The sequence below is a fragment of the Tenrec ecaudatus genome, chromosome 2 (genome assembly GCF_050624435.1).
Source record: "Tenrec ecaudatus isolate mTenEca1 chromosome 2, mTenEca1.hap1, whole genome shotgun sequence".
Lineage (NCBI taxonomy): Eukaryota > Metazoa > Chordata > Mammalia > Afrosoricida > Tenrecidae > Tenrec > Tenrec ecaudatus.
Genome location: NC_134531.1, coordinates 102,579,308 through 103,732,740, shown reverse-complemented (window position 1 = coordinate 103,732,740; position 1,153,433 = coordinate 102,579,308). Strand labels below are relative to the sequence as shown.

General features: G+C 40.0%; 7 protein-coding genes, 2 non-coding genes and 5 pseudogenes across 48 annotated transcripts; 8 read left to right on the top strand and 6 right to left on the bottom strand.

The window, feature by feature from the left end:
• Positions 1 to 97,723: 97,723 nt before the first annotated feature.
• Positions 97,724 to 99,799, bottom strand: LOC142440055 (RING finger protein 214 pseudogene; annotated as a pseudogene).
• A 32,589-nt stretch (positions 99,800 to 132,388) lies between these two features.
• MACIR (macrophage immunometabolism regulator) lies at positions 132,389 to 163,902 on the bottom strand. 3 transcript variants are annotated; one of them, XM_075541358.1, is made up of 4 exons: positions 163,468 to 163,607; positions 162,712 to 162,785; positions 156,231 to 156,320; positions 132,389 to 134,822 (listed from the first exon to the last, which is right to left on the bottom strand). In XM_075541358.1, exon 4 carries the CDS (start codon positions 134,806 to 134,808, stop codon positions 134,176 to 134,178), a length of 633 nt encoding a protein of 210 aa, XP_075397473.1. In that variant the 5' UTR covers positions 134,809 to 134,822; positions 156,231 to 156,320; positions 162,712 to 162,785; positions 163,468 to 163,607; the 3' UTR covers positions 132,389 to 134,175. The 3 variants fall into 3 exon arrangements, with proteins under 3 accessions (XP_075397473.1, XP_075397472.1, XP_075397474.1); XM_075541357.1 differs by lacking the exons at positions 162,712 to 162,785; positions 163,468 to 163,607 and adding an exon at positions 163,750 to 163,902; XM_075541359.1 differs by lacking the exon at positions 162,712 to 162,785.
• On the top strand, positions 136,039 to 137,322 carry LOC142440054 (DNA-directed RNA polymerase I subunit RPA43 pseudogene; annotated as a pseudogene).
• A 76,029-nt stretch (positions 163,903 to 239,931) lies between the features above and the next one.
• Positions 239,932 to 341,635, bottom strand: PPIP5K2 (diphosphoinositol pentakisphosphate kinase 2). 18 transcript variants are annotated; one of them, XM_075541330.1, is made up of 33 exons: positions 341,370 to 341,635; positions 336,010 to 336,088; positions 334,057 to 334,209; positions 330,367 to 330,768; positions 328,879 to 329,074; positions 324,870 to 324,960; positions 322,678 to 322,763; positions 320,594 to 320,748; positions 319,710 to 319,811; positions 317,296 to 317,457; positions 302,029 to 302,150; positions 300,428 to 300,529; positions 297,971 to 298,057; positions 297,013 to 297,088; positions 296,826 to 296,935; positions 296,068 to 296,153; positions 291,719 to 291,844; positions 291,455 to 291,588; positions 291,008 to 291,190; positions 290,215 to 290,356; positions 287,584 to 287,807; positions 284,547 to 284,674; positions 283,761 to 283,875; positions 271,459 to 271,566; positions 271,197 to 271,313; positions 255,622 to 255,792; positions 253,341 to 253,514; positions 252,073 to 252,142; positions 250,355 to 250,474; positions 249,430 to 249,492; positions 245,586 to 245,726; positions 243,217 to 243,342; positions 239,932 to 241,642 (listed from the first exon to the last, which is right to left on the bottom strand). In XM_075541330.1, exons 4-33 carry the CDS (start codon positions 330,478 to 330,480, stop codon positions 241,530 to 241,532), a joined length of 3,744 nt encoding a protein of 1,247 aa, XP_075397445.1. In that variant the 5' UTR covers positions 330,481 to 330,768; positions 334,057 to 334,209; positions 336,010 to 336,088; positions 341,370 to 341,635; the 3' UTR covers positions 239,932 to 241,529. The 18 variants fall into 18 exon arrangements, with proteins under 18 accessions (XP_075397445.1, XP_075397449.1, XP_075397450.1 ...); XM_075541334.1 differs by having other exon boundaries at positions 291,455 to 291,573; XM_075541335.1 differs by having other exon boundaries at positions 291,740 to 291,844.
• Positions 266,280 to 266,705, top strand: LOC142439184 (transmembrane protein 88). Its single transcript, XM_075541356.1, has one exon. The coding sequence runs from the start codon at positions 266,280 to 266,282 to the stop codon at positions 266,703 to 266,705; it is 426 nt and encodes a 141-aa protein (XP_075397471.1).
• GIN1 (gypsy retrotransposon integrase 1) lies at positions 341,631 to 362,997 on the top strand. Of its 6 annotated transcripts, none has more exons than XM_075541348.1 (8): positions 341,679 to 341,781; positions 346,291 to 346,436; positions 349,971 to 350,179; positions 352,154 to 352,459; positions 354,506 to 354,697; positions 354,789 to 354,965; positions 355,417 to 355,702; positions 360,103 to 362,995. In XM_075541348.1, exons 2-8 carry the CDS (start codon positions 346,295 to 346,297, stop codon positions 360,369 to 360,371), a joined length of 1,581 nt encoding a protein of 526 aa, XP_075397463.1. In that variant the 5' UTR covers positions 341,679 to 341,781; positions 346,291 to 346,294; the 3' UTR covers positions 360,372 to 362,995. The 6 variants fall into 6 exon arrangements, with proteins under 6 accessions (XP_075397466.1, XP_075397463.1, XP_075397464.1 ...); XM_075541349.1 differs by having other exon boundaries at positions 349,971 to 350,164; positions 360,103 to 362,994; XM_075541354.1 differs by lacking the exon at positions 346,291 to 346,436 and having other exon boundaries at positions 341,693 to 341,781; positions 349,971 to 350,160; positions 360,103 to 362,997.
• A 4,295-nt stretch (positions 362,998 to 367,292) lies between these two features.
• LOC142440921 (haloacid dehalogenase-like hydrolase domain-containing protein 2 pseudogene) lies at positions 367,293 to 368,079 on the top strand (annotated as a pseudogene).
• Positions 368,080 to 390,632: 22,553 nt separating this feature from the next.
• Positions 390,633 to 593,348, bottom strand: PAM (peptidylglycine alpha-amidating monooxygenase). Of its 16 annotated transcripts, none has more exons than XM_075541314.1 (25): positions 593,113 to 593,348; positions 592,074 to 592,194; positions 539,865 to 539,922; positions 522,405 to 522,492; positions 510,922 to 511,007; positions 509,610 to 509,693; positions 475,899 to 475,947; positions 475,079 to 475,146; positions 474,022 to 474,102; positions 472,225 to 472,301; positions 470,653 to 470,756; positions 459,944 to 460,128; positions 458,603 to 458,671; positions 444,707 to 445,030; positions 430,341 to 430,470; positions 417,023 to 417,139; positions 415,089 to 415,161; positions 413,148 to 413,358; positions 412,542 to 412,742; positions 409,493 to 409,608; positions 403,408 to 403,507; positions 401,418 to 401,471; positions 395,314 to 395,517; positions 392,258 to 392,314; positions 390,633 to 391,471 (listed from the first exon to the last, which is right to left on the bottom strand). In XM_075541314.1, the coding sequence occupies exons 1-25, from the start codon at positions 593,205 to 593,207 to the stop codon at positions 391,287 to 391,289; spliced, it is 2,937 nt and encodes a 978-aa protein (XP_075397429.1). In that variant the 5' UTR covers positions 593,208 to 593,348; the 3' UTR covers positions 390,633 to 391,286. The 16 variants fall into 16 exon arrangements, with proteins under 16 accessions (XP_075397429.1, XP_075397430.1, XP_075397431.1 ...); XM_075541315.1 differs by having other exon boundaries at positions 392,258 to 392,311; XM_075541316.1 differs by having other exon boundaries at positions 395,314 to 395,514.
• On the top strand, positions 441,515 to 442,000 carry LOC142439179 (transmembrane protein 50A pseudogene; annotated as a pseudogene).
• Positions 593,349 to 593,410: 62 nt separating the features above from the next.
• Positions 593,411 to 769,599, bottom strand: LOC142440053 (uncharacterized). The gene is made up of 4 exons (XM_075542671.1): positions 769,416 to 769,599; positions 769,218 to 769,274; positions 743,815 to 744,370; positions 593,411 to 593,549 (listed from the first exon to the last, which is right to left on the bottom strand). The coding sequence occupies exons 1-4, from the start codon at positions 769,597 to 769,599 to the stop codon at positions 593,486 to 593,488; spliced, it is 861 nt and encodes a 286-aa protein (XP_075398786.1). The 3' UTR covers positions 593,411 to 593,485.
• Positions 625,895 to 625,997, top strand: LOC142441978 (U6 spliceosomal RNA). The gene has a single exon (XR_012783251.1). It is a non-coding gene; the product is annotated as a U6 spliceosomal RNA (small nuclear RNA).
• Positions 769,600 to 1,034,194: 264,595 nt separating the features above from the next.
• Positions 1,034,195 to 1,152,031, top strand: SLCO6A1 (solute carrier organic anion transporter family member 6A1). Its single transcript, XM_075542670.1, has 10 exons — positions 1,034,195 to 1,034,288; positions 1,078,660 to 1,078,845; positions 1,084,175 to 1,084,275; positions 1,102,119 to 1,102,228; positions 1,102,974 to 1,103,127; positions 1,110,288 to 1,110,432; positions 1,115,833 to 1,116,028; positions 1,126,780 to 1,126,933; positions 1,136,988 to 1,137,175; positions 1,151,935 to 1,152,031. Exons 1-10 carry the CDS (start codon positions 1,034,195 to 1,034,197, stop codon positions 1,152,029 to 1,152,031), a joined length of 1,425 nt encoding a protein of 474 aa, XP_075398785.1.
• LOC142441793 (U1 spliceosomal RNA) lies at positions 1,104,243 to 1,104,387 on the top strand (annotated as a pseudogene).
• On the bottom strand, positions 1,121,784 to 1,121,903 carry LOC142441570 (small nucleolar RNA SNORA61). The gene has a single exon (XR_012782939.1). It is a non-coding gene; the product is annotated as a small nucleolar RNA SNORA61 (small nucleolar RNA).
• Positions 1,152,032 to 1,153,433: the final 1,402 nt, after the last annotated feature.

The window sequence follows — 1,153,433 nt, the reverse complement described above, 5'->3', positions numbered from 1 at the left end:
AACCTCATTTCCTAGACTTAAATTCTTATAGTGGCAAATATTCAGGCCTTCCTCCCACACAGCTACTGGCGGGGTTCAACCTGCCAACCCTTTTGTTAGCAGTCATTATGCCGCCAGAGCTCCTGGCAGAGATTATCAGTGTGCACCTCGCCGCATACGCCTAGATGGTTCCCTTCCTACCTTCCAGTTACGCTGGATCATTTGAATAGTGCTGTCCAAAGAAATGGGGACTCCTGTGACATGTGATCTTATGCAGCAAGGCAATTACAGCCCGTGGAGCACCTTCCCTTCCCCACCCTGCCTGCTCCACTCTGCAGACACAGGCTCCCAGAGAAATAGTGTCGAGATGAAGGCAGCTTTCAGAATGACAGTCACACAGAAAAGTATCTGAATCACGCCAAAATCTGAATCTGATGTAAGTTTTGTGAGGATCCATCCACTGATATTTTCAGGTTATCTGTTACGAGAATCAGGCCTACATGTGATAAAATGGTGCAGGACAAGGCAGAGGTCCCTTCTGTAGTCCCCACAGTCGCTATGGGTGGGAATTGACTCAATGGCATCTAACAACAACAACAAACAACATGACATCATTCCACTTCTTAAATATCTTTGATGAATCATTATTGCCTCTAGAATAAAGTATTGTACAGTAGTGTAATTTATCGGCATGACCCAAACTTTTCCCAGTGAGCGTCCTTGCATGTAACAGGTGAAAGGTTATATAAAGAGCAATTCATTAGAAGCCATGTGTAAAATCTAATGCCTGTCCCTTTCCTTCTGGGAATCCTTAGTGAGAAATGTAATTTCTTTAGGTCTCAGTCGCCCCATCTGTACAAAAGGAGATATCTTCTTTTTATACCAAATAAGATTGCAGTGATAATCAGATAGCATAATATTTTTGAAAGTGTTAAGTTTGAGAAAAATAAATTCTCCTGGGAACATTAATAGCTAGTTATTCTCCCACGCACCTTCCTCGGAAATTTTGATTCAGTAAATCCAAGGTGGTCACAAACTGATTTTTCACTACGTTTTCTAAGTACTTGTGCTTCAGGTGGTCCATGAGACACAGTTTGTAAAATGCACGTACCAGAGAGGAAGAGTCTTAACCAATATAGATGTGCCGCTGAACCAGATATCAAACCCTCTCTAGGTGCATCTTAAAAACCACCTTAACAGAGGAGACCACACCACATTGAACCCTAAGCCGATGCTGTCTGGAAAAATGGCGGTTGACTATCCTCTCCCTAAGAGAATTGTTTCCCCAGGAAAAATATGTCTTGATCAATAGCCACTTTTCTACCATCATCGACATTCTAAAGATGGAAATCCTTGTCAGACTTTTAGCAAGCTGGAAAGATGAGGGTTCCTACCATTCACTGGAAGGCGCATTTGACTGTGAAGCACAAGGTTGGAGGCTACAACCCCAGCAGCTGCTGCCAAGGAGAGAGGTGAGACTACGTGCTACTAGAAAGTTTACGCATAGGACACTGTGGTCTGCATTGACCTGATGCAGAGTGGGGTGACGGCTGTTGAAAGACCAACAAATGTTCACAAGTTTACATCTCGGGGTTTTTTTTTTTGGTTTTGTTTTTAAGTTGCTGTCCAGAAAGCTCCCGGTCAGAGCAACCTCATGTGTGTCAAAGCAGAACGGTGCTGGAGAGGGTTTTTAATTGTTTTGAAGGGGATTGCCAGGCCTTTCTTCAAGCCATCTCTGAGCACACACAGACCTCTAAGCTTTCAGTAAGCAGTTGAGTGTGATGCTTAGGGATTATGTCAACTAGACACTTCTGAGTAAGGGAGGGGATGGAGCTCCCCTATCAATTGTTTCACATCCAGATGACACCCACTTAGTGTCATAAGCCTTTTTGTATAAGAGAGAGAGACCACCCGTTCCAGTACAGCAATAAGCTGGAAACAGTCCAGATGCCCACCAGGAGAAGAACAGATAAAGAAACATGGGTACATACACACAGTGGAATATGATTTATCGCTAAAAAAAGAAAGCTTGCTACTATCAAGTCATTGCTTACTCATAGGGACTCGCTGTGAGTTACAGAGACTGTAACTGTGTACAGGAATAGAAAGCCCAGTCTTTCTCCCACAGGGCTGCTGGTGGTTTTGAACTGCTGACCATGCAGGTCGCAGCCCAATGAGTAACCAGGGTGCCACATCCCTAAAAAACAGTGAGGAGACTATGAGCTATCTCATGACATGACCGACCTGGAAGTCATTATGCTGCGTGCAGTCAGTCAGTAACAAAGGATAAATATTGTATGAGTCCACTACTGTAAGGATAGGAAGCAAGCAGGCCCCTGCTCTCAGGTCATGTAATCGTCTAGTCCAGTTTCCCAAGGAACAAGGTAGAGAGCTTGTCTAGCACCCATGAACCATATATTACCCCCTCTCTATGTACATCTTAAAATTCACTTTGACAGAGGAGACCCCATGTCAGTTAGGGTCAGTTTCTCAAGATGTAGGGAGAGGGAGAAAGCCATTTAGTTGCCGCCAGACAACACTGTGCTAAGGTCACGCCAAAGCTACAGATACTCCTACCGAGAGGGAAGCAAACCTTGCTGGAAATTCAAGTCAAGATGGGGAGAAAGAGACATTTATGTCTTAGAGAAGGTGATTAACGTTTTTGTTATTAAGTAAACCAGGAGGAGCAACCTCCTATCAACGAAAAATGCTTAACAATACTTATCGTATGTACTCAAGTATAAGAAAACCCAAATATCAGCCGAGGCACCCAATTTTACCACAAAACTGCATTAAAAATGTGCTGAAAAACTCAGCTTATACATGAGTATATATATATATATATATATATATATATATATATATATATATATATATATATATATATATATATATATATAATCTAAGGGAAGAAGTGTCTGATACTATGTTGCTAAGTTAATACTTTTGACCTATTTTCTATCTAGCTCTTGGTGACCCAGGCCTTGTGTTATTTATTTATTTATTTATGGTCACAGTTTATTTGTGTTTTTTGTCTTTTTTTCCCCCAATCATTTTATTGGGGGCTCTTACAGCTTTTGCAATGATCCATACATCCATTGTGTCTAATGGGACTTAAGACGCTGTCCTTTTAAGGCACCCAACATTCTTCATAGACCACATCAGAGTTGAATCCTCGTTGGCCCTTTGCTTCTGCAGGAGCAGGATATTATATCTTGTTCCTTGATCTCCTGTTGCATCACGTGCCAATCCCAGAAACCGTCTTCAGATTCATTTGACTAGCTTTGAACCTCTTCATCCATCAGCCTGAGCCCCCGCTGTCTCTGCTTTGTCATCCTGCTTCCCCATCATCAGCTTCCACAAGTCGAGAGAAGCCTCACGTGAACTGCACTGAACTCACCTATTTCTACAACTATGTAAGCCATTTCTTGATATAATTTTCTTTCTATGTGAAAATACATGTCACTGGTTTTTTTATTCACTAGAGAACCCAACCTAACACACCCTGGGACTCCTAAAATCTCATTTTAGTCCTTGAAAGATAAAATGCACAATTTTCTCCCAAGTTAGCAAAGGAGACTGAGATTCGTGTGTTACAGAAAAAAAAATTAGATCTCTAGTGTCATCTAGAATGGATCTGAGAACCAAACATTTTCCATTTTTCATGGGTGCCTCCTAGACAGAGCCACATTTGGCCAGAAGCCAAAAACTTTGTAGAAGGCTTCGGAGTAGAAAGGTGGCTGTTATTGGTCCTGACGGGCTTCAACTTACAAATCAATATTTTCCCATTACTAGTTCTGCCTCCAGACATTTTTATATCTGAAACATTGAACATATCACCTCTATTGCAGTTGATTTTCCCTCTGTATTGACCACATATAACCCAAGGCTGATGATGTGGCAAAGTGGCTGCTGACGCTCTCCCTAAGAGCACCTGGAGATTAAGAGCAGTGATGATAATACTCCAAGTCACCTATTTAGTGGACATTCTAAATAAAGCTCAACTCTGTATAAGTACTGGAAAAATGTAAAGAAGCTGAACTTTAAAAGAAAAAGACCTAAAACCTAATGCGCAATCTCTTAAAAGTCCTTACCAAAAGTCCTTTGGCATGGAAAACATTAAACAATTTAAAGTCTGGTGACTCTGTCATGCAGTTAGCTTATTCATTTACATTGTGATCTTTTCAAAACTATCACCAACAACGAATGAAACAAGATTATGAAATTTGCTACCCCCAAAACACAGAGGTCTTAGTAAAAAGAGAGAACATATTTCTCAGAGCTAGTTTATCCTACTACAGCAATAATAGGCACATAAAGCAATATAAAATTCAGAGGTGGGGAGTGATACAGAAATTATATATTTACATATAACACAATAAGGTCAAGATATTTTTAAAATTCCAATAGATTTTAATTTTACTTGAAGAAATTACTAATATTTTTATCTACCCCATTGTGCCTGCTTGAAGTTAAGTGGTCACATGCATTAACAAAAAAGGAAAACCCTCAGGAAATGAGGTAATGAAAAATAAAATACAGAAAAATATTTTAATACAGAAAAAAATCCTGTAGAGCATGCTATATCCTACTATCCACAGATTAAAAAACCTGTAACAGATGTGCAGTAGAAACGGAGAGAAGCTTTACTTGCGCTAATCTGAGCTGACAGCTGTTGTTAGGGCTGACTCTGTGATGCTTCTGTCATCACTTCTTAAAGCCAGCTTTGAAATGTGAAAAGGGAAATTTGCAAAGATGAGAAGGAATATCAAGATGGCTGCCATCATTCCTGAAGCTCATCACCTTTAAACTCACAATCAATACTTTTCATTACAAGCTCTGCTTCCAGATATGTTTATATGGAAGCATTGAAATATCACTTCTGTGTGGTTATTCCTCTTCACTATATTCCAGTTTTTTTTTCAGAGAGCTCATTTGAAATTCTGAAGTTCTAGTGCTGCAGATAAACTTCAATGACTATGTCTTAATGCATAAATGCGCTGGTGACGCCCACCAGAGGAACTATAATGTAGTGGTAAACAGCACAGACGTAACAGTCAGATAATGCAGGTTTATATACTGCCTTCACCATTTCGTGACCCTGAGCAAGTTATTCAATCCCTTAGGTCTTTGATTTCTTATGCTGCACGTGGGTGATTAAGTAGTACCATCAAACATCAAGAATGCTATGAGTATTAAAAATTATATACAGTGTGCTTTTATTTATATGTATGCATATGTACATATATATCAAAGTGTCTGCATATAAGTGTACATTTTAAAGCACCTTTCATAACCCATCCAAAGGACGGCTATTGTTTATATCTCCACAGGGAAAAAGCAACCAGACTTCAATCCAGTGCTCCAAGATGTGAACGCAACATACTGAAATGAAGCAGGGAACCAAAAGAGAGGTCTGAGGGCCAGCCCCAGTCCCAACTACGTGTGTACATCCGCCTCTCTTCCCAGAAGAATTTACTTCAGAGGACAGCTCTGAAGCTGTAACTCAGGGAGAGGGACATGTCTGATCAGAGCACACGGGAGCAAATGAAGGGATAAGAGGAGAGAATGGAGCACATCCTGGCCCAACAAGCCTTGAGGACAATATCCCCTCTGAGAGCAGCCAATGCACAGAAAGGACCGTATGGCCAGTCCTACTACGAGACATGATATCCCCTCACTAACCCGTAACCCTCTAGGGAACAAAACTAGAGACACAGTATGAGAATTGCACCTGATCTGACCCCACCACATAGAGGTAAAACACTAAGGGTGTGCAACAGAACAGCAAGGGGAGCAGAGCAAGGAAGTCCCTAGGGAATACCAAAAATAGACTTTGGGACCATAGCATGGAACCCATCGGTCTTGACCAGAAAACACTCCTAAAGGTCAACAAACAGACCTTGTACTATTTACAGGCTTTTTTTTTTGTCACTGGGTTTTTTTTTCCTGTTGTTTTGTTCTCTTTTATTGCTTTCTTTTGCTCTGTCTTATTTTTTGTGTGCATATTATTATCTCTTCAGGTCTATCTAGATAAGATAGTCAGGATAAACAATCTGGAGGAGAAAACATCAGAACCTATGGTTCCCAGGGGGACATGGGAGAGGGGAAGGCAGGGGAAAGGAAGGCGGTATTAACAAACCCAGGGACAAGGGAACAAAAAGTGATTCAAAATCAATGGTGAGAAGGGTGTAGGAGGCCTGGTATGGCTTGATCAAGGGCAATGTAACTGAGAGGAATTAATGAAACCCAAATGAAGGCTGAGCATGATAGTGAGACAGGAGGAAAGTAAAAGAAAATAAATGTAGGAACTAGGAGGCAAAGGGAATTTATAGAGGTTTAAATATAGGAATGTATGTATATAAATATATATATGATGGGAAAATAGATCTATGTGCATATATTTATAGATTTAGTATTAAAGTAGCAGATGGACATTGAGCCTCCACTCAAGTACTCCCTCAATTCAAGAACACTTTGGTCTATTAAACTGGCATTCCATGATGTTCACCTTCTCGACATGATCGCTGAAGCCAAAACGGTTGCATAAGCAAATGTGGTGAAGAAAGCTGATGGTATCTGGCCAGCCAAATATATAGCATCTGGGGTCTTAAAGGCTTGAAGATAAACAAGCGGCCATCTAGCTCAGAGCAACAAAGCTCACATGGAAGAAGCAAACCAGTCTGTGTGATCACAAGGTGTCAGTGGGATCAGGTATCAGGCATCAAAGAACAAAAAGATCATATCATTGTGAAAGAGGGGGAGTGTGAAGTCGGGACTCAAAGCCCATCTGTAGGCAACTGGACATCCTCTTATAGAAGAGTCATGGAGAGGAGATGGGCCAGTCAAGGTGCAGTGTAGCAACAATGAAGCATACAACTCTCCTCTAGTACTTTAATGCTTCCTCTCTTCCCCCTCCCACCCCCTCCCACTATCATGATCCCAATTCTACCTGACAAGTCTGGCTAAACTAGAGGATGTGCACTGGTACAAATAGGAACTGGAAGCACAGGGAATCCAGGACAGATGAACCCTTCAAGCCCAGTGGTGAGAGTGGTGATACCAGGAGGGTGGAGGGAAGGCGGGCTAGAAGGGAGAACCAATCACAGTGATCTACATTTAACCCCCTCCTTGCAGGACGGACAACAGAAAAGTGGGTGAAGGGAGATGTCAGACAGTGTAAGACATGACAAAATAATAATAATTAATAAATTATCAAAGGTTCATGAGGGAGAGAGGGTAAAATGAGGAGCTGAAACCAAGGGCTCAAGTAGAAAGCAAATGTTTTGAGAATGATGATGGCAGCAAATGTACACATTTGCTGGACACAATCGATGGATAGATGGATTGTAACAAGAGTTGTATGCGCCCCCAATAAAATTATTCTTTAAAAATAAATTAATTAATAAAAGCACATTTCAGAGACTATCCTGATACCCAATTTGTTTTTTTCTTTATTTTTTGTCTTTTTAATGATGTTTTGCTTTCTTCTAGCATGATGTTCCTGCAGGCATCCTACAACTTACCTGATGGTCTATCATCAGTGCTCAGTGTATCAATGTGTTCTTAAGATGGTCTTAAGTTCAGATAGTATCTACTCACTATCTTACTTTGGCTCTTGTGAACGTGTGCTAATTTTCTTCACCCTCAGCTTGAATTTGCATGTGAAAAATGGATGACCTGCTCCACAGTCAACCCCTGGATATGCACTGGTCCAAGGTCACGAGCTTCTCTGACTTTGCTTTCCACAGATGTAGTTAGTTTAATACCTGTGTGCTACAGTAGGTGAAGTCTAAAAATATTTGCAGCAAATGAATTGATCATGCAAAACACAAAACAAGCTCTGGTGTTTTGTTTTGTTGTGGTTTCTATTCATCAAGAAAGCTACTAATCCTTCCACTTTGTTTTCAACTATTGTATTCCAATCAGCAATAATTTTCAGTGCATCTTAATTGCATATTTTATCAATTTTGTACTGCAGAAATTGGTAGAATTCCTTAATTTCTTCATCTTTATCTTTAATGGCTGTTGTACAAATTTAAGCAATAGTCACATTAACTGATCTTCCTTGTGGACATATGGATATTATTCTATCACTAAAAGCATTGTACTTCAGGTTAGAGCATGAGCTGTTCTTTTTGACAATGAATGTGACACCATTCATCTTGAATTTGTCATTCCCATCGTGGTAATAAAATCTTTTAGAGGAATCAATGCCAGACTCGTCCCAAGGACTTTGGAGATTAAAGGTGGTCCAAATGGTAAACTCTTCCAAGATGCTCTTCTGCTCCACCACCCCACCCCCCACTCCTGAATAAAGATATAAATAATACACAATCACTGTACCAGAGAGACCAAGTCAACATTCCACCATCTCAGAAGGTAGCATATGAGTAAGAACCAATGGTGCTGAAGAAAGGAGTTCAAACTTCACTAAATGCATTAGCTAAAAACAAGACTCCAAGAATTGATGGACTACCAACTGAAATGTTTCTACAAGCTGACAAAGCACTGGAGCACTGACTTGTCTATGCCAGGAAATCTGGAAGACAGCCAGTTGGCCGACTGACTGGAAGAGATCCATTTGTACCCATTCCAGAGAGGTAATCCAACAGAAAGTTCATATTGTAGAACAACATTGTTATCACATGCAAGTATAATTTTGCTGAAGATCATCTAACCATGATTGCAGTAGCACATTGATGAGGAGCTGCCAGAGGTCCAGGCTGCATTCATAAAAGGGGGTAGAACAAGGGCTATCATTGCAGATGTCCGGTGGACTTGGGCTCAATGCAGAGAAGGCCAGGTTAATATTGTATTAACTCTGTCGAGACATTCAGCTGTGTGGATCACAACAAATGATGGCTAACTTGAAAGTGATGGACATCCAGAGCACTTCATTTTAATATGGATCAAAAGGCAATATATGAACAGAACGAGCAAATACTTCCTGGTTTCAAATTAGGAAAGGTGTGTGTCAACGTTGTATCCTCTCACCATACCTATTCAATCTGCCCACTGAGCAAATAATGAGGAGCTAGATTATGAAAGAATGGGGCATCAGCATTGGGTGAAGGCTTAGGAACAAGCTTTGATATGCAGATACCACAACCTTGCTTGCTGCAAGTGAGGAGGACTTGACGCATTTGCTGGTGAAAATCAAGGATTACAGTCTTCTGTCTGGATTACAATTCAATGTAAAGAAGATAAAAATCTTCACAACTAGAATAAGAGGTAACATGATAAATGGAAAAAAAGTTGCGATTTTCAAGGATTGTTATCTTGCTTGGTCCCACAATCAATGCTTATGCAAGCAGCAGTCAAGATATGAAAATATGTGTTGTATTAGCTAAATCTGCTGCATTATGAATGTAGAGACATTGGGAAATGATAAGAAATTCTTACCATTTCCCAATGTCTCTACATTCATACTTTGGATATTCCACCTCTGATTATTAATGGATGTTTGCAACTGCTTCATTTCATGTTGAATACTGCTACAGCAGTAAACGATGAAGACATGAAATTAAAAATCTGAACTGAAAACTTCAAGGGGCAGCTCAAGAAAGTAAAATATGTATTATAATGCCATGTACAAAGACCTGTAGTTAGAATTAATTGAAAGAACAAAAGAAAAAAAATTCAAGCCTCAAATTTCAATGTTGAAGGATTCTATGAGCAAAATATTAATTATGTAGGAACTATCAAAAGATGATGGAAGGAACACACAGTTCCTCAACCACAAAGAATTAGTCAACAAAGACCCACTTCAAGAGGCAACGTATGAATTATGAAGAAGGAGTAGTTTTCACAATACACTATTTATTTTGCTCAAAGTCTTCATAAATCCAGACACACTTGCTTGTGCATGCTGGACTGGCCCCCACATAAAAAATACATCCATCCATCCATCCATCCATACATACATACATACACCCATACATACATACACACATACATATATACATACACACATATACATACACACATACATACACACCAAAAAAATACTGACAAAGATACAGCGTAACTGCAACTCATATTGTGCTAGTAAGAATACAAAACAATACAGTTATGTTGCAAAACTTTATGATAGCTTCTTATAAAAGTAAGCATACATTACTTTATGACTCAAAATTCTCCTTCCCAGGTATTTAATCAAGAAGTAAAACCTATGCATGAATATCTAAAGCAGCTTTGTGAGTAATCACGACAAACTAGAAACAATTTCAGGTCCCTTGAAAAGGGAATTGGTAAATGGTAGTACGTACGTACATACATACATACATATAATCAAGAGTCTCATAAACAAAAGGAATGCATTATATATACTAGTACAGACAAGAACATGGGTAAATCTTACATACTAAGCTAAAAAACAGAGAGGTACATACAGTAAAGAAGTCATGAGTGGCCCTAACAGAAAAAGTCCAAGTTTCAGTAAAGGTAATGCAGACAAACAGAGCCTCAGAAATTTACACACTGCCCATCAAAATGTTTTGAAAATCCAGTGCAGCGCTGAAGGAGTTCACTGCTCTGTACTATGGAATTTGGAGGACAGCTACCCAGCCAATTGAATGGGAAAGATCCATATCTGTGCCCATTCCAAAGAAAGGCAGCCAAACAGAATGTGGAAATTATTTAATAAAATCATGAATAACAGAGGCAAATGAAGATACTTCAAAAGTGGTTGCAGCAGTACCTTGACAGGCACCTGCTGGGAATTCAAGTTTGATTCCGGGAAGGAGAGTTATCACTGCTGATGTCAGATAGAGCTCCCTGCTGACTGAATGTGAATTTACTCTAACCTTTTAATATCCTCTGCTTTCTCTTACATGGAGGTCTCAGTTGGTTTTGAATGGCCATTTTTGATAGATTCTCGCTTGATGTATGCCCTAGTCTCTATAATTATCTGTGTAGGGAAACTGGTATTAATGGAAATACAAAGATAACAATGGAATTGATGATGGCCTGGAGACATGGAAGGACAGGGAGGAGGAAAGGGGAATCAACATCAATCTGTAGAAAAAGGAAAAGTTAAAACTACAAAATTGATTGTGACACTGAATGCACAGCTCTTCTTGATATGATTGAACCATTTAATTGTATGATACATTAATCATAGGTCAATAAAGCATTAATAAAATTAAAAATAACCTGGCTGAAGGCATAAAACACCACAAAGATATTCACTCGTGTTTGTGTATTTGTCTATGTGGATTATAGCATACTATGGATTGCACTGTAAAAATGGGAATTTCAGAACACTTAATTGTGCTTGTTCAAAACCTGTTCACAGACCAAGAGACCGTCATTTAAACAGAACAAGGGCACAGAAGTGGCTTAAATTCAGAAAGCTATGCATCAAGGCCGAATCCTTTCACCATATTGATTCAATCTGTATGCTGAGCAGAGTCCAGGACGCTGAAGAAAAATGTGGCCTTAGAAATAGAGGAAGGCTCATTAATAATATGCCTTATACAAATGACATAACCTCACTTACTGAAAGTGGACAGGGCTTGAAGCCCTTACAGGAGAAGATAAAAGACTGCAATCTTCAGTATAGATTACAACTCAAAGTTGTCAACGAAACTCCTCACAACTGGACCAATAGATAAAATCATGATAGGTGGGGGTGTGGGGTGGGAGACCAGATGGAAGTTTACAAGCATTTCATTTTATTTGGATCCACAATCAAATACCATGAAAAAAAATTGAGTGCAAAAGGCCTCTTGAAAGGGTTAAAGGGCAAAGATGAGTCTAGAAAAACTAAGACGCAGTTGACTCAAACGAGGGTGTTGCTCCCGGAAGCCTATGCATGCAAAAGCTGGACAACGAACACGGAACAGCGAAGAGGAACCGGTGCCTTTGAGTGATGTGCTAGGTGAAGAACGTTAAATATACCAAGAACTGGCGAGAGAACAGCCACCTTCGTGTTGGAAGAAGTACAACCAGGATGTGCCTTACAAGCATAGCTGAGACTTTGTCTGAAATGGTTTGGACATGTTCGTATAAAGGGCCAGTCTCTGGAGAGGGACATCATGTTTGCTAAGGTAGAGGATCAGGGGGAACAAAGGAAGACCCGTACAAGGATGAATTTAAACTGTGTCTCCAAACATGAACTCAAGGATAGCAAAGCTTGTGGACACAGTATAGAGTCGAGCAGTAAAGTTTTCTTCTCTCGTCCACAGGCCTCAATGGGTCTGAACTCTCTAGAGGGCATTTAATAATAACAACGAGTGTGGGTCACATATGTGCATATATATCCATGATTCACGCATGATACACATTTTAGAGTATTAGATGATGGGAGTGTAGCTTTTTCAGCAATGCCATTACAGAGCTAGCATATAATACAGCCAACAGATTAGACTGGAGCATTGCTGAACTCAAAATCAGTGTCTTGGTCAAAAACTTAGCTGATGGGCTTACCTGGAGAGCAAATGTTTTGAGAATGATGAGGGTAACAAATGTACAAATGTGCTCGACACAATGGATGGATGTATGGATTGTCATAAGAGTTGGATGAGCCCCCGATAAAATTATTTTTTTAAAGACACTGAGGACTCAATGAAAAATAAATGTCTAGAAAATAACGATGGCCACATATGCAGAAATGTGCTCGATACAATTGATGTGTGGGTTGCTACAAGAGCTCTAAGAGCCCTCAATAAAATGTTTTTTAAAAAGAAAAAAAAAACTTGCCGGAAGAATCCAACGAAACATATTTCATCTTTTCACCGAGAATTATGACATTTTTACTGAATGCACTGCCTGTTTCATATTGTACACACAGAAGAATATGATCATGATTCATCTCACAGTTGCCTTATCAAATTCAGTTCTCAGTCACAAATCAGTCAGAGGACACCAAAGACTTTTACAATTTCACATTCAATTTGGGGCAACCAGTGGGAATTGGTTGGGTTAATTTTAATGACACATTTTAATTTGTGTTTAACCAATATTAAGGCATAAAATAAGATTTTCTGAAATAGCTTTGGGAGCAGTTTCATAAGGCCAAGTTGCTAAAGTCTCTGGATTGAGTTTGGTAATTAGCATGGGGGAGTGAGGTAATCACTTTTTTCGAGTATGGTTTTAAATGAGATAATACAATATGCTTTAAACTATCTAGAGACTAAAGAGCCAAATTCTTGTAACATGAAATAATTTTATTCGCATTTTCATTAGTTAAAACAATTTTTTAGGGAATAAGCATAACTGCAGTATCAATATCCCTTGCCGCGGGTTTTCTTTAGAATATCTAACTCTTCTTCTTTGATGCATTCTCTCAAGTTGAGTCCTAGCTATGTTCTTTTTCCTGTGTCAACCATTGATTTTGTTCCCCCGAGCATTTAATGGAACAAAAATTATGAGGGCCAGATTGCACTTCTTTACATTTCAATCTGCAGCTCCTCATTCTGATAAAATGGTGAAGGCAACATAGCTCTAGCCTGGAAAAAAAGATGTTTTTCGTGACCTCTTTAAACAAAGTCCACAGAGGAAAGACGAAGTGTGAGCCTTTATTGATTTTACCAAATATGTGAATTCGTATATGTTTTTTCATTTTTCAAAAGCTCAGTTGTAATTTTTCCAACGAAGTGTTTGACGCAGGGAGGTCACCTCTTTCGTTTTAAACTGAGCCTGGTATCTGGGCTAAGATCCTAACAGTGGCCATTTCTTTGCCTTGTCATTTCAAATACCTCACTAATGTGTTCGCTGTAGTTGATTAACAAAAATCAACTGAAATGCACAGAACAACGGAATAGTGAGGGAACTGACGGCACCCTTCCTGCCAGATAAACATGCCTCGCAGAAGGCTTAACTGTCACATCCCTACAGCTTCAGCTGTTGGAGAGTTTTGATAACAGCCTCATGTCAAAATTCAGCTGCCAACACTGAGCTGCCAGCTTTTAAAATGCTCAATGGCGTGCTTGTCCCTTAGGGCATAAATCCCAAGGAGTCACCGAGCTGCCCTGCAACTTGCCAGCTTTTCCTCGTTCCGGGAGGGCCTTGCATCCGTGCAAATCCAGGGAAGGTACCTGCGGGAGATGGGATGGGGCACAGCTTCTCAGAAAATGGTGCAGGAGGCCATTGGAGTCCCAGCGATTCTAACAGCGTCGTGGGAGGTCTCTGGACACGGCGCTAACTTTGGCTGCACTTGCCGGAGCACAGCTGCAGGGAAAGCCACGACACCCTGGTTTGGCCGAGATTCTCGAGGTGGAAAATGATGCCCTGGGACCAGCATTTTCCTCTACGGGTGACCCTGCTGAGTCGAAGGAATTTCTGTGATTATATCTGCAATTTCTCATCAAGCATTACATAACCCATATCATTTCATCTTCTGAAAATAAATTATTCATGTCATTTGGGAATTCATTTGGAAATTGCAGGTCAAAAGAGCTCTTTGCTACTAATTCCTATTAACATGACCCTCCGCTCCCCCTTTTTTTCCTGATATAGTAACTGTTCACACAAAAGACTCTTGGATTATGTTTAAGGGTAAAAAAGAGGACCAGATCTCAATTATAATTTAAGGATAACCTTTATTAAGTCTTCGAAAGGACAAAGACAACGCCAACACATAGACATTGTCCAGATGAGGAAGGCCATTAGCACGAGGTGAAAATGACATCCAAAGCTTCCCAGGTAGGACACCAGCTAAATAGCCGTGGAACAAAGGAAGCCTCACAGATCCGTGATTGGTGGCCGATCAATACATGACAGAGGTGACAGAACAGGGTCACGAATGGGACACATATATTATGTTAGCTAGAAAAGCTTAAAAGATTGGTCCAAGACCTGCTGACCAAGACAGTAGGTGCAAGACTGGTAGACTTAAGACGATGCACCCCGTGTGCTATCCCCAGTATGGGGATTTCCATCAAAGACACACCTAGGAAAATCCCTAAAAGGGACTGCCCCTCCCTGGGTTTGCCAGAGATGGGTGGAAATAACCCACTTTCCAAGGCACTCTCCCTGAAGGCAATTATCTACATCCTTGGTTTACGATAAAAAAGAATGCAATGTAAACTTAAATCTATGCGAGGATTCTGCAAATGAAATTTGAGTTATCACTGCCATCCATAGCCCTTTGCAAGCTGGAGCGCTCAGAATATAAAGTCTAATACAGATCTAACACATTTTCCTTAATACAATTTTCCTATGGGGGAAAAACAACTGTTTTCTTTTGAATCTCCAAGGACACGTTTATTAGTGGACCTGAAAGAAGTAAAGTATCATCCTATAGTTACAGACAATACAAAAATAAAATCTTACCCTATACTTTCCCATCAGAGACTATACTATGAAGAGAATGTAATGTAATGGAAAGTAGAACTCAGTAGTCTAACTTGCTAGCCATGTGGAAAGAGGAGAAATATTTATTTCTCTGAGCCTGTCTTCTTCTCTAGCATGAGTATCATACTGGCATCAGTTATTTGGAACCATCATAAAATTAATTGAACTAATACATATATTTAGGTCAACACTGGACAGTGAGTACATGTTCAATGAAGAATAACTATTATTTACACATGTTTAAAATTATGTTCCCATTATCTGACTTGATCTTTCAAGAACTTAATATGCTTTAAGCAAAATCAATAAAGGAAGGGAATCAGCAAACACAGCAATTTTCACAAATTCTGGTGATGGCCTCTATGTCACCGTGGAGTGAAGGTCATCACGGCTAGTAAATTAGGATGCCCAAGCACAAGCCCAGGAAAGGGAAAAAATTGCCAACTTACTACAGAAAGACAAAATTTTGAAAAATATCAATATATGTTGCTGAGTTTGAATGCTAATCTCTTCCATTGCATCGCCTCTGAGGGTCACTCCCAGTCATCTGATCTCTAGTAGCTCCTGTTCTTCTGTTGTAACTGAGATGATCTCTTGACATTTTATTTGTTTGTTTATTTATTTGTTTATTTCCAGATTCCCCTTGATACCCCTTGTAGCATACAAGGGCAGAGGGTTTCATTTATTTTATCTACTGCTGTCCTGTGATACCCAGCGAAGTGCCTGGCTCCAAATGTGTATTCAATGAAAGCTGATTGAATGAATAAATGAAAACAACTAAATAAATGTATCAGGGGAGATCTAGTTGTTATTTGAGACTGAAGAAGTGCTATGTATTAATAACCTCAATGGCATTAATAAAAATCAATAGCACTACATTAAAGTGTTTATTATGATGATCATATCAATTACAGGTTTATAAAGTGCCATTATTTTTTTAAACAACTCCATTGTCTATACATTCATCTGGTTATCAGACTTGTGTGCAAGAAAGGAGAAAAACAGTGCTGTCTTCTTTTTACAGAGGAGTCAGCTGAGGCCCCTTGAGGCTGAGCGATGTGCCTAGCGTTGTATGATTGCGTGAGCTAGATATGGAATTAAAGTCATCAGCATATGAGGCAATGACTTTTCGGTATATTTTTCTTGCTCTGCCATTGGTTCCAACTCATAGTGACACCATAGGACAGGGTGGAACTTCCCCTGTGGGTTTCTGAGAGTGCAATTTCCTATGGGAGAAGAAAGCCTCTTCTTTCTCCTGAGGAGCAGCTGGCGGTTTCCAACTGGTGACCTTGAGGTTTGCAGTCCAATGTGTAATGCACTACGACACTGGGGTTCCTAACTTTCGTTATTGCTTAAAAATCTGTGGTACCAGCATTGTTGAAATCCTGATGGTGTTTGGCTAACTCAGGTATTTACTTGTGGTATCAAAATCCCTGAAACATCAATTAAGAGGAAACCTCAGAAGATTAGACTCCACACAATCCCACACAAATGTATAACCACTGATGCTATTTGATAATGAAGAACACTTTTTATACATCTTGATTTCTATTTCTCTTTCCCTGGCACAAAACTCATGGTGATGGTTCTTGTGCCAATCTGCTTCTGATCACCTGGCATGCAGGAAGTAAGGCAGGCAGAACACACTTGAGGTTCTGCTGCCCTTATAAGGCACCAAGAGAAAGTGCAGGCTCTAATGTTAAATGCAAGGGGCTCCAAGCCCAGGGATCTTTATTTAAGGCATTTACTAACTCCACGGGTACTTTATATATTTACTTCAATATCCTAAGTAAGCATTGGAGATAATCTTTGGTTTTGCATTCAGGTACACAATTCTTCCTTTGAAACTATGAAAATGAAAAACAAGTCTGCTTGTGTTCATAGATCATTCTCATCTTAAATATAGCTTCTGTGTTAGGGTGGGCTGATCAGAGAAACTAATTCATAGACACTCGTGTATTTGTGTACGAGGGAGCTTTATATCAAGGAGTAATATATCAAACAAACATCCCAGCCCAGTCCACATCAAGCCCATGAATAGGATACTAGTCCATTAGTCCGATACTAGCCCATAAATCTCTCTTCAGACTCACAAAGCCACGTGCAAGGATGCAGAACACAGGAACATCAGAGGTCGGTGGGTGCAAAATAGCTTGTAGATCCAATGGCGGTGGACACATCTCCAGGGCTCTGGCTGCCATCACTGTGGCTTGAAGTGACTTGTCAACATGGAGGTGAAGCAGAGAGGGGTGGGAGGGAGGTTCCCAGAACCCTCCTTATGAGAAGGCACGCCCACAATGAGGTACCATCAGGCTGTGACCTGATTGACAGGCTAGACTCCACCACTTCACTCAATTTATCCCGTGAGATTTTTTAACAACTTTATTCCCAAAAAAGTCAGTGTTGACTAAATTTAGAAACTATTGTTGGAAGAATACAGTTCCACATGCAATCAAACATGAGCCATGGGGGTATTCAAATGGTGGATTGGGGGTCCTGCTTGTCTTCCCCCACCTGGCTGCTGCCTGAGGGAGAGTGGCTCAAAGGAACCAGGGAGTGGGCCCCTAAATACACAGCAATCTAAAGGAGTAGACTTATCACTTAGCTGCTCGGAGGCCTTACAATAATTATTCCAAGATAGTGGAAATGGAAATTTCTAGTATGTAAAGACAAGGCCCAGAAATTGGTGTAGTATCACTTCTGGTGCTGGTCACAGCAGACAGACTCTGCTCAGATTTAAAAACCAAACTTCTCAACTGGAAGCATGTTAGGGAACCTAACTGTTCTTAATTTGCTATACCACCATTCCCTGGTTTAAAAAGAACTAAAACAACCATCCTGAATCCACTAGCGAAAGAGTGAAATGGTTTTTTTTCTTACACAACTTTGTCGATAATCAAAAAATGCCTATGATAAAATTTATACATTTTAAAGCTTAAAATTAAATGAAATTGAGACATTGAATAAATAGAACATAAGAAGTTATTTTTCTGCCTTTAAAAGAATTTTAAAATGTTTTTATTGACACATAATCCATATAACATACAATTCAGTAGTTTAATCATATCAAGAAGATTTGTACAATCAACTTTAGAATATTTTCTTCTTTCTTATATGCATTATTATTAGCTCCCCATTTACCCCCAGTCCCTTGTGCCATACCCTGAAGAAAACATTAATCCATTTACTGTGCCTGTAGATTCACCCATCTTGGATTTTGTAAACTGAAAAAGACAAAAAACCAAAAAATAAATAGAAAGATTAAAATCTAACAATAATAACCAAGAAAAAAGAAAAAACTCAATTAAAAATAGCAGAAAATATTAAAAACTAGACCCACTTTAAAATGGGTCGAGAGGGAGATAAAGTGATTGATTTGACCTAACTACATCCGCCATAATCCACTTTCGCACGTGCTCTGGATGCTAGCAAGGCTGTTCACGTCTCTGCTCTGTGGCTAGAAGGGACTTACCAGGCATTTAATCACATGTATGTCCCCTCTGCTTTTTTCTTTCTTAACAGAAACAAGTTTTAAATGTGTCAAAATGGAGATCAAATAAGATTTTCAGATTTTTAAGCAGAGTGGTTTTTGCAATGTGTGGCTTTGAATATTAGTAAGCTCCATAACTGCCCCTCTTGTTAGTCACTAAAGTAAGGATATCGTTGCTAAAGTCAGACAGATCTTGGCTGAAGACAGAGAATACTAGTAAGATATTTACCTGTATTTTATTGACCATGCCAATGCATTTGACTGTGTGGATCACAACAAATTATGGATAATCTTGAGAAGAAGGAGAATTCAAGAACACTTCAATGTGCTCTTGCAGAACCTGTACATAAATCAAGAGGCACTTGTGAGAACAGAGCAAGGAAATACTGCATAGCTTAAAGTCAACCAAGGTTTGCATGAAGGTTATATATTCTCTCCATACTTTTGAAACTGTACACAGAGCAAAGAATCAGAAGGGGTGTGTGACGTGCAGAAGGATGCAGCTTCGGGCTCGGAGGCAGGTTTCTTAATAACCCGGGTCATACACATTTCCGAATCTTGCTTGCTGAAAGTGAAGAGGACTCGAAGTCCTCAATACCGATTACAACTCACTGTAAAGAAAGCCGAAGTCCTCACAACTGGACCATGCTGCTGCTGTTAGGCGCCGTGGAGTCAGCTCCAGCCCAAAACAACCGTGTGCCCAAGAGAAGGGAACACTGCCTGGTCCTATACCCTCGTCACGGTTGCTCCTGTGCCCGAGCCTACTGACACAGCCACTGTGTCGACCCAGCTCATCTCATAGAGGGCCTGCCCCCTTGTCACTGCCTATTCGCTTTGCCAAAAGGATGTCCTTTTCCAGGGACTGGTGTCTGCTGGCAACGTGTCCAAAGTATCTAAGATGCACTCTTGCCTCCCTGGCCTTACTACTTCCAATACAATCAGTGGGTCCTTTAGCAGTCCACGTGCTTTCAGTATTCTTCTCACTCTTGTACACCACTTGTCTGTCAGTTTGTCGTGCCATAGTGAGCTGTGTGTGGCTGTGATGCTGGAAGCTATGTCACTGGTATTTCAAGTACCAGCAGAGTCATGTAAAATGAATAGATTCCAGCAGAGCTTCCCGTCTAAGAACAGACAAAAAGGAAGGCATGGCTCCCCCCTTCAGAGGAAGCAGCCTCTAAAAGCCTTATGCAGCTTCCAAGCATTTTCAAATACTGATGGCCTAAACAAAGAAAGCAAACTATTGTCGGTGATCCTGCCGGCAGTTGGGCCCCTCAGGTCTGATGACACTCGAAATGTGACTGAAGAGAAGCTAATTTCTTAGAGGGGTGTCGACCATGGTGAAGCCTGTCGGAGCGGAGCCTTGGGATCTTCATTTGCTGATGGGGCATGACTCAAGACAAAGAGAAACAGCTGCAAAAATCTTCTAATGATCAGAACTTGGAATATGAAGATACAAAGTATGAATTTAGGAAAATTGGAAATGGTCAAAAATGACATGGAACATATGTAGATCAATATTCTAGATATGTGTGAGCTGAAATGGACTGATATTGGCCATTTTGAATAAGAAAATCGAATGATTTTCTATACTGGGAGTAACACAATTAAGAGGAATGGTGTGGTATTCAGTGTCAGAAAGGATCTTGCTAAATCCATCATGAAGTATAAGGCTATCAGTGATCAGGTTTTATCTATCTTCCTTCAAGGAAATCTAATCAATATAACTATTGTTCAAATTTATGACCAACCACAAAACCTAGTGATGAAGAAATTGAACAATTCTACCAATTACTTCGGTTGGAAATTGATCAAACATGCAAGCAAGACACATTGATAGTTATCGGTGATTGGAATGCAAAAGCTGGAAACAAAACAAGGAAAAATAGTTGGAAAATATGGACTTGACAATAGAAATGAAGCTGAAGATTGCATGATAGAATTTTGTGAGGTAATAGGACATAGCAAATATGTTTTTTCAGCAACAAAAAAGGCAACTACACACCCTCCAGGTATCACCACTCTTACCACTGGTCCTGTGTCTTCCCACAGATGAAATACATGGAAATCAAATTGACTATATCTGTGGGAAGACACAACGGAAAAAATCAATATCGGCAGCTAAAACCTGACCAGACACCGACTATGGAGCAGACCATCAATTACTCATATGTAAGTTTAGGATAAAGGTGGGGAAAATTAAAACAAATCTACAAGAGCCAAAATACACACTTGAGTGTATCCCACCTGAATTGTGAGAACACCTCAAGAACGGGTTTGATGCCCTGAACACTGATGACAGGTGACTCGATGCGACATTAAGACCAGCATGAATGAAGAAAACCAACGTCATTAGAAAGGAAGGAAAGAGGATGTGCACTGGTAAAAATAAGAATTGGAAACACAGGGAACCCAGGACAGATGAACCCCTTAGGACCAGTGGTGAGGGTGGCGACACTGGGAAGGTGGGGTAGAAAGGGGGAAACGATGACAAGGATCTACTTATAACCTCCTCCCTGGGGAACGGACAACAGAAAAGTAGGTGAAGGGAGACATTGGACAGTGTAAGACATGAAAAAATAATAATAATTTATAAATTATCAAGGATGCATGAGGGAGGGGGGAGTGGGAGGGAGGAGAAAAATTAGGAGTTGATACCAAGGGCTCAAGTACAAAACAAACAAATGTTTTGAGAATGATGGGGGCAACAAATGTAAAAATGTGCTGGACACAATGGATGGATGTGTGGATTGTGATAAGAGTTGTGCGAGTCCCCAATAAAATGATTTTTTTAATAGAGCTAATTTTACAAATCTAAAAAAAAGACAGGGAAGAACTGGACCATAGGTAACATGATAAATGAAGATTCAAGTTGTCACGGATTTTTTTCTGGGATTTGACACTTGAAAGTTGGACCCATAATCTGTGCTTATGGATGCAGCAGCCAAGAGATCAAATGTAGCACTCACTGCATTAGGTAAATTTGCTGCAAAGATCTCTTTAGAGTGTTGGAAAGCAAAGATGTTACTTTGAGGATTAAGGTGGGCCTGACCCAAGCCATGGTATTTTCAATTGCCTCATATGCATGTGACAGTTGAACATTGAGTCAAGAGGACCAAAGAAAAATCGATGCACTTGAATTATGGTGGTGTAGGAGAATATAGAAAGTACCCTGGACTGCCAGAAGAACAAGCCAGTTTGTCTGGGAGTAAGTACAGCCAAACTTCTTCTTAGAGGCAAGGATGACTCAATTTTGTTTCTTATCCTTTCAGCGTGTTGTCAGGAGAGACCAGTCCTTGGAGAAACACATGGTGCTTGGTAAACAAGTGGATTGCACAGTGGCTGCAACAGTGACTCCAACACAAGAACACTGTGACAGTGACACAGGACTGGGCAGGCTTCTTTCTGTTGTGCGGAGGGTCCTTGAGTCAGGCCTAACTGGAAGGTGCCTAACAAAACCCACAAACGTAGAGGTGATGGTGAGTGCTAACAGTGCAAAGCTGACTCCCATGAAGGTGCCTAACAAAACCCACAAACGTAGAGGTGATGGGGAGTGCTGACAGTGCAAAGCTGACTCCCATGAAGGTGCCTAACAAAACGCACAAACGTAGAGGTGATGGGGAGTGCTAACAGTGCAAAGCTGACTCCCATGAAGGTGCCTAACAACACGCACAAACGTAGAGGTGATGGGGAGTGCTAACAGTGCAAAGCTGACTCCCATGAAGGTGCCTAACAACACGCACAAACGTAGAGGTGATGGGGAGTGCTAACAGTGCAAAGCTGACTCCCATGAAGGTGCCTAACAACACGCACAGACGTAGAGGTGATGGGGAGTGCTGACAGTGCAAAGCTGACTCGCATGTTGTTGGCAGGTGCCATTGAGTTAGTTCAGGCCCATCCACATAGGGCATACTGATGTCCATATATACTTTAAATGTTTTCATTAATTTTAATATCAGACGCTGATACAGAACTCACCAAAAACAAGATTTGTACGCAAATTACTTCTTAAACACTTAAATTCACATCCTAATATTCACACCCACAAAAAAATCACATATGCAATTTGCAGTTGTTTTACGTTTTCTTTCTCCCTTTTTAATCACTGACTATCTCCACTGTGATCACATTGGTAATCGTGTTAAAATTTCTCTGGCATCATTTATGCTTTTTCACAATGGACTTTTCAACTCTTTTATTTAATTGGGTGGGAATAAAACTATATGGACCAGGTATCACCTGTATTTGTCACCTGAAACTTAGATCTAGGTGGGCTTTTACCACAGCATGTTCCTTTCATGAAAACTTCGGAAATCACAGAAAATCCTAATGGCTCTCAGCAGTCAAATTAGATCAAACAAACAAACAAACAAAAATTTTAAAGATTATTTCATCTCAATGTAATTTTGGCCAAAGCAAATCTTGATCAGGATATGCAATTATTATAAAATACATGTTCACTTAACCTTTAAATCTAAATACGTTCATACGTTGTTGTTCGTTGCTCTGCTGGGTCTCGGATCCTGGAAACCCTACAAACAACAGAACGAAGCGCAGCCCAGCCCTGCAGCTTCACAATCATTGAGCGCTCCAGTCTGTGACGGCGACTATGGTATAGTATGAGGACCGCACAACCTACGGTGGTGGCTCATGTTCAAGTACTCCATAGAACAGTGGTAACTGTCTCTTAGTTATATAAAGCTATTTTATCTTGATTTTATATATTTTACAGGGATCTATTTTCATTGGCTAATTTTCAGAAGGAGATCCCAGGCTTTTCTTCCTAGTGTGCATTTGTCTGGAAAAGCCGCTGAAACATATCCGCCATGTATGGTCTTGCTGGGATTTGGAATAAAAGTGGCATCCTTCCCGCATCAGAGCTGCACACACACCACCACACTACAACAAGCGGACAGATGGACGTCATGTCCGCACATGATCCATTCAAAGACTTCCTCACCTTCGGGGGCTAGAGGCACACAGATGTCAAATAGCAGCTAACTACTAAAATAGCACTTTTCCTGAAGATCATGCCCAAGAGTAAGTGATGTTGCCAACATGCCTCGAAGCCCTGGGAGGGGTCCCTGGTGCTTCAAACCCCCCACATGTGCTCTACCATCTTCCAATGACTAACTGAGCAACAAACGTGCAAGAGAAGTTCTTTGATGAAGTAGATGAAGCCTGAATTAGACAAAATACATTTGATAAATACAGCAATCTATTGTGACAACTTTCACCTATTTATATTCTTCAGCATTCCTATTTTTAATATTTTCATATTTAATATATGAAGTGTCAAGATACTGGCAAAATTATCACATATTATAAATATGGTTATGGTTGAGTTTTCTTTGTTTGTTTTTCCTTTCTTAATAGTTTATAATAATGATACATTTTACAATAAATGACAGATTCTATAGAATATGGAATATATTTGCTTCATCAAGTAGGAGTTGGGAAAGTGGAATTTAAATGCTATTCCTCAATGCAAGGACTACCTATGACTCTACAGGTTTTTTGTGTAGAGGATAGATTCAAACAGTTATGGAATTTTCCCACTCTATTGTGGCTTGGTTTGTATGAGCACCCAGCTAAAATGGAATTTTGTTACATCGCAATCATTGATGCTTCTTATTTCTGAATGCGTGAATGCAATACGTGCATAAATGGTATGGGAAGCTGTGTCTGACCTCCTGCCTTCCCTATTGCATGAGACTAGGGTCAGACATGCTTTCAACTCTATTTTTCCTTACCGATCCTGACACCAACCGGCATTATTCTTTTGTGCTGGGTTTAAGAATTCACCACAAAGAGCTCACAGAGACTACTCATAATGTGGCCATTTATTAGGGAAACTAGTAGGTTACCAAAATTGAGGATCAATACGCAGTAATGATACAGGCTTTGGTCCACAGCACGTCTCTTCAGCCAGCAGCCAAGTTTCTCTCTGGTCCTCAGCCTCTCAGCCGGGGTTCCTTGACTTCTGCCTCTGGGGACAGAAAGTCTGTCTGCCTGTCACCCTGTCTTACAGTCCCATTGTCTCTGGTAGATGAGGGAAGGCACCCCACAGTCTAGCCATGCGCCCCTGAGTACCTGGGCCATAATCTCAGAGGTTCTGGTCTCACCCTCTACCACTTCAGACGGGTCCTCTGGAGAGTGCTCATTTCCAATGGCCCAGGGCTTTCTCGCTGCACAGGACATGGCTTTCAGACACAAAGGAAGAACAGTTGGGGTGTGGCTTTTACTGTTAGCAGACCACACCCACAAGAAAACAAAGCATGATGGCCTTAAGTCATGCCCTCTAGTAGAGTAATGTAAAAATACATCCCACCTGAGTATTCCTGTAAGAAATGCACACCCCAGGTGGGATTACGGCACAGAATCCAGAATCACAATGCGTCACATAAGGAATTAAGGCTAGAAGACCCCTATGCATTGACTGCATCTCAATCAACATATTTTTAAAGAACTATAAAAATATTTAAGCTTCAATCTCACATAACTTTTATATGAAAGAGAAGCTCTACAGCAGTGGTTCTCAACTTTCCTAATGCTGCGACCCTTTCATACAGTTCCTCATATTGGGGTGACCCCCAACCATAAAAGTATTTTTGTTGCTACTGCATAGCTGTAATTTTGCTACTGTTATGAATCATAATGTAAGTAACTGATATGCAAGATGTATTTTCATTGTTGCACATTGAACATAATTAAAGCAGTGATTAATCACAAAACAATATGCAATTATATATTGTGAAGTATTTATGTGTTTTCTTATGGTCTTAGGTGACCCTGGTGAAGGGTTGTGCGACCCCCAGGTTGAGAACCGCTGCTGTCCAAGTTTCATGTTCTCTGCCACACCTATTAAATTTCCTACAGAGTACTGTCTTCACCTTGCTCTAACGAAATCTGGGTCCGCCTCCAAGGTCACTATTTTTCTTGCAAAAAGAAAATATTCATTCTCGTGAATCTCACCTTCCACAGCATTTTAGGGTGGAATCATTAGCCCCTGTGTTCTCCTCCTCCTCCTCTGCTTCCAACAATTACTCATCCATTATCTGCAGCCTACCTCTTTGGCCACTGTGGTCTCTGCTTCTAGTTCAATTGTCACCTTCATAATGGCTTCGTGATTCAAATGTATCACCTTCCATAACTCCATCCTCTCACTTTCTTGATCTCTGCAAACAAAATCATCTTCCCTCTCTTCTATGTCAGCCACATATAGGTCCTCAATCAAGACCGCTCCGCCATTGACGCTTACTTTCTGATGCATTGCATACATTCCAGCATGTTCCATGAGCCTTCTCCTCCCCACTGTACCTGTGCTCCGGCCTTTTCAATCCCCCACCTCCTTTACCTCCCTTGCATCCAAAACTACCGGTGACCTCTGCCTTCCTTCTTTCTCTAGTAGAAATCAGGAGTCACTTTCACACCTTTTTCTTTTTTTTAAGCACAAAATTGTTTATGGATTTAAGACCTAGCGAGTGAAGGAGAGTAAAAGTCGGTATGTTTTCTTTCATTGATTGATTTCACCAGGATCTGTTTGTAAAAAAAATCAATACTTCTTGTTAATTGGAATATAATTCACATATCTTACAACTCAGTAGTTTGGTGATATTAAGAAGAGTTACTCATCACTACAATCAATTTTAGAGCATTTTTCTTTTTCTTGATAATGGCAAGATGGCCAAGGGGCACACGTGCCAGCCCTGCACATGCTCTACCGCTGTTCTTCTTCCGTAAGAAAGAAATTCAAATGTCTATCTGGTTAAGCAATTCTTTTTTCCCCACAGCATAATCTATTAATAATAAAGTAGTACAGCCCCACCTCTTTTCCCTCGCCTCTCTTCTGAGCCAAGGCAAATGCCTCCACCAGAAATTCTCTCTGATGTTCTCTCTGCCAGCTTCTTAGGAGCCTTGTTGCATTCCTTGCAACTCTTCTTCCACATATCTTCAATACCACCTCCTCTAATTGGACCATTCTCATATATTTGTGTATGTACGCATATTTATGAATATGTGTATACTTGCATATGTGTGTGTGTAGTTTTAAAACGCTGCCATCAAGTCAATTCTGACTTGTAGTAACCATGATGGGCTTTCTAAGGCTTTACGTCTTCATTAGCGCACACAGTTTCATCTTTCCCCCGTGGAGTGGCTGACTCGAACCATCAACCTTGCAGCTTGCAGTCTAAAGCTTACCCAATAGTGCGACAAGTGTGCTCTATGTGTATACTCAAGTCTTTCTCATGTTTAAACACAAATTCTAAAAAAGAAACCCTTTTCTCATCTCCCTTCTACAGTCTCCTCTTTCTCTAATGTTCACATCCAAAATTCTTGAAAGAGTTGACAATTGCTGTATCTATATTTTGTTATCTCCCATTCATACATACTTATTCTCAAACTGACTTCTCACCTCACTGAAATTTCTCAGCTTCTACCATCAATTATCTCCTTTTAAATCTAGCTCCAGGGTTTACCTTACAAATCAGCAACGTGGAACATTGGGGACTCTTCTTTTCAAAATACTTTTCTATTTGCTTCTTGCCAGAAAACTGATTTGCTGACCCCTCTTCAAGAGTCTGTCCTTTCAAAGTCAGAGCTCTCACAAAATCTAGAGTTAATCATCCTCTCCTCTCTTTGCAAACACTCCCTGCATGTTTTCATGCACACTCAAAGTTTTAGGAACCCTTGGTTGATACTAATCATTAACATTTCGGGGTGCTAATTGAGAGGGTGGAGGGCCGGGGCTACTCGGAGTCACCATGAAGAAAGGTCTGGTGACCTATTTCTTAAAACATGAGCTGCTGAGCACTTGCTAGGGCACAGTTCTGCTCTGCCACCCTTGGGGTTAGCAGGAGTCAGAATGGACTTTACACTAACTTGTTTTTTTTTTTACTGGTTTTCTATTAAGAAGATTCTTCAATATTTATTTCCACCCCAGTTGTTCCTCCTGTTCTCCAGACTCGTGTATCAAAATACTAACTGGGATCGCTATCAAGTTGCTCCACTGGCCCTTCAAAGTCCATAAATCCACACATCCATGTGTTAGCACTTCCCTAAATACGCCTTCCCCTTTGCTCTGCAGTATTGTGAGCGAGCTCTCTAGAGACACAGCTAGACACTCGCTCAAACAGGAGAAGTTGGATCATCTTTGGCTTCTTAATTTGCTTTTGCCCCCGTACACAACCAGCCCTCGAAGCATGAATCTTTTCTCCCTCTTTACGTCTTTGGAGTCCATTGCTGATGTGCTGTTATTGTTTTGGGTGTTGTTTTACTCTTTCTAATGCTTAAGTTATGATTTTTGTACCTTATTGCATAAATTACTTTAACTTCCTGGCAATGGATACTTTTTCTCCTGGCTTTCTCCTGCTCCTCATCCATTATCAATACCATCACCAATGTGATCTTTCTTAATGATAAAACCCTTTTAAAAATCCTTTTTTTAATGCCACATGGAACCATGTCGAGTTCTGGGAAACTTTAATTTACTAATATGACATGCAAGGAGCACCAATATCTAGACAGGTTTCCATGATTCTCTTGAGTGTTTTCTACTCCTTACCTCAAAACACAGATTAAACATTACTTCATCCATGATTTTTGCCTACCTCTACCACATCACAGTGGACATTGAATAAGCACATTGGACTATCACATTCAACATTGAATAAAAAGATCGAAGAAGATTCAGTGCATCGGAATTATGGTGCTGCAGAACAATATTTAAATTCTGATGGACTGCTCAACGGGCAAGCCTATGTGTCATAGAAGTTCAGTCCAAATGCTCCTTAGAGGCAAGGATGATGAGACATCGTCTCACCCAGTTTGGACATATTGTCAGGACAGACCAGTCCCTGGAGAAGAACATCATGCTTGTCAAAGCAGAGGAGCAGCGAACAAGATGAAGGCCTTCAAGCATATGGATTGACACAGCGGTTTTAACAATGGGCTCAGGCATAACAATTGTGAGAGTGGACCGGGACTGGTTAGGGTTTTGTTCTTTTAGGCCTGTGGTCGCTATGGGTTGCAACCAATGTGATGGCACCTAACAACAACAGCCATATCACATTCACTCTTTTATAATCATACATATAATATCAGTCACTCAGGCAGCTGTGAATTTCAGAGAACAGCTATTGAGTTTTATTCTGCGACCTGAGCTAATATAAAGGGATTTCAAAAAGATCATTGAAAAAATGAAATTGAAAGAGAATGGAATTTTCCCATAAGCTTTTGAAGCCCCTCCAACTTTTGATTCAACATTATTTTCTAAATGAATGAATCAGTGCAGCTTGCTGCTGCTATTGTAGTTCATTGTCATTGAGCCCATTCCCATGCAAGATGGCCTCATGTGCACGGCTCTGCCCTGCACTCTCCTCATGACCACCAGCACGCTTTACTCCACTGTTGCCTCCCGACCTAGGAGGCTTAGCTTCTAGAACAGTGGCAGTTCTCCACCTGTGGGTCACAAAAATGACATATTTCCGATGGTCTTAGGAACTAAGACACGCTCCTCTGTCTCCAGACGGGTCCGCCCACATGCAGATATGCCCACATAAGAGTACCCAGCGTGCTCCCCCCAGCTACCATGATCCGAATTCTACCTTGCAGGCCTGGATAGGACAGAGGCTGTACACTGGTACATATGAGGGCTGGAGTTACAGGGAATCCAGGGTGGATGATACCTTCAGGACCAAGGGTGTGAGGGACGATGCTGGGAGAGTGGAGGGTGAGTGGGTTGGAAAGGGGGAACTGATTACAAGGATCCACATGTTACCTCTTCCCTGGGAGAGGGACAGCAGAGAAGGGGGGAAGGGAGACTCCGGATAGGGCAAGATATGACAAAATAACGATGTATAAATTACCAAGGGCACATGAGGGAGGGGGCATAGGGGAGGGAGGGGAAAAAAAAAGAGGACCTGATGCAAGGGGCTTAAGTGGAGAGCAAATGCCTTGAGAATGATTGGGGCAGGGAATGTATGGATGTGCTTTATACAATTGATGTATGTATATGTATGAACTGTGATAAGAATTGTATGAGCCCCAATAAATTGTTAAAAAAATAAAAATTAAAAAGATTTAAAAAAATAAAAATTAAAAAAAAGAAAATCATTTTGAATAAAGTACTTGAGTGGAAAAAAAAAAAGAGTACCCAGCGTGAAGACTGTTACTCATGTTACACCATGCTTCAAGACAAAATTTCATTTATTTGTCATTAGAAATAAATATTTCAAAAAAAGAAAGAAATATTTCACAATATATAATTACATATTGTTTCTGTGATTAATCACTATGCTTTAATTATGCTCAATTTGTGACAATGAAAATATATGTGTGTATATGTATATATGTATATATACCATACTAAATGAAGGGGGAAGTGCAGAGTGGAGACCCAAGGCCCAAGTGTCGGCCAATGGAGATCCCCTCATAGAGGGGTTTAGGAGAGGAGATGGGTTAATTCGGGTGCGAGGTAGTACCGATGAATAACACAGCTTTCCCCGAGATCCTGGATGCTTCCTCCCCCCAACTACCATGATCCGAATCCTAGCTTGCAGGGCTGGATAGGACAGAGGCTGCACACTGGTACATAAGAGGACTGGAGGCACAGGGAATCCAGGGTGGATGATACCTTCAGGACCAAGGGTGTGAGGGACGATGCTGGGAGAGTGGAGGGTGAGTGGGTTGGAAAGGGGGAACTGATTACAAGGATCCACATGTGACCTCTTCCCTGGGAGAGGGACAGCAGAGAAGGGGGGAAGGGAGACTCCGGATAGGGCAAGATATGACAAAATAACGATGTATAAATTACCAAGGGCACATGAGGGAGGGGGGAAAGGGGAGGAAGGGGAAAAAAAAAAAGAGGACCTGATGCAAGGGGCTTAAGTGGAGAGCAAATGCCTTGAGAATGATTGGGGCAGGGAATGTATGGATGTGCTTTATACAATTGTTGTATGTATATGTATGGATTGTGATAAGAGTTGTATGAGTCCCTAATAAAGTGTAAAAAAAGAAAAGAGGAGAAAAAATGATTAGGGCAAAGACTGTACAGATGTGCTTTATACAATTGATGTATGTATATGTATGAACTGTGATAAGAATTGTATGAGCCCCAATAAATTGTTAAAAAAAGAAAATACATCCTGCATATCAGATATTTACATTAAGATTCATAAAAATGGCAAAATCCCCATTATGAAGTAGTAACGAAAATCATGTTCTGGTTGGGGGTCATCCCAACCTGAGGAACTGTATTGAAGGGTCTCAGCATGAGGAAGGTGGAGACCACGGCTCTAGAACTATGTCAGGCACTACTCCGTGGTGATCCGCAAGGTTTTACTTACTAGTTTTCAGTTATGGATCATGGGACTGTTCTTCCTAGTCTGGAAGTAGCAGTAAAATCTGCCCAGAAATGGTGACACTAATGACTTACGAAATATGGTGGCATAGTAGTATTCAGTATCATAGCAATGTGTAAGTCATCACGGTATGACAGATGAATGTCAGCAAAAATACCGTCTAGGGGCATTAGTACAACTTCTATTGAAACTTTCAGCTCATCATTAAGAATGAAAACACGTGACTCAATGCCCTGAAATTAAGACCTCTAATACCCCCAAAATATTTCCCAGTGGGAACTTTGTTCAATCGAAGTGAACCACAATACACTTGGTTGGCGAGTAGTCCTTCAAGGTCCCACAATTGTGCTGTTTTTGCTGACTTGTGAGGAAATCCAGCACAGAGATGGCTCCCTGGTGGTAATTGAAAGAACCGTTACCTGTCACAGAACCGGAACCATTTCTGGCTGGCCGCCAGGGGTGAAGACGAGCACCAGCAGGATGTTCTTAAAAGGAAGACACCAAGCCAGCAGTAAGGAGCAAACACATGTGAGGGCCATTATCTCTTAGCCTCACAACTCTACCTGTGCACCAAGCAAGTACAGAGTCACGTTTCATAAGCCGAGTAACAGAAGAGGGCCAAAATATGCAATGTTAGAAAACACCAACGGATTGTATTCATTGGAACACTTTACTTGCCTCTATTTGATAAATGCATTTATAATTTGACATTAACATAGACATGAACCGCTGTCATGGAGCCAATCTCAACTCGTAGTGATCCTACAGAGCAGAGTAGAACTGCCCCTGTGGGCTACTGAGGCTGCAAATCTTTCTGGAGGCACAGAAAACTTCATCTTTCTCTTGCAGAGCTGCTGGTGGGTTAGAAATGCTGACCTGCGGTTCACCGCCCACTGAGCCACCAGGATTCCTGAGTCCACGCTTCTCAAGAACAAAACAAAACAAAAAAACACTGCGATCCGGTCAATTCTGACTCATGACGACCTTAGCGGTCAGAGTAAAACTGCCCCCGTGCATTTCCAAAACGGCAACTCTTTGTGAAGGTAGAAAGTTCGTCTTTCTCCCTCAGAGTAGCTGGGGGTTTCAAACTGGTGATCTTGTGGTTAGCAGCCAATGAGTAACCACTATGCCACCAGGGCTTCTAGGTATGTATAAAAACTATTTTCTACAAGTACACAATTTCTGACAAAAACATAGTTCCTTTTTGTTTGTTTTTCTGAGTTTTTTATTGTTTTATTTTTAATCATTTCATTGTGGGCTCATACAATTCTTATCACATTCTATACATACATCAATTGTGTCAACCACAGTTGTACATTCGTTGCCCTCATCAGTCTCAAAACATTTGCTCTCCACTTAAGCCCCTGGCATCAGCTCCTCATTCAAAAGCATAATTTCATTGAACTTTTGAAAGCAATGCTAGTCTCCTGCGGGTTGCTTATCCCTCGAATAAGCATATGTGAAATTTCCAGGATTTTCTTTCAGAACAAGGTTTTGGGAGGGGAGGAGCTTGAAGCAGCCTGCCACGAGTCACTACACACACCCTTTCCTTTGAGGTACAGGGTGTCTCTCGGTGGGTTCCTGCAGGTCTGTAAGTCTTTGCCGCTGCGTGGGGACAGCAGAACAAAGAGGGTCTTTGACCCTATCTGCCCAGACTCATCGGGTAGCTTTTGTCCCCAGGAGACACAAAAGCAAAATACAGGCCCTCTTTTATGCTAAGCAACCATGAACTCTGACGGTATCCTTTTTCAGACACCAAGAGTTCATAAAATTTTTTTTCTTTGAAGTTACACAAACTGCTTAGGGGTCTATTTGCCCTTTATTTCACTGATATGTCATTTTAATACACTCAGTTTCTGACATGGAAAAGCAACTCCTTGCTAGTGGTTCCTCATTGGTTGAATGCAGAAGAGGAACTCTTCGAAACTCAACATGAAACCAAATCAGTACCTGCACAGTTAGTGACACTTCACTCAATTACATAATTGATGTAGCTGAGGAATAATAAAGCTTCCAGAGTTTAACTTTTTTTTAGTCGTGTGTTATGGAATAACCAACAACCCCAAAACTTAGTATCTTAAATAACACTGACTTAATATTTCTCATTATTCTGCAAATGAAGGGAAAAACAGCCCCACTCTCCCACCCCTAATTTTGCCTAGACTCCTTCATGTAACTGCTTTGAGCTGGAGAGGTGCCAAAAATATGTATGACACTTTGTCCTTGATCTGGGTTTTAATTTTTTTTTTTCCTGTGGTTGATTTTTTGTTTGGTTGGTTGGTTTTCCCATACTGCAGCTTTTCTCTGTTGTGTTTTGTCACTGTTGATTGACTTCTTGGCTCTCTGCTCGGTATTTTCTATGTTTTTCAGTATATGAAACCCAGGATGGGTGAATCTCTAGACAACAACTAGAATAAGGATTCTTTGGAAGTGGGGCAGGGGAGTTGGGTGGTGGGTTGAGAGGGAGCTCATATCAAGGAGTAGAAGAAGGAAGAAAATATTTAGAAACTGATTGTGGTAGTGATTGATATGATTGATCTATGGATTGATATGAAGTCTGGATTGGGTCCTAATAAAATAATTTGAAAGAGAAAACACTATGTATTATAAATACTAACCTCATCCTTATGCCTATGGATATGATTTCATATAGAAATATGGATTACTTTGTTATGTTAATGATGCCATGTCATTAGGTTATATGTTAAGCCAATGATTTTTTTCCCCCGACAGTTTTATTGGCAAATGGTTTACATCTAGAATTCAATAGTTCAATCATTCAATCACATCACAGAGATTTGCACAATCAGCCCCACATCAAGTTTAGAGCATGTCCCCCCATAGATAAATCACTTTTAAGATGATTAATGCAATCACAATCCATTGTAGTGCTCCCTCCCGCTCCTATCTTCACTAGTGACTCCCCAAACCCCCTTCCCTTCCTATTTCACCCGCCCCTGGACTCCCTACATCCCCTTGCATTTGTTATTATCATTATGCATCCACTCCTCCTGTGCTTCACAGCTGGGAGATGAAACAGAACACAATAAAGAACAAAACCATGCCAAGAAGGGAAGGGTAAAAACATAATGGTATATAGATGAAAACACAAATAATGCATAAGAAGGGACAGACCATCAACAATAATTTAAAAAGCCAGGGAAGACATTTGTGTCATGGAACCAGTAAGAAATATTTGCACCCAGAACAAATTCAAGGCATGTCCATAGGGGGGTCAACTGGCCAAGGGTCCAGTTTGATGCAGCATAATCAGGCTTACAATAGTCTCTGTCTGACAGTAAGGCTGATCGTGACTCTTGCCAGCGGCTCAGTCGGACCAGATTCTCCGCAGATGGGTTGGGGACTCTCACCATCCCCCTAGCCCTCCACAAATTAGGTGTTCATGATTTTTGCTCTGATACTTTTCTCCTCACCATATTCGAGTTTTGTAATTGTCATCTTTGGTCACACAAGCTGATGTGCTTCTTCCATGTGGACTTAGTTGACTCCTCACTTATATATCTGCTTGTTTGAATATTAGCCTTTAAGTTCCTAGACACTACTCTGATTAATAGGCACCAACATAAGCTAACTACTTTTGAGATATAAGAAGATTATATTAAACACAGAAGCAAGCAAACATGAATTGGAAAGCATGAATAGATGTCATGTGTAGATCTCTAAGAATTGTCTAAATGAATGCTAGAAAAGTGGAAATTAGAATTTTTCAAAAGTAGACAGAATCTCCTCCTAGAGCCAGCAGTCTCAACTTTGAACTTCTAGATTTCTACACTAGGTGTGTTTGGCCAGGTTGACTGGAGAAACACAATCCAATGGCATTCATATGTGTAAAAAGAGTTTTATATCAAGAAGTAGCTATATATCATGGAAATATTGCAGCCCAATCCAACTCAAGTCCTTAAGTCCAATACTAGTCCAAAAGTCCCTCTTCAGACTCACACAGTCACATGCAATGATGCAGGATGCAGGGAGATCACATGCCAGTGGGTGCTAAGTCATGTGGATCCAATGGTGGTGACTCTGGCAGCAATCAGGGTCAGTCAGCAGGATGATAAAGGGAGAGAAGTGGAGGGGGGGAGGCTCCTAGGGCCCTTCCTATGAGAAGGCCATGCTCACAAGGAGGCACCAACAGGCTGTGACCTGATTGACAGGCTAGATTTCATCCCTACACTTTTGTATATCTACGTGTTGATGTGAAATTATGCAACTATCACACTGGGTGAAAATAAATTTATATCCTTAAAGCCACTCACTTATGGTATTTCTGTCATAGGACTAATAGGAAAATAAGATGTGGCCCAACTTCCAGAATTTGAAAAATGTCACTTCCACCTAGTACTACTAATCAAAGTAATTACTAAGGTTGGTTCCTTGACATATCTCCTCTTGGTCTAGAGATCTATAAACTAAAAATAAAAAGTGTTCTGTAAGTCCAGATTCAAGAGGGTGGATAAACAGACTCCATTTATGAGGGAGTGGGAGAAGGATGCTCAAGGATGCAAAGAATATTTAGCCACATTTTTTAAAAACCCCACATGTAGACCTACTCATAAAACTTTTACAAATGTAGAGAAATATAAAAAGCCCCTATACAAACTATTTGGGGAAAGCACATAATGAAGGATAACAGTCACTTTCTTTGTTATTGGGGCTGTTGTTAGATCCCATCAAGTCAGCTCTGACCTATAGCAACCCTATGCACAATACAACCAAACGCTGCATGATCCTATGCCATCCTCATAATTACTCCTATGCCTGAACGCATTGAGGCAGCTACTGCATCAATTCATCCCATGGAGGGACTTCCTCTTTTCACCACCCCTCCACTTTATGAAACATGATGTCCTTCTCCAAAGACTAATATCTACTGATACTATACCCAAAGTATGTAAGACAAGTCTTGCCATTCAAGCCTATAAGGAGCACTCTGGCCTTACTTCTTCCAATACAATCAAATTGTCCTTTGAGCAGTCCATGATAATTTCAATATTCTGCTCCAGCACCACCATTCCAATGCATCTATTCTTTTATGATCATCCTTATTCAATGTCCAACTTTCACATGCATAGGATGCAATGAACAATACCATGGTTTGGGTGAAGGACATCTTAGTCCTCAGAGAAACATCCTTGCTCTTCAGTACTCTGAAGAGGTCTTATGCAGAAGATCTAGCTAATGCAATACACATTTTAATCTCTTGACTTCTGCTTCAATCACAGTTGATTGTGGATCAAAGCAAGACAAAACTTTGACAACTCAACATTTTCTCCATTTATCATGATCTTTTCTACTGATCCAGTTGTGAGGATTTTGGTCTTCCTTACATTGAGCTGTAATCTATGCTGAAGTCTACAATCGTTGATCTTCATAAGCAAGTGCTTCAATTCCTTTAGTGACCACTGCCCAGTCCTGTGTCATCACAATTGCTATTAATTTTGAGACCATTATTGCAGTCACTGTGTTAACCCATCTTGTTGAAGGCCTTCCTCCTTTTAGCCCCGCACCCCCTCTACTTTTTGAGCAGGATGTCCTCCAGGGACTGCTCTTTCTGGGTGACCTGTCTACAGTACATGAGTGTGATCATGACATCCTTGCCTCTAAGGAGTACTATGGCCATATTTCTTTCAAGACAGATAGTTTGTCCTTTTGGGAGTTGACGATGCTTTCAATATTCTTTGGCAGCACCGTAATTCAAATGCAGGAGTCATTCTTTGGTCTTTCTTATTTAAGGTTCAGCTTTAACATGCATGTGAGGCCATTAAAAATACAATGATTTAAAATCAGAAAAGTTGTGCATAAAGGTGTATCTTCTCTATAGCATCTGGGGTCTTAAAGGTTTGAAGATAAACAAGTGGCCATCTAGCTCAGAAGCAACAAAGCCCACATGGAAGAAGCACACCAGCCTGTGTGACCACGAGCTGCCGAAGGGATCAGGTATCAAGCATCAAAGAACAAAAAAATCATGTCACTGTAAATGTGGGTGAGTGCAGAGTAGAGACTCAAAACCCATCAGTAAGCATCTGGACACCCCTTTACTGAAGGGTTGTGGGGAGGAGATGAGCCAGTCAGGGTGCAGGGTAGCAATGATGAAACATATAACTTTCCTCCAGTTCTTCAATGCTTCCTCCCCCCACTATCATGATCCCAATTCTACCTTACAAATCTGGCTAGACCAGAGGATGTACATTGGTACAGATATTAACTGGAAACACAGGGAATCCAGGACAGATGACTCCTTCAGGACCAGTGGTGAGAGCGGTGATGCCTGGATGGTGGAGGGAATGTGAGGTGGAAAGGGGGAACTGATTACAAGAATCTACATATAGCCTCCTCCCTGGGGGGTGGACAGCAGAGAAGAGGGCGAGGGGGAGACATCAGACAGTGTAACATATGGAAAAATAATAATAATTTTTAAATTATGAAGGATTCATGAGGGAAGGGAAGTGGGGAGGGAGGGGGGAAATGAGCAGCCGATATTAAGGGCTCAAGTAGAAGGCAAATGTTTTGAGAATGACGATGGCAACAAATGTACAAAAGTGCTTGACACAGTGGATGTATGTGTGGATTGTGATAAGAATTGTATGAGCCCCCAATAAAATGATTATTTTTAAAAAGATTGCATCTTCTCACCACACTTAAATTGCAACTTGAGGCTTGATGTTTATTTGCACTGAGTTGTAAACCACACTAAAGGCTGAAATCCTTTCTCTTCATCAGCAAGTTGGCATAGCTGTCTTTCAAATTTCCAGCCATAGAGGAGTGAGTGCTTCCAGTGTTTCATGACGATTAAGATTTAGAATGGAATTGTTAAGGAAATGAAAATATTGCTCTCAGAATTGTATAGCCCTACATAGAAGATATGCTGAGAAACAATAATTTCACATTTTGATATTTTTGCTTCATAAAAGTTTCCATTACTTTTAGCAATACATTTTGCCTTGCTGTCATCTATCTCCCAGGGCCTTTCTCCCTACATGTTGAGGAAGATGGTGGTGAGTAATGAAACCGAGAAATAGTCAGCAGATTGTAAGGGTGCACCATGACATTCTATGATGCTATGCCTATGACCTAGCATCATGAGTTGTCTTATTTTAGAACTTGGATTTACAATTTTGGTGAAAGTGATGTGTCCAAATTTTATCTCCAAAAAAAAGAAGCATTTCCCTTGTTCCCTGGAATGCACATAACATAACGTATGGAATTGCTCCAAAAGGAAGAAGGTCTCATTGCCTTTTGCCAAGAAGAGGGAAATGAGGGGGAAATGTACCCTATTCTTGTTATGCAAGGTAGCTATGTTTTTTGTTGTTGTTTTGTTTGGATATATACTGAAAAAAGAATATTTTAACTTAGCTCTTGGCCTAAGATGAGTTATATTCAGGAGGCTGTGGTAGTTACAGAATTTGGTGTCAATTTGTGACTTGAGAGGATTAAGAGTGAAGGGGTGGAGTCTAGTCTGTCAATTGGATTATAGCCAATGAGGCCTCTTTGTGGACATGGCCTTCTTCTGGGGACTCTAGGTGGAACTCCTGTATTTTTCATCCTTGGAGGTAGGAGACATTTTCTCTCAATACTCACTCCCTGGAGCCTCTCTACTGAAAAGGCGGACTCCCTGAGAGATGCTCTACTGACCAGACACATGGCACTACGCTGATAGACCCTGTGCTTTGGGAACTGGAGGAGTCACGTGGAACCCCTGCCAGTGCTGAAATGTTTCTACTGCCACTGGATCCACAAAACTTTGCATCCACTGGCCTGTTTTCTTCCTGCATTCAGCGACACTGCATGTGTTTCATGAGTCTGAAGAGGACTTTATTGATTGATATCAGACAAAAGGGCTACTATCAGACTTATGGACTTGATCTGTACTGGGCTAGGATGTTTTCTCAAAATTCAATTGCTCTTGTATAAAGAGCTCTTTCCTGTACACATATGAATGTCTCTGAATTTGTTTCTCTAGTCAACCCAGACTAACACAGAGGCACAGCTCATACAAATAGAAGAAAGATAGAAGAAATAGCTACTACCAAAAGCACTAGACATTTTCCTTCAAAAGTCTGGCTTAGTTGTAAATCAGAGGTGGAGATTCTGAAATAAGAGAAAGGTAGAGAGAATGAAAGACGCTTCTGTTTATGTTTATGTTTTTCACATTACTTTCAACTTATTTCTGAGAGCTGCTTTCAGAACACGATGTGAAACGAGATATTGCTGATGTCAGATGGAACTTGGCTGAAAGCAAAGAATACAGAAGATGTTTATTTGTGTTTATTGACTGTGCTTCAGCATTGGACTGTGTGGCTAGCCTTGAGAAGAATGAGCATTCCAGAATATTTCATTGTGCTCACGCATAACCTGGCAAATCTATTCTGTCCATAATGTTTTAATATGCTAACTGTGAAGTGTGTGCACATTTGTGTATGTGCTCATGTGTGGATATGGTAGCAGCAGTGTTTGTGTTTGTGTGTGTGTGTGCTCACATGAAGTGGTTGTGGCTGGTGCATGTGAACCGTTGTTTTTGTTGTGTGTGTTGGTTGCTATTAGTGTGTGTTAGTTGTCTTAGTGTGTGGTGCATGCATATGTGTTGGTTGACAGTGGTATGCTTGTATGTGGTAGTGACGTGTTGTCAATTACTTAATATTGCCCTTACTAGATGGCTTGCTATCCTAAGGTCAGCAGTTCAAAACCACCGGTTTTTCTGGAAAAGAAAGATGAGACTTCCTACACCTGTAAAGAAACCCGCAAGGAAGTTCTGCTCTGTCCTGTAAGGTCACAAGGTGCTGGAATCAACTCCGTGGTTTTTGCTTGCTTCTTTTCCTCCTTTTTAGACATAATCCATTTGTGGTAATACTCTCCTGTCAAACTGAAGATACTCCATCAAAGCCGTACCACTATGTATATGTATGAGAACAAACTACCAAGCAAGAACACAGCAAGCAAAATCTCAGGACCACTGGAAATGGAGCATTATTCAAGATCTCTCTCTGCAACGCCAGAGGCAAAGACCAAGGCACCAGAAGCTGTGGCATGGAGACCATGAGACAGAGCAAAGAAGCCAGCAAGACCCAGGGCCATGGCAAGAAGACCTTGATAGCGACCATAAGATTACTGTGGGATCAGGAGGCAGAGGATCATCTGGTGCTTTGTTGATGATTTGAAGATTCTATAAATGAATAGAGAACTCATTAAGAAAAATGCAGCCTAACGTTTGGGGGAAAACTCAACCCGAGAACCACAGATGACACACCTTGCTTCCTGACATGAAGATGATTTGAAGCACTTACTGGCAAGGGTAAACGATGACAGCCTTCAGTATAGATTTTATTTAAACACAAAGAAAATGACAATTGTCACAACTGGACCTACAAACTATTGTTATTAGGTGCCTCAGAGTTGGTTCCAAACCTTCAGGCCCTGGTGCACAATAGAAGAAACCATTGCCGTGTCCTGCCCCATCCTCACAACTCTTCCTCTATGTGAGCCTGTTGTTGCAGCCACTGGGTCCGTCCATCTCCTTGAGGCCCTTCCTCTTTCTCACTGGCCCTCCACTGCACCAAGCACGATGTCCTTCTCTGGGGAATAATTTCCCCTGATGCAGGGTTGAAAATATGTAAGACAGTCGTACCATCCTCTCCTCTAAGGAGGACTCTGGCAGTATTTCTTCTGAGACAGATCCATTTGTCCTTTTATTTAATTTAAATAAATCATTTTATTGGGAGATTTTATAGCTCTTATAATAATCCATACATCAATTATATCAAGCACACTTGTACATATGCTGCCATCAACATTTCCAAAATATTTTCTTTCTCTTGAGTCCTTAGTATCAGCTTCTCTTTTTACCCCTCCCTCTCCCACCTTCCCACCTTCGTGAACTCTTGATAATTTATAAATCACTTGTCCTTTTAGCAGTCCATGGTACTTTCAAGGTTCTTCTCCAGCAGCATCACAATTCAATTGCACCAGTTCTTCTTTGGTTTTCCTTATTCATGGTCTAATGGACATGCATAAGAGGCCATTTGCTTGCCATTTGTCATATGATGATGGCATGTGTGTTGCTGTGATGCTAGAAGCTATATCACTGGGATTGTGAACGCCAGCAGGGTCAAACAAAGTGAACAGGGTTAAGTGTAGCTTCCAGACTAACAGCAGACAAAGAAGGCGGCATCAACTCCCCACTTCAGAGGAAGAAAACACGGAAAAACTTATGCTCAGCTTCAAAACATTGCCAGATACTGAAGGCCTAATGAATGGAAGCATAACATTGTCAGAGATGGTGCCAGAATATGGTCCCCTGGCCTGGAGTGAGAAGGCGCTTGAAATGGGACTCCAGAGGAGCTGCTTTCTCAAAGTAGAGTTTACCATGGTGATGGGAATGGAGTCAAGACTTAAGGATCTTCATTGGCTGATGGGGCACAGCACAAGGTGAGAAGAAAGAGCACTAGTAATCAGAACTCAGAACTCACAAAGTATAAAACTGGAAGCCGTCAAAAATGAAATGGAAAACATGAAGACTTATATCACAGGTATTTGTGAGCTGAAATGGACCGGTATTAGTCATTTTGAATCAGAAAATCAGACGGTTTACTATGCCTGGAATGAGACAATTGAGAGGAACGGGGTTTCATTCATTTCAAAATCAACCTTGAAGTACAAAACAGTCTGTGATGAGAAAATATCTATCCACCTCCACGGAAATCCAGTCGATACAACTGCTATTCAAATATATGCACCAATCTCTAAAGCTCTGCCGTGGTTACATGCCATCGACTCGTTTCTGACCCATAGAGTTCTTGTGCACAGCAGAAGGAAATATTGTGCGGTCCTGTGCCATCCTCTCAATTGTTCCTATCCTGAGAGCGCATTGCTGCAGCCACTGTGCCAGTCCATCTCATTGAGGCCTTCCTCTTTTTTCAGTGTCCTTCCACTTGACCAAGTATGATGTCCTTCTCCAGGGACTGGTTTCTCCTGTCAACATGTCCAAAATATATAAGACTAAGTCTTGCCATCCTTGCCTCAAAGGAGCACTCTGCTGGACTTCTTACAAGATAGATCAATTTCTCCTTTTAGCAGGCTACAAGGGAGTATCCCCACTCACCCCCAAAATAGAAAACTTTTTTCAAACCTATATATTTAAAATTTTTACAAAACAACCTTATCACCTTCAAATTACTTTATTACTATTTCACTTAGTACTTTCAAACTCATCTGTTTGCATGGCTGGCAGTACCTCCCCATTTTTTTCTTCATCTCCTCATTCTTCACCTCTTCTACATCCTCAAATTGCTGTTCTTTCCTATCCCTCTTCATTCATGGGGAGAGGTCAGGTGAATAAGGTGCATGGGGCAAGGGACGCATGTTGGTTTTTGCCAAAAACTGGCACACTGAGATGGCTGCCTGTGAAGGTACATTGTCGTGGTAACAAAAGCAGTGCCCTGTCTGCCAAAAATCAGGCCTTTTTTGATACATGCTGTTACACTGTTACACTGAACCTCTAAAGACAAAGCTTGATTAGCAGTCTGACCTGTGGAACAAACTCCAAATGCACTGTACCCCTCACAAAAACAAGTGAGCATTTTCTTGATCTTTGATTTCCTTTAAAGATCTTTTTTTGGGATGAAGTGATGATGGCGTCTTGCCCTGGCTTGGTTGATGTTTATTTTTGGGGTCAAAAGAATAGCACCATGTCTCCTCACCAGTAATGAACTTGGGAAAAAAGTCTGGGTCGCTTTGGAGCTGTTCTTTCAAAGCACAGCATGTTTCCACTTGAAGCTCTTTTTCCTGGTCAGTCAGAAGTCAAGGCACAAATTTCACAGCGACCCTTCTCATTCCAAAATCTGCCACTAAAATTCACTGAACTGAGTTCCAAGATAGTCCAGATAACTTCCCCATCTCTTCAATGGACCGTCAATGGTCTTCAAGCACCAATGCACAAATTTTGTCGACATTTTTTTTCATTCACAAAATTGGATGGACAAAAGAGATTTGTTGATGGATGTCCATAACAGATTTGTTATCAATCAACATTTCACCTTTTTGAAATGAGAAAACCACTTGGACATTCAAGTTTTTCCCATAGTCCTGTCCTTGTAAACTGTGTTAAACATTACAACAGTTTCTGCAGCATTTTTCCCGAGGAGACAAAGTTTCACAGTCACACACTGTTCTCTTAATTAGCCATCACAAAATAAGGTTTGAGCAAAGCTGCTTTTCAAAAAAAAAAAAAATCACTGTAACCAGAGAGAACCTTCCCAGCAGATGCCACTGAGTGCACCAAGTCAGAGTTTGATGATCGCCCAGCAAGAAAAAATGCATCTTATGAAAGCTCTCCCCAACAGAGCTTTTTTCCATTGGAGCGGTTGGGGAGCAAGTTACCCCTCATGTGATATGCTCAATATTCTTCTCCAGCATTATTATTCTTTAAGATTGTTCTTTATTTAGGTGCATCAGCCTTCCTACTCACTGACTTTCACATGCATACGAGGTAATTAAAAATGCCATGAGTTGGGTCAAGTGCACTTTAGTCCTCAAAGTAATATCCATGCTTTTCATACTTGCTTTATAAGACCTCTACTACATAAGCCTTATTTAGGGTGTCACAAAAGTTAGTGATGAAGAAATTGAGGAATTCTGCCAACAACTTCTGTCAGAAATTGACCAAAGATGCAATCAAGGTAATTATTGGTGATTGGAATGCAAACGTCAGAAACAAAGAGGAAGGAACAATAGTAGAAAATAGGGTATTGGTGATAGAAAAGAAGATGAAGATTGGGGGATTAAATTTTGCAAGGCCAATGATTTTTTCATAGCAGATACCTTTTTCAAAAACACAAAAGTTCACTATACACGTGAACCAATAAACTACCTTATTACAAATTATGAAGAATTTGAAGTTGTCAATGATTTCATGCTCCACTCAAAGAATGTAGGCAGTGTTAATCAGTTGAAACTGTTGTATTGGTTTATGCTTTGGTGTATATATTGCCAACAATGACATAAAGTAAATGTATTAAAAAATAAAACCCATAAAAAATCCCTGCCAATGGCTCAACAGTAAAGAAATCAAATAATGTACTGCACTATGTAAATCTGTTGCAAAAGGTATCTTTGAATTTTTGAATGTAAAATATCACTTTGATAACTGAAGGTATGCCTGACGCATTTGCAATTGTCACATCTTGCATGCAGAACTGAAAAGTAATAAAGGAAGGCCAATGAAGGTATGATACATTTAAGGTGCTATTGGTGAAGAATGTTGAATGAAAGATTGAATGCTCGATAACAAATAAATCTGCCATGGAAAAAGTGCAGCCAGAATGTGGTAGTTACATAGTCTGGTATCAATTTGGGATTTGAGAGGATTAAGAGTGAAGAGGTGGAGTCTAGTCTGTCAATCCGATCATAGCCAATGAGGCATCTGTGTGGGCACGGCCTTCTCCTGAGAATTCTGGAAACTCTGGCATTTTCCTACTTGGAGGTGGGAGACTCTCTCGCTCGGCTCTCTCCCTTCAAGGCATTTTTCGAGGAAAAGCCACATAAAGCCACCCTGAGGAAGCCAGAGTTTCAGAGCTGAAGGAACCACATGGAGACCCCTGTCAGCGCTGAGATGCTTACACCACCACTGGATCCACAAGTCTTCCAACCCACTGGCCTGTGATCCTTCTGCATTCGGTGGCAGTGTATGTGTTTCGTAAGTCAGAAGAGGATTTTATAGATTGGTATTGGACCTATGGGTTAATACAGAACTTATGGACTTGATCTGGATGGAGCTGGGATGTTTTCTCCATACTCAATTGCTCTTGTGTGTAAACCCCTTTTATATACATAGGAGTGTCTATGAATTTGTTTCCTTAGTGTACCCGGACTAATGCTCAGAATGTTACTTAGAAGTAAGGGTGATAAGAGTTTATCTCGCTTATTCTGAATGTCATAAGGAGGAACCAGTTCTTGGAGAGACACATCATGCTTGACAACAACTCGAACTCCTGATTCCTTGTTGCCAATCTTGCCCTTTGCATTTATAATAAATTTTTCCATTGGTAAACTTGATTTTTATATAAGCAAATGGGATAAAAGAGGATTTTTAATGTCTGGGTGTTAATCCAGTTGACTACAGAAGCAAATCCAGAGACACTCACATATAAGTAAGAGAGACCTTTATATCAAGCAGTAATTGTGCATCAATAAAACATCCCAGCCCAGTCCAAATCAAATCCATAGGTCTGATATTAGCCTATATGTCTGATACCATTCTATAAATTCCTCTTCAGACTCACACAACATATGCAATGATGCCAAATGAATGAAGAACCCAGGCCAGTGGGTGGGAAGTCTTGTGGGTCCAGTGGTGATGGAAGCATCTCAGCACTGGAATTGGTCTCCATGTGGCTCCTCCAGCTCCAGGGCTCAAACTACCATTACCATAGCTCCATGTGTCATATCAACAGGAATGTGTAGCAAAGAAACTGTGTGGAAGAGAGGGAAACTCCCAGAATCCTCATGAGAAGTCCATGCCCACCAGGAAACAGCAATCAAACTGTGATCTGATTGACAGGCTAGACTCCACCACTATACCCTATTTAACAAGTTAACGTGAAATTATGTAACTACCTCAGTTTGCCATCTGATAAGTGTACAAGGTGACTCTACTTCAATAATTGCAATGACCAGAGAAGAATTATTACTTCCTTGATTCTGTGACTGTTTTGTCCTCAGAAGGAGTATCAAAAAAAAAAAAATCAATGCTGACTGGCTTTAGAGGAAGTGCTCTTAATGGGCCTGCTGCTGCCAAGTGTCCCTGGGAGGTTTGATCGATATCTCCGCACCAGGGAGAGAAAAGCTGTGACGACAGCAGCGGGTCTGAGCAGACCATCTCCGGAGCTCTCAACAGACAGATACCCTAAGTGAGTGCAGTAATTAGGGACAAGACCACAGGGAATAATAGAGGACCGTGTGAAAGCGGAGAGGGCAGGTCTCAAATGAAGGAGGCAGCGGCTACTCACTCCAGCCAGGTATTGTCAGGAGGGACATTGGTCCTTGTGCTGGAGAGGTGTCTTATTTTTTAATAGAAAGATCCTCACATTGTTTCTTTTCAAACGTAGTCTAAAACACCAACAAAATTGGGGGTACATAAAGTTGGACTTGTGAATGAGTGATGTGGAAGAAAATGTAGGGCGTCTTCTGAAACCAAAACGTTGTGTGGAAGCGGAAAGCTCAAGCAGCGGCAGTACAGTCACTCTCTAATCGGTAAACAAGAATGTATTATAAACAAGGAGGAAGCAACTGTATTTGTGGCCTCATTGATGGTTTAAGCTTGTACATCCCTAGGTAAAAACCCCTCAAGAGACTTGCGCTTACGACAGAAGAGAAAGATTTGCTAGAGAATGTGGAAATCCTTGACTCCTACAACAGAATCAACGTTTTCATCCTCACGAGCCTTATTCCATTCTGGAGATGGCGTTGTCCTTGAGCAGTTTGTAATCGGTACCTCCGTGTCTCTCATCATTAGCCACCAAGCACAGCTCCTACTGTCTAAGGCAACTCCTCAGGGTGAGACATAGTCGATGCTTTCTGTTGCATAGCCTTACAGATATAGATTCCCATGCTCATCATCAGAACCACTCCACAGAATGGTGTTTCCATTCAGTGAAGACACATGTTTGTCCTGTCAGTGGGAAAGTATTGAAAAATAATTTTTAAAACTTGACTCTTGTAAGACTCTGCTTGAAACTTTTCACTTAAACGATAGTGCACGTTCTCTTTGTTTTGTGAAATGAAACCCGACGATATTTTCTTGATAACCGAAGAACTTGGCATTGTACATTCTAATTGCATATTTGTATAACAATGAATTAAAATGCTGTGGCAGAGCTGCAACTTATTGTTTGAAGTCCCACGGTTCCAAAATAAATTAAACTCACTGCCCTGGAGTCTGCCATGCTGACTGAAGATCAAACTATGGAAAATGAGCGTTTTTCCAAATTCAAGGTAACAACATCCGGTTATGAATATGAGACTCAAGCTATCCCAGTCAACTTCCACTTGAGAATGTTGAATCAAGTCCCAGAGGCTCCAGTCAATTGCTGTGGAGCGCGAGGGAGTAGAAAAGTGGGGCTTATTTTGGTCTTGTGCACCCCAGGGCAGAGAAGGCGAAGAACAAAGCAGATAAACGAAGAGAAGTGAAAAGGTGAGTAGTCCCTAATCCCAAATTCCTTGCTTCCTTCCAGTTCTAAGATGTCTCTTCTCTCGTTGGGTTTCATCTGTGAGTAACTGCTATTATGTGCGTAAAACAGGTTGAAAAGTCTTGCTTCTTGCAGTCAAATGTATTCCAGGCAAACACATCGATTAATCATGGAAACAACCCTCTGCGGAATAAGTGCTGGCAAGTCCATTCCAGCTCACAGTGGCCTTCTGTACGCAGCAGTGAGACACTGCGTGACGCAGCATTGTCATGGCGACTCTTGCCATCTTTGAGCACATTGTTGCAGTCATTGTGTGAACCCATCTGGTGCCAGGCCTCCTTCGTTTTCACTGCCCCTCTACCAGGTTGTTGTTGGACTTGCTGTTGTTAGGTGCTGTTAGTGGGTTCTGACCCAGAGCAACCTGATGCACGATGACGCAAAACTCTGCCTGGCCCTGGGCCACTCGCACAACTGTGCCTATGCTTGGGCCTCTCTGCTTTCACCTGAGCCAGGGCCTGCCTCCTCCCGGCACCATATCCAAAGTAAGTGAGACAAATTCTTGCCACCCCTGGCTCTAAAGAGCACACTGGCTGTGCTTCTTCCAATACAGGTTTGTTTGTGCTCCTGGCAACATCGGGCACTTTTGCTGTTCTTCATGAACACCGTGATTCAAACACGTCACTTCTTCTTCTAGCTGGCTTCCTTATCTATTACTCAGCTTTTGTAGGCAGCTGAAGCAATTGAAAATACCATTGCTTGGGTCAGACACACCTTCGTTCTCAAAGTGACGTTGGTGCTTTTGAACACTTCTAAGAGGTGTTGTGCAGCAGGATTTCTCAATACAAAACGTCCTTTGGTTTCTTTCATTTTTAAAATGATTTTTTATTGTGAATTAAGTGGTGGGGGGCTTACATTTCAGACCATCAACTCTTCATTCTGCATTCAATAGTTTAAACTACTCATAAACACCTCCCCTGTCTTATCCCAACCCTTTACCCTGATTCTTCTCCCTCTTTCAGACCACCACCCTCCCTTTCTCGCAAGTCAAAACCTGACAAGTTTAAAATCGATTGTTTAGCTTGCCTTCCTTGCTCTTCCTGCCTTGGGAATCTCCAAAGCCTATCCCCTGTGCTGTGCAAGTCTTTGATGTAGTGTTCTCTGTGTAGTAATGATCTCATATAATAATTGTACTTTCGTGATGACTGACTTCACTGGACACATGCTCTCCAGCTCCATCCAAAGTCACCTGACTTCTTGACTGCTGCTTCCATGAGCATTGACTGTGGAACCAAGGAAAATAAAATCATCGGAAACGTCAAAACTTTTCATTTATCATGATGTTGCTCATTGGTTCAGCTGTAAGCCTTCCAGTTCTGAATAAACATCTCAATCCTTTCCATTACTTTCTTCTTAGGTGATTCTACTTGTAGCTAACTGGAAGTTTTTCTGTTGGCTTAGATGCTCCCCAAGTTTTGAAGAGGTATATAGGATTATTTTTACTTATTGTTTTATGTCACTTCTGATCATATTTTCTATAATTTAAAACTTTGATTATTGTGAAATCTGGGAGTCAAGTAAGCTAATGTTAATGATATAGTACTTAACATACTCCCTACACATATTAGATTCTCAATAAATAGATGCTTATTGGTCTATTGGTTCATTTTCACTTCCTTTTCAACTCCTTCATGTACCACAAAGCTTATTAAGGTTGAGTAATGCAGTTTGACATGACTTCTAGGTTGATATCAACTTGGTTGATATGTTGAAATGAATGTTGAATTGGTGCTATAAATCTATTAACTGTCTGAATTCAAATACTGTCAATGTCTTTTACACTATTATCTGAAAGTTTGTATTGAATTTGTTTTATATTTTCTACCTCATCTGCTATGCATGAATGTAAGATATGGAATATGTTGTTTAATTAAAGAAATTGTTTCAGAATCAACTACTCCTCTAAATAAAGTTATATAAAATTATCAAGTGTATAAAATAGATCATCTTGGACAGGGCTTCAGTAAACTGACAAGCACTGTCAAGTATAAAGTTGGTGGGGTTTTGTTTCTTTTTTTAATGCCAAGAATCCAGGGTCATCCATTTGTCCTTGGGGGTGGTGATGAATAACGAGACAACCTCCCTTCACTATGATTTTATAGTTCACTTTCAGCTCTAGGAGATGCTGCCAAGCAATTAGTAGAGTGTCCTTGGGACACCCCTGTAAAACTATCACATGTGCTCTAGGCAAGAAAATAGCCCATCAGAATCAGACCTTTCTTAATGTCTACGGTTGTCCTTTTCACAAAAGAATGATATCACCTTCTCTTTATATAATTAAAAGTGGCTTCAGATTTTATTCTTGCCTACAATACACCTGGATCATGACAAACTATGAAAGCTATGGAGAAGAATTAAAATTCTAATATATTTTATTCTGATGATTCAGCACATGAAATATAGCTGTAAAGACAGTCATTTGAACGGAAAAGGGGAATACTCTGTGCTTTCAAATCAGGAACGGAGCCTGTCAGGCAGGGGTGTACCTCTTCATTGTGTTTATTCAATCTGTATGCTGAACAAGCAATACAAGAAGCTGCACTCTATGAAGAAGTTCATGGTGAGGCAGACTTGAGGGACTTGCTGATGAAAACAAGGACTTTACTTTCAGTGCGGATTCCATCTCAGTGTGAAGAAAACAAAAATCCTCACAACTGGGTCACTAGACACCATCGTGATAAAGGAGAAAAGATTGACGTTATCAAGAATGCCATTTTGCTTAGATCCACTTTCAACTCTCATGGAAACAGCAGTCAAGAAATGAAAAGAGCTATTATATTGGGAGAACATTCTGCACAAGCCCTCTTGAAAGAATGCCGAGCCAGAATGCCACTTGGAAGATTAAGATGTGCCTGACCTGAGCCCTAGCCTTTCCAATCTCCTCAAACGCATGAGAAAGTTGGACAATGAATAACAAAGACTGACGAGGCATTGATGCATTTGAATTATGGTGTTGGCAAAGATCTTCTTTAAGTACAACGGACTTCCAGAAGAACAAACACCTCTGTCCTGGAAGAAGGACAGCTCCTGAGACCTCACCTTAAAAGTTAAGAGAGCGAGACTTCATCTCATATGTTGGACATGTTCTCAGGAGACCATTCCCTGGAAAAGGACACCATGGTTGGGGACGAAAAAGGAGGAAGACCGTCAACCAGATGGATCGACAGTGGCTGCAGCAATGATTTCAAGCTTAATGATTTTGAAAAAGGCGCAGGACCAGCACTGTTATTTCTGCTGTACATTGAGCCGCCGTGAGTTGGAACTGCCTGGATGGCCCCGAACAATAACAGCCTGGGGCACCTGATGCCACAGGCAAGGTCCTCTCTAGACTTGCGCTTTTGGTTTTAAATTTGCATTAGATATATTCCTGAATTAATACCACTCTAACATTCATCTTGAATGTTAAATATTCTTAAAAGATCTTGTAACTACCCCTGCCTTCCTCCAGCCTATTTTCATTCCGTCAGCTTTTTAATGAACATTTATTTATCTACCACCAAATGAGGAAGGAAGGGATTTACTCAGGAGCTCAAGGAACGGCCTCCTGGTTGCGATGGCTAACACACAAGTGCAAAATAGTTGAGGACACATATCTGCAGACATCTTTAGGAACTTCTGCAAGTGGCCTCTGGCCGCGTCGAGCGCCAGGGAATAGGGGAACCATGCACTAACATCGGACTTAGGGACTTGAGCTGCACTGGGTTAGGATGCCTTCTTGATATAAAGTTCTTTTTCATGTATGAATGTCGCTGGATATGTTTCTCTAGACAACCTGGCCTAACACGTGATCAAAGTGATAGCAAGAGCCTGGCATCAGAGACTTGAGAAGATCAATGAAGCAATCACTATGGTATTATGAAGATTAAAATGGAGACAATAGAAAAACACCAGACCATCAACAGGTCAGCTGGGGTAGTTTTCTCTGTGAACTCATCGTCACTGAGATGTGGAAATTATTTTCCCAGCAAGGCTCCACTGTGACTTGCTGATTAGCACTCAGCTACCAATCTTCTGCTTTTAAACCTTGATAGACAGACTATGAAAGAGTATAGAAGCTCGAACACTCTCCACCAGTTACATTTACAGCAAATGAAGTTAGACATGTTTTCTCCAGACACCAAATTTGAAAGATAATTTACTCAGTGGTTTGATACCGATGTTCTTGTGTGATTTTATAGTTTAAAGATCAGGTGTAGATAGATTTGCGCACATATCAACATCATCACTAAAGCTGGACACTATTTAGTACTTATAATATACAGCTTATCTCCATGGACATGTCGCATGTTCTGCTTCAGTGTTCTCCCGTGGCAAGACAGACGTTCCCCAAGTCTAACTCTCCTTGCCAACTCCTAAATACTCAAGTGGAAGGCAAGATCCCATCGCTTCACATTAAACCTGATAACCAGGAACCTAAGCTTCACTACTCACCTTGAAGTCTGTCCCTTGACCAACTAGCATCCTAGTGTTTTGTTTTCTAGCAAAATCCCTTCACATCCTAACCTCTACTTTCTCAGATGTGACTGGGGAGTAGGTCTACATGATAGCTGGGTCAGCTTCTGTATGTGACATCTTGTGTGGGTCGCAAGCTCTTATTTTGATGGCTACCTTTTATTTCTGTTTTCATCCCCATTTTGATTTCAGCAGCAAAGCTCTATATGAATGCCCAGCTTCGGGAGAGCTCAGAGGTGAAAATCTTACAAACCTATCCAGTGAACAATTCCAACTGTGTCTTGCTGGCATCCAGAAGCACTGGGACTTTCCTAAGTCACTGCACTTCACTGAATGACCTCCCTCTTGGTCCCCAAAGAGGAAGGCATCAGTATTATTAGGAACAGTTTGTTAAATATCGAATCCATTCTTAATTAGAACCCCAAATAAATTCGTATTTAACCTCTGATTGGAAGATTTAATGCCATTGTTCAGATCAGTCATTCAGGGAGTCCCACGTCTCTGCCTCTGCATACAAGTGGGTTGTCACTGAGTTCATTTTCAACTCAAAAAACCTTCACATGACAGGGGAAATCTCCCCATAGAGTTTCAAGGCTGTAAAACTGGGGGTGGTTGGGTATGGGTTGTATATAACCGGAAGGTGCAAACCCACCAGACACTCTGCAGGGGCAAGATGAAGCTGCCGGCTCCTGTGATGGTTTGTTTACAAATCCTCAGAAACTCTACTTAGAATCACTCGAAAGAAGTGGGAGGGCTTTGACCTTTACAGTGCAGACTGTAAGGTTGCTCATCTGGGCAGCTGCTGGTTGGGCTCTGTCCACCTGTAAGTTAGCAGCTGAGGGTGTACCGGGGCGAGGCGCCCTTGAACGCGTATTTGGCAAAGATGGTAGTCAACATGTATTTTTGAAGGCTTGCTTGAACTTATTATTAGCAGTTACTATATAGTGGAGATTCTCAAGATGTACTGAATAATCAAATGCAGTGCTTGATGAAATATAATTTTGTTGTTGTTGTTTTAACCCAACAAGTTGGTTTTGATGCATAGTGAACCTACATGCAATAGAGCGAAGCACTGCCTGGTTCCAGGACATCCTCCCAAATTTTCATATTTTTGAGCCCATTGTTGCAGTTACTGTGTCAGTCCATCTTATCTAAGGTTCTGTTGCTGTTCATCAGTTTTCCAGTATCTGACACTGCTATCTGTAAGGGTTGCAGTGTCCAATTCCTCGCAAGCAGAGAGCCTATTCCTTCTTCATAATTGAGTCTGCGTCTGGAAGCACTGCTGAGACCTCCTCGCGTTTGGCTTGCCTGCTGTCATTTGAAATCCCAGTGCCATAGATTGCAGCACCTCCGCCATGCCCAAGCCACCGCAGCACAGCCAACTGACAGGCAAGTGGGAGGGGTTTATCCCTGGAGAGCTGTATGGCGAAGGTCTGTCTCATTGACAAAGAATCTGTATGTTTAACAGGCATGTGTGTACAGAGTGGAGGCTAGTTAAGGTGAGTCTAAGGCAGATGGTGGGAAATCCACACTTTGAAAACACTGCAAGACAATGTGTTATTGCTGACAGGCGGCTCTGACTCAGGCCGACTTTCTGTGTGGGAGAATGAGATGTTGTCCTGTCTGGTACCATCTTCATGATGCCTTATATATTTGAGCCCATTGTGTTCATTCATCTCACTGTGGATTTTCTTTCTTTTGGTTGGCTCTCCAGCAAACAGAATGTTCTTTTTTTGAGCAATACCATCTTCCCAATGACTAGTCCATAGGAAACAAGTTCCTTGTTTCTAAGGAATATTTTACAATGGCTATATGAGTGGGTAACCCCCTAAAATGGAATTATTTTTCAAAGATATATATATTTTTTATATAAACCAATCTAATTATCTTCAAAATACTCTCCATTACACCTAATAAATTTGTCAATTCTGTGATTCCATTCTTGGAAGCATTCTTCAAACTCATCTGTTTGGATGGCTGACAGCACCGTCCTCTTCTTGTCTTCACCTCTCCTATGTCACCAAATCTCTATCCTTTTATGTCCCTCTGCATCTGCAGAAACAAAAGGAAGTCACACAGAGTGAGGTCAGGTGAATATGGTGTGTAGGGCAAAGAGGCATGCTGTTTTAGGCCAAAAACTGGTACACTGAGATGGCTGTCTGAGCAGGTGCACTGTTGTGGTGGCAAAAGCAGTCTCCCAGCAGTCCCCCATCTGTCACAAATCAAGCCTTTTTGTGGCACTGCGTTATGCAATCTTTTAACAAACGTTAAATAGAAAGCTTGATTAACAGTCTGACCTGGTGGAACCAACTCCAAATGCACTACAAGTCGACATTTTCATTTGTTCAGGAAGTTGACAGACATCAAGAAGAGATGTTATCAGTGGACATTTCACTGTTTTTGAAATGAGAAAAATCACTCATACACTTGAGTTTTTCCCATAGCGCTGTCTTTGTAAGCTGTTTTCATGATCACAGCAGCTTCTGCAGCAATTTTCCTGAGCAGGAAACAAAATTTCACAGCCACACACTGTTCCCTTAAGTCAACCATCACAAAAAAATGTGGTTCCAATGAAACTGCTTTTACCAAAAAAATTCACTGTGACCAGAAAGAACCTTCCCAGGTGACGCCCCTGGGTGCACTAACTTAGAGCAAATTGATCGATGTTCTCCTAGCGGGGAAAAGGTTTCCTACAAAAGCTCCACTCTGCCTACACAATTCGTTTAGGTGGGGTGCCCCCTCGTACTATGGGAGTGTAGGAGAAGTTGGCGGACTGCGCAGAGGGAACTAGTTATAGAGTTGAGGCAAGATTCAGGAGAGATTGTATTGGGCCGCTTCACTATTTTCTCTCACAAGATCTGTGAAGACACAACCACGAAAACCTCCTTATCCTTAGGCCTTTGTCTCTAAAATCTTTAACATATTTTTTACCTAATCGGTAATGTATGACCTTCAGTCTTAACACATATTTGGTGATTTATTTTTAGTGAATAAATTACATTGTCTGTAAATTTATGGGCATTGAGCATCAATTCCCATTTCTCAACATGTAATTAAGTAATAGTTTCCTCCAAAACCAAATTTCCCATCCTCAGCCCCTAGTTTTTGAATTTCAGTTTCTTAATAAATTTTTTTGGCTTCATCAACAAAAACTTTTTTTTAAATTCTAAGCTGAAACTTCAACACTCATTTTGCCATGAATTTGAATTCTTTTTCTGCTTCTATTTGAAAGGGGAATGTTGGCTATTGTTTTGTGAAACTGTACTACAGAGTACTCAAGAAAAAAACATTTTCTTTCTAGAAAGTCATTAATTGTAATAGGTATGCGTATGTATATTTTTACTCTTAGGAATTTTGTCTGAGAAAGGGGACTACAAAAGCAGACTAGGTTATACCAACTGCTAATAAATGGGTATAGAGGGTTATCACAGGATAACTTATCACCTAACATTTGTGTCTCTGAATTTACACTTAACTGTGTGGAGAAAGTGTGAAATGTATCACATGCAAATCTTTATGCGGTTTGTCTCTTAAATAAGACTTCACTGAGAAATGAGAAAGATGTCAAGCTGTGAACTATTTTCTGTTATTCAAACAAAGCATTATTTCCTTCAAATGGAAATGACAACATGGAAAGAGATGGAAGTCTTTGTCCACAGGCAGGGAGGAGAGATGTGCATACGTCTTTTTGTCCATTTTACAAAAATAGATTTGGCAGTAGGGGCCAGGGGAGTGTTATAGATCTGGGTTCTAGACCTAATTTTACAACTGATTGCTCTTGGGCCTTTAGAAGTTTCACTAGAACTCACTTTTCTCTGTGTACAATGAGAGGAGTCCATGACTCCTAAGATATTTTCTGAACTTTAAGATCTTTGATTCTACCAGAAATAGTCCTTTGTTGAAGATTATATAACTGTGAGGCTGAAGTCACCTTTCAAGGCCTTTTTGTCTAACACTTTCTTTGAGTCACGAAAACTCAGTGGAAGAGGAAACTAAGTGCAATAGATAAAACGCTGTGTCTTCCCGAATGGCGCACACGTACTCCTGGCAACACCTGCAAGTGCAGCCCCTGTGTTTCTTTTCCTATTGCACAGCTAAAGAAGTTGCCAGCTGCTTAACAGTAATCATGGATTTTACCATAGACCTGTTTCTTGGGAGAAATATTAGTGTACTGGAAAATACTGAGCTTTTTAGAATAAAGATAATTTATTATTATTACACTTTTGTGATTTTTTTAATTTAAAAAATCTTGTAATATTTTTTCCTTTAAAGTGACCAACTCAGTGGGCTGACCATTGGAGCCCTGGTGGCATAGTGAGCTAACCAGTAGACAGCATGGAACACCAATGCTGACGTCCTCTGGCTTTCCCATTGCCAAGAGGCAAGGCCAGACATGCCTCCACGCTCCATTCTTCTTGACCTGCAGAACTCCCAGCAATACCAATACTCACGGTTGTGGGGGTTGTTTATTAAGGAAGCTAATAGTTTGTCACAAGTCAGGATCAGTAATCAGTACAGTAGCACCTCTCCTCGCCAGTAACTAAGTCTCTCTCTGGTCTTCAGCCTTTAGCCATGTGGTCCCTGACCTCTACTGTCCAGAACCAGGAAATCCACTTGTTCTGTCTCACAATCCCGTAGTTTCGGTGCTGCTCATCTTGCTCTGTCCTGTAGTCCCTGGGCCACAGTCTCTGGTCTTGGCCTCTGACACTACACACAGAAAAGTCTCTTCCAGTGTTCCTTAGCTTTCTCTCTCTGCTGCTGCTTCAAAGATGGCTCATCCATGTAGCCAGTGGAGTAGTAATGAAAATGGACTAGTCTCCTCTATTATTTTTACATACACCCTATTTGCAAAATCCCACCCATCCATATAGTGGGAGTCACAAAAATATTGGTGGAAAAGCCATATTAAGAAATTCCACTTCACCACAGATTATCAATTGGATTACTAACCACATGGTTATTAGTTCAAATCTGCCAGCCAGTCCCTGGGAGAGAGGTGAGACTTTCTGCTCCCATAAAGATTTACAACCTCGGACACACAGAGAGACAGATCTACGCTGTCCTATAGGCAACACTGAGCAAACCATGGGGAGGCCATATGTGATCTGCTCTGGTGTCACAAGAGAAGGAGAATCCATCTCTGCCTTCGCCCAAGGCCACTTTCCACACGGCAGAGGTCAGGTATGCCCTTTCTCTCCATCCTTCTTTCTGATTATTCTGATACCAACAGTTCTTCCCACAGCTCTCTATGTTTCTGTTGGGTTTAATAATCCCTTACAGCGGCCACACAGAACGTATAGATGACACTCACAATTAAGGGGCTGGGGTGGGACACTATTAGGGTAGGTAACCGGTTACCACCAGGCTACAGTCATTGCAGAGCAATGCCTCTTAGACGGTAACCAGTTCTCTGACTGGTACTCAGCCTCTCAGCCATGTGGTTGCTTGGCATCTCCCTTCCTGGGCCAGAACAGTCTGCTTGGGGTTGGGCCTCACAATCACATAGTTTGGACGCTGTTCCTCTGCTCTGTTTCATGATCTCCTTGCCTCTGCCTCTGCTACTTTCCTCTTTCCCATGGTCTCCGAACAGACGCTACTGCTGCCTCTGTCTCAGCTTCTACTGCTTTAATCACTATTCTCGAATGTGCTCCACAGACGGCTCTTCTTCCACGATGGTCTTAGGAGTCTCTCTCGGCTCCTACTTCTGAAGCCAGCCAGGGGAGTGGCAACTAAAACTGACCATTATCCTCTTTAGGGTTTCACCCAGCCTATTTCCATGTTCCCCCAGGTTCATTTGATGTAGAAACATGGATAGAAAAGCCATGTTACAAGATTGCACATCTCCACAGTCTCTATGATTTCACAGTGAAGAGATAACAAGTACTACGTTTAAGGGTTTCTCTGTGCGATAGTCTGGGTAGATGAGAGAATCAATCCATGGACACACATATGAGTATAAGAAAGAGGTTTATATACAACAGCAAGTGGACATTGAGAAAACATCCCAGCCCAGTCCAGATCAAGTCCGTAAGTCTGATATTAGCCAATATGTCTGATACCAATCTATAAAGTCCTCTTCAGAATCACGAAACACATGCAATGAAGCCAAATGCAGGATGATCACAAGCCAGTCTGTAGAAAGTCTTTGGGTCCAGTGGCATAAGCATCTCAGCGCTGACAGGGGTCTCTCTGTGGCTTCTCCAGCTTCAGAGGTCTGGTTGCATCCATGTGGCTTGTCCGGCTCAGGGCACTAGGACAGTTCCATGTGTCGGGTCAGCTACAATGTCTCCCAGGGAGACATTCAGAGAGAGACAGTGTCTCCTGCCTCCCAGAGGAAGTACCAGATTTCCCAGAATTTTCAGGAGAAGGTCATGCCAACACAGAGGCCTCATTGGCTATTACCTGATTGACAAGCTAGACTCCACCCCTATACTCTCAATCCTCCAATTGACAAATGATTATATATCTACCACACTCTGTGAATGTTTATAAATAGAAATTTGCCATAATAATGCTTTGTTTTAAAATTCAGTTCCTCAAAATAATACACAAATATGATAAATAATCACATAATTACCATTACCATCAAGTGGGCTCTGATTTATGATGACCAATGTGTTTCAAAGTAGAATAGAGCTCCCTAGTGTCTTCAAAACTCTGTCTCAGAGGCAGATTTCTTGGACTTCCTTCTGATGACTCTCTTGGTGGGTTTGAACTATCAACCTTTGGGTTAGTAGCTGAGTACTCAACCATTTGTGCTACCCAGAGATTCCTAAATTAAGCAATACAGATAGCCTTCTGATGGAAAATAATAGCTTCTCATTCACTCTTCTTTATTCCTTCTTCTATTTCCCAGCGGCAATATCTTTAATGTCACTTTTTTTTATTTCATTGGAAGTGTAGCTCAATAACTTCAGAGAGTCTATCTGTAGTCCTTGATTATTCAGTTGACTATATTTGTCGACTCCCTATTATGAAAGGTCAGGTTATAAGAGGGGCCCCCATTAAAAAACAGAAAATTTTTTTCAAAGCTATATATTTAACTGCTTTTAACAAAACAAGCTTATCACCTTCAAAGTATTCTCATCACAATTAATACATTTGTCAAGTCTGATTCCATTCTGGGAAACATTTTTCAAACTCATCTGTTTGGATAGCTGACAGCACCGCTCTCCTTTTTTTCTTCACCGCTTCTATGTCATCAAATCACTGTCCTTTCATGTCCCTCTGCATTCGCAGAAACAAAAAGAAGTAGCATGGAGTGAGGTCAGATAAGCCAGGTGTGTGAGGCAAGGGAGACATGCGGTTTTTTGCCCCAAACTGGCACACTGAGGTGGCTGGCTGAGCAGGTGCATTATCGTGGTGGCAAAACCAGTCCCCCATTTGCCATAAATCAGGACTTTATTTGTGGCAAACTGTCATACAATGTATTCAGAACCTCTAAATAGAAAGCTTGATTAACAGTCTGGCCTGATGGAACAAACTCCAAATGCACTATGTTTAACATTTTCAGCCATTTAGGAGGTTGAGGGATGTCCAGAACCATGTTTGTCATCAGTCAACATTGCACCTTTTTGGAACAGAGAAAACCATTCATACACTTGAGCTTTTCCCGTAGCAATGTCCATATAAGCTGTGTTCAACATCACAACAATTTCTGTCACATTTTTCTCCCGCAGGAAACAAAACTTCACAGCCACACACTGTTCTCTTAAATTGGCCATCACAAAAAAACAGGTTTGAGTAAAACTACTTTTATGAAAAAATTCACTGTGACCAGAGAGAACCTTCCCAGGTGATGCCACTGGGTGCACTAACTCAGAGTGAGTTGCTTGATGCTTTCCTAGTAGGAAAAATGTGCACTAGGAGAGCATCACTCTGCCCCATGAAATTCTGGGTTGTTTTGGGTGGCCCCTGTTAAGTCGTTTACACATTACTCCCTCATTCCCATATCACATATCAAGATTTAATATTTATAATATTTTAGTCTTTCTAAATAGTTGTAATTTTAAATACCATAAAATGCTATCTTTTCGACAGACGTTTTGTTTTGTAAGATGCAGCATTTTTTATAAGATCTGTACTCTTTCCTAATGATTTTCTTTCCTGCTTCCCTATCTCCGTACTAACAGCTACATTTTTACTTCACATTGTCATAGATAACACTTAAATTCTTTTTTGCATCTACAAATGTGTATCCTATGCTGTAACAGGCCTTGGCACTCACTAATTGTTGAAAAATAATAAATTAATAAAAATAGTTTACATTTAAAGGATGTTTAGGACCCCAGAAATTCTGTACAAGCGGATTGGTTACAGAAAAGAAAATGGGAAAATATCGATCTTGGTCATTAACTTTGGCTTAAGAATTAAATTTTATTTGAATTATTATGGGCATAATATATGCCAATATTGTTTACTTCGCTTTTTTAAAATAACAGTACAAATAAAATGCCAGAGATGGAGCTTAAGAAGGATGCTAGTGAAGAATCCTGAAAGTATCATGAACTTCCAGAAAAGAAAACATATCTCTGTTGAAAAAGTATAGCCAGGATGCCCCTTCGGGGCAAGGATGGTGAGACCTCATCTCATGTTATCAGAAGAGACCAGTCTCTGGAGAAGGGTGTTGTGCTTGGTACAGGAGGAAGACTTTCAGTGAGAGATATTGGCAGAGTGGCTGTAACAATGAACTCAAAAACAACAATAGCTATGAGGCCGGTGCAGGACAGGGTGGTGGTTCATTCTGTGTTACATAAATTCACTATGTATCAGAACCCACGTGATGCCACCCTGGTTACAAGTTGGGCTGCAATGCTCACGGTCAGCAGTTCAAAACCACCAGCAGTTTCACGGGGAAAACGATGGGGCTTTCTACTCCCGTAAACAGTGACAGTCTCAGAAACCCCACGGGTAGTTCCACCCTGTCCTATCGGGTTGCTATGAGTCACCATCGACTCAATGGCAACGAATTTGGTTTGGTTTTAACAACATTTAAATTGGTTAACTTTCAGGACATCAGAATTTCTAGTTTGGTTGAAATGGTCTGATTTGACACTTACATATTTGACACTGGATTCTAGAAGTAGTTTTTATTCACTCTTACTATAAGTGGTTTACTCCCAATGTCCAGTAAACTGTGTTTCCCTGTGTAATGGTTACACGTTTTCCATGTAACTAAATCAATACCTTCCTGTGTGTCTTCCTTAGTGCAGTGCACCGTCCCCCCCCCTTTAAATTTCTATTATTATTACAAGTGTGATTAGGGTATTTGACCTGACGTGAAGGAAAGATCTTCACCCAGCAACCTCCTTAGTGTTGAGGCTTGTGGGTGGGTTCATGTGCTTTGGGGCAAGGGTGTATGTATGTTAACTTACATGAACAATTCTGATAGGTTGCTTTAAAACATCCTTCTCAGTGCATAACAGCAAACAGAAATCTGCAGGGTTTTGGGATGAAAACATGTTCCAGACTTCTTGCCTATTTAGCATTTCACATTTGCAGACATAAACCTTGAGCTAAGCTTAACTCCCTGAGCTCTGCGTATTTTCCCTTCCCCCGGGGTACTTATATCATTTCTGAGGTAAGAGGATCAATACGAAATAGGGTTCTCTAAGTAAGGGCTAAACCAGCACCAAATATAGCTCTAGCAAGGAATAAAGTGGCTTCCTGTTTGTGATATTCATCAAAGCCATAAAACTGAGTAATAACAAGGCTTGAGTCTGCAGAGGACTGTATAATGCAAAAGGTCGGAGGCATCTCTGAAACTTGTTATGCCTAACGGTTTCTTTCTTTTTTGAAGTGGAATTTTCAAGTAAGGTCCTTGTGGTGTTATTAAGTTGAACACATAATTTAATTACATTTCTCGTTTTGAGAAAATGTATTATCAGCCAGTGCCACTATAATTTTTGTGAAATTATGAACTCCTGGAGAATATTAATTACACATTATCTGTTTTATATCTTCCAGATTACACCACAGGATGCTCCTTCTACACGAGCTCGTTGGCAAGTGCTTCCTTTCTGCCTGACACCATGCAAAGCGTTTTACACGCATTATTCTGTTTAACACTCAGAACAACCCATTAGGAAGACACTTATTTCATCCCATTTCAGGGGAGTACCTTAAGGTAGGGAGAAGTTGTCACTTCCCCCAAAGACTAACAGTTACATGAAAAAGCTAATATGGGTCTATGTGCCTGTCCTATGTTCTCCCAGTAACTATTGCTTGACACGAATTGTTTTAGTCTTGTTTCTCTATGAAGCACAGAGTTAATTAATGGCTTGTGTGATATAATTTTAGTAAGGAATTCAATCCCAGACGACAGGAGTAAGGGAAACGGGGAGTGAAACGGGAAAGTGAGAGGGATATGAAGACAATTTGTTGTGAAACTGATCCTTGCTTTGTACCAAGTCCAGATGCCTATTCGGTTTCCAGGTGACTTTGAAGAGACCATAAAAACCATTGATTTTAGAACAGGCTATGGCTTTGAGAAGAATTGGCATCCTAGAACACTTAATTGTGCTCACTCCGAACCTGTACATGGCTCAAGAGGCAGTTGTGCAGACAGAGTGAGGGAATACCATGTGACTTTAAATCAAGAGAGGTGTGTGTCAGGGTTGTGTCCCCTCACCACACTTACTCAATCAGTGAGCTGAACAGATCATCAGAGAAACTAGATTATCTGAAGAAAAGGGAAGCATCGCATCGGTAGTGGTGGTGTCAGGTGCTGTTGAGTCAGTCCCAACTCAAAGCAACCCTATGTGAACAGAAGGAAGCCCTGTCCAGTCCTGGGTCATCCTCACAATCTATCTTGTTAAAGGCCATCCTCTTTTTTGCTGGTCCTCTATTTTACCTGGCAAGATGTCCTCCTCCAAGTAATGGTCTCACCTGACAACATGTCCAAAGTACAGGAGATGAACTCTCACCCTCCTTGCCTCTAAGGGGCATTCTACTGTACTCCTTTCAGGCCAGAGTTGTTTGCTCTTTTGGCAGTCCGCAGCATTTCCAGTGTTCTTCACCAGCGCCACCAGTCAAGTGCACCAATCCTTCTTCAGTCTTCCTTACTCAACGTGCAACTTTCACATGCATGTGAGGCAATGGAAAATACCATGACTTGAGTCAGGCACACAGAAGTCTTTTATGTAACAACGCTGCTTTCCAACTCTTTAAAGAGGCTTTGTGCGGCAGATTTACCTAAGGCAAGGAGTCATTTGAAGTATCTTGACTTACGCTTCCATGAGCATTAATTCTGGATCCAAGCAAGACAAAATCTTGGACAACTTCAATATTTTTCCATTTTTCTTGGGATTGGAGGAAGACTTATTAGCAACCTTTGTTATGCAGATGACATAACCTCATTTACTGAAAATGAGAGGAACTTGAAGCACTTGCTGATGAGAATCAAGGACTTCAGCCTCCTGTGTGGATTACAACTCAATATAAAGACGACCAAAATCCTCACAAGTGAACCACTAGGTAGCATCATGATAGAGAAAAGATTAAAGTTGTCGAAAAAGCAGATGACTGCTAGACCAAGGTCATACAAATGCCAGATGTTGGGCTTTGGTTTGAATTTCTTGCTTTGAGGGTGTCCAACGAATGGTGCCCCAGTGCTATCATATGGGGGGTACCCCCAAAAAAACAGAATTGCACTGGGTAGAGCAGAGCTTTCCCAGGACACATTGTTCCTGCTAGGCAAGCATCGAACAACTCACTGAGTTAGTGTGCCCAGTGGCATCACCTGGGAAGGTTCTCTTAGGTCACAGTGAATTTTTTCATAAAAGCAGATTCGCTAAAACCCTGTTTTTTGTAATGGCCAATTTAAAGAGAACAGTGTGTGACTGTGACGCTTTGTTTGGAGAAATGCCGCAGAAGGGTTGTGATGTTGAACACAGCTTGCAAGGACAGTGCTATGGGGAAAACTCAAGTGTATGGATGGCTTTCTCACTTCAAAAAAGGTGAAATTGTCAATTGATGACAAACCTGATTCTGGACGTCCTTCAACTTCCTCAACAAACAAAAATGTCGACTAGTAGTACCAGGTCAGACTGTTAATCCAGTTGTCTATTTAGAGGTTCTGAAAAGATTGTGTAACAGTGTGCAACAAAAAAAGGTCTGCTTTGTGGCAGATGGGGGGCTGGTTTTGCTACCACAACAATTCACCTGCTCAGGCAGCCACCTCAGTGCACCAGATTTTGACCAAAAAACCCAGCATGTCTCTCTTGCCCCACACACCGGACTCACCTGACATCACTCCATGTGACTTCTTTTGATTTCTGTGAATGAAGAGAGACATGAAAGGAGAAGTGACTTGATGACATAGAAGAGGTGAAGAAGAAAAAACCTAAATGCATAGTTTTGGAAAAAAATCTGTTTTTTGGTGGGGGTACCCCCTGGTATGTTTCTCCTTGCTTCATTCTGACATATATTAATCCAGTAGGCATGGTTCTGCTGTCGTGAGTGACTATTATTGGAATATTTGTCCTACAACCAATTCCCATTGTTGTGTCAGTAGTGTCCTGTCACTAAAGATCTTAGTCTGTACAAGCCAACAATTCATGTATTGCAAAGTATTATAATGAAACCTGCAAAAATCTAGAGTTAGAAAATCAAAAAGGATAAAACACATAGCATATATCAAGCTGAAAGAATGGGATAAAATATCCAAGCCTTGAGTTGAAATATTAAAGGATTCTATGGACAAAATATTGACTGATGCAGAAAGCATCAAAAGAAGATAGAAGGAATACACAGTCACTGCACCAAAAAAAATCCTTGTCCACATTCAACCGTTTCAGAAGCAGCATGTGACAAAGAACTAGTAGCACTGAAGGGAGAAGTCCAAGCTTCACTACAGACATTAAGAGAAGCAAGGTTCCAGGAATTTACCGAGTATCAACTGAAAGGTTTCAGGAAGCTGATGAAGCACTGGCAGCCCTTGGTCTAAGCCAAGAAATTTGGAAGATAGCCAGGGGCCAACCTACTGAAAGAGGTCCATATTTGTGCCCATTTCATAGATAGTAAGGTGACCCAAAAGGAACATTCTGGAGTCTAAGGAGCTCTTGTTCAAAGACAGATATAACTGTTCTTCTGGAATTCATGGAAATATTCTTCTTCGGTATCACAATTCAAAAGCATCAATTCTTCGTTGTTTTTCTTTATTCATTATACAGCTTTCACATGCAAATGAGGAATATGAAAATACCATTATTTGTCGCACATGCACCTGAGTCCTTTTCTTTACCCCTTCTTGGTCAATTGGGTGTACTCCTCCCAGGTCTTCCCATGCTTCCAGTAATTGCTTCCCTTGCTGCCCTCTTACTGTGTATCACCTTCCTCACCCAAGTTACCGCTAGCTATGACTCCCCTCCTCTCCCTCCCCCAACCCTCAAACTTTTCTCCCTTTTTTTGTGAAAACCTTTTATTGACCTTTTAAAATAGTGACATCATAAAATGTTTATTGTCTTGAGACTGACTTATTTCACTCAGCATAATGTCCTTCGCGTGTATCCGTGTTCTGAGGTGTTGGACATTTAGGTTGTCTCTGTCTTTTTGTTATTGTGAATAGTGCTGCAATCAATATGCGCCCCACATATCTACTTATTCCATGGTTCTTATTTCTCTGGGATACACACCACATAAGATGACTGTTGGGTTGTCTGATATTTCTAGTTCTAGATTTTTAAGACCGTGTCATACTGTTTTCCACAACGGTTGCACCATTTCGTATTCTTCTCAACAGCATATAAATGGTTGCTTTCTCTCCACACCATCGCTTAGCATATCATGAAGGGCCCAGTCACCAAACGAAGGTTTCTGAGTCATTACACTCATGAAGATCCACCTCCTGCCAATGAAAGCGTCCTTCAGCACACAAGCATCGTGTGTTCTATGTGTCACACTTGGCTGGAGTCGGGTAAAGTCACCAGCGTTAGAGGACAGTGGACTCGAGGAGGGTACTGTTGGATGGTGAGGTAAAACAGAAGGCAAAAACAAATTGCAAGTGAAATCTAACTAATTCTGACAAAGTCAAGGGAGAGAAAAGAAAAACGGGATCAGTGAGTGATGATTCATGCAGACCCACCCTCGCCTCGGACATATCTGCGCATGTCATCATCGATACATCACCATCCCCCACCAGGCAAACTTTACTAAAGAGATATCCAGAAATCTAACGCAACTCCCCCTCTGAGTCAGGAATCCATTCTTTATCGCTAATGCCAATTTCCCAAAATATCATCTTTTTCCAAGCCACTATGAGTTGGAATTAACACAACAGCAGCGCACACACAGTCATACATTCAAATGACATCATTAAAAATCTGTAGTCTAGCTACCTTGAGTCTATCACAGTTCAGTCTCTAATCTTTCCACATCACTAATCTTACCCAAATAATATTCACATACACATAAACTATTTTCCAATCACTAATCTTACCCAAATAATATTCACATACACATAAACTATTTTCCAATCACTAATCTTACCCAAATAATATTCACATACACATAAACTATTTTAAAAAAATCACCTTTGCATCTACTCTGACTCCTGGTGACTCCATAAGGATCAGAATGGAATAACGCTCCCAGGGTTTTTGATGGCTAATTGAGGAAGTAAATCACTCGGCCGTTCCTAGGAGGTACCTCTGCGTGGACTCGAGCTTCCATTCTTTGTGTTAGCAACCAAGCTGTTTAACCATCGCTACCACCCAGAGCTTCCCCATCTCATATCCATTCCTCATGTTTGCTACAAATCTCTATCCATAATCTTTCCATCCATTTACATATAGTCCAACAACGTTCAAAAGTACCTCTCCATTCAATGACTACTAAACCACAGCAGTGTAATAAGTGCTGTCGGGGCAGGTTTGTCGATCTTACGTCATTCTAAAGAAACTCTCACAATAAAGTACTTGACACATTTGGTAAAGTACACAGACTAATTGATGAGATGAATTTTCCCTATATCTTAAAACACATCACATTATTTTCTGGAAAGTGGATAGCTATATCACACTATTGATTTTTCTTGCTAGTGTGAAAGCAGCCAACACACATTCCCACGTATCTTTTCTTAATATTAGAATGCTCAGTGTCCGTGTACATCAGTTTGCTTTGCACTGAGCAATACACTGAATGACAAGGTAATAGTCTTAATAATAACATCGCTAACGATTTCTTTGCTAATCAGCTAAATAATTCATTGTTACTAAATAGGTAAAATCAGATAGCCCTCAACACTTGTTGTTGCAGCATTGATTTTATTTGTTCTACCTCTTAATTAAATAGGCACCATATAAAATTATAATTTGGAAAATATCATCAATTCTTTGTAATGCAATAAATGTTTTTCTAACCAGTTGCCAGGCAATATAAAACCTTGAATTTATGCTTGTACAGTAAAAAACACAGAAAATGTGTGAAACACTATTAAGAGAAGATGATATATGAACAAGAGCAAAGGAGAGTCATGGGGTGAGCAACTAAAATAGCATAAGTGCAGACACGTTGCCAGCAGAGGAGAATGTCTCAACGCAGTGAGCAGCTACGGGAAAGCTGTCGACACGCCTGATGCAGAGACACAGTTTGGGTCAGACTCCAGAGAAGATTGTTTGTGACCTCCTGAAGACCATGTCAAGGGGTCCAGGAAGAAAAAGCATGTTTGGAAACTGCTGCAGAAATTGTACAGTTTTGCTTGATGTGATTGAACTTTTGCAGGATATGTATTTGTGCATTAACTCCCAATTAATAATAATTATCATAAAGAAACAATTGTTTAAAATACTAGCTGGATTCTCTGTAATGTATTCAGTTCCTGGATATTACCTACCTTCCCTAGGAAAATCCTTCATGAAAGCAAAACAAAAATGTCTAATTCTTTTTGGTCTCGAATTCCCGGAAAATGTTTAAAACTTATTCTGACTATACAAGATCATGTCACCCTTGAACCAGTCACTGTATCGGGGAGAATTGAGTTCTCTTAATGGGGAGACACAGCAACATCCAATAGGTATTCCCATAATTCGTTTCTCTTGGCTTTATCTCTTCTATGAGGAGCCCAGGTGGTGTAGTGGTTACACGTTGGGCTGTGACCCACCTGGTGGGCAGTTCATAACCACCAGCAGCACCTTGGTAAAAAGACTGGGTTTTCTATTTCCATAAACAGTTACTGTCTTGGAAACCTACAGGGGCTTACTATGAATCAGCATTGAATTGATGGCAGTGAGTTTTATCTCTTCTACATTACTGAAGATTTTTATTGTAAAATTAACCGTATTAAGCAAAATGTATTCCTTATCTTTCTGTTCCTATGTACATTGCAAACCCCAGCATGGTACACATCAAAGGAAGTCATTCAGAACTACAAAAATACCTAAATCTACTCATATGTATAAAAGCGGCTAGCTTTTGAAACCAAATAAAACTGGGCTTTTGATTATGGGACCACAGGAAGGTACAGCTTACTATATACCTTAATGTTTTCATGTGCAAATGGCTTTACCATGCCCTGCTTATCTCAGAGTATTGCTACAGAGATCTGTGCCAATGCCATGAAAATGTTAGTCTTGAAGAGGGTTTAAAAATGCTGTGGTCTTTCTCACGGCCCTACCCTGCAGCCTTACCTTCATAAAAGTTACTTGGATTAACTATCACCATCCACATCATCATCCTCCCAACCCTGAAGAAAATGATGAAACAGAGTCATAGATAATAGAATTAAAATGAGAAGACTGCTGGTTATGGTTAGGTGCATTAGATAAGCTCCCACATGGAACAATCCCATGTACAACAGAACGAAACACTGCCAAGTCCTGCACCATCTGCTCAACTGTTCTTACATCGAGCCCATTGTTGCAGACATGCGTCAATCCATCTTGTCAAAGGACTTCCACCTTTTTGCTGTCCCTCCATTTTACCAAGCATGCCAGCCTTCTCCGGGGACTGGTCTCTCCTGACATGTGCAAAGTACATGAGACAAAAGCCTCGCCCTCCTTGCCTCTAAGGAGCACTCAGGCTGTACTTCTTCCAAGACAGCATTGCTTCTTCTGGCAGTCCATGGTACTTTCAATATTCTTCTCTAGCACCACAATTCAACTACAATGATTACTCAGTCTTCCTTATTTATAAGTATTAGTAGTATAGATACCCATGTATCATAAAAAGATTTTTGAGAGTTTTTCAGACCCTGGAATTGACCATGTAAAACTTTATGTAGTGGTACTCAAAATATGCAAGATATATTATTTGGCAAAAACAGATTACAGAACCCACCTTCTTCCTATCATAAATAAAAACCAAAGGAGAACTAAAGTGGCAATGAGAATCCTAAAAGACAAAAAAGCAAGAATGGGAAATGATATTTGAGCACATTGATCCACAAATGACCCTTATCCCGAACCTATAAAGAATGTTTGCATATCTATAAAACAGAGGACACAACCGAAAATTTGAAAGCCAGCGAACAGACTCTGTGAGCTGGAATTGGGACATTACCTACACATACTCAAGGGTCAAATAATTAATAAAAATCACACTGAAGACCTAGTTCAGTGGTGGTGGATCTTTAGTTCATGCCATTAATCTTTCGTGTGTAAGTTTCTCCAGGTAAAGAGCTAGGCAGGAATCTGCATGAATTGTTCCTGAGAGTACACAACTAAATCAATCTGAGCAGCGCAAGGGCTGGATTGTAGTGTATCCTGTGGTGCACTGCCCAAATTACTTCCTTAGGACTAAGGCATTTATTCTTCCAGCTAAACAAGTGATTTGTGATGATGCCTCTTAGTTGAGTCCCTTTCAAGTCATGCACCCTCCAGAGGCAGGACCACCCGAGGCTGTAGGTGGATGGCTATCCTATCTCCATAGCTAACTGCTTCACTGTATAACTCCTCTCCTTGCCCAATTCTATTTCCTCAAATTCCTATCAAATGTTAATTCTGAGAAATGTTCCAATAACCGTACTTCAGGCAAATCTTGGAACCCTAGGTTTTTTCCAAGGGATCTCTCCCTAAGACACCCTTTTATAAAACAGTGAACATATGCACACAAAATGGAAATAATTACCTATGATTGAGCAGTTCAATTTCTAGAACTATACCCTAACAAAATTGTTACATATGTATGGGATACATATGTGAATTTTCTCACAAAAGCATTGTTTCTATTAGCCTCAAACTAGAAACAACCCAAATACTTATCAGTATAGAATAAATAGATAAACTGTGCTCTGGTCTTTTACAATAATACTGCCTTATAAAAATGAACAAGTTAGGGATGCACAATTACACAAAAGCTTACAAATCCAACAGTAATTCAATGAAGCAAGACAGAAAAGAATTTTCAATGACTCCAAAAATCAAAAATTGGCAAATAAGATTATATTACCCAGTGATGAATACATAAATGATAAAATGCTAGCTCAAGGCCAAGGAGTGTACTATACATGGCAGGGAGTGAGGCTGTTGGATGGTTCCTGGACAATGGTACTGCTCCCAGTGGTGCTGGTTACCCAAGTGTTCTCTCTGCAGCACTCACAGTGGGCTTATACATTTGATGCACTTGGAACAATTTTACCAAAAGCAAAAAATTTTAAACATCAAAAAAGCTATTTAAGTAAGACATTTCCCCTCACTGTTTGAAAAGCTGTCTTGAAACTGGAACTTCCAACAGAACAGAGTAAAGTAGACCAATTCACTTCAAAATGGAACACTATTCACTCCTATAATTTTCTGAGGACGCTTCCAGATTACCCTGATTCCCTGAAGGGCTGGAGGTGGACTTGTTGAGCCAGTCAACACCACCCTTTGATCTCTGCAGCCTTCCTTACTTCATGTCCAATTCTCACATGCATCTAAGGCAACTGAAAACACCATGGCTTGAGTCAGTTCCTCAAAGTAACACCCTGACTTTTCAATACTCTCAAATGCTTTTCATAATCAACATCATCAACACATCTTTCCATCTCTTGATTGCTGCTTCCACGAGCATTGATTATGGATCCCAGAAAGACAAAACCCTTGACAACTTGTTCTCCACTTACCATGATGCTCCACTGCTACAGGCTGAGGATTTTAGTCCTTTACTTGGAGTTGTAATCCACACTGAAGGTTGCAATCCTTATTCTTCATCATCCAGTGCTTCATGGCCTCTTCATGTTCAGCAAACAAGGTGGTGTCATCTGCATATCACAAGTGGTGAACAGGCCTTCCTTAAATGCTGACACCGCATTCTTCATGTTATCCAGATTTTCTCATTATTTGCTCATCATACAGATTGAAACATATGATGAGAAGATACTGCCCTGACAAAAACCTTTCCTAACTTTAAAGCAAGTTGTGTGCCCTTGTTCCGTTCCCACAACTGCCTCTTGTGCATGTGGGGTCTCTACATGAGCACAGTGAAACGTTGTGGGACTCGCGTTCTTCTGAAGGCTATCGCTAGCTTGCTGTGATCCACACAGCTGAAGGCATTGGCCCATCAAGAAAACTCAAATAGCTGTTCTGGTGTTCTCTCCTTTCAGCCAAGGTCCATGTGACTTCAGCAATCACATCTCTTGGTCCACATGCTCTTCTGAATACAGCCAGAAATTTTAAGCAGATTTTACTTGCATGTGATAGCAATAATATTGTTCTATAATTAGAGCATTCTGGTAAATCAATAACTTTAGAATTGTCACAAACATGGATCTCTTCTAGTCAGTTGGCCAAGGTGCTATCTTCCAAAATTACCTGACGTAGACCCGTGAATGCGTCCAGTGCTGCATCAGCTTGTTGAAAGATTTCAATAGGTGTTCCAGCAATGCCTGGAGCTGTGTTTTTGGCTAAAGCTTTCATGGTAGCTATATGCTACCTTTTTAAATAGTTGAATGTCCATTCGTTCTTTTTGAGTACAGTGACTCTGTGTATTCTTCCCATTTTCTTTTGATGCCTGGTAGCATAATGGTTACATATTGGGCTGCCAACTGCAGGATCAGCAGTTCAAAACTACCAGCCCCTCCTAAGGGGAATCATGGAGCTTCTGACTCCTTGAGATTTAGAGTCTTGGCATCTCACACGGGTAGTCCTCTCTTTTACAGGATCGCTATGAATTGGTGTCAACTTGATGGCAGCGGTTTTTTGTTATTATTTGTTTAGTTTTGAGCATCATTCAATATTTTGGCAACAGAATCTTTCAGTCTTACAACTTGAGGCTGTAAGTTTCTCTTGAGTTCATTCAGTTTAAGATACATTGACTATGTCTCCCCTTTTGGTTGTCTAACTTTAGGTCTTTGCATGTCTCATTATAAAATTTTATTTGTCTTCACATGCCCTTTGAAATTTTCTGTTCGGCTCTTTTACTTCATTTCTCCCTTTGGCCTGAGCCAAGCTATGCTAAAGGCTACTTTCATATTCTTTTCCGAAATCCACTTTGATCTTTCTTCCCCTTTTTAATGAAGTTTTGCTTTCTTCATGTATGATGTTCTTGATGTCATCCTGCAGCACCACAAATTTTTTGTCATTGGTGTTCAAGGAGTCAGCTCTGGTCTGGAGATGCTCTCAAAATTCAGATGGAAAATGCTGGTGGTAATATTTTGATTCTTGTGGACTTGTTTGAATTTTCTTCAGCTTCAACCTCACTTACATATAAGCTATCAACGATCTGTCCCATACTAAACCTATAAATATAGACTCATAGATCTATTTCCCCATCCTCATATATATATATTTGCATGTACATATCTTTGTCTAGACCTCTATAAATGCCCTTTGCCTCCTAGCTCTTTCCTCTATTTCCCTTGACTTTCCACCTGCCCCACTATCATGCTCCGTCCCCACCTGGGTTACAGCTATACCTCTTCTTTACGTAACCTTACCCTTGATCATTCCCTACCAGCCCTGCCACTCCCCCCTCACCACCAATTTGGATCCCATATTGTTCCCTTGTCCCTGCGAAATTTTTATACCAGATGACCCAGCAATCCCCCTACTGGGCATATTCCCAGAAAAGGCAAGAAACAAACCACGGCCAGACAGCTGTGCTCCAGTGTTCATCACAGCACAGTTCACAATTGCAAGGAGGTGGAAACAACCCAAATTTCCATCAACAGACAAATGGATTAAAAAATGGTGGTACATACATACAATGGAGTACTACATATCCCTAAACAGTGATGAACGCATGAAGCACATTGCTGCTTGGGAAGAACTGGACGAAATTATGCAAAGCAAAGTTAGCCAAGCAAAAAAGGACAAGTAACAACACGAGTCCTCTGAGGTAAGCTTTAAAAAACAAACAAAACAAAAAACCACTAAGGGGGCATAGGGAAAAAGCTACTGTATACAAACATCCCTGGGATGAGGTCCAGGTAGTATGGCAGGGGCCAGACCAAATCCAGGGATACATATGGTAGCCAATGAAAAAGGAGGGGCGAAAAAAGGAAAAAAAAGTAATAGGTAGCGTTTGGAACAGGGCACTAATCCACCCAAGGGAAGGGTATTGTTTTTATCTCCACAGGGGAAAAGGGACCAGACTTCAACCCAGTGCTCCAAGATGTGAATGCAACATACTGTCATGAAGCAGGGAATCAGTAAAGGGGTATGAGGGGCTGGCTCCAATCCCAACTACAGGGACAGCCGCCCCTCACCACAGAATAATTTATTTCAGAGGACAGCATTGAATCTGCAGCTCAGGGAGAGGGGCATGTCTGATCAGAGCACATGGGAGCAATGAAGGGGTAGGAAGAGAGAGTGGAGCACATCCTGGTCCACCAAGCCTTGAGGACGATATTCCTGCTCAGAGCAGCCAATGCACAGAGAGGACCATATGGCCAGCCCCACTATGAGATGAGACATCCTTCACTGACCCATAACCCTCCAGGGGCCAACACTGGGGACAGAGTGTAGGAATTGCACCACATCTGACCCCACCACACCGAGGCAAACACTAAGGGCATGCAACAGAGCAGCAACACTCACCAGTGGTGAGAGTGGCGATACTGGGAGGGTGGAGGGAAAGTGGGGTAGAAAGGGGGAACCGATCACAAGGATCTACATATAACCTTCTCTGGGAGCCAGACAACAGAAAAGTGGGTGAAGGGAGATGTTGGACAGTGTAAGACATGACAAAATAATAATAATTTATACATTATCAAGGGTTCATGAGGGAGGTGGGCGGGGAAGGAGGGGAAAATGAGGAGCTGATAACAAGGGCTCAAGTAGAAAGCAAGTGTTTTGAAAATGATGATGGCAACACAATGAATGGGTGGGTGTATGGATTGTGATAGGAGTTGGACAAGCCCCCAAAAAATGATTTTTTTAAAAAAAAGAAAGAAATACAGTCCAATATTTCTTAGAAGCAAGGATCATGATACTTCAACTTATATACTTTAGACATGTTACGAGGAGACACCTGCTTCTTGAGGTGGATACCATGCTTGGTAAAGTGCAGGCTCAGTAAAAGAGACTCCCATGGAGATGAACTGGCTCAGAAGTGATCGCAATGGGCTGCAACACAGCCATGGCTGGGATGGTTGTGCAAGGCCAGGCAGTGTTTCGTGTTTTGTTTCTTTCGATACAGTGTCACGATGGATCAAAACAAAGTTGCTCTGATCTAATAACAACAATATCTAAACCAAAGGACGTGGCTAAATCTCCCACCTGCTCTGTGGAACAGCATTGTTCCTTTATTTCCTTTTGTTTCATTTTGCTCTACTTCTCTGTGTCCTTCCCTCTTCTCCCAAGTCACTGCATGACAATTTTCTATGTCGCTTCTGCCAAACCCTTTTCTTAGGAAACGTAGCAACATGGGACTTCAGTTATCAGTGTGACATATACCGATGACCAGCCTATTCATTTATTTGTTTATTTGACAAATATATATTGAGTATTCACAATGTGTAAAGTATCAGAATAAGAGGGTGAATGAGAGCAAACTGCTTATTATCTGCACTTGGATGTCACAAAGGCATGTACTATGGACATGTCCTAATTCAAGCATGATATGCCCCATCATATGTGGCCGTCTTCCTCCATCCCCTTCCTCAGCTATTGGTCCTACCTTGGAATCTGTTGGGTAAGGTAGAAGCCAAGACTTTTCTTCAACTTGTTCTGCTCCTCAATCCATTATCAAGCCATTTTGTTATCTCATAAATGTCTTAAATCATCCACTTGACTCTCTATCTTCACCTTCAAACCCTAAAGATGATATATTGCTATCACTTACCTGAAGTACTGATAGAATTCCATAGCTGGGAATCCTAATTGAGCTTTTCCTCTTCAGAATCTCTTTTCCACACAGCAGAAGAGCATGGAAATTTTAAAACACAAATCTTATCTCCCTCTCTCCCCCAAACCTCTTCTTAGATCACCATATCAGGATTGCTTTCACTTGCGCCAAACAGTAGCTCCATCCTCTTATGGAAGCTGTGGAGTTCCTTCTCTTGGAAGTTTTCCCAAGCCTCCCCCAAAGACCTGTTTCAATCTCTCATCCAACTTCCAAGTTTCTTATTTCATTTGTCAGCGCCTCAGTAAACTAAACCCCAAATTATACGCGGGTCCCAACTGCCTGCACTTATGATTATCTCCCTTATTAACCATCTTAGGCTCTGCCTCACTGAATGGAAAGAAAAGGGCACTTTATTTTTTATTTTAGATTTTTCAAATTATTTGAGGGGGGAAGCTAATACAAATATCATATAATCTCATAGTTCATTCACAACAAGCAGTATTGCACCATCACAATCCGTGTGAAAACATTCTCTCCCTTCTTGAACCTGATACCAGTTCCCCCTTCACAGTACATCTCCCCCCCCCCAAAAGAAATATTATTCTACGTACTGTCCCTATAGGTTCATCAATCCTGGGCTTCATATACCAAAAAACAGAAATACATATAACAAAAATTCAAGAGGGCTACCCCTAATGGCAAAATACATCAGAGATAAACCCCAGTATGAAGAAGAAGAAGAAAGACACAGAAAATGTTAAAAAACCAGATTAGGTCCAAGATGAATCAGAGGGACTTCAAGTGACAAGGTTTTAGATTTTCCATGTCCAGTTTATCAATTTGATCTCCTATAGTCATCTCTCCAATACACTCTGTTCAGTTTGTTCCCATCCCTTCATTATGGATAGAGGGAAATCAGCATAATTTCCTGCGTAGATCTCACAAATGAGTCCTGGGCTTCCACGGTCATCCATAGCCTTTTGCAAACCAGAATCTTACAATTCAAGCTCTGATTCAGCTTTAGATTATATGATTTACACTCCTTGGGTCACAGATGTCCATGTGCTTCTTCCATGAGGATTTAGTTGACATCTCAATTAGATGGCTGCTTGTTTGGAAACAAGCCTTCAAGGTACCAGATGTGATCCTAGCTTATAGTTGGACACCATCTAATTTCTGCCCCACACTTTGCTGCACTGCCCATGTCTTCTGTGTTTCTTTCCTGAGGGCAAGTATCAAGCAGGACCATACTATAAAAAGTTTTTTTTTTTCTTAAATTGGAGCTAGGATTTAGTTCAAGGCCAAAATCCATTCCTGAATCTCTTTCTTTTTTAAAAAAAATCTGCCTTTAGCTCCCTTTAGAGGCCTCCTTGTGAAATTATGATACAGAGTCATATTGATCATCTCCCTGGAGCACAAAGATCTTCTGTTAATAGTGTCATTGATTAGTCCCTGGTGCTAATTTTAAAAATGCTGTTGAGAGTAAGCTAACTACATATCGCAATACCTGAATTATTCACTTGTACAGAATAAATCCTTCTGTGGCTGGACATAGTTTACACAAACAAAGGGAGTTAGCTGTCAGGTAAAACTTACAATATTCACTGACAATGTCAATCACAGGACTGCTGGGATAGTATATATCTTAATACAGAAAATGGGGAATTTTATTTTTGCTCACCATTGAATCCTCAGCTATAGTATAGTTCCTATTATATAGAAGCTTCTTGATAATGATTTCTGAATGAATGGATATATGACAAACAAGAACACTTGAAGAAGGATCACTTGAAATTTCATTGATCCAAAATAGGCAGTCATATTTTAGTGTATTTCCTTCTAATAACTTTAATGTGCACATATTTTGATATTTTTGTCATTTGGACAGATACCACATATAATTGTAATTCTAATTCTTATATCAAACCTTGAGAGTGTTTTCAAGTTGTTAAGTATTTTTCAAGAGCTCTTTTGTTAATGTCTACATTCCAACTTATGAGTTTAGTCTAATGTATTTAAGCATTAGCCTGTTACTAAGCCCTTAAGATATTTTCGTTACTGCTATAGGTACTGCGACTATTACTGTTTTTGTTTATTTTCTGCATCTAACTTTGGGTCAGAATATCCCTGATGGCATTTTAAGTTTTTTTTGATGTTGTTGTTGTTAATAAATCAGTCTATTGGGAGCTCTTACAGCTTTTATAACAATCCATACATCAATTGTATCCAGCACATTTGTACATACGCTGTCATCATCATTTTCAAAACATTTTCTTTCTACTTGAGCCCTTGGCATCAGCTCCTCCTTTTACTCCTCCCTCCCTGACCTTCCCACCTGCGTGAACCCTTGATAATTCATAATTTTCTTTTCATATTTTACACTATCCGCTGTCTCCTTTCACCCACGTTTCTGTTGTGCATCTCCTTTGGGGGAGGGGTGTCACACATGGATCATTGCAGTCTGTCCCCCCTTTCTCCCTTTTTTTCCCCCACTTCCCCCTCATGGTACCACTACCATCATTATTGGTCCAGTGGGGGTTATCTGCCCCGGATTCCTTGTGTCGAGAGCTCTCATCTGTACCAGTGCATATGCTCTGGTCTAGCCGGATTTGTAAAACAGAACTGGCCTCATGACAGTTTGGGGGAGGAAGCATTAAAGAACTAGAGGAATGTTGTGTGCTTCCTCGGTACTATACAGCACCCTGGCTGGCCTGTCCCTTCCTTTCTACCCTTCTGTGAGGGGATGTCCAATTGTCTACAGATGGGCTTTGGGACTCCATTCGGAACCCCCTCATTTGCATCAAAATGGTTGTTGGTTTGGGGCCTTGTGGTGCCTGTTACCTGATCTTGTCAACACCTGACCACACAGGCTGGTAAGCTTCTTCCACGGGAGCTTTTTTGCTTCCCTGATAGAAGGCTGTGTGTTTAACTTCAAACCTTTAAGACCCCACACACTGTATCTTGTAATAGTCAGGCACCATCAGCTTTCTTCACCACATTAACTTATGCCCCCATTTTGTTTTCAGCGACTGCGTCAGGAAGGTGAGCATCACAGAGTGCCAGGTCGTTAGAACAAAGTGTTTTTGCATTGAGGGAGGACTTAAGTAGAGGCCCAATATCCATCTGCTGCCTTAATATTCAACCTATAAATATCTGTACATAGACCTATATCCTTATAGCTATATAATATATTTACATATGTACATGCCAATATTTATACCTCTATAAATGTCTTTTGCCACCTAGTTCTTTTCTCTATTTCCTTTTACTTTCCTCCTGTCCCACGATCATGTGCAATCTTCATTCAGCTCTCTGTATTTCTTCTAGCCTACTTTGCACTTGGGTGAACTCCACCAGGCATTCTATGTCCTCCTCGCCACAGATTTTAGATCTCTTGTCATTCCCTTGTCCCTGGGTTTGTTGGCTACCCCTCCCTTTCCCCTACCTGCTCCTCTCCCCTGTCCCCCCAGAGCCATTAGTCCCATTGTTTTCTCCTTGGGATTGCTTATCAGGCAGGCATGGGGGGAACAAAGAAAAAGGACAACAACAACAACTAGCCCATGAATAGTTCCAGGCTTTTCTGCTGACGCTTATGAATGTCTTCTGATTGGGTTTGATCCAGTGCCAAGCCCTGCCCCTCCACTACTCCCTCCACCCCCACCCCCACTCCCACCCCTCTGTAGCACTGTGGGTCAGTAAGGGAATGTCTCATGGTGAGTCTGACCCTAGGGTCCTCTCGGAGCATTAGCTGGAATGTCATCCTCAAAGTTTAGTGGGCCAGGATGCTGTTCTTGTTTTCTCTCCTCTCTCTCTCTCTCTCTCTCTCTCTCTCTCTCTCTCTCTCTCTCTCTCTCTCTCTCTCCCTCTCCCTCTCCCTCTCCCTCTCCCTCTCCCTCTCCCTCTCCCTCTCCCTCTCCCTCTCCCTCTCCCTCTCCCTCTCCCTCTTAGCTTGCTCCTGTGTGGTCTGGCCAGACCTGCCCCTCTCCCCTGCTCTTTCCTTCAGTGCTGTCCTCTGTAGTGTAGTGGGGAAGGGAGTGGACAAAGCTGGGATGAGGGCTATACCTGCTGGGATAAGTCCAGACCTGATTCGTGCTCGTATGTTGCCCTTAAGGCCTGGCACACCAGGTGGAGGTCTGGTTCCTCTCTCCCTTTCCTGTGAAGACAATACCCTCCCCCGTGGTGGATTGGTGCCCCGTTCCCCCCAGGCAGCATTTTAAGTTAACGTCTTACTCCATGTCATCAAGTCAATGCCAATTTGTAGGGACCCTATAGAAACCGATAGAGCTGCCCCATCCATTTCCAAGACTGTAACTATTTATGGGAATAGAAAGTCCTGCCTTTTTCCCATGGAACTGCTGATGGTTTTAAGATACCGACCTTATGGATCACAGCCCAAAACCATAAAAAAACAACTCACTGCCATTGAGTACATTCCAACCCAATGTGACCATAAAGGACAGGATAGCCCTGTCCCTTGTAAGTTTCCACTCTTTACGGGAGTAGAAAGCCTTATCTTTCTTTCATCGAGCAGTTGGTTAGCAGCCCAGACTGCAATCACTGCATGGTCAGGGATAAATGCCAACAGTGTGAGATATTTCAGAATTACAGTGAATAGCATATTTTAAGACTCAAGAATACCTGACTACCAAGAAATAAGAGAAGGAAATGCTATTGTAGTACTTATTTAGATCTTTCTTAAAACAAATTATGCATATTTAGATTATAAGGTGGTGAAAAACAAGTCATTCATTATAAGTTCTTATTCAAATTTTTAAAACCATAAGTCACTCCAGGATAACTGACTACATATGTTTGCAGGATGAACTTGCAGTACTTTGTCCTAATGTCCTGGAATGAACCCGTGCAAATACAAAACAACAAAAACCCTCAGAGTTTTCGCTACTGTACAAATCTGGTTCAATAGGGATCTGTATATTTTAAGAACTGTTATTTGGTGTTTTACAAGTTAAACATACGTACTAAATATTATGCCCATTTTATGTGCTTTGAAGCTATTTTTAACTTCAAATTTTTTTTAAAAGTTAATTGAGGTTTGTTACACTGTGGGCTGCTAACCCACAAGGTCAGGAGTTTGAAACCACCATCCCCTCTACAGGAGAAAAACACGGTTTTCTATTGCCATAAAGAGTTACAGTCACAGAAATCCACAAGGATATTAGGTCACTGTGAATTGGAATCATGTCATGGAGGTGAATGAGGGCTTGGGGCTTTGTGGTAGTTACATAATCTCTTGTCAATTTGAGACTTAAGAGTGAAGGGGTGGAGTTTAGCCTGTCAATCAGGTGGCAGCTGGATGACCTCATTTGGAGGCGCTAAGGAGATGACTAGCTCACTAGAAGCAAGACACACGGATGGAGCTATGCTGCTGCAGCAAGAGCTCTGAGCTGAAGGAGCCATGTGGAGACCCTGCCAGCCCTGAGACGCTTCCACTGATACTCAACAAGACTTTCCACCCACTGGCCTGTGATCATCCTGCATTCAGCGTCATTGCATGTGTTGCGTGAGTCTGAAGAGCAACTTAAAGACTGGTATCAGACATATGGCCTAATATCAGACTTATGGATTTGACCTGGGCTGGGCTGGGATGTTTTCTCAATAATCAATTGCTCTGGTATATAAAGTTCTTTTTTATACACATGAGTGTCTCTGGATTTGTTTCTCTGGTCAACCCAGACTAACACAGGTCTCTTGTATTTTTGATCCAGGAGTGGAGTGTGAGATAAATTAAAGCGTTCTGGACTGGGGTTTCAGGAAAATAAAATTATCTGACATTTCATAAATCACCTCCCTGCTTTCATCAAGTATGGATTTCCCTCTGAGAGGTTTCAACTCAAGGATCTCTGAATTAAAAGAATATTATGACAAAAAATAAAATTTTCTTCTAAAAAATTGTCAATTATAGCAATACTTTTAACAATAAATATGTTTATAATATTTCTCACTGTAAACATCAGAATCTTCAAGCTTTCATTCTGACAAGATTTAATTCCCAATCTACTATGTAAACACATATAAAACTTAGGGGGGAGGGGACAGCAGGATGAGAAATCTAAGCATAGCATGACCTACTTTTGATGCACGACTTTTTTCTCAAAAAATATTAAAAAGTGTCTTTGGAAAAATCAGACAGATTATATTAATACTATGTATCTAAAGGCATGTTTCAACATAGTAAGAATGAGTTGTATATTGTGATATGTCCATAACTAATAACTTTCTAGCATAGTTTGCAAATGAGTTTCTGTTATATATCTTGTCCCCATTCTCAAAATATGGTTACATTCAAAGTCATATACTTTGTTGTCTTGTTTGATATATCGTTATTTTTGTAAAGGTAAAAACAACTTTCATTAAGATGGATTACATTTTGATACTGTGACTATTAAATTTTGGTATACTATTTTCCATTTAGCCATGCCCAGAAAGACAATTTCCTTCAATATAGAATTTTTGAAGGCAAACAAGCGGCCATCTAGCTCAGAAGCAACAAAGTCCACAGAGAAGAAGCACACAGCCTAAGTGAATATGAGGTGTTTAAAGGACCAGGTAGCAGACACCAAAGAACAAAAACCATCATTGCGTGATCAGCTTCCCCACATAAAAGCTGAAGACGAATGTGTGCATAAGCAAGTGTGATGATGAAGGCTGATGGTGGCCAGTTATCGAGAGATATAGCATCTGGGGTCTTAAAGGCTTGAAAGTAAACAAGCGGCCATCTAGCCCAGAAGCAACAAAGCCCACATGGAAGCAGCACACCAACATGTGTGATCAGAAAGGGCCGAGGGGCCCAGGTCTCAAACAACAAAGGTGGGTGGTAGGGGGGAAGCATGTCATCGTGAATGAGGAGAGTGTGTGATGGGGACCCAATGCCCATCTGTAGACACTGGACATCCCTTGCAGAGGGGTAGTGGGGAGGAGATGAGTCACTCAGGGTTCAGTGTAGCAACAATGAAACTCAAAACCTTCCTCTAGTTCCTGAACGCTTCCTCCCCTCCCAATTATCATGACCCCAATTCTACCTTGAGGACCTGGTTATACCAGAGGATGCACAGCGGTGCAGTAGGGATCTGGAAACACAGGGAATCTAGGGCGGACGAACCCCTCAGGACCAGCGGTGGGAGTGGCGACACCGGGAGGGAAGGGGGTGTAGAAAGGGAGAACCGATCTCAGGGATCTATGTGTAGTCTCCTCTGGGGGATGGGCAATGGAAAGATGGGTGAGGGGAGATGACGTGCAGTGTAAGATAAGATAAAATAATAATTTATAAACTATTAAGGGTTCATGGGGGAGGGGGGAGGGAAGGGAGGAGGAGGGAAAAAAAGGAAAACGAGCTGATTCCAGGAACCCAAGTGGAAGGAGAACTTTGAGAATGCTGAGGGCAACGAATGGATAAGGGTGCTGTACTCAGTTGATGTATGTATGGATTGTGGTAAGAGTTGTATGAGCCCCAATAAAATGATTTAATTTTTTAAGAATTTTATCTTAATTGCCTGTTTTCCTCCTTTTGTTTTTATAAAATGCACTTTAACTCCATTTTATCTATTATCATTAGCATACACAACACCTGTATTACTTCATATGTTTTCCCACTTCACAGAAGAGCACAAGAGGCTCATAAATGTTAAATAACTTGCTTACCGTTCAACAACTACGAAGAGGAGAGCTTGAGTTGTACCCCTTTTCTTTCGGGGTCTTCATCTATATTATCCTATATTATCTCCATTTACATCAAGGTTACAAATGACACAAATATGCTAATGTTGTTGTGAGCATTTGAAGTGATATAATAATGCCTAGCCTGTTTCTGGAGTTCAGTAAATTAAATTGTACCTGCTTAATGTCATCGTCATCATCTTTTTTTATAATGTCCTCTATCTACAAGCGTCCCTTTGCCAGTGAAGAACCCTGATTTAACAAGTCTTTTACAATCAACATCTATTCTTATAAGATGAGGCTTTCTACAGCTGTAAAGCACTACCGTCTCGGAGAGGGCAGTTCTATCTCATCACTATGCGTCTACTAGTCTACGGTGTCACTATGCGTCAGCCTCGACTGGATGGCAGCGAGACCTGTCGAGTCCATTCAGCTCAGAAGAACCCTGTAGGACAGACTAGAATTTTGCCAAAGAGTCTGCAAGACGGCACATCTTTACAAAAGCAGACTGCTCCCGCGTCTCCTTTTGGAGCTCCTGGTGGGTTCAAATCACTGACTTTTGGGTAAAGTATTAGGTCGAATTCTTTAACCTCAGGGCTCCTTTTATCCACAAGAGAAATGACAGTGCCTATCTTTTTTTAAAAAATCATTTTATTGGGGGCTGTTAGAACTCTTATCACAATTGATACATACATCCATGTATCAAGCACATTTGTACATTTGTTTCTATCATCATTCTCAAAACATTTGCTTTCTACTTGAGCCCTTGGAATCAGCTCCTCATTTTCCCCTCCTTCCCTGCCCCCTATGAAAGCTTGATAATTTGTAAATTATTATTTTGTCACGTCTTACACTGTCCAACTATCCTTTTTTATTAAATAGTTTTGTTGGAAGCTCTTACATCTCTTATCACGATAGTGCCTATCTTATAAGAATGTGTATATACAATACATATACATAGTAGTATCAGTAAATAATTTCTCTCCTTATGATTATCATCTGTGTACTCTATGCACCAGTAAATACAGAACACATGACTTCCAAATGCTGTCTTTATTTTACTAAACTATCACCTTAAAATCCTCTCCCTATGCCACTGTTAAAAGATTATGATTTTTCTTAGCTCAAATGTCATTTCCACCAAGTTTTTCTACATTCTACCAACCAAAAGGGTCTGGTCCTTATCTGAACATGCCGGCATTACTTTGTAAGGACCTTGTGGGCATGGACACCGTCTTATTCATCTTTGTTTTCCCTACGGCACCTTGTTTATCATCTAGCACTCAATCTATGGATGAATAAATTATAGAATATATCAGTCTGCTATGTAATCTGTTTTCCCTGTTTAAAACCCTGCTACAAAATCTCTTAGAAAGGTACAGGAGACCCTGCTTTAACAATGTTAGCAACGATCCACTTTCAATGAAAGGACTAAATGCAAAACTCAACTTCTTGGTCCTTACTCAGTAAACATCCCTACCAGGATGCATTTGAATGAACTGAAACACCCAGAGAAGGGTTAGGAATAGTGAGTGAACTGTAGAAAGACCCCCTGAAACAAAAAGAATACAAATATCAGCAATAGTGCGAGCTGAAAAATAAGCAATAAAGGGAAAAATCAAGTTAAAAAGAAAAGTTTCAGATCAGGATGAACATCTATTGATCAAGAAAAGTTCTATAGGGATGATTTCATCAAAAATGTAAAATTTCAGCAATGTTTTCCTGAGTACCTAATAACTCCTTAGCCCCCCTGCTGGAAACAGCCACAGGTTTACAGCCTAATAATGGGAGAAAGGTCTCTGGCCAAGAGAGAAAGTAGGGCCTAAAATCTAGTAGATTCTCTGCTCACTAAACGATCACTATCATTCACTCACCGGCATCGAGTCGAAGCTGACTCATAGCCACACTATAGGACACAGGGCAGACCTGTCAATTACACAAGGCTGTAAATGTTTAGCAGATTCGAAAGCCCCATCTTTCTCCCTAGGGGTAGTTGGTAGTTTCAAACTGCTGACATTGTGGTGAGCAGCCCAATGAGTCACCCATTAGGGACCTCGCTTAACCACCTGTAGCCCTGACCTTGAAGGGATTTAAATAGACAAGTGTATTTGGATATGAAGGCGCAGTGGTGACTCAGTGGTAGAGTTTTGCCTTCACAACAGGAAACCCTGGTTTAATTCTCAGACAAGGCGCTCTGCTGTCACCAGTCTCTAGTGTGCTGCTGGGAGGCTGAATGGGTTTCAGCAGAGATCAGAACGGCCAGCTCCCAGCTGATCACGACAATGGTGCGCAATCAGACAGCATTTGGCTTCCCAGTGGGCATGGGCTCCCCTGTGCAGATCCCACACAATCGCAACGGAAAGCAACAACATTTGTGGTTACCAAGGAAGGTGGAGGAAGGAGGATGAGAAGGGGTTATTGCTTAGGGGACACTAGGTTTCGGTTAAGTGATGTGGGCGAATTTGGAAGGAGGTGATGGCGATGAACACAATGTCATTGCATTGCACATGTGGAAAATGTGGGAAAGGTAAATACTTTCTTAATGTCCCGATTGTCCCTATGTCACATAGCCTAGTGATAAACCTTTTTGCTCTAATAGGTTTCTTCTTCTTTCTCTCATGCGTCCCTGCCTGCTTGACGCTGAGGCTGACAAAGCTAGAAGGGACAAAACTATTCAGAGTAGCAAGGCCTCATGTGCGCTCTCACAATGTAGTAATTCATTAACTGCCTGGCGGTATTAAATGTAGATAGTTCTTTGATGAATCTTTGAAAACAGACGTGCTTTCAATATATTTTTTAATTTAAGAATAAGTCTTAAGTCCGAATACCTATTACTGCAAAAGGTATCAGATAAAGACTTGTCACATGTGTTTCTGAGAGAAAAATTTTCTCTCCCACATCTCCTCCCACTTGTTAGGTTTGTCTTTAAAAGCTTTGGGAAGCAAAAGAAGTGGGGGGCGGGGATGACAACGTCTTTCTACGTGGCAGCTGCAGCATCCAGTGAAAGCTCCTCTATCGCCCAGCGAAGTGTAACAACTATACTCCCTTCACTCGGACAAATCCTGACTCTGCAATCCTGACCTCAAACCACTAAGAAAACCATCATAACGATGGACTTTCAGAATGGCCTGCTTATAGCTTCCCTCCCACACAAGTCATATAAACAGCAGCATCGAGAAGCAGGAGGGTAGAATCACATTGTGTGGGACAGTGGGAGGACAGAGGGTAAGAGTGCGGAACACGGGGGGTCTAAGTTCTGAGACTTCACTGAATTTCATGAGAAGAGATGATAGAATGAAATTCTGTTCCTTCGGAAACTGGAACAATGCAAAGACAATTCTACATGAGACAAAAATAAGCCAGAAAAGACACAAGGCACCATTCCGTTCCCTTTGCCTGGAGTGCCTTTCCCTACCAGGTTGCCTTATGGGAATTTGAGTCCACCTTGTTGTTAGCTGCTTATGTCAGCCTTGACGCATGGTAGTGAGTATAACGTACAATGGAACACAATGCTGCCTAGATAGCAGATAGAATCATTGAGATCTGTGGGGTCTTTGTTGGCTGATTTTCAGCCGTGGATCACCAGGCCTTTCTTCCTAGTCCATCTAAATCTAGAAGTCCCATTGAAAACTACTCAGCATCATAAGCAACATACACATCAGATAGGTGGAAGGTGTTCATGAGAATTCGTCATCAGTAGAGCTAAGATCATTACACAAAGTGAGACTTCTACTGTTAAACTATGGATACCTTATCAACCTCCACTTTAACTGAAAGCCCCAACCAGTTGTCCTGTGTAGGTTCCAACTCCGTGATGCCATATATTTCAGAAGAGAGCTGCGCTCCAACAGATTTCCTATGGCTCTGCTCTTTCGGAACTAGATTGTCAGGCCTTCCTTCCAAGACGCCTGTGAGTAAATTTCAAACACCAATCTTTCAGTTGGTCATCTAACACTTAACTAGTGCAACACCCAAGAACTCGTACTCACCCTTAAGAAACTCACCGCCATCTAGTTGATGCCAACTGACTGTGTAGGACAGGGTAGGATTGCCTCCTTTGGGTTTCTGCGACTGTAACTCTTTATGGGAGTAGAAAGTCTCGTCTTTCTCCCAAGTGGTTACAACTTTCTGAACTTACAAGCACAAGAAGCTCAACGCATAACCCCTATGCCACCAGGTTCCTTTATTCGGAACTACCTAAAAAGAACCTTCTCCAGAAATTTTATAATCCCTCCATGCCGTCTTCCTTCCCCTCTTTTCTCTCCTCTAAAATGCAAACTTATAATTCATCTTGACTTTCTCTATAATATCAACACGTAGTGCAGTTACTTCTCTTCAGTGTTTGTGTGCGTTCTTGTTGTTGGATTGGTGCTTGTCTGTATTTGTCTACATAAACTCTAGACACTTTAGGGGTGTCCCAAGCCCTCTTCATCCTTGCGTTCTCCCAGCACTTGACACGTTGCCTGCACGTGTGGTATCCGGGGCTTCACTGGAACCCGTCTCTGTCCTCTAGACACCGGCCCACCACCCCATCACCTACTGGCTACGAGGAACATTTATTCTCTACTCCTTGTGCTTCCCTTTCAGTAGAAATGACATACTGACATTTATGGCCCTTAATCTATCTCCTGTCTTTTGCCTACAGCCCATTTCCCCTTAGATAAAAATGTGAGTTATTTAATTGGTCTATTTTCGAGAAGGGATTCTGCAGAATCAATCTGTGGCAATAATGTCTTTGAGAAGAATTACTACCAGGCTTGTGTCAGGCCTTAGAAATTAAAGATGTCCTAAATATCCAACTCTTTCAAATGGTCACCTGTTCCGTGTTCCTTCCGCTCTGCCCTCGTGTGCCGGGGATCTGCAGCTCACTGCAACATCCCACAGAAATTCATAAAATGTTGAGGAAACGTCTCATGTGGCAGTGGGTCCTGTTCAGTCCCAGATCCAAAGGTCAGGCCAACCGCCAAACGCAGGGGCCACAGCCAGAAGCCAAAAATATCTGAAGGTGTTCTTTCCAGGTGAGGGGCGGCGTGTTATAACTGCACGGTGACACCGATATGGACCCACGGAGAACTCAAGATGCCGCCTCAGATCAAACCCTCTACTCAGGGGGAGTCAACATTCTCCCAGGGAAACGAAGGATGCAGCCTGAGTCACACCCTCTACTAAAGTCAGGTCTTCCTTGTTCAATGTCCAACTCGTACACATTTACAGGCGATTGGAAATACCATGGTTTGGATCAATCAAAAACACCAAACTCGCCGCCAGGGAGTCCATGCTGACTCATAGCCACCCCGTCCGCCCTGAGGGTTTCTGAGGCAAACCTCGAGTCTTTCTTCCGAGGAGCTGCTGACCATGTGCATCTCAGCCACTGCGTAGCCACTGCACCACCACATCTTCCTCCTCAAAATAGCATCCTTGCTTTGCCACTGCTGAATTTGAGCTGTGGTGCGGGTGAAGACCATTGAAAATACCCTGGACTGCTGAAAGAACAGACAGATCTGTTTGGGAAGTACAGCCGAGTGCCCCTTACAAGCACGGATGGCAAGCCTTTGTCGTACAGACTTAGGACATGCTGTCAGGAGAGGCCAGTCCCTGGAGAAGGACATCACACTTGGCAAAGTTGAGGGAGAGGAAGGTCCTTGAGATGGTTTATTGTGCTAGCCTGGCCGAAAAACACAAGTGAGGTTAATTGAAGGCGGAGAGATAAGTGGCTCGGTGAACCTCGCCCTTCTTGTCTCGCTCTTTGATCATCGGACCAGTGTGCGGCTGCCTTGCTTGTTCTGTGCCTCAATTTACAGGCTATACTAGCTGTGGGACGCCTAGCCTGTGGACTGTGTCGCTGTAAGTTGAGGTCCCTTTAAGACCACTCGAATGAAATTTACATTGCCAGAGCTGAGGACTGACAGTTGGTGACCTGGCTGACAGTTGGTGACCTGTCTTGCTGTTTGCTGCCTGTGTTGGGATAGCCTAGCTCTCTCTACAGAGGACTACCTGACGGCCCTCAAGACCTGAAGGACTGCCAGTGTCTCACAACTCTCTCACGGGAATGAGTTGCACTGAGCCATTTGTACTGCTTTATAATTTAACTCTTCATTTCTTGTATTGTATATCTATCTGTTTATAACTTAACTGTTCATTTCTTCTGTTATATATATATATATATAATTATCAGCAACCTAGTTTTATCTCTCTAGAGAACCCTGTCTAACACAGTCCTCAAGGAGATGGATGGACACAGTGGTTGCCCAATGGGCTCGGCATGAAAACAAATGTAAGGACCGCACGGGACCAGGCAGTGTTTTGTTCTGTTGTGCGGAGGGTTGCTGTGGGTTGGAATGGACTTGATGACACCTAACGACAACGCAAAGTCCAGGTCTGAACCCGACTCCAATCCTGACTATCGATTATACTACATTACATAGGAATTATGGCTAGAAGGGCCAAATGAACTGACTGTAGCTCACAAACCAGCTCTTCTTTTACATTCAATTCCAGCTTTAGTCGTGGTCTATTCTGGCCTGCAATTTTGCTTGCATGTTTCAAGCATAAATTTAATTCCGTTGAGTATGAGCAAGCTCATTTGACCAAATCCCAAATAAAGTTAACATTTAACCATCTGTCTCGCCCCTGTGCCTTTCTATCAATTGATGCTAAACTTAAGTGGGAAAGCGAGGACTGCTATGTCAATGTCGGTGCCATGCACCTTTCCCAGGATCCAGACACATATTCCCGTGGAAACTCCTCCCTAACCACTTAATCTCGCTGGGTCCGTGACATACATGGCAAATCATCTCTCCATGGTACAGTGGCATACCTGTTTGCAGGCTTACTTTCTTGACTGTTTTAGCAGAGGAAAATGTCAATGTAAAAAGGTAGAGAGGGTGGAATAACAGACTGGCTCCGAGTGCATACTCGTTAGCTAGATATGTATGTTTCAGTTGTCTATTGATAGCCATCTACATCCTCTCGTCTATCCTCCCCCAACCTCTCACTACTCTAAAAACATAATTCCAGATATCACATCATGTAATCTACAAGTGTTCTCATATGCACATCTAAAAGATAACCACTGGTTTTCGTTTTTTTTTCTTTCCTTTATCACTTTTCATTGCAGTTTGGGTGCAAGTTTACGGAGCAAATCTGTTTTCCAGTCGATAAACTTATATACATTTTGTTTTGTGACACGAGTTGCAATTCCCTAATGTAATAGCACCTTCCATGTGTCCTCCTTTGCTGGCCCTTCCTCCACTCCGTGCTGTGCTTTCCGTCAAATGCTACCATTTGGTCTCCCACAATTGACTGTACCGAGGAATACATTCCTTCATGGGTTTATGCGCTTTAGAAGACTGTCTATCATTTGCTGAAAATCAGGTTCTCAGACAGTGGTGGGATTCAAATAATTTAACAATCAGCTTGCTGCTCTAATGACTGCTTTAAGTATAAAACAAAGAAAACAAATCGGTAGTTGATTATTTCATACAGATACTACTTAAATAAGAACGACAAAAAGGCACACAAAACTAAATTATACATGTTTTAAAAGATTCATGAAAAAATATTAAGTAATGCCTGACCAAAAAAAAATCCAAGTGCTATTTAGGATATTTCTGCATTGCCTCCTGATTGGCATACTCACTTGCAACATTCTTCGCTTTTACTGGAGCATCACTTGCTGTGTGATTTATCCTTCACCGTCTTTTCACTAGTTGTTCAGCATTTTTTTCATTTACGTTATGTGTTTGTTTACTAAAGTAATAAATGCAAGGGGCTAAAAATGTAGGATTTGATCAGAAGTTTAATGAGTTTTGGGAAATGAACGCATAAATATTACAAGCATAGTTCCATCTACGTTTTAGCATTACTCGAGGTACTTAGGACACACTGTTGCACAGGTGAACACTAAAACCGAGCAGGAGGGTGCCGAGAAAAGGGAGAGTGAGAGTAGACCTCATTCCTGCATGCCACTTCGCAGCTGGCTCCCAGTGAAGGCTGCAGGGCCGGCCTCAGCTCAGCAGGTGAGGGCCTCTCCCTAGATGTCAGTGCTACAGAGGATAACCTTGAAGAAGCAATTTGGGGAGAGCAGCAGATCTGACCTGGAATTCACCAAGGAGTCTCTATGGTAGACATCTGAAGTGGGGACAGCACTGGCACCCCATCTCAACTAGTTGTGGATTACTTACAAGGGGACCACACTAAAAAACTAAATGCCTACCTGAAGCGGGTGTCACTAGACCACTCCATCCCAGACTGCTTGGGATAGCCTGCTGAGGACAGCAATGTGGACTTCTAGGATACTCCCCTTTCTGACACGATTGCTGAAGACTAACAGGGTGTATGTGTTGTTAACTAAGTGGGCCCAGGATATGGAACCCTGAAATAAATGGGGCCTGGACTGATGGTTTTAACATGCCCTTCTCTCTTTAACATTGAAGTACTCATCTGCTCTCTGTCGGGATGCCTGTTAGACTGTGGCTACCTATATGTGTATTTTGGTGTTTATCTACACAAGATATTCAGATTAGTCAACCTTACAGAGACTGACTGGACCAATGGTTCCTGGGGAATGAAGGGAAGGGGAGGAAGGGGAGAAAGGAGCCAATAATGATGAGTACAAGAGAATATAAAAGTTCTACAGTTGAAAATGAGGATGTGCGGTTTTACCTGCCATGTTTGGACAATTGAATTGTATCTGAGAGGAATTACTGAAAAGTGAATTATGAGTAAATATAACAGTGGGGTTGGAGGAGGGAAATATATATATATATATTATATGTATATATATCTTTGTGTGTATGTGTATATACATACATACATACATATATAAGGAAGCAGATGGACTTCAGGTCTCTACTTAAATTTTGTCTCAGCACAAGATCACTCTGTTCTAATATTGTGGCATTTTATGATACTCACTTTCCTGACACAATTGCTGAAGACAATAATGGGTGCATAAGCAAATGTGGTGAAGAAAGCTGATGGTGCCCGGCAATCAAAAGGCATAGCATCTGGGGTCTTAAAGGCTTGTGATTAAACAAGTGGCCATCTAGCAGGAAAGCAACAAAGCTCAAGTTGAAGAAGTACACCAGCCTGTGTGATCATGAGGTAACCACAGAAAGAGGTATCAAAAGTTCAAAAACAAGCAACCAACTTGATGTGCAGGGGTGTGGACGCAGTTGAAATGACAAGTCCACTTGCAAGATGCTTGGTAAGTCCCTCTCAGAAGGGCCACACTAAACGGATGATAGAGTCAGGATACGGCATGACACTGATGAGCCACATAACTATCTTCTGGTTCTTAACACTCCCTTCCCTAACTAGTATGGTTTTCATGTGTTTTACCTCCTTGATCATGTTAGATTTGCATACGTTTGTGTGTATATTTTGGATTGCTCAGTACGTGAAGGTCAAGATGGATGACCCCTCAGAGACAGTGACCGGAGTGGTGGTTTCCTGAGGGTACCGGGTGAGGGAACCACCAGTTCCTCTGAGGGAAAAGAGGAGCAGACAGCATTCATGATTGAATAGCCCTCTCCAATGGGATTGAACAACAGAATCGGATGCGAATAGACATATTGGAATGTGTAAGATAGGTCAATAAAACTTTTATTTTAAAAAAGATAAAAATCATACCAAATAGAAAGTACATAGTAAATCTGCCTTTATTCGTGTATATTTGAAATATATTTTAAATTTGTATATTACATAATTTGGCTGTGAATATTGAAAAAATTACAAGAGCTCTATCTGTATGGTAGTGGTGAAAAAACTAAATAATGAAATACAGCATACCATTTAAAATATATTTTTTAAAGGGTAAGAATTGTTCATATTGGGTGGCTATCCAGCTGCCCCCCTGATTACAAGTGCCATTTTAACAATGGGATCCCCGAACTTAACAAAATTAATTATGGATCTCTTCTGCCACACCAGTTCAAGGCATCTGAATCCCAAGGGGGTTGCCAGGGTAGGCTCAGTTCCGGTCCTAAAGGGTGTCTCAGGGTCACAATCTCACGGTTCCACCAATCTCTATCAGACCACGAAGTCTTATATTTTAACCACTGGCTTCTTTTAATATGTTCTTTACTTAACCCAATTATGGGATATTTATGTTGATGGTTGCTTCTATACACATGTACTCTAGCCCCCAGGTTATAAACTCCATGTTTGAAGGGCCTCATCTAAATCTACCCTAGCTATACTTTCTTTATCTCCATACCTGACCCTTAGAATGTGCTCAACAAATTATGTTTAAAAAAAGAAGAAGCAGGAATGGAAACATTCAGTTCTGGAAGAGCACTTGAGAACCCGAATCAAACCTTCCTGGTGTGAACCCTACTTGGGGATTTTTGCAGTTACTCTGATTTCAGTACATACCCTGTTGGATTACGTTTTCCAAAGTTTTTGACAAAAATATTCCTATGATTACATACGCAGGAAAGCACAAATACACTTGAATGATAAAGCACATTATTTGTTCATGTACTACTTGGTCCAACATGCAAGCACATAACCTGAATTCGCATGCCAGATCAAGTTTTTAGACCTCAGATTCCTCATTTATAAAGTGATAGGAACTAAGTTATCCTTAAATTCCCCTCTATTGATAAATTCATTGAATTTATTAGAGGGAGCCTGGGAAAGTGTACTAATAAAACTGGACTTCCCAAGCTGGAATTAACATTTGCTTGCTGGAAGTTCTCTTTTTATGGTTTACTGTATTTTTTAAATATTGTATATCTTCCAAGTGGGGAAAAATCTCCCCAAATGAGAACGACCCCAGGTCAGCATTTCTCTAGTGGGCAGTAGCTACTCCATTAAAAAAGAAAAAAAAAAGTCTTTCCTCATTTACGATGTCCAAGATTGTAATGTCAGCATTATAAAAACACATTTAGATATCAGACATGATCAACAGGGAGCCAGAGATAAGCATTTTAAAATGTTCCCCAGCAGAGATTTTGCCTTTTGCAAAGAATACACTCTCCCTAGCTGCTATGGAAATCACTTTGTGGAATGGCATGTCTCACCTCCTCTGGCTACACAAAGGGGGAAGAGGGCCTGTGGTAATTACATAATACCCATCAGCTTGAGGAGATTGAGGGTGAAAGGGTGGACCTAGCCTGTCAATAAGGTCACAGCCTAATGGTATATCCTTGTGAGTGTGGCCTTCTCATGAGGGTTCTGGGAAATCCCTCTCTTTCTCCCTTGAGGTGGGCCACACTCTCTCTCTCTCTCTCTCTCTCTCTCTGTGTGTCACTTTACTTACTGCTTTTGAGACACTTGGAGAGCTGGCGGAGTCATGTGAGACCTGCACCAGCACTGAGATGCTCCCGCCAGCATACAGCATAGGATCCACAAGGCTTTCCACCTACCGCCTGTGATCTTCCTACATGTGACCTCATTGCATTTGCTGTGTGAATTTGAGGAGGAATTTCTGCACAAGTATCGAATATATGGACTAATATCAGACGTATGGACTTGATCTGGACTGGGCTGGGAAATTTTCTCAGTATACGGTTGCTCTTTGACATAGAGCTCTCTTACACGCATATGAGTGTCTCTGGATTTGTTTCTGTAGTCAACACAGCCTAACACAGAGCCTAACTCCAAATTTGTTCAAAGATGATTCCTATGAATGTCAGAGGTTAGACCTATCTCCAACCTTCTTTACCCTATTCTGAACGTCTCTCCCATGAGAGCTCACTGCGATAATTCGTTGCAATGGACACACACAACTCACAGACAACACTCACAATTATGGGGTGTAATAGGGAAACTAACAAATAACAAAATGTTAAGGCTATAGCTCTTTGTCCACAACAGTGCCTCTTCTCAGTCACACCAGCAGCCATCTCTCTCTCTCTTTGGTCCCGAGCCTCTTATCCATAAGGCCCTTGACTTCTTTCCGAAGTTCAGTGTCACAAAGTTCCTCAGCTCCGTGTCTTGCCCTTTGTGCTATAGGCTGGTGCTTCTCTGCCACTTCAGGCAGGGGTATGACATACACTCCACTGATGACTTTCCTGATGGCTGAGGGATTCCTCTTTCTGCTTTTGAAATGACTCTCTTGAAAGACAACAGGGGGTTTTAACTGGCCAGTACCAATGATAGAGTCCTCTACAACTTATTTCCATACTTCCACCCAGTCATTTGGTGGGAATTACAAAGACTATGGATAAAAGAGTGATAGCAAGTAATTCCATTTCACCACCCACACTTATTCCCTTACCCACGAGTGTCTTTATTTCAAGTTCCTCCTTTTTAGAAAAGCATGAACATGTTCACTTGGTTGAGAGACAAAGATCAAAATAATAAAAGAAAATTTGATTATATTTAAATTTTTCATAGCTTTATTTTCTAACATAGTTCTTAAAATTCATTGAGTTACACTATGTTTATGGAATTGCAACTCCAAATTTATTTTTATGCCATCAGAATACACTGTGGTGGGAAAAAGAAATGGCTTCAAGAAGCGTAAGTCTGGGATGCAGACTTCCAGTTTTCTGCCTGCCTTCCTCATTATGTTAGAAAGAAAGATACCTGGAGCCAAGGTTCCCTTTATAGTCTCAACAAGATACACTATCTAGGCAGACTGCTTACTTGAAAGATACTTAAGATAGGTATTGTGTCAACTTGGCGGGGTCAGGATGCTCACTGGTTTGGCAGTTAAGGTTTGCTGTTCTCCATTCATGTGACCTAGCACAAAGTAATAAACTCCATAATGGGCTATGCGGTAAGCAGTCAGGTTATTGTAAGAAGGAAACCTCCTTATTCAGGTCACAGTCCTAATGTAATTGAAAGAAAGTTTCCTTGGGGGTGTGGTTTGCTTCCTATATAAGCAGATGCTATGGAAAAGCTTGTTTGTTTTTTGCTGGGTTTAAATTCCTCACACGTGCATTTGCCATGAATTTAAATTGACTTGATGCGAACTAAAATATTAACAACTCAAATATTACTTCTTAAGTAAAAACTTGTGGCATAGTAGGTTACACATTGGACTGCTAACCTTAACGTCAGTAGTTCAAAACCACTAGCCACACTATGAGAGAAAGATCAGGCGTTCTATTCTGTAAAGAGCTACATGCAGTCTTGGAAACCACAGGGACAGGTCTACCCTGAACTATAGGGTTAGTATGAGACAGAATCTATTCAATGGTAGTGAGGTGTTTTGGGGTTTTTTTTATGTAAACATTTACTCTTTTTATATTTTCTACTGACAGCACTAAGATTGGATCATGTCCCTCTGGGTGGGGGTGGGGAGAGGGAGGAAGCATTAAAGAACTAGAGGAATGTTGTGTGTTTTGTTGGTGCTATCCTGCACCCTGGCTGGCTCATTCCTTCCTTGTGACCCTTTGTGAGGGGATGTCCAACTGTCTACAGATGGGTTTTGCATCTCCACCCCAATCCACCTCATTTGCATTGATTTGATTATTTGTTTGTGGTTAAAAGAACAATTTTAATTAAATATCCATTCCAACTAAAGGATCATGAACTAAAAACTTCCAGAGTCTGTAACGTTCAGACATATATTCAGAGACATGTGTGCACTGGTTACAATAAAAGAACCAATTGCTGCAGGGGCAGCTCTGACTCACACTGACCACATGTCACGTGACTTTTGTGTTTTGTTTTGTTTGATATTCACTTAAACACCATTCTGACTACAGATTTGTTTCTTATTTTACTTTCCCTCAGTCCATATCATTTTATCCGATTTGGGCAGAGGGACTAGAACAATGCTGGGGCATCCTGAGGTTTCGGTCAGCAAGGCATGTGGCCGGACAGTGGGTGAGCACCAAGGTTCATGCCTGTGCACAAGAGCCTTAGGAAAACGGACTCGAGGCTGAGCCAAATCAAAGCAGGATGGCCTGAGAGCAAGAGCAGCTTCCTAGGTGGTTTCTATATTGTATTTGAGCAAAGCCCTGGGCAGGGGTGTCATCATTTTAACACCAAACTACACACTATCTTCCCTATATTCTGCAGCCCCAGTAAAAACTGCAAGATGAAGGGGGACAGACTGTTTATGCATTATATATATATATATATATACACACACACATATATATGTATATATGTATATATATACATATATATGTATATATATGTATATATGTATATATACGTATATATACATATACATACCTATATGTATGTATATATACATATATACCTATATGTATGTATATATACATATATACATACATACATATATGCATATATACATATATATGTGTGTGTGTATATATACACACACACACTTCCATTTGCAACCAACTGAATACAAACTTTCTATATACACATATGATAAAAATATACAAGGCACGATGAGATAGCTAGTTTATTGTGCCAGCCTGGCCGATAAACACATGTGGGATTAATTGAAGGGCAGAGAGATAAATGGCTCGGCGAGCCTCACCTTTCTTGTCTCTTGATCTTTGATCATTGGACCAGTATGTGGCTGCCTTGCTTGTTCTGTGCCTCAATTTGCAAGCTACACTACCTGTGGGACACCTAACCTGTGGACTGTGTCACTGTAATTTGAGGTTCCTTCAAGACCTGCTTCGCCACACCATTGGAATTTACATCTCTTGAGCTGGGGACTGATTGTTGGTAACCAGGCTGACTGTTGGTGACCTGCCTTGCTGTTTGCTGCCTGTGCCGGGATAGCCTGAATCTCTCTACAGAGGACTATCTGGCGGCACTCAAGACTTGAAGGACTGCCGGTGTCTCACGACTCTCTGACGGGAGTGAATTACACTGAGCCATTTGTAATGCTTTATAATTTAACTGTTCATGTGGTGTATTATATATCTACCTATCTGTATATAATTTAACTGTTCATTTTTTGTGTTATATATCTATCTTTATAAATATATATGTAATTATTAGCAATCTGGTTTTGTCTCTCTAGAGAACCCTAACACACATGAGGATATGGCACTGTAGAAATATAGTTTTAGAAATCTTGAACCTGCTACTTCCTGTTCATATCAATTTCTCCTTTTCAGTCTGGTCCATCATTTCAAACTTGGACACGATGGACAAAGTGACATTTGTGTTGGTCCGGGCCTAGAATTTCATACACTCTTTGTGGAACACATGGGCGAACGCCATTGGGCAAACAAGTTTCTGGAACATGAGGCACACTGTACAGGTGGTTGGAGTCTTCTGGTAAAGAAATTTGGGCGGAAGGCAGCAACAATGAGGTGCTGATTTGGGCCGGTGGAGCAGGAAACTAGGCTTTTAGCCAACCAAGTGGCTGCATATTGCTGCTTCCCATTCACGTTCTGCCAGTTATGCATCCACCAACTGGACCAGCTGACCTCCATAGTCAGGCCTGCCATGGTGATTCGGGCTCTCTTGATTTGCTGAAGAATGTTGGTCTTGACTTTTGGGGGCTTATTACACTTCCGGAACAGAGCCAGAAGCTTGTCCAGAATCTTCTCCAGTTAGTCTATTGTCCAGGGCCTTGGGAGTTTCAGTAGAATTCTTAACACCACCCAAGCCTGGGGGAAGCTAGATGGAGGCAACAGGGGTCATGGGTGAACCACAGGGCCAAAGAGAGACCCTAACACAGGGTTATTTCTCCCGGGGGAGCCAGGAAGGAGTGGGGAAGGCTGGAAGGGTTCAGGACTAAGAGAGACAAGGTTCAGGGATCTGCACTGGGCATTACCACAGGCATGGTAACCTGCCCAGTGGAGAAGGGACTGGGGAGGCAGAGCAGGCCTGTGGTGAAGCATCTGGAACATGAACTCAGTCTCGGATGGGGGTGAAGGCAAGGTGGCTGTAGGGATCCGAGGGAAGCTGCTTAGCTTGGCTCCGCTCCTCACTAACTGGATATGACTATTAAATTGGTTCCGAACATTCTTTTTCATTATCCAAACTCCACTCAGCCTGTCTCCCACTCCTGTTTGGAACAAACTGTCCCCCGTGATTTCAGCTTTCAGATCTTGCTACTTCTGCGAAATTTCCCTCTTTTCCTTCTCCATCTTCGTCTCTGTTTCTTCCCACTTTATTGTCACATTGTGGTGACCTTGAACATGGGATGATTCCTCAGGTCTTCTCTCCTTCGCTGATGTAACTTTGCTGAAGTTGGAGCTGATGCGCTGCCTGCCTCTGCCTGTGCAGGTCCTTGGATAGGATCCTCTGACATCATTCCATCCGGATGCCTTCGCCTGTGGGGACCTGTTTGTCAGTCTAATGCACCGCCTTGAGACTCGTCTGGAGGTTAGAGGCTTGTGGGGGCAAAGTGCTCTTTATGGCAGGCGCGGGTCCCGGCCTATCGGCTGTGCCGGCCAGACCTCCAAATCCGACTGAGGGAAGACAGGGGGCTGAGGCTACCAAGTTTTCTCCTAAAATCACCAAGGGAGCTGCTGCCTTGTCACCTGCTGATGAACCAGGACCCCGCCCCGGGGTTGCACATGGACCTTGCTGCTTTTCCCCTGGGTCGCTGCTTGCCTACTTACACTTGGCAGAGGCACGTTCCAGAGCTCTCTGCAAGGTTGTTTGGACTGGGAGGCCCTCGTCTGATCTGCAAACCCACTGACCAGGCAAGGACTCCGGTGGCTTGGCGGCACAGGCCACGCCACCAGCAACCTCAGATGCCGCCAACACTTTCTGATGGGCGGGCAGAGGGAGTGGGGGTGAGGAAGTGGGAAGGGGAGGGGAAGGGGGGGTTGGAAGCAGTTATGCAGGGAGGGGTCTAGCTCCCCACCAGGCTTTACTTCTAAGACACTTCTGGGTGAGTTCCAGCTGCCAACAGTCTCCCTGGGCGTGTGTCCCACAGCGGACGGCAATGTCCCACTGGGGAGGACTGGGGCTGCGAACGCAGACGCCTATACTGCGTCCTGGATTATGGGCTATGGTTCACAAGGTTTTAATTGCCAAGGGGGCACAAAGTTTTTTGTTTGCTTGCTTGTTTTTCCCTGAAAATGGGAAAAACAGTAGGCCAAATAAGTTTGAGATCCTATGGGACAGGCAAATATGTTAAACATGTGCACCACCCATAGACTCAAATTTTTAAAAAATAGAAACATTTTATATATGCTTCTGAAGGAAAGTATCTCACAATTACCTAGAAATAGGTCATTCATTTTTCCAAAACATAAAGAGGAATCAAAGCTACAGCAAAATCCCTTATTACCACCAATAGTGATGTTGAATTGAAAACTGAAATGTGGGTGCATTCTGTGTACATGAAAATCCTTCTGATAGCTGTTATGGCATATTAGAAATAGAATGCCTTCCTTCCCATTCTCTCTACACATGCCACACCAGCATGCCAATTCAGCTTGAACCTTTATTACAATTAGAAACTTTACTCACATTAATTTACATAAATGTATTAACATAAATAAATAAAATAAAGAAACTATATGGAGTTTAAATTTTAAAACAGCTTCAGGTTGAATTAACTGAATTTAAAACCATCTCATAGTGGACTGAGATATAAAACCATCTCATAGTGGACACGAGTACTGATTTAATTCCTTTAAGAGAGATTTCAAGAAGTACAAAACTTCTGAGGAAAAAAAATGAGATGATTTTTAAGTCGTGTAATCTTGCATAATCATATCAAGAGAGGCATTCTTATAAACTTAAACTAATAACTAGAATGATATCCTTTCATTTCACTGATGTTATAAAAGGCCGACGCTCTCAGGATGCTGTGCTGTTTTAGCTAAAGATGGATGCTTGAGAAAGAGAGAGGGAGACTATAAAATGTGGGGACTTTGTCTTGTGCTCAAATAATCCTTCATGTTATCCAAGCTGCTGTCCTCCTTTGCTGACTTTTCCTTCACCAATTCCTTAAATCTATACTTCTCTTCCTTCTGAAATCAGACAGCATAATTAGAAGGCATGAGCGCCACCTTTTATGGAAATAGCTACTTGCCTCATTTGCATGTGTTTGGACCTATTGCCAGCTGTCCATTAAAGCAGGAGGGTGACCATACCTCCTTTTTAGGGAGACAGATTTTGTTCAAAGCCAAAGATTAGAACAGTGAAAATGGTAGAAAATAGCTTTTCTCTCAGAAAAATACAGGAGGAGTTTAAAGTGAATAGAAATTAGTGGATCGGTGAACTGGAAGGAAACATTATTGCCTCTGAAATAGCCTTGTTCCCACCCACCTTTGCATAACAATATTCAGTTTGCCATTATGCAGCACGACTTCAGCCTGTTTCTCAGTCCAAATCAGGAAAGTTCCCTTCTTGAAGCTGAGATTTGTGGGAATGAAATGCACAATGCAACCAAACATAGTCAAGCCTTTTAAAGCGAACTTCCCCCACCCAGCCACTTCCCCGCCCCCTCCCCCCACTCCTTTAATCTAAGCAGTTATTTCTGCCATTAACAGGTGTAAAATGTCTTCTAACAAGAAAGTGCAAAACAGCAAATGTGCTTTTGAAATATGCAGCACAAGTTGTATATAAATAAGACATTCTAGGAGTCTATATGCTTCAGTTTTATAAAGCAGATAGATGACTGCTGGCCTAAGCAAATAGTCCAAGTTGTTTCCAAAATATGGAGGCAAAAGCAAAGAGGTACCATTTACACACTCATTAGTTAAAGAGGAAATGCATCTGCTTGAAACATTGCTGCTCACTAAACATCAAGTTTCCCTAGCAACGCCTATATCGCCACTCAGACCACCCCTAAGCTGTGAAAGAAATTATATATAAAAAGATTTTTATTTAATAGCTTTATCTATTTCAGGGAATATTCCCCCCCCCCCCCCAAACTCAACGAGGCCTAAAGAATTTGAAATTGACACCAAACATTTTTTTCCACTGCATTTCTAATTACCGGTCTGAGGGATGGAAACCACTATATTTCATCAGAGGATACAGAGAGAGAGAGATTAAAGAAAGGCAAGGAAAGACTGGGTAGGGCATTTCCTACCCCTGGCTCCATCTCAGAATGAGGTAGAGTTGGTTTCCTCATTCCTGACGTCATTGGTTTTGTTGTGGTTTATCATACCCCTTTCCTTAACAGAATTGTTACAAATAAAAGAAATTGTAATTGGATAACAGAGTTATTATTGATTAATGGAGACTCTATACCCTCTAATTCTGTTTCCAGTTACTTAATTTCACTCCCCACCACTCCTGGCTGTCAGAGATGACATTAAGAGAAGTTGGCATTTCTTTGGCCATCCCTCTGTCTAAAAACCTTCATTATTCAAAGAAGAAATTAGAATTTTCTCAAAGTTTGCTGAAAGTCAGAGAGTGAATGGAAACATTTTTCCAGGAATTAAAGAGAAACTAGAACATAAGTTTGGGGGAGGGAGGGGAAGGGGGTTGTTTCTGACAAGAATACTGTAGTGTATCTAAATATTAGTTGAAACAACTGAATGTCCCTGCATTTCTAGACTGTCTGATATGTACATACTGTTTGAACTACAGTGCTGCTTCAAAACACACGCATACTTTTCCTCAGTGAAGCATTACCTTTTTGATACCATGTTTGAATGAGTTCATCCTAGTTCCTATTTTGATGCAATAAATAATACATTTCTTAAATGTTTCTTGATTGTACCAAATGACATTTAATACATTTTATTTCTTCTTAAAAGAAGAACTTTCAGTCTTAGATTTGAGAGATGAAGCATGAAGGATCAAAGAAGTCTTCAGCACTACTGTCCAGGATGGTGCGAATGGTTAAGCACTTGACTTTTAGCCCAAAGGTCAGCTGTTTGAAACTCCCCTCACCCCAACCCCTACCCAGAGACACAAGTTCAGGGTGTTAAAAGCTCTGTGGGTCCACTTTATACTTACCCCCTGGGGTTTCCATGAGCTGGCATCCACTTGATGGTAACTAACAGCAACTGAGATGGTTTAAAGGCCAAGCTGATATCAGCAGAGGCAGAAGGGCGCTGCAGGTCTCCTTCATTCTCACAACGACCCTATAGGCATTATTGAAGTCCTTTTTCAAATGACCAGCATCCCCTACTAGCAGTGGGAGAATGAGAATTCAAACCCAAGTTTGTCTTAAACCAAAGCTTGTGGATCCACTCAGCAGCCAGATGATGGGTTGTGCACGGGTAAGTCAAAAGCATTACCATTAGGGTTCCGGTTCTCTCTCTCTCTCTCTCTCTCTCTCTCTCTCTCTCTCTCTCTCTCTCTCTCTCTCTCTCTCTCTCTCTCTCTCACACACACACACACACACACACACACACACACACACACGTTGTGCCGCTGCACTCAGTGGAGAGCTGCAGACCAGTTCTCTCCATCAACGCAAGTCTTCCGAGGAGACTTGTTGGACCCCTTGAAAGAGGGGCCCACTTCAAGGCAGAGAGTTCAACTCAAAAGGCCAGGACAACTGTAATCTTGATAGATTTTGATGATGATGACATTTTAAGAAAATTAAAATCTGCATCGGTGAGGAATAGACCTAGAGAGCTGAGCTCATTCTTCAGGATAGCAAAGACTGACGGATTTTTGATGAGTCTTACTTTATCCATCCCTCAGACTTCTCTTTGTTCTCAAAATGTTAACAGAAATGTGATTTTGATTCCCTGGAGACCGACAAAGCTGCTGGCACACATGAAAGAGTGCAGAATACTTTGAGGTATGGATACAAGGACGGGAACACTGCCTTCGGGAGTATACGTATAGACCTCCACGGAGGACATAGGGAAAACAATAGCTTCACATAGTGATACTTTTGTCTAATAAAGGTGACTTCGAGTTTTTTGCAATACTTTCTGACTTACCCTCGATTAGTCGGCTGTTCAGTTTTTCACCTAGACTGCTTTTTTGCAGGGCCACAACATGCTGAGTCTTTGTTTTCTTTAACCAAACACTTTTTATTTTAAGATGTGAATTAGTGGCTACACGAAAATGCCAGATTATTTTACATGAAATGCTGGTTTGAAGCTTCTCTTTCCAAATAAAAGCACAAAGGGATCTGAGAGCACCCCCTTTCCCTCGTGGCAATTGTCAGCTTCAGCTGAGAGATTACTGTGCCCTTTCTCGTCTCCAGGTAACCACAGCCTGTCACACACATTTCAATGTCTGCCTGGCTCCAAAGAGCATTTGATTTTGCCACTGGTGAATGAATAATATCAAATGAAGTCTCCTCATAGTCACTGAATCTTGTCAAGATCTAGACCTACTACAACTTAAGCACTGATGTAGGTGTAGTTGAGAGCTGTGAAACAGAATGCAAGTCATAGAACTGAATTAGAATTAAACTCATGAATGCATTTTCCTTTATTCACACTCTAACCAAGAAAGGGAATGGGTCAGGCTGTTTGACAATCAAATGATTGACTTTATTTTTCAATTAAAACTTGCTATCTGCTAAGGAGATAACAAGGACTATGGGTCTATGAGTCACCCTCACTTACCGAGTCAGTCAGTCACCTCTCACTACACTACACCTTCCCATAACTGTAATGGACGGAATGAGAGACTAAAACCCCCAACGTGTACAGAAGCAGTGCAGACTGTGAACTCAGGAAGGCCAGGACGGGGCCTGGATAGCTGCTCCTCCGACTCTGCTCAGCTCCATCCCAACCCCAGAGGACGCCATCGCTACCCCACCGTCACCTTGAGAAATTCTCCTAGCTTTCATGAGTGGCCATAAGTATATATGCATCTCTGTGTGTTTTAATCTGAAATTATCTGACTTTAAAAATATTAACCACTAATTCAAAAAATTTAAAACACCACATAAGCCAAGCCTGAGTCAGTGAAACCAAATGTCTATAAGGTCTGCGTTGGTCCTCAGTTGTCTGCCCTGAATTAAACTCCACTTAGCATTAGGCTTCTGTGATTTAACAATACTGCATAGATAGCATCATCCCCGAAGAAGAGCGGAGTGTAGGAGGGCATGTTTTCAAGGGGAAAGGCTTAAAAATATGAAAGTGTTGCATGCCCCATGTGGCCCATTGTTCCCTCCTCCGCTGACGCCTGCATTTTGTGAGCGTGAAGCAAGAGATGCGGCAGATGCAGCACTGTGTGAGCATCCCTTTCCGAGACTGCTGGACAGGAGAAAAGGGAACACAAGGTGGAAAGTCCTCTCCAGGGAAGTATCAGAATTGAAGCAATTCCCAGGAAATAGGTAAGAACGCTTTTTAAACAATTACTTTCTCCTAGGTGCTAATATCTCGTTTAGTTCTTAACTTTTCCAGGCAGATGTTGGGATCGCCATCATTATAACAACTCACTGCATGTTCACTATGTGTGGATAAAGCACAAAGTGTATCTGATCAGCACTGTGATGGAAATTCTTTTAGGGCTTATTAACTCACAGAGGGAAAAAAAAATGGAGACTTGTAGTAAGATTCAGCAATTTGGCCCAATACCCACAACTAAAGAGACAGCAGTGAGATTTGAACTGATGTCCCTGCTGCCAAGACTTGTTCTTTACTCTTTTCTGCTTCTTCGAGAAGTCTCAAAGACCATCCAAAACCCCAACAGTGCACTCGAGGTTGCTTGGAGCCCTCAGAGCCCCGGGTTGCTTTTCCTGCTCTCTGTTGCCCAAGAGCAGCACCTCGCCAGGCACAAGCCCCAGAACGAGCCCAGGAACCCTGTCCTCAAAGTCTCCCTTGGATCCACAGAGGGCTGTGCTTTAGTGCTCTTTCTGGAACACTGCACAGACAATACCCATATCCCTGACTTGCCTAAAATGAAAACAATGCTGGATTAAGATAATTAGATAATATTTAATAACAATTGTTTCTCTTTCTTCAAGGGGAAAAAACTATTAGCATGGAAATATTACAGTACTTAATGTAAAAAACTAGCTGCACGATGCTCAAACTATAGAATGATATCTTTAATATCCCACACAAGTAAAATTTTGCTTAAAAGATCATCCAACAGCAGTTGTAGCAACATATTGACAGGGAACTATCAGAATTTCAGGCCAGATTCAGAAGAGGATGTGGAACAAGGGATCTCATTGCTGATGTTAAATGGATCTTGACCGAAAGCAGAAAATATCAGAAAGATGTTTACTTGTGTTTGACTGGCTATGCGAAGGCAGATGACTGTGTGGACCATAATAAATTGTGGATATCTTGAGAGAATAGGAATTCTGGAACATTTGAATCATTCAGAGCATGTACATGGATCAAGAGGCAGTTGTGAGAACAGAACCAGGCAACACTGAATGGTTTAAAACCAGGAAAGGTGTGCATCCGGGTTGTACCCTTTCACCATAATTGTTTGATTTGTATACTGAGCAAATCATCAGAGAAGCTGGATTACAAAGGGGTACCCCCACCAACAAAAAATGAAGAGAAAAAACCTTTTAAATTATATATAATATATTATATAAATTATATAAATATTATATTATATAAATTAATAGAAATATTATATTATAATTTTATATAAATATTATATAATATGATATATTATATATCATATAATTTATATATCATATATATTTTAACAAAACAGCCTTATCACCTTCAAAGGACTCCATTACACTTAATAAATTTATCAGATTTGTGATTCTATTTTTGGAAACATTTTTCCAAACTCATCTGTTTGGGAGGCTGACAGCATCTCCCTCATTTTTTTCTTCATTGCTTCTATGTCATCACATCACTGTCCTTTCATGCTCCTCTTCATTCATGGAAACAAAAAGAAGTCACACAGAGCAAAGTCAGGTGAGTCAGGTGCTTGGGACAAGAGAGGCATGCTGGTTTTTTTTGCCAGAAACTGGCACAGAGATGGCTGATTGAGCAGGTCCATTGTTGTGGTGGTAAAACTAGCCCCCTGTCTGCCACAAGTCAGGCTTTTTTTTTGTCTGACACAATTGTGCAATCTTTTCAGAACCTCTAAATAGAAAGTTTGATTAACGGTCTGAACTTGTGGAATGAACTCCATCCAAATGCACTACACATTGACATTTTTGTGCATTCGGGATGATGAAGGATGTCTAGATGATGTTTGTCATCATGTTAGTCCAGGTAGACTAGAGAAAGAAATCCAGGGAGACTAATATGTGTATAAGAAAGAGCTTTGTACACAAGAGCAATTGACTATTGAGAAAACATCCAGCGCAATTCAGATCAAGTCTATAAGTATGATATCAGCCCATATGTTTGATACAAATCTATAAATTCCTCTTCAGCATTACAAAACACACGCAATAAGGCCAGGAGGTAGAAAGTTTGTGGATCCAGTGGTGGTAGAAGCATCTCAGTGCTGGCATGGGTCTCCACACTGCTTCTCTAGCTCCAGAGCTCTAGCTTCATGTATCTTGTCAGAAGGAAGCCAAAGCTGAGTGGGTGGGTGTGTGCATGTGTGTGTTTCCCACCTCCCACAAGCTATTTATCGCCTCAGCACCTCCAGACGAGGTCATCAAGATGCAACCTGATTGACAGGCTAGATTCCACCTCTTCACTCTTTAGTCTCAAATTGACAACAGATGATGTAACTATCACAATCATCAATCTACATTTCACCACTCATACACTTGCGTTTTTCCAATAATGCTGTCCTTGTAAGCCGTGTTCAACATCACAACCGTTTCTGTGGCATTTTCACCAAGTCAGAAACAAAACTTCACAGCCACACACTGTTCTCTTAAATTGACCATCACAAAAAATAAGATTTGAGTAAGAATGCTTTTACAAAAAAAATTCACTGTGATCAGAGAACCTTTCCAGGTGACGCCACAGGGTGAATTAACTCGGAGCAAATTGCTTGCACTCACCTAGCAGGAAAAAATAGGTACTATGAAAGCTCCACCCAGTGAAATTCCTGGGCTTTTTTTTTTGGGGGGGGGGCGGTACCCCTCATATATGAAGAATGGTGTGGCATCAAGATCAAGGAAGGCTTATTAACAACCTGCGGTGTGCAGATGGCACAACCGTGCTTGCTGAAAGTGAGGAGGACCTGGAGCACTTGCAGGTGAAGATTCTAGCCTTCATTGTGGACTACAATTCAGTGTAAGGAAGAACAAAATCCTCAAAACTGGCCCACTTGGTACCATCAGGATCAATAGAGAGCAGGTTGAAATTGTCAAGAATTTTGTCTTACTTGGATCCACAATCAATTTTCATGGAAACAGCAGTCAAGAGATCAAAAGACAGATTAAATTTGGTCTCAGGTGGCCCCTTCTCTGCTGGTGCACACCTGAGTAGCATGGGAAAGGGCCAGGGCTCATAGGAGCTTCTCCCCAGGGGTGGCTCCCCAAACTCTGTAGCCACTGGCCTCCCAAGTACCCACACGATGATCCTCAGGTAGCAGGGACCCCTTTCCCTTCCCTCCCCATCACTGTAGAAGACAATTTTTTTCCTGCTAAGCAGAATGCATCACCCCCTGCAAACTACCTCTTCCCACAATGTCTTTATCCCCTGGTACCAAAAAGCACTCTGTACCTCCTCCTCCTCCCTCCTGCCAGTGCCATGACCTTGGTCTTGGAAACTGAAGGGTGAAAGTCTTGCCTCCAGGGTGGGGCCTCTGCTTTCCTCGCCCAGCCCTGCCATCAGCCCTGGCCCTCTGTGAGAGTCTATACTTGAATGCCTGCCCCTGCCCTGTGCCTTGGACCTAGGCAGAGCTAAGAGAAGGCAACAGCACAACAATTTGCAAAGGGGTCTGGTGGGGTGGGAGGGGGATGTGTAGTCTTGGCAAGGCTCCTGTGCCTGCCCCTCCCCAACTTTTTCCAAAGTGGAGCGCTGCCTCTCAGGTGACTTGGGAGCCCCCTGGACAAATCCCACTCTAACTTATTTTGACGTGGATACAAATCAACTGTTTAGAAATTCCACTTGTGCAAAGCCCTACTGTGTACTTACGTTCCTGTTTAAAAGAGAAGTTTACTTAGCAATAAGTATAAATAAATGACTATTCCTTAGTGAGGGGATAAAAGGTGTATTACATGAGCTAAATCTGCTGCACAAGATCTCATTAGAGAATGTTACTCTGAGAACTAAACTGCGTTTGACTCAGCCATGGTATTTCCCGTTGCACAGATGCATATGGAAGCTGGACATTGAAGAAGGACGACCAAAGACTGTAGGCATTAGAATGGTGGTACTGAAGAAGAAGATTGGAAGCAGCGCGGACTGCTCAAAGGACACACCGATCTGTACTGGAAGCAGCGCGGACTGCTCAAAGGACACACCGATCTGTATTGGAAGAAGTAAGGCCAGAGTGCTCCTCAGGGGCAAGGATGGCAAGACTTCGTCGCACATATTTTGGACATACTATCCTAAGGGACCAGTCTCTGGAGAAGGATACCATCCTTGGCAAAATGGAGAGGCGGCGACAAAGAGGAAGGAAGATGGATTGGCATGGTGGCTGGTTGGCTCCGGCCTAGGGACAACTGCGAGGATGGAACAAGATCGGGCAGTGCTTTGTTCTGTTGTGCACTGTGGGTTGACACTGACTCCATGGCATCTGACAACAGCAATGTCGAGAGCAGGTGAGAGGGGTGAGTAGACTGAGAATATTTCTATCCAGTTTAACACCTGCTTCCCACAGTTACCTCTTCAAACTCATCAGCCATTCCACTGGAAGATGAGGCTTTCTGTTACCCTAGTCTTACAGCCTCAGAAACCAAAGGAGCAATTCTGCTCTGTCTTCCAGGATCTTTATGAGTCAGAATCAACTCATTGGTAATGAGTTTCCCACATGAGAAAAAGATATACAGGGTGGCTATGCGTTACAGCCACCTAGACACCACCCGAGAACAATGATAACAGACGTCATCGGCAAGCACAAAATCAAAGTGTCCTAACTAGGTAACGGTAATAATGACGGAGCCTGCACCAACATTGTGTGGATCCTAATAAATGACGAACAGCGATGAGAAGAGCAGGAGTTCCAGAACACTCCAGCGCGCTCCTGAGGACCTTGCGCATGGATCAAGAGGCAGCTGCGGATACAACAAAGGAACCCTGCACGTTGAAAATCAAGAAGGGTGTGCGTCGATGTTGCATGCTCTCACCACGCGCGTTCAATCTGGATGCAGAGTCATCAGGGAAGCTGGATTGTAGGAAGCGAAGTCGAATGTGGCATCAGCTTTGAAAGAAGGTCTATTAACTTCTTCCATATGCAGATGACACAACCTTGCTTCCTGAAAATTAGGAGTTGAGTCACCTCCTGATGAAGATTAAGGATTACAACCTTCATTATGAATTACAATTAATGTAATAAAAACAAGAATCCTCACAACTGGACCAATGGGTATCATCAGAGAAAACTTTGACATGGTCAGTAATTTTATCTCGACTGGCTACCCAATCAATGCCCATGAAGGCAGCAATCAAGAGAACAAATGATCCATTCATTGGAGAGATATGTTCCACAGGCCTCCTTAAAGTGTTGAATAACCCGAATGTTACTTTGAAGACTAAGGTGTACTTGACCGAAGCCATTGTATTTTCAAACGCCTCATATGCATATTAAAGTTAGACATTGGCTAAGTAGACTAAAGAACCGATGCACTTAAATATGGTACTGGTGAAGAATATTAACTGTACCATGGACTGCCAAAAGAACAAACAAATCTGTCTTAGAAATCCAACCAGAATACTTCTTAGAACTAAGGATGGCAAGAGAGTGTCTCGTGTATTTTGGACATGTTGTCAAGAGAGACCAGTCTTGAGAAGACATCATGCTTGGAAAGTAGAGGGGTAGTGAAAATGAGGCAGCCCCTCAGCAAGATGAATTGGCATCATGGCTGCAACAAACATAAGAGCAATTGTGAGGATGGCACAGGCCAGGCAGTGTTTTCTTCTGTGGTACACAGGGCTGCTGTCAGTCAGAACGGACTGCATGGCACCTAACAACAAAAACATGAGCTAAGCATTTGACTTGTGTTTTGTAACAACTCAACTTTCAGAGGCAGATTCTGAGGTACACAAAGGTTAAGGAATATGACCAAAGTGACACAGCTTGTATGCTAATTACATAATCTGGTGTCAAGTTGAGACTAGTAAGACTGAAGGGGTGGTTTAGCCTGTCAATCAGGTCGCAGGTTGATGACCTCATTTGGAGGTGCTACAGAGATAAATAGCTCACTAGCGGTCAGACACACTGTTTGCTTCGTATTCCTGATGACAAGCCACATGGAGGAACTTCACTGATAAAGCCAGAGCCCTGGGCTGGAGGAGTCACTTAGAGGCCCATGCCAGCTGCTGAGATGCTTCCACCACCACTGGATCCACAAGGCTTTCCACCCACTGGCTTGTGACCTTCCTGCATTCAGCATCATTGCATGGAAGCGTGAGTCTAAAGAGGAATTTATGGACTAGAATCAACAGATGGGGTAATGTTGGACTTATGTACTTGAGCTGGACTGAGTTGGATGCTTTCTTAATGTACAATTGCTCTTCGATATAAAGCTCTCTCTTATACACACGAGTGCCTCTGCATTTGTTTCTCCAGTCAGCCCAGACTAACACAGTTTGTAAGCAGCCTGCACAACCTCTGCAAGCAGCCAAGTGACAGAGAGCAAGGCCCTTTGTGACCAAGTCCATCGTAATTTGTAGGACTTGACAATTTATCTTCATGTCTTTCCCATTTTCTGAAAACAAATGAATCACTTAGAATGTTGCAGATACTCTGGATATTTAAATTATGCCTGTGAAAATCTTTTGAACATGTGTTAATTCTCATTGATTTGTAAGACTTTCTTAAATACAATGAGATGTGAAATAACATTAGAGACATACTGAAAATCATATCCTCCTTAGACTTAAGGGTACTTAGAATTGCCAATTTATGAATATGTTTATTAAAGTGCTAAAATCACAAACTTAGATAGGTGCTTAATTAAATAACAGGTATAACCCATTTAGGAAATCAATTCTGACTTATAGGAATCTATAGGACCAAGTAAAACTACTTCTGAAGTATAGTGTCTGCTTAATGAATGTCTATTGGATGAATGAATGATGTTAACTTTAAATTTCATTTATTCACTCATTTAACAAAGATAGATTTAGTCCTAACAAATGCCAGGCACTTTTCCAGGTAATAGAAACACAATAGTGATCAAAACAAAACAAATGAGAGAGAGAGCACCTTATGTGCACTGGAAATGTTGGCAGTGGTTTACAATTTTATATAGGGTGGCAGGTCCGTCGATGCTTTTAAAATATTGCTTCCAAGGAAGATTTTCAATATTGATTTTTTTAAATCTTTTTATTGGGGCTCATAAGGCTCTTATCACAATCTGTGCATACATCAAATGAGCAAAGCACCCTTATACATTCGTTGCACTCGTCACTCTCATAATTCACCTTCCACTTGGGTTCCTGGAATCAGCTTGGTTTCCCTTTTTTTCCCCCATCCCCCTCCCTCCCCGATCCCACCCCTGGTCCCTTGATAGTTTATAAATAATTATTATATCTTATCTTACACTCCCCGGTGTCTCCCCTCACCCGCCTCCCCCTTGACAATCTCCCAGAGAGGAGGTTACACATAGATCTCCGAGATCGGTTCTCCCTTTCTACATGCCCTTCCCTCCTGGTGTCGCCTCTCCCACCGCAGGTGTTGAAGGGTTCGTCTGTCCTAAAGATTCCCTGTGCCTCCAGATCCCCACTGCACCGCTGTACATCCTCTGGTACAACCAGGTCCGCAAGGCAAGGTAGGATTGGGGTCATGATGATTGGGAGGGGAGGAAGCGTTCAGGAACTAGAGGAAGGTTTTGAGTTTCATTGTTGTTACACTGAACCCTGTGTGGCCCATCTCCTCCTCCCTACCCCTCTGGAAGGGGTGTTCAGCTCTCTACAGGTGGGCATTGGGTCCCCATCATGCACTCCCCCTCTTTCACGGTGATGTGATTCTCACCACCACCCCACCTTTGATGTTGGAGACCTGGTCTCTGTCCTTCATGGTCACCTATGTTGGTGTGCTGCTTCCGTGTGGGCTCGGTTGCTTCTGGGCTAGATGGCCGCTTGTTTGCTTTCAAGCCTTTAAGTCCCCAGACGCTATATCTCTCAGTAGCCGGGCACCATCAGCCTTCTTCACCACACTTGCTTATGCACACTTTCGTCTTCAGCCATTATGTGAGGAAGGTGATCACACAATGATTGTTTTTGTTCCTTTGTATCTGCTACATGGTCCATTCAATACCTTGTGTTCGCTTAGGCCGTGTGCTTCTTCTCTGTGGGCTTTGTTGCTTCTGAGCTAGATGGCCGCTTATTTGCCTTCAAGCCTTTAAGACCCCAGATGCTATATCTTTTTTTGATAGCCGGGCACCATCAGCTTTCTTCACCACATTTGCTTACACACACGGCTGTCTTCAGTGATCATGTCGGGAAGATGGGTATCCTGGAATGGCTGCTTAGCAGGGCGAGGTGCTATTGTATTGGGGGATTATGCATGAGGAGACCCAATGTCCATCTGCTACCCTACTACTGAACCTATAAATATATGCATATAAATCTATTGCCCCCATAAACATAAATATATTTACATATGTACATGTCTGTATTTAGGCTTCTCTGTATGCACTTTGCCTCTTACTCCTTTCCTCTATTTCCTTTCGCTTTCCTCCCGACCCATGTTTGGCCTTCATTCTGGATTCAGTAGTTCAGTAAAAAAAGGTTCCCCAATATGTGCAGTAAGGTGCCCTGGTGGCTCAGTGGTTAAGCTCTTGGTTATCAAGTGAACGATCAGAAGTGTAACCGTACCAGCCACTCTGCTAGAGAAAGGGGAGGCAGTCTGCTGCCAGCGCCTACACAGCAGGGGCACCCCTAGGGAGGGGTCTACCCTGGCCTGCAGGGTAGCTATGAGTCTGAATTGACGCAGCAGTAATTAATGTTTGGTATTCAATTAAAGTTGTAGAAGTTTTGGGTTGTTGTTATATATGAGAGGTGTGCAGTTTCTAGATTCTTCCATGAGTCTAGAGAAAAATCACAAGGCATGGAAAATATTATGCATTTTTCAAACATAGGTATAGACCATTGATACTGTATCTATATTGCAGTCTGAGAAAGACCATCATTTCAGGCCTGGGTGTATCTCCAAATGAAATCTAAATAAATATAATCCCATATGGAGCCTTCTTGAAAACAATCCACTGTTTTCCTTGGGTGACCCCTGTGCAGCCTTGCGATGGAGACTATGTGACATGGTCTGTCACCCCACACAACCCTCCCTAGTACTGGCAAAGCAAATCATGACACAAAGCACTGTGGCAAGTAGATAAATGTTTATTTGTTTTGTTTTTCTTTCTTGCTCCAGAAATGTAAACTCACTAAAGATAACCACTAAAGCAAAATAATCTCATGATAATAATAACAATTTCACTTGAAAGTGTGTGTTATGAAACTTGGGTAAAAAATTCAGATGACCATTTATATGATACAAATCATAGGTGGCTAGTTCAAATAAAGGTTCAGAGGAAAAAAAGCTTTATTTGAGTTCTCAACGTTCGGCCTTATCATTGGTTAGTAGTGTGAAGTTGCACAAGGGGCTCTTAAAAAATAGTTGTAAGAGATTTCCAATTTCCATTTCTAATGATCATTTACTTGTCTACAGTCTGTGAATGTCATTATTTGTTCATAGTTTACTCTCATAGCTATCTAAAAGTATCTTGCTTTTTATACCCCCCTTGTCATGGTTCACATTTTTTATCTGATTTTGTATGCACTTTTACTTTCTGATCACTGAAGACAGACATTTAAACATAGAGCCCAAACTTACTTACATGATCACCAATTTTTCCAAATCCATTTGAATAAAAACCAAATAGCTAGTATTTAGGCAGCCTATCAAGCTCTTAATTATACTCAGGCAGACAGAGGAATAATCCTCAACTGCTTTAGAAATGAGACCTCTCAAGTATTCAAGTCCTCAGGCTTCAGCTCTATTCAAGATGCTTCCTTCCAGTCTAATTGCTAAATGTCACAGCTCCATGCCAAACGCAGCAAGGACTTTCCTGGCACCAAAGTGCCTGCTTCAGAAGGAGCAATATTTCAGCGTCACCAGAATTAATCATCCATTAAATTCAATTTAATAAGGCCGCACCATCCTCAGTGTTTCACCTTCATGCACAATTTATTATAGTTTCATGTGAAGAGCTAAAAGCTCAGAACGCACACACATTCTCACAGAATCCTGAAGAGAAAGTCCTTCAGTTGGACAGATTGAGACACAGGGTGGCAACTCCGACAGTAATTGGGTGTCTACTCAGATACTCTGACAGGGGCTCCCGTTGAAAAAGGAATTAACAACAAAATGGCAGAGTGCACCCCACTGTGAGACACCCCTTCATTCTCCTTCAGTCCAGGAGGAGAAGCCTCAGACAAGACTCCTGGGGTCTTTGTGAATGCAGACACACTCCCTGGCTCTCCTCACAAGTGGACCGTACAAACGGCCAGAGGGAAAGAAAAGAGGAACTTCTTTCCTTGTAATGTCTCTTATCTCCACATATATCTTTTTCTTATTTTCATTTTTAAATATTCTCTTCAGTTTTGCCAGGAAAAAAACAAAAAAACACCAGACCCTGTAGTGCCCATACAGCTGAGAAAGAAAATAAAGAAATTGGAATCAGGTGAAATCTAATAATAGAAACTTTAACTTGGATGTTATACATGCCCTTTACCTTGTGTCGCTGGTGTCTGGTTAAAAAGGTTTGTATCTCAGGTTATTGTAAACTCAAGATAAAAGGTAGGACTGTACAGGAAGACCCTACAAGATGTAGGTGACTGAGATCCAGATCTTTCACTTCTAAAATCCAGAATCTTCTGCATGCCTATCTGGTTCATTATATGGGTCCCCTGTAAATCACCAGCACATGCAGGCTGTGTGATCAGTTTATGTTTTGCACTAGAAAAGCAGAAACCAACCAGAGGATTCGTCTCTCAATGGGGCCAATGTGTACACAGAGATGTGTAGTGAAACTCCCGGGTGCTACACCAACAATCCCCTCAGCAGCTCCAGGACAGAAAAGGAGACCTGGCCTTTGCCGATCACAACCCTGAGAGCCCCGTGGGCCAGTTCTACTCTTCCTAAAGGACTGCTCCGAATGGGAGCCCCCTGCTCAGCACAACACAGTCGCCTCTGTCAGCACTCACAGGACATGTGGCTTGTCTTACACTTGGAACAAACTCAGATTCATCACAAGATCACTTGCCAGTCCTCCTCGGTCACATGGGTCTTTGTTTTTAGACAACAATGGGAATTAGAGGAAACTGGAGCCTTACATCAGAGACCTATAAATAGCTGGTGTTAAATGCAGCCCTGTGTTTTTGTTTTTCAGTGTGAACAGGAAGTTTATATCTGAGAGGGGTTATTCATCTGTTGGACAGCTTATGATGCCCTCGTGATGTCATCTTATCCAGGTGATTAAGAGCCTATTTAGTTTTCCAATCAGACAAATCACTCAGTCTCAACAGAATTTAATCCTAAGGATAGCTTGCTGGGCCGAGATTGTCCCCCGTGCACAGGCCACTACTGACCTTTCCTCCACAGGAAATACAAGTATGTATCATTTGCCTGGTTTTCTGCCATTTCCCTGTGGATCCAGATGAGAGATGAACTTTTAAGTTCAGTCTTACATTAAAAACACAAACACATAAGCTGTGAAAAGCCAGAAAGAAGCAGAATGCTGTCTTTCTCCTACTGAAAGGTCACTGCTGTTTCCCTCATTCACTCGAGCCAACACAGACCACAGGCTCCTGCACTTACTGCTCCCACTTAGGGAATTCAAATTGGAAAACAGTTATACTTCCAGGCTCTCAGCATGGTTACTGAATTAAGGTCATCTATTACATTTAACTTCTGTTCTTTAATTCTTTATTCAAGTAAATGTATTCATAATCCAAAGGATCTCCCATGTTAAAGACCTTTTAAAATATGTAGATTATAAATGGAATTACATTCAACTTACTAGGTCGGTTGGGTCTAGTAATTTCCAATCTATGTTGCTGGTAGAAAAAGAAAAGAAATGCCAGGTAAACATACCTTAAAGAAACCTGCTGCTCTCAGAATAAGCAAGCGCAGACTACCAACTCATAAAACTACTGTGCCAACAAGCATTAATTAAATAGGCCAGGGACTCACTGAGAAAACAGGTCCCCCAGCGCGATTTCACTACAGTGGATAGAAAAAATAACTTAGGAGAAGAACAGAAAAGTTCATTCCCTAAACTGCAGTCTTAAATCTGAATTTTTGAAGTTCCAAACTGTAGTCATAACTTGATCAAAATTATGAAACAACAAATTCAAGTATCCTACACATTACATTGGAAGCTTAGAATTTAGCCAAATTGTAGCAATATTTAGTGTTACTCCAGGTAGACTATAGAAACAAATCTAGAGAGACTCATGTGTGCAAGAGAGAACTTTATATCAAAGAGTAATTGTATATTAAGAAAACATCACAGCTTCGTCCAGATCAAGTCCTTAAGTCCAATATTAGCCCATAAGTCTGATGCCAGTCTATAAATTCCTCTTCAGACTCACGCAACACATGCAATGATGCCAAATGCAGGAAGATCACAGGCCAGTGGGTGGAGAGCCTTGTGGATCCAGTGGCAGTGGAAGCATCTCACTGCTGGTGTGGGCCTCCATGTGGATCCTCCAGGGATCTGGCTCCATTAGCGTAGCTCTGGATAGCTTGTCAACAGCAATGTGTGGCAGAGAGAGTGTGTCTGTAAATTCCTCTTCAGATTCATGCAACACATGCAATGACGCTGAGTACAGGACGATCACGGACCAGTGGGTGGAAAGTCTTGTGGATCCAGTGGGAGTGGAAGCATCTCAGTACTGGTGTGAGCTCCATCAGCTCCAGGGCTCTGGCTGCATCAGGGTATCTCCATCAGGCTGTCAGCAGGAAGAAGAAGCTGAGTCTCCAGCATCCAGAGAGGAATACAGGAGTTCCCAGAATCCTCAGAAGGCCATGCCCAGACGGAGGCCTCATCGTCTATGGCCTGATTGACAGGCTAGACTCCATCCCCTCGCAAGTTGACAGATTATGTAACTGTCACACACAGGAATAAATTTTGCAAATTTATTGTTTGCAAAATAATTATTTGTAAAAGACCAATGACTTCTTAATTTCAATACCTTTTTCAGCAACACAAAAAGCAACTATAGACATGGAAGTCTTCAGATAAAATATATAGATAGCAAATAGACTGTGGGAAGAGATGATGGAGAAGTTCAATATTAAAAGCTAAAACCAGCCAGAGGCTAACTGGAACACGTTATCAATTGCTCTTATGTAAATTCAGGCTGAAGCTCAAGAAAATTAAAACAAATCCAACCAAAAACAAAATTCACTGACATCGAGTCAATGCTGACTCAGAGCAATGGTACAGGGCAGGTTAGAACTGTCCCTGTGAATTTCTGAGATGATGCCATTACGTGAATAGAAAGCCTGTCTTCCTCCCACAACGCTGGCTGGTGATTTTGAACTGCTGACCTTGCAGTTAGCAGCCCAACAATAACTACTATACTACCAGAGCACCTAAACAAGTACACGAGAGCCAAAATACTACCTTGAGGCTATCGCACCAACAATTCAAGAACAGACTTGCTGCCCTGAACTCTGACAGAGAGCTGATAAACTGTGGGAGGTCATCAAGAACATTGTACATGAACAAAGCAAAAGTTCACTAAAAAGATCGGAAAGAAAGCAAAGGTCAGTGTAGATGTCAAAAGAGACTGAGGAACTTGCTCTTAATCCTAGAGAAGCTAAGGCGCATGGAAGAAATGATGAAGTCAAAGAGCTGAAGATTTCACAGACCGTTCCAGAAGACAAAGTAAAATATTATTATGACACATGCAAAGATCTTGAGTTAGAAAGCTCAAAACAAAGAACATACTCAGCATATCAGAAAGTACAAGAAATGAAGAAGAAACTCAAGTTTTGGACTTGCATTATTGAAACTCATGGGAGGGGGGTTATTGCTCTTGGGGCAGGAAGCCCCAAGAGAAGATGGAAAGAAGACTCACTGTGCCAAAGCGCTAGTCAACATTCCGCCAATCAGGGGGTAGCGTGTGAGCAAGGATCAATGGTACCGAGGGAAGAAATTCAAGACCCAAGCACGCATTAGCCAAACAGAAGGCTTCAGGAACTGACAGAATACCAGTCGAAATGTTTCAACAGGTTGATGACGCGCTGAAGGCACCAAACCATCTATATCAGATGGATTTGGAAGACCGCTACTTGGCCAATGGATTGGAAGAGATCCATATTGTACCCAGTCCAAAGGAAAGTGACCGAAAAGAATGCACAAATTATATTACAGTATTATTAATATCACATGCAAGTAAAATTTTGCTGAAGTTCATCCAAGAATGGTTGCAGCAGGAGCTCAGGCCAGATTCAGAAGAGGAAGTGGAACAAAGGTATCATTGCTGATGTCGGATGGATGTTGGCTGAAAGCAGAGAATACTAGAAAGATGTTTACTGTATTCCATTGACTATGCCTAGCATTCTACTGTGTGGACCAGAACAAACTATGGATAGACAGGAGGAAAATGGAAATCCCAGAACACCTAACTGTGTGCATGCAGAATCTGTACATGGATTAATCTGTACAAAGAAACAGAACAAGGGCATACTGCTGGGCTTAAAATCAGGAAAGGTGTGTGTCAGGATTTCAGCCTCCCAGCATACTTGTTCAATCTGTATGCCCAGCAAATCATCAGAAAAGCTGGGTTCTACGCAGAATGCAGCATCATGTTTGGAGGAAGGCTTATTTACAACCGCTGATGTGCAAGGGATACCGTCTTGCCTGCTCCAGCAAGGCGGACTCAAAGCACTTGCTGATGAAGATCAAGGACTGCAGCCTTCAGTATGGACGACAACTCAATGTAGAGAAACCCCCCAATGCTCACAACTGGACGAATCGATACATTTGAATTATGGTGCCAGGTGAAAATATTGACTGTACCATAGACTCCCAAAGAATACACAAATCTGTCTTGGAAGGAATACTGTCAGAATGCTTTCTAGAGGCAAGGATGGCAAATCAATCCCAGGAGAAGGACATCATCTCTGGTAGAGTAGAAGGGCAATCAAAAAGAGGAAGGTGGAAATAATGGATTGACACAGTGGCTGAGACGATGGGCGCAAGCATAAGAACTCTTGTGAAGGTGGCACAGGACCAGAGAGTGATTCATCCTGTCGCACAAACAGTTGCTACGGGCCAGGACCAACTGGAAGATGCCTAAATGATGAACAATAACAATCTAGAGGTTAGTTTAGGTTACTCATGGAATGTCACGGCATTTATTTGTTTTTAAAGAAATGTTCATCAACCGATGAGTTTGTTTTACCCTAACAGACAGCCTTGTATATGAATTGCGTTTATGAATTATCTTCACCATTAAAATGAGACACAACTATGAAGGAAAAGAATATCATTTCAGAGTACAGGTAAAGACAAACACAACCACTGACACACTTCTTGGACATTTGATTTATACTAGCATAAACTACATTAATCCTATTGCCCAATAGCAACTATTAAAAAAATCCTTTAAGAGAATAAATGCTTTATAGCAGTGAAAATGCCTAAAATGGTGGTTTTGAAATCAACACTGACACCCAAATTGTCTTGAAAAGACACACCTCTGACAGCTGAGTTATAGTCAATTAATATGGCCCTTCCGGGGATATATTGTCATTCTGGGCTTCATATGCCTGTGACACAGTGCCATTTCTGGAAGGCATTCCTTAGCTGCTAAAGAACTGGGATGGGGTGAGATTAAGACGCGGCCACGTTCTTTGTCTAATGGTGATTCTAGTTTCTGTTGATTTGTAATGGATGGACGGGGTGTTAACGCTACACCCAGGAGGAGAAAAGCTGCTTCTGGAGTGGCCTGGGGAAAGCTCGGCTGTTTAAGATTAGTGGGAGGTCAGTGCCTGCTGGAAGCTTCCTGCCAGAGGCCGCAGGTCATATGTCTGATAAAGGTATAGCCCAAGGGTGGAGAATAGATTCTTCTATTTGGGTCAAGGATTTTATGTTAATTTGATTACACCATTGATCCTCAATGTCACTCCCACCAAATGACATTTCTTTCTCTGCACGGGTCTGGTAAGACAGTGTGGGAATAAACTGGTAGGATTCACTTGGGAGTCACTGTGAACCGGATTCCCCACCATGCTGTCCTGCTGTGCATAAAATGAGCCCTCTGCGAAGCAGTGGGCGGCTGTCACCTCCAGCAAAATCCAGGCGTGGAGTGTGCAGCCTGCGGACCCAACATCCTGCTTACCCCTGCCTGACTTTCAGATGTTGGACTGAACAGCACCTACCACCGCTTGAGATGTTTCCTCAGACTTTCATGAGTTTCTGTACGGTGCTGCAGTGATTCTCAGAATCTAGAAACATGAGTATACTCAAAAGAAGAATGGCGGGGGGGACGCATGAAGCTGAAAAACATATCGGAAGAGTCGGACATTCGGGGCATCATCAATCCCAGCTCCTTGGGACGTGTTAGAAAGATGCTACGGAGTCAGTTCTGTCAGGCAGATAGACCAAGGAAACATGGCCAGGCCTGCGCAATCCTCACAATTGTCCTCCTGCTGGAGCCCAGTCTCAGCCATGGTTTCCATCCATCTTGTCACCCCTCTCCTTTACCGAGCGTGATGTCCTTCTCCCGGGACTGGTCTCTCCTGATGAAACGGCCAAGTACATGATATGAAGGGTCACTATCATCACCTCAGGGAGCCTTGGTGGCACAGTGGTTACACAGGGCTGCAATCCCCATGGTTGGCTGTTCAAAACCCCCAGTAGCTCTGTGGTTAAAAACTGGGCTTTTTCCTCCTGTAAACAGATAGAGTCTTGGAAACCCACAGGAGGTCACTGAGTTCGCATGGACTCGATGGTAGTGAGCTTGTTTGGGGGTGTAAGGAGCACTCTGGCTGTACTTCCTGAGGCAGATGTCTGTCTTTTGGTCATTTTATGTTACTTTCAATGCCATAATTCAAATGCATCCATTCTTTGGTCTTCCTTATTCTGTTAGGTTTCTGGAGTGGGTTATACCTCGGTTCTTCTTTGCACACGAAAAAGAATGAAGGAGAAGAAACCTCTGACAACTTCAATCTTTTCTCCTTTTGTCATGATGTTACCTATTGTTCTGATGGTGAGGATTTTTGTCTTCTTTACATTGAGTGGTACTCCTTAAAGAAGGCTGTCATCCACACTGAAGGCTGCAGTCCTTGATCTTCATCAGCAGGTGCTTCAAGACCTCTTCCCTTCAGCAAACTAGGTTACATCATCTGCATATCAAAGATTGTTTTTCTTTCAATCCTGATGACATTCTTTTCATACAACCCAGCTTCTCTATTTGTTCATACATGACTAGTCTGGTATTGATTTCCTAAACTAGATTACCACAAGAGTATGCCATAGGTAATTATAAATGATAAAATTTCCTTTATTTTGTCAAAAGAGAACAAATGCCTCTTTCTTTACCTTAAGTAAGGTTCGGGGGGGGGGTGTAAATAAATACATTTGTAACTACTGAACCAGACATTGTGCTATGTGATAAAGTAAGTTTAGTTCATGTCCCGCACAATGAAAAAAATTTTAAAAGTTCAGACAGTTGGAATCCACGAACCAGTCACGTGGAGTCTTTAGGTGGCAATCTGTTTCCATAAATAAAGATTAAAGCGTTGAAAACTCTGTGGGGCAATTCTGCACTATCAAGTTGCTATGAGCTGAAATCAACTCAAAGGCAATGGGATCTTTCAATTCTTTCCTTTGCCCGTTCTGGTGCTTGCTCTCTGATTGATCTGCCTCCTTGCAATCAGTAGCTTTTGGTGCTGACCCACCTTGGCAAGGCTGAATAGCAAACGCTGTATGCAAAGACAACTACTTTCCTAAATTCACATGACTCCTCCCTGGGTGCTTTCCTATCACTCCCTACTCTGGGAATTCTTACGAGGGCTGTCCCATCCCTCGCTAAGTGATTCCAAGCAGTGCCACGCTAAGCCACGCAGTCAATGTTGTTTTAAAGTTGTTCCAGAATAACTGCCGTAGTCAACAAAAACCAGCTTCAGCTCGATCAGACACTTGAGAAGAAAAGATTGCATGGGAGATAAATTAAATCAAAAGTTTGGGATTTAAGGTGCCCCCGATTCTGTCACCTTTTTCTCATTCTTACGTATTTCAGCAGTCATGTGCGTGTGTAAATTCACAGAAATAGCAAGTCGCTGTTTATTAACAGACACAGTGCATTCACATATAGCCCACAGCACTAAGAACGTGGAATAAACGGGGAAGTCTGCGATTGGAAAGATATTTTTAAATCTGAACCAGGTGATAATAAAAAAGGGAGGAGGTGAGTGTCGCTGAGCCTACTTAGATTTCTTTCCTCAGTTTCTGTATTGTTTGTATTGCTCCTTTCATTTCTAACACTCTCGGTGGCATAAGAATCGGATCAAAACTAGGGCAATTATCCCACAACGCCCACTCGTGGGCTCATTTGAGTGTGCTGAGACCTTTTACCCACATTTTTCTTCAAACATAAAGCAAAAGCATTCACTTATTTGTGAAGACCCTTTGGAACAGTGATGAAAACATTTCTCTTTTGAATAGTCCTTCGATTACAGCACGTGGCTGTTATCGAGTTGTCTACCCAATGATAAAACTTGTCGGGACAACCCAACTCCACAATCCTTTGAATTACATTTATTTTTTAAAAGAGCATTAAATATTTCACTCAAAAATAGCTACCAAAGTCACAGTACCAATTGAAGCATGCCTTCATTCATGCAATGATTGAGAGGAAAATACACCTATGAGATGCTTGCCTTCGGGTATCATTTGCTCATTCTGTTCATTCGGCTTTCTGACGATTATATGTCATTTTTAAAGGCCACATGCTACTCACCGGGCACAGGCATAACCACGGTGAAGATGGCTTGGCTTCTTTCTCTTGTACACAGGGGCGCGAGGAACCAGGGGTGACTCAATGGCACCCAAACACCGCCACCACCCAATTTGGTTTAAAGCCAAAAACAGTCTATGCACACACAGATTCTGAATATATCCTGTCTGAACACATCTTTTAATCTAGGCAACAGTCAGGTGGGAACACACTATGATAGTAACTGATTTGCAAACAAAACTCTGTTAAGTATCCGGCATGCCCCCTAAGACCACCAGCCCTTGAGAAGAGGCCACAAGACCTCCCAGGTACACTGGATACAAAGCCGTGAAGGTGGAGTTATTCTGTAGTCCACGCATAAAAAAACTCATTAGTACATTTTTGGAAGTAAGTTCATAAAGCAGAGGGCTGTAATACACTGATTGAATGTCTAGATTTGTATGAATGGAATACTGCTTTGAAAAGCTTTACGGTAAAAAATGTTTAATGAGAATTCCTATCATTCTAGGAAAAAGTGCTCCTTCACCCCAATTTTCCCTTCCTTTTGCTGCTTTTATGAAAATTAAGTAGAGAGTTGTGAATACAGATGAGAACTAACAATTTTGGGGGGTCAATTTGTCCATCTTGTGGACGTATCATGAAGCCTCAAGCGGGAGAATAGCTTTCAAGAGTTGTCACAGAAAGAGCACTGACCCACTCAAGGGGAAGGGACTGTCTGTGTCTCCACAGGGAAAAAGGGACCAGATTCAAAGCCAGTACCAGACGACTGCAGTGTGCCGGCACAGTGGAGGGGCCTGAGCTACGTAGACAACTGCCCCTCCCCTCAGAAGAATTTACTTGAGAGGACGGCACTGAAGCTGCAGCTGGGGGAGAGGGGCATGTCTGATCAGAGCAAATGGGAACAAACGAAGGGGGAGGAAGAGAGAGTGGAGCACATCCTGGCCCATCAGGCCTGGAAGACGATATCCCCGCCAATGGACAGAGTGGACAATATGGCTGATCCCACTACGAGACATGACGTCCCTTGATGGCCCAGGGCCCTAAGGGGGACAACACTGGAGACTCAGTGTTAGGACTGGCCCAGACTGACCCTGTGACACCGAGGCAAACCACTAAAAGTGTGCGGCAGAGCAACCGTGGAAGCAGAGCAGGGAGCCCCCGAGGGAGTACAAAGGATAGACTCTGGGGCCAAAGCATGGTACCCCATTGGACCTGACTGAAGGACACGCCTAGAGATCTAAAATCAGACCTTGATCTATTTACAGGTTTCCCTTTCTTTAAAAAATGTTTTTAATTACTTTATTCTTCTATGGGTAATTGGTTTCCTTTTTTGTTGTCATAGCTGTGTTCTTACTCATCGTCTATCTTGCTATGGCTTGATTTTTTGTTGCATATTATTATCTCTAGAGATCTATCTAGATAAGATAGACTGGATGAATAGTCTGGAGGAGAAAACAACGGGACCAATGGTTCCGGGGAAACACGGGAGATGGGGAGATGGGGGTAAGGAGGTGGTTCTGATCAATCCAGGGACAGGGGAGCAACAAGTGATCCAAAATCAGTGGCAAGGAGGTTGTGAGAGTCCTGGTAGGGATTCAGCAAGGGCAATGTAACCGAGAGAAATTACTGAAACCCAAATGAAGGCTGAGCACGATAGTGGGACAAGAGGAAAGTAAAAGGAAATAGAGGAAAGAACTAGGTGACAAAGGGTATTTTTAGATGTCTAAAGACTGGAATGTACATATGTAAATATATTTATATAAGAGTGTGGGGAAACAGATCTATGTGCATATATTTATAGGTTTAGTATTAGGCAGCAGATGGACATTGGGCCTCCACGCAAGCATTTACTCAATGCAAGAACATGTTCTATTAAATGGGCATTCCAAGATGCACACCTTCCTGACACGATCACTGAAGACAAACGTGTACATAAGCAAATGTGAAGAAAGCTGACGGTGCCCGGCTATCAAAAGATATAGCATCTGGGGTCTTAAAGGCTTGAAGATAAACAAGTGGCCATCTAACTGAGAAGCAACAAAGCCCACAAGGAAGAAGCACATCAGCCTGTGTGACCAGTAGCTGTCCAAGGAATCAGGTATCAAGCATCAAAGAACAAAAAATCATATCATTGTAAATGTGGGTGAGCACAGAGTGGAGACTCAAAGCCCATCGGTAGGCAACCAGACACTCCCTTACTGAAGGGTTGTGGGGAGGAGAGGAGCCAGTCAGGGTGCAGAGTTGCAACAAAGAAACATATAACTTTCCTCTAGTTCTTCAATGCTTCCTCCCACCCCCCACTATCATGATTCCAATTCTACCTCACAAACCTGGCTAGACCAGAGGATGTACATTGGTACAGATAGCAACTATAAACAGGGAATCCAGGACAGGTGACCCCTTCACAACCAGTGGTGAGAGTGGCAATGCCTAGAGGGTAGAGGGAATGTGGGGTAGAAAAGGGGAACCGATTACAAGAATCTACGTATAGCCTCCTCCCCGGGGGATGGACAGCAGAGAAGATGGAGGGGGGAGATGTCAGACAGTATATGACAAAATAATAATTATTTATGAATTATGAAGAGTTCATGAGGTAGGGAGGAGTGGGGAGGGAGGGGGAAATGAGCAGCCGATATTAAGGGCTCAAGTAGAAGGCAAATGTTTTGAGAATGATGATGGCAACAAATGTACAAATGTTCTTAGCACAATAGATGGATGTATGGATTGTGATAAGAATCGGACGAGCCCCCAACAAAATGATTTTTTTAAAGTCACAGAATGAAGAATTCTTTAGTTGTGCATAAAAAGTCTTTTTGTTTTTTCCCCAGAAGCTATGAAAAAGTAAGCTGCACCAGTCACTGGAGGTCTTAGGGAAAAAAAAACATCAAAAGGTGGTTAATATATTTCTATATGAAGAGCAAAGACAAGCTGAATTCCCAACAGACCTTGTCAAAGTCAGTTTATACAGTAGCTAGACAACAAATAGGGGCATTGTTAGCAGCTCAGAAAAACTCCAGCACAAATAATTGAAAATTTTCCCTCTGGGTTCTTAACTTACCCTCGACAAAAATAAGGCAAGTCTAAAAACAAAAACATGCTAGAAATGAGACCAGTGATTGAGATGACAGCAAAGTAAGTCTAGCAGAGATGTAGGCATGAAGGTCGTGGTGCATACACTAAAACCAAGAACCCTCAACATTTTTTTCTTTATAAGAGTAAGGAAATGATGGAAATGGGCTCTCTTTCCTAGTAAGCAAAAATAGCATGTATTCTTACAATCAGAGCTATAAACAATATGTGTTTCTGTGATCCATGTGGTTTGATGAACACTGGCTGGTTCTCACAATTGGGGACCACATATGTCCCACAATCATCTAGGGCTTTCTCCCTTCTGGCCTCCGCGCAGAGAAGGAAGCGAAGAGCACGCTCCTGAGAACTGGGGTAGCAGAGTCCTGCTGGTGTGACATCGGGCTGCAATTGAAAAAGCCAGCAGTTTGGGCCCACCAGCTGCTAGAACAACAGGGCTTTCTACTCCCCTCGCAGTTACAGTCTCAGGGGCGGTTCTGCCCTGCCCTGGAGGGTCACTTCGAGTAGGCCTGGACTTGATGGCAGTGAGTGAGTGAGTGATCAGGGCAGACAGGAAGCAGTAGATAAAAGAGAAAAGTGGGGCAGAGGACACACTTTCTAGAACACTTTTTTATGTCTTAGGTTTCCCGTTTGTTACTTCTTTCCATCGTAAAGCGACTATAAGAACAGCCTACGTGCTGGTGCAAGATAAATCAACCTCTGAAGAGACATATTCTGCATGTATGGATGCCATGCATCAAAGACTGAGACAAGGAGCTCTCTCTGCAAACCCTTTCTGAAAAGAAACAGCAGGCAGGCTGCCACATCTGGCTGCCTGAAAGAGCTGCAGGACGAGAAGTAGAAAGCTCTACAGGACCACTCTTAAAAGATACGGCTAAACACCACTAAGAACACAACCTCACTTGAAGCACAAATAACAGATTCTGCAAACGGGGTATTCGCTGCGCAGCTCAGAAATCCCTCGTGAGAAATATGAGCGCACAGAAGTGGCTGTTAGCAGGAGCAAACCTCAGCAATCTACCGAGACCAGCGCGTTATCCTTTTTTCTGGTATCTTTACATCCAAATTAACACCGAGTCCTTAAATTAAGAAATAGTGAAGCCAAGACATATTATTGCACTGGCCTGGAAATTACTAGTAAAGGTACATAGGATGAAAACTGGCCTTAGTTTTTAATATTGCTGAATTTCAAATCATGTTCAAACATTTAATAACATAAAACGTCAATAAGAGAAACTGGATTCAATGAGGACTGTTCTACCACAACAGATACACAAGATTCTATCAGTGGTGTCCAAATTCTTTTTGTCATGAGTTAAAAACCTAAAACAACTAGGTTGCTATCACCAATGAACTTACCTGTATCACATGCACTTACTGCACGCAGTCAAACATTGCCATTATTTTCCTGAAAGTTTAAAAATACATATTCTAGCCCCACAAGCCAACGGGTCATCTTCACTCCTTGGGAAGGTATGTTAGCAGCCCACTTCAGAAAACACGGACTTAATCTATTATTAATTGGAGGGGCAACGTATAGTCACACAAAACTTCCTCTCACTCACAAAATGACATCTTGTAGTATTTTATCCAAAACATGTTTTAAATGTAGTGCTTTTACTAACCGGGTCCTTCATAAAACACTGGTGAAGAAACAAAAACCTGCTGTTTCAAAGGTTCTGTTCTTATTACCAATGGCCTCTGTCCTTTAGTCGGCAACTACCCTGTGACATTTTATATGACATACATGATGTCTGAGTCTCACAAGTACTACGAAATAGGGGTGATTTTATCCATTTATGAAAATTAATTTAAAAACTTACGTTCATGCGGAGTACTCATATGAGTGCTTGTCAAGAGAAGTCAGTCCCTGAAGGACATCATGCTTGGTACAGTGGAGAGTCAGAGAAAGAGAAAGGTCCGTAACGAGAAGGATCGTTCCGGTGGCTGCAACAATGGCTCAAACAGGAGTAACTGTGGGGATGGTGCAGGATGGACAGTGTTTCATACTGTTGTGAAAAGGGTCACTATGGCTCAGAACCGACTCAATGGTACTTAACAACCACAAAGCAAAAGTGGCTGAGACTTTAAACCACAAATCAAAATGGACAAAATTAGGGTACCTTATATAAAGGGTCAAGCTTTCAGCTTTTTCAATCTTTAATTTGTACCTCATTCCTTTAAGCAAAGAGAAGGGGACGGAGAGAGGAGCTACTGAGATTTAAAAAGTACCTCAGATAAACAATAGCTATCCTCAAACATCCTTCCACCAAGCAGAGTTCTTCCATGTGCTTGACAGAAGTCCAAGAGAGATCATTGTGGATGTCACAGTTGTTGACAAGCTGGCCCATCAGATGTTCCTAATGGAGCAAGCATCGCAGAGCCTCACAAGCCAGGTGTTCCCCAAACCCCCACCTCGAAACTTGAAACTTGTTAAGAATGTGTCCCAGAGCAGGGCCTATTTGCTCTGCAGAGGGAAAGACACGGGTGGAGACAGGGTCGACAGACTCTCCTCCTCCCTCTTCTCATAAGGATTCTGTAGTGGGAGCACCTTCTACCTTTTTCTTCAGGGTCAGTGTCTAGTGGTGTTCACATGTAGAACCCCACGCTTGTTACCTGGTACCCCCTAACTTACTGACCTTGCAGACACAGATGCAACTGTTATCTGTGTAAGCGTTGAACCTTCAAAGACCCTCAAAAGATGGCAGGCCCTTAAGAGGCTAGGGAAGACACCTTCAAGTAAAAAGGCAATTGGATTAAAAGAAACCTGGATTGCAGAATTCTGTCTGGCTGTTTAAGTACTGTGGTTGGAAAACTCATTGCTAAATTCACCAGAAGATGTGGGTCAAATTTCAGTCATGTTCAGCTTGGTTTGTTTTCCTAGAAATTTGTAGGAAGTATGTGGCATATTTCTGTCCCGGTTGGTTTGAATAGAATGGATGAAATCCAAGGTCTTTTTGAGTTTTAGGTTTCATTATACCACTATGTATTTTCTTCTGCTAGGGAAGTCCTCGCCCTCCTACCTACCTAGCAAACTCCTCCTCATCCTTCATGCACAAGCATAGCTTCCCTGCAGACTTTCCCAGATTTAAAGACAGAATTGAAAACTTGCTCCTCTGTATACTCAAACACACACTGAAATCTGTTATTCAAACCACTCTATTTGAAAAGCTAATTGTTCTAAACTGGAGGATGTTGTGTGTTACTCATAGTCCCATGACTTATTACAGGACCTGACACACAATATACCAGGGTACGTAAAAGAAAACATCATTAAAAACTCTGAGACCGTTGTTAAACAAACAATCAAAATGTGCAGCTATTGTTTCTTGACACATCTTCCATGCAGGCCTACATGTCAAAGGGTAGTGTTTCCATCTCTGTAACCCTCCACCAAAGAATTCTGCGCTCTGGGAGTCACACCTTATCGAAACTGCAGTTTTGGCAACCTCATGTGACTCAAGTCCTGTTTCTTTCAATTGTCCTTCTGGAACAAAGAACTAAAAGAAGTTTCTATCTTAAACCCCCTGTCCCCATAGTGCCTGCCTGCAGGTGCTTGCTATATGCCTTGTTAGGAAAGGCGGGGAGGGCGGTTCTCTTGCTCTCTGTTCACTAGTACTCAGAAGGGTCTCCTACTTAAAGCTAAGGACACTTTTCAATTCGCACTGTGGCCCGTAGGAGGGTGAGGCGGATTCATTCAGGTGCTCGGTTAAGAAAACAGAGAGGCCACATCTGGAAGCTAAGAGCCTGTGCTCCCATGGATTGCGGATGTCTGCCTCATGCAAAGATGAGAAGCATGGTAGTACACACACTTGGGGTTTGCCATCTGTCTCTCACTACTTAACCTAGACCTGATTTTCAGAAAGTTGAAGAAATGCTCACCTACGTTTCTTTCTCTCACTCAACCACTGGCTAGGGTTCAGAGATTAAAAACATCTCCAAATATTTATTTCCATGTTTAACTTTCATATGAAAGTTTGATGAAGAATAAAGTTCCTACTTAAGTTCCCTCCTCTTCCCACAGACACGCAGCAAGAACTCTATCTCAGTACGAACTTGAAAAGGGCTGCCAACTATTCCATAAATCCAGTGATATCAAAAGTTCTTTCTGGAAGCAGTCCCAGAATCACTGAAGGCTTCCACTGAGTGTGTATCCCTTTCTTCTATTTCAGGAGCTGCTGTGATCCTGTTTAAAAAGTCCCCCTTTCTCATCCAGTGTTCTCCCATCGACCTGTACCATCAAACGCAGCCCCAAGATCAGGAGTGAGAAAGGTCGGGAAATCTGGTTTCAGACTTTTCTTCTATTCTTTAAAAATCATTTAACAAAGCCTTGGCCAAGGTCATTTCACCATGACAACACTGCGAATTCAACATCCTTCCCGGTTGGAATACAAAGATGTCCTACAGCCTCAGCAAACTCCAAATAGCAAATCAAACCCATTCTCCTTCTGACATGCTTCTAGTATTGTTCTATGCAGCCAGGGCAGGAGGGAGCAGGGAGAAACACGGCTTAACTTTTTTCCAATGTGAACTATTAAAGAGGTCTTTCATAATTCTTACCTGAAGCGGCACATCACCAAGCGGAGCACAGTATTGTAAGTGCTAACAGCCTCCACTTCTAGTTGTATAATTATCTTTCCAAGATAATCTTTCTCTTCAATTTGCTCCCCTAATCAAGTCACATTGTTTCAAAAACAATTTTACTTAATACTTGTCCTCTCCACATTAATGTACGTCCTCACTCCACCCCCAATATCCTAGAGCGTTTATACCATCAACAAACTGTCCAACATTTCGCTAATTTTCTCTGATAACAAACCACTCAGACCACAGTCATTCTCTTCATGGACTGCTGGCTGAAGCCTGGGAGCCAGGTGCTTATCACAGCCAGCTGGGAGTCAGCGGAAAAGAACTTACCGCAGAGGCTAATACAAGGCATTTTTGTGAAGAAGAAAAAAATTCCTTTCTTTAAAGCTACGAGCAATGCATAAAAGGGAAAGTACGAACATCAACAAGTATATTCTACCTGTAATGGTATCTTGTGGGCTGTTTATTATTAAAGAATATTAAATTGAATATAAGTGGAAACAAAAAAAATTGAAACTGCATTATAAGGCTGATGAAAGTAGGATTTCTTTCTCACCTGACAAAGACCCAGGTTCTCCCTCCATTGATAGGACACCACCTACCGTAGGAGCGTGGATCCGCAGAACACAGAGCGAGCAAGTCTGAAATAACGAAGGGGTCAGCACGCACATTTTGAAAACGGATGTATACTGCTGATCCGTGTCCTTGCAGGACCCCGATTTAAGATTATGTGTCTTTACTAAGCACGTCATAACAAATGGGCTGTGCCTATACTTCTAATCCCATTTATTGCCACAGAAGTCCCATCTTTCTATAAAACATGACAAAACTACTCTACTTTTTACAGGCAGTCTCATGGGCACACAGTTGTGTTTAACAGACTTGGTATATTCACGACCATGATTACATCCTTGGCCTTAAAAATGCCAATGAGCATACAACTGAAGATTTTAAAACTTGTGGCTCACAGTGACCCTGAAATAGAGCAGAATGGCCCATAGGGCTTCCCAAGTTGTAATCTTTTCAGGAACAACAGATCATCACATCTTTCCTTCCATGAAGCAGCTAAGTGGGTTTGAATGCTGACCTTCAGTTAGCACCTGTCTGAGCCACTAGGGTTGCGCTGGGTTAGTCAAATCAACAGCACAGAATCACCACCACCACCACCACCAGTCCTAAAATGGAAATCTTAAGAGCAGTATTTAGGCCATGGCTCCTATTTAAAGCACTACACAACAAAGTGAGTTTACATCACCCTTTTATTTCAGTTAGAAATAATACAATTCCACAGGGTAAATCATCAATAAATAATGGTGTTTAATCCTTAAACATAAAAATCCCAACTCTTTGGCATCTGACAGGATTCTATTTCTTGTCAAACTAATGTATAGATATAGTTAATCTTAGTGATCATTTGTCAATACACTATGTTACAAAGGTGCAATTTACGTTCAAATATACAACGGCCAAAAATTTCTAGCCCATCAAGAAATCTGATCAACTCTAAAACAAGGGGCCAATTTGTCTCAATGAAAATATAATAAATGTTGATTAAGAGAGTTCCTAGGATTTTCTAATACTTATTCTGCTCTAAATGGAGCTTGTCCTTCATTCTGGCTAAAGAAAAGTCACAATTACACCAAGAAATGACCCACTCTTTAATTAAAAGGTGTTCTTATTTCATAAGCAAGACTGTTAATACCTAAGAAACTCCCAGCTCCCAGCAGAAAAAATTTAGATGAACAATTTTATGCTGCCAGAAACAATTCAATAATAAATTGCACCTTCAAGAGTCAAAAAAGAAAAATAGAAACTTTTACAAAATGTAAGTTACATACATTTTCCCCCTCAAAATATATTCAAGAATAGTTAGCTGTATTTGTTACTAAAGCCAGGGCATTGTTCCTTTAGCAACAAATTAAACCAGTGCAATTGACATAAATGTTTAAGTAATCCAGGATTAACCCATTAAAACTGTAGAAGCACTTTAGGCTCATATACTAATCCTAGAAACTGGAATTTCAATGAGTGCTTGCACAGAAAAAAAATGGGAATGGCCTGATGTCATGCTGAATGGTAACATTTCATACTTTAAGCATTCGATAGTAGAAATCATGAGTTCATCTATTAAAATTCTTTTCATTTACAGAACATTCAGATGCAAACAGTATTATGCCTATAATCCAGTTAAGAGAATCCTTTCCATATTAAAGTTCCAGATGAATTTTAAATTAGAAAATAAGCACTAAGGAAACTTTTCCCAACTTATGAAAACTTCATGTTGGAAACTTTCTGGAAAAGCTTCCCCCGTCCCCCCAATCATTGTAAAATAAATACTTTGTATCCCAAATTTAATTTTATTAAGACACACTTTAATAATGCTTATAAAGAAATATTTTACAAACATAGAGAAGATCGATTAACTTTCCATGCGGAAATTAAAAAATTCATTGCTCAATAATATTGAGGCAGTGAAGAAAGATTATTATCTTGTCAATCTGAAATGTTAATTTTTCAGTGCAAAACCAGTTATAAAATATTTAAACTCAATATTTAAAAATAAAAAGTGGTCCAATTCAGCAATGTTCAAGTTCTCAATTTCATAAAACAAATCATTACATACATTTTATAGTAAAATACAGAGATTAAAGAAGTACTTGAGTACTTAAGATATAAATTTCTAATGAATCATACCAAGTCAGCAACAACCAAGCAGTTAACATTCCCAATCTGAGTGTCTGAACCATAAAGACATATCACTGCCACAGAGCCTTGGCGCCAGCTAAAAAGCTATACAAACTAATGGTCAACATTCTGTTTTCTTTGTAGTTCGTGCTCTAAAATGATTTCCCCCAAGTACCTGTGACTTCATTTCTGTATTCAAATTTGAGTCAAACAACTGTTACGTTCCAGGAACACTTAGCTGATGTAACCATCTGTAATGTGAAGAGTCATGTACAGAGAGCACTGCAGTGGATTTTCTAGCCAAGTGTAGGCTGACCTAAATTGATTTAAACTCTCTGCCAAGTCATTCATGTATTATTCCTAGCAAACACCCGGTCCCCTCTAAGGGTTAGGTGTTGAAGCTGGTACTGCAGCACTTCTGTGTCAGCTGGCTCCTTGATGTTCATTTTGTCTAGATTGAGGTAGTCCAGGGATTTGGAGTGAGCCCTCTTACCTTTAAGAAGACAAAGAGGCAGAGGCCCATGGAGGGCTTTATAAGGTTCATAAGGTAAAGATTTAGTGCACTTGTCTCCTGAGCTGGGCATGCGCCTTCGCCTCCTGCCATTGACCGCTGGAATTTCGTATGGCTGGTAGTACCTACTTCTGGTTTTACACAAGCGAGAGGAACGTGCTAGTCCTGCATCGAGCTGTTTGGACCGCAAGGAAGGCAGGGCTTCTCCCTTACTCTCGTCACCTCCCGTGCGCTTCTGCGCTAACTTCAGGAGTTCCTCTCCAGTTGTGAAGCCAACCAAATAGTTGGAGTCCATGTGGAGGATCTGGTAGCCTGAAACAGTCCGACGCATCGGTGAGCACGGTGTGCTGGAGCAGCGGGGTTTTTCAGCCTCTGCCTTTCCCGGTGAGTTCGCCTCAGCCACAGGTAAGGGCAGGGTAGCCAGTGTATTTCTGGACTCTCCATTAATATCTACTTCCATTTTAGGCATCAATCTACTCTCTCCTAAAAGTAAAAACAAACCAAAAAAAATACACAGATTAGAAAAGTGCAATGCCCAGAATCTTCGGCAAAGCTGTACCTTTGACAACTCAAAGGCAGGTTAGCAAAGATCTGAAGTACTACTTAAAAGTTCAGATGGTGAAACAAAGAGAAAATTCCAATGTGTTTGCAAATGCAGGGTTCTAATCAGTTATGAAAAGTTTATTCCTTGGTGCAATATTAAATGAATTACAATACAGACTTCAGCACTAAGTAAATTAAAATAACATGCTTAGTTTCATTGAAGTATTAAACTCCACAAAGAATTTCCAACTTGAAAACTAAAGTCATTATTGTTTTTCTTCATAATTTAAGCTCTTCACACTTCACACTTATATACCTTTGTAACTGTGTTTAAAGGTAAATAATAAAAGCTGATCTACTTCTGGGAGGAGGGTAGGGAATTCAATTTACACTTAAAAAATGTTTTTGAGGTAGGGCGGAATCTTAAGGTGGTTTCTCCCAGTGGAAATGTCCCATTTCCATATCAACAACCAATCACCGACACTAAACAATTGAGTGGTATAACAGTTCATCCTGAATCCAACAAATCATGTATCTTTTAATATTAAAGATATATGTAAAATATCTGATGTAATTTTATCCAGCTATTTACATAAAACATACCATTGATTTTTAAAAAAAACAACTTTTGCAATAACTAAGACATTCCACCTTGGGACAGTCTAATAGGCAGAAGGACATTTCAAAGTAATGATTGGTATTGTTCATTACAATTATCACATCACATAACTTGAAAACATCACTGAGCAGGAACACAATAACAGCCAAGTTAAGTTGTAGATAAATCAAATTTTGGAAAATACTTTTCTAAGTGAGTTGTAGTATCAATGTCATTTCTGAAAAAAAACAAACTTTATTTCAAAGTGATTTTTTTTTTATATAAAAGCAATCCCAGGGAGGCCACTTGTTGTGATTCAGTTAGGGGCAATGAAAGCAGTATGAACACATGTTTTAGGACTATAGTCACAACAATGAACACTTAAAAAGAGGGGTTGGGGGAGCTCTTGCCCTCGATCAGGTTTCTAGATGGACACACTTTGTGGCAGAGTAATGCTACCTCCTGTCAGCATGATCCGTCCTAGCTGTTTTCTTGACTTTGCTTTGGAATGAATCTTTTCTGCATCATCTAATGCAAGGTTCACACTCACCAAAGCCTATGAGACAGCTCTCTAGCCGCATATTCACTTGCTCATTAGCCACACCTGACTCTGGGATCTGTTCTGCAAGATCTGAATATGAGGTTGATGGGCTGCAGCACCGCCACCTTGTGCACTTTCTGGCCGTGGCCACGGTATGCCATTGTGGAAGCTCAGAGAGACCACCCTTCACAAAGTAATTTTCGACTGGAAGTAGATGATGTTTAATCTATCTCATATTGCTAACCAAAATGCTATCGGGTAATAACAGATTTTCTTATATGAAAACTATCCTGAAAAGACTTAACATATTAAGGAACTCTTATGAACCTTTCATAAAGACAACATTCATTTCCTAATTCAAGGATATTGTGAAGTCTTCCCATTAACTTAAAATAAAAATAAATAGAAAGCTACTGGGAAAGAACAGGACTTATCTCTTCACTTGTATGCTACACTTTCCATAAAAAAACAACAACAATTGAGACACAACGCAGGGACGGCGGTTGTGCGTGCGTCAGTGGCGCGCGCCGTGGGAAACCTGACAAGCCGCCCAGCCGCTTGCATGCTGTCTTTTAGGTGTCCCTATTGCATATGACAACATCAAAGTAGTGGGTGAGCTGGGAGATATTTATGATGATCAAGGACACATTCATCTTAACATTGAAGCAGATTTTGTTATTTTCTGCCCTGAACCAGGACAAAAACTTGTGGGCACAGTTAATAAAGTGTCTTCCAGCCACATCGGCTGCTTAGTACATGGTTGTTTCAATGTCTCTATCCCTAAACCGGAGCAGATGCCACCTGAGCAGTGGCAAACCCTGGAGATAAACGTGGGAGATGACCTTGAATTTGAAGTGTTTCGCTTAGACTCTGATGCTGCTGGAGTCTTTCGCATTCGAGGAAAACTACACATGGCCAGTTTGCAAGCCAAGTGTTCTCACGTTTCTGAAGAAGCAACAGAAACCACCACTGAAGAAACTATTGGAAATCCTCCAAAGAAAAAGCAGCAGCACCTAGAAACGTGCAGAGTGGACGAGGGTGCGACAGAGCTGGTGGCTGTCTTGGTACAGCGGGAAAGAGGGCTGCAGACTGATGGCAGTGCCAATGGCCTCGGTGGGGAGGAGCCCCAGGAGAAGAGGAAGCACTGTGAAGATCAGGACCCAGACCCTGTTTTCCCAGGCAGTGACTCCAGCGGCTACCAAAGCGACCACAAGGAGACAAAGAAGAAACGAAAACACCGCGAGGAGGCAGCGCTTCCCCCCACTTTGGAACCCTCGCCTAAAAAGAAACGGAAAACGTAATCTGCTTAACTGCATTTTAAACACAGTCCACTTTTTAATTTGATCATCTCACAGTAGATGAATAAATGTTTTGAATGATGTGAAATGCATATGTGTTTCACATAATTTTTGGAAACATTTGATTTCGAGGTGTGCGTATGCGTTAAAATTATGAAACCCATCCCTAAAGGATTTTAGGGATATTAAAGTGCCAATTTGTTATATAAGAATAAAAAATGAAGCTGTTCTTAAAAAAAAAACAATTGACACTGATCAAGATGTTATCAGACCCGATACTATACTCTGCAAATTTTTCTAATTTCTTATTTCAATTTAAGCTCAAATTATCAAATTCCTTTAACTGTCTACAGGGAATAGCATTATGACATACCACTCTGCATTTATCATCACAATTAAGTTCCAAAGCCCAGATCACTTTCAGAAATGCAATACTATGAGAAGAAAAACATGCAGCACGGCATCCCATCTTACAATGGAGGACCCTGACCGCCAAACTACTAAGAACCATGGCCCAGCCAAGCTGGCACATTGCATTAATCATGTGTTCAGCTTACCTCACACCTCAGGACTCATTACTGCTAGACATATGTCACTGATGCACAAAATAGTCCACCAGATTTTTTGTATATTTGTAAACGTGAAATGTCAGATAACAAGACAGTTGATACGTGCTGAGTGTGTCGTGCAGTGAATTATTTAACATGGCTCTTTATATTGATCACATTCCTTGTAACTACAAGTGATTGTTTCCTGGTGGGGCTGCAAAGGAGATGGTAGGGAAAGAAGTTGACAGCTTTGGAAGATTCAGCTGAGAATGATTTTTAACAGAGTTCCTTGTGACTGCCATCCTGCTAAGTATAAAACAGGCCATTTAAGAAGTAGGAAGGTAGGATCTCATTACTAGCAAGAAAGTAGAGCAAAGAATGGAGTGCATCCTTCGGACCCTGAATCACCTGTGCACTGAACTTCCTTGATCAAGGATATAGCCTTGACACCAGTGACCGAGGAGCAGCTGCAGAACCTAGAGTCAGAGCAAGAGACACGATGGACTTCTCAGTCCCACAGAATAAGCAAGCTGAGTTCCTAGCAGTTCCAGGAGGCTGGCTTCAGGACTGGACTGTGTGCCTCCGGGCACTTAATTATGAGTTAGCTATGCTTGCTGACTCATGGAGATAGAGCAGCTAGAATTGAGTACCTTCAGGCTGAGTCTCCTGACAGAGTGGCGTGCCCTTTGGGCATTTATTGACAGCTTTAAAGAGCTCTGTAACATTACTCCAGCAAGGCAGATTCCAAGGGCTTGTACAGCAGGGAGGCTGAAGACCAGAGAGAGGCCAGACTTCCGACATGGCTAAGTGGCTGTCCTATCTGAATAATTTCATCCTGAGCATGTGTAATGTGTTAGGTTTCTTAATAACCCCCATGATTTTGAGTGTAGTCTGTGAGTTCTGTGTGGGCATTGCAATGAATTATCAAACCTTGCCCACACACTAAAAAGGGGTGATGGGGTGGGGTCAGGGTGGGGGGAGGACAGGTGGTGTGAGCATTAGCAAGGAAGGTGAATGGTACAGGCGTGCCTGACCTCAACGTCATAGGAATCGGCCTTGTGCTGGTGCAGATGTGAAGTTCTCTGGCCCTCTCAGGAAGTTAGAGGTCAGACATCATCCCTGCATCATTCTTCTTAAAGGTGTATTATATTTACAAGGGTGTACATTAATGTCTGTACTTGATTGTATGCTTTGTTTCTCTACTGGCAGACTGAATACTGGGTGATTTAGAGCTCTTTTACGTATATGGAAAGCCGAAAAGCTTCTTAAGCTTCAGAAGGCCATAGGAAGCCTCACCAAATTCTTATGCCAACAAATGTTTACCCCAACCCAAAGGGAAAGCAATACTCGCTGACTACTTCTGTAGCCCAGGATGAGGGGACACAGTTAATGCTTCTACCCTACATAACCTTTACTCAGCTACAAGCAGGAACTGTTTTTCTGATACTTCATTCCGCAAGATGGGGAAGGAGGAAACAGCCAAGGTCATGGGGAAATGGCGTCTGTGGATGGTGCAAAAAGTGAATGCACTAAGTAACTTCTAAGCAAAACTTGGGAGGGCTGCCAAGTCTACCATGGTCCCAGAAGAAAGGCTTGACTACCTACTTCCAAAACATCAGCCATTGAAAACCTTACGGCGCACCCTTTTACGCTGACATGCCCACTGGAATCAGTTTGACAGCAACTGGTTAACTGTTATATAGAAGAAATGATACACAAAGAGACAGGGCATCACATTTAAGGAGTTACCAAGCCAAAGAGAGTCAAGTGAGACACTGAGTCTCTTCAAATTTGGCACACTTCATGAAAATCTATGGATTTCCATAAGCACCTACTGTATTCTCATTTGTCATATTAAAAACTTCTCAAAATTCATTCATTCAGAATCCACCAATTCTGAAACTGGAAAATGTTCAGAGTCTAAACTGAAATTCATTATTTTGCCTGAGTAAAAAAAACCCTGCTAAATGTGAATGCAAAAAATTTCAGTTAATATACATAAATATACATACATACACACACATTCATCATACACACTACCAGAGTAAATTCTGATTTATGTCCCCTCTCCCACCACCATGGGCAGGGCAGAATTCTGTGGGTTTCTGAAACTGTAACTCTTTACAGGAGTAGAAAGTTTCCTCTCCCTCCAGTGGAGCACCTGGTGGTTTGAAACTGCGTATCTTTTACGGTTAGAAGCCCAGTGTGTAACCCCTATGCCACCAGGGTGCATGAGTGTGCACACCACATGCGCACAAGAACTCATTTCTATGAACAGAAATTTGCAGCCACATCAGGTTCACCAAAAGTTTGTGGTTACACCAAGCCAATCTGGCTGGGATTTATGAATTATCAAACTTTCTAGTAAATGGAAGATAAAGGGTAACAAAGAGAAATATTTGAGAATAAGCAGAAACTGGATAAATTCTTTATGTTATCAATGCAATCTTGTTATATCCCAGGAAAATTATTAAAATGCTATCTTGTTGTTTGGTTTTCGTTGTTTTTTGAGTTTTGTTGCTGTTATTGTTCTTGTTGGTTTTGTTTTTTTGTATGACTACCAAAGTAAACCAGAGTTCATTACTCATGACCAACATATGGATTCTGGGTTCCCACTTTAATCTAGCACCAATTCAAGAACAGTGAATTCTGATAACATGGCCCTGCTCCATACTCCCCTTCATGAAGAGACTGCCGGAGGGAGATAAGGATGCTACAGCAAAGCATGGTGAGGAGAGCAGATAATGCACTGCTAACAACTGGAATAGTCTCTGGAGTCTTGAAGGCTTATATTCAAACAAGCAGCCATCTAAATGAGGCTTCAACTAAGTCCATATCGAACATGTACAAGCGCCTATGTGATCCAAAGATGACAATGACAAAATTCAAATGTGATGAAGGAAAGTATCAGAGCTTAAAATTGTGAACACCTAATAGAGGGACAGTTATGGAGGGACAATAGCAGGCCAAAATCCATCTGTAGAGTATCTAGTCAGATTAAGTCTCTGACAGATCCCCTCTGATAACAGGATAGGAACTCAAATAGCTCTACTATCGGAGATAATTGTAACCTTGATCACTATGGATTGAACCATGAAATGATACTTGGACAGTTCACCAACTTGACTCAACCTGTATTTGCTCTAGGCTTCAATATTTCTCACTTATTTCACAACAGAAATTTCTTCACTGGCTTTTTAATATTGTTGGTGGTCTTTTCTTCTTTATTCTTTATTTTCGTATTCTTATGATTTTCTTCTGTTTCATTTTGTTTTTGTTTCTGTTAGGTTTCAGTCTATGAAGCAAAGACGGAGTGGAGGCACAGAGACAACTGAAGCAATGGTTTATGGGAGGAGGAGATCTAAGGGGAATTGGGGAGCAAATAATGAATGCCGGAGAGGGAGGGAGCACTAGAACTGACTCTTCTTAAAGCGATATAACTATAGAAGTATATGTTTTGTGAAAGAAAACTACTTACAACAATAAACCCAAGTTGACCAATGGTCACCATGGGCGAAGGAGGAAGAGTTGTTGCTTAGGGGGCGTGGAGTTCATGTTGACGGTGGTGGAGAGATTTGGAAAAGGCTGGCAATAAAGGCTGCACAACACAGAGAGTATCATCAATGTCCCTGAATTACAGATGTAGAGGTTGGTGAACTGGACAATGTTTTGTTGAGCACATTTTGCCACAGTTAAAAAATTACACTAAAAGTATTGGCAGAAATTATACATCAGTAAGAAAATGATTACCTGGAAAATTAGAAGAGTTAGCAAAACTGGTAGAGAAAGTTACGAATGACAAAATTAGATGACGCATCAAATAGATCAGTACTGTCCAATGAGTATTTATGATCTATCTTTAGGTGGGTGGTGCCACAAACAGTTAAGCACTCAGCTGCTAACGTGCTTAGCCCAAAGTCTGGTGGTTTGAACTCACCCAGTCACTCTGCAGGGAAAGCACCTGGTGTCTGCTTCTATAATGATGAGAACCAAGAAAATTCTATGGTACAGGTCATGAGGGTCACTGTGAGTCAAAATGGATTTGACGGCACCTAATAAGTACATCTTCAGTTAAGTTTGCAGAGCCAACAGCACCATAACAATGACTCAGACAGGTCAGAAGCAGAACTCGCCTAGAGGATGGTTATGTACCTCTTCTAACTGGAGAAACAGGTATGAGTTAAGAGCTCAGGCACTTGAACCAAGCTGCCTGGAGTTCTGGACAGGTGGACAACGCATTGCTCAGGGTAAATATTAGCTAGCCAGAAAGGTATAGACACCATGTCTAATGTCCTCCAACAAAACTATTTAACGATCCCAGCGTGGAGTAGGGAACCAGTGGAGAGGTCTGGGAGGCTGGCCCCAGCACCATAAATTAAGTGGATTCCTGCCCCTCCCCCGAAAAGAATTTGTTCCAAAGGACGACATTGACTCTGCAGCTCCGGGAGATGAACATATCTGATCAGAGCACACGGGAGAAGATGAAGGGGCAGGAGGAGAGAGTGGTGCACAGCCTGGCCCACCAGGCCGTGATGATGATGTTCCTGAGTAGAGCAGCCAGTCCACAGAGAGAACATGGCTGGCCCCACTATGGGAAATGATGCCAATCAGTGACTAAGGGCAATACAGGAGACTGCACCGGAGACACAGTGTGGGAATTGCACCTGACCTGATCCCACCACACCGAGGCTAATCACTGGGGGAGTGCAGCAGAACAGCAAGGGAATGGAGTGGCAAGGTCCCCAGGGAATGCTGAAAGTAGACTTTGGGGCCAGGGCGTGGTGCCCCAACAAACTGGACTGGAAAACGCTCCTAAGGGTCAGCAAATGATCCCTGAACTAACTACAAGCTTTTCTCTTGTGAACTGTTTTGTTCTGTTCTTTGTCAGTGGTTTGTTTTTGTTGTTTTGTTGTCTGGTTGCATACTGTTGCTTTGTTTTCCTCTGTCTTGTTTTCGTGCATGTTAGTGTCTCCACAGGTCTGTCTGAATAGGACAGGCTGGATGAACTATCCGGAGGAAAAACAACGGGACCAACAGTTCCAGGGGGACTTGGGGTGGGGGGGTAGTGGGGGTAAGGAAGTGGTGTTAACAAACCCAGGGACAAGGGAAAAACATGGGACCCCAAATGGTAGAGAAGGGGGAGTGGCAGGCCTGGTGGGAAATGATCAAGGGTAAGGTTGCTTAGAGAAGAGGTATACTCTAGCCCAGGTGGCGACGAAGCATGGTAGTAGGGCAGGAGGAAAGTCAAGGGAGATGGAGGAAAGAACTAGGAGTCAAAGGGCATTCATGGAGGTCTAGACAAAGACATGTACATGCAAATATATATAGGAGGATGGGGAAATAGATCTATGTGTCTATATTTATAGGTCGAGTATTAAGGTGGCGGAAGGACCTTGGGCCTCTACTCAAACACTCCCTCAATGCATGAATACCTTCTTTTATTAAATTGGAACTCTATGATGCTCACTCTCCCGACACAACGGCTGGAGCCAAAGTGGGTGAACAAGTAAATGTGGTGAAGAAAGCTGATGGTGCCCGGCTATCAAAAGAGATAGTGACTGGGGTCTTAAAGGCTTGAAGATAAACAAGCGGCCATCTAGCTCAGAAGCAACAAAGTCCACATGGAAGAACACACCAGCCTGTGTGATCGAGTGGTCCCAAAGGGATCAGTTACCAGGCATCAAAGAACAAAAAATCATATCATTGACTGCACACCTCCATGATAGGATCACTGAAGACAAATGGGTGCACAAGCAAATGTGGTGAAGAAAGCTGATGGTGCCCGGCTATCAAAAGAGATAGTGTCTGGGGTCTTAAAGGCTTGAAGGTGAACAAGCGGCCATCTAGCTCAGAAGCAAAAAAGCCCACATGGAAGAAGCACACCGGCCAGTGCGATCACGAGGTGCCAAGGGACCAGGTATAAGGGATCATGCAAAAAAAAAAAAGATATAAGTGTGTGTGTGTATGTGTATATGTGTGTATATGTATACATGTATATGTATATATGTATATATATACCATATTAAATGAAGGGGGAAGTGCAGAGTGGAGACCCAAGGCCCAAGTGTCGGCCAATGGAGATCCCCTCATAGAGGGGTTTAGGAGAGGAGATGGGTTAATTAGGGTGCGAGGTAGTACCGATGAAGAACACAGCTTTCCCCCAGATCCTGGATGCTTCCTCCCCCCAACTACCATGATCCGAATCCTAGCTTGCAGGGCTGGATAGGACAGAGGCTGTACACTGGTACATATGAGGGCTGGAGGTACAGGGAATCCAGGGTGGATGATACCTTCAGGACCAAGGGTGTGAGGGACGATGCTGGGAGAGTGGAGGGTGAGTGGGTTGGAAAGGGGGAACTGATTACAAGGATCCACATGTGACCTCTTCCCTGGGAGAGGGACAGCAGAGAAGGGGGGAAGGGAGACTCCGGATAGGGCAAGATATGACAAAATAACGATGTATAAATTACCAAGGGCACATGAGGGAGGGGGCATAGGGGAGGGAGGGGAAAAAAAAAGAGGACCTGATGCAAGGGGCTTAAGTGGAGAGCAAATGCCTTGAGAATGATTGGGGCAGGGAATGTATGGATGTGCTTTATACAATTGATGTATGTATATGTATGAACTGTGATAAGAATTGTATGCGTCCCTAATAAAATGTAAAAAAAGAAAAAAAAAACAAAAACTATTTAACGGACTCCTGCAAAACAAGTCAACTCTCTCTGTAAAAATCCAATCCCACAGTATCTCTGAAATGAAACCGACAAAGGTTCATTTTAAATGTCACAGACAGCTGATATCTGCTTAACTTCTGATGAGCAATTCTAAAAACAGAAAATAGTTTGTACTTTCTATTTATAAAAGAATTTTTATAAAAGACCAGGACTTTTCCTCCAAACAATGTATAGTGTTAAGTTCAAAACAGAGTTTTTTTAAGGTATTTCTATCTGTCTCTGCTGTGTTTACAAGGATAGCTTCAGGTCCATACGCCCCTACAGTAACATGAATGGTGCTCCAGGAGACTCCACTGGCAAATGTTTCGGTTTCAGTGAGTGGAATGCTAAGTAGCACTCCTCCCATTCTTCAGTGTGATAGGACACAAAACTTTTTGTTATTAAATTCCTGAGAATTTCCTGACTAGGTAAGCATTGGTATAAGATCCTAAGAGAGGTAACAATCCATTTTCTCAGGGTAACTTTTAAGTAGGCAGAAGTGGTTTAGGTACTGTCCCGTCTGAAAGGGAGGAAGTCTATGTTCTAATTCTAGAATTCCATTTTTAAAAGATGATTCTAAAGACAGCAAATACCTCGCACCGTTTCAGAGTCAACAAACTATGTGTCATGTGGGTGTTGAATCTTTTCCACTGCACAATTTCTTATCAAGAAACGCAGCTGCTGTAACTATAACTGAGGACTGCTTCTTAAAAGGGTGCAATTTTCAAATTTCACCGGGAAAAAATTTGGCTCTGAGGCCTGTTATTTTAATGTCTCTTCAGGAATCAGCATACTGTCTCATGCTCTAAAAGAAACCATGTGTCTAAAGAGTGCACTGCCAAGATAAACCATGATACAGCACTCTTGTAAATATTATTGTAGCTTTGTGTAATAAGCACCCCCTATATCAATAAGAATAAAGTCTCAAATCAAGAAAGTAGGTCCAATGCTAATTTCTATATTCCAGAAGACTAAAAATCAGAGACCTATTTTAAGGGCATTGCTTCCATGAATGCCTTTCAAATGAGTTTAAAACAAAAATAAAAACTGGTAACATAGAAAATACTTTAATGCTATAATAACAAAAGCAAACCTTTCTGTGGATATTAGACTCTAAAACAGAAGAGGAAAGGGGAAAAAGAAAAAAGGAAAGTCAACTTCTAATTGAAGTTTACTTTTCAAAATGACGCCTGTGCTTGTCAAGCCTGGTCAGGCCCTTTACTCCCAGCTACCCCCCGTGACAGGGTAGATCTGCCTTATTTGGGTTTCTAGGGTTTAATCTTCACAAGATCAAACGACCAGCCTTGTTCTTCTCAAGCGTCTCAAGATGAGTTCAAACATCAACTTTTCATATAGGAGCTGAGTGCTTAACCATTGCACTACCAAGGTTCTTTAAATGATACCTAAAATCTCTACCATAGAGTCAGCTTCTGATTCATAGTGACCCTATAAAGACAAATTAGAACTGCCCCTTTGAGTTTCCAAGGCTATAATTCTATTGGAGCAGAAATCTCGGAGTGCCTGGTGGGTTCAAATTGTCCACCTTGCAAAGCACACCCCATGGATCTCTACAACTGCTACTGCTGCGGCTGCTTCTCCTCCTCCCCCTTCTCCTCCTCCCCCTTCTCCTCCTCCCCCTTCTCCTCCTCCCGGCTGTGAGTCGGTGCCGACTCATAAGGACACTACAGGACTACACCAAGGGTCTTTAATATCAAGTTTTCCTATCACTCAATCAGTAACAACAGGAGGGGAATAGAAAAACTTGGCAATGTATTCATAGATGATATCCTATCTCTTTGAAGTACATGGTTTCAAAACTTGACAACAGTAGACAGGTAAAAGTTACATATACCAGAAAAAGATAGAGAGAGCACGTTTTTAAAGTGTCAGTGTAGTAAGCAATTGTGAATTCCTACTCCAACCCAGTACTCTGGCTGAGACTAAAGCAAGATGGTCCAAGTCATTAACATGTGTGTAAGGGAGGTAGCCTGGTGCACCAGCAGGAGCCCCATTCCAAACCCTGCGAACCTTATGGAATTCGTGCAGCTATGAACACCCTCCCCAAGGTCAAACTTCCTACTTGGTAAAATATAACCTATATGCTCCTTCAATATGTTCTGATAATAGCTGATAAGGTTCCCAACTACTATACAAAGAATTCTTTCTGCAAAACACACACCTAACATCTGTATGTCACTGAAGGAATTCAAAGGATTAATTGCTTCACTAGATTTCATATATGTGGGTTCAGTTACGGATCATTGCCATGTCTATATCTTCTTTGAAAAGAATAAAAAGTTCCCCACAAAGTTGAATTAGCTCCAAGATACCTCACCATACTACTCACCATAGCCAGAGTCAGTGACACAATTCAGAAAATAAGATTTCTACAAGAAATTGCAGGTGACTCAAAGAAGCTGTGCTTTTTTGAATTTTGACAGCAATAACCATAACATTTTTAAATTTTTCATTTTTAAACAAATATGTTAACTTGTGTAAATAAAAATTAAATCCCAACTCACTGCCATTAAGTGGATTCCAACTCATGGTTCCCCCACAGGACAGGACAGAACTATCTCTGCAGGTTGCTGAGAATGGAACTCTCTACAAGTGTAGACAGCTTGTCTTTCTACCAAAAAATTAAATATATTTTTTAAAACATACACTCCAAATGTTGGTTTTCCTTCCAAGTAAAGGAAGATAAATTTATACCATATAAATTAAAACACTGCCTTCGAGTCAATTTTAGCTCACAGTAACTCTACAGGTCAGGGTAGAACTACCTCTGTGGGTTTCAGACTATGAATCATGACAAGAGTAGAGTGACTCACCTTTCGTTCATGGAGCTGCTGGTGGTTTTGAGTTGCTGACTCTATGTTTAGCAGCTGAGCACATAAACCACTATGCCACCAGGGTTCCAAGCTTATACAGCTTGGCTATGAAAAGTTTAAAATGCTGGAGCTTGCCGAGTACAGCAAGCAAACATGAATTCTCCAAAGGCACCATTTTGACTGACACTAAAGCAAATAGGCTCAACCCGTAACACATGTGTATGGGAACCTGGTGTACCAGGATGAGCTCATGTGAAAGACTGCAACCTGGATGGAATCTGATCAGCTTTGAACCCTCTCCAAGACGCTATGCTTCCTTTTGGAACAAACAGCAATATTTTGAAAATATAACTTGTATGCCTTCGCTCTTTCGACAAGCTCTGAAAATAGCTGGTAAGTTTCACAAATGCTATACAAAGCAGAATTCTTTTGGAGAAGCATTGCATTCTGGGGCTTCCCTCCCCTCTACTTCAGGCTTATCAAATAAATTCACTCCCAGTAATCAAAAAACTACTCCATATGTGCACTCAAACTGTTTTTAGCAACACAGACCAAATACCATGTTTTTTTTAAGAAGACAGCATAACTGTCTTATTATTAACTATATAGAACAAAATGTCATCATGTCAACAAAATCCATCTCAAGGGAATTTGAAACTAGTCATTCAGATAGAGCAAAAATCCATGGGAAATGTGGTCTCCCAAGTATAACTATTAGCAGGCGAATGACAGGTCGAGCCTCTAGTTTCACAAGACAAGATCACCTATCGAGGCGCTCTAATTATCCCAAGAGAATACACAGCCAAAGGCAGGGGCTTGCCCAAAGCAGGTAGTCAGTGGCCCTGAGCTCACCTGGCTCCAAGTTTCAAATATGTGGTTCCCAAGATTGTCTGAATAGAATCACCAGTATTAAAAAAACTTTTGTCTGTGTTCCATCCTTCTATTTGTGATTTTACTGGTGGCTTGGCTTTAGAATAATTAAAAGATCCTCACCTGATTCTAATATGCAGGCAATTTGGGGGGATTTATCAGAGGGAACTTACAGAAAAATTTCACTCCTGTAAACTCCCTATCCTTTTAAAAAATCCATAATATTCCCTATGGTATCCATCATTTTGGGCTGCTTCCAGTACTGCTCACAACTTACCCATGAGGCCTCCTAATTTTTTGTTTCTAATCCGTGGTGGGCTGGAACTATCTGCTAATCACACTTGTTAAAAGTGGATAGGAAACAGAAGAAAATCTGTGCTGATGAGGATGGGGCTCCCTCATCTACATACACTTTGATAAACACAAGCAGTCCCTGGTTACAAACAAGATCCATTACTAAGTATGTCTTTAAGTCTAATTACAGGTTAGTCAGATCCGTTTCTTAATTAGACTTACTTGTTAAAGGACCCCCAGTGGTGTTATGGGCTAGGCATTGATTGGCCTACTAACCTGAGGGTCCACTCCAAGGTGGGAAGATAAAGTCTGTTTCCTCCTGTGATGATTTACAGCTTCATACCCTATGCAGGGTCCCTATGACTCAGAATTGCATTAATGGCAATAGATTTGGTTTCGGTTCCTGCAAGAATAGGATGGAAGCCCTTTCAGTGATTTAATAGGTGCAAGAATGCGTAGTGAAGGTAACTGATGAATTTGTTGAGCAGGGGTTGGGTTAGTTGTTGCAAATCAAAGACAAATTTACATAAACACAAAGGGCAAGGAGTAGTGGTAGGCTAAGTCTGATACTGTAACCTGGAAACTAACTATACTACTACAATTAGCTTCTTAGACATCACTAACAGTTACAAGTACTTTGTAAAATATTTTGGACTTTTTTGAGAAATGTAAATATATTGAACAACCCAGTAAGCCCAATTTATAAAGCAAAGCAACACCCCAGACTAGTTAGGAGAAATGAAAATATATGACCAGGCAGCTCATCACAAGCTGGAAACAATTCAATCAACAGAGGAACAGATAAACCTTGGTTTAATGGACTACCGACTAAACCTCAAAGAAGCAACTGAGAGTATGCTGAATGGCAGAAGCCAGACACACAAAAAGCTACATATTGTATATTCTCTCCCTGTGACATTCTGCACAGACAAAACTGTTGGGACAGAATGAGAACAATGTTAAGGATGGTTTGATAGTTAGGTTATGTGTCACTGTGGCTAGCTCAGTATCCTCAGTGGTTTGGCAGCTAAGGCCCAGTAAAACCCAGTCAGGTACCACAACGTAATCACTACCATAATGGGATCTGCTGTGAGCAGCCAATCAGTTGTAAAAAAAAAAAAATTAGAATAAAGGTACAATCTCCTTATTGAAAGAAGATTCCTTAGGAGTGTGGCCTAACTCCTTTTAGTGAACACTGGGGAAGCTTGCTTGTTTCTTGCTGGTTCTTTGGACTCGAGCCAATGGGCTGCTATACTGCCTGTCGATCCTGGAATCCATGAGTAGTCCACGATCTGACCTGCCAACCTTGAATGCATCCACCTCTGCATCCACAGCCTTCTTGCTTCAACTTCTTGCTTTCTGGTTCATCTTTCTGCTCACTGGTTTGCCAGACCCCAGAGTTATATTTGAATATTTAAAAGTCTCCTGCTTAACATCTGACCCACAGACTTAATCTGGACTGGATTTACCTTCTACAATTATGGTAATACATGTTCTTGATATAAATGTGTGTGTGTGTGTACCAACATTACTGGTTTTGCTTCTCTTGAGAACCCAGCCTAACACAAACTCGTGGAACTTGTTGAAGGAGGTGACAAAGACATCCTATCCTAACTACTGTAGTAGTCATTACACAAAAGGATGCATTTGTCAAAGCTCATTAAAATTATACATCTTAAAAAGGTAAACTGTACTGAATATGAATTATACTTCTGAGCATGACTTTAAAAAAGAGTGGAAAGGACCTGAACAGACAATTCACAAAGGATGAGCCCAAATGGCTAATCATCACACTGTTCTTGTTCACTAGCCATCTGGGAAGTACAAGTCAAGACAACCATGAGATACCATCTAACACCCATAACTGTAGCTCAGTTTTTAAAATTCGAGAACAATAAATGCTGGCGAGGGTATGAAGGAGAGATTGGAACTCTTATCCACCGCTAGTGGGCGTATAAACATGTACAACCACTATGGAAAGTGATCTGGTGATTCCTAAAATAGATGGCAATTTAAATATTGTGTGACCCATACAGCAATACCATTACTGAGCATATACCCAAAGAAAGAAGAAACAGATCACAAACAAGTATGCTCCCCATGTTCACTGCAGCACAGCTCACAAGAGCAAGAAATTGTAAACAGCCTACATTCCTAACAGTAGATAATTGGATAAAAAAAAGAAACTGATAAATACACATAATGGAATACTATACATCCCTAAAAATAATAGTACTGAAACTATGAAACACCTCTAAAATGTGAAGGGATCTAGTAAATCATAAAAGGAAATAACTGTAGGGACAAGCAACAGGATGAGCACAAGCTCAGGACTGCAGGGCAGCCAGTCTGCCTGGTGCCAATGAACCATACGCCATCCTGTCTAGGTATGTCTCTTGAAGGTCACTTTGGCTGAGGTTTCCTCAAGTCAGCTGGGCTCAAACTGTCGAGAGAGGGAAGGGATGTTGACCAGTTTGTGGTTACCATGCAAAGGTAAGAAGGCATCCCTATCAGAGGGATGAGGGATATGATTTGGAAAGTCAAGTCAGGAGAGGGGATAGTGTGGTAGTTATATAATCGTTTGTCAGTTTGAGGATTAAGAGTGTGGGGTGGAGTGTAGCCTGTCAATCAGATCCTAGTCAATGAGGCCTCTGTATGGGCATGGCCTACTCCTAAGAATTCTGGGAAATCCTGTATTTCTTCCTTGGAGGTGGGAGACACTTCTCTCTCTTGGTTCACTCCCTGGGAGACACTGCAGCTGACAAGACATGGAAGTATGCTAGGGCCCTGAGCTGGAGAAGACACATGGACTTACCCTGATGCAACCAGACCTCTGAAGCCGGAGAAGCCACATAGAGATCCCTGCCAACGCTGAAATGCTTACACCACAACTGGATCCAAAGACTTTCTACCCACTGGCCTGTGAATGTCCTGCATTCAGCGTCACTGCATGTGTTTCCTGAGTCTGAAGAGGACTTTACAGATTGGTATTGGACATATGGGCTTGGACTGGACTAGGTTGGGATACTTTCTCAAGGTAGAATTTAACCTTTATATAAAACTCTCTCTTATATACACACATTTCTATAGATTTGTTTCTCTAGTCTACCCAAACTAACACAGATAGGGAGCCGAAATATCTAGGACAGCAGTTCTCAACCTGTGGGTCACGACCCCTTTGAGGGTCGAACGATCCTTTCACAGGGGTCGCCTGATTCTTAACAGTAACAAAATTACAGTGAAGTAGCAATAAAAATAATTTTATGGTTGGGGGTCACCACAACATGAGAAACTATTAAAGGGTCATGGCATTAGAAAAGTTGAGAACCACTGATCTAAGAGAGCACAAGTGCATGACTACTGGTAGAAAAGGGAGTAGGACTGACCTTCAAGTGGGGAAAAATGACAAAAAATACTTTTAAGGACCTAAGGGGGCAGGTATCCTGGTAATATGCTCTGAATAAGCCACATTGGCCCAAGTTTCTGGACACACTCTGGGGACCTAGGCCAAGTGCCATAGAACACTGGGACATTGAATCCTGGATCTTCAAGAACCACGATAGGCTCCCAAGGCTGCGCCAGAGATCCGATGAGAAACCTCAACTAGGTGACCTGGACTCTACCTAAAACTTACCTGTAACCTGAAGACTTACGACTGAAATTTCATGGTGTTTGAAGAAGCAGAAGACAGCCATACCAAGAGTACTGAACTGTCAGTAGGTGGACAATCACTGACTTACTACATAAGAATGCGCTATAAGCTTAAAACGTATCTTAGGATATACTCTATTCTGACAAATCTGTGACTGACATTCTCAGTAAATATTACACATTTTCCCTGATAACCAACTCCTATTGTTTGGGTAGCCGCAAAAGGATTGAATCTGTACAAGTGAATAATTCAGGTACTGCAATACGGAGGAGTTAGCCTACACTGGCCCAAAATTGTTCTCTCGACAGTGTTTTAAAAAATTAGTACCAGGGGCTAATCAATGACAGTATCAACAAAAGATCTTTATGCTCTATAAGACTCTATCACAAATCAGCAAGGAAGTATTGAAAAGGAGCCAAAGGCAAGTAAGAAAACAGAGAGCCGAGAAAGGGTTTCAGCTCCCACTAAGCCCTAGCTCCAATGAAAGAACAACTAGTTCTTACGTCATGACCCTGCTCGACGCTCGCCTTCAGGAAGGGGACACAGAAGATATGGGTCCTATAGCACAGCATGGCGAAGCAATTAGATGGTGCCCGGCCATCATAAATCTAAGATTTCTTGCCATCTGAGATCTAAAAGGCTTTTTTTCCAAACAAGCAGCCACCTAAGTGAAATGTCATCTTTTTTTAAGTCCTTATGGAAAGAAGCACACCAACATCCATGACCCAAGGATTTGAAAATTATATAATCTAAAACTGAAGGAAGGAATAGAGCCTAAATTTTGAGATTCTGGTTTGTAGATGGCTATGTATGACAGTGGAAGCCCAAGTATGTTAGGCAGGCTTCTCTTTATGATTTTATTTATATATTTATTTTATATTTATATATTTATTTATGTATATATATGGAATATAACAGCTAATTAGTCTACACAGCAGTACAGAGGGTTCAGTTCAACTCACTGCCATGGAACAGTTAAAATACTGAAAGTCCTTCAATTCATGTGGGCTGGTGGGTCCAAGGTCAAGGAAGTAGCAGCAGGGTGGGTCACCAACAGTCAGGAGCTTAGCAAAGCAGCCCCGTGGGATATCGAATGCAAGCAATGGAAGGCAACACAGTATCCACCAGCCTCAAGAGTAAATGATGTACTTACCAGCAGCATGGCAAAGCAGGTCTCGAAGGAGCTTCAAACTCTAGCAACAAGATCCAGTTGTTGGCCTGGTCCACAGGGAGTGTGGCTCACAGGTTGAGGCACAGAACTAGCTAAAGCAGCGGCACACTCTGATCACCAGAGAGCAAGGGGGGCGGGGGGGGGGGCGCACCTTTTAGAGCCATTCCTCTCCTTGCCCTCCAATCAAACTGTGACCTGATTAATCCCACTTGTTTCTAGTGGCCAGGTTGGCACAAGAAACCTACCTATCACACCCAAGAAACATTTGTGAGATGTACACAGGAAGTAAACCTCCGGAGAGTTGCCACTATTTTGCCAAGACCTGCTTTGCCATGATGGAGGAATAGGAAGAAACTGGTTATAATCAGAGAGACTGGAGAGAGGATGATGGGAGATCAAAGTGATAACCCGACTGGAACAGTTAAAATCTTCTACATTTGTTTGTTTTCCATAGTGGGGTTTATCTCAGATGTATTTTGTCATTGTTGAGTAATCCTCTTGAATTTTTGTATGTTTTTCAGTAGATGAAACACAGGACTGCAGAACCTTTAGGGATAGCAAGTAGAAAAAGAGTTCCTGGGGAATACAGTTGGGTAGGGGGAGGCAGAGGGGTACTGTTATCAAGGAGTTCAAGAAAGAAGAGAATGTTTGGAACTGTCTGTGACAGCAATTGCACGATATTGCTTGATGTTATTGAACTATGGAATGATACATGTATCTGCTCCCAATAAAATGGTTTTGAAAATAAAAAGCCTTTTCCAAGTTTTAAATGGTCTTCCAATTTTTAATATTTTTCAAATTATATAATATCAGTATCAGAAAAACTCTTGATGGCTATTTAGTCTATATTTCAAGACTTTCGATGACATGTAAGTCACTGCCTCCTAAACTTCTCCAGTTCATTGTTGGCACTTCTGCTAGAATAACAGCCTTAATGTCAAACACACCCAAAGGGAAAGCAAAACTAAAAACCAGTTGCCAGTGATTCAATACAACTCCTAGTGATGCCATGTGTAACAGAGTCGAGTTTTCATGGCTGTGACCTTTTGGAAGCAGTTCCCTATGCTTCTACACATACGTATATATACATAGGGCTTTAAAATTTTGTGGAAAATCAAATTAAAAGACAATGGATTTTTCTACAAAGTTTTTGAGGTCCCTTGTATATTCTTGTAGCTGTTCTTGTTGTGCTCTATTTGAATTGCATAAGTTATTGTTGTGGATTGAATTGTTTCCTCAAGAAATATTCATCAAATCGGCTACACCAAGATATTCAATTATGCATAATTATCTTCCATTTTGTGATCTTATATAATTATCCAAATGTAAATTCTAATCTCTTATGGTTAATAAAACAGGATTAAATCCTAACCTCTTTAAGTTAAGAAAACAGGATTAAAGGCAGTTATGCTAATTAGGCAGGATGCAAGCTATAGGATCAGGTTTTATTTTGAGTCCATCTCTTTTGAGATATAAGAGATGTGAAAATTGAGCAGGGATGGATGGATTTTAGTACCACCAAGAAAGATGAGCCTGCAGCGGAATATACCCTTTAGAGCCAGGGTCCCTGAACCAAGAATTTCCTAGACCTAGCGGAAGGCTGATGTCAAGACACACAGAGAACTGCAAAGAACACTGGGTCCATAGAGAGTGAAAAGAAACAGGGCCCTTCTCCCAAAGCCAACAGAGAGATAAAAGCTTTCCCTTGGGGCCTAAGAATTTAGATTTCTACCCTCCTTCACTGTGACAGAATAAATCTCTCTTTGTTGAAATCATCCATTTGTGGTAATTATGTTATAGCAACACAAGACAACTAAAACAGTTATTCATCTAAGCCATACTATGTCTTATGAAATAGTCTCTAAAGTTCTTTGAATGTATGGCTTTCAAACTCCTTGCTCTTTTCCCCCAAACTATAGATTTTAGGAAAGTTTCCATTTTCCCAACATCGGAAAATAAAATTTCACATTTGATGGGCTATTATCTATGTAACCCATCAAATTTGTGAAACTTTTTTTCCATGAAAAACTAAAGTATTTGCTTTCCCTCCAATCATTCTTTTGAATAATTCTGCTACTGACTGCTACTGTGGAAATCTGTTATGAAATTGTTTTTCCCAAGGATTATGACCTTGCTAAGTAATTCAAAGTAAAGATCTTCAAAGATATTGGCCAAGTGAAATGACATATAAAAGCATGAGCTCATACTAATGCATTTAAACACTCTAAAGTGCCAAAAGATCAGGACTCGTTTTTCCATGTTCAGTGACTGGGACAACTCTGTCAAACACAGTGACCATACCCTGAAGGACAAGCCAAGACAGACAACAAAATCACATCTCACAGTTTTAACAGTTGAAGTTCACAGTGTGCTAAATGGACTGTCACATTTGCAGTGATTCCCACAGGAATACGTGAAAAGGATGCTTTCAGCTACCTTTTTGCTGTGCTGTATGTATGGGAACATGAAAGAGAAAGTTTTGCAAATTATTTCTCCAGTCTTTGGAGATCATTCTATTTACTAAAATTCCACCAAAATTAAAGCAACTGCCTCTCGCCAGGAACTAGCAAAATAATATTCTATATTACCTTTGCCTTCCGGTCATTTTTTTAAAAGAGGTCAATCAAAATGTTAATCATTTCAAATAAAACAGACTTTCACAACAAGATAGTACAGTTCTCACCATTAAGTTTAGTAATTGTAGTATACATATGTGCAAATAATACACTGACATTCTATTTTATTTTTTTAATCTATGCAATTCTTAAAACATGCAATGGTACTATGTTCATACAACTTGTTAACAAACAGAAAAAGTAAAACATAACTCACCAGCCTAAGTCCCAGAAGATGTCAGTGTACAATTTCCAGTGACTCCCCAGGGAACACGGGCATAATAAATTTTCTGCTCTACTCCAGATACTAAACATGAAATACAAAAATAAACTTTTAACTTGATGAGTCACACAAGTCATCTAGCGATTGTATCAATTCTAACTGTAAAACTGGATGAATCTAGCAGTCGGTACTAAAACATATAGACTATGATAACTAAATAATTAAAGTAGTTCAATTAAAGGAAACCTCAATATTTTGACATGCTAGTTTGTCTATATTCTACTACATAAACTATAGACTACAGAGATGATTAAAATTCAGGGTTTAAATGTGTTCCATAGTTTCACAGTATCCTATGGAAAAAATAACGCTAATAATGAGTCAAAAGAATAGGTCTTAAAATTGGTCTTGCTTTAGATAAATAATCTTCAAAAGAGCATCATTACAACCTCCTCCCTCATATATATTCGCTGTGTGGATGAAATGAGTAGAGGAAAGTGGACATGCTTGATATGCTGCAAGGCCTAAAACACACGTGTCATGTCATTATGAGTAATTAATATTTTGGACTCTACTTATTTTGCCCACAAAACAGCAACAATAAGATCCTTCAGAAAAGGATGCTATGAAGTAAAGATAGGGAGGGGCTCAGAAAAACATAAAAAAGGAGGAAGGGAAGAGAATTTCAAGAGGAGGGGGAAAATCTAAAAAGCACTTTCTTCATTTAGCACACTGCTTAAGGTTTGCAGTATCTCACCAGTGCTTTCCCCCGCTTACCTGGGGAGTACTGTGTAAGAATCTATCTTTATCTTCCACCTCCCCAGTTAATTGAGTCAATTTGTTGAGACCAACAAAACTCCCCAATGTCCTTTTCCACCTGTAAATGACTTCTTTTAGTTGTTGAGTTTCTGCTGCTGTTCTGTTCAACTTTGTGAGAAGGGGCTCAACGGAGCTGGGTTGATTGGATTTACATAAACAGGGGCTTAGAGTCTGAAAAAAAATGGCAACAGTCTAACATGTCTCTAACCCAATACAAACAGCAAGGGAAAAAGAAGAGTTTGTCACCGGATTTACTTCCCCTGCCAGCATGGAAACCTTTCTCCAAAGGAAACGGACAATCACAGAATGACCGTTGTTTGTTTCCTCAGCAACTTGAGCACCTTGCAAGGGCTAACGCATTGACAGGTGCCATTCTGAGAACCCAGCAACGCAGTCAACCCCTGGAACACATCAGAGTTATCTGCACAACAAGATGTGCTCATTTCTTTTGCCACAAACTATTTTCAAACTGGGAAATCAAGAAACTCAAATTTTAATTAAGATGTGATTCATTTTCCACCCATGAAGCCTCTTATTTTAAAATAAATAATAACTTTTGTTTAGCATAACTACTCCACAGTGATTCAAGTGAATCATTTTATTTGTGAAATGGATGATTGAGTTTTAACTACTACCTCTAAGCTTATTTCCTACTTGGAAAAATGTCAGAATCCTGTAACTCAGAGAGAAACATTTATATAAAACCTTTCTAAATCATGGTGTTTTCTCCGTAAAGCTCATAACATTACAGAAAGCAGATTCTGCCGTCCAGTCTGTCTGACCCGGTGACCCTCTGAGGCAGAGTAGAACTGTCCCTTTGGGCTTCTGATGCTGTAGGTCTTGACTGGAGGTTGTCTCCTCTGTGTCCCGTGAGCTGATGGGTTTGAACTGCTGGACTTGCAGCTTGTAACCCAATGCTTAACTCACTATGTGGTCAGGGCTCCTGTTACATGAGAGTACTTTTTAAAATGTAAATTATTAAAAAGCAAAAAGACAAATCTCACTGCCAGAGTCTGTTCTGACGCCTGGCTATTCCATATGACAAGGAAGAACTGCCCCTAAGGGTTTCTGAAATTGTAACTCTATACAGGAGTAGGAAACCCTGGGGGGCTCCCAAGGAGCACCTGGTGGTTTTAAACGGTTGACCTTGTGGATGGCAGCCCAATGCATAACCACTACACCAGGGCTCCAATGATAAAATATAAGGCAATATGAAGTATATCAACTAATACTTGATTATATGAATGCCAAATACAGTTATCTACTTCCACTTAATGTTTCATGGCTACATCATAAAGATATACTGTGTATACTCATGTATAAGCCAAGTTTTTCAGCACATTTTTTATGCAGTTTTCTGTGGTGAAATTAGGTATCTCAGCTGATATCGGGTCGGCTTATATATGGTAATTCATTTGTACTTTTAAAATTTTCAGTAGAACACAGAGAATTTAAATTCTAGGAAAACCTGAATTGTTTCGATTCAAAGAGGTTAAAGTTTTCAAACAGTCTAAAATCTTTCAAATTTCCACATAATTTTGCATCGTATTATTTGGCTACCTATTTTTCTCTTTGAGCTTTTAAATGTACCGGGAAAGTATTTATGCTTTTAAGCATTTTCCACACCCAAAGTGGGAAACTGCTCTTAAATTTCTATCTAGATTTACAAGTGAGGGTGCTTTACCCAACCCATACACTGGAGCTAATGTAGAAGTCTAGGAAATGGCTGGTAATTTCATAGTAAACAAAGTACAGTAACTGATTATGCCGATTATGTCAGTGCCAAGTTAAAAATAGAACACAAACAGAATCCAAGAGGAAAGACTCACAAGGAGAAACCAAGGTGCAGTAGCTCCACCCCATTATGTCACTTTTTAATACATTTCTGACTCTCCTGACTGTTTTACGCATATGTGAGTGCTACCGGCGCATGGCTGCCACGAGGTTAATGAGAAAAGAAAAATGAGGCCAGACTATACTTTCTTTGCCTATAAAGCAATCAACTACAAAACTATAATAAAGGTCTTAGTCTCTGATTCCCCATTTATAACAATGAAAAGACAACAACATAAAAGTCCCCCAAATATCATGCAAATAATAGTGCACACTTTTAGAATACTTTAAAAATCTATAATCTTAAATACAATTGATCTGGTCAATGCTTTGAACATGAAGGCATGATGAATAGGTAAGTCATAAATAGATCTTTTCTCAAGAATAGTCATCAAGAAGGAAGAGAATGGCATGAAGTTCTTACAGGATGGAAGAGTCTACATAAAAATAAATCACTGTCACAAATATAGACTAAATCAGTCAATTCTGACAGACGTAAAAAATGGGAAAGATTATAGGTGTTTTTCTCTAATCACACAAATAGAAAGCCCTATGACATTGTCCTGTAAGCAATAAAATAGGAAAAATTAAGTCTGGCCAAGAGCTGCCAAGCAGGCCTGGGGGAAGGAAAGCTGTGCGTGACTAAGCCAAAGACACCCATTATTCGAGGACTACAAATAAAGCTTCTATTTGAAGCGCTTACAAAGGGTAGCTAGCAAGTGTGTCAAATTTCTCAGGTAAGGTGATAGCTCTCATCACAGGTAAATAAAGAATGCCCTCCAAAGTAGAGACCATAAGTCTCAGTTCATAACTAATTATTTACAGCATCCCCACTAACTCTCAAAATGTCCCCAAACTGACAATACTGTTATCCTACTGAAAAGTAATATTTAACAATGTAAAGGTAATAAATTAAGGGCCGGGGGGCCTACTTGCATAGTGGCTTCCCAAACAAACTGGAGTATTCTTAATGTACATTCAGTCATTCAACAATTTATTTCTTGAGTCCTTTCATCTCCCAATGAGCCTGCTAACCTCAAGGGTGCCAATTCTTAGGGAAAAGGTCAGGCCATCTGCTCCCCTAAGATCTACAACATCAGAAACCCTGTATTAGGTCACTGTGGGTCTGAATCGACCTGGGGACGCTATCGGGTCAGTGTCGGACTGCTAACCTTAAGGTTGGTGGTACAAACCCCCCAATCCCTGTGAGATGAACTAGATTCTGCACCCTTAAAGGTTTACGGCCCCAGAAACCCTATACAGGTTTGCTTTGAGTCCAAATCAACTGGAGGGCAGTGGGTTTACACTCTATGAGCACTGGGGTGAATGCTGAGCCAAGGTCGGAAGGGAAGGTAGACGGATGAGGACATTAATAAATCTTAACGCACAGAACAGAAAGGTAAGTCCAAAGGGCCCTGAGAACCCAGAGGAGAGAATGACGGCTGTAAAAGTGCACAAAGCTCCATACTGTTTATGGAAACGCCTAAATGTTCAGTTTCAACGCGGAAAGTCCTACATTCATGGAAAACAGAAATCTCAAACTTCAGAACAGACCCACTACCTAGGAGCTAGCATAAATCTAGCAATTATCTATCACAAATCAGAAGGTAGATTAGTAAATGTGTAAGTAAATCAATATGAAGGGAAGCAAAATTTCTTCCAAATCTTATTAAGTAGATCACACTAATCCTTAATTATTTAATTATAAAAAGACAAACTTTAAGCAAAAACAGCGTAAAATTCATGAGTTGTACGAAACAGGAGTTTGGTTTGTTTTTTTGGAAAGAGTCCTGGTGGCATACAGGGTTATGTATTGAACTAAAACCACCAAGCTCCAGCTCGGTGGTTAAAACCCACCAGCCACTTCCATAAGGATTCACAGCCTTGGAAACCCTAAACAGTGTGGGTCACTGTGAGTCAAAAGCAATTCAATGGCCATGCATTTGTTTTGTTCCTAAGTGTAGTATCCAAAATATGAAAGGGGGCAAGTGGATGGAATAAAGAGGAAATCTGTAGTGGTTAACTGAAGAGAAATCAATAATGAGAAAAACTTAGGGATAAAAAGTGCACTTTTTAAAAAATGCCACTCAGACTAGGGAGAACACTTTGCAAGCACGAATTTCAAAGATCATTCTAAAAATGAGACCTGGGAAAGGCCCAATACATCTCTGAAGTACTAGAACATTGAACAGAATAAAAACATTTAACTGCCTAAGTACAATACTTAAAAAACAAAGCACTAGAAGCTGTAACCCATGCTTATTTTCAAGGTTCTTACAAATAACCTTATTTAACCATTTGCAACACAAAAAAATAAAATTAGCCATAGTTTTTAAGAAAAGCTGTTGGGGTGTGACTTTTCTGAAACCACTCTTGACCTTTACAAACAAATCACCAACCTGATAAGATAACCTATATTAGGTTCAATAAGATTTTTTTAAAGTTTCTTGTAATATGTAGCAATTTCCTTGAAGTACAGCATACATTTTCTCCCCATAATTGCTGGTGAAAATTAAAACTATTAAGTCATACATTATCATTATGTGAAATTATCCTTTAACTTTTTTGAGGGAAAAAAAAGAAATTTTGTTTCACTGAGTATGACTGACAGTCCTGGGATTGCAAGTGGACAGTCTTTACAAGAAATATCCCTGTAAGTAAGCAGAACCAAAAAAAGAGAGGGGTGCACATGGAGAATTGGCCAACTTTGCAAATGAACACGTAAAACCAACTACTCATTTGGATTGGCTGACAGCAAAACCAGAGTTCCCTCTGGAGCTAAATGCCTAATTTTTTCCCTCCCCTAGAGGTTATAAATCAGAAAGAAAATTTCAAATCCTACAAAAGTTTGTTATTCCCAATACACTAAATAATTTTGTGTGTCAATGTGAACAATGGCTCTCCAAAATATGTAGAAATTCTCTAAGAAAACAAATTCACTTAAGGTCAGTAAATACATATCATATCCTCAAACATTTATCACTAAACATTATCATCTGAAAGTAAATACGTTATAATGTTGGAGATATCACGCACTACACGTAATATTAACACGGGGTCCCTGGGTTAATTCATTATTTCATCCTGTTCGCTTTCAAGTTTTTAATGCAGAGCAAACCCAACTGCCCTCAAGTGGATTCCGTCTCACAGTGATCCTGTAAGACAGAATGCAGCTGCCTCAGGAGGCTTCCACTTCAGTAAATCTCTTTACTAGCAGACTGCCACATCCTTCTCTGGCAAAGCAGCCGGTAGGTGTAACCTTCTATCTATAATGCACACCCTGTTGTATAATAAAAACATTGAGAACACTACAACTCGGTCACTAAACATAATTGTGTCTGCATAGAGTGGCCTTTTATTCATAAACTACAAATACTCTGTATAAACAGTGGCCTTGAATTCATAAAGTATACTTTATTCTTAAGTGCATAGAAAAACAAACTTGGGGGGGGGGTAATTTCTATCCCCCAACTGTCTATCCTGTTCTACAGGGTTGGAAATAACAAAGAAAGCAACTAACATCCCAAATTGCAGAATGGCTCATCTGAGAAACGTAATTAGACCACAGTAGCTCCGGGAATGGTGTGTAAGAACTGTTCTTTCAGCTAGACGAAGCAAGCACATTACAAAATCCTGCTGTCTCCACTCTTCCTCCTTAAATGATTAAAAAAAAACAAACTTCCCAGGCCGTTTTACCTGTGCACCGTAGTCATGCACATAAATCCTACACGCAGAATGCTTGCTCGACCCAAATCACCAACCCAGCCAGGTCCAACCGGCGTGGGTGGCGAAGGAGGGGTCCCCAAGGATGCGGAACACTTACAAGGGGCAAAGGATGTGGCCATCATTCCCTTCGCCTTCCCAGCTCCTTCTGGCAGAGATTTGCAGATTCCACCACTAGAGAGAGTTTGGCAGCTTCACAATGGGGCCGCCAGCTCAAGGTCTGACTCCCGCCCAGAAGCCCTTGGCCGCCCGCTTCCCGCTCCACCCAAAGTCCACCCGCGACAGGTGGGGCGATGCCCAAAGACATCTGCTGCTTTCGATTCTGGCCAGCCCGGGCGCCCGGTCCGAATCCACGCGCGCGCGCACCCGGGCCCGCCGGGCCCACCCGCCTCCGCCGCACGGGACCGCAGCGGGCGGCGGGCGCTAGGGGAGCCTCGCCCCCTAGAATGCGGGAGGGACGGCCGCGGCCCGCAAGATAAAGCTCCCAGGACGCGCCCAAGCGCGCTATCGGTGCCGGGCAGTCCTGCCGCCCGGGCGGCGCGGCCATCCGGCCCGCGAAGGCTGCTGCTCGGCGGCGCGGCCCCCAGCCCGCGGCCTCGCGGTGCGGGTACGGCGGCCGAGGCAGCCAGCGCGAGCGCCGACGCGCTCCGACTTCCGCAGCGCGGCGCGGCCAGGGGCGTCCGGGGGCGCCGGGGCCCCGCACCGCCTTCGCAGGCGGCGCGCACGCGGGGACACACGCCCCCGCACACTCACTCAACACGCGCCGCACACGGAAGGCGTCGCCGGCCCCACCCCTGGGCCCGGGAACCGCGGCTCCCCGCACCGCCCCCCCCCGCGTGGGCCCCACCCAGTTTACCAGACTCCAGCTCCCCGCGGGGGCGCCCGCAGGCGAAGCCCACCCCGCCGAGGCCCGGGTACACCGGGCCCCGAGCCGCCCATTCGCAGAGGCCGGGACTCCCTCAGCAAGCACCACCCGACACCGCGCCCGGGCCGTGACACGAGGCGGAGAGGAAGGGGCGGCGCCGCGCGCTGGGCTGGTACCGGGTGAACGGTGACTGGGGCACCCCCACTCCCATCACCACCCCCTTTTCTGCAGCACAAAAGGTGGTAGACCGAGCAGCCGCGCCATCCAACCTACCGGTGGCCCAGAGCTCCACCGCCTCCGCCGGGCCCCGGGCCGCGGAGCCTGAGACAAGGGCAGCGGAGGCGCAGGTTTGCGGCGCCGGGAGCCACGCAGAGGCCGCCCGCGGAGCCAGCCGTGTGCCCTCGCTTTTCCCACCGCGCTCAGCGCCGGCTGCCACCCGGCGTAGTCCCCGCCCACTCGGCCGCCTCCGCCCCGCCCCCCCGGCCGCCTCCGCCCCGCCTCCTTCCCGCCCCGCCCCCGCCCTCCGCCGTCCGGCGGCGTGGGCTCGGCCCTCCGCCGTGGGCCCGCCTCGGCTCCCAGCTCTCGGACTCGGGACGCGGGGCGGGCGGCGCGGGAAAGGCGCCAACGGGCTCGGAGAAGTTGGGGTGTGGGCCGTGACGGAAGAGAGGGGGGACCGCACCTCGCTCTCCAGCCCGAGCCCTGCGCGCCGGCGGGAGAGCTCTAACTGGCAGGCCGGGGGACAATCGTGTCCTTGCCCGCTCAGTGGTGCGCTGTTTGTTTACTTGGGAATGTCAGTTAAAGAACTCCACACTGCGCAGAATCAGTAGCCCGGGAGCCTGTGAAAGTACAAATTATAGGGTCAATCTTAGGAAACTTAAACATCCCCCGTGTGTGTCTTCAAGTTCAAATTGAGAAGCATTTGGATTTAGCTATTTTTGAATCTGCAAAGCTTGAACTTTTCTATTGTAAGACATTATTTTTTTTTTGTCATCAGAATAGTCATTTCCCGATTCTCGGTCACACCTGGGGCCAAACTAGTTGTTAGCTGTAAGACCACTGACTGGTATTTATTTGACTCGCACTGGGTCCAGCTGACCCTACAGGACAGAATTGTTCCCGAGGGTGTCTTTCTCTGCTTTAATCATTTTATTGGGGGCTCATACAATTCTTATCACAATCTATACATTCATCCATTGTATCAAGCACATATGTACATATATTGCCATCCTCAAAAATTTGCCTTCTACTTGAGCCCTTAATATTGGCTGTTCATTTCCCCCCTCCCTCACCATCATCCCTCTCTCGTGAACCTTTCATAATTCATAAATTATTATTTTGTCATATGTTACACTGTCCGATGTCTCCCCACCCTCCTCTGCTGTCCATTCCCCAGGGAGGAGGCCATACGTAGTTTCTTGTAATCGGTTCCCCCTTTCCACCCCACATTCCCTCCACCCTCGCTGCTCTCACCACTGGTCCTGAAGGGATCATCTGTCCTGGATTCCCTGTGTTTCCAGTTGCTATCTGTACATCCTCTGTTCTAGCCAGATTTGTCTGTTTATAGCAGAGGTGGCGGCGATGCAAATCCAAGGGCTATAAGGCCAGTGAAATCTTCAGTACCAGCCAACGCCAAAGAGAAGCCTCTCAGCCATTGCATTAGGGGTGAGGGAACTGTTTGGACCGGATAGCCCTTGAATGATATTCTAAATATACAAATCGCCCTTGACAAAGAAAAAGTTTCCCCACCCCTGCATTATGAGAACAGAATTCTATATCTTTGCTCCCACAACTGACTGGTGGGTTCTGAATCACCGACCTTTTGAGGTTGCAGGAAAATGCTGAAAACACTTTGCACGCAGGGTTCCTTCACCATTGGGAAGTAATCAGTTATGATCCACATTTCAAATAGTAATCAGTTATGATCCACATTTCAAAAACGTGGGAAGCTTAAGTAGTTTTCTCACCATTGCACACCTCTCCAGTGCCTGAGGAAGAATTTGAATATGGTAGGCTGTGTGTCAACTTGGCTTGGGCCATGAGTCTGTGGTTTGTCAGTCATGATGCAGTCATCCCTCATGATGAAATCAACTCTAATGTCATCACTATCATGATGAAATCTGCTATAAGCTGCTAATCAATTGATCAAGTGTTTTCTTTCTAGTGTGGCCTGCACACAATATTCAGTACATATGAAAATCCTACTGAAGCTTTGCTGCTTTTTGCTGCATATGGATCTGGTATGTGGCTCATCATCGTCTGACCTCCAGTTCATTGGACGTTAGCTAGCCGCCTACCATGTTGGCCTGGGTGTCTTTATCTTCGGCAACCAGCAACCTTCTGCCTGACCTGCTGATGTTGGGTTCATCAACCTCTGTAGACATTTGGTCAAGAAAAGGCTCCTGCCTGACTTCTAACCCACAGATTAAGAACATGCCAGCCCTACAACTATGTGAACCATCAAGATATTAATATATATACACACATACATGTGTAATCTTCTCTGATTTTGCTTCTCTGGAGAACTCAGCCTAAAGCAGAATCAAAACCTGATGATGCAGAATTGTGTATAAATATTGTTAATTTGAGTACAAATCTCTACCAATATTTGTGTTTCTGTTTTTTAACAAAATGATTTATCTGCGTACAAAAGGCATAAGCATCCCAAATTGGTAGGGATTAACACAAATTTAAGCAAGACTTGATTCAAACTTGTTCCAGAATTCATATCCCTGATATTATAAAGACAAATAACGCTTAAAAACCTTCAACTCAATGAAGGGTCCCTGGAGACACCTCTGTAGACACATTTTATACTGCCCTAAGATAAGTTAGGGGAAGAAAGAGGTGTATAGTTTTAACTAATACCCTCAAAAAGTTTTTAGAAACCAAGTTATTATATGGTCCCATCATGTTGGCTCCGATGCTACATACAACAGAATAAAACACTCCCCTGTTTTATGCCATCTTCCAGTCTATGTCAGAGCCCATTGTTGTGGTTACTATGTGAATCCATCTTGTGGAGCAGCGGTTTCAACCTGTGGGTCACAGCCCCATTGGGGGTGGAACAATCCTTTACAGGGGTCGCCCGATTCATAACAGTAGCAAAGTTACAGTTATGAAGTAGCAATGAAAATAATGTTATAGTTGGGGATTCACCACCACACGAGGACCTGTATTAAAGGGTCGCAGCATTAGGAAGGTTGAGAGCCACTGTTGTAGAGCCTTCTTTTTTATCGACTCTGTACTTGGTGGTGTAGTGGTTATGTGTTGGGCTACTAACTTCAAGGTCAATAGTTCAAAACCACCAGCTAATCCTCAGGAGAAGGATGGGGCTTTCTAGTTCCCATTTTTCTTTAAAGAGTTACAGGTGAGGAAACCGACAGAGGCAATTCTACCCTGTCCTATAGGGTCCCTATGAATCAGAATCAACTCAATGGCAGTGATCGGGAATTTTCCAAGCATAATGTCTTGTTCCAGGGACTAATCCCTCCTGATGGCCTAGCGAAAGTACATGTTTCTTTGGATCATTCTGGCTGTACTTTTTTTCAAGGCAGATTTGTTCGTCCTTATGGCAGTTCATAAAATATTCAGGATTCTTCCCCCAGATCCTGGATGCTTCCTCCCCCCAACTACCATGATCCGAATTCTACCTTGCAGGGCTGGATAGGACAGAGGCTGTACACTGGTACATATGAGGGCTGGAGGTACAGGGAATCCAGGGTGGATGATACCTTCAGGACCAAGGGTGTGAGGGACGATGCTGGGAGAGTGTAGGGTGAGTGGGTTGGAAAGGGGGAACTGATTACAAGGATCCACATGTGACCTCTTCCCTGGGAGAGGGACAGCAGAGAAGGGGGGAAGGGAGACTCCGGATAGGGCAAGATATGACAAAATAATGATGTATAAATTACCAAGGGCACATGAGGGAGGGGGGTAATGGGAGGGAGGGGAAAAAAAAGAGGACCTGATGCAAGGGGCTTAAGTGAGAGCAAATGCCTTGAGAATGATTGGGGCAGGGAATGTATGGATGTGCTTTATACGATTGATGTATGTATATGTATGGATTGTGATAAGAGTTGTATGAGTCCCTAATAAAATGTAAAAAAAGAAAAAAAATGCAAAAAAAATATTCAGGATTCATTGTCAAGACCCCAATGCAAGTGCATAAGTTCTTCAGTCTTCCTTATGTATTGTCCAACTTTTACATGCCTAGGAGACAACTGAAAATACTACCATGGTTGGATCAGGTCAGGTGCACCTGAGTCTCTAAGATGACATACTTGCTTTTAAAAATTGTTTGGTTAGCTATAATTAACATATCATACAGTTCGATCATTATTCATATTACGGAGAGTAGTGCCCTCATAACCACAATCAGCTTTGGAATCAATTTTCTTCCTTCATGTACTTTTATTGGTACTGACTCCCCATCTCCACCACCCCTCCCTTTCCATGCCCCCAGGTAATTCTTAATCTACTTGCTGTCTTCTTGTCATCTTCTCACTTTTTAAGAAGTCTTTTGTAGATTTTCTCAATACAACAGGTTATTTGATTTCTTTATGGCTGTTCCATGGGTGTTGATTTTGGATCCAACTAAAATTAAATCTTTGAGAACTTCGAAATTTTCTCCGTTAAGCATAATGTTGCATTTTGGTCCAGTTGTCAGGATTTTGTTTTCTTTATGTAGAGACAAAATTTATACTGAAGGTTGTCTTTGATTTTCATCAGTAAGTATTTCAAGACCCCTTTCCTGTCAACAAGAATGGTTGTGTCATCTGCATATCAAAGGTTGTTAATAAAACTGCCTCTACTCTCCATGCCAGGTGCATATAGTTCACCTTCTCAGGTTATTTGCTCAGCACACATATTGAAAATGTGTGATCAAAGGACACAACCTTGAAATACACCTATCAATACACCTATCCTGGTTTGAATCCATGTAATATCCCCTTGTTCTGTTTGTTGTGGCTTCTGCTTGATCTATGTACAGGTTTTACATGAATATGAACATGTGTTCTGGAATTCCCATTCTTTACAGAATTATCCATAAGAAAGTATGTTACTTTACTTTTAGTTTCGATGTGTACATAGCTTCTCAACCCAAATAGAATAGCATGATATGTATTGAATAAATGAATTTTTTGCAGTGATTCTTGAGAAGAGTTTGAAAATTAATTCAAGTTATAATCTGGTTGCCATAGTAGTATATTAGTCACTCTCATAAAACCACATCCATGAGGTCCATATTTTATAATCAGACTTACTTTCATTCTGCCCAGTAGAAACTGTATAACCTCAGAAGAATGCCTTGTAATTACCCTTTACTCCAAATGCTTGCCAATGTTCTTTGGCCCAAAGAAATAAAATTATAACCTGCCTTGAAGTTTATTAGGTTCAAGGCTAGCCCTCTGGAAAGGACATTATCTTCAAATTGTCTTCTTCTTTGGATAGTTCCTCTGGTTCCCATTTTGTCCCTAACTCCTCACCCAGGGAACACTTCGATCACTTACAAAGAACACCTAGTTGTTCAGGCATTCATAGTTGCTAGCAGTTTAATGTGTGGTCCCATTGGGGAGATGTCTTTATCACCTAAACCCTCTGACTGGTGCTTTCTTCATATGTCGATGGGTTTCAAAGGCTGTGTCTGAGGAAGATATGGGGCGGGGAGGAAGGTGACAGATCAAAGTTAAAACTTGGACACCCTTTTTCAGGTCTTTGCTGTGTTCTATGATGAGCCTTCTAAACCTTTGTTAAGTTGGGTTGTCTAGAGAAAGAAGTCAATGACACTCATCTATGTCCAAGGAAGAACTTCATATGAAGAAGCAACTTTACATCAAGAAGCTACCCAGTTCAATTCAAGACCATAGATCCAATGCTAGCAGGGACCTCTTCAGACTCACGTATTCACAGGCTGACACTGAAAGGTCAAGCAGGAAGCTGGGAAATCACAGACTGGAGAGGGCAGGGTCATGTGGATCCAAGGTCATTAGAAGCATGGCAAGGTCCCTACAGTTCTCAGGGTTGGCAGCCCCCAGGGAGCTGCCCCTAGAGGCAGATACGGAGTCCCAGTGAAGGCCCAGGGAAGAGAAACATGAAATGGCAGAGAGACATCATCTCAGTTCAATCTTGCTTTTATACAAAAGGTCACACCCCCAAGGAGGTGTCGTAGAGCTACCACTTGATTGATTGGTTGAACTCCACTCCTAGCCAGGAGTGTCTCCTTGATATAACATTTACCACAGGACCTGAAGGCCAAGACACTACATCTCAAGCACCCCTTCTTTTGTAAGTTTCATCTTTTGCTGAACAGATTCCTTTGAGAAAATCACTTTAAGAGGTAAATTATCTGGGAAGGATTATACACTTATGTATATATTACCACCAAGTGAACATTTGGACAGAACAGGATAGGAGAACTTTTGCCATAACATAAAAACAATTGCCCATGAGTCAAGTTCAACAGAGAGAGACCCTACAGGACAGAATGAATTTGCCCAGAGGTTTCCAAGGCTGAAGTCTTTATGGCAACAGACGGCTACATCTTTATCACCCAGAGTGAATGACGGACGGGTGCAAACCAGTAACTTCCCGATTGTAGCTGAGCACATCATCACCGCACTACCAGGGCTCTTTGATCGCAAGATATAACATTGGAACTACAAACTCAAGTGTGCAAGAGATACCCAGTGCCTACTTTTCTGAAATCAACTGATGTCAGGCAAAGCCTAATCGGGAAAACAGAGAGCCCGCCAGCAATCTATAAACAAGATTTAAGGCAATGAATTGCTAACATGGTGAGGGAAAACTCTGAAGCATTTTAAACAGGAGATGCTGAGGAACCTTAGAAAAGATCAACCTAAATTCTCAGCAGTGGAAATAAAACAACAAAGAAAAAACGCAGGCTTCCGAAAGGCAAGGACGCAGGAATCATGACAGCTTCTGGTGGCAGCTGCCACAGAGGACATAAAACTCACTGTCCTCAATTTGATTCTGATTCATCAAGTTGATTCCAACTCCTAGTGACCCTATGGAGCAGGGTAAAATGCACACACACCCCTATAAATCATCATGGGAAAAACCAGTCTCATCTTTCTCCCATGGAGTGGCTGGTGAGTGCAAACTGCTGATTTTGTGGTTAGCAGCCCAGCGTATAATTCCCCACACCACTAGCGGTGGCTTCCTAGGGGACGCATAGCCATGTCCAATGAAGCCATCTCTAGCAGAGAGGCAGGGAAATATAGTCTCCTGGTCCAAGGCCAGTGTCTTCCACTGACCAAACCTGGGTGTCGGATATCATGGGAGCCAGGAGCATAGCCTGCAGTGGTCAGCACCTCTGAGTGATGGAGATAAATAGGTCAGGGAATAACTGTGAAGGTAAACAGGCTCAAGGTCTGTATGAAATTTTATTTCACTTTCAGGGTCTTAGTATTTTCTTTTACTTTTTAAAAAATGTTCCCCTGTCTCCCTTAGACAGGATGAAAATTCTAAGAATGTGTACCATACAACACATGGTGGTTTATAATGATGAGTGAAGAAGGGACGTCCTTTGGTCTATAATTGTGGTAGGACAGATTGAGTAGAGAAACAAATTCAGAGACACTCATACATATGTAAGAAAGAGCCTTATATCAAGAAGTAATTGTATGTCAGGAAAATATCGCAGCCCGGTCCAGATCAAGTCCACAAGTCTGATACTAGTCCATAAGTCCCTCTTCAGCCTCATGCAGCCACAAGCAATGATGCAAAATGCAGGAAGATCACAGGCCAGTGGGTACAAAGTCTAGTGGATTCAATGGCAAGGAAGCATCTACAGGGCTCCCCAGATCTCCTAGTGACTTGCCAGCAGGAGGGTGAAGCAGAGGGAGAGTGTAGCCTACCTACAGAGAGCCATTTATCTCAGTGGCACCTCCAAATGAGGTCATCAAGCTGTGACCTGATTGATAAGCTAAATTCCACCGCTACTTTTTTTTGTTTGTTTTTAGCAATTTATTGGGGCTGATACAATTCTTTTCACAGTTCATACATATACATACATCAATTGTATAAAGCACATCTGTACAGTCTTTGCCCTAATCATTTTTTTCTCTTTTCTTCTTTTACATTTTATTAGGGACTCCAACACCTCTTACCACAATCCATACATATACATACATCAATTGTATAAAGCACACCCATACATTCCCTGTCCCAATCATTCTCAGGGCATTTGCTCTCCACTTAAGCCCCTTGCATCAGGTCCTCTTTTTTTTCCCCCCCTCCCTCCCTTTTCCCCCCTCCCTCATATGTCCTTGGTAATTTATACCTCGTTATTTTGTCATATCTTGCCCTATTCGGGGTCTCCCTTCCCCCCTTCTCTGCTGTCCCTCTCCCAGGGAAGAGGTCACATGTGGCTCCTTGTAATCAGTTCCCCCTTTCCAACCCACTCACCCTCCACTCTCCCAGCATCGTCCCTCACGCCCTTGGTCCTGGAGTTATCATCCACCCTGGATTCCCTGTATCTCCAACCCTCATATGTACCAGTGTACAGCCTCTGTCCTATCCAGCCTTGCAAGGTAGAATTCGGATCATGGTAGTTGGGGGGAGGAAGCATCCAGGATCTGGGGGAAAGCTGTGTTATTCATCGATACTACCTCACACCCTAATTAACCCATCTCCTCTCCTAAGCCCCTCTATGAGGGGATCTCCATTGGCCGACACTTGGGCCTTGGGTCTCCACTCTGCACTTCCCCCTTCATTTAATATAATATATATATACACATACATATATACATATACACATAAATACACATACATACACACACTTATATCTTTTTTTTTTTTGCATGATGCCTTATATCTGGTCCCTTGGGCACCTCGTGATCGCACTGGCCGGTGTGCTTCTTCCATGTGGGCTTATTTGTTTCTGAGCGAGATGGCCGCTTGTTCACCTTCAAGCCTTTAAGACCCCAGACACTATCTCTTTTGATAGCTGGGCACCATCAGCTTTCTTCACCACATTTGCTTGTGCACCCATTTGTCTTCAGCGATCCTATCATGGAGGTGTGCAGTCAATGATATGATTTTTTGTTCTTTGATGCCTGGTAACTGATCCCTTTGGGACCACTCGATCACACAGGCTGTCCACCGCTACTTTTTAAAGTGACTCGAAATTATGTAACTACTGCAATAATCTTCAGTAGATGCCGTGTTAGTTACAGAATCTGGTGTCAATTTGGGACTGGAGCAGATTAAGAGTGCAGGGGTGGAGTCTAGTCTGTCAATGGGGTCATAGCCAATGAGGCCTCTGTGTGGGCATGGCCTTTTCCTGAGGATTCTGGGAGCTCCTGTATTTCCTCTTTGGAGATGCATGACACTCTCTCTTGGCTCACTCCCTGCGAGACATTGCTGAGGAGAAGCCACATGAAGCTACCCTGAGAGGGTCAGAGTTTTGGAGCTGAAGGAACCACATGGAGACCTCTGCCAGCACTGAGATGCTTACAATGCCACTGAATCCATAAGACTTCCCATTCACTGGCCTGTGATCTTCCTGCATTCAGAGTCATTGCATGTGTCTCATGAGTCTGAAGAGGACTTTATATATTGGTATCAGACATATGAGCTAATATTGAATTTATGGACATGATCTGAACTGGGCTAGGATGTTTTCTCAATATTTAATTGCTCTTGAATATAAAGCTCTTTCCCATGCACATATGAGTGTCCATGAATTTGTTTCTCTAGTCTACCCGGACTAACACAGATGCCATTGCCCCAATCTGTGACTGTGTACAGTGGTGCACAACGCATCCATACCAGAGATGGCTGTGTTCCATACATTTCATCCCTGTGCTCGACTCTACTGCTCCAGCCCCACATCTAGGCCAGAACAGGACTTTCTAGGCCTAGGACCATCCTGTTAAGCCATCATATCCAGAGTCTTGTTACCTCTTTTATGGTACTCTCAAATTTTAGGATTTCTTCTGACTGTCCTGGCCCAGACGAAGTGATCTCCTCTTTTCTGATCCATGACAATGCCTTCTTTTAGAGAATGCTTTCCGCACCCTTGTGTTTTCCTCAGACATTTTTACTTTCTCAAGAGACTCTTTTCCCTCTCTGGGGCTTACCAGGACCGATTAACCTATAGAGTCAGCAAGTGGACTAAAGATCTTGGTGGGAGGAGGGGCACAGAGGTGGGGGCAGGGTAAAGGGGTGGGTGGAAACGTCAAGGGTTCCATATAGAAAAAGAATGTATTGAAACTGTGGTAGAAATTGTACAATTCTGCTGGATGTGATTGATCTATAGGGTGAGTTAATAAATGTATTAATCTCAGTCAAAAAATGAAGGGGGGGGGGGAATCTTTGGCCGTGAACCAAAAAGACCAGAAAAGAGAATGCTCTCTCTTTTCCTTAGCACACCACTCCTTTGAGGCAATGAATAAAAGGCTAAGTACAAGATGAAAAAATAAATTATAAATAATATCTCAAACTAGTACCCAGTTATACCAGAGAGATATGGTGAAAACAGCAGGCCAAGTCAAGCTGGGGCAGAGGGAAAGGTGCACTTACTTTGGGCTATGTTGAACTTGGTGGTTGAGGCACAGCCAAACACAGATGTCCATCAGAAAACGTTGACGCTAGCGTTCAGGAGGGTGACAAGGACTGCCCTCCAGGTTCAGTGAGCTATTTCCTGCTCTAACCTTGCCTCCTGTTATCTTTAACAATTGGGCCAGTTTCCTTTTCACTGAGCATTCTTCTCCATCCTTACTTCACAATTTTGGTGAAACTTTACTGATTCCCTATACTTGACTGTATCTGTCCCCACTTCTGGAAGGGGTTTCCTGCCTCCTGTAGATGCCTATCTATTATTGTGCCTACAGCAAAAGGGTCAAAAAGTTCTTGGGAAATGGGATTAAAAAGTAATGAAATTTTCCCAAGAAATATTTGAAGCCCCCTCATGTTTATCACACAGTGCTAACATAGATCATTTCTCCCAATAGACCCAAAATTCTCAGAGGGCATTTATTCCCAAAGTTAAGTCCAGGACGGACATATAATTGGTTCTGAGTCAATGTTTAACCTATTTTACTGAGCGTGGAGGAGAAGCGCATTTAGGCAGGGCCTGTCGGAGTCCGTTTTTATCTGGATCAGAAGAGCAGACTGAAACATTTTCAGGAATTTTAAAATACCGGTTATTAAATCATTGATAGCTTGAAATAAGCTATAATAAGAATATTTACACCATGGAAATCAGCAAAGTCTCAGGCATTCTTTCATCTGGAGAGGGAGTTTTCCAGCATACTACTGAATAAGGGTTCTAGGGAACCTGTAATGTACAGAGAAAGAAGATTTAAAAAAGAAAAAAGAAAACCACTCACTGCCCCTGAGCCAATGCTGGCTCACAGAGACTCACTGTAGGTTTCCAGACTGAAACGGCTGACAAGCAGAGAAAGCCCATTCTTTCTCCAGCAGAGCTGCTGCAGGTTCCAAACCAACCAATCAGATTGCAGCTGAACTGGAACCACTACATCTCTGGGGCTCCCAGATGGGGATAGACCAGAGAAATAAAATTGGTGCTTTCAGAACTGTCTTTTATGATTACAAAGAGCAATGCAGTTCCATGGTTATCATAAAGAAATCCAGCTATTAATTATGTAGGTTAAAAGAAGGAAAGAAAATAGAAAAAATGAAGGAAAAAATAGATAAACATCACTCGAGTAATTATTTCTTACTTGTATCTTTTTCAGTGGCTTGTGGGACTTGGGCAGGTCACTGAATTATAAGCTTGTTGAAAAACTTCCTGGGCTTGTGCGAATACTCATATGTGCCTTTCACAATATCTACACTTGCACAGAACCGAGCCAAATGCAGGGCTGTGAGTCTTGACGGAAGCAAGGCCACAGCTTTCTCCCACAGAGTTGCCTATCTATTCAAACTGCTGGCCTTGATATTAACAGCCACTCTTGTCACTGGGGGACCAAGACTTTGCATATTACAGGTACTCAAACTCTATCGTGTGGATTTGGTTCAATTAAGTTCTACTTCTTTTCGCCTCAGTTCCTTCAACTGTAAAATAAGAGATAATAGGGCCTTTCAAGAGGACCCAAGGAGGAGGATACCAAGCAAACTGTTAAGTAAGGTGAAGGAATCAAGATAAAGCAAAGTATTAGCTTAAAGTTGGAGTGTATTGTAGAGTGTAATTCAGGGGGGAAGGGGAAACTACTGAGAAAAGCTCAGAATTAAATGGCTGTATCCCCCCAATCATCCCAAGCTGGACGTGGGAAGGCCTCTGCACATCAGGAGTCTGTCCTTGTAAAACACAGGCTTTAAGGAGGGCATTAAAGAATACCAGGGATTTGGGGTGGTTTCTCCATTTTATAGCATAGTTCTAGAAATGAAAGAAGTATTCCCTAGTAATGAAAAGCATTATACGAGGTTCCCCCCCCACAAAAAAATGGAATTGTATTGAGCAGTGCTTTCAGAAAATGCCTTTTTCCCACTAGGAAAGCATCGAGCAACTCACTCTGAATTAGTGCATCCGGTGGTGTCGCTTGGGAAGGTTCTCTCTGGTCACAGTGAATTTTTTCATGGAAGCATTCTCGCTCATACCTCACTGTTTGTGATGGCCAATGTAAGAGAACAGCATGCACGTGTGATTTTGTGTTTCCTGCTTCAGAAGAATGCCACAAAAACTGCTGTGCTGTTGAAACCACCTTACACCTTACACCTTACAGGTCTATGGGGAAAACTCAAGTGTATGTACAAGTGATTTTCTCATTTCAAAAAAGGTGAAATGTCGACTGTTGGCAAACCTCATTCTAGACATCTGTCAACTTCCTGAATACACATAAATGTCGGCTCCTAGTGCATTTGGAGTCCATTCCATCAGGTCAGACTGTTAATCAAGCTTTCTATTTAGAGGTTTTGAAAAGATTACATAACAGTGTGCCACAAAAAAGTCTTGATTTGTGGCAGACCAGGGACTGGTTTTGCCACCATGGCTCATGTAGCCATCTCAGTGCACTGGTTTTTGGGCAAAAGACAGCATGCCTCTCTTGCCCCATACACCTGACTCACCTGATATCACTCTGTGAGACTTCTTGTTTCGACAAATGAAGAGGGAAATGAAAGGACAGCGATTTGATGACATAGAAAAGGTGAAGGGGAGGTGCTGGCAGCCATCCAAATAGATGAGTTTGAAAAATGTTTCCAAGAATGGAATCACAGATTTGACAAATGTATTAAGTGTAATGGAGAGTACTTTGAAGGTGATTTGGTTGATTTGTAAAAGCATTTAAATACATAGCTTTGAAAAAATTCTGGTTTGGGAGGGGTACCCCCTCGTAAAGTCTTCAAAATCCCTCTAGTTCTGATTTATTGAAAGCATACTATGTGCCAGACCCTAGGCTAGGTGCTTAGAACACAAAGAACAAGCGAAACCCTGTCCTCAGGGAACTTGATGTCAAATGAGTAAGACAGATGTGTAAGCATGCAATTATAATTTCGTGTGATAATATTTGTTGATCTTTTTAGGCTTCTCTGAAGAAGTGACTCTATAGGAAAATGTAGCTCCAAGCAAATGATGTACAGATTTACAAAACTTAGTCCCATGTTCAATTAAGTAGAAATAAGGGAGATTTCCCTCCATGGGAACTGAGAACCCCTTGGCACTACTAAGTTACAGAAATTCTCTATTACTGAAGAAGTGAGATCAACAAACTGTAATCACTACACCTTGTTCTTAATAGAAGTTTGCCAGGACCTCTAGCCTTTGTGCAGAAGTTTGCTAAATATCAGCCTGGAGAATATGTTTAGAAATTATACTCTTTTAAGTTTCGATTTTTCTAAGAAAGAGTTATTCATCTTTGTTTTTTTAAATCATTTTATTGGGGGCTCATACAACTCTTACCACAATCCATACATACATCAATTGTGTCAAGCACATTTGTACATTCATTGACCTCATCATTCTCAAAATATTTGCTCTCCTCCACCCCTAGAGATAAAAAAACAGACCTTTATCTATTTACAGGTTTTTCTTTCTTTTAAAATTTTTTTCTTTTAATTAATTTGTTCTTCTATGGGTAATTGATTTCCCTTTTTAGTGTTATAGTTGTGTTCTCACTCATTGCCTACTTGCAATGACTTGATTTTTGGTGCATATTATTATCTCTACAGATCTATCTAGATAAGATAGACTGGATGAATAGTCTGGAGGAAAAAACAACCAGACCAATGGATCCGGAGGACATGGGAGAGGGGGAGGAGGGGCAAGGAGGTGGTGCTGACCAACCCAGGGACAGGGGAGAAAGAAGTGATCCAAAATCAGTAGCAAGGAGGGTGTGAGTGGCCTGGTAGGAATTCAACTAGAGCAATGTAACCTAGAGAAATTACTGAAACTCAAATGAAGGCTGAGCATGATAGTGGGACAAGAGGAAAGTAAAAGAAAATAGAGGAAAGAACTAGGTGACAAACGGTATTTGTAGACGTCCAAAGACTGGAATGTACATATGTAAATATATTTATATGAGTGTGGGGAAACAGATCTATATGCATATATTTATAGCTTTAGTATTAAGGCAGCAGATGGACATTGGGCCTCCACTTAAGCACTTATTCAATGTAAGAACACTTTGTTCTATGAAATTGGCATTCTAGGATGCACACCTTCCCAACATGATTGGTGAAGAAAAATGTGTGCATAAGCAAATGTGGTGAAGAAAGCTGACGGTGCCCGGCTATCAAAAGATATAGCGTCTGGGGTCTTAAAGGCTTGAAGATATACAAGAGGCCATCTAGCTGAGAAGTTTCAAAGCCCACATGGAAGAAGCACACCAGCTTGGCTGACCACAAGGTATAAAATGGACCAGTTAGAGACATCAAAGAACTAAAAACCATATCAGTGGGTGCCCACCTTCCTGACACGACCACTGAAGACAAACGTGTGCATAAGCAAATGTGGTGAAGAAAGCTGATGGTGCCTGGCTATCACAAGATATAGCGTCTGGGGTCTTAAAGGCTTGAAGATAAACCAGTGGCCATCTAGTTCAGAACCAACAAAGCCCACATGGAAGAAATACACCAGCCTATGTGACCATAAGCTGTCGAAGGGATCAGGTATCAAGCATCAAGGAACAAAATATCATATCATTGAAAATGTGGGTGAATTCAGAGTGGAGACTCAAAGCCCAATGGTAGTCAACTGGACACCCCTTACTGAAGGGTTGTGGGGAGGAGATGAACCAGGCAGGGTGCAGGGTAGCAAAGATGAAACATATAACTTTCCTCTAGTTCTTAAACACTTCCTTCCCCCCACTATCATGATCCCAATTCTACCTTACAACTCTGGCTAGACCAGAGGATGTACATAGGCACAGATAGCAACAGGGAATCCAGGACAGATGACTCCTCCAGGACTAGTGTTGAGAGTGGCGATGCCTGGAGAGTGGAGAGAATGTGGGGTAGAAAGGGGGAACTGATTACAAGAATCTACGTATAGCCTCCTCCCTGGGGGAGGGACAGCAGAGAAGAAGGCGGGGGGAGATGTCGGACAGTGTAATATATGACAAAATAATAATATTTTATGAATTATGAAGAGTTCATGAGGTAGGGGGCAGTGGGGACGGAGGGGGAAAATGAGTAGCAGATATTAAGGGCTCAAGTAGAAGGAAAATGTTTTGAGAATGATGATGGCAACAAATGTACATATGTTCTTGACACAATGGATGGATGTATAGATTGTGATAAGAATTGTACGAGCCCCCAATAAAATGATTACAAAAATTTGCTCTCCTCTTCAGTCCTTGGTATCAGCTCCTCATTCCCCTCCCCCAATCTATGCTTTAAATGAGGAGGAAAAATATGGTTGGATACCAACATGGGCCTACAATCGCTGCCATGCAAAAGTTATGCACACATCACACGCACAAAAATCATCTTCTTCAAACTTTTTGTCCTACACACACGCACACACACACACACACAATCATATACAGATGTTAGCCCAGTCAGCTTCACAAAATTCAGCAAGCAGTAAACTGTACATGGGTTTGTCATGATGAGTCAGACTAGTTTAGGGCCCTAGACTCATTCAGAGACTCGAGCAATTTCTCCTGCGGGCAGAAACCTTGAACCATAAAGAAGCTATCAGAATATTCCTCAGCATTGCACAATATGGTGATAAAGAGAAACTGCTTCATCTGGCTTTGTTTTTAAGGTCCTGTAATGTATATTTCACAACCACAAGAAAAAAAGTATGATCATTTTTGTGGACCTGCAAAAGGGACACTTGGCAATGCTTACTTATTATATTGCAAGATAGAGTTACTGTGTGATATTCTGTAATTCTGTAGTATTCTGTAACTTTTTATTTAAAATATGACAACAAAATAATCTGCCCAAGGCCATTCTTTGCCGCATCATAAAAGAAGCAGCCTAACAGTTCAGTGAGTAAAGAATGATTAAGGACAGAGTGCTATTCTACGTAATGAAATGCTATGCAAAAACTGAGAGGATAATGAAAAAGCCCCTTTTTATGGAAATGATATGACATCCAGAATAAAATATTCCATGGAAATAAGATCAATATGTTTTGTACCCTATTAGGCGCAATGTGATGGTTGAAAATCTTTCGTTTTGTTAAAATTATATGGGAGGGGATTTGCCATTGCAGAACGATGGAATAGACATGTTTTTCCCTGTCCCTTCTGCAAAGTGGGACCCCAAACCTCGGACATGACAGTAAAACAAGCATAAGGAAAACTAAGGGTTTCCCCTTGTCCTTATTGTTTCGAACTGTTTGCACATTAACAGGGCCAGTTGAGCAGTCATGACACCCCACTTTGTTCTTGAATAACTTTGCATACTTTATATCGTATGGACTCTAAAGCATATCGTCCAGTATTTCTAGCAAGGTGGCCTTGACCAAATTAGCTAATTTACCTAGGCCTGTTTCCTCATCTATAAGAACACTATTATTCATTTTCCCTTGTGGCTTTGAATGGCATATATAATCTAATAAAGTAGCTGTAACGTAATTGAGACTCAAAGAAGCACTCACGTTGTTGAGTGCAAAAACTTTAGTTGCAACCAAGACCCATCAAGATAACAGCAGATGGGACTATTTTATGGCCACGTATCTCAGAAAGCAAGAGCAGGACGTAAAGTGTCGCCAAATCTTGTGGAAACATGAAAGTTATCAGGAACTTAGGTGTCTTTTCTCTGTATCGACCAGAGACCTCACCATCTGCTGTGTTTCCCTACCAAGAAGGGAAGAATGCGACAGGGGAAGAGAAGGATGCCGTGAGGACCTGCAGGAGCGTCACTGTCTTGCTTGTAGTGCTGCTGGCCAAGAGATATTATAAGGGGGTGTCATTAAAGAACACTGTATTTTCTCACAGTCCAGGGTGCTAAAATTCTGATTTCAGGATGTGGTTCTAAGGAGAACCATGCAGTGAAACTATGCTCTGTCCTCCCTTAATTTTTTTTTCAGTTTCTAGTAGCCAAATCCTTATCATTGTTCCTAGACTCTTGGATGCATGTCTGCCTGGCTTGTCTTCCCTAAACTCGTAGATGCAGCTGTCTTCATGGTTTGTCTTTCTCTACTCTCTTTCTGTCTCGCTGTCTGTGTATCTATTCTGATTTCTCTCTCTCTCTCTCTCTCTCTCTCTCTCTTGTTTTTATACTTTATGTGATTTGAGTATCTACCGAACAAATTGGGTTTCTACTGAACAATGCACATATATTTTGTCTCACAACAATGACCAAAATGCCCACGATGTACAGCACACTTGCTACTCCCTCTCTGTATTCACTGTCCCCGTTGGTCCTTCTGCGCCTTCTGTCCCTCCCGGCCTTCTGTGCCTTTTTCCTCAGCAAAGGTTGCCCTCTTCGTCTCCTGCGGCTGGTTGTGCTACGCAGCGCACACCTCTCTTGCGTTATTGGTCACCCTCTTGTCCTGTGTGCTGGTTGAGTCAATGGTGAACCATGGGGTCATTTTAGTTCAGGCTTGAAAGGTGCCTAAGGACGACAGTAGCATGGATTCCACCCATTTCTCTCAGGCCCAAAGCCTACTATTTTCTTTCTGAGTTTTGCTCCACATTTCTCTCCAACTCTCTCCAGGACTGTCTGTTGGGATCCCTTCCCAAGTAACTAGAGTGGTAGCAGGGTAACCATCTAGTTCTGTCTGAGACGAGGAGGCTGAAGTAAGCGTGCTTCGTTAGTTCTTTGGAGTACTTGTTTTCGTTCATTTTTAATGATCTTCGCTCTTCTGCTTCAGATAGAGAGAGACCAATAGTTGCGCCTTATATAGTCACCTGCTAACTTGAAGACCACAGCCACTACTTAGCACAGTAGCATGTAGAACATTATCTTTGCCAGCCATGCTATGCCATTTGAGTTAGCTGTCCCTTGAGATGGTAGTTCCAGACCCGCAAGCACAGTAACTTACTACTTTGAGGTGTCTGGTTATAAATGAGAATATTTCATACCTTTGCTCACTGATTGTTCTACTATACCTATGGGTATATTTACAGTAAAATCTTTTTTATAACGCAAATGGTTAGGTTTCAAACCTACCCTACACTAGTATGGACTCACTATGTCATGCTCACAGTACTAGTTAACCAGCTGCCCTCACATGGAAGCGGATGCATGGTGCTGCCGTGTGTTTCAGAGCAGAATCGAGCTTCGTGTGGTTTCCACCACTGTGACCTTTCCGAAGCAGATTGCCACGCCTTTTTAAATAAGATGCCTCTGGGAAGGGCCAAGCACTTCTTAGGTGGACACAATACAACCCATAACAGCTCCTTAACCTTACGGGAGCCATTTTCAAAGTCACATCACATGATACTGAGCATGATTAAGATATCAAATAAGATCACTTTCTATAACAATGTGGCATTATATGTATTATTTTTTGTAGAAACTCGTGTACTTATCTATAATCACTCCTGGCTCTGTATTAAGACTATTACTTTTTTTTAACTTTTATATAAATCAGAGACCTTCCTTGAGCACCACAGTAGTAAAATTGAATTGCTTCAAGTGGCTTTTTTTTTTACAGAATCTTTGAAACTCCCACCCAGGAAATGAATGGAGGCATGTAAATAAGTTGTAGAGAGCTCCATTTAAAGATTGATCAGTTTTGCCATTTGGGAGGTGGGTGGAGCATAAGAGTGAGCCATATCAGAAGCATGAAGAGGAATCTCATGTTGATCAAAAGAGGAGAGCCACTAGTGAAAGCACGTCGGAGAGCCCTGTCTGCAGTAGCCGAGGCAGCAAAGGCAGCAGGAACCAGGAGACAGCAGAGGAGCCATGCCGGGACTGTGAGACCAAACAATAGCCGGGCTTCCTGGTCCTTGGCAGTAGAGGTCAGGGGATCACATGGCTAGGAAGTAGAGGACCAGATGGACATACCTGCCAACAAGGCTGAGAAAAGGTGCTGGGTACAAAATAATTATACCAACATTTTGTAACCGTTTCACTTCCCTGATAGATCCCTATAATCTTGAGTATTGCCTGTCATTCCATGTAACAATTACGATGGATTCCAGGGAAGATTGATCCTCTCAGGACCAGTGGTATGAGGGGCGAAACTGCGAGGGTAGAGGGAGGGTTGGTTGGATAGGAGGAACCGATTACAAGGATCTGCATGTGACCTCCTCCCTGGGGGACAGACAACAGAAAAGTGGGTGAAGGGAGACATCAGACAGGGAAAAATATGGCAAAATAATAATTTATAAATCATCAAGGGTTCATGAGGGAGTGAAGAGCAGGGAGGGAGGGGAAAAAACAAGGACCTGATGCCAGGGGCTTAAGTGGAGAGCAAATGTTTTGAGAATGATGAGGGCAATGAATGTACAAATGTGCTTTACACTATTGATGTACGTATGGATTGTGATAAGAATTGCATGAGCCCCTAATAAAACGATTTAAAAAAGAAGAAGAATATCTTGGGAGGAATGGTTGGTATGAAAATAGGGTAAAGGAAGTTGAAGGGTGGCATTATGTTTGACCTCTGCCTGGTGGCATTTTACTTTGGGGTGATGTAGACTTGGATTCTCCTCCCTTGTGTAAGAAAAGATCAGACATGGCTTCCACTCCATTTTCTCAACCATACTTAGGATTCTAGTGCCATCAGCTCTAACTCCCACTTTCTTGCTTCGTCGTGCTAATATTTATGGTATCCAATCCAACCCAACGATTTTACTTACCTGGTTTCTGCCTTTCAAATGTAAGACCCATGAGGACAGAATTTGTAACTTCCCACCCCGCTCACCCCCCCCCCCACCAGACCGCATTGTATTTTCCTAACACTTTGAATGTCTCTGGCATATATTAAGCACTAGATAAATATTTGTTGAATAGATGAAGGAATTTCTGGATTTTATCTCCATTTTCTCATCCATCATGAATATAATTTCTTACTTAGTGTATCAATGCTTCAGAAACCTGATAATGAATTCTGTAAATCTAGAATTATTATATTTCTTTTTAAGGTGATCTACCTGTGGAATTCAACATTTTATTCAATGGATTTGTTTGTTAACTCAGAACTGCAAGTTATCACTTACTAAAAAATTCACAACTATACAGTTATTAGCCCATTTAATTTCAGTTCCAAACTAACTCTTTTACACTCCAGGATACTGAAGCTGGGACATGACAAAGATCACACCTTTGCTTTACCTGCCAAACTCCTGGAAAGCCCTGCCAGTTGGAGACTGGAAGACAAAGGAAGGAAGGAATCATTGTTACTGGTTAGCTGATCACCTAAAAGTTGTTGGTCCAAAGCCAATAGCCAGTCTGTGGGGAAAGATGTGGCTGCCTGATCTGTACAGATTACTGCTTTGGAAGCCTTGTGGTGGCAAGTCTACTCTAAACTAAGAGTTTGCTATGAGTTATGTCACCTGATATCTCAGGTTCTTAAATGAATTTTCCTTCCATTTTTATGCCTCTTTCGTCTTCATTTCGTGCAATTTCTCAGATTATTTGCTCAGCATACAGAATGAATAAGTATGGTGAGAAGATATAGGCCTGCGACACACCTTTTCTGATTTAAAACCACGTACAGCCCGTGGTTCTGTTTGAACCCCTGCCTCTTGTTCTACACACAGGGCTGCATGAGTACAAATACATGTTCTGGAAATTCCATTTTTTGAGTCAAGTCCACACAATGTGTTTCAATGCTGTTGGTTTTTTTTTTCTTTTCATGCTTATTAGCTTCACCTCAGTAGCAGTTCATCACATTAGCAAAGTTGCCACCAGTTTCCAAACATTTCTTACACTTTCCAAAACCAGGTGTGGTAGTTACATAATTTCAAGTCAACTTGAAGATATATAAAAATTTTCGGGGTGAAGTCTAGCCTATCAATCAGGTCACAACCTGATGATGCCTCCTTATGGGTGTGACCTTCTCATAAGGAGGGCCATGGGAAACCTAGCCTCCACTCCCGCCACCTTCTCTTTCCTGCTGGTGAGCCTCTCAGACTCGCCCGAGCCCTGGAGGTGTGTCCAATGCCATCGGACCCAGAAGACTGTGCACCCCCCCGGCTGTGATAGTCCTGCCTTCTGGGTCATTGCAGGTGACTTCATGAGCGTGAAGAAGGCCGTATGGACTCGGGTCACACTGTGGGCTCGAGTTGAACTGGTCTGGGATGAATTCCCAGATATGCAATTACTTCTTGATATAAAGCTCTTCCGTACACATATTTGAATGTTACTGGGTGTGTTTTTCTGACCAATTCTGTCAAACACAGCAGGACCACCCTCTTAAGAGGTCTGAGTCCAGATCCAAGGACCCCTTCTCTTAGCACCCATATCCTCAGAATCCCAACTAATCTCTTTCTTTGGTTATCCCAGTTCTGAAAGAACTATTGCTTCCTGCCCTTATTATTGACTTTGTTACCACAAGGTTTCTTTTGTACTTTTTGAGTCCATGTGTTAACCTACTTAGCCAATTCCCTTTTTAATGATCTCTGTCAAAATAATTGCTATGGTTTCTGCTTTCCTGGTTAAATTCTGAATGATAGGTACAATGACTTCATAATGAATTGTTTTGAATTATTACCATGTGCTGACCATTTTGAGACATATTTTGAAGAAAGCACACTGTTTTTAGTTGGTGAAATAGTTTGAATTAATGTAGAACCATTGTGCAATTATAAGATGAAACTTCCTTCCCCAAACTTATGCCAAATACTTTATCTGACTCCTTTTTTGGCAAAAATAAGTATACTTTCAAAATCTTTGATAACATCTTATAATAGCAAAGAAGCAACCTTGAAATGACAGAAGGATTCACTGTGTAACTTTTAGATAAACTAAGAACTGACTTGGGATTGCCAATCAGTATAAAATGTGCATCGTCTTTGCATAATTTATAAGATTTAGGAAAATGTTTCTGGTCTTTAAAAGGAATTTGCATGTCTGTTTGTGTATGTATATGTATTATATCCCTAAAAATATTGAAAAATCATAAATTTTCCTCAAGTGACCAAGCACATTTCACCTTCAGAGTATGAAAGCCCACTCCGGGCTGTTTGACTGTAATAAGTCTTTGAATGTTGTTGAAGATCAGAAATATCAGAAATTGAGAGATGTGTGGTTGATGGCCATGTTGGGTGGCCTCCAGAGACCCCGTGCACAACACAATGAAACAGCGCAGGGCGCTGGGCCACCCTCATAATCATTCCTAGGTGTCATCCCACTGCTGCCGCCACTGTGGAAATCCATCTCATCGAGGGCCTTTCTTTCTCTCTTTCTTTTTTTTTTTTACCTTCTACTTTAATAAGCTTGATGTCTTTCTCCAGGGACTGGTCCCTTCTAATAATATGTCCAAAGTATGTAAGATAAAGTCTTAGATTCTCCCTTCTAAGGAGCATTCTGGTTGTACTTCATCAAAGACAAACTGATTAGTTTACTAGCCCTCCATGATATACTCAGTATTCTTCACCAACAACTTAATTTGTGGGCACAGAGTCTTCAATCATCTTTGTTCATTGTTCTTCTCTTGTGGGCATATGACCTCAGGTACATGTTAGACCTCAAAATCACATCTTTGCATTTTGACCCTTTGAAGAGGTCTCGTGAAGCTGATTTGTCAAATGTAATCATTTGTTTGATATCCTGACTGCTACTCCCCTGAGCATTGGTCGCCTTGCCTGTGTCCCATAGTCTCTGCATGCCACAGCCTCTAGTGACTCCGGTCTTAGCCCCCACCACTTCAGATTGAGATCTGCTAGCTTCTTGTCCTTGATGGTGCTGGGGTTCTCACTGTTCCTGCCTCTCCTGATAACCACGGGAGGAGTAGCAACTGAAACCGACCAATCCTCTCTAGCAGTGCTGACACGTCCTATTTGCATAGCCCCATCCAATAATTGGGGAGGAGTGACACAGACATAAATAGAAGAGCCAAATTAAGTAATTTCACTTCACTACACTACCTCACCAAACAAGACAACAAATTGATTTGCATCTGTTTTATCAGTTTACTGCCTAGTGAATCAGGGTATCATTGATACCAGTAATACTATTTTTCTACCAATAATATACTATTTTTACATGCTTGCCCATGCTATGTTGAGGAAATCATCAAGAAACCCTTAAAAACAAACAAACAGAAAACCCTAGATTGACTGACATTGATCCCACTCAGACACACTGCAGCACGATAGGGCAGAGGAGAACAGCTCCGTAGGGTCGCCAAGGCTGCAAGCCCTTGAGAACAGAAAGCCTCATCTTTCTCCCACAGGGTCCCTTGTGAATTTGAACTGCTGATCGTGTGGTTGCTTAGCCTACTATACTACCAGGGCTCCTGGCAGAAATCTTAGTTGCATATATATGAAACGAGTTGTACATCAAAAATAACCTATCAATATATGTGACATTTCCTTGATATTTCTGTATTTCTGCCTTGCTTATAAAAGTGTATTTCTGAAATATTTTTACAAAGAATGTATTTTTTAAACTCATTTTTATCATTCACTTCCAATTGCTATTTAATTTTTTCATAATGTATAATATTTCTTAACATGAACTGCTTTCTGTTAGTGTAAAAATTTTTGTTTTGAGCTCTTAATTCAAATCACAAATTACTCAAAGGACACTCAAATAAAAATTTTCATGTCGTCATTGCAATATAGCAATATTAGGCAGAATTCATGACTGAAAGATTTACAACGACATAATGATATGGATTCAACATTTTGGAACCTCAATCTACCTATCTACTTTTATGTAAAAGATAGTTTTATTGTAAGCCTGGAATCTCCATTTTCTGTTGAACATGACATAGGCTTTGAAATGCTGTTAAGTGGTGTATGTTTATGAAGAATAAACTAGCATCCAAAATGTAGCTAACAGTTGCTTTTCTCCGTTATACTGTAATGCAATTTGTCATCAAGGTATATGTTCCTCGCAAAAACTCCTATTACCCAAGTCACAGAAGATGAATTTGGAGTAGAAAATCCCTTTCATTACCTGTCAAGGGAAATATTTCTTCTTGATTGTTGTGATTGTTCAAGGTCTGCTTATTTAGAATTCAGGTAAGAATTGCCATAGGTTTGGCCAGTTAGTTAAAGTCCCTTTATAGACATGAATGGAGCCAATCTTCATACTCATGGGAGAAAGATGTGGCTCTCTGCTCCCGTAAAGATGTACAGTCTTGGAAACCTTGTGTAAAGCCCCTGTGAATCAGCATCAGCTTGATAGCAGGAAGGTTTTTAATTTTTTCTTCCCCTTACATACTCCCGAACCACAAACCCAAACCAAGCTCATTGCCATCGAATCTCTAGCACAGGGCGGCACAGGGCGGCACTGACTCTTGTAGCTTTCGGAGGGAGCAGAAAGGCGCCTCCTTCTCCACGGAGAGCCGGGCAGCGCAGCATAGGACCTACTGTGCCAGCAGTTTCCCAGTATCGCTGAAGATGAACGTCCTGTTTCCAAAGCCCAGCATTTCCCGCTTCTAACTCTCTCTAAACACCGATTATGTGCTTGGGAAAGACAGTGGGCTGTTTTACAGGGACCAAGAAAGAAAGCACAGCACACTGCCATCCAGTTGATGCTTGTGGCTGGCGAGCCGATAGGGCGGGTAGAGCAGCCCCAGCGACTTTCGGAAGCTGTGCCTCGTTGCAGAAATAGAAAGCCCAGTGTTCCTCCCTCTTAGCAGCTGCAGACTTCAAACCGCCGGCCTTTCGGATTGCAGCCCACCATGTAACAACTAAGCCACGAGGACGCCTCTGGTATTAAACTCTCTTTAACATCTGACAACTTCTGACCCTTTAAGGAAGGTCCTGTTAACACACTGAGCATCACATCAATAGGATAGCAGTGGTTTCCATTACGGCTTTGCACTATTATTTTATTGGTTTTTTTTTAACTTAGGCCCAGCCATAATGACTCATCAGCCAGAAACCAGAAACTTGCTCTTCAGTTCCTGTGCTGCCCCAGAGACACCTTACACTTTAACTCTCTATAGTCATCAGTCATAAAGCAAACAAACTATCACTCTGTGATAGTTAATAATCCTAGAGTAAAACAGAAAATTGGTTTTTTAAATCACAGTGTTTGTGCTTAAGATTGGTCTCTATCTCAAGCCTGCTTTGAGTGTGAGTGTGTGTGTGTGTGTGTGTGTGTGAGAGAGAGAGAAAGAGAGAGAGAGAGAGAGAGAGAGAGAGAGAGAGAGAGAGAGAGAGAGAGAGAGACAGAGAGAGAGAGAGAAACAGAGACAGAGACAGAGAGAAAGCGTAGATCCGCATCTATTCATAATTCCTTTCTTTATACCTAAGATACTGTTATCCTATCTCTTTAGTCACAGTTTTTACTCCTCTCTTTCCATTGCTACGCACTCTGGACTAGCAACTTTCTTCCTGTCACCTTCTAATAACACACAATCATTGGTTTCACAACCCGATTCTCTGCTCCTCACACCCCCCAGCCCTCAGGATAAGCAGTACAGGACTGCTGAGCAGGAAGCAATTGCTCTCCACTCCTGGAGACCCTGTCGAGATCAGGTCAGGGACCTTAACTCATGTTGGTTGTTGTTGTTTCCTTTTAAACTTATTTGTGACTTCGATGAAAATTTTATACAGCACATTGCTTTTCCCCCAAACAATTCGTGCTCATTTTGTTTTGTGACACAGACTGAGATCCCTGCAATGGAGCAGTCCTCTCCTCGCTTCTTGCCTGGGTTTACTGTTTCTGTACCTCCCTCTTCACTGGTCCTTCCTGCTTCCCCGACAGCCTCTGAATGCACGGGGCTGTGTCCCTGGGCAGATCCTTCCCTTTTACCCTCGCATGCATGAGGTGCCCAGTGGTGAGTACCCTCCTGGCATCATGCTTTACTTTGTAGGCCTGTCTTTTGGTTGAAAGTTGACACCCAGGAAAACTCAGTTCCAGGATTGAAGGGTGTCTAAGCTTCCGAGTCTTGGGGGAGTTCCACCAGTCTTTATCAGCCCAGTAAGCCTTGTTTTTAAAGCAATATTTTAAGTTTTATTTCACATTTTCTCCCACTTCCTGTAAGACCTTCTGTTGGGATCCTTTTAAGAGTGATCAACAGTGGCCCTGAGGACCGTCCAGGTATGTTGATCTCTGGGAGGTGAAGCTGGGGCTCACCTGGTCCATTCAGACACACAGTGTCCTCCCGTGTCCGATTCCCTTCACTCTTCCTGGGTGGAGACGCACCACTAGTTTCCCCTTAATGGCCACTCAACCACAACTTCCTCTTTCTCTTTTATCTCCATCGTCCTTGTAGGGATGGGCAGGTGATATAGAAAGTATTCAATAAATGTTGAAGGAAGTGATTCAGCAAAAGTGAATCAGAAAACAAAAAGTTAGTTTATTTATGTTTCCAAAAAATTTTATAAGGAGCTTGATGGTAAGGAAACCTCAACAATCAGATCTAAGATTTTATCGTTGAGTGTGTGTGTGGTGAGAGAGAGAGAGAGAGAGAGAGAGAGAGAGAGAGAGAGAGAGAGAGAGAGAGAGAGAGAGAAAGGAAAAAGGAAGAGAAAAAAGAAAAGGAAGAGGAGGAGGGGGAGGGGAGGCAGGCAAGGTGATGAAGTAGAGCAAGGTGACTAATAGTCACATGGGTGGTGATAATATCAAAGATGCTGGTAATGAAGATAATGGTGATGATGTTGATAATTCTGACAATAAACGGATTTTAATGATAGAAGAATAAAATAAATAAAAATGAAAAGAGAACAAAAGCTTTGGTTCCGCTGTCATATACTACTTACAATCATGAACTGCTCATCAACTAAGGCAAGATTACTTTACAGTATGAAAACGATGAGGAATACTACTAAATGGAAATGACTGTTTGTGCTGCAACTTTAGCCTGTTAGAGCATCGATCTCCACGTATTCACAGTTGTTCGTGTAATATGATATGCTCATACAGAATGATGTGCTCGTAGGGCTTTAGAAGAAACAAAGGAAATATGAACTCTACTAGAGGAAAACCCCATTTTTATTAATCTTGTCAAATAGAGTTATCTTTTCTTTCTATTTGATTGCTCATGCCTTCACACTAGGTTGTATTATCTCTATAATAATCTGCTTTGGAAAACAAGTGCTGTTACATTTACTTAATGATAAGTTGGTAGCCTAGACCTGCAACAGTATATTCTGGGGAGTCAGAACCAACACATAGTAACAGATATCAGTGTATAGTGTTGTTTATTTAGTGTGTGTCTTTTGTAAAAGGTGTATATTTTGTTGTATTGTTTTAATAAATTGGATGTTTATTGACATTATTGGCATACTTGAACTTGTTTATCACATTGCAGATTAATTCTATTTATCCCACTTTCCTATTTTAGTCTTTCTACAATTAAAAATAGATATTATCTGTATGGTGTTCAAATAAGTGAACTTTAACACATTCTCATTTTCCTTAGTCAACCCCTACAACAGCCTCATCAGGCTGAAATTAGCAAAATTTTAAATTCCAAATTATTAGGTATGTTTTCTCTTTTTCTTTGATCTTAGTTTATTGTCTTCCCCATGTTCATTGCAACACTATTCACCATAGCAAAAGAGAGAAACAGCTGTAATGCCCGTCAGTTAAAAGAATGGTTAAATAAATTTGGTACATGTACACAATGGAATATTGAGCAACGTTAAAGAATAATGATGAATCTGTACAGCACCTGGAGAACATTATTTTGAATGAAGTTAGTCAATCATAAAATCAGAAATGTTGTATGAGATCATTAACACCTCCCAAAAAATAATTGAAAGGTTTCTACACTAAAAGAAACAAACGGTGATGGTGACCGGGGGTGGGGAGGGAAGAGGGGGAAGGGATGTCACAGGCTACAGGGCTGACAGGTGGTAACTTGCATGAAGTGGAAGACTATATACAAGAAGAAGGAAATGGGCAAAATATGATGGTAATAGGGCAAGGAAACTGGAGGTTTTCTGAGTGTTTAAATGCAAAATTAATGATCAGTTCTGCAAACCTTCAACACAGTAAATATTTTGAGAAAAAAGACCATTTATTTTTGCCTATTGTCGTTTTATAAGCAGGGTTAGTATGGCAAAAATCTAACTTGAATTCTAATTCTTTGGGATCTGCTCTTTCTGAAACGTTGAGAATATTTTGATCTTTGGTACTCTTACATTTAATTAAATATGGTTAAATACATTGTTATTGCTTTTCACCTCTCCTGATTGTCACGCTTTAGATTATTTCCAACTAAATTCTTTCATCATTAAATGTGGAAATTTTGTCACCATTATGCTTTAAAATCTTCCCGGTAACTTCTCTCTGTTTATATTTACTTTTTTCTAGGGTTCTAATATTCAGGTGTTAGTTAGCCTTCTTCTATTATCCACAATGCTTTTCTTTTATAATTTCTATGTTTTTATCTTTTCTGATTTCTTTGGGGAAAGTGGTGTAATTGAATTTTTGAATTTGTTTTAAAATTCCTTAAATATATAAAAATTCTGCTATTCATCTCATCAATCGTGCTTTGTAATTGAATCACTGTGTTGTTTACACATAATTTCTACCTAGCTCTTTTTATAGTTTATTTTATTTTATATTGCTAACATCTTGTACATATTGGGGATTTCTCATATTGCTCTTATTTAGTATTTTTGCTAAGCTTATTTTCAATCTTATTCCCATCAGTTGTGAAATGCATTCTTCCAGTGGACTCTGTAACCCAGTTCCTATTTCCTTTTGAAATAATTGTGCTCCTCAGATGGCTCCTTATTTTGACCTACAAACAAATAATCCTTTCACAACATTTATTAATATGTCCAGAGACATACGTAGTGAAAGTTGCCTAATAGGTCTGACTTGATGTCCTCACAGACTGTATGTGAGATAGAAGAGACGGAATATGACACAAGGGTAAGAGAGCTTTATTGTCTTTTTGTTCGGAGTCACCGAGTCAATGTTTGACTCATAGAGGCGCATGTGACTGTGTTAGGCTGAGAAATAAAAACAGTCATATTTTCATATGTAGAAGAACTTTATGTCAAGGGAATTTTATATCAAGAAAGCAGCCCAGCCCCGTCCAACTCAAGTCCATGGACCAAATGCTCACTGGAGGTCCTCCGACTCACACAGCTGCCAGTGGATGAACTAAGGAGAGGTGGGAAGCTGGGAGATTGCAGGCCAGGGGGGGCGGGGCAGAGCCATGTGGATCTAAGGTCTGCAGGAGAATGACAGGACACTGAGAGCTCCCAGGTCCAAGAGACCAAGTCAAGTAGAAAGGTGAAGGGCAAGAGAGGACTCGGGTCACCTCAGTGTCTCTCTTCCGTCAAGGCCACCCTCCCCAAAGAAGCTGTCATTAGGTTGTGACCTGATTGCTAGGTTGGACTCCACATCTACAGGTGAAGGGTGACAAAGTCTAACCATCACAGTGACAGAGCAGAACTCTTTGATAAAGTGTATTAGGTTGCAAACTGTACAATAGCAGATTTCCAGGTCTTTCCTCGTAGAACAGCCTTCTAAAACCCAAAATTCACTGCCATCAAGTACATTCCAACTCACAATGACCATGCAGCATTTCCTTTATGGATGTCCAAGGCTTTAATCTGCACGAGCGTGGAAAGCCTCATCTTTCCCCAATATAGCAACTGATAGTTTTGAAATGCTGACTCCGTATTTGGAGCCCAACTCATAACCAACTACACCACACCAACTCCTTTGGCATGAGCACTCGGCTTTAGAAACTCACCTGACCTTGAATCCAGAAGTCAGGATGTTTCGGTGAAGAGGTCTGAGTGAGCAAGGCCAATCAGTCCCACCTGGTTTTGAAGTTCCTAATCTGCACTGGACTTCCGTGCTGCAAAGATTTTCACATGTCTTCCTTGGACTCTGGCATGTGTGTAGACTCTGGAACCCCTGAGGCCATTGAAGCACAGAGAGAGGCATGCTAACCAGAGCAGCAAGTGTCCCTGCAGGCAACAGATGAAAACTGCCATGAGTCTTCCTAGGAAGTCCCATTTCTATCTTGATGTCTCCCTCCTGATTCTACTGGAATTAATCTTAGGAATGGCATCTAAAAAGGCTCATCAGTACAATGGCTTGGTAGGAATTGAAAGAGGTACTTTAAAACAATCTTACTCAAAACTAAAGAAAATAATTTGCAGTATTTCTGATATTTTGTGAAGTTTTTTTAAATATTTGAATAGGCCCACAGCATGGAGACGTCAACTTCCAATGTACTGAGAATTTCAGTGTGGGACCTTAGGCTATGTAAATGAGGTTAAATTATTAAATATATTAGGGATATAAGATAATGATATGAGATTGAGGTTGCAAAGTATTTTGTCTTGCTTGGATCCACAATCAATGTTCATAGAAGCATACTAGAGGATACACCCCTAAAGTGGATTTGTTTTCTTCTTTTTCAAAAGTATGTATTTACCTTTAACAAACAAACAAACCAAATAAAAACAGCCTTATCACCTTCAAAGTACTCTCCTTTACACTTAATCCTTTTGTCAAATGTGCGATTCCATCCATGGAAGCATTTTTCTAAGCCATCTGTTTGGATAGCTGACAGCATCTCCCTCGTTTGTTTTCTTAACCTCTTCTACATCCTCAAATCATGTCCTTTCATGCCTCTCTGCATTCGTGGAAGCAAAAAGAAGTCACACGGAGCAAGGTCAGGTGAGTAAGGTGTGTCAGGCAAGAGAGGCATGTTGTTTTTTGCCAGACACTGGCACACTGAGATGGCTGCTTGAGCAGGAGGAGCATTGTCGTGGTGGCAAACCCAGTCCTCCATCTCCCACAAATCAGGCATTTTTTGTCACACACTGTTACACAATCTTTTCAGAACCTCTAAATAGAAAGCTTGATTAACAGTTTGACCTGGTGGAACAAACTCCAAATACACTATCCCCCTCACATCAAAAAGACAAATGAGCATTGTCTTGAGCTTTGATTTCACTTCATGAGCTTTTGGGTGGTGAGGTGACGATCGTGTCTCCCACTGGCTTGAGTGATGTTTGCTTTCGGGGTCGTAAGGCCAGCACCACGTCTGGTCACCAGTAATGACCTTGGGAAAAAGTCTGGGTCTCTGTGGAGCTGATCTTTCAAAGCACGGCACGATTCCACTCAAAGCTTTTTTTCCTGGTCAGTCAGAACTCCAGGCACCATTTCAAAGTGACCCTACTCATTCCCAAATCGCTGAACTGAGCTCCAAGATAGTCCAGAGAACATCCCCATCTCCTCAGTGGTCCATTGCATCATTGTCATCGTTGGTGAGCCCATGTGCACTAATGTTGTGGACAGTTTCATCCACCCGAGAAGTTGACAGATGTCCAGAACGAGGTTTGCCATCAATCAACATGTCACATTTTTGAAAGGAGAAAAACCACTGGTACGTAACGTACACTTGCGTTTTTCCCATAGCACTGCCTTTGTCAGCTGGCCTCAACATCACAACAGTTTCCGTGGCATTTTTCTAGCAGGAAACAAAATTGCATAGCTTCCTGCTATTCTCTTAAGTTGGCCATCAAAAAAAAAAAAAAAGAGGTTTGAACTAAACTGCTTTTACAAAAACACTTCACTGTGACCAGGGAGAACCTTCCCAGGCAATGCCAATGGGTTCGCTAACTCAGAGCGAGTTGCTCAATGCTTGCCTAGCAGGAAAAATGCATGTGACAGAAGCTCCATCTAGCAGAGTTTTTTCACATAGTCGGGGCGGGAGGGGTACCCTCTGGTATGTATATGAAAGTGGGACGTTGAATAAGGAAGATCCAATAAGAATTGATTCATTTGAATTGTGGTGCTGGTGAAGAATATTAAAAGTGCCACGGGCCATGGACTGCCAGAAGGACAAACAAATCTGTTTCGGAAGATGTGTGGCAAGGGTGATTGTTAGCAGAAAGAACAATGAAACTCCATCTTACATGCATCAGACGTGTTGTCAGGAGAAACCAGTCCACGGAGAAGGGCATCATGTGGTTGGTAAAGTGGAGGGGCGGTGAACAAGAGGAAGGCCTCAAGGAGATGGACACAGTGGCTGCACCAGTGGTCTGAAGCATAGAAACAATTGAGAGGACAGCCCAGAGCAGGGCAGTGCTTTGTTCTTTTGCGCATCGGGTGGCTGTATGTCAGAACCGACTGGTCTCTCTCGACAATATGTCCAAAGGTAACCAGACGTCCCACTTTTGGCGGGACAGTCCCGATTTTTAGCAATTTGGCCCATGTCCCATGGCGTTTTAAAAAAGTCCCGATTTTTGGAAAGAATGCAGGACAAGCTAGGGTACACGGTTTGCAGCTGCCATGTGGCTATTTTGCCAGGATGTGAGTTTTGTCAATGGTGTTCCGCTTTACCAATGTTAAAATCTGGTCTGGTCCATGACTCTTAAAAGAGCATTCTGGTTGTATTTTTTTCCAAGACAGATTAGTTTATCCTTTTGGTAGTTCATGATCCATGCTACTTTCAATATTCTTTGCCAACACCATAATTCAAATGAATTACTTCTGGTTTCCATATTCCCTGCCCAAATTCCACACGTATCTGAGGCAATGGAGACTACCATGGCTCCGGGCAGGCACACCTCTTGTGCAGCAGTGCACATGATGCAACTCTTCCTTTGATCTCTTGACGGCTGCTTGCATGGGCATTGCTTGTGGACCCAAGAGAGAACAACGCCTTGACAAGTTCAGCATTTTCTCCATTTTTCATGATATTACCTGGTCTTCTTTACATTGAACTGTAAGCCATCCTCAAGGTGATAATTCTTGATCTTCACCAGCAAGTGGTTCAAGTTTGCCTCACTTCCAGGAAGTAGTTTGTCTTTCTGAATATCAAAAATTATTAACAAGCCTTCCTCCAATGTTGATGCCTCATGCTTCCTCCTCTAACCTAGCTTCTATGATTATTTGCTCATAGAGTTTTAACAAGTATGGTGATAGGATACATTCCTGACACACACTTTTCTTGATTTGGAACTATGCAGTGTTCCCTTGTTCTGTTCTCACGATTGTTTCTTGATACATATAAAGTTCCGCAAGAGCACAATGAAGTGTTTTGGAATTTTCATTCTTCTCAAGGCTATACAAAGTTTATCATGATACGCAGATAATGTTTTATGATAAAAGTTGAGTGGCTTGGCATAATCAATAATACACAAGTAAACATCTCTCGTGTATTCTCTGCTTTGAGACAATACCCATCTGATATCAGCACTTAAATCCCTTGTTCCACCTCCTCTTTTGAATCTGGCCTTGACCTCTGGCACTCACTGTCAATGTACTGCTACAATCATTGTTAGATGGTCTTCAGCAACATTTTACTTGCATGTGGTAGCAGTGATACTGTTCGCTAGTTTGAGCATTCTGTTGGGTCACCTTTCTTTGGAATGGGCACAAATATGGGTCTCTTCTAGTCATTTTGCCAAGTAGCCACCTTCCAAATTTCCTGGCAAAGATGGGTAGGTACTTCCAGTGCCTCATTAGCTTGTTGAAAGGTTTCAATGGGTTTTACATCAATTCCTAAAGCTTTGTTTTTGTCTAATGCTTTCAATGAAGCTTGAATGTCTTCCCTCAGTACAATTGGGGCTTGCTCTTATATTGCCTCCTGAAATGTGCCCTTCGGGTCATAAGTCCCAGCAAAGGAAAACTGCTCGCTTACAGTCCATCTGGTGATGAATGGAGTGAAGCCTGGGGGAGAGGAGCCTTTGAGATCTTCATTGGCTGATGGCGCACAACTCAAGGAAAGAAGAAAACATCTGAAAAACTACTAATCAGGTTTTGGAATTTACGATGTATGAATCTGGAAAAATTGGAAGCCATCAAAAAGGAAATGCAATGCATAAAGATCGATATCCTTAACCCTGTTCTGCATCCATTGATTAGGCTTTCAGTATCTTAGGACATCTCCTGGTTCTGCACAAGGTTTTCAGCAGCTCCTCCCTCTGAAGTGAGCAGTTGATTGACTCCTTCTTCTAGCCTTGTCTTAGTCTGGAAGCTCTGCTGAAACTTGTTTTACTTGGCATAATTCCACCAGCATCTGCACACCAGTGACCTAGCTTCCAGAATCACAGCAGCCCCCACAGGAAGACAAACTGACAGACAAGTGGTGGAGTTACTATCATATCTATTTGTAAATCACCATGGGCCCACCAAAGTTTAGCTAGACCAGCGTTCTTTGACTCCCCTAGGAATCTCAGTCCTTTGCTTTCTATGTTAGTAAAGATAGCTAAACTTATGCTTTGAAAACAGTTCAAATCTCAATGGTTCAACTCTACACAACTTAATTTCTCCTTCACTTTACATATCACAGAACAGGGTTCTGCTTCATCTAGCCAGTAAAGGGCCAAGGGAAGTGGACACTCCACTATGCAAACACATGACAATGGACAAAAGTGTAAAGATGGCTGTGTATGTCTTTCTCTGCCTTAGTCCAGGGTCTGAGCCTCGCTCGCCATTTCTGATCAAAGTGCGTTGGCCAGAATTAGTCATATTGCCCTATGCTATGAATTAATTGTCTTCCTAAAAGTTGTGTTGAAACACTAACCCCTGTGCCTATAATCCCAAGGGATAATACGTGTTACTTTGTTATGCTAATGAAACATGTCATAAAATGTGAGTATAAGAAGCAACATAAAATTGGGGAAGAAACAATAGGATCACAAGGAACCTTCGAAAAGACAGAACTGCATAGTTCAGACGAAAATCTTCTATTCCTGGTGTTCTGAGTAGAACTTCTGCTCTTCCGTGCTGAGAAATAAATTTCTGTTCTTTGAAGCAATCTCCATGTAGTTTTTTAATGGCAGCTTTAAAAAACCAAGACAGCCTGTCTATCTACGAAGAGCCTGGGTCGGTTTGGTTTTCTACTTTCTGAAAGCAGAGAGCAGGATGTTGCTGAGTGCTAGTCCTGTTGCTGATGGCGTGCTCCTCGGACACCACGTGTCCTTCCTATTCTTTCTCTTCATGTGCCTTCGCTCAACTTGGGTCTTCCACATCCCTTAGAAATGTGTTTTTCAGCCGGATACGATTTCTCTTAATACTACCTTTCTTGGAAATGTAAGATTAATCCATCATGATAGCTCTCATAGTTCCTGAGGTCTAATACCCAGTCACTGCGTCAAATGGGACTGCTAGACTGATCTTCCTACCACAGTCTGGCTGGGGCCCTTGAACCTCTAGTCTTGAGCTGAGCACCCCAACAGTATGTTGTGTCCTCACGTGCCACTGAGTCCCCTTCCAGCTCACAGGGACCCTGTGTGCAACAAAGGGAAACAGCCCCGGGCCTGTACCATCCTCCTAATCCCATGGTGGCAGCCCCGATGCCAAGCCATCCTGTCAGGGGGTTCCTTGTGTTTCGCTGCCCCTCTGCTTTACCAAGCACGACGGCCTTCTTCAGGGACTGGTCTCTCCTGATAGCAGGTGCAAGATGAGGTTTCATCACCGTTGCTTCTAAGGAGCATTCTTGACTGTACCTCTTCCAAGACATGTAGGTTTGTTCTTCACCAGCACCATCATTCAAATGCATTCCTTATGCATAGTTGTAGTGTAATTAATATCAAACACATGGTTGATTCGTGGAATATAAGTTCAATACTCATCAGTAATTTGAGAAATTGTGTACTTAATATGAATATTTAGTATTTTTCATACATAAATAATAGAAATTTTTCCAACCCACTCACCCTCCACTCTCCCAGCATCGCCCCTGGGTTGGAAAGGGGGAACTGATTACAAGGATCCACATGTGGCCTCCTCCCTGGGAGATGGACAACAGAGAAGGGGGGGAAGGGAGACTCCGGATAGGGCAAGATATGACAAAATAACAATGTATAAATTACCAAGGGCACATGAGGGATGGGGTAGCGGGGAGGGAGGGGAAAAAAAAGAGGACCTGATGCAAAGGGCTTAAGTGGAGAGCAAATGCTTTGAGAATGATTGGGGCAGGGAATGTATGGATGTGCTTTATACAATTGATGTATGTATATGTATGGATTGTGATAAGAGTTGTATGAGTCCCTAATAAAATGTAAAAAAAGAAAATGATTAGGGCAAAGAATGTACAGATGTGCTTTATACAATTGATGTATGTATATGTATGGACTGCGATAAGAGTTGTATGAGCCCCTAATAAAATGTTTAAAAAAAAGAACACAGAGACAAAATTTATGATGAAATAGTTTATTAAAGATGTTAACAAGTTGAAATGCCAACAACAAAAAATAATAGAAATCTTCAGCATTCTACCTCTTTACCTATAGTTTAAAACCTTCATATTGACTTTTATTTTTTAAAGCAGCATCATTAATTCTACAATGAGCTCTGTCTATGATAAAACAAAATTTTTAAGTAATGAAATCAGGTGATATTTAAGCTGAGAAAAATTAAACCAAAGGGGAAAGACACTTGTATCCTTATATAACAAAAACTGTTTTAGTTTTTAGTTTCTCTGTTTAGTGTCACACTAAATATAATTCTAACTTGAATGCCAACATAATTTTGAAAATAGCATTTATTTAATTAATAATATTAGGAACTATTTATACAAAGAAGTAGTGGATAATTTTCCATATACAATAGCAACTTTTAGGTTTTGAGACCATACAAATTTATTTTAAAGTACTGGAAGTTGTTTTTATTAAAGGGCTTTTATATAAATATGTGATTTAAGAAACAAGCTTACACATTCTTTAAAACAGCTTTATTGAGGTATAATTCCTATACCATACAATTGACCCATTTAAAGTACACAATTGAGCGATTTTTAGTATATTCAGAGAAATGTGCAATCATCAGCAACGTTAATTTTAGAGCAATTTTGTCACCTCACGAAGAAACTTGCCTCCTTTAGTTATCACCTGCCTGTCACCCCACTTTCTGCCCCACCCTCGGCAATCACTAATCTACCTTCGGTTCCTATAGATTTTCCCATTCTTGACATTCATAGGAATAGAATAAAACAAAACTGGACATTCGTGTTATAGAATAGCATACGGTCTTTTAAAATTGCTCCTTTCATTTTCGCATAATGCTTTCAAAGTGCGTGTTATTGTAGCAGGCATCAGGACTCCATTCCTTCTTGTGACCAAATGATGATCTGCGGTTAAAAAATAAAGAAGATTGTTTTATTTGTTCATTTGTTGATAGATATTTGATTTGTTTCTGCGCTTTAGCTACTATGGATAATATTGTTATAAACATTGCCCCGCAAGCTGGGATGTACATGTGTAAGGATGGACTGGAGGGGGCGTGGCATCTAGCCCTCTCCAGCCACGCAAAGGAGAGGAAAAATCACTATTAGCATCAGCTCCTGGCTGTTTCCTATGAGGTGACGGTCAGACATCCCCCATTCTCTCCTGCTTTGCCAAGTCTGACACCAGTTGTCCTTCCCAACGCACATTCTACTGGATTGATATTCATTGCAGTGTTCACACAGAACTCCTAGACCATGTTCACAATTATAGGGTTCATCAGGAGAGGTCACGGGTGACAACACAATATCCAAAATGCTCAGCTTCAAGAAAGGAGCTATAAGGATGAAACCACCGCCTTCAGAAACATGTAGATCTAGATGGAGGACATGGCAAAAAACAATCGCTTCCCAGTTTGACGGTTTTGTTTATTACAGGGTTCCATAGCAACACAGCAATTGTTTTGCTCATTTTAATTGGTTTGTTTGTTATTATTGAATTTGAACGTTTTTAATTTTACACATATTCCATATTTAATTGTTTATGTAATGTTATTTACAATCTTCCCACTACAAATTGTAACTTGTCTTCTCATTCTCATAATGGTATCTTTGAAGAGCAAGTGTTCTTAATTTTGATGAAGTCAAATTTCAATATTACAATCACTTTTATATAAAATAATCTGCTGTGATTATTTTAATGGAATTGGATTTAATCTGTAGAACATCTTGGGTAGCATTAGCCTTGTAATTATATTGAATCATTCACACCATGAGTCCTGTATCTTTAGTAATTTACTTGGATCGTCTCTGATTTCCCTGTGATATCAAATAGTGATCACAATATTGGGCTTTGACATATTTAGTCATCTCTACCCCAACTATATTTTTGATGACACTGTAAATTGTTTTTTAAATTATAGTTTATCCATTAGTTTATACAAATTATAAATTATAGCTCACCTGATAATTTATACAAATACATCTATATAAGGTGATATCATCCGACCACATTTACTTTTAATTTATTGAATTTTTGTGAGTTCCTTACAAATTTCCACCAAAAAATCATATTTCCTATGGATAAAAAGAGTTTCAATTGCCCTTGACAATATGGATGATTTTTACAAGCATTTCTGTTTCCTGCATTATGTCACTGTATTCACGTGCAAGGATCAATAGACGTGAGTGTGGACATCTTTGCTTTTAGGAGGATTTTAGGGGGGAAATATTCAACCTCTCGCCATTAAGTATGGTCTGAACTGCAGGATTTTGGTACAAATGATTTTCAATCCACTTAATGGTGAGAGCTGGCGCTTTGAGCCCACACAGTGGCACTACAGAGGAAAGGTCTGGCAATCTAGTGGTAAACACTGCAGCCAAGAAGCACTGGGAACACTCTATTCTGTGACAGGTGGGTTTGCCAGGATCCTGGGCTCCTAAAATTGAAGAAGTTCCTTCCAGTCCTACTTTTTTGAAAGTTAACATCATGAATAGATGTTGAATTTTGTCGAAAACTTCTGCATTTATTGAAATGGCCATATGCTTTTTCTCCTCAGATTGTAAATTTGGGGAATTACACTGTGGCATGATCACACTGTATTACAGTTTATTGATTTTTTTCAGGTGTTAAATCCACCTTATATTCTGGAATAAACTCTATCTGCTCATTATGCATTGCCCTTTTTACATATTGTTGCATTAATTTTGCTAAAAATTTGTTATGCCTTTTTGAATCTGTGATCATGAAATATGCTGATCTCTACTATTTTTTGTTGTATGGGGTAATTGGTTCCAAAGCACCCATTCAAATTATGCCATTTTCCTTTGGTAACCAAGTACTGGTTCGCTACCAGAGCCCAGAGGTGAGTCAATCACCCTCATCTTACCAGGAATTTTAAAATTCATTGTAAAAACAATTACTGAGGGTCACTGGGTGCTCGGAAGAGTCTCTGGATAGTGGAGTAAACAATGAACACGCTTGGCTGCTTACTGAAAGATTAGAAACCTAAGTGCGCGCAGAGGCACCGGGAAGAAAATGTTTAGTGATCCGATCCTGGAAATCGGCCACTGAAAACACGGAGCAGACCTCCGTGAGTCCCACGGATGGACGCGATGGCAGCCGGCTGTGGCAGGCACTATTCTGCATAGGCAAGTTTTGACGTCGTTTCCTTGGGAGAGGCAGGCGGTCATAGCCTGCCCGACAGCCCCTCCAGAGCACAAGCACTGCTCACCCAGAATCAGACAACCGAGCCGGCCGGCCAGGGAAGCTGAGAGCATGCCTTCTGCTCGGTCCCCTGGGCACAGCGCTGTTTGGCATTCCTGGCAACTCTCCCTCAACCTTAGTAGAAGAGCTGCTTGGCTCAGTCCAGCAGGGGACAGAAACGAGTAATAACAACAGTGAGGAAAATAGAAAATATGTAACATGTTAGGAACTTTCTTAAATCTACTTTCGATTTGCTTGAAGGGCTATTTTCTTAGTCTCAGATGAAATCTTAGAGAGATGCCATCATGATTTTTATAGTATAACTAGTAAAATCTCTAATCTCTGCTAGGCACAAAATGTTCCCATTTTAATAATTAAATTAAGGTTCATGCAGTGTATTAATTAATGTTCCAAAGGCCATTCAGAGTTAATGCTTCACTCTGCTACTCCTTGGGGCTGTTGCGGGCTTGACGTCTGCAGCGGACAGGGAAGATGTGGTGGGGCAGCTTGCTTTCTTCTTGCCTGTGGTGGGCATCTCCTCATATCCTCATTCCAGAGTTGGGATTGGGGTGGAGTTGGAGAAGTAAGTGTCTGGAACGTTCTACTTGGGTGGTAGGTTTCCCTAAGGTGGTGGACCCTTAGTGCCCATTCTTTTTCAGGTGGGTCCTTTCCCCTCCCACACACTGGTGTGAGTTCCTCAGGGCACTGTGCCCTCAGACAGACGCTTCCCTCGTGCCCATGGCATTTCTCTGCTGTCCACATGGTTTGGTCTTACACTGCCCTTTTAGACAGGGGATCCTGCCATCCTCAGTGTTCACATCTGGTCCGTGGAAAATGCTTCTGCTTTTTTTGCCAGCAATAAATAGAACTTTCTTCCAGGACAGCTATACCACCTGAGGCTTAAGCAGAGAAGCCACCAACACGCCCCCCCCACCCCAAAAAAAATGCTAACTCACTGCGATCGAGTTGGACTCATAGTGACTGTATCGGACAGGACAGGGCAGGATTGCCCGTGTGGGTTTCTGAGACTGTAACTCTTTGTGGGAGTAGAGAGCCCAGCCTGCCCTCCCTACCCCTAGGGAGTTTATAGCAGTTTTGAACTGCTAACCCTACACTTAGCAGCCCTATGCATGATCGCTATTTCCCTAGGGCTCCCTAGTAGAGCAGACAGAGCTTTTCATAAAGTCTCCGTGTATCTCAACCCCAGGTTCCATTCTTATTTTAATGAAAGGGGGCATTCCAACCCTTGATCGTGGTGTAGATGTACAAGCACTTCAACAACCTTCTCCAAATACCTTCTCCGTGTTTCCCTCTCTCTCTTTAGAAAACCCTTTCATTCTCCACTTCCAAACAAGTCCTGCCACATAGTAGGCATTAACAAAATGTGGCTGATCATATGGACTATTTGGAAAATTAGAAAAATGAGTATTAGAAAATGAAAAATAATTTGCCAAAGCCATTTAGTAATTAGCTATACAAAACAATCAAGTTTTCATTTCAGTTTTTCTTCATATGCACACACATATCTATTTCTCTGATGTTCTAGAAGTGAGAGAGATTTTCAAATGACCTCATTTGTTTTAGCAATCTGCTGGAATTTGAGTATCCTGTATTGCAGGTATTTGCTTTGGTTCATCAGCCGGATTACATGGCTGCCTGACTTTGGATGGTCACACTGCCATCTGGTGTTGGCTGCATGAACTGAATGTTAAGGTTCCTGAATCATGACCGAATCAATGACAGGTGAACTGTTGACTTTGTAAAATGGAGTCCTGGGGTGCGGTGGGTTGATTCTGGGGCTGCTAACAACAAGGTCTGTGGTTTGAACTTCCTGTCAAAAAACTACTAGGCTGTCTGCTGCTACAAAGATTTACAGTCTCAGAAATTCTAAAGAGCAGTTCTACTCTATCCCCAAGAGGTAGAGTTGACTTCATGGCAGAGGGCTTGGTTTGGTTTGGGGTGATGGCTGCAGTGATTAAAGTGCTCAACAACAAACCAGAAGGTTGACAGTTCAAATCTACCAGTTGTTACTTGAAAGAACGCATAGCAACTGCTCCTCTAGAGATATACAGCCTTGGAAACTGCGGGGCAGTTCTACTCTGCCCCACGGTGCACTAGAAGTAGGAATTAACTCGCTGGAAATAGGTTTAGGTTTTAGTTTTGATGCGGGGTTTAAGAGTGTGATGACAATTTGACATGGGGCTTCAGTAGGGAGAAAGATAATCCAACTCCATACGAACATAAGGCCAATTGCCACAGGCAGAGCTCAGACATGCCTCCACTCTCCATCCTTCCTTTCTTACTCAGACACAGACAGCCCCTCCCATGCTACTGTGTTCTTATCCACACAGCACACAGTGCAGTCATTTGTCCAACACAGCTCTTCTCATCCATGCTGATCGGCGTGTCTCTCTGGTCCTCAACCACTTGCTCCCTTGCCTGCTCTGGCAAGTGTTACAAAGTCCCTTTAGTGCCAATAACGGCAATTTTGCTTTACCACCAGCTGTAAGAGGAGCACCTGTAGTGCAACAGGTAAGCCCTCGGCTGTTAATGAAGAGTTTGGTGGTTCAAAGTCACTAGCTGCTTCACAAGAGAAAAGAAATTTCAATCGGATCCCACTAAGATGGCAGGCTAGGATGTCCTATGAGTCAGTTCTATATTCTCCTATGGCATCATTATGAGTCCAGATTTGTGTACTCCACAGCATGCAAAAATAGCAGCAATAAGACTGAAGGCAGGGAGTTCCTGGGGGGTGCAGACAGTTACTGAGAGGTCAAAGTGTGGGTCTGTTCAGTGGTTCCTTGGCGAAAGGCCTGGGGATCTAATGCTGAAAACAAGCAGCCCTTGAAAGCCATATAGCCCCTAACTCTACTCTGACACACACGAGGTCACACAAATTGGAAGTGACCCCACCGCGCCACGTAGGGCTGTACATGTGATTCCACCCTTATTCATCTGATCCTCTCAGCAGTCCAACAAAATAAATATTGCTAGCCTTAATCGATATGGAAAAGACATGTGACAACATTGAAAAACTTTAACTTAATTGTAGTATTAATGCATGATCCTTATACTGGCATCTATTGTTACAAATTTAAAGTAGGTATTAAAGTAAAGCCCTATAAGACAGGGCTTTCTATTCCCATAAAAAAGTTACAGTTTCAGAAACCCACAGGGGCAGGTCTAACCTGTCCCATAACGTTACTATGGGTCACTATCAACTCGATGGCTGTGAGTATTTCCAATTTTTTTTTAATCAACAAAATAGGAGTAGGAGGGGAATCTCTCTATATAATTAAGGGCATATGGCCAAAATTGAAGAGAGATTAAAAGCCTCCCCCTTGAAACTTGAAACCAGACAAAGATATCCTTTACTGCTAGCCAATAACATACGGGAAGTCTTAGCCAGAGCTTGAAAGTGAGAAAAATAAATAAAAGGCCAATCTAAATTGGCAAGGAGAAGTAAAATTGTTTTTATTTGCAGATAATATTATCCTATACAAAGAAAGTCCATAACTCAGAAAGAAAATTGCCGAAACTAATTGGAAGACTCAGTACGGTGGCCTACATAAATAGAAGAATATACTGTGCTTAGGAATAGGAAGAATTAATATTACTAAAATGTCAATAGTATTCAAATGACTCTCTAAATACAATGCAATTTAACCCAGTTACCAACCCCGCACTTTTTTTTAAGATGGAGAAACTAATTATCAGCTTTAGAGGGAAAGAAAAGGGACCTCGGATAAGCAAAGTACTACTACACCTCACGCTTACTTATCTCCAAACCTACTCCACAGTCACAGTAGTCAAAACCGCTTGGTGTTTATAAAATGGCAGTCATTATCAGAGACTATACCAACGTGACAGTCTAGATCCATGTAACAGAGTTGAGACCCTAAGAGGAACTTCACCCACCCGTGGCCAGCTGCTGTTTGACAATGGGCTACGAGAGAGTGGATATTTATTTGACTTCTGCCTCATAGTCATGCTTCTTCTTTGACGAGTCAGACATGTCCATGCAGTTTACTGGGTTGTTTTCTGGAAAGAATATGGCAGGTTAAAATTTTGATTATTTTGTTTGATTGTAGTCTTTGGTTGTTCCTGTATAAAATGGCAAAGATGAATGTTGTTAACATATATTTTGAGTTCAGGGGTAGAGATCGCCCCTTGTATTTCTCAGAGACCGTGCTGGTTAGAGAAAATGGCTGACAGAGGTCAAATTGGTTGACAGAAAGCCTGGATCTGGCTTGATGCTCTCAGAAGCCTAATCCCATATTTTTGTATCAATAGAATATTTTAGATAAGGATTAAGATAAGCTAAATAAGGATTGAACTTGATTGTTTTAGGAATTGAGTTTATGGAGTGTACTTCAGCAAAGGACAAAAATGGGGCCACACGGTGGGGAGACAGTGTGGCCTGAATCCCCTGCAGCAGGAAAAACCAAGAAGAGAGCATAAAAGATCATCAATTAGAGTAAAGCCAATCCACAAAGCCCCTAAAGAGTCCCCAAAATAGACTTTAGGCTAGGAGGGGCAGTCCCCAGAACTCCCCCAAGACCAGGGGGACAGGCCTGAAACTATGTATGGTTTTGTTTTTTCTTTGCTTTCTTCTTTTTTCCTTGTCTTTTTTCAATCTTCTGTTTTCTTATTATTTCACCTATGACATTGGTTTGCCTGCTTATATAAGATAGACATGAGAAGCAAATAGAAATTGAGTTACCTTACAACCCAGCAATTCTTCTACTGGGTATATACCCAGAAGAGGTAAGAAATAGACCAAGACCAGACTTCTGTTGGAGAGATAGTCAGTGGACAGGCCTGGAAGTATGTATGCTTTTTCATTTTCTTTTGATAGAGTTTTCCCCCTTTTTATTCAATCTTTTGCTCTTTGTGTTTTGTCTCTGTTATTGTTGGTTTGCCTACCTACATAAGATGGGCATGGGAAGTAAGCCTAGGGGAAAGCAGCAGGACTGACTGTTCCAGAGGGACTTGTGGGGAGGAGGAGGTTGAGGAAGCGGGCAGTAAGCAAACAATGTCATAGTCAGGGGAACAACTAGGAAATTAAAACCAGCAACAAGGAGGATGTAGAGATCCTGGGGGTGTTGGAGCAAAAGCAGTATAGCTGAGAGGAATTACCTAGAAAGGCAAGTGTAGGGCAGGAGGAATGTAAAAGGAAAGAGAAGAAAGATCTAGGTAGCAAAGCTATGGACAGAGGTATAAGCATAGGTGTGTACATATGTAAACATATTAATGAATAAAAATAGAGGTCTTGACCTATGTACATATATTTATACATATGACAATACATTGAGGTAGTTGACAAACTGAGCCTCTGCTCAAGCCCTTCCTCCACACAGAACACTTTGTTCTAACAACCTGGCATTCTGTGACGCTCACCCTCCTAGCACAATCACTGAAGACAAAATGGGTACACAAGCAAATTAGTGAAGAAAGCGGATGGTGCCCAGCTATCGAACAGTATAGTGTCTGGGGTCTTAAAGGCTTGGAGATAAACAGGTGGCCATCTAGCAGAGAAGCAACAAAGCCCACATGGTAGAAGCACACCAGCCTGTGTAATCACGAGGTGTCAACGAGATCAGGGAACGGACATCAAAAGACTCCAAACTAAGTAACAACAACAACAACAAAAAAACATATTGTTGAGAACAAGGGGGACAGAGCAGAGATTCAAAACCCATTAGTAGACAATGTGACATCCCCTCACAGGAGGGGTATAGGAAGGAATGAGTCAACCATGGTGCAGTAGAGCACCAATGAAATGCACAACATTCCTCTGGTTCCTTACCCACAGCTGTCATGATCCAAGTCCTGTCTTTCACTTGGGCTAGACTGGAGCCTTGGAAAAACAATTACAGCCTTGGAAACCATATGGGGCAGTTCGACCCTGTCCTGCACGGTTACTGGGGGTTGGAATAGGCAGGCTGATGGGTTGTTCTGTTTATTCATTTATGCCCTTGAGTTTAAAATGACCACTGTTGGTGCTGAGAAAGTTGAGGCTACCTGCTCCCGTAAAAATGTACAGCTTCAGAAAAACTGAATGAATCAGAATCAACTTGATGGCAGTAGTTTTGGTGCGGGGTTTGAGATTTTAAAAATATTTCCACTTAGTTATTATTTTCCAATGGTTTCATCAGTTCTGGTTCTTTAGATAAGAAGTCACCTAGTTACCTTCTCTGAGGTGGTAAGCGGTCTCATGCAATTTACAGGTTTTTCGTTTGTTTGTTTTTCATTGTGGCGTTCTCTTCGGAGTGGCTTTTATTGAGGGAGTCGTGTGTCGGCTTGATTGGAAAAGTGTCCCCATGAAGAGATCATGAGCAGGCACGGGCACTTTTCCAGTTCAGGCTCACGGACACTGCTTTGTTTGTGAATGACGCACGGTTCCAGCAACCTGCCATGCATGTAGTCTGCTGGGGCACTAATCTTTGCTCAATTCCCTCAGGAACGCTCAGGACTACAACACACATCAACAAACACAAAAACAGCCATCTCCAAAACACCATACAAAACAAAAAACAGGGGCCAAGGTGTCATTCATACCTCTGTGGACAGAAAAGACTTTGACCTTGATTTGACCAATTGATTCCTTTAACATTTCTGGTACCATCTGCTTTGGATTTCGTGCTTTTTGTTGTTATATACATTTTCAAAATAAATATTTTATTCAGAATATTTAATGTTTGGAACGAGAGTGCTCATTACACAGAGCTGATCGTTGCTCTAGTTCGCTCTGTACTTTGCAACTGTTCTAGAGAACTTGGCCTTCCCACTAGACAGTGAGCTCCCTGAAGACTGGAAGTAGGATTTTCATACTTGTATCACCAAGGTTAAGCGCATCACATGGTACAAATGGCCCTTGGCATATGTTTAGCACAAGAATGCCTATTCTCGGATGACTACGAGACAAGCTTCTAATTGACCATTGAGGTAATGCCTAACGTAATGGTGTCTGTCTTCTAAGGCTGGGCACATTTTAAAGGGTTGTCTACGCGTTCACTAAGTTTTCTCACTTGTTTCTCTTTCTTTTGAAGGATTTCCAGTGTTGATTTTTTTAGGTTCTAGCTGTAGCATGTAAATGAGATATCTTGAGTAGATAAAGAATGTTCCATTCAAATTCTCACATCTCTGGCAAACTATTTTTCTGCTTGTGCAGCAACCGGATCCAACTTAGTAATATGAGGCATTCTAGCTTTATTAGGGTTTTTTCGTTCCAAAAAGAGTTGTAAGCAAGTGTTAAGATAAAATGGATATCTGGTGTATTCTTGCTCATAGCATGGTACATATTTATTTATGGTTTCAGTCTTGGTGAGAAGAGAGAGGGAAAATGGTAACCACAAAAAATAGAGCATTCTTAGAATCACGGTTTCATAAAATGTAAGAGATTGAACAGAACCCAGATACTTATTTTACAGAATACTTATAGAGATGTCAGTTTAAACAACCAATCAGAGAAAGGTAATCTTATATACGCATGTATGCATAAAAGAATACATGATATACAATAGTAGGTCTAAAAGTATTGCTGCTAGAATTTCCATGCATTCTTGCATAGGTTTATTACACACATTTTGCAACCATGTCTCTGTGGCTAGTGGATGACTGTAGACAAGTTCTCTCAATAATAAACATCTTAGTTTCAAGTACCTTGGAAAAAATGTTCAATCCAAACAGTGGGTTCTGAAGGGATGTTCAGGGCCAGTTAAATTTCAGACAGAGAAGCCAGCTATGGTCATAGCTTTCAGGGGAACTTTGATAGACTTTTCTCAAAGGCCACAGGACAATAACTGGGACTTATTCCAGAGAAGTCTTTAAAAATTTAAAACTTCATTGGTGAGAAAAAAAGACTAGGAAGCTTGCTGCGAGGATATTTTGTCCCCTTCACGACAAGGTAGTTGCTTATTCTTCAAGGTAGTTCTGTCCTATGAGAACTTCATGGAAAATCCTTACCCCGTCCACCCAATACCTCCGATCTCGCCTTTTTAGTCTGTGCTCAAAGTTCAGAGAACACAGAATCCCTTCAGGATGCCCAAAACGCTTTTATCTAGTCCAAATCAAAGAGCGCAAGACTGTTCAGGGAAGGGTTAGAGAAGACACCGCCTTTGGAGATCTATAGACCTACATAGAGAATACGTTGAGAAATAATAGCTTCACAATTTTGTACAATAAAGCCTCCTATGATTTTGTAACGATCCTTTTGAGCTTGCTTTCCTATATTCAAACTTTGCTTATTATATTAAGGAGAAGGAGCCCTGGTGGCATAGTCGTTACATGGTGGGTTGTGAGCCCCAAGTTCAGCAGATCCAAACCTCCAGCCTTTCTTGTGAAGGAAAAGGCTGGGCTTTTCCGCAAACTATGAGACTCTTGAGAATTCGCAGGGGCAATTGCACCCTGTCCTGTAGGGTGGCTGTGTGTAGGCATTGCGTTTTTGACATTAAAGCGCCCAAGTGGTTAGTGCTAGCTGTTAAATGAAACGTTAGTGATTTGAACTCACCAGCTTCTCTGTGGACGAAACTCATACCAGAGTAACCAAAACTCACGGCCATGGCGTTGATTCCAACTCGTAGGGACCGTAAAGGACAAAGTGGAACTACCCTTGTGAGTTCCCAAGATTTAAATCTTTACAGGAGTAGAAAGCCTTATCTGTCTCTGGTGGAGTGGCTGGTGTCTTGAACTGCTGACCTTTTGGTTAGCAGCCCAACGCATCACCTATGGCACTGCCAGGTTTCCTTTCCATATCACAGCCTTGGAAATCCTACAGGGAAGCTCTGCTCTGTCCTATGGGGTTGCTATGAATCAGAATCAACTCGATGCACTGCATTGCCTTTAACTATGAATATTCTTTCTCTATATACGTATGGGAATGTGTGTGTATTTAACAGCAGTGCAGTTTCTATAACAGAATTTCACTTTATTTAGGCTAAGTTAAAAATAGCTTACTTTCACAAGACTATCCAGAACTAAATGCATTCGGGTAAATAAATCCAAATACGTTTTGAGATTAAGGGACTTTATTTCAATTGCATGGGTGTGCAGACAAGAAAATTGGTGCCAGTAAAGTTCTGGGACATCCCCAAACTTCCGCAAAGAACACACCCACTACCATTGACATATTCGACCTCACAGGGATCTCCTGTAGGGTTTCTGATTGTAAATCTTTACAGAAACAGACAGCCTTCACAGTACCAGCCTTGACATACCCATGGGCGGACCAAGGTTAAACCCTGTGTCCTTCCTCGTGGTCCTGTATTCTATCAAAAGGAGCAGGCTGTACTCTCCTTTCCTGAAGAGCTCTAGAATGAGTGTAGCAGAAACAATCATAACTAAGAAGTTCAATATAAACCAATTATCTACATGCCCTAATTTCATTACCCAAATGGAAGGAACTGCTCAGTGTTCTCTCGTTTTGTTTAACCTGTGGAGAGAGCACTTCGTGGGATTTCAGTCATATGATGCCAAGCGGGACATTCACCGTGTCTTACAGAATTCGTGAAATGCCCACATACTTTCCCTCGGCTGTGAACCTTCCCATTTTCACTTTTTAAAGCAATCACGTAGGCCAAACATGGGGAGAACGCTGTTCTTTTCTAAGATGGATACTGTTGACTCATTTTAGGTTTCTGAGTGACCAGTGAAAAAATCGATTTTACAAAATGGTGATAAATATTTCCCTTTGGAGTGAAAGACACAGTCTTTAATTTTCTGGCTTCTGATTTATATCTTCGCATGAGCAATGATACTGATGTTTCATAATAAGAGTGGACCCTGTGCTCACTTTTTTCTCTGCCCTCTCTCGCCTCCTCAGAGAAGGTCAGACAGAGGACAGAACCCAGAGACACATTTATATATGACTTTTACAGATGTCAGATTAAATAGCCAGGCTGAAAAGGTCCTACTGTCTATGTAGTTGGAAGAAGGAGTCCATCGTGTAGGCGGGTAAATAAGAAGGATTGCGACTAGGGTTACAGGTGATACATGCGTTATTCCAAACATCTCTGCTTAAACGTGTCTATGCCATCAGTGGACAGCAGCAAAGTCCCTCAGTAGCACTTGTCTCATTGGGGTGCCTTCATAAAAAGGGTACAACCAGACGAGTGGCTTCTGAAGATATGATGGGCCAGTTCATTTCAAGACAGATTGGTCAGCTCAAGGTGATGGCAATTGGTTCTTTTGTTTGCTTGTTTAAAGGGAATATTTATTAAGGTCTTAAATGGGACAAGAGAAAGACATTATCTAGATGAGGGAAACCATAGCACAGGATCATAATGGTGTCCAAGTGCAGTAAATACCGGCAGGGGGGTGGGGGGGCGGACCTTAACTGACCTCTGGCTTATCTGTTGCCAAGAGCAGGGGTCAAACATGCCTCCATGGGTCATCCTTCTTTACCTACTCTCAGGGTTGTTCCTCTTGCTCTGCCCCAGTCCCCAGTCACTGGTGCCTCTGGTCTTAGTTGCCACCACTTTCGACAGATCTGGATGTGTTCCAATGAATGTCCTGGGTATTCTAGTTCTGTTAATCCCTTAGATGAAGACTAACCGATACCCTTTATTAGAGTTACACACACCTATTTGCATAATCCTACCCAATCACTTGGGTCAACGATCATATTAAGAGATTTCACTCCGCTACACAAAGGGTTTGTTGATAAACAGTTTTAAAAAGAGCGTGGGCGGTCGAGGAAAACTCTCCCAAATGCGTGGTTGGCAACATATCAGTACATCATAGTGACAGGTGGGATTAACTGGGGCAGGAATGGAGGCCTGACTGAGCTACATCAATGTGGTAGACAGAGAAGCTTATAAGATTGGTCCAGGGGCCCACAGCAGTCAGGGCTTAATCATGGCTATGCAACTCCGTGTACAATAGTTTTATGGCAATAGTTTTAAAGGGGTGATCTTGATAGATTTCTCAAAGACACAGAGTTACCATGGGGGGGGGTTATTATGAATAAATTTTAATTAAATTAAAAATTATATTGGTATATTTAATTCTTTTCATCCATCTATCCATCGATACATCTTTTACATCTTTTTAAAAATCCATCCATACATCTTTAACACTGAGCTTTCTATTCAACATTGACTAACAAGGAAAATCCATCATTTTCCTAAGCATCAAAACCCTTTCAGAAGACACAATGCTGTTTTTAAACTTATTTTATTTTTGTTGTTAATTTGCACAGCAAACCCATCAGCAATTCCAGTTTCTACATGGACGTGTCAGGGACAATGCATTCAAATTGTGCAACAATCTACCACCTCCGTTTCTGTATTGCTCTTCCTTCATTAACACGAACTCATTGCCCCTAAAACTGCTGTCTAATCTTTTGAGTTGTTGATGCCATGCCACTTGGATCCCATATAGATATATCTCAAAAGAGCATAATGCTCAAGGCAGACGTATTTTTACTAGTTAAGTCAGACTATTATTGTGAAGGTTATTTATGGCAATAGTTTTGGGAGTCCATTGCTGTTGTTGTTTAAACCTCCCTTTTGTAGTTCAAGTGCTCCTGAAGAGCCTCCCAAGGGATGATAAAGAAATATCTGCTTCCCTCATGAAGTTACATCTTCGTAAGTGCTTTAAATGGATATTTAAACTTCTAAGCACTATCTCACCAAGGTCACTCAACTGTATCATACAACCCACACATTATATGAAATAGATGGATAGAGGTTAGGCCTGGTTTGGTTAAATAATGTGTTTTTGGTTTTTATAAACACCGTATTGTCTTTAAAGATTTTTTTTGAAAGGTAGATGCTAGAACAAACTTGCAGCCACCCCACAACCCCCCACCCCAACTTTGGGTCTGTCAGATTGTAACTAAGCAGGCTGTTCCCATGACAACAGATGCAGCTATATGAGTAGTGGGAGCTGTCTAGTACATCATTGACTGTAAAAATGCTGAAATGCCATTGGAAACAAAGTCCTAGTAGGCATTTGGCTTATTTACAGCTCAATAACAAAAGACTAAGAACAACACTGAATTTTGTATCTTGTTTTTCAGTTTAGAGCTTACCTAATCTTCATTATTTGAAGCATATAATATTGTGTTAATGAAAAAGTATGAACGATTTGAAGAAAGACTAATGTTTCATAAGAAAACCTCAAAATATGAAACAAACTGGAATACACTTGTATCTCAGTCATAATATGTCAGGAGGAAAAAGACAAATGCATTGAAGGTCGAGCAGGATGCTTAGAGCCCCTGTGCAGACAGAGGGAGTGAGCACGTCAAAGACTCCCAAGTCAATGCATCACCTTCCTTAGCTGTATCAGGGGGTGTGGGCGGCACCCCAGGAGCCCCGCTGATGTAGTGGAATATGAGTTGGGCTGCTAACCTTAAGGTCATCATCTTGAAACCACCAGCCACTTATTTAGGAGAAAGAAGATTCTCCAAATTCTTGGAGACCCACAGGGGCTGTTCTATAGAATCACCTAGGGTCACTATTGACTCAGTGACAGTAAGGGGGGGTGTTTTGTTGTTGTTTTTTTTAAACCAGGTACCACGGGGAGGAGGACAGACAGACACCAACACAAACAGGCAGAAGAAACACAAACATGCCTTTTTCAAAAGCAGCACCTTATTGATGAGCAGCTGAGAACCATGAAACTTGGGAGACCAAAAGCCTCAGAGAAGTCCCTCAGAGCCACAACTCTGCACCATAAGGAAATCAACTACAACCTAAAACTGGCCCACATGTTAGTCCTCAATGCTACCCTAGTCCGCCATGTCGATTTATTTCAAACAGATGAGCCAGAAAGAAACGACCGGTTACTTGCCTTAATTAATGATGAATTTGATAATCAAATTAAACAACTTTAATTTTAAAACACTCCAAGAAAAGCACACGAAAATCAGTCTGCAGAAATAGGTGAGAAACATGACCAAATGTACTGCCATTACTCAAAGAACTTACTGAGCTGAAAAGTTCACACAGAGGTCTAGGTGACTGGGAACACGTGGCAGATAACAAAAGGAAATGCAAGGTGCGTGAACAGGTGAGGAGATAAATGGAGAGGGAAAATGCAGCTAACCCAGAAGTACGGTCACCTAGGAAGGAATCAGAGATTAAATTAACAAGAGAGGAAGAGGAGAGAAAGTGGAATAACTTTCTCATCGTGACGAACAAGAGGTTCAAAAACTAGCATTTAAACATATAAGCATGTAAGCTTATTTATGAATGACAGAAGAATGTTCTATAGAGCTATGAATACAGAACTGAAAGACAAATCTTCGTGCATGTGGTGATGACACTAGCGAACAGTGGGCATGAAAATTGGAATTAGCGAAGATGGAGGGAAATTTGGAATTAGTTGGCCCAGAGACATTTACCTTGGATAATGGGTTTTACAACGCCTTTCTAGCTCAATGGGTTACAAGTTTCAAGGTTCTAACCCTCCTGCACCTCCCAGGGAGAAATCTGAAGCTGTTTGCTTCTGTAGAGATTTGCAGTCTCAGAAACCCAAAGGAGCAATTCGCCTCTGTCCTGTAGGGCTGCTATAAATTACAAGGGAGTCAACGGTAGTGGTTTGCTTTGGTTTGGAATAGGTTTCACTGTTGTATATTTTGAAAATGAACTGTAAATTTATGTCAAAATCCCCAGTGTCTATCCTTTATAGTCATTGTTGACAGGCATGATATCTTCGTTATTCAATGCTACCACAACAGAAATACAAATGGATCGCTACAGTATTCTAATTTTCTCATAGATTTGGGAGCTGGAAGTCTACATTTAAAGTTGTGAACTCCAGAAGCAAGTTTTCTCTCTGATGCCTCTAGGGAAGGGCCTTGCATCTCCTCAGCTTCTATTCCTTCGCTCCTCGCTCCTTTACCATCTGCATTGGGGCATGGCATTAATCTCCCCATTTCTGCTTGTTTCTCTGAGCCTAATACTGGCTTTCTATCTTAAATGTCAAAAAAAACAATACAAAATCAAACCCAAACTGACTGCCCACAAGTGGATTGTGACTCATTGTGACCTTTTAGAACAGAACTGCCCTTTTGGATTGCTGAGACTTTAATTAAAAAGGAATTTTATTAATAAATCATTTTATTGGGGGCTCTTGTAACAATCAATAGCTCAATTGTATCAAACTCATTTGTACATATGTTTCCATCATCATTTTCAAAACATTTTTTTTCCTGTTTGAGTCTTTGGTGTTAGCTCCTCTTTTTTTCCCTCCCTCCCCCACCTTTCCACCCTTATGGACCCCTGATTAATTATAAATTACTACTATCCTATGTTAAACAGGCCACTGTCTCCCTTCACCCACATTTCGGTTGTTCGTCTCCCTGGGGGTGGGTTCCCTGTCAGTCCATCTTTACAGGAAGGAGTACGCAGCCTCACCTCACTCTCTTGGAGCAGCTGGTTGGCTCAAACTGCTGACCTTCTGTTTACATAAAGGAACCCCTGTTAGCAAATGGATTAAATCTGCAATGTAGGGATTAGGATTTACAACACATATCTTGAGGAGGATACAATTCAGTCCATAAAAACTTGTATCACAGAAAAATAATCTTTTTGGGGAATGTGGATTCAGAAAATCCCAGCTATCATTTTAGTATTGATGTAAGGCCACTGGTTAACCACTGCCAGTCTTGTGACATTTCAACCCAATTCGGTTCTAGACACGGTGACTACAAAATTTGTTGAGCTGCAGACTTTGCAAAAGACGTCAACTTTGATGATTTTGCCAGATTAATTTGAAGAATGAAAACTGTTAGGTTTTATTTCTTGAATGTGAAAAGTTAGTAAGAATCGTGTCTTCAGGGAGAAAGTGGAGGCACAGAGAACAGAGACACAGGGTAAGTTTTCTCTAAAAATCTTTTTGAACTTTGTTATTATGCAAATAAATTACCTACTAAAATATAGTTAATTAAAAAACAAACCAAGTGTGATTAAATGGATCCTGACTCATGGCAACCGAGCACAGGACTGTGCCAAAGTTCTTTTGGCTATGGTATGTATGGAACCGGATTGCCAGCTCTTTTCCCATGAAGCCTACAGGAGGGGTCAGGCTGCCAACGCCTTGTCAGCAGCTATTGGCCAACCGCTTGCACTATTCAGGGACCTTACTGAAAAATAATATACTTTTTGCTTTTAAACTGCAATTTATATTAAAGTCTTAAAAAAAACAAGTCCAGGAGCCAACAGACGACCTTGAGTGTATCCTACCTGAATTTAGAAAACACCTCAACAGCAGATTTGACTCAATGACCACCAATAATGACAGACCACTAATAGTGACAGAAGACCCCATGTGTAGGATAAGATCAAAGACATTGTACATCAAGAAAGTAAACGATCATTAAAAAAGATGGAAAGAAAGATCAAAGTGGGTGTCAGAAGAGGCTCTGTGTCTTGTGATTGATCAGATTAGCTAAGGCAAATGGAAGAAATGATTAAATCAAACAGCTGAACAGAAAATTTCAAAGGGCAGCTTGAGATGAACTAAGGTAGATAATGAAATATGCAATGACCGAGTCAGAGAACCAAAAAGGGAGGATACGCGCTTAGAATAGATCAGGCCAAAAGAACTGAACAAAATATTAAAGCCTTGAGTTGAAATGTGAAGAATTCTGTGAGCAAAATAGTGAATGGTTCACGAAGCACCAAAAGAAGGTAAAAGAAAAATAGAGTCATTATTCCAAAAAGAACTGGTCAGCATTCAACCATTTTTAAGAGGCAGCATATGTACTGAAGGATGAAGCTCGGGCTGCACTGAGGACCTTAGGACCAATGTCTGAGGACCAGACATTGACAGACACCAATGGAAAGGTTTCACCATGCTGACGAAGCACTGCGAGCACTCACTCATGTACACCCGAGTGTTTGGAAGACACGGACTCAAAGAGACCAGTATTTGTATCCATCCCAGACAGGTCTCCCCCTCAAATTGTGGAAATTACTGAATAAAGCGCACTGCCATTGAGTCAATGCCGACTCCTATGGGAAAGAGTAGAATTGCCCCAGTAAGTTTCAAGACTGCATTTTTTCTCCTGTGGCTTGTGGTTTTGAATGGTTAACTTTGAGGACTGCAGCCCAACTCACCAAACAGGCTCCTTTCACATGCCAGCAAAATTGAGATGAAGAAGATCCAACAAGGGTGGCAGCCGTACCTCGACATGGAGCTCCCAGAAATCCACACCAGATTCTTTAGAGGACATGGAACAATGGATATCATTCCTGACACGAGATGGATCTTGGCTCAAGCAAGGAATACCAGAAAAAAATGTTGACATATCTAATTGACTATACAAAGGCATTCATTATGTGGATCATAAACAACTATGGATAATTTTAAGAATGGGAATTCCAGAACACTGCATTTTACTCCTAGGGAACTTGAACAAGAATCAAGAGGAAGTCTTTACAAAGAAAAAAACAAAGAAATATTGCAGGCTTGAAACTAAGGAACGATGTGAATCAGGTTTATATCCTTTCAGCCTTCTTATGCAGTCTGTATGCTGCGCAGACCATCCAAACTCTGCACTCTAAGAAGAGGCCATGATGGCATCTGGTTGGAAGAAGGCTTATTAGCAGCACTGTCGCTAAAACTGCTTGTGGAAAAGCTTGACGCACTCGCTGATGAAGATCAAGGATCGCAGTCTTCAATAAGGATTAAAACTCAGTGTAAATAAAACAAAAATCCTCATAATTGGACCAGTAGGTGACACCATAGCAAATGGAGAAGAGATTGAAGTTGTCAAGGATTCTTACAAGAATCCACAATGTTCATGGCAGCACCAACCAAGAGACAAAATGACACACTGCAGTGGGTAAATCTGCTGCACAAGACCTCTTTAAAGTGTTGAAAAGCAAGGTTACTTTGCGGACTGAGGTGGGCCTGATCGAAGCCATGGTATTTTCAGTTGTCTCATATGCTCATGAATGTTACACATTGAATAAGGAAGAATGAAGCATCGATGCATTTGAATTACAGTTCTGGAGAAGAATTCTGAAAGTACCATGGACTGCCAAAAGGAAAAACAAATCTGTCTTGGAAGAAGTATAATCAGAATGCATCTTAGGAGCGGGATGGTGAGATGTTGCCTCTCATCCTTTGGATATGTTGTCCGGATAGACCAGTCCCTGGGCAAGGACATCATGCTTGGTAGAGGGGCAGTGGCAAATCTGAAGAGCCTGGGAAAGATGGATGGACATGATGGCTGCAACGAGTGTGCGGACGGTGCAAGGTCAGGTGGTGTTTCATTCTGTTACATGTAGATGGTCACTATGGTATTTAGAACCACCTGTTCTATTACCCATTCCATATTTAATTCATCCTCAGTGAGTACATGGGGGGGGGGGTCATAGTTCTTGTTTGGTGGGGTGCTCCAAATGTTCATTCTTGTGGAGTCTGGGCTGTTAGTAGTCAGGTAAGAATTGGGGTGCTGTAATTTACCCTTGACTTTAATCACAGGATTTAAGGAATTTCCTGGATTCCAGACATATTTTTTTACCACCATTATGCAATGCTAATCCAATTTCTCGTTGACAATCAGGATCAATCACACCATTGAACTCAATAATACCCTTCTTTGCCTGTTGATCCAGAAGCACAAGGAGTCCAAAATGGCCAGGAGCTATTCTTAAACTTCCAGTTCAATGGATTTAAAGTTGTGTCTCCAGTTGGGTACAATCCCCACTTTGGAACTAAGACCTTCAGAACTGAGAATCAGAGGGCTGCAGGGACAAGAAGTTAAAACGTGGTGAGTGGGCCATTCGGAAAAATAGTGAGTGGTGCCACTTCCATCGCTACACCTTGGTTCCTGGACCAGTGACTCCTGGCTATTGGAGAAACAGCACCATATATTGCATACTAATTTAGAAAAGACACAGCCTCCTGCAGAACATTGCCCCAATCTTGCAAGGTGTAACCATCCAGTTGAAGCCATAATTGTGTCTTTAGAAGTCCATCCCATTGTTCTATCAAGCCAGCTGCTTCAGGATGATGGTAAGATCAGTGGCTTCCATGAGCACGGGGCCACTGCTACACTTTATTTGCTCTGAAGCAAGTCCCTTGATCTGAGATGAGGCCGTGTGGAATACCATTTCAGTGGGTGACACATTCTGTAAGTCAGTGCAGGGTAGTGTTGACAGAAGCATTGGGCACAGAGAAAAAAATCCATATACAGAGCCAACTGTGCATTTCAGTAAGAACCAAATGTTCGCCTTTCCTTGAAGGACGTGTTCCTATGTAATCAACCTACCACCAGGTTGCTGGTTGATCCTCGTGAAGAATAATCCCATATTTTGAACTCAGTGTTTGTCTCTGCAGCTGGTAGATTGGGCACTCGGCAGCAGCAGTCGCCAAGTCAGCCTTGGTGAGTGGAAGTGCCTGCTGCTGAACTCACACAATCGCCACCCCTGCCACTCTGGTCACTTTGTTAATACACCCATTGGGCAAGGACAGGTGGAGCTTGGGGAAGAGCTGATGGCTTCCACAATGTATGTCATTCTATCCACTTGTTAAGTTCTTCTCTGCAGAGGTAATCTTTTGGTGAGCAATCACAAGAAGAAAATATCTTGATTTTTCTGGCCTATTCAGAGAGGTCTATCCAAATACATCTTCCCCATTCCTCCTTGTCATTAATTTTCCAATCATGCCCCTTTCAAGTCCTTGACCATCCAACCAAACCAGTGACCACAGCCCATTAGTATACAGTTGCACATTTGGCCCTTTCTCCTTCTGAGAAAACGGAATGACCAAGTATATCACTTGAAGTTCTGCCCATTAGGAGTATTTCCCTTCACCACTGTCCTTTGGGGTGTCCCAGGAAGGTTCCAGCAGCTGTGGTTCTGCTGCTGAACTCTCATTTTAAGTTGGACATAGTTGGCGGCCATTTGTTGTGGCATCTCTACGAAATGAATACATGAACCCATTCTATTATTTTCCCCTCTTTTTTGTACAAACAACCCCCAAACCTAAAAACATACTGTTCCTTTCTAGTGCTGGGCCTTGCATACTATCATCTCCTATCTTCCCAAGAGCACTGCCAAATCACTCAAAAAAAAAACCCAATTTGCTACTATCAAGTTGATGCTGACTCACAGGGACCCTATAGAACAGGTTAGAACTGCCCATGGGCTTCTGAGACTATAACTCTTTCCAGGAGTAGAAAGCCTCAACTTTCTCTCGAGGAGCAGCTCGTGGTTTCAAACTGGTAATAGGTTACCAGCCCAAGAAATAACAAACTGTGCCAGGGCTCCTCCTTCGCGTCACTCGTTCCTTATATATTCAGCCTCTCCTGAATTTGAGCCTTAATATTGGCTTATACATATCCAACTATCTCTTCCTTTTAAAATAAACAGAAAACTAAAACAAAACTGACTTCTTCCTCTATGTGCTACTACACTCTTTATACTAAATGTAAATAGATTAACCAATCAAATAATAAAATTCAGATTAAAATTTCAAAAAGTACTATATGATGTTTAGAAGATAATCACTTAAGATTTAAGTACAAAAATAAATTAATAGTAAAACAGTGGTAAAATATATACCATGCTGTTACTGCTACAGTGATTATATTAATATCACACAGAACAGATTTTAAGATGGGAAATATTTTTAAATTATTTTATTGGCGCCTCATACAACTCTTATCACAATCCATATATCCATCCATTGTGGCAAGCACATTTGTTATCATCATTCTCAAAACATTTCCTTTCTACTTAAGCCCTTGGTATCAGTTCATTCCCCCCCCCCGCCCTTGATAATTTATAAATTATTTTGTCATGTGTTACACTGTCTGATGTCTCCCTTCACCCACTTTTCTGTTGTCTGTCCCCCAGGGAAGGGGTTACATGTAGATCCTTGTGATTGGTTCCCCCTTTCTGCCCCACCTTCCCTGGTATCACCACTCTCACCATTGGTCTTGAGGGGTTTATCTGTCCTGGATTCCCTGTTTCCAATTCCTGTCTGTACCAGTACATATCCTCTGGTCTAGCCAAATTTGTAAGGTAGAATTGGATCATGATAGTGGGGGTAGGGGGAAGTATTAAATAACTAGAGGAAAGTTGTATGTTTCATTGTTGCTACTCTGCACCTGACTGGCTCGTCCCCTCCTCATGACCCCTCTGTAAGGGAATGTCCAGTTGCCTACAGATGGGTTTTGGGTCCCCACTCCGCACTCTCCCTCATTCACAATGATATGATTTTTTGTTTTTCGATGCCTGATACCTGATTCTATAGTCACCTCGTGATCACACAGGCTGGTGTGCTTCTTCCATGTGGGCTTTGTTGCTTCTGAGCTAGATGGCGGCTTGTTTATCTCCAAGCCTTTAAGACCCCAGACACTATCTTTTGATAGCTGGACACCATCAGCTTTCTTCACCACATTTGCTTATGCACCTGCTTAAGATAGGAAAATTTTTTAAAGGAAAAGAGGGAAGGAGAGCATCTTAGAGTGCCAGATTTTTAGAACAAAGTGTTCTTGTGTTGAAGGAGTACTTGAGTAGGGGCCCAACGTCCATCTGCTTCCTTAATACTAAACCTATATGTACATAGATATATGTCCCCCTCGTCATATATAAATATATTTACATATGTATATGCCTATATTTAAATCTCTATAAATGCCATTTGTGTACTAGTTCTATCTACCTTCCTCCTGTCCCACCATCATGTTCAACCTTCATTGGGGTTTCAGGAATTCCTCTCCGTTACACGTCCTTGATCCAGCCCTGCCAAACCTCCTACATGCACCTAGCCACTGATTTTTGGTCACTTGTTGTGATCCCAATGCTACCTTACAAATCCGGCTAGACCAGAGCATGTACACTGGTACAGATAGGAAGTGGAAACACAGGGAATCCAGGACACACAATCCCTGCAGGACCACTGGTAAGAGTGGTAATGGCAGGAGGGTGGAGGGAAGGTGGGGAAGAAAGGGGGAACAGATTACAGGGATCTACATATGGTCTCCTCCCTGGGGGATGGACGTCAGACAGTGTAAGATATGACAAAATAATAATAATTTATAAATTATTGAGGGTTCAATGAAAAAAAATATTGAGGGTTCATGGGGGAGGGGCAAACTGGGAGGGAGGGAAAAAATGAGGAGTGAACACCAGGGGCTCAAGTAGAAAGCAACTGTTTTGAGAATAATGAGGGAAACAAATGTGCAAATGTGACTGACACAATGGATGCATGTGTGGATTGTGATGAGTTGTACGAGCCCCCAATAAAAGGATTTAATAAAAAAGAAAGAAAAATGAAAAACAGGGATTTTTTTAGGTTTTAATTTTTCCTTATATTCTTTTTTTTGCTTTAAAAATCATTTTATTGAGAGCTCTTACAATGTTTATTATAATCCATACATCAATTGCATCAGGCATATTTGTACACATGTTGCTGTCATTCTTTTCTAGAGTTACTTTCTATTGAGCCCTTGGTATCAGCTCCTCTCCCCCTCACTCCCATGATTGTGACCCCTTGATAGATTATAAATTATTATTTCCATGTCTCACACCGACCACTGTCTCCCTTCCCCTATGGTTTCCATTCTTCTTTCTCCTGGAGGTGTGTGTGTGGTTATGTGTCAATCAATCAGTTTCCCTTTCTTCCTCTTCTCCCCCACCTTCACCTTTTCCATCTGGTTTCTCTCTTCCCATTCCTGCTCCTGGGTTGCATGTGTCCTGAGCAATTTTTTTTCTTTCTTTCTTTTTTTTTTTTGTGTGTCCTGGGCTCTTATCTCTTATCTACGGCTGCGTACAGGCTCCAGTCTAGTCCGAAGTGAGAGGCATCACTGGGGTCATGGTAGTGGGTGTGAGGAAACCTCATGGGACCAGAGGAATATTGTGTTTTTCATCGGTGTTCTAATGCACACTTGTTGACTCATTCCTTCCCTGTGACCCCTCTGTGAGGGATGTTCCATTGTCTACAGATGGGCTTTGGGTTTCCGCTCCAATCCCCCTCATTCTTAACCATATGATTTTGTTTGATTGATTGTTAAGGATCTTCTGATGCCTGTTATCTGGTCCCCATGACACCTCATGCTTGCACAGGCTGGTGTGCTGCTTCCATGTGGGCTTGTTTCTCTGATGACTGGCTGCTTGTTTCACTTCAAGTCTTTAAGACCCCAGACACTGTATCTTTTAATAGCCAGGCACCACCTGCCTTCTTCACCACAAGTGCTTATGCACCCATTTTGTCTTTAGCAATTGGGGAAGGGGGGGAGGTGAGCATCTCAGATTGCCAATTTTTTAGAACAATGTGTTCTTGTATTGAGGGAGGGTATGAGCAGAGGCCCAAAACCATCTACTACCTCGGTGTACTGCCACATAAATATATGTACATAGACCAATACTTCTTTTGTTATGGATTAATGTGATTACATACGGACACCCCATGCTCATGCTCCTATCCAGTTTTGCGTCCTAGATCATTTGTTTCCTTTTACCCTCCTTCTGCCCCACCATCTTGCCCGCTCTACTTCTGCCTCATAGTGCTTCCTCGCAGCCATATTGCTGTTGTGCCAGCACTCCCAGGATCTTTATATCCACCTCGTACTGTTTGCCCATCACACCTTTCCCCCAGCCCCTTCTCCCCACAAGGCCCCCCGGGACCATTGATCCCACTGCTTTCTCTTCGAGCTTGCTTCCCATGCCTGTCTTGTGTAAGTAGGCATGCCAACAATGGCATAGTCCAAACAAATAGAAAACAAATGGTTGATAAAAGAAGGGAACACCCCCCCTCCCAAAAAAACAAGCATAAATTTTTTTTAAAAACCTAAACAGAAATTAGGGGGGAAAAACAACACAAAACCCAAATAGAAACCAAAACAACCCCAAAAAACACCACCACAGCAAAAAACCCCACAAACATGCATGCTTCCAAGTCTGTCCTCTGACCTTTATGACTATCTCCCCACTTGTCCTGGGGGAATTCCAGGAATGGCCCCTTCTAACCTGAAATCTATTTTTGGGGGGCTCTTGAGGGCCTTTGTGGCTTGGATTTGCTCCCTTTACTGAGCTCTTGTGTTACCTTCTTGGTTTGCCCCACTGCGGGGGTGGGGGCATGTGGGTGTTTAGACAGCACTTCCTCCCTGTTGTGTGTCCCCAGTATTGTCCTGTCGCAATATGCTCCAGCAAGGGGACAACATGTCATGATCTGTGGGAGGCCCTACAATCATCTCTGTGCCTTAGCAGTTCCAAGCTGGGACATCGACCTCTGGGCTTGGTGTGTCAATATGGGGTCTGGACTGACTGTTCCTTTCTCTTTTTTCCTTCTTGGTTTGCTTCCCAGTGGGTGTGATATGCTGACCCCTCACCCCAACCTGTACGTGTAGTGCTGTTCTCTGTTGCACATACTTCTAGGGAATGGGTCATTTTGGATCTGGTTGTGGCCGGCCTTGTACCCCACTCTTTTCATACATTCCTCCTCGTGGTTACATTCCCCTGGTGGTTTGGTGCTTCACGTTGGGGTCTGTATGTGCACTCCCGATTCTGTGGAGACATAACCAATACTCTCCCCCTGGGTGGGTTAGTGCCCAACTACCCCTGTGCCATCTTCTCACTCTCACACTGCCCCCTTTTCTCCCTCCCTAATTTATGTTGAATTAGCATGTACCTCCTTGGGTTTGGTCTGACCTCCACCTGACTGGCTGTACCTCAGTCCGTACATTGTGAGATAAGTGGATTTCCTTCTATACCTACTGTGCTGATTATACTTACCTCAGAGGACTCATGTGGTACTTGGCCTTTATTGGCTGGCTGCCTTTGCTTAGCCTAATTTCCTCGAACTCTTCCCATGAAACATGTTTCATGTGATCATTAGTGCCTTCCAGGGATGCATAGTACTCCATTGTGTGTATGTGCCAGAGTTTACTAATCCACTTGCCTATTGATGGAGATTTAGGTTGTTTCCAGCTTTGTGATTTTGAATTGTGCCACAATAAACGTTGGATTGCAAACAACTGGTTGTGGTCTATTTCGTACCTTTTCTGGGTATACGGCCAGTAGATGAATAGCTAGGTCATAAGGTAGATCAATTTCCATTTGTTTTAGATATCGCCAGATTGCTTTCCACAGAGGCTCTATAGGTCTACAGGACCACTAGCAGTGGAGGAGAGTTCCTGTCTCACCACATTCCCTCCAACACTTGTTGCTCTCTGATCATCTGATTTGGGCTAACCTCTGTTAGATGGTATCTCGTGGTTGTTTTAATTTGCATCTCTCTGATAGCTAATGATAGGGAACAATTTCTCTTATGTTTATTGGCCATATGGGTCTCCTCCCTAGTGAAGCTTCTTTTCAGTTTTTTGCCCACTTCCTCGGGTGGTTAACTGTTTTCCTATTTTTGCAGGCCATTTGGGTATTGCAGATTCTAGTCATAAGCTCTTTGTTGTGTCATTGCTAAAATCCTCTCCCAGTCTGTGGGTTGCCTTGTTACCCTCCTGATGAAATCTTTCTACGCACACAGGTGTTTTAACCTTAGTAGAGCCCACTTGTCAACTTCAGGTTCACCTGTGTGTACCTTTCCCTATTGCAGTTAGTCTATGTATTCCCTGGGTCAAGGCTCTTAAGTTGGTCCCAATTCCTTCATTGATGATCCTGTAGTTTGGGTTTTACTTCTAGGTCTGTGATCCACCTTGAGTTTGTTCTTGTGTATGGGGTGAGATGTACATCTTGCTTCATTTTTTCTACATGTGGGTATCTATTGTTTCCAGCACCATTGTTAAAGAGGGTGTCCATCTCCCACTTGATGCTTTTGGGACCCTTATCAAAGATCAGTTGTCTATATGGTTATGGTTTCACTTCTGGGCTTCTTGTTCTTTTACACAGGTCTGAGTATCTGTCATTCTTCCAGTACCACACTGTTTTGACCACTGTGCCTGTGTAGTAGGTATTAAAATCAGGTAAAGTGAGTCCTCTGACTTTGTCCTTCTTGAGCAGTTCTCTGTTAATTCTGGGCTTCTTCCCTTTCCATATGAAACTGGTGGTCAATTTTTCCAATTCTTTGAAGAAAGTTGTATTTGAATTGGAATAGTGTTAAACTTATAAAGTGCTGTGGGTAAGACTGTCATCTTTACTATATTGAGTCTTCCAATCCATGAACATGGGATGTTGTTCCATTTGTGGAGGTCGCTTTTGGTTTCCTGTAGTGGATCTTGTAGTTTAACTTGTATAGGTCTTTAATTGTTTAGTTAAATATATTCCTAGGTATTTCAATTTGTTCTGGGCTATTGTGAAGGGAATTGCCTTCTTGATCTCCTCTTCCATGCTCCTGTCCAACATATATAGCAACCCAATAGACTTCTGTTTGTTGATCTTGTATCCTGCCACTCTTCATATTCCTCTATTGCTGTCACTACCCCTGTTGGGGAGCTCTAGGGATTTTCAACGTACAGAATCATGTCAGCAAACAGTGATAGTTTCACCTCCTCCTCTTCCAGTTGGATACCTGTAATATTCTTCCGCTGTCTAATGTTAGCTAGAACCTGCAAATACTATATTGAAGAAAAGTGGAGGGCATCCTTGCCTGGTTCCTTTTCAGTTGGGCTGTTTTCATCTTATCTCCATTGTTGGCTGTTGACTTTTCATAGATAGCTTGTATTAACTTGAGGAACTTACCCTTCATTCCTATCTTCATGAGTGTCTTCATTAGGAATGGGTGTTGGATGTTGTCAAAAGCTTGTGTCTACTGATATTATCATATGGTTCTTATTCTTTTTCTTATCGATGTGGTGTATAATATTGATGGATTTTCAGATGTTAAACCATCTCTGCATCCTTAGATGAATCCTACCTGATTATGATGCATGATATGTATTATACTCTTTTGTATTCTATTGGCCAATATTTTGTTAAGGATTTTTTGCATCTATGTTCATTACAGATATCGGTCTGTAGTTCTCTATACCTGTGGGATCTTTGCCCTGTTTGGGTATCAAAGTTATACTGGCTTCATAGAATGAGTTTGGGAGTTTGTCATCCTTTTCAATACTGTGGAATACTTTGTGGAGGACTGGTGTCAACTCTTCCATGAATGCTTGGTAGAATTCCCCTGTGAAGCAGTCTGGTCCAGGGGCTTTTTTGTGTGTAGCTTCTTGATACCCATATGTATTTCTTCTTTTGATATGCAGTTGTTGAGGTTCTTGACCTCTGCCTGGCATAATCTAGGGGAGGGACTTTTGTCCAAGTATTTATCCATGTCTTTCATGTTTTTGAACTCATTAGAATACAGTCCATTGTATTTTGTGATTATCCTTTTAATCTCATTGGGGTCAGTTTTTATTTCCTCTGTTTCATCTCTCATCCTGGCTATTGATGTTTGCTCTTTCCTTTCTTTGGTTAAGCTTGCCAGCTCTCTGTCAATTCTGTTGATATTTTCATAGAACCAACTTTTTGCTGCATTAATCTTTTGCATCGTTCTTTTGTCTTTCCACTGGTTTAACGCTACCCTGACTTTTATTATTTTTGTTTTGCTATTGGAGGGGTTGTTCTATTGACTCTGTTCTAGTTGCAGGTTTTGGGATGACGTGTCAGTCATAAGCCTCTATTTTTTCATATATGCATTTATTGATATCAAGCTTCCTCTGATAACTCCTTTCACAGTATCTCATAAGTTTTGATATGTTGTATTCTTGTTCTCATTAGTTTTTAGAAACTTCCTTATCTCCTCTCTAATCTGGGCCAGTACTCATTCATCTAAGAGAAGATCATCATTCTTCCTCCAATTGTTTGCTCTTGCTTTTCTGGTCATACTGTTGTTAATCTCCAGCATTATGGCATGGCGATCTGAGAAAGATGTCTGAATAATCTCTGTGAGTCTGAATTTACTCAGGCTTGACTGTGTCCCAGCATGTGGTCTATTCTGAAAAATGAACCATGTGGGCTTGAGAAGAATGTGAATTTTTTGTTTGGATGGAAAGTTGTATAAATGTCTATCAAGTCCAGTTGCCTAATTGTATTGTTTAGCTCTATAGCCTCCTTGCTGAGTTTCTTTCCCAGTGATCTACTTTTTTCCGATAGCAGGTATTAAAGTTCCCTATTGTGATTGTTGATTCTGTGATATTTTGAATAGTTTGGTTTTTTTTGGACGAATTTCGCTGATTCATTGTTAGGGGTGTAAATATTCAATATGCTTACCTGGTTTACTGATCCTTTGAGCATTATATAGTGTCCCTCCTTGTCTCTTTTTATGGTTTGAACCTTGAGGTCAATTTTATCAGAGATTAGGATTGCCACACTTTTTAAAGTTACCATTTTCCTGGTATACGTTCTGCCAATCTTTTATTCTTAGTTTATATTTTTCTGTGCGCTTAAGACGTGTCTCTTGCAGGCAACAGATTGTTAGGTTATCTTTTCTGAGCCATTCCTCAAGCCTTTTTCTCTTAATGTAAGAATTGAGGCCATTAGATTTCAGATTTATTACAATCTGTGGATTCATTGTTGTCATATTGTGCCTTGTGTTTTGGGTGTTTTTCTCTCTCTTCATATCAGTGTGCTGTATTTGTTTGGGGGTCTTTATTCTTGTCTTCTTTCCCCCCTAAGGCCCTGTTATCTTAGTAACTGTTGTTGGCATATGGGCTTCTGAATGGAGTTGGGCTATGTGGTGGTCTCCTGCTTGTGCTAGGTGGATGTTAATCCTTTGGCCATAGTGAGTCGGCCAGTATCTTCCGCAGGGTCGGGTGTCTTACAGCATATTCTTTTAGTTTTTTCTTGTCCTGAAAGATCCTTATTTCCCCATCTATCTTAATGGATAATTTGGCAGGGTAAAGAATTATTGGACAGGCGTTTTTTTTTCCTTTCAGCTTTTGAAAGATGATGCTCCACTCTCTTCTATATGGTTTCTGCTGATAGGTCTGAGCATATTCTTACCTGAGCGCCCTTGTATGTGACCGTCTTCATTGCTCTTGCTGCTCTTAAAATTTTCTTTTTCCCAAAGTTGGAGATATTCACTATTATATGTTTTGGTGAGTTCTTTGGGAATAGTCTAGTTGGTGTCCTCTCTGCTTCTTGTATGAACGTTTGATTCTCATTCATTAAAGTGGGGAAGTTTGCTTCCAGAAATTGCTTTGCTATTTTTGCTGTAGACTTGATTGTAGTGTCCTGCTCAGGTAGACCAATTATTTGAATATTGTTCTTCATAACATTTTTCATTGATCTCAGGTTATCTTCTGCCTCTTTTATTTTCTTATTGTCTCTCTCATTTGCTGAGGTCTGAGTGTCTTAGAGATCGCTGATAGTTCTCTACCTCACATCTAATCATAAATTCTGTAATCTTGTGTGTAGCTTCTGCTACCCCATCCGTTAACACTTCATCCCCTCTATCACTGAGTTCATCCCCTCAGTTCTGGACTTCATCTCCTCTATCATTGCATCCTTATTCTGTGTTGCTTTCCTCAACTCCTTTTTACTCCAAGCAGTCCTTTGAATATTTTTTTTGTGGTTGATCCACGTCTGATTCTTCTGAAGGTCATTCACACTGTTATTGTGTTTTGTCTCCCTGGATTTTTATTGTTGAGAGTGATGTGGTTTGCTGATGCTTCCTTGACCCCTTTGTGGAGGTAGGCGCCATGTTTCTGGGAGACCAGAGGCACTAGGCTCTTTTTCTATGTTACTGAAAGGGTGCTTTCAGGGGGCTGCCTGTGGCATACTATAGAGGTGGGTCAGTCTGCTTTGAAGGCAGGGGTTCGATGGCAATTCAGTGGCCAACAGTTGTGAGCAGTTCCAGTGACTGGAGTGGGGCCTGGGTCACTGATCCCCTGGGTTCTGGGGCTACGCTAGAAGTGGGGAACAGGTGCTCTTTGAACCAAGAAGGAATGCTCAATGATTCCTTGGTGTCACGGAGGGGCTGAGGAAGTGCTGAGGGGCTATGCTGGGCACCTCTGGCTTGCAGAAAGGGCTGCCCATCTGTGCACGGCTTTGTGCAGCCCCACAGGGACTGAGGGAGGGCCGCCTGGGGTGCCACTGATTTGTGTGCCCCCCTGGGGTCTGAGGGAGGGTCACCAAGGCGCACTCTGCTTGGCATCACCCTTCTGGGTCCGCAGGAGGCGTCACGACATCAGTGACACTGTGGGGTCTGGAGGAGGGTCACTGGGGGCACGAGCTGCTTGGCACAGAACTGGCACAGGTCCAGGCGGGGTGCTGGTGTTTGACGCAGTCCTGCAGGGATGGGAGGTTGGTTGCTGGGTTGCGTGCCTCTTCACAGGAGGCTTCTGGGTCCAGGGGAGGACTTCCGGGGGGGAAGGGGGCACTGCATCATGAGGCTTTGCAGTGTCAGAAGTGCAATCAGGGCCTGTGCCACTAGGTATCACAGACGAGGTTATTACAGGGGTTGAGGAGCCCCAGGCAATGAAAGGGGGCGGGGCACAGACGACCCACTTACTGCAGGTGAACTGCGGTCAGCTATGGTCGCCCTGGGTGGACAATGCGAGGAACCCTAGCTTAGCAGCAGGATTGCCGCCTCGTTGAGATGGGGGGGGGGGGAGGGGCTGGGGGAGATGGGAGCCGCTCACTCAGGTGAGTTCGTGTCGGCAGCTGCTGTTTGGGGGTGTAGCCGCACATGTGAGGGTCTCAACAGGTTAGCCACTTAGATCCTGGCGTAATGACAAGGCAGCGGGCGGGTTGTGGTGGTGAGGGGGTTATTGGTGGGTGGTGGATACAGTGGGGGTGCTGAAGCATCACTGCCGGCTGGGTCGGGAAAACCCAGAAGCAGATCACAGTTCTCCTGGACCTTGGACGTCGAGGGCAGCCTCCCCGGCAGGGGAGGCGCTCTGGGTTGTTGTGCGTGTCCTTCACCAGAATCCTCCCAATCACCCTCCTAGCCACCTGATGGACTCACTACTGGCCTTGGAGCTCCCAGCACGACAGCTTATCTGGGCACCCTCTTGGATGGACTGCAGAGGGGTGTTTTTTAACCATGGAATAATCAAGTTAGCTTTAAAACACATGAAGCAAAATGTGATAGCAATGAGAGGAAAAGGACACTTCTATAATAATACTGTTCATTATCTTACTCTCACTAATTGTGAGAACGAGAGAGAAAAATTATAACACAGATAACTTGAAAAACAGCAAATTGACAAGTAACATTTGTAAAAAACCACCACCAACAACCAAAACCACTGGCAGGAAAATTCATATTCTTTTCATGCATACCAAGAGTGTTTTTCTAGTATAAATTAGAATCAAAACTATTAAACAAGCTTCAATAAAAATATAAAGTCTTAATGGACACACAATATTTTATCCAGCCACAATGGGATTAAGTTAGAAACTTAAAGCAAAAAGAAATCTCTGATTACTTTGATACCAGACGATTCTCATATAAGAAGTCAAAAAGAAGAAAAGTGCAAGGCATTTTTAGATGAATAAAAACAAAAACACAGTATTAAAATTTATTGGACTGAGCCCAAAGAGGAAGCTTTATAACTTTAAGCATAAATATTTTAAGACAGAAAAAACCTCAAATCAATAACCCACATCCACTTTAATAAATTAAACAAAGGAAAGGAAATTAGTGAAGAACTTAAGGAAATAGAAAACAAATCACCGACCTTTAGGCGGGACACATGCGTATTCCTTGCAAGGCATTACTGAAAATGTGCCTGATGGAACTAGAGGAACTACATGGAGACGCACGCCAGCACTGATTGCTTCTACCACCGCTGGATCCACAAGACTTTCCACCCACTAGCCTGTGATCCTCCTGCATTTGGCATCATTGCATGTGCTTCATGAGTCTGAAGAGTAATTAATAGATTGGTATCGGGCATATGGGCTATTATTGGACTAATGGACTTGATCTGGACTGGGCTGGGACGTTTTCTCAATCTTTAATTGCTCTTGTATATAAAGCTCTTTCTTATACATGAGTGTCTATGAATTTGTTTCTCTAGTGAATCCAGACTAACATAACACTATTACATAGTCTTTTCAGAACCTTTAATAGAAACCATGATTAACATTCTGATCTGGTAGAATGAACTCCAAATGCAGTATCCCCTTAATATTGGAAAAATAAAAAAAAGAAAAACAGAGCATTGTTTTTGGGTTGTTTTGTGGGGGAATTCCCTCATGTGTAATGCCTGTAAAAGGTAAATCTATAGATATAGGGGTAGGTTTTCTGGGATGGGAAATGGGAGTGGAGGGAGAGTCACTTCTAATGAGGTGACTCATTATTATTTTAGAATAATAAAAATATTCTAAACTTAAATTGTGGCAATGCTTGTATAGTTCTATACATTAAAAATATTGAATTATATGCATATGGTGGGTTAAGTTCATAGAACGAGTTGATTTTTTTAAGTTTTAACAATGTTAAGATATGCATGACCATGCTTTTTTCTATTTAATCAAATACAAATGTTTTGTTTTCTATCACGTGGCTAGAAACTCCTTAATCTACTTGTGTAGATTGGCCCCAATTTTAATCACACAATCATCCACTATAGTTGAGTTCCTTCAAAATCTGTAAATGACACCTTTGTCTCTCACAGTTGTATTATTACTATATATACTCGTGTACAAGCTGAGTTTTTCAGCACATTTTTAATGCAGTTTTCATGGTAAAATTAGGTGCCTCAGCTGATATTTGGGTCAGCTTATACTCGAGTATATACGGGATTTTTAACCAAACACCTCTCCTCTTTCTGCTTTCCCAATATAGATTTGATTTTCCTGCCCACTATGCTTCTGCTAATGTCACTGTTCATGGATTCATGGACAGCTCATACACATTTGTGGCACTTTGTAAATTTATTCTAAGACTTTCAGTTCACAGAAAAATTCATTGCTTTTGCCTCATACACAGAAGCAGCTAGTGTAATATGAAAGTAAATTATTTACATTAGTTCTACAGAAAGATTGAGATTGTATTAATACAGAACATATTTTGAAATTGTTAAAAAAAAGTTATTTCTCCCACATCCAGAATGCATGGGTACTCAAATAAAGGGGTAAAAGTGGCATTGGCTCCTTTCACTGTTATACCTCATGATAAACTACAAGAATTCTGCTTTTGTGTGAGCAGCCACCGAAGGTGCAACTGCTAGTCTCTTCCTTCGTAGAGGCAAAAGTATGATAAATATCGAAAGATAGATGGAAATAAACATTAGTCTCCACAACTCCAAGATTAGAATCCTCAAGACCATGACCCTTAGTCAGCCTTCCGGTCTGGAACTGAACTCATCCCAGTGTTGAAGAATAATGAACTAGACATGAAAAGAAGGGCAACATTTACTTAAGGGTGACGTTCAGAGGGTTAGGGAGTGAAAACAGGAACTACAGAGAGGAAATGTGATAGGCGACGGTTCTATGAAGGACTGCAGTGAATGAGCTGAACGTGTGTGAAGGGCTTAATGTAAAATGATGATCTGCTCATCGAACCTTCACCTAATACACAACAGATTACAAAGTTGACATGAATCATTTTGTTTCCCTTTCCCTCCATCTTTAAACTGTGCTGTTTGGAGGCCTTGAGTTCTAAAAGAATGCTCCAATGAGGGCCACACAATGGTTCCACCATTCACTTCAAGTTGGGATTGCTCCTTGGACATTCTAGACTGCTGGATGCATTGAATCAATCAGCACAGATCACTTTATTGGCACGGCTGACTGATCCTGATTACTAAGGGAAATTGGGTTATAGCTACATCATGGTGGAAAAGGAAGTCTATAACTGCAATGCAGAGGAATTCCTGGGTTATTTCCATGGCCAACAGTTAAATTTAAAACCATAGCAACCAAAAAACATCAAGTCTAGTGGGCAAACTTTCCAAGAATGAACGTCCCCCCCCCACCCCAGATAATGAAACTCAACCAGCTGAGAGGCAAAGTTAACATGAGTGGGAAAAGAAAGTTGCATGTATGTACTAAAGCTTTATGATCAATTATTAAAACATCACTTATACCTATGTATCTTTAAACATGCATCCATATATTGTATAACATTTAAATGTCTCTTATTTTATATAAGAACTGTTAGTGATAGTTAATTTTATAACTTTATCTTTGTTACAAAATGTTCAGGTGGGATTGTGCCTGGTTCTGAGAAGCGGACACCATTGTCCACAAATTAATACCATCACTATTGGCCAGATAGAGAAATGGTAAATTTATGTATTTTGTTACAGCCTGTATCTACTTTTTGGAAGAATGAAATTTATTTATGAAGGATTTCATGTTGCTAGGTGAAAGTTATTATTGTTTATGGATGTTTAATTATAATTAGTATAAATATACATTAGTATGCATGGATGCTGAGTAGATTTGGGTGTAGACTCTACTGGCCATTAGTTAAGCTAGTTCATTTCCAAACAGATTTATACTTTTCATATGATGATGGGTGAGAACTTTGCATTTTCTAGTTCCCAGATTCTTGGCACCTGGCTCATTGTTAAGTTCTGCTAACAGTAGAAACTAGAGGAGTATTTTTAAATGAACAAAAACCAAAACCTGGACCAGTTGATTCCAACTTAAGATGAACTCAATGTGTGCAGAGTAGAACTGCTCCTCACGTTTTCTAGACGATGAAGTCTTGAAATAGATCACCAGGCTTTTCTTCTGAGACACTATTGGGTAGATTGGAATTGCTATTCAGTCAGTCAAGCTTTTAACTGCTTGCACCACAATTTTGAAGACAGAAAGAAAAAGGGACTTGATCCTTCCCATTTGCTTTCTGGTTTTGCCAGTGTCACTTTAGTAATCTCAGTAGCATTAACTGGTTCTAGCCGTTTCACCCCCACACTTGGCACTTGTAGGACCAGTATTCACCAGGCATTATCAAAGATGACGTCTGCCCTCTCTTAAAAGTCTAGGTCCTCCACGAATTGAGTTGCCTCCTCAAACTTCTGATGCAAGTCTAAGAACACCCACTGGTCTATGCCAAAAAATTTGGAAGAGAACTTACCTGCCAACCCACTGAAAGTGAAACCATCTGTTTTTGTGACAATTTCAAAGAAAGAACACCCAACATGTGGAAATTATCATAATACTATTACTACTGCATGCAGATATAATTTTTAATAAAAATTTTTAAATGGTTAGAATAGTATGTCAACAGGAACACCCAGAAATTCAAGATGGATTCCTAAGAGATCATGGGAATGAGAGATGGTATCATTGCTTATGAATCTTGACTGGAAGCAGAGAATACCAGAAAGATGTTTACTTGTGTTGACTATGCAAAGGCTTCTGACTGTGTGGATAACAAACTAAGCGTGACATTGTGAAGAATGGGAATTCTAGAACACTTAATTGTGCTCATGTGGAACTTAAATGTAGTCCAAGAGGCACTGGTGTGAATAACACAAGTGGATATTGTATGGGTTAAGCATCAGGAAAGGTGTATGTCCTGGGTGCCGTTTCATCATATGTACTCAGTCTGTATACTGATCATATAATTTGAGAACATAGACTATATGAAGAACACACCATAATTGGAGAAATGCTCATCAATCAACTGTGATATGCAAATAGCCCAGCTTTGCTTGCTGCACGTGAATGACTTGAAGCACCAACTGATGAAAATCAATGATTACAGCCTTCAGGATGGGTCATAATTCAATGTGAAGGAAACTAAAATCCTCACATTTGGATTAAGTCACTTCATGGTAAAAAGAATGAGGTGAAAAATTTCATTTTAATTGGATCTGCAACCAATGCTCAAGAGAGCAGTAGTTTAGAACTCAAAGGACATACTGCATTAGAGGACCTGATGCCAAGGGCTTAAGTGGAGAGCAAATGCTTTGAAAATGATGAGGGCCCTATCAAAAGTGATAGTGTCTGGGGTCTTAAAGGCTTGAAGATAAACAAGCGGCCATCTAACTGAGAAGCAACCAAGCCCACATGGAAGAACACACCAGCCTGTGTGATCACCAGCCTGTGTGATCGAGTGGTCCCGAAGGGATCAGTTATCAGGCATCAAAGAACAAAGAATCATATCATTGGGTGCACACCTCCATGATACGATCGCCGAGGGCAAACGGGTGCATAAGCAAATGTGGCGAAGAAAGCTGATGGTGCCCGGCTATCAAAAGAGATAGTGTCTGGGGTCTTAAAGGCTGAAGGTGAACAAGCGGCCATCTAGCTCAGAGGCAACAAAGCCCACATGGAAGAAACACACCAGCCCGTGTGCCAAAGGGATCAGGTATAAGGCATCATCCAAAAAAAAAAAAAAAAGACCATAGTGAATGAAGTGGGAAGTGCAGAGTGGAGACCCAAAGCCCATTTGTCGGCCACTGGAGATCCACTCACAGAGGGGTCTGGGGGAGGAGATGAGTCAGTCAGGGTGCGATGTAGTATCGATGAAGAACGCAGCTTTCCCCCAGATCCTGGATGCTTCCTCCCCCCCAACTACCATGATCCGAATTCTACCTTGCGAGACTGGATGGAGCAGAGGTTGTACACTGGTGCATATGGGAGCTGGATGATGCCCTCAGGGCCAGGGGTGCGAGGGGCGATACTGGGAGAGTGGAGGGTGAGAGGGTTGGAAAGGGGGAACCGATTGCAAGGATCTACATGTGGCCTCTTCCCTGGGGGACGGACAACAGAGAAGGGGGTGAAGGGAGATGCCGGATAGGGCAAGATATGACAAAATAATAATCTTTCAATTATCAAGGGCTCATGAGGGAGAGGGGAGCGGGGAGGGAGGGGAAAAAGAGGACCTGATGCAAAGGGCTTAAGTGGAGAGCAAATGCTTTGAAAATGATTAGGGCAAAGGATGTACAGATGTGCTTTATACAACTGATGTATGTATATGTATGGATTGTGATAAGAGTTGTATGATCCTCTAATAAAATGTTAAAAAAAAAGAAAATGATGAGGGCAATGAATATACTGATGTGCTTTACACTATCAATGTATGTATGGATTATGATAAGAGTTGTATGAGCCCCTAATAAAACGTTTAAAAAAAAAAGGTTTAAAAGCAATTCTGCACTTCGGATTACAATACACCTCACTCAAGCCATGGTACATTTCCAACTGCTGTGGACAATCGACCAAGGAATAAGGGAGATGACAAAGATTTGCTGCATTTGAATTATAGTGTTGAAGAATATTGGTAATTCCATAGACTACCAGGAGAACAAGAAAATCTGTCCTTGAAAGCAAGGGTGGTGAGACTTTGAGATACTTTGGTCATGTAATCAGAAGGGACCTTGGAAAAGAACATCATGCAAAAAAGAGGAAGACTAACAAGAAGGACTGACACAGTGGCTGCAACAATAGGCTCAAACATAACAACACATGTGAGGATGGTGCAGGTCCACGCACTGTTTTGTTCTGTTGCACAAAGGAGTCGCTATGAGGCAGAACTGACTCTACACCCTTAAACTACCACCCTAAGATTTAAAAAAAACTGCCATCCAACCAATTCTAACACATAGCAACCCTATAAGGCAAAGATAATTTCCCCTCAGGTCTCTGAAACTTTAAATCTTTACAGGAATAGATGGCCTCCTCTCTACTGTGGTGGGGTCTGTGGTGGGGTCGAACCACTGTCTTTGTTACCTGCTCAGTTAGTAGCCCACGAGGGCTCCTCGTACTAAGACAAGAAATATTTAATGTCAAAATTGCTTCCCTTATTCTTTCTAAAAGGAAAGGGATAATCAAAGAATTAAATAATTTCACTTAAGTTACACCAATGTAGAAACAAACTGTTCTTTTAATTCAGCTCCACTTAAGAAATAAAAGTTGTTTCCTCACACAGTCAACATATTTGCCAGTTTTACATACAGAAAACTTTGGTATATCCAACTGTTTACAAGACATGTTGCCACATAATACATGATGAAGCCCACGAACTTACATAATGGATCTATATAATTACCCTTATGACTTTTGATCTGGTAGGTTTTAAATCATGTAACATGTGGTAAGTTTCTCTTTTAAAAAAACCAATTCACATATGACAATTTAAGGTTAGTAAAGTCTCTTTTGAAGAATTACAAGAGTTATATTCTTACTAAGAGAATTCAATACATTTCTGTTTCTAAATATAAGCTTTAAGCAAAAGCCTTAGCTATTTAAATAACTTAACTTTGAGAGCATGGCATTCTTATCAGGTTGCATTGTTTGATTTAATGTTTAAGTCATCTCAAGTAGCTCATAATTTTGTGAATCAGAGGAAAAGAAAGCACCAAGGACAGGTTTGTTTGTTTTTTTTTTCACATCACTGATGAATTCCCAACACATTGATTTCAATTTCTGTTCAAAATTCCAATCAGTAATAAAGATCATTTATTTCAAATGTTCAATCTTCAAATGTCAGATTCTCAGCAAGATCAACGGATAAAGAATGGAAATGGTAAAAATAGATAATACATAATTACTAACTATGGAATTCAGATATCCTTTTAACATTGATGTTCCCTCCTTTTGAACTGTGTTCCTTAGCTCTAAAAAGAACTCTAAAATAAGTGAAAATTTACCAAATTTGTCAACTGTATCTCTTAAAAATAAAGTCAATTATACAGTAAGGTATGATCCTTACTGATATATGAAGCAAAGTTTTCCTGATGAACAAAAGCACCTCCTATGATGAGAAAATATATCAAGAAAATATTTCCTACAAATTAATATATAAATTAATGTGCATAAATGTGTAATTATCCCAGATATAAAAGCAATAGTTTAAATAAAATAATAAAAAATTCAAGCACACATTGAAAAAATATTCTATACATCATATTCCAGTTCTTAAACACTGTAGATGTATGTCATTTTAACCTCTGGGAAAAAGTTCCTATTCTAAATGATCAATAAAATCTCTTTGGAAATATAAGTTTTTTGTTTTTGTTTTAACAACAACAACAAAAAAACAAGCCCTAGTATGAATTTCTGGTAAATTTCTACTTAAATCAAAGGTTTTTACAGCCACGATGAAACCTGAGGACAACAGAACTGTCTGCAGAGGCCACATGGATACAGGCCAGCTGGCATCTGCTTATTTTCTATACTGAAGGTACCTGGTGAACATATTAAGAACAGTAGAGCTTTATCACTCTAAGTTTGCTACCCACAAAAATGCTAATACATACATAGTTTAAAACATTTCTAGACCCTAAGTTATGTCCTTATCTGAATATATACAAGGAGTACTGCAGATTTAAAACCATTTTTAAATGACTACAGAGATGTAAAAAATGAATCATAATCTACTTGCTTTAACAGTTTTCACTCAAGACTTACTACCTATCTGTTTCTGATTTCATGTGTAATTGTCCTTGGTATAAGGGGCTCCAGCTTCTTCTAAGAAGTTTCATTTCTTCTTCCCAGTGTCTTTTTGGTGTTCATGCACTTCTGTTTTGCTTATTATGGTTTTTTTCCGAGATGAGGTACTAGGAGCAACTGCACTGGAAGGTCCACTGGTAGCTAAATGGCAATAAATAGAAAAAACACTGCTTAAATTTTCAAAAGCATCTTTGTTGAAATAGTACTGTTGAGGAACACAATTATTCCTGTTATAATTGTGGACAATTTAAGTACTTAAAAATTTTAATCTTTACTTTTTAGAATTCAACATCAATACCCAGAGACATTTTATTAAGTTTATCTGCTACACAAGACCTCTTTAGAGGATTGAAAAAGAAGGATGTTACTCTGAGGGCTAAATTGTGCCTGACTCTAGCCACAGTATTTTCAACCGCCTTATCTGCAGGGGAAAGATGGACATTGATTAAAGACGATAGGACAAGAATATTGAAAATACCATGGACTGCTGAAAGGACAAACAGCTCTGTCTCGTAAGAAGTGCCACCAGAGTGCTGCTTAGAGGCAAGGATGCTGAGACTTCATCTTACATACTTTGGACATGCTGTCAAGAGAGACCCGTCCCTGGAAAAGGATACCATGTTGGACAAGTGGCAGGGCAGTGACAAGGAGGATGGCCCCCAATGAGACGCACTGACACGTGACTGCAACAACGGGCTCCGGACCAGGCAGTGCTTTATCCCACAGTGCACAGGGTCCCTGTGGGTTGGAGCTAACTCAATGACACCTAACTGCAATAACCTAACAACAGAAAAGTACAACACATATTTCTCCTGGCTCTACTTTTCACTTTTCTTTATAGGAATCTAAGGTATTCCATTTTTTAAAACTGCCCCTCATTGCACTAACAGCCATCCAATCCATACTCTTAGTCCAGGCCTTTCCCCTTAGTTCAAACACCTACCGACCATTTCCGTGCAGGTGCCTGACAGGCCACAGAATCATAACATGCTTATAAGCAAATCCCTATTTTTTTCTGTGCGCACCAATTTCTTCCTATGTCTTTAAAGTGTGAGAATGAGGTGCATTTTATCCACAGATGATTGAGATAAAATATCCACACACTCATATAGAGTCTACAGTAGTAAGTTTTTAGTCTTTAAGAGCATTCCACAGAAGAAAGATGTAGGAGTCTGCTTCCTTAAAGATTCAGACTTGGAAACTATAGAGGCAGTTGTACCGTGTACTATGGGGTTACTTTGGATTGATATCAAAACAGCAACAGAAACTCAAAGCTTACTGCCACGGAGTCAGCTTGTTTTTGGTTTCACCGTGAGGAGTGTAATGATCCTACCCTTCCCTACCACCACTGACTAAACAGACAAATAACTACCAAGCCCATTGCTAGGGATTCATTCTGACTCACAGCCACCTGATGGGACAGAGTAGAACTGCTCGATAGGAATTTTCAGGCTATGAATCATTTGGAAAGCAGAGTGTCGCATCTTTCTCCCAGGGAGTGGCTGGAGGATGTGATTAATCAACTTTTTGATTATCAGCCAAACACTTGAACATTGTGTTTTCTACATTCTACCAGGAAAAATAAAAAAGGTTACAATTAGAAACATGCTTTCAATATAAAAAACTCTGGCTTAAAACAGCTTTTGCATTTAAAAATAAAGCTATTATTACGCCTTAACTGTTGCAGGAGCCACAAACCTGCACATACCACTCACCTGGTTTGCTGCTTGCTTTAGTATTCTTTAAGGTAGTTTGTGGAGTTGGCAGGATCCTTGCAGGTGTATATGTATTTAAAGATATTTTTCTTCTTACTACTGGGCTCGAACGTAAAGCTGTGGAAGCTGGGGGTAAAAAACAAAGGCAAATCAACACGTTTCATCTATCTTTACATTTCAGAAAAATTCTTATAGCATATTTAGTGACCCGACATAATGATAGTGTAAGAAAATAGGCATGGCCAAGGTTTATAGCAAAACCATCATTTCTATAAAGAAGAGAGTTCTCTCACTTCCTTAACCAAATTATTTTCCCTCTAAACAAGATAGAGGGCAGAGAGAGTCTGAAGAGATATACATTTTAAAAAGCTATTTAATTGATGTAACTTTTATGAATAGAGTTCTCTGGCAGAGAAGAGATCATATTTATCAATCATATTAGCTGCTTATTTTAATATCAAGAAGAAAAAGAGCTATAGGTTTTAGTAGGTCTAGGGTTTGGAGAGACTTTGATCACTATTTGATTTCCTGAACTGCGTCTTTCTCATTTTTTCTCTTTATACAGTAAACTGATTCAAATGAAATCTTAAGTAAACAGACCAAAGCAGAAATATTCTGCTTGAAGCAACAGAGAGGATGCAAGCCCTGACCATTCAGGATCCTTCTCTTCCTACCCAAACAAGCTTATCTCTAAAGTATGGGAATTCAATGACTTTCATGCACTATACTTACTTCCACATCTAGTGTCCTAAAAACTAAGAGCTTGACATTTCAAGAAAGTTAGAGGGACCGGAGCGTAATTTTTATTCACGATCTACAGAAAAGCTCATTAGAACAAGTGGAAAGGGAATCTAATACCCTCGGCCTCATTAATGCCGTCTGACGACCTAAACTAGCTAACCACAAAAGCGAAGTTCTAATAAAACAACAGCACCACAGACTGAGCCTTACAATTGCTATTTTTGTATGGTTTATAATTACTTTTTAAATAGTCCACTAAAATGCTCTTGTACAAAACAAGTGTCATTAATGCTCTAAACCTAAAAGGCATTCACTGTACATTTTCAAAATAGTACTGATAGCTACCTCAAGTTTAATGGTTAAAGTCTTACTTTGATCTCGATTTTAAGATTTCAGATCCCTTCCTCAGACACGCCCTGAAGCAGCAATGAAGAGGAGGAGTAAGCAGACTGTAATCAGGCTCTCGACTACTTTCTCAGAGAACATAAAAGGAGGTGAACACCCTTTAACTTATGTTGTTGACGTTGTAGCTAACAGGAGTTATATCATTTGGAGTACTATTGGCTATAAAGAGGAGTAAACCAAATTTATAATGAATTAGACATTCTAATATACAGTCTTGAAATTAAAACATACTTCCTGAAGCCATTCTAACAAGAAATACTTTTGAAAATTCAAAATAAAGAGCTCTCCATCATCGTTATCATTAATGAGTGAAAGCTGACATACGACCCCCGGCAACGGAAAAGAATAACTAAGGAAGCGTGAACGTGCCTTTCAGTTGAAGAACCTGAGGATCATTTCATTCTTAGTAGAAAACTAGAGTTTGTAGCTTTTCTAACACATGGCTGGAACTAGAGAGATTATTATTCTCAGTATGAAACTAAGATTTCCTACAGTAGAATCCCACCGTGATAAGGGATTTATAGAACTGAAAATGAACATTAGCAAATGATTTCTAATCACTTTAAAAACCCTTGGCATTTCCAAGAGTGATGTTCCTTGGAATAATGCTACGTTTAAATGTATTACCCCAAACAATTTATTTTGTGGATAAACTGGGCCAAACAGCATTTTCTTGGAGAACCTCAGCCTTTTGATAATATGCTAATCTAACTCTCCAAAGCAAGATGGGGTAAAATATAGTTTCCAAAAATTTAGAATGAATCTTCTTCACAAAACCAAACTTCTTCAGAATATTTAAAATATGCTGCACTCGTTGGCTATCTTCAACCAAGAATTCCTTCTAAGCAAAAGTACAGAGGGAATGGGTGTTTGCATATGAACATGGACTGATATTTTGTGACTTTTAAAGTTTATCGGAAAATGATATATAAAAAGGATGTGGAAGCTTTCACAAATATAGTCTATGTTATGTTGCTATAACTTCTGTGGTTGGATCCAATATTTTATTTCTTTTTTCTAAGAAAGCTAATTTTGGTGGAGTCAAGAGAAGTGGTACATTGTCCATTACACCAAAGAATTTCTAATAATGACCCTTTACACACTGTCCTTGGCCAAAGTCTACTCATTACCACTGCTTAAAGTTTAGACGCTAATAATTCATATCATGTGCAGATAACAACTGCCTAACAATTAAATAGTATAATAAAGACAATTTTTCCTACACATTTCAGGGCTCTTCTGTGGGACTTCACTTGATGGGGAAGCAATGGAAGCAAGAAATTCATCCACCTGCTTTAGAGACAGAGCATTGTGAAGCGTTTCTAGAGGGCAAATAGATGGCACCATGGAATACAATTCAAAGCCTAAGAAAGAAAAACAAAAATGACAAAAGAAGTTGGATATTTTTAAAAAGTCATTAATTAAAATGGAAGAAGACCATTGCTTACAAGTGGACAGTTTAGATCTTTTCAATCTGTCACATGCAAACACATGAGGATTTCTGAAGTCATGACACCAGATGCTATGCAATACGGAATCAGAACAAGATGGGACAAAGATTTCATTTTAATGCAATCACATAATACAACATGCACACAATCGCATTCCCTATGTTGGCACATTCTTAGAATAACACTTAAGGTAAAACCTGGGGAAAGAAAACAGAAAAAACATACAATTTTAAAGTGTTTCTCTTTTTAAAGTTAGGTCTGATATCATAAAGTGTCCCGCATGTCAGAATGTTAAAGGTAACTTCTTGTTGAAAAACAAGCGTGTAATTATTTATGAAGAGTGATTTTACATATGTTCCTAGGCATGACAAAGCCAAAAATACTCAATGGTGTCACACCCAAACAACATCCATTTACTGATGCTGGAATTAAAATTCCAAATCACATTCCATCTATGCAATAATTCTGTTACTGGAAATTACTGGCTGAGGAAAGTAAAAGCAATACAACAAATACATTCATACCCAATAATGACACAGAAATAACAAGCTTTATAAATAACCATTCAAATATATTAATAACATCAGTGAAACAAAAGCACCTAGAAAGACAGTTTAGTTAAAACATAGAATGTGTGTTATTTTATCTTCAAAAATCAAAAACACGAACGGCTTACTAAAGTTAGTTCAAACTGAATGGCTTTTAAAATTGCTTTCAGATATTTAAAAAAATAACAAGCTTTTAAAATATGAGTCTAATATACTAACTACAACATAAAAGTTAATTCAACACAAATAGCAAAGTTCTGTTTCAAAAGGTGTATATGTTCAATTTAGTGTTGACTGATAGTAGGAACTTACATGATGTACCCCCAAATTACAAGTTTTATTTCCCCAAAAAGTTTGTGGAAAAATTCCATTATCTTTTGATTTCATTTCCCATTGAACTTCTTAAAGTGTTGCAAATCCTAAATCTATGCTTGTGGTTATAATTACATTTTAGAAATACGTTTTCTTTGTTATGTTATTGTGGAATGAATAGTGTTGAGTGTATTTTGAGCCAATCTCTGTCGAGATATGAGATATGGTAAGGTAAATGCCATGCCATATGGAGATCACCAAGGAACCCAGAAGAAAAAGCTGACGATATAGGACCTTTCTACAGACCCGCCAGAGAGAAAATCTTCCCTTAGAGCTGATTCCCTGAAATTGGATTTTCTAGCCCCTTAATCTGGGGAGGGGGTGGAGTATAGGAAACGATCTGTTTGCTAAAGTCATCTATTTGTGGTATTTCTGATTTAGGAGTATTAGACAACTAAAATAATGCATAATTCAGCTATTTAATTTTTTTGGGAGGGGATACTGATTCAAGAACTGCCTAATTTTCAGCTGGAAAATGGAGTTTTTTTGGTTAGAAGAGAGTCTAGTTTTTCAATGGAAATTGACAAAAGACATAAAGCTAATATGCTAAAATTTTAAGAGCAAACAAAGTACGACAGAACATTATAAATGCTTAGGAAAACTCAACCATACAAACAAACAAACAAAAAGTCACTGTAATACCACCACAGCAGCTACAGGACCTAAAAGTTAAGCACTAAAGAAATTAGGCTTGGCACAGTATTACATTTTAAAAACATATGCGATTCATGCAAATAAACACAAACCCTTTCTTTGCATTATACTAAACAATGGATATATAGTTTTCTCTTTCTCTAGAATCTTTAAAAGTCTTTGGTAACAACAGGTTTTCTTTTACTTGCCTTTTAGATCTAAATAGGCAAATGACATTCATATCAAGTTCCTCTAGACTTCGGTTTTCCCCATGTAATTTTCAGTACACTGTTTTTAATGCACAATGAAAGGGTTAGCGTAGCATTTTAAAAAGCCACCCTGCTGTCAGGTTTAAAAGCTATAAAAACATACCACTGGAGCCTAGAAATCCCACAGAGGAAACGGACCAGCACCTATAGAGGTGTAGGTGTTCCGCACAGAGGCCCAGAAAATAAGGTAAAGACTGTCAGAAGATACTTGTTTCACCATGTTCTTTGAACTAAAGATGAAGGGAGGGGTGAGTCCATGATATATGTTAAAGATGGAAGTAACACGGAAAGGTAAGGGAAACAAAACGTAAAAGGAAGAATCAAATGACAATTCAAAGGACAGATAACATCGCATAATTCTTTAAAAAGAAGAAACAGTTTGAAATCTGGAAAACCCAGAAGTAATATTTCTAGTTGAAGTATTAAGTGACTCTAGGTATAGAAAAATAGTTAAGTTGCACAGGTATAGAAAAAAATAAAGCAAAAATAAAAGTAATACAAATAATGCTATCTTAAGTTAGATTTAATAGTCTTTCTTTTAAAAAAATTTCCTCCTAGATAAAACTCACAATGCTGGCTAAAAATACATAAGTAATTAGTATTAAAAAATGTGGTCTTAAGCCTGAAATTTCTTCTTATAACTTTGTGTTTTCTGTTCTTCTCATGACTTGAGGTTCTTATATATTCATTTTCTTTTAGAAGTTTCAGTTATATCAATATGAAATTTCTCTTCAAATTTAAATATCAAATAGCTAGAATGGAGGAAAAGCACATTAGCCTTTTAACACAAAATTTCCACTTGTTGAGGATGAGATCTTCTTATTCCCCCTTCAAGGATTATTTGTGAATTGTTATTTAAATCCGTAATTAACAGATGGATCCAGAAGGTGAAAAATGACCACAGATTTGTGTTTAATCCTTTAGCTTCATAAAAGTTCTTGAAAGACTTATTTGCAATAAAAGAAAATGGTTCCAGGAACAGAAGTACCTACATCCCAGCTACAAAGCAGAAGCCTTTATATTTTCTGTTTAATTCTTGGATCTTGTATTATTTAAAAAGAGATCAGTAAAATTGGCATCTTGCCTTACAGATTAAATTTTCTATAAGTAGCTATCATAACAATTCAGTTTATAAATAAAAGCTCAAAATTTTATTTAACCGAATTGGGCTTCTGGATTAAAAAAAAATTTTTTTTTTAAGGAACTGCGTTTCTCAACAAAAGCAAACTGCATTGCAGACCAGAACAGCGCGAATGCGGAATGGAGTCTTCAGAGCGCTCCAGACCAGTTCAGGTTTTGCTTTAGACAAAGGAGGAGGGGTAGATATTACAGACTTAAATTTGCACCCCTTGGTGTACACGAATTTTTCAGAGATACATCTCATCTGGCTATTTGACACGGGTGGCTCTTTATTTCCACTAAAAATCTCAATAAGAACAAACATGGTCAAAAAGTGAGTTAAAAAATTGAATTACTAAGAATCAAGAACTAATTATGGAGACTGATCACTTGGGAAATGGGAAGAAATTTTTATGAGTTACTTTTTTATTAAAGCTCATCATCATGACAATTTAAACATCTGATGAGTGTTGTTAAGCATTTGTGTAAATTAAAGCTCAAAAAAGGAGCTACACAGTATCAATAATGAGGTTAAATTGAAGTTGTATGCTAACTGAAATTAAGTGACAAGAAATGAATGATACTGTATTATCCAGATTTTTAAATAAGAGGAAAAATAAAAACAAAAACGGGATGAAGCAGAGGAGTATCTTTTAAAATAAAAGCAAAACGTACCATTGGTTGGGTGTCGAGCAAATGAGATAGAAAACCTTTTAACAGCAGAACCGCGTGTGGCGTCTGAGAAAGAGAAAAACAGGTACCTGAAATTTATAATAGCTACCAAAAGAGGGACATTAAAAAAAAAGAAGAGAAAACAAATATATGAGGAAGTTAGAATTAGGTGACATGCAGAGGGATGAGAAAGGCTAATAAGCCAAATGCTGGTTAAAAGAAGTAAACTGGCTTGAGGATGAAGGCAAGGTGTTCAATGAAATATACAGAAGAAAGAAAAGCGTGGTGAGTTGGCAGTTCTGAAAAATTCATGTTGTACTGACGAAAGCGTACTTGTGAGAAAAAAATTTAAGTGATTCTAAACCTTAAAAGGATAAAAACAAAACAACCCCCCCAAACTGCTATTAATAACAGCGACAAGCCTCTCCCATGAGCCTAAAAAGACATTTTGAATATTGTATTTAAGGAATATTAATAATAGTGAGAGAATCTCCTTCAGTAGGGAACATACAATACTCCTAGCCTGTGCTTGTTTATAAAATTATACTTAATATATTTTCTTCCACTTATAAACTTTCCATTCTGTTTTATTTAGATCAATGGCAATAAATAAAATGCTTACAATGAATAAAAATTTAAAAGGTCGAAGATTTAGGGTTTATAATATGTTTGTCAACTATCTAAAAGAGGAATACATGTAATTCCTTGCGGTTCTAAATTTTACATTCCACAGTACTTTAAGTTTAATTAAAATTGATGAAACATGAGTTGAAGCTGTAAAACCACAGAGCACCAACAGTGATTTAAACAAAGGGTGCTAGGACTCCACTGTGATCATTCAGAGGCTTTAGCGTTTCCTCTCATACTTGTGCTCATGAGGGTGTGCATGCGTGTCGGTAACACTCTGTGTGTGCATGTGTGCACATACCATCTATGCAGCCAGAAGAAGTCAGCTTTTTACGATGAGTACGAGCATAATCTTGTAGGTTAGGTGCACTTGAAGAACCCCCGAGCACCGAGGTGCTAAACAGGCCCGCACAGTGAGACCCTGATGGGAGTTAGAGAAAATACATACAACAACGGGTGTTCTTCCATTCACATTGGGAATTCATGCAGCATGCAATTAACATGGCTCTTACCATACATAAGGCAGCCTTTGGCAGCACCTTGAACAGGCTCACAATATGCTTCTAATGTCCTAATGATGTCAATTTTAGGATAATTCTTCTAATGATCTACCAATCATCACCACCATTATCATGTGTTTAAGGGGGGAATTTAACACTAGACAAAATATCATCTTTGAGGAAAAATAATATGCCCTCAAAATAAACATTTTGTCCTAACAGTATTTAGAAAACTACTATAAAAATTACTTTCGGATGGGATGAGATTCGGTCAATCCCATGCCAAAATTAGTATTTCTAAGACCATACCACATGGAGAAAATGAAAGAAAAATTCTAAATATACATTAAGTCATATTAAATCAATATTTCACAATGTATGTCTGTAAATAAAGATAGTTTTCTGATATTCTTGAATTAAGAATTATCAAGGCTTCACCACTTTTATTAAATGAAGCAAATCAAAGAGTGCTTATTTTGTTGGAGATCAGGTACAAACAATTCCTTTTAAGTCATTCATGATTAAATAACTTCTAATACTTAATATTCAAAATATCTTAATTAATAAAACCCTCAAGGAGGGAGAGAATTTGGAGGAACATTCCAAATGAAACCCATAATTAGTGAGTGAAACACAGGCATAAGAAGCCAATGCTTAATTTGCAGCAAGTACTTACATCCAAGAAAAACTTTCACAACTGGCTCGAGATTAAATAAATTTTATTAAGTATATTGTGATACAAATACAAAAGAAGGGGGGGATATATTAATTTCTCAAATGATACTCTAGGACTATTAAAACCTATCAACAGAGTTTATAAATAAATAAAGATCTTCAAGTATGTTGGCATCAACCGAAAGTTTGTAAAACTAATATAGAAATCATAATATATGCGTCATATAAATTTACAATGAAATATCTATACAATTTCTTTAAACAACTCTTTAAAAAATATATAGTACCCACATAGTTTAACAACCACAAGCTTAACACCAAATGAGTTTTGAAAGGTCTTTTCCAATGTAGCATTGAGTTGTTAGCAAGGAAGCAATTGTGTTCTTTAACTCACACTGCCACTGTTCATGAATTTGCTTTAGTTTTCCTTAAAAGTGGCTTAAAAAGAAAATTAATATATGCAGGCAGGACATGGAACACTCCCCACTTGAACATTTGTATTAGAAAGCAAAAAAAAAAACCCTTGGCAAAAAATAGCATCCCTTAATTTTTTATCAATTTGAAAAATCGTCTTTCTTAAATTAAAACACACTATATTTTCATTTATTCACTTAAAGGTTAAAAACCAGCATTGGTAACTGGGCTGTATCTTTGACTGGTTTGCACAGTGGGTATTATTTCTTGCTATTTTGTGATAACTTGCATGTTTTACGTTTTACAATGCAGGATTTCTGAATTAGTATACATTAAATGAACACTAGGGCATAGCGCTGGGTCATGCTTTCAACACATAAGTGTTTTACATTTGTGCACAATGGGATACAGTTTTCATAAGAGTACATACCTATAGAATTCTGCTTCTGTTCCACCAGATTTCTTGGTGTGCGTAAGTAATTAGTATTTTCAGAGACAACCTGGACAAGGAAAGCAAAGTGAATGAAGTAAAATGGTTTCATTAAGACAAAAGCCCATACTTCATATGCAGCCTGTTCAGACAGACAAAGGTTAATAAGCTGAATGATAAATATTAGTAGAAATACATAAAACGAAAAACCATGCAAGATCCCCTTCGGAAGGGAGTCCATTTCATATGAGTCCTTGCAATGAAGTGGTGCAAAGCAAGCATTCAGAATAAAACATCATGTATGAAACAAGACAGATGAAGAGAAATAATTAAATAGACTGATAGAATATTTCACTTTCTCTTAAGAGAAGCCAAATTCCCACTCATAAACAGCTCCTGTATTTGAGAGGAGAAAAACAACCACAAACAAAAGAAAAGACAGACAGAGACTGTTGAGGTCACCATACAACAACTGATCCATGCACAGGCCTTATCAGAGTAAACTTTAAATCTTCACAGCTAAATAGATACCTTAATCCCTTTTTCCTATAATCAAATGCATTATATTTCCAAAAGGAAATTGCTGAAATTCTCAGAAAAGTCATGTGTAACAGCAGACCATCCATTGTAACTCAAACTACAGTATTTTTATTTACTTAGGTATTTTTATTTACTACAATATTTTTATTTACTTAAATTGTTGATGGGCACATATGTTTTAAATGAAGCACACAATCTAACAGGGCTAAATTAGGTACTTCCAAATGTTCAAACAGCAAGGAAGAGAATGATCAAGACAAACTGTGCTATTACAAATGGGAAACAGAAATTCTAATAATTTTTTTAAATGTTATCAGCAAATTCCAAGTGGAATCTATATTTTTTCAATTAGACAAAAAAATATTAAATTTTCCTACTATCAAATTAAGCCATTTTGTTTCTGTAAGTCTTAAAGGACAACTAAGCCAAAGAGAACTTTCTTCCTTATTTAAAAATATTTATTAACCAAGCTAAAGTTCCAGAAGTGTAAAATGTATTATTTTTTAAATTCTGGATTTAAAACTCTCCCAGAAAAAATACTGAACACATGCAATGAAAGTGTTTCTTTGCCTCAAATATTGTCAGTCATCACAAGCGTTTTTTACATTAACCCCAAACAGAAGGATTTACTCTGATGTAAATACAAGGGATTAGATGTCCTCAAAGAGAGCTGTTTGTTGCTCTGAATGCAGGGCGGAAAAATGTTTAATGAAGTAAAGTTTAAAAACCTGTTGCCATGAGCCAAAAATACTGGATGTGAAAGCCAATGATTTGGGAGAGACAGGGGAAGAAGTGATTTGTTCCCCTGATCTGCGTCTTCGACGCCCAGTACCCACACCACTGGTATAATGCAGCCAGGTGCCAGCACCCTCTGGGCTAGACACACTCAGGGGGCTCTCTTCCTGGAAGTGAGAAAGGGGCAAAAAAAAAGAAAAAAAAAGCAGAGCATGCAAAGTTAGATACAACGAGGCAAATGATCCGAGAGAAAAAAAAATACAGTTTGTTTGCATTTGTTTATTAATTTTTCTAAAGCTATTAAACAATAACTTGGGAGCCAAATATTCTCATATTTGAGAAATTCATAGTAATAATTATACATCTAATTATATGTGATAACAAGGATAAGGAATACCTTATGTTAAATCTGTAAGTTATTTAGGCTGCTTAATAATAGTTGTTTGTTTAACGTAAAACTAAAAAATGTTTTAAAGAATTTTCTCTTTTAGTAAACTTTTAAATATAAATTATTCTGCTTAAGAGGTTTTGTGCTATATTGGATGCACACTCTTCAACCCGGAACATTAAAGAATTGTGCACAAAGAATTTAAGCGACTTCTATGCATAATTTCAACGGGAAAAAAAGTGTAGCAGACCAAAAAATTCATAGAGCATAAATAGATTCAAAGTACACTTGTTTACATTTTTAAGCTACTTATTTGTTTACCCCTCCCGAGATTATTTTTAGAGTTCAGTAGGCAAAACATGCAGCAAACATTCTCATATACATGTTTGCAGGATCACGTTTCAGACAGGGAGGACAGAGTAAAATCTACTTGCACAAAATGAAGAGAATTGTCTTTTTCTCTGTGTGTCTTTTGGAAGTACAAGCGTCTGATATCCATGAAGATGGTGGGCGCTGGAAAAAGTCTTCAAAGTTTTACTTGAATAATTTACCTTATGGAAGTAAAAGTTTAGCATGCCACAGAAATACTTTATTGAAAGCAACTATTTAAGAGAAAAAGATTTATAAATATGCTCTGCGTTTAAAGAGTTAATAAAGGCAGTGATTTTGTAGAAGAGTTTGCAAGTGTAGATGAGGTACAAAATATATTTGCTATATTGTATACATGTAAAATAGGTTTTTGGGGAGGGACGAGGAAAGTATTTAATAGTGAAATTATGAACTATGTAATTAGACATGGATAGTTTTGGTCAAAACACATCAAAATCACTGCCCTCATGTCAATGGAAGTTTAGACTATATTAATATATATATTTTATTCCTTGGTTTTCTAAAATTAAGAATACTTGAAAAGTATGTGAGATTTTTGATTTGTTAATTAAATTGCAACAAGTAATCCTACAATTGTTTACCACTCTCTTTTGTATTTAACTTAAATACCACATTTAAGAGAACCTGAACTAGATATAATTTATAATCTTACCCATTCACTGCTAGATAACATTATATTATCCTCAGCCTTAGCATATTTCAAAATTAACGCAAAATATTTTTCTAATGTAGAAGTTGATGGTTCTATGTTAAAGTTAACTTCTTGCTTTATACTTTTGCTGGAGTATTTAGAAAGAATTTATAAGCATTGACTTTAGTGAGTGCTAGGAAAATCATCCCAAAGAGCTACAGGTATTTAAGCCATAAAAATATACAGATGCTAAATAAAGACTTACTTAATAAGCTCCAATTCACCTAGCTGACTTTCCTTTAAAATATTATTTTAATAACTATTTAACCTTTATTCTATTAGTGAGAATAAGAATTAACCTAATATAATTAACTATATATCTTAATATAAAGACAAATGCTCAATTACATTGTCAAATTTCCTTATCACTGTATTGATTTTTACAGACAAGCTAACTATGTGGAATTCTGTATCTTACCCTATAGTTACTATTGAAAAGGGTTACTACTGGAGCATCTTTAACAATTCTTCTTTACTATTAATTATTCCGGGTCCATTAAACTAAACAGCAAGAGCAAAAAACTTATTAAATGACAAAGTAAAATAGTGGGTCATTTATCAAATTAGAAAGGTCTTTTAAATATTTCTATCCAGTGGTTACAAAAGTATATATAAAGAGCTCCAAGTTCTAAAGGTAATCTTCATATTTTCTAATTGTCTCTATGCTTTTGAAATTTGTTGAAACAGTTGACAATTAAAAATTCGGTCAAATTTCCAACTTCCATAATAAAAGCTGTATTTTCTTTTCTGTTTTATTAAAATATAGTTAGTTGACTTTATAAAAATAACATGTATGTGTACTTACATCATTTGTAGCTATCTTCTTAGATCTTGGAAGTGGAGATTTTCTATGTATATGAATTGGCTCTGAAACCATAGGCTTGAATAATACCACAGCTCGATCAACCTCATCTTTTTTAGACGTGTGTGGCTCATCATCATTATCAATTTTAAAGGAACATTTCTTGCCTTCATTCTGTGACCAAAGATATACAACATTTAAAATTCATATAAGAAATATGAGGGGTCAAAAGTTAATGGAAAAATCCCAGTATTTTTTGAACAGTTTTATTGGCATGGAATAGCCCTATCATACAATAGCTGAATCACATCAAGACGAGGTGTGCAGTCACCACGATCAGTTTCAGGACATTATCCTCATTCTTCCACTCCCCATCGGCCCCATACTCGCATACCTCCCCTCCCAGGAGCCACCAATCCAATTGCGCTCTATAGATTTACCTATTCTGGATTTCACATACAGAAAAACCTCCCACCCCACCTGAAAAACATTTAAAAACTAACACTAACAAAATAAAATAAAAACCTCATTAGAAAAAAAATTAAAATTATAACATGTAAATGGTTATAAAGGAGATCAAATGACAGGGAACTGGATTTTACCCTAACTGCATCTGCAATGCATTTTTCAATGCATTCTACATGACAGAAAAATCATTCATGTCCCTGGTACACGGTCAAAAGAATTTCACTAGGGACTAAAACGTTGTGTATCTCCCGCCCCCCACCCCCACCCCCTTTTAAACTGAAACAGCTTTAAAATGGGTCAAAAGGGAAATCAAATTATATTACATTTTAGCCTAACTACATCGACCATAATTGACTTCACAATGCTGTCTGTTCATAGGGCTATTCACATTCCTCAGGGAGTCACCTGAGACTTAATCCATGTGTGGACTCTGAAAATGGATTTTGGGCTTCTACTGTCACCCATAGTCTTCTGCAAACCAGGTGTTCAGAATTTAAGCTCTGATACCATTCCTTCCTTTAGATTTGAATATTATTTACAATCCTGTGATCCAAGGACTGTAAATGATATGATCCAAACCTAAAGGAGGGAATATTACCAGAGCTTAAATTGTGTATAAGACTTGGATCCCACAGGAAGAGCCCTGATTACTTAGTTATGAGTTGGGCTGTGAACTGTCAGGGCAGTTTGAAACCACCAGCCACTCCGTAAACAGTCAGACCATTCCCGTAAACTGTCTCAGAAACTTAACAGGGGCAGTTCTACCCTGTCATTATAGGTTGCTATGAGTAGGCATTGACTCGATAGCAGTGAATGAGTGATTGGATCACACAGGCTGGTGTGCTGTTTCCATGCAGACTTACCATATATACTCGTGTATAAGCTGAGTTTTTCAGCACAAAAAATGTACTGAAAAACTGGGGTTCAGCTTATACACTGGTCAGTGGTACCCCTCTCCCCTCCTCCCCCGAGGTAACAGGACTAGAGCCCGTTATCTCGCGGGTGATTGCCATCTCTCTGCTATTCATTCAAACAAAGCCCCACTGATTCACATCCTGGATCTCCCACCCGCACAGACTCCCCCTCTCCTCCCAAGACATCGTGGGGGACGGGAGGCGTGGCATTACCATGAAAGTTATTTTTTAAAGTCTTGTTTTTTATCCTATTAGAAATGGATACTCTTGAACCAAAAAAACCCCCCAAAAACACCTGTTATATGAGGCTGGTTTCAAAATGAAGGTTGTGTCAACAGCAGAAAAGAGCAAGAACAGTATTGCAACTATCTATGGTGATGAAAAGCAAGTGAGGGAGTGGTGGAAAATGAAAGCTGACTTGGAACAGATTCCAAAAGCTAAAAAAGCTTGTCATGGTTTGATGTCTTTTTAGAGAGTGAATTGCATAAATGGGTTATGGAGAGTCGTCAAAATGGTTACTGCTTAACACGCATGGATATCTGCATAAGTGCTCTACAAATGGCTAAAGAAGACAAATATAAAGCATCTGGCATTGAAAAATTTGCTGCGTCAGCAGGATGGTGTACCCGCTGCATGAATAGGTTTGGCCTACTATGTTTGAGACAAACAAAGATTTCCTAGAAATTGCCACAAGACCTGGAAGAAAAAATTACCGTATGTCATTCCAGTTATTTATTATAAAACAAAGAAGGATTTATCGTTATGACCTGGCAGATATTGGGAATATGGGTAAAACTGCCATGACTTTTGATCTTCCAAGCAACAGAACTGTGGCAAGTTTAGGAGAAAAAACCATTTCCTCAAAACCACAGGAAATGAAAACAACAAGAACCACTTTACAATTGTTCTATCATGTTTGGCTAATGGAACTAAGCTGCATCCTGTCATTTTAAAAAGAAAGACCTTGCATAAAAAGATCAATTTCCCACCAAGAATTACTGTACGTGCACATGTTAAAGGCTGGATGGATGAAGACGGAACAAAAAAATGGCTGGGAGAAATTTGGAACTGACAACCAGGAGCAGGCATCGTTACCTGTGTGGGATATGTTCAGAGGTCACCTATCGGATGACATAAAAAAACTGGCAAAATTAGTAAAGTTACTTTAGCTGTTATTCCAGGTGGGCTTACATCTGTACTGCAGCCTCTGGATCTATCTTTGAATAAACCTTTTAAAGACTGTGTGCGAAGGATGTGGCATGAATGGATGTCATCCGGTCAAGCCGACTAACAAAAGGAGGAAATCTCATGAAGCCTGACATAGAGTAAATAGCAAAGTGGGTTCGAGATGCATGGGAAGGCATTCCAGAAGACATGGTGTGACGTGCCTTCCAGAAATGTAGTATTAGTAATGCTATGGATGGCAGTGAAGACTGCGCTTTGTATGAAAATGACAGCAGTGATGGTGATGATGGTGATCTCAGTGAGGACAGCGTCTATGATGACCTCACACCAGCCGAAGCTCTGCATTGGGATAGGGATGATGATGAGGAATCCAGTTTTGAAGGATTTTAACTCTTTACATTTTAGCTTGGTTGCTGATTGAGCTCAGGGAATAGTACTCTTAAGGTATCACTGTTGATACCTTTTTTGTTGTTGTTGAACCTATTTTCCACTTACTGTGCTGGTTTACTAATGTTAAATGACTTGTCCTTTTATTTACGCTTTTATTTAAAGTAAATATTTAAATACATTACCCCACTGATGTCTCAAATTTTAGTAATTTTATTTTCATTTGTTTTGATTATTGAAACTCACCAACAGCTTCTGCATTTTCCACCCTAGGCTTATACTCGAGTCAATCAGTTTTTCTGGTTTCCCAGGTAATAATTAGGATTATACTCGGGTCGGCTTATATTTGAGTATATACAGTATCTGACACCTTACTTAGATGGCTGCTTGTTTGCAGTCTTCAAGATTCCAGGTGCAATTCTGTCTGGTAGCTGGTTGTGATCTAGTGTCTTCATCACATTTTACTACATCATCCATATCTTTAGCGATCTCTTCATGAGGATAAGCATCAAACAGAGTCATGTCCTAAGAACTAAATGTTCTTGAATTAGGGCTAGAATTAAGTTCAAGCCCCAAATCCATTCAGATATCCATGCTTTATACACGTCCCATTTCCCTCATGCTCCCTGGTGATTAGACCAATGTGCTGCTGCTTTAGCACCTGTTTGATACATGACCTGTGGGCCAAGCCAACCGATGGGCTGGTTGCTAGAGCTTGAGGCTCCTTTAAGACCTGCTTCGCCACATTGCTGGTGCGTACACTGCTTGAGCTTGAGGCTGGTGGATCCTATAGCCATGCTGGAGTGTGAGATCCCATTGGGGTCTGCTTCACTAAGCTCCTGAGCTATGGACTGTTGATGACCCACCCTACTGCTTGTGGGCAAGACTCTGCTCCCTTGACCTTTCACCCAGCAGCCTACCTGAGTTGAAGGACTTCCAGTATATTAACTGTTCTCCGAAAGTTGAGTTGAACTGAGCTCTTTGTATTGTTGTGTGGACTAATTAGCTGTTAAATAACTTCTTGTTGCATAAACCTATGCTCATATATACATAAAATAAGTGTCCTGGTTTTCTCTAGAGAACCCTGCCTAACACAAGAACGTTATCCATCAAGCCCCCTGGGGCATCACTTCCATGGCAATATGTCAATGTTGATTTATAGTGACTCTATAGGGCAGCATAGAATTGCCCTGTGAGTCTCCAAGCCTCCAATTTTCACAGAAGTAGAAAGCCTCATCCATCCCTAGTGGAGCTGACTGGTACTTTTGAATTTCTGACCTTGCAGTTAGGTGCCCAGTAACTACTACGATGCACTGATAGTTCCATTAGTTTAGCCAAATGGCATAGCATAAAAAAAAAATGTTGAGAAAAGTAAGTTATATTAATTAATTCCAATTTCCACAAACTTCCTAAAGGCCCCTTGTGACTTCCTCTGCTAAGTTGTTATTTACTGTATGTTTAGTCACCTCAATGTGAATCAACTACAACAGCCTCATATACCTCACAGTATAGCATAAATGAAAAGTTATAAAATGTCATACCAAATATATATCTACTGAATGAACAAACAGAAGCACAATAAGATACACTCACAATTTAAGAAGACTATACAAAATAAAATAGAATTATATGTAACATGATATATAAAAATGAACATAAAATGGATTAAAAACCCAACTGTTAAAGCTGAAACCTTAAAGTTCCTACATGATTTTATACAGAAAAAAAACACTGTGATCCCTTTTCCCTCCTGACCCCAATATATGTTTTTAAAATTTAACAATACTGAAAGAAAGGAACAAAAAGTAGGAGGTCTCATACTACCTAACCTCAAAAGCATACTATACAGCCACAATAATCAAAATGACCTGATACTGGTTTGGTAATACATATGAGGGGGTGCTCAAAAACAAAACAAAACAAAAATCCCTGATTTTTATCAAAGCTATCTATTTAAATTTTTTTTACAAAACAACCTTATCACCTTCAAAGTACTCTCCATTATCCTAAATACATTTGTCAAATCTGTGATTCCATTCTTGGAAACGTTTTTCAAAATCATCTGTTTGGGATGGCTGACAGCACCTCCCCCAGTTTTTTCTTCATTTCTTCTATGTCATCAAATTATTGTCCTTTCCTGTCCCTCTTCATTCAAAGAAACAAAAAGAAGTCTGCGGAATGAGGTCAGATGAGTCAGGTGCAAGAGAGGCATGCTGGGTTTTGTTTTGTTTTGTTTTTGCCAAAAACTGGTGCCCTGAGATGGCTGTGTGAGCAGGTGAAATGTCATGGCGGCAAAACCAGTCCCCCCAAATCAGGCCTTTTTGTCACACACTGTTATGTAATCTTTTCAGAACTTCTAAATAGAAAGCTTGATTAACAGTCTGACCTGGTGGAACAAACCCCAAATGTACTACAAGTTGACGCTTTCGTCTCTTCAGGAAGTTGATGGACATCCAGAACGAGGTTTGTCATCAATCAATATTTCACTTTTTTGGGATACACTCGTACACTTGAGTTTTTCCCATAGCCCTGTCCTTGTAAGCTGTGATCAATATCACAACAGTTTCTGTTGCATTTTTCACGAGCAGGAAACAACATTTTACAGGTGCATGCTGTTCTTTTATATTGATCTTCACAAAAAAAGAGGTTCGAGCAAAATTGCTTTCATGAAAAAATTCACTGTGACCAGATAAAAGTTTCCCAAGCAATGTCACTGGGAGTATTAACTCAGAGCAAGCTGCTTGATGTTTGCCTAGTGGGAAAAATGTGTACTATGAACCCTCTCAAATGTATATAAAAAAACAAAACCATACGCAATGGCAACTCACAGACCAGGGAAAGACTACCTTATGGCTTTCCAAGACTGTAACTGTTTATGAGAGTAGAAAGCAAAGACTTTCTCTCCCAGGTGCAGTTGGCAGTTTCGTACTTCTGACCTTTCTTCTGCTTCTAGCCTCACACCTAACTACTATAGCAGCGGAAAAGGAGTGTCAAAGGGGGTGCCATCAGGTTGAACTGTTAACTGCACAGTCAGTACTTTAAATGCACCAGCTGCTTCATGGGAGAATGATGAGGCTGTCAGCTCTAATAAGAGATGCAGCCTTGGAGAGCCTAGAATAAGGTCCGCATGAGTGGAAGAGACTCAATGACACTGGGTAAGAGCAGTGGAGTAGAATTGAGAATCCAGGATTAAAACTAGGGACAAACAATTTTCTTAAACAATGAAGAATAGTCTATTTAAAATGGTGCTGGCAAAACTGGATAAGCATATGCAAAAAAAGGAAGCAGGGCTTACACTTCACACCATGCACAAATACTAACTCAAAATGGATCAAAGACTTAACCATACTGTTCTTGGAGGAAAATATAGTACAAACCTATGTGATTTATTTTTAAATATATACTATAAAGCAGAACTATAAATGACAGAGCAGTGAAAAACAAAATAGATACCTGAAACTTTATAAAAATTAAACACCTGTACTCATCAAGTCTTTTATTGGAAGCTAAGAAGACAAGCTATACAAGGGTAAAAAATTGGCCAACACAAAGGGGCAAGTAACTAATCTTTAAAATATATACAAAACTGTAACATCTGGCCAGAAAAAAACCAAGACTGTAACATCTCAATAAGAAAAAGAGAAATCACCTAATTAAAAATTGGGCAAAGGACACAAACAGTTTACCAAAGATAATATCCAAATGGCCACCCGACATATGAAGAAATGCCCACTAGCCATTTGGGAGACGCAAATCAAAGCAACAATGACAAACCACCTTACACAAACAACGAGAGCTAATTAAAAACAAAGAAATAAACATCAAATCCTAAGAGGGTTCTGATTGACTGGAACTAACAGACACAGTACACACATCGTGGGAGCATTTACAGTGCATTTACAGTGCATCCTCAAACAACTGGAAGTAGAAATTCCATACAATTCCGTAATAGCACTGTGGGTCTATATCCTAAAGATGTAAGAGTACAGACACAAGCAGACATTTGTGCACCCATGTTCATCACAGCACTGCTCATCACAGCAAGAAGAAACAGCCTAAATGCTCACTGGTCGAAGAACGGATAAAGAAATGTTGGGACACACACAGTGAATACCATGCATGCACAAAAACAATGATGAAACCATGAAGCACTTCATGGCATGAATGGCCTCGGAGAACATTATTCTGAGAAAAGCCAGTCAATCCCCAATGGACAAATATGAGTCTATGGTTATGAAGGACAAAGAAAAGACAAAAAGACTTGCACACCCAAAGAAGCAGATGTTGGCGCTTACAAGGCAGAGAAGATAAGGGTGACGTGTGTGTGTGTGGGGGGGGGGGAGAAGGGTTGGTCAGGGTGCCTGTGTGCGAAGCACTAGGCTAAAGGGTACACAAGTATTACCTTGGGTGAAAGGAGAAGACAGTGATTCACCAGAGAGGGGAAAAAAAAATTAAAGGAGGGGGAACAGTGTAGGCTATTTGGTGGAGGGGTGGGGGGTTGTTGGTTGATAAGTAGGTTAAAATGAATACAAAAGTGTTGATGTGAAATGTAAGTACCCACCTAATTCACATCAAAAAATTGTTGTTTCTTTTTTTAAAAAAGACAACCAACAGATTAAGAATCTTTAAAAGATGACACATCTGTTAAGGACCTAACCTGGAAATATAATACTTCAACAACTAACTCTCAAAAAGAAAGGAAAAAAAATCCAATTAAAAAATGGGCAAAAAAATGAGGAGCTGATACCAAGGGTTCAAGTAGAAAGAAAATGTTTTAAAAATGATGATGACTACAAGTGTACAAATGTGCTTGACACAACGGATTGTGATACGAGCTGTATGAACCCCCAATAAAATGATTTTTTTAATGGGCAAAAGACATAGACTTCACCAAGGAAGATACGGAAGTGACCGATAAGCACATGAAAAGATGTGCACAATGTTGTCGTTGTTGTTAGGTGCCTCTATTAAGTTCTGATGTATACTGACCCTATGTTCAACAGAGAAAGAAGATAGCCCTATTTTGTGCCAGCCTCACAATTGTTGCTGTGTTTTAGCCTTTTATTACTGCCATTGTGCCAATTCACCTCTCCCTCATGACCCTCTACTTTATCACGCAGGATACTCTTCCCCAGACACTAGTAGTCTCTCCAGATAACATGCACAAAGCATGTGAGGTGAAATCTCCCTAACCTCGCCTTCAAGTAGAATTCTGGTTGTACTTCTTCCAAGATAGATTTGTTTTCTGGTAGTGCATGGACTTTCAATGTTCTTCATCATTACAATCATGCAAATGAATAAATTCTCTTGAGGTCTGCCTAATTCACTGTTCAGCTTTCACATGCACATGAGGCCAATTGAAAATACACCAGCAGCTCTGCAGGAAAAATAGTAGGCATCTGACTCCTCTAAACAGTTAACAGTCTCAGGTTGCTTTAAGTAGCTCACTGACTTGATGGCAGTGAGCTTGGTTTTTTTTTTTTGGGGGGGGGGTCAGGTACACCTTACTCTTCAAAGTGACATCTTATCTTTGTTCTTTCAACACCATAAAGAGGTCCTGCACAGATTTGGTCAATGTCATGATCTCTTGACTGCTGCTTACATGGATATTTCTTGTGGATCCAAGTAAAATGAAATTCTCAACAATTTCAGTCTTTCCTCCATTTATCCTGATATCTCTAAGTGGTTGTGAGGATTTTTATTTCCTTTACATTGAATTGCACACACATACTGATGGCTATATACAGTCTTTGGTTTTCATCAGCAAGTACTTCAAGTTTTCCCCAATTTCACCAAGCTGGGTTGCATCATTTACATATCACAGATTATTAATAAAGCCCTTCTCCAATTCTGATGCATTCTTGGTTCTTGTATATTTTCTCAGCATACAGAATGATCAATATGGTGAAAAGATACAACCTGATGCACAAATTTTCCTGATTTTACACCATGCAGTATTCCCTTGTTCTGTCTGAGCAGCCGCCTCTTGGTCTAAGCACAAGTTCTGCATGTGCACAATTAGACAGAGGAGAGATTTCATTCAAAAATCAATGAATGATTCATGCCTGCTAAAATGTCATTGATCTTAGATCTCAAAATAAAAAAAAATGATATAATAAATCAAATGCTGGCAAGGATATAGTAAGTTAGAACTGTTATCCATTCCTGGTGGGATTGTAAAATGATTTAACCATTATGAAAAATGGCATGGCACCTTCTCAATAAACTAGAAACAGAAATAGTCTGATTCAGCAACCCACTGCTACATATTACTTCTGCAGATCTAAATAGATATGTCTACAGGAATAACAGTCTTAAGTGACCTGTGGCTTCATCTACCTTAAAACTAGGATAAGTGAATTAGATGGTTCCGACTACCACTAATGACTTCTGATCAAGTCCCCCCAACTCTCAGAAACCTGACAAATACTACATATACTCAAGTACAACCCGAGGCACCTATTACCACAAAACTGTATTTAAAATGTGCCGAAAAACTCAGCTTATACACAGTATATACAGTATATAAAATAGAAGAAAAATTTATCTGAACTTAAATTTTTCAAAAGTGAGACGTGAGGGCTTCCCAAGACCACTAACCTTAAATATGATACAAACCTGAAACCGAAACCATCCCCTAGGGGGTACCTTTGAACTGAACAGCAAATAGGTTCACAAAATAAAGAAAATTATATCTACTGGAGACTAAAATCGAAACCTGCTGTTGTAGTAAAGTTTTCCTCTTACCACTTACAAAAGACAGGTTAAAAAGGGTCCCTATTTGTCAGTTATAAATCCTCTTGGAAGGAGATGGTCACATTTTTTTCCTCTGGAGGACTGGCAGGGTTGAGCCACTCAAGTTTTGGTTAGGACCTAAGCACTTAACCACTATGCCACTAGTGCGCCAGCGAAACCCAATGGTCAACAGTTCCCTAGAACAAAGATGAACAGGTAAGAGGACCAAAATACAGAAGAACTAATGAGAAGGTCAAAAACATTGCAGAGAAAAACCAAAACATTGCGGAAAATGTAGCCCTTGTCTCTGAACAATATTTCTACCACTTGCTAACAGGAACTCAACTTATAGCATACACGTTCCCTGAAAACAAATTAAAACTTTTTAAATAAAAAAAGCATTACAAGAGAAAAAGTGAGGTTTATCATTAAATGATGTAAACTGAAAAAACGTCATATTTATTTAATGCCATTCTATATGGTAATAGGAAATAAGAGAATGAATGGCTAGATCTTGCTGTTAGTTGCCATCAAGTGGATTCTGACCCCTAAACACCTTACGCACGATCAAACACACACCACCAAGTGCTGTGCCATCTGTATGCTGGAGCCTGAATTTCAGTTCACTGTTGCAGCCATTGTATCAATCCATCTTTTATTAGGGGTTTGTTTTTTTTTTACTGACTCTCTAACTTAATCACACATGATATCCTTATCGAGGACTAGTCCCTTCAGATAAGATGACCAGAATATGTGAGATGAAGTCTTGCTATTCTTGATTCTAGAAAGTGTTCTACTGAAAGCACACAACTCTGATGCACACTATTCTTGATTTTAAACCATCCAGTATCACCTTGCTCTATTTGAACACAAGCATAATTACAGTATATATTCATGTATAAGCTGAGTTTTTCAGCACATTTTTTAATGCAGTTTTTGTGGTTAAATTCGGTGCTTTGGGCCAGGAGGGCTATGGCGGATATCCCTGTGATGCAGCGTTCAGTGCCCGGTGGCCCAGAGCCCCGGGACCCCCTGGATTGCTGGGTCTGCGCTGTACTGGTAACAGCTCAGAATCTGTTGGTGGCTGCCTTCAACCTGCTTCTGCTGGCACTGGTGCTGGGGACCATCCTGCTACCCGCTGTCACCATGCTGGGCTTCGGCTTCCTCTGCCACTCCCAGTTCCTGCGCTCCCAGGCACCCCCTTGCACGTCGCACCTGAGGGATCCGGGCTTCACGGCCCTGCTGGTCACTGGGTTCCTCCTCCTCGTGCCGCTGTTCGTACTTGCCCTGGCCAGCTTCCGCCGCCTCTGCCTTCGCCTCCGCCTGGCCGACTGCCTAGTGCCCTACAGCCGAGCCCTCTACCGGCGCAGGCGTATCCCACAGCCGCGACAAAACTGAGCCTCATCGGGACCCCAGACCCTGTCCACGACCGGAAAGGTCTGGGTCTGAACACCTCACGAGTCGAGAACTATTCGACGACCATTCTTCCTCCCAGCCCGAAAACTTGAAGCAGGGGCTCCTGACCAAGCCCTGCCTGGGCCGGACGGCGCGGGGCTCCGCCCGACCAGAAAGAGCTGGCGACCGGACCCAATGCTGGTGAAACCCAGGCACAACTCAGAAAACCCGTTTTTTTCTCTCCCGAAATGTCCACACCTGAATCCTAACCATCTGGGCTGGACCCTGCACACCTTACCATGTGTTGTGACTAGGTCAACGAAACTCCTGTACTGAAGTGGCCCCTCTAGCATTTAAGAGGCTGGGGAGGGGGAAGGGCTAGAGCGATTACACTGTCAATAAAGAATTAGTCAACTGTTAAAAAAAAAAATTCGGTGCCTTGGCTGATATTCAGGTTGGCTTATACTCAAGTATATATGGTAAGTGTTATTGAATTCCCTTGTATTAGGCAGGGTTTTCTAGAGAAACAAATCAGGAAACTTATGATTATATATATGTAAAAGGATAGGCTTACACAGCTAGAAGAAATGTAACAGCAAATTAGTCGACAGCAGTACAGAGGGCTCAGTTCAACTCACTGTTGTGGAACAGTTAATATATTGAAAGTCCTTAACTCAAGGAGGGGGCTTTGGTCCAAGGTCAAGGAAGCAGACAGGGGAGTCTTCCCTCAGGCTACATAGGCAGAGTCTGCCTACAGACAGCAGACTAAGGCAGTAACAGTCAGCAACAGCAGCAAGAGAGCTGAGAGACGTAGGCTCCATGGGATATCGAACTCAAGCAATGCAAGGTGAAATGATCCATTGCCTCAAGCTCAAGCAATGTATGCACCATCAGCATGGCGAAGCTGGTATGGAAGGAGCCTCAAGCTCTAGTGACCAGCTCCATGGGTTGGCCTGGCCCACAGGTAGTGTAGCATACTGGTTGAGGCATAGAACTAGCTAAAGCAGCAGCACCACTGAGGCAGAGAACTAGCTAATCACCAGAGAGCAAGAGAGAGGTAGGCAGGCCTTACATAGCTATTTATCTCTTTGCCCTCCAATCAAACTATGACCTCATTAATCTCGACCCACATGTTCCTATTGGCCAAATTAGCACAATAAACCTAAATATCACATCTCTCTCCAAAATGTTATTGATAACTTACTAAGATCCACATATTTGAATACCACTGCATAGTCCATAATGCATGGCAAAACAACTCTCTGGTATTCTTTTTTTCTCCGCAAAAGTCTATCTGTATCAAGCAGTGGCATCCTATCTTCTTCCTCCCACCCTCCCATCCAGCTTGAATTTCTGGGATTTTTGAAATATCTCCAGTAACATTTTACTTGCATTTGATCTCAGTGATACTGCTTGATAATTTCCATATTCTGTTGGATAACCTTACTCTGGAATAAGTATAAATTATGATATCTTCCAGTTGACTAAGTGTGGGAAACAGAAAAGTTATTTCCCAGTTTGTCCCCCCATAATAATGCTAAATCTAAGGTGCTGTTTGCAAACACATGGTCACTTGGAGGTCAACTGTTTAAAGGTTATCTGCCTGAAGATTGTCAGCCATCTAAGGCAACCAGGCCCTATGCTCTGTCACACCCTAAGGAGGGTCCACTCCCTTCTGATAAGGATAATGGATTGTTCCCATGAAGGAGAGCCCAAAGGCACCTAAGTTCAAGCAAACTCAAGAGACCACCAAGGTTAGGCTGCCATCTTGACTCTAGAGCCCACCTATCTTATTGCATGTATGCCTTCCTGTCATGTGCATGCCCATTGTACAATCCCTTCCTGCTACGTATGTGGCTACCTGTAATTAGGGGCATGCCCTTAGAGAGTATATAAGCCTTGGTTGGAAATACATTCTCTTTCTCTGTGTGGACCTGGCGTCTGAAGTCATGATGGTGCCTGAGGTGAGGACTTGCATGCGTCACCTTGTCTGATGTCTCTTTAAATTTACCCAATTTCACAATCGCCCCTTCGACCCGTTCACTTGTGGAGATTGGTACCACACAACTAGATAACTACTCTCTAAATTCCTTGTCACAGGTTAGCACCTTCCATTGCTGCATCCATTTGTTGAAATACTGTTGTTGGTGATTTGTCAATTCTTTGGATCCTTAATTTTGGCTAACCTCTAGTGAAGCTTTGATCTGTTACTCTAATATCATTGGTTCTTGATGATATGCTACCTTTCAAAATGGTGCAACTTCGACCAATTATTTGTAATAGTGATTCTGTATTCTTTTTATGCTTATTGCATCATCAAGATTTTGCCAACAGAGCCTTTTAACTGCAATTCAAGGCTTACACCTTTTTTATTTTAGTCTTTCAGCTTGAGAAATGATAAGTGGGTTCTTTCTTTTGGTTTTCTAATTCTCTCCTTTTCAAATTCATTAGAATACTTTGAGTTCTCACATTGCCCTTTGAAATACTCTAATTTGTTCTTCTACATCAACACTTTAGTTTCTCCATGTTCTAGTGTAAATTTCAGTTTCTTTTTATGTCCATTTTGGTATTTTCTTCCTCTCCTTTACTCCTAAATGATTTTTCATGTGCTTCACATGTGAGGTTATCCCACAACTAATCTCGTCTGGAGTCACTGGTGTTCATTCTGTTAACATCAGAGTTAATCCATCGAATTCTTGAAATAGTCACGGAATTTAGGCAGGGTAGACACAAGGTCCTATTTTAGGTCTTGTTGTTTATTTTCCTTTAACTTGCATAGGGGCAATTGATGGTCTCTTCCAGTCCGGCCCTGGCTTTATCCTGTGCCTCTCTATTGTCTCTTTCCATATAGGTAGTCAATTTGATTCCTATGTATTCCATCTCAAAAGGTCTATGTGTAGATTAGTTGTTTATGTTGTTGAAAAGAGGTAATTGCAATAAATAAGTTATTGAGCTTCCAGCATCCTATCATGTACCTCTAGTGTTGTTTCCATTACCAAGGCCATATTTTCCAACTTCTACCCCTTCTTTGCTTCCAAGTTTCACATTCCAATCAATGCACCTTGGTTGCATGTTTGATCAATTTCAGACTGAAAAAGTTGGTAAAAATCTTCTATTTTTTTCAACTTCAGTATTAGTAGTTGGTGGGTAAATTTGAAGAGTCATGTGTAACTGCTCTTCCATTTGACATATGGATTTTTATTCTATCACTGGTAGTACTGTACTTCAAGAGATGTATTAAAATATTCTTTAGAACAACAAATGCAATGCCACTGCTGTACAATTTATCATTCCAAACATAGATTATAAGGCTATCTGATTTATAAACGCCAATACCAGTGCATTTCAGTTCACAGATGTATACGTTATTGATCTTTATGCATTCCAAATTTCATTTGACAACTTCTAATCTCCCTAGAGTCATACTTAGATTAATGGATGATTAATATTTTTTCTTCTTATTTTGAGCCATGTCTAATTAGCAAATGAAAATTATGTCTGCTTTGAGAAGGCAAGTCCTCCAAGTTATATTTTATGTACCTTCCAACAAGAGGGGCTTATCTTCCAGAACTGTATTAGATAATACTGTACTACTATTCACAAGTTTTCAGAAGTAGGTCACCAGGTCTTATTTCCTACTCTGTCATAGTCTGGAAGCTCCACTGAAACCTGTCATCCATGATGGACCTGTTGTTATTTAGAATACTAGTGGCATAGTTTACACATCATAGCAACATGCAAGCCATCACAGTAAAACAAACTGAGCGGGGATAGATATCATAAACATAATAAATGAAAGAAACAAACCCATTTCTCACACTTCTCTTAAAAAAAGAACATATATTTTATAATTTCATTTACGAAGATCACAAGCAAAATTCATTTTTAAAAGTTCTACAAGTAAGATTTGAGAAGAACATACAGAGGTGATAAATAAAATTTGGGCACAACTGAAGTTCTCAGGATGATAAGGAGCTCTGGTGGTGCAGTGGTTACATGTTAACCATCAGTAGCTCCACAGAAGAAAGACTGGGCGTTCTAATCTAGTAAACACTTATAGTCTCAGAAACCTACAAGGGGTCGCTTAGGGCCAGCAATGACTCGATAGTAGTGAGTTTGGTTTGGAGAGGATGATAATAATATTCTATATGTGATTTGGCCAATTGTTGCAAAATTATGTTCATTTGCTGCTATTTCATAACCTTAATATATGGATTAAAATGCAATAATTCATGCCAAGTGGTAAGTACAATGTTTACCACATAATACTCAAGTAAAACAACAAAAAAGCCTATAGTTACTTAGTGTCACTAAAATCCAAACATACTAAGTAAAATATTTCATAAGCCTCATATATGCAATATATCATTAAACCATATTGCTTTTCAGTAGTTGAGGTAAGAATTACAGTTCACATTCCAGAAAACTCCTTTTAAAACCTCATGAAACCATACAATTGTAATAACCAAGCAGCGAGAGGTACATCTTTATTACCTCTCTGGAAGCAGGTCTATATCCATAGCCAGATGGTAAATTTTTATCTTCTTCACATCCTTTGGCTCCTGGACTAAAGTGCAATTCAACATGAAAGCGTTCCTCTGAGGAAAGATCCTAAAAAAACATGACAGAATTTTTTTATATGAGGAATGTTGAGCTCATTATGAGAGAGCTTCAATAAGTTCATGGAAAATTCCATCACTTTTAAATTCTACTTTTCCATAAATTTTTGCAGCATAAGTAAATCAAGAACTGTTACCTTGTTAGGATCCTCATAAAGCATGATAACAATCTGAGTCATGTAGTTGAGTTCATTCACGACATTTAAATAATCCATAGCTCGTTTCCACTGTTCATCCTTTGATTCCTGAGCAAAAACTATATGGTAAGTATTTCCTTACACTGCTTTACTTGAAAATCATTCCATTCTCATGATGGCACTTTGTCTAATTCTGAGTAATTTGATGAAAAATAAGGTGAATACTTCTTATAGACATGAGTTTTCTAAAGAACTTTCCTATATTTAAGTCTCAAAAGTTTATATATGTATATTATTTTTAAATTCTCTTACCAGTAATCTCAGTGAACCTAGTAGTAACTTTAAAACAACTTTCAAATAAATCAAAATAATCTCTTGAAGTCTATATACGGCACACATTACTGAACTCTGAAGTTACAGAATAAATTTTAATCTTGTAATTCCCAAAGTACCTTGTACTCATCTCATATCATATGTATGAATGCATATAAAAAGGTGCTATTCCCCCCACCACCAATTTATGGTCTTTATATCTAGTATATATGTTATCAGTGAAAACCCCTTATTACACTTTAATGTCATTAAAAATTCACAGGAAGAATATGAGGGCTTCACTATCTCATTATCCATTTCCCACATCCATTTGGAGAATCACTGGCTTTCGAATATGTAAGCATACAGCCTAAGAACTAAAATGAGTGTCAAAGAATATACACTATAAGCATTCAAAGTACTTTGCAACAGGGTCTACTAATAACTTACATAAAAACTGCTTTCTTATGTATGGCATAATTATTACAGATATATGAAAAACATAGTTTTTGTATATAACATTTCAAACTTTAGTATAAGTCTTGTCAATATGAAATTTGATATGCAAAAGCAAGACATTATGTTGATAACTTGCTAAAAAAATCACTACAGATTTCCACTGTAAATTAAGGCATAATTTCCTGAAACTTTCCCTTCTTAAAGTTTTTGGAAGAATAAGGTTAAAATTAGCATCATGTAATTACACGCAGTCTTGGCTTTATTTAACAAATGGTCATTCATACTTGCTGTGTCCGAATCATCAGGGCTACTATTCTCAAGAAATATTAAAGAGTAAATATTTGTGTGGGTGTGCACATCTTTGTATATTCATGTGTGCAGTGATTTGTAATTTTCACCTACCAATTGAAAAAGTAAACAAAATATGTATAGAATTATTAAGCTTCCTTAGATGACAATTATTATAAGTGACTGAGACTATAAAATAAAAATTTCTTTTTGATAATCAAATCTATTAGACTTTATGATACTAAGTTATAAATAATGTATCCACCTAAAATATAACTTAGTGTTTCAATTATATATTATAATATGTATTTATATTATACATTAAAATAATTATATATGTGTATGTATGTGTGTGTGTGTGTGTGTGTGTGTTTTGGCTAGGCCTGCTCTAAGAAGCAGGCAAAGGTGTCAATTTGTTACTAACAGATTCGAAAATGAATAACACTAGTTACTTGTGTTAGTTCAGTAGACTAGAGAAACAAACATAGGGAGACTTATTTGTATAAGAAAGAGCTTTATATAGAGTAACTGTACAATAAGAAAACATCCCAGCCCAGTGCAGATCAAGTCTCCAAGCCCGTTATTAGTCCATATGTCCAATACCAATCTATAAAGTCCTCTTCAGACTCACGAAACACATACAATGATGCCGGATGCAGGAAGATCACATGCCAGTGGCTGGGAAGTCTTGTAGATCCAGTGGCATTGTAAGCATCTCAGAGCTGGCAGGGGCCTCCATGTGGATCCTCCAGCTCAGGGCACTAATGTAGCACCATGTGTCTTGTCAGCTGCAATGTGCCCCAGAGAGCGAGCATGTGTCCCACTTCTAATAAGCTATTTATCTCCTTAGTGCTTCCAAAATAGGTCATCAAGCTGTGGCCTGATTGACAGGCAAAACTCCACCCCTTCACTCATAGGTCTCAAACTAACAGATTACATAACTACCACATGACTGAAGAACAATGTAAAGATATTAATATTTGCTAATTAGTAAAAAGGAGCTTACTTTAGATTTTAATTTTCAAATTAATAATTAGTTTTTTTAACACTGGAATGACAGATTTTTAAAGAATTGTTACTCAGTTGTTTTAGAAATCCAGTCTAACTTCAATAAATGACTAACAATTTCTAGTTCTACCACATTTTAGCTCAAATTATATATCACCACTCCTTTACTCAATTGTAGTAGCTTCTTAATTGATCCTCAGATCCACTCATAACCATTTATACTCCATAAGGTCTTCTAAATACTTTCCAACAGTTCCCAAGCCCTTCAGCACAGACGGCCATAGAGTGCTGGTGTCACAGTGGGTCACGAGGGTGGCTGCTCAGTGTAAAGTGAGCAGGTGAAAACCATGGGCCATTATGCAGAAGGAACATGAGGCTTTCTACTCAAGTAAAAAATTGTAGACTTGGAAACCCACGGGGACAGTTCTATGCTGTCCTCTAGGGTCAATATTGACTTGAGTCAGAACTGGCCTGATGGCAGTCAGTTTGGTTGGTTAAAGCTCCCTAACATTGTCTGCTGCCACTGTATCTAACACTCACGACTATGCTGTAGCCCTAGGGCTTCCCATCTCTCATCTACTTTCCACCTCTTAAATAAGTGAATAAATAAACTGCCAAAGAGAAAATCATGTAAGAGAATGTATCCTTCTCTTCACCCAAATAATTTCATCATTACTACTGGTATATACACATCTGTGTTGTTATTTAAGGGTCACAGTTTTCACTCAGACTCCTTGATTGAAGTTTCTCTAATTCCCATAGGCATGCAAATAACGTTATTTTGCTATTCCTTAATAGAAAATTAGAATCCGAATCAAAAAGGAGAGGGAGGAGAGAAATAGTCTGAAGGTAACTATTTCTCAATGTCCAATATAAAGATTTAGGAATAAAGATATATTTATCAAATCACTGTGGCTTTTACTACCCTCACATAAGAAAACAAATAAAATTCTTTAAAAAATCTCTTTATATGTAAATGTAGATATCAACTCAATATACACAAAGGTATTTCTTATGTTTTTGCAAGTTTAGAGATGATTGAAAAGATATTTCAGATACATAGCAGAAATGATACTTTTATCTATGGACTCAATACTTTGAATAAGAAAGTGGGTATTAAAATTGTTTTTATATGCTGCCAATTCCTAAAATATCAGCTTCTTCATCTTTCAAGACAAATTCTCTAGAAATCTCAACTACCATTAATATAAAGTTTATTGTGCCAAACTGGCCAATAAACACATGTGAGGTTAATTGAAGTACAGAGATATAAATGGCTCGGTGATCCTTGCCTTTTTAGTTCTCGGGTCTCTTGCTTTGTGATGGTTGGACCAGGGTGCAGGTGCCTTAGCAAGTTCCCTGCTTCAGCTGGCAAGGCTCACTTCCTGTAAAACATCCCTGAGAAGCCATATGGACCTAACCCGATATAGCCCTGGGTGCTGGAGCAGCCGTGTGGAGACCCCTGCCAGAGCTGAGATGCTTACACATTCACTGACTTGGCTTTCCTCCTGCAGTCAGCAACATTGCGTGTGTTTTGTGAGATGGAGGAAGACTTGGTGGATTGGTGTCAGACATATGGGCTAATGTTGGACACGTGGGCTTAGGCAGCACTGGGCTAAGATGTTTTCCTGATGTGCACTTACCTCTTATTCATGAATTTCTGTGGATTTTTTCTATTGTCTTTTATACCCTGATTTACCAGTTACATCTCTAACCCAAATCTCTTATCCTCATAAATGAAATGACATATTTTTCACCTATACTTTACTAGCCTACAAGTTCCTTAGCATGTGTAAAACTAAAACTTGTTGCTTCCGTTCTTATGTGTTTTCTCCCGAGTTTTACTTATATCTCAGTGAAAGGTATGATGACTTGCTATATAAACCAAGACAGAAACATGGGAATTTTTATAATTAAATCATTTTTTTATTCCTCACATTTACCACCAGAAGCACTGGCACAGTCTGGAGGAAAGTGGTGTTAAATGTCTAAGCCTATGCATAAGCAAATGCGGTGAAGAAAGCTGATGCTGCCCGGCTATCAAAAGATATAGCGTCTGGGGTCTTAAAGGCTTGAAGATTAACAAGCAGCCATCCAGCTGAGAGGTAACAAAGCCCACATAGAAGAAGCACACTAGCCTGTGTGATCATGAGATGTCGATGGGATCAGGTATCAGGCATCAAAGAACAAAAAATCAAATCATTGTGAATGAGGGGGAGTGCAGATTAGGGACCCAAGACCCGTCTGTACGCAACTGGATCTCCCTTTACAAAAGGGTCGTGAGGAGATGAGCCAATTAGGGTACAGTGTAGAAATGATGAAACATACAACTTTCCTCCAGTTCTTTGATGTTTCCGACCCCCCACTATCATGATCCCAATTCTACCTTACAAACCTGGCTAGACCAGAGGATGTACACTGGTACCGATAGGAACTGGAAACACAGGGAATCCAGAATGGATGATCCCTTAAGGCTCAGTGGTGAGAGTGGCTATACGTGAGGTAGAGCCGGGGAACCAATGATAAGAATCTACATATAACCTCCTCCTTGGGGGACAGACAACAGAAAAGTGGGTAAAGGGAGATGTCGGACAGTGTAAGATATAACAAAACATCAATTTATAAATTATCAAGGGCTCATGAGGGAGGGGGGAGCGGATGAGGTGGGGGGATGAGGAGCTGATGCCAGGGGCTTACATAGAGAGCAAATGTTTTGAGAATAATGAGGGTAACAAATGTACAAATGTGCTCTATACAACTGATGTATATATGGATTGTGATAAGAGTTGTATGAGCCCCTAATAAAATGATTTTAAAAAAGGAAGTAGATGTTTAGAAAATAATCATGGCAATGTATGTACCAATATGCTTTACACAATTGGTGTATGGATTGTTTTAAGAGCTGTAAGAACCCCCAATAAAATAACCTTTTAATAATTTTTTTAAGCAAGAGAAGCAAATTATCAGATACAAAAAAGGTTAAGAAGTCAGTATCTTCTCAGAGATCTTGGAGACAAGAATGCAATAAAATGGCATATTTTAGTATTGAAAGAAAATATTTCCAGCAAAATTACTCTTCATGAATGAAGACAAGATAACGGTAAATATTTTCAAGTGTCCTCAGAAACACCGCAGGGCTAGCCATCTCAGGAATCCAGTCCAACCCCCCACCCCCGCAAAAAGAAAGTTTCTTTATAGAAGGGGAGAACAGCTCCTGAGCACATTTTATACAGTGGGCACCTGGTCTGGTTTTATGGACTCACTAGAGCCAAAAGACTAAGAAAAGAAAAGGTGCCAGGTCCAGCTAGAATATCTGCCCTCAAGTAAGCTTGATCATCAAGAGATGCCTTTAAGTTTTTAGCCAAGGTTCTCTTTTGTTTCCAAACGGGTCCACTTTGGATGCCTGTCTCAAGAGTGATGGTAGAGTCTCTACCTGGCTTCAGGGACCCTAGTGGTCTTGGGGAAGCTGTTTCAAACAGTAAGAATGTGCAGCTTGAACTTGCGTCTCAGAAACAGAAAAATAGAAGGCTGGCATCCTACAACCTGGTGTTGAACCTCAAAGGCTTACTTGGATTCACCCTGTGAATCCTTAGAAAAAGCCTGCAACCCTGGAGAGGTGTGGTGCTGCTAGCAGCCCAGGGAGTCAGCGGGCACTCAGTAAAGAACTCCAAGGTCCACTCTCCTGGGGCTCGGGGTGGAGAAAAGATGGGCAATCACTGAAGGACTGCCTAAGCTGGCTTTCCATGCTTTCAGTCTCTCTCGTTGCATCCTTATAAGGTCTCTAAGAGGAAAAGAGCTTAAGGCAGAAAGCCTGAGCCAAGAGCAACAGACCTAGTCCAGAAAACATAGGTGACACCCCTGGAATCCTTGAGATCAGCTTTGGGTCTGCATGTCCTGCTTTTGTGACCCCATACATTCCTTTTCCTGCTAGTTTATGTTGGTTTTCTGTCACTGCCATAAAAACAAACAAAACACTGAAAAAATACTTCAAATAACAAAAGGGAGCTTATTATCATTAAAGGTATTCTATAATAAACTATAAAGAAAGGCCCTCAGATGAAAAAGGACACTACAGAAAAACTCAGTCATGATAATACATTTAAAAAAAGTTTAAAAAAACATTTTATTAGGGGCTCATACAACTCTTATCACAATCTATACATATACATACATCAATTGTATAAAGCACATCTGTACATTATTTGCCCTAATCACTTTCTTTTTTTCCCTTTTTTTACATTTTATTAGGGGCTCATACAACTCTTATCACAATCCACACGTATACATACATCAATTTTATAAAGCACATCCGTCCATTCTTTGCCCTAATCACTCTCAAAGCATTTGCTCTCCACTTAAGGCCTCTGCCTCAGGTCCTCTTTTTTTACCCCCTCCCTCCCCACTCACCTCTCCCTCATGAGCCCTTGATAATCCACAGATTGTTATTTTGTCATATCTTGCCCTATCCGGAGTCTCCCTTCCCCCCCTTCTCTGCCGTCCATCTCCCAGGGAGGAGGTCACATGTGGATCCTTGTAATCAGTTCCCCCTTTTCAACCCACTCACCCTCCACTCTCCCAGCATCGCCCCTCACACCCCTGGTCCTGAAGGTATCGTCCCCCCTGGATTCCCTGTGCCTCCAGCTCCCATATGCACCAGTGTACAACCTCTGCCCTATCCAGTCCTGCACGGTAGAATTCGGATCATGGTAGTTGGGGGGAGGAAGCATCCAGAATCTGGGGGAAAGCTGTGTTCTTCATCGATACTACATTGCACCCTGACTGACCCATCTCCTCTCCTAAACCACTCTATGAGGGGATCTCCAGTGGTTGACACTTGGGCCTCGGGTCTCCACTCTGCACTTCCCCCTTCATTCACTATGGTATATACACACACACACGTATATATATACATATATACACACATACATACGTATATATATACATACACACACATATATATTTTTTTGCATGATGCCTTATACCTGGTCCCTTTGGCACCTCATGATCGCACCGGCTGGTGTGCTTCTTCCATGTGGGCTTTATTGCTTCTGAGCTAGATGGCTGCTTGTTCACCTTCAAGCCTTTAAGACCCCAGAAACTATCTCTTTTGATAGCCAGGCACCATCAGCTTTCTTCACCACATTTGATTATGCACCCATTTGTCTTCGGCGATTGTATCATGGATGTGTGTAGCCAATGATATGATTTTTTGTTCTTTGATGCCTGGTAACTGATCCTTTTGGGACTACGTGATCACACAGGCTGGTGTGTTCTTCCATGTGGGCTGTGTTGCTTCTGAGCTAGATGGCCGCTTGTTTATCTTCAAGCCTTTAAGTCCCCAGTCACTACTCTTGATGGCCGGGCACTATCAGCTTTCTTCACTACATTTATTTGTTCACCCGCTTTGGCTTCAGCAGTTTTTATGGGAAAGTATAATGTTGTTAGGTGTCATTGAGTTAGTGCCATTTCATAGTGACTTCATGTATACGGTCACTGCTATGATTGAAGGTTGCTGCAACCACTGTGTCAATCCATCACCTTGCAGGTCCTCTTATGCACTAACCTTCTATTTTACCAAGTATAATGTCCTTCTCCGGAAACTAGTCCCTACTGATATGTCCAAAGTACATGAGACCAAGTCTCACCATCTCACTGCTTTAAGAAGTACCCTGGTTGTACTACTTACAAGATAAGATTTGTTCATTCTTCTGGCATTTTAAGTATTATTCACCCAACACAAAAATTCAAGTACATCGATTCTTCTTTGGTCTTTTTTATTCAGCTTTTCCAAATAAATGAGAAGATGGTAAAAAGCATGACTAGGTCAGGTACATCTTCGTTCTTAAAATGGCATCTTTGATTTATAACACTTTAAGGAAGTCTTTTGAAGTAGATTTCCCAATCCAATATATCCCTTGTTATTTTTGTTTTTGGTGAACTGCTGTTTTTATAAGCATTATTTGTGGCTCCAAGTAAAGTGATATCCTTAACAACTTTAATCCTGTTTATCTGATATTGCTTATTGTGCAGTAGCGAGAATTCTGGGTAAATGTCAAGGCGTAGTCCATACTGAAGGCTGTAGTCTTTGAATGTCATCAGCAAAGTCCTTTTTACTTTCAAAAAGTAATACTTGTAACACGTTGTCTTTATCCAACTCTGATTCAGCATTTTTCTTCATATTATTTCCACAGCATATAGACACAGTTGTTATTAGATGCCATCAAATTGGTTCTGACACGTAGTGACCCTATATACAGCTGAATGAAACACTGCTTGACCCTGCACCATCTTTCCAATTTCATATGTGAGCCCTTTGCTGTAGTCACTATGTCAATCCATACCATCGAAGGTCTCCCTCTCTGACTGGTAAAGTGCTTCTCGAATTTACCAAGCACGGTGTCCTTTTCCAGGGATTAGTCTTTCCTGATACCATGTCCAAAGTATAGGACACAAAATCTCGCCAACCTTGCTTATAAGGAGCATTATGACTGTACTTTTTCCAAGACAGATTTGTTCTTTTGTCATTCCACGGTCCTTTCAATATTTTTCACCAGCATCATAATTCAAATGCATCAGTGAAAGGACACAACCCACATGCACACCTTTCCTTGTTGTAAACCAAGTAATACCCCCTTGTTCTATTCAACCAACTGCCTCTTGTTCTATATAGAGGTTTCATGTGAGCACAGAGTTCTGGAAGTCTCATTCGTTGCAGTTGTATTCAAAGTTGAGAAACTACAAAAGGGCCAGATTATAGAATTTTGGTTGATAATTCTAGTGTTGGTGAGGAATATTGGAAATTCTCTATCTTGGAGGAAACACAGTCAGAATGCTAGTAAAAGTGAGGTTGGGGAGACTTTCATTTCTTGTTCTTTGGATTTGTTCAGAGGAGACCTATCCTTGGAAAAAGACACTACGCTTGGTAACGAGGAAGACCCTAACAGGAGACTTGATACAACAGCTGCAAACTCTGGGTTCAAACATAATAATGGTGAGGAGAGTGCAGGCCTGGGCAGTGTTTTGTTCTAATGTACATGAAGTCCCTATGAGTTCAGAAACAACATGAATATCCATCAGCAGACATGAAGCAAAAACCTAAGATGTTTAGCATCCTAGTTGCTGAGTACAAGTTCATAAGAATCCTCAGTGAAAACTGCCTAATCACCAAGTCAGGCACCATCAGCTTTCTTCACCACATTTGATTATGCACCCATTTGTCTTCGGCGATTGTATCATGGATGTGTGTAGCCAATGATATGATTTTTTGTTCTTTGATGCCTGGTAACTGATCCTTTTGGGACTACGTGATCACACAGGCTGGTGTGTTCTTCCATGTGGGCTGTGTTGCTTCTGAGCTAGATGGCCGCTTGTTTATCTTCACAGTGCCTAGTCACTTGTGGTTTTAATCTGTACAAGTCAATAATCCATGGGTTTTAGTCTAAAATGCTGCCCTAGGCTTGTATACTTTAGTGTTCTAAGCACTATTTAATATTGTATACTACTAGCTAATTTTATGATACTATCAATAGAATTATCACAAGCCCCATGCAGATGATTTATAACTATGAACCAATAAAATGCGAAGATCTCTGAAGTTGACCAGGGCCATATATAAATTATAAATATATGCACGTAATCATAAACTCTAACCTAAGGACAAGTATGGCATGGCCTTCCTTATTCCCTACTTGTCCTCACAAAGAGATCACTGAAGTAAGTGGTATAGCAAAAGGTAGTGAAGAAATCAGATGGTACTGGCTATCCGAAAGAATAGCCTTTGGGGTCTTAAAACAAACAGCCATCTCAATGAAAGATGGCCCCAAACCACCATTATTTACTATTTTAATGCCTTCCTTGCTTTACTATGACATGTATTAATCAAAGAGGCAAGGCTCTACCCTTGTAAATTAATGTTACCGGAAACTCTCCCCTGTCACCAACCCATTGGTCAATTGAAACAGAACTCAGTCATTTAAGAGTTTAATCTGTAAAACGCAACAACTCATAGAATGCTATCAGGGGCTTGGTCTACACTTGAATAACTTCCTTTTTTCAATAGTATGTTCAATTCTATGCTACTGGATAAATTAATGACACTAGAACTAAACTACCTTATACCCCAGGGTGATGACTGACAATGTTTTTTTTTTTGGTCATAAAATCACGAGGCTTCTAAAGAAAACCAGAGATAAAATCTACAGACAAGTGAATGGATTTGGGGCTCCCACTTAATTCTAGCCCCAATTCAAGAACAGTTAGTTCTTATGACATGGCCCTGCTCACTGCTTGCCCTTGTGAAGAGATCACTGAAGATATGGGTGCTACAGTAAAGTGTGGTGAAGAAAACAGATGGTGCTCAGGTATCAAAAAGAATAGCATGTGTGGTCTTAATGGCCCATATTTAAATAAGCATCCATCTAAATAAGGTGTCCACTGAGTGCATATGTAAAGAAGCACACCCTGAGTCCATATGGAAAGGAGTATAAATAACTAAAATCCAAATCCAAAGGAGGAAAGGTATCAGAGCTTAAATTGTGAACACCAATTTACAGAAGGGGATAGATGACAGTGGGAGGCCAAAATCCATGTGCAGGGTTCCCAACTAGATTAGACCTCTGGTGGATCCCCAGTGACCACAAGCAGGGATGCGAATACCCTTGCGATCAGACAGACACCACTGCCAACTTCATTACGGCAAATGGAAATGGGCAGCAACGTGGTGCCTGGTCATCCCATCACCCTCCTGACCCATTCTTGATGTTTTTAATATTCCCTTTTTTATAATAGAGACTTTTTTCTTTGGTTTATTTTAATATTGTTGTTGGTCTTTACTTTCTCTTAAAAATATATTTGATGTTTTCATTTTCTGTACGTTTCTCAGTATATGAAGTACAGGATGAGTGGATGTACAGACAATAATTGATGTAATGGCTTATCAGGATGGCGCATGGGGTGAGCTGTATGTGTGTGGGGGAATTGGTAAGGAAGGAAATGGGGAGTAAATAATGAATAAAGGAGGGGGAAGATGTTCTAGACTGACTAGTGATGTATATACAAGTCTTAATATGATCGAATTATGGAAGTGTATGATACATACCTCAATAAAACTATTGGGGGAAAAATCAAATAAGCAGACACTTAAGTGAGGCCAGAGCTTAGAAACACAACCACCTATGTGATCCAGGGATTTTAAATAATAAAATCCAAGACTAGAAAAGGAACAGTAATAGTTTAAATTCTGAGCCACTGGTCTGCAGAAGGGTATGGATGACAGTGAAAGCCCATCATCTATGAACAGTGCCCCACATAGATATAACGTCCGAAGAATCCCATGACCATTTACCACGGCTATGAACAGCCTTGCGATCTACAGGTCCATTGGAAAATGATTTACGGTTGATGTATTTGAGCTAAAATTTAACACCTTATTTGTTGTCCCTTTTGACCCGACTTCAATTTGTTCTAGTTTTTATTACTTTCTGCTTTCTTTTGGACTGTGGTTTTTTTATTATGTAATTGTTGGGGGTGGGGTACGTTCATTAGTTGTATGTTTTTCTTTATGTGAAGACCAGGCTAGGTAAATTTATAGAGGCAGTAACTGGATTAATAGTTTTGGGGGGATATTGTTGGGGAGGTTGAGAGTAGGTAGAGAACTAATGATAATGAGTACAAGAATGAAGAAAGACTCTAAATTGATTGTAGTGATGATTGTACAGTTGTTTTAAAAATGTTTAAACCATTGAAATGTATGGTATGTAGATTATGTCAATAACACTGGGGGTAAAGAAACAAAAGAAGGAAAAACTGCCTAATGAATCAATCCTCTGAAATATGCAAAATAGCAAAACGATTGTGGTTATTTAAAACCAGTGTTGTTGTTGTTGTTTTTTAACAGTAGCTAATATCCACAATGTTCAGCATACACCAAGACCTGTCAATTGTATTATTTGATAACTCAAATGAACATCTCTTTATTCCACGCTACTACCATAAAATACCACCTAAAAATGCTTTACGATATTGTTTAAGTGAGTCTGCTTAGAAGGAAAGAGAACATATTGTTATCTCCAACATTTAGCACAGTGTTTGGGACAAAGCAAACACTTGAAGTGATGGTAAATTGTAAACATAATAAATTATTTTAAAAATTCAGCAGCAATAATAGCATAATTAATTATTTGATTATTAATTTAAGGCAAAGTATTTGTTATATTAGAATAATTTATTCTACTTACATTGCATAAGGCACCATAGCGAAGTATAGATAGTAAAGAATGTACGTGACTTTCACTGGTGAAATATAATCTAGTACGAACATGACGTTCAGGGGATAGGACACCTCTGGAATACCTGAAGTCAGAAGTAGAAAGTGTTAAAGGAAACAGTATGCTTAGGTGAGTATTCAAATGATTTTATAACATGAAATTTATTCCTACTGGAAGTAAAAGAACATAAGGAAATCTATAACCCCTGCAAATAAACAAAGGAATTTTCATAGATGCTATATCTCTATGAAGTTCATTGAAGCTAGCTGGGATCTGAAACCCAAAGAAAAATGGATTTAATATTAATCAAGTTCATTAAAATAGGTCCATTTAAAGTTCGCTGATGACAAATAACTCTGTCCCCTTTCTCCTCAGATGTTCTACAAATTTGAGGAAAACACGAAAACAACAAATAAATAAAGCTTGATTATACGTGAACTAAGTGGAATGCCTTTTGTTATTGTTAGTGGTCACTGGTTTGATTGTGACTAATGGGGACCCAGGTGTGCAGAACAGAACTGCTCCACAGGGCTAGCAAGGCTGTGCCCTTTTGGAAGCAGAATGCCAGGACTGCGCCTCTGGGCAGGACTGCACTAGCCTTTCAGCTAGAAGTCAAGCCCTTAACTGTTCACATCACTTTAGAGAATTCCTACTTCCGTAGCACTGTCAAAGTCCTAACTTCTTCACAGGAATATACAAAAGTAATCTAAAGGTGAGGAAGGCCAGAGCCCATGTGGAGAATCAGTAGTTTCTTACACAGGATGCAGCTTATTTACAGTGTCATCATCTTGCGTCCTTTGAAGGTCCGAGCGGATTTTTCTAACCAGAGGAGTACAGTAGCCTTTGGCAATCTCCAGTTTCTCACCTTTAGTTATACCATATTCCTGAACAGAAAAATATATTAGAAAGATGGTACAATGTCAAAAATCGAATGAACATCCTTTGGAATTAAAAATTATAGCAAGAAAGACACTATATCATACATCATCCTCAAATGTGTTTTGTACAACAAAGAATTTTCATGATAAATTACAAAGTAAGTAATTTCTACATAGGAGAAGATGAATATAATCTTTGTGGCTATTAATTAAATTCAATCAGAGATTTTAAATGGAAAAATAATTCAATCAGAGATTTCAAATGGAATATAGTCTTTGTGGGTATTAATTCAATTCAATCAGAGATTTTAAATGATGGACTAGGGTGACAAACACTACATCTACACATTTATAGTCAGGAAATATACAATGTACTTATATATTTAAAGAACTAATATATTTCAGTATAAGAATTAAAGTAATGATATTTTAATATATCCAATGTCCAAGAATGAATAGAATTTTCAAGTCTTTGGCCTATATTTTTAAAGTTTTAACTGCCAGCGGGCAAAATTATCAAAAATCAAGTTCAATAATGTCTATAAACCCTACAAGGCATTAAGGTTTATAATAAATCATTATAATCTGGAGTGTTCAAAAAAGCATAACAACTTCATAATGGCAGATTAGAAAAATGACGTGAGATAGGAGAAAAGGAAGCTGCTATGAGGGCAAGGGAGGAAGAGGGTACAATAGCAAGTAGGTAGCGATAGAAGAGAAATGGAGAAGGAAGCGGGAGAGAGCACCCTCTTGCTCTAAACTAATTGTATTGTTGTTAGGTGCACTGCATCAATGTAACCTCTCAGCAATGTTGTGAGATAGAACAAAACTGCCCCACAGGGTTTTCTAGGCTCTAATTTTTATAGAAATAGAACACCGAGCTTTTGTCTCCTTGACTTACTAGGTCCATCTAATGGTAAACCTTTGGGTTAGGGAGCGGCTACCCTCTGTCATTAGGGATCTCTCATGCTAAGATACCTGAAATAAAGTCTCCTTTCCAATACCATGAAATCTCCATAAAGATTCAGATGGCAAAACATCGATATGAATAATATGAGGGGCTTCAAAAGTTTCTGGAAAAAATTGTATTATCTTTTCATTTCACAAATTTCTTGAAGGCCAATCATATGTGTGAAACCAAAGAAAAATGCTGAGATTTTAAAAATTATCAGGGGATTATGCTAGAAGAAATAAGCCAGATGCAAAGGACAAAAATGATTATTCTTCTTGTATGAAATATCTAGATTATGCATATTCAGACAACAGAACGAAAACTACGGCTATCTGGGCTGGAAAGAAGGGGAGGGGATGAGCTATACAACAGTATAGGTATCGATTCTGTTTAGGGATCTGAAAAGTTTAGGTGCAACTTTCTTGGCTGTTGGCAAATCATTGGAGGTTTCAATTTTTTTGAAATGTCTTCTTAAAAAGCCCCTGTGATGGTTCTATGTTCTTCATGGACACTGATTAAGTTTCTCCCTTGGGATACCAAAAAGCAATTGTCCTAACTTCCTGAGCTGACTTCTCTCCCTTGAATTGTCCTAAAACAGATGATTCCCTTGGCGGCTACTGTTGTGATTGGATCATTTCTAAAAAGGCACTTTAAGAAAGAACCCTAGTTACGTGTTGGGTTGCTAACCACAAGGATAGAGGTTCAAATTCACCAAACCACTCCACAGGAAAAAGATGCAGTTGTTGATTCCCAGAAAGATTTATAATCTCAGAAACTCTATACAAGACTACTATGAGTCAGAATTGACTTGATGTCAGTGGGTTTCGTTTGACATGGTTTTTAATCAGATTAAGGCAAATATAACACTGAGAGACTAGGCAGCCATACCCTGACCACAGTGGAAAAAATCTGTACATATGTGAAAATGAAATTTTAAAATATTTGCATTTACTAAACTTTACTTTTTGATTTACCATTATCTATCTGATCAAACACCTACCGAGTGGCTCTTTCATGCTGATAGGATAAGCTTATCTTTCACAAATGCTTTTAAGTAGGTTGCTCACTATCTAAATTCTGAGTGTTTCAAAGTTACTAATCTTTCTTGGTCTATGAATATTAGGAAAGGAGACTTGTATTTTTAACTAAATATATGGGCATTTATAGGAGAACAAAAAGCTATACTCTTTATCATCCTCAGATATACCACTTTTTCCTTTATTTTGATTTACAATTAGAATATCTATTCCACTCTTGCTATCTCATTTACAAGAACCAAATCATTTTTCATAATAAGCTAAAAGTTATTGTAAAGCCTCAGTAATTTTTTCTAGTAACACAGCTCTGCTTTCATGTTGTTCTGTTACTTTCTTTTATTATTAATCTGATTCTCTGCATAAATGCATTTCTGTGCAATAAATAAACATTTACATTCCAGTAACTACTTATATCTTGATATTTAAAGATCATTTTCAAGTTTCAAAAAGTAGCAAGACATCAAAAAAATTTTACATAGGGGCTAAACTATCCTGTCCTCCCCATCTCCACATATTTCCATAGCATATACTTTGTAGATACCCAATTTGATGGTCAGAGGGTTTAGTTTTGATTTGGTTTTAAATTTATTACTGAATTTGTTGCCACCCACCATGACAGACAAAACAGGTGCTTAAGAAATACTTAAGTGATTTATTCTATATTGTTTTCATTGATTTGGTTAGTTAGTATATTATTTTTTGGAGATTTAAGAATTTTTTTTAAAGTCACTATAATCTCAAACCATATGTAAACCACATTGTAATGTAAGTTAATGTAACTAAGACAAAGATTAAAATATGTATTTATAATTATTTGTTTTCCTTTTAAAGTTATGAGCTTTAAATAGACACTAAAACTATTTTTTATGCAGTAACAGATATTTTTAAAGGATTTATTAAAACTGTAGTGAATAAGAACTACTTACCTGAGGAATAACGATATCTGCTAGCGCCTTTGAAAGTCTATATAATTCCATTGTGTTTTCTAATTTCAAAGAACCATTATGCTGGACATCATATTTTATACAATCATATATGTCTGGAATTTTACTAATGTCATATCTTCCATTCTTTGTTTTAAAGTCCTTTTCCAACTTGGACCATCGACGAAGCATGAGCTCTAATGTCTCACTATGGTAAAGCTGAATATCTAAAATAATATAATATTTTAAATATAATCAACTTAAAAATAATTCACATATGAGTTGTCGATAATTAGAACTCCTTAAAATGCCAAAGGTAAAATTGCAACATTAAGAAATATTACTATAGTGTGTCACGTATTTTATTGATGTACAACATTTGAGTTAATTTTCACTTTAGTGACTTTACATAACAAACCAAAGTGCCCAACATGTATTGGTTCAGAATGCCAGGTTTTCTCTCTTGCAGGGTGGCTGATGAGTTCTAACCACCAATCTTGCACTAAGAAGCTAAGTACTTAACCAACGTGCCATCACATCTCACCTTCTAATTCTCACTTGTTCTCCCTGCTGTCATAAAGCCATTGGGAATCTAAGCGTCCTGTCTAACCTCTCAAGTTGCTATTGTTAACTGGATCCCAATAGTTCTTTACAAGAGCGGAATACTTAAGATAGTCATTGCATACTAATTAAGCTAAACTGTTATTTGCTTTAGAGAACACTTCAAGAGATATTTTTGGTTTAAGAATTATGTCAGTGCTTGATTATGGGGGCAATAGATTTATATGCATATATTTATAGGTTCAGTAGTAGGGTAGCAGATGGACATTGGGCCTCCTCATGCATAATCCCCGAATACAATAGCACCTCGCCCTGCCAAACAGTCATTGCAGGATACCCACCTTCCCGACATGATCACTGAAGACAGACGTGTGTGTAAGCAAATGTGGTGAAGAAAGCTGATGGTGCCCGGCTATCAAAAAGATATAGCATCTGGGGTCTTAAAGGCTTGAAGGCAAATAAGCAGCCATCTAGCTCAGAAGCAACAAAGCCCACAGAGAAGAAGTACACGGCCTAAGCGAATACAAGGTGTTGAATGGACCATGTAGCAGATACAAAGGAACAAAAACAATCATTGTGTGATCACCTTCCTCACATAATCGCTGAAGACGAAAGTGTGCATAAGCAAGTGTGGTGAAGAAGGCTGATGGTGCCCGGCTACTGAGAGATATAGCGTCTGGGGACTTCTTGAAAGCAAACAAGCGGCCATCTAGCCCAGAAGCAACCGAGCCCACAGGGAAGCAGCACACCAACATAGGTGACCGTGAAGGACAGAGGAGACCATGTCTCCAACAACAAAGGTGGGGTGGTGGTGAGAATCACATCAACGTGAAAGAGGGGGAGTGTGTGATGGGGACCCAATGCCCATCTGTAGACAGCTGGACACCCCTTCTAGAGGGGGAGTGTGGAGGAGATGGGCCACTCAGGGTTCAGTGTAGCAACAATGAAACTCAAAACCTTCCTCTAGTTCCTGAACGCTTCCTCCCCTCCCAATCATCATGACCCCAATTCTACCTTGCCTTGCGGACCTGGTTATACCAGAGTATGTACAGCGGTGCAGTGGGGATCTGGAGACACAGGGAATCTAGGACAGACGAACCCCTAAACACCAGTGGTGGGAGTGGCGACACCAGGAGGGAAGGGCGTATAGAAAGGGAGAACCGATCTCGGAGATCTATGTGTAACCTCCTCTCTGGGAGATGGGCAATGGGGAGACGGGTGAGGGGAGACGCCGGGGAGTGTAAGATAAGATATAATAATTATCTATAAACTATCAAGGGACCAGGGGTGGGATCGGGGAGGGAGGGGGATGGGAGGAAAAAAAGGGAAACCGAGCTGATTCCAGGAACCCAAGTGGAAGGTGAATTATGAGAATGACGAGTGCAACGAGTACTCGTATAAGGGTGCTTTGCTCAATTGATGTATGTACAGACTTTGATAAGAGCCTTATGAGCCCCAATAAAAAGATTTTTAAAAAAAGAATTATGTCAGGGTAATAATTTTGGGAGTTAATCCAGCTTCAATGGATTCTGAAAATTGGGATCACACAAGAATTTGAAATTCTGCTCCACTTTTCCCAATTTCTGATAAAGATTCTTCTACAGATAGATCATAATTTTTAATGCTTTCATTTTGATAGCATTGTCACCAATAACAGAACAGGAAGAGTTTTTTAAGTGAAAGAAACCTTAGAAGTAAAACAAATGTTTTCACTCTTACAAGAAACACAAGGTGCAAAGTTAACTTAGTTATTAACCAAGCTAGTCTCAGGTGTCAGAGTCGGAATCACCTGTAATTACTTCTTATAACAACATCGATTCACTGGTTAACTACATGGCTATATAATTAAATGTTCGAATGAGAATATTTTATTGCCTCCTAAATGCTACCATTGTTAAAGGCAACTGTATCATAGCTAGTATTCTTTGGTTGGATACATATTTACCTATACCATGCTTAAGAGTTTTAGAAAAAGGTTATATTTCTTAAAATGAGTGGTAAATCTCATTTAAAAATACAGAAACCAGACAGTAGTTTTTATTTGTTTTATGCCTAAGAATCTACAATATTTACCTGATGACTTAGGATCTTCCATTCGATGTCTGATTTGAGAAGTCAAACTCTGAATCAAGGAATAAACTTTGTCACAGGTCTTCACAGGATTTTTAATGAAATGCATTGATTTGATGAGGGAATTGCTTCCTGATGGAGTAAGCTACAAGTAAGTAAAGCACGTAATTTATATCTGGTTAAGCCTTAAGCAATCAGAGAATAATACAGTTGACATAACATTTTCTAGTAGTTGGGGCTAATTCCGTACAATAAAGGTAGAGACTCTCTAAAACACAATACGATCAAGAAAGAAGTAACATATTAAAAAATTATCAAATGTTAACTATGATTAGATTTTATAAATAAATTTAGCAACACTCTACAATTAAATTTTATGATAGCTTTTTAATTTGTATTTAGCATTGAGTCAATGCTAACTCAGATACCCCTCTGGGTTTCTGAGATTGTAACTATATGTGAGAATAGAAAGCCCAGTCTTTCTCTCAAGGAATTGCTAGATGTTTCGAACTTCTAACCATGTGGATCATAGCCCAACACGTAGTCATCACTAAGCCATCAGGGTTTCTTTCATATATGTATAACTATGTGTCTAGCCACATGATCCATAACCTCATAAAAAGCCATAATATAGGGATCATCTCTCAGTTATTCCAATGTTCTATGTCTTTATCTGGGTGGTGGTTTATGAGTTTTAGTTTTATAATACAAATGAGCTTGAACTTTATGTTTTATACATATTATCTTCATGCATTGAGTATTTTAAAATGTAGGAAAAGAGCTAGCCAAGAGATACCTTCTCATAATCTTCGGCAGTAAAATCTCTGTCTTTCTGAAGTATTTCATGAAGTCTTGCTTTCACACGTTGCTGACAACTGCTCAGTGAGTCACTATCGCTATCCAAAAGACCATTCATATTTGCACTTTTTACCATCTGAACAAGAATGGGTGTAAGCTCTCCTTCTAAAGCTAATAGCCCCTAAACATGAAAAAATCCAATATTAAAAGGATAATATGCAAAATAATAGAAATGATCAATTATTTTTCTATCGGCAGAATTTCAAATAATTATCATAAACAACAATTACTATATAGTTGATCAATGACATTAGAATGGTTTAGTTGCAATTTCCAAATTCGCAATTTTTAAATTAAATCTTTGAATTTAAAAATATTGCCTTAATAAAAATCTTTCAAAGGCAAGTTTAACTAAAATTCTGGTACATCTAAAACACATTTATACCTTTGCAAAAGCAGCTGCAGTCATCTGGACTCGTCCCTCATCAGATGCATATATTTTGAGGTCATGTCGGTAGGTACTATGTAATCTAAGTAAACCACAACCAGGAAATCCTGCATAATCTCCTGAAAATAAACCTTCAAATCACTTAAGCTATATTTTTATCTCAATGTACTTTAATAAAAATTTAAGAACTTCTCAAAGTAAATGAGAATTTAAAAATACTATGTAAACATTTAATGAATGTGATAAAATAATAAAATTTACCTTGACCTCCAGGATACATACATCTAAAAGCTCTTCCGAGTTCTTCAGCCTGAACCCTGCCTGCAGGAGTCAGTTCTCCTCCCCATTTTAGAACCAAAAGCAAGGAGGGCTCCTCTCTTCTGCTATCTAGGACGCATATAAAGGGATACATCAAATGTCAAGGGTTGTTGTGTGTTTTATAAGACATGCGTGGTGATTTCTCTTCTGTAGTGCAATAAACAGACAATATCCAAAATATTTTCTTCCTTTAAAAGTTCCTATTTTTATAAGTTGTTTCTGATAGGAATTCTGCCTATACGCTCTCTTAAAGTCCTATTAAAATTTAAGAATCCCTTTCAATTTTGAGAGAAAGTACATTCTCAATTTTCCTACGAGAAGACTGCTTTTCCCTTTTCTGATCTCATACAGATTTGCCCAAGATATTTTTTAGTTGCGTCACATTATTATAGATGAAGAGCTCCTCAACAGTAGGAGCCAGACCTTCCTTTCTTTATAATAGGGCTTTTATGCTGCTACCACAAAGAAGACACTACATTAGCTGAAATGAAGATGATACATATATTTTTATAAATGAAATCACTAAGCTGTATAATTTTTTAAAAATTGCAACGAGAGGGTCAAATGTCTTTTCATTCTCTGGGTTCGAAGTACAGGAAAGCACAGGTTTTAAAAAGTAGTGTTGTAGAGTCACGATGCACTCTAGACCAGTGTGTCTCCAGTCATGGAGAAGGTATCGTAAGTGAGTTTTTGTACTTAACCTTGATCTGGCCTTTATCATGTTCTCAAGAACGGTGTAGGGTTACGGAAACACAAGGGATGCAAAATCAAGCATTGTAAACGCGAAAAGAACGTAATGAAAATGTATTCAAGAGGGAGCGGGGAGCGGGCAGGGAGGGGAAATAAAAAAAGAGGACCTGATGCAAAAGGCTTAAGTGGAGAGCAAATGCTTTGAGAATGATTGGGGCAGGGAATGTGCTTTATACAATTGATGTATGTATATGTATGGATTGTGATGAGTTGTATGAGCCCCTAATAAAATGTTAAAAAAAAAAAAGAAAATGTATTCAAAACCACAGAAGTCTATACTTTATAGTTGTACATGTTTTGCTATAATTATCAAAGAGCCCTAGTGGCAGAGTTATGCACTGGGCTGCTGTACACCAGTCTCTGCAGGCTTCAAAAAAGGCTTTCTGCTCCCATACAGATTTAGTTTCAGAAACTCACAGGGGCAGTTCTACAGGGTCATCATTGAAACAGTGGGTTTGTTTGCTAGTTTTTGGTGAGGGGGTTTATCATGTCTACCAATGTGAATTTATGAAAGGATCATTAATTTTAGTTGACTTTTAAATTTTAAATTATTAACAGACTAATAACCAAATATAACTAAGAAGTAGCATGACAATTAACATACTTAAATTGACATTTAAGAAATGTATTACTTCTATCAGAAATTATATTATCAATATCCCTACCAATCAATTCTTTCCAGAATTATCTGATTATTTCTTATAAGTAGAATTAAAGTAAAAGCATATAAATGTTTTTATAAAATTTTGCACAATTACTTTCCAAAAATCTGTACCAATCAGCAGACTATAGTACTGTTACACTGATTACTCATCAGCTTTTTAAAACAGAATGACTTTGCCGTGTGATAAGCAAACGCAAGGTAACTCATTATTAGTACTGGTCATCTGAATTTCTCAAAAAATAAAGGCTTCATGTGATTCTTTCCCATTTTTCTTTCAAATATTAATGAATTTATAAACTTTAGTGCTGTGCTGATTTTCGGAAGCAAATTCTATTTAAATATTTATTCTGCCTTATTGAATGGAGGAAAGTATCAGTTTATTGTAGGAATATGTTGATTCTGTATTTTTTAAAATCTTTTCATGCGTCTTGAGTTTTCTTCTGGTATACTTCACTCCTGTCTACACAAAAAAGGAAGAAAGGAGGACATTAAATAGCATTATGTTGGAAACAAATTTTCTAAAATATCCCCAGAGTAAAAAGAAAATCCCTAACCCCTGAGCCACTGGATGACATCAAGAGCATCATAAATGAAATCACAGGAGGGAAAGATCCAAGAGGATGTTATTGTGAATTTGTTCAGTGCCATTGAGTGGGTTCTGACCCATAGCACACTGCCCAGACCCGCACCAGCCTCACAATTGTTCCTATGCCTGAGCCCATTGTTGCAGCCACCGTGTCAATTGTGGAGTAGCTAAAGCAAAGGGAGGAGATGATGAAGTCAACGTGCTGAATAGAAAATTCCAAAGAGCAGCCCAAGGAGAAAAAAAAAATTATAGTGAAATGTGCATATATCTACAGTTAGAAAAACCAAAAGCACATGCTCAGCATATCTTAAACTGAAAGAACTCAAGAAAACAACCCCAGCCTCAAGTGCAATATTGAACAGAATTCTATGGGCAAACAAGAAGCATCAGAAGATGGAAAGAATAACAATGCCTCTGTACCAAAAAGAACTAGTCAATATGTGCCATTTCAAGAGAAAGCATAACAATCAATGGCTTTAAAAGGATCCCAAGCTTCTCTGAAAGCATCAGCCAAAAGCATGGGTACAGAAAGTGATGGAATGGCAAGTGAAGTGTCTCAGCAGCTGACGGAGGACTAGAAAAGCACTTATTCACGTAGACCAACTAACTTGAAAGAGAGCTACTTGGCCAACTAAATAGACGAGATCCCTGTTTGTACTCACCCTAAGGAAAATAATAATAATAATAATATCAATGATATCGCATGCAAGTACAATTTTGCTGAAGATCATCGAACACTTGCAACAGTACATTGACAAGAAGCTGCCAGACGTTTAGGCTAGACTCAGAGAAGGATGTGGAACAAGGCATATCATTGTTATTGATGTCAAATGGATCTGCGCTCAAACCAGAGCATACCAGAGTGATGCTTACTTGTGTTAATCATTTACTGTGCCCACACATTTGACTGATGGATTATAACGAACTACAGATAGCCTTGAGAAGATTGTGCTCATGCAGAACCTACACATGGATCAAAGGCAGTATGCAAAGAGAACAAGAGCAAATTCCATTGTTTAAAATCAGGGAAGGTAAATGTCTGAGCTGTATTCTCTCACCATACCCATTCAATCTATAAACAGCAAATAATCAGAGAAACTTAAAACTATACGAGGAAGAATGCAGCATCAGGATTGGAGCTTATTAATAAGCCGCACTATGCAGATGACACAGCTTATTTGCTGAAAGGGAGGAGGTCTTCAAGCACTTGCTGATGAAGATCCAAGATTAAAGCCTTCAGTGCTAATTACAACTCAATGTGAAGAAAACCAAAATCCTCACAAGTGGACCAACAGGTAAAATGATGATAAATGAAGAAAAGACTGAAGTTGTCAAGGATTTCATCTTGCTTGGATCCACAATCAATGCCATGGAAGCAACAGTCAAAAGATCAAACGATGCATGTATTGTGAAAATCTGCTGCACAAGACCCCTTTCAAGTGTTGAAAAGCAAGAATATTACTTTGAGGACTAAGGCATGCCTTATCCAAGCGATAGTATTTTCAATTACATAATAAGTAAAATTGGTCACTGACAAAAGAAGACTGAAGAAAAACCAATGCATTTGAACTATGGTGTTGGTACCAAAGGTACCATGGTCTGGAAAAGAACAAACAGCTATGTCTCAGAAGTACATCCAGAATTCTCCTTAGCAATAAGGATGCAGTACTTAGTATCATGTACCTCGGATATGTTCTTAGAAGAGGCTTGGTAAAATAGAAAGGCAGAGAAAAAATGGAAGGCCCATGACAAGATAGACTCAGACAGTGACAGCAAGAATAGCCTCAAACACAGGAAAACTGGGAGGATGGAGCAGAACTGGACAGTGTTTCTTTCTGTTGTACAAAGAGTCACTAGGAGTCTAAACCGACTGAAGGCATCTAACAACAATAAACAGTTCAAAAAAATAACAAAAAAACTACCCCTTACATGAAAGATAGAAACGCAGTTTATAAAACCAAACTATTTTTTTTCATGAGTTGGCATGCCAGTCTCTAAGCAATCAGGCAGCAAAGATCTAAAAGTAATCTACAGGGAATCAAAGTCATTATGTATAGTAGTGGTTCTCAACCTTCCTAATGCCGTGACGCTATGATACAGTCCTTCATGTTGTGGTACCACCGAGCCATAACATTATGTTTATTACTACTTCATCACTGCAATTTTGCTACTGTAGATTTGCTATTTGTATGCTACTGTGAAAGGGTTGTTCGACCCCCAAAGGGGTTGTGACCCACAGGTTGAGAACTGCTGATATATAGTTAAAATGCAATAGGCATGAATAACAAATACCTTCTTCTTCACTAGATGTTTTAGGACAACCGTGAGGAAGATAGGTCAATTGTACCTTACGATTTATTCCAGAGAAATGGCCATACCTGAAAAATAAAATGGTGAACAAAATGAGTAATATTCAATAAATGTTTATCTTTCCTTATGAAGAGAAACTAAATTCCATGTAGAGAAAAATAAATCTTACATATTCGTCTCCTTTTATTTATAAATGCCTTTCTCTAATCTCCAATACATCCGAGCAGAAAATATGTACTATAGGTACTCATTTTAACCACTTTAAAAACAAACAAAACACCAAAAAAGAGTTTCTACAAAAGTTGGGCAATTTTGAAAAGACAACAAAACATTTATGTATGTAAAAAATACAAATATGCCTCTAAAATATACAGGCTATAAGATCATAAATACTGAAACATGGAATATTGGTGTGCCAATTTTGTTGATTACAACAAAAGTCAAAAGATTTTTCACTAACACTGAATCTATGGTCAACTGAGCAATGTGGCTGGTTCTCAGTCGATACAGCTCTTTATGGAAAATGGCAAGTTGATGTTCTTTAAATCTTTAATGTAAAATAAAATTAAAGTAAAACAAAAACATGACCATCAGTGTTACAATCTATTTTCTCACTGGGGTAAGTACAAAAAGATAAAACTGTCAAAGGAATTGAAGAGAGAGGTAAGTATATGGAAAGAGCACATGAAAAGGGAGAATGCATCTCAGTGATCACAATGGAGTATTTCAGTGACACCCACATCTCTAAGACAGTCTTCAGTTGTTCAAGTTTTGGCTTGTTTTCCTCAATTTCAGAATCATTATTTTGCCCAAGTTCCATAAGAAGTTGTCGGGCAATATCCAGCACTTCCTACAAAGTAAAATTAATGAAGAATTACCATTTTATATAATTTCACTACTAAAAATTGAAAGACAAAACAAACTTACTTGTAATTGTTTTGGTTTTTTGAGTTTTAATTTCCCAGATTTATATCCATCGCACTTTTCAAAAAGATCAAAAAACCTTAAAAAGAGAGTACACACTCAGTAATGTATTACCACTCTATATTTACATAGATCAACAATAACAAAAGATCAAACCATGACCAGAAGTTGGGTCTACAGATTCCAAGTACCATGTATCCTCTTACATTATGTCATGCTGCTCTACTGGCTTTAATTAGCAAAACTTATACTGTCCTAGACGATGTCAAACTGTTAATCAAGACATTAATTTGTGAAGTTTTTTTATAATGAGCATGTGGTATTAATACAAAACTTTATATATTACTTTTTGTTACTATACACATTAAAAAATAAGCAGCTTGAACACATATTTAATAGCTCAGTTTTATATTTTAACATCTTCAAATAAAACAGGAAGGAGAAAACTTTCATTCCAAACATTTTCTTCCAGAAGATTGAGATATTAATGATACTCAGAAAATATTGGAAGATGATGAGCCAAGGCTAAATATACATAGAATATATTTGTAGCAATAAAGAAAAGGTTAGACTGAAGATTATTATAGACATATTTTTGTTCTGATATGCAAAATATTAATTTTGTATGCATTTAGTTGTTTAAACATTATTAGTTAAGTGTCAAGTCAATTCTACTTATGGCCATCCTAAGTGTGTAAAGCAGAACTGTCCAAAAGGGTTTCAGGGGTCTGAAGAAGAAAGCTGCTTTCTAAAACAGTTCTGAGTGGGTTCTAACCACCAACCTGTCAGTTAGTAATCGAGTACTTTACCATTTGGCCACTAGGGGACCTGTTTAAATATCAATGGCTAAGAAATAACAGGTAAACAGAGTTTTTCTAAATGCAGTACTAATAAAGTATATCATGTATCAAGAATTGCAAATTATCTCACTAAGTGTTAAATTGTTTTTCATAAAACATACTTTTGATGCCTCACTTCCATTTTCATTTTTTGTTTTGGTGTTCGATCCCCATGACGTATGACAGCTATAACACATCTGAGTTCCATCCTATGGTTGAAAAAAGCATTTATGTATAACAATATGCTTGATGTGATTGAATTATGGAATGACATATATGTTAACTCCTAATTAGTAATAAATTAAAATGTGTATGTTCCACAGAGAATAGTAACTTTAACAATTAGTCTAAATTTTATATTATGAATCATGAGATTAAAGATAATACTAAGCTATATAATATCTGCTTCCTCTTTGGAGATTATTCTCTTATTCTATCAAACAAAAATAGGTGTTACTTCTTAAACATTTTTCTAATTATCTGATCTATAGCATATTTGCCTTACAGTATACATATATCTTATAAAGTAAGATTTCATTAAATCAAAACAAACTAAAGTTGTAGAGGATGTGTGAAATATTTGTTTTATCTATTAAAAAAAAGATTATTCAAACTTGTATTACTGAATATAAGATTTTCTGAAAAGCATGCTCGATTCCAAACCCAGTCTCACTGCCATTGAATTGATGCTGACTCATAGTGACCCTACAGGACAGTGGTTCTCAACCTTCCTAATGCTGCGACCCTTAATACAGTTCATGTTGTGGTGAGCCCCCAACCATAAAATTATTTTTGTTGCTACTTCATAACTGTAATTTTGCTACGATTATGAATTAGGTGACCCCTGTGAAAGGGCTCTTCAACCCCCAAAGGGGTTGCGACCCACAGATTGAGAACCGCTGCTCTAGGACAAGCCCCTGTGGGTTTCTGAGATTGTAACTCTTCAGGGGAATAGAAAGCCCCATTTTTGTCCTGTGGAGTTGGTGGTTTTGGACGGCGGAGCTTGCGGATCACAGGCCAACACTAGAGTTAGCAAGTTTGCCAAAGTGTGAGTCATACCACAATACCCTGAAATAAATAATAAGTCATAAGAATAAATTGTGTTACATATTTGGAAAGTACCAATTAAACAAAACAGAATTAAGTAGTTTTCCCTCCAGCAGGGCTTCTCAGAATATTAAACAAGCCCCTAAGATATGAAGACGAAGCATTTCATTTGACTTTTACTGGAATATTTACAAGAACTTTTGTTTTCAATTTAAATCACTATATTTGGGGCTTGTACAACTCATCCATACATCCATTCATTGTGTCAAGCACATTTGTTGCCATCAGCATTCTCAAAACATTTGCTTCTTACTTGAGCCCTTGGTATCAGCTCATTTTTCCCCTCCCTCTAGGTCCCCTCCCTCATGAAACCTTGGTAATTTATAAATTATTATTACTTTGTCATGTCTTATACTGTCCGACATCTCCCTTCATCCTCTTTTATGTTGTCCTTCCCCTAGGGAGGGGGTTATATGTAGATCCTTGTAATCAGTTTCTACCCCACCTTTCCTCCACCCTCCTGGTAGCACCACTCTCAGCACTGGTTCTGAGGGGATCATCTGTCCTGGATTCCCTGTGTTTCCAGTTCCTGTCTGTAGCAATGTACATCCTCTGGTCTAGCCAGATTTGTAAGGTAGAATTGGGGTCATGATAGTGGAGAGGAGGAAGCATTTAATAACTAGAGAAAAATTGTATGTTTCATCATTGCTACACTGTACCCTAACTGGCAAGTCTCCCCATGACCCTTCTGTAAGGGGAGGTCCAGTTGCCTACAGATGGACTTTGGGTTCCCACGCCACACTCCCCCTTATTCACAATGATATGATTTTTTGTTCTTTGATGCCTGATACCTGATCCCATCGACACCTCGTGATGACACAGGCTAGTGTGCTTCTTCCATGTGGGCTTTGTTGCTTCTCAGCTAGATGGCTATTTATCTTCAAGCATTTAAGACTTCAGATGCTATATCTTTTGCTAGCCAGGCACCATCAGCTTTCTTCACATTTGCTTATGCACCTGCTTTGTCTTCAGTGATCTTGTTGGGAAGGTGAGCATCATGGAATGCCAGTTTAATAGAACAAAGTGTTCTCGCATTGAGAGAGTACTTGAGTGGAGGCCCAATGTCCATCTGCTACCTTAATACTAAACCTATAAATAAATGCACATAGATCTATTCCCCTATATATATTTACATATGTACATGCCTCTATTTAGACCTTTATGAAAGCCTTTGCCTCCTAATTAGTTCCTCCATTTTCTTTTACTTTCCTCTTGTCCCACTATCACAAGCCCATTTTTTTCATCATATTCTGAGATCCACAGTTATATGACCAATGACCATGAATCATATAACTTTATGTATCCCTTTTAATTTTATGGTTTAGGGCAACAATTTTAATATTATCTAAACATTTTTTAGGTTTTTACCTGTGGAACCTTGTAAAACACATAATCTATCTTAAAATTCAATTGTATTGTAACAGCACATGGATATATCCAAGAAATTTATAAATTAAACTATTCAAACTTACATAGTTCCAGATGTAGTTGGTACAATTGGGATATCTTCAGCTTCTAAGGGTATTGACCATGGGATATGAAACTGGGGAGCAAGCTCTCGCATTACAATATTACTTAAGAAGAAAGCAAGTAAACAAAGAAATTAAAAATCAGTTCATTTTAAGTAAAACTGGTCACAACAATAAATAATCACAAAGATTACGATTATATCATTAAAAAAAATGAATCCTGATTTAAAAAAAATTAAATCAGTTCTAAATTTGTGTATCAGAAAACACTACTGGAAAGATACAAATTAAGAATTATTTGTTTAAAAATTCTAAATGTAAATAATATTGAATTTAAGAAATCATAATAATTATATATTTAATTACATATATACTCAAATCTAAATGTGCTCCCCTGTGTAATCACTGTTCATTTTATTCACAGTTTAAACACCAATAAAGCTAACCAGACAGCCTGTTCGTTTTCTTTTAAGTGCTCTACATTGTATTTTTAAAAATAACTTTATTGGCACAATCTACATATCATATAATTTAATAGTGCAACCACAGCAAGAAGAGTGGTATCATCATTGCCACAATCAATTTTAGAATCATGCCCATTTTAAACATATTTGTATTATAAAATATTTTATTAACAGAACAATGGAAACATCTAAGAATGTTTTTTGTATTGTCAAATTTCGCATGTACTCCTGAACTCTTTACAATTTTACTTTAAGAACAAGTTCACTAGCTTTTAAGCATACTATAAAAGTTCATTCCAATTATGAAGTAACATCCTGAGACTCAAAGGTTCCCAAACTTATTTGGCCTCCCACTCCCTTTACAGAAACAATATTACTCAATTAAAAACTTGCACTCTACCCTCAATCCAGGATACAATGTGGGTATCTGCTTTTGCAACCCCCTTAGATCATTCCAGTACCTTCCAGAGACATTATCACCCATTGTGGGAAACACTGCACTATTAAACTTTTAAGTTTCTGGTAGTTTTGCCACATAGTCTTTGAAATCATTAAAAATATATTTATTGACTAGCTAGTTTTCTGGGCCAAGATATAGGAGGCTATGTCAAAGATTATAAAAATGTACCTCTACATGCAATAATTATTTTATATCTGATAATCTTAGAAGATAATCTTATGAGATTTCATAATCTTATGAGATTATCCAAAATTAAGACATACGAGTAGAAACAATGTTCTCAAGAATCTTCAATTCCAAAAAAAACACGTATTCTAGTCTACTTACTTCATCAATAGTTCATCTAGCTCCAGGAACAGCATTAAATCTTTTGGTATGGATATACAGCAAGGACTATAAGAACAAAGTTCTGTACTCAATGGGTGAGCCATTGTGATCCACATCACCGTGTTACAGCATTTCTCAATCTACAAAGTTAAAATGCCTTTAACCTTTCGTCTACATGCTGATCATAAATGAAACTGCCTTTGAAAATCCATAATACAATCCAGCACCTGGAATAGTCTTTGGAGATACTAGTTTATGAATACTGGTATTTACTCTAGATTTGGTTTCTGAATTACTAGCATGCATTAGTTGTAACAAACAGAGAAAGAAAAATGAAGGAAAGAAAATCTTACCCAAGTATTTTTGCACAATCATCATAATACTTCATGGAATTTTTCACAAAGCTGAAGCCATTGACATCACACACATAGGACTGTCCATTGGCCCGCAACAAATCAAAGCCACAAACTGTTTGCTTTGGAAAATAAATGATAAACTATATATAATATTGAATCATTAAGATGAACAATTTTCCAGTCTTCCTAGTATATATACAATGTTACCAATACTGTATTGTATTGGTGTATTTCAGAGTTAAGTATTAAATGATAGCAATTATTTATCTGTAACTTGACTGCTTTATGGATACATTATACATATCACATAATTACATAAGTTCTTAACCATCAATCATATATAGAATAGTGTTTATAAGACTAGAAAGGCAGAAAAGAATTACATCAAAGAGTACTGAAAATAAAATGGAATTTAACAAAGCATATGTTTTTAGGGTAATTAAGAACAAAAAATTTTCCCACATTAGCAGAATAGATATCATTTTACAAGAAAAAAACAGAAAGGAGGGAAGGAAAAAGGGAGCAAGAAAGAAAAGAGTGAGAAAATGTGAGGCAGTCTCAAGAAAATAAGCAATCAGCCCCATGAAACATTTAAGAACTAACAACCACATACTTGTGAGAACCTAAAAAATACATTTGGAGAGAACAAAGTAACTTAACTGTATCAATATCAGAAATTTTCTGGTCCTCTCTGCTTAATGCTCAAACCATCATATATCAATATATTGCAATTTTAAGTCACGTTTTTTAAAATTCTGCACTAAATAATTAAAATTATTTATCTAATGCTAATATTCTTTTCATAAAAGAAACTAAATATGATGGGGCTTAAAAATTCATGGAAAAACTTTATTACCTTAAAATTTGATTTTTCCAAAAACTTTTGAAGCCCCTTACATTCTTAAGACAGACTCTTAATAAAGTGCTAAAAGAGTGAAATTTATCCTTTATTAAATGCAGGTAGTGCTACTGCGATTTAAATCTTTACTATATAAAACTTCACAATAAAGACTAATTGAAATACAAAAATTAAAAAGGCTGTTTTATTTTAAATGGTTAAGTATGCCACTAAACACTGATTAGCCTGCTTTTAACTGTTACCCTTTGCAATTTTAGTTTTTTTCATAAATTCACATGGTTCTTTTGTCTATTAGAGAATATAGAGAAATAAAAATTCATTATATTTTTTATTATCAGCATGTCAAATATAACATTAAAAATGCATGAACTGTTTATATGTGTCAATTAGTTTCTCAGCTTATACAAGTACATCTGTTTTCATGTGTGGAACTCTACTCAACCGGGCTTTCAACAGCTGTGACCTTTGGAAGCAGACTATAAAGCACTTTGGTTAGTGCCAACCTTACAGTTAGCACCTGAGCGCTTGAGTCATCAACCCAAGCAGTTTGTCCACGACAGAAAACTAGAACTCCTCTGACGAGGGTCTGGGCAGCCTGTACAGGCGCTCGGGTGGCCGAGTGCACTGGGCTGCTAACTGCAGGCCAGCCATTTCAAAGGGTCATTATGAGTCCGAATGGACTCCACGACAGTGAGTTTAGTTTTGGTATAGCCAGGTGGGGTACAATGGCTACGGTAAAGACCTTGGCCACTAAGCAAACAGTTGGTGATCAAAACACACCAACTGCTTCATGGGAAAGATGTGTGAGATGAGTTCCAAAGAGATTACAGCCAGGGGACCCTTACAGTGCAGCACTTCTGCCATACGGAAAGCCGCCAGGAGTCGGAGTCTACCACTTCTACGTCAGTTTGTCATACTGCAAGTGGCTCATGTGCTGCTGTACTACGGAAGTTTATGGCACTGGTATTTCAAATGCAAGCAGGGTCCCCCAAAGTGAACCAGTTTCAGTGGAACTTGCAACCATGAAAAAGGAGTATGCTGACCACTTCAAAGGAAGCAGCCACTGAAAACTTGAAATACAGCATGAAAACAATGCCGGATACGTCAGCGGCAGTGCTGCAGGCACTCTACTCTCAACTGTGACTGAGGAGGAGCTGCCTTCTCAAAGCAGAGTTGTCCACAGTGAGGCGAATGGGATACAGCCTGTGGGAGTGGAGCCTTCAGCATGTTCACTTGCTGCAGGGCACAACTCAAAGTGACAAGAAACAGCTTCAAAAATCTAATTACTAGAATTTTGAAGTATGAATATAGGGAGATTGAAATTAGTCAAAAAAATGAAACGGAATGACAAAACAGATATCTGAATCAGAAAATCATATGGCTTACTATTCTAGGAATGGCATAGTCAAAAGGAATGGCTTTGCATTCATTGCAAAAAGGACACTGCAAAGTCTATCTTGATGTATAATGCTGTGATAGGATTACATCAGTTCGCTTTCAAAGAAATCCAATCAATACTACTATTACTCAAATTTACTCATCAACCACAAAAGTTACTAACGACTTTAGTCTGAAATTACAAACATGCAACCAAGATATACTGATAATGACGGGTGTTTGGAATGCAAAAGTTGGAACTAAGAAGAAGGAACAGTAGTTGGAAAATCTGGACCTGGTAACAGAAACAAAGCTAGAGATTGCATGATAGATTTTTGCAAGGCCAAAGACTTAGCTAATAACCCTTTTGAGCAACACTATACAGATGTGTTTCTCCAGATGGACTACATAGAAATCAAACTGACGACATTTGTGAGAAGAGAGAATGGCGAAGAGCTCAATGTTAACACGTAAGACCAGGCCAAGAGGTGACCAGGGAACGGACCATCAATTGCTCATGTGGCAGTTGACGTCAACGCTGAAGAAAATGAAAACAAGTACTTAAGAACCGAAATATGACCTTGAGTCTATTCCACCTGCATGTCAAGAAAACCTCAACAACAGATTTAATGCATTGAACACTAACAGAGGAAATGAAGAGCTGTGGGAGGACATCAAGATTACTCATGAAGAAAGCAAAAAGTCATTAAAAATATAAGAAAGAAGGAAAATATCCAAGCGATGTCAGAAGAGACACTGAAACTTGTGCTAATATATGGAAGAAAAGATAAAGGTCAAGAGCTGGACAGAAAATTTCAAAGAGCAACTCAAGAAGACAAAGCCAAATATTACAATGAAATGTGTAAAGATCTAAAGTCAGAAAACCAAAATGGAAGAAACACTCAATCTTTACTAAAAGAACTACAGATAAAATTCAAGCATTGAGGTGAAATATTAATATATTTTATGAGCAAAATATTGTATGATGCAGGAAGCATCAAAAGATGGAAAGAACAAAGTCTCTGTACCAAAAAGAAATAATTGGCATTCAACAATTTTAGGAGGTAGCATATGAGCAAGAACCAATAATACTAAAGGCAGAAGTCCAAGCTGCACTGCAAGTATAAGTCAAAAAGGAGGCTCCAGGAACTGAAGCAATGGCAACTGGAATGTTGTCAACAAGCTGCTGAAGCGCTGGAAGCACTTACTGGTCTACACTCGGATGTTTGCAAGAAAACTAGTTGGCCAATTGACTGCAAAAGATCCATATTTGTGCCATCCCAAGAAAGATGAACCAAGAAAATGCTCAAATTATAAAACAACATCATTGATACCACACGCAAGTAAAATTTTTCTGAAGATCATCCAACAATGGTTGCAGCAGAACATTGACAGGGAGCTGCCAGAGGTACAGGCCAGATCCTGAAGAGGACATCAAGCGAGGGCTATCACTGCTGATGTCAGAGGGATCTGGGCTCACAGCAGAGGATTTTTACTTGTTCTGTTGACTATGCCCATATTCAACTATGGATAATAACAAACGACTGATAGCCTTGAGAAAAATAGGAATTCCAAAACTTTTCATTGTTTGGAACCTGTGTACGGATCATGCAGAACTTGTGTGTGGATCAAGAGGCAGCCATGTTAACTGAACAAGGGAAAAGTACACGGTTTAAAATCAGCAATGGTGTGCTTCAGGGCTGTATCCTCTCACCATACTTCTTCCATCTGTATGCAGAGATAATCATCAGAGAAGCTAGACTGTATTAAGAACCCAGGATCGGTTACATTGTCCTTGCTGAATCCCTACCAGGCCTCTCACACCCTCCTTGCCACTGATTTTAGATCCCGAGAGAAATTACTGAAACCCAAATGAAGACTAAACATGACAGTGGGACAAGAGGAAAGTAAAAGAAAATAGAGGCAAGAACTAGGCAACAAAGGTTATTTATAGAGGTCTAAAGACTGGAATGTACATATGTAAATATTTTTATTTAAGAGTTTGGGGAAACAGATCTACGTGCATGTATTTATAGTTTTAGTATTAAGGCAGCAGCTGGACATTGGGCCTCCACTCAAGCACTTATTCAATCCAAGAACACGTTGTTCTATTAAACTGGTATTCCAGGACGCACAACTTTCGGACACGATTGCTGAAGAAAAATGTGTGCATAAGCAAATGTAGTGAAGAAAGCTCATGATGCTTGCCTGTCAAGAGATATAGCATCTGCGATCTTAAAGGCTTGAAGATAAACAAGCAGCCATCTAGCTGAGAAGCATCAAAGCCCACAAGGAAGAAGCACACCAGCCTGTCTGAACACGAGATGTAGAAGGGACCAGTTATCAGACATCAAAGAACCAAAAATCTTTATCAGGTGGGTGCCACCATCCTGATATGATCACTAAAAACAAACATATACATAGGCAAAGATGGTGAAAAAAAGCTAATGGTATCCGGCTATCAAAAGATATAGTGTCGGGACTTCGGGAAGATGGCGACAGAGTAACACATACCAGAGGGACTCCACAGAATCCAGCCCAGGAGAGTTGCTCAGAGGGAAATTCAACGCCACTGGATCGCAGGAGGCGCATCATAAAGATAAGTAGGCTCAGATCCCCGGGGTTTTGAGGGGCTGGGGGCTTTTGGCTTACCTCAGTGGAAGCCGGCTGGGGCTCGACCCTAGACTAGCTGCTGTGTCTGCCCAAGCCAGGACCATTTGGAGCCTGTAGCAGGGCTTGGCCTCGGCACAGCCACAGTTTTTCCCTGCCTGCCTCAGGGCAGGGACAGGGCCCTTGAGGCTCCACCGGCAGGATTGGTGTTCAGCTGCATTGTTGCTTCTGTTTGCTTCTCTGCTCTATATTCCCACGCAGCCTTGGAGGGCTGCGCAGGCGCTTTTTCGGTGCACAGCCACAGCTTGCCGCGCCGCGTGGGCTGAGCAGGGACTGAACCCAAACCCCCACAGCTCCATAGGCAGGGATCAAGCTTCAGCTACACTGCGGTGCCGGTTAACATCTCTGCTCTCTGTCCCCCCACTTCTCTGGGGGCTGCTCAGCAGCTTTCTATTGACTCTTCTTGGGGCTCAGCTGCGGATTGCCGCTGGGGCTTGGGGCAAGGAGTGGGACTCAGCTGCATATTTGCTTTTCCTTCCCTCGCTTCCCTGTACCCCGGTACAGTCCGGTCTCACTGTTTAATTTTGCTCCCCCTCTTGTTCCTGAATTGCTCTCTCACACTCCATTGCAGACTTATGGGACACTCCCATTGCCCTAGGGCATTTGCGCCTGGGCCACACCCAGGGAGGTGAGCTCCACCCTGCATAGATAGCCCAAGGCTAGGGAAAGGCCTGCTTCCTCTCCAGGGGATACTCCTCTGACTCCTCATCAGAGAGTTCCTGCCTGTGTACCTGGGGACATAAGGCAGCTCAGCCAACACTTATCAATATTCAAACCAATAGCAGGAACTTCAGCCCAGCCCCTGCAACACTGGGGCAGGCAGCCAACCTGCCATCTGGGGCACTCCCCTGATAGGGAAGCCACAGGAAGATAAAGTGATAGGTTAATCCCATAGCAAAATCAGCTGTAGGCAGTTCAAAGAAGCATTCCTATAAGTCTTCCAGAGAGAGACTAGAAAATGGCACCCTCAAAATGGCACCCTCAAAAACAACTCAAAGCAAACAGCCATCAGCCCCAACTACCTCAACAAAAAAACAGGAGAAATAAAAGGCAAAGGCAGAAGATGTCCTGAACATAACAACATACATAGAAGAAGCAGACATTGAGATGCCACACAAAGAAATTCTCAGAATGCTGCTTGGAGCCATATAGGATATGAGGGAAACAATACAGGAAAAGGATGAAACAGTAGAGGAGATAAAAGCCATACACCAAAGGGAAATACAGGAGATTAGTGAGGAGATAACGAAAAACAATAGCAAAATCATGTTCCCTGAGAATCGACTGGAGGAATCAGAGAACCGCATCAGTGTCTTGGAGGACAACCAAGCAGACTTTAATAAACGTGAACAAAAATCTAATAAGAGCATCAGAGAAGCTGAAGAAAACCTAAGAGCTATGTCTGATGCTATGAAGAGGAACAACATTAGAATTATTGGCCTACCGGAGGAAGACACAACAAAGAAGTCATCTGCAACAGTAGCGAGAGAATTCTTGGAGGAAAACTTCACCAGTTTAATGAATGAAAACCAAGCAACCATCCAGGAGGCTGAAAGAACACCAGCACGACGGGACCCCAAGAAGAAATCACCAAGGCACATAATAGTTAAACTATCCAACTTTGAGGAAAAGGAGAAAATCATGAGAGCAGCTAGGGCAAAAAAGCAATCACATATAAAGGTCACCACATAAGGATATGTTCAGACCTATCAGCAGAAACTATGAAAAAAAGGAGAGAGTGGAGTAACATATTCCAAAAGTTGAAGGAAAACAACGCAAATCCAAGAATACTCTACCCAGCCAAATTATCGATCAAGATCGATGGAGAAGTAAAAGTCTTCCCAGACAAGGAAAAACTCAAAAAATACGTTACAACAAATCCAGCCTTACAAAAGATCCTCGCCGACTCAGTATGGGCAGAAGAACAACACTCACCAAGCACAAATAAGAGACCAACACATAGAACAACTTCACCCAGACCACAACAAAGAGAAAACAGGCCCCAAGATAGCAATGGCTTAAGGATGGAAAGAAGTCAAGAACGAAACACACACAAAACACATACTAATGACAAAAGAAAGCAGGAAAACTCCCAACACAAAAGGTATAAAATGGCATCACAGAGTCCGCACATTGTGATAATAACCCTGAATATCAATGACCTGAACTCAGGCATTAAAAGACCGAGACTAGCAGAATGGCTTAGAAAACACAACCCATCAATTTGCTGCCTACAGGAGACACATCTCAAGGCTACAGACAAAAATAGGCTGAGAATCAAAGGCTGGAGAAGGACCTACCAAGCAAACAGCAATACAAAAAAAGCAGGGGTTGCAATCCTTATCTTGGATAAAATTGACCTCAAAGTGCAAACCATAAAAAGAGATAAGGAGGGACACTATATAATGCTCAAGGGAATCATAGACAATGAACCACTAAGCATTGTAAACATATATTCCCCGAATGAGAGACCAGCTCAATACGTCAACCAAACACTCCAAAAGATTAAGAAAGAAATCACAGACTCGACAATTATAGTGGGCGACTTCAACACACCACTCACTGAGAAAGATAGATCAGGGAAAGAAACTCAACAAGGAGACTAGGGAGCTAATCTGCACAATTAGACAATTTGACCTAATAGATATTTACAGAGCTTTTCATCCAAATAAAAAAAAATTTCACATTCTTTTCAAGTCCCCATGGCACATATTCGAAGATAGACCACATGCTGGGGCATAAGGCAAATCTACGTAAATTTAAGCACATTGAAATAATACAGACCTCTCTCTGACCACTGTGCCATAAGACTGGAAATCAACAAAAAGAAGACAAAGAAAATAAGAGCAAATAATTGGAGAATGAATAACTCTCTACTGCAAAAGGAGTGCATACTGGTGCAGATCAGAGATGAAATCAGGAAATTTCTAGAAACCAACGAAAATGAGCACACGACGTACCAAAACTTATGGGACACAGCAAAGGCAGTCATCAGAGGAAGGTTCATAGCAATACAAGCTCACCTAAGAAAGGAAGAGAGAATCATGATGGATACGCTGACACAAAATTTACAAAAACTAGAGCAGAGTCAGCAGGACAACCCTACTAATAGCAAAAGAAAAGAAATTATAAAAATCAGGGCTGAGATTCAGGAGAGGGAAAATAAAAAAACTATGGAAAAAATTAATAACACTAAAAGTTGGTTCTTTGAAAGGATAAACAGGATCGATAGACCATTGGCAAACCTAACCAAAGAAAGGAGGGAACAAATCTCAATAGCAAGAATAAGGGATGAAAGAGGGGTCATTACAACAGACCCTAATGAAATCAAAAGGATAGTTACACAGTACTATGAAGGATTGTACTCCAATGAATTCAACAATTTGGAAGACATGGACAAATTCCTGGAAAAACAATCCCTCCCTAGACTATCCACGGCGGACATCAAGAATCTCAACAGACCCATAGCAATAGAAGAAATAGAAAAGGTTATCAAGGGATTACCAACAAAAAAATCCCCTGGACCAGATGGCTACACTGGAGAATTCTACCAAGCATTCAGGGAAGAACTAATACCAATCATACGCAAACTCTTCCAGAACATAGAAAAAGATGGCAAACTCCCAAACTCCTTCTATGAAGCTAGTATAACTCTGATACCCAAACCGGGCAAGGATCCCACAAGAATCGAGAACTACAGACCAATATCCCTAATGAACATTGATGCAAAAATCCTTAACAAAATACTAGCCAACAGAACACAAAAGTATATAAAACAAATAATTCACCATGACCAAGTGGGATTCATACCAGGGATGCAGGGATGGTTCAACATACGAAAGACCATTAGTATTATTCGTCACATTGACATGAAAAAGTATAACAATCACATGATAATATCAATAGACGCAGAAAAAGCATTCGACAACATCCAACACCAATTCCTGTTTAAGACACTAGCGAAGATAGGAATGGAAGGAAAGTTCCTCAAGACAATACAAGCTATATATGAAAAACCAACAGCCAAAGTCATAGTCAATGGAGAAAAGACTAACACAATCCCACTGAAAAAGGGAACCAGACAAGGATGCCCCTTGTCTCCACTCCTATTTAATATCGTGCTGGAGGTTTTAGCTAACAGCATAAGGCAAAGAAGTGACATCAAAGGTATATGTCTGGGGAAGGAAGAGGTGAAACTATCGTTATTCGCAGATGATATGATTCTATATATGGAAAATCCCAAAAGTTCCACAAGGGGAGTACTGGAAGTAATAGAGGAGTTTGGCAGAGTGGCAGGATACAAGATCAACAAACAGAAGTCCATCGGACTGTTATACACATTAGATAAGACCACAGAAGAATAGATCAAAAAGGTGGTACCCTTCACAATAGCCAAACACAAACTGAAATATCTAGGGATATACCTGACTGAAAAAACAAAATATCTATATAAGGAAAACTATAGAACACTATTACAAGAAACCAAGAGCGACCTCAACAAATGGAAGAATATTCCATGCTCTTGGATTGGGAGACTTAATATAGTTAAAATGTCAGTTCTGCCAAAAGCACTATATAAGTTTAATACCATCCCGATACAATTACCATCATCTTTCTTCAAAGAAATGGAAAAACTGATTACCAAATTCATATGGAGCGGGAAGAAGCCCAGAATTAGCAGAGAACTCCTCAAGAAGAAGGACACTGTGGGAGGGCTTGCTTTACCTGACTTTAGCACATACTATGCAGCCACAGTTCTCAAAACTGCATGGTATTGGTACAATGACAGATACTCAGACCAATGGAAGAGAACTGAAAACCCAGAAATAAGAGCATCAGCATACACACAGCTGATCTTTGATAAGGGCCCCAAATATATCAAATGGGAAGCCAATGCCCTCTTTAACAAGTGGTGCTGGAAAAAATGGATATCCACATGCAGAAAAATCAAGCAAGACACTTATCTCACTCCATGCACAAGAATAAACTCAAGGTGGATCACAGACCTTGAAGTTAAACCCCAAACTATTAGGGCCATCAATGAGGGAATTGGGAACAACTTGAGAACTTTGGCGCAGGGAATACACAGGCTATCAGAAATAGGGAAGGACACAAACACAGAGGAGGCACAAATCGATAAATGGGATATACTGAAGATAAAACACATGTGTACATCTAAAGAATTCACCAAGAGAGTAATAAGAGATTCCACAGACTGGGAAAACATCTTTAGCAATGACAAATCAGACAAAGGTCTTATTACTAAAATCTACAATACTCTGATAGCTTCCAAAAAGAAAAAAACCAATAGCCCACTTGAAAGGTGGGCAAAGGACTTGAACAGAAATTTTACAGGGACAGAAATCCGAATGGCCAAGAAACATATGAGAAAATGTTCCCGATCTTTAGCCATAAGAGAAATGCAAATTAAAACAACAATGAGGTACCACCTGACACCCTCAAAGGTAGCCCAATTCAAAAAATCAGAAAGCAACAAGTGTTGGAGGGGCTGTGGGGAGACAGGAACTCTCATCCACTGCTGGTGGGACTGTAAGTATGTACAACCACTATGGAAATCAATCTGGCGATACCTAAAACAGATGGAAATAGAGTTACCATATGACCCAGCAATTCCCCTACTGGGCATATACCCAGAAGAGGCAAGGAACAAACCAAGACCAGACATCTGTGCTCCAATGTTCATTGCGGCACAGTTCACAATTGCGAGGAGTTGGAAGCAACCCAAATTTCCATCAACTGACGATTGGATTAAAAAACTGTGGTATATACATACAATGGAGTACTACACATCACTAAAACGCAGTGATGAACGTATGAGGCACATAGCGGCATGGGAAGAACTGGAGGAAATCAAGCTAAGCGAAGTAAATCAGGCACAAAAGGACAAGTACAACATGAGCCCGCTGAGGTAAGTATTAAAAAAATTTTTTAATTAAAAAAAATTAAAAAAAAATTTTTTTTAAATGAAAAAGTGGCATAGGGGAAAAAGCTACTGTATACAAACATCTCTGGGGTGAAGACTGTGTAGTATGGCAGAGACCAGATCAAAACCAGGGATGCACACGGTAGACAATGGTGGAGGAGGTGGGGAAAGGAAAACAAAAGGATGAATATAAGGAAGAAAAGGGTAGTGGGGTCATGGAGCACTAATCCACCCAAGGGGAGGGTACTGTTTATATCTCCACAGGGAAAGTGGGACCAGACTTCAACCCAGTGCCGCAAGGTGTAAATGCAATATCCCGGCGTGGAGTAGGGCCCAGCACCAAAAATTAAGTGGATTCCTGCCCCTCCCCCGAAAAGAATTTGTTTCAAAGGATGACATTGATTCTGCAGCTCCGGGAGATGGACATATCTGATCAGAGCACATGGGAGCAGATGAAGGGGCAGGAGGAGACAGTGGAACACAGCATTGCCCACGAGGCCGTGAAGATGATGTTCCTGAGTAGAGCAGCCAGTCCACAGAGAGAACAACATGGCTGGCCCTACTATGAGACATGATGCCCCTCAGTGACTAAGGGTGATACAGGGGACAGCACCGGAGACACAGTGTGGGAATTGCACCTGACCTGATCCCACCACACCGAGGCAAATCACTGGGGGAGTGCAGCAGAACAGCAAGGGAATGGAGTGGCAAGGTCCCCAGGGAATGCTGAAAGTGGACTTTGGGGCCAGGGCGTGGTGCCCCAACAGACTGGACTGGAAAACACTCCTAAGGGCCAGCAAACAATCCTTGAACGAAGTACAAACCTTTCTTTTGTGAAGTGTTTTGTTTTGTTCTTTGTCAGTGGTTTGTTTTGGTTGTTTTATTGTCTGGTTGTATACTGTTGCTTTGTTTTCCTCTGTCTTGTTTTTGTGCATGTTAGTGTCTCCACAGGTCTGTCTGAATAGGACAGGCTGGATGAACTACTGGAGGAAAAACAATAGGACAGACAGTTCCGGGGGGATAGACAGATCCGGGTGGGGGAGGGGGAGGAGGGTAAGGAAGTGGTGTTAATAAACACAGGGACAAGGGAACAACATGGGACCCAAAATGGTAGTGAGGGGGGAGTGACAGGCCTGATGGGGAACGATCTAGGGTAAGGTTGAGTAAAGAAGAGGTATAGCTGTAGCCCCGGTGGGGACGGAGTATGGTGGTGGAGCAGGAGGAAAGTCAAGGGAGAGGGAGGAAGGAGCTGGGAGTCAAGGGGCATTTATGGAGGTCTAGACAAAGACGTGTACATGCAAACATATATATGAGGATGGGGAAATAGATCTAATTGTCTACATTTATAGGTTTAATATTAAGGTGGCGGAAGGACCTTGGGCCTCTACTCAAGCACTCCCTCAATGCATGAATACTTTTGTTTATTAAATTAGTACTCTATGATGCTCACTCTGCCGACACAACTGCTAAAGCCAAAGTGGGTGAACAAGTAAATGTGGTGAAGAAAGCTGATGGTGCCCGGTTATCAAAAGAGATAGTGACTGGGGTCTTAAAGGCTTGAAGATAAACAAGCGGCCATCTAGCTCAAAAGCAACAAAGCCCACATGGAAGAACACACCAGCCTGAGTGAGCGAGTGATCCCAAAAGGATCAGTTATCAGGCATCAAAGAACAAAAAATCATCATATCATTGGCTGCACACCTCCATGATAGGATCGCTGAAGACAAATGGGTGCATAAGCAAATGTGGCGAAGAAAGCTGATGGTGCCCGGCTATCAAAAGAGATAGTGTCTGGGGTCTTAAAGGCTTGAAGGTGAACAAGCGGCCATCTAGCTCAGAAGCAAAAAAGCCCACATGGAAGAAGCACACCAGCCAGTGCGATCACGAGGTGCCAAAGGGATGAGGTATAAGGCATCATGCAAAAAAAAAAAAAAAATATGGGCGTGTGTGTGTGTGTGTGTGTGTGTGTGTGTGTGTGTATATATCACATTGAATGAAGGGGGAAGTGCAGAGTGGAGACCCAAGGCCCAAGTGTCGGCCACTGGAGATCCCCTCATAGAGGGGTTTAGGAGAGGAGATGGGTTAATTAGGGTGTGAGGTAGTACCGATGAAGAGCACAGCTTTCCCCCAGACCCTGGATGCTTCCTCCCCCCAACTACCATGATCCGAATTCTACCTTGCAGGGTTGGATAGGGCAGAGGTTGTACACTGGTACATATGAGGGCTGGAGGCACAGGGAATCCAGGGTGGATGATACCTTCAGAACCAAGGGTGAGAGGGGCAATGCTGGGAGAGTGTAGGGTGAGTGGGTTGGAAAGGGGGAATTGATTACAGGGATCCACATGTGACCTCCTCCCTGTGAGAGGGACGGCAGAGAAGGGGGGGAAGGGAGACTCCGGATAGAGCAAGATATGACAAAATAACGATGTATAAATTACAAAGGGCACAGGAGGGAGGGGGTAGCGGGGAGGGAGGGGAAAAAAAAGAGGACCTGATACAAAGGGCTTAAGTGGAGAGCAAATGCTTTGAGAATGACTGGGGCAGGGAATGTATGGATATGCTTTCTACAATTGATGTATGTATATGTATGGATTGTGATAAGAGTGGTATGAGTCCCTAATAAAATGTAAAAAAAGAAAAGGGAAAAAAGAAAGAAAAGAAAATGATTAGGGCAAAGAATGTACAGATGTGCTTTATACAATTGATGTATGTATATGTATGGACTGTGATAAGAGTTGTTTGAGCCCCTAATAAAACATTAAAAAAAAAAAGATATAGTTTCTGGGGTCTTAAAGGCTTGAAGATAAGTAAGCGGCCATCTAGCTCAGAAGCAACAAAGCCCACATGGAAGAAGCACACCAGCCTGTGTGACTACGAGCTGTCGAAGAGATCAGGTATCAAGAACGAAAAAAATCATATCATTGTTAATGTGGATGAGTGCAGAGTGGAGAATCAAAGCCCATCGGTAAGCAACTGGACAACCCCTTACTGAAGGCTTGTGGGGAGGAGATGAGCTAGTCAGGGTGCAGTGTAGCAACAATGGAACATATAACTTTTTTCTAGTTCCCAAATGCTTCCTCTCCCCACTATCATGATCCCAATCCTACCTTACAAATCTGGCTAGACCAGAGGATGTACATTGGTACAGATAGCAACTGGAAACACAGGGAATCCAGGACAGATGACTCCTTCAGGGCCAGTGGTGAGAGTGGCGATGCTTGGAGGGTAGAGGGAATAAGGGGTAGAAAGGGGGAGCCGACTACAAGAATCTACGTATAACCTCTTCCCTGAGGGATGGACAGCAAATAGGGTAGGGGGAGACGTCAGACACAGTAACATATGACAAAATAATAATAATTTATGAATGGTAAAGGGTACATGAGGTAGGGGGAGTGGGGAGGGAGGGGGAAATGAGCAGCAGATATTAAGGGCTCAAGTAGAAGGCAAATGTTTTGAAAATGGTGATGGTAACAAAGGTATATATGTGCTTGACACAATGGATGGATGTATGGATTGTGTTAAGAATTATATGAGCTCTCAATAAAATGATTTTTTTTAAAAAGCATTCCATTGTTTAAAAAAAAAAAAAGAAGAACCCAGTATCAGGATTGGAGAAAATAACAACTTGCGATATGCAGATGGCATAACCTTGCTTGCCAAAAGTGAGAATTTTAAGCACTAGCTTAGATTAGGATCAAAGATTGCAGCTTTCAGTATGGATTACAACTCGATGTAATAAAGATCAAAATCCTGGACAAATAGATACCAACATAACAGAGGAAAAGCTGAAGTTGTCAAAGATTTTGACTTGCTTGGAGCCAGTCAATGTTCATGGAAGCACCAGTCAAGAGATCAAAAGACATGTTGCATCAGGCAAATCTGCTGCACAAGATCACTTTAGAGTATTGAAAAGTAAGGCTGTTACTTTGAGGATGAAGGCAAACCTGAGCAAAGCCATATTATTTTCAACTGCCTCATATGCATGTGAAAGTCCGATACTGAAAAAGAAAGACGGAAGAAAGCACTGAAAGTACAATGGACTGCTAAGGTGACAGACAAATCTGCCTTGGCGAAAATGCGGCCAGAGTACAGCTTCAGGGCAAGGATGGTGAGACTTCATCTTACTTACTTTGGACAAGTTTTCAGAAGAGACCAGTCCCTAGATAAGACATCAATTCTTGGTAAAGCTGACGGGAAGCAAGAGAGGAAAGCCCTCAATGAGATGGATTGACACTGGCTATACCAATGAGCTCAAATGTAGGAAGAATTGTGAGGATGGCGCAAGACTGGGCAGTGTCTCACTCTTGTGCACAGGGTCACTATGGGCTGGACCGACTCCAGGGCACTAACAACATGAGTTAAAATTGACTTCAGGCCAAGAGGATTTTTATGTTGTCCATATAAATATCTTTACCTTAAACGCAAGGCAGACTTTCCAAGCAATTAATTTCTCTCTTGCATTGAGAATAACAGGGTATCTGACTTCTTTTCCTTCACTGTCTCGTTCCACTTTGCCATCAAGTGCTGGAGATTTTCGAGCTTCAGCATGGGCATAATCTGGACCCACTGTATAAACCTTTCATAAATAATTAAAACAGACAAATCAACACCATCAGTCAATTTTCTCTTAAATCAATAACAAATACTTCAGGATCCAGATTATTTAATAGACATATCTGTTTTATGTATCAGATATTTTAATGTACTGGAAAGTTACAAATAACTTGGTCACATTACAAAATGAGGTTTCATTGTCTATAAAAAACTATTTTACTGATTATTATAAAGGAATACTAGGATATAGATGTTGTAATTTCTCTCATTTGTTTCATTTTAACATAAAATATGATTATAAACCATTGTAGATGGTACTAACTGCTATCTTAATCATCGACAGCTGCTATAAAACAATACCACAAGTAGGTTGCTCTAACCATGTTTTCTCCTAGATTAAAAGGCTCGTCGCCATATTTAGGGACCAGCTCTAAAAGAAGACTATCAGCTCTGGGGACTGGTCCTTGACTCCTTGCAATAATTGTGGGCTTGGCATCCCTTGGAGGTCCCCAGCTATTTTATATGAGTCTTCTCCAAAGTCTAGGAGGGTCTCAACCCAAGGAACTAGTTCCAAAGGTTATGTTCCACTCCTGGACTTTCTTTCAGGATGGTGTTCAGGTCCTCCCTGCTTGCTTTGCTCCCCTTTTATTCCTTATAAAAGGTGATGCAAACTACAAACCCACGAAAAATCCCTTAACACCCAATCAGCACTAAGACTTGATGAAGGGTGCTGCACCGGACCCTAATCCATCCTTTTCCAGCTGACGGCTGATCACGAGATCACGTGAAGGCAGATTACAATATTAAACAATCACCAAATAAAAATGATCGCATAGAAATTTGACATATATTTGGGGAGACTCAATGACATTATACCAAAAAAAGTTAAGGAAAAAAATATATGTTCTTACTACATGGCAAAATATCTTCATCCTATTATATCATCCCAAAAGTCTTAAATCAATTTCAAGTCCAAATTCCATCTTGAGACAAAAATTCCTTTTGACCTGTGACTCTAGAATACAAGCTATCTGTTTCTAAAGTGGAACAGGCACAAGGGTAGACATTTCTGCTACAAATGGGTGCTAACCCTAGGAAAAAGCTGTCTTTTACTGTTGGTTCTGGGGGAATGGTCTTTGTCTCCTTTCATTATCTGTGAGCTTGATGTCCCTTGGCAATCTCCATATCTTGGCATTTATCTGTCAATAGGTCCAGAAGGTTCTCAGCTCAAAGATCCTGAGTCTAAATGACATATTCCATTCTAATCTCTTTCCTCTTGATGGTACGTAGGTTCCCCTCTTTACTCACTTCTCTCTTTTTAACTCTTATCCAAGATAAAAGAGGATGCAGGCCATGCTCCAAGGAAAGTCCCTTTATGTGGACCATGGCTGTGACTTGAGTAAGCGGGTAATATGCCACCTTAATCTCTTTATTGGTGCAATGGCCCCACCAACTTGACACCTATTTTTGAGAGATACAATTCAATGGGATAGCTGCCATAAAAATTTCTAAGCAGAAGAATAGAAATATGAACCCAAAGGCAGAGAGAAGGGAAATTTACTACATTAGAGCTAATACATACAAAGGCATGAGGTAGCATGATTTATTCAGATAATATCAACTGAATTTGATAGTTTATGCTGTACAAAATGATGTTTGTAATACAGACAGAAGATAGACTATGAAATATCTTGCATGCCAGGCTTACAAATTTGGGTATTATCTTGTTGATAAAAACCCATGGAGAATTTTTAAGAAGTTCATAATCAGATCTATAGTGTATAAAGAACATTCTGGTTAGACAGAAATGAATGAAAGGTAAAATATTAACACAATTTAATAAGGTATTTTTATATCACACTGCAGTTGTTTCCGATCCCAATACACAATTTGTACTAGTCACTGTTGGAGAACTGTGGTGGCTAATCGAGCTCTGTCAAATGAAGCGCACTACTTGATGCCCTTTGAAGGAGAGTACACTTTATTCATCCTATTGAGATAAATGTAGGGTTATGTATTTATAACAATATTTCAACAAAATGTGTTTCCCTTTTGGTCCTGTGCTTTATTTTAAGGATTTAAGGAATTGAAATGAGGGTCTGTAAGTCTCAGACTGCCAAGCGCACTCCTAGTATACAAAAGAAAACTCACTCCTGGTCAAAGAGAGACAGGACAAAAATACCATCAAACTCCGTGCAGTGCCACTTCTTTCTGAGATCACTGGCAAATTCAAAAGACAAAATTAAGATTTACTTTTAATCAATGTTACCTTACCTTAACATCAGTACCATCTGTAGGCATAAATTCTTCATAGATATATGAGCCTGTTTTTCGTACATTGCTTTCTGGAGAATAGACACTACTTCTACTGCCAATCTGAAAGGAAAAGATGTCCATTCAATATGTTTTCCTCATTTTTATAACATATCCCCTTTGCTGTCTTGCTCTCAAATCCAATTTGACTCATTGTCCTCTCTCCTGTAACAGAGCAGACTCTGCTGTTAAGAGTTTTCAATGGCCCTAATTTTTCAGAATTGTAGCAACAAGCCTTTCGTTGGAGGCACCTGCATCCACCCTTTCTCGCAGCAGCAGAGTACACAAGCATTGGTACCACTCAGCGTTTCCTGTTGCCATCTTAAGCACTGCCGAGGGAAACATTTGATTTTATCAATTTTTATCATCACTAACTCTGTACTCGGCACGATATTCTCTTCTTTGCTGTAATTGCTACATATAAGCTATAGAACTTAAGAATACAATAGAATCGTTTCTAAGATTCATTGATATTGCTATAAGGTTATTCATTTTTAGTACTACAGAATTTTAAATTTGGAAATATATTGCAGAAACAAATGATATTTCAGCAGTCTGAAAACAACATAAACAAATTTAAATACTTTATACACTCTTGTATAAGCCAAGTTTCTCAGCACATTTTTCATGCAGTTTTTGTGGTAAAATTAGGTGCCTTGGCTGATTTTAGGTCGGCTTATACACAAGTACATATGAAATATCTTCCTTTTACAATGCATACTAATTTTATAAATTATTTCTAAATGTTAATAAATTTAAGATTACAAGATTAATAAGTTTTCTTAAGTACTTGATGGCTTTGATGGGCCAACAACAGTATTTACTAGGACTATAAAAAAATGTACCTTTCGAAAGAGTCTTTGACTTCCACCACCTGCAGATGTTGGATAATAAATGTAAACATTGTGATCTTCTGCACTAACTGGCTTTTCTACAAATGGCTTTTGGAAAACTTCTCCATTTACTTCAACATGATCTTCCCCTTCAATCAAATTGCACTCTATAAATCAAACATATTAGCAAGAAAAATTATATACTGCATTATAACAGGAGTCCTCACGGTGTAATGGTTACATGTTGGGCTGTTTGAAACCACCAGCATTTCCTTAGGAGAAAGAATGGGCTTTCTACTCCTGTAAACAGCTACAGTCTTAGAAACCCATAGGGGGTCCACATGAGTCAGCACTGTCTCCATGGCAGGGAGTTTAGTTTTGTTTTTACTGCTGTCTACATAGACAAAAACTAGCTGGTATTGAATTGACTGCCTTTTAGAATACCCTGGCGTGTTAAAATAGAACTACAGCATTTCAGTGGCTCCTGTTTGGGGAATAATCACCAGGCCTTTCTTCCATGCCACCTTTGCAGACTTAAACCTCCAACATTTCAGTTAGTAGCTAAGCTTGTTAACCATTTGCCCAGACCACACTATTGTTTAGAACTTAAAAAAAAAATTAAACCAGAATAATTATAATGAAGGGATCTTAATGAAATGATTTGATATTAAGCAAAATCATTATTGCAAACAATACATATGGCATTAGGAACCATATTTGTTTTATGAAATCTTATCAATGTGCCATTTTGCTATACTGTGCTACAGAATTTGTTAGAAAAAATTAAAAAAAATATATGATGCAAGCAACACGCTGAGCAATAACTCTAGAGTGTTGCCATCTTCTGAAAATATATGGATCTGTATCATAGCTGGCACACATGATTTTATGTGTTAGAAAAACGACCTATAAATAGAATAAGCAAACAATCTAAGAAGGAATTATTATTATTTTAACTCTAGATCAAATAATAAATGTTCGACCTTTATGGGTCTTTTAAAAACTGAAAACCCTGCACATGTACCACCTGGATTCAAAAGACAGCCATGCTCTCAAAGGAAGAGCAGCAAAACTAGGGGCGGAGTATGAGACAGAATAGTGGACTTCCTGGCCCATGGAGCAAGTAAAGCTGAGCGCGCTGTGGAGGAGGCTTGCTTCTGCAATGGGGTGCCTCTGGCTGACCAGCACAACTTGAGCTGAATTGCTTCCCAAGGGGGAAAACTACAAGTAACAGGTTTATATAGTTGATGTAAATTTGTGTACCTTTAAATTCTTTATAATTCTCAGATCCAGTGTAGAGCAAAGAAAATAACTCCCAAATTATTATTATTTAAACAATCGTCTATTTACTGAACCTGGGGTATATTAGATATACAACCAATTGTAAATTTACAGATGTTAACTCAAATTTGAAGTGTTTTCACACACAAAAAAAATTGGCATGCAACAGTTGTCTTAAGGTGGAAACAGTCACCTTATCAATTAACTGTTGCAAGAATTTCACCCAAGGTTGAAAACATTGTTTATCTTAAAGATAAAAAAAATGTACAACTAATATACATCAGTCACCACATAATCCTGGCTCGCCCCTACACTACAACCAGATGCTCTTGTAATTTTAAACCTATCACCGGAGACCAAGAGAAACATATTTCATTTTATATCAAACAAAATTCACATGTGCCAAAATGAAAGACCCAGGAGATAAAACCAGAAACCCAAAAACTGACACTAATGCTCAGAACCCTAATTAAATAGTGGCCCCAAATGCCGCTGACCAAAATAAAATAGTGGTTGTATATCATCGCAATGAAATCCAAGAGGCTTTAACCCTTTGGCATTAGAAATCCAGATCTTTCCAATTATGTGAGCCTACAATTTCTAGGTGCCAAGAATGGAGAACATGGACATGCCAGTACAAGAAACAAAGAAGCGATTTCATCCAGTGTGACATTTCAATTAAATATATTTATTTAGATTGCAAGGGGAAAATACTGAATACTACAAATTCTTAAAATTCATTCCATTTACTTGGAAAGTATCTTAAAAGCAAGTCAAGTTGCAGAAGACAGCATATTTAAATAAAAGACTCTTACCTTTCGGATTATTTGGGTCTCGGTTTAAAATTGCATACCGAGGAAGTAAAATACCTTCAGCTTGAAGAATACTGTACACTTCTCTCCTAAAGGGGAAAAAATTCCCTATTACTCTGTTTTCAGTGAATCTATTATTTTACTGTTCTTATAGTAAGTATATTGTTACTGTAGGTCTTTCCATTTTCATAACTTGAAATGTAAATGTATTTAAATATATGCAAATCAATGTTTCCCAAAGTAGGCTGATATGCCCCCTGGAGTGAAATGCTGGAATACAGGGCACTATAAAAACAGGTAATAATACTTTATCCTGGATTATGGGCTAAAGTAAAAAAGTTTTTAATTGCCAAAGGGGGTGCTGAGGTTTTTTTTGTTTTTATTCTGGAAAAGGAGTGTAAATCCAAGTAAATTGGGGATCCTATGATATAATTAAATAGAGTTCAAATAGCTCTTCAAGAGATTATTATCTAACTACTAAAAACCTTATACTTATATAATATTTATGTGACTAAGATAATTACACTATTCTAAGACAGAGGTTCTCAACCTGTGGGTCGTGAGCCCTTTGGGGGTTGAATGATCCTTTCAGAGGGTTCACCCAATTCATAACAGTAGCAAAATTACAATTATGAAGTGGCAACAAATTTTATGGTGGGGGTTCACCACAACATGAGGAATTGTATTAAAGGGTAGTGGCATTAGGAAGGTTGAGAACCACTGTTCTAAGAGAAAGTGATCTCCATTTTACAGAAGGTGAGAGTATATTTATATATTGATGATCAAATATCTTTCATTTACACTGTTATTTTCCAAACTTCTTGAAATTCACAAACGCATGCTCATACATATATACTTGTGTATAAGCCGACCAAAGATCAGCCGAGGCACCTAATTTTACCACAAAAACTGCATTAAAAAAGTGCTGAGAAACTTGGCTTATACAAGAGTATATAAAGTATTTAAATTTGTTTATGTTGTTTTCAGACTGCTGAAATATCATTTGTTTCTACAGTATATTTCCAAATTTAAAATTCTGTAGTACTAAAAATGAGTTGTATGAGTCCCTAATAAATGTAAAAAAAGCAAAGAGGAGAAAAAAATGATTAGGGCAAAGACTGTACAGATGTGCTTTATACAATTGATGTATGTATATGTATGAACTGTGATAAGAATTGTATGAGCCCCTAAAAATTGTTAAAATTAAAAATAATAATAATAAATTTAAATGAGTAAAAAAAAACAGAAAAAAAATGAATAACCTTATAGCAATATCAATAAATCTTAGAAACGATTCTATTGTATTCTTAAGTTCTATAGCTTATAAGCTTAAAGGAAATACTTTTACAATTTTTGACATTAACAGTGTTACTAATTGTAGTCGGAAAAAATCAAAAAATAGAAAAGCCGGGCTTTGTATTTTACCAAGTGTAATCAGATAATTGAGGTTGTAATACTAACACAAAGCAAAGCAGAATGCCAGTGCAACTAAAAGGACAGCCATCAGAGTGAAGTGCGAATTACATGAAATGCATTAATAGACCCACACTTTATATTTTATCTTAAAAATGTGTGCTTTGGGCCTGCTAAGTGCACGGCAGGATATTTTTCAAAATGAACACATTGCACCATCTAAAAAAAGTAGTCGTAATGAGTAAAAATTGTTCAGATTTTTACATAATATAAAAGGTTTTGGAAATTCAACATCTGGTTTAAGTCTTCTTTTACAACTTGAAGTATTTGAGAATCTCCTGATTCTCAAACTTCTTCATCTGTAAAACTGAGTGCAAATACCTATTTACCTATTTCTGAGCATTATTTTGAGGACATGATGAATTAATCTATATGAACACTTGTGATGCCATGTCTAGCAACCATACATAGAGTTTGGGATGAAATCTTTGTAGAAATAGACAATCTCAGTATCCCCTATGGAGAGGCTAGTGGGTTGAACCACCTGCCTTGTGGTTAGCAGTCCACACCTAATCAATCGTGTTATCGCATACCAAACCCACTCGCATTGATGCCATGATGTTTCCGTGGTAATAACCCTTCACAGGCACAGATAGCTTCATCTTTTTCCCATACAGCTGCTGCTGATTTTGAACCACCAATCTGTGGTTAGCAGTGTCATCACAGAGTAGCTACTAAACACTAATGTTCTTTCCCTTAATTCAGCCAATTGGACCACTCACCTATCTTGTATGAGATACTGCATATTCAAGTCATTGATTACAAATGGATTCCTGAGTTTTGCATAGGCAACTGCTTTGTCCAATGGAAATCCTAAAAATACATATATTTAACAATCTGTACAATCTCAAAATAGTTAAATTTATAAATTTGAATGTATGCTTCCTCTCAAAAAATTTTTCATTATGCATATAACAACTTCCTAAAGGAATGACACATAAACCTTGATTTACTTTATACTATTATACATTATTTTACGTTCTACTAGCTACTTTCACTGAAAAAATATAAGCCAGTAGTGACAGAATCAAATTAGAGCACTGACATGTTAATACCTGCTTGTTAGTTACCTGATAAAAGATTACCTCACATCAAGGAAAAACCTAATTATAAAAAGCTTACATATCATAAAAAGCATCATAAGCATCAAAATCATCTGGGTTTAAAAATATATATATTCAATAGATATTCTCATTTAGAAATGTTGAACTCTACATTCGTAAAGTAGTTGATAATTCAAAGAACTCACCCACCTTTAATAACATCAGGAAGGAACTGGGGACAAATATAAAGCATGGACTTTTGAGTGGATTTGGAACTAACACTTAATTCTAGCACCAATCTAAGAACAATTAGTTTTTATGGCATGGCCCTGCTCAATGCTCAACCAGCCGTAAAGAGATCAGTAACGATACGGTTGCTATAGTACAGTGCAGTAAAGAACCAGATGGTGCCCATCTATCAGAACAAATAAGAATCTGATGTCTTGAAGGCTTGTCTTAAAACAAGCAAGCCACCCGAGTGAGGCATCAACTAAGTACACATGGAAGAACACCAGGCTGTATGACTGAAAGATTTTAAAAAATAAAACCCAAATCCTAAGGAGGGAAGAGTATCAGAGCTTAAATTGTTAACACCTGGATTGCAGAGGGCTATGTATGGAAGCCCAAAATCCATTTGCAGGGTCCCCATGGGCATTAAGCCTCTAGTGAGTCCCCGCTGAACATAGCTGAGAGATGTAAATAGCCTTACTATGAGGCAGAGGGCATTATAAAGTCAATTATGACAGATGCACTAAAGTTAAAATATAATGTGCCTTTATTTGCTCCCCTTTTGACTCATTTTACATTTGTTTCAGTTTTTAATATTTCCTTTTCTCTTTTGAGATTTTTGTGTGTTTCATCTAAAATTTTAAAAGCAAGAATGAGTTCACCTATAACAGATATGTTTATATAATACAAAAAAGCAGAATCACACTATTGTTAGATCAGTTATCAGAATTTAATGATCAAACAATAAAAATGCTAATTAAATGGAAATGAAATGAAAGATATAGCAAGAAGAGGTCTAAAATATGGTTTTAATTTGTGATTATTTCTATTTAACACTAAAGTCTCTAATTTTGTACATCAATGTACATTAAGAGAGGCAGTTAAGAACCCATACATGGTTCAAATCTTGGCTTTACGTTTCTCTACGATATATCATCTCTAAGGCCTAATAGTTGATGGTAAATAGACATTATACCCATACTAGCTAGAAGGGTTTTTGAAGGAATAAATGGACTAGTGAATGTAGAACTTCGCACAGTGCCTGGAATAGAAAGTAATCAGTGCCCACATGGAAGCAGCACACCAACATGTGTGATCATGAAGGGCCGAGGGGACCAGGTTTCAAGCACCAAAGGTGGGTGGGGAGGGGGGAATATATAATCATGAATGAGGGGAGCGCATGACGGGGACCCAATGCCCATTTGTAGACAACTGGACATCCCTTGCAGAGGAGCAGTGGGGAGATGAGTCACTCAGGGTTCAGTGTAGCAATAATGAAACTCACAACCTTCCACTAGTTTTTATAAACTTCCTCCCCCCAACTATCATGATCCCAATTCTACCTTGCAAACCTGGTTAGACCAGAGAATGCACAGTGGTACAGTTGGGATCTGGAAACACAAGGAATCTAGGATAGATAAACCCCTCAGGACCAACGGTGAGAGTGGTGATACCGGGAGGGAAGGGATATAGAAAGGGGGAACCGATCACGGGGATCTACACATAACCTCCTCTCTGGGGGATGGGCAACAGAAAAGAGGGTGAAGGGACATGCGGGGCAGTGTAAGATAAAATAATAATTTATAAATTATTAAGGGTTCCAGGGGGGGGTTGGAAAATGAGGAGCCGATTCCACGAACCCAAGTGGAAGGCGAATTTTGAGAATGAGGGCAACGAATGTATAAGTGTGCTTTACACAATTTATGTATGTATGGATTGTGATAAGAGTTGTATGAGCCCCAATAAAATGATTTAGATAAAAAATAAAACATTTGTTGTTGCTGTAAAAAAAGTGATCAGTAACTGTTACCTATTATTATTATTCTGTAAATGATAGTATTTCAATGAATATTATTATCTATAAAAAACTCACTGCCACTTGGGGGGGCGGGGAAGGGGGGAAAATCAACAAATACACAGAATTTCCAGATTTAACTTCATTATATTTGCAAATACCCTGTATTTTGTAGTGTTATGAGCAGTTTAAACAGAAAAGGACATAATGAAGTTTAGAAATGAAACAAAATTGAAGGTCTACTAAACAAGATTTGTTCTTCAAGAGGAATATTTTTCTTTGTCAGAAACAATTATCTGGGTCATGACCTTTTAAAGATTTCATTTTTATAGGTAAATAGCTTTTGAACCCTGTGTTGGTAAGGAAAGAAATTCCCCTCAGACTAAGCAATGAGGGGCCTTAGTACAGAAAGAGCTGAGCCTTGGATTCTTTATGAAATAATGACAATCAATTTAAACTATACTCTAACCAAACCGCCTCATTGGCATCGAGATGATTTTGACTCATAGTCACCAGAGAGAGCAGGCTAGAGCTGCCCTCATGGGTTCCTGAGACTGTGACTCTTCAAGCTAGTAGAAAGCCTCTGGAGGAGAGCCTGGTGGTTTCTAACCCAACACAGAACGAACCACTATGCTACCAGAACTTTCATCAACCATGCCCTCCCCTCTTCCTGCTGAAGGAGATCTTTTCGAACATCTAACTATTGTGAAACTTTCACACAGATCAGGACCTGCTACTCTGGTAACCAAACTAAAGCTCGTGGCAGGCAGTTGACAGGGTTTGGAAGACTTCAATCTCTAAGGGAGTAGGCAGCTTCCTTTACTCCCCTGGAGCGGCTGGCGGGTTTGAACCACCAATTTTGTGGCTAGCAGTCCAATGCCCAACCCAAAGCACCACCAGGACTCCTGCTGTAAGGGCTCAAAATTAAAGGATTTATAAATAAGAGCATATCTTTTAAATTTTAATTAAGTGTGAAATTCAAGTAATTTACAGAAGTTCTCAGGTTATAAATTTTCAGATATGTACTTCAAAATAATCTGGTTTCATGTTTAAATGCCTTGAAATGATTATGCTTAACTTAATTTTCAATACTTATTAAAAGATACCAAGATCTAAGTCTCAAATATTAAAATTCATAGGAAATAGAGAATATACATGTATAAGCATATGAGAAATGATAGGTCATTTTATATATAGCAAACCATATGTTTACAATTATAACTCAAAGAATTTATCCCAAGAAATTCATGATAATCTTATTTTAATTGTGAAAAACTTAAAACTATGTAGCATTAAGAAACTAACACGTTATATTTTGGTACGTTCATTCACAGGATGATATATTAGTCAGTCATTAAAAATAATGTTTTTAAATAATATGGGGGGGGGAAGAATTCTTGATATACCTAAAAGTGAAGAGGAAATGTAAAATTATATATAACACTGTATTTGACTGGAAACACACACACACAGACTTGACAAAACAGATCTACATATTGCAATGTTAATACTTATCTGTGAGAGACTAGCATACGTAATTTTAATATTATTTTGGGTTTTTTTTCACCAAATTTCAACCATTAATACTTAACAGTTTCATAATCAGGAAGGATTAAGTGTTCCCCCCTGCTTTTAATGCCTTTGGCAAAAAATTTTTTTAAATACCTTTAGAGTGGAATGAAATAAGACAATCACATAAAGGCCAGTTTTCTACTGGTTCATTCAAAATAACATCCTCTTCAAATACTACTACTGTGATATATTTAAATAAAGAGATCCGTTCAAGAATTTCCTTCATTGGTTTGGATTTGGATTTCTTAGCCATGGAACATATTCCAACCACAATTTGCCTTTCCGGTGGCTAAAACACAAAGGAAACAGAAAATCAGCATAATACAAAAAATTTCAAAATATAGCCATATTGATCTTTTTCAGAAATAAATGAAACAATGTACTGAAGCAATATAAGTGAGACATTAACAAGAAATACATTTATCAAAATTAAATGTCATCATAATACTTAAAGATTTGGAGAAAAATCTAAAATAAACACTTCCAGAATGTAGTTACTACTTTATATCAGATTTCAAACAAATAGTCTTCCTTCATTATCTCAAGCATTCACTTGTCTTCCCTGTACCAGAAAAAGGTAAAAAATCTTTGTAATTCAAGTAAAAAGGTGAGCTAGAGTGAGAGAAAAATTACCTTCCTTAAAGTAGAAGACTACACGGGACTACAAAGCTGTCCAGTATTACACTAACTTTAATGATTGAACGTGAATACTATTTGGTTGGCACTGGGAATTTGGAAGGACATTTTGGAATGTCAGGCTATTAAGAGGTGTCAGCAGACATTTGATAATCCACTCTACATGAAAGTTTCAAGAGCAACAGTAAAATTTGCCTTCTAGATGTGTAATTACAGTGTGAAAATGTTGTTAAATAACTTTAATAACCTCTGTTTATTAAAACAAAGGAATGGAAACAAAGATGAAAATTAAAAATAAAGTACTAAAGTAACTAAGGCTAAATGAACATAATAAATGCATGTTAGTACCTAAGATCCAGTATGGATATAGAGTCAGTCTGCCAGAGATTAAGACCACTTGGTTGGCTTAAAACACACACAAACACACACACACACACGTCCACCCAGTAGTCAAGGCAGCGTTGACTTTTAGCCAAACAGTTTGCAGATTTCTGAATTATTAATAAGCAGGGTTATCTTCAGTTCAATCAGCACTTACATTGATATGATTAACTTAATTAAACTGATTAAATAAGTGCCTTCTTCAGTCCCTTTAAAATTATTTCCTTCTAGGTCTATATCTTGATATACTTATTAGATATTCTTATATACAAGAAATTCTTTTGCTTTATGGTCCTGATCACTGTATCTTTCTTGTCATTTTTTTTACTAGTCACCACTAAACAACTTAAAGTCTGATCCCTAATTTTTATTTCTTGAAGTATGATACGTTCGGTAATCTCACCCATGAACCAAAATATACTCTTACGTTTTCAACATTTCCAGAAAATTCTTTGTGAAAAAATATGTTCAAAATTGAAAATAACCATATTAATGGGCATTAAAAATGAGTAAAGTAGTACAATAAGCTTATACTAGTTTTCTCTAACCAAACAAAGAACTTACAGACTCATCATCTTCTTCATCATCTTCATCTGCATGGTGGAAGAAACGTCGATAATTTCCAGGATTTACTTCAGTATCTTCAGGTCCAACAAAAAACCTTGGAATTTCACTCATTTTTATTTCATTTAATATATACAAAGTAAATGATCTATACTAAAACTCTCAAACAAGCAGGATCCGAAGCAAGCATTCTGTTTCTAGTTAGCTGACACATAGGTCTGTGACAGCTTGTTTCTGCTTATATAATCACTTGAAATTGTGATGACAGTAAGTTGGAGAATGTTCTTTTGTTCTCTGATATCATTGCTCCATTGTTGACATTTAAGTTGTTGCTGAAGTTTAATGAACAGAGACAGTAAGGCAACTGTTTTTCTGAGTTGATACAGTCAATTTCGGTTTAACCTAAAATGCAATAAAAATTAATTTTGGAGACTATACTTCAAAAGCATTCATTTCAAAATAACTGTAAATAGTATAAATTCACAATAACTTGCTATATACCTGTAAAATAAAACTTCTTTTCCTTCCATAAAATATCTTTGGCAGTATGCACTTCAGCAATATGAAAAACTGATCAAAAGAATGAGGAATTCTCCATCTAACAATATCTTGTCAATCAGGAGTAAATTTCTCGAATTATAAGTCAATTACTTTAAAAGCTAATTACCTTAACATATAGTTCTTTAATATTTGAATAAAAACGAAAAAGGATTAAAATGCAATGCAACTTTTAAAATACTTTACAGTACAATGTCAATCTGAAATAAAATGGAATAAACTTCTTAAGGACCACAATTTACACGAGTTCAGTTTGCAAAAGGGCTTTTCAGGGAGCACAGCCACCATTTAACAGCAACATAACCTCAAAATAGTTGTTACCAAACTTCATTGTACATCCTAATTGGTCCTATTAAAGCTATCTACCAAGAAGAAACTACAAATCAAATCTTTTCTTATTACTTGTAATATATGAAATTAATCAAATCTTTTTAAGATGTATTGATTGATTTGCTAGATAGAACTAGAAAATATAACTTCAAGTCGTATTCTTAAAGTTGTGAAGCCACTTTAATTAGAGACTTGTTGTCCGGGAAGTTTTGAGCGGTTAACTGTAAGGCCAGTGTTAGCCACCAGCCATAACTTAGGAGAAAGATTTACAGCCTCAGAAACCCTACACAGAGCCACTAGGTGTCAGAATTAACTTGACAGAAGCCGGCTTAGTTGGAGCTTACCCATCTATATAATTATCTTGCTCAGAGTGTTACGAAAATTTAAAACAATTTGTGCTTAAAAGGTGAAAATAAATGCAATTTACTTAATAAAGCAGCATCTTTCATTTCTATTTCTCTTTTACATGTAAAAAAAGTGTTTGCTAAAAAAGAACAGAAGAAAGTTTCCAATTACTACACAACTTGCTGTAAGCAAGTAAGTCAATCTGTCCTTTTGTTATCAAATGGCAAATATCTTTTGGTTCTTTTTTTACTATTCCTATTTCTCCTTCTATCTAATGCTAGCCCTTAATTCAGTAGAGGAAAGGGCATGTGTTTTGGAATCAGACATATTTGTTTAAACCTGACACTACATAACTAGCTACTTATGTTAGTTTCTCAGTAGCAGTTTCTTCACCTACAAAGACGATATATAGTACCCTATAACTGTGAATTACAATCAAATTCAGGGCAATGAGTTTAGGTTGTTCAACTCTGTTAAGACTAAGTAAGGTATTTGGTAAGTAACATATATACTAAGCACTCAGTTAACCTTAGCTCCTATAGGAACTACTGTAAACCAAGCCCATGACCAACATGACACACAACACAATGAGTAGTGTTCAGTATTTGTTGAAATGAATATATTTATTCAACAAATACTATTTACCTGTTTTGGTTGATGTAGTAGATAAAAGAGTTGAAACATGAACTTTTTCTTACACACCTTATAGTCTATCAACATCTTATTTAAGTGTGTGAAGCACACGAATTATATAGCATAATGAAATATGCTATAATAGTATAAATATTACATTATTTAAACAATGTTGCTGATCTCAGCAGATATTAAAAACCAAGTGAACAAGTAAACAAACTCTCGGCTCTCAAGTCAATTATGACTCATAGTGACCCTATTGGGCAAGGTAGAACTACCCTCATGGATTTGGGAGATTGTAAATCTTAACAGAAGTAGAAAGCCTCATCTTTCTTCCTGGAAGCAGCTGTTAAATTCGAACTTCTGACCTCATGGTTAGCATCCCAACACATAACCCACTACACCAGCAAGGGTCCCTGGGAAGATACTAGAGGCAGCAACTTAGCACATATAGCGGTTCATGAATGTAATGTGTATCTATGCACAAATACATACACAATCTAGCAAAACATGAAATTAACTCACCAGAGCACAAAGAATACGAAGACCACATGTATGTAGACTTCATAAATGCAGCCCAAATTACTTTCTACCACCTAACCACAGAGCAAATTGCAGATGGCCCTCGTGGTTTACAGTTGGAAGTATGATCAAAACCTCCTAACACCCCTCCCCCACCTTATTGGATATATCATTACTGAAATATAAGATTGGCCATACCTTGCTTGCCTCACACCTCAGCCAGCATACCTTGCCCGGAACCTCACAGCAAGCTGAGCTGATTGCTTTCATCATTGTTCTCACATTAGCTAGCAGCACAGTCCCCTCCATCTACACCAGTGGTTCACGACCTTCCTAATGCTGCGACCCTTTCATACAGTTCCTCATGTTGTGGGGACCCCCAACCATAAAATTATTTTCGTTGTTACTTCATAACTGTAATTTTGCTACTGTTATGAATCGTCATGTAAATATCTGATGTGTAGGATTTATTTTCATTGTTACAACTTGAACATAAAGCATAGTGATAAATCACAAAGACAGTATGTAATGATATTTATTTCTAATTACAAATCCATGAAGACATATGGTATTCGTATGTGGGCGGGCCCGCCTGGGGACAGATAGAGGAGTGGCATCTTGGATCCTAAGACCATCGGAAATATGGGTGTTCCGAATGGCCTTAGGCGACTCCCATGAAAGGGTCATTCAAACACCAAAGGAGTCGCGACCTACAGGCTGAGACCCACTGATCTATACCTACCCAAGTATACCTACAAAACTCTTCACTATAACATCCCAACTTGAATGGAAAGAGGGTTCCTTATTGCTCAGGGCATTCCGGTGATCAATGCTACTACCCTAACAGGAGCCTTACTAAAAAGCCAAGCAGCTACCTCAAAGAGTAACCCTAATCCATTGCAAGTGACATTCAAACCAAAAATTGCATCATAAGTGGTCATTACAAAGTAGCCAAATTAATGGCCACTGGTCAATTGGTCCCTTTAACCTTAGTGTCCTCGTAAAAGTACACAGAGGAGGAAACAAAAGAACTGGCCTTTCTGGAACCACATTCTCCAGTCCTTACTGGTAGCAACCAAGATGGGAAACGAATCCTCCCAAAATCTCAATGAGAGGCCTTTTTACAAGCAGTTCATAACAAGTTCCACAGCAGCTCATTCCCTCTTCTGCAAGTCTTAAAGTCACAGCTAAAAATTACCGCCAACATACATAATGAGCTATAAAAACATCTCCACTCATTGCCATAATTGTCAGGGTGCCTCTCTCCTCCCCAACTCCATTCCCTTTTGTTTTCCCACTTACCAATTTAGAGGAAGCCTCCTTGAAGAAGACTGGCAGATCAATTTCACTCAGATGCCACCAGGTAAAATAGAAATACGGTAACCTTTTGGATTTAATAGGTACTTGTTCAGGATAGGTAGACGCATTTCCAACCAAAATAAAAAAGAGCTGAGACTGCAGCCAAGAAATTAAAGAAATGAATAATCATTTAATGCTTTGTATACTGCCTGCTGTCTCTTCAATCAGATAATAGTAAATATACATTCAAAATCATGCAAACCCCAGGCAAAGAGCTATGATTTTCCTGGCATTTACACATTCCACACATGCACAATCCTCAGGAAAATTCCAGAGTCAATGGCATATTAATGAAACACTGTCACAAAACTATCTTCAAACACAGCAGACATGAATCACACTGTTGCCTTTTGCTTGCTGAAGCTCAGAGCCCTCCCCAGAAAACCTTAAATGAACAGCCTACTTGAATTATGTACAGAAGGAAGGGCCTTGTCACCATTTACAGTACCCACCCAGTACAACTCGTCCCTACGCATTACTTCAGCCAGTCACAAACAGTTCACAGCTTGCTGTGGAAGACAGCCAACCAAATCCTCAAACCACCTACACAAAATCCACCACACACACTAGAGCCTGGAGATTGAGTTCTATAAAGAACCCTTTTTTAAAAAACCTCTCAAATCCAGGTGGACAGCCTATGTCCTCCTTGGGCCACATGCACCAAAAACACCAACCAGACAAACTGTAAAAATATGCCAGAAATAACATTGAAACTGGCAGCCCAAGTAGATCTGAAGGAACTCTTTCTCCATACAGAAAACTCAAATGGCTCCAACTCACATCCCTCAACCTAAGCACCATTTCAATTAACAGTCTAGCTTTAGCTACCAGCCTTACAAAAGGTAGCCTCTGCTGGTGGTTCTTATTAGACATCGGGGTCTGCCTTGGCAAAGAAGGAATCAATCTTTTCTATGTGGTACCAATACCTATCTTTGTCTCCCAACCAAACCCTGATATAGCACTCCTTCCAATAGAATCCAGCATGCCTGTCCCACTTGAAACACCATCATCAGCTATAAGGCCCGAGTATGCCATTCACCTGACTAGCCTGCTGGTAGGCTTAAGCCTAACCTCAAGCATGTGGTTGAGGATAGGAGGAATGAAGCACCTCCCTGCACTTTCTGTAAACCTATCAAAAGAACTGGCGAAAACCCTAACCAAATTCTCAAAAGGAATCCAAACGCTAAAGACCAAGATGGACTCCCTAGCAGTAGTCCTACAAAACATGAGAGGACTAGATCTCTTAACAGCAGAAAAGAGGAAGCATTTGCCCATTCTTTACAAGAGGATTGGTGCTTTTATACCAATAAATCAGGAGTTGTTCAAGAAATAATCTCAAAATTGAAAAAGACCCATAAAAACAGCAGCAATAGGCTGATGGAATCTGAGATTTTCTCACAGGCCCTCTAAAATAGGCAACATACTCCCTAAGCCTTGTAGCAGCAGTAATTTTTTAAACTGCTTTTGCCCTTTGTATTTTATATCTAGACACAAAGCTTGTGGTCAAGACAATTACACCACAAATCCAGCTCTTACTTCAAAACCAAAGCACAACACTCTCCTACCTCAGTCCCAGTGAGGTGGGTAGTGAATAGCCCATCGGCACCCAAACTCTGCAGAAAGCAGCTAAATATGCATCCTTGCTCCTCTTCCTTTTATACTACATCTTTACTAGGAATGAAGATAATGTCTAGCCAGAAGCACCACCAGCCCCCTTTCTTGCACAGACAGCACCAACACCTGTCCACAGAAACATTTTGGTACAAATGTACCTGAAAAATTCTCCTAGATTAATCCAGTAAAACCCTGCCAGTCTACAGAGAAAGTCTTTGACTGGTCAGAGTCGCCTCTCAGGTTTCCTCCAATAAACCTCTCTCGTACTGTTGAGTTTCTCACCTTGTCACTCCTGAACCTCTGATTTTAACATTTAGTATTCTCAGTAACTTGCATCCAGTATATGAAGGGGCTTCAAAACCTGTGGGAAAACAGAATTCAAAAATCATGAAATTCCCCCATGAGTTTTGTGAAGTCCTGCAAGTACATATGGTTGCTTGCGCAAGGCTCTCCATACCACTGGTTTCCCTTCTCTGGAGAAGTTAATCTAGGATATATGGTAAAACCATTTCAGGCAAGGAACAAAAAAATACTAACTGCCTGAAACAAAGGCATGTTTGGCACATTTTCCATGTTCGAGGAATAGTAGAGATATCACTGTATGAAAACAAAGCAGGACAGCAAAAGTAAGAGGGTTAAAAATGAAGCTGAAGAAGTAGCTGAAACACCTAGACAAAATGAAGTCATATTCCACAAAAATTAAATCAAAATGTTTGGGAGTGGGGTCCAGGTGATCCGAATCTGTAGCCATATTTGATACCCACCATCCAAAGGAGCCATGGTAGTGGAGTGGATAAATCACTGGGCTGCTAGCTTGAAGTCCAGAATTCATATCCACCAGCCACTCAAAGGGAGAATGATGGAACCTGTCTGCTCTGTAGAGATTTACAGCCTTGGATATCATAAGGAGCAGTTCTACTTTGCAGTACGAGTCACTATAAGTGAGAATTGATCTGTTAACAGTGGGATTAGTGTACTATCCACCGCACCAAAAAAATAGATCTCCTATCGTTATAGAAGGCACTCTGGTAGCATAGTGTTACAGGCTGATTCAGGACAGTAGTCTGAAACCATGGAAGATGGGACTTTCTGATCCCATAAAAATTTAATCTTGGAAACTCACACTATTTCCAGAATTAGTAATATGATCAAAACCTGAAGAAAACAAAGGATATACAAGTTACTCTGAAGGCGTTGGTGAAAAACAAGGCTCCAGGAAACAACACACCAATTGAGATGTTTCAATAATTGAATGTGATGCTGGCAGCACACACTCATCTCTGCCAAGAAATTTGGGGTAGAGCACGACATGACCAACTAAATAGATGAGATCCATATGCCTGAAAAAGCAACCAAATAAAATGTGGACATGATCGAACACTATCATTAATACAACATGGAAGTAAATTTTGCTCAAGATAGATAACCATTTGCAGCAGTGTACCACAAGGAAAGAACACAAATGAAGTCAGGAGCAGGCAAATACACAGAATGAGGAGTATCACTCTGAGGAGATGGATCTAGGTTAAAATCAGAGACTAGAAAGATTTTTCACTTGTGTGTAAAGGCTATGCAAAGGCATTCAATTGTGTATATCATAACAAGTTATGCATAGCACTGCAAATAATGGGAATTTCTCAACACATCATTGTGCACATGTGTTAAATGTAAATATGAAACCTGTAAAAGACCTGTTGAAATATAATAAATGGATACTGTGTGATTTAAAATCAGGAAAGGTGTGTGTCATTGTCATATCCTTTCACCATATGATAAATCTATATCATAAGCAAATAATTCCAAAATATATAGAATGCAGATCAGGGTTATGGGAAGTCCCATTAACACCTTTCTGTATGTAGGTAACACAACTTTGCTTGCTGAAAAGACTTGGAAGTACTTAGTGATAAAGATCAAAGACTAGAGCCTTCAACACAAAGGAAAAATTCTCACCACTAGATAAAAAGTAACATCATAAACAATAATCAATATTAAGGATTGTATTTCACTTGGATCCCACTCAACACCCATGAGTGAAGTAGTGAAAAAAGAAAATGAAGTATTGTATTGGGCAAATCTTCTGCAAAAAACCTCTTTAAATTATTCAAAAGCAAAGATGTCACTTTATGGGTTAAGGTGCACCTGGCCCAAGCTATGGTATTTTCAATTGCTTTATATGCATTTGAAAGTTCAACAATTAATAAGGAAGGCCAAAGAATTGATGTCTTTGAATTATGTTGGTGGTGAAGAATATTGAGTATATCACGGGCTGCCAGATTTTCCAGAATCTTTCTTAGAATCGGGATTGACAAGACTCCATCTCACATACTTTGGACATGTTATCAGAAGGGACCAGGTCCTGAAAAAGACTTAGTAAAGCAAGAAGAAAGTTTTCAAGATGGACCGACACCGTGGCTACAACAATGGGCTCAAATATATATTATGATGGTACAAGATGAGCAGTGTTTCATTGTGTTGTGCACAGGGTCATTAGAGAATCAATCAATGGCACCTAATAACAAGTATTAGTACTTAAGTTATTAACTCAGATTTTCCCAAGGTGTTGATTCAACATGAATGAGTTATGGGTGCATCAATAATTTGATTCACAGAGCCTTTAAAACAAGAGTGGGGGAACATGCAGCCATATAAAGGCTGTGAAATAAAAAATACCAGCTCACATCACACACTTCCCCATAGAGAAGCAGTTCCCAAAACACCAAACTCAATGCCTTCCAGTCAATCTGACTCATAGTGACCCTATAGGACAGGGTAGAACTGCATCTTTAAGTTACAGGAGTAGAAAGCCTCATCCTTCTCCCATGGAGTGGCTGAGGGTTTCAAATTGCTGACCTTGCAGTTAGCAATCCAAATGTGTAACCACTATTCCCTCACATTAGGGGTGAGTTAATTAAATGTTTGATGATTATGGCCTGCAAATGTTATAAATATCTAAATGGCCCTTGAAAGAAAAAAAAAAAGGTTCCCACATCTACTTTAAAGCAACTAGAACCCCTACCCTCCAATACAAATCTCTTCTGTTTTCCAAGGACATTATAACACTAAATGCTCAAGGAATTAAACCCTCTCATCTTCGTCCCAGGGTAGCTGGTGAATTCAATCTGCTTTTGATGAAGCTGCTCAATGCTTAACCCACTGAGCCACTAGAACGCCTCAGGAAATTAATTTACTGAGCATTTAAGACAGCTCGAACCTCCTGGACTCCAGTAGCAAGTGCTTCAATATTTATAACATTCAATTTCCACAAGACATTATACAAATACAATTATTTTCTATGATGCCTTAGCATAAAAAGTATTTGAGAAGCACTTAGTTACCACGGTACTTAGTTATAAAATGAAATTCAAACCCAGGTCTGCTTTTTACCAAAGGCCACCACTCTCTGAGACTAGGTTCCCAAACTTATTTGTCCTACCACCCCCTTTTCAGAAAGAAAAATTACCCAGCAACCCCTGGCAATTAAAAGCTTTTGTATCCTAGCCCAGAATCCAGCACAAAGTGTTGGTATCTGCTTTGGCAGCCCTGGGAACTTTGCAGAAAACAACCCCACCACCAGACAGTAACACCCACTTTAGGAAACGCAAAACTAAGATTCTTTAAATTCTTATTACATTCGACCAGTTGTGGTTGAGTCAATTCTGGCTCGGGGTAAACACGTGTGTAAGAATATAACTGTGCTCCACATAATTTTCCATGGCTGTTTTTCATAGATTGCCAGGCCTTTCTTCTGAGATACAGCTGCGTGAGCGTGATTCATTCAGTTAGTCATCAGAGTTAAATATCTGCATCACCCAGATTCCTATCACAGCATTACAAATGTTTAGCAAATTCTTGGAAAACTAAAGATAAAGAATTTTTTTTAATGCACACCCTGTCCCTGCACCAAGGAATATATATACTGAGCTGTAAGATAAACGCTTTATAAGAGATCTCAAACATTCTAAATAGTTTGTCATTTCACTAGATCCTGACAATGAAAGCAAATGTAGTTTGTGCATACAGCCTTTCCGCAATATTCAGCATTTTAAATTAATATTCAGCATTTTTAATCAAACTGCATCCTTGGTCATGAATTCCAAAATACACAACCTACCACACATTTTCAGAATCAGCATTTTTAAACAAGGGGATCTATATTTTAACAGACATGGGACAAAGTTTTGTAATCTCTTTAAAAGGAACATATTTTTTAGATTATTTGACCTGGATTTATAAATTCAAAATGAGTACTATGCTACCAAAGTCCCCACACTCTTCAGCAGTGGTCCTCAAACTTTAGATGTACCAGAACCAATGGAAGTGACAGTGAAAATACTAAATGAGACACTGTGGGAATGGGTTAGCGCTTCTAAAGGTTCTAAGGCGATGGTGATATTGCTGGTCTGGGAATCACACTCTTGGAAACAAAACTGAGTCTGATTGTTGTTCAGGTCTGTAGCCTTTAGCAAATTATTGAAGCTCTTTCTCCTTCATGAATACAATTGCATCAAACTGTTGTGAAGGTTGCATAAATGACAAACCAGGCAGCAGGGCAAATCCGAACTTCTTGAGCACACAATAAACATTAGTTGTTAGCATATTGTGTTAGTTGTTACTATTAAGGCAAATTTCTGACATAAACTTAACCTACAAAGCGCCAGTATCTACTGCTCATCCCATGAAGACACGGAAACTTCTCTTTGCCGCAGATGCTGCTGAAAACCTCATCGCATCTTGTCCGTCCATCTCAAACTGCTCAAGGTACGAGGGGCACAAAAGCCTAGGATAATATCGTATAGTCTGTACCACGACCGGCCTTGAACAAAGCTACTTCGTTCTCAAAATGGCAGTTTGGGTGATCTCTCAGTTTCCCTTACTATTTAGAGCCCTCTTAAGGGAACTCAGGAGGCCTTGAGTGTTGAAAGCGTTAATATGACTGGCTGGTGACCAAAAGGTTGAAGTCCACCCAGAGATGTGTCACAAGAAAGCCTGGTCGTCTACTTCGAAAAAAATCTTCCAAGGGAAAAGCCGCATGTAAAGTCAGGCCACTGCTCCCCATAAGCGCCCAGACGGGCTTCAAGACCCTGGTGAAGGAAACCCAGGCGTCGCCATCCTTGGCCCTTTTCCATCAAAGTGCGCAAAGATGCAGTCTCCTTCCCTCGCAGCCCCGCGGATCTGCAGTCCCCACGAGTCTTACGGGAATGTGCGGGCTTTTTGCGAATGGACACGGCAACACTAAGGAAAACACAATTTTAAAAAAATCGCCATTCTTACCAACGGCAAGTTCCAAACTCGCGGCTGCCCACTTTCGGGAGCGAAAGAGCAGTTTGGAATGACAGTGAGAACCCACCAGTCCCCGCCCGCCGGGCCGAACTCTGGCGTCACAAGTCCGAGAAAAGAAAAACGAAAAAGGAACAATGGAGGAAGGACAGAGATCAAGAAGCGCAAGGGACCCTGGCTCGACTGTCACACTGTCACACCAACGCCCACGTTGCCATTCACTTCCGCACATGGCCCTCGGAAGAGCGCGCTCCCGGCCTCCACAGAGAGCAGCCAGCAACAAAGCAACCGCCCAGCCGCACCCGCAACCCGCCGGCCACGCGGTTCCGCACCCAGTCTCCCCTCCCGCGTCGGGGCCTCACCTGCCCCAACGGTGGTCGTCACGCGGGCTACTGGACATGCTCGCGCCCGCGCCAGTCGCGGCGTCCCAGTGGATCCGCGGAGCGAGTGCGAGGCAGGGATGACGGGCGAGAGCCAGGGCTAGTGGAGCGCGGTTCTCGCCCTTCTGCCTCCAGCAGCCGCTCAACCTCCACCTGTAAGTACCTCAGCTCGCCCGCCGCCCGACTCCCGGCCACGCCTCTCCTCCGCCAGCCGCGGGTCTCACTCAGAAACCGCCCCGGGCGGACCAACTTCCGGCCGGGACGGAGCCCGTGCCGAGCGAGCCGCCGCAGCCCCCACGAGCGCGCCGCCCTTAAAAGTCCGGGTGGTTCCGCTTCCTGTCGCCGCCGCGAAGTCGCGAAGGGAAGCTCCGCTCGTGCGGTCAGGACCCCCTTGGTGAGTGGTCGTTCCAAGGTGCTGTGTCAGACCTCCGGGTCGTTAACGTGAGGCGTGACTCGACAGCCACTTCAAAGCCGCTCCCTTCGACTGGCCCGGCGAGGGGCTGTGACTCCAGCGTGCGCAGGCGCTGTGGGAGCTGGCGGGCCTTGGGCTTTACGAAGTCCCCTGCGATCCGGGCACCGAAAGGGGCGAGTTCTGGTGTCGGCCCTGAGGGGAGACGCTGCGCAGCCCACTTTAAGTTGATGATTCTTTTCTGCTCATGTGACGTTCCGCTGGCCCTTGCCCCTGGGAGCCGGTGTCCCGGCCTCTGACGTGCCCCGGCAGCGCCGTCTGCCCTGGAAAGCAGCATCCGATTCCGGAGCGCTGGAGCAAGCGCCCACATCGAGGGGCTCCAGGACGAAGTTAAAGAATTGCCCTTTACCCATTTTGATAGCTGCCATCTCACGGTTGTTACTTGGTCTGCCAAAGTACCCTTTTGTCCAAAATGCAAACGCAAAGGGCATTTGGTCACGAGTTGTTTAAAAAGGGGGGGGGCGGGAGAATGGTCAGCGGTGAGGGTTTTCCTTAGATAATCCGTTTTGAACCAAAATAAAAAAGGAATTTTGAAGAATGGCTATTTATCCCATGTGGCATTTTGCGTACACCTAATGTTGCGTGTTGGGCCGCTCACCCCAAGGTCAGCACTTTGAAAATCCCACCCGCTCTGCCGGAGAAAGAAGAGGTTTTTTTACTTCTTTAAACAGTACCAGTCTCGGAAACCCACAGGGACAGTTCTGCTCTGGCCTGTAGAGGCGCTATGAGTTGGAATTAACTCCATGGCAGTGTGGGTTGGAATGAGAGCCAAGTAATTTTTTTTTGGCACGAATTTATATACCAAAAAGCAGATGATAGGAATGCGCTTGGTGTATATATTTCCCAGCCTTTGAGGACATTACAGAAAGTCATGCTTACTATTTTTCAAAGATGAAGCTAGGAAAGTTTAAGTTAAAATTTGGTCCCAAATTAACGTGTTGGTTAAAAGTGTTAAGTTGAAACACATGCATACTGTTAACCTTTGTGAGGATTAAATTGTTAAACTTACCTGTTTTTGGTGAAACATCCTAATTTTACTTAAAATGGTAGTGACCTGCCTTCTTGTATTTCACACATAAAATTATCAAAAGAATTAGACAATAGTATGTAGATATCTGTTGGTTTTATATGATGTGCAAGTGACATAGTGTAGACACAACCAAATATGACCTAGCATACCATTTGCAAGACCAGAAGTTTTTTAAAAATAATTTTATTGGAGGCTCATGCAATTCTTATCACAATCCATACATCCATCCATGTGTCAAGCGCATATGTACATTTGTTGCCATCATCATTCTCAAAACATTTGCCTTCCACTTGAGCCCTTAATATCAGCTGCTCGTTTGCCCTCTCCCTTGCCACATCCCCCTACCTCGTGAACCCTTCATCATTCATAAATTATTATTTTGCCATATGTTACACTGTCCGACATCTCCCCCTGCCCTCTTCTCTGCTGTCCATCCCCCAGGGAGGAGGCTATACATAGATCCTTGTAATCAATTCCCCCTTTCTATCCCACGTTCCCTCCATCCTCCAGGCATCGCCACTCTCACCACTGGCCCTGGAGGAGTCATCTATCCTGGAGTCTCTGTTTATAGTTGCTATCTGTACCAATGTACATCCTCTGGCCTAGCCAGATTTGTAAGGTAGAATTGGGATCATGATAGTGGGGTGGGGTGGGGGGGGACGTTTTTAAGAACTAGAGGAAAGTTTTATGTTTCTTCGTTGCTACCCTGCACCTTGACTGGCTCATTTCCTCCCCACAACCCTTCAGTAAAGGGGTGTCCAGTTGGCTGCCGATAGGCTTTGAGTCTCTACTCTGCACTCACACGTTTACAATGATATGATTTTTTTGTTCCTTGATGCTTGATACCTGGTCCCTTTGACAGCTCGTGGTCACACAGGCTGGTGTGCTTCTTCCATGTGGGCTTTGTTGCTTCTGAACTAGATGGCCACTTGTTTACCTTCGAGCCTCCAAGACCCTAGATGCTATATCTTTTGATAACTGGGAACCATCAGCTTTCTTCACCACATTTTCTTATGCATACGTTTGTCTTTATTGTTCGTATCAGGAAGGTGGGCACCCACTGATATGATTTTTAGTTCTTTGATGTCTGATAACTGGTCCTTTCTACACCTCGTGGTCAGACAGGCTGGAGTGCTTCTTCAATGTGGGCTTTTCTTCTCAGCTAGATGGCTGCTTGTTTATCTTCAAGGCTTGAAGACCCCAGACGCTATATCTTTTGATAGCTGTGCACCATCAGCTTTCTTCACCACATTTGCTTATGCACACATTTTTCTTCAGCAATTGTGTCGGAAAGGTATGCATCCTGGAATGCCAATTTAATAGAACAACGTGTTCTTGCTTTGAGTAAGTGGCAATACCAGAAGTTATAATCAGTTACTACCTTTACATTCTCTTAATCGTACCAGGTTTTAATGCACAGTTACTTTAACAAAAATTCTTGAACATATTAGAATTTCTTATCCATGGATTTTTTTAAGCTTCCCATATACTTTGAGAAGAAAAAAATGCTAGCTTTTTAAAGCCCTTTCCATGTGTTAATAGGACATATTAGCAGCAAATGTTTAACTCCCTACTTAAACACCCATGGCTGTGCTTTCTGTGTGATGGTTCTTCATTCTGGTGCATTCTCTTGTCTCTACCATCGTCTTTCTCCCTACTGCCAAGGCCAGCAGTTTGTGGATGGCACAACATGAACAGAACTCATTCTAACTCATACAGCTTGAATCTTCTGGACTTTGGTGTTAGCAGTAAAACATTATGAAAAAGTATTTCGATTAAATAGTAACCATAGTCAATGAAAGCCAGACAACTCAACATCTCTCTAAGGAAGACTTTATCTTTACAGACTTTGGGAAAAGAAAGGGTTCTTTGCAGGTGCTCGATAATATTGGTTCGATCAATGACCCCAAAGCTCTTTAGCTACTGCTGTGCACATCCTTGTCTTTACAGCTAAATTCAAATTTACTAAATCCACATTCTCATTGTGCTATCAGGCCAGATCCCATTGCAGGCTGACTTCCACTTGCCCTGCTCCACTGCTGTAAAAGCCACTAGAGGCATTTCAGTTCTTGTATTACGTAATCTCTGCTTACTTCTAAGAAGTCTTTTTTTTTTTACTTTGGCTTCTGTTGCCAGATCCTCTGTGACATTATTTCTTTTTTTTTCTCTTTATCTTGCTATTGGTGTTTCCTTAAGGAATTTACAGTATATTTGGAAGAGAGACATAAACTCATAAGTGCAATAAAGTGTTGAAGATTTTATGGTACAAATCAGTACATGTCACTGTGGGAGTAGTACTAAGGAATTAGGCAATAAGGACTTATGCCAGTTTCTCTTGATTTTATTTCATGTGTAAGTGACAGTGTAAACCAACCAAATATGACAAAACATTTCCCTTGCAAAGCCAGAAGTTATAATCAGCTGCTTACATTACCTTTTCTTAGTCTTAACATATTTTAATACACAAATGGTGACTTCTCGGGTCAGGAAGAAGATGTAGCTAGAAAAGGTTTTGCAGCTGAGTGGACTCGTGGATGTGACTGGCAGGCTAAGGCTGTGACCCCTCTTCATACTGTACACCTTACACCTGATCATCCCGCTGCTGAAATTTTTCCTACATCTACTTACCGAGTTCACCCATGAGCTTAATGCAACATATTTAGTACTGGAATCTTTTTTCCAGACTTGTCAAAATACATTTCCAATGACACTGCTTTGATTTAGATTTTATCATTTCTTCCCTTAATTATGTAATGGTGTCTAGAAGGCCTAGATTGCCCCTCTTCGCCCCATTTTATCTTCTACATTGTGGGATATAAAATAAAAATTGATAGCCAGATGAGAAAGTACACGCAGGACCAAAAGCTTTCCTGTTCAAGAAAGAACAGCTCACATGTAGTTAAGAGAATATGAGATCTCCTATAACCAAAGATCTGCACTTGTTATTTGAACATTTCTAGAGGATACATTTTTCAGATCCGATGTAAATAGTTAGGTATTTGTGTTTTATATTTTACAACGGCCAAGAGTATGTCTCATAGTAATATAAAATTGTATTGTATCCCCTTATAGCCTATTTAAATGTCACATAACAGGGTCATACTATGTAAATCGCATTGCGGTTGATTTAAAGTGTACTTGTTCATTTCCTTTTTCTCCTCAATATATGGAAAATTTTCAGCATTTCTTTTTATATGAAAGAGACAAGATAATTTGTTATGATGTATCACAAAAATAGCATTTGAATATTTTAGTTCATATGCATCACTCTGTTCCTTTTCTGTACTACAATTAACCGCCTCAAATAATATTCTGGGAAAGCTAATGTCAGATGTAAGCAGAAGCCTGAACGGAAATAGCAACTGAATTAGCTAATCAAAGCATTTTTAAATACCTTTGCCTAGGTTAATGATGGTTCGTAGCGGAAAAAATGGTGACCTTCATCTTAAGCAAATTGCATATTATAAACGAACTGGTGAATATCATCCAACTACACTGCCAAGTGAGAGAAGTGGCATAAGAAGAGCAGCAAAAAAATTTGCCTTTAAAGGTAAAATTAATGTGCAGAATTATAGATCCTCTTGTGTTCTTTGTGAAATCTTGAGGATATCAGTTGTTGGATTGGTCGTTACTTAACAATTGATAGTTAAATTAATGATATCACAAAATAAAAATTACATTGTAGTTAACTGAAGACCAGTAAGTATGTAAACAAAACAAAACCCATTGCCATCGAGTAAATTCCAAAGTATATCAACCCTAGTTAGGCTTTCTAGATTGTATGTCTTTACAGGGTCAGACAGCCCCATCGTTTTTCCATGGTTAACAATGCAATGCTGAAAACATGATGCCACCATGAATCTTTGGTAAGCTTGTAAAACCAACCAGACAAACTGCCTTCAAGTGATCATTCTGACTGCAAAACCGGCACAGAGGCCACACCTGACCTCCTTTGGCTACACAAGGGAGAAGAAGAATCCAACTCCTCACCAGCCCAAGGCGCATTTCTTTCACCAACCTTTCCTCCCATGACACTCAACTGCTGTCTTCAATAATCCCTTATAATGGCCACATAGAACTCACAGACAATACTCATAATTATGTGGCTTGCTTAGGGAAATTACCAGATTACAAGTCAGGATCACTAAACAGTAAGGATACAGTGTCTGGTCCACTGCAGTGCCTCTCCTCAGCCGGCAGCCAAGTCTAACTCTGGTTGTCAGGCTCTCAGCCACATAATCTCTTGGCCTCTGGTCACCGTGGGCCAGGAAGCCCACTTGCCGCTCTGGCTCTTTGTCTCATAGCTCCTCCTCTGTTCTGTCTCAGGGTCTCCCGGCTTCAGCCTCTGGTCTCACTGTGGCATGACATCTACTGCCACTGCCACTTCTTCCTGGATAGTCCTGCAAATTCTCTCCCTGTGCCTGCAATTGTTCACTCTGATAACCAGGGGAATGGCGACTGAAACTGATGAAATCTCCTCTATTAGTGTTTCACATACCTTATTTGTGTCTGTCTGCATGGTGTCACCCTTCTATTTGGTTGGAGTTACAGACACATGGATACAAGAGCCATATTAAGAGATTTCCCTTTATCGTATTGACTCATCTCAGCACTGTGTAGCACAGAGTAGAACTGCCCCTGTGCATTTCCGGGCTGGACATCCCTATGAGAGCTGCAAACTTCAGCTGATGGGTGTGAAGTGCAGCTCAGTGTGTAACCCACCATGCCACTAGGGCTCTGTAAAGCACAGTGTAAATCACAAACAATGGAAGGAAATGGAGCACTTAGCTAAATTAACTTCTACCTTTGCCACCTAAAGTGATTCCTACTCTCTGCACTTTCGTGCATTTTGATGCTATTAATGAGAAACTGATTTCTTTTATTTTTTATATGGTCTTCCCTCCCACTGCAATTGGATATTTTTAGGATTTACATTTTCTTTTGTGACTAAGTGCCCCTGAATGGAATATTTGAAATGTAGAATATATATATTTTTAAAGTTATATTAATAATCTGTCATTTTTATCCCACCTTTAATGGAGAAAATTGAGTTTGGGATGAACGAAGCAACAAGTACCATTACTGATAATTAATGAATGAATGTTTGTGCTATTTTGGGAAGTTTTGCCATAGGTTCAGAATGCGGGTTTTTTCAAAGCAGATCAAGAAAATTGTAAGGGGAAAAATGGCTGCTCATTTCCCTATGTACACTTGTCTGAGAAGCTCTAGTGACAGAGTAGTGACACATGGGACTGCTGAACACAAGGTAAAGAGTTAAACAGTCTTGGTTACTCACAGGGCCAGTTCTGCCTTGTCCTAAAGCAGTGGTTTGCAACCTTCCTAATGCTGCGACCCTTTAATAAAATTCCTCATGTTGTGGTGATCCCCCAACCTTAAAATTATTTTCATTGCTACTTCATAGCTGTAATTTTGCTACTGTTATGAATCGGGCAACCCCTGTGAAAGGGTTGTTCAACACCCAAAGGGGTCATGACCCACAGGTTGAGAACCTGGTGGGTAGCTATGAGTCAGAACTGACAATGAGTTTGGGTTTGGGGACAGTGCCCTAGTTTCCATATGTACTCGTGTATAAGCTGAGTTTTGCACATTTTTAATGCAGTTTTTGTGGTAAAATTAGGTGCCTTGGCTGACATATGGATCGGCTTATACTCAAGTATAAACAGTACTTGTTCTGCCGAAGAATAAGTAGACTCATCCTCAATCATTTATCTGTTCATTTCTGCAACACATGTTTACTTAGCCCCTACTCTGTGACAGTCATGTCCATTGGTAAGTGCAGTAGATAAGCTTGAGGCTGAACTGTCCCTCTAAGCCTGTGCTCAGGCACACTAGTAGCTTGAAGGTATGTTTGTGGAGTTTACAGAAGTGCCCCATCCACATTGGAATAGTGGTGATTCTTTGCAGTGATGAATCCAAGGTACAGCAGGTATGGCATGTACCCTGGATGCCACTTAAAGAGGGACACGATTTCTATTCACCATCACAATTTCAGTTACCATCTGGGAGAGATCATTTAACAAGTTACAACTAATATTTTCATATTTGAGAGCATGAATCAAAACCTACGCTGTGACCATGATCTGCTGTGTGTAGGAGAGAAGAAACTGAGGGGGAAATTAACTTGAGGCATATTATAAACCAATTTTCATCAGTAGAAGCAAATAAGGCTTACTTTTTATGGAGTGCCATCTGTGCTAAGTAAAAGATTAATGAACTTGACTTGTGCTTTGGGAACTGATACCATGGTTAAGTTATCTAGAAGACTGTTGTCAAATCTTTGGAGAAGGATGCAATTTTTTGTTTGCTAGAGGGGCCACTTGCTGTAGAAATGCCTCTGCATTTCCTGGTTGCTTCCTAGTTGCCATCCCAAGGAAAGAAAGGAATTATCTTGACGAAGGCACTCACTTTCCCTGTCTTTGTTCTACACCTCTTCCTAAGATTCAGGAAAAAAATCCAAAACACCCGAGAGGTTATTGCTTGCAAAAATGTAGCTATATTGAAGCTACTTTGGAAAATTCTGCTTCAGAATGTTGCTTATCTATACATAAATCATTTCCTATTTTTAAGAGGTACCTGCAAGTAATTTTCCAGTTTGAGTACTCAACAAAGATAATTTCATATTCCCATAGTTATTGTGTGCTTTGGTGAACAATCTAACTGTACTTGTATTGATAAATTTTAAAATTCTCATAGTTGGATCCTCCCAGTGGCCTAGTGGATTATGCATTGGTCTGCTAACCCAATGTCAGCAATTCAAAACCACCAGACGCTCCATGGAGAAAAGATGAATGAGGCTTTCTACTTCAGTCAAGAGTTACAGTTTGGGAAACCCAAATGGGTAGTTCTACCCTGTCCTGTAGAGTTGCTGAATGAAGGCAGTGAGCGAGAGCATGGTCCTCCTCAACATCTAGTTCTTGTAACAGCAGAATCATACACAAATACATTTAGAGGGAGAAAGGTTTTGTTAAAGCAAAAACCATGGCTTGATGATAAGGTTTTATAATTACCTTACACTTTTATAGATAACCAAGATTTCTAATTTTTTTGGTCTCATTTATTGCAGAAAAAAAGCTATTTTATGTTGGAAAAGACAGCAAACAAAATCGTTTGGTAATTGTTTCAGAAGAGGAAAAAAAGAAAGTCCTGAGAGAGTGCCATGAAAACGACGCCGGAGCCCATCATGGCATCTCCAGAACCCTGACCCTGGTGGAGTCCCGCTACTACTGGACGTCCGTGACCAGTGATGTCAGACAGTGGGTAGGGCTTATGGAGGTAGCATACCTTGGCATAGATCGACAAAAGTCATTTTTGCTACAGGTTTACTCAGGGTCGTATCTCTCATAAAGAATTTTTTGTGTGGCTAGTTTTATACAAGAATATTTAACAGTTTAATTTCACTTCATAATTTTTTAAAATTTATATCACATATTTATTAGTAGGAATAAGATGAAATATTAAAACATTTTAAAATGCTACACCAGACTTTGGTAAGATGTTAATTGTTGAACTCTCTGATGTAGGCAGAATTTAAATGGGGCTGAAATCATTATACTAAATCATTCCGTCTTTGAAGTTCACGTCAGGTCCAATGTGTAAGCTCAGGTAGAAAATATAGCAGAACTCCTTAAGTGGGTATACAGTTACAAAAAATCGGACGAATTTCGTTATCATTACAACTTGACTTTGCACTTAGTTTGATTGGGATTGCTGCTAACCAAAAGATCATGTGTGCAAACCCACTAGCACTTCTGCAGGAGGAAGTTGTGACAGTTGGCTTCACTACTTCTCTGCTACACTCAACAATTCATTGTAATGGCCACTACAGAAATCACAGACATTAAACAAGATTATGGGGCTTATTAGGGAAGGTAATAGGTTACAGTATGGTAAGGGTACAGTTCTTTTGTCTAAAATGCCTCTTAGCCATGCTGGCAGGCATGTATCTCTGGTTCCGAGCCCTTGCATGGGCCCTTGGCTTCTGCCTTTCTGTGAATCAAGAAGACTGTCACTCTGCCTCATGGTCCCTGTTACTCATGGTCCCTGTCTGTTCTGCCTCAAAGTTTTAGTGAGGCTCCTCTGCTCTCCCTCCTGGTTTCAGTAGAACTCCACTACTCCATCTCACAGTCTTTGTGCCCCAGCTTCTGGTGCCTTCACCACTTCAACCATGAATGTCCCTTATGCTCCTCTGGTGGCTCTCCTTTCTTGAGAGTCACAGACTTTTCTCCCACTTCTGAGGTGGGTCACTCTTTTCTACCCAGTCCCCTCTATTAGTATTCCACACACCCTATCTGTGTGGTCATTTGGTGGGAGTTACAAAAACATGGACAGAAGAACCCTTCCAAATAATTTGACTTCATCATAGGTACCATCAATAAGCTGGTTAACTGATCACTTCTCTCTCTCCTCAAAGGAAAGCTTTATGACAGCTTGGCTTTTGTGCTCTCCCTTTTCCCAGGATCTAGAACAATTTCTAATATGTACAAATATTGTTTGAATACAATTGTATTTTAGTAAATATTGTTATACTATATTAATGAATTTTTAGTGTGATGATTTAGAAGCATTTCCTGCATATAGTAATTATATTTTATATGCTATTCAATTTTATAGTAAACTTGTTTTAAGGATTATTTATTTACTAAATATTTATTGAATGCAAATCAGAATTATATTCATACTACTAGGATGGATTTAGTAGAACTTCCCCAAAGCAAACTTAGTGCCATCGTATCAGTGCTGACTCACAGCTACCTCCTGTGGGTTTCTGAGACTGTAAGTATGTACAGTAACAAGCCCAGTCTTTCTCCCACAGAGATGCTGGTGGTTTCAAACTGCTGACCATGTAATCGCAGCACATTGTGTAACCACTAGAGCTCTGCTTTTAGTAGTAGTAGCAACAATTAATTGCTTATCATCCTGAATAGACAGCATAACTGAGAGATCTAGTCTCAGTCTAAAAGCTCCTTTACAACAGAATTAACTGCCATCGAGTCAAAGCTGACTCATAGTGAAGCCCCCTGTGGGTTTCTGACACTTGCTGTTGATAGGAGTAGAAAGCCCATTTTTCTCCCATGGAGCTGCTGGGGGTTTTGAACTGCCAACCATGCAGATTACAGCTCAGCGCATAAGCACTAGACCACCAGTAGCTATTAATCATTTTGGAATTGAAATGTATAAACTTTCTTTTATTATTTTTACTATGTTAACATTTCTGTATTTTATTTGTATTATGTGCCCTTTTTTCAGGTATATGCCTGTCAGCATTGCCAAGTGGCAAAAAATGCAGTTTTTATAGCATCTAAGCAGCTCATTCTCAAGGTGGAAAATCCATGGAGTATAGTGACCGTTGATCTGATGGGACCTTTTCATATGAGCAACAGAAGTCATGTGTATGCTATAATCATGACTGATTTGCTCACAAAATGGGTTGTGATTTTGCCCCTCTCTGATGTTTCAGCATCTGAAATTTCTAAAGCTATTGTCAATATATTTCTTTTATATGGCCCTCCTCAGAAAATAATAATGGACCAAAGAGATGAATTTATCCATCAGGTAAGGCAAACTACTTAGCTCTTCCTTACCTTCCATTGCCCATCACTGAGTGCCGATGATGTGTTACAGGAGGCTTACTAAGTATAGTCATAAAATCAGTCATACTGTATTATACAAATCTACAAAAGACCTTGTTAATTCCATATTAATTTTTGAACAGATTAACACATAATGCACACATCATACAGATAAGAGTTCAGTCATATAGACCTCCTTGATAGGGACTGTCAAGTCCATTCCCACTCATAGTACAATAGAAGGGGGGACACTGCCTGGTCCTGCCATCTTCACAGCTGTCATGTGTGAGTCCATTGTTGCAGCCTCCCTGTCAGTTCATCTGGTGAGATGTCTTTCTTTTTTTCACTTCCCTTATACTTACCAAGCATGATGTCCTTCTCCAGGGACTGGTTGCTCTTGACCACATGTCCAGAGTGCATGAGATAGTCTGCTCATTCTTGCTTCAGAGAACATTCACATAAGGCATGACTTCCTTAGAGTACTAAAAAGCAAAATACTGCCTTGAGGACTGAGGCGCATCTGCCCTGGTAGTATCAGTTACCTCGTAAACAGGTGAAAGCTGAACAGTGAACAAGGAAGAATGCAGAAAATTGATTTATTTGAATTACAGTGTTGACAAATAATATCGAATATGCATATAATAGACTGCCAGAAGAACGAATAAATCTTTATTGGAAAAAGTACAGCTAGAATACTCCTTAAAAGCAAGGCTAGCACGACTTTATCTTATTTGCTTTGAGCATATTTTCAGGAGGGCCAGTCAGGAGGGACATCATGCTTGGCTAAGTCCACAGCACAAAAGAGGAACACCCTTAGCATAATGGCTACAGCAATTGACTCAAACATCAATGATTGTGAGGATGGATAGGTCCAGGCCATGGCTTGTTGTGTTGTCTGTGGGGTCACTATGAGCCAGAACCTATATGATAGGACCTAACAACAAAGAGTACAGTTTATTAGATACATATGAGATGGAGTATTAAATATGACAAAGGTGATTGGAGTAGAAATCGGAAACCAGAAATTAAGGTTTTATTGTGACACTAAATAATTATAAAGTTATCTTAAGTTATCCTGAAATTAAATTTAGAACAGGCCAAATGATTTTTTTTACTTCTAGTTTAAAGTGTTTACGATTGACAAAGAGGGACTACATTAAATGTAGACCTACATTGTGTTCTTAGATGTGAATAATAAACACTGAAAGATTGCTTTTACCAAATCAAATTTATTTAATTATTTTATTTGAATTCGGCATTAAAAATGAGAAAACTTTTTCTTTACCTTTGTGTCCCCCTCGCAAAGAACAGGTATGGATATAAAATACTCACAAATTCTAAGAAAGAAGTGTGTCTAGCCTTCTGTTCCATATTCTTTGGGGTGTGGTCCTAAATCTTTTGCTCATGGGATGAGCCAGTGCCTCTTCTACATTTTAGAAAGAAGAGGTCCGGGAGGCAAGGTTGAAGAAATCACCAGTTGGTTCTGCCCGAAAATTTTAAGAGCCCTACACCTACTTTTTTTTACCCAGAACTATGTTAATGACCACCCCTACCTATAAGTGAACTTTAGAAATACAATATTATTTATTGTTATCTCATATTTTATTTTTAACTTTTTATTTGCTCAATTTGCCTACTACTCCCAATTAAGCATCAGGAAATACTCAGTAAACTGAAAAAAAAAACAGTAAACTGATCCATTGCTTATCCAATTTTAAAAAGAAAGGGCAAGATAGAAAAATGTAAGTTATTTTAGATTTAACAGGCTTATTGAAAAATTTCTAAGCTCTTTGAATTCTTTCATGTTTGAACATAAAATTTTAACAATAATAACAGCAGTTAAGAGTTAAACAGTTTTTACTACTTTCCAAGAACTGCTTTACATGCTTTGGAAACATTAATTCATGTAATCTTCAAAGGTCTTTGAAAAGGTCATTAAAAAAGACAAGGTTCAAATTCTTTTGAAATTTTTTTTAACCAGTGAAATACTGAATTTTAAAAGCCAGCTTTGTCTTAATATCTTGTTTAGATCAATGGAGAGCTCTATGGATTGCTTGGCACAAAGCACATTGTAATATCTCACGCCTCTCAAACTGTCAGGCCCACTGACAGTGTACCCAGCACAATCAAAACTTTTCTCTCCAAACACTGTGCTGACCACCCAGAGAACTGGGATGATCATCTGTCAGCGGTTTCATTTGCATTCAATATAACTCACTTGGTACGTGCCTTTTTATCATTCTGTTCTTATAATATATGAGTGATTATTTCTTGGCTGGATAAATATTTGCTGTTTATTTTCCTCAAAATAGGAACCTGCTAAAAACACACCATATTTTCAAATGTTTAATCGAAATCCTAATATACCTGAGACTTCTGATAGTCTTCATGAAGTGGATGGTGATAATACAAGTATGTTTGCTGAAATTCTAGATGCACTTAAAGAAGTTGATAAAATAATGGTGAATAAGACAACTTCAGCAGGCCAGGTGACTCTATTTAATAGGAAAAAATCTATAATCAATAATGTGATCATTTATTTTCAAAGTTTCAGAATATATACATACATTATAAACTGTGAAGATTAAGTTTTCTATCAAACCTACTTATTGTGATTAAATAGTATGATGTTTATTAGCTATGAAATTCTGAGAAATAATCGTGGGAGAAAAATGAACTTTAAAATCAAACAGATAAGGGGCCAAATTCCTTATCTTGCTGTTGTCCATTTGTGTGAGTTAGGAAAACTATTAAACCTGTTTATACCTTATTTGCTTTATACAAAGTAAATGTACTAATAGCAACTATGAAATCATTATAGGAAATAAATAGGACTCATGCCTATCTTTTACTAGCATGTCAACCATTTTGTTATAATAACTGCCTGCTAGAAATTATTACTCTTTCATTCCGCTCTTTGTTTGTTTTTGGTGCTTGTAGATGGAGAATAACAATTTTGATGAGGTAAATAAATGCAAGATTGTTGCTAAAAAAAACCCAAAGATAATAAATCCATTTCATCTAAAAGTGGGTCATGAAGTCTTAAGACAAAGGAAAAATTGGTGGAAGGATGGCCGTTTCCAGTCTGAATGGGTTGGCCCTTGTGTCATAGACTATATTACAGAAAGCGGATGTGCTGTCCTGCGCGACAGCACTGGAGTTAGACTTAAAAGACCTATCAAAATCTCTCATCTTAGACCCTATGTAAGAGAATCCACTGAACAAGGTAAGTGTGAGTGACTTCACTCCATTTTTTATTTTTAAAAAATTTTTATTTCTTGCATGCAATTTAATTAAGGGAACCACATTTTCACTGTTTTCGAACAAAGAAGTTCTAACAAACACACGCTTTTTGGGGTTGTTGCTGTTAGGTGTTCTTTTCCGCGTGTTTATACAATTTCGTGTAGTTTGTCTGGTGTAAGTAGTCAGTTATTAGAATGGCTGGTCTGGAACGTTCAAGTTTGTGAGGGATTTTTTCACTTTGATATCTGCTGTCCATTCATACTTCCTGTAGGAAATACTGGCCCTCTGTCCCAGAAGAATTCCAGCCTCTGTTTGTGCTGTCATCATGTTCAATTTAATTCCTTTGTGCTTCCTTTTTGCCTAAGGGAAAAAAATTAGCAACTAAAATCAGCAAGTAAATATTTACTTGCAAAAGCATACTGATCAGAATTCAGTTGAAAGCACTAAAAGAATATGCTTAAAGCTTACTTTAGCATCAGAGGTCGTGGGCGGAGTCAGGTGACAATGTGGGTTAGAGTAAATGCTGAGAACTATAAGGAAATGATAGCTCCCTAAACTGCCTTTTGTTAGAGGCTGTCCGATTCATTTGTAACTCATAGTGGACCCAATGACAGAGTAGAACTTCCCATACTGAATTGTAGCTATGAATTTTTATGGAAGCAGATTTCCAGTCCTTTGTCCTACAGAGCCACTGAGTGTCTTTGAACTACTAACCTTTTGAGCACCTAGCCATTATCTACCAACCAAAAGCTAAATTCATTGCCAGCAGGTCGATTCCAACTCATAACGACTGCATATAGAACAGGCCCGTGTTGTTGTTTCCAAGACTGTAACTCTTTATGTGAGTATACAGCCCCATCTTTCTTCCAAGGCATGTTTTCAAACTGCTGACCCTGCGGTTAGCAGACCAACGCATAACTACAAGGCCATTAGGGCTCCCCTGTCTACATGTTCTTTAAATGATGTTAACGAGCTCCAGTCTATAAGACAGAGTGGAACTTCCCTTGTTCGTTTTCAGGGCTATAGATGTTAACACTAGCAGAAACTTGACTAGTTCTGAATAGCTGACATACCTTGATCTCTCACCCTTGCTTTCATAGACTAGAAATAACAGTTTTGCCCTACTTTCAGGTTAAAGCCTACTTTATTGGGAATGCTTTACTTTGTCTTGTTATTTTTTTAAAAGTATCCATACAAGTGTTGTTTGAACATGAGTAATATTTGATGTGAAAGGTTGGCAAACACAGATGAAATGGATTGGAACAGTGGTTTAAAAGCAGACTCAAGCATAACAAAGGTCACGGAGATGGCACAGGGCCAGGCAACCTTTTGTCCTTGTTACATCGTATAGTCACCACTTGTCAGCACTGACTTAACAGCAAATAATGATCATTTGAGGAAAAATACAGTCTAGTACATGTGTAAGCAAGGTAACCAAATTCTTGAACAGGCCGGGGTAGCAATAACTGCAACACCAAACACCCTCCGCTCACCCTGTGCTGTTGGTAGGTGTGCTGGCCTCCCAGGGGTCTCTGCGTGATGGTGGAGCTCTGCTTTTGATCTGGGTCACAGCGCTTTGTTAAAGCTCGCAGTACCTCTCCTCTGCTCGTGATGTGCTGGGCCCAATTGCTCCCTCAGAAAAGATAACTGTGTCCTACTTATGAAAATGAAAAGTACCTTTGTTTTCAGCTCTCTGGTCTCTCTCTCTTATGGCCACACTCTTCTGTGAGGAAAAATAAAAGTTTACAGGTGCATGTTTTTGTTTTTCAGCAAGATTTTCCTTTTAGTCTTTGGCAATGGTACTTCTTTTCAATATGCCTTCTGTAATGAACTGTAATGAATAATAAAATCATGTTTAAAATGGTACTGTGTCGTGAGGGCTTTCAACGTTCAGCAATTTGCCTTTGTCCAAAATGGTCTTAGAATAGAAGCTATCCATTTTGCTTCTCCTAAATATTTCAGTACTGATTGAATAAAACAGTTTCTAAATAGAGGCAGTACGACTTTTGACTTATACTTGAATTTGTTGTAGATGTTCCTCCAGTAATAAAAAGAAAATGGCCACATTGATAAGTGGTTTTCTAGTGTTTTGTTTTTTCTTGTTAATCAAAAGAAGTATTACTCAAGCAATCCTAGAATCTAAGTCTTGATGTGTATTGGATGAATTTCCTCTGTTGCTGTTATTTGTAGAAATTTAAAATAAATGCTATTTCTGCCCCCCCGCAAGTATCACATTTTTTCTAAAAATATTCACTAGTTGATTTTAAAAAGAATCATGAGTTGAATTATGCAAAAACACAAATGCTTTTGAATAATCATCTAGTTATTTATTTGGCTTAAGTTTGGATGAGCTCTATCCAAAACAAATATGAATTTATTTGTCTGCACTTGTCTCCTCTCCTACCAGCCTTGAAGTGTCATAGCTATATTTTAAAATGTCTGTCTAAAACTGATGTGCTTCTGTTGCTAGCTTCTTATTCATTCTCATCTAGAACACAATATAGAAGGAACACCTGCATTACAAGGTCTACCATTTTCTCCACTGCTATTTTAAGTAGACTTGCTTTTCATTTTGTCTTAATTCCTTGCCAAGCATCTTTTCAGGGTGATTTTTATTAAAATAAAGATTTAAAAAGATGACAAGAAGTCTTACCCTATTCCATAATGCCTTGTGATATTCCTATTTGTATAGGAAAATAATAATATTGATCCACTATTCCAGCGGACAAATTTTGAGTAGTGTTTCTTGCTTTCTTTCATTTTTGAATATTGTGGTAGATTTGTATCTGCCTCACCAAAAGGTTTTAGTTTTGTCGACCTTCACAGTTGAAAGCCCCAATTGTGGAATTATTTTTGTTATTTTATTAGTTTTCCATTGCTGGTGTAACAAATTACCACAAATTTGGTGGGTAACAACATAAATATATTACTTCATAATTCTGTATACTAGGAGGCCAAAACAGATCTCCACGGGCTGAAATACAGACAGTGACAGAGCTGTGTTCTGTTGTTCTTTTTAGGTGCCACCTAGTCTGCTCCCACCCCCAGCCACCCCATATACACCGGGACAAGACGCTGGCTGGGTCTGCCCCGTCCTCTCGGTTGTTCTAATGGCTGAGCCCGCCAGTGCAAGCGTTCTTGTCAGAGGCCTTCTGATGCTTTGAGTAGTCTTCACTAGCACCATAATTCAAATGCGTCAATTCTGCTTTGGTCTTCCTTCTTCACTAACTTGCACATGATATGGGACAGTTGTTAAAATCACCGCTTGGGTCTGGCACATCTTAGTCCTCCTTGCTTTTCAACACTTTAAGGAGGTCTTGAGAAGCAGGTTTTCTCCGTTCTTGACTGCTGCTTCCATGAGCATTGATTGATATCAAGATGAGATCCTTGAAAGCTTCAATCTTTTCTCCATTGATGGTGTTGTTACCTACTAGACTAGTTTTGAGGATTTGGGTTTTCTTTCCATTGAGTTACAATACATATCGAAGGATCCAATCCTTGATCTTCATCAGCAAACACTTCAAGTCCTCACTTACACCAACCAAAGTTGTTTCAGCTACATATCACAGGTTGTTAATAAGCCTCCAATCCTGATGCCAAGTTCTCTTTCTTATAGCCCAGCTTCTCTGATTATTCAGCATACAGATTGATTAAGGATACAACCCTGATGCACACCTTTCCTGATTTTAAGCAATAAAGGAATTCAGATCCACCAGCCACTCCCCAGGAGAAGGATGAGACTTTATGTTCCCATAAAGATGATCACCTTGGAAACCCAAAAGGGACAGTTCTTCCCTGTCCTTTAGTTATGTCTTTCAGACTCCATTCATTCAACCAGAAATGCTTTGTAGAGGATATTAAGAATATGAGCAATATTTTTAAGGACACACGTAGTTTTACAGCCTTTAAAGCTCTATCCCAGTGCTTCCCAAAGGAAGCACTACCGCCTCCTGTGGGGAGCTGATGAAGCAATCCACGGAGGTGGCCAATGCAGAAATACAACTTTATCTTGGATTAGGGGATAACGGTGCAAAAGGTTTCATTGCCAGGGGGGTGCTGGGTAATTTTTAGTTTGTTTTCTGAAAAGAAAGGAGTAGGCCAAATAAGTACCATGCTGCGTTCATTGTCCCCGCCTACCAAAGACAGAGCAAGGACAGGACAATGTAGCTGTTTCAAATGCTCAGTTCCTCTTGTAGTCAATGTTAGAACCGTTAAAATTCTATACTGTATTCAATTTTTCACATGTGTAGTTAATACACAAGAGGACCTCCCCAAAGTCGATCTTTTTATGACTTGGGATTTTGTTCCTCATTTAACACTGTTTAATTTTAAATTGTTTAATTGTCCTTCCCAAATCCAAACGTACGATGTTTCTTCTTGCAGACACTCTTTATTTTGTACAAGGTTCAGTAGTACCAGATCATGACTACATTGGGTTGCCTGAAATTCCAGTTGGAGCATACCAGGAAAATATTCTGGAAGAAGATGCAACTGTTACTGTAGAGGATAATGAACTACTGACATCGACCAAGGAGCATGAAGTATTAGAATATAGAAATGCCAAAATCTCTCCAGAAGATCATGGTACTCGTGAAAAGCAAACTTTCTGTCTGTTGGACTCTTGTAACCAAGTTCTTGGGTACTTAAGTTAGTAAACATCAATTTTTTTTCAAATACCTGTTTATAATGTATAAACCCTTGATATATCATTTATCAAAAAAGTTGTATAGAAGTGTCTTGACACATTCTTGATAACTAAATGTGTCTATTATAACTATCCAAAATTCTGACGAGGTTTGAATGGTACCGCACATATACAAAGGAAGAGGAAACACCTCATTTATAGAATCCACTTCTAAAAGGAGAGGAAGGCAAAGCACACTTACTTCTGAGGAAGTAAATTAAATTGTTGCTCAAAACTCCAAAATTGTCTGGTATCTGTACTGCCTTTTCAGCTTTAATTTTTCTAGAATATCCACCCCTCCTTTAAAAAGAAATTTTAAATCTCTGCCGGGATTAATACGTATCAAATCAAGTGTAGCAATGGGTTAAATTAAACTTCCCCCATCATTGGAGCTTATAAAAATAATATTATAGGAAAAAATCATGGCTTGTCTAATGGGCTCCTTTGGCAATTTCATCTTTTTAAATAGGCTCACAATTAAGGTCTGGAACTGTATTACTGGTTTAAAACATTTGAAAATGAGAAGGATTAACACAGTGATTGCAGCCCAAGAATTGGGAGGATGGCACAGGACAGACAGAGCAGTGCTTCCTTTGGTCCATAGTCACTATGGGTCAGACCTACCTGGTGACATAATAAATACCGAAGCCAAAACCATCAATTAGTAAGAATTTTCTCTGCAATCTTAAAAATACTTTACTCACTGCTCTTCAGGCATGGTTCAGTTCCAAAAACAAGGTTGCTGTGCAAAAACCGATGATGTATAAAAACGGAGGATGACCACGTCGCCTTGCCCCTCGTCTGTACTGTGATCATACTGCCAGGCTGCTGCTGAGGTCGCCTCTTACTGTTGCAAGGATCTTGCAAAACCTGGTGTGTTAGTCTGGGTTTGACTAGAGAAACAAATTCATGGACACTCATGTTTATATAAAAGAGCAATTGTATATTGAGAAACATCTCAATCCAAATCAAGTCCATAAGTCCTATATTAGCCCATATGTTCAATAGTCCTAGTCCATCAATTCCTCTTTAGACACTCAGAGCCATGCAATAATGCTGAATGCAGGAAGATGACAGGCCAGTAGGTAGAATCTTATAGATCCAGTATCAGTGGAAGCTTCTCAGCACTGGCGTGGGTCTCCACATGGCTCCTCCAGCTCCAGGACTCTGACTCCATCAGTGTGTCTCCATGTGGTTTATCAACAGGATTGTCTCACAGGGAGTGGTGTGTCATGCCTCCAACAAGCTATTTATCTCCTTAGCGCCTACAAATGAGGTCATAAAGCTGTGACCTGATTGACAGGTTAAACCCCACCCCTTCACAAATTGACACCAGATTATGTAACTGCCACACCTGGGCACCCAAGTGCCCAGGCAGCTCAAGGCTCCTGACCATGGCCAAGCCTGCTCCTAAAGCCTCTCTTGGTGGTTTTCTTCCCAGTCCCAGCATTGGTGCACCCTCTGGACATGCTGCTGCTGTCTCAGCCTCAGTTCCCTGTAGACCATCCCCACTGGCCCCACTCCAGCTCCTGCTCTGCTCTGCCAGGCAGCAGCACAGGGAAGTTATTTCTCCAGCAACCCCAACCTGGGTAGCGGTCCAAGCTCCCTTTCTGCATGCGTGGGGGGCCTGTTTGATGGCACGTGGTGTTTGTTATTCCTAGACATCTTCCATTAATGTGCAAAATAGATAGTAGTTTTTAGTATTGTAGGTGCGAAATGTCCGAGACAATCAACGGGTAAGAAATAGGTGTGATGATAACTGACATTGAAGATTGTAAGTGACTTATAACTGTTGAACAACAGTACTTCAAATCGGGCGGCCATTGAGCGTGTCGGACTTGTGCTGCATGGGACTGTTCAGGCACTTCGTCTTTTGGAAGCACATCACCAGCACCTCATCATCTCCAAGGGTTCCTTTGAGCCTCACTGCAGGCTGCTAGGTCTCGGGTTTCTTTCAGAAGTCCTAGCAACTTAGATAATAGTGACTGGTACATATTCTCTGAATGTGCGCTGAAATCTAAATTGTGCACTTACAAGTGTGAATTTTATGGTATGTGAATTATATCCCAATAAAGCTGTTATAAAAACAATTGTTTTAACAGTAACAAAAGTAGCTACACAACCACATCTAATTCCATAAGAGAGCAAAATATGAGATAACCTACTGCCTGTCCTTGAATTAATTAGAATTCATAGCAACTATATAGAACAGAATAAAACTCCCCCCTTTGGGCTGCTGAAGCTGTAAACCTACTGGAGCAGAAACTTCATCTTTCTCTCAAGAAGCAGGCGGTGGTTTTGAACTGCTAACCTTGCTGTTAGCAACGCACTCCATAACCCCTCTGCGGCAGACACTGTAGAGGTAAGTACAGCTTTGCGATGTGTCTGCAAGGAAAAGGATCAGAATACTGGCAGATAGCTCCAGTAGCTGGAGTTAACAAGTCCGAATAAAATGTCTGAATTCACTCCATGGAGGAAGCAGTGTAACAATTAGTGTGGAAACACTAAAGCTATATTATTGTCATGTATCACATTTAGAACCTTATGACCTGTTCTTTTCCCTGTCAGATTATTTTAGTCAATATCTCTGACCCCACTCCCATCCTCAACCCTAATAAATAAACAAATAAATAAATAAAGCCAAACTCACTGCCATCGTGTCCGTTCTGATTCATAGCCAAATTCTAGGGCAGAGTAAGGGGCTCCTTAGGGTTTCTGTGACTAGAAACCTTACGAGAGCAGTCAGCCTTGTCTTTCTCCCGCAGAGCCACTAGTGGGTTCAAACTGCTGACCTGTTGGTTAGCAGCTCAAAGCACAGCCCACCACACCTCTAGGGCTCATACCCCTGCATCCCCACCCACCTCCTACCCTGTACTTATTTTTTCCAGTTTGGATGTCTTTTGCATTGAGTTTCTCCGCGTCTCTGCCTAGAGCAGTGGTTCTCAACCTTCTTAATGCCGCGACCCTTTAGTACAGTTCCTCATGCTGTGGTGACCTCCCAACCATAACATTATTTTTGTTGCTACTTCATAACTGTAATTTTGCTACTGTTATGAATCAGGTGACCCCCTTCATCTGCTCCTGTGTGCTCTGATCAGATATGTCCCTCTCCTGGAGCTACAGATTCAGTCCCGTCCTTTGAAATAAATTCTTCTGGGGGGATGGGCAGGTGGCCATGTAGTAGTTGGCATTGGGCCCGGCCCCTCAGACCTCTCCACTGGTTCCCTACTCCGTACTGGCATGTTGCATTCACATCTTGGAGCACTGGGTTGAAGTCTGGTCCCTCTTTCCCTGTGGAGATATAAACAATACCTTCCCCTTGGGTGGGTTAGTGCCCTGTGTTCCCGCTACCCATTTCTTTTTTATTATTTTTCCCCCTTTCCCCGCCTCCTTTTTAGTTGTCTACCATGTGTATCCCTGTATTTGGTCTGGTCCCTGCCATATTACCTGCCCTCACCCAAGGAATGTTTGTATACAGTAGTTTTTCCCCTATGCGTTAGGGTCTACTTTATGTTTGCATGGGTTTATTCAGAACAAAACAATTCAGCCTGTATCTGTGGCCAGTGAGTGGCTACAGACATGTTCTTTGTACACTTATCTTTTGCATTATAGGGGAAATGATTTTGAGTTCAATGATAATATAAAAATTTTAACAAGACTTAAATTGACATCTTCCATCACTGAAACTTTGCAACAAGTTTATGGGAATGCTGCCAACAAACACACACACACACACACACCACCCACCCCCACACCACCCCCAAATCAGTTTTAGATGGATGAAGCATTGTAAAGAGAGTTGAAAAGATCTCAATGATGAATCTAGAGAAGGAAGATCATTAATCTGCAAAAACGAACAACCTGTATGTGAAGTCAAGAAACTGGTGAAAGATCATAGAAATTTCATTGACTCAAGTGATTTCACATGGTTTCACATTTTTAATTGTAAGCAAACATCTTGGCTTCAACAAGCTTCCATCAGGAAAGGTTCAAAAGCATTATGCAAACATTAGCTAACTCAAAGAGCTTATGTTTCCACCAGTTCTTTAATGAAGATCAATTTTCAATGTTCAACTTCGATATAATAGGCACCTGTGCATCCTTCATGAAAATATATTAAGATTACCCTTTTGAAAACTCCCAGAACCAGTCACCATAACTTTCCAAAATGACCTTTCTGCCTTGAATTTGACTAGCTCAACAGATCTCAGATATAACTGTTTTGATTGAACCTAGTTTTGATGGCGCCCTAAGGAGATTAAGGGTGTTTTGTTGTACTTAGAGTTGCGATGACTCAATGCACCTACCAACAGCAAGGACTGTGACAGGTCCATAACTTACGGCACTTGTTTGCAGCACTCTGTGGGTTGTCTTATAGACTGATCAAATGTGTTTGATGTGGAGGTCTATCGTTAGTTACTAGTACTCATAGAAGGAGCACTGATGGAGCAGTGCTTATGCATTGGGCTGCCACTAACAAGGTCAGCCGTTCAAAACCACCAAGCTTCCCTCAGGAGAGAAATAAGGCTTTCTACCGCTGCACAGAAGCACAGTCTGAGGATTCCATGGGAGGAATGCTGCCCTGTCTTACGGGGTGCTGTGAGTCACAGTCGATTCCATGGCAGTGAGTTAGTGTTCATAGAATTCAGTCTTGGTATTTGCGTTTGTGGTGCTTCACATATGTTTATTTCCCACCCAGTCCCCCAGTGTACATTTATAGATCTCAGAGATTGCTTTAGCAGGAAACAAATTCATTCAGAACATCTTACCAACTACTTTCCATTTTACATGTCAGTCTAGGAGTCAGAAGATCCTGTGCCGCGTCACAGTATTTTGACCTTTTTGGTGTTAGTTGCCAAACCCATGTTCCTAGTTCACTCACTCACTCACTCTTCTGTTATCATGTTCTGTAAATCAAATAGTTCACCTGATAATTATACCTAAATGCCTTTGTGTCACTTTCACTGCAACATATGCTGGACTTCCTTTGTCAGCTGTCTTGTCAATGACCTGGAATCATCTTGGACATGCTCTCTTCTACATCATGCAACATCAAGACAATCTCAACCTCCAGTCAGTATTTTCCCAGAAGTATCTCATAGTTGTTCTTTCGATTACGTTTCCATTGCCACGTCATTCCATTTCATAAGTGAACTCAGTGATCTTCTGGGTTCCAGTCACTCCCAGGCCACTTCCAGTTAAGACTTTGGCCAGGGCCACATTCACTTCCTTAATCACCCCTTTTATGGGTCATAACCCATTGGGAAAAAAACTCTAAGGCTCCCTATTTCTTACACCAAAGACAAGTTGCATAACAAGTCAGCAGTTGGAGATCATCAGCTGGGTCGAGTGAGAAAGGGCTTTCTACTCAAAGAATTATCGTCCCTCTCTCTGCACGGACCTGGCTGCCGTGATCATGGCCGTCTCGGTGTCACAGAGTGAGGTCAGCCCAAAGACAAAAATTATTCACATGGACCATCTAAATGCCAGAGGACTGGGAGGTCTCAAGCAAACAGACTATTAACCAACAGTCAACATGAGTTCCTACACAGGAAACAACTATTCTGGAAATCTGAAAGTAAACTGGAGGATCAAAACTTCAGTCTGCAGATTTTGCGTCCTGGTAGATTCACCTGCCAGATGCTCCTGCTGATAGATTAGAAAAGTAAGAGGAAAAGGAGAGATAGATCTCATTCCAGTGTGCCACACCTTGAGGGCGACGTTCCTGCTCTGAGCAACTCAATCCTGAGAGGACTGGGGAGCTGGCCTCTGTGCAAGACATGACTTCCTCTCCCTGGATGACAGTGCTACTCAGGACAGCACTGAAGACACAGCTCTGGGAGGGTGACAGGCCTGAGCCACCCACACGGGGGCAAACCAAGAGGGGAGTGCAATAGAACAGGGATGGGAGCAATATCACCTAGTCCCTGAGGAAGATGACTAGGGGGCAGCACTTGGCACCTCAACTGAACTGGTTGGAGGAGATTCTCGGGGCCACACAGAAAGTCTAGAGGTGTCATGGAGTGGGGGTTCATACTAGACTGCTCCATCCTTGACTGTAAGAGCTCAGGTGTCTTGTTGAAGGCATGCCCTTTGGATGTGAATACTGAAGACTGAAAGAGTGTAAGAAAGTTAGGTCCATGGTTCAACGCCCCCCGCCCAAAAGCACCTCAAATGAAAGCGCTGGAGATGTCCTTTTGTAAAGATTACAGCCAAGCAAATTCTGTGGAGCAACTTCACTCTGTGACCAACAAAACTAGGGAGACATACACTTCCCTCAGGAAAGTATTTAATTGGATTAATTGACTTACCAAAACAATGAAATTTAATATATCTGAAGTATTGTGTTGACAAAGAATCTTGAAAGTATCATGAACTGCCACAAAAATAAACAAACCGATCTTGAAAAAGGTATAGGCAGAGCGATCCTTAAAAAGGTTATCATGAGAAGCCAGTCCCTGGAAAAGAACAAAATGCTTGTTAAAGTGGAAGAGCAACGAACAAGAACCTTGAAGAGACGGACTGACACAATGGCAGCAACCATGGGCCCCAATTTAACACCCATTTGTAAGGATGGCTCAGGACCTGGCTGTGCTTCATTGTGATCCAGTCTCCTGAAATCTACTTGACTGCCCCTCACAGCAACCATAAATTATAAACCTAAAACTCACAAATCTTGATAAACCTAAGATGAGAAAAGAGAGTGTTATGTATGTCAAAGTTTAAGGGAAAATAAAAGCTCTATGTCCACAATCTGGATGAAAGTCACTTAAATTGTCCCTAGAGGCCAGGGCTCCCGACCCTGCCGCGAGGTGACCGCGGACGGAGCAGTGGCGCCCGTTTCCGGTTACCCTGGTCCTTTCGTGTGGGAGGCATGCGGAGTGGGGGATGAAGGATGGCAGCCCGCCGCACATTAAAGGCTGTTTTGGTGGATCTCAGTGGCACACTTCACATTGAAGATGCAGCTGTGCCGGGCGCACAGGAAGCTCTTAAAAGGTTACGAGGTGCCTCGGTCTCGATTAAGTTTGTGACCAACACAACCAGAGAGAGCAAGCAAGACCTCCTGGAGAGGTTGCGAACATTGGAGTTTGATATCTCTGAAGATGAAATATTCACTTCTCTGACTGCAGTCAGAAATTTAGTGGAGGAGAAACAAGTCCGGCCCATGCTGCTAGTTGATGATCGGGCACTACCCGATTTCAAAGGAATACAAACAAGTGACCCGAACGCTGTGCTCATAGGATTGGCCCGAGAGCAGCTTTGTTACCCGATTCTGAATCAAGCGTTTCGGTTACTCCTGGAGGGAGCACCGCTCATCGCGATCCACAAAGCCTGGTATTACAAGAGGAAGGATGGCTTATTCCTGGGGCCTGGCCCCTTCGTGACTGGCTTAGAGTACGCCACAGACACCAGAGCCACGGTTGTGGGGAAACCGGAGAAGACCTTCTTCCTGGAGGCCCTGCGAGGCACTGGCTGTGCCCCCGAGGAGGCCGTCATGATCGGTGATGACTGCAGGGATGACGTTGGCGGGGCTCGGAATGCCGGCATGCTGGGCATCTTGGTGAAAACCGGGAAGTACCGAGCAGCCGACGAAGACAAAATCAGCCCCCCCTCCTTACTTGACCTGCGAGAGCTTCCCTCATGCTGTGGACCACATCCTGCAGCATCTGCTGTGAGCCGCCCGGACCTGGAGCCGAGCCCCTCAACCTGAACCCCAGCATCAGGGGACGCCGACCGCGCCCCCAGTGCGCCCATCCCCATCCCCCACCACAGTGCATGGAAGGCACTGAATGGCAGCCAGCCTCTCAGCCTTGCTCAGCCCCTTTGTTTCATTCTGTGAAAGAAGATGGGACCCACAGAAAGGTTGCTCGGAGATTCCGTGCCACTGCTTGTAAAATATTCATCAGTGCAGGCAGGGCGGCTCCTTCCGGACAGCCACGCTGTTGCCACTCGGGAGCAGTGGGGTTCCGATGGTGAAGGAAGTTGAATGGTGGTCTGTAAATTCCAAAAGAATGCCGCGAAAGTACATCCAGCTAAGCTGTGGTCTTAATACCACGTTCACCAAGTCCGCCATTCCTGCCGAGTGGCGACACAGGCTGAGACTGCAGAGTGAAGGGTCTCTAGCCCCCACGCCCGCCCGAAACAGACAACGGAGTTGCACGCGTGCATGTAGGAAGCTAGATGCTCCACTGCCTGAGCCCTAGCACGGGCAACTTCTTTTTATCTCTTCATTAGCCAGAGATGACTAGTTTAAAATTAGACCCTGATTTTAATTTAAAATAATATTTCCATTAATAACCTATTCATTGTAGATACCTATTATACTGTGTAACAGTTGTTTGGGGAATTTTATGTAAAATTAAAACTATCAGTATTTTTAAAAAAAATTGTCCCTAGAATTCCCAGAAATGTTCAAAGGCTATGACTAGAATTTTTTTCTACTTTGGAGGAAAACAGAGAAGATTTGCTTATTAATTATTAACTTTAATTCTCTATTTAGATAAAAAACATTTTATTTTATTTTCATAATCAACAGTTTCTTCAAATTAAAATTTAAACTTAATTATTTTTAATAGTAGAAGAATGATAAGTACATTAAATGCCTTCCTTCCCTCTTTCCGCCCGACAGAAAGCATGGGAATTATTATCTGTGTAATATCTATTTTCCCTTTAATATAGTATCAAGTGGCCCCTGACATTTTTATGTTTCATAAGAGATACTATATTTTACTCTTATTTTGATGAAATTTATTTTAATGACATTATCCATTAGGTTCTTCAATGAAAAAGGCTCTGCCAATACTTACTTACATTGGGTCAGTTTTATTTTTGTTGTTGTCATTTATACAAGCAAAATTATAAAAGGTATGAATATCTATTTAGAGGAAAACATTGTCATATTTTTGTACATAATTCACGCCAGTAGAGATGATATTTTATGAAGAGTTAGAGATTCTCGAATTATAAAAACCAGTAGTCTCTTACCGGATTATGCTCTGGAAAAAATATAAAATGAATGTGAGCTGAATCACTTTTGTTTAATACATAAAATGAATGTTCAATAAAAATAAGTTATTGCCTTGGAAACTCATAGTGACCGTTCTACCTGGTCATCCAGGGTTGCGCTAAGTTGTCATTGACTACATGGCAGCGAGCTTGGGTTTGGAGAATTACCGACAGGCTCCTATACCAATCACTGCTCCATGGCTTTCCTGTAACCATTCAAGTTTATATTTGTCATTCATTTGATCACACCCATCTGGAATATCTTCCATTCTGTCTACTTTTTTTTATATCCCATCCCCCCTCTTCCTAGAAGATGAGGAAAGATCCTATGTCCTGCAGTAAATCCCACTGGACAATGTTAATCTTTCTTGCTTTATTTTCTGAGAAAACTAGATTGGTTCCGCTCTGTTATGCATAATGTGTTAGTTGTACTGAGCTCTCTTGTTCATTACTCATTTCTTTTCAACACTGCTGTACATCTTTAAAGAAAGAACCGTATGCTATTTTAGTTCTGTATGGTACAGTACACAGAGGTTAAGCTGTATATATGCTCAATGAAGATGTATTAGCTAATTGCTTGATTTACTAATTTAAACAAGAGACAATTTAACATGAATCCATATAAATTTATCCTTAAAAACACTTACACAGGAGACTATTCAATAATAGGTCATTGTTGCCCCTACTATCATGATCCCAATTCTACCTTACAAATCGGCTAGACCAGAGGATGTACACTGTACAGATAGGAACTGGAAACGCAGGGAACCCAAGACGGAGGATTCCTTCAGGACCAGTGATGAGAGTGCCGATACGGGGAGGGTGGATGGAGGTGGCGTGGAAAGGGGGAACTGATTATAAGGATCTACATATAACCTCCTCCCTGGGGGACAGACAACAAAAATGTGGGTGAAGGGAGACTTCAGACAGTGTAAGATATGACAAAATAATAATTTATAAATCATCAGGGTTCATGAGGGAGGGGGGGTGAGGGGGAAGAGGGGAAAAATGAGGAGCTGATACCAAGGGCTCAAATGGAAAACAAATGTTTTGAGAATGATGATGGCAACAAATGTACAAATGTGCTTGACACAATGGAGATATATATATATATATTGTGATAAGAGTTGTACGAGCCCCCAATAAAGTGATTTTTTTTAAAGAAAAGAAAATAGGCCATCGTTGAACCTCATTGACAGTGGCTGAGTATTAGAATGAGCCTCTTTTTTCATTACTCAACCCAAGCACACTTTAATAATTTTTCTCTTCAGTGTGTTAATCGTGGACCTAATAGGAGTCATGGTGCATTGATTTAAGGGCATGACTGCTAATTGAAAGTTCCTCTGTGGGAACACATAAGCAACTTGGAGGGAAAGTGTTGGGGTACAGGGTCACCCTCACTTGATTGGGTCCTCAGGAATGACTTTGCGATTGTCGAAATCAGACAGACAGGTGGTAGGGCACAGGGGCTCCTTGTCCCTGCATCAGGACCAAGAGAGTGAAAGTATTTTCCAATGGGCATATATCATGGGGCGTATAGATCTTCCAAAGAAATCTTACAGAGTCAATGGGTAATATTGTAAGTGTGTAGCATAAGAAAACATCGATGAGGTGAGTCATCATAGTGCTAGTTGACCTCAAAGCCCTTGAGCCCTCTCCCCAGGGGTCCTATGTTTTAAGATGGGTTATGCTATATAACCTGCTTGCTCATATCCACAGATAACTTCCAGACACAGGGAGTAGCCACACACACGAATGATTCATCTTATATGGTAGCTCCTTTATGGGGGGTGATTGGACTGTCGTCATGAGAATATGTATTTTTCCAGATATTTTCAAATACCCAAATGTTTGACATGATGTAGATTTAACATAACAACCGGATAACTGACAGCAATGTAATTTTCTTGAAGATGGAGTCCATTATTTGCCTGTTTCAAAAAATCCACATGAATTTTTACCAAGTTTGACCACCAGATGTCAGTCGTTTACCACTCTAAAATAACTTCTATACTTGACTCAGTTTGCTGTACTCTGGTTGCTCATGTTGATGCTGAAAGTAATGTCACCATTATTTACTATTATTTTAAATACCCGTAGGGTAACCCAAAGTGAACAAGTTTCAGCAAAGCCTCCAGACTTATAAAGGTCTGCAAAGAAAGAATAGGCTGTCCACTTCAGAGGAATTACCCACTGAAAACCCGATGGATGGCATCCAAACATTGTCAGTTACAGAAAACTTCATGAACAGAAGCAGAACATTGTGAGAGAAAGTGCCAGATGAACCCCTCAGGCCTGGAGGCACTTAAAATATGACTGAGAAAGAGCTGCCTTCTCAAAGTAGTCAACCCCACCATGATCACATGGATGGAGTAAAGCTTGTGGGAGTAATCTGTAAACATCATTTAAAATGGGAACTTGGAATTTGCAAAGAATGAATCTAGAAAAATAGAAAGTTGTTAAAAATGAAATGGAACTCATAAAGATCAATATTCTCGGTGTTAGTGAGCTGAAATGGGCTGTTAGTCATTTTGAAATCATGTGGTTTCATGCTGGGAAAGACACAACCAAGAGGATTTACATAGCATTCAATAGAAAGGACATTCAAGGTTCTATCTTGAAGTACAATGCTGTATGTGATAGGAGTTTATCTATCTACCCACCTTCAAGGAAATCCTAACAACTATTATTCATATTTATATATCAATCATTAAAGCTAATGATGAAGAAATAGAAGAATTGTACCAAAATCTTCATTCTGAAATTGATTAAACATGCAATCTAGATGAATTGATAATTACTGATGATTGGAATTTGAAAGTTGGAAATTGAGAGGAAGAAACAGTTATTGGAAAATAAGTTCTTGGGGATAAAAATGAAGTGATAGATCACAATAGAATTTGCAATACCAATGTCTTCTTCATTGAAAATACCACTTGTTTTCCTCAACAACATGTGAAATTCTCCAGATGGAATACAAAGAAATCAAATTGACTACAGGTGGAGAAACTCATCATTAGCAGCTAACACCAGACCAGTGGCTAACTGTGCAAAAGACCACCAAGTTGCTCGTGTCAAAGTGTTCATGCGCAGGTTAAAGTGGAGGAAAATGAAAGCAAGTCCATGTGAGTCAAAATACAACCGTGAGCACATCCCACTCAAATTTGGAGAACATCCCAAGAACAGGTGCTGTACACGGGGTCCTAAGTGTTGTAACAATAACTACTCTGAAGAAACCTTTATAATCAACAAACGTGAGTGTATCCCTCTTTTTTCTTTTCATGTTTTATCCATTTCTGCCATTATTTTCTATCTATAATGTAATAATTCAATAGTCTATGAATAATAAAATACAATTCATCAATATTTTATTAGACATAAAAGCTAGAATAAGTATAGTTTTTTAAAAAAGAAAAAGTAGACCAGGTAATGGCAATCAGAAAAGAGTAGGAATAGTGATATTAAATTTCGATAAAATATACTTTAAAGCAAACACCAACATAGGAGACTAAAAAGGGAATTATATAATGATTAAAATGTCAATTGATCAAGAGAGGCAAAGCATAATTTAATACCTGTAACACAAAAGAAAGGATCAAAACACAGAGACCAAGTTTCTAACGGAATGGAAGATAGAAATAAACACCTCTACAATAATAACAGGAGCCCAATTTAAGGTATGAAAGACCAACTAGAAAGAAACTCAGGAAAGACACAGAAGAACTAAATGATACTGTCAACCAACTTGATCTCATAGACATTTCAGGAATTGTTTGCAACGTGAAATTCCCTAATAAAGTTCTTCTAACCTTATCTCTGTAAATCCCACCAAGTGATTGAGTGCAATTATGCAAATAATGAGTGTGTATAACTACTGACCAGTTTTAGTTACCACTACTGCCCCATTACTCCAGGCTCTAAGTACGAGCCGTCGTTGATACAGAAGCAGAGAGAGGCATCGCAGGACCATTCTACGTGGAACACATTTGAGATCTCTGTCTGAAATGGCAGAGGCGACCATCACAGGCACCCAAAGTGCAGAGGAGACCATGCGGCAGAACAGAGGAGCAGCACTGACACTATGAGACTATGTGTGTGTGTGAGAGAGAGAGAGGGGGGGGGAGGGGAGGGGAGAGACCACAGGTGCCGCAGGTCCACTACTATAGGGAACCACAGAGGACCAACTTGAACAGAAGGGGAAGTCTTCCAGATCCAGCTGTTAGGCAGATAGGCAGGGATGGGATGCCCATTGACACATGCCCAAGAGAGCCAAGCATGAAAACAAAGGGCAGCGCACTGCACATGCTCAAAGGCCTAGGTTTTCCTGCAGTGGGCATGGGTGGGCGTTAAACCTGGATCATCCCACCTGGGCCAGGTGATTGCAATTCAGCCAATGGGGTCGACCTGGGGTCGTTCACCACGCCTCCCCCTGGAATCCTTGAAAAGGCAGGAACCCAGAGGGAGAGAAGTCTTTTTTGGAGGAAACTTGGGAGAGAGATGTTTGCATGACGCAGAGCAGTCTATGCCAGGTTGCATTGTCGGAAGGAATCCTATGGGTGCTGCGTAAAACCTGAAACTTCTTTTAACTCTCATTAAACTCACTTGGATCATGATCCAGGCTTCAGCGTGAATCCTTTCTCATGCAGAACCAAGGACCTAGGTGTAACTAGCCCAGAGAGAGATCTTACACAGCCTTTTTAGGGCCTTCCGCTGGGAGGCGTGGTCAACGGGCTGGTTGACCCTGTTGGCTGAATTAAGCCCACCTGGCCTAGATTGGGGCCCACCCAGGTGTACCGCCCCTTCCTGGCTGGGAGCCTGAATTTGGAGCATGACCTTTAGCCTTTAGTGGCTTCCAACTTCCTGTAGGGGACCCTTAGGCATGGAGAGGAAGGACTCCGTATCTGGCTACCTAACCGCACCAATAGCTGAGACTGCCACGAGCTGGAGAGACTTTGCCACTCCTTGAGGAGAGGTAGTGTTGTGGACAATGACTGCCTTCTTGCCATTTACCAATCCTGGCTGCTAACACCCGGCCAACTCCCCTAAAAGCCTGTGAGTATTGTCTCTGAGTTCTGTGTGGCCATTGCAACAAGCGATCACGCCCGGCATAGAAGCAGAGTGCTTTGTGAGGCACAGCGGGTGCCTGCTTCAGATGAAGAAAGATGGAGGATGTAGGCATGCCTGACTCCTCTTGTCTCCTGGCAATAGGGAAGCCAGAGAAGGTGAGATATGGCCACTCACCACTATGTTTTTTACTCCTTGGTCTCAGAAGAATGAAATGCCGTGCAATGGTTACAGATTCGTGGAAATATGGGGGTTTATAAGTGAAATGATAAAGGGGGTGGGAAGTTAAAATTTTAATTACTGGACAGTTTCTTTAGTTATTCTTATAGGAATATAGGGGAAATTAAACTGTAGCTAAGTGGGGAAAAGCTGCTTTTGGCCAGGGCTTGCTGTATACTAGTACCCCCTCAGGCAAGAGGCTTAAGACCACATCCATATGAATGGACTAGTCTAGAGAAGACAAGAGAGGATTGAACTTGGCTATTTGAAAATGATTGTGTTTAGAATTATTTGTTTAGCTGGATCTACTATGGTTATATTGTTTTTTTCTACCTGGTGTTATAGGTATAATGTGTGATAAAATTAATTTTGGAAGTTATGATTAGAGAGAACATTTAGGTTTGTCTGCAGTCTTTACAATTAGATTCGATAGAAGGGGTGTTAGAAATTGCCCATGAGAAACACGCTTTTATTCATTTTTTAAAGATTATTGGGGGCTCTTATAATAATCCATACATCAACTGTATCAAGCATATTTATACATATGTTACTATCATTATTTTCTAAACATTTACATTCTATGTGAGCCCTTGGTATCAGCTCCTTTTTTTACACTCCTTCCTCCCTCCTACCCTTGTGACTCCTTGATAAACTCTACATTATTATTATTTTCATATCTTAGCTTTTGTTTTAAGCCATTGAGCCATTTCATATCAGGCTTTTGCTTTAAGTCATTGGAGAATAAGAGGGTTTAGAAAAGATTAGCTCCACCCATAGCCTTGAAGATCAGGACATTTGCATTTGGAAAGACATGCAGCCTCACCTAAAACTGCTGAAGAGAAGACCAAGGGAAAAAAGGAAAGATATCACTAGTTTGAATTTTGAGCAAGGAGTTTGTCTAGACTGGAATAGTCTGTGCCCACCAAAGAAGACATCTTTCTAGGACTGAAAATTACAGGGTGTCAGTGAGCAAACTAATATGTTTACTGTGTGACCACCTGGCTCCACCTGTGGAAGGGAAGGGTGTAAGGGGAAAGCAGCAGTGAACCAATGGACTGACTTTGGCTATAGTCCATGTATTCCTGCTGATCTGCTCTACAGAGTATAGAGATGAGAGAGAGGCAAAAGACTCGCAGCTCTGAAGTTTAAAGAGTTGTGCAAACACTAAGGTGAAGCAGCTCAGGGCCTTGCTTCCCTGGAGGTCAGCAGCAGATGGCACCAGATAAGATAACCAGTGAGACCAGATACTCCGGGTTCAAAGAAAGCCACAAGGAGTTGACAATCAATTCTCAGTGTCTAGACCCCATATGCTAATTGCCACACATTCCACTGCCCCTTTAAAAACCTGAGCCCCCCCACCCCCCATTGCTGAGCACGACTTCCCTGACTTGTTGGCCTAGGTCAAGGAACCTTGTCCGGTAGCTCCCCCGAATAAAGCTATTTCTGTTTCTGCTCTTCTTTGTCCTGTCAGTTATGTCTCTGTCTCCCTGTGCCTCAGTTTTACATTACATTTGGTGACCAAAACCCAGGAAAGGTAGGGACAGTGACTCCATGCAGTCCCTTCCCTGCTTTAGCTGGGATGTAGTGCACCCCTCCTCTCCTCTATAACTCCTGGTACCTGCCTGGACGAGTGACTTCTGGTCAGTATCTCTGACCAGTATCTCTGACCAGTGTTTGTTCTGTCTTGTTTGTCTTTCCAGACACTAAGGACCAGCAAACTCATGGGACATAGGGTCCCCATTTTGGGGAACACTGCAGAAGGGGTTTATATTTTCACCCTAGTACTAAGAGGAGCTGGAAATAACTGCCTTTCCCCGAAAGGGGTGTGACAATAAGGACAGTTTCTTGTGTCTATCTTATCCCATGTAGCCCCCAGCCCTTTGTCTTGATGTCTACACTTTCTGGGATTTCTGCCGATAACAGGACTCCTGGCAGTCACTGCAGCTTCTGACTAGACTAAGGGACAAAGGGTGTGTCTGAAGTTTTTCTACCTGTTCGTGCATTTTGTGTTTGCTGCTCTGCTGTGCCTTTTCTAAAATTTTTACTTCCCCCTTTTCTCACCCTGAGCAAAGGCTTTTGACCAACCTCCATTTTATCAGCCACAAAGCCAGGCCCCATCCCCCTCCTCCTCTTCCCTTGTGTCTCTCTCTGATCTAAGGTCCCTATCTGCTGGACAAAGCTACAAGCATGCACCAGGGAACCTTCCTGTCTGGGAGTAGTCCAGTACTCTCCTGGGACATCCTCAGGGTTACTGGACCATTTCTGCCGGTTGTGTGCAGAGGGGACCAGGGGATGCCCTTCTCCTCTGCCTGTATCCCCTGCAGTTTGAGACACCATAATAAGGACTGTCCCAACCCCCTAAGGACAGTCCTTTGGGGTTCTTACTAGCCAACCTTACTGAATTGGGCTTGGCTCCTGATCTCTGCCCTAAGTGCCTGGTCTTTTTCTGTAACCAAGTTTGGCCTCAATACCAATTGGACAATGAGTCTCCCTGGCCAGAAAATTGTACTTTTTATTTTAACATTCTCCGCGAATTAGACAATTTTTGTTGGTGAGCCCACAAGTGCTCAATTTTTGTTGGTGAGCCCACAGAAGTTCCATATGTCCAAGTCTTTTTCTTTCTTTGCTCCCATCCCATCCCCTCAACTCCAAAAGTCAGAGGTGACTGTGCCTCCAACACTATCCTCTTCCTGGGGCTGGACCCGTGGGACTCCCTGGGAGTCTCAGTCTCTCTCAGCACTGGTCCTGAGGGGGTCATCTGTCCCTGGATTCCCTGTGTTTCCAGTTCCTATCTATATCACTGTACATCCTCTGGTCTAGCCAAATTTGTAAGGTAGACTTGGGATCATGATAGTGGGGGGAGGAAGCATGTAGGAACTAGAGGAAAGTTGTATGTTTCTACACTGCACACTCAGAGTATACTTTCAATGGTCACTCAAGATCTTGTTTGTTTGCTTTTTGGTGCTCCATATTTACATTCTTATTGTAGGACAATCAACAGCATACTGAGGTTATAATTCAACATTTAACTTCTAGAAAGTTTGTAGAGCGATTAATTCACAGCAGCTTATAGGACTGGGTAGAACTGCACCTTTGTGTTTCTGAGATTTTAAATCTTCGCAGGAGTAGAAAGCCTCATCTTTCTCCCTCAGAGCAGCTGGTAGTTCTGAACAGTTGACCACAACGGACTTCACCACCGTCGCTCAGAATCCCCTCGAGGGCTGTGAGTTTACTTTGAGGGTGAGATGAATGAATATGATTCTGAGTTAAATATGCATGAACTGGTGGGGACCTGTCCAAAGAGAATGTTCCCCTACAGTTACCCAAACTTTCATGTTCATTTCCTCCCCTTTGAACATCAGTGCACACCTTCTCTTATTGTGCATTTCACACAGAAATGTTTTCTGGATGATAGCTCATTTCTCTGGAGGTGTCTGGTGGACTCAACAGCTGAGATGCATTTATGCTCATTTCCCTCTAAGTTACTTGAGATTAGAATTTCCAACACACCAGCAGCCATTTCTCTTACTCACTGCTCTCTGAATCTGGATTTCGATTCCGTGTCTGTCACTCTCCCAGTTTTTGGCTGTAGGGGAAGCTGATCCCACCCGCCTTTCCTTCACGGACTGAGCACTCGGAAACATTTCCATTTGCTTTGCTCAGAATGAGCTCAGAAGTGGCTAGGTAGTGTCAGGGAGGGAAATTTTTCTTGGGATCTTCATGGAAGTTTCCTCATTCCTGAAAGGGTGAGCCAGAAGAAATGCTGCTTTGTTCTTTGTACATCCCTCATAATTTCTGAAAAAGCAAAATGGTTTTATGTTTCTGAATCCTGTTTGAGAAATTGATAAAGATAGGGGAGTCTCTCCTTAAAATTTCACAGACATTTTCCCAAGTAATGTTTGAAATCAGAAGTGTGTGTGAGTGTGAGTGAGTGTGTGTAAGAGAAAGAGAGAGAAACAGTAGAGCCTTGATCCATGATATTCATGATGTCATTCTTTGTCAGCCTGACCTATCAGCTCCAGCTGGACCCTGGGATTTTTATAAACCAGTAAGTCAATAAGTATCTCCCTCTCTCTTTTAAAAAATAATCATAATCCAGGGAAATAGGAGCCTTGATGAGAGACTTCTGACTAGGCCTCTGGCAACATGCCTAGAAGCTGGGAGGGTAACAAGGACCTTACCACTCTCTCTCTCTCCTCTTGCAGTGTGGGTTTGGGGCAGAGTGGGAGGGAATGAGGTTGGAGAAGTAAGGAGGCAATTGCCGCTGGGAATGGAAGTCTCGTTGGTGGTCACCTCTGTTTTCTGGTGATGAGATCCCTCCTCCTGCATCTCAGAGGGCTCACTTTCTACACAGCAGGCTGGTGCTCCAGGGGATCCTGTCCCCCGTGACTCACAGGTGAATCTTACCAGTGTCTCCCCCACCTTCTTAATGAGACCCATGAAAGAAAAGTCATTGCTGGGTGTTGAGACTTTGGCTAGAGGAGCCCCGTGGCATACCTCAGTGCCCGTGAAGCTCTCTGAAACGGATCTCCAGTTCTAAAGAATTTTGCCCTATTACCAATCCCTTCCAGAACTAGAAATCTCCCCATAATCCTCCCTCCTTATCCAACTATCACCATTTTTTCATATTTAAATCATTTTATTGGGAGCTGGTAAAGTTCTTATTACAATCTATATATACATCCATTGTGACAAGCCTATTTGTACATTTGTAGTCGTCATCATTCTCAAAACATTTGCATTCTACTTAAGCCATTGGTATCAGCTCATTTTTCCCCAACCTCCGGCTCCCCACTCCCTCATGAACCCTTGATAATTTATAAATTATTATTATTTTATCATATCTTACACTGCTCAATGTCCTCCCTTCACCCACTTTTCTGTTGTCCATCCCCCAGGGAGGAGGTATATGTAGATCCGTGTAATTAGTTACCACTTTCTACCTCACCTTCCCTTTACCTTCCCAGTATCTCCACTCTCACCACTGGTCCTGAGGGGTTCATCTGTCCTGGATTCCCCATGTTTCCAGTTCCTCTCTGTACCAGTGTACATCCTCTGGTCTAGCCAGATTTGTAAGGTAGAATTGGGATCATGATAGTGAGTGGGGTGTGTGTGGGGGGGGAAGAGACATTAAAGAACTAGAGGAAAGTTGTTTGTATCATTGTTGCTACACTGCACCCTGACTGGCTTGTCTCCTCCCGCGACCCTTCTGTAAGGGGATGTCCAGTTACCTACAGATAGGCTTTGGGTCCCCACTCCGCACTCCCCCTCATTCACAGTGATATGATTTTGTTCTTTGAGGCCTGATACCTGATCCTATTTACAACTTGTGATCACACAAGCTGGTGTGCTTCGTCCATGTAGGCTTTGTTATTCTCAACTAGATGGCTGCTTGTTTATCCTCAAACCTTATAGACCCCAGATGGTGATAGCCAGGCACCATCAGCTTTCTCTACCACATTTGCTTATGCATCCTATTTGTCTTTAGCAATCTTATCAGGAAGGTGAGCATCACGAAATCCCACGTTAGTAAAACAAAGTGTTCTTGCATTGAATATTTGAGTAGAGGCCCAATGTCCATCTGCTACCTCAATACTTAACCTATAAATATATGTACATAGATCTATTCCGCGATTATCATATATAAATATATTTACATATGTACATGCCTTTAGTTAGACCTCTATAAATGCCCTTTGACTCCTAGTTCTTTCCTCTATTTTCCTCTTGTCCTATTATCATGTTCAGCACTCAGTTACATTGCTCTTTATCAAGCCCTCCCTGGCCTCCTACACCCTCCTTGCCATCGATTTTAGATCAATTGTTATTCTCTTGTCCCTGGGTTTGTTAACACCTTTCTTTTCCCCCACCTCCCCTTCTCCCATGTCCCCCCTGCAACCATTGGTCCCATTGTTTTCCCCACCAGATTGTTTACCCACCTATCTTATCTAAATAGACCTGCAGAGATAATAATATGCACACAAAAAAAGACAGAGCAAAACAAAGCAACAAAACAAAACAACAACAACAAAACCAATGACTAAAACAAAGAGAAAAGCCTGTAAATAATTAAAGGTCTGTCTGTTGACTTTTAGGGGTGTTTTTTGGTCCAGTTTGATGGGGTGCCATGCCCTGGCCCCAAAGTCTATTTTTGGTATTCCCTCGGGACTTCATTGCTCTGTTCCCTTTGCTGTTCTGTTGCACACTCTTATTGTTTTGCCTCAGTGCGGTGGGGTCAGATTGGGTGCAATTCCCGCACCGTGTCTCCATTGTTGTCCCCCAGTGAGGGATGTTGTGTCAGTGAGGGAAGCTGTGTCTTCTAGTGGTGCTGGCCCTATGGTTCTCTCTGGGCTTTGGCTACTCTGAGCGGGAATATTGTCCTCAGGGCTTGGTGAGTCAAGATGTGTTCCACTCTCTCTTCCTCCCACTTCATTTGCTCCTGTGTTCTCTGATCAGACATGTCTCTCTCCCTGAGCTGTAGCTTACTGCCATTCTCTGAAGTGAATTCTTCTGCAGGGAGTGGGGGCTGTCCACATAGTTGGGATTGGGACTGGCCCCTCAGACTTCTCTCTTGGTTCCCTGCTTCATGCCGCTATGTTGCATTCGTGTCTTGGTGCACCAGCTTGCAGTCTGGTCCCTCTTTCCCTGTGGAGATATAAATGATACCCTTCCCTTAGGTGGGTTAGTGCCCCGTACACCTCCTCCCCATGTTTTTTCTTCTTTCTTTCTCCCCTTCCTTTTTAATTGGCTACCATATGTATCCCTGGATTTGGTCTGGCTCCTGCCAAACTACCTGGACCTAACCCCAGGAATGTATGTATATAGTAGCTTTTCCCCTATGCCCCTTTTGCATTTTTAAGCTTACCTCAGCAGACTAATGTTGTACTTGTCCTGTTGTGCTTGGCTTTCTTCGCTTAGCACAATTTCCTCCAGTTCTTCCCATGTGGCGATGTGCTTCATACATTCATCACTGCTTTTTAGGGAGGCACAGTACTGCATTGTATGTATGTACTACAGTTTTTAATCCATTCGTTTGTTGATGGAAATTTGGGTTATTTCTAACTCCTTGCAATTGTGAACTATGCTGTAATGAACTTTGGAGCACAGATGTCTGGCCATGGTTTGTTTCTTGCCTCTTGTGGGTATATGTCCAGTAGGGGGATTGCCGGGTCATATGGTAGCTCAATTTCCATCGATTTCCATAGTGGCTGTACATACCTACAGGTCCACCAGCAGTGGACGAGAGTTCCGGTTTCACTGCAGCCTCTCCGACACTTGTTACTTTCTGATTTTTTGCATTGGGCTATCTTTGAGTGTGTTCGGTGGTATCGCATAGTTGTTTTAATTCGCATTTCTCTTATGGCTGATTGGGCACATTTTCTCATATGTTTATTGGCTATTCGGATTTCTGCCCTTGTGAAACTTCTGTTCAGGTCCTTTGCCCACCTCCTTCCTCAGTGGGAAATTAGATTTTCTTTTGGGAAGCTAGTAGAGTATTATAGATTTTAGTAATAAGGCCTTTGTCTGACGTGTCATTGCCAAAGATGTTTTCCCAGTCCGTGGGCTCTCTTATTACTCTCTCAATGAATTCTTTCAATCTGCACAGATGGTTTATTTTCAGTATGTCCCACTTGTCAATTTGTGACTCATCTGTATTTGAGTCCTTCCCTGTTTCCAATAGCCTATGTATTCCCTGCGCCAAAGTCCAATTCCCTCATTGATGGCCTTAATAGTTTGGGGTCTTACCTTGAGGTCTGTGATCCACCTTAAGTTTATTATTGTGCATGGAGTGAGATCAGGGTCTTGCTTCATTTTTCTGCAAGTAGATATTAATTTTTCCAGCACCACTTGTTGAAGAGGACATCCATTTCCCATTTGATATTTTTGGGTCCCTTATCAAAGATCGTTGTCTATATGCTGATGATTTTATTTCTGGGTTTTTAGTTCTTTTCTATTGGTCTGAGTATCTGTCATTATACCAATACCATGTGGTTTTGACCACTGTCCTATATAATATGTGCTAACGTCAGGTAAAGCAAGCCCTCCCACTGTGTCCTCCTTCTTGAGGAGTTCTCTTCTAATTCTGTGCTTCTTCCCTTTCCATATAAAGTTGGTAATCAGTTTTTCTAATTATTTGAAGAAAGATGATGGTAACTGCATTAAATGTATATAATGCCTTGGGCAGAACTGATATCTTTACTATATTGAGTTTTCCAATCCACGAGCATGAGATATTCTTCCATTTGTTGAGGTTACTCTTGGTTCCCCTTATGTCTTACATTGCAATCATTTATGGGGCTACCCTAGCTTCCTTACTAGATTATAAACTCTTGAGGGCAAAATCTGTGCCTTTTCAACTCGATATTTTGTGCATAATGAAGTACAACCAACTCTTTTGAATGAATTATTTGCCTTCAATATTTAATATTGTATTAGATGACCTTGGGAGCATGGACATATATTCTGTGCAGATATGAGAATTATGGTGATAGGTTTGAGAGGATTTTTTTCATTTCAAATTAAGATAAAAGAAGACATAGAACAGGGTTTTAGAAACATGAAATGTGCAAAGATTTTTGTGAGTCTTTGACTTGTGCAAAATACTATAAATGTTAGAGAAAGCAAACTGTGAAATTGCAGTGTCAGAAACTAAGACAACCAAGGAGACATTGGTATTCATATAACTACACCAATCAGTTTCTCTCTTTGGGTCTTAATTACTTTATCTTTTAATAGTTTTCATAATTTTCTTTTTTCAGGTCAGCATTTTATGTTACATTCATGCTTGTTAGGCACTCAGAAATGTTTTCTGGATGGAAAATCATTTCTCTGGAGGACTGGCTGGTGGGCTCAACGGCTGACCTTTCCGTTAGCAGGAAAATCCGTAACCACTACGATGCCAAAAGGCTCTGGTGTCACGAAGGTAAAACACTCGGCTGCTTATCAAATGGCTGTTGACCTAAACCCGTCACCAGCAGCTCCTCACCAGAAAGGTGTGCCAGTGTGCTTCTGTAGAGATTTCAGCCTTGGAAACCCCATGGCACTTTTATTCTGTCCTATGGGGTTGCTATGGCATCTAAATGGACTTGATTGCTGTAGGCTTTATGTACATAGGGTAGTGGTATACATGCGTGCACGTTTGAAGACAGGTGGTGATTCTGTGTCCATGAGACAGATAAAGAATTCGCTTTGACCCAGACTTCCAGGCATATGAATGTGAGAGAAGGAGGCTCTGTATGTGAAGTAAAAAGTCGAACACGGGCTTCCATCAAAGGCAGATCATTCCTGACTGGTAGCACATTCTAGGCACTGTGAAGTATATTTAGATTCTTATGTACTCTTTTGCACACCTTATAATTAACCGTCGATTGTCAATTGAATGCCGTTTCTTTCATTACCGTCATCTGCTTCCGGGCAGTATGTCGAGCAGCAAATCAACACTGACTATCTGATGAGGCGCGTCAGTGGACCGTGTGCTGCGACACTGTGCACTCTGTCTGCTGATGCTTCCTCATCAGCTGTCCGACGCTACGTTACTCTACGGAATACTGCCGCAAAGCAGACTAGGGCAGGAATGAAACTAAAAACGCCTTCAACTTACAATTGACAGAGCCAATTTATAACGGGGATGTAGGAAGGGAAGTCCAACCTGAGTAGGAGACTTGTGTCCTAGAGCAAGTCGTAAAAATAAAAACGCCAAGATAGGACATTAAACAGTTTGAAGTTAGATTTCCAATGGCTAGGATTTCTGTTATGATATGTTACTGTATTAGGTAAATCTGCGCCACAAGATCTCTCTAAGGCTTTGAAAAGCTAAGGATGCTACTTTGAGGACTAAGGTATAAGTGGCTCAAGACATGATACTTTCAATTGTCTCACATGCATGTGAAAGTTGGGCAATGAATAAGGAAGACAGAAGAAAAATAGATCCATTTGAATGATTACATTGGTAGAGAATATTAAAGGCACCCTAGAGTGCCCAAAGAACAAACCGATACATCTTGGAAGAATAGCCAGAATGTTCTTTAAAGGCAAAGGTGGGGACACTTCATTGCACGTAATTGGAGAGACCAGTCCCTGGAGAAGCCCCTCGTGCTTGCTAAAATGCAGGGCCAGTTGAAAAGAGAAAGGCCCTTGACAAGAGAGACTGACGCAGTGGCTGCAACAAGGCGCTCCGGCTTCAGAACAACTGTGAGGCAGGTGCAGAACTGGGCAGAGATTTTTCTGTTGTACATAGGGGTTGCTGAGTCAAAACTGACTCCCTGGCACCTAATAACAACAAGATAGCTGTTCAGGTTCTGTGGTGGGAATTTAGTAATTAAATGGTCACAAAAGAATGGGGGTTCTGTGAAGGAGGACAATCCAAGCCTGAAAGTGTTGACCATCAGATACCAAGTACAGCACTCAGGAAGGAGCCGTGTTGGAGCAGCTTCCAGACAGCAGGGGAGAAACAGTTGCTTTCCGAGCGTCATTCTCAGTGACACAGTGATACAGCAGAAACAGACTGGCAGAGTCCTGTGGCAAGTGGCAATCTCCTGTTTGGAATTTGGGTTTTTCTCCATCTCAGAGGAATGGAACCAAAGGCACAAAGGGTTGAGAAATGAAGCAGAAAAAGTGAAAGATATTAGACCGTATCATGAGCAGTTCTTATTGCATACAAATATAGTGGGATTGTTTTGTCCTCTCTAGTAGAGGCTCTTCCAGGTGGAAGAGTCTCAGTCCCTAACTGATGAATGAATGCGAGCTAATGAAGATGAAATGATAAAATTAGATCGTCATTATTTAAAAACCCTCCCCACTTTGAAAATTATGGATTGAGGGGGAAAATGATCAAGGGACAAAAGTTAGTCAGGGAATAGAATTTTCACTTGACTTTAAAGTGTCTACATTCAGATCACGTTCTGAAGCCCACTAGGGAAGGATAGATTTATAATGGAGTTTTGTCAGACACCATCGTACCTAAGTGCTCAAGTTTAGCATCACCAATAATGGGGCCAAGTGACATTATGTTTCTCACAATGCAAGGCAGTGAACGTAGGCGATATCACAATCATGAATCTAATCACCAAGAAACAGATCAATCCCAACGGTGAGATATGGTCCTAAACAACTGGCCTGAGCACTTGACACATGTCAATGAAAGGAAACTGAAAAGTTATAAGCCAAAGCACTATGTGAATTTTAACTGGATCTAGGATCAAAAAAAGAAAACTGGCTAAGGCATTTGGGGGACACTGGAGGATTGGATATGGACTACATATGGGTTGATATAAAGTGATATTGTTAGACACCATTGCATTGGTTCCATTCTCATTGCATCCCTATGTATGACGGAACAACACTGCCTTGTCCTGCTCCGTCTTCACAATTGTTCCCTTGTTTGAGCCCATTTTTGTACCCACTGTGTCAATCCTTCTGGTCAAGGGCCTTCCGCTTGTTAAAAAAAATCATTTTATTGGGGGCTCGTACAATTCTTATCACAATCCATCCATTGTACCAAGCACACTTGTACATTTGTTGCCATCATCATTCTCAAAACAGTTTCTTTCTACTTGAGCCCTTGGTATCAGCTCATTTCCCCCCTCCCTCTCCTCCTCCACTCCCTCATGAACTTTAGATAATTTATAAGTTATTATTATTTTGTCATATCTTACACTGTCTGACATCTCCCGTCACCCACATTTTGGTTGTCCATTCCCAAGGCGGGAGATTATATGTAGATCCTTGTAATTGGTTCCCCTCTTCTACCCCACCTTTCCTCCACCCTCCAGGTATCACCACTCTCAGCACGGGTCCTGAGGAGTTCATCTGTCCTGGATTCCGTTTCCAGTTGCTATCTGTGCCAGTGTACATCCTCTGGTCTAGCCAGATTTGTAAGGCAGAATTCGGATCATGATAATTGGGGGGAGGAAGCATTTAGGAACTAGAGGAAAGTTGTGTTTCATTGTTGTTACATTTCACCCTGAATGGCTTGTCTCCTCCCTGCAACCCTTTGTAAGGGGATGTCCATTTTCCTAGAGATGGGCTTTGGATCTCCATTCCACACTCCTCCTCATTCACAATGATGTGATTTTTTGTTCTTTGCTGCCTGATACCTGATTCCTTCAACACCTTGTATTCACACAGGCTGGTGTGCTTCTTCCATATGGGCTTTGTTGCTTCTTAGCTAGATGACCGCTTGTTTATCTTCAAGCCTTTAATTAAGATCCCAGACTCTGTATCTTTTGATAGCGAGCTTCCTTCGCCACATTTGCTTATGCACATGCATTGTCTTCAGAGATCGTGTTGGGAAGGTGAGCATCATGGAATGCCAATTTAATACAGTAAAGTGTTCTTGCATTGAGGGAGCACTTGAGTGGAGGCCCCATGTCCATCTACCACCTCAACACTAAACCTGTAAATATATGCACATAGATTTGGTCTTCCGCTTTTTAATTGAGTGTCTCCTACTTAACTAAGCATGACGTCCTTCTCCAGGTCCAAAGTATGTGAGACAAAATCTAATCATCCAGGCTTCTAAGGGACATTCTGATTGTGCTTCTTCCAAGATAGATTTGCTTGATGCTAAGGAATCATTGTAAATTAGTTGGTTAGAATAATGGTTGTGGCTATGTAAGAAATGCTCTGGTTCTTGGTGATACATGTTGAAATACAGGATAGAATTTATGATTCAGAAAATTATTTCCAGATGTTTGGGCAGAAATAAGCAAGTTAGGGGTGTCTGTATGGGTAGGCAAGTTGGGAGGTAGGCATGTGAGTTGGAAAGAAGACACGTGGCAGGATGTGAATGGCTGGCATGGTGTCCATTGTGATGGTCTTCCACACTTTGCCACTTGGCAATCCTCAGAGGGCATTTTGGACAGAAGATCATCATCATTTACTCGTGCTTTTCAGTAAGTAGGATGGACTGAAGTCCTCATTGTGTTTATATCTTGTTTAGATGTGATGGACTCGTTTGCAGATGTAATTTGAGACACAGATTTAATCTTTGCTATGATCACCTTTTATTAAAGTTTTACTTTCTGATCGATATATAGGCAAGAATCTTCTCTAAATGTTTAAAGAAAGCCTGGTTTACACATAACTAAATCAGCTGTCTTTTAAAAAGTTATTTGTAAGCTAGAATTCCCATCCACCTTTGTTCGGCAAAGATGATAGAACACAAATTTGGCTTTTATGCCTCAAAGCTCTGCTCTTCACTGGATGTATGTATTTTTTGTCATCATCGCTGGAAGGGAAATTTAACCTTGTTTCTTGTATTCTGTATTGTTTATGGGCGTAAACATTGCACTAACATTTGAAGCTTACAGTCTTCATATATACATTAGTATATAATCACTCATTATTCCCTTTGTACTAACTTAAATGCTACACAAATGCCTAATTCAGCAAAGACATTTGTTTGAAGAATAGTATGATTAAAGTTCTTAAGGTCTTAACATAAGTGGATTTGTTATTTTTAAAAAAATTTCACACATGCTAAAAAAAAACCCACAGATGCTACGCTAAATAATTGGCAACAGTATTTTAAATTCTTTTGGAGATCCCACTGCTTTCCAGCTCATCCATATGGTTACTGTTGGGCTGGCCCGGCCCTGGTTCCACTGGTTCATGTATAACCAAGGTCTGACTAGTTAAGCATCACATTTACTATGACCATTGACTGTTTTAGAGGTTGGTACCTAAACTATGTCAGGACAATCAGTAAATGTATTGGAACTCTTGACAGAGCGATCTAATCTCAGAGTTAAAACGGGTAGGATTTTATGCCTATAATTCAGGGATAACTCATCAGATGACAAAGCTACTCCCTGAATTATGTTTTCTGGATAATTTAATATGAAAAATACTGTATATACTCATGTATAAGCTGAGTTTTGCAGCACATTTTAAAAGCAGTTTTTGTGGTAAAATTAGGTGCCTCAGCTGATATTTGGGGCAGCTTATACTTGAGTATATATGGTATATCAAAGCAAAACTCTTCCCCCTTTTTGGTAAAGTTTGCCTATTTTAATACTCACACCACCACCACCCCCCACTCTACTGAGGAGATGGGGCTTTCTACTCCCATAAAAGAGTGACAGTCTCAGAAATCCACAGGGGCAGTTCTACCTTGTCCTAGGGTCACTATGAGTTGGCATCAACTCAATGGCATTGAGTTTGATTTTGGTTAATAAACTGATTAAGGGATTCTGATCTCAGAATGAACTACCATATTTAAATTCTTCAAACTCCTCTACCCTCTCCGAATATTTATGAGCTATAATTTACATAAGAATATCGCTTGTTGTAATTAGTAAGGTAGAATGGCTATTCTCAAGGGTAGTGGTTTTCAGTGATGGCTGTACATTAGAATCACTTGAGGAAATTTAAATTTAAATACATGATAGCCTGTATTCCACTGTAAGCCAACTAAATAAAAATCTCTGGGGAGGAATGCTCCCCATTGTTTCCATCAATTCTTCAGGTGATTCTACTGCAACGCCAAGGCTGGGAATGAGTTCTCTAGTCACTTCCCAGTGCCTCAGTAAATCAATCTCAAACGGACTCAGTAAATGAAGTTCAGTGAAGTACAACCATCAGTGGAGAGACTGCCTGAAGGCGATACAGTCCATTCACTCCTCATCTATCATCTTCAATTAAGCCAGGTTAGACAAGGCAGGCAGGTCAGGATTGCAAAGCTCCTGGTAAACATTTTCTAAATTTTACTTTGTCGTATGCCATATGTTAATATTGAGACATATGTAAGAAACAGATCTATGTCTTTGTCTTCTTTATGGAATTGCTGGACTTCAGATTACTTTAGCTAGAAAGTTCTTAGATGTAAATTATATCTGGTCCCTCAGTATTATGAATTCTGATGTTTAATGGACTCATGGATTAGGAATTTAATCTAATTTTATTTAGCGAGCTGCTAGAAACTTTGGGGCCAAATTGTTCTCTATAACCAAGTGTGTAATAAGAACTGTTCCTGTATCGGTTTTCCATTTTTATGTTTTCCCTTCTCACATCCTTATAATTTGATCTGTATTTGCATCCATTAGGCCCTTGTACAGTTGTTTGGGAATAAGACTCACACTAAACTCACTGCTATGGGGTTGATGACAAGGCATGGCAATCCTATAGGACAGAGCAGAACTGCTCCGGAGGTTTCTGAGAAGGTGCTTCTTTACAGGAGCAGAAACCTCATCTTTCTCCCGAGGAGCACCTGGTGGGTTTGAACTGCTGACCTTGCAGTTAGCAGTCCAGTGTGTAACCAATATGCTTCCAGCGCTCCTTGGTAACAAGACCAGGTACTCATAACTTAAAACGAGGATGCTAATGGCCTTATTATTAAATATAGCACTAAAATGATATCTTTGTTTCTAGTTCCCACATCCTAATAAGAAAAATGCCTTCATTGCAAGCAGAGTTTTTGAAGAAAGGATTCTGATGATTACATGAAGGAAAATGATCAGGATCTTACGGAATTGTATGGATGGGTGGTGAAAGGATGTTTTTAATGTGACTTACGTTCAATGATAGATGAAGAGTCCCACAAGTGCATGGGAATTTAGGCTGGACTTTTCTTGGAGAAAAACACGATGGGGAGTGACCTACCCTGAGAGACTCGTCTGCAGATGTAATTTGAGACACCGGTTTCCTCTTTGCTGGGATCACCTTTTATTAAAGCTTCACTTTCTGACGGACATACAGGCAAGGATCTTCTTTAAATGTTTAAAGAAAGCCTGGTTTACATATGTATGTAAACTCTGAGTCTGGTTTTCAGTTTATTTTAGCTACATAACAAAATATCTTGTGTTTCTTATACAACGCTACACATTTCTTCTGGTTGAAGACACTGAGAGAATTTTACTCCATCTGTGGTTTGTGTAATTATTACAAAAGTTGTAGACAAAAGCCTGCAAAATACGCAAAAACGGCAAAATACACTCACAGCTAATGCTCTGAAAACACTTTATTACACAAATTACATTCAGATTCTGAAAATAGTGTTCTAACAGTGTAACCATCTAAAAATAAGACATCCCAGAAACACACCAACCGAAGAAAACTGAAAGGAAGGATTTAAATAGAGACTTTTTTTTCCTTTTTCTCGTTGCAATATAATGTTAGTGATTTTAAAAAAATAGGAGATTTAGCAGCTTTGTCACCGTGTAGCACAAAGTTTCTCTTTACTGCCACAGGCTGAGAATGCTGAACAGGAAAGGCACCAAAGAAACACATTGGCAACGGGAGTGCTTCTGGAGAAAGGCTGTGCTCAAGCGAGAGTGGGCTTATTTACATCCACAGCAAGGTCTGGACAATGTGCATGGGCAAACCCTCCATCATTTAAATCAGTACTGGGATGGAAGAAAAGGGTGGTCGCTACTCTCTGTTCATGAAAGACAATGGCACTGTATGAACCGATAGGAAACCGCTCAACTCCAAACAGAAACCAGCCAAACCAGAAGGAAGTGAATAAAATGTGTACAGTCCCACATAGACTAGTACGGTTACAATTAAATACACAAAAGTTTAAACGTGCTAAAGGGAAGGAAGGGTTCTGGCGTTCTTGGTAAAGTCTTGCTCCATGGCCATCACAGCCTGGTTTTCAGGAGGAGGGCGGTGCCGGTGCAGCAGGGAGAGGGGCCGAGTACTCCTCCTCCGATTCACTCCCTTCATCCTCATCTTTCTCCTGGTCACTCCCCTCGGTGCTGAGCCGGTCAAACCCTTTCCGGCTGTAGCCCTGGCGGCTTGCAAAGAAGTTTCCAAGGTTTAAGCCTCCGGTCCCTTTCCCTGAGGGAAGCAAAGAACAGGACTGAGGTGCAGTTGGTAGACACGATCGTTGGTTCCCTTGCCAGTTCTTAAATGGTAAATAATGTTAGAAGTTGGAGAAGGTGAGCAACAAAAAAAGCAAACAAACCGAACAAAACCAAAGCATTTTCCAGTTGATTCCGCCTCACAGTGATCCCACTAAGACAGATTAGAACTGCCTGCCTGGATGGGTTTCCGAGACTGTCAATCTTTCCAGGAGTAGATATACAAGGAACGAGTGGCACATAGAGACCTATCTTACAGAGCCAGGCAGCTGCTACTCCCAGGCTCGTTAAAATAAGAATGGTGGTGGTGGTGGTGGGGGGGGGGGGGACGAATCTCTCAGAGTAGGTGTTTCTGTGGGAGTATTTCAGATTTACTTTGCACTTCCTGCTTTTCCCTGGCTCTCCAGAATTGGCATCCCAGGAGGGAGCGGCTCTTCATTTCGGTGACCTTATGCAAAGGTCCTCTCCCGATGACAAATACTGACATGCTGACAGGGGTGACAGAAAACTGACTGAAGGCAGATGAAGTCAGATTCAAGGCAGGGGAATCAGATACTACAGAATGGCAAGGTGGACAAACAGAATTAGGGGTTTACTGCCAAGCGACACACTTGCATTCTACATTTAACACTCAGGGAGTCGCATGGCACACACAAGACGTTGGATTTTTCAGCGACAAAAGATGAAACATGTCTTTGCTGCTTAAAAGGCATGCACTTGTTGGCACTGGATGAATCTTGGGAGTTAAAGGTCACAGGCATACCTCTAAGTCTTCCCAGTACTCTTCCTGAACTTGCCTCGAGTTTGTGTTCTGAATCTGCTAGACAGAGATGGTACGTTTTAAAATGAGTCTCAATCACCCATCTCAATCCATAGGCTCAACTTTACAACATAAATTCAGGACTTCACACATGATTAACAAGGCCTGGCTCTTGTCTGCAGCTAATTTTGGAGCAGGGGAGACGATATAATGGGATAATAGTAAGAGCTAGATTTGGATTTGACACCTGACTGCATCTCTATAGAATGTAGAGTCTACATAAATTATATTCCTGTGTAGAGTCATATAATTATATTCCTGTGCCTCAATGTTACTCCTCTGAGAAAAGTCTGGTCAGAGACAATCCTTAAGTATTTGTGAGGTTTAGTGATGTGCTTAGAATAGTGCTCGGTACACGCACAGTAAATGCTCAATATATATTGTTTTAAAAATTTTTTATTAAGGTAGAGTGAGTGTCTAATAATTTACAGAACTTTGGAAATTCTGCTTATTATAATTTATGATTTGGTCTCAACATTAAGAACTATGCATGCCCTCCTTGAGAAAGCTTAAGATTCACACAGGCCATTTCTCCAGTCAGGTAGAGATGTAGTTGTTGGGTGCTGTGGAACCAGTTCTGATCCATTGTGACCCTGTGTGATATAATAGGCCTTTCCATATAATTTTCTAAGCTCCAGTTGAAATGGGGGTCAGTCATTAGATCTTTTTCCTGTGCTGGCTCAGGATGGGTTTGAACTGCCAACATTTCAGTTAACAAGCGTGGATATTGTACCACCTGAGCTTCTTAAGTAAGACATACATTGAGACAGAGGAAAGGAACCCCTGAGTATTTTCTAAGCGTACACAGACTCAAGTGCTCTCCTGTGAAAGACTGACTCTCATCCTTAGAGTATACGGGGCTCCTCAGGTCCTACGGGATTGGAATGCTTAGATTCTGTCTCTAACCAGGAATGGAAGCAGCATGATGGAGAAGGCTAACACGTGGGCAGATAATCGAGGGAAAGTAGAAGAGTGGACAGGGAGATAAAAAGCCAAGAAAGGAAGGAGAATCTGGTAAGATTCTGAAAAAACTCAGAGTAAACAGAAGGACAGGGACCTTACTTGAGTTTTGTTCACACTAAGGTTGGCACTGTGGCTGATGTGGAGCTGACACACAATAAATGTGTGCTGAACCAATGAAAGGTCACGTATGTGTCTTTTTTAGAAATCTTATGATGGACTGAGTAAAATATATTAAGAACAAATATTGGAAAATGGTGAGAGGCTGACTTACTTTTTAGAATTAAAACGAACCATCTAAAATTGCATTTTCCCCCCAAAACAAAAACTGGTTAAATCATGACAATTTCATATGAATTAACCTAGCTTGCTGCTTTCTCTGTACCCCTGTAAACTCAGGATTCTCTATCAGTTCTGGGTCACAAGTGCTTAATAGAAAATGGGAGAAACCGAACTTAGCTTTTTAACCTTCCACCTTCAAGTCTGAGGTCGTCACCACCATTGCTGCCACCAGTTCCTGTATCCCATGTGTTGCTTTCTGTGAAGTTGTCTATGACCACACTCACCACCCTTTATAATAATTGTTATGTGTCATCTATTTTGTGAGCTTCATTTACATAGTCAGTCATTTTCTCAGCAAATATTCATCAAATCCCTCGTGCCTAGAACTGTATGTGGGCTGAAACATATTAGGAAATAAGACAAACAAGACTCTGGGTCTTTTGAAGCTTATATTGACTGCCATAAAGACCCTGGCTGTGCTTATTTATCTTTGGCTCATTCTTATTACTTCCGGACACATAACAGGGGCTCAATTGAAGTCTTTTTTTAATGCAGTTAACTATATTTTTGCAGATTTGCCAACTTGCAGATCAAAAGTCCAAGAAAAAGTCTTATTTTATAACTTGTTAACTTGAATGCTCTGGTTTTTGTTTCCATGTCATTTTCTGTGTCAGCACTTTGCTGTGGCACTGAGTCCTTGACATTGCTGCTCTGGCATGAACTAGAATCAGTCTCATTCTTAATCAAAGGTTGCCTCTTACCCTTGGACCTTGAGCTCTTTCTAGGTATAGCTGTAGACCCTTGCCATTTCGCACCTGGGGATAGAGCGAGAGGGCTGCTGTGGAGCTGTGAGAATAGCTGCTCATTTGCTTATTTACATACTTATCTGGGAATCCTGGAAGAAATTCTACTTATGTGCACTATATTGTAATAGTGCCTCAGGAACGTGGTGATTTCACTATGGAACACTGTCTTTTTCTGTTATAGGAAGCTAATGATCTTCATTAGGAATACTTAAAATGACCAAATGGTTCACTACCGATTTAGTTGCTTTCTTGAGAAAATGAAAGTTTAGGAGAATATTGTGATTTTTTTGGTAATTATTATCATTAGTCCAATAAAATTATCTTAAAAATGATCATCATTAGTAATATTAATTAAGCACTTACTAGATGTCAGGTACTGTGATAAATACTTTATACATACTATTTCATTGGATTCTTACATATCCTGGAGAGGTAAGTATATTATCCCCATGTTAAATAGATGAAAAAATAGTGGTTTAGAGTGGTTAAGTAACTTGCCCAAGGTCATGGAGTTAGGAGGTAAAGTTAGAATTCTGTTTGGTGAAGAAAAAAAAGAGAACTCCAAATAATTCTCTGAAGTAAGACTTGGCTCATTCCTAACATCAGGACTCTCCCTCTCTTTCTGGACCCCTGAGTTAATTTACAGCAACATTACTTAACTCCACAATTTCACCATTGAGATACTATTTGGGCTTGAGCCAACTGCTAAAAGTCAATGCTAACGGTTACATTTTAATTGAACTCTCTCAGTTTTTAAGGCTCCGGATGTAATTTCAACTCTGTTGTAAACAGTAGGCAATACTTGGGACCATGAGTCAATAACCCCAAAAAAAGTAGAGAGACTGAAACAACAAAAAGGACCGAAAAAAATTCCAACCAGACTCCTGAATCTAATCAGGCCAAGCACTCTTTCAAAGGCAGGCTCCCAGTTCAAAGGACTCATTTACTTGCCTCCAAAGGCCCTCGATTTTTTCCACCGAATAAATATGGCAACGGCCAGCAGCACAGCCACGGGAATACCCAGAAGGGTTGTAATGAGAACAACGGACACTCGCGATCCGGGCTCTTGGAACCGTTTCTCTTTCTCTTGCATCTTCTGTAATTCTGAGGAGGTGGGTTTGTTCTCCATTTTGGTTTCAACAATTGCCTCGGCTTCTTCAGGGAAAGAAGAGTTCACAATATTCAACTGACTCAAAGATTCAAAATTCCTCCCTCCCACCCCTACCCAGCCAAATCAACAACTGCTCACAAATCACGTGCTGAGTCTAAAACAGGTGAAGCTCCTATCCCGATATCTCAATCAACCAAAGCAGCAAGCAGGTATTGTAACTGGTAATTTCTACTGAATGATTTCTCAACTTCAAAATGACTTTCCTTTGTTCTATCACTGACTCTTCTGTTGCTCGAGTCCCACAATATATGCACCCTTCTTTTTCAATCCCCCAAAGTTCAAGTTCATGCATCATGGAGTCAAATTTGGGCTCAAATCCCAACTCTCCTATATAGTAGCTTTGTAACTTTGGGCAAGTTACTTAAATTATCTGGGCTTTAGTTATCTCATCTGTAAAACTACGATGATACCCTTTTTATACATTGCTATAAATAAACACTGATCGCAAAGAAGATGTCTAATGAATATTTGATTCCTTGTAGCTTTAGTTTCTGACTCTTTTTCAGTGTCCACTGAATTATGGGTGTACATATGTAGTTAGTTGCATGCAGTCACTCAGAGATTGCAAGCTGGAAAAAGGAACTGTGTCACTGTCATCCTTTTCTGCAGTTCCCAGCAAAATGTAAAGTGCACTGTCTCTCTTTGGGTTATTTATGAAATTAACTTATACAACTTTCCCAGAATATTGGCAGGTGGCATGTACCTATCAACCCTAAAATATTGTTTTGAGAAAGACTTGCAATGAAATCAAGGTGCTGTAAGAACTTTGTCATGACTGCATTGGTGACGTCAAGCCTGGAGACACTCTAGCTCCCAAGAAGTACGTGTGTGTGGTGCAAAAGCGACTATAAATTTCCCCAGCTAAAGGCACGGCCATGTTTGTCAAAAGGCTCATAAAGTTTCCGGAGCTTCCATATCTTGGGTGCCCTTATGCCTTACGATACAGAGTTAAGTATATTATATGGCCTTAGGGGTATATTGATATAATGGGGGGAGGGGAACAAGTGCCTTACCATGATCAAGAAAATCTTCTGTTCATGTTTAATATGTGCAGACATGGTTGAAGAGTTTTCTGGAGACTTTGCCAAGAAAGCATGTCTCAGATTTCAGACACTGTTAACACCCATGATATATACAAATAGCAGATCCCCGCCTTTTGCTTCCATATTCTAAATCAGCCCCTTTCATGGTTTCAATCAATCCACTGAGCACTTATACGGTGTCCAGCACTGCTCTCTGGTGAACAACACATCAAGCCTCTCCAGTAGGCAATATTATTGTCACCATATTACCTACAGACTCAGATTTCACATTGTTTAAGTCTCTTAAAGTAGGATTTGCCGTCTTCCCTGTACTATTGTTCAGGGTGGCCGTACATTCTTTTCTCTGGGTTTCTAGAGCAGCTCTTGAAACTTGAGAAAGAGAAAAGAAAAGGCCCAGCCCGCAGGCCTAAGTGGTCCAAAGTTCATCTTTCCGAGTCTTAGTTTTCAAGAGAAAAGTATACTAATGTGTCCTTACCCTTTTGACCACATATTTTTACTCTTTTTATTTTTGTTCCTGTAGAAAAGATCTACCACTTACTTTACATTTAAACATTTTATATGTGAACAATAAATAGACTGTGGGGTCATAGGCTTTCAAGGAATTTGTTGCTTTTGGTGGACAGGATGGTTTCTTTGTGAGGTGGTTTTAACCTGATTAAATAGTTTGCATTTTCCTACCTGTCATTCATTGGGTTTACTTGTAATTAGATAATAGCTGCTCCAGCTGTATCTAGTTTCTTTCATAGACAGAGCCAGGGCTGGGCTCCAGTAAAGGGTAAGAATTAGCTTAGTATCCATAGAAACTATATTGTGAATGAGGCAACAGCTTGATAAGATAGACACAGCTGATACTTCAAATATTCTTTATCTCCACATTAACTTCAGTGGCTTGGAACATCATCTACTAGAAATCCTGGAGAATTCTAACATTTAGAACGAGCTGCATGTTTACTTAGATATTAAAAGATAATCTAGATTTAAAGGAAGGGTGAAATTGACATATATCAAATTTTAAAAAATGTTGCTTTTCTCAGGAACCGATGGATGGAGTAAATGTGCTAAAGTTATCACTTAAGAGTCTTAGAATGTGATGGAAAGCATAGGAGTAATCTAAATCCTGCCATGCTCCCTCTTTGTCCTAAAGTATTCTATTAAAAAACCTTAATAACTTGGAGCACTCCTGATGGAGAAGGAATTAAAAAGCTCTAACATTAGCTAGAACCAACACTTCTGGAAGATTGGGGCTCTCTCATGTGACATATTTATATCAACCAATATGCTACGGTCCAGATAAAACAAATGTTTTCAAGCCTTACAAGAACACAAGCTCTTGTAACATTACTAGAGACATTCGGAAACAAAGACAATTTTAAAGAGTTGGTTTATCAAAGTGATTTTTCTTTAAAGAATGCATTCTGTGCGGGAGCTAGGTGCCTTCCTGCATGTGGGTGCAACTGCGGTTCCCATATACAAATATAAGCCTGTTCTCCTGATAGAAGAGATGCTCAGCGACAACCTGGGCTTGCAATCATTGGGACAGGAAAGGAAGGGCATGGTTAACACAGTGACAGCTCAGCCATTACCCGGGTCATGAGACATACAACTTAAAGCTAGAGGTCATACATGGCAAGCTAGTATGCAACACTTCCGAAAACTTGGACCAAATTCAATCTTCAAAACTTCTTAAAAAAGGAAACCAAAAAACAAGTCAATTAGCTTCCTTTGGAATGTTTCTCTCAGTTATGCCTAAGAAGCTAACTGCATTAGGAAACTTCTTTCCATGTTCTTGAAATGGAATTAGCACCGTCTCTTACGGGAGGTTGGTGAGGAGGAGGAGGGCTATGCTCTTGGAGACCTTTTGCTGTTTCCTAACTTAATTTGAACGTTGGAATTCCCTTTTCTAAGTTTCTTATCATCCACATTCTCTTATCCCTGCAAATTCCTTACAACACTGGCTCTGCAACTCTGATCTCACTCATCAGTTAGATGATCATCGATGTGGGATTAGCTGTGTCGTCAAAGGTAATGGGTTTGGAGATTTAAAATTAACATGAATCTATAGGATTGGTTAGGATTGTTAAATCTAGGATGTTGGTTCCCTCTTTCCTTTTTCTTTTTGGAAACAGTTTTAATGAAGCATTATGATTCTGATAAAAGACAAGATATATATACATATTTCTTATTGTAAAATTTTTTAAGTAAAAGATTTAATGAGTATCATATTGATTCAAAAAGGAACAGAACAAGCACTGTTGGTGTGGGTTTCGCATTAGGCTGCTAACGGCAAGGTCAGCAGTTCAAAACCATTAGCTGTTCCTCTGGGGAAAGATGAGGCTTTCTCCTCCTGTGAAGATGTGGAGTCTCAAAAACCCACAGGGGCAGTTCTACTCTGCCCCGTTGTGTTGCTAGACGTCAGGATCGACTTGAAAGGCAGTACTCTGGGATTTGGAAATGTCACATTAAAACATTTCAATCACATTTACTATTTGAACTTCTGAGTTCTCCAAGGTCCAGTGGTTTTCCAAACAAATGAACTCAGCGCTGTGCACTGAGAGGGGAAATGGCCTAGAGGAGAGCACTGTTCACCCTCCAGTGGGCAGCCAAGATGCAGTCTGCTTCACTGGGCTGTTCTCAGTAGGTGAACCGATATAATCTGGAATTTTGAGGTCAGTTATATTTAAAAAGGAACAGTTTGAACCACTTGGAATTTCAGAGGCTTCAGGGTAAATTACAACCATTCCCATCTTTCGGGTCTCAGAAGAATTATGTTGAGTGAACTGGTGGCGGTCACCTCTTCTTTGTAATACAGTAATTGTGGTTAAAAGCCCAGGCTTCGGTGCAAACCCAGACTTTAGTATAAAACCAGACTCTCATCACTTACTGTCTCACGAGTAATTCTGAGCTGCAGTTTCCTCTCATGTATAATAGTCATGGTATGGTTGTCATAAGGATTAAACCCAATAGTGTTTGAGTGGGTTGGCATCTATTTGTACTCTATGAAGTGAAAGAAAAATACAGTTCTCTGGAGTCGGTTTGGACTTATTGTGATGCCTTTGTGTCAAAGCTGACCTGTGCTCCACAGGGGTTCTGGCAGCTGGCTTTTTCAGAAGTAGTTTTTCAGGGGCCTCTAACCTTTGGGTCAGCAGCTGAGCATGTTAACTATTTGTATCCCTCAGGGATGCTCCACAAATGATAGCTATTATTATCAATATCTTTCCCAAAACCTTTATTTCAAAGCAAGCAGAATATATCAATACTTTTTTATTTAGTAATGATTGAAATTCAGCGATTAAGAGCCTTCTTCAATATTGAGAGTAATATGTCTGTATCACTAAATATTGTTACTTGAGTAGAAATTCTATAAATGCTAAACAATGGCTATTTGTTTATTGCATAATATCATCTTACCCTTTTCAACCTTGTGCTGGCTATATTTTCTTATCTGCCTACATAAAATGTCTAAACTCCCTCTTGGTTCTTGCGTCTTTTCATTTCTTCCCACCTGCTTTCATGAGACAGGAAAACAAATGAGCCTTGGGTTAAATCTGAATCTCCAGGAGAACCATTCATAAAATGACTAATAATTTGTCCACTTAAACATTAGAAGAACTTCATAAGAAGCTCATGCTGAGTTCTGAACTATAAGTCACATCTCCAAACCTTGCAGATGGTAGAAAATGTACAAATATAAAATGATTATAAGAAAGGAACAAAATGATTTATCTAGTATTCCAAATGTACTCAGTGGCTGATTATCAGTAGCTAAATCCCATGTTCCCATTCTTGATATTATATATCAATTTATACTGATTTGTAGAGACACATAAATGCATGTGTGTGGTGTATGCATACACATCTTCTCTTTCCTTATAGACTATAAGCCTTTTGAGGCTAGTTTCATTTCAGTTGGACACTACATTATGGAAACCAAAGCAAGCCAAAAACCTCCAGTCACCATCAGTGTGACTCTCCATCATAGAGATTCCATGTGCTCAGAGCAGAAATGCACTTCATAGGGTTTCAATGGCTTTGGCCTTCCGGCAGTAGAACTCCAGGTTTCCCCTCCAAGGTGCTTCCCCCACTCGCCAAGATGCTTTTATGTGTATTCAAACCAATATCTTCTAGGTCAGTGGTTCTCAACCTTCCTAAGGTTGCAGCCTTTTAATACAGTTCCTCATGTTGTGGTGACCCCCCCCCACCCCAACCATAAAATTATTTTCATTACTACTTCATAATGGTAATTTTGCTACTGTGATGAATCAGGCGACACCTGGGAAAGGGTCGTTCCCAGAGGTGGCGAACCGCTGTTGTAGGTGAGAGCCATGTGCTTAACTGTGCGTCTCTTCTATTGAAAGGCTCCCAGGAAATACTGAGGGAATAAATGTAAGAGAGGAGCTTAGGGAACAACCGACTCTTATGATGCCCCTGTAGCATAACACAGCAAAGACATTTTTCACTCGCTTAGCGTCCATTAAGAAAAGACCTTTCCCAACACTCTAAAATGTATTTTTCTGATTGCTTGAGTTAACATATTTCCACAAGTGACTTACTTGTTTTCCCTCTCTGAATGTTTCTGGTGCACTCAATGGCCATAGATTTCTTACATCCTTAGTCACTTCCGTCATTAGAAGTCAGTGAGCCTGAACTCATTATTACTACTCCATTTATCAGCAAAGGCGGTGACAAGGGTCAGGTTTAAAGACTCAGTACATAACAGAAGTTATGGATAATTGACCATATTATATTTTTAGCCTGCTCATGTTTAAGTGCAATCAAAAACCATGACATAATTCAACACAAATAGTTTTGGGTTTCACAATCGTCAGAGGAAGCTGACCAACCTTTGTTTTCCTGGACCTCGATACCAGCCTTTTTAACTGATCGATGTTCCATTTCTGTAACACAGAGCAGCAAGCAGAGAGAAAATCAGAATCTCCAGAAAGGACTTTTTAAAATAAAATTTTGACATCAATTTTACTCAGCAGGAAATGCTTCTTCACTTGATTAAATACATTCATCATCTTTAGAAATAAGTCCAGGACCTATGACTAATTAAGTGACAGCTCTATGAATCCTGGATTTATATCTAAGATCTTCATATTTAGAATATTTTTATTTTCAAAATGTATAGTTCATAGTTTTCTATTATTTATGAAATATCAAATAGTTCTGTTTCCATATGGGCAGCGTCTAAGATGGACTAGCTGTTCTGCCATGTTGGATTCCCAGGCTTATAGCTGACAAAAGCAGATACGACTGAATAATAAGATGCAAATATATGAGCCACTTGTTCAGTTTCTGATAGTAATCTTAGTGTTCTATATGCAAGGTTTTCCAAATTAATGATTTGATTGGAGTCTGGACCACACAGAGGGTTTCTTTTATTTCAAAGCCACAAGCTTATTAAGCGCTTCTCACCACGGGCGTGCACAAAATCATTAGAGGTCCTTTCTAACACACGGTGGACCAAGTTTCTTCTTTCGAAAGGCTCTGGGTAGGGTCCAGCAATGTAAATCTTGAAACTTTTTTTACCAGCTGACTCATTTCATTTCCTTTCGGTGCTAACCCCTGAGCGGTATGAAGAACCCCTGAGGGAAATCTTCATGAGGTCGAGTACCATATTCCTTGACAAAGAGGATACAGGCGAGATTTCTCAAGTCTCATCCTTCTTTCAGGGTATCTATATATTTCTGAAAACCTGGGTTTATTTCAGTAATTGGGAGTTATCCATCTATCTTGGCTTCTCTGCCTATTCATACAGTTCTGGCCGCTCACCTTCTTGTCCGGGTGTGAAAATACTGTACTTTTTTTTAATTCCCTTTACATCTTTTTATTGTTTTGAGGCTGGCATATCTTAAAACCATCACTGGACCTTAAGGTTTATGGCCTAGTAAGAATGCAGTACTCTTCAAGTTAGACAACTTGCGTTGGTTGGTTGGGTGGGTGGGTGGTATGCTAAGAAGACAGTGTCATGGAATCGATTCTGACTTATAGTGACCCCGTTTGCCAAGGTAAATCTGTGCTCTGTAAGGGTTTCTAGGGCTGACTTTCCCCCCAATACATTGCTAGGCCTTTCTTCTGAGACATCTCTGGATGACTTACACCATACGACTTTAGGTTAGTATTCCAAAATGATCATAAACCCAACTCACTGCCATTGGCCAATACTTATGCATAGTAATACCAGGGGCTAAGTTGGTACATTTATTTAAGAATTAGAAATACTGTCCAAATTGCAATTAGAAAACCTCAAAATTAGCTAGCTCAATCCAAATAGAGCAAAGCTCTTGTCCCCAAACTTTTGAGTGACATAAAAAGACAGCAGTCCAGCACTTTAGGACAGCTGACACCTAACTGGAGAAGGAAAAGAGCTTCCTGTTTGGGACAGCATGTGTCTGAGAGATGCTAGCTTCCCTAAGTGCCCAGCAGCGACAGGGCGCTGAAGAGCCGTCTAGGCAGGGAGGCTGTGAGGAAACGAGTCAGTCCCTCTGCTCTGCCAAAGCCATCGCCTCCCTTGGAGCTAAGTTGGATTTAACATTGGCTTCTCTGTAACAGACATTACTTCAGGTCCCAAGAATTTCCTGTGGATATCTGTGGAATTAAGAGGATAACTGCCGGGGGGCGTGGGAGGGGTGTGTGTGGCGGAAATTATTCCCAAATTTAACAAAATGAATTTAATCATTAAACTGAATAATAAGAAGGTCTTTCAGTAACTGCCAATTTATATGTTGCTTGCCCATTCCCATCAATAAAAAGAGAAGAGATGCAAATGTTTTCGCTCCAGTTGTTTTTAGGCAATAAATATGGATGAAGATGAAGTAAACAACCTACTTTCAGTTGAAGTGAACTTCCACACGGTGTTAGTGTGAGCGTCTCCAACATACACGGTCCCGTCTTCAGATGCCACAATATCATGAGGCATGTCAAAGTGCTGCCAAAACAGCAAGTCACACATTAGGATGGCATGCCTACACGTGAGTCCTTTATAAAATGTCAGGAAAGCAGAGCACAAAACAAAGCAATATGCCACCACTGAACACAAAGCAACAATAATTGTAATTCTCTTCATAGCAACTCTATGCCGAAGTTGCCTATTCAATCACTAGACACCAAATCTGTTTTAGTCCTAATTCTGGGCACTTATTAAAACCAATCTCACTGCCACTGAGTCAATTCCAACTCATGGCAACCCCACAAGACAGAATACATGGCTTGTGGCAGTTACATAATTTCACATAAACTTTACATATAGAATGTAGGGGTGGAGTCTAGCCTGTCAGTCAGGTCACAGCCTGATGAGGCCTTGTTGTGGCCGTGGCCTCATAAAGGAAGGTCTTGGGAACCTCTCCTCTCTCTCTCTGTGTCCACCTTCCTCTGATGGGCCACGTGGAGAAATGCGCCAGTTCTGGAGATGCTTCCATTGCCATTGGATCCACACAACTCTGCACCCAGCAGTCAGTGATCTTCCTGCACCTGTATCATTGCTTATGGCTGCACGAGTCTGAAGAGGGATTTACGGACTAGTATCAAACTTATGGACAAGTATTGGAATTATGGACTTGATCTGGACTGGACTGGGATATTTTCCTGATACATAACTACTTCTTGAGCTAAAGCTCTCTCTTACACATATATGAGTGTCTAGTATCTAGCCTCACACTCTGGCCCTTCTGGTTTTCTGAGGCTGTGAATCTTTACAAGAGTCTCATCTTTCTTCTACAGAGCAACTGGTGATTTCCAACTGCCGACCTTGTGGTTAACAGAACAACTTATCACTTACTACACTACTAAACCCAAAGCCAAACTTATGGCCAATAAGTGATTTCAGACTCAGAGACCCTTATAGAACTCCCTACATCTAGGCACTACGGAATGCTCAATGACCTTTATCACTGGTCTTCAAATAGGTTCAAATGCAAACATTTACAAGTAACTTATCAGTTGTGTTTATTTGGTATTGTATCATATATCTAGTCATCTTTCTTGTGCCTCCAGTTTTCTTCTACTTCTTAATCTCTATCATATTTGCCTGTTTTGATCTGCACAAGTCAAACATACCAGGCATCGATTCATTACAATTCCCATCAAACTATCCTATCCTTTAAAAATTATTTGTACATTACTGATAAGAATAGTCAATGCAGGTTAAGGGCATTTGCTTAGTTCTGAGTACACACTAAAAGACAGTGGGTTTTATGCCCTCAAGTTCAATGTCTGAAGTACGTACAGTCAGCAACAAACAAAAACTAAACTGTTTCCCCAAAGTACTTCCTCACTTTTGCACCTACTCAGATACTCAGTGTGTTAATACGTCCTTCCTCATGACATCTCTCCATTTCAAACCATTGATTTCTTAATCACAGAGACATAGCAGGCTGGAGGTGATTCTATGTGAGTTTCTCAGGGTCACACACCCAATTCGTAGAACAGCAAGCTACAATGTGTTTCTAACACATCTTCCGGCCGTCTACTGAAGCCTACAGAGATGCCATGTGTCCTCCAATGGGCAGGATGTACATACTAAGTTTTTTTTTAACCTTTTAGGTTAACAGGCCTGCCTGAAGGCACAGTCTTCCAAAATCTGACTACTAAATAGTAAAAAGAGTACTATCCCAACTGTGGCTTAATAGCTAACCTCTACGAATGAGGGGTTGCTGAGTACCAAGGTCAGCAACCAGACAAACTGTCCTTTCCCCTCCTTTTAGGAGGAGCAGAAGAATACCTACTTTGAAGAGACCCCGATTCTTAAAAACCAGCCATTTGTCATGTGGAAAAGAAAAATGAGTGCTGGCCAAGGAAGTTCATTCCTCCAGACCATTGAGCGACTGGTGACAAATGTGCAGGGAAAGGGAGGGAGTCAGAAATCCAAACATCACTTTGTTGAAATCGCACACCTCAGGTTTATAAGGTGTAGGCAGTGCCTGCTGTATACCCAAATATGTTCTTAGAAACTGCCTTGTAAAACATATGGTTATGAAATGCTTCATGTTTCTGGAGAGGAAAAATACTATATAATAGGTGTAGGGAAATAGTTGAAGGGGGGAGGGAGTGTGAACTGTTTCTTGGCCCAGAAATTTACTTTACATAAACTTCAAAAATATGCTATAAATTCAGTGTTAAAATGGCAATGGTCCTCAAATTTATATAGAGTGCCAATTGTTCTTTAGAAAATAATTTTGAGGCTATCATAAAAGCTCAGATGAGTGAGACTTTTAGACCTCCATTCCTACTATAATCAAAAGCATTTAACTGTAGTATTTTAATGAACTATTCCATTGTTCTGAATTGGTTGAAATAGCAAACTTATGTTGTTGCTTTTAGGATTTCACATTTGAAGGGGCTTAGAGAGTTGAAATGACTCCAGACATTGCGAATTCTTCTCTTGCGGTCATCCTAACAAAATAAAATTCACATCAGAGCATCCAGGGATACAGCCCATGGCAACCTGACCTTAAAATCTCTCATTTTATCTTAAACATTAGTGAACATCTTCTGATCTTCTCCACATCATAACCATATTTGCTTTATTATAACAATAACACTCACGATTACTTACTATTAAGTATACTGGTTCTTCTAGGAAGTTGAGTCATATATACATTGTGACTTCAACTTCCCACACCCTTGGCACACAATGTGTGCCGCAGGATTAAGAGAGCTCAGTATATCTGACTTCATTTGTCAGTGAAGGCCCAAGCACCCTCAATCTGGAATGCTAACTAGTTAAACTCTCTCTGGAATCAGACAAATACGAGTTTGAAGTCAAGGTGAGCTATTTACAATGTAGCGCTGTACAAATGGTTTAATTTATACAAACCATTCATCTCAAATATTGCAATTATAATATCCATTGTGAAGTCTGGAGAAATTACACAAATCTTGGCTGGCTGTTTATCATGTGTGTACGGGTGTGTGTAATACAGAGATCATTTCCTTATTTTCCTACAGGAGTTGCCTTAAAGAAGAAATAAGACAAAAACATCAGCCTGAAGAATGTATTTGAAAGCATAAAATGAAATACCATTGATAGAGAGGGTCAAAGATTTAGTTTACTCTTCATCAAAATACTAGAAATATAACATAATTTAAGATTCAGTTTGTTAATCCAAGGGGAGGTTACGCCTCTGTCCCTTCCAATCTTAATTAATAGGAGTATCCTGGCTCAGGAAGGAGACTAGCTAGGCCATGAAGATAAGCAGCCCCAAAGGAAGCAATCCCACATTCAGAGGCCTCAGAGGTAGTGGCCTCTAAGGCAGGCATGGAAGCATCACCCCAATGTAGATAATAAAGGGCGCATTACACTTCAGCAGGTGGTGGTTTAATGGCCTGTGGAGAAATGTAGGTATAATTTCCTAATGATGATTGCAAAACCTGCCTTCTTAGAATATCAATTGTACCCGATGTTCATTGTCAAAACCTGCTAATGTATCCCTGTAATCACTGTAAAAAAAAAACAAAAACAAAAACCCGAACCAAAAAAAACCCTGCTTCTGCCACATGGTTTACAGTATGCAATTTGCTTAATTTTCACTGGATTTTTGAAGCTGTACAGAGGGATAAGCCTGGCTGTTTTCTGTAAGCTCTTGCAGGAATAAACTTAGAACTTCTTGAATCAACTTGATCTCTGTTTTTCTCGACCCTAACAGACTCTTATGGACGTCTTGTATTCTGACAACACGAATATTCTTCCCTTTGATGACCAGGGTAGAGGATGATCATGTGGTTTCTGTCCTCATGTTTTTGCCACTATTTAACAGTATCATGTCCTTTATTACCCTACAGTCCTCTATCTTACCTATACAAACAAAGAAAGAGATTGTACATTCGGACAATTCTAAAAAAAACAATAATAGAAGAGGGAGAACCGAAATAGCCAAGGAAATAAGTAGTAAACATGCACCGACAGAAGCACAGGAAAATGACATGAAACTTGACTTTTGACTTGAAAGACAAATGCCTTCTGAATTAGCTGTTACTATACCGCCTTATTTCCTATATTCCAACTTAATCTTTATGATGATAATCTAACTTATTGAAAAATCGGTAATATTTAGAAACTGACTGCAGGTTATTGAGTCAACATAGGATACAATTCTATGTTGGTGTAGCATCAAGTCTTGTACACTTAAAGGAAAAACAAATTTCACTTTTGAGTCTGGCTTTTAAATTCTCCCCAAGTTCGTGGCTTGAACTTATATGTGGTGACATGTCGGGGTGTCTGAGGCATACTGCTCTCTGGAAGCTTATTTATGGCTATGCACGTTTTCAAAAATGAAGGCGATTTAGATTTTAACTTCTAGCTGAGGACTTAGTTTCTATTTCTAGAGGTATATATGAGTTGAAAGGTAACATTAGTTTTTCACAGTGCACATGATAAAAAGTGCTGACCTTCCAGGACCTAATTTCTTTACCAACAGCGCCAAGGAGGCCAGCACCACGGGGAAACAATGAAGCTCCAATGATCAACATGAAGCTGAAACATGAGGGAAACAAACTATGTCTTTTCAACCTAATGGATTCCTTTTGGAAGGTACTGTGATTACATTGGTATGTTTTACTGTTTTCAGTAAAATCACTATAGAAAACAAATCTAATTTTAAGTGGAGAGAAACCTAAGGGAATCAAATTTTACTAGAAACTTTATATTTAGTTTGATTCAATTCACGCTCTCTGACGTCTATATTTGACTAAAAACCTATTGAGGAAATGTCGTCTCTTGTTCTGTTGACTCTCCTCAATACTGACATGATACCTGGCACATAGTGGGTACTAAACACCTCTGAGATGACATTTGATGACAATCCCAGGTCAAGTGTTTCTCACAAAATAATTTCGGAAAGATTAGGCATTGAAAAACTGTCTTCGTTTAGGGAACCTGTGTTAAAGCAGCTACAGAAATCCAGATATAATTTGTGCAGTCGTTGCACAGGTCTTTGGACAGTTGCATTCTGCTTCAAGTAAAGGAATTCAATCTCTATTTGTTCTGCAGAGCCACCAAAGTTCACAGCGTTGCTACAAGTTGAATTCTGAAAATTGACCTGCCAGCAGCAAGCAAATTCTGCCCACTGTGCCAATGATACTGCAGAGTGTAAGTAAACCTGGGAGATGGAAGGTCGCGGGTCAGGCCGCTTCTCAGTCACTGTGTTTATGAAAAGCATTATTAGAATAAACAGTGGCAAGCCATTGTGAATTGAATGTACTTTTTATTCTCTGACCTAATTCAAGTCTTTAAGGAAGTAGATTACTTCCACGAAATGCTACTTTTACAGTTTGTTGTTCAGTGTCATCACAACAGCAAAAATGCAACAAGATTTATGTTGAATCTCAGAGAACCCTATACTATTGAAGTTACTGTGGTCTTTCCAATTTCAATATAACCAGAAAATGGTTGTTCATTTTGTAACAATTTTAAAACCGTAAATTAGGTGGGGATTTACATTTCAGATTTAAAAACACCTCTATAGTTTACCCTTCATCAGCCCCAAGATATCTCTTCTCTCTCTTGTTAACTATTTTCCACCTCACCCAAGTTAATACCCCTCAACACACTAGACCTTTGCTTTTATCTTCCTGGGTGCTTCTGACCTTGGCCATCTCTAAAGTCTGATCCCCTTGGTATGAAAGTCTATCTTTTTTTAAAAGGTACTTTAATTACAGTTAACTTACATATGTAATGGTATGTAAACTGTACTTAGAGCCTTAGATTTGTACACAGTGTTAATTTACATCCGAAGAAATGGATTTAGGGATTGACAAAGACAAAAAACAGTATAACGGGATATTCACATCAGCCTAGCTATAAATTATCGTTGCTACGTCACTTTTTAAAAAGTACACAATTACAAATTGAATGCCAAGATACATAGTTTAATTTTTTTATCATAAAAACTGAAACCTAGGCAATGCTGATAAATACCTTGCGTACTGGCTTGAAGATGTCTATAATTTCCCCATTAGAAAAGTTCATCACAAATCCTTGTACAGGCTCTTGGTCCCCAAAGTAAGGCTTCCCATTCACCGCAAAAAGCAAACCTGGGATAAGATATCCAATTAAGTTTCTTTTTAAAATATGGATAAGACCGGCTTTCAAATATATACATGAACATTCACACACAATCACCAGATATAAGGTCAACCTGATCTCTGTAATTAGCAATAAAGGTAGAGAATCACACACTTAGCTTATGTCTCCTGAGTGACAAGATCAGGAACAAAAATGTTAGAGGGCTAATGTCCTTGTAATAGGAAAATTAGAAACTGGAAGGCCTTTACCACTTGAGAATTCAGTCGAATATAATAACAAAGATATAAATGTGGATTTCACAGGCTTCTTAAATAAGTATTTGGTTATTTAGGCTAATCGTTTTATGATACTGGATTATGTTTAATCATAAGTAATGCCTACATAGCTAAATACTACAGAGAAATTAGAAGAAATATGCAAATGAATTAAGTGAAATGACAGCATAAATTACAGTATAAATAGAAAGGTTAACTGATATTAAATGATTAGAGCTGAAAATGTACGATGATAATTTCACTTGATTTTAGCTAAAAGGCTGGAGAGCATTATATAATTATTTCAGATGATCAAAAACCTGTATTTCTTCAGACAAAAGAAATTAGATGACTTTTAACAATATTGCCATGAATATGCCTTAATAAAATAATATTTATTAGAAGAGTACAATTTATCCAAGATATGAAAATGGTGATGTTTAGGTAAAATATTGAAGATGATTGAACACTACCAGTTTTCAAGGAATTAAAACAGAATGAAACATAGATAGCATTACAACACCCTTCAACGTATTTTCACATTTCTTTAAGGATTATAGGATTCTGGATATATCACGCTAGGAAAAAATAAACACTATAGATACCAGTGATTATTGTGCAATACTATAGAACAAATTCCAATTTTAATTTACTTTGTCCTTTGTTTTGATTCTGGTTTTAATGAGACTCCTTTTAATCATAGAAAACACGGGACAGAGCAAAGGAGCTGGGCTGAGACCAGTGGCCAAGGCAAGGCAACTTTGAGGATGAGTAAGAGAGCAGTGTAGCGACCATAAGACTGAGAGGAAGAACAGTGGGCAGGTTTCCTAGACTAAGGAGACAGAGGCCAAGGGAGCATGCATGAGCTGAGGGGATGAGGCCCAGGGAGAGACTTGGCTGATGGCTGAGAAGAGGTGGCACTGCTGTGGACCAACGATGTAACCTTACTGCTTACTGATCTTGACCTGCAGTACTCTGTTGACTTATCGAGTAAATGTTTTTAATGATGAGTATTGTGTGTGAGCATTCTTTGTGGCCCTTCAATAGATGATCAAACCCAGCAGGAAAGTAGAATGTTGCGGTAGAAGTGGTTGGTGTCAGAATCGGTAACGAAGGATAGAGAGTGAAGTCATATCTGACTACTGCCCATGGCACCAGGGACACCAGAGGAGGCCAGATCTGGCTACCTCCACACCATTAACTGCACACAAAACACATTTTTCTTCTTTCTTTAGGATTCTTGATATATCATGTAACCGAAACATGCTATAAACATCAGTTATTATTGTATAAAATACAGAAATAATTCCGATTTTCATTCACTTTGTCCTTTCTTTTGATTCTGAATTTAATCAGATTCCTTCCAATCATCTTTCACTTCTAAGATTTGACTTTTGCTCACAATGAATGTGATTATCTTTTTTGTTGTGTGACTGATCCTGCCAAATTTGTTCTTTAAACATGATGTAAACAACCCAATTTAATTATTGTGCTTCCATTTCTATGAATGAGTAATAAACATATATATTCTTTAGGCAACCAAATTTGTTCCTTATCTGGTTACACAACTGCATTTATTCCACGTTCTAAATAAATTTGGGGCTGCTTGGAAAGATGGCAGCCATCAGCAGTCTATTACCGTTGGGTCACTTCCTACAAGCTGTGCAGCGAGACGGGATTTCCAGGCTGCCAGCCGTTCCTGGAGCAGACAGCTCCATGTTTTTATGCAGAGCAGTTGGCAGGTTTGAACTACTGACCTTGCGGCCAGCAGTGCAATATCTGACAGTACTCATTGGGGCTGCTTTAACAGAATAAGAAGCATAATTCTATTAATAGGATAATCTATATAATAGTAGTATAATATAGATGTATAATGCTTATTAATGTTTTATAGGAATTAAATATCTCCATGTGTTCAGTATTCAATGGAGAAAGCGTTTGTTAACCTGTTTTGTGATGCAAATTATGTGGGGGGTAGTTACTTTATATTTAGATTATTTTTTTCTGATTTTCTCAACGTCAATAAAATCAGCCTTGAACGTAAAAAAATTTGAGGTTGGATTGGGTATTGCTCCTGGCATTTAGACATAGATCTCTGCATTCTATTTATCTTTCTATTTTTAATTGCCTTTTAAAAAATGTGCAAAAGAAACATTTTGAACATGGGTTCTATCAGAAACATACCATCTGTTGCTGTCTGAAGGCATCACATTAATTATTTAATAACTAGAGTAAATTATCATAATTAGTAAAAAATAAAAATTAATGTTTGGAAACACTTTTTAAACTCTTTACATACAGCGAAAGCCTTTGGATACCTTCATAATGTATCTACAAAGAGTGATAGTAGCGCCCTGCATTGAAAAATAGCTTAATGGTGCAGTACTTACAGGGCTTGCTTGGTTACTAACTAAAAGTTTGGCTGTTTGAACCACCTGCTCTGTGAGAGAAAGGTTTCCCTCCATCAAGATTTACAGCCATGGGAGGTATTAGTCAGAACGCACTTGGTTGGGTTTGGTTGAAAATGATTTACAATCCATAATAAATCAGTTTGAAAAATGTTAAGTTCTGATACATAAGATATTTTCAACTTCTCTAATAAAAAAATTAAAGAGCATATGAAGAGAGATACATTTGAAGACTGGAATATGGTAGACAAAAATCATTCAAAAATTAAGATTAAGTACCTGGTATATATGAAATTGCAAAAACGTTTCTTCCAAATGCTGCATGCTTGATCTCTCTCACGAATTCTTTGGTTTCAGTTTCAAAACACTGGATCCGTCCATTCTCCCTGTCTGCAACACATAGCTGGCCCAAATGGGGTACAAGGGCCAAGCTATGAGGGACACGGAGCTGGCCTGGGTTAGGATTGTTTCCTGAAGACTCTATAAAAGAAAGAAAAACCTCAGGTGTTCAGTTTATGAAATTATCGTAAGCATGACTTTATAGTTTTGAACTTTCCCACATTCATGATATTAAACTCTTACATTTCTAGAAAGGAGGAAAAAGAAGGTATATCAGTTTTTAAGCTTATTCTATATTATCTCTTGTCCAGTAATAGATTTCTTCCTACTTGGACACATATTTCTGGTGGACTTTTCATTTTCCTTTGAGACTCAGGGGCATATGAGCATTTTTGTGTGCATGTAAGCCATCTGATGGTGCACAGAGACCCTGCTGTCTTCATTGAGAGGACAATGCCTCCGCAGAATGAGAAAAACGGCCCATCCACTGTTCCCACTGACAGTGGCTAATCACCACAACTAGAGTTCAGGAGTCGCCTCGGGTACCTTCTCCCCACTGTGTGAGGAACTTTCCGGTTGGTGAAAACTGAACAATCCTACTGTTGCAGTAACCGTCCGCGACGTAGATGGAGCCGGTTGCTGGGTCCACAGCAACATCAGTGGGTTGACAGAAGTGATAGCGGTCATTGCCTGGTTGCATGCTTCTTCCCAGGATTAACAGAGGGCCTTCTTTACTGCTTGGAGCCAGTTTGAACACCTTTTAAAAAGTGGGGGGGAAAAGTAATTACCCAATTTGTATGGTTATTATTAATACATCTCCACCACAACTAAGATCACTTTTTGGGAAAATTTGCATGTAAACGCTTGAGATGCTTTACTTAAAAGACAACAATTTTAATAATTGGTGCAGCCCTATAAATCATCCCGTTTAATCCCCGATTTCATACATGAGGTCTACAGAGATTAACTTGTTTTTCTCAAGGTCACCCGGATAATGATTGGTAACCAGTAAGAAATAGCTGGCGTCCCTCTTGCACCTCACCCCTATGCTTTCTGTCTTCCCTTAACTAGTGACAGATAACACGTGAGTGATAACCATTTGATGAAAGGTCTTCCGGGGGTTTTCTAGTTCTTTGCCTCCTATTCATTAAAAAAAAGTCATTGACCGCTATCAAAAGATAGAGCATCTGGGGTCTGAAAGGCTTAAAGATAAACAAGCAGCCTTCTAACTGAGAAGCAACCAAGCCCACATAGAAGAAGCACACCAGCCTGTGTGATCATGAGGTGTCCACGGGATCAGGTATCAGGGATCAAAGACCCAGTGAAAAAAAGCATAATGTGAATGAGGAATGGGAGGGTGGAGTAGAGGCCCAAAGCCAATCTGTAAGCAATTGGACATCCCCTTGTAGAAGGGTCATGGGGAGAAAACAGGCCAGCTAGGGGGCAGTATAGCACTGATGAAACATACAGCTTTCCTCTGGTTCTTCAATGCTTCCCCCCCCCCGCCCCAAATTATCATGACTCCAATTGTACCTTATAAATCTGGATAGACCAGAGTATGTACATGGGTACAGATAAGAGTCAGAAAGACAGGGAATACAGGACAGATAAACTCCTTGGGGCCAATATTGAGAGTAGCCATACCAGGAGGGGAAAGGGAAGGTGGGGGGAAGAAAGGGGGCTACTGATCACAATGATCTACCTAAAACTCCCTCCCAGGAGGATGGACAACAGACAAGGGGGAAAAGGGAGATATCGGACAGCGCAAGACATGAAAAAATAATTATAATTTATAAATTATCAAGGGTTCATGAGAGAGGGAGGGACAGGGAGGGGGAATTGAGGAGCTGATACCAAGGGCTCAAGTAGAAAGCAAATGTTTTGAGAATAATGATGGCAACATATGTAAAAATGTTCTTGACACGATGTATGTATGGATTGTGATAAGTTGTATAAGCCCCCAATAAAATGATTTAAAAACTGTTACTGAATTTAAGTTTACTAGAGAAGGGGATCACTTTATGAAAAATTCTATAAGTGAAATATAACTTCTTAGAAAAAGTATAAAATATTTGGCTTTTAACATGCTTAACACTTTTAGTATCTACACATGGATTCATACTTAATGAAGAACTTGTCTCCATTCATAGAACACAGTGGCTTAGAAAACATAAACCGTGAGACGTAAAATAGAAATGTGACATGGGGGCAAAGGAAGTGCAGAAAGCCAAGAAAGCAGTTTGCAGGATCCACGTCACTGTCGTGGCCGAGCTGCATGTCTGTCAACTAGGGAGCAAGGTGGCTTGGTCATTTGCACATTAGCTTTGTCTAAGCACTGAATTCTAAAAGCAAATGTTCTTCCGATTTCTGGTCATAAACTCACTGAGTCAAGGAAAAAGACCCACACAAGTCCAGACTGTTACAGCATTTTTGAAAGCATAACTCTTTTATTTTCTATTTGAATAACTGGCCAGGTCGGCAGATTACCTGATGAAGAGCCACATCTGTGACCCAGTAATTCCCATCCTTGTCTATACTCAAGCCATGTGGTAAATAAAACCTGCAAACAAACAAAACAATTTAGTTATGTATAGTTCCTCAAAGTATACATAAGGTGATTCTCTTTCTATATGACTGTTAAAGTCAACATAAATGTATGAATTGATAAATGTTCACTTAGAAAAGGCCAAAATAAATGACTGACAACACCTGTATAGGAAATATGATAAGCCTTAAGTAATGTTTAATCATTCTTAAAGTCTATAAAGGCTACATATAAGTTTTAGCATATACCAACCTAGAGTAAACAATAAAGTAGTATCAATTTAAACACTAGTTCTAGGATTATAAATCTCAACAACTTAGATATATATATAGAAAATCTAATTATCTATAGAAATATTTCTTAAACTAGTTTTAGAAATGATGGAATCGTAAAAGTTTAAATATATTGTAAGACAATGCCAAGCTAACATGAAGTATTAAACACATTACTCAAAATCCTTGAGAGTACCTATTAAATACAGTAAAACCCAAATAAAAACAAAAGTTTGGCAAAAATGGACCATGCTCATCTAGGCAAAGTGAAGTGTAAGCTGCCCAATCATTAGAGAGGGCAATTTACTTAAATCAATCTGAATGATTACAGTAAAAGAATTAATTGCAAGTTATATGTAGATGGGGCCCTTAGGCTTAAAGAACTGATAAGGTTAATCTCTTAATATGGTAGTGGCAATGGCATTTCACTCCACAAGCTATTGTTGTAGGCTTCTAGCCTGAGTATGGTATCAGCACAAAAGTTCTTATCATGAGTCAGGGTTGTATTACTTTGATCTTGATTCATCAACTGAACCCTCCCTTGATAAGAGAGTATGAAAGCTATGGTTTGCTTTCCACAGAGACACCTCATTGAGGGCCAAGTTGAATTAGTAGCCCTTCTGTCTTCCTCATTCAATCTTTTGGAATGAAGATATTCTTGATTGGTGGATAGAGAACAGAAAAGTTCAAGTGCATTGAGTGGTGGAGCTGGCAACAGAATTTGGTCTCTAACTCATCATCGTGGGAACTTAATGGAAAAGGAAAAAGCTCATTACTACCATCTCCATATGCAGCTGGATTGAACACAAATGGCTCTGGTTGAGGATGGTGCTTCTTTCTTGCACTGACCACCAATAGCAGTCAGTTTGGGTTTTTTTTTTCCTGCCAAACACTATCTAGGAATCAGACCAAATAACGAGCAACTTTCAAAGCCAAATTGCAAGCTTAAAAATGGCATTTGCTTAGCTTCTATTTTGAGATGGGGAGAGACTTTTATCAGCTGTGATTGCTTGATGAGTTTAGCTACGAAATATCTCTCATGAAGACTTATTTTTCAAACGTGGATCTGGCAAACTAGCAAATCATCTCATTAGCTGGTTGTTATCAATGGCTCTTTCAATCTTGATTACATATTACAATCAAGTGGGAAGCTTTAAAACTAAATCTGAATCTTGTTATTATTATTTTAAGCTTCTCATCTGATTGTAATACTCGGCCAGGATTTAGAACTATTTAGAAAATGGAAAATACAATCTCTTGGTGACACAAATAGTTTACATGATGAGCTTCTAAACAGAAGTTTGAGTTCTCTCAGGGTACATTGGAAGAGATGCCCTGCAATCTACCTCGGAAAAACCAGACCTTGAAAACCCTGTGGAATACAGGTCTACTCTGACACAATGGGGGTCAGTCAACTCACAACAAGTGGTTTGAATAAGGAGGGCTGAATAGCAGATGCAATGAGAGGATGGTTGAATTACTTCCCTCCTTTCTTGAGCCAGGCTTCTCTACAGTTGCTTTACAACCCTGTGTTTGCAAGACAGACCCATGATACCCAATGTAAGTAGTAGAAGTCTGAATACCCCATAAGTAAAGTAACTCACAGATTTTTGCCACCTGACTGGAGTACCGCAGCATTATTTGGATCTATGACAAGAATAGTGTCTTCTTCAATTGGTCCAAGTCCTCTTTGCTGGTAAACAAACATGCTGTCGAAAGAACTAAACAAAACGCATTAGAATTGAAAAACACTGATCAGAAACTCCAGTGAATTTGAGAAATATAGATCACTCCTTTGAGATTCTAATTATAGAACCGAAGAAGAGCTCAGCTGTATGTAACATCATTATTTGTCCGTCATGTTTCAGTATCTTGCATCGTGTGTACACCAATAGCTGCAGAACGGTGTGTGCTCTCCACCGGGCAGCCAGGATGCTCCTCAGTAGTCAGGCTGGTCACATTTTGTCCTATACTCTGGGCATTTTATCAGGAGGGACTAGTCCCTTAAGGAGAGCATGCGCAATACACCAGGGCAGTGGTTCTCGACCTTCCTAAGGCCGCCACTCTTTCATACAGTTCCTCATGTTGTGGTGACTCCCCAACCAGAAAATTATTTTCATTGCTACTTTATAATTGTAATTTTGCTATTGTTATGAATCGGGCAACCCCTGTGAAAGGGTTGTTCGAACCCCAAAGGGGTCATGACCCACAGGTTGAGAACCACTGCCCTAGAGGTCAGGAAAAAGAAGAAGACCCCCGGCTAGCAGGGTTGGACAGGGAGTACAGCCACAGGCTCAAGCAGAGGAAGAACTGAGGGCAGTGCTGACCAGGCAGGGGACACGGGTGCACTATGAGCAAGAAGTGGCTCAGGGCACTTGTTGGGGCACCTCACCACAATAGTTTTATCCTTAAGTTATCAGTTATCAGACACACCATTTATTTTGCTTTTGCTTTGGATAATTATACATTAACAGGGATAATTGACAACCTAAATCTTCTAATCTAACCTTATATGTATTTCAAACAACACATGGAATCAGCACATAATTGAGCTAAATATATTTTGGCCAAATGAAGTCAATGGTTAATCAATAGAATTTCATGTAATACATCAGACAAGATGATGAATAAAAACCTAGTATTTCAGAATTCAACTGTAAAAGCAAAAGAGCCCAAATAACATTAAATATTCATGAACATATATTTGCAATATGGGGAGGTGACAGACAGACTGCTCAAATCTGTCATATACCTATTGATTAGTTGGTTAATATATTTATGAAATATATGCAGAGTCCCAGTAGGGGAAGCATATCTTTAGAATTATATTCTCTCGTCATTAAAAATATCCATCACAGAAGTATTTGAGCTTCTTGACTGTTACAGTCTTTTGGGTATTTTTCCCCTGAAAGATAACAATATGTCCCTTAAGTAGTTCTTATTAATGATGCATTCAATTGAATACAAAATATTGATTTAGTTTTGTCAACCTAAATCTTAAGTAATACTATTTTTATATGCTATTATGTGCAGTTAAAACCATCTGGAAAAATACATATATTCATGTAATGGAAATTTGATCACCAACAAAACATTTTATAAGATATTCATGGGACCAATATTAAATTGAAATTCAAATATTTGTTAGCTATAACCTGTGCAAAAATATGCAAGTGGCTATTTCATCAGAGGACATAAAATCACCAGAGGATGTACATAGGTACACAGAGCAAATGGAAACACAGGGAATCCAGGACAGATGACTCCTCCAGAACCAGTGGTGAGAGTGGCTATGCCTGGAGGGTGGAGAGAATGTGGGGTAGAAAAGAGGAACTGATTACAAGAATCTACGTATGGCCTCCTCCCTGGGGGAGGGACAGCAGAGAAGAAGGCGGGGGGAGATATCAGACAGTGTAACAAATGACAAAATAATAATAATTCATGAATGATGAAGGGTTCATGAGGTAGGGAGAAGTGGGGAGGGAGGGAGAAAATTTGCAGCAGATATTAAGGGCTCAAGTAGAAAGCAAATATTTTGAGAATGATGATGGCAACAGTGTACGTATATTCTTGACACAATGGATGTAGGTATGGATTGTAATAAGAATTGTATGAGCCCCCAATAAAAAGATTATTAAAAAATCACTATTTCAAAAGCCAACACACACACAAAAAAAATCACTATTTCTTGCTATTAATGAAACACCTGAGAGTTTGTCCTTTATCTGAAACTATTTTCAATATGAATTTCTTAATCATGTTATGTTTCCTATAGAAAATAAAGATTACAGAATCAATCATGATTTATTTTTTCCTCTTTCAACCTTGCCTATATTTGAAAGAAGAACAATAAGACTCCACATGTTAGAAGTTTCACATTAGTGTTCATGTTAGAAGTTTCACATTAGTGTCTCATTATGATCTAATTTAAGGTTTAGGTTCTATATTCCTTATTGTTGAGAAATACTTCAATGTTTTGCAAAGGTCCTATGGCAATAGGAATAATGTAAAGATTATGTTTCCCTTATTTACTAGGAGTTAAAACCTAATTTCTTTCTGTTTTAATTGAATATTTTTGAGAGAATGGTAGACTCATGTACAGCTCTAATAAATAATAGAAAGGGCCTGTGTTCTCAGTGTCCTCCTGGCAGCAGGGTACTCATACACTCCACTGGCTTTATTCAGATTTCTCCTTTCCCTTTCCATGAATTCTTACAGGTTACTTGCTTGGGCATGGCCATGTACTTATAGATTACTTTTCATTCCACCCATGCCTACATTTTAGGAAAAAAAAATTTTGTAATATGGAAAGATAAGAACTTATACTACCCAATGCAACTCATTTTATACGTTGAATTCTGATCCACCATTGATAGCCAATAATGCTGGTTGTACGATCGCTTACTGTTGTTTACTGTATATTCTCCTAACACTGGACCGTGTCAGCCTTCAGGACACCCAAGTCCATATGTTCTAGTCTCAGAAACATGACAGACCATATAGGAAGCCTGATACATTCACTTGTTCATGCTTTCCAAGGATGAGTCGCTGGAGTGCTGACCGACACTTGCTCTCTTGTTGTGTCTTGTCGTTCATTTCATGTCCCCCATCGGTCCTAAGCCACTTCTGACAGCTGTTTCAGGCAGGAACATTCTTAAACAACTGACTGCTGTGGCAGTGAGAGCAGAAATAGATCCTCACCCTCCCTGAATCATAAATGCACCCCTCTAACAGACTATTTCTTATAGCAAGGGCTATTTCTCTAGCGCTCAAGAAAAATGTAAACGTAAACTTGGCTTGCTTACCGCACTCACTGCCAGCCATGTAAACTCAGAGGTACGGAACTAAAACATGGAACTAGGTTGTCAAGAAAACCCATTGGATTGAGGAAGAAATATATGTAATCTAGACCTGCAGCCCCTGTTCTAGTCAGGTCAAATGAAAATGTTATAGTTATTGAGTAAATAAATGAAAAATGTCTCCTTTGTCCATGGTCCTAGATGGAAATGTCCAGAAGTGCAAAGGAGTGTACCAAGTAAGTGAGGTCTGGCTGGCAGGAGCACTGTTTGTAAGGACACGCATGTCTCTCAAGCTTGTTGACTTCCAGTCCGTTCCAACTCATAACCACCTATGCCACGGGGCAGACTTGTCCCCGAGGTTTCTGAGACTTGAACTCTTCAAAGTAGTAGAAAGTCTCATTTTCCTTCTGTGGAGCAGCTGGTAGTTCACGACTTTCAACCTTGCGGTAGCAGCCCGACACACAGCCACTAGGCGACCAGGGATCGTTGCATGAATATTTATACCCGTGATTTAGAGATGTGGTGTTTCTAGCAGGGTTAGAGTTAACTAGTTGGAGTACCATCCATTTTTGTCTAAATATCTACATTTTGGGGTTATAATAATAAATTATGAAATCGTAAATAAAGGGGCCCAATGAAAGAAAAATAAATAAAATGCAGTAAGTCACACAGCAACTAAATCAGATTTTTATAATCAAAATTTAGATCAACAGAAAATATCATATAACTTATCAAGAGATCATTTTTCTTAATATTTTAAAAGTTAGAATTTTTAAGGCTTTATTTGCCGCTACAAATTATCCTCATGCCATAAGTATGTACCAAAGAATCTTGTGAGAAATCTACAGCTAGTCATTTTTCCTATGGCATGTAACTTTATGACTATTACTCATATTATTATTATTACACTTCTTTGATGTCCATTAAGCATGTTTACTGATTAGGTCAGTTTCTCAATTTATAGAAAATCTGTTCATTTAACCCACCATTCCTCAACACAAAGGAAATGCAAAATGCAGACAAACAAACATAATAGGACAAAAACCAAAAATATGGAAATCTACAATACTCACTGACATCAAGAAGATGCCAGCTCAGAGCGATCCGATAGGACAGAGAATAACTGGCCCTGTGATTTTTCCACGGAGTCTTGATGGGAGTAGAAAGCCAAGTTTTTCTCTTGAGGAGCAGGTGGTGGGTTTTGAACTGTTGTCTTTGCAGTTAGCAGCCCAATAAGTAACCAACATACTATGAGGGCTCCTTACTTACTTACATGAATACAATTTAAATGTGTCTAATTATTCTAGCAAAAAAGAGCAAATGATGTGATTTGAAAAACTTGAAGAATACAGTCTTATGGAATTAGCCTCAATACAATAGACTGAACTATTTCAATAAAATTTTTTGTGATACCTTTAATCAAAAGTTTGTATGCTTAAACTGGCAGCATCAGGGGACATGCCGTCATGAAACTGTCCAGTTGACTGGTCCTAATGCTTTCATTTAAGAGAGCTGGAGTTTCCTGCAACTGACACGAATTAAATGGGAGAGCATATATATATATATCTATATACACACATACACATACACACATATACATACATATATACGCATACTTTCTAACTTGCCAAATAAATTGTTTTATAATTCAAGGAAAGGTAGCCCTTGGCCAGTTGAGAAATGAATGTCAGATTATACAGCTAGACACACTGTTGCTATGGCAAACTGCTTCTTTCGTGTGCCCACATTATGTGCCGCAGCAGGGTCTTTCCTTCAGCCACATTTAGCGTTATGCAGCCTGTAAGAATACCCTGCTCATTTCCCACAGTGCCAGCAGCACTGATGATTTTTGTTTGCTTCTCTGAAAAAGCACTTAGCTGAAAGACTGAACTGCAGAGGCCTATGGGCCAGAACCCATCAGTTCTTTATTTTAGCTGTTTGAATTCCCCATTAATGATTCTGCACATTAGCAGCTAATCAAACAATTTAGATGAGGCTGAGAAGAAATGCTTTGCTACATTCACACACACAAAAGAGCCAGAGTAGGAAAAAATAAACTTTTGTGTCATCAATCAAAATTAAGAGAATACAAAATAAATAATAGCAACTGAACAGAGAAGTGGAATTTAATGTTGTAATTCTATTAGAAGCCAAGAAAGAATCATAGGTTTTCAAGTGAGAGAATAACTGTATCATACACAGTCAGAGTCTTTAAATGAAATAAAATTAAATTCTATACAAAAACAAGATCCCCTAAAACCCAATAACAGGAAGACCAAAAATCCAGCATGAGCGCACAGTGCTCTGATGAACTCAGAACGAGTGACACCATGAGGTCCAGTCTGACTCACGAAGGGAGATGGAACAAGGACACAACTAGGGATCCAGGCAGCCAAGTTCTGGGTTCTAGTTTGTCAGTAAGACCACTGAAGAAACAAGTCATTTAACAGAGCCCTTTTAGTTATTCAACAAAATGAAACTGAAATATAAATGAAATATTAAGAGCTTATATGTTAGACAAGGGAACCTAGAGGAAGTTTAAAGTTTTTTGTTTTTTACTTATTTTAAGTTTCCCGAGGAAGGTCTCAAAGCTAGGAAATGGTACCAAGGTTCAATTCATCTCTTCTTGAAACAACTGTTTTTCTGTCTCTTACTAGCACTGGTTTCCACAAGCATTATGTAGACGACATGAAAGAATTGGACAATGTAGCACAAAAGCTGAAGAAAACCGTTTAAGTCAGATGGAAATTGTATTAAGAAACCTTTCCGACTTCCCCTCCGATATGAAGGGAGCAGGGGACCCCTTGATAAAATGGACGGCACCCTGGGTGCAACAGGGCTGAAACCCACCACCGTGAGGATGGCCGGCCCAGGTGGGTTTCACGCTGGCGGACGCGGGATGCGGACGGGTGGGCGCTGACGGAGAGCGCCTAGCAGCAGCAGTGAGGGCATGTTCGGAACATCCTCCTGGGGGATGTCAGCGGTTGGAAAGACACCCGATGCATTGCCTCACTGCGTGCGCGTCCTCAGTTCCGGAGCGCACCCATCCTGGACCCCATTGCCTCCTTTACTCACAGCCACCCTGGCGCTGGGATCTTGGCCTTGTCTGCTTCTGTCACCATGTTCGCTTCCTGGTGGAAAGCATAAAGCTTTGCACTGGCCGCCATTCGGGGCCCAGATCCTCTAGAGGAGTCTAGATCCTCTGGGTCACCGGCACTGGACTTTTCCTCTTTCAAGGTCTCCAAGAGCGCCACCTGGTCACTTGGGGCCCCAATTTGGCTGTTACAGAGTCACCAGTCACGTCCTGGTATGTTCTCCTGGCCCAATGAAATCCTTCGTGATTAGAGAAACTGCAGGCGAAGCAGAACTCTAAGCAAACATTAACCCCAGGAAACCTGTGAGGCTAAGTTTTTATGAAGTTAGAAAGCATACGCGTTGGGAAACAATATACCAGTCATCGTGGTGAAATTCCATCATCGTTTGATGAAGAAATGTTTTGTGACCATTGCTGGGGGCAGGGAAGGGCCGAGGAGAAGACTCTAAAAACAAAGCTTGCCAAGCCAATATTCAACTCTCACGCTGCGTAAGGATTGGGAGGAGAGGAAGGCTCATGCCACAGACGCCCCTAGTGTGAACTGGAGGGCCCGCTCACGGCCAGTCCACCACGAAGACTGAAACTTTCTCTCTAAACTAAAGCCATGAAGTAAAATGTGATTGGAATCCATTTCTGAATTTAATATTTTTAAATACTGCGCAAGTATGAAACCGGTAAACATTTGAGTATAATTTTGTGAATTCTATGTAGAGATCTTAGTATTTAACATAGGCAGTAAAGTAAGATGGCTTCCACAAAGAGAATACTTTGAATATCGATATAGTTCTAGAATCCGGATGAAGAGAAGCAAATGCATTGCTCATCACATAGTTCATGAGGTGTTGTGACCAAGCTTTCTAAAGGGTTGAGAAAGCAGCGACTTCAGATGAAAAAGTGCATGCACGTCTTCCAGGTGCCCTAGAAAAGATATTTTTCTCAAGTGTGCAAATAATTAGCATGAAAAAAAAGAGACTATATGCATGCATTATTCTGTTTCTCCAGGGTGGAGTGATAGGACTCATATCTGGGCTAGTATAATGAAGACATTTATAAAATCTAGATTAGTCTCATAATTGGGTGGCATGTCTTATACCCGGGGGATTTCTTAGCATTGAAAAAGTTCAGGCATTGGGAGATGTTGTACAAGACAGTCTTTCTTGGGTGTAAGAATGAATGCACTCTCTGCAGGACATCTGCAGTCTTGGATACCCACTGTCTCTTATAAAAACAACAAGAAACTCACTTCCACTGAGTTGATTCCAATTCATAACAACTCTCTAGGACAAAGGAGAACTGACTGCCCTGTGGGTTTCCGGGATTGTAAATCTTCACAGGAGTTGAAACCCTCATCTTTTTCTCGACCCAATATTTACTACTCCATTTTGGGTCAATGGAACCTCAACCTTTCATCAGTGGATCTGACATTTGGAACCCCACTCTCACATGGAACAAAAGATCTAGGCTAATTCAAAGAGTGGTTCTCTTTCCTGTATTGATGATAATATTCAACAAGAGTCATGACAAAGTCACTCTAAACAACAGCAAGAGATTCCGTTGCAGGATTTTTTTTATAATACAAAGCTAGGCTAGTATTGTGGTGATGTGATGCAGAAGCTGCAGGGGCAGGGTGAAGGAGGGGTAGGGTGTGTATCTTTAATTAGAACTGTGAAGGATCCACTCAGGAAAAAAATAAAATGAGCTGGCGAATGGATATCAATAACGTGGTTTGGAGCCTCCATGTGACTCGGCATTTTTTCCTTTGAAATAAATTAGTAAAGCCCCTCCTTCCCTAAGCGAGTCTATGCTGGGTCTCCCGCTTACTGGTAACAGAAAGCATCTGACGTGATGTAGTTGTTGGTGCAACTGTGTCGGCTCCAACTTACAGTGACTCAACACGCAACGGAGTGCAGCATTGCCTGGGCACTTGCCACCCTCACAGTGTCCTCCTTCCTAATTTGTCTTGAGCTAGAAGCTCTATGGAAACCTGTGGACCAAAGGTGACCTTGCTGGTATTCAAAATCCTAGTGGCATGGCCTCCAGCATTATCACATACAACCCACTGAGCACAACAAACTGAAAGACAGAGGGTGGTCAGATCTATACAGTGTCTCCAAACCCTTCCAAAGCTTTGTGAAGAGATGATAAGCAATTTAAAGGAAACAACTTCTAACCCTGACAACTAGGGGCAAGACCTATTGTTTCCTTAAGTGGGTGAGATTGAATCCTAAATGGTAGAGCACTTCAACCAATGCTGAGATGAGTGAAGGAAGGGCAATGGCATTTGCCTTTGATAGTGATGGCTATTTTAAGACAAAATCCCAGCAACAGCTGTTCCAGAGGTGATAGCAGTAGTCCTCCCAATTCTTGCTGGGAGGCATTTAAACTTTAAATAGCTCAAGCTGCCACAGTGTCCTAACACCAGGACAGACAAGAAGGTCTTTACACTTTCATAACACCCTGCTGCTATTAGGCATTTCATTCTCAGCTAGAAGATACTTCTTAAAGTAGCCCTATGAAGGAAGAGGGGGAGGAAAACGGGAAAGGGAAATGGAGTGACATCTTTCAGCTGGTGAAGCAATTATTGTTTTCACTTTCTGTTGTAGTTGCCGTGCTGACTGTAATATGGTTCCAGGGAAGAGTGGAAACGGATGTGAGTTGTCAAGTAGGAATGAAGAGTAACAGTATTTGAAAACAGGGTTGATGCTATATCAAATGCGTTTTGTATACTAAGTATTAATTAGAGATCCTTACTAAACCAAGCTTTTTTTTAAGAGTCTTAACGAATACCTCCTAAGAACTACGGGGTTGAGTGCTCATATTTGATGCAGAAAAAGCCTGGGAGATATAGCTTTGTGAAGCTGGGAAATATCTGAACGGGAAAGATTGCAGGGAAGCTTTAAGACTATTTTATCAAAACGGTAGAAACAGCAGGAAAATGATTTCTACCCAATCTCTCTCCTTTCCACGGTCTCTCCACAGTACCTTGTGCCTTCTGCGTAGCTGTAAGGGGATGCCTTGTTGTGTGTACAATCCGTAACTCTTTTAATACAAAATGAAAATCTATGCCTTTGCCTAACTTACCTGACGCAGCACATATTTATATGTAGGAAGGGCGGTCATTCCTGGCAGTTTAATGAACAGAACCCACCCATGTGACTCTACTTTCCAGCAAGAATAACCAAAAGGGCAATCCACTTCTAAACCTCTCCATGAATAATAAAGCAGAGAGGGGCCCAACGCAGCGAACTGGGGGCTGGAAGGAAATTTTCGCACCACCACAGATCGCCAGTGCTGTGGAAGGCCAACAGGCAACAGCAGGCAGGGAGAAGGGAAGAGAGAGGACAACTATTCTTACATCTGAAAGATGAAGATGAAGGAGGAAGAACAAACAGATGTACAGAGTGAAATCAGCACATCTGCTCTGAAGAAGTCTTGCATTTTTAACACTTTTTTGTGGTCGCCATTGATCAGGGTAAACACAGTCGGGCTCTGGCAAGGAAACCGGGTTCTACTTGCGCACGTGATTGGCTCTGCGGATGCAGCTCGATGCCAGGAGAGGAGCAGACTTTCTCCAAGGGCTGCCACGCATGCGCCACAGACAGCACTCTCCCTGGGGCATTTGTTCCAGAGTTCTGTGTCTCCAACCTCAGGCCGGCTTTTACTGATTCCGTTTTTCTATTAAACTAGTCAGGCTTCTGCTGTTTACTTGGAATAAATATCACATTAAAATGGAAAATTGGACTGTGTCCAATTTAGCTTGAGCCAGCTGAGACAGTATCAATGGAAGAAAATGATGCTGTAATTTTCTCCTCTAGTAAAATGTGGCTAGAAATCCATGCAGAAAATGTAGCAATATTCATTAAAATGAAGAAGATGCTATAATGAATCGTGATCGTTTGCTTTTAAAAGCACTTGTTAAAATACCATTAGACATTCAATAACAGCTAAGACAGTATAGCATAGACAGACGAATGGACACGTTGAGTTCGATTGCTTTGAACCCTGAAGTGATTTATTTGGACGACTCTGTTTTCAAGGGTAACAAAGGCAAAGGACAATGAAACAGTAACAAAGCCGCAAATCTATTTAGAAATGTTGATTAAGTCCCATCATCAAGTCTATCTAGAAAACGACATGCATACATGTGACAGCAGATGTAGCGTAAACTGACCCTGGAAATGGAATAAAAACAACTGAGCTGACCCTGTAGATCTTTGTTTTTCAAATAAGACCAGTTAGCTCGTTGTGTATCTTCTTTGATAAGATAGTCTAAATTTTGTTTTCATATTCTAATTTGTAGTAAAATGACTGAACAAATAGGTATGCCTAACCTAGGAGAATTAAAATAATGTGCTAAATTTCAGAGTTGAAATAAGATGCCAAATTCTGGAGGTAGCTGTTAAAATATCCTTGCAGACGAGCTTGTGCTTAAAATGCTGTGAGGGCAGTAGCTGAACGTGTATAGGAATATACTGAAAGCTGGCTTTGGTACTTGCTGAGGGACTGGACAAACTACTTCTCTAGACTTCTTCATTTCAAAATTATGAATGATGATAATACCAAACATTGAAACTCACTCCGAGCCGATTCTGACTCATAGCAACCCTATAGGAGAGAGTCGATGCCCCGCTGGGCTTCTGAGACTCTAGTTCTTCTCAGGGATTGAAATCCTCATCTTTCTCCCTCTGAGCAGCTGGTAGCTTTGATCCAGTCAACTTGTAATTAGCAGCCCAGTTCATGTAAGCCCATGACACTAGGGCTGCCTGATAATGATAATTGTCTAACTATTGTGAGCCAATTCATGAAGACATTAAAACAGTGAAAGTTCCCCAAACACTCAATAAATGCCAGGATTTTCTATTAGAATCCCTAAAAGAAATCAGTGAGGTATCAAAAGAAAGCTTAGAAATGGAACAGTCCAGGAAAAATCAAGTATTTTTTAGACAGTCATTCAGCCACTACACCATGCTCTTGCAGCTCAGGTTCACTTAGAGGTCAGTTGGAAGAAAGGTCTGGTGATTTACTTCTGAAAAATCAGTCATTGAAAAAACACTCTGGAGCACTCGGACTGGGATTGAGTCAGAGTCAGTTCAACGGCCACTGGTTGAGTGCTGTTTGTAAGTGCTGTTTGTAAGTGATAAAAGGGGAAAAGTGAGTAATAAAATTAAGCAAATTGAGTCATTATCTATATTAAAACAAAGGCTAAAGAAGAACTAGATGGTGCTCAGCTACCACCATCAACTGCTCTGGAAAAAATCACATTAGATCCCAGTATGGGTAGAGTAGGAGAAAAATGTGAAACAGAACTAAAAATTATAAAAGAGGCCAGACTTATTGGTCAGACAGAGACTAGTGGGACCCCCCAAACTATAGCTCTTAGTTACCCTGAAGACCTCAAAATAAACTCACCCCTGTGTAGAATAATCTAGCATTTAAAATCAAAAGAGCAGCATTTCCTCAAGGACAAAGTTCAGAGTTGGGAAAGGAGGAGGAATTGTAACAGGAAACACAGGGAGGAGGTGGAAGAAGGAATGGTGCATTGAGGGGCTGCAACGAAGGAGTTGAAACAAAATGCATGAGATCTAGTCAGTAAACCACTGAATTCACAATAAGAAAATGAATAAAATAAGTAGGTCAAGGTACTATTTCTACAGAGGTGGTTGCCAAACTGCTGCAACCACACTTTCAAGACTAGTTATCTCACTGCATTGAGCAATCTCAGCATCCAAAGGCCCAAGAATCTTTCTGCCCCATTATATGTAAATAATGAAGTCAACCAGTAATTATTAGTTGATGGATTACCATAATGCCTTTATTTGAAGTCTTAAAATTCTTAATGTATTCATTTCCTTGCAATGAGTATTATTTGCCATAGTATGTGGGACATTTTCTTACACACCTACCTTCAGTGTAAAGAGAGAAAAACATCATGCAGGCAGAATTACAGATCACTGTCTTTCAATACACTAGCTGGTGAAACTAACTTTACTGTTGTAAAAATACCCAAGCCTTCCTTTCTGCTATGATAGTAAAACAATAAGGAATAATTGTGGGACGTATAGTTCTTAAGATGTGGTCCTTCAGCCTCCTGAGATGACTGAAGATTCGAGTGCTAGAGCAAACGTGGGGAAGAAACCAGATGGTGCCCAGCTATGAGAAGGACAAGTGTCTGGGGTCGTAAAGGCTTGTTTTCAAAGAAGCCGTCATCTAAGGCGGGTGTCAACTCATCCACACGGAAGACGCATACCAGCCTGTTTGAGCCAACGATTGCAAATAACAAAATCCAAATTCAAATATGGGGAATGCTATAAGAGCTGAATTTCGAATAGCAGTGTGCAGGTTATGGATGACAGTGGAAGCCCTAAATTCATCTGCAGGGTCCCCACAAAGATTAAGTCTCTGGTGAACGCCCTCTGGCTACAGTCCAGGGATGTGCTATCAGATAAAGAACATTGGAAAGCTGATTATGAAGATGCTGTTAGGTTGCAATGTATCATCTTACAATTTGATCTCCCTTTCACCTAGTTTTTAATTTGTCCCAATTTTTAATGTTCTGCTGTCTTTTCAATTGAAGTTTTTTTCCTGTTTTATTTTGGCACTGTCATTGGGTTTTTTTTGTTTGTACATTTCTTGTTTGTTTTTGTTTAAAATATGAAATCCAGGATAGGCAAATCTATAGAGGCGGGAACTGAATGGGGAGTTGGGAGGAAATGGGACACTAACCACAGTGACTGAGAAAGAAGAAAATGTTCAAAAATTGATTGTAGTGAAGAGCGCACAGCTCTTCTTAATACGATTGAATGTTGAATTAAATGTGACTTATACTCCAATGAAACTGTTTAAAAATGAAAATCACTACAAAGGATTGATTACGAAATGAAACCTTTATCACTTGTTCACAAAGATTAAGTTCAAAAAAGAAAATGTATAATCATTATTCTAATTATTATCATTATTCTAATGATTTAATAAAAGGTGATATACACATTTTATATTGATTTATTCTTTGAGAGAAAACATACTACTTACTTTCCATCCCAGACATGGTCACCTCTGTGGAAAATGACCAGGTTGTTTTCAGAATCCAGAGCCACACCGGAAACCTGGCCCGGGAGCAAGTAAACTCCAGGCCATTCCAGTTCCTCTTCTACATGGAAATCTAAAAGACAAGTGCATACATTTAGTTTTGAAAAGGAAAACGGGTATAACCTCATGAAGATACACAGTGGTATTAGCAGTTCATGCAGCAACTTCACTAGATGAAAAGATAGTTCCAAATAAATCAAGCAAGTACTACTGATAAAATATTCACATGCACATGCCAAGTAGCTTCCTGAGCTATGGAATAAAAGTAGTGACTAAAAACAAACAAACAAACAAACAGATAAATAGATAAATAAAACAAACTAGTGACTGTGAACTTGTCTTGGAATTATGCACTCTTTTCCTGTTTGATGACATTCCTAGAACTCCAGTTATAACCTTAAGGCTTTGAAAGCAAATCTGAGACAGACTTCTTCATAAGTTTCTCATTCTAAGTACACATCTTTGGAAACATGAATGGCATCGTTTTAATACTGAGCTTTAAATGGTGTTCCTCATGGGATTATTAAACATTCTAAATAAATAGTAAAGACAGCTGATAAACCTGTTAATTCATTTATCCATTCATCCATCCATCCATCTTCTATCTGTCTCTTACAGAAATTCTAAATGTTCAATATATACCGAATTCTGTTGTAATCACTCACTGTGATTATCCCCTGTATAAAGAACTGACTAAGACACCAGTCTCACTTAGTAACTGCAGTGTTCCTTATAGAACAGGCATTGGAAGATGCTTTCGACCACCGTTAATATTTCACTGCTTCTCACCAGCAAAGAAAGGGAAATAACCACAGACACTTTGTGACAGAGTAGTGATTTCAAAATTATCCTTATTTCTTATCTGTATACACATAAGTTCAGAGAACACCCAAGTTCACTAGTGCTAATCCCTCTTATAAACATGCTCAGGAATAAAAAGGTGCAATGATACATGCCACCATGATTAAACATAACATAGCCAATTATGGGTAGATCTTAGACACATATAAAGGTATCCTGGAAATTTACTGTACAAGTTTCAATATGTCTTCCCCCTCCAGTCCTTTAACAGAGATGCTTAGCGGTAGTAAAGCAGTAACTTGAGTTTAATTTCACCTTCCTATCCTCAGGAGGATGTGGCAACATGCAGACAAATCCTCAAAGAGAGACATTAAAGAGAGCAAGAAAGGGAGGCACTGGCTTTTATAATCAACTCCTGAAAACTTGAGAGTGTGCCAGTGGGAGAATAAGCATTTTAAAGTAATTTTCTCAGTTGTACAAAGGAAATAGTACCTTTCACTCCAAATGTTTGGACCTTTGAACAGTGATTTTTTTTCTTTAATGAACATTAACAAAACACAGCATCAATCAGATGCTACTGGTTCCACCTCTAACCTTTGCTGAAGCACCTTCGATAAATATTCCCCAAGCTCATTCTCTACAGAAGAACTATGCTAGTCCTCCTGGAAAAAAAAGACATAAAGCCTGCTTTTTCGGTTTGATGAACTCACAGGATACACAATGAGGAAAAGAAATATTGCAGATACAAAGCGGGGCAAGTGGGGCAGGAACACGGGAGAGGCCTGGTGCAGGAACACTGATCAAGCATCCTTCCTGATGCTTGCTGGGTTAGGATGGGGTTAAAGTCGGCGTTTGCCCAGTGGAGCAGACATCTGTGTTTGCACAAATAGGATGAGTAGGGAGGGGTTCTTCGAGTGTTGAAATAGGGGGATATTTTGGTCAGAAGGAACAAAATCAAGAATGCTAACAATTGCAGAATGTGTTTCAAGCTCTTTTCAGTAGTTTAAAAATGATACTTGTGTATATTAGGTGGGACTGGGGGAGTTGCAGAATGGACTGGGTGACCTTGAGCTCTAGTTTAGAGTCAGGAGTCTCAATCTAACATTGTGAATGTGGTTCTAAGCTGAAGTGTGTTGATCTGCAGCATGATTAATTTCAAGGTAGGCTACATGTACTTTACTAGCAGCAAAAATACATAGAAGTTAGGGGATAATTTACTTCTGCAATATATTAAGAGTACAAGAGAATGTCAGTCTCACTTGAGTGTATTCTGATGTCTTCTTGAGCTGAGAAGGGGCAGAGCTAGAGCTGGCATGCCCAAAATTTGCAAATAATTCATGGCACAGCAGTGGATATGAATAGGCCTGTTCAGATGAATGGCATCATCAATCACACTTGACATAATAGGAAAAAAGTTTGAAAGTCATTGTTACTGACAACTGGGATCCACTGAAGGTTTATAATGATGGGTGACAGGATTAAAGCTGTGTTTTTGAAAGTTAACTCTGGAAATAGTGTATGAGTATTATAATTACAGATGTGTAAATAGAGCAACAGATTAATTTATCACCCCCCTAAAACATGTTTCAGACTCTTTTACAGCTGTTTGGGTCTAAGGCTGAATGCCACTCTCATCTCAAATACCTCATCCTGAGGTACTCTTTTTCCAGATCCTGGTATTTCTCCAACGGGTTCTGAAGGAACTTCAAACTTCAGTGACAGTGTAAAGATTTCATTGTTTTCTTCAAATTCTCAATGCTGGGAAACATCACTCATTACCACTGAGCAAATTCTGGCTCATAGCAACCCTATAGGACAGAGCAGGGCTGCCTCTGTGGGTTTCTGAGACTTCAAATATGTATGGGAATAGAAAGCCTCACCTTTCTCCTGCAGAGGGCTGTAGGTTTCAAATATCTGACCTCGCCACAGGAAGCAGTTCAGTGTGTAACCCACTCCCGTCAAATCACAACAAGGTGGAACTTCACAAGGGCAGCTATCAAACTGGTGCATCAAACAAATGCACTGAATGGACCTCTATGATTCAGTTTCTTATATATGTTGTTGACTACAATTTAATCACCTTTAATCTTTAAAAAAATCATTTTATTGGGGGCTCGTACAACTCTTATCACAATCCATCCATCCATTGTGTCAAGCACCTTTGTACATTTCCCTCATCACTCTCAAAACATTTGCTTTCTACTTGAACCCTTGGTACTAGCTCCTCATTTTTTTGCCCTCCCTCCCTGCTCCCCCCTAAACCCTTGATAATTTAGAAATTATTATTATTTTGTCATATTTTACACCATCCAATGTCTCCCTACACCTACTTTTTTGTTGTCCGACCCCCAGGGAGGAGGTTATATGCAGATCCTTGTCATCTGTACTCCCTTTCTCCCTAACCTCCCCTTCACCCTCCTCGTATCGCCACTCTCACCACTGGTCCTGAGGGGTTCATCTGTCCTGGATTTTCTATGTTTCCAGTTCTTATCTGTACCAGTGTACATCCTCTGGTCCAGCTAGATTTGTAAGGTAGAATTGGTATCATGATTGTGGGGGAGGGGGAAGAAGCATTCAAGGACTAGAGGAAAATTGTATGTTTCATCATTGCTACACTTCACCCTGATTGGCTTGTGTCCTCCCCACAGCCCTTCTATAGCAGGATGTCCAATTTTCCACAGATGGCCCTGGGTCCCCACTCCGTACTTCTCATTCACAAAGCTATGATTTTTCTTTTTTTTTGGTCTTTGATACCTGATACCTGATCCCTTCGATGCCTTGTGATCTCACAGGCTGGTGTGCTTCTTCCACACGGGCTTTGTTGTTTCTCAGTTAGATGGCCACTTGTTTATCTTCCAGGCTATAGGACCCCAGATCTATAACTTTTTGACAGCCAGGCACCATCAGCTTTCTTCACCTCATTTGCTTAAGCACCCGCTTTGTCTTCAGTGATCCTGTAGGGATAGGCTGGTGTGCTTCTTCTATGTGGGCTTTGTTGTTTCTCAGCTAGATGGCCACTTGTTTATCTTCCAGCCTATAGGACCCCAGATGCTTTATCTTTTGATAGCTGGGCACCATCAGCTTTCTTCACCACATTTGTTTATGCACACATTTTGTCTTCAGCGATTGAGTCAGGACAGGCTGGTGTGCTTCTTCCATGTGGGTTTTGTTGTTTCTCAGTTAGATGACTGCTTGTTTATCTTCAGGCCTTTAAAACCTCAGATGCTGTATCTTTTCATCTTAAAACTGGTTTGTACTACCTCTTTTGCCCTAGCCAGGGCTTTCAATCAGTTCATTCCAGTTTCTTCTCTTGCTGATAATTTGCATGGAGATATACTGAATCGGAACCTACATTGTAACAAGATCCCCAGGGGTTCTAAGTATCGCTTTAGAGATTTGTAGGAATAACCCTGAGCCCTTGTTAAAATACGGACTTAGATTCAGACTGTCAGCAGACCAGTTCATTCTAGTTTGAAGTCCTAGTTCTATCACAGTACTGGAGATCTGTCGACACATTACGGCAAGGCCGACGGCCTAATTACTTTCCCCAAAAGAAAATAGACAAACATCATGACTCCTGGAAACGTTTAACATTTTATTTAGTGGTTGATCAACAAGTACTGCTAGCTAGCAAGGAGATTTTGACCCTACTGGACAGAGTAGGATGGCTCCTTAAAGGTTCTGAGACTTAAATCTTTATGGGTGCAGATCACCTCACTTTTTCCCTTCAGAACTGCTGGTGGGTTTGAACTGCTAGCTTAGTAGTTAGCTGATCAATACTTAACAGGCTGTGCCACCAGGGCTCCTAATGAAGGTGCTCATGAAGTGCAGATACTCAGCCTAGCAGAAGACATCCAATGTCAATAGGGTATACGAAGGTTTTCAAAATGTTCAAAGGAAAATGGAATTAAAAGAGAATGGAATTTCCCCAAGAACATTTTGAAGGCCCTTTGTATAATTTGTGATCAAATATAAATTTCATGGCATATGCTATTTTAGCTGAATAAGCACTTAAAAGTTTATAAAAACCATTAATATTTTTTAGCCTAATTATAAGTTTTATCCATTAATCTTAAAAAACTAACAAAAATCTACTTTCACATAGCAGAATCTTTTTTCTGATTGAAGATTTTTGGCAAGGAAAATGAGTGTGAATATCCAGAATATATAAATTCAAACATATACTTTCCATTAATTGATAGGACACTATGAGCAATATGTACAAACATAACCACAAACCCGAATCCATTGTCATGGTGTTGATTCTGATTCACAGCGACCCTCTTAGGGTTTTGAGGTTTTGTAAATATTTACAAAGCCGAAAACCTTATTTTTCTCCCAATATATTACCACCAGTCCAGTGCTTGCCGATGGTGCCACGAGGGCTCCTGCCACTTGGCTGTTAGTACTGACCTCTGGATGCACATGTGCAAAAAGTATACTAAACCAAGTTTTTCTTTCATTCAAAAACATCTCTGTACAGTTACTAATGTTATCTAACCAAGACCTCAAAATGTTCCGAATCCAGTCCTTTGTATTAAACAGAAATTCTACTTAACAAAGGAAAACTGAGTTCCCATTTCATCTGTAAACCTCAGCTCAGACACTTTTTGTTTTTGTTTCCAGTGTCACTGTCTTTCTCCCTGTTAGGTAGTCAAAGGGCATTTCCTTATTTTAATTTTAAATCATGAACAATCAAGGCAATAGTTTTGAACCAGTGTATATGTAGATGGAGTTACTACTGTTCTTCCAACCCTTGCCCATTTCAATAGAAGAATCATAAAACTGTGTGACTGTTTTGGGTCTTCTAGGGGATTTTCTCATTTCACAAGAACTAAATTTTAGACTTGGGCCAGATTATAGGTACCAATATCAAGGGTGGTTATTTTCTAACCTCCAATAGAAAAAAATTACAAATTCTTATGAAGGAAGTAATATGATAAAATATATCTGAGTTTTGATGTAATACATTTGGTCTAGAAAAACTCGAGTACACAGTCTTCAGTATTTAAGAAATAATTAAACATGACTAGCTAATGTACTCTTATCATTTTAACCTGAAAATAAAACACACATTTCTTGAATATGACCTTGGATTATTTCTAAATCCAAATGTTGGCTGTTCTAAACTCAGTCAAATAATTAAATTATTTCAGGGTTAATTGCTTTTTTAAAAAATATGGATTTATAAACATATTACAAGAAACAATGTCTTTAGGAAAACATGGTAAATATATCTCAGGCATTGATCCTAGTTGTCTTAACACAAATCACCTTTCATAAAAAATGAAAACAAGACTAAATAAAAACAGCTCCCCAAATTTAAAACCTATATATACACCATTTTTATAATAAATAATTTTATTCCATAAAGATTCCCAGCATTCATTAGAAATAATGGTAAATGTGCTGCCTCATTTTAAAAATTGTTAATAAAGCAGTATCAGATAGTCTCTAAACTAATGAATCAATTATACTATTTCAAGAAAGTGATTAATATTAGTGATCAATACTACTTTTGTATGAAATAAACATTTAAAAAGGCATTTATTTATCTATGTCATTTAAAGGGTAATAGAACTAGGTAAGAAAGAGTATAATTTGAAACCAAGAACTGATCTAACTATAGTGTAGCAAGGCTCTTCATGTTTAATTGTAAGAGGAAAAAAGAATTTGAGAGAATCAATAGAAGACTTCAACAAAGAGAACAAATGGCGGATGCATTTCCTACGCTTGGAAATTCTCCTCAAGGGGGCGGAAGATGCCTTATTTTGATCAGAGATTGTTATTTACCAGAAGTTCTCATAATAACTATAATTAACTAAGACTATAAGAGAAATATTTATACCAAAAACTGGAAAGGAAACAAGAATTAACGATACATTACATTTAGCTGGAATGAAGTGAGGAAGGGTCATGACATAAAATGAGGGCTCAAAACCATTAGCAGGATAGATTTTCTCTTACATTTTGATAAAACTGTTTGGACATCAATCGAGAAAGCATGAGCAAAATTAATCTGCACTTAGTTATCGAATTGTATAAAACAGTTTATCTAGCTATCTATCTATCTACGTTTATCCAACTATCCATCTATTTATCTAGCTATCAATCAATCTATCTAGCTAATTTTGTGTGTGTTTGAGATGCAATGCAGTATAGAGATTAAAAACCTGCATTCTGAGGTAACTTTCCTTAGCTGTGAATCCAGCTCTTTGAGCATAAGACAACCTTTTTATACCACACATTATTCTTTAAAATGGGTTGATAAACAGAATTATTCTGTTTATTAAGGAGGTTGATGCTCATAGTAAATACTGTATCTTTTTTCATCTTTATTTTTCTCCTCCCCTCTAGAAACTAGATTTTAGCAAACCTTATTTTACCCTGGTGAGTCTAAAAGACTTGAATGAAAAGTAAGTGTATGACTAAAATAGGTTAAACAACTTGATTTTGAGATAGATCAAAATTTATCTAAGAGAACAAGATAAAGTTTGAAGAATATGGTAAATTAAAAACTCCCCATGTTATCCGAAGTGAAGTGTCATACAATGTAGTATTTTTCAATGTTCAGAGTTTTACAATATGAGCATCATGCTTCCATATGCTAGCCTATTTTAACTCGATAAAGTATGCCAGTCAGAATAGTTATTTGTGATTTATTTCTGTAATTTCAAAATAATAATTTAAAAAGTATTATTCAATGAATTCAAGGCAACTAAAATAAAGAAACCTAAGGTTTTGTGTGTGCCCTATTTGTGCTATCTCATATACACATCAAAGTAGTGGTAGGAAGTTATATGAGTAGATCTCTTAGTGAATTACACCTTTTCAAGACAGAGTTTAATATAAGTGATCAATGGTGCTTTCATAGAAAACTATTAAACATGTAAAAGGACAATCCATGCTTAATCAGGCTTCCAGACAATAGCATATGTTTCTCTTACGTATTACTTCATATATATTTGCTTCCCAGTTAACAAAGATGATTTTTTTAACCAGTGTACATCCTCCATCACCTGGAAACACCCAGGCAGATACATGTAAGTGATCAAGGGACCTGGAGACCCAGGAACATCCATTCATAAGAAAACACTAACATGTTGTCAATTACGGAGCTACCTAATTCTATCATAATTGCGGCTTAAAAGAAAGTAATTAATATTTAGTTCTATTACTTTAGTATTCAGTTTTTAAAAATCTCAACCCGGCATGACATTAATGGTAGCAACAATAATTTTAATAGTAATAATCACAGACAACGTTTAGCAAGTGTTATCTGTGCGCCAAAGAAGCCGCAGTGGCAGTGTCGTGAAGTGCTCATCTACTAACCAGAGTCGGCGGTTTGAACCGCCAACTGGTCCATGGGAGAGACAGGTGGTCGTCTGCCATCATAAAGCTTTACCACCTTGGGAACCCAAAGGAGCAGTTCTACTCCTTCCCACAGAGTTGCTAAGAAATGGGATCCACTCAAGAGTAGTGGATTTGGTTTGTGGTTTATGTGCCGCGCATTGTTCAAAGCATTTCCCAAGTATAACATCATGTGACCCTCACATCAGCGCTAAGAGAATTGTACTGTTTTAAACCTCGTTTTACAGACAAGAAGACTAATGCCCACACAGCATGTGGTGGAATAAGGATTCAAAGCCAGGCAGTCAGGCTCCCGGGTCTGAAGTCTCTATAGATTACTTCCATGGAGTGGTTTTCAAAAACATCTTTCTTGTTCATGCTAGTTCCACAATTGTTTGGAGAAAAGGTTTAAGAGTGAATGTTGAAGCTCACCAAAAACTCATGCATTTACAACATGTGCAGATTTTCACCCTTAAGAAGAAAGAGGCCTTAATCATCCTGCGCTAAGTAAGGCGAAAGTCTTTCTTACCTATGCAAAATTGGAAGATGTCGTTCTATTGTGCAATTCATGCAGTTTCATGCCCACCGATATTCTATCAACAATGTTGCCAGTGGGAGGGGGGGCAAATGAAATCCTGATCATAAAAATTTTGAGGTGGGGAACCCTCATAGAATCCTGGGCCTTAACAACTCAAGACATGTTGTCCCCTAACTGGAGCGTATTGCAACAGAGGACAGTAATGGGTACACACGGTGAAGAGATAATTTGGTCGGAATCCCCCGCATTGGGACAAACCAAGAAGGGAGCATAACAGATCAGCAATTGGAGCAAAGCCAATCCACAGAACCCCTAAAGAGCCCCCAAAATAGACTGGGTTAGGAAGGGCAGCCCCTGGAACTCCCCCGGACCAGGGGTAGAGATTCATAAAGGCCAGTGGACAGAACTGGAACTATGTATGGCTTCCCCCCCCCACCTTCTCTCCTTTTCTCTTCTCAACCTTTTGTTTTCTTATTGTTTGGACTAGGACCTTGCTGGCGTGCCTACTTATATAAGACAGACATGGGAAGCAAGCTCTGGGAGAAAGCAACGGGGCCAATGGCCTTGGCGGGTCTCAGGGAACGGGGAGGGGAGAAGGTCGGAGGGGGAGAGTGTGGTGAGAAAACAACATCATAGACAGGGGAAAAACCAACATTTAGGAGGGTGTGAAGATCCTGTGAGTATTAAAGCCACACCAATGTAGCTGAGAGGAAGTACTACAGGGTGGAAGAAGGGGCAAAGTGATGGTGGGGCAGAAGAAGGCAAAAGGAAACAGAGGAAAGCTCCAGGAAGCAAAGCTATAGATAAGAGGTATTAACAGAGGTGTGCACTTATGTAAATACATTAGTCCATAAAAACATATATTGCCCGTGTACGTATATTTGTAAGGCAATACACTGAGGGTGTGGACAGACCTCGGGCCTCAGTTCACACCCTCCCTCAATACAAGAACAGTTTGTTCTAACAAAACGGCATTCTGTGATGTCCCCCCCCCCCCCGCCGCACCCCCAACATGATCGCTGAAGACAAAATGAGTGCATAAGCAGATATGATGAAGACAGCGGATGGTGCCCAGCTATTAAAAGATATAGCGTCTGGGGTCTTGAAGTCGTGAATATAAACAAGCAGCCCTCCAACAGTGAAGCAACGAGCCCACATGTAAGAAGCACACCAGTGAGATCATGAGGTGTCATAGGGCCTGGGTAACAGACATCAGAAGATTCATAACAAACAACAAACAAACAAACAAAAATGCATTGGTGAGAATGAGAGGGGTTAGAGTGGAGACCCAAAGCCCACCTGTAGACAATGGGACATCCCCCCACAGAGGAGTAGCAGGGAAGTGATGAGTCTGCCAGGGTGCAGTAGAGCACTGATGAATCACCTAATATTCCTCTGGTTCCAGGAGGCTTCCTCACCCCCCACTATCATGACCCCAGTACTGTTTCCCACTCTGGACTAAACCAGAGCGTGCATATGGGAATAGGCAAGAGATAAAGGTCATGACACTAACCTAGGAACAGGAATAGTGATACCAAAAGGGTAGTGGGAAGGGGCGGAGGAAGAGGGTACCGATCGCAATGATTGACATATAACCACACACCCCCATCCAGCGTTTGGTAGTGGGAAGTTGGGGGAGGAAGGGAGTACCGATCACAATTATTGACACATAACCACACACCCCCAACCAGGGGGAAGAACAGAAACCAGAGGGGAAGGGAGACAGCGGTTAGTGTGATATATGAAAATAATAACAACCTATAATCTGTGAAGGGGCCACAAGGGCGAGGGGTTGATCAGCTGATCAGCTGAGGAGCTGATCCCAAGGGCTTAATAGAAAGAAAATGTCTAGAAAGGAACGATGCCAATATATGCACTAATATGTCAGATACACTGATTTATGGATTGTAACAAGAATTGTAAGAGCCCCAATAAAATGATCTTAAAAATAAAACAAAAAATCCTGAGCCTTACCCTAAACACCTAGACATCTGAGCTGTTCTAATGATTTCACCTTGGTTGGATGGCCCCTCACATTAGTTGGATAGGACTCATCATCATATTGCTGTAACAGAATATGGATCTTCCACTAAAATCCAGTGTGATGCACTTGAAAGCACCACTGTTGTGAGTTGCCTTGATGCCAAGAATTGGGACATCTGAACAGGTTCTTCTGAGTGGAAGCTTCCAGCTTCTAACCAAGAGGAGCCAAAAAAGTTCCCAGGTGACAGTGACACTCCGGAGTTCAAGGAGCATTTATCTGAGCTGGGCAAGCAATCAGGCCCCTTTAAATACAATTATATTGAAATGTAAAGCTATTGAGCTATAAAGAACATAGGTTTTGTTTTCTTAGCAAAAACCGGGAGAAACTGAGGTGGCTCCCTGGGGCGTGACACCAGGCCCCGCACCTACTGTACAGGTTGGGTTCGACTGACCTGAAAAAATGTCTGGAATTCTAGAAGGCCTGAGATGCTCAGAGTGCATTGATTGGGGGAAAGGCGCAATGCCAGTGCTTCCATTGCAGCTGGAGGGCTATTTCTGCAGGCTGCTGGCTTATCATTGATGCAGCTGTCACTTATCCCCCTGTGGACGAGTTCAACCACTCCTCACAGCCCGTGGTGTCATAGCAACCATCGCCTTCCCAATCATCAGTGCCGTATCCAAGGGGCAAGTCCCAGGGGACAGTGACGGTGAAGGCTGTCTGGGCCAAACAGGTGCTTGGATCTGGCTGTTCATTGGGTTCATGCTGGCCTTTGGGTCTCTGATCGCGTCCATGTGGATTCTCTTTGGAGGTTATGTTGTTAAAGAAAAACCCACTGTGTACCCTGGAACTGCTGTATTTTTCCAGAATGCCTTTATCATTTTTGGAGGATTCGTTTTAAAGTTTGGCCGCACTGAAGACTTATGGCGGTGACCGTGCCGTGCACAGCTCCGCAGCCCTGCGTCGTGAGCTCTGTCCGCTCGCTCCCAGTCTTTTGTAATGCCGTTTCCTGAACTTATTTCAGAGGGCAGTCTTGGAGGAAAACATTCTAATACTAAAATCATGAGAACGTCCAGTGGAAGCAACCAAATTCCCTAAGGTTAAAGAAAAAGGTTTCACACGAGCAGTTTTTTTAAATCAAATTTTATCATGGTATATAATTTGTAAAAATAAAAAAAATATGAGAGAAAAAAAGAACTATAGTGTAATTAGAATTCATAAATTTTAGCTGGTAAATTCAGACTCTGCTACCTAATTAAAATGGGTTAGCATCGCTAGGCCTTAGTTTCTTAATTTAAAAATTTAGGCTAGAAGATCTCGGAAATTAGTATGGGTTTTGCTATTAAGAAACATAATTTTCTAACATTTTGCTTAAATATTATAACCTCATTTAAAAAGCTACTTCCTTCTTTGCAACTAATATATTTCCGAGAAGCAAACTAGGCACTTAGGTAGAGAGTTAACGCCTGCAAAGCACTAAGGCCCCATTCCTAGCTTTGCCTGGAGCAAAGGGCGGATACAGAAGAAACCATGGAAGGTTATCTGTCAAATGAATTCCCTCTGTTCAGTCCCTAAGGAATGTGCATGAATTTGACTACTAATACATTTTATTAGGGCTTTTATTGCTCTAAATTTTTACTTTCTACTTTCTTTTTTGTTCAATGAAATTTTCTAAGGTTAAGGCTTTCTTTGGTTTACATAATGAAATAACGCAGCTTCCATTAAAGTTAGGCAGTACATTGTGTGAGATATTGTCTATGGTAAGCACTGAACTAGCGTGAAGGAGAAAGGCTTTTTTGAAATAGCCTAACCAAACATGAGTTTTGCTATATTTAACTTAAAGAAAAAATTCCAATTAAGAGTAGTGAACTAGCATGCGAATTAATCCATTCAGAAAGAAACCACAAGCTTCTTTCTTTTCTATAATGAGGATTTTTCACTCTGTATTTCAACGACTTGTTTTGTTCACTTCAGTGACATCCATTCACCTATGTCAAATGGAAAGAAGCACCATGCAGCAGAATATGAAGAAACCCCCATCTCCTGAGCACTCCAGTCTGACCTCTCGGAACGTAGGCGGACGTTGGAAAGCAAATGTATTCCAGGTATTTTAAGCATATCTTTCTCAGGAAAGCCAAGTAGGTTTCATGGAACAAAACGCCTGAAGTCAAACTGAATTTTACAGGGACACAAAATACCTATGAATGACCATAGTGCATTTTCTCATCTAAAAATAACAAAGACACGTCACGGGAATAAAGCATTTGGCAAGTTTAACATTCCACAGCTGTTCTGTGAGATAGACTTCTATTCTCACCAAGGAGACCCTCTTGCCTTTTATATTTCTCTGTGGCTTGGGTTGCAATTCACTGTCCTTAGGGAGGAGGTTTAAACAGACACTCCACAGTCTTTGTAAGAGCTACCAGCGTATGGTAAACTGTGGATCTCTAGACACCTTTCTGAGAGGTGCTAGTTCAGTTGTCCTGGGGTGGGGTGCTCAGGCACGGAGGTGTTTCACAAGCACCAGAGGAAGCTCTGATTCATAAGATTCTAGGGGTCAGCCCTTGAGAATTGCTGTCTCACTCGATCAATTTAGGTAAGATCACAGCTGATCCTGTTTAAATATGAAGTGGTAAACATCCAACTTCTACAGAGTCTATTAGGTCCTTCCCAACGGACAATGCTTGACCCTTCTGTGTGGTCAAAAGGATGTGCATGATAATTTTTTTCAATTATAAATAAAATTAAGATTGGTGTCGAATAATTTATGGCTTCCTGCTAAACTGTATTTGAAAACATCGAGCGGTATGCTGCGCCAGTCTGGCCCACGCATGACAGCTGCCACACACACATGTTCCTTTGTGTGCGATGATCTCCACATGCTGCCTTACCTGACTTTCCACATTAGCAAGTAACACAAAACACAATATCACAGGGGCCACGACACAATTAAAGACAAAGATGAAGCATCCAGAGCTTGCTGGCACAGAAACCTGAAGGGAACAGATGTAGAAGACAATCCTCCTTAGAAATAATGATAAATTTGATAGTCGTTGACCTGTTGCAGGTCCCACCCACAATAACTACTCAACTTTCCAATTAAGATAGTAACTGATAATGGATTTCAGAAATCAAAAAGTCTTAACAGTGGTCGTGTTTTATAAGGCAACTGAATAACAATGTTGAAAGTGTACAGTTCCTTTGAGAGGAATTTAATTAACCTTAAATGTAGATAGTGTACAAACATTTCATACTTTGGGGTATTACAATCAGGTTTTGAAAATTCAATTTTTTCCACTTAGGGAATAGAAAATGTTGATTTGTTAAGAATTTGTTCCCTTGTGTTTGATTGGTCATCCTCCCAGAAATGGTCCCAGTACATTTGGGTTCTTGCAATTCTGGGTCATAGATAGACCAGAAACCACATTTGGGTAGTACTGGACCAAAACGAGAAGGGAAAAAACAACCTCTTAAATGAAAGATGTTATCTAATCACTAACCTAAATCCGAGGGAAGCTTTTTCCTACATGTTTTTATTGATGATGTTTTTTCGCCCATTACATTTGATTCCCTTCAGATTTTGCTCAGGTGGATTGCAGCCCTCAGCATGGCATTCCGCCCTAGCAGCCCTACACGCACCTCCTGTGTGTCCTGGTTCCCGCGTGCCTTCGCCGGGAAGAGATTGCTGTAATGAGCAAACTCTGCTCTCGGCTGGACTCGGAGTAGATTCTAGTCTGTGGAACTTGTGGATTCTGTCTCGGACAAGGATAGCACTGCCCCTCTCCTCGTGTGCTGCACCCTCTCTGACATCAGCCCGACCTAGGTCTTTCTTTTGGACTACGTTTGCAATCTCGGCTACGAGGTCTGACTCTGATTCTGCCTTTTCTGTAGGATTATATTTATGCACATGAACAACATCTTCCCTTTCTCCTAGCAGCTTGGAAAGTAGTGAATAGAAATCACCTGTGGAAAAAAGAGAAGAGAGAAGGGAGTGGAGGTTGGTAAACCAGCAGGTACAGATCATGTGCTTTACAAACAACAACTGTTGATGCTTCATATTAAGTGAATGAGAAGGGCATTTCCAAACTTTCAGGCACGGAAGAAAGAACTGGCTTTCTAGAACAATGAAGGAGTTATGTGCTTCCACATTTCATTTTACATACAACCCAATTCTTTCTGATATTTTAGGAGCCCAGAACACTGTATAACCACGACTGATAAATTATTGGAAACATAATGCATAGGTGACTGCACAAGGTTTGGTAAATAGTTTCCATAGTACAGGGGGATTGATTTGGAAGTCGGAGTTCATAGAATTTCTAAAAAAAGGTAACAGGTATCTTCACAAGCAAATCTCCCCAGGCTGTCTTTCAAAAGCTTTAAAAGAAAATCTGTAAGAAATTAAATGGTTATTCTTTGACCAGGTACTTTAAAACACAAGAATTCTCAGATATGCACTCACATGGAAACTATGAAACCCAAATTTTAGTATTATTACTTTGAGCAGGGCTCGTGTAAATAGCTTCAGTTCTTCCTTTTAAATAATAAATGAACACAGTCTAGAAAAATTATTTTGTGAGAAAAGAACATTTTTAAATCAGTTTAAACAAAAAAGGTTTTTTAAAAACAACATCACTGGAATGATTCATCGTGAAAATGCATTTCATGGCTTCTTGCACTAAGAAGTAAATTTGGATATGATAATCCATTTCCACAACCACAATTACTTGTCACCTACTATGCGAAGTTGAAAACATGACTTCAAAAAATCCACCAAGCATTTTATCTTCATCACTTAGTCTATAGTTTTCAATCCATTAAAATATATATTAATGAAATAAATGGGATACATGCTTCCCTAAGCTGAATGCAAAAGGCAACCCAAAGCTCTTCCCTTTAATTATCATATTCTAAATGCTGCTAATGAAGACAGTGACGGCGGAGTCCGAATGCTTACTTCAAGCTTCAAATACACGCATGGCACTAACAGATAACATTTATAAAATCTCTTTTCACGGCCATTAGGACATAAAAAGAATAAATGGTTTCGCTAAGAAACATTTCGCTAAGGAATATATTATTAAGAAAATGGTATAAGGGTATACGAACTCTTCCCAAAATGATGCTAAGAGATGCTGTCATGTTGACAAACAGTCTTGGTTTAATGACTCAAAGTAGGTTTTCAATTCATGCTTGTAGAAGCGGCCTATCCCAGGTGAAATCTTCAATCAGAAAATAATTACCAAGTCATAGGGCCAAACTCGGGAAAACGAACAAAGCAAGTTCCAGCTCAACCAAATCTGTTAGGCCACAGTGGCATTCTGCCCCACAAAAGACTGACCACTCTGTTCCTGCTGAATTCTTCTGCCCCAGGTAGGGGCCACATGTAAATAATTTTATACGCTACCGAATAAGGCAACATTTTATGTAGAAAATAAAATTCACAATTATCTCAGAGGCAGAAAACAATCAGTTCTCAAGCGTGGATAAAGTGTCATTAGGCGAATGAAAATGGAAGAACACAGGCACTGGCCTGTGCTAAATCATTTTGGTTTTCAGGGAAAAATCTAAAGGTTATGCCAGAATAGCAAACACAGGTGGCTATTGAAAACTCTGATTGGTGGCTTTGAAGCGATCATTTAAAATGATCATTGATCTAGGAAAGCAAACACTTCTAACCCCACATGATACACTTGAACGTAGCTCGGTTGCACCGGTCTTGCAAGAACCAAGATTCAGAGATGCACTTCAACAACCATCTCTACATGTGAAAGAGATCACTAGATGACCCTCCCAAACATTCTAGTGAGCAAAATAGAAAGACATTTCAACTTCTGGTATTCTGGGTAGGAAGAACCTGAAATGCGAATTATTTGGTTTTTAGTCACATTATGATCTCTATTAAGAAATATATTTAACTTAGTGTTGAACACATTATGTAGAACATAAATAGAGGATGGGTTGCCCCAGCCCCAGTCTCATCTCTCAACACTCTTTTCCTTCTTTCATTTTATACTCAGGTCATATTGACCTTTCACTTCTTTGAAGGTCATCTCTAAAATGTTTCTTATGCCTGGGACACTTTCTCCCTGGTAATAATAGTCAGGTTCCCAAACCATAAGGCCTTATTTAGGTTTTATTACATCTGAGAAGTCTTCTCCAAAATTCAAGTTCATGGCTATATGCACCTATGGTATTCTGGTCTTTCCCTATGATTTCCTATATTGTAATGTATTTATTAGTATTAAAGTTACCTTTTTTTGCTGTCTATTTATTAAAGTAGTGTTTGAATCCAGCACTGATGATAGCTATGTGCATTCTGTGCCTATAAGCAAGTTGCTTAGCCTCAAAAAAGATAATTACTTAACTACCTTTCTGAATTATTTTATGAATTTAAATATGATCATTGGTGTAAATAACCTAAATTAGTGCCCATCATGAAATTGATGTCACCAAATGGTTGCTATGATAATTACTAATTAAAAAGATATAAACTCTAGTCAAAATATTTGGTTTAACTGAAACTGCCACTTTCCTCGAAAGCCCCCTTGAAAACTTACAACCTTTGATTTTCCTCAAAGTATCAGGGCTCTCGGAAGAAAGTACCAGTTGGATTGAAGAAGACTCATGAAAAACCTGTGTAATGCAGCTGCCACAACGTCGGTGAATAAAAATAAAAAGAACTGAAGTACTTTCTCATGAAGATCTAAGACTGCAGTATTTGCATGACTTAAACTTCAACATAAAAACTCTCATCACCATATCCTTACAATTATGAGTAAGTAACATTGTAATAAATTAAGAAGAGACTGAAGCTTTCAAGAATTTAGTTTTGGGTCCACAATCACTGCCCGCTGAAGCAGCAGTCAGGAAACCGAAGGATGCGCAGATATGTCGCAAAAGACATCTCTAGAGTGCTACGCCACGAAATCTGGGAGTCAGTCACTTGGCCGACTGATAGGAAGAAACCCCTATCTGTACCCAATCCAAAGAAAGGTAATCGCACAGAATACTCAAACTACAGAACAATATCACTCATCTCACACGCAAGTACGCTTTTGATGAAGATCATCCAACAATGGTTGCAGCGGTACATTGTCGGAGATTCAGGCCAGTTTCAGAAGACGAGGTGGCATAAGGAATGTCATGGCTGATGTCAGCTGGATGTTGGCCGTAAACAGTGAACATCAGGATGATGTTCACGTGTGCTTTATGGACTATGCCAAGGCATTAGATCATGTGGATTACAACAAACTATCGACAGTCTTAAGAAGAACGGGAATTCCAGAACAGTTCATTGTTCCCATGTAAAACTTGTACAAGGTTCAAAATGTCAATCGCGAGGCAGCTGCGTGAGGAGGACACAGGGACGCGGCTAGTTCAAGAGCAGGAAAGGTGTATGCCAGGGCTGCATTCTCTCACCACACCCATTCAATCTGAGAAGCTGGGCAATAATGCAGAAGAATGTGGCACCAAGATTGGAGGAGGCTTATTAACAACGTTCCACATGCAGATGACACAGCCTTGCTTGCTGAAAGTGAGGAGGACTTGAAGCACTTGCTGACGGCGATCAAGGATGGCAGCCTCCAGTATCAATTACAACTCAATATAAAGAAGAGCAACCTCCTCACAACTGGACCAATAGGTAACACTGTGAAAAATGGAGAAAAGGTTGAAGCTGGCAAGGACTTTGTCTTATTTGAATCCACAACTCATGACCATGGAAGCAGTAGTCAAGAGATCAAAAGACGTGTTTCATTGGGTAAATAAGCTGAACAAGACATATACTTTACAGCGTTGAAAAGCAAGGATGTTACTTTGAGGACCACAGTGCACTTGATGCAGGCTGCGGTATTTTCAATGGCCTTGTATGCATGTGAAAGTTGGGCATTTTTGATGCAAGACTGAAGAATGGATACAGTCAACCGGTGATGGTGGCAAAAAAAATATTGAAAGTACAAAAGATCGCCAAAAGGACAAACAAATGTGTCTTGGAAGAAGGATAGCCAGCAGGTTCCTTAGAGACAAGGATGGCATGACTTTGCCTTACATCCTCTGGGCATCGTCTCTGGAGAGAGCAGTTGGAGAATGAGCTGAGGCTGGGTGAGTAGGATGGTCGTGGAAAGAGGAAGAGCCTCCGGAGACGGGTTGCCCCAGTGGCTGCACCAATGGGCTCGAGCACAGGAACGATGGGGAGGATGGCGCAGGCCCGGGCAGTGTTTCCTTCTGTGTGCACGGGGGCACTATCAGTGGGAACAAACCTGGTGGCACGCAACAACAACAAAGGGCGAAAAAGCAAAGCTATCCTCTTGAGGACTAAAATGCACTTGATCCAAGCCATGGATTATTTATAAGACTTCAGAAGCATGTAACAGGAATAAAGAAGGCCAAAGAATGAATTGATGCTCTGAATATTGGTACTGGTGAAATATAGTGAGCATAGCACAGACTGAATGGAGGAACGGCACTATCTGCCTTGTAAAAGCCAGACCGTCCCTTCCAAGTGCGGCTAGCAAGACTTCTCACGTACTTTGGGCATTTTACCGGGAATTTTGCCTGGAGAAGAACATCATGCTTGGTAGAATAGAGGGTCATCAGAAAGAGCTCATTGAGCTGGTTTGGCACAGTGCCTACCTCAAAGGGCTCAAACACAACAACCAGGGAGCTGGTGCAATGCTGGACAGTGCGTCACTTCACTGTGGCTGGGGTCACAGTGAATCAGGGCTGCCCTGATGGGATCTAACAGCAACATCGGTAACTTACTGGTTGTCCATAAGAGAGAGCGTACGTTTTTTACAGAATATACATTAGCTACAGATAATAATAAGAGCAGTTAATGGTTTTGAGCGCCTACTGTGGCCCATTTACTCTGTTGAGTGCTTTACTAAATGTAACAAATTTCTTCTCTTTGAGACAGATGATTGCTCTCAAATTATAGATGAGGCCACTCAAAGCACAGTGCTAATCGAAGGTCACAGAGTTGGTAAGAGGTTGACCTGGGGTTCCAAAAGGACAGCCTGATTGGGAGACCTAGCTTCTGAACAGATGATCATACTGGATCAAACACTCCTTCTCCTTGCTATCCTGAGTAATCATTGTTTTCCCGTGAATTCACGCAAAAATGTAAGTTTCACTGGCTTTTTTGGTTTTGTTTTAAGTAACTGTCTTCTGACCACCAAAGCTCAGAGAACATGAACAAATTCCCTTCGCCTTCTCCTGGTTTGCCTTCTCCATGCTATAATGCAAGAAGTTCCGACTCTGGCTGTTTATGCTCTCCATGGTGATTTGCACAAGACCGACTAAAGGAAAACGACGGGCTTTCTTTGGTGCGAAAAAGAAGTGGACTTTTTTGTGTTTTTCAATAGTTCTCACTGAACCACTGGAAGTACACCTTATATATGCATGATAAAATTCCATGCGGTGTTCTGAAAATGGGGTTTGTTTTGTGCATGGAAATTATGTATAAAAGGGGGAAGTGGCAAGATTTAAAAGTGATTTTATATAAAAATTAAAATCTTTCATTTATTTTTGCCACATTCCCAGTGATTTGTATAATTTCAAATAAGCCACCCATTGCTAAAGAGTTAATTCTGATTCAGTGACCCTCCAGGACAAAGAAGAACTATTACTTAAGGTTTCTAAGACTAAATTCTTATGGGCAGAGGCAGCCTCATTTTTTTTTCATATGAAGCAGCTGGTGGGATTGAACCACTGACCTTCCTGTTAGCATCCTAAAGCTTAACTTACTGCATCACCGGGTACTATAGCTCGATGCCTAGTAGCTCTTGAAAACATTATTCTGAGGTGAACAACTGGTTAAAAATGTCATCTCATGTTCTTGTATTCAAAATGTACTGCTATCAAGTAGATAAAAATCCCATGATTATTTTAGATGTATTGTGTTCTCATTTTTCCAATTTCTCTGTTGAGCTTTGATCCTTGCCTTATAAAATGCAGACAAGAGTCTATTTTCTGTCATTTTACTGAGTACACAGATTTTTTGTTTTGATATTTGGAAATTGTAACTGTAATAGCAATTAATATGTTGGGAAAAGGAAAGCAGCATAGTACATGAGAACCTAAAACAATATCAATTAACAGAAAATTATGTTCTTGCATTTACTACTCCACAGCCCAAATGGGACGACTTCCTGGTTATCAATATGACTTACTACTTACTGCTGTCAGCATGACAATTTCTCTGGTTTACTTTCAGGAATATGGTAGGAATGAACTAAAATGAATGGAAATATTCATTGAAAAGTGTGTCTCTGTTTTTTTTAATGTGAAGATTATTAGATTCAAAAGAATCACCTTACCACCTCTCAAGGAAGCTCTGGTTGCGAAGTGGGTTATGCATTGAGCTCTTAACTCAACAGTTCGAACTCACAGTCACTTCTTGGGAGAAAGATGAGGCTGTTTGCTTCCAGGAAGATTTAGAGTCTTGAAAGCCTATCGAGGCAGCGCCACTCTGACCTACAGCGTCACTAGGAGTCCTATGGGACCCACGGACGGTGAGCTTGGTTGGTTTTGTTCTAACTCTCGGTGTGGCTGGCACTTTCATCTTTTAATTGATCGATAAACTTCTGGTAAAGCTTCAGGTTATAAATTCCCACTTCCCACACAAACACTCGTATTTCATTACCATGTTAAAACAAACAGCTCTTGGTATTGCTTATTGCTCCGTGATTTCTATGGTCCATAATACATGTAGAGTGAACTGGATGTTCTTCCGTTGTTTAACTACTGACAAAAAATGCCAAGTAACCAAGCTAATGAGATTTGAATCATGTGAGGCAATTGATTAATATGAGGGGATATGAGGAACAGGAAAGGAAGCATTCCCGTCATTTATTAAGCTGCTTTATGACTCAGTCATAATTGACATCCCCTTCTGGTAAAAGCCAATTTTGATGATTGCTTTGCTTACTTTTTACTCACTTGCAGCTTCGTCCTGCTAACCTAATCACCAGCTCAAGGATCAAAGCCACCTTTATCAGCATTTTTTTCTAAGACTCATTCTATTGGAAAAAATTAGAAATTGACTTTTGCTTTTATCTTTTTAGGCAAATAGGACACATATAAAAACAGCGAAACTGGGAGATGGTAGCTTTTGCAACGATGACACTTAGAGATCTGTATCTGAAGCTAACCCGTGTGTGTGATAAATGACCATTCACATCTGTCTTTTCTGTTATAAGGAAACAATTCAAAACAGCTGTCCAGTCAGCTTTCCAGAGCCTTGAGGGGTATTTAGAATTCTGCTTGACAGATGAGTTCAATAAATAAAGACTGGTGTGTCTCCATAAATCATAACATGGCAATAGATTTTTAGTGAATGGCAGTACAAACAAGAATGGCATCTTCTTAAAAACAAAACAAAGTGGCATTGAGAACGCTTGGAATTATCTAAGGAAATGCTACTAAATCATTTGCACTTCCTTGGAGAATGAGAGAGTGGCCTATTTGGGACATAACAAAGAAACGTAAGTCTTAGCCACTACGTTGCGCATTCATTTCATTTCTTCCACTAATGGCTTACAAACTATTACTTTAATAAGTGATTGCAGCATACTAGTGCTTTTTAAAACTCGCAACCTTGTTCCTTGATTCTGCTTAGTTCCTATCACATGCCAATGGTAATGCATTTCTGTTAGCATAAAGCCACTGTGAAATTATTCTGTTTCACAGAAGGTGTCTGAAGACCTCTAACTAGCAGGGGTCATGGAGTGCTTTCCCTGGACAAATTGTGTTTTTGTCATAATCCCTCTGTCTTGGGAATATAGTAGCTCACGCTGACCTTTGAGGAGAAAGATTGATTGTAGGAGGGCCCAGAGACTGCAATGAGAAACGCTTAGAGTAAACTGAATAAAACATGTTCGGGGCACTTTTTGTCACAAAAGAAATGCTGTCCCGAGCATCAAGTAAAATAGTAACAAGGACATGCTGGTATTGTCAATTTTTCACTTTCACTTCTGCCTTGACTTTTTTAAATACATAAATTTAAATATTGCACCTATGCTTTGACTTGTAAAGGAGAGAGACATACAAATTCAGAACTCATAGGTGTGGAAGTGTAGATTCTTGCTGGAGGATAGCCACTCTCTTATTTCAATGTCATTTATTGACAAAATATTGATCGAAAGCTTAGGTTGTACATTTAGGATAATAAACATATTTAAAAAGCCACAAGGCAGGACACAATGAAAACTTTAAAGAGACGAATTAGTAACAGACATCTTACTTTAACTATAAAGCGTTTCTTCCCACAAATTCAAATAAAAACTGTAACAAATTCCTGACCCAAAATTAATCCCGGCAGTGGCTCCTCCCCCCATCCCCCGTTTCCCCCAAAATGTGAATCTTTCATACCTATTGGAAGCCAGACTTAACTGAAATTTCAAAAATGTACCAAGGCTTCAGGAGGTTAGAAGGTCAGAGACCTCTCTGTGACCTGTGATCAGATTATATCAAAACAAGTGGGAGATACGGGCTTAGACAATCGTTTTAATATTAACCAATGGTTGATCTCTTCCTTTCTTCTCTAGAAGCTTCACTGTAACAGTACTTGGAGACATTTGCTTTTATTTTGAAAACAGAATGGTCTTCCTTTATGTACACAGAGTAACTCCTTAGGAAAAAAGTTACCCGTAAATTTCAATTTCTTTCAGATTAGGTTATTTTTAATGACCCTACAGACCAGACTAGGGTTGCCCCCTCGAGCTTGCCAGCCCATACAACTCTATGGGCTCCTGCTGCCTTGTCTTTCTCAGCAGAGCCATCGGTGGGTTCAAAATGTTCACCTTGAATCACTGCTTCACCACGGTCATGATCTATGCGACGGATGGGGGGTGGGGGTGGTGCATGGGTGCATGTGTATATGTCTATGTGGGTCAGCTCTAGAAAACCTGATCACTACCCTTCTCATTCCATATTGTCTCCTAGAATTCATGTCTTCCACAAAGACTGCCCAACCAGGTTTTACAGTTTAGTTTATTATACTTATCAAACACGCTTTGTTATAACAGACTCATTCACAGATAAGTTCACGTTTATAAAAAGAGATCATTTCCAGTTGTGTGGAAGATAATATACACATAGCATGCAATTGTTAAATTTATGCGTTCTAATCTTTATAGTTGAAGGAAATATTCAAGATACAATGCTAAAAAGAAGAGGAGAGAAATTGGCACCCTTGAATTATAGTGTTGGCAAAGAAAATTCAAAGTACCAAGATGTGCTAGAAGAACATACAAATCTGTCTTGGGAGAAATAAAGCCAAAGTGCTCCTTAGAAGAGAGGAGGGCAAGATTGTTTTTCTCATATGCTTTGGGCATGTTCACAGGAGAGATCTGTTCCTGGAAAATTATATCATGCGTTGTCAAGTAGAGGGTCAGAGAAAACAGAGGAAGACTTTCGGTTGAGATGGATGAGCACCATGTTGCCTGGCTGCAACAATGGGCTCACACGTAACCATTATGAGGGTTGCATGGGACACAGCAATGCTTCCTGCTGCGGTATATGAGGTCAATATGCGGTGAAACTGACTCTACAACATCTAACAATAACAAAAGTGTCCAAAAGGGATATAAAACTTTGTATATATTATTATCTAAATTGCCTTAAAATATTATACATATGAATATTGTTTACAATATATCACATACACAAACATATATATGTTAATCCACAGCTCTGGAGATTAGGGATGATTTTGAGTTGCTTTCTCTAATCTTACAAAGAATTTACATAACATCTATCATGAATATTATTTTTAAAAATCAGTCAAATAAGCATTAATAAAAAAATCCCTGCAGACTTAATTAAAGCCTCATTAACATGTTTCCCATTGTTGCATGACACAGGACAACCTGGTGCATAAAACTGCCACAGGAGGTTTATTGGTGTCTCTGTAATTACATCTTTTGGGATGGTGCCTGAGATTTGCCTTACACCGAACTCTGTAACAGAGAAAGCAGATGTAGAGAACAATGCCATGGTACGTTAATGTGCTTGTGAGTTGGCACAGAGTGGGACAAGACTGCATTCGAAGTCTCTGAAACACTAATTTCCAATCAAGATGAATATTCTGGCATAAACGAAACAAAAATAATGTAGCTAGCCATTTCAGTGAAAGAATTTCAAAAGAAATAATTTATAGTTCTCCCCGAGAGGCAGAATATTAGATAAATCCATGTCAAAATGATCGCTGGTTTGCTTTGATTTTTTTTTGCTCTCCACGTTGGAGGCAGATACTACCATTTCTGGATCATCCGCAGCAAAACTAGCTCCTTTTCCTCAGCATGTGGAATACGAGAATTGTCCTCTCTCCCTTTCACGATCTCTTTATTACTTTAATAAAGATCATCTCTTCTTTCCTACATGGGCCATGATCGTAATCTTCGTTGTTTTCCAAAGGGTTAAGAAAAGAAGTGAAACAAACAAACAAACAAACAAACAAACAAACAAGGTTTGCCTCATCCAGGTAGGATTCTCTTTGTCATTTTTCCCCTGGTGGGCACAGAGCTTGCCCTGTTCTGTCTGATACTTTATCTTTGCTGCCCGCCCCCGCAGCAGTCCATCTCCAATGGAGATTTGACATCTTCTTGTGAATGCATAGGAGCTGTCTATTAGCTTGTGGCCAGCACAACTGAGGTGAGAAAAACACTTTTATTCACTGGTAATAAAAAATCAAAAGGATCCACCTACACAGAAGCATACGGGGCTAAATTATTTTCACCATAAAACCAAGTAAGGCAAAGGGGTTATGTTTGAGGGCTTGTGTTTAAAACGGGCATATATGACATCATTGATTTGAATAATTACAATCTTCCTACTAGCTGCTTGGTAGACTTGACTCTCTGGGGAAAATCTACAAATAGATGTTTGTATAAATAAATTATCTATATGAAAAGGCAGTATCCTCTTAGTAATGAGTAGATTTGGCCTGTGCATTGTAAGGAGATAGATTGAGGTTATTAGGAAACCAAATGAACTCTATGTACAAATATGCATTTAGTGTATTTCCATTATTTCTCTCTAAATTCTAGGCCAGTGGTCCCCAGAGATCAGTAGGATAACAGAACAGGCTATGATTAGGGACTGGAACAGTTTTGGGGAGGAATCAGTCTTTACAGAATGTGAGAGCTGATATCTGAATGGAACTCCTTATTTCAGGATATGAAATTATACCGGAGTATATTTTCCACAATACAAACATTGAGGCCAAATAATGCCTTGTTTTTCATCCCAAGCAGATGCCCGTGTTTTCTGCATTTCCATCCCTAAGTAAAGGAATTTAAAATCTATAGGAAAATAATATATTATATGCCCATTTAATTATTGGAAACAATATTTAAACTTTTGATGTATGTGTTATAAAACAGTGAAGGGTAAATGGGTGTCAACCTAGGAATTATTTTATTTGTGTACAAATATGTCCAAACCGACTGCCTTCCAATTGATTCTAACTTAAGAGATTCTATGGGACTTGGTAGAACTCACACCAGGGTTTGCTGTTATTGCTCGCTGCCTTCGTGTGGGTTCTGGCGCTTAGTGACGTTATGCACAAGAGAACAAACACTGCCCAGGCCTGTTCATTCTTGAGTCCTCTGTTGCACACAGGGTTTACAAGGCTGTAAATTTTTACAGGAGCAGGCGGTCATGTCTTTCTCCCACAGAGAGAGAGAGAGAAAGAGATGGATTCCAACCTCTAGATCTGCAGCCACGTGCTTCACCATCACTCCTCTGTAGCCACAAACAGAGGGATTGTTATGGATACTACAAAGCAACCAAAAATATTAGTTTTAATTTGCTCTTTTCAAAGAGAAGAATTCAGATGATTTTACACATGAATACAGGGGTGGTGGTGACATTTTATATTCAGATGTAACACCTCTTAAAACTTGCAATTCGCAAAAATCAGATCAAACCCAACACTGACATTTGTTTTGTAGTATCAATAACAAAACCTCTGGGTTTCCCTCTTTCAGAGTCCAACGTCTCCTTTGATAAATTCAACCAATGTCACAAGAAAAACACAGTCTGGCCTTCGTTTCCATAGAAACACACAGTTTTACAAGATGCATCTAGTAAATAGTGGTATCGTATACTTCATCAGACATATCAGTATTTAGAAATATACTCTAAAATGACTCAAATGATTTCAAAGGCATATCTACCCAAGAGTTAATCCAATGTAAATTTTTTTTCATTTTATGCCTGATCAAATTTGAGTTTAATTATAATATTGTTAAGCTATGTGTTAGGGTGCTAACTTAAGCTCTTTAAAAATAATATTCAGCAGCCAATTCATATAAATTACTCATCCCAGTTCTAAGCTAAACTGTACTTTTCAGGTCCATTTTGTTATTAATCACCCAAACTACAATGAAAGAAAAGAGCGAGACGGCTAGGAACATGCTCGCTAATTGAACACCTGTGTGGGTTTGCCACTTCTTTTGGGGTGTGCTTCCCCTGTCCAAAGTGAGAATCTTTACTTTGCAAAAGTAGTTATTACTGTCAGAGTGATATCTTAGACCTACATATACTATAAGCTATGTTGGAGAATTATAAAAGTAATTTGCAAGGTCCCCAATTTTGAAATTGTACATGTTGATAATAGAAATGTCTTATTTTCTGTATACTTTATGTAGTCAGTAGAAATATAACCATATTAACAGTAAATAAATTATTTATAATATATTATGACCCCTAAATATAAAAAAATATATATCATGGTATTAAATATAAAAATATACCATGGTATTAAATATATTAAAATTGCTTAAATATTTCATATCAAAGTAAAAAATTATTGATAGGATCATGTACCTTAATGCCTAACACAAAACACCATCTTCCAAATAACTGGCAAGAAATTCAGATTCAGGAGAGTGGTTTCTGGGTGCCAGCACATGCAGTAGATGACATTCAAGCATCGAGCGTTACCATTTCAATTAAGCAGAACTAACTCAGAATAATGCTTTCTTAACTCATCACATGACAACTACATTTTGAGCAAATATGCAAAACCACAAACACATAAGACAAAAATCACTCCTACCTCGTTGAAGCCAAAGAGTGACTTACAGAAGCAAGGGTTGGCTATAATTCTTAATTTCTTTTTCTTGAAGTTCAAATATTGTTAATGAACAAATCATACAAACATATAGGAATTTAAATGGTAAAGGTCATTAGATTTAAGAAGCACTGAAAGGTTCTAAAGATTGTCTTAAATTATTTTACACATAAAATTTCCCATGTTAAATAAACTAAAACAAGGGGCAAGAAAATTGAGCGAGATTAAATTACACAAATGAATTTTACTTTCAAGGTAAAGCATAATTGAACATCCTTTCAAATTGTGCATTTTATAACAATATAGCAATTCAAAAATATATGTATGAATATATAGCGATTCATAGTATTGGGAGCTGATAGAGAACTAAGTTATCTCAATAACTTACTTATTTGGTTGTCTATTAGAATAATAAACAATTTTCTAGGCCTAATTATAGCAATAAGCATACATACCCTGGTCTAACACTTCCTCTTGTTGCTTTGGTTGCTGTAGTACAGAAGATTTATCTCTGCTCTCTGTTTCTATAAAGGATCAAAAATGCTGAGCATAAATTGGCAGTATATACAATATATTTTAACTAGTTTATTAGAAATATGCAATAAAAATAAAAATATTATTCAGAATCTGGTTCAGAAAAACAAGTGTCAAGAAGTTATGTGCTACAAAAACTCTAATTCATTCACAAACCAGCATCACCACCATTTACCAGGCTTGTTACTTCATAACTTAGCAGACTTTTCACTTAGTAACATACAAACCACACATTACACAAAAGATGTTTGAGTAATGTATATATGTAAGGGGTGTGTCTACAATAAATATTTTCCCTTCCTTTTATTTTAAAAATCATTTTATTGGGGGCTCATACAACTCTTATTACAATCCATACATACATCCATTGTGTCAAGCGCATTTGTACATCATTTGTTGCTCTCATCATTCTCGCAACATTTGCTTTCTACTTGAGCTATAATTGATTTTTTAATGCATAAACAAAACTGTGGATACTTATGTGAAATACTAACAATATCAATACCAACATCAATTGAACTTAGAAATGTTTAACAATATTTTCAGAGTGTTTTAAGGCATATTCCATAAATATATTGAAATCTTAAAAATATGATCTGATTGTTAGTCTACCTTTTGTGATAAGATCTCCGCTGGGAGAAAAAAATAAGAAGCTGTTTTGGTATTTTAAGATCTAACTTAATCTTAGCATACTTTATTCAATAAAACATGTGAATTGTGTAATTCAATAAAAATCCTTATGACCGTTTTTATAAATCATCAATAAGGTAAACAACAATTTTGCGAGTTAAATCCAAAGATCAAGGTGATAAAGACCTCACACATCAAGAATTGTTCTTTCTTTAAAAGGCCTACAGAACAGATCATTGGAAATATGACTGGAAAGGATGTCCATTTTCCTTAGAAATGACAATGCTCTTTAGAGCATGGTGTATAAATTCATAAATGGCAGAGGTCATTGCTGGGTATGCAATGAATGAGATGTGGAACCTTGAAAACAGGAATGAAATAAGGAAAGACCACCATTTGTGGGGTCGATCCCAAATGAATCCTTCTCATCTCTGCTTCAGGGTTTCCACGTTCACTGATTCGATGGGAATAGACCAGAAAGAGAAGATAGGATGTGGACAACAAAACAAAACAAGTAATGATAGTATGTATGCACACCCAATTGCTTTTAATAGTAATACATAGTCAAGTAAAACATACTAGGGAATATTAAAAACAAAATGGTAAATTACTTCATGTAAAACGCATCTTACCTTTGTGATGACCATGCATCATAATCATCTCAGACTTCACAGGAATTGGAATGTTGGCCTCTGCTGGTATGGTTCTGAACATGTCAGGGGCTACATTCTGTGTACAGGTCATGAATGAAACCGCATGCTTGGCTTCCATGTAGTACATAATGTATAAGTTGCACATTTCATCACTAGAAGTGCCCCTACAGGTACCAGAAAAGACCGAAAGATAGACAAAACATACCAGTTATTCATTCAAAACAAATTTCTAATATAAGAACATTTCAACCAGTAAATTTGTAAGCAGTAGATACCTAAAGTGGAAATGCACATTTATTTTATACCTTTCCTTGGATCTCATCAAGAGTATATTGTCACAGACATATTTTCACATAATAAAGTGTTCATTTGAAGTCATTCCCTGGATATTAACAATTACCAGTAAATAAAGTAGCTAAGAGGTGTTTTTGTTTCTAAATTCTTTTTTTTAGTTCTTGTTAAAACTTGCAAATTTGGCAAACTACTTTTCTCAATGAAAATCTTATTTTCATAATAACAATAAAGTTCAGAATACATTAAGAAACATAAACCATAAGCTCTTTAAAATAGCCTTTTCCAGTTAACATGGAGAGGAGAGTCAGAAACCTTGTTTTTGATGAACTGTTCCCTCCCTCAAAAGTCAGATCACTCTAGAGTCATGTATCGATACTAAAATATCCTAAATTTATTCCTGACATCTGACATAGCAATTGAGTAGCTGTCTGTGGGTTGAAAAGAATGCCCCAGGAGAGATGAAAACTGAAATCTGCACTTCGAGGGGCTGGGGGATGAGCCCAGCAGTGCTGTACAAATGAATGCCTCAGTGATTAAAAATAGATGTCAAAATAGTGGCATGAACATTTCCAAGAATAAATTCAACATAACATAAATAATGACCCCGAGCTTAGCAAACATGTTTTCCTCTTCCTCAGTTTAAATGGACGAACAATGTTTCTTTCTCTGTACTATGATTAGGAAAGAGTTGTGTAGGCACACCTTCATAAAATTTTATAGACCAAGGTAGCTCGGGAAAAGGAACATTTCCTTTCTCGTATTAGTCTGACAATTTTTAGCAGGCCCACGCCAGTCAAAACAAGCTATGAAGTGGACTGCCTGTTGCACAGAGGGACGTCAGTGTTGACTTTTCCAGCACTATCACGCAACGTTCCCTGCGTCACCATAGCAACAGCAATGACGTCAGCAAGGGAAGGAAGAAAGGAAAAAAATCTTTCCCAAACAGGGATTTAGTTTGTCTAAGGTTTGCAAATGTAGAGCTCCTCAGAGACCACAGGCACAAGCTCCTAAAACGGGAAGTTCTGTACATGCTTTAAAATCATTTGCTTCTTACTCTTTTAATATGACGCCTGTCAGCGCAATTGCCTCTCCCATGAGATACAAGGAAAGGATGAAGTGCTACCCCAAATAAACCCTTGCTCCCAATACTTATCTTTGTATCAATAGGATCAAAACACTATACCTAAGAAATATATTTTAACAGACGGAGTTAGTTACAAAAAGTTATGTGGTACATAGGGAATGATTATTGCCCAAACAATATGCCAGTGTCTCCTAACCATGTTTCCCTGCCTTCCTGTCCAGAATGAGAAATCTAGGTAGATTAAGATGGACAAAGAGAGAAAAGGAATTTAAGCATGGTTCCCGTTTAGAAAACCTTGAGCCATCCTGCAAAAGTGTAATCATCATGCAAGCTTCCCAAATAAACGGGGTGTGGGGGGACCTTCAATAAATTTCTGGGATCACATAATAATTCACAAAATCTGTTACTAATCAGTTCTCTTATTTTATCTGTTTGGGAATGTTCTGTCCATGACCGGGGGTGTAGACATCACACACCAGCATATGTATTTTAACAACTGGCATCCCGCTTTCTTATCATTCAGGAAGAAAGGTAACTAGACCCTGGTTTGGGAGGCCAGCTGGAATCACTTGATGTGGATGGTGGGTGGGTGTTGGTTAGGCGGTTGCTGGTACTCTGGCCTAGGCATCCACTGCTGTGCACACGGAAGTACTGCTTTCTCTGCAAATTCTCATTGTGTTATGTTTACAAAATACATAGAGATGGAATTTTAGAATTATTTTAATCCTTAAATTTCTATAGTACCATTTCTGAAACGATTACTGTGGAATTCAGTTATCAGTTTTTCTTGCATTTTTGGTGTATTCAGTGCTTGAGGTACTTAGAAACTGACAAAAGTTTTTCTGTAACCAAATAAGAAAAATGTTGGTTTGAACAAGGCAAATAAGTTCCTGTATTTCAGGCATCTTCAGAGACTTTAATATAAAACGTGCTCATGGAGGGATAGAGTAGGCAGCTGATTGACAAATGAATTTGACTGGGCTCCATTGACTTGCTGCAGGGTCTATGCCATAATTCAAAAGAAGGTATAATATTTTTTCACATGACTTACTCTTACATAGGTTGAAATATAATCCCAGCATTCTTTAGGATAGACAAATCAAAAGGGTACCGTCAAGATAGGAAAAGAGTTTGGAAACATAAGTGTAAAATCTATCAATATTTCTTTAAAAAAATCATTTTACTGGGGGTCTCGTACAACTCTTATCACAATCTATACATCCATCTACTGTGTCAAGCATATTCATACATCTGTTGCCCTCATCATTCTCAAAACAATTGCTTTCTACTTGGGCCTTGGTATCAGCTCCTCATTTTTCCTCTTCTTCCCTGCTCCCCCATGAACCCTTGATAATTTATAAATTATTATATTGTCATGTTTTGCATTGTCTGACGTCTCCCTTCACTCATTATTCTGTTGTCCATCCACCAGGGAGGGGGTAATCGGTTCCCCCTTTCTACTCCACCTTCCTTCTACCCTCCTGGTATTGCCACTCTCACCAATGGTCCTGAAAGGTTCATCTGCCCTGGATTCCCTGTGTTTCCAGTTCCTATCAGTACCAGTGTACATCCTCTGGTCTAGCCGGATTTGTAAGATAGGATTGGGATCATGATAGGCTGGGGGGAGGGTGAGGAGAAAGCATTTAAGAACTAGAGGAAAGTTGTATGCTTCATTGTTGCTACACTGCACCTTGACTAGCTCGTCTCCTCCCCATGACCCTTCCATAAGGGAATGTTCAGTTGCTCACAGATAGGCTTTGGGTCCCCACTCTGCACTCCCTCTCATTCACAAGGATATGATTTTTTGTTCTCTGATGCCTGATACCTGATCCCTTCGTACCTCATAGTCACACAGGCTGGTGTGCTAGTTCCATGTGGGCTTTGTTGCTTCTCAGCTAGATGGGAACTTGTTTACTTTTATGCCTTTAGGACCCCAGACCTATATCTTTTGATAGCCGGGCACCATCAGCTTTCTTCACCACATTTTATTAAGTACCTGCTTTGTTTTCAGTGATTGTATAGGGAAGGTGAACATCATGGAATGCCAGTTTAATTGAACAAAGTGTTCTTGCATTGAGGGAGTACTTGAGTAGATGCTCAATGTCCATCTGCTACCCTAATAACTAAACCTATACATAAATGCACATAGATCTATTTCCCCATCATCATATATAAGTACATTTACATATGTACATACCTTTATTTAGACCTCTATAAATGCCCTTTGCCTCCTAGTTCTTTCCTCTATTTCCTTTTACTTTCCTCTTGTCCCACTATCATGCTCAGCCTTCATTTGGGTTTCAGTAATTCCTCTCGGTTACACTGCTCTCGATCACACCCTACCAGACCTCCTACCCCCTCCTCGCCACTGATTTTGGATCACTTGTATCCTAGTCCCTGGGTTGGTTAACACCACTTCCTTTCCGCCACCTCCCTCTCTCCCATATCTCCCCAGAACCCTCGGTCCCATTGTTTTCTCTTCTAGATTGTTTATCCAGCCTATCTTATCTAGGTACATCTGCTTTCATTATTTCTTGATGATACCAATCACATCAAAATATACAGATGCACAGAGCCATTTAAAGCTACATGCACAGATACGTATATAGACTGCAGTAATAGAAACACGGAGGTTGCCACTGTGTGTTATTCATTGGGCTGCTAACTGCAATGTCAGTTGGTCAAATCTACCATTCGCTCCAAGGGGATAAGATGAAACCGTTTGCTTCCTTAAAGATTTACGGCCTCGAAAGAAGAAGGAGCAGCGTCAGTCTGCTCGGACCTCCAGGCACCAACACCGACTAGATGGGAAGGGGTCTATTTGCACCCACTCCTTTCTTTCCCATCTACCCACCAATAAAGATAGTCTTTAAATTTCCAGAAAAAAATTAGGGAAATGAAAAGCAGCTGATGTCACAAAGTTTCAAATTAATTAAGAGAATATCTTGTTTACAATAATTTTATATTTTTTCACTCTTTTCTTGTTTTATGTATATTGGGAGGCCTTATTTTTAACATGTATTTCAAAAGAAGTTGTATTCAAAGTAAACATAGTTCATTTCAGAAACATTAAAAGTAATTTTCTGGGAGCAAGGAACAAAATTATGAAATGTATGCTAAGGGAATAATCAGCCAATAAATGATTAAGACAAGAAATAACTTCTACTGAATTAAATTCATGGATATTACCATCAAAGCGGTGCTTGAGAGTTAAAAAAGAAACTATAGACAAGGATAGTGGGGAAGAATATTCAAACAAAACAGAAAGAGTGGCAAACATGTGGAATACACGAAAGTTGTACACTTAGATTTGAGGCAAAGGCAGCAGCTTGCGGTTGTTAGGTGCCGTCGAGTTCCGACCCATAGCAACCCTACGCACAACAGAATGCAACACTGTCCAGCCCGACACTAGCCTCATACAGTTCAGATGCTTGAGCCCAGTGTTGCAGCCACGGTGTCGATCCATCTCCTTGACGGCCTGCCCCTCTACTCCACCAACTATGACGTCCTTTCCCACGGACTTGTCTCTTCTGGCAACCTGCCCGAAGCTGGTAGGATGACGTCTCACCATCCTTTCCGCCAAAGAGCATGTCAGCTGTATTCTTCCAAGACAGATCAGTTTGTTCTTTTGCCAGTCCATGGCACTTTCAATATTCTTCTCCAGCACAATGCACCCATTCTTCTTCAGTCTTATTATTCAATGTCTAATTTTCAAATGCATATGAGGCAATAGAAACTACCTTGACTTGGCTCAAGCACACCTAAATCCCCAAATAAGATCCATGCTATTTTTGTCTAAAGAGGTCTTATGCAATAGATTTAGCTAATACAACTTGACTGCTGCTTCCATGAGACTGATTGTGGATCCAAGTCAGACAAAATCTTTGAAACTTCAAACTCTTCTCCATTTATCATGTTACCTATTGGTCCAGTTTGAAGCACTGGTCTTCTGTACATTGAGGTGTAATCCTTATTGACAACTGCAATCCTGGATCCACATCAGCAAGTTCTTCAAGCCCTCTGCCTTTTCAGCAGAGATACCAGGATGATGGGGGTTAAGCTGTGTCATTGCAAATTACAGGTTGTTAAAAGTCTTCCTCCGATCTGGATGCCCTATTTTTCTTCATATAAGACAGCTTCTCGGATGACTTGCTCAGCAACCAGACAGAATAAATAAGGTGAGAGGATACAACCTTGTTGCACACCCTTGTTCTGTTTGTGTCACTGCCCCTTGATCCAGGTACAAGTTCCTTATAATCACAGTGAAATGTTCTAGACTTCCTGTTCTTCTAATGCTCATCTGTATTTATTATGGTCTACACAGTCAAATGCCTTTGCACAGTCAACAAAACCTAAGTAATAATATTTATGGCATTCTCTATTTTGAGCTGCTTTATGTAACATAATATATAACAGATATGTAACTTACAGGGAATTTGGAAGACAGCTACTTAGCCAACTGACAGGCAGGTGTCCATATCTGTGCCCATTTCAAAGCACAGTGATCCAACAGAATATTCAGGCTATAGAACAATATAACTGATATCACCTGGCAGTAAGGTTTGTTGAAGATCATCCAACAATAGTTGTAACAGTGCTGGGTCTTAGATGCCTGGTACCTTATCCCATTGACACCTCATGATCGCACAGGCTGGTGTGCTTCATCCCTGTGGGCTTTGTTGCTTCTCAGCTAGATGGCTGCTTGTTTATCTTCAAGCCTTTAAGACCCCAGATGCTATATCTTTTGATAGCTGGGCACACCAGACCAGAACAAAATCATACCAATGTGAATGGGGCCTGGTGTGGAGGAATGAGGAGTGGAGACCTAAAGCCCATCTGTAGACAACTGGGCATCCCCTCACAGGGAAGAGCGGAGCCAGTCAGGGGGCAGTATAACACTGATGAAACACAACTCTCTAAGTTATTTGGTGCTTCCTTCTTCCCACTACAGTGACCTCAATTCTACCTTTCACATTGGATTAGGTCAGAACATGCACACTGCTACAGCCCAAACACAGGGAATCTAGGATAGACAGGCCCCTCAGGCCCGACAATGAGAAGAGAGATACCAGGATGATGGGGGTTAAGCTGGGGAAGGAAGGGGACATCGATCACAAGGATCGATATATGGTCCCCTCCCAGGGGAGCGAACAACAGAAAAGTGGGTGAAGGGTGACAGAGGATGATGTAAGATATGAAAATAATAATCTAACTTATCAAGGGTTCCTGAGGGAGGGAGTATGGGGGAGGGAGGGGGAAAATGAGGAGCTGATACCAAGGGCTCAAGCAGAAAGAAAATGCTTTGAGAATGATGATGGCAACATATGTACAAATGTGCTATTAAGAGATGTAAGAGTCCCCAATAAAAGTATTTAATTAAAAAAATCCCAAAGAAACAAAAAGACTAATAAAAAAAAAAAGGATAAAGAAACAGTTACAGCAGTGCATTGATAAAGGAACTGCCAGAATTCAGGCCAGATTCAGAAGAGGATGTGGGGCAACAGATATCATTGCTGATGGCAGATGAATTTTGGCTCAAACTGGAGAATATGAATTTTGAGAAGTAACATGTTGAATGTAAAATATTTATTTTTTTGCAGCCAGAACCAAAGTATTGCTACTTTAAAGAGCTATTAGTATCATGTGGTACATAAAGGGAGTCCCAGACATATAACCAGTCCTTATGAATTCTATTATATTAAAAATTTGAGGTACATAACAATGGTTCATAATAACATACGGGCACCACTTTGTAACACTTATAAAAAGACTATTATTGTGTTATTAGGTTAAACATGTTTTAGTATAGGTGGAAGTTTTCCTTTAATATTTTTTATGCAAAGAAAGGTCCACTATCACTACATGTTAAAACCAACATTTGACTAGGAAATGCTAGACTTACATGTTAAAATCTGAGGTTGATGAAATTTTGTCTAAGCTACAGTAAATAGCATCTTAAACAAAGTTGTACCAATCTATTGAAAAAGAAATAGACTGCATCTAGATAAAAATATTTTACCATTAAGTAATCTATTAATACTTCCTATCTTAAGTCTACCTTATTCTTAAAGTATGCATTTTGAGATAGATCCTGGTATAGCAAAATTAGTACCAATATAAACTGTGTACCAATATTTTATAAAAAATACTTTTTAACTCTTCTCATAGAGGCTTGAGGTGATCTGCCAAGATGGTCTGCTACTCACTTGACCCAAAAAACCCCACAAAATCATGCAAATCAAGAGGGCTGAATCTTTGGACTTTAAGAACACCCATGAAACTGCCCAGGCCAGTGAGGGTATCCAAATAAGGAAAGTCACCAAGTATCTGCAGAAGCAGTTGTGCCCTTTGACATTACAATGGTGGCACCGGTGGTGTGCCCAGGTCAAACAGTGGGGTTGGACCCAGGGTTGGTGGCCCAAAAGGAGTGCTGAATTTGTGTTGCACATATTAAAACATGCAGACAGTAATGCTGCATGTAAGGGTTTAGATATGAATTCTCTGGTCATTCAGCATCCACGTGAACAAACCCCCACGGTGCACCGCTGGCAGCCTTACAGAGCTCGTGGACAGATCACACTGTCCATGAGCTCCCCCTGCCACACGGAAATGGTCCTTCCTGAGGACGAACAAATTATTCCTAGACCAGAAGAGGAGGTTGCACAGAAGAACAAGATCTCCCAGAAGAAACTGAAGGAGCAAAAACTTATGGCTCGAGAGTAAATTAAACTTAAAATGAGTTCTAAAAAATGGGTTTACCCTAGTTGCCCTAATCAAAGAAGAGTGTCTCCTTTCGTTCTAGACTTCCATCTTACTATAGGCTTAAACGTGATTTAGACGGAGGAATCATTTGATAGGACATTTCTGTAGGGTACTGCTGACATTCCGTTCCAGTGAAATCGAGCTCCCGGGCACTGCAGTGAAACGGAACGGAGATGCTGTCTATCCAAACTACTCGTAGACAATCGCTGCTTCTCAGGCTCTTCTAGGCTTGGGGTGCACGCCTCTTTGCCCAGTGGGAGTATAAATTTGTGTGTGCGGTTAAGAGCTCGATGAGAAGAGAAAGTATGTAGAGGAGATTTGCAGGGAAGCATCGCATTCAGAGTCATAATATACTTGGTTTATTGTCCACATTGGCAGTTGATCTTCCAGGACCCTACGGAGATGGGCCCGTTACTTCACCCAGCAGACCCACGTGGACACTATCGTTCTCAAGCGGCTACAGGAAACGACGCAGTACCGTGCGGGCTGTCACTCACATTCACGCTCACTCGCGTCTGTTTTAGTGCGCCATTCCACTGGGAGGGGAAATCGCTTCTGGAGCATAAATTCAGGATGCCGACTGCAGACTTACCCCAACAATTTAATTTCACATGATTTTTTCTCCATTTCATTTGTTGTACAAAAATGGCGTTTCTTTTAGCCCACATGAGATTTACAGAAGGATAGATTTCTGTAGTCATGTTAGGCTATTATTTTAAAGCAAAATGTACAATTTAAACAGACAAGGATTATTCTGGACTCATGAAACTGACAGGGTCCTCAGGAGATCACTCTCTGTTCATCCTGGCATTATAACAAGTCATTCATTTCTATGGGGGAAATTGCTTTGCAGAGAAAACTCTCATGGTAGACTTTAGTCCAAGATACCAGACCCCTGGTATTGTTAAGAGACCTCTAGATAAAACAAATAAACAACAACAAAACGACACAAAGAAAAACTTCTACTTGCTCCATACTTAAGTGTGTAAACCAATCGCACGTAATATGCACAGTCAAAACAAACAAAAACCTATTTTCTCACTACCCTGCTTACTTACCCATTTCAAAGGAGAATCCAAACAATGTTGTGGCATTTATGGCTCTATGGCTCCACAAGGACATAAAACAGCTAACCGAGAGCCTCGGAATCATATCGTTCCCTATATTTAAAGATTCCTAAGACGTGAAAGTCCGTCTCTATTCTCCAAATCTAGTTTTGTCTAATTTTCTTTGTCTACATGTCTATCTCCTGTAACTCCTTGTGTTGCTCCCTCAAGTCCCTTTCCCCAAAGCAAAGCTGTTGGAGAATTAATATAGATCGATATATTGTTCTATCATTACTCTTGAAATGGATATTTACTAACACGGAAACTCCTTTAGATAAAATGCCACTTCTTACTCACCCCAGCGGGTTCCCTTCCTCAGAGCACTAGTTAGAGCTCTGATCCCACCAATCACCCTCAGAGCGGCCAAAGTCTGCTGTCAGATGCCTACTTTATTCTAACTTCAGGAGATAAATGATTTAAAACTTGAGTTTCTATGCTCCATCTGTAAATATTTTATAACCTAGTTTAACATGGAAACGGGGCTTCTTGGCTCTTTTCTAACAAAAAGCAAGATAAGAGACTTTATCTTTCATTTTATTTAGGTAAAGCTTTTTGGAAATATTCATAAGCACTTCAACATTTTATTTAGTGTTGTCAAATATACTGACTTGAGGAGGCTCAGTATTTTGAAGCAATTTAAAAGTTCTCACATCTTATTTTGCATATTATTATTCCCACTCAGTGGATTAAACAATCAGAAGAATGTTAAACGTGTAAACGTTTTGATAGAGCGAAGAGACAGGTTCTGGTTTTTGTGGGTGCCCGGAAGGTTCTGACTCAGAGATCCCTGCAGGACAGAGACCTGCCCCATGGGCTTCTGGGGCTGTGTCTTTTCTCTTGGTGAGCTAGTGGCTGAGTTTCAACCCTCAACCTGTGATTACCAGCCGAGCACTTTACCGCTGCACCACCAGGGATTCTTGACTATTTAACAGGTACCATGACATGAAGAACCCATATATTTGCCTTAACTTGAATATGGGTATAAAGTACACGGGAGGAAAAAAAACCAAAATCATTTGATTTTTCTTTATTAAAGTGAGTCCGAGAGACTCCTGTGGTAACTACTCTTGAGGCGAGACCGACGCGCTAAACAAGCAGAAAGAAAGGCGGAATGCAAACACAAGCACCGCGTCGGGAGGTAATGCAATCGCTTAGTGAAAAAAGGACAAAATGGTACACAACAGTCAACAATTCACGGTCACTGAGCCATTTCCGACTCCTAGTGACCCTACTTACAGGAGCAGAAAGCCCCATCGTCCTCATGGGGCGCCACCTGCGGGTTTAAACTGCTGCCCTTGTGGCTAGCAGCCCAATGCATAACCCCCACCCCCCACCCCAGCTCCTGTTTAGGAGGAGAAAAAAGGTACAGCTCATTCACAATGATAACGGTCACCTCCAGTCACAACCACGACATCTCTAAGGAGCAACATTTGAAGTCATACCCAATGTGCGTGGCCTCTGTTCTTCCCTCTCCAGTGAATACACATCTTGCTGCCAATACATCACCAAAACTTACATCTACTGGGTGTTCCACTGGGTAGAAAGCCTGCCAAGAATACAAAAACAATGATTCATTAAGACGACTAATAAAATATAGAACGTAGTTTCCTGAAAACATTAGGTCTATAGTTACACATAATTTCTGTAATTATTTTAATTAGATCATTCTTTATATTAAACTTTGAATAATGATAAATATACTCCATGAAAGTCAAAATAAGTGTATTTTAGTACAATTATCTGAGATTTTTTCTGATTAATTTATAAGTTGAAAAAATTTTGCCAACATGCTTAAAAATAACAAGAGCTCAGAAGCAACAAAGCCCACATGGAAGAAGTACACCAGTTTGTGTGATCATGAGATGTGGATGAGATCAGGTATCAGGCATCTAGGACCCAGAACAAAACCATACCCAAGGCGAATTGGGGCGGGGGGCGGGGGAGCAGGGCATGAACTGGAGAACCAATGCCCATCTGTAGACAATTGAACATCCCCTCACAGAGGAGTCACAGGGATGAAATGAGCCAGTCAAGGGGCAGCACAGCACTGATGAAACACACAACAGTCCTCTAGTTCTTTGGTGCTTCCTTCCCCCCACTATCATGACCTCAATTCTACCTTACAAATTGGAATAGACCAGAACATGCACACTGCTACAGATAAGAGCCCGTAACACAAGGAATCCAGGATAGATAAACTCCTCAGGGCCAACCAGGAGAGTAGAGATACCAGGAGGATTAGGGGATGGTGCAAGGGAGAAAGGGGGAATAGATCACAAGGATCAACCCAGAACCCCTCCAAGGGGACTAATAATGGAAAAATAGAGGAGGGACGATGGAGGGTGATGAATGATTTGGAAAAAATAATCTGTAACTCTTCAAGGGTTTGTGTGGGAGGGCAGGCGAGAGAAGGTGGAAGAAGAAATGGGGAGCTGTTATCAGGGGCTCAAGTGGGAAGAGAATGCTTTGACATGATGATGGCGGCATATGTGCAAATGTGCTGGACACACTGGATGAATGCATGGATTGTGATAGGATACAGAAGAGCCCCAAATAATAGTATTAAAAAAAAAAAGCAAAACTTCAAGCTCATGTCAACAAAAAAAAAAGAGAGAGAGAGAAGATGGAAGAGATGTAACCATGTGTGTATTTATAAACTCATATATCAAATATAAATATATAATAAATGTTTGTGTTTTTAGAGCATTTGCTTCACTTGTACTTAGTCATTGTAATATTTATGGATACATAGGCAATATAACATTGCAAATGACTTGTAGAATAAAGAATTCATAATTTTTTAAAAAATTGAAGATGGAAAAAATAAGATAATTGATAAGAATAGCACTAAATTGCAAATTGTAAAAATGGTTATAGTGTTCTGATATACAACAAAAGTAAATTCAGAGACTTATTAATTTCTAAAAATCACAAAAGTCCTATGATGGTGTTTTTTCAGTTACTGCTCTGGGGTTAATGTCTTTCTTATAGAAAATAATTTAGATTCTACACACCTGTGGCAACTGGGGGCTCTGTCGTCCAATCAGCGTCCACTGTCCATTTCGTAGTCTGTATCCACTTACTACCTTACCTATAAGAAAAACAAGCTGCACTCATTACCAGCAATACGTGGCATCAAGAAGAAAAAAGTCTACTTACTTTCCTATTTTAATAGTTGATCAAATTGGTCAGCATTTTCAGTGGTTTCACAATTGAGATCTAGTGATCTCCTATAATATTTGTCCTTTTGTGATCAGCTTATTTCACCCAGCCTAATGTTCTCCAGGACCATCATGAAGTAGCCTCGTCATTATAAACACTATCGCATTCTGAATAGAGCGCTTCTTTATCCATTTGTTCTCTGCTGGGAATTTAGACTGTCCCCATCTTCGTGCTACTGTGAGCAGAGCTGCATGAACATGGGTTTGTGAGCCTGTTGGTGCTATAACTCTTACTGTTTTACGATAGATACCTAGCAGAGGAATTCCAGGGTCGTGTATTATATGAGATCATGGTTATAAGAGAAAAAAAAGCCTCACAAAAACGAAAACAGGATAAAAACTTTCACACCAAACAGACCAGATGTTGGAAATTGACAGGTGTAGGTGGGAACGGAGAAAAGAGAAAGCCATGGGCTAGAGTGCTGATGGGAATTCCCTTAGTGACATGGACGACAGCAATGTGTCAGAGGGCGAAGGAAATCAAGGAACAGGGGGAGAGTCCGCTCCTATTGAATTTAAAGAGCTGAATATAAAGTTGATGATCTGAAATGAAATGAAAGTCCCCACTTAACTTACAATAAGATGTGTTACACACACACACACACACGACCTAATAACCCTCTAGAGCAGCTCTGGTGCCAACCCCAATGTCAGCAAGATGAGGCTTCCTACTCCCGTAGAGTAACAGTCTCAGAGACGCACAGAGGCAGTTCTACTCTGTCTTACGGGATCGGTATGAGTGTGAATCAACTTCATGACACTCATTTGCCTTTGGTTAGCAGTAACCCCCCCATGATGTGGCCTAACACACTGTAATCATTTCCATAATAGGATCTGCTAAGAGCAGCCAATCCATTATAAGATGATTAGGGTGAGTTGTAACGTCCAAACTCAGGTCATGGCCCTGATTCCAATTGAAGGGAGCTTTCCTCAGTGGGGTGGACCCTTGGAAAAGCTTCCTTTGGTTTTTCCTTGGTCTGTACCCTGTCTCTGGCTCCCTGACCTCTAGCTTGTTGGACTTGAGCCACAGAGCCTGCTATACTGCTGGCCAATCCTGGGACTTGTCAGAGGCCAGCACTCTGACCTGCTGACCTTGGCTTCGGTGCTTCTGTAGCCCTCAGCCTCTCTGCATTCTGTCCCTCAGTCCCTGCAGCTACTCCATTTAGGGGAAGCCTCCAGCCAACCTCTGCCTGACAATCACCACCGTGGAACCTGTCTGGTCTTGGTCTTGCCGGCTTCGGCAATTGTCTGAGCTAATTTCTTGGTATAAATTTCTATCTATATATACACACATAAATAAACTTCTCTGTTTTTGCTTCTCTAGAGAATCTGCCTAAGATACACATTTTAACATAAAATCTGAATATCTTTAGAAATCAAAACGCTGGGTCTCTTAATTGAGAAGAGTATTATAAAATAGCATTAAAATGTCAAGATAGTGTAAAAATTCTCTGTCATTCAAATAGATACTAGGTGAAATAAAATTTATATATTAAACTGATAGTGCCAGTTAGTATTTTTGTCATTTATCATTATAAGTATGTTTTAAAGCATACTTTTCATATTTAACATGCAGCTTAAAGTTCTTACCTAAGTGGTGAGTGTGAACTCTGTAGGCAAAGACATGCATTGGATAGTTTTTATAATGGCATGAAATGTCAGAATTCACCACTGTTAGAAATAAAAACAGAAAAAAAAGTCATGGTTCAATTAGAAAACTTTATACTTTAGGAAACGTAAGGACAGGATATTCATGAGATGCTAGACACTGCAGGTTTCTTATGCAAGGAACACACCGTCACTTACTTTGCTAAGATAAATTAAGAACCTCTACCCTCACATGATTATTTCATAGATAAATAACTACAGTCAAATAAAAAAACCCTGTTAGTAAAACCAGAAGTTAAAGACTGAGCCACTCATTTTTATTTTTAGAACAAAGAGATTTTAAAACATTTGAGTACAAACACCTACAGTGACTAGACTTATATACTTTCCTCCCACACAGCCTAGCATAATAGTTACATATAATAAATTAAAGATCATAAAATATTTACTAGTTAGTTAACTTTAAGATTCCTTCTCAACTCAAAAGAAGTATCCAATTATCGGTCATAATAATGTTCTCTGGAAGAACTCCAGACATACATGGGTAAGCCATATGACGTCATTCTAAAAACGGTTTTGCTACATTAGGGGCATCGGTTATTATTGTTATTTATTCTTCAGAGATGTGGAAGTAGGCCAAAGATATTTAAATTTAAAGACTGAATCACTGTTGTAACTGCTAGGCTCTTCATCTTGATTTTCTATGCTATACCTTATGCTTCTGTACATTATTTAGTTTGTCCTTTGCATCTAGGAAAAGGATCAATAATTGGTAAAATACTTACAAATTTATTCTTTAAATTTACCTCCCTCTGGGCTTCAATTCTTAGCATCATCACAAATGGGTAGAAAAGTAATAAAACAAATAGCTTGCAAAAATATCAAGACTGATTCTAAATCCAAGGATAATAAAGAAAAGGTCTGTTTTTCAGGGACTATAATTATTGGTTATTTCAAAAATTTATTTAAGAATACTAAAAATCTATTTCCATAGATTTGATAGTGGAGTAACGGTAAACTATAAAACACGATCGCCTACCTTTTTCTCCTGCTGGTATAACAGTGTCGACAGACATCATAAGGTACATGCCAGCAATCAAAGGCTGTCTGTAGAAAAAAATAATATTTTCTGAAATCTCTGAGTAACAATTGTCTTGTAAAAATAAGACATCTCAGGAGACGAGTCTGTAAATGATGATTCTTACACAAATTAAAAGGAAATGATATAGGAAATGAATATATTTTATTAAAAGTCATGCTCTTTCTTGAGCAAATAGCGACGTATTCATTTTTCTGACCTGGTGAATGTGGAAGACAACCTCTAAATGGCAATGCCTGACACCTGGCTCCACACTCCCATCCCCGTCCTCATCCTATATCATCTTTCTTAAATGTGGACCCGAGCGACTTATTCCTGGCGCACAAATTGTGATTACATGATGGCATAATGCTTTGGGAATTAAGTTTGACAAGACTCTGGCTTCTACCTTCTACAACCTCTCCTATTTGCTTGCTTGCTTGCTTTTAGCTGCGATGAGCGGTACGACTGAGAAGGCACGGGGCAAAGAACCAAGAGGACGATGGACTGAATCCTGCTGGCAACCACGTAAACAGTGGTGGAAACTACTGCAGCTCCCTACAAACTACTGAGCACGGCGGTGAGATGACAACCCAACCCAATTGCATACAGATTCCTGACCGCAGAAAAATATGAAATGATCAATGCTTGTGCTTTTAAGCCACTAAGGTTAAGGTAATTTCTTATGTAGCAGTAAATGGCTAATACTGTAAAATTTCCACTTGTAAGTTCTCAAAGGTCTTATCCTTGTCATTAATCTTGACTAACTGAAAGGACTTACGGCAGACGCGTGAGATGTAAGGACACACCAGAACAGTCTTTGTGATTATCTGAAAATACAAACACATACAAAAGACACATGTCAAATATGAAAATGTGGAAAAGGCCTTTCAAACAAATAAAAATTAGTTCTCCCTCTTTTGAAAATATCAATACTAAATAAAATTAAGTTTCATTTTTGTGGTTTCTATTTTTACAGCGTGCTTTCATATTAATAACTATAATTTTTAGTATAGCAATCATATCACACTATCATATAAAGCCATGGGTAGTATTTCAAATGACTATTTCCCACACATACTAGGTGCTTGCTGCAAGCCCACAGCAGGAAACGGCCGCTAACCTCCATGCTTTAGCCATAGTCCAAACCCAGAAGCGCTGGTGGAATATGGGGCTGTTCCAAAGGTTCTACACAACTCCCACTGGCATGGAATCAATGATGACATGTAGCTCCCCTCTGGACAGGGCAGAACTGCCCATCTTCCTCGGGAGAATCGGCTATTGGTTTCCAACTGCTGACCTTGCTAACTTTGTGGCTAGCAGCCGAGCACACACTCTCTATGCCACAGGGACGCTGAAAAAAATTAAGTGACCCACAATTTTGGCTTTTGATGTATTATTATTATTAGAAAATCTACACTCTCAAATTTATGTATGAGAATCGCTTCATTCCTACTTTCTAAAATGGAACCATGATTCTCATTTTTTTAAAGCTGAAAGCCTGGGTAAATCTTCATTTTTGAGGGCTAAGAACACTTCAGTGATATCTTTAAAATCCTCTCTCTTCCATCTTCTGAAGTTTTCCAGTCAAAAATAAGGCATGAATTACATAACACTTATCCAAATTATATCCCAACCGAACCTGCTAACTCCTCAGCATAGTATACTAATATACTTACTCATATACCTATTTACTACATGGTAAATTCTTCCTATTTAATATTTTAAGTTATTGTAAATACTGTGAGAGTGACATTTAGTCATATTTGCCACCATTTTATATTTTAAATCAGAAGTTTATGGAGTAAAATAATCTATAATCAGATACATTCTTTATATTATGCTCAATCTGTATGCTATATGGTTGTATCAAATGTTTAGTAAATATCAAAAATGTTTATGTTACTATTGAAAAAAATTCTGAAATTTAAAAGGTAGATTCAGTATATCTTAAAGTAAATATGTATCTCATGATGAGTTTGCTTTTATTGAAACAATTCTGATGGATATGTGTGTGAGACTGGTAGGTTTATACTGGAAGTCAGGAAGTAACATGTGCTCAGGAATAGCAGCTGCTGGGGCCCCTTGACCAGGAATTTGTCTTTCTGTTGTTATTGTCATGAAGGAGACATAAAGAAAATACAATAACTGGGAACCTAAATAACACCTAAGGATTTTGTTCTACCAAACATAAGGCATCTTCTCACTGCCATCAACTCAATTCTGACTCCGAATTTCACTTGTAACTCTTCACAGGAGTAGAAATCCTTAACTTGCTCCAGCAGAGAGGCTGGTGGTTTCGAACTGCTGACAGTGTAGTTAGCAGCTCATTGCATATCCACTAAGCTACCAGGGCTTCCCTTACAACAGATGCAGTAACAAATAATATTGAATACTCTGATAATAGAATAAAAAATAATTTCTCTGTATGGCATTGATTTTGATCTTCCAAAGATAGTACAAGAATAAATTAGATGACAAACATTTTACATTTGATTTAAGTTTTACAAAGCAATCTCTAGCTAAATCCCAAAACAACATCACTGTAAAACTAGTTCTTGTGACATTTCCCCTTAATTTCATAAATTATAAATGAGCTTTAAAGAAATACAGTATAGTAAAGACGTGGAGGGTTCAAAAAGTTCATGGAAAAATTTTATTATATTTTAGTTCTATTTTTCCACAAACTTTTTAAAGTCCTTTTATAGTGACCACAAGCTTGGTTTATATTTTGCCTATGCTATCAAACATAGAAACGATAATTCAAAGTAGCTTAAAACTTATTTCAAATATTTGACTTAGCTTTTCCAAAGGTACTGAATATTATTTAGTCCATAATATAACCTAGTCTGCACTACTTCAAAAATAATTAGCTAATGACCTTATTCAGAATCATGTAATATTCCCAGTGACCAAAAGAGAATGATGGAGAGATGACCGGCTTAAAATCACATGAATTCTAAATCCTAGAGCACATTATCAACTTAATTACTGTTGAGAAATATTACTCATGTGTACAATAAACAGCATACCTAACTTAGAAGGTTATTGTAAAGCATGGTATTCATTTATTCGGTTAGTATTTATTGTACAATTACCATATTCTAGGCACTGTTCTATACACTGTAGGTACAATCAAAACTAATATTCCATTTTCAAGTTCCATGTTGCGCATCTAACCACAAGGTTAGAACTGACCAGTTGATCTCATGGAGAAGGGAGAGGATTTCTGTTCAAGTAACGATTTGCAGCCTAGAGAGCCCAATGGGGAAGGTCTACTCTGTGTTCTAAGGTCAGTGTGAATCGGCATTACCCTGACGGCAGTGCCTGTTGGTTTGGTTTTGGTTTGCTCTAGTGGCGCACACGCGTCAGTGGGAGTGGTAGGGCAGGATCGGTCGGCAAAAGCAAAGAACCAAAGAAGGTAAGGCTACATAGCGAACTTGAGGGGAAGAACCCAACAGGCTAGCGTGACAGTAGATGGGTGTTCTGTGGTCACAGAGACCTTGATAAGAAAGAGGAGAGACATTCATCAGAAAGAGGAGCCATCAGAAGATCAGGGTAAAGCCTTTGAGACTGAAAGAAGGCCTCTCAAGAGGAACGTGGCGGGTGGTACACCGAAGGCAGGCCAGGAGGAAGGAGTAAGGGGACCAGGGACTGAGGTAACAGGGACTGAGAAGATGAACAAGGCAGGCATGGGATGTGCGGGGTTGGGGTTTTATTCTCTGTCAGCAAGAAACTATCGACAGTTTTAAGCAACGGTGTAACCGGTTCATATTAAGTACTTAGCAGAGTACATTTTAAAACTGAATTTCAGTTTTCAGAGTTTTGCATTTTAAGTGTAGAACACCAGAAGGGAGTTCTCGCCACTCCTCAGACAATGTACAACTAAGCAGAGCTCAATGTGCACGATGAACTGTCTTTTCGTTTTTCATTACATTTTAATATTGAAAGAATCCAGTAAATCACATTTTGGTCTCTAGTACACAATGTGGTTGATCATTATTAATCATGACTTAACAAAAATAAAGTGGGATAAATTAATAAATGAATACACTTCTGGAGGTATTGAAGCACTTTATCTTTAAGCTGAAATCTGCCACCAAATCCATAATAGCAGGGATTTTATTAACAAAATAATTCTACCCATTGACAGATTTATCCTTTTATTAAATAATGTTCTTTATTAAACTTTCAGATAGAATATTTTTACACTCAAAGAAAAGCACAAGAATAAAAGACTTTAAGCATGAAGTTATACGTAACGACACTGAAGTTCTCTCTCAATCAATAATAGCCATTGTTCTATATCCACGTGCTCCCCTCTTTAGAGATTTAAAGGGGCCTTGATGGTTCAGTGAGCCAAGCACCGACTGCTAATCACAAAATCAGCGATTCAAACGCATGAGCCGCTCAAGGAAGAGATGAGAGAATTTGCTCCCACAAACACCTACAGTTTCCGAAACCCAAAGGAATCATTTATGTTGCTATATATATCGAGGGTCCCTAGGAGTGCGAATCAACCCCACGGGAGCGGCTTGGATTTGTTTCTGAAAACTTTAAACGGAGTCCCGCCGTCACCATGCCGTTCCCACTCCTGCAAAGGCAGCACAGCCCCGGACTCCCTACAACGACATGCAGTTAATCAACTACATGTTACATCCTTCAACAAAGTCATGAACATCACAAAGCTAATCACACTGAAAAAAGAGTAGTAATTTGAGATGATTGGTATTTCAGAGAAAAAAATACTAAGCTTCTGACTAGGAATTATAATGATATATGGAAAAAATGAATTTTTATCTTAGAGAATATGCTTAACATATGAACAGAGGGTGGTAAATACATATTGATCCATGGAAAAAGGTTTGATTAATTTAAAATAAGCTTCAGAAATGAAAAAATACAGAAGGAAAATTAAGTAAAGGCATATTTAAACAGTATATTAACATTAAGTAATAGCCAATTGGATCTATTTACAGCAATTTTATCGGATTAATATGATCTATTGAATCAATAGGAAAAGCTAGTTTTACATTATATGGGGTGACACTGGGAAGCTAACCACAAGGTCAGCAGTTTGAACCCACCAGCTGGTCACAAGAACAAAGATAAAGCTTTCTTCTCCCATAAAGCTTTACAGCTTCTGAAACCCCAGCGAGCAATTCTACTCTGCTCTGTAGGGTAATTATGAGTTAGAATTTGCTAGAGAGTCGGGAGTTTGCATGGTGTGTGTGTGTGTGTGTGTGTGTGTAGACAGAACACTTTAAATTATTGATAATGCTTCTGTTATAATCATTATCGAGCCCTGGAGTGGTATAACTAGAATGCAGTGAGAGTCTTGAAAATTCTATTATTTAGTATTCAATACACAGCTATGAGACCTGGTGACATGGTACATGAGCACTCAACTGCTAAGCAAAAGGTCCGAACTTTGAGCCTGGTCATCGCTCCAAGGGAGAAAAATGTGGCAGTCACCTTCCACAGCTTTGGAAACTCTATGGGGCAGTGCCATGTCGTCCGATAGGGTCACCGTGGGTATGGGTGAGATTCAACATCAACGAGGATTTATTGGGTAAAAATACATTTTAACAAGGACATTTTGATTAAGCAACATTTGAAATCAAGTTATCTCAAAGTGACCAAAATATAACTTTGCGTATTACTGAAGCTTGTAATTTATATATTCACTTAAAAAATAAAATCATTATTTTAAAGGAACTGCGATATCTTCTGCTACAACTTTATTACTACAACGTGACCCGCAGAGGCCATATGCTTGTAAATACCCACAGTGAGAAATCCCAGCAGGAGCAACTTGAACTTCCTTAAATAAGGCAGTCTAGGGGCTTGCAAGGCTCCTGAATCCACAGCTGCTGCTATCTAGCAGGTGGTAGCTTTGGTAAGAAACATATTTCAACTTAGTGTTTGTTCTGACCTTCTAGCTCCAACATGATCCTTGCCACAATGATATAGTATTATTTCCATAACCCTACACTGATCTTACTTCTGGTGAACTCAGAAACTCAGCTAGTTTTGCATAGTTTCTTGATGATTTGCAGTGTGCTCTGACTATTCGGTGTCCCCTTCAGGTGAAACACAGTACTTGGGCCACAAGGTATGAAGCCTCATAAGGATTCTTTCATGTCCATTCACTGTTGTTAGGTGCTGTCAAAGTCTGCCTCTGAGCTGCATCGTCATCAACACGGGGGCACGTAACATAGGCACCTCTGCTAATATTTACTCCGTAAATTAAAAAAAACAAAGCCAGAAATAAAACAGTTATGAAATGTGTAGAGAATGAATATCAAAATCAAATGCTGGCTGAAAATAGGCTGCTCAGAAAAGATTGCGTAACTAGAGTACAAGAGCAAAGAGAGAGAAGACAAGAACACCGGGAGAGAAGCTAACCATGGGTAAAAAACCTGAGAAATGGAACTCTATTACTTAAAAAAGATGGGAACAATAAATAAGTTTTAAAAGGCTCAAAGTTACAGAATTGACTTTGTCTGGAAGTGATCCCAATGAATATTTCATTATAAATATTGTATTTTTCTTTCTTTAAAAAATCATTTTATTGGGGCTCGTACAACTCTTATCACAATCCATACATGTATCCATTGTGTCAAGCACATTTGTTGACATCATCATGCTCAAAACATTTGCTTTCTACTTGTGCCCTTAATATCAGCTCCTCATTTTCCCCTCACCTTGCCTGCTCCCCCTCCCTCATGAACCCTTGATGATTTATAAATTATTATTTTGTCATTTCTTACAATATCAGACGTCTCCCTTCACCCACTTTTCTATTGTTTGTCCCCCAGGGAGGAGGTTATAGGTAGATTCTTGTAATTGGTTCCCCCTTTCTACCCCACCTTCCCTCTACCTTCTCGGTATTGCCACTATCACCACTGGTTCTAAAGGGATCATCTCTCCTAGATTCCCTGTGACTCCAGTTCCTATCTGGAGCAGTACACATCCTCTGGTCTAGCCCGATTTGTAAGATAGAATTGGGATCATGATAGTGGGCGGCAGGGTGGAGGAAGCATTTAGGAACGAGAGGAAAGTTGTTTGTTTCATCGTTGCCACACTGCACCCTGACTGGCTCGTCTCCTCCCGGAGACCCTTCTGTAAGGGGATGTCCAGTTTCATAGAGATGGCTTTGGGTCTTCACTGTGCACCCCCCTTCATTCACAATGATATGATTTTTGGTTCTTTTATGCCTGATACCTGATTCCTTTGAAACCTCATGAACACACAGGCTGGTGTGCTTCTTCCATGTGGGCTTTGCTGCTTTTGAGCTAGATGGCCGCTTGTTTATCTTTAAGCCTTTAAGACCCCAGATGCTATATTTTTTGATAGCTGGGCACCATCAGCTTTATTCACCATATTTGCTTATGTACCCATTTGTCCTTGGGGATCGTATGGGGAAGGTGAGCACACAATGATAGCTATGGTATTTTTCTATGTGTAAAGTTTTCAGGTAGAATGTCTGGAATTAATCTGTGTATTTTGGTTGTACACAGGTAATTGCCCATAGTGCCTTACCACCTTCTCATTTTGTTACTCTATAAGGCTCTCTGAATTCCTTTGTCTGCACAGAATGGAATCTAAAATGTTATGTATTTAGTTAATCCTCGGCACATCAGTCAGTACCGCCAGGATTCGGTTCCAGCTCGCAGTGATCCCATGTGTGCGGAGTAGAAATGCTTCATGGGGCTTTTAAGGCTTTGAGCTTTTGGAAGCAGATGGTACAGCTTATGTGAGGTGCCTCAGGGTGGCTTTAAACTGTCAACCTTTTGGCTGGTAGTTGAACACAACTATTTGCACAGCCCTGAGACTCTAGGGTTGTTCACACTCAGTTATCATTGGAAAGAAAAGCAGTTCAAACCTACCACGAAGCACCCTGAAAATAAAGCCTGCCAGTCTGCTGAAAGTCACAGCCTTGAAGATCGTGTGCGTGGAGAAGCACAACTCTGCACACAGGGCTCACTGTGGGCTGGACTCTGATCCTGACCACAAGCTGGACTCAAGTCGATGGCAACGAACAACACAAGGGCACCCGAGCTAAGTAAAGACTGTAGCGTTCTGCTCGGAGCAGAGGAACACTGACCAGCATCAGCTGTTATTTTCCCGATGGCAGAATTAAAACTGCACATTAATATTTTATGTGTTTCCATAGCCATGGATTGGATTTCTTTGATTAAAGACATCAAGACATGTCAAGTTTCTCCAACCAAATACATAAATAGGCCTGGGAGAAGGGGAAAAAATATGAGAATACCAGAGAAGTAAATAGCTAATTCTAAAATGGGACAATTTATCACTACGAGAATGACTGACCCGGGAGGGTTTAACTAAGTACATAAACAACAGAATCATCATTATCTTAATCAAACATAAACACCATGGCCTTACAACCATAAAATTTCGGTGTTAGAGGGCATAGGGCCATGAAGAAATGGATACTGTATTGTTTCAAGGTTCCTAATGCTTTCAGGAAGCCCTGGTGGCACAGAGGTTGCCCATTGTGTTGCTAACCACAAGGTCAGCAGTTCAAAACCATTAACTGCTCTGTGGGAGAAAAATGTGGCTTTTTACGTCTGTAACGTTACAGTCTCGGAAACCCACAGGGGCAGTTCTACCCTGTCCTATAGAGTTGCTAAGAGATAGAAGTGATTGGACAGCAGGGAGTTAAGTTTGGCTAGATCAATAATGTTTTTTCCTTTCTTAGGAGCTCTGACCTAGAAGTCACTTCAACTAATGGTATGTATGTTAGACAGGGTTCTCTAGAGAGAAAAAACCAGATTGCTAGTAATTATATATATGGATATATAGATAGATAGATAACACAAGAAATGAACTGTTAAGTTATATACAGATAGATAGATAGATATGCAATACAAGAAATGAACAGTTACATTATAAAGCAGTACAAATGGCTCAGTGCGACTCACTCCTGTGAGAGAGTGGTGAGACACTAGCAGTCCTTTAAGTCTTGGGGGCCACCAGTGAGTCCTCTGTAGAGAGAGAGAGCTAGCCTATCCCAGCACAGGCAGCAAACAGCAAGGCAGGTCACCAACTGTCAGTCCCCAGCTCCAGAGATGTACATTCCAATCATATGGTCTTAAAGGGACCTCAACTTTCAGCGACACAGTCCACTGGCTAGGCATCCCACAGGTAGTGTAGCCTGTAAATTGAGGCACAGAACAAGCAAGGCAGCCACACACCGGTCTGATGATCAAAGAGCGAGAGACAAGAAAGGCGAGGCTCACTGAGCCATTTATCTCTCTGCCCTTCAATTAACCCCAGGCTGGCACAATAAACTAACTATCTCAGTATGCTTGTAGGAAAGAAGAGAAGTGTTTTAAAAATGTTAATATTGAAATTCTGTCTTGTCTGTAAAACTGTCATCCTGAGTAGATCCTGATAGTTCCCCTTTCGAGATAGCTGCATGTGTTGGTCTTTTTGCTCCAAAGTAAATCTGTTCTGTCCTTAGGCCCTAGGTTTCCCCTCCCTATAAGCTATACTGGTGAATATGCAACTGTAGCTATTTGCTCGCTCACTCACTCAGTCACTCACTCCCATCAAATCCATTCCGACTGACAGTGAGCCTATGGATAGGATGGAAGTGCATATTTGGATTTCTGATGCTGTAAATCTTTATTCAGGGAGCCCTGGGAGCATAGTGGTTATGTTTTGGGCCACTAACTGCAAGGTCAGCAGTTTAAAATCACAAGCAGGTCTGAGGAAAACAGCTTACTCCTGTAACTATCAGAAACACATAGGAGCAGTTCTACTTTGTCCTATAAGGTTACTGTCAATCAGCATTGACTTGCTGGCAGTGAGTTATAGAGGTTTTTTGTTTGTTTGTTCTTTGAAATCTTCATGTGAGCAAGAAGTCTCATTTTCAACCCATACAGCAGCTGGTGGCTTTGAACTGCTGACTTTATGTAGCAATCCAATTCTTCCTCGACAGTGCCACCAGTGCTCTGAAAGATGTGTGTCTCTACAGCACAGAACCCAAAACATCTCTATTAAAGGAGCCTTCATGACTGTTAAGATTTAATGATTTCAAGATACGGAGATGAAAGTCTATTCACTAAATATACAACCAAGGGACATTGTGAAGGATACTCTATGATATGTCAACATAATTTGTAACAACGTAACAGAGGCAATTGTGATAGTGAAGACATTAAGAGTATAAGAGTTAACAGAATATTTTAAGAAAAGTATTGTAAAATAGCAATGGTAATGCCTCAGATGCACGTGATTGAACAGAGCAGTCCCGTGCTGTTCGTGGTGCAGTGGTAAACCTGTTCTGCTACTAAAGAGAAGCCCGATAGAGGCAGGAAAGCGAATTTTGAGACATTGGGTGAGACTTGAAAATAGCAATCAATCAGAATCTAATCTTGAGCAAGATGAGAACTGGATGACTAGTCCACGAGGGTCTCAGCTTGCCTTTTTTGAGAAATTGCTGTCTTCTGCTTAGGCAGAGATGGACACCCACAATGGGATACTTTGTCCAATATACAGACTGGTAGAATTTCAGAGTTGAGAGGAACCTGAGAGATGATGAAGTTCAACTCTTGTACTTTACAGATAGGAAAAAGAAGAGGAGACAGTCTAAAGGTGCCACCAAAAATAATTCCGCTAGCTGGTGGTAAACCTGGGTCTAATTCTTCAATCTTAATGTAACCTTGTAAGCCTTGTTTACTGCAAGAGAAGTTGTATTTCTTAGAGATTTCCAAAACATCTTATCTATGAAATATCCTGGAGGGATGAAAAAGGATAAAAGGAATCAAGCACAAATAGATAATGAGTGGTACTTAGGAATGCCCACTTAAGCAGGAAGTTCATTTCTCTTAATGGGAAGTGAATGCTTGGGATATGAGGTTATCCATCCCAAACTCTTTAGCTTGCTTTTCTAATAATAGCTTGTAGTTCCTGCTTGGATTCATAGTTAAGTAGTAAAGCAAGTATGTGGAATAATGCACGATAATAACCTATTACATTTTAGGTCCATAGAAGTCTGCTGGTCTCTCCTGATTTTTCCCTCTAGAGATAGTCCTCTCCATTTGAAGAGCTTATTTTGTCCTGGTTATTTCCTGCTTCAGTAAAAGGACAGGTTAACCATTGTTCCTGAGGGAACCAATGCATTATTATAAATTACATCCCACTCATTGGAAGAACCCTTCAGAAAGACAGTTGTGGATTGATAACTACTACAAGCTCCCAGGAAGGTAATGAAGATCTGGGATAAGGCACACCCATTATCTACTATCCCAAACCACAGTTTTGGATAATGGATTTTTTCTTTATGGAATTCCTGAATAGGCAGGCCCAGACCACTCCACATCTCAGGAAAAATGAGCTAACATCTTAAATAATGAACCTGCACTTAGAAAAATTAGAAGCCAACAAAATGTATCAAAGTATTATCTAAACTTTATCAAATCCTCCTACTCAAATATATATGTTGCATATAACTTGAAGACTACCTTCTCTACTTTCTGTTTTGAACAAAAAAACTAAATATATCAAGGATCTCATAATGAACATCAATAATCTTCCAAGAACAATTTTATACAAGATCCCTAGCTGGTACAAATAGTTTGCACTTGACTCTTAAACTTAATGTTGTCAGTTCAAATGCACCCAAAAGAACTGTGAAAGAAAGAAAGGCCCCGACCTGCTTCCATTAAGATCAAAGCCAAAACAACAATCAGCCACCAGCCCATGGGATGGTTTTACTCGACAATACATAGGATCGGCTGAGTTCAAATCAATCAGACAGCAACTCACAGCAAGACACGCACATAGACACTACAATAACTATAAATGCTTAACTAAAAGAACAGTAGTTTTCAAAACCCAACAGCTGTTCCACAGGAGAAGAGATCCGAGGTTCTGTTTGCATAATGATTTCAGCGCAGGATACCCTGGAAGACAGTTGTACGTTTTCTAGGGAGGCTGCTATGAATCTGGAATCAGCTCTATGGCACACACAACATCGTCATAACTATTGACTGCGAAGCTAACTTGATCTTTACCTTACGGCTGATTCTTTGCTCTAAATTAACAACATTACGTTTTAAATCAGACGGATGATGTTTCAGGGAGAGAAAACCCTGGCTCCCAAGGTGACAAAGAGTCTGGAGTCGGAAGTCACACAAAGACACATTTCGAAAGTCAGGGAAAACCTCACAGAATCAGCATTCCTTAGGAAAGGGAAGAATACTGTCTTTCAACAGCCAGTTTCTAGTGTTGGAATTAATTTTTTAAAAAAGTTATTTTGGTACAGTTGGCAGCTGGGCCATGTAGCTGTATAGAAAGGTTATTTATAAACATCGAGACCTTTCAGCAGACGTGGACGCATGCAGGAGAAACAAACAGGAAAGGAGCCAGTCTCTGGGCACAGCGACCCAGCATGTCCACTCACCCTGGTCCCAGGCTCACGGAACCCACCATGCAACTCCTTGCTCGGTTGGGAGCTCTATATCATTCTGGATGATAAAATTGGCCCTATAGTCGCCTGATTATAAATGCAGGCCATCAACTCACTAATAAAGTGACCACTGAAATTAACTAGAACATGACTGTTCACTTTGTAACTTTAGAACAAAATATCCACAACAAATCTGAGTGCACAAACACTCCTCTGGCGTGGACACAGGTCTCTGCTGAGCATACTCTCAGATCACCTGGGCTCTCTGCTCAGGATACTTTGCTAAAAACAGTTCCTATTCCAAAGCACCGACACTTTGAGCTGTCGCGGCAACCGTGCAGCCGCTGCTTAGCAAGGGAAACTGAATAGGGACACTGTTAACACAGGCCACCAGCTGCACAGAGGTTTTCTGGGAGGCTGCTGAAAGCTGGCTTAGCAGACAAGCTTCAGTGCTAAATGTGCGCTATAGGGAAAAAAATCTTCAAAAAAGAATCCCTTTGGAAGCTGTCAGGCAGTGAGTTGGCCTTTTTTGATTTTGTATTCACTGCTATTGGGACTAGAAATTACCAGCTTCCATTTGTCCTGTGGCAAGGAAGAGAAAATGCATTTATCCATCCTGCAGGAAGGCGACTTTCACAACTGATGGCCTGTGCTGGTCCCCAAAGAGATCAAATGGAAGGCAAGCAGCGGGCTCACCAGCCTGCCTTCATCATCCTTTGTGTGTGCAGGATGTTAGCACGCGACTAACGTCAGCGCACTTTCCTGTTTCCGTCTGCTATGAATGCAAGAGGGATGGGGGTGGTGGCGGGGTGGGGGGGGCTACAATGAAGCTCCTGATTTCCACCGCCTCGCTCACAGTTAAAAAAAACCTACTCAGGCACACTTCTAAGTGGGGGGTAGGGTGGAATTAAAAGAACTTAAAATAAAAAGCCAACACACTAACTCTAGAGAATAAAATATATTTTAAAATTTAGGGCCGTCAGACTTTTGACTGAATCCTGAACAGGTTCTTGAGCTATGACTTACAAGGAAATCCAAAAGTCACAAGTGTACAGGCCTATGAGTGTCCAAAATTCAGCACAGCCGGGACTCAGAACAAGTCAGACGCTCTTTGCCGGTATCACGTCCTTGAGGTGTTTTCACTTTAAAAATTTATATTCATCTGTATGCCATATTTCAACATTTATTTACGCTTCTGAAGATGGTGTCTTTTGGCAAAAAACACACATATTTAACACAGTTAGCTAACACATTAGCTGTGGGGTCTTTGCATAAATGATTTTATATATTCTACATGGTTAGTGTAAATCTTTATTCATAAAATTTATTTTTACTTATAGCCAAATGTCCAATTAATCACTTTTATTTTTGCAGCTTGTTCTTAAATATGTATTTTTGAATCATCTTGTTAATATGCATTTCCTTCTGAAATAATGACCTAAAATTCCCATTCTAATTCCCAAAGTATTTTTGTTCTTATCACAACCTGCAAAAAAGCCCAGGACCAAAGAAATCGATAAAACAAACCATGGAATAAAAAGGTACCTTCAAACAGTTTTGATAAAAGAAATGCTTTTAAATACAAACTAAAATTCAAATCCACAAACATCTCTTTCAAACTGATCCCTTAAGAATTTTTGAATTACCTTAGAATGTTTCTTATATATAAAAGGTTTAAACTCCATCTTTTTGAGAATCCCAACTGTTTTGTGAAATAAAGTATTTCCTTTTTGTTAATGCAACACTTTGAAATGATTCCAAAGGATAAACAAAGACAGAGAATCAGCAAGTCATCATATCTTGTTTTGAAAACAAGATACTTCTATAAAAGTTGTCAATTTATTTGGAATATGTGTTTTTGGAAGCTCAACATAACATTAATGACAATATCTCTGTCAACTTTAAATAGTATTGTGCTTTGATACTGCTATGAAAAAAATTCCAAAGCATCTAATTTACATATAATTATGTGTGCATGTAGTCCTTGGTATTAATTAGGGAATACACTCAGAACATTATAGCTCATAAATTTGATTTAGCATTATTTTCAGTCACTCAATATTTTTCTGTTGTAATGTTATAAGAATTAATAAAGCGATGTTTATAAAGCACTTTGAAATGAAAAGTACTATGTAAATGTTAAGTATCAAAGTATCATTACTACATTAATGGAAAGGTGTTGAAATCCCTTGGTGACCCAACTCTATCTCTAATTTTCCATATACTATAAGCAAGTCCTAGAACCTAATAGATCAAATGTCACTGTGGAAAATCTGTGGTTTCTGAGATGATCTTACTCTAGTTCAGTTATTAACAGATATTAGTGAATACCTTTTGGGCAGAGAAGCTATGTTAATATGTTGACAATTATTCAACAAGATATGAAAAAGAATGTTGCATCAGGATTGGAGGAGGGCTTATTAACAATTTCTGATATACAGACATATAACCTTGCTTGCTGAAATCAGGGAAAATTTGAAGCACATACTAATGAAGATCTTCCATAGATATTGTAAAGAAATCCATGTAAAGAAAATAAAAATCTGCACAACAGATAACATCACAATAAATGGAGAAAAGATAGAAGTCAATTATTTTATTTTACTTAGGTCCACAATCAATGCTCAAGGCAGTAGCAGTCAGGAAATCAAATAAAAATTTGTAACAGACTTCATTAAAGTCTTAAACAAAAATAATAACAACAAAAACTCTCCCTCACTGCCATTGGGTCAATTCTGACTCACAGCAACCTCTAGGATAGACTAGAAATGGTTCTGTGGGTTGTGATACCATAATGCATCTTTCTCCTAATTGAAAGGTCAAAGAGCAAAAAATGTCACCCAGAGGACAAAGGGGGTACCTCATCCAACCCATGGTATTTTATATGGCTAAATATGCATATGAAAACTGCAATGGATGCAGAATAATAGAGAAGAAATGCTACATTTAGCTTTGGGTGTTGGTGAAAACATTGAGAGTATGATGAACTACCCAAATAATTAACAACTAGGTCTTGAAGAAGGTCCCTGAAAAGGGAGGGGAGGGAGACTTGGTTTCACATACTTCGGACATGTTATCAGTCTCTGCATTCTCGGGGGAGACTAGTCCCTGGAAAGGACATCATACTTGGCAAAATAGAGGGTCGTCTAAAAAGAGGAGGGTACCCAAACAGAGGGACTGACGCAGTGGATGCAGCAATGGGCTCAAATGTCACACCCACGATAAGGATGGCACCAGCCAGGCTGGATTTTGCTCTGCTGTCCCTAGGGGGACGGCTTCAGAACCATCTCAATGGCACCCAGCAGTGACCACAACCAGAACACCACGTAGGTATGTATGCCCTCTGTGTTCTTGGTGTTAATTATAGGTCTCAGTATGCCCCAGTTTAAGCCTCCATAGAAGGCTCAAAGCTGCCCAATGGATATGTAGAGGATTCCAATTTGAGACTTTTTGTGTGGAACTAAATATTAGAATGTATATAAAATGCTAGAAAGGACCTGCCTATGACAAATTAAAGAATTAGACTTTAAAATAATTTAAAGAATTAGAAACAAAAACCCCACAAAACAACTCTGGTTCTTCTACAGCCTATCAACATGGATATAGCTAATATGAAACAATGAGCAACCAGATCCTACAATAAGAGAAACAAATACAACTCTCCAGTTAAATATTATATCACCCTACACGCTTTGGCCAGATGCACACGGAACATCTGCAAAGAAATGGGTTCGGATAGCTGTGAGAGCAAAGGGAGAAGACTCTTGAGGATTTCTGGCGACGGAAAGAATTAGAATGTGATGGAAAGAAACGGAAAGTAGCACGAAGGATTTCTAGACATTGAGCAGAGAAACACAGTTCTACGGGTGGATATAGGAAGATCAAAAGGTAATGTTTCACATTTATTTTGCTAACAAAATAATTGATACAGCATGGTTTCCTTTAAATACTTCTTAAAGGTGATACATGTATTGGGGTTTTTTCCCCATTTAAGATAATCAACTATATCAAAAAAGAATCAGTAGCAAATGTGCATATCCTAATACTTTTCTCTAAAGACTTTCTTGTTTAGAATTATTTAAACATAATAAGCAAATATAAACATGCCAAGACAATAAGAGGTCAGAAAACAGATGCTGCAAATGCGATGTCCGAAAGTACTGCTGCAGAATCATAGAAATCCTTGTCTCTATCACAACAGGAGGCTCTGGCTTCTCAACACAGTGTGTCAAGGTCTATCTAGTTCGGAAAGCAGTATATTTCAATCTCTCTAACCCTTCCTCCCCACATTCTGTGCTCTTCAATTTGTTCTAATGGCTGTTTGGACATACTCAAGGGGCCCAAATTATGTGGCTTTCAAAGTTCCTTGAGTTTGGGGGAACAAAAAGAAGTGGGAAGGGGCACAATTAAGGCTATAGCGTGGATAGAGCAGGGATTTCTTAATGAAATTCTCAAAGGGCAGCCCTCAACAAATGAGGAGGTGCATGATCATGACAGGAAAAGATTATCTGACAGAGCATTTTGGACCATTTTGTCACCAATGTGGTCCTCTCTCTCTCTTAATTTTTTTAAACAACATTTCTTCCTAATAGGCTTCTGTGAGCTGTCTGTACCCTTTAAGGAAGTCTATAAAGGAGTCCCTATTTTCATTAGACATTCTACAAGACTGAAACAAGTGTCTTCCTAGAGAATTTGTCTGCAGTCATCTACTGACAGCAGAGGCATGTTTAAACATGTTTTGTTTGGAATAAACCTGTGTATGTATGACCAAGAACCCCAGTAGCAGCACTTTTTGACATCCTCTTGAATATGTTTCCTTGAAGTGGATTTCCCTGTATTGAATTTTATCTGTTAATCTTGTGTGAAAAGTTCCGGTAGCGTAGTGTCCATAGGTGGGCTGCTAGTCACGTGAAGAATTACAGACTTGCAAATTCACAGGAGCAGCCTTACCCTGTCCTTTAGGCTCACTGGGAGTTGGCATCTACTTGACAGCAGCAAGAATTTTGTGTGAACCTATGCTTATGTATTTATTTTACTTATCCTCTTAATTTATCTTGGTGGAATATGAATGCTATTTTCTATTCATATAAGTGAAATTAATTAATTGATGACTACAGCTAACTACCTTGAAAACGAGAATTAATAATCATGAGTAGTTTAAGATGCATGAATTGCAGAGGGATAAATGAAGGTTAAGTATAGGGCTTTCTTAAAAACAGTCAGAAAATAAACATGAGATTTGAACATCCAAATTGCATACAGTAAATTTTAATTTTTAAGCAAGCAAAACAAAACACTTCACTTAAACTAAATACTGTATTGTTGAATTTAGGTTGCTTTTTAATATGACTCCATCACATTCTGAATATATTCTTTAAAAAGAGAAGCAATACTGCAGTGCTTTACTTATCTCATAACCAAATGAACAAAAATGTGATTCCTCACACTTAATGGCTATCGGTAGGTATTAAAATAAACAGGTGTCTATGGAACGAAAGAATGAGGGAGATGAATAAGGATCATTAGTCTTCCATATTGAAGATGATTAACAAAGTTGAAATGCAAGAAGCCAGAGAACCAGTGAGCTCACATTTACGTGGAGAGATTGGAAACTGCAGAAAATACTGCTAGACAATAGGCTTCTTTGGATCATTTGAGAGGCATGAATAGTCCTAAAATCATGCATATGACTCACATCAAGCTGCTTTTGTACAATCAAGGTTAGAGGAGAACATGCAGAACATCCAATTACGTTCTTCTGAATCCAGCAACCTGATTTGGAAGTATTCATATATTCCAATGAAAAGGCACAGATGAGATAAAATCCCTGATTTTTATTCATATGCATTCTATTGGGCATGGGTTCATTCCTTTATGTTGCCAGTGGCTCAAAGGACTTTGAGAAACACTGACTCCATTACTTGTTTTATATAGTTAAGAGCATGACCTCTGGCAGACATACAAACCAGAAATCCAACGCAAATTAAATTCTTTCCATTTTTAATAGCACCGGACTAGTAGCTATCCCACCCTTAGGCAAATCACTAAACCTTTCTGAGCTTCGATTCCCACTCTCTACAATGCAGGGCTGGCTCCAAGAGTCCTTCCAGCCCCAGTCTTCCTCTTCTATTTCTCTCTGCCTCTAGTTCTCAGTTCAGTCCACGATTTAATAAGGACATGTTTTGAAAAGAGTTAGCAATACATAGGATCTATAGCTCTTACTCTTTTGTTTTCAGAAGAAAAGAGAAAAGAAATTATAGTCTTGTCTTGGATAATTTTCTCTCAGCACAAATTCCTAACCTTCTTTTTAGCTGAAACCACCTAAAGGCTACAGAATTTTGTACAGGTTGAACATTCACATCTCATTTCTCAGAATTAGGTCTTTCGGTCTTTTTCATTCTCCGAATTGCAGTTTTTCTAGTCTTTTTAAAGAAATTTTATTTACAGCTTTTTAAATGCAAAACAAAATGGAAGAATATAACCTATTTATTTCCTTTTGTTGCTATTGAGAATATTCACTGCAAAACATACACCAATTCAACCGTTTCCACATGCATAATTCAGTGACCCTGGCTACATCCATTGAGTTGTGATTCTCAATCTCATCTTCCAAGTTGTTCCTCTATTGTTAACACAAAGCCACTGCCCCCTGGGGTTCCGATCTCATCTTTCCAGTTGGGTCGTCACTTTGATTTTTACAGATATATATACTTTAGTTTGGTCCACTCTTCAAAAAAGATTATCATTGTGTGATAAAGGGATATTGGCATACATATATATGGTAAGGGCCAGTGGTCAGAACCCAACAATCATGAGGAGGAAGAAAGATACGGCCATCTGCTCTCTTGGAAACCCTGCGTGACAGTTTTACTCTGGCCTGTAAGGTAGCGACGGGTTCGGATTAACTCAATAGGAATGGCTTGGGTTATACACGGAGGAGAATCAATAGGACAGTCATACACACACTGGAAGCGGCCTCTTTTAATAACCCACACTCACAGTCACTGAGTTGATGCAAACTCACAGCGATCCTGTCTCACAGGGTAGAGCTGGCCCTGTGTGGCTGCCCAGAATGGAACTGCTTATGAGAGTAGAAGGCCTGGTTTTGCTCCCTGGGAGCACCTGGTAGTTTCCAACTGCAGGCCTTCGAGATCGCAGCCCGATTCGTAACCACTACACCACCAGGCTTCTTAATTCAAATCCAAATACCACGTTTTCAGGGAGAAATTATATATACCTTTTCAAAGAAACCTTCCTTCCTCTTTCTAAGTGAAATAAAAAGTGTGCTTTATCCCTTTTTCCTTTCAAAACTCCCTTTTTCTAAAAGAACTGATTTTTCATTATACTTATTTTGGTAAATAGAAATACCTGCTCCCATCCCAAGTCCCAGGAGATCACCCTGACACACCTGTAGTACAGTCAAAAAATGAAAATAAAATAATAGTTCAGGACTAAATACTAAGAAAATTAAAATATAGCTGCCCAACAGAGGATTAGGTTGCCCTTATAAATAATGAAAGAATTAAAAATGTGCTATCTTAGCAATACTCCCAGGATACATTGTTAAACTAAAAATTATTACAATGGATGCAAATTAATGTGGAGAGTGGGACCTGCTGTTTGCCAAAAATAAAAAGTGCACAAGTGAGTGTAAGCTTGTAATTTCTCTGTGTGTGTGAAAATGTTGAGATAGTGTGTGAAACATTGGCAAATATAAAAAATAGTTTAGGGGACTATGAATAAGTAAATGGAGGGGGTACACTCCATTTTTTAAGTAGTAGATGGTTAACCTTTTAAAAAATGTTTCCTCCTCAAGGATTTAAATCAAGGCACTCTGGTGGCGATGTGGGCTGGGCATTGGGTGGCAGTTCAAACCTATCAGCTGCTTCTCAGGAGAAAGATGAAGCTGTCTGCTCCCATTAAGATTTACAGTCTTGGCAAATCTATATAGGATTACTGAGTCAGAACCGACTTGATGGCGCTGGGAAATTTTTAAACAAAGGAATTACTCGTATTGTATATAAAAAGAATTGGGATTTGCTAGAAGGTCTTAACAGTGTTGCCTTTAAAGTGCAGAGTCTAGGTCGGACTTTCGCTAAGTCTGATCCAAGAATTATCTGAGCAGTTTCTCCCTGGGATGCTTTTTAAAAGGAAAATTCCAGGTTCAAAATGAATCAGTGCATAGTGCCAGGCAGTATTGGGGCTGGCACAACACTGGCCTAAGTATTTTGTGAGCTAGTTGCTAAACATAACCGTCATTAACCATAAAGGTAATTTCAATGGATACAAAATACAGTTAAAGAGAAGATTCCTTTCATGGGACACATGCAAGTATACCCAGAGTCCTCCAGTCTTGTTCAGGTTTTAACAGATTAACAAGTTTTAACAATAGGGTTTGTTGATGTTACTCTAATACAGACCCTTCGGCAATGCTGAAATCTAAAAAGCTCTGGAGACTTTTTTCCCCCATAAAGTCTGTCAACAAAATCTGACCTGAACTGATAATATTATTTAAGGTTGTTACTGCCCCCTTTTAGTGTGAATTCTTGAACATTATGCTACAGAAACCTTTATTCAATTAACGAGGAAGGGTGTCCTTGATTTCTCAAGATTAAATAATGTAACCTAGCTTATGCATTTGAATTATCTTTTTAAATGGCCATTTTTCATGCCAACCTGCACTTAGCCCAAAGCATTCTGGATAAAGTCTTGAGTTCCTAAACAAGCAAATACCAGAGAAACCTCAAGTGGAACCTGCGAAGAAAGAACGATGTGGCAGAAAGCACAGGTATGCCAGTCTTGGGATAGAAAAGAGCAACGTGTCCAAACCAGCTGCTGTGTGACGTGTGGAATGAAAGGTTAGGGTATGAACTAAGGTCCCTACATGGCGCAAGTGGTCTACACTCGTCTACGGACCTAAATACTGATGGTCAAACAGACCCAATGACGCTGTGAACAGAAGGCCTGATGGTCTGCTTCCCAAGATTCCAGCCCCCAACAGCCCCAGAACAGTTCTACTCTAACCGACAGGGTGGACACAGGAGTTGAAGAGACTGTACGGCAACTGAGCTGAGCTTGGTTTTGTTACGTACTGACCATATGATCGTTGTTCTACAAGAGGATTAAGATGGCTGGTAGAGGAGCACTTCAGGATCTTATTCAGGGAAAGCCAAGCTTAAAAAGGTGATTGATAAAAAGGTACTATTTTCCAATGTACCTGGTCAGACGACTTGCAGGCATCTGAGTTGAAGGGTGGGAAATCTAAAGGACATTTAAAAATTTATAATCTCCAAGAAGATTCTTAAATATATCAAGCAGTCTGTTGTTAGGTGCTATCTAGTCGATTCCAACCAATAGTGATATTATGCCTAACAGAACAAAATAGTAATGTAGAATGTCTAAAATCCCCGAGTTCAAAAATCCTACCCCATAACATTCTTCAATTTTCAGAGGAGTGAATAAAAGCAGCCAGACAAGGATGCAGGAGGAAGTTGCTTGTTCACATTTATAGAAGAAAACAGAGGAAGCAATGGAAGCCTTCTTTGACCCAGTTTCTCCCTATCTCTACAAGCAGGTATCAGGGAGTCAAGAGCACTCCATTCCTACACTGAAGTCACAACCGTCTGCTTTACACTGGATGAAAAATTTTAAATGGAGCTGCTGTGCCACTACTGATCTATGCTCTATCTTGTTCAAAAACGCATTAGCGGAGGATTTTTTCCTAGGCTTCGATTTTCAAAGCTCTTCCAATAGCTTGCTGGCAGTAGTCTGTAAGAGGGCGAGATGCAGTAGAAGCCACAGTGGAATGAGAATTCCTCTGGGGCAGTCTGCTCTCCCTTCCTCCTGCCAATGTTCCCGTTCTCTCCTGGTCAATCTACCACTCCTTGGTTGTGATAAGAAAGGAACCCTGTATGCGTGTACTCTTATGTATATGAGTGTGTATGACTTATAATAAAGAAGATCCACCAATCTACAATTGGAAGTAGATCCCCCCCCCACCAAAAAAAAGCTCACTCCCATCAAACCAATCATGACTCCTAGCTGATTCTGAGCCACGGTGGCCCAATGCACAACAGAATGAAACACTGCACAGTCCTGTGCCACACTGATAATTGCTTCTTTCGGTGAGCCCACTGTTGCAGCCACTGTATCAATACGCTGCCCCTACATTTTACCAAGCATGATGTCCTTCTCCAGAGCTGGTCTCTCCTGACAATTTGTCCCAAGTATATACGAGAAAGTCTTGCCTCTCTGGCTTTGATGGGCACTTTGGCCTTGTGCTTTGTCCTTTTAGGGCTGTCATTATTTTCTCCAGCACCACAATTCAAATGCATCGATCCTTTTTCTGTTTCCTCATTCAATGGACAACCTTCACATGCATATGAGGTAATGGAAAATATCATGACTTAGGTCTGTGAAAAGTAACCATCTTGCTTTCCCATACTATAAAAAGGTCTTGTGGGGCAGAGTTACTTACTGCAACATGTCTGTTGATTGCTCCACCGCAGCTTCCGTGAGTATTGATTATGGATCCAAGCAAGACAAAAATCCTTGACAACTCCAACATGGGTTCCATTTATCAAGGTGCTACCTACTGCTGGCCCAGTTGTGAGGATTTTGGTTTTCTCTGCATTGAGTCATGATCCACATCGAAGGTTATAACCCCTGATCTTCATCAGCAAAGCTTCAAGTTGTTCTCGCTTTGAGCAAGCAAGGTTTTGTCATCTGCATATCGCAGGTTGTTAGTAAACCTCCCTTCCATCCTGATGCCACATTCTTCACATAAGCCAGCGTCTCATGATTTACTCAGCATACAGATTGAACAAGTGTGGTGAAAGGTTACAGCTCTGTCGCACACCTTTCCTGATTTCATTTCCTTGTTCTGTTCATACAACTGCCTCTTGATCCATATGCAAGTTCTGAATAAGCCCAATGAAGTGTTTTGGATTTCCTCTTCTTCTCAAGGTTATCTACAGTGCTTCACACATTCCGGTACTCTCTGCTTTGAAACCATCTAATTCTAACAAGGACAGCCCTTGCTCCACATTCTGTTCTGAATCTGGCCAGAAGCTCTGGCAGTTTTTGGTCAATGTACAGTTGCAACGGTTGTTGGATGATGTTCAGCAAAATTATACTCTCATGTGACATCAGCAATATTGTTCTATAGTTTGAGCAGTCTGTTGGGTCAACTTTCTTTGGAATGGGCACAAATATGGATCCCTCCCAGTCCGTGGTAAAGTAGGAGTCTTCCAAAATGTCCAGCATAGACAAGTGAGTGTTTCCAAAGTTCCTCAACTTGCTGAAACATTTCAATTACTATTTCATTTATTCTGGAAGCCTTGCTTTTAGCCAGTGCACTCACTGCAGCTCGAGCTTCTTCCGCCAGCACCACTGGCTCTTGCTCACACGCCACCTCCTGAAATGGTGGACTGTCAACTAGCTCTACTTGGCACAGAGACTGTAGTCTTTTCTTCTTCTCTCGATGCTTCCAGCCATGTTCAATATATGGCCCATGTAATCTTCCACGACTGCGGTTGAGGCTTGGACCTTTTCTTGAGTATTTTCAGTTTAAGATATGCTAAGAGTGTGCTTTGCTTTTGGTTTTCTAATTCTAGGTCTTTGCATATTTCATGATACTCATAACACTTGGCTACGTCTTCTCAAGATGCCCTTTGGAATGTTCTGGTAAGTTCTTTGACTTTATCCTTTCTCCCATTTGCTTTACGGCTGCTCTACAATTAAGAGCAAGTTTCAGAGTCTCTCCTGACATCCACTTGGGTCTTTTCTTTCACTCCTGTCTTTTTAATGAACTTTTGTTTCTTGAATGATGGTCTTGATGTTCCCACAGCTCATCGGGTTTTGTGTAATTAGTGTTTAATACACCTCTTCTTGAGATGTTCTTGAAATGCAGGTGGGATAGACTCCAGGGCACATTTTGCCTTGTGGACTTGTTTCATTTTCTTCAGCTTTATCCTGAACTTGCATACGAGCAATGATGGTCTGCTCCAGTCAGCCCCTGGCCTGGTCTTAGCTGCTGATACCGAGTTTCTCCATTGTCTCTTCCCACAGACGTATTAGTCAACTTGATTTCTGTGTATTTTATTTCAGAAGTCCATTTGTATAGTTGCCATTTGTGTTGTTGAAAAAAATGCATCTGCTATAAGCAACTTGTTGCTTTTCCAAAATGTTACCATGTGATCTCCAGCTTTGTTTCTGTCACCAAGTTTATATTTTCAACTACTGTTCTTTTGTCTTCATTTTCAATTTTGAATCCCATCTCCAATGATTATCAATTGGTTTCATGTTTCATCAGTTTTGACTGAAGTTATTGGTAGAATTTTATAATTCCTTCATCACTACCATGTGTGGTTACTGCATAAAATGAAATATAAGTTATATTGATTGGATTTCTTTGAAGGCAGAGAGGTATAATCCTGTCACCAATAGCACTGCACTTCCTGGTCGATTTCGCATCGTCCTCCTGGACAATGAATGCCACGTCATTCTTCTTGACTGTGTTATTCTTGACATAGTAAATTATACATTTTTCTGATTCAAAGTGGCCAACAGTAGTCCATTCCAGCTCCCTAATGCCTAGGGTATCAATTTTATGCACTCCATTTCAATTTTGATGACTTCCAATTTTCATAGATTCCTATTTGCACATTGCAATTATGATCATTGGCATATTTTGAAACCATTTCTTGAGACATGCCTCATCAACAAAGGAAGCTCCCAATGCCTCCACTCCCATAGACCTTACCAGAATCAAGGCGTCACGGTTAACGCTACTCCAAGAAAGCTTCTTCTCAGTCACATTTTGATTGTCATCAGACTCCAGGGCCCATCCCCCAGTACTAGCATCTGAAATCTTCTCCTTTCATTCATTAGGCTTTCAATATCTGACAATGTTTCAAAGCCGTTCATCTTCAGGTTTTCAGTGGCTCTTCCTGCCAAGTGGGGTCAAGTCCTTTCTGTTGTCTGTTCTTGGGCTAGAAACCTGTTCACTTTGGGACCCTGCTGGCATTTGAAATACCCATGGCATAGCTTTCAGCACGAGAGCAACACCCCCGCCATCACAGTGTGGCAAACTGACAGGCGACTGGCACAGAGCATCCTACACAATGCAAACTGTTAAGCCACTCAGCAGCTACTCAGAAGGTTCAGCGTTCATGTCTTCTTAAAGTGCCCGAAGAAAGGACTGGCAATTCTACTTCTGACAAATCAGGCGTTGAAAACCCCCATGGAGCATAGTTCTACTCTGATCCACGTGGGTTCACCAAGTATCCGAACGGGCCTGGTGGCAATTGCTTCGTTGCCTACCTGGAGCGAAGCTATTCAGATCAACTAAGCTGATCACGGCCAGGGGGTGGGGGTGGGGATGGGGATAAAACAAAAAGGTCAAATAGAAATCAATCCAAAAAAGCACCAAGTTCAGGCACTAGTGTTCCCCTAATTTTTTATTCAACAAGTTCCCCTTTGGGGCTTCAGTTCAGAATCTGTTTGCTATAAATTTACTAACATTTCTATGAAACAGCTCTCTAGATTCTTGAGTTCAATATCAATTTAATAAAAGGAAGCACAGTGCTTATTAGAAATTAATCTGGAGACATTAAGTATTTTCAAAGGTAGATGAGATTTTATCTGTCTTTCAATATCCATCTCCTGTTACTCTTGACTAGGTCACATGATTATTATTCTAATTATATATTTTTAGTTAATATTCTAATTATATTTTCTTCCTCCTGGAAAGTGAGCTAAATGAGGGCAAACTTTGTTCTTACTCAACTTTACCTCCACAGAGAGCTTTGTTTGAATCATTAAGATGAATTGAAGCGGCACTTGACAACCAAGGCGGATACTGTCCACAGAGAAAAGCAGATGCAGAAGGAGGAACCAAGAATAGTAATCTTGGAAAAATACATATTTCTAGAAATTGGATGAAAATCAGATATAATAATTGACATTCAGAGTTGTCTTAAAATGATGACAAAAGAGGGGATGGGGACAAAGAAATAATGCACACTTACCGTCCATCCATCTCCCCTTTGTCAAATGCTGTCGCATTTAACAAACACCATCTCTTCTAAGTCCACAGGCATATAATATATTTTAAAATATTTCCAATATTTAAAACTTATAACACATAAAGTGATACTAAAGTGGACTTGAAATCTTTAATGACATTCAAGTTAATTCCAAACTTTTCATAAAAATTATAGCACATCAAGAGTCAAAGGTTTATAGTATATGGCTGTTGAAAAAGACATTTGTTAAGGTTCTAAGTAGAATTTTGTGATCTGGTTTTACTCACAAAAACCCCAAATTCTGGCAACTAAACGCCTTAGTTCACACGAAGGCAAGTTGAAAATAAGGTTCCATTGCTTCATTCATTTAGAAAAATAAGCATAACACACCTACTCCTTAGGGGAAGAATCTGCTGGCTACACACCCAGGAATGTGTGAAAGAGTAGGTGTTCTTTGAGCGCTGTGAGGAAGGGGCGAGAAGCAGCCGGAATGGGGGGCATTTTGCCAAGCCAAAAGCAATCAGGATGTAAGCGCCCAGTGGAGTCCCTTACCTCCATCCTAAGAATAGCCCTCAGTGGGTAAGTGCATGAAGTTTTCCATTATGAGATGAGTCATTGTTGGAGACTATTAAGCTATTGCCAGAAACTCCAGAACTGAGAGGCCAGTTTTCTTAAGATCCTCCTAGGCCAAAACATTCAGGAAGAACATGGCAACAGACTGCAGCAATCTCTTGAGAAGTTGCTCTCTGGAACAAGATTTTGTTGAAAAAAGTTGGCAAGGGAAAAAAAAGAACCGCGAGGGCTCCACTGTTTCTACTATTCTGATTTCCTCCAGGCAGGACTTGATGTGGTCTTTTACCTAACTATGAATAAACAAGCCGCTGTGCAGAACAGGAAGCAGCAGAGCCTGGGAATGTCTACACGATAGGTGAGTCCAACTGTGTCTGAAGATAAGAAAACAGAGTCGGGGACAATCAAGACAAAAGCTTGTACTAGGAAGAATTTCTCCCACACTGAAGTTTTTTGTAGAGAGTCTAATGAAAATGGAATGCAGGCAGTAGCAGTGCAGTGGTAAGAGCTTTTCCTTCCTGGTGGGAGATCGGATCAGCTTCCTGACCAAGGCACCTCATCTGCACCCAGACATCAGTGGATGTTTTCACGTTGCTATCAAGCTGGACAAGAGTCTTGGTGGTATGATGGATTCATGTTGGACTGCTGACTGCACAAGCTCAGCAGTTAGAAACGACCAGCGACTCTTCAGGAGAAAAATGGGCCTTTCTACTCCCATAGGTACAGTCAGGGAAACTCACAGGGACAGTACCTCTCAGTCCTGTATGGGTCACTGTGAGTAGACATCCACTCAATGGCAGTGAGTTTGGAGTTTGGTGTGACGCCAAACAGATGCTTCTAGACTAGGTTGAGCGAGACAAGGAAAAGCCTGGGATGTGCTTCTGCGTATCAGTCAATGAGAGCCCCACAGCTCATGAGGCTCGGATGCTCAGTGCATCATGGGATGGCTCAGGGGCAGGCAGCCTTTATCCCCAGACTGCATAGGGTTGCCTTGAGTTGGGGGCTGACTCAAAAGCAGGCACAAAAATAACAACATAATGTAACAGCTCCTATCGTCTTGAGTGCTAGAAGGGTACTTTTACATGAACCATTGGAACCCCCTTTGTAGATAAGGAAAAGGAAGCGCAAAGAGGTCTAGAAAATTGTCTGGGATAACAAACCCACTAACCAGTTGCTGTCAGGATACGAAATTCTAACTTACACCAACTCCATATGCCAGTGAAGATTGCATTTTATAAGGTTTCAATGGCTTGATGGCATTGTTAATTAGCACTGAATTGTTAAGCTCAGGATGGGCAGTTCAAACCTACCAGTCATTTCGAGAGACTCCAACAATACTAGCACATGCCATTTCTAGGATCCAAATTAGGCCGGCGGACAGAGAGTTAAAAAGGCTACATTAAAAAATAATCATTGCCGCCTACTAGAGCCCTCGCCTGGTTCACTCTGGCTTTCCAAGTTACAATTCTTCCTCCTTCAGACTAATAGCTTTCCCACGTACTCAAGCCTAGAACTAAACAGCTTGATGGAATAAAACTACCAATCAGAGGGCTACTCCATGGGAAAGCAGTAAGGACGCTCCAAGACTGGAAGCTGTCCTCAGAATAAAGTAAACAAGGATCATTAGGGTCTGTCACTCTCCTTTCACCTCTGTGGTCATTTCTTGCCACTTCTTCCCTTGTATTTTCAGGCTCCTGGGTTCTGTGTGTGCCTTTACCTTTGTGTGAGATGTGTCTTCCTCTTGCCCTTCCAAGCTGGGGGCTCCTGAGCACACATCAAAACCCTGCTTTGGCTTTATCTTCCAAGAAGTCTTTCTCAAGTGATACCCCTTGCCTTTTCCAGGCAGATCTGCACACTCCCTCCCCTTACAGCCTGTGTCTTATAGGAGTCTGTCAATTACTGTCTATTTGTGCGGACCTTCCCTACTAGGATACTTCCTTCAGGAAGAAGGTTTGCATACCCAGCATACTCTGACTGCCATTCATTTTAAAGTGTTGACTCTTTTGAAAAACATGCTTTTCAGCTTCATCTTCTGTGCAATTTTGAAAACAACAAAAGTAAAACAAACATCCCACGCAGTCCCAAACAATCCACTCTGATCACACACCTCATCCTTTCTTACCTATTAGGAGTGGAACTGAGGGCAATAGCGTTGAGTTTTTGGTTTTGTTTGGTTCTTTGTTATCCCATTCCATCAAGTCTTTCCCAGCATTCTCCCCTCACTCTGGGAATTTCTTTAAAGAAAGGTTCTAAGCTTCTCACATTTCAAAAACCTCCACTCCCTCCTACCCTTGAAACAAACATTTCCCCCTTTTCAATAGAATGTACTAATGTCCCAGAAGTGTGATTCTGATTTAAATAAAGAAGTAGTATTATTCCATCTAGCTGAGAATAAAAGGCTACATGGAAGAAGCACTCCAGCCTGTCTGATCACGAGGTGTAGAAAGGACCAGTTATCAGACATCAAAGAACTAAAAATCATATCAGTGGGTGCCCACCTTCCTGATACGAACAATGAAGACAAACGTGTGCATAAGCAAATGTGGTGAAGAGAGCTGATGGTTCCCGGTTATCAAAAGATATAGCATCTGGGGTCTTGGAGGCTCAAAGATAAACAAGTGGCCATCTAGTTCAGAAGCAACAAAGCCCACATGGAAGAAACACACCAACCTGTGTGACCACAAGCTGTCGAAGGGAACAGGTATCAAGCATCAAGGAACAAAAAAAATCATATCATTGTAAACGTGTGAGTGCAGAGTGGAGACTCAAAGCCCATTAGTAATGGTTGAGTGCAGAGTTGAGACTCAAAGCCTATCGGCAGCCAACTGGACACCCCCTTACTGAAGGGTTGTGGGGAGGAGATGAGTCAGTCAGGGAGCAGGGTAGCAATGATGAAACATATAAATTTCCTCTAGCTCTTAAATACTTCCTCCCCACCACTATCATGATCCTATTCCTACCTTACAAATCTGGCTAGACCAGAGGATGTACATTGGTACAGAGAGCAACTAGAAACACAGAGAATCATGGACAGATGACTCCCCCAGGACCAGTGGTGAGAATGGCAATGCCTGGAGGGTGGAGGGAATGTGGGCCAGAAAGGGGGAATTGAGTACAAGAATCTACGTATAACCTCCTCCCTGGGGGATGGACAGCAGAGAAGAGGGAATGGGGAGATGTTGGACAGTGCAGTGTAACATATGACAAAATAATAACAATTTATGAATTATGAAGCGTTCATGAAGTAGGGGGCGGTGGGGAGAGAGGGAGGGGGAAAACGAGCAGCTGATATTAAGGGCTCAAGTGGATGGCAAATGTTTTGAGAATGATGATGGCAACAAATGTACATATGCACTGACACAATGCATGTATATATGGATAGTGATAAGAATTGTACAAGCCCCCAATAAAATGATTTAAAAAAGAAATAGTACTGTTAACTTCATCATGTTCCAACCTTTTTGATGATGCTGTTGCTGTAAGGCGTCCATGAGTGGGTTCCAACCTGGAGCCACCCATTCACCACAGAAGGAAACCCTGCTCAATCCCACACCATTCTTCCAATGGTTCTCATTGTGGTAACCACAGTGATAAGCCATCTCCTTGAGGCACTTCCCTTCCACGCTGTCCCTCTACTGTACCAGACACAATGTCCTCCTCCAGGGACCGGTCTCTTCTGATAACATGTCAAAAGTATGTAGGTGATCTTCGTTGATACTAGTACTAAAAGCAGTAATCTGATTTTATATGTATGTACATAAACACATAATGCAGATTTAATAATTTTAAAAGATATAATGATATAATGATTTTCATTTCTAGTTGAAAATCAAGATAAGTTTGTAATCACAACATAGCATTTTATTAAGGGCAAGTTATTCCTCATGGGAAATCGGCATATTGAGACTTATATGAACTCTTTCTTGTCCTAAGTGTCTGAGTAAGGATATAGTAAACTAACAGATGGGTGTAGAGGAGTTAACATGGTCCTTTCACTTGTGGAATTTAAGAATATAATTACAGTTTAGGGGGTAAGATCACACAATAGCATCTTTCATGAACATCAGCTCTTCATCTTGTTTCTTATGGCCCATATGAATATACAACCCGTTTTTATGATATGCTGCTTTTTGTTAGATCTTTTCTTTAGCCAACCTCCTATTAAGGGACAGGAATTATCTTTTCAGTTGTTTATATGAACAGTTACTGGTGAAGGGCACATGGTGTGTACTTGGACCACACTTTCATTCTAATTTTTTCAGGATTGGAAATAGATTTTTATGTAGATATAATACAGTCAAACTGCTTTCCAAGAAATTGTAACAATTTATAAATCATCCTAAACTATACCAAATTAACTAAAACTCTGGCAGAATTGAATCTTATGATTCAATTTCCACCCAGCTCAGCTTAAAAAAAGTAAAATACCATCTCTGTTTCAGGAAAGTTTGAGATTTTCCCACGCATTTGCTTACTACCCACAATCATATATAGCTTAAGGGATCTGATGGTGTCTAATTTACACTGAAGGAGCCTGGGCCATGCAGCCAGGTAAAGGTCGGACCGCTACATGCAAGGTCTGGCAGTTGAAACCCACTAGTCTCTTAGCGCGCGAGAGCTCAGGCCTGTCCTGTAAAGAGGCCGCAGCTTTGGAAATGACGTGTGGTGACGTGAGGCAGAATGGACTTGGTGGCATTGGAGGTGCTTTGTGTGCTCAATGAAATCACGCTGGGAACATTTTTGTTTACATTTATACTTTCTTTCTTTATATGTTCTCATTCAATTGGATGCATTCTATGAATTATACCATTTGTGATCTTTCTGTGTCATACACACCATTTTAAAATTAAGCCAGGAGCCCAGGTGGTGCAGTGAGTTACCCACTGGGCTGCCAGCCACAAGACCAGCAATTTGAATCCCCAGCGACTCGGTGGGGAAATATGAGACTTTCTACTCCTGTAGAGATGCCCAGTCACGGAAACCCACAGGGCCAGTTCTACTCTGTCCTATAGGGTTGCTCTGAGTTGGAACCGATTTGATGGCAGTGAGCTTGGTTTGGTCTTTGAATAAGTAAAAAAATGAAAAAGAATAGTAGTTTTTCATCTACCTCTTTCCATAAAGAATGACTATTTACATATTAAAATATCACTGCTTATTACCACTAGAATAAACATAAATGAAGGCAAAATGTTTGCTTCATATGTAGAATATGAGTTTTAAAAATTCTGAAGCCAGTCTGCGGATATATGTGAATGCATGAGTGTGTGTTTATACAAGGATGCTCACAGTTAAGTTAGAAAGTACTCCCACAACATCGTTGGAACGGAAACTATTGTTTCTCAACATATCCTCCATCTAGGTCTACACACCTCCGCAGGAGGTATTTCCATCTCTCAACTCTCCGAAGAGTTGGTGGCGCAGTAGGTTATGTGTTGGCTGCTAAGCACAAGGTCAGCAGCTGGAAACCACTAGCTGTTGAATGGAAGGAAAATGAGGCTTTCTCCTCCGGTAGATTGACAGTCTTAGACGCCCACATGGGCAGTTCTACTCTCTCCTACAGCATCGCTGTGAGTTGAAACTGCCTCGAGAGCCGGTGTTATTTTTAACCTTTCCTCAAAGATTTACACCATGTCCAATTCACTGCTTTGGCATCTTCGGGGGACTCAAACAATGTTCCTCTACACCTTATTTGAATTTGGAAATCAAAAGATGTTTGAATGGACAAGAGAGGCCAAAGTTTCCCACAGAATTCTCAGAAGAGTCCTTGCTATTCTCAAGGGATGAGCAGCTACATCATCATCATGATGAAAACATGCCTTGATGCCATTTCCCTGGGGCATCAGCGCAGTGTCTCTCAGACTGAACAGAGAAGCCCGGGGCTTTCCAGAAGGACGTACACGATGCCAACTTTAGTAGTAGGCATCAGGGAAGCATGTTTTCTTGCCTTTCTGAATAATATTAAGAACTAACCAATGCTTAGGAAGGTAGAAGTCTTAGAATATGCCTGTTCTCTCAATGCCAACATGGTAAACACTTATAGTAGATAATTCTGCCTTTGTTCAAGAACAAACAGTATTTATTCCTTTGCTTTCAACTGGTTATTGGCTCAGCACTGTACACAGTCAATTTAAGATTAGAATTCATTCCCAAAATTAAAGCTTTTTGTTTATAACTCAAAACACATTTTAATTAAGAAACATGTTTTATTTGGAAATTAGATGCATGAGCCATTAGATAGTAGCTTGTTTAATTGATAATCAACTGACTCTGTTGCTAACTATAATTCTCCAATGATATCAAATTATTTTTTTCCAACACCATTCTCCAGAGGGCGACAGCATTAATTGCCCCAGTCTGTATGCCAAGAACCAATGAGCCCTCCCCACATGAGGCTGTGCAGTCCAGTCCCCTGAAGACATTTCATGGGCAAAAATGGACACTCACTTTCAGACTTAGCTTTAGAAAGAAATCTAATGTGTTTTGGAGGGAACTATGTCTGGTTAGTTAGTTGAAACACAATATTAAAATAGAGAGTTCAAGGGAATATATGTAAACCAGCAAGACATAGTAGACAAGCCAAAAAGTAAACTGCGTAAAACGTACATTCCTATGGATACATGGTTGTCCACTGGGAATGCAGTTAGAGTTTAACAAAATACAGCAGAAGGAATAACATGCACTGGTCTCAGTTGCCTTGGGAACAGGGCCCCTCCGTCACGTTAAAGAGTCTATAGGAGGATTTCTAATGAAGTGCCATGCAAACAGGGGTAGAGCAACAGGTGTCTAGAGAAGCATTTCAGTCTGCTCAGAAGTGAGTTTGAGGATAGCAACAATGGTCAATGGGCTTGACCACTAACAAGAAGGCGGAGGTTCAAATTCACCCTGAGAAACTGGAATTAAAACCCTGTGGTGCACAGTTGTACATGAGTCAGAAATAACTTAAGGGCAACAGCTTTGTGTTTGTTTTATGGGCGGTTGGGGGTCTGTGTATTAGCACAGTACACAGTAGCTGAAGCCATGGAGTAAAGGTTTGGGTTCCTAATGAAGCAATGCCATGAATCCCTGTATTTGAAAGCTCTCCTGGTATCACAGATCCTGTTGCATCTTTCAAGTTTTGCTCATAGTAATTACATCCACTAACTTCCCATGCTTTCAGAGTTTGCTATGTAGAAGAATTCCTAAAGGACAGTAGAAAGGACAAAAGAACCCTGAATACAAGCATAAGGTATAAAAAGATGAATACATGCATGAGAGAATACAATTTTCAAAATGAACAGAATTCCTTTAATAGTCCCAAATTAAGGAAGCAAATGCACTTTCTCAGAACTTCCTAGTTCTACAATAATAGCTCATATATATAGATATAAAATAATGTACTAATAGTTCATATTTATATTTAAAATATAGTAATAAACATGGTGCTTAGTTCCAACTTTTCAAAACTTACCTCTGAAAGCACTGATATCCCCATAGTGCACCTGCAGGACAAAATATTTACTTCCAGTATCTCCTCCAACTCTGAATCCAACACCTACAAGAGTTGGAAAAGAACATATATTTATATTTCAATGATAAAAACTTTAAAATTTATATATGAAAATGGAAAGTGGATCTAATTCCCGGTTGAACTCTAAGTTTCAAGAGGGAAGAAAACAGCATATAACATATGGAATTATGTGATATGAAAACCGTAATTCACTAGTCATTCCCTGAAATTTTAAAATCTATCCTCAGTGATGAAACAAGTAGACAGAAAATACCATTGTCTCGTTTGGTTTTTACATTCACATTGTTTTATATTTCCTAATGCATTATAGAAAATATATGGCTTCATATCCTCAGAATTACTTTCCTCCCATAAGAAAATAAGTATCGGCAAATATCTCATTAAAGAGACCAGTTAGATTATAGAGTGCAGTACATCCAGAGGCTTACATAATCTCAGGTCCCTGACAGTCATATTATTCGAGTTTGCTAGTAAACTCGGGAAAAATTGACAGAGACCATATTTATAGGCAGGGGAAATATTTTTTACTATCTCTTCTACTAAAAGATCTTTAAAATTCTAACAAATCTATGACTGCTACACCTACTAGTTTCCAAATATGTTTAGTGGCAGAGAATCCCGAGGCTCATTTGAAGCAAGGCAAAGAGTCAGTAGTTAGAGACGCTGGCATGAGTGAGTGCGGAGGGCAAGAGAACATACCCTGTACATATCACAACCTCAGCCACATCAGAGACATGTGCCATGGGGAACTGTGAGGTACAATCCCTTTCATATTCCGAAGCATTCAGGTTCTAAAAGAGCGTTTGGCAGCTCCCTTATGTGCTGGAAGCTATGAACAGTTTAAAGGCGCAGTCAGAAAACCAACAGAGTTTTGGCGTCACATTAATACCTATGTTCCAGGGCTATAAAAAAATCTGTTTGCTGAAACAGCAATTATTTAATTCTGAGCTCCCTTGGCTCATAAATTGCTCCAGTTTTCAAGAACCAGTGTGCCTTAGGCCAAAAGTGGCATGCTTTTTTTTTTTTAATCTAAAATGTTGTATGGGCAAACTACTTACCAAAGAGAAGCAGAAAAAAAGAGCTAACTGCCTAAATGAAACCTTTTCAATACAAAGCATGTAATTCCAGTACTTTTAGGGTGAGACTGCAACAAGGGACATTGCTAACAATTGTTGGAAGGGGTACAGTAAAAAGCAGTTTAGAAACAGAAACTAGTGGCTTAATAAGACTATCTCATAGGCCCCTGCTGTACCTTTGGGGAGTCTTGTGGGAGGAGCATTTCTTGCCCAGGCATAAAGAATATTGGCTTTATCTGTGCAGGTTCCTTCATCACAAAACCTAGAAAAGGTAGGGGGTGGGTGAAGAAAAAATATATAAATAAATATTGAAGTAGTAAAATGTATGTCAGTCCACATTAGAGTAAGGGATATATCTGAAAGTCAACTAAAGTACTATGCATCAATATATCACCATTATATTTCTATCCAGTTATAAGATCCTAAAGAAACATTTCTAGTTAAAAAGCAAATAGATAGAGAGGCCATTTCCCCCATTTTATTTATTCCTTTAATGCCAGATATAAAGAATACTATGAGGTAGACAGACAGTTTTTCCTTTCATAGATGCCTAAGCCAATAGAAAATAAACATTACATAAAGATTCTGTGTGATCTGGAGCGAATATAGTGGAACTTTGGGAGTATATTGGAAGAGATGTGAACATTTTCCTTTTTCAGAATCAGTATTACTGTTTAACAAAGGTGTAGCTACAGCAGAAAATAAGCATAGTGCATACTCTCAGTAGCGTGAACAATGCAGTGTATCTCTAAAGGGCAGCAAGATATTCTAGGTGACCTTGCTTAAGTTTTAGAAGACTGGCTTGGCCACTTATAATTGGTTTCATATTGTGCCAGTCACTTGGTCTTACTAAGTCTCGGCTTTCTCTCGTGCAAAACAGGGAGAAGTATACGTACCTCACAGTGTTACTATAAAGATCAAATGGGATGTAATGAAAGCATTTTATAAATCTCAAAACACTACGTCATGGAGATGCATTATTTAAAAAACCCACTGACGTTATCTAATGATTCATGGTTGAGAGATCGTGTTTTCTGGTGAAAGCACACAAGCAGACAGATTTTCCTAGAGTTGAGTCCCAGAACTGCCTTTAATAGATGTGGATATGTACAATAAGCTCTCAAAAGTCTAATCCATGTATGGAAAACCCGCTAGCAGAGCTGTTGTGCTATCTTTAAGGAACTCAATTCAGTAACTGGCATATTTGGTAAACCCAACTCAATAAATGTCAATTTTTCTGACTCCAAACCAATTTTTCCATTTTATTCTGCAGCCTTAGTTTGCTCTGTTACAAACATTGGATTTGTTCACTGTGAGGCAAAATATTAAGTTGCTTTTAGCTATTTGTGGTTTGGAAAATTATGATCAAGCAAAAGCACAATCAAAAGTATGCAGAAAGATCTGACAGGTTTGAAGATGATTAAGGACAAGGGTAAGAACACGACAAAGACAAGCACGGTTTCTTGGAGAGGAGGTTGGCTGCACAGGAAAAATATGCACTGCCAAGAGCTGGAAAGGAAGGTGGAGGCCGATTTGAGGCTTTCAAAACAGGCTGGAAACGGAGGCTTAGCAATCTGGTGAGCCCTCAGGCTGCAGAAATGAAAACACCAGTAAGAAGGACCTTGATTCTCTGAGGCAGGTCTCCTATCAAGCGCCCTGCTTGGAGCCCATTTGTTGGCAGTAAGACGAGACAATGGCATTCCTTTCTGAATCAAACCATGAGGATTGGCAACTGGAGGTCCTGACTAGGTTATGCTCAGCAAATGTTCTTGCTTCGCTAAATCTGCCAGTGGAAAGAAACTGTGTAATGTGTAATGTAAAACACATCAACCAGTGGTTTCTTATGGTTCATGCGCTCAGGATGAAGGATCATTACCATGTGAGGATTGTGCATGGGAACAAATGTCTGCCACGGCCTTGTGCCAAGTGTGCTAAAAGGCTGACAGTGTTGGCCGCTGCCCCAAACAAAATTTTCTTATTTGGCCTCATGCTGTAACAGTAATATATATGTCTGAAGAAATGAGATTGTCAGATGCAGTGAGTTTTGTGTTTCACTACTGTGAGCTCCTAAAAGTTTAAGTATCTGGGTGGGTGGCCATTCTCATAGCATTCAACCAAGGCTAGAACTATCTAACATCAGTGCAACGACAGACTTAGGTTAAACAAGATAACCATTTTCTCTGATAGGGAAGTTGATTTCACGTATGACCAGAAAGCTGATGAAATATGATAGAGAAAATGGTAAGTTTAGAATACTTTTCTAAGCCACACACACATTTGATTATGTCATTCTCTGGATCAAAATCTTTCAATGGTTTCCTCAAAACAACACAAAATAAAATCCAAATATTTCAGCATAACATGTAGGCCTTTCATGGTATGGGATCTTGTTATAGCTTCAGAAACAAACCTCTCTTTCCGTCATGCCAACTCACTGGAATTTTCTAATCTCTCTTCTGCACTGTTAACCTATCTGGAGTTCCACTCTTCCATCTTACTGGCTCAAAACTGTGTACTCTTTGCTTCAAGATTCAGCTCAAGTTTTCCTCCTCAGGGAAGCTTTCTCCAATCTTCCCTTCCAAGTTCCATTTGTTAATTATAGCGCTCATTCCATGAATCTGCTTACCGATTGACCTCGCCAACCAGACTGTGATTACTTTTGAGGTTTGGGGCCATGGTCTTCTCCGTGTATTCCCAAACTCAAAACCAAACTCAATGCCACTGATGCCAACCCATTGTGACCCTACAGGGCAGGGTCAGGAACTTAAGGTTATGATACTGCAACTGTTACAGGAGTAGAAAGCCCCATCCTTGTCCCTTGGAGCCACTGATGGATGGTTTGAATGATGGATCTTGCAGAGTGCCGTCCAAAGTGTAACCACTGCACAACAAGGGGTCCTCTGTGTACTCCCAGCACCTGTAAACTTGTCCAGCATTTAGTGAACATCCAACAACTCACGTCCACAAACCAAACTTACTGAGATGGAGTAGATGCTGACTCACAGTGACCCTGTAGGCCAGGCAGAACTGTCTCCGAGTGTCCAAGACTGTAACTCCGTAAGGGAGTAGTAAGTCCCTTCTTTCTCCTGAGCTCCTAGTTACTGGTGAGAAGCCCCAGGCATAAGCACTACCCCATTAGGGCTCCTCCCCCAGGTGGATTTTAAATAAAGATAAGCATTGATGACTACTATCATACTTGATAGTATGCAATTGGTGGCTACAATTTAAAAATCAGATTCTAGATAAGTTGTTCATCTCAAGTATTCACAAAGGAATGACAATGATTTTATGCATTATTTTCTTCTAAGGTTTGGTAAAATAAAACCTTCCAAAGTTTTGACTTGATTTTTAAAAACCTGTGTTTAGGTTTTTGTTTTTTTAACTATTTGTGGTCCTTTTATGTTTTCATGTCACCTTGAAGGCATTAAGAGTGAAGGGGTGGAATGTAGCCTGTCAATCAGATCACTGCCTGATGATGCCTCCTCCTGGGTGTGACCTTCTCATGAGGAGGATTCTGGGAACTTCCTCTCTTGCTCTGCTTCACTTTCCTGCTGAACAGCCACACGTGGAGAGCTGGAGGAGCCACAGGAACACCTGCAGCACAGCTGAGATGCTTCCACCACCAGTGGATTCACAAGGCCTTACCACCACCGGCCTGTGATCTTCCTGCATTCTGCAACATGGCATATGATTGTGTGAGTCCTAATAGGGATTTATGTACTAGTATCAGTCTTATTGGATAATATTGGACTTAAGGACTTGATCTGGACTGAACTGGGATATTTTCTTTATATACAATTGCTCTTTGATATAAAGTTCTCTTTTACATATATATGAGTGTCTCTGAATTTGTTTCTCTTGTCAACCGGGCCAAACACACTACTGAACTCAAGACTGAGAAAAGGATGAGGAAATTAGGTCAATGAAAGTAATACTAGACCTAATGCGAGGCCTTTGTGAAGAGGAAAAACAAGAGGACTGGTTTCTGTAATTGACAATACTGCTGAGTGGCCAAATATATTTGAATGAAATCATGGCACCTCTTTGTTCCACATTTCCTTTTCCCAAATTAATGAGAATTTCATTACACTTTCTCCATATAAAACAACCAACATGGCAAAGATTGTACTATATTCTACCTCTCCAAAGAGGGTTTCATAGAAAAAGAGATTTTCACTAATCTTATCAATAAGAAATCTTCAGGCTAGAAAGCAATGTTAACTCTTGATCGGTCGCTATTGTAATTTCAGACTTCATCAACTGGGTGTCTTATTCCTATAATTCTAAAAGGTCCTCTGAAAGGCTCCTTCAGAATAAGCCAACTAAATTGTGAAAAGGTTCACAGAGCTACTACTGTGTGTGTTTCATATTTGTAGTGAAAGCGCTGAGAATTGACATTTGAAAACAAAATTATTCTGGTTTCTTGAGCCCTTGTTATAGAACCCCTTCCCCTCTAATCCACAGGGAAACCACTTGGATGGCATACATGTTTTCTGACTGGCCAAGTACTGAAAAGTGCTAGCCTGTCATTTTGAATTATCCAAATAAAGCATGATAGCTGTTCAAGTGCTCCCTGGTTGAACTGTTGAAGTCTGCTTAAAATCCGTGGTTGCACAGAGAAGACCAAAACCATTAACTCATTTCTTCTTTTGGCTATAAAAACAAATGAAACAAAACACAAACATGGCCATACCCTCACACTGTGATAGTCTTACATTTCCATTTTAATGTATTAATTGTCCAACAGAACCAGTCAGGAAAATTCATCTAAAGTCTGCAAGTTTCTTGAAGAAACACAACCTAAAATCCATGGCATGCGTGGAATGTCTTTACCTTTCACAACTTCCTTCAGTAATGGTCAGGTAGTCAAATCCCATTAACTGCTCTATAAACACAGGGAACATTTCCCCAATTCAGACAATCCTCCGTGAATTTCAATGCAATGGGCCGGTGTTAACATAGTAATTAGAAGGCTACTTAATGGGCAAGCTGAGTAAAAGCAGTGGTTAAAAAGCACCAGCCTGAGCCACAGTGCCACAGTGTTCCTCTATTCAAATGAAATTCAATAGCAAAAAGTTTACTGCTTCAGAGAAGAGGGTGTTTCTGTTTTGTCTATACCAAATTACCAGTACATAACATCTCTTGGCCACAAATACTTGGTTAAAAAGTACTTTAGTAAAAGATAAGGATGACGCCCCAAACCAAACCCACTGTCCCTGAGTTGATTTCAACACACAGTGACCTAATCGGAATGAGTGGAACTGCTCCAACCAAGCCCACTGTCCCTGAGTTGATTTCAACTCAAAATGACCTAATAGGATTGAGTAGAATTGCCCCATGAGATTTCCAAGGCTGCAAATATTTACAGAAAAAAGATGGTCTCATTTTGCTCTGATGGAGAGGCTGGAGGACTAATGCTTAACCTACTGTGCCACCAGGTATCACTGATAAAAATGAGGAGCATTATTTACTCCTGTCTATCAGGTACCATCACGACTACATTCCTTATATAATTTCATTGATTAATAATATTATTTACTTCTAGGTCTCAGGAACTACACAAATACATTACTAACATCGTTTTATTTAATCTTCATGAAAGCCTAATCGGAGAATCTTAACATGGCTGTTTTACAGATAAGGAAAGAGACCAATACAAGTCATTTGATCAGTGTTATTGGAGCTGCGATTTGAACCCAAGACTTTCTGATTTCAGCATTCTGGCTCTTTGCTAAACTCGATGCCATATTACTACTGTTTAACTTAACTATGAGACTTAAGTATAGAATAGTGTTCAACATTATATGTTTGTTTCTGTGGAAACTGTCAAGATAGTGTGATATGTGACAGTTTCTTTTATTAAAGTTGACACAGGTCTACTAGAATTGAGCAGCTGCCTAAGGAACTCTTCTAATCCACGCCATCTAAAAATTTGCCAAGCAACATGATTCTTGGTGATGCAAAGCCATAATGACCAGGTCTCGGCTACTGGTGTATGAACCGATCTACTACACTGCCCTTGTACAGAACATCATGACTGTTATAATTTTACAAGGAAATAGAAATTAGGTCAGTTTTTGTTTTAAGGTATAAAAGAGACCCCAATCTCAAATATAGTTTAAGGAGATCCCCGGCTTCAAAATCCTTAGGTATGGGACAAAGGAAACTCACAAATTCATGACTGGTGGTATTATCAGTGCCTCACAGTAATGGTGGGAACTGCAGAAGCACCATGTTCGGGACACTTCCATTACATTAGATAGAAGAACTTACATGATTGGTTCAGGGCCATCCAATCAAGGCAATCAGGGTTAAGGCTGAAAGAGCATGTGACTGGTGACTATTTGACCTCCAGTACTGTCCAGCAAGGGCAAAGACAGGGACACTGCTCTTCCCTGGGGTGGCTGGAGAGAGGTAGAGTTAATTTACTTTCCAATCTACGTTCTTGGTTAATATCAGGAGGGTTTCAATGGACACATAATTTACATGGGGACTCTGCAAATGGAGTTTGGATTTGAATGGTCATATATAACTTTCTGCAAAAAGGATGCTTGGAATTTAAGCTCTAATAGACCATGCAGACATTAATGAGTTAATTTAGCGATTGTACTCAATTACCCAGTTATATTTTAATGCTTCAACTCAAGGACAATCTATGAAAATTTTGAGGCATATACAATTGTTTATGCTAACAAATCAGTGCTACTTTGTGATATGCATCCAATTAATTTTTATCATTACAATATCATTACATAAGAGAGGTTTTAGTGTACCTGTGTTTCTTTAATGTTTCATTTTTTTCTTTAATGTTTCTTATGCATAGAAAGGTACACTATCTACTAGTTACAACAACAAACACTTGACTAACTGTTATTGCGTATGATATTACATTGTACATAAGGTACCCATTTAACTTAGAAGCAAAATTCAAATGTAATCCTCAGACCGCTTGTGTACAATGAGGTATCATCACAACATCCAAATCCATGACGTTCTATTCCACAAAGAGATATGGAGGAAGCCTGACTGGTGTTTATATGTGTTAGCTATGTTTCCCTTTCCCCCCATCAGCATCTGCACCCCCGTGGAGATAGTGGCATATAAAAAAGACACAGCAGGTGGTTAATAAATAGAAGCAGTTGAATGGGATGGGAGAGCACTGTTACTTTAGCTTGAGAATGATCCTAAGTTAGAACAGCTGGAAACAGCCTCATTTAACCAGCTGTGATTCTTCTCCTCAAAATAGATCAGACAACCTGTGGAAGCCATCCTGGATTTGCAATGATTAGATTAGTTGGTCCTTCTTGTCTAAAATTAATTACTAAGACTAAAAATCACAATTTTAGCTCTGCATAGATAATATGCTCCCAAGTACAACGCTGGAGAAATAAGACACCCACTTGCTTTAATTAACCGATCATGTTGAACACACAATCATAGGTTACATTAGGGTCTCTGCCAATCAGAAAAGAAAACGCATCGGAAACATCTCCAAGGAATGGGAGAGTAGATGGAAGAGAGAAGGGAAAGACAGGAGAGACTACAGATTTACTCCAAACTCCAGAACAGGCACGATGAATAAACTAGGATTTCAAAAGTCTGAAACTCTCAGTATTTAACTAATCAGTATTTTCAATAACGGTTTCTTATAGTAAGTCTAGAGTACAGACATATATGCATAGAGGATGAAAAAGCCCTATTTTAATTTCTGAGAAGCTCCTAAAGTTTCTCAAACTTCTGTGGAGAGCGGTAAGTGATTCTCACATGCCCGGTTTCAGCTTCTCCATTTCCTTACTGACCCTTAACAACTCACAATGGCATCTCCTCATTTATGACTAATATTGAGTCTACAAATCTGGGTAACATAGAACTGTCACGTTTAGAATTAAGCTGGCTAACATAAATAGACTCCGACAAACAATGCTACCGCACTGCTTGCTCAAATCTCGGTGCTATTACTTTCCCCTGGTCCCCAGATGCAGTTAATTGTCTCATCCCTTAAATGCCTGGTGAAAAGAGATGTATTACATCTAACAAATATGGTCTTCTTTAGATGGGTCAGTGGAACTGCTGCTTTTCCATCATCTGGTCCTTATTTGCATCCTTGAGAGGTATGCTAATTTGGAATTGAGCATCAGATTCACTCTAACTATAAAGGGACCACCCCACACTATATTAAAAGGTTCACATCAATGTATGCAATTTAAATGCACATGCATATAATTAACTAGACACATTACCAGTGTGCGCTGCTAATTTGAAATGAGTCACAGAAGACTGGAATATGTGTAGAGAAAAAAAACCCTTTAAAATTAAAATGACTACATAATGAAAACTGCTTCATGCTGCGTCTACTATTTCCATGTAAACTTAATATAACTGTAAATAGATTTTAATGAACAGGAGAAAGAGGCAATTACAGAGAGCAAGGAGGGCAGCACAACAGTCAACCGCCGTCAGAAGAGCTCTTTGCTCCCATATTAAAAGTGCTGCCTGACGACAGAGGGTGAGTTATACCTTCATAATTTCAGGGGAAACATTTTCTTTCTACATTAAAGACACATACCTATTTGCCAACTGCTGGCAAGGAAAAGAGAATGCTCAAGTGAGCCGAGGGAGGGAGGGGTAGCGGCTACAGGGGGATCGTAGCTGACAAAACTGAAAAGAGAGGGTCGCCAAGCTCCACGTTTCCCTTCTATTACTAAATTACCTTTCTCTCCTGTTACTGAAGCAGTTTGTGTTCTCAACAATTTCCATAGAACAGAGAGGAGCTCTAAGATATTCTGAAGCAACCTTATAGGTGTCATAACCCCAAATGGGTGGAAATGTATGAGGTGTTTAACTTAAAAACGATCCATATCTAGGCATAATGGAAGCATACACTTTGCAGCTATAAAATGAGTGTGATAAATTACATGAATCAAAAATTTTAGAACAATAATATCAGATGCTTGACACTGATAGATTCTTGTTATTTGTATTATAATCTAGGTGGGACATTAAGAAGCTAAAGAGTTGTGGGGGGTGGGGGGGGATATTGCTGACTGTCTTCAAGGCTGAGCCTCCGAGGCATGAGGCTAGGGGATAGGGGCCGTTTTTTTTGCAGAGCCACAGAAAGAATCAGCCTGTGAGGTTCCCCAGGAGCTCTAATTCCAGGCAAGTATGCATTTTGCCAAATACATACTGCTTTTTTCCAAATATACCCAAAGGTAATTATTGCTAATTTCAGAAGTATTTTTAAAAGATAAAGTCTGGTTGGTGGGGAAATCAGAGTTACTTTAAGTGTTTCTTTTAAAAAATGCACATATATTAAAAATATATTTGTACTGTATATTTAAAAGATCATACTTTTAAATGTCAAATAAAGCAATCTGGACTTCGTTAAAAGATCATGAATAATAAATAGCATCAACTATTGTCCTCGTTCTTTGGCTGTAACATCAAATAAGCAAACATACACATGGAGCAAGTAGAAATATAGGCTGCAAGGCAGATATTTTAAAATGCATTTAGAATGACATTAGGAATTCTAACTACTCTTGAAGCCACAAACGGGCAAAACACAGTGCACTGCCTGCTTCACGTGCATCACCCAGCTCAAACATTTTTAATATTTTCTCTCTAACCAGACTCAGTATTTATGTGCACTCCACATTCAGAGAAATGTGGACTTTTCCAGAAGAAGGGGCTTTCTAAGTCAGGTAGTATAAACCCATCACTAAAATGAAGCCAGGCCCCGATGGAGTGAGTAACTTACCTGAGGAGATATAGCTACTAGGATTAATGGCTCTTTTCATTCTACCTTGTTGCCTTTCAAGGTAAAATTTCATCAAACTTTATTAAAACAATAAAAGTACCAATCACTTTACTCAAACTTGCTATTTTCACTTCTATTCACATATTCTTTGAAATTCTTTTTCTGTAAATTAGAAGTGTTTGGGTTACTATATTTTCTAGATTTAAATTTACAACAGCATAATGAAAATAAATAAGTATTTTTAAAGCCCTAAAGTAACGGTTTTGTTTTTATATACCCTTCACATGAGAAAAGTCTTGATTTATGTGACTTTTATAAAACGATTGGAACCACAGTAGTATTTAAGAAAAGTTTTATTTTCTCCACATATTCCCTTTAATCAAGAAGAAGCTAAGCCTGCTTTTAAGAGCTTGCATTCTTTCTAGCTGTTTGCTAATAATACTAATCCAAAGATAAATATTGCTAATTTTAGAAGCAGTGGTTTTAAAGCATAAAAATAAATTTAAAAAAAACGTTTCCAAGTAATATTATAAAAACAAACTGTCACAGAAAATTAGTACAATCCAGACTTTTATTCACAAAAATTGATTAGTGAGCCAAAACTGGAATGTTGATTTGCTCTCTTTATACATAAACTTGGTCATGTGAGTTGAATTCCTATGTGACTTATTCCTTTCACCAAATAACGTAAACCTATTAACAAATGCTTTGATAGTACTTGGTCCATGGAGATTTCCACTAATTGCCCTGTGCTTTTAACAGTTCCAGATACATATTACAATTGTTTATTATAAAATGAACTGGAAAGCAGCAGCTGCGTGCCTGGAATCAGGCTAATGAATATTAGGATACACAAAGAAGGGTCTATGTGTCTACATGATGATAAGGGGGCAAGACCTTTTCAAGGTCTTGTGAGACGCACCACAGAAGGCATTTGGCCTGTTGGACACATGACTGTAATTCTAGGTGTGTGTGTGTCCGGGTGGGGGAAGCACGCATGACGCTGAGAATGCAAGGCTGTTTTCGGAGTTCGCTGATCTTTAAAAGGACAAGAATGACAAAGAAAGGAAGGAAGGAAGGAAGGAAGGAAGGAAGGAAGGAAGGAAGGAAGGAAGGAAGGAAGGAAGGAAAGATATCAAGCCCTAATGATGTTGTCTGCATTTGGGGGTAAACGGACATAGCTTATCTAGCCCTCCGACCTTCCACAGCATCTGTTCTAACTCTGGGATATGACAAACATTTAATAGATGTTTGCTGAGTTTTCAAAAGCTGGTCTTAAACTCACAACCCTGATTCAAATAAACTCTAAAATCTCAGCAGTTCTGCGAGGAATGGAGAGGTTGTGCAGTAAGAAACAACTTCAGATTTGGAACCAGACAACCCAGGGCTCAACCCTGGTCTCCCATCCCCCAGCTGTGCGCTGTTGAGCAAGTTACAAATCTCTTTGAGCTTCAAACTTCTTGTCGGTAAACCGGGGACAGTAACACCTGACGTGCGGGGCCTTAAGATAAACTGGAGCAGTGTCCCAGAGGGTCTAGGGAAATAAAGGCTCCGTAATTGGAGTGATCATACTCTTATGAGAGGAATCATGAACTTAAAAAAAAAGCATAAAAATATCCGTTATCCACTTTTCAGTCTTTCTTTGTAAGCCATCTCTACCTCCATACATGATCTTCTACGATAGACTTAAATGGTATGTTTAAGAGAGTGTCCACGTTGACAGCAACTGTGACGATAGCATACTGTAGCAATCTGTGACAAAAAACCAATCAAACCATGTGATGCCATGTTTCAAAAAAGAAACATTCTGCACGCTTAATGCTTGCACAGACGCATGTCATTCTTATGATACACATCTTTTGCACCCCCGATGCACTACTACCACCAGCCCTTTCTCCTTACCAGTAACTTCCAGTGGACGCAGGCATATTGCATCCAAAAAGTAACATGTGATGGACGGTATCCATGCTGGCACGAGGTTTGAAGTCAACTGTAAGAGAAAACAATAGATGAATGTGGATTCAAGTTACACAAGTATATACAATGCACACCAATCACAGGAGATCCCATCTTTAAACAATAGGGTATCTGTACAGCAAAGCTCTCTCAATGTTCTCATGATAAAATGGTCCATTGTATTCAGTATCTTGCTCCTTACCCTGGAAGGACTTAGAGGGCACTGAGTTGTTATGTAACCAAAGAAGACAATAATAATTACTGTACACACTCGACCCAAATATCCGCCAAGGCATCTAATTTTAACACAAAAACTGCATTAAAATGTGCTGAGAAACTCAGTTTACACACCAGTATATATGCTAACAGTTGCATACTGCATATCCATTTCTTTTAAAAATGAAAGACCCCATTTAAAGTGGTGAAAAAGCATTATGTACGTATGAAATGAAAGCTCCAGGCCATGAATTCTCATCCATTCTCTTTTAGAGTTCCAAAGAGTACTGGAAAACACTGCACCCCATTACAGAGGAACACGATCCACAGCGAGCAGTCAAAACCCGAGTAAAACAGTACACAACCAAGTTTACTACTGCCTTAAAATAACAAGAGGAGTTACTGGAATGTGCACGAGGGAATGGCTTGCTGAGAGAAATAAAAGTGGAAAATGTATGTGGAGGCTTAACAAAGTTTGTGGAAAAATTGTATCTCAATAAAACTTTTTTAAAAGAACACACATTTTTTGAAGCCCCTTTGTATCTTGACAAAAATAGAAAACACTTAAAAGTACTCTGTTGGTTGAACATCATGCACTTGTTAATAATACAGGGTGACATTTTCCCCTAACTCTCTAATAATTGTGGTTGAAGATAAAAAACTATAAAAAGAGTTCAGAGGTAAAATAAAGAGAAAATGTAAATGACATCATGACCCATGATCACTCTTGAACTGCCTTTCCTGGTTTGGCTTTGGCACATTCCCTTGCAGCCTCATTATAACCCTCGCCGGCCATTTAGCAGCAGGTCAGGGGTCATCTTTACACATAAAATGATAAATAGCCTACAACGATCTTAGCTGCCTGCAAAACTTCTTCTGGCCCTTTGCTCTGTCTGATACAATTAATAAATCACTACAGATTGTGAAAATGCCTACCAGACTGTTTACATACTTTAACATATGTCACATTAAACCATAGCTCATGACTTGCAAGATGTGTTTGCGAAGAAAACACAGGGTACCTACTCTGTGCCTTCTTAACAACTTTCATGGGAAATAAAAACGTTCTTCACTCAATATGGAAAAGAAACCAAAAAAAGGTAAAGCCTAAAAATTGTCTCGGCTTTTCATAACATTGATTTTAGAACTTCTAAAGAGAAGATGGCTAGAAAATGGACTTGCTGTAACTTGAGGCTTTGTCTCTATTGCCAAAGGATATAGGAAGCATAGGTAAGAGAAGATGCTGTGGAAGAAAACAGTCAATTGGAAGTTACAACCGTTTGACAAATCATAGAAAACCTTACTGTTGCAGTCTAAATAAGCTGGAAAGAAAGATGGAGGAAATGGACTTTATCTTTTCTCATTCGCCCTCAAGTTAAATGAAGAAAGTCCTTGTTTCCTTCCAGAGTATCCCTAGGAGAGCTTTCCTTCCAGTGGGGAAATCGCAAAGCCTTGGAGTGGGGATACCAAGTCTTTATCTTAAATTTATTTTGGTTTATGATGTAACTTGTTACATTCGTTTTTGCCAAAATCCTCATATCAGTCAATGGTCTCATGCATTATCCCGGCTGACTGCATCCTGCTTTGTACGTGAAGATAGTTCTCTGCCAACCTCTGAAAGCATGGCAGACAAAAGGCCCAACTCTTCTGCTTTATCCACACGTCTGGGTGTGATCACAAGACTTTCCTCATTAGATTACTTTAGACGGATTATTTTTTAATTCTTAAAATTGAGTCAGTCTATCATTCTGAGACGTTTCGTTATAACATGGGCAACTCTAGTTTATTCCAAGAATGAATCTCTTAGGATGTAAAGCAATATTTCGGGTCTGAGCTCAAAATCCAGGTGGACACATCAAGGGATTGTTGGCATTATGCTACTTTTGATTGAGAAATAGGGTAGAGAATTATAGACTGGTCAACCTGTCTAGAGATCTGTGGAGTGTTGAGTACTACACAACACAACACAATAACACTGCAAAGGAATGGAAGGCACACCAAGGGAAGCCCTCAGAGTGGACAAAGGCACCAAAGGTGAACAGAGGGCCCAGAGAGGAGGCTCAGGACAGAACTTGAAGGAAAATGCTGAGCTAGCAGAATCTCAGCAGGAGACACCAATAGTGATTTTTTTTTTCAGAATGATACAGAAAAATTGTATTTATTTATAATTATAATAATCAAATAACAATTACAAGTGTTTCTGGTTTATCACATTGCTTTATTCAGAACTGTTCTTTAAGTGTTCCTTATAGAGTAACTTGCCTTTTCTTTTTTGTTGCTTGTGTTTTTGATTAACAGATAATTTTATTGGGGGCTCTTACAGGTCTTATAACAATCCACACATATGTTGTGTAATGCATGTTTGTACATATGTTGACATCATTATTTTCTAAACATTTACTTTCTATTTGAGCCCTTGCTATCAGCTCCTTTTCTCCCCCTCTTTCCCCCCCTCCTCACCCTCGTAACCCCTTGGTAAATTATAAATTATTATTATTTTCATACTTAAAAATTATTGGGGGCTCACACAACTCTAATCATAATCCATCCATCCATCGTGTTAAGCACATTTGTTGCCATCATCATTTTCAAAACATTTTCATTCTACTTGAGCACTTGGTATCAGCTCTCATTTTTTAAAATTCATGCCATCTGTACTACTGTGAGACGAAACACAATGGATTTGGAGAAAGAGTGGACAATTGTTACTTTTAGAAAATGCGATCATAATATACAAAGGAGTTTTTTGGTAGAGGAATAAACCACAGAGACAGCGACATCCATCTCTGTGGATTTCTTTAGGAAGGAAACAGAAGCGATTGCTCTGAGCCTGGGCAGATTCAAAAGGGTCTTACTTACAACGGTCTTTCATAGGCTACAGGGCAGCTCTGAATTACCAAAGTGTAACTTCCCTACGATTTTTCATTTTCACTTTTCATTCTGACATACTGCTTTAAGCATCAGTCATTTGCCTCACATTGAACTGTTGTTACTGGGTACGTGTTTAATTTTGGTTTCTATAGTGAGAAACAAACCCATATCTTTAAGTGGTAGTAAAAGAAAAAGCCTCAAAACCAAAAATCAAACCTTACTCTCACTGACTCACATCCCTCCAGAAACTCCAGATCTAATTTAAATGCTAAGGCAATGACTAGTAGAGAGTGCAAACAGAAATGAACCATCTTTTCTCATATCCTAAAGAGTGTGTTATCTAAATATTTAAATAATTATAGCACAAAATAAAATTCATTACAAGCTGAAATGAAAAATACCTCCAGCAGAAAAGGAATGTCTTAATAAGAGGCAGGTCTAAAACAAACAGTCGATGGATGCTTGACAATAAAGCAAGTCTTGGACATTTTCTTGGAAAGACTTGCTGCCAATCGAATGGGGAAACTGAGACAAGATCAAGCTGACAGGTTTATTTCTAGGGCCTGCTCCATTCATATTTATCTTGCTTGGGTTTTCAAAATAAAACCTCACCCAAGTGAATAAGAATAAGGTCTACTGAGCACAAGGTACACGTATGACTATGTTGGATATTTCAAACCTAAAGAAAACAGAATATGGAAAAATAATTTTAAATCACACCTTGAAAGAAATTCCCTCTTCTTTCTTTTTCTCCCATCTTACTTCAAAGAAATAAAGGAACCAAGGGGCAGAGAGCCAGGGAACCGTAATGAAAACAACAGCATTTAAGTGTGAGATTCTGACAGGCAGGATAAACAAAGGCAGTCAAGGGATGGCGAGCAGCCGGGCAGAAACATGGTCCTGTGAAAATGCAAAGGGTAATACATCCAGTAAGATTAACAGTGCCCTCAACTCTGCTTACTCAATTATAGGATGACAGTTGCTAAACTGGAAAAGGCACTTCAACCTCAACGGTAACAGCACATACTGATATACAAAAGCAGAGATAATTTTATAGACAAGTAAGTGTGGGTGCATTTTGGTAACCAAATACCAGACATAGTGACTCCCACATGCTAATTAAAGGAAATCCGATGTCGCTGACAGTGCCTTGGTTGGAAGACTCCTGTCTCCTGAAAGGAAAGACTCGAGAGAATGCATGTGGGCGACATACTGAGCAGAGAGAGATAACTAGGTGCGTTTTCTGGAGTTCTAAGCAAAATCTGCTCTAACGACATGAGGCTCTGTGGATTTATGACCTCTTTAGCCCACATCAGAGTACACTTAGGGCCATAAAACTCTCTAAGAACACGACCTAGCACTTAGCTGCCTCTCCATTGTTCCTTTCTGCGTGGGTATTCATGTATGCACGTCAAAGTTTTGACATGTCTGCCAGACTCGTGGCATGGAGAGATGTTCAAGGGTTCATATAGGCAAATGGAGAAAGCGGAGATTTCCATGTATATTTAACCAACCTTAAATTACCAGCAGTTCTCAACCTGTAGGTCACAACCCCTTTGAGGGTCGAACAACCTTTTCACAGGGGTTCCCTGATTCATAACAATAGCAAAATTACAGTTAGGAAGCAGCAACGAAAAAATTGTATGATGGGGGGGGGGGTCACCACAACAAGAGGCACTCTATTAAAGGGTTGCAGCATTAGGAAGGTTGAGAACCCCTGGTCTAGAGTAACACTAGAGACCACAGATAATTAACAAATTCAAAAATCCAGAAAACTGACTTGCAAATTCAAGGTTGGATTTCCAGAATTTAGGCATTATTAAAACTTTTGCCTGTTTTGAAGAAAAACAAGAGGCCATCTAACTGAGAAGTAACAAAGTCCACCTCGAGGTATCGATGGGATCAGGTATCATGCATCAAAGACCCAGAACAAAAAAAAATCATATCATTGTGAATGAGGCGGAGTGCAGAGTGGAGACACAAAGCCCATCTCTAGTCAACTGGACATCCCCTTACAGAAGGGTCTCGGGGAGGAGACGAGCCAGTCAGGGTGTAGTATAGCACTGATGAAATAAATATACAACTTTCCTCTAGTTCTTCAATGCTTCCTCTCCCCCACTATCGTAACCCCAATTCTACCTAAATCTGGCTAGAGAAGAGCATGTACATGGGTACAGATAAGAGTTGGAAACACAGGGTATCCAGGACAGATAAACCTCTCAGGACCAATTATGAGAACAGAGATACCAGGAGGGGAAGGGGAAGGGAGCGTGGAAAGGGGGAATCAATAACAATGATCTACATATAACCCCCTCCCTGGGGGAAGGACGACAGAAAAGTGGGCAAAGGGAGACATCGGTGTAAGACATGAAACAATAATAACAATTTATAAATTATGAAGGGTTCATGTAAGAGGTACGGTGGAAGGGAGGGAAAATAAGGAGCTGATACCAAGAATTCAAGTAGAAAGAAAATGTTTCGAGAATGATGATGGCAACAGATGTACAAATGTTCTTGACACAATGAATGTATGTGTGGACTGTGATAAGAGCTGTATGATAGAAAAAACAAAATTATTTTTTAAGTTAATAGTATATATAAAAAGCTATAATAAAATCTTCCACAGTGGAAAAAAAAAACAAACCTAAAAAACTGTTGTCTGTATATAATGTCACAAAGGATAATAAAAATTATAATGTAACCATTACATATGGGTTTGCTTTTCCACAGTGTGTATTGGCAGCCCTAGTCATGCATTAGCACTCACTGTGCAGCTTGGTAGAAATAAAGCTGTCCAGGGTTCATCCTAAACCACGAGCTCCTTTTCCTTCATCAATCAAATCTCCTGAGGTCGTTCCTAGTTAAGTGTAACTTTTATAAGTTTTACAGGTGATTTCTGCTACAGTCAAAATTTCTAGTGGCTGAAACACTTTATTATGTAATTGTATGTAGAGTTTAATTAACTGCTTTTAGTTAACTGGGATTGCATTGCTCTTGTAGACCTATTGTTCACTTATTTACTATCTTGTTATCTAACATTTTACATTTAAGATAAGTCTGAAAATATTTTCAAGTGGTGGTTATGATGGTCTGAACCCCTGAGACGTGTGGGGTGATGTCTGGGCCCAGGGTATTCTGAACAAGACATTGGACTTGGGTCACATGTGGGACAGTACACAACTGGTCATGGGATGTGATCTCCCATTTGTTAGGGTACACTGATTTGTCCATGGAGTGTATGGGTGATGACAGAAGGTCATGGATGGGTAGACGCGGCTGGATATGTATCAGGAAAGTTAGTGGGGGATGAGGAGATTGAAATGGGGTGAGAGAGCTAGAGGTATATCAGGCTGCATAGCTACAGTGAACAAAGAGCAAGTGAGGTCCCCAACCAGAATGGATGGCAGGAAATGGTGAGCGAAGGGCAAGCAAGGCCACTGCTCATCACATCTCCCTGACCCTCTTGGCATCCATGGAGGTGGGGAAAGCATGCCTCCTGCAACCTGTACATCCAAGATGCACTGGAATGTGCACTGGGCAGTGACTGGAAGTACACCGGTGCCACATATAAGCACAGCCCCTACTCCTGCACAGTGCCAACTTTCCCTAATGAGCAGACCTGGTCTGTGGAACTTAACCTTGTTGATAAATGAGGAACAGGTATAATACCAGGCAAATATTAAAAGTAAGGGTTCTTTTAAAATAAATATGTGAAAAGTTTCTGAAGGCAAAAAATATTTTCAGGTTATTTTATTAAAATGAATCATAACACTACATCACAGCCTATAATTTTTTTTCAAGGACTAGGGTTTGAAGCAAACATACAAATGGAGTCTCTAGTGATTATGTACATATATGAGTGAAAAAGACTATTGATAACTCCCTAGTGCTGTTAAACCACCTTCAAAATTGACAGAAGTAGGAAGGTGCAAGGTTCGTAAGAGTTAATAATGCATGAGTTAATTAAAAAGGTGACAAAAATTGTAATGCCACTCTGTTTAGTTTGAAAAAATAAAAATTATACTTAAAAACTATTTATAGGAACTGAAGAGAGTAATGCTCCAAATGATGATTTAAGTGTAATAATCGTTGATGCTCATAATCTGGTGGTTGCGGCAGAAAGGTGCAGATCAACGTACGGCTCACAGCACTGCAGTTCACTTGGCAGCAAGTTCAAAACCACAGCCTGGGACCTTATCTTTCCTCCCCTCAGCTCCCCCCATAGCCATACAGCAATTCTACCCGAAATTAGAGACCTCCGACTCGACATTTTTAATCAGAAAGTTTAATAGAGAAATTGTCATTAATTCTCACGAGCATAGAGAGTGATATACAATTCATAAAGAATCCCTAACATGGTTTATGAGGACTTTAAGCTGCTGTTGCCAAGTTAACCAAGAAATGAGATGCTTTAGCAAGCCTCTAAATGGAACATAAATTTAAAGTGAAAGAATCCTTACCTGTGAGTACAGGAATGACAACACAAAATGGAATGAAACGTCTCAACGCTACACCTTTTAAAACTGAACTTCTTAGAATGTGCCAGAACCCACTAACTAATCAATAAAGAGACTTCATCAGCCAAGCTGTGCAGTACAACCTAGCATAAGGCTCATTAAGCCCCACGTTGCAGTGCCAGTCCTTTAAAGGCCCCTATTAAGTCCGACAGAATCAGACAGATGCCCAATCTTCCTGGCTTGCCACATTTGCAACATGACAACCCTTACCATGCACCCTCCACGCTCATGAGGGAGCCCTTCCCACTTAGCAACACAGATCCCAAGCATTTCTTTCTCACTATAACCCTATCCATTTGGTCTGGTTCCCTCTGACCCCTCCCCAAACAGATGAGCCTTGAGGAAAGCAACTAGCAACACCACTGGTCTCTGATTAGCCTACTTTGCTTTGCTTATTCAAATAAGCTATCTTCCCAGGCCCAGACAATATGTTGTGTACCTCTAGGTATACATATAGTTTCTATATAAACACAATTAAGTTTTCTGGCATTTCCATTATTTGCAATACTATCATTATTTGTTGTGGTCCACACAATTGAATCCCTTTACAAAGTCCATAAAAGCATCTTTGCGGTGTTTGCAGCTCTTAGTAAAGATATATCTTCGAATGTGTGCATAAGCAAGTGTGGTGAAGAAGGCTGATGGTGCCCAGCTATTGAGAGATACAGCGTCGGGGGACTTAAAGGCTTGAAAGCAAACAAGCGGCCATCTAGCCCAGAAGCAACAAAGCCCACAGGAAAGCAGCACACCAACATGGGTGATCGTGACAGGCAGAGGAGACCAGGTCTCAAACAACAAAGGCGGGGGGTGGGAAATCACCTCACCGTGAATGAGGGGGAGTGTGTGATGGAGACCCAATGCCCATCTGTAGACAGCTGGACATCCCTTGCAGAGGGGTAGTGGGGAGGAGATGAGTCACTCAGGGTTCAGTGTAGCAACAATGAAACTCAAAACCTTCCTCTAGTTCTTGAACGCTTCCTCCCCTCCAACTATCATGACCCCAATTCTACCTTGCGGACCTGGTTATACCAGAGGATGTACAGCGGTGCAATAGGGATCTGGAAACACAGGGAATCTAGGATGGACAAACCCCTCAACACCTGAGGTAGGAGCGGTGACACCAGGAGGGAAGGGGGTGTAGAAAGGGAGAACCGATCTTGGGGATCTATGTGTAACCTCCTCTCTGGGAGATGGGCAATGGGAAGTGGGTGAGGGGAGACGCCGGGCAGTGTAAGATAAGATAATTATTTATAAACTATCAAGGGTGCAGGGGGAAGGGGGGAGTGGGGAGGGAGGGGGAGGGGGAAAAAAAGGAAACCGAGCTGATTCCAGGAACCCAAGTAGAAGGCGAATTTTGAGAATGACAAGGGCAATGAATGTATAAGGGTGCTTTGCTCAATCGATGTATGTATGGATTGTGATAAGAGTTGTATGAGCCCCAATAAAAAGATTTATTAATAAAAAAAGATATGTCTGATAATCAGCAATGATATTTCTATTCCTCATTCCACATCTGAATTCAGCTTACATAGGGTTATTATGAATTGGAATCCACTCTATGGTAATAGGTTTGGTTTTGATTTGGTCACACTAATGGTATTGTTTGGCAATGTCTGAAATCTTTATAATCACTTCTCTTTAGAATGGACACAAAGAAGGACTTTTTTTGTCCAGCTGTTTGGCCAGATGGCTGTTTCCAAACTCCTTGGCAGAGACAAATTGAGTGCTTCCAGAATTCCTTCAGTTGAAACATCTAAATTAGTAGTCTGTCAGTTCTTGGAGCCCACCCACTGCTGCCCTGCCCCCACCCCTTTAAAAACCAATGTCTTCAGGGCACCGTGGGCTTCTTCCATTGCTACCATCAGTTCTTGACCATTTGTTACCTCCTGAAACGACAGAAAACCAACCAGTCCCTTTTGGTAGCCTGACTATTTCTTAAACCTTCTTATGCTGCCTCTTGCTCGCATTCAGTATTTTGCCCCTAGAACGCTTCAGTATTGTAGCTTAAGGCTTGAATTTTAGCTTCAATTCTTACAACTTGAGAAAAGCTTTACATGTTACACATTTCCCCCTCTTTTTGGTTTTCTAACTCCATGTCTTTGCACATTTCACTATAAAACGTTATTCTGTCTTTACTTTGTTGTCTGTAATCACACTCGGAGATTTTCTGTTCAGCTCTTTTACCTCGTCATCTTCTCCATTCACTTTAGCTTTTCTACATTCCAAAACAAGTTTCAGAGTCTCTTCCGATATCCATTTTGGTCTTTTCTTTATTTCCTCTCTTTTCAATACCCCTTTGCTTCCTTCTTGTATTATATCTTCCATTCCATCTCAAATACCATAATAATGCTTAATGTCCCATGTTTCAAAGCTATACTTGACATGTCCTCTATATTCACGTGGAATATGCTCAAGGCTCTACTCTGGCCTCCATGGTCTTGTTTTAATTTCCTTCAACTTGAATGTGTGTACAACCAAATGATGGTCTATTCTAAAGTCAGCCAGTCTTGTTCTGATGGATGGTAGTGAGTTTTTGTCTATTGCCTCTTTCCACATAGGCAGTCAATTTGAGTACTAAGTATGTCATCTGGTAAGGTCCTTTTATTCCCTCGCAAAATAAAAAGTTTTATTGTAAATTGAGTGAAGGTTTACAGAGAAAATTACCATAGTTTTCCATTCAGTAATTCATACACATTTTGTTTCATGACATTGACTGCAATCCCTACAATGTAACATCAGTCACCCCACTTCCTCCCTGTTTCCTTTTTTCATTTGACTCCCTTTTCTATCCTTTCCTGGCTTTAGACCATTAGCTCTAATGGTTGACTATTCTAAGGATTGAGTACCTTCCTGATGGTACCACCACACAGGCGGTCTATAATTTGGCTGAATATTGAGCTGCTTAGTAAATTCAGTGCCAGATTTGAAGGATTGAGGAAAGGCCATAATTTTGGAGATTCAACCAATCTGTAGCAGACCAGTGAGCCTGATCTTTTAATGACTTTTTTGTTTCACATATTTCTCCAACTCTATTCAGGACCTTCTACTGTGATCTCTTTCAGGAGGCTAGGAGTGGAAGCTGGGCATCATCTACTTCCAGTCTCAGGGTGTGGAGTATGTTTCCAGACTAAGTGTTTCTACCCACCTTAGATTTTCTACACTCACCTTTGCTTAAACTAGAGGTCAACAGTTACATCCTAGTTGGCCACACAATTTTCTAAGACCCCAGTTGCTACTCACATAAAATGCAGAACCTTATCTTTGTGGATTATGTCATGTCAATTGACCTTGATGTCCCCTGAAACTAACTCCAGGGTTCAGCAATTCATTTCCTGTAAATGTTTGGTTATGTCTTGATTTTTTCCCCAAATTTTGTCCCCTGTATACTCTATTATAATGCTGTTTATCAGGCACCATCAAGTCAGCTCTGAATCACAGCGACCATATATACAACAGAGCAAAATCTTGCCTACTTTTTGGTATCCTCATGATTGTTGCTATGCAGTGCTGGAGTCAGTTTTTGTAGCCACTACATCAATTCATGTCACTGGAGGTCTTCCTCCTTATCACGGACCTTCTACTGCACCAAGCATGAGGTCCTTCTTCAAGCACTTGCCTCTCCTGAAAGTCTGCCCAAAGTGTGTGAAGTAAAGTCTCACCACTCTTGCTTCCAAGGAAGACAATGGCTGTGCTTGAGTATACCTGCAGTCCAAATAAACATATATGTAGAACTGTCCTCTCTCAGATCTATTTCTGTGGGTGTGTGGGAAGGTGAATGGGACAATAACCCCAACTTATCTTTCTTATCGATTCCCTCTCATGATCCATCTCCTCCACACCCCACCCCCCCCCCCACCATCTTTCTTGGTAGGATCTATTTTCCTTCAACTTATCACGCAATTTTTTCTGCTGAAATACGTTCTATGCTAACATTCCCATGAATATTTTGTTTTTCTTGATTACTACAATTCTATGAAATAGTAGTAACCCCTAAAAATATCAACAGAAAGAAACTTTTGCTTTTATCCTCTGCATTGTCTGTTTTCACCAGGTTCTCTTGTATTTCTGTTTTGTTTTCTTTTTCATATAAAATAATTTTCTCCAATATTTGACAATCCTCGTGAGCTTCTTGTTGTGGCTCGACTTCCTGTGTGATGGTGTCACTGGGGGTGACAGTGCTTGTTTCTTTAGGAGGCTATCTGAATTCGAATAATCAGCACGCTTTTTCTATGGCAGGCCAGGTTCCTGCACACTCTCAGTACTCCAGCATTATTTCGGGGAAATGTATTTCTGGCTTCTAGTGTTTACAGAATGAAAGAAAGTTGTTTAGTTAGGAAGCGCTCTTAACATTTAGAAAGCAGACTTCCATTTAGCTTCCTCCTGTATTTATTACAGTACCTCTCTCACCTGTGCTATTAGCTCTGCCTGATGTTGCCAAGACCAGAGTAGCTCTCAGTCATACTCTTCAGGTGATAAATCTCTAGGAGGAAAAAGTTGGGGTTGTTGGTTTCCTGGATACAATCTCTTGGCGTTTCAAGGGAGATGAGGCATGTATTTACTGACCTCTACTCTTCCTTCTCAGTGCGCATTCTTCCCTCTGAGTTGTCTGGAACTCTGCATGAGTAATCTCGTGTCCAGCCACACAGCAGTTCCAAAATTTTACTGATCCCTTTTAGATGTCTGGAAGTCAGGCATTTCTCTTGTTCTTATTGTTATGTGTATTTTTGACTTTTTATTCATTGATTTCATTTAGTCATGTCTTAGTGGAGTTGAAATAAACATGTGTTAAGTTCAAACATGCAACTAGAACAATAGCACTAGTTCTGATAGCAAAATGTTAGAAATAACTACACTGTCAAACCATAGGGAAACAGATGATGTAAGCCACATAAAATACTGGGCAGTTATTAAAAATCCCATTTTTAAGAATATTTAATTACATGGGAAAATGCTTATAATAAAATGTTTGATATGATTCTGATTTTGTTATACACACGCAGATATGAAGGAGAAACAAAAAAATCACACTTCTTTATTTTCTTCAGTATTTAAAACTTTTCATTTTATAATGAGCGGTTGCTATTATAATCAGGATACTCTTTTTGAAATCCCTTATAAAAGATAACAGAATTGCTATTGTGTCTCTCCTTAACTTTTTACTTAACTGACAACCTTTCTTTCCTCAGGTCACATTTGGATGACCAAAGAGTGTGGTCATTCAAGTACTACTATGAAACTCTGCGATAGGTTATAAAGAAATAGCTTCTTCTGAATAATTATGGGCAAGCAAACTGGGATTCATCATCAGGAGTCTCTACTACAGCAGATCTCATTTGAGCCGCTCAGATTTCTCTATGTAACTTCATTAAGAAATCGGAATGGCTTCCTAGAGTGCCTGAGGGCCTGTTGGATAAACTCAATGATCATCCGAGAGAAGGAAATGACATTTTTCACGTTGGAGGAAGTCCTAGCTGAAATAGGAGGGAAAGGGTCGGCAATCAACACATTGGAAATGGAACTAGAAGAAAATTGACCAACAGGGACTCCATGGAGATGAGTGGGAACTCACATATATTTACAAATACCCATACGCATATGCAGCCTTCTCCTATTTATCTAACACTTAAAAATGGGGAGATAGGAGCACTGCACCTTGCCAGACCTTGGTTGTTGTAGTCACGTTGTCTAGTGGCCCACAGCCTTATAAAATTAGATTGTTCCTACAGTTTTAGAAGCATCCTAACATCATCTGAACATGTGCTTTGTTTACAAAAGGTCACATTTGGAAATATTCAAATCTAACTGTGTACTTCAGCATTAGACATTGTTCTACATTCCAGAGAGATGTCCTAGGAAATGAAAAGCAATGAATCATAAGATTAATTTAATCTGGTTATAAGTTCAATGGCTTCTATCTCATTTGTACAGTGCAATTTGATAGATAGGGACCTGCCATCATTCACTAAGGAAAAGACACATTTATTTACTGGTCACCCATGTAAGGGAAAGCAAGTGGATAAAGATGACAGTCGATTTTTTGGCTGAGTGGGCTGCTGTCAGAGTCAATTCCTCTGAGTGTCTGTAAAACACCTTTCCGACTGCACCACAGCTCAGTGGTCAAATGCAGATTTCACCAGACCCTTCTCTATTCCAATTGTGTGATTTCTTATTAAAACAATAAATACAAACAACATGCTTGGAAATCTACAATTTCATTCAAAACATACAAATGTTATGTACCTTCAGCATGTCTTCTCCCCAAAGTCCCACTTTAATTTTCATTTGGTAATTCAATCCAGATATGTAAACCACTTGACTACGCTGTATGCTCATATATATATAAAAGATGTATACACATGACAATCCCATGACAACTGTGACAGTATTTTTCAAGGTGAGGAAATATGCTCATCTAAGATGGGTTACATAAATAGTCACACAAACACATTATGAATTATTCAAATGCAATTCTGACTTTAAGACAAACTGAAGAGAGTTTTCCTTAGTCCTAATAAGCAATTTGAATTCTTCTCTGCCTTTAGAGGTTTTACCCAGAAACTTGAAGAGCTCATAGAGTATAATATTTGTATTCTTATTTTCTAGAATCCTACCTCGCTGTGACATCTTTGAACTTGTATTTCACATGGCCAATGCCATACCCCCATAGACGTTTGCTTACTTAATGAAAATGTGGCTTTTCTTGAATAACAATCATCTCATATTAAAACCAAGAATATATGGTAAACTGCGTATTAGAAATGTTGCCTTATAAATGGCCAAGCAAAACACTTTGTGTCTATTCATGCATTCAGCAAACATTTCATGAGTCCCTATCCTATCTGGCAGGAAGCCGGGTGGTGTGATGGTTATGCGTTGGGCTGCTAACTGCAAGGTCGGCAGGTCGGAACCGCCAGCAGCTCTGCGGGAGAAAGAGGACGCTTTCTACTCCCAGGAAAGGTTATAGTAAAACCACTGGGGTCATTCTATATTGTCCTATCGGGTCACTATGAGTTAGAATCCACTCGATGGCAATGAATTTGCTTTGATTTTTTTGACCATATCTTGTGGGTTATTGCCTATTGCCATTTAAAAATTTTTAAGGCACAGAGAGTGAAAGAAAATGGTATTAAATGATCAATGTTTTATTAAATGATCAGATTATAAGTCTTTATTAATCCTCAATCTTATGATAGGTGGCCCAACTTTCAGGATTTGTGATCAGCCAACGCCACGTGAATCCCCTCCATGGGAAAATCTTGGATACTCCACAGGCAACACTATCACTCCTGAAGTCCAGAAAGTATCATGTGATAAACAGTCTACATACGTACCTTTGAGTTTTAAATTTTCCATTTCTAATTTGTCTCTAAGGAGCCCTACTGGCACAATAGGTTACTACTGCTGGCCCACTAACTGCAAGATCAACTGTAGGAACTCAGAGCTTCTCTGTGGGGAAAAACATGAGGCTGTCTGTTCCCATACAGATGTGCTTCCTCGAACACCCAGTAGAGCAGTTCTATTCTGTCTTCTGTGGGAGCTATGAGTTGGAATCGACTTCATGGAAGTAGGTTGAAAACGGTTGTGGTTACTGAATTATGCATACACCAATAATAACAAATTACCTGAGGGGAGTACATTAAAGGACTCACACTGAAAGAAGCAACACCACTTATGAAGTAATAGAATCTTAACTATTTATGCAGTCTTTCCAGGGATAAAGGAGTACAGAAAATAGTTATTAATCTTAAAAATATGAATTGATAAATAATAATTTGAAGCACAATAGCCTAGCATTATTAAGGTACCTGGAGCAGTTTATTAATACGAGAGAGTTGCCTAAGAAGAAACATTTAGTTCCTTGGCTCTAATACAGTTCTTCATGCATTTCCAATGATTAAAAAAATAACTGTACTTTCCAACTTCAAATTATGAAAAGGAAAATACAGTATGTCAGGAAAACAAATAACACATTCCAGGACATGCTGATATAGCTGTAGTCCTCAGTCACCAGCTCTGAAATTATGTACTACCACCATCTCCCAGAATAAACCAGTAAATATTAAGGTATGACCCATAATACTGCTATAAAACAAGGTGACCGTATTTATACAGGTGGGTCCAGGAAAGTGTGAAAACTGAACTGTTCTGAATTTGGGTGATGAAATTCCAAACTAATAAGGAAATACGCATGTAAAAGTCCTGTAGTGGATGAAAGTTATTTATTTTCCCCCATAGTATCATGTAGATAGAAAATGAAGAATATTTTAATGATCAATGTCCCTATTAATGTTGTTATTTTTAGGTGCCATCACATTGTTTCGGTCTCATGTGGCAATGCCTTGTACAACCACTGTCCAGCCCATGGCCATCCTTATATTGGTTGATATTTGGGGGCCACTGTTGCAGCCATTGTTCAATGTTACTTCAACGCACTACAATCTGGAACTTACTGTTCTGTCTGTGAAGTTGTCTCATTCACAATCAGGGGACAAAATTCTTCCTAACTTTCTTTCTTGATAATGTTTCACAAAATCTTAAAGGACTATAGCCAAGGAACACAACGCTTTCACAGTCTGACTTTCACTGTCAGGTATTTATGATGGTGAGAATTTTGTTAAAGAAGTGTTGTTTGAGCCTGTATTTTCTGTTGTGACTGCCACCAAAGTGTGTGGAAAAATAAATATGCACTCTTCTGGCTAGGCAGGCCTATAATGTGCATTCCTGTGGGGAACACCTCATGAAAATTCGTCCTCAGACTGCCCCAAGGCTCCGGTATACCTTTTACAATTCACACAGTGGCCATTTCAGACAGCCCGCTGCAAGATTAGTTTCAAGGGACCAAAGAACAACTCTCATTACCACCGCTTTCTTTCCAAAATCAACATCTCAAATGAGGAGAGTGAGTGGAAAAAAAATCCATGAATAATTTGCCAATCACACCTCTTCCCTAAACAGTTAAAAGTTTGTCATAAGGGATATTTAAATTAAAACAGCCTAGATGAAAACAGATGGTGCTTTGTCACTTTTGTTACCTGATTTAAAGGCACAGTGGAGGTGGGACTTGTCATGAGAGCATCCTTCTAGAATACCATCGCCAGGGCAATCAGATCTAGATCTATCTATCATCTATCTATCTATCTATCTATCTATCTATCTATCTATCTATCTATCTATCTATCTATCTATCTATCTACCTACCTACCTACCTACCTACCTACCTACCTACCTACCTACCTACCTACCTACCTACCTACCTATGTGCCAGGGCTGCTTTTTCTTTTTTCCTTCTGTCCGTTCCTTACTGCCTCCTTTCATTTGTCCCTCCTTTCCTAGTGCCTTTACTCCCTTCCACCCTCCGTTCTTCTTTCTATCCTATTCATCTACCAGTCTGAAGGGTAAAACCTTCATTTTCCCTAATGTTGATTCTAAGTGTAGTCGATTTATAGCATGAACTAGCAGGTAAATAAACAGTCTGTTGAGCGGAGCGAAATTAAGCATCCAGCCACGGACAGAAAGCCAATATTATCCAAATGGGACCACACAGTATTGGCAGCCATCAACATCTGCACGCAACTCCTTAACTACTGCTACTCATGAATCTCTCCAGACACAATTTGTAATCCTGTCTCTCAGTGACTCTGTCTATATTGTTTCTGCATTAGGCATGATAAATGTATTTGAGGAACTCACAGTAAAAGATTAATTTTACTCATAACCATCAAATAAAACCTCTTAGTGATTTCAAATAGCTTCCCCCTTCAATGAACCCTCTCTTCTCCAATGCCATCCGAGGACTACTTACCCACGAAGGCTTCCTCATCTGTTGGCAACCGCAATGACATGCAGAAATACGTATCAGACTATTAAAAATAGAAAGAGAAAAATTGGAATCAAACCACTGAAGGTAAAGAAAACTATTCATAACAAGATTGATCACTGAAAAAACTGTGGGAAGAAAAAGAACTACAGGTCCAGTGGGCTGTGTGGCTTTTTAATGGAAGAACTAAGCCTTGAACTGGGCTACCCTCAATGTTTGTCTAAAGTCCCCTTCCTGAATGACTTCAGATCATAATTAGGAATCAATTATCATGAGTGATATGTTTTCATATTATTACATGAAAAGACAACATTATAGATATTTATACAAATCTGGTGGGACAGTTTAATATATTTGGTTTATAAAGGGGAGGAGTTTGTTTTAAATGAACATCTTTATTCTCTGCAATTACATATATAATTTCTTTAATCATTTTACTAGTTCCTCAAATATTAATCAGACAATAAAGTGTATATATATATGGTTATAAAGCATGATATTGGGTTATCTTACTTTGAAAGTCTTTATATAGTACATTGAAGAAATCAACATTAATTTATTTAGTCTTTCTTTTGCAGTTATTGGTCTCTTATCTAATTGGAAATTTTTCCATTATCACACATAGCAACATTAAAAACTTTCAATGATAAAACTTGCAATTTAAGGAGAATGGGCTTCTGGCGATCTATGCACTCTATTTCCTTAATGGAAATCTATATGAAGTGAAGTATGTACTATGGCAGATAATATGCCCAATATAAACATAGGCTGTTTATTTAATAATTCATACCCCATGGATTAGAACTACACAGGGCTGGGATAAAGAGTACACAGCAGCACAAACAGATAACATTTGGATTTCCTTCAACCTACTGCTTAGCGCCTAAAACAATGTGAAATATATAACTCTGTTTTTACCTCTGTACTGGAGAGCAAAGCGATTCAAATACTCCGTTTCATATTAAATGAGTATGTTGTAGATTTGAAAAATTATAAAAATGTGATTCACTCTTAATGGCAATTTTCTGTATGCCTCCCCCCACCCTTATTTAAGTCAATTACTTTGTGTCTTAAGAGCCTTTAATTATTTAGATTCACCCTTACTTTACTAATGAGAAAATGTCTTGGAAAATGTTGAAGATTGCAGAGTCATGGAGTTTGTGCCACAAAAATGTGGAGAAATGAACTGTGTATCCCAAACCAATAAATAGTCGAGACAACACTTAAAATCCTTGCAGTGATGGGTAGGATGACTCAGAAATATTGTTTCCATACCTACTCTGTCATAAGACACAAAATGAGTTCAAGATTCTTTTAAATTTAATCACCTATTTTTAAGTAGAATGACTAACAGCTATTCAGTGGCTACTCAATGGTTGGCTATTAACCAATATTTGGAGGATAGTGCCCACCAGCTATTCCACTGGAGAAAAGACTGGGTGACTTGCTCTCATAAAGATATACTTTATGGGCTAGAGGCTACATTGTCCTATAGTGCTATAAATCATAAGTAACTTAATGACACACTATCCCAAAGACAGCGTAGCTAATGCAGCTGCTAGTAACGATTTCTAGCTAACATTTATTGACTACTTGTTAGGTAACAAGCATTTTTCTAAATGTTTGACTTACATAATTTACTAACAAAAACATGCCTAGAAGATATATGAACCAGAGTAATGATAACACTAATAACCAACATTTCTTTGAGCTTACTATATAACAAAATTGTTTTAAATACTTCACACATATTAACCCAATTGATTCTCAAAACATATTCCCATGATGTATGTATCATTGTTATCCCATTTACAAATAAGAAAAATGAGGAGCTTTACTAAGGTCCACTAGCTAACAGGTGCAGAAGCTGGGGTCTGAACAGAGATCACAGCAATGTGCCCAACCTTGTAAACAAACAAAATGAAAACCCTTCCAAAGCGGCTCCAATGAGTCAATTTGGACTCTCAATGGCCCTAGTTCACAGCGCCCCTGGGTTTCTGAGGCTGTACAATTTTGCAGGGCCAGAAAGCCTACTTTTTCTCTTGTGGAACAGCTTGTGGGTTCCAGATCCCGAATCCAGAGTTAACAGCCTAGAGTGTAACCAACCTACTGCCCTATCAGGGCCCCTAAAATTGATGAAGCAAATGCAAATATTTAAAATAAATAAACTTAAAGTAGCTAAGCATATATTTATAAAAAGGAAGAACCAAAGGTCACAAAGAAATGCATTGTAAACAGTTGTCCTCTGGGACATAAAGGAACTGCTCCTTAGGGTTCCTAAGGCTATCAATCTGTATGGTGGCAGACACCCCACAACTCTGCCATGAGTACGTATAATAGAATGGCCCCCTTCTTACAGAAATGAAAATTAATTCATTATAAGTTTACTGATCCTCCTAAAGGCACCAATTTAGTGACTGCCACCAAACCAAAAAACAAACTCATTACCATTGAGTCAAAGCTGATCCAAAGCAAGTCCTCTTGGGGGTTTCTGCGATTGTAAGTGTTAAGGGAAGTAGAACACCCAATCCTTCTCCCATGGAGCTGCTGGTTTCAAACTGTCCCCCCTGTGGATGGCAGCCAATGCAGCCAATGCTAACGACTACAGAACCAGGGCTCTAACCAGTGCCACTGTGAGGGCTAAAATCAAATCTGCTCTGCTTTCACAAACATCGGAAATCATTTCTTGCCATCAATCTTCATTCTAATTAAGTTTTGATTCTGATATGCCACTGTCTTCATGCCTTTGTTTTCATAACCATGATGCCAGGTCTGCATTTTAAATTAAGCAATAAAGCATATAGCTCTTTATAAGTAAATGAGTTAGATTTAAAAAACAAAACAAGATACATATGCCATGATGAATGGATTATACAATGACCTTTGACACATTATTATTATCTCATTACAACACAGAGGAAACAAGATTATTTCAGTGACTATAAAGTGGTTCATCAATACAGGTTAATTTCTATAAAAGTCACCAAGAATGAACAGCTACTTCAAATTACAATTCCATACAAGTATCAGTCAAAGAGTTTGAGATGATAATAATCTGTGATCACAGTTAACTATGGCTAATTTTGTGATGGAGAAATTTGTTAAAAGTGGGAATGGCCCCCACAGCAAATTTCAGAAGGGACAACATTAAGAATGCCTGAATCGTGGTGTAAGAATTTTTTTTAATGTAAGAAGATTGCTATTATGAACAGGTTGTGTTTTCTTTCAGGAGGATTACATATACTATTTAACCATACTTGACTATGAGGTATTATAGCCTCTCTTTCATTCTAGAAGCTTCCCGCTTTAGTTATTTCCCAATGACATGTAGCTGATATTAAAAATATATTTGAAAAATAGAGAAACTGAGGCTAGAATAGGTAAGTAAAAGGTTTGAAGTTAAAGCTCAATGTAAAATGTCACGGATTTGCATTTGAACTCCACATACTAGAGTACTTGGAAAAGTCGCTATTTTGTTTTTCAAACTTCTGTAACTCCTGTGAAACGAAAAAGTTATCAGTTTTTAGACACACTTTCAATTTCTCTGATTAATAGGAGAAATAAAGGAATTGAAAACATAACATTTAAATAAAAATTTACCCAAGTCCCCTAAACTTTCAATAATAGTATCGGGAAACATTTTGGTGAACGCTTGTTAACAAGCTGAAATGATCTAAGCCAGAGGCGAAACTATTCACTGCTGGCTACTATTTGGCTTATGCAGTAGTCGGGCTATTTGAAAGCATATATGTGACTCAAATCAACGCTTCTGTCACATCCGAAGACAAAAGAACATCCATGAATTATAATGCCCTAAACACAGTTCCAGAAAAAGAATGCTTCTACAATTCAGCCAAGCTACCTTTCACGATTTGTCACCTGTCATCATCAGAAATTCCCCTTTTCTCTCTAATGGAAGAACACGGTAGCTGTGGGATGCCATGGATTCAAACTGCTAACACAAGGTCCAAATATAAAAAGAGAGACAGAAATAAGTCCCCCAGTGTGATCCGTTCTGGCACATCAGCCAAGTCTGAATCAAAAGGGATACGATGTAGCTGATGCCTCTTTGCTACTGCTATTGGGAACCCGCCAAGAAAAGCAGTTTGTTTGCCTGACAAGCGTGTGTTAGAAAGTGGGGAGGGGCTTCGCTGATGTTTATCACTGTCCTCTCTAAACCAAGGGTTGTCACATGGACAGCAGTGTTCCGCAACACCTTTATGGACCCTCGCTCTTACTCACTGCCACCGCGTCAATTCTGACGCAGATCGACCCCCCCTCACTGCCATCGAGAGGAAGAGGGCAGAGCCCAACTGCCCCAGTGGGAATTGAAAGCTGCGTGGAGCAGTTGGCGGTTTCGAACTGCTGACGCTGTGCTTGGCTGCCCAACACATAACCCACTATGCCACCTAGGCTCGTGTTTACATTCATCTCAGGGGCGGAAGGATGCCTTGTATTAGGATTTGTCAGAATAGCTGAACAAAACCAAACCATCAAGTGAATGCTGACTCTTGGCAACACCATAGACCAAAGGAGAAGCTGCTCCACAGGCTGCAGAAGCTGTAAATCCTACAGACGCAGACTGCCTCACCTTTCTCCCAGGGAGCAGCTGGTAGGCTCAAACCACTAACCTTTCAGACAGCAGGCTTATGCTTAACTCACAGCACCAACAACACTGCTTTTCTGATAAGCGATGATGTGATTGCTATGGGACAGGTAGAAAGCAACTGCTAATTTAAATTAATGTGGGACAAACAAACCCACCTGTATGCTATTACATGTGAAAATTGTTCACATCAAAGCAGTACTTCTTGTTTGGGGGAATCAGAGGTGCCATTGAGACTCTAGGGTTGGGTACTATGGTGTGATCCTGACTGGATAAAACTCTCATAGTCGTTATGAGGCAGGTTTAGAGATGCCTCACAGACCACCTTGACGACGAAAATAGTCATACAAATACACAGCTGACCCAGTTTTCCTGTATATGGTGCTTGTGCTTATTTTGGTGATAATTTGCTAAATATTTGCTTTTTGTAAGTAGGATATAACCCAAACAAATATCATATTAGGTCTCTGATAAGGTCCCAGAGCCTCTGGTAACTTCTCTCAGTAATATCTGGTGAAATAACCCAAACTAGTGGCCATAGTTTTTCAGAAAGCAAGTTGTAAACTCTATGCTAACACAAGGCCATTACCCATTTAAAATCCACATCAGACAAGCCTTTAGTGATCCGTAATGCCCACTCTTTGTCCACAGTTCTCACTCAGGTCCAAATGGCTGGAGTTCTGCAAACCACCAGAGAAAGCTCAGGGAATGCAATGGGTCCTGGCAGTCCATCGAGTAGAGAAAGTAATCAGGCTTCTTTTACAAGGATTTGGTTTTGTGAGAAAGGCTGCAAATGGGAGACTGATTTTCAGAATTTTATTCAAAATTGAGCAGGATAGATATATATGTGTCTTGACTAAGTTGCTATCTCCCGAGTGGTTTTAATCTATGCATAATAAGCTTACACTTCTGGGTGGAATTTGGGCTTCCAACCTCATCTATTGGAGTTGGGTTAAAATGTAACAGTTTATCATTTGAGCTCCTGTTTCACTCATTTTGAAGTTATTTCAGTTATTGATATTTTATGCTTTCATTTCAACTGAGGTTTTTCTCTGTTCTGACACTGTTTGGGGGCTTGCTTGTTGTTTCGCGCAGTTTTCTGTGAGAAATTCGGGCTAGATGGATCTATAGAGCTAGTACCTGGAGCAGCGGTTCTCTAGGGGCATGGTCGGGAAAGGCGGAGCTAACAAGAATGAGCATGAAAAAGAAGGAAATGCTCTGAAATTGACTGCAGTGATGACTGCACCTCTTCTTCAGATGACTGAACTGCTAAATTGCACGCTAAGTGAATTATATGCCAATAATAAAACTATTTTTTAAAGTATGTTAGAGCAAAGGAAAACATACAAAAACATAAAAGACTTTCTGGAGCGAAAGGCTCAGGTTTACGATGTCTCTGAAGCCAGAATGTAGGACACTTACATAAAGTTCCTCCTGAAACTGTCATTTTTACAATGTAATATGGTAATATCCACTTTCCTTGTTATTGTTCCTTTACCATATAAATTTTAAAAAGATGTTGCTTATTTATATTTACCAGGTTTTTAAAGAAATATTCATGGTGAAATTAAAAGAAAGCATCCCACAAAATTATCAAATGTTGTCCTTACCATTAAATTAAGCCCCATCCACACCTCAAATCTTTTGGTGTTTGTTCCAATCTGGATTATAAGATCCACGTGACTGTGTCTGTCTAGCGTCCTTAGCATTTAGAGTAATCGCTGGTATATCCTGGGAGCCCTATAAATAAATATCTGTTGAATGTGCCTTTATTCATTGGTGGAAATAAATACAGCTTAAGGAAGGATGAACTGAGACCTGTTTTATAGATGGCGCTTAATTAGGGTTTTATGCAGTATCACTTTTTCATATGTATTCTATCCTTCAGTTGATTCCTCCCAGAATCCCATTTGCATTTTTAAAGTATAACCACATTGTGGCTGATGATGACAAGCTAGTCAAAGCCAAGGAGCTCAAATGGAAGCTGCTTTGCTGGCAAGAGCCCTTCTTTGGGAATTATAAATCTGATGAGCAAATAATGGGGGGGGCATTTTGATGAGGGAACAGCTGTCTTAGAGTTTCACCCACTTCCATTTAAAAGTAAACAAAACTGAATATAGTAATGAGTCTACAATTAATCACTCTGTCTTTGGAGGGTGGTACTAGTGGTGGAATCTCACTTCCCTTGTGGCTTCGGAGGGAGTTGTGCAAACGAACACCGGACCATTCCGAGGAGGGCTTGCTGATTACCTCTGCCGCTCACCGCTCTCAATCGGAAACCATCCTTGGATGCTTTCAAGCTTCCCCGAACCTCGAGCCGTCAACTTCCTGAACCTTCTACCAACATCAACTACTCACACTCTTGCCACGCCTTATTTCAGTGAAGTGATTAGCACCTTATTGCATGGTTACCAAATCTGTTTGGGGCTGCTTCGGGCTCCACAATCACGACTCCCAATACCAGATTTCTATGCTCATTGGTTTATATTTGATTCTGGGAAATACAGCATTGTAAAAGAACAGGTCTGTTGATTACAATTTGTGTTACAGTCTACTCTCTTGATGTTTGCAATGAACCAGCAATAGCAAAGTGGTCTTTTCAATTTCGGTTCTCATGTATCTTGTAACAGTCATCACATTTATTCACACCTGCTTTTAAATCTTCCTTTAAAATACACTTTTTATTGCAAGTTGGGAAAAACTTTATAAAGCAGATCAGCTTTCCATTTGGTAATTCATACATACTTCGTTTCACGTAATTAGTTCTAATCGTTACAATGTATCAACACTTATCCCACCTCCTACATGCCTTTCCATCTCCATTCCTTCTTTCTAATCCTTCTGAACTAAAATGGTTGATGATTCCAAGGTGTGCTACAATCCTCTAAATGGTTCCCCTTATTTACCTACAAATTGTCGGCTAGAGTTGAACCATGGGACTGAGCTCATTTTTCAGATCTGAACGTCGACTAAAAAGGAGGCCTGGTGGCACAGGAGCTACACGTCTGGCTGCAATCTGAAAGGTCAGCGGTTGGAAACCACCAGTTGCTCCTAGGGAGAAAGCCGAGGCGTTCTACTCCCACCAACAGGGGAATTCATGGGCAGTGCTGCTTTGCACGACAGGGTAACTGAGTTGGCATCCACTCAGTGGCGATGAGTTGACTGTTGCAAAGTGGACTGAGGGACGTAGTCTCCAGTAATCCTATCTTTACTAAAAATGTGGAGCTTTGTTGCTCATCTTCTTCCACTTTCTCCAGCACCACAGGTGGGCCTTTCAAAGCAGTTGGAAAGAGAACTGGAAACAGGAAACACAGGGAGATACTTACTACATAAGTGATGTGTCATTACAGGGATCTCAATCCACGGGATGACAGAAAGAGCATCACTGAAAAACTAATGGTGCAAAAATGAGGCGGCTAAAGAAAAATGAAGGACAAATATTTCCATAGAACTCAAAATATCCACAATGAAAACAAGGCAAGTAAAGATTACTTAAAACTATGTTGCAGTGGCAGGCCTGGTGGGGAATGATCAAGGGTAAGGTTGTGTAGAGAAGAGGGATAGCTGTAGCCCAGGTGGGGATGGAGTATGGTAGTGGGGCAGGAGGAAAGTCAAGGGAAATGGAGGAAGGAGCTGGGAGTCAAGGGGCATTTATGGAGGTCTAGACAAAGACATGTACATGCAAATATATATATGAGGATGGGGAAATAGATCTATGTGTCTATATTTATAGGTTTAGTATTAAGGTGGCAGAAGGACCTTGGGCCTCTACTCAAGCACTTCCTCAATGCATGAATACTTTCTTTTATTAAATTGGCATTCTATGATGCTCAACCTCCCGACACAACCGCTGGAGCCAAAGTGGGTGAACAAGTAAATGTAGTGAAGAAAGCTGATGGTGCCCGGCTATCAAAAGAGATAGTGTCTGGGGTCTTAAAGGCTTGAAGATAAACACGCAGCCATCTAGCTCAGAAGCAACAAAGCCCACATGGAAGAACACACCAGCCTGTGTGATCGAGTGGTCCCAAAGGGATCAGTTATCAGGCATCAAAGAACAAAAAATCATATCATTGGCTGCCCACCTCCATGATACGGTCGCCAAAGACAAACGGGTGCATAAGCAAATGTGGCAAAGGAAGCTGATGGTGCCCAGCTATCGAAAGAGATAGTGTCTGGGGTCTTAAAGGCTTGAAGGTGAACAAGCGGCCATCTAGCTCAGAAGCAATAAAGCCCACATGGAAGAAGCACACCAGCCTGTGCAATCACGAGGTGCCAAAGGGACCAGGTATAAGGCATCATGCAAAAAAAAAAAGAATATGTGTATATATGTGTGTGTGTGTGTGTATTATTTATATATATATATATATATATATATATATATATATATGCCATAGTGAATGAAGGGGGAAGTGCAGAGTGGAGACCCAAGGCTCATTTGTCGGCCACTGGAGATCTCCTCATAGAGGGGTTTAGGAGAGGAGATGGGTCAGTCAGGGTGCGAAGTAGTACCGATAAAGAACACAGCTTTCCCCCAGATCCTGGATGCTTCCTCCTCCCAACTACCATGATCCGAATTCTACCTTGCAGGGCTGGATAGGGCAGAGGTTGTACACTGGTGCATATGGGGGCTGGAGGCACAGGGAATCCAGGGTGGAGGATACCTCCAGGACCAGGGGTGTGAGGGGCAATGCTGGGAGAGTGGAGGGTGAGTGGGTTGGAAAGGGGGAACTGATTATAAGGATCCACATGTGACCTCCTCCCTGGGAGATGGACGGCAGAGAAGGGTGGGAAGGGAGACTCCGGATAGGGCAAGATATGACAAAATAACAATCTATAAATTATTAAGGGCTCATGAGGGAGGGGGGAGCGGGGAGGGAGGGGAAAAAAAAGAAAAAAAACCGAGGACCTGATGCAAAGGGCTTAAGTGGAGAGCAAATGTTTTGAAAATGATTAGGGCAACGAATGTACAGATGTGCTTTATACAATTGATGTATGTATATGTATGGATTGTGATAAGAGTTGTATGAGCCCCTAATAAAATGTAAAAAAAAAAAAAAGAAAGATAAAGGAGTGGGGTGGAAAGGGGGAACCGATTACAAGGATCTACATATAACCTCCTCCCTGGGGAATGGATAACAGAAAATTGGGTGAAGGAAGATGTCGAACAGTGTAAGATATGACAAAATAATAATAATAATTTATAAATTATCAAGGGTTCAAGGGAGGGACAAGTAGGAGGGTGAAGGAAACTGAAGAGCTGATGCCAGGGGCTTAATTGGAGAGCAAATGTTTTGAGAATGATGAGGGCAACAAATGTACAAATGTGCTTTACATAACTGATGTATGTATGGATTGTGATAAGAGTTGTATGAGCCCCTAATAAAATTATTTTTTAAAGATTAAAAAAAGTATAGTGCTATTATGTAAGTTCCTACTGTGTGTCCTGCCACCAAGTTGTTGATTTTCCACCAAGTTGTTGATTTTCCAACTGGAAAATTATTCCTGTTTCAGAGACCCATGATGTTAACACCACCTACGGCATTCTGGATGCTAGATTTATCATTTTGGTACACACTGATTTTACTTACATATAATAGAAGAAGGACTAATGAGGTGATTCACTACAAAGTGTCCCTTTTTCACCAAAAAAATTGGAAAGTCCAGATACAAAGGAGCTTTAAAAAAGTTCATGGACAAATGGAATCTTTCAAAAAATGGAGTTTTCCACAAATCTCTTCAAGCCTCCTTGTATTATAAATCAAAATAGGCAACTTTTAGTAATAATCCAACAGCTTTCAGTGTAGTTCAGGGCAAGGCTCCAGATCTCAATCATTATGTAATTTTTAAGGAGGTTTGAAAACATTAAATAGATGTATTCACATTACTGTTCCAAATAAAGAACATTTCATTGACCAACATTGATTATGTTATTATGAACACAAGGAAGGAAGCGGACCTAATAATTCTCACAAGGAAAGAGAGAGCATATGATAAAGAGGTTTGTTTTTGCCTCTGTGAGTTCTCCATGGACAGCAGAAAAGGAGTGTTAATGGGAGAAATGGTTAGTGTCCGAATAAGGTAAAGAAGGATGGTGGACAGAGGGATGTCTGATCGCGGCCTCACAGAAATAGGGAAGCCAGGCGAGATCTGATATGGCCCTCTGCACTGTTTTCTAAGGTGCCATCCAGGTGAGGCCCCTCCACTACCCAAGACCATTTGTCGCCTCCCCCTTGCACCTAAATACCATCCTGATGGAAAGAAAGGAAGGTAAGAAAAATAGTTCAACAGAGTATAGTACCAGCGAAACACGCGGCATTCCTCTAGATCTTTCATGCTTCCTCCCCCTACTATCATGACGCTAGTTCTACCTTACAAAGCCAGCTGGACTGGTGCATGTACACTGTACAGATAAGAGCTCTCACCACATGGAATCCAGGACAGATAACACCAGCCCCCACCGCCCTAGGAGCAGTGATGGGAGCAGCAATACCATTAGGTAGGGAAAAGGTGGGCTGAGCAGCAATACCATTAGGTAGGGAAAAGATGGGCTGAGAAGCAATAGCATTAGGTAGGGAAAAGGTGGGCTGAGAAGCAATAGCATTAGGTAGGGAAAAAGTGGGCTGAGAAGGGGGAGAGAGGGGGAACCGGCTGCAAGGACTATAACACTCTCCCTCCCTCCAAAGGGGACCAAAACCAAAAATGTGGGTGAAGGGAAACAATGGACAGTGTAAGATATGTAAACAATAATAATTTATATTGTATCAAGTGTTCACAAGTGTGGGGTGTAGGGAATGGAAGGAAAAAAGAGGAGCTGGTACCAAGGGCTCAAGTAGAAAGAAATGTTTTGAAAATGATGATGGCAATATATGCACAAACGTGCTTGATAGAATTAATGTTATGGATATGGATTATAAGAGCTGTAAGAGCCCCCTAATAAAATGTTTTATAAAATAAAAAAGGAGAAAAATGGTTCAATAGGACAAGAATGTGGATGCTTTTAACTGGACAACTTAAGTTTGGGGGTTTTGATTTTGTTCCCTTCCTGGTACCCTGAGGCTTAGGGGTTTACGATGAAAAATTAGATCTGTTTTAGAAAGAAACATTTTTATCTTATGTTCTTTGCAAATGTGAACAATAGTGTGTAAATTGTGATTCTGATATGTATGTATGTGTATATATGAAGAACAATTTTCCATTAATATGTTAATGTCATGTTTGCACTCCTGCTATGTGCTAAGCATTGAAGTAGGTTTTGGCATAGTAAACCACTACTTCATACTTTCTTAGGGAAAAGATACCATGCATGCAGATAATTCCATAAAGCACAAGTATATTTATTTATTTACTGTAAGTATAAAAAATTTTTACTTGAAATATGAGCAATTCTTTTTTACTTAGTGCAGACAGTACTTAAAGTTGGTAAAATGAATTTAAAAAGCAAAACTGTCCTGAATAGTTTGGGCTAACAAAGTGTTTATCAGGAGCGTGGATCAAGCACGTACTCACGAGAACATACTACAACACCAATCTGACATATGGCATCCCTAAGAAAGCATTTAACATAATCAAGGAGTCCTGCTGGCATTATCCAATAGGTATTAGACTGCTCACCACAAGGTGGGTGGTTTGAAGCCACCAGCCATTCCACAAGGCCATGTTGAGGCTGACTGCTCCCACAAAGATTCGCAGCCTCAGACACCCTACAGAGTCGTTAGGAGTTGGCAATGACTTGATTACTGACAGTGATTGCTGTCATTATATTATGTTTTTGGTAGAGAAAAAATGGCTGTAACTCACATACGATGAACTAAAAATGATTTTAACACAGATTTATTTTCTCCAATAATTAGAAGTCCTAAGTTATGAAAAATGCAGAATTATTTTATCCAGCACATCAACAATGTTATCAAGAACCAAACTTCTTTCCAATTTTTAACTTTTTGGCCATATGGAGCAGGCTCTCTTATTTACCATTGCACGCTGGTTGTGGTGACTCCTACTATTGCATCTTCACCAAGCAATGTCCAGAGGAAAGCCAAAGGAAAGTTTATTCCTTTATGCCCTTTTAAAAAGTCAAATATTCCCAAAAGTCAAATACTCCAGAAGACTTTTCTTCCAATCTAATTAACAAAGTCGACCCTCCATAAATGAATCAGTATCAAAGGCAAGGACTCGTCGTCATTTGCTTCCTCTTTTCAAGACTTTCTGGGCTAAAGAAGGGCAATGTTCGAACAAAAGTGGAATTCTGTTCACCAGAAAGAAGAGGAGGAATTGTCTGTAAAGTAAAAAACCCCCAGAGTTTGATTGCACCTAGAGTACAATTGGTTTGAGATCGGCTGCTAACGGAAAGGTTGGCAGTCTGAACGCACTCACTTACTCCACTCAAGAAAGGCCTGCTCACTTGCTCTGTGAGGCAGAGGGAAGAACAGTCCTGAGGGCCTGAGGGCCGCATTACCGTGGGACATATGGCGTCACCATGAGGAGGAATTCAGTTCCCAGCAGCTGGCATGTGTTTTAGCTTTGTTTTATCTTTTGGGCGGGTGGTTCAGAGTCTGACAGCACATTTCTGAAACCATGAACCCCCCCACCCCAATTTAAAAATTATACAGGGGCAGATAATCTTTGAACAACTGGGTCTATTCTGTGTATTAATATCAAATGCTTAGAAATATTCCAATCATTATCTTCTTGTAAAGATTTAATTAAACACTTACCCAATTAGACATTTTCTTTGGCATCTATTGATTAGATGACATGCTATACTAAGCTATAGGGAGCCCAAAAGGAATAAAATTCCAATTCCCAATTTGGAAAGTCTGACAATTATAAGGGGAATGAAAGAGAGAGAGAGAGAGAGAGAGAGAGAGAGAGAGAGAGAGAGAGAGAGAGGTCAAGTCACTGCAAATTGTATTGGTATCTTTGGAAAAAGAATTGGAAAGAAACAAAGAAGTTTAAGAGGCGTAGGGCATCTAAGTTAAATTATGGAGACATGTAATTGCAAAATCATTCTACTTTCCTCCATTTTTTCTCATAGGAAATCTGTAACCTATCCATTCTTTTAAAATGTCCAATTCACAACCAGAGTATTTCAACAGGTTTGCATCATTTGTCCTGAACTTGTAGGAGGAACTGTAAAAATGAATCTAAAAATATTCCTTGGAATTCTCTTTACTTTTCCTTTACTCTTCCTAAGTGTCCGTCACAGCATTAGGCGGTAATAACACAGTTCTTTGTTGGCCACCCTGCATCCTCCGACTGGACTGGATGCAAAAGGCTGACTTATTCCTCTTTGTGTTCCTAAAGACCACTTGGCACAGGAAGTGGGTCCTCAGTGAACGTTGGTTGAATTCGTTTGTTGAATTTCATTATGCTGCATGAGTAATAACCTTTTAAAAAATCATTTTTAAGGGCTTCATACAATTCTTTTTACAATCCAGACATACATCATTTGTGTCCAGCACATTTGTACATATGTTGCCATCATCATTCTCAAAACGCCCACTCTCCACCTGAGCCCCTGGCATCAGCTCCTCGTTTTCCCCTCCCTCCCTGCTCCCCCTCCCCCTGAACCCTTGATAATTTATAAGTAATTATTATTTTATATAACCTTTTATAATAGGCCTATTCCTATTAAAATAGCCCTAATCTACCGAGTCATAGATTTTCCTTTAAGGGCTTATTGATTGATTCAGTTATTCGATCAAATCAAATTTATCCCACTGTCATTTCCAAACTTTCATCCAAAGACCATATTAGTAATTCAAGAAAAGGAATGACTCAACCAAGGCGGCCTTCTTTTTCTATCTAAACTCCCAAGGGTGGGTCCTCATCAGAGAGCTCACGGAATTGCTATTATCATGAGCCACACAGCTGTGGAAACAGCACATGTCCATCTTCCAGATATGTTTCACTCATCATCAGTTCATATTACATTATAAACATACGCACTGCACTTCAGCACGCATACCTTGTAAGTCAGCCTGGAAATACCTAATATTAGATATGAAAGTAAATACATATCAGCTCGGTTTTCTTATGTTTATCAAATTACATATATACACACTTGTGTGCACACGTGTATGAATGCAGAATAAGTATGATAAAACATAATTATCAATATTTGGTTAATTTCTGTAGTCAGTGACCTTAATAGGCATTATAAGAAAAAGTGTCCTTTTATAGAATATACAACATAATGTTATGGGACATATACTACATAAATAACAGAAACTGTATTTGAGGGTGATCAGATTATGAGAAAACATTGTTTTTAGAAAATTATTTCTGATAAACACAGAAAGACAAAATTAGAACACTCATACAAAGCTTCTAATGGGTCTAGGCAGCGATGATCATTCCCAAATCAGTTGGACAAAACTTATAGGAAACTTTCTAATGGACTAATTGGCTTCACAACGCAATAACTAGCATTAGTATTTACACGGCTCCAAACAGTGTTAGCACCACAAAGAGACGACCAGGCACGCTCTGTCTCCTAGGGGCAATGCAATAGCTGTACTAAACCAATCCAAACCGGGTCTGATGAACCCTTTACACCCAGCCACCAGTGTCCACGGAAGACAGGGCCAGAGGGACTTGTTAAAATCACACAGTTTGGGATGTAATCAGTAAAACCCCAAATGTAGAAAATTCGAAGAAAAATACCTGGTTTTGACAAGTAAGTTGCTACTGGAAGTACTCAATGCAATTTACAAAGTATTCCTGCCAAGACATCTCATTTAAATTTCACCAATCTTCTGGACATAATACCAATAAAGGAAACGCAGAGGGCCTCTCTACTGAAGTGCTTCTCTCTTGATGCAAGCATTAGACTTGGAAACAGCACAGGACCCTGGTTTCTCCAACAGATAAATTACAATGGGGAAAGGAAAGAAGAGCAAGAGAGAGAGATGCCAACAAGATCCTCTACATGGGCCACGCTTCCCTCTAATCCAAGCAGACCAACATTGAAAAGGAATATAAATACCTGGGAGGTTTGACACAGGCTGGAAGTTTGAGCATATGAATGACGATAATGGTGAGTAGATTACACCTAAAATATAGCACTACCTTTCTAAAACATATACTGAAATATTATGAAATGAAATGGTGTCTAATAGGTGTGTGTGAAGGGAAAAAAAAGAAAGAAGGTGGAAATGTAAATAAGAGTGGCCATGGGTTGAAGGTAATCATTGATAGGTAAAAGGCAGTTTATCAGAAAGTCTCTTAATTTTATGTATATTAAAGTTTTTCACTTAAAATGTTTAAAATATTATAAAGATATAATTTGTCCCCAAGAATATTTACTACCCAAGTAAGTAATCCAACCTATCAAGTAATCCAATAGCAAACAAACCAAGCAACTAACATCCATTGATTATTTATTTATTTATTTCTCTCCTGGAGTATAAAAATAGATTTTGAAACTTTCTCTTGTTTCAGAAACTTTACTTCAGGAAACTGGGTTTTGGACATGTGGATGACAACATATGTATAAGTGTGCTTAATACAACTGAAGGATGGATTGTTATAAGAGTGTATGAACACCCCAATAAAATGATTAATGAAACATAAATAAGTATAATAAAATAAAGTTAAAAAAAAGAAACTGTAAAAAACAAGCAAACAAAACCCCCAGCTGCTGTCAAGTAGATTCAGTCTCACAGACAACCCATAGGCTTTAGAATAGAACTTTGCTCTACGGGGTTTTCACGGATGATTTTTTTGAGACGTGGATCAGCAAGCTTTTCTTCCAAGGAGCCTCTGGAGAAACTGGCTCCTCCAAAATTTCAGCTACTCGTCCTGCGCCCTGAACATTTATGCCACCCAGAACCTTCATGAAACAATTAGGCAACACGCAAATATTGAGCTGTGTGGTCAGCCTGGAGTGGAATAGATGGGGCTCCTGGGAGGGAGAGCACAGAGCTTCAGTGGTCCCAGGCAGGACAGATCGGCGAGAGGGTGGACAGGCTGACATCACCAAGCACCCTTTCTTCTTAAATGACTGCACAGAGAATTAGAGACACACGATAGGAGTGGAAGAAGATGACATGCCCGTTTATCTTACTGCTGTTAACTTTCACCCAGCTCATATCACTTGCAGTTCACAATTAATTAATTTTATAAACCCTGTACTGATTTTGTGACTGGCACTACGTATTGCTATAATCAATATTAATATCTATCAGTCAAGGTTCTCTTAAGAAACAAAAAAGCATAAATAAAGGGAGTAACTGAGAATTTAACAAAAGAACCCAAAACAAGGATGTTATGGGGAAACTTATACATGCGTGTTGAACCATCACAGACATTTAAAAGCAGGAAGCTATTACCACCCAGTGTCCTAAGAGGCAAGAAATGTGGGACTTACTGAAAACAGATGTTTTTAATGGTCAGAAAAGATTGACAGGAAATACAGGGGAAGAAGTCTAGTGTTATAGTTTCGTATCCCCTAGATCGGGTGTCCTCAAACTACGCCCGCGGGCCACATGAGGCCCGCTGAGGACATTTATCCTGTCCGCCAGGTGCTTTTGCCCCATTTTTTTAACTTCAAAATAAGTTATGTGCAGTGTGCATAAGAATTTGTTCATAGTTTTTAAAAAACTATAGTCCGGCCCCCCAACGGGTCTGAGGGGTAATGAATTGATGCCCTGTCTAAAAAGTGTGAGGACCCCTGTCCTAGATCTTTGTGGAAGGGACCTGACCAAAGGGGCAGAGTAGAACTGGCCCTGTGAGTTTCTAAGATTATAACTCTTTACAGGACTAGACAGCTTCCTCTCCCTTCCACGGAGAAGATGATGGTTTCAAAATGCTGACCATGTGGTTAGCAGGCTTCCAGAGTTTGCAGAGAGAGTTTGGTATACCTTTTTGGAAATAGGGTTTGTTATGTTAAATCAAGCCAAGTAGGATTCATTCTAAATATAATTATTTCTCAATTATAAAAGGAGTACATTAGATACTGAGGCACACATCGGAGCACAGAAATCTCATGTGAGGATGACAAGAATCAAAGGATGTATGGGACTAAAGACAAGAAGGAATCAACAATGCTGAGCTCCTGATTTGAACTGTAGCCTCAGTAAACGGTCAGGCTTCGATATGAAAGACGGAAGGGCTTTGGGAAAGGAGAAAGGCAGGGCAATCAAAGGAAGGATACAGCACGAGCGTACTCTGAAGAGGGAGCATGGTAAGCTCAAAGGAATGAAAGAAACCTGTGTATCTGGAACAGAAAGGGGAGGGACAAACCAGAATGACAGTTCAAAGGACGAAATGAGAAAAAGAACTGGCACCTCCTAGAATTCAGTACATTAAGGAAGCAATCACGCTGATGTGGGAGCCGCCATTTAAGCCAAAGTAATTAGATGATTACTAAACCATAAGCTCCTTTAAAGTCTTAACTAATTAACCTGTATTTGCTAATGTATTCTGTGTCTTTAGGAAAGAACACAATCAATAAATAGCTGGTCCCAACAAAATGTTTTTTAGTGTCTGAATATAGAAGACGCTGTGAGTCAGAATCAATTCAATGGCTGTGAGTTTGGATTTGGGTATGTCGGAGGTGGAATAGACAGTGATTTGGTTTCCTATAGATTTAACTCTATGATCTGTATCACATCATACACATTTTCAGCCTAACTTTCTTTCCTAGATGTCCCCCAGGGCAGAAGGAATAACTAGGCATGGGTTCAAGGACGGGTGGTCAATAAACAAATATTTACCGAGAAAGTTTCGTGTGCAAGACACGATACAAGTAATTACATGCACAAACAATTTATCTACAGGACTGCTGTGGCTTCCTTCAAACATGATGTCCATTTGCTTAGTATAAGGTAAAGCAAACAAATATGCACAAAGACGAATAATATGCATTCATGGGACTTAAAGACCCTTTAGAGAATAAAAAGTTTAAAACATATATAAATTTGAACCATACTAGAACCTCAAGCATTACAAAGTATTACAGCACTCAAATTAGCCTACAGAATCCAGTGGGTTCATGAAGAAGACACATTATTTTGCAACTTAATGGACGGAGTATGATTTTAGTAGGTAATGAATGGTGTAGGGTAAGGCAAGGGTAACAAGGAAAAAGAATAACAGGGAAATAAATAACAAACAGTGCAGTAAGAAAAATAAAAAGGGCAGACACTACTGTAAAGGCCTTAGATCCCAGCATATGCAATATGAAATATATTTCATTAAAATGAGTATTTACTAAGGATTTTGGAGAAGAATAACATTATCAATGGAAAAACACAGCAGTAGAGTGGTAAATGCACAGACTGTAGACCCAGACTCCCTGAGTTAGAATCTACCCTCCTCTATTAATTGGCATTCAGAAGTACAATTAAGAAACTGCTGATAATCCCACATTAATAAATAAATCTAAAAATCATTATGTTACATGAAATTGCCAAATACAAAGTTATGTTTACACGTCCACGTAACTCTAGAAAAGGCCAAACTAGTTTTCAGGAAGCTGGAGGTCCTATTAGAGAGTTTTGCAAGACCAACAACTTTATATCAAATACCTTTCCCAACAACACAAAGGGCAGCTATAGATATGGAATTTTCAAGATGGAACACACAGGAATCAGAGTGATTGCATCTGCAGGAACAGACAATGGAGAAGCTCAATATCAACATGAGGCCAGAGGCTAACTGAGGAACAGACCATCAATTGCTAATATGTAAATTCAGGCTGAAGTTGAAGAAAACAACAAAAAAAAAGGTTCACAAGAGCCAAAATATAACATTAAGGGTAATCTACCTGAATTTCAAAATATCTCAAGAACTGATTTGATGCATGAAACTATAATGACAGAACACTTATGAGTTGTGGGATGACATTAAGAACATCACAAAAAAGAAAGCAAAAGTTCATTAAAAAGAAAGATCTTATAGCTTTAGTACCAAGGTAGCAGATGGACATTGGGCCTCCACTAGAGTGGAGCCTCCCTCAATGCAAGAATACTTTGTTCTATTAAACTGACATTCTATGATGCTCACCTTCCCAACATGATCGCTGAAGACAAAGCGGGTGCATAAGCAGATGTGGTGAAGAAAGCTGATGATGCCTGGCTATCAAAGATACAGTACCTGGGGTCTTAAAGGCTTGAAGATAAACAAGCGGCCATCTACCTCAGAAGCAACAAAGCCCACATGGATGAAACACACCAGCCTGTGTGATCATGAGGTGCCGAAAGGATCAGTTATCAGGCATCAAAGAACAAAAAACCGTATCATGTGTACTCACCTCCCTGATATGATTGTTGAGACAAATGGTTGCATAAGCAAAATGTGGTGAAGAAAGCTGATGGTGCCCGGCTATCAAAAGATATATTACCTGGGGTCTTAAAGGTTTGTAGATAATCAAGTGGCCATCTAGCTCAGAAGCAACAAAGCCCACATGAAGAATACACCAGCCTGTGTGACCATGAGGTGTTGAAGGAATCAGGTATCAGGCATCATCAGAACCAAAAATCATATTGTGAATGAGGGGGAGTGGTGGGTGGAGACCTAAAGCCCATGTGTAGGCAATTGGACATACACTTACGGAAGGGTCTTGGGGAGGAGACGAGCCAGTCAGGGTGCAATGTAACAATGATGAAATATACAACTTTCTTCTAGTTCCTAAATGCTTCCTCCCCCGGCCCCCATCATGATCCCAATTCTACCTTACAAATCTGGCTAGACCAGAGGATATACACTGGTACAGATAGGAACTGGAAACACAGGGAATCAGGGTGGATGATCCCTTCAGGACCAGTGGTTTCGAGTGGCAATACTGAGAGGGTAGAGGGAGGGTGGGTTAGAAAGGAGGAACCAATTACAAGGATGTACATGTGACCTCTTCCCTGGTGGATAGACAACAGAAAAGTGGATGAAGGGAGACAGTGCAAGATATGACAAAATAATACTTTATAAATATCAAGGGTTTCAGAGGGAGGGGAAAAATGAGGAGCTGATGCCAGGAGCTTAAGTGGAGGGCAAATGTTTTGAGAATGATGAGGGCAATGAATGTACAAATGTGCCTTACACAATTGATGTATGGATGGATTGTGATAAGAGTTGTATGAGCCCCTAATAAAACTATTTTATAAATAAATAAGTAATAACAGTACAAAAAAAATAAAAAAAGATCAAAGTGGATGTAATTAGAGAACCTGACATGTGCTCTTAATAATACAATAGCCAAGATATATGGAAGAAATGATGAAGAAAAACGGTTGAACAAAAAACTTCAAAGGCAGTTTGAGAGGACAAAGTAAAATATTATAGTGAAATGTACAAAAACCAACAGTTAGAAAACCTAAAAGGAAGGACACACTCAGATAGCTTTCTTAAACTGAAAGAACTAAAAAATTCAAGCAGAGGTACAACATTTAAAGATCCTGTGGGCAAAACATTGAATGATGCAGGAAGCATTCAGAGAATATGGAAAGAATATGCAGTCACTGTACCAACAAGAGGTCATCTTCATTCACCCATTTGAAGAGGTAGTCCTTGAGCAAGAACCAATGGTACCGAAAGAAGCCCAAGCTCCAATGAGAGCATTAGGCAACACTAAGGCTTCAGGAATTGCTGGAATATCAACTGAAATGTTTAGACTAGCTGATGAAGCAAAGGAAGCACTCACTTACCTATGTCCAGAAATACGGATGATTTATAGCTACTTGTCTGACTGGAAGAGATTCATATTTGTAATCATTCCAAAGACAGCTGACCCAATGGAATGCTCTAATTATAAAATAATATCATTGATATCAAACACAAGAAAAATTTTTCTTAAGATCATCCCACAACAGTGGCAGCAGTACAATGCAGCACAGGGAGCAGAGAACATGGAACAAAGGGTATCACTGCTGATGTCCAACAGATCTTGACTGAAAGCAGAGAACACCAGAAAGATGTTTACCTGAGTTTCCTTGACTACGCAAAGGCATACGATCGTGGATCAAACCAAACTGTGGATAATCTTGAGCAGAATGAGAATTCCAGGATAATTAATTCCCTATGCTCGGGTGGAACCTGGACATAGATCGAGAGGTAACTGTGTACAGAGAACAAGGGAACGATACATGGTTTAAAATCAGGAAAGGTGTCTTACAAGGTCATATGCTCTTACCATACTTATGCAATCTGTATGCTCAGCACAGAGTCACAGAAGCTGGATTATATGAAGAGTGCGACATCAGCTTTGAACAGGCTTATTAACAATCTGCGATATGCAAATGATACAACCTTGTTGAGTGGAATGAGTATAACTTAAAATACTTGCTACTAAAGATCCAGGATTATAGCCTTTGGTATGGATTATAATTCAGTGTAAAGAAAACCCAAATCCTCACGAGTTAACCAATAGGTAGCATTAAGATAAATGAAGAAAAGCTGAAGCTGTCAAGGATTTCATCTAGTTTGGATCCACAATCATTGCTATAGGAAGCAGCAGTTATGAGGTCAAAGGACACATTGCATTAGGTGAATCTGTTGCAAAAAACCTCTTTAGAGTATCAAAAAGCATACATGTTACTTTGGGGACGAAGGCCATACTTTAAGTTGCCTCATATGCATGTGGAAATTGGACAATGAATATAGAAGACTGAAGACGTGATGCATTTGAATTGTGGTACTAGAGAAGATGATTTAAAGTACTGGGAACTGCCACAAGAACAAACAGATCTGTCTTGGAAGAAATACAGCCCTGGGGCAAGGATGGCAAGACTTCATCTCATATACTTTGTAGATGTTATCAGGACATGTTATCAGGAGAGACCAATCCCTGAAGAATGACATGCCGAGTAAAGTGGAGAGGCGCTGGGAAAGTGGAAGGCTCTGGATAAGATGGACTGACCGTGCTGCAACAATGCGCTCAGACATTAGACCAATTGTGGGGATGGCTCAGGACCAGGCAGTGTTCTGTGGTACACAGAGGCTTCATGAGTCAGAACTGACTTGATGGTACCTAAGAAAACAACATTAGTCACATATATGTGTGTGAGAGAGAGACATAGAGACAGAGACAGTGTGTGTATGAGAGCACACGCATATGTGTGCGAGAGACAGAGACAGAGAGACTGAATGTGTGTGTGAGAGACAGCGTGTGTGTATGTACACACGCAAACTTTTAGGGATGTTAGGGGCCAGGGAATATTTTGGACATACAGAGAATATCCTTTGTTTTAAAAAATGCACTCAATTAATCTTTATTGAACACTAGACATTGTTCTAAACCTACAAAATAAGATGTTGAACAAGTGAGACACGTTTATTCTTCTCAGAACTTATTCTTATAGTATAATTCAAGAAAGAAAAACAATACCACAAATAAGTTTAGCCAACAAAGTTCATCACACTACATAACAGAATATGTGCATTTTAAATAATGAAAGTAGATGTAAAGAGCAATGACATCAAAATTATTTGATGAACACTTTTGAGAGAGAGAAAAGGGTCTGACAGGTTGATATTTAGAAAGAAAAGCTGGGGAAAAAAATCTCAATCCTGTTTACAGTTCAATATTCCAGCAGAATTACTTAAATTAACACTGTACTAAACAAAATTAACTGCCATCAAGCCAATGCTAGCTCATAGTGAGTGTATAGGACGAGGTAGAACTGCCCTTGTGAGTTTCAGAGACGACTCTTTATGGGACTTGGAAGTCCTGTCTTTCTCCTGAGGAGCAGCTAGTGGTTTCAAACTTCAAACCTTGCAGTTAGCAGCACAACGAGTATCCATTACACCACCAGAGCTCCTCTGTATATATATTTAAAATAGTCAGTCTGATGTCTCCTGACTAGAACAGAGAAGAATTGGGCCGTAAGGTTTCCGAGGCTGTATTCTGTATGGAACCAAACCCCCATACCTTTCTCTCACGGACCAATAGGTGCATTCCAACCACCCTTTCATTCAGTGTACCAGAACTACTCATATCGCATGTGTACATATGTGTGGGGGTAAATTAACTCCACACGACTCATGTTTATAAAGATTAGATCTTTGGATTTCATAGGTAGAGGTGAATTTCATATACTTTAAAGGGAAAAGTTTATTTTCAATCCATAATTTCCTAAACTTTCACAATAAAGATCATGCTAAATTTAATATTCTCTTTGGTAACTGAAATGCAGACAGGGCAGTGATTCGTAGGCTTACTAATGTATATTGCCTGTTATATTAAGTTCATAACTATAATACATAAATTATGGAGAGTTTACTCAAAAACTGCTAGGAGATTATCAAGGATGCATATACTGGTAAACTTTTCTGATGAGAAAAGGGAAGTGGGGGAATACATGATACACCATCTCTCAATAAACCTGGAGTCTTTAAATAAAAGAATGGAAAGCATTAAATGAGAGCTAGATATTGTTGTATTGGTTTCAGCGGTGCTTCAAATGCCTTTGGCTAATGCAGAAGGTCCTCGGGTCATCACACACCAAAGTGCAACGGGAATATTTGGGGCATCAACTGTGCAAAATACCTTATTTCTTTCAACTGACTCCTGTCACAAGTGACTGATGTACTAGAAGTCTCCCAGACCTAACAGCTGTGGGCTTCTAGACACAAGCTTACTGTTCCGATGGAAGAAGTGACAAGGAACAAGACAGACCAGTACATACCTCTGGCAGAGTCAAAGAATGCATGCTGAGTAAGATACATTTTTGTGCTCTAGACTCTAAGGTATTTCAGTTGGAACTTAGTTTCCTCACCCCTGAGCACAATTTAAACTATGCTGTCATCTGGCAGGAGAAAAACAGTATAGAGACTATTTGTTAACTTCTAAACTTGTTTGACCTCGCGAAAGTCACGTCTTTAACACTAGCATTCACCCCGACTTCCAAGGGCTCTTTTCCTTACGTCTCCTAAGGCTGCCTATAGAGTCTGAAACAAGGAGCTGAAACTGCCACACGAAGTATCCACGAATCTAAATAGTATAATATTATATTAATTGCACAAATAGTGAAGTGAACAGCTAATATGTATTTTCTTAACAAAATAATTATTTTCTTAAAAAATAATAATTGGTTGGAAGCACCTGGTTTAACAGGGGGTCAGTGTAGCTCCTAATTTTAATCCCTCAATAGCAATGGCTCCCGCGATTTTAGTGATAGTTTTCTGCTTGTTTTAATTTTTATGGTAGTTGTGTTAAGAGTTTGTTGTTTTATTTTAAGTTCTTTATCCAAACGAAAAGAGTTTTAAATAATTAAGTAAAGACTTTTCAGTTATTTATCAAAGTATCAAATAAAGTTGCTAAAGTGCTAGCTAGCTGTGCGGCCCGCGTTATCTCTCCGCCACATCATTGCTCTTTGTGAATCGACGTTGCCATGGCAAATGTGCTCGCTTAAGGCTGGCTTAGCTGAGTGGGAGCGTGACACGTGGTACAGCAGCTATGGCCTCACTATTCACATAGACCCTTCCCTTCAAAAAGGCTCTGAGGCTGGGCATGGTGTGACTCCTGCTACTATGACCGGCTGTTCGCTCTGCTGTGCGCGTCAGCCCTGTCCCTGTGTGCGTGATCTGGTGGAACGCACTATCTGTGAAAAGCAACCTCTGCCTGAAAGCGTGCGTTCGGCCCGTTGGCCTAAAGAATGCAACATTCATGTGGAATGATCCAATTCTCCCCCTTGAATAGGGTTATTGAAATATTAATTCAGACTACATACATCTGAAAATAAGTGAAACAAAGGAGGGTTTTCTGGTGGCTAATAAGTGAGAGTAGAATCTCTTTTCTTGCGAATGTGGAAAGATCCGCATGACGGCCTTCCACAAATATCTCAGAACCACTGCAGCAGGCGAGCGACACACTGCAAGTCCAGCTCTATTTGTTTCGAAACCAAATTACCCAAGTTCGTTAATTAATCAGGATCTCTAATAGCACTGTTCCAAAGCAGAGGGATAGGAATTAAAAATTTATCCACTCTAAGCATTATCAACTATAGAACTCTCCCCTGCAGATTTCTAGAATGTCAGGAGTTTATATGAGAAAGGCAGAAGATCCAATTGAATTCTTTTTATTGGTTATATTACCTCATATTTACTTACTTTTGTATTACTTTTTAATAATAATAAAATAATCATATTAACGAAAAATGCAATAAAATATAAAGCTCCCAAAAGTGCACTCACTGCTCACTGTTGTCACACTCCAGCTAGAGTTGTGACTGCAAGGAACAGCGGGGGTGGGGGTGGAGGGCTATTTCACTTCCTCCTACTTCCTGATTACCAAAAGGCAGGGGCCAGACATGCCTCCCCACGCCATCCTTCTTTACCTGTTATGACATATTAACTGACCACATTTCAGTGATACATTTATTGCCAACCATACACATAGAAAATATAAACCAGATGCATACACACAAAGGAGGTTTTTTTTTATCATTTTCTTTTATTAAAATAGAATCACAATATACATGATTTTGCAGTTTGCTTTTTTCTTCATTTAAAAATACACCATGAGAATTCTTGACAAAGCAGTGTTTCACAAAGTTTGAATAATTAAGGGGGACTGTAAAAGCAGTTGTTTACTCTATCCTCAATTATGGGCTACCATACAAAAGTTTATAATTTCCAAAGGGGTGCTGAGTAATTTTTTTTTCTTGAAAAGGAGATGGTATGCCAATAAGTTTGGACACTTATCCCATTATTTCATTTATTACATACTTTTCTATTGAATGATTTCTCTTAATTATAAAGAATATTTTTATTTTTAAGGATTTATAGATGATTGACCCCCAAAATCTTGTAGTAGCACATTATCTCATAAGCAATGTATGTGATTGCCCATATCTTGTCATTCCCCAATGTCTTATATCTTTTGAACTTTTATGATAAGTGAAAAAAAGAGACATTGTTTCTTTAATTTTCAATTCTCTGATCATTAATAGAGCTGAACTTTTTCTTATTCTGTATAACTTACTACTAATTTTTCTTTTTGGTTGCTTATCATTGTCTCAATAATATGCAGAACATCTTTGTATACTTGGAATATTTTTGGGTCAAATATGTTTTAGATCAGTCTGTTCATGGTTATATAATTCTCATCTTTTAAAATTTGCATATTTTCAGTGCATTTACACACACACATGCACACATATGGGCTCTCTGTGGCACAACAGGTTAAGAACTTCATTGCTAATCCAAAGGATGGTAGTTTGAATGAATCAGCTATGCTGAGGAAGAAAGACAGGGCAGGCTACTTCCATAAATAGTTTCAGCTTGGGAAGCACTAAGGGCTAATTCTACTTTGTCTTGTAGGATCCCCATGTGTTGGGATAAACTCAGTGACAATCTTGTCCTGTTGTGAGGAAAATATCTCAAGATAGCACAATTTACTCAGATAGAAATAGAATAGTGTCTAAAACCTCCTTTGTGTCCTTTGTAGTTCTTATAGTGCATATCCTTTTGCATTAAAAATTTCTTAGACTTGCTATTACTCTTTTAATGGACATTTTAAACACATGGTTTATCTTATTTCAAAATTTTTAAAAAACGAACTGAATTAATGTTTTGTCTTTAATAATTATTGCTTTTGATTGATTCTATTATGCTTTTCATTAAGTAAAATATTTATACTTTTATGTTATTATTTTTCATTATACAAGCATGCTAGAGCTTCCATTTTTTTCTGTGAGTATTGCTTTACTGTCTGATGAACTTGATTGTCAATATTTTCCTTGTCTATATTCCCTACGTAATTTATAATTTGCTGTCACTTTCTCCTGGTTTCAAAGATTGAGTGGAAGAATAGTCTGTAATTTCCAATTTTAAAAGTATTTCATGATACTATTTTATAGTCTATTCTTAGTTCAATTGGATTATGATCAGAGAATGGGGGTTTATAAAAGTCTACTCACTACAGTAAACTAAAATTTCTTCATATCAGCTATGGGATTTGCTCTATATATGTCTCACAGGCCTTCTCAAAGTATTGCCTACCGACCCACCTAAGCTTTATATAGCCCAGTAACCCTGGTGGTGCTGTAGGTTAGACATGAAAGCTGCTAACTGGAAGGTCTGCAGCTCAAACTCACTAGCAACTGCATGGGAGAACTATGAGACTGTCTGCTACAGTAAACAGCTGAAGTCTCAGAAACCATCTCTGGACTATTGCAAGTGGGACTCAACTCGTTATCAGTGCGTTTGTTTGGGGTTTGGTTTTATATATCTAAAAAAGGATGCAGCAGTACAGTGACAGAAAGCTATTAGAATTTCAATTGGGATTCAAAAAAGGCCCTGGAATGAAGGATATGTTTGATAATTTCAGAGAAACCTGGGCTGAAAGCAGAGAATGCTGGCAATATATTCACTTGTACTCGGCTGTTCATAGGCACCTGACCTTGTGCTTTATATACATTAACCAGAGATAGTCAGAACGAGAGAACACTGTGGGTTTAAAATCAGAAATGCCTTTGCTCAGGGATGTGTCCTTTCACCATATTATTCAATCTGTATGCTGAGCAAATAATCAGAGAAGCCACACTATATGAAGAAGACGGAGGTATCAGGATCAGACATGGGCCCACTAAACTTAGATATGTAGCTAACATAACCTTAATTGCTAAACAGGAAAAGGACTTGAGACACCTGATAACGAAGATCGCAGACTACAGTATGGACTTCAGCTTAAAGTAAAGTAAAGTACAACGGAACCATTAGACGATAAATAGAGAACAGACTGAAGTTGTCCAAGACTTCAATGTCTTGGGGCCACAAGCAATGCTCACAGAAGCAGCAGTCGAGAGAGCAAACCATGTGCAATTTTGCTGCAAATGATCTCTTAAAAACGTTAAAGAGCAAATGCATTATTTTGTGGACTACGGAGTGCCTAGTCCAAGCATAATATTTTAAATCTTCAATTGCTTTATATGCATTTAAAAGCAGGGTAGTGGAAAAGGAAGAACTGATGCATTTCAATTGTGTGCGAAGTATATTGAAAGTATCATGGGCTGCCAAATGAACATGCCAATCTGTGTTGGAAGTCCAGTCAGAATACTCCCTCCTTAGAAGCAGGGATGGGGAGACTTGGTCTCATATGCTTTGCACATGCTACCAGGAGAGTCCAGTCACTGGGAAAAGGCATCATGCTGGGTAAAGGGTCAGTGAAAAAGAGGCTGACCCTCAGTGAGATGGACTGACACAGTGGCTGCAAAAATGGGCGCAAACATAAAAACAATTCTGAGTGTGTAAGGCTGAGCAGAGTTGTGCTCTTTCGCACACAGGAACATTGATGAGTAGGAGCTGCCTGGATGGTCCCATTAACAACCATCACTCAAAACTCACTGCCATAGGGTCAAGGCTGTCTCATGGCAACCTGTAGGACAGGGTAGAACTGTCCTGTGAGTTTCTGAGGCTGTAACCCTTTATGGAAGTAGAAAGCCTTGTCTTTATCGAAAGGAGAGGCTGTGTTTTCAAACTGCTGAGCTTGCAGCTAGTGCCAAACACATAACACTATAACCAATATCTGGCAAATATTAAGTATGTATTATTCTCAACTTGATGCTATCATGTTATCATGTCAATGCTGATTTATAACAACCTATAGAACAGGGTAGCATTGCCCCAGTGAGTTTCTCAGACTATAACTGATTACTAGAGTAGAAAGCCAGAGAGTTCTTTTGGTTTTGAACTGCTGACTTTGTGAATCTCCACCAAAAGCGCTAACACTATTAAATATTATTTCATGTGCATTCATATTCAATGTTTACCAAGTGTTGAACATATATTAACTTATTCTGTTTATTAAAATACTCAGATGTTTTATTTCACTTGCTTTGGGGGGTCTGTTTTATATGTCACAAACCCTCCTTATTCACATTTTAACCAACTTCACCATGAATTCTGTTTGGGGGATGCTTTTTGATGCCTAATATGTTTAACTGTTCTTTTACTGAATTGTACCATGAGTGATGGCTCAATGCTTTTAAAACAAATTGTCAAAGCTAAGTTTCCAATTATGTCATCAGTTTATAACAGTCGTTCTAGAAGAAGGACCTAATGTTTGTTTCCATCTTGGCCTCTACACATTGAGCAGCATTCAAGTCCTATTGCCTACATAAAAATTTTCCTAATGAAGAGACAAATGCAGATTCCAATCTACTCTTACATTATTGGAAAAGATGACTAAGTATAAAGCATTACCCTTCCAATTACCTTATTTATGATGATTCTAATTTTCTGTGATTCATTAGTTGAATTCTCCTAAGGTATGTTTGTATAGAACCTTGCTCTACAGTACTTGAGTGTATATCGTAATACATCATTGTAACATACTGTCAGCAAGATATAATGACAGCTAACATTCTATGAAGCATGTACTGGTCTTTAAACATATTAACTCATTTAACAGAAATTCTATCATATAGAAGTAACATTATACCTGTTACAAATGAAAAATTTTGAAGTACAATAGTCTCAATCTTAGCAGTAGGAAAGTAACGAAGTCAGGGATCTAACTTATCATGTGTCTAAAATGCAATCTGTATAAAATGGGTAATAAGCATGTGTCAGGTAGCTTACTTTTTGGAACATAAATAGCTCACAGATCTTTACCCAGGTTTTCATTACAGGCAGTCCCAATGTTACAAAGCGAGAAGATCTGTTCCTGTGTCTTTAAGAGTTTCTACGTAAGTCAGAACAAGTGCAAAAGGTTCATATTTACTCGTATTTCTGTGCAGGAAAATGCTCGATGCCTTTTCAATTATTTAAAAGCTGCGTGTGCAGTAAGCGAAGGTGATTGTAATAAAACATTTGTTGTGAGTAGGGGTTGATTCTTTGTTTCAAAGTGGGGATGAATTTAGTTACCATTAAGGGCAGTTGTCAGTAAATCAAGAAGCCAGTTGGTCCAGCGGATTAAGTGCTGGGCGGAGAGCCCAGGGTTCACACCCTCCAGTCAGAAAGATGAGGCATTCGGCCTCATAAAGACCATAAAGACAGATAACCTCTGAAAGCCTAGGTGCAGTTCTACTCTGGCCTGTGGGTTATTACAGAAGTGACTTGATAACAGATCATTTTAGAGAAGCACCATGAGTCTGAACGGATGTCACGGCAGTGGGTTTGGGCAGGTCAGTCAGTCGGATGTTCATACTCTAGGGCCTGCCTGTAATTCATTAGACAATATTTGGATGAGAAATTACTGTAGTCTAGCCACTATCCTAGGCACTGATAGCACATAACAAAAGATTCTTGTGGAGCATAAATTCTAGTAGGGAAGACTATAAACAAATCAGAGACACATGATGCAGAGTCAGAAAGAAAACTTAAGGGCAGTGGCTTCCTAGTTTATCACGGGAACTTAAAGGGAAGGAGCCTCCAGAGAGCTGATATTGAAATAAGAAACCAAAAGAAGTGAAGCATGCACACATCTGGGGCAGGAGGATGTTAGGATATGCGTATTTTAGACCAAAGCTTCTTAAACTCTGGGCTGTAACCCCATCTGGGATCCTGTAACTGAATGTGAGGGTTGTGAAAACCTTGGCAAGAGTAAAGGTTTTCTGATCGTGCAATGAGCAAACACTAATTCAAAAGCAAACGTGTCATGAGTCGGGCGTTTATGGTAGCACTTGCCCATGCTGCACATTTCTACGGTGAAAGAAAGGGGCTTGAGAGTCGAGCAAAGTTTATGAAGCCGTGCTGTAGACTAGCATCCTTTCATGTGAAGAGATTTAAATGGTCAAGGGTTCTGACAGGGCTGGGGCAGGATGAGAAACACTGAAGTGAGAAAGGTCACAGGAAAAATGAACAGCCTTGTAGGCCACTGGGGAGTCTTTGCGATTCAATGGGGGTGGCGCAGGGAGGCATTAACAGATATAAACAGGGGGTGATATGACATGACTGCGGTCTTAAAAGGATCCTTGTGGCTGCTGCCTGAGACATGCTTTAGATCAACAAGGGTATAAAGGAGACCCAGGAAAGAGAGAACGAACGGTGACCCACAGAGTGGGCCAGATGGATGTGATGAAAAGGCTGGACTCTAGATTTACCTGGAAAGTAGAGCCAAGAGGATTTGTTGGTATATTGCTTATGGGCTGTGAGAGGAGGAAGTCAGGCCGGATTCCTCAAGGTTTGATCTCGCTATAACCCAAAAATTGTCATTATTGACGTAGAGAAGTTTAACATATAAAAAATAGTACATGTCATTGACTCTAATATAGATATAAAAGATCATATTATATGATCACATACTTAGAAAAACTCAGCAGGTAACTAAGATACAAAGACCACAGGGCCGTTAAGCAAGTATTGGAATTCCTAGTCTCCGTACTCACTATGTCAGAAAACTGTTCAAGAGACGCCAAAGGCTAAAACCATTTGTTGACCTCCATGCAATGGTTTCCATCAGGGACAACTACAGCTCATGAACAGGCTGCCGGCTTTAGCACATGAAGTTTAGTTTTGTTTTTATTGGAGCACAACCATGCAATGAGTTTACATGCTGCCCAGGACTGTTTTCTAGTTACATCTGTTCAAAGCCTGTATGTTTCCCAATCCTAGAATATTTACTAGCTGACCCTTAAAGAAAAACATTGCTACTTTATTTAGATTTAAACAGTATATATTTCAAAATACATACAGTATACATGCATCAAGATCATGTTACTAAAAACTACACTAGGCTGACTGCAAGACATCACTGCCAATCATTCAATACTCAAGTGACTAAAAAAGTCCTTCCAGAATCAAGACTAATAAATTTCTTTTTGGATGGCCATGACAAAATATAATAAAAAGTTATCTTAAAATTTAATAGGGAGTCAGGAATTTATAAGCTGTTTGTTTAGCAAAAGTAGCTCATTCTTTTAATGATTTATCTGTAAGAAAACCTTTGAATTTATATAAAAACACATATAAATAGTATTTTCTGGGAAACACGTAGGCCATTAATAAATTGGCACCAAAAAATTACAAAATTAGCATGCGCCTCTGTTCAAAATAAATCTAGATTTAAAGCCCTCTTTTCCTATTTACTGGTTATTTGGTGAAGGACAACTTATTTCATTCCGATGAGCCTCAATTTCTAATTAAAAAGAGGGGGAAGCAATGGAGTAAACAGAGGGATTTTTTTAATGGTTTGTTTTTAGTAAAACTAATGAGACCGTACATATAATGTGCCTAGAATAGTATCATTATAAGACAGGTCCAAACACAATGCCATTGAGTCATTTCCAGCTCACAGGCTTTGATAGGACAGTGCTGAATTTCCCGGTCTCTCAGACTGTAACTACTTAAGGGAGAAGAAAGCCTCCTCTTGCTCCTGTGGAACATTTGGTGGTTTTGAACAACTGACCTTGTAGTTATCAGTCTGACTGGTAACTCACTACACCACCAGGTCTGCTACATAATAAAATAAGTGCCCTTTAGATGCGATCTCTTTTACAACAACAATTATCAGGAAAACAAAACAAATCAAATCTTAAACCTAATTGAGAATATATGTGGATCGTAAGAGTCTCTCTCTCTACAGTGGCTTTGTATCAAATATTCTCTTAAATATCATGTCAATTTTAAAATACAAGACACTAATTGACAAGAAAAAGACTGCTCTGTCTCTGTTTTTTAAAGAAGAAAAGTAAAAGTGGTCAATTTATACTAATATTTAAAGCTCTGAACTCAGATAAGTGACCTTTTTAATAATTCGAAGAAAGGAAAACATTGATCATAGTGCAGCTTTCTTAAGTGATCATTAAATATGTTTTAATAGAAATAAAGAGGACACACATGATTTAAAAATTAGCAACAAAACATATGCAACTTTATCATTTACAATAGTCATTTAACATTCACTATTCTATTTAATTCAAATAATTGAGCCTTGCTGATAAAGCAAAGGGTGAGCTATACGAATACATGAGGGCTGTGAACTGGTTCAATAGAGTTTAACAATTGCCACTGTAAATAAGAGCAGCATCTGCATTGTATCATAACCCAATTGCTTGCCCTTAGTTTTTCCAACCATGTCAGAAACAAAAAGTTATTCCCCTGTAAAGATGGCAGTGATAGGACAGTTTTGAATGTTGCTGTTTTCCAGAATCTTACCAATGACTTAATCTTTCCCACTAGGCTCCTGAAACTCTGAGGAGGGAGCAATGTGGCAGGATTTTGAGAACAATATCAGCAGGATTCTGGAGAGCAACACACATTCACGGGAACCCAGCCTCCACCATTACTAATTCCTGTTGTACTTTTTAGGGCCCATCAAGCCAGTTCTAATTCAGAGTTTGAGCTCCTTGTTTTGGTAACTTTGTTAATACATCTTTTTGTGGGTCTTTTTGTTTTTGTTGACCCATTACTTTACCAAGCATGTTGTCCTTCTCCAGGATCTAGTCTCTCCTAGTGAAGCCAATTAGGAGACATGTCTAACTATCCGAGACATACGCTTGTCATCCTAACTTCTAAGGAACATTCTGACTTTTCTAAATCTGGTCATTGTTTTGGCAGTCCATGGAATATTTCATATTCTTTGCCAACACCTTAATTCAAAGTTATCAATTCTTCTCACAATCACTTTTCTCACAACCAATGCTGACTCATAAGATCCCCGGGGGTTTCTGAGACTGTAACTGTTTATAGGAGTGGAAAGTCTGGTCTTTCTCACACAGAGCTGCTGGAGGTTTTGAACTGCTGACCTTCTGGATCACAACCCAATTCATAACCACTATGCCATCAGGGCACCATATGCTTGTGGTTATTATCCCATTTTGGAGGGCGTTCTCTGCTGTGCTGTTAGACAAGATAAAGTCGGAGTTAAATCTTAACGTTTGTAGAGGGTATGAACCAAATGATAACCCTTGTTTCCTTGGGGTTTGCTGAAAGATAAAAACCACACCTCCATAAAAGCTATTTCTCGCTGTGTAAAAGCCATATTGGAAATATAGTGAGAAATCTCAGGACTATCAGAAAAGGGGCCGGCCACCAATGAGCACTTTTGAGATCTCTATTGGAAGTGGAAGAGGCTGATACCAGAGGCACCAGAGACAATGGTAATGAAGACTATGGTACAGACAGGGAAGAAAACTATGAAACTAAACACAAACGCAACACTAAGACTCTGGGACTGTGAGGTAGAAGGTGGGCTTCCTGGTCTACAGATGCCCAGGTCAAATGACCACATGGTGAGAGGCTGAGGACGAGGACCAGAGGGAGAGTTGGCTGGAGGCTTAAGAGAGCTGTTTGTTTGTCTAGGCTTGTGTTAACATATTAACTTCTTTAATTAACTCCCATAATTATGAGTTTTATCTGTGAGTTCTGTGTGGCCATTGCAGTGAATTCGCCAACTCAGTATAGAAGTAGAGTAGAAAGAGATGAAGGGTTGATATCAGAGTAGGCAAAGAAAGATGGCGAGTGGAGGCATGTCTGTGATCTCTGACGCATGGCATTGAGGCAGTCAGTGGAAGTCTGATATGGCCAGTCCACGACATTTTATGTACTTTAATCTTTATCAGTAAAAGTGCTTCAAGTCCTTTTCACTTTTACTAAGTAGGATTGTGCCACCTTGCATATCCCACGGAGTTAGTGAGTTGTCCTCAAATCATGATACTTCATTCTTCTTTACATAGTTTATTTTCTTAGATCATATACTCAGCAGGCAGATTGAATAAGTATAGTAGAAGGTAAAATACTTTGCTCATTTTAAAAAGACTTCTTAAAATGACCTCAGCTTCTCGTTCTGTCCACATGATGAAACTTGGTTTTTGCACAATTTCCCTATGAGTACAACTAACGTATATACTTGTGTTTAAGCTGAGTTTTTCAGCACAAAAATTGTGGGGTTCAGTGTAACATCTCTTTGAGGCCGCCCGCCGAGGTAGCAGGACAAGCGCCCGTTATCTCGTGGGTGATTGTCATTCCTCCGCTGTTCGTTCAAAGCCCCGCTGACACTGCAGGGCTTTAAATGTCTGTTTTCTCACATCTAACCAATCAGAGCTGTCCTATGACATGGACGGCTCCAATTCCCAGAAGTACCCATAGTGATTCACTTACGCACTGGCAGCTGAACTGGTAAGGATGTGTCTGTAGCTGCACTCCATCTTTCCCCTCTGGTCTCTGTGTTAATTCACATCCTGCATCCTCCACCCACAGGGACTCCCCCTCCTCCTCCCAGCTAACAAGTCACGGGGGGAGGGGGAGTGGGGGCATTACCATGAAAGTTCTTTTTCAAAGTCTTGTTTTTTTTTTATCCTATTAGAAATGGATACTCTTGAACCAAAACAAAAACTCCAGTCATATGAGGCTGGTTTCAAAATGAAGGTTGTATCAAGAGCAGAAGAGAGCAATAACAGTATTGCAAGTAGGGCATTCTGAGTTGACGAAAAACAAGTTAGGGAATGGTGGAAAATGAAGGCTGACTTGGAACAGATTCCAAAAACTAAAAAAGCTCGTCCGTGGTTTAACATCTTTTTATGGGGCTCTAGAGAGTGAATTGCATACATGGGTTGTTATGGAGTGTCATCAAAATGGTTACTGCATAACACGCATGGGAATCCGCATATGTGCTGTACAAATGACTAAGGATGACAAATATAAAGCACCAGGCATTGAAAAATTTGCTGCGTCAGCAGGATGGTGTACCCGCTTCATGAAGAGGTTTGGCCTACTACGTTTGAGACAAAGAACAAAGATTTCCCAGAAATTGCCACAAGACCTTGAAGAAAAAATTATGTCATTTAGTGATTTATTATAAAACAAAGAAGGATTTATAATTATGACCTGGCAGATATTGAGAATATGGATGAAACTGCCATGACTTTTGATCTTCCAAGCAACAGAACTGTGGAAAGTTTAGGAGAAAAAACCATTTTTCTAAAAACCTCAGGATATAAAAAAAAAACAACACTTAAGAGTTTTTCTATCATGTTTAGCTAATGGAACTAAGCTACGTCCTGTCATTATTTTTAAAAGAAAGACCTTGTCTAAAAAGATCAATTTCCCACCAAGAATTACTGCGCGTGCACATGTTGAAGGCTGGACGGATGAAGACGGAACAGGAAAATGGCTGGAAGAAATTTGGAACCGATGACCAGAAGCAGCCTTAAAGAAAAAGCCATCATTACTTGTTTGGGATATGTTCAGAGCCCACCTATCAGATGACATGAAAAAATTGGCAAAATCTAGTAAAGTTACTTTAGCTGTTATTCCAGGTGGACTTAGATCTCTACTGCAGCCTCTGAGTGTATCTTTGAATAAGCCTTTTAAAGACCATGTGCGAAGGATGTGGCATGAATGGAGTCATCTTCTCAAGCCCGACTAACAAAAGGAGGAAATCTCATGAAGCCTGACATAGAGTTAATAGCAAAGTGGGTTCGAGATGCATGGGAAGACAATCCAGAAGACACGGTGCTAAATGACTTCCAGAAATGTAGTATTAGTAATGCTATGGATGGCAGTGAAGACTGCGCTTTGTATGAAAATGACAGCAGTGATGGTGATGATGGCGATCTCAGTGAGGACAGCATCTATGATGACCTCACACCAGCCGAAGCTCTGCATTGGGATACGGATGATGATGAGGAATCCAGTTTTGAAGGATTTTAACTCTTCACATTTTAGCTTGTTTGCTGATTGAGCTTAGGGAATCATGCTCTTAAGGTATCACTGCTGATACCTATTGTTTTTGGTTGAACCTATTTTCCACTTACTGTGCTGGTTTACTAATGTTAAATGACTTGTTGTCCTTTTATTTATGTTTTTTATTTAAAATAAATATTTAAATACATTACCCCACTAATGTCTCATTTTTTAGTAATTTTATTTCCATTTGTTTTGATTACTGAAACTCACCAATAGCTTCTGCATTTTTCACCCTAGGCTTATACTCGAGTGAATCAGTTTTTCTGGTTTCCCAGGTAATAATCAGGTACCTCAGCTTATACTCGGGTCAGCTTATATTCGAGTATATACGGTAAGTGTCCGAGAATTCTCACTCTTTGCAAGGTTATCCATAATTTGTTACGGTCAATAAGATACAAGTAAACTTTTGGGGGGAGGGTATTACCTGTTTTTTTGGCATGACTGATCTAATATCAGCAGTAATGTCCATTGTTTCATGTTTAAATATCTGCAGTTTTTTCACATATGGTTTACAATAGGTTACGGTTATCCTGAGCAATATTTTACTTGTGTGTGATTTTACTTATATTGTTTGATAATCTGTTTTCTGTTGGTTCACCTTTCTTTGAAATAGGCACTAATATAGAACTCTTACACCAGTTGTACAGTTAGCTTGTCTTCCAGATGACCTCCAACTCTACCCTACGTGCAACTGAACCAAACACCACCTGTTCCGTCCGTGACATCCTCAGAATTATTATTAAGTTTGAGCCATTGTTGGAGCCACGGTGTCAATCAATTCCCTTGAGGGTCTTCTTTTTCATCCCTCCCTGCACCTCACCACCGAGTGCCCCCAGCCACTTTCCAAAGGATGATGTCCTTCTCAAAGGACTGGTCTCTCTTGTCAAAAGTACTCAACACAAAAGTCTGACCATCTGATTTCTGATTTCTAAGCAGTATTCTGGCTGTACTTCTCCCGAGACAGAGCTGTATGTTCTTTTGGCAGCCCACGGTCCTTTCAATATGCATCTCTAACACGACGGTTCAAATGCATCAACTTCTCTTTGGTCTTCCTTATTCAGTGTACAGCTTTGAGCGCACAACTTGGGTCAAGCACCCTTCGTCCGTAAAGTGACATTTGTGCTTTTCAAAACTGTAACGAGGTCTTGAGCAGATTTCCTCAATGCAATGTTTCATTGGTGTTTGTGGCTGCTTCCTCCCTGAGCATGGATTGTGAGTCTAAGCAAAAAGAAATCTTTGACTTCAGTCTTTTCAGTTTACCTTGATGTTACCGATTGGTCCAGTTGTGAGGATTTTTATTTTGTTTTCTTTACATTGAGTTGTCATCCGTACTGAACGCTACAATCCTCGATCTTCATCAACAAGTGCTTCAAGTTTTTCTAACTCAGCAAGCAATATTGTGTCATCAGCACATCACAAGTTGTTAATAAACCTCCTGCCACATTCTTCTTCATATAAACCAAGTTCATGGATTATTTGCCCAACATATGGACTGAATAAGTACGATGCGATAAAAGAACACTGACACACAATTTTCTTGATTTTGAACCACATATGATTCCTTTGTTCTGTTCTTACAACCATTTTTTGATCCATGTACAAAATGAGTACAATCAAGTGTTCTGTAATTCCCATTCTTCTCAAGACTGTCCATGATTTTTGTATGATCCACACAGTTGAATGCCTTTGCATAGTCAATGATGTTTACACAAGTAAACATCTTTCTGGTGTTCTCTACTTTCAGCCAAGATCCATCTGGTGTCAAAATAATACCCATTGTCCCACATCCCTTTCTGAAGCCAGCCTGAACTTCTGGAAGTTTCGAAAATGTATTGCGACAACCATTTTTGGATGATCTTCAGCAAAAATTTTACTCAAATGTGGTCTTAATATTATTTTACAGTTTGCACATTCTGTTGGCTCCCCTATATTTGGAATGGGTATACTTATTGATCTCTTCCAGTAAACTGGACAAGTACCTGACTTCCCTTTTTTTTTTTTTTTTTACAGAGGGGTGAGTGCTTCCAGTACTTTATTAGCTTGTTGAAACATTTTCATTGGCATTTCATAAATTCCTTAACCCTTGTTTTACCCTTCAGTGTAGCTTGAGCTTCTTTCTTAATTAACAGGGTTCTTGCTATTTTGTGAAGTGGTGAAATGTTGACTATTTTTTTGGTGGGGGAGGGGAATAGTGATTGTGTATCCCTTCCACCTTCTCTTGATTGTTCCTGCATCGTTCAATATTTTTGCCCAAACAATCTTTCAGCATTGAAAATCAAGGCTTGAACTTTTTTCTTGAGTTTTGCAAGTTTAACATATGCTGAGCACGTGTTCCCTTGTAGTTTTCTAACTCTAGGCCCTGGCACATTTCTTTATAATATTTTACTTAATCTTCTTGAGCTAGCTATTGGAATTTTCTGTTCAGCTCTTTGACTGCATAATTTGCTATAGTTGCCTTTATCTACTTTATGACTAGCAGCAAATTCTAGAATCCCTCTAACATCCACTTTGATTTTTTTTTTCTTTCATTTGTCTTAATGGCCTTTGATTTCGTCATGAATGATGTTCCTGAGGTCTTTCTCACAGCTTGGTACGTGTTCTGTCTCTAATGTTCAGGGCACCAGGACTGTTCTTGAAATGCTCTCAAACACAGGTGACACATACTTAGGATTATATTTTGGCTCTTATGGACTTGTTTGATTTTCCTCAGCTTCAACCTGAACTTACATATGAGCAATTAATGGTCTGTTCCACAGTCGGCCTCTGGTCTCATTTTTATTGCTGATATTGAGCTTCTTCATTATCTCTTCCCACAGATGGAGTCAGTTTGATTACTGTATTCCATCTGGAGAGTTCTCACATGTACAGTCACCAGTATGTTGCCAACAAAAGGTGCTTGCTATGAACAAGTGGTTAGCCTTTCACAATTCTATCATGTGATCCACAGTTCATTTCTATCACCAAAACTATACTTCCCAGCTACTGTTCCTTCCTCCCTCTAACTCCCATCTTTGTGTCCCAAACACAATAACTATTAATGCATCTTGACTGCATGATTGATCAAGTTCAGACTGAAGACATTGGTACAATTGTTCAATTTCTGCATCAATAACAGTGTTAGTGGTTGTTGCATAAATCTGAGAACTGTTTCTGTTCCTTCAGTTTCCTTGTATTCAGATAACGATTAGCCATCACAGACAATATTATACTTGCCGAAGATCTTGGAATGTCCTTCTTTATGATGAATGCAAAGCCAGTCCTCTTTGCTGTGTCATTCTCAGCATAGTAAACCATATGAATTTCTGATTCAAAATGGCCACTATCAGTCCATTTCAGATAAGATTGGTCCAAATCTCTTGCTTTTGAGGTTTTGCAATGCCAATCATTGGCAACTTAATTGAAGCATGTGAGGTGGTACCCTCCCCCCCAAAAAAAAACCCAGAATCGTGCTGGGCAGAGGAGAACTTGTGAAGTAAGAATTCTTCTCAGTTGGCAAGCACCAAGCACCTAGCTCTGAGTTAGTGCATCCAGTGGCCGTCACCTGGGAAAGTTCTCTCTGGTCAAAGTGAATTTTTTCATGAAAGAAGTTTCGCTCAAACCTCAATTCTTGTGATGGCCAATTTAAAGAACAGTGTGCATATATTTATAGGTTTAGTATTAAGGCAGCAGATGGACATTGGGTCTCGACTCAAGCACTTACTCACCGAAAGAACATGTTGTTCTATTAAATCAGCATTTCAGGATGCACACCTTCCCGACACGATTGCTAAAGAAAAATGTGTGCATAAGCAAATATGGTGAAGAAAGCTGATGGTACATAGCTATCAAAAGATATAGTGTCTGTAGTCTTAAAGGCTTAAAGATAAACAAGCGACCATCTAGCTCAGAAGCATCAAAGCCCACATGGAAGAAGCACACCAGCCTGTGTGATCACGAGGTGCCGAAGGGATGTTATCAGATATCAAAGAACTAAAAATCATATCAGTGGGTGCCCACCTACCTGATATGATCACTGAGAACAAACGTGTGCATAAGCAAATATGGTGAAGAAAGCTGATGGTGCCCAGCTATCAAAAGATATAGCATCTGGGGTCTTAAAGGCTTGAAGATAAACACACAGTCGATATTAAGGGTTCAAGTAGAAGGCAAATGTTTTGATCATGATGATGCCAACAAATGTACATATGTGCTTGATACAATGGATGGATATAAGGATTGTGATAAGAATTGTATGAGCCCCAATAAAATGATATTTTTTAAATGCCACAAAAACTGTTGTGATGTTGAACACAGCTTACAAGGGCAGCGCTATGGGAAAAAGTCAAGTGTACGAGTGGTTTCCTTGTTTTCAAAGGGTGACATATCGATCATGACAAACCTCGTTCTGGATGTCTGTCAACTTCCTGAATGGATGAAATGTCGACTCACAATATATTGTGAAGTTTGTTGCAGCAGGTCAGACTGTTAAACAAGCTTGCTATTCAGAGGATCTGAAACGATTGTGTAACAGTGTATGGCAAAAAGGCCTGATTTGTGTCACACGGGGGACTGATGGGGACTGGCTTTGTCACCACAACAATGCACCCATCTCAGTGCATCAGTTTTTGGTAAAAAACAACATGCTTCCCTTAGTCCTCGCACCTTAATCACCTGACCTCATTCTGTGTGACTTTGTTTCCACAAATGAAGAGGGGCATGAAAGGACAGTATTTATGACAGAAGATGTGAAGGAAAAAAAGGGAGGTGCTGTCAGCCATTCAAACAGATGAATTTGAAAATTGTTTCTAAGAACAGAATCACAGATTTGACAAATGTTTCAGTGTAATGGAGAATACTTAGAATGTTATATGTAAAAAAATTTAAATACTTATCTTTGGAAAAAATTCCAGTTTTTTTTTGGAGGGGGCTGCACCTTCGTATATACCCTATTTTCATACTTTGTTTGCTTTTGTGACATTCTATTCCTGCATTTATAGTGCTCCTGAGTGAAAATGAGTGTTACTGATTTTTTGTCTTGTTTATAACCCTGTTGCTTTCTTAAACAGTGTTCTGTTACATAAGCTTTTAACCCCTATAATTGTACATCATATGCATGTTAGCCTAAAAAACGTTCCCATATCTGTTTACTTTCCTTTTCTTAATAGTACTTTAAGTATGATACCATTTGCTAGAATAACTATTTGATAGACACAATGATTAGAATTACCAAATGGCTCGTGGAGATTACTTAATTTAATTCTCAACAAGTTGATATTGTGGAGTGGGGACAATTATAAACTTTAAATATATAAATTAATTGAGCTTGCACTTAATTATAAACCCTAATCTAGGAACAATTAATTCCTATGATGTGGCCCTGTGTCCCATACTTGCCCTCATGGAGTGATCACTGAAGAGATGGCTGCTGTAAGACAGTGTGAAAAAATCAGATGGTATCTGGCCATCAGAAATAATAGTGCTCGCGGTCTTTAAGGCTTGCCTTAAAACAAGCAGCCATTTAAGTGAGGTGTTAGCTAAGATCACATGGAAAGAGGACTCCAGCCTATATGACCCAAGGATTATAAACAATAAAACCCCAAATCCAAGGAGGGAACTGTATTAGAGTTTAAATTTTAAGAGCTTGATTTGCAGAAGTCTAAAGCCCAAAACTCATTTACACAATCCCCACCGGGATTAAGCTTCCACTGAATTCGCTAAGACCATTGACCAAAACTGTAAATAGTCTTGCCCTCCTAAGAATGCATTAGAAAATGGATTACTGCAGAGGAAGTTAAATTAAAATTTAGCGTATTATCATTTGTTTCCCCTTTTGCCTTTTTAATATTTTTCTAGTTCCCTTACCTACTGCTTTCTCTTGTATTCTGTGTTTTATAGTTTTTTGTTTGGCTGGTTTTGGGGATGATTTTCCTTCTAAGACATTCAGGATGGGTAAATCTATAGAGACAGTCACTAGATTAATAATGCCTTAGGATTACTAGTGGCAGGAGAGGTAGGGAGGAGGAGGTAATGGGATGCTAATAATACTGGGTACAAGAGTGAAGAAACAGTTCTTAAATTGATTGTAATGATGATATATTTAAACCACTGAATTATTTAATACATAAATTCTGTCAATAAAACTGCCAAAAAATTCTATCATGGTCATTGTTTCTAACACTTAAGACACATGTTCCAACTCTACATCCTTCTTTATTTCTAAAATTTACATTCCAATTACTACTAACAATTAATGCATCTTGGTTGCATGTCTGATCAATTTCATACTGTAGAAGTTAGCAAAATATCCAATTTCCTTATCTTTGACATAAATTTCAATAATAAATTATATTAACTGGGCTTCCTTGTAGATATATATTATCCTACCACTAACTGTAATCTACTTAAGGATCAATCTTAAAATGTTTCTAATGATGAATGTAACACTATTCCTCCTCAATTTTTCATTCCTTGCATAATAGACCATGTGACTGTTTAATTCAGAATCTCCAATACCAGTCCATTTCACTTCAGGATATTGACTTTTATGTTCCATTTAATTTTTGATGATTTCACTGGTTGTGTATAAGTTATGAATTAGGCTGCAATTCACAAGGTCAGGAGTTTGAAACCACTAGCTACTCCTCTGGAGAAAGATGGGGCTTTCTACTCCCAGAAAGAGTGATAGTCCCAGAAGGACAGTTGTACTCTTTCCTGCAAAGTTGCCATGTGTCCAGATTGATTTGATAGCAGTGTGTTTGGTTTGAGGTTTCAATTCTTCTAGATTCACATGTATATTCCACATTTTAGTTATTAATGCTTATTTGCAGATATTTCCTCCTTTTGAGTCTTGCCACATCAGTGAATGAATGTTTCCCAAGCTTTATTCAATTCATGTTATTACAGTTGATTTTACTTTGAGGCAGCTCATCCACAACAGTATCTGAGTGCCTTCCAACCTGAAAGGAGTCTTGTTTGCGCAGGGGACGACTAATCACAGGGTCAGCAGTTCCAACCCACCACTCACTTGGGGAGAAAGATGAGGCTGTCTGCTCCCATAAATATTTATGTCTCAAAAACCCTAGAGATCAGTTCTACTCCATCCTTTAGGGTCACGGTGTGTCAGAATCTACTTGATAACCGTGCATATCCAACATGAAGGGCTCATCTTCTGGCATCTATGACCATGTTTCATGATAATTATAACATTTCCGGTGGCTAATTTGCCAGACGTGGAATGGCTCTTCATTCTTCCTAGTCTGTGTCAGTGTAGAAACTCCACTGAAACATGTCCACCAGAGATGACACACTGGTATATGAAACAGCAGTGCCCTAATCTCCAACATCATAGCAACACACACCACAGTAGAACAACTGACAGACAAGAGCTGGGTTTGTTTCCTACTTGGTTCAAAACTCTTAGGCAACCTTTATTGGTAGGTGACACACATGACTTACCAGGCAATTCCTAGAATCAGTTTGAAGCTCTAAAACAAAGAGAAATCTGAGATGCAGCTCCGTATCATTTAATATTATTCCTAAATTTTCAAAAACAGAAGTGGAAAAGGCCATTTTAATGTGGGATACAGACCTTGCAAGCATCCTTCCTAATAATCAGAGTATTATCTGTTTGATTAGCTCCCACATTTGTAAACTTGGGATAATAGTAAGTCTTCAGCTTAGTTGGGGCTGTTGCTATTGACAGACAATGCCAGTCCACTGCTAGAACCACTGTGTCAATGCAAAGCACTGATGGTCTTTCTCTTTTTCCTCTTCTCTAGCTTCCCGAGCATGATGGCACACTGGTCTCCCCTGAAAAAATGTCCCAAGTATTGCGACAAAGCCTCGACATATTCACTTATAAAAAGCATTCTGGCTACACTTCTAACACATATTTGCTTGTTCTTCTGGCTGTTTGTGATACTGTCAATATTGTTCACTAACATGATAATTCACACGTATCAATTTGTTTCCAGTCTTCTTACTCCTTGTCCACCTTTCACATGCATATGCAACAAGAAAAAAATACCATAATTTGGGTCCGGTACACCTCAGTCTTCAAAGTGACAAGTCTGCTCCTTCACACCTTCAAGAGGTCTTGCGTAGATTTGCCCAGTGCAATATGTCAATTGATCTCTTGATTGCTTTTTCCATGAATGTTGTTTGTGGACCTAACTAAGTACAATGAAATCCTGGAGAATTTTCAATCTTTTCTCCATTTATTATAATGGTTGGGATGGGCATCAGAGAAAAAAATGCCCAGTGAATTCAATTCTGGTTCATGGGAATGCCACAGGTTTGAGAGCAGAATCGTGCTCCACATGTTTCCACCCACCGTGATCTTTTAGGAATAGCTCGCTACCCATTCCTTCTAAGAGTCGCTGAGTGGATTTGAACCACCAACATTTCAGTTAGTGGCTGAAATGTTTGCTCTCATGTACCACACAAAGAGAATACTGGGAAGGACAGAGCACATTAACCTCTAAAATGCATTGCTCTTACCTTTTCCATATTTTGGAATGTTATACAAATTTACTCTGAATCTTTCTAAATAAAAAGTACATGCTAGTTCAGCTTTAACATCGTTTCTTGATTCCACTCCCTCAATAGTCAGATCATTCCTTTAATTACCTTTAAAAGGCAAAGAAGAAAGACCAGAGGAAAAGGAAACACGAAAGGACATGGCAAATCTTCCTTTTAATCGAATAACTGAAAACTACCGCTTTTCACCATAGTCTCTTCTTTCTAACGACACACACAGGATAGTGCAACGATGCAGATGAAGATCGGCAACTCATGCCACCACGTCTCTCATTTATTGCTGCTAGCTGACACTGCGCCTGTATCGCTGCACATTTCCCACTGAGCCCAGAGGTGGCCTCACAATTCTAAACACTTTTCAGGCAACTTCTCTCAGTCAGATTGACTTGACCTAAAACGTGAACTCTATTTGCCATGTGTTGTCTAGGATACAGACTGAATTAGAAGAGCGGGAGGGTGCCGAGGCAGACAGGTAAGCAGCCTCGAGTGGAATGTGGCCCTGACCACACAGCGACACTTCCCTCCAAGCTGTGGGACCCAGGTGTGGATCTTCTCCGGGCATTTGCCGGTCACCAGGCAGCTGCTTTCAGAGGTGCTCTGATCCATTTTCTTCACATGAATATAAAAGAAATGTACCAGCTGGCGCCCTACCGGCTGCTGATGCCCACAAATTACTTTTCTTCCCTACTGCAATGAAGTTTAATTTGAAAATCAATTTTTTGAGAAGGGAAAGTAGCACTATGGATTATCTTTATTTTCAGGCCCAAAAGAAAACACAAAGTTTTTATTTTCCTAAAAATGTAAATACTATTGCACAAGGTTACAGAGAGAAAGGATAAAGAATTTGCAATTCCTAAGAATACAAAAAAGAGGGACTGTTCCGGATCCTTACAAATTTTGCTCTGCGTTGTTATCATGAATTAGGGATGCTTACAAACTTTCATGTTCTATCATGAATTAGGGATTTCTTCATAACAAATTAACTTTAATTAACATACATTAAGCATAATATAATCGCCTTAAAATAACCAAAAAGGCAAACCATCCTTACAACTGAGTGGCTTTACATAAAAAGCCTAGTCTGCATTCTGAATTGAAGGAAAACATGACCTCATGGCAGTGCTACACGTGAATGTTATCTACCCTCTTTGATAAAACAGATACCCTAAGCATCCACTATTTTTAAGTGTTGTACTGCTTGACACTTGACATTTTAAAATTGATCCCATGAAGGATGGTAGAAAGAACAGATCATGACAGCCGGGCTCTTATGTGCTCGTGTACGCACCGTGGAGGAAAAGGGAAACTCTACCCGCTTCCCTTGCTAAAAAAATGACATAAAAGTGGATTAGGATATCTTTTCTAATGACTGTCCATTTTAGAAAGAAACACAGAGAACCACTCAAGGGAGGCTCTGATTAACACATCATGGGAGTATTAGGTAAATGACCGCATTCTTTTGAAATTATAACCAAAAGTTATTAGCTGAAAACTCCTCGATACGAGGTGTATCGACTTGATCTTTTGAGGTATCTGATGTGATCTTTAGACGCAGGAGGGGTGCTTTGCTGTGATAGACATTTATACTCAGAAACTCTGGGGAGGCTGCTTTCTGAGTCTGATGCATGACCCGTGATTTCTCAAAAGGCAAATACAGAATGAGACAAAATTTTCAAGAGATTGAGGGAAAACACTGTATTCTTCGGTTGTTCTTTAATGACTCCCCACAGAAGGGAGAGAAATAACCACCCTCAGGACAGCACCTCCAAGCAGTAAACCACGTTCCTGAGTCTATCTCCATGTCTGGTGACTGATGTGTGTCAGAGCAGAACCCACCATGGGGTGTCCAATGGCTAACTGTTGACAAGCCAGATCTCCAGGCCTTGCTTCAGCGGTGCCTCAGGGTGAACTCTAATCTCCAACCCTGAGGTTAGCAGCCGAGCACCTTAATGGTTTGCACCAATCACAGATACCCGAACTCATCTTAATGGACGGAAATTCAATTAATATATGAGTTTAAGATATTAGGTACAAAGAAAGCATTTGGTTTTGTAAGATTACATTTTTAAAGGTATGCACTACTAATTCCTTATACCATGATTTCAGAGGACCTAAGTTAACCAACTAACAAATAAATTACATACTACTCAACCTTAGATTTGAAATAAATTAAGTTTGAGAATAACCTGATATTTTGGACCCTTCTGAACGTGGGCATGGAGTAAGTCCTGCCCTTTTTGTCTCACATGGCTGAGGATTGACAGACGTAGGTACCTCCCTAGTGTTGGCACTCCTTTCATACACATGTCTACTGTGGGCTGAAACACTGAGCCAGCATTTCCAGGCCTAAGGGATGACTAAGGGACAGAATCTTGGGGTTCCACTACTCTCCATCTGACTGGCGATCCTACTCTGAGTATAAGTCTGAGTTTTCCCCACTTGTTTCTCCCACTATATCCAGGCCTTTGTGATGTAATCCCTTTCAGAGTCATTGGAAGGAGAAATGCAAACAGGAAATACAAAGACGAAAAGGGATGAGTAATGTTTCATTGTAGAAATCACAATTGATGAGATGAAACAAAATGTGTATGAATCCTTGAATGGAAAACTGATCTACTCTGTAAATCTTTACCCACTTCATAAGAAAAAGTTTTTTTTTAAATAGACACATAAGGTTGTATTTTTTATGTAATATTTTTAGAAGGTCAATGAAGAGATCCAGGCTGATTTCAAAACTGAACATAAAATAATATTTCTCACTCAGATGATAGAAACTGCTTTTGACAACTCCTTTTCCAAGCAAGGAAAACTACATGCTAGAATGCTAAGAAAACCACGCTCATTCTCAGTGAGCCTCTAACTTCTTATCCTAAGGCTTATTTTAATCAGAAATAACTACTGAAAGGTTTACTTCTTCACCTAACCTTATCAAGGTTTCTTGGTCCAGGATTGCATTTGTTCTACAGTTGGTTATCTTTTGTTTCCTTCAAAGTTATTGCAATTTCACATTATTTCCATGGAGTCATTTGTGACAAGTGCAGTATTTTTTTCCTTCTCGTTTTAAGGTTTCTTCACATTTCTCTCAACCCAGATGAATAAACAATTCGATTTCATTTTTCCTGAGAACTTATTATGTACAGGACATTGTAACAACGGAAAGTACTACTTTGGTTTCCTTATTTGTCCTCAAAACAATCCTGGGTTTGACACCATTATTCTTTCAAACCCACCCGGCCGGCGCTCGGAAGGAGAGCTAAAATAGGGGAGCGGGGAGGGAGGGGCAAAAAGAGGACTTGATGCAAAGGGCTTAAGCTTGTATTCCATCTGTAAAACTAGTTTATGATCTTTATTATGACGAAGGTGTTCCTTCTACTTCTGATATTCAATGTCTGCTTGTTCCTCTGCCCAAGCCTGCCCAACAATCTTAATCTCTCAAAGAAAGGATTTACATCACATTTATTGATGTATCTTTCATTATCGCTGACATTTACAAGGTACTTCATTAAAACAATCTCTTGGATTAATCTCTCTCTTTAAAAAAATCATTTTTCTGGGGGCTCATACAACTCTTACCACAATCCATCCATCCATCCATCCATCCATCCATCCATCCATCCATCCATCTACTGTATCAAGCACATTTGTACATTTGTTGCCATCATCCTTTTCAAAGCATTTTCTTTCTACTTGAGCCCTTGGGATCAGCTCCTCATCTCTCTTTAACCAGCTTCATTGACCTCGCCTATCAATGAAAGTTCTTGTATCTCAACTTCTTCCTTTAAATGTTGCTGCTTTTCTTGGGCCTCTGTCCTGTTATAAAATATATTTTAACTTCTCAGGGTCTGCTTTTCTCCTTATAGTCCCTTATTGTGTTTTTTAATGTTGTTTTCTAGATTATTATTTTTTTAATGATTTTCAGGTTAACTTTGCTAATATCCTTCTATATTTGTTTCTGGTAGTTCCTTCATTGCCTTTTCCCCATCCTTTCTCCTTAAGAACCTATGTTAACTATAACATCAATTATATTTGAAGAAAATAACACTTCCCGAAACAAAATTACTCACAGAAGCATAGTTCTAGGTGCTCCTTATTAAAAAAAAAAGTATAGAGAAAAAATAAAGAATTCTGGAGGTCTGAAGGCATCTTTCCCCAGGTTAATAGATAGGCGTACACCCACCCGTTCGCATGAAGCTTACTTGTATGTCAGCCAAATCCAGTCAATCAAAGCCCGTGGCACGTTGTCAGGAGAGAGGGATGGTAGAAAGTGAAAGACACAACAGTTCTGAGCTTTTAGGCAAAGGAACTGAATCACTTAGCCCAGTTGAGTAGTTTCAGTCGCAAGCAGGCAATGCCAGTCAATGTGGTTGGCACACACTCACCGCTCCAGTTGGTTCTGACTCCCAGCGACCCTCTAGCACAGAGTAGAGCTGCCCCACTGCGTGTTTCCAAGACTGTAGTAGTCATAGCACAAAACCCGACCTTCTTTCAGCCTAAGCACGTGGCCTTTCACGGCATTAGTTTTGTTGGAGGCATGCCTTTCCTCATAAACTCAGAAGGTCCTAGGACTGAATGCCTCCATGTTCATGGGCAACAGAAAAAGGCAGTCTCAGGAAGAGCCGGGAGATTTGGCCTGGGAGAAAATGCACTGTCAGCAAGTACATTCTGGCTCACAGCCATCCTACAGGGCGGAGTAGAAAGCCTCACCTTTGGCCCAAGGAGCTGCTGGAGGTTTGAACTGCTGACTTTGTGGTTAGCAGCCCATCACATAGCGCACTAATCCACCAGAGCTCCTGTGACTGGCAGGGATTTCCTAATCACAGTCCAATACTTTATTGGAGCTACATGGTTTCTAGAAGGAAGGGGCAATCAGCAAATATCCAGGGCAAGACGCAAAGTAAATATCGATGGGGCGAAATAAAAATGGTAATTTCATCAATGAATGCTCTTTTCCCCTTCATGATTTTGATAATTTTTAAATTACCAATAAAAATATATTTTATTTCATGAAAAGGGAGCACTTCTGCATTTTTTCAAATAATTCATTGCTAGGCTATTTCTGAGAATGCAGACCTCAACACAGCTATACATTGTTAGGACTGTTAATTTAAAATGTTTATTGTTAAACAATAAAATGTACAGGTAACAATAAGATGGAACCACATCAAATGACCAGTGGACAAAATAATAATGTTCCTGGAGGAAAGAAATACTAACTAACAAGTGGATTTTCTAAAGCATATAATATAAACACCAAAGTGGTTTGACAGAAACTAACAATATAAAATCAATTCTAGCAAATAGCGGAGGGAAAAAATCTCTCTTAAAAATAAGAAATAAGCCATTGCATCAATGGGCACCTGTTTTTCTTCTCTTCCATTCACCCTCTCATTGTACCTCTTCTTTTGGCCAACTTAAAATTGGAGTTTGTGCAGTTGGAGGCCAGGATGTTTACAACTGAAGCCAGAGGAAAACCATCTGCACTGTCATTTGCTGGTAGGAAGTCAGGGTCATTTTTTCATGGGTACTTATTTCCAGTGGCAGATAATTAAATCACACTCTCTTCAAGTAACTGAATACTAAATTTTTTGTCCCCATTCTCCAACCCCCAAATAGGTGTACTCCCTGGAGCTTAGGATGTTACTTTCAAAGAAATTCTCCCCAAGCGTATAACACTTTTATTTTTCTCAGTACTTAAAAAAAAATGCTCTCTGCAACAATGAGTCATCAGCCACTGCAGCCCGACACCATCCAGGCCTTTCCATGTCTGTCTCCGTAGCTCTTCCAAAGGAGAAGACTATCTTTTAACGACACACAGACATCCGTGCGCTGCACGCCTGCAACAGAATTAGTTCTGCCCTTTGTATGCTTAATGAAGCACCGTGCATACGCGAAGCAGGGGTCTGAGCCGCTTTGCCCCTAAATGGGAAGAACAGCCCATGCTTTTTTCTAGTTCTTTCCCACTTCTGCTCTGTATTCTCTAGTCTCATTCGCATGAGGTCCGCCTTTACTTCTTCAGAATATATGTCTTATAACAAGCAAGTCACGCGACAGAAATCGCACAACCACCTGTATGAACAGTTTCCTTCACTTTTAGGAGTGTAGAATTTTTTTCCAAGTTCTTGGCAGGACCACTTATTTTTACTTCCTAAACTTAGCTGTCACACAAGGGTAATTAATCTCAGATGCAGCTGCTCGATATAATTTTCCTTTATTAGAAAAACTTTTCATATTTTAATACATATTTAAACACTGTATCACAAAAACTTACTCCAAAGAGAGTCTCAAAAAGTACCTTTGCTGAGAGTCTATTAAAAACAACAACTACTAAATTTAACAGAAGTGATTTACCTCCTCTTTAGACTAGCCAATTATGCTAGCCCTACCTGAGTCTTAAAACCAAATGCCTTCTTTTAAAAAAGTTACCACTACTATAAATGCAATTTCCTTGATTTAATTATAAAATATATGTATCAACAATGAAGAATGAAATATAGACTGTCTCTCACCTGTTTAGGGGTAACCCCAGGCATGCGAATATCCAGTGCAAAATCTGACGAATCAATTGGAATTACTGGTCTGGAGGTACCAAGACATTCACTGGGGAATGATCTGGTAGTTTCTTTAAACCTTAAAAAGGAAGACGATCTCAATTTCAATATCCTTGTGCATAATGGAGTCTTTACATAAGAAGGACAATGAAAGAATTCTGTGATTTTAAGATTAAGGATTACTTACTGGTCAAGACTGGATCAAAACCCTAAAGACATGTTGATCATGCATTGCTTTAAGATATACTCAGAACTGCATTTTATAGTCCAAGAACATTGTACACTGAATCGGTCAACAGAATCCAAACAGCAAGCAAATGCACTTTTAAACCCCAATTTGATTAAAAAAAACTTGCTAAATTACGTGAATTATTAGAAAATGATAACCGAGTGCTAACGAATCAGAAATGACGACAGGTTTGCTCTATTAACCCTCCCTGTGAACATTTTGTCACTGTTGCGGGAGTGTATCACCACCGAGAAAAACAACTCTAATCTTGCCAGCCAGAGTTGTGTGAATTCAGAAGGGAAAAAGGACTGCGATATGAATCACAAATGCACAAGAGCATAAATATTTAATAGGGTAATTACGAGGCGTGGGTACACCGCGCAATGTTTTCTTGTGAGCGATTACAGACTGGTGGGCTTCTCACCACCACTGATCCGTCTGGCTCTTCTTCCTTCAAGCTGTTACAAACAACGCGGTTGCAGTTTCTGAAACCTCTCCCCAGGAGGGAGTGCTTAGTATTGGAAATCACAACTTGTCATGGGAGTTTTGAAAGCCAGGGCGGCCTGGCTTTGGCTCGGTGGGCTTCCTCCGTCAGGGGCACTTAGCAAGAAGTTCCCGTGCCGAAAGCCGGGGCGAGCAAACCCACATGGGGCATTTCCCCAACCCGAAGGTCCGGCAAAGTGATGCCATTTCCAAGCAGCACGCACGGACAACACCGAACCCCACTGCATCTGCTACCCGAGCGAGCACCGACCACACGACACCCACCTCTTGAAGAGCGACAGCGGGCTTCTGTACCCCGAGCAGCCGCCGGGAAGCCCGAGGAGGAGGAGGAGGGCCAGCAGGAGGACGCGGCCGGCCATGGCCGCGCGGGGCGGGAGCGGGCGCAGGAGGGCGGGCGGGCGGGCGGGCAGCGGCGCCGCCAGCAGCCGCTACTTCATGGCCCGGGCGCGGGGGGCGTCGGGCGGCGCGCGGCGAGCAGGAGCCGGCGGGGCGGCGCGGCCCGAGCTGCCCGCGAAACGCCGTGCGCAGGCGGCCCCGGCGTCCAGTCCACGGGCGGAAGCCTGCCTCCCTCCAGCGCGGCGGCCCTGCGCGTCCCGGTCGGTCAGTCGGCGGCTGGGGCTCGACGGGCGGCTCCTTATCAGCCGGAGCGCCAGCCCCTGGGAGGGCGATCGCACACGCCCGCGTCACTCATGCTCCAGAACCTGCAAAAATAGCAGCAGATAATGGATGACTAACGCGTGCCAGCGTTGGCCCTCGGCACATCCCAGTTGAGGTTTGTGAAGACAGGAGTAGTTGCACAAGCCTTAGCCCCAACGGGGGAGGGGGGCTGGGGGGAGGAGGAGGCTGGCCTGTTCATCTTCCTCTCCCTCCACCCAGCCCCCTCGCCCACCCACATTGCAAAACCCTCCACCCTTTATACCCATTGGAGCTTTCTTCCCCCTTCACATCCACTCTCGTTTCCCTTTCCCACTTCTCCCCGTTCCCTCACATCCATCCACCACACTCTCCACATTTCTTTTCCTGACTTCCTTTATTGGCCCCTTGTTTTACCTAAACTGCATCGGATCCCTTTACTGAATATAAGCAAAGTTACTCACAAAATGCAAGACTAAAGCACAGGGGGTGCGTGTGGAGGGGGAGTTGGGGTCGGCAGGAGGACAGGCAATGAATAGACGCAGAGACAAAGCCCTGGGTAAAATAATAATCAGATAGAAAAACAGAACAAAGGCATATTTATTTATATATGCATCACAGAGCGACCGACTGATCCCAGCAGTGAAGGAGGCAGGGACCTCCTGCCAAAGACCCACAGTGATCACCAGGAACAGTCAGGGCCAATTCTCCGAATTATGCTCAGCAAACCCCAACCCTACATTTAACCTGGAATGTGAACTCCGTTTCAGAAAGTTAGCATGTGCATTCAAAGTAATGTTTGCCATGCCTCCCCAAAGATATTCTTTCTTAAATAAAGTTTGGAGATTTACAACGGAATTAGAAACAGTAGGGGGCATCAACAGCTAGCCCCAAATGGGATTTTATCTATGAAAACTCTGATGAAGAACTTCACAGTAATATAAATGAGAAGTCATTCGGAACTATGGAACAGCTCAGCGTTCTATGAAGAAGATCCAACGAATTTAAAATTTACAAAGTGTTTCTGTTGACGTGACCTGTATGTTATCAAGTTTGTATACTGGAGCTGGAGGCACTATTTAAAAATGTATAATTCATAATAGGAAGGTAATAATAGAAGAAAGGGGTTTTCTTAAAGTTTCACTTTAGTCAGTGATTATAAGCATCATTGGGGAATCCCAATTTTACCATTTACCCCTCAAATAACAAACAAAGAGCTTAGATAGAAGAGCTCCCAGGGGATACACAAACCTTTACATTATCCTTTTGAAATGCTAAGGCTATTTTAAATCACACCAGAAACTCAAAAGAAACAGACAAAAAAAGCACTCAACCTCAAACTAAATGTGAAGTCTTCAGGGTTAGATGTTTTCTAAAAGAAACATACTCTGTACCAAATAGAAACAGATAAAACCTGGTTATATATTCAATCAATCCAAGGATGGTGTGGCACCCAAGGACCACAGTTAATTTACATGAGCAATGGCATTTTTAAGACATCACAGTTGTTGGAACTGCCTCCTTGGCTTGTTGTTTGAGCTGCCAGAAACAAAAACCTTCAACTTTCTCCTTTTGCTATGGGTAATGGATAGAGAACTCCTCTTGGGGAAGAGAACAACTGGCCCGAAGGCTCTGCTATTATATTGCCTTTGCCATCAACAAAGCATAATCCTATTAAATGAAGAGAGAGAACATTCCTGAAGTTGTTTGTTTTTTTAATATATATGAAGAAGGAATTACATTTTATTATTTCATGCGGAACAGGATTCAAGGACTGTCCTCATTCAAGTTAGCAAAAATATTTGGTATTATATAAATACTTGAAAACAAATTTAGTATTAAAATTCTCTAACAGAAATACACCATAGCCCTGGGGGTGGGCAGTGGGGGCTGTTATGGCCACTCATCCCTTTAAGTTTATTTAGCATTGAAGTCCCTAAATCACCTCCTAACAGAAAAGGGAACTGAAGTAGATGGAAAGCAAAGTTGATTTTAGCAAACATAAAGGGAACAAAAGAAGGTCTTATCGAAGCTGATGTGAAAGGAACTTTACATTGCTGTTTCTTGAGGCCTTTGTAAACTAAAACAATAAACAAATTGTCTTGTGAAAAATACATGCCTAGCCATTTCACTAAAAAGTCCTCATGGCACTGTCAGGTAAACATTGTACAGCAGTTCAAATCTACCAGCAGACACGAGGGAAGAAGATGAGACTACTGGTATCTGATCCTGAAACTATTTAGGCTCACAAACTCTATACAGGGTCACAATAATGGGATTACACTCGATGGCTGTGGGCTTGGGTGTAGGAACCATTTCACTTAATTTAAAATGATAAAATATGTAATATTGAAATATTAGTCTTCTTTACTTAAGTTCTTATAAGCAATTCAAAATATGTTTTCCTGAGATTATTCACTCACTGATGCAAACACAACACAAAACCAATATTTCAATCTATGTACAAGATATTATGATTTATGTTAGAGTTTGGGAATGTGAAGGGGAAACAAAGCAAAAATCTAAAGAGAATAGTGGATGTGAGAAAAGAGGACTTTATGATATTAACACAAAGTCTGTTGAGTATGTGATATTTCAAAGAGTATTATAAGAGAGATTTGGGGAATTAAAAGGATCATCTATTTCAACCATCATACAACTAAACCAGAAACTTTACTGCCACTGAGTTGCCATCAGCTCGTAGTCACCCTATAGGACATGGTAGACTGCCCCTTTCAGTGTCCGAGGCTGTAACTCATTATGAGAGTAAAAACCTCTGTCTTTCTCCTGAAGAGTTGTTGAGAGGTTCAAACCACTAACCTGGTGGTTAGCTGTCCACCACATACCCTCTGCAAACTGAGGCTTCAATGGAAGCTGCTTAGGTGTTCTATGATGGGCGGTGAACTGGACATTCCAGTTGTAGTAATCAGCAGGGCCAAAGGAGGCAGCAGTGGTTATGTCTGAAGCACAGGTAATAAAGTTCTGCTTCCTGCACCCAAGCTGCAGCTCCAGACTTATGATTGTATTTGTAATACAAGGCAAATATTCTGTTTACATATCCATATCCTCTGTAGGTAAACAAATTCTAGCTTATACCTGCACAGACAGGGGTAGCCCCCCAATGGAATTTTTTAAATCAAAGCTATGTATTTAATTTTTAAAAAATAAAACACCCTTCATATCTTCAAAGTACTCTTCATTACCCTTAATACATTTGTCAAATCTGCAATTCTATTCTTAGAAACATTTTCAAACCCATTTGTTTGAATGGCTGACAGCACCTCCCTCGTTTTGTTGTTGTTGTTTTCCCTTTACCCCTTCTTGGTCGTCAACTCACTGTCCTGTCATGTCTCTCTGTATTCGCCAAACAAAAATAAGTTGCAGAGTGAGGTCAGATGAGTGAGGTGCATGGGGAACTGGCACACTGAGAGGGCTGCGTGAGCAGGTAAACTGCTACAGTGGCAAAACCAGTCTCCCGTCTGCCACAAATCAGGCCTTTTTTTTTTTTAATGCAATCTGTTCAGAACCTCTAAATAGAAAGCTTGATTAACAATCTGACCGGTGGAACAAAACTCCAAATGCACTATCCCTCTCACATCAAAAAGACAAATGAGCATCATCTCACAGCAGTTTCGGCAGCAATTTTCTTGATAAGGAAACAAAAATTTCACAGCTGCACTTATGCTCTTAAATAGGGCATCACAAAAAACAAGGTTCAAGCAAAAGTACTTTCGTTACAATATTCACTGTGACTGAAGAGAACCTTCCCAGGCGACACCACTGGGTGCACTAACTCAGAGCGAGCTGTTCTGTGCTTGCCTAGTGGGGAAGGCATGCTACGAAAACTCCACCCAGCAGAGTTTTCTTCCGATTTGGTGTGGTGGGGGGCGGGTGTTACCCCCTTAGTATATCGAATCCAGGAACAGTACCATCACACAGCAAGTGCACGGTAGTTCCAGGCACTCATAGAACAAGTCTGATTCTTACAAAGTGCTAGGTCATTCCTTCCAATATTCATGTGGGGAAAACCCTGCTAATTGTTGATCAGCCAAGTAAGTTAATAGATTGACCATTCATTCATTAAACAACAAAGAGTCAGTGTAAGGTAGTGCTTATACATTTTGCAAAATTGTTTAACTCCCAGTGTAGCCATTTACTCGTATGAAACTAGGCAAGCTCTAAGCGTTTTAGAACTTTCCATATATGCAAAATAGAAGTAATCTAACTATCTGTGCCTTAAAGTAGCTGGAGTAATATCCTTGGAACAGTGGTAATAAATGGTCAGCATTATTGTTGCTGCAACAACTATGCACTGAAGCCCAAGAACTAATTTAATGCTGGGGATGGTGATTATTAAGACACATAATTCCTACTCTTCCAGACTGATTTCTAGTGGGCAAAAATAATTGCTAAAGATATATTTTATTTGCTTTTCAGAAGATTTTAGATGATTTCTCAGATGAGGATGCAAGTTATAGGGAGTTAGTCTAGAACAAAAAATGGAACATATGCAAATATACTCACAAGTATTGTTCATACACTGGTGTGGTAAATGGAGGGACTGGATGAGAATGTCACACACTTAAATCATCCATGCTTATCATGATGGGGCCGGAAAGCCAACTGTGATGGGGGCAGTCTCTCGCAGTGAGTGTTGAGATATAAATAAATCTTTTCTCATGACTGGACACAGTCCCTCCAACACCCTCTCCCCTCCCATAAAGGGACTGTCATAAAGGAGCTACCATATAAGTTGAATCATTTCTGTGTCTGACTACTTCACAATGCCTAAAGATTTTCTGTAGCTAAAAGCAATCAGGTTCCATAGCCAACCACCATAAACGCAGCAGCCACCTAGAGAGGATTCAGGGGGCTTGAGGTCAATGAGCACTAGGTCAAGACACTGCCTTATCTTATTGCTTGTTTATTAGGCTACCTGCTCATAAGATTACTATTGATTATGCCTTATGAAAGATCTGTAAGCCCCATTATACACACCCATTGGAAAATACATTCTCTTTCTCAGCCCTGACATGGGACAGGGAGCCCCTGTGACCCGGTGTCTGTCTGTCTGTAATATTTTCCACACTCACAAAGTTGCTCCAGAGGACCCGTTTGAGTGTTGGGGATCCCCTCACCCTGACAAATTGGCCTTTTATAATAGCAGAGAACTGGAAGCAATATAAATGTCTTTCAGTAAAAGATTGGTTAAAAAATTTGATACTTAGAAAATCTGACAAAATTGTGCATCCCTCTAATTTAAAACAATTTTTCACAGATAAGGCCATGCATTATTTTTTCCAGCTGTGTAATTTGAAATTTTTTCCAGATAATCTCAAATGTACAGAAATGTAACTACAGATCATTTTTCCCTTTCATCACTTGAGACAAAGATACTAAATGAACACCCCATCACACGAGTATTTTCGTGTCTATTTACGAAAACAAGTGCATTTGTCAACAAAACCACAACACACTCATCAAAGTAAAAATAACTATGTTAACACATTACTATCATGTAATCCTCAACTTCCATTCAAACTTTGCCAACTTTTCCACTAAGGTCTTTTATGGCAAAGGCATTTCGTTCAGAATTAGGTATTGCATATGAAGTTATATTTCTAGCCTCCTTAAGTTGGGAGCAATCATTTAGCATTTCTTTGATTATTTATTAAGCATTTTATTGGGAGTTGAGTAACGTTTACAGAGTAAGTTGAATTGATTTTCTTTTTTAGCAATTCTTACACATTTTGTTTCACAATAGCAAGTGTGATTGACACAATGTAGCTTTATTCTTCCCATTTCCTCAGTGTGTTCCCATTTCCAGATACCTTTACTGCCTTTTGTGCTTTCTTCCCGGCAAATGCTGCCCTTTCGATCTCTCAGAGTTGACTGTTCTGAGGGTTGCTTATCTCCCCAGTGTTCTTATTCGCCTTGTAGGGCGGCATATTGATAGATTTGACTGAAAGACAAGCCACAAGCCCAGTTTCAGGCTTGAAGGATGACTAAGGACCGTAGTCTTTGTGGTTACCAGTCTCCATCAGAGCTGTAAATTTATTGATTTTTTTAATGATTTGTGGATTTGTCCCATATTTCTCTCCTATTCTATCCACGACCTCCTATTGGGATTCCTTTCAGAGCAGGAGGTAGTGGTCATGGGGCACCTCCTAGTTCTTCTGGTTCCGGGTCACACAGGCTGAGATTCATATGGTCCATTAGTTCTTGGGATTACTTTTTTCCATGGCTCTTGACATTTCTTTACTCTTCTTTGCTTCAGATAGGGAGAGACCTATAGCTTCAGGTCTTCTTGTTTTTATAAGGCTCCCTCTTGGTGATTAAAGGCCAGCAATTTTGTAGAATGCCTCTTAAATGTTTGTTTTATGTCTCCTCAAAATTAGATTCATATTATGTGTCTCTGGAAGGAATATTACAAAGGCGATGTTGTATTCTTCTCAATGCAACTGTTAGCTGTCTATCACTTACATAACAAATTAACCCCACACTTAATGGTTTACAATAAGCATAATCCCACTCAGTTTCTGAGCTACATGCACATCCTCACAATATTGGCAACTGACTTTTCCCAGAGTGAGCATTATCTTCATTGAGCTAGCATCAGAAGTCATAGAGCATCATCTCCATAGCTTGTTGGTTGCACAGGTCAAAGCGCAACTTTGGGAGAAACCAGGACATGACTATCAAGAGCTAAGAATCACCTTTTCTGTTGTCAGTCACCACAGTATATTATGAGAAGAAGCACACAGTTTTGATTTGTCTCATTAGTTATGATGCTGACAGCAATCGTTTTATTAAGATGATGCGTTCAGGGTTTTTCTATACTCTGCTTTGAAGTAATGTTTTTTGGTGTTGGTATGGATGTATAAACACCCTTTCTACTTTATAAATATTCAATTTCTCATCACACTCAATGTATTTATTTATTTGGTTATGCATTATCAACTCAATTTCTGATTTTGGTAGACTCTATTATTAATATTAATTCTTTTGATGCCCAAATCATCTTGGTTTGGGTCCTCTAAAGCCAGCCTTTGTGGACATGACTTCATTGCTCTTTGAGCACTGTCTCGGTGGCTCCCACCCTGGCCTGAGCTGCTGAATCCTATACCAGGCCTTTCTCGAAAGATTATACCAGCCCTGGGATGCCCTCCTCATCCTGTTTGCGCAGTCACTCATGCCAGCTCTTGGACCATCAACTTTGCTCTGCCTCACAGAAAGCCTTTGGTAAACTGTTGATGAAGAAAAGAGGAAGCAATGGTTGTTAAAAAGCAAATAACAGAACATTTCACAAACGACTGCTGCCATTTGACATAGTGTATTTATGAAAATGAAAAGAAAACCCAAGAAGAATCAATGCCTTTGAATTATGATGCTAACAAAGAATATTAACTATACCACAGAGTGCCAGGAGAACAGCAACAGGAAAACCCCTGTCATTAAAAACATACACCAAAATATTCCTTAACAAGGAAGATGATGAGACTTCATCTCATATGCTCATAAGGGACCCGTTCCTGGAGCAGAAAATCATACTTGAAAAAGCACAAGATCAATGAAACAGAGTAAAACCCTAAGGAGACAAACTGACACAGTGGCTGTAAACTGGCTCACACGTAACAACTGTGAGGATGAGGATGGTGCAGGACCAGACTGTGACAGTGCTTAGCTCTGGTGCACCTACCAACAATACGGTTTATGTGTGTTGCAAATATATCTATGAATTTTATGGCGCATCCAAGAGTTGTTATGAAAACGTTGTAAATGTAAACAAGCACCTTAAGGGAATGAGTCCTGGAGTTCAGGTTCAGAGTCTTGGGAGACTCCCCCCCCCCAGGTCCACTGGAATCAGATAGCTCAGAAAGACAATGTTCCACACCCTACTTTGGTGAATAGTGTCTGGGATTTTAAAATCTCATGAGCAACCAGCTAAAATACAATTATTGGTCTCGTCCTACCAGAAACAAAGAAGTGTTAAGGAAATCAAAGATGCAAGGAAACAGTGAGACCAGACGGGTTGGTGGGATGACATCGAGAACATGATACACAAGAACAACAGAAAGTAATTAAGAAGACAGGACAGAAGGAAAGAATAAATGGACGCCAGAAGAGACCCTAAACCTGGCTAAAGTGAATTTCAAAAAATGATGAAGCAAAAGAGCTAAACAGAAAACTTGAGAAGTAAGCTCAAGGGGCATAGTAAGACATTACATTGAAATGTGCAGAGTCCTGGAATTAGAAAACAAAATGGAAGAGTAAGTTCGGCATATTTCAAACTTAAAAAGCTGAAGAAAATAAGTTCAAGCTTCAAGTTTTAATATTGAAGTGTTCTGTGGCAAAATATTGAATGATGGAGGGAACATCAAAAGATGATGGAAGGAACACGGTCACTGTACAACCCCCCCCCCAATTAGTCAACATTGCACTTCTCACGAGTGAGCATTTGATCAAGTATCGATGATGCTGAAGGGAGCAGCCAACCTGCACTGAGGCAGTAGGTCAAAACAAGGGTCCAGGGATTGACAGAGAGCAGGTCTTTCAACAAACTGATGCAGCACTAGAAGCAGTAATTAGTCAATGCCAAGATGGAAGACAGCTACCTAGCCAACCAACTGGAAGAGATCCACACGTGTGGCTATTCCAAAGAAAGGTGACTCAACAGAATGCACACACTATTGAACGGAATCACTAATATCACATGCAGGTACATTTTACTGAATAGACTGTAAAACAGTTACAGCACATTGTCAGGAGGCTGCCAAAAATTCCCGCTGAATCCAGAGGAGGACATCGAATAAGGCATTGCCGATGCCAAATGGACCTCGGCTGAGAGCAGAGAATACCAAAAAGATGCGGCAGAGCATTTCCCTGACCATGCAAAGGCGTTCCACTGTGGGAATCACAACAAACGACAGAGAACACAATGAAAATCTGGGGGTTCCAGAGCATGTGCTCACACAGAACCTGTCCATAGACCAACAGGTAGTCATTCGACCAGAACAAAGGGAACACTGCATGGTGCAGAATCATGACAGGTGTCTGCCAGTTGTTTCCTTCACTACACTTAAACTCTAGGCTAAGAAAAGGAGCCAGGAGGCTGGACTATCTGAAGAAGGAGCCATCAGGGATGAAGAAAATGGCTTAGTAATAATCTGTGATACGCAGATGGCACAACCAGAAAGCCCTTGCTGATGGAATCAAGGGCCGCAGCCTTTTCTATGGAACTCAAGTCTGCAAAGAAAGCAAAATTCTTGTGACTGAACAAACAACATCATGATCAATGGAGAAAAGACGGAAGTTGTCAAGGTTGTCACTTTACTTGGAACCACAATCAACTGTCAAGAAACTGAACACCACATTCAACACAACTGTCGCACAAAATCTCTTTAAAGTGTTAACGAGCAAAGAAGTCACTTTAAGCGCATCTGACCCAAATCATGACATTCTGAATCATCTCATATGCCCGTGAAAGCTAGCCAATGAATACTCAAGGATGAAGAGGAATCAGATGCACGTTAATAAGGATAGTGAGAAGAATATGCACAGTACCATAGAATGCCAGAACAAATAAATCGGTCTTGGGAAATAGAGGAAGAATGCTCCTTAGAAGTGAGAATGGTTGAGACTTTATCTCACAACTTTGAACACGCCATCAGAAGAGATCAGTCCCTGGAAAAGACCTCACGCACGGTAAAGTAAGGGGTCAGCAAAAACCCAGAAAGATCCTCAGTGAGATGAACTGACCCAGCGGCTGCAGCAATGGGCTCGAATGTAAGAACTGTCAGGATAGTGCAGGGCCTGGCAGTGCTTTGTTCTGTTGTGCAGTGTGTCACCAGGGGTCAGAACGGAATCAGTGGCTCTTAAGTACAGTACTGTTTCTTGAGCAATTATTGGGCCCTAGATAACTGAATTGTATCCTTTAATATTGACTAGTTCATCGAAACCCTCCTTCTAATTCACTGAAATCTGTACAATTATCCTTCCCACTTCTTGAGCTGGAAACCAGGACACAAAGAGATTAGTTAGCCAGCCCAGTGTATAAGTCCAGGATGAAAACACCAGTAATGTGACATCACAGCTCAAACTTTTCATTACCCAGCTATCAAAGGGTACCTCAGCCTGCTTTCAATCCACATCCTGTTGTTGCCAAGTGCTGCTGAGTGGACATTTGATGCCGAGCCCCCCCGTGCAGCAGAGCTGAACGGCCCCACCGAACTCCCTAGGATGTGCTCGAAAGTTTACCAATGAGTAAGATGGACACCGAACCGTACACCCTTCTACGGGGGAAGGACAGAAAACACGGGGGAGGGGAGACAGCTGTCAGTGTGGGAGATGAAAATCATAACAACGTACAATCTGTCAGGGGCTTATGAGAGTGGGGGGGATGGGGGAAGAGCTGATACCGAGGGCTGAATAGAAAGTAAATGTCTAGAAAAGGAGGAGGGCAACATATGTACACACATGCCTGACACAATTGATGTATGGATTGTGATAAAAGTTGTATGAGCCCCCAATAAAATTAGTTAAAAAAATAAAACAATAAGATGACAAATAAACAAACAAAAAATAGTGAGTAAGAGAGGTAGTAGAAGAACTGATGCAGTTAAATTATGGTGGTGGTCAATATAGAATATGTTGTGAATTGTCAGAAGCAAACAAATCTGTCCGGCAAAAAGTACAGCCAGATTGCTCCATAAAAGTGAGGATGGCGAGACTCTGTCTCCCAGACTTTGGACAGGATGAACCAATCCCTGGAGAAGGATACTGTTTGGTGAAGTAGAAGGTCCTAGAAAAAGAGAAAATCCTCAATGGAAAGAACTGACACAGTGGTTGCAGCAATGCGTTCAACAGTAGGTATAGATGTGAGGGCGGCAGGGATGTGCAGGGTTTTGTCCTCTTGCTCACAGGATTGTTGCTCACATCAGAATCAACTCATCGGCATCTGTTGAAGCTCGGTGCCATCAAATTGGGTTCAATGCGGAGTAACACTGCGCACTCAACAACGAAACACCCAAAGGCCCTGCACCGCCCTCACAAGTGTCCCCATGCCCGAGCCCATTGGGCAGCCGCTGTGTCCATCCAGCTCCCTCAGGGCCTTCCTCCTTCTGGCTGCCCTTCCACGTTACCAACCATGAGGTCCTTCTCCAGGGACTGGTCCCTCCTGAGAACATGTCCACAGTATGGAAGATGGCATCTTGCCATCTTTGCCTCTAAGGAGCACTCTGGTCTTATTTCTTCCTAGCCAGATTTGTTTCTCCTTTTAGCAGTAATGGTATTTTCAATATTCTTCACGAGCACCACAATGAAAACTCTTCTTCTTCTCCACTCTTTCTTATTCAATGTCCCACTTTCATATGCATATGAGGCAACGGGAAATATCATGGCTTGAGTCAGGCACATCTTACTCCTCAAAGTAACAGCCTTGCCTTTCAGCACTCTGAAGAGGTCTTGTGCAGCCGATGTACCGAGGGTAACTCTTGCTTGCATCTCTTGACTGCTGCCTTCATGAGCATTGATTGTGGATCCAAGCAACACAAAATCCTTGACAACTTCAAACTTCTCTACATCATGCTGGGACCAATTGGTCCAATTGGAGGATTTGGTTCTTTTTTACTCTGTGCTGTAATCCAAACTGAAGGCTGCTATCCGTGATGCTTATCAGCAAACGCATGCTCTTCACGTTCAGCAAACAAGGCTGTATAACCAGCGTATCGCAGGCTGTCAGCAAGCCTTCTTCCAATCCTGATGCCACATTCTTCTTTCTGTAAGCCGGCTTCTCTGATGATTTGCTCAGCATACAACTTGAATAAGTATGGTGAGAGGACACACACCGATACTTGCCCTTTCCTGATTTTAAACCAGTCCGTATTCTCTTGTTCTGTTTGCACAGCTGCCGCTTGAGCCTACAAACATTATCTAGTTATCTCAGAATGGACAAAGTCAAGATCTATGACTATGTATGGATCAAACTGATCCCAAAGCAGGTTTGCTTTGGCCTGCATGAATTTTCTGATATTCCTCTACTCTATTTGAATTCTGAATGAACATTTCAAAGTGAAGTGACATCACACAAAACCCAGATTTCCAATGTCTCTTGACAGTCTGTAAGTGCTGGACCCACATTTTTACGTGACAATAATCAGCAAAGCCAAGGAGTGTCTGCCATGTTAGGAAGAGCCAGCATTCTACAGAGGGCCACAGTTCCCGCGTCTCCCTGTCTCTTTCCAGTCCTCGAAGCCGAGAGGGAGTCGACCTCCTTTTCAGCCCTGAGATTGTGCATGTGTTGTTTGTCTGCTCTCTTTTCAGCCTGGTTAGCTTTGTGCGTGAACATTAGAAACTGGAGTCTTGGAGCCATTTGTGCTTTGATCCTCAGAGATGTCTTTTCTGTATGTAGGGAAGGGGACTTTCTCCAACGGTGCAGCATTTGTCTAACTAGATAAACTAAATCGCTGCTGCCTGGAAAAAAGTCCTCCTCATTAGCCAGACCCACCAAATGGAAAATTCAGTACTGTTTTGCTGCGCATAGACTTGTGTGGGACTCCTCTCTCTTCACACGCCGACATTATGAAGTAACCGTCCCTGTGAGCCACAATGCCCGGGGTTCCCATTAGAATACGTATGTTCAAAGATCTCCAAGTGAACACTCAGCTTAGCCTCTCGTGCAGCGCCAAACTGCCACAGCAACAGATTTGATTTGATTTTTTGATGTCCATGATCAGTACCAGACATCCTTTAAATATATCCATTAGTCATCAAATTGCTCAGTCCTGTAAAATTTTCATGGGGACGATAACAAGAGACATTATTCTTAATTAAATTTCTCAGCTTTGACTAATACAAATGTTACTTCATAACACATGTATCTAAATTTGGTGCTAGTGTGTTTTATTGTGAAATAAAACAGATCCCAGTGTTCCAAACAGCCCCATCTTTTCGCTCGAAGGACTGCAATGGGAAATTCTCAAGAGACAAGTGAACTGCATCGGAAAGCATTAACCATTGCTGATGATGTCAGGGAAGGCAGAACAGCTCCTTTGAATTCTACTCATTTGCCCATCAGGTATCTTATTTATTTATAAGCTCCGAATGGCACAGAGAATTTCGTTTCAGAAGCTGCACAAGAGATCTCTGCAGCTCTCACCTCCTTCCTGCTTTAAACAATCTGGTTGTTGGGGGCGAGGGGGTGGTGAGGCTCAGACAGTCCATCAGTTCTGTTTTGTGAAGCTTTGGACTGAAGTGGAGCGTTCCCAGGGGGTTCTACGGTTACTCAGGGGCTACAGACAAAAACAACCATAACAAAAAAACCTAGGCTCACGGGCAATTTCTATACCAATTCAGGAATCAACAGACTCTCTTCTCCCTCTCCAGGGAAGACATTCAGGCACGATTTGACACGAATACAAAAGTCCCAACAAAATGTCAAGGATCTGTTTGCTTTTGCCAATAAAGTGTGCATCCTACTAACAGGATATTTAAATGACTCACTGACTGAGGTATTTAAAAATATCTTGGATTAATGTGTTGCACTGCTCTTTTGTGGGTCTGCATTATATTTCCTTCTATTTTTGAGGAGCAGGTTGGTGTAGAATGAAGGAAGAAAAGGTGGAATACAGGTATTTAGGTAGAAACACTTCATGCCAAGCACTGGACTTTGATAGTTCTGGGCCAAATATGGCAAATATGGAGGTCTGCCTTAACTTCTGTTTCTCTTGGAATTGAACAAAACACCTGTTATGAGATGTCATCTTTCATTGGGGATTGTTTTTCCTGCCTGTGATTTTCCATCCGTAGCCATTGGCATTTCAGAATCACTTTACACTTACTGTGGTAAACATCTTACAATGACTTTCGTGGCACGAACTATTTAGTACCCATGAAACCAACCCTTGCTCAAATCTACAATATGCAGTTATAAAGTAATTATTCCTTTCCTGAGTAAGTAAAAATCTATAAGAAATGCCTAGATTATCCATCATAGAACTGTTTGCTTTGACCACAGTCATATTTTCAAAGGATTCTCATATATTTCATTTCAAATGTTAATATTTTACAATAAAATGTACAAAAAGTACACCCATTTCTACTAAAGAAGTTTGCTGACTTTTCTTTTAGCCTTTCAGCTGTATAATTACAGTTCTTGAAATGAAATCCAGAATCATAATATGCTACTGTTTAACTGGAAAATTTATGGGAATTTTTCTTAAAGATCAGGGAAGAGTGTCAAAACACTCTTATTTATATAATTCAGTTCAATTGGGTGTACAGTAGCCTAGCAGGAATCTACAAAATCTACACTACATATGGCCCTTTCAATCTGCCTCAACTATACCATTTGAACACATTTAACAAAAGGAACAGAATTACTTGAAGACATTATACTGTCTTTTAGAATGGAGAAGCTACAATGAAATTTAGGTTGGCCATAAGAAGACCATGTGAGTTCTTAAATATGCCATTCACCATTAAAAGAAGTATAATGAGCTCAAGTAGTTTACGCTGAGATATTTTAATGTCTAGTCTAAAGTCATAGTAGTTTTCTCAGACCAGTATTTTCCAATTCCCTGTGATGTATCAATGAAGAGCTAAATTGTTCTTCTGGCTGTGAAGGAGCAGAGCTTTCCTGTTTGTTATAAGTGTTTCAAACTGCTGTGCAAAACAGTTGGTGGATTTACTTCTTTGCTATTGAACTGCTTCTTGCTGGCTTGTGTTTAGGAAGAAGTGGTTTATTGTAACAAGGAGCTTATGGAGTGACTTGCTCTTTTCCAGTTTTTAATCTTCTTTATGGGGCTTCCCATAGTGATTTGTAATATACCCTAGCACTGAAAACGAGAACCAAAAAGACAGAGGCCCATGATCTTCCGGGCCTGCAAGAGCACACTGGCACGGTCCTAGAAGTATCATTATGAAGAAGGGAGGCTGAGCACACCCAGTTGATCACATATTTGCCTTCTTTCTCTTACTGACATCACAGGCCCTACTCATGGTTTATATCCTAATTAAAATGTGAGTTGTTCAGTCAGAAAAAAATATGAAGTAGCTTGTATTTGACAATTTTAACCAAAAAGAGACTCAGATGCCAGGGTGGGCTAGAATATTGGTTCTCAACTTCAAAGTATGAGAATTTTTTTATGCTTTTATATTTTTTAAATTACAAGTGCCTTGATGGCACTGTGGGGTACACGTTGGGTTGCTAACCACAAGGTCAAAGGTTGAAACACATCAGCCACCCCGCTGGAGAAAAATGATACTTTCTATTCTGATAAAGATTTACATTCTTGGAAACCCCACATAGGGTAGCAATGAGTCAAAATTGACTTAATGACAATCAAGTTTGTTGGTTTTCAAATGCATTATAATAATGGTAATATCAGTTATTAAAATAACATTAAATAATAACATTATTTGCTAATGCCAGCCGATGTACTAAAAGCACCAGTCAGTGCACTTTTCATGTGTTATTTCACTTAATTCTGATAAAAACCTGTAAGCTTGCATGAGATCAAGTTGCCGAGGTAAAACAAGGAGTGAAATGGGAATTTGACTGACTTTAGGTCAGTTGCTATTAACCACCAGGCTACCCTTGATATAGGATAGTTATTAAGAAAATACATAAAGACTATGATTGATTCAGTAATGCTTTTCAATGAATTTATTTTAAACCATCCATAATTAAAACCAATAGTACATACAAGGGTGAGATTTATTATTCATCCCAAATCACCTCCATTCAATGGATCTTGGGGTAACAGGTAGAAATCACTGGTATAAAATGGCAAGCGTACACTTGGACTTAAGATCAGAAATCATGGGTCTAAGTCCTAATTTAGGGATTGATTCCTGAGCAAATTTTGAACTCTGGTTCCATCTTGAATGAGTAATAGGTTTTAATAAAAGCTATACCATGAGTTATGAGAAACAAACAATAAACAAAAAAGTCTCAGAAAATTCTGATAAGAGTAAAGTACCACAGAGATTGAAGTTCTTATTGTTTCAGTTTCAGCTCTATTAATGTAAAATCATATTTTATTTACATCTCATCCGCAAGTAATATTTCATAAAACTAAAACATCTTTAGACAGAAGACGCTATACTCTCTAAAGATACAGGGAAAAAATAGGGCTAAATGAACCAAATTCAAGCCACCCAAAAAATTAAGAGCAAAAATAGTAATTCTACCATTCAACCAAAATATAACTAAAATCTTAAATGAAATCCTTTGAAACATGTTCCCCAGATCAGGAATAATGATTTCTATTCCAACGGTATTACTAATGTTATTTCTGGATTATTCTCACTCATTCAATTCTGACTCATAACAACCCAACAGGACAAGATAGAACTGCATTTCCAAGTCTTTAACACTTTCCAGGAGTAGAAAGTCCTTTCTGTCTCCTGTGGAGCAGCTGGTGGTTTTGAATTGCTGACTTTATGGTTAGTAGTCCAACAAGCAACCACTAGACTATCTATGGGATCCTAGTCCTGACAGGTATGATATACCATAGTCTCAGTTTGTTAGCCTGACTTAAGGAAGTCATACAGAGGCAAGCTTGCGGGGCCAATTGGCCAAAGAAAACAGCGGAGGTAAATAATGTGTACCCCTATTTCAAAAGGAGCTTGAAATCACCTGTGTACAATTAAAAACTAAAATGTTGGAACCAATTAGGTACTTCAGATTTTAATGAGAAAAAATATATTATTAGTCATATTTGCCTATATTTTTATTGACAAAAAATCTAACTTAATGTTGCTGAGCATTTCAGAGATGAAATGTGCCATATGACTACTACTTGTCCCAAGAAAAAGGTGATCATTAAGGTTTATTATTACTCATTTGGTTCTACTGAATTTTACATGTAACCCTATAAAAATGGAATGTGGAAGGAGAATGTAGGAAACCAATATATATGCATAAATCTTAGCTTAAAATTTTGTTTCATAATATTATTTAATTCACATGAATATATATTATTGTAAGTTTGTGTCTCTCTTTCAAACACTGATTAAGTTCATGCATATCACAAAATCTCATGATACAAAGATCTTATGATGATTATTTTAAATTCTATTGATAAAACAATGCATACCTGGTCTAGTAATTTCCACTGAAAGGCCATGTTATCATTTTTAAGAAGGCATACACCTAAAGATTTGGTAAAGACCCAAATAAGATTCAAATAAATTGGAACATAATGTACTACCCATATGAATACCAAAAGTTATTAATAGTGATTATATTTCCTATTATACTTAATTGTAGACTAAGGCAGCATCAAACTTAAAATTTTCCATTGATATCATAAACTATAATTAGTGAAACCCAGGATCAGCCCAGAGATATATATCAGAATATGAGTGTATACTTTGAGAAGTTAGCAAATTTTTAAAAATTCATCCATCCTATGGGTTTTCAGGGAAATTCATGACTGCATGATCGGCCTGGTCATTTCCCCTGTACCACCACTGAAGATGGATGCAGTGAGGGCCCTCATTTCCCCTGTACCACCATTGCAGATGGATTCAGTGAGGGTCCTCATTTCCCCTGTACCACCATTGCAGATGGATTCAGGGAGGCTCACGCCAGTCTTGCTCGGAGGTAATGTGAGCAGTGTGTGGACGACTTGGCACGGGGAATCCTATTTCACAATATCAGCATCTACAAGTGACTCGTAGGAAAGATAAATTAAATGACACAGAGATGAACTGATACACATGAGCGGAGTTACTTCAAATACCGTGAAAAATTTTAAAAATATTTTGTCTAATAAACCAAGGCTTTGTAAAAGCTAAAAACCATCCCTCCCTAAATAATAATACGGCATGAACTAGTATTGTCTTTCTCTTGAACTCATGAATACAGAGTTGCTTTAAATATTAAAATAATAATATCAATGGATTTATTCCAATTTAGGCAAATTCAAATTTTTCAGACTGCCTAATTCCTTTATTCTTCTTGACGTGTTGCAATTGTCATCTTTTCCCCAAGTATCAGAATGTGCTTGCTCTCAAAGAGGCCAACATTTTTAACAGCAATTTCTATCTAAATCAAATGCTAATCTTAAATCAGAAAAATGGACTATGCTCTATTATTCACCTAAAAGAGATTAAAACTAATATATTTTCTGTTGCATTTTGATATTTAAATCACTACCAGTAATACATTGTAATGAGATAAAGGTTCATTAAGAAATTCTTTGTTATGTAAAAACAGAACACACTAGAGGGGAATTCTTTATTGAGTTACAATTATCCTCCAAAGGATCAAGCAAATGAGTTATCATTAAAATATTTAAGTTTAATTATGCAGCATGTTCCAATATATAATCAAAATACATATGCACGCAACTTAAGTATTTCACCTACCCTCCTACAACTGGTATTTGAAATGGTCTCCTAAGGCAGAAGGGAATATTAATAAAGTTATAACAATTTCTTAGGGGAAGCAATGAAACTTACATCAACATAAAATAGTATATTCTAAACTAATTAGCGAGTGTCCCTAATTACTGAGCCGAGCCATCCCACAGTTAGTCTCGAGTTCCCCTATGCTGTGTGTCTGGCTCCAAGAAGAGTCAGACAGTACAGTACTCTCGGCGGTGTGCTTTCCACAGTGGACCTGCTAAAGAATTTCCTCTTCCTTCAAATTTATTCCACACATTCATTTATTTAGACCTGAGACCTAATGGTCATTAATAGCTAATATTGGTCTCCTACCTCTACGTGTTTCCATTTTTCACACCGTTTTGGGGTAGATGTAGAATTATTAGATGACAGTTATGTCTTCCTTTTCACTCAAAATCCTCTGTTGAGAAGTCAGGTGCTATTCTGCTTTTTCAAATGTATTTGTGATCTATCTGACGCCCCTGCTCCCGATTTAGACCTGTCTTTGAGGCATTCTCTGAAAGCTTTTAGAATTTTCACCTTGGTCTCCTGTTCTGAACTTTCATTGATAAGTCTGAGTGTAGGCGATTTCTCACTTATTGTCTTGGGTAATTCCTATTTATCTTACTAGGCTATTTCAATCTGAAGACCTAACTAATTCTTCTGCTGACTTTTATTATATTTTCCTAAATATCTGTACTCACTCTCAGAGTTACTGCTTTTTCTTGGCCTGGTTGAGTCTCAAGTTTTCCCGCCATTTCTTTTCTATTACCCATCACTTTGCTTTGTTTTCTCCTTCTTTGCATGAGATTTCTCCAGTGTTTCAACTCATTCTATATTCTATTTTCAGTTCTTTTTGTCTCTTCCTATATTGTTCATTTCACCAAAATTTCTTTTTTTTGCCATTGTTTTGAATTCTAGACATCTCCCTAACAACTTTGGTGATGGTTGCCCATGAATTTACATTCAGAGTGAGACTCTCAGACACCTGACAGGTACCCTAAGAAACTGGCCTTTTTCTTTGTGGGAACCCACACATTTGAATATATGCTGTATCCCCCCTCTTCCCAGTACTTGTCAGATATCTAGGAAACACTTCAACCAGTAACTATGTTGCTTGTGTTATGACAACTGGGAAGAGTAAGGTGACTGGAGCATATTCTCACATTAATTCCCCTGTTTTCAACCCAATATTATGTCCATACCTTAAATCAGTGATTCTCAACCTTCCTAATGCTGTGGCCTTTTAATTCAGTTCCTTATGTTGAGATGCCCCCCAAACATGTATTATTTTCATTGCTACTTCATAATTGTAACTTTGATACTGTTATGAATCAGATGACCCTTGCAAAAGGGTTGTTCAACCCCCAAAGGGGTCCTGACCCCCAGGTTGAGAACCACTGCCTTACATGATATTACTGATTCTGAAACTGCCAAGATTTAAGCCTTTCAAATAACCTCTGGGCCTCATCACCTTGTTTCTTGTTGATCTTGCTTCTCCAAGGGCTCTTACCTAGTTGAAGTAACTCTTGCTAAATGAAATTTGTTGTCAGTCTTTTACCACCTATTCACATTCCAAATATACACTGACTTCTTTTGTTTGCTATAGCTCTCCTAGACTCTTCACTTTTGCAGAATTACAACTATCAAAATTCCTTTCTAATTTTTTATTGTGATGGGTAAATTTGGTTTCCATTTAACAGTTGATACACTTTTTGATTCATGATATTGAGTGTAATCCCCACAACATGCCAGTACACTTCCCACTTCCTCTCTGCATTAGCACCATTGTCCTTTGGTGCTAATGGTGGGTTAGAACCGCCAACTTTGGGGTTAGCTTCTCATTGGAGAGCCCACTGCTACTCTACCAAGGTTGTTGTTGATAGATACCATCTAGTGTGTTCTGACCAATAGTGACTCTATGCGTAACAACGCAAAAACACTGTCCAGTCCTGCTCCCGCCTCACAATTGTTCTGAGGCCTGAGCCTATTGTTGCAGCCACTGTGTCCGCCCAGCTTGAGGCCTTCCTCCTTTCACTGCCCCTCCACTTTACCAAGCATGATGCACCTCTTCAGGGACTCAACAATATATCCAAAGAATATAAGACAACGTTTTGCCGTCCTTGCCTCTAATGAGCACCTTGGCCATCCTTTTTCTTTCTTCTTTTTTTTACATTTTATTAGGGGCTCACACAACTCTTATCACAATCCATACATATACATACATCAATTGTATAAAGCACATCTGTACATTCTTTGCCCTAATCATTTTCAAAGCATTTGCTCTAAGCCATCCTTCTTCCAAGACAGATCAGTTTGACCTTTTAGCAGTCCATGGTACTTGTAACATTCTTCTCCAGCACAATATTCAAATCCATCCATTCTTCTCCAGTCTTCCTTATTTAACGGACAGCTTTCCCATGCATAGGAGGCAATGGAAAATTGCATGGCTTGTGTCAGGCACATCCTAGTCCTCAAAGCAATATCCTTGCTTGCCAATGCTCTAAAGAGTCTTCTGCAGCAGATTTGTCTAATGAAGGACTTTCTTTTGATATCTTGACTGCCGCTTCCATGAGCATTAATTATGGTTCCAAGCAAGACAAAAATCCTTGACAACTTTTACCTTTTCTCCGTTTATCATGAAGTAACCTACTAGTCGACTTGTGAGGATTTTGGCCTTTTCATTGAGTCGGAATCTGCACTGATGGCTGCAGTCCTCGATCTTCATCTGCAAGTGCTTCACGGCCTCCTCACAGCAAGCAAGGTTGTGTCATCCCCCTAAAGGAAGGTATGCGGAATTTCTCTTCAGATAATCCAGCTTCTCTGAGGGTTTGCTCAGCATATAGATTGAATAAGATTGGTGAGAGGATACAACCCTGACACACATCTTACCTGATTTTAAACCATGCCGGATTCCCTTGTTCTCTTTGCACAACTGCCTTTTGATCCATGACCAAGCATATCTGAATAAACACAATGAACTGTTCGGAAACTCTCATCCTTGTCAAGGTTATTCATAGTCTGTCATGATCCACACAGTTGAATGCCTTGGCATAGTCAATAAAACATAAGCAAACATTTTCTTTGGTTCTCTGCTTTCAGCCAAGATCCATTTGGCATCAATGGTAGCCCTTGTTCCATGTCCTCTCGTGAATCTAGCCTTCTGGCAGCTCCTGGTCAATGACCTTTGTACTCCACCAGGGCAGAGGTGATAAAAATCATGGACTCGGTGTACCACATTAAACATAAAGATTCAGAGATGCAATTTTAAAGTAGGGTATCTGGAGATGATATAGATCAATGTTTTGAACTTAATATCCAAGGAAAGAAACAAACTACAGATGAAATGTTTTGCTTCAAGTGTCTGCTCGAAGTTCAGAACAAGATTAAAGATAAACTAGCTCCTGACTCGTTGCCCCAATGTTTCTTCCATTCCCGGCATACTGTCTTTCTAAGGAATGCATTCTATAAGTCTCTTGGATGAGAGATAAAAAAATGTATCAATGAACCAAGGGCCAATTAATGACTCATGGGAACATACACTGATGTTGCGTGTCCCCAAATAAGAACCACAATGTAGAAACAAAAGGTGATCTCTAAGGGGTAAAACTATTAAAACAATGACGTACTAGAGACTTGTACTAAATTTTGTAGTTGGTATTGCAGGTAAAGGGGTAACAAGGCAGAGTGTTAGCAGGGAATGCATATCGGGATAATTGAGAGATCAGTGCTTCAGACTTTTATCAAGTTCCTTTATGAAAGTATAAAACACTCATCCAACATATCTCTCTCCTGTCCAGTGTTCTGACAAGTGCTCAGGGCACACCACCTCTAGAATAACTTGTTATTCTGTACTCTGTTCACCTAAAGAGGTCAATAATGTTATATTGATTCTTACTTTCTACACATTGTATTAGAAGTATATCCATTATTTTTCATTACATATAGCTTATTACACAAAATAAGTACTCAATGCAATCAAGTCAATTCCAACACACAGTGATGCTGGAGGAAAAAGTATAACTACTCCATAGGTTTCCCAAGAAGGTAAGTCTTAATAGGAGCAGACAGCCTCATTTTCCTTCCCCAAGAGGTATTGGTGGGCTTGAACTACCAATCTCGTGAGTAGCAGTCCAATGCTTAGCTCATTGCACCACAAGAGCTCCATTTAAAAAACTACACATACTCAAATTTCTGACACAACATCAGTATTTCAGAGAAGACATCTGCTTAAACAGTAAACAGTAGTTTTAGGGCAAAAATAACATTAGATGAAGTAAAAAAAAGTTAATTCAAGTGAAGTGCACTCAGAACACACAGAATTTTAGTACTGTTCTTTCTTGATATGTTGTACATCAAACAATACAATTAGAAAGCATAAAGACACATCTCTCAATAATCCATAAGTGTTAAAAAATGAAGTGTCCAAAAGAGAACTAAATGTTTACTCCTAAATATTCAAAGCAAAACAAAAACGTATAGCCATCATGTCAATTCTGAGTCACAGAGACCCTTTGGACAGAGTAGAATATTAAACCAGTACTAAAATAAAGCAATAATTACCTTTATGAAATCAGCAATCATTATTTTTGTTGTTGGTATTTCAAGATAGCTGAAATACCACTAAACGTCCACTGTTCTATGACCTTTGTCCTTACAAGGCCTCTTTCAATGGAAGAAAGGCTAATGTCTATTTAATTTTGTCAGTGTAAAGTATAAAGGTATAAGTTGACATTTCCAAGTAAAACAAATGCTTTATGATTAATGAGGCATTAAAAAGAGTAATCATTGCAAGAAAGTATCACACATTTCATCTCGCTTAATTTCTTATCTAATTCCAACAAAACTGTACGACTGTTTAGAGATTTAAAGTGTGTGCATTTGCTCAGGGTTGCAGTGGGAACCTTAACTACCTAGAATATAATAAGATTATATTTTGATTCAATTATTAATTGGAGAGGGAGAAAGTGTAATGGTTATGTGTTGGGCTGCAATCTTCATTGGGCTGTGATGTGCACGGCCAACAGTTCAAAACCACCAGCAGCTCTGTGGGAGAAAGACTGGGCTTTCTACTCCCATAAACAGTTGGTCTCAGAAACCCACGGGGGGGTCACTATGAGTTGGCAGTGATTTCATCACAGTGAGTTTGGAGTTATGAGTCTTTAGCCTGAGTAATAAGAGGCCCATGAATTCCAAGGCAGTGGATTAATTGATGGCCAAGGAACACTTTTGAGTTTACTCTTGAAACAAGCTAATCCAAGTCTATGTATCATGTCCAAGTTAGTTCTGATACTGAATTTTCCAGGACTCGTTCCAAGTATTGAAAGGAGAAAACCAAACTTAGTCTTGCCTTCTTTACATCACAGTGCTCTGTGAGGACAAAGGAACCAACAGTCAGGGTGAGATGCAGCATGTTTCACTTTGAAAAACTTTGTACCATCAGAAGCAATCAAGAAGCGAGGGGCTGCCCCCAAACGCTAATATACTCTAACAGCCATCTTACCGTATCATATGCTGGTCTACGTCACTCAGGAGTGAACTTGAAACAAGGAAATACCTTGGAACCTGTTTAAGATCGGATAAGAAAAGTCATAGGCCAACTTGACCCATGAATCCTCTTACTATAGGATCTGTGATGCTTAAGAAGCCTATCAATGTCTAAGTCTGGGCCCATTCAATCAGAACCGCTGGGTGAGGGTCAGACATGTGTACTTTAAAAAGTTTCCTAGAACCTCTGCTCTGAAATTCATGTTCTCCCTGAAGCCTAACTGCTCAGGTCTAAGGGGGTCAGGAAGGTGGCAGAAACCAGCAGCAGAATAGCTTTGGGATCCAGGTCACCTTTTTGTTTTACTGAAATCTGATCCCATACCACAGTGTGGCTCAAAATCTAGAATCACCCCTAGAGTTTAAAACAAAAATATCAGGGCCCACATTTGTTCATTCAAACCTATCAACTGTGGATGGGATTCTGGAATACGAATGTACGCAAGTGATCTTGGTGACTTTGATACTACTGGGGTAGAGATCACTTTGAAAATTATAGTTTAGAACTTTCAATCATTCTGCAAGAGGCAGAGTATCGTAAGATTTTCTTTCTTTTCAATTTGAAGGATAATAATATCTCATACTGTTAAGAAGTCCCAAGCTAAGAGCATTTCTCCAGACAACATTTAGAACAAAATCACACTATTCTTCCCATGCAGCTATAGCTGTTTGTTCTTATTTCTTTGGGACTTCACAAAGCTCCAGGGGTTCATGGAAAACAACTGAAATGCTTTAACAAGTACTTGAAGTACTGGAAGCACTTGCTCTCATCCATGCCAAAGAATCTGGAAGACAGCTACTTGGCCAATTTATTACAAGAGATCCATTCCAAAGAAAGGTAAAATAACAGAATGCACAAATTATAGACCAATACCTCTAATCATGCATGTAAGTAAAATTCTGAAGACCATTCAACAATTTGCTGTAGTAGTAATATTAACAGGGAGCTGCCAGAGATTCAGGCTGGATTCAGACGGTGGTCCATAACAAACTATGGGAAGCATTGAGGAGAATGGGAATCCCAGAACACTGCATTCTGTTCATGAGCCATCTGTCGATGGATCAAGAGGCAGTTATATGAACAGAACAAGGGACTATGGCATGGGTTAAAATCAGGAGAAGTGTGCGTCGGAGCCTATCACCATGATTAGTCAAATCTACGCTAAGCAAATCATCAAAGAAGCTGGGTTATATGGAGAAGAATGTGGCATCGGGTTTGGAGGAAGGCGCAGTAACAATCTGTGATGTGCAGATGACACATGTTTAAGTGAGGAGGACTTCGAGCACTTGCTGATGAAGATCAAGGGTTGCAGCCTTCAGTGTGGATGGACCACAACTCAGCGTGAAGATGACCAAAATCCTCACAACCGGCTCACTAGGTGACATCATGGTAAAAGGGGAAAATTGAAATGGTCAAGGATTTCATCTTGCTTGGACCCAATGTGAATGCTCATGGAAGCAGGAGTGAAGAGATCAAATGATGCATTACATAGGACAAATCTGCTGCCCAAGACCTATGTAAAGTGCTGAAAAGAAAGTTGGTTGCTTTGGAGACTAAAGGTGCATATGACCCAAGCCATGGTATTTTCATCTGCCTCATATGAATGTGAAAGTTGGACATTGAAAAACAAATACCCCATTTGGATGATTGGTGCTAGCATAGAATCTTGAAAGTACCATAGACTGACAAAAGAACAAAAAAATTGTCTCACAAGTAGTACAGTGAGAATGCTCCTTAAGATGCAAGGATGAGCAGACTTCATCTCATGTAATTTGGACATGTCATGAGATACCAGTCCCTGGAGAAGGACATCACGCTTGGTACAATAGAGGGGCAGGGAAAAAGAGGAAGGGCCTTGACAAGCTATATGGACACAGTGGCTGCACTGATGGGCTCAAACGTAAGAACAATTGTGAGGATGGCAGAGGATTTGTAAATTTTTGCTCAGCTCACACAGAGTCGCTAGAAGACCAAACCGGCTTGATGGTACCTCACAACCACAACATTCCTGTGAACCTCTCTCCACCCTTAGTCCTTTGGATGTTCACTTCCTTGGCTCAGCCTCATCTACACTGGCTGATAAAAGTGGGCACACTCAGTTTCATTCCACGTAGGCTGAGGAGGATCCTGGATCACTGCAAGCATGGAGTCTAGGTAAGAATAAAAAGTTAAGGGCTCAGCAAGTGGGCATGCAGTGGGGTTTTGATGCATGAGACCAGATATAGCGAGATAATTTCCTATTCCGCTACCCCCTTCAAATAATGCTCAATTGAAATCTAAGCTATTGGCCAACGGTGAAGCAGAGAATGTATGATGAGAAAGTTCATGGGCTGGTCCCATGGGCACACAGTATGCACACTTCAGTTCTCACAGATTGCTTCTTGTCCAGAACAGCAAACACCAGGGAGGAAACCACTTCCTCATTTCTGAGGCATAAGGAAGCAGAGATAAGAGGGGCCTTTCAAAATGAGTACTTTCTTCTTGGCAAGAGCGGAGGCTTTTGATGAGCAAAAGAAACAGGAGGTATCCAGGAGTTCACCACCTCGCCAAATTCTGAAAAGGCCACTCTAGGTTTTGAGTATTTTGATCCAGGTCCTGCACAATGTTTGCTCCCCAGAAGAGAGGAGCCCACCCTAGTGGTCGAATGACAATGAAGAACACTTGGAAGCTTGGCCAACCATCTCAAATATTAAAAGAGCACAAGCTCTTTTCATCAAGAAATCACGAAATCCAAAGTGACCACATTGCTAAGTAAAGAAGAGACAGGCCACTGGCAAAGGACACATTAGCTGGAAGCTAAAACCGAAGGCAATCATTTGTTTTTCAGAAACTGTCTGTGCAGTAATGATTTTAAAAAAATGACAAGATGTTCAAAATTTTATCCATAAACTGAAGCTATTTAAGGTGAAGAAACTCTTTCCTAAACTACATTACTAAAAATATCATTATGAACAAATGAGAATTCTCATTTATAAAAATGTTAAATGTCTTTAATGTAATAGCTACACCATCAGTACAGTATATAAACAGTAATAATTTTCAAAAAAGCTTAACATGTTCATTATGCGCTTAGGAAATTTGTGAAGTCATGCATTTGTGTTCAAGAACAATGCTTCCAAAATGTAATAATAGCTTCCCCCTGCCCTTCATAAAGCTCCTGCTCTTAGCTATTACTAAGCTTGGGTTTCTTGACTATTTCTGTTACCACAATACTCCAAACAAGGAGTAACCAACTGGCTTTCATCTCCCAACACATAGCCAACATTCTTACACACTGTTCTGATGCACTCCCTACCAAATGCCAAGTACCAAGGAAGATCTCCAGCAAAATGTCTAAGATAAAGGCCTGAACAAACAGGTCAGCACAATAACCTACAACTACAATAATCTTGATAACAAACCGGTTGACTAGTCATCTGGCTGTTGGCTAACTGTGCCTAACTAATTCAATTATGTGCCTGATGAAAACAACGTCAAGGTTATCTTCCTTACTCCACTTCTCCTTTTCTTTCTTTGTCAATGCTTCCAATATGTACCTATGGAGAATGTGAACCTGTTGAACTTATGAGAGACCATGGTTAATGACCACAAGTCACTACCAAGTACATCAAGTGTGGTCCCAGGATGACCAGAGGGATATAACAGGAACATGTATCTAATAAGACTCTAATCCAGTGGTTCTCAGCCTTCCTAGTGGCATGATCCTTTCATACAGTTCCTCATGTTGTGGTGACCCCCACCCATAAAATTATTCTCGTTGCTACTTCATAACTTTAATTTTGCTACTATTATGAATCATCATGTAAATATCTGATATGCAAGATGTATTTTAATTGTTACAAATTGAATATAATTAAAGCATAGTGATAATCATAAAAATATATAATTCTATATTGTAAAATATTTCTAATTACAAATAAATGAAATCTTGTCTTGAAGCATGGTGTAGCATGGGTAACAGTCTGGGTACTCGGATGTGGGCTATCTGCATGTAGGCAGGCCCACCTGGAGACGGATAGGGGAGCGCTGTCTCAGTTCCTAAGAGCATCAGAAATAAGTGTTTACAAATGGCCTTAGGCGACCCAAGTGAAAGGGTCGTTCGACGCCCAAAGGGGTCATGACCCACAGGTTGAGAACCACTGTTCTAATCCATCCCTGGAGCAGCTCTGGAAGCCCCTCTAGCTATGGTCTATGACTTTGATTCTGCGGTTCCAGCTAAATGATAAAGCCCGAGACCTTGTATCTCCATCAAGATTAGTAACAATTATCCAAGGCTGAGCTTATAGTTTTGCATAATCATTCTTGTTTCTTGAATACTGACTGTGTGGCAGTACTGTGTATCTTTGTTTACTGTTATATCCCAGAACATTGCCTAACAACTAGTTGGTGCTCACAATATTTTATTTTTAATAAGTGAATGCACTACCTCTTTACCACATTCTACGAGTTAGATTTTGTGTACCCCACCCCTTCAGAGTTAGAAAATGGATGCACATAGAAGTAAACAGATCCTTCCCAAGATTCTCAACTCTTAAGTGAAAGAGCTAGAACCTGGAAACAAGTTTTGTAGAAACAAGTTCTATAAAATACTTGAACATGTCCACCCAACCAACACACGTGCCACTTCTTCAGGCTAGTGCAGAAAACTGCTCCTCTCTCTTTACCAAGAAGTAAGCTCAGAATTCATCCTGGTGCTCAAAATGTCCAGATGTGCACATAAAAAACCCGTCACTCACCGTGCAGGCACTTTCAGGAGTATTAGCTTACTCACACGTGTCACCGTCTTACAGGTAGGTAATTCTGTTTTCTCCATCATTTGGGGAATGTAGAAAATGAATGTGAAATGACTTGTCAGTAGTCCCCAAACTTGCCTAATGATAAGAATTACCTGGACGGTTGGTTAAAACAGTATCATGCCCCACTCACGACTTTGAATACTCCACAAGGAGACTATGTTTTCTTGAACCCCACGCTAAGTGCTAATCACAAAAACAGGATGCTACCCAGAAAAGCAATCTCTTTCAGATTCCATAGTTGGATAAAGCCCTTTTAGGGCGGGCACCTTCAATGCTTCATCTCCCCCACCCCCACGTTGCTTTACATACTAGGTACCAACAGTGCCAAATATTTCTAAAATACAACATCTAATAAAGTCCATTCACATGACCCTCCAAAATAATCACAAGGAAAAAGCAGAACGAACAAGTATAATATTCATTTTTGTTTTAGAGATAAGAAAAGCAAAGCACAAGCAAGTTCTAAAACTCATTTAAGAAACAGAGGAGTGAAAGGAATGTCATAGAGAACAGAAATTGAAAAACGAACTCAGAGGCAAGAAAGACTTCTGATGGACCAACGTCAGTGTGTGGCATCACTGCGCGAAAGCCCTGTGGCCCGTCATCGCTGCCACCATGCCAAGAGAAAGGCTAAGGGAGATAAAGCCAAGGTGAAAGATGAAGCTCAGAGATGAGCAAGGTCATCTGCTGAACCTGGTCCTCTAAAAACCGGAGTCTAAGCCTGCAAAGGCCTTTGTAAGGAAGGAAGAGGCAGCTGATGGTGGCGTGATGGGAACAACCCTGTAGGCAACGGAGACGCCATCACAGTCCAGGCACCGAAAGCTGGAAGTGCTGGAGATGCCAAGGGACGTGTTTTTGATAACTGTGTACTTCTGGTGACTGAACAGTTTGAAATACTATTTTAATCAAGTCTCATAAAAATGCAGAAATGTTTTACTTAAAAAAAAAAGATATGTTGTTAGCACACAGACTACTTCCCTGTTGTTTGCAGGGGAAGGGATAGATGTCGCTAACATGATGTTTCCGAAGCTGGGTTGATGTGGAAGGCAACACCTTTCCCTGCTCGTTTTCAGGGACCCCCTCTTGGTTCCCAAAGGGAGGGATTCCCTGATGTTGGCACCTACCAGCCAGCTTGGCACAAACACCTTGTGCTAGGGAAAAGGTGGAATTTGTTTTCACGTTCTCACGCCCTTCTCTCCCACTCTGCCCTCGGCATAGATTCGACTCCCAGAGACATCTCAGGACCTGACCCCAAAATACTGCTTGTTGGACTATCCGATGATGGGGACTTTCCAGCGACGCCATCCCAAGGGCATCCCTCAAAGGGCGAACGGTTCCCTCTTCTAGATTGTGATAATTCTGCCACTTTCAGTTCATGTTTGCAAGTCTGAGTTGGCTGATGAAAACTTGTTAAACAGCAGGCTAAATGTGAAATATTGACCTGAACACTAAACTTTCCCTGTACAGAGCATCGGATGGTGACTGCAATGGGCTTTATAGTGGTTTTGTACTTTTGGAAGTCCGCCGAAGAAGGAAGTTGGAAAGTTGTTGTGTCCTGTTAAAGATGATCTGCCCATGGCCTGCCTGAATACCATGATTGTTTATAAAAAGTATATTTAATAAAGCTGAATATAGTTTGGCTTGGGATAAAATAATAAAAACACCAAATTCTTCTTTTCTTTAAGTATACCCTCTTCCTAACGCTCAAAGAAGAAAATCATTCCACAATATTCTGCAAGCCCCAGTTGAAGCAAGAATTTTGTCAAGAGGGCCATTCAAGCTATTTTGAATAGGTCTTTCAAAAAACATTACCTTTCCATGGTAACAATAAATGCAATCTATATTACACTCTTATTGGTATTTTATAAGAAAATTCTCAAAATAGGGCATCATGGAACAATGTATTTAGGTACAAAGAAAACTAAAGTTCTCTGACCAATTTCAGCTCTTACTTGAGGTTAATTAGGTTATTTCTGCCTAAACAGCTTTTCCTACCAAAAGTTACCCTACCCTGTCAACTATAGCAAATTTTCCCAAAATGGGCAATACCAGCCCCTGGGGTGCCATAACGGGGTGGGGGGGCACTGCAAAAGCAAGGATCTACACTTTATCCTGATTATGTGTACAAAATCTGTACCAAAATTGTCGGGGTGTGTGTGTAATTTTTTTTCTGAAAAGGGAGCTGCAGACACAATACATTTGCAAAACTATGATCTAACATTATCTCAAAACAATAGTCTTAGGAAGTGGCTTAGAGAGCTGAGGGATATTAACTTGAGATAAAAAATTCAATCTTATATCTTGAATTTATTGCATTTTTCCCTTCCCAAATAAGTAATGAGTTGAGTCCTCTGAGTTCAGGAAAGCAAAGACTTTATCATGAGCCTGGCAAGATAATACCCCTTAAAATACCTTAACTTGATTTTCTTACTTGGCAAGGAAGTCTTGTGTGGGAAAGTTACACCAGAATTTGAAAGGGGGTTTCCTAATATCAAGATGCTGTGGATATTTATACTCGCCGAGTGAAGGGTAAATAAAAATGCAGGCTCAGGAAGGAGAGGAAGGATCCGTTTATTTGGGGGCAATACAATCAGAGCAGCGACATCTGTCACGTGTCCCCTGCTCCTGAGAGGAACACCTGCTAGATTATTCTGGAAGTGAGGCAGAGGGAGAATTAGGGATTGAAAGCAAGATTAGAGGCAAGAGACCAGTAAGAAAATAAGCCAGTTGAATGTAGCTTTGTGTTGTGTCATTCTTATTTCCAACATCAGAGCCATTCTAAGGTAAGAGGGAGAGGAAATGATCACCAGTATAGTCCTAAGAAACATCAACACGATGCCCCAGGGAACAACCAGTGACTTTGCAGCTGGGCCAATGGTGTAGTGGTTCAGGTTCCACCTTCCAGGCCTTAGGGTTTAGGGGGACCACTGCAGCCTATGGGCTTGTTGACCCATCACTCGCCACCAAGTGAGACCTTACATGGTAAAATATAGATCATCACAAAGGAAGCCCAGATTTGAAATGCCACACGATTTCACACTTCATCTCCTCTGTTCTCATACTCATCATTAATTTCCCATCAGAGTGTAAAGCCATATAAAGCTGTAGTTCCTTCAGAAAACATGGCCCCTTTCATAGAACTTGAAAACAGCATTAATAATTAAAGGCTGACTTTCAAAGGAAGGCATCTAAGACGTTTTGGCACATGTTTTTGTGATATTTTGCAGTACAAAAGGAAACACGCATATTCTAGAATATACAGAAGCAGTGCGTATCTGCTCATAATTATTAGAGGTAACAGGAGATATAAAAACTCCAGATACTTACATGGATTGGAACTGAGCTTTTATCTTTAAAGATAGTTGCCCTGTAAGGAACCAGATGGCACGGTGGCCACCAGTTCTAAACCACCAGCCACTCACAGACCGGCTCAGAACCTCACAGGGACAGGTCTAACCTGTCCGACAAGGTCGTTATGAGTCGGCATCGACTCGATGGCAATGACTTTGGATTCTGTGCCAAGAATAAATTTCCAAAAGTATCAGCAGGACAAATTTACCTTTAAATCTTCTACAAATTCGCCTTTACAGCCTTTACATCAGAAACTGACATGCATGTACAGTATCACATTAAGCTTTGACCCATATGTATTTTTCAAAATTAAAAATCGACTAAATGTTTGCTTAAACAGCACATACACTAAAATTGGAATGATATAGAGAAGATTAGCATGGCCCATGGATAAAGATGACATGCAAGCTTGTGAAGCATTCCATATTTTTGTGCATGTTTTTCTGTATATGAAACCCAAGATAGGTCGATCTACAGAGACAAGGATTAGAATCGTTTTAAAGGGATATGAGAAGTGGAGAGGTAAAACAACTAATTAAAGGAAGAATATCCGAAAATTGATAGTGCTGATGGTTGTACAACTCCTATGAACATGAGTGAGCTGATGAAATGTGTGATATGTGAACTGTAGGTTGGCGAAACTGTTAAAAATAGACTAATTTTAACAAACGCCTGTTAACTTTCTTCATTCCAGTATTAAAGTAGTAAACAAGTATATTATGTAACATATGAAATACAAGTAAACAGGTGTACATAATGTACACAGTAAAGTATCTCTCTTTTTTCTTCGGTAGCCTAACTACCCATCACAGTATTATTACATTTTAAATGTCAAATTGACCAGTAGGAAATTCTCTCTCTCTTTCCACGTAATACAGGAATATAACACCCATACAACATCTGAAATGTTGGGTTTGCTATACATCATCGTTACACAGCGCTATTGTGACAGGAGTATTAAATACCATTCCTACTCAATGTGTAATCCATGAGCCAGCCGCTTTATCATCATGTTAAAACCGCCTTCTCCAATATCACTACCCAAAGTCATAGTTGTTAGCAAGATTTAAACACCCATTCTACTGCTTAAATTTTAGACAGAGAGTACAATTTCATAAATTCTAGACATTTCTCAATACTTCATTAAACAAAATATTATAATGTCTGTTTTATAACTACAGAAGCAGATACAGAGTATTTGTTGTTTGTTTAGGCTAAGAGGCTTGGCAAATGATGAAACTGGAAGTGAAGACAAGGCCTTTTCACTTTTATTCTTATTACTTCTGGAAATTACCCAAAGCATAAAAAATATGGACATGTTCTTGCTACTTTACCAACTAAAATATATCAGTAGAATTTAGACAAAATAGACCCATGCCTGAAAATTTTTTCCAATAAAACTAACAAGGAAAAATAGAAAATCTAAATGTACTATAACCATTAAAAGCATCCATTCAGTGGTTAAAAAGTTTCCGAACAAATCCCCAAATGATCTAAATGTTTTCAAAGAAAGTTTACTAAAATGTAAGACCAAAGAACTCTAATTTTAACATAAACCGATTTAGAAAAATAATGTTTTTAAGTGTGCTATTAAATAATTTTATAAAATGTACATGATCTTGATATCAAAACCAGTCAAGAGAGTAAAAACGAAAAATTATAGGCCAATCTCACTTGAAAAGTTAAGTACAAAGCTACTGTGTAAATTAATAGAAAGTTGAATTGAGTCGTGTATTTAAAGCATGTATTATGAGCTGAGAAATTTCATCTCACAGAAGTGTAGCTCAGCCTCAGAAAACTCTATTAAGATAGTTCTCACACTGCTAGATGAAAGGGGGAAATATCATTATGCTAACAGTCTCACATAATGTGTTTGACAAAATCTAGTGGCCCACTGTAATAAAATGCCTAGCAAACCAGGAATAGAAAATAACTGTCTTTCTTAGGTAAACGGCATCGAATGACAGCAAACATTATAATTGTCATTGAAGCATTCGAAGAGCTCTCTTTATAATAAAAAGCAACCTATCTGCATATAATTGCTTCTCCTCACCACAGTCTAGAAGTCCTAGTCCAACCAGTAAAACAAGAAAAATGAAAGTTCAGATATTATACGTATGTATAGCTATCTATCTATCCATATATACACACACATCACATTAATATACTAGACAATGTTTTTGAGATAATGATCGGAACTAAGTTACAATTTTGAGACTTAAAAGGTAAACCTATTAGACTACCTTTTTGTTTATAATTTTTATAAAGATATTCTTTGTATTCTAAAGTATTGACACTGATGGGGAAAAAATCTGGGCAAAATGAAGCCTAGAAAAATAAGAATCACTTATTGTTTCTTGGAAACTTTTCGACATAAAAATTATATAATGAGAATTTATTGGCTTGAATTTTATACTAATAAAGAGATTTATCTGTACAAACATAGTTACAATAAATTGGATTCCACAAACTACTTTCTTAATAGGCATTTGGGGGTTCATTTTGGGGGTTCACTTGCATGTAATAAATAAAAATAATATCTACAGAATATTAGAGAATTTACAAGGGAGAGTTTATTTCTATAGCAAATAAAAGAAGTCTGGAGGTTCTTTGGTAGGCTGTTCGGTATCTTCATCAGAGACCAGCCTCCATCCACATTTGCAGTGTAACTCCAGTTCTTGGAGCCTAAGACAGCTCATCCCATGCCCCTTTGAGCCAGCAGGAGAGAAGAAAGGGCAAAGAAAAGCATACTACCAAAACGTTGCCACAGAATTTTACCTATCTGTGAAGGAGAGTGGGGTATGTGGCCCTTCACTGGACAGCAACATGACCCGCTAAGTAGCCAGAGCTCTTAGCACCATGTAGGAGGCAAGGGAAAATGAATGGCACAAGGCATAAGACATAGATGATAGGCAGACATATTTCTTTAATAATTAAATGAATCTAATTTTTGGTAGAATTAAATCATAGATCCTTTACTTGATATTTCTTTGTCTCAGTATATGACGAATGTGCCATTGGGTTGATTTTAAAAAAACAAACAATTTTGTTATTGTGAATTTAAGCAAACTCACTTGCAATCTGAAATAACATATATAAGCTTCATTAAAATTCAGTTATTTAAAGGTGCCTAATTATTTTAGGCAACTTATGTTAACAAATTATACTTAACTTAATTGCCTAGTTAATCCCATTTCCTTTCATGAGATAAATATTTTTTGTTTGCATTCATTGGGACTGTTGTCCTCTGTTGCTGGAGATACAGGACACTGTTGGTACTCTCCAGAATCAAGCCTTGTTTTTCTACGATCTCCTACAGTTCACCGTGCACACCAAATAATCCCCCCGCCTTTTTTCCCCCCAATTTGTAGGCAAAGGGTCATTGTTTCCTTGTTACTTAAAAAAAAAACAACTAACCAAAACTAAGTAGTTTATTTAAACCTGTGCAATTTTATATTCCTTTGAAATTATAGAAGCTTTATTACATATACATAGACATCAAAGGTTTAAAAAAGAGAGGAATGTAAATTTTAGTGCTTCAAGTGAGTTTCGGAAGCATTCTCAGCCATTTAAATGAAATCACATTTCATAAGGTTATTGAGAAGCACAATGAATATTTGTAAAAGTGGTACCCCTGAAAAGTATTTACAAATCTGGTCACAATCAAAATATCCCAAGGGGGGTGATTTTTGGACTTGAATGACTTGATTCTATTATTTACCTTGGAATATAAGCTGGAGATAATAGTAGACAGTAAAATATTGGCAAATCAGCCAAGGGAAACGTGTATTGTCAAAAGGTATTCATTATAACAATGAAATCTGACAATAAAATGGATGGTTAGAACAAATGAAACTGGGCAGACATTTCAAAAATAAACTTAAATTTATGTAAGTGCATAGCATGTGGACAGACTGTCTGGATAAGACTTAATGTGGACAAAAGTAAAATTGAGCAATTATTTGTGAAAAACAAAAGTTGATCCCTATTGTATGCCACACATAAATATACATATTTTATAATACTTTAGAAAAATACACATACTTCAAAGAGCTTTCAGTTTTTGACAAAAATGAAAACATGATTCTAATCTTAAAGTATACCAAGATTTTTTAAATCCACAATAGAAAAATATTGATAATTTGAAGAAGTCTAGACTCTTCCTTTTAAATTTCATTCTTTTGGCTCCAAGGCATCACCGCTGCTGGGAGCTTGTTCTGCTAAGCAAAAGGGTGTACTGTTTGCTCTGGCTTTGTAGCATCTTATCCTGGGATTTTAATTTGAGAGATGGAAGTGAAGAACCCAGGTCTTCTACCACTGATCAACACCCTTTAGTAAAGTAGTTCAACTCCTTAGGAATCCTCTACCTGTGCCAGCTCCCAACCCACATTCCAGTAAATGTTTCCCAGATCAACACTTTCATTAGTTTATGAGACTTTTATTTAGAGACTTTACGGTCTTCAAATATCACTATGAAAATTCACTTTAAATAGCCTAGTAAACTGGCTCCAATTTTTATCTAGGTTCTACATGGAGTTGTTTTTTAAAGATTGCTCCCTCCACCCCATATTTTCATGGTTGCTAGTTAATGACAAGCGCACTGTTAAAGACTTTCCTCCTTCAATCCTGACACTTTAATCTAAAAGTAGAAAAGATTATGAACTATTTTCTTATCGAACATCATTAATTTACCTGATACATTTATCCACTGAGCAAAGAATCGGAGGATTATTTGAAGAAGTCTGTGGCATCAGGATTGGAAGACGGCTTATTAACCACCTGGGCTATCTAAATGACACACCTTGTTTATTGAAATTGAGGAGGACTTGAAGCACTGACTGATGCAGTTCAAGGCTTTCAGTACGGGTAACAACTCAAGGAAAAGAAAACCATAATCGTTGTAACAACAGGTGACATCATGATAAATGGAGAAAAGATTGAAGTTGTCAAGGAGTTCCTCTTGCTTTGGATCCAAAATCAATGCACATGAAAGCCGCAGTGAAGCAGTCAAAGGAAGCATTGTGTTGGGTAAATCTGCTGCACAAGGCCTCTTGGAGAATTGAACACCTAGGAGGTTCATTTGAGGAGTAAAGTGTGCCCAACTATGGTCATGATTTTCAATGATGTCATAGTCATGTGAAAGTTGGACATTAATAAAGAAGATGAATAAGGAAGACGAAAGAAAAAATGATACATTTCAATTATGGTGCTGGAGAAGAAGACTGAAGCCCCATGGACTGTCAAAAGTACAAACACATCTGTCTTGGAAGAAGTACAGCCAGAATGCTCCTTAAAACCAGGATGGCGTGACATCATCTCATGTACTTTGGACATGTTATCAGGAGAGACCAGTTTCGAGAAGGACATCGTGTGGTCGAGTGGCAGCGATAAAGAGGACAAGATGAATTGACTCCGTGACTATAATAAAGGGTTCAAAGAGTCAAATAGGAGAGCAATTATGAAAAGACTGGTCGGTGTTACGTTCCGTTGCACAAAGTGTCATTGAAAGTTGGAACAGACTCAGTGGTACCCAAAACAATAACAACATGTATTTAAGATTCACCTTTCTCACTCCTATCTATAAATTTATAGGGAACTCTATTGCATAGAAACCCAATCTCAACTCAAATCCATTCCTACACACGGTCTCCACTCACGGTGACGCCATGTGTTACAGAGTAGAAACGCTTTGCTGTCCTCTTCAGGGAAGCGGTTTGCTAGGACTTTTCTTCGGCAGCACAATTGGCTGTGTTCAAGCCACCCTTTAGGTGAGCAGCTACAAACGACTTTCACCACTGAGGCTCCTTTCTAGAAGGTGCCAACACTGCCCCAGTAGAAATACCATAAGCAGATGCCGTTAACAACCTGAAAATGACTCCATCAGAGCTTATAAGTGATTCTATCATAGAATACTGGCTGAGAGGAAGGCTTTCTCTAAAGGCTCCTACCCTTGAGGTGCATCCAGGCACTCAGTGCAGGAACCTGTGGTCCAAAGTCTGTAATCTGCTCTGGCCTGTTCACTCTTCGTGGGAGTCAGGTCCCTCTGATCTTAGGTGGTTTGTTTAATCTCTTTTATAGCTCAGAAATAATTGACTCAAGATTTTACATTCTCAATGTAAATTGCATTAATTTAATTGCCTCCTATACTGCCATTTAACACCATAAACTCCAAAACTAATCTCACTGCTGCCAAGTCCACTCCAACTCAGTGACCCTGTAGGGCAGGCTAGAACTGCCTCCCAGGCTGCTGAGACGGAATCATGACAGGCAGAGAGTCTGATCTTTCTCCCTCAGAGTGGCTGCTGGCTGTCTGCTGACTTTGAACTGTTGACACTATGCTACCAGGAATCCTTAGTAACATCCTAGGGGTTAGAATTTCTAACATAAAATAATTACATCAGGCCACAGTAGGAGAATAATCATGACACTGAGAAGCATGGCCTAACCGAGTTGACACATATTTTGGAGAGCACAGTTGAATCCATAAAATAGGGTAATGGAGATCCAGAGTGTTGAGAGATGATGTAAGCACAATTACAGAACCATAAACTGCGCCGTCGCGCTAAAGAATCTGAAGAATGATCGGGGCCGCCTTTTAGAAGGCTCTTGTACTGCTAACAGACTATGAGGACGGGGAAGGAAGGGGCAGCGGCATAAGCAAGTGCAGCATTGTTTGATTCCGCCGGCATCTCTGCGCTGAAATCCAGGACGCATGCTGCTGCTGGCTGCTGTCGAGTCCCTTCCGACTCGTGGCGATCCCATGTGTGCAGAGTAGAAATATGCGTTAGCGGGTGTTCAAGGCTGTGCACTTTGCAGATAGATTTCTAGGAGCATGTTCTGAGCCACCAAGGGTGGGTTCTAAGCACCAATCTTCGGCTTGTGGTCCGACAGTAGACATGTGAACCACTCAGGAGCTCCCCGGGAAGTTGGAGTTGAGAAGTAGCTGGATTCTGACTATAGTTTGAAAAACAAGGGAGTGGGATTTCCTTATAGATTATAGTGGAGTGTTAGTGTTATGAACTAGGAAAGATCCTATTTAATCAAGAACATTAGAGAAGCCAGAAAGGGATGGAAGGGTTAGCAGACAAATATAACACCAAGGAGAGACCTAAGACATCAAGCACCGGACAACTCGTGTTCTTCACTGCAATTAGTGATAAAAAGTTGTGTTTTTTTATGAACTCATAACACGTTAAAGAATCTACTCAGAAAAAGATGGGGAGGTCAATTTACAGAGGCCTACGAAGGCAGACCAGTTGTTTCAAAATAGATAAATAGTGAAGCCCTTCCCCCCCTCAAAATGCAAAGACAAGAAGACAAAAATACAGTAATAAAAATTGCACAAACCTTGACGATTGATATCACCCAAAGCTACTGGCTGAAGATATTTTATGTAGTGATATCTTTTTCAATAGCATCTATGTTTTATAGGTCAAAAGAAAGAAAGGCTGGATCTGTCTTATACCATATTTACTGTCCCCTGTGACCACGAATGCCCAAACATCTCTCTTTGTGAGTTGTCACATCTCTGGCAGTTTGCAGCTCTGCCCTGGCAGTGGAAATTGTGACGCGGATCTGCCACAGAGCAAAGATGTGAACAAAAAGGAAAGGAAACAGTGCAAAAATACAAATGAAATGAAGGGGATATAATATGAAATCTGATAGAGGTAATGTTTACTTCATTTTCATACTAATTGGAATAAATATACCTAAAGAATGATGGATTTCCCCCCCTTTTCCTTTCTGGACAAAAGTGTGTGTAGACTGGTGTTTGGATGTTTGCTTTCCCTTCTTTTGGCGCTCTGTCGCAGCGACTCTAATCACAGAGTTACACCGCGCCAACAGCTGACAAGGCCTGCACTCACCTCTGCTCCATCGTCCCCAGCACCAGGTCCACGATGTTCAGAACTCTGGTTGTCACTCTTAAAAAAAGTCTCTACTAGATTATTAATAATTCAAAATACAGCAAAACAAAGCCAAACAAACGGCCCCGCTGTCAGAGCAGCATAAGAAATAAGTGTAGGCACAATGCATCGACCGTCGAAATGAAGACCAACTATTATGTTTCATGGGCAGAGTGCTGGGGACACATTAAAGATCTAGGGTCTCATCAGGAAGATGTAGAAATGTTTTTGGTTAGTGTTCTGAAAATCCTGTCTATATTACTGCTAAATCATCTGTCTGCTGCCTTATTGAGAGTGACCTCTACCCTTCAACAACTGGCGTAAGTTTCACTGGATTTGCTACTTGATCCTGAAGAAGGGATTTAATTCATACCAGTCCAGAAACCCTTAACGCATCCACCAAACCCTCGGTGAGCCTTCCTTTCAAATCTCTGTGTGTTAAAGACAGGAGGAGGGGTATTTTTCACACACTTCTGCACCAAAGGCAGCAACTGGCTCAACTGCCTATATGACACATTTTTACTTTATGCTAGTAAATGTGTCTGAACAAGACTAGGATTGGGCATATCTCTAGTCTAGGGAAGATTTCTTTGAAGTTTAAGTCCAATAATAAATCTCTGAAACTTTGGGAGAAAGTAGACACTACATACACATGGGATCTTTATGTATAAACTTTGGAAACAATTGGAACCAGTTTTGATGGAAAGTAAATGAAATTTCACCTAGAGAGGCCTTCTGAGACACTAGTAACATTCTATTTCTTGACCTGGGTGGTGAGTCCATTGAAGTTTGCAGCTATTTGTTACACTGTCTAAACCGTATGCCTGCGTCTGTATTTATGATGTATCTCACAATCAAAAAGTAATGAAATTTTCTTTAAAGATCTTTAGAAACTCAAATACCTAGATGTACTTCTTCTGGGATTCAGGGAATTGGAGGTGATTGTTTCCAAGATTATTCCAAACCTATGATTCTGTGTTTATTACATATTAGTCAATCCATCACTGCCAACACTCCATATTAGAGAATTCTTAAAGGTGAAAAACCACAAAGTCTTCCATCTTAGTCAAGAGACTTAATCAAGAATCAAGGAGGCTCATGATACGTGTGCCACTAACAGATTAGAACGGGAAGCGAAACGTTCAACTCCGCTCTCTCAACACTGCCTTCTTGTTTGCATGTAGGGATCATGGATAGAAATTCATTATGAAAACAACTACTCTCTTTCAATTCACAATAGAATAGTAAAATTGTAATGATGTTGCATTTTTCCTTTAAACAATAGGATTTGGCATTCAAATAAAAAGCTATGAGTTTAAAAAACCATGAAGAAATTTAGATTATTAAACAAACTTTTTGTCTTCTCACCAAATTAAGTTGAAGCAACTTTTTTTATACTGCCTATGTAAATGACATTTTGGGAGAAACAGAGCAAAAATGGCCATTTCAATGTGACTACTTCTACCTCCACCCCAGAGTGAATACATTTGTATTCTTTATATTCTTTGATGCCCCCTCTTTTTTTGTAATCTATTCATTGGGCAAATATGCTTCAAAACTTCTTTAAAATATTGAAGAGCAGATTATTATGTTGAGGAATGAGGTGAGCCTCATTGAAGTCATAGTATTTTCATTTTCCTCATAGAGATGGACAATGAATAAGGAAGACTAAGGAAGAATGGTTACTTTGGATTAGGGTGTGGCAAAGAATATTGAAAGTAGAATGGACTGTCAGAAGAACAAACAAACCTGTCTTAGAAGTACTTTAAGCAGGCTTCTTAGAAGCAAGAATGGTGAGACTTTGTCTCATGTAGTTTGGACATGTTATCGGGAGAGACCCGTCTCTAGAAAAGGGCATCATGCTTATAGAGTGAAGCATGATTATAGGTCGCAAAAAAAAATCTAGAAAATCTCTCAAGGAGATGAATTGACACAGAGCTGCAACAATGGGCTCAAACACAATTGCGGGGATGGGCCACGCGTGACCCGCCCTGCTTCAATCCATTTTATGTAAGGCTGCTGTGCATTGGAATGGACTACATAGCATCCAACAATAACCACAATCCATGTCTTAAAAACACAATGGGTATTCCTACTACTGGTATTTTTCCCAATAATTAAATCACATGTAGACTTAATACTTACTAGAAAGAGTAGAATGATAATGAAAAATATATAAAGCTATGACATTTGGAAAAAAATCTCTGGTAGTCCACCAATACATAAAATTTATTTACTTCTCACTTTTGGGGGGCAAGAGAAAAAGTTACCAATTTTAAACTATAAAATTGAACAAACTGTGGTGGATTCATTTCTATCTTGGTGATGATTAACAAGTAAAAGCATGTGTAACAAAATAATAAAAATATTTAAACACTGCTTTTAAAAAGATGCTTAATATTTTTTCCACAAAAATTATACAGTTATACTGATTTCTGTGAATCAGTAATGCCTTAATCCACAGTAAATATTTCTTGGTGTTACAATTTAAAGTGAATTACATAACTGATTGCATTATAACAAATCACATGGATCATCAAATGCCTTATCTAATTTTACTTTGCAGCCTAAAAGTGATCTATAGTTGTGCTGTTTTTCTTTATATCTCTAATGTTTCTTCTGATGAATTTTTAAATGTGGTTCAGCAGCCTACTCTTTGGTTGAGAATAAATAAGTAGTGAAAGAGGAAACTGGTTACTAATATACCCGTTACATATTATTTTGTTGAAAAGAATGCATTGAATTACTTAAGTTGACCTCTTCTATTCCATATTAAGATTCTGTTGAATCATTAAGGTATTGGAAAGGAGAGAAATTATATTTATAGATTGAGTTATCTTAAGAGCAAAAGCACTGTGAAGCTAAATGCTTCATTAATTTGCTTAAAAAATAAAAAGTTACTGAAATGTCTAAGACAGTGCTAAACTTTAGAAAGGCAAAGAAAACAGAAGTGATACTGACTTTAAAGAAAGAGCTTAAAAATCCAAAAATCGAACTTACTATCATGCAGTCGATTGCAATGTATAGTGATCCTATACAAAGTTTCTGAGACAACCTCATATATCTCCCATGGAAGAGTAGGTGAATTTGAACGTTTGATGTTGTCGTTTGGCAACCTAACACTCACCCCACAATGCCACCAGGGCTCTTACAAGTATTTGATCAGGGAGGGCGAGGTGGCATTTTGCAAGTGGCATAGGTGACACACAAATATTGCAACACGGTGATAGAAGAAGTGCAATCATAGAAGCAAACATACCACTTTGTGTGGAGCCCTGGTGGCGTAGTGAGTAACAATGGGCTATAATCTACCAGGTCAGTAGGTCAACAGATCAAAACCACGAGCCATTCCATTGGAGAAAGATGAGGCTTCCTGCTCCAGTAAAGACCTACAGACTCAGAGACCTAGCAGGGAAGTTCCACTTTGTCCTATAGGGTTGTGCTGAGTTTAAATCAACGTGATGGGAGTAAGTGATACTAACAGGATGAAGCCGCTCTGGGGCCAGGCTTAGTGGACGAATCAGGAATGCCTCATAAAATAGGCAATAGTTACCAGTGATCATCACTTTGATTCATGGCCAGAACTATAACTGGGTATCAAAATATGGAACTCCGCAGAGCAGCTTTAATCTTTCGACGGTTAATTTATTAGCAATAGATGTCGCAATCCTCTTTCTGTGATGCCTCTGAGTAGATTCGAACCTCCAAACTTTCATTTAGCAAGCAGGAGAGTGCATTTACCATTTACACGACCCAGGGACTAGATAGATAGTAGATGCTTAATGTGAAGTAAGAAAGAGAAGGCGAGTTTTAGAATGGCAAGCCCACCCCTCTCTTTGGCATATTCCGGATGGACGGAGAAGAGATATAGCACGCCACCGGTGTCCACTGTGGGTCAGTGGGGAGCTGTGAATGTCGTGAGACTATTATCAATCTTGAGGTAGACCGAAGTGGGGGATGAAAGGCATGAGCAGCGAGAAACAGCTTCACCGGGTCATTCAGGTTTTAGCTACTTCCTGTGAGCAGTGATCCTACCCTGGCACAAGACTGCACTGCTCTTACCAGGCCTTCGCTGTGAATATTCTCACCAGGTTCAGTTGTTTATTATCCACCTTCCCCACAAGACCGTGACTTTCAAGAGAGCAGGGAGCTATAGTTCCACCCCCTAAAATAATGCCTGGCATACTGTATGAATTAAAGCAACGGACAAGAAAAGGGGAAGGGAGGAGGAGGGGGAGATGCAATGTACAGAAAATAGGGCGATGGTAACATGAAATCGAGAACAATAAACTACACGTGGCGCCAAGCCCACAGCTGCCCTCCGGCCATTCCCCTCCGAAAAGTTCCAAAGGAGATTCTGAAAGGACTGTGAACACCATCTGTCCACACGCTGCAGACGCTTGTCAGATTGCCGCCCTGACCACCAACTGCACTTTACACAAGCTGGTACTTCAGGGGAAAGCGGGCGGGAGGGAAACGTACCTTGAATGGGAAAGAGAATTGAAAGCTAATGTAAAAAAATAGGGTTCTCAAGACAAAGTATTAAACTTTTCCATAATCACATTTGTAGTAAGAAGTAGACTGTTGATGTGTGAACTATATGTTCAAATTCCTATCATGAACATTTAAATTTTTCACCAATGCCATTATATTAAATCCACCATTTTTGCATTTTATTGCTCTTATAAGCAAAATTCAATTCCATAGAAAAATGGCACATTCAAGAATGTAATTTAAGTGATATATTATTTCTTTTCACCAGAAAGGTATACTCGCCCACTCAGGTTTCTTTCTTTCTTTTTTTTTATTCAAATTTTGCAGCAGTTGTTACATGATATATTTCTGAATATAAAATATATATCCTGCTTTCTTGACTACATAAGAGACAGCAATTTCTATAATCTCTCATTCTTTCTCTGAAACACTTAAAATGTACTTTAAATTTAAATTAAATCACCCAGAAAAGCTATTTATGCTATTTTCCTTGACATAACTTGAATATTTTAATTACATTCAAGGTTTTTATAGGTTAAAAGTAAAAATTCATGAGCCTCTTTATTAAAATTCTAGATATAAAAACTCTGCCTGGACATTTTGACATATACAAGGCAGTACCGTACCTAGTGTTGCTGCTCAGTAAAAATCTTTCAGAATTATCTCAAATAAAAGGCAATTCTTCTAATTTCACCACTCTTTTCCTATTTTATCTTTAGATATATGAGTGCTACAAAAAAGAACAGTTGAACTTAAAGAAGCAGATAAAGAATGATCCTGTTTACTTGTTTAGATCTCATCTGAACAATTTATGATTCAGTTCCAGTAATAAGTAGGATTTTTCAAAGCTTGACAAACTACCCTCAGCAGATAAACTTTTTAATAGGCCAACTTGCAGTGTACCCCAATTCCATCATCTACAAATAGAGGGCTAGCGGTGGCTACTTTGTTTATACAAAATCACTGAAATTGGTGTGGACAGTGGTGGAGAAGGGACCAGTGGTGTGAACCTGCACCTTTCCTATACCCCACCCCCAACTCTGATCCATTAAACGGAGGCTCTTATGCGGGGCAGGTGGGGCAATATATATGAGGATGTTTGAAAATCACAATGCTGTTGATATTTGCCATCAAGTTGATTCAGACTTACGGCAACCCCATTATTAGCAAATGTAATTGATTTTTCTCTTTCAATTCCATGTAAGATTCTTGAAACACAGTGGCAAAAAAAAGGTTTTAAAAATGGAAAAGTGAAAAACAGAAGCACTGTGCATATAACATACACAGCTTTAAATGCACAGCCAGGAAATAGAGAGCATCTTCTCATTCAGGATTATGGCTCCTAACACGCCCCTCTGCCTGTGCCCTTCCTACCTTATATCTTCGCAATGTACTTCAATCGCTATAAGCCTTTGAAAGGACACACATATTCATGTCACTCCTCCGTTTAATAGCCGCAGCGGCTTCCCACCTTAGCCAGAGCAAGGTCGGCATCTTCACCGTGACACTAAGACTTTGTAGAATCCAGTGTCCCAGCAACCCACTTCACCATGCTCAATGCCACTCTCCTCCTTCCACCTTTTCTCTTTGGGGGAGAGGGCAAAAGGGTGAAGTCAATATTATTTACTGTTTTTACTGTATATACCCAACATATTTTAAAGATGGGCTTTCCATTATCTATTTGTTTATTGTGAACATTTCCCCTGGCCTTTTATCAAACAAATTCACCATCATCCAGTTGATGCCAACTCATCCTACTGGACAGGGAAGAACTACCTTGTCCGTTTCCAAGACCGCATCAGGCGGAGTGGAAAGCCCTGTCTCTCTCCTGTGGAAATGGGTTCAAATCGTGGACTTGGAGATCTCAGCCATCAGGGCGCCTCTGGTCTTTTACAGCAGTTAAATGCTTACATAACAAGGAGAAGACATAAATTAACCAATTTTGTGGAAATTTAAGTATATTTTTTCCCAAGAAGATTTAATTCTCTTTACAATGCCTTGAGGAAAAGGGAGAACGGTCTTACATCACTTTTAGTAGACGGTAGACACTTGCCTCTTAATATGGCTTTGCAACTTATTGTTCTACACTTACCTTGTCATCAGTTAAGTAATCCGGTTTTTCTACTCTTTCCTTTCATTCGCTTTCTCATTTCTACCCAGTCTCGAGTATATACATATTTCCAATACTCTAGAACCCATTTCCTCCCTCCCACTCAAGATACTCTACTTCCAGATACACTCCCACGTCCCTCCATTCCCTGCTTCCCTTGCACTCCCCTGCACCATCCCAAAGTTTTACAGCCCCATCTGTAACGTGACATATTTTACGATTACCGCTACTTCTAAGTGCACATTCTCAGAGAGTAAGAGTTTTCAATGTTTTGCTTACTAATCTTTCCCCACTATCTAGTACAGTGCTTGGTACATAGCCGAACATCAGTAAACATTTGTTAAATTAAAAAATTCACAACGTTCGCATCATAAGCATGTGGAGCAAACTATAAGTTGTGCTGTTATAATAATAAGTTTGAGTTCAGTACCCAAATTTAAATAAAATTTTCTAAAAAGAAGGTAAGTACTATACAATAATGTGGAATGAAAGTGAGATTTGTCCTTTTTAAAAGCAATCATCTCAAAATAAAATAAACAATTCTTGATGTAGAAATAAGTCAGTTTTATACTCAGGAGACTTATAATGCATTAACAGAACTTATCACTTTACCAACTATCATTTCAGAGTTAGATAAGACATTCCAAATTTATCTTTAGTTAAACCACTTTAAACCAGAAAACAGGAACCACTTAATGTCAACCAAAGTAATTTAATTAATTATATGCAACTTTGAATAAATTACATCATATCTGCCCTTGATTCTACGCTACAGGAGTCCAGATTACCCTTAAAATAAATAGGGAAAAAAGAAGAAAAGAAAAATAAATAGGAAAGCCTTTGCATTATCTGCCCACAAACATGTATTTTGTGTTTTGGCTCATTCTTGTGTTGTTAGGTCCCCACAAGTGGAGTCTGACTCAGCAGTCACGTTCAGCAAAACGCTGCATGCTTCAGGACCTTCCTCACAAATGTCTTCTTTGTTTGTTTTTGTGTGTCTGTTTTTGTCGTCACAACTCCTCTCTAACTCATTAAGAGTTTCCCTTTTTCCCATGACCCTCTCTACTTTACCTTCTCCAGGGACCAGATCCTTTGGGAGAAGAAGTCTTGTTATTCTCACATTTCGGCTGTATTTCTGCCAGGATGCACCGTGTTCTCTCCTGGCAGTCCGTGGTATAGTCAATATTCTCCACCAACACCACCACGCAAAGGTCTCCAGTTTTCTTTGGTCTTCTTTGCCCAGTGCCCAGCTTCCGCAGGCATATGAGGCAAACAAATATACCCTGTGTGGGTCGGATTTCTTAATACTTTAAAGAGATCCTCGCAGCAGACTTACCCAGGAGCAGATTTACAACAGCTGCTCGCAGGGGTGTTCAGTGCGGATCCAAGAAAACGGAAATCCTTGACAGCTTCAATCTTTCCTCCACTTATCAACGTAATATTCCAGTGTGAGGACGTCTGTTTTCATGTTTTACACAGAAGTACAACCATTTGCTGGACAATCCCAAGTAGCTGAATGTAGGCTCTGTTCTCAGGAAACATAGGACCTGAGGGAAGAGGTGTGAAGTCCATGCATAGGATGGACTGAGTCGGATGGGGGTCTACACTCACTGAAATGTAGGAAGCTAGGTGTCCATTTGCTGTCCAAGTTTTAGGCAATCATGATGAGTAACGAACCAAATATCCTTTTTAAAAAGTATTAACAAACAAACTAGAATTCTGGCAAAATTATGCTATGCATAGGAAGTAATTGTTGCAGGATTATGCTTATTGAATCCTAGTGTCAAATAACGTTTATGTTATTTCAGCTCAACTGCCATATTAAAATGGAAAGCTGATATTGTCATTCATTTCTATTTGATCCTCACAAAGCATTCATTACATTTTTAGTATCCTGAAGCATTGATGACCTTTATGAAAAAATATTTTATATTATAACTGTTTCAATTGTGGCCATACTACTTTTATAAGGAGTTTATTGAGAGCAGAAATTCTCAATTAGTAAAATCTCAGTTCAATGAAGATGAGTTATCAATGAACAAATTCTCCAAGGTTAAATCCTCTTTATATCATCAGAGAAAAGCAAACAAAAATGTTTATAAATAAGGCAAACTTGAGCTACAGTTATTGACAACATATAATCAGATCTGATGTCTAAATTTCCCAACAAACAGAAGGGAACTGGGAAGATGTCTACAGATTTTGAGTGTACAGGTCTCAGCTTCTCTTGTATTCGCATTTGCCTCCTGTGATGGTGAGGTCTTTGGGTCCCTTTGTTTGCTGACACACTACTCTAAATGTAGCTGGGAAGGTATTCACAAGAGATCGGTATTTGACTCAGTAGAACTCTAAGCAGATTGTCTTCCATCATATGGGTGCAGGTCATCTAATCAGTTGAAAGTCTTTTGAGCAAACACTGAGGTTCCTCAAGAAGAAAGCCTCTGGCCCAAGTGCTCCTGGGAGAAAGTAGAGGCCGTCTTTTCCCATCCAGACATGCAGCCTCCGGAGTCCCACAGAGGGTCACTGTGAAACAGCATCACCTTCGTTGCAGGGGGTTTTGGTAATGACGTAGTGGAATAAAGGAAATCGGTCTGAGGATATCTTTAAAATCTTGGTTTCAGAGGAATATGAAACTTTGGAACGACTGGATACCAAAAGAGGAAGGTGAACACATTCTTGTTACTTGTTGTCAGATGTCATTGCATGGATTCCCGCTCACAGCAACCCTATGCAGGAGAACAAAATACTGCCACACATCAACTGTGCCAAGGGAGGGCGAGGAAGCGTGTATGCCTGGAAGGAGATGGCACAGTATATGCATGTAAGATGGTTGGTGGGTGTGTCGTGTGAAAGACCAGTTACTAAGAAAAAATGAAATTACTGTAGCACAATTTCAGGAAATTTACGTAGTATTTGAACATATTTAAAAATTGGATCACGTTGGCATAGCAGTACTTTTTTCTTGTAAAAGTGACCACTGTATCGAGAAAGAATTAACACTATTCATAGATAAGTACTGTGTGGTTAACCAGGAGAATGCACAAACCATATCCACTGAGCTTAAAGACCTTATAATATGTAGTTTTATTACTAAAAAAAATTATGATTCAAACAATTACTCTTTGTTATTGATAAACCTATTTCCATCCCCTGCACAAGGATATTTGCATGTTTTGGCAACTACCTATAAATAATTTAGATTAATTCCACAAAGATTTCATCCACATTGAAATATGTCCTTAAAAAGAACCAATGAGTGACTAATTCATGAAAAAGAGCTCAATAATGGTCACACTTGGAAGATATACATATATTAACTTTCTCTTTACACATCTCTGCTTTGTTTCTAAAAGTGAATAAAATAATAAGCATATTTTTAAATTTAATGTTTACTTTCTTTGAATATAAATTATATGTAAGAATTTTAATAGCAAAAAAAGAATTTTAATAGCCACGCTTGCATAATAGATTAAAACCCAACTCACACTGCCATCAAGTCTGTCAACGCTAACCCATAATCACCCTTTATGGGTTTTCCAAGACTGTAAATCTTTTTCTTTTATAAAATAATTTTCTTGGGGGCCCATACAACTCTGAGCACAATCCATGTATACATCCATTGTGTCAAGCACATTTGTACATATGTTGCCACCATTGTTTTCAAAGCATTTTCTTTCTACTTGAGCCCTTGGTATCATCTTCTCAATTCCCCCCCTCCCTTCCTCCTCCTCCCCTTCTCTTCCTCCCTCATGAACCCTTGGTAATTTATAAATTATTATTTTTTCATGTCGTGTACTGTCTGATGTCTTCCTTTACTCCCTTCTCTGTTGTCAGTCCCCCTGAGAGGGGGTTATAGGTAGATCACTGTGATCAGTACCCTCTTTTTCCCTCCACCTTCCCCTTACCTTCCTGGTATGACTACTCTCAATATTGATCCCATTGAGTTTATCTGTCATGTATTCCCTGTGTTTCCAGCTCTTATCTGTACCCAGGGACATGTTCTGGTCTAGCCAGATTTTTAAGGTAGAATTAGGGTCATGATAATGGGGGGAAGGAAGCAATAAAGAACCAGGGGAAAGCTGTATGTTTTGCACCCTGACTGGTCCATCTTCTCCCAATGACCCTTCTGTAAGGGGATATTCAATTGCTTACAAATTGGCTTTGAGTTTCTACTCTGCACTCCACCCCCCCACCTCATTCACATTATGATTTTTTGCTCTGGGTCTTTGATGCCTGATACCTGATCCCATCAACACCTCATGAGCACAGAGGCTGGTATGCTTCTTCCATGTAGGCTTGGTTGCTCCTCAGCTAGATGGCTGCTTCTTTATCTTCAAGCCTTTGAGACCCCAAATGCTATATCTTTTGATAGCTGGGAACCATCACCTTTCTTCACCATATTTATTTATGCACCCACATTGCCAAGACTAAATCTTTATGTAAGCAGGTTACTACTTTCTTCCAAGGAGTAGCTGGTGGGTTTGATCCTCAAACCTTGAGCTTAGCAGCCCAAAATCTAACCCACAGTACCTCAGCACTCCTGGCAAAATGAATTATAGTGTTTTGAAAACGTATTTGGCATAAACATTTCTCTAAGACTATAATAAAATGGTTAATAATGATGAAAATGAGATTAGAAATCAGTAACATTGGTTCCAGTCCATATTCTGCCATATATGAGCTACGTGACATTGGTTCAGTTGAAGGATGAAAATTCATGATTAAACTTCAAGCAGCTAAAAATCCCAATTGATCAGATCCACATTCTTAACTAGAAACTGAAAGAGTTGGTATCATGAATTGAATTATGTCTCCCAAAACGATGAGTAAATTTGGCTCAAAAGAGTTGGTATCATGAATTGAATTATGTTTTCCAAAACTATGAGTCAACTTGGCTAAGTCCTGATTCTCAGTGGTTTGGCAGTTAAGTAACACTGTAAGAGGCAGTTATGTAATGATGTAGTCATCCTCATGATATGATACCGAAAGGTTTAGGATGAGATCCCACACTCTTACTTACGTTTCACCCCTGACCCAATGTAAGGGAAGCTTTCTTGGTGTGTAGCTTGCATCACCTTTTATCTTACAAGAAAGAAAAGGAGAGAAACACGGCCAGAGAACGAGGGACCTCAGTACAACCAAGAAAGGAGATCTTGAGCAGAGCTCATCATTTGGAGCTGAGACCCTCCTGGGTTCGGAGGAAGATTGATGCAAGAATCACGGGTCCACTGACTGATGAAAGCATTGATCCCTCAAGCCAGAAGACAGTTGGGGCATCGGTAGAGCAGCATCGGAACCAAACCAGAGCATGAAACACAGACGTGGACTTCCAGCCCACGGAGCACTTAAAGCGGAGTGCTTTGGGGCAGACGGCTGGCTTGCAGAGTGGGGTTGCTCAGGGAGCTGGGCTTGCGGGCCTGTGAGCTTGCGTGGAATGCCTACAAGCTGCGGCTGACAGGGAACTGCCAGGCCCTCTGAGGATGTATTAGCAGCCCTGGGAGAACTTTCTTACATGTCCTGATGAACCACTTTTTCCTGAGCATCTCTCATTTGCATTACAAGTTGTTAACTTTTTAACTAAACCCTCTGATCATGAAGATTGCTTGTGAGTTCTGTATAGAAATGACATGACTATTAGAACCTGGAGGAAAAGTAAGACTGCGGGAGAAGTAGAGAGTGTGGTGTATGACCCAACGAAACTCGAACTCAAGAGAAGCTAGGCTTCCTAGTCAGTCCTTAATTATGGTTAGTAAATAGTCCTTATTTACTGTTCAGGTCTGCAATGAACTCACCCCATCGCTTAATTTTCAGCAAAATAATAAACACATGTAGGGGTAACAATAATGCTAGTGAAGGATACTGAAAGAACTGTGGACTGATAAAAGGATAAACAAATGTCTAGCAGGAAGTGTGGCCAGAGTGTTCCTTAGAGGCAAGGACGGCCGGCTTCATCTCCGGCCGACTTCATTACCTACTTTGAACATGTTCAGGAGAGCCCAGTCCCTGGAGAAGGATTATCGTGCTTGGTAAAGCAGGAGGGCAGCAAAAAGGAGGAAGGTCCTCAATAAAGTGGACTGACAGTGACTGCAACAATGGACTCCTGCACAGGAACAATTGTGAGGATGGGAGGACCGGGCAGCGTTGCCTTCTGTTATGCACAGGGTTGCTATGGGCCAGAACGACTCGATGGCACCGCACAACAGCAACGGGAACATTATCACTAGTGAGGTAGGAACAGCTTGGAATAATAAACCATTTAAGCTCCAAAGGCCAGCATTTACCCAAACACAAAATGTAGAGACTTAAAATAAAATAAAAGTAGGAAACATGGAGGAAGTGAAATAAGTGGTACATTGGGGACATTGCAATGGAGAAGCTGAAATAAAATATGTCTGAATGTTGCATGTAAAATTCATGACCTGATCTGTAAAGTTTCATAATGTCAAAAACTACAAACTCACGGCCGTCCCCTGGATTCCTACTCCCAGGGACCTTGAGGAAAGAGTAGAGCTGCAGGTCTCTGAGACGATAAAAGCTGACATGAGCTAGAAGTCTCATCTCTCTTCTGCGCAGTGGCTGGTGATCTTGAACTTCTGATCTTGTGTTTAGCAGATCAATCCGTAAACCCCCTATGCTACCAATTCGCAGTCCAAAATTATTAAATGTTGAAGGTATGGGATAGGAGAGTCAGTGAGAAAGAATGGATAAGCAGTAAGGACTTTGATAACTCAAAGACCCCTAAAGGGATAAGTAAACAATGCTGATGTTGTCCCAATAATATTGAGTGGTGAGGGTCATGCTCTCTGTAAAGCTCTGAGGTACATTTCAGTGACACATTCCACCACTGTTTGCCAGTCGGTGGTACTGTGCTGGCGACGTACTGCGGATGCCAGAAGCAATACCAGCTATACTATTAGTATTTCAGGTACCAGCAGCAGCATCTGATGAATGGTTCCAGTGGAGCTTTCAGATGAAGATAGACCAGAAAAAGGAGTCAAGGATCATAATAGAACATTCTGATTTACTTTGGGTGTATCACCAGGTATACACAATCACTAGAGGAAGACATTATGCTTGGTGAAGTAGAGAACAAACAAAGGCGTAGTATATCCGAAATGCTGAATACAAACAAGCACAGCCGTGCTTAAGATAAGCCGGGATTAAGCAACATGCTGCCCTCTTCTGCATAAGATTGCCACTTGTTGGAGTGCATTCAATAGCAGCTAACAACAATGGTGAAAAGTTAAGCCACAAGCCAGAAGATACTGTAGTTTCAAGATATGAGGATTTTGTTAGCAGGGAGAAGCCATTCTAACCAGGAGGATGGTAACCCTCTTGTTCTGAAAATTTTAAAAAGAGCTATTAAAAGTTACTGTTGCCAGTAAACCATAAAATGAGGGCTCAGATATAGAGATATTGATAATTCTGAGGAGGGCAACACTGAAAACCTTTAGTGACTGGCACCGCGGGTGCCCTGACCACTCTGAGCAAACATCAGTTCTACCACCAGCACCGTCACAGCAGTGCCTGCAGCTAGGCTTCAGCACTGGCTACACGTACAATTCTTTATCTAGCCACAGCTACGCTGAAAGACGTCTCTGTATTTTGCTAAATTTGTACAATATAATCCATCTACCTCAGCGGTTCTCAACCTATGGGTTGAGACCCCTTTGGAGGTTGAACAACCCGTTCACAGGGATCACCCGATTCATAACAGCAGCAAACTTACAGTTATGAAGCAGTAACGAAAATAATTTTATGGTTGTGGGGTCCCCACAGCGTGTACTGTATATAAGGGCCGTGACATTAGGAAGGCTGAGAACCACAGATCTACCTGGTAAGGTAACAAAGCTCGGAAAGAAGGACTAAGTCAATTCTTCTTTCTAGATTCCCAGATTTCTAAAGGTCTTGTATTTATCATCTCTATAAATTTGGAAAAGAGATAAGGTAAATTCAGAATTATTTCTTACAAGTGCAACTTTCCAACAATGAAAAGTAATGTATCTGCTACAGTTTGCCTCTTTTACTTAAAGGATAGGTCACGGGGTGACACACACAGTTAACCACTGAATGCTGCCAGGAGGGTGGTGGATTGAAAGCCTACAGAGGAACCTCAGAAGGCAGGGCTGGCGATCGGCTTCCAGAAGCACAGTCGTCGGGACCTTACAGGGAAATTCTACTCTGCACATATGGGGTCATCATGATTTGGAGTCAACTTGATGGACACTCACAGGACCTTAAAAGGCACAGGTTAAATAAACCGAATAGAGAGTCGTTTATTTGAATAGATTCTCAATTATAATGTAAAAATCTAGCAACTCTGCTTATTATAGCTGTTCAAGCTGCACCTAAAAGGGAACACTTCAGAAATCATTTGTGTGTAGACTTAGCCAACATTCAGAGTACCCTAACGTCTATCCCACGGGTCTTGTCTCTAAATTAGTAAAAGCCTGCTTTCATTGAATGCTTAGCATATGCTGAGCTTTCCGAATTGCTAAAGATATTTGAGTCTTTCAAATAACCCCTATAAGGTAGGAACTTATCTGCAAATGCAGTTAATTAAGCAACATACATTTTCACTCTCGTATCAGCACCATAATATACTAGCTTAGCAATTGCACGGCTTCATTCTTTTCTTTTTCTTTTTTCTTCAAACTAAAAAAGCAAGCAGGCATATAATCAACTGTTATCAAGACCACAGCTGAAGTCAGCATACATTCAGCCCCCAAAACCAAACTCCTTACATTGATATTTTTATTTTCATCTATCATGAACTAAGGAGTTAAAGTTTATTGAGCATCTTCTATATGCCAAACACTGCAAAATACAATGCAGTATCACATAACTCTCACCCCACTGCCCTAGATGTGAATTACTAATTCAACTTCATGGATTCGAATACTGAAGTTCAGAAAAGCTAAATGACTCATATGCCAGAGCTTGGGCATATCAGAGCTGTGAAGCAAAATATAATTTTCCCAAGAATGTGTCCTGTGGTCTCTACAGAACAGACACAACTGGTTTTTACAGTCACAAACATAAATAACCAATACAAGAAATATGTATAGTATATACAAGAAAAAAGTCTATGACTAGAGCCTTTGAGAAAGAGTTGAGAATAGTTTTAAAGGAAAGATGATAAATATAAGAGAAAATTTTCTCAATATTTGTTTTATATCTAGAATACTCATAGAGTAGCCCAAGAGTGGCTTTAATATTAAAATCATTGTTCTCGCAAAATATATTACAACTTATATTTTACAAACTAAACTAAACAACTCCCTAGAACCCTGAACAATGCTCCAAAACTTCTGGATGTCTTATGACTATATACTTATGTGTGTGTCTTATTACTGTGTGTGTGTGTGTGTGTGTGTGTCATTAAGCCTCAAGAATGCCACTCCCTTTCTTTTGTTCAAAGTCCTTGCTCACTGATGTAACAGATGGTAAATGTTTAAAAGTTTTTTTTTAAAAGTTTACCCCCCACCCCCAAGATCTGTATGTCTAGAATTCCATGTATTCCATGTGGCTTCCTCTTCTGGGCTATTGTACAACCCTAAAAAACAAAACAAGAAACCAGCTGTACGTTCCTCCTTTTAGCTCAAGATTGTGCATAACTAAACCAAACTCACTGCGATTGAGCCTATTCCGAGTCCTAGTAATCCGAGAGGATAGAGTAGACCTGCCTTTGTGGTTTTCCAAGGCTGTCCATCTGTATCGAGTAGAAACCTCACCTTACTCCATCAGAGCACGGGTAGGCTCGAACTGCAGACCTTTCGGTTAGCAGTCCAAGGCATAACTCACTACACCACACGACATAGAAGCAGAAAACTGCTTTCTGACTCTCACAGCAGTTTCTCTAGAACTGACTGTCTTTTACAAATCCTCTCTTTTTCTCTCTAACTCTAAAGAATAGCCGGTCTCATTAACTGGCAAAGTTCTTACTGTTTTTCACAAGTCCAGTGGAAGCGTAGATAGAAATAATCATAATAAGGCTTCATGAAAAAACATCTGGACTATTTCAAATCACAAACCAATCTAGACATACCCATAAATCATAACACGTATTCATAATGGCGGGTCCTTGTTTATTGCTGGTGGGTCCAGCGAGTTGGTTCTGACTCAAGAGAAGGAAACACAGGCAGGCCCTGTGCCAGCCTCACAATTGTCCGTGTCCATTGTTGCTGCCACTCGGCCGCTCCTCTTGCATGTCTCCTCTGCTTCCCCAAGCACAACGTCCTTTTCTAGGGACCGATCGCTCCTGATAACAGATCCAAGGTGTGTGAGATGAAATCTTGGCACCCTTCCCTCTAAGAGCATTCTGGCTGTACCTTGTCCAAGACAGAGCTGTTGGTTCTCTTGGCAGTCTGTGATACTTTAAGTTTTCTTCGCCAACACACAGTTAAAATAAATCGAGTTTTCTGCCTTATTCTATGTCCAAGTTTCGCAGTCATATTATAAGAATATACTTAATAGTAAAATGTAATAAGAATATTAGCATGTGTCAGGAATGGTAAGTTTTCTAACAGCGTATTTGGTCTTCTCAGGATTATAATGCCTCAGGAAATCTTTATTGTCCTTCTGGGGACGTTGTTGCTTGGTGCCATCAAGTCAGTTCGGACCCACATCGAACCTACCCACGAGAGAAGGAAACACTGCCCAGTCCTGTGCCAGCCTCACAGTTGTTCCCTCGGTCTGAGCCCACTGTTGCTGCGACCATGTCCATCCATCTCATTGAGGGCCTTCCTATTTTTTTGCTGCCCTCTATTGTGCCAAGCACCACGTCCTTCCCCGGGGACTGACCGCTCCTCTCTTCTCCACTGTACACAAGATGATGTCTCGCCATCCTTCCCGCACATGGCGGACTTCTGGGGAAGTAGGAGATGGCTCTTATCATACAAGATGAAAAAGAGAAGCAGACCATTCTGAGATGTTTTTCACCTTACACTGAATTCCAACCAAACTAATGGGTTCAGAAGGTTTTCAATGATCAAGAGATATATTTAAATTAAAATCCCTTATCATATTTCTCCTTAAAATTTTATGAAAATCAAGGACATTAAATTGGAAGCTTTTTACAAAAAGCTTGTATAAGCAGTGACTTATACAAGCATCTATAATATATCACTGGCTTATATAATCATCTATAATATATCACTGTATTCTAAATTCAGGTTTCTCTTTACATCAGTTTTCACGCAAAAATACCGGGATTAGAGAATAATGGTGAGAAACAATTTTCATTTCTCAAGACAGAATCCTTTCTCTTAAAGCCTTTGAAGCTCCCAACTCAGCAGACAGAAAGGAGGGCTGAGGTTTCCATTCTCCATTTCAAGAGTGTCAGTTACATTGTAAGGCCTGTCAAGAAGCATAGGATTAGTAGCTAGTACATGTAGAGACAAACTTTCATCCTTAAAGGTTGTGATCCCAGCAGACTACACTAATCCCATCGCCCTATAGACATTTGCGGTTGACTCTCTAAATTGATTCTCAGAGGCAGGCAATCTCTGCTGCATCTTACGTGTTCTCCAGAGAGGGCACCTAGTGGTGTCTTCAGCTCTGTTGCCTTACAGCTGATTCTGACTCAGTACAAGCCAATAAGGCAGAGTAGAGCTGTCCATTTGTATCTCCCTGGCTGTAAATCTTCATGGGAGCAGACAGCCTCACAACTCTCCCACAGAGTGGCTGGTAGGTTCAAACTGCTGACCTTGTAATTAGCAGTCCAATGCACAATCCACTGCGCTAAGCGTCTGAAAGCTTCTTAGCTCTCAATTTTTCAAAATTTGACCATTCATGTTATAAAATCACATAAACTCTTGTTTTATGCAAAACCCTTCACCAAAATCATTTATAATTAAACTGTAATTAATTGTGGTAGACTATAAGGATCCCTGGTAACACGAAGGTTAAGCACGGAGTTTCTAACCCAAAGGTAGGCAGTTCAAACCTAAACAGAGGCTTCATTGGCGAAGACTTGGAATTTTGCCTTTGTAAAGATTATTGCCAAGAAAACATTATGGGGCAGCTCTCCTCTTAGTACCTACCACCACGTGACAAAGGATAATCAGTGAAAGGACCTCAAGTGCTCCTTCTCCAGTTCCTTGTATCAGAATTAGCTATAGAGGGAGCATGAGATAGGATTTCATTCTAGAAAAAGCTGACAAGACGGCTGCCAGGTAACAGCCACAGGAGCATCTCCTCCACACCTCCCAGAGAAGTGCCACTAAGAAGGACAGCCTGCACTTCTGGCAGCGAAAATTCCATTATAAAGTCCAGTAAACAAAGTTTCTTAAAGTGAGAGAGCCGCAACGACTGCTGGAAGACTCCTCTTTAATACAGAGCAGCAGCACGGCTGGCTTCCACACGCTCACTCTTGCCAGCACAGCCCGTTGTCCCCAGTCCGGGAGGAAAATTCAGCGACCATTCCTCTTACTGTGCTAGCCTCCTCCCCTTCCTCCTCCTTTTCTGCTTTTGACTCCAGTGCCCTCCTCCCACTCATCCTAACCGCCCCCCCATATATATATTCACAAAATAAGAGTATCAAAGATAGCCCCCCGTCCCAGCCAGTTTTATCATCTACTTTATATTCGTTTCTTCAGTTTTTGTACCTTTGTTTTATTACAATGCTCTTGTTAGATTTTTGGAATTCTCACTCACTTACTCTTCAAGGTCAGCCACACTCTCCTGAGAATGTCCATTTCCCCAGTCCTTCCCCCTCAAAAAATGTTAAACAGAACTAGCACATAGCCAAACAATTTTCAACTCATTGTTTATCGCAGCGCTATTCACATCGCCAAAATGTAGAAACAATCAAGATGTTCATCTGCAGATGACTAAACAAAACTGCCATTGAGTCAAGGCTGACTCAAAGCAACCCCCTGCAGGTTTCCAAGCCTGTAATTGTTTACAAGAAGAGAAATCTGGGTTTCCAACTGCTCTCAGCCCAACGTGTAACCACTATACCACCGGGGAGCCTTGCAGCTGAATGTATACACACACACACACACACATACATATACATACATACATACTTGCATATACACACATATGCACACAATGGAATGTTCCTTCTTCCTAAGATAAAGCCCTGATACATGTTATAATATGGTCGAACATCTAAAACATTAGAATGATAGGAGCCACACACACACACACACACACACACACACAGTTATTGTATCATCGCACTTACATAAAACAACTCAAATAGGCAAATGCATCTAAGGAGCCTTTGTAGTACAAAGGCTAAGCACTTGGCTGCTGAATAAAGGAGAGGTGGTTCTCCCAGAAGCTCCTTGTGAGCAACGTTCACAGACTGCTTCTATAAAGATTACAGCCTTGGGAACCCAATGGATTTCTCTGTACAAGAGAAAAGTGTTAAATTTGTGAACATTGGTATATACCTATAGCTATGGATATATAACAATGTTTGCAAATATACATAATAAAACAAATAAAAATACTTTAAAGAGTTCAAAATTGTTAAGTGATTTATTTCTACTTCCACAAAGCCATTTAAGTGTGTCTCATGCTACATGTTTTTAACATCGCTTCAAGGACTACCTCTTTTTCTCACTAAAAAACCACAATAGCATGTATTGAAGAGAAAACATAAAAATGCATACACAAGTAGAGAGCTTAAAGAAAGCAGAGCCAGCTGAATAACAGGAAAAGTAGCCAGACGCCAGCAATCACAGCTATCCCCGCACCAATTAATTACAATCAGCTTTTAAATCACTATCGGATGCATTGTTAAGGTTGGCAAAATATTTAAACACAGGGAATCATGGGGACTATATTTGGTATGAAAGGACTTAAATATAGAAAGACTATTTACCCTAGTAGCTATTTCATACAAAATGAAAACTTCCATTTATACAGCAATGCAGTTCCCAAGTTGTGACTGCATTCATTATGAGACTGTATTATCCATAAAATTATTAAAATGTTGTATTAATAAAACTCACAGCTTAGGAGTGTTTATAGAAACGTCCTCGCCATGGACGACACATCTATCTAGGTTCATGCTATGCTTCCGAATGCTCAGTGCTAGTTTTCCTGATGAACCGCATGGTCCTTACCTTAAGAGCCTTGTTCCTGGCAAAGCTCTTCTTCCAGGTGCAGCACCAAGGCCGGTCTTAAATTGAGGGTCAAGTAGCATACTTCCTGCTGCTTTCCCAAACCAGCTGCTGTCTTTCTAGGGTTTCTATAAGCCAAGGGCCATTTTCAATGTTTCAATTTCCAGTGCTCACAACAATAATAAAATAAGTCAAATTACATCAATGCTTCATGAACCACATTACAAGAATAAAGTCGAGACCATGAAAGGATGGAGGGAAACCTGCCTATAGTTGGTTTTCATTATCATGGCCATTTCGAGATATCAGTGGCTCCCGTTCTGACTTGAGTATTACGAGTTTGGCCTCTGGTTTTCCTAGCACAGAGGCGACTGGCTGCTGTCCTCTAAGTAGACTGTAAAGGTTTTATGGTGAACGTAAATTCAGCACCAATGGAATTTGGAGCTTGATTCGGAGTTATAGTTCAGTTTCTATCCCCAAGACCACTCTTGGAGTAATACAAACCATGCAGAACACTGAAAAGAGAGCACCCATAATTCTTAATCCTGATCAAGTGTATTCCTTAGTTACTTGGTTTAATAGCTCACCCTCCTTGAAGTTTGACATCTGTTCCAGCATTCCTCCAGGAATCAAGTCACAGAGGCAGCGGAGCCGGAATCACCCAGTTGTTCAATCTTTCATGTCTACCCGTTCCCCAAACCACAGTTCTAGGTGACGCACACATACTTAAAGTGAAACATTTTAAAGATACTAGAAAAGAAAACATTTATTAATTCCATTTTATTTTTAAAATACACCTTTCCCCCCTCTTGTAACTCGTGCCCCTAATGGTTAGTAAGGTTTTATAGCAAACCGTGACTGTTTCAGCTCACTGTTACTACATAAATGGTATGGTTTAACTCTAATCTGGCAAAACTTCTGAGCATCTTAAAACTCTCTGCTTTGGTAGTAAAATTCATAAGCCTCAGGAATCTGACTATAAGTTAGCTAAAGCTTTTTCCCTGCTATTCCCATTTATCACTCTTCCCCATAAGCCTATTCTCTTCATTCATCCTCTATTTCGCCCACCTAAAGCTTCCATTGTAGAGAGGCAACTTGGAATTTTGTTTTTGTTTTCAATATTGTACTACTCTGTGAAGATAATCACGATCAACCTCCATTTGGGAATTTTAAATATGTATTACTCAGAAACGGTGGACGACTGGCAATGGGAAAACAGGGCAGTTAGGCTGGTATAAGAGCCTTTTATTTAATCTTCCGACATTTCTTTCCAAATCACATTACACATTCAACCATTGTATCTTGTGCTTGTATTAAAAGGGATGAGACAATTTAAATGTAAGCATTTATAATATGTCACAATTTTTATGACCTGATTTTGCCATTTGGTTTTTAGTAATCAAGAAGCCTTAAAAAATATGGCAGTAATACTGGTTCTCTCTTCACTTCTGAGTGCTATTGGGATTAATAAAGCTCATTTGGGGATTCCTTAGTCTTGGGACTGGCAATCTAATCTGGCATCCCACTGAGCACAGTATAAACAATCAAGAACTTAAAATTTGTACAAAGTACCTTAGAAATGTGTTCATTTCTTCCTAAGGCTTGCCAATTCCATCCTCATTACCCCCTGGCTTCAGATATTGGCACTACCCATAGCCTATTCCCGCTCAGTCACACCTCTCTAAGATTTCAAAACTAGCTCAAACCAGCCCCTTTTGAGAGTTTGAAGTTAAATATTTCCCTTGGAAATTAGTGCTAAAATGATGTAAATTATTAAGCCCCAATGCCCACCATCCCCACCTGCTTGAGCACATTACCTGTGCCCACATGCCTTTCTCTACCTGCTGGGGAATGAAAAATAGTCGCATTCGTAAGTTGTGAGGAGAGGTCAAACGCTTACAGACATCCTCCCCAGGGTAGTTAGTCACCAGACTACAGGGTAGGCCTCTAGGGCAGTTAGTCAACCAGACTATATGGCAGGCCTCACTCCCTGCTACTGGGGACAATAAACGATTCCTCCTTGAGGCCTGAGACCAAGCGTTCACACCCCACTGATAATGGTTCCTATGGAGATCTAGGGAATAGGTCAAAGTTAGGCCGCCATCCTGAACCTAGGATCCCTCCCCTTCCGATTGCGTGTATGTACCTAGACCACCCCCCTCTCATTACTGTATTACCTATAGGACAGCCCCTTCCAGTGACGTATGTCCTCACCTGTAATTAGGGGGCTTGCATGTCCCCAGAGAATATAAAAGGGGCCGGGGCTACCATTAAACTCTCTCTCTCCCTCCACGTGGACCATCAGCGGGGCAGAGGTGAGCATGCTACCATGAAATGTGTCTGACTCCCATTTATTCCAATATTTCTATCTCTCATGCTCTCTATAACTTTACTATGATCTTTACTTTTTATCGCTGTACAATTGCGCCTACCAGACCCACAATGATGTGTTAGGGGCTGGCTTCCCCTGACAATAAGTTATGTTTGTCAAACCCACTCATTGTCACTGAGTCAATCCTGATTTTACTGACTCTATATGCCAGAGTAGAACTGCCCCTTTGTATTTCCAAGGTTATAAATCATTGTATGAGTAGAAAGTCTCACCAGCCTACGGTGGAGCAGCTGGTGAGTTTGAACTGCCGACCTTGAGGTTAACAGTACAACACATAATTCACCATCAGGACTCCCTAGACCAGTGCTTCTCAACCTTCCCTGCTACAAGCCTCCAATGCAGTCCCTCACGTTGTGGTGACCCCCAACCGTCAAATTATTTTCGTTGCTACTTCATCACTGTAATTTGGCTACTGTGAAAGGGTCGTTCTGCCTCCAAAGGGGTCGCGCGGCCCACAAGTTGAAAACTTCTGTCTTAGGTTGTGGCTCTAGCCCACTTAAATTCTGTCTGTTGCTCTCTGATTTCTGATGCCTATGTTATTACCCTACTATTTTGTTCTATCCTCCCTTTTTAGGGTTTTACCTTTCAGATTTGGGAAATAAGTCACATCAAGGCTTTATAAACATAGAGGATTGAAGGGGTCAAAGGAGCCCCAAATGACCAATAGTAAATCAGCATGGCCTAAAAGACATCAAACCAGCAAAACTCTAGACAAGCTACCTTAGGCGCCACTAAATTAAACTCGCTGCTATGTAGCTGAAGCCCTCTGGGTTTCTGAGACCGAACTCTTTATAGGAAAAGGAAGCAAACCTTTCTCCTGGAGCCAGCAGCCCAATGCACAGCCATCACACCACTGGTCTCTCGGGCTACCGTTAAGGGAGTGTCAAATGTGGAGGCCACAAGCAGGGCACAGGTATTGCTGCCTGCTTCCTTCTGATCATTAAACCAATTTTTTTCACCTACCATTTTTCCTTGAATTTCTCTATCATGTTTAATTCAAGCGATGTTATTAAAGTGCATTTTAAATTCTATTATCCTCTATGACTCATGGCATCAAACAGCGCACATACCACGTATCACCACCACGCCCCACCCCCCCCGCCCTTTTACATAGCAGAAGTACTTATTTCAATCAATGTCACTCTTCATTTGTTGTTTGCCTGTGTGGATAAGTTAGTGGGACACAAGAGAGAAAGGAAGCAGAGAAAGAATATTTTAGGATTTTAAGCAAAGCTAAAAAATTTAAATGAGATATATAAAGTGCCTAGCTTATTTTTGCTTCCTTGTCCCTACCAGAAAAGAGAAAAAGGAGATTTAAATGAAACTTTCCAAGTACCTCTGACATATTGTCTCTTGGAAAAGGAGTGACTCAGTAGATGAATGTTTAGCTGGCCTAACTAAAAACCACACAACATGCTGATGCAAACACAGTGATATACACTCAAAAGTTCTATGTAACAAATATTTATTGAGTGTTAATTATGTGTCAGGAAGTGTCTCAGCATATAAGCGACCTACACAGAATTTTAAAATAAGAAACTAAAGAGTATTAAAGAAAGAGTAACAGGAAGTTTAAAAAAAAGATAAAGCAAAAATGTGGTACAATTTACAAAAGAGAAGAAATAGAGAAATACTAAATAATTAAAAAAACAATCCAAGGAACAAAAATAGTTAAGGAAAGCTAAACAATAATTGATCAGTCGTACACAAAAAGCAGGGTCTATTGGACTAGAATTTCTCAGTGGCCAGGTAATCTGTGTGCTTGACTGCTACTGTCAAAGTTGAAGGTTCAATTCCACACAGAGGCACCTGGGAAGAGAGCCCTGGTGATTTGTTTCCAAAAGCAATATAATGTTCTAATATGACATAATTGGGTTTACAATGAATCAGAATAAATTAGGTGGCAATGGTCTTTTTAACTTAGCTCTCTATAAAAAATCCAGTCCCGTCTTCATAATGCTGCATCTCTCTCGAACCCTTCGTTTCTGCTAGGCTTTCACTCATTTGCAACCTCAATAGACAACATCACGACAGAGAAAAGTTTGAAGGTGTGAAGGCTTTCATCTGAATTGCTCTCCACTTAAGCCCCTGGCTCCTCGTTTTTCCCCCTCGCTTGCAATTACTTTTTATACACACTTCTCAGTCTCCTCAGCTAGAGTACAAGCTCCTTTTTATCACAAAGTGCTTGCAGAGCTCTTAAGGACTCTAGACCTGACGGCTCAGCTCCTTCACAAGGAAGCAAAGAAGCACAGAAAGAGTGTGTCAGGCTGATGCATCTCAGATGGGGGAATTCCCACTGTCTCAAGCGAATAAACTCGGTACTCTTTGAAGACAAGAGATTCGCTTTTCCATATCGCACTCAAGGCAGAATGCTCAGGGATGGGATGGAGGGGTAATGAAACAAAACATCTTGTCCACTAAGGGGTACTTTTCCTCCCCTGGACTTTTGGTTGGCCATCAGCTTGCAAAAAGCTGGAGGGATCCAGGTGGGCAAGGACAGCAGGATGTAGACAGCGGTAGAGGTGGCTGTGTATCAGCCTCCTAATACGTTAAGCAGTCTATTGCCTGCCCAGTCTCTTCACACTGCAACTTCTTCCCTATTTTCAGTTTAATTTTTCAGTCCAAGATTTCTGTTGTGTTCACTTATAAAATTCATAAAAGCTGAGAGAAGGCATTTCTTGACTCTTTATACTGAGGGCCGTTCTGGAGTTAGGTCGACTTGAAAGGCACTACACAAGTATGCATTAAGTCTTGTGAACCTCAAGACTGGCTGTTCAAATGCACCAGCCTCTCCATAGGAAAAATATAAGGCTTCCTACCGCAGTAAGAATTGATGATCTTGGAAATGCTATCTAAGGTCACCATAAGTTAGAATCAACTCTATGCATGGGAATACTTTGCTTTTGGTTTGCTTTTTAAGAGTAAGCTGGAAGAAGCCTGGTGAGGCTCTAGGTTAAGCACTACACTGGCAAATACAAGGTGGATGGTTCAAACCCAGTGCTGCTCCCTGGAAGATCAGGCTGTCTGCTTCTGTAGCCATGTACAGTCTAGGAAACCTTTTATAGGTTACTACAAGTCAGAATCTACATAATTACTCTAATGGAGTAGTGGGGTGAATTTAGGCAGATTTTTCATTTGCAAAATATATTAATAATAATAGCATTTTCCTCATATGATTATGCAAGAATGAAATGAGAAAGTACTTAAAGAATGCCTGACTCATAGTAAGCACTCAATGACTACTGATTGTTATTAACCCAGTAGCATAGCAATGTAAGGGCTGGAGTGTTAAAAAGGGGGAGGTATGAAAATTTAAACTATACAAAAAATGTCAACAGAAGCTACACCTGGAACAGAAAGAAGAATCCGATTGGAACAAAATTAAAAGTTCTTAAATCATGACAGTCAAGATTCTCCTTTTCCCTCCCCATTTGCAAGCCTTACCTTTTAAAATCCAAGTTTGTATTGAGGCAATTATATATTAAAACAAAATGAAAACATAATTCAAGATTCATCCTTTAACGGTTTCTAATAGTAGACGATCATGAATGTCTATGTACATATGGTTATTTTCCTTCATTTCTGTAGGTCCACCTTCAAAGTTCATCTATTCTTTTTCAGTTCAACTATGAAGTGATTAACTTTACAAATCTCATGTTCATATCCTTGCAAAGTGTCCCCAAAAATCACAATGTGCCCTTAACCATAAGTAAGTTTTCACCAGAAACATATACAGTGAATGTATCTAGGGCTCTTCAGAATGTTATTCAATCTAATTCCTTTATTCTTTGTTCTAACATTCTTTTGTCAATGGCTTCATTATTTTTCCTCTCATACAAACCTCATAGCATGATTTTTATCTTCTCAATAATTGTTTATCCATTTGGGAGGGAGGACCCCTCAAACCTGTTTTCTATTACTTAATAACACACAGAATTTATGTTATTATACACCCCAAACAAACTAATTGTCATCAAGTCGATTCCAACTCAAACCCTTGTGGGTTTCTGAGACCGGACTCCTGAAAGCAGCTGGAGGTCTCCAACTATTGCCCTTGCCGTGAGCAGCACAACGCATACGCACGCTGCAGCCGTGGCTCCTTCGCGATGATGTACAGCACATGTGTGTTCTTCACAAATGTAGAATGTACGTTAGCTGAAGTACATTCACATCATAAACCAAGTCTCTAGAACAAAATAACTTTCAGTTCTTAAGTTTTCTTAGTAGCAGAAGCCGCTCTATGCTTCCCAACAATGTTTTTAGTGTTTTCTTCCCTGCATAGTAATAAACCTACATTGACTTATCTGGATCAACATTCATTCATTTCCTATCTGGTATTCACATAAAGAAATAACACGTGACATAATCAATTTGTAGCAGTTGCCAATAGATACAATTTTCATATTAACATATCAATTGAAAATATTTTAACATTGGATTAGATTATAGACTATAAAATTTCACTTGTAACTAATGCCTACTTTCTTGGTTCCAAACAAAAGACCTTCCTCTGAAATCATCTCTAATAAGCTAACTGAAAAGAACATGCTCAATCAGCACAATTCAGAAACTTTAACGTTCTGAACTGTAGTGATGTAGTGACTTTGTTATGCTTGAAATATTTTAATCAGAGAGAGAAAGTGAATTAAAAAACATATTGATGAATATTTCATTATGTTGCAAACCAAGTGTCATGAAAATCCTTACATGTGATTGGAATTTTCCACAAATCATTTGATGGTTTCAGCAAGAGGAATATATTCTATTCAAATTGGGCATTTAAACTGCCTCGTGTGATGATCAGGAAATTCCACTGCGACCTCCCTTTCCAAGCAGTCTTAAAGCAGATGGTGCTGATGTGTTCAGGAGAGAAGAGTGTTGATCACAGAGAATCTGCCAATCAAACACTTGGGAAAGAAATGAGCTCCATCTGTGTTTTAATTACTATAGCAAAACCAGCCAGTGTAAATGCCAGAGATGCACATTTTAATAAAGTACAAGAAATATAACATGCACTTTCTCTCATAAACAAAAGTCAATTTGCCATTCACAGTATGAACAAAACACACAGGCACACACACAAACCCCACACAGGGGTGCTTCTAAAAGTTCATGAAAAAATGGTATTAAAAGATATTAGAAATTTCCCATGAACTTTTTGAAGCACCGCGTGTGTGTGCATGTGTGTGCGTGTTGAAGCACTGGCAATTAAGAGTGAAATACATCATTTAGTGACAATGTGAATTGGCTTTTAAAAGCATTTCTATTTTACTACAGTGCTATATGCACTCTTTCTCTAATGTATATGAAAGAATATGTTGTTGTTTCTAGGTGCTTGGAAATCAGTTCTGAATCACAGTGACCCTCTTTATGCCTGAAACCGAAGGAAACACTGACTGGTCCCAACCCACCCTCCCAACTGTACGTGTGAGTCCATTGTGGCAACCACGGGGTCAAACTTACTCATCACGAAGCTCCACAGACATGACATCAGGCCAACGACGGAACCCTGGCATACTGACTGCAACCTCTGACGTCGGGAAGCTGAGGAGCCAGCAATGGTGGGGAGATGAGACGAGAATCAGAAGCATGTGAAGTTTAGAGAGTGCCCGCCTGCGTCCAATGGCGCTGGAAGGTGACGTCCGAGGAGTACCGAGGAGCACATGTCACAATACACAACACAAACCTCGTGGCTCGAATAATAAAAACAAAAAGCAAATGCACCCAAAGTTCCCGCCATGGAGTAGGCTCTGATCCAGAGTGGCCCTGCAGGGCAGAGGAGGAGGGCTCCTGGCATTTTGTGTGCTGTAAATCTGAATGGGAGCGGAAAGCTTAATCTTTCTTCCTCAGGCTGCAGGGTCCAAACTATTGTCCTTGTGGCTAGCAGACCCACTGCCCCACGAAGGCTCACCGGAGTGAGTGAGCTCACAAAAGAACGAGAGGAGCACTACAGACGACTCATACGTACTCCAGAGTCGTCTTGCTGCGAAAGGTGCAAAGAAACGGAGTCATTTGTGTCAGTGTGATATGATATCCCGTATCCCTGCCTTTGTATGTAAGAAGAGAGTATCTTACTGCAGTTCCATGTGCTCCACAACAAATGTGTGTCAACCTCCAAATGTGCGCCTAGCTGTGGTGCTGTGATATCCAAGGGGACGGTAATTAGCTTTTGAATTAACTGGATAGTTGACTCATGTTTCAAATCAATAACAGGATAAAAACCTCAACTCCAGATAAACACTTCTGAAAAATAATCCAATCCAACAATTACTGTTGTCAAGAAGCCTAAGTAGAAACTGCTGGATGACTCAATGACATAAAAAAATGATCTTTTTTCTTCTGGCCAAATCCCAAGTTTAAAGAGCACTAAACCCCACATTTCTTTAACAATATTCAAAGGTGAAAAGGTTTGAAATATTGAAACTTTAGAAAAGATAACCAGTGAGATGACAACTAAGACACAAAAAATACAACAGTCCATAAGCCAGATCAATATTGGATAATGTTACAATGAAAAGTACACTTACTACAAAAATCAACCATTTTCCTAACTTTCAATAATTTACTAAGTCTGGACAAATTTCAGGCTATTGTTTCTGTGCAAACAGCTTTTCAACACTGACTCAAACTAAAGCAAAACGCCTCACAGAGTCAACATATTAGGAGGGAGTTCTAGATTACATACCAAGTTTGTTGATTGTTGGTCTAAGAACACATTCTTCTTTACCCCTTTCAAGGCCTGTGGGTTATGTAAAGCCCACAATGTAGGAGATTGTGTCTGCAATCTCCTACCTTTTCTACCTCTGGCACAGAGAGCAAAGGCTATCCCATTTTACATGGGCGCAGGTATCCAGCAGGGACCTGTTTCACTGGGCGAATCTCAAGAAATGAGCCACATCCACCAACACCAACGCCATAGACTCTTTGGGATTGCCCCACTCTATGTCCAAACCTAGTACACTGTAGTATTTCTACAGTACGTGAACTGTAGCAAGGACGGCAATACCTCAGCTTACAGATTTGGGACAGATAGTCAGGAGAGACCAGGTGAAAGACATTATGCTCGGTAAAGTGGAAGAATGGCAAAAAAAGAGGAAGGCACTCAATGAGATGGATTGACACAGCGGCTGCATCAATGGGTTCAGGAAGAGGAACAACTGTGCACGTGTGCAGGGCCATGCAGTGTTTCGTTCTGTTGTGCCAAGGTTTGCTTTGGGTCAGAGCCGATTTGATGGTACCTAACAAAACTGTATCAACATCTATATTATCTCAAGAAAGTGTTTTGTTTTTGTTTTGTTTTCCCATTTCATTAAAAATAACTTCCATTATGGAAAATACACTGTTTCAAGTTTTAAAAGTCAAGTCTGAAAGTAATTTGGACTTAAAATATTAAGCTTGATTTAGAAAACAAAATTTGTTTTTAAATAGAATGTCCACTCAAATTCACTGCCATCAAGTCAATGCTGACCCCTAACAACCTCCTGTGTGTTGCCGAGACTGCAACTGTTCATGGGAGTAGAAAGCCGAGTGTCTCCTGCAGAGCTACTGGTGATTTCAAACTGTCCACCACATGGATCGCAGGCCAGCTCCTAACCACTATACCACCGGGGCTCCCAATGGACTGTAGGGAACTCATTTCAAAGAAATACTAAGTTGAGGGTTTGTTTGTTTTTAAAATCATTTTATTGGGGACTCATACAACTCTTATCACAATCCATAGATACATCCATGTGTCAAGCACATTTGTACATTTGCTGCCATCATGTCAAAACATATGCTTTCTACTTGAGCCTTCAATATCAGCTCCTCATTTTCCCCTCCCTTCTCGCCCCCTCCCTCACAAACCCTTGGTTATTTAGAAATTATTATTTTATCATATCCTATACTCTCCGATGTCCCCCTTCACCCATTTTTCTGTTGTCCATCCCCCCATGGAGGAGGCTATATGTAGATCCTTGTAATCGGTTCCCCCTTTCTACCCTACCTTCCCTCCACCCTCCCTGTATCGCCACTCTCACCACTGGTCCTGAAGGGATCATCTGTCCTGGATTCCCTGTGTATACAGTTCCGATTTATACCAGTGTACATCCTCTGGTCTAGCCAGATTTGTAAGATAGAATTGGGATCATGATACTGTGGGGAGGAAGCATTTAAGAAGTAGAGGAAAGTTGTGTTTCATTGTTGCTACCCTGCACCCTGACTGGCTCGTCTCCTCCCCGCAACACTTCAGTAAGGCAGTTTACAGTTGCCTACAGATGGGCTTTGGGCCTCCACTCTGCACACACCCTAATTTACAATAATACGATTTATTTTTTGTTCTTTAATGCCTGATACCTGATCCCTTCAATACCCCGTGGTCACACAGGCTGGTGTGCTTCTTCCATGTGGGCTTTGTTGCTTCTGAGCTAGACGGATGCTTTTATCTACAAGCCTTTAAGACTCCAGACTCTATATCTTTTGATAGTCGGGCACCATCAGCTTTCTTCACCACACATTTGTCTTCAGCTATTGTGTCGGGAAGGTGTACATCATGGAATGCCAATTTAATAGAATAAAGTGTTCTTGCATTGAATAAGTACTTGAGCGGAAGTCCAATGTCCATCTACTGCCTTCATAATAAACCTATAAATATATGCACGTAGATCTAGTTCCCCACCATCCTACATAAATATATCCTATATATATTTACATATGCACATGCCTGTATTTAGACCTCTATAAATATCCTTTGTCTCCTAGCTCTTGCCTCTATTTCCTTTTACTTTCCTCCTGTCCCACTATCATGTTCAGCCTTCATTTGGGTTTCAGTAATTCCTCTCGGTTACATTGCCCTTACCAGGCCTCTCACACCCTCCTTGCCACTGATTTTGGATCACTTGTTGCTCCCCTATCCCTGGGTTGGTCAACACCACCTCCTTAGCCCCGTTCCCCCCTCTCTCCCGTCCCCTCGGAACTATCGGTCCCATTGTTTTCTCCTCCAGACTGTTCATCCAGCCTATGTTATCTAGATAGATCTGCAGAGATAGTAATATGCACCCAAAAGGAAGGCACAGCAAGACAAAGAGACAAAGGAGAACACAACAATGACAACAAAAAATAAAACCAATGACCCATAAAAGAATAAATTAAAAAAAGAAAAATAATTTTAATTTAAAAAAAAGAAGAACCTGTAAATAGATCAAGATCTGACTTTTGACCTCTAGGAATGTCCACCAGTAAAGTCCGATCGGGTGCCATGCTCTGGCTAAGGAGGTTTATAGACTTGGGTTTTATACAGTTGAAAAAGATAAACTGATAATTTAATTCAGAGGTTTAATGTACAGCAATCCATTTCACTCGCCCTAAAATGCCTGATCAAACACTCAAAATAAATCTGCTACTGCTGCTTCCTCAACTGTTCCCCCTAACTAACAAGACTCGACTCTCCTCCCAACACCACCGCAGTGTTGTTTATATTCCTTTTTCTCACTCACAGGTTCTGTCTGCAATCTCCTCTCTCTATAACCATCGCTACCCATCCTATATGCCGATTACTTCCTTCACTTGTACCTTCCTCTAAGAAAGAGCATGGGTAGCATTGCCAGCTAAAATGCTAACTGCCCAGGTCTGTGGTTCAAACCCAACAGCTCCCCTAGGGGAGAAAGTTGAGACTATCTTTGCCCATAAAGACAGCCTCAGAAACCCAGAAGAAGGTCTCTATGGGTTCGTTTGTTTGTTTGTTTATATTTGTCAAAAGGAAATATTGATAGCAGTACAATGAAGAATTTTCAGAGCAAACGACGGGTAGAGGCATATGTGGAGCATGCTGAATAATTGTTGACTGCTTAACATACATGTTGCAGAGCTCCTAGAAGAGGAAGGAACGACAGGGAAGGGCGAGGACTGGAAAGCTTCTGTGTACTCTAACCATGTGGTTCTATGTGGAAAAGGGAGGAACAGCACAAGAAACAGATGAGTTTTCAAGAAATGCAAACCGAGAGGTGGAAAATAGAAAGCTTAGGCAAGACAACAATAGATCTATAATCATTGAACTACATCGTGGTAAACGGAGGGACCCAATGAGAATGTCATACACCTAAATTACCCATGCTCATAATGACAGGCCTGGAAGGACGACTCTGGTGGGGGGTTGAGATATTAAAAAAATTTAATATACATTCTCATGAATGGGCACAGTCCCTCCAATACCCCCCCACACACACACACATAAAGGAACTGTCATTAAGGAGCTACTATATAAGATAAATCATTTCTGTGTCTGGCTACTTCACAATGCCTAAAGGTTTTCTGTAGATAAAAGCAATCAGGTTCCATAGCCAACCCACAATAAACGTAGCAACCACCTAGTGAGGGCTCAGGAGTTTGAGGTCAAGGAGCAGTAGGTCAAGACACTGACTCATCTTATTGCTTGTTTATTATGCTACTTCCTTATGATATTACATATTGACTATGTCTGATATTAGCTAGATAACGTGCATGCCTTATGAAAGATCAGTAAGCCCCATTATATACGCCCATTGGAAAATTAATTCTCTCTCAGCCCTGACATGGGATGAGGAGCCCCTGCGCCCTGCTGTCTGTCTGTCTTTAATATTTTCCACAACCACAAAGTCGCTCCTGAGGACTGTTTGAGTGTTGGGGACCCTCTTACCCAACACTACATACATTTGTTTCCATTTTTAAGTTAACTATTTTATCTAATGAATATAAAATAAATTCATGAAATCTAGCTGGAACTTGCCACTTCTCCCCCCAAAAGGAAATCTATGAAAGTAAAACAATGGCAGTTATAAGTGGTGTCTTTCATAACTATTATTATTATAAAGTACTCTCCCTGTACAGTCATGCACTTACCTGAATTTTTTTATATCGGAGGTCATATTGTCCTTGGACTAATTCCACATTGTGCTTAGTGCACCGCCATGTGCATGAGGACATTCAATAGTAATTACTGAGATTACACTTTTATTGAAGAGGACAGGAGTGACCTTTATCAATAAGGGAAACCATGCTGCCTGACTTGTTCATGCTCTAATATTACAATCAGTAAACCATATTACTTTCTCTCCTCGCTACTGAAACTGTCAGAAAGTTTTCATATTGTTGTGGCACAGATTTGATATTGGGAGGATTGCATTCACAAAGATCTTTGAATTTTTGAGCTCCTTCTATTGCTTATTAATATTGAAGACTGAATTGATGGTCTGCAGGTACCATTGTCATATTTCACCTTTCACTTAAAGAGGAAGTACCTGGGAACAGCTCCATTTCCCATGATGGCAGGCGATATCGGAACTAACTTTCTGTACTAAGCACAGACTCTTTATGCTTTGTAAATTCATCTAGAGTAGACAGCTATGGGGCACAGATATCCCTCAGCTTCCCCACCTACTGTCCTGTCCTACAACAACCACATTGATAATACAAACAGACAGCTCCCCACCCACTCCTACCACCAAACGCACTGTCAAGTCAATTCTGGCTCATGGCCACCCTCTAGGGCAGAACAGAACTGTGGGTTTCAAAGAGAAGAAAGCCCAATATTTGTCCTGCACAGTGACTGGTGGTTTCTATTCTAACTGCTGACCTCCAGGTTGGTACTCCAAATTGTAACCACTAAGCCACAGGACACCCTAACTTCCCTAATAAACCTCCTTAATCATAAGTATTGTCTGTGAGTCCTGGTGGATGAGTGCAATGAATTCTCAAACCCAGCAAAGAAGCAGAGTGCCATTAGGGGGCGGGGAAGGGCGGGGTGGGGGTGGGGGGAGTAGGTGTCAGAATAGGTAAAGAAGAAAGCACTTCCAGGCAAGTCTGACCTCTTTGCCTTGTGGCAATTGGTCTTGGGTTTGTGTGGAATTGGTTTCTCCTTCTTCCTTGAGTAGCCGGAGGAGGTTAGATACGGCCTTTATGCTGTTTTTGAACCTTTATTTCCATTACGTCTAACTTCAAAGGAGACTAATTTGGAGGAGTTAATTAAAGAATTAGCCCGAGTTGTAAAATCTCACTTCTACAGCAGAAATATAGGCATTCTACAAACTAAATGGACTCTCTTCATGAAACAATTTTATTAATTGCTTTTCTTTCTGCAAGTTGCACTTCATGTTAAAGATGAACCAATACTTAAAGACATTGGGGAAAATAATTGAATGTAAGATCGGCAAGGAAAAGGAATTGCGTTTGCGGCTCTTCTCTCATCTGTGAAGTTCCTGGAGCAGGAAAGGCTTGGAATAACTTCCATGAATCACTTGCTCCTTGCCTGACTCCCGTTGTTACAGAAAACCCCACCGAAGACTAAAGCGCTGGACTAGTTTTCAAAGTACTCGTGATAACTTAGAATCATCTTTGAAGTTTCTGGTTTTGAAGTCTCTTTCTATCTTATCCATCTCCCACTGACTAAATAAGATTCAAAACCTCAAAACACTCAAATTCATTAGTTCCTTTCTCCCTAATTTTCCACAAAGATAAACTTTTAAGATAATTTTAACAAAGTTAAAAGAAATGTAAAGCAAGTGAGCCAGCTCAAAATGATTTAAAAATTAAATGATCTCTTCTATCACAGAGGACGCAGCCACTCTAAGAATTTTTTAATGAAACAGATTAAATCTCTAAAAAAATAAATCAGTAGCAATCCTACAGGACAGAATGGAACTGCTTCCTAGGATTTCCAAGCTATCTCTCTTTACAGAATGAGACGGGTCCGTCTTTCTTTCTCACAGCCACTTGTGAGTTTGAACTACCCACCTTTTGGTTAGCAAAAGTATGCTTCCTGAGAAGCCACCAGAGCTCCTCCCTGTGTTAATCTCTACCCACTCGTTTACCACAGCTGCCCAAAACTCGGCACTAAATGGAATATCCTGCCTGCCATTTTTTAAAAAGTTCAAATGTTACAAGACATTTGGAGCTTGTTTCCATCTATTCTAGTGCTTGACAGGGCAGACTGAATCCTGCTGACAGAAAACAGAAACAAACTGTGAAGTGAGCTTAACCTGTGTATAAAGAAGAAAGCGAACTAAACATTTGTTTTATTTATTCATTTTTATTAAGTTGTATCATCAGCTGAAGTTGTATTAATTTTAACTTCATTGCCAAATAACACGTTACGCTGAGTAACATTCAGAGTGTCGCACCGATCTTCTGATAGTATAAAACAGATCAAGTCAACTTTGGTTCCAGGTAGAACCCTACACCTGGTGACACATGGTTAAGCGCATGGCTGCTAAGGAAAGGTTGGGTTCAGTCCTCCCCAGGGGCATTGTGAAGAAAGACCTGGAAATCTGCTTCCAAAGAGTACAGCCTAGAAACCCAATGGAGCATTCCCGTGTCACATGGAATCACCACGAATGGGGCATCCCCTGATGGCCCCTCCCCCGGCAGGTGTGCACGCCAGTAGCAGTTTTCCGCTGGGAACGAAGTCCAGAAGCAGTAAAGAACATGAGCCAGAAAACAGTTCTCTTTCTAGCCCTTTTCCTTGTAAAGAGAAAAAACAGAGCAAAAACTTTCAAATTTTCTATCCAAAATCAATGCGCTAGAGTTGTTGTTCCTCGGTTTTGTTTATCACTTATACTTAGCAAAGAAGGCTGCAAAACTGCTATTAGATATAAATGATCTTATGTTTAGTATGGATGGACACATGCCACAGATTTATCAAAAACACAGAATGTGAGCAATATGAGAAATCATTTAAGCAGCCGTTGGCCTCACCCTTGTATTAATGATTATGGCGCTAGGCGGTGACTTTTCTAGGGAAAGCCCTATACAGATAGGACATAGCTGCCAGATTAATCTGTGATGTCTTGTGACTCATATAGCTTAATGCCATGTAAATGAAGGGCAGTGTTATTCAAAACTCCGAGTTACTATAGCTCACCTTTGGGCCCCAAGTGACCCAATCATCCCCCTTCAGTTTCAAAAGAAACTCAGGATCATTCACATAGGAATTAACTAATAGAATTCTCACAATCCCAAATCACTTTTGTGTAATTAACTTTACATGATCTGAGACACTTAATGAAAATATTAAACTGAGAATAGTGTCACTTCATAGGGCTCACATCTGTACCTCAGAGTTTTGAACTGAGTTGGGGAAATAGTTCTTTCTAATCTGATTTTCCCTCATTAATTATCTTGAGGCATTTCAATATTCTTGGAGATGATTGTAATCACCAAATTAGGTCAAAACTCCATAGTCTTTGTGGCCATCACCGCTTTAATCTGATTTCAGTAAAAACTATGATTGTGAATTTACTGTGAATGGAGTCAGATATTATTTTGTAATCCTTCTCTGGCCAGCAGAATAATGGTCCCAGAAGACACTCAGATCATATTCCTGACAACCAGGGAATATGCTACTTTACATGGAAAAATGGGACGTTACAAGTGTATTTGAGGTTAAGGACCCTGCATGGGGAAGTTTTGCTGGATTTCCAGATAGGATCGATATATGGGTCTTTCCTGGCAGCAGTAAACCAGATAAAGTGCAGACCGAGGATCTGTCTCATCTCCTTGCTTTGATGAAGGCAAATTTAAGAAGGGAGCCAGGAGTCAGGAAATGTAGGTGGCTTCTAGAAGGAAGAAAAGGCAAAGCAAAGGATTCACCCTTAGAGCCTCCAGAGAAAAAGGTAACCCTGCTGACATCTTGATTTTGGCCTGGCGTGACCCACGTCAGGTTTCCGAAAGCTGATAGACTGAAGTGCAAGATAATGCACGCTCATTGTTGGCACTACTAAAAAAATTTATTTGTATAAATTTTATATAATAAAAATCCGAATTATACTCCTTTAATCACTTCTCTTCTGTGGGAAAATTAGCATAACAGTTGACTAGGGCATTTACTCATTTATAAGTAGGGACCACGGTACCATGAAAGTGAAAACTGTGCTGTGCGAATGTGGACACCCACGTCCCAGGCTCTGTCTTCAAATGAACACAGAAAATGCGACAACCCATTTACTAATCAATCTCTTTTGATTTCAGTTTTTCTCTTTTCAGACAAAATGTCATTTCCAGGCCCATGTCCTCACTACAGCTTCCTCTAAGTATGTTGGATACTGGTTTGATTTAACTAATTTTCTTTCAAGTGAGAGGAAAAGTAATCCTCTCCAGCCATATTTGCATTTGTCTTGCTCCTGTAAAATCTATAGACCTGACACTTCAATATTCCAGCAACAGAAGTTTAAATACTTGTAAATTTTACAACACTCTTACTATGGGATGAGAACACAAAGGAAACATTGTTATACCAATCTGATCACGGCTAAATCTACTTAGATCCATTTTACCAAGTAAAGCATGAAGGAAAGTGTAATCTGTACTTCCTACCAGTGGTTCTCCACCTTCCTAATGCCGCAACCCTTTCATACAGTTCCTCATGTTGTGGTGACCCCCAACCATCAAATTATTTTCGTTGCTACTCCATTGTAATTTTGCTATAGTTATGAATTAGGCAACCCCTGTGAAAGGGTCGTTCGACCCCCAAAGGGGTGGCGACCCACAGGTTGAGAACCACTGGTCCATATCAACTGCTACTTGCTTCAGTCAAGAGAGCAGATAATTACTTCTACGGATATTTCAAGGATTCAAAACTATAGAAGATTTTTTATATCATTTCAGAGATTATACTTAGATCTCTCTAGATTATGTCATCAGTAATACAGCAAACAGTAAAAACCTGTTGTGGTCTGTGGTAATTACATAGTCTGGTGTCAATTTGGGACTTGAGAGGATTAAGAGTGAAGGGGTGGAATCTAATCTGTCAATTGGATCATAGCCAATGAGGCCTCTGTGTGGGCAGGGCCTTCTCCCGAGAATTCTGGGAACTCCGGTATTTCCTCCTTAGAGGCAGGAGAGCCTTCTCTCTCTCTGCTGACTCCCTGAGAGACACTCCACTGATAAGACACATGGCGCTGCACCCTAGGAGCTGGAGAAGCCACATGGACCTACCCTGATGCAACCAAACCTCTATGAAGAAGCCATGTGGAGACCCCTGCCAGTGCTGAGATGCTTACAATGACACTGAATCTATAAGACTTACAACCCACTGACCTGTGATCTTCCTGCATTCGGCATCATTGCGTGTATCTGAAGAGGATTTTATAGATTGGTATTGGACATATTGGCTAATATTGGCTTTAAGGACTTGATGTGAACAAGGTTGGGGCGTTTTCTCAATATTCAATTGCTCTTGTATATAAACCTCTTTTTTATAAACATATGAGTTTCTATGGATTTGTTTCTCTAGTCTACCCAGACTAACACATGTTCCCAAAGTACAAAAGAATAAAATGCAAATATTAATCAATGTCCCTCTAGAAATAGTGTAGACATTTACTTATCTCTCCCACCCAAACAAAAGTATCATCGTTAAAACCAACAGTGTTTCCAGATTGTTCCTCAGAGCAATCAACTCTATGAGATCCAAAGAGCAGTATTTATCCAAATGCAAAGTTAAGAAGACAAGAAGGGGCAGGAAAATTGGTCCCTGGAAGCGGGAGATTCCAGGTGGAACTAGGAAGAGTGCTCGCAAATCGTGAGGGCTGTAATCAATGCCACAGAGCAATCTGGACATAAATTACTGCATGGGAAACTAATTTAACTTACAAACTTTCACTTAATCATGATAAACATTTATTTTAAAGAAAAAACAAATTATGACCTGAAAACTCAAAATCATAGAACAAAATCCCATGTGGTTTCTTGGTCGACAGGTTAAAGTCATGCTTTCCTGGGACATCCCCGTTAAGTCACATGTTATCTAACATCATGTTTACAGGCTTCTTTTCTACATCCTGGTTCATTGCTTAGTGACTGGTCTCACAAGCAGCCATTTAGGTGTGGTTAGCAGTTGGTTCACCTGGTACAACAGAGAGAAAAGGACAGCTTGGACTGAGAGAAGGAAATGAAAAGTGAGCCTAACTGGTTCCATGAACTACACATTTGGCCATAAAATCAGAAGATATGGATAAATGGATCAAATAATCTCTGGAACAATAGTGATCAAAGGGAACCTGCAGAACAGAATTTCAAATTCTAATGAAATTCAGATTTTCTGGAAACATGGAGGTTGGATGAGCCTCTGAAGTTACTATGCTGAGACAGTCTTTAAACCTTAAGCCAGAAATATCACCTAAAGTATTCTTAAAGTAAACTGCTAGTTTAGCCGAATGAGAGAAGAATGCCTATGTCGAGCCCTGGGCTCTGCTAAGATCAAATTGACAACAGCAACAGAAAAGACTGTATGGGAAATTTAGAGCACAATGGTTCGTTTATAAAAAGGAGTATGACAATGGTTCATAACTCAGTAATCAATATCAGAGGAATATACACATAGGAATTGTTAAACTAGCCTAGGTTCTGTTATATATATCTTCCATAACAATAACAAAATAATTATTCTTTTAAATTACTTACTCCCCAAACAGAATAAAGATAAACCATTTAAGGAAATGTGGCAGTTCTCTTTCCTATAACTCCACTCCCTTTTCTCTTGCAAAGCAATCTATTAATTAATTAGAAAATGCCTCTGCTTGCCCCCTCTATTTAAACACAATATTGAGCTCTTCACAGAATATCCTGAAATGGTCCCATGAGACACAAATACATGACTGACACTGTCACATGAGCAGAATTTCAAAACCAAGTTTGCTAGGGGAAATAGATCTTTGTGTGCTCCACTACTCATTGTTAACAAAGCATACCACAGGAGAAAAACAGAAAAAGATATAACTTCTATTTGAGTGTTATCAGTAGTTCTACATTATGATTTTTTCCATAAAACTAAATGCAACTAGCTTATCCTTGAGAAACATAGTTATGTATCAAAAGAAAACTTTTATGAAACATTAATTTCATTTAGCACAACAAAAACACTATTTTACTATCAAACTCGGAGATATTAAAAAGCAATCAAATATGACATAAGTGTGAAATTATTGTTATCAACATTGAACTCATACATCTCTATAACAAAAAGTCAAACCAAACTCACTGCCTTTGGGTTGATGTGACTCATAGCGACCATATAGGACAGGGTAGAACTGCTTCTGTGAGTTTCCAAGACTGTCAAGGTTTAGGAAAGTAGAAAGTTCAGTATTTCTCCTGTACCGAGGTTGGTGGTTTTGAACTTCTGACCTTGCAGTTAGTAATCTAAAGTGTAAACAGTATGCCATCAGTATACCCAGCTAAATCTTTACCCTACCGTATTTATTTAATCCCTTTTATAGGTGTTTCCTAAATGTATTAAAGTTTTCATGTCTATATCTAACATAAATTTTCAACCTAAGTTGGGCCTTCTTTCTAGTAATATTTTCCCAAAATCATTTTAGATGCCCCAAATGCAAACCTACTGCTATTGAGTTGATTCTAACAGGGATAGACAGCCTCATTCTTCCCCCTCAGAGGGGCTGGTGATTTTTGAATCACTAACCTTGTGTTTAACAGACCAATGCTTTTACAACAGCAGTCTCTAAATTAGATAGAATACATACACTCCCAACCACTCCGCTCCCCAAACCCTTAATTTAAACACTAAGAAAAATTATCCCTAATTGTCCTGTAGCACTTGTCCAAGTATTTTTAAGAAATTTATAAAATTCAAGCAGTTTTGAAATAAAAAGGACTACCGTGTTTACTCTTGCACTTACCAGGGATATAATGTGCATTTTATTATACAGTTATTTATATAAGCCCACTGTACATGTGCAACACGCACACACACACTCTAACTACAAACTATAAGTCTGTTCTAGGTAAATGAATGAGCTGCATTCTGCACACTATGATTTTCTCAGTCAGCAGTGCATCTTAGATATCAAGAAAGCACTTATATACCTTAAACAGAATAATTCAAGCATTTAGGAATTCTTAAATATGCAAAAAAACATGGCACCTACCTACCATTGCTCGGGGCATCTGAAACCACACTGGAAACGGAGCAAAGGGAGGGGCACTACATTGTGGGGTGAATCATCCCTACGTAGATGCTCGGAACAACCCCTGTGCGCACACTGACATCACCAGGAGAGACTTGGAGGCAGAGGATACTATGGTAACCGAGCAACATGCTGGGAGACAGAAGCCTTTAATTGCTTTAACAACTTCCTGGGGCTCCAGCTACTGACTGGGCTTGGATTTGCTAAGTAGGAAATGAAGGTTGTCACAGAGGCAGTGAGTGTGACACAGAGCAAGAGAAACTCAATGAATTCTGAATCTATCAATTGTAATGTTGCTTTTAAATGACAAATATCGTCATGTGATTTCATTAGCACTATTCCTTTCACACCTGAAGCTCTGATGAAGTCACAGGTCAATAAATAATACTCCCAGGTAGCAAGAAGTAGGGTAAGTATCTGTGATTGGTTTTCTCTGTTAGCAGATATTACTATTACAACATCACACACGTGCTTTTTCCTTGATGCTGAATCCTTGATGCGCTTTGAAAAGAAAGCTCCCATCGGTGCCTTCCGAGTGCAGCGTACTGGTAACAATGAACGCTGGTTCTGGTTCCTCTCTGAGGCGGCAGCTGCCCACTCCATTTATCTCTGAACGCCAGTCAATCCTGGCCAATGCATCACTCAGCCAGAAAACACTTGCAGCTAAATGCCTGATTATGACACACTGATAAAAATTAGAAGAAATCTGCCTCCTTACTGCCACACAGTTTTCTTAGCTAAGTCTCTTCTATCAGGGGAAGAATTGCTTCTACTTCTGAAGATCCCCCAAAGTATATATTCTTCATTTCAAATCTTCCCTTTGATCTAATTTCTCCTTCCCTGCATCTGCCACCCATGTGCAGAGCAATACACCTCCTTTAAAAATACTAGGTTTAAAGTAATTGCCTAAAATAACAATGTTTTAACATCAAACTGAGTCTATAATGATATATCATGCTTATCTGATCAGCTGCAACACTCTAATAAGTATATAATTTATCATCTGTACTATGAAAACTATTGTTTTCTTCTCTATGAAAATTGGATTGACATGTTTTTAAACAATACCACAATCTATTTTTTTCTATTGCAAATACTGTAATTGCAAAAGATAAGCAAGTGACCTGGCAGATCTTTTTTAAGATACTCATAACACACACACACACACACACAAAACTGAAGACTGTCATTCTATACTGTATACTTAGATCTAAGCTATTTCAAAGAAAGAAACTATTATTATCTCAATTTCAATTTGTATGAGGCTAAGCCTACCTTTTAATATTTCCCCTGTGAGTAAATAGTATATAATGGCGTAGCAATAACAGTTTACAAAACTAGTAAAATGGAATACAAGAGCTCCAATTTACAATCTGGGAAAATATAGAGCATTATAACTTAGTTGACAAGATAGCTGAAGAGTAAAGTCATTTTCCTCAAAAGGGACATAAGAATCCAGATTTCTTCAACGTACTGGTTAGCCCTGTGGTACAGAGGCTAAGGGTTAGGCTGCTAACCCCTATGGTCTTCATTTTGCCCCGACCAGCTACTCTGCAGGAGAAACATGCAGTTGCCTGGTTCTGTAAAGATTTGTAACCTCAGAGACTCTACGAAACAATTCGGTGTATTTCTTCGCCCACAGAATCACCCGAGTCTCAATTAGGTTTAGGGCTGTTGCATTCGACTGTTTGGAAACAGGTAAAGGAACCTTAAACCTTTTCAACAAAATGGAATTACTCCTTTCTTATTACTTGTTTTTATTTTGTTTTGTAGTTCTACATGTCAGAAACAAGCCTCTCAGTTTAACAAGCAGAAATAGTGTACAGCAACATATATGGTATCAATAAAATTTTCAAATAAATATTTGCATATCTGAACATGCACTGTAAATGTCTTAAAGATACATGCTCTACTGCTAGGAGTGGTCACTGGAGATTGAGTTTGAGGGACGATACCTCCAAGTTTTGCATAATATTCTTTTGCATTTTTAGAAGTGTTTTCTAGTTGTAACATTTTTCGCTTGTTTGCTTGTTTGTTGTCTGTTTGTTTTTAACCATGCAATTATTTACTGCTGACATCTTTTTTTCTGTCTTTTTTTTAAAACATTTTATTAGGGGCAAATACAACTCTTATCACAATCCGTATATATACATACATCAATTGTATAAAGCACATCTGTACATTCTTTGCCCTAATCATTTTCTTTTTCTTTTCTTTTTTTATATTTTATTAGGGGCTCATACAACATCTTTTTTATAGAACATGCAACCCAGGAACTTGAAGCAGGTTTACCTGGAGTCTGATAAGGTTAATGAGCGCATCGGTGGACTAAGAAGCTAGAGTATATGAAGAACAAGGTATCAAGATTTGACAGAAGGTCTATTAACAACCTGAAACATACAGCTGGCACCACCTAGCTTGCTGAAAGAGAGGAGGATGCTAAGCATTTGCTAGTGAAGAAGAAAGACTTGGACCTTCATTACGGACTGCAATTCAATGTCAAGAGAACAATGCTTACAACTGAACCGATAGGCATCGTGATAAATGGAAACGATTGCAGGTGTCGAGGATGTCATTTGGCTAGGATTCACACTCAGCGCTCATGGAAACAGTAGTCAAGATATTTAACTACATATGGCACTGGGCAAAGGTGCTGTACATCAAGACCTCTTTAAAGGGCGTAAGAATGTAACTTTTAGGACAGTAGCAGACCTCATCTAAGTCAAGGTCTTTCAATAGCCTCAAATGTATATGAAAGCTGGACAATGGTAAGGAAGACCAAACAGAAATTGATGTCTTTGAATTACAGTGTTGGCAGAAAATACTGAAAGCAACTCAGACTGCCTATGAACAAACATGCCTGGTTTTGAAAGAATACAGCCAGAATGCTCCTTAGAAGTGAGGGTGAGGGTACTCTGTCTTGGATAGTTTGGGCAGGGTCTCAGGTAAAAGCAGTCTCAGAAAAAGGACAACATGCTCGGTAAAGCAAACGTTGTTAGGTGCCATCGAGTCAGTTCTGGCCCACAGAGACGCTATGCGCACAGATGAAACATCGCACCTTCCTGTGCCCCCTCACACTTGTTCTGGAAGCACTGTTGCAGCCACTGTGTCCTTCCATCTCCTTGAGGGCCTTCTTTGCTGCTCTCAGCTGTTCCAAGCAGGATGTCCTTCTCAACAATGCTCTCTGCTGACAACATGTCCAAAGCATAAAAGACAGTCTTGCCAGCCTTGCCTCTGAGGAGCACTCTGGCTGTACTTCTTCCAAGACAGACTGGTGTGTCCATTGAGCAGTTCATGGAACTTGGCAATATTCTTCATCAACGTGACAATTCAAATTCTTCTTTCATCTTCCTTATTCAATGTCCAACTGTAACATGCATATGAGGCAACAAAAATATCATGGCTTGGGCCAGACACGCCTTAATCCTCAAAGTAAGAACTTTGCTACTTAATATTCTGAAGAGGTCTTGTGAAGCATATTTATCTAATGCAAGTCATGGTTTTATATCTTGACTGCTGCTTCCATAAGCACTGATTGTGGATCCAAGTAAGACAAAATGCTCAACAATTCCAACCTTTCTCCATTTATCATGATGTCACCTACCTGTAATTGGTCCAGTTGTGAGGATTTTATTTTATTTACATTGAGTTGTAATCCAGAAATGGTACAATTTTTTATTTTCATCAGCCATTGCTTCAAGTCCTCACTTTCAGCAAGCAAGGTCCTATCACCTGCATATCCAAGGTTGCTAATAAGCCTTCTTCCAATCCTAAGTGGAGTTCTTCCTATAAATCCAACTTCTCTGATAATTTGCCGTGAAGATAGATTGAACAAATATGTTAAGAGGGCACAACCCCGATGCATACTTTTCCCGAGTTTAAATCATGCCTCTTGATCCGTGTACACGTTCCACAGGAGCTCAATGAAGATTCCAGAATGCCCATTCTTCTCAAGGTGATTCGCACAGTCATCTAAATGCCTGGACATAGTCAATGACACACAAGTGAACATCTTTGGTCCTCTCTGTTTTCAGCCAAGAGCCATCTGACATCATCAATGATAACCCTTGTTCCATGTCCTCTTCTGAATCTGGTTGAACTTCCAACAGTTCCCTGTCAATGCGTTGCTAAGAATAAGTTGTTAGTTTTGAAAAATTCTATCATATAATCTCCAGTTAAATTCCGTCACCTCATGCACATTTTCCAACTACTGTTCCTTCTTCTTTGTTTCCAGATGTTGCATTCCAATCGCAATAATAATTAATGTATCTTGAATGCATGTTTGATAGATTTCTGACTGAATTCGTTGGTGGAACTCTTCAATTTATTTATCACTAGCTTTTGTGGTTGGTGGATAAATTTGAATAATGATTGGATTCCCTTGAAGGCAAATAGATACAACACTATCACAGACAGTATTGTACTTCATTATGGATTTTTCAATTTGTTGTTGTTCTGACAATGAGCGCCATCCCTTTCCTCTTGGTTGAGTTACTCCTGGCATAGTAAATCTTAAGACCGTCTGATCCCAACTGATGAATGCCAGTCCAGCTCAGTTCACCAATGCCTAGAGTATCAATCTTTATATGTTCAATTCCATTTATGACCACTTTCAATTTTGCTATGTTCATACTTTGTACATTCCAAATTCTGATCATCCAGATTTTTTTCCAGTTATTTCTTTGTACCTTGAGCTGTGCTCCATCAGCAAATGAAGATCCCAAAGATTTGACTCCCTGACTCATGTCATCATGGTCAACTTCACTCGGCGAAATCAGATCCTCTCAGTCACACTTTGAATGCCCTCGGACCTGAGAAGGCCCGGCTCCGGCACCATCTCCCGACTGTGCTTTGGAGAGACGCATAAGGCGGCTTTCAGCAGCTGTTGCCTCTGAAGTGGGAAGCTGATTCCTCCTTCAGTATCTTTTCTGGTCTGAAAGCTCTGCTGGAACCTGTTCACTTTGGGTGACCCTGCTGGCTTTTGAAATTCCAGTGACATATCTTCCAGTATCACAGAAACACAGCCGCCGAGTGCTGTGGGACAAACTACAGACCAGTGGTGGATCAGCAAAAAAGAAGACCCTCAGATAGATTGCCTGCAGCAATATGCTCAAATATAACAACATTGTGAGGATGCTACAGGACCAGCCAGTTTTTCACACTGTTTTCCAGGTCACTCGGAGCCAAAGTCAATTCTACTAATCTAACAACAATAGTTAAGCACTAATATGCTACTTTACTTCTAGATTATTTCAAATCGCTCTTATGAAGGAGGGAGAATAAGCCACTTGTTTAAGTAGAAGAATTAGGATGAACCAAACAAGTAAAGGTTATCAAGGCAACAGTTCCACAAAGGACAGCAAGTGGGGTTATCGACATCTCTGAGATGGGACCATCATAGAATAAAGGCATCTGACCGCATTAATCTTGTTTTGTTAAATTAAATATGCCATCGTCTAGAAACACACATATCTAAAAATAAAGTCAATATAGAAGACAACCACCTGAAACAGAACTCAAGCATCAGTGAGACATATCAGGTTCTCTGGCTTTTAAAGATGCTTGCTTGTTTTAAAGCAAAGGGTCCTTTCCCACCTCCAGTGCTTAGTTCTCGGATGGACTCCATTCACCCCAACATAGTCTAGTCAGTATCTCCTTTAGTGACTCAACTAAGTTTTTTGGACAATAGAGTCTCACTATGTTTTTATAAGCCCATAAACTTTTTCTTGATTTGATAACTCTTACCCAATGATCACTTCCTTCCTTCAGTTCTCCAAATAATCCTGTTAGCACCGTGGCTTAGGCTTGGGGTTCTTAGATGCAAGGTTTCTGGTATAAACTCACAGCTTCTAAAGTTGGAGAAAGATGAAGCTGTCTACTCTTGTGACGATTTAGAGTCTCTGAAACCCTATAGAGATAGGGTTGCTTTGGGTCAGGGTAGATATGCTACGGCCGTAGGTTTCTGCAATTCTCAACATGGCGGCAGACAGAGAGGGGCCCTATGGAGCCATGCACCATGTTAAAGCACCCATAAGAAGTCCTTGGAGAGGATTCAGGAGCATGGAGCAGGGAACTAGAACAAAATGTACCCAGTAATATAATGACCCTCCCCCAGCAGTTTCTATTTTCTTCTTGTTGGATACTGCCTTTTATTTGCCCTAAACTTCAGAAAATCTACCCCTTATTTCCAGTGGATCCCAAAGACTCACAAAAATCGAAATAATATAATATCTCAAACTCGTTAAGTAAGTAAATGTTAGAGAGTGTGTTAGTCTGGGTACTTTAGAGAAACAAATCCACAGAAACTCATGTATAAAACAGAGTTTTATATAACAATTAAGTGCGCATCAAGAAAACATCCCAACCCAGTGCTGCCCAAACTCACAAGTCCAACATTAGCCCATTAACCCATATGTCCAACACCAATCCACAAAGTCCTCCTCCATCTTACAAAACAGACGCAATGACGCCGACTGCAGGAGGAAAGCCAAACCAGTGAATGTGTAAGCATCTCAGCGCTGGCAGGGGTCTCCACATGGCTGCTCCAGCACCCAGGGCTGCATCGGGGTAGGTCCATGTGGCTTCTCCTCGGAGGTGTCTTGCAGAAGTGAGCCTTGCCAGCTAAAGCAGGGGACAGGTTAAGGCAGCTGCACCCTGGTGCAGCCATCAGAAAGCAAGATATCCTAGAACTAGAAAGGTGAGGCTCATGGAGCCATTTATCCCTCCGCCCTTCAATTAACCCCACATCTGTTTAATTGGCCAGCTTGGCACAATAAACTAAGTACCTCAGATAGTAAAAGAAAAATAATATGGTGGGGAAAGATTTATTAGAAATCCCCCACAAATAAATTACTTCTATAATATCAACGTATCATACTGCTGATTTAATGTCCAGGTAACCACTTCAATCCTCATAGGAAAGTTTAGGGTTCAACAAGGACTTGAGCCTAACTTGTTTCTTAAGACTGTGAGTTCACATCGGTTAGTGATTGGGGTTAAGGTCCCAATTTGGAGGGAGTATTTGGCTGGGAATTCTAAAGCCCCATCTAGTGAGCTGCCAGTATTTATTCTTCCCCAAAACACTTCTCAAAATTTATTTGGAGTTTCCTTTTGGCCCAAATGAGCTAGTTACATAAGCCTGTTCCAAAGCTGACAGTAAAAACTGAACAAAGAGGCTACCAAGCCTTTCCATTAGAGTAAGTCTGGGTGTATCTTGCCCCAGTAGACTTGAGGAACAAGAAAGACAACCCATACAATTTGGACCCAAGAAGAAATTCAGCTTGAAAGTTTAGTGGCAAACCATAGAAAGCATGGCCGGTGCATAATTGGAAACAACGGTTCAAACATTCCTTGGCCCCGGCCCCTCCTGTCAGCAGCACTCCTGTGAAGTGGTGGGCTTCAGGGAGGGGGTCTAAAGCGCCCCTGGAGACAGGCATTTTCACTGTGGTTAGCAGGCTGCAGTGTCTGCCAAGAAGAATGCCCTCTAAGAGCCATACATACACATTCAGGCTCTCGCATTATTGACAAGGTTCTGACTTGCTTCTCTGATCCTGATATAACATGTGTTCCCTTATTTTTTTCTTATTCCAGTTCAATATCTATACTGTGTGAGAATGGACTTGATGGCAATGACTGTGGGTTTTTTTGTTTTGGTTTGGTTTTGCGGGGAGGTGGGGGTATGAGTACAGAAAAAATGTAATGGTATATGAGAATCTATCGTTAGCACTTGGGTTTGGATTTGTTATTCAAAACACACTGGCTTGATGGGGGAGGGGGCAGGTATCACGAAAACTCCCAATGGATTCTTACTCTCCATCACCTTTAAATCTATAATCTCACTGTAAACCCATCCTGACTAGACTTACTTCTGGACAGTAAATAGCCCTCTGGAATTTCACTTGCCATCCTCCCACCACCACCCACTACTCCCCTCTCCCCCAAAACCAAAACCTCACAGGCAGGCATGCACATGCACACACCTGCATCTCAACTCCTACATCAAGCAGTGGAAACCCTGGAAGACCTGCTTTTCCCACAGGGACTAGATTCCGCCTCAGAGTTTCAACAGTGTTCTGTACTTTGCGAATGGCACTTCTACTTTTAGTGCAGACTTATTAGCAGGTATATGCTCTTTTGGATGCATTCTTAAGGTACTGAGAGGTAAAGGTAGAGGCTTATATTCATCTCTAATTCTCTTAGCACCACATCTTATATTTAGCATTTAACTGATGATTACGTTAATAAAATAACAGAAGTTATTATACACTATTTTTTCATTTGCCCAAACACTGAAGATTACATTATTTCACTTAGGATGTGGAACAATCTAGTGTGGCACGTAAGACGGAAACTAAAATTTCACTTTTAGAAATGAAAATTTTAAACCTAGGCTCAAAATAGTATCATGATTTCCCTTTTATCACGGAGTTTAGAGTTCCCTGATTGGTCTACATGCTCCTCATCTGCCCATTGATCACGTCAAGCGGCAGCTAACAATGAGATAGATGCGCCCACGTTTCCTGCCCAGAGTGAACTCAAATGAACGTCCTTTTCTGGCTTTACCAATGACCCGTGGCATAGTAGCTCACCTTTGACTTTCTCAGCACCTTAAGAAGCTTGGCAGAAATACTTCTTGATAGGGGCTTCCTGGTCCTCTATCTAGCTGCCATCCTAACTTCTTAAAAGGAAGGAAACAGTCTCTTGTCACATTTGCTGATTCTCTTACTCTGGGCAAGTCCCCAACTATTCTAAGCACGTGTTTCTCGTTGTAAAATGGGAAGAGATAACACTCCCACCTCACACAGCGCTTGTGGGTACAAAGATAAGGCATACAATGGTTGCATAGCACAAGCACTCAACAAAGAGCAGTTTTGATACATAATAATTAATAAAAATCATAGCAATCTGATTATAGAGGCCTAATTTGTGTTCTAGACCAGTGTAGCACCTGGGTGAGGAGGAAGCAGAAACAGAAGGTAGGGAGAGGTTGGAAGACCTGGAGAAAATAAACGAAGACTTAGGGTGTTTTGTTTGGGGGCTTGGATTTTGAGTTTTTGTGCGTCGTGGTGGTGGTGTGTGTGTGTGTGTGGAAGGGGCTGGTCTTGTCCATTTGTGGTTTCCTGCGTTTTGTTGGGTTTTGTTTTAACTTAAAATGATAGTGTTGTTCTCGTCCAGTTGAATTTTCGACGTGCTGTGAAAGATCTCTCCAGATGGGTTTCATTCTCTTGCTTAAAAGATGGCCTCTTCTGCAAGTGCACATCTTCTTGAAGCAAATCCACAATGGCTGATGGCTTTTCTTAGTCCATCCAGTAGACTGAAGTGATGCAAAAATGCATTCCTAGAGAATTTTAATTTAAATTCCTTACATTATCTCTGAAATCATTAGAGTCAAGTCCCCCCCCCAAAAAAATGAAGCGTGATTATAAAACTTTCTGTTCTGAATCTAAAAATCAAAGGAATTACAAATGACAGCTACTTTGATATCCAAAACCTATTTCAACATTTCATGACTCTGATTTTGATGGTAATTCCCAGAGGAAGCACAGTGGTGATGCTCATCTACTTTCCTAACAGAGCCGGTTTAAGATAAGTTCCCATTCCAGCTTCTCAATTAGTGGAACTTAAAAATATCTTTCCCATAGGATACAAAAAAAAAAAAAGAAAATGATTTTTGAGGCAAGTGAAGAGCATTTATATGAATCTGAGCACAGGTTTTGATTTCATGAAACAGAAGGCAGCATAAGAGCAGGATGAATCCACTCCCATCAAGCATTACAGGCTCCAGCACCCACGGTGACGTCCCTCCAGGGCCACTACGCTTCGATGGCGGCGAGAAGGACACCAACAGAGCTGAGACTATCTGACAAAAGAATATGAGTCACAGGGCCCAAAGGTTCGAGCACGGCGTCCAAGCGAAGAATGTGTGCTTTGGATTCACTCAAGTGGTCAGCCAGCAGTGCTAAGGCTTCTCCTGGGAAACTGATGAGGCCAAGTATCCCCACAGGTCAGGAGCCCTGGTCCTACTAACTGAAAGGTCACTGCTTCAGCCCCAAATATCAAAGAACATCCCCCCCAAATCAGCAAATCTCACCATCACCCACGTCAATGCCCCTGACTTAACCCTCAACTATGGAAAGGGCGAGTGCTGTACTTGCAGCGGCTGGAGAACAGCCTGTAGCCGCCCTGGGCACGCACGTAGGCAGCGGGTTCAAAGTGATTCCGGAAAACCTCGCCCCGGAGAAGCCGCAGAAAGACAGCGTGCTACCAGGTTCCCCTCCCGCTCTCACACCCGGACAGCTCCAGTGCACCGACCCCACCGCACATATCTTATTTTGAAGTAAAAAAAAACAAAACGGGCAAAAACACCCGGCGGGCCGGATAAATGTCCTCGGCGGGTCGCATGTGGCCCGCAGGCCATAGTTTGAGGACCCCCTACTCTACGGTGTAACCAGTGGGTTGAACTACTGACTTTTGGTTAGGGGTTGAGTACTTAACCAAGGCACCATTAGAGTTCTGTATGCTAAACCCACTGCCATCAAGTTAATTCTAACTCGCAGCAACCCATGGAGGGCTTCTGAGACTGTAGATTTTTCTAGGGACACTCAGTCTCCTCTTTCTCCCACAGAGTGACTAGTAGATATTTTGAAAATAAAACTTCATGTTTTCTGCCAACTTCCATGAAATAGGGCTGCATGTCCTTCTGTGTTGAGAGTGAGTCTAAGGCCAAATATGGGCCGATGTAACAACATGCTCGACTCTGTGAAAAATAGTCAAGTGATAAAGGTTTCCAATAAAGAATTCCAATTTCCATACTCTGGAGCTGAGAGTTATCTTCACTGCCAAGTTTGCTTAATGTGTGTGTGTGTGTGTGTGTGTGTGTTTTCTTAAGAATATGAATGAGGTACAATTATGATCTCTCTTTCATAGGGAAGGAACCTGAGACTCGAATGATCCAATTATTTGCCCAATGTGATCAGTCTTCAAGTAGTTAAAGCTGAGAACAAACTACGGGTGTCATCTAATTCAAGGCTGTGCCATGGCGACTGTGAATATACTCGTGTAAAGTTGCCAGAGCAGCTCCTTGTTTGCATTCCCTAACTGCCCTTTAGGGCCTTTCCAGCTGAGCCGAGCACATCTGGCTGTGGCATGGAATGTCTCCTACAATCATCACTCGACTGCTGCACATTCTCTGGCTGCTAAACACTCAAGTCACATTCTGAAGCAAGCACCCAGGCAAAATTCTTTCCTGTGTTGACATTAGTAGAAAATGTCCCATTTATGAAAATGCCAAACCTTATCTGACTTACCGATTAAGTAATCTTCTAAACAAGCTGAGTTAATTTTAGCAACTGTCAGAATTCCAAGTTATTTTAGAAATGGTTGCGTCGCCCACCGTGTGTTCCGCAGATAGCTTGTCATCTAGCTGCATTTAAAAAGAGACACATACACTTACTAAAAAATTCCTGCCACTGTGACTGTCACCTCATCGATACAATAACAAATATTTTGACTAAAGGGTGGAATTTTTTATTTGGTCCTAAATGCTAAGGATACTATGACAGTCAGAAGTAAAAAACTTACATCGATTTACCAAAAAACAACATAGGAAGAAATGGCAAAACATACAGAACCCTTTTCCTCCCAGTCCCATGCATTCTTTCCATTTCTCTTCTGTGTAAAAGCTTTACACCAGGGGGAAAATTATACCACATACGACATTGATTTGACACTAGCATGCTCACCAGGATTTGAATTTGTATTAGCAAGAGCCATAGGCAAGAGCAATAAGGCACTGTACCCATCAGCGGTCGGATTGATTCATGAAGTCATGCTGGGTTAAAAAAAATGATGCGGGAAAAGATCCAACTTCAAAGCATGTTGAAAGATGATTAACTCTCTAAGCCACAAATGAGAATCCCACACTACTTTGATGTTAAGGATATGAAGTGTTCAAATTTAAAGAAAAAAAGAATGTCTACTATACACATTTAGCTATTTTTTTAAAATTCCAATAATATACTTTCTTTGCATCCCTGAAAACTTATTACCTAAGGGAATGAACGGAATTAGAACTTGGTCTCGGAAATTATGCCTTATACTCAAAGTGCACAAACAATATTCTTCCTCCACCATACAGTTCAGTGGCAACGTGCCAGCTCTAACATGTACAGGAGGCAACAGAGACCTTTGCCCAGCCAACCATTCTACAAGGTACTTTGGGCATTAATCAAATTGTTCGCAAATCATTGTCTCAAAAATTCAACTCCACTTTCATCAGAGTGTTAGTCAGTGTGTAAATTATGTTTTGCACATCGAATGCACTAAAATTGTAAAGACTTGAGCTTTATACAACTTGTATCAAAACTTAATTTGAAACTAACCTTGATAATGAGCTAAACTTGCTAATCCTGGAGCGTTTAACATCTTTGATATTAAACACTTTAATTTCTAAAATTCTTAATTTTGTGTGAAAGTAAGCCTTGACATATACTATATATATAACAAGACAGAAATTAAAAGACAGAAGGGAAAAGTGGGTGAATTAAAAACGTGAACATTTTTATATCAATGTCCCAAAGCGGTGGGACAATGGAAAGGCTGGTGCCATGTACCATCATGGTTTTTAGTTTGTAGATGTATTAGATTTTACATCATTAACTCCAATACTTATATTTCCAATCTCAATATGCTTAAATAGTTTTAAAATCTAAGTGCTCACTGTTGCCATTTCCCCTCTTACCAAAGCGATATTTCTCTATCAGTAACTACTTGGAAAAACATAGAAGGCAATTTTAAAAAAGAGCTACTGTGCTTCGTTATGCAAGATGAAAATGCAGCTTTTAACAGACACTCCGTCTGACACGCTCAGTGTGCGATGTTGCCACAGCAAGTCAAAAGCCATTAACCACCTGCTGAAAGCACGTGCCAGCAAATAAAGTGTCCTTCAAAACCCTGTTGCACACAGTATCCACAAAGGAAACGGTAAGGCTGCCTAGACTCTACTTTTAAAAAATAAATACATAAAACCTCAAAAACTTATATTCTCACCATGCCACAATTTAGTTTTAAAATAAAATGTATTAACAGTCACATAATTTATTCCATTCACATTGGATAAGGAAAACACCATTTCTATTATGAGAGAAAAGATAGGTATAGACTTTATAAGATTAAAAAAGCAGAGTTCAACATTATATGGCTATTGTTGTTTCCTTTTCCAATAAAAATAACAAGATAAATAAAAATAACAAGATCAATATGATCCCTGGTATTCTTGACACATTTTCTCTTACCCTCAGCGGTCTTCTGGGACTTGAGTCAATAGTCATTTTGTATCTTTTAGACCTTCTATGAGTCTCGTTGCCTCAAAAAAGCAGAACTCAGTACCTGTGGTGCTCCACATTAAGAATTCACAATTCGTAGTTTAACATTTTGAACCTCGGCAATGAAGTATACGACTCTCTTCTCTATCATTATTGTGCAAGTAGAGTCTATTAGCAATTATGAGCTAACTGGTCACTTGGCATTTTATACAGCCAGGCACTAGCCTACGTTCCTGACACATCTGAATGCATTTAATCCTCACGACAGCTTTAAGATATAGGTGCGACCCTATCGCCACATTACAAATAAGAAAGCAGGCACTTTGATGGTTATACAAACAGCAAGCAACGAGTTTAGAGAAGGTTTTTGGTTGGCACAAACAGTTCCCAATGGACTAAACCAAAGGTTAGTGGGAGGAACCCACCCAGAAGTACCGCAGCAGAAAGGCCTGGTGAGGTCCTTCCGTGAGCGTAGTCTAGAGAGAGACGCTTCCACTCTCACAACACACAGGGTGCCCGAATCCAGAGCCTACTAGGGCAGCCTCAGGCACACGGAGTCCCTAATGCGGTGGTAGCTAAGCAAGAGAGCATTAAGGTGGCAAAAGAATACAGCGCGTTTTCAGAGGAAACTACAGACAAATGCTCCCACTCTCACAATTGCCTCCGATTGAACAAGTCGGTGGTGGTGTTTAATAAACAAAAAGAAAGAGGTAACAAATTGTAACCAGATTTTCAAAACCAAAGATCTCTCCTACTCAGTTTGGGAAACTCAGTCCTTGAACTTCCTTGTAAGCAGGTGTCTGCTGTGGGGGACTACCTAGCCCAGGCTCCGAAACAGCACTGGTGAGTAAACACCAGTTCATCGTGGTCTGGGTGTTCCAGAGGTACAAAACCAGCAAGAAGTATATCTGTGAGAAGGTTTCAATGAACTTCATGGGGGGAAATGAAATTTAAAGAGAATGGAATTCTTCCACAAACTTTTGTTTGTTTTAACCATATCAAAGAACATTTTAATTTATATATCATGAATTTTTGTCATGACATGAACGCTGCTTAGCACCACTTTTATCCAAATATGGGCCATTTATATACACAATTAACTTCTTTAGTAACAAAAAGAAATTTTTTATTTAGATACCTGAATATTTAACATTAAGACGCAATTGAACATTTGTAATACCTGATGTTTTATAGACGGTATGTAGTAGAGATGCTGTTTTAATCACATTTCATCTGAGTGACCTTATATGAAAAATAAACCAATCATTGGAAGCTACAAATCTCGAAAGTTTTCAAATGCACAGATAGAAATGATTACAGGCAGCAAGATTTTTAAGAAGCATCTTCCATATTCACATCTTCTTGGAATGTCTGTTTTCCAGCTGCTTGCCTTTGCCCGGAGGAAGTGACCTCAGAAGGGGGATGGTTTGCTTAACAACACGATATCCTGAACTTTCTTTAGCTCTTTGTTTTCCTTTTACCTGTTCATTATAAGTGTAGCTTGGTGTTTCTGCATGATGTCTTCAAATTTCTTCTTTGCATCAGTAGTTTTATTCCACAGCTCTTGCTGGTACCTGACAGGTTCATTTCTATGTTTTTCAAATTCAAATGCATTATCCACTAGACCACTGACTTTTCAGGAATGCCTTGATCCATCTGACCTTGCAAGGATTACGCTTCTTTTTAAAGCTTTTATGACATTTGGATTTACAGAAGCGGAGCACCTTTGCTGTGGCCGAGATACAAAGCCGACCCCATGTGGGTGCCCGGGGGGGGGGCCACACTGAGCTTGAGAGGAAGAGGAGCCTGAAAAGGTTTGTGTGTGTAACGTGGGGGAGGGGGGAGGGGCAGATTGAGATTTACTTTACACAAACCGCTCACACAATTGTAGGAGATCCTAAATTCCAAATCCAAAGGTTAGAAAGCAAGCTGGCATGCTTGGTGTGTGGAACTGGCAAACACAAAATATGCGGGTTGGGCAGTAAATTCAAAATTTTTGCAGGTTTAAATCCCAAGAAAGGTAGGTTGGTTGGTTAGTTAGATAGTAAGTTCGTTAGAGTATACAGAATCCAGCAAGTGATCAATATACCAGAACATCAATCTAGAGCTAGAGATGCATTCTAAAGGAAATTCTACTCTCACCTGGTTGGTCACTTCACAGCAAGCATGCCTGGAAGGCTGTTATATTACATTATAGAACAGAAGCCAGTCAAGCGTCTGCCAAAACACTGAGGAACAGAGCTTAGCCAAGTTGAAACAAAATGAACCATTAGAGGCGGTGGTGTTGTCGTTGTCGTTGTTAGAAGCCACTGAGTGGGTTCTGACTAGCAACCCTCTGAACAACAGAGCATTGCCTGGTTTGGAGGCACGCCCACGGCGGTTCTATGTGGGCCTACTATTGCAGTCACTGTCTATCTATCCTGTTGAGGGCCTTCCTACTGAGCCCGGCCCTTCCACTTTACCAAGCATGATGTCTTTCTCCAGGGACTGGTCTCTCTGTCACACATCCAAAGTACACAAGAGGTGTCTCACCATCCTTGCTTCTAAAGATACTCTGGCTGGACTCTTCCAAGACAGATCTGTTTGTCCTTTCAGCAGTCCATGGTTCTCCAGCACCACCATTCAAGAACATGGACTCTTTTTTGGTTCCTTATTCATTGCTCAACATTCACATACATATGAGGACAAGGAAAATACCATGGCTTGAGTCAAGTGCACTTTAATCCTCAAGAAACCTCCTTGCTATTGAACATTTTAAGGATACCTTGTATGGCAGATTTACCAAGCGCTATGCAATATTCACTGATTTGTTAGAGAGACAAACATCAATCTATAAGAGTTCTAGACTATTGATCTATATATCAGGCTCCTAATATGTATTAAGGATGAAGCTTGGAAACGAACTGATTCTTTACATTATTTCTACAGTGTAGTACGTGGAGATTCATGCCTATAGATGCTGCCACCGCCACTGGATCCACAAGACTTCCCATCCACTGACCTGGGATCTTCCTGCATTTGGCATCATTGCATGTGTTTCGTAAGTCTGAAGAGGACTTTATAGATTGGTATCGGACATATGGGCTAATATCAGACTTATGGACTTGATATGGACTGGGCTGGGATGTGTTCTCAATACTCAATTGCTCTTGTATATAAAGCTCTTTCATATACACATACATATGAGTATCTATGAATCTGTTTCTCAAGTCTATTCAGACTAACACAATATGGTTGGCAAATACTTTATTTTCCACACACAAAGTTAATCCCGGATTCAATTGGAGATAATTACTATTTGTGGATAAAGGCCAAGTTATACATATTTTTGTGACTTCGGGGCATGAATCAAGGTCAATCCCTAGATTTTCTTCCACACCTAGAACAATGACCACAAAATACAGATATTTTTAATTCTTTCACTTTAATTTCTTAAATTTGGTTTCCCTCTAAAAGCAGGTAGGATTTCTTTCTTTAAAAAAAAAAAAGAGAGAACAACAGCTAATAACAACCAACGAAATTAGCTGACAAATCTGATATAAAATTATAACAACACTATCTAGTTCAATCATTCACCGTTAGTCCAAGTAGACTAGAGAAACAAATTCACGGACACTCATATATGTGTAAGTGAGAACTTTATATCAAAGAGCAATTGTATATTAAGAAAACATCCCAGCCCAGCCCAGATCAAGTCCTTGAGTCCGGTATTAGCCCATATGTCTGATACCAGTTTATAAAGTCCTCTTCAGACTCATGCAACACATACAATGATGCCGAATGCAGGAAGATCCCAGGCCAGTGGGTAGGAAGTCTTGTGGATCCAGTGGCGGTGGCAGCATCTCAGCATAGGCATGGATCTCCACGTGGCTCCTCCAGCTCCAGGCCTCTGACTCCATCAGCATAGCTCCATGTGGCTTTCAACAGGAATGTCTCTCAGGGAGTGTGGGTGTGTCCTGCCTCCAGGGAAGAAGACAGAACTTCCCAAACAGATGTCCCATTGGCTATGACTTGGTTGTCTGGCTAGACTCCACCCCACCACACAAGTTGACAGGAGATTATGTAACTGCCACAGCTCACTCACTACCATCAAGTAGAAATCTCATCTTTCTCCAATGGAGTGGCTGGTGGGTTTGAACTGCGGACATTTCAGATTGTAGCTCACACAGAAGCACTATACCACCAAGGCCTTCTAAGTTATCTAGTGCTATTATAACTGAAATACTCATAGTGGAAAGCTTTAAATATATATATATTCCTCATTGGTTAGGAGGCAAGAAGTCTGAATTCAAGGGAAAAATCTTTGTCTCCTTTCAATATCTGTGCGTCTAGTGTCCCTTGGGGATCTTCTTGAGCATGGGTATCTTATCTTCCTGAGTCCAAAAGGTTCGCGGTACAGGGAAGCAATTAGCTCCCAGCTCTCTTTTCTTGGTAGTAATGAGACCCCCTCCCCTCCTGCATATTTGAGAGATATAATTCAATCCAGGAAAACACTAACAATAACCTTTACACACAAAGTAGGCAGTACAGAGTTGCCCCACAAGCCCTTTTAAACGGATAGTGGTACTCAGAAGACTGAGCGTCACCATGAGTTTAGAACTACACAGCACTTTAAAACTTTTCTTCTTCCACCATGCCTTATATTTTCCCACCAAAATCGCAGCAATGCATACTTTTTTTCTATTTTAAGAACATACGGAGAAAAATAGCCCAAAGAATGGGGGCATGAGAAAATATCAGAAGAAGGTAGCGCACTGTTCTACTCATTTTCCACTGTCTTTGATTTGCTATCATTTAAAACAATCAGCTAACACTGGTTATGATTGAGAAAAGTCATATAGCCTAAGTACACGACAGAACAGACACAGGGCTTTTGAATCTCAAGACATGGTGCTAAATTTCAATGCACTAACTTATCAAAAAGAAAAAAATCAGTATTTTCAGTCGCATTATTTTAAAAAATCATTTTATTAGGGGTACATACAACTCTTATCACAATCCATATAGACAACAATTGTGTAAAGCACATTTGTACATTCATTGCCCTCGTCATTCTCAAAACTTTTGCTCTCCACCTAAGCCCCTGGCATCAGGTCCTCATTTTCCTGCCTCCCTTCTTGCTCCCCATTTCCTGTGTTTTAAAGCAGCACCATTTTTATTTGACCCAATCTATGTATCTAGAATTTTTAATATAATGGGCTTTTTGGGAGTTGATTCATAACTACAGGTTATACATAAATTGGACATCCGTAACCTAGACACTGTCTGTATAAGAAGCCCAATTCTACTTAATAGTAAATTTGATTATTAGTTTCCTTATTAGTACAGATAGAACCCTTCCAAATGTTTGCTCATTGCCAAGGGAAAAGGACAACTGATGCTGTGTTCCAACAACACTTGGGGGGAAGGAGCAGACCCAAATGGAAATGTTCTGCATAGCTTCAACTTCATTCACAAACCCTACAGAAAACGTGTATGAAACTACCCAGTATCTGCTGGAGGACTACATGGGTCACAACTACTCCACAAAGAAAGTTTTCTTCTCTGAAGGTGAAGGAAAGTTTACTACAGATAACCTTGCTGATGCTGCGGATTTGGTTCCAGACTATCACAATAAAGCAAATACAGCAATAGATCATGTCCTTTGAATTTTGTGGTCTCCCAGAGGTTGTAAACAGTATGCTTATACTATGCTGTCACCTATTAAGTCTGCAAAAGCATTATAAAAATGCTTACAACGTTGTGAGAATTACCAAAGTGTGATGCAGAGACACAAAGTGAGCACAACCTATTGGAAAAATGGTGCCAATAAAATTGCTGGATGCAGGGTTGCCACAAAACTTCAATTTGTAATAATCACAGTATCTGCAAAGCACAAAAACATGAAGCACAGTAAAATGAAGTCTGTTTGTATAGCTATCTTGCATTCAGAAACAAACTCAAAATCATGTTATCAATCCAAAGAGGCTGTGTTCTTTCTTTTCTCTCTCCCTCCCCACTCACTTAGTAATTATTGGCAAAATGTTGAAAGAAAAAAAAAATCTATGGGGAAAAAATAGGACTAAAAAAAACCCAGCATATCACCAGAATAATACCTTTAATACCTACTTAAATTTTTAAAACATAAGCAAAAGAGGAGCACATAAACAGATGACATATAGAGGTAATATGGCCAGCAATCACATAAAAATTGTTAAGGGTATCAATGCAAATTATAACAAATGATTTCTTATTCTTCACTTCTCTAATTATTTGCTTTAAAAACAAAACAAAACATGGTGGGCAATAAGTATTCCTACATAGACTGCTGTGTAAGACCAGCAGAATTTTTCTGAAGGCAAACTGGTACATAAGAGTCTTTTAAGAATGCTCAAATCTTTAACTTAGTTTACTTTCAGAAACTTATCCAAAGACAATAGAGATAAGTAAAAATATTTCTCTAAATGCATTCTCATCAGTGTCCCTGTAATTGCCATGCAAGAGAAAATCATCTAAAATTCTGATAATAGACAGTCGGAGGACTGGTTCAAGCATAAAATAAAATACAACACAGCTACTACAGAAGCAGCTTCAAAAAAACCCATCATTGACATGAGAAAATGTTCACTAATGTTCACTAATGTTCAGTGGGGGGGGGGCAGGGTTTAAAACAGAGGGAGCATATGATCCTAATTGTATGGTTCCCAGTTGTGTGCTTCCATTTGTTTGCGTGTGTGCATGTATGGATAGGACCATTCGCACATAAACAACTAATGTCAGGGCTTATCTCTGGGGGGTGAAATAATGGGTAGTTCAAATGTTGGCGTGGGTTTTTTTGGGGGGTTTTTTGCATTTGCTAGATTCCATATAACAAGCAAGTACAAGAGGACTGCAAAAGGGTCATGGATAAACGGAATTCAGAGATCATCGGATTTTTCGATGAACTTTTTTAAAGCCCTCTCATATATATTCAAGTAAACTCATGGAAAATATAATTGTTCAGAAAAATAAAGCTGCAATTTCTCATGTAGGTGATACTCAGTTTCTGATAACTACAATTTCACTGCTCAGAATCGTGAAAATAATGTTCTGTAAGAGGTTAAAACAGATTCTATGACAGAGACAAAGAATGTCTTCAACAAAAGGACAAGTACTACACGAGTCCGCTGAGGAAAGCTCAAAAAATTCAAAGGGGCACAGGGAAGAAGCTACTGTATACACACGTCCCTGGGGTGAGGTCCAGGGAATATGGCAGTAGCCAGACTAAACTCAGGGATACATATGGTAGCCCATTAAAAGGGAGGATGGAAAAAGGATGGAACAGGGCACTAACCCACACAGGGGGAGGGTGTTGACTGTGTCTCCACAGGGAAAGAGGGACCAGACTTCAACCCAGTGTTCCAAGACAAGAACGCAACACACTGACATGAAGCAGGGAACTGATAGAGAGGCCTGAGGGAACGGCCCCATTACCAACTAAGTGGACAGTGCCACCCCCCCCCAGAGGAATTCACTTCAAAGGACAGCACTGACACTGGTCTGGTCAGAGCACACAAGAGCCAACGAGGGGGTAAGGGGGGCGGGGAACAACAGTGAAGCACATCCTGGCCCACCAAGCCCTGAAGACAATGTTCCTGTTCAGAACAGCAATGCCCAGAGATGACCACAAGGCCAGTCTCACCACAGGACACAGCATTCCTCGTTGACCCATAGCACCACTGAAGACAACACTAGAGACACATGGTGGGAACTGTGCCCGCCATGAGCTCACCACACTGAAGCCAGCCTCTGGGGGCATGCAGCAGAGCAGCGGGGGAAGCAGAGCAATGAAGTCCCCAGGGATAGAGGCGGTGCCAGGGCATGGCACCCCATCAGACTTGACTGGAAAGCACCCGTGAAGGACAACAAACAGATCCTGAACTATTTATACGTTTGTGTGTGTGTTGTGTTGTTGTAGCTATTATTTTACTTTCTGCTGTTGCTTCGTGGTACTCAGTCTTTTGATACTACATAGCATATCTACCTGGAAGGGATAGGCGGAATAAACAAGCCAGAAGAGAGAACAATAGGATGACAGTTGGGGGGGACATGGGAGTAGGGCAGGCAGGGGAAAGGAAGTGGGTGTTAACAAGCCCAGGGACAAGGGAACAACAGTGATCCAAAATCAGTGGCAAGGAGGGTGTGAGAGGTCTGGATGGGCTAGATCAAGGGCAATGTAACTGAGAGGAATTCTTAAAACCCAAATGAAGGCAGAACATGATAGTAGGACAAGAGGAAAGTACAAAGAAATAGAGGAAAGAACTAGGAAGCAAAGGGTAATCATAGAGATTTAAATATAGGCATATAAAGATGTAAATATATCTATATATGACGAGGAGGAAATAGATCTAAGTACATGTAGGTTGAGTATTAAGAAAACAGATGGACAGTGGGCCCCTGCAGAAGGACTCCCTCAACAAAAGAACACATTGTTCTAACAATTAGGCCGTCTGAGATGCTCACCTTCCTGGAACGATCGCTGAAGAAACGGGTGCACAAGTAAATGTGGTGAAGAAAGATGACGGGGTGGGATAGGAGGAAAGTCAGTGTAGATGGAGGAAAGTGCTGGGAGTCAAGGGGCATTTGTGGAGGTCTGGACAAGGACATGTACGTGCAAATGTATGTGTGAGGGAAATAGATCTATGTGTCTGTATTTGTAGGTTTAGCATTAAGGTGGCGGAAGGACCTTGGGCCTCTACTCAAGTGCTCCCTCAATGCATGAATACCTTCTTTTATTAAATTGGAACTCTATGATGCTCACTCTCCTGACAAAACTGCTGAAGCCAAAGTGGGTGAACAAGTAAATGTAGTGAAGAAAGCTGATGGTGCCCGGCTATCAAAAGAGATAGTGACTGGGGTCTTAAAGGCTTGAAGATAAACAAGCGGCCATCTAGCTCAGAAGCAACAAAGCCCACATGGAAGAACACACCAGCCTGTGTGATCGCGTGGTTCCAAAGGGATCAGTTATCAGGCATCAAAGAACAAAAAATCCTATCATTGGCTGCACACCTCCATGATACGATCGCCGAAGACAAACAGGTGCATAAGCAAATGTGGCGAAGAAAGCTGATGGTGCCCGGCTATCAAAAGAGATAGTGTCTGGGGTCTTAAAGGCTTGAAGGTGAACAAGCGGCCATCTAGCTCAGAAGCAACAAAGTCCACATGGAAGAAGCACACCAGCCAGTGCGATCACAGGGTGCCAAAGGGACCAAGTATAAGGCATCATGTAAAAAAAAAAGAATATGTATATGTGTGTGTGTATATATATACCATAGTGAATGAAAGGGGAAGTGCAGAGTGGAGACCCAAGGCCCATTTGTCGGCCACTGGAGATCCCCTCATAGAGGGGTTTAGGAGAGGAGATGGGTCAGTCAGGGTGCGAGGTAGTACAGATGAAGAACACAGCTTTCCCCCAGATCCTGGATGCTTCCTCCCCCAACTACCATGATCCGAATTCTACCTTGCAGGACTGGATAGGGCAGAGGTTGTACACTGGTGAATATGGGAGCTGGAGGCACAGGGAATCCAGGGTGGACGATACCTTCAGGACCAGGGGTATGAGGGGCAATGCTGGGAGAGTGGAGGGTGAGTGGGTTGGAAAGGGGGACCTGATTATAAGGATCCACATGTGACCTCCTCCCTGGGAGATGGACGGCAGAGAAGAGGGGGAAGGGAGACTCCGGATAGGGCAAGATATGACAAAATAACAATTTATAAATTATCAAGGGTTCATGAGGGAGGAGGGAGCGGGGAGGCAGGGGAAAAAAAGGAGGACCTGATGCAAAGGGCTTAAGTGGAGAGCAAATGCTTTGAAAATGATTAGGGCAAAGAATGTACGGATGTGCTTTATACAATTGATGTATGTATATGTATGGATTGTGATAAGAGTTGTATGAGCCCCTAATAAAATGCTTTAAAAAAAAAGAAAGATGACGGTGCCTGGCTACCAAAAGATATAGCACCTGAAGTCTTAAAGACCTGAAGATAAACAAACAGTCATCTAGTTGAGAGACAACAAAACCCACAAGGAAGAAGCACACCAGCTGTCCTGACTTGATCGATGAGGACAAACTGGGTGTATAAGCAAAAGAGGTAAGGAAAGCTGATGGTTCCTGGCTATCAAATGATATAGTGTCTGGGGTCGTAAAGGTTTGAAGATAAATCAGCAGCTATCTAGCTAAGAAACAACAAAGCTCACATGGAAGAAGCACACCAACCTACCCCGACATGAACACTAAAGACAAAGAGGGTGCATAGGCAAATGCGGTGAAGAAAGCTGATGGTGCCCAGCTGTCAAAGTATATAGAATCTGGTGTCCCATAGGCTGGAAGATAAACAAGGGGCAATCTAATTGAAAAACAACAAAGCCCACATGGAAAATCACACCATCCTGTGAGATCACAAGGTGTCAAAGGGATCAGGGATCAGGCATCAAAGACAAAAAAAAAAATCATAGCACTGTGAATGAGGGGGTGTGTGGAGTGGGGACCCAGGGGCCATCTGGGGAAATTGGACATCCCATTGCAGAAGGGCTGTGGGGAGGAGACAAACTAGTCAGAGTGCAGTGTAGCAACAATGAAATATACAATTATCCTCTAGTTCTTAAATGCTTCCTACCCCCCACTATCATGATCCCAATTCTACCTTACATATCCAGCTGAACCAGAGGATGTACACTGGTACAGATAGGAACTGAAAATACAGGGAATCTAGGACAGATGATCCCTTCAGGACCAGTGGTGAGAGTGGCAATATTGGGAGGGTGGAAGGAAGGAGAGGGAGAAAGGTGGAACAGATTACAAGGTCTACATCTAACCTCCTCCCTGGGGGGACAGACAGCAGAGAAGTGGGTGAGGGAGACATCAGAAAGTGTAAGATATGACAAAATAATAATAATTTATAAATGATCAAGGGCTCAGGGGGGAGTGGGGAGCGGGGAGGGAGGGGGAAAATGAGGAAGTGATACCAAAGGCTTAAGTAGAAAGGAGGTGTTTTGAGAATGATGATGGCAACATATGTACGGTTGTGCGTGACACAATGGATGTATGAATGGATTGTGATGAGAGTAGTATGAGCCCCTAATAAAATGATTGAAAACAAAAGAATGGCTTCACTTCTGCACCTGGCGAAAGAGGGCACATGCAGCAGCGTTATCCAACATAAAGGCACAATATTAAGATAGGTTTCCCACCTCAGTACCTAGAACTATGCCCAGGATACAGGCAAATCACTTTCATAAGAACCAGAGGCTTAGTGGAAGCTATAAAGATACTAAAATAGTCAGTAAGATGGTCATGCTCCTCCCTATGATCCCTCTGGAAGTCTCTGTACATCTATAAAATGGGGATAGTGCACTCTGGATCATAGAGGTAGGCTTTTAGCCAAATAACTGCCCATTTCTCCAGAGATGATCATTGTTTTTATTGCAACAGACTAATTCATGGCATATTTTATACTATGATAAACTAAGATACACTAACTTCCATAATGTAGGTTATTGCAACACATTTTTTAAACTGTTTTAAAATCTATGTTTTCAGCCTGCTTGCTGAGTGTGTACACAGCTTTTTACATATTTTGCATATAAAGCTACAACCGCAATTTCCTGAATAAACACATCAGTCAACAAATATTTATTGAGAATCTACCCTATTTCAGAAATTATGTGAAGGATACAAAGAAAATATTTTAATATATGAATCAATCACTCCTAGATCATCTATAAAGAATTTGCATTTCCCCCAAATACAGTCTAATGATGACTACTGAATATTTATATATATGAATAATCATCTAACTCATATTTGTCATGATAGTTTGCTCTCTAAATAACTGGAAACATTCTATTACTCTAGAATGATATTTTAGTAAATTTTACATGTAACAATTCCAACTTTTAATAAACATCTTTTGAGTAATATTTCAAAAATAAGTACCATCAAATTCCATCTAGAGTCAGCTGCACTATTCCCCTTCAAAGCATGTTTTAATATCCCAAGCTAAAAATAAAAGTACTCTTCGGATCTCTCCCGTAAGGTAAAGCTCCTGATAATGTCAGCGTACTAGCCAACTTTTTCCCAGCAAATCCTATCGCTGTGGCAGTCGTGTCATCCAGAGGCATTCCTCCTCCTTCCCCACACCTTTAGCCTCTGCCCTGAGCATCAACTATCCAGACACTTAACACCAAATCCCCGTGTCCTTGGAGCTGGTATGTTCCACTCCAGTCATTAACACATTCTTATCGCACACTTCCAGACAATACATAAATAGTTTAATAATGCTCCTCCACAAGACTCGCAGCTTTGCTGTAAAAATAATAGTCCCTTAACAGGGACATTTCCGTACCAATTGGAATATCAACAAATTAACATAGGTGACGATTTTGTTGAATGGAAACATTTTGTTTACCCTTTAGTTCAGTCTTGTATGCTATAAACACCCATTTTCAAGTTTTCATCTGAATTCCACCCGACTGTTATAAATCTACACGATCCTATGTCCCAGATAAAATATGACACCCCTCCAACCCAGTATTTAATTTCATATCATCATAAAAATCTATGTAACATGTCCAACAATTAATGTCCAACATTGTTTGTCACTCAACATGCGCATTCCACTGTACTTTGCAAAAAAAATTACTACATGAGTGTTCTTTGTAGTTTTTGAAATTATATGATCATAAGTTAGTCATTTCATCAATATTGTAAGTGGAAATATGATCTAGACATACAAATCACCGTTTTTGAATCTTTAACTATGATTTACTGACCACTTGGGAAAAGAAATTTAGTTTCTATCAAAAAGAAAAAGAGAGTTATTATGCCATGCATATGATCCATAACTTTAAGACACCAGTGGCATGATGAAGCGATTAAAGCCTTTCTGACAAAGTAAAGACCATCATAACTCACTGCCACCTCAGAGCTGCTGAGTTATGGAGTCCATGAAGGATAATTACCCTTCCAAGAAAGTATGTGGGCAGTTTCTTACATTTTATTTTTAATACATCAATTTACACACGGTGTTAACAAACAACTTAAAGTAGGCTGAAATGTATTATGAAATTACAGACAAGTATTAACTCAGATCGGTGCATTTGTTTTACAAGGCATCAAATTCATGATTTCTGTTTCTGGAGGCCCGAGGATTGTTTTCACTAAAGAGCTGTGTAAGTACAGTTTAACTTCTTTCCTCAAGTGTTTTAACAAGAAAGGCAATAGATTTTTTAAAAGAGATGATAAAATTTTATTTTTTGCATTAAAAGTGAATGGATCTATATTTTCAAATGTACCAACAATAATAACAATTTTCAAGTATCAATGTGTGCCACTTAATAAATCACTACCTAAACACACACAGTGATAGTTATATAATTTCATGTTAACGTGAAGATCTATAACAGTGGAGGAGTGGGATTCAACCTGTCCATCAGGTGGCACAGCCTGCTGGTACCCCCCTGTGGGTGTGGCTTTCTCATAAGAAGGGCTCTGGGACCCTCCCTCTTGACTATTACCTTTCAACTGGCGGACCCTGGTTGCTGCCACAGGCCTGAGATATTACCGCTTCCATAAGATCCACATGAATTTGCACCCACATGCTTGTGATCTTCCTGCATTCTGAATCACTGCCTGTGGCCCATGAATCTGAAGAGGGACTTATGACTTCAGTTGGACTGGGCTGTGATGTTTTCTAGATATATAATCATTTCTTGATATAAAGCACTCTCTTATACATATATGAGTAACTCTGGACTTGTTTCTCCGGCCATCCTGGCCTAACTCACTCACTCTAACCAACTGCAAGCTCGTCATACTGTTGTGGTATATTTCTGTAATGCTGGAAGCTATCCCACAAGTCTTCCAAATGCCAACCGGGTAATCCACGGTGGAGAGGTTTCAGAAGGCATGCTAGGCTAAAGCAGATTAGGAAGAAATGCCTGGCAAGTTATTCCCCAAAATTAGCCAATGGAAACCCTAAGGACAACAAACACAAAATGTAGCCCCAGAGAGTGCTGGAAGACGAGCCCCTTGGGCTGGCAGGCATTCAGAACACCTGGTGGCCACATCAGTGAACAGGCGGAAGGAACAACTGTATTGATGGCACAGGAATGGGCAACATCTGTTCTGCTGAACTTGGAGTCCCCCTGAGCTGATGCCGACTCAGTAACAACTCATTAGACATGCAATATGATGAATGACTTAGGGAACTGTAAGTCCAGAGAACGGGTAGGGATATAAATAAATATTAAAACACCTAGCGTCCTGAGAATGGCTATCATTTTATTTAACTTCTGTAATGTCTATAACTTGCTAAATTTTGCATTCCTTTACCAACTGGGCAAAAGCTATTAACCCCCCAAAGAGGTTTATAAGGCCTGAATAGCCTTTCTGGAAACTACAAAATTGTTCCCGTCTAGTGAGTTGGGCTCTTGTCCAGTCTGAATTTAGGCACATAAGCCATCAAACCAAACTCACCACCGTCAAGTCGACAACTCATAGTAACCCTTTAGGACAGGGTAGTACTGTCCTGATTGGTTTCTAAGACTTTAATTCTTATGGGAGTCGAAAGCCTTGTCTTTCTCCCACAGAGCCTGTGGTGGTTTCGAACTGAAGACTTCGCGGTTAGCAACCTAAATCATAACAACTGCGCCACCCAAATGTCTTCCTGCACCTCTTACTGATTCCAAAGAGTATAGTCCATCCTATGAGCCAGTCTCAGAACAGGAGAACGCCGAACAGCACATATTGTGGTTAGTAGGTGCTATCCAGTCAGTTCCAACACATAGCGACCCTATGTGCAACCGAACGAACCATCACCTGATACCACCCCATCCTCACGTGTCCTTACGTCAGAGTCGGCTGTGGCAGCCATTGTGTCCGTCCGTCTCATCAAGGGCCTTGCACTTTCATGCTGCCCCTCTACTAAGCATGATGGGTTTCTCTAAGGACTTGTCTCCCTTGATAGCATGTCCAAAGTACATAAGACAAAGTCTCACCATCCATGCCTCTAAGGAGCAATCTGGCTATACTTCTGACCAGACACATCTGTTGATTCTTGAGCAGTTCACAGTCCTTACATCATCAATTTTCTTCAGTCTTCGTTATTCAATGTCCAACTGTCACATATAGATGAGACCACGGAAAATACCATGGCTAAGGTCAGGTGCACCTTAGTCCTCAAAGTAACATTTTGCTTTTCAACACTTGGAAGAGGTCTTGTGCACAGTGAAGCACATTGTCTGATCTCTTGACTGCTGCTTCCGTTAGCTTTGACTGTGGATCCAAGATAGATGAAATCCTTGACAACGTTCATCTCTGCCCTGTTTATCGTGATGTTACTTATTGGCCCAGTTGTGAAGACTTTGGTTTTCTTTACATTGAATTGTAACTGATAATGGAGGCTGCAATACTTGATTTTCATCAGTAAATAGGGTAGAGTATTAGCTATATTTAAAATGTGCCTGATGTATGACCAATACAGAAGTGCTCTTTGGACCTGGCTGGGCCTGGAGATAAGATTACCCTGACCTATAAGGAGATACCCCACCCCCGCAAAGCCAGTTTTTCCCCCCACAAAGGCTATGTATTTAATTTTTTTTTCACAAAGCATGCTTATGACTTTCAAAGTACTCTCCATTATACTTAATACATTTGTCAAATCTGTGATTCGATTCAGGAAACATTTTTAAAATCATTTTATTAGGGGCTCATACAACTCTTATCACAATCCAAACATATATCAACTGTGCAAAGACATTTGTACATTCATTGCCCTCATCATTCTCAAAACATTTGCTCTCTACTTAAGCCCCCAGCCTCAGCTCATTTTTCCCCTCCATTCCCTCTCCCCGCTTCCTCATGAACCCTTGATAATTTGTAAATTATTATTTTGTCATATCTTACATTGTTCAACGTCTCCCTACTGACTTTTTTGTTGTCTGTCCCCTCCCCGTATCGCCACTCACACCACTGGTCCTGAAGGGATCACCCGCGCTGGATTCCCTGTGTTTCAGGAAACATTTTTCAAACTCATCTGTTTGGGTGGCTGACAGCATCTCCCTTGGTTTTGTCTTTGTTGTTTTTTTTCAGCTCTTCACATTTCTACATCTTCAAATTGCTGTCCTATGATGTCCCTCTTCATTTGCAGAAACCAAAAAATCTCTCATGGAGCAAGGTCAGGTGAGTAAGATGCATGGGGCCAGAGACATGCTGTCCATTGCCCAAAACGGGTGCCCTGAGATGGCTGCATGAGCAGGTGCATTGCCGTGGAGGCAGAATAAGACCCCAATCTGCCACAAAGCAGGCCTTTGTTTTCACACACTGTTATGCAATCTTTTCAGAACTTCTAAATAGAAAGCTTGATCAACAGTCTGACCTGGTGGAATGCACTCCAAAGGCACTATGAGCTGACACTGACATCCATTCGGGAAGTTGTCACACATCCAGAACAAGATTTGTCATCAATCGACATTTCGCCTTTTTTGAAATGAAACTCAGCAAACACTTGAGTTTTCCCACAGCGCTGACCTTATAAACTAGATTCAACATCACAACAGTTTCTGCGGCATTTTCCCAAGCAGGAAACAAAATTTCATAGATGCGTGCTGTTCTCTTAAATCGGTCATCACAAAAAGCAAGGTTCCAGCGAAGCCGCTTTTACAACAAAACTCACTGTGACCAGAAAGGACCTTCCCAGGCTACCCACTGGGTGCACTAACACAGCAGGTTGCTGGAGGCTCACCTAGAGGAAACGATGGGCCTTACGAAAGCCCCACTGCGCCCAGCACAATCCTGCTTTGGGGTGCACCCCTTGTGTATCCATTCCTTCCAGCGGCACCTGTCACGCTGCCCCGGGTAAAACAGGGTGAACATTTTCTGAATGGCAGGGCAGTTTTGAGGATGATAAATAAATACGTTTAAAATGAAGCATTTGTCTCTGGCCTTTACAGCAAAATAATGATTTCTAAACTAAAGGAATAATTTAAGTGAAACTCAAATCATTACAATTCATAATCAGTAATGAATAGACTTAATTGACAACTCTCAGATGGAAGGGTAAGACTCTTTTCTCTTTCTAAAGGTGCTGCCTTCTCCTCACTGGCTATAAGGGTCAAAAGTGCTGCTTAGGAATTATCATGATTACCATTATCATGACTAGTTATAATCATACTTTTTTAGCCATTCTCTTTTATAATTTTTGACACAGAAATTTTTACAATATATTCTTGACCTTTTTACCAACTATAAAAGGGTAGTAATTTACATATTCCTGCTCAGAATAAATTATTGATTTGCTGCTCACTATGCTCAGAATAAAGATGAACCTGGAACTTCTTGGCCAGAAACTTTAAACTAAACATAGAGCATGTTCTAAAGTGAAAGATAAGTCCTCATTTTCAGAAACACTGCAATAGTTTTATGCCCTTCCACAAGTTTCTCCAAGCATGCTTCAGGATTTTGTTCCTGTAACTCTCTGTGTTGTAATCAAATTCCCTTCAATAATCAGACTTCAGAAAGCTAACAGAAATCACATAAAAAAAAGACCCCAAACTCACTGGCATCAAGTCAATTTTGCATCATAGTGAGTCTACAGGACAGAGTAGAGCTGCCCCTGTGGGCTTCCGAAGCCATAAATCTTTAAGAGAGTCTAAAGTCTCATCTTTTCCCCACAGCACGGCTGGAGTTTCGGCTGCTGAACTTGCAGTAAACAGCCTAATCCCTAATCCACTACACCACCAGGGCCCCTTAAAACAGCAGCAACAAAAAAGGAAGATTCAGAAATTATTAGGATCAACAGTTTAGACAATACACAACAGCAACAACAAAGAATAAAAGTTTCAGTATTAATATGTATTTACATTTATTGATTGCTAACTAAATGCTATACATTAATGTATTTTTGTAGGCACTAATTCAATGCTTACAGAAACTCTTTGAGATAGAGATTGTCAATTTCTCCATACTACATGAGGAAACTGAGACAGAGAACATCTACTTGGAGAGTTTTTAAAAATTACTAGCACACCCCAATGAATGCAGGCACTGATGTTTAGTAACCCTCCAGGTGATCCTGACTGCCCACGATATGGAGCAGTTCCAAGTACTCAGCACATCATTCAAGACCTTACATTTATGTTCATGAACTTGTTCTCAAACCAAAGAATACTGTTTAATCAATAATAATGATGATGCTGATGGAAATAATTAAGTAAACATGCTATAGAGGCACACACCTTCCCAAATGCTTTTGTGAGATTAACAGAGATAATGTATGAAGTAGGGTGGTGCAGTGGTTATGCTTTGGGCTGCTAAGTGCAAGGTCAGCAGTTCAAAATCACCAAGCTACTTTGTAGGAGAAAGACAGGATTTCTACTCCCTTAGTTACAGTCTCAGCGAGGCGCACGGGAAGTTCTACCATGTTCTGTCAGGTCACTATGAGTCAGTACCACCATGAGGCAGTGAGCTGGAACAGAGGAAACGTCAGTCCAGTGGCTGGCTTCAAGCTTCACTAGGTGCTGGCTTCCTTCTCTTTCTAATTCACTCAACAAATATGAGGAGGCTTCAAAACATCATGGGAAACTGGAATTAAAACAATGAAATTTTTCCAAGACCTTTTTGAAGCCTCCTCATCTGGGGTGGAAGTTACCTTCTGAGCTGAGAACACTTTGTTGAATAAAACAGACATGGTACCTGACCTCACAAAACTGACCACAAAATGACAACCAGACATTAATACCTAAAATATTAATTATTTTGTGACTAAATAGTGTGCAATGAGGAGAATGAAGGCATGAGACTTTAGAACTAGGTTATTTCAATTTGCCTATGGAAACTCTCTTCTAATGAAAAATTAAGTCCAAAAAAGACAAATAAAGCATTAAATTGTGCTGGTGGTGAACTGCATAGAAACTACTGTAGACAAAGGGGAAAAAAAATCTATGGTAGAGACATACATCCAGAATGGTCATTAAGAATGAGGAAGACGAGACACGTCATACAGAAAGATCAGTTGTTTGAAAAGTACATCAAAGTTGGTAAAACAGAATGTGGGCAAAAATGATGGCTATCCTCAATGAGCAAGACTGACACAACAGCCCCGGAGTGTATTCAAGCACACCAATGATCACGAAAACTGCAAGACAAGCAGCATTTTGCTATATATAGTGTCACAGTAAGAGGCCACGGTCAACTAACACCAACATCTATATTTCTTTAGAATTGGAGTACCAAGAAAATCTGAAACACCAGGCTGACCAGCTGGGGGAGACAACAGGGAGAATAACATTCTAGGCCTTCAGTGGACGCAGTTTAGCTGTGCCGTGGACTGAAAGGCTGTTGTGGCTGTAGCGTAGGGTTCACTCGGAAAGAAGAATGCTTAAAAGACAGGAGTGGAAATGTAGATGGGTAAACCGTGCAGGGCCTAATAGGTCAAGTGGAGAATTCTGAACTTGACTAAAAGCAAAAGGAAACCAGTAAGGGTGGCGCAGCTGCTTAAGTGCTTGACTACAAATCAAATTGTGAGGCGTCTCTAAAGGCAGGTAGAGTAGCCTACTTTCAAAAAGCCACCGTCTCGAACAAAACCTATGGACCAGTGCTACTTCACACCTACGGGAGGGGTTGTGGTGAATTGCCACCACCTTGACACCAACGAACCACAACAAGCAATTCGGTTTTTCGGAAGTGGATTTCCGCTAGCTGGAAGGCTCCTCGATAGCAGAGACTGTGTCTAGTCATCTTCCCCTTTGTAGGCCAGGGTCCCGGAAACTTCTGGGTGCACATTTGTGGAGTTACACAAACTTTCCAGGGACTCAACCAGCACAGAAGACTTGAAAGAGAATCAATTCCTATGTCTTCAGTCTTCATTTATATTTTCTTATCGCTAAAATGCCACAGAGCAAGCCTGTAATTGTAAACCTCGGATACATGTTTAATTTTATGATGGAGCATTGTCTTATAGTGGAAAAACTTCAGGATCCTCAAATAAAAGGATAATTGGTAGCAGTTACGGTATTGAGACAGTAATGTTAATAACTGGGTTCCACATTCTCGTACAACTCAAATGAATTTTAAATCTTTTTTGTTACTGAAATTAACTAGTAAAGTATCATGTAAAATCATTTTGATGATAGAACACTAGATATTTGTCCCATGATAGTGGGACACTCATACTCAAAGATTATTGGTTGCTTATCTGAAATTCAAGTTTAACTGAGAGTCCTCTATTTTTATTTGCAAAATCTGGCAACAGTATCAAATTCTCACTTTGAATTAAGCCCACAAATTATGTAGGTACTCCAGATCAGATAACAAATTTACACCTTCAATCAATAAGGAGAGTGAATTAAGGTAACCAGGCCATAATATTCAAGACACTAGTTGATTTCAAACTAAATGAAAAACTTTACTTTTATTTTTCTTTATTTTCCCTTCCTTTCCTTGCACCCCCCCCCCCATACACAAACACAACTTTCCCCCATCTTGCCAAATAGGAAATACCTTGGTAATTAAGATCCATTCAAGGCTAAGACACAGCAACAATATGGAGAATGTAACAGAGGGAATGAACATTTGTAAAAAGAACAATTATTTTTCCTTAAAAGCAAAATTTCTCTAAGTAGCTAGGTGGGAAGATAAACCAACATGTTGCCTGTCTGCATGTGACCAATAGTAAGTCAATTTAAAGGAAGAAATAGAAACCGGCAGACAGTACTAACGCAAATATCCTGGGAATACAGAGCTTAATTGATACTGACCTTTCAGTTCTCTGGAATTTAAAAACCTAATATTACCCTTAGAAATTCTTTTGAACCCTGTGATGTTATTTTCATTTATAAATACTATGTTTGAAAAGGTTTGCAACGACTTCTCAGTAAATATAGATGTTCTCCTTCAAGTGTTTTTCTGGGGGAAAAAGAGGGCTGTAATTTTTCCTTTCTTTATAGCTGTCAATCATATGTATTATTTTTGTCTACTTCAAACTCATTTTGCAATAAAGGATTTCAAAATCTCCTCTCCTTCCTCTGGGAGGCAATGAAAAGGTGAAACAAACAAGGAAGATGGCTTTATATAATCCTTTCACTTCAGATCCGGATTCCTTCCTGCTGTGAACCTCATGCTGCAGTTGTGCTTTCAGGGCTTCATATTCGGACCAGATAAAAGAAGCTCTCATAGCCTATAAAAAGCAAATTCACCTTTGGTCTAAATGCTGGAGAAATGTGAAAAACAATTTAAACTTTGGGGGGTGAGGGGGATAACACATTCTGAACATGTTTAGGTTTGGAATTCTCTAGTGTTTGAGGTCCTAAGAAAAGCAATTTCACAACTCAGAGACAAGAATAACCTATCCTTTATCAGTTCAATACTTATAGCTTGAAGCAAGTAGATTGGGTTAGGCTGTAGACAAGAACAAAAACATAGGCAGCAAATTTCCTGGCTTCAGATTTCAGCTCAGCCACTATTTACTCAATGGCCTTGGGCAAGCTTCTGAAACTCTCAGTGCCTATCTATCCAAGACCAAACCCAACCCATTACTTTTGAGTGGATTCCAACTCATAGTGACCCTATAGGTCAGACAGAGTAGATCTAATCCACAGGATTTTCCAGGTTGTAAGTCTCCAGAAGCAAGACTGTTACATCTTTTTATTGCAGAGTGGGTTTGAACCACTAAGCTTTCGGTTGGCAGCCAAGCACCTTAACCACTGCACCACCAAGATTCATCTATATAAGGGGAGTGGGGGACTGATAATAACAGTCTAATCCATAGTTGTTGTAAGCATTAAACAAGTATAGTTCTTAGAATAAGGCCTAGTTCACAATATACATAAGAATTATCACATATTAAACACTATCATTACACTTTTAAGTATTGTTTCATATTACACAGAAATAATCTTCAAACAATTTCTGGGTAAAACAAAGATCAGATTATAAGGGAATCTAGATAAAAAGCCATAGAATGACAATAAAGGAGGAAATCATGAGAATGCTCACACATTTTGAAGAATGTAACCCTTATCATTGAACACTGGTTAGATGTTGAAAAAGAAACTATACTGCTGTAAAAGCCTTAACTGAAAACCACTATTATATATATATATATAATATAGATATATATATATATGAAAAAAGAAACACAATCTATGGGTTTAGTCCATGAATGCACATCTCTGAACATATCTATGCTTCTCCTTTACTTTTTGGGGGCAGGGATAATATAGATAAAGGTTTTAAAGAAAAATGTTATTTTGTCTTTTATTTCCTATTAAGTCGGTGCTTGAAGTAAGCTAAGGCTATTCTACTAAAACAGCCTGGTTGAGAATGATTTTAAGGAGGTACAAAGAACAGCACATGGGAACCCACAAGACATGGAAGTCTAAAGTCCTAGTTCAGAGTTAAAGTGTGCAAATTAGCATGTAATGTTTTCCTCATCTTTTAAATGAGAAGGTTCCCACTAAATGTCTACTACTTCTTCCTGATCTAAAATTTGGATTTTCTAACCGTTAGCATGAATGGCAAATTTATAAAAGGCATTCAGGAGAACATCTATGTACCAAGGGCCCCTTGGGACAACCGTTCTTGAAATTCTAGTTCTCTGTTCCCTCACACTACAATCTCATCCATTACGACACACACTTGGCCGGCGATATGCCTGACAATAAAAGCTCTCTGTTAAACAGTCAGAAAAACAAGGATGAGGAATTATTAGAAGTCTTTAGCATTTAAGCCTGGCAAAAAAATTAACAGCCCCTATTAGTATAGTATACAAGACTGATCCATATTTGCAACTCTTCTGTCATTCTCATGACAGATCTTGGAGCCTTCAGAGAACCTTTTCTCAACCTAGCACAATTTTACTACACAGAGAACATTTCGCAATATTTGAACACACATTTAGTTGCCACACCTACAGGGATGAGGGTGGGGGTTTGTGCTGGTCTCCAGTGGGTAAAAGCCAGGGGTGCTGCTAACATTCCCTAAAGCACAAAACAGCCTTAGACCCTCCCCAGGGTAGAACACTATCTGGGCCCAAATGCCAGTGGTCCTAAGGTTGATAAATCCTGCCTTTGAGCAATGATTTCAGTGGAAGCAGTACTGCTCTTTAAAAGGTCATTTGGACATTTGGTTGTCCACGTGGGTGAAGAAGGAAGTCCCTGTATATTAGGGATAGAGCAAAACCAATTCTACTGCCACTGAATCAATTCTGACTCATAGTGACTCCATAGGGCAGAGTAATCTACCCCTTGGGGATTCGAACTACTGACTTTGTGCTCAGCTGCCCAGTATGCAAACCACCACACCACCAGGGTTCCTTATAACTTTACATCTTCGTGGGAGCAGACGGCTTCACCTTTCTCCCACACAGCAGCTGGTGGGTTTGATGCACAGACCCTGAAGTTAGCAGGCCACCACCGGGCCCTCATTGCCACCCAGTGCTGGTATTCACAGTAAGGGATGCAGACATACGTCATGCAATACATGAGTAACATGTCTTAATGAAGGATTGTGTCATATCCTGCTCACCTTTCAAATGTCTCATGAATCACCCAGTTATTAACATGTTAATTATCCCATGACTACCTGAGTCAAGAAAGCAATTCCATTTAAAATGTGAAGAGGGCTTCAAAAATTCTGTGGAAAAAGTTCCATTGTCTTTCAACTGTATTTTTTCAAGAACGTTTTGAAGCCCCCCCTTAGATAAACAAAGAACTCTTTGCATTGTCTAAACTTCCACAGGTCCCACAAATCACACAGGCAATAAACTCATTAATGATTATCTAAGTCTAATTCCATTTAATAATCAACGGAAGCTTCAATTCCTATTCATAGTGACCCTTTGGAGTCAGAATCGAACTGCCCCAGAAAGTTTCCAAGACTGTAACTCTTTCCTTAAATAGAGAGCCTTTTCTTTCTCCTGCAGACACTTGGTAGTTTTGAACTGCTTACCATGTGGTTAGCAGCTCAACATGACAGCAGCAGCTCTGTTTAATACACTCGATGCTAATGGGAAAGTTTGGTGGTTCAAATCTACCCAGATTGCCTGGAAAGAATGGCTTCGTGATCTGCTTCTGAAGTCACTGACCGTGTTCTGGAGCACAGTTCTCTTCTGCTGCAGGTGGGGTTGCCAGGAGCAGTAACTGACTTGGCAACTGCTTTGGCTGTTTTGGCTTTATACTGCAATTAGGGACTACACATGCACACGTGCACACGCACACACACACATACACACACCAGGGTAAATAAAAGAGCATGGCTGCTAGGGTTCTAGATCACCTATGCACATGTTTACTTTAAAAACATGTATATGTTAAAACCATGTCTCTGCAATGACTACGAGGCTGCAGACTAGTTACATTAGTAATCCACATCTTAGTCTTTTTAGGGTGGCTTAAAAAATTTTTTTAAAAGATCTGATCAAAACCATGACTTCTAAGGGGATCTACTGGGCCTGTGAAGTTCAAAGCAGTGGAGTTAGGTTACAGTGATTGTTTCTTGGGATTGCAAGATAAAATCTTGGTAAGAGTTTTTTTTTGTAAGACACAGCACCCTCATGGGAGCTTATTAGTAAGAAGTTTTAATAAAGTTGACAACTGCATTGGAAGCCAAAAGGCAAGGAAAGTTTCACCAAGGAAAACTGTTCCCCATTACAACAGTGCCCCTGCTCATTCTTCGAAGATAGCAAAGGTCGTCTTGAATGAACTTCATTGGGTAACCTTGCCTCAATGACGCCCTACTGCCCTGATCTTGCCTCTTCAGACCTTTTTTGTTCACAAATTCAAAGAGCATTTTTAAGAAACACAATTTGAGTCCCCTGGTGATACTAAAAGTGCTGCTTTGATATGTGGCAAATAAAAGAATGCAGAAATCTTCCAAGGAGAAGAGAGAGGAAAACATGACCTTCAGAAGTGAACAGACCTAGATGGAGGATCTGCCGAGAGACAGCAAGTTTATATTTCATTAGTTTTGTTTAATACAGATGTCTATGATTTTGTATTAAATAAGGAAGACTGAAGAATCACATATGAGTGATGTGCTCAAAAAGAAAATTGAAAGTACCGTGGACTGCCAAAAGGGCAAACAAATCTGTCTTGGCAAAAAGTACTTTGGAACAATCTCAGGAGAGACCAGTCCCTGGAGAAGGATATGAAGCTTGGTAAAGGAGAGGGGCAGCAGAAGAGGTGAAGGCCCTCAACTAGATGGATTGGCCAAGTGGGTCCACCACGAGCTCAAACATAACAACAGCTCTGAAGATGCCCAGGATCAGCCAGTTTCTCAATCTGGGCTCGGGGCCCCATATAAGTTTAAACTGACCTGTAGGTCAACAACAGAAACAACAATAACGATTTTGTAGTCATACTTTTTTATTTCCCATCAAGTACGCAAGCATGAGCTAAATTATGCAAGCAGCTCAATTAGATTTATATGCACACTTCATTCCACGATAGTAAAGACTGTAACTACAAAACATACATCACTAAAAATGACAGTATTGGAGCCAATATAGTTCAAAACCTTCGCTTCATTAGCCCCTGGATTTTAAGGCAATCAAATAGAAGGTACAGCAACAAACCCATCAGTCCTATGGGTCTTCCATGACAGGTCATTTTCTTGTACTCTGATTATAAACCATGGTTTAATAAAACAAACATACACTCACTGCCATCGAGTCAATTCTGGCTCATGGTGATCCTCTATCAATAGTTCTCTACTAGGGTCTGCCTGGATCCAATTCACACAGTATTACCTCAAAACACAAGGCAGCATTGACCTTTACAACATCGATATGCAAAATATTATACGTGGAGCCATGCCAAGGACAAACAAAAACCCGTCATCGCCAACCTACCAGAAAACTATGCTACACTCATTAGGGTTTTTTTGTCTATGTAATCTTCCCTGTAAAAACAAAGTGAATAAAAATGAGAATGACTCATTTTAGAGGTTTCTAAATTTGCAAGATTAAATCACCACAGGTCTAGAATTTCCTCTGAAACAAAATGACACAGAGCAGGCTGTGGAAGAAAATAATAATAATAATCTACTCCAGCAGTCCCACAACTCATTTCATCCATTCACATGGGGTCCAGTTTTCATTTCACTCTAAATGCTAGGGAGACTAAACGTCTGTTTTGATTACTGTGACTCCTTAATATGATTTTTTGATAATACTGCAGTCGCCTTCCTGAAAACTCTAATTTTCCCTCTTGTTTACTTGTTAGACAAACATTAATTGAGTGTTCCTTGTTTAAAACACTGTACAGAGTGATCTAGGGAATTATAAGGTAGAAGACGAACTGTCTGCCTTTGACAATGTTATTGCGTGAAAGAGGAGACAGACAAATATAAACATATAAACACAAGTGCAGGGCAAAATCAAGGAGACTACAGAAGAGCACTATGCATGTATTAGATGTATTAAAGGGGACACAAATGAAATCTCAGAAGATTGCTCAGAGGCTCAAGGGCAATTCATGCAAGCTGCAATTTCAGCTTGTTGAGACTCTGATTTCTCTTCCATCTAGCCAGCATCAATGGGGTATTTGCTGGATACTGAGTCTGCTTAACCCAACATGACACAATAGCATTCAAGTGTTAAAGTAGTCCTGTCACAACTGTACAGTTCTGCCCACTGAGGAAATGATTGCAAGTCTTTTAAGAGCAGAGAACTTTGCAGATGGCCTTTCACGTGCATCACCAGAGAAGCAGAAAACAGAATTATACCATATTAGGAAACCCTGAGTGGCATAACCAGTAATCAGTTGATGACTAGGAAGCTGTGGGTTTGAGATCCCTCTTGGGACCACGGAGGGTCGTTTCAGAAGAACGATGTAGTCTTCTGCTTCTGAAACACCGGCCATTGAAAACTCTAAATCACAACTTCATTCTGACACACATGGATCATCCTGAGTTGGAACAACTTCATGGCAACTGGTTTGAGTTTAGTTTCTTTCAACCTAAGTTATAATGTAACTGTGTTAGTCGGGGATGACGAGAGAAACAAATTCGGAGACACTCATATGTGTGTACGAGAGCTTTACATGGAAGAGCAATTATATATAAAGGAAACATCCCAGGCCAGTCCAAATCAAGTTCAGAAGTCTATTAGCCCATATGTCCCATACTAGTCCATAAATTCCATGTCAGCCTCACACAGTACTAACAATGATGCCGAATGCAGGAAGATCACAGGCCAGTGGGTGGATCTCTGAGTGTGGCTCTTCTACAGGAAGGTGAAGTGAAGAGAGAGTGTAACCCGCCTCCAGGAAGCAAGAGAGGAAGTTCCCAGGATCCCCATGAGACTGTCACACCCACAAAGAGGCATCATCAGTCTGTGGCTTGATTGACAAGCTAGACTCCACCCCTAGACAAATAAATTTAACACCCCTATTTAACAAATTGACATGAAATTATGTAATTACTACAGACCACCCCTTGTCAACTTGACACTTTTGCACAACTCTTGAGCCATATGTAATTTTTAAACAAAACAATATTAAAATCACATTTGGGCCTAAGAGGATAAACCCAAAACACAAATAAGTCAAAATATGTCAACCTCATTTAAAAATAATATTCTATAAGTGAACTAAATAAAAATATTCTCTATTTAACAATTGCAGCTATGTGAACACCTACCTCATAATCCTATAATTATATCAACATATTCCTCCAACTGTGAACATTTGTAAGCTAGCCACTTCATGCCTTTATCCTCTCTACTTTGTGTCTCCAATTTCTGTCCAGCCCAGGGCTCTGAAGAGGCAAGCACGTTCTCTGATGTGAAGAATCTTGATTCCAGTTGGAACCTTGTGAATTGGCATCCATAAACAAAGTCAACTCAGGGCAGGCCAGCCATAAAGTCAGCTGCCTGTAAGCTCCTTTTAAGGTTCAGTCCTAGAGCGGAGAGCTCCCTTATGTTTCCACGTGTTTCCAGCTGTAGACACAAACCACAAGTTCAATATTCAAAAAGCCAGACTTCCTGTATTGCTTCTTCAGTCTGTCAACAGCACCCTAGGCACGTCTCTTCAAATAGGAATGTCCTAAGGTGGGACTTATCTTCAGAGCATTCTTTGCAGTCTTGTCCTACACCCATTTAAAGATCCAATTTACTTTAATCTAAAGGCTCACAAACCATATTTTTACTTCTGAATATTTATTTGTATCATAAATTATTTCAATAACAATGCACAGAAGAAATCAGTATAAACCTACTAGAGCCAGATCCTAAACACAATCTTGAAAGTCAAATTCTATCCTTATCCAAACTTATCTTAATCCTTATCTAAAGTATTCCATTGATACAAATATGGCCTGACTTCATGAAGCCAGGGCAGAGATTTCTGTCAGGGATTTTGATCTTCTGTCAGCCACTTTGACTAAGCAGTATTGTCTCTGAGGAAAAGTTCCAGGGGAAATATCGCCCCCTAAGCTCAAAATTTACATTTGTCACATTCATTTTTGCCATGTTAAATGGGAATAACCTAAAACAATAAACAAGGAAAAGAATCAACATTTTACCTTCCCACGTCCTTTCTAGAAAACAGCCCAGTAAACTGCATGGCCATATCTGACCACCAGCTAGCCTAAGAAGAAAAACTGCCATGAGGTAGAGGCAAAACAAGCATCCACTCTCCATCTTCATGATTGGTTTCCCTAGTAGCCCACTCCGAAGATACCATAATGTATTCATTTGGGTTGACTACAGAAAAAAATCCAGAGACCCCCATATGTGTATAGCGTTATATGGAAGAACAATTGTATATTGAGAAAACATCACAGTCCAGTCCAGATCAAGTCCATAAGTCTGATATGAGCCCATATGTCCAATACTAGTCCATAAATTCCTCTTCGGACTGACAGTACATACAATGATGCCGAATACAGGAAGATCACAGGTCAGTGAGTGGAAAGTCTTGTAGATGCAATCCAGCATTGACTCCTCCAGCTCTCTAAGTGTGTCAAGCATATTTGTACATATGATTCCATCATCATTTTCAAAACATTTTCTTTCTACCTGAACCCTTGGCATCAACTTATTTCTCCCCTTGCCCGACCCTTCCTCCATCATGAAACCTTGATAATTTATTAATTTTTTTTCAAATATTACACCTACCGCTATCTCCCTTCACCCACTTTCTGTTGTCCATACCCCTGGGAAGGGGTTATAGATAAATCATTGTGATCGGTTCCCTCTTTATTTCTCCCCCCACCTTTCCCTTACCTACCTGGTATCGCTACTTTCATTATTAGTCCTGAGGGGTTTATCTGTCCTGGGTTCCCTATGTTGTGAGCTCTTATCTATACCAGTGGACATGCTCTGATCTAACCAAATTTGTAAGATGAAATTGGGGTCATGATAGTTGGGGGGAGGAAGCATTAAAGAACTAGAGGAAAGCTGTATGTTTCATCAGTGCTATACTGCACCCTGACTGGCTCATCTCTTCCTTGTGACTCTTCTGTAAGGGGCTGTCCAATTGTCCACAGATGGGCTTTGGCCTCCTCCTCTGCCCTCCGAGGCACTCTTCCTTCCCCCTCATTCATGCTGATGACTTCTTGTTCTGGGTCTTTGATGCCTAATACCTGATCCCATCGACACCTGATGATCACCCAGGCTGGTGTGCTTCTTCCATGTGGGCTTGTTTGTTTCTCAGCTAGATGGTTGCTTGTTTATCATCAAGCCTTTAAGACCCCAGATGATATATCTTTTGATACCGGGCACTATCAGCTTTCTTCACCACATTTGCTTATGCACCCACTTTGTATTCAGCAATTGTGTTAGGAAGGTGAGCATCGCAGAATGCTGGGTTATTAGAACAAAGTGTTCTTGCGTTGAGGGAATACTTGAGTTGAGGCCCAATGTCCGTCTGCTACCTTAATACTTAACATATAACATATATCTATTTTCCTATTGTTATATATAAACATATTTACATATGCACGTGTCTGTATTTCGACCTCTATAAATGCCCTTTGCCTCCCAGTTCTTTCCCTTAATTCTTTTTACTTTCCTCTGGTCCCACTATCAAGTTTGGCTTTCATTCAGGTTTCAGTAATTCCTCTCCGCTACATTGTCCTTGATCAAGTCCCACCAGGCATCCTATGCCCTACTTGTCATCGATTTTAGATCCCTTGTTGTTCCCTTGTCCCTGGGTTTATTGAAAGCCCCTTCCTTCCCCCCACCTCCCCATCTCCTGTGTATCCCCCAGGAAATGTCAGCCCTGTTGTTTTCTCTTCTAGATTGTTTATCCCATCTATCTTATCTAGATAGATATGCACAGACAATAATGTGCACAAAACCAAGACAAAGCAAAACAAAACAACAACAAAACCAATGACAAAACAAAACACAAGCCTATAAAGAGTTTATTGTCTGTTTATTGTCCTTCAGGAGTGTTTTCCAGTCATGACTGCTGGGGTGCCACACTCTGTCCCCAAAGACTATTTTTGGTATTTCCCGGGGATTTTATTGCTTTGCTTCCCTTGCTGCTCTGTTGCATGCCCTTAGTGTTTCGCCCAGTGTTATGGGGTCAAATTGGGCATCATACTTGGTTTTTATAATGTAAACATTTATTAATACCTCTAATACTTACAATGCATTTACTGTGTTCCAAGCACTATTCTAAAAATCTCAGCTCAATGAAGCACTACTTTTACTGTGGACAAGTTATAAGGAAAAATAAATAAATCATTTATATACTATAAAAGATGTTAAACAATAACAAGTTCCACACAACAAAACCAAAAAATAACAGGGCAAGTAATTGAAAGATCACAGGTGATGATCCAAAATTTTAAACAGCCAAGGTGGGTTCAATGATCACGTGATGCTAAGTCTTTGATTGTTAAATCTTCTGTCTCTCATGATTATAAATCAATATATACCCAAAAAAGTAAAATGTTTCACTTTTCCACTTTTAAATTATTACTTTTACTGCTACATTGAAATTTTGAAAAAGATCCAATTCACCTAGGAAAGAAACTACACATAAAGAAAACTGTCAACTATACACGTCTGAGATGCTTAGTTTTTATGTCAATTTGGCTAGGTTTTGCAGTATAAAATCTCAACTCAAACGCACTGACATTGAATCAATTCCAGCTCACAAGAACTCCATACAGGGCTTATAGGGCTGCACATCTTTACAGGAGCAGAGGTCTCCTTCTCCTGCTGAGCACGTGGGTCTGGGCCACTGGCACTGTGTTTCACAGTCACTAACTTAAAGTCAGTGGTTCAAAGCCACCAACTATTCCTCAGGAGTAAGATGAAGCCATTTGCTCTGTAAAGTTTTTAAGTCTTGCAAACTCTCTGAAGCATTCCTACTCTATCCTACAGTGTCGCTCTGAGTTGGAACCAACTAAATGGCCGTAAGCTTGGTTGAGGGAATCTATATGTATGTAACCCTGGGGGCATAGTGGATTACTTGTTGGGCTGCTCACCAAGAGGTCAGCAGTTTGAACCTACTAGCTGCTCCACAGAAGAACGATAAAGCTGTCTGCTTCTGTAAAGATTTACAACTTCAGAAACCAAAAGGGACAGTTCTACTCTGTCCTATGAGGCCCTATGAGTCTGATCTACTTTATAACAGTTCATCTCTGTTACTATGAAGGTATTTTGTAGATGATAACATCTACAATCGGGCTAACTAAGGTTTCCCAGAGAAGTTCTGCTCCAGAATTCAGCATTCACCTCTGCGGCCGCATTTGCAGCTCACTAGTTAGTCCTGCAGATTTCAGCATGAAAACTCAAGCTCACTGCCATCCAGTCAATTCCGACTCACGGTGACCCTGTAGGAAAGGGTAGAACCGCCCCTGTGGCTGTCTGGCCATCTTCATGGAAGGAGAAAAACACATCTTTTCCTACACAGAAACTGATGGTTTGAACTGCTGATCTTGCGATTGGCTAGCAGTCTCTTTTGTAACTCATCACACCCTCAAAGATTGCAAAATCAAGTCCTATCTGAGGAGGAGGATCCATGTCCACACCAGCCCGAGGCCAAGAGCCACAACAAGGCAGAATGCAGTCACGCTTCACCCTCCAACTTCCTTCACCTGATTCTGACACAAACAGTTCCTCCCAAAACAGTCTACTCCTCTACTGGGTCCCATAACCCTGGGGGAGTCCTGGTGATATAGTGGGCTACGTGTTCGGCTGTTAACTGCAAGGTTAGCAGTTCAAACCCATCAGACACACCAAGGGAGAAAGATGGGGCTTTCTACTCCTGTAAAGTGTTCCAGTTTGGAAACTCACAAAGACTGTTCTACACTAATCTCAAGAGCTGCTATGAAATTGACTCGATGACAACTTTTTATGTTTTACAGAATTTTATTTTTTTGAAGAATATGCATATATTCTGTCAGAAAAAAATTACTGGAAGAATCTTGTTGGGCATTAGTTATTTTTGCTGTTCTCCTACAGTTGGATTATTACTGTGTTCAGAACACCATATTTATTGCCTTATTTATTGAACAGTTATTTACGAAGTCCCCTCTGTGTACCAGGCAGTGTTCCAAACCCAATCATACCATGTTGTCACTATCTGGTTTGCTCAGACACACCCACTTTTATCAAAACTTCAAGTATTGTAATTTACTCATATAGTTGGACATTTAGTTATTCCACCTTAAAAATTAATTATAATCTGCCAGAGCAGAAGTTTTCAGCAGGCTTAAAATTCATGAGAAATAGCAAAGCAATCATTAGGGAAAACACACTATTTTAAAAATGAACAAGCATTCCATGATGCTCACCTTCCTGACCCGATCACTGAAGACAAAGCGGGTGCATAAGCAAATGTGGTGAAGAAAGCTGATGGTTCCCGGCTATCAAAAGATATAGCGTCTGGGGTCTTAAAGGCTTGAAGGTAAACAAGCAGCCAGCTAGCTCAGAAGCAACAAAGCCCACATAGAAGAAGCACTCTAGCCTGTGTGATCATGAGGTGTCAATGGGATCAGGTATCAGCCATCAAAGAACAAAAAATCATATCATTGTGAATGAGGGGGAAAGCAGAATGGGGACCCAAAGCCCATCTGTAGGCTACTGGACATCCCCTTACAGAAGGGTGGCAGGGAGGAGACAAGCCTGTCAGGGTGCAGTGTAGCAATGATAAAACTTACAACTTTCCTCTAGTTCCTAAATGTTTCCTCCCCCTTACTATCATGATCCCAATTCTACCTTACAAATCTGGCTAGACCAGATGATGTACACTGGTACAGATAGGAACTGGAAACACAAGGAATCCAGGACAAATGAACCCCTTAGGACCAGTGGTGAGGGTGGCATTACCAGGAAGGTGGAGGGAAGGTGCGGTAGAAAGGGGGCACCAATCATAAGGATCCACATATAACCCCCTCCCTGGGGGATTAACAACAGAAAAGTGGGTGAAGGGAGAAGTCAGATAGTGTAAGACATGACAAAATAATAATAATTTCTAAATTATCAAGGGTTCAGGAGGGAGGGGTGAAGTGAAGAGCTGATACCAAGCAAGGGCTCAAGTAGAAAGCAAATGTTTTGAGAATGATGATGGCAACAAATGTACAAATGTGCTTGACACAATGGATTTATGTATGGATTGTGTTAAGAGTTGTACAGGCCCCCAATAAAATTATTTAAAAGGAAAAAATGCTTAAAAACATATGCGGTTTTAAACCTATGCCTATTAGGTACTAAAATTGCCATTACATCAAATAAAATCAAGTGAAAAATTAACTAGATAGCATTTTAAAAATACATACTTTAAACAATTAAAATTGATGTAAATTCATTGCATTCAAAATTAAGATACTCAAGCTACAAGAAAAATTACCCATTGTTAGCATATGTCCTTTAAAATGTGTGCTTTTAAATGTAATAAAATCATATTGTGTCTGGCAGTTTGTAACATCGCTTGTGTTCACCATCTGTTCTGTGGGTCCATACCTATTGTCCCTTTTCTGCCTTTCAGATGATCTAATGAAAAGGACCTAAAACTTCTTCTCCTTCTTATTTATATGGACACTTATTTGTGTGCATGTGAATATAATGAAGTAAAATTATTCACTTATGGCTCTTCTAGTCATTTCTTGACAACTCCCATCAAATGATTGGGTCAGACCACGCAAAGAGGGTGTAGGAAACACTAATAGAGGAGATTGGTCTGCTTTGGGTATAAGAGAGCCGTCTCTAAATCAGGGAGAGGAAGATCGCATGACTCAAGGAAAAAGAATGACCAGCAGGGAAGTGTGTAGGAGACCCCTGTCTGACGTAACAGGTCCCAAAGGCCCCAGCTCTGAGACTAGGAGGCAGAGCAGAGGGGCAACACTGGGAATGGGTGGCCAAGAGGCAGAGCAAATTATGTTTAAATTGCTAAAACTGAAGGCAAGGAGGATATAGGATGCCTGATGGTGTTTGATCAATTGTAATGTAGCCGAGAAAAATTACTGAGAGCCAAATGATGGTGGAGCAGGAGGAAAGTGAAAGGAAATAGAGGAAAGAACTAGAAGGTAAATGCTATACACAGAGGTATCAATATAGACATGTATATATATATAAATATATTAATATATAAAGATAGGGGTATTGGGCTAAAATATATATATTTATATGGTTAAGCACTTAAGTAGCAGACAAACTGGGCCTCTACTTAAGTCTTCCCTCAACACCAGAACACTATTCTAATAACGTGGCACGGTGTGATGCTCACCTTCCCAGCACAATCACTGAAGACAAAATGGGTGCATAAGCAAATGTGGTGATCAAGGCTGATGGGCCCCGGCTATTAAAAGCTATAGCAACAGGAGTCTTAAAGTCTCAAAGTTAAACAAGTGGTCATCTAGCAGGGAAGCAACAAAGTCCATGAAAGAAGCCCACCAGCCTGTGTGATCACGAGGTGTTGACTCCGAAGATCAAAACCAAACAATCACACTGTTGTGAAGGCGAGGGTTCAGGGTGGAGGCACAGGGCCCATTAGTTGATAGCTGGAAATTCCCTCACTGGAGGGACACACAGAAGGGATGACTCCACCCTTTCCAGGGTGCAGTATCGCATCGAGGAAACACACAACCTTCCTCTAGTTCTTTAATGCTTCCTTCCCCCATCATGGCCCCAGTTCTACCTCACGATTCCTGGTAGACTGGCATATGCACCGTGGTACAGATAAGAGCTCTTGGCACAGGAAATCCAGGATAGATAAGCCCAGGATTCCCATAAGGGTACAGGAAGGGAGGAGGGGGAGGGGGAAGGGAAAACAGATAGCAATAATGGATGTTTGATCCCCCTTGAGAGGGACAAATAACAGAACTGTGGGTGAAGGATACATCGAACGATATAAGATATGAACGTACAATAATAATATGTAATTTATTAAGGGTCCACGAGGGTGGCAGGGCTGGGAGGAAGGTAACAGAGAGGAACTGATATCAAGCGGCACAAGTAGAAAGAAAATGTTTTGAAAATGATGATGACAGAATCTGTACAAGTTCACATGATGTAACTGATTTATGGATTGTTATATCTGTACGAGGCCCCAATAAGATGATCAATAAAAAAAAAGAGTGATATTTAAATATGTGCCGAAGACATGACTATTCAAGTAACGTGGCTGTGCCAATTTTTAAAAACATGGAAAAGTATAAATTAGGTATTTATATGTCATTACATACACAAAACTAAATTCTAAAATTGAATAGTTAAATATAAAACAACTGGAATAGGAAAATGGGTTCTACTGGAGAATTTTTAAATTAGTCCAAGTGAAAGATTTTTCTTATAGAAGGAATCTACCTGACCTTATAATAGCAGTATTCTTATAAAAACAAAAATTATGGAGAATATAAACTACTAAAATACATAAAAGCAAGAAATCCTATCTGTTAAAAAATACATATAAAACAAAAACCAGCCACAAGCAGGAAAAAAATTATTTGCAAAATTTGATTATCTTTGTAATGTAAATAGTGCTTGTGCATCAATATAGAAAGAACACATAATAGATATAAACAAAGAAGTTATAAAATAAGAAATTTTTAAAAATTAAATGAAATTACATGAAAAATTGTTCAACCATACCAAAAAATTTTAAAATATCAAGGAGCTAACAGTACAAACAACTTACTTTATGTCACATAGTGTTTCTGTCTCTTAATCTCCTGAAACTGTCTGACATATAAAGAAAGTATTTTCTCTATTTTCAAGAAAAGAAAACAGAGTCACACGAAGATCACAATCCAAGGCCAGGCAATCGCACTTCAGACCTGCTCTTTTCACCACCGCACTATATTCTGTCCACAATTCAAAAGGAAAAATAGTGACACCTTGGTTCTTGTTAATCAAGCAGATGCTGCCGCTGGGTGAACCTCAACAAACAAACTGGGATCCAGGCTCATTGCCTGCTTTGGCATGCCTGTGAGCTAAGCATGGCTTTTGCACTTTTCAGTTGTTGAAAAAAAATAAAAGAATAATATTTTATGACATAAAAATTGTATGAAATTAAAGTATCAGTGTTTCAATATGGTCACAGTTTTAAATATCGTCTCTGCCTGATTTTGCATTTGACAAGAAAAGCTGAACAGCTACAACAGAGACCATATGTGGCCTACAAAATCTGGTGCGTTTATTATCTGTCCCTTTACAAAAAGGTTCGCCGACTCCCTGCTACAGAATATAGGAACTGGGGCCATTCTACATTTCTACTGCAGATGCAATTGTTTTCATACAAAGCAAGAAGTCTCTTCATTCTCTTTGGCCCAATACTTTTTCGGAGAAATAGAAAATCCACAGACTTTGTATGTAAACAGATATGACTCCAGGACCGACCGAAGGTCAGGGCGGGGACTCCGGTGAGGGGAGGCTACCCTTACAGACAGTAACGCAATCTCAGCTCCGGAGAGATAAAACCAGAGTCCCAAGTTTATCAAGTAACACCCAATAAAACTGGTATTCCTGTAATGCCAAAAACATCTTGAAAGTATTACTACCAACTTATGTAACATACTTATTTTAAGACTGATTTTAGGCTCAACCACATGAAATCACTAATATTCAAAGGTTTATAATACAGTCATATCATGAAACCAAAATATAAACACCGATTAAGCATAAAACCCATCCTGTGTATTAATGAGCCCATAAATTAGAGTTTATTTTCCACAAGATAATATCATCTGCAACAGAAGTTAATGTAAATACTTGAATTTTACTGGATTTAGAGTTTTATTGGCATTTAATTTGTAACTGCTTTCTTTTATATCTAAGTGCTTTAAACTAACACTAACTCCAAATCTGAATACACGGAAGTGGCCGTGTGACAAAAACAATTAATTCATCCCAGAAGTGAGGGCATTTTCCTTTGAAAGAAGTCCATACATGTCACAAGTTTCAGAACATTGTGTGAGCCCCTTGAATTATGCAAGAATCTGAGCACAAATTTGAGAAAAACGTGTCACAATCCCCTGTCTCCTGTTTCACAAGCTTTGTAATGATGGGCATCAGAGAGAGGAAGACGGCACAGCCCGGGCAGTTTCACACACTTCCCCATTCAAAAGAGACCCCTTAATCTTGTGAGCCTCAACTGTAAAACAGGAATGCTGATTGGTATTCCAGGGTTGTAGAGACATTCTAGGTGAGAGATCTAACATAAACTGTAACACCTAACATTTACCAAGCAGATAATCGTGTGCCAGGCACCAGGTAAACATTTAAATTCACCAGTTGAAAAAATATTGTAACAACTACACTCTATGTAGTTATTGGCATAGCTCCCCATTGTGGACAGTAACACTGCTGTGCTGACAAGGTCAGTGGTTTGCTCAAGGTCACGTGGCTAGTAAAAGAACCAAGGCTCGAGCAAAATGTTTCCTACCAGCAGTAGCTTTCTTCTCCGTTTTATAAAACTACCTCAATAAATGGTCCCATCTACCTTGATACTGATGTCTATTGTTTACTAGGATGGAAACATAAGCATTTCTCATGGTGTGGTGGGATATACTTCAGGCCACCAAGTGTGAAACTTAGCAGTCTGAAACCTCTACGACACCACAAGAGTAAGACAATGCTTTCTACGCCCGTAAAGAGCTAGCGTTTCAGAAATCCACAGGGGCGGTTCTGCCCTGTCCCACAGGGTCACTGTGAGTCAGAATTGATTCGATGGCAGTCCGTTTGGTTGTCTGTTTTTGATAGACCTTCTACTACAGCAGCTTCCAAGTCACAGGCCAGAAACCTAGCCAGGATGCTATTCCCACGGGGCTCTAGGCTCTTCTCTATAATACTTCTGGCACACGGTACAACTTTATTTTTGAAAGGCTTCAAAATTCTAGCTAGCAGCAAAGAAAATATCAATTTCCTCTTTTCAGGGTTCTACCGTCATTCTATCCCATGTCTCCTCCCTTTGTGCTCCTGTATTGAACACAAGACTGAGCCACTAGGCAGGAGCGCACGGTGATTGTGGGAAGGAGTCAGACCCTGTATTCGCCAAGTCTAGTTGAAAATCCAAACAAACCACTTGGCTAGCATTTTAAGCTTAGCTAACTTAAGTCCCTGGTGGATTATGCTTTAACAAAATCATAAGACTACTTTCTTCCCATCCTCTATGTCTTTCCCTTGTTTAGAATTTGACACTAATGACAAAAGATCTAAAATTTTATTTCCCTTGAAACCGGCCTACCTACATGAGTTATGTTTGCATCTTTAAAGGGCCACCAAAATAGGTGCTAAAAGAATCATCCTTTTTGGTGGTGAATGCAAAACGATCATTAGTTAATACTGAACCCTTACCATTCCCAGTGTTCATCCTAGAATCAAGTATAGGAGGGGCTTCAAAAAGTTCATGGAAAAATGGAATTAAAAAACAATGGAAATTTTTCACCAATTCACCAAACCCTCTCATACACTGTACTGAAAATAATAGTTTTAAAAATTGCTACAGGTCCTAACTTCTTAGGAAGAATCTAAAACAGCCAGGAGGCATATAAAACTCCCAAAAGGCTTAACCAAAATCTCAGTTTTTCTTACATGGCTGCGCTCCTCAAATTGCTTTACTTACAAAATTCTCTATTAGCCGGCCAGGCTAAAAGAACACATTTAAATGCTGGTATAAGTGCTATTGCTTGGTAGAAACAACAACAATAGAGAAAGATACCGCTAAAGCTACTGTCAGGTCTATACGAAACCTTTGGAAAAATTCTTAATTGCTTAAATACAGTCAGGCATCAATCGAAGTGGATAATATTGATTATTGCAGTGGTGGTGGTGGTACAGATGACTATGGGCTTCCTAAACTCAGGATTGGGTTGCAAGTACACTACACAGGAGATGTAGTAAATTAATATGGCTCTTCTAGCCATAATTCCTTATGTGATGTAATATAACTCTAGACTCTGGAGCCAGTGGCTATAATCTCATTTTGGAAGGTGTTTCCTGTTCCAGGATCAAGGTGGGAAGTATCTTCAGACTCTACTAGAGGGTCACTACTAAGTCACCATCCTTTGTTTCCATGGCGGTACGGCTGACTTAAAGACAAACATAAAAACAAAAGAGCCTCCATTAAAGCCATTCCTCTGTGCATGAGAGCCCTCTTGGACAGAGAGGAAAAAGCCAGGCGTCTCAGAAGAGCACACTCAAGATCTCGATGTGAAGTGGTGGCAGCTACGGCCAGCGGTACCAGAGACTGGCAGATAGGCCAGGGGGCCCCGCACGAGGAGCAGCATGAAGATTATCCACCCACCAAGTAAGAAAGCTCATACCAGTGACACCACCTGCTACCCCCACCCCCCTTCAAAGTCTTCTCCTGGAACCTGGAATAACATAAATATCTGGAGGCCCCAGATAATTTCACTTGGGAAAATGGAATATCTCCTAATAAACACAGAAAATGGGAGCATTTTAAATGGCCAGAAACAAGGTCTCTCCGGGTACTAGGAACAAATAGCAGTATGTTATTGTTGTTTGGGAGAAAGAACTTTCTACTCCCATAAAGTTTCATCCTTGGAAACCCTGTCCTGTGGCGTGGCTGTGATTCAGAAGCTACTCGATGGCAGTGAGCGAGGGATTATTGTTGTTAGATGCTATTGAGCTGGTCCCAACTCACAGTGACCCTATGTACAAAAGAGCGAAGACGATCTAGCCTGCACATCCCCCATAATTGTTATGTTTGAGCCACTGTGTCGATCCATCTTGTCGAGGACCTTCTTCCTCCCTCTGCTGTCCTTCTCCTTTACCAAGCACAATGTCCTTCTCCAGGGACTGGTCTCTCCAAATCACATGTCCAACGTACGTGAGACCAAATCTTAACCATTCTTGCTTCTGAGGAGCATTGTGGTTGAACTTTTTCCAAGACAAATTAAGTTCTTCTTATGGAAGTCCACAGTGTTTCTTTAATACTATTTCAATATTCAATATGGCATCCAGACCATAATTCAAATACATGGACTTTTCTTCATTATTTCTTATTCAAATACCCAACTTTTACAAACATATCAGGTCAATGAAAAAAAACCACAACTTGGTCAGAAGCTCCTTCGTCCTCAAAGTAATATCCTTGCTTTTCAACACTTAAAAGAGGTCTTGTGGCTCATACTTGCACAATTTAACAGTGTCCTTGGATTTCTTTACTGCTGCCTCCAGGAGGAACGATTGTGGATTCAAGCGAGATGTAGAGGTAGAGAGAGCCTCACTAATACTCATGGACTATATCTCACCTCCTCTATGTATATCTTAAAAAACACTCTGATAAAGGTAACCTCAAGTCATCTGGCATCCGTTTTCCAAGATGGTGGGGGAGCACGGGGGAGAGGGAGAGGACTATTCATTGCTCCATACCAAATTATGCTCAAGTCACCCCAAATCAATAGACACTCCTACGGGAGTGACAAGGGAACCTTACTGGAAATTCAAGTCAAGATTGGGGGAGGGGACATGTACGTCTCGGAGAAGACGATCACATTTCTATCGGTGAGGAAATGGGGAGGAGCAACCTCCCATTGAAGGAGCAAAAGGCTTAATCATGCTTATTCATAACCCCAGGGGAGAATATGCCCGGTCCTAATTGGCCACTTTTGACCTGGTTTCTATCCAGCCCTCACTGACTGGGGCTGTGTGCTATAGGCTGCTGGGACTTTAGACTCTGTCCTTTCAGAGACCACACCAGATGGACTCAACGTGGAAATCTCACTGGGGGAACTGGGCTTTAGCTCAAACGCACCTGGAAGTCCCTAATTTGAGAGGCAGATGACGGCTATCCCAAGGCCACAGAACAGGCGGTCCTTGGACTTTGGATCCAATCCCTTGCCTTGAGGGCCCAATGACTACCACATTCTTATTGTTTTTATGGCCTTGTTTTATTATGACCTGTATTAACCTGGTAGCCATAGTTCTTCATTATTGAAATGGAATGGAAGTTTTTAAGGTTATTGGAAGTTTTTCTCTTTAAAAAAAAGGAAGAAAAAAAATAAAAAAAGGAAGAAATCCTCATCAACGTCAATCTTGCCTCCCTTACTGTGATGTGAGCTGTTGGTCCAGTTGTGCGGCTCTTGGCTTTCTTGACATGGAGTTGTCATCCATACCGAAGGCTGCAGTCCTGGATCTCCCTCAGCAAATGAGCCCAGTGTCCTCACTTTCAGCAAGCCTTCCTCCAAACCCACTGTGGCGTTCTTCGTCACAGAGCTCAGCTTCTTTATTCGGTCCTTATACAGTCTGAGCAAGCATGGGGAAAGGATACAACCTGACACACACCTCTTCTTGATTTCAAACCATGAAGCATTCCCTTGTTCTGTTCACACCTTGATCTGTGTACAGGTTTCACGTGAGCACAACCAAGTGCTCTAGAATCCCCATTCTTCTCAAGGCTACTCACAGTTGGTTATGATCCACACAGTCAAGAGACTTTGCATGGTCAAGATAAGCATATTTCTTTAAAATGCCCTGCCCTGCCATCCCCTGCATCACGCCCTGCAGTTGACAACATTCCCGTCTCCCTCCTGCGCCCTTCAGTACATTTTCATCCTTCATGTTGTCGCATGAGTCACTAATCTAGCCTCTGGAATTTATGCTTACATTGGGAAAGTTCCAGTCAAAAGCTTTACTCAAAAACAAGGAAGAATAAAAGTTTTCAGGTAATGAAGACGACGATAGCAATAAATTCACAGCCTGAACACTAGGCTATCCTTGAAAAATAGCCGGTCATTCTTTTCTAGTTTCAAGAACGAAGGTGCTCAGTTAAGTTTGAAAGATTGAGATCAAAATGGTTAGTTTTCAGATAATATCTAGTTGAAAGAATGCGAATGAAATTTTATTTCTGAAACAACAGTAAAATTCTTTGTCTCTTTCTATGTTTAATAGGCAATATTAACAACTAAGCAATATGCAGAATAAACCTATGGTGGTTTTCCTGTACTGAAAAGCTAGATGCAACAATAAAAAGGAAGCAAATTAACAGCAGTGTAGTAATACAGCATCTTCTCCAAAGATAGTTAGTTGGAACGTAAAACAAAAATCAAGTCCACTGCCATTGAGTCTAGAGCAACTCATCGTGACCTCATTAATGGTTTCCAGTGCTGTGAATCTCTCTGGGAACAGAAAGCCTCCTTTTCATCTACAGAGCAGATGGTGGGTTTAAACCACCTACTTTGCTGTTAGTACTGATGCTTACGCAACAGCACCATGGTGGGCTGCTAGTCACAAGGTCAGCAGCTTGAACCCACTAAGCACTCTGCAGGAGAAAGCTGAGGCTTTCCACTCCCGTAAAGAGTTGACAGGCTCAGAAACCCACAGTGGCAGTTCTACTCTGTCCTGTGAGGGTCACCATTGACATGCTCGGAGTAATGACTTGAGAGCAGGGAGAAAACGACTCTAAAAGAGTGACTTTTCTAGATAAAGGTCAAATATACTAACTCTACTAACCAAATCTGAATACCTGCCCACAATAGTCTCCACGCATTTAACCACGTGCCAGACTCTTAGGAAAGACAAGGATTAACGTTTTAAGCTGATGGACTAGATACACATGGAAATATCACGCCCGTGTTTGGGAATTTCCCCAATGTTTCTGGAGTAAAGGCTGTCCTGCTTCCATAACCGGAGGGCATGAGAAAATCAATACAGCTACCCAGGCACAGCGGAGCAGCTTAATGCCGAATCCCGACAAAACTACTGAAGAAACGCTCTTAGGTGGCCTCCAACGTCAATGGGTCAACGCATGTTAAACTCTGCGGGCGCTCTCAACAAATGACGAAACAAAATAATGATAGAAGAAGCTGATGTAGGAAAAAAATAAACTATAATGTAGTATCTAGAGGGTACTCTGGTTTTTGTCAACCAAGCCTAAATTATCTAAGAAGATTAAAAATGATACTCCCTCCTAGGTGTTTAGCAGGGAGGAGATAAATATGTCAGAGAACTTCACCTAGCCTTCAAGAAAGTCAAAGAGAAGCATGGTAGAAAAAAAAAGCAATAGAAAAAAAAATAAAAAAAATTAAAAAAAGCAATAGAATAAATCGCACTAATAAAATTAACTGTGTAAGACACGGAGCACATGTCTTTTATTTTCATTCTCTTTTCCATTCACATGAGGTTAAAGGAATGGCAGAAAAGTTATTGGATTCCTTTGTTCCTCCTCTTGGCAGATCTTCTTCGATCTAATTTATGCCCCTTTAAAATTTACAGGACTTATATAACTCTAAAATGAGGACATATTAATACTTGGAATTCAAATATAACTTTTACCAAGTATTTCATTATCTTTCCCTACATGCGATGGAAACTCACTCTCCCATAGCTAATTCATATCCTCTTGTAACAAACACACGGCACTTACTCAATATGTTGGTGATGGCGCTTTCTTGCATGCACATTGAACGGTGGTGTGGGTCAACGTCGCCCAAGCTCCTGGAGTTCTGGAGCAAACACAGTTCTACACTGTGGGAGCTGGTTTAACAAACTTACAGTTTAGATGGAGATATGAAATATTAACCAGCCAATCATTAAATTCTGACTCATTGCCACCCCTGAGTGTCAGATTAGTACTATGTGTGCTCCATAAAGTTTTCAGTGGCTGATTCCCCAGAAGTAGATCGCCAGGCCTTTCCTCCTGGCATAATCACATCATATATTCACATTACTCACATTAGATATTAAAAATATACTCACATTAAAAATGTCTTATATTTGCTTAACATTGTATGTGGCTAGCTTCACTTATCCCTCACAACCACAATGGGAATGAACTTAGGCAGCCTAGGATCTTCATCAAAGCACTCTGGTGCTGCTATCAGGTAAGTGTTAGACTGTTGATGGCAATGTCAGTGGTTCAAACCCACGTGCCACTCCAAGGGAGAAAGATGAGGTTTGCTGTTCCCATAAACCTCTACACTGTCAGAAACCGTCAGTGGACTCAGTGGCAGTACTTTATCATCATCATATGACCAAGACCCCTGACTCTCAGAGAGCTAAATGCTTTTGGCCAATGTCATATACACAACGGAAACAGGATTGGTGCCATATGTCTCTGGAATGAGAGAACATAAATAGTTTAACTTGGAAAGAGAGTGACATTTTAAAACATTGCCTCGCCAACCGACTCAAGAAAGAAGAAAATAATGTTACCAGGAGTGAGAAGGTTGTGGGGCCTAGAGATCCAGGGACAATGAAATAAATCAGAAGTGGTGGGAGCTGTGATGTGTAACTTGTGAGCGAGGCCTCGAAGGAACAGATGGCAAGAGAATCGTAGACAGGAAGGACGCACCACGATGAACGCAAAATCAGAAAGGAAAGAGCAAGTGTGTGGAAGGCCTAAGGATCGGACAACAGAGAGATCCAAAGGGGGCGCCATGAGAAAGGGGACTAGAGCGAGAGAGGGCCCTCGAGGGAGTGAACCTAATGGTTGTCACTGCCGGATCTTAAGCAAGGTGTGCCGTGATGAAGGACACTGCTTTAGTAGCGTGTTAAAAATGGTCTGGTGTCAGAGCACCAGGGGTTTGTGGCTGGTGCAATGTGTGGCTTTGAAAACGGGTGCTTTGAAAATAGGCACAACTGAAGGAAAGATAGCAAATCTATTTCAATGCCGTGGACCTCTTTGACAACTTCGGTTCCTTTTCTCGCTCCTCCTCCATAGGTACGCTGGCCTCTGTGTTGCTTGCAGGAAGAGACGCCTTTTATTCCTGCCCCCAGTTGTCTGGCTTGTCCTTCCCTCTCTAGGCCCGACGAAGGCCCTCTACTTCATTGGGTCCCAGTTCAAATGTCACTTGAGAAAGATCTTTCTTCACGATCCTGTATAGGAGGACTGTTCATTTTTTCTATAGGACTTATCATTCCTTGGACTTAGGAGGGGGTATGCCCCCCACATGGAAAAAGCTCCGCTGGCAGAGCTTTCATCGTACGCCCCCCACGGACCCCCACCCCCAGGCGAGCATGGAGCAACTCGCTGCATTAGTGCACCCAGTGCCATAGCTTGGGAAGGTTCTCTCTGGTCACAGTGACTGTCTTCATAAAAGCAGTTTCACTCGGACATCGTTTTTTGAGATGGCTGATTTAATTCCACAGCATGCGCTGTGGAATTTTGTTTCCTGCTCGGGAAAAATACCACAGAAACTGTTGTGATGATGAACACAGCTTACAAGGACAGCGCTATGGGAAAAACTTGAGTATACCGGTGGTTTTCTTGTTTCAAAAAGGGTGCAATATTGATCATTGGTTAACCTTGTTCTGGACGTATACAACTTCCTGAACGGACGAAAATGTAGCCCTGATAGTTCTACTAGGTCAGACTGTCAATCCAGCTTTCTATTTAGGGGTTCTGAAAAGATTAAATAACAGTGTGCAGCAAAAAAGGGCTGATTTGGGGCAGGCGGGAGACTGGTTTTGCCCCACAATAATGCACCTGCTCACGGAGCCATGTCAGTGCACATGTTTTAGGCAAAAACAGCGTAACTCTCTTCACCCATGCACCTTACTCAGCTAAGCTCACTTTGTGAGACTTCTTTTTGGTTCCACAAGTGAAGAGGGAGCTGAAAGGACAGCGATTTAATGATGTAGAAGAGGTGAAGGAAAAAATAGAGGGAGGTGCTGTCTAGCCATCCAGATGAGTTTGAAAAATGTTTCCAAGAATGGAATCACAGATTTGACCAATGTATCACATGTAATGGACAGTATCTTGAAGGTGATAAAAAATTAAATACATAGCTTTGGGGAAAAATTCCTTTGGGAGGGGTACCCCCTTGTATAATACATTAGATCTTTTTATTTACTGATTATCAGTTCCAAACCCACTGCCGCCACAGTCAGTGCCTTCTGGGACTTCCGAGGGTTCTTAAATCATAACGGGAACAGAAAGCCTCATCTCCCTCGCTTGCAGTGGCTTGTGGGTTGGAACAGCTGACTTTGCATTCGGTGATCCCAGGTTACCTGATAGAACCACCAGGGCTCCCATTAAAATTTAAGTTCCTTGACTACAGTATTCTTTCCGAGTTTCTTCACAGTCTTATATCCCATCTTATTCCCAAATAAAGTTGGTATTATTCCCAAAAGCACTTGCTCTCCATCGTCTGTCTTTATTCCCAACTTCCAATGTAGGCACTAGGCTTCATACATCCCATCCCTTCTCGCTTGGCCTCATGCAACAGCCAGCCAAGTGATGCCCCCCGTCAGTCAAAATGCCCCTCCATCGCAATTCCCCCAACAAACTAAACAGCAAAGTGAGGCACTGCTCTTGTTCTTCCGATGGAGACTAAATTATGGCCAATAAGGCATTCTCCTCTGAATTTTTCTTGAATGGACACCGTTCCCTGCAAATACTATAGTTCCCACTGCTTGTGGGAAGCTCTTTTGCCACCCACTCTCCAATTGTCCTATCCTTTCAGACATTAACTCCAGTGTCACTCCTTGGGGTTCTGTACTGCCCATGCAACTGTACTGCTCGACTGTACAGTACTTACTTCAGTTGTAGTTATGTATTCAGTAGTGTACGTATATGTGTGTGATTTTTTTTTTTTTGAGTTTCAATGAATCACTGTCTTCCTTTGGGACTGCTTGCTCCCGAACAGGGCAGATTTGCTCAACAGCGGAGTTGCAGGAGCAAGAAAAATACTTGGTACATGGTTAGAAGAGAATGAACATTTGCTGGATAAACGAAAGAAGATATTCTGTCGGGACCCAAAGAGACAGAAGTCAATATCAAAACACAAATATAAAAACTTTCCGCAAACAGTGAAGTGAAGCTAACGGCAAAAATTATCAGGCAAAATCTATAGTATGGTCATGAGCTGTTGTTACAAAAATAGAGGGAGAAAGGGATCACCAAGGCCAGCTTTGAAATAACACCAACTCTTGCATGTAAAGGAATGGGACCAGGCGCCTGTTTTATCCAGAAACTCTGCAATAACTGGTCCAAGCAATTTACTAAAACTACATAGTTATAACTCAGGTGATGACAATAACTGGGTGACAGGTTACAGTTACATATCCCAGGAACAACTCTTTGACTCCTCAGTCTCTCAGGAAACATGGATCTGTGCTGAGAAACTGTTCTAACTTTGCTCTCCTTGGCATTTGCCTCTTACTCCCCTGGAAAACGCTGTAAAGATATCTCACTGTGGTTGATTAGGCATACGGTAATAGCTAAGTGAGGCCAGGGCCATGGAGAAAATGCCATACAAAAGGAAGAACCCACTTTGCTCCTGATTCAAGTGACTCATGCACACCTTGAGAAAGGTGCACACTACAGGGTCTGAGCACTGCAAGACACCCAGGGTTGAAGGGCAAGGTCTAACTGTGACCTACACTGTGAATGTTTTATTCACAGACACTAAAATCCATGGAGGTCCAAAACCTCAGGGAGCAGTGCGGTGGCTTGCTTTGACTTCTTTTCAAATAAGAGGTGATATTTATGAACATGAAAAATAAGTGAGTATCACTTCTTTGTCTTTGAACCCATCAAATAAATAGCTAAGTCTCCCTGTTCTGTGAAAGGCAAACCAAATATCAACAGTACACAGTAGTGTTCTAAAGTCAGGTTCCTAAAACGACTTTGCCATACCCTGCCGGAGCCAGGATTGCAGGAAAGTATGACAAACTCTGACCCCCCCCAAATCCAACAGACAAAAGTATGTCCAATTTCATGCCATTTATATGAAAAGAATGAAGCACAAAGAAACACAAGCCTGAACCACAGTTAAGAACCATGGCAAACAAAACAAAGGGAAAAGGAAAGCAGGCTAAACAGCCCACTTTACCAGATTTGGACAGGAAAGAGTGTGAGAGGGACAACCAACTACTTCCACCCAAAATTTGAGATTTGAAATTCATATGCACAAAAAGACATCTGACACCTTAGCATGTGCGCAGCTCTGGTGGGGCTCTGGGTTCCGGGCTAAGGGGCTGTGCACAAGGTCAGCAGTTTGAAAACCACCAGCTCCTCTGAGGGAGACAGATGAGGCCTCTCTCCCACACAGAGTTTTACTCAAAAAAATCCGCAGGGGCGGTTCGATCTTGTCCAATGATATCACTGAGTCAGAATCGGCTCAGTGACAGTCAGTAGCTTTTGTTTTGTGTTTGTTTGGTTTAAGTAAGAAATGCCTACTACACGCAAGGAATTCTAATTTTGTACAAAGCCTGGTATCACATGACTGATGCTCTTGTAGAATGTACTAAGAAATTAAGAGGTTGGTGATACAGCCAATCTTGTAAATAACATGTTTATGCATTTGTTGTCATCAAGTCAATTCTGGCTCGCGGGAACCCCGCGGGTGTCGGAGGAGAACGGTGCTCAGTAGTGTTTGCAATGGCGGGCATCTCGGGAGCAGGTCACCAAGCCTTTTGCACAAGGCGGCAATGGGTGGACTCAACTGCCAACCTTCTGGCTAGCAGCCAAGCACATCGTCTGTTTGCGGCCCGCAGACTCGGTTATGTGTACAGTGCTTTAAAACAACACACTTAATTTCTAACGAGTTCTAAGCTTAGTTGTTTTCTGAAAGTTTAAATCCATATTCAAATTAGTAACATTTTCCTATACATTATAAGTCATCTTAAGGTAAACTGATTTGGGCATACGTAAAAGAAATTCTCAACATCTGACATTGGTGATAAGGTATTTTTAGCCATGAAAATAGCAAGCACGATTCTTTTCTAGTGGTCACAGCCTTCCACCTTCATTGTTACTCATTTCCATCACCTCCCTTACACTGTAGGCAAAAACTGGCCTTTGGGCTCTGGCTGTCGCTAGCATTCTTTGGACGTTCACGTCCCAGTACTTGTGGTCTGCGGCCTCCTCAAAAGGAGCACCCTCCTTCTGTTACAGAAGTAGATGCCTTGCTTTTATTGTGTCTGGGCATTTCCCCCATCTTTGATGTGTTAAAGTTGTGCATTAAACTATTGCTTTCTCTGTGTGTGTGTGTGTCTGTCTCTCACTCCCTCTCTTTAGAACCCCATTCCTTCTGTTCTGGAGGTTACCGTCTTACATTCGCTGAACAGGGGCCATGTGGACGTCTCGCTTTGTCCTCCCTGTTACATGTGAGTCTAGACCAACACAGCTGGGGTGATGCCGGTACTGCCTCCATGCTGTGTTCCAGAACCTCACTGCTAATGTGTCGCTCTTGTTCTTTCAAGTTGAGCCTGGTTTGTAGATGAAGCTGAAGACGCCTTTCAAAAGTTCAAGTTCCTTTTGTCACAGATCCCAATCTCGCAGTCACACTAACTTGAGGAATGCCATCTATATGTGTAGACTTTCTGTTGCCACATGTTCCCAATCTGCGAAGTCTCAAAATTGGTATTACACATCATTTTCTACATTTTCCTCCCAGCAGGCCTGAACTAAAAACTATGCACGCTATCCAAATTAAAATGTTTCCTCTGTACTTAGAAAAGTTCACAGGCCTAACATAAAATAAACTTGATTTTTATCCTACAAAAATCAAAACCTTCTACCTCTCCACCTTAGAGGAAAAACTTCTAAAGCTTTGAGCTAGCAATGTCCAACAGAACTTTCTACCAGGATGGAAGTATTGTGTACATGCTGGTCTTCCTGCGGCGGCCACGCCATATATGACTACTGAGGGCCTGAAATAATGACTAGTATGACCGAATATTTGACGTTTTAATTTTTATTTCATTTCAATCCCTTTACATTTAAATTCAGACAATCAGCCCAGCTAGTAGCTCTCAAGAATTAAAAAGAACGTGAACAACTTGTAAGCTAACAAATTAACATGCCAGAGTTTCATAGATACTGGCAGAAGACATAAGATTCCAAGTTAAAAGACAAAGGACTTTCTAACTTCTTACCACGGGAGTATCAGCGCAATTGTGCCCGTTTTCTCAACCCTAATTCCCACAGGATGACGTGATGAGGGCCAGGTGACACCGGCACAGGCATTAATTTGTGCTACAGAAGAATTCTGAGTTAAAGTACCTAATGTTTTATACTGGATAGCCAGGCTGCCTGCTTTTGCTCGGGAGCCTCTTATCCTCCCAGGATATTTGCTGTGTAAAAAGGTTATCCAAAATGAAGTATCCAATGCCTTTGCTTGCAAGATGTGTAGAAACCCAAGTGAATTAAAAAATAGAGAATTCTCTCCCCACAAGAAAGGCATTACACATCTCTCTGAAATCCACCTCGTTCTCCATCCTGCTGGACCAGCAGCAGCAGGCTCACACGTGACAACTGTGAGAACGGTGCAGACTCGGCAGTGTTTCGTCCTGTTGTGCGTAGGCTCGCGCTGAGCAGACATGCTTACTGCCTGCCAAGAGCACTGCAGTAGTTTCCGAAAAGGCTCTCCTGCTCCCACTCCTGCCTCCTCCCAGGCAGCCTCCGTGCAGTAACCAGAACGTACTTTGTAAGCCCAAATCTAATCATGTCGCTTTTGTTTCCGCCTTGAATGTGTTGTCACCCACTGTTTTTAAGATGAAGCCAACCTCGCTTAGTAAGTTCCAGTAGGGCCTGAAGAGTGTGGCCCTGCCTCTATCCATGGGGACGCGGCTTCTCTCTCAGATGCATTCCTTCCCCCACGCTAGCCTTCTTTCTCAGCTTCCTAGATGCAAAAGTCATCAGAGGCAGTGCCTGATTGATTCCAATTCCAAATGTAGCTGGTTGGGGTCACACTTGGGCACCTTACATCCTGGGAGATTTTGCATTTATAAAATAGGAATACTATGTTCCTCTTGAAAAAAAAGAAAAGGCAGGGCATCTGGCAACAATTGGCCTGCATCTCAGCCAGACAACACTTGGCTAAAAGTCAGCACAGTGAAACCTCATGGAAGCTGGTTCTATATGGCTCTGCCTTGCTTTTCTTCAACTCTGAAATTTTCTGACTTTGACAAGTCAAGAGTCTTACCACTTTCCTACTGCTCATGCTAGTGGAATAGAGATACACAGATGGACTTCAAAATATTTGTAAGAAAATTCCATTATCTTTCAATTCCCCTTTCATTAACTTTTTAAAGCCCATTTGCACACACACGGTTTTAAACATTCTTTCTATATATAATATGTTATTTCCTCACCTGCCCCAGGAGACTGGACTATCACTTCAGGCGCAGAGCCGTGGCAGTGGCATTGCAATGACTGGTGTCAGCTAGCGCAGTAAGTCACCGTGCCGACCCTCATCCCATGCCCCCCACCGAACCACCCAGAAGCCTTAGTAATTCATGCTTTCTATCAAGATATAATAAAGGTTATAAATTGTCTACGTCTGTTATTCTTAGATTACATGAATAATCATTACTCAACAAAAGTCTGTAATATCTTTCTACACCGAAGTACAGGATTACATTATTAGTAAATGAATGGAAGTCATTTTTAAAAAATGTTTCTCTTTCTCCTATAACTACTTTGTTATCAAAGCTATTGATACAGGGTCACAAATACTACTGCACAATATGTGGGTAAAACACCCACACAAGTGACTAAATCAATGACTATAAAAATACCAATAGCAACAAAAACAACAGTGAACGCTTATGGTATGTGCAGACAAAAACCACATGATTTAAGGAGACATAAGTGGGTGATAACAACATAAATGGGTGGAACATATGAGAAGGTTCAAAAAGAGTTTCTGCTTTATAGGTATATGGATTCATGCAAACTGTCTCACCAAAAATATTGTTATCATTATAACTTACTACAGGGGCATTTTTATAGAAAATAATAAGTATCGGTTGGAATACTGCACAAAAATTATCCAGATTTTTTTTGCTGTGAGTTCCTGTGTTTTTTAAGAAACAGGCAATGTGCTAGAGCACCTTCCCCAGAATCACTCCTTTTGTCTTTCCAATGGCCCTTTGAGACAAGTGAGGATGTCAGAGGTTAAGTAATTTACCAGTGTTACATGACTAGTAAGTGCCTGAGCAGATCCCAATTCTGGGTCGATCATACCCAAAAGCAAAATTCCCAAACTTTTAAAATATATTCCATTGGTAATAATAGACTACAATGGATTATGAGCTACCACAGATTTAGTTCAGAGGAAACTGGAATGATAGTTTTAAGCCTGCTACTAAGAGGCTGCTCAATGACAGACAAGAGAGAAGTCTTAAACCCCACATCATTACTTTAAATTGTAAGTAAAACAAGATAACTGACATTTCATATAGGAAATCGAAGGACCCATGACACAACCATCAATTTTTTTCAGCAATTTGTAATTTTTATATGATCTTTACGAGTTATTAAGGATTAAAAGAGTTAAAGGGATGACCAAAGTTCTTACAAACACAAAAAGATTTCTGGCTCTCAGTGTCATGATCATTATACCAAACCACACAGTGGCCAGGGAAGTGACAAGGATCTTTAGTCTCATTTCACAAAGAGGAAACCAAAGGAACTGAGAAATAATGTGAAGTGTAGAGTTAACATCAAGGCCCACGGCAGCCTACAGTGCCTCACGGCTGAAATTTAATCGAAGCTTTGAAGGACGGACGGCCTAGTATGAAAGCTTGACAAATCCCACACATAGCCAACAGATGGACAGATCCTTCTCCGGAGCAAGAAAACGATCCGAGATGTCATTGAGTGGCACAAAATGTTATAATCAAAAATGACAGACCTCAGATCAATCTTTTCCAGGGAAGATTCTCGCCCATCTTTTACACTAAGCCAAATCAGATATGTTTAAAAAAAAAAAACCAAACAACTCTCACTGAACAGACTGAAAGGTCTTAGGTCAATATTCCAGTTAATCCTGAGCCTGCCAGGCCCTCAAGTGATCAAGTCTCAAATTTATTTTTTAATCTTACATTCAATCTCTGTATTCTTTTCTTTTTTTCAAGGTATAATATAATTTCCTTTTTACCTATCTAAGTCACATAAATTTCTTGACTTAGTAAATGAAGTTAGAATTGAAATCTCAATAACTCTTAATATTTGATTTCCATATCATACATATATCCGAAACTTTTCTGAGCTTTAACTCTAAAAACACAGAATTCATAAAGCACAAGCATTAACTTAAAACAAAACACTGTCTTAGCCCAAACCTGGCATTTTTCCAATCTATTAAGTAAACTGACCGAGCAGTGACCTTACAGAACCTTGGGTAATGCATTGTTGACATCATTCTACTTGCGATCTGTGGTCATCGGAACACACGTGATGTCTATATGCGATTAAACTACTTAATCTCCAAATTAGATCGAAAACCTTTTTCAATCAAGAAATATATCCTATAATTTCTATCCCTAACAACAGAGAGCAGAATGCATTGCACAAAACAGGAACCCAAGAAAACCAGTAATTCATAGATGCCAGGACCTAGCCTGTCAGGTCTGATGATGATGATTTTCTGAGACCACTTTCTTTCTTTTATAAAATAACTAAAATGAAGAAACGGATGCTTCTTGTGCTAGTGTTCACAAACTGAAAATTTACAAATCATGTGTCCTAATCTCATGTTTTCTTGTGCTGAAAATCAGTACTTACTTCACCAAAGTGAAAGTCTCTGTCCTGAATTACTATAATTTGCTGCCATTCATGAATTTAAATGTGACCTTGTGACAGAAAGATATTTAAAGATTATAAATATTTGAAGCAAATGCAGCTCTCATTTTCAAAGACAGGCCAAGAACAATCTTCTTGATATTTTAATTTCTATGATTATGACCCCCTTAGGTTTTACTTTCAAATCTGCACACTAATGGTCAGCTGCAGGAATATATATGCCTTTCATCCCACCATACCTAACTAATCACAGTTCCCTGGAAAGACCTGCACGCAAACGATCAGAACACAGGACCTGCCATTAGCAGTTTCATGCGACATGACCCATGGGCTCAGTAATACACCTCAGTCACTTGGTTGGATTACCACAAGGGTCGCTGAGGTGACCGGAAAAGCCGCATATTTTGCAGGGAAGAGTATCAATGTGATGGGTCCTGTCCTATGCTCCACTGGGAAAGGCGGCTAAACCAATCCTGACTTGACTGCTGAGTAGCAGATACTTCCAATTCGTATTCCTATCCTCGGAGGCAAAACGCAGGGAGGAGAGCAGCGCTGGGGGTGGATGGCGCTGGGAACGGGGTTCGCACCGCGTGCTGGCCCGGCTCTGCGCGCGCTCCGTTCCAGCCCCACGACCTGCGGGCGGCCTACTTCTCCCAGCCCGTCCCGGGATGGGCCGGCAGGCGTTCTCCCCTTACAGAGTTCTCCAAGTTGGAGCACCGGGGTTAAAAGGAAGGAGGAGGCGCAAATGCTCCCCTAAAGTGACCGGGCCGGCACCGAGGGCCCAGAGCCCGAGCCCTCGCAGGGCCGGGCAGGGACTCGACGTGGTGGGGGGCTCGGCGCAGCCCCCGGGACCCTCCTGGCCGCCGCACCCGATCCCTGCGACCCGGGCGGCGACCCGGAGGCGAGGCGGCCCGAGCGGGGAGCGGCGCTGGAAGCGGCGGCGGGAGGAGAGCTCCAGCACCGCCGGGGCGCCCAGGGGGAGCGAGGGCGACGGCCGCCGCGGGAGCCCGTCCGGGGCCGGGCGTCCGCCGCCGTTCCCGAGCCCCTCCCTCGCCCGGCCCCCCTCCGGCCCCGGCCCCGCCCGTCCCGCCCGCCCCGCGGCGGCACCCACCTGCGCGCGGCTCCGGCCGGGGCGGAAGCGGGAGCCTCCTCCGGGCGGCGGGGCGGCGGGGCGCGGGCTGCAGGCGGGGTTACCCGGGAAGCCCCGGCGCCCAGGGCGGGGACAAGCCGAGCGCGCGGCGGCGGCGGCGCCCGGGACCCCTCCTCCCCGCGCGCGCCCAGTCCCGAGCCGGCCCGCGCGGCGCTCCGTCCGGGCTCCCCGGGCAGCGCCCGTCCCTCCCCGGGGCGGCTCCGCGCCCTCCGCTTCCGCCCCGCTGCGCCCTGGGCTCGGCGGCCCAAGTGGGAGTCGGGAGGGCGCTGGCGGGGAGCCGGACTCGGTCCCCGCAGTCCCGCCAGCCCCGAGACGCGCTCGGCGTCCCGGGCTTGCACGGCGGGCTCTCGGGTCCGGCGGGTTTGGGATCCCGGGATCACGGAAGGGGGCCCGGAGCGGGAACGCCCGCCGGAGAGCCCCGGGAAGGGGACGAGTGTGGGCTGGGCCTGAAACTCTGAGACCCGCTTGAACCCCGGGTCCCTAAAAGCAGCCCTCAGAGGTGGCCGCGCCAGCTGACCTGAGGGAGGCTGAGAAAAATGTCCGACCGGCACCGGCCCCGAGGATGTTTCTCGGGAGACTCAAAGCCCCCTCCCCCTTCATCCGAGGCTGGAGGCTGGAGGCTGGCGCAAGAGTGCAGGGAAGAGGGAGACTGGGCGCCCCGATAAACCGTGGGAAAGGTGCACTCACCCCCTCGCCCGATCCCTGGATTCTGGCCACCTCGTTCGGTCCTCAGCTCAGTTCAGAGCACCCCAGGCCCAGGACATCTCTCCTATCCCGCCTTCCCTCCTCCACCTTTTAAAGGAAACCCGGTTCACCCTGCAGTGTGCCAAGCGCGTGCACACTGGCCACTTCACTCTGGCTGGCAAGGTACCCAGGAGCCGGTCCCCTGCCAGCCTCACCTGCAGCTAGCAGGTATTGGCGGGGCTGGAGAGTTGGCGCTGAGTTTATACCGGAGACTTCATGTTGTGCTTACTAACCCTACCCACGCTTCACAACACTTTGCACCCAAGATTACTTTGCGTCCGCCTGCCTCTACCATCCCGCGGGAACCCTGGGGGGGGCTTGGCTGCTAACCGAAGTCAGCCATTCGTGCTCACCAGATGCAACCTTTAAGGAAACCCCATAGGTTTCCTATTGGGGTGAAGCCGCCCTTTGGGGGTGGTTAGAGACTGTAAATCTCTAAGTGGTTGATGTCGTTTGGTGCCATGGCGACCGGATGCACCACAGACAGAAACAGGGCCGGGTCCTGCGCCATCCTCACAAGGGTTCCCATGCTTGAGCATGTGGTTGCAGCCAGAGTTCAGCTCCAAGGGCCTCACCTCTCCCACAGAACGACTCGTTGGGTTTCTAGAACGACAAGCGCAAGCCTGTCTGCCACGGGGACTCCTAAGAGTTGGCATCAAATCGAAAACTGGCTGTGTGGCTGTCATGATTTGGAATGGTGGTGCTGGAGAAGAAGATTGAAAGTACCATGGACTGCCAAAAGAATAAATCAGTCTGTCTTGGATGAAGTACGGCCAGAGTGCTCCTCAGAGGCAAGGATAATGAGACTGACTTAGATACTTGGGACTTGTTGGGTGAGACCAGTCCCAGAAGGACATCACGTAGGGGGCAGGGAAGACAAGAGAATGGCCCTCAATAAGATGTGAGTGAGGACGGCGTAAGGCTGGTAGTGTTTCATTCTGTTGTGTGAACGGTGGCTATGGGGCGAACCCACTAAACAACATCTAACAAAAGCAACGAGTCAGAATGCAGGGTACCCCCTCCTTCAGTTCATCGCTTGGGTGTGTTCACTGGACCTCACCCACCCCCCCAACTGGGTTTCTCTCTCAGAGTTCTTTCTTTCCTCCCCCAACTTCTTCTATCCCAGGTCCCCCCTCCAAGATCCTGAGCTGCTCCAGATAGCTCCTTTTCTTCCTCCTCTTGCTCCTCAAGAATGCTGAGAGGATTGGTTGGGGTTGGGAGGCAAAGAAAAGGATGAAGCAGGAGCAGCCAAAAGTCTAAAGGGAAGGAACACAAGTGCAGACCAAAAAGGCACTAGGGCGAAGAAGACGGAGAAGGAGGTCGGGGCCCCAAGCCATAGAAAAGGTCCCTGCAGGAAATCCATTTTTCTCCCAACCACCTTGGCTTGTAGCCGAAGGACTGGGAAATCTGGACCACCTTCTCAGCCAGCAGTGGTTTAAGTCAAGGATTAACTCTGGGAGGGGCCAATGACTTGATTGACTGCCTCTGGGCCCCTCCTTCCTACTGCAATTCCAAAGCAGGCTGGTGGCCCCTCACTCTTGACAGCGATGAGAAATTCCTTATGGAAACTGATGATCACTAACAAAATGGAAAAACACATGGAGCGGGCCTGTTTACATACAGCCCGGAGCAGTTGTTCTTATGCATCCGCAAACTAACAAGACTTTTCTCCTGGCCCGAGTTGTTAACTGAAGGAAACCCCTGGGACCCTCCCTTACCTGGAAGTCACTTTTGGTGTAGGAGGAGGTGATCTGGAGGCGCAGATGTTCCAGGATTCTGATGGTGGTTCATTTAAAGCCCATTCCAGCGCACAAGGTTTTCCTTATGTCGAAATGGTTTTCCTATTCAGTGGATCATATTGTTACTTTAGTACCCTGGGACACTGGCAATGTAACTTGTTGGTAACCCACCGTCACACACTCAAAGCCCTGGTCCACACAACCAGTGTGCTTAGGGAAGCCAGGGCCAAGTCCAGTGCCATAGAGCTTCAAACGTTACTGCTCGAGGCATCCCAGGCCCGCCCGGAGCACACAAGCTTAGCATGGACTTGGGGGATGGAGCCCCCAGCGGCACATTTTCTGAACTTGGAGGTTTCTTTCTTCAGGGCCTCACCCCACCTAAGTTTGGCTCCACTCTCTCGAACTGTCATTACCAAACCAGTCTGTAGTGTCCTGGGCTTACTTTTGAAAAGGCTACATCCAATTTCATTATAAACTGTTTTCATTCCCTTAGCTCTGTAGTGCACAAAAGACTGACTACTGAAAGTTCTAGGGATTTGCCTCAATTTTTCTTTTTTTTAAGTTCCTTCTCATATGAAAGGAGAAATTCACTCTGACACATTCTTTCTGAATAGGATAATCTCTCTGTATCAATTAGCTGCTTTAGTTTTCTATTTAGTGGTATAATATTACTACAAAAAGTCATCTATTTATAGTTGGATGGAATAAAGTGCCCAGATTTGGGTCTATTTGTTTGTTTCCCCCTGGGAAAAAACCCTTGTGCCAAAAAAAGAATGATTGGGTTTATTTACAGGCAGCGAACTTCGTCTCTGGCAGAGTGTCACAAAGTAAACGGAGATGGCGATTCCATCTAAACCTCCCCTTTCTTCAATTTGCCTCTGAGTGTCCCTGCCTCCCTAAGCTTGCCAGTCCAGGTCACACACGTGTGAAGGACTTTGGATGGCTGTTTTCCACTACTACTTGTTTTTGAGAGGGGTGAAATTGCAAACGGGAGTGGCAGGGGGAGGGGTGAGCATGAAGAACCTTTCCAGTACCCTTTATTGTGAGTGCTTTCTGGTAGTCCTTTCATTGTAAAGCCAGGCCCAATGGGAAGAATGTATGTGGACAACTGATGAAATGTGCAGACCTACATCTAGTGTGAAGAGAAATGCACATGTATTTCTCCATTTCTTCATTTTATAGCACTTTGAAAATTATCTAAAAACAACCCCAAACCTACTTGAGATCACAAGGTTACACTTTAATAGTAGAATAGGCCTTAGAAATCATTGCAGCAAACATTGAAATGTGCTTATGAATATTCAGAACAAGAGGAAATATTAATTTCAATTTATAAGTCATCACAAAGCTGCTTGTGGGTCGAAGAATGAATAGTTCCATGTTAAAGTAATATATGTTTGTGCTTTCACAAATAAATTTTTCTCTGAAATATAGACATCTGTCATGGAGTCAATTATCTTGCACAGCATGTGCTATAAAAACACATAAAATAAATAATACAGTGCATTGCTTATTTGAAAGTGATCAGGAATATGCAGCTTCATGCTAGTATGTCTTTAATTTCATGGTGTTAAGAAAAAACTATAGGAGTATGAAATAGCAAACCCTTTCCTACTGGAGTACTAATTCAATTACCTATCAGTATATAGGAAAGAATTTCCCCCCTATTATCGGACAGAAACACTATGGGACAATTTTCCCGTCTTACTCTACTAGCCCCTGTGGAGAGAACATGAACAGGAAGTTTCCTTTGAAAACAATAGGATCATCACACTCTGATCTGCTCCAGGGTGTACAGAAGAATAAGGCTAGAGATGGCATTCTGAGGACATAAATTATCATTTAAATGAGGCTATCCTCTTATGAAATTTATGCATCAAACGGGCCTCAAGATTTTAAAAGTGCAATAGGAGGTTGCTAGGCCAAGTCAAGCTGCCTTGATGTAATGCAAATGTAGAAACCTTCCTCCCTCCTTCTTAGGAAAATTCCCTTTCTCCCACCTCTCCCTGCATGGTGTATACATAAATAAAATACCAAAATATTTCCCAGAAAGCTGTGTCAGGTTAAGTACACAGAACCTCCTTGAATACTCCATATTACTTTCTCATGTGACACCTTAAAATGGACTTGTAAAAAATCTTAAGGGGAATATTTTAATAGCTTCCCAGAGAGTAGAATGTATTATCATTATGGTACAAAGGACATCACTCATTTTTAATTCTTTGCTCCACAGGTGTTCCCTACCCAGACTGTGGTTGACACTTAGAGGGGCTAATTATGATTCATATATCCCTCCTTCCCTGGGAATTGGGCCTTCTAATTTCACACAATTCCTTTATTCAAAAAAGAAAAATATGTTTCATTCCTAGTGGGTAGACACAGTGATTCTCAATCCTGGCTGCACTTTAGAATCACCCAGGGAGCTTTAAAATATCCTGATGCCTGGCCTGGCCTCAGACCAAATAAGTGAGAATCCCTGGGGGGTGGGGCCCTAGCATTGGTATTTATTTAGTTCTCCAGGTGTTTTTTATGTGCAGTCAGGGTTGAAAATGACTACTGAAACATAACCACCTTGCAAATAAAAATTAAACCATTATTCTTAATGCAGTATTTACTACTTACTGGTGCAATATTTAATATGAACTCTTTTGACTTTTTTTTTTAAAGAAACATGTTCATTTGGTTGGAAGGAAAGGTTAGTAAGTGTGACTCAATGAAAATCCAGGCAGTACACTCATTTTGGTGACTTTGTTGCATGAATCAAAGCCATAGATCACTGCAGGAAAACAGACTTGGGGGAAATTGACTCTTATACATCTTAAATTCCCACAAGCAATCCCCTGGAGCTATTAAACCATTATCCAATTTAGCAATGTAGAAAAAGGAGAGAGAGTGCTACATACTATAATTAATTCTTTCTATAAAATCGGAGGTTTAGAAACAAAATAATTGCAAGGACAACCAGGGCCATCAATTTTATGTAGATTCGGCACTAAGGAAGAACTAAATATTTGATTCTGAAGAAATGCTGCCAGCAGTTACGCATGACTAGTTAATGTTTTCAGTATGCTTGTGAAATGAATAAATTCTAACCCTACAGATAATACAAATGATGATTTATATCAAATAGCATATTGTCAGATTGCAAACCATAAAAATCCCCCCCCCCCCAATTTATATGGTGAAATGTATCGGGAATGAACTAAGGTATAGTGGAATGTCAGGAGGAAATCAATTGACAGGAAATGGATGTTTGGCGCAGTTGAGTAGGTTAATAATATTTAATTGAGTTGTAGGGGTCAGAAGGTTGAGTGATGCTGGTAAGTAAAGGTAATAAAGGTAAGTAAATATAGCTTCTCTCCATTACCTTGTTTGGAAAGACTTAAAAATCTATGAGTTTGATTATGGCAATGACGTAGGCTAGCCTGATTGAATCACTAAAAGTTTCTGAAAATCAAGGTCTCCAATACTGTTAAACCATTTTGATTGGGTTTTTTCCTCATCATTTTATTGGGGGCTCGGACAATTCTTATTACAATCCAAACATACATCCATTGTGTCAAACACATTTGTACATTTGTTGCCCTTATCATTCTCAAAGCATTTTCTTTCCTCTTGAGCCCTTGATATCAGCTCATTTTCCCCCTCCTTCACCGTTCCCCTCTCACTCACGAATCCTTGATAATTTATAAATTATGATTATTTTGTCATAGCTTACACTGTCCAACATCTCCCTTCACCCACTTTTCTGTTGTCCATACCCCAGAGAGGAGGTTATATATAGATCCTTATAACCAGTTCCCCCTTTCTACCCCACCTTCAAATTGTAATTACTAGTAAATAAAATTAGAAGGACTGAGAGTGGTAGAGTCTTAAATTTGTTTTGATTTTTTTAAATGCAAGTTTTGGTGAATGTTTGGAGAAAAGATTTTTCATTCAACAATTTTGCTTTGTAGCATATCCTGCAATCCGCTCAATCTAACACCATCGGCTTACTTTCTCTCTGGGTTTCCTTTTTCCACTTTCTTTTTCCTTCCTGCCTTCAGAGCTTTGTTTTAGGGAAAAGCTGCCCTTTAGGTCTCTTATTGGCCTAAGAAGTATTTTCCTCCTGGGTGTTATTCTTCCATTGTATAGGCCTGTCTATTGTTTGACTGCAAGGGAATCCCCAGGGGGCAGTCCCTTCCAAGTTTGAAAGATGTCTACGTGCTACAGCCTGAGGGATTCAACCAGTCCTTATCAGACCAGTAAGCCTGGTCTTTTACACCTGGCTTTGCATACTCTGCTCTGTGTTCCTCACTTTCTGCTCAGGACCAGTAGGCCCAATCAAAGGCGCCAGCAGCTGTAGCAGGGCCCCATTTAGATCTTCTGGTCTCAGGGTAGTGCAGGCTGTGTTCTGTGTGGTCCAGTAGTCCTTTGTACTAAGTGTTCCCTGAATATTTTATTCTCTTCAATCCCAACTGGAGAGAGACCAATAATCACATTTTACATGCCCACTCAACAGCTTTTTAAACTCCACTTGCTACTCAAAGTCTGGAAATTTCTTTTAAAATATTTGAGTGTATGATCTCCATTGCGTCACATTAAAACAAAATGTGTTACATTTTCCTAGATTTTTCCAAAATAACCACGCGATACATTTACTTTTAGAAAAACTGTTCCATGTTCTTTTCAAGAGGCATAATCTACATCCTTTGCCATAGCTTTCTGCTTCTTTTGAGTAACTTGAAAACTGAAAATGAAATGAATTGCTACACAAATAGTATTCTTTCCCTTAATTTTTTTTCATTTTACAGCTATAGATTTGCATCTCTATCTTAGGTTCTTAGTGGAACATAATTGGATAGTTAATATAAATAAGAAAAGTGCTCATATAAACCATCATAGCCTTTTCCAGTGATATTAAATAGCAAAAGAACACCACATTAAGGTGTCTAATTTGGGGGTTTTAATCACAAATAGGCTTTTTTTCCAAATAGTATACAGGAAATGTTATTTGTTGTGATTTTACAGCTTATGAGCTATGTGAGATCACTTCTTTCTAGATCTCAGTTTCCCCAAAGATAGTGAAGGGGATGGCCTAGAGCAGCGCTTCTCAACCTGTGGGTCATGACCCCTTTGGGGGATGAGCGACCCTTTCACAGGCATCGCCCGATTCATAAAAGTAGCAAAATTACAATTATGAAGTAGGAACTGAAGTTATTTTTTATGGTTGGGAGGGGTCACCCCAACATGAGGAACTGTATTAAAGGGTCACGACATTTGGAAGTTTGAGAACCTCTGACCTAGAGTATTATAGCATGAAACTATTCTATTAGAAAAGAGATATTCAATATGAATAATGTAAGAAAATGCTTCTAAAATACCAATGGCTACAAGAAAGTACTATTTCTAGTGCTATGGTTTTCCTGGTGTCAGCCATACCAATATTGCTTTATTGGGGTGAGGTTGTTGTGGTAGGGGGATGAAACTCTGACAAGTTTACTCTCCTGATTTAAGAGGAATAGCTTACTGAAGAAAGGGCTCCCTGGAACGCTGACTGCCTGAATACCGGAAGCACTTAGGAAGGGTTAGGTCAAAGCATACTCCTCAATGGCAGCTGGCCCAGCAGCAAAACAATGGGAGAGCGATGGCTGGTCAGGGACTTTTTGTGCAAGGGCAACACTAAGAGAAGGCCTTATGAGTAGCAATAAGTACTATCCAAATTTAAGTTTTCCTGTCTGCTTTGTTGGAGAATGGATGGAAAGAAATGGATGAATCAGTACTGGAGCAGGATTGTCATAGAAATATACAGTGAATGTACCAATGGGGAAATGATGGTGACACGAGAGCAAACTGTGGTCTGCAGAGAAGCCTATCATAGCAGTTCAGAGGGCAAGTGACAGGTATCCCAGGAAGGATTTTTGCAGCAGGTGATCATTCTTCAATTGTCTGGGATGGGAAAAGGCAAGCCTTCCTATCAACATAGCTAAGTTTGACATATGGTGAGCATTCAACAAATTGATGGCCGTTAGCCTAAATGCTCCCAACAACCCCACCCCCAGGGACTGTTCCCAAGTTCAGGGGGATGCCCCTCACATACAGCATCATTTTGTCTCCCCAGGAAAAAAATTGGAAAATTACATGGGGGAAAAATAGGGGATATTTTAATGACAGGCATCATCTTCTCTTACCATGGATGCTCCGTTAATCAGGAAGTAGCTTTTGTTTTACATTTTATAGTTGCTGGGTTTTTATTCATCATTTTATTGAGGGCTCTTACAGATATTATAACAATCCATAAATCAATTATATCAAGTGAACTTGCACAGATGCTGCCATCATCATTTTCAAAACATTTCTTTCTACTTGAGTCCTTTGATATCAGCTCCTCTTTATTTCCTCCCTCCCCCATCCTACCATCCTTGTGAATCCTTAATAAGTTATATATATTCATATCCTACACATCTCAAGGGGGACAAATAACAGGACTGTGGGTGAAGGGATACATCAGACGGTAGAAGATATAAAAAAAATAATAATAGTGTAAGATATGGTGTGGTCCATGATGGACCATGATGGTAGGCAGAAAAAGGGCCTCTAGAGATGTGAATGTCAATCCCCAGTTGTTGTAAGGTGCCACTGATTTGGACCTGTAAATATGATATCTTGCATCGCAAAGGGCCTTTGCAGATATTAAAGATCTCGAGCTAAGGATATTGAGCTGAAGAGATTACCTCAGTTTTACAAGTGGACCCAATGTTGGCACATGAATCTTTAAAGGTAAAAGAAGCCAGAAGCGGGAGAAGTAATGATGGAGTCAGAGACAAGAGAGATGTACCAAGAGGAGGGCTTGATCTATGAACTTTGAAAATGAGATCATGAACGTAGGAATGCTTGATTAGCTTCTCCAACCGAGCGCACTGCCATCTAGTTGATTAGGATTCAGGGAAACCCTATCTGATCTGGAAAGTCTTGTGAGTTTCTAAGGCTGAAATTATTTATAGGAGTAGAGGCTCGTCTTTCCTCCACAGGACTTCGGGTGGTTTTGAACTGCTAAGCTTGAAGTTAGTAGCCTATCTCGTCACCGTCTATACTACCAAAGGAGGCTTCTCGAAGCAGAACTATCCCAGGCTGACAACCAACCTATGAGAATCTCAGATGAACAACCCCAAAGAGCCATATTCTGCCAACAACCTGAATAATCAGAGAAATGGGCTCTTCCTTAAAGTCTCTGAAAAGGAACACCAACCCCCCAGAATTTCTGTTTTAGCCGTGAGACCCCCCTTAGGCTTCTGACTGTAAGATAAGTTTGTAGTTTGTATGTGTGTGTGTGTGTGTGTTGTGTAAAGTACTAAATATGTGTTCATTTGTAACAGCAACAATAGAAAACTAATATTCCCTCTAAAGAGAGCATGAAAGCTCAGAGTTATCCCTCCTCGTCTTCGTTTCCCCGTCCCTAGTACAGCAGTACCAATTAGTTTGTGCTCTGTCATTACTAGTTGAAGGTGGGGGTTGGAGGCATCCCAACTCTTCATTTCCCATAAATGTCTTTGAAAAAGTAAAAGAAAAAAATACTTAACTACCCAAGATATCAACAATAGGCAAAGAAAAATTGGCAGGACACAGGAGGGACGAAATGAAAAGTCAACATATTGCAGTTCATGTTTGGAAGGCCTGTTCCATTAACTGAATTGATGAAAACATTCTAGCAAGCGTCAACAATCACACCTCCTATTCCATCTACCTTTGTCGAAAGCCAAGGCAAAAGACAGTTCAAATCTGCATTCAGTCAGTCAGTCTAATGAACAGCTTTAGAGCCTTGTTGATATGGATCATTTCTCCACTACACTAGTATTTCTAGGGTAAGTCCCCCCTATTTAATTATTAATACATGCATTACACGGCCCATTTATTTCCTTATGTGCCCCCTGATATAACCCTAGATCTAGCCTTGTTATTTGCACTTTTAAAATAATTTTTAAATTTGTAAAGTACAGCATAACTACAATGGATATTGAAAGTGCCTTGGCTTGCCAGAAGAACGACCAATTCTATCTTTGAAGAGGTACAGTGCTCCTGAGAAGCAAAAGTGGTGAGACTTGGTCTTATGTACTTTGGACACATCCTCAGAAGTAGTCCGTCCCTGGAAGAGGACATTCTGCTGGGGTAGAGCCGCAGTCAAAAAGATTCTCGAAAAGCCCCTGGGTCCCTTCTGAGACATACACTTCCTTTCCCCGGAGATACAATATTGAAATTAAGGAAACCCCAAACTCACTGCCATTAAGTACATGTTGACTCATAGCTACACTACAAAACAGAGTAGAATCACCCTTGTGGGTTCCCAAGACAGAATCTTTAAGGGAGTAGAAAGCTTCATCTTTCTCCTCCAGAGAGGCTGATGCTGCTGAGCTGCTGCCCTTGCAATAAGTAGCCAAGTCCTCATAGGCACCCACGCTACACCCCCAGGTTTCCTCTTATGCCATTAAAATAATAATAATAATAGCAAAAGACTAATATATACCCACCCAGCTCCTCACATTGCTATCTCCTTATTGTTGCTTAACAGGTTTTCTACATGTGTATGTATTCATAAGCACACACCCCCACACATAAAGAGAGTATATAATTTTCTCATACATTATTTTCTTGGGCAACATGGTTTTTGGTGTTTTTCACATGTTGATGTAGCTCTACTCCACTCACACATTTATTGTTCTGTATTAATATGCTATAATGTGTTTATTTGGCAGTGACAATTTATTTCCAGGTTAATGCTGAAGCAAACATTCTATTTCTTTTCCTGATATTCTTTCTTTCTTTTTAAAATCATTTTATTAGGGGCTCCTACAACTCTTATCACAATCCATACATACATCAATTGTGTAAAGCACATTTGGACATTCATTGCCCTCAACAGTCTCAAAATATATGCTTTCCACTTAATCCCCTGGCATCTACTCCTCATTTATCCCCTCCCTCCTCGCTCCTCCCTTCCTCATGAACCCTTGATAGTTTATAAATTATTATTTTGTCATATCTTTCCCTGTCCAACGTTTCCCTTAACCCGCTTTTCTGCTGTCCATTCCCCAGGCAGGAGGTCACATGTAGATCCTTTAATCGGTTCCCCATTTCCAACCCACCCTCCCTCCACCCTCCCAGTATCTCCACTCACACCACTGGTCCTGAAGGGATCATCTACCCTGGATTCCCTGAGTTTCCAGTTCCTATCTTTACCAGTGTACATCCTCTGCTAGCCAGATTTGTAACATAGAATTGGGATCATGATAGTTGGGGAGAGGAAGCATTTAGGAACTAGAGGAAAGTTGTATGTTTCATCGTTGCTTCATTGCATCCTGACTGGCTCGTCTCCTCTCTGAGACCCTTCTGTAAGGGGATGTCCAGTGGCCTACAAATGGGCTTTGGGTCTCCACTCCGCACTCGCCCACTCATTCACAATGATATGATTTTTTTTGTTCTGATGATGCCTGATACCTGATCCCTTCGACACCTCGTGATCGCACAGGCTGGTGTGCTTCTTCCATGTGGGTTTTGTTGCTTCTGAGCTAGATGGCCTCCTGCTTCCCTTCAATCCTTTCAGACCCCAGACGCTGAATTTCTTGATAGCCAGGCACCATCAGCTTTTTTTCTTGCCACATTTGAAGCAAATACTCTTACACATTTCTGGCTTCTGCTGTACCTGTAAAGAACTCTCTCTGTCTCTTTCTTTCTCTCTCCTTTTTTAGAGACCATATCCAAGATCAGAAGTGCTGGACTATGGAGTCTTTCTGAGCAGCTTTGCCAGATAATGGCAAAATTATTTGCCAATGTGGTTGTACTACTTCCATTCTTATTACTTTTCTGATTAAAAAGACTCTTCTTCCAGATCAGTCTATTCTATTAATTTGATCATCCTAATTGCAGCTTTCAACCTATTTTTTCTTCTCTCCCAAACTCTAACTTTATCCCCAAAGGCAGTATTTATTTACTGTCTACATAAACAATTCCAAACTCTTCAGACATTTTATTCAACGCTCTCCATGTCCACTGCTTCTTAATGAAATCCCCTTTTGCCAATCAGCTTCACCTTTATATTTTTTCTGCTCTTATGTTCCTTTTTGCTCTTACGTTTGTATTCATAAGGCTCCCTGGGGTAAAATCCATCCCTTTCCCCTCTGCTATTAAATAATTGCTATTCTTTAAATTCCAGTAGATAGCATCATTTTCTGTAAGCTTCCCAAGCTGTTTCTAAACTTATTCTCAGAAGTCTCCTTGCACTATGAGTATATCATCCAGTCATTCACTAAAATAAAATAAGGATTTATATTTTGTGGATCTATTCAAGGAAAGAAATACATTTGAGATGTATTCAAGGAAAATGTGAGAAGAGGGGACCTGGAAAGGATGAGGAGCTTATTTTCAAATCATAATGCCTATCAGTTATGCTCCATCCTTGAAGGGAATGTTTGAGGATAATTTTTCATTGGTGGTTGGAGAGGGAATCCACTTTTGCCTGGGTGTGTAGATGGTGCCATATACAATTCTATGAATAAGGTTGATGGAGGGCCGTTTGCCTTCTGATCTCAACCTTCTTCTTACTTGGCTTCAGAGACTGACAGGACCCTTTGTTCTAATCCCAGTGTTCAAGGGCTATCAAATGAAATATTTCTGCTTGCTTCCAAGTTGTTGCTTGAACCTCTCGGTCTACCTGAAGCACCTCAATACTCCACCCAGTGGACTTACTCTTTTAAGAACCAGTTGAAGTCTTCTCTGTCTGGGAAGCTTTCTAGGCATCTTAACTATATGATCCTCTTCTCTTATAGAATTTCTGCTGCTTAACGTATATTGCCTTATGTAGTTAACTTTGTTTTTATGTTTAAACATAAAATCAGGACCCATGATTTAAGTTCGGTGGCGCACAGTGCCTTCAACAGTACTGTTAGTCAAAGACTTGCTCTTGGTGGGCAGTTCATGGATTCTGCTAAAACAAGGCTAACTCTGGTTTCTAATTGGCTTTATAGATGTCAGATGCTTTTTTGCATTCAAAGAAGATTACAATTCCTATGTTGAATTTACCCATGTCAGCAAATTTTATGGTTGAATTCATAACCAGAATATTGTTTTGAGATGGTTACTTTTGTCTTGTTTTGTGTCTAGCCTTCCCAGATCCCTGGTATTAAATGCAGAATGAAAAGCGGGGCTTAGGGCCCATATACTCCCTCTGTGTTGCTAGACTTCTGTGTGCACCCACAGTGAAAATGCCTGGTTTCTGTGATCTTTCAATATGAATTAGTTCTCCTATCTCTGACCGAAGCTTTCAGCTGTTTCAACATTTTCTATTCTTGTTTCCTTTGCTTTGGACCTAAGAAAGACCTGCTTCTTAGCAAGGTGACCTGACCTAGCATTCCTGAACAAGTGTATCTTAGTTTAAAAATCTTAGTAATTTTTGATGCCTAAATTTCCTTTTTAATCTGGCCTCATTTAAATGCTAATGTCTGTTTTCAGGAGGCCGGTTTCTTGTTCTCCTCTATATACCCTCTGAGCTGATGTGAGCAGAGACCTCCTTCACTTCAAAGGAAACTTCATGCTTGGATCCTCTCCACAGGGGTGCTCAGGCTAAGGCAAGAAGTGATCCCTATAGCTTTTCCTCCTTCATTTGCGAGGAGAAAAAATAATAAAAAGAAAAAAGACTTATCAACACATTTAACGTTTTAAGTAATTGAGACAGTACCACATATTGGAGCATCCATACCCTGTGGCTAGTTCGTAATCTTAAAGAACCTAATTTTTAACACTGGGAATCTAAAATTATGTCAGTCAGTACCAGTATGGTAGTCCACGTACCTATTACTTTCAAATAGATAGTATAGCAAGCTATTATGCTCATGTGCATATGCTAGGCGTGGTATCATGCTGTGAGATATAATTGACTAGATGACACATATACTTTCAATGCAAAAACTATTTTAAAGGGAGGACAAAATATATTACTTTATTGTGGTCATAGAGTAGCTAGCCCTTCAATGGGCCACAAGTTGTCCCACTCCCCACGCCACCCCCACCCTCAAAGGTTTGTTAGTTGCAATGAGTCCTTTCTTAATCATCTGGGTTCTTAATATTCTTTTCGTTTTGCTTTTATTGGGAGCGGAAGAGCATGTATGATTTAGAGTTCATTGTTTCGAAGATAGGGGATGATTGCCAGTACTTTAAGCATAAAATGCACTTTTCTCTAGGTTAATGTTGATAACTAAGAATGTAATTTCCTTTTCCAAAATGGATATGCCTTCAGAAAGCTGTTTGGATATAACCAAACTTAATTTGAATCAGAAAATAAATGGTAATTAACGTAGCTGTCCATTGTATTTTACCTTACAATTTGTAAGCCACTTGCACATACTTAATTTATTTGAAACTCAGAGAAATTCTACAAAACAGAAAATAATCTCATTATCTTTCTTCTTTACATGAGTGAACTAAGGTTTGGAAGTATCAGCAACTCACCTGACATGTCACTCTCACGGAGAGAGCTGGAAAGGAACGCCACTGGAACCAGTCAAGTTCACGGAGAGAGCTGGAAAGGAACGCCACTGGAACCAGTCAAGTTCACGGAGAGAGCTGGAAAGGAACGCCACTGGAAGCAGTCAAGTTCACGGAGGGAGCTGGAAAGGAACGCCACTGGAACCAGTCAAGTTCACGGAGGGAGCTGGAAAGGAACGCCACTGGAACTCCAGTTGGTTTCTTCTAACCTCAAACTCTTTGGGCCCCACACTGCAGCCTGTGAATGGTAAAAAGAGAAAAGGTTGAATCTTGATTTTTACTCTATTAGCTACATTGTGTTAATGAACTGATTTAGGTGAAGAAGGGGCATATTTGGATAAGCTGCTTTATTAACAGATGAAATATTAAGCAGTGATTTAAAAAATTAATGGAGTTCAGTGGCACCCACTAAACAGAAAAATAAATCTCTGAAGATTATTTATGTCATGTTCCTTTTTAGTAAGGCTAAAAATGTATAACGTTAGCATCTATGTATAAAATGACGTATTTGAAATGTGACCGTATTATAAAAAAATGCTAATAAACACAATGTTTACAATATTTGCCATGAGTAGAAGAAGCCTAAAGAGTAGAATGGGAGGCCCATATGGTAAGATCACAAGTATCGACAATATTCTAAGTTTTATTTTGGTTGGTAGGCTTATATTTTTAATTACCGTGTATACTCGAATATAAGCCAACCCGAGTATAAGCCGAGCTACCTAATTACTACCAGGGAAACCAGAAAAACTGATTCACTCGAGTATAAGCCTAGGGTGGAAAATGCAGAAGCTATTGGTGAATTTCAATAATCAAAACAAATGAAAATAAAATTACTAAAAATTGAGACATCAGTGGGGTAATGTATTTAAATATTTACTTTAAATAAATATATAAATAAAAGGACAACATGTCATTTAACATTAGTAAGCTAGCACAGTAAGTGGAAAATAGGTTCAACAACAACAAAAAAGGTATCAACAATGATACCTTAAGAGTACTATTCCCTGAGCTCAATCAGCAACCAAGCTAAAATGTAAAGAGTTAAAATCCTTCAAAACTGGATTCCTCATCATCATTCGTATCCCAATACAGAGCTTCAGCTGGTGTGAGGTCATCATAGACGCTATCCTCACTGAGATCGCCGTCATCACCACCACTGCTGTCATTTTCATAAAAAGCACAGTCTTCACTGCCATCCATAGCATTACTAATACTACATTTCTGGAAGTCATGTAGCACCATGTCTTCTGGAATGTCTTCCCATGCATCTCGAACCCACTTTGCCATTAACTCTATGTCAGGCTTCATGAGATTTCCTCCTTTTTTAAGTCGGGCTTGACCAGATGACATCCATTCATGCTACATCCTTCACACATGGTCTTTAAAAGGCTTATTCAAAGATACATCCAGAGGCTGCAGTACAGGTGTAAGCCCACCTGGAATAATGGCTAAAGTAATTTTACTAGATTTTGCCAATTTTTTATGTCATTCGATAGGTGGGCTCTGAACATATCCCAAACAAGTAATGATGGCTTTTTCTTTAAGGCTGCTCCTGGTCGTCGGTTCCAAATTTCTCCCAGCCATTTTTTTGTTCCGTCCTCACCCATCCAGCCTTTAACATGTGCACGCACAGTAATTCCTGGTGGGAAATTGATCATTTTAGGCAAGGTCTTTCTTTTAAAAATAATGATAGGATGCAGCTTAGTTCCATTAGCCAAACATGAAAGAACAACTTTAAAGTTTTTTTTTCATTTCCTATGGTTTTGAGAAAAATGTTTTTTCTCCTAAACTTGCCACAGTTCTGTTGCTTGGAAGATAAAAAGTTATGGCAGTTTCATCCATATTCCCAATATCTGTCAGGTAATAATTATAAATCCTTCTTTGTTTTATAATAAATAACTGGAATGACTAATTTTTTCTTTAAGGTCTTGTGGCATTTTCTGGGATATCTTTGTTCTTTGTCTCAAACATAGTTGGCCAAACCTATTCATGAAGTGGGTATACCATCCTGCTGATGCAGCAAATTTTTCAATACCTGGTGCTTTTTTATATTTGTCATCCTTAGCCATTTGTAGCGCATGTGTGCGGATTATTCCTATGCATGTTATGCAGTAACCATTTTGAGGACACTCCATAACCCATTTATGCAATTCACTCTCTAGAGCCCCATAGAAAGACATTAAACCACGACGAGCTTTTTTAGCTTTTGGAATCTGTTCCAAGTCAGCCATCATTTTCTGCCACTCCCTCACTTGCTTTTCCTCAACAAAGAATTCCCTACTTGCAATACTGTTATTACTTTCTTCTGCTCTTGACACAACCTTCCTTTTTTAAACCAGTCTCATATGACTGGTGTTTTTGTTTTGGTTCAAGAGTATCCATTTCTAATAGGATAAAAAAATAAGACTCTGAAAAAGAACTTTCATGATAATGCCCCCCCCCCCCACGACATGTTAGCGGGGAGGAGGGGGGACTTATACACGAGTATATATGGTATCTTATACAAGCTAACAAAATTAGCAAGGTTTATGAGTGGACCCATGATGGGAATGCATCCTAAATTAAGGATTTATCTATTTCTGTGTATCTGAGATCCAATTAGAAAGAATGATTGAGAAGGGGGAAAACACGAAACAGGAAAGGTAAAAGGTATAGAGAAAGGAGGAGCTGTAGGAAGGAGAGGAAAGGTGCTACCTCAAGGCACACAGAGCACATGTCTGCTGATGCGATGTTGTTACCAGGGCAGTGAATGCTACATTCACATCACAAATTGCGATTATGCTAGCAAAGCATCATCTGTCACATCAGGTCAATGTTATGAATTTGAGCGTTTGGGGGTTTATAATTTTGTTTATACTTAATTTGTAAATTTAAATGTGTTCCTTAAGTATTTGTACAAATGAAAGGTCCACTTCATTTTGAGTTCTTACTTATATCAATAACATTGTATTATAGATGATTTTAGGTCATCATTGGGGAGTCCATGAGGTTGCTCTTACTTTGTTAGGTCTTGTTCTTTATTCATTTATAAGAAGCATGCATGGCACTTTATTCCCTGCCAATGTCTCCCTCAGATTCCTTTGTTTCACTTTTTATGCAAGTGTTTCCCAGGAATGCCTGGGATACACCAAAACCCTAGCAAGGGTTGTGTGAGCTTAAAACTAGAACATCTGTTTGTCTTTTGCACTTTCACTTACAAGTATAGAGTGCAATTTTCAAGTCTATGTGACATATAACAAATAGCACAAAAGATTGCCTGTAAAAGTAAATAGGAAAAGCAAGAGTTTAAGTAATTCTATGAGCCCAGACATTAAAAAGCTCTGACAATATAGAAAATAATGCCACTATTCTCACTAAATCGCTATTGTGAAAAAAATGTAATTTTCCATATATTATTAATGTTAACATGAAATTGGTTTGTAATTGATGTTTTAAAATAAGTATATACTTTAAATTTTTCTATTTACATTTTAAATATAATAAATAGTAATAGATATTGCCTATATAAGCAAGAACTATGTGGAACCCTTGATAGTGTTAAAGAATATGAAGCAATTTTGAGACCAGAAAGTTTGAGAACGATTGTTTCAATCCCAGCTTCTTAGTTCTGTATTCTAAGTAGAACTACACTGAAACTCACAAGATACGCGGTACTGTCATCTAATCACACTATCTGGAGCAGCTGGAGACTTAGACATACAGGAAATGGGAATCCCAGAAGATGCTTGACATACTTAGGAGACAACTCAGAAAGGCCGAAAGTTGTAGAGAGGAAGTAGGTGCGTAGGTGCACACCACTGGGCAGGTAGATGGTTAAAACTCTTATTTCTAAAACAGAATAACTCTAAAATTTTCACAACAATGGCATAAGAGCACTTCAATTATATCAGAGGGAACAATAAAAGGGTGGTGGTAGTAATGGGGCCTTTCCTTTGTTACCACTCATTGCTCTTCCCATGGCCCTGGCATGACCTGTGAGAGCAGCTGGTAGAGAGGCTGTGGTCAGTTCACTTGGAGGCCCAGATCAGTGAGAGTGAAATCAGGACGGCATGTTTCAGATGCACGCTTGCAGCACACACAGAGAAGAATGTTCAGATCTCTATCAGACATACAGATCATTTCCCCAAAGCTCCTGGCTGGGGTGGGGGGTGGGGGGAGGGCGGAGAGGGAGGGAGGCAACTGCATTTATTTGATCATCTCTATTTCAGTATTTGATGAAAATGACAATATTTGGTTCTCTTTCTTATGGCATTCCTGCCACTGCAGTGAGATGAGCTATATTTTAGGCATTTATAAGACTTTCTAGGGCTTTGCTTAAACCCCATGGGGATGTAAATCTGCATAATAAACTGAACAAGAACTGCATTCTTAAAGTAAACGGTGCTGTTGTAGAGGACTGGGTCACCAGCCCTGTGAAATAGGTGTTGTGTCTTTTAATATGTAGCAATAGCTCCAAGGGTTTTTTGTTGTTGTTTTTTAATTTCATGAAACTAGTTAGCAACGTCATCATTCAATGCCCTACTCCTGTGTCCCCCAGTCTAGATGTTGGCTTGCCCAAACAGGCGCTCTTCATCTGATGCCGATTTGGGGCGTATTTTGGAACTATGCAGCTCCAGGTAGTTGGTAAATTACTTCTCACTCACAAATTTCTTTAAGAAATTCAGCTTCCTCAGCTACTAGACTAGTATGCCATGGGTCATGATCATATATTTTGCCATTATTTCACAAAAATATTCATTTTAAGCATATATACATCATCTACATAACTGACGCTTTCATAGGATATTTGAGTTAAGCAAAGCTTGCCACGTTTCCCGGCCCTTGATTCAGGTTGGCATTCTGTTTAGCTTTGTATCTTAGAAGGGATGTGCCTGTGACTCTATTTCGCTCTTGCTTTTCTGAAGTATGCAAACACGGAAATTATCTTATTTCAACAGAAGACCCTGCTGGCAATAAGAAAGCATGAAAATCTTCAAAGATGTCTTTTAAGTATGGAAATTACCTAATAACTTTTTCAGCCTTAAGAAGCATTCATATTTTCTCTGGCAAGCCCGCCTCCCCCTGCCAACACACACACACACACACACACACTTCCACTTGCCTCCTGTCCTCTCTCACTACCCTCCATCACCCCCACCTCATTTTTAATACTGCAACAGAAATTTCATTGTATGTAGGAGAGAGAATACTGTGAACTCTAGACTCCAACCACTCAGGGCACAGCCTTTTAAAATTGAGTCCCTGAATCACTAATATCACAGAAAAGAACAAACTGAAGTTATAAAGTCAATAAAATAGAAACTGGGTAAATAATAAAGCAATTCTACAATTCCTGTATTTTATTAAATTTGGTATCTGCACGAGCAAGACGCGGTAGAACACATCGGCCGGCACTGGAGGAAGCTCTGAGAGAGGCTGCAATGACTCTGCTGTCCTCTGTCTCCCACAACCAAAGCATTCCTTTCCCCCATGCAGCAGCTACTAGAGGAGTGTACACATTTCCAGTTTTGCTTTAAAATGCACTCAAAGGAAGAGAAAACCAATTACATGGAAACAATTTGGGAAATGAGGAGATACTTAAAATGCATTTGATATTGGATTATAATTGCCCACCTGATAAGATACTTTATTTTCGGCCTCTTGTTTATATTTTTATATTCTAGTCTCATAAGATCAATTCATCCAGATGGACTGGAGAGTTATTGTCTTGATACTATACTCTTCCCTAATTATTTGAGGAAATAAATATGTTCCCACTTGTCAAAAGTCCAATTAGTCCTGGGATCTTTATAAGCAAATATTACTTAGAGCTTCATCAACAACTTATTTCTGCTTGTATCAATTTTCAAAATAAGGTGCCTATCAAAAATATGAATATTTTATTTTATTAAGAAAATTCAAATCTATCTTGTATTAGCCTACATGCAAAGGTTTTCTCTCAAGAATGCTGGAGATTAATCATTTCAAAGACACAATTAAGAGTTTGCCAAGTAAAGTACAATTGGTCATGCTACTGTTTACTGGTAAAGTTAAACGAAGTGGCAGCAGTTGTGATAACTTATTCTCTGCTCAGTCAGAAAATTATTAACATCATTTTGTTTCTGCATTTAAATGGAAATATAACACATTTGCATGTTCTCTGAGATTTTATTTGCTAGTTTTTTTAAAAAGATTTTTCAAAAAAGATTTTGAGTTAATAACTCTTATGCTGATGTTCCAAAAACAAACAAACGTTATGCTTCTCACTTTTATTATTATTATTTAATTTAAGAGTATATTTATTAAAATAGACAAAACCAAAAAACAAACCAAAAGAGAAAGAGAGAGAAAAACAAAAGAGACAAAACCAAAAAACAAACCAAAAGAGAAAGAGAGAGAAAAACCACCCAAAGACATAGACACATCATCCAGATGAGGGAAACCACCAACGCATGGTTGAAATGTTGCCTGAAGGTTCACAATGGAAACTCCAGATTAATAGGGTTGTGGAGGGGAAGGTAATGAGGAAACCGTCACAAAAGAAAGATTGGTGGCTACCGGTACATTCCGGTAAGAGGTGGGACTATAGAAGCAGGTGTGGAACTGTGGTTGGGACACATATATTGTTAGATGGAAGAGTTTAAAGATTTGTTCAGGGTCTTCTGAACAAGGTAGTCAGAACCAAGAATAAAGTTTGGGTTATATAAAATAAATTTATCATCAATGAGTTCTTCAAACATTGTTCTTATATAACTCATAATAATAATTTAAAATTAGAAAAACATGAACAAAATGAAGGACAAATAAACATAGTACTAACAGACTTGAATATAGATGTCTTTCTCAAAAATTAGAATTTCTAATAACACCAAGAATCAATGAACTCAATCTGAGTATCAGCACATCGCTTAAAATATTTTAAATTACTTATGTACTACAAGACATTGCTGAAATAAAGTTTAATTACATTTATTTTTTTCTGATATTTTCCTAAATTTAGCTTCCTCGGATTTTTTTAAATGCCTACCTTTTTACTTAAAAATCAAGACAAAACAAACCTGGTTATCAAGTTGATTCTGATTCAGCGACTTCATAGGACAGACAGACACTGCTTCCAGGTGTTTCTGAGAGTGTAATAGGCAGCAGATGTCGACTGGGTGATCTTTTTGCAAGCGGACATTTTTGCTCAAACTGCCATGTTTCTGTTAGCAGCCCAGTGCTTGACCCACTGTTACTACTGGCCATTTCTCCAGAATATTAGCTAGAATCAACACTTCATTTGCATATCTGAATCAGCTCAGGGCTGAACAAAGTGGATAAACGTTATTTTCCTCTAAAATATCCTCTCTGAGAAAATAACACTTTATATTTAAATCATTTGTAGAGGTATGTATTCTAAGGTCAATCCTGGTAAAAAAAAGTCTGCGAAAATGAATGATCGTATAATTCTTTATAATACAATATTGTAAAACAAACTCCCTGCCAGCGAGTTAAGTCTGACACATAGTGCATGGTGGAACTGTCTCTGTGGGTTTCTGAGACTGTAACTCTTTACAGGAGTAGAACGCCTCATCTTTCCCCCACGGAGGGGGCTGGTGGTTTCAAACTGATGACTTTGCAGTCAGCAGCCCAATGTGTAATCCAGTATGCCACTAGAGCTCCTAATATCGTAATATAAAACTATGTGTTCATATCTATGTGGTAAAAATTAAGGTTGCACATGGTCATTGAGCCTTGACTCAATTACTCCCTTAACACAAGAACACTTTGTTCTAATAATTTGGCATTCTGTGATGCTCACCTTCCTGACACAATCACTGAAGACAAAATGGGTGCATAAGCAAATGTGGTGAAGAAAGCTGATGGTGCCTGGCTACCAAAAGATATACTGTCTGGGGTCTTAAACGCTTGTAGATAAACAAGCAGCCATCTAGCTGAGAAGCAACCAAGCCCCCATGGAAGAAGCACACCAGCCTGTGTGATCATAGGATGTTGATGGGATCAGGTATCTGGTATCTAAGATGCATAATTAAAACCATACCTAAGGAGAATGGTGGGGCGCATGAAGTGGAGAACCAAGGCCCATCTGTAGCCAATTGGACATACCTGCACAGAGGGGTCACAGGGAGGGATGAGCCAGTCAGGGTGCAGTATAGCACCGATGAAACACACAACTTTCCTCTAGTTCTTTGGTGTGTCCTTCGCCCCACTATCATGACCTCAATTCTGTCTTACAAATTGGACTAGACCAGAACATGCACACTGCTACAGAAAAGAGCCACAATGCAGGGAATCCAGGATAGATAAAACCTTCAGGGGCAAAAAGGAGAGTAGAGATACCAGGACGATTAGGGGAAGGTAGGGGTAACCGATCCCAAGGATCAACCTAGAACCCCCTTCCAGGGGGATGAATAATGGAAAAGTAGGTGAGGGGTGCGACGGAGGAATGATGTAAGATAAAAATAATCTATAACTTATCAAGGGTTTGTGAGGGAGGGTGGGGGAAGAAATGGGGAGCAGATATCAGGAGCTCAAGTGGGAAGAGAATGCTTTGAAAATGATGATGGTGGCATATGTACAAATGTGCTTGACACAGTGGAGGAATGTATGGATTGTGATAAGAGATGTAAGAACCCACAATAAAAGTATTTTTTTAAGTTTAATTCACAATCACATGTGCTATAAAATCAATAATTAAAATCACAAACATACACAAGTAATAAATAAATATGCATATTTAAATTTATAATAATGTCCAGAGTTAAGAATTATATATATATAAATGTTTTGCTTACAAAGACCTTGTCATCTCAAAAAAATTAATAGGCTTCTCAATAGTGCATTCTTTGAAAGGGGTGTCCACTTGCAAACAAGGAATAAAAAGGGGGCAGTTTGTTAATGGAAAGGGCCAAACATTTTTGAAACCTGAGATAGATGGCTCTTGAACTTGAGCAACAAGTCCATGGTGGACTCCTGTGAGCCGTTCCCAGCCCAACTATGAGGCAAAGCTTTCCTTCAAAGCAGGGTCTAATTTGTGTGAAGGTCAAATGCCCGATATCCAGAATTCTATAAGGTCACTAGCTATCTGAATTTCCCCTTCAGATATTTCTTGTTATGAAGATTAACAACTGCATATTATTCTTAAAACAACACACACATTTAAAGTATGTAGCTACATAATTTTAAACTGTTTTAGTTAGGTTAAGCTATTTTATACTATTGAAAGATGTTGAGGTACTTAATTTATTGTGGCTACCTGGCCGATAAACAACTTGTGGGGTTAATTGAAAGGCAGAAAGATAAATGGAATGGTGAGCCTCGCCTTTACAGTTTTTGGGTCTTTGCTTTCTGATGGTTGGACCAGGGTGCAGCTGCCTTAGCCAGTTCCCTGCTTCAGCTGGCAAGGCTCACTTCCTGCAAGACATCCGTGAGGAGAAGCCACATGAACTTACCCTGATGCAGCCCTGGGTGCTGGAGCAGCCGTGTGGAGACCCCTGCCAGCGCTGAGATGCTTACACGTTCATTAACTCAGCTTTCCTCCTGCAGTTGGCATCATTGTGTGTGTTTTGTGAGATGGAGGAGGGCTTTGTGGATTGGTGTCGGACATATGGGTTAATGTTGGACTTGTGGGCTTGGGCAGCGCTGGGTTGGGATGTTTTCTTGATGTGCACTTAATCTTTATATAAAACTCTCTTATACATGAGGTTTTGTAGATTTTTTTTTCTCTAAAGTACGCAGATTAACACAGATGTTCTTCAAACAAGGCCACAGATATTTTAAAGGCTCCTTGGCAGCAGAAGGCCAGTTTCTACAGCGGAACAAATAGTAGCTCTCCCATCCTTCCAGGAGTGAACACGCGTCAAAACAGGAGGAGAGCTGCCACCATCTCCCCACTGCTGTGGGGGAAATCACCCTCCAAAGAGCCCCACAATATCGGTCACAAAGAGACAACCAGTGACGCAATGCAATATTAAAACCACATATTTCAAGTTTAAATCATTTACAGTTGTAGAATAATTCCTCTTTCCCTTGCCGAGCAGCTGGGGAGTGTGAACTGCTGTCCTTGTGAGTTGGCAACTCAAAGTGGTTTGTGGTGCGCCAGAGCGCCATGAAAACCAGAATAACCCGAACCATCCTGGTCCAGACCCCAGCGTTTCTAAGCGGAGTACTGTGCTCTGGGTTGACTCTGGAATAAAGAGCTTACTGTGTCAGCAGAGCTTTTGTCATGGATCTCATTATATTATACACTAGTGTACATTATATATAGATTTATTTATATTCACACACATACATATATATAAAAGATTATATTTTCTTGAACCCCTACCAACCATGCACCAAACCAAAAGACCCCAAAACTCCTTCTATAATTAGGAATTACAGTACCTCTATCAAAAGCTGAAGCAAAACGCCAATTTTTAGAAGATTCCAAGGCGTCCAAACCTAAGGGTCAAATTCAAGCGGGACAAAGAGAAGGAACAAACAATTCACAGCGAAGAGCCTACTAGGAAGGAACTCACAGCACGATTTAGGAAAGTTTCTTAAGGCGCCGAAACACGGGTTCATAATTCCAAGAGCACTTACTCTGGAGGCGTCTCCGAGGGTCCATGGAAATGTGGAGGAAAGTACTTCTTTTTCGTTCTTTTTTCTCCCCCTGGTGCCAAGTTTCCCCAAGACCCTCCAGCAATCCTACCAGTAAACCCAGTTTTGGATTCCTAGTCCTGTTTTTTGATAAGCCCTTTGTATTAGGGTGCAAAAGAGACCCCATTTCGAGCGTAATTTAAAGGGACTATTTAAGTGTTAGAAGAGAAGAAGGCATCACGAAGACACAGCCGCGTCCTCCGGGAGAAGGAGCCACGGTTGCCAGGGAGAGCCGGCGCTGGAGGCGTCACAATGCACTTCTGACACTCACATGGCGTTGGTTGTGGTCTCTCATTTGCAGGGTGCTAACTAACCACCCTCACCTTTTAGAGCCAAGCGCTTTCTGTTGGAGTACAGAGAGGTGTGTGTGTGTGTGTGTGTGTGTGTGTGTGTGTGTGTGTGTGTGTTCAAATGGAAATACAACTGGGAGAGAAAACACGCTCAAAATACATGGCCACTTCAAAACCAACCACAATGTGCGGAATATACTGGCCACAGGCATTGCTCTTGGTGAGTAGTGGGGAGAAAGTAGTGGGGAGCTGCGCGCCTCGGCCTGCATGTAAAGACGCTCTCCACCTTCACTGCATGTGCAGCGGTAAGCGTGTTAGCCAATTGCATTGTTTCCCTGTTTTCAATCTCTAAAACTGAGCCACAAGAATTTATTTTTTAAAGTTAAAGTGAAGATGTAATGAGTGAATGAATTTTAAGTGCTTAGCAGAGTATTCGGTACATAGGTATGTAGAAACTATGCACTATGTACTTTTTTATCTATATCTTTAAATATAGATGTGTTGTTTTATTATGATAAAAGAGAGAAATCATACTATCCAAGAGTTGAATCTTCTGAGAAACAGCCAATTGTATAATCAATTAGTATAATAAGAGAATAGAAAGCTCCTGAGAAAGTCTTGTGGAGGAAATAAAAATTTAAATGTTCAGGGATTTCTACTTCTGTAGAGTAAGCACTTTTGGAAAATCCAGGAGGCCAGTTCTACCCTGTCCTATAGGGTCGCTCAGAGCTGCCATCAACTTGCTGGTCGTGAGTCTGGTTTGGAGTCTATGGAGTGGGTAAGGAGCCCTGGGGGCTCTGTTGGTGCACTGCACCGAGCAAGGTGGGTGGCTGAAACCCCCCAGTCGAGGTTATCTGGTCCCATAAAGATTTACTCTTCACTGTCCTTGTATAATGGGTGGGAATCAAATCGATGGAGTTGGGTTTGTTTGGTTAGAGTGGGTAGCTTTTGCCTAGAAAAAGAAGCAGAGGAAGTACATTCCAGGGAGAAAGAAAGACTACAAACGAAGGAGGTTTTTAAAGGCGACTTGAGGGAAAACAGCTTCATGTGGCCACGGCACATGCTTGCTGTCATGGTAGAGTGGACATTTTCAGTGTCAGTCCTAAGAAGAGGGAAAATCTGACAAATGTTCCTGGAAGGCGAGATGGGAAGCACTCGTCTCTCTTTGGACCTCATCTTCTCAGTCTCCCCGCAGGAATGACCTTGGTTGCTTGTGCAGACAGCCCAGCCTACGAAGCGGGTGGGAACCTAGAGTGAGCCACAGGCAAGATGAGCCTGCGTATTGTAAGTAGATCTTCCACTGCCATAAGCCTTTTATGCATGTTTCTCTTTCATTATTTCCTGACCTCAGTGAAATCAGATTTGAATGCTTCAGTCTACTTTCTGGTAGGTTATGGAATGTAGCAAGTCATTGGGGGATGCAAAAGCACTTGGTTGTCAAGCAAAAGATTGGAGGTTTGGGTCCCCCCAGAGGCACCTCAGAAGAAGGGGCTGGCGGTCTACATATAGAAAAAACAAGAGCTCAATTTTACTGTGCTGTGAGTTGGAATTGAATCACCAGCAACTGGTCGGTATGGGGCAGAAGGAAAGATCCTCTTGTTTGTGCAGGGTGAATGTTAATGGAGAATGAGTATTTCTTCCCATGTGACGGGAATTAGTTTCGGAATGGAGGGGTGGTGTATTTGAGTTACGATTACAGGGGAATTTAAAAGAATGCATTTTAGAGAAAATTTGCAATGCTAGGTGAAAATAGCAAAGCAAGAACTAGATGCAGAGAGCTTTTGTCTTCTTTGTAATCTAGATGGATGGCAAGGAGTTTACCGAGAGTAAAGAGGCCAGTTGTGGGTGAGGGACCTTGAGATACATCTAGGAAGAGGTGCTGTGGCCAGTGCAATAGGGAATCAGCTAGAATTAAAAGAATTGCTGTGTAGTACCTGGGGTCTAGCTGAGGAATCTAATCCAATGCAATTAAAAATAGAGATAGAGAAGGAAGCAGAGTGAGAGAGACAGAAACACATACACAGAGAAATGAAGACTATATATTCTTTACCTTTCTAACAAGATCTAGATATAAGGGAGACCTTTTCTGGAAGAAATCACTTTAAAATACTGTCACCAGTAATCAAGGATGATATTGAAGGGGTATAATAACAGAATATAAGAAAAGTTTGTATGTTGACCATACATCCAAGTGATTTTTTTAATAGGGTAATCTAAAATAAACTGGTAAAGTCTATTGAACAAACAATTAACTTTCTTAATGGTCTGTGCCTCTGTTTAATTGACTAATTTCTGAAGATACTCTACTGTAGGCTATAGGCAATTTTAAGGTGCTAATAGATGTAATGAAACTCGTAGTGAGAATATGAAAGAAAGAAAAAACTTAAATACAATTAACCAATTGAGAGATAAGCATGATAATAAAAATTATTCACTGAATTTAAAGGTGAGACAACATTTTATACCTTATTGTTCCCACTAATTGTATTTTGCTTTCCCTGAAATTTCAGCAGCAGTGCAGTGGTCTGTGAACATAACTGGGAATAAAAAGACAAAGAAGTAAGAGAACACTAGTCTACCTCACAGTTCCTAGATGGTATTATTGATTAACTTGACATCAGGATCTGTCGGACTGTTGTAGACTGCAGTGCTGCCCTTGTGAACAGATTTTGGAAGCAAGCCCGGTAACAGCATATTCGGGATTTTCAGAAATGTTGTCTGGCCTGCCCACGAGACCTAGAGCCCTGTCATTTTTCAGTCATTCTTTGTGGATATTGAAGACATCGGAGTATTTAAGGGCAACCAGTTAAAATGAAGCTGTCTCTACTGGTGAAGTTGTATAACAGGATTAATGAAATTATTATCAACTGAGTTGTACTGGTGAAAAACCTTAAATTGGCAATGGATTATATATCACAAGAATGAAAAAAAGGAAATAATCTTTGGGTAAAGGACAACATGGATGTGAAGGAGAACTGTGTGTTCATTGTCCAACTCTATGGAGAGAAGACAGGATGGGGATGCTAGTGGAGAAAGTAAAAGATCATCAAAGTCAGATTTCTATTTTACATTTCCCCTAAGATTAGGGAGTACTAAAGTTCCTTATACTTCTCTTCCAAAAAGGTCTGTTGATTGGGTGAGCTATGATGCACTGAGCTCCTAACCACAGGGGTAGAGGTTCAAACCTACCAGCGGCTCCATGGGAGAAAGATGAGTCTATCTACTCCCATAAAGATTTATAATCTTAGAAACCCCAAAGGGCCAGTTCTTCTCTGTTTTACAGGCCACTGAGAGTCAGAATCAACTTGATGGCTGTGGATTTGAGATACTTCTATCAGCACACCTATCCTTCAGCATCGAGAATAAAATTTCCATGTGATTTCATTCAACCATTTAAAATTCACTTATTAGTATGCATGAATATTGTCTAACAGTGAAATTTTAATTTGTTGAAAATTATTATCCAACATGGCTATCAGAAATAGTATCCTACAGAATTTGTTTAATCGCATTTTAGCAATCAAGTAGATGTAACAATGAGCTAAAAGCAAGTTTTTCCAAAATGGCCTCTTAGCTCCCGTGTGTGTGTGTGTGTGTGTGTGAGTTTTGTTTTGTTTTTGTGACACTGCATGTTGCTGAAATTTTCTGAGTGTAGCAGATGCCAATGTTTTATCTCTTAGCTCTTTATTGATAATACTCTAGTAAAATATACACAACATAAAACTGAACATTTAAAATATTTTTGAATTTATAATGCCTTAAAGAAAGAGAAGTTTACATAGAAAAAATATCATAACTGGAGAGACCCCCCAATTCTGCCTTCCTGCTGCAGGTCACTAAAGACCCTTCCTACCTATGATCCAGAGAGCAGCCTCAGTCTCTCATCCACCTTATTTTTAAAATGCTTTTTATCATTTTTATAAAATAAGTGTAGCATTGTTATTTTGTAGCCACAAGAATAATTGTCAAAAATATTGTGTAATTTTCAGAGGATACTCTTAGAGGGGAATCGTGTTTATTTCCTACTTCTGGAGTTAACAAATGACCACAAACTTCATGGTTTAGAAACAACAAAATGTATTGATTGTTAATTCTGGAGGTCAGCAATTCAAAATCAGTTTTCTCACAGTCATCAAGTCAAAGCTGGTTTATAGTGACCTATTGTGGGTTTCCGAGACTGTAAACATTTGTTTATTGGAGTAGAAAGCCCAGTCTTTCTCCAGCAGAGTGGCTGATGGTTTTGAACTGCTGACCATGCAGACTGAAGCCTGATGTGGTAACTACTACACCCTGAGGGCTCCTCTACTGGGCTGAAATCAAGGTATCAACAAGTTTCATGCCTTATGGAAACTTTAGATGAGAATAGGAGAAACTGCTCCCTTGCCTTTAAAATTTCCTAGGAACCTGCTCTTCTTGGCTCATGAGTCTTTGATCCATCTCCAAAGCATCTCCTGATTCTGTCCGATATCTTCTATCTCATATTTTTGTCTACTTATTTATAAGGACCCCTGTGATTATATTGTGCCTACTCCAATAATCCCATCACTGTCTGTTAGTTTGTCGTACTGTGGCAGCTTGTCTGTCACTGTGATACTGAAAGATATGTTCCTGGTATTTGAAGTGCCGAGAGGGTCACTCAATGTGAACAGCTTTCAGAGTTTCCAGGATAAGAATAAACTATGAAGTAGCAATCAGCTGCTCAATTCAGAGGAAGCAGCCAATAAAAACGTTACGCATAGCTGAATAAGGTGACCAGACGTCCCACTTTTGGGATGACAGTCCCTATTTTTAACAATTTGTCCCGCAGGACGGCGTTTTTGGAAAGGATGAATTTTGGAAAGGATGAATTTTGGAAAGGATGCACGACAAGCTAGGGAATGGCGGGAGAATGGGAAGGGAACATACGGTTTTTGGCTGCCATGTGGCGATTTCACCGGGATATGAGTTTTATATTATTTTTGTTAATTTTATAATGTTAAACTTTAATAATAAATAATTGTTAAGAACTGATTATCAAGAACTGCTTATCAAAGTTCGCATTGTCGATCAGTTGTTAGAATTCGACCACCATTGTTTGGACTTAATGAACAATGGCATTTTTTGGGATTGGCAGTGACGAAACATTTTGTAACTGTCTCTCAGAGATGATACACATCACACTGCATGCTAGTGCCAGTTAAACAAGTGATGTCAACAAATCAGCCATTCAGATAATTTAGGTTAGTAATTTATTTATTTCATAAATACATAAATTTTCTTGAATTTAGCAGACAGTACTCATATTATTTATATTTTATAGTGGTGATGAAAAGTCTAGCGCCAGCCTTGAAAGTGACAGGACTTACGTTATGGCAAATTTCAGAGAAAAAAATAATACAAGTTAGTTTGTTATTATTTAGAAAGAAATATAGGATTAAAATTAAAATAATTTAAAATATATAATTACTTTATAACAATCAAATTAATTTAATTTATAAACGAACAATCAAGTATGTACCTACTTGCTGTGTTTTTAAGCAATAAGTATACAATAATTTATAATGTAATTTTAAATTATTTTTTAAGATTTTTAACATAATGAGTAAGAAAAGAGGCTGCAAATTCAACAATGATCCAAGAAGTGAATATTCTTTTATTAAAGAAAACAAATGCGATAACATGGTAAAACGTGAGAAATGTAATGGTGAAATTTCTATTTCGCACGGCGGGAAGAATGATATTTCAAAGCACTTGGAGACACAGAAACATAAAAGATATTTAAATACTGCTGCATCTTCCCCCCAAATACAGGAATTTTTTCAGAAAACAACTTATGGAGATGAAGAAAAGAAATTAGCATGAGCAGAAGGACTTATGTCTTTTCATGCTATTAATCACAATCATTCCTTCAGATCTATGGACTGTACATCACAAGTTGTCAAAAAGTTAATCAACAGAAAATTTGCCTGTGCTAGAACAAAATCCGAAGCAATTGTGTGTAATGTGCTTTCCCCATATGCATTTTCAGAATTAAACAAAAATCTAGAAAAAATTAATTTTATATCCCTATATCCTGATGCAGCTAATCATAAGGATATAAAGTTATTTCCAACCATTATTAGATTTTTTTGATTCAAAAACTGTAATAAAAATTGTAATTTTAGATTTCGTTTCTGTGCCGGGTGAAACTTCTGAAATAATTCTCTGTTCCATTATTAATATTTTGGAAAAAACAATTTAAAACATAAAATGATTGCATAATGTGCAGACAATACGAATGCAAATTTTGGAGGAAAAACAGGAAGAGGTACAAATAATATTTTTTATGAATTAAACAAAAACCTTAATCAAAACATTATTGGTGTTGTTTATGCAGTGCACATAATACATAGCACCATTCAAACAGCTGCTGATTTGTTGGCCATAGATGTGAAAAATATTGTTATTAAAATATATTCTTATTTCTATATATACACTGTGCGCATTGAAATGATTAAAGAATTTTTGTGAAACTGTGGAAGTCAAATAGCAGAAAATACTTGGATACAGTAGAACATGCTGGTTAGCTCTTTTGCCAGCTGTTGAAAGAATTTTGAAAATATATGATCCTTTGAAATCCTACTTTCTATCACAGGATAAATGTCCTAGAATTTTAGAAGAGTTTTTTGAAAAAAATTCTTCAAAAATTTGACTAAAGTTTGCACACAATCAAGCAGCTCTTTTTCAAAATGCTATAAAACTTATTGAAGGTGTCAAAATCTTGGTAATCAAAGTAGCAAATGAAGTTAATAATTTAAAATTTCAGTCACAAGAGCAGTTAGAAAATAATTTTCTTCGGTTAACTATCTGTATTAGTATAAGCCAGCTAGAAGAACAAGGTGCAATAAATCGTGCAGATATCATTAATCATGTTAAAAAGTTCTATAGTAACTGCATAGATTATTTAGAAGAGTGGACAGTATATTACAATGATAATGAACATTTTCATTGGGTTACATTAAAACAAAAAGTTAATTGGAACGATGTGGAAAATCATTGTTGATCATATTACCCAAAATTTCCCATATAGTAATATTTCAGAAAATGATCTTTTAATGAAGTATCATTATTAAAAATATATTGATAAGGAAAAGGTTAAATCTTGGGCATCAGCAAAAATCACAATAGAGAACAAATGGTTAGAACTGTTTCATCATTTTGAAACAAACCATGTTCCATGCAATAATGCACTAAAGATTGGAATATGCACTGTCCTTTCCAGGAACTAGTGCTGCTACTGAACGTATATTTTCTACGGTAAATGAAGTGTGGACATCAGAAAACTCACAATTAAGTGTTGAGACTTTGAAAGCCATTTTATGTGTGAAATATAATTTAACAAATTCTTGTCAAAATTTTCGTGACCTTTTACATGACAGCAATCTACTAAAAAAATTCACTCAAATGAGGAATATGCCAAAGAATAAAATAATACTATACATAATTTTAATGTATTATATTTATAAATTGTACTTATGTTGAAATTAAAAACTATATTACTACACTATTTTTGCATTCTATGAAAATTTTTGTCGCTCCATATACACCAATTTTTTAATCAAGAACCTCTCCTCTCTCCCCCTGCTCCCCCCCGGCCCCCCGCCCCCATCCATGTTGTTCCGCTCTACCAATGTAAAAATCTGGTCACCTTAGCATAGCATTGAAACAGATACTGAAGGCCTAATGAGTAGAAGCAGAACATTGTCTGAGGTAGAACCAGAGGATGGGCCTCTACAGTTAGAAGGCCCTGGAAATGTGGCTGGGAAGCAGCTGCTTTCCAAGTGGAGTTGACCGTGATGACATGAACAGAGTAAAGCCTGTGGGCGCTAAGCCTTCTGCATCTTCCTTTGTTTATGAGGCACAGCTCAAAATGTGAAGATCGAAGATTACAGCTTTCTGTAAGTATACAAATCAATGTACAGAAGACCCAAATCCTCACAAGTGGGCCAACAGGTAACATCATGGTAAATGAAGAGAAGATGATGTGGATCCACAATCAATGCTCATGCAAGCAGCCAGCAAGGGAACAAAGGACACATTGCATTCGGTAAATCAGCTATACAAGACATCTTCATGTAAAGCTTGCATAGTCTGCACCATTCCCACAGCCCTTGGTATGTTTGAAAGCATGTTTCCAGACAAGGTGTCCATTTATATTAGGAGGATCTTCCCCTTTGTTGCTCCCTCACAAACTTGATGTCCTTCTCCAGGGCCTGGTCCCTCCTGACTGCAGGCTCAAAGTAAATTAAAAAAATCCAAACCATCCTCATTTGTAAGGGAGATTCTGGCTTTTATCTTTTCAAGACGGATTTGTTAGTTCTTCTGGGAGGCCTTGGTATAGTCACTATTGTCAGGCAACACCATCATTCTAAGGCATTCGTTCTTCGATATTTATTATTCATTGTCCACTTTTTGCATACATATAGGTTGATTGAAAATACTATGGTTAGGTCAAACACATCTTAGTTTTCAAAATGATATTTTTTATATACACACTCTAAAGGGGTCTTTTGAAACAGATTTTCCTAATGCAATGCTTCCCTAAATTTATTGGTTATTGCTTCTGGTAGTTACATAATCTGGTGTCAATTTGGTATTTAAGAGGATTGAGAGTGAAGGGGTGGTGTCTAGAGTGTCAATCAGATTATAGCTAGAGAGGCCTCCGTGTGGGCATGGCCTTCCCCTGAGGATTGAGTATTCCTGTATTTTCCTCCTTGGAGGCGGAAGACACTTCTCTCTCTGCTCACTCCCTTGGAGACACTACTGACCAGGTTGGCTTCCAGTGAGACATCCCTGAGGAGAAGCCACATGCACCTACCCTGATGCAGCCCTGGGAACTGGAGAAACCACGAAGAGGCCCCTGCCAGCACTGAGATTCTTACAACGCCACTGGATCCAAAGACTTTCTACCCACTGACCTGTGATCGTCCTGCATTTGGTGTCATTGCGTGTGTTTTGTGAGTCTGGAGAGGCCTTTATAGATTGGTATCAGACATAGGGATAATGTCAGACTTCTGGGCTTGGGCAGCACTGGGTTGGGATGCTTTCTTAATGCACAATTACCCTTTATGTAAACTCTCCAATGAATTTGTTTCTCTAGTCTACCCAGATTAACACACTGCTTCCACGGTGTTGATTATGGATCACAGTAAAATAAAATTATTGACAACTTCGGCATTTTTTCCATTCATAGCTATGTTGCTTATGACTCCGATTGTAAGGATTTTTGCTTGGTTTTATGTTGAGTTATAATCCCACATTTGTGGCTGTAGCTTTAACCTTCATCAGTACGTGCTTAGAATCCACTTCATTTTCAGAAAGCAAGGTTATGCCATCTCTGTAGCACAGCTTGTTAGTAAGTCGGCCTCCATTTCTGATGTTGCTTTCTCCTTCCTGTATTCTACAGTCTTACATTATTTGTTCTGAACACATGTTGAATAAGTATGGCGAAAAGGTACAAACTTAACACATATCATTCCTCATTTTAATCCATGTAGCATTACTTTGGTTTATTCAAACCACTTCCTCAGTCTATGTTCAGGGTCTGCATGATCATAATGAAGTGTTCTGGAATTCTCATTCTTCACAATGTTATCTAAAGTTTGTTATGATGCACACAGTTGAATGTCTTTGCATAGTCAATAAGACAGAGGTACTCATCTTCCTGGTATTCTCTACTTTCAACCAAGATCCATCTGACCTCAGCAATGAGCTCCCTCACCCCATGGTTTCTTCTGAGTCTGATGTGAACTTCTGACATTGCCTGCCCATGTGCTGCTATCACTGTCATTTAAGTGATCTGCAGAATAATTTCACTTGCACGGGATATTAATGAAAATGTTCTAAATCTTTGGCACTCATTGATTCACCTTTTTTTTTTGAATGGGCACAAATGTGGATCCCCTTTGTTGACTATCTTCCAAAATTGTTGATGTCGATGAATAAGAATTTCCAACATTTCATCTAGTTATTAAGCCGTCTCATTTGATATTCCAGAAATCTTGTTTTGTTTTTTTGAAAATGCCTTCAGTGTAACTTGAACTTCATCCATTTATACAATGGGTTCTTGATCCTATGATCCCTTTGAAGTCGTTGAGCCTTAACCAATTCTTTTCAGTGCCGTGACTCTCTGTATTGTTCTGTCTTCTTTTGACAGTCCTTGTGTTGTTCGATGTTTTGCCCACAGAGCCCTTCAATATGGCAACTCATTGCTTTAATTGTAGCTTCAGTTCTTTTTGCTTGAGGAACGCTGAGGGTTATCTTTTGTTTTTTAACTCCACGTCTTTGCACATTTATTATAATTTAAAAAAAATAATTTTATTTGGGGCTCTTACAGTTCTTATCACCATCCATCCATCCATGTGTCAAGCACATTTGTGCATATGTTGCCATCATCATTTTCAAAACATTTTCTTTCTACTTGAACCTTTGGTATCAACTCATTTCCCACCTCCCCTCATGAAACTTTGATAATTTATAATCCACCCCCCCCATGTCTTCTTACCCAGACCACTCTCTTCTTGTCCATCCCCCTAGGAAGGGGTTATATGTAGATCACTGTGATCAGTTCTGACTCTCTCCCCCCACCTTCCCCTCCCCCTCCTGGTATCCCTATTCTCATTGTTGGTCCTGAGGAGTTTTTCTGTCCTGAACTCCCTGTGTTGGGAGCTCTTGTCTATAGTAGTGTACACATGCTGGTATAGCCAGATATGTAAAGTAGAATTGAGGTCATGATAGTGGAGGGGAGGAAGCATTAAAGAAAGACCTAGAGAAATGTTGTATTTTTTATTGGTGCTATACTGCACACTGACTGGCTCGTCTCTTCCTTGTGACCCTTCTGTAAGGGGATGTCCAATTGTCTACAGTGGGTTTTGGGTCTCCACTCTGCTCTCCCTCTCATTTACATTGATATGATTTTTTGTTCTGGGTCTTTGATGCCTGATCCCTGATCCCATCGACACCTCATGATCACACAGGCTGGTGTGGGCTTTGTTGCTTCTGAGCTAGATGTCCGCTTCTTTATCTTCAAGCCTTTAAGACTCCAGATGGTATATCTTTTGATAGCCAGGCACCATCAGCTTTCTTCACTACATTTGCTTATGCACCCATTTTGCCTTCAGCAATTCTGTCAGGAATGTGAGCATCACAGAATGCCGGATTATTAGAACTAAGTGTTCTTGCATAAAGGGAGTACTTGAGTTGTTATTATAATATTTTATCTTTTCTAATCACCCTCTGAAATCTTCTTTACAATATATTTTCTTTTATTTGCTTTAGATACTTAATGGGCAAGAGTAAGTTTCAGAGTCTCATCTGACATCCATTTTGGTCTTTGAGTTATGTTTTGCTTTCACCATGTATGTCTTTCATATCCAACAACTTATCTGGTCTTCATCTATTCTTGAGATTGTCTCTAAAGTCCAAGGTTATATGTTGGTTCTCATGGACTTGTCTTCATTTTCAACTTACCTTGCATAAGAACAACTGATGGTCTGCCTTATGGTTGGTCTCTAGCCTTATGGTTGATCTTCTGACTGATAATATTGTATTTTGCCATCATTCAGTGCCACAAATATAGTTGGTTTGATGCCTGTGTCTTCCATCCAGTGAGACTTACATGTATGGTTGCTGTTTATATTGTTTTGAAAAGCATATTTGTGATGCATAAGTTTTTGATCTTACAAAATTCTATCATTTTATCTCTAGCTTTATTTCTATCACCAAGGCTATTTTATTCAATTGTTGTTCTTGCTTTGTTTTCAACTTGTCTATTTCAATTACCACTAATTATCAATGACTCCTTTTTCTTTTTTGCACGATTGCTCAATTTTAGACTGAAGAACTTGGTAAAATTCTTTCATTTCTTCATCTTGGCATTCGTCATTCACTGGCAGGAAATGTGAACAATAGTGGTAACAGTTGCTCTTCTGTATAGGCAGAGAGATATTATCCTACCCCAGACAGGATTGTACTTCAAGACAGATCTTCAAAGTTTCCTTTTGACTATGAAAGTAACATCTTTCCTCTTCAATCTGCCATTGCAGGCATGGTAAACCATACAATTGCCCGGTAAAAATGGCCAATACCAGTCTGCGTCAGTTCACTAATATCTAGTACATTGATGCATTAAATTTCATTTTGACAACTAATTTTTCTTGATTCGTGCTTCATATGTACATCCAAGTTCTGATTGTTAATCAGTGTTTACAACTGTTCTTTCCCATTTTGGGTCTTACTCTCTCCCTCAAAAAAGCTTTTGAAAGCTTGTCTGCATCACATTATTAAGGGTAACTCTGCTGTGAAGAGACAGCTCTTTCCCTGTCATTATTCTGAGTGCCTTCCAAGTGAGGGGCTCATCTTGTGACACTACATCTAACAACATCCTACTGCTATTCATGAGGCTCCCAGCGGCTAATCTCTGAGGAGACAGTGTAATTCTTCTTCACAGTCTGTTCTTAGTCTGGAAGCTCTGCTGAGTCTTGTTCAACCTGGGTGATCTGCTGATATTTAAAATCCTGGTGCCAGAGCCTCCACTAAAGTCACTGCTGTACTACAAATAGACAGACAACTTGATAGAAATGCAATGAAATGAATCTTAAAATATATGAAATGCTTGCCGCTGTGTTCTCAGTGGACTGTATAGCACAGGCATATCTAAGAAATGTCTCCCTTTTCCTTTATAGTCTGACCATTACAATGGTCCATTCCCGGTAGATCTGGTTCTGATAACATGTAGTAGTGAAAGAAATGTCCAAGTGAATTAGTGCTTGCAATGACTAAACTTATGCACAATTCCACTTACGGTTATAGTAATGATTTTCTTTATCTATTTCAGTATTCTGGATACTAAAAGTAAAAAGACTAATTCTGTTAAGGCAGGTCTTTTGAAGGTGGACCTATTATTCTATACCTGCCCATGATAAAATGACAGTACAATCATTTCTAGCATGCATGATAACTAAAGGACACCAAAGTAATTAAGTCTACATTATTTAACTCCAGCTTCCGGATAAAGAGCTTGACAGTTCCTTCACAGCCAGCAATGCCAGCAACAGAGCAGAGAACACTGATCTTGAAATGACAGAAGAGAAAAGCAAATAGGGTGTGTCTTGAGGGTCCTTGTCTACATTTCACCTGGATCACCTCAGGAGCAAGTCTTCCTGCACGTAGCACCACAAGCCCCTGCGTTTTCATTGTTTTCTGCCAACAACCTCTGTCTCTTTTCTGGGAGAAGCATGTAAAGTTAATAAAGAGACAAAACCTATTTTCTTCCGGCTGTGTTCTTTTTCTGATTTCTCAGTGTTCAATTAAGAAAGGGAAAAGTTACAGTCCACCTTAGAAGAGCACTGCTAAAATGTTCTGATTTTTCTGTTTTCTTCTTCTAATGCTGGTATTTCTCAACTCAGACTGTGAACTGGAACCTTCTATAGCTTGGTTAGACTGGAAAACAATGATAATGCTTCTGAATTCTAGGGAAACTTGGAGCAAAAATATTCTCAATTCTAAGAGCATTGCACTGTGGAGGGCTCCCCCAAACTTAATAATACATTTGTGAAAACTCCCGTTAGCAGGAAGTGCAGCAAATATATATATATATATATATATATATATATATATATATATATATATATATATATATATATATATATAGAGAGAGAGAGAGAGAGAGAGAGAGAGAGATGTCATTATCTAGCTCTATATAGATATAGTCTACTGCAGGGAATGACTTTAGGTGTTGTTCCATGAATAAAGACGCCCTGGGATTACAACATTGTTTGATTTCTTAGCTTATTGAAGACCAGGGAAAGTCATAGAATGTTTAATTTAGTGAAAGCTTTTATAATTAATAAAGCCCCACATCCTTAATTTATAGATTAAGAAACCATACCAGACCTAGTGCTGTAGATCAATTTTTTCATTTCATGAGAAGTTCTCACTTATTTTCTGTCCAATTTATTCTTGTCTTGGATATATAGAACAGAGATCTTATTGAACTCTAGTGTAAAAGCATTACCTAGAATATAAGCAACCATATATATAAAGATTTCATTTATTTTTCACCTTTCTATAGAAAAGTGTCTGCTTCAGAAATTGCACAAGCTTAGAGCTTCTATGTGTGGCAGAGTTGAAAATACGGTTTCTTTGGACTGACATATAAATAACTCCTGTTAAAATTTTTTCCTTCTCTTCAGAATATATTCCATGGCCAACATGGAGCTTCATGGTTTCAAATGTAAGTGCCCTCTTACTAAAAGAAAAGAACAGAAAGAGGTAGGATTTGGGTACAGAGGTTCGTGGCCTGAGATTACAAGGGCCCAGGGAGAGGAGGACCTTCTTGGGTTCCAGGTAAGGTGCTGTGAGCTGCTACTTTCAACTTCCTGTTTTCTACGAAGTATGGGTCATGTTGCAGCAGTATAATGCAGACATATTTGAGATTAGGGTTTCAAATTGGTGTGAAGTGACTCATTAATGGCTGACAGTGAATTGAAATAGACCGGAATACAGTGGAATACCAGAGTACAGTGGAATGATAACTGCAACAGGAAAAAATTACCTGTGAAAGTCCTAGAATGGAGGAGCCCTTTCAGGAGCCTGGTATAATGTATTGTATTGGTGTTAAAGAACGATGATTCATCTTTAAAGTGGTGGCTGAGCCAGGAGCTGGTTTTTCTGGACTTTATTGGTCAAGAGATATGGTTGCTGTACAGCACACATGTTGTTCTTGTTTTCAAAAGTGGGAACAGGTTTCTCGCAGGGTGCGATGTTATATTGTTTTCGCATTCTGCTTATTAGCCTACATTTTACTAATTCAAATTCAATCTGGCATTTCTTCATTGGCCATGGTTGAATTGGGAAGAACTGATTGAAAGCTCTATTTGAGATTTATAGATTAAATGGCTTTCTATTTATTTTTGATGTTAGAACAGCCATTCCTAACAATGTTGCTCCTCTGCACCAAATGTGATGTGTTCACAGTTGGAGCCTATTTCCCAGGTGACCGCATCTTGTGGTTCCCATGTAGTCCATACAGGTGTACGTGTGGCATTGTCTGACACTGAGCAAGCTTGCTTGTTGTCACCAAAGCACGTGGGAAATCAAGTGCACAAGAGCAATGAAAACTATGCTGACTCCACTATGATTTACTTTAAAAATTAAGTTTCAATCTTTGATATTTTATGATAAAGAATATTTCACCTTTGGTAAAGATAAAAGGTGTCACAGCATTGTGGCTGAGAACAGCGTTTCCGCAGCCTTCACCGATTTGATTAAGAAAACCAGAGGGCAAACGAGAGATTTTGTTTCCTTCTTACCATGGTTTAATTTCTAAAAGTAGCACAGTTATATTTGTTCAAAAATACCAGGCCTCTACTTCCCACATCTATTCTTTCACTTTCTTACCACCTTTGAAAAGCAATGTTGTTCAGCTTCTCATGCTCTTTCATTTTTATTCAACACAAACCTGTTCGAATATATGTTTCTAGTTTCTTCTCTTCTTTTCACAAATAGAGGATCCTATATTCATTGTTTGACACCATGTTTTTTTGTATTTAGCAATGTATCCCAGAGTTCTCCCTCTATCATGACAAAGTATAATAAAATATTTTTTATAGCTGCATACCCTATGCCATAAGCTGCTCAATCAATGTAGTACTGAAGGATGCTTGAGATCATTCTACCTTTGCTACTGTAATAATACTGCAATGAATCGTTCTGGGCCTTATTGTCCTAGGGTTGCCATAACAAAGTATATAAAATAAATGGCTTTAAAAACATAAAATTAATTTTCTCACTGTTCTGAACTCCACATGTGTGAATTCGAGGTGTTGGTAGGACTTTGTTTTCTCTGAAGTCTCTACCAGAGGACTCTTCCTTGTCTCTTCCAGTTTATAGTTGTCTCAAGCATTTCTTAGTTTGTAACAGCATACTTCCAGTCCATACTATGTCTTCACATGGCGATCTTATCTGAGTCTCTATGTCTTTTGTTCTCTCTTTGTAAGGACACATAATATTTCCTCCTCTGAGGCCATACTATATTTCAGTAGACCTGATGACCTGTGAGATGACATCAAGAACATAATATACGAAGACAGCAAGAAATGACTGAAGAGAGGAAATAAAGAAAAGATCAGTGTGGATGTCAGAGAGACCCTTGTTCTTGATCATTGAATAGATAAAGAAAATGGAAGAAATGACAAAGTGAAAGAGCTGACCCAAAAACTTCAAAGGAAGCTTGAAATGACAAATTAAGACCTGGGCTTAGAAAACCAAGAAGGAAAGATGTGCTCAGCATATGTTAAGTTGAAAAATCAAAGAAAAATTCAAGCCTCAGGTTGAAATATTAAAAATATCTATGGGGAAACCTTAAATGATTTCAAGAAAGGTCAGGAGCAAGTAGAAGGATACACTCTTTGTGTCAAAAAAGGTGGATGACATTCAACCTTTTCACGAGGTAGCATATGATCGGGAACCCATGGCGATTAAGGAACCAGTCCAAGCTGCACTGAAGGCATTCGACAAAGACAGGCTCCAGGAACTGATAGAAAACCAACTGAAATGCTTCAAGAAACTGATGGAGCAATGGAAGTACTCACTTGTTTATGCCAAGAAATTTGAAGACATACTGTACCCATTCCAAAGAAAGGCTATCACTCTCAAAGTGGAAATTACCCTTTCTCATGGACATTTTCATTAATATGCAAGTTGATTTTTTGCTGAAGATCATTCGACAAGAGTCGCAGCAGTACATTGACAGGAAGCTTCCAGAAGTTTAAGCTGGATTCCTAAGAAGACACGGAAAAGGGATGTCACTGCTTGAGCCAGATGGCTCGTGGTTCAAAACAGAATACCAGCCCAATGCTTCCTTGTTTTTATTGATTAGGTAAAAGAATTCAACTGTGTGAATCATAAACAACCATGGACAACGTTAGAGGACTGGGGATTTCAGAGCACTTCATTGTACTCATGTAGAACCTGCACATGGATCAAGATGTTGGAATAGAACAAGGGCATATAGCCTGGTTAAAAATCAGGAAAAGTTTGCATCAGAGTTTTATCCTTTCACCATACTTATTCAACCTGTATGCTGAGCAAATAATCTGAGAAGCTGGAATATATGAAGAAAAACATGGCATCAGGATCAGAAGAAGGCTAATTCACAGCCTACAATATGCAGACGACATGACTCTTCTTGCTGAGAGACAAGAGTATGTGAACCACTTGCTGATGAAGATCAAGGATTGCGGCCTTCAAAACAGATTACAACTGAATGCAAAGAAAACCACAATCCTTTCAGCTAGATCATTTAGTAACATCATGATAAAAAGAAAAAAAAATGAAGTAGTCAAGGATTTCGTCTTGCTTGTAGCCCCAGGCAATGGCAGCTGGGAATTGTTTCCATAACAACTGTTGAGCCAGTTCCAACTGCATGGACCCTATGTCCAACGGAACAAACCCCACCATGTCCTGTGGCATCCTCACAATTGTGCTTATGTTTGAGCCTATTGTTTGCAGCCACGGTGTCAGTCTACCATTTCTCGGACCTTCCTCTTTTTCAGTGACCCTCTACCAAGCATGATGTCCTTCTTCCGGGACTTGTCTCCCCTGACACCATGTCCAATGTATGTGAGACGGAGTCTCTCCATCCTTGTCTCTAAGGAGGATTCAGGCTGTAGAATAGATGGATCTATTTGTTCTTTTGGCAGTCCATGGTACTTTTAATATTCTTTGCAAACAACATAATTCAATGTTTCGATTTTTCTTCAGTCTTCCTGATTCAATGTCCAAATTTCACATGCATGTGAAAATATGTACACACATACGCATACATAGTAGTGAGGTGCACCATACCTCAGAGTAACACCATGGGTTTTCAACACTCTAACGAGAGCGTGTGCAGTAGATTTACCTAATAGTGTTTGATCTCTTGACTTGAGCTCTTCCATGAACATTGATTTTCGACCCAATTCAGATGAAATTCACAAGTTTTCAATCTTTTCTCCATTATCATGATGTCACCGATGGGTCCAGTTGTGAGAATTTTGGTTTCCTTTACATTGCATCATAAGCCATAGTGAAGGTTGTGATCCTTGATCTTCATCAGCAATTATTTCAAGCCCTTCTCACTTACAGCAAGCAGTAATGTGACATCCGCATGTGGCAGTGTGTAAAACAAGACTTTCTCCAACCCTGGTGCCACATTCTTCTTCATATAATCCAGCTTCTCTGAGTATTTGCTCAACATACACATTGAATATGTATGCTGAGATGATATAACCCTGTCACATGCCTTTCCTGATTTTAAACAATAGCAATGTGTGTCAAAAAGCTAAATATATGTAAAGTCACATGACGTTATTTAAAAATAGATTTAACTTTCATAGCATTAAGCTGTGCTAATATTGATGTTTATTACTTTGTTTCACAGTAGTATTCTTGGTGGATAGTTAGATACACTCTGAATTATTTTCTTTTTCAGCATTAAAAAACATCGATTATCTTTGGGCTTGTGATAAATACTGACAAGTAAAGCAACCAGACTTTTCCTTTATTATACCCTAAAGGGTTTCCTTAGCCTTGGAATGAGTTTTCAAAAATCATTAATTCTTTAATTTGTTGGCACAAGATAACCTGTATTACTTAGAATGAATGACTTTCTTCACTCCCTGCCCATATCTCTATATTTTTACATTATTTTTGCCAGTCAATCACAACAAAAAAGACTATCTTTATAGTAAAGACTTAAGAATATCGCATAAACAGGGTTTTATGAAAACCAAATGGGGACAGGAATAGAGGCATAGATATAGTTACTTACAACTCTCTGAATTTTCCTTTAAGTCCCAGAGTTTATTTTCATGTCTCTAATATAAAGAGAAATTTGGCTTTCTAACCAATGCTTTACTGTTATTTCATATTTACCCACACTGAAATGCATAATCTATATGTTAATGATTTACCTTTGAAGTATAAATCATTCACAATTTTAGAGAAGAAATTGTATGGCTTAGAGTCACATCAGCATTCCATCTTTATAATGCATGACTGGGGCTTATTACTCCATTGACCTATGGAGACACTTCAGAGAATTAATGTACTGTATTGCATACATTATATGCTAGGCTTGATATGTATAAATATCGTGAAAATTACCCATTTAGTTAACTGGATCATTTAACATATTTAACAATAATAGTCATCATTTTAGTAAATTTTTTCCATATTATGTCAATATTTGTTAAACATGATCATAATGTGTACAAATTGACTTTTGAAAATGACTAACTCATATATTTTGTAACAAGCTATATCTCATTTTATCCTTACTTTCTGCTGTACACTAAGTGATTTTTATCTTCCTTAATCTCTAAGAGTTCATTAAATATCTTGATCTACCACTAACATAAAATTGTGCATTCCTGGTATTATATCATATTTAATGCTGGATTATTGTTCAGAAACAAGACAGACCCTCGGCTTAACATTCAAATTGAAGATAACATGAAGAATAATATGATCTGAGTTAAGAATACTAGTACCCACACCAAAGAGAGCTCTTCTTATTTCTTAGAAAAAAATCTAGTCTCATCAAATAGGTTTCGTATTGCTTACTGATATTACATTTAGAAATGGTTGATGATTTTGATTTTACTCTATTCAGAATAATAGGAGAGAGAAATTTTATCACTTCACAGTTTTTAAATGCTGAAGCTATATAATAGAAATATATGCAAGTTTCACAACTTTGAGGTCAGAATAATAGTAGTAATTTAAGCAACATGCTAGAAAGCAGCAATTATTCCACATGCATGTGTTTTCAAATGTGGCAGATCCAAACCTACAATGTGTCACCTCTGCTTAGAATTACCAAGGGGAGGAAACAGGCCTAGATTTGAAACTAAGAAAGTGGTTTTATTAATGTTGAGTGAAATTTTTAGTGACTTAAAAGTTCTGATATATTTATCTTTCTTTGAAAGTTAGAATAATTCTTTCATTAATAACAGATATCCCAGAGACCACCTTTAACCAAATATACTTGGTAGGTGTCTCGTTTCCCTCCCTCTGTCCAGGTGGTATCCCCAAGTGGAGGATGTGATACAGCACAGGCGAGAGTAATGAACTCCTTCATGGCAGGGACATTTCTTCCCGTCTATTTTTGAAAGTTAACAAGTTTCATAGTTTCACTAAATTGCTCTAGAGCTCCATATCTCATGGACAGTCAATAAACAATTTGGATGTAGCTGATACGTACCCAGAAGAGAAAAATCCTGGAATGTGTTTCCCATGATAGGAGTCCATCAATTCTTTTTATTAAAGGTGGGAAACCAGCATGGGGGAAGGGGGAGAGAGACTGGAGACTATAATCTATTTTTTTGGTAGAAATCTCTCTTTTTTTGCTGCTGAAATTTGAAAGAATTTTTGCTACTCTTCCATTTAGAAACACTGACACTATGGATATCTATATAGTAGCAGATACATTAAATAACTGTCCTGGGTTTAGCTTTTAGGTACACTGGTGAGATTCATAGAAGCCTGGAATGGCCACCTTGCCTGTGATTATTGAGTGTGCTAACAAAGCGAAGTCTGACTCTCAGCAGACATATGATTGCTTGTCCTTCCATAATGGAATAATTTCCCATGCTGTGATCTGATATTATCAGCCAAGCAGTTGAAAAGGGAGTTTTTGTGGAGCTGTGGCCTTCCTGCCAGTATATAAATAGATGTTCAGGTAAAGGTCAATCTCTCTTGACCCCTCACTTCTTATTGTCTGACCTCTGGTTCCTGGGTTGTAAACCTGAACAAGCCTCTGGCCTATCTCCTGATTTGTAGATTTTTGGAATGGCTAGTCCTGTAACCTCAAGAGCCAAGATAGGTGTCTAATCTGCCTGGTGACTTACAGGTTAATGATTTGAAAGCCACCCAAATTGCATGAACCATTTGCTTGAAGTAAATTTCTCCTCCTTTCTCTCTCCTCTCTCTCTCTCTCTCTCTCGATATACATTCATCTATCTATCTATACATATATACATGCACACATATACGTATACATATATGATACAGATAGGGAAAATTGTTTTCTGTGTACTAAAGGATTATTCTTTATATTCATGGAATATAGAGTTTAGTTGAGATAACAGATAAGAGAATTCATCATCTTTGCCAAGTGTGAACAGGACAAAGTTGAAAGAAAGCCTTGGAGGGTAGAGAAAAGCAATGCTAAATTCACGTAGTCCATCTGGCACGCCCACACAGTGCTATTGCCCAGACCCTAGGGAACATCCTCTCCCCAGAACTGCGGGGCCAGTACCATCCATCTACTCACCTCCTTTTGGTCCAAGCACACCCAGGAGATCCGTGAGGCTTGGAATGTGAAAGGTGTGATGAGGACTTTGCTGTGCCTCCGGGAGCCATTGGCTGTGAAACTACAAGTGTATAAGTTGGCAGTGGAAACTCCACGCCTGCTGCTGCAGATGAATGGCATCATCGCAGCCCGCAAATAGAAGGGTGATAGCCACAGCTGGCAAGGAGGGGCCCCTGACGCTGGCCAGAAGTGAGCAGTGGACAAGGCGTCTCTGTGCACAGACCCTGGATTCTCCTCAGTCCCTGAGCCAGAATGCCAGGCCCCTGTGGATGTCCTTGTTTGGAAGGGATCAGATTGAGAGGCAGCTTCTAGTCCCTTTCTGCTCAAGCTCGGTTTTCAAAATACAAACTTACTCATTGCTATTAAGTCAAATCCAACTTATAGAGACCCTATAGTGGAGGGTATAACTGCCTATGTGGGGTTCTGAGACTGTTAACTACCGTGTATACTCGAGTATAAGCCGTCCCAAATATTAGCTGAGGCACCTAATTTTACCACAAAAACTGCATTAAAAATATGCTTAAAAACTCGGCTTACTGAAGGGTAGGGGGAAGAGGGTGAGAGGAAGGGAAAAAGGGGGAACTGGTTGCAATGATCGACACATAACCATACACCCCTCTACAGGGGGAAGAACAACAGAAAACATGGGGGAAGAGAGACAGGGGTCAGTGTGAGAGATGAAAATAATAACAATGTACAATCTATCAGGGGGTTATGAGGTTTGGGGGGGGAGAAAAAACAAAGAGCTGGTTCAGAGGGCTCAATAGAAAGTAAATGTCTAGAAGAGAATGACGGCAACATATGTACCAACATGCCTGATTCAATCGATGTATGGATTGTGATAAGAGTTGTACAAGTCCCCAATAAAATGATTGGAAAAATAAAAGCTTGGCTTATACATGAGTATATACAGTATTTATAAAAGTCAAAAGCCTCATCTTTCTCTTGTGGAGCAGCTGGTGGTTTTGAACTCCTAACACTATGGTTAGCAGCCAAACACATCCCACCATGCTACCAGGTTCCCTGCAAAATTAACTGACCAATAATCCTTTTTGTGAATTTTCTATTAAGCTTGTTTCAGATGATTAAATTTAAGTCATTAGCAACAACAACAAAAGTTGAGTCAATTCTGACTCACAGCGCTGCTGTACGACAGAGAAGCTCTCTCTAGGGATTCTGAGGCTGTAAATCTTCACAGGAGCTTCTCCCTTGTCTGTTCCCCTGCAGATAGACACATATATCACGGGTTTCGCCTCTTTAGAGAACCCAGACTAAGATACAGGTGGGGAGATGTGATATTCACCAACTAATGGGACTATCAGGAAATCTACACCTAACGCAGAACTATCGTCATTGGGCGCAGATAACTATTTGTTGTGCGATGGTTAGTTCACTGTAGGATGATACAAGTAACAATGACCATAAATACTGCAATAGCTTTCTGATTTGAGCATTATGATTCTAATTCATTGGTCTGATACGCATTTATATTTACTATAGTTGTTACCACATATGTAGGTGGCCGCTCTAGATGCCAATATTTCTTTAGTCATGTGTAATATAATTCTGATCAAATACTTTTTCATGGGACTGCTCTGGATTCACAACGACAGTATAGTGAAAACATGCTGAGCTCACATTATACCGAGTCAGGACATACCTTTGTTTTATTTACACAGTGATTGGCACATTAATAATGCCTAACAAATTAGAGCGAGCGTTATTAGTGATAAATGATATCTCTCTCCATCCCTGTGATTCTAAAATATGGAGCACCATCACACTTGGACTTTCTATGGAGCAGTAAGTATCCTCTTTTGTTATATATTTTCTGACCTGCGTATGAAATAGTTAGGGGTTACTTAAAGACGACTCATTAAAGAAGTCAAGTTGACTTCCTTTTACCCAATGTCAGAAAGACAAAGGAGAAATTTCCACGGAGTTTTTTAATGGACTTTCCCTCTAACAGCTACAGGAGTTTTCTTGTAATCTCGTTGTATTTAAGGAAAAATACTTCATCTCCAGCTACATTTTCTCATTATTTATAAGGCCCTAGAATTTTGTGAATAACCAAGAAGTGATTTTTTTGTAAACAGTTTCATTGTGATATAATTCATACACCATACAACCCAGCCATTTAGAATATACAATTCAATTGTTTTTAGTGTATGCATATAGATATGTATACCATGACCACTGAGGTAGTTAGTTTATTGTGCCAACCTGGCCTATAAACACATGTGGAATTAATTGAAGGGCCGAGGGATAAATGGCTCAGTGAGCCTCGCCTTTCTTCTCTCTCGCTCTTTGATCATCGGACCAGTCTGCGGCTGCCTTGCTTGTTCTGTGCCTCAATTTGCAAGCTACAATACCTGGGGGACACCTAACCCATGGACTGTGTCACTGTAATTTGAGGTTCCTTCAAGACCTGCTTCGCCACACCATTGGAAGTTACATCTCTTCAGCTGGCGACTGTTGGACCCTGTCACCTGGCTGACTCTTGGTGACCTGCCTTGCTGTTTGCTGCCTGTGCCCGGATAGCCTGAATTGCTCTACAGAAGACTACCTGGTGGCCCTCGAGACTTGACAGACTGCCAGTGTCTCACAGCTGTCTCATGGAAGTGAGTTGCACTGAGCCATTTGTATTGCTTTATAATTTAATTAACTATTTATTTCTTATGTTATACATCTATCTACTTATATAAATATATATAAAATTATTAGCATTCTTGCTTTATTTTTCTAGAGAACCTGGTCTAGTACAACCGCAATTTAAAAATATTTTCATCACAGCAAAAAAAAAAAAAAACTCTGTAGGAACAAAAAACATGAAAAAATATCATAACTCCTGATGCTTCTATGGAACTTCATAACCTGAAGCCTGTTACTGTGTGCATTATCAGACTTGAATGTTAACTTCAGTAAGTCTAAAAAGATAATTTATTTTCTTTCTGATCAAAGAATTGCTCTAAAATAAAATTTTCATGACAATTTTTATTTATTTCACTTTTTAACATTCTCCAGCACTTTATTTGAGATAGAAAATTATACACTGAGTGTCAACAGAAACACAAGTCATTTTCTTCATGAATAATTTCCTTCCCTGCATCCTTTCTTTCTTTTCTAAGTATAATTTTTATTAAAAAAATCATTGCAGCAACTTTTTTGAAATAGAAATTTTATTATATGAATTCACATACCATATACTTCAATAGTTCAATCATATTAAAAAGACTTGTGCAATCATGACCACAATCAATTTTAAAACATTTTCTTCTTTCTTGTATTCAATATTATCAACTCTACATTTCTCTCCCCTATCCACCCCCAGTCAATTTCCCAAACCCTAAGAAACTCTTGATTCAGTTACTGTCTCTATGACTACTACCTATCCTGGGTGTCTTATACAGAAAACAAACAAAACAAAATACAACAACATTCACAAAAATAGAGCAGAGAAAAACTTCAATCAAAAAGAACACAGAACATATTAAAACATAGAACAAATTTAAAATGGGTCGAAAGGGAGAACAAATGACAAAGGACTGAACTTTAACATAACTACATCTGTATTAACCCACTTCCAATATACTCGATAGCACAGCTATGCAGATTCTGGTTAATGGGCAGAGGAGATTCAGCAGAGGCTTAATCCACATGGGGATCATATGAGTGACGTTTGGGCTTTCATAGTCAAGGTTTTCTGCCAATGGGTGCTCAGAATTTCAGTTCTAACATCATTCCCTCCCACAATCTTAGATCCTTGGATCACACAGGCAGGTGTGTGGACTTTATTTACAATCCTTGGATCACACAGGCAGATATGTGGACTTTATTTACAATCCTTGGATCACACAGGCAGGTGTGTGGACTTTATTTACAATCCTTGGATCACACAGGCAGATATATGGACTTTATTTATAATCCTTGGATCACACGGGCAGGTGTGTGGACTTTATTTACAGCCCTCGGATCACACAGGCAGGTGTGTGGACCTCTTCCATGTGGACTTAGTTAACACGCCACTCAGATAGATGGTGGCTTGTCTCAAGACGAACCTTTATGACCTCAGACACTCTCCTTTCTGATAGCTGGGCACCATCTGATTTCTACAGCATACTTTGCTATTGCACTCATATCTTCACCGATCTCTTCAGGAGGCCAAGTGTCTAGTGGGGCTACATAATAAGAACTAAATGTTCACAGATTAGAGCTATTATTAAGTGCAGGTGCAGAATCCACCTATATATGCCTGGTTCATACAGGTTCCTGATTCATTTTAGAGACATCCTTATAATTTTATTAGGTAACATTGTAAATAATCCTCATGTGGCACACGGGGATTTTATTTATAGTATCACTTATTGAGGTAGTGGTATAGAATTTAAAATACTGCTTATAAAAGGAAAGTGTGAATGTATAGGACAGCTTTTAAAACTAGTATACATGAATTATTGACTTGTACGGATGCAAAACTTAAGTGCCTGGACTCTAGGCAAACAGCGAGGGTTGGAAATGGGAGAAATGTTTCCATAATGGTCATTCATTAGGCAGAATTAAGTCTGTTGGACTGAGACATGTCATAAAATATCAGAGAGAGTATTAAAATACAGATATATATTGGTCTTGAGTTGCCATTTATTAGACACCCTAAATATGAGAATTGAACCAGTATCCAGTGACTTCTAAATCTATAATCTTGGGATAGTAGTCATCTGTTTTTTTCCACATTAGTGGGTTTGTTATAAATCCAAAAGAATAGTTTAGTTCCTTTAAACTGCTACTTGTGTGTTTACAGCAATGCCCAGGCTGTGTAGTGGGATTTCCAAACTGGATCCTTCTTGTATGGATTCTAGTGGTTTTGATGCAGATCAAAGGACAGCATCCTCATCCCAGTTATCTATAGCACGCAGCCTGGGTCACAAAGGCCTGAATAGAAATTGGGTTAAATGTGCCCAAGTAAGAGCGTAATATAGGGTGTATGCTCACATTGGGGGTCTAACTAAATATTATTAAGCATTTTTTCCCCAGTGGCAGGTTGCCCCATTTGGTTTACCCAACAACAGAAGTGAAGTAGCCCTCTCTGAGATCCATGTGTCTCCCATCTCCTCTGGACTGGAGCTTCCACTAAGGCTCCCTGAGCCCCCTTGTAGGATGTCTGTGGATGTGGGTGACTGTCATACAATGTTGTATGTCAGGAACTGATTGATGTTATTCCTCTGCCTCCATGTTGTTCAGTCTCTGTATTATTGCTTTTATGTTCTTGCTATATTTTTGGTGGATCGTTTTATAGTGTGTAGTCTGAGGATTTGTTAAGGCTTGCTTTGTGGTCTAACAAGTGATCCACTCTAAGGAGGCACCGTGTGCGCTGGAGAAGAATGCACGTGATCAGTTGCAGTGCTCTGTATGTGTCTTGGAGGTGGAGTTGGTTGATGTGTGAAGTTGATGTGTTGTTTAGCGCCTCTGTTTCTTTATTGAGGTTACGTCCCGGTGATGCGTTTCCTTAGTAGTGGTGGACTGAACTGCTAGGGTGGCAGAGCTGCTGTGATAGAAGTTAGGTCTGTGCCTTCGAAGGAAAAAGGAACAACTTGTTTAAAAAAGAAAAAAAAAAGCCTGTTTGTGTGGTTGCATAAGAGGCAACAAGGAATAAAGAAAAACAAGCAAAAACGTGAAAAATAAAACAGTAGCTTCTGAGGAGATCTTCCTGTGATTGTTACCTGGTGACTGTATTCCTACCAAACCCCGATGGTAAGATTTTAATCCTCCTTCTTTTCTAGACTTTGGCAGCCCTTTCCTTTTCATTCTTGTCAAACGCAAAACAAGTTATGCAAAGGCTTGACTGGCTCTGCTGGTTGACATCTGTGTGACTTTCAGAGCGAGAGGTTATTCAGTAAAGGAGCCCTGGTGGTGTAGTGGTTATGTGTTAGACTGCCAACCACAGGCCGGCAGTTCAAAACCCCCCAGCAACTCCATGGGATAAAGATCAGGTTTTCTACTCCCATAAGCAGTTACAGTTTCCTTGAAAGCAATGAGAGTGTGAGTGATAGACACAGAGAGTTGTCCTCGTCCTAAAAGTTCTGATATTTTCCCCCAAAGGAGCTAAATAGAGGAGCAAACGTAATGTTTTGTTACTTTTACAAGTGTGCCTATGACTCGTTTAAATGTTATTCTTGAATCCAATGTACTTATCTCCAGATTTTCCCATTCTTCTCGAGCTCCTCAGAAACATCCTCAAACGAGGATGTTTTTTATTTATCACCGTATTTTTTTTATTTATCACCGTATTTAATTTATTTTTTGTTTATATCTCACTCTTCAGCACTAAGGGGTCAGAGGTTTAGGTAGACTGAAACACTTGGCACGACACTTCTAGTCTTTCTGTAACGTCTGCTAAATAACTGGGTCGCAGCCAACAAATATGTCCAAGGCTCCGATGAGAAGATTGATCAGCTTTGCCGTCCTGCTGGGTATGAATCGACCCATCTCACAAGTAGGTATTAGAATCCCAGGACCATTACGTCAGAGGTGGCAGCAAACAGACAGCAACAAGGTGGTGAGTGTGATAGTTACATAATCTGGTGTCAATTTGAGGATTAAGAGTCTAGCCTGTCAATAAGATCATAGCCAATGAGGTCTCTCTGTGGGCATGGCCTTCTCCTGAGAATTCTGGGAAATCCTGCATTTCCTCCTTGGAGGTGGGAGACACACTCTCTCGGCTCACTCCCTGGGAAACATCCCTGTGGAGAAGACACATGGAGAGATGCCGATGGAGCCAGACCCCTGGAGCTGAAGTGTGTGAAGATGCCTGCTAGTGCTGAGCTGCTTACAACTCTGCTGGATCTACAAGACTTCCCACCCACTGTCCTGTGATCTTCCTGGATTTGGCATCATTGCATGTGTTTTGTGAGTCTGAAGAGGACTTTATAGATTGGTTGTGGACATATGGGCTAATAGCAGATTTATGGACTAGATCTGGACTGGGCTGGGATGTTTTCTCAATGTTCAATTGCTCTTGTATATAAAGTTCTTTCCTATACACATATTTGAGTGCCTCTGCATTTGTTTCTCTAGTCAACCCAGACCAACACAGTGAGACAGAGCAATGGGCTTCCTGGACCACGAGATTAATAAAAGCTGAGTGCCTTCAAGCAGGAATCTGGCTTGCAGAGTGGGGTGTCCTTCGGCATTTTTCCTTTCTAAGGGAGGCTTGCCCAAGCAGAATAGAGGACAAGGAGCTAAGGTTGAGGACCAGAGAGAGAAGTGCCTACTGGCATAGCTGAGAAGAGGTACCGAAGACAGAAGCACTTAGACTTTGTGGTCTTTGCAATGGCACCAAACCCAGCCGAGAAGTACAGTGTCCCGGGAGGGATGGTTGGAATCAGAAGAAGGTAAAGAAGCATGGAGGGTGGAGGCAAGTTTGACCTCCGCCTCGTGGAAATCAGCATTGGGAGGGCGGAGAGTTGGATTTCCCTTCTCGATCCTGATGCCCAAGGAGGTCAGACTTGGTTTCCATGCCCTCTCTCCAGGGGCTTTCCTCTCCTGTGCAATTAAAAATCGACCTATAATTACAGGCGGATGTCCTGTGACACTGGTCATCTTCATGAGCATAGCTTGTATCTACAGAGATGATGATCATCACACCATGGTTTAAGCAGATACTCACTAGAACAATGTTCTGTCAGATACCAGCTTCTCCACATCCTTCTCTGCAGCATTCCTGGAGAGATGCAATCAGGCTTAGAATGGGTCAAAATTTGCTAGGTCTGCCACTGTATGCATCAGGACACTTCTGCCACCCACAAGGGAGGGTTTCTAACTCATGTTGCTGCTACAAGTTGACAGTGCTTGGATTTAGTCCCCTAATACATACCGGACTCCCATCCAGTTTTATTCTCAAGTCCCATTGTGATATCCTTAGATCATCAGCTGATTGATTTTCATTAAAATTACCTCTTGCTTATCAACTATTTCCTTATCCAAGTTTACGGCAATAGTGAAAAATCTGCACTCAGTATTGGATGCACTGACAAAAATGCCTGCTAGTAATGAACATGGAGGGCAAGGTGAGAGCGAGTCACTTGGGCTGTGATGGTCAAACCTATGTGTCATCTTGGCCTGGCTGTAGTTCTCAGAGATTCGGCAATTATGTCATGATGTGGTCACCCTTGATTGTTGCGTAACATGGATTTTTGCTTGTGAATTAGTCTTTGGAACCTAACCGTGTTGATAAGTGAGGGAGGTGAGTATAAAATAACCATTTCAAATGGAGCCCCGAACACTAACTTACTTATTTTGAGTCCGGATGTCCTCTTAAAGCTCTTGTTCCCTGTACCCATGGTTACTGGCCCACTGCTTTCTCTCCATGAGCATTCCCACAGCTGAGAAAACCTTATTCTCCAGGTCGCCTGCTTAAAGCCTGGTGTTAGTTCTGGTGTGCTTAGAGTCAGAGTTTATCTGTAATTCAGAATGACTCCTTGAACCTCAAGCCCCGATCCTTCCCACAACCCTCAGCCCGACTCCTTTTCCCCAGCGACAATCATTGACCACAGTCCCTGCACATCCTAGTGAAGCTCATTCTGCGCTCCCGGTTCATTAGCTGACTGTGCCTTTCCTGATTCACTTTAGCTTCAGAATTCTTCAACTAGCTGTCCAACAGACCTAAACACAGGAACCACACTGAGAAGATCAATTTGTTTCCATTCGTGCAGAGGTGGGGGGGGGGTGTTTTCTATTAAAAACCGGTGTTCACTTTTTTCTTAGAAATTATTTCAGAGGCAGATTTCAAAATAGCATCCCTGCTGAGATAATTCATGGTTGTCCTACCGTGGAGCACTGAGAGAAAAGACAAGGACCAGGCTCACTGGTCCTCAGTGTCTGCCTACACTTGTCTTTAGACACCAACTGAAGATTCAAGAGTCATCTCTGAGATGGATGCGGTTACAAATTGAAATTACTCTCCAGGGATCTCCATTCTTATAGTGAAAGAAATGGAGACATCAATTCGGGCTTTGGGAGGCACAGGTTTTGCTTTAGGGCCATGGGAATTCTTGCTGGCATATGTGTTCAAACGCAGTTACTGTTTAATTTCCCCAGATTTGGCTGATGCGGATGCTTCCCTTGGAGTGGCAGAGTCGCTGCTACTTAACGGGGCATCTCCACTCATGAATATCCGCTGCCGCTCACCCCGACAAGGTGGAGAGGGAGACGTGGCCCGCAGATGGTCTGTCAAGTGTGCACAACACCGTGGGTGGGTTCCAAACCCATGCGGGCTTTGTTCAGGTTGCCAACACTCACTGTGCTCGCCCATGTAGTAAAATTCGTCTGACAAAAAGACGTCAACTTATAAGCAGTGTTTTACGATTAGAAGGGAAAATATTGCCTTTTCTGGTCAGAGAGCACACTGAAGCTGAGCCCCTATGAGGAAAGAGGCAAACTGGCTTCCTAATTTTAAAGGGGCTGTTGGTCTCAGCTTCTTCTCACTGGGACTTTATTTCATGAGTTCAGCAAGCCCTGCTGTTATGGCGTGTCCGATCCCAATTGCTGATTATGGGCCATGGCACCAAAGGCACTGGGATCGCAGCAGCAGCTCCCAGAGCCCTTCACTCTGAAAGACTTTCCACAGTCCTTGTTCTCTTACCTGGGGCTACGGGCGAATCGTAATTCTCGCCGAAGATAATGTGCACTGAGTGTAAGGCTTAAAGTTGGAATACAGATTTGTGTCACATGGAACAAACTTGTATCCAAAAATTACTTTGAAAATGAACTATTATGAAAGTTGGGGATGCTCAGGTAAGCAGAAATTTTATTTCAATTTGTTGGGGGAAGAACCCAGCTATTTGACATGGCCTGGTAAGATTGTGAGTTCCTCAGAAATACCTCCGGGGGACAAATGGCATTGCCAAATACAAAGACTAACTAAGAAATTAGAGTAGCTGAATTTTACCTCTCTTTCCTCATGCTGTCTTCAGGCAGTAGAAGAATGAAAGCAAAATTCTAGAAATTTAGAGGAATGCAGTGACCACAGTCTGGCTCTCATATTTTAGAGGTTAGCACAATGACCTTTATGGAATAATCGTCATTGTATGCATGGTACTGAGAGTTGGACACGCTTTACACATGTAATCTCTCTGATAGAACAAATTCTGGTGGAACAGTATTTAAGTGCTTGGGGGCTGAGTGAAAGTTTCTCCGTGAGAAAAAGACCGGATAATCGGTTCCAGTAAGGATTCCCCACTAACCAAACCCACTGCCACTGAGTCGATGCCAGCCATGGTGACCCTGTATAGGGATGTGTAGGCCGTAAATCTTCAAGGGATTTACAAGAAGCCTCAATGTTCTTGTATGGAACAGCTAATGGGTTTGAACCACTGACCTTTGGTTACCAACCTAATCCCTAATCCAGAGAGCCACCAGGTTTTCTTTCAGTGAAATCTACAATCGCAAAAACCCTGTGGGGCAGTTCTACTCTGTCATGTGTGAATTAAATCGACAATAACTTTATTAAAATAGAAATGCATAGAAAAGTCAAACAAATAGTAAGTGATGTAGCCAAAATTAAACCCAGGCCACTAGAGTTCGAGATCTTTTGGTTAAGGACGCTTCTGATTAGAAGTTCGACTTGGGGGCATCATTCCACATGACTACAACTTCTGACCTTCTAGATTCTTATTTCCTCTTCGTACAAGGAAGAGGTGTGTCTATAAGATAATTTCAGCTAATTCTAACTAATGGAATACCTGTAATTTTGTCGGCAAGAGCCTAAACTTGACATTCATCATACTAGTCAACAGGCTGCTATTTTTGTCACTAAAAGCCCTTTTCTGACATTTAGGATGCTAATTAGCAAAGTGTCAGGTTTGAGCAGGATACAGTTAACAGAAATGCTTATAATCACCCTTCTGGAGTACTGGCTTCCAGATGAGAATGGTCACAGACTGCTCTGGGTTTTCTGATAGCCACGTATGACCCACTTGTCTGTCAGTTTATCATGCTGTGGTGGCTTGGGCGGTACTGTAATGCTTGAAGCTATGTTACTAGTATTTCAAACATCAGTGTCACGCAGAGTCACCAGAGTGAACAGGTTTCAGCAGAGCTTCCAGACTAAGAACAGCCTATGAAGAAAGACTAGGCTGTCCACTCTGCATTGGAATCAGCCTCTGGACACCCGATGGATAGCATCTAAAAGTTGTCAGTCCCTGAAACAAAACATTGTTAGGGATCCTGCCAGAAGGTGAGCCCCTCAGGTCTGAAGGCACTCAGAATATGAGGAAGAGTTGCCTTCTCAAAGAAGAGTCGACCATCCCCTTACCGAAGTGTCACAAGGAAGAGATATGCCAGTCAGGGTGCAGTATAGCACCGATGAAACATACAACTTTCCTCTAGTTCTTTAATACTTCCTACCCCCCACCCCACAATCATGACCTCAATTCTACCTTACAAATCTTGCTAGACCAGCGCAAGTATGTACATGGGTACAGATTAGAACTGGAAACACCGGGGAATCAGGACAGATAAATCCCTTGGAGAGTAGCAATACCAGGAGGGGAAGGTGGGGGAAGAAATGGGGAACTGATAACAATTACCTCTTTGGGAGATGGACAAGTGAAAAGTGGGTGCAAAGAGACATCGTCAGTATAAGATGTGAAAAAATAATAATTTATAAATTATCAAGGATTTGTGAGGGAGGGTGGGTGAGGGAGTGTGTTAGACAGGGTTCTCTAGAGAAACAAAATAATCAACACTTCTGAATATACATATATAATATCATAATATCATATATAATATCATAAGTGTATATATACATCTATATATCTATACAACATGAAGAAATAAACAGCTAAGTAGTTCAAAAAGCAGTACAGAGGGCTCAATTTCACTCACTTCTGTGAGACAGTTAATATGCTGGCAGTCTTTCAACTCACAAGGGCTGCAGGGTGCAAGTCAAGGAAGCTGACAGCTAAGTATTTAGTAGAGCAGTACAGGAAGTCTGGCCACAGGCAGCAAACAGCAGAGCAGGTCACCAAACAGTCAGCCAGATGACAGGGTCCAACAATCCCCAGCTCAAGTGATGCATGCACCAGCAGTGTGGTGAAGCAGGTTTCAAGGGAACCTCAACTATAGTGATGCAGTCTATGCGTTAGGTGTCCCATAAGTAGTGTTGTTCAAAAGTTGAGACAGAGAAATAGCTAAGGCGACCACACAGTGGTCCAATTATCAGAGAGCAGGTGACAGAAAGGCAAGGCTCAATGAGCCATTTATCTTTGCCCTTCAATTAAACTGCAACCTTATTAATCCCACAAGTGTTTATTGGCCAGGTTGTTACAATAAACCTACCTATCACAATCCACCTCTTGTCAACTTGGCACCTGTACACAATTCTTTAGCCATATATAATTTCCAGACATTAATGAAATCACACTTATTTTTAACATCAAATATCTATCATACATATAAATGAAAACACACCAATTGTATCTGATCCATCATACATGAACCAAGGAAAGACATGCAATAAGCACATATAAAGAAAATACACTAACAATCACAAACCTCGCTTTTGCAATTAATCACATGATCATAACTGATAGGTAGAACTACCTTCTACTACTACACTTCGCCATCCGCAAGCACCTCAGCTGGCTGTGTTCTTTTTGCCTGGTGGGGTGACCCAGACCTTCATTCCTGAGAGGTCTGGGTGATTAGACATCCTGTCAGGATTGGGTTGCTGTAATTTACCATTTACTTTAATCACAGTACATGGTAGTATTAAGAGTCAGCCTACGGGATCTCCTGGATTCCAGACATAGTCTCCTTTACCTCCATTATGCAGCACCAGTCCAATTTCTCCTTGGTATTCAGGATCAATCACACCACTCAGTACAGTGACACCCCTCCTGACCTGTTGATCCAAAGGCATGAGAAGCCCAAAGTGGCCAGAGGGCATTCTCAGCTGCCAGTTCAGTGGAATCCGTGCTGTGGTTCCAGGGGGAGAGTTCCTTCCTTCGGGACCAGGACCTCCAGGCCTGAGGAACACAGAGTTGCTGGGACAGGAAGCAAAAATGCTGCAAATGGATCACTAGAAGTAATAGTGAGTGGTGCCACTCCAGCTTCTACCCCTTAGTTCCTGGACCCAATGAATCCTGGCCATTGGAGACACAGTACCATATATTGACCACTGGTTTAGATCATATCCAGCTTCCTGGAGAACATTGCCCAGCCCTGCAAGGTGTTTCCACCTGGTTGGCACCGTAATTGTGTCTTTAGGAGGTCATTCTATCATTCTATCAAGCCGGCAGCTTGATGATGAGGAACATGATACAGCCAGTGGATTCCATGGGAATGGGTCCATTGCCGCACTTCATTTGCTGTGAGTGAGTTCCTTGATCTGAAGCAATGCTATGTGGGATGCCATGCCAGTGGATGAGGCATTCTGTAAGTCCACGAATAGTAGTTTTGGCAGAAGCATCAAGTGCAGGGAAGGGAAGTCCATATCCAGAGTAGGTGTCTATTCCAGTAAGAACAAAATGCTGTCCCCTCCATGATGGAAGTGGTCCTATGTAATCAACCTGCTACCAAGTTGCTGGTTGATCTCCCCAAGGAATGGTCCCATATCTTGGACTTAATGTTGGTTTCTGCTGCTGGCAAATGGGACACTCAGCAGTGGCAGTGGCCAAGTCAGCCTTGGTGAGTAGAAGTCCATGTTGCTGTGCCCACACATAACCTCCATCCCTGCAACCATTTCCACTTTGCTCATGTGCCCATTGGGCGATAACAGGAGTGGCAGAGGAAAGAGGAGGACCAGTCTCCACAGCGCGTGTCATCTTATCCACTTGTTTTTTAAAGTCCTTCTCTTCAGAGGTAACCCTTTGGTGAGCGTTCACATGAGATATGATAACGTTTACTTTCTTGGACCATTTAGAGAGGTTCATCCATATACCTCTTCCCCACACCTCCTTGTCACCAATTTTCCAATCATGGTCCTTCCAATTCCCTGACTATCCAGCCAAGCCATTAGTCACAGCCCATGAATCAGTGTACACTCTCACATCTGGCTGGTTTTTCTTGCAGGCAAACTGAACGGCCAGGTGCACTGATTGAAGTTCTGTCCTTTAGGAAGATCCCAGAAAAGGGCTGTAGTGCTGCTATCCACTTATGAGTGGCACCTGCATATTGTGCAGAGTCATCAGTAAACCAAGCATGACTTTTCTGTTCTTCAGTTAAACTAGCATAAGTAACTCTCCAGGAGGCCATAGGTGCAGACTGGGAGAAGGAAGGTACTCTGATAGGAGTGGAGACTGTGGGCATTTGGGCCACTTCTTCATGCAGCTTACATGTCTTTTCAGGTCGTGCTTTGGCCCTATCTCGTATATACCACTTCCATTTAACAATGGAGTGTTGTTGCTCACGTCCAACTTTATGACTCTGTGGGTCAGGCAATATCCAGTTTAGGATAGGCATCTCAGGCCTCATTGTGACTTAATGGCCCATGGTGAGGCATTCAGTCTCCACTAAGACCCAGTAACAGGCCAACAGCTATTTTTCAAAGAGGGAGTAATTGTCTGCAGAGGATGGCAGGACTTTACTTCAAAATACCAAAGGTCTACACTGTGATTCACCAATAGGGGTCTTCCAAAGACGCCACACTACATCTCTATATACAACTAACACCTCTAGCACCATTGGGTCAGCTGGATGATATGGTCCCAGTAGTAAAGCAGCTTGCCTGGCAGCCTGAACCTGTTGCAGGGAGGGAGTGGGAAAAAAGAGGAGCTGATGCCGAGGGCTGACGTAGAAAGAAAACATTTTGAAAAGGATGATGGCAACAAATGTACAATGTGCTTGACACCATGGATGCATGTATATACTGCGATAAGAGCTGAATGCGCCCCCAATAAAATGATTAAAAAACAAGCAAAAAAAGGTTTTGAAAATGATGATGGCAACATATGTACAAATGTGCTTGATACAATTGCTGTATGAATATTTCTAAGAGATCTAGGAGCCCCATATAGAATAATTTATATATATATATATATATACACATATACATGTATAAAACAAAGAAGTCTCTACCATAATGAAGAAGATGGGGTAGCGTCTGTGGGAGTAAAGGTTTTAAGACCTTCATTTCCTGATGGTGCATGACTTGAAATGAGAAAAAACAGTTGCAAACATCAATTAATAATTGGATCTTAGAATGTATAAAGTATGAGCCTAAGAAAATGGAAGGTTTTGAAAAATGAACTAGAACACAAGAAGACCCATATTCTAGGCATTAATGATCCGAGTTGGATTTGGATTTGTCAATTTGGATCAGAAAAGCAAATGGCTTATTATGCCAGGAACGACGCAATTAAGAGGAGCGATGCTGCATTCAGTCCATCTCCTCAAGGGTCTTCCTCTTTTAATCTGCCCCGAGACTTATCAAGCATGTCTTTCTCCATGGATTTGTCTCTCCTGAAAACATGTCTAAAGCATGTAAGACAGTGTCTCGCTATCCTTGCCCCTGCCATACTTCTTTCAAGACATTTTTGTCCTTTCAGCAGTCTGCGGTTCTTCCAATATTTTTCTACCGCACAATTATTCAAGTGCATCAATTATTTGGTCTTCCTTATTCAATGTCCAACTTTTACGTGCACACGAGGCAATTGGAAATTCCATGGCTTGGGTCAGGCACACTTCAGTCTATATAGTAAAATCCTAGTTTGCTGATACTCCAAAGAGGTCTTAGGCAGCAGATTTAGCCAATGCAAGACGTCTTTTGATCTGTTGATGCTGCTTCCAGGAGCATTGGCTGTGGACTCAAGCAAGACAAAATCCATGACAACTTCAAGCTTTTCTCAGAGTATCATGATGTTACCTATTGGTCCAGTTGTGAGGATTTTGGTGGTCTTTACATTGGGTTGTCATCCATACTGATGGCTACAATCCTAGATCTTCATCAGCAAGGACTTCAAGTCTTTCTCATTTTCAGCAAGCAAATAATGGAACAGAAAATTTCCAGGGGAAGATCAAGAAGAAAAAGTAAAATATTATAATGAAATGTGCAAATACCTAGAGTTAAAAAACCTAAAAGGAAGAACATGTTAAGCATATATTAAACTAAAAGAACTTAAAAAAATGTCAAGACCCAAATTACAAATTGAAAGATTCTAAGGACAAAATGTTGAATGATTCAGGAAGCCTTCAAAGAAGATGGAAAGAATACACAGATTCACCATAACAAGAAGTAATTGAGAGTGGTTATGAGTTGGGCTGCAATCTGCATGGTCAGCAGAAACCACCAGCTGCTCCACAAGAAAAGATTCTCAGCATAAAGGGGAGAGATGGCACCCCACAGGCCACACTGGAAGGACTTGACGTGAAAACCCAAGTGAACAAACTGGGATCTACCTCAAAAGTACCTGTATACCCTTGAATTTAGGACTGAAATACCAGGATGGAAGAGGAATCAAGGTATGGCCACCTTAAGGCTGTGGAAATGGCAGTTGTAGAATCTTGGGTGGGACTCCTGCTTAGTGGGTGTCCAATGAAAGGAGACCCAGAACCATCGTATATTTAGTACCTTAATTCTCCCTTTGCATTAGTATGACAGGTTTTATTCTTAGAGACAGCGTTCTGCCTTTGTAAGAAATGAAGCAGGAAAATTTCCCCTAGCACCAACCCCTATTCTCAATATAACCAGAGCTCAATTAAGGAATCAATCTGTACAAAGCAACAACCCATGAATTGCAGCTCGCACTCAGGCTATTCTTGCATAAACCCTTCATATCCACAGTACCTTCAATTCTATGCCACTGGAAAATTATGGGTGTCATCAGTGCAATTGCCTTATACCCTGGGGGAATGATGGACAATGTTTTTCTCTCTTGTTTCTTTTGTTTGTGTGTGGTTATTTTGTTTGTGGGTTTGTTGGTGGTGGTGGTGATTTTTATCATATTATGACAACCAAAGTAAACCAGAATCATTCATAACCTGGGACAAACAGATGGATTCTGGCCTCCCACTTAACCGAGTCCAAACCCAAGCACAGGTAGTTCCTACAGCACCACTCTGCTTGGTATTCGCATTTATGAAGAGATCACTGAAGAGAACGTTGTCATAGCAATGTGCGGTGATGAAAACCTGGTGCCCACCTATCAATTGGAATAGTTTATGGGGTCTTAAAGGCTTATTCAAATAAACAGTCATCTAGGTGAGCTATCAACTAAGTCCACACTAGAAGAAGCACGCCAGCTGTGTGATCCAAAGATGACAGTAACAAAATCCAAATATGATGAAGGGAAAAGTGTCAGAGCTTAAATTTTGCAATTTGTAGAAGGTGATGAAGTTTGGTAAGAACCCAAAATTCATCTTCAGAGTATGAAGTTAGATTAAGTCTCTGACAGATCCCTTCTGGCCACAGGTGGGGGACTTGAACATTGTACTATTAGGCAGAGATTACTGTAAACTTGATTATGGTGTGTGTTAGTCTGGGTAGACTAGAGAAACAAATTTATATACACACATATGTATAAGAAAGAGGTTTATATTTAAGAGCAATTGAACATTGAGAAAACATCCCACCCCAGTCCAGATTAAGTCCATAAGTTTGCTATTAGCCCATATGTCCAATACCAATCTATAAATTCCTCTTGAAAGTCAAGCAACACATGCAATGATGATGAATGCAGGAAGATCATAGCCTAGTAGGTGGAAAGCCTGGAAGATCCAGTGGCAGTGGAAGCATCTCAGCACTGGCAGTGGGCTCCACATGGCTTCTTCAGCTCCCTGACTCTATGTGTGACCTGTCCACAGGAATGTCTCCCAGGGAGTAAGTGTCCCACTTCCAGCTAGTTATTTCTCTCCTTAGCAGCTCCAAATGAGGTAATCAACTTTCAACTTGATTGACAGGCTAAATGCTGACATTAAGGAATAATATAACTGCTACAACATGCAAGTAAGATTTTGCTGAAGATCATCGAATAATAGTTGCAGATGTACATTGATAAGAAGCTGCCAGCCATTCAGGCTGGATTCAGAAGAGGGCATTGAACAAGGGATATCAGTGATGGTGTTAGTTAGATGGATCTTGACTCAGAGCTGAGAATACCAAAGAAATGTGTTTCCTTGACCACGCAAAGGCATTTGACTGTGTAGAACATGACACACCATGGTACGTGGATCAAGAGGTAGTTGTGGGAACAGAACAAGGGAAGATTGCATGATATAAAACCAGGAGAAGCATGTGTCAGGACTATATCTGCTCATCATATTTAATTATTCTCTATGCTGAGCAAATACTCTGAGAAGTTGGCTTGTATAAAGAAGAATGTGGCAACAGGTTTGGAGCTAGGCTTGATAACAACCTGGGATGTATATATATATGGCACAACTATGTGTGCTGAAATTGAGGAGAACTTGAAGCACTCGCTGATGAAATTCAGGATTGCAATGTTCAGTTTGGATAACAAGTCAATTTAAATAAAACCAAAATTCTCATGAGAGGACCAATAGGTAACATCATAATAAATTGAGAAAAGGTGGAAGTTAGCAAGGATTTTGTCTTGCTTTAATCCACAATCAATGTTCATGAAAGCAGCGATGAAGAGATCAATTAGATACAAGATCTTTTTAAAATATTGAAAGAGAGGATGTTACTTTGAGGACTAAAGTGCACCCAACCCAGGCCATTGCATTTTCAATGGCCTCATGTCCATGTGAAAGTTGGGCATTGAATAGGCAGACCGAAGAACACCATTGAACTGTGGCGCTGTCTAATATTATTGAAAATGCCACGGACTCTCAAAAGGACAAAGCAATTTTGCATGGAAGCAGGCTGGCCCAAATGCCCCTCAGAGGAAAGTGTCATGAGACTTCGTCTAGGGTATTTTCGACATGTTGTCAGGAGAGGTCAGTCCCTGGAGAGAGAGACATCATGTTTGGTAAAGTGGAGGGGCTGCAAAAGAGGTAGGCCCTTGATGAGCTGAACTGACTCAGTGGCTGCAGCTATGGGCTCCAACATAAGCATGATGGTGAGAATGTTGCAGGGCCGGGTGGTGTTTTGTTCTGTTTTACATGGGGTTTCTGTGAGTCGGAACCAACTGGACAATACCTCCCTACAACAACACCATGTAAACTGAGCAGTCTTGGATGAGGAATTCTTAGACTGCTCACAACCCTGGGTGATAGCTTAGACCAATATACATACGTGTGATAGCACTTGGTGTATACTGCAAAATTTTAAAGCAAGTCCTACTCATTATAGCAGTGACTGCTGCATTGTTTAATTCAGCAGTTAGATGAAATCATCAAAAACCCAAGCTCCCGGTGCTGTGTCCTGGACCGGCGCTCCTCAGAGCACTGAGGGATGTCTGCTCGCGTTCTGCGTGGGGTCTGATGCAGACCTGACACCAGCTAACAGAAGACGGAACGAACAGGCTTTTCTTTGTATTCCCCTTGCCTTCTTATCAAGGGAGATGTAGCCAGAAGCCCCTCAGCAGATTTTTCTTCATCTGATCAGCCAGAATTTATATCACATACTCATTTTAAAGTCGATTACTAGCAAGGAAAACAGGATGATTGGTAAACTTAGAAGGATTTAACTCTGAGTCATGTGGGAAGGAGCGGGTGCAACTGGATACAATTGATGCTTCATGAATAACAATGGAAGAAGGTACTTTGGGAAGGCAACTAGTATTTTCTATTGCATATGCAGTATTGAATTTTCATTTTTTGGCAACGATTTTATCTTCCGTGGTGATGCTCATCTTCCTCTGACCCTTTATCCCATTTTTTCCCTGCTGTGCTTTCTCCTGTTTCTGCCTTTCTGCTGTCTACAAGTTCCTTGAGACTCTTCCATTAATACCCCAACATGGTACATTAGGAGAGGGAAGTCATAGCTTTAATTAGGATTTCCAGCTGGAAATCTAGCTAGAGCCATTTTAGCTCCCAGATACACTCTCATCCCAGCACATGCTGTCTATCAAGTTGAATCTGGATGAATTCTTTAGAGGATGGGCCTGAGAGAGAACTCCTTGACCAGAGGAAAGGGACTCCTAGGTCCCGACTACACTGACATCATTGCTCTATCATGTCCTCTGTTTCCCTTCCATGTCCAGTCAGACTCTCACTCAAAATAATTGTGTTTTCAACAAACAATGTTCTATTTAAGTGATAACCTCCAAATGATTCTTCTCCCTGTGGCTAATTTTAAGATTTTAAAAAAAGTGGTCGTTTTAAAAGCACACTGGAGAACTTAGACCAACGGATAAGAGCATATTCACTCAATATTTGCTTTATCTATGTCTGTAGAGAAAAGAAGGTGGATACTATGCTAGTAAAGAATCAGTATTTTTTAGAAATGACAAAAAAAAAACCAACCCTAAATTAGGGTAGATTTGTTTCTTAAAACCAGGACTTATTTAATGAAAGAAAAAAAAGAAGTTCAGGCGGCACAAATTCAAGATTATGAGAAAGTGCAGCTAGAGCAATAAAGACCTAATCAGTTGATAATTTTTAAAATTTCATTTATATGAGTGTCAGTTTATATAATGCTGAAGAATCAGCAAACAATTTTTTAAAGAGTAGATATTCTATAAATTGTATCCATTCACACTTTGGGAGAATGTTGTCTTTTTCAACTCCACTAGACAATATTTTCCTGTCACACATTTAATTCCTTCATACTCTAAGTGGGATTATTCCTTATTCTCTGCTCCTGAGCACCCAGCTCGCATTGCAGACACAGCACATAGACACATGGAAACCTGGTCCCCTTCTGTGCCATCATGATCCTTTCAGGTCCCTGATCTGGAAACCTGCGTGTTCTCCATCTGGAAGAAGTTTTTACTCTCTTTCCGCCTTGCTTCTCACAGTCAATTACTGACAACTCCTATGACTGCCATCTCCAAAATATTTCCTGCTTCCATTTCTTCTTTGGTTACTGCTTTCATTCTTCCTGCTCTTTCACTTAGAGTTCACTACATGCTCTGGTTTTTCTCTTTCAACCTATCTTTCCCCTGGGGACTAGAACACTTTCCTGTAGGACAACCCTAATCATCTCTGTATCTCAGTCTGTAGATACCCCAAAGCCTAGTTGGCAAAAACAGTCTGTATTCAAGAAGCAGTCTAAATCCTGATGGCTTGAACCTGGGGCCCTGTGGAAGACAGACCTTGAGATCTGCCTCCGTGAAGGTCACAGGCAGAACAACCCTCAGGAGCACTTCTCTTTTGTAATACATGGGTTTGCCGTGAGTCAGCCCCGTGTTTCTTTTCAGTGACAAGTTTGGTAACAGGAAGCCCTTCATACACACACTTTTTTCTTTTCTCTCTCACACATGCTGTGGATGACATAAGCTAATTCTCACCTGAGATTTCTTCATTCACAGTTTATGATTTTTGTCTTTTTCACAGTTTATGATGTTTATCTCTCTGTGTATTTAGGTGCCTCTTTCTTTGCGGTGGTGGTTAACTCAGGGCTTCACCTTCTCAGTGTCATTGTCCCTCAAACTAGTACCAGGAAATGACTTTCCTTTAGGGGAGGGGTAGTAGTATTAAGAATAGGCACATGTCCCAAACCTGGTGAATGAGTTTCGATGAATAGCCACCAGGATGGGCAAGGAACCGGCTTTTAGTTGACTGAGTCTCAGATGTGGTATAATTGCCTTGATGAGTAGAACAGGTAAATTCACTTTCTGGTGGGATTGCTAAGGTAGTGATATTTAAGCCTGGAGCTGAAGTTGTCTTCAGCTGAAGCTCTCTTGGCCCAGAAGTGTCTGCCCTCAATAAAACCATCACACAAGAAAGCAAGTTATAGATATAGAGAAAACCAAGTGGTGAGGACATAATTTGAGACCCTAGATTCAGTTTTATGAACTTATATGTCAATACATTTTCTGTCTGATTAAATCAATTCTATATTAATTTTCTTCACACAGAACCAAGAGCCCCTCGTATTTCATATACAAATGATATTGTTCCTCTCTAAGGCTATGCTTGTTGGTCTTTTTCTTTGGTGATTTAAGATGCCAACCCCCGATCCAATGTTTATGTAAAGCAAAATTTGAAAAAAGAAGCGACAATACTGACACCTGCATTCGGTGCTTTCCCTGAAGACTGTACATGTATGCATGCAGCGTTTGAGTCACGCATGCAGTGCCATGTGACTGCTAGCTATTGTCCTTTCTGCTGTCATCATCACTTCCATGTCACTCCTGACAGTGACCAAATAACACAATTGGAGACTTAAGTCCACTGAAATTACAATTTCTATAAACTTCTTTTGTGAATCGAGTTTTATTTGGTCAAGGTGTCATCTATTAGCATGTTCTCCATTGCTTTTTTGCCTAGACAACATTCAATATGTTTGGTGATGTATTCTATTTTCAAAAATATAATACAAAAATCATGTATATTGGACATTTCCTTGGGAGAAGCATAACAAAAGCCCACAGAAACCCATTTGTTACTGTTATTAACCCAAACTATAATATTTATACTTTGAATCTCCCTGTTCTTTTAATGTGGTTGAAAATATTATTTTTCATTCATAAAAATATATATAAAACACTACCTATCTCTATTCATAGGGATGGAATATAGATCCCCGTGTTTCTAGTATAAGAATTGAGCAATTGTATCTCAAGGACTTTCTATAGGATCCTCTTTTATTATAACATAGTTTCAACTTGGAATTAAGATTTCATGCAATATAACTCTACTGACCATCTGTAGCATGAACATTTAATGTACCATCCAAATTCAAAGTCCTCTCAGTTTCTTTCACAGAAGGTTTTACTGTGGATTCATGTATACTTGGCATGTACCCTTCACCTTTACCAAGCCTTTTGCTGAAATCTCATATTCTAAATGAAGCCAACTCTGATCTAAAATTCATATTTGTATAATGAACATAATATAGTGAATGGTTTTTAAAAAATGGATTGCTTTTTATATTTTACACATTCAGTCCACACGGAATATCCATTAAAGATGGGGTCTTGGTATAAAAGCTATGTTTTTTTATTTTCTAACACATAACCCTAATATTAAAATTGAAGTAAAGTCAAAGGAAAGTTTTTTGTGTATTATTCGAAAGTATCTCATGATCACCAGAAATGCGTAGATTCTGCATTATGGAACTGTGCACGAACTTTCATGAAAGCTCTGCTTTGCAAAATTCTGAGGCAGAGACTCTGTGCTATGCTGGAAAGCTCAGCAATCCCCTCTCAATATGTAGTAGGTTTCATTTATTATTTGTAGTTGAACATGTCTCCCTGGATCTTCCCAGCAGGCAAATTACATCTTATTGGGTCCAAAGAGATCATATGCTGGTATATCTTAATAGATGTTGACACCGACTTGTGGGTTTATTACATCATCAGCCTTCAAGAGTTTTCATTCCAGCTACTAGGTAATTTGATTCTTCCCTACTGGCTTGGCACAAACACCAAACCCTTATCTGGCTTGCTGCTATTATTGTTGAATCAGCCAGTACATTTTATTACATTCAGCTGTCTGATCCCCTTCTAGTTTTTGTGCTACAAAGTTCAAACTTAGGAATCTAATCTAGATGTTAAGAAATTAAAACTAGAGAATATGAGAAATTTAAAATGATGCATGTAGACAAACCTCTTTGGCATAAATGTGAAGAAAACAGAGGACAGAGCATGGCATTAAACAATGGAGTGAAGGTCAGGGTAGACAAGAAAAACAATGGGCCTGATTTTCACTCATTTGAGCCAATGCCCATTTGAACTTGAATAGAAATTGCCATTTAGAAAGCTAAAATTATCTGCAAGTGGGTTTTATTCCTCTAAATTATGGTAGTGAGTGCAGCATGAGCAAGATATTTTGATTGCAACAATATAGAAAGAAATTGCGTTGTAATAAGAGGTCTGGCTAAATTTATTAGAGGCACATTTTCTTATCTGCATTCACTGTAAATATGTAAAGAAATAGATTGTCTTAGAAATGGCTAAACCTTTGCACATGTTGTTTTTTATTACGAATATTATCAGCACATATTGCTCATTGCCTTCACAAATCTCACTGTAGTAGCAGTCTGCGATTAGTATTTTAACATTATTATTGAGGCTACAATTAGCATACATAAATGTTATAAAATACATCTAAAATAAGATTCAATTTTGTCTAATCCCAATTATATAATTTACTTGGTCCTAAAACAGCAAAACATAAGAACATCAGGAGAACTCCCTTATCAATGCACAGCACTGTAAAGTTGTGACCCAAACACAATATTATAAATGTGGGAATACACCAAGCCACCTTTGAGGGCATTTCTTGATTTTAAACCATGCAGAAGCCCCATGTTCTCTTGGGGGGCAGAGTGCGGATGGGGAAAACTCTTGGTCTGTGTTCAGGTTTTTCAAGAGCACATTTAAAAGTTCTGGAATTTTTGTTCTTCACAATGTTACCCACAGTTTGCTATGATTCACGTGATCAAATGTTTTTGTATAGTCAACAAAACTTACTGGCATTCTCTGCTTTCAGCTAAGATCCAGCTGACATCAACAATGATATCCCTCTTGCCATATCATCTTCTGGACTCAGCTTAAATTTCTGGCAGCCCTATGTCAAAGTACTGCTGCAAATGGTTGTAGGTTATATTTAGAAAAAATGTACTTGCATGTGATATTAATATTGTCTGATAATATCTGCATCATGTTCTATCACATTATTTTGGAATAAAAATGTATATTTTCCACTAAGGTAACTGTCTTCTAAAATTTTTAGCATAAATCTGATTGCATAACTTAAATATATACATAACATTCCACCCAACAATGCAATATACATTATTTTCTAGTGCACATGAAAAATTTCTGAGGATAGACCAAAAGTTATGCCATAAGGCAAGACTGAATACATTTTCAAAGCTTGAGCTATTACAAAAGATAAGAATGCTCTAAAACTAGGAATGAAGAATAAGAAGATCAAGGAGAAAATAAAATATATGGACATTTAATAGCATTTTGCTTTAACACTACTAGATAAAAGTAGAAAAGAAGCAAAACTGAAAAATCCTTTAAGCAAGAAAGAATGAAAACATAGCATATCATAAACTTTGGGACCAAGCAAAAGCAGTGCTAAGGGGACAAATTTAAAGCAATTTGTAGCAAAAAAGAAGACAGGACTGCAATAAAAATCTTAACCCCAAATTTTCTAAAATTACAAGAGGAGCAGCAAAATAAGTGTACAGCCACCATAACAAAAGAAGTTAAAAACTAAATGAACTTGTAAAACAGTAAAAAGATAAAAAACAGTAAAACAAATCAACAGGATAGGAAATTGTTTCTTTGAAAGACACGAGATAGTTGAGAAACCACTGCCAAATCTTATGAAGAAAATAAAGAAGAAAATGCAAATAACATGAATATGGAAAGAAATGCGTGACATCACAACAGAACCAACAGAAATAATAAAAGATAACAGAGTACTATGAAGTGCGTATTCCCACATGTTAGAAAACCAAGAAGAACTGACATAGATGAAGTAGAAAACCTGAATGGGTGCATAACAAAAAATGAAATTGATCCAGGGTCCTGATGGCTTCACTGGTGATACTAATTCTAACCAAACTATTCCAGATTATGGGAAAAGATGGAAAATAGGATGACACTCTGGTTGGTCCTCACAATTTTCCTTCTCTTTGAGGCCCAAATCAGGCAGACACATCACTAAAAAACACAATGACAGACCAGAGGATGTACCCTGGTACAGATGAGAACTGGAAACACAGGGAATCCAGGGCAGATGATTCCCTCAGGACAAGTGGTGTGAGTGGTGATATTGGGAGGGCATAGGGAGGGAAAACCGATTTCAAGGATCTACATGTGACCTCCTCCCGGGGGGACAGACAACAGAAAAGTGGGTGAAGGGAGACATGGGACAGAGCAAGATATGACAAAATAATAATTTATCAATGATCAAATATTCATGAGGGAGGGGGCAGTGGGGAGGGAGGGGAAAATTGAGGACCTGATGCCAGGGGCTTGGGTGGAGAGCAAATGTTTTGAGAATGATGAGGGCAACAAATGTACAAATGTGCTTTATACAATGGATGTATGTGCGGATTGTAATAAGGGTTGTATGAGCCCCTAATAAAAGAATTAAAAAAAGACAATGATAAACCAATATCCCTCTAACATCTCAATAAAATCCTAGCCCACAGAATCCAAGAATATATCAAAAAAGTAATATATTGTGACCAACTGGAATTCATACCAGGCTATACATGGATTATTTAACATTAGATAAGAATCACATGATGATATAAATTAATACAGAAAGGGATTTGACCAACAACCCGCCACCATTTCTGATGAAAACACTCAACTACATAGGAACAGAAGGGCAATTCCTCAAAATGATAAAGGACACGGATACAAAACCAATAGTCAATATTGTTCTCCATTGAGAGAAATTGAAAGCATTCCCCTTGTGAATGGGAGTCAAAGATGACTTTTATCATCTCTCCCATTAAATATTGTGGTGAAAGTCTTAGCCAAAACTATCAGGCAAGAAAAAATATTAAATACATTCAAATTGACAATGAAGAAGTTAAACTTTTAAAAAAGTTTACAAATTACATGATCTTATATTTATAAAGCCCCAATGATCCAAGAAGAAAAACTTAGAAACTAATTCAAAGATTCAGCAAAGTAGCAGGGTATAAGATCAATATACAAAACCCCATTGGATTCCTTTGTACTAACAGAGCTTTGAAAAGGAAAGTTGCAATGATACCATCTACAATAACCATCTAAAAGGTGAAATATAGCCAGAGAAACAGAAATACTTGTACAAAGAAAACTATAAAAACAGAACCTAACAAAAATCAACAGAACCCCCCCCCCCCAAATGTAAAATAAATCATGTTCATGGATATGAAGACTTAACATTATGAACATGTCAATACTACTTAAAGCAATTGACACTGGAACAGAATTGAATCCCTGTAAGTAAATTTACCCACTTATGGATAGCCGATCTTTTCTTTTTTTTTTTTTTAATACTTCTATTGGGGTCTCTTACATCTGTTATCACAATCCACACATTCCTCCAATGTGTCGAGCATATTTAAACACATGCTGCCATCATCATTTTCAAAGTATTCTCTTCCCACTTGAGCCCCTGATATCAGCTCCCCATTTCTTCTCCCTCCCTCCCCTGTCCACCCTCCCTCACAAACACTTGGTAAGTTATAAATTATTTTTCCATATCTTATATCGTCCTCTATCGCCCCGCACCCATTTTTCCATTATTCATCCCTCAAGGAGGGAGTTCTAGGTTGATCCTTATGATTGATTCCCCCTTTCTGCCCCCACACTCCCCGAATCCTCCTGGTATCTCTACTCTCCTTGTTGGCCCTGAGGGGTTTATCTATTCTGGATTCCCTGTGTTGCAGGCTCTTATCTGTAGCAGTGTGCATGTTCAGGTCTAATTTGTTTTGTAAGGTAGAATTGAGGTCATGATAGTGGGGAGAAGGAAGTACCAAATTTCTAGAGGAAAATTGTGTGTTTCATCGGTGCTGTGCTGCACTCTGACTGGCTCATCTCTTCCCTGGGACCCCTCTGTGAAGGGATGTCCAATTGTCTACAGGTGGGCATTGGGGCTCCACTCCATGTCCCCCCTCATTCACCTTGGGTATGATTTTATTCTGGGATGTGGGGGCCATAAATAGCTACCAATATTCCAGTCTCGTACAGCATGGAAAAACCTGTCTGCTCTAAGGTAAATAATAATGTAGCTAATATAGAGAAGGAAGAAGAGAGAAGAAACCAAAAGGATCACAAAGGGGTGTGAGTTCTGTGTTCCAATCATCCTAGCCTTTTCTGCTAGTTCAAGCTGAGATTCTTTGCTTGAAACCAAGAACTCTAATGCACATCTTGATGCTCTGTGTAGAAATTTTGCATGTGCGTCTCTACGTAGAAGTGAGTTTTCACAAATGGGAGTATGATTGATTACAGAAAGTCTAGTCACATTGCTCACTTGAAATTTCCCATAGGAACTCACACAGTCATGAAAAAGTAGCTTAAAAGACTGCTGAGCAAATAAAGTACAACAGGCATGACAATAAAATTTTTAAGTCACAAAACAAATCTCTCTTCTTTAATCAATGACCCACTTATCCAACATCTGAAAATAACAAAAACATTATGATTATAACTATGTTCTTTGTAATGGAATGTGAACTCTATTTCCATGCAATAATTGCCGGGAAGTTTCTCTTTATTTCCTGTGCTGGTGTTGGGAAATACTCCTTCCAGTTTACACAAATGGACTACTCATAACCAAGATCAGCAGCAGGTTTTGACCCACATTTACAGAGTGTTATAATAGTTGCTTAAGTGAATGTCCTCGTTGGCATGAGAGGAGATGCCATGCATTTGCTATTTCAAAAAACTCACCTATCTGCCACTGAGTCGAATTCAACTCATAGTGACCAGGTAGGACAGGGTATATCTCCCCCGATGGTTTCTGAGATGTAATTTTTTACCATTTCTTTGTCTTTCTCCTGAGGAACTGCTGGTAGTTTTGAAATCCTCACCTTGAAGTTAGTAACCCAACACATGTAGGTCCCCATTGTATCTAAAAAGACCCATTGTGATGGAGTCTATTCAAATTTGCAGTGATCCTACAGGACAAAACAGTCCTGCTCTATCAGGGGGCTGAGGCTGTAAATCTTTATAGAAGTAGACTGCCTTATATGTCTTCCACATAGCGCTGCTCATTTTGAACTATCGATCTAGCGGTTAGCAGCCCAACACTTAAACAACTGCACCACTAGAAATCTTTATCTAGTACCTATCGAAAGGTATTTGTTAAATGAATGCATGGATAAAAGACCACAGACAAAAATGTCTTTGGGGGGTGGACAACAGAGGAGTGGGTCAAGGGAGACATTGGACAGAACAAGATATGACAAAACAATAATTTATAAATTATCAAGGGTTCATGAGGGAGGGGGAAAAATGAGGAGCCAATGCCAGGGGCTTAGGTGGAGAGCAAATGTTTTGAGAATGATGAGGGCAATGAATGTACAAATGTGCTTTACACAATTGATGTACGCATCGATTGTGATAAGAGTTGTATGAGCCCCTAATAAAATGAAAAAGTTTAAATTCTCATATTTCCTCTATTAGCATTTGTACTTATTTCTTTATGAAAATCAATTCTATATTTTATAAATGACACAAGTAGATTTCATCTGTGAAATGTAGTCGATTATTATGGCCCTTTGTGTTTGGAAGGATTCTCTAGAAAAACAAAACCAGGACACTTATGATTATATATATAAAAGGATAGGTTTATACAGCGAGAAGGAATATAACAGCTAATAGTCCACACAGCAGTACAACTCACTTTTGTGGAATAGCAAATATACTGAACGTCCTTCAACTCACAGGGGGCTTTGGTCTTCCCTCAAGCAAAACAGGCAGAGTCTGCCTACAGGCAGCAGACACTAGGGTGGGTCAACAACAGCAACAGCCATTGCACATGAGCTTAGCGAAGCTGGCCCAGATGAGATGAAATATTGAACCCAAGCAATGCAAGGCGATAGGATCCAAGCAATGTATGTACCAGCAGGTTGGTGAGGCAGGTCTCCAAGGGGCCTCAAGCTCTATTGACCATATCCTTGGTTGGCTTGGACCACAGGTAGTGTAGCTCACAGCTTGAGGCAGAGAAGTAGCTAAAGTAGCAGAACGCTGGTCCAATCACCAGAGAGCAAGAGAGATGGAGGTGGCCTTCACAGAGCCATTTATCTCTTTGCCTTCCAATCAATCTGTAACCTGATTAATCTCTGCCCACATGTTCCTATTGGCCAGATTGGCACAGTAAATTTAACTATCACACCCTTCAAGCCATTATTCCTTTGTGATGTAGTATAATTCTGGACTTTAACCTGTGCCTCTAATCTCATTTTGGAGGGGATGTTCTCCTATGCTAATAGACAGGATTAAGGTGGGATTACATCTTGACTGCTAAAGATTTAGGCCCGATTCAGAGGAAGATTTGGAATAAGGGATATGATTGTTGTTGTCAGATGGATCTTGGCTGAAAGAAGAGCATACCAGAAATATGTTTACGTGTGTTTTATTGACTAGGCAAAGGCATTCAACTGTGGAGATCATAATAAACTATGGTCAACCTTGAGACGAATGAGAATTTCAGAACACTTCATTGTGCTTATGTGGAACTTGTGCATGGATAGAGAGACAGTTGCTGGAGCACTACAAGAAAATACTGCATGGTTAAAAATTAGGAAAGGTGTTCCTTGGTGTTGCATCCTCTCACCATCCTTATTCAATCTGTATGCTGAGCAAATAATCAGAAGCTGCATTCTATAAAGCTAGGTTATAGTGGGGAATGTGGTATTAGGATTGGAGGAAGGCTGATCAACAAACTCTGATGTGCAGCTCACACAGACTTGCTTGCTGAATGTGAGGCGGACTTGAAACACTTGCTGATAATGGTCAAAGATTGCAGTGTTCAGTATGGTTCAGTGTGAGGAAGACCAAGATTCCCACTATTGAACCAATAGGTAGCATCGTGAAAGTGAAGAAAAGGTTGATGTTGTCAAGGTTTCATATTGTTTGGATTCACCATCAATATTCTTGGAAGTAGCAGTCAAGAGATCAAAAGAAATGTTCCATTAGGTAAATCTGCTGCATAAGACATCTTTATAATATTAAAAATTGAGCATGTTACTTTGAGGACTAAGGTGTGCTTGATTTAAGCCATGGTATTTTCCATTGCCTAATGCAAGTGAAAGTTTGACATTGAATAAGGAAGACTGAAGAATGATGCATTTCAACTGTGGTGCCGGAGAAGATTATTAGAAGGACCAAGGATTATAAAAGGGCAAACAGATCTGTCTTTGAAGAAGTAAGGCCAGCGTGCTCCTTGAAGGCAAGGATGGAAAGATGTCCTCTAAATTCTTTGGACATATTGCAAGGAAATACCAGTCCATGGACCAGGGGCTTCACCCTGGGTAAAGTGGAGGGGCGGCAAAAGAGACAGCCCTTAAAGAGATGGATGCACACAGTGCCTGGAACAATGGGCTCGGTACAGGACTCATATGGAGGAGGGCACAAGGCTGGCAGTGTTTTGTTCTGTTGTGCACAGCGTTACTATGGACTGGGACCAACTTGATGGCAATTAACAACAGCAATTCTTGACCTTAGTTGAGGTTGTGGACCAAATCATAGTCTTTGTTTCTGGAGGGTTTGATATTTTGAAAGATGAAAAACACACCTCCATCAAAGCCAGCATCTGTGTAGGATAGCTATTTGGGGGCACAGTAAGAAATTCCAGGACCTTTAGAAGAAGGCACAGTCAAAACTTCCTTCTGAAGTGGCGGAGGCCAAGACACAGGTCCAGGACATTATGAGATGGCACCTATGGAATGGAATAAAGGAGCTAGCACATGACCAAACGCCGAGGCAAGTAAACTGTGAAAGAGGACAGAGGAGCAGAGCTGAGACTAGGGGACTGTGAGCTAGAGTGACTAGAAGATCTCCTGGACCATGGAGTCAGAGGCCACAGGACCACATGACATAGAGACGGAGGACCAGAGGGAGACTTGGCTGCTGGCTGATAAAAGATGTTGCTGTGGACTAATGACTCTATCCTTACTGTTTACTGTTAGTAACTTGCTAACTTCTCTAAGAAACTTCTTTACTTGTGAGTCTTGTTGTGAGTTCTACATGGCCACTGCAATGAATCCTTGATAACCCAGGAGAGATGTAGAGTGCTGTGGGAGGAACTGCTAGTGTCAAAATAGATGAAGAAGGATGGAGAGTAGAGGCATGTCTGACCCCTACCTCATGGCAATAGGGAAACCAGAGCTGGTCCGATTTGGTCCTCTGGGCCCTTTGCCTTCTGTGTGTCTTCCTTCCTGGGAAAAGAAATAGGAAAGAAAGAAAAAGGAAGAGGAAAGCAGGGATCTGCATTGTGGGTTTATTTATAGTCTCCCTGTGAGCTGGAAGGAGACACCACATCATGGGATTGATGGATTGGCAGGAGCTGGTACCAGATGTTGACCATGACAGGTGCATAATAAAAACACCCTTTGAGATTTTCCCTCAGAATTCTAAATATATTTAGAAATAAGAAAAACATCTGCTTGATATTTCTTTCATTGACAGGCTGTTATAGCTTCTTGGATTGTGATTAAAAAAGAGGGGGGGCACTATTTTTGTGACAATCTAAGTATTTCATCTAAATGTTCTTTTCAAGCAAAATGCAAAGTTCTAGCACATATTTTTTAACACTTAGCTTACTAAATGAATACATTGTTCCTGCCCATCTACCTTTCACTTCAGAGCAGCCGCAAGTGGTTAATAAAATAGAATAACCTTAAATTTATTATTATTTCAAAACTGGGCTACAACCAGCCACATGATTCATGGTTTTTCTTCACCCCCGTGGAAGAAGTTACCAGGTTCATTATAGCCTGTGCCACGTGAAGGACAGGTATCACAATTCTTTGAAAAATGGTCTTCTGTATTTGAAATTAGTGGCATTGCCAGAGTTTCCATGAGTGCCCCAGGACCTGGGCATATAAGGTTGAAAAGGTTTTTCTTTCAATAAATTCCACCTTGAAGTCTCTAAGGAAGATTCATATGGAAAGAAATTAGCAGTGGCCTTCGAATTGCACTTGAGCTCGTTTTGTCCATTGGAAAGAACATAGATCTGTTTTAAAAAGCCACCGTGCAGGGGCAAGTCCCTAATGGGCTGCTCACTGCAACAGGGGCAAGCTGAACCCGGGGCTGAAGAAAACGAGGAACAGGGAGTTCTGGTGAGGGGAAATGGGTTCTCCTCTACCGGACAGAAGAAATTCCCATGCTTCTCTCTCATTTCCAAGGCAGTATTCACACCCTCCTCAAAGTCCACCGTTGAGTCCCTTTCTTGAACTTCACCTGAATGTTACAGGGATTCAAAGACACCATGGATGAAGAGTGCGCTCCACATTTAGGACCATAATGGAGCGAATGTTCCAAATTGTGAGAGATGAATAATATTTAATGCTGAGGTTTATGAGGAAAACTCTGGAGCATTTCAAAATTAGTAGAAATGAGTCTCATAACATCAATAGTCAATGTTTGAGCCTTGAAAACAGGTTGAATTGTCCTTTTTACTTTTAAAAATTCTTCCTTTTGATGCCGATTTATACCCACTGCAAAATTTTGGTGGCGGCTTGACGTAGTCTAAACTTAATTGCACTTGGGCTGAAATCTAGGTTTGGGATTGTGAGTTATGAATCCGCTAACAAGACATCCCAGGGTTGAAATAAATGAATGGTGTGCTCTTGTGTACTACCCTGGTAAAACTTTCATAAAAACACAAACAAAACCTGACTGCCACTGAGTCCATCCTGACGCATAGCAGCCCTAGAGCACAAAGTAGAACTGCCCCCATGAGTTTCTGAGACTGTAACTATTTACAGGAATAGAATGACCCATTTTTATCTCATGGAGCTGCTGTTGGCTTTGAACTGCTGATCTTGCAGTTAGCAGTCCAATATGTAACCGCTATGTCAACAGGGCTTGCAAAGCTTTCACAGTATTCATTAAACCATCAGAGAGAATGAAAAAAAAAAAGAGACAAAAACCTGTTTAATATGAAAAACGAACAAACCGAAAAAACCCTTCCACTCATCTGTCTTCAGACCTAATTTATCACTGTAAAGTTCCCTCTTGCTTTTAACTTTTTCTACTATGATTGCTCTTGGGGAAGTATTCAATATTTGTCATAATACCTCAGTGTGGCTAGAGTATCGTACTTTTGAGGAATAGTTGCTCTTTTTTTTATTTCATTTCTGAACTTGGAACTGAAGGAATATCGAGCTTTCGGAAGTGAGAGAAGTGGTGCTTTGGGATAGGGGAACTTTCTATAATTGCGAACATCTTGCTGACATATTTTAGGAGACTACAAACCTTCTAAATCCCACATGATTTCATGTTTCCTAGGGAGCAAGGCAAGCAGTTTGGTGTTGTTAAAAGAAAACAAAACAAAAACCCACATTGGATTTAGAGTCATTGGATGACTTCTCCATTTTCTTCTGTTATGTCTGCGGGTAATATAGTTAATCTCTTTGAGCTCCAGTGTCATAATATTTACAGTGGTAGCAAATCATATCAACCTTACAGGGCTATTTGAGCTATTAGTAATTTATGTAAGATGCTCCAACACTTAATAGATGGTAACTACAAGAGATGGAAATAATACTTTGGCAAAACAAGGTGATAAGGGAGAATAAAGGTACCAATATTTGTAGTCATAATCAAGTGCTTTAATGTATTAGGAGTTCCTGGGTGGTGCGAATGGGTGACACACGCGTCTAATAACGGAAAGGCTGTAGTATGAATCCACATACCTGGGAAGAAAGTCCTAGCTATCTCTTAGTAAAGGTCAGAGCATCGTGGTATTATGGGTTAGGCATTGTTAACGGCAAATTAGAGGTTCAAAACCGCTAGATGAGGCCGACTGCTCCTTCCTGTAAAGCGTGACAGTCATCCCAGCCCTATGCTGAGTCACTATGAGCTGGAATCAACTCAAAGGCTGTGGGTTTTTACAGAAAACCTATGGGGCACAGTGCTAGTCTGAAACAGGTGATCACCATGTGTCAGACAAAACTTGGTGTTAATTGGTTTCTTTTTCTACAGTAACTTATTCATCCCACTTTACATGAAAGACTCACTAGGTAATTTGATCAAAGTTGCTCAGTGAGAAACGTGTGGAGTTGTAGAAGTCAGTCTCCAGTGTGCTCTTAACCTCAATTCCAGACCATCTGCCTGGTGGTGAGAGCGCGGAGGGTGAGATACTCTTGAGAATCTTCAGCTTAAAAGAAATTCAATTTTGTGTTTTCGTGATGTCTGGAAATATAAATAAAAAGTCTCATGAATATGTTCACCATTATCTTATTCACAAATTTTGGCCTGATAGTAAAGCAGAATTCTTTCTCTTAATGTTTCCTTTCATTTTAGTTAAAAACAAATAAACGTTTTGAAAGCTATTGTACTCAGCTTCACCACCTCAAAGAGTTGACCATCTAGAGAAGGAAATAACTCAGAAGCAGATCATCTAAAAATAAATATTGTAAGGGAGAAAACACAGGTGGCGTAGTGCTTACAAGTTGGGCTGGTTACCGCAAGGTCAATAGTTTGAAACCATCACCTGACCCTTGGGAGAAAGACAAGGCTTTCTACTCCCATAAGGACCTTCAGCCTTGGGAACTCACAGTCGCAGTTCAATCCCAGCCTATAGTGTTGCTATGAGTCACCATTGACTCTTTGGCAGTAAGTGAGACATAAAGGGGCTTCAAAACTTTCGTGGAGTAATGAATGGGAAGATAATGGAGCTTTTCCATAAAAAGTTGAAGCCTCACCCGATGCACCGGCCCCAATTCCCACTATGTGGACACCACCCCTCAGAAGAATGCACTGCAGAGGACAGCACCGGGGCCACAGCTTGGAGAGAGGGGCACATCGGATTAAAGCACACAGGAGAAACACAAAGGGATGGAGAGGGAGGAGAGGACAACCTGGCCCACCAAGCCCCAAGGACAATGTTCATGCTCAGAGCAGACAACACATGGGGAGGAACCTAGGGACACACCATGGGACACACTGTCCCTTACTGAACCATGATGCTGTGGGGACAGCACTGCAGACACAGTGCGGGAAGAGTGCATGGTCTGCCCCATCACTCTGGGGGGGAGCCACTGAGGGCAAGCAGCAAAGCAGCAGGGGAGCAGATGATGAAACCCCTGGGGAATACCACAGATAGACTTGGGAGGCAGAGGGTGGCACCCCATCAGTAAAAACTCTGGTAAAGGCCAACAAAAAGATCTTGAACTACTTCTTTTCCATTTTTGTCAGTGGCTTTCTTTTTGTTATTGTTATTTCATTCTTGCTTTCTGCTGTTGTTATTGTTTAGTTGGTTTTGATTTCCTTTGTTGTTTTAGTTGTCTTTGCCAGGTTTTTGCACTTATTAATGTATATGCATGTCTATCTGGATAAGATAGGCAGTATAAATCATTCAGAGATGATAATAGTGGGACCAATGATTATGGGAGAAGGGGAGGTGGGAGAAAGGAAGTGGGGTGGCGGGGGGCAACCCAGGGACAAGGGAACAACAAGTGAACTAAAATCAATGGAAGGAAGATTGTAGAAGGCTCAGTAGGGCTCAATCAAGGGCAATGTAGCAGCAAGGAATTACTGAACCCGAATGAAGTCTGAACATGATGGTGGGTCAAGAAGGAAGTAAAATTTAGGAAGCAGAGGAAAGAACCAGGGGGCAAACTACATGTGTAGAGGCCTAAATATAGGCATGTGCATATGTAAATATATGTATATAATGAGAGGGGAATAGAACTATGTATTCATATCTATATGTTAAGAATTAAGGTTGCAGATGGACAGTGAGACCTTAACACAAGAACACTTTGTTCCAACTATCTGGTATTCTGTGATGCTCACCTTCCTGACATGATTGCTAAAGACAAAATGGGTGCATAAGCAAATGTGGTGAAGAAAGCTGATGGTGCCCGGCTATCAGCAGATATAGCATCTGGGGTCTTAAAGGCTTGAATATAAAGAAAGGACCATCTAGTTCAGAAGCAACCCAGCCCACATGGAAGAAGCACACCAGCCTGTGTGACCATGAGGTGTCGATGGTATCAGGTATCAGGCATTTAAGAGCCAGAATAAAGTCATACCCAAGGTGAATGGAGCACCGGGCTTGGAGTGGAGACCCAAAGCACATCTGTAGACAATGGGACATCCCTCACAGTGGGGTCATAGGGAAGAGATGAGCCAATCAGTGTGCAGTATAGCACGGAGTGAAACACCTAGCTTTCCTCTGGCTCTTTGGTGCTTCCTTGCCCCCACTATCATGACCTCAATTCTACTTTACAAATCGGATTAGACCAGAATATGCACACTGCTACAGGTCAGAGCCTGCAACCCAGGCAGTCCAGGATAATAAATCCCTCAGGGCCAACAAGAAGAGTAGAGATATCAGGAGGATTAGAAGAATGTGGTGGGGAAAGGGGGAATGGATCACAAGGATCAACCTAGAAATCCCTCCTAGTAGGACAAATAATGGAAAAGTGGGTGAGGGGTGACAGATGATGATGTAAGATATGGAAAAATAATCTATAACTTATCAAGTGTTCATGAGGGAGGGTGGGTGGGAAAAGAATGGGGAAGAAATGGAGAGCTGATATCAGGGGCTCAAATGGGAAGAGAATGCTTTGAAAATGATGATGGCAGCATATGTGCAAATGTGCTTGACACACTGGAGGAATGGATGGATTGTGGTAAGAGATGTAAGAGCCTCCAATAAAAGTTTTAAAAAGTAATTGAAACCTCTTTGTTTCTCAACTGCCCTGAGAATAGAGTGATGTCTTATTCCAGACCCCTAGTCAATAGACGTTTTAATGCAAATCCCTTACAAGTACACATTTGATAAATCCCTAAGAGGTACAAACGATCAGGCCAGTAACGGGGGAGAGGGTGTTCTAATCAGATGGAACAAGCAGAGCAAAAGCGTGGAAGCAGAAAATAAAGTGAGGCATGGGAGGTGGGTGTGGGAGTGGGTGCAATCTAGACACAGGATGGACAACAGTTGGGTTTTGCCAGACGTAAAGTGCAGAGCTCTGACTAGAGCAGACAGTGGGGTCACAGCCATAGGTTGCTTTCTGCTGCCTTGTGAATTGTCTGGTTTTTTTATTGTCATGCTGCAGTTGAAACTACAGAAGACTTAAGAAGCAAGAGCGGTCAGTCTGACTGCTGGCCCCTCTGTGGAGAATGCAGAGAAGGGGGGCAAGATTGATCTCCTTTGACCCCCTACAAAATACCTCTCAACCAATGTCCTTTATGGGAGCATTTATTCACTGCTTTCTGTTCCTATAATCCAATGGGAAGGACAGATGCTAATAACAAAATGTAATAATTTATGATAGCTTATGCCTTTGCTTCTTTTGATCTTATTCTCTGATTAGCCTTAGAGACCTGGTGTATGTAATCTTGGGGGTTCTGGGATTTACCAGATATTCTGCTGGAATTCTCCAGAAGTGGAATAAGATTCTTCAAATCCCCAATCTGAAAATTGTCTGCATTGCTCACAGTAAAGCTTATGACAACATCGGCAAGTGATGTGAAGAGACCAGAGGAAATCTGCGCTTCACAAAGAGAAGGGATGCATGTCTTGGAGTGAAGGGGGAAAGCTGGCTGATGTACATGTATAGCTCATATTTAACGTCTCAACTTTTTGTTTTTCAGTTTCACAAGGGGCTCACATGGAAATACAATCTCTTTGCACGGTCCAACTTACATGGTAGAACAGCGAGTATCGAGAGCCATGAAAGGCAAAATAAACACTTTAGGCCCTTTATAAAACACATGCTTTTCTGGACCTGTTGTTATTTTCCCACCACTCAGTTTCCTAACTCCCTGAATTACAGTTGCCAATAGAAGTGTCATATTCCTCACATATATTTGGCAAATGAAATTCTGAGAATAGCTGCAAGTATCATTTTATGGTGTAGGTGGTGTAGGTATGCAAAGAATTCAGAGAGATTGGGCATGATTACACAAATCTGACAGCCAGCATTTTTCCTGAGTTGGAAATCTGTGATATATATATATATGACATAGAAGCAGTGGTTTACAGTGTGTGATAAATTGAATACTTTTTCTTTTACAATTTCCAAAGATAAAGACTATATCTTGTTTGCCCTTTTAATCCCCCTGTCTAGCACAGTGCTTGGTACAGAACAATCACCCAACAAATGTGCTGAAAAATGAATGAGAAGTGATCTCATGAGGGCAGTGAACAAAAAGTCAAAGATTATTGTTGTAACATCACATTATTTAAAACATTGAATTTTCCTACCAAAGTGTTTGAATTAGCAATTTTATATATTAAACATTTGACTGACTGGATAATTTTTGTTCAGCTACCTCACCCCCAGAAAGCCCAACAGTGTGAATAAAACTAATCTGAGGCCTCTCAGCAACTGCTGATTTTCAAATCTGTTTCTTCCCTACATCGAATGTGCTCTTTAGGGTATATGTCTCCCGTCCCATTTCTTTCCATTTGTCTTGATGGCATAAACAACAATAATTTGACAGTGAAGACATTTAAATAATGCAATTCCCAGAGCAAGAGGAGAGAGGCCACTGTGATTGAAGCAATGGATTGAATCTCCACTGCCAGATGGCAGTTGAAATATAATGGGTTTATAGCTGTCAACCACAGCTGGAGGTTTGCTCGCAAGGGGGTAAACCTTTCAGGGATGGAAACTAGAAAGCTGGATCGCTACTTGAAATTCCAGCTTTGTTCCTAGTGGTTTCTCAAAGGGAAGGGAACGCCCCATCTGCAAATTCTGGTTAGCATCATATGTTTAATGAAACTGCATAAACGTACCTTTTACATGTTGGCACTGTTGTTGTTTTCTGTGGTTATGTCTGCATTTCAAACACATCCACTTGAAATGAGAGCCAGCATGATATTTCTCGATTCATGATATTTATGTGATTTTCTCCAGTTGCTATTGGCAATCACGGCAATCCTGAAGGAGTGACTTTCACCTCTGAAAATCTTTTCAGGATGGGATTTCAAAGATTTCTCTGGTTCAGCTTTCCCTGTTATGCTATGTACTACAACAGGTCCAAGGACAGAATTACTTTGGATTTCCTGTTCCATGTCAGAATGGTCCTGAAATAATATTGGTATTGGTAGAATGAAGCTGTTCTATATGTTTCTATAAATTCTGTTAGAGAATGCCTCCGAATCCATTCAGCCGTGTTCAATGTTGTAAAATGCCAACCGAGAGCTTCAGAAGAGCCCCCTGAGGAAGGAGACATGATATTTGCCGTGCTCTACTAAATATCAACGCAGGAAGAAGAATGTCTCTGGCAACACATTTATCCTGATAAATATGATGATAGGAAAAGAAATTTTAAGCATTGGCAGCATGTATTTACTGTTATATCTGTGTACAGACTGCCAGGTTGCATAAAAACAGGCCATAACAAAAGACGCTTGCAGGGGATGGATTATATAATGAGATCAAGCCAATGGAAGTCTGGCATCCAGCTGCAATCCTAATAGTGCGGAGGGTTTGCTTACCCACCCAAGTCAAGGGGCTTATTTTATTTTATTTTTCCTTTTTGGTCACTGTTCATGAAATTACATTATTATTCCCTTCAGCTACTCAATGAGCCACTAAAAAGAAGAATGAAATGCATAAAAATGAGAAGAAAGAGAGAAAGGCCTCAGGCTGTAGAATTTATGGTTAGAGAACTCGGGATTTTTATGCGGGTAAATTCCCTAAATAGAAAAGGTCCACCGAGCCCTGAGCCGGTCAGAAGTAAATACGCCCTTCTAAGTTTATGACGTTCTGAGAACCCCATTGTATTGTAACTCTCATTCTCACCAACACAGGACACCATTCTTCCAGACAGCCCCAACATCATTCAAATGAGGGGGACATCAAGAACTGAAGCAGGGTTCCTTAAGCGTAAGTTAGTAGATTGTCAATCACTTCAGTTTTACAATTTGGCACCATTAAGGCTAATAGATAGGTGCCTGCTAGCACAGCCACCATTAAGAATCTATCAGTATTTCCATTATAAATCCCATTTTTCAGGGGTTAATAACTTGGTCGTAAAAATTCACTGCAGGCTGAAATCAAGACTTGAAGGAAAATCTCTTTCCGTAATCCCTGCAGAAGAGTTTGCTCATATGTTTCTGAGACTGAGATGGTAAAAAACAAAAGAAAACAGAAAAGGTAGAGAACCTCGAAGCTTTCATTTCAGACACTTCCCTGAGTCGAGTGCCGTTGGCTGTGGGGCAGTGTGCACACGAACCACTCTCTGTGTGCTTGCGTCTTCTTTTGCACTGTGGTCCTTCCTGGAAGTGCATCTCGAGCATAAAAGATAGGGCCTTTCTCAGTGGAGAAAGAGCATCGTTATATCGCATATCTGGTTAATAGAACAGGGTCTCTGAATTCCCAGTTCCTTTGCCTCCCAATAGTCTTTTTGGCACTGAAGCATTCTGACAGGAGATATCATAAAGTTAATTAATTAAAATGGGAAAGCTGTAAACTTTGACTAATTTTGAGACTAAACTGAGAAAATTGATCAGCCCACAACTTCTTGGCTAACCAGCAATTTTTTTTATTGGTTTTCCCTCCGCGTGGAAAAGACCATAAATACGTGGAGGAGGTGCCCTGCCAATATCATGAAGTAAGTATTTGGAACTTTCCTCATCACTTCAGATCCTATAGATCTAGCTTAATTTCTTTTAGGGAATAGATCTCTAGGCATAATCTGATAAACAAAAGCTAGTCAAATTTCAGCCCATACTTTTCCTCCCCCCGCCCCCACCCCACATGCACATACAATTTTGATGGCTCTTTCGCCTCTCCTGGGGCAGTCCTCAGCCTACCTTTAACTTGTACTGTTTTAAATGTTGGGCAGCTATATCCCGTGTAGCTGTCGGGCACTATGTGAAAAGGAATTTTAAAAAATAATCAAATTTAACTGTAATAAATCAGGATGAGAAAATGTCAAACAAACTGAGCTATTGTAGTGAAACTGGTAGAATAAGGAATCACTTACACATACTGATTTCTAGAAACATAAAGATGTTCAGTTCCATGCCAAACTGTCCATGGTTGTACATGAAAATTTGACCCACGCATTCTTACCCTCTGCTCCTACTGGTGTCTGGTGCTTATTTACGGATTTCTCCCCCACGCCCCCTGCCACCCACAACACACATATCAGATAACACTATTTTTCACATCTCTTCTCTAGGCCCCTCACCTGACAAGCCTCACAGGTTTCAGTTACAGAGAGTTCTCGTGTGGCCTGCTGCCCCCTAATGGTGACCAAAGACTGCTGGGCCTGGAGCTCTAAAAAATTAGCATTTAAAAATGAATACCAACAAGTGAGGACTATTTCTTATGCAAGTTTGGAAACAGCTATTTTAAGGTCTATATATATTTATATATTTAAATGATCAGTGGTTCTTATCTATAGGAAATGAATCTGAAATCAAGAAGGAAGCAAGGAAATAAAACTTCTGAGCGCTAAACTGTCAAACTGCCGTGACTACCAAAGGAGCTTCAAACATACGAATGGAATAATCTGAGAAAGAGGCTGGGAAGAAGGCACAGTCAGCATCTCATTGAAGGATGCTTTGAATAAAATCCATTAAACCACTTGCCCCTGCATCTATCTTGACCTTGTGGGTCAGGACAGAATCATGCCCCTTTAAGGTTTTTGATAACTGGTTTCGGGGAAGTCAATCACTAGTCTTTCCTTTCGACATGCAGCTGGATGAACTTGAACTATCAACTTTTCATTTAGAAATCAAGTGTAGGATCTGTTTCTGCCACTTGGACTTAAAGATTGATTAAAACTTTATACCATCAGAACAGCGGAGAAGAGGAAGTACATTTTACCATCAGGAAGGCCCTGGATAATGAATGAATTAAACAATATCCATTACAGTTTAAGCAGCCTGCCTTGGCTGTCAGAGAGGCTGTTTTATGGGGTTCTCCAAATAAAATGATAGTTTTCAAAATTCCTGAATAAGAATCGAGTGTTGATTTAGAATCAACAAATGACGTGTTTCAGGCTCGTAGTGAAAGGCCATAAATACTCATGTCTGGCAGCTTGGTGCTTTCAGAATCGGCTTCTGGTTTTTCGAGGCCATTAAGTTTGACTCATAGAGACTCTGCGCACAACAAAATAAAAACTGCTAGCTCTGGACTATCATCACAATCTTTGCCATGTTTGAGCCAATTGTTTATAGTCGCTGTGCTAATCTCCTTGAGAATCTTCCTCTCTTTCACTGACCCTCAGCTTTACCAAGCGTGATATCTTTTTTTCCCAGGGACTGGGCCTGATAATATTTCTAAAGCACACGAGACAAAATCTCACCATTTTCTTTAAAGAAACATCTGGCTATCCCTCTTCTGAGACAGATGTGTTCGTTCTGACAGTACACTTAATAACGTTGCTAACACCGTCATTCGCATGTACCAGTTCCTCTTCAGTCTTCCTTACTCATTTTCCTCTTTCCAGAGCACATGAGGGGGCTGAAGACATCACGGCTTCCGGGTGGGTCGGGGTAGGCATGGTTAATGCTTTGTACCATCTTTAGTTAGTTTATTCAAAATGACATCTTTGCTGGTGGACACTTTATTTTTTTAAACAATTTATTAGGGGCTCATACAACTCTTATCACAGCCCTCTTATCACATATACATACATCAATTGTATAAAGCACATCTGTACATTCTTTACCCTAATCATTTTCTTTTTTTTTCTCCCCTTTTTTCTTTTTTTACATTTTATTAGGGACTCATACAACTCTTATCACAATCCATACATATACATACATCAATTGTATAAAGCACATCCATACATTCCCTGCCCCAATCATTCTCAAAGCATTGTGGTGGACACTTTAAAGAGGTCTTTTGCTGCAGATTTCCTCAATGCACCACTTTGCTTGCTGCTGCTTCCATGGGTATTGATCATGGATCCAAATACGATGAAATCTTTGACAAGTTGCATCTTTTTGCATTTATCATGACTTTGCTGGTTGTGATTTTTGTTATCTTTTTCTTTCATTGCATATCAATTTTATTTTTTACATATGTCTATCTCCTAGCCTAAAATTTAACCTACCTTCTGTTCCATTTCTTAGTAACCATTAAATGAGTTTTCATTTAGTGTAAGAACATTTTCTTGATATTTTACAATAATGGTCTCATATAACATCTTTCCTTTACTGATGGGTTACTATCACTCAGTGTAATGTTCTCTAGGTTCATTCATTCTAAAAGGTGTTTTGCTGATTCCTCATTAGTCTTTCATGTTTTGTTGTATTCCATTGTGTGTATTTGCCACAGTTTAGTTATCCGTTCTTTCATTGATGGGCATTTAGAGTTTCTTGATGTTGAGATATGATCCATATTGAAGGCTGTAGTCTTTGGCCCAAGCACTTCATGTCCTCTTAACTTTAGCAAGGAAGGTGTGTCATTTACACATTGCAAATTGTCTTCCTTCATCCTTGATGCCATCTTCTTAATACAGTCCAGCTCCCAAGATTTGCTAGGATACATACTGAGTAAGAATGGCGAAAATCTACAATATTGAAACACAGCTTTCCTGATTTTAAAATAATCGGTATCCCCTTAATACATTTGAACATCTGCCTTTTCCTCTATTTACAAGTTCTGCATAAGCACAATGATGTGATATCAGCTAAGTTATCTTTTATTCCATGTCCTCTGAATGGGGCTTAACTTTCTAGAAGGTCCCTGCTTATGTACTGATGCAACTGTTTTCATCTTATCTTAAACATGATTTTTATTCAAATGTGATTGTAATGATATTGTTCACCAATTTCCACATTCTGTTGAATCACTTTTCTTTAGTATGAACACGAAACGGGTCTTTTCTGGTTGGTGGTCAATCAGCCAACTTCTAACAATTCTTAGCACACATAAATGAATGTTTCTAGTGTTGCATTTGTTTGTTGAAACATCTCTCAATTGATATTCAGTTTTGCAGCCATATTTTCAACCAATGTTTATTGCAGCTTGGACTTCTTCCTTCTATACCATTGACTCTTGGTCATATGAGTGTTATTTATTGAAATGGCTGAGTGTAGACCAATTCTTTTTGGTACAACGACTGTGTCTTCCTACCATTTCCTCTCAGTACTTCCTGTGCCATTAAATATCATGCCCTAGAATCTTTCAATATTGCACTCTGAGGTGTGATTTTATTGTTCCTTCAACGCTTTCAGCTTCAGAAATACTGACTGTGTCATTCCATTTTAGTTTTCTAACTCTGGATCTTTGTAGATTTCTTTAAAATATCTTCTCTAGACAGTCTTGGGAATTCTTTTCAGCTCTTCTATTTTGCCTTGCTTCTTTTCATTTTAGCTACTCTATGCTCAAGAGCGACTTTTAGAGTCTCTTCTCTTCTGACATTCAGTTTGGTCTTTTCTTTATTTCCTGTCTTTTAAAAGACTTAAAAATTCATGTATTTTGTCTTTGATATCATTCCACAATTCACCTCATCTTTAGTCTTTAATGTTCAGTATGTCAATTGTATGCTTGAGATGGTCTCAAAATTCAGGTGGGATATACTCAAGTCTATGCTTTAGCTCTTCTGTATTTCTTTTACTTTTCTGCAGCTTATGACTTCAAATTGCATATGAATAATTGCTAGTCTGTCCCATAATTGGCCCATGATTGTGTTCTTTCTGATCTTGCTCTTGTTCTTTTCCTGCCTGTCTCTTTCCACAAATGTTGTTGATTTGATTCTTGCATATTTAGGACATGGCACCCTAGCAAAAAGCGAAAAGGTTTGTTCTATCGTTGTCATCAAAATTGACAAGGAGGTAGCTCCTTTCCAGTAGCATTTTGAGAGCCTTTCAACCTGAGAGGTGTCATCTTTTGGCACCGTGTCAGCTAATGTTTCATAAGGTCTTTTCCTTGCCTTTTTCATTCGTAAGGTTTTCACTGGTCAGATTTTTAAGAAGTGTAACACCAAGTCTCTGCCTGTCTAACCTGTGTCAGCAGGCTCTGCTGACACCTCTCCACCATGGGTGACCCTGAGGAAATTTAAAACACCAGGAGCATAGCTCCCCACATCACAGCATGCAAGGAACCTCAGAACAAAAACCTGGCTGATGAATGTTGGAGTGTTTATTCAAATCACCTGCTATCTTCCTACCAGGCCACCACTGCTGTCTTAAGCAGTAGGTTATATTTCAGAGGCTGAAGCTTCCCACGAAAGTTATTGATGTCAACAAAAAAACAAACAAAATTGGGAAAAAAAGGACAAAAATATCATTTTTTGTTTCTTCCTTTCCATGACTGCCTGGTGTCTGGAATAATTTCTGGGCACTGGTGGAAGTCGTTGTCCTTCTAGAGGGCAAAGGGTTGAGCACACTCATCAGTTCAAAAGCGTTGATACGTCAACATTTCTGTGGCTTCTCTGTGAATTCCACTACAGTAGTTCATGTATCCATTCCATAGTCTGGGAGAAGCAGCCCCATATACATTGACCTCTCTCTTCTGATATGTATGCTCAAGGCACACACAGCCTTACCAGTGAAATCCGTAGATATATTTATCATAATGTGGGTGTTGGTATATTTATAATTATATGATCTCTGATTTTATGAATGCCTTGTCTCTTCAGAAATAACAAAATTATTACCATCACAAATATGCCTGGGAGTTGAACTGGATTCTCAATGACCACTAGGTAAACGCTTGTTGAAGAAAGTGAAAACCACGGTTATGTCAATCATATTTTTGAAGGGTTTGGTCTAAAGAAAAATTGTGCAGTGAAAATTGGTCTTTGTCTATTAATGGAGATCATTCCATTCCTCTGTGGGCATCCTTCCAGGGCAGGTCACTGATTTTTCTGTGTGCTCTCACCCTTGCTCTTGTTCATTAATCAAAGAAAAGTATGTTACTAGTCATGTATAACCTGGTGTGCATTTCCGCTGTGATGTTATTTCTCTTCAGGGGATTATACTTGGGAATTATCTAGAGCTCTGAAATAAATGCCTTTGACCCCTGGAAAGGGAACTTCAGGCCTGAGTACAGCAAATACAAGTATATTTGAAGTCAAGGGAACTTCGTGTTGCTATTGAATTAGCATTAAGGAGCTAGCATTTAACCTATTGTAAAAGTATCTCAAAGCAAGAATACAAAGTCACAACTGTAAGCAAGGGGTATGGTACGAAAGTGTTTTTGGAAATGCGAAAATGAACTTACAGTTGTTGGATGTCTGTTGTCCACCGGGCAGTGAGCCAGGCAGCCTCACATGTCTTTATCTCATTGAAAGCTGCCAGCAATTCTGTAACCTCTTCACCTTGTTTTACCACTGAGGAAGTGGAAAGTCCTGGAGGTGAAGGAAGCTTGAAAAATATCCTGCAGCTAGCAAATGATGCAACCACGACTCTCTGGCTTCCGTGGTCATTATCTTGATACAGTGCAGAGAGAAGTTGTCACAGGACATGATATTTGAACGGATGAGTTCATTTGCTCCATTAATATTTTCCTTTGAACCTTTTGAATTAAATTACCTTAATCACAGAGGGATGTGTAACTTTGGACCAAATCACCTTGCTGCTTTTTCATATGTAGAACCCAATAGTTACCTTGAAAAAAAATAATTCAATTCAGTCTGTGGTCTGAAACTGGACATAAAAGAAGGTGGTTAGATTTTACTATAAAACGTTATAAAAGCAGACAAAGATCACCTTCCACCTTAGTGACTCAGAAGTTCTCTCTGAGCCACCTCTGAGTAAGAACATTCTGCATTAATGGAAAGAAAGGCCAGACAAATTAAACTCACACAGTTATACAAGTGCTTCATGAAGCAGAATAAGCAGCTCTACTCTGGTTATATAGGGTTACTGTGTGCCGAAAGTGATTTGACAACAAAACACCAGAAAGTAAACCAGAATCTTCACAACTGGACCAACGCATAACATCCTGACAACCAGACTAATGACTGAAATTGTCGTGGATGTTGTCTTGCTTGGCTCCACAGTAGGTGCGCATGGAAGCAGTAGGCAAGAGATCGGAGGATGCTTTGCAGTGGATAAATCTGCTGCACAGACCTCTTTAAAGTGTTGAAAAGCAAGTATATTATGTTGACGACTAAGATGTGCCTGACCCAAGCCATGGCTTGGTGCTTTCCGTCGCCTCACATGCATGTGAAAGTTGGACATTTAGTAAGGAAGACTGAAGAAGCATCAATTAATTTGGATCAGGGTGCTCGCAAAGCAGATGGGAAGCACCGCTGACTGCCAAAAGAACAGACAAATCTGCCTTGAAAGAGATGCAGCCAGACGCTCCTTAGAGGCAAGGATGGCAAGACTTCTTCAACTCACATCCTTAGGACAGGTTTTCAGGAGACCAGTCAGTCCATGGAGAAAGACGTCATGCTGGGTAAAGTCGAGGGGCATGGACAAAGAAGAGGGTCCTTGGCAAGATGGACTGACACAGAGGCTGCAACAATGGGTTCAAACGTCACAACTGTGAGGGTGGTGCAGGCTGGGGCAGTATTTCACTTTGTTGTTCACAGGGTCACTCTGAGTCAAAAGTGACACAGTGGCACCAAATAACAGCAGCAACAACAACAACAAACAACAGCAGCAGCAACCATACATCTTGAAATAAACATTGAGACACTTCAAAGCTACTTGAAATGAATACTCTTCTATGAAATAAAATGATCTGGTAAGCATATGAAGAGTTAAGATGATAATTTTGCATTTCCTTTATGTTAGATATCACTGTAGTCTCACTTGGGAATACCTTTAATTCTTTTCTGAATTCATGCACATAAGTTTGATTTTGAATTCAGGAGAAAATTAGGTGGCAAGGATACAGAAACGTCTTTTGCTATCCTTGTAGGAGTGCAAACTGACTGCATGGCTTTCTTGCCATACTAAGGAAACACATTGACTTGGCATTCACAACAGTAAGAACGCCTAAACTCTGTGCGAAGCAAATCGTGATGATATACAAAAGGCCCACTTACTTTTAAAATCAGAGCCATTAGCATAAGTTAAGACTCATTTGCAGCCCATTTTGCACTAGGAAGTTAAAGTGAATTTAAAGGATGGATTATGAGGTTGTCCGGTGCCTTCCAGTCGGCTCTGGCTCATCGCGAACCTGTGAACGACAGGACCAAGCAGCTCCCGGTCGCGCACCATCCTCTGTTCTTATGTTGGAGCGCATTGTTGCAGCCACTGTGTCAATCTGATCTCCTCTAGGGCTTCCTCCTTTTCCCTGCGCGTCTACCTGAAGTCATGATGCTCTTTCTAGGGACTGGTCTCCATCAAGTCCACTGCAGAGGTTAACCGAAGCCAGGCCAGAGAGAAGGAAAAGTCGATTCTGCGCCTCCCAGGTGAGATTCATGGACTCCCGCAGGGAGAGGAGATAGGGGGCGGGGGGGGGAGGGGGGGGAAGGGAGAGAATGAGACCGGAGCCCGGAACTCCCAGGCGAACTCCACAGGCCCCCATTGGGGGTTGGAGTCGGGTGGGGCGGGGGCGAGAAGTTACACAATTTTAAGAGCGAGTTTTAAGCTGGTCGGGAGGGGAGGAGGGCAAAGCAATGAAGAAAGTGGGTAGAAACCGCAGGTGAGCAAATATAGAGGAAGGGGAGAGAATTCTCAGTTTGGGGGGGGTGGAGACTCTAAAGCAGGGTGGTGCTTTGATGGTTCCATTTGGTGCCAAGGCAGATGGCTCACTGATCAGCGGCCCTTTGGACTTATCCGTAGGGGCAAGCAGGCTCTTCTAATGCCCTCCGACCGGCACCTGACCCAACAGTCCCTTTTGATAATATATCCAAAGTAAGGGAGAGGTCTTCGTCTTCTTCTTCTTCTACTTCTTCTTCGTCTTTCTTTATTGAAGGCAACATCATGGTTCATGCATTTATTCATTCGTTCAATCAACACATGTGCGCAGTGAGAAAGGTATAGCAATCATGTATTTAGAATGATCGCCATACAACTTCACCCTTACCCCATTGTCGTTAGTTACCATTGAGGTGACACCCATTCGTGGTGGCCACATGTGTCCCAGAAAGGTACGTTGCCTGGCCCGGCGCAATCTTCACACTCACTGGTTATGGTTATGCTCGAGTCTCCTGTTGCAGCCACACGCAAAGTGCCTTCCAACACGATATGGGACATGCATGTGATCCAATGGAGTTTTCATTGGCTAATTTTTAGAAAGCTTCCAGGCATCTTTTCCTGCTGTTATCAGTTGTAGTCAAGTTGAATCCAGCTCATGGCAATCTTAAGTGTAAGAGAATGAGATATGGCATGATCCATCTCAATGAAGATCGTCCCTCACTTTGGCAGGCCTTCCAATTTACCAAGCATGATGTCCTTCTCCAACAACCAGTCCCTTGTGATGACAAGTCCGAAGGAAGCCAGTGGAAGTCTTGTACAGAGTTCTGTGAACCGTACGGTTTTTTATTTGGCATTTTTGGAAGTAGATCACCAAATATTTCCTCCTAGTCTTAGTCTAGCAGCTCAGCTGAAACTGTGTAGTCCCCCTTGTGCCACCCTGCTGGCATTTGAAATACTTGTGGCATAGCTTCCAGCATCTTAACAACATGCAACTCACCGCAATAGCATAAATGAACAGGCAGGAGTGACTAACCCCATTATCAGCTGTCAATCAGGAACATCTAAAATTCTCAAACCTTCAAATTTAAGTTGAAATAGATCACAGGGGTGATCTATTACACTACTGGCACTGGGCCAGTACACGCACATTTAGCCAACATGGTTGTTGCTGCTTTTTAAATACTTTTATTGGGGGCTCTTATATCTCTCATCACAATGCAATCCTTGCTTCTAAGGAGCATTTTGATTGTACTTTTTCCAAGACAGATGTTTGTATTTTCAATATCAGCTTCACAATTCAAATGCATTGATTCTTCAGTCTTCATATTCAATTCCCAACTTTCATATGCATATGAGGCAGATTGATGCTGGACTATGGGCTTGGGCAGCACAAGGTTGGGATGCTTTCCGAATGTACACTTACCTTTTATGTAAAACCGTCTTATACATATGAGTTTCTGTAGATTTGTTTCCCTAGTGTACCCAGACTAACACAATCAAGAGTAAGTCAGAATCACTTTTGACCTCCACTTTGATATTTTATTTTTTTCTGTTTTTTAAATTCTCGACCATTTGCCTTCTTCATGGTTGATGCTTTTGATGTCATCTCACAGCTCATCCGTTCTTCTGCCGCTAGTGAGCAACCAGTCAAATCTGGTCTCATGTCCTCCAAGTTCAAGTGGGATAGACTCAGGGTCATAATTTGACCCTCATGTACTTGGTTTAAGTTTCTATAACTTTACCTGGAACTTATATAGGAGCAATTGATGGTCTGTTCCACAGTCAGTCCCTGGCCTGGTTTTAGGTGCTAATATTAAGCTTCCCACAGCTGTAGTCAATTTGATATCTCTGTAGTCTTTCTGAAGAAATTCACATGCATAATCCCCAATTTGTTGTTAAAAAGGTGTTTGACATGCAGAATTCATGGGGCATACAAAATTCTACCGTGCAGTCTCCAGTCTTATTTTATCACCAAGGCCATATTTTCCAACTATTGCTCCTTTCTTTCTGTTTGCAAGTGACAAACATTAGCAAGCCATTGTGATTGCCTATTTGATACATTTCACATGGAATTAGTTGGTAGGATTTTAAAATTTCTTCAACACTAGCTTTAATGGTTGATGTGTAAATTTGAATAATAGTTGCAATAACTGGACTTCCTTGTATAGACATTTTCCTATCACAGACAACATTGTACTTCAAGATAGAGCTTAAGATGTTCTTTTTGACTGTGAATGAGATGATCTTCCTCTTGAATATGTCATTGCCACCATATTAAACCTTACGATCATCTGACTCAAAATGGCCAATATCAATTCATTTTTGCTCAAGAATGGCTATGATGTATGAGGGGATACCCCCTAAAAACAGGATTTCCCCCAAAACTATGTATTTATAACAACCTTATCATCTACAAAGTACTCTCCATTACACTTAATACATTCATCAAACTGCATTTCCATTCTTCGAAATAATTTTCAAACTCATCTGTTTGGATGGCTGACAGCACCTCCCTCATTTTTTTCTTCACCTCTTCCATGGTTGTCAAATTGATGTCCTTTTATGTCCCTCTTTAATGCACAGAAGCAAAAAAAGTATCAAGAGTGAGGTCAGGTTAGCAAGGTGCATGGGGCAAGACACGCATGCTGTTTTTACCACAAAACTGGAGCACTGAGATGGCTGTGTGAGCAGGTGCATTGTCATGGTGCAAAACCAGTTCCCATCTGCCACAAGTCAGTTTTCATTGTTGTTGTTGTTGCACGCTGTTATGCAATCTTTTCAGAACCTCTAAATAGCAAGGTTGATTAACAGTCTGGAATGAACTCCAAATGCACTATCCCCTTCACATCAAGAAAACAGATGAGCATCACTTTTGGGGGGTATCTCCTCATAGATCTTTATGTATTCCATTTAATTTTTGACAACTTCCAATGTTCCTGGATTTATCTCTCACACATTTTACATTATGATTGTTAATGCAACTTTGGAGCACTTTCTTATCATTTTAACCATCAGCAAATGAAAGTCTTTTGCAAAAATGTGTATCCCATCCACGTCGCTGGAGTTAACTCTGCCTTGAGAAGAGCACTTCCTGAGTTATATTTCGAATGCTTTTCACCCTCAGGGGCTCATCTTCGGGTACTAGCTAGAGAATATTCCTTTGTTATTCATAAGGTTTCCCGTGGCTAATCACGCAGCAGTCTGCAGCCTTTTCCTTCTTCATAGTTTGTTGCCTGCCTGTATTCTCTGCTGAGATCTGTTCACCATGAGTGATCCTACTGCCATTTAAAATACTTATGACAAGCTCTGAGCATCCCAGTAACATGCAGGCTACCACACTATGAATGATAGCTCCAATAAGAACATGTTCCAAGTTGACTAACTGCCAGGGACCAGGTGTTCCAGAGAAGAATTAAGTTCCACAGGATTTTAAATAGCTAATTACTGGATACTAGTGACCACCCCTTTCTTCCAGGTACTTCTGGGAAGACTTAGACTTCATATTTTTCACTTAACACCTGAATAAATTAATTGTTTTTATCATCTAGGGATGACAAGAGATTCAATAAAATAACGGCACCATGGTGTTTCCACGTATACTGGAGCAAACTACCATGTTTTTCTCAGGAGAAGCAGTTGGTGGGTTTGAACCACTGACCTTTTAGTTAACAGCCAAATGATTAACTATTATGCTACCAGGACTGCAGAGAGATGCAATAATGAATAAGATATCATTATAGGAGCAAGCATTCAGAACAAGAGGACACTGGCAAGCTGTGTCATGCAGTCCAGGTGAAGATCAACATTTCCAAGGCAGATTATGAAATAGAAAATAGTAAATTATTAAAAAGCTGTTTAAAATGTCATGAATCTGTAAACTTACTTATGAAGTAAGTCACTCTTCCAGGCCACTGTGTTTTTGAATGACCATTGAATATTTTCATTGGGAAAAAAATAAAAAAAAATTAAAACGTGTTTGTCAAGTATATCATTAGAAGGTGGTATATACATTTTTTTGTCTATTAACTAGGGAATCTGAACATTTATCATGCAATTTAAAAGCTGATTTTATTTTCTCTCTCAATATAGAATATAGTGTCTTACCTTTAGGAAATATTCTGTTGTTGTTTGTTTCCATGGAGTCAGCTGTGACTCATAGCAACCTGATGGGTGAATGACATGTCGCTTGGTCCATGATCTTTGCTATATTTGAGACCATTATTGATGATAGATATATACTTGACATATTAATTAAACTACAAACTTAATGTTAATTGAGGAGAAAATTGAGGTGTTCTACTCTCCTAGACCATTAGTCACAGAAACCCAGGAGACAGCTCTACCCGGTGGTTGCTAGGAGACTCAACCAGATGGCAGTGAGTTTTGAGAGCATTAACTGAGCATGTATTACTTGTAAAGTTTCTGGAGTGGAGGCAATGGAGAGAAAAATGATGCATTTATTCTATCAGAGTTTTATAACAGATTGGGGAGAGCAATATGTCTAGAAGGAAGAGAACATAGAATGTGGAAGGAGGGAGTATTAAATGCAACCTGTCTCATTGTGAAAGAGTCAACTTCCAAAATCCCAATAAGAATCACCAGTGAGTACAAGGCTCTTTTGAATTTTGTCCTAGTGACCAATATTGGAAAATGGGGTCTGGGGACAGTAAAACAGGTATGATAGAAGGTCTTAAAAGCATTCTAAAACCCAGTGTATGCTTTATAACACATTTAACTGCTGGTTCATGAGTTTGAGATGGTAGAGATTGGATATCTAACTTCTAGTGAGGTCAAATAGTTTCCTGCCAACCAGGTCTGTGACTGCTCACCCAGAGTTCTTCCTTCACTTGTGATGTGTGCTGACAGTGGCGGTACTAGAGTCACTGGCTGAGAGCCATGTGCATTCCAGAGAGAGAAGGCTTCCATGGAGATTATCCTATGATGCTCTACTCTCCCTGAGTTTTGATAGTGTACCTAGCCTATTAAATAACCAATCAAATTTAGTTATTTCTCCCTCAGTCTAATAAATGGTCAGGATTCTTCTTCTTATTTATGAACACGTTAGTGACTTCCTCCAGGATTCTGAACTGGTGAAGTCAACAGATGGCTGGAAAGTGTCTACCTGCTGTTTACAATCAGCAAGATGCTTGTTAAATTTGTTCTTCCAGTAATCTCATGTGGACAGAAGTAGCCACTATGCTATGTTATACACATTTGCAAAATCCCCTTTTATGCTTTTAGTTAAACAATCAAGTGGTTGAATAGTCTAAGTATTTTTGTATGTCCTCCCTCTGAGATAAAGCTGGTTCAATGTTCATGTAAAGACAGTATGGAAATGAATCCATTTTCCCACATTCCAGACATCAAACAGTGAAAAGAAGACTTAAGTTATTTTTTCAAGATCCACTATTTATTTATTTATTTTAAAGATCATTTTATTAGAGGGGATATTTCACAGACTAATATTAAAAGAAGCTAAAAAGAATGTTTAGCTCAAAGTTTATCATTTTCCTCCAGAAAGTTTCTGCATCGTCAAACACTTTATTCATAAATTAACCCTTGTCTAATATCTGAGACCACCGCTGGTCTGTTGGTTTGTCATACTGTGGGGTCTTGTGTGTTACTATGATTCTGGAAGCCATGCCACTGGTATTTCAGATACCAGAAGTGTCACCCACGGGGATAGGTTTCAGCAGACATTGTGGAGTACAAAGAATGAATAGTCTGTCCACTTTGAGGACTTAGCCATGGAAAACTTTATGGATGACATCAAAAGAGTGTCACTACTGAAACATCCGGTGAACAGAAGCAGAACACTGTCGGAGATAGTGCCCAAAGAAGAGTCCCTCATGAAAACTAAAATGCGACTGCATATACCCCACCTGAATTCCGGGAACATCCGAGGAACACATTGGCTGCATTGAACATGACCTGTGGATGACATCAAGAACATCACACAGGAAGAAAGCAAAAGGGCATTAAAAAAAGGAAGAACAATAAGATCCAAATGCATATCAGAAGAGACTTTGAAACTTGGCAGAAATGTTGACGTACAAGAGCTGAACAGAAAATGTCAAAGGGCAGCTCAAGAAGCTGAAGTGAAATATAATGAAATGTGCAAAGATCTAGGGTTAGAAACCAAGAAGGAAGAAAAAACAGTAGAGCTAAATTTGGAAAAACTCAAGAAAAACTTCAACCCTTGAAAGATTTTTCAAATCTTGAAAGATTTTATGGTCAAAATATTGAATGTCAAAGGAAGCATTAAAAGAAAATGGAAAAATTATAGAGTCAGTGTACCAAAAAAGAACTAGAGAAGGTTCAATCATTTCAAGGGGTAGCATATGAATAAGAGCCAATGAATGATACTGAAGGAAAATGTTTTAGCTGCAATGAAAACATTGGCCAACAACAAGCTTTGGGGAATTGATGGAATACCAATTAGTACATTTCACGAAGCTCACGAAGGACTGGAAGCCATCACTTATCTATGGCGGAAAGTTTGAAGACAGCTGCTTGGCCAACTGACAAGAAGAGATTGGTATTTGTACCTGTTCCAAAGAAAGGTGACACAACAAAAGGCTCCAATTATACAATGATATCATTGATATCCCATAGAAGCAACATTCTGTTGAAGATCCGCCAACAAGGGTGGCAGCAGTGTATAGACAACAAGCGCAGAGGCTCAGGCGGGATTCAGAAGGGAACGTGCAACAAGGGATATCACTGCTGATTCCAGATGGGTTATGGCTGAGAGCAGGGCACACCAGAACAATGTTTCCTTGTGTTTTGTTAACTATGCCAAGGCATTCAATTGTGTGGATCTTGACAAACTGTGGACAACCGTGAGAGGAATGGAAGCTTCAGAAGACGTCATTATGCTCATGCAGCACCTGTATGCAGGTTACGGGGCAGTTGTTTGAAGAGAACAGGAAAATATTGCATGGTTTAAAAGCAGGAACTGAGTACCTCAGGGTTGTTCCCTCTCACGAAACTCACTCAATCTGTGTGAGGAATAAATAATCAAGGAAGCTGCTTATAGAGAGAAGAACGGGGCATGAAGATGGGAGGAAGGCTTATGAACAACCTGGGATATGAAGATGACACAAACTTGCTTACTGAAAGAGAGGAGGACTTGAAGCACCTGCTGATGAAGATCCAGGATTATAGCCGACAGTATGGATACAACTTGATGTTAAGAAGACTCAGGGTCCCCAAAACCTCACCCATAGAAAACGTCATGATAAATGGAGAAAAATATCAAATTTTCAATGACTTTTTGTTGCTTAGGACCACAATCAGTACTCATGGAAGCACCGATAGTACTGAAGGTCCCCTAGCGGCACAATGGACAAGCAGTCAGACTGCCAGCCAACACATCAACCATCCAATCCTACTGGCCACTCTGCAGGGCAAACGTGACAGCCTGCGTCCATAAAGCGGACAGCTCTGAAACCCCTACAGGGGGCAAGTTGACTTTTTCCTGTAAAGCCATTGTAGTTGGAATCCACCAAAATATTATTGAAAATATCTCATTATGCAAAAATACTATAGTGATTAGGTACAGTATCAGAACTGGAGCCGAGGTTTTGTTCTTACTTTTACCGCTAAGTGGTTCTCCAGCAAGTCCCTTACTTTGTCTGGGCCGCATTCGCAAGTTGGAAATGAAGCTATTGTGACGGGTCAATGAAGAATGGTGTCTAAGTGAATGCTTTCAAAATGACACCCATTGTGATTTTTATTAATCTATTATCCTTATTATGTGGTGTGGAACTCCTCTAATGCTCGTCTTTAGATACTAGCTTGCAACAATGGCTAGAGATGCCTGACAAAGATTTGAACCATAGTGAAACATTAAGGCGGAGAAGGTATTTTAGGTGATGATAGTAGTAAAGTTACAGAAAGGTAACTTTAGTCTGGGTGAGAGTATAGTGGAGGAGGACGGAAAGAAGATATATGTGAGATCCCCTTTGTTTTGAGTCTTAAAATTTAAAACATCACTGCCATCGAGTCAATTCCATTTCAGAGTGACCCAATAGGACAGGACAGAACGTCCCCTGTGATTTCTGAGACTGTAAATCATTACGGGTGTAGAAAGCATCATCTGTCTCCCAGGGAGGAGCTCATAGTTTCGAACCGTCAAACTTGTGGTTGGCAGCCCAACTCATGACCCATTGTGCCACTAGGGGGTCCTTCTTGCTTTTATTATATAGGAGAATAAATCATTATGGCTGGATTGGTAGGGCACAGGTAGAAGAGCACCAGACAGAGGAGTATGGATTTGATTTGGTAAATATTAAGAAGTCACAGTTTTAAAAGGATGTTGAAAATATTAAGTAAACCAATGAATACAACCATGGTCTAAAATGAAAATTATTTAAAGGTTAATAGGCTGATGCTTATGACCACGTATGAATGTGATTTTTTTGTACTTAATTATAAGACGAACAAGTCAATATTTTTCTCTGTATCCCAAGTATTTTTAAAATCATTTTAGTGGGGGCTCATACAACGCTTATCACAATCCAAACATACATCAATTGTGTCAAACACATTTCTACATTTGTTGCTCTCATCATTCTCAAAATATTTGCTCTCCACTTAAGTCTTTGGTATCAGCTCTTCATTTTCCCCCTCCCTCCCTGCTGACGCCTCCCTCATGAACCCTTGATAATTTATAAATTATTATTATTTTGCCATGCCTTACACTGTCCGACATCTACCTTCACCCACTTTTCTGAACCCCAAGTTTTTAAAGTAAATGAAACATTATTCATCAAATCATATTAGAACACCTTGAAATCAGTGAGAGTACTCTCTTCTGACAAAATTGAAAGATGTCTTGAAGATAAAGATTAATGGCTTTTAAAAAAGCCCCATAAATCTTTGAAGAATGAGCAAAATCTATTAGAAGCATATGCTGCCCTTCTTTGCACGCGACTTCCCTGAAAGACACTAGGAGTTCAGTGGAATGGTGAAGGGAAGCATATGGCACTAGATCTGAACTAAATTAATAACAGTATGAAAACACAGCTAGATAGTCCTAATTCCCCTTGTTATCCAGTTTTTTTCCCAGACATCCTTGTGGTGGATAGTTAAGCACCAAAAAGACACTTGTTAATGAGGAGAACTGACTTGTGAGGAGAAACCATGTGGCATCTCTTTTGAAGACAGGCTGCAGTGATCCGAGGCTTCCTTACACAGGACTGCCATGGAGTCATTTGGAGATCAAAAAGGAGCCTAAAGTGGAATATGCTTTAGGCACTCCATCTGGCTCTGTCCCACACTGTTGCCATAGCCACCCATCTCCTAGCAACAATGAACAGCATTTTCATGTTACTGAAGTGACAAAGCATGTGAAGAAATAATACAATTGTAATCACAAAGGATCATAATCTAAGAGGTTATCTCATGGTTAAATCTCACTGTGCAGATATGAATGAATCTGGTATGTTCCCTTCATTCCTATGATAGGTCTTGATAAGAAATTGCCTTTGCTCAGAAGGAGGTAGTCTAAAACATGTTCTTGAATACAAAGACTACACACATCAGTACATGGAGCATGATTTTTAAAACTGTATTTGAAAGCATGTGGAAAAACACAATGATCACTTTTAAGAACTTGACGTTCATTATCTAATGTTCTGTGTAGGGCGAATTTGGGATGGAAAAATACTGGTCTTCAATTTGAAAGGATGAAATATTTTATTCCAGTGCTTTCAGTCTCACACAATTCATTAGCAGCGTCTGCGATGAGCAATGAGTCTCAATGGAGGCCACTAATCAGAAGTAGTAAAAAAGCCGTAATAAAGATAAAAGGAGAGAGCTATATGCATCACATTTGTCCTCGATGCTACATGAAAAACAAATGATGTGACACTTTGTAGAGGATCTTTCATTGTTTATCTCTGAATATTTTTAGTACATTTCAAATGATCTTTATTTAAATACGGAGAAATTCGTTGAATCACTGGCCTCATTTTTTAAAATGTCATAGTACTGGGTCCTAATAAAACTTGCTATCATCATGGCCTATGTACAAAAAAAGAAAAAAATAGAACTCAGAAGAGTTTGTACATTCCTGGAGATGTAGACATCAATGCTGATTTTTATTCCTAAAGCCATCTTGTGTATTATTTACCAGATCTATAAGCTCTATCTCCTGAACCCAACTCTCCTTTAGAAATGCAGCCATATATCCTGATTTGAAAACTGTCTTCCTGCTATTGCATCAGAATCTGTGCATTTGGTAAATATCGATGACAGACAGGCACTGTGGGAAGTAGATTCAGGAATGTCACTGGGAGATTTCGCTGGAAGGGAAGCAGAGCATCTACAGAACGTTGCCTCTGAGATGAAGTAAATAATCCTCACCCTTAGTTAGGCCATTGTAATGTGTCTACACATTACACGCAGAGCTCAGTTTAGCTGTGCTAACCGTTTTGTGCAAGGAAAATCCTCCTGAAATTAAATAATCAAAGAAGATAGGTGAGTGCTGATTTTGTGAAATAAACAGTGATTGAGGAAAGAAGAAAAACCAGCAGGACTCAGCATGAAGCAAATTAATTCATGTTGGAGATTTACTCTCCTGAAGAAATTAAATTGCCCACTTTCTAATCAGTACAGTTCTTGGCATGCCATTTTCTTTCTCTTTCTTCCTTAATTTGTTTTAAGTTAGAATCCCTTAATTTTTCACTCTACTATTTTCAAAATTACAGTTTGTAGCTCCAGTTCTTTGTATGGTTCTGTGATGTTAGGCACGCAACCAGTCCCTTTAAAATATATTTCTGGTTTTTTTTTTTTTGGTGGGGGTGGGGATTCACGTGTGGCCATCTCATGTGCTTGTTTTATTTGCTTCTCTTCCAGAGGGGGATATAAGGAGACTTCACAGCCATTGCATCTCTCGGCATCCTGCTGATTTAATGACTCAAGGGATGACCACATTTTCATCAAATGGATGCAAAACCATCGAAGGAGAGCTCTATCTCAGTATCCATTCACAATGTACAGCTTCTCAATGCCAATACATGTCGCTGGATTCTTTCCCTAGCCTTCTTCCCCTTTGCCAAAAGAGAAAGAAAAGTACAAACTGTTGATCTTCCAGCTAATTCTGCACTCAGAGAAAGATGTCAACACACATTAAAACTGAAACCACATTTGAGAACACACGCAGAACTTTGCAAATGCCATCAGTGTTTGTAGAGCTTTGAGCTAAAGGGGATATCATCTGTTTTTCAATCTGTTTTTTTTTTAAACTCTTCTATGGTCCTAAAATAGACCATGCATCTTTTTAAGTGCTTGGCCTTAGAGTGCGAGTTATGCCATCAGTCTGTTGTGATCCATTTGTTAACATATCCCGTGATGGTCTCCTCCTTCTTGTAATCACTGTGGTGGTGTCACTTCTGTAACGAAAGCCATTGCTTCTCTTGGAGGGCCAACAAATAGGGAAGGACAGCTTTGTCGCACCAAGTCCTGGACGATAATCAAAGCTTGTAAGATTTCAATGGAATCTTCTCTTACAGGCACAGTTGGCTGGTGGGAAAATTCTGTTAGCACCACCTGCATACCAAATTTGATATCAAAGAGTGAAACCAAATTTCTAAGAGTAATGCATTGGAATACGGCCATGCATTAGATTAGAAACTAGCATTATAATCTACTCTCCAAGGTAGAATATCTGGGGAAAAAAGCTAATTTGCCCAGGCAGTTCTGTTCTGTCTGACATGACTGAATTTGATTTGACTGCTTTACACAATCACAAGTGTGGGTTTAACACCTCTAGGCATTAATTATAGCTTCTTCAAGCCATCGGAAACCAAAAGGTCTATTCGAATATCTAAACAGCTAGGTAACTGCAAATACTTGACATTCGTAAGATAAAGGAGGTTCGACCTCACTTTGTAGCTTTTATTCTATCGTTGCCTCTGTGGAGGAAGGTGTTAAAAGATTACAAAAGACGGTTCTGGCATGGAACAGTGGGTGAGAGATGTTATTTGAGAAGGGAGTGAGACAGGTGTCTGAAACACAAAGCCTAATGCAGACAGGACCTGGTCAGCCATTCCTTTCTGGTATGCCAGTTTCTTTTGTAAAAAAATCTCCCACTGGAAGTGAGCTTTCAATACTAGGATAACATATATATATATATTTGCTTCAAAAGTATGAGAAATGTTTTAGGGCTGGATGGAAACATCTGCAGTAAGAGGTAATTGTGTCTGACACTGGGCATCAATAAGACTTCCCCAGATATTGTCTAGAACAAAAATGAAGAGTAGAATGGACCTTGGTACCAGAAATAAAGTAAATGTTAATGACTAACAAATAAGCCTCCAAGATTTTGGTGATGACGGACTAGTGCTGGTGTTTTTGATGGACTCTATTATTTCTTCTCTCCTCTTCTCATCTCGTAATGACCTCAGGGACCTTTGATACAGCAAATGAAAGGGGCTAAAAAGATAATGGAGAGGTCCACCTGCTTCTTACACCTCTTGACCTAGAAATCATACTCAGTATTATGTTCAGAATTCATTGGTGAGAATTAGTTGTGCAGTCTCAGTGAGAGGGAAATCATAAGCCATTGCTATCCATCAATGCTGGCTCATAGCAACCCTAGACAGTGTTTCCTAGGCTTCACATCTTCATGTGAGCAGATGGCCGCATTTTCCCCCTGCGGAGATGCTGGTGGGCTGTCCGACGCTTTGCCATGAAAAGAAGGATGGAAAATGTGGTGCAGAAATAATCCAACGCTATGAAATTGGAAGCCTATGTTGTGATGAATAGCCTGGTATGAGATATATTTCTGGACGAACATGGAAGGAAGCAAATAGACTTGAGCAAAGCAACTGAATTCTAGAGTCAGAACGATAGTGCTGGCAGAGCTAGACTATAGCCATATAAACAAGCTGAAGCTTGAGATTCCCAGGGCGTCCATCAAGAATACGGTTTTTGTAAGTGTTTGAAGAATAAGGGCAAGAATGATGCATACTTGTACTTTAAGTAGACAGGTAGAATAAATTCAAGTTTTCCTCTAGGAAAAAAAATTACAATGAATCAGCTTCTAAAAGGGACGAGTGATCCCTAGAGAATTTGGATCTGTTCTAATGCAACAGATCCTAGAGCAAAAAGCTCAATAGCTGGATCAGAGATTCAAACCCAAAAGGCTGAGGGCTGAGGGATTGGGAAAATGCATAAATTCACAAGGTTGTAATCTTGCAGGATGGTTTAAAAAGAGAAATACATTTGGCTTCATACTTTACTAATTAGTTTGATATACATAAAATTGAGTGACATCAATTACATTCATCATGCCGTGCAACTATTAACAATATTCATCAACATTTTTTCTAACACTATAAACAGAAACTCAATGCTTCCTAAACAAGTACTTCCTTATTTCCTATCCTTGATTATCTGTATTTTGCTATTTAAAATATTTCGCATGAGTGAAACCCATACAATATTTGTCATCTTGTGATTGATTTACTTCACTGAGCATGTTTCGAAAGTTCCTTCATGCTGTATCATGAAGTCCAACTTTAATTGTTTTGTTAACATATAATTCACATTCCTTATAATTCATGGTTTAAATATATTAAAAAGAGTTGCATAATCATCACTGCCATCAGTTTTAGAACATTTTCTTCACTCTTGTCCCCAGGATTAGCTGACATGCAGTTTTTGTATTAGAAAATAATAGTGCATGCCCAGTGCTTATTATTGGCATTGCTACATGGTAAGCCTTCAATAACCATTCAATATAGTTATTATATTTAATTTATTTTTAACTTTACAACATTAGTAATATAGAAATTAAAGATAAGTGGAAGAAAAGTGCTCAAGACCAAGGCCTGTTCACACTGCTACATTTTCCCCTTTTACCAATCAATCCTATCTTTGAAATTTTCCACTTTTCATGAAAAGTCCTCAACTGGCTGCTGTGGGTTTGGGTCTGACTCATAGCTACTCTACTTAGGGTTTCCAAGGCTATTCTAATGAATTATTCTACCGCAGAATGGTCATGGATTTGAACCAGGAACGTGGCCGTCAGTAGTCCAACACTTACTTGACAGCACCACCAAGATTCTGAAAATTGTTTTCTATGACTTGCAGTGATGGGGAGGTGCCTCTCACTTGAAAGTACAATTTCACGATGTTTAATCTTTCTTATATAGCCTCTGTGCAGATGTGTTCTCCCTGTACGTTCAGTCAAGAGGGAGCAACTATTTGGAGCTAGAGAATTTCCCAAGCAATACCGGATGATTTTCACTGTTGCTTTGTTCAACCAGCAATTATCATGGGGGGAGAGGTCCAATAAATGAAATTGGTGATTGGAGTTATTACAATGCTTCAGAAAACATTCATTGGATATAAATGGAAGAAAAGAACTGAAGACAAAGATATTTTTCATGAAATCATTCTAATGAAAGCATGATTGTAATTCATAAGGATAAAAGTTTGTTTTACACTACATTATTTTTATTATTTACCAAATTGTACCCAACCTTTAGAACACCTCTCATTTCTGAGGGCACCACTAGGGATAGAAGGAGTGTTTTGATATGAAATTATGCTGTTGTATGGACATTTTTAGAATAATTTTCCCAGCCAGATCATATTTGAATTGTTTTGGATACCACGTGTGGGAAAATAATATTTCTGAGGTCTTCAGCTTTGCAAATCATACGCGAAATTTTAGCAAAGACATGAAAAAGAAACAAATGACTGAAAACAAGCGATAGCATTTTACAAATGAGATAGGAGCAGAGCATATACGAGGGGATTAAAAAATCATTTTATTGGGGGCTTGTATAACTCTTATCACAATCTATACATACATCCATTGTGTCAAGCACATTTGTACATTTGTTGTCATCATCATTCTCAAAACATTTGCTTTCTACTTGAGCCCTTGGTATCAGCTCCTCATTTTTCTCCTCCCTCCCTGCTACCTCACCCTAATGAACTCTTGATAATTTATAAATTATCATTTATTGTCATATCTTACACTGTCCTACGTCTCCCTACACCCATTTTTTGTTGTCCATCCCCCCATGGAGGAGGCTATATGTAGATCCTTGTAATCGGTTCCCCTTTCTACCCCATGTTCCCTCCACCCTCCTAGTAACGCCACTCTCACCACTCGTCCTGAAGGGAACATCTGTCCTGGATTCCCTGTGTTTCTAGTTCCTATCTGTACCAGTGCACATCCTCTGGTCTAGCCAGATTTGTAAAGTAGAATTGGGATTATGATAGTGGGGGACAACAAGCATTTAAGAACTAAAGGAAAGGTGTATGTTTCATCATTGCTACCCTGTACCCTGTCTGCCTTGCCTCCTCCCCAGGACCCTTCTATAAGGAGGTTTCCAGTTGCCTAGGGCTTTGGGTCTGCACTCTGCTCTCACCCTCATTTACAATGATTTTTTTGTTCTTTGATGCTTAATACCTGATCCCTTCAACACATCGTGATCACACAGGCTGGTGTGCTTCTTCTATGTGGACTTTGTTGTTTCTGAGCTAGATGGTTGCTTGTTTATCTTCAAGCCTTTAAGAACCCAGACACTATATCTTTTGATAGCCAGGCACCATCAGCTTTCTTCACATTTACTTATACACATATTTGTCGTCAGTGATCATATCGGGAAGGTGGGAAAACACTGATACGATTTTTTGTTCTTTGATGCCTGATACCTGGTCCCATCTACACCTATGAGGGGATTTTTTAAAGTTCATGAAAAAAATTCCATTTGCTTTTATTTATATTTTTCATAAATTTTTGAAGTCTTTATAGATTTACCCAACTCCTCTAACCACACTTAGACATGACAAAAACATTTATAACAGAGAAAGTTTTCCTAATTTCATTTGAATACACCAAACACATTCTATAAGGTGTAATTTTAAACAGGTTTAAAATCTGTCCATCTACACACATCCATACTTGTATGACATCACTTTGAGATTCTTTGTTTATCTTGGTGAAAGCAAGCCATCAGAATCCGCAGAGGATTTTGTCTTAACAGTTCTCAGTATTTGAGACTTTCCCCTTTAAAAATGAATGCTTTGGGAGTTTCACACATTTAATCTGTAAATTTACCCCATGATTACAGCGTCCCTATGACAACTATTGCCCGAGATGAGAGCTACATGCATGCTACTGTTTGCCCTACCATCTTTATCCCTGTTCACCTATTACTGACATTATACAGTTTAAATCCTCAGAGAAGCAAACCTATAACGCAAAGAAAAAGTCAAGTCTCTCTTTGCTCCCAATTCTTTCAAAAATCCTTTTGGAGCACAGTGGTGAAACAATTCTTTTAAAATGTCTTGCTCTCTCTGCTGCCTGAAGAGCTGTCTCTATAGAGAAGTGAGATACATCCCCTGAGACTATAGGTGGATGTAGAAAGAAGTTATCTGTTTAATAGCTGTTCAGACATCAGAAAAGTGTTAGGAGAGACCTGCATTTTTCTTTTTAGTCCTTGTATGAGGTTCATCTTCATGATGTTGCAGAGCCAGGACTTCTAGTTCTAAGAGCACGCTTAAAAACAAATCCAGCACACTCCCTGCCCACCCCCTTTTTAAAAACAGATGAAGAAACTGTGCTCAAAGTTATTTGGAGCACAAGCTCATTAATTAAGCAATTAATTAAACAAGCTTTAAGGTCAGTTGATTTTAAATCAGTCCTATTCTATCCACTATAATTGTTAAGGAAGACACGCACTAGTTTTGCTCAGTGGCAAATTGAAGTGTTTGCTTTATAGGCTGCTAAAAATCAAACAACTTTTCAGAAATCTAGACAATGCTCAGAGACTTCTGGATATTTTATCATTATACTTTTGCAAACAAACCATATCAATGTCTCAAGAACGCCCCCTTTGGCTTTCCCACGGTCCTTGCTTACTTTGAACTAACGGATGTAGACATTTAATCTAGAAGTTTCTTTTCCCCAAGACCTATGCAAGAGGACTTCAAATAAGTCATGGAAAAATGGAAAGATAAGATAATGGAATTGTTCGTGAATCTTTCAAAGCCCTCTCATATTTCAAAGTTTGGGTATTTCCATGTACTTGTTCTTCTGCATGCCTGCATCACTTTCACAACTACATTCATTAGTCACGAGATTGTAAGCGGAATATAGACAAAGAATAAACAAACGGGTTTATGGTAACTCCAGCAGTCTTTTTCAATCCGGTTGCCCATTTGCAAACATCTCTCTCTCTGTCACTTTTACTTAGTAGTTGATCTCTTTATTTGTCAAAACATTACCGTTTCTTTTGTGTGTGTGTGTGTGTGTGTGTGTGTGTGTGTGTTGGTGCATGTGTGTTTTTAAATCATTTTATTGGGGCTCATACAACTCTTATCACAATCCATACATACATCAATTGAGTATACATCTTTATACATCCGTTGCTGTTTCTTAACAGCTGTCTGTACAAGAGGGAGCAACAGGGGTAAAGCAGAGCTTTGTCTGCCTCCACACCACAACTTTACCACCTCACTGTCTCCACCAACCTCAAGAACAGGATCAGCTTCTCCAATAAGCAAGGTAAACACACTTAACCACAGATTAGCAGTAACAACAACAAAACCCTTGCTTAGTGGGGAATATGACACTGCTCAAGGAGAAAGAATTCCGATGTGTAATGCAGCCCAGTCTCGTTGGGAGTTTCCCTAACCGTGCCTTGGGGGACTGTTTTCAGTTGCGTTGTTGATTTTGATTCTGGGCAAGTCTATGCTTATTAGAGTAGAACGATGCTCTGCAGGGTTTTCACTGTCAGATGTAGCTGGCCAGGCTCTTTCCTCCTGGCACCCCTGAGTGAATGCCAACAGTGAGTAATCAAGTATCTGAACCTTGTGAATCACTCAGGACTCTGGGAGACATCCTTGAAGCAGGGCAATATAAACTAGGAGTGGACTGTGTATCTGGAGCGTTAAAGGGGACCTCAGAGCTCAGCTTGGTTCAACAAAATTAAAGATAACGTAGACATTTGGAGCTGTAATCTTATCTTGGAATTAAAAAATTCCTTTGCCTCAAGTATCTTTTGTGTGCCCAAATCTCCCGGGAAACCAGGGTAGTGGGATTTGGGGACTGAGAAGTCCATGGGCCTTTTTTCTCTAGAAAGGACAGCTAATCTAAGGCAGGCATGCTGTTTTATCTTCTGCATCCCTACCTCTCCGTTATCCTCTTTCGGTGGCTAGTACCCAGTTGGGTGACCAGTATTCTTGGGGCTTCTTCTCAGACCACTAAAATGAACTCTTCTGTAAAACTCTTGTAACTCTGAGCTTCAACTGATAGGCTTTTATGTCTTCTCCTCAGAGTTTTCTGCAGTAGAAACTCTTGATTATTTTTGAAATATACGTGTATACAAAATATGAAATTTCAAAAATTTTGGCATCTGCAACTGTGGACTAGAGGAATTCAGAAACCTCATCTCAGTTTATGGTTCCTCCCAGCTAAGGGTGAGGCTGGTCCTGAGCGAGGCTGGAACACTTGCTTGCTGCCGCCTCAGTGGTTGTGAACTGCTGGGTTACTCGGTGTCTGGAGCAGCATCACGCACAGGTGAAGGTGTCAGAAACCCTACATCAAATTCGAATGACAATTGAAAATCTTCTACCTACATTCATGCGGCATTCCAAGTTGTCTTCAAACATTGTTCTTGAGTAAAAGCTCCCTCCTTACAGTGACTTTTAAATAAAAACACCTTGTAGCAAGTTGGAAAAACATAGCTTCCTTCCCTCCGCTGATTATTTGTTACCACTCTTCAGAGGTGTGGTCACACTGTGGAAATCACTGGGAGTGCTGGATTCTTTGTGGAATCACGGCATTTTCAGGTCATGTAGTCTAAATTGGAACTTTCTTTTCTCCATAAAACCTTCTTGCCCCAGTAACTCTGCAGAATTAGCTGTGAAGACAAGAATGACTCCATTTGGAAACGTGCAAAATGTTGCAATCTGTCTACAATCATGGTGTAATTGTCTGGCAATATGTGAGGGAAAGCTGGCCATGACATCTGCTACCCCTTTGATTGCCAGGGTGGATTCAACCAATTTTTCCGTTTGGGTAACTCTTCCCAAATTTCCTCAGTCTAGAATTACTTCCAAGTTCATGCGAGTCAGTGATAGTTTAATAATATTTTCCTGTACAATGTCTCTTTGGTGGCAGACATGTATGTTGAGAGGACCATAGACCAGGTCCAGAGTGGCATTTGCATTTTTTAAGTTACCGTGTCTGGTCTCTATCTTGCTTTGGCAAGGGTAGGTAATGCTGGCTCATTAGTTCCATCTCTAATTGTAGTAACTGTTGGCCAGTTCCAGGTAGTTGTTAGCTAGCAGGCAAGAATCCCTACTGACTGCAACAGAAGAGCATTTACTTCATGGTCTTCCATAGGGGCCACTTCCATTCGCTGATGAAGAACTGACTGAAACTGTCGGCAAGGTAGAAGTGGGCAGGGCACTTCTAGAGTTTTGCTTTGGGGAAAGAAAGATGGTGTGAAAAAAGAAACACCTCAGGGTGCATCTTCCAAACATATCTGAAAGCAATTTCATTGAATAAATTACTCACCCATTCACTTATCCATTCATTAACAACTATACATTCTCACATGCCTTCTCTGTGTTGACATTTAAGAGGATGATGCATGAGAAATACCCTTTTGTGACTTTAGTATGCATTAAGAGAATCAAACCCACAAGGACATATTTCTTTTGAAACTATAATCAAAACACTGTGGATTTCAATCTAGAATTAAGCTTGAAGAATTAACCTTTCAGAGGCGCTCCTACTCCTTCTTAGTCTTGATTCTCTTCTTCCAACCAACAGATGAATGGTTGTGAACATCTACATCCACATTGCTTGCAACAGGATGGAGAGAAATCCAGAAGGTCTTAAAATTATGATGGTGGCAGAAAAGGGAAAATGATTGAGTTTATATTTAACACAGTCAGAAGGACTTGGGAATTATTAGAGGAGATTTCAACTTTCAGTTTTGCTCCTAGGTGAGTAAGGAATGTGCCTTGGGTGCAAGTGAGGTAATTGCTCTGGAAGATCAGGGCATGGCTCTGTGCATTGTAGCTAGCATTCACAGATCCGCTACACTCCAGGAAGCTGAAATTGTACAGGAACTAAGAACTTGGCACAGGGAACTAAGAACTTGGCACTTCCAAGGAGATGTTCACATTGTTTTGAAGGATGCTATGAATGGGGAAAGAAAGCATCAGAATGGTGATGGACTTTTATACCTGCTGGCTGAAATATCCACCAATTGTTTAAGCCTGCTTCTCACTCGCTCGTGGATCCTCGCTCCTTCACTAATCTGGATCTCACTATCCACCTGAAAGGTTGCAGTTTGTGCTGTACGTCCAAGTGTAGCCATGCTGTATGTGAATTCAAACTTTCAATTTGATAGCTAGTTTGCTTCAGGTCTTTTGGGGAGATTAGAAATTTTATAAGAACAGGTAAACGTCACAGAACCTATCTAGTATGTGCAGGAGTGTGGGGTTCTTCGAGGCGACGGCAAGGCCCTTGCTGTAATTGCAACTCGTCTGCAGTCCTTCTTGCTTCCGAACTCAAGTGCTTCCAACAACCTGGCATTTGAGTGAAACTGGCCTGAAATAAGAGGTTAGAGAAGAGTGGGCAATGTAGTGAATCAGGACAGTGCATTTCAAGCTATTTGTGAAGAAAGACCAGTTTCCCTTCCCTTTTCTTGTGGACTGATATGTCCGTAAAATACAATATAAAAGGAATTTCTGAAAAATGAAGTAAAATCTTCAAAAGATAGAAGAAATAGAATCGATCTTTCACTTTTATATTCAGTAGTAGTAAAACACATGACTCCTATGCCAAATAACTCTAAAAGTTTGTACTTACTACATACAGTAACAGTGTGTGGACTTATACCAGTTCACACATGAAGTTTGAGCAGGGCTAACTCTGCCTTCAGATACTAAAATAAAAGTGTTGTGAAATCACCATTCACACTGGATAAAAATCAGGCAACAGCTGACCTACAGGCTCCATATGTGATCTCTTTAGATTAGGAAAGGACTAAGATACTTTCACATTCTTTTAGTCTATAATTGTATCATTTTCCCACATTATGTAAGCATGATTAAGTCGCTTAATGCTTAATTTTCCATATGACCTGCCTTGAACTCCTCACAGCACTCCAGACTAATCCTGAATTTTTGCATAATTCATTTAACTTCTTATGAAAATTATCTCATCTCTTTAAATGTGCTAGTATAGTGACATGATGAACTTTTTACAGTTATTGACATTTACTTAGTTAAACACCCATATAGCTAAACAATCTCTGTTGGAAATCTCTTTAAGTGGAATCTTCTTAACTTCTTAACACAAATATGTGAGTCTAAGGATACCTCTCTTGGATGATTTTAGGTAATCATGTGAACTGTCCTGAGGGACTATTGTTATGCATGGTTGGTTGTCCTTTGTCTGACCTGAAAATTTCCTTAGCCTCTTAATGTTATATCAATTAGAGAGACAATAAAGAACTATTGAAAGATATTTTTATTGTAGAAATATTTTTATTGAGAACAGTTTCATATAGAATATTCAGTCTTTTAGAGCTTTTTTTCCTTTTTCTTTTTTTAAAAACATTTTATTAGGGGCTCATACAACTCTTATCACAAGCCATACATATACATACATCAATTGTATAAAGCACATCCGTACATTCTTTGCCCTAATCACTCTCAAAGCATTTGCTCTCCACTTAAGCCCTCTGCATCAATCAGATCCTCTTTTTTCTCCCTCCCTTCCCGCTCCCCCCTCCCTCATGAGCCCTTGATAATTTATAGATTGTTATTTTGTCATATCTTGCCCTATCCGGAGTCTCTCTTCCCCCCCTTCTCGGCCTTCCATCTCCCAGGGAGGAGGTCACATGTGGATCCTTGTAATCAGTTCCCCCTTTCCAACCCACTCACCCTCCACTCTCCCAGCCTCGCCCCTCACACCCCTGGTCCTGAAGTTATCGTCCACCCTGGATTCCCTGTGCCTCCAGCTCCCATATGCACCAGTGTACAACCTCTGCCCTATCCAGTCCTGCAAGGTAGAATTCGGATCATGGTAGTTGTGGGGAGGAAGCATCCAGGATCTGGGGGAAAGCTTGTGTTCTTCATCGGTACTATATCGCACCCTGACTGACCCATCTCCTCTCCTAAACCCCTCTATGAGGGGGGGCTCATGCAACTCTTATCACAATCCATACATACATTAATTGTATAAAGCACACTTATACACTCGTTGCCCTCATCATTCTAAAAATTTGCTTTCCGCTTCAAAGATTTTAAGAAGATTATGATCGTATCAGATTTTAACTTTAGAAATGATCCTGATAGCAGCCCTCTGGAGTACAGGTTTCTATGGGTGAGACCGGAGACCAAGCCTCATAGGAAATGAAACATTGGGTTGGGCAGGGGCCCGTGGCTGCCAGGAAACCAGCCTGGGGAGAGCTCAGCGACCTTAAGAGTTTCCACTAGGAGGGCCATCCTGCCCTTCCCGGCAGTGAGATTATCAGTTTAACAGCTAAGCAGACCAACATTTCTTACAGTAGGAAAACAGCAATGCCTGCTGACAGATTCCCCTTTACTACTGACCAGAGGCAAGAGCTGCTTCTGTGAGCGCCACTCTGGCCTGACCCAGCCACTTTTTCCTGGCCATTGAGACTACCCAACCAGCCCTCTCTGGCCTCTGGGGGTTCTGCGTGGAGAGGTGATTGTGTGGGCAGCTGGTGGCAGATGTTACCCAAACAACACTTTTTGCCATTCCCCCCCTTCCTCCACCTTTCCGGCTTTGTTCTCCAGTGCCCTGTACCCCAGTCGTCCCACCTCTTTCATGTGCACACAAAAACTCTACCAAAGGAGTGAGTACTCCCACCCACAAAGGGCATCATTTTAATTGTTTTTTAAATGTATTTATCCTATTATAGTACTTTATTTTCCAAGTTCTCTTCCACTTCTTCTACCAGCATCCTCTTGAGATGAGATCCCACCCTATCGAGAATATGTATCCCTCCCAGGAAAAAACAGACCAATTTCTAGGTTTGGGCACACCCACCCAAACAAGGGCTTCCCCTGCCCCTGTGCCCACTGAGTGCTCTCTCTCATATCCACGCTGCCATAGCAACAGAAGATCAGCTGTCTTTTGTCTTTTCCTACACACCTACCCATTATTTCTCCTTTCTCTATTTTACCTTATGGAACATATTTCCATGAAACCTATTAGTTGTGATTACCCCTACTTAAAAGAAAATCATTTTATTGGGGGCTCGTACAAATCTTATCACAATCCATATATCCATCCATCGTGTCAAGCACATTTGTACATTTGTTGCCCTCATCATTCTCAAAACATTTGTTTTCTACTTGAGACCTCAATATCAGCTCCTCATATTCACCCTCCCTCTTCCCTCCTCCTCCCTCATGAACCCTACATAATCCATAAATTATTATTATTTTGTCATTTCTTACACTGTCTGATGTCTCCCTTCACCCACTTTTCTGTGGGAGGAGGTTATATGTAGATCCTTGTAATCAGTTCCCTCTTTCAACCCCACCTTCCCTCCACCCTCCAGGTGTTGCCACTCTCATCATTGGTCCTGAAGGGGTCATCTGTCCTAAATTCCCTGTGTTCGAGTTCGTATCTGTACCAGTGCATATCATTTTGTCTAGCCAGATTTGTAAGGTAGAATTGGGATCATGATCGTAGGGGGGGAGGAAGCATTTAAGAACGAGAAGAAAGTTATATGTTTTATCATTGCTACCCTTCACCCTGACTCTCTCATCTCTTCCCTGCAACCCTTCAGTAAGGGAGGGAGAATCCAGCTGCCTACAGATGGGCGTTGGGTCTCCACTGTGCACTCACCCTCATTTACAATAATATGATTTTTGTACTGTGATGCCTGATCCCTTATCCCTTAGACATCTGGTGGTCACACAGGCTGATGTGTTTCCTCCATGTGGGCTTTGATGCTTCTGAGCTAGATGGTTGCTTGTTTATCTTCAAGCCTTTAACACCCCAGATGCTATATCTTTTGATAGCTGGGCACCATCAGCTTTCTTCACATTTGCTTATGCACATATTTGTCTTCAGTGATGTTGGGAAGGTGGGCACCTACTGATATGATTTCTTGTTTTTTGATGTCTGATACCTGGTCCCTTCTACACCTCGTTGTCACACAGGCTGGTGTGCTTCTTCCATGTGGGTTTTGATGCTTCTGAGCTAGATGGCTGCTTTTTTGTCTGCAAGCCTTTAAGACCTCAAACGCTATATTTTTTGATAGCCTGGTACCATCGACTTTCTTCACCATATTTGCTTATGCTCCCATTTGTCTTCAGTGATTGTGTCATCAAGGTGTGCATCCTGGAATGCCAATTTAATAGAGCAACATGTTCTTGCATTGAGTAAGTACTTGAGTGGAAGTCCAGTGTCCATCTGCTGCCTTAATACTAAACCTATAAATATATGCACATAGATCTAGTTCCCCACCATCCTATATAAATATATTTACATATGTATGTGCCTGTATTTAGACCTCTATAAATATCCTTTGTCTCCTAGTTCTTTCCTATATTTCCTTTTACTTTCCTCTTGTTCCACTATCATGCTCAGCCTTCATTTGGGTTTCAGTAATGTCTCTTGGTTACATTACTCTTGCTGAATCCCTACCAGGCCTCTCACACTCTCCTTGCCAGTAATTTTGGATCACTTGTTGTTCCCTTGTCCCTGGGTTAGTCAACATCACCTCTTTACCCTTGGCTCCCTGGAACCATTGGTCCCATTGTTTTCTCCTCCAGACTGTTTATCCAGCCTATCTTATCTAGATAGGTCTGTAAAGATAATAATATGGACCAAAAAACAAGACAAAGCAAGACAAGGCGACGAAGGAGAACACGGTGATGACAACAAGAAAAGGAAACCAATGACCCATAAAAGAATAAATTAATTTAAAAAAAGGAAAAAGATAAATTTATAAAAGAAAGAAAAACCTGTTAATAGATTAAGGCCTGAGTTTTGAACTCTAGGTGTGTCCTCCAGTCAAGTCCGATGGGGTGCTACGCTCTGGTCCCAGAGTCTATCCTTAGTACTCCCTCTGGAGCTCCCCTGCTCTGCTCTCCCCCCCACCCCACCCTTTGCTCTGCCACAGGCCTTTAGTGTTTTGCCTTGGTGTTGCGGGGTCAGTCTGGGCCAGTTCAACCCTGAGTCTCCAGCGTTGTCCCCCATAGGGCCCTGGTTCAGTGAGGGATGGTGTGTCTCATAGTTACCCCTACTTTTAAAAACTTGTTGTTCGATCAGGGGTCCTCAAACTACGGCCGCGGGGCACATGCAGCCCCTGAGTACATTTATCTGGCCCACCGGGTGTTTTTCCCCATTTGTTTTTTATTTTAAAATAAGATATGTGCGGTATGCATAGGAATTTGCTCATAGGTGTTTTTTTTTTAAACTATTGTCTGGTCCCCCAACGGGTCTGAGGGACAGTGAACTGGCCCCCTGTTTACAAAGTTTGAGGACCCCTGATAGACAGCCATTTATCATTGCTTTTATTTTATTCTCTCTCTGCTCCACCTCCACCACCCCCACACTTCAATTTTCTCCACTTATGCATCTCACTCTCCCTTTCTCCATTTCCATCATATGGCTTCTTTATTGGGGCAGGAGGTAGCAACAAAAAACTCCAAACGTTTGCCATCAAGTAGATTGAGACTCAGAGGAACCCTACAGATCAGGATAGACTACCCTGATGGGTGTCTGGCACTGTTACTCAGAGCAAAGGATAGCCTCATCCTTCTCCCCAGAAACTGCTGGTGGGTTTGAACCACTGACCTTTTGGTTAGCAATCCAACGCTTGCCCAACTGTTCCTCCAGGAGTACTTTCCAAATTCTAAGAGATGGAAAATGTTACTTGGAAAGTCAAGAAAATTAAAACAAGCAAATAAAACACATGATGAAGCTGAAGCGCCTATAGGAATAAAATGCTGCATTTACATCAAACAAGGCAAAGTATTATAAAGACAATACTAATGTGTTGGCAGTGGAGCTGGGGAAGAAAGGATGGATTTGGGGCATTTGAGCAGTTTTAAGGAGGCATAACCAATGGGGTTTAATTTTTTATTGTATTTGAGGAATGAAGGAGAGGCAAAGGTCAAGGGTACTTTCTGGCTTGAACAACTGGGTGCATAATGTGGTTCATTAGGAAGATGAAGACTGTCTGACGAGGGAGACGTATGGGGAGGAACAGGGAAGAGGAAAGAGTGAGTTGGGGCATGTTGAGTCTAAGGAAACTGTTGAACATTTGAAGAAAGGTTGTCCTACAAGTCATAAGACTCACAGAACTGCAGCCCGGGGGGTGGGGTGGGGGGGGGGAGGAGAACAAACAGCTGGGTGGAAGGCAATTCTAGGAGCCATTAGCTTTCCGAGAGGGGTTGAAGACATTAATTTGGATGAGATCACACTCATAATGAAATGTTGCATGAGAAAAGCCGAAGGCCAAGGATGTGACACTGAGGAACATAAATAATTATGGTCTGCAGACAGGCAGAAAAGTAGAGCTTGTCCTACAGAGGCCTGGCTTTGCCATTCCTGGGTGAGTTACTTCACCCTCCCATCTCAGTTTTTCATTTATGAAAGAAGGTTAGTCATGTATACTCTTAGTATAGTGAAAATGATTGCTGGAATGATTTGAGATAGTATGACATTTTTATTATATTGACTAATTTATATAGCTATCATTGGCATCGTTATCATTCCTGTCATCACTACTCATGAAAGCTCTTAGAGCAATGTGTCAAGCCAGAGTAAACAGCCTCTTAGGGAAGAAAAAGGTGTTGTCAAGAAGAAACCTACAGATTTGGCCATCTATTTGGATACTCCAAAGTTGATGGGCTAATTCCCATTTCTCAAATGCTTTAGAATTGTCTAAATTTCCAGAACACTATGATTGCAGCATTTTGTCTGTGATATATTTCATTTATGTGTCACAAAGAAAGAATGCCATATACTATCCAAGCAAGAAAGACTAGAAATTCACTATAGATTGTGGTGATGGAGACAGGAAATATCGAGAGATTCTTTCTTTTTTTTAAAGACTTATTTTATTTAAAAAAATCATTTTATTGGGGGCTCATACAACTCTTATCACAATCCATACATACATTCATTAGGTCAAGCACATTTGTACATTTGTTACTCTTATTATTCTCAAAACATTTACTCTCCTATATAGAGAAAAAATAAATAAAAATCGCAGATAGGTGTTCTCCACTATCACCCCCCACTCCCTCTTTATAATCACCATCAGCTGCTCCTTTGGGAGAAGGACTTGAGCAGTCTGTGGAAAGATTTACAGCCTTGGAAACCCTTTGAGGCAGTTCTATCCTATCCGAAGGGATCACTGTATTAGTCTGGGTACTTTAGAGAGAACAAATCCACAGAAATTCATGTAAAAGACAGAGTTTTATATATAGGTTAACTATGCATCAAGAAAACATCCCAACCCAGTGCTGCCCAAACCCACAAGTCCAACATTAACCCATGAACCCATATGTCCAACACCAATCCACAAAGTCCTCCTCCATCTCACAAAGCAGACGCAATGACGCCGACTGCAGGAGGAAAGCCGAGTCAGTGAACGTGTAAGCATCTCAGCGCTGGCAGGGGTCTCCACATGGTTGCTCCAGCACCCAGGGCTGCATCAGGGTAGGTCCATGTGGCTTCTCCTCAGGGATGTCTTGCAGGAAGTCAGCCTTGCAAGCTGAAGCAGGGAACTGCACCCTGGTGCGACCATCACAAAGCAAGAGACCAGAGAACTAGAAAGGCAAGACTCACCGAGCTATTTATTTCTCTGCCCTTCAATTAGCTCCACATGTGTTTATCGTCCAGGTTGGCACAATAAACTAACTCAATCACTAACTGTAAGTTGTAATTGACTTGACATCTGTAGGTTTGAATTTTTCATTTGGTATTTTCACCATAAGAATACTGGGCAATATAAGCAATTTGAAGTTAGCCGCTAACAAAGGTTGGCTGATCCCCACCCAGTGGCTCTGAGGGAGAAAATACCTAGCGATCTGCTTCCATAAATACGACAGCAAAACAGAACAAAACGTATGGAGCAGTTCTCTGTAATGCATGGGTGGGGTGGTGCGTGAGTTAAGGGCTAACTCCAAGGCAACTAGCAATAATAACCATACACTATATTAATGAATAAGTAATGATCCAGTATTCTCCAAGACACACAAGCAAAGACTCTTAGAGCAGTCCTGTGGGCCATCAAGAAAAAGGAGAGCCTGCAGAATTAGAGAATAACCTTTCAATAAAAATGAAGCCACGTTTTAGTCATTGCCCTTGTGAGCTCTGTGAATTTACAACTGAACCTATAAACCACCACTCAGTGTTTTGGTTCCAAGCATTTTCCTTCCCTCCCCTCAGCTTCTAGGGAGTCTGTATCTTCATGCCCTGCTCTATCTTGTTACTCAGAAGAGGAATTAGACAAAATTTACAGTTTCTGTTCTTAAAAAGAAAGCGTTGATATACTATTATGTTAGTCACTGGAATGAAAGGCATTCGGATAATCTGTCAAGCTTAGAAATCAAAAGGAATATATTCATATTGATACACAGGATTCAGGTTTCCATGAAGAAGACATTCATTTTGTACTGATGTCTGATTAAGCAAAATCACTTTTCATAGACCTGCAACTGTGGTAACCTGACAGTTAAAATGTGCAAGGTCAACATGTTCTGAGGATACATGGGCATTTCTTCAGAAGGCAAGCCATTAAATGTAATGTGTAAAAGGGAGGAGTGTTTATGAGTGTTTTAGCACTCTAGTAATCTTTTGGACTGCATTGAATTGCACTCTAGTAGACAGAGAAAAATTTGAAGAAGTCGGTGAAAGTCCAGAGATAAACCATAAAGTGGGTGAAGAAATAAGATCATCAGAAGGATTAATTCAACTAGGTATATTCCGCTTGAATATGAAAAACTACAGAGCAATTTAATCTCTCTTTATATCTTTATTTTTTTCTGTAGACTAAAAGTGTTATATGCTTATATTAAAACGATCAAGCAATCTAGAAAGATAGATGCAGAGAGTGAAGGATTTCTTTGAACCCCCAGCAATAACCAATCACCAATAGTAATTCTGTATGTAGCCTTCCAAATGACCCCGAGTGGCACAGTGTGTAAAGCATTGGAGAGTTCACCTCAACGCTGTCACTTCAACTGTTCTGGGGTAGAAAGAGAAGGCTATCTGTTCTCAGAGAAGTTTACAGTCTCAGAAACCCGATGGAGGCATTCTTGTCTGTCCTGTAGACTTACTATGAGTGGGAATTGACTGGAAGGCAGTGATTTGAACATTTTACATATAAGCTTATATACATTTTCCCCAAGCCTATAGCAACATTAATAATGATCTTAAATCATAATAGTGTTTAAGGCATTGCACCAGCAGGGATCCTCTTTTTTTTTTGAAGTCCAACTCTTAGACAAGAGATGAAGAGAAAGAAAGGGTTGTCACAGCCACCACCCAAACCGAAAGCTGAACTGACTGCCACCGAGTCAATGCTGACTCACTAGCAATCCAGGAAGACAGGGAAGAATTGCTCCTGCGATTTTTCCAGATGGTAACTCTTTACGTAGGAGAAAGTCCCATCTCTCACAGAGGAGCCGCTGGTGGTTTCAAACTGCTGACCTTGCACTTAGCAGCCAACCAGCGCTCCTACAGCTACTATAAAACAATCAGACCAAAGGCAACTTGGGTTGTAGTGTGTAGTTCCCCTAAAATATGAAGGGCACAGATTTCTTTCCTGTTGCCAATATTCTCATACCTTAGATTAGAGGGAAAACATAGAGGTGACGCTGACCAGGAGATCCCAAATCACTTCTTGATGGCTATGGACCTTTGACTTGCTAACCCTGAAACAATTTCCAATCTCCTTCTCCACCTTCCAAAGACAAACACACACTCACACACACACACACACACACACACACACACACACACAAACACACAGTTCTAGGCTAAAGGTGGACAAAGAGCTATATTTCGAAGCCTGCTGGTAGAAAAGTTAGATGCAGTTTATATGTACTGCTTTCCCTCTTCTTCCTATGTAGAACACAAGAAGATCAAACTATGGAACTTGGATGGTCATCTTGAAATCATAAAGTGTCCAGTTTGATTTAAAAAAAAAAACAACAAAAAACAACCTAGCACACTCTAGACGAGAAGTTGAAAGACGGAAAGAGCCTGTGTTCCGATGGCATCTCAAACTCAGTCACAATATCAGAACCACTTTTCTCTGTATCTCTTCAGGGCGGAAAAATAATCCTTAATATTTAAGCTATTTTTATTGGCATTTCTATTACTGGCAGCAAAAATTACTAACTGATGCTGTATTTAAGTAACTCCCATGTGTGTATGAACAATCATGGTGGCAAGAATCTCAGTGTCCACATAAGAAGGTATTGGACTCAGGCTTTCTGTGAAGACTCAGGAAGCTGGTGATGTTGCTGTTTGGTACCATGCAGTGTGCTTCAGTGCACAGAAGTCCTGTGCACAGTAGGACTGGAACACTGCCTGCTTCTGTGTCATCCTCACCGTTCTTCCTATTCCTGAGCGCATTGTTGCAGCTTTCTTTTTTCCCCTCTGCCCCTCCACTTTACCAAGCATGGTGTCCTACTCCAGGGACTGGAATTGCCTGACAATCTCTCGAAAGTATCTAAAATGAACTCTTGCCATCCTTGCCCTAAGGAGCACTCTGGCTTTATTTATTCCAATACAGATCTGTTTTTCCTTTAGCAGTCCACATACTTTCAATTTTCTTCTCTAATACCATCATTCAAATACACGGATTCGTCTTCATTCTTCCTTATTCAATGTCTACCTTTCACACACATATGAGGTAACTGTGAATACCGTGACTGGAGTCAGGAGCACCTTAGTCCTCAAAGTAACATCCTTGATTTTCAATAGAGGTCTTCCGCAGCAAATGTAACCAATGCGACGTGTCTTTTTATTTCTTGACTGCTGCTTCCATGAGCATTGGTTGTGGATCCAAGCAAGATGAAATTCTTGACAACGTCAATCTGTTTTCCATTTGTCCTAATGTTAGCTATTGCAACGTCAATCTTTTTTCCATTTGTCCTGATGGTAACTATGTGAGGATTTCAGTCTTCTTTACATTGAGTTGTAATCAATACTGAAGGCTGACAATTTTGATTTTCATCAGCAAGTGCTTCAAGTCCTCATTACTTTCAGCAAGCATAAATGTGCCAGTGACACACCACAGGTTGTTAATAGCCCCTCCTCCATTCCCGATGCAACATTCTTCTACATATAGGCAGCTTATATGAAGAATACAACCTTAACACACACCTGTCTTGATTTGAAACCCTTGTCCTGTCCACACAACTACCTGTTGATCCATGTACAAGTTCTGCATAAGCATAATTTATGTTCTGTAATCCCCATTCTTGTTGAGGTTATCTGCAGTTTGTTATAATGCACACAGTCAGATGAATGGGCATAGTCAATAAAATACAAGTGAACATCTTTGTGGTATTTTCTGCTTTGAGCCAAGATCCATTTGACATCAACAATGATATCTCTTGATCCACATCCTCTTCTGAATCTGATTTTAATCTCTGGCAACTCCTTGTCAATGTACTGCTACCACTGTTGCTGGATAGTCTTCAGCAAAATTTTGCTTACATGTGATGCCAATGATGCTGTTTTTCAGTTTGAGCACACTCTGGTCAATTTCTTTGGAATGGGTACGAATACGAATCTTCTCCAGTCAGTTGACCAAATAAGAGTTATACAAATTTTTTGGCAAACATGAGTAAGTGGTTCCAATGCTGCATCATCTTGTTAAAACATTTCAGCTGTTTTTTTTCATCAATTCTTGGAGCCTTGTTTTTGGATAATGCTTTCAGTTCAGCTTGAATTTCTTCCTTCAGAACCATTGGTTCCTGCTCATAAACTACCGTCTGGAATGGCGGAATGTGAACTACTTCTTTTTAGTACAGTGACTCTGTGTACTCTTTCCATTTTCTTTGGAGACTTCCTGCAGCATTCAATATTTTGCTCATAGAATACTTCAATACTGCAACTTAAGGCTTGAATTTGTTCTTGATAATTTTTAGTTTAAGATATACTGACTTTATTCTTCCCTTTTGGTTCCCTAATTCTAGGTCTTTACAAACTTCACTATAATATTTATCTGCTGAAGCTTCCACTTTAAATTTTCTGTTCAATGCGTTGATTTCATCTTTTCTTCCATTTGCTTTAGCTACTCTATGATTAAGCACAAGCTTCAGAGTTTCTGCTAACATCAGTTTTGATCTTGCCTTTCCTGTCCTTTGAATGACCTTTTTCATTCTTCATGAGTTATGTTCTTCATGTCATTCCACAGCTTATCGGGTCTTCTGTCATTAGTGTTCACTGCAAAAAATCTGTTCTTGAGACATTCTTGAAATTCATGTGGTATACACTTTGTCATATGCTGGTTTTAACTGCTGATATTGAGCTTGTCCATCCTCTCTTCCCATAAATGTAATCCAGTTTATTTCTGTGTATTCCACCTTTAGAAGTCCATGTGTATAGTCATCTTTTTTGTTGTTGACAAAAAGGTATTTTCTATGAACAAGTTGTTGGTTTTGCAAGTATTCTATCATGCAATCCCCAGCATTATTTCTATCCCCAAGGCTATATTTTCTTTCTTTTTAAATATTAAATACTTTTACTAGGGGCTCTTAAATCATTTATCACAATCCAGATATTCATCCACGTGTCCAGCATATTTGTACATACGCCGCCATCATCATTCTCAAAGCACTTTATTTCTTTTTTGAGCCTTTTATATCAGCTCCTCATCCACCTCTCCGCCCACCTCATGAACCCCTGATAAGTCATAGATGATTATCTTCATATCTTACATCATCCTCTGTCGCCCTTCACCCACTTTCCTCTTGTTTGTAGCCCCAGAAAGGGGGTGTATGTTGATCCTTGTGATCATTTCTCCCTTCCTCCCCGACCTTCCCCTATCCTCCTGGTATCTCTATTCTCATTGTTGGCCCTGAGAGGTTTATCTATCCTGGATCCCCTGTGCTGTGGGCTCTGATCTGTAGCAGTGTGCATGTTCTCATCTAATCCAGTTTGTAAGGTAGACTTGAGGTCATGATAGTAGGGGGAAGGAAGCATTAAAAACTAGAGGAAAGTTGTGTGTTTCATCAGTGCTATACTGCACCCTGACTGGCTCATCTCTTCCTTGTGACCCTTCTGTGAAGGGATGTCCAATTGTCTACAGATGGGCTTTGGGTCACCACTCCATGAGCCTCCCCCACCCCACTCACATTGGGTATGATTTTGTTCTGGGTCTTAGATGACTGATACCTGATTCTATCAACACCTTACGATCACACAGGCTGGGGTGCTTTTTCCATGTGGGCTTGGTTGTTTTTCAGCAAGATGGCTGTGTGCTTATCTTCAAGCCTTTAAGACCCCATATGCTATATTTTTGGATAGCCGTGCACCATCAGCTTTCTTCACCACATTTACTTATGCACCCATTTTGTCTTCTATGATCATGGCGGGAAGGTGAGCATCACAGAATGCTGGATTATTAGAACAAAATGTTCTTGTATTGAGGGAGTACTTGAGTTAAGTCCCAATGTTCATCTTCAGTCTTAATTCTATATATATATATACACATACATAAATCTATTCCCCTCTCATTATATGTAAATATATTTATATATGAATTTAACTGTATTTAGACATCTATGAATGTCATTTGCCTCCTAGTTCCTTAGTTCACTTACTTTTCCCTTGTCCCTTGGTTGTTGCCCCCCTCCATCTCTTCCTTTCTCCTATCTCCTCTTCTCCCATTTCTCCCCAGAACTCTCTGTCTTGTTCTTTACATCTGTCTTGTTCTTTACGGCTCTGAATTGTTTATCCCACCTATCTTATCTAGATAGACATGCAGAAACATCAATAAGTTCAAAAACCAAACCAAACAAAACAGAACAAAGGAAATCAAAACCAACAAAACAATAACAACAACAAAACTCCCCACCCCCCAAAAAACCAAACCAAACAAAAGAATAACAACAAAAAGAAAGCCACTGGCAAAAATGGAAAAGCCTATAAATAGTTCAAGGTCTGTTTGGTGTTTTTTACGAGTGTTACACTCTGTCTCCGAAGTCTATTTTGGGTTTTCCCCCAGGCCTTCATCATTTTGCTCCCTTTGCTGTTCAGTTGCATGCCTTTAGTGTTTCGCCCCAGTGTGATGGGTTCAGATTGGGCACAATTCCCACAATGTTTCTCCAGTGTTGTCCCCGTAGTACTATGGTTCAGTGAGGGATGTCATGTCTCATGTTGGGGCCGGCTTTATGGTCCTCTCTGTGCATTGTCTGCTCTGATCCAGAATATCATCCTTGGGGCTTAGAGGACAAAGATGTGTTCCCCTCACTCTCCATCCCTCTTTGTTTCTCCTGTGTGCTCTACTCAGACATGCCTATCTCCGCAAACTGTAACATCAGTGCTGCCCTCTGAAGTGTATTCTTCTGGGGTATGGAGTATGGGGGGGTGACAATATAGTTGGGATTGTGCTCAGGCCTACAGACCTCTCTATTGGTTCCCTGGTAGATGCTGCTATGTTGTATTCATGTCTTGGTGCATCAGATTGAAAGCTGGTCTCTCTCTCCCTCTCCTGTGGAGATGTAAACAATACCCCCCCCCTTAAATGGGTTAGTGCCCTGCTCCCCATCTACCCATGTCTTTTTTTCCTCTCTTTCTTTCCCCCTCCTATTTAGTTGGATGCTGTACATATCACTGGATTGGGTTTGGCACCTGCCAGAGAACCTGGGCTTCACTCCAGGAATGTATGTAGATAGTAGCTTTTCCCCCTATGCCCCATTTTTTAAGCCTACCTCAGTGGACACATGTTGTATTTCTCCTTTTGTGCTTGATTTTACTTTGCTTAGCAGGATTTCCTCTAGTTCTTCCCATGCGGCAGTGTGCTTCATGTGTTCATCACTGCTTTTAAGGGATGTGTAGTACTCCATTGTATGTATTTACTACAGTTTTTGGATCCATTTGTCCACTGATGGAAATTTGGGTTGTTTTCAACTCCTTGCATTTGTGAACTGTGCCGCAAAAAACATTAGAGCACAGATGTCTGGCTGTGGTTTGCTTCTTTCCACTACTGGGTATATGCCCAGTAGGGGATTTCTGGGTCATATGGTAGCTCAATTTGTTTTAGATATCGCCAAATCATTTTCCGTAGTGGCTGTACATACCTGTAGGTCCACCAGCAGTGGACAAGAGTTCCCATCTCACTGCAGTCACTCCAACACTTATTAATTTATCATTTTTTGAATTGGGCTATCTCTGAGGGTATTAGGTGGTATCTCATAGTTGTTTTAATTTGCATTTTCCTCATGGTCATGATCGGGAACATTTTCTCACGTTTATTGGCCATTCGGATTTCTGCCCTTGTGAAACTTCCGTTCAGGTCCTTTGCCCACCACCTTAGTGGGCAGCTAGTTTTTTCTTGTTGTAAGCTTGCAAAGTATTGTAGATTTTAGTAATAAGGCCTTTGTGTGATGCATCATTTCTAAAGATGTTTTCCCAGTCTATGGGCCCTCTTATTACTCTCTCAGTGAATCCTTTCAATGTACACAGGTGTCTTATCTTCAGCATATCCCACTGGTCAACTTGTGACTCCTCTGTATTTGTATCATTCCCCATTTCTGATGGCCTGTGTATTGTATTCCCTGTGCCAAGGTTCTCTGGTTGCCTAATTCCCTCATTAATGGCACTAATAGTTTGGGGTTTCACCTCAAGGTCTGTGATCCACCTTGGGTCTCCTGTGCATTCAGCGAGGTAAGGGTCTTCCTTCATTTTTCTGCAGGTAGATATCCATTTCTTTCAGTGCCACTTATTGGAGAGAGCATCTGCTTCCTGTTTGATATTTTTGGGCCCTTAACAAAAGTCAGTTGTCTGTATGCTGTTTTTATTTCTGGGGTTTCAGCTCTTTTCCACTGGTCTGACGATCTGTCATTATACCAGCACCACACTGTTTTGACCACTTGGCTAAAGTCAAGTAGAGCAAGCCCTCCCACTTTGTCCTTTTTGAGGCATTCTCTGCTAATTCTGGGCTTCTTCCCTCTCCATATGAAGCTGATAATCAGTTTTTCCAATTCTTTGAAGAGGATGATGGTAGGATAGCATTAAACTTATAAGTGCCTTGTGAAGAACTGGCATCTTTACTAAATTGAGTCTTCTAATCCACCAGCATGGGATATTCTTCCATTTGTTGAAGTCACTCTTGGTTTCTTGTAATAGTATTTTGTAGTTTTCCTAGTACAAGTCTTTTGGTTTTTAAGCCAGCCATATCCCTAGATATTGTAGTTTGTGCTTGGCTATTGTAAAGGAGGCTAACTTTTTAATCGCCACTTCTGTGATCTTGTCTGATGTGTACAGCAGTCCAATAGACTTCTGTTTGTTGATCTTATGTCTTGTCACTCTGCCATATTGTTCTTTCACCTCCAGCACTCCATTTGTGGAGTTTTGGGGATTTTCAATATATAAAATCATATAGTCTGCGAATAATAATAGTTTCACCTCTTCCTTTACCAGATAAATATCTTTGATGTCTTTTCTTTGCCTTATGTTCTTAACTAGGCTCTCCAGTATGATGCTAAATAGGAGTGGGGACAAGGGGTATCCTTGTCTGGTCCCCTTTTTCATTGGAATTGTTTTCATATTCTCTCCATTGATTACCATGTTGCCTGTTGGCTTTTAATATATAGTTTGTATAATATTGAAGAATTTTCCTTCCATTCCTATCTTCTTGAGTGTCTTAAACAGGAATGGGTGTTGGATGTCGTCGAATCCTTTTTTCCACATCTATCGATATTATCATGTGGTTCTTATAATTTTTCATGTTATTGTGGCGAATGATAGTAATGATCTTTTGTATGTTGAACCATCCCTGGATCCCTGGTATGATTCCCACTTGCTCTTGGTGAATTATTTGTTTTATATACTTTTGTATTCTATTTGCCAGGATTTGTTAAGGATTTTTGCATCGATGTTCATTAGGGATCTTGATCTGTAGTTCTTAATTCTTATGGGACCCTTGCCCGCCTTAAGTGTCATAATTATACTAGCTTCATAGAAAGAATTTGGGAGTTTCCCGTCTTTTTCTATGTTCTGGAAGAATTTGTGTAGAATTGGTATCATTTTTTCCCTGAATGCTTGGTTGAATTCTCCTGTGAAGCCATCTGGCCTGGGGGATTTTTTTGTTACTAATCCCTTGATAACCTTGCTTATTTCTTCTATTGCTATGGGTCTGTTGAGCTTCTTGACATTCATCTGGGATAGCCTGGGGAAGGATTGTTTTTCCAAGTATTTGTCCATGTCTTCCAAGGGATGTCAAATTTGTTAGAGTACAGGCCTTCATAGTACTGTGTAACTATCCTTTTGATTTCATTAGAGTCCACTGTAATGTCCCCTTGTTTCATCCCTCATCCTTGCTATTGAATTTTTTTCCTTCCTTTTTGGTTAGGTTTGCCAGTGGTCTATCAATTCTATTAATGCTTTCAAAGAACCAATTTTTAGCTGTATACATTTTTTCCATAGTTTTCTTACTTTCCCTCTCCTGAATCTCAGCCCTGATTTTTATTATTTATTTCCTTTTGCTATTAGGATTGTCCTGATGACTCTGCTCTAATTGGTGTAAGTTTTATGCCAGCATATCAACCATAAGTCTGTCTTCCTTTTTCATGTGTGCATGTATTACTATCAAACTTCCTCTGATAAATGCTTTTGCTGCATCCCAAAGGTTTTGCTATGTCATATTTTCATTCTCAGTGGTTTCTAGGAGCTTCCTGATTTAATCTGTGATTTGTGCAATACCCACTCCTTTTTCAATAGAGAATTATTCATCCTCCAATTGTTTGCCCTTGCTTTCTTCACTGTCCTTCTGTTGATTTCCAGCCGTATGGCATGGTGGTTGGAAAGAGAAGTCTGTATAGTCTCTTTATGCTTGAATTTACACAGGTTTGCCTGTGTCCAGCATGTGGTCTATCTTTGTGTATGTGCCATGTGGGCTTAAAATGAATGTGGCTTTTTTGCATTTGGGTGGAGATCTCTGAAAATGTCTATCAGGTCACATTGTCCAATTTTGCTATTTAGATCGTAGCCTCCTTGATGAGTTTCTTTCCCTGTGAACCATCGTTTTCAGAGAGTGGTATATTAAATCACCTACTACCATGTTTCCCTGAAAGTAAGACATCCCCCCAAAAGAAGACCTACTTATAGTTTTTCTCTCTCGCTGAAATATAAGGCAGCCCCTAAAATAAGATCTCCTCCAAAATAAGGCCTCCTGAAGCTACCATAACTCTGGACTCTGGAATGTAATGGCAGGCGCCACCTTGCAGCTCACTGTTGGCCAGAGCATAGCCGGAGCAGACAGGAAGTGTGAGGTATCTTTTAATAAAACAATACAGCAATAAATAATAAATGTGTACCATATCCTTTTTCATGGAAAAATAATATATCTCCTGAAAATAAGACTTAGTGCATCTTTGGGCACAAAAATTAATATAAGACACTATCTTATTTTCGGGGGCACAGGATATAATTGTTGAGCCTGTAATTTCTTTTTTCATCTTTTGGAGTGTTTGATTTACGAATTTTGTGGGTCTCTTGTTGGGCTTGTATATATTTATTGTGATCACTGGTTTTTGGTCTACTGTTCCCTTGAGCATTTTATAGTGCCCCTTCTTGCCTCTTGTTATGGTTTGTACCTTGAGATCAATTTTGTCAGAGATTAAGGTCGCTACCTCTGCTACTTTTGAATTACCATTTGCTTGGTATATTTTTCTCTATCCTTTAATTTTCAGCTTGTCTTTGTCTGTAAGCCTGAGATGTGTCCCTTGCGGGCAGTAGATGGATGGGTTATGATTTCTAAGCCAGTCTGCTAACCTCTGCTTTGTAATGGCTGAGTTCAGTCCATTGATATTCAGTGTTATATCCATCTGTGGACTCTGTGATGTGATATTGTACCTTTTATGTTGGATGTTTTCCTACCTACCTGTCTTATCAGTTTGTGTGTGTGTGTGATTCATTCTTGCCTTCTTTCCACATTTGAGCTAATGCTATCTTGGGGGATGTTTTCTTTTTGTAGCCCTCTAAGTGAAGTTGTCCTATATAAAGTTCTCTTATTTATGCTCATTGAGTGTTGATCTTTTGCCCATACTGGGTCGGCAAGGATCTTGTGTAAGGCTAGATTTCTTTTTACATGTTCTTTGAGTTTTTCCTTGTCTTGGAAGATTCTTACTTCTCCATCTATCTTAATAGATAACTTGGGTGGATATAGTATTCTTGGGTTTCCATTATTTTCCTTGAATTTTTAGAATAAGTCATTCCACTCCTTCCTCTTCTTCATTGTGTCAGCTGATAGCACTGAGCACATTCTTATTTGGGTACCTTTATAGGTGATTATTTGTTTTTTCCTAGCTGCTCTTATGATTTTCTCCTTTTCCTCATAGTTGGATATTATGTGTCTTTATGACTTGTTGGCATTCAGTCTGGCTGTTGTTCTTTCAGCCTCCTGAAGGTGGATCACTGAGGGCAGACAGTACCTCCACCCTCTCCCCCCTCTCCACCCCCCTACCCCATTGGACTTGTGGAATTTCCCTAGCTTCTGCCAAGATAACTGGTACCCCAGTAGCTCAGAGAAGTTTTTTGTTATTTTTCTGGACAACTGGAATTGAATTAAATTAAATTGGCAATGGGATCTCTGTTTGTGTTCAGTGCATTTGCTCCAGAGGCTTTTTAAAACAAAATGTTGAAAGCCTCTGGGCTCTGGAGCTGACTTCTGGCATTCCTTAGCTCTGGCTGCCTTATTGTATTAATGTATGACAAAGGACCTATTCCAGGGTTTTCCTTGTTGTTAAGCAATAACCCTGGGATTTGAGGTTTTTACCAAGAAAATATATTTTCTCTTTTTTGTATTGGGCTTGTGGGGCGCCCTGATTTGGGGGCTGTCACGCTGATCCTAAGAGAAGAGATCTAGCTTATCAGAGAGGTTGTTTTCTTCTCAGCCACCTGGAACTGGATTTGCACCCTGGGTTACTCTGCTCCACTGTCTTCTGTCTCAGGTCAACTTCCTGGCATTGCTGAATTGCTGTAAATCTATGGCTGCCCACTGGGCTATGAGCGTAAGGTAGCTAACAGCACTGGGAGCTCTGGTCTTGGGTCTTGTGACTAGCTTTCAGAAGCTCTCCTCAGGTCTGGGATTAGGACTCTGGACAGCAGTTTGCAGTAATCACTGCTCCCTGTGAGACTAGAATGCTGACAGGGACTCGGTCCCAGACCCACAAGCCCAGCACAATGACCCTAGAGTATCTCGGGGCATTTTCAGTTTGCTTTATGAGTGAAAATTTTAAAAAGCAGGGGTCTGAGCTAATTTTAGGACTCAGCCTCCCAGTCTCTTTCCCCTTGCCTCTAATTTTCTGGTCTGGCAGAGGAGCTCTGGGTGGGTAAATCTACCTGGAGAGCATCTTCTGAGACTCCAGATATATTTTCTAGCTACTGTTCTTTGATTCCAATTTTTGATTTTCAACTCTTCTCTTTGATTTCAAACTTTGCATTCTAATCCAATAATTATCGATGCATTTTATTGTATTTTTGATCAATTTCAACCTCAAGTTGGTGGAATTCTCTAATTTCTTCATCATTAGCTTTTGTGGTTAATGCATAAATTTGAATAATTATTACATTGATTGGATGTCCTTGAAGGTGAATAGATATAATCTTATGAAAGACAGCATTGTATTTCATGATTGAATTTTCAATAGCCTTTTTGACAATGCAATTCTTCCTGATTGTGATATTCCTCACATAAAATAATATAATTTGATGTTTCCAATTGGCCAATGACAGTCAATTTCAGCTTACAAATGCCTAAGATATTGATCTTTAGGTATTTCATTTCATTTTTGACTTCTTCAAAATATCCTACATTAATTTCTAAGATATTCTAAGTTCTGATCATTTGTAGATTTTTTGCATCATTTTTTTTATTACCTTGAGTCATGTTCAGGTACTAAACGAAGATTCCACAGGCAACATTCCCACAGGCTTTACTCCATTCACAACACCATGTTTTAGTCCACTCCAGGAACGCAGCTCATCCTCAGTCATGTTTTGGCTGCCCTCTGATCCAGAGGGGCTCATCCTCTGGCACTGTCTGAGACAATGTTCTACTTCTATGCATTAGACCTTCAGTATCTAACAATATTTTGAAGCTAAGCATAAGATTTCCAGAGGTTACTTCCTCTGCGGTAGGGGGTGGGTGTGGGTGTTGATTCCTTTTCATTGTCTGTTAGTTTAAAATCTGTTCTGAATCTCCACTGAAATCTGTTCACTTTGGGTAACTCTGCTGGAATTAGAAATACCAGTGACATAACTTCCAGAATCACAGCAACACATGCTACCACAATATGACAAACTGATAGACAAGTGGTAGAAAAGTCTGTCATAATAAAAGTTATTTATGGTTCTAGGTTAGGGAGGGATCGTAATTCCCTATTTAGGTATCTTGCTATTTCAGAACCCCACATCAGAGACAAAAAAAATTCCTACAGCTAGCTAAGAATTCATATTAGGGATGTGTGGGCAACTATTTGCATTGGAAACAAAATCAGTACCCTTTCTTGAGTCATAAATTGCTAGATTTCACCTGAGCCAACAATTACTAATCCCAACAAAAATATTCACTAGATGGGCATTAAATAGAAGCACTTTGGCTTTTGTTTATATCATAATTCATTATAGTATAATGTTTAAGAGAGTGAGTGCTGAAGTCAAGCTGCCTGACTTTTTATTCTCTTCCAGACTTTAATTCTTGTATCACAGCTTTTAAAGATGTAAAACAGGACTATAATAGTAGCTATTTTAGAAGCTTTTCATAAAGATTACGTGGATCTCACATATAAATTCCTTCCTTCCTTAGAAGGAATACCATAGGAATTCCATATGGTATATCCCAGATTTTTTATTCCTGTATACATATACCCTATGAATATAGGATATGTTGTAGGAGTACATTCTGTTAGTGGTGGCTTTATGCCATAAGGTAGTTGTTACTGTCATATCATGAATGTTCATCATTTAAGCTATTACTGCTCTACTTAAATGAGTCTTCCTGAAGTTCCTTTATAATATTTCTTAATACAAGTAGGAAATTAAAAAATCTTGCCAAATTCATTTTATCAGAATGCTCTTCTTGAATTTTGGCATCAAGTTCAATAAATACTTTTATTGCTACTCCTCTCCTGCTTTGATACAATCTACTTGTTCTTTTAAAAGATATCTCTAAAACAGTTTAAAGAATGTTCTAGATGGCTTTCTACTTAAGAAAATTCTGTCTGAGTGGATTTTAGCATTATCTCCTTGCTCATGAGCTGTTTTCTATAAATAAAGAAGGTGTCTTAATTATCTAGTGCAGCGGTAACAGAAATATTGCAGGCGATGGCTTTATTAAACAGAAATTTAGTCTCTCGCAGTTTGTTGTTGTTGTTAGGTGCCATCAAGTTGGTGATAACACATAGTGACCCTACGCACAACAGAACAAAACACTGCACGGTCCTGCGCCATCCTTAAAATTGTTCTTATGCCTGAGCTCGTTGCTGCAGTCACAGTGTCAACTTCTCTCGTTGATAGCTGTGCTAGGCCAAGTTGACTAGAGAAACAAATCCAGGGACGCTTGTTTATGTGTAAAAGAGAGCTTTATATAAAGAAGTAATTATATATCAAGCAAACATCGCAGCGCAGCCCAGATCAAGTTCATAAGTCCAAAACTACTCCTTAAGTCTGATACTAGTCCATAAATTCCTCTTCAGAATCGCACAACCACACTCAACGATGCAAAAACTCAACGATGCAAAAAGCCAGAAGATCACAGACGGTCGGTGCAGAGTCTGGTAGATTCAATAGTGGTAGACACACCTCCAGGGCTCTGGCTACCATCAGCTTGGCTTGAACTGGCTTGTTAATAGGTAGAGGCAGAGAGACTGCCTCCAAGGAGAAAGAGATGAAGAAGCCAACCTAGGAGAGTCATTTATCTTGGTAGTCCTCCAATCAACCTGTGACCTGATTAAACTTCACCCACATGTTACTACAGGAACCTATTGGGCACAATAAACCTACCTATCACAAGGGCCTTCCTCTTCTTTGTTGCTCTTCCATTTTACCAAGTGTGATGTCCTGCTCCAGGGATTGGTCTCTTCTGACAATATGTCCACAATATGTAAGATGGACTCTTGCCATCCTTGCCTCTACAGAGCCTTCTGGTTGTACTGTTAATAGAGACAGGTGTATCCTTTTAGCAGTGCATGGTACTTTCTGTAATCTTCTCCAGCACCACCATTCAAACACATCTGTTCTCCTAAGATCTTTCTGATTCAGTGTCCACATACATTTTCATATGGAGAATACCATGGTTTGGGTCTAGTGCACTTTAGTCCTTGAATAACATCCTTGTTCTTCAATAATCTAAAGAGGTCTCATGCAGCAGATTTACCTAAAACAAGTCATCTTTTGATCTCTTTACTGCTGCTTCTTTGAGCATTGGTTGTGGAACAAAGTTAAGGCACAATCCTTGACAACTTCAATCTTTTCTCCATTTATCATGATGTTACATATTGGTCTAGATGTGAGGATTTTAGTAGGTGAGAAAACCCAATTGAGAGTCTGGCTCTCGGGAAAGGCTTTCTCTCTCTATTGTCTCTGGGGAAAGATCCTTGTCTCTCTTCTGTATCTGTAGGGCAGATATTTTTTAGCATACTCCATTTGTTTTGGCATGAATCTCCCTGGATCCAGGAGTTTCTCAATGCAAGAGCTTCAGGTCCAGAGGAGGCATTCCACTCCCAGATCTTCTTTCTTGGTAGGTCCTTTTCTATATTCTGCTTTATTCTCTCTCTTTTTTTCCCCTTGAAGATAACAAGTGTTTTGGCCACACCATGGGGAAATTCCCCTTACATGAATCAGAGCTGTGATGTGATTAAGGGTGCTGTTTCCCACCCTTATTCCTTTTATATTGGATTATCAAATTATATCTTATCACATAGTGGCAGATAATTACATAACTGCCAAGCTGACACAATTTAATCCACGACAGAAGGCATTACAAGTGTTTTGCAAACAGGTAAGGCATTGATAGAAAAGCTGGGGCACTGTTATTAAAACGTCAGTATAGTAGTAATAAACCTGGTTGCATGGATCCCCAAGACTTCTTTGCAGTTACCATGGTTTCAGGGACTTGCCCTCAGCTCTGTCCACCCACATCTTTGCAGGATCTTCAGGTAGACTGTAATTGTTGACAAGGAGCATTTTACTTTGGCTGGGACTAGGGAGTCTCGGAACAAAGGAATATTTGGGAGGAAGCAGAAAGTGTACTTCCTTCTCATACTACAAGTCAGGGAATAACCTTCCTGGAAAACAGCAAAAGAAAGCAATAAAAAAACTTTGTTACTTTTGCATTGTTTATCTCTATGGACCTCACAAAGTAGTTCCTTTTAGTGCCTCACTTTGAGGTTCTCTTAAACCTACTTTATTCGTCTCCTAGTTATTCTGTGCACAAATTACTTGCTTTAGCAAATCTGTTTATTCATTGTTTCACAAACATACTCTTTGCATTTCATATCTCAAAATGTGTGCATACTTTGACCTTTCATAAGTCACCTTCTTCCATAAAAGAGGGTGTTTTCTATGCTGTGTATAAAATGTACAGAAATAAAACAGCACTGCTAGCATAAAACATAGATGTTGATTTGTAACTGTAACCGCTCTGAAGCATGATTTATATTTTTATCACCATATATTTTAGTTTTGAAATGATTTGTTATCCTCGTGGATCTTAAACATATCTGAATACTAATAATACTGATGAGCAAAAATAAGGCTTAATAAGTGCTTACTTATGGCAGATGTTTGCTGAATGAATTATAAGCACATCAGAACTCTAAGAGTTAGGTTACTTTCTATTAGCTTCAATATTAACACATTCACTTCATTTTGCAGATAAGGAAATGGAGAGTGGTCAGCAGCCTTGGTGAAGTTTTTCCTGCTAAACATGGACAAAACCAGTACGTCAACGGGTCTGTCTGACCAGGGAGTTAACACTATTAATTACAGCGTGACAAGTACATTGCTTTAGAAAAGCTAAAGATTACTCCTTTCACTTTTAGAAAATTGTCATTCACCGGAATTCAATCTTACAAAACATACATCCCCCATTTTTTTTTGGACAGACAGAATATACTTGAGTTGTTTTTCTTGCTTACTTAGTGTCATCATTGTAAAAATTAATTTTTGTGCTTTAAATGTAGGCAAGGTGAGATACAGGAAGTGAAAACACAACATTTTTCTTGAAATCTGTTTCTGGTTTGAATTTTCAATGTAAAAATATTCCTGGTCTTGACATTTTTCATTATAAAATAGAATGAATATTACACAGCTGCATGATCTTCCGGGCAATTTAATTAATTGAAAAATTAATTATTGGATCAAAGGCTGTGGCACTACCTCCCAAGTTGTCATGCGCGTTATACACAATAGGTTTGGATTGAAAAAAAACATCTGTTCACTTCAGATGGCTGTGGCTCTGAGATGATCTTTTAATAGAAATGCCGAAACAAAACAAAGGAGTGAATCTATCAATACATTAAACTGTGTCCAATTAGCATCAGGTAGGAAGTATATTTAGAATTCTTTGGGTTGTAACTAATAATGGTCATGAGAATAACTGCTTGTAAGTTTAAAAGGAATTCACACAAAACCCAGGGGCAGTGACATATTGAGCATTCAGAAATGAATGAAAACTAGGGAGTGGAGCGCTTTGGACACAGGAAGAACTTCACACTGCGGCCCCCCTCCCGTGCCCTTCCTCACACACCCCGCATCTCATCATCTCTTCATTTCTTGGATCCTTTGCTTTTCTTTCCGCGGTAGTTTGGATTTTGACTCACTGTTCTCTGACTTAAGAGATCCTGCGTTCAAGAGAGCCGTCAGTTCCTGGACATCACAGAGCGTGGATGGGATCTTCCCCGACCCACCTTCATGGCTATCAAAAGAGCAACAGAGACCCTCAAGATAATGACTCTTTAAAGTGGCAGGCGATGGTTTAGGCTAAACTGGTAATAAAGAATATTTGACTTTTCAAATTATGCAGCAAACAAAGATACAGAAGACAAGTCATAAGAGAGCCACAACACAAGGAAGCAGTTTGATTGCATAACTTTACCGAAAAAAGAAGGAGCAATATGACCATGTGCTATGTCATTGAAAATGCATGAACCAAAGGAAGAATGGGATGATGGGCGAATGGAGAGCTATGGGATAGAAGTAGGAAATGGTTGCATTATATTTTTACAGAAAAGAGTAGTAGACTGTGTGTTTTTTCCAGAATGTTATCCAGTAGTTCCTTTACCCTAGAATATGCACTCTATTATTCGCCACCTTAGTCTTTAGCATTTCAGTCTGAATTTATTATGCAAGAATCGCTTGTTTAGGCAAGCATTAGAATATATGTTGTGTAGGAGGTGTTGCTTAGTTAATCAAGTTTGGGAAGCATTAAATGCACTGAGATGTCTTAAATAAACCTGTATAACCTTGGCTTACTCATTGCTCCTCAAAATGATTTGAGTACATTTTTCACAGAACATTAAACATAGAGAACATCAAAGAAGTATCTATTACAGGATTTCTCAGAACCTGTAGCATGCAAATATATATATTTTAAATCTCCAAGGGAGCTTAACGTGCATTGTTTCTAAATTTCTTTAAGCATGGAATTCTATTTTTCACATGGATTACCTACTAGGAACTTTTGCATAATGGCATTAACTAGGTATGCTTTGAGAAATGCTGATTTAAACAGGTAATAATCCTGAGGGCATCAGTCTGTATAGTAACATGAGTGTGTTCAAGAGGTAAAGCATGTTACTTTTCTCCTCCATGCCTTCTTTTTGCCATAATTCTTCTTCATTGATGTGGATTATCAAGAGGTGAGCCTTTCTGTATTTAACTCCTCTTTAGGAATGAAAGTAGAACAATTCAATGGTTCATCCCAGTTAGCATTTTTAATAATTCCAAAGACAAGACTATTAATGGTGAATTCTCAAAGACTTAGATAAGGTCATCACTCACCAAAAAAGAATAATAATACATTAACTTGGTAGCATGAACGGAATACCAAGCCCACTGCCATAGAATTGATTCCAACTCATGGAGAGCCTATCGAATTAGAGTGGATAGCCTGCTCCCTGAGAGTTCTGAGGCTGGAAGTCTTGACTGAGGTGGACTGCCTTGTGACACTCCCTTAGAGCGTCTGGTGGGTTAGAATTGCTAACCTTTCGGTTAGTAGCCCATTACTTAACCAACGACACTCCCTAGAGACGTCCCCAAATGGTCAAGTTAAAAGGAGTTCTTCTTCCCCATGAAATCAGTGTTACCACAGTTTCTTACACAATTTAGCATTTTCTTAACAATTAGTTATAATCCGGTCACCATCAACTTGCAGTTTTTGTTTGTATTCCATTCTCTGAAAGTATATCACATAAATATATGAAGAATACAAAGTGAGCTCTTGTTATTGAAATGAGAAGTTGCTGTTGTCGGTGGTTTCCAGTTGACTTTGAATCATGGCGATGCACGTGAAAGAGCAGCATTGCCCGGCATGCTCTGTAGGCTGTGCTCTTTGGGAGAATAGATCGCCAGATTTTCCTCCTTCCAGAGCCTCTGGGTGGGTTCAAACTGCAAACCTCTTGATTAGCAGCCCAGTGTTTACCTTTAATATAAGGATCTAGCAGCGATAAAAAAACTGGTTTGTGTGCCTCTACTTCATTAAGAACTTTCAATATAATCTTAATTGACCCCAGGTCCATATCAGACGGATGCCCTAGAGGTTTAAAACTGACTGGTACTAGCAGAATCCTCTTTACTATGCATCTTCACTGAATGGTAAATAGATGCTGCATAATTCTTAATAATTGACTTAAAGTGGATGATGGTTCAAAAAAAAAAAAAGACTTCACCTTCTTCTTAATCTGTCATTAGTTAAAGTTTAAAAACCTTGCCTGAAAATGGTTTGTGCAGATTGCTAATAGCTGATAAGTCCTTATACAAAGCACCATTTCTTCCACAGCTCTCCCTAATGATTTAGTCACCCCTAGTTTATATAAAAGGGCCTTGTTGGCATTATGGGTTGGTCATGATGCTACTAACATCAAGGAGTTCAAACCTACCAGCTACTACCTGAGGAAAAGATGAGGCTGCTTCCTCCCATAAAGGTTTAGTCTTGAAACCCATCTGTTTAACCCACTGTGCAACCAAGGACACTTCAAGCACTAGAGACCTAGCAATATCAGTCTTATTTATGAAATTTATTGGAATAAGAGAGAAAGTTTTGTTACTGTGCTTGAAACATATATGTTTAATAAATCACGCAACAGTTGGTTCCCATAGAGTGGATTCCGAGCATGACAACCCCTAAACCATACTAAAATTTAATTATAATAAACATATTAAGTTACTAAATATATGGTAGCCAAGGGAGAATCCAATAGGAACTGGGACAGGAAGCAGAAAATCTAGATTCTAATTATAGCTAAACCAGTAAATAGTAGCTTAATCTTGGGAGAGTGACTTTTAAATTTCTTTATTGTTAAACGAGGGGCTTGGGTCTCAACTTAAGTAGTGTAGATAACGCTAAGTATAGCAGTGTAGGTGAGAGGCATTTTTCAGAAAAATCAGTAACCCCCCACTCTTTCTCATTCTGTGATTTTCCATATCTTTATAGTAATTTCTCTCACAGGTTATCTATCTTCAGTTGAATTATAAATTGAGACATTGAATTGTTTCATTAAATATCTTCATAAATACTGAAAAATGTCAGCTATGCTTCATTTTTTTCTGCACTAGTTACTTGTTGAAATCCTTTTTTCACCCAAGTCCTCTCCTTCACCCCATAAGTCACCGATGAGAGACACAATGATATGATTCTATGAGGAATGCTCTAGATGTGCAGACCATGATAATAAGAAACCGCGTCTGATTGGTTGACATTGGCAGAAGGGGGAAAAAAAACACATTTCTTCGGTCTTTCAGTTACTCAGAACTCTATTTCCTTGACATGCAACATTTGAAAAAGACAAAACAAAACAAACAAACAAAAAACCACAAGAAACATAGGAACAACACCTTTTCCTATTATCCTGGTATTTCTTCTTTGCAAAAAGCAATACATTGAATTTATAATATGTGAAAATCAGTTTAACTGGAACTGTTAAATTCCTAAGGTTTCTCCAAACACAAGGACTTCATTATAAAATCACAAGAAACTCCTATTAGAATTAAAATAAAATGATGGACTTGTTTAATTTCAAAATTTATCTGCTTTTCATAAAGAGAAAGCATCATGCTCACCCAAGAGCAGAAATAAAGTCTTTTTATCATTATATAAGGCATCTGTAAATTTTGAAGGATTGAAATTAAAATGTGTAAAATGTCTAGTTCACAAAACAAGAATAAGGGTGTAAAGAAACGCATGTTCTACAGCCAAGTGGTTCTTTTTAAAAAATAAGTATTAGTTTTTAGAGACATTCAGAGGACAAAGTTAGGGTGAAGGCCAAATCGAAATTCCAATCACTGAGAGACGTTCCCTTATCACTCTTTTAAGACAGTTGATGTGGATATATTTTACGGAGCACCAGAATCAGTTTAAAAATGAGGCCTGAGAGCCAGGTGTTACAAGGTAAATGCTCGGTGGTTGAGTTATGAGTGTCAGCTAGAGCTCTCCGTGTCTCAATTAAACACCTCACTAACTCTGCTGGCAGAGCCTGAGCCACTCCATCACCAGACAGTTCCACTCATGAGTGAGCCACGCAAATACCCCCTGCCTATACTCAAGAGGCGAGAGAGAGGTCTAGGAAGGTGTGTGTGTGTGTGTGTGTGTGTGTGTGTGTGTGTGTGTGTGTGTGTGTGTGTTCCCAATGGAGGCACGGCATGCAAGGATCTGCTGTGAAGATGAGCAGGTTTGGGGTAAGCTGGGTCAAGTACATGCAGTGCAAACACAGAATGCTCTCTTAGACAAGAACACACTGACAAGATGAAGGGAGGACACAGGCGAACTTTTGCTATAGTGACCAACAAAGTATACAACTAGGTATTTTTGGCAGGAGAGTAGTTCATCTTCTCAGAACTCTCAGCACTTAGCCAGTTGTTATCAGCTTTTGCCACTGATGGCAATTTTAGCGGAGCGAAATGATAAGTTAGCCAGACTAGCAATGAATTTCTCTTGGGTCACTCTAAAGCCTTCCATGGCTATCATGCTCTCTTCACATTTACCCTGACCCAGGGCCACATGGTACCCTAATTCTCGCTGTCTTCAGTATCAACCAGCCAAAGTTTAACACTCTAGTCATGGAAAGAGAATGGTTCTTAGGATTTACAGCTTATGATGTTTCACCTGCTGAATTAGAATAAGTAGATGAAAGTATCTGAATATTACAGTTGTCCATAAAGCACAGAAATTATTTATAGCGCTTTTATTGTTGCTATGCTCATGAAAAATAGTTTTCATTATGATTATCATCCAATGTATATCAATCCACAGTAGCATATTTAATGATATAATGAATGGGAGAAAGTAAAAGTACTGTTATTATGGTTCTGGTTCATAAGTGAGCAGGTTTATTCAAAACAAAACACGCTTACATGTCTCTGAGCTCAATGGTTAGCTGCAGAGGAACTCTTAAATTCATCCACTTGTCTTAATCTTAGGATGCCTTAAACAAAGAGACGATCCAATGGAAACAGTGGCTTTCAAAGTAGAGAGCTTGGCTTAGAAGTTTCTGGAAACTGATTTTTGAGATTCCCAAGAGATAATCTTGACAGATTTTCTCAAAAGGCAGAGACGATCAAGGGGGAATTATTAGGAAGAAATTGTTGTTGTTTAGAATAAAATCTGCATTGATGAGAAAAAGGACAGGAAAATTGCACCAAAGATTTTCCTCCCCATCATAGTAATGCACTTGCGCATTGAGAAGAACAGATATTGTCCTACAAGATTTCCACTGGTAAACTATCCTGTCCAAACTACAGCCCTGATTTTGATGCTCAGACTTATTTTTGTTCCCCGAACCAAAAGAACCTTTCAAAGGAAAGATTGCTCAAACCGTCATTTGATGTGGAGTAAATTGAAGGGTGCAGAATTGTTCAGGGAAAGAATAGAGAGATAGAAACACAATCTTCAGAAGTATATAGACCTAGTTGGAGGCTATATCAAGGAACAGCAGCCTTGCTTTTTGATAAGTTTTCCTAATAATGGTTTATTTGACATTGGAGCAATACTTCTTATTGCTTTTTAATCATTTTAATTAAAAATATATCAATCTCTTATTAAAGACCCTGGGGAGCATCACGAATTAAGGGTTAGTCTGCTAACTACAAGGGCAGCAGTTCTCATATATCAGACCATCCATGGGAAAAAGAGGAGGGTGGAGGCTGTATGTTCCTATAAGGATTTAGTCTTAAATCTATTGAGAGATATAGCGTCTGGGGTCTTAAAGGCTTGAAAGTAAACAAGCAGCCATCTAGCCCAGAAGCAACAAAGCCCACATGGAAGCAGCACACCAACATGTGTGATCATGAAGGGCTGAGGGGACCAGGTTTCAAACAACAAAGGCGGGAGAGGGAGGGGGATCACATCATTGTGAATGAGGGGAGTGCGTGATGGGGACCCAATGTCCATCTGTATACAGCTGGTCATCCCTTCCAGAGGGGTAGTGGGGAGGAGATAAGTCACTCAGGGTTCAGTGTAGCAACAACGAAACTCAAAACCTTCCTCTAGTTCTTGAAGGCTTCCTCCCCCCCAATTATCATGATCCCAATTCTGTCTTGCGGACCTGGTTATACCAGAGGATGTACACAGGTGCAGTAGGGATCTGGAAACACAGGGAATCTAGGACGGACCAACCCCTCAGGACCAGCGGTGACAGTGGCGACACCGGGAGGGAAGGGGGTGTAGAAAGGGAGAACCGATCTCTGGGATCTACATGTGACCTCCTCTCTGGGGGATGGGCAACAGGAAGGTGGGTGAGGGGAGACGCTGGGCAGTATAAGATAGCATAAAATAATAATTTATAAACTATTAAGGGTTCATGAGCAAGGTGGGAGTGGGGACGGAGGGGGAGGAGAAAAAGGAAACCGAGCTGATTCCAGGAACCCAAGTGGAAGGCAAATTTTGAGAATGACGAGTGCAACAAATGTATAAGGGTGCTTTGCTCAATTGATGTATGTATGGATTGTGGTAAGAGTTGTATGAGCCCCAATAAAGTGATTTATTAAAAAAATCTAAAGGAGCATAAAGTTACTAGGAATAGGAGGAATTGGAATCTACTCATTGGCAGGCCAGGTTGGCTTCATACATATACACATGCGTGTGCGTGTGCGTGTGTGTGTGTGTGTGTGTGTGTGTGTCCAAATAGAACACAAGTTCTGGGAGAGTAGGAAAAGGATGAAACCTCTTTCATCACAAGCTCTAGAAATATACAGATGTTCACATATGTTAATAAAAACAGAATGAAATATTATAAATCCATCTTTTTAGCCTGTGATGGTGACAATTTGAAATGAGTTTTTTGTACAGATCACTTTTTAATTAATTCACATGAATAGTCACTGTGTGTTAAACTTTATGTCATTTGTTACACAGGCTTTATCTCATTTACTCCTAAAAGCTAGAAACTATTATTATTTCTAAATTTGGTAAAGAAGAAACGGAGACACAGAGGGGTAAGTAATATCCCGGGTCTCAAAGGTAATAAGGATTCCAGACAGTAATTAAACCTAGGCTTTCATAACTTCATAATTTTCAGTTAAAATTGATGCTCGAAAATTCCTTTTAATAAAACGTGTTTTAGTGATAAAAATGGAAAGTTTAAATAATTCTACATTTTTGTAAATAAACCAAGAGGCAGTCTTTCAAACAGAAATGTGGGATTCTAAATGATTTGAAATCAGGAAAAGTGTACATCAGGGCCATATCTTTTTTTATTTCTTCAAATCACATGCTAAGCAAATAATTCAAAAGATAGATAAAATGAAGGACATAAAATAGGATTGGAAGAAGACTCATTAACAACTTGAAGTATGCAGGTGACATAACCCGGCTTTCAGAAACCAAAGAGGACTTGAAACACTTACTGATGGATATCAAAGAATACAGCTTCAGTATAAAACACACACACAAAAAACAAAAATCCTCACAACTAATCCAATAAACAAAGCATGATAAATGGAAAAGAAATTGTGAAGTTGGCAGGAATTTCATTTCAGTTGTATCCACCACCAGCCTTCATGAAATAAGTAGTCGAGAAGCCGGCGCCCTGTTGCATTGTGCAAGGCTGCTGCAGAGTGAAAGAGCAAAGTGTTATTTTGAGGACTGAAGTGCCCCTGGCCCATGCTATGGTTTTTTCAAATGCCTCATATGCATGTAAAACCTGGAGAATAAGTAAGGCAGAGCACAAAAATGCATGTGAATTATGGTGCTGTGGAAGAATATTGACTATACAATAAGCTGTCTTGGAAGAGGTTCAGTCAGAATGCTCCTTAGGAGGGAGGTTTGTGAGGCTTTGCCTCATTCACTGGAAAGGATCAGTTCCTGGGAGAGGACATCATGCCTAGTCAGGGCGGGGGGAAAGAGAAAGTCCCTTTGAAAGATCGACTGATGCAGTGGCCGCAGCGATGGGTTCTAACACAGCAACAGTTGTGCCTCAGGATTCAGCAGTGTTTCGTTCTGTCTTAAAGAGGGTTATTATGAGTTGGGAGAGGACCTAACAAAAACTTTTGTAAAAATATGAAGGCCATATGAAATTTGGGCTAGTCGCTCGGGGTAATTTAGTGACTTAAATATTGCATAACCACAAGAAAGTATTGAAGTTTAGTTGAAGTTGAGATTATTGTTATGTGTAGAACAAGTTTGGACAGGAGCCCCTCCGAACTCTGAGAGGCTGAGACTGAGTCAGAGCTTGCTGGCATTATGCAAGAGCTCATGGGATGCTTGCTTCTAGCTAGACTGAAAAATGAGTCATCTAAGAGACAACAAAAAATCAGTCACTAAATTTTATTAACAGAAAATTTGTCATTATGGTTTTAATTGAAGAATTGAAAGGGAGAAATGAGAATACTTCGGACTTGAATTCCTGTCTGATTGAGGTTCCCCGCCTGCAGCTGTCGTTCTCAGACAGACCCGGCACGCTACGGCCTAGAGGCTCCATCTGTATTTGGCTTTTCCCGAAGACTGCTGTGAAACAAGCGTTCAAGTGCAACTGGTTTATGTGAGAACCAACAGCAGGGGACTGTTCAAGTGAGACAGGCAAGGAAAGAGACTAACTAGATAGTGTGTTTGCTTAACTGACTTGCAGTCTCATAGGAAATCTGGGAAACCATAGATGTACCTTAGAATGCTATCACTTAAGGGCCAAGGAAGTTGAAATAGTTTATTACCAAAATCTCTTTGTCACTGGATGATGTCTGTTGCTAAGATTATTAACTGCTTTTCACTTTCTGTATAGTTCAAGTGTTTTGAAGTGAGTTCTACAGAAATGTAGGCAAAACACAGCAATCTGGAACCATCATGCTTTCACCACTTAGAACACTGTTTCAGAAACAAGGTCTGAGCTTAGTTTTTATTCTCACGGCCCTTATTGGAAGAAAGAAGACAGACGCTAACATTTTATTTTACAGATGAGACCACTCAGAAAGGTGCAGAGAGATTCAGTATCTCCCAGAGCATGAAAATAAGCAGAGCTGGCTCAACAAGTAAGGGGTTTTGACTAAAAGTTCATTGGCTTTTCCATTCCATTATTTCAGAGTGAAACATATGTTTATATTCTAGATGTTACTGAATTACAAACCCTTCTTGCATGGGGTATTTAGGAAGGTGTGGAAACTCTCAGCCCAAGAAAGAGGACAGTTTGTTGCTGTTATTGTTTTAAATAGAACTGCTTCATGGAGTGGGGACTAGGAGTACTTTACTGGATGCCGTGCTAGCTCAGTCAAACGTGCAGCTCTGTGTTGTTTCTCTCCTCAGACTCCGAGGGAGGAAGGGAAAGATCTTGGAGAGAAGAAGAACTAATTGAGAGATGAGCAGAGGGTTGCGGATACCCATCAAGGGAACGGAGAAAAACGCCAAGAAGAGACCTGAGGCCCGCACTATCCATAGGGAATAATTATTCCCATTTTATGCTTTTTCTTCTTCACTAACTATGCTTACATCATATAGGCTTAATTCATTGACGGTAAAACTCAGAATTATTTAACCCGCTCTCTAGAACAGCTCTTTTTCTGCTCTCTCACTGATTTTCAGGCTCAGTACAACTATGTTTATTCATTCTTTATATAAACGGTACTCTCAGTTGTGAATGACTTTCCATTTCCAACGAGCATATGCCATATACTTTGTTAAAATTTTAAAGTCTCATAACAATTTATTTGGGAAAAGCTACAGCACATTCATTGTATAGAGATTGCTAAGATCATTAATAATAGCAGCAACATTTGGAAGGTTATTAATGTACTTTTTCTAGTATTTTTCTTTATAGAAACCATCCAACTTGTCTTCCTGGGATAAGGGAGATTAAGATATCAATAGTTTTTCATGAAAATAAAAAAAATGAAACAACAAATCTTTATAAGCCAGGTCTTGAGAAATTGTTTTCTAAATCTATTTATTTCTGTCTTTGGCCACCATGGGGCAGAGTCAGGCAGTCTGGGTGTGGGAGAAGGAGGCTACAGTATAGGACATCCAAATGAAAAAATCCACCTCTTTCTGGTCCTAGGGGATTGGGAAATGAATAGGAAAATATATTTGGTCATCATTCCAGATTTTATCTATTTGTACTTGACCTAGAGGGTGGCAATTCAAAATAGGTATATTTAATAAATGAGGAAATTTCTGTCTCACAATCATCGAACAGCTGTTAGATGTCCTGTATTGACCTAGTTTTCCGTTATATTAAAATAAAATTGATAGTGTTTACCACAATCAGGTACCCAGGAACTAAAGTTTAGTTTTGCCAAATTGTTTATATTTTCCTTTGCTACAGACCAGAGTCAAATTTAGGAGCTATACAAGGGAGTTAAGTGCAGTGGGAGCCAGATAGTTGTATAGAGAGGGCTGAGTGGGAATCCAAGACAAACCTCTAGTGGGTCTATAGTAGAAGCTTTGATGAGCTCAAGTTAGGCAGAAACCATCATTAGAAACATCAGTTGAGTTAAGATTGCAAAATCCAAATTTAAAAGTTCATGGGCTTCTGTACTGGAGGTAGCAGGGATCCAGTGACCAGACTGATCAGGGAACCAATGGAGAAACACAGGATGCAAAGACAGCACAAGAAGGCCACAGTTCCACCCTATCATAGGTCATGTGGACCACATTCCTTCACGCATCACTTGTTTACATCTATGAAACAGAGCAGAGGCAGGATGAGATAGCTAAGAGAAGGAACTTTCTTTTTAAAGAAAAAACAAAAAACTAAACTTAAAAAAAACCAAACAAACTACTTTTTTTTTAAGCCCAGGAAGAGTAAGCATCATCTAAAGATGCTTGATCAGCAGAGGAGAATGCATGGGGGTCAAAAGTATGACTATTTTTGCCAAGATGAAGCAAAGCTATTATGATTTTCTCTGTACCTCCACACTGCAGTGCGGCTCAAAATTTGCTGCTCTGTGGTGTGGTGAATCAATTAATACTGCTCTTCACGTCATAATCTTTGTAACTTTCACCAAATGATTTTCTCCTGGTGGGTCTGGTAATGGCAGGTGAGCGAAATACTACTGGAATGGTAGGATTCTGTTGTTAGTAGCTGTTAACAGGATAATGGTGATTTAAAAAAACCCACTGTCCATTTTTCCCTCTTTTCAGTTTCGTAATGCTTAAAGATCGGGACCTCAAGTTGGTCTTCACCAAACCAAGCTCTGTGTATCTCTGAAAATATGTCTGCGTCCTTTGGGTTCATCTTGTTTGCTGTCGCTCCCTGGCCCACCGCCTTTGCCTCACTTGGACACGGCCTTTGGCTCCCTCTAAACTCTTCTTCATTTGATAACAAATCCAAACTTTCTTAGACTGGCCCTTGAGATTTTCTTAGACCGGGCCTCAGTCTACCAATAGGTCCCTTTGGGAACCTAGAACCACATACAATTTCTCCCTTTGTGCCTTAGCCCTGGCCCTTGTTTCTGAGAGGTCCGTATTTTCTATTTGTATGAGTCCTAACGCGCTGCAAATTAAAGCTTTGAGCAAATCTTACATTTTTCTGATATATTCCAATAAAAATTGTTTTACTGCCTCTCCTCAGCATTGTTTGTGTGGGCACCATAAGTCTATATGTCTTTCTCCTTCTGTTAGACTGTACGCTGACAATGCCTTGCCCTTGACAGGTGTTCAAATTATGTTAATTTTTGGAATGGTTAAATGTGTCTTTTCAGCCATATCACGTAATTAGAAAAGTTAAACAACTTGGTATTATTGATCTATGAGCCCTGAGTGAAAATTGAGAGGTACAAAACAATTCTTGTACTTTATAGCACATCTAAAAACGCGATTGCTGACGGGTTAAAACACGATGTGTGAAAAGTCGTTGTAGACTGCAATCGTGGGAGCCTGTCTATGAAAACCTTAAGAGCATTCTGGAAGACTGATAGATAGTTTGAATAAAACAAACTAAAAACTAGAACAAACTGTTCCATCAAGATTATATAAACACGAGGTTTAAAACATTAAAATTCAGTCTCCGGTTTGTGGTTTTCTACCCACTGGCTTTTAGCAGATTATTTCTTTTCAAGCTCAATTGTCAAAAGACACATAGAATGCATGTGACAGGAGCAAGTTTTCATATTTTGATCCTATGTATTTTTTACAGTAAAATAGTTTTCTTTCTCCAAATCACCATGGGTGATATTTATTCTACGATGAGTGTATTTCACCCCACTAAACCTCTTACATGTTCAGAATGGAGAGCAACATTTGATTTCACACATGAAAATGGTCTGACTTCCTGTTCTTCTAGAATGCACTTGAGATGTAGACGTTTTCGTTGATTTTTGTCTTTACAACCTGGATTCCAAATATACTACGGATTTTTTAATCAAATAGTGTTTTCTTTCTTCCAAGCTCTATTATTTTTAGGCTAGGGAATTAGATTGGCAACCAAAATGGAAATATTAGGTCTTCCTATAAACTGTCATTTGCAGATGCACACACGTACATGAAGTCAACAAGCTGAATAAATATCCCTTATATACTTGGGATTTTTTTTGGTAGACTTAGAATTTATGTGAATTAGGAAATCTTCAGTTCAGAAAACCTATTTTAACAGAGGAAAAAAAAATCTTTCCTTTCTATAGATTTCTTTATCTCCCATTTTCCCTCCTTCCAAAACTTGAAAACATAAGACTTGGTTAAAAAATCTAATTGGAAAATTTAGAAGTGAGCACATAAAGGGAAATATATGTATTTCAAATGGAATTAATTCTTGGCACTAGGAACACCACGGAGGAAACTGGTTTTCATAAGTATCTCAAGATGCACGAGCTCGAGAATAGTATTATGTGTAAGCAGACGAAACAACAAGAAAATAGCCTGTTCCGGGAAAAACCATGTGTGGTGTAAGGGTTTTACAAACTGATTGGGAAGCTGGGCTATCGTGACGTCATTTACCAAGACCCTGCAGGCATTTCCCTTGCCCTTCAAGCTGAGTGGAAGGAGAGCAAGGGTGAAGTGCCACTCGCAAGCCCATCACTCTCTGTACTTCTTTGGGACACCTTGATTGACAGCTCCTCAAGTCTCCTTTCCCTCCATTTGGTTGATAAACACAAGGTAACTGGGATTTCTTTTTGATACATGAGTAGATATGTTTATTTGGTAGAATTGATGGGCCTTGACCCCATAAAACTATATTGGAATGATATAAAACACACTCATTTTCAAATCCAGTAATTTTATAGCCAATTAAAAGACCCTTTAGAGAAATCATTATGCATTTTATCAAGCTTAGAAATTCAGTGTGTTAGTGAGAATGCATGCTCTCCTTTATGCTGTTTTTGTTTGTTTGTTTAAAGAGTGTTTGTCTTAAGAGACTGGCCCACCAGCCAAGCTAATATTATATATAGTCTGATATTCGATAGTGTTTTTATTACATGATTAGTTTAGATAGCGCTCCTTTTTCCCTAGTGTAGCTTTTTGATAATTAGTTGCTTGATTTTTGAAATTTAGATTCGTTTTCACTCTTTAAATCTAGCTAAGAGGAAATTTAAGTCAAAATGACAAATATCATATTTCATACACACTAATTAAATTGCCTTTTAACAAATGACTTGCATGTGTTTCCATTTAACATGTTTCATGGAAACTGTTGCAATGGTATGTAATTTTAATGTAAAATAGTCCTCTTTGCAGAGAGTTGAGCCTGCTGCTGGATCTTTAAATTTTCAGTGTCTGTTGTCATAGCAACCGGAATTGACTCTGGTACCCACTGTGTTCAACATAAATTAATTCCAAGACGTAGCATTTGAAACAGTTTAGTCAATTTTAAGTACGTAGCTGGCTTGGCCTCAGATTTCGATGTCATTTTATATTTTAAATATCATTAAATGTTTCCCCCTTTATGCTAATTGGACTTATTTGGACTTAGTGCCTTCCATGTGACTGAAGGAAAATGTTGGAAAATTGCTTCTGAAATTATTTGTAAGATGTAAGCTTCTAGTTTCCAGTCATTCCTTAAAAAACAAAACAAAAACCCAAATCAAGAAACATTGGGCTGTTACTGTTTGTTCTCTTTAAATACCCTGACATCACCTGACCATGTAGGCTGGATATTACCTAAACACATCCTCACTGTTCATGTGTTAGTCAAAGATTCCAGAGGCTGTGTACTGTGAGACTCTTTCAGGAGAATGAAGCTGGTTATCTTCGGCAATTTGCTTATACTTAATCGGTCTCTTTTGCCTTGAGGAGACATAGATATGCTCATTAAAAAATTCTAACCAGCTTTATCAGATTTTTAAAAATGTAATCTTTGGGGTTTTGGTTTTTCTGTTAGACAGAAATTAAGAAACTAAAGAGGAAGAAACGTCATTCTTCTGGTAAGGTTCAAAGTTGTACGGTGTTTTCTTTATGGCCTAGGCAATTGTGACAGCTGAATCTACTGCATTTCCTCAGAGTGAATACTTCATTTTTCATACTCTATTGTCATAAAATCACATACCTGGAAGTAGATTATTCATTGCAGATTACTCATTCTGATAAATGTAGACGCCAAGAGAGGGGAATAGTTGTCATGTGTTTTGCAATGTTGTTAGGTGATATGGAGTCAGTTTCAACCCATAGCAAGTTCATGTGCATCAGAGACAGCATTCGATACCCTACGGACAGTCACTGCTGTGACAGAGCCCACTGTCGCACCTACTGTCATCACCGGATCGCAGTAAGCATCGTAGTTTTCACCGACCCAGGTGGACATTCCACTCCAGGAGTTGGTCCTTCTTGATGGCAGGTCCTAAGCAGAATTCTGGTGGCACTTCTTGTAAGATCTTTGTTTTTGCTGTTGCTCTTCTTTATCAGCACCACAATCAAAAGCATAAGTTGTCCTTTTGAGTTTTCACAAGGAGATAGTAGTGTTTTTGTTATAGGAAAGTAAATAGTTTCTGATCCTATTTGTCGAACAAAACAATGGCACCTCATTTGGGAAGACCGTCATGCGCTCTCCTGTGCGTTCACATTCACATCTGGCTCAGCGGATCATGGAAAACACTACGACTACACTATTGAAAATAAAATGCATGTTTAAAATTTTATCTATTCTTTTCAAAGAAAAACATTGTCAAAACTGCTGTATTCATTTCCAGCCATCTAATACTAATGTAAGCCATTTGAAGCACCGTCTCTCACCTTCAGACTTAAAAATGAAGAGCTAGCTGGTAGGATTTCAGGAGCATTGCCTTCATATTTCTTCTGAAATTAAAAACAACAGTACATTGAATATTTAGAACTCAAATATACACTTAAAACTCAGCTGCCACATAAGACAAAGATTCATATGTGTGAGCTGTTTTCTACCATTCAATATTGGTATAAAGTAGAACAAATCATTTAAAGAAAGCTAGAAATTGCTTGGAGCTCTGGTGTGACTCATCCATGCCCACCAGCCAGTGTCGTCAAGAAGCCGGGACAGACAACAGATCTAAAGATCAGTGCTCCCCAGGGCATTTGCTCTGTGATGCATTCCTGTTTTGTTTTTATTTTTAATCAAAGTGGGCAACTCTAAAATCTTACCTTGCTTAAATTAAATCCCGCAAGCACCTGTTTCTAGACGAGTGGGCCATCAATCATTCTGCTAAATCTGGGTTTAAAGTTGCCATAAGTAAATTTGTAAATTTATCAAAAAACACAAGTAAGAACACATTCTAAAAGGAGAGTGAGAATTGCTTGAATAATAAGAGCATACTTAGGAATTGAAAGCAATCATTATGTAGTGCCACAATCTGACTCAGACCTCAGATAGTGAAGTGATTGGACTCATAAATATCCAGAGGAGGTAATGGGTAATGTTAAAGAAATGAGTCTAATAGGAAATTTCTGGGTTGAGGCCCTATGTTCTCCCAAATAATTGTCACTCCCATCCTGAGAAGATTAAGTCGGGCATGGGGATACAGTAGTGAGTTAGAATGAAAAGCAGTGGCTTATCCAAGTGATATCATGAAGCTCATAAACATTGCTGCACCTCTCCCCACCCAAGCATCCATCACTACTGAGTTCTGCCAGGAAAGGAAACAACTTCAAGAATCATGATTGTCACTGTTATTCTGACGCTGATTTACAACTCATCCACATTGCACAGTTATAACAAATTTCAACACTGTCTTAGGTTCTCTGGGGATACGGCATAGTTAAGGCCCCTGAGTGGTGCCAACAGGCTTGGCAAGGTGTAAGTCTATCAACAGCACCTTGGGGAAAAAAGACCTGGTAGATAAATTTCCAAAATCAGCCATTGAAAATCCCATGGAGGTACAAAAACTTCTATTCTGATATATGTGGTAACACTGTGAGTCTGAATTGACTCAATGGTAACAGAGTTATAGACAAGGAGGCTTCAAAAGGTTCTTGGAAAAGTGGAATTCAAAGAGAATGGAATTTCTACATGAGCCCCTTATATATCTCTGTGTGTATACAACAAGTTTGTGAGGAAGACATAAGAAAAGAGATATTTTCCCAAGGAGTTGGCTTAAATGATTATTGGGGTGCTGACAAGTCCCAAATCCACGTCATGTGATAGGGAGATTACGATAGGGAGATTACTTGCATTCCAAGGTGACAGGATGAGTGCCAAAAGAAAATTCTGACAAAAATATTTATTAACGCTGAGGAGAAAAAACACACTTAGGGAAACCCCATTTTCAACTGGTTGATGTATAACATTACTTTAATCTAAAGTATTATGTTTTGTATTAGTTTATATTATGGAATAGCAACTGGACTAATGTTTGGGTAAGCTAGCAATCATAACTTATCCAAGTTGTGATATAATATTAACTACAACAAATGGCATCAGTTTGAAAAGTATTAAGCTTTTCTATTTGTTGTCAGTTTCAACAGTACATGTGGCTAGGGAAGACCACAAAATTTTCCGGAGAAGAAATTCAATGGCAAAAAAGATATGCAATACAGAGTCCATTTCTACCTTGCCAAATATTATAAAGAAACACAATAGGCAGACAGTTGTCTTAAGAGAGCATTTTCCAATTTTATTTACCCACTCCTTCTCTTAATAACTTAAGGGTTAAGGTGTAGGAATCTGCCTGCGGTAGTTAAATAATCTGTTGTCAGTTTGAGACGTAATAAGAGTGAATGGGTGGAGTTTAGCCTGTTAATCAGGTTGCAGCTTGATGACCTCATTTGTAAGAGCTAAGGAGATAAAGAGCTCACTGGAGGAAAAACACAACCCCCCCCCCAGCTCCCCCAACACACTCCCTGTGAGAATTGCAGCTGACGAGACACATGGAGCTAACGCTAGTACCCTGAGCTGGAGGAGCTGTGTGGAGCCCACTGCCAGCGCTGAGATGCTTTCACTGCCACTAGATCCATAAGACTTATTACTCATTGGCCTGTGATTTTCCTGCGGTCAGCGTCATTGCATGTGTTGTGTGAGTCTGAAGAGGATTTTATAGATTGGTATCAGACATGTGGACTAATATCAGAGGTATGGACTTGATCTGAACTGGGCTAGGGTGTTTTCTCAATATTCAATTGCTCTTGTATATAAACCTCTTTCATATACACACGAGTGTCTCTATGAATTTGTTTCTCTATTCTACTCAGACTAACACACTGCTTATAGAATTCTTTTGTAGAATAAAACATTTGTTTTACTGGAAACATATACCTTATATTCAAGTTTTTATAGATCCTCAGATATAGAGGAATTAAAGCCTCAGCATGAAACACAACCCACACTTGAATTGGCGAGTAAAGAACATAGGATTTAGGATTTAAAGCTGGAATAGTTCATAGGTTTGGGGATGATGTGAGAGGGTGAAAGTGAGTGTGCATGTAGAAGGGACATGAATTTTCAGGGGCCACACAGTGAAATGCTATGGATTAAATTGTCTGTCCTGAAAATATAAGAGAACTTCAAATAGTTTATGGAAAACGGAATTAAAAGATAAAAATATAAATTTTATTTCTAAACATGAGGTCCATAAAGTCCAACATACTTTTGTAAATGATGATTAAAAAAATGCTTCACTGCCATCGAGTCAATGCTGACTCATAGTGTTCCCTGTGGGTTTCTGAGCCTGTAACTGGTTGGAGGAAGAGAAAGCCTTCTTTCTCCTGGAGAAGCTGGTGGTTTCAAACTGCAGATGGCAGACCATTGAGTAACCACTGGCCCACCAGTGCTCCTGTGAGTGATGAATCTAGCTATTAAAAATTCATCTCTCGATACATCCATGGGGCCTTATAGCAAGGATGAAACACACAACATTCTTCTAGTTCGATCGTAGTTCAACTTCACAAATTCTGCTAGACAAGTGTGTGTACATTGGTACAGATAAGAGCTTTCGATACACGGAATCCGGGATAGACAAACCCAGTATAATGATTCCATGAGGGGTATGGTAAGGGAAGTGGGGGAAGGGGGAACGGTAGCAATGATGGTGGTATACCTCCCTCAAGGGGGATGGATATTAGAATTATAGGTGGGGGAATATATATATATATATATATATATATATATATATATATATATATATATATAATAAGGGTTCACGGAGGTGGTAGGATGGGGGAGGGAGGGAATAAAGAGGAGCTGATATTAAAGGACTCAAGAAGAAAGTGCTTTGAAATTGATGATCTCAATATCTGTACAAGTTTGCTTGATATAATTGATTTATGGATTGTTATAATATATGTAAGAGTACCCAATAAAATGATTAAAATAAATAATAAAACAGAAAAAGAAAACCTGATCTCTAAGGAATTGAGGGTCCTGGGACTTTAACTGTGTGAATGCAGTCAGTTTTACATTAGAAGGAAAGAAAAACAGATTAAAAAAATTTTTTAAGAGTAGGAACCAAAACTATGCCAGAAGGAGCCAAATCAGGCCTATAAGGTGGAAGCCTCATGCTTTCCCATCAAAACTCTTGAAAAAAATGTATTTTTAGAGGGATGAGCAGGAGTCCTTATTATCATGAAGGACTCTGGTGAAACTTTCTGGGATTTTTGTTGTTGTTGTTGTTTTGCTAAAGCTTTGACTTTCTCAAAACACACTCATAATAAGCAAATACCATTCATTGGCTCTGCAGAAAATTAAAGAGCAAACCATTGAACATCTCAAAACTGTTGCCTCAATCTCTGCTTTTGGCTGGTCTGCTTTTGCTCTTGGCTCATTTGTACCAGGCTATTTCTGCCTCTTGGTAATTGTGTTTTGATGTTGTGTGTCTTCTGGATCATACTGGTAACGCTATGTTTTATCTCTTTTTACAATTCTTCCAAGAAATACTTTTAGTCCTTGTGGTAGTAACATAACCTAGTGTCCATTTGAGTGCTATGGACATTGTGTTTCATGGTGGTGCTGGCTGTATGGTCTTTCCTGTGCATTGTCTGCTCCAAGCTGGAATATCGTCCTCGGGGCATGATAGGCCAGGACTTACAGATTCTTTAAAATGATTTAAATATATATAATTATTGTATTTGTTACGTGTTCTTGACATCAAATATCTGGTGATATTTGCTGATATTACCAAATTCTTTACTTCAATATCTGCCTTTTCTTTTTCTAACAACTAGATAATTTTTCTTATAATGGGTCATATTTCTATTTATTTATTTAGTCATTTTTGTATGTAGAATAGACATTATATTAGCGAACTACAAAGATGCAAAATTCACTTGTCTTCCTCTGCATGATAGATACATTGTTCTTTTTTTAATCAGGCAATTAATTTTTTGATAAACCACTTAGTAAGTCTCCTTTTTTAAAAAAAACAATTTAATTTCATTTTTTTAATGTCTAATTCTAAGGTGAGATTTTTCTGGAAGTTTAATAGAAGGAGTGATGTTTTCTCTCCATTCCCTCAATATGGCAGGACTCTGATACCAAACTACGACTCTTCCGTGGTGTATATCCACTGAAGTCTGTGCTAGCTTTTGCCCTTCCTCAAGTCTCTGGAGCCTCATTCTACATATATGTGATCCGGTAATCAGACAACATAATTGGAGAATACACCCAATTTTGGGGACTTTCTGCTGTTCCCTCCTTTCCAGAATTTTTTGGTCTCAGTTTACAGTTACTCATGCACCCTCTAATTCTTTCTTTTGACTCCTCAAACTAACAACTTTTTGCTTGTGTTCTAGCCTGAGCTTAGAGTGGGGTCTGCCTTCAGGGGATAAATAAAACAAAACAATAAACAAACAACAGAAAAATGAGAATCTTTACCAGTGTAGTTCTCTTCCTTCAAAGATTAGATATCTTTTAATTTATGCCTGCACTTGTTTCTCAATACCTTCCAATAATAATGTTTTATTTTCATGGTTTGCTTTATGTTTATATTTTAAAACACTCGAGATCAATGCCTATTCTTTTACTTCCAGACAGTAAGTTTTCCTAAAACTTTCTCCCCTTTTACCTTGTTACCCAAGACATTCCCGAAAAAGTGATTACAGCACCGAGGAAGCACATTGTTCCTCCAGCTCCTGAGCTCTTCTTTCCATAATGTTTTAAAAAGTGCTTTATTCCAATTGTTTGTTTTTATCAGCAGGCAGGTCAATTTTAGAGAAATTACTTCACCCTTCTTAAAAAATCAAAGTGCAAAGGAGGCCAAGGAGAAACGGTAAGGTATGTATTAAGATCTCTAACAGATACTGGCCAGTCCTATCCCATCCTTACAGGTGTTTTTATTGTCAGTCTTCTGTTTCAATCCATCTTGCTGAGGTCCTTTCTCTTTTTCATTTTGACATAAAATATTATCAGAAATTTAGTTTCTCAATGAGATTGGATAATTTCTTAGCTTCCTTATGAGTGATCAATTTTAACCTTAATTTACAAATATATATATATATATATATATATATATATATATATATATATATATATATATGAAAGAAAGAATCTTTCAATCCGTGGACATATTATGACCAAAAAAATTACTTTGAAAACTACATTTTGACCAGATTAGTTAATTAACATTTTCATGTTACCCAAGTTTTTTTTTTTGGGGGGGATAGTAAGATCCACTTAGCAATTAATTCTTCAGACAAAATGATAAGGTAGGATCGTAGTTTATCTGTTATGAGTTAATTTTCTTGCTAAGGTGACTTTAGAAAGGATTCAAATTAAAAAGAAATCTTCCCCTCGATTCTAGAAGGAAAATCATGTGCCTCCTAGGAAAATTTCTGGTTATTTTTGTGTCTGAGGGTGGGTAACACAAAAGGCAGTAGCCAAACAATAGCATTAGAAGGATTCGCTACATATTTGTTTTATGCAAATCTGTTCCGCAGGTTTGTTAGGTGGTCCTGTTTAACTGTCTTATTTCAGGGCGTTCTTATTTTAGCTCAATTCTGAATAAACAGCGCACACCCATGTGGGAGCCACGAGGAAGCACGGTGGCATCTGGTCTGGCTTTTAAAATAACCTCCTGCTTATGGAATGGAGATTTCCCCAAAGATCAGGGAGATTTTTCAATTCTAAGACTGAAGGCTGGGTAGCATGAAATAGTTCCTTTGGAACTACTAAATTATGTAAATTATGTAGCACTGCTATTTTAAAAGAAAAACACTCCTACCTAAGGAGCAGATGTTAAAAGACCATGGCCCTAGAGTGATAACTCTAGATTACTGAGAGCTAAGTTTGTGTTCTTCGTTTCATTTACAACCATTAAGAGCCTTTCACTTTTAATTACTTCTTTATTGACCTCATACCGCACATTTTCTTCTGCTTTGTACAAAATGTCAACTTGAGAGGACTGGGCAGGTCTGCATTCACAAACATGCTAGTCTGCTTTTTTTCCACGCAGAATGGTGCCTAATAGTTCCTGCTTTCTGGATGGCAATGTTATTCATGATGTGGGAATCTGAGATAAAAATCACATTCTTGTTTCAGCAGCTAAGTCCTCTGGTATTTAGAAATGCAGCATTGTGGCACTCTCTCTATTGCCTTAGCTCTGGGGGCTGTGGGACATGTTGAAATCACGGCTTATTTTGCACTCATCTAAAAATTATTCATCTGGGTGCTCTTTAAACTTCGCTTGGGAAATGTTTTTCTTCGATAAGAATTGTGTTTGTGACCGAAAAGCCCTTTTGAAGAATCCTAACTTTTGACATTACATTTTTAAAAAAAACACACACCCAAATTTGGGTTTTAATAAATAAAGGTTCAATAAATAAAGATTTTCAGATTTAATAAATAAGGGTTTTCTAACGATAAGGTTATAAAACAAATGTATTATATTAGATTTTATTCTTAGGTCCCTATGTAATTTTTTGAGTGGAATGGATGGAATTAAAAGTGAATTTTTAGGCTATCTTTATATCTGATCCCTATTTTTTGTGTTATCCTCAACATGTCTCCATTTTAATTCATATTTCAACTAGCTACTCTCAGGAAACTACAATGAATTACTGAAAGGGATGTAGATGATATATATTTTACAAGAAAGGTTTGCATGGGGCTTACTGTACATGCCATTAAAAAGAAATCAAGTATCACTATTCCAATATCTCTTTTGGAGAGTATTTTCAAACGTATCAAGTATTTGAGAAAACAGCAAGCGAGGGGAAAGAATGAAATAGAGGCTCTACTTGCCTCAAAGCCTTCTGTTAGGTATTCACTACTCTTCAAGAAAGTTTCCCTCATGTCAATTTGCAAAACTATTAAACTTTACCCTTAGAGGTTTTCAGGGGTCTAGGACTACATTCCAAAATAAAAACTGAATAAACAAATAAATAAATTTAAATGAAAGCACAAGAGGGGAAGTGAATATGTTGAAGACTGTAGGAATGCCCAGCAAATATTTATGTTCTGTCATTCTGTTATCTGGATATTAACAGTTGATTTAGCTGGTGTAGCTGTTTTTAATAACTCCCGTCTCCTTTGAGTTCTAGGAAAATAATTTGTGTATCCTAATTGGCCATCTTTACCTTATTTCATTGAATTATGCAAATTTTAGTCATTCCTTTACCCCATGTAATCAAATCATGGTGTTAATAAGAAGAGGCTGCATAACTTTAAACCACAGTCTACTATACTGTGTGTGAAAAACACTATTGCTTTTCAAAAGTCATATGAAATGTAATAAATAAATTTTTTCATGGGAAAGAAAAGAAATATTTCAGGTCCAGAAATATTTTAGAAAAGAAATAAACAATGCCAAAAAACAGTGGTGTGAGGAAATTAAGAAGTAGTTGGATAAATGACTAACTGGATAATCTTAGAAAACTTTTCAAACCTCCTTCAGTTAAACACATCAACTTGCTATCATTGAGTTGAATTCTGACTCATTGTGACTTATAGTACAGAGTAGAACTGTCCAAAAGTGTTTCAAAGGTTGTGGTAGTTACAGAGGTTGACCAGCACATTATTCTCTCTTGGAGTGGTTGGTAGGTTTGAACTACCAATTTTTAAATTAGCAGCCAAATATGAAATAGCTGTGCTACAAAGTCTCATTAGTTAAACATGCAGATATTTAAATATTTCAGAGATTCTAATATTACTAGCTTATCTCATTGGTTATTTATTAGACCCCAAAGGTGTGAACTTGGAATGCTAGTGGCTCAACAGAGAAGCAGCCAGCTGTTAACCAAAAGGTTGGTGGTTTGAACCCATACAACTGCTTGGCGGGGAGTAATACAGGTAGAATAGTATGGTGAAAGCATACAACTAGGTCACATATATTTCCCATTTTCTGATTTGCGATCATGCAATACAGTTTCTTGTTCTCTTTACACAACCGTTTCTTGGTCCATGTACAAGTTCTGCATGAGCACAATGAGAGATACTCATTTCTCTCAAGGCTAGTTTGTTAAAATCCTCACAGTAGAATTCTTTGGCATTGTTAATAAAACAAAGGCAAACATTTTTCTGGTATTATCTTCTTTGATCCAAGATCCACCTGACATCAGTAAATTATATCCCTAATTCCATGTCCTCTTCTGAATCTGGCCTGAACCTCCGGCAGCTCCTTGACAATATACTCCTGCAATTATTATTGGATAATCTTCAGCAAAATTTTACTTGTATGTGACATCAGTGATATTATTCTATAATTTGATTATTCTGTTGGGTCAACCTTTCTTTAGAATGAGTCCATTTATAGATCTTTTCCAGTCAGTTGGCCAACTAGCTTTCTTCCAAATTTATTGGCAAAGGCAAGTGAGATAGTTAAGGTTTATTGTGCCAACCTGGCTGATAAACACATGTGGGATTAATTGAAGAGCAGAGAGATAAAGGCTTGGTGAGCCTTGCCTTTCTGGTTCTCTGGTTTCTTGCTGTCTTAACCAGTTCCCTGCTTTAGCTGGCAAGCCTCATTTCCTGCAAAACATCCCTGAGGAGAAGCCACATGGACTTACCCTGATGCAGTCCTGGGTGGAGAAGAAGCCACATGCAGACCCCTACCAAGGCTGAGATACTTACACCGCCACTGGATTCAAAGACTTTCTACCCACTGGCCTGTGATCCTCCTGCATTCGGCATCACTGTGTGTTTTGTGTTTGAAGAGGACTTTGTAGATCAATATCAGACTTAGGGGCTAAGTCAGACTTACGAGCTTGGACTGAACTGGGTTGTGATGCTTTCAGAATGTACACTTACCCTACATATAAAACTCTCTCTTATACATCTATGAATTTCTGTGGATTTGTTTCTCTAGTCTACCCAGACTAACACAGCAAGTAAATGCTTCATCAACTTGTTGAAACACTTAATTGGTATTCCATGAATTCCTAGGATCTTGTTTTTGGCGAATGCTTTCAGTGCTACGACTTCCTTCAGCACTGTTGCTTCTTGCTCATGTGCTTTCTCCTGAAATTCTGGCATGTTGACTAGTTCTTTTTGGTATAGTGACTCTGCATTCTTTGTATGTTTTGATGCTTCCTGCATCATTCAATATTTTTTCCATAGAATCTTTCAATATTGCAATTTTAAGCTTTCCTCCCCCTTTTTTATTGAGTTCTTTCAGTTTAGGATATGCTGACAGAGTTCTTCCTTTTTAGTTTTTGACTCTAGGTCTTTTCACATTTCATTGTAACATTTGGTTTTGTCTCCTGGAACTCCTCTTCGAAATTTTCTCTTCAGCTCTCTGACTTCATCTTTTCTCCCATTTGTCTTTGCTAGTCTATGATTAAGAGCAAGTTTCAGAGTCTTTTCTTACATCCACATTGATCTTTCTTCTCCATCTTTTTAATGACCTTTATGTTGTCTTCATGTATGCATTTTCCATGTATTCCCATGGCTCATCAGGTCATATGTCATTAGTATGTAATGAGTCAAATCTGTTCTTGGATGGTCTCAAAATTCAATTGGGATAATCCCAAGGTCATATTTTGGCTCTTGTGGACTTGTTTTAATTTTCAACTGGTTTTAAAATTCAGCTTCAACCTGAATTTTCATATGAGCCATTGACAATCAGTTCCACAATCAGTCTCTGGCCTGGTTTTAGCTGCTGGCATTCAGCCTCCCCATTGACTCTTCCCATAGTTCAAGTCAATTTGATTGACATCTATTGTTGGAAAAGATATTTGCTATGAACTAGTTGTTAGTCTTGTAAAATCCTATCATGCGATCTCCAGCTTCATTTCTATTACTAAAACCATATTTTCCAACTACGATTCCTTCCTCTTTGTTCGCAACTTTTGTATTCCAATGGCCAGTAATTAACAAAGCATCGTGATTGCATGTGTGATCAATATCAGACTGAAGACATTGACAGAATCCTTCACTTTCTTCATCACTAGATTTTGTGGTTTGTTGCATAAATGTGAATAATAGTTATATTGATTTCATTTCCTTGAAGGAAATAGATATAAGCATATCATAGGCAGCTTTATTCTCCAAGATTGATTGGAACTATCCTCCGCAGCCACATTCGAGTGCCTTCCACCCCAAGGGGTCTATTTTCTGGAACAATCTTCCACAATCTTCTGCTTCTATCTATTCAGGCTCCAGGAGCTGATGATGTTTTGAAGCTTTGCATATAGTTTTCAAAGGCTTCTTTCTCCGAAGTGGGCAGCCGAGTCCCAGTCTGTTCTTTTGCTGAAAGTTCCACTGATCTTCCATTCCACTGAAATCTATTCATTCTGGGCAACCCTCGGCTTTTGAACTACAAGTGAAGTGTTTTCTAGCATCAAAGCAACATACAAACTACCACAGTAAGACCAATCAACGGTTAAGTGGTGGATGTTAGCCCCAGCTTCTCCACATCAATACTCTGCATTCGCTGTGTCTACAAGGTGTCTAAAGTGCTTGAGGAAATGGCAGAAGGGACGCATTCGACCTCTATAAAAATGCAAAAGAAAACGAGTCTCCATCTATACACCAGACCAAGGCCAAGACTCCATCTATACACCAGACCAAGGCCCAGTGCCGTAAGGCAGAGACCAGACATGCCACTCCCCTCTGTCCCCTTCTCCCCTATGGTGACACCAACTATCCCTCGCATGGCATTGACTTCTCTGGCAGCGTTCGAGAATTCATTGCAATGGCCACTCAGGATTCACTGGCAGTGTTCCTCATTATAGGCATTTATTAGATACAGTCTTTGTTCCACAGCAGTTTCTCTTCTCAGCAGCAGCTCTGTCTCTTTCTGCTCCTCGGTCTCTCGGTCACATGTTTTCCTGACCTCTGCCTCCTTGGGTCTGGAAGTCTGCCTGTCACTGTACGTCAGTGACTCATGTTCTCAATATCACTGTTCTTTGTGCTGTCTGCTTCCTCTGCCTCTTTGTACGGGGGCTTTGCATGCACTTTGTGGGTGGTTGTTATTTCTTGATGGGCCTAGGATCCTCTTTTTTCCTTATTCTGAGATGCTCTTCTTATACTCAGAGGGGTAGCAAAATTGAACAATCCCAAGTGAGAGTAGAGGCACACCTTGTTTGCAAGTGGATAGAAAACTATAAGTAGTTAATATCACTTCAACTCAGGGCTAAAGAGCAAAAATATCACGTTGAGGACTAAAGTACAAGTGAACCAAACCTCAGTCTTTTCAATCCCATCCTCTGCCTGCGGGAACTACGTGACAAAAAGGGGAGACTGCAGAAGAAGAGATGCTTTCAAATTGTAATGTCAGTGGGGAGAATCGAAAGTACCACGGGCTGTCAGAAGAGCAACCAAACCCGTCTTGTAAAACGTGAAATCAGAATATTCTTTTTGTGAGTCGTACATTGCCGTCAAGATCATTACTAAGACTGCAGAGCCGTGACTGACTTCCTGTAGCTTTCCTAGCCACCGTCTTTGGCACGCTCACAAACTGCCTTTTCCTGAGAGGTCTGAGTGGGAGAAGATGAGCGAAATACTGATAGGATTTAGAAGAGTGTGCGTTAGCACAGGGTTAATTGGTATCTGTCATCCTGCTGCAGATAAAACGAGCCCTTTGGGAAGCAATGTGGGTGGACTTCACTACCAGCAAGGCCAGGAGCAGAGAATCGTGACTAAGAGATCCTTGTGCAGGGAGCCTCCCTGATCCAGAACACAGTCACGGTATCAGAGTGGCAGAGTCAAACAGAGTCAGAGCATGAGACGAAGCGGTGAACTTCCTAAGAGTCAGAGCATGAGATGAAGGGGTGAACTTCCTAAGAGTCAGAGCATGAGACGAAGGGGTGAACTTCCTAAGAGTCAGAGCATGAGACGAAGCGGTGAACTTCCTAGTCACTGAGCTAGTAGAGCTGCATGCGTTTGGACAGAGGCTGACTTGTGGAGTAGGATGCCTCTGGGCTCTTAATTGGGAGCTGGGATTACTGACCCATAGAGATTGACCTAAATGCCTAATGTGTGGAAGTTTACTTCACAGTGACATGCCCTTAGGGATTATTAGCAATCCTAAAAACAAAACAAAACAAAAACAAATCAACCTTATAACATGTACTGACTGAACAATTCTATCTTGAGCATTTACATCTGAATTGAAACCTTTTTTGTGGTATATATCAAAGTTTATGAGTGGTTCTAGGGTCAGTAAACAGAAAGTTGGGTGTGGAGGATAGCAGGGATGGAAAAACTATACGGATCATGGAATGGTACTTGCAAACATATTCTTTTAATTGCTGTCAATAAGGCTTAAACCTGAAAATAATTGAACAGGCAAAAGTTGTGTGATAGATATACAAGGGGCTTCAAAAATTTTTGTGGGAGACTTCCATTATTTTAAATTTTATATGCAGACATCGCTGGGGCTGTATCTTGCTGATTTGTTTGCTGGCTTGCTCTCCTGCCTGCATGGCCAGGTGCAGTGCATTCCTGAGACCTTGGAGCTGCACGGGTGCTAAGAGTCTCGGGCAGAAGCCACATCTGGGAGCACCGGCTACGGAGTGTTCAGGCTGCAGCTCTTCTCTGGCACCGGGGTCCCCATGCACAGGAAGTAGAACCCTCTGAATTGAAACCTTTTAACTTCCATAGTAAACTCTATATCATGACCATTGTGTGTGATTTCTGCATGGCGACTGAAATGAAATATTAGAAGCCAAATGAAAAAGTAGAGAAATGTTGTGTGGGATAGAATTTACACATTCCAAGACATGCTATATTGTGTTCAAACTAAATTTTATTAAAGTCCCCCAAATAATTGGAGATTTCACATGAAAATTGGGTTCTAAAAGAATATAAAAATGCAGTGTTTCAGGCATAACTTTCATTGTATATATAATAATCTGCCTTTTGGGAATTCCCAGAGGGTATAAGAAAAAAATGATTCAGTAAGAAATTTTCTTGTTCATGGTGATTTACTAAATCAGTGAGCTCACGGAGAAATTCTTCTCATACTTAAGGTCTATATGGAATTGAGAAGAAGAAAAACATTTGAGTAGTGAAGATAATTATTTTTAACACATAAAAAGAGCATAGGATTTCCTTATTTTTGAAGTGGATACCCATCTTTACCTAAATGTCAAAACAGATATCTTTTCAGAATCTCATTAGCATTGCTCTCAGAATGCTTAAGAGTAAATCTCTTAGAATTTACTCTTGCAGTTCCGTCTGATATCAAGAATAGTGTCCTTAAAGGAGCCCTGTGTGAAATCCGATCATGGATAAACCCCTCTCTTGGAGATAATGAGATTCCCAACAGGGGGCTGTGAGTCACCCGTTATGGAATCACCTGATCAGAATTACAGGTTGGGAAAATGTCATTCATCTTCCTGATATTCAAATATGGCCTCATAAGTGATATGCTTCCTTTGTTCCCAACTCTCTCCTCCCCTTCCAGGCTCATAATCCTGGTCACCAGGGGTGATTGCCCCAAAGTAAGGTAGGAATGGCTTACTTGTACTTATTTACTAATCTTTAATGAAGAAGAATAATAAGCACTAACAAATCTGTACTTCGCTTGCTTACTGGGGTAGTCCAACCCTGTTAGGTATTATAAGTTTTAAAAGAGGCTTGGATTCTTCAGGAAGGTGCTGTGGGATTGGATAAGAAGCAGGTACAAACAGAATCTTTGATATGGTGGGAGAAATGTGACATTCTTCACTACAGATTAGGAAGTAAGCACAAGTATGCTTGTTCTTACCTGTTTATTGAGCAATCCAACACCACTTGCTGCCCTATGAGTGAGCACATGCTGGGTTCCTCAAGGATACTGGGAAAGAGGAAAATTAATTAAATACTGCATCTGAGCCTTGTGTATTAAGAGTAAGTTCATAGATTCCATCCACAGAGAGTTTTCATCAAGTTACATTTTATCTTTTCCTTAGGCTACGCTTCTTTCTCTGTGGAAAACTCAGGGAGATAGCTAAATGATCGGGCACAAAACATGTCTTTGCTGGAATAACCTAAGATGCATACATACCTCTTAAATTGTAGGTGAATTCAGACACCTTTTTTTAGGGCACTCTTCCTATTTGAAGCCCCCAAACCTCATCAACAGCTTCTAGAAGAAGACACAGCACAGTTTGACTACATGTGAAAACATCCTGAAAGATGCAGATAGGACACATTAACTGTAGCTTAAGTGCGCTTCATTGGAACAATAATTAAAATTATTTAAAAAATTATTTTCCATGGGTCTTTTTCGGCCAAGTCACAATTTGGGATTTGGGTGTGGCTGAGCTGATGTTATGCTTCACAAAGCTTGTCTATAAAATGATCAAATGAATCAAGCACATTATTATTCAAGTGATGATAATCCTGTCTTTTGGTTTATTACTGTTTGGAAAGTAATGAATTTGAAAGACTTCATGTTGGACTAATTTTTGATGGTCTGAAATGAAGAAGGTAAATTTAGATAAAGGCCATGATTTAATCAATAAAAAGATTCAATAGCAAAGAATAAAGTTAGTGTGCTTTGCAATGAGAACACACTTCAATTCGACTCAGTCTTTATTGAATGCATATTCCAGATACTGGGAAAAAAAATCTTTTCCAAGTCGCTGGGAAGGCGAGCGGGGGCTCCCAGGGCTTCATCAGCTGCTTGAACTATCTCAGTTGATACCGTGTCAATTTCTGGGGACTTTACTCATGTCTGGACCGCTTCCTCTCAATGCCACTGATTCTTGAAATGGTCGGTGGTTGAAAATTACCCAGTCCAACAATTCCTTTTTCTTGGTTTTCAGACCTGCCCCTGCATTATTTGGGTGCCGATTCAGAAAGGTCCATTGAAAGGATCATATCAGCTTTAGTGTCCTAGGTATGGTGTAGCATCCAGCATCATATTTTCACCTTATTGAGTTATGCTAATTTATTCATTGATCATCCTAGTTTCAATATGGGCAGAATTCAGATGCACAAACTGCAGGATAAGACACAGAAGGTAAGAAATATAGTGCTACCCCCATTGTCAAATTCAATTCATTCCAAATTCCTGTTCGAATACTGACGAGTTCAAGAATTGAACATATTTTTCCCACAAGAAATAGTGGAAAATCCAATAATTGGTTCGGAGGCCCAAGGATTACACTTACAGATTCATTTTACAGGATTTTAACACAAAATTTACAGACCTAGGTTGTTGAAATACTTCATAAAGCATCTAAACACAATAGAGTACATTGAATATCAAAACACAATGTCAGTAAATAAAATAAAAGAAAAATGTGCGCGGGCACTTTTCCGTGGCATACCTGACACACTGGGACCTGGAGTGAAACCGGAGGAGGAGGAGGAATGGCGTTGGGGCAGGAGAGTCTCCTTCCTTAATGAGTGCCGTCAGAACACTTTCTGGGGTCTTTTACTTTGAGTATTTCCCCATCTTTTCTCACTGAAAATTTTCCCCATGACTTCTGCCTCTACCTTCTTTTCAAAATGTTCTGACAGGTTTGCAATTTTGTATATCATTCATTCCTTATCTAGGAAATGTTCTGTTCAGAAAACGACCACTTCTAGCCATATAGCATTCATTTCTTTTAGAAATGAACTAGGATCTCTTTCCTCCCCCCGAACCCCCGCCTCCCCTGAAGATATGTCGTCAGCTGCCTTGCCCCTCCTGAAGACCCTGAAGTCCTTCAGCGGCGAGCTCCGCACCCTGCTCCTCCGCCAGCCCTTCCAGCTGCTCTTCATCAACCTCTGGCCCCACTGACCCCCGGAGAGACAAGGTCCTCCACAAGAAGCTCCACGCCGGAGCCCTCCAAGCCTTCCAGGCTCTCCCTGTCACCCCTTCTGGCTACAACTGCTGCCATGCAGAGTTCATGGACTAGAAGAGACTTCCCCCCAATGATGATAAGGGTAATGAAGTGGAGGAGTGAAAAGGATTTTTCCAGAACTCTTGCAGGGTCAACTAGACACGTGAGGTTATTTCAGTGCACCGCTGACCAGTGACTTGGTGTACAGTTTTTTAAAATTAGCTGGTCCGTGGGATAGCTAAAAGGAGTATTATTTGGGGGCAAGAACGAAACAGTGATAAAGGAGCATTTATCATCCAACTTGCCCTCCAGTCCTGGAGGATGTCAGCAGAATTGCCCACTAAGAGGAGTGCTTTTCTTTTGGGAATCATTTTATTGGGGTCTCTTACAGATCTTATCACAAATCAGCCATCCAGCCATTGTGTCAAGCACAGTTGTACATATGCTGCCATCATCATTTTCTTTTCTTTTTTTCATAGAGAAAAAGATTTTTAGTAGGACATGTTATTGCTGTTGCTATTTGCTGCTGGGATGGTCCCAAGTCATCACAGTCTTATTTGTAATGGAATGAAATACTGCCCAGTCCTCACTTTTGTCCCTATATTTGAGCCCCTTCTTTTCAAATTAGGGAATTAGATTAAAGTTTGCAAAGCAGACTATCATTTTTACATTCAACATCTTGTCAAATCTCCCAATAACTTTCCCTGCTTTCATCATTTTTTGCCCATCTGCCTCTCTCTGGACATTATCTTCCCCTCCTCCCAAGTCAGCCCCTGTCGACCCGCCAGCCCCTTCTTACAGCCACTATGTTAGTCCATCTCTTTAAGGATCTTCCTCTTTCTCGTGGATGCTCTTGTCTTAAGCTTCATGTCTATCTCTAGGGACTAGTCCATCTTGCCATCATCATTTTCAAAACATTTTCTTTCTACTTGAACCCGTGGTTTCTGCTCATTTCCCTCCCGCCCCCACCCTTCCTCTCTCATGAACCCTTGATATTTTATAAATTATTATTTTTTCATGTCTTGCACCAATTGCGGTCTCTCTTCATCCACTTTTCTGTTGTCTGTCCCCCTGGGAAGGGGTTATATGTACATCATTGTGTTCGGTTCCTGTTTTCTTACCCTCCCGGTATTGCTACTCTCATTATTGGTCCTGAGGTTTATCTGCTCTGGATTCCCTGTGTTACAAGCATTTATCTGTACCAGTGTACATGCTGTGATCTAGCCATATTTGTATGATGGAATTGGGGTCACAATAGTGAGGGGGAGGAATCATTAAAGAACTAGAAAAAAGTTATGTTTCATCGGTGCTATACTGCATGCTGACTGGCTCGTCTCTTCCTTGTGACCCTTCTGTAAGGGGATGTCCAATTGCCTACAGAGGGGCTTTGGATCTCCTCTTTGTGCCCCCCCCCCCCAATTCACATCCATAGGATTTTTTTCTGGGTCTTTGATGCCTGATAACTGATCACTTTGACATCTCATGATCACACAGGCTGGTGTGCTTCTTCCATGTAGGCTTTGTTGCTCTCAGCTAGATGGTTGCTTGTTTATCTTCAAGCATTTAAGATGCCAGATGCTATATCTTGTAATAGCCAGGCAGCATCAGCTTTCTTTACCACATTAGCTTATTCACCCATTTCGTCTTCAGTGATTATATCAGGGAAGGTGAGCATCACAGAATGCCAAGTTATTAGAACAAAGTGTTCTTGACTTGAGGGAGTACTTGAGTAGAGACCCAATGTCCATCTGCTACCTTAATGCCTAACATATAAATAAATATACATAGATCTCTTCCCCTATCATTATATATAAATATATTTACCTAAGTACATGCCTGTATTTAGACCTCTTATAGAGGAAAGAATTGGAAGGCAAGGGACATTTATACAGGAGCGATTTTATAGGCAAATTTTTCCCCTGCAAGTATTTTTTTACACTAGGCCCAAACATCTTGTACCCACTCAATGAAAAGCTGCCTGGTAATCCATGCTTTTTTATTTGTCCTCCACATCACACTTAACTTATTTTTGATTATGCTTTATTGTTTAAAAGCCCATGGGTTTTCAGAATGATACAAGGGCTGCACTTTAAAATCTCCACTAACATTCCCATAACACAACAGAGTGAGCCTATCTTTCGTAGGCTAATGACCAGGCAATTCGCTGCCCTCCTTAGTAAAGAAGGGCCTCTCAGGCACTTCCCCCAGAAAGTCCAGTGTCATGGCGGGTGAGCACTTGCTGGGGAACAACACCCGCATTCTCCATGTAGTTAGGAAGTCAGCCATGAATGTATCAGCTTTGTTTTATTTGTACTTGCGCCCCGCCCCCCCATGCCTCCCTCCACTGTGTCTGCTGTTCTCTTTATGAATTTTTCAAACCAGCCGTGGCTGGCTTTGAATACTTCGGTTGCTCAGTACTCTCTCCCACAACATTTTTCATTAAATCACTACAGAGGCGTTCAGTCTTCTCTCATATCACTGTCTCAGATACACTATCATCATTGACTTTCTGATCTATCCAAAATTAACAGCACCTTTTCAATCTCTTCCATGGTCTAGATTCTTGGTTTCAGGGTTAACTATTTCATACCTTTAGCTACAGTAGCCACTTCAATCACATTTTTTTTCCAAAAGTGTCCACTTAGCCATGTTGTATTCAACTGCCAAATCAGACAAGCGGCAACCTGATTCTATTTCTCTCTCTCACTTTATCCTGGTTGTCAGTCTTCCATTTAGATTTACTGCTGGTGTCTCTTGTTCTTTGAAGCCATTGGTTGCAATATTTTATGAAAATAAAGAGCAAAAAAAGAGTACAATGATGAACTTTTTAATGAACTAACACATTCACTATATGTATGTTGTCTAAGTGAGAGTGGCATTTAGACTGAAGTGTCTAAGCTCCCCTTTGTGTCCTCAGCAAGACTCAACTTAGGACTCACTCGGTCTATACACAGATTTTTTTTCAAGTGGGATTATCAGTTCCATTACAGAGCAGAGTTATGAACACCGAGGAGATTATTTTCAAACTGCTGTTTGTGTGGGGGGAAAGTTTGAACTTGGAGCCATTCAACAACTGAGGTATCACTCAATTTGAAAAAGAATTAGTTATTAAGGGACTTCTGTGAACCCACAGTGGCCAGTTGATTACACAATGAGTTCCCAATCATAGGTCAGTGATACAAATCTGTCTGTTACTCTGAAGCCATTAAGAGATTTAAAGGTTTGGGAACTCGAAGGGACAGTTCTGTGTCCTATAGGTCACTGTCACTTAGAATGGACTAGAGGGCCATGGGTTTTTCGTTTTGGCACGGGAGGCTGTGCAATACATACAGAGATCAACATTGTAAGCACACACTGCAAAACTAGAACACAGTTTGAGAAGAATAGAAAACTTAAAAGAAAAGTTTAAAGGCACATACACAGAAGGTGTGAGGGTAATTTCTAACATTGAACTTGCAAGACTTCGCCACAATTTCCATAAATATCTTGAAGATGTAAAGTTCATACTTTTCAGTAAACAGTTCAGAACACATTTTAATATATAGAAGTCAATGGATAACTCATGCTAAATGTGTCAGAGGTGAGGTTGACTCTAAACTTCTTAATAAGACAATTCTAACTTTTCTTTTAAGAGCCTCTGTGCACAGGTAGAGAGGTTGTGCCATCTTATTTTAATGAAAGAATTTGCATTCTGCTGGACCTTTTTGGGTTTCAGAACAGTTCAATCTCTGTCTATTGTACTAAATTCAGTTGATTCTGACTCACAGTGACTCTCTATAGGACAGAATGGAACTTTCCCCATGGGTTTCTATGGTTGCAAATCTTTCTAGGGGCAGAAAGTCCGATCTCTCTCTCGCAGAAGGGCTGGTGGGGCAAAAATACCTGACCTTGTGGTTAGCGGTGAAACACGTAACCCACTCACTCTACCATCAGGGCTCCTGATTTATTGCATAGAAACTCATATTTTTGGTCCACTTTTAAGATAACACATTGGAACTGCCTTATGCTCAGTGGATAATAAAAGTGAAGTGATACTTGGAATAATTCCAAGTTCGTGCAATTTGCCTTGATCCAAAGTCAAAGGATACCAGGTGAAGTATAAATATAAATACTTGTGATAAATATATGTATATCATAAATGAATTCAAATAAAACCTGGGTGTAATTCCTCAATCTCAGGGTAGCTAACATTATATTCAAATATCCGGATATCTTAATGTGCAAGCAGAGTAAAGAGTGGTATGTGGCATGGGTCTGCAGATTGGGGAACACTGGTACTAAGCTTTAATCAGCAAGTCAAATATACCCAGAAGCAACGCTAGCACTGGAGGCACCAAAACGGGTATTGGCCAGTGTGAATTTTTGTACAGTGTCTCTGTCATCTCCTTTTTTTTTTTTTACATTTTATTAGGGGCTCATACAACTCTTATCACAATCCATACATATACATGCATCAATTGTATAAAGCACATCCCTACATTCTTTGCCCTAATAATTTTCAAAGCATTTGCTCTCCACTTAAGCCCTTTGCATCAGGTCCTCTTTTTTTCCCCCTCTCCTTCCCCACTCTCCTCTCCCTCCCGCTCTCCCCTCCCTCATGAGCCCTTGATAACTTATAGATTGTTATTTTGTCCTATCTTGCCCTATCCAGAGTCTCCCTTCCCTCCTTCTCTGCCTTTCATCTCCCAGGGAGGAGGTCACATGTGGATCCTTGTAATCAGTTCCCCATTTCCAACCCACTCACCCTCCACTCTCCCAGCATCGTCCCTCACACCCCTGGTCCTGAAGGTATCATCCACCCTGGATTCCCTGTGCCTCCAGCCCCCATATGCACCAGTGTACAGCCTCTGCCCTATCCAGTCCTGCCAGGTAGAATTCGGATCATGGTAGTTGGGGGGAGCCGTTCATGATCATTCCTCAATCCCAAGTATTTTCCTGGTTTGAAAGATCCTTCTTTGACTTCCTGAGATAAGATTCACAAGCCAAACAATGCCTGCACTTCAACTCTGCTGAACTCTCTACCAAGGTGGAGTTCTAGCTGCGGCAATGAAAGAGGCTCTCTGGTGCGACACTCTGTGTGTCCAATTGCTCTCCGTTTACATCTAGTCTAGTTCTGGCTCAAGAAATATCCATTGAATGAGGTATTTAAGGCAGAAAATCAACATGACCCTGTGCTTTGATTGGCTGTGGGTCAGGGAGCAAGAAATCGACTGGAGTGCTAAGTACTAACTGTGCATCTCTCAAGATGGGCAGATCAGAGGTGCGACTCTTCACCGAGAAGACAACGGTTTCGAAGCTACGCGTGCTACACTTGAGAGGTGTAGGCTGTGTAAAACAGGTTCCAGGTACCAGGTCTCTGGAGCAGATTGAGACTTTGTTTTCTTTTAAAAATTTTTTTATGGGACCTTCACTTTATTATTTTTTATTCAAAATTGTCTTGGTTTTTTACATCCCCTTGCTTTCCCTGTGCATATGAATTTTTTTCTTTAATAAATCCATCAAAATCCATACATACATCAATTGAGTAAAGCACCCTTATACATTCATTGCCCTCGTCATTCTCAAAATTCGCCCTCCACGTGGGTTCCTGGAATCAGCTCATTTTCCGTTTTTTCCCTCCTCCTCCCTTCCCTCCCCCCTCACCCATGAACCCTTAATAGTTTATAAATTATTATTTTATCGTATCTTACACTGCCCGTCGTCTCCCCTCACCCACCTTCCCATTGCCCATCCCTCAGAGGAGCCCCGAGATCGGTTCCCCCTTTCTACATCCCCTTCCCTCCCGGTGTCGCCACTCCCACCGCTGGTCCTGAGGGGTTCATCCGTCCTAGATCCCCTGTGTTTCCAGATCCCTACTGCACCACTGTGCATCCTCTGGTCTAACCAGGTCCCCAAGGTAGAATTGGGGTCATGATAATTGGGAGGGGAGGAAGCGTTCAGGAACTAGAGGAAGGTTTTGAGTTTCATTGTTGCTACACTGAACCCTGAGTGACTCATCTCCTCCCCACTACCCCTCTGCAAGGGATGTCCAGCTTTCTTAGAGCCATGTCTCTCAAAGCACAGTCCACAGACTAGCCACGTCGGCACCACTTGGGAACTGGTTTGGAAAGGTAGGTTTTCCGTCTGCAAACCAATGCTGCTGTGCAGACGCTAGAGGCAGGTCCCAGTCATCTGGGCTCTACTCTGAGAACCAGTGCAAAGTGACTTGACATTAATTAAACTTTATGTTAACCAAACTTGGCAGCTTACTAATGAATGGTAATACTGTCTTGTTTACATTATCAATTAGGTGCTCTCTAATTTTGTGGACTGAGAATCTGTATAGTAGCAGCGCAGTTAATATTTGGGAGGCTCAGAAGTCTTTGCATTCAAAGGCTGCCTAGACCATATTCTACCTGTGCGCTTAGGGAGTAAGTGGCTTACCCTCTTTGAGTCTAGGTTCTTATCTCTACAATAAGAATTCTAATAGTACCTAACTTAATGGAGTTCGCGTGCTGATTACATGAGTGGATGCGTATAAAGTACTTAAAACTATAATAAATGGCTGCTTGAAAAATCTTGTTTAGGAAGTAATTTCTTTTCTCTAAATATGTCCGGGATTTGCAAATTCCCTTCAAACCGCCCACGTTCCTAAAGTCTCAGCTGGCTTAAAGAAGCATGCATGACACTGTTGTGCCTACCGTGAGATTTCAATTTACATGAGAGGCTTTAAAAAGTGAACGGGGGGGAAACAAATTAAAATTTTAAAAAAAGTGAATGGGAAGCCTCTATTACCTTTTAGTTCCATTTTTTCCAAGGTATTTTTGAAGTCTGTCTTACACATTAGTGAATCAAGACTGAAGCCTGAATTTTCTTTTTCTCTTTTTAATTTCAGGGCTTTTATTATTAGTACCTAGAATTTTGGAACTAAATAATGCATTGGAGTATTTACTATTTGTTTCCTAATTATACTCTTTTGGAAGGGACGTATTGTGCCTTATACCTGCCGTAGTATCGATATTTTAAAAAGCAATCACTAATCTATGCAAAATAAGGTACTTGATTTTTTTGTCATACATTCCTTTGCCCTACAACATTTTTACAATTTGATATTCCTCCCTACCTCACAAGTTTACAATCTCTACCATAAATTATCCCTGAGGTCGCAAAAAGAACAGAACAGCGTTTCTTTTCCTAGTTCTGATGCAGTCAGTAAGATGGGCCTCCATATCAACCTCATTAATCCAGCCCAACATTACTAAAATTACTTCTTGAGCCAAAGGCAGGCTGTTCTGCATGGCCTATTACTCTTAAACCAGAATGATGGAGCACCATCCCTGTCCTTCTAGAAATATACAAGGAGGGAACAAACAAACAAACGGAATTGCACTGGATGGAACAGAGCTCTTGTAGTACACATTTTTTCCATTAGGTGAGCATTGAGCAATTTACTCTGAGTTAGTGGACTCAGTGGCATCACCTAGGAAGGTTCTTTGTGGTCACAGTGAATTTTTTTCATAAACGTAGTTTTACTTAAACCTTGTGTGTGTGTGTGTGTGTGATGGCTGATTTAATAGAACAGCACGTGGCTGTGAAATTTTGTTTCCAACTCATAAACAAATGCCACAGAAACTGTTTTGATGCCAAACACAGTTTACAAGGACAATGCTATGGGGGAAAACTCAAGTGTATGAGGGGGTTTCTCATTTAAAAAAGATGAAATGTTGATTGATGACAAACCTTGTTGTAGACATCCATCAACCTCCTGAACGGACAAAAATGTCAACTTATAGTGCATTTCAAGTGGGTTCCACCAGATCAGTCTGTTAAACAAACTTTCTATATAGAAGATCTAAAAGATAATAGTGTGCTAAAAAAAAGGTCTGATTTTCCAGCTAGGCTAGAGGATGTACACTGGTACAGATAAGAACTGAAACACAGGGAATCCAGGACTGATACATCCCCTAGGACCAATGAGAGTAGTGATACCAGGAGAGGAAGGGGAAGGTGGGGTAGAAAGGGGGAATCGATCACAAGGATCTACAAATAACCCCCTCCCTGGGGGACGGACAACAGAAAAGTGGGTGGAGGGAGACATCGGACAGTGTAAAACATGACAAAAAATAATAATTTATAAATTATCAAGGGTTTCTGACGAGGGGAGCAGGGAAGGAGGGGGAAATGAGGAGCTGATACCAAGGGCTCAAGTAGAAAGCAAATGCTTTGAGAATGATAATAGCAACAAATGTACAAATGTGCTTGACACAATGGGTGGATGTATGGATTATGATGAGTTGTATGAGCCCCCAATAAAATGATTTTAAAAAGAAGAAGAAAAAAAGAGGTCTGAATTGTGGCAGACAAGACTGATGGAGGACTGGTTTTGCCACAACAACGCACCTGCTCATGCAGTCATCTCAGTGTGGCAGTTTTTGGCAAAAAACAGCATACTCCTCTTGCCCCACATCCCTTGCTCATCTGACCTATCTCAGTGTGACCTCTTTTTGTTTCTGTGGATGCAGAGGGACATGAAAAGAGAGCTCTTTGATGATGTAGAAGAGGTGAGGAGGAAAACGAGGGGGGGGGGGGCGATGTCACCCAGTCAAAAAGATGAGTTTGAAAAAGGTTTCCAAGAATGGAATCGCAAATTTGACAAATGTATTAAGTGTAACAGAAAGTACTTTGGAGGTGAGAAGGTAAGGTTGTTTTGTTAAAAAAAAAAACAACAACCACAAAACAACCCCCTCAACATTAAATATATAGCTTTGCAGAACAATTCTGGGTTTGGGGGGTACCCCCTTGTACATGTAAGGTAAGACTTGATGTTATTTATCCATTACGTGGCTGTAGTTTTTACTAGCAGCTTCTTTAGCTTTCCTTTAACCTTCAGATAACCTCTGCTTTGTGCAAAACTGCGTTGAAATTCTGTTGGCGTTGAAGATTGAAATGTCTTTTCTTGTATATTTATGAAGATATTATACCTGTAGAAAATCAATGTAATAGAATGAATTTTAAAAAAAGAAGTTTGGAGTCAGGTAAACTTGAGATCAAATGTGTGACTATGCTATTAATATACTGTACGACTTGAGGAAGACACTCAGCATGTCTGAGCCTCTGCTTACTCATTTAAATCTTAGAAATAGCAATCACTTAGTCCTATATATTATCATTATAAAATATAGTAATCAATGTTAGTGATTTTCTAAAATTTTATTTAAATTCCATATCAGGGTTGTTCCAATAAAACTAGTTTGTCTTCAAGTAAGATATTCTAATTAATTATGTAACTGAAGGGCCTTCTACACATGAAAATGGGCCACATTTTACACCGAGAGCTCTGTTTCCTGCTTATGTGATTAGGTGGAGCAGTAATCCTCCTAACTCTTCCACGTGGCTGCCTGGACTAGTCACTAAGCTCATCTCCCAACCCCTCGGAAGCCCTTTGGAGCCTTTGCCTGGAGTCTGTTAGGAAGAGTTGCTTTCCCCAAGGGCTCTTGCAATTCTTTCATAATATACTAGAAAGGGCAGTGAGAAATTGGAAACCCACTGACACATTTTTTTCTTTCCCACAAGAGCATACATATGCAGGAGGAAAAAAAGAAAAAATCAGGGTCTTTGAGATAGACACGATGCAGGTGGTCTTGGGCGGCAGCAAGCGAAGGTGACTGTTAAGATGAATTTGTTGCAAGTACTTGGTCCAATTGCTTCAAAGTGAGCTCCAGTTTACCTAACATTAAACTCTAAGTATGAGTTGTGTGTAAAACAGAGATTTAGTAAAGTAGGACCTTAAATTTAAATCTTACCTACTGCAGCTACTGATCCTGTTGCCTCTGCTCTTTGCAAATTAAGATGTAGAACTTGGCGGGTGGAGGGAGATTGTGAAGAGAAAAGGGAAAGGCATTGTTTAGAAAGCATTGAGATTCTGTTTGGGGAGATAAAAATTTGACAGTGACTATTGGTGATGGTTACATAACGTGATTAATATAATTAATATAGCTGTTATACACATAAAAATCAGGACTATTTGAATATATATATAGTACAATAATAGTTATGCACAGGTCAATAAACCAAAAAGTCCTTTCAGAGTTCCAATAATAGATAGGGCTTTTTGATGTATGATGAAGAAGGAATTTCAATCAATGACCACATTGGATATGTCGCCCAGGCAGCACCATAAAATTATGATTTGATCTCTCCCCCTGGGTCATAAATAAAACAAAAGAATATTAAAAAGGCATTGGGTGGGGGAAGAGCAAGTTAAAAATTCAAATAAGTATCTTCATTAACCAAGAATGCAATACAAACACCACAGGTTGAATAGGATTGAATCTTCAGTTTATTGGTGTCTGACTAATTGGTACCTGTGAATTGGGCTTTTTTAGGGAAAATTCTGGAAGAAGGGGAATTAGATAAACTGAGGACATAAGAAGGGCACCACACCTCTGGCTCTGGATTTGGATTCTGGAGAGCTGGATGGAAGCAACTGTAAAATTCCTAGAAGGAACGGGATTTCAAAGGGGAGGATTTGGAATAAAGTAAAGGAAAAATGCCTCATTCTTACAATGTACTTGCAACCTGCCCTCTGAAAAGAGTCATGGAAAATCTGATGCTACCAGACACACCACAAAATGAATGGATAAAGCATTGTTATTGTTTTTGTGGTTGAGTAAAACTTCTTGATATGCCCCCCCCCCCACGCATGTCTCATATTGGGTGCTGCTGTTGTTGCTTTTGTTGTCAGGTGCCATCAAGCCCTTTCTGACCCAGAGCAATCCCATGTACAACAGACGAGGACACTGCCCAGTCCTGGGGCAGCCTCCCAATTCTCCTGTTGGAGCCCATTGATGCAACCATTGTGTCAATCTTTCCCCTTGAGAGCCATTCTCCTTTTGGATGTCCCTCCATTTTACTAAGCATTACATCTTTCTCCAGGGACTGCTGTCCCCTGACAACATGTCCAAAATACATGAGACCGAGTACACTCATCTTTGCCTCTCAGGAGCTTATTGGTGTTACTTCTTCCAAGACAGATCTGTTTGTTCTTTTGGCAGACTATGGTACCTGTACTATTCTTCACCGACATGATAGATCAATTGGATAAGTTTTTCTTCAGGCTTCCTCATTCAATGTCCAACTTTCACAGGTATAGATTGTGGTTTTTAGGTGCCATCGAGTCAGCTTCAACCTATAGCGAACCCAATGCACAACAGAATGAAATACTACCCGGTCCTGCACCGTCCTCTCAATTGTCCCTGTGCCTGAGCCCCTTGTTGCAGCTCCTGTGTAAAGCCATCATGCCCAAGGCCTTTCTCCTTGTTGCTGCCCCTCCACATTTCCAAACATGATGTCCTTCTCCAGGGACTGGTCTCTTGACAATATGTTCAAAGTATGTAGGAGCAAGTCTTGTTATTCTTGCTTCTAAGGGACACTCTGGTCTTACCTTTCCTCAATATAGATCAATTTGTCCTTCTAGAAGTCCATGGTATTTTCAATATTCTTCTCCAGCACCACAATTCAAATGCATCTATTCTTTCATGGTCTTCCTTATTGAATGCCCAACTGTCCCATGTATATGTGGCAACGAAAATGCTATGGCTTGTATCAGGCACAACTTCATCCTCAAAGTAGCAGCCTTGCTCTCCAGCATCTTAGAGAGGTCTTGTGCAGAAGATTTACCTAATGAAAAGCGTCATTTGATCTCTTTATTGGGCATCCATGAGCATTGATTGTGAATTCAAGCAAAACAAAATCCTTGATCCCTCCAAGCTTTTCCATGTTTATCACGATATTACCGACGGGGCAGTTGTGACGACATTTGTTTTCTTTCTTTTTTGTAGCTGGCATTTTATTGGTGGTTTTGAGATCAGTACAGAGACATTGTGAATCATCTGTGTACAATTCTTAGTGTACATACCCAAATCCTAAAATGGCATGTCAAAAAAGTTATTTTCTAAATTCCAGCTTTAAATTTGGAGGCAACTTGACTTTCCAGCTTTAAATTTGGAGGCAATTTTTAAAAAAGAGACTAGCAAAGTACCATTATCTTTAACTGTTGAACAATCCCACTAATTCAAAATTTAACGTTACATACTTACACGCTCAAATGTTCAACCTTTCACAGCACATAGCAGAGTTATCAGGAAAACTGGACTCCCACGACTAAAGGTGTTACAGCCTGCACACAGTCCTGACAAGAAAGCCAGGATGGCAGAATGGTTTTCAGACACAATTCTGTTAAAGAACAACATGGAAACAACATTTTAAATGTTCAAGTCATACAAATGTATGACCGTGACTCCAAATTGCCAGTAAGTATGTTTTATATTATGTAATATATAAAACTTCTCCCCCGTCCCATGGAATGTTATGTTGACACCCAAGACAGTCAAATCGTCCCACAATTCAACACCCCACTATTGCTGGTTGTACCAAAAAATAATCAGTGAACGATGCCAGGGTCCACTGATAAGACATGGCAGGTAAGCACTAATCTGACTTGGCTTCTTTTTCTCCTGCTCTGTCCGAGGCTGGACTCTCCTCGGTGTTTGTTTCTCCACTGTCAGCAGGTAAGTCTCCCTCAGTTTCTGGGTTACCACTGCAGCCTGCTTCCCCTTTGCTCCCCTTTCCTCTTTTGCTTGGTTTCCTTTACACTGAGTTGTAATGTAAACTGCAAGTTGTAATCCTTGGTTTTCACCAGCAAGTGCTTCAAGTTCTCCTCACTTTCAGCAAGCAAGGTAGTGTCATCTGCATACTGCAGGTTGTTAATAAGTCTTCATCCCATCTTGATGCCACTTTTCCCATGTAATCCTAGTTTTCAAATAAATCCTGACACACTCCTTTCCTGATTTTAAACCATGCAGGTTGTCTGTGTTGTGTTTGCACAACTGCTTCTTGATGTGTATGCTGGTTCCACATGAGAACAATGAAGTATTCTGCAATTCTCATTCTTCTCAAAGATATCCATAGTTTATTATGATCCACATAGTTGAATGCCATGTATGGTCAATCAAACACAAGTAAACATCTTTCTGGTATTATCTGCTCTGAGCCAAGATCCACCTGACATCAGCAATGGTATCCCTTGTTTCATATCCTTTTTTGATGCCAGCTCCCTGTCAATGCACTGCTGCAACTCGTGTTGGATGATCTTTAGCAAAACTTTTCTTGCATGTGATATCAATGATATTGTTCTATAATTTGAGTATTCAGTTGGGCCACCTGTCTTTTGAATGAGTACAAATATGGATCTCTTCAAGTCAGTTGACCAGTTAACTGTCTTTCAAATTTCCTGGCGTAGACCAGTAAATGCTTCCAGTGCTTCATTAGCTTGTTGAAACTTTTAAATTTGTATTTCATCAATTGCTGGAGGCTAGTTTTTGCCTAACACTTTCATTCAACTTGGACTTCTTCCTTCAGAACCATTGGTTCTTGCCCATATGCTACCTCTTTAAATAGTTGGATGTTGACTTTTGGTACAGTGACTCTGTATTCTTTCCATCTTCTTTAGCTGTTTCCTGCATCATTCAATATCTTGCCCATAAATTGTTCCCTTATTGTAACTGTAGGCCTGATTTTTTTCTGGAATTCTCTCAGTTTAACATATGCTGAGTATGTTCTTCCTTTTTGACTTTCTAGGTCTAGGTCTTTGCCCATTTCATGATAATATTTGAATTTGTCTTTTCATGTTGCCCTTTGAAAATTTCTAATCAGCTCTTTGTCTTCATCATTTCTTCAATTTTCCTTAGCTACTCTGAGATTGAAAGCAAGTTTCAGAGGCTCTTTTGATATTGATTTTTTTAATCAGCAGTTTATTCACAAACAATTCAGTCATATAACTCAATAGTTCAATCATTCAGTCATATCACAGAGAATTATATAATCACCCCCACATCAATTTTAGAGCATTCCCTCTCTCCCATGGTCAAATCACCTTTAAGATTAATCATATCATTATAATCCAGTCCAGTGCTCCCTCCTCCCACCTGTCTTCATTAGTTACTCCCCAACCCCCTTTCCCTCTCTGTCTACCCACCCCCTATATTCTCTATAACTCCTTGTTTCCCTTATTTTCATTATGCATCCATAACTCCTGTGCTTCACAGTTGGGAGATCCAACAGAGAATAACAGAGAACGAAACAATGCTAAGGTGGTAACGCTAAAAACATAATAGTATACAGATGTGTAAGAAGGAAAAGACACCCAACAATAATGAAAAACCCAGGGAAGACATTTCTGTCATGGAATCAGTAAGAGATCTTTGCACCCAGAACAATTTCAGGTTGCATCTATAGGGTGGTCAACTGACCAAGTGTCCAGTTCAATCCAGCATCAGCAAGATTATGATGGTCTCCAATAGTAAGGCTGTTTGCGATTCTTGCCAGTGGCTCAGTCTGACCAGATTCTCTGCAGATGGGTTTGGGGCTCTCATCCTCCCACATGGCCCTCCACAAGTTGGGCGTTCATAAATTTTTCTCTGATATTTTTCTCCTCACCACATTCAGGTTTTGTAGTTGTCATCTTTGGATCACACAAGCTGTTGTTCTTTGTCCATGTGGATTTAGTTGACTCCTCGCTTAGTTTGTTTGAATACAAACTTTTAAGGCCCCAGATGCTATTCCAGTCGATAACCAGGCACCATCTGGTTTCTTCAGCACATTTTGCAGTAGCACCCTTCAGTGTTTATTTTATGAAGATGAGTAGGTAGCCGGGACATGATGTAAGAACAAATTGTTATTAAGTTGGAGCTAGGATTTAGTGTGAGCCCCAAACCCATTCCTGGATCTATGCCATTTAAAAAAAAATTTGGTGTAACTTCAGAGCTAGTATATATTGTTACACCCATCCATAATTGAATGACATAAACATAAATGTACAATTTCTCCATAATCATACATGTTTTCCAAAACATACTTTTCCTACCTGAACTTCTTTTTTTTTTAACAATTTATTGGGGCTCATACAATTCTTATCACAGTTCATACATATACATACATCAATTGTATAAAGCACATCTGTACAGTCTTTGCCCTAATCATTTTTTTCTCCTCTTTTCTTTTTTTACATTTTATTAGGGACTCATACAACTCTTATCACCATCCATACATATACATACATCAATTGTATAAAACACATCCGTACATTTCCTGCCCCAATCATTCTCAAGGCATTTGCTCTCCACTTAAGCCCCTTGCGTCAGCCTACCTGAACTTCTTAACATCATCATCTTCTTATTGTCTCCACTCCTCTATATTCCTCATCCCCCCAAATTCTGTTATTGTTTCTTTCCCTGTAGGCTTAACATCCCTGGAATTCATTTACTGAACAATAAGGCAACAAATAACACAGTTTCAAGAGGGCGAGCCCCAATGGTGACGCGACTCTGAGGTACAACCTAATAAAATGACCATAAGCAGACTATAACAGAATGGCCATCACAGGATTGCTGAGATAATATGTACGTTAATGCACCATTCAGGGTGTCGATGTACCAAGACCTTGTTTGTTCGACAACCAAAAGTACAGCGCTCTTGATACGGCTGTCTTCTTCTACCTCAGACTCCATGTGTTTTCTGGCTTAAGTCCTCAATTTACAAGTGTGTCTGGGGTAGAATCCAGTTCACCCAGTGGAGTTCTCAGTTGGAGTTCTCATTGTCTCATCGATGCAGCCTCTGGAGCATGACTTGTACCCCAAAGATCTAGAACCCGGAGTCCAGTGTTCTGTGGCATCCAGTCTGGGTTCCCAGGACACCCCCCAAATGCCTAGGCTAGTCCTGCCCTCCCACTGCACTGCTAGTGCAGACCCTCCCTACATAGGGATCCAAAGGGCATCCTCAGACTCTCTTCTCCCACCCTGGCAGTCAGCCCTCTCTCCCCTCCCTCCAACAGACATGCACCTATGTTCTCCCTGACTTGGCAATTCCCTCTCTCCTCTCCTGCGTCGCCCCTCCCATCTGTAGGCTTCATCAACCCTCTGAGAGGGCCGCCTCCCTCTCCAGGGAACCTTGCCCCAGGTTGACATGGCTACCATGCAGCAGACCACGTTCACTCCCATCCCCTAGCTGTCATAGGGTGCCCTCCAGCCAAGTGACCTACACTATCACCTGGAGGGGATGATGTGTGGTTCCCTGGCACCGGTCCAGCTCTTTGGTCCCCAGCCAGAAGACCAGAATGCCTACAAGCTTGAGCTTGGGCCTGTTCTGCGGCTTGTTCCTACTGCAATGGGCTCCCAGGATTTCCCCTTTAGTGCTTGACTAATTGTACTGTGTGCATAATGTCTTCCAGATCCTCCACGGGCTGAGGTGTTTCATTGCTGTTTTTTTTAGGGATGCATAGTACTCCATTATGTCTACATACCAGGTTTCTTTACCCACTCTTCTCTGGATAGGAATTTAGGCTGTTTCCAGTTTCTTGCTACCACGAATTGTGCTGCGTTGATCATGGGAAACAAATGTCTGCTGTGTTCTCTTTCTCGTTTCTTTTGGGTAGATGCCCAGCATTGGTACTGCTGGGTCATATGGTAGTTCAATTTCCATCTGTTTTAGGTGTTGCCATCATGTCCATTTTAGTCTTTTATTTTTTAATTACCCTTTGCTTTCTGTATGTATGCTGTTCTCTATGTCTTCCCATGGCTCATCAGAGTTTTGATCAGTAGTGCTTAAAGCATCAAATCTCTTTTTGAGATGATTGGGTCAGACTATAGAATTTTTAACTCTATTTGAGGGAATTGGTCAATTTTAGTTACGTCCCACTGGCTATAAGGATGAGCCATTTTGGAATTGGAACAAAGACAAAAAGCCCATGGCCATCAGAACAACGTGTTCCAGATACCTTTCCGGAGTGGCTGAGGCCAAACACAGAGACAGAGCGAGGGGAGCAGCACCACGACCACGGCCTGTGAGACCGAGAGACAGGCAGGCTTCCTAGGAACCCCGTGGCTGAAAGTGGAGGACGAGAGGACTATTTGGTTGCTGTCTGAGGAGAGGTATTGCTGAGACCCATGACTGCATCTTTATTTTTTATTGATCCTGATTTGTGGTAACATGATAACTCTTGTAATTAAAAAAAAACACCATTGAGGTGACTGACTCACAGTGACCCCATAGGACAGGGCAGAACTGCTCCTATGGGTTTCTAAAACTGGGCTCTTCACAGGAGTAGGAAGCTTCACCTTCTCCTACAGATTGACTGGTGGTTTTTTTAAATGCTGGCCAGTTATTCATCCAATTCATAACCTACCAGGACACTAGGGTTCCCTCTCCCCTAATAGAACCCCTTAATTGAGAATGTTGTCTGTAAGTTCTGTGCGGTCATGGTAATGAACTAGCAAACCCAGCAGAGATCTAGAGTAGCGTGGGTGGAATCATTGGTTCAAAATAGGTAAAGGATGGAGCACGGAGGGGTGCCGGACTGCTGCCACGTGGCAGCGGGGAAGCCAGAGGTGGTTTGATAAGGTCCCCATGACATTTACTGCAGCTTCACTTCACAACCCAGCTTTGAGACCTATAACGCCCAAGCTTCCAGGTTTAGAAAGACTAACGAGTAAGTCCACAGTCACAGTGAGAAACTGGGAGCTATTTCTAGCAGAAGTAGGTAGATGGAAGACATGGAAAATTCATAAGGAAAGAGAAGAGAACTTTTGTGTGTTTCTTGGCTTAGAGGTATAAGACATTGGTCTTCAATCAGGCAACTAAGATATTGCCTGTGGGTCTGGGGGCACTGAAGGCCCTTCTGTGCCCCTGCACTTGAGTCCATTTGTAAGCTGCCTGGAACACAGAAAAAGGATCATTTACCAAATCATGGATGGCAAAGACTTTAATATATATATATAATATTTAGCATGGAGAAAGGGAGCAAGAAATTGGGTATATTTAGACATTGTGTCAACATATTTGAATTGATATGTGTTCTGCACCAAAATCTGGGACTACTTTTAAAAGGTGCTGGGATCTTGCATATATTTAACAATTATATTTTGCTAGCTAAATATTAAAATTAGGTGTACAACTATACATGCATAAGGATATTCACAAATTCATTATGTGTGGTAGACATAAACAGAAAATAACCTAGATATCAAAAATTATAAAAGTGATTAAAACTCTTTTTTGCCGTTCTATAATAGAATTGCATGCTGTATTCAAAAACAGACAGACGTGGGTCAGCAACACTTGTGATGAAAGTCCGCAAGTGTGGGCTCAGAAAGATTGTCAAGTGACGTGCTCCTTCCTCACTGAGAACACTGTCCTGGAATCCTCTCAGTATGAGACCTTAAGTTTCTGTATAAAGAGGACAAATAAAAGAAATGACTTTAATTTATAAGCCAGATTGATTGTAGAAGAACAGTTAATGATATAGAAAAAGATTCTTCATATATTGTTAGGGGAAAAAAGTAGATTATCAAGAAGTATTCATGGGAAGTTTAATGTTCTTTAAAATATCAAAAGAGATAGTGTCTGGGGTCTTAAAGGCTTGAAGGTGAACAAGCGGCCATCTCGCTCAGAAACAAATAAGCCCACATGGAAGAAGCACACCGGCCAGTGCGATCACGAGGTGCCCAAGGGACCAGATATAAGGCATCATGCAAAAAAAAAAAGATATAAGTGTGTGTATGTATGTGTATATATGTGTATATGTATATATGTATGCGTATATATATTATATTAAATGAAGGGGGAAGTGCAGAGTGGAGACCCAAGGCCCAAGTGTCGGCCAATGGAGATCCCCTCATAGAGGGGTTTAGGAGAGGAGATGGGTTAATTAGGGTGTGAGGTAGTATCGATGAAGAACACAGCTTTCCCCCAGATCCTGGATGCTTCCTCCCCCCAACTACCATGATCCGAATTCTACCTTGCAGGGCTGGATAGGACAGAGGCTGTACACTGGTACATATGAGGGTTGGAGGTACAGGGAATCCAGGGTGGATGATACCTTCAGGACCAAGGGCGTGAGGGACGATGCTGGGAGAGTGGAGGGTGAGTGGGTTGGAAAGGGGGAACTGATTACAAGGAGCCACATGTGACCTCTTCCCTGGGAGAGGGACAGCAGAGAAGAGGGGAAGGGAGACCCCGAATAGGGCAAGATATGACAAAATAACGAGGTATAAATTACCAAGGGCATATGAGGGAGGGGGGAAAGGGGAGGGAGGGGGGGAAAAAAAGAGGACCTGATGCAAGGGGCTTAAGTGGAGAGCAAATGCCTTGAGAATGATTGGGGCAGGGAATGTATGGATGTGCTTTATACAATTGATGTATGTATATGTATGGATTGTGGTAAGAGTTGTTGGAGTCCCTAATAAAATGTAAAAGAAGAAAAGAGAAAAAATGATTAGGGCAAAGACTGTACAGATGTGCTTTATACAGTTGATGTGTATATATGTATGAACTGTGAAAAGAATTGTATCAGCCCCAATAAACTGTTAAAAAAAAAGAAATATATAATAGATAAAAAAAAATAAATACATACACATGTTTGCATATGTGTAAGTAAAAATATTGAAACGAATAAAAAGCAATTATTTCTGATGATGAGATTTTCCTTTTTTATAACAATAAGAGGGTTTCAAAAATTTGCGGAAATTGAATTGAATGATAATAAATTTTTCCATGAACTTTTTGAATCTCCCTCATATTTTCCAAAGTGAGAGTGTACTAGGCGGTAGTAAAAAATTAGTTAAAATTTTCACTCATTCTTGAAGTTGTAGCATTTAACAATTCTTCCTCACAATGAATTCATCTCTCCCATGGCTGTCTTAGGTCTCTGAGTCTCTTTCATTCCATTTATCAGAGTTTGACTTTTGCTAGAGATGGAAGTTGCTGGAATGTAAGACCCATATTGCCCAACACAAGTGGATTTTGGTTGATAGGTGCTAGGAAACATTTTATTGAAGTGAATTGAATGGCATTTTGAAACACAACTTTCACCTAAGTCAGATAGCAATAATTCCATGCAACCTCATGCTCAAGTACAGAGCTAGTAACTGGAAACTGATTCCAAGTGGCTATAAAACCTTGAAAGGGAGGGGGAGGGGGGAAGAAAAAAACTGGCTTGAACTTCTTCAATCCCTTTAAAGGGTTGTTCCTATGCAACGTTTTCATTTTGTACAAACAATTGCAGCACTTTTGCTTTCATCGTTTGGGACTTGGTAAGGTGGGCACTTTTGGTTGACTAGACAATTTAGTTAGGGTGAATAATTTAGGGAAGAGTTTTCCAGGGTTCTGTCTGTAGCTGAGAAAGAGGCCATCTTTTGAAAAATTCTTAAAGACACAGCTGTCTTTCTCGCCTCTAAATCCTGAAGGACAGTGCTTTGACATTGGAAGGACAGGCCCAGATGAAATCATTTCTCCAGGTTCAAATCCACTTACCGGCCTCATTGTCACCCACTGTGAAAGCTCTCTCTTGAGGAAAGCCATTACCTACTCTCATACCCTTAGTTATATCTCCAGGACTAATTTCTCAAAGAGGACATATGAAAAGGAAAGAAACCTACTGTCAGAACCAGAAGTGAAGTGGAAGAGAGAGAGAGAGGTCTAACCCCCACAACCCCAATCAACAAACCCAACCCATTACCTGTAAGTAATTTCTGACACTAGGCTCTACAGAAGGGAGTGGAAGCGCCTTCTTGGCTTTCCCATACAGTGACCTTGACAGGAGCAGGCTGCCATGTCTTTCTGGGGAGCAGCGGTCTGGTTCCAGCTACTAACTTTTTTGTTAGCAGCCATGTACTGACCCACTGCATCACCTGTGCTCCCGAGAAAACGCTAGAGCGGTGCTTCTCCACCTTCCTGACGCCGCGGCCCTTTACTACAGTTCCTCATGATGTGGTGACCCCCAACCATAACATTATTTTCATTGCTACTTCATAGCTGTGATTTTGCTACTGTGATGAATCAGGAGACCCCTGTGAAAGGGTCATTCGGCCCCCCAAAGGGGTCACAACCCACAGGTTGAGAACTTCTGCTCTAGAGCACACAGATGTGATAAGTTAATGTAGGTATGGGAAAGGCTCTGGTGTTGAAGAATACAGTCATTAGTCTTTCAGGAGAACTAATTAAATCCTACTATCAGCTAATTACTTCTTATATTTATTGAGTAGTGCAGTTAATGCATTCAGCTGCTAACAGAAAGGCCAGAGATTCCAGTTCAGTAAGCAGCACCTGGGAATAAAGGTCTTTTGATCTCTCTCTGAAAAAGTAACTACTGAAAATCTACTGATACTCATGAGGTTGTCATGAGTCAAAATTGGCTTAGTGGCAACTGATTAATATTTTTAAGTGTAGTATTAAATATGAACAACAAATCAAAATGCTGAAGTCCGTCTGTTATTTTTCCGATTTGACATTTGTCAATATCAAATCGCCTTGGCAGGAAAAGTGTCTCCTTTGTAGTGACCTTCAAAGAAGAAAGCGCATCACTTTCCTGCGTAAACTATTCCGAGTAGAGCCACACTCGCCTAAACAGAGGTGGGCATTACAGACAGACCAGAAAATTTAAATGCATGCCTAATTGACATGGGACAATAGTCATTGTTCCATGCTTAATAGACATGGGAGTATAGTCATTATTGACTGTATCATAGAACTTCATACACATGACATTGGTACTAGAGCCAGGGATCTAATCATTAAGAAGATGCTAATTGAAAATTTAGAAGAGAATGAACTGCAAATGCTGTAGCACACAAATCTTTCTACTGTCTTTTATCCATGGTAAATAATCTATTCTCCCCTTATTTTTTCCTTCACACTCAACATTTTTAAGTCCATAATAATAGAAACATGGGATTTTATAGCTGGAGAAGATTGCTCAGATCATCTAGACTAGTCTCACAATATTCCTGATTTAGAACACTAGAGGATTAAAGAGTTAGTAAAAGATCTAGCAAAAAATCCAAAGCGATACCTTTTAGTTCCTGGTTTTTCAACATTCGTCTACTTCTATGGCTGTATCAGGACCTTTCGATTAGAGACATATGAACATCAGGACCCAAGTTAGTGGTTCGCAGATCGTAAGTCTGTTCGTCATGAATGCATGTTATCGGTGCGGGATAAGTAAATAAGTTGAAATTGTAAGCCTTTAGAGGCTGTAAGCACAATTTCACAGAGTAATTTAAGTATATTAAAGTTAATAATAAATTGTTTTGATTGTGTTTTGTATGTCTGGCTTTACAGTTTTTCTATTAATTCATTTTTAACTGATTTGATAAAAAGCATTGCTTTTCAGTGGACTTAAAGTAACTGGCTGCTCACCAGAAGTTATGAGAAGCACTAGTTTAAATGGGGCACTGAATTTTGAAAGAAATTAATAGAACAGGATGTTTACAAATTCACAAAAATATTTAAAAGCAGTGAGCTTAGCATTTTTATTTTAATGAGTTCTGATCCTCTATGTGAGTAGTTTACAGGAAATAAAGAAAAAATATTGAATTCAATATATTTTCATGTCCTATATTAGTCACTCACAAGTATCCAAAGTTCTTTTAGAAATATGACTTGTTTTCCAAAGTTTAAAAAACTTTGAAGAGTCTATAGTATGTAGGGCAGTCTATGATTCTAATAAGTGATCCAGCATATATTTTATACATAGTCAAGTCCATCTCCTTTTTCTTTAATTTGAATTTCCTACTAAGAGTGTTCCTATTTATCCTTATTTATACAACTAAATTTATTCTAATAGCTAGTTGTTAGGGATTCAATTATGTCACATCAGATCCTGCATTGAAATTCTGACACCATCACTTGTAAATATCCTGGTCGGGAATATAGTTTTATTTGTTATGCTAATTAGGTAATATCTGAATAGAGTGGACTGTACAGCTAATCAGTTCTGAGTTATAGAAAGAGTAAAGTGGAATTAGAGACATACATATGGGGAAGAAAGTAGTCCAGTCTTATCATGATTGTGGGAGATCTAATTCAATCCTTTGGACTTTTTTTCCCTTCTCTACATTCAATAATCATAATTCTAATTTTCAGGCCTGATGAAAATTGAAGAATGTTTGAGCATAATATCAATACAATGAACTATTTGTGGATAGTTATTCCAGGACTGACAATCATGTACTGATGGCTGTTCCTTCAGACAGTGCAGCAGTTAATTAACCCATATGTTGCAATAAAGGCAGATTCCCAGCAGCTTTAAGTACCTGAGAGAAAGCATGACTCCGAGTAGTGAACAGGAGAGCTGTAATAAAGACCACCTATGGTTCTTGGTCAAAATCATTGGGCAATCAAAAGAAATAAAGGGTATATATCTGGAAAAAGAAGAAGTGAAACCCTTATTACTTGCAGATAATATGATTTTATATAGAGACAACCCCAAGGAGGTGAGCAAAAGACTGTCTGAAATAATTGAGAGATTTGGTAAAGTAGCAGGACACAAAGATTAACAAGCAGAAATCAGTTGGATTTCTACCTACTGGTGAAAAGAGCTCCCAAAAAAGACATCAAGTAAACAATACTATTTGCAATAGTCACACAAAATATTAAATACTTAGTAATAAACCTAACAAGTAAACAAAAGACCTGTATAAAGAAAACTACATAACAAAACTACATAAGAGACCCAAAGAGGTCTAAGTAAATAGAAAGATATTGTGTGTTCATGATTTGGAAAATTTAATATTCTGAAAATATCAATCCTACCTAAAGCAATCTACAAATACAATGCAGGTCTGATCCAAATCCCCATGTGCTTCTTTAAAGAAATGGAGAAAAGAATTATCAACTTCACATGGAAGAGGTAGAGGCCTACGACAAGCAAAGAACTTCTTTTAAAAAAAGAGAACAAAAGAGGAGGTCTTATACTACCAGGCCTCAAAACCTATTACACAGTATCAGGTGTCAAAAGAGCCTGGTACCGGTGCAATAATAGATACACAGACCAATGCAGACCAGTGAAACAGGATATAAGACCCAGAAATAAAAGCATCCAGCTAGAGACAACTGAGTTTTGACAAGGTGCCATATTGCTGAGAAACTGGGTCTCTGTCTGATGAAGAATGAAACAAGGCCCATCCTTCCCCACCCCCCGCCCCATAAACTAACTCGAGATAGGTCAGATAGCTGAATGTAAACCTTAGCGCTAACAAGAATATCAGTGAGAAAATTGGGCCTATTACAAAGTATTCATGTGCTACCAAATATAATACAGGGAGCACACACAGTGAAAGACAAAATTGGTGACTAGGACCCATTAAAAATGAAGCTCTTGCGCACATCCATAGAGTATAATGAGAAACCACTGACAGGGAAAACAGCAATGACACACTGGGAAAGGGTTTGATTGTTAAAATCTATAAAACGCTGCAACACCTCGAAAAGAAAAAAACAACCAATCCAGTTAAAAGGTGGGAAAAGACATGGATATACAATTTACAATATTGTGAAAAGGGACACTAAACATATGAGGTAATGCTCACAATCACTAGCCATTCAGGAGATACAAATCTAATGATGAGATATCACCACATACCCACAATGATACCTCAAGTAAAAACGAGAGGCGACAGAGACCAACAAACGCTGGAGAAGGTGCAAAGACATGAGCACTGTCCCACACAGTTGGTGGCCTTATACATATGTACAATCATTGTGGAAAGCCATGTGGCGCTACATAAAACAACTAAGAATAGAAATACCACGTGACCCAGCAATACTTTACCGGGCATATACCCCAAATAAATAAGAGATAGAACACTAACAGACCTATGCTATCCTATTATCAATGCAGCAAGTTCACTGTCACAAGAGACTGGAAGCTAGAAGAATGGATGAAGAAACTCTGGTACACGTGCTCCATAGAATACTATGCATCCCTGAAAAACAATGAGGAGAAACCATGAAACACCTCATTACATGGGTAGACCTAGAAATCACTATGCTGAGTGAAGTCAATTAATCAACAAAAGATAAATGTTGTATGAGTCTGCTATGTCAAGAAGAATGATGGCTTTTGCTCTGAGGCATGTAATTTTCCCAAGCAACAGGGTAGAGAGCTTGCCTGGTGCCCACGAACCATACATACAGCCACACTTTCATATGCACATCTTTAAACCACTTCAACACAGGAACCTCACCTCAACTGGGGTCAGTTAGTCGAGACTGTGGGGAAAGGGAGAAGACCATTCATTTCTGCTATACAATATTGTGATAAGGTCAGCCCAAATCAGTAGACTGTCCTACCAGAGTGATAAGTGAACTTTACAAGAAATTGATATCAAGGTAGGGGAAGAGGGGCAGAATGGCTCAGATAAAGTGATTACATTTCTGTCGGTGGGTAAACCAGGAAGATCAACCTCCAGTTGGGAACAACAAAACAAGATGTTTAATAATACTTTGAAAGAATGCAAGGGGTGACTATACCAGGCAAAATGTTCTTAATTGGACATTTTGACCCAGTTGCTGTTCAGCCTTGGTGACAAAGTTTGCGTGCTATAGAGTACAGATACCGGGACTTTAACTCTGTCCTTTCGAGGTGCATAACATCATTCATAGGACACGCCAGAAGGATTCGATGCGGAAACCCCACTAAGTGAAGTGGGCTTTAACCTCAAACTCACCTGTAGCAGATTTATGAAACTGACAATCTACCTTGAATTTAAGGCTGAAATGCCCTAGAGAGGAAACAGATGACTACTATCTCAAGGTTATGGACTTGGTAGTCATTGGGCTTTGGTTCAGATCCCTGCTCTGAGGGTTCCCAGTGAATGGTGGCTGGGATGTACATAAAATATCTTATCTATGAACTATTATACCTATATATCATAATGCTCTCCTTGCTTTCTTATTATGAGTATTAATCTGGTAAGCATATTCTTTCTTTGTGCATAAACCCCTGTGCCTTATATAAATAGTACCCAGTTACTTAAGACTTTAATCTGCACAATTCAACAATTCACATACTGTGGTTTGAAGTCGGACTGTACTTGCATAATTTCCTTTTCTCAGCAGTGTTTTAAGTTCAATACCATTGGCTAAATTAATGATATTACCAATAGAATTACCGTATGTCCCAGCGGGATGATTGATAGTGTTCTCCAACATAAAAGAATAATAATGTCTCCAAAGTGAAATATATATGTGCCATAAACATATGAATGGATTTGGGGCTCCCACTTAATTCTAGCCCCAGTCTAAGAAGAATTAAAGTAAAAGACAAAGAGCTCACTGCCATCGAGTTGACGATGCCATCTCACTATGATCCTAGAGGACTCAATGTTCTTGAGAACTTCTGAGACTGTAACTCTTTATAAGAGAAGAAAATCCTGTCTGTCTTCCTTGGAGTTGACTGGTGGGTTAGAATGTCTGACCTTGTGGATTGCAGCCCAATGCGTTATTACTAAGGGCTTACCAATCGTGAAGACCTGATTTCCCGGCGGCTAGAGATGACCGTGGAAACCCAACATCCATTTGCAGGGTCCTTAGATGGTTTGAGTCCCCAGTGAATTCCCTCTAACCACAGGAATGTGAGCAGTCTTGCTGTCAGACAGAGAGCATTGTAAAGTCCATACTGACAGATAAAGTTTAGATGTAATACCTTATCATTTGTTCTCCCTTTCGATACATTTTAGAGTTGTCTCAGTTTTTAATATTTTCTATTTTCTCTGTTTGACACTTTTCCATTCTGTAAAGTCTTAGGTTTTGTGTTTCTATGTTTGCTTCCTGTTTGTATTTTGCTTAAATTTCTGTATGTGAAAGCCAGGATTGGTAGATTTATAGATAAAGGAACTGGAAAGGGTTATGGCAGAAGAACATGGCAGGAAATTGGGGGTTAACAACAATGAGCATGAGAAGAAAATGTTCTCAAATTGATTCTGATGAAGATTGCACAAATATTCTTAATATGACTGAACAATTAGCTTATATGATAGTGAAATAAATGGCAATAAATTATCAAAACAAAAGACTACCTGTGTCTAACACATCTATGCAAAGAAATTTGGAAGACAACTACCTAGCCAACTAAGTGGAAGAGTTCATGTTATACCAATCCTAAAGAAAGGTGATCTAGTAAAATATAGAAATTATCAATATTACAGACTAGTAAAGTTTTGGTGGTGATAATTCAAGACAATTATAGCAGTACATATTGAAGGAACTGCCATAAACTCACACCAGTTTCAGAAGAGACAATAGAAATAAAGAACATTAAAATCAGAAAACAAAATGACCTGTGAAATGACATGAAGACATCATATGCAAAGAAAACAAAAAGTCATGAAAAAGACAGGAAAGATAAGATCAAAATGCATGTCAGAAGAGATTTGGAAACTTGCTTTTAATCTTAGAGTAGACAAAACAAATGGAAGAAGTGATGTCTCAAAGAGCTGAACAGCTGAACAAACTGGGAATTTCAAAGCCCAGTTTGAGAATACAAAATAAGTATTATAACAAAATCTTCATTAGATCTACAGTCAAAAAACCAAAAAGAAGAACACGCTCAATGTTTCTTAAGCTGAAAGAACATAAGAAAAGAATGTAGGTCTTGAAGGCAGTGTTTAAAGATTCTGTAGGCACCATATTAGATGATGCTGGAAGCATCAAGAAAGGGATGGAAAGAATTCACAGTCAGTGTACTAAAAAGAACTAGTGGGCATTCAACCATTTCCACAGGTAGCATATGAGCAAGAGCCAACGGTATTGAAAGAAGAAATCCAAGCTACAGGGAAGGAATTAGCTGAACACAAGGCTCCAGGAATCAATGGACTGACTACCAATTGAAATGTTTCAGCGAGCTCATGAAGCACTGGCAGCAGTCACTCATCTCTGCCAGGAAATGTGCAAGACAGCTACTTGGCAACTGGCTGGACGAGATGTGTATTTGAACCTATTTCAAAGAAGGCTCAAATTACAGAATGGTATCATTGAAATCACATGTGAGTGAAATTTTGCTAAAGATCCTCTAACAAGGATTATAGCAATACATTGATTGGGAGCTGCCAGAGATTCAGGCCGGATTCAGAAGAGGGTGTGGGTCAAGGGCTATCATTTCTAAAGTCAGATGGAGCTTAGCTGAAAGCAGAGAATACTGGAAAGATATTTTTTGTGTTTTGCATTGACTATGTAAAGATATTCAACTGTATAGATCATAACAACTATAGATAATCTACCCAAGAATAAGATTTCCAGCCCACTTAATAATGTTCTTTGGGTCCTGTACATAGACCAAGAGGTAGTTGTGTGAAAAGAACAAGGAAATAATTGGTTTAAAATCAGCAAAGGTATATGTCAGGGTTGTATCTTCTCATCATTCAATCTGCATGCTAGCAAATAATCAGAGAAACTTCATTATATGACGAAGACAGTGGCATCAGGATTAGCAGAGGCTTATTAACAACCTGAGATATGCAGATGATACACCTGGCTTTCTGAGAATGAGGAGAACTTGAAGCATTTGCTGATACAGATCAAGGAATGCAAGTTTGGTCACAGTGCAATGTAATCTCTATTTCTTTGTCATGGTGTGGATGCGGATTCATAGTAACCTTATAGGACAGAGTAGAACTACCCCAAAGAAGACCAAAATCCTCACAACTGGTCCAATAGGTAACACCACGATAAACATCATGATACTTGGAGAAAAGATTGAAGTTGTCAAGGATTTCATTTGCTTGGACCTATAATCAATGCTCATGGGAGTTGTAGTCAAGAGATCAAGTGGTATAATGCATTAGGGACGTCTGCTGCCCAAGAGGGGTCGCAGGGAGGAGACTAGCCAGTCAGAGTGCAGTGTAGCAACAATGAAACAAACAACTTTCCTCTAATTCATAAGTGCTTCCTCCCTCCCCCCACTATCATGATCCCAATTCTACCTTACAAATCCTGCTAGACCAGAGGATGTACACTGGTACAGATAGGAACTGGAAACACAGGGAATCCAGGACGAATGATCCCTTCAGGACCAGTGGTGAGAGTGGCAATACCGGAGGGTGGAGGGAAGGTGGGGTAGAAAGAGAGAACCGATTTTAAAGATCTACATATAACCTCCTCCCTGGTGAATGGACAACAGAAAAGTGGGTGAAGGGAGACGTCGGACAGTGTAAGACATGACAAAATAATAATTTATAAATGGGGAGGGAGGGGGAAATGAGGAGCTGATACCAAGGGCTCAAGTAGAAAGCAAATGTTTTGAGAATGATGATGGCCACATATGCACAAATGTACTTGACACACAGTGGATGGATGCATGGATTGTGATAAGAGTTATATAAGCCCCCAATAAAATGATTTAAAAATAAATAAAGTGTGGGAAAGCAAGGAAATCACTTTGAGGACTAAGGTGTGCCTGACTCAAGCCATGGTATATTCAATTGCCCCAAATGCATGTACAATTTGGACATTGAGGAAGAAAGATTGAAGAAGGACCGATGCATCTTAATTATCATGCTGGAAAAAATTGTTTAATGCTGTAGACTGCCAAAAGAACAGCAAATCTGTCTTGTGGGAAGTACAGCCAGCGTGATCCTTAGAAACAAAGATAGCTGGACTTCATCTTACCTCCTGTGGGCATCTTTTTAGGAGAGACCCAACCCTGGAAAAGGACAGCACGCTAGGTAAAGTTAAGGGGCAGTGATAAAAAGGAAGATGTTTGACCAAGCGAATTGACCCAGTGGCTGCAACGTCGGGCTCAACGTTGACAAAGATTGTGAAGATGGATGGCTCAGGCCAGTGTTTCTTAGTCTTTTGCACAGAGGGTTGTGCTGAGATGGTTCTAACCAACGCCAAGGCCCCTAACAACAACCACTCCGTTCATCAGGCCAAAGCCTTGAGACAACTGAAAGTAAGTGCCATCAGGGGTGTGGCCTAATTTATATAAGTTGACAATATGAAGAATCTCGCTCACTTCTTTCTGCTGGTCCAGACCCTGCATCTGGCTCATAGACCAAACCTGAGACCTAGCACTACTCTGTGTTGCCTGCCAACCCTGGCTTCATTCAAATCCAACTTACTGGCCTCTCTCTCCTTCAGGACTGTCGTCTTCCTGTTTCCTCTTCTTGCTTCCTAGTTTTTTGGCCCTGGACGCTCTCCAGCTTAACATATGACCTGTGGACTTGACCTAGACTGGACGGAACCATTTTGCCCCTTTCACGATATAAATTTCAGTGAATACATACATATATATAATATGTTTGGCTATATATGTATATATCTTCTTCAGAGAACCCAACCCAACACAGATCTCTTCCTCATCTTTTGTTTTTTGGAGAAAGTTATTTGCAAGGAGGAATAGAATAGACAACATTTTCCAGTGATTTGCTATAAAAGAGCAGGCTTTATAGCGGTCACAGAGGATCTCTGATGATGCCGTGATTAAAGCACTTGGATGCCAACAAAAAGATAAGCAGTGTCTTCCGACCACTCTGCTGAAGAAAGATGTCACAGTCTTCTTTTGTAAAGACTACTGCTCTGGAAATCCTAGGAGGAATTTCTGCTAAGTTCTAAAGTATCAGTAGGAGGTGAAACTGAATTGATGACAGTGTTTTATTTTTGCTATATCTATCATCTATCTATCTATCTATCTATCTATCTATCTATCTATCTATCTATCTATCTATCTATCTATCTATCTATCATCATTTATCTAGTATAGCTATCATAGGAAACCCGGTAGTGGTTTAAGCAGCTTAGCTACTAACCAAAATTTGGCAGTTGAAAAATCACATGCTGCTCTGTGGAACTAAAAATGTGGAGATGTGTTTCTGTAAGGATTTCAGACTTAGAAACCTATAGGCAGTCCTATAGTGTCACCAGTCCAAAGTGACCCAATAGCAATCCTTTTCTGGGTTTTATAGCTCTCAGGTGTAGGCTTAAGCTTCTGTAATATTCATATAGAGCATCACAAATGGTCTGAAGTAAGTCTGAAAGAGGCCATAATTTTAACTTATTATTTTGAAATGGATTATTTAAGAAAACAGATAAAATCCTGTAATCTAAGAGTCCTCCAAATCATTTTTGCCTCTCCATAGTTTTTCCTGAGCTAAAATTTTCTATTATTCAGTTTTTCCATTCTAAAAGAGAATCATCTTTCCTGTCTCTTTTGAAATTCATCTAATAGTGTTCAAATTATTTAAACAATAGCTACTTGACCCATAAGGATCATTATAATTTAATAAACACCTTGTTATGAAAATCTTCAGGTCCTGCAGGTCCTATTAAATTCATTGCTAGGTCTCCTCCTAATGGAGTTTGATTTCTTGCTCTTTCATCTTGGATGAGATCTGTTCCTTTTCCAAGGCATTTTACGAACTCACGGTTCTTTTAAAAAGCTATCTCATCAATTCTCCACTATCCTCTAACAAAGAAGGAGAAGCAATATGCCCTTGTCCTTCTTACAGTGTGAAATGAGTCAGGTTGGGCCACGGCCATGTTTTTCTATGATTTAGCAAGATCCGTGACTTTCTTATTCTAAATATGACTGGCACTGAGTAGGTGGTGGAAAAGTTCTGTCTTCTTTGTCTTCTTCCTTTGTCCCTCTGTCTTTTCCTGGGGGTGGAGGGTGGGGAGGGTGAGAAACCCCACAATGCCTTGCAAATTATTGTAATTCACTGGGAATGAATATTTAAGTGTGTGGTTGACATAAGTTTTGAGTTTTGTTTTTCTTTCATTTACTTTATGAAATATTTAAATGATCTTATTGTTTCCACAATTGTTAGTCAAGTCAATTTCTTTAAATAGAACCAACATATTGGATTTTTCCATGTCTGATTAAAGGTGTGGTTAACTCTCTCTGTTAATCCTTTGATTGAATGATCAGAATTATGCTGTTGACATGCAAGAAAACCCGGATGAAGAATATTTTCAGAGGATTTTACTGCTAGAAAAAGTGCTGGGTCAAAGACCCTTTTTGGTCATATTGACATATGGATTATGAATTTATACAATCTTTAATTAGTTTCAAATTCATTTAAAAATTAAAGGCAACACCCAAAGTCATTTTGCTTAGATCAGTGTTTAGGTGAAATGACTGAAGTAAAATATCTGAGTCAAGAATGTTCAGATTGTAAAACCAAAAACCCAAATCCTCTGTGTGATTTCACTGTAATAGAAAGATTCTTCCAAACACACACACACACACACACACACACACACACGTACACACACATACACAAATCAGTAATACTTCTAATTCTGTAAAGATAATTGAGAATAAAGGTAAAATTCTAGAGAACAGCAACATTTCAAAATCATTGTTTATTTTCTAATGTCTACAGCTATTGATCTAAATCTATGTGTACCTGCAGACAATCTCTTGGTAGTGCAAACATTTGCTGTCATCTACCAACTTAAATGTTGGCACAGTTGGCATTTATAAACATCCCCCCCTTCCATTTAAGTTTGATGATCTGTTTCCTGGTTAAGATTATAGACAAGAAAACTTTATGAATTCAGAATCTTGTCAAAGACAAACTGTACTGTGAAAACAGAAGTCAGAAGGTCCTAGCCATCTTTTGATGCTCTTAAGAGAAATATCACAAGTCAAGGATCTTAATAAATATAGATTCATTTTCTCAGTTTCTAATTTAGTTCTCATCGAGGATAGAAGTCTGAATTCAGGGTGACAATTCTAGAAGGCGTCTTTCTCTGTTTGCTCTGGAGGAAGGTCATTGTCTCTTTGAGCTTCTGCTCTTGGGTGATTTTCATGTAATTTGACATCTCTCTCCCTCCGCCTCTGCTTCTTAGCTTGCTTGTTTAATTTCTTTCATATCTCAAGTGAGGTTCACATAATGCACACTTTACGTTACTCCTGACTCTTTAATATAATAAAGATAATCCAATCCCAAGTGAGATTATAGCCCTAGGCTTAAAACCCAAACTAGTTGCTATTGAGTTGGTTCTGGCTCATAATGCCCTTTTTAGCATATTTGACACAATATCTTCATGAGAGCAAATAGCCTCATTTTTCCCTGAAGATGCAGGGGAGTTTGAACAGCCAGTCAGACTGTTGTAACCAACTAGGCTTTGGCTTTGCAGTTAGCAGCCAAACATATAAAATAGGCATAGAAGTTGTGATTTACAATACATATTTAAAGGGGACACAGTTCAATCCATATCACCATGGAAATGTGAACATAACGTGGGACGTTAGTAATGTTCAACATTCATTAGTGGATAGGACAAAAACACTACGAGTTTGCTATTTTGCACGTGAATGATGGATATACATTTAGTGTTGAAATAAATTTAAATGGTACTTTAACTACTAAATATTTTGCTTCTAATACTGCTTTGAATTAGAAATATATCTAATATGGCACCAAATTCTTAGTCAATGCTTAATTGCTACATTTGGTATTCATCATGTGACTCAACCCAAAAGAGTTGTAGGTAAAATGCTGGTCTTTGTTCAGGGAATAGTTTATAACAAAGATCCAGGCACTGATCTCCAACACATCAGAGTTCTTTGATAGGCTTCTGGTGTTTATTGCTGGCTTTCTTACTTTCATAATGAGGCTTTGTCTCCTTTGAGGGTTCATGCCTGAGGTGCAGACACAGGGAAACATTTTCATATGCACATTTAGGGTACCCTTAACTTTGGGAACCCACCCATCTAATTACTGCATAAAGAACCATTGACTCAATTCTTTCCTTCTCATTCTGTACACTGAAGCAACATGTCCTCTGTGGGGAAAACACAAAAGCTCTCTGCCTCCGCATGAGGGAGAAGGCTTCATTCTTCCTTTCTCATGAAAACCGACAAGGGCATGCTTCAGCAGTATAGCTTTGACCTGTGGGTTGCCCGAATGGCCTAAATGACTCTGAATGTCTTGTGAGAGTCCTCTGGGAAATGTCTCTTCTAAGACAGTAGTCTGTTCCTTGAAAATGTATAAAGAAAAAATTTTTTTCTGCATTTATACAGAAAACACAATTTAGAATCTAGCCTTACAGCTTGCTAACCTGTTAGAGTCCAACAGCTTCTCATTCATAGTGATCCTATGGGACATAGTAGAATTGCCTTACAGGATTTCTAAGGTGGTAAACTTTATATAAATAGACCTCCACATCTTCCTTCCATTAATTGGCTGTAACTGTGTTCCATAGAGTCGGTTCTGACGCATAGCAACGCTATAGAATGAAGCATCACCCTTTCCTGTGCCATCCTCACTACTGTTCTGTTTGAGCCTAGTGTAGCAGCGGTAGTTACATAATTGCATGTCAACTTGAAAATACAAAAGTGTAGCGGTGGAGGCTAGTCTATGTATCAGGTCTCAGCCTGATGGTGGCTCCATATGGGTGTGACTTTCTCATAAGGAAAGTTCCAGGAACCTCCCCCCCACACCTCTTTTTTTTATACCTTCCTGCTGGCAAGCCACCCCCAGACCTGCTCAAGCCCTGTCACACCTCTGGATATACATCCACAGCCATTGGATCCACAAGACTTTGCATCCACCAGCTTGTGATAGTCCTGCATTCTGCATCCTTGGCTGTGGATTCATGAGTTTGAAGAGAGACTCATGGACTAGTATTGGACATATGGACTTGAATTGGACTGGGCTGGGGTGCTTTCTCTATATATAATAAGTTCTTTCTTGCACATATATGACCGTCACTGGATTTGTTTCTCTAGCAACCCTGCCTAACACAGGGTCTTCCTCCTTTTTCACTGTCCCTCTGCTTTACCAAGCATGATATCCTTTTCTAGGTACTTGTCTCTCCTGACAACATATCCAAAGTACATTATATGAAGTTTTGCCATCCTTACCATTAAGGAGCATTCTGACTGTACCTTTCCAAGACAGAGTTGTTTGTACTTTTGGCAGCCCATAGTACAGTCAGTATTCTTCGTCAGCACCATCATTCAATTTAATGAATTATTAATGAATTCAAATTAATGAATTTTTCTTTGGTCTTCCTTCTATAGTCAGTATCCAACTTCCACATGCATATGAGGCAATGGAAAATACCATAGCTTGTGTCAGGTACACTTTAATCCTCAAAGCAGATCCTTGCTCTTCAACACAAAGCAACTGGGCGTTTCTAATGGCTAACTGTGATGGCTAGATTTGTGTCAGCTTGGCTGGGTCAGGATTATCAATGGTTTTTCAGTTGCTGTTCTTAGGTGCTATCGAGTTAATTCTATAGTGGCCCTGTGCACAACAGAATAAAATGTCGCATGGCCCTTTGCCACCCTCACAATTGTAACCCCTCCCCCCACTGATGCAGCCACTGTGTCAATCCAGCTCATTGAGGGCCTTCCCCCTCTTTCTTGCCCTTCCACTTTACCGAGCATGATATCCTTCTCCAGGGACTTTCCTCTTCTGATGTGCTTAAGGATGTGACACAAAATCTTGCCATCCTGGCCTCTAAAAAGCCACATTCTCCACCAACACGACAAGTTAAATGCATCAACTCTTCTTTGGTCTTCCATATTCAATGTCCAATTTTCACATGCATTGAGACCATGCAAAATACCATGGCTTGCGTCAGGTCCACCTTAGTCCTCAAAGTAGCATCCTTGCTTTTCAGTACTCTAAATAGATTTCTTGGGCAGCAAATTTACCTAATGGAACACACCTTTTGATCTCCTAACTGCTACTTCAGTGAGCATTGATTGTGGATCCAAGCAAGACAAATTTTGACAACTTCAACCAGGGACATGGAACCTGCTCACATGTGAACTTGGATACTTCTACGTCACATGTGAACTTGGATACTTCTACAACTGCATGATCCACTTTCTTGTTCTAAATTTCACTCTCTATCTACAATATACAAGCATCATTGCTTTGCTTTTCTAGTGAGCTCGGCATATGACAATAATATTTTGGTCATCATTGAAGAGCTGAGTCATTGCAACACCCCTTAAACAGTTTAGTAGGTATATGTCATTAGGCAAGTGGTTTAATCTTTTTGAGTTTTCTTTTGCAATAATAATAATAGGGCTTTATTCCTCGCCTCTCTCACCTCTCAGGCTGCTATGGAGAATTAAAAAGATGGTAGAAGAACAATAATTTGGGAAGCATTCTAATCTTTAAGGGGGACAAAAACCCTGCTCAATAAATACCCACTGTTATGGACTAAATATTCATACACAAAAAAATCATAGAGTCAAGGAAAAACACTGGGGAGAATGCAATAGTTAAAGGAACAGGTTAACACTGTTAGACATGCAATCCTGCAGTGTTGGTGTTATTGATATACACAGACTGAATGGGTAAGTGTAGGAGGAAGAGTGAAAGTATGCCTACAAATATATATAGGTTTGCCCCAGGATAATTGTACATGAGTATTTATCCTTGCTGCAAATGTATGAATATGTGTGTTTGAAAATAGGTGTATATGGTGGAGCATGCAAGGGCCAAATTATGAAAATTTCTTAAACATAATCATACATCTCGGGGAAATGAATTGTTTGTTCTTGGGAATAATTGTTAAGAGGCTCAGGACCTAGTCAATTGTTAAAACATATTCCACAATGTCAGTGTTCTACAGTTGGGGTCCTAAAGCTCATGAGTGGCCGTCTAATGGGATCTTTTGATGTTTAGGGAAAAGAATGGTGATGAAAATTAAAAAGCACACAGAAACAATGAGTCCAACGGACTCATGAGCCAGCCTTACTTTTGGATAGAGAATGGTGAGACCCTCAAGACCATGGCCTTTAGTCACCCTTCGGGTCTGAAAAGGAGCTCACCTCCATGTCTCAGTTTAAGCCACATGTTAGATGGCTCTGTGATTGAAACACACTAGCGAGGTTGGCAAACCTTGCAACAATCAACCACTTGAGATCAGAATCGCAGAACTGACCCAAGGATCAAGTTCAGAAGGGCCATGAAAGAAAAAGAGATAGCGATCCGAAACACGGGTGGAAGTGAGATAAGTGAGGTTCCTTGAAGAGATTCCAATAAAAGAGATGAAACAAAATGTGTATGATTTTTAAATGGAAAACTGGCAATCTGCTCTGTAAATCTTCACACAGTGCACAGTAATTTTTTAAAACTGATACCTTAAATGAGGTCATCCCAGAGTAGAGTGAGTCCTAAATTTAATGTTAGTTGTGTCCTTAAAAGGAGAAAGAAACAACAAACAGAAGAACAATCCAACAAAAATGCCAAGAAATCCTTGAGGTTACCAGAAACTGGAAGTGACCAAAGAAAACAAAGTTTTCCTCTAAGTCCTTTGGAGACCTGCTAGTACCCTGAATTTTGTCTACCAGACTCCAGAATTAAGAGACATTATGAGACAAAAAGTTTCTTGTTTAAAGTCACTCACAACTTGACAAAGAAACCGATAATCCCGCCATGTCCTTCGTAGGCACCCAATAGCCAGATGTTACGGTAAATGCTTTCCCTGCTATTCTCTTTCAACCCCCCCCCCCCAATCTGATGAGGGAGAGATTGTTAACCCCTGAGAATCTGATAAGGGAATGAAAGCAGAGAGTTCAATAACTTTCCCAAGTCACACAACAGTAATTCTAAATCCTTAAATGCGAACTCATCTGACTATATACTAACCGCCCCCTTCCCCCACCCACACAGACACCAAAACTTGCATTGGCTTTCAATTTGAAGTAGAAAGATTCAAAGTTGTAACTGATAAGTAGAAGTAGTTATAGATGTCTCTCAATATTCATAAGGTAAATTGATAAGTTTCTTACTTGATATTTGTGACTTGATATTTCCCCCAGTCATAAATTCCTTGTGGACTTGATTTCTAATTTTTGTCATCTTTCTATATATTGCACACAATACCTGGAGCAACGTAGGATTTCAATACATGATTGTCTGAATGTTACGAAATATATATTCTAGTGGTGGGTAAAGATTGAGGATTATTCGGAGGAAATAGTGGGCTAAATTGCTCAAAGGATTAAGTGTAAGGAATGACTCCAAGCTCAAATTCACTGCCACAGAGTCCACTTGACCTCACAGCAGCCCCGTAGGGCGGGTAGAACTGCACGGAACTGCACGGTTGGATTTCCAGGCTGTCAGTTTTTGCTGGAGCAGAAAGCCTCATCTCTTTCCTGCAGAGCAGCAGGGGTGGCCTCCTACTAATTACCTTGCAGTTCGCAGCCCAACATGGAACTAAATAACCCCCAAGGCAGTGAATAGGTTCCCAGAATTTGTAAGACATTCTAGACTGCTGGGTCACACCTAACATTGATTAGAAGCAGCCTGGAACGATCCCAAATCTGAAGTGGACCTTCTTGGGATGATCTAAATCTTGTTGGTGTTCTCTTATCAATAGGCACTGATTTCAAGACCTGAGGGGCTAGTGTTTCTGAAGGTTTCCAAGGTGCAAGTCATTCACAGGTCAACAAAGTCAAGTGAAAGCTGTGGGCGACATATTCAAAATTACAGCTCTTTCAGAGTTAAAGGGCAGTAAGAGTTAAAATGATTTATTTGGGTCCATTACTTTTCTTGAAATTCCATTGCAAGAGGGGAATCTGTAGAACTCACTAAATAATTAATTATATCATAAAAAAAAAAAAAAGAAAAACCCACCCTACTACCTTAGGAGTTATACACTCTGGGTTTAACTTCATGAAGGAATTCATCAACGGAAAGAGGATGATTTTGGTTCTGAAGAATTTTGTCTTCCCTTCCTTAGGAGTATTCGGTGAGTTCTTTCCTACAGAGAAGGAAACAAACAAACAATCCAAAAAACAAACCCCAAACAGTCAGTGCTGTCTGCCTGCATCAGTTGGAGGCAGACTGTGACATGGTTGTGAGAATCAGGAGGCAGCAGACTTGAGTGAAAATTTGGAAGCTACTACTGGATAGTAGAAAGAAGAAAGTTGGAAATAAAGGGACCCACCCAAACCTAAGATTAGAAACGTTTTCAGATTTTATCCAAAATTCTCTGATTAGACCCTTAGCACTCACAGATTCCACTTTGAGAAACTGTTCTAGTACACAGATGGAATCTGTTTAATGCTAATTTCTCCTTAAGTACTCACATTTTTCATTTATCCTTCTGAAATTATTACTTCCGAAGGTGGCATGCAATTTCTCACTAAATAGGTTTAAAATATTAAACCTCTACTTAAATTAACATGTCAATAAATTATGCTTTCAATTTCCAGGGTCTCTTAAAAAACAATGCTGTTTTAGGTGTCTTTGCTTTTTATAAAACTCAGGATTCTGGAAATGATGTTGTGCATTAGCAGTGGAGAAAGAGGAATCATATTCTCAATTTAGCAACGATATATCTTGTATTCTAATTGTAGATGAATAACTCATTCTGACCTTAATCCACATTCAAAGAACTATAAAACACAGGGAAGTTTCTTTGGAACTGCATTTGTACAAGGAAAATACCCATATTTTCATGTCCCATTTTCTACTAGTGAAAGCAATTTTTCATATTTGTGGCTTTAGCATGTTTATTGTATTATTTAGGCATTTGCTTTTGTTGTGGTTGCAACCACCGTGTGCAGAGTGTTATTGTGTGCGCATAAAACACAAAAATTTGGCCCTGCCATGCGTGGTGTCCTGACTGAAATTTGAGAGGATAAATGTGATAATGAAGGAACTTTGCGCTCTGAGGAGGACAGCTGCTTGATGGAGGCAAGTCATCATCGTGATTAATCACCTCTCGTCATTGTCACGCCATCTGTTTCAACGTGGGCACTTGTGGCCTGATCCTCCTCTTTCAGGGCCCCGTAGTGGGCACCTTATGCATATGTAATCTTCAGCTGATTTCAAAAGTTGCAGCCTCTTGTACAGATGGATAGGGCTGGAATAAAAGAAAGACATTAATCTATTTCTTTGATAATTCCTTTGTTTCAGATGAGAATATTCACCCTTATATTAAACTACTCTGATTACCATTGGTGTTAGGCTGGTATAATTTTCCTTTATTTTCACTTTTAAAGCCCTACATAATGCCATCTGGTGGTTAAGATGCATTAATTTTTGGAAAGTATCTCTGGATACTTTAATTTTTCATTTTAATTAGCTTAGTAATATAATTGGAAAGTTGCATGAAGACTTCCCACATCCTAGGAAAATATACAGGTTGAAATACACCAATAAGTGACATGATTCTCAACCCCAAAGAGTTCCTTTCATGCATAAAGAATGGCGAAGAGTAAGATGATAGCACAAAGCCATAAACATGTATCTTCAATAGCTGGTCTAGGATGCTCTCGTTTCTTCTGTGATCACAAATAAATAAAATTTCATGCACACATGACATTCAGGGCTCTTCTTTTGGAACAACTGCCTGAAGAAAGATAACACGTTTTCTAATTTTCTCTAAACTTTGCATACCAATAGGACTCAGTCAAGTCTGGATACCTAAGGGAGTAGACTGATTGGAAGAATTTTAGCATGAGAGCCTAACGATCCCGCTGGAATGAATGCAATGGGCCTGAAAATGGAGTTCAGTAAATATGAAAGACTATATTTTACCCAGCATTTGTTCACCCTCATCTTTCCTGTTCACTAAAGACTAAGAGGCATTCCATCAGAGACTGCATTGAAAAGGAAAATATCACCAGGCAACAAGCGTGACATTTAGTTGTCTTCAAAACTGGCTTTTAAAGGGGAGATTGGGAATAGGTCTTTCACACTGTATTTAATGGGTGTATGTTAAATTAATAGAAATTACGGTATTTACTTCCCTTTATTTAACAATATTCATAAAAAAACAATTGACCACACCACTATCCTGCTTGAAATCTTTCTGAAACTTCGCACTCAAGTTCAAATATTTTACAAGGCCATTTATCTGGTCCCTGTGTGCCTTTTTTGGCTTTCACCCCACACACTTACTATTTACCATGGATTTTTCCCTAACACAAGCATACATGTATATATGATCTTCTGTGCAATACACACATACACAATCACACAAGGTAACGAGTGACATCATCTCCTTGGACTTAGGAGGTAGAAACCACATGTTAAAATTAGTCAAGGTCTGATGGCACTGAAATCTGCATAACTTTGGTGACCAGAGCAAAAAATCACAACCTATTCCAGGTTCAGATGGTAGAGAAAAACCAATTTATGCCATATTCAATCCAATATATATTGGGGTCTCTTTGTTACAGAATCTTAATTGCACCTTAAATAACGCTTCATTAAAATGGCAACTATATTTCTTTGATACTACAGTTTAATTTTCTCTGCTTTGTTCCCTAGAAAATGGTTTCAATGTATTCAAGATCAGAAAGGACTGCTAGTAGGACTCCAATTCATATATGCAGGTGTCTATCCCAAAGGAGACAAGTTGTACCAGGACTCGGTGAACAGTGGAGGCTGCAGACAAGTTCTGACAGTCAGACACTGTCTTGGCTTTGTCGAGTGCCTGAAGAGAGAGTGAGAGTGAGCGAGAGAAAGGTTTAATCATAGTAGAGGGTTCTGAGGGGACCTGTTTGGATAGTTCAGTCCAAGCTCAGAAGGTTGTGATGACTCTGTGGAATTCCCACTCTGAGAGATATTCTTGAAAGATACAGGATGACCATGGGGACATATTAGGAAGAAGTTATAAAAATTTGAAAGCTGTATTGTTGAGGAAACAGGACAGGAAATTGCATCTAGAAATTTTTTTTCCATCAGGATAATGTACCAGATCAATCTTCCAGAGTAGAAAAAGTTATTATACTAGAATTTTGCTAGAAAATTTTGCCCCATCCAGTCTACAACTCTGATCTTACCCCTTCAGACTCAACTTGATTTCCCAAACTCAAAGAGCATGTAAAAGAAACGTGGTTGGAGTTCATCAAAGATTCCAAAAACTACCATTCTGATATGGTGTGAAGCAAAAAAATGTAGAATTCTTTAGGGAAAGTTTAGAAAGATGAAAATATCACTTCCAGAAATGTATAGGTTCAGATAAAGAATAAGTCAATAAACAATAGCTTCACATTTTCATACTTTTGCTTAATTAAAGTGTCTATGATTTGGCAGCAATACTGAATGTATAAGGAACAAGCTAAAGAGGTGTCATGAGACACATTTAAATACGACTTTGTACTTAATGAACTAAAAGATTGCATCACATTTCTCAAATCACACTGACAATAATATGCATTATATTTAACATTTAGGTCATCGCAGAGCATCCAGTATAATTGCAATGGATACGTATAGTACAATATTCGTTGCAACATATTCATAGGAGCCTCAATGGGGTAAAAAGCCGCTTGCCCATCCACAGTTAAAAAATAAACTGTGATCTATAAAAGAATATAGTTTCGTGGACTTTTAAATCCCCCTCAAGTGGAGCAAACAACGGGACCAACAGTTCCAGGGGGACACTGGAGGGGGCCGGCAAGGGAAAGGAAAGAGGGTGTCAACTAACCCAGAGACAAGGGAACAACCAGTAGCCTAAGTTAGATGATGAGGATGGCATGGGATGCCTGGTGGGGCTTGATCCAGGGCAATGTAGCCGAGAAGAATTACTGAAACCTGACTGAAGACTGAACATTATAGTGGGACAAGAGGAAAGGAAAAGGAAATAAAGCAAAAAAACTAGGAGGCAGAGGACATTTATAGAGGTCTAAATACAGGCATGTACATATGTAATATATAATGACAGGGAAATAGATATAGGTACACATGTTAAGTATTAAGGTAGCAGACAAACATTGGGCCTCTACTCAAGTACTTCTTCAATGCAAGAACACTTTTTCTAGTAACCTGGCATTCTGTGATGTTCACCTTCTGGACACAATCACTGAAGACAAAATGGGTGCACAAGCGTGGTAAAGAAAGCGGATGGTGTCCAGCTATTAGAAGATATAGCATCTAGGATCTTAAAGCCTTGAAGATAAACAAGGGGCCACCCAGCTTAGATGCAACCAAGCCCACGTGGAAGAAGCACACCAACCTGTGTGATCAGGAGGTGTTGATGGGATCAGGTATCAGGCATCAAAGACCCAGAACAAAAAATCATATCGATTTGAATAAGGGGGAGGGCAAAGTAGATGCCGAAAGCCCATCTGTAGAGACAATTGGACAGAAGAGTCACAAGGAATTGATGAGCCAGTCATGGTGCAGTATAGCACTCACAAAACATCCAACTTTCTTCTAGTTCTTTAGTGCTTTCTGCCCCCACTATCATGACCCCAATTCTACCTTACAAATCTGGATAGACTAGAGCATGTACACTGGTACAGATAAGAGCTTGCACCAAAGGGAATCCAGGACAGATAAACCCCTCAGGACCAATAATGAGAGTAGCGATACCAAGAGGATAAGGAGAAGGTAGAGGGAGACATTGGGAACTGATCACAAGATCTATATATAACCCACTCCCAGGGAAGTGGACAACAGAAAAGTGAGTGAAGGGAGACATCTGTCAGTGTAAGATTACAAAAAAAAATTATTACAGATTCCTGAGGGAGCGTAGAGAGTGGGGAAATGAGCTGATACCAAGGGCTCAAGTAGAAAGAAAATGTTTTGAAAATGACGATGGGAACATATATACAAATGTGCTTGACATATGGATGGATGTATGGATTGTGATTAGAGCTATAAGAACCTCCAATAAAATGATTTTAAAAAATCCCCCTCAAGTGTGTATATTATATACAAATAGAAATATATACATATGATATAGAAGATTTTGCTTGCCATCATCTTATTTACTTTTGCTTCAAACAGTTCATTAAAAATGTATGTATGGATTGTGATAAGAATTGTACGAGCCCCCAATAAAATGACTTAACTAAAAAATTCCCTTATCTTTTATATAGCACATTTTATTTGTGCATTTTTCTGTGAATGAGCGTTTGGCTTGTTCCGCTCTTGGGCAAGTGAATACGCTGCAGTAAACCTTGGTGGACGATTACCTGTGGCAATCCTCTAGGTTATCTGTGATGATTGCGCTGTCAAGACAATGAGTGACACTGAAGCATGATCTGAGAAATCCCATTCAATCTCCCAGCTCATCTAAACAGCAATGTGGTCCCATCGAGGTTTCCAAGACTACAGATCCTTCCAGGAGCAAATGGTGATGGTGTGTTTGAACCACGGACCTTATGGATAGCAACTCAATGAGTAAACAAGTACGCCAACAGCGCTCCTGTAGCTCATGTAATACAAAGTAATATTTAGTCATTCAGTGTTACATATTGTGGACTGTAAATATTGTAAGTAACTGTAAATTGGGTGAACCTTTACAAAGAAGGTAAGTATTTCATTTCCCAATTCATACATATTTTGAGCTCTCTCGCTCATTGCAAACCTCACCGTATAGCAATGATTATCCCCTTTCTTCCCTGTTTGCCTATTTCCATTTCTCCTTCTTCCGTAACCCTTCTGACTGTTACCCTTGCAAATACTCCGTGTTTCCTCTGAAAGGGATGATTATTCTAAGGCGTGTCTACCTCACTCCAAAAAGAGTCACTGACCTCAAGTCCTTTGGCACCCATAGAGAGTGTGAACTAACCCCTGGGAGTTTCTGAGACTTCAACTCCCCCTGAGAATAATGCCTCTTCTTTCTCCCGTGGAGCAGCTGGTGGTTCAGGATCGCTGACCAAAGTGTGATTGCTACCCCCCATAGGCTCCTGTGCCGGCCACCAGTACTAGTGCTCCAACAGAAGAACACTGACTGAAAATGGAGCAGTGGCCGTAAGCTAATTTCATGGCCATAATTTCAGGGGTCCCAACAGTCTTCACGTGACCAGTAAGCCTGGTCATTGTCATGATTTTTGGGGTGTTCCATATTTTCTCCCACACCGTCTGCAATGGAATCACTCTCTGAGCAGTTGGAGGGTCGTGGTCCACCACCCAATGCTCTGGTTTCAAGATCAGAGAAATGGGGTTAGTGTGGTCTACCAGGCAATAGGATTGATTATTTCCATAAGCCTATTTTCTTATCTTTTCTTTGCTCCAGACAGGGAGAGATGAATAAATACACCACTTAGAATGAACTTTGAAGGCTCCAGTCTCATTGGCTGTGACAATTGACAGACTAGACTCCACCGCTTCACTTGTAATCCTCTCAAGGACGATATAATGCTTGGATCCACAATCAGTATTTATGGAAGAAGGTGTGAAGAGATAAAAAGATGTGTTCCATTGGGTAAATTTGCTGCACAAAACCTCTTTAAAGTGTTGAAGAGCAAAGAAGCTACTTTGAAACTAAGGTGCACCTGACCCAAGCCATGGCATTTACAGTCCCATCATATGCATGTGAAAGTTGGACTTGGAAGAAGGAAGGCTAAAGAAAAATCCGTCCATTTGAACTGTAGTGTTGGTTGAGAATATTGAAGGTAACCTTCAATATTGGACTGCTAACAAAACAGATTAGTCTTGTAAAAATCAATGCCAGAATACTCTGTGGAGGCAAAGATGGTGAGACTTTGTCTCACATACTTTGGACCTGTCATCAGAAGACACCAGTCCTTAGAGGAGGACTTCTTTTTTTAAAAAAAAAACAACATTTTATTAGGGGCTCATACAACTCTTATCACAATCCATACATATACGTACATCAATTGTATAAAGCACATCTATGTATTCTTTGCCCTAATCATTTTCAAAGCATTTGCTCTCCACTTAAGCCCTTTGAATCAGGTCCTCTTTTTATTTCCCCTCCCTCCCCGCTCCCCCTCCCTCATGAGCCCTTGATAATTTTAGATTATTATTTTGTCATAGCTTGCCCTATCTGGTGTCTCCCTTCACCCCCTTCTCTGTTGTCCGTCCCCCAGGGAGGAGGTCACATGTGGATCCTTGTAATCGGTTCCCCCTTTCCAATCCACTCACCCTCTACTCTCCCAGTATCGCCCCTCACACCCCTGGTCCTGAAGGTATCATCCACCCTGGATTCCCTGTGCCTCCAGCTCCTGTATGCACCAGTGTACAACCTCTGCTCTATCCAGACTTGCAAGGTAGAATTCGGATCATGGTAGTTGTAGGGGAGGAAGCATCCAGGATCTGGGAGAAAGCTTCTTGTATTCATCACTCCCTGACTGACTCATCTCCTCCCCTAGACCCCTCTGTGAGGGGATCTCCAGTGGCCGACAAATGGGCCTTGGGTCTCCACTCTGCACTTCCCCCTTTATTCACTATGGTATTTTTTGGATGATGCCTTATACCTGATCCCTTTGGCACCTCGTGATCGCACAGGCTGGACAAAGTAGAGGGGCAATGAAAAAGAGGAAGGTCCTCAACAAGATGGATTTACACAGTGGCTGCAACAATGGCCTCAAACATAAGAACAATTGTGTGAATGGCAAAGGCCTGGCTTCTGTTTCTTTCTGTTGTAAAAAGAGTCATTCTGAGTCAGAACTGGCTCAATGGCACCTAATAACAACAACAAAGTTTATCTTATAAACACAATTTTTCATTCACATCTGGATATAAGGTAATGGAACTAGATGTGTGTGCATAGATTAGTTCATTACTGGCTTATTTGAAAATTGGATTACTTCTTTAGGGTTACAAAAGTGTTTTGATGTTGAAACATGTTTATTTCCATCCTTTGGAAAGCCTTCTCATATTAAGTAATATAAGATTTCCTTTCATAATTGTTTCTCTGTGACAGACTATGGACAAAAACTCGTGTGTTTTTATGAAAATCAACACAATATGTCATACGTGCTTACATTCTATGTATATTTCTTACATTATATATTATGATAATGTTCTAACTAGTTAGAAACCACTGTTCATTTTTTTCCTTAATATTTTTGTATTAAATAACAAGCAAACAACTCACTGGCATTGAGTTGATGCTGACTCATAGCCATCCTAAAAGGGCAGAGTAGAAGTGATCCTGTGAGTATTTTTACTGCAAATCTTAACTGGAGGAGAAAGCCCCATCTTTTCTTGAAGAGCAGCCTTGGTTTCAAATGCCGACCTTGCAGTTAGCAGCCAAAAGTGTAACCACTGTGCCACAGGGAACTTTTTACATTAAACACTGCTTAAATTCTCTTATTGATTTTACATTAGAATTTACTGATCCTTTTTAGTGAAAAAACAAAAACCATAGTTTTATTTTATAAATCATTTTATTGAAGGCTCTCAGAGCACGTATAACATTCCATACATCGATTGTATCAAGCCGATAGCTATACCTCGAGAAATATGTTTTGCCTCCCAGTTTGTTCCTCTGTTTCTTTTCACCTTCCTCCTATGCTACTATCATGTTCATCCTCCATTAGGCTCTCAGCATTTCCTTTCAGATATCTTGCTCTTGATCAAGACCCACCCGGCATTGCATGACCTCCTTGCCACCAATTTTAGAGCTCTTGCTGTTCCCTTATCTCTGAGTTTGGTGGCTCCCCGCTCTCCTTCCCTGCCACCTCCTCTCCCATGTCCCCCAAAACTGTCGGTCCCATAGTTTCCTCCTCGGGATTGTTCCTCCTGCCTAGCTTATATAGATAGTCATAGGGTAAAAGAAAAGCAATAACAACAACAACAACAACAAAACCCATAATAAAACAAATAAAACAGAACAAGAGAAAAAAAAAAGATATCAAAGTAACCAGTCTCTGACACTATTGTGGGCCCGTAGGCATAACTGTATGATGATAATGTATAAAGATTATAGAAAAGTCATAGGGTATTATAGAGATAGGAAGGAAGATAAAAATAAATGAGTCAGACACATTTCATAGTAGCATGCTCACCTCAATCCCTTTTTTGTGGTCCACATGGAGATGAGAGGTGAGAGGGGGAGAGAGAATATATATCTAATCAAGGCTTATATATATTTAGGGGTGTGCAAGCTCCCCTAAATAGAGATAACCACCTATATCACAAGAAGGGTTTGTACCATAGGCAATACAGCAACGGGAGGGGGAAGATCTAGGGGTGTACATACAATACAAAGAGGAGGGATTAGAGGTACACATGTGACAATTTGGGCAGATCCCAGACTCTAGATGGCAGCCCAACCTTAGTTGTCCTTGAGCTGGCTACACCAGTTCTCTGGGCTCTCCAGGGAAACAATCACTATCCTTATCAGTAGCGTGTGAGCCCAGCCTCTGGTGGAACAGACAGTAGTCTCTTGTTTGGGATGGCTGATGCCTTCTTCAGAGAGAAAACTTCTAGGCAGTTGAACTCACAATGTGCTGGCAAACAGTGAAACAGCCTAGGGAGAAACCTTTCTGTTTCCCACAAATAGATAGTTCATGGTGGGGGTGGTCTTATGGTCCTCTTTATGAGTCCCTGGGACTTGATGGACCATGATGAGGTCCACTCTCTTTCTCTCTCCCTCCCTCTTATTTCTCTCCTGTGTGGTCTAGACAGACCCTCCTCTCTCCCCAGGTTATATTTTGAGTATTGTCCTCTATATTGTCTTCTTCTGGGGACAGGGTCAACATAGCTCGGTTTGGGCCCTGGTCCTGTTGTCCTCTCTGTTCATTCGCTGTTCCATGTCAGTGTATTGTCCTCAAGGCTTGGGGCTCTGAGATGGGGTCTGGTCATGGTTTCTTTTAGAAATTTGTAACCTGCAATTAACTTTTATGTAAAATTAAATTGATTCTCAGATAAGGTTTTGCTGTCTGTTAAGATTTGTCTATCAATTTTTCATACTGGGGTGGCTTGCTGTGTTGCTGGAAGCTATGTACTCCTATTTCAAATACCAACAGGGTCGGCCAAAGTGAATGGTTTCAATAGAGCCTCCAAATTAAAGACAGACCACAGGAAGGCTTAGGCTGTCCATTTTGAGGAATTAGTCACTAGCAGAATAACTTCAGATACTTAAAACCTCAAGAACAGCAGCAGAACAGTATCAGATGAGTGCCAGAAGATGAGCCCTTCAGGGTGGCAGTCACTTAAAATTGCACTGAGGAAGGACTGCCTCCTCAAAGAAGCGTGGACCATAATGGCATGGATGAAATAAAATCTGTGAGAGGTAAGTCCTCCTTACTTTCATACGTTGATGGGACATGACTCAAAATGAGAAAAATCAGCCATAAACATCTATTAATATTTAGAATTTGTAATGCACTAAATCTGAATCTAGGATTCTTTTTAATACTTTTATTGGGTGCTCTTACATCTCATATCACAATCTATACATTCATCCAGTGTATGAAGCACATTTGCACATATGCTGCCATCATCATTTTCAAAGCATTCTCTTCCCACTTGAGCCCTTGATGTCAGCTCCCCATTTCTTCCCCCACCTGCCCTGCCTCATGAACACTTGATAAGTTATAGAGTATTATTTTAATACCTTACGTCGTTCTCCATCACCCCTCACTCACTTTTTGGCAGTTCGTCTCCCTGGGAGGGGGATTAACGTTGATCCTTGTTATCGATTCTCCTTCTCCCCAACCCCCTATCCTCCCCTAATCCTCCTGGTATCTCTTACTCTCCTTGTTGGCCCAGAGGGTTTTATCTATCCTGGATTCCCTGTGTTGTAGGCTCTTACATATTCTGTGCATATTCTGGTCTAATCTGATTTGTAAGGTAGAATTGAGGTCATGATAGTGGGGTGGGGGGAGGAAGCACCGAAGAACTAGAGAAAAGCTGTGTGTTTTATCAGTACTCTACTGTACCCTGGCTGGCTCATCTCTTCCCTGTGACCCATCTTTGAGGTGATGTCCAATTGTCTACAGATGGGCTTTGGGTCTCCACTCCATGTTCCCCCTCATTCACCATGCGTATGGGTTTATTCTGGGTCTTAGATACCTGATACCTGATCACATCGACACCTCATGATCACACAGTCTGGTGTGCTTCACCCATGTGGGCTTGGTTGCTTCTCAGCTAGATGGTCACTTGTTTATCTTCAAGCCTTTAAGATCCCAGACACTATATCTTTTGATAATTGGGCACCATCAGCTTTCTTCACATTTACTTACACACCCATTTTGTCTTCAGCGGTTGTATTGGAAAGGTGAGCATCACAGAATGCCACATTGTTAGAACAAAGTGTTCTTCTGTTGAGGGAGTACTGGAGTCGAGGCCCAATGTCCATCTGAAACCTTAATTCTTAACATATAGATATGAGTATATAGTTCTATTCCCCTTTCATTATGTATATTAACATTTTTGTAGAATATATGTATTTATTTACATATGTACATGGCTGTATTTAGGCCTCTATAAATGTTCTTTGCCTCCTGGTTATTTCTTCTATTTCCTTTTACTTTCCTCTTGTCCCACCATCACGTTCAGCCTTCGTTTGGGTTCAGTAATTCCTTGCTGCTACATTGCCCTTGATTGAGCCCCCCGAGGTAGTCTATAATCTTCCTTCCATTGATTTTAGTTCACTTGTTGTTCCCTTGTCCCTGGGTTGATTCCCTTCCCCTTCCTTTCTCCCACCTCCCCTTCGCCTATATTCCCCCAGAGCCATTGGTCCTGTTCTTTCAATCTCCGAATTATTTATCCCACCTATCTTATCTAGACAGACACGGAGCTACATTAATGAGCTCAAAGTCCAGGCAAAGCCAAATTTAACAGCAAAGGAAGTCAAGATGAACAAAACAATAAAGAACCACCATCAACAACAACAAAAAACACAACAAAGCAAAAAGAAAGCCACTGACAAAAATGGAAAAGTCTATAAATAGTCCAAGGTCTGTTTTTTGGCCTTTAGGAGTGTTTTCCAATCAAGTCTGATAGATGTCACTCTCTGTCTCCAAAGTCTTGGTATTCCCCTGGATATTTCATCACTTTGCTCCCCTTGGTGTTCTGTTGCATGCTATCAGTGTATCGCCCCAGGATGATGGGGTCAGATTGTGCACAATTCCCACACTATGTCTCCAGTGTTGTCCCACGTAGTACTATGGTTTAGTGAGGGATTCGTGTCCCGTGGTGGGGCTGGCCCTATGGCCCTCTCTGTGTGTTGTCTGCTGTGAGCAGGAATATCGTCCTCGAGGCTTGGTGGGCCAGGATGGCCTGGCCTCTCCTCCCTCTTCATCACTTTTTGTTCCTCCCATGTGCTCCAATCAGACATGCCCCTCTCCCCAAGCTGTAGCCCCAAGCTGTAGACTCTGAAGTGCATTCTAAGCGGGGGCTGGGGGAATGGGGGCGATAGGGGGAGTATGCACATAGTTTGGATGGGGCCAGCTCCGCATGGTCTTCTGTATTCAAAGTCCAACTTTCTTCCTCATATGAGGAGATTGAAAATACCATGACTTGGGTCAGGAGCACCTTAGTCCTCAAAGTAACAACCTATTTATTTATTAGCATGTATTTATTTGTTTTTATTATTTTAATTTATTTTTATTAAGGTATCATTTATTGGGGGCTGTTACAACTCTTATTACAATCCATATATCGATTGCATCAGACATGTTTTTACATACGTTGCCATCATTCTTTTCTAGACATTTATTTTCTATTGAGCCCTTGGTATCAGCTCCCCTTTTTTTCCTCCCTCCGCCCCACCTTCTTGGCCCCTTAATAGAATATAAACTATTATTTTTATGTCTCACTATTATTTTTATGTCTCACTATTATTTTTATGACCTCTGTCTCCCTTCTCCCCTGGTTTCTGTTGTTCTCCCCCTGAAAGGGGGTTGGTTTATCAATCACTGCTATTGGTTCCCCCTTTCTTTCATCCTCTCCCCTCCTTCCCCCTACCCTTCTGATATCACTACTCCCACTCCTGTTCCTGGATTCCATTTGTCCTGGGCTCCCATCTCTTATCTGTACCTGTGTACATGCTGTGGTCTAGTCTGAATTGAGAAGCAGCACTGGGGTCATGGTAGTGGGGTTGAATGTCGTGAGTTTCCTCGATGCTTTACTGCACCCTGGTTGACTCATCCCTTCCCTGTGGCCCCTCTGTGGGGGAATTGTTCCATTGCCTACAGATGGGCTTTGGGTTTCTGCTCCAACCCCCTCGTTCTCAACAATATGTTTTTGTTTGTTTGTTATGTGTCTTCTGATGCCTGTTACCCGTCCCGATGATTCCTCATGATTGCACCAGTGGTGTGCTTCTATGTGGGCTTGTTGCTTCTCACTAGATGGCTGCTTGTTTAACTTCAAGCCTTTAAGACCCCAGATGCTTTATATTTTAATAGCCAGGCACCATCGCCATCTTCACCAGATTTTATTATGCACCCATTTTGTTTTCAGTGATTGTGTTGGGAGGATGAGCATATCAGAATGTCAATTTGTTAGAACAAGGTGTTCTTATATTGAGGAAAGTCATGAACAAAGGCCCAAAGTCTGTCCTCTACCTCAATGTATTGCCACATAAATATCTATACATAGGCCAATACCTCTAATTTTGTGGATTAATGGATTTGTACACATGCACGCTTATACTGCTATCCAATGCTTTGCTTCCTAGATCCTTCTTCTGTTTTCTTTTACTTTCCTCCTGCCCCACCATCACATTCCCCCATTTCTGCCTCTTAGTTGCAAACTAGCACCCCAGGATCTCCATCTCCTCCTGTTGTTGATTTTAATTCCCTAGTTGTTCCCCTGCCTATGGCTTGTTTACTCACCGCACCCTTCCTCTGCCACCTTCCCCCCACCCCCAAGTCTCTCTGAGTCCGTCGTCCTATTGCTGTCTCCTCGAGCTTGCTTCCCATGTCTATCTTATATAAGTAGGCAACACGACAATAACAGAGACCAAACAAAAAAGTGAAAAAAAGAAAAGGAGAGAAAAAAAAGAGAAAAACATACATAATTCCAGGTCTGTCCACTGACCTTATGACTATCTCCCCACTGGTCCTGGGGGAATTCTGGGAGCTGCCCCTCTTAGTCTGAAGTCTATTTGGGGGGTTCCAGAAGGACTTTGAGGCTTTGTGTTGCTCCAGTTGTTGATCTGTTATGTTCCGTTCTTGGTTTGCCCCGCTGTGTGGGGTTCAGACTGTGCTACATCCTGTCTGAGTGACCCCAGAATTGTCCTCTATTGCAGTATTCTCCAGTAAGGGACAACTGTCAGCCCTGCAGCCCTCTCTGTGCCTTAGCAGCTCCCTGCAGGGATGTTGTGGGCTAGCATGGGGTCTATACCATCAGTGCCTTACTATTGTTCCTTGTTTGTTTGTTTCCGTGTGCGCGTACGTGACAGCCCCTCTCCCCAGTCTGTGGGTTTAGTGTTGTTCTCTGTCTCACACACTTATAGGGAGGGCGTCAGTTTGGCCCTGGTTGGGGTCAGCTCTGTAGCCCTCTCTTTTCGTACATTCCTTCACGTGGTTACGTTGCCCTCATGGTTTCGTGCACTGTGGTGGGGTCTGTATGCCCACTCCCAATTCTGAGGAGACAAAACTAATACTCTCCCCCTGGGTGGGTTAGTGCCGGGCTCCCCCCAGGCCATCATCTCACTTTCGCTCTTGCCTGTTCTCCCTCCCCTTATTACCCCTTTGATATCTCATTTCCTAATAAAGTGCAATCCATTGGTGCCGCCCACTGTCTCACCACACTGGAAATCTGTGAGGGAGATTTAGACTCTTCAGACTCTAATGGACTCTTCAGGACATTTGGATACAGAAAGAATAGCCCTGGAATTTATAGTTCCCTCTTTTTACATACAAGTAACTACTATTGAGAAAAAGATGTATAGCCATTCTGATTAGGACATAATATACTTGAAATCCTTTTTGAAAATAAAACTTTAACTTAAAATAACAATAGGAACATACTGTTTTGACAATATTATTTGCTTGATATTTAAAATATATACTCTTTCACAGGGCATCGATGGTTTACTTTTTAAATTGGTGTCATTTATGAGCAGTAGTCAGGAAAGGAAATTAATCTGCATACTTAAAAACTGACAGTAAAATATATCATTTTAATAAAATTAATTATAACCAGAGTTTGTTAGACTAATTGGTATTTTATAAAGTAGCATCAGCTATGATTACCACTACCAAATCTTATTTTTTTAAATCATATTCACAAAAGATTGACAAGTACATAACCAATTAATCATAACAGTTAAGCATCACTTGCTTAAAATCCCTTTGGCCATTTCTTTCCTGAAGGGATAATAGCATTTCTAATTACACCATAAAAGCCCTTGTTACAAACAATGTTAACCACTGATTTAGAAGTGTTTTTCAGATGAAAAGTTAAAACATACTAGAATCATTGATATTTGTTTCAGAGAAATATGTTTAATCAATTGAATGCAGTCTGTGATCAATAATAGTTCTTTGTTCCAATATAGAACAAATGTCAGTGTATATACTACATAATTACTAGAATTTTGAAAAATATGTTTTTTATACTTTCTATTTGCCCAAACTCTACAATATAAAGGGAAGTATAGCTGTTTTAAGTTACCCTAAGAGAGTGATACCTTATCAAAATTCACATACTGTCCCCAGTGAAGGTTATGGCCTTATAGTGCTATCATGTATGTCTTATACACCTTTCACAAATGGAGGGCTTAAATATTTTAAGTTTTGATGCCATCCTTAAATTGTTCTTAAAAAAAAGAAAATAAAATTGTATGCAATAAAAATATTATTGCAACAATAAACAAAGGTAAGACTATATCTTTGGACAGGCGCATAGTCATTTTCTTAGAATAAATTTTATATAGAATTGCTACATCAAAAATAGGCATACTTTGAGGCACTGAATTTGAATGGATAAAACATGCTTCTGAAAGTTTTAGTCATTTTATAATCCCTTGGGATTGTATGAAAAACATTTCTTTAAACAAATAATGGGCACTACTTTGGACATATTTATTTATAAGTCACCAATACATAAGAAAATAAAGAATAGAGTTTTAAAATTGGTAAGATATTTTCCCATTTTAATAATATATTGCACTTTGGGGAGAAGACATATGCTGAAGGGAACCCAATGTATTCAGAATATGTGCTAATGAGTATAAGGCATGTATATGAAGTTTAAAAAGAGGAAATCACACAATTTAATTACTTTGTATTTTATTGCATTTGCACACAAAGAGATATGGGTACTTCTTATTTTTATTTGTGCTAATACATGAGTACACTGTAATGGATGAAATAAGCTCTGCTAAATATTATCAGCATCAAATATTGAGTGAAGAGATATTTCTTATTTTCTTCAGATATATGAAATGAAGAAATTTCCCCAATACTTATTATCTGGTTCTATATGAGAAGAGTAAGCTAGACATAAGGCTATAAATGTTAGATTGTACAACTGTCTAGAGAACAGAAAAATGAGGTATTTAATTCTCAGACACTCAGTGCTGTTACAAACTATATTTTAGTTTGTTTCACTCTCCTAGAATACAGTTGCCTTAAATTATTCAGAGCTCAATGCAGATAAACTAGAAAGCATTTGATATTATATGAATTTCCCATTTCTTTACTAGTCCATGTTCTCATCACAACACAGAAAAGAATCAAGTCATGTAAAAATAATTCATGGGTTGGACTTAGAAAGACTTAGACTGGCAGTATCTTATGTAAAATAGTACAGTAATACCTATTAGCTTAGACATATGGTTATAGGAGAAGGTAAGGTATATGTGTGTTGTGTTTGCTAGTATTCTTGACTTGATCTCTAGGTTCTAATATCCATTGCAATGGCTACACAGAACTCAGACAATCTCCATGATCAAAAGGTTTATTAAGGAAATTAATGAGCTGTGGTGAAAATGAGCAATGCTCAGGATACAGGTGTTCATCGGGATGGATAACAAAGGTCTTTCGGGTCTGCTAATAATTGTCCAAAGGGGCATAATCATCTTCTGTAAATCTCAATGTGAAGTCATTCAGCTCATGCTCCCATAGGTCAGCAAACCAAGCGCCCTAAATCATGTGCCAAGGCGCCAGCCTCCACTCCACAAGCCAGCCTTCTGTTCAACAACTATACTTGTTCTTGGATTGGGAAGTCCACTTCTCTATTGCATGTTCTGGCTCCTGGTTCAGTTGCTGTTGCTCCTCTGATGTCATGGCTGTTTTCTGCACACAGGAAGTTCACTTTGCAGGAATCTCAGGTCCAGAAGAAGTGTTTCTACATGTCTCTGTGATCAGTGGATGGCTGCGGGCAGTACTTTCAGGAATATGCTTGTCTTGGTCTAATTAAGGGACCTTCAAAATATAGTCAATCTAAACAGTAGCTATCGAAGGAATCCACTGTGCAGATAGGAGCTGGAGGCACAGGGAATCCAGGGTGGATGATACCTCCAGGACCAGGTGTGTGAAGGGCAATACTGGGAAAGTAGAGGGTGAGTGGGTTGGAAAGGGGGAACCGATTACAAGGATCTACATGTGACCTCCTCCCTGGGGGATGGACAACAGAGAAGGGGGTGATGGGAGACGCCGGATAGGGCAAGATATGACAAAATAATAATCTAAAATTTCTTTATTTTTGTCTTTATATTATTATTCACTTATTTATTCTTTTCTTTCTGTTTTGTTTTGCTTTTGTTTTTATTGTCTCTGTTAGGTTACCCAGGTTATGAAGCACAGAAGAAGTGGATGCCTAGAGACAATAACTGATGCAATGGAGAGTGTGAGGGGAATTGGGGAAAAAACAATGAACACAGGAGGGGGAGGGGCATTAATATTGATTGTGATGATGTTTGTCTAACTCATTTTAAAAGTGACTTAACTCTGGAAGTGTATGATATGTGAATTGTGTATCAATAAAACTTTAAAAAGAAAGAAAACTACTTCAATTGATAGCCAGGCATCATCGGCTTTCTTACCACTCTTTACTATAATATGCTTTTCTTCAGTGATTTCTTCATGAAGGAGAATTATCGAGCAGTGCTATGTTATAAGAATACCCTCATGATCACACAGGCTGGTGTGCTTCTTCCATGTGGGCTTTGTTGCTTCTCAGTTAGATGCCCGCGTGTTTATCTTTTGATAGAGAGATACCATTCGCTTTCTTCACCACATTTGCTTATGCACCTATTTTGCCTTCAGTGATAATGTTGGGAAGGTGAGTATCACAGAAAGCCAGATTATTAGAACAAATGTTCTTGCTTTGAGGGAGTACTTGAGTAGAGGCTAAATGTACATCTTCTACCTTAATACTTAACATAATAATATATGTACATAGATCTATTTCCCTATCCTTACATATAAATATATTTACATATGCACATGCCTGTATTTAAACCTCTATAAATGTATTTTGTCTCCTAGTTTTTTCCTCTATTTCCTTTTACTTTCCTCTTGTCCCACTATCATGTTCGACCTTCATTCAGTTTTCAGAAATTCCTCTCGGCTACATTCCCTTGATCTAGCCCTACCAAGAATCCTATCCCTCCTCACCATCAATTTTTGATCACTTGTTTTCCCTTGTCCCTGGGTTGGTTGGCACCCCCAAGCTGAGAAGCAACAAATTCCACGTGGAAGAAACACACCAGCCTGTGTGAGCATGAGGTATTGATGAGATCAAGGACCAGGTATCAAAGACCCAGAACAAAAAAATCATATCAATGTGAACAAGGGGGAACACAGAGTAGAGGCCCAACACCAATCTGTAGACAATTGGACATCCCTTGAGAAAGGTCACAAGGAATAAATGAGCCAGTCAGGGTGCAGTAGAGCACCGATGAAACATACAACTTTCCTCTAGTTCTTTAATGTTTCCTCCCCACCCCCATTATCATTACCCCAATTCTACCTTACAAATCTGCCTAGATCAGAGCATGTACACTGGTAAAGATAAGAGCTGGAAACACAAGGAATCCAGAACAGATATACCCCTCAGGACCAAAAATGAGAGGAGAAGAGTGATAACAGGAGGGGAAGGGGGAAAGTGGGGGGTACAAGGGGGAACCGATCACAGTGATTTACATATAACTCCCTCTCATGAAGACAGACAACAGAAAAGTGGGTGAAAAGAGACATCGGTCAGTGTAAGACATGACAAAAATAATTATAAATTATCAAGGGTTCATGAGGGAAGGAGAGTTGAGGGGGTGGGGGGATAAGCTGATGCCAAGGGTTCAATTGCAAAGAAAACATTTTGAAAATGATGATGGCAACATATGTATAAATGTGCTTGACACAATGGATGGATGTATGGATTGTGATAAGAGCTGTATGAATCCCTGATAAAATGATTTTTTTAAAAAGAAAAGAATTACCTGTTCTTAGATTGGGACTAGAATTAAGTGGGAGTCCAGAATCCATCTGCTTGTCCATGGGTTATGAACGACTCTGGTTTAATTTAACAATCATATTATGACAAAAACAAAATCAACAAGAACAACAACCCTCCCAAACAAAACAAAAAAGCAAACTTAAGAAACAAAACTAACAAAAAAGAAAAATATTGTCAATTATTCCCCTGGGAAATGAGGCAATACATTGATAACATCAGTAATTTATCCAATGGCATAGAATTTAAGATAGTGCTGAGATGAGTTTATGCAAATACAGTAGAACTGTGAGCAGCAATCCACGAGTTGTTGCTTTGTACAGTTTGATTTCTTAATTGATTGAGCTCTGTACGTTGAGCATGGGGGTTGGTGCTGGGAGAAAAAAATTTGTAGTATTCCTTACAAGGGCAGATCCTTGACTATCAGATTAACACCTGTCATATTATTGCAAAGGGAGCTTTAAGATACTAAATATATGGTGGTTCTAAATCCCTTTTCTTTGGATGCCCCCTAAGCCTGGAGTCCCACCCACGGTCCAATGACAGCTATTTACACAGTCTTGGGATAGCCATCCTTTGCTTCCTTTTTACATCAGGGAATTTTAGTCCTAAGTCTAAGAGCTACAGGTAATTTTGAAGTAGGGTCTGGTTTGGTCAGTCTGGCTTCTACTTAAAGTTCTACTTGAAGGTGTTTTAAGAAAACTGAAAACCTCATTGGTATAAGAAAGACATGGAAATTTATGCTGATATTCCCCTGACAAAAACGCACTTTCTCATTCCTTGAGGGTGGCAAGGCCTGCTCTACAAGAATTGTAAAATCTTATCACATCGTCCTTGGAGGCCTGATCTCACCCCTTCAGACCTTTCAGATTTCAAAATCTCAAAGAACATTTCAAAGGGACAGAATGTTAATCCTTGAGGTTATCCAAACTGCCATTTTGATGGGTTGCAAGCCAAAGAGCACAGATTTATTTGTGGAATCATTAGAGATATGGAAACTTCCTTTTAGAAATGTATAGACCTCTATGGAATATAATTAACCACCTGCAATATGCAGGTGAGGAGGACTTGAAATTTGCTGATGAAGATCAAGGACTGCAGCTTCAATATGGATTATGACTCAATGAAAAGAAAACCAAGATCCTCCTACCTGGATCAAAAGGTAACATCATGATAAATGGAGAAAAGGTTGAAATTGTCAAGGATTTTCTTTTGCTTAGATCCACAACCGACCCTCATGGAAGCAGCTGCCATGAAATCAAAAGATACCTTGCCTTGAGTTAATCTTCTACACAAGATCTCTTTAGAATATTGAAAAACAAGAATGTTGCTTTTAGGACTAAGCCATGGAATTTTAAATTGCCTCATTGGCATATGAAAGTTGGACATTGAATAAAGAAGATAAAAGAATCTATGCATTTGAATTGGGATGCTGATGGAGAATATCGAAAAGTACCATGGACTGCCAAAAGGAGACACAAATCTGTCTTGGTGGATGTAAGGCCAGAGTGCTCCTCGCAGGCAAGGATGGCACGACAGTCTTAAATACTTTGGACGTGTTGTCAGGAGAGACCAGTCCCGACAGGACATCATGTTGGCAAAATACGGGGACAGCAAGAAGAAGAAGGTCCTGAAGGAGAGTAATTTACAGAGGCTGCAACAGTGGGTCCAAGTGTAAGGACATACAGAGGCTGCAACAGTGGGTTCAAGTGTAAGGACAATGCTTAGGATCTTGCACAGGTAGTGTTTCTGTCGTTGTACAGAGACTCACAATGAGTAGGAACAGACTCTGCTACTAACAATATTTGGAGACTTTGTCAAGAGATAACTTCATGTAGTTTTGTTTAACCCAGAGGGACTTCAACAAGTTTGTGGAAAAAGGAATTAAAAGAGAATTGGTCCCCCTCCCCCGTCCCCCCCCCCCCCGCCAAACTTTTGAAGGCTCCTTTGATCTTGTAGTAATACTTTTCTACCTAAGTCTTAAATAGGGTTTTATTTTATATTTTTGAATCTCTATTCTGTTTAATTGCTCCAATTGTCTGTATTTTTGCCAATACCATACTGAATTTATTACTGTAGTCTTAAATTCAGTTTGTGTTAATGTTTTACCTTTGCAATTTTTCAAAATTATTTTGGCTAATTTAGAATCTTTAATTTTTATATTAATTTTAGAATCAGTTTGTCAATTTTTTATTAAACAGTGAGTTGGACTCTAGGCTTGTTTTCAACTGCTGTTTGGGTGGACCAAAGGTTACCTTTATTCTAAAATAAATAAGTCCCCCCACTACGAATTGCAGTTCTGATTCTACTGGAGGTCTCTGATCTCAATCATGTTGGCAGTTTGAAACTCGAAGATCCTCGTACATCGGAGGGATTTGGGAAATCATTCAACTTATCGCTCTCTGCTTGTTCTTTCCTGCTCTTTGCATATTTCTTGAGCTTGCTGTGTAATTATTTCTTCTTCATAAAATTCTGACCTGAAATTTCCAGCTCTCTCTCTATCTCTGTCTCTTATCGCACTCTCCTTTGAGCTTCTCAATTCGCAAAAAAGGCGTGTTTTGCTTAAATCCCAGTTTTCATTGCAGCATTCAAAATGTGCCTTCCAAAAGAAGCGGAGCACTTCTAAGACTAAACTCATTTGTTTCCCTCTTCTCACAGATCCCTGTCCTGTACTGCCTGGAATGAAATGTCTAAAAATTGTTTCATACTTTTTTCTTTTCTAATTTTCTTGTGGTAGGAATAACCTTATGATGGTATTCCATCATGGTCAGAGTAGAGTTATCAACCTAGTTATTTATGTACTCATTGTCTGTGGCAGTTAAATAATCTGGTGTCAATTTGGGACTTAAGAGGATTCAGAATGAAGGGGTGGAGTCTAGTCTGTCAGTTGGGTCGGAGCCAATGAGATCTCTGTGTGGGTATGACCTTTTCTTGAGGATTCTGGGAACCCTGGAATTTTCCTGCTTGGAGGTGGGAGACACACTCTCTCTCTCTGCACACTCCCTGAGAGACGCTGTACTGACAAGACACATGGAACTATGCCCTGGAAGCTGGAGAAGCCACAAGGACCTACTCTGATGAGACAAAGAAGCCATGTAGAGACTCCTGCCCGTACTGAGATGCTTGAACTGGCACTGGATCCACAGACTTCCAACCCACTGGCCTGTGATCCTTCTGTATGCAGCATCATTGCATGTATTTCGTGAATCTGACAAGGACTTTAATGATTGGTATCTGACATATGGTCTAATATTGGACTTATGGACTTGATCTGGACTGGGCCAGGATGTTTTCTCAATGTTCAATTGCTCTTGTATATAAACCTCTTTCTTATGTACAGATGAGTGTCTCTGGACTTGCTTCTCTAGTCTGCCTGGAGTAACACAGTATCTGAAATAGGTTTTATGTTTTCACCTTTTCTTCTTCTTTCCCTTTTTGATAAAGATAACATTTCATTGTCTCTTGAGAAAGTTGATATATGACTTCCTAGTCCATGGTCTGGTTCCCACAAAATAAACATATTATACAGGAACATTCGCTTATTGAAATCATTCACATAAAATCCTTCTTTATAATATTCTTACATGCCATTCCTTTCTCGCTTTACTCTATAAGTCCTTTCCAGTTTATTTCCTGACTAACAGACCACATTCTAAAGAATCAAGACCTTTCCTTAAGAATGTAATAATTACAAATTTTAAGACCCCTCTTTCACAGGTACTATAGTTACAAGCAATGATGAATACATATAGTTTTTGTCTCTGGAAGATGTGGTTTGTGTTTACTCAGTAACCAATCCCAATGCAAATATTCTGGATAGTCTGTGTTGAAGTAATTTTAATCAATCATTAAAGGGACTGATACAACATATTCTTTGCAATTTATTTCTCAATATGTTTCCTACAAAGTATTCAAGTTTTTATTTCAACCAAAATTTTATCTTTGTTACTCGTCTGAAGCACTAACATGTTTGTGCCTGTGCTGTAGAACAGATCATTGTTTACTGAGAAAATAGAAAAGTGTATTATTAAATATATTATTATCCTTTAATGGAATCACTTTTTAAAAATTATGCATTTCTATTTGTTTTGGTGGGCCTAATGCAGATAAAGATTAGCTAGAGTATGTTTTTTATACTTCATTTATTTCCCAGAAGATTTAAGGTTGTTAAGATCAGGTTTAAAATCATGACTAGTTTTGAAAGCAATGGGCATGTCATTTTTTTCCCTAATGAAAGAACACACAAATCAGACATTCATTCAACATTTATTCAACAAGTATTTAGCAGATGGTTACGTGGGAGGCACCACCTCACATTCTGGCGGGTAGCTGCGACTGAGAGAGACATGGCCCTTGGCTTATGGAGCTCACAATCACATAAAATAAAAAGGGACAAGGAGTCCATGTGACATCTTTAAAAAGACACCTTAATTGGGGGCTCTTACATCTCATCACAATGCATACATTCCTCCCGTGTGTCAAGCACATTTGCACAAAGACCCCATCATTTTCAAAGCATTCTCTTCGCACTTGAGCCCCTGATATCAGCTCCCCATTTCCTCCCCCTCCCTCCCCTTCCCACTCTCCGTACAAACCCTTGATAAGTTATAGATTCTTTTTTCCATATCTTACATCATCCTCCATTTTCCCTCACCCAGCCAATGCCTGGTTGAGAGAGTCAGCAGTAGGCAGAGAGGTTAAGTCTAAAGGACCCGAAGCTAGACAGAGGTGACAGCTATTGAAAAGGCTCCAACGTGTCCAGGAACAAGCATCATTGCCCTCCCCTAGACAAAAAGAAAGTGAAACAGCTAATGCGGCTGAATAAAGCCTGGTAGTGGAGGAGGTGAATACAGGGCCTTTGTCACATAAGGTTTTGAAAACTATCTTTCAGATCACTGTAGGCAATTGTACAATGTAGCAAACGCTTCCTTTTTAGTTAGTGCTCATGTGAATGCATTGACTTTTCCGTATGCAATTTGTGGATAGCACTTTCTTCGTGCAGCTGCTTTTTCTTGGGTTGTTAATCTACATCCAATTTTGATTCTCCGGAAACTCTGCGACCCGATGAACACATTTATATCTCTTTCCCAGCTACTTCTCGGCTCATTTACACCTGCCACATGCTAGTGAGCATGGGACAGCTGTGCATAACGTTGATACTTGTTACACTAATAATCTTTCACACCGAGTTGAAAGGTCTGTGACGAGTGACATCAGATTGTTAGCTTATAACTAGTAGAATTTGCCTCTGGTACGTAGCTGGCTAGTTTCTATGTGCATTACACACGCTCCTTTGCATCTGTAAGGCTCTAAAGGATTGGGACCGTTTAGCTCCAACTACCCTTCATGTCATTGCCATAATGGAAAGTGGGAAGATGCTTATTACACTGCAGCTGATGACAAAAAGCAGAAATGGCCAAAATCCCAACAAGTGTAACACCAGCTGTAAATGGGACTATATTAAGAAAACGTCTTTATTCCAGAACAACCATGAATGGAGGAAACAGAACATATTTTTGTGCCCATCTGTTTGTAGCACAGCCTAGAAAAATATTTTCAAGTGATTTGAGGACTAGTTTCTGGGTCTATTCCACACTGTTTCATGTATTTTTGTAATTTGGCAGTCTTTTGAAGCACTTTGAATGAAATTGGCTTAAATAGCTAATTTATATTGGCTCTAGAATATTCAAATAATGTCTCAATGAGCAACTTTCTATTCCTGCATGCTAATTTGGAGCCTCTGTTGCTAATGCAAAGAAACAGACTCCCACTCAAGGGCAGTCCCTTCTCAGCGTTTGAATCATCATGCGCTGAAGTCTGCAATCATTTTTCTTCTTCTCAGCTGCCGAGGCAGGTAAATTTGTATTGATGATGTGAGCAATCAAAGAGATAAGCAAAATTAGAATATTTGGAAGGTATGCCGTTTTGTGTGGATAACATCATTAGTGAAGCTTTTCTAAAGTCCTCAGTTTATCAACATGATAGAATATCACACAAAATACCCCCCAAAAAACACCTCTCATTCTCTGTACCAAAAGAAAAATATTGCCTAGAGAAAATATATTAACATGTTGAGAAAGACAACGAGGCTTAGAAAAGGAAGGAAATCAACCTGCTGCTACGAATTTCAGCACAACTGTGAGAGCTTGCGATCTTTTCCTCTGTTAAGAGTCATTTAAAAGCGGACTTCATTTGCTCTTTTGACAGAATGAACAAAGTGCTTTCAAATATATTACCCATGAAGGATGATGCAATGACACAAAATGTCATTGTGAAGATGTTGATTTAACTTCTGAGACTCACTCATGCCTGGGATTTGGCAGGTGTTTTTGCCACTTTCCAAATTGTTCATTATCTTTCTCGGGTTATAAGAGATAAGTTTGAAATAGAATCTATTCATAAACATTGGTAACGTTTAAAATGAGTATTAACAGCAATTTTATGTATGAGCAACTGGTTGCGGCTCTAAATACAGATTTTTCCAAGAAAGCAAAAACCACCCAAAACCTTGTATGGAGGCCTTATTATGCCCTGGGCATGATGAAGAAGCAGTTTATTCGGCATTGAAGAATGGGAAGACATAGAAGCAGAACTCATGACAACATGTGTATGTGTGGGGTAGGGTGGGGTCAGTGTGGTAGTTACACAATCTGGTGTCAATTTGGGACTTGAGAGGATTAAGAGTGAAGGGGTGGAGTCTAGTCTGCCAATCTGGTCATAGCCAATGAGGCCTCTGTGTGGGCATGGCCTTCTCCTGGGGATTCTGGGAACTCCTGTATTTCCTCTGTGAAGGTGGAAGACACTTCTCTCTCTCGACCCTTGGAGACTCTCTACTGACAAGGCTAACTCCCTGCAAGACAACCCTGAGGAGAAGTCACATGGACCTACCCTGAGGCAGCCCTGGGTGCTGGAACAGCCACATGCAGACCCTTGCCAGCGCTGAGATGCTTACACCACCACTGGATTCACAAGACTGCCCACCCACTGGCCTATGATCTTCCTGCATTTGGCATCATTACATGTGTTTTGTGATTCTGAAGAGGACTTTATAGATTTGTATTGGACATAGTGGCTAATATCAGACTTCTGGTCTTGGACTGAACTGGGTTGGGATACTTTCTCAATATTCAATTACACTTGTATATAAACCTCTTTCTTATTTACATATGAGTATCTGTGAATTTGTTTCTCTAGTGTACCCAGACTAACACAGTCACGTACAGGCAAATGATGGCGATATTATAGATGTGAATACAAACCAGTGCTATAAAGAAAATATGGCAATAAATCCAGTCACATTTTTTTGTTTCCCAGTGCAAATAAAAGTTACATGTAGATTGCACAATCTATAAAGTAGGCAATAGCATTCTGAGAAAGCTTAAAATATTGTGTGAATTACTAAAATGTGATGTAGAGACATAAAATGAGTACATGCTATTGGAAAAATGGTGCTGTGCCAATCGACTGCTTGAAGCAGGGTCTCCACAAACTGTCAAGGAGTAGGGAAAAAGGCGATGTCTAAGAATAAAATAAAGCAAAGTAAAATAAAATAAGGTATTCTTAGTGCCAGGGAAAACTCTCTGAAGGACACAGCATTTAAGTTGATATCTGGATGATAACTAGAGATTGGTCAGGAACAAAAAAAAGAGTGGAACAAGTTGTTGGATGGGAAAGGTATCCCAGGGAAGAGGACCGGCATGTGCAGAGGGGTGGAAGAAACATGGGAGAGTCTACAAACAGAGTAATTCAATATGAGGATATAAGTAATTCCATTTGGTTAGGAATGATATTTTTTCTCAAAGATATTGAAAATATCAAAATATTCACAGAAGACTTGAGTTATTACAAGAATGTCAGGGAAGGAGTTTTAAAAGGGAGAAGGTTAATCAAACTCAGCATTAGTCCAGGGCTATGTCCCAGGACATTTTTCCATTCTCCAAATTTCTTACCAATTCTGATCCTGACCACCCCTCCCAAGGTACGCCCAATATTTCCACTGGGTTTGCTAATTTGTGCAAAGGCCACACAGAACTCAGACACCATGCTCCCAATTATGGGTTGTATTAGGGAAGGTAATGGTTAAAATACAGGATGTAAAATGTTCAAGATAAAGCTCTCCCAGCCATGGTCACAGGCCTTCTTCTTTCTTGTTTCTGCCCTTTCAGTCACATACCCCTGCTCCATCAGTCTTACAAAGCGCAGCCCACCGATTCTGAAAGGATCGAACAGTCCACCACAGGCCTCAGCCCCGAGTGCTCAGCTGAGTATGTTTTGTCAGCAAACTTACCTTCCCCAATTGAATGCCTCCCAAACCAAAAACCACACTCCTGGCCATCAAGATGCTGGTAACTCTTAGGAACCCTTTAGGGCAGAGTAAAACTATGACTGTGCATTTCTGAGGCTGTTATTGACTTTCTACATGAGTAGAAAGCCCCGTCTTGCTGTCAAAGAGCAGCTGGTGGGGTCAAACTGTTGACCTTGCAATTAGCAGCTCAATCAGGAGCCTCCAGCCCAAAGGCACTAAACTTTACTAACTCCATGGACCCTGAATCCGCCCCATGCTGTCTCGTGTTCTCGGTCCTGAAGCAGCCTCTCTGCCACCCCACTGCTCCATCTCTGGCGTCAGAGTCTTCTGTGCCTGCATCTAGTAGGTTAATGCTCAGGAATTTCAGGACCCAGAATCTGCATTCCACTCATGCTCCCTCTTTCTGGACGGTTGTGAGATTCCCCTTCTGGTTTAGAGACGGCTCATTTTAAAGCTAGTAGAGTGACAAAATGGACCAATTCCACCTGAGAGGTCCAAGTTTTTACAGTTACAATTTATCCTGTTAACATTCACCTACAATTGAATGATAATCCTATAAACATCTACCCCTGCTTTCTCTTATCCAGACACGTTAGGAAAAGTGGAAATAAACTCAATCTGCGTGGTCCAACCCAATCACTTAATGGGTGTTATAAAACTATAGCTAGAAGAATTTAGGGAGTACCCCATAAAAATATTGTATATGCATGAACAAAGTGTTGATAGTTTCAATGTCAGTTTTTCTGGTCTAGAAAACTTGAGACTAAAATTTTAGATATTTTCCTAGTTTTTAAGTGTTTTCCTTGCTTTATGGCCAACACATTATACTCCATGTTTGGTTGAAAATAATATGCAAATTTGAGGACTAATGTCTTGAGTCAGCAATCTAAATGGTTGATCTAGGCTAGGATTAAAACCATTTTATCTTCAATTGCTTAACTTTATAATTGCAAAAGTATAATTATCCTTAGTCATATTGAAAGATTCTTTGGACAAATAATTGAAACATGCAGGAAGCATCCAAAGGAAGATAGAAGGAATACACACAGTTGAGTCACTGCAGAAAAAAAAAAGCTCAAGAAGCAATGGCGTTGAAAGAAGTCCACACTACCCTGAAGGCAACAGTGAAACTAAAACTTCCCCTATCCAGTCTCCCTTCCCCGCCCCCTTCTCTGCCGTCCCTCTCCCAGGGAGGAGGTCACAAGTGGATCCTTGTAATCAGTTCCCCTTTCCAACCCACTCACCCTCCACTCTCCCAGCATCGCCCCTCACACCCTTGGTCCTGAAGGTATCATCCGCCCTGGATTCCCTGTGCCGGCAAGATATGACAAAATAAGGATCTATAAATTATCAAGGGCTCATGAGGGAGGGGAAAAAAGAGGACCTGATGCAAAGGGCTTAAGTGGAGAGCAAATGCTTTGAGAGTGATTAGGGCAAAGAATGTACGGATGTGCTTTATACGATTGATGTGTGTATATGTGTGGATTGTGATAAGAGTTGTATGAGCCCCTAATAAAATGTAAAAAAAGAAAAGAAAAAAAAAAGAAAGAAAATGATTAGGGCAAAGAATGTACAGATGTGCTTTATACAATTGATGTATGTATATGTGTGGATTGTGATAAGAGTTGTATGAGCCCCTAATAAAATGTTAAAAAAAGAAAACTTTCAGGAATTGACAGAATTGAAATATTTCAACAACTGAGTCAGCAACGAGAGCACTCATTAGTTTGTGCCAAGAAATGTGGAAGACCATAGACAGAGACCATAACAAGAATATGTGTCTGGAATAGGAGCAGGCGGTGTGTGATTCTGTTGTCTAGCCGTCCTATATGAATTAGAATAAGCTCCACAGCACTTCACAATGGAACGACTCTGCTTGAAAGGAAGAGTGCCTTTTATTTTTCATTTAGTAGTACACCAATCCTGCTGTTACCTCTCCTCAGAAAAACTTTTCATCAATTATTAGAGCAAAATACTGTTTTCCTTGACAACCAATTGATATGGTTATTTATTAAAAAGTCTATCCTTCTTCTGAGAAATTGCCTCTCTCACTCAACATATTCTCTTAGATAAAGAAACACACACACTTGTTTATTCTTGTGAGCAGGAAATGTTCCTATTTGAATATGAAGGAAGCTCTGTGCCTTCTGTTTCTGAGGAAATTGTGTCTCTTAAATATTTGTTGTAAACCTTACTACACTTACTAGAATTATTATTTTGGAATAATAATTTCTTTGTTATGTTAGAGACATTATTATTGTATGGTCTGTTTTAAATCAATCATTTCTTAAATACTAAATAAAAGAACAGAATAAATAATCAGCAATAAAATTACAGATCAGATTGGATTCCAAACCACATGAAATCTTTATGTATCAAAAGAAGAAAGAAACTGAAGCAGACAGAAGGGAAGAGAAAGAGGCTTCCCAGAGAGTCAGTGCCCTGATTCAAGCTTCCAGTGACCCTATGCACAACAGAATGAAACACTACATGGTCCTACACTAGACTCACTATCGTTCCTCTCTTTGTATACAATGAAGACAGTGACTTGGCCTACCAATAGGAAAATATCCATATTTGTACCTCTTTCATAGAAAGGTGACCTAATATAATGTGTAAATAATTGAACAATATAATTAATATCACATGCATGTAATATTTTGCTGAAGATCATTCAACAACTGTTGCAGTAATATATTGACAGAAGAGGATGTGGATCAAGGTGATCTTTGCTGAGTTTGGTTGGAACTTGGCTAAAAACAGAGAATATAAAAAATATCTTTACTTATGTTTTATTGACTTTGCAAAGGGATTTGACTGTGTAGACCATAACAAAGTATGGATAACATTAAAAATAATGGCAATTTCAGAACACTGAATTGTGCTCATGTGAAACCTGTCATAGACAAAGAGGAAGTCATTAAAACAGAACAAGGCATATTGTACAGGTTAAAATGAAGAAATGTTTGTATCTTCATGATACTTATTCAATGTCGATGCTGAGCAAGTAATTTGATGAACTGGAAATATAAAGAAGGTTTCATTATCAGGATTGGAAGGGGGTTCATTAACATTGTATAGCATGCACACGAGTATGATGCAACTTAAAAAATGACCAATGGGGATTAGAGACTATACACTATGGTACAGGTAATCTAGACTAGATTGCCACTCAATGTGAAAATAACAACAGTACTCACAAATGGGCCAGTATACAATATAATGGTACAGGACACAAAGAATGTGGTTTTCAAGGATTCATTTTACTTGGATCCACAACTTTAAAGTGTCACAGAAGACTCTCTGAAGACTAAAGTGCTCCTGGTCCAAACCATGGCATTTTCAACACAGTTGTACACATATGAAAGTTGACTGTGAATAAGGAAGCCCGCCGAAGACTTGATGCAGTGGAATTGCAGTACCGGTTGAACAATGTTGAATGTGCCATGAAAAACAGATTAAAACTGTCTTGGAAGGAGTGTGGCTAGAATGCTCCCTGGAAGTGAGGATGGTGATACTTTGTCTTATGTTCTTCGGACTTATTTACAGGAGACCTGAAAGTAGACATCATGTTCAGTAAAGTTGAAAGTCAGTGAGAAGAGGAAGATTGTCCAGGAGATGGAGAAACCCAATGGCTGCAACCATGGGGTCAAATAGAACAATGATTGCGAGGATGGGCAGGACCGGGTTAGTTCCATTGATGGAGCCCACTTGATGGCGTATGGCAATTGGCACAGCAACAACCATCCCTCCCGAATCTTCCTTCGTGTACCCCAGTCATGTATTTCAATTGTAACAGGAGGAATGTGCGGAGTTCATCAGGGTAAAACAAGCTAAATTTAGGAGATAGATTCTGGTTGATTCAGACAATTTGATTTACGGATCATTCTCACCAAGAAAATGTAAGAGTAAGACTGACAAGTTTTACTTTAAATTTTGTTGTTGTTGTTGTTGTTCATGGTCAACTCTGAGGTCTTTTGCTCCATTTGAGGTCAATCTTTCTTTGGGTTGAATTTGAGTGACTCATGATTCTGGAAATCAAGAGGAATTTGGAAAGTAACCCTTCAACTTCTCCTTTAACCTCTGAAAAGGGATTACTCTTTGGGGAAAAAATGAGCAGATGGTGCCTAAAGCAGTTGGCCAAATTTCTTTAACAATGTTGTTACTTGACTCGGCTGAAGCATCTGTCAGGAGGAAGAGTTATGCTTCTGTGCTCTCTCCTTTGAAAATCAATCACACTCTCCACCACTTCTCATTATTCACCAGATAGTCTTTTTCCCAATCTGGTGCTAGACAATTGTAGTGAGTCCCTGACATACTTCAAAAAAAGATACCACAACAATAACATTATTGCAAGTCCTATGAGACAAAGAGGGCCTTCATCAGAGGAGAAGCAGGCATTTGCTCAGTTATTTCTGACAAGTCTATATAGAATCAGTCACTTTTATCTCAAGAGAATTGTGATCTATGATGACATCTCAGTAAAGAATGAAACAAAAACACAACAAAAACAACAACACTAACAAGCTATGAAAACCTTACGCTCTCATTCTCCTCAGTCTCATCGGTATGACTTCTTTCCAGTTCGCTTATATTCAAATGACGGATCCCCAATGACACAGTGAGTTATGCTAACCACAAGTTCAGCAGTTTAAACCTACCAGTAAATCCAAAGGAGAAAATTACATTAAAATCATTAAACACTGACCATTTTACATCAGCCTTGAAAACCCATAATGGCAGTTCTGTTCTGTCCACGTAGGGTCATTATGAGTAGAAACCAACTCAATAACAGTGAGTTTGTTTTAGATTTTGATATATTCACTTGTGCAGAGGCTGAAAAAAATGTCTTTAAAATTTTTTTGCTTTGTGTTTTTATTACCATGTGGAATATCTGTGTCATAAATCAAGAGACTTCTGAATGCAATAATATTTATAATACTATTTTCATTATCAATTTTCTAAATGTATTTTTAATCATTTTATTAGGGGCTCATACAACTCTTATCACAATCCATACATACATCAATTGTGTAAAGCGCATTTGTACATTCATTGCCCTCATCATTCTAAAAAATATTTAATTTCCTCTTAAGCCCCTCGCATCAGGTTCTCATTTTTCCCCTCCCTCCCTACTTCTGCCTCCCTCATGAACCCTTTATAATTTATAAATTATTATTTTGTCATATCTTTCCCTGTCCAACGTCTCCCTTCTTCCACTTTTCTGTTGTCCATCCTCTAAGGAGGAGGTCACATGTAGATCCTTGTCATCGGTTTCCCCTTTCCAATTCATCCTCCCTCTACCCACCCAGTATCACCACACACACTACTGATCCTGAAGGGATCATCCACCCTGGATTCCCTGTGCTTGCAGTTCCTATCTGTACCAGTGTACATCCTCTGGTCTAGGCAGACTTGCAAGGTAGAATTGGGATCATGATAGTTGGGGTTGCGGGGGTTGGGGAGGAAGCATTTAGGAACTAGAGGAAAGTTGTATGTTTCACTGTTGCTACATCCCCCCTGACTGGTTGGTCTCCTCCCCGAGACCCCTCTGTAAGGGGATATCTAGTAGCCTACAAATTGGCTTTGGGTCTCCACTCAGCATTCCCCCATCATCCACTATGGTAAGATTTTTTTGTTCTGATGATGCCTGATACCTGATTCCTTCAACACCTCGTGATTACACAGGCTGGTGTGCTTCTTCCATGTGGGCTTTGTTGCTTTTGAGCTAGATGGCCACTTGTTTACCTTCAAGCCTTTAAGACCAGATGCTATATCTTTTGATGGCCGGGCACCATCAGCTTTCTTCACCACATTTGCTTATTCACCCGCTTTGTCTTCAGCGGTTGTGTCGGGAAGGTGAGCATCATAGAATGCCAATTTAATAGAAGAAAGTATTTTGCATTGAGGGAGTACTTGAGTGGAGGCCCAATGTCTTTCTGCTATCTTAATACTAAACCTATAAATATATGCACATAGATCTATTTTCCCGTCCTCATATTTAATATATTTGCATATGTACATGTCTTTATCTAGACCTCTATAAATGCCCTTTGCCTCCCAGCTCTTTCCTCTATTTCCTTTGACTTTCCTCCCGTCCCACTATCATGCTCAGACCCCACCAGGCTTTCAGCAATTCCTCTTGGTTACATTACCCTCGATCATGCCCTACTAGGCCTCCCACACCCACCTAACCACCAATATGGATCACTTGTTGTTCCCTTGTCCCTGGGTTTGTTAACACCACTACATTTCCCCCCACCTCTCCCTCTCCCATGTACCCCCAAGAACTGTCTGTCCCATTGTTTTCTCCTCCAGATTGTTCATCCAGCCTATCTTATTTAGACAGACCTGCAGAGATAATAACATGCACAAAAACAAGACAGAGCAAAACCAAGGAACAATATACAATGAAACAACAACAAACCAATGACAAACAAACAAAAAAACACAAGAAAAGCTTGTAGTTAGTTCAAAGACTGTTTGTTGGCCTTTAGGAGTGTTTTCCAGTCCAGTCTGTGGGGGCACCATACCCTGGGCCCAAAGTCCACCTCAGCATTCCCTGGGGACCTTTCCACTTCATTCCCTTGCTGTTCTGTTGCACCCCCTTAGTGTTTTGCCTTGGTGTGGCAGGATCAGATCAGGTGCAATTCCCACACTGTGTCTCCAGTGTTGTCCCCTGTAGGACTATGGGTCAGTGAGGGTGTCATGTCTCATAGAAGGGCTTGCCATTTGGTCCTCTTTGGGAATGGCTGCTCTAATTGGGAACATCGTCCTCAAGGCCTGGTGGGCCTGAATGTGCTCCACTCTCTCCTCCTCCCCCTTCATCTGCTCCTGTATTATCTGATCAGATATATCCCTCTCCCAGAGCTGCAGATTCAATGCCATCTTTTGAAATAAATTCTTCTGGGTGGTGTCATTATCAATTAAGACAGCAATTTTAAGTGTCCATCAATAGGCACTAGCCAAAATGACAGAAGAAAGAACAGGAAACATGCACTAAATCCATACAACTATTGTCATAACAACAAATCATCCGTGATGGATGTATATATATTGGTTGTTGAGATAGATTATAGGTGTATAAATTCTTTCAGTGGTATGATGAAAGTACTCATTTCCATAAACTTAAACTGGCTTAGTTAATGCAGACGTTAATTGCTCATCTTCTAATGAAAGTGTCAGTTGTTTGAACTCATCAGTCACTCTATGGTGAAAGATGGGTCAATTAACATCCTTAAGGATAATAGCCACGGATATTCCATTAGACGGTTCTGCTGAGACCTTTAAGGCCCCAGAATCAGAACTGATGCTATGCAAATTGAGCTTTTGGTAATTGTGTTATGTTTTACATCCTAAACCTAAAAACAATGGCACACTCATGCTATTCTTACAGAGATTCTAACTCATTTTTACCCTATAGGACAAGCAAGAACTCTCCCCTCTGTGTTTCTGAGATGCTTTCTGGGAGTAGAAAGTCCTGCCTTTCTCTTGTCTTCTTCCTGGAGCAGCTGGTGGTTTTGAACTGCTGACTGTGGGGTTAATAGACCTGTAACAACAATTCTTCTGGCTTTCCAAGTGCAATTTCAATGGCTTCAAATCCTTTAACCAAGGTTATGAAATTTTAAGTTTTTGCTCAGCACAAGTGGATTTGAAATAAAGTTGCATACCAATTAAGCTTAAGAGACGAATTAGAAACTTCTCCTATCAGAATTAGACACTCAAGTGCTGGTCCAAGTGAAGTGCAAGGCAGTACAGGGAGGGCTGATTCGGTGGTTTAGGAATGGTTATGATTCCTGGGAACATGAAAAAAAAATAGAGACCGCCTGTAGAAAAAGAATCTAGCTATCTGTGGTCGTTAAATAGTCTCGTGGCAACTTGAGGGTATTAAGAGTGAAGGGGCGGAGTCTAGCCTGTCAATCAGTCCGCAACCAGATGATGCCTCCTAGTGGGCAAGACCTTCTCAAGGGGATTCTGAAAACTTGCCCTCTCTGTCTGCTTCACCTTCCCGCTGAGGAGCCACACCTGGAGAGCTCCAGGAGCCACGTGGAGACCGGTGCCAGTGCTGAGAGTCTCCATCGCATTGGATACATAAGCTTTTTCTCCCACTGGCCTGTGGTTTTCCTGCATTTGGCACCATTGCATGTGCTGTGTGAGTCTGAAGAGGAATTTATTGGCTAGTATCGCGCATATGGGCTAATATCAGACTTATGGACTTGATCGGGACTGGGCTGCAATGTTTTCTCAATATACAATTCCTCTTTGCTATAAAGCTGTCTCTCACACACATATGAGTATCTCTGGATGTGTTTCTCTAGTCAACCCAGGTCACTATGAGTCAGAATTGACAAAATGGCATAAAATACAATATAAAAGGGTTTAATAGGCACACACTGTTTATAATTGTTAAAAGTAGAATTATTGAAAGACCTGGCTTACTGCTGTATTTTCTCACTTTTATTTACTTAGATAATATATCAATAAGTGAATGTAATAAACCTTCTCAATGCTTTTATTTAGTTTAATCAAGATTGTGCAGATGTCATTTATTCATGCCAATTTTTATTATAAACATAACTATTAGTTTCATTTAAAATGGATTTGGGGGTTGGAACTAGCAGGCTTAAAACTTCCTTAAGTAGCTTAAGGAGGCATGAGCTTTCCATGTTGTTCCCGCTTCCTCTCTCATAGTTGTCACCTGCTCTCTGGTTTCTATTGTAATTTGTATCTTTGAATTTGGAGTAGTTATCATTTGTCATATGTTGAAAAGCAAGAATGGTACTGTGAGGACTTGCATATGCCTGACCCAAACCTTAGTATTTTTGATTGCTTCATATGTATGTGAAAGTTGGACATCGACTGAAGAAGAATCAATACCTTCAAATTATGAGGCTGGCAAAGAACACTGAAAGTTCCAGGGACTGCCAAAAGGACCAACAAATCCAAGAAGCCAGAATTCTCCTTGGAGGTGAGGATGGAGAGACTTCATCTCATGCATATGGACATATTACCAGAAGAGACCAGTTTATGGGGAAAGATACCACATAAAGTACTGGGGAAGGGAAAAGAGGAAGACCCTTGACAAGAGGGATTGGCACAGTGGCTGCAACAATGGGCACAAACATAGGAAGAACGGTGAGGATGGCGCAGGACCGGGCAGTGTTTCATCTGATTGTCCATTAGGTCTCGATGAGGCTCACCAGACTCCTTGGCACCCAACAACAGCATATCGGCCATGTATCCAATTGTGTCTCCCCACAAAATATACGTGGTAAATTTTAATCCCTATATACCTGTAGATGTTATGCAATTTGAGAATAGGGTTTGATTTTTCAGGTTAATGGGGTCATGTCAGTTAAGTTTTTGCCATGAAGCAATCATTTTTGAAGTACAAAAGGAGAATATTAGTCTCTGAAGCAAAGTGCACAAATGGAAAATTCCTGATGCCATGTGGCGATCACCGACTAACTGCAAAAGCGAACTGGAAAGAGACAAGCGTTTTCTTTTAGGGTGGACAGAGAGTGTGCTTACACTTTGAGTTTGGTCTTCAAGACTTGTCTACTGTGAGAAAATAAGTTTCTGTTTGTTATAGTCACCCCCTTGTGATATTTCTCTTACAGCAGCACTACGGAAATCAGGACGATATCTGTATACAGCTATTTGCTTTCTAACATCAAACTTGAGTCATATCCTCAATAATTGTGTATTGTGTTTATCAAAACAATATAGATTGCCTAAGTTTTATGATGTCACAAATTATTGAAGAATCCGATATATCAAACTTCTGTGTAAATGGTCTCCATAATTCTCATGCATTGACTCACTCACTCACTCGCTCACTCACTGACTCACTCTCTCACTGCCATTGAGTCAGTGCCAGCACATAGTGACCCTATAGGGCAGAGTAGAGCTGCCCCTTTAAGTTTCTGGGGCTACACCTCTTTCCAGGAGTAGAAACCCATCTTTCTCCAGAATTCTACATATTCCTAAATATGAAGTTTTTAGTATAATTGCTTTGGCATTCTAGGCATTTATCTCAAAATATAAAGCCAAGAAAAGAATAGAATAGTTAGAAAGTAATCAGAAGAACTCATAAGTGTGCTAATATCCTGTTAGTTTAGATCTTGTTAGTTTATAGTTATCTGGCTACTCTATAATCAATTTATAAGTCTTGATGTAATTGAATCTCCAATTTCATTACAATTCTCAAAGCCAAATTCACTCAAAAATGTTTTCATATTCTGTCATATTGTTGAAGCTGTTCTGCCAAATTTTCTTCCTGGCAACTTCATAGGCTACAAAATTATGAATTTTCTCACTACATGAATTAAATATGAGATTTTACTCTATATGTTTCAGAAAGTGCCAACGAAGCATATCTTTTTCCAGATATAATGGATGCCAACCCTCTAGGAAATTTAAGTAGAAGTACTTGAAATAAAATACAGATGGAGGTTTCTATGAATATATTTTAAATAAAATGTTCTTTATTCATATATATGTCTGTGATAACAATTTTAGAACTAGATGTAACTTCCAAAACTGCAATAAAATTTTTATCTGACTTAAGAAAAGTATGTGATTTATACATCATTATAAATAGCAAACTACCCAAGCTAAAACTGCCTTCAAGTCGATTCTAACTCATAGCAGCCTATGGTGTTTCTGAGACTGAATCTTTCAGGGAGAAAACAGCTTCACCTTTCTCTTCTGGAGCTGCAAGTGGGTTTGAATCACCAACCTTGTGATTAGCAGAACATCATCCAACCCACAGTGCTACCAGGGTGTGATAGTCTGGGTACTTTAGAGAAATAAATCCACAGAAACTCATGAATAAGACAGAGTTTTAAATAAGGGGTAAGTGCACATCAAGAGAACACCCCAACCCAGTGCTTCCCAAGCCCACAAGTTGACCATGAATCCGTTAACCCATATGTCCCACACCAATCCACAAATTCCTCCTCTATCTCACAAAACAGACACAATGATGCCGACTGCAGGAGGAAAGCCGAATCAGTGAATATGTAAGCATCTCAGAACTGGCAGGGGTCTCCATGGGTGCTCCAGCACCCAGGGCTGCCTAGCGGTAGGTCCATGTGGTTTCTCTACAGGGACGTCTTGCAGGAAGTCTTCCTCTATGTTAGTGACTAAATATTATCAAACATGCTGTCCTCAAGTTACATCATTTTTTTCCTTTGAAGAAGAAAGTTTGTATTGTTTTTGCAGTTATTAGGTGCCATTCATATGATTTTTACATGTACAGATACGAACCACAACAGAACAAAACGCTGCCTACTTCTGAGTCAGCCTCATCATTCTTTCTTTTTTAAAAATCATTTTATTGGGGCTCATACAACTCTTATCATAATCCATACATACATCAATTGTGTAAAGCACACTTATACATTGGTTGCCCTCATCATTCTCAAGGTTCGCTTTCCACTTGGGTTCCTGGAATGAGCTCCTCGTCTTCCTTTTCTCCCTCCCCCTCCTTCCCAGCTCCCCCCTCCCTCATGAACCCTTAATAATTTATAAATTATTATTTTATCTTATCTTACACTGCCCTTCACCCACCTTTCTGTTGCCCATTCCCCCAGAGAGGAGGTTATATATAGATCCTTGTGATTGGTTCCCCATTTCTACCCCCCCTTCCCTCCCGGTATTGCCACTCTCACTCTGCTGGTTCCGAGGGGTTCATCTGTCCTAAATCCCCTGTGTTTCCAGTTCCCATCCATACCGCTGTGCATACTCTGGTCTAACCTGGTTTGAAAGGTCGAATTGGGATCATGATAGCTGGGGAGAGGAAGCATTGAAGATCTAAAGGAAGGTTGTGAGTTTCATTGTTGCTACACTGAACCCTGAGTGACTCATCTCCTCCCCACTACCTCTCTGCAAAGGGATGTCCAGTTGTCTACAGATGTGCATTGGTTCCCCATTATGTGCTCCCCTCATTCACGATAATATGATTTTATTTTCCCCCCGCCTTTGTTGCTTGAAACCTGGTCCCCTCGACCCTTCATGATCACACATGTTGGTGTGCTGCTTCCATGTGGGCTTTGTTGCTTCTGGGCTAGATGGCCGCTTGTTTACTTTCAAGTCTTTAAGTCCCCAGACACTATATCTCGCAATAGCCAGGCACCATCAGCCTTCTTCACCACACTTACTTATGCACACATTCGTCCTCAGCATTTATGTGGGGAAGGTGATCACACAATGATGGTTTTTGTTCTTTGGTGTCTGCTACCTGAACTCTTCAACACCTCGTGTTCACAGACTTGTGTGCTTTTTCTCTGTGGGCTTTGTTGCTTCCGAGCTAGATGGCCGCTTGTTTGCCTTCAAGCCTTTAAGACTCCAGATGCTATATCTTTTTGATAGCCGGACACCATCAGCTTTCTGCACCACGTTTGATTATGCACACGTCTATCTTCAGCGATCATGTCAGGGAGGTGGGTATCATTAAATGATGGTTTAGCTGAGCAAGGTGCTCTTGTATTAAGGGGAATGCGTGTGAGGAGGCCCAATGTCCATCTGCTATCCTACTAATAAACCTATAAATATATGTACTTGGTCTATTTCCTCCATAATCATAAATATATTTACATATGTACATGTCTGTATTTAGGTTTCTATGTATGCCCTTTGCCTCCTACTCCTTTCCTCTCTTTCATACGCTTTCCTCCTGTCCAACTACCATGTTCAGCCTTCATTCTGGTTTCAGTAATTCCTCTGTTACCTTGCCCTTGGTCACTCCCTACCAGTCCTCCCTTCACTCCTTCCACTAATTTTGAACCACTCATTGTTCCCTTGTCCCTGGGTTTGCTAGCACCTCCTCCTTTCCCCTACCTCCCACAGTCCCATGTCCCTCCGGGACCGTTGGTCCTGTTATTTTCGTCTCATATTGTTTGTCCAGCCCGTCTTATCTGGGTGGATCTGCAGATAGATGAATATGTGCATAAAATTGGGGATGGCTTTGACAGCACCAAAGTGGCACATAAGAACATGATGACAACGGCAGCAACACTGACAAGCTAACAAACAAAAAAGCAACTGACATACAAAATTTAAAAGAAGAGAAAAAAGAAAACAAAACAAAAAGACAGACAGAAAAAAACACCTGTTAGTAGTTCAAGATCTGTTTGTTGACCTTTAGGAGTGTTTTCCAGACGAGTCTGATGGGGTGCATGTACTGTCCCCAAAGTCCACCCTTTATACTCCCTTAGGACCTCCTTTCTCTGCTTCCTCCGCTGCTCCATTGCATGCCCCCAGTGTTTTGCCTCAGTGTGGTGAGGGCAGCTCAGTTGCACATCCCACATTGTGTCTCCGGTGCTGTCCCATGTAGGGCCATGGGTCAGTGCAGGGTGTTGCATCTCACTGTGGGGCTGGCTATATGGTCCTCTCTGTACATTCGTACATTAAAAGAAAAAGGCTTAAGGACTGGCTCAGAAAACATAATCCATCAATCTGTTGCCTGCAAGAGACACATCTTAAGCGCACAGATAAGAATATGGTTAGATTAAAGGGTTGGCATAAAATTTACCAATCAAATTGTAACTCCATAAGGGCAGGGGTAGCTATCTTAGTCTCCGACAAAATGAATCTCATGATCCAAGGCATAAAAAGAGATAAAGAGGGAGACTACATAATGCTCAAAGTTTCAGTAAACCAAGAAGCACTTAGAATATTGAATATCTACACTCCTAATAATGGTGTGGTGAATTTCGTCAAACTATTAAAAACATGTAAAAAGAAATCATGGACTCAGAAGTCATAGTAGGTGACTTTAACACTTCCCTATCAGAGAAAGACAGATCACTGGGAAAGTAGCTTAGCAAAGAGGCCATAGAGCTAAACAATGTAATTGGTAACAGGGCCTAATAGACATTTATAGAGCTTTCCACCCAAATGCAAAGGATTTCACATTCTTCTCTAGTCCACATGGATCTTTTTCAAGAATAGACCACATGCTGGGACACAAGTCCAGCCTGAGTTATTCAAACACATAGATATTATCGAGACATCTTTCTTGGATCGCCATGCCATAAAGCTGGAGCTTAATAAGAGGATGCCCAGAAAATCAAGGGAAACCAATTGGAGGATGAACAGCTATCTCCTGCGACATGAATGGGTACAGGCCAAGATTAGAGAGGGTATTAGGAAGTTTCTAGAAACTAATCAGAATGAGAATACAACATATCAAAACGTATGGGACACTGTGAAGACAGTTATCAGAGGTAGCTTGATATCATTAAATGCATATATGAAAAAAGAAGAGAGGCATAAGACAGATTTGTTAACACAAAACCTCCAACAACTAGAACAGAGTCAGCAGAAAAACCCCTCCAATAGCAGGAGAAAAGAAACAATAAAAATCAGGGCAGAATTAAATGAGTGGGAAGACAATTCAACAATGCAAAAGATAAATGCAGCTAAAAGCTGGTTCTACGAAAGAATTAACAAAATTGACAGTCGCCTAGCAAAGCTTACCAAGGATAGAAAGGAGCAAACATCAATAGCCAGGATGAGGGATGAATGAGGGGCTATAACAATAGACCCCAAGGAGATGAAAAGAATAACCACAAAGTACTACTAAGGTCTGTGTTCTAATGAATTCAGAAACAAGGAAGACATGGATAAATATTTGGAAAAACAGTTTCTTCCTAGATTATCTCAGACAGAGATCAAGAACCTCAACAAACCCATAGAGAAAGGAGAAATAGAGAGGTTTATCAAAAACCTACCAACAAAAAAAAGCCCCAAGGCCAGATGGCTTCACAGCAGAATTCTACCAAGCATTCAGAGAAGAGTTGACACCGATCCTCCACAAAGTATTCCATAACATAGAAGAAGATGGCAAACTCCCAAACTCATTTTACAAAGCCAGCATTACTTTGATACCCAAACAGGGCAAAGACCCCACATATATAAAGGATTACACACCAATATCTCTAATGAACATAGATGCAAAAATCCTTAACAAAATATTGGCCAATAGAATACAAAAGTATATTAAACATATCATCCACCACGACCGGGTAGGATTCATCCCAGGGATGCAGGGATGGTTTAACATCTGAAAATCCATCAATATTATACACCACATTGAGAAGAAAAAGTATAAAAGTCATATGATGATATCCATAGATGCAGGAAAAGCATTTGACAACAACCAACACCCATTCCTAATCAAGACACTCAGGAAGATAGGATTGGAAGGTAAGTTCCTCAAGCTGATACAAGCTATCTATGAAAGACCATCGGCCAACATCATAGTCAATGGAGAAAAGACAAAAACAATCCCACTGAAAAGGGTACAAGACAAGGATGTCCCCTGTCCCCACTTCTATTCAATATCATTTTAGAGGTTCTGGCTAACAACATAAGACAGTGGAAAGACATCAAAGGGATCCAAATGGGAGAAGAGGAGGTGAAACTATCGCTATTTGCAGACGACATGATCCTGTACATTGAAAACCCCAAAAGCTCCATAGCTGGAGTACTTACAGTGATAGAGGAATACAGAAGAGTAGCAGGATACAAAATCAATAAACAGAAGTCAGTAGGTTTTCTATACATATCGGACAGGATCATGGAAGAGGGGATTAAGAAGGAAGTACCCTTCACAGTAGCTAAGAACAACTGAAATACCTAGGAGTATATTTAACAAAAATACTAAAGAAATATACAAGGAAAACTATAAGACCCTACTACAGGAAACCAAAAGCGATCTCCACAAATGGAAGAACATCCCCTGCTCGTGGATTGGAAGGCTCAACATAGTAAAGATGACAATCCTACCTAAAGTACTTTACAAGTTCAATGCTATACCAATTCAAATACCATCAACCTTCTTGAAAGAATTGGAAAAACTGACTACCAATTTCATATGGAGAGGGAAGAAATCAAGGATTAGCAGAGAACTCCTCAAGAAGAAGGACAGTTGGAGGACTCGCCTTACCCGATGTTAATGCCTATTACACAGCTACAGTGGTCAAAACAGTGTGATACTGGCACAACAACAGACACTCAGACCAGTGGAAAAGAATAAAAAGCCCAAGAATAACACCATCAGCATATAGACAACTGATCTTCGACAAGGGTCCCCAAACCATCAAGTGGGAAGCAGATGCCCATTTTAACAAGTGGTGCTGGAAACAATGGATATCCACATGTAGAAAGATGAAACAAGATGTTTGCCTCACCCCATGCACAAGAATAAACTCAAGGTGGATCACAGACCTAGAACTTAAACCCCAAACCATCATACCTAAAGAGGCACCACCGATAGATGAGATGCTGATTAAAAGAGAGGCTCTGAGTGATCATGTGTTTGATATTTTCCAGAAGTTTTGTAAGGATAACAAGTAAAGAGAAGCTGGTTGGCTGGCCTTTCTTACAATGGAAAGTGTAATTAAGGAGAGGGATAATCTCAGAGCCTCAAAAGCGTGTCTGAGGTGCAGACTAATGGATTTGAGAACTTCCATCTGTGCTACAAAGGAAAGCCTTCTCTCCTCTAGTAAAAGAGTTGACATTGCTGATGATCCAGAAGAAGAGGATATTGAGCCCTTAGAAACACCTTTGCAGATTAGCCAAATTATTCAAGTTGATATACCAGGTGGGGCTGCATCAGCAGCATTGCCTGAGGGAGATGCCTTACAAGATATTGCTGAGAGCACACAGGAAACATCCTCACCACCCATTATTTCCGCTAGACCTGTCACTAAAATTAAGTCTCAGAAAGGTCCTAAAGGTGAGGTTGAGGTGATCACCCAAGAATGGTAGATCAGGTGAACAGCAGAATAGACAGTCACAATCGCTCAATCAATTACAAGACCTGAGTCAGTTTACAGACCCACAACCCCTTGAATGAGGGAGAGGCCAGGTCCCTTTGAATATGCACCCTGCTACATCACCGAAGGTCTATACTGTTAGTCTTTCTTCTAGCCTTCCCCAAAGGGACCTGTGACCTTTCACAAAAGTGACTGTTCATTGGGAGAAAGGAAATAATCAAACTTTGGCGGTGGGGGGGTTTACTGGACACTGGCTCCAAAATGACACTAATTCCAGGAGACCCAAAGTGTTTCGAAGGCCCACCAGTCAGAGTGGGGGTTTATGGAGGTCCAGTTATCAATGAAGTTTTAGCTCAGGTATGCCTCACTGTGGGTCCAGTGGACCCCAGACCCACCCTGTGATTATTTTCCCAGTTCCAGAATGCATCATTGGAATAGACATACTTAGTAACTGGCAGAATCCCCATATTGGATCACCGAAATGTGGACTAAAGGATATCATGGTAGGAAAGGCCAAGTGAACACCATTAGAATTGCCAATACCTAGAAAAATAGTAAACCAAAAACAGTACCGCATTCTTGGAGGAATTGTAGAGATCAGTGACACCATCAAAGACTTGAAAGATGGTGATTCCTACTACATCCCCATTTAACTCAGCTATTTGGCCTGTAAAGAAGACAGATGGATCCTGGAGAATGACAGTGGATTATAGTAAACTTAACCACGTGGTGACTCCAATTGCAGCTGCCATTCCAGATGTGATTACATTGATTGAAGAAATTAATACTTCTTCTGGTACTGGGTATACAGCTAGGGATCTGGCTAATGCCTTCTTCTCAATACCAGTCTCCATGAAGCCTGAACTACCTATCATGAACTGGGTGTTGTCTGACCCAGGAATCATAAAGTTGGACGTGTGCAGCAACACTCCATTGTTAAATGTAAGTGGTATATACGAGATCGGGCTAAAGCAGGACCTGAAGGAACAAGTAGGCTGCATAAAGAAATGGCCCAAATGCCCACAGTCTCCACTCCTGTCACATTGCCTTCTTTCTCCCACTCTGCACCTATGGCCTCCTGGGGAGTTCCTTACCATACTTTAAGTGAAGACCAAAAACGTCATGCTTAGTTTACTGATGGCTCTGCACGATATGCAGGTGCCACTCATAAGTGGACAGCAGCATCACTACAGGCCCTTTCTGGGATCTCCTTAAAGGACTGTGGTGAAGGGAAAGCTTCCCAATGGGCAGAACTTTGAGCATTGCACCTGGCCGTTCAGTTTGCATATAAAGAAAAATGGCCAGATGTGAGACTGTATACTGATTCATGGGCTGTGGCTAATGGCTTGCCTGGATGGACAGGGAATTGGAAGGACCATGATTGGAAAATTGGTGACAAGGAGGTGTGGGGAAGAGGTATGTGGATAGACCTCTCTGAATGGGCCAAGAAAATAAAAGTAATTGAGTCTCACGTGAACGCTCACCTCTTAAGAGGAGGACTTTAATAATCAAGTGGATAAGATGACACACGCTGTGGATACTGATCCTCCTCTTTCCTCTGTCACTCCTGTTATCACCCAATGGGCACATGAACAAAGTGGACATGGTGGCAGAGATGAAAGTTATGCATGGGCACAGCAAAATGGACTTCCACTCACCAAGACTGACTTGGCCACTGCCACTGCTAATTGCCTCATTTGCCAGCAGCAGAAACCAACATTAAGTCCAAGATATGGGACAATTCCTCGGGGAGATCAACCAGCAACTTGGTAGCAGATTGATTACATAGGACCACTTCCATCATGGAGGGGACAGCGTTTTGTTCTTACTGGGACAGACACCTACTTTGGATATGGATTTGCTTTCCCTGCACGTGATGCTTCTGCCAAAACTACTATTCATGAACTTACAGAATGCCTCATCCACCAGCATGGCATCCCACATAGCATTGCTTCAGATCAGGGAACTCACTTCACAGCAAATACAGTGCAGCAATGGGCCCATTCCCATGGAATCCACTGGTTGTGTTATGTTCCTCATCACCCTGAAGCTGGTGGTTTGATAGAACGATGGAATGGGCTCCTAAAGACACAATCACGGCGCCAACTAGGTGGCAACAACTTGCGGGGCTGGGGCAATATTCTCCAGGAAGCTGGATACACTCTAAACCAGCGGCCAATATATGATGCTGTGGGTCCATGGGTCCAGGAACCAAGGGGTGGAAACTGGAGTGTCACCACTCACTATTACTCCTAGTAATCCACTTTCAGCATTTTTGCTGCCTGTCCCAGCAACCCTGTGTTCCTCAGGCCTGGAGGTCCTGGTCCCAAAGGAACCAGGTCTCCCACCCAGAAACAGAATGGATTCCACTGAACTGGCACTTAGCATAAAATCACTAGCAATCTTGTTTTGTCTCTCTAGAGAATCCTGTCTAACACAACCGTCAAGGAGGGAATTTGGAGTAACCTCAGAACACTGGCCCAGGGAGCTCATAGGCTCACTGCAATGGGGAAGGGTACACACACAGGTGAACTGGAAATAGACAAATGAGATTTAATAAAAATAAAGCCCCTGCGCACCTCGAAAGACTTCACCAAGAGGGTGACAAGTCAACCCACAGACTGGGAGAGGATATTTAGCAATGACACATCGGACAAAGGGCTCATTACTAAAATCTACAACACCATCATGACCTGCAAAAAGAGGAAAACAGTCAACCCCATAAGGAAGTGGGCAAAAGAACTGAAAAGAACTTTCACTAGGGAGGAGACCCATATGGCCAATAAGCATATGAGAAAGTGTTCCATGTCATTAGCCATAAGAGAAATGCAAATCAAAACAACCATGAGATACCACCTAACACCCCTGAGGCTAGCCAAAATCAGCAAATCAGAGAGCAACAAGTGTTGGAGGGGCTGTGGGGAGGTAGGAACCCTCCTCCACTGCTGGTGGTCATGTAGATTTATTTGTACAGCCACTGTGGAAAGCAATCTGGTGATACTTAAAGAAAATGGAAATTGATCTACTGTATGACACAGCCATCCCTCTACTGGGCATATACCCAGTGGAAGCAACAAATAAAACACAACCAGTCATCTGCGCTCCAATGTTTATTGTGGCACAATTTACAATTGCAAAGACTTGGAAACAGCCTAAGTTTCCATTGATAGATGAGTGGATTAGTAACTCTGGCACATACACACAATGGAGTACTATGCAGCACTGAAAATCACATGAAACTTTTCCTGGGAAGAGCTGGAAGGAATCGTGCTAAGCGAGGTAAGCCAGACTCAAAAGGACCTGAGTCCCCTGAGGTAAGTACAAGCAGAATGCTAGGAATAGAAGAATAAACACCTATCTCACAATAAACAGGTGGAAGCATAGACAGGCCACACCTAGGGAGGTACATGAGAATCTACCATAAAGAAGGGAAAGGGGGCAGGTGGATGGAGAAGCAGGGTGGGGAGAAATTGAGTTGATGGCACCAGGGGAACAGGGCACTAACCCACCCAAGGGAGAGTATTGGTTGTGTCCCCACATAACTGGAACATGAATACGGATCCCACCATGACACGCCAAACCAGGAGGGCAACGTAATGCACGGAGGCATCCACAGAGACTGAACCATACGCCGCCCCTAACCAGAATTAGCCCGACCCCCACCATCAAAGGGAGTACCACAGGAAATGAAAATAAATCATCTGGTGTGGGAAAGGAACTGACCTACCACACCACACCCAGAAGGAAGCGGAAGCAAAGGAAGGAGGAAGAACAGAGTGGAGCACACCTGGGCCCACCAAGCTCAAAGGACGATAGCCAAGTCACATCATTTTTAGTGACTAAAATCAGGTGGGATATACTGAAAGTCATATTTTGGCATCTGGGGACTGGATTTCTTTAGCTTTAATGTTAACTTGCATATGAGTAGTCAATAATCCTTTTCAGAGTCAGCCCCTGGATTTGCTATGACATGTTATTGAGCTTATCAATGATCTTTTACCAATGTGTAGTCACTTTGGCTCCTGCATTCAATCTAGTGAGGACCGTATGTATAGCCACTGTTTATGTTGAGAAAAGGTATCTACAATGAATCAATCATTGGCTTTATAAAATTCTATAGTGTGATCTCCAGCATTGTTCTTGTTTTCCAACTACAGGTGCTTCGTCATTTCCAACTTGCATCTTCCAGTACCAGTGATTTATCAATGCATCTTGATTGAATATCTGATCAATTTCAGACTACAGAGTTGGAAAACTCTTCAAATTATTCATCTTTGACATTACTGGTTTGTGGGTAAATTTGAGCAGTAGTTATATTAACTGGTTATATATATATATATATATATATATATATATAATCTTATCATTTTCAGCATTGGAGTTCAAGATCTTGAAATGTTCTTTTGGGCAATGAGTGTCTGATTTGTCATTCCAACAAAGTATGGCTATCTTTCAAAATAGCCAAATACCAGGGCATTTGAGCTCATTGTTGCCTAGGATATCAATCTTTATGTGTTCCGTTTCATTTTTGATGATGGCTAATTCTCCTAGATTCATACTTTGCATTCTCAGTGCTCTGACTATTAATGGATGCCTGCAGGCGTGATTTTGAATCATGCCACAAGACATCAAATGAAGGCAACAAAGGCTTTGCTCCACTCATGTTGTTTAGGTCAACTCTACTTTGAGGCTGAAGCTTATCCCTGTCAAATTTTAGTTCTTTTTTGACCTGAATGTCTCATGATGTGACACTATTTCAGACAATGTTTCACTGTTATTTGTAAAGCTCTCACTAGCCTTTAAATATATATATATTTATGTAGATATATATATGTAGATATATATATGTAGATATATGTAGATATATATATCTACAGATCACCCATTCCTTCTTCCTAGAATGTTTTAGTCTGTAAGTTCTGCTGACCACCATAAGTGGCCCTGATGGTATTTCAAAGATTGGTGGTGCCCTTTCCAGCATTCCAGCAACAGGGAAGCCACCACGGTCTGACAAAGTGGCATTTGGGAAAAGTAAACGAAGCCTCCAATGGGCTACCACTATGCAGGTGTTCAAGTGGCTGAAGACCAAGTGCAGATGAGGATCTATAGAAGAACTGAAACTTTCTAATGTTTCTGGAATGTGAAATGGTATGGCTGCTCTGAAAAGCAGTTCTGTAGGTTTTTATAAACCTGTCCCTATTTTTCTGCAGTTTAAGCTAATGGCGCCACCTAGTGTGTGTATAAAAAGAAATGCTTACTTTGGTTTAATCTAAATTTGTTTGAAATTAAATTGCAGCACAATTTTAATTTTTATTTAGATTGGCGTAATCTTTCATTTTGAGCCATTATCTGAATAGTATCTTATGAGATTAAGGTAAGGAAAATCACATATGTAATGCAAAATCTTTTCTCACACTATTGTCTTTATAGATGAAGGTGCTGTATAGTTTTCAGGAAAATTCTAGAAAGTAAATAAATAAAAATATTGTTTTATCTAAGGTGAAAGATAAATAGGAAGCTGAAGAAACAAGAAATTATTATGCTTCTAGGTTAACATTATTTTTCATTTTGGTAGTAATAGTTGCACATGCAAGATGACTATGTATTTTTAAATTTACTAAGCCCTTCCTTTATTCATTTATACTTCAAACTCAAATCAGTATTCAACATGTACCATACCCATTACTAGGCTCAGCAAATTCAAAATTAATTAAGGCATAGCTTCTGCTTCTAGGTGTTCAAACATGTCCTGTAGTTGATAGTAACTGTATATACAAATAAAAATGATCAATTAAGTAAAGTCCAAATGGTGAAATCTCAGCCTGCAAACAGTGGCATAACTGTAGATAAAGTCATTCCTAAAAATGAATTCTCGGATGAAGTTCCTTTCATTTCCTTGAAAGTTGAGTCTGGTCTTTAAAATGTACAACTACAAAAAAGTCAATATTAATTTAGAATGGGATACTTTTTTCTCTTTGAACCCTCAAACGACTATTCATATACTATTTCAAGAACTCACTGTTTTCAAGTAGTTGAAGAACCAGTTTCAATCCTACTATTTACTACAACATGCAAAACAAAACAAAACAAAAACTCTTTGCCATGAGTCGATGCTAGTTCATAGTGACCCGACAGGACAGAGAGAAGCGCCCCTGTGCGTTTCTGAGACGGTAATGATGCGGGCGAAAACTCTTGTCTATCTCTGCCGTGGGGCTAGTGGTTTCAAACTGCTGACCTTCCAATGAGCAGACCTACATGTAACCACTAGGACACCAGGGTCCCATAACATGTAAAAGTACTAAGCATTTACAATATGCCTTTTGGTTTACTATAGAAGCTAAACAGATTTTGAAGTTATCAATGCTATATACTTTTAAATTCTAACACAAGACTTTTAAGTTATTTTAAATTAGCAATAGAAAGATGTCTGGTAATGTAGTGGATTATGAGTCAGGCTGCTAATGGCTGCAAGGTCAGCAATTTAAACCCAGCAGCTGCTCCTCGGAAGATGAGGCTTTCCACTCCCGTAGAGATGTCACCTCGGGAACCAGAGGGAGCATTTCTGTGACTTTGCCCTGCACCAGAATGGACTCCACGGAAGAGGATGTGGTTCTTAGGTTTGGTTTAAACTGGCAATGTTAAAATGGAAAGATACAGATTCTTTAAATGTACGTCTTTGATTCATTTAGTGAACCTCTTCTAGCTGCTGAGAAAAGGGTACTTTCCTAAAGGACAAATGCACTAAATTATACACTTAAGAAATACTCTTTTAAAAAGTAGAAAATATCAGGGAGCTTTGTTCATTTAGAACTATGCCATTGTTTATCTTTTATGATTATGCTATGGAAGGTACATTAAAGAGGATTGATTCTTGAAAAATCACCATATTATTGTGTTTTTCCAACAGATAAAAAGTCCAAAGTATTCAACGAGTTTCATAAACTTGATTAAACACTTCCCAAGAGGAACAGGACAAAAGACTCTCATGTAACACATGGACTTGAGAGAGAAAAAAATTAATATAAGGCTCTAGAAAATGTCCTTTAGATCTGGGCATGTGGTTGTCAGTGGGTAGTTCTATTGTTTCTCTAAGACCTCCTGCAGCCAGGGACTCTTTATCCCCCGTTTAGACTGGTCATCCCAGATGCTTGGATCGCTTCACGTTTTTTATGTCTCCAAGCAGCACATGTCCCTGAAGAGCTACACTGGCCAAGATCGTGATGCCATTCCCACTGCGGCCAAGAGTATTGAAGGGAAAACTGTTTTTCATCATCTATTGTTTAAATGGTGCGATATATTGCCTATGCTTAATTTTACAGACCTTTATGTAACAGGTAGATTTAACCACATGCAGCTGATTATTAACCTATGGAGTGCTTCCTTAATATAATATCTCTACTTAGCTAGGTGCGGTTTTGAAATTTGTTTTAAAACAGCCAAATAAAAAGATGCCATTCTAAATCTTTATGGAGAGTCATTTTTGTAATCTACTAATGAAGAAGCTTTATGTGTCCATTAAGGTTGGTGAGTTATACAGGTTAAAAGATTTCAGACTTGCATCTGTTTTGTGGCAAAATTTATGTGCGAAAACAACAAATAGCAAAACAACAACAAAAAACCAACCCAACAAATAGCCTCTAAAGAGCAGCAGACCACTGTTTCCTGTGCGGTTTTATCTGTGGTCTTTGCTCTTTGGAGCTGTGCTTTCTTCAGGAGTACACCCTGTTTTCTATCTTCTAATGGAAAGAAATTTGTAACATGATGTATTTATGTTTTACAAATCTGTCCCCTCAAAGGAAGTCAAGGCATCTTGTATTTCAATAGATTATAACATTCTAGGAATGTAAGAGGCAAGAGTTCCTCTCCATAATAGTAAAACGAGGAAAATGATGTTATATTGAAGTTGAGTGGTTTAAAGGTAGTCATGCAGACTAGTAAGTAAGCACAAGGAAGCCCCAGTCAGGGACTCTAAAGTTGCAAGAGGCTTGGTTCTGCGGGGAAGTGCTGTGGATTGGGGGAGACGCAGGTGACAAGCATATCAGGAAGCGGAACTTTTAATGTGGTGTGAACAAGGTGAACGTTTTCACTACAGGTTAGTAAGTCAGCAAACATAAGCCCATGTTTACCTTGACTATTGAGTTCTTCAACATTTTCTTATTGTTGAGAAACTCACATTTCTTCTCCTTGCCTATCCATAAAACCCCCTCTTTTGTTTCCTTTCCCAACATGTTTCTGTTTAAATCCTACAAATCAGTGTGCAATAGAGATGGTGCTATTAAAGAGATGGCCTTTTCTGTACCTGTATTATCGCGCAGTATTTTGGAGGTAAAACGTTTTCTTCTGAAACCGTGTTTACATTACTCTTGCTTAACAGTTCATTTCTTTATATTTCTTCCAGTGACAAAGGAAACCTGTCATGTCAGAGAAGGTGAGTGGGATATTCTAAATTGCACAGGTTTGCATGCTAGCCATAAAGCAGTAAAGAAGTCCATGGACATTTGATAAACTCTTGTGGTTGAAGCAAATAGCCTAAATTCTAACTGATAGCTGCCAGGTAGGAAGTTCGCTGTAGTGATCAAAGACAATGGCTCAGCCATCCTGAACCACTCATAGCTCTCCAGAAGAGGGTGCTGTATTTCAACAATGGAAAATAAAAGATGCCTTAAATTGCTGCTACTGGTTTGGGTATAGAAATCTGTGCCAACATTAGAACAAAATCAATGTCCTCATCTTTCATGATTGAGGTTTGCAAGGAAAGATTGTTTGGAAAGTAATTCCAAACGATAGATTATACTTCCATCATTATTGGTGTTTATTACATCAAATATGCTGTGAAATTGAAGATATTTAAGATACCTTGCTATAGATAGCAGTCCTGTGTTATTATTTCCCAAAGTCCCATATTAAAAATACCAGAAACCATTTACATCGTTGAAATCAAGTGTGCTGGGTAGCAATAATTGCACAAAGCATTTGGTGGTTAACTGGAAGACTGGAGTTGGAACTCACCAGCTACTCTGGAAAACCCATCTGGAAATCGATTCCTATACAGATCTCCCCCTGGAAAACCCTGTCACAAGGCATTTGAATCAATTCAATGGCAACAATTCAGTATAAGCCTATCAAGAAAGAAGTCTTGATCTACTTACGGAAAGAACACTGTAGTAATTTCTTTCATTTTAATAAGATTTCATTAAATTAATACTGAGTGACTACTATTTTGAAACTTACGTCTTACAAGTATGACAGTGTGATTTAATTTGTGTTGTTCCCTGGTGATCTGATTTATAAAAAAACAAAAGCAACACCCCCCTGTTGCTGAAGAGTCCATTGAGATTCTTAACAGCCCTACAGGACCGATTAGAACTGCTCCAGTGGGTTTTCAAAGCTGTACATTTTGAGGGAAGCCAACTTCTTCACCTTGAAAAACCTATGGGGCAGTTGTACTCTATAAGGTTCCCATATTGGGATGCACAAAAAATAAACAAAGTAAAACAAAAATCTGGCATTGAGTCAATTCCAAATCCTCGCGACCTCATGCAGGATTTCCTAGGCTTTACATTGTTAGGGAAGTAGATTTCTTCCTTGAACCAATGCCTTTGTGGTTAGCAATTCAAGTAACTTTAATAATGTTTCCTTGTCAACTCTTTGAAAGAACCTCAATATGAACAAGGTTTCATTTGATAAAACATAAACACCCTGTTCCAACAGGCACTTAGGAGGAAACAGTTACATTTAAATCATTGTTCCAAGAGCTTGGGGAAATCTCAACGTTATTAAGTGAGTTTAATTACATATCTTCCTCCCTTCCCCCTTTTAGGTCACTTTATTCTTTCCAAAGGATTCCTTTTCCATTTAGCTTCTGCCAGACCCCACCAGCCTCACCAGACCTTATCTGGTGGCCCTACTGAGGCTGCCAGTGTCCCCACCCCCTGCAGTTTCTGGGCCCGTCACAGTGGGATGTGCTCCTGGAATGGAGTGTGGGCTCCTGCAGTCGTACTTGTGGACAGAAAGCCAGTCACCTCAAGGACCACCCGCATCTCCTCCTGAGAGGGAGGGAGTGGGCCACAGGGTCAAGAGGCTGCAGGCACCTGACACACCCAGCACCAGCAGCTCCCTAGAACAGAGCCTTGTGAGAGCCAGCTCCTTAGAACAGAGCACGGGATGCCAGTGCTAGGATGTCCACGCCTTCCTTTGAAGGTGCTGTTAAGAACATTCCAGTTGTTTGAGCATTTTGTGAAAGTCTCCCTTGCCCCAGAGGGAATGTCAGGCCATAAACCGTTCTTAGCGCCCATAGGTGGGAGCCCTGAGTGTAGAAGTAGCCACTTCCTCTGGGCCCATAATTACATATTTCTAAGGGATTTGAATTTGTTTATCCAGAAATATGTAGCTCGATTCACTATTCAAATTGTCCATCACTTTTTTCTAGTAACTAATTTGTTAAATCGTGGAATCCTTTTTTTCTCCTTTAGCTTAATTAACTAGTTTAGAAACTTAATTGACTTGTTGGCACAATCTCAATTGTCAGAGCTTTCAAACTGATAATTAATCGAACCAGGAATAGGAGAAATCGACATAGACAGTTATTTCTTTGTCTTTCTCATACCTCTTTCTGTCGACTATTGCTTTTTTTTGATGATTGGAGAATGGATCTTAGCTTTCCAGAAGCCTAGCAACTCTTGCCTAAGTTTACAGCTGGTGCATCTGTACAACAACCCAGGTTCAGAGTGGTGAATGCTATATCAAAATTATAGTGATAAAGTAAAGATATGAAAATAATGTTATATTATCATTTTGGAAACATGGGTGAAATTCTCCAAGGTATCTTAAAATGTAAGAGCTATTAAAAATACATTTGTAGTGATCTTACTTTTGCTTCCTTGAAGAGGTTTCTCTCTCTTTTTCTCATTTGTTTTTTAATCATATTTGTCTCAGTTTTCTTACTTCTTTGTCCCCCCAATAAATTATACAAACTGAACATATTGTTGAATTCATAAGTTTTAATCTGTTTATCTCACTAATTTCTTAGTCTCTTGGTCTCTATGCAACATACATTTGCTTTGTAAAAACAAAAAGCAAACAAAATATTTTTTAAAAACTTATTTTAACTTAGGTCTCACAGCACAATTTGCAGTATAATGAAAACTCTGAATGCAAAGCATTTTGATAAAACCTCTAATAATTTTCTTCTCAGTCCTTGAAAGGAAGTGTAACCATTGTGCAAATTCAGTTTGCTTCCATTTTCAGGAGGCAATTGACCAATAACAATATCACTACATAAGTTAAAAAAAATAAAGCTACTAACCTGTGAGTTTAACATTTTGCCAAAATAATTTGTTATAAATCACAAAATGATTGGTTTATGATGTAATATATAGGCTGTCCGAAATAACACACAATGGTCATTCAACAAACATCCTTATTATGTTATTTTAAAAATAAAGTTGGGCAGCCTCTGTAGGCCTGTAATTTTCCTTGCCCAAGAGATACCGTCTAGCAGATTCACTTCAGTTAATCAGGAGATTGTCTTAGCTCATTGTCCTTCCTTCTGGGAGATAATTCACACCCCATCTCTCCACAGAATTTACCAGAGCAGTAAGGCATACCAAGTATAATCAGGTAGGGAGGGTTAAGTATGTAATTTTGGCTGACAAATTTTGTTCTTAACAGAGAATCCAGCAAAGGAAACGATCCCGCAATCTCTTTCTCATTTGTCCTCATACTGGGTTTTAGGAAGCTGAAAATCCCTCTGGGACCAATGACCAAGAACGACTGATGTCCTTGTCCCCTCCCTCTTCTTGGTGAAAGGTAGTTCTATCTCACCTGGCTTAAGGATTCCATGGAGAAAAGAAGACCTGGAAAAAGCCCTGAAATTAAATTCAAAAGGAGCCAAGAAAAAGGAATAAAAATTTCAAGAATTAAGTATTGCACTTATTTCACACATGTATGCGTAGAGAATATGGATTAAATGTAGGGATAAAGAAAGTGAAGGGATAAAGAGGATTTTCTATAGCAAAAACAAACAGGAGGGAAAATAACTGGTAACTTCAAACAAAACAACATAGGCCACAGTGGAACAAAATGAAGAACAATAACAATCTAGTTAAACATTAAAGATTATATATACAAATATATTTATTTACGGTTCATAATAGTAAATGAAATGTTTCCCTAAATTTTAAATTTATTTACATAGTATAACTACGCAGATCTAGGGTAGTTACATGACATAACTACTCATAACAACCCCTGGAGGGCAGAGTAGAACTGCCCCTGTGGGTTTCTGAGCAAAAGTAAGATCACTACAAATGTATTTTTAATAGCTTTTGAATTTTAAGATACCTTGGAGAATTTCACCCATGTTTCCAAAATGATAACATAATATGATTTCCATATCTTTAATTTATCACTGTAATTTTGATATAGCATTCACAACTCTGAACCTGTGTACAGATACACTATCTGTAAATGTAGGTAAGAGTTGCTAGGCTTCTGGAAATCTTCAGAGGGGGTGAAAGCCTCTTGTTTCTCTTGTAGAACTGCTAGTAGTTTCAAATGGCCCTCTTTGCAGCTACCAGCCCGACATGTACCTCCTTATGCCATGAGGGTTCCCCACTACAGTGGCGGTAGTGCATACGTTCTATACATACTCTCAAGAGCTTAAAAAACAAACAGTGAAATCAAAAAGTCATGGTTGCTCAGGATCACCGTCTCAAGGCAAACTTAGGCAATAACATAGACCAGAAGGTTTTTTTTGCCTCCTACTTTTGTAATAACTGGGGTTTTAAAAACTCACGAGTTGCCGTGGAAGGTCCAGCGATTGCCTCAACTTATTCAGAGCAAAAAAAAAAAGAGTGAAGAAAATCAAAGCTGGGAAGAATGAGTCCAATAAACGCTAATGGTCATGCAGACTGCAGCCTCCACCATGACACTGACATGAGAACTAGATGGGGCCCACCGCCTGCTTTACAAGGAACCAGAGTAGGAGATCCTGGACAGAGTGAGAGAAAAATGTGGAACAAAACTCAAAATAATAAAAAAATAGCAGGGTTATTGGTCTGATAGGTACTGGTGGGATGTCAGAGATGAAGGCCCTAGCTAGCCTTCAAACCCCAAATTGAACTCACCCCTGGGGTCTTGATTTTCTGCCCCAAACCTGACAGGCCGATAGGTGAACAAAACACAAGGACGGTCCCCACTCCTTAGAACAATTAATAAAACAAGATCAAATAAGCAGCATTTGCCTAGGGACAAAGCTTGGAAAGCACTAGGGGGACAAATGGAAGTGGGAAACACAGGGAGAAAGTGGGAGGAGGGCTATCAAAATATAGGGTTTGTGATCAAGGTCACAGGACCAAATCTATAGGAACTACTGACTGGGAAGCTCTATAAACTTTCCAAAATCTTATTGATAAAGCTGAAATAATTAAAAACTTTACTTAAGAATTTGAAATCTACACCATTGTTAAGGCATATGAAGCTGCATTAATGATAATTAAGTTATAAGTGGCAAAAAGCAACCAATCAAATTAATTAAATAAAACACAGAAAAAGTGATAAACTGGCATAATTATGAAGATTGAAGAGATATGTTTCTGATTTTTTTGTAAATCACTTTACTGACAAAACACCACAGGAATGTGTCCTGTTATAGGAAAAGGAGAAAAAGGGTATAGCCTACTGATCAGAATCAATTCCTTTCATGTTTAAGTCTCTTGATTTAAAAAAGAAATCTGAATTTACCTAATTGCATTTGTAATATGCCAATAATACTGAGAGAACAATGCAATAATGTGAATTAACTGTGACGAGCGGGAAAATCTGTATGTTATTATAACAGAAGGTTAATTATTGTGATTGTAGTTGTGGTATATTTACATTCTATGTGGAAAACATTGTTAACATGAGAACTGATTATAGCTCTCAGGGTTCACAAAAAGAAATAATCTCTTAAAGCAACAATCCTTTAAAATTCATATGTGGCTAACTTAAATCAATAATTATTAAATAAAATTATTTTTACTAAGACAGAGTTTTAAAAATTATAGGTCATTTGCATATAGACATATTTAGCATATCTTTCAAATATCGCTGTTACAACCTCTGATTATACAATATTCAGAGAAACAAATAGACTAAACTTCTTAATCAAACATTTTATAACTAGGTTGCTGTAAGTAGGAACCAACTCAATAGTTTCTGAAAATAGCCCAAACAACAAGAGTGATGATAGAGTAAGATTTCAGGAAATCTCTGAGAAAAATAACTTCTAACTCCAAACACTAATGTTATTGTTAGATGCCAGTGGTTATTTAATAAATATTTTATTTATGTTCCTACAAATCATAAGACTTTATTCAAACAGTACTGCTGCAGTTTATCTTTAAGTTATAATAGCCATTGCAATAGCAGCACAGAAAGTCACCGACAAAATTCATGACTAAAGGGTTTATTAAGAAAGTTAACAAGTTATAATGCCAGTGGGAATACTCAGGCCAGTTGTTTACCAGGACATGTGACAAAGTTTCAGGTCTGCTAATAAATGCCCAAAGGGCCTACCACTCTGCTGCAAGCCTCAACCCTAAGGCATTCAGGGTAAGCTCCTGGGTCAGCAAACCCAGCTCCCTGAATTCAGCGCTCAAAGGCACCCAACTTCAGTAAAACTCAACCCAAAGGCACTCAGCTCCATTTCCATTGGTCAACACGTCCAGCTTCCCCAATAAAGTGCCCAGAGGCACCCTACTCTGCAAGCCAGCCTCCTGCACAAAATCACTCATTTTTCTCAGAAGTTCATTACTGTTTCATGTTATTGGTCCCGATTCAGCTGCTGCTCTGTTGGTATTTCTGACATCTGGATCCAGAAGGTTCACAGTGAAGAGATCTCTGGTCCAGAGGACACACTCCATGCCTGATTCTGTGAATTTGGCTAATAGTTTCAGTAGAGCTTGAACTTCTTCCTCCAGTACCATTGGTTCTTGCTCACAGGCTACCTTCTGGAATGGTGGACTGTCTCCTTCTTTTGGTGCAGTGACTCTATGTATCCTTTCCATCTTCTTGGATGCTTCCTCCATCATTCAATATTTTGCCCGTAGAATCTTATAAGATTGCAACTCAAGGCTTGCATTTCATCTTCTTTTCTTTTTTATTAAAAGGTCATTTTATTGGGGATTCTTACAGCTCTTATAACAATCCATACATCAGTTGTGTCAAGCATATTTGTACATATATTACAATCATTAATTTCTAAACATTTACTTTCTGTTTGAGCCCTTGATATCATCTCCTCTTTTTTCCTTCCCCTCTCCCACCCCTGTGACCCCTTCATAAATTGTAAATGATTATTATTTTCATATGTTACACCCACCACTGTCTCCCTTTCCCCATGGTTTCTTCTCTTCATCTTCCTGGGCAGAGTGGGAGTAGGTGTCGATCATTGCAATCGGTTACCTCTTTCTCCCCTCTTCTCCCCACCTTGCTCCTACCTTCCTGGTACCACTATTCCAATTCCTGTTCCAGATTCCATGTATCATGAGCTCTTATCTCTTATCTGTACCTGTGCACATGCTCCGGTCTAGCCCGAATTGGAAGGTAGGACTGGGGTCATGATAGTGGGGGATGAGGAAGTCTCAAGGAACCAGAGGAACATTGTGTACTTCATCAGTGTTATACTGTGTCCTGGCTGACTCATCCCTTCCTTGTGACCCTTCTGTGAGGGGATGTCCCATTGTCTACAGATGGGTTTGGGGTCTCTGCTCCCTCCCCGTTGTCCTCAACAATATGGTTTTTGTTTGTTTATTTGTTTGTTCTGGGTCTTCTGATGCCTGTTATATAAACCTGATGACACCTAATGATCACACAGGTTTGTGTGCTTCTTCCATTTGGGCTCATTTCTCCTCTACTAGATGGCCACTTGTTTAATGTCAAGCTTTTGAGACTCCAGATGCTGTATCTTTTGATAGCTGGGCACCATCTGCTTTCTTCATCATATTTGTGTAAGCATCCATTGGTCTTCAGCGATTGTGCTGGGAGGGTGAGCCTCACAGAATGCCAGGTTGTTAGAACAGTCTTCTTGTATTGAGGCAGGGCTTGAACAGAGGCCCAAAGCCCATCCACTACCTCAGGATATGGCCATATAAATATATTTACATAGGCCAATAGATCTATTTATATGAATTAATATATTTACATATATGCACACCAAGGTGTTAAAAATTTTTTAAATCATTTTATTGTGGGCTCATACAACTCCTATCACAATCCATACATACATCCATGTATCAAGCACATTTGCACATTTGCTGCTATCATCATTCTCAAAACATTTGCTTTCTACTTCAGCCTTTGATATCTGCTCCTCATTTTCCCCTCTCCTTCCCTGCTCTCCTCTCCCTCATGAACCCTTGGTAACTTATAACTCATTATTATTTTGTCATATCTTACACTGTCTGACATCTCCCTTCACCCACTTTTCTGTTGTCCATCCCCCAGGGAGGAGGTTATATATAGATCCGTGTAATCGGTTCTCCCTTTCTAACCCACCATCCCTCCGCCCTCCAGGTAACGCCACACTTACCACTGGTCCTGAAGGGATCGTCTGGATTCCCTCACACCCAGGTTGATACCTCCATCTATAGCTTTGCTTCCTAGAGCTTTCTTCTGTGTCCTTTTACCTTCCTCCTGCCTCACCATCACACTTGTCCTTCTTCTGTCTCTTAGTAACTCCTCTCTGACAGACTGCTGTTGCTGCAACACCCCTAGGATCTCTACATCCTCCTCGTGGACGATTTTTAGTCCCTGGTTGTTCTGTCTATGGTGTTGTTTGCTCTCCACTACCTTCTGCCACCTCCTCCTCTGCCTAAGTCCCTCTGGAACCTTGGTCCTGTTGCTTTCTCTTTGAGCTTGCTTCCCATGCCTATCTCACATAGGTGTATAAAACCAACAATAATGGAGACAAAAAAAGAAACAAAAGATTGAATAAAAAGTGAAAAAGATAATAATAACTAGGAAAAATATACCAATAGCATACATAATTCCAGGTCTGTCTAATGACCTTTGTGACTATCTCCCCTGTGGTCCTGGGGGAATTCCAGGCACTGCCCCAGCTAGCCTGAAGACTATTTAGGGGGTTCATCAGGGGCCTTGTGGTGTTGCTTTGTTCCTGTTGCTATGTTCCCTTCTTGGTTTGCCCTGCTCCGGGCGGTTCAGACCAGACTAACCCTCACCATGTGTCCTCTGTTGAAACTTCATGTCTCAAACTGTTGACAGCCTTTCTGGGCCTTAGTAGCTCCATGCAGGGACATCGTTCTCCATGTTTGGTGTCCTGATATGGGGTCTAGACCCTCGTTCTCGCTTTTTCCTTCTTGCTTTGATTCTGTGTGGGTGTGGCAAGCCAGCCCCTCTCCCCAGCTTGTGGGTTTAGTGTCCCCTGTAGCATGTACTTCTAGGAAGGCGTCAGTTTGGGTCTGATTGGCACTTCCCTGTAGCCCACTCTCTTCATAAGTGCTCCACATGCTTATGTTGCCCCCCAGATTTGGTGTGCTGTGGTGAGGTCTGCTTGCACACTCCCCATTCTGTAGAGACATAACCAGTACTCTCCCCCTGGTGGGTTAGTGCCCTGAGCCCCCAATGTCATCACCCAGCCCCATCCATTTCTCCCTCCTTCTCTGTTTGGAATAACATGTATATCCTTGGGTTTGGTCTGTTCTCCCCCCCACCCCCCCGAGTGCCTGTACTTCAACCTGAATAGTGTGAGATAAGTGGCTTTTCTTCTATACCTCCTGTGCTGATTATACTTACCTCAGGGAAATCATGTCTACTTATCCTTTTGCGATTGGCTAACTTCCTTAGCATAATTTCTTCCAACTCTTCCCATGAGATGATGTGCTTCATGTGATCATCAGTGCTTTTTAGTGATACATAGTACTTCATTGTGTGTATGTGCCAGAATTTTCTAATCCACTCATCTCTTAACAGACATTTAGTCTGTTTCTAACTCTTTGCAATTATGAATTGCCCTGAAATAAACATTGCAGCCTAGACAACTCGTCGTGGTCTATTTCTATTTCTTACCGCCCCTGGGTATAGAGTCATAGGGCAGCTCAATTTCCATTTGCTTTAAATATGGTCAGATCGCTTTTCATACAGCCTCTATGTATCTACACGTCCACCAGCAGCGGGAGAGGGTTCCTCTTACCACAGCCCTCCAACATTTGCTGTTATCTGCTTTTCTGAGTTAGGCTATCCTCAGGCTGTTTTAATTTGCATTTCTCTGATAGCTCATGATCAGAAGAGTTTTCTCATGTTTATTGGCCATTCTGGTCTCCTCCCTACTGAAACTTCTGTTCAGGTCTTTTGCCCACTTCCTCAGGCAGTTAACCATTTTCCTCTTTTTTCAGGCTAGGAGGCTATTGTAGATTTTAGTAATAAGCCTTTTGTCTGTTGTGCCAATGCTAAGAATCATCTCCCAGTCTGTGGGTTCTCTTGCTACTCTCTTGTTGTACACAGTGTTTCGATGTACACAGGTGTTTTTATCCTCAGTATATCCCCCTTGTTCATTTCAGGCTCACCCTCGTGTGTAACCTTCCCTGTTGCAGTTAGCCTATGTGTTCTCTGAGCCAATGTGTTTAGGCTGGTCCTGATCCTTTTTTGATGGTTCTGATAGTTCGAGGTTTTACTATTAGGTCTATGATCCACCTATAGTTTGTTCTTGTGCAAATTGGATGAGGTAAACATCTTGTTTCATTTTTCTCCAGGTGGGTAGTCATTGTTTCTGGCACCATGCATTAAAGAGGGCATCCACCTCCTACTTGATGCTTTTTGGGACCCTTTTCGGAGATCAGTTGTCTGTATGCTAATAGTGTTATGTCTGGTTTTCTAAATCTTTGCACATTTCATTATTACATTTGACCTTTCTTTTTGAACGGCAATTTAGAATCTTCTATTTAGCTCTTGTACTTCATAATTTCTTTCATTTGTTCAAGCTATCTACAATTAAAATTAAGTTTTAAAATATCTTCTGACATCCACTTTGATTTTTTCTTTCTTGTCTTTTAAATGATCTGTTGCTTTCTTCATAATGTCATCCCTAGCTAATCAAGGATTTTGCAATTAATGGTCAATACTACAAATTTGTTCTTACAATTCAGGTGGGGTAGAGTCAAGGTCGTATTTTGACTCTCATGGATTTGTTTGAATTTTCTTCAGCATCAACCTGTACTTCCATAACAACAATTGATTATCTGTTTAATAGTCAGTCCCTATCCTGTTTTAATCTGCTTCTATTGAGCTTCTCCATTGTCTCTTCCTACAGATGTAGTCTGTGTTTTCTCTGTGTTCCATCTGGAGAAGTCCATGTGACTTGTTGATTGCTGTTTGTGTTGTTGAAAAAAAGATATTTTCTATGAACAAGTCATTGGTCTGGAAAATTCTACCATGTGATCTCAATCTTTGTTGACAACACCAAGACCATGTTCCTTCCTCTGTTTTCCAACTTTTATATTTCAATCAATCACAATTATCATTGAATCTGGTTGTGTGTTTGTTCAACTTCAGATTGAGCAAGTTGTCAGAATCCTTCAATTTCTTCCTCACTAGTTTTGTTCTTTGTTACATAAATATGAATATTTGTATTGATTGTATTGCCAATAATTTCATCACAGACAAAATTATACTTCAACATAGACCTTGAAATGCACTCTTTGACAATGAAGACAGCACCATTCCTCTAGATACACTTTACAAATTACAAATGTAATGCATTTACAACTGCAATACATTTTATAAATAAAAGTACTTTCATAATATATTTCAGGACTTTGAACTTAATTTAAAAATTTTAAAGATGATCATGGGTAAGGGGTTGGAATGAGAAGAATTCCTATAGTGTATTTCTTGAACTAGCCTCTATTTGAAAGCCCTCAAGCTAGATCAAGTTAAATAAATTATCAATGGTTACTGCCTATATTTACATTCAGAATTTTTTAATGTCCCTTTCTTTTACTTGACCTTTGAAAGGCCTCCTTTTCCTACTTTTGACTCATTCTTGCATTCCACAATCGAGAATCCTTTGAAAATTTATTCCATTACCTCCAAATAATTTGCTTTCTTGTTTCATACATAACAAATGCAAAATACAGAATTTTACAATTCTGTTGTCAGAATTGGGTTCTTTTTACCCACCAAATATTAACCCTTTGGAAGATACAGAATGGCACATGATAATGTTATTAAAAGTCTTAGTAGGGAGAAGTTCCTGCCGCTTGCTCCGCTACCAAATAATGTCAAGCTTTAAAAATTATTCTCAGCAACTCCCATTGGAAGCAGTCAGAGGGTCTAGGAAGTGTAGTCCCAAGGATTGTGGGACTCATGGATTATACTTATGCTTTATGCAAATATCCATCTTTGCTCCCTTGCCCTGTAGTGAAACTAATTAAACATCCCCTTTCCTTTGAGTCCTGAACATATTAAAAATAGATAAAGGCTATAGGAATAAAATATCAGGCTTATTGCTGGAAAAACGAGATTGCTGAGCATAACTAGGGCGTGAAGATAAATTGTATCCTTTTCTTCTTCCTTGTTGAACGACAATGTCCATGGAGATGTTGAAAGACACACAACACTAACAAGCAATTGGAGAAGCAGTTTATTTTCACGGAGGGCTTGCAGACCTGATGCATCACTTCTTCCAATAGCTGGCTGGCTTGGGGAGTATCCACTGCTGGGGTTGTTCTGGGGTTCTTTTTGTACTAGGTACAAGTTTGAGTGAGGTGGATGACTGAAACCATTCACATCATAATGCCAACTTATTTGAAACTCATTATTAGGTTGGTGCTGTTCTGATACATGGAGGAAGTGCAGCGCCCCTCCCCCCCCCCCCCCCCCCACTGGCTATGCTGAGTGCCCACGCCAGCTGTGAGTGAAGGATTTCCTCAAGGCAATCTCAGGGACACAGGAGAGCGCTTGCTTAGCTAGTGTCCCTACAAGTCACAGAAAGAGAAAAAGCATAACTGTGGGCCAGGGGAATGGCTGAGTAGTATATTTTTCCCACTTTTTCCAAATAAGATAAAACAACCATTCTTGCAGGGGTTGGGGTAATATTCAAATAATGAGGTGGAGGGAGAAACCAAAGTGGATGCTCATGCTGCCCCTTTGTCTCCATTTCATACAAATTAATATAAGCGGAACAGTCGATGTTTCCCCTCAGTCATACTACTATGCACATAAAGTGACAATCATCTGCAATACTAGTTACCAATTTACATATAATCCATGGTTAAATTATTTGTAAATCTATGTAAAGAATTCTAAGATCTCAACAGTGGGATTGTTGGAAACAATCAAGAAGCCTTGTAAAGTAGCATAATACAAGATTAACAAGCAAAAATCAATTAGATTCCTCAATATCAGTGACAAGAATTTCAAAAAAGACATCAAGAAAACAATACAATTTCAATTAGCCCACAAAAGATCAAATCCTTAAGAATAAAACTAACCAAAGAAAGAGAATAACTGTACAAAGAAACTACAGAACATTATTATAAGAAACCAAAAAAGACCTACACAAATGGAAGAAACCCCGTGTTCACGAGTAGGAAGACTCACTATTGTGAAAATGTTGACTACCTAAAGCAATCTACAAATTCAATGCAATCCCGATCTAAATCCCAATATCATTCTTTAAAGAAATGGAAAATGTAATGACCGACTTCATATGGAGAGGGGAAAAGCCCAGCATAAGCAGAGAACCTCTGGAAAAAGAACATATGCATCCCTGAATTGAGTCAACTAAGAAGGAAGCAGAAAAAGAATGAAGGTGATGGGGCACTAATGCACCCCGAGGGAGGGTTCTGTTTATGTCTCCCCAGGAAAGGGAGAAAGGACCAGACCCCATCCCAGAGCGTCAAGCCTTGAGGGCAATACACTGGCATGGAGCAGCAAACTAACAGAGAAGATGATAGGGCTGGGCTTGAGCTATGTTGACCTCTTCCACAGAAGAAGGCAATAGAGAGGGCAGCTCTGAAGATATAGTCTGGGGAGACAGGTGGGTTTGTTCAGACCACATGGGAACAACTAAGAGGGAGAGATGGAGTTAGAGATAGAGGGAAGCTCATCATGGCCCACAAGCCCTGGGCCAACATCCCTGCTAAGAACAGCCAATGCACAGAGAAGACTGTAGAGCTGGCCCCACCATGAGACATGACATTCCCTCACTGACCCATAGCACTGGAGACACTGTGCGGAAAGTGTGCCTGGTCTGCTCATGCACAGGGTGAAAAGCAAAGGGAGAGCAGCAGGGCAGCAAGGGGAGCAAAGTAACCTGGTCCCTGAGGAATCCTCAAAATAGACTTCTGACTTGGGAGATAGGGCTTGGCACCTCATCAGACTTGATCAGAAAACATACATAAGGGTCAAAGGAAAGACCTGGAATTATCTATTGGTGTTTTTTTTTTCTAGTTTTTTGTTTGGTTTTGTTTTTCTTTCACTCTATGTCTACCTACCATATATACTCAAATAGAAGCCAACCCAAGTATAAGCCAAGGTACCTAATTACTACCCGGGAAACCAGAAAAACTGATTGACTAGAGTATAAGCTTAGGGTGGGAAATGCAGGATGTGAATTAACACAGAGACCAGAGGGGAGAGACGGAGCACAGCCACAGACACATCTTTACCAGTTCAGCTGCTGGTGTAAGTGAATCACTACAGGTGCTTCTGCGAATTGGAGCCATCCACGTCATAGGACGGCTCTGATTGGTTAGATGTGAGTAAACAAGCATTCAAAGCCCTGCAGTGTCAGTGGGGCTTTGAATGAATGGCAATCGCCCGTGAGATGTTACACCTCCCTGGGGTACCACTGACCCGTGTACAAGCTGCACCCCAGTTTTTCAGCACATTTTTTTTGTGTTAAGGCAGCATGAACAATCCCAAGAAGAAAACAATGGGACTAGTGGTTCCAGGAGGATGGGGGGAGGGATTAGGGAGCCAACAAACTCAGGGATAAGGGAACAACAAGAGAGCTAAAATTGGTGCAACAAAGGCATATGATGCCTGGTGGGGTTTAATGAAGTGCATTGTGTCCTAGAGGAATTACTGAGAGCCAAGTGAAAGGTGAGCATGTTGGTGGGATAGAAGGAAGGTGAAAGGAAATAGAGGAAAGAAATAGGAAGCAAAAGCTATTTATAGAGGAATAGCTATAGGCATGTATATATGTAAATATACTAATGTAATGTAATGTAGATTTATTATGAAAGGGATAGAGACCAATGTACCTCTATTTATATGTTAAGTATTAAGATAGAAGACTGACTTTGGGCCTCTGCTCAAAGCTTCCATGAACACAAGAACACTTTGTTCTTATAACCTGGCAGTCTTTGATACTCACCTTCTAGACAAGATTGCTGAAGAAAATGGGCACATAAATAAATGTAGTGAAGGGAGCAGATGGTGTCTGGCTATCAAAAGATATAGCATTTGGAGTCTTAAAGGCTTGAAGTTGAACAAGCAGCCATCCAGCCAGGAAGCAAATAAGCCCACACAGAAGAAGCCCACTAGCCTGTGTGACCATGAGGTGTCCTTGGGAACAGTTATCAGGTATCAAAAGATCCAAAACAAACAACTATATTGATGCAAACAAGGGGGGTTGGAGTGGACACCCAAGGCCCATCTGTAGATAAATGGATATTCCCCCACAGAAGGGTTATAAGGAAAGGATGTTTCAACCAAGGTGCAGTATAACGCCGATGAAGCACACTATTCCTCTAGTTCCTGAATGCTTCCTCTCCCCCCACTATCATGACCCAGTTCTATCTTAAAAATCTGGCTAGGCCGGAGAACACACACTGGTACAGATAAGAGCTCTCCACACATGAAATTCAAGGCAAATAAAGCCCTCAAGAATAGTAGTGGGAGTAGCGATATCAAGAGGGTAGGGGGATGGTTGGAGAATGGAAGGGGGAGAAAAAGGGAACCCATATGTGGTAGTTATATAATTCTTTGTCAATTTGAGGATTAAGAGAGTAGGGGTAGAGTCTAGCCTGTCAATCAGATCATAGCTACTGAGGCCTCTGTGTGGGCGTAGCCTTCTCTTGAGAATTCTGGGAAATCCGGTATTTCCTCCTTGGAGGTTGGACACACTTCTCTCTCTTGGCTCACTTCCTATGAGATACTTCCGAGGGGAAGCCACATGGACCTACCCTGATGCAGCCCTGGGAACTGGAGGAGCCACACAAGGCACCTGCCAGCACTGGGATGCTTAAAATGCCACTGGACCCAAAGACTTTCTACCCACTGGCCTGTGATCTTCCTGCATTCAGCATCATTGCATGTGTTTTGTGAGTCAGAAGAGGACTTTATAGATTGGTGTCAGACATATGGGATAATATTGGACTTGTGGACTTGATCTGGACTGGGTTGGGATGTTTTCTTAATGTACAATTACCCTTTATATAAAACTCTCTCTTATACACATATGAGTTTCTATGGATTTGTTTCTCTAGTCTACCCGAACTAACACACCATCATAAGGCTGGATACATAGCCCCCCAAGGGGACACATAACAGAAATGTGGGTGAAGGGAGACAACAGATGGTGTAAGATATGGAATAATAATTACAACATATAATTGTTTAAGTGTTTGATTCACAAAGATGGGAGGGTAGAGGAGGGTGGGGTGAAAAGAGGAGTGCAAGTAGAAAATGTTTTGGAAATGGTGGTGGAACATATGTACAAATATGCTTGACAGAACTGATGTATGGAATATCATAAGAACCCCCAATAAAATGATTTTTAGAAAGAGAGAGAGAACAAAGTTGGTTTTCTTGCACTACTCTACCCCAAAACCTACTACACAGCTACAGTAGTCAAAACAGCCTGATCCTGCCATATTGTTAGATACATAGACCAAGAGAAGAGAACAGAAAACTCAGAGATTAAAACATCTGCCAACAGACAAGTAATTTTTGACAAAGGCCCAATAAATATTAAACAGGAAGAGGATGCCCTCTTCAGTAAATGACACTGGAAAAACTGGATATCCTTCTGCAAAAGAATAAAGCAAGACCCACACCTCACCTGATGCACATAAAAGAACCCAAGGTGGATCAAAGACCTAAATGTAAAATTCAAAGCTATCAAGATTGTTAATGAGAAAATTGGGACAAATCTAAGGAATCTAGTGCAGAGTATGCCTGGTAATATGCACCTAAGGGCCACACCACCCTACTTTCTGTACACACCCTGGGGACCCAGCAACATACCATAAACTGGGGCTTGGAATCGTGGATCTTCAAGGCACACAACATTCTTCAAAGGCCATTCCACAGGAGTCCAATGTGGAAATGACACTAGTTGAACCAGACTCAACCTTAAATATACTTGTAATCTGAGGATTTAAGACAGAAAATTTAAGGTACTTACAGAAGTAAGACAGCTACCAAGAGTATTAAATCATACATCAATGTCCTACATGCTGAATTAAGATACATATTATTCTGGCAGACCTGTGATTTAGGTTGTCTATGAATTTCATTGTAAAATGTTCCTGACAATCAACTCCCATTGTTTGTGTAAATAGGGTTTAACCACTTAAGGATTTATTCTGTACAGGTGAATAATTCAGGTATTGCAATACGTAGTTACCCTACACTGGTCCACTATCCCTTCCTCAACAGTGTCTTAAAAATTATTACCAGGTGCTAATCAATGACACTATTAATAGAAGATCCTTATGCCCCAGGGAGATGGCCGATAAGATTCTTTACCATAACTTAACAAGGAAGTCTCTAAGGGAGGCCAAAGGTAGATAAAAAAAAAAATAGGTCTCGGAATTGATTTGGAGACTCACTCTGAATTCTAGATCCAATTTACAAACAATTAGTACTTAGGACATGGCCTTGCAGGATACACGCTCTTTTGAAGGAAACACTGAAAATATGGCTGCTAAGTAAATTGTGGGAAGAAATTAGATGGTGCCTGGCTATCAGACAGAATAGGGTTTGGGGTCTTAAAGGCTTGTGTCAAGCAGCTGTCTAAATTAGATGTGAATTAACTCCGTATGGAAAAAGCACAACAACATCCCTGACACAAGGGCTGTAAATTATATAATCCAAAGCCGAAGGAGGGAATCATATCAGAGCTTAAATGGTTAGATTCTTGTTTGCAGAATGTATGGATAACAATGGCAGCCTAGGATACATTTGTGAGATCTATACAGTAAATAAACCTCCAGTGATTTCCCTCTATGCATAATTGAGGCACAGGAATACATACAGAGTATTGGAGAGATGGCTTTAACAAAGAAAGAAAACACCTGACTTGAAGGGTTAAAACCTTATAACTTGATCCCCTCTCTGAGACATGTTGGGCTTGATCTGATTCAAAATTTTTGTGTAAGTCTGTTTAGTACAGTGACTCTTGTTTATTTGTTCCAACTTTTGTTTTTGTTTTGTTTTTAGTGCTTCTTGCATCATTCAATATTTTTGCTCCCTGCACCATTCAATATATTGCCCATAGAATCTTGTAATATTACAATTCAAGGCTTGAAGTTTTTCTTTGATTCTCTCAGCTTGACATACGCTGAACATATTCTTCCTTTTTGGCTTTTTTAGTCTAAGTCTTTTAATATTTTATTATAATATTTGTCATTTTGAGCTGTGCTTTAAAATTGATCTGTTCAGCTCTTTAACATGATCATTTCTTTCATTTGATTTATCTGCTAGTGTTGACAAGGGGTATTTGCATATGAGCAATTACTTTGCTGAAAATGTATTCATAAATATGGTAAAGCAGACAGGAAGCAAAGTTAAGAACACTTCTTATACATAATCACATTCCTAAAGAGAATGAATCTCTAGGTTTGAGAAATCAGAGACAATACTTTGTATGATCCCAAGAGGGTTAGTCTTGGTTGACTAGAGAAACAAATCCAGAGACACTCACATCTGTAAAAGAGATCTTTATATCAAGAAGTAATTATATATCAAGAAAACGTCCCAGCCCAGTCCAACTCATCTATAAGTCCAACACTAGGTTGGGACCATGGAAGCACTTTGGCAGCTCTCAGAGAGAGGGGGAGGTTCCCAGGGCCCTTCTTATGAGAAGGAGGTGCCATTAAGCTGGGACTTGATTGACAGGTTAGATACCATCATTGCACTTTTAAGTATCTTCAAGTTGACATAAAATTACCTATCACACCAACATGTTGTGCTATACTTTACAGTGTTCTACATACTACTAGAATGAGTAGTAATTATGTGTCTTAAGCTCAGTTTCTACCATTGGTTTCCTCCTGTTCAGAGGCACAACACTCACTCATGGTCATTGAGTCAATTCTGACTTGTAGCTGCCATTAAGGGCAAGGTAGAATTCCCCCCTTTGAGCTTTTCAAAGGTGTAAACCTTTAGAGGAGCAAAAGCCTGATCATTTTCCTGAGGAGCACCTGGTGAATTTGAACTACTAACCTTGGAGTTAGCAGCTCAATATGTAATCCATTAAACCACCAGGGTTCCTTCAGAGGATAGAAGAGTGATGAAAATTGAAAGCCTAGGAAACAATTAGTCCAATGGAGCACATGAACACCAGGCTCCACAACCTTAGACCTATAGACATAAATGATTCCCAAGTCCACTCTTAACTATACTGAAAGGGATCATAATAAAATATTGTAGCTATATTGAGAAAAACATATGGAACAATACTGAAAACCATACAAGAGATCAGGGTTACAAGTTAGAGCGTGACTGGTGGTACCCCCAAACTGTGGCATTTAGTCACTCTTCAGGTCTAGCACCGAACTCACCCAGGCGGAAAAATAATCAACCATTTAAGATCAATAGGGCAATAGAAGAAGTAAGCAAGTTTATCAAGGGATTACCAACAAAAAATCACCTAGGCTAAATGGCTTCACTGGAGAATACTACCAAGCATTTAGGGAAGAACTAACACCAATCCTACACAAACTCTTTCAGAACATGGAAAACATAAGAAAAAATGGCAATCTACTGAACTCCTTCAATGAAGCTAGCATAACTCTGATACCAAAACCGGGAAAACATCCCAGAAGAATTGAGAATTATAGACCAATATTCTTAATGAACATCAATGCAAAAATCCTTAACAAAATACTGACCAATATAATACAAAAGTATATAAAACAAATAATTCACCATGACCAATGCAAAAATCCTTAACAAAATACTGGCCAATATAATACAAAAGTATATAAAACAAATAATTCACCACGACCAAGTGGGATTCATACCAGGGATGCAGGGATGGTTCAACATATGAAAGACCATTAGCATCATTCGCCACATTGACATGAAAAACTATAAGAATCACATGATAATAGCGATAGATATTAATTATAAATAGATAGATAGATAGATAGATAGATAGATAGATAGATAGATGCAGAAAAAGCATTCAACAACATCCAACACCAATTCCTGTTTAAGACAGTTGAGGAGATAGGAATGGAAGGAAAATTGCTATATATGAAAAACCAACAGCCAACGTGGTAGTCAATGGAGAAAAGACTAAAACAATCCCACTGAAAAACGGGACCAGGCAAGGATGCCCCTTGTCCCCACTCTTATTTAACATTGTACTGGAGGTTTTAGTTAACAGCAGAAGGCAAAGAAAAGATATCAAAGCTATTTATCTGGGGAAGGAAGAGGTGAAACTATCGTTATTTGCAGATGATATGATTTTATATATGGAAAATCCCAAAAGTTCCACAAGAGGAGTACTGGAAGCAATAGAGGAGTTTGGCAGAGTGGCATGATACAAGATCAACACACAATAATAGATCAGACTGCTATACACATTGGATAAGATCACAGAAGAGGAGATCAAGAAGGTGGTACCCTTCACAATAGCCAAGCACAAATGGAAATATCTAGGGATATAACTGGCTAAAAGAACAAAAGATCTACATGAGGAAAACTATAGAACACTATTACAAGAAACCGAGAGCGACCTCAACAAATGGAAGAATATCCCATGCTCATGGATTGGAAGGTTCAATATAGAAAAGATGTCAGTTCTGCCAAAGGCACTACATAAGTTTAATGCAATCCATTACAATTACCCTCATCTTTCTTCAAATAAATGGAAAAACTGATTACCAACTTTATATGGAGAAGGAAGAAACCCAGAATTAGCAGAGAACTCCTCAAGAAGAAGGACAGAGTGGGAAGGCTTGCTTTACCTGACATTAGCACATATTACACAGCCACAGATGTCAAAACCGCATGGTATTGGTATAATGACAGATACTCAGACCAATGGAAAAGAACTGAAAACCCAGAAATAAAATCATCAGCATACAGACAACTGATCTTTGCTAAGGGCCCCCAAACTTATCCAAAGGGAAGCAGATGCCCTCTTCAACAAGTGGTGCTGGAAAAAAATGATATCTACATTTAGAAAAATGAAGCAAGACCCTCATCTCACTCTATGCACAAGAATAAACTCAAGGTGGATCACAGACCTAGAAGTTAAACCCCAAAATATTAGGGCCATCAATGAGGGAATTGGGACCAACTTGAGAACTTTAGTACAGGAAATACATAGTCTATCAGAAATAGGGAAGGACACAAACACAGAGGAAGCAAAAATTGACAAGTGGGATATACTGAAGATAAAACACCTGTGTACACCAAAAGAATTCATCAAGGGAGTAATAAGAAAGCCCGCCAAATGGGAAAACATCTTTAGCAATGACACATCAAACAAAGGCCTTAGGACTAAAATCTACAATACTCTACTAGCTTCCCAAAAAAACAAAACAAAAAAAAAAACCCCAATTGCCTAGAGAGGAGGTGGGCAAAGGACCTGAACAGAAGTTTCACAGGGGCACAAATATGAACAGCCAATAAATGTATGAGTAAATGTTCCTGATCTTTAGCCATAAGAGAAATGCAAATTAAAACAACAAGGAGACGCTACCTAACACCCTCAAAGATAGCCCAATGCAAAAAAATCAGAAAGCAACAAGTGTTGGAGGGTCTGTGGGGAAACAGAAACTCTCATCCACTGCTGGTGGACTTGTAAGTATGTAAGACCAATATGGAAATCGATCTAGCGATACCTAAAACAGATGGAAATCGAGCTATCATACGACCCAGCAACCCCCCTACTGGGCATATACCCAGAAGAAGCAAGAAAAAAACCACGGCCAGACATGTGTGCTCCAATGTTCATTGTGGCACAGTTCACAATTGCAAGGAATTGGAAACAACCCAAATTTCCATCAACTGATGAGTGGATTAAAAAACTGTGATACATACATACAAATGGAGTACTATGCATCTCTTAAAAGCAGTGGTGAACGTGTGAAGCACATCGCTTCACGGTAAGAACTGGAGGAAATCATGCTAAGTGAAGTAAGCCAAGCACAAAAGGACAAGTACAACATGAGTCAGCTGAGATAAAAAATAATGCAAAAGGTGCATAGGGAAATAGCTGCTGTATACAAACATTCCTTGGGCACGGACCAGGTAATATGACAGGGGCCAGACCAAATCCAGGGATACATATGGTAACCAACTAAAAAGGTGGGGGGAAAGGAAAAAAATAAAAAAGAAATGGGTATCAGGGGAACAGAGCACTAATCCACCCAAGGGAAAGTAGTGTTTATGTCCCCATAGGGAAAGAGGGACCAGACTTCAACGCGGTGCTCCAAGATGTGAATGCAACATGCCAGCATGGAGTAGGGAACCAGTGGAGAGGTCTGAGGGGCCGGCCCCTATCCCAACTATGTGGACAGCTGCCCCTCTCCCCAGAAGACTTTATTTCTGAGGACAACAATGAAGATGCAACTCAGGGAGAGGGACATATCTGATCAGAGCAAATGGGAGCAAATGAAGGGGGAGGAAGAGAGAGTGGAGCATATCCTGGACCACCAAGCCTTGAGGACGATATTCCCTCTCAGAGCAGCCAATCCACACAGAAGATCATATGGCCGGCCCCACTATGAGACAGGGCATCCCTTGTTGACCCATAACCCTACAGGGGACAACCCTTGAGGCACAGTGAGGGAATTGAGCCCTATCTGATCCCATCACACTGAGGCAAAACACTAAGGGCATACAACAGAACAGAAAGGGGAACAGAGCAATGAAGTCCCCAGAAAATACCAAAAATAGACTTTGGGGGCAGGACTTGGCAGCCCATCAGACTCAACTGGAAAACACTCCGAAAGACCAACAAACAGTCCTTGAACTAACTACAAGCTTTTCTTTTTTGTTGTTGTGTTGTGGTTTTTTGTCATTGGCTTTTTGTTGTTGTTGTTTTCTTTTGTTGCTTGGTTTTACTCTGTGCTGTTTTTGTGCATGTTATTATCTCTGCCGGTCTGTCTAAATAAAAAAGGCTGGAAGAACAATCTGGAGGAGTAAATAATGGGACTGACAGTTCTGGGGGGACATGGGAGAGGGGGAGGTGGGGGGAAGGAAGTGATGTTAAACCCAGGGTCAAGGGAACAATAAGTGATCCAAATTGATGGTGAGGAGGGTATAGGAGGCCTGGTAGGGTGTAACCAAGGGTAATGTAACTGAGAGGAATTGATGTAACCCAAATGAAGGCTGATCATGATAGTGAGACAAGAGGAATGTAAAAGGAAATAGAGGAAAGAGCTAGGAGGCAAAGGGCATTTATAGAGGTCTAAATAAAGGCATGTATATATGTAAATATTTTTATATATGAGGATGGGGAAATAGACTTAGGTGCATATATTTATCGATTTAGTATTAAGGTAGCAGATGGACCTTGGGCCTCCACTCAAGTACTCCCTCAATGCAAGAATACTTTGTTCTATTAAATTGGCATTCCATGATGCTCACCTTCCCGACACAACCGCTGAAGACAAAGCGGGCACATAATCAAATGTGGTGATGAAAGCTGATGGTGCCCTGCTAAAAAAAGATAAAACGCCTGGGATCTTAAAGGCTCGAAGGTAAACACACAGCCATCTAGCTCAGAAACAACAAAGCCCACATGGAAGAAGCACACCAGCCTGCGTGATCACAAGGTGTTGAAGGGATGAGGTATCAGGCATAAAAGAACAAAAATAATATTATCATTGTGAATGAGGGGGAGTAAGGAGTGGGGACCCAAACCCATCTGTAGGCAACTGGACATCCCCTTAAGGAAGGGTCACGGGGAGGAGATGAGCCTGTCAGGTTGCAGTGTAGCAATGATGGAACATACAACTTTCCTCTAGTTCCTAAATGCTTCCTCCCTCTGCACCCCCTTTACTATAATTCTACATTTCAAATCTGGCTAGACTAGAGGATATACACTGGTACAGATAGGAACTGGAAACACAAGAAATCCAGTGTGAATGATCCCTTCAGGACCAGTCAGGAGAGTGGTGATACCCGGAGGTCAAGGTGTGGTGGAGTAGAGAGGCTGGAACTGATTACAAGGAGCTATATATAACCTCCTCCCTGCGGGACAGACAACAGAAAAGTGGGTTAAAATATGACAAAATAATAATGCATTGGCATTGTGGTGCTGGAGAAGAACATCGAAATAATAATTTATAAATTATCACACGTTCATGAGGGAGGGAGGAGCGGTGAGGGGTGGGGGGATGAGGACCTGATGCCAGGCTCTTACTTGGAGAGCAAATATTTTGATAATGATGAGGGTAATGAATGTACAAATGTGCTTTATACAATTAATGTATGTATGGATTGTGATGAGAGTTGTATGAGCTCCCAATAAAATGATTAAAAAGAAAAAAGTATTAGATCACAGATCCTAACAAAAAAGATCAATAGTGTAGCATTTATCAAACAAGAGAGTCCAGAGGGTGAGGAAAGAAAAAGGCATGGAAACAGGAAATACAGGGGAGAAAGCAGGGTGGCAGAGGGGATTTCAATAAGCACAATGATACAAAATGAGTGTGGACTGTTGAATGTAAACTGATGATCTGCTCTGTAAACCTCCATCTAACACTGAAAAAAAATTTTAAAATTACAAAAAAGAAAAGTACTAGCTATCGTTGACTTCTATCCGTTACTGAAGGACTTCCTGTCCGTGTTGGCAGTTCCCATCGACTCTAAATTTTGTTGCCCCTCCTCACATGGGAGCAAAGCAGGGCCACAGCCTTGCCCTTTCCCCAGGTCCGTTTTCAATGCGCTCAGATTCTGAGAACCGTTCCCTCCGCAGGACTGCGCTGCAGGCTCCCGGGCTGGTGCTCAGCTCGCGGCTAGCGCCCTTTTCCGTTGGCTAGGCCAAGGGCACGCGCTGGGTGGGTGGCGGTGGGAGACTGGGCGCCATCTGTGGGCAGGGTGAGAGTGGATCCGCAGGCTGCGCAGAGGACGCCAGCGACTACAGACGTCCAAGGGCACTGGCATCAAGAAGACCAAAAACGTACAGGACTCGGGAAGGCTAAGGAGAATCCTTCTGGGGGGAAAATCCCCTAAACATCTGCCCAACGGACACTGATTACTATTCCTAGCGTTTGCTGCTCCAAGGTAAAGCCCCCGCTCTGTTTACAAGATGCTTGAAGAAGAGGAGGAACAAGTGGAGGAACAAGAGGAGGAACAAGAGGAGGAAGAAGAGGAGGAGGAAGCAGAGGAGGCTGCCGCTTCAGGTTGTTTAGTGTTTTGTCAGCGTTTTAACAACATGCACTGCTTCATGTTTCTCTACTGTTTTCTGCTTTGTTGCCATGGTAAGCCTGACGGGTGTGTGCATGTGTGTGTGTAGGGGAGAGGGTCGGTTGGGGTTGGGGTGCGGGTGGCATTCTGGTGAGGGCAGAAACTCAACCGCTAGCAACCGAGGCTGGAAGAGTATGAAGGACGTTCTTGCGGTGTCTTAGTTCAGTTTGAAATTGTACACAAAAGGATAGTTTTTCGGCTATGTTCCTAATCCAAACAGGCTAACGGTCTGTAATTTTAAAGACACTCAATTGACATAGTCCACCACCCATTGTGGAGAATAAGTGTCCAGACGCTGGTTGTTGCTGTTGCTGGCGCAATTGAGTTGGTGGCAACCTCTGCCCAGCAGAGTGAAGCACTGCCCAGTCCGCACCGTCCTCACAATTGTTCTCATAACTGATGGATGCAGCCTCTGTGTCCATCATTCGCTTGTCCCCACCACTCCTACTTACCACACAGATGCCCACTTCCAGGGACTGGCCTCGCCTGGCAATATGGCCAAACTACTTACGAAAAAATCTTGCCATCCTTGCTTCTCAGGAGCACTCTGGCTTTACTTCTTAGAAGTCCACGGGACTCTCGATGTTCTTCTCCAGCAGCACAGTGCCAATGCATTCTTCTGTGGTACTCCTTATTCAATGCCAACTTTCACCTGCATACGAGGCAATGAAGAATGCATGGCTTAGTCTCCAAAGAAATAGCTTTGCTCGTCAGGACTCTAAAGAGGTCTTGTGTTGCAGATTTACTTAATGCAAAGTGCCTTTTCATCTCATACCTACTTCTTTCAAGAGCATTGATTGGGGATCCAGTGAGAGCAAATCCTTGACAACCTCAACCCTTTATCCATTTATCATTATAGCATCGATTGGTCCAGTTGTGAAGATTTTAGTCTCCTTTACTTTGAGTTGTAATCCTTCATGAGGGCATCACTCTTTGATCCAAGAAATCATCTCCTCATCAGTCACATTTCGAGTTCTCTCATCTTGGAGAGGCCCATCTGCCAGCAGTGTCCACACCAATGTTCTATTGCTTTGTTTAGGCTTTCCATATTTGAAAATACTTCAACGCCATGAATAAGGTTTTCAGAAGCTTTACTCCTCCTTCATTGTCTCTTCTTAGTCTGGAAGTTCCGCTGAAACTTGTTTACTTTTTGTGTTCCTACTGACATTTGAAAGATCAGTGACATAGCTTCCAGCATCAGAGAAATGAACAAGCCATCACGCTACAGCAAACTATCAGACGCCTGGTGGTCCACACAGAGAGCTGAAGAGAAAGTGTTGAGTCACCTAATATTGATCAAGCAACAACTGTGAGAAGTGTTGGATTTGTCATTCCAGGATGAAAACAAAGTTGAAAATAGTGTTTCCCATCACCAGGTTGTTAACTACATTTGCCCACAATTTGGCAATCCAGGTCAAGTCACTTGCTGATGGAACAGAGGGCTTCTTAGAGCAAGGCCTCAAACAATCTGTATAAGAGAATACAAAGCTAAGTATTTATTTTTGCTTACACAGTCTTCTGAATTTGATTTTGAACGTCTTTATGCAGGGCATTTTTTCCTACTTGTTCACAGTCCTTAATATTCCTGTTATATCAACATTTTTTACTAGACTCTTTACACTTATGTAATTGGAAGTTATCCAAACATTTGTCTTTTTGCTCTTAAATATTTATTTAAATAAGTACAAAAATGAGTACAAAAAAGAGTCACATGAGAGGAATAAATAGTCATCATTGTGCATTACTATGACTAAAGCTTTATTTGGAGGAAATATCCTTTGAACTATGCCTTGTTTAAAAAGGTCAATAGTGAAAACTAGGGATGTAGTTAAGGAGTATTGGTTGAAGAAGGAAATGAATTAGTACTTTGAAGAATAAACACTCAGATTCAGAAAAAGACCACTTCAGAACAATAAGGACAATAAGTGTTAGCGAATAATGGTTTCATCTAAGCACATGAAAGAAAGATGGAGCAGTCTGCTTCCATGAAAATTTGCAGCCCTGGAAATCCTTTGGAGCCGTCTGCTCCCTCCTGTGGACTCTCTAAGGATCAGAATTGATGTAATGACAGTGGGTTTGTCAGGGGTTGATAATCCTTCTGAGAGCAGATTTCTACATTTTTCTCTCATGACACCTGTGGTTTAGATACCAGCGGAGCACTTACCCACTGAGTGACCAGATCTCCTTAAGAGAGATTTATTATACTTCCGATAAGGAGCCCTGGGCTTAATGGTTGCAAGTTGGGCTGCGAGCCAAGGTCAGCAATTTGAAATCACCAGCCACTCTATGGGAGAAAAAATGGGGCTTTCTACTCTCACAAACAGACAGTCTTGGAAACTCACAGAGGCAGTTCTACTCTGTGATGTCTGTGAACTGTAGGTGTCTGTGAACTATCATGGACTTGATGGCAGTGGGTTTGGTTTGTATTTTTGGTATCTGGCCTAGAATTGAGGTGGCGAGACTTTGTTCCATGTTCTTTGGGTATATTATCAGGAGGGAATAGTCTCTGCAAAATGGCATCAAGCATGGTAGAGGAGAAAAGACCCCCAATGAGTCGGATTGACCCGGGGGACCAGAAAGGACTCAAAGGTAACAGCCATTGTGAGGATGTTGCAGGAACGGGCAGTGTTCCATTCTGTTGTACAAAGGTTGTTCGAACTGACTGACAGCAACTAAAAACAATGACAACAACAAAGTACTGGTGATGAGCATTTTACAAAGATTTAGTTACTTAATTGACGAACCTTATAGCACAGGGGTTAAAGTGCATGGCTGCTAATTAAACGGTTACCAGTGAGAACCCAGTAGCTCCTTCTAAGGGAAAAGAAGTAGCAGTGTGTTTCTGTGGATATTCACATCCCCGGAAGCCCTGTGAGATTGTTCTGCTCTGTCCTTTAGGGCCTTTATGAATCAGAAGTACCCCAGTGGTCATCGGTTTCAGAGGTTAAAGACCCATTGAAGTTTTTTCCAAATGGCTAACAGTGACTTCATCACTGTTGCCTAGGCCCTTATTTCAGTTTGGGTACAATACTGGTGTTTCCTTCCTGAAAATTATATTTTTATATATCGAATACATTGTCAGATATGATATATCTCATTATGTATCAATCGATAAATATTTAATTATATTTAACATTTTCTTTTTAAAGAAAATTTTGTAATTTAGTAAAAGTTTACACAACAATTTAGGTTCTGGTTGGATATTTTCTCTACAGCTTGTTCAGTGATGTCTGTTGTGTTTTTTCCACAATTTGGCAACATTTTCTTTCATTTTGGTTGTTCTGTTTCCAGTGCTCTAGCCTACTCGGTCAACCCAGTTTTCGAACTTTGTATATTGCTTTCTTTTATATTTGTTAATTACTATTATATGCTTTATTTTGTACTTCAGTGTTTTAATCATATTAAAAAGAGGTGTGCAGTAGTCACTGCAATCAATTTTAGAAAAATTTCTCATATTTTGTACTCCTTACTACTAGTTCCCTCTTTTTCCTCAGCCTCTCTGACATAACCTGAGGATCTGTTAGTTGTCTTTAGAGATTTATCTCTCCTGGACACCGTATAAAGGAAAACACACCAAACAAACAGAAAAACCAACAATAATAGAGAGAAACCTCAATCGAAAAGGAAGCAGACAATATTAAATGCTAGAGCACGTTTAAAATGGGCCAAAAGGAAGAATAAATGCTATGCTGTTAAATTTTAACATAGCGTCAGCTGCATTTACCACTTGTCTGCCAGTTTGTCGTGCTGGAGTCGCTGTGCCGGCTGTGCTGCTGGAGACCATGTCACCGCTACTTCAAACGCCCGCAGGGTCACCCAACGGAAGTGGTGGGGGTGGAACTTCCAGACTAAGAACACACAACGAAGAAAGCTTTGGTATGTTTTGCAAACTTTGGGGACGTTTTCAGGAGAGAGCAGTCTGCGGAGAAGGACATCATGCTGGATAAAGTGGAAGAGCAGCGAAGGAAGGGAAGACCCTGGACGAGGCGGGCCGACACAGCGGCTGCATCAATGGGCTCAGGCATGGCAACAATTGTGCGGGGGGGCACTTTTGCCCACATTGTGCATAGGCCTGCTGTGAGTCGGTCCGCAACTTGATGGCACCTAATGGCAACAATTCTCTAGATCCACTCTTCAATACATTATGCCTAACAGGAAGGCTGTTCACATTCCCGGTTAGTAGTCAGACTGGGTTCACCAGAGGCTTACTCTACATTAAACCAAACAAACAAAACAAATAAAAAACAAACTCGGTGCTATGGAGTCAATGGTGACTCACAGAACCCTTCTGGGTTTTTGAGACTGTAACCGTTTCTGGGAATAGAGAGCTCATTCTTTAGACAACAAATCCCGGTCTGCGCAGAACCACTCCGCCAGCTAGACCTCCATTCACCTTCGCCAGGACCCTGCCATGGATTTGCCCTTTCGCTGTCATCCATGCCCGCTGAAAACTGGGTGCCCCGAATTTAAGCTCTGATAGTGTTCTCTCCTCCAATCTTGGATTTTCTTACAAACAATCCTTGATCACATTGGGCATTGTTCTCTGTGATAGCTGGGCACTACACTTGGGTACAGTATGTGTATCTTCAGTAATAGCTCCCTGAAGCCACATATCTAGTGGGGGCCACATCATGAGAACTAATTGCTTTTTGATTAGGATGACAATTAAGAGTGAACTCAAAATCCAATCATATATCTCTAGCTTATACATGTCCCTGGTTCACTTTATAGACACCCTTAACATTTAATGGGGAGCATTGTATACAATCCCCATTGGGAAGACAGTGATTTTATTAATAGTGTCATTAATTTAGCCAATAGCATAGAATTTAAAATACTGTTGAAAAATGGATTATATTTATGTATAGCATAGTTATTTATGAATTTGTTTACAAACCATTTTGAGGACATAACAAAGACATTATACAAACTATGACTTCATTTATAGCAGGAAGTGTACAATCACTACCACAATCAAATTCAAAATATAGTCTTTTTTGCACTCCTTGTTGCCAGTTCCCTTTACCCTCCCCTCCACCCATCTCCCCTACTCTTCCCAAAAGGAATCATTAAGCTAGCTATTGTCTCTATAGATTCATCCATCTTGGGTTCTCTTGATCAAAAAATATAGAACAGTATATAGGAGGAAGACAAGAAGGCCACCAACAGTAACAAAATACAACGGAGACAACCCCCAACTTGAAAGAAAATAAAAAATATTAAAAGCCAGAGCACCTCCCACTGTGTCAAAAGACAGAGTGAATGATAAAGTTTTAACCATTCAAGTCAAATTTTTAGTTTTCGTCTATAATAATTTCTACAACACTCTCTGACAACTAGGCTATTCCCGGCCCTCAGTTATGGTCAGGGGAACTCTCCAGAAGCGTATTCCATGTGTCGAACCTGGGAATGTATTTTTGGCTTCCACTGCCATCCGTGTCCTCTGCAAACCAGAATTTCACAATTGAAGCTCTGATATCATTCCCTCCCTTGAATTTATTTATTTATTAAAAATTTTTTTTTAAATTTTAACAATTTATTAGGGGCTCATACAATTCTTATCACAGTTCATACATATACATACATCAATTGTATAAAGCACATCTGTACAGTCCCTGCCCTAATCATTTTTTCTCCTCTTTTCTTTCATTTTATTAGGGACCCATACAACTCTTATCACCATCCATACATATACATACATCAATTGTATAAAGCACATCCATACATTCCCCGCCCCAATCATTCTCAAGGCATTTGCTCTCCACTTAAGGCCCTTGTATCAGGTCCTCTTTTTTTTCCCCTCCCTCCCCATTCCCCCCTCCCTCATGTGCCCTTGGTAATTTATACCTCGTTATTTTGTCATATCTTGCCCTATCCGGAGTCTCCCTTCCCCCCTTCTCTGCTGTCCCTCTCCCAGGGAAGAGGTCACATGTGGATCCTTGCAATCAGTTCCCCCCTTCCAACCCACTCACCCTCCACTCTCCCAGCATCGCCCCTCACACCCTTGGTCCTGAAGGTATCATCCACCCTGGATTCCCTGTACCTCCAGCCCTCATATGTACCAGTGTACAGCCTCTGCCCTAGCCAGTCCTGCAAGGTAGAATTCGGATCATGGTAGTTGAGGAGAGGAAGCATCCAGGATCTGGGGGAAAGCTGTGTTCTTCATCGGTACTACCTCGCACCCTAATTAACCCATCTCCTCTCCTAAACCCCTCTATGAGGGGATCTCCATTGGCCGACACTTGGGCCTTGGGTCTCCACTCTGCACTTCCCCCTTCATTTAATATGGTATATATATACATATACATATACACATATATACACACACTTATATTGTTGTTTTTTTTGCATGATGCCTTATACCTGGTCCCTTGGCACCTCGTGATCGCACTGGCCGGTGTGCTTCTCCCATGTGGGCTTTTTTGCTTCTGAGCTAGATGGCCGCTTGTTCACCTTCAAGCCTTTAAGACCCCAGACACTATCTCTTTTGATAGCCGGGCACCATCAGCTTTCTTCACCACATTTGCTTATGCACCCATTTGTCTTCAGCGATCCTATCATGGAGGTGTGCAGTCAATGATATGATTTTTTGTTCTTTGATGCCTGGTAACTGATCCCTTTGGGACCACTCGATCACACAGGCTGGTGTGTTCTTCCATGTGGACTTTGTTGCTTCTGAGCTAGATGGCCGCTGGTTTATCTTCAAGCCTTTAAGACCCCAGTCACTATCTCTTTTGATAGCCGGGCACCATCAGCTTTCTTCACCACATTTACTTGTTCACCCACTTTGGCTCCAGCCGTTGTGTCGGGAGAGTGAGCATCATAGAGTTCCAATTTAATAAAAGAAGGTATTCATGCATTGAAGGAGTGTTTGAGTAGAGGCACATAGCGGCATGGGAAGAACTGGAGGAAATCATGCTAAGCGAAGTAAGTCAGGCACAAAAGGACAAGTACAACATGAGTCCGCTGAGGTAAGAATTTAAAAAAAAATTTTAAAAAGCAAAAGTGGCATAGGGAAAAAAGCTACTGTATACAAACATTTTTGGGGTGAAGACGGTGTAGTATGGAAGAGACCAGACCCTCCCTTGAATTTAGATGATATTGTTTATTATCTTTGGATTGTGCAGGTTGGTGTGCTTCTTCCATGTGGGCTTAGTTGATTTATCACTTAGATGGTTGCTTGATTGAAAACAAGCCTATAAGACCCCAGACACTATTCTTTCTGAGAGTCATGCCCCTTCTGGTTTCTTCACCAGACTTGGCTAGAGCACCCCTATCTTCTGGGTTTCCTTTATGAGGGTGAGTATCGAGTAGGGCCATGTTGTTTAAGGGCTAATTGTTTTTACATTGGAGCTAGGATTATGTGCAAGCCCCAAGTTCATTCCTCTATCTATGTTTTCTATATGCCTTTGGTTCACCTTAGAGACATTTGTGTTATTTTATGTTAGGAAACCTCATCGATCAACTCCCTGTGGCATAATTTCCTTCTGTTTATAGTGTCATCATTGATGTAGCACATGGTAATGTACTTAAAAGACAATTAAGAAAAAGATTAAACAAGTGTAGGCTGGCTACAAATTGCAATTCATGGATTATTGACGTGGACAGATTAAATCCTTAAATGACTGGACACTATTGACACAAATAATGGGAGTTGGTGGTCATGCAAAACTTAGCCTTCATCTCAGGGTAGGCTAGTGTGCAGAAGGGTTTTTTAAAGACCATTCTTCTACTGATGGAAATTTGGGGTGTTTCCAACTTTTTGCTATTATGAACTGTGCTGCAATTACCACGGGAAAGCATATGTAGGACATTTTAGATTAAAATACATGGATTGTTGACTTGTGCAGATTCAAAACTTCAGTGAGTAGACATTATTTACACAAGCTGTGAGGGCTGAAGAAAGCACAAAACTTTTAATAATGCTCATTCACTAAGGCAGACCTGTGTCTGCTAGAATAAGATGCCATATAAAAACAAAGAGCATGGAAATAGCAAACACATGCTTTTCTTAATTTGCCATTTATTAGGCATCCTCAAAGCAACAGATTTTGACCAAAATCTAGTGACTTCCAAATCCATAAACGTGAAGTGCAAAGGAGTATTTCAGTTCCTTTAATCTCTTGCGATATGTTGAAGGTAAAGTCCAGTTCGCTTCTTGTGATTTCCAAATCAGAGACTTCTGGTTTGGCTGCTGAAAAATGTTGCGCATCTTGCAAAGATGGTGTCTAACCTCCTGTTGCATAAAGTGCGTCACATGTGTCACCAAGGACTGAATAAGAATTAGGTCAAAAGTGCCCAGATAGGAACATAATAGTGGGCATATTTTCCCCCGGTGTTAAGCATTTTTCCAAATGGCAAAATGGGGAATTGATAAACCAATTTTCCCATTGGTTTATCACCAACAGATGTGAAATCACCTTCTCTGAGACAGACACCCCTACCACCACCCTCCCCCCACAAGCAAGCATAGACTTGACTTTCCATTGAGGCTCACTAAAGAGTACCTGATGTCTGGTGATTTGGGGCGACCATAGGACAATGTTGTATAAGCTGCCACCTTTAGCTTCCCATCCTGGCTTTGGAATGGTTGACCTTTTGGTCTCATGTAGATGGTCATTTAATGCGTTTCCATTTTCTGTGGGCCAATCTGTTGATTTGCTAAGAGGTGACCTAGGGACAGTTCTGGCACAAGATTTGAAGAGTATCTGAGGGTATCAGGGAGTCCTCTGGCCTCATCTGATGCAATAAGTTTACATTTTTAAAGAATTTTTAGTTTTGTTCTGTTTTATTTTTTCTTGTTCTGTGGAGGCTCAACCCTCCTGGTCATCATCAGCATGGTCACTAGTAATTTCTGGGTGTTGTGTGTTTCTTCTGGTTTGAGGGTAGATGAGCCCATGGCTTTTATAGGCTATTAACACTATAGACTATTTATTTGTGTTATGTGTGAGGAAGTGAGCCTTGCCAGTTGAGGCAGAGAACTGGTTAAGCCAGCCACACACTGACCCGACCATCAGAGAGCCTGAGACAAGAGAACTAGAACGGGAAGGCTCACCGAGCCATTTATCCCTCTGCCCTTCAATTAATCCCACACGTTTGCTGGCCAGGTTGGCACAATAAACCTTAACTATCACAGTTATGCCTTGCAATACTAGATTTTTAACATTTAAAAAATCACTTAAAATTAATTGAGAGAGTGCAAAGGCAATACAAAGATTGTACCCCTTTCACCAGATTTTTCAATTAGTAGAATTTTTCCATCTTTGTTCCATTATTTTCTCTACCCTTATATACTTGTTTTCACACATGATGCTCCATTATTGGTAAATATTTCAATATGTGTCTCTCTAAAGTGAAGACACTAAAAATCATTGGTATATACCACTTTTTGTCAGATACCAGATCAGTACTATCATCAAATCATACAAGTTGAGAATACTCTTTTGAGCCAAAATTCTATTAAATGTACGTAATTCTATTAAATATACATGGGGGTACCAAAAAACCCCTAGGATTGTGCTGGGTGGAGGGGAGCTTTCATAGTATGCATTTTGCTCACTAGGTGAGCAAGGAGCAACTCCCTCTGAGTTTTTGCCCCCAGTGGCATCATGGGGAAAGGTTTCCTCTGGGAAAAAACTTCTTCACAAAAGCAGTTTCACTGGAACTCATATTTTGTGATGGCCGATTTAAAAGAACAGCATGTGACTGTGAAATTGTTTCCTGCTTGGGAAAAAAATGCACCAGGAGCTGTTGTGATGTTGAACACACCTTACAAGGACTGCACTATGGGAAAAACTCAAGTGCACAAGTGATTTTCTCATTTCAAAAAGGTGCAATGTCGATCGATGACAAACCTTGTTCTGGATGTCCGTCAACTTCCCAAATGGAAGGAAATGTTGACTTACAGTACATACGGATTTCGTTCCCCCAGGTTATACTGTTAATCTAGCTTTCTATTTAGAGGTTCTGAAAAGATTACTTAACAGTGTGTGACCAAAAAGGTCTGGTTTGTGGCAGCTGGGGGACTGTTGTTGCCACCATGAAAATGCACCTTCTCACCCAGCCATTTCAGTGTGCCAGTTTTGCCAAAAAATAGCATGCCCTCCACCCCTCCCCCACCTTACTGTACAACTTCTTTTTGTTTCCACAAACGAGAGGGGTATGAAAGGACAGCGTTTGATGGCATAGAGGAGGTGAAGAAAAATAACCATCCAAACAGATGAGTTTGAAAAATTTTTACAAGAAGAGAACTACCGATTTGACAAATGTATAAATGTAATGGAACTTTAAATACATAGCTTTAAAAAATTAAAATTCTGAGGCTTTTTGGGTACCGCTTTGTATGTATGTTTGTGTGTGTGTGTGTGTAATATATTGCATATAGTGTTCATATTTTAGAAGCTTTCTTAAATCTGGAGACATTCCTTATTATTTCCCTGTTTTCATAGCCTTAGAAATCTTAAGCTATGGATTTAAACAAACAGGCATCTAAGTAAGGAGTCCCCATGGTAGAAGCACACCAGTTTGTTCAATCCAAAGATGGCAGTAAACAAACTCAAATCTGACAAGGGGGAAAGTATCAGAGTCTAAGTTGCATACAGCCGATTTGTAGAAGGCTATGGAGGACAGCGGGGGTCCATAACCCATCTGCAGAGTATCTAGTCAGATCCAGCCACTACCAGATCCCTGTAAGCCATAGGCAAGGGTCTGGAACAGCTTTACAATATGATAGGGATCATTGTAATTGTGATTATACTGGATCAAGCTAGATACTTGGTCGGTTGACCTCCCCTTTGACCCAAACTGAAATTCTTCTAGGTGTGAGTATTCCGTGCTAGTTCCATGACACAAATTTCTTCCTTGGCCTATTAATTAAATAGTCACAGTGGTCTTTTCTTTCTTACTATTTGCATTTTTATCTTTGATTTATGATTATTTTACCCTTAAACCACTTTATTTTGTTTCTGTTTTTTATTGTTTCTGTTGGGTTTTCCAGTTTGTGAAGCACAGAAGGCGTCAAGGCATAGAGATAGAACAATGGTTTATAGGTGTGGTAGGGGTTGGGGGTGGGAGACAGGGAGGGTGAGGGGGCGGGGAAGCAAACAATGTGTGGGCGTGGGGAGGGAGCACTAAAATGATGGTCCTTGCACAACTCATTTGAAAAGGGAGTTACTCATGGGAGGAACAGAAGAAAGTGTTCTAAAATTGATTGTGGTAATGATTGTACAACGCCTGTGCATATGTTTGAGCTACTAACTTGTGTGCTATGTGATTTAAGTGCCAAGGAAACTGGGAGGAAAAAAAGAACCTTAAGGCATAAGCATCTTTCACTCTGAACTTCAATTTGGGTACTTTTGATGTATCCTGAAGACCACACTCTTACTTGTGATCCTGCTTGCTTCTGTCTCTTCATTTTTTCTTCCTTTTCAGCTTAATGATTGTATAATTCATTTATAATATCATGTACCCTTTTAAGGTTAACAGTTCTATGACTTTCAGTAAAAATTATAGATGTGCAGTTGTTATGGTGAATCCCAGGCTGGTTCTTGGTGTTTTGGGGGGAAAGGATTCAGCCAAGAGACAAAGCATAGGGAAGTTGGATTGAGAGCAAAAGTATAGAGGTTCAGAAAATGATAGGGAATTTTTATTCACTTGACAGAGATTCAAGCAGCCAGCTCCAGAAAGAGGTCTGAACACCTTGCGTACCTAGTGGTTTTCCTTTTTCTAGTTTGTCTCACACACACACACACACACACACACACACACACACACACACACACACACCCGGCTCCCATCCCCCCACTGTCAGTTTCTTTGGAGTTGTTTGCTATCAGTTTCTAGATGTTATTTGCCTAGCTTTGGCGGGGTTGTTTTCCCAGTCAATTTCTCTTTCTCATGAAACTTAACTATAGCTACAACGCAATCAGTTTTAGAACCATTAAATTACACTAAAAGTTCTTGCTTTATCGAAATTCATTCCTACCCCGCTATCTTCTATCTGAGCTAAAACCAAATCAGACTCACTGCCGTCAAATCAATTCTTACTCATGATGTCCGAAAGCATAGAATAGACTGCTCCTTCGGCGTTCTTGGACTATTTGAAATTACTGGAGCAGACAGCTTCTTCTTTCTCCTGCAATGTGGCTGGTAGATTTGAACCCCCAGTTTTGAGGTTAGTAGTCCAATGCTTGATTGCTATACCATCAAAGCAACAATTAATCTGCTTCCTATAAATAAAGTTTTCCATTCTTTAGCATTTAATATATAAGAAATCAAAGAGTTTCTAAAGTCGAATCTTTTTTTCCCACTTGAAATGTTCTTTTAGATTTGTCCATGTTGTCATTGTATTGCTACTTTGTGCCTTTTTATTGAGAGTAGTATTCGATGACTGGAGTGATCACAATTTATCTTAATATAACAACAGCTGTGAGGATGTGTAGGACTGGACGGTGTCTCCCTTTGATGTACAACCATAACAATTATGAGGATGCTCGTCTCTAGGGCATTGTTTCCTTTTGTTGTGCATGGAGTCCCTCAGTCCTGCATATCCTCACAATTATTGTTATGTTTGGGTTCATTGTTGCAAATACTGTGTCAATCCATCTCATTGAGGGCCTTCTTTGTAAATATTTATTCTGATAAAATACAGTATTGTGATGAATGGCCCTTGTTGCTTTCTTTGAAGGTGAATTTACAAACACTCTTTGTTGAAAAATCAGATATAAATATTACACGATAAATAAATATTAAAATCTGCATCCTCTTTATGTGCTTAATACCTTGATTATAGTGCATAAAGAGTAATCAAGCATTATATTCCATACAACAAACAAAAAATGAAAGTCATTTGATAAGTAACTTAAATATTTTCAAGCTAGATAAATATTATTTCTGTTTTTTAGTGTTTGCTATATCAGTCTTGTATGAAATTGCTATCATGCTATTATTATATTAAATGTATGCTAGATAGTGTCTGCTTGTATGTCAATGACTTAGGATGGGTTCTATAGAGAAACAAAACTAGTAAAACTTAGAGATGTATATGTACACAAAGGCTTGTCTAAAGGAATTATCTCACACAGTTGTAGAGGCTGGCAAGGTCCAATGAGATGTCAGGTTGGTGGCTTCTCCTGACTCATGGAGCTGCTGAGACTGATGAACCCATGATCAGCAGGTCAGGAGGATGATTCTGGTTGCAGTGGAGAATGAAGTATGATCAACAGGCTGCTGATAACTCCTAGGCAGTCACTACAATAAACCACTGGCTCAAGTCCAAAGAATTAGAATTCAGATAATGAGTCTGATGAAGGCTCCAGAGAGGGTCTTCCTCTCTTTTGATGATAGTCTAGATAAGAGCTATACCCATTGCCATCCAGTTGATTCTGACTCATAGTGACCCCACATAAGATTTATGAGGTTATAAATCTTCACAGGAGCAGATAGCCTCTTCTTTGTCCCAAGGAGCAGCCCGTGTGTTAGCAGTCCAAAAGTTACCCTGTATTATTATTGAATGGTAAGAGTTCTTTATATAATTTACATGTAAGTCTTAGGTGAGATACATGTTTTACAAATATTTCCCCTCCCCTCTAACTACGGTTCTCATGTTTTAGCTGCACGTGCTTCACGCAGGGGTGGGGAGCTCAATCTTGATGCAGTATAGTTCTTCCTCTTTTGGTTTATTATTTGAAGAAATCATTGCCTAATTCAATCACGTGCAGATGTTGTGTTATTTTTTTCTTTGAGAATGCTATGTTTAGTTCTTTTATTTAGGCCTTTTGTATATTTTCATGTTAAGTTTTATAAAATTTGACAAGAAATTGAAGCTGATTTCCCCCATTAAAATCTTTGTACCAGGACAATTTATTAAAAAGGACTTTCTTGATAATAATCCATTGGTCCACTCCCCCTTCTTTCAGGGATCCATCTCCCAGGACCCGCTGACCCAACAGCACTTTTGCCCCTTCAGTCCTCGACATTCGTGCCTGAAGGGTGCGCCCTCTACAAGACCCCGTTGCTCTTTCTGCAGTTAACGTTCTTTTGCCCTAGAATTGCCTTAACATTTGAAACGCTAATCTCTGGTTATGTCGTCTAGCAACTCAGTTTTAGAGTTATGGAAATATTATATTGGGTTGATCATTGTTCATTCTTTTATGTCTTGGGGTTAGTTAGTAAAATCCTCTGATGTACTTTTTGGTTAAAGTGGTTTTGGCTCCTCTAAGCCTTTTAATATAAATTTTAAATCAATTTGTCAATTTTTAATTTAAAAATTTATTTGGATTATAGTTGGTATTTATATAATCCCATAGATTTGGAAAAAGTTGGTATCTTAGCCATGCTCTGATGACTGAGTATATTATATCTATGTATATATATGTTATTGATTTTATCTCAATGATTTTACTAAATTACCATTGTATCTTTATGTATAGTCTTTAGGGTTTTGTATAACATCCTTGTGTCATCTATGAATAAGGATAATTTATTTCTTTTTAAACAATTTTATTGACATATAATCTCTATAGCATAAAATTCAATGGGTCAATTATATCAAGAAATTGTGCAATCTTTACCATAATTAATATTAGAACATTTTCTTCTTTCTTGTACTCATTGTTATTAACTCCCCAAATAGCCCCAGCCCCCTGTCCTCATGCCCCTAAGAAACCACTAATCTATTATTGTATCTCTAGATTTACATATCCTGAAGTTCATATACAGAAAAACATACCAAAAAAAAACCCAAAAGCAAAACCAAAAAACTAACAATCAAAACAAAATAGAGAAAATTTCAGTAGAAAAGCAAGTATACAATATTAAGAATTAGAACAACTTTAAAATAGGTCAAAGGGAGATCCAATGATCGGGTGTTACTTGTTAATGTAATTGTATCTGCCATTTAGTTATGAGCAAGAGGCAGTAGTTTGAACAGAACAAGGGAATGCTGCATGGTTTCAAATCAGGAACGATGTGTGTCAGGCTTGTATTCTCTCAGAGTTATTCTGCCTGGATGCTGAGAAAATTATTAGAGAAGCTTTGTTACGTGAAGCGTGTGATATCAGGATTAGAGCACGGTTTATTTAAAAACCTTGGATATGCAGATGACACAAACTTGCTTGCTGAAAGCAAGGAGGACTTGAAGCATTTGCTGCTGAAGATCAAGGATTGCAGTTTTTACTATGGACTACATCTCAATGTAAAGAAGACCAATATTTCACAACTCGACAAATAGGTTAAATTGGCCAATAAGCGGAATCCACGTGTTTTTCCCTTTACTTTTCCTTCACAACTTGACCCTCATGATACATGGAGAAAAGACTGGTGTTGTCAAGGATTTTGTTTTGCCTGAATCCACAATCAGTGATCATGGAAGCAGGGGTCAAGAGATCAAAAGACATGTTGTGTGAGGTAAATCCTGCTGCAAAGAACCTCTTTAAGAGTATTGAAAATCAAGAATGCTACTTTAATGAATACATTGCTCCTGACCAAAATCATGACATTCTCAGTCGCCTCATATGCATTTGAAAGTTGGACATTGAATAAGGAAGATCAAAGAAGAACAAATGTCTTTGAATTGTGGTGCTTGAGTAAAACATTGAAAGTATCATGGACTGCTAGAAGAAGGACAACCTGATCTGTCTTAGTAGAAGTATAGCCAGAGTGCTCCTTAGAGAGAAGTATGACAAGACCTCATGTTACATACTTTGAACATGTTGTCAAGAGACACCGCTCCCTGGATCAAGGGCATCATGCTTGGTAAAGTGGAGGTCCAGGGGACAAGAGGAAGATCCTCAAAGAGATGACGTGGCACCATGGCGGCAACAATGGGCTCAGGCACAGGAACAATAGGGAGGAGGTGCAGGTTTGTGTAGGATTTTGTTCAGTCATGAATAGGGTCACTATGAGTCAAAACCAACTATATGGCACCTCACAACAACAACATGTTTCCCATAATCCACTTTACAATGCATGCTGTCTGATAGCAAGACTATTCGGGATTCACTGGAGGCTTAATCTACCTTTTTTTTTTCCTCGCCATTTTTTATAAACCAAAATAACTTTTAAGTGGGTCGAAAGTGAGTTCAAATAAGATATTATACTTTAACTATGTCTACCACAACGTCTTTACAATGCTCTTTATCTGATAACAAGGCTATTCACAACAGCAGGGAGCCATCAGAGGCTTAATCTCTGTGTGGAACCTGCATGTGCTGCCTGTGGCTAAAGAGGACTGTATGAACTAATGGACTATATGAGCTAATATCAGACATACGGGCTGATATGTCCTTTAGGAACTTGAGCTGGACTGGGCTGGAATGTTTTCTTAATATAGTTACTCTTTGATATAAAACTCTTTCTTATACATACATGAGTGTCCCTGGATTTTTTTGTTTAGTCAACCTGGACTAACACAGATGCCTTCATTGAATGAGTTTGCTAGTTTGCTGTCCCTTTCTATGTCCTGGAAGCATTTGGGTGGGGTTGGTATCATCTCTTCTCAGAATGCTTGGTAGCATGCTCCTGTAAAGCCACCTGGACTGCAGCTTTAAAAAAAATTGGGGAGTTTATTAATGACCATGTCTATTTCTTCTTTTGCCTAGAGGTCTGATGTCCGTTCAAGTTCTTACTGTCCATAAGCATTAATTTGGGTTTCTGGGTATTTGTCCATGTCCTCCAAATTATTGAATTTTTTGGAATACAGTATTTCATAGCACTGTGTAATTAATCTTTTTATTTCATTGGGGTCTGTTGTGACTTCCCTTGTTTCATCCCTAATTCTAGTTATTGACACCTGGTGTTTCTTTTCCTTTGTTAAGTTTGCTAGTGGTTTGTCAAATTTGTTGATCCTTTCAGGGAACTAATTTTGTGTTCCGTTGATTTTTTCCCTTGTCCTTCTGTCTTCCAGTTCATTTATCTCTGCTCTAATTTTTATGATTCTGGTCTTTTTTGGACTGTTTTAGCTGCTGGAGGTCTGAGTTAAGGTGCTGACTGTACTTCTCTCCTCTTTTAAAAAGTATGCATTTATTTCAATAACGTGACCTCTGATAACTGCCTTTGCTGTGTCTCATGGGTTTGGGTATGCAGTATTTTCATAATCATTGGTTTCTAGTACCTTCTTAAGTTCCTCTCTAATTTGATTAACAGCCATTGGTTTCTTGAGAAGTGTGATATTAAGTCTCCAAATCTTTGTCTTTGTTTTTTGTTCTTTCTGTTGTTAATTTCCAACTTTATGGTGCTGTGGTCAGATAAATTGGTCTTAACGACCTCTATGTGTCTGAATATTCTCAAACTTGCCTTGCGCCCCAGAATGTAGTCTATTTTCGAGTATGAGCTGTGTGCATTGGAGAAGAATGTGGGTGTGGGTTTTTTTTTATGTTGGCCGGAAAGCTCTGAAAATATTAGGTTGCGTTGTTTGATTGTGTTGTTTAGCTCTTCAGTTTCTTTATTGAATTTACCTTTCTATCTTTCTTTGAGAGTGGTGTATTGAAATCACCTACTAGAATTGTTGATCTGGCTATTTCTCTTTTCATATCTTTGAGAATTTTTTTGAGAAATGTCAAGGGTCTTTTGTTGGGCACATATATATTACATTTATGAGTTCTTACTCTACTGATCCATTGAGTATCATGCAATCCCATTCTTATCTCTCATTAGGCTATGTACCTTGAGGTCTATTTGGTCAGATATTAGAATTGCCACCCGGCTTTTTTTTCAATTGCTATTTGCTTGGTAATTTTGTCACTCTCCTTTGACTCTCAGTCTAATTCACCTGTGACTTTGAGATGTGTCTCTTGAAGGCAGCAGACTGATGGACCTTGTTGTCTAATCCTGTCTGATAGTGTTTGTATTTTAATAGATTTGTTTAAACTATTTACATTCAGTGTACCTAAATCTAAATGTAGATTAATTTCTGTTATCTCGTAATATTTGTGTTTGGTACATTTTCCTCTCCTCCTTTAGAGGATGCTGTGTGTGCAGGAGGAGTTTATTCATGCCGTCACATCTCTGATGGGTCTCTAATGTTTTGGTCCTGGTTTCAATGTGCTGATTTCTGGGTGGTGTTACAACCTGTGTTGGTCCAATATTTGTGTGCTGTGGTTGTTGGCTTTTGATCCATAAGAAACTGGAAATATTTTTTTTGTAATCCTGGTTTTGTTTTTATAAATTCTCTAAATATTTCCTTATCAAAGAAAACTTTAACATCATCTTCACATTTTATGGAGAGCATTGCTGGATAAAGAATTCTTGGATTGCATGCTGTTTTCTTTCAACTATTGGAACATGTTGCTCCAGTTTCTTCTTTCCTGCATGTTCTCAGAGGAGAGGTGTGAGCTTATTCTTATTTACCTTTATATGTGACTTCTTTTTCTCTCTAGCTGTTCTCATGAGTCTCTCCTTTTCCTTCAAATTGGAGAATGCGACTAATAGATACCTATCTGTGTTTTCTGGGAGGTTTAACTTCATTGGTGTCCTCTCTGTTTCCTAGATGGTTATCATCTGCTCCTTTTTGATATCAGTGACATTTTCGACCAAGAATTCCCTTACTATTTTAACTGACTAGAGAAACAAATGCAGGGAGACTCATATGTGTATAAGAAAGAACTTTATATGAAGAGCAATTATATATGAGGAAACATCTCAGCCCAGTCCAGTTCAAGTTCCTGAGTCCAACATTATCCCATAGCAGTCTATAAATTCCTCTTCAAACTCACATAACACATGCAAAGATGCTGAATGCAAGATCACAGGCCAGCGGGTGAAAAGCCTTGTGGATCCAGTGGCAGTAAAAGCATCTCAGCACTGGCAGGGGTCTCCACATGGGTCCTCTAGCTCCAGAGCTCTAGCTTCATCAGTGTAGTTCCATGTGTCTTGTCAGCAGGAAGATGAAGCAGAGAATGTGAGTCTAACTTCTAGTGAGCTAGTTATGTCTGCAGCACCACCTAATGAGGTCACCACGCTGTGACCTGATTGACAGGATAAATTTCACCCCACTTCAAGTTGACAGATTATGTAGCTGCCACAGCCTGGTTTACTGATTTGCTATTTATGTGAAGTAGGAGCAGCCTTGGTGGACTCTTGGTGAATTCTTTCAATGCCCATAGGTGTCTTATCTTCAGTAGATCCCACCTGTCTATTTGTGACTCCTCTATATTTATATCCTTCCCTATTTCTAATAGTCTATGTATTCCCTGTGCCAAGGTTCTCAGGTTTGTCCCAATTACCTCATTAATGGCCCTAATTGTTTGGGGTTTTGTCTCAAGGTCTGTGATCCTATTCTTGTGCATGGAGTGAGGTAAGGATCTTGCTTCATTTTTCTGCAGGTAGATAATCATTTTTTTCTAGCACCATTTATTGAAGATGCCATCTGCTTCCCATTTAATATTTTTGGGGTCCTTATCAAACATCAGTTGCTGTATGCTGATGTTTTTATTTCTGGGTCTTCAGCTTTTTTCCATCGGTCAGAATACCTGATGTTATACCAGTACCACACTGTTTTGACGACTGTGACTGTATAATACGTGCTAATATCATGTAGAACATGTCATCCCATGTTGTCCTTCTTGAGGAGTTTGTAGCTAATTCTGGGCTTCTTCCGCCTCCATATGAAGTTGGTAATCTGTTTTTCCAATTATTTGAAGAAGTATGGTGGTATTCATATTGAGATAGCATTGAATTTATATAGTGCTTTGGGCAGAACTGACATCTTTACTATATTGAGTCTTCCAATCCACGAGCATGGGATATTCTTCCATTTGTTGAGGTCACTCTTGAGTTCTTGAAATAGTGTTTTATAATTTTCCTCATACAAATCTTTCATTTTTTTATTCAGATATATCCCTAGGTATTTCAATTTGTGCTTGGCTATTGTAAAGGGTAGTGCCTTTTTAATCATCTCTTCTGTGATCTTATCTGATGTGTAGAGCAGTCCAATAGACTTCTGTTTGTTGATTTTGTATCCTGCCAATCTGCCATTTTCCTCTTTTGCTTCCAACACTCCTCTTGGGAGTTTAAGGGATCTTCAATATATAGAATCATATCGTCTGCAAATAATGATAATTTTGCTTCTTCCTTCCCAAGCTGAATATCTTTAATATCTTTCCTTTGTCTTATGTTGTTAGCTAGGACCTCCAGTATGATGTGAAAGAGGAGTGAGGACAAGGGGCATCCTTTTCTGGTCCCCTTTTTCTGTGGAATTGTTTTCTTCCTTTTTCCGTTAACTACCACATTAGCTGTTGGTTTTTCATATATGGCTTGTATAATATTGAGGAATTTTCCTTCTTTTCCTATCTTCTTAAGTGTCTTAAACAGGAATGTGTGCTGGATGTTGTTGAATACTTTTCTGCATCTATCAATATTATCATGTGGTTCTTACCATTTTTCCTGCCAATGTGGTGAATAATGCTGATGGTCTTTCATATGTAGAACCATCTCTGCATCCCTGGTATGAATTCCACTTGGTCATGGTGAATTATTTTTTAATATGATTTTGTATTCTATTGGCCAGTATTTTGTTAAGGATTTTTACATTGATGTTCATTAGGGATATTGGTCTATAGTTCCAGATTCTTGTGGCATCTTTGTCCGCTTTAGGTATCAAAGTTATGCTAGCTTCATAGAAAGAGTTTGGAAGTTGTCCGTCTTTTTCTATGTGCTGGAACAGTTTGTATAGGATTGGTGTCAGTTCTTCCCTGAATACTTGGTAGAATTCTCCTGTGAAGCCATCTGTCCCTGGGGGATCTTTTTGTTGGTAATCCCTTGATTGCATTGTCTATTTCTTCCATTGCTATGGGTCTGTTGAGGTTCTTGACATCCACCTGGGATAGTCTAGGGAGGGATTGTGCTTCCAAATATTTGTTCATGTCTTCCAAATTGTTGAATTTGTTAGAATATAGACCTTAATAGTACTGTGTAATTATTCTTTTGATTTCAGTGGGGTCCTGTTCCATGCCTCATCCTTGCAAATATCGTTTGTACCTTCCTTTTTTTGGTTATATTTGCCAGAGGTCTATCAATTCTGTTAATTCTTTCAAAGAACCAACTTTTAGCAGCATTAATTTTTTTCCCATAGTTTTCTTGTTTTCCCTCTCCTGTATCTCGGCTCTGATTTTTATTATATCTATCCTCTTTCCATTAGTAGGTTTGTTCTGTTGACTCTGCTCTAATTGGTGTAAGTTTTGTGTGAGCATATCATCCACGAGTCTCTCTTCTTTTTTAATGTGTGCATTTACTGCTATTAGCCTTCCTCTGATTAATGCATATGTCAGATGGATAGAAATAACCCTTGCATAAACAACACTGTACTTCGTGATTGGGTTTGCAATGTCCTTTTGACAATGAATGTCATGCTATTATATTTTATTGTGTTCTTCCTGGCATAGTCAAGCATATGATTTTTCTGATTCAAAATGGCCTGTGTCAGTTCATTTCAGCTCACTAATATGTAGGATATTGAACTTTATGCTGATTTGAAATTTTCAAAGGACACCTTGAGAAGATAAAGTCAAATATTATTATGAAATGTGTCAGGACCTAGAATTAGAAATCCAAAAGGGATGAACATGCTCAGCATATCTTAAATTGAAAGAACTCAGAAAGAATTCAAGCCTTAAGCTGCAATATTGAAAATTTTGAAAGATTGAAAAATGGAAAGGACTCAGAGAGTTGAAAGATTGAAAATTTGAAATTGAAAAATTGCAAGAACTGAGGGAGAATTCAAGCTTTAAGCCTTCTCATAGAACTATCTTGAATGATACAGGATATATCAAAAGAAGATAGAAATTGCAGAGTCACCATACCAAGAAGAACTAGTAGACATTCCACCAGTTCAAGAGGTCACATAAGATAAAGAACCAATGGTGCTGAGGGAAGAAATTGCAGTGCACTGAAAGCATTAGCCATATGTAATATCAATTGAAATGTTTGAACAAGCTGACACAGCACTGGAGGAAGTCACCTGTCTATGCCAAATGATTTGATAGAGAGATACTTGATTAATTTATTGGAAGAGAACCAAAACTTTGCCCATGTCAAAGGAAGGTGACCCAACAGAATGCACAAATTATAGAACAGTATAATTTATATCACATACAAGTAACATTTGCTTAATAAGATCTTCCTACATTAGTTGCATTAATACATTGACAGGGGGCTATAAGAGGTTCAGACGAGATTCTGAGGAATATACTGAACAATGGATATCATTGCTGATATCAGATGGATCTCTGCTCAAAGTAGAGGTCTACTTCTATTTAGTTGCCTATGCAAAGGCACTTGACTGTGTGGATCATAACAAACAGTGGATAGCCTTGAGAAGAATATCAATTACAGAACACTTTATTCTCCTTATAGGGAACCTGTACAAGGATTAAGAATCAATAGTAAAAAAATCAATAGTATAAATGCAGCAATGGAATACTGGATGGTTTAAAATCAAGAAAGTTATCGGTCAAGGTAGTATCCTTTCACCATACTTATTCAGTTTGTATGCTGAACAAAAATCAGAGATGCTGGTATATATGAAGAAGAATGCTACATCAAAATTGGATGAAGACTTATTACCAACCTTCAATATGCAGATGACACAACCTTGCTTGCTGAGGGTGAGGAGAACTGGAAGTGCTTGCTGATGAAGGTAAAAGATCGCAGGTTTCAAAATGGATTACAACTCAATGTAAACAAAACCCAAATTCTCACAATGGAACTATTAAATAAATTCATGAAAATAGAGAAGATTGAGGTTGTAAAGGACTTTATATTTTCTTGTTCCATAATCAATGCTCTTGGAACCATCATTCAACAGGTGAACCAACACATTACAGTAAGTGTATCTGCTGCACAAGATCGCTATAGTATCGACAAACAAGCATATTACTTTGAATATGGTGTACTTGATCCAAGCCATGCTAACTTTCATTGCTTCATATCCACATGAAAGTTGGCCGTTGAATATGGAATATCAAAGAAAATTCCATGCATTTGATCCATGGTGTTGGTGAAGAATATTAAAAGTACCTTGGTCTGCAAAAAGAATAAACATATATGCCTTGAAATAAGTATAGCTCGAATGCCCTTTAAAGCCAAGGGTGGAAAGACTTCATCTCATGTACTTTAAACATGTTATCAGGAAAAACCAGTCACTGAAAAAGGGCATCATACTCGGTAAATTTGAACCAAAACCAAACCAAACTCACTGCCATCGAGTCAAGGCTGACTCATAGCAACCCCCTGTGAGTTTCCAAGCCTTTATTTATGGGAATAGAAAACACGGTCTTTGTCCTGTGCAGCAGCTGGTGGTTTCAAACTGACCAACTGGGTGTGCGGATCCCAGCCCAACCCATAACCACTACTCCACTGGGCCTCCAGTTAAAGTTGTAAGGGTGGTGAAAAGAACAAGACAATTGACAAGCTGGAGTGACACAGTGACTGCAACAATTTCTTGGTTGTGTCATTGGTAAAACTTTTCCCTATCTGTGGGCTCACATGTTACTCTTTGATGAAGTCTTTTGATGTGAATTAGCGATTCGAAGTTAGCAGGTCTCATTCATCTATTTTGTCTTCTATTGTACACAATTCCTTTATTGTACTTTTTGTAGTGTATGTATTCCCTGCATTAAGGCCCTTAAGTTTCTTACAGTTTTCTCATAGATGATTCTGATAGATTTGGGGTTTCCATTTAGACCTTTAATCCATCTTGGGTTCGTTTTTGTGCATGGGGAGAACTCCTGGTACTGTTTCATTATTCTGCATTTGGATCCAGTTTATCCTACACCATTTGTTGGACAGGTTTTCTTTATTCCATCTGATAGTTTTGGGTCCTTTGTTGAAGATCTGTTGCCTGTAGGCTGATGCACTTCTGGGTTTCTGTTCTATTCCATGAGTCTATGCATCCATCTTTGCACCAGCAGCAGGGTGTTTTTGTCTACTGTGGCTATGTAGTAGGTTTTTAGGAGCGATGGTATGAGACCTCCTATTTGGTTCTTTTTTATAAGAAGTTCTTTGCATATCAGGGGTATTTCCTATCCATATGAGGTTGGTAATTAGTTTTTCCATTTCTATCAAGGTTGCATTTGGGATTTAGATGGGAATTGCATTGTATCTGCAGATTGTTTTATATCATATTGGTATTTTCACAGTATTAAGTCAGCGTACCCATGAAATGAGTTATTCTTCTACTTATGTAAGTTTCTTTCTTTTTTAAATTGGTTCCTTATAATCATATTCTGTAGTTTTCTCTGTTTCTTTTGTTTTTTTGATTAAGTATATTCCAAAGTATTTCTTTTTTTGTTCTATTATTGTGAATGGTATTTTTTCCTAATAACTTTTTCCAGAGCTGTCTTCATTGATACACACAAAAACCAATTGATTTCTGCTTGTTAATTTGGTATCTTGATACTTTGCCAAAATTCCTGGGTCATTCCAGCTAGCATTTTGTGGAGAATATTTGGTTCTTTATATATAGGATCATAGGGTCTACAAATAGCAAGAATTTCACTTCTTTGCCTATTTATAGTCCCTTGATTCCATATTGTCTGATGCTTCTGGGTAAGACTTTCAGTACATTGTTGAATGAGAATGGTTATGGTTTTTTGATAGTTAGATGATTTTTATACCTCAATTTAAAGACGTATGAAAGTTCAGAGGTGGAATTCAACCTGTCAAGCAGGTCACAGCCTGATGATGCCTCCTTGGGTGTGTGGCCTTCTTACATCTGGGGGTAAACTGGAAACACCCCCCTCTCTGTCCCTTCACCTTTTTGCTTGCTAGGATTTTGTAAATGATCCAGAGAGCTGCCAGTGCCCTGCCATATTTCTACCATCCTTGATTCATGAGACACTTCACCCAGCAACCTCTGATCTTCCTTTATTTGGCATCATTGCGTGTGACTATGTGAGACTGAAGAGGAACTTATGGAGTATTATTGGACTTGTGGATTTGGCTTGGACTCAGTTGGAATGCCTTCTTAATATGTAATTGAATTTTGATATAAAGCTCTTTTTTATACAGAGATGAGTGGCAATGGATTTGTTTCTTTAGACACCCTGGCATCCTTGTCTGGTCTTTGTTTTCAAAGGAAATGTTTCTAGTTTTTCTCCATTGAAGATGACTTTAACTGTTGGGTTTTCATATATGGTTTTTGTTATGTTGAGGATAATCCTATATTGTTTAGTGCGTTAATCAGAAATGACTGTTAGATATCCTTAAATGCGCTTTTTGGGTATGTATTGATATGATCATGTGGTTTTTGCTCTTTGCCTTGTTTATCTGGTGAGTTACATTGATTTCTTTTTGAATGTTGAACCATTCCTGCATCACTGATATGAATCTCATATGGTCACAGTGATATGTACTTGGATTTTATTGGCCAGAATTTTGTTGAGGACTTCTATGTCTGTATTCATGAGAGATATTGGTCTATCATTTCCTATCGTGTGGGGTCTTTGCCTGGTTTTGAAATCAGGATAATGCTTGCTTCATAGAATGAGTTTGGGAGTTTGTTGTCTTTTTCTATATTATGGAATAGTTTGCGAAGTATTGAAATAAAATTGTGTAGTATTTCACTAAAATCTTGTTAGAATTCTCCTATGAAGCCATCTGATTTGGGGCTGTTCTTTGTTGAAAAATTTAAATAACCTCAATTTATTTATAATGGGTCTGTAGATTTTTTCAATATTTGTCTACACTTATTTTAGTGGATTATGTATATTTCTAGTTATTTTCCCTCTTTTCTAGGTTATCAAATTTGTTGGAATACAATTTTTCATTGTAAAATGTTATCATTTTCATTTTGTTTGGATTTATTGTGATGTCACCATTCTCATCTCTTATTCTAGGTAATTGCATCTTTTCTTTTGTTAAGTTTGTCAGAAGTATGTCTGTTTTGTTAATTCATTCAAAGAACAAGCTTCTTTTCTTATTGATTTTTTTCCCTATTTAAAAAGAGTAAGTAGTTCCAGTTCACTATTTTTACTCTGAATATTATGGTTTTTCTTTTTTGTTGGAGGCTTTATTTTGTTGCCCTGTACAAGGTTTAGAAGTTACTGTGCTAGGGGGTGGATGTGATATTTCTCCTCTTTTGTCATGTGTGAATTGATTGCTGTAAAGTGACTCTGATATGCCATTTCATGTGTCTTTATCAAAGGTTTTGTAAATTGTGTTATTGTTCGTCCTTGTTTCAAGAATTAGTTTATTTCATCTCTTATTTGATTACCCAGCTGTTTTTTAGTATTATGCTGTTCTATCTATATGTGTTTGTCATTATATTCCTGTTATTTTCATTGCTTATTCCTAGTTTGATAGCGTTGCTATCTGAGAAAATAGATTGTAGACTCTTGATTTTTAAAAAATTCATCAAGTCGTACTTTATGACCTAATTTGTGGCCTATTCTTGAGAACATTTCATGTGAACTGGAGAAGAACATGCAGTGTTCTTGTTGGAGGAAACTTCTAGAAATCAAGTTTACTGATTGCATTGTTGAGCTACTTTTTGTCTCTATTGAGTTTCTTTCTTCATGTTATATATTTTCCTGTAGAGTGCTGTATTGAAATCACCTGCCATTATTGTTGATCTGTCTAACTCCATCTTCAATTATGTAAGATTTTGTGCATATATCACTTCGATAGCTGTATCTTCTTGACCTATTATTTCTTTAATAATTGTGAGTTATCTGTTGTCTCTCATTCAATTTGCCTTGATGTCTGTTTTTTGAGACATTAATATTTAAACACCTGCTTTGTTGGGTTGCCATTTGCTTAGTATGCCATTTTCCAGCCTTTGATTTTTAATCTGGTCATATATTTGTTTCTGAGATGTGATTTTTGTAAGCGGCATATTGCTGGGTTGTGTGTTCTTACTCAGGAAAGGTCTGCATTAGGGTTGTATTCGCTCACCATACTTGTTTAATCTATATGCAAACATCAGATAAAGTAGATTATATGAAGAGGATTTGGCATCAGGATTAGCCTGCTGTATACACATGATGCTTGCTGAAAGCGAGCAGGAATGGAAATACTTGCCAATGAAGATTAAGAATTGCTGCCTTCAGTATGGATTGCCACTCAATGTTAGGGAGACTAAAATCCTCACTACTCTACCAAAAGGTAAAAGCATGATAAATGGAGAAAATGTTGAAGTTGTTAAGGAATTTACTTTACTTGAATCAACAATCAGTGCTCATGGAAACAGCAGTCAAGTGTTCAAAGACGTATTTTATTAAGTAAATCTGCACAAGACCTGTTTTGAGTACTGAAGAGCAAGCTTGCTTCTTTGAGGACTAAGGTGCTCCTAACCCAAGGCATGACATTCTCCACTGCATCAGAAGCATTTGAAAGTTAAACCTTCAATAAGGAAGACCTTAGAAGAATAGATGCATTTGAATTGTGATGCTGGAGAAGAATATTGAAAGTAGTACGGACTGCTGAAAAGGAAAATCGATCTGTATCAGAGAAAGTCAGGGCAGCGGTCCGAATGGCAAAATTTCTTACATACTTTGGGAATACTGTCAGGAGAGACCAATACCTTGAGAAGACATCATGTTTTGGTAAAGTGGAGGGACAGTGAAAAAGGGGAAGGCCTTCAAAGATGTGATTGACCCATGGACTGCATCAAGGGGCTCAGGCACAGGGAATAATTATGAGGATAATACCGGAGCATGCTGTGTTTGGTTCTGTTGTGCACAGTCACATTGAGTCAGACCCTACCCTATGGAACCTAACAACAACAACAACAACAAGCTGCCCCTCCAGAGCTATCTCCCTGAGGACCATGTGGCCAGAGGATCCAATGAAAAATTAGCTGTTTAAGATAGGAGCAAAACCCTCCAGCTTGTGCTTACAGCCTATCATAAAGCCTTTATGTTAAAATGTGCCCATAAAATACACCCTTCATGTATTTTGTTTATGACTGAACTAAAAGAAAAATTAACATTATCCTGCCATGGATCTGTTGACTCTGTGTCTCCCTATATAGGGGATTAAATCTAAAGGTATTTAGATTTTTGGTTTTTAAGATCATTAAATCCTGTTGGGCAAAAATCTGCTGCTGCTGCTGCTACTGGTTTGGTTTAGAAGTTTAACTATGGAAAGCCTGAAATCGTGTCCTGAGTCGTAGAATGCATGAATTCCGCCAGTTATTCGTTTGTGCTAGCTGAAGAATTATTATTTTAATTCTTATCTTGAAAGGATGAAAGAAAGGGTAATACTGATTGAAAAATGATTATAAATGTAGTACAAGTTCTTGTTTGGAAGAAAAGGACAAAGGAGACCAAAGGGAGGATCCGTTTGTATTTGATTAGTATCTAAGTTCTGAATAGGAAAATTTTAGCTCATGTGGATGAGAGAAAGCTGTGTTTACAGGAGTAGAGTGAGGCATTTAAATAGACTTAGAATCTAGGCGGGAAGTACAAAGGGGGAGAACCTGTTGAGCAGTTGAAGTTAGTGCCTGTGAGTGTGTGACTCTACCCATTTGAGTGCTTGGATTGCATGGATTATGTTTAGTCTCAACAGTGGCCTGAAGTGAGGGGACTGAGTGAAGAGGCAAGATCTGGGGAAGTTACTCTGGGAAGTTCAGGGATTAGTGGGTGTGTAGAGAGCTGGGGTTACTCCTTTCAAGATGCTGGGAGGAAGTAGAGAGTCATTCGCCTTTTATTGGGTTGGCCCAGTGGGAGGGTATGAGACATGCACAGTCTCAGGGATTTCTATGAAGGGCCTGAGATGGTCTAAATGCCCTGCTGACTGGAAGATGATGGTATTGATGACTTAAGGATTATAGAAAAGGAAGAAAAAATATTTTTATTGGAGAGTGTTAAAGTACTGACTATTAAAGAATTAGAAAAATAGTAAAACATTTTGTTTTAAATGAGGAAAAGAAATACAAACCCCAGGGGGCGAGACACTTTTCTAAAGAATTCAAGAATGTGCAAGGAAGAGAGATCAGTTGGGCAGTTGGAAGCAGTGCCTAGCGTCTGTCAGTTGGGTGCATGGACTGGCAAGGCTAGACTGAGGCAGACACCTTACTAGAAGTGAGCATGTCAAGTAGACTGTGAGAATTATGAGCCTAGAGATCTTGTAATTAGGGAGGCAAAATGGGACTTAGTGTAGCTGGATGCCCTGAAAGAGTAGCGTTCCAGCAGCCAGGGTTGGACGAGGGGAGGCTCACTCTGTTTAGGTGTTGGCAGTCTCAGAGAGGTGAGGATAAGGAGGTCGCTATGCCCGACACTTTGCCAGAGAAAGGTCATCTCTTAGAAAGGCTCAGGGAGATAGTGATTATTTAACTGGGTGATTGAGGGTGGTATGAATGGCTTGTTGTCTGGGGTTGGGGTTGTGAGAAGGCCTGGGTGATCAGCCAGCTGGTGCCAGGGCCAGGATTCGAGGCAGTTGGGGGAGCCATCTGAACCCATGGCATATGACTTTCATACCATCAAAGGGGAGCTCATATGCTTAGGAATGGGGAGACCACATGGAAATCTTGGAGATCACTTGTAAGAGTACATGCCAGCTGGGAAATAGGTCACCCAAGTCTACCGGAATATCAGCAGGTTAGCCTGTAGAGAAGGAGGGCTAGGAATCTAGTAGCCACATTTACCCTTTCCTCTTCAGCCCTGCTACTCTTACCATCTCGGGACCTTGGGAGTGGGGGTGGGGAGAGGGGTTGGGTTATTTATCTATTGAGCCATTCTCCATGACCTCTTGCACCCAGTTTGTTCATTCTTAACATTTTCCTTGTAATTGTGGAAGAGGGATTCAGTCTACGTGGGATTATTCATCCATCTTGAACAAGACAGATCTATGTCATGAGATTTTAATCATAAGCTTTTTCTCCTTTCACTCAACAAGCATTGTAATCAATCTTTGCAAAAAAGCAAATTCACTGCCATTGAGTCAATTCCAACCCATAACAAAAGGGTAGAACTGCCCCTGTGAATTTCGAAGCCTGTACCTCTTTATGGGGAGTAAAATTCCCCACGGTCTTTTTTCAGGAGCAGCTGGTGGTTTTGAACTTCCAACTTTGCATTTATCAAACATGAAACCACTATGCCAACTAGCCTTCTCATATATTATGTTTCTATAATTGAAACTACGATAATTTTCTCAAAGTAGGTTGCTGAGTGATAGGAATGCATACAGCACTCATTGATTGCTGAATAAGATTGCAAGCAATATGAGGATGCATCATGAATACATTGTTATCAATTTATTAAGAGGCAAGGAATGGTAAATAGCAACTATATTAAACAGTTGCGGAAAAGGAGAAGAATATGTTTGGAGATTATATAGAGAGCTTCAATTATTTGTATAATAATTTATTTCTTATTTTGTATTATAGATGTGCTTGTTGGATTCTCTAGAGAAGTCAAACCAGATTCTTATGTGTGTGTGTGTGTGTGTCTACATAGAGAGAAATTTATATCAAGAAATGTCTCACACAGTTGCAGAAGCAAGTAAAGCCAGTCTGGGTTAAGTCTGTTAGTCAGAACTTAGCTGGGGGCTTACCCTGACTAATGTAGTTGGCTAGGCTGATGAAGCAGAAAGCCCACAGGGTGGTGGATGCTGAGGTGAATGAATCCAGTGCTCCTAGAACAGCAGGCACTAAGGCAAGAGGTTCATGAATCATATGCAGGATCCAGATCCAACAGAGTTAACAAGTTCTTCCATAGAGTCTCCTTAAAAAGGAGTGTGTTAGACAGGGTTCTCTAGAGAAACAAAACCAGAACACTTGTGATTTTATATAGACATAGATATAAATGATGTAGATGTAGCTGTAGATATATTTAAAGATAAAGATATAGATATGGATGTGGATGTAGTATGGATGATAATGATCGATAGCTATAGGTATGGATATAGATATATATAGCACAAAGGAATCAAACAGCTAATTAGTCCATATAGCAGTACTGAGGTTCAATGCACTTTCATGGATAGGTTAATATACTGGAAGTCCTTCAACTCATGAGAGCTGCACAAAGGAATATAACAGTGAATTAGTCCACACAGCAGTACTGAGGCTCAACGCACATGTATGGATCAGTTAATATACTGGAAGTCCTTCAACTCATAAGAGCTGCTCGGTCCAAGGTCAAGGAGATAAATTGCTGAATCTTCCATAGGGCAATGCAGGCAGTCTGGCCACAGACAGCAAAAAGCAGGATGGGTCACCAACAGTCAGCAAGATGACAGGATCCAATAGCTCCAAGCTCAAGTGATGTACCAGCAGCATAGTGAAGCAGATATCAAAGGAACCTCAAACTCTAGTGACACAAATCCATGGGTTGGCTGTCCCACAGGCAGTGCAGCTCAAAAGTTGAGAGAGATAACTAGCTAAGACAGCCAAATGCTGGTCTGATAACCAGAGAGTGAAAGAGAGAGAGGCGGGACTTGCTGAGTCATTTATCTCTTTGACCTCCATTCAAGCTGTGACTTTATTAATCCCACACGTTCCTATTGGCCAGGTTGGTACAATAAACCCACCTACCACAAGTAGCATGCCACATCACTGAGGTGTCTTTCTTCCAATTATATCAAGGCTATGACCTTATCATCGTGGCTGTACTTTATCATAAATCCTGGCTGTTCATATAATTGATTATAGAGAGCTAATTGCAGCGTGCTAGATTACACCATGGGGGATTATGGCCAAATTGCTGGGAAGAGATAGCAGAGAAGGTCAGTGTTGGCAGCTAAAACAGGTGAGGAGCTGACTGTGCAACAGACCATCAATTGCTCATATGTAAGTTCTGAGTGACGCTGAAGAAATTTTTAAAAATTCCATGATAGTCCAAATATTATCTTGAGTCAATCCCACCTGAATTTCAAGAACAACTCAAGAACTGATTTGCGGTATTGAACACTGATGACAAAAGACCGGATGAGTTGTGGGATAACATCGGGAACATGCATGGAGAAAGTGATAGTCCATTAAAAACACTGGAAAGCTTTTCAAGAGGTTTTATATAAGCAAGAGCCAATGGCTGAAGGAAGAGGTCCAAGCAGCACTGAAACCATTAGCCAAAAATCAATGGTTGCAGCAGTATATGGACAAGGAGTTGCCAGAGGTTCAAACTGAATTAAGAAAACGATTCTAGTCTTCGGTATGGATTACAACTCAATGTAAAGAACAACAGAATCTTTATAACTCGGTCACCAGGTAAATTCATGATAAACAGAGGTTTGAAATTGTCAAGGATTTTATGTTACTTGCATCCATAATCAATGTTCATTAAAGCAGCATCCAAGAGCTCAAATGACACCTTGCATTGAGTAAATCTGTGTTGAAAACCAAATGTTACTTTGAGGACCCAGGTGTCTCTTTCCCAAGTCATGGTGTTTTCTTTCTTTTTTTAATACAAATAATTTTATTGGGGGCTCTTACAGATCTTATAACAATCCACACATCAATTGTATCAAGCACATTTGTACATATGCTGCCATCATAATTTTCAAAACATTTATTTTCTACTTGAGCCTAGTTATCAGATAATCTTTTTTCCCTCTCTCCCCTACCCTCCGACCCTCATGAACCTTTTATAAATTATTATTATTTTCTTTTAAAAATAATTAAATCATTTTATTGGGGGATTTGTACAACTCTTATCATAATCCAAACATACATCCATTGTGTCAAGCACTTTTGTACATTTGTTTCCTTCATCATTCTCAAAACATTTGCCTTCTACTTGAGCCCTTGGTATCAGCTCCTCATTATTTCCTTCCCTCCCGCTCCCCCTCCCCCATGAATCCTTGATAATTTATAAATTATTATTATTTTGTCATATCTTACACTGTCCAATGTCTCCCTTCACCCACTTCTCCGCTTTCTGTCCCCAAGGGAGGAGGTTATATGTAGATCCTTGTAATCTGTTCCCCGTTCTCCCTCACCTTCCCTTCACTCTCCCGGTATTGCCACTCTCACCACTGGTTCTGAAGGCATCATCTGTCCTGGATTCTCTGTGTTTCCAGTTCCTATCTGTACCAATGTGCATCCTCTGGTCCAGCCATATTTTTAGCCTTTGTGTTTTCAATAATTTAATAAGCATGTGAAAGTTGGACATTGAGAAAGAAAGACTGAAGAAAATTCTGTGCATTTGATGTATGGTGTTCATGAAAAACATTGAAAGTACCTTGGACTTCCAAAAGAACAGACAAATCTAGACTGGCAGATGTACAGACTAGGAGGGCACGACTTCATCTGGAGGTTTGGACATGTTGTCAGGAGAGACTAGTACTTGGAGTAGGATATCACGCACGACAGAGTAGAAGAGTAGTGGAAAAGAGGAAGACCCTTGACAAGATAGATTGGCACAGTGGCTTTATCCATCAGCTCTAATCTAAGTACAATTGTGAGGATGACAAGTAGTATTGCTATGAGTCTGAACCAACTTGACGGCAACAAACAACAATAACAATGAAGAATCCTGGTCCAGCCAAATGGACACAACACTTGACTAATCCATTTGATAAAAATTCAGTCTATTATTATTATTTTTTTTATTTTAACAATTTATTGGGGCTGATACAATTCTTTTCACAGTTCATACATATACATACATCAATTGTATAAAGCACATATGTACAGTCTTTGCCCTAATCATTTTTTTCTCTTTTCTTCTTTTACATTTTATTAGGGACTCAAACAACTCTTACCACAATCCATACATATACATACATCAATTGTATAAAGTACATCCATACATTCCCTGCCCCAATCATTCTCAAGGCATTTGCTCTCCACTTAAGCCCCTTGCATCAGGTCCTCTTTTTTTTTCCCCTCCCTCCCCTTTCCCCCTTCCCTCATGTGCCCCTGGTAATTTATACCTCGTTATTTTGTCATATCTTGCCCTATCCGGAGTCTCCCTTCCCCCCTTCTCTGCTGTCCCTCTCCCAGGGAAGAGGTCACATGTGGATCCTTGTAATCAGTTCCCCCTTTCCAACCCACTCACCCTCCACTCTCCCAGCATCGTCCCTCACACCCTTGGTCCTGAAGGTATCATCCACCCTGGATTCCCTGTACCTCCAACCCTCATATGTACCAGTGTACAGCCTCTGTCCTATCCAGCCCTGCAAGGTAGAATTCGGATCATGGTAGTTGGGGGGAGGAAGCATCCAGGATCTGGGGGAAAGCTGTGTTCTTCATCGATACTACCTCACACCCTAATTAACCCATCTCCTCTCCTAAGCCCCTCTATGAGGGGATCTCCATTGGCCGACAATTGGGCCTTGGGTCTCCACTCTGCACTTCCCCCTTCATTTAATATAATATATATATATACACATACATATATACATATACACATACATACACACACTTATATCTTTTTTTTTTTTGCATGATGCCTTATATCTGGTCCCTTGGGCACCTCGTGATCGCACTGGCTGGTGTGCTTCTTCCATGTGGGCTTATTTGCTTCTGAGCGAGATGGCCGCTTGTTCACCTTCAAGCCTTTAAGACCCCAGACACTATCTCTTTGGATAGCCGGACACCATCAGCTTTCTTCACCACATTTGCTTGTGCACCCATTTGTCTTCAGCGATCCTATCATGGAGGTGTGCAGTCAATGATATGATTTTTTGTTCTTTGATGCCTGGTAACTGATCCCTTTGGGACCACTCGATCACACAGGCTGGTGTGTTCTTCCATGTGGACTTTGTTGCTTCTGAGCTAGATGGCCGCTTGTTTATCTTCAAGCCTTTAAGACCCCAGTCACTATCTCTTTTGATAGCCGGGCACCATCAACTTTCTTCACCACATTTACTTGTTCACCCACTTTGGCTCCAGCCGTTGTGTTGGGAGAGTGAGCATCATAGAGTTCCAATTTAATAAAAGAAGGTATTCATGCATAGAGGGAGTGTTTGAGTAGAGGCCCAAGGTCCTTCCGCCACCTTAATACTTGACCTATAAATATAGACACTAAGATCTATTTCCCCAACCTCCTATATATATTTGCATGTACATGTCTTTGTCTAGACCTCCATGAATGCCCTTTGACTCCTAGCTCTTTCCTCCATCTCCCTTGACCTTCCTCCTGCCCTACTACCATGCTTCATCGCCACCTGGGCTAGAGTATACCTCTTCTCTAAGCAACCTTACCCTTGATCATTTCCCACCAGGCCTGCCACTCCCCCTTCTCTACCATTTGGGGTCCCATGTTTTTCCCTTGTCCCTGGGTTTGTTAACACCACTTCCTTACCCCCCCCTACCCCCCCACCCCAAGTCCCCCCGGAACTGTCGGTCCCGTTGTTTTTCATCCAGATAGTTCATCCAGCCTGTCCTATTCAGACAGACCTGTGGAGTCACTAACATGCACGAAAACTAGACAGAGGAACACAAAGCAACAGTATACAACCAGACAACAAAACAACCAAAACAAACCACTGAAAAAGAACAGTACAAAACAGTTCACAAGAGAAAAGCTTGTAGTTAGTTCAGGGATCTTTGCTGGCCCTTAGGAGCGTTTTCCAGTCCAGTCTGTTGGGGCACCACGCCCTGGCCCCAAAGTCCACTTTCAGCATTCCCTGGGGACCTTGCCACTCCATTCCCTTGCTGTTCCGCTGCACTCCCCCAGTGATTTGCCTCGGTGTGGTGGGATCAGGTCAGGTGCAATTCCCACACTGTGTCTCCGGTGCTGTCCTCTGTATCGCCCTTAGTCACTGAGGGGCATCATGTCTCATAGTAGGGCCAGCCATGTTGTTCTCTCTGTGGACTGGCTGCTCTACTCAGGAACATCATCATCACGGCCTGGTGGGCCAGGCTGTGCTCCACTCTCTCCTCCTGCCCCTTCATCTGCTCCCGTGTGCTCTGATCAAATATGTCCATCTCCCATAGCTGCAGAGTCAATGTCGTCCTTTGGAACAAATTCTTTTCAGGGGAGGGGCAGGAATCCACTTAATTTATGGTGCTGGGGCCAGCCTCCCAGACCTCTCCACCGGTTCCCTCCTCCACGCTGGGATATTGCATTCACACCTTGCGACACTGGGTTGAAGTGTGGTCCCACTTTCCCTGTGGAGATATAAACCATACCCTCCCCTTGGTGGATTAATGCCCCATTTCTGTCATGCTGATTGTACTTACCTCAGGGGACTCATGTTGTACCTGTCCCTTTGGGTCTGGCTTACCTCGCTTAACATAATTCCTTCCAGCTCTTCCCATGAAATAACGTGTTTCATGTGCTCATCAGTGCTTTTCAGTGCTGCATAATACTCCATTGTGTGTATGTGCCAAAGTTTGCTAATCCACTCGTCTATCGATGGAAACTTAGGCTGTTTCCAAGTCTTTGCTATTGTGAATTGTGCCGCAATAAACATTGGAGCGCATATGACTGGTCGTGTTTTATTTGCTGCTTCAACCGGGTATATGCCCAGTAGAGGGATGGCTGGGTCGTAAGGTAGATCAATTTCCATTTTCTTTAGGTATCGCCAGATTGCTTTCCACAGTGTCTGTACAAATCTGCACGACCACCAGCAGTGGAGGAGGGTTCCTACTTCACCACAGCCCCTCCAACACTTGTTGCTCTCTGATTTACTGATCTGGGCTAGCCTCAGGGGTGTTAGGTGGTATCTCATGGTTGTTTTGATTTGCATTTCTCTTATGGCAAGGGACTTTGAGCACTTTCTCATATATTTATTGGCCATATTGATCTCCTCTCTAGTGAAAGTTCTTCTCATTTCTTTTGCCCACTTCCTTAGGGGGTTAACTGTTTTCCTCTTTTTGCAGGTCATGAAGGTGTTGTAGATTTTAGTAATGAGCCCTTTGTCTGACGTGTCATTACTAAAAATCTTCTCCCAGTCTGTGGGTTGCCTTGTCACCCTCTTGGCAAAGTCTTTCGAAGTGCACAGGTGTTTTATTCTTATTAGATCCCATTTGTCGATTTCCAGATCACCTGTGTGTGTCCCCTTCCCTGTTGCAGTGAGCCTATGTGCTCCCTGGGCCAGTGCTCTGAGATTAGTCCCGATTCCCTCCTTAATGGTCCTGATGGTTTGGGGTTTGACTTCTAGATCTGTGATCCACCTTGAGTGTATTCTTGTGCATGGGGTGAGGTAGACGTCTTATTTCAACTTTCTACATGTGGATATCCATTGTTTCCAGCACCACTTATTAAAGAGGGCATCTGCTTCCCACTTGACGTTTTTGGGACCCTTGTTGAAGATCAGTTGTCTATATGCTGATGATTTTACTCCTGGGCTTTCTATTCTTTTCCACTGGTCTGAGTGTCTATCATTGTGCCAGTACCATGCTGTTTTGACCACTGTAGCTGTGTAGTAGGCATTAAAATCAGGTAGGGCGAGTCCTCCAATTGTGTCCTTCTTCTTGAGGAGTTCTCTGCTAATTCTGGGTTTCTTCCCTCTCCATATGAAGTTGGTGGTCAGTTTTTCCAATTCTTTGAAGAAGGTTGATGGTAATTGGATTGGTATAGCATTGAACTTGTAGAGTGCTTTAGGAAGAACTGTCATCTTTACTATGTTCAGCCTACCTAACCATGAGCAGGGGAGCTTCATCCATTTGTGAAGGTCACTTTTGGTTTCCTGTAATAGGGTTTTATAATTATGCTTATAAAGGTCTTTAGTATTTTTTGTTAAGTATATTCCTAGGTATTTCAGTTTGTTCTTGGCTACTGTGAAGGGTACTTTCCTCTTAATCGCCTCTTCCATGGCCCTGTCCGATGTGTATAGAAACCCTACCGACTTCTGTTTATTGATCTTGTATCCTGCTACTCTTCCGTATTCCTCTATTGCTGTAAGTATTCCAACTGTGGAGTTTTGGGGATCTTCAATGTATAGGATCATGTCATCTGCAAATAACGATAGTTTCACCTCCTCCTCTCCCAACTGGATCCCTTTGATGTCCTTCCGCTGTCTTATGTTGTTAACCAGAACCTCCAAAACGCTATTGAATAGAAGAGGGGACAGGGGGCATCCTTGTCTTGTACCCTTTTTCAGTGGTATTGTTCTTGTCTTTTCTCCATTGACTATGATGTTGGCTGTTGGTCTTTCATAGATAGCTTGTTTGAGCTTGAGGAACTTACCTTCCAATCCTATCTTCATGAGTGTTTTGATTAGGAATGGATGCTGGATGTTGTCAAATGCTTTTTCTGCATCTATGGATATTATCATATGGTTTTTATCCTTTTTCTTCTCGATGTGGTGTATGATATTGATGGATTTTCAGATGTTAAACCATCCCTGCATCGCTGGGATGAATCCTACTTGGTCGTGGTGAATGATATGTTTGATGTTCCTTTGTATTCTATTGGCCAATATTTTGTTAAGGATTTTTGCATCTATGTTCATTAGAGATATTGGTCTATAATTCTCTACACCTGTGGGGTCTTTTCCCTGTTTGGGTATCAAAGTAATGCTGGCTTCGTAAAATGAGTTTGGGAGCTTGCCGTTCTTTTCTATGTTATGGAATACTTTGTGGAGGATCGGTGTCAGCTCTTCCCTGAATGTTTGGTAAAATTCTGCTGTGTAGCCATCTGGCCCTGGGGCCTTTTTCCTTGGTAGGTTTTTGATGACACTCTCTATTTCTTCCTTCGCTATGGGTTTGTTGAGGTTCTTGATCTCTGTCTCAGATAATCTAGGGATAGATTGTTTTTCTAAATATTTATCCATGTCTTCCAGGTTTCTGAATTCATTAGAATACAAACCTTCATAGTAGTTTGTGATTATCCTTTTTATCTCATTGGGGTCTGTTGTTATTGCCCCCGATTCATCCCTCATCCTGGCTATTGATGATTGTTCCTTTCTATCTTTGGTAAGCTTTGCCCGGGGAGTGTCAATTTTATTAATTCGTTCATAAAACCAGCTTCTAGTTGCGTTAATCCTTTGCATTGTTCTTTTGTCTTCCCACTGGTTTAACTCCGCCCTGATTTTTATTATTTCTTTTCTCTTGCTATTGGAGGGGTAGTTCTGTTGACTCTGTTCTAATTGTTGGAGGTTTTGTGTTAACATATCTGTCATACGCCTTTCTTCTTTTTTCATGTGTGCATTCAGTGATATCAAGCTACCTCTGATAACTGCCTTTGCAGTGTCCCATAAGTTTTGATATGTTGTATGCTCGTTCTCATTAGTTTCTAGAAATTTCCTGATATCCTCTCTGATCTGGACCTTAACCCATTCATGTCGCAGGAGATCGTTGTTTATTCTCCAATTGGTGGCCCTTGCTTTTCTGGGTGCCCTCCTATTAATCTCCAGCTTTATGGCATGGTGGTCTGAGAAAGACGTCTGGATAATATCTATGTGTTTGAATTTACTCAGGCTGGCCTTGTGCCCCAGCATGTGATCTATTCTTGAGAAAGATCCGTGTGGATTGGAGAAGAATGTGAAACCTTTTGCTTTTGGATGAAAGGCTCTATAGATGTCTATCAGGCCCTGTTGCCTAATTACATTGTTTAGCTCTCTGGCCTCTTTGCTGAGCTTCTTTCCCTGTGACCTGTCTTTCTCTGATAGTGGAGTGTTGAAGTCCCCCACTATTATTGTTGTTTCCGTGATTTCTTCTGTCATTTTTTTAATAGTTTGTTTGACGAAATTTGCCCCACCATTATTAGGTGCGTAAATATTCAGTATGCTTATTGCTTCCTGGTTTACTGAGCCTTTGAGCATTATGTAATGTCCCTCTTTGTCTCTTTTTATGTTTTGGATCTTGAGATCCATTTTGTCGGAGATTAAGATAGCCACTCCTGCCTTCTTGGAGTTACCATTTGCTTGGTAAACTTTCTGCCAGCCCTTTATTCTCAGCATATGCTTGTCTGCTTGCTTAAGGTGTGTCTCTTGCAGGCAGCAGATTGATGGGTTATGTTTTCTAATCCAATCCTCCAGCCTCTTTCTTTTAACATATGAATTGAGCCCATTTGTATTCAAAGTGATTATTACAATCTCTGGCTTCATGGTTGCCATATTCTGTTTTGTGTTTTGGGTCTTTGCCTATCTTCCTTCATATCAGTGTACTGCGTTTGAGTGGAGGGTTTCTATCCTGTCCTCTTTTCCATCTGAGACCATGTTGTCTGGTACGTGTTGCTGGCATGTTGGCTTCTAGATGGAGATGGGCTATATGGTGGTCCCTTGGTGGTTCTAGTTGGAGCTTGATCTTCTAGCCATAGTGAGTCAGCCAGTATGTTCTGCAGGGTCGGGTGACTTGCAGTATATTTTTTGAGTTCTTCCTTGTCCTGGAAAACCCTTATCTTACCCTCTATCTTAATGGATAACTTGGCAGGGTATAGGATTCTGGGGGAGGCATTTTTATCTTTCAGTTTTTGGAAGATGTTGCTCCATTCTCTCCTCCTCTTCATGGTTTCTGCTGATAAGTCTGAGCATAATCTTACCTGCGCTCCTTTGTATGTGACTGTCTTCCTTTCTCTTGATGCTCGTAGAATTTTCTCTTTTTCCTCTAAGTTGGATAATTTTACAATTATATGTCTTGGCGTGTTCTTCTTGGTGTTTAGCTTAGCCGGCGTCCTCTCTGCTTCCTGTATGAGAGTCGGATTCTCCTTTGTTAGGTTGGGGAAATTTTCTTCCAGGAATTCCTTTGCTATCTTGGCGGTCGATTTGTGTGTTATGTTGTGTTCCGGTAGACCGATTATTCGAATATTATTCCTCTTCATAGCATCTGTCATTGATCTCAGGCTGTCTTCGGTTTCTTTAATTTTCCTATCTGATTGTTTTTCTCGCTTGCTTCATTTGGTTTGAGCGTCCTCGAGTTCACTGATACGGTTCTCAGCCTCCTCAATCCTAGATATAGCTTCTGTGACCTTTTGTGTGGCCTCTGCTACCTCCTCTGTTAGTTTCTGCAGTTCCTTTTGGTGGATAGTATTCATCCCCTCTATTGTGGACTTCATCCCCTCTATTGTGTATTTCATCCCTTCTATTGTTGCATCCTTATTTTGGTTTGCTTCTCTTAGCTCCTGTATTACTGCAAGCAGAGTTCTGAAGATTTCCTTTTGTGGCTGATCTATATCTGTTTCTTCTATGAGTGACGTTAGGTCTGTTAAAGTGCCTCGTTTCTCTGATTTTTTGTTGGAAGTGATGTGGTCTGTTGATTTTTCCTTGATCCTTTCATAGGCCCCATGCTTCTGGGAGACAGGAGTAACCTTATTGTGTGGAGGCTCAGGCCACTGTGCCGTCTCCTGGGGTGGCTGGGGCGGGCTGCGGCAGGCTTAGGGCTGGCACTGGGGACCCAACAGGGCCCCAGGTGGTGAGAGCTGGCTGGAGCTCACTGACGGCTCCTCAGGGACTGAAAAGCCGAGACCCAGGCTCCACTGCAGGTGGAATGTTTGATCTGCCCGGGCTGTGAGCGGGCGCGGGGAGGCCCCTTGGATAGCTGCTCAGGCAGCTGCGGGACACTGCAGGGAACAATGGTGTTCGCTCTCCGCCCTTTTGGCGCGAAACCGCAGGGGGTAATGGCGCCGGCAAAGGAGGCTTGGCGCGAAACCGCAGGGGGCAATGGCGCCCTTCCTCCGCTCAGGCTCAGAGTCGCGGCCGCCGGGGTCCCCGCAGCACCCTGGGGAGGGCACCTACTCTTGTGCCTTGCACAGGGAGGGGCCCTTGGTGGGCAGACTCAGCAGCACGGGGCGCGGTGCTCCGCGGAAGCTCAGGGTCCGGGACAGGCGCGGGTTGGGCTATGGCTCCTGTTGGCGGAAAGTGGCAGCGCAGGGTCCCCGCCAGGAGTGGAGCTGGCGCTAGGCTGCCAGGGGCGGGCGGGGGCGGGCGGGGGTGGGAGGCCGGCGCACGGAGGGCAGGTGGAGAGGTCCGCGGCAGCGGTGCGGGTGGATGGTCCCCTGTGGGGGTCGCCAGACAACCCGCGGGTCCGCTCCCCTGAGCTTGGATGAATGGAGGGAGGGACGTGGGCCCGAGGGCAGATCGCTGCCCTGCGGGGAGAGGGGAACTGCGGAAGAGGAAAGCTTCTCTCCCAGTGGGGATCCGCGAGTGGGGAGTGGGCCGCTGGAGTAGGGGAGCGTGACCTGCTGCGTCTGTCTAGGCAGGGCAGGCAAGCAGCTCTGGGCTGGCGTCCGGTTTGGGGATGGAGCCTAAGCCGGTCGCCAGTGAGCTCACGGCAGCTTAGTGGCCAGAGATGCCCCACTAGTCCGGTCCTCTTTCACCTAGACCCCTGCTCAGGACAAATATGTGGGGTAGGACTGGGGTGCTGTCCCAGGGGGATATTTCACTCACCAGACTCTTACTATTCAGCTACCTGGTCACCAATCCCGCTTTGTTTGGAGGAGCTCTCAGAGTATGCCGGTGTCCCTGTCGGCCATCTTCCCCAGCCTCCCCTGTCTCTCTATTATTTTTTATAATCAAAATATAATATATAAAACATGGATCAGTGATAAATAAAATTATTCAAACAATTATTATTCCATAAACTACTCTAGAAGTACTTGTTAAATGATAATTTAAAATATTAAATTAGCAAGTATTTTATATAAATTGAGAAGTGTAGAGATTTTGAGTTGTACAATTATATAGTGCTTGCTACTAACTAAACTTTAGCTATTTGAATTCACCCAGAGGAGCTTTGGAAGAAATCACGGTTATCTATTTCCAGAGGATGGCAGCTCCTGAAAATGCTGTAGATCTCAGTTACATTCTCTCGCATGTGGAGTCATTATGAGCCAAACTTGATTTGAGGATATTTTTTAAAGTGGCAAGGACTACTACAGTTTTAGAGAATGAATTTCTATCTACTTAGGAGTTTGAAATAATAAGAACAATGCAAATAAGATTGTCAGTATAACTTAAGTTTTAATTTATAATTAAGGTGATCTACTCAAATGTACATGATTGCTTTCTCTTTTACATTTTAGGATTTATATATGGTCTTGCAAAACTGAACATATTCTATTTTATGAAGGAGCATCATCTGATACTGGCTGAGAAATTCATATTGTTATTTGGCTATGAAATTGCATTTTGTCTCGGAGTATTACTTATATCATATTATGGAGGGAGAGGACACAGACCAAAATGGCTTGCATTTTCCTCCTTGTTAGTAGGAGTAGGATCACTTTTTTTTTCTTTTCCATATATCAATGCTAGAAGATATAAATTTAATATAAAATTTGAAGGTAAGACTTTAAATATACTGTCATGCATCAAATCAACTTTCATTTAAATAATTGATTCAAAGAACATATAGCAATAGACTGTGTTTTATCCATCTTACTTATATAAATAAGTTTATTAAAGTATTCAGTTACTTTAGTTTTCTAATAAACTTATATGCCAGTCTTGTAATTGACATGAGCATACATGGTTTCACTTGAGTGATGGGCTTTAAGAAGGTCTTTCATATAAGAGATGGGTCTAAGGAGGAAAAGAGAATACTTTAAGATAATTGTTGTATTGAATTATCTTTCTTCCAGCCATTTCCTGCATAGTATAAACCTCATATATATTTTGTATCTTCGGTACTTCCTTCCTTATGCTTACGGCAACGTTTCTAAATGAATCATAGTAGTATCGGTTCAGCATGCACACATATACACAAATAAAACATAGGGTCACTCCTTGTCTAACTTACACCATTTCAATGCAGGCCTCCTGCGACTCAGCACTTCAAATAATAAAACGTTGGGGTTTTTTCTTCCAAATGGTCATTCCTCCCTACCTCCCTAATTTATTCCACCATCTTCCCATTACTCACACTATGTACAGGCTATTTGCACATTCATATCACTATTTCTGGCACTATTGTGTCAGGCACTTGTAGTGCATAGGCTTCCAGAAGTGTTGGAATACATTTACTTATCTTGGCATCTGCAAGAAAGTGAAAACATTTAAGATAATTTTTCCAAGTGCATGCATACGCATGTACACATACAAATGTTTATCATGTGTGCTGACAAAGCGTGCTTATGATATGTTATTTCTATCTTTTCCAACATTCTAGAAAGAATGAAAAATTAACAAATACTACTTGATACATATTAAAAATACTGACCGCTATTTGATAGCAGTTATGTAGGACTAGAAAAAAATGCAGCCTTTTTATCAAGGGATTTCTGTTTTTATTCATTTGTATTCCAAATATTTTATATCTTTCTTGTTATTCAAAAGAAACTGTAATATTTCATGCTCCTATTCTATTTGTGTTTGTAGTATATATATATTTTCCAGTCTTGCCACAAATTTTCTTTGATCATAGCAAACTTTTGAGAACTGATTATAAAATTACAAGATTTACTGTAAATGAAAAGTTAATTAAAGAAAAAGATATGTAAATATTCTTAAAGGCTAAAATGTTTGATAAAGGACATTGCATATTTTCTGCTTACTTAACTGTTTAATTCAATTTGCAAATTACAATTGTTATTATTTTTTCAAAAGATATTTGCCATCCAGTGAAAATTTTTGAATCTTGCCCGGACACCTCACTACCATTCTACACAAATTATGTGTATTTCTTCATAATTGGGTTAAGTCTGATGGGAATAGCAGTAGTGCCTCTTTATATCCTTGGAAAAACTTTTATTGATGACAACTGTGAAGCATACTCATCTGGTACCTTAATAGGCAAGTTACAAACTTTCTTCTCTCTCTAATGTGACTGATCCATTTTAAATTATTATTGAACGTTCCATTGTGGTGTGTTTATTTAGACGATTGGCCTGTAGGATGCATCTGTAATGAAGGATAACTGTAAGGCTTACTGTGAAACTCACACTGAGCATAATCTTAAAGAATTTCATGAATTTTGAACAGATATCTGTGAGACACTGAAAATATATAGAGTAAGGGGGAAAAGATACACACTTCCTTAAGAGGTAAAAACCATTCTCTGCTATATATATTCATATATATATATATTTCACAGTGTATGGGAAAATTTGATTGCCATTTAATTCTTTTGTCTTTGAACCTTTTTGAAAAAGATATACATATATATTACCATTTATATCTGCATGTGAAATGAGGACATTGAATAAAGAAGACAAAGACGAATAGCTGTGTTTGAATTCTGGAGCTGGTGAAGAATATCGAAAAATCCACGGACTGCCAAAAGAACCAACACATTGTCTTGGCCATATTTTCAAGAGAGACCAATCCCTTAAGAAGGACTATCCTTGATAGAGTGGGGAGAAATAGGAAGGGCCTTGACAAGATAGACTAACACAGTAACTGCAACACTGCACTCAAATGTAAGACCAATTGTGCGATGGCACAGAATCGGGCAACATCTCCTGCTGTACGTAGGTTCACTAAAACTGGATGGCACCTAGCAACAACAAAAACAACCACACGTGCCAGTGTCTTGTACTATGGTAACAATTCTATGCAGACATTTATGTCATGTCACGGCAGGCTCACCCACTGTGGACAAGTGTCAGTGGACATTCTAAACTAGAAGGAAGCAGCATGCCCTGAGGCAGTCCTCAATATACAACGAACTCAAGTCCCAGTGGACAGCACTTGTGTCATCGCTGCTCTTCTTCTCTTTGGGCACACCTTATTGTTAGTCACATGCGCTACATACAGCAGTGCAGGGCACAGATGATTTACTGTGCAAAACACGGCTGCAGGGCTTCACTTTTTCCAATCTAAAAAGAGGATTTCAATTGTTTAAAAATATGGGCCCCAATCACCAGTCACTTTGCTAAAATTGATAGGCAGAATTCAGAAAAGAAATGAGATTTTACCTCAAAATATAGGCAGGAAGTAAAAGGAAGACTATACAGCTTCCTACCACTCGTTTTCTGAAAAGCAGCACCATCCTCATGCTCATGGATATTTCAGATGATCAAGTGGGTTACCACTACAGCTAGCAACACGTGGCTATTATTCAAGCCTTCAGTGTTGGAATGGATTTTCGATTTGTGTATTTTTAATGTAGGCATGACCAATTTGTGTAAGTCTATATGTAATGTTTCAACCCCCAGAGACAAATAATATTTATAAATATGCTATTAATAAAAGACAATAATGGTGAAAAAATGAAGTATTGAATTGACATCAGAACAAAATCATTGGAATTGAATCCTGTCATATAATGGAGACTCCATGTTACTCTGGGAAAAAACATAGCCAGTTAAAACCTCACTGTCTTACATAAACTATCAAAAGAGCCCTGAAGGTAGGAAAACACTTAAAACACACAGGTGGGGAAGAGCTACAGCTTCCAAGTAAAGTTGACTGTAGGGTCTTGGATGGAGTAATATTTTAGGGAATTTAATTTACTGATGTGGCATGACTGAAAATGAGATTAAAAAGCTGTAAACCTTTATTTGTAATCAGAATGTGGAATTTACAAAGAAGTGGATCACTATGAATCAAGAAAATCCGAAGTTTTAAAAACTAAAGATAAAAATGAATCTCCTAGGCATTTCAAAAGTCGTTGCTATCTTGTTCACTCTGACTCCTGGTGACCCTCTAATGCAGAGTAGAACTGCACCTGTGGGTTTCTGAGACGGAGAAGCTTTATAGGAGTAGAAACCTTCATATTTCCCTCAGATTGCTGATGGGTTTGAATCGCTGACCTTATGTTTAGCAGTCAACATGGAACCACTACACCTCCAGATATGCTTGGTACCAATGAGCTGAAATATTCTAGCATTGATCACTGCTGTGATGGAATGGCAAACCACATTTATCATCAGAAAGGGCATTTCAAGATCTATACTAAAGTACTTTACTATTAGTGATATTATAATATTGCTATGTCTACAAGGTAGACTAATCACGAATGTCAAAGTAGAGAAATTGATATTTCTACCATCTTCTGCAGCCTGAAACTTATCAAAAATGGAATCAAGATGCATTCATAATTACTTGTGATTGGATGATAAAAGTTGGAAATAAATACGATCAGCTGATTGAAAATGACATTAGTGTTAGAGAAAACACCAAAGATTTCAAGATAAAATCCTGAAAAGTTAATGATTTATTCATCATAAATACTTGTGTATCAATATGAATGATAACTACCCATGAACCTTTCTAGATCAATGCAGAGGAATCATATAGACTACATGTTCATGTAGAGATGATGGAGAAGTTCATTATAATTAATCAAAACAAGTTTAAGGACTGGTTATAGAACAGGGTATCAGTTGTTCATATGCAATTTCAAGTTAAAATGGAAGAAAATTAATTAAAACAATTCCATGAGCATCAGAATACAAACTTGAGGATTCCCCACCTGAATTTAGAGACCACATCAAGAATAGCTTTAATTTAATGAACAGTAATAATGAGAAGCTCAGACGTGTTGTAAAATAACATCAAGGAAACGTGAATAAAAAACATAATTTAAAAAGGCAGGTTAAAAAGTTTTTTAAAGATGTCAGAAGAGGCTGAGAAATTTTCTCTTGAAATAGATAAGCTAAAGTGATTGAAATCATGGTAAAATAATAGAAAACAGAAACAGACAATTTCAAAGGGTTTCTAAAGAAGAATAAGGAAAGTGTTACAATGAAATGTGGAAAGACCTACACCTGGAGTAAGCAAACTGAAAAGCAACAACATGTCTCAACCAGAAAGAACTGATGGAAAAAGTCAAATCTTGAGTTTGAATATTGAAGGATTGCTTGGACAAAGTATTTAATGATACACGAAGCATCAAAAGAATTTTGGGGGAATATACATAGACATTATTAAAAAGAATAGGCAAGTGTTTAACTATTTCAGGAGGCTGTTTATCATCCCGAAGTGTTGACATTGAAGGATAAAGGCATTTGAGAAACAACGGCACTAAGATTTGATGGAAAAACATTGAGATGCTTGATTAAATGTATGTGTTGCCAATAAATTTGGAAGACAGCTACTAGGACCTTGGAGTGGAAGAGAGCCGTATTTGTGTCCATTACAAAAAAGATGATGCAATGAAATGTGCAAATTATCAGAAAACATATGACATGAAAACAAAGTTGTGCTAAAGGTAATTTAAAAAGTATTACAGCCAAACATCAACTATGAACTGTCAATAGTCAAGCTGAAATAACGAGATTCAAAAGAGGACAAGGATTAAGGAATGTCATTTTTAATGTCAGAAGATGTTTACTGTGCTTTATTGACCATGAAAAGGCATTCAACTGTTAACAAATTATGAACAACATTATGAAGAATGAAAATTTTAGATCCCCAAGAGCATTCAAGCAGAACGTATGGACAAGAGGCAGTTGTTTAAACAGAAAAGAGGGATATTGTAGATTTTAAAATCATAAAAAATGTGTATCAGGGTTGTATCATTCACTATGCCCATTCAGTCCCGCCCCAACAAAAACAACAACAAACATTTTGTTGGGAACTAATAGAGATATCATTGATATCTCATATGATATCTCATAGTTCAGTCATCACACCAAGCACTATCATACAATTGCTGCCACAAACAGCTTCAAAACATTCTCTTCCTTCTTGAACTCCTGGCTATCAGCTTCCCTTCATCTCCCTCCTCCACTACTGTAGGAATCCCCCCGCCCCCTTTCCAGGAACTCCTATTCTTGCTGCCTTCCTGTCTCTATCAGCTTGTCAACCCTGGGTTTCATATACTGAAAATCAGAAAAACATACAACCAAAATCCAAAAGGGTTAACCTGAATGACAAAATACATATGAGATAAACCCCAGTATGAGAAAACACGCCCACAATCAAACAAAAACACAGAAATTGTTAAGACTAGATTAAGCCCAATGTGTATCAGTCTTTATGATGAGCAAAAAACTTGCATCTAGACTATACGATAGAAGCATTCTAATAGTTATTTATTACTATTTTTGTTGCATTTTAGACCATCAAATGCACCATTTATACTTGAATATAAGCTGACCTGAATATCAGCTGAGGCACCTAACTTTACCACAAAACTGCATTAAAAATGTGCTTAAAAACTCAGTTTATACATGAGTATACACAGTATCTGTTCACCTACAATTCTGTTATTCATTCCTCTCAACTGGGGTTATACATTCATTATTGCTATAAGCTACCCTTTCCCGCCACACCCCTCCCTCTCCCCGTATCCTCAGGGAATCATTATTCCCATTACTATTTCTGAAGCTTTATCTATCTTGGATTTCATGCTTGAACAGTCTTAATTATGCAATTGAACATATGTAGGTCTAACAAGATTAATATCACTTATTTATTTATGTCTCATACAACTATATCCTATAATGAATAACCCTGGAAAACATCTCAGAAGAATTTGCCCTTTCTTATATTTTGATAGATACTGGTCTTGATAAATCATTAATGTTGGTTATCTATTTATCACTGAAAATTTTATCTTATCATTGAAACATTAAAATTTTTATATGCTTACTGTGAAGGTGATTTAAAATTATTTTAAAAAAAATTCTCATTTTCCACCACAATAATTATTTTAGAAGATAAAAAATGTCGTGCCCACAACTAAAATAGCTAGTCATGCTCTCATCTAGAATATTTCCAGTGGGTTGTAAGAGTTGCCTGAAGGGCACAGCAAATCTCATTTTATTCTACTTTGTCTCTACTAAATACCAATTAATATGTAAATGCATTGCAGAAAAGTTCACACTATTGCCACCTCCCACCATTGTGTGTGAAGGATACAAATATGATGTTAATGTCAAAGTATCATCATGCTTTACTGACACAGATTAAAATGAAATAAGGTATGCTGAACTTCTTGATTTAGGTATACAGAACTTATATTTTTATAAAATATCAACATGTCTATTCACATTACATTAAATACATCAATTAAATAAGGTTTGGTGAATTACAAAATTAAATTATCTTAGTTTTCTAGTATATGTTTTGGGTAATGTCCTATGAAAATATTTAGAAGTATAGATTTCAGTTATCATCATTTTATTTCAAAGTTAGCTCATATATTCGTTGATGTTCCATCTTCATTTTGAAGGCATTGCAGAAACTACCACGGTAACTGGGTTTTATATCGGCACTGCTCTAGGAGGCTTACAAGTCAGGATCTCTTTGGAAAGTGTGGTGGATAAAACGCAAGTATTTTTCTTTCCTCTTTGGGGGTTTGCTTACATTGGTGATATGGAGACATCAATCTATTTACAATATTTATTGGATAACCCATTGATATCAAGTCCATTCTGAGACCTAGGAGCTGTATGGAATAAATTAGAACTGCCCTCTGGAACTTTGAGGCCGTGGAATGGCTTCTGGCTTCTAACATGCTGTAAGCAGCCCTACGAGTAAGACCTCCAGGGATATGTACCTGCAAACCCACTGTCGTCAAGTCCATATCGGACAGAATAGAACTGCCCCATATAATTTCATAGGCTATCAATCTTTATTCGAGAGAAGAAGCTCATCGTTCTTCAGTGGAGCAGCTGATAAGTTTGATAGTTATATATGTATGGTGGATGTGATACTATAAATTATTGCTGCTTTTGTTGTTAGATACCATTATTTTTTTGACCCATAGAGATCTTATGCCCAACAGAAAGCAACATTGTCCGGTCTGTCATCAGCCTCTCAATTGTTCCTATTGCTGGAGCCAATCGTTGTTGCCACAGAGTCAGCCTGTCTCTCTGAGGTTCTTCCTCTTACTTGCTGCCCTTCCACTTTACCAAACCTGATGTCTTCTTCAGGGACTGGTTTCTCCAGACAGCAGGTTAAAAGTCTGTAAGATGAAGTCTCGCCGTCTTTGCCTTTGAGAAACACTCTGGCCATACTTCTTCAGAGACAGATCTATTACTAGAAATATATACATAACTATATAGGTGTTATAAATTTTATAGTTACATATATTTATAAATGGTAATACACCCCAACATATAGCTTTAAATCACATATGTAGTTATATCATGTATATCTCTATATATTTATAAATATATGTGTATATTTAAAACTGTGAGTATATTTAGCTATACTCAATTACTACTGCTACACTATGAGTTGATGCTGACTCATAGTGATCCTATAGGACAGGCAGAATTGCCCTGTGATTTTTCGAAGACTGTAACTCTTTAGAGGATTCGAAAGCCTCCTGCTTCTCCTGCAGAGAAGCTGTTAGTTTCCAACTGCTGACCTTGCAGGTCTCAGCCCATCTTGTAACCTTTGACCATTATGTATAGCCAAAATAGGTCAAATATGGCCTCTATGTAGTTTATGCATATAGAAAATAATATTTCTCAATTTGTCTTAACTTTTTCTATGGGTTCTTCTAGTAGACACTTTTAAAACTTTCAGATAGCGATGTCAGTATTTTCTACTAAAATATGTAAGTCCCTAACCCTAGTGGTGCAGTGGCTCTGTGTGGGCTGCCAGCCACAAGGTCAGAATGGCAGCCTACTTGTCCCGTGGGTCCATAGCCTCGGGCCAGGTGAGGAGAAGGTACCTCATAGTCTCAGTGCTGTTCTCCTCAGTCTCCCCAACAGTCTGATGCATCTGGTCTCAGTGGCCTCCGCTAGTTCAGTGAGTGATCTTGGATGTGTTCTTCCAAGATCTTCTGGGAGTTTCTCTCTGCTGTTGCTTCAACGATGGCTCATCCAGGTAGGGTGGTAGGGTGGTAGGGAGTGGTGGGGTGGGAGGCTGGTAATGAAAATGCATACTTTTTGCATAGTCTCTACCCATCACTTGGTGGGTGTAACAAGGAACCATGAACAGAAGAGTCATATTAAGAAATTTCACTCCATACAACATTCTTGCTTTTTAACATTTTAAAGAAGTCTGGTGCAGCAGATTTACCCAATGCAATGTATTTTGCTTTTTTTGAAGGCTGCTTCCATAGCATTGATTGTGGATCCAAGCAAGACAAAATACTTTCCAAGTCACATACATGTATATCATTATCATAATGCAGCAAAGAATTCAAACGAAAAATGATGAGAATGGTGCAGGACTGGACTGTGCATCTATCTATTGTACAGAGGGTGGCTATGCATACAAAATTACCTGATGGCACCTAGCAACATATATACCCACAAATTAGAAAAACCAAACTCACTACGATGGAGTTGATACCAACTCATAGATACTCATAGGACAGTGTAAATTGCCCAGTGAGTTTCTGACACTGTTAATTCTACAGGGCTAGAAAGACCCATCTTTCTCCCACAGAGTGACTGGTGTTTTCTAACTGCTAACTTTGATGATTGATGCCCAAGTATAACCACCACACCACCAGAGCTCCTTATACACCCACAAACAAGACCGCCAGCAGTGGAGAAGAGCTCTTGTCTCTCTGCAACCTTTTCAACATTTGATTTTAACTGTTTTTAATTGGGCTATTGATACACCCACAATATAGCCCAGTTTAATAAAACAAACAGAAAACCCTCACCTACTGCCATTGAGTAAATAATGACTTATAACAACACTGTTGGACAGATTCAAACTGCCCCTATGAGTTCCTGAGACTGTAACTATTTATTTGAGTATAAAACCCCATCTTTCTCCCAACAAATACCCAATCACTATGGCCAAAACAGAGAACAATAAATGTTGGAGAGGGTGCGGAGAGATAGAAACTCTTCTAAACTACCAGTGGTCTTCTGAAAATGTACAACCATTGTGGAAAGTCATAAGACAGTAGAAAAACAATTGGGGATAGAAATATCATATCTCCCAGCAAAAAATTTTCTGGGAATATGCCCCAAAGAAATATGAATGGAACCCAAACATGCGTATGCTCTCTAATGTTCATTTCAGCACAGTTCTCAATAGCAACAATTTGGAAATAGTCTTGATGCCCCTTTTTATAAGAATGGATAAAGAAACGCTGGTATGGGTACACAATTGAGTAGCACACAGCCCTCAAAATCAGTAGTGAAACCATGAAACACCTGCTGAAACGGAGAGACGTAGAAACCATGATGTTGAGTGAAGTTGTTATCAGGTGCTGATTGAGTCTGTTCCTACCTACCGTGACCTTAAGCACAAGAGAAAATGCAAACAAACAACCCCAAACCTGCCCAGACCCGAGCCATCTTTGCAATTATTCCTGTTCCTGAGCCCATTGTCGCAGCCACCATGTCTACCAAACATAAGGTCCCTTTCCAGGCACTCTTCTCTCCTGACAATACGCCCAAAGTACTTTAGAGGACATCTTTCCACCTTGGCCTCCAAGGAGCACACTAGGCTAACTTTTTCCGAAACGGATAAATTTATCCTTTTGGTAGCCATGATACTCTCAATATTTTTCCCCAGCACCACAATTCAAATGCATTGATTCTTCTTCCATGTTCTTTATTCAATGTCCAACTTTCACAGGCATATGAGGCAATGGAAAATACCCTGGCTTGGGTGTGGCGTCTCTTTTTTCGCAAAGTAGCATCCTTACTACTCACTGTTCTAAAGAGGTCTTGTGCATGATGACCCAATGCAACATGCTTTTTGATCTGTCAATTTGTGGTATTGCAGTGGTCTGCGTGTTTCTCTGATGCTGAAGTTGTGTCATTGGTTTCGGTTCCAATTGCTGCTGCTGTTATGCTTGTTAGGTTCCATCGAGTCGGCTTTGATCCAAAGCAACCCAACCAAATGCCAGCAGGGTCACTCAAAATGAACAGGTTCAATGTTTGAATTCTCACTTGGGAGGAAGAAGGGCTTAAATCCTCACTTGGGAGGAAGGATCCATTTAAAACCTTGTAGATGGCTTTGAAATACTGTGAGATAATGAAGGCCAGAGAATAGAAGTGTAACATAGTCAGACAGAGTGTTGGAGTAGGGTCCCTTGGGTCCAGGGCATATGCGAAGTGCCTTCAGAAGAGCTGCTTTCCCAGAGTGGAGTCGGTCATGGCGAAGTGAGAAGGTGAAACATAAAACAGCTCCCCGAGGGAGCGAAGCCTTCAAGATCTTCCTTTTCAGATGCAGAATGACTCACAAAAAATGGGAAACAGTTGCAAAATCTGCTAATGATGAATCTAGGAAAATTGGAGGTCCTCAAAACTGGAATGCAATGCATTGATATCCAAGGCATTAATGAGCTGAAATGAACTGATATCGGTCATTTAAATCAGAATATCACTGTAATGCCAGAAATAACACAATCAAGAGGAATGACATTAGATTCATTGTCAAAAAGTACATTACAAAATCAATTCTTAAGTGAAATGCTGTCTGTGATAGGATTATGTCTATCCACCTTCAAGGAAATCCAACAAATACAGCTCATATTCAAATTTATCTACCAACCACAAAAGCCAATGATGTAGAAATTGAAGAATTCTACCAACTGTTTCAGTTGGAAATTGATGAAACTTAAAATCAGGATGCATTGATTATTATTGGCAATTGGGTTGCAAAGTTGGAAACCAAGAGGAAGGAACAGTAATTGGAAAATATAGACTTGGTAATACAAATGAAGCTGGCGACGGCATGATAGGATTTTACAAAATCAATGACTTGTTCATAGCAATTGCTTTTTCATCAACACAAAGTCAATACACACATGAACTTTTCCATATGGACTACATATAAATAAAGCTGACAACATCTGTGGGAAGACACGATGGAGAAGCTCAATATTAGCAGCTAAAACCAGGGCAGGAACTTACTGAGAAACATACCATCAATTAATTGGTCATATGTAATTTCAGGATAAAGCTGAAGAAAAATAAAACAAATCCATGAGAAAAAAATACAACCTGATGTCTGTTTATCCCATCTGAATTTCAAGAGAATCTCAAGAATAGATGTGCTACTTTTAACACTAATTACAGAAGACCCGACGAGCTGTAGGAAGACATCAAGAACATCATTTATGAAGAAAGCAGAAGGTCGTTAAAAAGACAGGAAAGAAGGACAAGATCAAAGTGGACGTCAGAAGAGACTGAAACTTGCTCTCATTCTAGGATTGTGAAGGAAAATATGAAGTCAATGAGCTGAATATGAATTTTCAAAGGGAAACTTGAGAGGACAAAGCCAAATATAATGAATATGTGCAAGGACCTAGAATTAGAAAACCAAAAGAGAATAACACACTAAGAGTATCTTCACCTGAAAGAACTCTAGAAAAAATTCAAACCTCAAATTGCAATATTGATTAAGTGAAATTAGTCAATCACAAAAGACAAATTTGAGTCCACTGCTGTAAGGAAGGTTTAACACTAAGATGAAGACAGGCTTCCGCTTCCAGGTCATCTAATCTTTTAATATGATCCCGGGTAATGAAGTAGAGAGCCTGCCTAGCGTCCGTGAAACACATCACCCCCTTTATATGTACATCTTAAACACCACTTGGACAGAGGTGTTTAAGCCACACCTGAGCTGCACTCATCACCTCAGGATGTGTTAAGGAGATGACCATTCAACTGCTGCTATGTAAAATTGTGCTACGGTATCCCAAAATAACAGACAGTCCAATCACAGTGATAAGTGAATCTTACTGACAATTCAAGTCAAGATGCTGGAAGGGGTACATGTATATTTCTGTGAAGGCAATTATATTTCTGTTAATAGGAAAACAGGAAGAACCAACCTGTTGCCATTGGGAAAAGATGTTTAAAAATACTTATATGGAACATAAAGGGAGAATATTCCTGGTAATATGTTCTTTGCTATACCCCTTTGACCTAATTTTTATATACACCCAAGCTGTATGCTGTAGATTCTCTTCTTTAGAGGAGAAAAACCCCTTCCTAGGTGTGTTAGTCTGGGTAGACTAGAGAAACAAAATTCATAGACACTCATATGTGTATAAGAAAGAATTTTATATAAAAGAGCAATTGAATATTGAGAAAACATCTCAGCCCAGTCCAGAACAAGTCCATATGTCTGATACCAATCAATTTAGTCCTCTTCAGACTCATGAAATACATGCAATGATCCAGAACACAGGAAGATCATAGGCCAGTGGGCGGAAAGTCTTGCACATACAGTGGCAGTGGAAGCATCTCAACACTGGCAGGAGTCTCCACGTGGCTCCTTCCGTTCATGGCCTCTAGCTCCACGTGTGTTGTCCACAGGGCTGTCTTACAGGAAGTGAGCAGGTGTCCCACCTCCAGCAAGCTATTTACCTCCTTAGTGACTCCAAATAAAGTCATCAAGCTGTGACCTGATTGACAGGTGAAACCCAACCTTTTCACTCATAAGTCTCAAATTGGAAACAGATTATGTAACCCCATGTCAACACATTTCACAAAGCTCTTTAGCCATATGTAATTTTGAAACAAACAATAATAAAATCATATCTGTACCTAACAGGATAAAACTAAAGTGCATACAATATGTGCCACCCTCATTTAAACATAACATTCCATACGTGAACAAAACAGAAATATCCTATACTATGTGAACACCTTCAGCATAATCCTATGAGCATATTCCCATGAATATATTCCCCCACCTATGAAAGTTTGTAAGCCAGCCACTTCGTGCCTGTATCCTCCCCATTTTGGGTATCCAATTTCTATACTGCCCACTCACATCAACCCAGTGCTCTGAGGAGACAATCATATTCTTTGACGTGAAGAATCTTCATTCCAGTTGGAACCGTGCGAGCCTGCCACCTGTAAGCAAAGTCAAATCAAGACAGGTCATCCAAAAAGTCAGCAGCAATATGCATAATTTCACAGGCCCCCAAATCTTATCTTCATCTGGTTGAATTCTGGTCAACTCTATGTGGGCTATCTCACTCAGGCTCACCAGGGTGTCCAGTGGTTGCCTCGCCTTTAAACCATGGATTCCTTCACAAATTCTCAAGCACCCTAGTGCCCTTGGACTAGGTCATGAACTTCAGACCAGTGAACTCACTCTCATCTTCTCTCCTAGTTCCTATAAACCAGGTCCACATGTGTAAGTGGCCGGACTTGGCCCGTCTCTTTATTGCTCTATTTCTCTCACTTCCACTCAACAAGTGGATCCAGGTGGTCACCTAGTAAGCATTTCAGCTTGACCACAGGCTTCCTCTAATAGTTCAGTCCTAGAGAGGAGAGTTTCTTCAGGGTTACAGATTTTTTCCAGCTTCTCACAAAACCCATTAGTTCAAGATTCAAAAGCCAACGAGTTCCTTTTTCTTCAATCTGTCAACACCCCCATAGGCAAATCTATGCACGCGTCCTGAGTATTCCAAAGCATAGGGTGGGCTTATCTTTTCAATCTTCTTTGAAGGTGTGTCCAAACCCATTTAAAAATTCAAATTTTAATGACTCAAGGCAAGGTTTACAAACTCTCTATTTTCATACTTCCCAATAATCTTTTAGATCAATCATTATATCAACAATAATAAGCAGAAGAAATCTGTACAGTAGAACCCCAGACCTCAACCCTAATCTGTTCTGGAAGGAGTTTCCAGATGCAATGCAGTCGAGTTCCGAATAAATTTTTCCCATAAGAAATAACTGAAAACAGATGAATCCATTCTCTTCCACTAAGGTTTTACCTTAACCTTGCCTTTTTATAGAAAACATTACACAAAAATTTCAAAGTAAAAAAGTTTAGAGTTAAATAATATCATTTAAATGAGAAACACATTTTAAAAGTTTTTAACAACTACAGTATGGCCCATACCTTGGAATTGATGAGGATATGGATCTGTGGACAGGGATGTGGAAGGAGGTATGGAGAAAGAATCATTGTTTAGAAGGGGCATTCCCTTCCATCAAATCAACTGGGAGCTGCTTTTCAGGAGTTTTTTTTCCTTCTTTGTCTTTTTTTCACTAGGACCTGACTGGCTAATAGTATATAAATTATCAAGGGTTCATGGGGGATGAGGGAGCAGGGAAGGGCGGGGAATGAGGAGCTGGTACCAAGGGCTCAAGTAGAAAGCAAATGTTTTGAGAATGATGATGGCAACAAATATACAAATGCGCTTGACACATGGATGGATGTGTGGATTGTGATGAGAGTTGTACGAGCCCCCGATAAAATGCTTAAGCAATGTTTTTTCTAATGTGCTCTGCTGTTGCCATTTCCTTAACTGTTTTCTAAAAGGGTTTACTAAATTATCATCAGCAATATCGATAACACAGCTAACCAGTTCCTTATTATGATATCTTTTCAAAAAATTCTTTCTTGGGACCTATGTTTTTTATCTAAAAGCAACGCAAAATGCCAGAAACTCTAAGAAAATTACAGCAGAACACTTGGAACACATCAGCAAAAGGTTTAAACAACACATACTAGCAACACCAACTAACACCGAGTGACCAAAGCACAGACTGCTTTTGTTTACAAAAATCACCTGCATCGGGTTGGATTCCGATATTTTGTTCAGGCTCTGATGCAAATGTTCTTGACATTTTGCTTTGAAATCTGATTATATCGAGCCTGATGCGGTCGAGTACCAGGGTTCTACTGTGTAAACAAAACAGAATCAGATGCTAATTTCAATTCTTAAAACACTCAAGTTCGATGTGTATTTAGTTTATCTTAATCCTTATCTAAACTGTTCTATGGATACAAAATATGAGATTAGGCCTCTGACAGCCTCAAGCCAGAGCCAGGCTTTCTGTTGGCCATTTTGACCTTCTGTCAGCCATTTTCACTAAAGTAGCTCTGAGAAACTCAAGGGGAGATTTTGTCCCCTGAGTTCAAAATATACATTAATCACATTCATTTTTGCCATTTCACACAGGAATAACCAAAGACTACAACCAATGAAAAGAATAAAAACTTTACCTATGTTCTTTCCACAAAACAGCCCAGTACGCTGCATGGTCATATCTGACTTCTGGCTAGCTAGCCAAAGAAGAAAAACTACCACAAGACAGAGGTCAAACAAGCATCCACTCTCCATCTTTATAACTGGTTTCTCTAGTATCCCACTCCCAAGGTACCATAATGTGTTAGCCTGGGTCCACTAGAGATACAAAATTCATATACATTCATAAGTATATAAGAAAGAGTTTTATATAAAAAAGCAATTGAATATTGAGAAAACATCTTAGCCCAGTCTATATAATGTCCATAAATTTGATATTGACACATATGTCCAATAATCGATAAACTCCTCTTTAGACTCACAAAACATACCCAATGACACCAAATTCAGGAATATTGCAGGCCAGTGGGTGGAGAGTCTTGTGCATTCGGTGGCAGTGGAAGGATCTCAGTGCTGGCAGAGGTCTCCATGTGGCTCCTTTAGCTCCAGGGTTCTAGCATAACTCTACGTGTCTTGTCCATAGGAATGTCTTGCAGGGAGTGAGCATGGTTCCCGCCTTCAGTGAGCTATTTATCTCCTTTGCGCCTACAAATGAGGTCATCAGGCTGTGACCTGATTGACTGGCTAAACTCAATCTCTTCTCTCTTGAGTCTCAAATAGACAACACATTATGTAACTACCACAATAGGCTACACCAGAAGGACTAGATGTGGAAAGCGTCCTAAGGGAACTTGGATTCACCCCATACTCACCTGTAGCCTTTAGAATTAAGTCTGAAACTTCCTACTTGGAGAAGAAGCAGATGATTCCTATCCCAAGGGTGTAGAACTGGCCATCATTGGACTTTGGTTTGGATGTCTTGCTTTGGACGTGCGCAATGAATGATGACCTGGGACTCCCATACACTCACGCACTTAACACCCTCCTTGTTCTTTTATGACATGTATTAATCTGGTGGGTATTGTTCTGCTGTTGTGAATGAATTTTATTGGTGGTTTTATAACTCACCATCGTAGTTTGTGTAAATAATGCTTAAGAGTTCAGTCTGTACAATCAACAGCTTATGTATTACAATTTGTAGCTGGCAGATACCTGTATAATTTTTTCCTCAATAGTGTTTTAAATTCTATACTATTGACTAAATTAATGTCACTATCATTAGAATTACCTTATATTGATAATGTCCTTTAATATAAAATGATAAAGATCTCTAAAGTGAGCCAGAAACATAAAGAATAGACATATGAATGGATTGGTGCATCAAAATTAATGCTAGCTGCAATCAAAGACCAGTTAGTTCTTATGATATGGCATGGTGTGATGCTCACCCTCCTCATGAAGAGGTCACTGAAGATATGTGTCTGACAGCAAACTGAAGAAACTAGATGATGCCTGATCATCAGAAAGAATAGTATTTAGGGTAATAAAAACTGTCTTCAAAGAAGAAGCCTTTAAAGTGAGGTGTCAACTAAGTCTACATGAAGAAAGCACACCCTCCTGTGTAATCCAAGAATCATAAAAAATAAAATCCAAATGCAAAGGATTGGAATTGTATCAGAGCTAAAATTGTGAACGCCTGGTTTGCAGAAGGCTGGGGATGACAGTGGAGGTCCCGTATCCATGTTCAGGTCCCCAGATGAGTTAAGGCTCCCATGAATTCCCTCGGACCAGAGTTGAGGGATGTGATTAAACAGCATTGTAAAGTGGATTGTGGCAAAGGAAATTTGGTTAAAATGAAGAATCTTATCATTTGATTTTCTTTTTGGCCCATTTTAAAGATGTTTCATTTTTTTAAAAAAAGGTGAATGGGAAATACATATGGATTAAGGCTCTGATGAATATACTCTGACGCTACACCACCAATTGTCTGTCCGTTTGTCTTACTGTAGTGGCTTGTGTGTGACTGTGATGCTGGAGGCTATGACACTAGTATTTCCAATGCCAGACTAAGAAGAGACAGTGAAGAAGGACTCGGTTCTCCACTTAGGAGGAAGAAGCCACTGACACTTTATGTACAGTTTCAAAGCATTTTCAAACAAGGAAGGAGAACTTTGTTGGAAGCACTGATGGCAGATGTACCCATGAAGTCCAAGGACACTAGAAATGTCACTGAAAACAAGCTAATTTCTTGGAGGGAGTTGACCATGGTGACATGAATCAGTTGCAAACTGTGGGGGTGGAGCCTTTGGTGTCTTCATTTGCAGATGGGGCATCAAGTCAAGCTAAAGAGAACCAGTTACAAAAATCTTCTCAGGATTGAAACTTGGAATGTGTGAAGTATGAATGTAGGAAAATTGCAAGTGGTCAAAAATTAAACTGGATGCATGAAGATTGAGAAACTAGATATTAGTGAGCGGAAATGGACTGGTATTAATCATTTTGAATCAGAGTCATATGAATAATTGTACCATGAGTAAGACAATTAAGAAAAATAATGTGACATTTCATTGTCAAAAAGGATCTTACCAAATCCATCATGAAGTACAATGCTATCTGTGGTCAGATTATAGCTATCTGCCTTCAAGGGAATCCAGTCAATGCAAGTATTATTTAATTTTATGGCTTGCAAGATATTGATCAAACATGCAATCAAGCTGCATTAATAGTTATTGGTGATTGCAATGCAAAGTTTGGAAGCAAAGAGGAACAAACACTAGTTAGAGAGCATGGACTTGGTGATAGAAATGAAGCTAGAGATGGTATCGTAGAATGTTGTCAAACATCGACTTATTCACAAAAAAATAGCTTTATCCAACAACACAAAAGGTGAGAACACACATGGACTTCCCTAACTGGAATACATAGAAATCATGTTGACTGTATCTGTGGGAAAACATGATGGAGAAGCTCAAGGTTGGCGCTAAAACCAGACCGGGGGCCATTGAGGAACAGGTTATCAATTGCTCATATGTAAGTTCAGCATCAATGGAAGAAAATTAAAACAAATCCACAAGAGTCAATGTAACAGCCTTACATCGACCCCACCTGAATTTCTCAAAAAAGTGATTTGTTGTATTGAACAATAATAAGAGAAGACATGATGAGCTGTGGGAGGATATCAAGATCATCATTCATGAAGAAAGTAAAAGGTTATTAAAAAGACAGGAAAGAAAGGAAGATCAAAGTGGATGTCAGAAGAGACTTGGAACTTTCTACTAGTCTTCGCTAAAGCAAATGGAAGAAAGAATGAAGTCAAGGAGCTGAATAGAAAATTTCAAAGGGCAGGTCAAGAAGACAAAACAGAATACTATAATGAAATGTGCAAGGACTTAGGATTAGAAAATCCAAAGGGAAGATTTCAGCATCTTTGATATGGAAAGAACTCAAGAAAAAAAATTCAAGCCTTGATTCATCATTTTGATAGATTCTATAAACAAACTAATGAATGATGCCAGGTGCATCAAGAAAAGACGGTAATAATGCGTGGAGTCACTAGACCAAAAAGAACGAGTCAACACCCCACCATTTTGAGAGGTAGCGCCTGAGCAAGAACCACTGGTGTGGAAGGAAGCAGTTCAAATTGCACTGAAAGCATTATCAAATACCAGTCTCCGGGAATTGACGGAATACCCATTGAAACGTTTCAGAAAGCCGAAGCAGCACTGGAATCATTTATGTGCTTATATCAGGAAATTTGGAAATCAGGTACTTGGCCAACTGACTGGAAGAGATACCCATTCTACCCCTTCCATAGAAAAGTGACTTATCAGAATGCTCAATCTATAGAACAATACCATGGATACGGCACAAAAGCAACATCTTGCCTAAGACCATAGAACAAGGATTACAACAGGACATTGACAGAGAACTGCCAGAAGGTCAGAAAAGATTCAGAAGGGGATGTGAAAGAAGGGATATCACTGCTGATGTTAGATGAATCTTGACTCAAATCAGAAAATATCAAAAAATGTTTACTTGTGTTTCATAGACTACACAAAATATTCAACTTCTGTGTTCTAGAACAAATTCCAGATAGCCTTAAGAAGAATGGGAATTCCATTGTGCTCATTTGGAATATGTACATGAATAAAGTGGTAGTTATCTGAAAAGAAGGGAATATTGCATGGTTTAAAATCAGGACCGGGGTGCTTCAGGACTGTATTCCACAATCAATGCTTATGCAAGAGACGGTCAAGACATCAAAAGACTTACTGCATTGGGTAAATCTGCTGCACAACACCTCTTTAGAGTATTGAAGATCAAAGGTATTACTTTGAAAAATGAAGTGCACCTGACCCAAGTCACGGTATTCTCCATTGCATAATATGCATGTGAAAGGTGGACATTGAGTTACAAAGACTCTAGAATAGATGCACTTGAATTGTGGTGCTAGAGGAGAATATTGAAGGTACTATGGGCTGCTAAAAGTGCAAACATGCTGTCAGGAGAGACCAATCCTTGAAGATGGATATCATGTTTGGTGGAGTGGAGGGGTAGGGGAAGATAGGAAGGCTCTTGACAAGACACATTAGCTGCATCAATAGGCCCAGGCAAGAGAACATTTGTGATTATAGCAAAATACCATGCTGAGGTTCGTTCTGTTTCATGGGTCAGAGCCGACTCGAGGGCACCTAGCAAACAATGGAGTGCATTGGAAAGTGGATTATTGCAGATGCACCTTCTCAAAATGTAACCCATGATTTGACCTATTTTGACCAACTTTGATTTTGTTCTGCTTTTGAAAGTTTTCTGCTTTTTCTTTGAACGTTTTCTCTGTTTTACTTTGCCTTTTAAAGAAATAGTTTTATTGCACTGGTATTACTTTATTATTGTTGTAAGTAGTTTTTCTGTATGTGAAATCTACAGAGAGTATCTGGACTAATGGCTTCTTCAGGTTCTGGCATGGAACTTTGGTGGCAAATGGGGAGCTAATAATGATGCGTACAAGGAAGAACATATTCTCAAATGGATTGTGGTGATGATTGTACAACTCTACCTAATAGGATTAACTTATTGAATTGTATGATGTGTGAGTTATATGCCAATAAAACTGTTCAAAATTAAGCAGCCATGTAATGATCATATTATGTAACATATGGTATATATAATTAGGAAGTACAGAACTGGATTTTAAGAAAAAAATTAAATTTTATCATGAAACTGAAAATAAGCAACCTAGTAGCAATTGGTGATTGGAGTGCAAAAATTGGAAACAAAAAGGAAGGAACAGTTCTTTGTTTATATGGTTTATATGATAGAAACAAAACTGGAGATCAAATGACAGAATTTTGCAAAACTAACAACTCGTTTGTAGCAAATACCTTTTCCCAAAAACACAAAAAGGAACTGTGTTGGACAGGGTTCCCTAGAGAGACAAACCAAATTGCTAGTAATTATATATAAATGTATTTATAAAGTAGATATATAATACAAGAAATGAACTGTTAAATTATATACAGATAGATGATACAAGAAATTAACAGTTAAATTATAAAGCAGTGAGACACTAGCAGTCCTTTAAGGCTTGAGAGTCACCAGTTGCCAGTCCCCTTCTGTAGAGAGAGCTGGGCTATATATACCCAGGCAGCAAATAGCAAGGCAGGTCACCAACTGTCATCAAGTGTCGGTCCCCAGCTCCAGAGACGAACGTTCCAATCCTGTGGGATTGGAGGGACCTCAACTTACAGTGACACAGTCCACAGGCTAGGCATCCCATAGGTAGTGCACCCCTTTAAATTGAGGCACAGAACAAGCAAGGCGAGGCTTACCGAGCCATTTATCCCTCTGCCCTTCAGTTAATCCTACTTGTGTTTATCAGCTAGGCTGGCACAATAAACTATCACAGGAACTATGTACGTAGACTTCTCCAGATAGAGTAAACAGAAACCAAATTGACTAAATATGAGGAGCGAGGTCATAGAGAAGCTCTTTATAAGCAGCTCACACCAGGCCAGAGGTTAACTGTGGAACAGACAACCTTACTGCTCACATACAAGTTCAAATGAAGGTAAAGATATTTAAACAAGTCCAAAAGAGCCTTTCCCACCTGAATTTCGGGCAAATCTCAAGAATGTATTTGCTGCATTAGGGCACGAAAGGCAGAAAAGATGAGCTGCGGGGTGGGGAGGACATCAAGACCATCATTCATGAAGAAAGCAAAAGATCATTCCAAGATAAGGAAGAAAAGATCAAACTGGATATCAGAGGAGACCCTGAAATTTTCTCATAATCCTAGAATAGCTTAGTTATATGGAACAAATGATGAAGTCAAAGGACTGAATTAAAATTTTCAAGTGACAGTTCAGAAAGACAAAGCAAACTATTGTAAAGAAGTGTTCAAACACTGAGTTAGAAAACCTAAAAGAAGGAACATTGTCAGTATACCTGAAAAAGAATTAAAATAAAAATTCAAGCCGTAAGTTGCAATCTTGATGGATTTTATGGGCAAAATATTGAAAGATGTAAGAAGCATTAACATTAGATTGAAAGACTACAGAGTAATATTTTAGCCCCTGCCACCACACACACACACCAAAATACCAGTGGTGGATATTCAGTATTTTCAAGAGGTAGCATATGAATGAGAATCAATGTTACTGAACGAAGTTCAAGCTGTGCTGAAAGCACAGCCAGGAATGAAGACTTCAGGAATTGATGGAAATGTTTCAACATGCTGATGAAACAATGGAAATATGGATTTATCTGTGTCAGGAGGTTGGGAGACAGCTACTTTAATCTGTTGACTGGAGAAGATCCATATTTGTGTCCATCTCAAAGATAGACCCGCAAAAGTGCTCTAATTATAGAACAATATCCGTAATTGCACAAGTAAAATGTATACAAGTAAAATCTGCTGACGATTATCCAATAAGGATTGCAGCAATACACTAGCAGGGAGCTGCCAGGGACTCAGGAGAAGTCCGGAATGAAGGACAGTGTTGCTGATGTCAGCTGGATCTAGGCTGAAAACAGAGAAAACCAGGAACAATGTTTACTTGTGTTTCATTGTCTATGCAAAGATACTCAACTGTGTGGATCAGAACATACTATTGAAGATATTAGAATGGTGAATTCCCACTTTGTTGTGTTCATGAAGAAGCTATACACGGATGAACAGGGAGTTGTGGAAACAGTGTAAGGTTTAAACTCAGGAACGATGTGTTTCAGGGTTGTATCTTTTCATCATATTTATTCAATCATCAAACTTATTCAAACTGCATGCTGAGCAAATCAGAAGAGAAGTTGGATTACATGAAGGATGTGGTATCAGGACTGGAGGAAGGCTTAACAAATTATGATATGCAGATGATACAAGTTGACTTGTTCAAAATGAGGATAACTTGAAGCAGTTGCTGATAAAGATTGAAACCTTCAGTATGAATTACAGTTCAGTGTCAACAATAACAAATTCCTCAAAACTTAACCAATAGGTAACACCATGATAAATGGAGAGAAGGTTGAAGTTGTCAAGGATTTTATATTGCTTGGATCCACAATCAATGCTCACGGAAGCCGTCCTCAAGAGATAAAACAACACATGGCATTAACCAATCTGCTGCACAAGACCGCTTTAGACTGTTGAAAAACAGAGAGGGTACTTTGAAGACTAAGGTGGACCTGATCCAAGCCATTGTATTTTCAATGGCTACATAGACAAGGGAAAATCTGACATTGGAGCAGGAAAACTGAAAGAAAAATTGATCCATTTGAATTCTAGTGCTGGACAAGCAAGTGTTGAATGCCACGCACTTCCAAAAGAACAAGCAAATATGTCTTGAAAGAAGTACAGCTGGAGGAGACGTCAGAAGCAAAGATGGGGGAGACTGTCTCATATTCTGGATGTGGTCAGGAGAGATTAGTTTCTGAAGAAGGACATCATACTTGGTAAGGTCGCGGGCAACACAAATGAGGAAGGGCCTCAACAAGATGGATTCACACAGTGGCTAGAGCAGTAGCGGAAGCCTACAATTGTGATGACGGCACAGGACTGGGCAGTAGTGTGCTCCTTTGTGCATTTTGTTGGTATTTGTTGTTTGTGCATTTTGTTGTGATTGGCTAGAACGTACTCAGTGAACCCCTGCTACCCACAACAGCAGCAACAATTGGAACTGAAACTTCCTCAAACCAAAAAACCAAACTCTCCACCACGGAGGTGATTCTCGTATCCACCCTGGAGGTTTCCTAGACAGCAATTTTTGCAGGACTAGAAAAGCTCCTCTTTCTCCCACAAAGTGACTGGGGGTCGAACGGCTGTGCCACAGGGTCAGTAGGCATTACATGCTCAGCTATATATGTCTACTGAAAGTGGAAACCAAGAATGGAACCACTTTGTTATTATAAATTGGTGTTTGTATCTCTAAATAATTCTAGCAGTGATAAAGGAGGTGTACTTTCAATGAATAAGATGGGGGAATTATATTGCTGCCATCCTGTGAAAGGTGAGATGTATACCTGAACAACCCCACCCAGGTCCCGGTTGGCAATAGAGTGCACCATGTGAAACTGGCAGCTTGTGTGATTATGAACATTTTCCTATAATGGCAGAATGAAAAACGTTTTAAATATGTATGAAACTGAAGGCAATGTTTGATTGTGTAATAATTAACTTCTCCAAATATCTTCCTGAAATGATAGAAAATAATTTCACAACTATGGAAATTCTTCACAAAGCCAAATCATTAGCATTACTCCAATATAAATAATGCAGAAACTGCAAAATAACTGAAGAGCAATAGATAAATAGAGAGAGAGAAAGCTCATCCCGAGTTCCTTCACATTCCTTCCTTTGTGATGAGTCAAGGCAGGCTTGGTTAGACAGGAGGCAGGCTAACATAACCCACTGGAAATGCATCATCAGGAGGAGAAGTTCATTTCATGCTGGCATCTGCAAGCTCTGAGAAGAAGCAATAGGAAATATATTTCAAGCCTTGTGTAATCGTTAGGGCTCATCTTGACAGTGGGCTGGGTTTTTGGTTTCATGCTTTAGAAAGGGCCCATGTGATTTAAAGGGAAGGGTGTTCATAAAGGGCTAACTGCATGACTACAAAGGAAAGGCGCAGTTCCAAAGGGTGCTAGTCCTCCGTATGGACCTTCTGCTGGAGAATAAAGCCAGAAAGAAGTGGTGCCTGGAAGAAAAAGGACAGGGACAATTTGGAAATACTTCAAGATAATAAAAACCCTGCAGTGGAAGGCTCGCCGTCACCTAGCTCATAAAACAACCAGCCAACCAATAGCAGCATAGTATCAGGGAAATGCCAATAATTCTTTGTTTATGTGCGCTTGATATGACACCCTCTTTGTAACGAGATTCTCAAACCTGAAATATATCACTTTTCTTTATTAAAATTAGCATGAGGAGTACGCAGTGGCTGAAGAGTTGGAGGAATCATTTTATTACTGGTGCTTTTATTTCATGGTTGCCATTTGTACCACTGTTCTGCTTTCCACGTTCATTACCAGGTAACTGTATAAAAATATAATTTCTTAAATAAAAAGACTTTAGTCATCTCATCTTTCTTTCACACTCTAAGAGCACACTAAACTACATTTCTTTGTGACTATGCACCTTCTACTTCTGGTGGTCTGTTATAGAGTTACTATTATTTGAACAAACAAAATACGATTCATTAAGATTATATTTAATTATTATATTATATTTAAATATTAGACTTCCATTAGTATGTATTTTTTGCGTTTCATTGTTTTCTTCTAGAAAGGAAATGCTTTTCTGTCTATAGCTCATAATTTCTTTTAAAATGATGGAGCATATTTAATTTAATACACCTAGATTTATTTTATATATATGCTAACACCTAAATGTACTCTTTTATAAAATAATAATACTCAAATTATTTTGGAGAGATTAAAATTGCACTTAAAGTTTGAGAAATCTTATAGTCTCCTAAAAATGCAATTTTAGGTGCTAGAACTATTCTGTTGAATAAAGAAGCCACTTCCCACACTTACATTTAAAATTAAATATTAAAATTAATTTGCTCATTCATAGTAACCATACCTCTTAGTGATTAAAATATTTTAACTTTTGTATATTTAAACATATCTTTTTTGCCCTTACAAAACAAATAGGGTTTATGAAGTGTGTATGTTTGAAGGCTTTAGAAAGTTTGTGGGAAAATGTAATCAAAATATAATGGAACATTTTTGCCAACTCTTAAAGTCCCTCATATGCTTATCTCTGTCTTAGTTATTCAAAATATTTAAATGATGTCTTTGTTTGTTATATTGGTACAGTAACGAAAACTGATGAAAAAAATCAACAACACTCTTCTGATGTTGAGCTTAAGGTTAAGCTTCAAGAATCTAAATCTAGCATCAAGGATTTGTTCGCATCTCTTTGGGTAAAGTTAAATGGTTTTTCATTAATAAACCAATTAAGTTGACTTGTACAGTTATCTAATTCTGGATTAAAGAAAATAATTCTAAATTGAATGCTTTTTGCTATTAGAACAGGTAGCTTACTTGTATTTATTTACTAAGTTTTTTATTGGCTCTAAAAACAAACAAATAAAACCTAATAATTTTATTTTCAGATATTCTACATATTATACCATTCAATAGTTCAATTGTGTAAAGAAGAGTTTTACAAAATTAGCAAATCAATTTTAGAACCTTTTCTTCTTTCTTGCTCTCATTGTTATGAGCTCCCCGTTTCCTCCCAGCCTCCCCTCTCATGCTCCCAGGAAACCAGCAGTCCCCGTTACCTTCTCCATAGCGTTATCTACTCTGGATTGCATCCACAGTAAACATCCCAAACAGTCTCCTATGCCCGCCCTCAACACCCACTAAAACAAAAACTAACAGTAATCACAAGTAAAGCTGATCAAAACCTTAATAAAAAAATGGAAAATACCAAAAAATAGAACAAATTTAAATTGGGTCTTTTAAAGGGGAAATCAAAGGATAAGAGATTCAATTGTAACTTACCTACATCTGCAATCAATCGCTTTGCAATGGACTCTACCTGCCAGCAAAGCTCTTCACGTGCTCCTCATTTTCCAGAGAGGGCAACCTAGGGCCCACACGATCCACGCAGCATTGCCACGAAGTGGTCTAGTGTCAGACACTGGTACCACGTGTCTTCTTTTGTCTATTTTTTTTTCAAGGATGACTTTGAAAAGTTTTATTTTAAAAATGTTTAATTGATCTATAATTCACCTATGCAATTCAGTGGGTCGGTCGTATTCAGAAGAGTTGGGCAATCATGACCACAGTCCCTTTGAGGACATTGTCTCTGTTTTCGTACTCATTGTTGCTAGGCCCTCTTTCCTCTAAGTTTTCCTTACCACGCCTCCAAATAATGATTAATCTACTCAATGACTCATTAGTTTACCTATCCAAAAAAGTACCCCATACAAATAAAAATTAAAATATCAAATGAAACAAACAACCATTGATGACAAGATAAAATACAGAAAAACTGCAATTGAAAAGATAGAGTGAAACATTAAAAGCCAGACGTACCTGGCATTGGAGATGCCACGAGCACAAAGGTGGTTTTCCCAGAGCAAGGCTGCGCTGACTTCTGTGATTTTCCCAAATATGGGAAACGCAACTGCACAATTTGTGGCAGTGGGGAACTGCGTTCATGCTTTCCCCTGCATTAAAAAGAATTAAAAGCTAGAACACATTATTTGTATATTATTTTGTGCTATGTTTTACCCTCAGGAACAAATAAAGCATTTAATGACAGGCAGGAATCGATATTATGTCATTCACATGTTCAAATGCAGTAGAAGACAGATGTAGATATTTAGAAATGTTTCCTTCAACATGCTTCATGAAAAAGATGTATAAGGGCCATTTGTTTCTACATGTGAGTAATAAAAACTGTAATACAGGTGTATCAAACCCAAACCAATAGTCATCCAGTCAAGAGGAGAGAATAAATGCAACAGGATAGGGTACAACTGCCCCTGAGCGTTTCCAAGGCTAGAAGTACCTTTCTGACTTCTCGTGGCTGCTGTTGTTTGGCGCGATTGAGTCAGTTCCAACACCTAGTGACCTTATCACAACAGAAGAGACACTGTCCAGCCCTGCACTGGCCTCATAACTGTTCCTATGCTTGTGTCCCTGGATGCGGCCACTGTGCAATTCACCTTGTTAAAGGCCTGCTCTTTGCCACTGCCCCTCAACTTTACAAAGCATGATGTGCTGCTCTACGGACTGGTCTCACCTGAACACATATCTGAAGTATATAAGACATCCCAAGGATATGTTATTTAAAAAGCCTTGATGATAAAGATGACTGTGTTATGCTTTGTTCTTGAGAAGTCTAGGCCAAGCATGCCCTCCTTAGCAATGTACACATTTAATATATTTCAAGGATGGTGAGACTAATAATTGTTTACTATTTGACATTCTTTTATTTGTGGTGGTAAATAAAACAATGCTGTATCAGACATTTGATGACATTTGGATTAGCTGCAATATGACATTTTAATTTTTTTGAGCCTTACTTTCCTCAGCTTAGAAATTGACACAACAATGATAGCTCCCTCACACGAAATAAAGTCCATAACACAGTGCATAACTTGTAGTACAATTTATATATAAACTATTATATATGAACCCCAACTGGAGATGTTTTTGACTTGAGATCAGACAAATTGCACAAGAAAAAATTAGGGAGAAACTTTATAACATGCTTTCCTCTTAATAAGAGAATGAATAGTAAGTCTAAAATAAGAACATTTTAATAGGACTAGTGATGAGAGCAATGTGAGGAATGTGATTTTGACTAAATAATTATTGAGTCCTTCCTTTATTAATCTTATTGCTCATACCTCCTAGCTTTTTGAGTTTAGCTGTCATCATTGTTGGTTAGCAGCTCTGGGTAAGGCCTAATGGAAAACCATTCCTGCAATTGTACCACCACCACTATATGGCTTGTTGAAAAAGACATGGTTGGAATATGCACCTTTTGATTTTTGAGGCATATATTTATTTAAGAGTCTGTTTTATTCATTTTAAATTATTAGGGCAACCAGTAGTACCTTTTTTCTTCAGTGGTATTTATTGATAATCATCAAATAAGGAATGGGAGCATTTAATTAACGCATCAACAAAGGTAATTTGAAAAGTGTTAAAAAATAGATCAAATAAAAAAGTAAAATAAAAGAGAATTCAGAGCATATATAAAATAATTAAATTGTCATTTTTATACTATTATTGATGTTAAGCTTAATCAATTTAAAGTAGGGAGCACTACGCTGAAGAATAGAAAGTCATAGAACAGTTACTAAGAAAAAAGATTGCTATTACAGTTACAAGAGTAAAATGAATACAAAGCATTTTTGAATGTTAAAAACAAAAAACTTAAAGGTTACTTAAATAAATCATGAAAAAGAAAACCAACAAAGGAAATAAAATCTATTATCTCAAGTATTAAACTAGGAAGGAGGTAAGGAATAAGATTTCCGAGGGGAAAATCTACTTTGTAATATGTGAAGAGGGATCAATATATTTGTCCTCTTCTAGCTCATGCCCTCAATCATACATATTAATAGCAAAGGTAAAGCTTACAAAATTGCACTCGTATGATCGAGTAAATAAAAAAAACCCATTGCAATATGAAAGAATTTTGTGAACACTGAAGGACAACAGTAATGTGATTGTTTATTCGTTGCTCGGTGTGAGTGTCAATAGATGACAGAATCTAGCAGATGAAAGCTATCTGCTAGCATCTGAATTATTTTAAGGTTTTGCTGATAGCTGAAATACTGAATCCTTTGGGAAGCAAATACATCACTACAATAGAATGTAGACTCAATTAACATTCATTTTTAAATAGTGGGGTTTTTGTTATCTTGTCACAACTACTTATCCTAAGATCTGGACTACACGCTGTAGTTTCTGAGTTGACCACTATGACCAAATAGAAAGGAGAGCAGGTGAGATTCCAGAAAAGTCAGCTGAACCATTTTTAAGCTTGCAGCAAGTCACATTTTTGAGGGCAAGTATTTTCCTCTGATTGAAAGTTTTGAAGAAAGAAGTCATTTTTTATTTTCTATGGTTAATTTTAAAAATCATTTTGTTGAGGGCTTGCACAATTCTTAGCACAATCCATACATACATCCATGTGTCAGGCACATTTATACATTTGTTGCCATCATCTTTCTCAAAACATTTGCTTTCTACTTGAGCCCTTGATATCAGCTCCTAATTTTTCCCTTTCCCTCCCCACTGCCTTCTCCCTCATGAAACCTTGATAATTTATCAATTGTTATTTTGTCATAACTTACACTGTCCTAAGTCTCCCTTCACCCACTTTTCTGTTGTCCATCCCCCAGGGAGGAGGTTATATGTACATCCTTGTAATCGGGTCCCCCTTTCTACTCCACCTACCATCCATCCTGCAGGTATCGCCACTGGTCCTGAAGGGGCCCTCTGTTATCACTGGTCCTGAAGGAATCATCTGTCCTGGATTCCCTGCATTTCCAGTTCCTATCTGCAGCAGTGTATATCCTCTGGTCTTTCCAAATTTATAAGTTAGACTTGGGATCATGATAGTGGAGGAAGAAGCATTTAAGAAATAGAGGAACATTGTGTTTCATCAGTGATACCCTGCACCCTGGCCGGCTCGTTTCCTCCCCATGACACTTCTGTAAGGGGGTGTCAAGTTGCCTCCAGATGAGCTTTGGGTCTCCACTCTACACCCTAATTTACAATAATATGATTTTGTTTTTGTTCTTTGATTCCTGATACCTGGTCCCTTCTACAACTCATGGTCACACAGGCTGGTGTGCTTCTTCCATGTGGGCTTTGTTGTTTCTCAGTGGGATGGCTGCTTGTTTACCTGCAAGCTTTTAAGACCCCAGATGCTATAGCTTTTGATAGCCGGACACCATCAGCTTTCTTCACCACATTTTCTTATGCACACATTTGTCTTCAGCAATCTTGTTGGGAAAGTGTGCATCATGGAATGCCAATTTAATGGAACAAAGCATTCTTGCATTGAGGAAGTACTTGAATGGAGGTCCAATGTACATCTGCTGCCTTAATACTAAACCCATAAATATATGGAAGGAGATCTAGTTCCCCACCATTCTATATAAACATATTTACATATGTACATGCCTGTATTTAGACCTCTATAAATACAATTTGCCTCCTAGTTCTTTCCTCTATTTCCTTTAACTTTCCTCTTGTCCCAATATCATGCTCAGCCTTCATTTGGGTTTCAGTAATTTATCTCGGTTACACTTCCCTTGCTGAATCCCTACCAGGCCACTCACACCATCCTTGCCATTAATTTTGGAGCACTTTTTGCTCCCTTGTCCCTGGGTTGGTCAACACCACCTCCTTTCCCCTGCCTTCCTCTCTCCTATGTCCCCCTAGAACCATCGGTCCCGTTTTCCCCTGAAGACTCTTCATCCAGCCTATCTTATCTAGATAGATCTACAGAGATAATAATATGCACTCAAAAAACAAGGCACAGCAAGAAAAAGCAACAAAAGAGAACACAATGATGACCACAAAAAGAAAACCAATAACCCAAAGAAGAATACATTAATCTTTTAAAAAGAAAGAAAAAGAAAAACATTTTTTTTTAATTTTTGAAAAGATAGCATCTGATCTCTTAAAAGCCTGAAGATAAACAAGCAGCCATCTAGCTGAGAAACAACAAAACCCACATGGAAAAAGCACATCAGCTTGTCCCAACTTGATTGCTGAGGACAAAGCAGGTGCATAAAATGTGGTGAAGAAAGCTGATGGTGCTCGGCTATTGTCTGGGTTTTTAATGGCTTGAAGATAAACAGTCAGCTATCTAGCTGAGAAACAACAAAGCCCACATGGAAGAAGCACCCCAGCCTACCCTGACATGATCACTGAAGACAAAGCGAAAACATAAACAAATGCGGTGAAGAAAGCTGATGGTACCCGGTTATCAAAAGATATAGAATCTGGGGTCCTATAGGCTAGACGATAAACAAGTGTCCATCTAACTGAGAAACAACAAAGTCTACATGGGAGAAGCACAACAGCCTGTGAGATCACAAGGCGTCGAAGGGATAAGGTATCTGGCATCAAAGAACAACCCCCCCCAAAAAAATAAATCACAGCATTGTGAATGAGAGGGAGTGCGGAGTGGGGACCCAGGGCCCATCTGTGGGAAATTGGACATCCCTTTGCAGAAGGGCCGCGGGGAGGATACGAACCAGTCAGAGTGCGGTGTAGCAATGATGAAACATACACTTTTCCTCTAGCTCTTGAATGTTTCCTCCTCCCCCTTGCCCCCCACTATCATGATCCCAATTCTACCTTACACATCCCGCTGAACTGGAGGATGTGCACTGGTACAGATAGGAACAGGAAACACAGGGAATCCGGGACAAATGACCCTTTCAGGACCAGTAGTGAGAGTGGCGATACAGGGGGAGGGGGAGGAGGTTGTGTAGGGAAGAGTGAGGGGAAAAGGAGGAACCGATTACAAGGATCTACATATAACCTCTTCCCTTGGCGATGGACAGGGAGAAGTGGGTGAGGAGAGATGTTGGATGGTGTAAGATATGACAAAATAATAATGATGTATAAGTTATCAAGGGTTCATGGGGGTGGGGGAAGCGGGGAGGGAGGGAAAAAATGACGGTCTGACACCAAGGGCTCAAGTAGAATGTAAATGTTTTGAGAATGATCAGAGAAATAAATGTACAAATGTGCTTGACACAATGGGTGTATGTATGGTGATAAGAGTTGTATGAGCCCCCAATAAAATGATTTTAAAAAACCCTGAATATATGTGGTTTCTATTTTGCCACTCCCTCCCCGCAGCCCCAGCACCCCTGTTCCACCTCCTTCCCCTAATTCTTCCCTCCATCGTCTATTGTCTTCCTGTTCCTGCAGCTTCTCTGGCCTTATTGTAGTTGTCAAAGTTTTGTTGCTGTTTGGTGGTGTATAAACTATGTTTCTTCTTCTTTGTTTTTCCTTATGGTAATGGTGATATTAAATATTTATGTTTGTAAGATTTACTGAGCTCGCTAAGAATAATGTTCTCTAGTCTTGTCTATGTCTTGCAGTGTTTAAGAGAGTTGTTATTGCTGTTTATGAATATATCCAATTTCATAGTATAAATATACCAGAGGTTGTTTATCTAGTCCTTGACTGTTGGGGTTTCTGTTTGCTTTTGTCTTCTAGTTGAAAATAAGACGTTAAAAACAGTAAATTAGTAAATAGGTTAACAAAAGTTACGGGAAATTCTATAGTCCTTCATAATGGTCTGTTTTTAATGAATGCTTTCCATAACGTGTTGGACACCCAAATTAAAATTATAGGTGGAATGAAGAGCAAATTCTGGATGAAAAGGAAAGTTTAAACACTATATGGCTAATTATTGGTATGTTATTTATGAACTTTAGCTAATCTGTTTATGTTGATATTTTTAAACATTTTTTGCTCAGATGGCAAAAAAAAGAAAAAAATAAGGATTGATAATATGTTTCAGTAAATCTATTGCTGTTAACAATAAAATAGTTGATATATAACATTATTTCTGTTTCAGCTTCTGATGAAGAATGCGGTGTTTCTGTGCCTGGCTTTGGCCAGGGCAGCAGAATATTCCCTGTTCGGTGCAATTACCTTATTCTTGCCTACATACATCACAAATCAGTACGATTTGTCAGCTGATGTGGCAACTATGATTTCAGGTAGGTTTTTATCATTGTTTTCATTTGAAACTTTTCTAAAACTTTCTTTTGCATATTTGTAAAATATTTTAAATAAAGAAAAAAATTCAATAGATATTATAAACATAACTTTTTATAAAACTATAGAACACACAAATGTTATTCCATTATTGTTTCAATTTTTTAATACATAAAACCTTCTAAAGACTTCTGAATTTCCCTACATATACAATTTAACCTACTTTCCCCATCTGGGGAAGTACTCACTCATGAAATTAAAGTCATCTTTCCCATTCACATTTATATATCTTTACTGCCGGTGTATATAAAATCATATTTCTAAAAGTCATATGATTATGTAATAATCTTCTATTCATTTTTATCAGAAATTATCTTGTTCAAATTCATGTTGATCTCTATCTATTTGATGCACTTTAGCTGTGCTATGGAATTTTCTTTTTTAAATACACTGTTAGGCTGGGTTGTCTAGAGAAATAAAACCAGTGACATATATGTAAAAGAAAGAACTTATGCCAAGAGGTAGTTTCATATCAAGAAGGCATTCCAGCACAGTCTGACTCAAGTCAATGGGTACAATGTTAGCTGTGGCCCTCTTCCGACTCACATGGCTGCAGGTCAATAGAGTTAGAAGGTAGAGGGTGAAACAGGTTGATCACAACTGGTAGGTGCAGAATTATCTGGATACAAAGTCAGTGGAAGCATGGCAGGGACCCTTGGAGGCTGGCTTCGAGGGTCTCACCTCCCATGGGGCCTTCCTTGGAGGCAAACACAGAGTCCCACGAGCAGGACTGTGAAGGGGGCAAGAGAAGAACAGCTTCCGTTCGATTTTGCTCTTACACAAAAGGCGACACTCTCAAGGAAATGTCATCAGGCTACCACTTTACTGAAAGGTTGGCCTCTGCTGATAGCCAGGAATGTCTTTTTAACCAGATCCCTAACCATCACATACAACACTATTTTATTTATCCATGATCATATTGATTTATTCTAATCCATCCATTGACATTTTCACGTTCATGTCTTCATTTGTTTTCATTCGTCCAAAAATGCAATTATGAATAGACTTATTCATGTTTCCTGTGCCCATTTTCGACATTGTATACATTTTCAATGTTAATTGAAAAGTGGCTCTATAAAAGAGGTTGTAAATTAAATGAAATATTTTAAGATTTTAGCATTAATATAAAAGTGTTATGGGTAGTCATTTGTTTTAGACAATAAAGCCCCAACATACATGGTGTAGATGTTGAAGGAACCAGCAGAAGCATTGTAAAATTATATGCTAATTTAACAAATTTTAATTAAACTAAGCAAAAAGGAAAAAAATACACCATAAAACAAATGGACTAAAGAGAAAACAAATGTAAAAATGTGTAGGAACCTTGGGTAGATTTTCCTATTTGATACACTACACATCATTGCCAAATTGGGTGGTTCAGAAATAAAAAATATGACACAGAATGGTTTTGAAGACTATGAAAATGAATTTTTCAAACCACAAGGTTAGTATTAAACCCATTTAACTTATTATCTATGATATTTAATTTAAGGTTAATATCAACATTTACCTGTGTTTGTCACGTTGTGGTGTCTCGCATGGTGCCTTGACCCTGGAAGCAACATTATTGGTATTTCAAAGTGGATAGTTTTCATTGGGTATTCCAGTCTAAGATCAGAATACAAACAAGGAATTAGCTGCCCACTGCTGAGGAATTGACTGTTGGAAACCTTATGCATAGCATGGGACCCTGGTCAGACACTGAAGCCTAAAACATGGAAGCAGAATATTCTCAGAAATAGTGCTAGAAGGTAGAAGGAACACTTGGAGTAAATGACACTTGAAATATGTCTTAGGAGGAGCTACTTTCTCAAAGCAGAGTTGCCCATAGTGATATGGATGCAGTCAAACATGTGGGAGTGAAATGTTTGCCATCTTCATTTGCTGATGAGGCCAACTCCAAGTGAGAAGAAAGAGCTGTAAAAATCCATTACCGAACAGAACTCGGAATGCACAAAGTATGAACCTAGGAAAATTGGCTAAACAAAAGCAAAAATAACCTCATTGCCATCTAGTTGATGCTTACTCAGGCCACCCTCTAGACCAGTGGTTCTGAACCTGTGGGTCGGGACCCCCTTGGGGGCTGAATGACCCTTTCACAGGGATCACCTGATTCATAACAGTAGCAAAATTACAGTTATGAGGTATCAACTAAGATAATTTTATGGTTGGGGGGGGGCTCACCACAACGTGAGGAATTATTAAGGGGTCATAGCAGTAAGAAGGTTGAGAATCACTGCTGTAGACAGAACTGCCCCTGTGGGTTTATGTGGCATGAACTCTTTATGGGGCTAGAAAAGCCAAGTGACTGCTGGTTTTGAACTGTTATGAGTTAGCAATCCAAGTCATTACAACTAAAGTAAATGAAGCATATAGCAACTGATATACTAGGCATTAGCGAGCTGAAATGGACTGGTGTTGGCCATTTGAATGATAAAATAAGGTGGTTTACTGTGCTAGGAATGACACAATTTAGAACAGCATAACATTCATCCTTAAAAAGGAAATTTTAAGATCTGTCTTAAAGTACAAATATGTCTGTGATGTGAGTATCATTCAAATTTATGCACCAACCACCAACATTATTGATGAGGATATTAAAGAATTCTACCAGTATCTTCCATTGGAAATGGATCAACTATGCAATGAATGCATTGATAATTACTGGCAATTTGAATGCAAATGTTGGAAACAGAGGAAGGAAGAGTAGTTCAAAAATATGGACTAGGTAATAGAAATGAAGCTGGGGAAGACATCATAGAATTTTGCCAAGACCAATGACTTGTTCACAACAATTTTCCCCACAACAACATGTAGACTTTGCCAGATGGAATAAGCAGAAATCAAATTGACTTCATCTACGCAAAGAGAAGATGGACAAGTGCAATGTCAGCAGCTAAAATCAGGTTAAAGAAAATGAAAATCCATGAGAGTGGAAATACAAATGGATCTATCCTACCTGATTTTGAAAAACACCCCAAGAACAGATTAGCTGCATGGAACACTAATACAGCAGACCTGATGAGTGGTGGGAGGACATGAAGAATATCGTTCAAAGGGAAACGAAAAGATCATTAAAAGGGAAGAAAGTAAAGATAAAAGCAGACATCAGAAGAGACTCTGAAACTTGCTTTTAATCATAGATTGGTTAGAGAAAATGGAAGATACTATGAGGTCAAAGGGCAGAATAGGAAATTTCAAAGAGCAGCTTAGAAAAAGGAAATCAAATATTATGAAGAAAGGTGCAAAGGTGATTTTCTACAGTTAGGAAACCAAAAAGGATTAATACATTCAGCATATCTTTTGTGAAAGAACTAAAGAGAAAATTTAGGCCTTCAATTGCCATATTGAAAGATTCTATTGGCAAAATATCAAATGATGCCAGAACATCAAAAGAAGATGGAAAAATACACAGAATCATTATACCAAAAATAACTGGTTGACATTCCACCATTTTAAGAGGTAGTCTAGAATCAACAACGGATGGTACTGCGGGAAGTTCAAACAGCACTCAAAGCATTACATAAAAACAAGATGCCAGGGCTTGGTGCAATACCAATTGAAGTGTTTCAAAAAGTGATAAAATGTCGGAAACACTCATCTATGCCAGGCTCTTTGGAACACTGCTACTTGACTGACTGATTGGGAGATCAATATGTGTCCCCATTCCAAAGAAAGGTGACACACCACCATGGTCTAGTTATAGAATAATATCATTGATATCACATGCAGATAAACGTTTATTGAAGATCATCCAATAATGGTGGCAGCACTGTGTTGACAGAAAACTGCCAGCGGTTCAGACCACATTCAGAAGAGGATGTGGAGCAAGGGATATTGTTGCTGATGCCAGATGGATTTTGGCTGAGAGAGTACCAAAAAGCTGTTTACTAGTGTTTTGTTGATTATGCCACTGCCTTCAACTTAGGTCAATCATAAAAAAAAAAAAAAAAACCTATGGATAACCTTAAAGGGATGGGAATTCCAGACCATTTAATTCTGCTCCTATGAAACTTACAAAAATGGATCAAGAAACAGTTGTGAGCAGGAGAGGGAGAGACACCGGGATTCAAGTCAACGGGTATCATACCGGCATGTGCCAGGGAACCAATAGAGAGGTCTGCGTGACTGGCTCCAATCCCAACTATGTGGACACCACCCCTCACCCTGAAGAACACACTTCAGAAAAAAGAGGGATGGAGAGAGAGGGGAACGCATCCTGACTCACCAATCCCAGAAGACTATATTCCTGCTCAGAGTAGACAACTCACAGAGAGGGCGACAGGGCCGGCCCCTCCACTGATGTCTTTCAGTAAACCATAACACTACTGGGGACAACACTGCAGACACAGTGCAGCAACTCTGCTCAATCTGACCTCATCACACTGGTGTAAACAATTAAGGGCATGCAACAGAGCAGCAAGGGGATGAGAGTGATGAAATTCCCATGGAATACTAAAAATAGACTTTGGAGACAGAACGTGGAATCCTATCAGACTCAACTGGAAAACACTCATAAAGGCCAACAAACAGACCTTGAAATATTTATGGGATTTTCCATTTTGGTCATGTGACTTTTTTGGTTGTTATTTTATTTTTGATTTTTTGTTGTTGTTTTTATTGTTTTGTTGATTTTGACTTCCTTTGTTGTTTTGTTTGGCTTTGCCTGGTTTTTGTGCTCTTTAATATTTCTTCATGTCTATCTAGATAAGATAGGCAGGATAAACAATTCAGAGATGATAAGAACAGGTTCCATGGTTCCTAGGAGGAGATGGGAGAAAGGAAGGTGAGAGAAAGGAAGGGGGTGGGGAAATCAACCCAGGGACAACAAGTGAACTAAAATCAATGGAGAGAAGGGCATAGGATGTCTAGTGGGGCTTAATTAAGGGTGATGTAGCAGCAAGGAATTACTAAACTAGAGTGGAGTTTGAACATGATGGTGGGACAAGAAGAAAATAAAAAGAAATAGAGGAAGAACCAAGAAGCAAAGGATATGTATTGAGGGCTAAATACAGGCATGAAGCTTTCTACTAACATAAAGGGTTTCAGTCTCAAAAATCCACTGGGGCATTTCTACCCTGTCCCACAGGGTCTCTGTAAGTCTGAATCAATTTGATGCCAGTGAGATATTGTCTTTAGTTATAATCACTATAATTTAGTTATTGCTATGATTGGACAATGGGTAGAGCCTTTAGCTCTCTGTTCCCATGAACCCTGCAGAGTGTTGCTCTACTCTGTCCTATGGAATCTCTATTAGAATCAACTTGATGGTAGTGGTTTTTTATTTTGTGTTGCAATATTATTATTTTCTAACTTTCTTCTCCCTTCCTTCTTTATTTTAGGATTTGTTTTACTACCAGGTGGTGGAATTGGACAGTTAATGGGAGGTGTCATTATATCCAAGTTAAAGATGACTTGTAAGGATATGATGAAATTTGTAATGGCTACATCGGCTATAACAGTGTTACTGATTTTACCTATAAGTCTGATAAAGTGTGAAAATGTGAAGTTTGCAGGGGTCACTGAAAATTACGAAGGGTAATTATAATTTAGCATTTGATTTTATGTCAGAATGCAACAGTCAATTTATATATTCATACCATTATTAGAATTATTGTACATATGAAAGAAATAAAAACAAATTTTACTTTCAGATGAAAGGCAGAACTATTATAATGAATGAAGTTATCAATATTGATTTAAAGACTTCAGAGTATTATTTAGGCAGCATGGAACTGAAAGACTAAAATTCTAGGGATAGACATATCCTGAAGAAGAGTTACAACCTTCTGTAGCTACATTTTCCTTGAGTATATTTGTTAATTGTGGACATCAGCAACAAACCGAGAACTTGGTGAATGGGTCTCAGGATGGCAGAGCGTCTAAAAGGAAGAGAAAACAATGCAGATTTTAATAAACTCATGAAACCAAGGAGACGAAAATTAGAGCATGCCAATTCAGGGTAGCAAAGGAAAGGGAGTAAGCAAATAAGACAACAAAAATACCTCTGTGAAGTTTTCACTGAGTGTATTTTCTGAATTATGAAGCTGTATATGGAGATAGGTTAACAAATCAAGCAGCTATCCAGTGAAAAGCAGAGATGTATTTCTTATGGTATTGTTATGCTTTATGTATAAGAAGGAGAGTTTAGAATGTGCCATGGGGAGGAACTCTGGTGAACATTCCTAGTTCCTAATCGATGACCCTTCAAGGCTAAGATTGTGGAGTGGGAATTTTACAGTGCACTAGAATCTAGACATAAATTCAGTGACTATCTAACTGAATTAATGCAGTCATCCAACATTTTGTCTAGTAGAAAAAAGAGAGAACCAACACACTGATTCAAAACAATAACAAATCTCACTACCATCGAGTCTGTGTTGGCTCATAGTGACCTTTTAAGAGAGCGTAAAACTGTGTCTGTTTTTCTGACACTATACATCGTTCTTTTCCACCAAATCATTTTCATAAGAATATAATCCAGACTTCATATAATTCAATAATTCTGTCATATCAAGAAGTATTGTACAATCATGATCAGAATCAGTTTAAAGCACATTTTTCCTTCTTGTTTTCCTTGAGATTCGCTCTCCATAACCCCCTTCTCATCTATAACCACCAGAAATCCTTAATCGAGAAATTGTCAGTATAGTTTTACACATACTGGGTTTCACATATCAAAAAACCAGAAAAATATATAACAGTTAAGAAGGTTACTACCCATAATGAAGTACAAGAGAGACATACCCAAGTTTGAAGAAAAACAAAACAGAAAATATTAAAAAACACACCAAGTCCAAAGTGTGTCAAAAGGGAGATCAAATGATAAGTTTTAACCATTCAAGAAAATTAAAAAATTTTGGCTTCACATGGCATTACCAAAATCAGCTCTGCCACGCAGTACCAGCACAATACGCCTACACTAGTGACTGAGGGTAAAAAGGTGTGATCTTCCTTTGCTCTTCACACCCATCTGGTGAACAGATAAGTAGCCAGCCCCAGATACCCTCCTCTTCACAACCTATGTATGCTCTGTCTAGTCAGAGCCTCATTCTTGAGGACTGGCTCGTGGTGGACCATTGTGCCTCTGAAGGTGCATTAGCTCTGTCACATAGACTAATGGAAAGCAAAGTAGAAAGCAAGCATCCTGTTGTTAGCCACCCTGTTTGGACTCGAATTGCTTCCATAACTGCCTGCTCTGCTCCTAGTTACTCTCTGGACCTGAAAGAGTTACTTCCCAGGGATAAGCACGCTGACTTCAACCACGATTGGAGTCTGAATGAATTATTTCTACATCATGCTCCTGACCCCCAGATAACAGTTAGACAAGAGGAAATCCATATTGAATGGGTTTCCTCTGCTCTCCCCCCACTCATCCTCTGAGCTCCTTGGATGAGCAAAAGAGGCTGACCCATACCGGTTGCACTAAGCCGCCAGTTTTCCTCTCTCTGTCTTACCCTTGCCTAATTTTTTTTTTCTTTGCACGTTTTCTTTTCATTTCATTTTTTGTCCTCTCTTTCTGCTTTCTTTTTTATTTCTTTTCCTCTTTTAGTATCTTTTTTCCCTTCCCATTTTTCTGTTTTTGTCTTTTTATATTAACTTTTACCCTACCATTCTTTTTTCATTTTTGCTTTTTTATCTTCCCATCTTTGTCTTCACATATTCTACTTTGTTTCTTTTTTTCTTTTCTATCTGCCTATTTTCTCTTTCTTTTTAAATTATTCATTATTGTGCACTATTTTTCTTGCTGCTGTTTATCTGATTCCGTTACTTGTGTTTTAAAACTTTTTATTGTTCTATTACTCTTATTTTATTTTATTGATATTTGTGTTGATCTCCGGGGCTGCAGTGATTTATGTGTTGTCCTGCTAAGCACAAGGATGTAGTGTGCAGCCACTAGCTTCTCCACAGGCAGAAGATGGGGCTTTCTTATTCTGTAAAGATCTACAAACTCAGAAACCCCAAGAAGCAGTCCCACTGCCCTGTAGGGTTTCTCTGAGTCAGAGTTGACACAATAGTAGTGAGTTTGGTTATTTATTTCATTTCTTAAAATTATTTAATTTTTGGTCTCTTGCTTGATTTTTTTACCCTCTCTTTTGTCATCCAACTGGAGAAAACTCTACCCACATGGGCCGGCCACAACCATACCCCATGCAGCCAGACCTACTGGGGGAGGGCTGCTGCACACTCCTGTCCAAATTGATCATCCCTAGATAGGAGAAAGCACATATCAAAGGTACTGTCAATTATGCTACACAGACAGCAGAGAACTTCATACAAACTCACATTTGGTATTACAGCCAGCAGCAAGCAGGTGTTATCAGCATACAGTCATCAATTAAATGCAAATACACAATGTTTCTAAGACAAAAGAAAATTGCAGTTTTCACAGGAAACAAAACACAGTGGTTCAAACCAGTGACCAATATACAGAATCAGGGCTTTTCTCAGAGGAAAAAGAAAACATTGAAACTGCTTGATGAATAATTGAAAATAGTGGTATTTAGACTATGTCAAAAGACTGAGAGAAAAAATATAACAGCAAGGAAAACAAAACTATTTTAAAACAATCAGGAAAATATTACAAGGACAACCGGAGAAGTAAATGAAAATATTAGGAACCACACAGAGAGAAGATTAATACTATGATTTCAGAAATAGATGATGCATTCAATGACCAAAGAAGTTGAATTTAATCAATGGAAGATTGAAAACCAAATGCTAATATTATTTTGAAAACGGAACAGTAAAAAACCAGAAAGAAATAAAAAAGAAAGCCTAAAACTTAATGTGGGACACCATGAAGAAGAACAACTTACATGTGCTCATCATTCTAAACCATAATTGAGAAAGCCACAGGGAAAATACTGAGTTCTTGGAAGGAAAAGCCTCTGACTTCATAAAGGATGAACAGATAGACATTTATGAGCCCAGTAGACGCTAAACACAGCTCTAAAGAACACCACTGCAAAAGGGCACAGTTGAAGTTTCCAAAACTTCAATTTTCCCCGGAAGTTAAGTGAAAACGAAACTTAGCTACAAAGGGGTGTCTCTGAGAGATGCTCTAATTTCTCACCATAAACCATGCAAGCAAAAAGGCATGGAACTGACCTCTCTGAAAGACAATCACGGCCAGTCTCAAACCATTTACCCCAAAAAGATGGTCCCTCAGAAAAGTGAAATTAAGACAATCCTAGGTAAACAGGGGTTTAGGAAAATTTTTAAATCCCTATCAACCTTACAAGAAATACCAGTTTTGGGACAGAAACCCCCAAATAATAACAATCTAAATTTAACATTCATGACATCACCCAAAAGTTGATGTCGATATAAAAATATCCAAAATAAATAAACCTAAATGCTGAAAACAGGAAAACAGAGATAAAAATGTGTAATGTAATCTAGCTGACAGGAATTACTGAGGCAGGAAAAGGGCAAGTGTGATGGTGGGGCAGAAGGAAGGTAAAAGGAAACAGAGGAAAGATGTAGGAAGCAAAGTAATGGATAACAGTATAAACATAGGGGTGTGCATTTGTGAATACATTAATTCACAGAAATAGAGGTATTGGCCTATGTACATATATTTATGTGGCAATACACTGAGGCAGTGGATGGACTTTGGGCCTCTACTCAAGCCCTCCCTCAATGCAAGAACACTTTGTTCTAATAACCTGGCAGTCTGTGGTGCTTGCTCACCCTCCTACACAATCACTGAAGACAAAATGTGTGCATAAGCAACTGTGGCGAAGAAAGTGGATGGTGCCTAACTATGAAAAGATAGCGTGTCTGGGGTCTAAAGGCTTGAAGTTAAACAGATGGACATCTAGCAGAGAAGCAACAAGCCTACAGGGAAGTAGCTCACAAGCCTATGTGATCACGAAGTGTCAACAGGATCAGGTAACAGACACCAGAAGACCCCAAACAAGCAAACAAAAAAACCCAAATCATATTGTTGACAACAAGTGGGATCAGAGCAGAGACCCAAAACTCATCTACAGACAAGGGGACATCCCCCCACAGAAGGGTCACAGGGAGAGGGATGAGTTGACCAGGGCATAGTACAGCACCAATGAAACACACACTATTCCTCTGGTTCCTTCAGGCTTCCTCACCCCCCACTTTTGTGACCCCCAAGTCCTGCCTTTCACTGTGGGACAGACGGGAGCATGTACACAGGTACAGCTAGGAGATAAGAGCTCACAGCAGAATCCAGGAACAGGAATGGGAGTAGTGATACCAGGAGAATAGGGGAAAGGAAGCTGCTGAGGGGAGGAAAGGGGAACTGATCACAATGATCGACACATAACCTCCTCTCTCACTGCTAGGGAAATTAAGAACAGAAACCTAGGGGAAGGGAGACAGTGGCTGGTGCAATACATGAAAATAATAATGATTTATCAAGAGGTCATGGTGGGGTGTGTAGGAAGGGTAAAAAGAGGAACTGCTACCAAGGGCTCAAATAAAAAGTAAATGTTTAGAAAATAATGATGGCAATATATGTACAAATAAGGTGATAAAATTGCTGTATGGATTGTTATAAAAGTTGTAAGAGCTGCCAATAAAATGATATTTTAGTTTAAATTTTTTAATGTATATCATTAAAAATAAATTCAAGGAAGAGTTTAGTTACAGAACTTTCAAATGGAAAGGAAGTTAAGTAAATTTCAAGAGTGAAATTTTAAATTTGGGAAGAAATTAATAAGGTAGTAAAATAACAAAATATGAGAGAAAAATCCTACACTTGGTATATATTAAAACAACAATAAATATGACAAGAAAACCCACAAATGATATGAGTGTTATGCAAGCTGTGCTGCAGAAACCAGATTGTGGCTGCTTATTAGAAAAAATAGTGTCGTTCATCTTAAAGGGTTGCTTTCAAAGAAGATGCTATGGAAGTGAGTCATCAAATAAGTCTACATAAAGAAGGACACCAGCCCATGTGATCCAAGGATTATAGATAATAAAATACATTTCCAAAGAGGGAATGGTAACAGAGCTTAAATTCTGAATACCCAGTTTACAGACGGCTCTGGATGACAGTGGAAGGCCCAAATCCATTTGTGGAGCACATGGATGAGCCCTGCGGTGAATTTCCTGTAACTGTAATCCCGGCACGGGAACAGCCTTGCTAGCAGACAGAGAGCATTATAAAGCCGAGTGTGATAACTATCATTAGGTAACACGTTATCCTTTGATCTCCCTTTTTGACCCATATTACATTGTTTCCATTTGAAATATTTTCTGATTTTTTTATGTCTTGTCATTTTTATTTTTTATTTATTTATTTTTACCCTGTCTGAAACTAGCCCAGGCTCCAAGAGCACTGAGGGGCAGCTTCAATGTTTCTTTTCCTCCTTTTACGACCACCCAGACCAGTGTTTTGATCTGACAGGAAAGGGAACTGGAGGGTTGTCTTGTCATTTTAAACTTTGTTTGTTTGCTTCTTTTTTATGTTTTGTATGATTTTCTGTATATGAAATCCAGGATATGAATAACTGTAGAGATAAGAACTGGATTAACCATTACCTAGGGCCATAGTTTGAGTAGTTTGGGTGCAAATTGAGAGTTAAGAACAATGAATACAAGAATAAAATGTTATGACATTGATATTGGTGATAATTGAAAAACCTATCTTAATATAATGGAATGATAAAATTTTATGTTATATGAATTATGTGTCAATGAAACTATTTTAAAGAAATCGGTAATAACACACACAGACAGCAGAATGACAACAATAAATTCACAGCTATCAATAATTGCTTTGAAGTAAATGGTTTAATTGCACCAATAAGAAGACAGAGATTATTAGCAGAAGATATTGAAATTTTTATTAGAAATCAACATGCTGTCTATAAGAGAAACAATTTAGACACAAAGAAAAAAATAGCCTAAAAATCAACAGGTGAAAAAATTTACCAACCTAATAAAAAAAAGCAGGAATGGTAAAATTAATTTCTTATAAGATAGAATTCTAAGCAATATACATTATGAGAGACAATAATCAGTATTACATAATGATTAAAGGGCCAATTGAATAGGAGGACTTACCATAATATCTATGTACCCAGTGGAAGAACCTCAAAATGTGTAAATGACTCTTAAAAAACTGAAGAAAGAAATATGAAACTTAAATAATATTGGGAGACTTTAATGCCCAATATTAATGAAAGATACAACTAGAAAGGATCTCAACAAAGTAAAAAAAAAAAGAACTGAGCTCACAAGCATCCAATCCGGTATCATAGACATGCCAGGCACCCCCTCCAATTTTTTTCAAAGCTATGTATTTAATTTTTTTTATTATAAAATAGCAATATGACCTTCAAAGTACCCTCCATTACACTTAATAAATTGGTCAAATCTTTGATTCCACTCTTGGAAACATTTTTTAAACTCATCTATTTGGATGGCTGACAGCACCTCCCTGGGTTGTTTTTTTTTTCATCACCTCTTCTACATTGTAAATCATTTTCCTTTCATGTCCCTCTTCATTCATGAAAACAAAAAGAAACTATGAGTGAGGTCAAGTGAGTAAGACATGTAGGTCAAGAGAAGCATGCTCATGCTCTCCCCACCAACACCCCCAAACACTGGCACAGTGAAATAGCTGCATGAGCAGGTTCATGTTCCTGGTGGAAAAACCATTCCAGTCTGCCACAAATCAAGTCTTGGTTACACACTGTGACTCCAACTTTTCAGAACCTCTAAATATTAAGCTTGATTAACAATCTGACCTTGTAGAATAAACTCCAAATGCACTATCTCCCTCACATCAAAAAACAAATGAGTATCGTCTTGATCTCTTTCCCTCAAAAAGCCCTCCCCCCACCACTGCAATTCTTCTTTATTGTGCAACTAACAAGTGCATATGAGGTCACTGAAAGAACCATGCTTGGATCAGCTACACCTTAGTCCTCAGCATAATATCTTTGCTTGTTACAACTCTAAAGAGCTCTGAGCAGAAGATTTGCCCAATGAAATACATGATTTTCTTTCTTTTTAAAAAATAATAAATAATTTTATTGAGGGCACATTCAACTCATCACAATCCATACATCCATCCATCCATTGTATCAAGCTACCATATGTTACCATCATCATTTTCAAAACAGTTTCATACTACTTGAGCCCTTGGTATCAGTTTCTCATTTTCCCCTCCCTCCCTCATGAACCCTTGATAATTTATAAATTATTATTTCATACCTTGCATGTATTTGTTGTCCATTCCCCTGGGTGGGGATTATAGGTAGGTCATTGTGATAGGTTCCCTCTTTTTTCCCCCATCTTCCCCTTAACCACCCAGTATGGCTACTCTCAATATTGGTCCTGAGGAGTTTAACTGTCCTGTATTTCCTGTGTTTCCAGCTCTTATCTGTACCCATGTACATGCTCTGGTTTAGCCATATTTGTGAGGTAGAATTAGGGTCATGATATGGCACTACTTAAAGCCCTTGGAATATAAATTACCTATCATTCAGTAATTATTCTAAAAGGTATACATCATAAAAAGTAAAAGTCATAACATGAATGAACATATTGACACCTATGTTCAGTTCAGTACAGCACAATTCATCATGAGAAGAAGTTGGAAGCAATCTAAATGCCCATCAGTAGAAGAATCGGTCATGAAACTGACACACAAAAGAATACTATGAATCGATAAGAAAACAATGAAGAACCATGAAGCACGTTATGCTGAATGAAAGTAGCCAATTACAGAAGAACAAGTATAATATAAGACGACTGATATAAGAGGAAAATCACAAGATAAAGACTTTTATATCAAAGGGAACAAATATAAGAACAATTCTGAGAACAGTGCAGGATCGATCAGTTGGTGTTTCATTCTGTTTTACACAGGGCCATTATGAGTTGGAACCAACTCAACGGCATCTGACAATAACAACCACCACCACCATCAAAGGTAACTGATTTTTGAGATTGCTAAGCAGAAGTAGGGAAAAGGGGAGAAAACAATGGGCTAGGCTGTTGGCAGGTGGTAGTGTGATTGAAATGGATAATAGTCATCCAGTAGAGAGAGAAGAGAAATCAAAGAGTGGATGAAGGGTAAATTATTAGGCAGGAGTTAATTCATAAATTAAACTGTTGAATACAAACTTGCAAATCTGAAATGTAACCAACCACCTAATTTACAATACAAAAATTAAAAATCAAACAAACAGAATTACAGTGCCCACCATACAAAAGAGAACAAGCACGTTAAGTCAAGAGAAGAGACATGGTCAAAACTAAGAGAACATATCCAATAGAATAGGTCCATATGCACTCCAGATATGGGCACTGTAAACAAGCATGTGAAACCACTATTGATAGGAGTACAAGTACAAGAGAATGTGAGTTTCTCATCAGGACACACGGTATCTGAAGAAAGTGAAACATCTTTACAATGGCGAATGAAAAGACCACACAACTCATAAACTTATAGTTGGCCAAAGATTCTTCAAGAATGAAGGAGAGCAAAAATATTCTCAGATGAACAATAACTAATGACATTGGTTACAGCTTAAAACAACGATAAAGGAAGCTGTTCAGGATCAAAGTAAACTTTAACTTGGAAGTTGAAGCATTAAGTATAGGAACAAAAGGATTTAATGACCTCCTTTGGATAATGTCAGCCATTAGAACAGTGTTATTCTGATACAAATAGAGATTGGCATGAATTTAAATAAGCTCAATGACAACTGAAAGTAATAAGAATTACAACGGAGTTCCCTTCAGAGACCACGGAAACAAGAGAGTCACATGAAATATGCTATGTGGAAAGAAAGAAAAATGAACACCTGGACTGTCCTTCAAACAGACTTGTTCAGGCAAATGAAGATTGAGAGGAGTTTTCATGAATGAACCTGCCTGGTAAAAAATCGTAAAAGAAGTCTTCATTAAGAAAGAAAATATAATATGCTAGAAAGTCTATTAAGAAAAGAGGAGAATAAATAAAGGCAAGGCAAAATTTGTCTTAATGTGCCTTTACTGATAGCTATTTGTTCAAAATAATAGTAACAGCAATGTAGTCTGTGATTATCTTATGGATAATTGAAATAAATTATAGCATTATTATAAAGAGCAAGAAAAAAGAATTGGAAGTATTCTTTAATTGGTGGCTGCACTACCTGTGGACTTCCGGTGGTGTTGGGGACTACGTACTGAGGAAAAGAGGCAGTCTACTCCTGTTAAGACTTAATGCCTTATTAATACAAAGGGGCAGACTTACTCTATCCTATAGGGTCTCTGTGAATCAGAGCAACTTGATGGCCGTGATTTTGAGCTTGGAGCACTAGCTGTGGATTGATACAGGATCATTTGATGTAGTCCTAGATTAGTCATGATGCTTACTGCATAACCGAGGGCGGAAAATGCATTTATATATAAATATAACATGTGCTTGGAAAGAAAAATAAATAGAATCATCTAAAATGCTCAACTGAAACCAGGAGAAGTTCTAAAAGAAGGTTTTACAACAACAAAAAAGAATAAGTTCAATAATGAGAAAACACTAACATGTTAGATGTTAATCTTGGTATATCAATAAATGCAAATGATCTTCAAATATATTAGATGCCTACACAATTAAAATATAGAAGCTGACAGAATGAATACAAAAATAGCCAAAGCATACTTACGTCATTTCTCAGGGCGTTCATGCAGCCTCTGTTGTGCCTTTTGAGTGGAAGTCTTCTCTAGGATTTGTTTGCTTGTTTGTTTCCTGTTATCGCCCAGTTCCAGTAATCTTCCAGAACTGGCATCATCCGGTTCTTCAGTTTCCATGGCAAAGGAAGCACTTGTTCCTAGAAGCATTTAATCACACATTCAATATCGTTTTTCTGTTGTAACTCAACTTCTCTTCTGTTGTTAAAGACAATTAGAGACCAATGTGTGTATCTTCAGTGGCCACTTGTGAACATTGACTACCTCAGACACCACACAAGGGAGTAAGAGGTAGAACTGACGCACCAGACACAGCATTAGGTTCATTAACTGAATGTCACATAACACCACAGCCCTACACCTTCAAATGAAGAATCCAAATTCTACAAGCATTATGAACAACTTCTTTAAGAGTGAAAATGAATTTCAACATTGTAATCAGTGTTGCTGATTGACTTGTTGAAATTATATTGAGCTGTGTATGTTAACTACAAAAACTTAAAACATGATTTAGGTGTATTTTATGAATTTCATCGATTGCTTTGCATATTCGTAACTAAATAGAAAAGAATACTGCTATAATTACATTTAATCTGCTGTCGTTTTTGTCTTAATAGGACAGGGCAGTTGGGAAACCTGACAGCACCTTGTAATTCTCATTGTTCGTGCTCAGCTTCATTTTATTCTCCTGTATGTGGAAGGGACAATATTGAATACTTTTCCCCCTGCTTTGCGGGCTGTCTAGAGTCAAAAAGCACTTCCTCTCGAAAGGTAATTTTTTAAAAATTATGTGTTCAAGTTTCATTCTTATCTCTCTATATGATTTTCTCTTTCTTTTTCTATTTAAAGTCCAGATGAAAAAAATTAACTCAACAATAATAAAATCAGCAAACACTTTTGTTTTAAGTTGTTACGGTACAATAGGTTTATCACATTTGGGAGTGGAGGTGAAGAGATATTCCTACATTATGACATGCCTCTTTTGAGAGCTGTTACCATAACACAATTGGGAATCAGATTTTGAAAGAAGTCACTGAGAACATTTTTCTTCAACTTATGTTGTTTGTCTTAAATCTATTTTAACAATCAGCAGTCCTTACCCCATCCCAACCTTGTATCAATTATTCCAGACTCGCAGATTCGCCAGTGTTCGAGTTATCTTCCACTAAGGTTTTACTTATGATGGAGAATCAACTTCTCCACATTTTCTGACTTTTTCTGTATTTCTGTTACACATTAACCTAGAGGTGGCAATCACTTGATGATTTCCCAGCATTCACCTTCCATGAAAGGTCTTTATGAATCCATTAGTCTCGCCATTACGGTTAGGGGATTAGAGAAGTTTCAGATGACAGCAGGACAAACAACTCCACAGTGGATGTACCTTATACGTGTTCGTCAGGCTGTCTGCGTGAATTGCGTTTCACTTTAAATGCTTATCCTAAGATAAGCATTAGGTTGCTAACTGCAAGGGCTGTGGCACAAATCCACCCGTCACGTCACAGGAGAAAAGATGATGCTGTTTGCTCCCAAAAGGTTCTCAGTGTCCGAAACCCTACACAGATTCTGTGAACCAGAATCAATTCAGTTGCTGTCAGTTTGGTTGGTTTGCCATTCACTTTAGTGTTCCCTGAGGGTTGTATCACTCTCTGGACTAATTAATTTTGCCATGCTGAACGCACTACTTCTTGTTGGATTTGGGACTTATTTTTTTAAGATATTTAAATGTGTATAAATGAATTGCTAGCTAAATAATAGAGTATGCCCCGCTTCCACCTTTTGACAGGCGAAGACTTTAAAATGTATCTTTCTCTCTCTTTTTCCTCACTAGTCTTTATGAGAATGGTGCAATCCATAAAAATTAATAAAAACCAAGCAAAAATAATTTATGTGGAGTTCAATTGGACTCGGAGTGACCTTGTAGAGCCCAGTGGAGTAGCTGAACACTACCCCTTCTTTGTTTGCTAAAGGACTTGTGGTTTGAGCTCCTCCTTTGAGTAAGCACCCAAGAGCTTAGCCAGGTAGTACCAGGGAGCACTCGAAGATGATATTTCCCAATTCCTAAGAAGTATACCACTTTCCTTAGAAGGTGATAGAATTCTTTATTAATTATATATCTAAACATTTTTTATCTGTTACACACAGATCTTTCATTACAAAAATCAGCATGTCCGATCAACTTTAATATAGTGTTTCACAGATATTATTCAAAGTCTATGATCTTGTACTATATCTTCAGGTTTTTATTGAGCATTAATCTAAAAAAGAATACCTAACCTATATTAAAATGAATGATGTCAACTACTGTGGTAGTTATATAATATCATGTCAACCTGATAAGTGTAAGTGGAGTCTAGCCTGTCAATAAGGTCACAGTCATAGCCTGGTGATGCCTTTCTGTGGGCATGGTCTTCTCATGAGGATCCTGGGAACTTCTCTTTCTCCCTGGAGGAAGGGCTCTCTCTCTCTCTCTCTCTCTCTCTCTCTCTCTCTCTCTCTGTGCTTTACCTTCCTCTTGACAAGCCATGTGAAGCCATGGTGAGACCTGGGAAAGCCATGTGGTGGAGACCTGAGCTATTCCTGTGATGTTTCCACCACCATTGGATCCACAAGACTTTTGACCCACTAACCTATGATCTTCCTGCATTCTGCATTGTTTTATGTGGCTGTGTGAGTCTAAAGTGAAATTTATGCACTAGCATAGGACTTATGGTATAATATCAGATTTATGGACTTGATCTGGACTGGGCTGGGATATTCTCTTGATATACAATTACTCTTTGATATAAAGTTTCTTCTTATACAAATATGAGGGTTTCTGGATTTGTTTCTCTACTCAACTACCCTGAAAGGGATCATAATCAAAGAGGTCCTGAATATAATGGTAGCAAAATATGGAACAAAAGTCAAATGATAAAAAAATCAGGCTTACTTGTCTAAATAGATTGATGGAATTCCTGAGACTATGACTCTTAGTGACCCTTTAGGTCTACAATTGAACTAACTCCTGCAGCAAAACTTTCAGCAAAATACCAGACAGGTCTATAAGGAGAACAATAATACCATAAGCTATGGACACCTTTAGAACAATCTATCATTTGAGATAAATAGGGTGGCATTTTCCCAGAGATATATTTAGGAGACAGGAAAGGAGAGGGGAGGAGGGATGGACACAGTTGTCATCACTGTTAAGAAATGGGAACAATGCTGTTACATTCTGAGGATTGCAATCAATGTCACCACAAAAAAAAATGTATGAATTGCTGAATGAAAATCCAATTTAATAGGTTTATTTTCATCCAAGTCACAATAAAAAGAAAAAAAGAAAGGCTGTGAGTAAGCAAATATACTCTTCTATTTCTAGCAATATTTGAGATTGTATCTGTTTTTGATGTTAGCATTTTCACATTGTTGTGCTTAGTTGTTTGCATTATATTTTCATTTCTGTTTCACAGAACATACTGTATCAATGCATTAATGTATAAAAATTAAAATTTTCACATATTTGATGCTCTAGCTGTGTTTCCTTCTTAGGACAATAAATTAGCTTATTATACCGACAAAATTTATTAAAAAGATAGCTAGATCAATGTGAATGATAAAAGAGACTCTGAAATTGCTCTTTATCTGAGATTAGCTTCAGCAGAGGAAAGACCTAATGAAGCCAAGAGCTGAGTAGAAAATTTCAAAGGGATGCTCAAAAAGACAAAGTAACCTATGCAACGAAATGTGCATGGCCTCGAGAGGCAGGCAACCAGAAAGGAAGAACGTGGTCAGCATGTCTTAAACTGGCGGGCTGAAAAAAATTCAAAACTCAAGGTGCGATACTGAAAGGTTCCATGGGGAAATAAAAACATCGAATAGTGGGAGAAACATCCAAAGAAGATAGAGAAGAATATGGGGTTAAAAATAAATAATTGACATTTCACAATTTCAGGAAATAGCTCAGGAGCAAGAACCAATAGTGCTCTAGTTAGAAATTCAAGTTGTACTGAAAGCATTCCACAAAAACAACGCTCCAGGAATTGGAGCGATGCCAACTGAGATGTTTCACTGATGCAGCACTGGAAGCACTTAGTTGTCTATGACAAGAAATCCAGGTGGCAGCTACATGGCCAACTGACTGGAAGAGATCCATATTTGTACCCATTCCAATGAAAGGTGACCCTACAGGATGCTCAAATTGTAGAAAAGTATCATTGATATCACATGCAACTAAAACTTTTCTGAAGATCATCCAACAAAATGTGTGGAAGTACATTGATCGGAGCTGCTAGAGGTCCAGGCTCATTCAGAATAGGATGTGGAACAAGGGATACCATAGCTAATATCGGATCAATCTTGACAGAAGGCGGGGAATCCTTTCAAAAGAAAGATAGTTACTGGGGTTATTTTTGCTATGCCAAGGCATTACACTGTGTGGTTCATAACAACCTACAAATGACCTTGAGAAGAATGGGAATTTTAAAACAATGCATTGTGCTCCCACAGAAGTCGGAGCAAGGATAAATTGTGCAAACTGAACAAGGAATCTACATGATTTAAAATCAGGAAAAATGTACATCAGGGTTGTATCATACTTATTCAATCTATATGCTGAGCAAATAAGTAGAGAAGCTGCATGATGAAGATGAATGTGATATGAGAGGGGAGGAAGGCTTATTAACAGCAAATGCAGATTGCACAACCTTGCTTGCTGAAAATGAGGACTTAAAGGAGGGCTTGCTGATGAAGATCAAGAATTGTAGGATTAGGTATGGATTACCACTCCATGTAAAGAAGACCCAGATCCCCACAGCTAGACCAATCAATAACGTCATGGTAAATGGAGAAAGGATCAAAGTTGTCAAGAATTTCGTCTTGCTTGGATCCACCATCAATGTTCCAGAGAGATCAAAAGATGAGTCACATTAGTTAAATCTGCAACACAAGACATTTTTCTAATGTTCAGAAACAAGGATTCTACTTTGAGGACTAAGGTAAGTCTGATTGAAGCCATGGTATTTTCAATTGTGTCTTATGCCTGTGAACATTTGACATCGAATAAGGAAGAGTGAAGAACAACCAGTGCATTTTGATTTTGGTGCTGGAGAGGAATACTGAATGCACTGTGGACTGCTCAAAGGACAAACCAATACGTCTTCGAAGAAGTACAACCAGAGTGCCCCTTTTAAAGGCAAGCAATGGGAGTCTTTGTCTTACATGCCATAGACATGTTTTCACAAGAGACCAGTCCATGGAAAAGGACATCATACTTGGTAAGGAGAGTCAGTAAAATGATCAAGGTCCTGAGCAAGTGTTGATACAGGGCTCGAGTATTGCAACACAGGCTGAAGTACTGGCGTAATTGGGGACATGGCATAGGACTGAGCAATGTTTTATTCTGCTAGGGACAGGGTTGCTCTGTGTGAGGACCAAATGATGGCACCCAAATCAACAACAGGAACAAATGCTGCTTTTATTATAGTCTCTTCTCTCACAGATCTAAGGACAGGCCAGGATGCCTGGCCTGTTCTGAAAGGGTCCTCTGTCTTACTTCGTGAATGAAAGGGATGGTACTGTAACGTCACCTTCTGGCACTTATGCGGAAAACTTACTTTAAAATTCATTCTGGTCCTTGGCCAAGTTGAGTTCCTTTTTCAAGTAGCAATGAAGGTTCTCTTTCCTTGTGGATTGTCTCTTGAGGGTATTTTCAGTCATTAGATGCCACCTATGTATCTTGTAACATGTTTGCCTACTTTTTTCCAAGACAGCAACAAGGACTGTCCATCCTCTTGAATCCCTCTCACGCTTCTAATCTCTGAATTCAGAATTCACAAAATTAGGTGAATTTTACTCACAAGTATTTTTGTTTTAAAAATCAGCTATCCAATATGACATGACTTAATCATAGGAATAAAAACATATCAATTCATGGGCTTAGCCACTGTATACACTACATATAATAAGTGGAAGGACTTAGGATTCTAGAATCTGGCTAATGACTGACTACAAATGCACTTTAACTACAGTCCTATTTTCTTTTGATCTCTTTTGTATATTTTCTCAACTCTTTTTATTTGATTTTAATGTACTTATTTTTCTATTATCCTGTCTTCCAATCACTAATACCAAATTTTACTATAACTTTTTGGTTATTAAACCTAATATTTAGGTTCCAATTTCCCTTTTGTATTTTTGAGCTCTAGCATTTATGTATTAATAGAATCTTGTTTACTATGTAAGATTCAAACTCAATTAAGCAATTTCATCTTTCTACTTTCTTGAATGATTCCATCATTGCTAGATAGTTTATTTGCATTTTATTGACTATGCAAAAGAATTTGACTATGTGAATCGCCCATAGTTAGCAAACCATGGATAACCCGGAGGAGAATGGGAATTCCAGAGCAATCCATACACTCATGCAGAGCCTATATCTAGACTCAGAGGAGGCAGTGGTTGAACAGAAAAAGTGAGTAATAAGTGGGCTAAAGTCAGGAAATGTGTGTAGCAAGGTTGTATACTTTCATCATATTTATTTAACCTATATCCTGAGCAAATAATCTGAGAAGTTAGATTATATGAAGAACACGGCATCAGGGTTGGAGGAGAGCTATCTGTAAAATGCAGAAAATATAGCCTTGTTTACAGAAGTTAGGAGGACTTGAAGCAGTTGTTGGTGAAACTGAGAGCCTGTAGCCTTCAGTATGAATTGCAATTGAATATAAAGAAAAATAGATGCTCACAACCAGAACAATAGATAACAACATAATAAATGAGAAAAGATGTTGATGTAATTCACAATGCATAGAGAAATAGCTGTAAAAAATTAAACTATGTATTGCCTTTGGCAAATCTGCTGAAAAGTGTCCGTCATTTAATCTAATTTAACTCGGCATTTGAAGTGACAAAAGCAATTAGCTTAAAATTATGAGAGAAACAACCTAGACTCAACAGTGATACAGAGAAGGTAGCAGTAGGAATTCTGAAATAATTATATTTGATGTGTTACCTTATACTACATTGTAACATTTTTACTGCCTATCACCTCCATAGTACAGAATTTTCTGGTAAGGAAAGATTTTTGTTGTATTATTTGATGCATTTTCCAATACGTGTGTGTGTGAGAGTGATGTGAGTTTTCTAAGTACGTGTTTAATATCAATGTCTCTACAACTCCCACCAATTGATTGGAGAGGGCTATGCAAACAGGATATGTGATACTAATAGAGGGGATTGGACATCCTAGTTGATATTCTCCTGTATATAAGAAAGCCATCTCGGAAATAAGAGAAGAAAGTTACTGTTGATGTGATGCCACATCCAGAAGCCAAGACAAGGAGACTTTAAGAGAGATCAGAAAGGCAGAGAGGAAAGGATAAAACTGTGACGTACAGGAGCAAGGATGCTTCCTGGGACAAGAAGGCAGAGACCAAAGGAGTACATGGCCAAGAGGCTGAAGATCAGACCGAGACTTGGCTACTGGCTGAGTAGAGTTATTGCTGTGAACCAAAGACTGTGACATACGCTTAATGTTGTTTTTTTTTAAGATACTGGCTTGTGGTAACTTGTTTACTCCCTGAATAAACCCGCATCCTTGTGATTGTTGCTTGTGAGTATGTGTGGCCATTGCAAAAAAAACAACAACAACAATTGAATTCAGCAGAGAAGTAGAGTGTTGTGACAGGAATCGTTTGTGTCAGAATAGGGAAAGAAGGATATAGGGAGAACATTGGCCTCTAGCTTGTGGCCACAGGCCTTGGGTTGCTGTGGATGGAGTTGGATTCTCCTCCTCCCATGTCAGCTAAAGGAGGGCAGATGTAGCCCTAAGGCTGCTTTGTCTTCAGTGATCGTGTAGGGAAGATGAGCATCACGGAATTCAAGTTTAATAGGACAAAGTGCTCTTGCATTGAGGGAGTATTTGAATGGAGGCCCAATGCCCATCTGCTCCCTTAATACTAAACTTATAGATCTATTTTCCATGATCATTTATAATGATATTTACATACGTACATGGCTGTATTTGGACCTCTATAACTGCCCTTTGCCTCCTAGTTCTTTCCTCGTATTTCCTTTTACTTCCCTCTTGTCACACTCTCATGGTCAGCCTTCATTTGGGTTTCAGTAATTCCTCTTGGTTACACTGCCCTTGATCGCGCTCCACCAGGTCTCTTATACCCTCCTCGCCACTGATTTTGGATCACTTGTTGTTCCCTCGTCCCTGAGTTGTGTTGTTCCCTTGTCCCCGTGGTGAGAGTGATGATACTGGGAGGATGGAGGGAAGGTGGGAACAGTGAGGGGGAGGGGGGAATGAGCTGATACCAAGGTCTCAAGTAGAAAGCAAATGTTTTGAGCATGATGATGTCAGCAAATGTGCTTGACACAATGGTATATGTATGGATTGAGATAGGAGTTGTATGAGCCCCCAATAAAATGATTAAAAAACGAAAACAAGATCCATTTATATGCTGCCTAGAAGAGACACACTTCCAACACATATAAAATGGGCTAAAAATTATATATTTATAAAGCATTAAAATCAGGTGTGGAATTATTACTCTCTGATAAAGTATACTTCAAGACAAATAATTCAATTATAGACAAGATTGCATTCGATATAGGCCTTAATGAAATAAAATAATAAGGCCTTAACATATGCAACCCCAATAAAGGACCCTCAAAATATATAAATCATACCTTCACAGAGTTGAAGAGAGAAATTGCAGCATGACAATAATGGATTTTAATACATCACTAGCAAAGAGATAATTAGGATAGAAAATCAGTAAAGAAGCTGAAGAGCTAAACAACACAATCAAACACCTCAAACTAATAGACATTGTCAGAGTATTCCACACAACAAAATCAGTGTTATTTTCCAGTGTATATTGTATACATACGCTAGAAAAGACCATGTGTTGGTCTACAAAACGAGCTTAATAAATTAAAAACTTTGAGATTTCCTCAGATGATAGCACTATATAACTGGAAATCAACAATTGAAAGATCAGGAACATAACAATAAAATTATGGAAACAACAACATATTACTTAAAACAACTGTGTAACAGATCAAATAATGAGAGCACAACATACCAAATAAATAACAACAAACCAAATCTTTTGTGAAGACATCAGTAGCACTTATCAGAGGGCAATTTACAGAAAATGCACATATGAAAAAAGAGAAATCCAAAATCAACACCTCAACACAACATCTTCAATAACAACGAGAACCATGAGATAAACCCAAACAAATGGTCAAAAAATAAATTATAAGAGTAGAGCAGAAATAATGAACTAGAAAATAGAAAAACAGTAAGACAAAATATACAAGAAATTGTTCCCTTGAATTTGTTTGCACACATAACAAAGGAAAAGAAATAAGATATAAATTATATCTAGAATTAAATATAAAAGAACATCACAACAGATCCAAATGAAATAAAAAAAATAGCTACTAACTACTATGCAACACTGTACTCCAACAAATTTGATGACCTAGAAGATACAGGCAAATATCCAGAAATCCACCATCTACCCATATTAGTGCAGACCTCTACAGAAAACCACCGCAGACCCATAATAAAGGAAGACAGAAGGCCATCAAGCAGCATCAAACCAAGAAAAGCTCCTGAACCGAATGGTTTCACAGGGAAAAACTAGCAACTATTCAGGGAAAAACTCACAAACTCTACACAGACTATTCTAGAATATATAAAGTTATAGAAAACTCCTAAACTTGTTCTATGAACCAAGCATCACCCTGACACAAAAACCAGACAAAGATCTCACAAAGACAGAAAACTACAGACCAATATTCTTCCTTTACATAGACACAAATATTCTCAATAAAATTATGGCCAATAGAATGCAATACCATATCAAATAAGTAACTCATCATAAGCAACTGAGATTTATTCCAGAGAACAAGAATGATATAGTGTTTGAAAAACAATCAATGCCATCACCCACATACACAACACAAAAAATAAGAATCACATGACCATATCCGTAGATGTATAAAAGGCATTTCACAAGATCCAACACCCATTACTGTTAAAAGACTCAATTAAACAGGAATAGAAGGGCACTTTCTCAATACAATAAGTGTCATAAGAAAAATCAAAGATCAACATCACAATTAATAGAGAAAGACTGAGGCAATTTCTCTGGAGAACAGTTTAGAGTAATTTCTATAGATTAATTAATTGCTAAATAGTATAGTGCTGTACTTGGAAATTCCATTTAGTTCTTCTTACTATGACTATATTAATCTTCCTTGAAATATAAATCCTACAATAAAATTATAAATTTTTATCAGTTTAACAAAAGAACTTATGGGTTCCCATGGGTCTAATCTGTGCACTACTCTGTTTAATAGATAATTCATCCCTGCCATCATTAATTACAACACTAGATTGTTTTTTCAACACTAGGTCTTATATTTTGAACCTAGATTCAAGTGTTCCATAACTGGGTAATACTCATCATTTTAAATCCCAGATAACATTTTATTTTTTTTACATTTTCCTTATTCTCAATTCATATAGCAGTACAGCAAGCAAATGTGAACTTAAATAAAAGTATTTTGGGGTAAATGTTTTGAATTAATAAAACTTTTGTAAGTAACTATAATTTAATGCAAACAATAATTTTGACAGGAATATCTTAAATTTATCGTTATTGTTTTATTTCTAAATAAGGCAGTTATAGAGTAAAATTACTTATTAAAACTGGTGGATGTGATTCCTAGAATATTTAATTTATATTGTGTGATATTAAAAACATTTGCTTCATGACTATACCTTTAAAAAATTGTTTTCTGTCTTCATTATCCATAGCTATACTACAATTGTTCTTGCATTACCAAAGGATTCTTAAAAGAAGACATTCAAGGTTACTTTAATGATGCTGAACTTATGAAATGTGATATAAAGTGCTACAAATTGCCTTTGGTTATTTCGTTCATTCTTTCTTCAAGTCTATTTTGTAGTCTTGCTAATGTACCTCTCATTGTGTCCATGCTTCGGTACGTATATAATTTTTATAACTCTTATTAATTTAATACATAAGAAAACTCCTATTCTTAAAATATTTTAGAATATTCTGTTTGTCTCAGCATTTCATGGTAGCAATTGCACTATCAAAAACGAGTTGTCAAAAACTATTCAATATTAGATTATCTCTTTCACTCAATTTATTAGAATAAGGAAGAGACCAGCCAGTCAGGGTGCAGTATAGCATTGAAGAAACATACAACTTTCCTCTAGTTCTTTAATGCTTCCTTCCCCACACTATCATGACCTCAATTCTACCTTACAAATCTGACTAGACCAGAACATGCACACTGCTACTGCTAAGAGCTCGCAACACAGGGAATCCAGTACACATAAACCCCCAGGACCAATAATGAGAATAGAGATACCAGGAGGATAAGGGGAAGGTGGGGGAAAGAGGGGGAATTTATCACAAAGATCGACATATAACCTCCTCCCAGGGGGACGAACAGCAGAAAAGTGAGTGAAAGAAGACAGAGGACAATGTAAGATATGAAAATAATAGTCTACACGAGGTGTCGAAGGGATCAGGTATAAGGCATCATCAAAACAAAAAAAAAATCTTACCATAGTGAATGAAGAGGGAAGTGCAGAGTGGAGACTCAAAACCCATTTATTGGCCACTGGAGATCCCTTTGCAGAGGGGTCTAGGGGAGGAGATGAGTCAGTCAGGGTGCAATATAGCACCGATGAAAAATACAACTTTCCTCTAGTTCTAAATGCCTCCTCCCCACCCCCCACACTATCATGATCCGAATTCTACCTTGCAAGTCTGGCTAGACCAGACCAGGGATGTGAGGGGTGATACTGGGTGGGTAGAGGAAGAGTGGTTTGGAAAGAGGGAACCGATTATAAGGATCGACCTCCTCCCTGGGGGACAAACAACAGAAAAGTGGTTGAAGGGAGACGTCAAACAGGACAAGATATGACAAAATAATAATTTATAAATTATTAAGGGCTCATGAGGGAGAGGGGAGCGGGGAGGGAGGGGAAACAAAAAGAGGACCTGATGCAAAGGGCTTAAGTGGAGAGCAACTACTTTGAAAATGATGAGGGCAATGAATGTACAAATGTGCTTTACACAAGGGTTGTATGTATGGATTGTGATAAGAGTTGTATGAGCCCCTAATAAAACATTTTAGAAATTTAAAATAATCTATAATTTATCAAGGGTTCATGAGGGAGAGAGGGTGGGGGTTAGGGAAAATGAGGAACTGATATCAAGGGCTCTAGTATAAAGAAAATGCTTTGAAAAGGATTATGGTAACATATGTACAAATGTGCTTGACACAATGGATGAATATATGGATTATGATAAGAGCTGTAAAAGTCCCCAATAAAAATATTTAATATAAAAGAAGAAAAGATAGGGCACAAAAGCAAGCAAGCACATATGGGGGAGGATCAGTGAAGATCACCAAGGAACAGGACAGAAGCAGAAGAGAGACTAGCCCCTTCCTTCAGAGCAAACACAGAGAGTCAGCCTTCCCCTGGTGCCTAGAAGTTACATTTCTAGCTTTCGAAACTGTGACAAAATGAGTTTCTGTTCCTTAAAGCCAAATATATATATTTGCATAAGATATATAGGTATATATATGCATAAGATATATATATGCATAAGGTATATAGGTATCATATTATAATTCAATTTTTAAAAGATGCATATGTATCATATTATACTTTGATTTTAAAATAATCACTTATTTAACTTAGCATACATTGAAAATTCATAAATACAAACTGATTCTTAATAATAATATAGATGTGACTCCTTGCCTATAAATCGGGAAATTATCAAACTTTATCATGAATATAACATGAAAGTAAATTTTGGTGAAGATATTTCTAAAACAATTGCAGAAGTACCTCCATAGGGAGCTGACAGAAATTATACACAGATATGGATGGTATATAACACAAGGGCAATCATTGTTGAAATCAGATAGATCTTGACTGAAAGTAGAGAATGCTAGAAAAAATATTTACTTTCATTTTATTGAATACACAAAGGCATTCAATGATATGGCTCATAGTAAACTATGGATCACATTGAGAATGGGAAATCCAGAACACTTCATTGGCGCTCATGTGGAACTTGTACATAGATCAAGAGGCAGCTGTTAAAACATAATAAGAGCATACTGGGTAGTTTTTAAAATAATTTTAAAATAATTTTTAAAATGTGCGTTTATGAGTTGTTTTTCTCACCATATTTATTCAATCTTTGAACAAATCCAAGAAACTGACTATGAGAAGATCATAGCATCTAGATTGGAGAAAGGCTTATTAACAATCTGTGATATGAACAAAACACAGACTTGCTTTCTGAAATTCAGGAGGACTTGAAGCTCTCATGATGAAAATCAAAGATGTAGCCTTAGTATAAATTACAGCTGAGTATACAGAAAATTAAACTCTTCACAGCTAGATCAACAAAGGATATCATAATATATGGAAATATTGAAGTTTCCAAAGAATTCTTTTTACTTGGATCTACAATCAATGTTCATGAAAGCAGCAGTTAAGAACTCAAACAATGCATTGCATTTAGCAGATCTGTTCCATAATTCCTCTTTAAATTGCTAATGAGCAAAAACATTACTTTGAAGGTTAAGGTATCTCTGATACTTAGGTTTTCTATGCCAACATGGCACTAGTAAGAAGATATGGTGGAGTCTAACGAGACATTAGTTCACAAACCTGCTGGTACCTCCTGCTGGACATGGTCTCATCACCAAGAGAATCTTGGGGTATTCCTCTCTTGGCTTCACCTTCCTGCTGGCGAGACACTTAGAGACCTGCTGGAGTCTGCGTGAGCCCTGGAGATGCATCCACCATCATTAGATCCACAAAGCTTTGCACTCACCGGCCCTTGATTTTCTTGTATTATGCATCATTTCTTGTGGCTGCGTGAGTCTGAAGAGGGATCTATGGACTAGTATCAAACTTATGGACTAGTATTGGACTTACAGAAATGGTTTGGACTGGGCTGGAATGTTTTCTGGATATCAAGTTCTTTCTTACACATATATGAGTGTCAATGATTTTCTAGTCAACCCAGTCTAACACAAAAATCCCTGGCTCATGCCATAGTATTTTCAATGACCCAATATTCATGTGAAATCTGGACAATGAATAAGGAAGACCACAGAAGAATTGATGCAATTGAGCTATAGTGTTTCCAAAGAATATTGAAAGTACCATTGACGGCCAAAAGAACAAACATATCTGTCCTATAGGAATTATAGCCAGAATGGTCTTTAGAAGCAAGGATGACAAAACTTTGTCTTATGTACTTTGAACTTCTAATCAGTAAAGATCACTCACTAGAACAGGACATCATGCTTGATAACTGCAAGTGGATAAGTGAGAGAGGAAGACACTCACTGAGATGCATTGACCCAAATGACTGCAACAATGGATTCTTGTTCACTTGGGTTTACGTGTGCATATCAACAGTTTGTGAGGATGGCATAGGGCTGAATATTATTTCCTTCTGTTGAACATAGAAGGAGATCATGGAGTGAAGACTGACAAATCTTATGAAACAGATGAAAGGTTTCAGAAATAAGAACAAAATTATAAAGTATCCACAGAAGTAAATAAATATAGATATCATAGTAAAAGGTAGAAAAATAATAAAAATAAATTATTAGACAATAATTATTGGATTTCTGCATTTTCCAATAAATTTTTTAATATTCTTAGTAAGGTCAATTAAACAAACAAACAAACAAGAAAACATGGTGAAGTTTTTTGAAGTTCCATTGAATTCATTTGGGGGAATTTATGTATTTGATACACTAAGTCTCACAATTCATCAATGAGGTATAGCACTTTCATTTATTTAAATCTTAATTTATTTTTCCTGGAAATGTTTTATAATTCTTGGAGTGGGAATCTTTTACCTCCTTCTTTATATTTGTTCATAGGTTATTGATTTTTAGCACTTAATAGCATGATCTGTGTATTAATTTACCCCACCCAGCACCTCAAGATCCCACTCACCCTTTCCTATTTAAACACACTTCTATATAACCTAATAAGTACTAGCACACCTCTTAAAATACATTTTCCCACGATATAAAATTAGTTTACCATTCAAGACCACCTATGATTACTATTATTACTTAGATCCTACTCTCATGCTCCTACCCTCTACTCATGCTATACATATATATTGTCCTAATTTTCTCATAATATGATTTCCAGCTCCTGCTAGACCTTCTTCCTGTAATTCAGAGTCAAACCTTTCCCACCACCCCCTACAAAACACAGAAACGTGCACACCACTTTAGTCCTGCCACTATGCCACACAACCAAAAGTCAATTGCAGTAACCACAGAAAATGAAGCTAAACAAAATAGGATATCTAAATATTACCCCAAACCAATGAAATACACAGAAAAGGAATGCCTAGAACTACCAACAATAAAGCAAAGGAGAAGTATGTTTAGGGCTCTACAAGAGTCTGGTGATCTATCTTGAAAATAAAGGAAGAAATTGAAACATTAAGAACTTCACACTCAACGAATTCCAGAAGTGAATAAAAATATAACAAATAACAATAACCAAGCAATATAATGGAAGAAAACGAATATTGAATTAGTGAACTCAAAGATAACCATGCAGACATCAGCTTGTTAGAAAAGCAATAAAAAAATAGCAAAGGGTTCTGAAGAAAGCCTGATGATGATGTGGGACATTATGAAAATAAATAATGCACATTTCATTGGAATAACTGAACAGGAAGAAAAAAATAAGTGTACAGTTAAAATAGTAAGAGAGTTCATGGAAGAAAAATTCCCCAATAACACAAAGGAGGAGATGATAGTTATCTAGAAAGCAGAAAGAACTTCAAATACGTCAGACCTTAAGGCAGGAGGTAGGGATCAAAATTTACAGTAGGCAAATTACCCAACATTAAGGGATAAAAGGGAATCTTGAGAGCAGCTGGAGAGTAAACATGACTCACCTATAAGAGGAAACCTATAAGGACCAGCTCAGGCCTCATCTCAGAAACCATGCCGGGAAAAAGACAATGGAGCAACTTTTAATAAACTTTGGGAGAAAAACTGCCAACCCAAAAATCCTATATCCAGAAAAGCTAGCCATCAATTATGAAGGAGAGATAGAGGTATTTTCAAACAAGGAAAAATCTACATAATTCATGAAAACAAATACAGTATTACAAAAAAACACATTTTCCTGATTTTTATTATCAGAGAACAACAGCAGCACACAAACCTGAGACCACCACAATGTGCAACACCACCCAGAAACCAGCACACTAAAAACACCAACCAAAACAACACAGACCTAAAGAGGGAACCAAGATACTAATTAAGACCCCTCCAAAAGAAGGAGGAGGAGAAGGAGCAGAAAAGGAGAAACAGAACCAAACACTAATACTACGAAATGATAGTAACTATCATATATGTAAAAATAATAACACTGAAAGTAGCAGACTGGACCAGGAAACTAAAATCATCACTATGATGGCTTCCAGTGAAGCACCATAAATTTACAGTACAAAACAGACTGAGAGTCAAAGAATATAAAAAAATTTACCAAGCAATGGCAACCAGAGAATGGTAGGAATGGCATTATTAATCTGTGACAAAATAGACTTCCAAGTATGTAAATGACATATTGACATTACATAATGATAAAAGGATCAAAAGACCAAGAATACGTGGCCATAATGAACACATACATGTCCCTCTCTCTATATATATATACACATATATATGTATGTGTGTATATACATATATAAAAAGCATTTGACAGAACATTATTACAACAAAAAAAAAAAACCCCAAAGGAGATATACACAAATGCAAGTATATCAAAGGTTTGTGGATAGGAAGATTTAATATTGTAAAAATATCAATGCTACCTAAAGCAGTGTACAAATACAACACAATCCCAATCCAAATTCCATTCTTTAAAGAAATGGAGAAACTAATTAACAACTTCATATCAAGAGGTAAGAGGTCCAGGATAATAAAAGAACCTCAGACAAAGAAAATAACCCAAAAAACAAAGTAGGTGGTTTTGTACTTCCAGACGTCAAAACCCACTACATAGACACAGTAGCCAAACAAACCAGTTGGTCCTAGTAATGGTAGATATGTAGATCAATGGAACAGGATTGAGCACCGAGAAATAAAAGCATCCATCTACAGACAACTGAATTTGTACTGAGCCCAAAAAACATAATGTGGGAAAGATATACCATCTTCAACAAATAGTGCTGGAAAAATTGCATCTCTATCTGCAGAAGAAACATCACCCATGTAAAATAACAAACTCAAGATAATAAACCTCAGAATTATGAGTATTTTCTGTGTATAAATGTGACCATTATTGCACCCAGAAAAGAGGCAGAGACAGAAGGAGGTGCATTAATGTCAAAATAGGGTAAAAACAGTTGGAGGCAAGTACTCCTCTCTTCCCTTACCTTTCCCCTACCTTCCTGGTATCACTACTCACATTTCTGTTCCTGAGGGGTCTACCTTACCTAGATTCCGTATGTCCTGAGTTTTATTTATACCAGTGTACATGCTCCAGTCTAGCCAGGACTGAAAGGCAGGTCTGGGGTCATGATAGTGGGTGGTGAGGAAGCCTCAAGGAACCAGAGGAATATTGTATGGTTCATTGATGCTATACTGCACCCTGGTTGACTCAACCTGTCTTTGTGACCCTTCTGTGAGAGATTATCCCATTGCCTACAGGTGAGCTTTAGGTTTCTGCCCTGACTCCCCTTGTTCTCAACAATATGGCTTTTGGGTTTGTTTTGGTTCTCCTGGTGCATGTTACCTGATTCCATCCACACAGGCTGGTATACTTCTTCCATGTGGTCTTGTAGTTTCTCTGTTAGATGGCTGCTTGTTTAACTTCAACCCTTTAAGATCCCAGCGCTATGTCTTTTGATAGTTGGACACCCTCTGTTTTCTTCACCATATTTGTTATGCACCCATTGTGTCTTCAGCGATTGTCTCAGAAGGGTGAACATCACAGAATGCCAGGTTGTTAGAATAAAGTGGTTTTGTGTTGAAGGAGGCCTTGAGCAGAGACCCAAAGTTCATCCACTTCCTCAATGTATTGACATATAAATATATGTACATAGGCCAATAACTCAATTTTGTGAATAAATATATTTACATAAGTACACACCTATGTCTATACCTCTATCCATAGCTTTGCTTCCTAGATTTTTCCTGTTTCCTTTTACCTTCCTCCTACCCCACCATCATGCTCACCTTTCTTCTGCCTCTTAGTAATTCCTCTCAGCTAGAGTGTTGTTGCTCCAACACCCCAGGATCTCTATGGCCTCCTTATTGTTGCTTTTGATTCCGTAGTTGTTCCCCTCTCTACAGCGTTGTTTGCTCACTGCTCCTTTCTCCCACATCCTTCTCCCCACAAGTCTATCCAGAGTCAAGGGTCCCGTTGCTTCTCCTTGGGCTTGTTTCCCATGCCTATCTTACATAGGTAGGCAAAACAACAATAACAGAGACAAAACAAAAAGAAAACAAAAGATTGAATAAAAAGAGGGGGAAAAAAGAAAAGAAAAAAGCTAACACCCTACCCCAAACAAAACAAATTAAAAAGCACACATAATTCCAGGTCTGTCTTCTGACCTTTATGACTATCTCCCCACTGGACCGAGGTGGGGTGGGGGGCAGGGGGGTGGTCCTGGAACTGCCTCTCATAGCCTGAAATCTATTTTTGGGGATCATCAAGGATTTTGTGGTTTTGATTTGCTCCCATTGCTGATCTGTTGTGTTCCCTTCTTGGTTGGCCCCACTGTGCGGGTGGTCAGGCCAAGCTCACTCCCCACAGTGTGTCCCTAAGGATTGCCTGCTGTCGCGGTATGCTCCAGTGAAGGGACATCACGTATCGAGCTGTTTCAGCCCTACAGTCCTCTCTATGCCTTAGCAGATCCGGGCTTAGTGTGCTAGTATGGGGTCTAGACCCTTGCTCTTTTTCCTTCTTGCTTTGTTTCTGTATGGGTGCAGGTTTAGTGTGGTCCTCTGTACACTTCTAGGGGGTGGTCAGTTTGGCTCTGATTGGGGCTGACCTTGTAGACCTCTTTGTTCACGAGTTGCTTCATGTGGTTATGTTGCCCTCAAAGTTTGGCGTGTCATGGTAGGGTCAGCACTCACACTCCCATTTCTGTGGAGACAGAATACTCTCCTGGATGGATTATTACCCTACTCCCTCAGTGCTATAGTCTCTCTTTTTTATTTTTCCCTTTTCTCCCCTGGCCCCTTCCCCCCATTTTTTTGTGTTGGAATGACATGTACATCCTTGGGTTTGGACTATCCCCCACCCAATTGCCTATACCTCAACCTGTATAGTGTGAGATAAATAGCTTGTTGTACTTGTCCTTTTGTGATTAGTTAACGTCACTTAGCATCATTTTCTCCAGCTCTTCCCATGAGGGGATGTACTTCATGTGATCATAAGTACTTTTTAGGGATGCATAGTATTCCATTGTGTATATGCGCCAGAATTTTCTGATTCATTCGTCTATTGGTGGAAATTTAGGTTGTTTCCAGTTCTTTGAGATTGTTATGTGTGCCACAATGAACATTGGAGTGCAGATGAATTGCCATGGTCTATTTCTTCCCTCTTCGGGGTGTATGCCCAGTAGAGGGCTTGATGAGGCATAAAGCAATTCAATTTCCATTTACTTTAAATATTGCCAGTATGCTTTCCCCAGTGGCTTTATGTATCTGCATGACCACCAGCAGTGGAGGAGAGTTCCTATCTCACCACTTCCCCTCCAAAATGTGTTGTTCTCTGGTTTTCTGATTTGGACTATCCTCAAGGGTGTTAGGTGGTATCCCATAGCTGTTTTAATTTGCATTTCTCTTATGGCTAGTGATCAGGAGCATTTTCTCATATGTTTATTGGCCATTCATGTCTCCTCCTTAGTGAAACTCCTGTTCAGGACATTTGCCCACCGCCTGGGGTGGGGGTGGGGGTTTAACTGTTTTGTGTTTTTGCAGGCAAGCAGGGTATTGTAGATTTTAGTAATGAGCCCTTTGTCTCTTGTGTTGTTGCTAAATTCCTCTCCCAGTATGAGGGTTCTCTTTTGAGTCTCTTGTTGAAGTCTCTCAATGCACACAGGTGTTTTATCCTTAGTACATTCCATTTGTTGACTTCAGCTTGGTGTGCCCTGCCCTGTTAGCCTACGTATTTCCTGCATCAAGGTTCTAAGGTTTTCCTGATTCCTTTCATTGATGATCCTGATAGTTTGAGGTTTTACTTCTAGGTCTGTGATCCAGCTTGAGTTTGTTCTTGTGCATTGGTGAGGTTTGGGTCTTGTTTCCTCTTTTTACAAGTGGATATTCATTGTTTCCAACATACTTGTCAGAGAGGGCATCCACCTCCCACTAGATGCTTTTTGAGCCCTTATCAAAGATCAGTTGTCTATATGTTAATCGTTTTATTTATGAGTTTTCTGATCTTTTTCATTGGTCTGACTTTCTATCATTATTCCAATACCATGCTGTTTTGACCACTGTGGCTATATAGTATGTGTTAAAGTCAGGTAAGGTGAGCCCTCTGACTTTGTCCTTCTAGAGGAGTTCTCTGCTAATTCTGGGTTTCTTCCCTCTCTATATGCAATTAGTTGTCAGTTTTTCCAATTCCTTGAGGAAGGTTGTTGGTATTTGAATCAGGATAATGTTAAACTTATACAGTGTCTTTGGAAAGACTGGCATCTTTACTATAGTGAGCCTTCTGATCCATGAGCATGGGATATTCTTCCATTTGTTGAGGTAACTTTTGGTTTCTTGTAGTAAGGTCCTGTAGTTTTCCTTGTATGTCTTTTGTTTTTATGGTTAGATATATCCCTAGATGTTTCAGTTTGTTCTTGGCTATTGTGAAGGGTACTGCCTTCTTGATCTTCTCTTCCATGGCCTTGTCTGATATATATAGCAAACCAATACCTTCTGTTTGTTAATCTTGTATTTTGCCATTCTGCCATATTCCTCTATCGCTGCCAGTATTCTGTTGTGGAGCTTTAGGGGTTTTCAATATATAGAATCATGTTGTCTGCAAACAGGGATAATGTTACCTCCTCCCCTCCCAGACAGCTACCTTTAGTGTTCTTTCATTGCCTTATGCTGTTAGCTAGAACCTCCAGATTGATGTTCAAAAGATGTGGGGCCAGCGGCATCATTGTCTGGTCTCCTTTTTCAGTGGAATTGTTTTTGTCTTTTTTCCATCGACTACGATGTTGGCTGATGGCTTTCCATAGATAGCTTGTATTAACTTGAGAACTTTTCCTTGCATTCCTATCTTTTGAATGTCTTAATTAGAAATGGGTGTTTTCCAATGCTTTTTCTTCATATATTGATATTATCATGTCATTCTTATCCTTTTTCTTATCACTGTGGTGAATAATGTTGATAGAATTTTGGATGTCAAACCATGCATGCATCCCCACCTGATCATGACATATGATATGTTTTATATAACTTTGTAGTCTATTGGCCCATATTTTGTTAAGAATTTTTGCACCTATATTCATTAGCAATATTTGTTTGCAGTTCCCTATTCCTATGTGATACTTGCCCTCATTTGTATATCAAAGCTCTACTGGTGTTGTATAATGAGTTAGGAGTTTGCCATCTTTTTCTATCTTCTGGAATAATATCATTGTGTCCTTATTCTGCATTGCTCCCCTCATAACCCATATCACTCCAAGCAGCATTCTGAAGATTTCTCTTTCTTGCAGATCACCGCCTGTTTCTTCTATGAGCATTAATAGGTTTACGACTTCTGCTGGGTTTTTGTTGGTTTGTTTTCTTCTTGAGGGTGTTGAGGTATATGGCTATCTGGTTGCTGATTTGGAAGAACTTGTCAGCACGTTCCCAGGTTGCTGAGGGCCCTGAGCTCTTTCTCTGTGTGACTGTTAAGAGTGGTTCAGTGACTACCTGTGGCCTCCTATGTTAGCTGACTACACTGCTGTGTAGTCAAGGTGCCATGGGAACTCAGTGGCCAGAGGCAGTGGTGTGCCTTTGAGGATATGCTCAGGCAGGCAAGTGGAGGTGTATCACTGGGCAAGTTTGAGCTGGGCCTGAAGAACAGTCACAAGCCTGGTCTGGACTGTTTGGCCAAAATGTGCAGTCTTTTCAAGACTTTCTGTGGAGTCCATAATTGGTAGATCCAGTGTTTGGATCTGTGGCGTGGCCTTTAGCCCCTGGCTTTTCCTGTTTTGTTATGTTAAAATTCCAGGCTGTGCTCTGGGATTAGAGTTCAGCTGGCCTGGTGATGTTAGTATTATGGTAATAGATTAGGACCACTTTTCTGGTGGCTTACATTCCAAGTTACACAAAGGAACAAAGCCTCGAATTGTAAGAATTTTTTTTAAAAAAGGGCTTTGGGGGTGCCCTGGTATGGAGACTGTGCTGGGCTTTTTCCCAGGGAATGGGAACCAGATTTGACAAGTGGGTTTGGGGTTGACACGATTTGAATTTTCTGGGCGACACTCCTGTGTCACTTCTGGTTCTCTCCTGCACAGGTATGAGCAGGTAAATATCTCGGGAGCTCTTCAGTTGCTGCAATTTAGTGATTAATTATCTATCATTACCCACTCTGGGAGCCATGGAGCTGGGGGAGGGGGATGGGGAGAGGGATGTCCAATATAGTCCCTCCACTGTTGGCTGGGAAGGAATGCAAAAACAGAATTCAGGAGCCGGGTGGATAGCAGAGAGGGGAACTGCAGTATGAGGTCTTGTGGTGAGTTCTTGAAAGCACTCTGTGAGCCTGGGATTATGACCACCTGTAGACAGCGCCAAGAGAAAATTACAGTACACTGTGCATCTCAGACATTGGGCACAGGAAGGGGTTTAGATGCCTTCCCCCTGAATCTAGTGAAGGATCAGCATAGCCTGTGCACAGACACAGTGAACTTAGAGTGTTTCACAGAGTTTTCAAGTCATCCTGTGGGCAAAAATTGCAGAGAGAGGTCTGAGCTAGACCACAGTACACTGAATCTATTTTTAACATCTAGTCTCCCCATATTGGCTCCTTACCTCTTTATTTTCTGACCGAACAACAGGAGCACTGGGCAGGTGATTCTTTGTGGACAGCATCTTGACTGGAAGTCCCAGTTAATCTTTTCATCCTGTTTGTACATTAGTTACATTAGTTAGACACAGATTATTACATTAAGCAAGATGTGATTTTTTGAGGTCTAAGGTTTGCCCACTTTGAGCTAACTTATTCCCAATTGCCTCATATACATGCGAAATTGAACAATGCCGAAAGAAGACTGCAAAAGGATCGATGCATTTAAATGATGGCATTGGAGAAGAGTATTGAAGGAGCTTGGATTGTCAGAAAAAGAAACAAATCTGTCTTGGAAGAAGAATCCCACATACTTTGGACATGTTATCAAGAAAGACCAGGCCCTGGAAAAAGGAATCCTGTTGGCTAAAAGAGAGCATCACTGAAGATGAGGAAGGTCCTCCATGTGATGGAATGACACAGGGACTGCGACACTGAACTAAAGCATAAGGACAGTTATGAGAATTGGCAGTGCTGGGCAGTGTTTCATTCCATACATAGGATTTCTATGAGTAGCAACTGACTTCCTGGCACTAACAACAACGTTTTAATGATTATATCTGTGAGTTAAAACAACCTCTAGAGTTGCTTGATAGAGCACCAGCACTATATTACATATTTTAAAAAGTCAAATAAAGCAGAACATCTGATTTGAATGATATATAATGACCAGCATTCTCACTTTATACCAAAATCATTACATGAAAATTTGACTTTAAAATGTGACACTTTATTTTGTTTACCTCTCTTAAATAAATCCATCTTTAAATATAATGTAATTGGATTTTTTTATATATTAATATTATTTCAGAATTGATTTTTTCCCTTTGAGGAAATGAATACATATTTTTGCCAGGTATATATTATGGGTAGAATTATTTCATGTTTTGAAAAAATAGACACAATCTATGATACATATGCTATATTTTTATAAATTGAGTAATTTTGGTTGAAAATATTGTTTACACTACAGTTTATTTTTCAAGTTATAGAACAAAGACTAAAAGTAGGCATGGAATTAATTCAACTTGCATACTAAAATTGTAGATCGTTATTTTAATATTTAAATGTTTGATGCTTTATAATTTTAATTCATTTTCCCAGCTACTATATTGTGAAGTTATGTATTGTAATATTTTTCTTTAAATGGAAACTTGGTTTTATGTACAGGCCATATAGATAACTCCTTTTTTATCTTTGGGAAAGTTCTCATTTATTTCACTCTTAATTAGTGAGCATAACAAGGTCTGATGAGAGAATGATAATACCCTCAAGATAGAATAATTTGAATAAGATTAAATAAAGTGACTATTTAAAATTATGTCTGGGAGGGATAGGTTATTGAAGAGGAAGGGAAGGGGATTGGGGAGAAAAAGAACTACATATGTAGAGGTTTTAAAAGGATATTGTTTTTCATTTCACTTCTTATAATGGGATATATATATATATATATATATAAATGTTTGGGTTTTTTTAACCAAAAAAAGAAAATCCCCCCAGATTTCTTACCCCTCAAACCTATCCAGTGGTCTTTGTGGCTGTAAAAGGAAAGAGGAGGAAAAGTAAAATTGAATTGCCCTTGGGGTTTATGTGACATATTCATCTCAAACAAAAATATAATAAATATAAAAAATAAAATGTGGGTTAGGTATAAGGAAGCTGAAGGTATAATGCAATACCTTTTGTCTTTTCTAGAGGAACTCTGGTTGCATAGTGGTTCTGCATTAAGCTGTTAACTACAAGAGCTACAGTTCAAAACCAGCAGCCACCATGAGTCAAAATTGTTCCAATGTCACTGAGGCTTAAAAATATTTTAACCGGTTCTTTGGAGCTCCCAGGGAGCACCTGAGAAGTATCAAAGACAGAGACGACAGTGGAGGAGATTGCTGGGATTACATCCCTACAGCCCAAAGTCTGGGGTGGTTTAGATATGGAGTCTGAGAAGGAAGACCTAAGCATTGTCCAGCCCTGCTTTCTTTCCTCATTCTATGGTGCCTCATTGGCAAAAGCCAATTAGAGAGAAAGCAAGGATGTTTACTGCTGATGCAGACCAGCTGTCCAGGAAGAAAGTAAGATTGAGGAGTCAATTTCACAGGAGCAGCCAGAGAAAACCAAATGATGGGTGTACGTAAGAGAATTTTACAAAGGGTAGCTGGTGTTAGGGTTATTCACCAACGGAAAAGGAGATTATGGCAGAAAACTTTGACCACAAATCATTTATTCTTAAAAATAGCAAGGGATTTGGTGTTATTTGCCAAGGGAAGAGAACCCCACTGCCATATAGGCGACTTATAAAGCGTCTTGAAGGTGTGATCAGGTAAGCATCAGACTGCTAATTCTACATCAGCAGTTCAAACTCACAAGGCATTCTTTAGGAGAAAGTTAAGTCTATATTCTCTGAAAAACAGTTACTTTCTCAGAAACCCTCTATAAGGTCAAAATGAGTCGGAACCAGTTCGATGTCACTGGGTTGGATGGGACAGATTACGGACAAGTTGGAGGAGCAACAGTCCTTCAATCTTATCAACTGAACAAAGGGCTTTACATTAATTTATGCAAAAGAGAAAATCTTTTGAATTTAGCATGCATTTATTTTATCTAATACTAATAATGTGCTGATGATATCATTGCTATTTTTTTGCAGAGTTGTATCTCAAAACCATCATTCTCTGGCTTTGGCTGTGGCTTATCTTATTTTGAGAATACTTGGTATGGATTTTGACCATCTTTCATTATATTAATTTGATTTTATGTTACTATGTTTGTGTATATGCATATTTTAGTAATATAATTTAAAATTAATTATAAATGACATAAAATAAGTGAATGAAAAAATTGCTTTACACAATTTTGGAGATAAAGGTTACTTTACAAAGAATCTAATGTAAAGTTCATCTTAATTGTCAGATACATAATTCAGTAAGAATATATTTGATTAGAACTGACAAGAGCCTAAATGTTTGATCAGAAATGAAATAACTCACTACATAAATTTATTTGTTCAGTTTATATATGAAGCACTTTAGATGAGGAAAATATCTTCAAACATTTTAATTATCAGTATATAAAATATAAATCTAGGAAAATTAAAAATCACCAAATCTGAAATAGAATATATTGAAATATGCTAGGTATTAATGAGTTGAACTGGAATGGCATTGGCTATTTTGAACCAAATTAACTACATATATGAAAGCAATGGCGAGAAAACTCAGTATCATCAATCAGAATAAGACCAGAGGCCAACTACAGCACAGATTAACCACTGATCAGATGCAAGTACAAATTTAAATGGAAACAAGGAAAACAAGTCCAGGAAAGCCAAAATATAATCTTGAATATATCCCACCTGAAATTCAGACCATTTCAAAAATACATTTACGTATTGTGTTAGTCTGGGTACTTTAAAGAAACAAATTCACAGAAACTCATATGTATAAGAGAGAGTTTTATATAAAGGTTAAGCACACATCCAGAAAACATCCTAACCCGGTGCTGCATGAGCCCATAAGTCCAACATTAACCCATCAACCCATATGTCCAACACCAATCCACAAAGTCCTCCTCCATCTCACAAAACACACACTATGATGCTGACTGCAGGGGGAAAGCCGAATCAGTGAACATGTAAGCATCTCACTGCTGGCAGGGGTCTCCACATGGCTATTCAAGCACCCAGGACTGCATCAGCGTAGGTCCATGTGGCTTCTCCTTGGGGATGTCTTGCAGGAAGTGAGCTTTGCCAGCTGAAGCAGGGAACTGGCAAAGGCAGCCGCACCCTGGTCCAATCATCACAAAGCAAGAGACCCAAGAGCTAGAAAGGCGAGGCTCACGGAGCCATTTATCTCTCTGCTCTTCAGTTAACCCCATATGTGTTTATTGGCCAGGTTGGCACAATAAACTAACTAACTCACATATTGAATGCTAATGCTTAAGAACAAAATGAGTTGCTACATGAATTTAGAGTATCATAAACAAAGATTCAAAGGGTCATTTAAAAGACAGAAAAGAAAGAAAACACCAGAGGAGATGTCAAAACAAACTCTGAAGCAAGCTTTTAAAGGTAGGAAATGTGACAATGAATAACATGAATTATGAAATAAGAGATATGAATAGAATTGCTATTAAAGAACAAGTATTTTA

Coding starts and splice junctions, on each gene's coding strand:
- MACIR (XM_075541357.1), bottom strand. CDS start 134,808: ATGCCTAAAATGGAAGTAGATATTAATGGAGAGTCCAGAAATACACTG.
- LOC142439184 (XM_075541356.1), top strand. CDS start 266,280: ATGGCGGATATCCCTGTGATGCAGCGTTCAGTGCCCGGTGGCCCAGAG.
- PPIP5K2 (XM_075541330.1), bottom strand. CDS start 330,480: ATGAGTGAAATTCCAAGGTTTTTTGTTGGACCTGAAGATACTGAAGTA. Junction 329,075..330,366: donor ATGAAGAAGATGATGAGTCT/GTAAGTTCTTTG, acceptor TTTGTGTTTTAG/CCACCGGAAAGGCAAATTGT. Junction 322,764..324,869: donor CAGTATCTCATACAAGATAG/GTGAGTGGTCCA, acceptor TTTCCCCTTTAG/GAGAGAAGTGTACAGTATTC.
- GIN1 (XM_075541348.1), top strand. CDS start 346,295: ATGATGGTTCGTAGCGGAAAAAATGGTGACCTTCATCTTAAGCAAATT. Junction 346,437..349,970: donor AAAAAAATTTGCCTTTAAAG/GTAAAATTAATG, acceptor CATTTATTGCAG/AAAAAAAGCTATTTTATGTT. Junction 355,703..360,102: donor AAGAGAATCCACTGAACAAG/GTAAGTGTGAGT, acceptor TTCTTCTTGCAG/ACACTCTTTATTTTGTACAA.
- PAM (XM_075541314.1), bottom strand. CDS start 593,207: ATGGCCGGCCGCGTCCTCCTGCTGGCCCTCCTCCTCCTCCTCGGGCTT. Junction 539,923..592,073: donor CTGGGGTTACCCCTAAACAG/GTGAGAGACAGT, acceptor TATTTTTAATAG/TCTGATACGTATTTCTGCAT. Junction 392,315..395,313: donor AAAATCGAGGGCCTTTGGAG/GCAAGTAAATGA, acceptor ATCTCTGTCTAG/CAGATTCAGAACACAAACTC.
- LOC142440053 (XM_075542671.1), bottom strand. CDS start 769,599: ATGGGGTCTCTTTTGCACCCTAATACAAAGGGCTTATCAAAAAACAGG. Junction 769,275..769,415: donor CCCTCGGAGACGCCTCCAGA/GTAAGTGCTCTT, acceptor TTTGACCCTTAG/GTTTGGACGCCTTGGAATCT. Junction 744,371..769,217: donor TGCTTCAGCTTTTGATAGAG/GTACTGTAATTC, acceptor AGCCTCCCTCAG/GTCAGCTGGCGCGGCCACCT.
- SLCO6A1 (XM_075542670.1), top strand. CDS start 1,034,195: ATGCTTGAAGAAGAGGAGGAACAAGTGGAGGAACAAGAGGAGGAACAA. Junction 1,034,289..1,078,659: donor AGAGGAGGCTGCCGCTTCAG/GTTGTTTAGTGT, acceptor TTTTTTCAAAAG/ATATTTGCCATCCAGTGAAA. Junction 1,137,176..1,151,934: donor CTCATTGTGTCCATGCTTCG/GTACGTATATAA, acceptor ATTTTTTTGCAG/AGTTGTATCTCAAAACCATC.